This window comes from Phalacrocorax aristotelis, chromosome W, assembly GCF_949628215.1.
Source record: "Phalacrocorax aristotelis chromosome W, bGulAri2.1, whole genome shotgun sequence".
NCBI lineage: Eukaryota > Metazoa > Chordata > Aves > Suliformes > Phalacrocoracidae > Phalacrocorax > Phalacrocorax aristotelis.
The window spans coordinates 2,244,860-3,370,820 of record NC_134310.1 but is presented as its reverse complement, the minus strand read 5'-3'; the positions used below and the strand labels follow the sequence as shown (position 1 = coordinate 3,370,820).

At 46.2% G+C, this 1,125,961-nt stretch overlaps 9 protein-coding genes across 14 annotated transcripts; 7 read left to right on the top strand and 2 right to left on the bottom strand.

Annotated features, from left to right (window-relative positions):
- Window positions 1–5,265: 5,265 nt before the first annotated feature.
- Window positions 5,266–26,155, bottom strand: CFAP53 (cilia and flagella associated protein 53). Its single transcript, XM_075077071.1, has 8 exons — window positions 26,027–26,155; window positions 24,333–24,562; window positions 20,927–21,100; window positions 13,353–13,656; window positions 9,759–9,977; window positions 7,906–8,122; window positions 7,308–7,410; window positions 5,266–5,853 (listed from the first exon to the last, which is right to left on the bottom strand). Exons 1-8 carry the CDS (start codon window positions 26,102–26,104, stop codon window positions 5,613–5,615), a joined length of 1,566 nt encoding a protein of 521 aa, XP_074933172.1. The 5' UTR covers window positions 26,105–26,155; the 3' UTR covers window positions 5,266–5,612.
- A 7,438-nt stretch (window positions 26,156–33,593) lies between these two features.
- Window positions 33,594–55,730, top strand: LOC142049410 (tetraspanin-36-like). Its single transcript, XM_075077105.1, has 7 exons — window positions 33,594–33,751; window positions 49,461–49,652; window positions 50,473–50,547; window positions 51,026–51,121; window positions 51,669–51,821; window positions 52,540–52,623; window positions 54,049–55,730. The coding sequence occupies exons 1-7, from the start codon at window positions 33,692–33,694 to the stop codon at window positions 54,133–54,135; spliced, it is 747 nt and encodes a 248-aa protein (XP_074933206.1). The 5' UTR covers window positions 33,594–33,691; the 3' UTR covers window positions 54,136–55,730.
- A 149-nt stretch (window positions 55,731–55,879) lies between these two features.
- Window positions 55,880–72,432, top strand: SKA1 (spindle and kinetochore associated complex subunit 1). 2 transcript variants are annotated; one of them, XM_075077100.1, is made up of 8 exons: window positions 55,914–56,039; window positions 56,232–56,307; window positions 56,911–57,013; window positions 57,960–58,084; window positions 58,826–58,917; window positions 62,425–62,562; window positions 67,401–67,570; window positions 72,067–72,432. In XM_075077100.1, exons 2-8 carry the CDS (start codon window positions 56,302–56,304, stop codon window positions 72,213–72,215), a joined length of 783 nt encoding a protein of 260 aa, XP_074933201.1. In that variant the 5' UTR covers window positions 55,914–56,039; window positions 56,232–56,301; the 3' UTR covers window positions 72,216–72,432. The 2 variants fall into 2 exon arrangements, with proteins under 2 accessions (XP_074933202.1, XP_074933201.1); XM_075077101.1 differs by lacking the exon at window positions 56,232–56,307 and having other exon boundaries at window positions 55,880–56,039.
- A 22,461-nt stretch (window positions 72,433–94,893) lies between these two features.
- On the top strand, window positions 94,894–141,008 carry MAPK4 (mitogen-activated protein kinase 4). The gene is made up of 6 exons (XM_075077219.1): window positions 94,894–94,984; window positions 116,242–117,669; window positions 126,847–126,991; window positions 133,265–133,426; window positions 135,528–135,729; window positions 137,539–141,008. The coding sequence occupies exons 2-6, from the start codon at window positions 117,124–117,126 to the stop codon at window positions 138,224–138,226; spliced, it is 1,743 nt and encodes a 580-aa protein (XP_074933320.1). The 5' UTR covers window positions 94,894–94,984; window positions 116,242–117,123; the 3' UTR covers window positions 138,227–141,008.
- A 16,234-nt stretch (window positions 141,009–157,242) lies between these two features.
- On the top strand, window positions 157,243–192,983 carry ME2 (malic enzyme 2). 2 transcript variants are annotated; one of them, XM_075076773.1, is made up of 16 exons: window positions 157,243–157,397; window positions 165,112–165,238; window positions 175,759–175,892; window positions 177,233–177,382; window positions 178,998–179,073; window positions 180,078–180,239; window positions 180,768–180,871; window positions 181,218–181,327; window positions 181,437–181,534; window positions 182,574–182,687; window positions 182,780–182,894; window positions 184,690–184,832; window positions 188,234–188,336; window positions 188,951–189,021; window positions 190,011–190,109; window positions 190,487–192,983. In XM_075076773.1, the coding sequence occupies exons 2-16, from the start codon at window positions 165,131–165,133 to the stop codon at window positions 190,634–190,636; spliced, it is 1,737 nt and encodes a 578-aa protein (XP_074932874.1). In that variant the 5' UTR covers window positions 157,243–157,397; window positions 165,112–165,130; the 3' UTR covers window positions 190,637–192,983. The 2 variants fall into 2 exon arrangements, with proteins under 2 accessions (XP_074932874.1, XP_074932875.1); XM_075076774.1 differs by having other exon boundaries at window positions 157,295–157,412.
- Window positions 192,984–196,314: 3,331 nt separating this feature from the next.
- Window positions 196,315–201,518, top strand: ELAC1 (elaC ribonuclease Z 1). Of its 3 annotated transcripts, none has more exons than XM_075076770.1 (5): window positions 196,315–196,694; window positions 196,836–197,077; window positions 197,757–197,935; window positions 199,355–199,822; window positions 200,318–201,518. In XM_075076770.1, exons 3-5 carry the CDS (start codon window positions 197,779–197,781, stop codon window positions 200,788–200,790), a joined length of 1,098 nt encoding a protein of 365 aa, XP_074932871.1. In that variant the 5' UTR covers window positions 196,315–196,694; window positions 196,836–197,077; window positions 197,757–197,778; the 3' UTR covers window positions 200,791–201,518. The 3 variants fall into 3 exon arrangements, with proteins under 3 accessions (XP_074932871.1, XP_074932872.1, XP_074932873.1); XM_075076771.1 differs by having other exon boundaries at window positions 196,377–196,694; window positions 196,836–197,051; XM_075076772.1 differs by lacking the exon at window positions 196,836–197,077 and having other exon boundaries at window positions 196,606–196,694.
- A 7,627-nt stretch (window positions 201,519–209,145) lies between these two features.
- Window positions 209,146–234,188, top strand: SMAD4 (SMAD family member 4). 2 transcript variants are annotated; one of them, XM_075077814.1, is made up of 12 exons: window positions 209,146–209,284; window positions 218,876–219,243; window positions 220,162–220,336; window positions 220,751–220,780; window positions 222,382–222,597; window positions 224,409–224,528; window positions 224,660–224,770; window positions 226,655–226,705; window positions 228,890–229,073; window positions 230,053–230,221; window positions 231,503–231,641; window positions 232,825–234,188. In XM_075077814.1, exons 2-12 carry the CDS (start codon window positions 218,995–218,997, stop codon window positions 233,034–233,036), a joined length of 1,656 nt encoding a protein of 551 aa, XP_074933915.1. In that variant the 5' UTR covers window positions 209,146–209,284; window positions 218,876–218,994; the 3' UTR covers window positions 233,037–234,188. The 2 variants fall into 2 exon arrangements, with proteins under 2 accessions (XP_074933915.1, XP_074933916.1); XM_075077815.1 differs by lacking the exon at window positions 224,409–224,528.
- Window positions 234,189–245,228: 11,040 nt separating this feature from the next.
- On the bottom strand, window positions 245,229–262,901 carry MEX3C (mex-3 RNA binding family member C). Its single transcript, XM_075078107.1, has 2 exons — window positions 262,079–262,901; window positions 245,229–248,369 (listed from the first exon to the last, which is right to left on the bottom strand). The coding sequence occupies exons 1-2, from the start codon at window positions 262,701–262,703 to the stop codon at window positions 247,144–247,146; spliced, it is 1,851 nt and encodes a 616-aa protein (XP_074934208.1). The 5' UTR covers window positions 262,704–262,901; the 3' UTR covers window positions 245,229–247,143.
- Window positions 262,902–502,528: 239,627 nt separating this feature from the next.
- Window positions 502,529–1,111,140, top strand: DCC (DCC netrin 1 receptor). The gene is made up of 29 exons (XM_075077076.1): window positions 502,529–503,226; window positions 727,895–728,215; window positions 786,066–786,350; window positions 800,940–801,090; window positions 801,452–801,588; window positions 871,244–871,398; window positions 872,917–873,037; window positions 921,113–921,269; window positions 931,869–932,023; window positions 950,129–950,277; window positions 951,489–951,627; window positions 961,100–961,149; window positions 1,008,541–1,008,682; window positions 1,011,307–1,011,417; window positions 1,016,459–1,016,653; window positions 1,032,562–1,032,657; window positions 1,036,585–1,036,763; window positions 1,040,243–1,040,381; window positions 1,044,495–1,044,602; window positions 1,047,103–1,047,297; window positions 1,052,409–1,052,441; window positions 1,062,213–1,062,278; window positions 1,065,314–1,065,476; window positions 1,071,963–1,072,189; window positions 1,074,684–1,074,800; window positions 1,079,322–1,079,477; window positions 1,088,805–1,089,017; window positions 1,103,063–1,103,205; window positions 1,105,387–1,111,140. Exons 1-29 carry the CDS (start codon window positions 503,136–503,138, stop codon window positions 1,105,474–1,105,476), a joined length of 4,284 nt encoding a protein of 1,427 aa, XP_074933177.1. The 5' UTR covers window positions 502,529–503,135; the 3' UTR covers window positions 1,105,477–1,111,140.
- Window positions 1,111,141–1,125,961: the final 14,821 nt, after the last annotated feature.

Here is a 1,125,961-nt window from a genome sequence, read left to right as displayed (position 1 = left end):
GCTCTGCCAGCCCCACCAGCCGCTGAGCCGTCGGGGGTCACCCATATATCGGGGTGCCCTTTGCCAGGACGTGACGAGCAGCGTTGCCCGCGCGAACCCACTGGAAATGGGTTCAAGGAACGCACCAGGGACCTGGTTTTTCTCTGCCGTCTCCTGCCTGGAGGTGGGTTTGGGTTCCCACCACCACCACCACCACCACCACTCGCTCCTGGGCACTGAGTGTGTCGCTCCATCCTCTGCCCGACGTCAGGGATTCTTTTTTGGGCAGAAAGAGCCAAAAATTGTCCCCAGCCTGTTAATCGGTGGCCACGCTGCCTCCCTCCATCCCATGGGAGCACCCCGTGCTTCAATTCGTGCTTAAAAGGCACTTTTTTGAGCCTGAGAAGGATGATGCAAATGCAAAGTATTCACTATTGCTATTCATTATCATTCAAGGTATTTTGCATATTAACTAAGAAGGCAGAAAATGTGCTCAGCGGGGCTTATTCTCTCCCACAGTTGTTCACTCCGTACGTGGGGATCCCTCCTGCCGTGGTTTCGGGCTCTGCAGCTCACAGGGAACCCGCAGCCTTGTGGCATCTCAGCCTCTGCTCCTCGTCCCTCGAAGGGGTGAAACTTCCCCTATTGGCATGTTTTCCTTCAGCCACCCCAAAGCCTGGTAGGGAGCGGCGCCGATTTGGCAAGAGGACAGCCAGTGTCGCAGATATCTCTCTTTTCCAGCACTGATGTCCTTGGTGGATCCAAATAAATAGCAGGTGGCTCTGGGGGAAGTTTGGGAAGGAGTAAAAAAGGAGAGAAAAACCTGCACCCTGTCTAGATATTACCCTGGGTAACACATTTGACAGCGTAATCTCTGCAAAGCCTCCGAGATAGCTTTGTTGGGCAAACAAAAGTTGTTCCTCTCCTTTTATTAAATCAATTGTAAAAACAAAATGTGAAGTACCAGAAGGATCAGGAGCGAAGATTTCAGTGAAGCCTGAGCAGCAGGGATAGCCCAGAGGCAAAGCACAGCCGTTCCCATGAAATACCAGCTGGTACCGTGCGTGATTTTTCCATCAAATTTATCATAATTTAAAACTTTAATTAAAGTTAGAAAATAAAAACCTCAAAATACATAGAAAATTCCTGAAGTATGTCCTAAGTGCTGAGCTGCTGGAAATTGTCTTCTTCAGGAGACAGAAGCTTCTTTCCATTTGGGAATTAAAACTTGTGTTGATCATCATATTTAACAAGCACTGGCTCATAAATAGCATTTTATGGCACCACCTCTTGCATTTGAAGGCACTCACAGGTGAAAATGAACCAAATACCAGGGTTTTTTTCCCCTCTAAGCAGAGCCGGTGGCTTCCCTGCAAGTACAGGACGGGTGCCGGAGATGTGTGTGCTCCCCTGGATGCTCACAGGTCCCAGCCTTGTCCCGTGCTGCAGTGACACATGGAGACCCCAGGGACAGATGGAAGGACACACGGATGATGGCAGGGAGCGGCAAGGGGCTCTGGAGGGCTCGGCGAGGCAGGCAGGGTGCTGGGGCTGGCGGGGGAGGTTAGGAGCAGAGTTATCTGCTCTGCAACAAGCCCCCCATCGTTCCCCGTCGGCTTTGGGGTTTTATTTAGGTAGAGGAGAGTTTGCCATTGAATTCATCGGGCAGGAGAAACCAGCATTTCTGCAGCGAAACCCCCTGACCCCCAAACTACAGTTACAGCGTTGAACGTCGATGCACAGGCATCAACACCCATAACCCCATCCTGAAATCCTCCACAGAAATACTTGGAGCAGGATCTACTGCCGCGAGCACAGGTGGCCAGGGGTAAAATGAGAGCCGAGTCAACCTTATTCCTCAAAATTAGGGGCAGTATCTGCACAGTTCAAAGTACTTTAAACACCCTGCGCATGTATTAAGGTTTGCAGGGAAAGGTTTGTACTTTCACTGGATGTCTCCTGTACGTGACACCACCTGTGCGGGGCACGGTAATGCAAAAACGTGGAACATCAATTCTGACAGCTCCAAATGTCGTCAGGACAGAGCTGATGGTTGCTAAAAATAATCTCAGGTCCTGAATTTTTGCATGCAGAGTTGTCCCAAAGACCTCGAAGCTGGACTTCCCGCCTCCCGGGCTGTGTAGAAGTCACCACGTGCTAGCTATGCCTGGGCACGATCCTCAGGTCTGGCTGGGGCTGCGGTGTCACCGTACCCTGGGCATAGCTGCACCAGCTGTTTCTGCAGCAAGTGTTCCTACCTGTGTTAAAGTAATGAAAAATTAATGAAGGTCTTAAAGCAATGAATAATTAACAAAGAAGGATTTTCCTGCAAATAAAACTGATTCTGTCCAAAGCTGGATGTAGCTTTGCAGCGAGACTCTGGCCCCAAAGGTGCTCCCACAGCCCTGGGAGCCTGCAGCCCAGCTCAGAGAGCAGGGACCGAGCCAGCACCGTGCCACAGGGCACCAGGAACCACTCCCCAGCTCTACACCTCCTGCGTGGCCAAAAGCATCACGGCGGAAAATCCCACGGTCAGTGTAAAAGCTGTTATGAGCAGATAGGTGGGTGCAGAAAAGTTGTAAAGCCTTGGCAAGTGCCGGGGGGTTAAACCTTGGAGTGAGTCTGGGATGATGTGACGGGGAACAGCCATTCCCGGCTCTGCCACAGGCAAATCACCGACATGCTCCGCACCTCTGCTTGTCCTCCATCAATGTGAGAAATGTAATAAGAAATACAGGAAAGCATAGTTTGTGAAGCTCTAGTACCTGTATAAATGTAATTGCCTGGTTTTTAAGCGCCAGCGGGTTCGTCTCCAGGTTGCTCGTACCCCTCACGCAGGGAGAGGTGACCCAACCATGGACCAGGCTGCTTCGCTTCCCGAGGGTGTCCCTGCACTCTAGGTTTGAGAGATGGTTTGGCTCCGGGATCTCTCACTCAGGGGAAATGCCACGATTAAGGAAACTCTTCAGTCTTGACACAGAAAATCATTTTTCCTCAGGGGCACGGAGAGGATGCTTCTCAAGGAGTCTGCTGACCCAGCCAGCCGCTCAGCAGCCGGGTACGAGCCTTATCCGTTCTTCTAGACCAACCTGAAGTCTACAAAGCACTCGGCAGCAAAGGGGTCAGCCCCAGCAACACGTTCAGTGACCGCCCGTTTCCTCTCACAAGAGTTCAGCTGCCTGTTATCCCATGGGAATTCATTTTTATCCCATGGGAATTCATTTCTGCTGAAGGCAAACCTATCCCTGTCTGATCTTTTATTTTTGTGCAGGCTTAACTTTCTTTGCAGAGGAATTTTGCCTCCAGGAGTAGGAGCTCAGACACTTTATAAATACTTGATAGCTCTGACCACCTCTTCCGAGTTATTATTTTAATAATAAAAAAAGATTTATTATGGTTCTGGATGGCTCAAATTCACCGAGCACACCAATGTGGTATTTATTGCCTCTCCTATCGGGTGCACCCAACGACAGTGTCACAGCCTTTAATAACACACTTTAATTAATCCTGGAATTCTGAATGTGCTATTATGTTCTTTTTTCAAAGTGGGGTCACGGTAGTCAAGAAAAATCTACGTTGCTTGAGCAGGGTCACACGAGGAGCCTGTGGCAGACCAGGAAATTAATCTCTTAATCATTCTGCAGATTTGACCCAGCAGTGAGAGAAGAGACCTGTGACTACCTGAGCTCTCTGGACTGATGAAACTATTTCCATTATCTGGGATGGCCTTTCCTACCTGCAAAATAAGAGCCGCTCTGAAGTCCTCTATAGGGCTTTGGAGCTGGCTGCTGAAGAGCACCGTGTAAAGGATAGGCGTCACGACTAACCACCCACCTCTCCCAGTTTGCAACGCCTTCACGTTTATGAACATTTGCTTTCTCGCTTCCTGTAGGAGACAGACCCTGTTTGGATACGAGTGATCCAAGGAACAAGACACGAAGAGGCTCTACTCTGCCTAGTCACCTGCCTGGATGGGGTGAACTCACCCCTCTTCCATCTGCTGTCTCAGGAAGCTGCTCTCAGACAAGTTTTGGCTGTAAGCAAGGGTAAAACCGCACCACGCTCGGTGCTGTGCCCCCTCGGCAGGGCAACAACTTGGGGCCGGGTTCTTCCACTGTTTACACCCGTAATTAGCCAGGTTGCCCGGCTAAGATCACTGCTACTGTTGCAGATTAAACATTTCTTTACCTGGCCTTTTGCGAACAGCTGTACGGCTTCCTCCACAGCCAAAACACATCTGTCAACGCGGTGTCTGCTTCAAACCAAGAAGGTGAGGCGGCTGCGCAGGCCGTTTATTCCTGATTCATTCCAAGAGGCCTGGGATCTGGGATTCCTCAGCTCCCATCCCAGCCATTTATCAGCTTCTCTGTGCATCCGTTCGTGCTCCCACACAACAATAAAACCACAAGGGTCCTGGGACAGAGCCAAACACTGAAAGTGAGGAGGAAGAAGGTTGAGGAAGTGCTTAGTGAGGGATGGAAGTTGGAGAAGGGTAGAAAAGCAGGGCCTGGAGGAAAGATGGTAGAAGCTGAAAAGCTGAAGGAAGAAATATTGGCAGATAATCAGCAGAAAAGGCTCAAATGGAATAATGTGGGAAAGAAGATAAAGCATTTCCAAATGCCGCAACATCTACGAGCAAGAAAAGATACGAGGTTATAAATGGATTCTTCACTTCCCTCCTTTTAAAAGCACAGAGGAAGAGCTAATGAAATAGACACCAGGGAGCTGCTCGAGGGCAATGCCATGGCGAGAAGCTGGATTGCTCCCTCCGTGTGTCAGCCACCGCTCCTCCTGCATAAAGGGCAATGTGGCCATTAACGTGGGGAGCCGAGAGGCCAGCGAGGAGGTGTCCCTTCTCCCCGCTGCCAAAACCCTTCTGAGACCTTCCTGTTGACATCGGGCCATTTTCTGGGTTGCTCTGTCTTAAAAATGTTGTTGGTGCTCCACCCCTCCCCATTCTGTGTGTTCAGACTGTGGCACTGGTGGCAATCCAAGGCAGTCCAAAGAGGCAGTGTTGATGGCAAAATGATAAATAATAACCCTTTTTGCAAGAAAAGGATGACTTCAGTCCTGCACGATTAAATCTGTCCAAGCAGACGTCTCGCAGACTAGCTTTGGGACTCTGATATTCCACAGATCATTCAATAGCTATCAGAATACATCCAAAGCAATATCAGCTCTTTGCTCTCTAGCCCATAGTAAAACAGATTCATAGTTTTATATTTAACAAGGCAAGTTGAGTCTCCAAGTACTTTTTGTCTAAATACGAAAAAGGTTTTGCAAATATTTGCGGCTTGAGAGGCTTTTTAATAAAAGTTTGCTGGAACTCTTCTACAAAGTTTTCTTTGTGCAGATTTTAGAGAACGCCTGCCTATCATTCGTGTCATAATAATACATTACTGCAAAGAATATACAGTATTCTGGTATTAAAACATCACACACTGATTTGGATCCGTCAATTTTGTGAAAGAAAATCCAATGGGGGGAAAAAAAAAACCTTTAAATTACCGTGTTTCTTGTATTTGCCAGTTAAATATTTTGAGCATCGCAGGTGGAGAGGGGTCAGCTAATTCGAGTCATTTACAAACACCTTTAGAAAGGCTTTTTTTAAGGCAACCAAGTGAGCTAAAAAATCATTGTAAACTATCTTCTTGCAAGTTAGACATTAGTTTTCTTCTCAAAGGGTGTGTCTTTCCTAGTTTCTCACAAGGCCTTGATAGGATGTCCTGCACCCTTTCTTGGTAAGCTCGCTCTGCTGCTAGACCTGATTCATATTCTCGGTGCTTCTCTTCCTCCTCAGCATCACGGGTCTGTTGTCGATAGGCAATTTGAGCCCTGAGTTGCTCTTGGTGTTCTTTTGCTTCCTTTACTTTTCTGGAAATGACATATAAATAGCTTATTTATGAAGTGTGGGGAAAAAAAAACCCAACTTTATTATTATTTAATCTGTTAGCATTCAACCTTAGACTAAAGAACCATACAGAACTCCTTTTAGGTGTTAAAAATAACTACCACTCTATTAACCAAATGCTACACGCTAACCTTACATTCTTCGGAGAGCGAACTGCATTCTGTTGTGTGTTATAAAGCAGCCTGCGAAATCAGTGCTTAACAACAGAAGAGGAAGAACGACCCTTTGTAATCAGCCTGCCTTCCCTGCCCCTCACGGTGACAGCGAGGGGACGGAGAACAAGTCAGGTCTCAGTCCTTCGCTAGCTCCGGCTCATTGCTGCAGCAGCCTTACACCCCATCTCCACTCCCTCATTCTGAAGATAACAAGTTACTGCCCACGGGGGAGCCAGGGTGCAGGCTCCTGCTGCGGCGTTGTACTGATATTCTAGGAAACGGCTGTCAGAAGAAATCAATCTTCCATTCTACCTCGAGACTCATATATTACTTTCACTACCCTCTGGAGGAGCAGTGGAAGTCTACCTACATGTTCAGGCACACAGACACTTAAAATGCCAACGGTCTAGTCAAGACTTGTGCACTAACGCGACACAGTTGAACCACGCAGCGGTTACTGACACCGCTGAATGCCATCTTTGCTAAGTGAGGCATATCCAAAATGAAGCCCAGCGTGTTTCCCGCAGAAGGGTGAGATTTCTGCCACATCCATGAGGTTCTTACCAATAAAGGCATGGGAGAACACAAAAGATACTGGCTCTGGAAGCAGCTACTCAGTTATCTCCCAGGGACAAGCGTGGAGAAAGGGCAGGAGTACAAAAAGGAAACTGAGTAAGGGAAATACGGCGCTTGGCCCTGGGCTTTGCATGACACCCAGAGGAACATTTCAGCTACTGCGTATAACTCTATTCTCACCCTGAGGAACCAGAAGGGAAGGAGAAGCCCGTGCAGCTGGGTGACGTGCAGTACTCTGGTATTTTGGTGGCTGACTGTACAATTGTTTAAGGGATGCGTGTGGGTGGAGTTTAGCAATAAACCCGAACACACTAGTTCTCCCAGGTAAGTAACAACTAACCTTTCATTAACCCTCCTCCCCAAACTTCTGCCACTCCTAGTAACAGCTCAGAGTATGAGGGGATGGATTTAACAAAACATGATGGATGTGAGTCACGTGATGGTCCAAAAACGACCAAAACAAGGGTAGGTAATGAAACACCATTCTTTGTATGATGAGAATTAGTCATTTAATACCAACTGCAACATAACAGGGCTGCTACTGAGCAGTTCAGAGCAGAGCCTCTCTGAACAGAACAAAGCACACCTGGTGCTCTGAGAGTTGTGTGAAAATGAGAACTACCCTACTCACAAGTTTAAAAGATTGATCTGCAATGAAATGAACCGATGGCGTAAAAGAAAAATACCTCGCATGTTTTTCTTCTTCTATATGCTTGAGTTCTGTGATTGCTTCAGCTAATAACTTCCCCTCTTGAGCAAGTTCTTCCTGCTCCTTTGCATTTCTCTGCACTGCAACAACAACAACAAAAATATGTTTAGGAGATAACAGCACTGCTAAGCTTGAACGGACAGTGAGACTGTATTAAAGCCAAGTAGCCTCGATAGCAAGCCTGAGTTTTGTGGCTTCCAAAGAGGCACGCAAACAACGGCAAGCGTATTCTCAGCTTATTTGTTTTTCATCCGCTCAGAATAGAAAAGATTTCACATCCAGTACTTAATAATAATTACAATAATTAATAATACTGCTTGCGTGCTCACGCAATCCTTACTTAGGCTTTGCTCTGGTGATAGCAGTAGGAAATTAGCTTAAGGAATGCCTGTAGGAGTAAAGTTTCAGCAGCAGATTCAGAGACAGTAGCATTGTTGTCCACTCAACCATACAGCCCGTGCGTGCTGGGCCAGATGGTCTCCCCAAAAGCAGTGTGCTGTACTCCCTCTGCCTTTGCCAAGACTTGCATTCCTGCGGTAGGTTTGGTGCACAGACAGAAAGCTATTACTACTTACGCTTCTCCTCCATCTGCAATTGTCTTGTATCCAGGACATCTTTCAGTAGCTGCTTTCTAGCCTCCTTTTCTAATCGCATTTGCTCAGCCTTCCTGGCCCAAACCTTCGCCATCTCTTCTTCGAGGAGCTTGTCCACTTCTTTTTCTCGCTGCTTCTCCTCCTCCCGCTGTTGAGCCAGGTGTGCCAGGTAAGTCTGTTGCTCCTTGAACAGCTCTTGCTGCAAATAAATGCACATTTGTAGATCTGAGTAAATGAGTTCAAAAAAAGCCTTTCAAAATATGAAGAGGAGTGGTGTTTGGTGGACAATGTGAGAACTGGGAGCCCAGAGCTCCATCCCAAACCCTGCCATGGGAAAGAGCTGTGCTGAACCTTCTTCCTGGCCAGTCGACAGTGCCTGGACAACAGCATAAGAGCAGAACAAATACAGAGTGATCCCTTCCCCCATAGCACCTCAGCTGCCTACAACACAGACATTTTACAAACACTTTCCACAGTAACCAAGCTATTTCACCCTCACCTGCATTAGACACCTTGGGATCTATAAATATAATATTAAATAATAATCAATATCACCTCCTCTAACTTTATGCCATGGTCTAACAGTGAGTTTATACAACTTGTTGATAAAACTCTGCCCTAGTGAGGCCACATTTGGAGTACTGGGTTCAGTTCTGGGCCCCCCAGTCCAAGAAGGGCAGGGAACTGCTGGAGCAAGGCCAGCGCAGAGCTGCCAAGGGGATCAGGGGCTGGAGCATCTCCCTGGTGAGGAAAGGCTGAGAGACCTGGGCTTGTTCAGCCTGGAGAAGAGAAGCCTGAGGGGGGATCTCATCGATGCCTATAAATATCTGAAGGGCGGGTGTCAGGGCGACGGGGCCGGGCTCTTTTCAGTGGTGCCCAACGCCAGGCCAAGGGGCCACGGGCACAAGCTGGAACACGGGAAGTTCCCCCTGAACATGAGGACAAACCCCTTTGCTGTGCGGGTGCCAGAGCAGGGGCACAGGCTGCCCAGAGTGGCTGTGGGGTCCCTTCCCTGGAGACATTCACCCCCCGCCTGGACGCGGCCCTGTGCCCCTGCTCTGGGTGTGCCTGCTCCAGCAGGGGGTGGGACGGGATGAGCTCCAGAGGGCCCTTCCAGCCCCCACCACTCTGGGATTCTGTGAACTTACCTAACCTACATAAGCTTCTAAATACCTTGAGCAGAGTAATGAATGCAGCTCCCTGCTCTGTCTTAAAGTTACCTTGAGACTCATTTTCACCCTGAAGTTGGACAATCTACTTGTTTTAAATTTAGGAAGTGACAGACACATCCATGGTTTCATTGCATCTCCAAGATATTTGCTGTGAGCTTTTGCATCTATATATCCAGCTATTAAAGACCTAAAACCATTTCTTAGTATTAATGAATTAGGCTAAATGAAATACTTCCTTTTCTCTGCAGTTACAAATATTTATTAAATGAGGTCCATGAAACAAAAAATATTTTTCTAACCTCTACCATGTCTATGCAATATAAGGATTGAAAAGCTCAGGTGATTTATACACAATGGAATCAGCATGGAGGGACGAGATTCCAGCCTGGGAGCCCCTGTCTTTTGCCTAGCCTGGTAGCCTTGCTGATTGCAAAGCATGCTTTAAAGTACTCACCATGGTTTTAACAGCTAATGGGCTGCTTCAGAGAAGTAGCGTGCTGGCGGGAGGAGAAGCAACAGGCTATGTAAGAAAAGAATCAACTTGTTCAGAGAGAAGGGCTTGTATCTGATCTCATTTATATTGTGCAGTTCACTAAGGGCCACAAAATGAAACTAGGTGAGGTATTGCCCCACAACTTCACAGTGAACACCTCCAGCCCTTACTTTTCTTTTTGTTTTCTCTGCAGTGTCTTCCTGGGGTTCCTGAAGAGATTTTTCTAAGATCTTCATCTCTAGGGCAAGTTCACCTTGTTTTTCTTCATTAAGACGATTCTTCTTGTCCTGTGCTGCACTGAGCAACGTATCCCTGCATTCCTTCTGTTTCTGTAGTTTCTCCATATGAAGCTGTTCATTTTCTAGCTTAAGCAGCTGCTGCTGTTCTTCCTACAATGGTAAAAATAACCAGCTTTAAAATCATTGCATAACTTCAAACTACGTGATGGCTAGAATTAGTTTAATTGGAAAACTGAAGAGCAAAGATAAATATTTAAAGTCTTTCTTGCTGACACCAGAGAATTAGTGTCATCCATTAGACCTGTTAAAGCATGAACATTCAGCATATCATTCATTAGAATTCAGGATTTTTCTCTGTAATTATCACATGCACTTCAATACCGAACCACTGGAATACGTGAAGAACTCCAAATATTTCAAGCAGATAGAGTCATGTCCCCAGAGAAATTGATATCATCACCGCACGTATGATCTATACCTGATTCTTCACATGCAGCCATAACCACTAACCGATACGGAGCCATGTGTTCCTCCTGTTTCTGCATGTATTATCTGTCCTGTGTCTGCGCTGAATGTTCTAGACCAACTCTAGTGGACATAAGATTGCACAAAGTGATAATATCCTTATGTTCTGATGGGCAGTTACTGAATTTCCATGGCTTCAAACCATTCCACTTTATATTGGAAAGAACAGGAACATGTAAAGTTGAGTTCTTAAGAAAGAAACAATGAAACATAGCAAGCGTATATGCAAGATCAAACAGGTATATGTATATTCAAGATTATTTAGCCAAAAGAAAAGAGAGACATCCCAAAGCAGCATCAACAGAGTAACTTAGCATAATTCCTGAACATCCTGCATTTGAACAAGCACTTATAGTCATAAAACAGTACGTGGCCATCATTAGCTTATCTACAGGTCTCAGAAACAACGCCTCAGCTGTCTTGAAGGTACAGAGTTTTTCATTAACCTGTTTTTAAATTAAATGTCTATTTTGTAACGTCAATAAATATTCTAACATGCATTAGCAGGTTTGCCATAAACAATCTGTCTAATCCTCCCCACACAGAAGTACAAGCTGCACCTCCTAAGGAACATAACTTGTTATGCCAGGTGTAAAGCCACACTGACTCTTCCAGTGTTTCAAAGCTGACTTTGCTGTCTTCCTCAATGGCCAAATACACTTTCAGAAGCTGGTAAACAGCTTTGAAACTCAGTATATATTATGTGAGCCACTAAGTAATCAAAAAAAACCCCTTTGAACAATAAAGAAGGAAAGAAGGTGGAAATAGTTGGCAGTCTACCGGGCAAGCTGGCACATGTCTTAGGCTGAACTCTGTCGTCAGTGAAATTGAGAGCAGCCAAGGGATCCATGGTGCTTACTCTGTGCAAGTTTATACGATGGGGTAACACATCATTGCAAATGTACAAAGAAATCATTACCAACCATCCACCTGCAAGCTGAGACCAAAGTGCTATGGCGGAAACTCGTCTAGCACTTGTGAGGCTACAGCCGGGATAACGGGATTTCCGTCACCTCAAGATACCACAATTCTTTAAGGGAGAGAAAAGACAGAGGGGAAGGAAGGCAGCTGATGTAGGTAACAGCTAATGAAAAAGCTAATGGAAAAATTGGTGCCTCTTTTGTCATCCAGTCTGAGATATCTTGAGGCACACATATGGTCTATCACAGCAAAGGCGCAAGTTTTGCCTCCCTAAATAATCTATTTCCCTTGCAACAACCAGAAGAAACCATTATACACAGAGCCACTTAGCTGTCCATAGCACATCCTTCACCCAGATGAAACCCCCAATCATTATAGGCTACCAACTCTGCAGTGAGAAACTTGTAATGAGGCCATCTGTCACATCCCTCTCCTGCCGAAAAAGGATTACATCCCATTTTCAATACAGAAACTCTCCTTTATGGACTCTTTGAAGAAAGCTTTTTTTCCAGAGACTAAACCACTTTACCAGAAATTTATCTCCTTGACGGAGCGCAAGGCAGCTGTCTGCAGGGGAATTTACACACTCTTCTATTCTAATAGTGTTTTTCTGAAAAGGCCAGCTAAGTAGAAGCGTTCTTTGCCTGTGGTTTGGCAGTGCCTTAAAAGTTGTTACAAGAAAATAATTTTATTCTGCACGTTTTAAAATAAGTGAATCATTACCGTCTAGCTTGAAATAAGGACTCCACTGCTTTACAGCCAGGATTTTCAGAGCTTAAGATTAATTATTGCCATTATTTTTAAATAGTGGAGCATATATCTTGCCAACGCCAGCTTTCAGTGCCTAACAGAGTACCCTGAGCCTGTAAATACCTGCAAAACGAAGACTGAGTCTGAACTAAAGAGTCTCCCATAACTCCCAAAGTCAACACAGAATACTGTGAACTAGCAAGCCCCACTAAAGCCAGCACAACTACAGCAAGCCTACACTGGGGAGAGATGAGGAAAAAAATAAGATAGTGGCCAAACCGTTGGGCCAAGGAAGCCAGATGCCTCCCGCAATGCGTCACCCAACAGCAGCCAGCACTAACAGGAAAGTGAGCTTAGTCACTGGTTGCTAATTTGTTTAAAAAAGGAAAGAAAAAAAAAAAAAAGATGTAGGTTCTGAAATTCAGTCAGCTGGGGCATAAGCAGTTGGGATTTCTTATATAAATGTGTCTCCTTGTGTATGTGTCAGGGTCTTGAGTGCACCAACAGGCTCTGCAACCTCCCCGTAGGGGCTTGGCTGCGTGAGCTCGCAGCCAGCCCCGACGTGAGCCTTGGATCAGAGAGCCAGGAAAGAGCGGTGTGAGAAAGGGCTGAGAGGAGTCGCTTGGGAGCTGCAGCTAGGCTCGGTGTCTCACCCTTGGTGCCTACATGAGCTATGCTGCAGGTATGCCTGTGCCTGAGGTCGATCCTGATCCCGATCTGCTGACTTGACTTGCTGGTTTCATCTTGGACTTCGTCACTACACACCTGCTGAGCAGTTTGGACTGTCAGATAGCCCCAGTTACTGTCAGCAGACCTGCTCTGCTCTGCTCCTGCAGGTGCCGTGGGACTCTTGTGGGGGAGGACAGCGTAGCTGCCTGCCCTGCTGTCACCTTCAGCTCCTGGCTCGCCTTCCCTTCCAGGAAGCCCTGGGAGCTGCTTCTTCCCAGTGAACTTACCATGGTAGTTAAACGTATGTATCAAGGTCTGGGACACAAGACCCTGGCAATCCCGCAGGAAACTTGAAACCAGAAAATTGCAAAGATGTCTGGCAAAAGCTTAAAAACATTTCCATTTCCCACAAAGGCTCTGAGAGGCTTTGAATGCCAAAATCCTTTACAACGCTAAGTTTCAAAAGATGTATTTCCCTCTGTTAACAGGAATGCATTTGCCACAGCTCTGGAAAAGAGGCTTAGCATAATAGGACAGTCTCAGATACTAATGGAATCGGTGAAGATACAAATAAGGTATGGATTAATCTAAATGTCTAGTAATCCTATCATTAGAAGGGCCTTATACACGACCCTGAATTGAGAATGACATGAAAATTACCAGCAATCGAGCCTCTTCATCCTTCAGCCGCTTCGCCTCCTCTCGGCGAGCACTGAGCACCGCTACCTGGGCACTGAGCACATTCAGGATTTCCCGATTCTGTTCTGCCGACTTCTGCATCTCCACCGCCTCTTGCTTTTCTTTAGCCAGCCTATCCTCTTTCCAAAGCTCCGCGAACATCTGCTCCTCCTTCTTCTGTTGCTTTTTCAATTCCTCCTTCAGAGCTAGCTGGGCCAGCCAGTCTTCACACAGTTCCTTCTGACGCTTCTTCATCTGCTGTACACGAAGCTCCTCACATTGTTCTCTGAAACACAGAAGTTAAAAAAAACAAACAAACAACTCTCAAAATAATAAGCAAGTCTGGAGGTGTGTGATGGTTGGAGGCTCCCAGCCTGTAACTGCTTGGAGGATTTTGGCTCAGGGTGCTAAATTCTACACCCGGTCTGACACTGACTCCTTGTGAGGGCTAAGGAATCACAGAGCACCTCATTTGATGGAGATTTTGACCTTCATCCATTGAAAAGCAGGTCCTATGTTTGCATTTGTAAAAATAATATATACATTCATGCACAATATTTTATATATACAAGGTGTATTCTATATATGTAGTTGGAATGTGCACACTACGCTTGTTCAGACATGTAGGTTTACTAGGCACTTGAAAGCTCATTCATACTCAGAAAACACTCGGAGAGCAGAACCACTAGAAATTTATTATTTTTTTCACGAAGTTTTGTGGGATAATTCAGAAAAGTTGCAATAAGAGTCCGGAGAAGCTAGAAAGTTGAAGTATTAATACAGCTTTCAATTTTCATTTACTCACTGCAGTTGAGTTGCATATAAGATATTTCCTTCCAGTTGAAGAACATATGACTATCTAGAGATTCTGCTTTTAATTTTTACAAACAAAGCACTATTGAGATCAATGTATGCTATCAAACAGCATTTAATGTGAACAATATCAAAGCATTTTAATTCTGTTCTATAACCAGGATATCGATTTTCACAAAATTGAAATGTAAAACTAGCAGACAATGGTGAAGATCTACAAGCATTAAGGATCTGTAAGCTCTAAGGACGTCTATTAGACACACATGAACGCTGCGAAGTAGAAAGATATCTCACAAATTTGTGCTGAATGAAACCATCTTCTTCAGATTATTGCAATGCAAGTTCGGAATTTATAGTTGACATCATATCATTGACTGAATCTTGAACTACTGCATGAGAACAGTAGTTACCAGCACAATGTGAGATCCTATTACTTTATACAATGTTTAGCTGATAAACCTGTGCAGCAAAAACATTAAATATTCACCAAGCAACTATCTCATAGTACTATCACTCTCCACATCAGTTATTTAATTTTCATAACTATAGCAATGAAACAAAATCTGAATTAATTCCATTGCCTAAGATTTATTTTTTTAAAACTTAAAAGCAACGTTAAATTTGCCAGCACTGAAGATAGCTATTTGGTGGTTTGCATTTTCATGCTCTGTGGCTCTGCTAAGCATCTGTCTTTGCGAAGTCTTCACTTTTCTAAACACGTCCAATAGCTGCTGCCTCCATCTAAACCCACACCTGTATTCCCTGACCTGGGTTTCAGGTACAGAATTAATAGGAGTGTTATCCTCCCTCTGGGGCCACGGATTCACACCTCCACGGAGGCTACAGAAATGATGCAAATTTGGGCTCTCCCTGAGGTCAACTGCTATATCCACCGTCAACGAGGCAAACGGGGAGACAGTGTAGCAACACAGGATGTGACTGGTGGTCTATAACTCATTTCTGCCTTAAAACTAGTAAGCCTATGCTCTCGAATAATGACTTCTTTCCTTGACGCTGCTCCTTCATCACCTCCCGCTCACCTCCTGCTAAGAAGTGCAGAATGAGCGCAGCTCCTGGTATCATTAATATGTGGCTGAGGCAACCACCAGCGTGTAATAATTATGTGGTGGCTTACAAGATCTTCCAAAGCTTTACCAATAGAACTCCACACTAAGCCAGCCTAATAAAAATTACTTAGGGCTTATAAACTACAAAGAACATTTCCCCAAAGAGCCCTCTTCCAGTTCAGAACTGGCTGAACAAGCTGCTGACAGACAAAAAAAACGACAGTGCCAAAAGCCAGCCTGACCCTGTTCTCAGTGCCACAGCGAGAGCCATCCAACCAGTGAAACTTACAGTGGAACGGTGCTAAATCAGAGCTGGGACTGCGGAGGGGAAAGATTGCTACACCTCGCTCTCCCTTGGTGCCGCAGGAGCGAGATACAGCCCAAGAACGCAACATTTGCCCTGTCATTTCATGCAGAAGCATAGGTCTCGCCACATTTTCCTCCTGCCAGCGTTCACTGTTTGCTGCCCCACATTTCACTATAAGCTGCTGGGACCAAGGGCATCTCTCTCCTCATCCTCTCTTTGGAAAGCGCCGTGGAGGCAGAGGTGAAAGGTGCTAAGCACTAGCCACAAACGATATAAGGGAAAGCAGTGCCATGAAAACAAAATTTGCATTTTACTTGATATCCAGGAGGCATTTCTAACCTCTTAACTGTTTCTGACTGAAAAGAAGCAACAGGAATCTGCCAAGTCCCCTTTCATCAACATCAGGTCTCCATAAGATAAAACCTCCCACATTTAACACTTTTCTCCCCAATCCTAGGACACGCCACATCCTCTAACCAAATGTTGCGTTCTTCCCTGAGGGCTGGGCTTGTACCCTCTGGAGAAGAAACTGTCTCTGGAATGAGGGACCATCCTCAGCTCAGGTCTTCAGAGAGAAGGGCGAGGAAGTACAGGAACAAAGGAGCAGACACCAGTGCAGGGTAGTGAAAAGGGATGGTGTTTTTACTTCTTTATATGAGCTTGGAACCCTCTGACTGTTCATTCTCTGGTTGTCCCAACGACGAGAGCAGAGAGCAGCGCAGCGTTGTGTGCGCCGCGAGCCACAGCACGCTCCAAGAGGTGCCTCTGCCTTCAAGCAGGTCAACGAACCTACTACGCCGTTGCTGGTTTTCATCCATTTTAACACCAGAATCTATCTTCCAACTCCTGGGTGGGAGTTACTGGTGATTAAAGACTACAGTACTAATTAGTATTCATGAAAAACATATTTCTTCAATGTTCTGAGGGAAACGTACCATTATTAAGATTTGAAATCTTACACCATTAGAAATAACTGTATTACGTTAACGCAATGGGTTCAAAGTTCTCCCAGCAGTGAAGGAATACAGAATTAGTTATTCTTTTCCATGATTATAAATTAATCTGAATTTAATTGAATTCTCAGAGGGGAAGAGAAGTTAAATAGAAGTTCGGCACAGTTAGAGTTTTCATGTAAAATAACCCTGTAATTGCTTGATTTCATCAAAATAATTCCTTCAAAGCAGCTTTTACAGCAACCTATAAACATCTGCTCCCCCAGATGGCTGGTTTTCTTCCTCACTTTGCTATCCTAAGCTTCTTAACATTAAAATTGTGCCTGTACGTAGCCACTTCCCAAAGACAGAAACTGCATTTATTCCCTGCCCCCAGTTATTTATTCACTTTATGGCTGCAGTACAAAGTTGCTGTGCTAACAACATTCTTTGTATGGATGTTTCTGATGTTATCACAAGAAAGAGGATGTAATATGTGTTTTATGCAAATTTTAAGACATGGCAATTTTCTTTAAAGATACCAATGATGAACATGCCCTCGGGCTAAAACTGGCTGAATATCTTTTCATACGAGTTGTAGCCCTTCACGAAAATGAATTCCAGTGGGACTGTGCCCTCTGTCACCTTGCAACAAAGGACTCTTCCTGGCTAACATCACTACTGTTAAATCTCTACCCTCAGGCTGCAGCTCCAAACCCAGCCACATGGCTGATAAAAGAGTTGCCTTTTAGTACTCTGGAATAATTTACTGGAGCGCTGGACACTATAGGTGCTCCTATACCTCAGGTTTGTGGATCATAGGATCATAGAATGCCCTGAGTTGGAAGGGACCCACAAGGACCATCGAGCCCAGCTCCTGTCCCTGCACAGGACACCCCAAATTCACACCGTGTCTCTGAGGGCCTTGTCCAAGCGCTTCTGGAATATCGCCAGGCTGGTGCCGTGATGCCTCCCTGGGGAGCCTGTGCCAGGGCTCCACCACCCTCTGGGGGAAGAGCCTTCTCCTAATGCCCAGCCTAACCCTCCCCTGGCACATCTCCCTGCCATTCCCTCAGGTACTATAGATCTTGCAGAATCTATACCTGCAAGAGAGTGGAGCGCCTTGCTTGAAGTTAAAAGAAATATACAGAAGTCTGTATTAGGTTTCAGAAAGACATTCAAAATAATTGTAAATTCATGTGCGAAGAGGAACAAAATAATCTATATATCCATGTGTTACTGAAATGACCTCCCGGGGCTCTTCCAGGTATGTCCTAGAGCTACGGTCTCCAAAGCAAGCTGTGCAAGACAAGCCATTGGGGTGCGGGAAGAAAATACATTTTATACCATTAATATATAACACTGAAAATAAAAAGAGGGTCTCTTTCATCTTTACTTCACCCTCTTCTAATTTCTATTTTTGCATATGGTTTATAATACACATAATATACTAGTACAATACTACAAGTATATAATTTATAAATAAGTTAATATATTGGGAGGGAGCGCTAACAATTTTTTTTACTGATAGGGGTGCGCAGTTGAAAAGGTTTAGTGACCACCGCCCTGTAGGACAGTGTGTGACACAGTTACAAATTTCTGGTTGTGGATCTCTAACAAGTGTTGGTTTCTGCGCCTCGAGTACTGTGTTCAGTTTTGGGCCCCTCAGGACAAGAAGGCCCTGGAGGGGCTGGAGCGTGTCCAGAGAAGGGCAGCGGGGCTGGGGCAGGGTCTGGAGCACAAGTGTGCTGGGGGGCGGCTGAGGGGGCTGGGGGGGTTTAGCCTGGAGAAGAGGGGGCTGAGGGGAGCCCTTCTCGCTCTCTGCAGCTGCCTGAGAGGGGCTGGAGTGAGGGGGGGGTTGGTCTCTGCTCCCAAGTCACCAGGGACAGGACGAGAGGGAACGGCCTCAAGCTGTGTCAGGGGAGGTTTAGGTTGGATACTAGAAAAAATTTCTTCACCGAAAGGTTTGTCAAGCATTGGCACAGGCTGCCCAGGGAGGTGGTGGAGTCTCCATCCCTGGAGGTATTTAAAAGAAGGGAAGATGTGGTGCTTGAGGATATGGTTTAGTGGTGGACCTGGCAGTGATAGGTTAGCGGTTGGACTCGATGATCTTAAGGGTCTTTTCCAACCTTAACGATTCTATGATTCCTGAGCAGCAAAGCCTGCTCCCAGATCTCTGCATGGACCAGGGTGGTTTGGGAGGAAGAGTAACAGGTAACAGTTACACAAATACATGCAGATTCAGATATTAAAAGTTACTAATCTAATCAGAATTGATCACAGTAGAGATTTCCTTTCTCGTTGGAAAAGGACAGAGAAAAAACTTTACAGTATTTCTAGGCATATACATAAAGAAAGATATCTGGCTTTTGAAGGAGAGATCGACAGACACTTGAGCTGTTGTCAGCTGGTGTTATTCAAGTTGGGTTTTTTTAATAGGGCCCCTAATTTAAAAGTAGAAAGAGGCAGAGCTAGAGGAACAGAGGGAGGAACTGACTATGGAAATGTATTTCCATTACATCAGGACAGTCAAAGAGGAGGCCTCTCTGCACTGTAGGATAAAGATTCATTTGCAGAGATACTCAAAGATTGCCAGTCACAAGGGCTGTGAAGAAAGAGGATTTCACTGCCTCTAAATCCTCTGAAAAACTGCAGCCAGCCGAATGCCCGCAGTAAAGCTCCAGCAATACTTTTTAATTGGATACTATGTGGTATGAATATTGCCTAGATCTAAGAGCAGGCTGGGAAAGGTAGAAGGATGATGGGAATGATCCCATGAGATTGAGTGAACCATATATCAATAGGGTTGTGCTGGGAAGAAAGAGAACCTGAGGCATTAAGGCAGGCAACTCCAGTGTGGAAGTCTAAGTAGGTGTCACCAGATGATGAGATTCACTGGTGGGATTCATTTTGCAATGAAAATACTTAAAATCTGGCATCTAAAAAGGAATCTAGATGTGAGATAAATTCCCATTCTAATCAACAGGAACCTAATCAATGCAGTCAGCGGAGGCTAGGGTGCAGTTCAACTGGCAGACCAGTATAGGCCTACTTTAGGATGACATTAGGTTCCTTTAACAGTCCCAATCTCAATGATGTTCTACTGAATAGGATTTCAGATACCCAGTGAATATAAAGACACCAACACTTAGACACCTACCTTTAGGTGTTGAAATCACAAGCTGAATCCCTTCTCCTTGGCACGTAAGACAAGCTACAAGTACAAAATAAAAAGGACCCCAGCAGTGTCTCCTTTAAACAATTTTAAACATGAATTTCAACCACTTCGTATGATGGGTAGGTAGAGAGCAAACTAGGAACTGTAAATTGCAAGGGCCATATTTTAAAGCCAGCATGTGAATGTAGAGGTACATACACACTCTTAACACCTGTCTCAGTCAATAAACCCCACATTTGAGAAACAAACATTTATCTGTGAAATTAGTTAATTAGAGTTTATGCACAAGTGAAAGCAAGCGTGGATTTTTATTCCCAGCCTCCACAGACTGAGAAGCAGGTGATGTGCACTTCCATACCACTGTGGGAGACTGAGAAGAGACACTTCAAATGATTACATTTAAGTTACATTAATATAATTTTCATCCCTTCCTCAGAAAAACTGATTTCCAGGAATTGACGAGTCAGATTTCATGCCAAGGCCTCAGGGCCTGATAAGCACCTGCAAATTGTAATGACTTCAAAAGACGCTGCCAAGCTCAGCATCCAAGAAGACTTGGCACAGAACTTCAGGTTGCGTTAAAACCTTAGCTTCGGCTGGTGCTCTTGAAGAGTATGTAATAAATAAAAACACAGCCTTTTTGGACAATCTTAACAATTAACAATCTTAACAATCAAGGATCTTCAATATATTAGCTTAATAAGTATGATTTAGGCCCAATTAAACTTCCACGAACCCTTTTCACTCCAACAGTATAAAGCCAAAACAGAACTATACGCCAGAACAAGGAATTACCAACGCAGCCGACCCGGCAGGTGACAGAGCAGGGATGCTCACACAGGACAAGGAGTTTCGCACTACACTTGGAAGAATGTTTTCACAGTATCTCAACGCTTAAATCAACTAAAGGAGACAGTACAGTTCTCTGTACCTCTTGCCCTCATCTCTATTAACGAAAATCTTTCTCACACGCTTTACTGAGCATTACAGCGTTGCAAATTTGGATCCTTGGCCTTTAGAGGCTGCACCCCTTCACCCAAAGTCAGAGAAAGACTATACTCTGCGCTCCACTGCGTGCAACAAGGCTGAGACCTTTCAGCTTCTGGCAGAGCTCACACACCTTTATCCAAACCACCCTGATTATTTCTGATTTATCATTCCAATCGCATTCATCTTTCCTTCCTCAGTTTGTTATTGTCCCCTGCTTGTTAAATTGCCTCTTCGTATTTACGTAACCCAAATTCTATTTTATAAGATACCTGAACTGCTGCTCTCGTTTTTCAGCCACCAGTTGTTGTCTTTCTTTTTCTCTCTTCTCCCTCAGTAATTTTGCTCGCTCTCTCATTTTCTCTTGTTTCTCCAGTACCGTTTCTTCAAGTGACTCCATCTCAGCAAAGTACCTACTTTCCTCTGCCTCCAGAAGCTCACGAAGCCTGTAATGAAAACATTTAGATAAAAGCTAGAACGATCCTTCTGTTGAATGATAAAGTTCTAGTTTATTTGTTATGAGCATGAAATGGGTACTGGGCTCCTTTCAACACTTCTTGCAAATGTCAAAGGAGGCAACATGCAAAGGAACATCATATTTTAACTCAGGGATCACTCCTGTCCTGCCCATGCAGGGGATCTTACAGCACAACAAGAGTGATTCTGTCCCAGCACAATTTAATCTCCTTATCTTACAAACCCATTTCCAATGCTGCTTTACAACATCAGTCCCCCATTAAACATATTCTTCTCATTTCCAGACCGCATTTGTCACCAGCTGATATCAATTTGATCTTGTACTATTGTTAACCTTCAGTGTAATCCCTTCCTGCTATTTACCACCCTTCTCTAGGCATCTGTAATTGCATCTTGTCTCAAACTACCATTTGTTATTTTAGCATCGCTCCATAAACATTTAATCCTGAAAGACCTTTGATGAAAAAGTCATATCAAATTGGCAATTTTTAAACACACCACCGTTTCCCTCTCTATTAACCCTAGCAATAAGAAACCTGGGGCTAAGGAATCCAGAAAGTCACTAATTCCAGCCCAAACGCCACAGTGGCGTCTGGAAAATCACGGAATGGTTTGGGTTAGAAGGGACATTCAGAGGCCACGTAGTCCAACCCCCCTGCAGTGAGCAGGGACATCTTCAACTCGATCAGGTCGCTCAGAGCCCCGTCCAGCCTGACCTTGAGTGTGTCCAGGGATGGGGCATCGACCACCTCTCGGGGCAACCTGGGCCAGGGGTTCACCACCCTCACTGTAAACAACTTCTTCCTTCTATCCAGTCTAAATCTCCCCTCCTTTAGTTTAAAACCATCACCCCTTGTCCTGTCACAACAGGCCTTGCTAAAGAGGTCGCCCCCATTCTTCCCATAGTCCCCCTTTAAGTACCGGAAGGCCACAGTAAGGTCTCCCCGCAGCCTTCTCTTCTCCAGGCTGAACAGCCCCAGCTCTCTCAGCCTTTCTTCATAGGAGAAGTGCTCCAGCCCTCGGATCATCTTTGTGGCCCTCACTCTTACTTTTACACCACAGGATGCCCCTGCTACTACATGAGCAATAGCGCTGTGGACCTACGTGGGCGCTGCTGGTGGGAGTTTTAGTAGCAAAGCCAAAGACCTAGGAAATGGCTTTAAGCTGCCCCAGGGGAGGTAGAAAAAATGTCTCCACTGCAAGAGCGGTCAGGCCCTGGCACAGGCTGCCCAGAGAGGTGGGGGAGTCACCATCCCTGGGAGGGTTCAAACAGCATGTAGACGTGGCCCTTGGGGCCATGGTTTAGGAGACCTGGGGGTGTTGGGTTGGGGGTTGGCCTTGATGATCCTAGAGGTCTTTTCCTGCCTTAATGATTCTGTGATAATTCCAGAAACTGAATTGCACTGTCTTCACCACATACTGAGCTGAGTCTCCTTGCATAGGGATCTTAAGCAGGTAAATAAGAACAAACGCCATGGAGTTCAACAAAAAGTCCTGCACCTGGGAGGAACAATCCCACGCATTGGTACACACTGGGGGCTGACTGGCTGGAAAATGGCTCTGCAGAAAGGGACCTGGGGGTCCTGGCAGACAGGCTGAACATCAGCCAGCAATGCAGCCTTGCGGCAAAGAAGGCCGCAGGAGAAAGAGCACTGCCAGCAGGTCAAGGCAGGTGATCCTTCCTCTCAGCACTGATGAGACCTCATCTGGAGTGCGGGGTCCAGTTCTGGGCTCCTTGACACAAGAAAGATACAGACCTCGTGGAGCGAGCCCAATGAAGGGCCACTAAGACGATTAAGGGACTGGAGCATCTCTCCTAAAAGGATAATCTCTCCTAAAGGTCTCTCTCCTGTGAGATCTGGGACTATTCAGCCTGAAGAAGAGAAGGTTCAGGGGATCTCATCGATGAATATAAAAACCTGAAGGGAGGGAATGCAGAAAATGGAGACAGCTGCTTCTCAGTAATGCCCAGTGATACAAGAGGCAACAGGCACAAATTAAAACATGTGAAATTCCATCTGACACAAGAAAACACTTTTCTTTTGACTGTGAGGGTTGTCAAATACCGGAACAGGCTGCCCACAGAGGTAGCAGAGTCTCCATGTATGGAGATAAGCACAACCCAAATGGGCAGTCCCGGGCAACCTGCTTTACGTGAATGCTGGAGCACGGGGTTGGACTAGATTGTCTCAGGAGGTTATAGATTCATCGAACGCCCTGAGTTGGAAGGGACCCACAAGGATCTTCAAATCCAGCTCCTGTCCCTGCACAGGACAACCCCAAATTCACACCGTGTCTCTGAGGGCCTTGTCCAAGTGCTTCTGGAATATCGCCAGGCTGGTGCTGTGATGCCTCCCTGGGGAGCCTGTTCCAGGGCTCCACCACCCTCTGGGGGAAGGACCTTCTCCTAATGTCCAACCTATCCCTCCCCTGGCACACCTCCCTGCCATTCTCATTCCCATAGGTTCCTTCCCAATCTCAGTGACTCCGTGCAATTGGTGTACAATTCCTGTCCAATGAAGATCCATCAGACTGGGATACCAAACTGACGGCCTTCACAGCGCCAAAGTCACTTAACGTGAAAGAATAACCAAGAAATCAAACCTTATGATTTTTTTCTAAGTTCAGCACAATTCTGTTCTTTTCAAGGCAGTAATTCACCTCACCTTTATTATTTTTGACAGACTTCTGCCAAATTTTCATTTCTTTCAACTGCCTGTGCTGCAAAGTATTACTTGTCGGATCTAAACATTAACTAAGTGAGGTTGCAACAAAACCCTGTTACACCCAACAGTTAGAGCTTCTCACACTTCGATAAAAGTACTCTTCATTCTCTTTAAAAATCCAGCGATAAAAGTGGTATAATACTACTTTTATCTTGCATTTGGCAAACAAGGCTCTAAATGCCACCTAAACCATACTAGCTAGTGTGTTTGCATAGATATCTCTAGTGATTGGCTCAGTGATTACTACTAGCAACAAGAGCCAAAAGGCTACTGTTTGCTCTACGTTGCTGCTTGGCAGCCAGTTACACACGCCTACGCCTCCTGTTACCACTAATAACGAATACCATGCCACAAAGCACAGTGTAACATACAGAGCTGAGCTCAACCGAGTGTTTTTGCCATAATCATTCCTCTAAGCATACAGTGAAGTCAAAAATAGTCAGGCAGATGTTGGTATTAGCTACTTGGTTGCTACCTCTCTCGTCTCTCATCAGTCCTTGCCAGATACTCCTGCATTGTGTCATCCACCCTTCTCTGCACAGCACTGTGCAGCCATTTTTGTTCCTTGCGTTGCTGCCACTCGTAGACCTTGCGATAATGGTTGTACCGCTTTAAGGAATCCGCGTATTCAAGGAGTTCCTTTTCTTTCTGTCTGCGGGCCAAGACTAAATTTTCACAGGTTTGTTCTTTAGAAGGCTTGGCTCTCTGCAAGAGAAAGCATATGTCAGTGGTGAAAGCTATTCTGGGTTCTTTTTAATTGAATTCATGACCAAATAAGTACATAGAATCATAGAATGGTTTGGGTTAGAAGGGACTTTTAGAGGTCATCTAGTCCAACCCCCTGCAGTGAGCAGGGACATCTTCAACTCGATCAGGTTGCTCAGAGCTCTGTCCAGCCTGGCCTTGAGTGTGTCCAGGGATGGGGCATCGACCACCTCTCGGGGCAACCTGGGCCAGGGGTTCACCACCCTCACTGTAAACAACTTCTTCCTTCTATCCAGTCTAAATCTCCCCTCCTTTAGTTTAAAACCATCACCCCTTGTCCTGTCACAACAGGCCTTGCTAAAGAGGTCGCCCCCATTCTTCCTATAGTCCCCCTTTCAGCACTGAAAGGCCACCATAAGGTCTCCCCATAGCCTTCTCTTCCCCAGGCTGAACAGCCCCAACTCTCTCAGCCTTTCTTCACAGGAGAGGTGCTCCAGCCCTCAGATCATCTTCACAGCCCTCCTCTGGCCCTGCTCCAACAGGCCCATGCCTGTCCTGTGCTGAGGAGCCCCGAGCTGGAGGCGGCGCTGCAGGGGGGTCTCCCCAGAGCGGGGCAGAGGGGCAGGACCCCCTCCCTCGCCCTGCTGCCCACGCTGCTGGAGATGCAGCTCAGGGCACGGTTGGATTTCTGGGCTGCGAATGCACACTGCTGGCTCATGTCCAGCTTTCCATCCCCCAGTACCCCCAAGTGCTTCTCTGCAGGGCTGCTCTCCATCCCTCCATCCCCCAGCCTGTATTGATACAGGGGTTTCTCCAACCCAGGTGCAGGACCTTGCACTTGGCCTTGTTGAACCTCATGAGGTTCTCACAGGCCCGCCTCTCCAGCCTGTCCAGGTCCCTATGGACAACATCCCGTCCTTCTGGTGTGTCAACTGCACCGCTCAGCTTGGTGTCATCTGCACACTTGCTGAGGGTGCACTCGATCCTACTGTCTGTGTCATTGATGAAGATATTAAACAGCACTGGTCCCAGTACAGACTGCTGAGGGACACCACTTGTCAGCAGTCTCCACCTGGACATCGATTCATTGACCACTACCCTCTGGATGCGACCATCCAGGTATGCCTTATCTACTGAACAGTTCACCCATCAAATCCGAGAGGATGGTTATGGTCTGCTTTACACATACTGAAGGAACGTTCTCTCCGCAGGTAACCTCCAGCCACCCCCGCCTCCAGCACAGCTTCCGGGAGCTCCCACCGCACCTCACCGCGCACAGCCGGCGCCCAGGTACCCCCAAAGGAAGTACCAATGGGTACAGCTAGCCCGGCTCCGCCAGGGACCTGCAGCGGGTCCCGCCGAGACCCTCAGCCCGCACGGCACCGGGCGGGCTCCCCGGCGAACCCGCACCCCGCACCACCCGTGAGCGGAGAAGACTCCACCGGCGGCGGCGCGGTCCCTCACCAGCGCCAATGAGTGCGGGACGGGCCCGGTCACCTCCCGGTGCCGATGCCGCCGCCGGGCCTCCATGGCCGCGGCCATGACAGGAAGCCAGCCGGGCGCGCCGCGCGTTGCTATAGCAACGCACCGCGGCGGAAGTGACCTCATGACGCTGAGACGCGGGAGCACCGTCCGGCGCAAGCGGGCGGTGGGGCGCATGCGCGCTCTGGCGGGAAGGGCTGAGGGGGAAGGCGGGGCTGTGATGGCGCCGTGAGGCGGGGCTGCCAGCCTGTCATGCTACCTGGCTGTGAAGGGCTGGTGACACCTAGCGGGAGCAGAGGCTGCCACAAGCGGGTGTAAGAGCAGCGAAAAGGTTCTGTATTAAGAAGGGCATAAAAGGAAGGTCGAGTTTAACGGGGAGAACGGATTCCCTATACCCGCAGATTGGCGGTCGCTGTGTGAAGCCTACAGCGCCCTGGTCAGGGCGGGCAGTCCCCTCGTAAAGGTGTCCTTTAGATACGAGTCGTGCCGGTGGGCAGGCTCCGGAGCTGCCCAGGGTGGAGGAAAGTGGGAAATAAAACACTGGCTGTGGATCAGCGTTTGCTTCAAGTTTGTTGCCCTCAGAGAAGTCACAGGCAAAAGCTGTTGCTGAAGCTTTGAAGCCCAGGAACGCAGATGATTGCCAAGAACTTTGTCTTGCAGATAATCAGGACTTGGCTGATAAGTTGAAAAAATGATCTGAAGGAAGAAAGGTCAATGTTCGAAGTTGACTGTAAAGCTCATTCTCATTCCATTGCAATTTGCAGGGCAATTATTTCTGGTATCAGTGATGGGATCCCTGCATGATCTAAGCACGCTGTATGATAAACAGCATTTCCACGCTGGAGTATGCGCTCTCTCACTGCGGTAGTGCTTGAACTGGAACTCTTGATTTTATTTCAGTCAAGACTTAGTCTATCATGCTTTTGTGACTAAGTCTTTAAGATGTTTGGGAGAAAAACAGCCTCACTGCTGGGAACTGTGGCTTTTCCCCCTGAAAACTCTCGTACTGAAGTGTTGGGAGAGCTGAATTTCTTGGTATAGTGTAGTTTTGCCGAATATTTTATGGGGTGTTTAATGGGAAATGTTGCCTCAGTCTCAACATCTACACAAAACCACAGATCAATTTTATGTATAATAAATAAATATGGACAGCATATGAATGCGCAGCACTTCCATCTGTTTGAAATTTAAAAAAATAGGAGGTGTGTGGATCCTCCATCCCCCTATTTTTTGTGAAGTCCCTCCACCAGCTGTGAAAAGATTTCTTCCTGAAAAAGCTACTTTTAGTCCAAAGGCATGATGGATGTCTTGTGACTTTGATCTTATTTTACATTAATGTTAGATGAAAAGACAGATTCTTCTTAACTTACAGGCCAAAGGGGATCCTGGTCACTGTGGTGTTCTCCAGGATTTCCTCACTGGGGGAATATATATAGGATATATATAGCATGTGGTCTGTCCTGGGTTTGCTGGCTTGGATTCTCCTTCCTGAAACCTCTCTCTAAGGAACAGCCAAGGAACTTTCCAGGAAAAAGCCCCCCTTGACACTCAGGTGTCAACAACTGCACAAAAGTCAAAGCTTTAGACGTGGGCTGAGGTTTCAAACCGCTTTCAGCAGAGTGCAGCCAGCCACAAAAAGGGTTGGAGTCGCCTCTCCTTTCTCTCCCTGTTCAGCCAGACCAGCACAAAGATACAGCTCATGTAGCTAAACCCTAATAACGGGGTGACGTGGCTCCTCGGGCTCGATCTGCCTTGGCCCAGTGGCAAGAACGCTAACATTGGCATGAGGGAAGGGCTGGGAATGAGTGGGGGGTGGGACAGCACCACGTGGTAAGTTAAAGCAACTCGGCAAACTAGAGCCATTTTTCAAGAGCAAAATCTGTGGTGGGAAAATCGGGCGAGGACAGTAGGGCCTTTCTGCTCTTTGAGGAAGTATAAGAAGTTGATCGATATCAGGTGGTGAAAATTCCCCCTTTTTACAAAAGAAACATTTTACTTCTTCTTCCAGAACAAAAATTAACTAATTTTAAGGGAACTAAAGTCACCCCTATCCCTCATAAAAGATAAAACTTTTCCTACAGTGGCTGCCTGTTCCTTTTATGTGGGATTACGGTGGCTGTGTGAGCCAGCACTTGGGCACACCTCTGTGTGCCCTGCCTTCTACAGCATCAAAAGTCTTTCTCCCCCTAGAGATGCCCTGGGCTTCCCAGGCTGGGGCTCTGAGAAGTTGCTGGTTCCTCTCTGGTTCTGAATTCCCCCAGGGCTTCCTCACCGGATGCACTCTGGATGGTCTCAGGTTCCCTTCTAACCCTTCCCACCAGTGCTGTCAGGCAATCTTCAAAATACTCGCTTAGGGAAATCATGACTCCTGGTTTTTATGTCTTTTGGATACTTTTAATAATTTTTTTTGAAGTATTTGCCATTTGCTCAGATCCACATGACTGGCTGAGTCAGAAATAGGGAAAGGAGAGTGACACAATCATGCCTCTGTTGATGTGCTTCGTGTGGGTAGCAGAGCTCAGAACTTAAACTAACATACGTTAAAAATACGAGTTAAAACTAAAGCCTTTCTTTCAGCCATGTGTCAGAGCCGGTACCTGCCAGCCGGCACCACACGTCTTGGTGCAGCGCCACGCAGGAATGTGCGGCTTTGCCCTGAGAAAGCAGCTTCACATCTTGGCTCTCATCTCTTACCTTCGGGATTAATTTAAGTTGGTGCTGGTACTAAGTTCTGCAGCCTAAAAGTCCTGCAGGTGTTTCATCGTGCAGCTGTAAGCAGCGTTGACCATCAGCATTCTTCAGGGTTACCTGTGATAAAGAACGTGTTTCTGTTGCGGCTGCGTGTCTCCCTGTGGAGCTGCTCGGCAGCAAGATGCAAGCCTCTAGTGCTGGCAAGTCGTTTGGAGATGAGTAATTCGTAATGTTTAATCAACTCTGAGCTTCGTGTGAGGGCTGACAAATTTTGAGTTGGAGCCCAGGAGTTGCTGGTCTGCTTTCAAGTACTAGCAGAAAAGAGATCTGTGAACTTTCTGAGTGAATAAAGGAGTCGGCTGATGGGACAGGTCTATGTCTGGCTGGTGGTTATCGGCTGGGAGCATGGGTTGTGCTTGGTCGTTGTGGTTTAGATGTAGAAGTGCAAAGATTGGAGCCCTTCCCCGACCACGTCTGAGCCAGGCGCTGTCAGACAAATGCTCTCTTTTACCCCAGACCCACACAGCGGAAGGGAGTGGGAGAGAAGATCAGCTGCTCTCCTCTCTCCACACCCACGGGCAAGTAGAGATGATGTTCTCCTTTCTTTCTCTCAACCTTGAAAGAGCAAAGAGTAACCACAAAAAGGGGTGAATAATCCCAGGATGAAAAGACGATCATGAGCATGGACAAGGTATCTTAGGGCTGCCCAGAAGCACATTTAGACAGTTGGGTGGATCCGGCCATTAAAAGTGTGCTTATTTCTGAAAAGTTGCCTGTGGCCCTTCCCTCCCTCCCTGCCCCAAGAGCTGACCCGCCAGTGCTCTCCTCCGCAAACTTCTCCTCCCTGCACGCTCCAGGTTTCACTGAGAAGACTGTCCTCCTGCCCGGGCTTGCTGCTACCCAGTGCTGCCAGTATTCCCGTACCTCTGGAGCTACTGGTTTAAGTCCTGTGCTGGACACAGCCCCAGACCCTCATCTGCTTTTAGGTGCCAACCTTTCACTGCTGCCACTGGGATCCAGAGACCAAAACAACTTTGAGTTGCTTTCACCATACCTTGTAACTACAATGAAATACCACAGAAGAGCCAACCAGGCATCTTGCAGGGTTTCATCACCTGCGTCCTACCTGGCTGTCCTCGGTCACCAGGCCGGCACGTGGGGTAGGACCGGCGGCGTGGCCAAAATTCCCCTCCCAGCAAATCAGGGCTGATGGAGCAGAGCGGGCCGTGAGGCTTGAAGTGCCACAGTCACAGCTTCGGGGTCGGCGCAGCGTTATCTGTAGTACCTCTCAGCAGGGTACTAAAGGACGGTAGAAACCAAAATTCTCTGGCTATGGCAAGGTCTAAACTGCAAACGCTTGCGAGCGCTCTAGTGAATCCAGCTGCCGTGGCGGGCTCTCTGAGGGCGTGGGATGGAGAGCCATGGAGACTCCTTGCCTTCCTAATTAAACTCCATGCAGAAACAATTTCCTGACTGTAAAAATGAGAAAATGTGAATATTTGGTGCTGGGAAATAAATTTTTTCACGACTGGGAGAAGAAATAAGTGTGTAACCCAGCTGGAGTATTTAAAGAGGAACTGAAAGTATTTGAATTTTGAGTTTTTCAAACTTCACTTTTTGCTAATTTTATGTTCTCCATGAAAGATTATTTCAATGTTTTTATCTAAAAAGCCCTCTCTGCTGACTGAACTTCCCTTCCCGCTATTTTTACATGAGTCTTTTCAAGAGATCCAAACAATTCTGAGAAATAAGATCACGTACTATGGAAGGTGCTTCTGCATCATTCTCACGTGCCAACCACAGGAGACTTGATTTTCTGTCCCCATTGCAGCACTGGTCACCAGAACGTCCGGCACGCTCGGCAGCTGGCGCAGCGGAAAGCGGGGAGAAAGGGTTAGAGTCGACGGGAGAATGAGGAAAGGACAGGTTATGCTGAGGTTTTATGAAATCTGAATGTTCTGAAATGAATTTTGTGTGATGGACTTCATCCTAGAGGACTTAAAAAGTGTTTCCAGCTGTCTCGGAGCTGTTTGCAATGGGGGTTTTGGGAGAGAAGCGAGGTGCTGGAAGGCTGAGAAAGGGGGAATATAGGCTCCATTTAAAAAAAAAGAAATAATAAAAGGGCTTGGAAATTAGAAGCCAATTAACTTCAGTTCCTGAAAAACAACATCAAAGAGACCATGGAATAAGAAATTGGGAAATCACTTGTAAGCAACTAAGAAGAAAATATGAAAATGAATACCAGCCAACATAGGTTTGTCAAGGACAAATGGTTTCACTTTAATCTTATTTCCTTCTGTGATGGGTAACAGGCCTTGGGGGGGAAGAAGAAATAAATATCGTATGATAAGGCTTTTAACACCTCCCTGCACGCCACGGCAGCTTCATCCCCACTGCCCGTCGGGAACGGTCCCCGGCCTGGCGACTGTCACCCACTATTTGCTGTCACCTGGGCTTCTCCACCCGCCTCTTGTGGGTTTTAATTTCAGGCATAACCCGGAGGAGGAGATAATTGAAATCTGGAGAGCATGTGCAGGTAGCGAGGGCTAGGGCCGGAGTTTCCAAACAACCCTGAGGACTTGGAGGAAAGGGCTGAAAAATGGGATGTGGCACAGAAAGAACAGGAACAGGGTCACCCACCCGGGCAGGAATGATGGGGAGAAGCGGATGGGGAACAGCCGGCTCAGAAGGGGTTCCTTTGGCACAAACAGGTCTGCAGCAATAGATGGATGGTCACAAGCTGGAAGTGAGTCAGCAACGCCCCAGCGCTGCCAAAGGAGACGGAGGGGTTCAGCGTCTCTCTTTGGCACAGCTAAACCCTCAGGGAACACGCTCCCTGGTTTTAGGCACTTCAAGAAAAATGAGGCTCAATGGGAGAGATTCAGATCTGGAAAATACCAGAGTCGACAAGTCGTTTAGTCTAGGAGGAAGAAAACTAAAAAGAGATATTTTCAGATGTATGGTCTGATGTGCAGAAGGGAATTTTTATCTTTACGTCATTGATGCCTGGTGGGTAAGGGAAAAAACAAAGATCCTTTTCCTACCAAACGTTATGTCTTCCAGTACAAACCGCTGAGCTTCCACGTTGCAAAACTCACAATAAATTAATCAGTGGGAAATCTGTTAATTCAGACTCAAACCCACCCAATTCATCCAGGGCAAAAGGTCCCAAGGCAGAGAGCAGCTCTGGAAACCAAGCCTCCTCGTGGGCTATCTTTCTGTTATTGTGTTAGATACTTCTTATTTCCTTTTTTCCCCACTCCTTTCCGAAGTTGAGTGTGAAATTCCCAGCTTTCTGCCTTTTTAAAATCCCACATTCAACAGGAATCGCTTGATTTTAAGACTAATTTGGTGGAGAACAGTGCGGAATATCATGAGAGGGGCTGTCTGCGCCGGTTGGGATACATCTCTATGGGCACGTGCTTGTTCTGGCAAGGTACTTTCTAGCCCAACCTTAGTGAAAAATCAGCCGTCGTTGATTTTGATAACATTTTGCTTTGAAAGAAAGAGCACGCAGCTGGTAACGTTTTGATTAACAACGCTATTCCATTCTCATTGTGAAACTACCTTTATTTTATTTTTAAATAAAACAGAGAACTGACAAGCGACAAAAATGGAAACAATGTTTTTACATTCGAGAAAGATGAGGTTTGGTTGGCAAGGCGGTTTCTCTGGGTTGTTTTTTTTTTTATTATTCCTTTACATTTCATTTCGAATGAAAGTTCACAATTTGCCCTTTCATTTTAACCCAGTGTTTCCCCTATATTCCCACACAATTTTCAAGATAAATGGTTTCCAGGCTATTTCCTTTCTTTATTAACGCCCCAGCCTGCCACACTGCGAGGAAAAGTGAAAATGCTGATTTTTTTGAAGTGAAGAAACACTCTACAATTACACACTTTTTAAATATTTGTTGCTGTAATAGAAATCGCCGCGGCAGAGACAGGCTTTCAAGCAGGATGAGCTCTGTCAGCACTGGCATCAAGGTCTGACTTCATGTTGATCTTCGCTCTTAAAGGGATTTTATGTAGCAGACCAGCTTCACCCCGCTTTCCGCGTGGGGGTTTCTGTGGTTTCAGCAGCCGGCACAGGCCCTTCTGCTGCCCTTCCCCGCAGCGGCGGCTTTGCCTGGCTTAAGTTCATGGGCTGAGGACAGAGACTGTCCATGATATCCTGTTCCATGATTTCCCGCTGGAGAGCTACCTCAGCACAACCCTCCAAAATCCGTATCCCCAAAAGGAAGTGGGATCACATCTATTTTTGCCGGGAAGAGGCAAAGACGGGAAATTTGTTAGCGCTGCATCCTGCATCTGAACGGAGAGTCAGTTCAGCTCCATTCAGGCTGCCAGAGGTCTTTGCAAAACAAACCCCTGCCTGCCAGCCCTACGCCCTCGGCTTCTTTTTAAAAGCGGGAGGGCTGGACTGATGGAAATAAAGCAGCGTTTGCAGCCCTCTGCAGTCACCAAATCCAAATCCCTCACCCCGTGGCTGCTCAGCCTCGCGTTTCAGTGGTTAGGGTGCACGGCTGAGCATCCAAACCCACGTTGCAGCTGTATTCCTGCTGTTTGTGGTGCGTGTGATTGGAAAAAAGGGGCATGACACGGTGCCAAACCGAAAAGCCTGAGACGTGCTGGATGAAGGGAGGCGCTCGGCTGTGGGTTAGCAATCCTGGAAGGCAGATTTGCTAGGAAAACGTTTAGCCGCAGTGAGAGGTTTTCACAAAATCTCGGTTTAACTAAGCTTGAAAGTTGCAGAAGTTAAAGAAAAAAAAAAGAAAAAAAAAAAACAACAACCAACCCCATGTTGAACTCAACAGACCTTTGCTTTGACGTTTGGGTGGGAAGGGATGGGGCGGGTTGGCTGCAGCTGCCGGGGCGGGCCCGGGGGCGGCCGCACACAGGACCCAAAGCCGATCCCTTCTCGCCTGTCCCACAGCCGCTCCATCCGTCCCACGACATGGACTGTGGCGTGATCACCTCCAAAACCGTGCTGCTGCTGCTGAGCCTCGCCTTCTGGGTACCGCGGCGGGACGCGGCGGGGGGGTGGACACAGACACGGACCCGCGGGGTTCACCTGGGGGTTGCTGTCCCGGGTGTTGGGTGCGATGAAGGGCTCTGGCGGAGGGTGATGTGGGACACGACCGAGTTTAACCAGGATTTCCAGAGTTAATCGGGTATTTAGTTTAGCCGTGTGCAGGTGACTTACTTATTTCTATATTTAACCCTATATATATACACCTTTTAAAAGAACAAGAAGATTTGGGTTTTTACGTTTCTGAGAGGAAAAAAAAAGTGGTGTTGGAGTTTGGATTTTTCTGCGGGGTGTTTTTAATCTAGTAACTTTTCAGTAGTGGTTTTAAAGGCGTGTCGTTAAAGCAATCTGCGAGCTAATTTTGTGATCGGAAACAAACGGGGCTGTTTGGCTGCAGCGGGGTGAGGGGGCTGCCCTCCCAGTTTGGGGTGAGGAAAGCAGCTGAGAACTTTGCTCCGACTACGTTTTGGTACAATTACACCTTTCTGAATCACTTCCTCAATAATTACTTCCAAGCAATCAAAGAAAAATAAAAAAGGGGGGGGGGGGGGGGGTGTTGTGTATGTTTTAGCCTATCCCCTGTTGGTTTGGGGGGGGCTCAGTGTTAGTGGCGCGGTACCATCGTGACAGCAACCAGGGGGCCCTGGGGCTGCTCAGAAGAGGGAGTGATTATTCTGGTACAAGTCCTGGGCTTTCCCCCTGCATGGGGAAGTTTAACCCACTCCCACGCCCCCGTCCCGATCATCAGCTGGGGACTTGTGCGCTGCTCTGCGAGAAGGGGCCTCGTTAAACCCCGTGTGTGTCTGTAGCGTGATTTGGACATTCGCATCGGCGTTGTAGCACCGGGGTGTTTTCAAACCGGTGTTTTACACAGGATGTAACGTGCCGGTGATGGCCCGCGTAAGGGCTCAGCTCCCTCCGGCTCAGCAGGGCCGGGTAATGGGGAGGGCAGAGGACTTTTCTAAAGCAAGGGAGATTCAAAGAGAAGAACCAGAGGTTTCCCAAAGAGAGAAGCTATATGGAAAAAATAATAATTAAAAAAAGAAAAAGGAAATAGTGCTTAAATGCTGAGGTCTCACGGGGTGTTGTGCCCGGTTTCGTAAGTGCGGGACTTGCTGCTGCTTGTAGCGAGGAGCTTGCCTCCTCCCAGTCCTGGCCCTCCTTTAGGGGGGCTCAGCCCCATTTCTTGCTGCCTGTGTTCCTGGTAACTCGTATCGCTCGCCTGAGCAGTGCAGGGGGCCATGTTTACTGCTGCACGCCAAGTAACATGATCTTACCATGTGTGTTTGCTCTGTGGAGGGTGTTTTGTTTTTTAAATACCTCCAGAGAAACATTGGAGCATCCCACTCTGTGTATGTGTGTGTGGAAAGCCCCTGAGCCTGAGCTCAGGTGCACCTTGGATTAGCATCATTGCTTGGCTTTTTTAAAATCAAACAACAGCCTTATGTCCTCCAAGAAGCGTCTCTGGTACCTTTTCTTCTGCTATAGGGAAAATCTTAACGTGATTTCAGCTATTGGGCCATCTGGATCCATGGATGACCTGTAATTATCCTATAGCCTCTGAATTTGGGGCGACCCAGACCAGCCCTTTGGTTTTTACCCTAGGAAGAGCAATGCAGCCCTACAGCCTGTGGCATTTAGACGCTGCCGCCACCATTACGTGTGGTAATTGCATTCCTGCAGCAGAACCGCGGAACCTGGAATTCAGGTTTTCGGAGGGTGGGGAAGGAGGAACTGACTCTTAGATTCTCTTTCAGAACATTTCTAACAGTTGGGGCTCTTCAAGTACAAGGCTCCAGATCATTATCAAAACAGAAGGTTTGCAAAGAACACTAGATGACTTTTCTAAGGGTTAATTTGTGCCCAGGCATTGCAAGCTGCAAATCTTGCCCAGCTTGGAAATGATCGTGGAAAATAATTCACCACCTGTGTATTCAGCAGCTGGTGCAGTTATGGTGCTTTAACAAAGTTTATTGCTTAGAAATGTCCTAAAAAGGCAATAGATCCTCTTTTGGATCTGATTGTTACCAGGCTGCAGGAATGAAGAAAGGCAGATTTTACGGAATAACAACTAGGGGCTTCCTAAATGAGGTGAAAAAGGAACTTCTCTCTTATTGACCAGACTCAGCACCATATCTGCAGGTTATTCTGCTACTGGGTGGTTTGGGGGGGCCGTGGCTGTGTGTGAACCCCACAAACAGGCATTGATTGAAGCTGGCTTTACTCCAGTTACCAAGGGTGGTGCTTCAAGCTGGGGGAGATCTACCCACCTCCAATTTTGCTTTTTAGCACCTATTAATTAGGTCCAAGTGTGTGGTTATTTTGGTAAATGGGTGTTGGCCTATTCTAGGTGAAGATGAAATGCTGGTTTGGTTGAATTCAGGTAACCTAGAAGAGGGAGAGGAAGTGTTGGAGGAGACTTCGATGTTCTTGGCGACATCTTGTGAGGGGGCTTGTCGCTTAACTTGGACTTAACAGATTTCTGCTTCCAGAGAGGGTTTGGTGTCCACCCTGTCCTGTGGACCGAAGTCCTGTGGACTTCATTGCCAAAAAGCCACCTTATGCATTGCTCCAGGTTTGCCCAGGTTTCCCATTCACTTTTTATCAGAGGCAGGCGCATCCCCAGCCTTGCTTCGCTTGCCTGACAGCAGAGAGGAGGATAAAGGTAAGTTATTCCTTGGGTGGTTTTAGCAGGACCGGGAGACTGGGGAGAGCAGAAGTCGATCTGTTGACAGCAACGGGACTGTCCAAGGAGGAGAAGCCCAGGAGAGTGATCCCTGACAGGGCGTGCTCTGCCTGTGAGCAACGAAGCTGGACTCAGATTTCCCCAGCCGATCCCTGGCTCCTTCTGTGCTGCACAGGCTCAGGGAGCATTTGAGCTCATCATGGCTTGTTCAGGAGCTTTATTGATTCTTCAGAAAACCCAGATGGGTTCTGCCTCTTTGCTAATGAGGTGTGAACTACAGTTTCGGGGTTGGGATTTGACTCCTGATGGTTGCAAGAGTCATCCATTGACTGGAGAATAGAGAGGGGCTTTGCCTGCCCACCTGGATGCTGGTGAGAATGTCCCAGCACTGCAAAGCTCACGCTGGCCAGCTGTCCCCCATCTCCCTTCTCTACCCTTCATCAGGTGGTTTCTGCAAATATCTTTGGATTTGTGGCCCAGAAGCTTCCAGTAAGCATGAATCAAACGTGTTTTGGGGTATTAGTGTTATCTCTGCTTTGAGGAGATACCCAGACTGGTCTGGGCATCCAAGGAGTATTTTTGTCTGTTTGGTCTGGGCTTAATCTATCTCCTTATCTCCTTTGCCCTTGGTGCATCCAAGACCAAAAGCCACTTGTTTTCAACCTTACAGTAGTTTGCTGAGTGATGTGAGAGGGTGCACTGGAAGCTCAAGCAATCACAGCATTGCTGTGGTATTGCTCTTAAATGATTTTTAGTAATTGAAAGGGATTAATTTATCTGTAAAAAAAAAAATAAATTCCTGCATTTGTGAGTGGTTTGAAATCACTCATGCTGGTGATGGGAGTGTTTGGGAATGCTTGCTCTGAAGCCTCCGTCTGAGAGAAATCAGATGGATACTTAAAAAATAAATGAATAACCCCAATAAGGAGGAGATTTTTTTAATCCCTGGATGGAATTGAAAATGTAGTGAATAGCAAAGGTTATGTTGGAGATTATTGGCGCTAGAAAGATACATTTTTAAGGATTGAGTAGAAACACATTCATTTTTAAGGATAGAAGTATTCTCCAAAGCGTCATTAGAGGCCTGGGTGTCAGCAGCCCTGTGACCTCTTTCTCACCTTTCCTCCATCTGTTCTTAGGCAAATCCTTAATCCTGCCTGTAGCTGCCCACGAGGGACAGGCAGCTCTGCCGGGTTTTAACCCTCTGTGCGATACTTGACAGGAAAGTGGAAGAGCTCTGGAAGCTCTCCTCCCCGCTGCGGGTCAGGGAAATGATGCTGATCGGCCACGGGGTCAGTCTGACTCAGCAGCGTCCATAGTGGAAAAAGCTCCTTAACCAAGAGCTTTATATATAGATGTATTTTTTTAGCACATCCACAAGTAAAGCTGTGGTCATTTATCCACTTCTGAAAGGGCTCGGGACAGGCTGCCCCCCTGGGCTCCTTCTTTCTGCTGCTCTGATGGAGGCATGGAAGGTTCGGGGGATGTTTGGACGCAGCGTGAGGAGCGCTGGGTGGGAAGCAGAAAGGGGTGGGTTCGTTTCTAGCTCTGCTGTGAACTCGTTGCTGAACCGTGGGGGGAAAAACAGCCGCATGAGCCAGAGTGGTCACTGGACGGGGCTGATATCGGCCAGGGCTTGGTACCGGACGTGAGCACTTCGGTGTGATCCACTTGAGTGTACCTTGAAAAGCAAAGTTCCTCCTTTTTTTTAAACTACTCTGCCCAAAATCAGGAAGCAGAACTTAACTGACTTTCAGGAAAATGCGCTTTGCTGTATGCGTAAGGGCCTCACAGCCAAAATTAAAACGAAGATGTTGGTGCTGTGCGGTCGGGAAAGGGGAAGTGTTCGCATGGTGATGCAGATATGGTGTGAGCAACTTTTCCCCAGAAGGGCAGAGGAGAGGGTACAAGCTTCACCTGACTGTCCCCAGCGGTCCCTGAGGCTGTGAAAAGGCTCCTGTTGCGTGGCCGGGCTCTGGATCCGGTCCTAAGCACGCTGTGGTCTCTTTGCGAGTCTCAGGGTTTGCAGCTCTCCAAAGCCAGAGGTCTGACGTTGTAGAAGCGCTTCTGATAATTACAACTGCTCGAGAGGTCCCATGGTGTCACCCCTCCGCAAGAAGTTCAGAGCTTGCGGATGCTCTATCCAGGGGGAACAGAAAGCAGCTCTTTCCTCTAGCTGATGTATGAACCGGCCGCTTCCTTCATTTTCCCCAAAAGCATTGCACTGCCGAGCTGTGTTCGCTTTACCATGGAGCCGGCAGGATCCCTTTGTGTCAGGAGAATCCCAACCTCTGCTTTTCCTTTTGGGAAGAGGCTCGCAGCTGCCACGTGGCCCTGCTCCCCCCACCCCTTCCTTTTCAGCTGGGTGACAAGCAATATTTCAGGGCAGATTAGAGGCATCTGCCCCATTACCAGCTCCAAGAAGTTGCCCCAGGCTTTAAGATTGGCTCCACTGTGGTTTAGGAGCATTTCTTTGCTGTTCACTCTGTAGCTCATGTGATGGAAGTTGCAAGATCTGGTGGCTGAGCCAGGACCAGCTTATTAAGGAACTAGGGTGGTTCTGAAGGCAAATATTGAACTAGAAGGTGGTTTTTGTCTGAACTGCCTGTTCAGATCCCAAACAGCCTGGCAGCAGCTGGTAAATCCATCCACGCTCAGCTGAAGTTATACTTGCAGCGGGCTCTTGCCCTGTAGTCTGTGTCTGTATTTTTGGTGTAAATAAGAGTGAAAAGGGCAGTGCTGCTTTCTGCTAATAGTGGTCCTGTTGTCCTCAGAGGTGCGTGATGCTCTGTGATTCTGATTAGCAGAAGCACGCTGACCCCAAGGCAGGGGTTTAAGCATTAGAAGTCAGAGGATTTGGGGCAGGATTCCTTGCTTTGCACTAGCGTGCAGAGTCTCCACGACGACATCCCACCACTTAAACCTCATAGGACACATGCTGGCTTTTAGGGATGGGAAAATAAACCTGGAGTTAGGCTCGAGGAACAGAAGACAACATGCTTGGACAACACCAAGGAGAACGCTTATTTAATATAACTTGAAAACAAATGCACTAAACCCAGAATCTCTTAATAGTGTGGGTTTGCAGCATGTAAAACCTGCAAGTAGACGCTGGTTTAGGATTTTTTTTTTTCCCCTTGAAAGAAAGCCACAGGTTTTCAGAGCCTTTTGGCTACTGCTCATTTTTTTAATTTGAGGAAGAAAACAAAAAAGCAAGCGCTTCCCACCGAGCAGCCCTGCAGTGTGTTGTGAAGGCAAGCTGAAACATGCCCCATAGTTGTACATCACAGCTAAATATTTAGATATAATGTATTTTGAAGAGTATCCCATGGCTTTGTATAAGCAGGCTGTGTACAGTTTTGTTGGTTAGGTCTCACCTCTGCATCTCGCAGGAGGAGACCGTGATTTAAAGGTTTTGAAACTGTGGCTAATGACTGGCACGAGATCAGCGGCGAGTCTCTCCTGGGCTGTTGGTGCTGCTGGCTATCGAGGACAGCTTGGTAGGGGCTCACAGCTTCGGTGCCTTTCTGCTCCAATCCAAAGCCAACTTGCAAATCAAAGTTTTCACAACTTGAGGGTCTGAGGGAACACAGAAATGTGTGCGCTAGATTTTTAAATTGCTGATTGCTTTTTTTTGTTTTCCCCAGTAGAAAAAAGGTGGAGAAAGACTTAAAGCTACGGGCTTCCAAGTCCTCAGAAACTAAAGGACCTGTAGGACAGTGGGGAGCAGAGCTGTGTGTGTCCTGGAAAGCAGGTCGGCAGAAAAGGCTCTGGGTGTCCTGGTGGGCACCAAGGTGACCATGAGCCAGCAATGGGCCTTTGCTGTGAGGAGGAGGTGGAGGAGGAGGAGGAGGAGGGTATCCTGGGCTGCATCAGGAGGAGCGTTGCCAGCAGGTGGAGGGAGGTGGTCCTTTCCTTCTGCTCAGCACTGGTGAGGCCACGTCTGGAGTGCTGCGTCCAGTGCTGGGCTCCCCAGTGGAAGAAGACACAGACATACTGGAGAGAGGGTAGCAAGGGTGATGAAGCATCTCTCCTGCAAGGAACGGCTGAGAGAGCTGGGACTGTTTGTTCTGGAGAAGAGAAGGCTCAGGGGGATCTTCCTGAAGGGAGGGTGCCAAGAGGACGGAGCCAGGCTCTTTTCAGTGCTTCCCAGTGGCAGGACCAAAGTCAGTGGGCACAAACTGAAACACTGGAAGTTCCCTCTGAACATCAGGAAACACTTTTTCATTGTGAGGGTGACAGAGCTCTGGCACAGGCTGCCCAGAAAGGTGTTCGAGTCTCCATCCTTGGGGATATTCAGAAGCCATCTGGATGTGGTCCTGGGCAACCAGCTCTAGGTGGCCCTGCTTGAGCAGGGGGTTGGACTAGATGATCTCCAGATGTTCCTTCTCACCCCAACCCTACTGTGCTTTTGTGACCTTGTACTGCACCAGCATGTGGCCGGGAGCTGCAGCACATGGTGGGTACATCCCCTCCGTAGCAGTTGCCGCCTGCATGGCCATCTGATGGACATGCCAGAGCCTACCTGCTGCTCTGTGCCACAGGTGGAGGGTCACACACTGTCCTGCATGAAGCTGGATCACACCAGTGCAGCAATAATTGATTTATGGTTCAGAGAAATGATTACCCTAAGCAGGGTAGGAAATGGTGGCTGAAGTTTTAAACAGGAGTTGTAAAGTCATTATAGAGAGCATAAAATGAAGAAGGCTTTCTTGGAAGTACTCAGTGCCTTTGTTTTCCCCTGAAGTCACTAGAAAACCTGTTGACTCCGTGGAAACAGAGTAACGCAGCAGCTAGGGGCAACCTGAAAATCTGGTGGCGTCTGGGAAGAATAAAACTTGTAGTACAGTAAAGCAGCGAGGGAGCCAGAAAGAGTAATTCCCCTTGCCATGCATGCTGGGTAATAATAAATTATTTATGGAAGAAATGTTGTGCAAACCCTTTTGAGCAGGGGATTTACCTGTCAAGGTGAATAAACCCCCCTTTTTTTTGTATACAAAAAACCCCAAAGACAAGGAGCATCTTCTGCATCACGGAGGGGGTGTGCAGCTGTAATTGAGACCAGTGTTACTGGGGCCCGATTCTAGATATGGGGGGCATGGGGACAGCACTGTAGTGTCAAACACTTGGCAAATTAATAATTGAAGATAATATCCTACTCTGTCCTCTGGCAAATTAAAATTGCTGGAAAGGTGATAGCATCCCAGTGAATGTAGTCGTTGGATGTGAGGGCAAAACGTCGCTATCAGGTATTGTACTGGGTGAGGTGCTCTACCTTAAGTCATTGCTATGCAAAGATACTGGTGAAAAAAGTAGTTTTCAAGCCTTAAAATTAACTAAAACACCTCCCTGGGCTGATTGTCTAATGAAGAACTAGAATGCAATAGTTCAGAAAGTGTTGGTGTGGATATTGATAGTTCTTCCAAGATGTGTTTGTAGTAGTTTGCTGCAGAAAGCAACTGCTATTACTCTTTAAAGACAAACAGTATTATTTACCATATCTTTCTTTGCCCATAAAAAGTTAATGACATGGGACAAAGTCAACTCAGTGCAAGTTTTGTGCTGCGGCGGATATTAGAGCTGGCCCTGGGAAAGTCCTGTCTGATGTGGGACAAATGCCTTTAAGTCTCGTTGTCTCAGTTCTTCTACTGTGTAGAGGATGCATCTTGCTGAACACGCTTGTTTGGTGGATTTGCAATTTAACCTGTTCTTACAGCTTTTCCTTTCAACACTATAGCTTTGTTATTCTGTATTTAACTGACCAGCCTTCTAAAAAGAAAATCCTGTGCTGGTCCACATGAACAGACCAAATGATCAAATCAACACTCTGAAATTGGAGGATGATGGGAGAAACCTTCCAAAAAAACCCACAAAACCTCAAAGCAACAAACACTGCCTTCAAATATCATAGCTAGTAGTTTGGCTCTTTTACTGTATTGTATTTGTATTTGGTGAGGGGAGGAAAGAAGCCTATGCTGAGAAATGCAAACAATGCAAACTTCTGTTCTCAGCCATCAAGTAAAGTCAACTGATTAAAGCAAAGAAGTGAAGGTGGAAAAGTATCTGTTCTGCCTGAATGATAGATGCAAATTTTGTTGGGGTTTTTTTGTTTGGGTTTTTTTTTTCTTCTTTTTCAGAGCAGTTCTACAGAGGGAGGTTTAAGGGGCCCCTTCTATGGCTGTGACACTGGTAAAAGCGTTGTGAAGTTTTTGCATGGCCCTAAGTCTCTCTGGAAAGGCAGGGGCTCATGGTCATCAGCATATAAAAAAATTCCCCTTCTGATGGTAGGACACAAGGTAAAAATCATAGATTCATAGAACAGTTTGGGTTGGAAGGGACCTTAAAGATCATCTAGTCCCAACTCCCCTGCTGTGGGCAGGGACACCTTCCACCAGACCAGGTTGCTCAAAGCCCCGTCCAACCTGGCCTTGAGCACTTCCAGCGATGGGGCATCCACAGCTTCTCTGGGCAACCTGTGCCAGTGCCTCACCACCCTCAGAGTGAGGAATTTCTTCCTTATATCCAATCTAAACCTACCCTTTTTCAGTTTAAAGCCATCACACCTTGTCCGATCACTACTTGCCCTTGTAAAAAGACCCTTTCCAGCTTTCTTGTAGGCCCCTTTTTGGTGCTGGAAGGCTGCCGTAAGGTCTCCCCGCAGCCTTGTCTTCTCCAGGCTGAACAACCCCAACTCCCTCAGCCTGTCCTCATAGGAGAGGTGCTCCAGCCCTCAGATCATCTTCGTGGCCCTTCTCTGGACTTGCTCCAACAGGTCCATGTCCTTCTTATGTCAGGGGCCCCAGAGCTGGACGCAGCACTCAGTGTTGGGGTCTGACAAGAGCCAAAGAGAAGGGCAGAATCACCTCTCTTGACCTGCTGGCCACACTTCTTTTGAGGCAGCCCAGGATACAGTTGGCCTTCTGGGTTTCACAACATTACCGGGTCGTGTTGAGCTTATCAACCAACACCCCCAAGTCCTTCTCCTCTCCATCCATTCTCCGCCCAGCCTGTATTTGTGCTTGGGATTTCCCTGACCCATGTGCAGACTTTGCACTTGGCCTTGTTGACCTTCATGAGGTTCGCACGGGCCCACCTCTCAAGCCTGTCCATGTCCCTCTGGATGGCATCCCTTCCCTCCAGCGGGAAACCGCACCACGCAGCCTGGTGTCATCGGCAAACTTGCTGTACTTTTAAAAAATATATTAAATCTACTATGGCTGTCCTGATCTGCATCAGTGAGACAGCTCGGGCTCCTTGTAGCCACCCAGTCCTATCCCCTTCTGTTTCACGGGCAGGATTGACTATTCACAGTGCTCTGTGTGCATTATGTGGCTGGAGAGAGTTCTGGCTTGTTATATACATCCCTGCAGCAGACCATCACTGTATTATACCTGCCTCCCTGGCTCGGTTGGCTGGGCTAAGTATGGAAGACGTGGGTGAAATCAACTTGGTGAGTAACTCTGCCCAGGACCTGCCCAAACATCACCTTTGGAAAACCCAGTTGTTACAGCGTGGCTTTCTTTTTTCTCAACCCCAACAAGGAGTTCGTTGTTCTCACTCAAACTATTGGACATCTCTGCTTCCTGTCAGAGGCGCAGGATATGAAAAAGCAAGTAATTCTGGTGTTAGGCCCTTGAATGATGCGAGCTGTGGTGGGTGAGACAGCAGAGTCGCAGCTTCGTCGCTCAGCTGTGAAACGGGGCTTTCTTGCAGAATTTCCGTTTACCTCATCTCTTCAGCTTGTCTTATGGGTATCATCAGCGTTGTAAGGAAATAGCAGCAGCGTTTCCTACAGCCCCAGTGAGTCAGCTGGGGATGTTTGGGGAGGAAGGGGTAAGGTTAGGATGTTCTGCTTGCCATCACTGGCAGACCACAGCAACGCGCAGGCAGCAATGCAGCCCCATGGACGAGGCGAACAGGTTTTCCTGTACAAGCCTTGCACCACTCCTTGGCTGCCTGCGCTGAGGTTTGTGCCAGCTGCGTTGTGCCAAGCCTCTCCGTGCATCGCGTGATCCTATTCTGCGCTGACTTCTTATGAAAGAAAGCTTCCAAGCAGGAGACTAAAAAATTGTGAAGAAAAATAACAATTTCAAGTATTAATTTCTCAGAATAATCCTGGCAACTTTGTTTACAATTTTAGATGTGTTTGAGGTGTTTGGCTGATCATGAAGGTGGAATTATTTGATCTCTTCCTCCCCAAAAGTAATCGCTTAAACTGGCCATCGCATTTGTGATTTTTTTTTTTTTTGAGATCCAACAGAAACCTGTTTAATCAGGCGTACTTTACGCTTCTTACTCTTGACTAAACATCTACAGCAGTACAAAGGACATTTCTTCTCGTACTCTTCTAGAGAAGTTTAATTCTAAATCTAGGAATGGGCTGAAGATTTTGCAACATTAGGGGAAAATCCCTCCACTGGATTTTGAACTTAAGTACTGAGAAGACTTAAGGGGAGAGCTCAAATTTATGTTCCAAAATACTTTCCATCTTTGCTTTCAAAGTTTGGCTCTGAGACTCACCTGCATAAATAAAACAGGGAACAGATTGTTACCTGAAATGCCTTCCACTCCTGAGTGACCCTGCCCTTCGGGCTTCAGAATCTTCACTTAGAATTAAAAACGATGGGTGAAGTTGTGGCTGTATCTCAGTTTGTCAGGAAAAAAAGTGAACTTCCTTCAAGCTAGGTCTTAACCCAAAGTCTTTTATTTTTACCTCATTACGCTTCCTTTTTCTGCTTGGAAGCAGAAGTTCAGAAATTATAATAGCCTTCTTGCTGGTTGTGTTTCATCTCTGACCAGAAGCCAGACAATCGTGAATGTTTCAATAAAACCTGCTATGTTAGTGCCAGTCTGTATTTGCATTGATAAAGCTTGGACAAGAATCTCCTTGAACTCAACGCTGGACCCTCTGATGTTGGTTTACTGTTGTGGAGCTTTGCTAGTCCCGAGGGAATGGCAGGGAGATGTGCCAGGGGAGGGTGAGGCTGGGCATTAGGAGAAGGTTCTTCCCCCAGAGGGTGGTGGAGCCCTGGCACAGGCTCCCCAGGGAGGCATCACGGCACCAGCCTGGTGATATTCCAGAAGCGCTTGGCCAAGGCCCTCAGAGACACGGTGTGAATTTGGGGTGTCCTGTGCGGGGACAGGAGCTGGGCTCGATGGTCCTTGTGGGTCCCTTCCAGCTCAGGGCATTCTATGGTTCTAGTCCTGGCTTTATAGGACTTCTGTGAGTTGGCTTCACAGTGTTCTTTTGAACCTGTGGTAGCCCTTTACTAGCCACGAGGTTTTGCTTAGTTTCTCACAGTTGGTCCATATTTAGCATTTCCTGTGCATGCTTCCTTTGCATCGTGCGTTGAGGAAAATCGGTAGAAAACCAGGCATAAAGTAGAGAGGATAGATGGAGAATGCCTCTGTTGTCTAAATTGCTTGCAGAAGTATAATGGAAATATTGGAGGATTCTTTTTCTGTAAAACATCCTATAGGAAGATCAAATTATGAAGCAGACGGTCTCTAGGCTGTCTTTAGAAGTACAGAACTACTTGCAAAGGCTGGGACGGGAGTTATGCAAAAGAGCAGGGCTTTGCGTTCTCCAAATATGATGAACAATTAACTTCGCACTTTGCACATTAACTTTTTGCACATTAACTTTTTACACATTAACTAAGTCACAAGGCTGTTCCGTTGGGCATATTTTGCCATGACATTGCTGCTGAATGCAGGTTACTCATTTACTTGCCAAAAATACGGCTTATGCTTTATTTGTACCCTGGCTATTCAGTCCGTGCCGCCTTTCCTGTGGTGAAGTCACCCCTGCTCCGTTTCCCCAGGGACTGCCTTCCTCCATCATGAAGCTTTCTGAGGGTCTCGTGGTCCTTCTGGTTTTCTCTTGGGACTGTGGGTGCTCAGCAGTTGATGACAGCTGTGGTGGGGCGTCCCAGTCTGGGTGCTGAGCTGCACCGAAGGCTGATGGCCTCAGGGAAAACGTTCTCCTTAGTGGCTGTGCCCAGATGCAAGTGCCTGATTTAAAAATGCACGTGCAGGAGGCTTCGTGCTGCAAGTGGCCGGCTCCACCTTTGGTTTGGGGTGACTGCCTGGGAGTATTTTTCTAGCCTGGAATTTGTAAAGCCATAACTTAGCTCTGTGTTAGGTTGGTGGTGATGGCAGCAGCAGAAGGACCAAGGACGAGGGGGTTTGGGGGTACAAGCACAGGGGCTGAGAGCATCGCCGTGTTTGTGGCTGTATTTGTAGTGGAGGATTATGACTTGGTGCATGCTGGGGATCCATGGTGCACCTGCCCGAAACTTCCCAAAAACCTGAGAAACCAGAATACCATTACTTTCCAGCCATACCTACGTTTACCAGGAGGGCTTCAAAATCCAGCAACAAATGCAGTCAAGGGTTACAGTCAGGACGGGATGACTGTGACAACAACTGTGGCATTATTCATGTAATATTTTTTGCCATGCAAAAGTAGGGAGAAGTTTTTAAGTCAGCCCAGAGCATCACGCTGTTCCTGTTGTGGTCACTTGGATGTTTTCCACCTCTTCCATGGGAGCAGGGGACAAACTCTGAACCCTTTTAGGAGCTGTATGAGCTGCGTTCCGAGCTGGTGCCGGCCCAGCTGAGCAGAGCACTTCTGTGGTCAATAAAGGTCCTGCATCCCATCTTGAATCTTGTGTCCTGAGTGACTGTGATCCGACTGAGAATTCACAATGCTATGTTCGTTAGATTTAGGATATTAAGACTGCACAAAAAACTATGAAGGAATAAGCAAAAAGTTATCAACTTTTAACTTGGATGAATTCTCTGTATCTGGGTACATTTTTTAGGCTCATTTTTTAGCATCTGTTTCAAATAAAATACATCTTTTAGTCCAGCAAATGGAAAAGTGGTTTTTCTTTCTTCCAGATGAAGAACATTGAATTAAGATACTTTTTCATGAGAAATTAAACCAAAACAAAACAAACTAATTCCACTGTAGATTACCTTAAAACACTTTGCAAACTCCATCTTAAACCTGGGAGCAGAGCCTCTACAGTTAATGTTCTGAGCCTGGAAAAAGCCTTTAAAAGTTCCTCGTAATTCTGTGTTGTTTTCACTGGGCTTGGGGCCAACGTGGCCAATCGCGGTGCTCGATAGTCCTAGAAAATATTAGGAATAAAGGCTATATTGGGTAAATCCCATCATCGTGTTTTCTCCACGATGATGGATAGTTAGCCCAGGAGCATTGCTTCCTTCTCCGAGGCTGCCCTTGCCCAGGCGATGCTGTTCCAGAATGGAGCATAGGTGGATAGTTCCACGTGCGTCCAGCTCTCCAGGCCAGAAATATGGGATGCGCTTTTTGAGTCATACGCCTCACTCTTTTTGTGCAACTGGAGGCAAGGCAGGATGGAGGTGCGATGTCCCCAGCCCAACTTTAGTGCTGCTACTGCTCCAGTGACTTTTCATCTCCCACTTTCAGTACAAAAGCGTAGTGTTGGAGGAGGAAGAGGTGAGGTTGCTTGTGGTGGTGAAGTGAGAAGGCAATGGTGCCCTTTGATCTAAAGCGGTCTCATCCTTTCCCTGCATCCCTAAAAAGGGGTGGGAGAAAGAAGCCCTGGTCACTGTATGCCTGCAGATGGGGAAATGGGAAAGAGATTTTCCTCAATGAGAGGAAAAGTTAAAGGAGGTTTTAGGAACTGCTTTAATCTTTAGCACCCCCTGGAAACCCAATGCATGTTTAGAAGTAAAAAAACCAACCTCTTGAGAACTGGCGACCCTATTCCTTTTCCTGATATCTCACTTTGTAGAGGACCTGCCCTACCTGAGCCCCAACACAGCAGGATCTTGCATGTTTGCTAAACATCTCTAAGGGTTAGTTTGATCCTGGTTTTATCACTTGGTGCATCGGATTCCAGTAATTTTGAGGTACAGGCAGCGTCCAGGAATGCGAGAGGAATGAGAGCTGTCTGAAATGAAGGATGTCCCCTGCGCTTGGAGGTAATTGAAGGGGAGGCACCAGACTTGGCTGGAGGGGAAGGAGCCAAACAAGGTAAAGGAATTAGCAAGTCCTAGCTCCAGTGCAAGAAGTATTTGATTTAATTAAAACGTACAGCACTGAGGGAAGTAATAAATGGCTCGTAAGCTACATGATGAAATCCAGCTGTAGCCTATTGAAAACAGACTGGTTTCCATCAAGTTTCCAGAACGTGAGTACGGACAGTGCTTCATTTTTACAGGCGTAGTCTTGTGCTGCAGGGCTATAGAGGGTGGATGAGCTGTTTTAACTCTTGAATTTTATTTAATGCCATTGGTGAGGCATTGGTAAGGCGTTGCTGAGTCTGTCGGTTACTTCCAGGGCTGTACTCACTTCTGCGGATAAAAGCCTTGGGTCTCCAGGGCTGCTAGCTGGGCAGCTGTCACTGGTGCACTGTATGTTGGCTTCAATTGGCAAAACATCCTTTTGGAGGAGAATTTGTTTTGGAGGATGCAGATATCTGTTTCCTCCAGGAAAAGGAGGGACTGTGTTTTGCTAAGATCAAGAACATTTCTGCCTGTCTTAGTGGTTAATGCTCTTGTGAGAGTGGAAAGGATGAGTTTTTTCTCAAAAAAAAAAAAAAAAAAAGCCCAAACCCAACAACCCACCCCTGTGGTGACCATCTTAAAAGTTGATCCCTCCAAATGCAGCATTGGGTAGGATGTAGGTGATCTTGGGTAGGAAGTGTGAACTTGGCCTTCTGCAGAGATACTGGCTGATGCACAGCGATAGATGGCCGTGTTTCAGCTCAGCTAACGTGTGCCTCATTAGTAGAGGATTGATTCACGGGAAGTGAACGTTGTCTTCTCTGTGTCAAACTGATTGCATTCAGTTTCAGATGCATCTTTTTTTTTTTTTTTGTCCAGATCTTTGTATACTACAGTCATTAATTCTAAAGCTGAGATGTTAATTGCACTGTTACAAAAAGGTCCATATTTAATTTCTTGGGCAAATGCTTAATAAATAACTGCTAATAACTTTTTATTGCATTTCAGGCAGCAGCAGCTGGTCTCAGCTATGTTGGGGCATATGTCATTAACACCTACAAGAGCTACGACAACTTTCTGCAGGACAAGTATGCTCTGTTGCCAGCCGTGATCATTATTTGTGTTGCTGTGGTAATGTTCATCATTGGGTTGATCGGCTGCTGTGCCACCTTCCGGGAGTCTCGAGTTGGCCTAGGGCTGGTGAGTGCTGCACGTTCTTGCATGTCGTCTTCTTCACCCTGTTACGTGGTATGGGAGGTGCTACACGAGACCGTCTCAGCACATACAGAACAGAAAGTAAAATATTATTTTGGAGTATATTGCTGAAGCACTGCTCTGTCGTGGGCGTTATGTACCGCTGTGACGCACTGATTGACGGTGAGTGAGGTGCAGGCTAAATTATTAGTTGCGCTGCCCACAAATACCCACAGCCATGGGCAGTTTCATGGCTCTGCCTCAGCTAGCTTGCTGGAGGTAAGTGTGGAGAGCAGCAAGTTTTGAGAAGGGTGATGGTGAGGGAACAGATGTGAATTTCTGAAGCAAGAGAGGGAAAAAAGGTATTTTTCTGCAGACTTTAGTTCTCTGAATCCCTGACTACTTCTAGAATGATTTTTAAAAACCCAGAAGGGCTAAAGCTGAATAACTTTGGGCCCGCAGCTCATGCCTTGAAGGCAATATGACCTCAGCAAGCAGTGCCTAATGCACCTAACTAAGCTCCTGGGTTATTTGCGCAATGTCCTGTTCAACAGCCACCCTGTGAAGTGTTTCATGGGCTCTTCACACAGATCACATCGTGGCAGTGTTGAGGAGGCCGCCCGCATTGGGCACAGATCCTGTGGAACCACAGTCATAGTCCCAGCCGTGCACAGTAATCTTGTTCTAAATTATTTTCTGGAAACTGATTGGAGAGGCAACAACAGAAAATGATAACTTACCACTATAAACTAATGTGATGGGTAACGTGCAGTTGAATTCAAATGTTGCGGGATTCTTCCTTACAGTTTCTTTCTTTTAATTTCAGTTCTTGGCCATTATCCTGGTTATCTTTATTGCAGAAGTATCTGCATTTGTCCTGGGATTTGTTTACAGGGAAAAGGTAAGCAAAGAATTAGTATCTCTATGCTAACCTAAACATAAAGAATATATCTTGTGTTGTTAGAGCATTCCAGTGGATGCAGTTTTCTTGCACTCCATCCCCTCTCCTGCAATCTGCAGTGCAAGCGGGAATGGGGATGTCACCATCCGCTGTGTGGATCAGTTTTTATCGGGAACATGGTGAATACATAAAGTACCTGGCAGGTATCGCAACAGTCTCTAAAGTTGGATTAAACAGTTGTTGATGCTCACAAAGGAGGGGTCTTCCAGCAGGGGAGGCAAGCTCCTATATACAGGAATGGGATTCTGGGGGATGTGCTACCAGCATTTTATCTAAAACATTGCTTGATTTTTATTTTTTTTAAAGTCGTTTTCCCCACCCCAACTTAGCTGGGATACAGATCTTTTGCTGTTTCCACTAGGTAAAATTCTTAGCTCTCATGTTAAAACAATATGGTTTTTTTTTCCTCTCTAAATAGGTAAAAACTGACGTGCAAGGCACCATGCACTCAGTCTTTGACAAGTATGATGGGAAAAATCCAGAGTCTACTGTTGTGGATTACTTGCAAGTACAGGTAAGAAAACATTTAAATTGTCCTGAGAATTATTTAGAAAAGAAAAATTGGGTCCTAAACAAGGAATTTGGGCTGGGAAGGGAGGGAAGGAGGGTCAGTACAGTCATATCCGGGAACTCAACTCTGCAGCAGTGTTTAGCATCTGATTCTCCAAGGCAATTGAGGGCACTCCCCACTTTGCAGAGTTGGTGTTTTCAGGCTCTTGGTGTGAAGTTCATGTAAACGAATGGTCTTGTTGACACAAGTGGCCTTTGAATCAGACCAAATGAAAAACTGCTGCTGAGAATCCTGTACCATAAAATAGAAAGATGACAGAAGACTCTATCCTGTAACCTGTCACTCTACTACTAAAGCTTTCACAAGGAATAAACTAATAAGAAGGTCATAGCGTATGAAGGGAAGCTGATCTATTATATCTACTATTGTTTTCCTGAAATGCTGCTCTTTGTAAATCTGCTGCGTACCGCAGGCAACTCTTGCCCACTCAACATTAGCATTCAGGTTCCTATGTATTCATACATCCCTATAACTATCCTGTGTTTGGCAGCTTCACTGTTGTGGGGTAAAGAACTACAGCGACTGGACAAACACACAGTGGTTTAACTCCACCGGTAACAACAGCGTCCCTCTGAGCTGCTGCAGGCAAGATATGAGGAACTGCACAGGGCGTCTGGATCAGCCAGAGGAACTCAATACGCGGGTAAGGGTGAAGGGCACGGTCTCACAGCTGGGCTGCGATCATTCTCAGCCAGCCAGAACCAATGTGGAAAGCACTTTAGACAGGGTTTAGGCATCACTTAATCCAATTCTTTTCAGCAATTTGTCCCCCAACCCATTCTCTCCCCATGATTTTCCTCTAGCTATTTTCCTTCTCCTATTACTCTATAAAAGCTCCTAGGTAATGACCGAGGGGCACCGGTCTGGATGTTTGGCTTGTCTGTCTGCTGGTAACAGCCCTCCATTTCATGTTGCTACAGAAGCAACGTGACAAGGCCAGAGCGCTAGCTATGGGCATGTAGTTGTTCCCTGGGGTAGGGGAAGAGACTCATCTAGGATTGACCATGAATCTGGAGAACTGCATACCAGGTTCTTCAGTCTGGGCCACAAACCCATAAATTGCCTTTTATCGATACCATTGCCGGTCTTCCTGGCTCTGAGTTTTGGCCACTTCTTTAAGTGACCCAAGCCAGAGGAGACTCTGAGAAGCATCAAATGTTAGTGCCTCTCCCAAAGCAAGAGGTGAACAACAAGCCATTGGGTCTGGGAGACAAGAACAGAAGCCCTCAGGTCTGCAGCGGTTGGTCAGTCAGGTCTTACAAGGTTCTGCTTCCTTTTAAGTGTCGGGGGAGAAAAAAGCCAAAACCCATACAGCTGAATTGCATCTTCTGATTTGTTTTCACCCATCTTTTTCATGGCAGGGCTGCGCAGGGGAACTGGAGTCTGGGCTGCAGAGCGTTATCAGCTATGCTATGCTTGTAATCCTGGGGTTTGCCATTGTAAAGGTGAATGTTTTATCTCTTCTCCTGTGGAAAATAATACTGTTTATCCTTTGATCCCAGGGCTTTTTCTACTACCATGTCCTATTAGCATACAGCCTTTTCCTGGCTCCGAAGTAGACCCAGTCCTCTGTTCCTCGCTTGTTTTCTTCCAACTTTCTCCATTTCATCCGCCTGATGATAAGGGGAGGGATCCAGAAAGCTGGTGGGGGATTTGGGATGGCAAGTCAATGGAGAATCCATCTTGGTCGTTTGGTAGGAAGTACAAAAAGCTGGATGCGCTAAAAGGCCTAGATCTAGAATTCTTTATTAAAACAACCAGCTTTTCTATATTTAACTGAGGTTTAAAAAATTGCTCATCGAAGTTTGTTTTTAGATAGAATCCAATTAATAGTCCTGTGCTTAGAGACTTAGAATCAAAATGAACTAGAAATATGACTAGGAATGAAACCAGCAGGGCTATTTATAGGAGATCTATAGGAGGTTGAATTAAATGAAATGTGAAACCAGATCATCTTGTGGGTGAAAACTAGATTTGAAAAGCCCTGACACAATAGGCACATCAAAGTTACACAGGCGTTTCTTCAAAGATTTGACCCATAAATTTTAGCCTGGTGGTTTGTCATTGTTCTCCGTGCCTGTTCTCCATGATTAGTGACCTGTTCCTTGTTGACAGAGATTTGAACCATTTAATAACAGCAAAGTGGTTTTTTTTTTCCTTTGAATATCTGCTCTCTATAGAAGAGCAGCTGTAAGGTGAGCCAGTGCAGAACACTCACTGTTTAACATCCCACTCCTGAACTGAATGCAGAAGCCAAAATCTGTCCAGTTGTCATCTCAGGACTGGGGCTTGACGTAGTTAAACTTTCCTTGTCTTAATTTTAGCCCTAGCAGAGAGGTGATTGTTTCCAGCATTTGATCTCATGGCCTTAAATGGCTCAGGAACATAGTTTCCATCATGTCCCTTCCCTCTATAAAAGTGATGAGTTCTATACTCTCATTACATGTCCCATTACTATTTGTGGTAAACCCTCCCACCAGGATCTCTCCTGTGATCATCTCTAAAGATTTCCATAGCATATTCTGCTTACCTTTATTTGCATATTTTATATGCTTAAATGTTTTATAAAACTTGTTTTAAGTCCAGAATAATCCCATGCTTTCACTGAAATTTTTTCCCACAGTAAGTTAACTAGGAATTAATGTGGATGTGTAAATTAATGGAAGAAACTAGGGAGGAAAAATTGGAGCTGGAACTATTACTGGAAATTGATATGCAAAAAAAAATTACTTTTGTAGATGTATTTTCTAAGTGTTTTATAATATGAAAAGAATATCATTGCTATGATAAAAATGTCTAATGAACATATTGGTATTGGGTCTGACTGAAGCAAAATACAGCAGAACTAAATCTCTCTCTCTCTTTTTCAGTTCTTTGGCATGCTGAGTGTCTGCGTGCTTACTTGCAAGAGACAAGACAGTGGATATCAGCCTCTTTACTCAGGGGTGTTTGCTTAATAAAATGCAAAGATCACTAGTTTGTTATTTTTATTTTTTGCTTCCTGATGATAAAATAGACTTATAAAGATGGACGCTAAAGGAGAATTTATGACCTTCTTGCTAAATATTTTATGTACATGAAACAGAACATTTTATATTGACTTGAGACAGTTTCTTGTGGGTGATGTGAAATGGCAATCTCAATATTCCATGCCCTACAGTAACATACCCTGATCTTGCACACCACAGCTTTCTGTATGGTTATTGTAGATTTGGGTTTGTGACTTTGGATAGCACCAGATGGTGTAATAGACTCCAGAAATAATTTTTCTTCTGCAGTTCTGTCCTCTACCCTTAAAACATGCAGAAGAAATGTTATTTTTAATCACTCAGCTGATTGAGACCGCAGGAGGGGTTTCAGTTGTCTGCACAAGCAGCAGGTGAGTCCCATGGCGTGGTTAAAAAGCAAAAGATGGTTTTGAACGCCAGGTTCAAATATTCTTCATAACCATGGGGAGTTAGAATATGTTGTCTCTACATCTGATGGTGTTTCTTTTAGGTTTTTTTCCTCCTTCTTATGGTCACATGTTGTAATTCAGTTTACTGCAGAGGTTGTTAGTGCAAGACAACCTCGTGTTTAAAGTCTAAAACAGACATTTGAGTTGTTTTTTGAAGCAGCTAGCAAATGTGAACAATCCCAAGTTAGGAGGGGATGAGCTTTTGGGCCCGGGAGAGCTCTCTTTGGCTTGGGTTTTTTTTGCCCTTTTTTTTTTTAAATTATTATTATCATTTGACATTAAAAATTGCTTATGAAGCAGGGCTTTTGAAATTTTTTTTCTCTTTTTACTGATGCTTTGATGGTTTGTCTAAAAGACAGACTATGTCTCTCTGTTTAACGTAGAAGTTGCAAGAGTTACTGAGGCAAATATGGGCTGGAACTTGGGAGTCACAGGACATGTTGGCGCAGTGTTGGTCTGTAGAAAGGACTGCTGGAGGGGTTAGTGCAGCTGTCCCTATGCCGCTGAAGGCCTGGCCGCTTTTCACTGCTAAAATGTTGGCAATGCTTTCTTGGCCCAAGGAATTACAGTAACCTGTTGTCTGGCAGTGTTGTGCAACTCCTTGTTTGCTAGTTTTCCTTTCTCCTTAAAGGTCTGCTGAATGTGGTCACTTCTTGGACTGCATCGCTGCGTTAAAAATGAACCTTCCTTAACGCATTTGTATGTTAATCCGCTTCTCTGTTCTTCAGGGGGTTTGGGGGTTATTTTTAGGGTTGTGATGTGGGGAGGGAGGGAACTAGGAGCTATTCTTTAGCAGGGAATTGTGAAAAAGCAATAGTGTATTTGGTTATTTTTTCTTTGGAGAGATAAGCCTCTATCCTTAGCAATAAACCTTTTATATCTGTAGCTAATTAGAAGAAAAGGAGTTTGGGGTAAATGTGAGGTCTTTATTTATCCCCCCCCCCCCCCGCGAGAAAAAAGCAATGGGTAGTGATGTTCTATAGGAGACATACTAGTATGAGCATGTATATGTTGAAGTGTGACGTAATTTTTATTGAGGGCTTTCTCTTCTGCTGAATGCCGAAATAAACTTAATTTATATAACCAATTAATAAATGCTGTGGGGTGTTTTTTTTCGGTTGGTGGAATTCCAGTTCCGGAGGGTAGACCTCTGGGCCGGCACCAGGGCGGGAGGCCTCTCCCCTCAGCACTTCCCGCCCGCCCTTCTGCCCGCCCTTCTGCCCGCCGCCTCACTGGCGGCTCCCGCGCATGCGCAGGCGCTTGCGCCGTTCACGGCCCGGCCGAGCGCGGCGGATTTGAAGCGGCGCCGCCGCCGCGGGACGGTGGATTTGGTTGGGTTTTTCACGTGGGGAAGCTTCGCTCATCCTCACCTGCCCCACCGAGCCACCTCCCGTCGCTTCAGCGGTGAGAGCGGGGCCCTGGGAGGGGGGGAAGAGCTCGTCCTGGGTCGGGACGTGAGGTAAAAGGGCGGGCTGCCGCGGGTGGTAACGGTTTCTCCTGAGGTGCGGAAGCTGGCGAATCTCTAGGGCCTCGTTTAGCGAGCGTGCTAGTTCTTAGTGTTTTAAAAATAAGAGTAAAATAAAAGCTTGTTTTCAGGTGTGAGGTGACCACCAGAGGGAGCTGCGTAAGCGCTGTGTACCCAAGGGCTGTCAGGCGATAGTGTTGAATGGAGGTTTGTTACGCTGCGGTTGGATAAGATGCATTTCAGCAACGTGTTTTTATCAATTAGTTCCTACAATAGCCTTAATAAGTATACTTACACAAGAGCGACCGATATATAATGCTAAATTTTGTGCCTCCGTGCTCTGCTAGCAAGCAAGTGTGCATTTTCTTTTGGTTAATTACTGATCTTTTTTTAAAAAAAACCAAAGCCCACCTCTTTAAGTATTGATAATCTGATCCAAGCTCCCCGAGAGAGCCTTATAGCAGTTTTTTAAATAAATCAGGTATTTCTTATGTATCACAGTAAATTTCCAACTTTGTGGTAGTGAATGCCTTAATATAATAAAGACCCAGTTTCATGAGGAATGATTGTATTGATATTACACTGCATTTATTGTCAGAATTCAGGGAAACTGCTTTCTCTTGTCTTACACCAGTCACTTTGTACTTTCCTGTTTTCAATTTAGTAAAATAAGAGGTAGTTACTATGCTTACTGATTCAGTTAAGTTCCCTTTGCTGCTTTGATGCATCACGGTAATTTTTAAAATTCTGCTTAGCATTTGTGACTTAGCTCTTTCTTAAATTACTGCTTTCTTTTTTATTTCCCCTCAGTATCATAACAGGAATATGGCATCCTCAGACCTGGAAGATTTATGTTTTCACATCAACACAAAGATTTCGACTATTAAAAAGACCCTTCAATTAAGAAACATAGGTAAAAGAAATTAAGAGAGGGTTTTGGTTTGCACCCCTTTGCGGGAAATGGGAATGCTCTAATTAGATGAAGAATGTAACATGAAGGTGAAATCAAGTGAAATATGGAAAACAACAACAAAAATGCGAGCAAGGATGGCAAAATGGGAGTGTTATCAGGGAACTGGGTGCCAAGCAGAGAACACGAGCTAAGTGTGCTCCTCTGAAGGGCTTGGAGACTGGTCATTAATGCAGTCTATATTCTATATACTTGGTGGGGAGAGCTCTAGATGGGAGAATGTTTTGGTGAGTATGTTAGGCCTAATTAAAAAAATGCAAAGGCACAAACGGAGGTTTATACAAGTGTCTCTTTGTAGCATTCCAGGAGTGCCTGGCTGAGATGTAAACAGGCAGGGGTTTGCAAGCCTACTTAAACTGAGGTACTGAAATTGATCTGAATGTTTTGGGGTCATCCCTTATCCTCCGCTAGGCACAAATAGATGTTACGCAGGATCATTGAAATGTTGGTCGGGAGGGTCATCTAGACTAACCTCCTGTTTGAAAAGGGGTTATAACCATTTCCAAAAAGGGCCGTAGCTTTCTAGCTCCCCTAAGCAGGGAGATTATGAAGGAGAACGGGTTGTGCAGCCAAGCAGTTGTGAAAGCCAGGCTATGTTAAAAAGCCGGGTCTTCCACCCACAACAGTAGCAGGTATAGCTTAGCACTTCCAGCATCATGCTGGAGAGGGGCCTTTATTCCTGCAGCAGCAGCTTTGAACTCTTCTGGCTCTGCAGAGTAGGAGGCTGACTATTTGACCAGTGAATATTGCTGCTTTTCCTGGGATGATATGGTGGTTGGGGAGCTGGAGTTTGTGGATAACTGATGCTTGTGGAAGGGAGGGAACTGTGGTTTTGGTTTTGTGTTAAGTGGTGTTTTGGCTGTTTGGCTTAATGTTCTCTCTTTGACAGGTCAAGAACCATCCCTCAAATCTATGCTCTGTAAAATAGGACATGAGATGGTTCTCTTGCATGATCTCCTGAATAAAATGGAAATGGAAGTTCAACAGCAAGAAAAACTGAAGAATTTGCTAAAAGTAATCTTTTGTTTGTGGGTTTTTTCCTGCTTCATGAGATAAGGAAAAATTCAAAGGAATCTTTAAGTGCATCGTTGTTCTTTTCTAGACCTGAAGTGAAATGTTTGGATGCATGAGGCTGCTCACAAGTGGAACTGGGACTCAGAACAGGCTTGCTTAATAAACATTAAGCAGCTCTCCAGCAGAGTGAACACTAAACCTGGAAAAAAAAAAATTTGTATACATTGAAAGCATGTCTTTATCATAATAGATACCGTGATTGAAAGAGCAGTTCTATCTTTACATCCTTGCAATAGCTATGAAATTGATTTAATGAGAATATTTATCCGCTGTTTTACTGTGCGTTTGCAGTACCTTCATGTGTTAAGTCTTTTGTGAAAGTGGTGTTTGGAGAATGTAGATGAGTTTCCTGTAGTATCTCTTCATCACTACCGCCTTTTCCCTGCCCAGACCTGCTAGGGTATATTGTTAAAGATTTACTTCTTGCTCACTCAAATATCTCTGATGCTTTGAGAGCAAGGACAGACAAGCTCATGTTTTCTCACTCTTAGCTTTGTTTTTCTGAGCTTTGCTAGTTGCTCTTGGGGAAATTAGGTAAAGAGGTCAGATGATGTGGAGAGAGAGAGCAAAGAACACCTCTCAAGTTAAAAAAATCATTTTAGCATTCCCCTAATAGTAAACTAATTTTACTTGCTTGATATTAAGTTTCTGATTTCTGATGAAGTCTAACATTAATTTCAGGAGCTCCAGAAGTCTGCTGAGAGAGATCAAAATGAAGCACAGCACCTCCGTGAAAACATTCCTTCCCATCTGCCGAAACCAACACAGAGCTGGTATGTGGTACGTGAGTACGGAGGTACTGGGCAGTTCTTGGCAGCTGCAGCGTAGTACAGCTCTGCTTCTTTTACTGTACGTTAACTGTGAACTTTTGGGAGCCAGGGTGGTTATGTGTATTGATTTTGGAGTTTGCTCCTGACTGATCACTACCAGGCTTGTCCTAGCACTCTAACAAATCCCTCAGGTAAAACCTATAACACACCAAGTTGTTCAGACGAAAGCTTCCAGTGGCAGGTGTGACATTACAGTCGAAAACTAATTCTTCAATAAATCTGAGATTTCCTTGCTTTAGAATTGCAAACATGCTGGTTTGATAGCTGTAGCACCTGAGGATTGAAGGGTCAGTTAGTGATCCAAATGCTGGGTCACTGGGACTGAAACTCAATGCTGCCTTTCCAATATAATAAAAAGAAAAAAATCCTCTAACTCAGTCACCTTTCTGTGGGGATTTGTGTTACGGTTGTGGTATTTTTATTCTCCTTTCCCTGCAACAGCCTGGCATTTATTTTAGCTAGCAATGACATCCACCTGCCCTTGAGAGGGCTGTACTAAGAAGCTGTTCAAAATAATGTTGAGAATTTTCTCAAGTGGGAGAATGAGACACAAGTGTGAGAAACAATAGCTATTTTTCAGCTTCTAAGACATTATAACTCTGCTGAGCTTTCTCAGGGTGGTCAGCTCTTTCTCTGGCTGTTTGGAGCTGCTTTGTATTTTTGAGTGATGTTAGTGTATGCCAGATAGGGGTCTCTCCTAGATTCTGACATCTGGAGGTCCCAGAACTTATATCCACCCTTGTAGCTTGTCCGAATTCAGTGTGTCGGTCTCTTTGAATTCAGTGCTTCCAGTATGTGCCCTGAATCTATCAGCTTTACCTGGTCTCGCTCCTAATACCAGACAAGCCTCGGGCTGAAAACATTACAGGCGTATTCCAGCAAAGTGAAATTTTAAGGATATGGAAACAAGGTTACAGAAGGGAAAAATGAACTCTAATTTTAGATAGTATGTAGCAATATTCTCACCTGTGTAGGTACTGCTTGTATTGAGACTTGGACTGGTCTTACCTGGTGAAGAGATGACTTGTGCAGCAGCTTTTTTTCTGAGCGTGACCGTCCAAGCGTGAACCCTCGGTGTAGGAAACAGCTTTCTAAAACGTGTCTAGAGATGCCTTGTTCCTTTTCAATTCCCATTTCCATTTAGGTGTTGCAGAATTCATGCTTTTGTGTGTGAAAGAATGGAAGTTCCTCAGAAATTATCGCTGCGGTTCTGCCACCTTTTCAGAACTTTCTTAATTTAGGAAAAATCTTTACCTTAAGTTTATATTACCTCCTGGGGATAGTTTATATGCAAATGAGGCTGGTTTAGTGATTGTATCGCCTCTGATATCAAAAAGATTCTTTGTGGTGTTGGTTTCCCCTCCAGTCTTGCCCTGCTTTTGATCAAGAAGTTAACTGTGATACAAGTTTAGCTGGTTCTTCTCTTTTTAGACAGAACCACATGTGTAAAACTAAGCAAGTTGTTCTAATAACTTTCTACAGATGGTGCTCTGCCACCTTGCAATGGCTGTTCTGTCAGTGTCCAACAGACTGCAATTGGTCAGAACCCATCTGTGTCAGTGTAAAGGGGTCTTCAGTCCCCTTCCCCAAACCTTCCTCTGTTAACCCTCTCCATTTCTCTTCCTGCGTGTCCCAGAACACTCGGGGAGCTGAGTACTAATTGTCTGTTGAGTGAATGTCATGAGGTAAGTCCCTCAGAAAACAGAGTGAGTGCTGGAACGTGGCTGAGACAGGCCTTCAAACCTCAGAAAGAATGAAAATGCCCACACAGACGAATTGGGCTTTGTGGCTTCATGGCTTTCACTATTGTTTCTCTCCTGTGTTCTTGGTTTTGGTGTTCTTATTTAATGGAGGAATGTCACTGAAATAAAAAGCGAGTACAAGGTATCCAAGCCCTTTGTGCTCCAGATGTTTATTGAGAGCAGTTTCTTATTACACCAAACCCAGACTTTGAATACAAGCTTTGGTTCTTTGTTTGCGTGGTCCTGGCCAGCAGTGAGCTGTAAGCATAGCATCTCGCTGCTGCAACGTACAGGACAGGTAGCAGGTAGGAACCCAAAGCAGAAGTACCTGGGGGTGGGGAATCATCTAGAAAAGATAAGAGGTTTGCTGCAGTGAGGGGGATGGCAGGAGATTGGACCATACAGGAGGAGAAAAGTTTTAAGACGCAAATTCACCTCCTTCGGTCCTTGTGTTTATCCTTCTATTCCAAACCCACCCCTACACCACCCAAATTCCCCACCCTTCCCTTTGCCTCTTTGCCGGCATTCCCTGCACTAGTGCTAGCTCCAGGGTGCCAGGAGTAGTTTTGTGCAGGGCCTCGCCTTATTTTTCAGATGTTTGCGTCTGAATTAGTTTAACTGTTGGTGCCCTGCATTTCTGAAGGGCTCCGCCTTGGGGCACGGCAGGGAGCAGAGCTCCCCCTGTCGCTCTGTCATGGGCCAGACAGTTTGGGAGCCCAGCAGGTGGCACTCGCTCTCCCACACGCCGCAGTCGTCTTCCCTGGGAAACGGGGACGCCAGGTTTGGGGGTGTCACATCAAATGACAAATTCCAGCCCTCGGGTCAACAGAGGCACTGCTGTGCCCTTCGCTGGCTGCAGGGCCCCACGTCAAACGAAAGTCCCTTCCTGTGGGAGGGTTAGGTCAGAGTTAGCGGATCAGGTCTTTGTGACAGGTCAGCTCAGTGCTGCGTTACTTCTGTTGCACATCACAGCCTGGTGGTGTCCTTGTAGTCAGATGATGGTGAATTTGGCCAAATGCATCGCTTTTGCTGTCCTTTTACCGCTGAGTAGGAGAGCAGCTAGGTGCATGGCTGGCAGCTAACTCGGTGTTTGAAGCTCTAAGCCGAGGGTTTGGAGGAAGGGTGAAATTATAAAAATAACGCTCCGATAATCACTCAAAGCAGGAAACTCCTTGGCTTTTGGGATCTTGCCTAAAAAAAAAAATTCTATGTATTTAAAAAAAAAAATCCCAGCCTGCTGGATGGTGTTGAATTTCTTTGCTTCAAAAGATTAATGGATGAGTCAGGCTTCCCAAGATGTGAACTTCTTTCAAAGAGCCGTGAAGTATTTCAAATCTGCCTGTTTAGGCTGCAGCTCTGTGCTGCGGTTCATCTGATAAAAAGCGAGGCCTCATGTTCTGTGAAATGTAATGGTACATTGAATTTTTAACTGCTCTGTGCTGCATTTGGCCTCCTGCCAATTCACCTGCTAGCAGCCTCTCGAGCAGAGAAATGAAGAGCTATAATGAAGTCAGCTAAAGTATGCAATTTGAAATGGAGTAGGCTTGCTTTATTTATTTTTCTTTCAGGAAAGATGATGATTTGTGTTCAGCCAGCCTAACAGATGGGTTGGAACTTAGGCCTGTGAGTAAGCAGGCTTGATAATGTCACAGTATTCTCCTTACTACTGATCTGCTGTTTATACACTTAATATTCTTTCATTTTACAGCATCACTGGGCTAACTGTGAAATGTGAAGAACAAACAAAAGCTGTAGAACCCGAACGTGCAAAGAAACCTACCAAAGAGTCAAGGCTTATTAAAGAAGCAGCCTTAATAACTACAGAAGAATTTCAAAGCGTTCCTGCGTAAGTAAGCGTGGCTTTTCTTAGACCCCGTCGTGCCAATTTGGGTGGTAAACGTAGGTTTGGGAAAGTGAGCTCTTGCAGAGCTGAGGCTGACGGGGATGTTTTGAAGCTTTAAGTGTTCCACAGGATGAAACATCATGATGATAGCTGCAAATAGTTTATATGCAACACTGGCAAACCTGAAAATGAAATGAATAGAGCTAATTAGGTTCTTTTTTTCTATGTATATTTTGGGAAGATCAGAACTAATCAGTTAAAACCCAAACATCTTATCTCAAAAGTCACTTCGATTGTACAAACAGAAATATATTAGCTAATGGATGGGGTTTGAGAATGGGATTTGAGAACGGACGTTTAAAAAAAAGAGCCATCATCTCATAAGATGAAAGGTGTGGTTACACTTAAAAGGTAAAATAATGATGAATGCTGGTTTTACTTGACCCAACTATTGGTTTCTGAAAACCTCAAGTCTTGACCTACCAATCTGTTTTGAGACAGGAAAAGAAGTCAGACTTGTTAAAAGCAAAAAAAACACCTCCCACTGAAACACCCCGACTTTCTGGAATAGAAAGCTGTGGGGTTTTTTCCCCTACCATCAGGATCTGATTAATAGGTATCCTTGTCTGAAGTCTGTCTTATAGGAATAACTTTTCTTATATGGCATTTTTGGGACAATGACAAATATTTCTGCAAAAACGAGAAAATTCTCTTGATGCCTAAGGCTAAATTGTTATCTAGCCTCTCCATTCCATGTGTTCCCTGACAACGCTTGTTTCAGTAAGATTTTTTTAATCTCTGTTTTACTTGAGGCTTTCAAGTCATCTTTCCTATAACCTTCAAAATATCCAGGTGAGCAGTGACCATTTTCTTCCACCAAATTGCTCAATCCAAAAAATGAAGGACCCTGAATGTTGAGCTAATAATAAAGGATTCTTCTTTGGTTACTTCTTAGGAGTGCGTGCACCTGGTATTCTTATTCTGTGGGTCATCTCTCGTGTTTGGTGGATTTACTCCCTTAGGTACTTTTCTCCCGATAAAATTTGGGAAAGGTAAAGCTGGAGCATGGGAATTTTTGGCCTTTATTTCTGCTAAGGCAAAAGAAGTAGATGTAGCCTGTTCCAGCCAAATGTTGGTTTAACCTCCTGTTAAAGCTATGATCTTCCCTGATAACCCCTTAAAGTGTTTCATTATCCTTGAAAGTGGAACATTTGCGAGTGGGGAAAGTGGTGATGGAGGCCAGCTGGATACTCTTGCTGGTTTACAGAAAGGTTGCACCTTAAGCTGCGCTTGTGAGGCTATAGAACTATTTTTATTCAGATGGGGAAAGCATGTTTGTTCTGTGGAGGAAGATTTATATGAATTTAAATAGACCTATTAATCTGCAAGGTGTTTTTCTGTTGCCTGGCAGTGTTTTGATACCAGACTGGGGGAGTCCGCAAAGCCTGCGATTTCACATACCATTTAATCAAATCGAAGCAGCAAATGTCCATGACCCCGATTTTCTCACACCTAACATATTCTCCTAAAAGGATGAGAATTAGGTTTGTATCCCAGTTCTCCAGGTCAGCGCTGATGTAGGATCTCTTTATACCTGCTGGCAACAGTAACAAGGGATACTACCACATTTTTACACAGCCCCGGTCCCGGAGCCGAGTGGCTGTGCTCGTACAGGACTCGGCTGATGTGCAAAGCCTGTCTGAGGGACTTAATAAAGCACAACTGTGCATATGCGTCACATATGAGTCTAAATCCGTTACCAGCTGGGTATCGTGGGTTTTGCAGCAGCCAAGAGTGTCTCATTCCTCTCTCCCTTCCTACCGCAGCTGTGGTAGAGTGTAACTGAAAAATCTAGGTGGTTTTCACCCCCTCTGTGCTCAAAGTGAAGGAGAATCAATCCTCAACATCATTAGGGCACTAAAAGGGATATACAGTCTTCAGTGACTTCATATTTTTAGAACTCTGCAGCAGGTATTTAACAAAGGTGCATGCTGTGTTTGGGGTCGGATACGGAGCGTCTTGATCAAATAGAATACTCTCGCACAGTAAGAGACTTGCAAATTATCTGAGCCTTCAAATCTGTTGCAGAAAGACACTTTTTGGAGGAAGAAAAGGGCAATTGCATAGTAGATGTCTCTGTTAACTTTCAATTCAAGGCAAAGGAAAATGCTTGCTTTATTCTGTCTCTAAAATTCTTACCGCTTAAGATACATTTTTAGAATCTGCATGTTCATTATAACTCTAAAGTCTCAGAAGATAGGAACTTGGGGGAATATTTGTTTCTTTCAGACTAAGCGTTTTTGAGGAAGCAGATTTGGCCATTAGGAGATTTATCTCTTTTCCAGTGATATATCATGTGATATATTGATGTTATTTTCTTTGAAGCACATAGCGCTGTGCTTTGGTTTTCATACCTACAGGAAAAAAAATGTTTTGAGAAGGGCTTCTGTGGTTTAAAAAAAAGAAATTGGGCCATGCTTTTTATAAAAAGAAAAGCATTCTGAATGATTTTGCCTTTTTTATAATGAAGCAGATTTTAAAGTTCTTTTAAATCTAAATTAAATAGATTAATTTGGAACTTCTCAACTTCGTATTTTTATATTAGTGTATGTCTGGACTGCAATAAATGTCAGCATTTACGGGTTTGCTAGCCACGGCTGATAGAAAAGTGAGAAGACGAACAGCTGGAGTTAGTTTACGCGCAGAAGAAAAATTCCAGTTGCTTTTGACAGAATTTTAGTTTCGGATTATGGCACCTCTGTGTAAATGGCTGCGACACAGGTGTCCCCACGCTCACTGCGTGCCCTCGCTCTTGCTGCGGAACGGCCCGTCGGGCAAATCGGCGAAACCAGAAAGCGGCTCAGCTGCGTGGCTGCGGGCGGCGAACCGTGGTTGCCTGGGCAGAACTGGCTGGTGCCGCTGGAGATGCTTTAGCATGTACTGCCAGATCTCTAGGTACTGAATTTTCTGTAAACCCTGGCACGTCTGGCCCCGTGTGAGTGTCTTGGATGCCTGAGGGCCTCTCCAAGAGCACTTGGTTCTTAGGTTTAGGCAGCTGAATCCTGCTTCTCTGTTCCTGTGTCAGGATGAGCTGAGGTGTTTTCTTGGGTTTATCGAGTGTATTCACTGTGTGTCTGTTGAGCACAGGAACTTAAATATAGGTGTGTTATACCTTTGGCCTCAATCTTATAGGTGTGTTATACCTTTGGCCTCAATCTTCATCGCTCTGTGCGTTCCCCTGTGACTTTCTGAATGGGCAAAGGGATGCAGATAGAGCCATAAATAGCAGTTCATGTACACAGGCAGAGCCCTTCTGCGGTTAGAGGCTGTGTTACTCGTTTCTGCTCAGGGTGACTGTGTTTCAGGGGCAGCAGTGCTGCTTTTATTTGTGTGCACCACGCAGAGCGTCTTTATAAAAATGGCTGCACCTCCAACTTTGAATCGGGATTAATTAAAATATCAATAACGTTGGAAACTGGCTACAAATAGCTTAGCAATTCAGTCTGAAATTAAAGCAATTGCTCGATTTCTGGAGTTTTTACGCACCCTGTGCAGACCTGTCTCCCTGGTGGGGCTGGCTATTAAAAGCTACAGCAAGGGCTTAATTTTTAGTTGGCAATTGTGTAACGCCCACCCACATTCTGGTTTGGAATATTGAATTTGTAACTGATCGGCTACTTGTGCTTTAAATTCTTTGTATGTTTTCCGAAGATTGAGGGTTTTTTTTTCCATTCAGATTAAAATGAGGGAAGAATTTCCTGTTCATTGACCTTTTCAGTCGTCTTTCCTACAGCTTTTAGCTGCCTGCTGTCCTGGCCTGACGATCCCCATTCATTCTTAAAACGAACTGTAACACTTTCCTCAGTTCCACATATTTGCAAACTGATACCAAACCAAACACAAACAGCCGGGTTCCGTTTGTTGTAGCCTGATGATCACAGGGTAGTTCAAGCTGCTAGGTTGCCCCGGCTCTTACTGCGGTGTTTTCTGGGGTTTTGTTTTGTATTTAGCTTACTGCTTGTCCTCCGAGGCTTCAGATTTAATGTTCTAGAACAGCTTCTCAGTTTGTAGCATGTTTCCCCTTCCCTGAATGCATGCCTTTACATCTATAAATACTGAATAGCCTTACTTGCAACTATTCCAATGTTCTAATATTTCCACATCGCTTTGTTTTTTATCTTCTGTGCTTCCTGTACCTCTAGGCTGTTATCAACAGATCTTATTATTTTAGTACTAGTCTTATGAAATGCTCTGAAAGCTCAGAAGTGGATGTTGGTAGTGCAGAACTGTGTCTGTATAGCTCATTTGGCTGCACAATAAAATAGAGAAACCAACCCAAAACTGGTATGTCTTAAAAAAAAAAAAAACAAAACCAAAAAAACCCCACACAAACCAAACCCGAAGGAATGGCTGTAAGATCAAACACAGGCTATTTATGATTATAATATGAACCAAATTGCACTTTTAGGCAGAAGCACTGAATTTCAGTTTTGGCTTGTATTATATTTTCTGCAAAGCCGCTTGGTTCTTCTGCGTTTGTAGTGTAGGTGGTACGCTAGAAAAGCAACTTTTACTCCATCTTGAAAAAGCTCCTTACACCTTAAGCACTGGATAGTTTTTATTTGTTAATTTAGTTTTCTGATGTTTCATCTTCCTGGCTTTTCAGGATTATTAATCAAGGAAAAGAACAATATTAACTACTGCGTTTGTTCATTAAAACAAAGCAGAAGAAACCGCCTCTAACTAGGAATAGCATGTTCAGTTATGGCTGATGGAAGAGAAAAATAAACATGAACTTCATTTGTGACTTTCTGGTTACTGGTTTTTATTTTTATTTGTAGGTATATGAAAGGTCGTTTAACATACGATCAGATTAACGCAGTCGTTCAAGATATGAACAAGGCTGTGGTGGGCAAGTACAAGATCTTGCATCAGCCTTTGAAATCGATGAATGGAGCAGTCAGAAATCTCTACCACAGGTTCCTGGAGGAAGAAACTAAGGATACAAAAGGTATGTTTGTTTGCAATGTTAGTACCAAACTCGTACAATTTGGATATTGCAGCACAAGTATAAAAACACTGGACAAAATATTGAATGATTAATGACCGCATGCGCTTTTCATTTTATAGCGTAACTTGTAGCATCTTTTTCTCAGAAAACAGTCCATCCAGGCACTCTGGTGGTTGATGGAACGGTTTAACCTGTGGGAGTGTTTAAAACAATCGGTCCTGAAAAATTTTAGAAAACCTGCTATTGCTTATTCTCAGACTGAGAACAGTGGGGAAAAAAAACCAAGTCATAATCTGTAGGCTTAGTGGGGCTTTCCCTCCCTTCCCATCACGGAGTGCCGCGGTCGAGATCAGGTTTGGCCCTGAAGAATTCTTATCCACTACCAGGGGCGAACAACGCTTCGACAGCCTGGAGCGATGGAAGTTTTGGCTCTCCCTTGCTGTAAGGGGAGGAGAACAGAAATGAGATCTGTCTCCAGAGCAGATTCCAGGCCATAAGGAATAGAAATGCCTAATTACTGTACTGACCTGGGTACTCAGAATAAAATCCAGTTGCCTTTTCTGGATGAAGTCCTATAGCGTAGCGACAAGGGTTATTGTTGTGACTGAAGAGTTTTCCCATAACTGATTGTGTTACTTTTTATATGTTTTCACTGACAATACGTCACTTTTGTGGCGTGTTTTAGCAAAAACTTTGAGTGCACAAAGATTGTATTTGGAATCACTACAAGTTCTGTAAACTCCTAGTTTGATAACCAAACTGCATATACTGCGTTTTCAGTTTTTAAGCTAGAATGGACATGAACTATTAAAAATTTGTTCTGAAGCTGGAAAATCTGGGTAATCAGTCATGCCACAGTGACTTTGTGGAAGAGGCAGGGCTGTCTGACAACCTTAAGAAGTTTTCTCCTCTGAAAAGCATAAAGGGAGCAAAAATGCACCAAAATGTCTGTCTCAATTTAACAGTGAATTGTACTTACGGGTTAGTTTTCCCAAAGATATGTGGCACAGTAAATCTCTAATATTAAAATCTCCTCTTTTTTTGGCATTCCTTTTGAGGACAAGTATGTAATTATTCCTGGAGGGGTGTACCGCATATCAAGCATGGCGATGTCCTTAGAATGCCCTCATGTTTCCTACTTCAGACACAAGTTCTGTCTCACAGAAAGAGCTCTTTTTCTGACAATGCCTTGGCGCCGACCTCCCGATTTCTGCCCTGGCCAGAACGCAAGAACGCTCGCCCTAAGCACGTTCACTGCGTACTCGGGGGTCACCTTGTGACAAACTATGGCTTTTTCTTCCTTCCTTTGGATTTGTTGCGCTCTCAATATTTACAGTACGGTGATAACATCACTAACTTCTAGATTCTAAATGCATCTCTTCTGTAGGGAAGGAATTCTGATAGGGTGGACATGCCTGGCTCTTCACTTTGAGACTTAGAGGATAAACATGTCATGAAAGTCAACGTTGTAAAGGATGTTAATGAAAGCACGCTAAGGGCATGCAGCTACACTACTTCACGTGACCGGCCCGCTGATTTGGGCTCGGATTGTTTAGTTTTTCCCTAGACAAGTTCTGCTTCAGTCTAACAATGGCTCATATTAATCTGGGATTTCCTAAAATACTTGCGTTATCATTTTTAACTTAAAGTATTTTTTTGGTTTAACTGTTACTGTCTTCAGATTGGGAGTAAGGGGTTTGAGCCCGTGGCTACAGAGGAGAGGCTAAACACTAGAAGGGCCATCCTAGGTCCAGAATGCTGCTTAATCTGAACCGTGATCCGCAGCAGCCTTGGCTGCAGTGGAGGAGCTGTTCTAGCAACTTGAGAAAGCTACAACTAGTCAGAGAGAATTTTCTCCAAGGAAGTGTTTTGTTGGGGTGGTTGTTTTTATATCTGAAAAACTGAGGCTTTTAATTTCTTTAGGTACCTGAGAAAGAGCCTTTTATTTTCTTGTTTACATTGGAAGGTTCAGTTAGGAAACCAGGACATTCAGCATCTGAGAGTGTGTGTGTGTGTGGTAGATTTTTTGTTTGTTTGTTGTGACTAGAAAGTCTAGAGAAAAAGGCTGGCAGGCTGTCAGACAGTTCTTATCTGGCCAGCACGAAATGATTAAATGTCTTTATCCATTGCATTTTTCAGGATGAGGTGGTGCATTCATTGATTTGTTTGCTTGAATTTCTGCTGTGAGTCTCTGCTTAGGATTCCCACAGTTTCTCAGCCTGGGCTGATTGCCAGCTGACCTCTTCCTCTCATTTCAAGATGAGAAAAGATGCTGCATGGTTTATTCAGGGTAACTTCCTAGCCAGTAAGCTGATTCGGTTAGTTTAGCTAGTTATTTAGTGCATGGACCTACTGTTTCCAACCAAACCACTGCCCTCTCTCCAGCTCTGGTTTCTTCATAAATAAAGATCCTGCTATGCTGGATGTTGTTGCCTTGAATTCTGGGCAAATATAAGAAGAAATTCTGTTCTGCACAGATTCAGGGCATTTTGCAGCTCCCCCAGGTATAATCCTAACGCTGTTTAGGGGTATTGCCCTATTACTGACAATTGCAAATAGGCTCTATCCAGCTGTAGGTATATTTTAAGCAGTTATGCAGGTTTTATTCTTTTTGGAGTAAACAAACCTTCCCCTTCTCACCTGTATGTGAATTTAGCAGTGTTGCAAGCTCTTCCTGGATTCCAGGCTAGTTCCCATCTGGGGGAAACCAGCCAGCTCTTGACAGTTACTGTCTCTGGAAGAGCCTATTAGGCGTCTGTGTCACCGACTCTCAAAATGGCCCAGTCTGTGAGAAAACACGGCCTGATATTCCTCAGCTCTGAGCAATATCGTGGGGAACGCTGCGCCTCTAAACAGCACCCTGGGGCCTTGGTTCTAACGGCCGTCACGTCCTTGGATGCTCCTTCAGAGCGGAGCGTGTGTCCTGTGAGCTCGCTCAGCAGGTGAAATTTAAAGATTAAATGTTTACATTTAAAAAAATAGACTTCCCTGTGTAAACCAGCATTGTACTTGTTTATTAAACAAAAGCTTTCCTGGCATCTTCAGCTTTCCAGCTAGCATCAGCTGCTTTCTCCTTTCTTAAACTGGAAGGACTCTCCAATAATTTAATAGAAAGAAGAAATGCTCCATCTTATCTAAGGCGATGGTGCCTCTGCCTGACTTTACAGGCAACAGGAAGAGGGAGAATACTCTCTTCTTCCAAGTTAGAACACCCCTAGCCTTGTGACTCTTTTCTCATAAGGCTTGGAAGCGCGATAGCGCGGAAGAATACATTATTTCCTTCTGCTTACTATCCTTAGAGATAATTGGATGTTTCTTCCTTATACCTTAATTAGCATCTTCCTGGTTTCAGATTACTTTGCATTCTCACAGCTTTGTGGAGATGAGTGGTTAAAACCTTATGGCATGTTACAGGAAGCATTAAATGTACAGTCGTTTTACTAGATGTATAATTAATTCCCCACCTGAGCGGCGTATAAAGACTGAATATGAAATCACAGCTAGTGAATATAGTGATGGAGTGCTTAGAATAATGCCTTCCTTCATCGTGTCGGCTATTAGCTTGGGGGGGACCTTCTGTTGGGGGCCTTTTAGATGCTTTAACTCCAGTCGAGGCCCTGGTTTCTTACGAGCACTTGATAATGAGAATTTCCTTTAGAAGTAGTTAATCAACTACAAGAAGGGATGGGCTGCCAGCTCTGATGCGGGACCTTCCTACGCCGCTCTCCTAGAGGCGCAGGGAGGATGCCTTGCCATGTGGTTTAGTCTTTTTCCTGCATTTCCTTAATTAAGAAAGAATTAGTCTTTTCCAAACCTGATGAAAGTCAAGGGAATGGTGGGCCACATAGCTCTGACGTATGCAGGGCTTCTTCCTTTTATTTGTAAAGGGCCAATTCCAGAACTAGAGTGCCTGCTGAGAGAGCATCATTAGGCCATGGCTTATGGTGTGAATTTGGGGGTGTCCTGTGCAGGGACAGGAGTTGGACTCGATGATACTTGTGGATCCCTTCCAGCTCAGGACATTTTATGGTTGTATGATTATTTTGGACCTTGCAAAGCAATTACTTGTGATTCAAATAACGCAGCTACTCGGCTGTGTTCCATGACTGAAACACTGATGTGTGGTGCCCTTCCACGGTAAAGCTGTCCTATGATCTTTAAGGAGACCCTGAGCCTCTCTGGTTTTGCTCGGGTCAGTGCATGGTGTGAGTGCCGTTGGCAGACACAGCTGACAACGGACGGAGCTCGCTGGATGGGGCCCGCAGCCGGTGCAGGGTAGTTGAACTTAATGGGAAGGCTGGGAATTCTTCTTTCTGGTGGCAAATTTGTGAAGCAGAACGAAGTTCCTGAGATAGCGTGAGGCCCTCATACTGCCAATTGTATTTTCTCATCAGCATGTGGAACTGTTTGAAAGAGGTTGTATTGTTGCTTGTGAAACGTTAAGCATATCCCACCACACAGTCATTTGTACAGCAAAGTCATCGTTTGTTTTCCAGGTGAATTTTTTATTGTGGAGGCTGATATCAGAGAGTTCACCCAACTGAAAGTGGATAAGCGCTTCCATAGGATCCTCAATATCCTGCGGCACTGCCAGAGAGTGAGAGAAGTCCGTGGCTCAAGACTTGTCCGCTACGTCATCTGCTAATGAGCTTTCCATGTTGCGCTTACCCAAGATACGGAAGGCAGAAGTACTTTGAGATGCAGAGGGATTTTGTTGTCCACAGAGAGATTCTACATGAGGGCATTCCTGTTCACCTCCCTTATTTTCTAAAAGGCAGTAGTGGGGACCAAGAAGGGGTTTTGTGTTGTTTGTTTTGGTTTGTTTTTTTTTTCAAACATCTATCCTGAATCAGGAGTGGCAACATCAAATGGCCTTAAAGGATTTGAGGTTTGTTTTGAAAACATGAGAGGAACTACTGTCTTCTGGCAAATTACAGATGCAAACCAGATAGGGCGATTGGTGCACCTGTGGTCACAGGAGGTTTTAATCACATTTGCAGGTCAGCACTTGAAAGTTAAATTCTCTGCATGTTAATAATGTTCCTTTTGTGTTTATGAGTTGGAGACTGTTTAAGGCTCTGTAGCTACTCAAAGGAAGCATTTGATTGTTTGGGTTGTTTTTTAATCCCTCAAACCAATTTCCAGATTTCCTTTCCTTAATCTTTTTCTTCTTATCCTAATTGTATGTTTTGATGTTTCCTGCATCGCTTGAGCAGGAAGATCTGAGGTGGTTTAAACATTTCCAGACTGATGATCGGTAGTTCCGTTAGCCATGTGGTTTTCATACTTCATCATGCAGCCAGATTTTTTTCCCCTCAGACCAACCCGTTAGACTCAAACAGTGAAGCAATGGGGGTTTTTTAAGTGAAAAATGCTGACTTTCGCTTTGAAAATACTGGTCAAACTCCTCACAGTTTTTTATTCTAGAAGGTTGTTTTCAAATGACCTATTAGTGTGGTAAGTTCCTGAGCAGAATTATTGTGATCAGTATCAGCTCTGCGAGTAATCAAAACTGGTTTGATAAGAAAAGCTATGGACTCTTTCTTCCACGAGCCTGTATCTACTTTTATCCTAACATTTAATCTAAAATACCTCCTCTTGTACCCTGTCAGTGTTAAGATGACAATTTAATGAGCAAAAGACCCTGAATGAACTTTGAACTTTCTCAATAAAGAGGCACTGGTGAGTGCTATATAATCCTAGAATTCCTGGTTTTTTTTTATGTGCTGAGTGGTTGGTTTTGGGGGGGTTTTCTGGTCTTTTGCCCTGGGAGGTTGACATCCAAGCAGAGGTCCCTACTCTGCATTGTGTTGGCGTATATTTCACATCTGGATAAACACCCAGCACAGGAAGATGTACAAAATCAGCTTCCATAGGCGTCAGTTGAGTCCATCTGTTTCTTTGCAAAGCTTATTTTATATTAAATCGTAGAGGTTTGAGTCCATAGATCATCAGGTCCTTTTTTTTTGTTTGGTTTGGTGTGTTTTTATGTTGCCCAGCTTCAAGTTCTCTTAAGAGTCCTTCAAGAGTCAGGACCCACAACCTTCTATTTCATATTCATATTTGGTTTTGACATTTCCAGGTGACTTGTTCAGCTGCTGGACAGTCTGGAGCTTCTGTTTTCTTCCGCTCTCCTCTGACCATCTGACTCGTCAGCCCTCCAGCCTGCAGCAGGAGGAGATCCCGCTGCGTAGGTGTCCCTGGAGGGAGGTTGGTCTGTTGGACGTGGGGCTATTTCAGTATTTACAGCATGTTGACTTTCCCTTCTCTGCAATTTAGTTAGTGACTGTATGGTTTTAACTTTAAAAATGTGGGGAAGAAGCAAAAAGAGCTGCAAATGGACCCAGGAGAACCATGTCCAAGTGAACACTTTGCTGTAAGGCGAGAGGTCTGAGTTTACAGGACAGTTATGGCAGGCTTAAAAAGGAATTTGTTGATGGGCAATTGATACAGAGACGCGGGCATCTAATGTTTCAATTATTATAATAATCAGAGAAAGATGAGAAACCCTTTCTTAATGATTCTTTAAAAGTTGCAGTTCTCAAAACCTTTGGTTCCTCGCTGTTCAAATTAGCAGGACTTGAGGTTGTGAAATCCCTGCGTAGCGCCAGGGACAGGAAACATGCAGCTCTGGCAGCTCCCTGGGACCTTCTGGCCAGGCACAGAATCTGCGCTCGCAGATTTAAAGGCTGGAGCAGAGCAAGAGCAGCAGAAATCAGGCCAGCTTGCAGCGACCGTGCCCTCTGACGGCTGGTGTAACAGCAACTGTAGCCAAAGACTAAATTGTGCTTCTAAAATGGCCGAGTGCCGCTTGTGCCAGCGCGCAGAGTGATTGTGCTCACTGCGGCCCGATGGCTGCTTGCTGCCAACAGGGTTTTTTTTATGCTTAGGTTGAGGCTGAGACCCTAGAGATTGGTTTTTAATATCGAGCAGAAGGCAAGACCTGATAATAGTACACACCATAACCTCCTTCTTGGTGTTCACAGTAAAGTCCTGCTGGTTTTGTCAGAAGTTTGGGTTTTTTTTTCCTGTTCAGGTATCATTGCTGTGGCTGCAGTGATTTTATTTCTTGTTTTTTCCTTAGTACTTGTTTTGGTCTGGCTAAGCTTGGTTGCTGCAGGAATATTTTTCTCCTGCCTGTAATTCCTTTTAATGTTTTGTTGTGGGGATTGCAGTTTGTGATTAATTAGATGTTGGTTAACAGCTTTCAGCCTGTTACTATGGAGTTTTTAATTTTCTAAACTATTCTCCCTCGGGCAGATTCTCACAAATGTGCTCATTATTTTAATCCCCCATCCCTAACGTTGTGTTTTCTTTCTTCTCACGAGGAAGTCAAGCCGTGGATTGTGGTCACTCGCTGTACCCTTCCACCTTCCTTCGTCTAAAAGTTCACGCCAGAACATGGCGTCCCAGTCGCTCAGCAAGTTCCTCTCTCTTTCGAATGAGTTCTTGATGTTTCCAAAGTGTTTTGGGGACAAAATGGTCGTCTCCAGGAGTTGCCTCGAGATGACTCTCTCCTGCTGTATTATTTCTCTTAGGCTGGCGCTCCCCGTGCCTTTCATCAGCATACAATTGGCAGTAGCGCTGGGTACCAGTGAGCGTTTTTGCCAGTCCTGCCAGACGGTTTAATGTAATAATCCTCCAAAACATAGCTAACGCGCAGCTTTCCAGCGCTAACTTGCGCTCTTCCAAATGTCAGCTTCTCTGAAAGCTTTGAAAACTTCTGTTCTGGAAACGAGGAAATAAAACTGAGTTAACACAAATTGAATTACCTGATAGACGAGAAGGGAATGGCCTTCTTCCTGCAGCATGACTCTGTCCTCCTTAGGACGTGGCTGGCTCTGTGCTGTCACACCTGTTACTCTCTACCCACCCCACCCCCGACATAGTGGGAGCCATAAGGAGCAGGAGCAGTAGTTGATGGACACAAACTTGGGGAGCAAAGTTACCTCCTCAGGCTGGTCTAGACAAAATATGGAACTTAACGTTTGCGATAATCTGAGGCGATGTGGTAAATTTACCAGCCAAGCATGAGCCAGCAGTGCCCAGGTGGCCAAGGAGGCCACCAGCCCCCGGGCTTGTGTCAGCACTGGTGTGGCCAGCAGGAGCTGGGCAGGGATGGGGCCCCTGTGCTCGGCCCTGGGGAGGCCCCACCTCGAATGCTGGGCTCAGGTTTGGGCCCCTCGGGACAAGAAGGGCCTTGAGGGGCTGGAGCGTGTCCAGAGAAGGGCAGCGGGGCTGGGGCAGGGTCTGGAGCACAAGTGTGCTGGGGGGCGGCTGAGGAGGCTGGGGGGGTTTAGCCTGGAGAAGAGGGGGCTGAGGGGAGCCCTTCTCGCTCTCTGCAGCTGCCTGAGAGGGGCTGGAGTGAGGGGGGGGCTGGTCTCTGCTCCCAGGTCACCAGGGACAGGGCGAGAGGAACCGGCCTCAAGCTGCGCCAGGGGAGGTTTAGGTTGGAGATGAGGGGAAATGTCTTCCCTGCCAGAGGGGTCAGGCCCTGGCACAGGCTGCCCAGAGAGGTGGGGGAGTCTCCGTCCCTGGGGGGGGGGTTCAAAGGATGTGTAGACGTGGCCCTTGGGGCCATGGTTTAGGAGGCCTGGGGGTGTTGGGTTGGGGGTTGGCCTTGATGATCCTAGAGGTCTTCTCCAACTTTAATGATTCTGTCTTGGCCAGAGGCGGGAAGAAGTGTCTGTTAGATTTGGCCTTGATGGTCAGATATCAAACCAAATCCTCTTGCCCTGTGTTTGGGGGGGGGGGGGCTTTAGAGGGCAGGAAAGATGCTACTTGATAATGAAGGGGAACGTTGCACAAGCCCGGCAGGAGCAGGACTGACGAAATGCCCGGCTGTGGTACGTGGAAGAGGAAAGCCCACGATGTGCACAGTCCGGGGTAGTTGGGTTTTGTGCCTGTCGGGGACCCGTGTGTGCATCTGAAAAAGTTGAGACAAAGCTATGTTGCTTTTTAAAATGCTCTCTGGTCCTGTTGCTTTGCTGTTCTGTTGGCTTAAAAAAAGGAGGGCTTTTTTTTTTTGTTCTCCCTTTGCTCCTCTTGAAGAGGCACTGATGGAAATAATTATCTGTCGCAATCAATGCTCAAAGCGCTCTTACCCGTGAGTATTTAGTTGGGGGTGTTTAACTGCGTGTTATTGCAGGAGGTAGTGATTTCCATCTGTGAGAGCACATGTTCTCTCTCACAGTGCCCACGAGGAGGAAGGGAAAATGAGCGTTTTATGTCATTCATGCTGGATCTTCGCTGATAGGGAGTTGATACCGAACAAGGGCGGTAAATAACTGTGCGAAGGAACGCTGGATAAAGGAGGTAATTCCTATCAGGGACTTTGACAGAAGAAGCTCTGAGTTGAGAAGGGCGTCTCCCAGGCACAGTTTTACCAAGTGGCTCTCTGAATTGTTCTCAATTAAAAAAAAGAATTTAAAAATTAAAAAATTTTAAGAACTTTTCTCTAGGACGGTGCTTACTATGGCTCAAGGGACTAAACTGTAATGTACTGTCGTGATTGCAATCGCTCATTAAAGAGGCAAACCTTCCCCTGCCCCGTGCAAGCGGGTGTACGAGGAGCGGCGTAGCTTCGTGTTCCAAACAAGCTACAAAGCCATTCAGCTTTTTACAGAGCAACCCTCTGCTGAGGACCAGCGTGGGAAACCAGGAAACCTTGATTTAAATAATAGTTTAAAATCCAGTTTTACATTTATAGGTTGTTTTTTTTTTTTCCCCTTGAGTCCTTGCTCCTTGCCGGACGAGATCCCCGAAGACATGTTGAATGCAACCAGAACCAAGAGCTGGGCTAAATTTGGAACTCATGAGGGTGATAACCAGGAGAATCTATATTTAAGCGGCTATAAAGCTTAGTATCCTCGTAAATTACGCTTACTATGTTCCCCAGTAAAGTACAAAAACTAAACAGTGTTTTCTTATTAAATGGTAAATTCTTTTTTTTTTTTTTTTAAATCTAACCTGTGTCGCAGGGAATTTCCTGGGAATTGGGATGCAATTAAAATGCAGAAAAACTTGTTTAAATGAAACCACTTTAAACACGCTGGGGTTTATGTATAGGCAGAAGCACTCAGGCGTTTTATACATATAGGCAGAAACGTGGAACAGGTTTATTCCTACGTGCGTTGTTTTCCAAGCTGAATAAACCCAAGTATTTTGGAAAGCTCTGATCGAAACCAATTAAGTGTAGTTGTACTCTGATGGATTAGGTCATAGCCTCTGCTTCCTCGTGTTGAGAATTTCGTTAGGAAAATAGGTTTTCCCATTTCCTCGGTTCTTCATGGATTTACTGAATGTAGGTAAAGTATTGGAATATCCCAGCGGTCAATAGCAATGCGATGGCTTTAAAATGGTTTTCTATTCCAGTTGAGCAGAGCTTCTTATTTAATTGACGTGAGATTAATAAGTGATGATAAGTGCAGGCCTTTAAATCACTTTGTGAACTGGAGCTGCTTGGACTCTCCTGGCTGTGTTTTATGGCTGTTTCATGTTCACAAAAAGCCTTGTGGATTGATCTGTTCTGAAGTTTGCATTTTTCACTTTTTTTTTATTAACTTTTTTTTTTAATTTCAAGGGGAATTCGCTGAGGGGAGCAGCTCAGCCCACGTACCTCATCACGCTGGCCAGCCTCATCTCGCTCCTCCCTGCTGAGGCAGCGCCTCGCTGTGCTCTGAGCAGCAGCATTTCAATTATGAACTGCTGTTTTACGTTTGATATTTATGCAGCAGCTGAGAAACCTAAATAATTAAATTTCCCTGTGGTCCGAGCAGGCCAGGAGTCGGACGAGCTGCTTCGTAGACGTGAGCTGTGCCGGCTTAAAAGATTTGCTGGCGTAATGGTTGCTACCTGTCCGCTCGTTCCTTAATAGAAACCGCGGCGCTAATCGTTAATAATTCAGATGTGGATCAGCAAATCAGATTAACCTTTGGGAACGCAGCAAGGTTGCTCTTCTATGTGGCCTTCGATTTCAGGGTAGAAAAATGATTCATTCGGAGGAGGGAGGAGACCTGCAGCTTGCTTCTGGATGGCTCGTCTGGGGGAGACGGCTGTGAGTAAGCGTGACTTCAAGTCGGTTGTTGGGCGAGTCTGAGGTTTATTCAAGCTATTAAAAAGTTTGGGTTTAATAATCCATATTTTCCCATTTTGTTTTACTGGCCTGGGTCTACGTGATGCTTTCAGCCATGCCAGGGCACCTCTGTCTTGAGCTGCGTGGGGATGTTGGCAGGGCTTGCAGAGTTATCGCGGTTGTGTGATGCGCCCTGTGGGAGCATGTGGGTACTAAACCTCTGTCTGGTGTCGTCTTCCTTACATCCTTACACCCTGGGAGTCTCGAGGGAGGCCTCACCTCTGAGCATCCCTTTCGTCTCTTCTCAGTTACAGCTGGATGCAATGAATTATCCAGGCTCCAAGGTGCTGGGTTGGTGAATTTTGTTAAAATCTGATTTGCAGATAATTCTGCTTCCCTAGCTCCCGTGCCTAAGGGTGCTGGGCAATGCTGCCTCACCTTCTCCTTGTGCTGCGTCTTGGAAAAGACCTCTAGGAGCATCAAGTGCAACCCCCAACCCAACACCCCCAGGTCTCCTAAACCATGTCCCCACGTGCCACATCTGCACGTTCTTTGAGAGATGAGAGATACCTGTGGTAAAGAGAAATCAAGGTAGAGTCAGAAGGGATATGTTGGAGGAGACTTGATGATCACAGCAGAGCACAAATTGAAGTAGGAATCAATTGTGTGTGGTTATTGCAAATCAAGCCGATTAAAAATATATAATAAAACTAGGTTTACCGAGTGGGAACTCTGTTAGAAATGGAAGGCAGTCAGTCAGTGTACTAATTAGAGGTGGGGACTTAGCTTGGACCAGCCTGCAGTGTGCCCGGGTGGCCAAGGAGGCCACCAGCCCCTGGGCTTGTGTCAGCACTGGTGTGGCCAGCAGGAGCCAGGCAGGGATGGGGCCCCTGTGCTCGGCACCGGGGAGACCCCACCTCAAATGCTGGGCTCAGGTTTGGGCCCCTCGGGACAAGAAGGGCCTTGAGGGGCTGGAGCGTGTCCAGAGAAGGGCAGCGGGGCTGGGGCAGGGTCTGGAGCACAAGTGTGCTGGGGGGCGGCTGAGGGGGCTGGGGGGGTTTAGCCTGGAGAAGAGGGGGCTGAGGGGAGCCCTTCTCGCTCTCTGCAGCTGCCTGAGAGGGGCTGGAGTGAGGGGGGGTTGGTCTCTGCTCCCAGGTCACCAGTGACAGGACGAGAGGGAACGGCCTCAAGCTGCGCCAGGGGAGGTTTAGGTTGGAGATGAGGGGAAATGTCTTCCCTGCCAGAGCGGTCAGGCCCTGGCACAGGCTGCCCAGAGAGGTGGGGGAGTCACCGTCCCTGGAGGGGTTCAAAGGACGTGCAGCCGTGGCCCTTGGGGCCATGGTTTAGGAGGCCTGGGGGTGTTGGGTTGGGGGTTGGCCTTGATGCTCCCAGAGGTCTTTTCCAACCTTAATGATTCTGTGATCCTTTCTCTGCGAGGTCCAGGTTGCATCTTAGGATAAATTAAAGAGAAGCCAGAAAATGGAAATGAGGATGGCTGAAAAGGTTTGATGTAACAGAAAAGAGTAGTTTGCATTATTTAGTGTAGAATGAGGTGATTCAAGGGGAGACAAGTCTGAAGCAGCTGTTACGCTGACCTTGCTGTGGGGACGGATGGGCTGGGGTGGGAGGAGGGATAACCTGAAGCCATCTCCTGGTATTTCCAACCTCTATGTTTGCAGAGCCCAAAACCATGCAGTGAAGCCGTAGGCCCTTAACAGTGGGTTCAGGTTTACCCTCATGGAGCTTGAGGATGATAAAACACAGGAAGGTGTTAGAGGGGTGATGCACAGCCACGGGAGCCTGTTGGCTGGGGTCTAGGTTGTACTGAGCCTGGACCAAGCCCTTGATTGTCCATCCTAAGTCCTGTAACTTCAAAATCTGCCAGTTCAGACCAACTCTTCCTTGAATGGGTTTGTTCTTCCCTTGAAGCAGCAGTGGCTCTCCAGATGTCCTGCCCTTCCCTCTGCTCAGGAATAACTGCAAAGGGAGAAAAAGACCCGTTAACCTTTACCGTCTGTCTCTTTTCTGTGTAATCCAGTTGGTGTTTGTCTTGATGGCGATAATTACACGGAAGTATGTAATTGCAAGACAAATGTTTAATTAAGAGCAGGTTTATCGCTAGTCTCTTGTCTGCTTCCATCTGGAAAGAGTGCGGTTGTGTTGGTCGTCTTGGCAACCTGGATCGAAGGGCTGATGGTCCAATTCTACACCCTTGCAAAAAAGTAAGGAAATTAGTTACATTAATGGGCCTCTTCGTTCCCTGGTGCTGCCCTGTGAGCTTCTAATTTCTAAATAATGCTTTGCCCCAAATCCGCATCTTCTGATGACACCCACTGTGGATAAACCAGGTTTGTCTTGAAATGAACCCGTAATTTGGGACAGTGTTCCCTACCTCGTCAGAGCTCCAGGTGCATCATAAGGAAAACGGGGGAAAACTGTTCTTCTGGATGATGCCTCCAGATAAGCTTAAATCAAAACTACACTTCACACTTTCTATCTCTTTAGCGGTGCTCAGTAATGTATTCCTGCGACATCCTAGAAGTTTGAAGGCTTTTAAAACCCCCAAAAAACTTACACAGGGTGCAAAGGCTCCTCATTTAAATGTGTCCAAGTAAATAGGCTGTAAATTATCTGTCACGCAACCTCCTGGGAAGGCTCAACAAAGCCAAGGTGGCCCCAGAACGTGACTGCATGGGGAATTAGCATTAAAAGTATTCCTCACTCTCGGGTGCAGTGGGGGTCTGGGGCAGAGCCTAGCGATAACTGTGGTAAGCATCAGCCGCCAAAGTAATTCAAACACGTTTTTCCCTCTGGGAACTCACACTGCTCTCAATAGAGTTTTTTAATTAAATAACATGCTGACTGTTACAAGCTGGAAATATGTTGATTTCTGTTGTTATTCTTTGCAGCAGCGTTTCCTTCTGGTTGATGCTCAGTTGCTTGAGGAGAGAAAGGCTCAGGGTTGCTCCCTGCTGCGAAACAGCCCTGGGACCCCACACAGAGCCGCACCCAGGAGGATGGGATATATGGGATATATGAGCAACAGGTGAGCTGCTGTAGGCTCTTGTCGCAGGGAACATCACAAACCCGGTGCTTGGGCTGTCCTGGTGAACCAGCCCCACCGAGCTCTTCGCTTCTCCCTTCCCAGCAACAGGGAAATTTGGAAATTGCCGGAGTTTCAGCATTGCTTTCCCCTGCCGATAATGAAGCGGGTAATTAGGCAGAATGGCTGCAATTTCCCTGATTCTTTAAAGCCCTATGAATGTGAAAAACCAGCCTGTTTTTCCCCTGTGCTGGTGCATCCCGGCTATGAACCGCTCCGTTCTCCCTCAGCAGGGCCGAGTGTGAATAACCCAGCAGCCGAATGCCAGTGCTTTGGGCCTGGGAGATGCCATGGCAACATCTCAGCCAGGAGCTGGTTGGGTATAAATGTATATGCACACACCAATTAAAATTTAAACAGCCTCTGATGCGAAGAGCGAGCCAAGCCTGTGTGGAGGGACCCCTGATTTATTAATAAAGTATAAGAGCATCAAAAGGATGTCTCTGCGCTGCTGAGTGCCTGGCTCCAGGGCTCGTCCATCCCCTCCTGGCCTCATGGCTGCTTGTCCCCCGCTCCTGGAGGGGTTTAGAGGTTTTGAGATGCTTTGGCTCTTCCATCACCTGCAGTGACGTGCTCAAGGGGCTTCTTCCTGCTTTGGGCTGGGCTCAGTGCTCTGTTATTCATATTTCGTGTTGCAATGTGTACCGGGAGGGGTTCTCTTGTGATTATGCCTTAATGTTGATGTCTGGAGTGGTTCCTAAGCGCGGATTAGTATTGTTATCCCTATTGTACAAAAGGAAAATGAGTCATCGGGGCGTTAAAGTACTTCCCAAGGCCACACCGTGAGCCAACGGTTAGAATTGCAGTGCAGTTTTCTTCATTCATGGCCACCGCCTCCCCATGTTCCCCTGAGCTCTCGCCTCGCAAATACCTTTCCAAGGAGTGATGCTTTTTGCTCATTGACTTGCCAAGCTCCACATTAAACCCACTTGGCTTCACCCTCGCACCTTATCAGAAAGAAATCTCTCCCAATATCCAGCTTAAACCTAGCCACAGCTGAGAAAAACCTTCTGCCCAGCCTTTGGAGCTGTTTGCTGCAAGCTCTGGCCCCACATTTTGGTGCTGCCAGAGCCCGTCCTCACATGAAGCCACGGGCGTCCGTGTTTCTCCCACCTGCACGTCAGATTTGCTCCCTTGCGTGTGTTTTTTTTCAGCCCTGTGACCGAATTCTTTATTAACCTTGGGAAGCTCACCTGGAAATGGAGAGTGTCAGGGAGATGCTCTACAAAATAGCATCAGAAGCATCAGGAAGTGCAGCAAAACACTCTTTCATTTCAAGGCCGGGAGGATGCTGCGTGGAGGTGGCGGGGAAGGCAAAGCTTCTGGGCTTTGCAGAGCTGACTTTCAGAGCAGATCAAGATTAAAATGCAGGTTTGTGAAGGCTTTGCTTTGCTCACCACTGCTTTGATGGTAGTGCAGCTTTTTTGATGCCGGTTTTGATATTTCCCTTCATCTGGAATATATTAATCCAGCCAAAGCTGAGGTCCCAGCTTTTCAGCAGCGTGGGGAAAAGCCGGGCTGCCTTGCATTGAAGGATGGGAAGCTCCTCTCATGGCTGGGGAAGGTATTTCCTATTTTCTTTCAGCTCTACAAAGTACCAGTTCAAGGCACAGAGAGCACGGAGGGAGGTGAGAGAGGGACCATAGGATGGCTTGAACAGCAACTTTTATCCTTCGCTTTCTGCTGGTTTTACCTCCTTTCTTCTAATTCTGGTGTGGGGTGATGCAAAAGCTCTACCAAACTTGTCCTCGCCCCAAAGGCACCAGCAAGGGAAGGGGCTGAAATGCTGGTTCCTCTCTGCACCCACGCCTGGGGGATAATGCCTGGGAGGGGACCTGGCCACTGGCTGCAGCAGGGGTTCTTGCAAAGGTGCTTCAGGGATGGTGAATTTTAACTTATTCCTATTTTCTGAACTCGGATGCAGGCAAGTGACTCCCCAACGACCAGAAAAAGGGTGCTTAGAAGTCTTCAGCCCAACCATTTCATTTCTTAACTGGGCTGATGGGATGTGCCGTTGAACCAAACATCACCAAGGTCCAGCCACTGAAGGGTCTTTCTGGTTTGCTGTGGCCACAAAGCCCTCCGTGCTCTGACTCAAAAGCACCTCCTGGGCCTCCAGACCCTCGGCCCCTCTGGTTCTCTGGCTTTGTGCATGTGCTCACAGCAGCCATCAGAAATCTGGGTATTTTTCAAGAGATTTCTTCATTCTTCTAACCCCGTGATTATTTTGCTCTGGCTCTTGCTGGGCCATGAATGGCTCACTTATCTGAATTAGCTTGACTAATGACAGAGCCCAGACACAAAGCTCCTCAGCCTGTTAGAGTCAGCTTTTCCATCGGAGCGTTTATAGTCTCTTATTCTCTTTTGCCATGGCCAAGCTTTTGTCTCAGCCCACTGGTGGAGGACAAATGGGTCGTGGAGTTCCTCAGCTGATGAGATAAACAAAATTTCCCTGGCTGCAAACATCAAATTGCAGATTAATTTGTTGCATGTATCTTAAAGGTCTCTGAAATCCTGCGGCACCTTCCTCCTTGTCATTGACACTGGTGGGCTTTAGCGACAGCAATCCCAGGGTCTGCTTGATGTCTTCTGTGCCTTCTGCAGGTTGTCCTGCTCTTTCAGTTGGGGTTTCCAGCTTCATTTTGCTTTTCCCATGGTGCAGCATGACCTTCAGCATCGCCTTTCCTACGCTGTCCTGCCTCTCTTCCCCAGCCCGCGGCCATGTCACAGCAGGGCAGGTGTCCATAAAACGTCTTGTTGATGCCAACTGGGTCTTCGAAGGAGGAAAGGAATTAGGGTGAGCTGGCTTGACTCCATGTGCAGGTGGGTGGTGAATGTCATTCGGATGGAAGTTTTCAGTCTGTATCATGCAAAAAAAAGGCCATGCCTTGCTTGGGGGCTGTGGAAGCAGCAGGTCGTGTGCTTGGGTTGAGGCACACCTCTGGATGCGTGGATGGAGCTGGGGCCACCACGACCTTCCCGAGATGATACCTCAAGCAGAGGCTAGCAGGTGGATGGGGCAGCTGATCCAGAGCTTCCTTGGGCTTGAGTGAAACCCGCTCCTGCCCTCTGAGCTCATGCCAAGCGTCGCAGAAAGGAAGGTGGAGGAGTAAAGTCCTCTGGGTGGGTGTGAGGAACAGGGCTGGGCGATGCCAGAGGAAGGGCTTCCAGAGCTGCTGCTGGAGCTGGGATGGAGGCTGGGTGCAAGGAGCTGTGTGCACGCAGCCACACTTCACCCCGTGCCTCCAGGAAGAGAAATCACCCTAGAAAATTGTCGTCTTTTTACAATAAGTAATGTTGTGTTTTCACACGGCGCTGATAGGGGCTGGGTGGAGAAAAATCAATGTCCTCTGTCTGTTAAGGAATTACTCTACAAGGGACCACACAAATCCTTCTTGGGGCCATTGTGACTTGACCCAGAGCAGGTTTTGCCTCTGACCTGGGAGAGGTCGAGCATCATTTGCCCCTGCTACTCTGCCTGGGCTCCGCTTGCCATCAAAGGGCTTGCTTCTGTAGATGGTGTCTGGCAGCTGGAGTCTCCTCCAGTCCAAAGGCACCAGTGGCCTAGCTGGTTATTCTGGTTTTGTTCTTTAGCTGGAAACCTCTTCCCCATCTTGCAAGCTTGGGAGGACCAGAGAGGTCAAACCAGCACTGGAAATACCTTCAGGGCTCTGTGTGAGCTGAGGCCAATGCTTCCTTCGACTCATAAAAGCAGCCTTGACTTATCCAGACCCTTTCCCGGTGATGAACCATGGTGTGCATCGCGAAACAGATCTCACAATGAAATCACATAGTCCTTGCCTTTTCTTGGGGGCCACCAAGAAGAAGAACATGGATGTGAGAGCTGCAGGCTGTGAGGGGCAGAGCCCTAAGCTCTGCTTTCCACCCCAGCACAGTGAAACCTTTGCCTGCGGCCACCTGAAAAGGATGGGAGAGACAGTCTCTGTGTCCCTGCTGGCAACCACTGATGTCCCACACAGCAGGGGTGTTCCCAGGATGACCCCCTGGTCAACGAGGACATGCAAGGCTCACTGGCCAGTACCAGGCACAAAAGCAGTGCCTGGAGCTGACTGGGAGAAGCAGTGGGGAGATGTGTGCAGGGGGAAGCGAGCGGTTGCCTCACCATCCCTTTTGGACAACAATTCCAGCACAATCCAAGCCTGGGGAACTGGGAGGAAGGGGGTGATAGGGACAGCTAGGGGCCATCAGCTGTCCTGCCCTGCCCCATGTATCGTGTCTGATTTTGGAGCTCAAGCCCTGTCTGCACACCTCCAGTGACAGCCGGGGCCTGCCAGACTGGCCCAGAAACATATGGCCGGAGGAGACCTGGCTGGCGGGGAAAATAGGGCTCATGGCTCTGCCATCATTAGCACATCGTCAGCAGCCAAATTTCCTCACGCTGTTGGTGACCTGGAGCCCACGGGGCTAGGTCCTAGTGTCTCTGGCTGCCACGCACTAGCAAGCTGCAGCATCGCTTCCTGCATCTCAGCCTCAGGCTGCCCGTGGGGCCTTGCAGGAGGCACACTGAAACCTAGAGCATTGATGAAGCCAGTGTGCAATAACACGGGTGCCGTCAGAGGGTTTAAACTATCTAGGGCTAAATGAGTGTCTCCTGAGCTGTTCTTCCCCAAACAGTCATGCTGCTGTCATGAGCACATCAGATGTGGGGTACTTTGCATCTTCTCATCTTGGGTTGGAAAACAGCAGCTCAGCATCGCTGCCAACCTCACCCTGCTGAATTCCTGGCCAAGAGCCCCTAGAAGAGGCACAGTGGTGTTAATCAAAAGCTTGTTTCCCAAACTACCTTGGGGGTTACATCAAATGTGCTCCTGCTGTGACATCCCAGCCGTGTGTTGGGCCAGGAGAGTTTTCAGCGGCGAGGTGGTTGTCAGCATCTGCTCCTTGACCCCTTCATGCTCCCAGCTTTAGAGGGGTTTGGCTTGAGCTGTAAATTCAGGTTGATACCCTATTAAAAATCTTGCTCAGCTTCAGTACCTCACAGGACCCGAGAGGTGCTAAGTGTGGGTGTGGGACTTACGGCTTTCAGCCAGGTCCATGGCTTTTACTGCAGGGACCTGTCTGGCGACGGCCAGCGTCAGGCCAAGAGCCAGAAACGGTGGTTAGAAAGCACGATCCGTTCCCCGTCAGTCAGCAGTCCTGCAGGCTGGGAGGTTCAACAGTTCACAGCGCTTCCAAGAACACCTTTTTAAGCTTAAAAACACTTTATAATTAGAAGAGCACTTGGCATTAGTTCTTTCAAATGTTGAAATATTTCCAAGACGTTTGATCTAAAATACAAAGGACTGGATGATGCCTCAGCTGGGTTGTTCTCAGAGGAGATAGCATCTCCCAGTGCAGACAGCGCAGCTTTCCCAAACCAGGCTGCTTAGGGTCATTTGAGAACTTCACTTGCGTGTGTTCAGACAGCTCCTTTGTTATCATCCATGGATCCCTCCATCCTCACGCAGTCCCTCAGGTACCTGCTGCGGCAGGGGCAACACCATCCTGCTTAACTGGGACCTTGTGGAAGCTGTTCTCATTCTGAAGCCTGCTCTGCTTTAATTAACGGATAAAATAATCTATGAATAAGAAGACCTTGACTAACTCCCTTTTTTTATTTCTCTTTTGCTTCCTGTGCTTCTCCCAGGTAATTTGGAGCAACGCTTTGTGAAGGTTCGTGCAAAAGATAATCCAGCTGCTTGTTTACTGTGGGTTCAGTCCTGCAAATCAGCAGCAATGCAAATGCTGGGAGCTGGTAAAACACTCAAATACCCATGTGAGCAGGTGAGTTGTTCCTGAGGTAGCTCCTTTGCTTAAAGCCAAGCCTGAATCCAAGGGGTTTGCCCTGAAGAGTGGGGAAACGGCAATTTTGAGGTGATGCTGTTTAATCTGGGCATTGTCTGGGTGTGGTGTGCTGTGGACAGCCATGGCAAAATAAAGGTAGTTGCTTTTAGAAAGAAAAACACAAGTTTTAAAATAATTCTGCTGGGTTTCTTTCCTGCGGCTGGATTTCTGCTATGAGTACAAAATGTTAAGAGCAATCGGGGTACCAGTCTCCAAAATTGCCTTGCAGCTCCACATGGACCCTGCGTGGTCCCTTCCCTCTGCCTGGGCTCCCCTCGCCCATCACAGCTCCAGTAGCCATAGCTAAACCAGTGACATCAGGGGTTACGGGTAGGCAGGGACTGTGCTTTTAATTAGCCTCTTTATTAATGATCGAGATGCCAGGATAAATGCCTTGTGTGGTAAGCAGGTAAGCCAGGAAAGACGCCGGGCAGAGAAAGGGAGGTGATGCTGAGACATGCAGGAGCTCTTGCCCCAGCGCGCCGGTGCCACCACTAATTGCTCACGACAGACTGACTCTGGGAAGAACCGTAGCAAAATTTGGGCTCTCCGAGGTGATCCCAGGAGCTCCCCAGCACACGTAGCTGGGAGTTTTGTCACCTCCTTGGGGGTCTCCTTCTGCTGTCACTCTGGCAGGCGGCTCTGCTCCTGGGTGCAATGTTCACGGTCTGTAAAGGCTGGTTGTAGTGCATGTGAAAAATAATAGCAGGAGGTGGAAATGTGGGTGTGTGGAGAATGACGGCTCTAACGGCATCCCCCTGTACTGGGGAGTTGCAACAAGCTCCTTCCTAAGGATTTACAAAGGTGGCTGCCTACTACATGAGAGGCTTCATCTTTTTTCTTTGCTTTGGCAGTTTTAGGTCAGTTTAATATGACAGAAGAAAAAAAGAAACCTTCAAGGAAGTCGGTGCCAAATTGGTGACAGTTTGGGTAATCAAAAGCTTTGCTCTCGACTAGTTTTGTTGCTGATGAGACGGAAGGAGCAGGCTGGGATCGCTCGCAGCCGGCAAGCAGCAGCGGTCGCTGCTCTCACCCAGGTTTGGTGAGTGGGTGCTCTAACACCAGCGTTAAATCAAACACCATGTGGGAAAACGGAGGAAGAAGTGAATAAATGGTGTTATTTCAGGATGCAAGGAGGGTGTTGAGGCCTGGGCGCAGCTGTGGCAGGGTAGGGATGAGGGAGGAGAGCGGCAGAGACAGGATCTGTGGGCTCAAGGCAGCAAAGAAGCATCGGCCTCTTTATTTACAATAAATAGAAGGTAAAGGGGTTATGCTGTCGCCATCACTTTCATTCCGTGGGCTTATCCCCAGGAGCTTGATGCCTAGGTGCCACATCTGCTTAGTCGCTTGGTTGGCCTTCAAACTGTTCATGCTGTGCCATCCTCTGCCATGTTACCCAGCTGCGGATTCGGTGCGGCTCTGAAGTGTCTCAGACCCTTCCTCCTCCATTTAATTCTCCGTTCCTCGCAGAGTGCCGGAGGAGCCAGCAGGGTCTTCGGGTAAAACTTCATTTGCGCCTGGTAGATTTTGTACTCTGTCGTTTCCTCCTGCAAAGCATTTCCCTTTCAAAGGGGCAGGCTCTGTTACGGGCCATTCCCTTAGTGGACAACTCAACAGCATGTCTCGTCTGATGTTCAGGCTTCCAGCAACGGTCTGTGCCCAAAGCCAGGGTCTTGCTGCCACTGCGGGCAGGGCGAGGTGGGCAAAACAGGCAGCTCCGTGCACAGCCGGCTTTGCTACGTGAGAATAAAGCTGACCCAGGCATGCCGCAGCGGCTCTTTCCTTCTGAGAGATATAAACTCAAAGCCTTGATCTGTCTTTGGTGTTCTAAAGGTAGGGAAAAAAAGAGGAAGGTGTGGTGCCTTGCGCCAAAGAGCTTGTGTTTGTGTTTTTGATGCCCTCAGTGGTAGCGAGAAGCGGAAGGGCACCGTGTACTGAAGGGCATCACGACAGGATGGGCACAGGCTGCAGGACAAGCCAGCTTCACTCCGGTGACCTGTCCCCACCAGCCAGGACTCACCCGCTCAGCTGCTTTGCAGCCACCAACGTTTAAGTATCTACTAGATTTATGACACTTTGGGGAGAAATCAGAGTGTGTATGCAGGAGTGAACAGCACACGTGGCGACTTAGAGTGGTTTAATTTCCCCAGCTTGACACTCGCAGCACTTTCCTGTCTTGCTGTTTTTAATTTCCACTTCATTTTTGTACATTAATACTACTCTGGGGCAACAGATCACACATTTACTGTTGCACACCCCCCTGGAGAAATTCATCTGTTCCTGATGGCATCAGTGCAAACGCAGAGTAATTTCAGTGGAGTCAGCGGAGCTGCCGGCCCTTGCGTGGCCAGACTGCACTCGAGCCGTGCCCCACACCGTTGTTTGTTCCAGCACCGGAGCTTTGATAGCAGTGCACCGCTGCGTAGCAGGAGGGGAAAAAGGTTCCCATGCATTATTAAATGGCGCTTTTTTCCCGTACCCCCAGCCCAACCAGCGTGTGCTGCGCTGAATCTAGAAATACAAACTGACCTTTACAAAGGCAAACTGAGTTTGGGTAGGAAATGTAGATATGGGAGAATAGGTCTGGCCCGGCCGTTGATCAGCCTTTTTTTTGGCACTTTTGTATCTCCTTTTTCTGCATGAACGGTTAACTAGTCAAGGAGATTTTCAAATATGTTCTATTATCCTTTTTTCAGCCTCTGTTTATAGAGCTAGTTGCTTAGTACGGCTCTGGGTTTGGGTGATGGCTGAGGTAAGTGCTGTACCTGGCTCTCCGGGTGGTTCCGCATGGCCGCTCAGCTGGGCTGAAACCCCAGGGGTTTGGGTTCAACCCGCCCCAGCTGAGCAGACCTAGCGGCACTTGGGTGAGAGGCAGGAGGGAGATGGTCTTGCAAGTGTGTTTGCCACCCTGGGATCCGTACAGAGCCTGTATGGATGAGCGCCCCACTAATTATCTGCTGACAAGGACCTGGGTGAGGCCGTTCTCCCACCCCTAGGCTCCTGGTTGTCCTGGCCCCGTAGCACCCGCAGCTACCCTTGCTCTGCTGCGCCAGTCGTGTGCTTCTCCTGGAAAGCTGGGATTTGTTTACTATGCACTCAATGATTTTATTTTCAGTTTAAAATACAAAAAGTACGTGGGTTATAGCAACATAATTTGCAGCCTGCTGATTAATAATACAGCTGATGGAACGAAATTGGGCTGTGAGCTCAAAGTGCTGAGAAAAGCTAAAATTTGGTGAGCAGCATGTGAGTGTGGGGTAGGCAGCCTGCAGCCCGGAGAGAAGAGGAGGATGCCGAGGCAAGAAACACCATTTTCTTTGCTGCCTCACATGAGACACCCAATTCTGTTAAATCCGCTTCGTCCCACCCCACCGTACAACCTTCCACCCTTGGTCAAGACTCAACTGGAAAACTCTGCGAGCAACCCGATCCAAGGAGACACGCTCCAAGCGGCAGGGGGGGCTGGACTGGGGACTCCGGAGGTCCCTTCCCACATAAATTATCCTGCGGTTCCCCATGAGCACGTGAAAGCGATTGTAAGATGGGAAATTCTTATAACACAGAGCAATTCCTAACAGTATTTCCCATCTATGTAGAGAAAAGGCAGCCTGCAAAGTGTTGATGAATAAAAGCACAGGTCCTGAGATGCCCCTGAAGCCCAGCAGCTGGGCTTAGCACCTCTGGAAATGCGGCCACTTTTACACCGGTGCTTCATTTTATGGAATTTGGTATGAAAAAAAGTAGTCTCCATTCTCTGCCTGTTGTCTACATACCTGTGAAAGCGTTAACAGTTCATCCCAGGGTGCGCTACTGCAGTTTACCTGTAGACAGGGCAACCACCGACATTTTTGTGTCTTGTTCCAAGGGCTGATAAAACATCAGGGATGTGTCTGGAAAAGGCAGGGTTGTGTGTCAGAAAGGACATGCTGAATGTGCTGTATCCAGCGGGAAACGATGGCGCTGGGATGACGTGTGTCACTTTACTGACATCGCCAGGTTTGGATCTGGCAGGGGATTTCTGGAACTCAGTCATGCTCGGGTCCCGTTTATTTCAGCAGCTGATGATTTATCGTCCTAAAAACATTGGATAAGTCCTGTGACAGAAGACAGAATAATATTATGCAAGACAAACATTTTGCAGTGGGTGTAACGGTGTCATCATGCAACTGGGGTGAAAAACCCATCCCTGTAGATTTTGGCTTCTTTGCCTGTGGAAGGGGTGAATTCCAGGCTCTGAATAAAATGCTGTACATGCTGTGGCTAGAGAATAAAAATGTCCCGTCTCTCAATGAAAATAAGAAGCACTGGAAAAGGAGACAGCAGAGAAAAGCACCCTCATTCTGAAGGCATCCGATAGTCCGAGCCTGTGGTGGGAAGGCTGAATTGCCAGCTTTCAGGCGGGACTAATGCCGAGCCTTTCTGCGTTTGCCTTACCTCAGCTTTCGGCCGTCTCACATAGGGAAGGGAGAGAGCCTGGATTAAAAACCACTTTGCTGGCAGGGTGGAAAAAAAGAGATTCTTTCAGCTCCCGTTATTGGCACACGTTTCAGACAACAGCGCTGCCTGCTTTGATCAAGTGCGCCAGGTCCCTCCTCACCAATCACCAGGAAATTGATGTAAACACTCAGGCAGGTTTTTGAAAGCTTTGCTTCTCCCCGCTTCAAGAGAGACACAATTCCTCGTGCGTGAAGATGCAGCACAGGCCCGTGATTATCTATTCAGGCTCCATAGTGTTTAATTAAGTCGCTTATTGTGTTATCATCCCATCTCTCTTCATCCTGCTTGGAAACACGCACCCTTGCGCTCACCTCACGCCGGAGGGCAATTTATGGGGTACACGTCGAGTCGCACCAACACTGATACTGTAAAGATGGTATTTCCATTTATTACGCTTGGCAGCTTCATGACGATGATGAGCTAATTATAGCTGCCTGGAGTACTGCCGTTTAACTACCCCATTTGAACGGAGGCGCCTTTATCTTGTTAGCATTCGGGACCGATCCTGCCAAGCTGCGGCGCTTGTTGCTAGGAGGGTGCGAGAGCCTCTCCGTGACGCCATTCGTGGCACTGCCAGAGTTTGTTGTTCATGGAGTGCCACTCTGGGGACGGCCGCCAAGGTCCTGTGAGACGCTGAGCGCTGCCCTGGTTTTCAGAAGTGCCAGTAATATCCAGCCCCTTCATCAAAACCAAACCAATATCAACCAAAGCAGTGTCTGCCTTTTAAAAGAAAATATAAATGTGTACGTGTGTGGGCATACACTTATCGCTTAATTGCGAGAGGGAGATCGCTGGCCTACTTGTTAAAACAAAATGGCTCAGCGTACGGCAGTGCCACAAACCAAAGCTGCAGAAGAAAAGCCTTCAAATCCCCAGTCGCTCCCAGCCAGCACGGATGTGGATCACGCTCCCACAGCGCAGGGTTTGTGTGTTTCAGTCTCACCCCACGGGCAGGATGGTAATTTATTTTCTGTTCCTGTACGGTGCTTGGCGCTCGAGCTGAGCAGAGCTGACAGCCGCTCTGGTGGCGGAAACCTCTCCGCTGAACACCGGGCCAGGACCGTCGAGCCAGGGCCAGGGGTATTGCCGCATGGCTTGCCGTAATAAAACCTTGACACAAGATGCTAGACAATAGACACATTTCAGAACATCTTTGCCCAAACGGCCCCATTTTCCCCCATCGAGCTCTTCTCCGGAGGGCCCCAGGATGCGCTTCGTTCTCCCCAGCTGTATGTTTGTCACCTGCGTCAACCGGGGGAATAACCTCTGCACTTGGCTTTGAAAGGGAAGCAGCAACCGAAGCTCCCAGTGATGCGAGGCAGAGGAAATCTGTTTCCCTGGGAGGTTTTAATAGTAACTGTTAACAGTCTTATTCCTCTTTCTTCTCTCTGATTTTTTCCCTTTGCATTCACAGGCACAATTTGAGACCTTCCTGCTCACAGAGATGGGAACATTAATTTATCTTAGTGAAACAACGGAGTGGGCTTGCTACAGGTTACCATACCACCAAAAATGGTTTATGCACTTTCATTTCCTCCTGTGTAATTCCCAGGGAATTTAATTTGCCAGACCATTTTCTCTTTTTATTTTTTCTCACCATTTCCCCCGCAGAAGATGAGGGGGGCTCAGTCCCTCCGGCTCTATCAAAGCAGCATGCTTGTCTGGAGGGGATCAATAACTATCGAACTATCGTGCTTCCTTCACTTAGCCTGTTGAAGCAGCTTCCTTTAATTGTTCTTTCACACTGTAAATACAGTGTACAGTGACTTTTTTTTTCCATTAAGGCTGATCCGCGGGTCATGCCGTCCAGGGGTGGAAAGAACTCAGCCCCATGGGGCACTAGCCAAAATCCGTGACATCTTTCTCCTCAGAAAGGCCCCGCTTTGGCAAGGACAGACCTCAGGAGTGGACAGACACAAGGACGCTGCCATGCTCCAGGGCTCCCTGGGGTCTTACAGGCTGTGGGGTTGCTGGCTTGGTGCAGACCTGGAAATCTACGCGGTAATATGGGTGAGTAACTACAGGTTGGCTATGGGGGGGAAAGGGCAGGTAGCCCAGCCAGGATTGTCTCGGTGTTTGGAGCGAGGGGGTTCACTTCAGGTGTCTGTCCCCGCTGCAAGGGACACCTTAAGGTGGGGGTCCCGGTGGGATCCCCCCGTGGTGGCTCCTCACAGGGAGTATGGTGGGGCAGGGTGGGCCACCAGATCCTCCTCAGGCAGCTCCTCCCAGGGACTATGGCGGGAGCAGGGACACACACACAGGGCCCAGACCCCCTCAGGTGCCTCCTCACGGGGACTGCGGCTCCTCACAGGGACTATGGCAGGGGGTGGACGGAGGATGGACACGGACACCAGATACCCTCAGGTGGCTCCTAACAGGGACTGGGACGGGAGTGGAGGAAAGACGGACACCAGACCCCCTCAGGCGGCTCCTCACAGGGACTATGGTGGGGAAGGGGGAGGACACGGACGGACACGGACACCAGATCCCCTCAGGTGGTTCCTCACAAGGACTGTGGCGCCGTGGGGGTAGATGGACACCAGATCCCCTCAGGCAGCATCTCACAAGGACTGTGGCGGGAGCGTAGGGGTACAACCAGATCCTCCCAGGCGGCTCCTCACAGGGGCTGGCCGGGCCGTGGTGGTGGTGGTGACACTGGATCCCGGTGACGGCCGGTGGTAGCCCCGGGGTGTGTGTGCGTGTGACCGACCGGATCCCCTCACCGGGGATCGCCCCCTCCCCTCTCCCGCCCCTCCCCCGGCAGGTGGCCCTCGCGCGGCGGCTGAGGCCGGTGGGTGACGTCAGCGGCGGGGGCGGGCGCGCGGTGCCGGTGCGCCGGGCCGGGCCGTGGGGTGAGCGGTGCGGAGCCGAGCGGTGCGGTGCGGAGCGGCCCCCGGTAAGTGCCGCGCCCCGCCCGGGCGCTGCTCCCGCTCCCCCCGCGCCTCCCCGGTGCTGCGGGCTGAGCCGGCCGGGGGCCGCCGGTGAGGGGATCCGAAGCGACGGGCTGCGGGGTGAGGCGGCCGGGGGAGGGGGGGCGGCTTCGCTGCCGGGGTGCCTCGCTGCTTGCCATCCTGTGCGGGACCGGACCTCGGGGCCGGCAGCGGGGAGCCAGCCGGGACCCGCCCGGCGAACCGTCCCTGGAAGCGCCCGCCGGTGCCGGTGCCGGTGTCGGTGCCGGTGCCGCCTCGCCCTTCCCCGGGGCTCAGCCCGGCACGGCCCCGCCGCCGGGCCTGCCGGAGACCCCCTCCTTGGAACGGGGGCTGCGAACCGCTGAGACCCCCGCAGCGCCCGTTTGCTGCCCGGGAGGGCGAGTGAGTATATATGCATTTGCTTCTCCCCCCTTTTATACGTGCTCTATGTGTATATACGTGCTTTATGTATATATACGTATAGATTTTGGGCTTCCACAGCTAAACCTGTGCACAGCCGAGCTGGTATCAGCATGCCCAGCAGGTTCCCAGCACCCTTCCCACTGTCCGGAGAGGAAAACCTGCTTCTCCCCCTCTCCAAAGCAAAGGCTGCGTTTGTTCTCAGTCTTATTTATTTACTTCTCGGGTCTGAGAGCGTGCGCTGGAGATGGCAGGTGGCGATGGTCCAGGCTTTAATGGCATCAAACGCCCTCGATGCGCGGCGAAGGCGCCTCTGGCTGCCGTGCCGGGAGACACGGCACCTCGGGAAGATTCAGCGTGAGCTGGTGTAGCGTGAGTACCAAAAAGGGGGGGAAAAACCGCGACCCGTCCCCACACAGCGCTTTGCCCAGCCCTGACATGTGGGGTGGGTTAGGGGAGAGGGGTCCCCCCGGGGTGCGGTGTGCACCCAGAGCTCAGCTTTCTCTGTGTGTTGGAGGTGTTTGGGTATTTCTGCTACCTGTTCCTCGAGTCTGTCTCGCGCCTGTGTGCTTGGGGGGGTGTCGTGGCCAGAGGAGGTGATGTGAAGCATCGAGGGTTTCTCTTGACGAAGCAGCTCGCTTGGTTTTGGAGACATAATGCTGGGATACTGCTGAGAGGGGTTTTGGTCCCTGCATTCAGCTCTGTGTCGCTTGCTCCTCGCTGTTAATTAGGCACATTGAATCCTACCTAGTGCTGGGATCTTCCCAGGAAACACAGAGTGCTTTTCCCTCCCCTGCAGAACGAGGCCTGGGGACACTGACATCTTTTTCACCACCTTGGATATGCTCAAGGGGTGCAACTGAGACTCAGATTTGCACTTTCCTCCTTTCAGATGGACAGACATCCATGCTATGATCAGGTTGAAGGTGACAGGGAAGCCCCGTAGAGGTGTGTGTGCGAATGATTACAGGGAAAGGGAGACCAGGACTGTAGTGAGGATATAGCAGGAGCCAGGGCTGGAGTTGCATGTAATATTTTGAGGATAAATCTCATACACAGCAGGTGAATATCAGCATTCCTCCCTCCCTGCAAAAGAGGAGAGCATAGAGGGATGCAATAACCCACGTACCATCGATTTCCCTGTGCTTGGGAGAAGCACTACTGTGAGCCTCTGCCTGGCCTTGGAGCCAAAGCTGAGAAGTCGGGCTCACCGCAGTCCTTTCCCTTGCTAAGCTGAGCCCAGACTGTTAGTGAGGACCGACAAGGTCTGAAATCCCAGTCAAACAACCCATGTTCAGAAAGGAGGATGAGGAACTGTGAGCACCTCTGCCAACCTCAGGCTCACCAGGTTGAATGCTTTACGCAGATGATCTCTGCTTGTCTCTTCTTTATACCTAGAAGAGAGACATGAAGACCTCCCTCCACGTGCTGGACTGGCTTTTCCTGCGTCCTGGGTGCTGGGCAACTCAGCAAGGCAAAATCGCCGGAATTGGCATTACGAGCCAAAATTACCTCTCCATTTTCCAGGCGGCGTGAGGCAGCTCGCTCGCATTTGAGGCTCTTCTGGTGGATGTGATTCATTTATCCTAGCTTGGGCATCTAGAAGCGTCTAGTCTGAGCTGCCCCCCACAAAAAGGAGGGGAGAGGCACCTCCCGGACGGGGTTCGTTTCACCCTGCGGTAACTATCAGAGGCAGGGCGGGGAAATGCCTTGCAGGGTGCTGGTTCTGGCTTGGATATCTGAGTTTGAGGGGTCTAAATTTAAGGGAGGTGAATCTCACCCAACGCTTGCAAACCTTGGTTTTTAGTCCTTTTGCCTTGATCTTTCTTTTTTTAGCATGATCCTGCTGTTCTCCTATCACTCAGGCCTTTTTTGAGGCATAAATAATGCTTCTGAAACTTTCCATGGCCCCAGCTGGGAGGTGTTGCAGAAATGCAACTGCAGGGAAGTGTTTGCAGCTCATCCTCCTGCAGACATAGAAGGCTGGGTTAAAAACCAGCCTGTTAATTTTATTTTAATGGCTCTAAGCAATGGTGACCCCACCATACACACCCCTTCCTCCCATACCTTGTGCCAACATTTAATTGCTCTCGCTCTGGGGAGATGCTATCTCATTTCAAGGTCGAGCTTATCTAGCTCTGACTTGCAGAGAGGGGGATGTTGTTGTGCCTTTGTCACAAAGGTGACTCGTCGCTCCCAGCTCCTTGTCTGCAGGGATCGGGTCACCTCTTCACCTGCTCCTCAGGAGGCTGAAGTATTTCAGGTGCTACAACCTCACGCCGAAAGGCTCCTGCTCCATCCCGTATGGTTTTTGAGGCCACCCTTAGGACTTTGCTGGTGTGACTGCATTGTTCAGGTGCCAGTTTGGATGCAGCGTGACCTTGGCAATGCTGTGTGTTGGTGCGAGCTTGCTTTCCAACTTCTACTGGACTATTTCCCATCACACCTTCAAGGACTACCTCCTTTTGCTCTGGCTTTGCTGTGATAGCATACGTGGAAGAGAATCCCCACGCTCATCCCAAATACCTTCCTGGCTCGGGTAGAGATCCCTTTTGTGGCCTCCTGTATTACTTTGCCGCACAAAAACATGGTCTGTTGGACTGTGACCATCACCGAGGTGATTTGGTTCTCCATGCAACTGAGTCATTGACCAACCACCCGTTAGTTACTGCTTTTTTGTGTGTGTGTTACAGGTTTATATTTAATATAATCCCCCAGAAGGAATCACAGATGAGACCTAGCAGTGACAATAATCCCTGAGGACCGTGTTTGGGTGCTGGCTTTCCTCCCTGCTCTCGCCCCATCGACAGCCACGCTTGGGGCTGTGCAGGTGCACACCTAATGTGTGTGGTTTTCATTTCACCTGGTGTGAGATTTATCCTCAAAACATTCTGGGGTTTGGAGAAATTTGGGCAAGCGCTGAGTTGAGGCAGTTGCCTGCGTCATGCAGCCCTGTTGGCTGTCAAAGAAAAATATAAGTCTTTTAAATAGACCTAATTCCAAGAAACTCAGCTGGGTGATTGGAATTGTATTTTTAAGTCTCCAGTTCATGTATTTACCTGAAGTTTCTGTCCCGCTGCTCTAGCTGGAGCCGACCCCATGTTGCCTGCTGCTCCTGCCTTTTGCCTTCCGTTCTTTCTTCAAATACTGCAACTACACAAAGTTTCTCTGCATTTCACCCGTTGATCTTAAAGCGCTTTGTTTTAGCAGATGTTCGGCAATACTGAAATTTGTGTCATTAAGGGATTTTAAGGCCGGTTATACAGGAGGTTGTTGGGAAAGACCCTGCTTTTGCACGACGGGGCGCACGTGGTTAAGCTGTAGACAGAGTTTCTCTCGTCCTCTTTGGTAACTGTTTTATCCCATCCCCAGCATCCCATCGGCAGTGCAGTACTCTCTTCCAATTTTACTGGTGGTACCTAATAGTGAATCCAGCAGGTATCTAATTCTCTGTTCTTAACATGCTTAAAAAGGCCCGTACTTTACAATTAATTCTGTTGGCTGTTCAGATGTAATGGATTCCATTAGATGTCCTCATCCATCACCGACCCTGCACGTTTCTTTCTCAGTGCCGTTTCTTTTTCCTCTTCCTTTTCTGTGCCTTTCACACAGACCACGTTTCCATGCGTTTTCCACATCTCATTTTTGCCAGAATGATTTTTGCCTGATTTAACTCTCGCTGCTTTTCTGGATTTGTAACTTTTTGGGGTCTTTGGTAGATGCTTTAAACGACTCCCATACTCTCAGCGATGCTAGCAACTGCTTCCAGCTTTGTAAAATTTGCCCTTTTAAATTTAGACACTGCTGCCATTGTTTTGGGCTCATTGCTTCTGTGACTAGCACAGAAATGGAAAGAAGCTATAATGGAAGAGGACTTGTCTTAGACATGCAATTCATTTTGGCTTTGTCCTTGTCGCGTAGCTCTGCTGCTGCTCCGTGGGCAATAAACTCTGAAGCCTGAGCTATTCCGCGTGCCGCCAGCGGCTTTTCATCCGAAACACTTATCGGTGTGCTCCTTAGGTCTGGTATTGATTATTCATTAGTTGTTTGCATTGTGGTACTTTTATTTGCCTCTCTGGGTGTATGTATGTGATGAGTAGTGGCAAGATGTCGTCCTCCTTGTACCGGTGCGACTGAACGCATAGGAGAGAGCAAAATTCGGTGCTTACAGCCTGTGAACGCCTCGCAAATGGTCTTCGAGTGTCTTTGACGCCACCGTGAAAGAAAATCACATACTGCATACTGTTTGAATTATTTTTGCACATTTAAGCACCGAATCTCTTCTTTTGTGCCCTGACGTCCTCATACCCCGCTCCTAACTGATGGCTGCACCTTTCAGACCTCACAAGCTGCGCTTCCCAGGCAGGCGCGATGCCGACCGGTGCAGCTCCAAGCTTGGCACCGGGAAGCCGCTGCGTGTTTCCCATGATCCGTGCTAGGGCGAGGTTTAACAGTGATCTGCTTCGAGGCCTTTCCAGGCAGAGTTGCATGCGAGGATTTACAGGAGCCGATTTCAGCCCTGCTGAAAGGTGCCAGGATGACCTTGTGGGCACTCCCTGCCCATGGGGCTGGGTCAGGAGCGGGACAAGCTCCCAGATCTCACCGCCAACAGCATCCCCTGGCTTGGAGGCTGCAGGGGGAATTAGCGCTGCTTGTTCCTGCAGCACTTCACATCTGAGCTAAGCCTGTCTTTAAAAAGCAGCCAGCGTGGTTGTGCTTGGAACAAGCAGCTCAGTTTCTATATTATACACAACAGTCATCTCTGTAGGAAGCTGGCCAGCCCACGCCACTGCAGCAGCCCAGTGCTACATGGCTCTCAGCGTGCTTATCCTCGGGGCGTTCCTGGGAGGAAGGGAAGGAGCAGGGTAACTCGAGGAAAAAGCTTTCCAGTGTACTGATGTGAGCATTCCCCAGTGGCGTGAGAAGCAGTGCCCGGGTATGTGCTTGTCTGTCAGGTCGCCGGCATGGATGCTCGTGCATCGTTCCAGCTGCACGGCCACTCTGCAGGGTGAGAGTGGTCCCCTCCTGGGACCCAGTGTGGATCTGCTGCGTGCAGGTGGGAGACCTGCTTTCTGCTTTTGTGCCCTTAGTCTTGCATCTGCTCTTGCACCCTTAGTGCCTTCCTTACCAGCCATGACCTGCGGAGGAGGAGAAGTTACCCTCCGCTGCCCAAGCTGTTGTCTTACTCCCAGGCTGAGCAATGGGATGCTTTCTGAGTCCATATTATCTCTCAGGGAATCGAATTGGCTGTGTCTCGGCTTCATGTTAGAATCCCTCCAGATTCAGGGAAGACCAAACAACTCCCTGGGCCGATATCCATCAGCGTCCATCTGTCCTAGCTGTTTGGATTGTTTGCACAAGTCAGTTTTTGGCTACACCTGATTTTACAACGGTGTTAATTACATAGTAACTGATACACCTGCAACAATTAGCTATGTAAACTAAGATAAAAAGCCTAATCAAACTTCATGTTTCAGAGTACAGGCTGCTTCCTTTTGGAGGCTTCCTAAGCCCTCTTCCCAAAATCCCTTCCTAAAGGAAGCTGCAGATCATCTCCGGACCCTGAGAGAGGCTTGTTCCTACATGTAAGTGAAAATGGGGCAGGGGGAATGCAGCTTTTCAGCTATGGAGGCATGAGCTGGAAGGAGTTTTTCCCCCTTTCCCATCTCTCTCTTTTGTGGATGCGATGCTGTGGGTCCCTCTGGAAGGAGCTGGGGGTATCCCCAGCCCCAAGCGCGTGTTCCTGATCTGGGGGTTTATGGAGGAGGTGGAAGAAAACCCAGGCTGGATCACAGTTGTGAATGAGGTAGAATATCATCCCGCTGCTGCAAAGTAAACTGCTGATGTGGGGAGGAATTGCCCAGTTTGAGCTGCTCAGCGCTGCTCTGGGACAAGCAGACAGGCACGTCCGCTGGAGGCAAGGAACCAGCAGCCTCCAAGCCGGTCCCAGCCATCGCTCCCAGCAATTCACCTCCACTTTGGGAGGTTTTCCAGTGTGTCTGATGCAAGACACAAGCCAGGGCGCAGCCTGCGTCGTGGTCGACTGCAGGGTGTAGAGGTGACTCGTTCCATTTTTAATTCCCAGGGGACCCAAACATGCTGCTGTCGCGCACGTGCAGGCTGCTCAGCACCTGCATCCTGGGGACCCGGCGTTAAATCCTCCCGGGCTGTTCCCGAAGGATCTGGGGGGATGCTCCATCCTCTGTACCTCAGCAAACCAGGCTGGCAGTGCCACATCTGCTGTCACAGCACCGGTTGGACCCGGCCCCTCGCCGGGGCTGTGTGCTCCATTAACTCCCCCTGCCCCGTCCTGTGAAATACGGAAAGTTTTGAACTATTAGAAAGTGCCTTTGGGGAAAGGGAAATTAAACCCTGGCCTGCTGGGAGGTGGCAGGGCTGGCAACATGGATGTGGAAATAGGTCCTGGCTTAAAATGACTTCAAGGACAGAGGGTAGATGCTGGGCTTCTCAGGATCCAATTCAGCTGGGACCAGTTCCAATTAAAATGAGATCAAGGAGAATGGAAAGGGGGGGGGGGGGGGAAAGGATTTTCCTTGCATTTCTGTCAATATTGCAGCTTGAAATGTTGGGACTTGTTTGCATCTCTTCTACAAGCAATGAGTCTGACCCGGAGAGTATTTCAGATAATTTCTTTTAAGCATGACAATTCTTTTGCTCTCTGGGACTTCCGCTTTCTCCCTTTTTTTTTTTTAAGTCGAGGTTGTATCAGCCTCGGAGCCTGAAATGAGCAGGCCAGCCTTGGTTTCCTTGCACATATCTCCTGGGCTGAGTGTGGTCAGAAATGCCATAAATTAGAAATAATTATGTGCTTTTTGTAAGCCAGTAAGCACGGAGCAGACTGCTGCTGCTTCTGTGAAGGTAAGCAAGGCTTGTCGTCTTGCTAAGGAAGGCAGGGAGCGGGAAATGGGTGGCCAGGGAGCTGCCGGGGAAGCGGGTTTATGATTGAGCCAAAACGGGAAGTCTCATGAAGCAGAAAAAAAATGCTTGCAGGGTGGAAAGGGACAGCTCTCGTTGCTCCCATTGCTGCTGGGTTGAAGGGGGATGCTGCAGGACTGGGGCCAGATGTGCATACAGCTGTGCCAGCAACGACAGCTGGCACATGTTCCTCGCTCCTGCGCACGTGTGCCACCGTTTGCTAAACTTCAGTGAGATAATGCAAAGGTGAAATTTCGTATCTAAGTTTCTCTTTTTTCTTTTTTCTGTTTTCTTCACACCTGAGGTCAATTTTGGGTTCTTTGGCAACAGAGGCAAAGAAGGAAATTTGACAAGACGCTCTTAGAAATACAAAGCTCGACTCATAACCGGTGGCTGTGAAGGGATCCCGATGGTGTCGTCACTGAGTCGTCTCCCCTCTCGCTTGAATAAGGGGCAGGGAAATCTCAGCTGGCATCTTGGTGGGCTTTACGTTTGCCAAACAATATCAACGGTTGATATTACTGACTCTTCAACTTGTCTCACGTTTCAGCTTCACAGGAGTCCTGCCTACTCTTGTTATTAGATGGAGGCTCGTTCTGCTTATTTGAAAAGAAAACAAAAATTCTGAGAGTAACAAGGTGGCCGCACTCGCTCCCAAAATACCTGCTTGATTTTAAGCACGACAGACGTCCGTGCCATCTGCGTGCCTCTTCGGCGCCGGGTTTTGCCCTGGGTTAGCGATTGCATCGCTGCATCCCCTGATGTTAAGGCAGGTGAGCAGGCAGAGCAGCTCAGCACAGGCGACCTCGCATTTCTGGTAAATACCAACTGATTAACAAAGTTTAAGTACTGCAGAGCGCGCTTTGCTGAACGGGGTGAGGGTGGAAGAGGCGCAAGCAGGGTTGTTAGCGGCGCTAACCGGGCTGGTAGGAAGGAGTTTGACCGTGGCACTTGAAGGGCATCATTATCCTGAGTGTTTGGAGAGCGCAGAGGCATTTCTGCGTTTGGGAAAGGCTTTTACAGTCTTTGTCTCCTTAAATCATTAGAAATGCCACAATCTCGTCTGTTAGATAGGTCTAAGGATGAAAAAAAAATATATATCTTCCTGAGCTGGAAAGCTAATTGCTATCTGCTCTTCGAACGCAGCAAAATGGGCAGTGTGTGGTTTGGAAAAAGGGAGGGAATTTGAAGGAAATGCCAATGATAATACTCGCAACATCTTTTCAGTACATGAAAAATGTTGTGTGTTTCAGCAGATCCCGGGAGCAGCCGCAGGATTAATGCAGTCGCTGAAAGCTAGGGAAAAAATGTGACGGCAAAGTTTGGAAATCTCCTTTTTTGCTTGCGGAGGAGCGCGGGTTAGTACTTTTGATCATCTCAGCCCTTTCATTTCACCAGTGCCGCGAGGCTGAGGAGGGCAGACAGCCCTGCTGACCCTGGGAAGGGTATGGGGATGCTGCTTTTAACACAGGACATCCCCCACTGGGGATGCGGATGCAGGTTTCCATGGAGTCTCGAAATCTCCCCACGATTTAGGTTTACATCCTGAAATACAAGCTCATCTCCTACACTGGTCTTTTTTATCTGAATAAATCTCATGTGCCTGCTACTATTCAGAGAGAAAAAGTAATCTTTATTGCCATAATATGTTTGTTAGCTTTCCTTTATCCCCGCAAAGTACTGTAAGATCTGCAACATGCTTCAGAAACAGAAGCATTTTTCGAGCAATAGATATTGAAATGGAAAAAAGGGTAAATCTCTGAGACTTGAGACTTGCAAACCCAACCACTCAGCCAGGTTTTCTTGGCATGATTCCTTTTGCAAAATGGGTATCTTACTGCCCACTGGAGCCAAAAGTGAAGGCATGGATTGAGGCTGAGAAATTGCTCCATCCTGATCACTCTTTTACAGCCCTACGCAGAGGAAAAGGGATGTTTCAAGAGCGATCTTTGGCTGAATGCTGGGCACTGGCGGTCCAGAGCCCGAGCAGGAGCAGAGGACCTCAATCGCATTGCCCTCAGCAAAGCGTGGGGCAGGCTGATGCTCTAACCCTGCATTTAAACATCACATTTGAAAACAGAGCAAACCAGCCCAAACCTTCAGCAGCCTCCCAGTTTTGCCATGGAGCTGCTGTCTCGCTCCCTCCTCCCTTTGGGGCACCCAGGTCTCAATGGGGAGCCGGATTGTGCCCAGTTCGGGTGATCCTCACGTAGCAGGCAGCCATAGCCAGGCAGGAGGCAGACACCACTCTGCTTCCACTCCTGTGACGTTCTGTTTGGGCATTGCTACATATATTCACCTCCTGTTTGCATCTTTTTTCCAACAAAAATGTGGTGGTGGAACATTTCTCCTTCTGAATACACGGACATGAAGTGCTGGGCAATGTCTGTGAAGCATGAGCCCAGCGTGTGATGGAGCACGTCTTCCCAGGGCTCTGGATGACCATAGTGCATGGTGGCACCCTCTCATTTTTCTCATCCTGGTTAAGACCACTTCTGGCATGAAGTATATGGACTTAGTAACTGTTCTAATTGCAATCTAGGCAGCAGCCTGGGCGCTGTGTCCTAAAACGAGCTGAATGTGAGCCAGCAGTGTGCCCAGGGCAGGGATGGGGCCCCTGTGCTCGGCACTGGCGAGGCCCCACCTCGAATGCTGGGCTCAGGTTTGGGCCCCTCGGGACAAGAAGGCCCTGGAGGGGCTGGAGCGTGTCCAGAGAAGGGCAGCGGGGCTGGGGCAGGGTCTGGAGCACAAGTGTGCTGGGGGGCGGCTGAGGGAGCTGGGGGGGTTTAGCCTGGAGAAGAGGGGGCTGAGGGGAGCCCTTCTCGCTCTCTGCAGCTGCCTGAGAGGGGCTGGAGTGAGGGGGGGGCTGGTCTCTGCTCCCAAGTCACTAGGGACAGGGCGAGAGGGAACGGCCTCAAGCTGCGCCAGGGGAGGTTTAGGTTGGAGATGAGGGGAAATGCCTTCCCTGCCAGAGCGGTCAGGCCCTGGCACAGGCTGCCCAGAGAGGTGGGGGAGTCACCGTCCCTGGGGGGGTTCAAAGGACGTGCAGCCGTGGCCCTTGGGGCCATGGTTTAGGAGGCCTGGGGGTGTTGGGTTGGGGGTTGGCCTTGATGATCCTAGAGGTCTTTTCCAACCTTAATGATTCTGTGATTCTGTCAAACAGACTGGGTGCCTGCAATGGCAGCCCGTGGTGGAGCAAAGCCAGCAGCACCAAGTCTGGGCCTTGTTTCAGCGGAGCTGGGTACAAGAGCTGGAGGACTGACTGGATCTGTTGCCCCCCTCACCGCGACCCTATTAAAACTTAAGGGTAAAAGTGGGAGATATGGAAGGAAATTTGTTATTTAAGGCTTAATTCATTTTTAACCTCAAGCATTAGCTGGAGTTTGTGTGAAACGCTGGCAAGGCAATTAAAGTGCCTTTTTTAATGGGTTATTTTTGTCACTTCACCAGGGTGGGAGCTAAAGATCCCAGGCTGTGAGCTGCCTGGGGTAGTGGCTGTCCTTCTGCTGTGCTGCTCTGATGCTTAATCCCTAATTGGGTTTTATTCGCAGGCCTTGGTCGAGTCACAAAGAGAGAGAAGGCGCAGAGATGCCACCAGATAGAACATGGGGAGCAAAATGTCCAGGCTTCAGTCCCCAGGGCTCCAGCTTAGATCTGTCCTAGAAAAGAAGAGTAAAGGGCTTCGGACAGTGCAGTGTCCGGCTTATTTTGAAGTTGCTGGGTGTTTTGCAGGAGTAAGCTCCAGGGTCAAAAAGCAATGAAAAAAACCCATATTCTCTGAGAGTTTCTTTTAAATCCTGAGGATAGTTAGGAGAAAATGAGAGCGAGTATGTGAGCGCTGGGGTTTCTGAGCAAGAGCGCAGCATTTGAGTCCATTTCACAACACAGCATTGGAGGAATGCAGGCTCGGGTCTGGCTGAATTAATTTCTTGTGTAACATGGCCAAGAGAAAGCAGGGATGAATCTGGTTTTCTCTGCAACACTCATTCATTCAGCTACCGCCTGCGTTAACGCACCTCTGTTGCCTTGCAATCTCTCTCCACCTAGGTTATTTAGAGGAATGCTTTCTGAAAATAGCTGCCTGCTTTGGTGTCTTTCCGGTATTATTCTGCGTAGCACTAAAAACCCTGCCTAGAAAGGCTGTCCAGTTCATTGACATTCCCTTAAAACACAGTTAATCCACGTAATCTCATTATAGTAGTAGGTGTTTATACTGAGAGCAAGTTTTAGCAGTGGTCCAGCAAAGCCTTTTATTCTCCATCTATTATTTGGATGTCACCGGGAATGTGTTTTGGTTTTGCTTGGGCTGTTTTAGGACCAGGATTTACAACATCTTTGTTTTAAGTCTCTGGAAAATCTCCCACATTATTTTTGATGATGCTGGCACATTTCTTCCACTGCCACTGGCTTTCAGCTTGCCGGCTGCTGGCATTTTATGACTACACACCGCCGTCTCCCAAAATCATGAGACTGGGAAGCATTAAAACAACAGAGACCTTTTCCCTAGAGTAGAAGAGGGGAAGCTTTGCCATGTGAAGCTGTAAGTGTGGGATTCCTGGTCTCCAACATCTGTTTGCAGCTATGGGACCTTGTCACCTTGCTCTTTAGGGAGTCAGACCAAGGGAAGGGCTGAAGTTTGGGATGCCAAGTCCTCATCGTTGGGAAGGACCTGCCTTGCTCCCCAGGCAGATGGGCTGGATGTGTGGGTCAGGCTGCGGGGGACTGCCCTTTCGACTGTGCTGGGAGATAACGCGGGGCAGAGGTGTGCACCTCGGAAACATGACCATGAGCGAGAGCTTGCGTCTGTAGGAGCAGAGAAGCAGTTTGGGCTTGAAACACGGCTCAGACCTGCCCTTCAAGAGGAGCATCCTTCAGGACACGTTGCTGCCTAAACCCCCGTGCACTTGGATCAAGGATTGGCTCTTCAACTGTGGCCAAATATCACAGAGCTTATGGTGAAATACCACATCTGGACGGTCTCCTGGGTGTATGATTAATTCTCCTTGAGGTTTGAACAGCCCGTGCTGTTTATGATGGGTTACAGGTTCATGTTCTCTGTGCACTCAGCCTGGCCGTGCCCCTCTGTCCGGCAGCCCCGACGCCTCAGGGGAGCATTGGTTGGGCGAAGGCTGCCGTCGCCCTCCCAGAGGGTTGTTTGTAGGTGGATGTCTCCGATCGCTTGCTCTTCTCGAGGACGATGGATGCAAGAGCGCGCGGCTAGAGGTACGGCTTCCCCAAGCCCCCGGTGGCGCTGCCTGGGAGGAGAGGAGCATCGGGGGGGTGTTTCTGACTGGGGTGCTGGGGAAATCTCCGCACCACATAGTTTTACCCCCTTTCCTCCCTCAGGCGCTGGGGGAGCATCTCTCCTGTAGGTGTGTTGGGGCTGCAGCAGTGTGGGGCCATCGCTGCGGGACTGCAGTGGGAGGAGTGGGGGTGGAAACCTTTTACAAAGCAGTTTCTGCAGACAAATGCAGGTTTTTTTGCCTCTCCCTAAAGCCTGGCTTCAATGTTTTCCCAAGCTGAGCATGTAGATCTGCAAGCGGTCTAGCCCCGTCCCCCAAAATAAACTGGGTGAGATTAGTCAGTGAACAGAGGGATTAAGAGGGAGGTTACAGACTGACTCTGAGAGACACAAGCACAAGCACTTTTGCGAGATCCCAGCGCAGTGTTTTGAGAGGACATCGGGCTCTCTGCTTGCAGAGGTACCTCTTGGGGCCCATGGAGGGTAGGGGCGAGTCGAAGGAGTCGCTCTGCCATCTCTCTGCCTCCTGGCACATCCTGCGTGTACCTCCTTTGGGGCAAATTCCTGGTGCAGGCTCCTCAGTCATACTAAAAAAAAAAACCTCTAGGACTGTTTCTATATTTTTTTTTACTTTTTTTTTTTTTAATAACCATCGTGCTTTTGCTTATCTTGGTCCAGCCCCTCCAGTGATAACACAGGCGAAGTCCTGACCCGCGGTGTCCTGGGGAGCAGAGGCCCAGCTCTCCGACGATGTGCCGGCAGAGAGCGGACCTTCTCATCTCTTTTTTAGAAGAAAAAACTGTAGGTGCCAAACCAAAAGGGCAAAGTGATTTGCCCCGTTGAGGTATCGCATTTCTGCTCTGATTTATGGCTAGGGGAGAGGCTTCTGAGTCATCCATTCTAGGAATAGCTTTATTTAGGTAACGGAAATAATTCTGCTGGTTTTAAATCAATGTGTTGTCAGCCATTAAAAGCCTGTGCGGCATGAAAACCACGGCTGGTGGGACTAGGGCTGAAGAGGGAGCAGGATGGAGGTTACAGGAGCAGCAAAATACACCGGCTGTGATGTATGTCTGTCTGTCTCATGGACAGCTTGACAGAGGCGCATGCATTCATAGAGGTGGAGCTGGGCCTTTCCAGCTTAATACCATGTCAAACAAATGTATTTAGGCTGGTGGGAGAGGGTGGGTTGGCTGCGGGGCACATCTACTGAACCGTGTTTGTTTGAGGCACTGTCTGGTTGCTGTCTGGCCGCAGACCGCCCAGCCCAGAGCGGTTTCGTGCGCTGGGTCCCGCTGGGAAACGAGACCTTTCCCCACGTCTCGCCTGTGTTCTGCCACTCGTGGCCCCCTGCCACGGCTGATTTACCAAAACCGGCTGTCTGGCCAGGGGCAGCTGGGTGGCTTTCCCGCACTGCTTAAAATCTCTGTGAGTTCAGCAATTCTTCATTGTTTTCTGTTCTTTCTGTGAACTAATGAGCGTTGTCTGATTTTTTTTTTTTCTTTTTTTCTGAGTGTAATTTGGCCTTGCCACAAGTGCCCTAGCTGTTAAGGAGGAAAATTCCTGTTTTCCTATGAGAGGTTTGGGTGGCTGAGGTGGCTTTGCAGTGCTGAGTGATGCCGCTCCGCTTGCTTATGGTACAGTGGTGTGCATGGGGAAATTGTGTGTGTGTGTGTGTGTCAAGACTCTGGGGTCATTTTTATGCTCCTTCCCTTTGGTTTTGCCTTCTCCCTCCAGCTTTTCCCCCAAGGCTCATGAAGATTTCACCTTCCTTCTGGGGCAGAGCCTTCTGGCCTTTTGCTGGTGGCAACTCTGCTCATCTCCTTCCCAATAGGTTTCTGTTTGGATCCTGGTATTTAAGGCATCTAATAAATACTATCTTGGGGGGAAATAGGTATATGATCCACTCCTGAGCGGGGTTGTCGGGGCGTGATGGATCCCAAAGGAGAAACACTCTTCACCAAAAACAGGTTACTTCAGATTACCCGGGGTACCTGATGTGCCACGCATCGGCAGCTCTGATGAAGCTGGGAGGAGAAAACCCGTGTTCAGAAACCCGGAGTGCGCTCATCGATTTGACTCTAGTAATCTCTGACTCTTTGCTGTAAGCAGCTCTGGCGTAAAAGGGTCTGATTCTGCCCGCGGGGAAGACTCTGCCGGTGACAATTAGCAAGAGCTTCACTCAGAGGAGCTCACAACAGCAGCCCTCTGACTTTGCGGCGTGCTTTCAGACAGGTCCAAGTGCTTGCCAGTGTCTGTGCGCAGGCTCGTGATGCTTCCTGGGGTACCAGGGTGGGGTGTCTCTGGTGGAGACCCCAGCACCGAGGTAGCTGAGGACACACAGCATGAGAGCATCGCCTGTCCTTCAGCATCCTTCAAAGGCTGAACTGTTCCTGTTGCTGGCTGTCTTCGTCATGAGGTTTGGGGAGCAGCTTGTTCCTCTCAGGTCAGACTGGTTTTGTTGGGGCGGGCTCTTGCCCCCTGTTTTCCTGTTTCACTGGGATCCCATCTGCTAGATCTGGTCTCCTGGTGTGCTTGCTTCTCCCGGGGTGCCCAGTGTGGGGCTGGTGCAGAGCACAGCCTGTGGGCATCGGGGCGCGTGGAGGGCCTGAGGAGGGGCAGGGCACGAGGCCCCCCAGCTCTGTGATAGAAACCTCATACTCCTGGGAGGTGCGGGAGGTTCTGAAGCAGGGAAACAGATCCTGTAGGAGGGAAGGGAAGAGGCTGTTTGCCAAGACAAGAGCAGAAGCATTGCCTTTACCTGCATTAAGCCTTGAGTGACCCTCCCCTGGGCTCTCTGCATGATGTTCCTGCAGAACTGAGCACCAGGAGCCTGTGTTTATTGATGGGAAGGACTAATTAAGTTTCAGCCTTGAAGCAGTTGCTGGCCTGGGAGCCATAGAGCTACAGGAGACTTGCCCGTATTTCCCTCTGCTTCAGTAACTCTGTTACTGTGACTAAAGCTTGGAGAGATTTCCTAAAGACATGCAAGTCCAGCACAGGAGCGGCAGGCACCAAACTCCCTGGTCTCAGTCCGCTGCACCCTCCGCCACGGGGTCTCTGCTGCTCGGCTCCTCCGGGTCGGAGATGGCCTCCGCCGTGCGCAGCGGGGATGCTGCTGCTGCGGCACGGGGAGCGGTGAGGCAGAGATAAAGGACATTTGAAGGGCTTTCGGTGAAGGGGGGAGGGATGCTGGGGCGAAGAGAGGGAACAAAAAAATGAATTTCATCGTGCTTCTGCCAGATCTACCCGATACAGGAAGCAATAAGCTAAGCCCGTGCAATGAACACAGCCCCTGCCAGACCCCTCCTGCTCTGCAGCACAGTGTTTAATCTTGGGCCCAGTCGAAAAGGCTGTCGAGATGTAATGGTTTGCAGGATCCGGCCCTTTACAAGGTGTTCAAGTGAGAGATTGCTGTTATCCTCCTTTAATTAGCACCTGTGGTGCTCTGTTAATAACAGACATCTTGTTATGACACTTGAGCTTTAATGAATTCATCCAGCTAGAGATTGCTGCCGCTTGGAGCGGATTCGGTGAAAAGGAAAAGCTCATCACAGCCTCGCGGTCAGGTCTTGCGCTGGGAAATGCTGGGAGCCGGCTGGGAGCCAGCAGCGGGGAACCTGTGCGAGGGCACCCAGAGCCCCCCGAGCCTTCGGAGGAGTGAGGGGAGCAGAAAGGTCAGCGCAAATCGCAGCAGCAACGCGAGGACAGGTGCTTTCCTTGCACAAAGTGGTATGGGGGAGAGAGAGAAAGAATGGAAGAATAAAAGGCAATTTCTTAATTCCCTCATCCTTGCGTTGCATGGCGCAAGAGGTCCCGATCCTCAGGGGTGATATGCTGTGCAAAGAGTGGAACAGGTATGCTACCCCCAGTGAAAAAGCGAGCGAGAGGTAAATTGAAACTGTTAAATACGTTCAGTGTTCATAAAGAGGGAGCACGTCTCTACACTTCCTGCATTATTCTTATATGCACAACGTTTTTTGGGAATTTATTTGCAAAATTCTCTGTATAAACAACTGCATCCCTTCCTCGGCCACCTCTCCGTGCCCAGGAGACTGGAGGGCAGGCTGGTGGGAGTGTGGGCTCTGCAGGGCATCGCGGGAGCTCCTGACCCTTCCCTCTGGCCGAGCTGCAGCTTTGAACGATGTCTTTGACCTCACAGATATTGGTTAAATCGACAGGATTTATGGTCTGCAGACCGGGAGAATTTTCCAGCAGAGAAAATTTTTGGTATATGCTTTCTGCAAGTATCACAAAGCTTTCTTAGCTTTAAAACTAGGATAGATAGGAGGTGGGAGAGGAGATGGGGATAAAGTTAGCACTCAAATCCCTTAAAGCTGTTGTCCCTTTGTGTTTTACCATCTTCCAGCACCCCAGCAGAACCCTCTGTCGAGCACATGAACAAAAGATTGGGGTGACGCCACTGATACAAACAAGTCCGATGTATTCTCCTTGCCCGTTGTCTCAGTGTAACTGCAAGATTTATCGCTCTCTGCTCCTGACCCTCTGTCGTGCTTCAGGACCTGTTTGTTGGCCGTATTCAGGGCGAGTTTGCCCTGAAGCTCCCATTGAATTTGGCTTTTCCAGTGGGTGGCAGATCCTGGCCTCATCAGCTGAAAAACCCCTGGGACTCTTGTTCGTAGTTTCATGAAAATAGACCATGTTTTCCATCATCTGCAGCCAAATAGCATCGCTGCTGGTTTTATGACTGCTGTTGGTCTCGGAAGCTATTTTCATTAGGCCGCTGAAAGAAGACTATTTCATTACAATAGACTTGGAGAACTAAGAAGAGAAGGAAAAATGGGATTGCTGATGATGAGGCCGGCATCCCGAAACTCCCCCTTAGTTAGCTGCAGTACTGCCCCAGGATCCAGCCCTTTGTTGGAAATGCACATTTAAATAGTCAGGTGGTTGTTCCCCGGCTGCGGTTTCCAGGCATCAGCTGCTCAGATAACTCGGGAGCCGCACCCCGGCTGCGTGCACGCTTGGCTTCAGTTCTTCAGGGCTTCTAATGAAATAACCGGCCAGAAGCAGTGTCTGGTTTGGATAATGGAGAGCACTGGAAAAATAACTCCTGTAGCATTTCTGGCTGGTCCTGATCCTTTAGCTTCGCTGTCCTCTTGGTTGGAGGAGGCAGAGGTAAGAAGGACAAACGGAGATGGCGGTCAGTCCCGTGGGAGCGTGTCGCCTGCTGGTCCTTTGGCCACGGTGCATCTCCCCATAATCACCAGCAGCTTTTCCCTGGATGGTTCAGCGAGAAGGACTCAGCCACGAGAGCGAGGACAGGAGCACCGCTTGCCACCCTTCAGGGTCATCCTTTTAGGGTTGATTCTACCGCAGCCCCCCTAATTGCGGAAGGTGCTGCAGGGTCATCACTCAGCTGGGGACTGAGATGTAGCCAGGAGCACCGCGAAGGCCATGGCTTTGCTCGTGAGATGAAATAGGGCTCTTTCTTCCCTTTCAGTCTTATGCATCTCATTTTCTCTTTCAGTGCTTCTAGAACTGTAGTGATTATTAATAATTAAGCTGACGAGACAAAACTTGGTTTCCTTCCATTGCATCTAGACTAAGCCAAGAAGCTCAGCGTGGGAGCTAGCACCGTGCCCCATCCAGCCCCACCTGGTCTCAGCAAACCCTGTGGGGTTTGTCTCATAGTGCCAAAAAGCTGAGAAATGCGGTGGGTTCTGGGTGGTGGGGCTGAGAGATGAGGTACGGAGATGGATCTCAACCCCAGCGTGGCAACTTGTTGAAGCATATTGTCCCAAGAACTATTTCACAGAGTTCCCTTTGCCAGTAGGAAATTTTTCCTACTTTTCTTCGTTGTTTTTTTTTCCTCTTCAGACATCCAGGAGACCCGTGCAGAGACTGAGGTCTTCCGCGCAGGCTTAGGAAACTCAGGTTAGTCACCACAAGTGGAAAAGCTCCAGTTTTGCTGCAGCCCCCTGGTTGCTCATCAGGTCCCAACCTGTTCTTAAACCTTCCCGTGGCCCTCAGACCCCCTCACTGCCTTCTTGGGGTTTAAGCAACGGGTGCTCCCTTTCCACGGCCGTGCAGCTGGGTTGTGACGCCGGGGTAACCTTCCCACACAGGGTGCTCTTTCCTGCTGTCCTTGCAGAGCCTCAGGATTTATTTACCTTCCTTTTCCCCTTCACTCCTTGTTTCTCATCCCTTTTTTCCCTGCCTGTGACTATGGACCAAGGCACTTTTCTGCTTTGCCCCGTTTCCTAGTAGCGAGAGCGACTTTCTCCGCTCAGTCCTTGCGTGCAAAAGCCAGCACAAGATAATTGCTGAATTGAAGAGAGGCTGTAATTATTTTTGCTTCCAACTACAGGAGCAAGCAGTGTTTGCCAATCTGCTTGGTAACTGCTGGCAGATGCTCTTCGGAGGGTATCCCTGCCCTGCCTACATCCTCCTCTGCCGTCATATGGTCCATATGTCTTGATTTTAACCATTAACTAGATCCCGCTTCAAATAGCCGCTCCTGAAGCGTTACAGTTCTCTTCCTTTAATGATTGATGGTTGCAAACCAAAACAAAGCTCAGCATTCGATGTTCTCCCTATCGTTACTCAGGGTAACCTCTGCCAGAGAGCAGGAGGGTACCGCTGGTGATGCTTGGGGAGTGCAGGGTGAAGGACCAGGCTGTGAATCCACTGCTGGGTTAATGGAGCAGCTCTGGTGATTAAGGGCTATAACAGAGGCATTAATCTGGCATGGAGAACACAACGGGAGCAGATCCAGGGTAATTTTATTTCTTTCCTTCCCTCTGCAGCACTGGGACTAGTGTCTACGTGGTTCTTACAGATTGGCAGGGAGATGTGGTAGGTCGGAAGCTTCGATGAGCTGACGATCTGGAAAAAAAATCCCCATTCATTTCCTTAACACTTCGTGCCTTTTGTTCAATTCTGTTTCTAAACAAATTAATTGCAGGTGAAAAATCCCACTGTTTAATGTAGAAAACTTGTGTTTCGAGCCACCTTTTCCTAACTGGAACATCTGCAAGAGGTGGTTCCTTGCCCATGGCCATCCCTGCGTGGTGACCTGCCACTGGAAAATGACATTTTGTCAGGAAAATCCCCCAAATATCGGGATCGTCCATGCCTCTCGTTAAATCTGCATCCTCGTCCCCAGCAGACGTTGGTATTTGCCTGTTACGCCACTGCTGGCAGGTGGCTGAGGGGTCTCCCATGGTGCCAGCAGGTTCCTCTGCTGCTTTTCTTCTCTTTAAAAGCCGGTGCGTCTTGATAAGAGATTCCTCCATTGATCAGGGGAGCATGTGTTGGCACAGAGAGGCTTTGAAACATGGGGTTATGCTCCTGAGACGCCGCAAATCGCTGCTCTTCCTCACCTTGCTTGCGTTGGGCCCACATTTGTTTGTTCCAGCTTCTTAATGCAAAGGGTGTCATAAAGTCTTTTTGTATTAACAGGGAGTGAAAAATCCCACAATTTAAATTCTATCATCCGTGTGGTTTTATATATATATTTATCTATTCAGCTATACTTTCAAAGAGGACCATAGGACCCTATAGACACCTTGTAGCACGTGTTTGGATGGAGGAGTTCTTAGGTCTGTGAAAGCATGTCCTGCTTGAGGAGAAGAGCAAAGCTGGGAGGCTGCGGGCTGGCTTATGCCTCGGAAGGGAGTAGTGCTAAACTTGGACAGCCGGGGAAGTGTTTTTATGGCACCTGAGTGCCGAGCGCCTCCTTCCGAAGGACAAGGCGAGAGATGAAATCAGCTCCTGTTTTCCCACCGGGTCTTCCCACCCCTGCGTTCGTCACCAGGAAAGCTGCCGGAGAAGCAACGGGCCGCCTGCCTGTGCCGAGCGGCCCTCGGCGGAGACGGGCGCCTGAGCTGCGGTCACAGGCGCTGCTGACGGATGGCAAATCCCCGTGGCTGACGACAGGGCTCATCCATCTCAATGAAGATGCTTTCCTTCCCCCGGAAAGAAAGGAGAAACAAGCTGTGTTAGCTGCTTGTGTGCCCCAGGCTGAGCAATGCCGGAGCATTTCTCTTTATAAACGCACTAAAATGGTTTTGCTGCGTGAGGGAAGGGGTTGGCAGCTCCCGCAACCGCAGGGACGGAGCCAGCAGCATCCCCAGGCTGCTGCCAAGGTTTGCTGTGGGACCCCGAATTCAGGGGCAGTCCCACCCTTGCAGCTGGTTTTTATCGCTCTTTGCAAAACCGGCCAGGGTGGCACCGCCTCGTTTGCCTGAGCAATTTTGGGCTTTATAAGCTGAAAAACTGTGGCTGTATCTGCTCTGAGCTGCTTGGCAGGGAGGGTTCATACCCTTGCAGGCAGCTACCTTGCATTCCTTGTGGTTTAAATGGACAGTCGGAGGCGTATTGCACTGTACAACCTTCACCTTCTGCAAATGGCTCTGTAACGTTTTCAGACAGATGAAAATGAAAAAAAAAAAACCAACAAAGGGGAAAGGAAGAGTTACCGTTTTCTGTGTGTTACAAATTGAAAAGGAAAAATTAACCATCTGAAAAACGCTAGTAATGATGCATGCTTTTGGACGGGATAATTAATCAGTCTCAAAAAGGTCACAGTTTTGCTCATGGTTGACCTTCAGCAAGCCATTACATAGGCAGGGCGTAGGTAGTGCTGGTATCAAATGAATCCATCTCCTTTTTTTCTTCCAGGAGTGGGACTGAGACCTGCTGAGGGATAACCAGGGCAGCGCAGCACAGGGAACTCCTCCAGCAAGCTGTAAGGATCGGACGGCACTTGGCTTCACCGACAAAAGGCATACAGGGGGAAGGTGTTGGAACTGCAAACGTGGAAACTTGCTGCACTGAAGACAGAAAGTGAGTTTTGGTCTGCAAAATATTTGCTGCTGTCGAGATTTCTGTCCGCTGATGGGGAAGATGGGGTCTGCCCGCACGGAAAAGGGAGCGACGAGAAGGGCGAAGCTTTGCTGACCGCTGGGGAGCCTGGCCAGTGCCTGGATGCGCCTCGCTGGTGGAGAAAACACAGTCAAAACTTGTGGGCAGGGAGGGTTTGGGACACTGGAGGGGCCATGGGGCTGCTCTGGGCTCTGCCCCACGGTGGGGCTGGCCAGCTGCGCCGGCACTGAGACACCGGGGACACGGGGCCCGGCATCTGGCTGCACCGCCAGCCCCACGCGTCGTCATCGTCTTGGGGCCATCGGAGAAGGAAAACAAGAAGGTGGCTGAAAAATGTAGCAGCACTGATCTGTTAGCGTCAAGAAAAATAGCCTTTTTGACTTGCTAGAGATCTCTGGGCAGCGTTTATCCACACTGCTTGGAAAGCCTCTTCTACCCCTGGATTTCTCACACAGTTTAAAACATTTTATTTGTGTGTGTGTCTGTGTGCTCGCATCTATTGTCCCTGCATCTGCGTATCATCTCGAAGTGATGGGCTCAGAGCGAGACCGCCCCAAGCAGCTGTAAGTAATAATGAGGCGCTTGATTTCAAACCACATTTGCGATCTGGAAGCCCTTGAACTCTCCCAGCTTTTCAAGTGACGAAGAGGAAGAAGCTGAAAGAGGACGGAGCCCGCGATGGCAGAGAAGTGCGACTGTATCGCCAGCATGTACGGGTACGACCTGGGCTGTCGCTTCATTAATTTTCGCCCCTTGGGCTTTGGGGCCAACGGGCTGGTGCTATCAGCCCTCGACAGCAAGAGCTGCCGCAAAGTGGCGGTGAAGAAGATCACCATCGGTGATGCGCGGAGCATGAAGCACGCTTTCCGCGAGATCAAAATCATCCGCCGCCTGGACCACGATAACATCGTGAAGGTGTATGAGGTGTTGGGGCCAAAGGGGACCAACCTGCGCGGGGATTTTTTCAAGTTTAACATGGTGTACATTGTCCAGGAGTACATGGAGACAGACCTGGCGCGGCTGCTGGAGCAGGGGAAGCTCGCCGAGGAGCACGCCAAGCTCTTCATGTACCAGCTGCTGCGGGGCCTGAAGTACATCCACTCGGCCAACGTCCTCCACCGCGACCTCAAGCCGGCCAATATTTTCATCAGCACGGAAGACCTGGTGCTGAAGATCGGTGACTTCGGGCTGGCCAGAATCGTGGATCAGCATTACTCGCACAAGGTAGGCGATGCCGAGTCGCTGAGGCCGGTGCTCTCTCGTCGAGCTGCTGGCTGGCACGGGTAGGCGTTGAACGCATGTGGGGTGAAGCAGTCGGTAGATCTTCTCAGGAGAAACCGGTCCTTGAAGCTGTTCGGGCAGCTCTAAGGGCTGCTGGGGCGGTCGCTGGTGGTGGTTGCCCTCCCTGCCCTGAGCCAGGATGCATTTCTTGGGCAAAGCCCATGGGTTGAGATCTGCCAAGCATGACCTGGGGTTTTCCAGCCACAAAGCAGTGAGCAGGACACAGGAAGGCTTCAAGTGTCCTTTATTGCTTATATATATCAAATATATATTTTATTCCATCCCAGCAATGGACTGCAGGAGATGTGGGTTTGCTCGCTTTACTTAAATGACTAAAGTTTCTGTTTCTTGCTTTGCTGCTTTTATAAAACATGAGCTGCCATTCGTGCTCGCAGCAGAACCACGTGGAAATGGGACCTGGCTCGTCCGCAGCCACTTTGTTTGTCTTTGTCCTCACTTCTGTGCCAACCCGCTTCTTAAAAACCCAACTCTGCCTGAATTGTGCTCACTTAATTGTAGGGAAAGAGGGATGGGTCTTTGAGATACAGTCATATTCTTTCATCTGAGGTAGAGATCCAAATAACACAAATTTCTTTTGCTGTTTCTACCTAAATACTGTATTATAATGCAATAATATGTGTGAGTGGCTGGGTGCAGCCCGGGTCAGCCTGGTGTGCCCCACCGCTGCCCTGCTTGGGGCAGGGAATCCCCCTGGGCCCTCCAGCCTGGGCATCCCCTGCGATCCCGTCCGTTGGTCCGTGCATGCCTTCTCGCAGCAGTCTGGCTGGGGTGGAGAAGGGAAGGAAAGGAAGAATGAAGCAAAATGCAGGAAAACAAATACCTGCCCTTAAGTAGGGGAAATCCATCCCCTCCTTGGGGGGGTCTTTGGGACTGACTCAGTTTTCCTCTCCTGCTGCTGTCACCATTTTCTCTCTGCCCAAGGAGGGCTGAAACTCCCCTGAAGGGGCACTTTCTAACAAGCAACTAGTGAGCCACAGGCTGTGGGCTCCTCCCGGAAGGGTCTGCCAGGCATCTGCCAAACCCTGCAAAATAATTGCAGGTACTGGAAACAGTTCTATACTCAAGCACAAATGCAGCTATTAAAAGAGCTGCGTTTTTTCTCTAGCAAACGTAATTTGGTGTGGCAGTCTCTTGCAGCGAAACCCTGCCGGTGGGGTAGCCCTGGATGTGTTGCTCTCCCTTGGGACAGGGGCTGGGAAGGGACCCGGGCTGCCCTGGGGCTCCTCTGTGCCCTGGTGAAAGGGAGGTTGGAGCTGGGAGCAGCTCGTGGCGGCTTTGCTGGTGGAGCAGCTCAAGGTGGGAGCAGTGGCGGTGCTGAGAGCGGGCAGGCAGTGTGGGAGGAAGGGAGGCAAGGCAAAAATGGGTGAGAAGTCTCTGTAACACACAGTCCTGGTGCTAATGGATTTTGAAGGGAGTCGCAGATGTTTAATGCAGGTTGCCGTGCAGGCTGGAGGTTTTGAGCGGCGTGGCGGAGGCTTCATCAGCTCACGGATCCACGTGGTCCAGGGAGAAAGCAAAGTATCGCGTGCTCTGCGCCAGTGGACGTGATGCAGTCTGCAGCCAGCTCCTGGTTAAAGTTCCTATTTAGTATTGTAAGGTAAAATCTATTTTCTTGAGCTGGATGTTTGTGTGGACGAGTTCAGTGTCCCTCGTGGAAGCGTTCAGTGTCCCCCATGGACCTGCTGCTGAGCCTGTGCCGAGATTTAAATACTCTGCGTTTACCGGTGGGTTTCTGCCCAGCGCGGCTCTGATTTGGGCACTGTTGCTTTGTGCAGGGAGGCAGGGAAGGGGAGAGGAAGAAGGACAGCGCAAAGACCATCTCGTGATCCTGAAGCTGAGCCCTGATTTATTCTGGTTTCGAGTCTGGTGTCTGGGGAGAAACAGAGCCTGGGGAAAAGGAATAAGGTTGCAAGGGACACTGGGGAGTGAGCGCAGAGTCCTTGTGGCTGCTGCCTCCCCTTCCTGTGCTCCCTCCCTCATGAGGTCGTTATTACCCAGCTCAGGAAGAGCCGTTTTAAGTGAGTGGTTTGGGCTGTTTTGGGTTTTTATTCAAAGTCAGGTGCATTCAGAAGCTTCTCTCAAGGGGGAGAGTAACTCCTGGAGAAAACCCCTGCAAGCAAAGCAGTGCTACATGAACGCAGAAAATCACTGATTTAAGGAGCGTCATCTTGTCAGAGGCTGCAGGATCAGGGTAGGGGTCACCTGTATGCATCTGCTGCAGAATTATTGTTATTTCTAAGCAATTTTCCATTGCCTTAATGACAGCCAGTGCAGCGGGAAGGTGCCATCAGGAGGGTGGCCAGGGCTGTGGCTTCATGGTAGGACATAACTTTGCAAGATGCCATTGCATGAGCAGCCTCCAATTCCTCCCAGGAGTGGGAGGCTGGAGCATCAGTGCAAGAAAAAAAAAGCAGAGAGACCTGGATACTGCTCTAGAGCAGAGCCGTAAATAGCAGCGCTGTGGTGAGCATCCAGCACCACGAATAATGCCAGTTATTTGTAAGTTCTGGTGATGGGGAGGACTGTGTTTGCTGAAGCTGGGTGACGGGCACTGCAAAGGCAGAGCTACAACAGGAGGGCTTGGGTCAGTCCTGCCTTTGATTTCCAGATCTTCTCAGATGACTCAGAAAAATCAGTTCCCTTCTGTATTTCTCTTTCAGCCTCTGCTTTCCTTAGGGGCTTGTGCAGATTTATAAGCTCCTCGGTCTGTGCTCTCGCAAAGAGCACCAGCAAGAGGGCGCAGACTGGAGCATCACTGTGTCTGAAGCTGCTGAGCCTCCACCCCACCACCGACGGGCACTGAGCAGAACGGGGATCCTTTCACCCCGAATTTTTGGTGCTGCCAGCAGGTGCTAACGCAGCGCTGCCCAAAAGCAGATGAAATCCTCCTCCCTGGGTAATTAATTGCTGAAAAGACCCAGTAGATCCAAACCTCTGAAGGCAGCGCAGAGCTACAGCTCTAGAGTAATACTTTGCTTGCAAGCCTTTGCAGTGAGGAAGGGTTGTCTTAAATGCTTGGATTTTTTTTTCGCCTTTATGATGTTTTGTGTCTGGAACATGCTTAGATTGATGGCTGGGGTCTGCTAACATGAACAATTGCAGGTTGTGTGTTGTCATCCATCTAAAGGGTCACAGCTCTTCTGATCTGATGTTTCTCAAATCCCAAACCATCCTGCTGAGTGTTAAAATGGTGAATAATAACTGCAGTAGATTCTGAGCAGAGTTTTAAACACAGGTTAGAAACACATATTCCACCTAAATAATAGTTCTTACTTGCACTGTGCCTTGTTTACATGACTTGCAGCAAGCAACCATTAAATTAGGATAATTTGGTGGGAAAGGGAGAGCTCTTCTCTGGGAGATGCCCTGGACCACAGCAGGGTGCTGGCCTTCACCAGCTTTGACGCAGAGCAGCTTCACCTGTGTTTTTCCCACCATTTGGCCAGCGTTTGCTGCTCGGGTCCCTTCCTCCATGTGGTAAGAGCAGTGTGGGGGCAGCTGTTCATCTGAAACCTGCCAGTAGCGAACGAGATGAATTTCAAGCTGCCAAGGTCATGTCTAGATCTGGGTCTGCACCTTCATGGGCTGCTTAGACCCGACAGCTTAAACTTTAGCCCTGTCTCAAATAAACACACTTTTAAGCTCCCTGGGTGCTCAGGTACTCTTTAGGGCACAGAATATCAGGTCTAGCAGGAGAGGACCCTTGGGAGATGATCCTGTGCATCCCCCTCTCTCTGTCACCCTGCCTCTTCCCCGATGCTCTCACCATCCAGCCACGCAGGCTCTTTTCTCTTCCTTCTTACTACTCTTTTTATCCCCGGGAGTCACTAATCCTGCTGTCTATTCCTCTAGAACATCTCCATATTACTCTCTTTTTCCCCAGACATCGGTGTTTGTGGTCTGAATGCTTTGCTCCGCGCCCAAACGGCGAGCAGAGGAGTGTTGGAGTTGAAGATAAGGGACAGTTCTGGCCTCCATGAGGTCCTTACCCTTACGCAAAACAAAGGCAAGCATTTCCCTCTTCATAAACCAGCTCCTACTAAATGCAAGCAACTCGCCTTCACCATCAGAGCGCTCTGCAGTGCCCTCTCTGTCTGAAGCCTCGTGGTCCCGCCTGCCCCATGCCTCGCTGCCTTTCCACCAAGGTCCAGCCCCTGCCCATCCATCCGTCCATCCACACTCCTACACCCTAATAAATATCTTTGGCTCCAAAACAGAGTCCAGATGTGATCTGCCCCAAGTTCGGGGAGGAAGAGGGTATAAAAGTGAGGTGCTGTCCTCCCTTGAGCACCCTCAGCTTGTGGTGGGCAGGAGGGATGGGAGAGCAGGGAGACAGCGAAGTCAAGCATTAAAAATTGGGATAAATACCAATGAATGTCTAGACTTAAAAATAATAGATGTTTCACAGGGGAGGCTCAGCCCTGGCCTGCACATGGGGTGTTGCCCAGCGCCGGTCGGAGAGGAGCCGTTGGGTTGGGTGGTCCATTCTGGAGAAGACAACAGAAGTACCTGCTCTATGGGGATACGGAGACTTGCTGAATCTCTTTACTCGGGGGACGAGACAGCGAATTGGGACGGTCCTTAGCCTGCCTGTGTTGCACAGTATAGCCAGATTATCTCTTCTGGGGGTCTGGGGGCTCTGCCTGGTGCCCCAAAGCACTTGGGGCCGTTGGCATGGTGCTGCCAGAGGACCCTCTCTGCCTATTGGCAACATTAATTACTGAATTAATTGGCAGAAATTCCACGCTAAGGCGGAGATCCTGTAGTAAATAGTTTCCAGAACATCTTCAAACCTTTTAAGTCCTCCCTTCGTTTTGTACTTGCAGATCAGTGCAAAAGTAATAGCTTCCAGTTCATCCAGTAAAATAATAAAATTCCCAGGTGGGTCATCATGCGGAGGTCTTCAAAGGGGATGAGGATGTGGGATGTTGCTTCATGCTCGCCCTGGAGAGGAACACCCTCCATGTTCAGCCCTCGGGCAGCTGCCCACGGCCCCGTGCAGCCAGCGCCGAGCCTTCCCTCTGCGACCCCCCACTCAGTTATTCTCCTTCTCTGTCCTCTGATGAAGCACGTAACAGTCTGCGGTCCTGAAATAAATGCGTTCTGTCATCCCAAAAGGACGAGAACACCCGTCACATTGCTGGAGCCATGCACAACGGCATTGCTGTTATTTTGTTACGGAGCAACGTTCCTGCAAACCCCACGTCTCTCCCAGCCTCTCCTACAACTGCCCTACCTGCCTTTTAAAAAAAAAAGCTTAAAAAACATGCTGTGAAGAGGCACCAGCCTGCTGCTGCGCCAGGATTATTCCGAAAGCTTGGGGTTGTTGCTATTTTGGGGTCCCCCCCTCGGCACTGCAGCCGTCTGCACCAGGAGCCAACTGGCTCCTGCGGGTGCAGCAGCAGAAATCTCCTTCCTGGCTGTGGCTGGAGGCACAGATGCACAGGCTGTGGCTGGATCCTGCTGGATTTCCAGTTTGTGGGTGCCTGGTCCGCACCTCTGTGGCTTTCTGGGTGCAGGAAGATAGATTTTGGAGTGAAATACTCTCAGGAGAAGCTTTGGGCTGCAGCATTAGGGGCTGCTTGGTTTGCAATAGGTGGGCTCCTGAATTTCGGCGTCCACCTTGAGAAGACCCGCCCTTGGTCCCTCCAGCTCCAAGGAGGAGCTCCAGGCTTGGGCAGCGGTTGTATCGGGGCACCGGCGGGTCTTGCCATGCTCCCCCCGCGCTGCCGTGCCATGCCGTGCCGCGCCAGCTTCCCTCGGCGTGCTGGGGATGCAGACGGTCCAGCGTGCCGTGACCAGTACGACACCGGGATGCCTGAAATTGTTTCTCCTTCTGGTGTTACGAGCAACGCACAAAACCCCTGTTGTGTAAAGATTAGAAAAAGCATTCAGTTTTCTTTGCTTTTCAGTTTCCTTGCTGTGCCATTTGATAAGACTCGATGCTTAACCTACCTGTAGTGAATTCACCACCTTTATAGATTGCCTGGGCTGTTCCTGCAAGAGCTGCGGGAGCAGAGGAGAAGCAGAAAAATGATACTTGAAAACTGCAAAAAACAAAATAGCATGGGAGGGCTTGCGAGCAAGCCTTGGACTTGAAACTATTTCTGGTTTTAAATTAACTCTGTTATATTGGTTTTTAAATAGATTCCAGTGGTTTTTCAGTTCAGAAAGGGCTGTGCTGAATCCACAGAATATTGTCATGAAGATGTATTGTTGTGTCTTAATTAGAACTAATTAATATGCTTCTGTTCTTGGACTTTCTGTCCGGTTGAATCTACATAAATGATTAAATTCTCATGCTAAAGCCCATCCCTTGCATGGGTGATGGCTGGAAGTGCTCTGGCTCTCTCCATCCTGGCACCGCTGCCGCCTTCATGTAGGTCTTGGCTCCTTGGGTAAGAGCTGAGCCCGTGCCTAAGCCAGGTTTAGGTGGATCCTTACCTAAGCATCCCGCAGCTGTGCAGTGACTGCATGAGAAGTGCTGCTAATTAATTTACCACCAGTAACCTCATACAGCAGGGGGAGGGGTTGAAGATGGGTTCAAAATATTCGGTGAATTTTTGCAGGGAATTTTCTCCGATACACGAGAGGTGCCCGGGGAAGAAAAGGTTTGGTCTGTTGCAACATACAGGTATTTGTGGTATGTTGCTCATATATTTTGCATGGTGTGCGCACCCCTGAGAATTCAAATCCATCTTGCTGTTAGAGAGGAGAAATGTATGAACTGAGCATTAAATCTATAAGGAGAGTGGCCTTCCTTTGGTGGGAAAGGGAGGGAATTGCTCCAGCCAGGAATTGCCCTGGATCACTAACCCCAAAGTTTATTTTCTTAGGATTTTTCCAATAAATAGCCACGTCTCCACTGTTGGGAATAATTGCAGAAAGCAGCGGACTGATGGGATAAGGCCTGGGGGCTTTTGTGCCGGTTCTGATTCAGCAGCATTAGCAAAAATATAACAGCATTAACTGAAACTTCTTAGCTAATCAGTCTCTGTTACAACTTACCTTAAGAAAACCAAAATGAAAACATTCTTTTAAAAGCAAACCCTTTATGATTAAAAGCCTGACGACTTGCACGTTTGGAAATTGGGACAAAAACCTGCACTGGGGGAAGAGGAGCAGTATAAACCTCGTAGTGCTTGTGATGGAGCGCTGCTCTCATGTTTAGGCTGAGAGATGTATCCTGTAACATCCTAGGAGATGTTACATAGCGTAACTGCAGCGGTTATATTGCAACTGAAAACAGTTTATGAAATTATATCAGTTAGGATGGAGGTTTTAACTGATTTTTTACATGCACTGTGTTCACGCTGTCATTGCATTTCGATACTCCCCAAATGCTTCATGGCATCTAAATGCAATTCAGCTTTATAATTTCATTTTATTTTGTATTTTCGACTGTGTTTCAATCTACCTCCTTCTGTTAATACGTTATATTTAATATAGAAAATACAGCTTATGAATATTCCAACATTACCCTGATGAAATAACCGTTCGTGTCCAACCCCGGCGCGGCACCCGCGCATCCGGAGCTCGGCCGGTGGGCGAAGCCGGCAGCGCTGGGCCATCCCTTACGATGCCAGCGTTCTTTGCAGGATTGAACGCACCCCCTTGATTTCAGCAGGAGCTGCTGAGCGCTTGGCGCTCGTGTCAGGTCTCCTGGGTGAGTTCGGGAAGGGGGAGGGCTGTGGTCCAAAGAGGTGACGACGCTCGGTCTTTGTCCCGTGGGGTGCTGCTGAGGGCATCTCCTTTAAAACCAGGACAGACATCCCAACCCACCATCCTCAGTGGGAGCAAAGTAGGATGGAGGACGAGGAGCTGCCCCACGCTGCCTGGCTGCCGGAGGTGATGCTGGGGCTCCAGCAGCTGGCTGGCAAGGGAGGGAGGCAATTTATTAGGCAGGACCCAGGCTCAGTGCAGAGAGGGCAGGATCTCCTAGCTCTTCATCACCTAGCTAATCCCCGAAAGGGCTTTCCTACTTACCCCGTGGTGTCTTATTTTCAAGAATCTTGGCTAGGAGCCCTTGTGGGGCTGTGTTACCCACTCAGCAATGCTTTAAGACATCTGCTGGTCCAGACTTTCCTTCCAGGCAGTAGTGATTTTTCTTCCATAAATCTGTTTTTCCACGAATCCCCTTGTTCTCGTCTTTATTATGAGATCCTACATCCCACCCCTGTGAGATGCTGCATGGGCTTGTCCGCAGTTCCCAGCACGTGTCCCAGACTGGAGCGGGATTCACTGCAGCAGCATCCTGAGGATGCAGGCGGGCGAACTCAGCTGGCTTCTGTGAGAGCCCAGATCCCGCTGAGCACATCCTCTGGGTGCTGCCCACTTGGGAGGCCTCTGTGCTCCCCGTGCCACCTCTGCCCCAGTCTCGCACATCCCCCGGTGCTCACTGCGGGTTCGTGCCTGGCCGGGGCTGACCCACAGGCAGCAGCTCTTGCATGGGCTCCCCAGGGAGCTCCTGCCCTTCAAATCTTTAATTTCAGCATCGGGGCTGGGAGTTGGGTCTGTGGGAATTCAGCACCACATAGTTTGCTGTAACCAGTGGTTTAGGTGGCTGTGGAGGGACTATAGATACAGGCTTAACTGGAGATGGAATTGGCAAAAGATTGTAGACTGGTAACTTCTGGACATCCAAGTGCTGTGCTTGTGGGTACTGAGCTGGGAAAGGCTTCCTTCACGTGCCGGCGGGTTATAGCTGGGACTCAGCAAAGTTCTTAAATAACGTCCTTAATTTCCAGAATGTCTCAGTTGGTCAAATTGGGATTTATATAATACATCTAAGTCTTCTAACAGTGATGTGAAATCACTTTTGCAGGTATGATCCGTGAATCTGTGCTATTAAAGCCATCTGTCCTTTACAGAATATGCTTCAATACCATGGTGACAAACAGCAAATAAGTTTTTGGGGAGCAAAAACTTCTCTCTTACTTCCTGCAAGACGTACAACCGCAGCCCGCCATAGATGCAGCACGAGCTTGGTGGGCAGGCTTCTCTGCAGGATCCGATGGCGGGGCCACGGTGGGTGGTGAGGAGCGACCGCCGAGGAGCTCTCTTGCAAGGTCACTGACATCTCTGTCTCTGCTTTTTCAGGGTTACCTTTCCGAAGGCTTAGTAACAAAATGGTATCGCTCCCCCCGCCTCCTCCTCTCGCCGAACAACTACACCAAAGCCATTGATATGTGGGCGGCCGGCTGCATCCTGGCCGAGATGCTGACGGGAAGGATGCTCTTCGCTGGTAGGTTTCTGGCTCCCGTTGATTAATTTTATTTTCTCCATCCTTCCTTCCTTGCTACCCAATTCCAAGGCTTTTTAGCATGGCAGGGGGAATTCTCTCCTCGCCAGCCAAGGCAATGCTTGTAACGTCACTACAGGGATGCTACGGTCAGTTATTAGGTGCGAGAGCTGTCCTGAGAACAAACTTCACTTGCACAATCTATTAGAGGGTCCCTTGGTTGATGCCAGTCTCCCCAATACAGGCAGGCCCTTGGGGATGGAGAAGAGTTACCATCTTGATTTTCACTGAGCCGTCTCGGGCTTGTCTGGGAAGGACACGCGGTGGTATGGGTGCGATGGACACCAGCAGGGAGTCATCGGTGCCTCCGTACCGAGCCCTGCCGGGCAGGGACGGTCTGCTGCCTAAAGCAAAACCTCAGACAAAGAACAATTCTGATGCAACAACAAAACCTTTTTCTGTTTCTGGATTTCCAACAGAGAAAGCTCTCTCCAAGAGAGCTTTTTGTTGGAAGGGAGGATGCTAAAAAAATATCACGGGGTGGAATATAAGGCCAGGAGGTAATGTGGCTCTGTCCCAAGAGGTTTGTATTCTCTGCTGTGGATTTGAATTGTGATTGGTGTCTTCAAGGTATTTCTTTTCTTTGAGGGAAGACATTTGAATGCCGCTACCTGTTCTCAAGATTTTCCTGTAAGCAGGTATTGGAGTTGTAAAGGTGCAGTGCAAGGAAAAGCAGACAAAAAAGCACCGGCAAGGAGCGCATAATTATCAGTGCAGCGTTTGAAGCTCAACTCTGATATTCTTGAGAAGCAAATCTTTATTTAATACAATTCCAAAAATGCTACAGCCAGGAGCAAAGCTGTGCTTCCCAAGCTGGAACGCGGAGCCGTTCGTTCAGGAATGAAGCAGGCACTCTCTGCCTGTTGAACAAGCTGCCTCCCTGCCCAGGGACTGCAGCAACGCTCCTCCTTGGTTGTCTCTCCACCGCCCGTTAGTGTTCTGAATGACAAGGTTTAACGCATTTTTTGAGCAGCTGTTCAGAGAGTTGTGTAAATAAATAATTAGACTCATTAATAATGGAGAAGGACATTTTCTTCACAAATATTTCAGTGCACCGCAAAGCTCCGCAGCCGGTGTTTGATTGCAGCTGCTCTGTCACTCCCTCCCCGTTCCCGCTTGCAGCTTCCATATTTCTTTTGTGAAAGCTGAAAATTAAGCAGTCGGTATCATTTTGAAGAGATCGTTAAAAGTGCCTCCCTCTCTTTCCTTCCTCTTGTCCTCAGTCTTCCCTCCCCAAAATTTTCAAGTCCAGGGACTTCAGCTCTGGAAATTGTGCATCAGACCTGGCTGCTCCTGCCGCCTCCTCGGGATATATTCCAAGAGCGGGGGCATCTCCACGTGCCGCTTGTCCCTGCAGGCACAGGGCATTTTCTGGTCTCGCTGGGAGGTGCTGCACGTGAGAGAGCTCCCGAGGCAGCTCTGCCAGCTGCCTCCCCTTGCCAAGCCATGGTTTGCACCGTGGAAGAGTCTCTGAGCTTTTTGGGTGGAAGCAAACTGGACGATGCCTTTCCAAGGCAGAGCTACTGGTCCAGGGACTGAACTAGCCCCAGGTAAACCAGAGCAGCAGAAGCAAACCCAAGCGCAGATGGCAGGGTCTCGGTCCTGCAGGATTTGCACCAGACCAGAGCAATGCACTGCCTTGTATTCAGCTGGGTGTAGCTGGAGTCCCAGGGAAATCCTTTTGGACTCTTAGGACAATCTCCTTTCATCTACTTGCGCCTCATACAGCAAAACAAAGTGTCTTGCCAGGTCCTTCTCTGGCCATGTTATTAGAGCACCCAAGCATTCACCTTCATCCTAGCTTTCCAAACTGTGCTTGACCCCTGCCTCAGCCCAGCTTGGTTTTTTGTGCTGTTTGTGAACCCCAGGGGTAGAAACTGTGTTGATTGACACCAGCCATCTACTGCCTAGGTGTCCCAGCTGCTCCCTAAAGCTCCCTTCATGGTCAAGGCAGAGGCAGCTTGAGGATGTGATTCATCTGGCCTCTGTTAGCTGTCTGCCTTCAGCTGAGATCAGGTCATGACAACCCCAGGCAACGCTGCAGGCCTGGGGCAGAGGGGCTGGGAAGTGCCCGGCGGAGAAGGCCCTGGGGGTGCTGGCTGACAGCCGGCTGGGCATGAGCCAGCAGTGCCCGGGTGGCCAAGGAGGCCACCAGCCCCCGGGCTTGTGTCAGCACTGGTGTGGCCAGCAGGAGCCGGGCAGGGATGGGGCCCCTGTGCTCGGCCCTGGGGAGGCCCCACCTCGAATGCTGGGCTCAGGTTTGGGCCCCTCGGGACAAGAAGGGCCTTGAGGGGCTGGAGCGTGTCCAGAGAAGGGCAGCGGGGCTGGGGCAGGGTCTGGAGCACAAGTGTGCTGGGGGGCGGCTGAGGGGGCTGGGGGGGTTTAGCCTGGAGAAGAGGGGGCTGAGGGGAGCCCTTCTCGCTCTCTGCAGCTGCCTGAGAGGGGCTGGAGTGAGGGGGGGGTTGGTCTCTGCTCCCAGGTCACCAGGGACAGGACGAGAGGAAACGGCCTCAAGCTGCGTCAGGGGAGGTTTAGGTTGGAGATGAGGGGAAATGCCTTCCCTGCCAGAGCGGTCAGGCCCTGGCACAGGCTGCCCAGAGAGGTGGGGGAGTCACCGACCCTGGGGGGGTTCAAAGGACGTGCAGCCGTGGCCCTTGGGGCCATGGTTTAGGAGGCCTGGGGGTGCTGGGTTGGGGTCGGACTTGATGATCTTAGAGGTCTTTCCCAACCTTAATGATTCTATGACTTTACGAGATTGTGCCATAGTACTACTTATTTTTCCACTCATGCTCATAAAGATCATCTGGAGAACACGCTGAAGTGCCCATGCTTGTGTTGCACGTGATACAGGTGAGATCGGTTCTGTCCCAGCTGCCCAGGGAGACGCCCCAGAGCAGCTGAACAGGAACCTACTTTGCAGGTCAGTTCCTCAGAGTCCAGCTTAGGTTAGAGGTGAGGAGATGGGATTTGGCAGATCACAGACTGCACTCAGCCAGTCAGGTGCTGTGAGCATCCCTGCTTCTCGGCTTTCCAGCCCTGTGCAATCTCTTAATAAGCCCCAACCTGATGGTAGGATACTAGTTAATGGGCGGGGATCAAAACCGAAGCTCAAAATATACATATTCCTTTAAAAATAGTCCGTAGAGTTGTTAGGGGTAGATTCTGGCCCCGTGCCACATTTTCCTGGCCTCCTCCTATAACAGTAAGTAAAGAAGAGCCAGGGTGGGAGCCCGGCAGTGGGGCAGGGTGCTTGTGGTGTCCTATGCCATGTACCGTCTTTCATCTGCTGGTGTCCAAGGAGGAGGAGAATAAAACCCAACCACTCAGAATAGCTAAAACTGGCAAAAACTTGCATGACAGCGTGGGTTCATCTTTGCTTTTGCTTTTTTCCTCTTTGCTTGGGAGGAGATTGCCCTGAGCCAGCTACAGCCCGCATTGCTGAAGGACGAGACTTTCAGAGACTCCTGGGTCACACCCCACAGGAACTAACAGCGATGTAGTTCCCAGAAAGCTGCAAACCTCCAGTAATTGCCTTACACTGGATAAATTGGTCTTTGACTATGCGTGAGCAGCACAATGTAAATTGGGTGCTTAGCATAAGTCAATATAATTAACTCAGGTGTCTATCTGGGGTGCTTAAGCGATGTGGTTAAATTAAGGTGATCAGATATTAGGAATAGATGTCACTCGCTGCTTTCGTTCTCCTGCACAAGTTAATGAACACCCAGCAGAGAGGGACCCCAGCGCCCTTGCCCTCCTCACAGCCCCTTCTCTGGGCGATGTGGTGGCAGGAGCAGCTCTGGGTTTGGCAGAGCCCTCGGAGGGCACAGGAAATTTGGCTAACCCAAAGCTCCCAGGAGCGTAGCGTGTCTCCAACAGCTAAAATCTGGTTCACAGACCTTTGGAGGGCTCTGCACCACGAGCGGCATGGAAAACAAGGAAGAGCTTCCGTAACTGGGTGGCTACAGCTCCCTCCAGTGACTTCTCCACCCTCTGCTGTCCAAGCCTATCTGAAAGCACCGCCAGTGGAAGCAAGAGAAAACAGGAGAAAAAGAAAAGCCGCCTGTCCTCGCGGATCTCTGTGGGGTTCAGCGGTGGGGCCGTGCCCGTGACCGAGGGCGGTGGCTTTTCCCATGGGATCAGTACTTGCTCCCAGAGGAGCAGGGCTTGGGTGCTCACCCAGGACTTGGTTGCAAGCCTGGGGAAGTGTTCGCTTTTCATCTTTAGTTTCTCCTTGAGCCATGCCGTGAACCTCTAAATGACCTAAAATTAGTATTTTTCTATAGGAAAGTGAATTTATTTGCCCAGGATTGGTATTAGGAGGGTGTCCCTCTGTCTTTCGCTTTTCCTGTTGCTCTATCTTCTTCGGAGGGTTTGTTCTGAGCGGACATGTGGCGTGACGGTGACGAGCTGTGCTAACATCAGTGTTAGTTTAGGGTTGTCTGATTTCATTGCCATGTCCTGGCTCGGAGCTCTGCTGTTCGGGGTGAAAGTGGCCACGGCTGCACTGAACCAAACCTTGTTGGAGTGATGAGGCCATGATGCATGGAGACCCTTTCCCAACCTTGATATTTGGAGCTCCCCTTGCTCTGGGGGTGGGGGGAGGGTGTTCAAGGTCAGTTCCATGGACGTGAGTCTGGAAACCTCCTGCAGACCCACAGGGAGCTCTGGGCTGGGAAGGGCAGCCCCTGTGAGCTGCCAGGGACCTTGAAAGGTACAGGGTTGCTTGAGGGTGTGAAGCCAGCGATGGTCTCCACAATCCCCTACGAGCTGGTCTCTCCACCCTCCCTGCAGACCGATCAGAAGTGCTGTGCCATAAATGAGCTTCATTCCTCTTGCTGTGGATGAGCTGGGCGCTGCTTGCCAGTCAAGCAGCCTAAAATCCATCAGTGGGACAGCAAGGGGCTTGGTAGCCCAAAAATCCCTGTTGGTTTGTCCGCCCCAGCCAGCTCGCTGTCTAAATGGATAGTCCTGCCTCTGATGACAGAATATTTATAACCAGCGTTTCTGGCAGACAGAAAATCAATAGCACAACTCAGTATTTCTGCGAGGCTGCTTCTCTGTACACGTAGGAAGCTGGAAATCAGCCGCGGAGCTCTTGATCATGTCCAATAGTGCACTAAAGAATGGGATTAACGTTCATTAATGAGGCGGTTGGCTACGCTCCGCCGGCGCTGCTGCTTCTCTCCTCTCACTGACTGGTAGCCAGTCCTGAGCAGAGGCTTAGGGATGCACGGGTAAATATGTCCTGAAGGATTTAAAATATATGACTGCTCATGGTAGCTGTGGGGATCATCACCATGAGAGCCTTGACTCGGTGCCCAGCAGCCAGGTGGGACCCGGTCAGAAAAGCCCTTTCCCATCGGCAAAGCGCAGAGGTCAGGCACTCGCGTTCATTTAAAGATGAAGCTCTGGGACTCATGGAGCTGGGTTCACGATCTTCTTGTTATCGTTGGGGATGCAGCAGTGCTTTTTTGTCACTGCTGCATGGAGGGGCTTTGCTTCTCAGTGTAGCACAGCACATGGCAGGGACAGCATCGGGCACTGCCCTGCCTGGCCGCAGCCGAATGAGCTGAGCTGCTTTATTTGGGGTTACGAACAAGCCCAGCCATAGTATTGATTAAAGAGGGTCATCAGTTTTGAGGCCGTTAGAGCCAACATCCATCTCCTTCCGTCATGCAGGATGGACCCCACTGATAGATACCCCGTGACTTCAGACGGGTATGGTTTCTGCTTCATAGATTTTTTTAAATAGATGGCTAGGTTAGTTGAAAAGCTTCGCAGGGTGGTTACACCAGGAGGGCAAATTGTTTAGGTTAACCCTTTCACCCTTAAAAAGAGGTGACCTGGCTGGGACCCCCACCACATTTTCCTTGGAGCAAAGAGTGGTGGCTGACGTGGGGACGTGTCAGCGTGGAGGGGCTCGCAGGGATGGTGGAGTCACCATCCCTGGAGGTATTTAAAAGATGTGTAGACGTGGCGCTTGGGGACATGGTTTAGGAGGCCTGGGGAGGGGTTGGGCTGGCGGTTGGACTTGATGATCCTAGAGGTCTTTTCCAGCCTTAATAATTCTATGATTCTATGAGATGCGGTGCTGTGGTGACGTGGCTCATTTCAGAGCGGTGGCCACGTGGGAGGTGGCTGATAATATCACACACACACCCCCCCAATTTAACTTCTGGGTCTCAACTCACTGCCTGTTTTCTACCCATTTAGGGGGTCACGAGCTGGAACAGATGCAGCTTATTCTGGAGACAATCCCCGTTATCCACGAGGAAGACAAAGAGGAGCTGCTCAAAGTGATGCCCACATTTATCAACAGCACCTGGGAAGTGCGGAAGCCGCTGCGCAAGCTGCTCCCCGAAGTGGACAGCGAAGGTACCGTAGCACCTGCTGGCTTTGGCGGTGTCCTCCTCCTGGGACTTCCCCCAGCTGCCGTGTTTTCAGACCTATTTCCCCAGGGGGTGACAGGAATCATCCTCTAAGGCCACGTGCATGAAAGCTGGTGAATGAGAGTTCTGATATCTGAGGGTCTGCGATGCTTGCTCCCGCCTGGCACTTACACGTCCCCACCGCTGTCCCCCCAGGTCCTGCTCACCGTCCCACCGGGGAAGGCATGGGCTGGAGGACAGCGCTCATGACCCAGTAGCTTTCTTGCAGGTAGCTCATACAGAAATGAGGGTGAAATAGTCTTCCAAGACTGTTCCAATACTCTTTCAAGGTCCGTCCCTGCCTTCCTGTGCCTCTTCCTGAGCTGTAAGCGAGGGTTCAGCGCAGAGGTTATCTTCAAGCCCTGTCATTTTCCTGCTGTGCCCTTTGCATGAATGCAATTGTCTAGTACAAGAAAGTAAATGCTTTTATTTCATAAATATCTGAACTCCATGAGATGGTTGCTACAGGCAGAAACATCCTCCGAGTGCTCTGAGGCTTGGTAACCACTCGCGTTGGGCTGTCACAGCTTGCAATGCTCAGATACCGCTTCAGCCACTTCCCTCCTTTGGCTAAAGCTTAAAAAATAAAATCAGCAGCGCGTTGTTGCGAGGGGGCTGCAAACCACAGGCTTTTGGACCTGAACTTTTGCCTGGAGCGGCTTCGCAGACAGTGAGAGCTTGCAGGGCGGCAGCCAGACTTGAGCAGCGCGGACCAGGGCACGTCAGCTCTTCTGAGCTCCTTCCAAGGCTTAAACTGGGCTGGGGAACCTGGCCACTTGCTTTTGGGAAGGCGTCAAGACCAAGCCCAGCTTACGTTCCCTGGTGTAACTCTTCATTATAGGACGGCCACTATATGGGCTTGGCAATGCAATACACGTCGGCGCGGGTTACCAGGGACCGCGTCAGCCCCCAGCAAGCAGGAATGGATTTATTCCCTGTCATTACTGTGGGAAGAAAGGTCACCTGCGCCCCTTGCATAAGTCGTCGACATTTTCCTGCCTCTCTGACCCGTAATATATCGTAATATATAACTCGTAATATATCGTTCCACCGTGCTTCTTGCCCACAGTCGGTGACCTTATGAAGCTATTGATTCCTTCCTACTTAATTAGTCCAAGCAATGAAATAGTCCCATGGGAGACAATCGGATATTGGTTAATGTTTAAGCACTGAGGCAGTAGGTACGGCCCTTCTTTTCTGCTGAGTGATTTTGCCCCTAAAGAAACGGTCCCATTCACACAATCAAGTCTTTAATGGGGATATTTCTGAAGGTACAGTGCAAAAGATGGAACTGAAGAAAGGCGTATTCCTGTTTGTATTATCTGAACTCGAAGGGACTCTTCCATGCTCCAGGAATCAGCTGAATAAACAACATCTTCAATGATAGGATTTGATCTTTTCACATAACCTCAGTAAAGAGAAGCATCAAAGAAATCACAATAAACCCTATACGTTTAGAGTTCATTCTACTCACTTTAATTGCGCTTAATTTCCTCCTTCATCGTCCTAGAAAGAGTTCACGCTCCCCGGTCTCTCTAACATAATTTTAGGCGCTCAGGATTCTTTAAATATTAATGGGCAAAATAGTTTCATAGTGTTGGTCACGCCGAGGACTTTTAAAAATCGCACTTCAAATCTAATCCGGCTTCAGCTGCCTGTAAAGATGTGCCATCAGTTGTCTGAAACACAATGCGCTTGTCGAATGGATCTGAGAGCGTGGGACCAAATCCCAACACCGTCCAAAGGTCTTTCTGGGGTGCGAGCTTAGCGTTCTGGCCCGGGATCGCAGCTGTCCTGTGGAGGTGTGATGCTCTCTCAGTCGTTTCTCCTGCCTCCCTAGATGAACCAAGGCCTGCGGGCTGCAGGATTGCTCCCGTGGGGGGTAAGATGGGCGCAGCAAGGGCAGAAGTGCCCATTTTAGATGTACACGGGTTGCGACCTTTAATTCCTTCCTTACTGGGCGGGGATTTATTATGGGGGATTCACGAGGAAAGGAAGCTGGTATTGCTTTTGAGGAATTAGTGAGCTTGTTTCTCTCTGCTTCGCAGCTATTGATTTTCTGGAGAAAATACTGACATTTAACCCTATGGATCGATTAACGGCTGAGATGGGTCTGCAGCATCCTTACATGAGGCCGTATTCCTGCCCCGAGGATGAACCAGTGTCTCAGCATCCATTCCGGATTGAGGATGAGATTGATGATATTTTACTGATGGAAGCCAACCAGAGCCAGATGTCTAACTGGGACAGGTATGGTACCCAAGGCTGGGCCAGAGACTAGATACTGGCTTAAATTCTTTAGGCAGAACTTGACTGGTGAGTCTCTGACCTGCTCGTGACTGGGTACAGTCACACATGTTCCAGACCCACAAAAGACACCTGCTTTTCCTTCTTTATGCCGTATTGTAATTCTGGCCCGAGCTGGCACCTTGCTGAAGCCAATGAGAGCTTCAGCATTGGTTTCCACAGGGAGTAGACGTTGAGTCTGCAAGTTCTGGTTACTGAGTATCTTCCTGCTCTTGGTTTTATTCACAGCCTATGTTGTCATCATTTGAGTTACACCTGTCTAAGTGACGCTACAGTTCTTCCCTCTGTCCCTATAATACAAGTTATAAAAGAATGTAATTCTTGTACCTTTTGGGGACTGGGCCTGATTTGGAGCTCTATATTTATCACTTTTCAAGGCATGTAAGCCCCAGAGGCCACAGATCTGGGGTCTTTTAAAAAATCCTTAATTGCATTGACTTTTAAATGGTTTGCTGAAAGTCGTACAGGAAGTTTAGAGCAGATCAAAGCCTTGAGCTGAGGTCTCTCATGTCCTAGATGACTACCCCAGTTACTAGGCCAGTCCCAGTACTGGACCAGGTAGGACAAAACAAGCAGCTAAGAATTAACTAGGTTTACTTTCCTACAGAGCTCCTGCGGGTGAGCTGGCTGAGGATGTCTGCAGCGTTGTTCCTCTCTGCATAGCAATTACATCTCCTCGCCTTCTTAATGCACTATATTTCACCAGCATTGAAAAAATTAATCTAAAGAAATTCCTTGCCTTCACTATCATTAATCTCTTTGGCTGGGTGAACAAGTATCAGGTTGGCGGCTGGCGGGGACAAGCAGGTAAATTAGGTAAGGAGGGAAGCTGGAAGCTTTTCTCAGGATATCATCTATCTTCAGCGTATCCCCACAGCTCCAGCATCCCTGCCAGTTATAGTCCCCAGAGCAGCAAATCCGTTGCTGGAGGTCACGTTGTCACCTTTTTATCTCTCGGCTTTATTGGCGTGGCACAAGAAGCCGGAACCTAGACCGTTGGTCCTGCCACCCAGCTGGGGATATCTGCTGTAAGGCCGTAAATTTTGCAACACAAGCTGAGTGTTTTAGATAGAAAATTATTTTAGAGATGGAAAATGATAGTTGAGATGGAAAATTAATGTGTGTTGTGGGACACCTGAAGGGAATTTCATTGCCAGGACACAGAACCCCAATACCTGGGATAACACATCTTTTAAAGGCAGCTCAGTTAGGAGCCAGTAAATTAGATGTTGCTTTGAAAAGCATGTCTAAGAATGGGTGTTGTTGGGTAATTGCGATCAAGGGAGTTTGACTGGCTTGAGAAGTTATCGCTTAATAAGGCGACCCCTCAGGGATGCTTTTGGTCCGCGATGTCAGAGTAAACTGGTGATGCCCGGTCTCAGTGGGGATTTAAGCTCAGTTATTTTACTTTTATGGCCACAAACAAGGAGCGCTTACACTGTGCTTGTCTCTGGGCTGGGGGACGGTTTCATTATTAATATTGTTAATCACGTTTTGATCCCAAGATGGTCCTGTCCATGCAGCCTGGGCAAGCCTCAGACCCCTCATAAATTACTCAGCTGCCCCGCCTTTTATTAACACACAAGAAAAAGGTCTCTAATATTAATAAGAACTTAAAGATCTGTAGGTAAGTGGCATATTAGCAAAAAAAGAAAGATTAAAAGAGCAGCAGCAGCATGCCTATCTCTTTGAGTACTGCTGTTACTAACAAAGCCGTCGTCTGCGGGTCTAATAGCAGCGTGTCTTTCACAGGTATCACGTAAGCCTCTCCTCTGACTTGGAATGGAGACACGATAAATACCACGACATGGATGAGGTTCAGCGGGACCCCCGGGCAGGGTCTGAATCCATCGCTGAAGAAGCGCAAGTTGATCCACGGAAATACTCACAGAGCAGCTCGGAGAGGTTCTTGGAGCTATCCCACTCATCCATGGACCGAGTATTTGATGCCGATTGTGGAAAATCGTGTGATTACAAAGTGGGGTCACCCTCCTATTTGGACAAATTGCTGTGGAGAGACAATAAGCCCCATCATTACTCAGAGCCCAAGCTAATTTTAGATTTATCCCACTGGAAAAGAGCAACCATAGCACCCGCAGCTGAGCTCTCGCTGGAAGAAGAACCATCCAACCTCTTTCTGGAGATTGCTCAGTGGGTGAAGAGCACGCAGGTGGGTCTTGAGTGTCCCAGTCCTCTCCCGGAGATCCAAGAACGGAGCCTGCCGTCTTCTCCTCGCCATCTCCACCAGGAACCCACAGAGGTGAACAGCGAAACAGACCCTGAGTTTAACTTGGACGTCTTCATCTCCAGGGCACTGAAACTTTGCACAAAACCCGAGGATCTTCCAGACAACAAGCTCAGTGATATCAACGGGGCCTGCATATCTGAGCACCCCGGTGAGATTGTACAAACAGAGGTGTACCAGAAGGAGCGATGGTGAGGAACCCGCACCCAGGAAACCCCGCTGTATCTCCTGTTCCTCTCTGATGGTGCGGCCGTTGCCCGGGGCTGAGTGGCTTCCGTCTGTCATTGAGCATCTGTTTTTTACACTATACCGAATGCCTTTTTCTGAAAAGGCAAGCACAAACCACATGCCCCTTTTGATGCCTTAGAAATACCTTTAAGGGAATCAAGAGGTGTGAATGAAATACTGAGTTTCTTATACTGCCTTAACACTCTTGCCTTGCAATCTCTGGGACCAGTTTGAAACTTAAATGTACAGTGGAAAGGTGACAGTACGTGATAAGTTTACAAACAGAAGTCAAATCAACTTTTCCTTTCTTTTTCTATAGCATCTTAAAATGACAAGGACAAAATCAGCATTTTTGTTATGGTCAGATACCCTCCTGGTTTGATGGGTTCCCAAAAAAATGCCAGACTTTGAGCTCCTCTGAGGCACCTGTGTGAGTACAGGCGGTATGGAGAGAAGCGATGCCAGGCAGCGTCCGTGGTCAGCCGTCAGTTGGCAGAGAATGGAACTAAAGGTAGAGTTTGGCCATCGGACAGAAAACAACTCTTTGAAAATGTTAACGGGGAAGGAATTTGACCTCAAAAATATGGGCCACTTGGGATTTGATTTTATTTTTTCTGATTGGAAGACAAAATTTTTGCTAAGCGCGTTCTCCTTGTTTGGTTTCTCGCACATAAGTTCTCCCTTCTGTTGTACGGGGTAGACGTGAGCTCTCTGAGTCCTTAAGAGGCCCCATACGATGCATTTCAGTGTAACAACCTGGTGCTGCGAATCCTGTCTCGGGCAGCTGCCGAGCAGACCAGCAAATTCTGGTGGTAAGGGCTGGGCAGGAGTTGAGAGCTACAAACAGGGTGTCTGACGGTGCGACACTGCCTGGCACCACCAGCTACGCAGACTCAGCAAGGGCACCCACCTTTGCTAATAAAAAAAGGAATGGAAGTACTACTCTTTTACCTTCTGACAAAGATGTTGTGAAGAAAACAACAGTTCCTGTGGCATTAGATTCGTAACTGGCCGCTTCGCTTCCAGCTTCCTTGGAAGATGCTGGTGTCAGCAGGCAACCGAGCACGGTTTGTAAATAGACGCAAACACAACTGATCTACTGTAACTTCTGTTTTCATCCACACTTCTGAGCACCTTAATAATTAATCAGCTAACAAGAGTTTGTATATGGAAGAAATGATCTATACTTATATTTAATCAAACTCGGCAGTTTTTTAAATGGAAAACCTGTAAATACTGTCATAAAAGCCAATCTCCGCTTTCCTTGCTGTTGTGTCGCTGTGCTCTCCAGCACAATTATCTCTTTGTAAAAGAGAAACTACTGTACTTAGTAACTCCAAGGTCCACATTTAGCTATTATTCCTGTATGAATCATTTCAACTCTTTTAGCAAGCAATCTACTCGATGTTCTGAGATGCGAAGGAAACTCATGTGAGACTCGGATGATAACTAACAGCAGCATTTACTGTATTAACCCTGGTGTCTGTTCTTGGTGGGATCAGGTACAGGTTTAGCTGTAGGAGAGCTTGTGCAAGGCATCGACAAGCCCAAAAACTTCTTATTGTGAAGATCTCTCCTTAGGCTGCTTGAAATGCCGTTACGCCAGCTGGTGAGCAGCATAGATGTGAAGGCTGCCAGCTGCATGGATGGGATGGGGTGGAAGTCCTGGGGCAGGGGTGGAGAAGGCATCTGGAAGGCAAAGCCTTTGGAGAAGGCACCTGGAAGGCAAAGCCGTTGGGCTCTGGTCTTTGCTTCGGGTGCTTGGACATCCCCCACGGTGGTTTAGAGAGGGGAAACAAGGGAGAAACAGAGGGTTGGTTTCCAGGGTGTTGCAGATTATTGATATACCTCAACTAAAGCTCAGCACTTTTACACATGGTGGGAGAAATTCAGACGCCGAAGCAGCTGCCCCTGCAGTGAGGCGCAGCCAAATCCGGCCCCGGCAGCCCACGACTCACCGCCTGTGGTCCTGCTCAGCTTCGCCATGCACCCGGCAGCGGCCAAAAAAGAAGCTGGGATTGGGATTGCCGGCGCTCGAGTGAGCGTGTGCCCAGAGAGGAGGAGGTGGCGGCAGCCACAGCTGTGCCCCATCACTCCCTGGTGCCACCCTAGGAGGAGCAGGTAACACCCAGCCTCTGATGGGAGGTGCACAAACGCTGCAGCCGGAGGCATCAACTGAATGTTTGGGAGCCGATGGAGTTTAAACCTGAAGGATAAGATCAGCAATGCGAGAGCTGACTTTTAAAACTCTCTTCTGACAGATTCAGCAACTCTTTGCTACCGTTGGGTTAAACACAGAGAGGCGCTGACATGTGAAATCAGCAGCGATCAAACCACGCTGGCGTTTTCCTCAGCGGGCATCAGTCGCCACGTCCTCTGAAGCCAGAAGCCATTTTCTGGGGGTGGTTACATTCGGCCTGAACGTCTGCACCAGAGGCGTACGGGACTATTTATTATGGCCGTGAAAGTAACAGGTTGGCTTTTGAATATTATCTTCTAAGGAGGAGTGGGAGCTTGGAGGCCCACAGTTAAGGTCTAATATTAACTTCACAAGTTTATTGCCGCTGCTCCAGATTTTCCACCTCGGTTCACGAGCTGTTATTTAACGTTGTTCCAAAACCTCGGTGTCACGTGCTGGGAGAGGGGGGGGGGTAACAAGAGGGGTGGCTTTAATTTGTTACCCGAGTGTGCTCAGCCGATCATAAGCCAGACTTATTTCTCATCTACAACAATAAAATTTAAGGCTTGAGCCTTCCTTGCTTGGTAGTGTGTAATTATTTTGCTTATTATGAGACTTGAAAGGTTTATTTCAGCACTTGTAGCTAGGTTTCTTCTGCGAATGATCACGAACACCTGAATTAGCACATACATCGCATGGGTATTTGCGTTCTGGGGTTATTTGGCGTTGGGTGGCTTTTCACTGAGCTTTGCTTTGGCGGGTGCAGGCCGTCTGAGCACTCAGGGTCACGGGGAGGGAATTTAGACCTTGTCATCAACACGGTGACTTCTTCAACCTACTACTTCTTGCAGGAGTTTGAAGAATCATTTCAGGGCAAGGTTAACCATCAGGTATTTCAAGAAATTTGCAGATGCCACTTGCGAAAGAGAAGAAAGGGAGCGTTGCTATCGTTAATAGTGTAGATGGTGTGTTGGGCCACCGAGGCCACGTGGCAGCGGGGTGGATGGGCGTCCTGGGTTTGGAGATATGCTGGCTGGGCAGAGGCGGGAGGGACAGAGGGTGCTTGTGATTTCCAAGGCTCAGGAGTGAGCGATGTCGTCCTGTGCGGTGACGTGGGGAGGCACCGCGATGGCGACGCAGGGGACTTCACCGCAGATGTCTTCAGGCTGAGGAGGACCTCAAGTTGTTTAGAAGCTGGCGGTTGGGCCGCTGATCAGGTATGCAAGTGGCCTTGTGAGTCCCAGCTGTTGTGGCCAGCCTTTTACATGGTTTTATTTGAAGAAGAACAAGGGGAGCAGCTTCCCCCCAGCCCTGAACCTGCGGGAGCTGCATGTGGTGGCCTCCATGTGAGCATCTGTCCTTTCCCCTACAGCCACAACCACCAAGCTGGGGACTGGGAATCCATCAGGGAGACGAGGGTGCAGGTGCCTCCTCAGCTTCTCTTAAAAACACCTTTAAATGTCGAAATGATGCCTCCTCCAGTTCAGTTGCTGGCCTGGTGATTGTTCTTCCCAGTCACAAATAAGGGACTATTTTTACTGCAGTTTATTTTTAATCGTGTTGGGATTCAGCAGCTGTTGCACCATCACAGAGCTGCGTTAACAAGATCTTCAGAGCTTTACCATTAGAGTCATGAAAAGAAATCAACTTCAGTTTACTTTTAAATATAGTTTTAGGGGCATCCTAGGAAGTGTTTCCTGCACGAGCCACAGCCAGACCCCAAAGTAAAACCACAGCGCCGTGTCACTGGATATTCCAAACGGAGCTATTGGAGGCTGGAGGGCTGATGATTTCTGTCCCCTTTCATCCAACAAACACGTATTTGAGCAATTTCATGTCACCATCTAACGTTTTGGAGAGCTTGCGGCGAGAACGCTATAGAACATGGCACGCAGTCATTTCAGGTCCGAAATGTTCTTTTCTTTTTCCCCCCATTGGTTGCAAGAGGGATTGAAGGGGACAAATACACCATATGGTGTTTGCTCCTGAATAGCTGCCTTTGACATTTTCAAAGGCAGAGTTTGATTTTGAAGTACTACAATACTCGGGTGAGCGTAGTCCTCTCAAAGTGCATCTCCACTTTCGAGACCGTGCTTACCACGGTATTTTGAACCGCCATCTGGCTGCTGTCAGAGCTGGATTGTGACAATCATGTTGCTAAATTCAAAGAGTAGGATTTTATTTGTCAAAAAAAGGAGAATCTGTCTTAAAAAGACAACCTTTTCTCGTAGGGGCTTATTCTGTCGGCTCTTGGGTTGCAGCAGAATAGATTGCAACAGCAGGATCTCAGAAGGGTTGCTTTGATTAATCTTGCAGTGAAAATAAGGTGTTTTAGGAAGTCTATAAATTTTATTAAGCTTTGGAGAGAATAAACCCAAGTACATCTTTGACGACACAGACTATACCTGAAAATATAATTAATTCCTGTGATATATCACTGTTGCATGAAGTGTTTGTGTGTACACACAGATGGTACATTGTTTAAGCTTTTAGCTTAAGTTTAAGCTTAAAATATTCCTCCCAGAAAATGGCAATAGATGTAGGTAAAGGTGCTTCAAGGTGTGATTTGAACTCTGCTTACTTCATGCTTCAGTACCTGCGCGTGAGAACCACTCAGGGCCCCTCCGACCAACACTTAGTGCTTGGATGCCGGCTCTATCCTCGCGTTCGGGCTCTATCCTACGTAGGTTCACACTGGTGGTGGTATAAATATCTGGGGGAAAATCTGGGGTAATTAAACAAAACTTTGATAGTCCAGGCTGCAGAATGGAGCAGGAAAGAATAACCAGTGTGTGGGAGCAGCTCTGCGGTCAGGGATAGCAGAGGGAAGAACTGCGATTTATTTGGTGTTGGTTTTTTTTTTTGAAGAATAAGGAGTTTCTCATTATAGCCTATTTTTGTATGGCCCTGTACTCAAAACTGATTTGAACAGCCTAAGCCTAGTGCCAAGTGTAACGAAAACAGTCCCCAAAGGAGCAGCCTGAACCTTGCAGCTTGGCTAAAACCACCGTCACGAACCAGCTGCTAAAAATTGCAAAATCTTCAAGCTCTGCGGAGCCTTCGCTCCTGCCTCGCGTCCCCCGTTGGTATCGCTGCTTGGGCGCCTGGGGCTGCCAGCACCTCCTCCGTAGCGCTGTACGTACGCCCGTTAGCACCTGCCAGCTCTGCCCTGGGCGCGCGGGGAGCAGGAGGGAACGAGCTGGTGGTGACGTCCCATCTTGCTGCCATGGCCTGTGCTTTTGCATCCCTCGGTGCCTGTTACGGCAGTTCCTTCCATAACCGCCACCAAAAACCAGCAAGGCACCCCTGGATAATTCTAACAACTCTTTAAAAGGAGCTGGTCTACATTTCTAACTGTACGCAAACCAATTTGCTTTTTGACTCAACAAATGTGGGTGCAACGCTGACCATGTTCATGATTTCCTGCCCCCTCCCGCCATTTCTCCTCTGCTGCAGGTTGACATTTCAGTGCAAGAAGGGCAATGCCGGGTTAGTGAATGCCCTGGGAATGCCATGCCTCTGGTGGCAGCGCTGCTCCTGGACGGAGCAGGCAGCGCTGGGCTGGCTGCTCCTCTGTGGTTATTGCAGTAACTATTTTTAAATCCTGGGGCATTTCTGTTGGTCCCGCTGGCACGTCAGGAGAGAAGTAAAGATCAATGGAATGGCTTGAACTCAGCCAGGTTCAATTATAAAGGGAAGTTTTGCTCCAGGATGAGTAACCACCCGGCTGCAAACAGGGCTGGGTGACGAGATGGGCAGCACCATCATGCTTCCGTGCGGTTACCCCGGTGCTCTTGGAGCAAGAATAGGACGGGTTGATGTCAGATGGATGGGGTGAAATAGATTTTGGAATGACAATTTAATAAAGAAAAGTTCCCTTTAAAAAATATATGCTGTCTGTCCCCAAATCCTGCTGGTTGTTGTTAACAGCTTCAGTGCCAGCCGGAGCGCCCAGGACAGAGCCACAGTAAAAAGCCTCTTGCTCTACACAAGTTCGTTGCTGCATCTCCCCGAGTGAGGAGGACAGTGAAAACACACTGCTGTTGGGGGATGGGATGGGGAAGAGAGCACGTGAGCATACAGAGGTGATGAAATTCCCCTGCCAATCAATAACGTGCAGTAAGGGAAGAAAATGGCTTTAGCCCGAAGCGTTTTTGCTCTGTTCTGCAAAGGACCTGTGCTCATGAGCGCTGGGTGCCAGGATGCTGCTGGTCACCTGGGTAAGTCCTTCTCTAAAACACTCGACAGCGATGCAGGAGGTGGAAGGTGAAAGGAGACGTGCCATGCGAATGAACTGGGCTTGGTCAGGCACAGGAGATCGTCTGTGCGCAAGTGCAGGTATAGAAATGCGCGTTTCATGTGCTGAAACCCCGGGGGAGCCTCTGGATCACGCCTTTGGATTGGAAGGGTTTGTTTCCATCCTTAGAGTTCCATCTCTTCCTCTCATCATGGAGTTCAGCCATGTCTCTTCAGCCTCCTTCCCCTCTGGAGACGCGAACTCCTTCCCCACAACAGGGGCTTCTTGGCACTGTTGTAGGAATAAAAACACCAGGAGCCAGAATACAACAAAGCAAATGCTCAGAGGAGCCGAGCTGTCCCCATACAACTCATCGGCTTTTTCAGCTTGCTGGAGATGGTTGATACTCGAGTTCTTCCACCCCTGAGTGAGTAGCCCGTATTTTTAGGAGTTTGATGAGCCTAACCATATTTGTGGATGGGCAGCGTTCGCATCCTACCAAGGAAGACTCATCAGTCCCCAAAGCAGTTGCTGCTGGGGAGGAGGAGACCGACCTTCAACTGAGAAGGTCTCCTCAGCTTCGAGAGTCAATCGTTGGGCACAGCCAGGTGTGAGGAAGGCTAGGCAAGGCAAGAGGGACACGTGGACGCCTGCCATCTGTCCAGTGGAGAAAAACTGTCTCCAGGGAGGTCTGGAAATGAGACACAACCTTCCTGGAAACAGTTAAAAATTATTTGGAGGGGCCTCCAGATTTTTCTTGTGTAATCCCATGCAACTGTCAGCTGTGAAAGGAAGAAGAAAAGCCTTTCTCTCCAGAGAAGACGGTACATGATGGTTATTCATCGCAGGCTGAAAAGGCTGTCACGGCAGCAAAACAAGGCCTTACATCTGAGTGCTTCTGCCACTAATTCAGCATGCTGAGCAGCTGGAGCCCTCTGTGGTCCCACCAACCACGATAGCGCATGATTCTCTTCCTACAAAAGGATGCAGAGAAATTAGCTTTTCTGGCCAGAATTAGAAGCAAATCGGGGCCCACACTGCCTGTGCATGGTCCACGCCATCTCTCAGACATGGCCGCTGCGCATCTCATCCTGCTGTCTGCTTCTGGAGCTGCACCCCACCACCTCCCCAAGTGCCGCCGGAGCCGGACGGGCTTTGCCTGAGCTTCCTCATCCTCCCACGGCAGAGGGACAGGCTGGGCTGGGAACAGAGGCGGTGCTGGTACGCGGAGTTGTGCGTCTGCAGGGAGCTGGCAGTGGCAGTTCATTTGTGTGTCGCCCCTTAATCCTCAGCCAGGCTGTGCCTTCGCTCAGTCTCTGATGAAAAAAACAAACGGGAAATGGAAGGAAATGGTGGCAAAAATTTCAGCCCAGGAACTGCTGAGCAACAAATCGAAATATTTAATCACAGAGCCATTTATGGAGGGGCTGAACAACAGGAACCTTAGGTTTTTTCTTTTGGCTGTGACTTCTCTGTCTCCAGAGACACCGACTGATATTTCACACCAACTGAACTGGCTTATTATAAACCAGACATGGGCAAGACCCGTTCGTCATCTCTCCACCGAGTGAGGGTCCGTTCCCACAGCAGGTACTTTGTTGCTTTAAAAGATGTCCCTCAAACCCGCAAACGCAGCAGTTGCCAGTAAATGCTAAGATCTTCCATCCTCTTGCCTGCCGCTTCGAGCTGCACCCCCAGGAGCTGTGCGGTGTCTCTGTGCTGCTGCATCTCCAGATGAGCATGGCTGTGCACACGCTCCGTTTCCATTAGAGCCAAGCCTTATTTCCTGGCTTGGTGATTAGGAGCGAGGCGGAGCGCTGCGCTGGGGCTCACTCTGCAGTCTTTAACCTCGTCTGTAAAATGGGAGATGTGAAAAAAAAAAAGCTTTTAGACTGATTGATGAAAAGAGTGAGGTATCCTCTGGTTTTCTTCTCCAATCATTAAGCTTTTATAGGATCGTAAAATGGTTTGCATTGGAAGGGACCTTGAAAGATCATCTAGTTTATGGTGGTGAAGTTATCGTGAATGGGCTGAGCGGCAGCCCGCAGGGAGCCCTGCTGCTGCACCGGCTCAGCTGGGGAAGGGCAGACACCCAGCCCACATACCCCAGCTACTGTCACTCTGTTTCTGGCTGAGGCTCCTGCTGGTGGCTCCACAGCAGCCATAAAAGAGCCGGGATTGGCTTTTTGAGATGACTAGAGAAAAAAAGGGGTGGAGGGAGAAACCTGGGGGAGAGGAAGCCGAGGGGGTAGAGAGCTGAGCAGGCAGATGGAAGAAGAGGAGCCAGTAGTGGATTCAGGGACTCCCACCAGGTCCTGGAGGTCTGTTGGTATCTGGGGTGCAGAACCAGCCAAACGTGTCCTTCGGGAGGATGTCCCCAAGCCGAGGATGTCCCGCTGGAGGGCAGGTCTTTCCAGCCACTGGGCAGGTGGGAAGAATGACAATATTCCTGACGCTATTCCAGAAGCACTTGGACAAGGCCCTCAGAGACACGGGGTGAATTTGGGGTGTCCTGTGCAGGGACAGGAGTTGGACTCGATGTCTTTGTGGGTCCCTTCCAACTCAGGGTATTCTATGATTCCACGATTCTATGATTCTAATTGTATTTTCTGGTTAAAAGTCTCTGACTTCAGAGCTGTGCAGCTCTTGGAGCTGTCTTAGGCGAGGACGGACCGCCCTCTGCAGGAGAGCTGATAAAAGTGGGGTTCTGGCCTTTTCTAATTCACTGCCTGGTTTAAACCCTACAGATCAGCCCCACAGGGGATTCAAACTGATGACACCACCCAGGGCGAGAGCCCCGCCGTGGCCTCACATCCTCCAGCAGACTTCCATTTTTAGTGCCCGTGATGTGCAGAAGAGCTGCAAGGCGAGGGTGTACCAGCGGTTGGTGATTTGACATCAAGCTTTCCCCCCTGCAGGGGGAAATAATGGGATCAGACCTATTTGGCCTAGGTGTGAGCAGTGCGGAGCAGCTGTAGGTCTGGGCTTGCAGGGTGGTGAGCGTTCCCCGCTCCTCGGAATGAAGCCAGGAGGCGCTTTGTCTTGCTGAATCGCATCTGGTAGGTTTTCTCCAGCAAAGTATTTAAGCGCGGCGTCATCAAGCAGGTCAGCAGAGTCATTTAAGTCAGTGGGGATTACTCTTGCGCTTTGTTGCGTGCATGCGCGTGGCTAAGCACTTTGTTCGCCTGGGTTGGTATTTAAGTAACAGAGGTTAGACTAGAAAAGGGAATTATGCTGTTTCTGGTGACCCAAGTCCACACTGCGCAGGCGCTGAGGCCACCTGGATTGTATTAATGTGTCTAAAAAAATATAAAACCCCATCTTCAGCTTGGACAGTCTCTTCACTGCACCCTCTGACAAAGAAGACTTCTTCCCATGTGGGACTGAACTGATAGGATGTCACCATCCATGGCTGGGTTGAACAGTTTGGCAGAGGTTGAACCCCCTTGCTTTCCAACCTACCTCAGATAATTCTGGGAGGCTGGGGGCGGCTGGGCTTAACTTCTGATTAACTCCAATGTGTTATCGTGACTAGGTTCCTTTTACATTCTTGGAAACAGAATTAAGATTCAAAACGGAGTCAGGTGCCAAGTCACTTTGTTTGGCCAGAAATAGATACCAGAGAGAAAAGCAAAGAAAGAGTGGAAAAAAAAAAAAGAGGGGGGAAAGGGAACGAGCAGGAAAGAGGGAGGGAGAGAGCGGGACTGTTGCGATAGCTAGCACCACGGATCTGCGGCAGCCCGTCTGGTCTGGGTGGTGGGGAGTCCAGGTGTCTGATGCATCTTTGAAGCCGGTGGAGGGGGGAGATGTTCCAGAACGCACCTCTGTCATCTGCACTGTTTTCCCCTTTTGTAAGGTTGCTCTCTTGCATAGTCAATAACTGCTCTGCATACCCCTGCCTCCCACTCAGCAGTGGGGCGCATGCCCGGTACTGTCACTAAAGGGTGCTTGAAAGTTCTAGAGGGTCCGAGTCCAACCCCACATATGCTGCCAGTCAGCCTTGAGTCCGGGCGTATACGTGGAGGACGAGTACTCCGAGATAACAGGGTGCACATTCCTGCCGAGTCGACCTTGGTGGTTAAACTGTTCTGCTAAGCTGCCGTAGTGATCCGGCTTTGGTAGAGAAACTTGCCTGCCAACAATGTTGAGACAAGTTTCTAGTCCCTGACATAGGGTTAGGAGCTGACCTGCTGGAGAGCGGCTCTGCTGAGAGGCCTTGGGGGTGCTGGGGGGCAGTGAGGTGACCCTGAGCCAGCACCGGGCCCTTGGGGCCAAGGGGGCCAGCGGTGCCCTGGGGTGCATGGAAAGGAGTGTGGCCAGCAGGGCGAGGGATGTTCTCCTGCCCCTCTGCTCTGCCCCAGTGAGGCCACATCTGCAGGGCTGCAGCCAGGTCTGGGCCCCCAAGTCCAAGAAGGGCAGGGAGCTGCTGGAGCAAGGCCAGCGCAGAGCTGCCAAGGGGATCAGGGGCTGGAGCATCTCCCTGGTGAGGAAAGGCTGAGAGACCTGGGCTTGTTCAGCCTGGAGAAAGAGAAGCCTGAGGGGGGATCTCATCGATGCCTATAAATATCTGAAGGGCGGGTGTCAGGGCGACGGGGCCGGGCTCTTTTCAGTGGTGCCCAACGCCAGGCCAAGGGGCCACGGGCACAAGCTGGAACACGGGAAGTTCCACCTGAACATGAGGAGAAACCCCTTTGCTGTGCGGGTGCCAGAGCAGGGGCACAGGCTGCCCAGAGAGGCTGTGGGGTCCCTTCCCTGGAGACATTCACCCCCCGCTTGGACGCGGCCCTGTGCCCCTGCTCTGGGTGTGCCTGCTCCAGCAGGGGGTGGGACGGGATGAGCTCCAGAGGGCCCTTCCAACCCCTGCCATTCTGGGATTCTGTGTACCTGCTAAATTAGGTGGCTTGGAAAACCTAAGAGGCTCATGGTTTGTGTCAATATTTTAAAAAATTATGCTGGAGACCACTTTTTCTCTCATGAAGAGAAGCATGTGATCTATTGGGGGAGCTCAAAATAAGTCCAAATCTTTCTGAACAGTAACCTGGCGCCACAATGAGTTTGCTTATAAATTCTGTACACGCACACCACCACACCACCACCCCACCCCGATATTTGGAACAGAGATAATGCACAGCTCACGTTCACATGAGTTTATCAGCGGTTGAAAAAGTACAATATCTTCTTGTTCACGTCTTTGTATGCCGTGCTGGAAGGTAACGTATCCAAAAAAGCAACAGGTACAGCCGCTATCCCTGTGAGTATTGCAACTTGCAGGAGCCGTGGGGAATGACTGAGCAGCGAACTGGCTCTCCTGGGTCCAATTGTGCAGAACACACACCTACTGCAGTCCCGCACGCTCGCTTCCAGGCCTGGCCACACACCTTCCCTGGGGACTCGGGGACGGCTGCGGTGCGGGTTGGTGTCTGGAGGCTTTTGCTTCGGACAGCATCTAACAGCTTCTGCTGGCGGTTTCCCGATTAGGGACTGATTGCTGGCACCTTTTGTCTTCAGCTGGCTCCTGGAGTGGTGGAGGTGCAGCCCTGGGAGGGCGTTAAATAAGGGCATTAAATAACAGCAGGGGTGCAAAGGGACCCTGAAACTCTCCTCAGGACAGAAGGGACTGCTCGAGCCTGCAGGTCAGGCAGCCTAAGCTGAGGTCCTGCAAAGGAAAGGGAGTAGATCCCCCTGGAAGCCATTTCCGAGCACCTGAAATGGATAAAGGTGGTTGGGAACAACCCACATAGAGTTACTGAGGGTAAATTGTTCCTGGCAGCTTGCTGTGATGGCAGCCTGATGGCTTTCTTCTTTCAGCATGCTGCCGTTAGACCTCTGGCCAGCAGGCTCTAGAGCAGAGGAGGTAGGATCTGTGGCTTCTGCAGCTCTGTGTCATCCCATCTTTTATCCTCAAGTGCCTTTCGGCAGCGGCTTCATTCAGCTTCAGCCCACCTGATCCTCGGACTGAGGAAAATAAGCCTGAATTGGAAAAAAACCTTGCTAGCTAAACAGGCCTGAATTGTCATGAGACTCAAGTTGCCTCACTCTCAGAAAACAGAAAAATCTTGTCTGTGAAAGCTGTCAAGAATCGGAGACTTCTGTTCTCAGCAGTGCTGATGAAGTCTTGATGGCGTTAGGTTCGTTGTAATTTAAACTACAGAAGTGCTTCTGAAAAAGCTCAATTTATAACAGAGGTTTTGTAGCTGGCTCGTAATTCTCCATCCAGATATCTCATAACTAAGACATCTGACACTGTTCCAAATTCAGATGTCTGCGCATTCTGGAAAGTGATACAGGGTGCAATCGATGTAAAGGATTTATGGCTTTTATTGTTTGTTTGAGATATAAACCCCTCATCGCATAATTGTTCCTCCTTCATCACATTTTTAACACTAACCTTCTTCTGCGGGAGGAGGTATATTTTACGATTGGGCTAGCCACGTGTGGTCAGCGAGAGCATGTGTCGGATGACTTGAAACACAGCAGAGTCCGAGCACACAGAGATGTAACGCTGTGGGTCAGCAGCTCCAGTCCTGCTTTGGCAGGGTCCCGGCGATTGCTTTGCCTTCGGCAACGATCAGCAGGCGAATGGTAACTCCAAAAGCAAAGGCTGTTTCTCTTTAGTGCTGAGATGATACTCTGCTTATCAGCTCAGAGTCTCTTTTCTCACTTATTTTGTAGGAAACTAAGCTGGTTTGCACCGCTTAGGATGCTATCCTTTGCTAACCTTACAGAGAAATCAGGGTGGAGATGATGATGTTGTGCTAACAAGTACAGAAAAGTCACTCTTTGGGCTCTCAAGACAGTACAGTTTGGAGACCTGCGCAGGTTAATGGGTCTTTTTTGGCAGATTTCTCTATTAATTTTGTCTGTCACTTCCATATGAAGACCTTGAAGGCTGAGACACCAGTGTAATTGCCTGGGAGCACAGGCTGAGAGCGCTGTACCCATCAGTTTAAAGCAGAAGCAAGAGTCGTCGAGCGTGTATATGCTGATGGGACTCATCATTTAACTTTCAAGTCTCAGCACTGGCTCTGATCAGTCCCCGTGAGGTCCATTCTCGTTCTGCAGTAGACATACACACCGTATTGGATGAGAGAGACAGAAAAGTGCTGTATACTGACTTCAACGTCTTAAACCCAGATGCAATGGCACTAAACGCTGATGGGGTTAGATCCTCCTCCGAGGTGTCTGAGTGACACCCCTTTCCAGCTTAACCAAGATCAGTTGGACTTTAGGACTTATAAGCTCACTGTGGGTTTAAAGACAAGTTTTTGGTGTGTTTTACACCAGCTTTGGTCAAATAAAGGCGTGATAATCCCAACTTGATACATACTGAGCAATCAGAAGAGGGCAGTCCTTCCCGTCTGTACTTGCTCTGCTTTATGCTTGACTTAACGGTCGCAAAGCCACAAGATGGTGCTGCAAACTTGTGCTGATACGGTTACAGTGGTTGGGGATGTGGAGAGATGAATGGCATCGCTGCACTGGAATAGGGCCCACCGCCAACACAGTTCTATGAACAAAGCTGTTCTTTCACCTTACTTGCTATTTTCCCTGCAGAGCTGCACGTATGGAACATCTGCAAGGATTATGTTAGTCCTCAGCCTCGTCCTGGATAATCACACAAAAGGGAGACAGAGCGATAGACCATTCAAGCCTCATGATGAAAATTAATTGGTTACTTCTGCAGTTAAAGGAGACACTTTACAGCCACAAGGTTTCTCTCCTGAGCCTAAATTACCAGCCTCAGTTCAGGCATCGTGTCCTTCTGTCCTTCCATCAAGACAGTTAAGGAGCTCAGCCACTTGAGAAGAAATATAAGAAACATGATGTCAAAGAAGATGATTGAGAAGGGCAGAGGTAGGGTGCTGTAGAGGATCTCTGGAAGAAAGCTCCCAGTTACAAGGATGGCATAGGGAAAGGTCACTGCATGTCTGCACCTGAGCTGAGAGCTGTGACTGCACCATATATGAATCTACCGGTTTTAATGCAACTAATACAACTCACAGTAGTGGAGAAGAGGAAAGGGTTTACCCTGATTCCCAGCAGAAAGGTAGGTTTTTTAGGGGATGAAGGCACCAAAAAGATGGTGGCTTCCCCTTGCCGAGGCCACTTTGGTGCCTGTGGTCTCTGCCCCAGATGGTAAAGCAGGAGCTGGGCAGCCTTCCCTTCACGGTGCATTTGCCTCTGCCCTTGCCGTGGGGGCCAGACCAGCTCCAGTACGGGTGAGACCGTGCAAGCTACAGCTCTATCCTCTATGTTCCATATGGCTCTATTAATAGAGCAAAAATGAGGAGGGAGGAGAGGGTGGTCAGTCAGGATGAGTGAAGTAGCGTGGGGCAGTGTTGAAGGTGGGCTGAAGAAACTGAAAATTGAAGGAAGCAGAGGAAAAGCAAGATGAAATATCACCTGGTCAGATCATCTCAGATTTTGTCACCACATCCCTGGCTGTTCCAGAGCTCAGCGGACTAGAAGCAAATGATGATCTGAGGTCAAACGGGTCACCAGCCTAAAAAGAGGCTCCAGATCAAAAGCAGAGAAAGTGAAACAAATTTAAAAGCAGCCAATACCAGACCTGTTAACCTGCAATGACACTTACATGAGTCACTGCCAAAGGAATTCATCAGAACTAGGGAGGGGAGGGACTTGCATCCATGCGTGCCAAAGCTCCCTAACTGGGAAGACTTACGTATGGATATATGTTTAAGCAACAACATCCCTAATCAAGACAGATTTAATGGTGCCACAAAATGTCCCCAAGAGCTGGAGCTTTGTCATCTACACAGCTAAATCATTAGCACAATCCCAGGCGTAGTTCTGGATCAGCTAGCATTTTCCCAAACAACTGCTGGAGACAGTGTGGGAATTAGAACGCTCTTCCCAAAATACAGTGCGCATGTGAACGTTGGTTTGGACGGCAAAACTCTTTAATATCATGGATGTGGGCTGTTCGCACGCGAGCTGGTCTCAGAGCCAGAGAATAGTCTGGACACGTTTGATTGCAAAAACACTACGTGAGAAATTTTAAGCAGACTAACTTTGAAAGATAGAACAAAATTACTAGGCAGAAGTAGAACTTAGTGGAAACAGCGTAAAGGTAATTAGCAGTGTTGTTGCTCTAAAGGTGTAAAAGAGGTAAGGTTTGTGGAGAGAAGTGATATCTTTTAGTGGAATTGGTGTAATAAAAGATACTATTTTTCTCAACAAACCTTGCCTCGAGGTAATGATCATCTTTACTGCCTAGTTCCTGCTGTAGTCTCATAATATACATGCAAAGAGTCAGTAGGGTCCTCCACATGAGGCTTAGTCTAACTACATAGTTAACCCTCAGCACTTTTTAACAGGAATAAAGAGCGGAGGGTAAAGATGCCAGTTTTTACTAAGCCACAGAAACTTTCTTCCTGAGAGATGGCTTGTCTGCTAGTCTGTACTGTAAAAATTGTCTGCTAGCCTGTACTGTAAAAATTCCTGAGGTTGGAGGTAGATAAAAACATGACGGCTTAAAGAATTATTTGCTCAGTAGCTGTGTACATACAGCTACATTATCGGTGTACTTACGGGGGTGACAGCGTAGGTGTTGAGGCAGCACAGTGGAGGGAAGGAAAAGAGCCCTGGATCTAGGTGAGTAGAACAGAGATGCGATTATTATTTTTTTTTTGTAAATTCACATTAAGAATCAGTGATATAAAAATCAAGAACACTGGGTCCAGCTCTGGTGGTGTTGCTTTAAATAGGATATATGAAAAACTAGAAATGTTACAGAGAGACAAAATTATCTTAAGGATGGGAAACTAAAGGCTCTTGGTTGATCGTTCGGCCAGACTCGGTGCAATCTGTAAGGTTTATCGTGAGAAAAATGAAACAGGAAGTAGCCAAGACTGTGATCTAGCAAAGAGAGACAGAACATGCCGCAAATGATCCAAAGCCCAAGAAAACTCAAATGGGAAATACAGCACAGTTTTAGGAGAGTGAGTGATTTAAGCACCTTGATGTATACCCTCAAACTGCAATCGGATGATTTTTGGGAGGTGCATTTTACTTCAGCACAAACCACTGGCTTCCCGTGAAAAGAAATCCCAGCAGAACACAATGGCCTGTACGTGTGGGAGATCTGCCACGATAATCGAATATTCTCCCATTGTATTAAAGATTTCTGAGTGGATTTGCACCCTGTAGCGAGTGAGCAGTGAAACTGCCTGAGGCTGGTCCTGTACAGCCAAGAGAGAGAGCAGGGCCGGGACAGTTGGCTTCAAAGGGTTGAGGAACACCGACGGCTCCCAGTTGTTCTCTTGGCAACAGCAAAGCAACAACATCGTGTGCGCCAAAAGAAACTCTTCTGTGTTGAGCACCAAATATGGTGATAAAAGTCCTCAGAAGGAAGAAGAAACGACGGCTTTTCTTGTTCCATTGCACAGGCAGTTGTGTGAATTAGCTGTTAAGTGTAACAGTCACTCAGGGGCTGTGTAGCAGCATGAGATGAAGAACAGGCTGGAGAAAGCAGGGTCCCATGCTGCATAGGATTGCTGCCCGTATGGATCAGACGTAAAACACCCCCGTTGTCTCAGGACGAGCCAAGTCTGGGTTATCAGGTAGCAGGCTGAGCTGTAGCGTGACACATTGCTCCAGGATGCCACTGCCCACCCGTGCGAGACTGGGGTTCTGTTAAGGCATGAAGCACGGTCCGGACCTCCTCTCCGCAATGGCCTGTCGCTTGAAAAAGGTTTGGCAGAGTCTGGATTTGAGAGTGATACCAAAGAGCAGCTGGGAGAAAATGCTGGTGCAAAAGTAGCGGGTGTGCTGTCTAGAAATAAAAGCTCTCCCTCCCCTTAAAAATCGTTGCTGGGAGTTTCAGACCCTGCAGCCCTGCCAAATCCCATTCCCTGGGGTGGAGGGTTTTCTCTTCTGGGACTAATTACAGCACAGCTTTCAAGACATTCTTTCACAAGGAAGCGTTATGCAGCGTATTTCAGTGAGGCGTTAACTGTTCATTAGATGGATCGGGCAAGATCCTCAACCAGTCTAAAACAACGTGGGTTTACAGCAATACTGATTTATGCTATTCGGGTATGACATCTGACGTCTTTAAATGCCTTTAATTTGGGCTATTTTTAGCCAGGCAGAAAGTCATGACCTTGCATGTTGTTTTACCAATCTCCTTTGTTTATAGGTGCAGCACCACATTATTCAGAAAGGTTTCAAAGCCATCACAGTCATGCTGATGGGGGGGGGGAAGCAGCAGAACGTCCACTTCGTGACAGGCCTCAAAATCATGATTAGAGGAGGAGGTTTTGATTGAGTGGGTTTATATATTTATTGTTATAGTTACTATAGCAACTCTTCTTTTAACTGCATGGCACTCATTTGTACGTCTAACCATTTACATCACGTTAAGTGCCAGAAGAGAATTAACAGCCTCGCAATTTGCAACGCTGGGAAACATCTCTGCGTTCAGGCTGGGGAGGAGACGGACAAAGCCTCGGATGAGCTGAGAGGTCACATTTCATACCATCGTACAGTCCCTCTCCAAACAAAGCTTAGCTGGGGAAGAATATAATTTCTATTAAGGTGACACCAGCGTTAGGACAAACAGCTCTATGTTATTACAAAAAGCGATGGTTTTTGGAACGGCAGTTCTCTTCTGGGCCTGGCAATTTTAGTGCTGACCTGCAGCATCAGCTGCCTCACCGTCTCCTGCCAATTCTTCTGTTTTAATACAACGTGTTATATGTTATGGGTGTTCCAGCCCTTTAGGCTATGGCAACACATGAGACATAGGTTAACTCCTCAGTGCTGTTGCTCTGCGTGTTTTGAGGAACCCTAATCAGTGTAGGGGATCCGGGGCTGTGGTCCCAGCCTTTGGGAAGTGGCATCCGTCTTGCTTCAAATAACTATAGCTGGGGGGACCCCGTTTCCCTGCCACCAAGACCCGCTCTCTGCTACTGTCCTCCTGCTCTGCCTTGCCTGCCTTGTGCTCCTCCCCAGTGTGTCGCCCCTCAGGAGCCACAGCCCCCCTCGCCATCCTGGGCGCTGCCTGGCAGCCCTCATAGTCCCTGTCCCCTCATGGACCTCGTCCCCTCACAGTCCCCCTGTCCCCTCACAACCCCCATCTCCTCACAGTCCCCTGTACCCCATCCTGTGACAACCCCCGTCCCGTGACAACCCCCGTCCCCTCACAGTCACCCTGTCCCCTGACAACCCCCGTCCCCTGACAACCCCAGTCTCCTCACAGTCCCCTGTCCCCCATCCCTTGACAACCCCAGTCTCCTCACAGTCCCTGTCCCCCATCCCTTGACAACCCCAGCCTCCTCACAGTCCCTGTCCCCTCACAACCCCCGTCCCCTCACACAATCCCTCGCCCCGCCCTCTTTCTGGAGCACCGCCCCTCGGCACCGGACTCCGCGCTGATTCGCTGTCGCGCCTGGCCTAATTAGCATATAGCAGACCGCGCCTGGCTGGGTTTCCCCTCTGTCAGGGCGGGAAGCCGCGGGAAAGAAGGCTCATTGGCCGAGCGCGGCCGGTGAGCCGGCTTCCTTTTCATTGGCCGCGCCGGTTGTCAGTCATGGGGAACAGTCCGCCCTCCGGGGTGTCCCTCCCCGGTGCCTCCTTGTTTGCTCCATTCAGTGGCGGGTTCCGAGGCGGACGGAGCTCCGGCGGATGGGCGCGGCGGTTGCACAATAGACACAGGTCCTCGGCCAGCATCACTCAGAGGGCAGCAGCCGCAGGAGGAGGTAGATCCCGTTCTGGTAACAATTTTACAATCGCAATGGCGTACGAAAGGCCTCTGTCTCTTTACAAACCCGTATCTTTGGGGGCGTCTTCTCCGGAGCCTCCACCCTTGCCGCCTTTCCTCCTCCAGTGCCTTCCCCGCTTTGAAACCTCTCCCCCGGCCCTGCCGCCTGCCTGAGGAGAGGGCGTTCGCTTCGCGCCCTGCGCCGCCGAGCTGGCCGGGTGCGGTGGGCAGGAGCGGGGCCGGGCGGGCCCGGGCGTGGGGCTGGCCCCGTCCTGCCGTGAAAGGGGGGACGGGACGGGACGGGGCCCACCCGGGAGCGGCGACGGAGGGAGCCCCGCGTCCCTCGGGCCGGTCGATCCTCCCCTTCCCCGGTTTGGTGGGAGGCCCCGAGGCTCGGCCTGCGCAGCGCGGCGGCAGGTGGAAAACCCCAAAAGCGGTTGTTTTTCCTTCGGAGGAAAGAGAGGAGGCTGGCCGCCTCAGCCGTGCAAGGGGTGCGTGTTTACCACCTGTCAAAAATAGGTGACAAATTCATCCGCCACCCTCCGAGAACAAGCCCCCTCGCTTGTAGCGGGGTGAGGCGTGGCAGGACGCTCCCCCCGACCCGCCACTTTTGGGGCGCAGCTGCTCCCGCACCCCCTGAGCCCACACCAACGTCCAACCCGCGGTGAACTTCTACGGCGCGGCCCTAAAAAACTAGAGAGGAAAAGTTGGGAAGTGTCAGAGCTGCTGGTGCGGCGTTGGAAGAGGAAACACCGTCAAGCCGCCTGGTATTTTTAGAGCCGGTCTCTGCGGTTCTTGGGTTTTGCATCTCGGCTGTTCGTTAAAAGAAGCGCCGGTGGCTGCTTGAAATGCCACCGCCGCAGGTCCCGCGCTCCTCTTGGCCTCGCTGCACCGTAACGTTAAATGATACAAGATAAGCGCTGGTCTCTGAGCAACCTGACGTGTTGTGTCATGGCATGGAGCGCGTAACTACTTGAAGAAACCCAAAAACATACAAGCAGAGTTGATAAAGGGCTGGTAAAACAGGATATTTGTGCAGGCGAGCGAGCTATTAACTAGACGGTATCTTTGCGGTCTTGATTCCAAAAAGTAGTGAATGGCAAAGGGGAGTTTTCTGGATGTGTGTATATGGACATATATAATACAAAGAGCTAGGCAGAATATGAAACTCTACAAATAATCTGGGTGCGTGTGCAGCCAGCAGTGTCTAACGTGTTGTTGGCTCTTATCAGATGCGCTCAGGTCCACAGAACGTTAGCCCTGAGCGTGTATTTTAAGAGAAAGTGCGTGTTATGCTCCCAGGACAAAACTCCTGATAAGCGGCGTTGTGAGTCAGCAGCGTGAGTGCAGACGAGATTTGAAGCATTTTCTTCTGCAAACTTAAGGAGCTGTCAAAATGCGTGGTAGCGTGCCGTGCTTGAGCGAGTGCTAATTGAATGTTCATCTTTACTACCGGCGGCAGCACCTTTATTGCAACAGAAGGAACATTTTGCTGCTACTTGGGCTGGTAACTAATTGTGTATGGATAGTTTTTCAGATTCTTCTGTAATTTAAGCAGGATTTTTTTTTCTGTAGTGCACACCGAGGTTTGTGAGTGGTTGACAGGCTTATACTTCACCTGATCGGCACTGAATTAGCAAGCAGCTCAGCTTCTCCGTGCTTATTACTGACTTATTCTCCCAGGAAGAATTCCCATTTGCAAGTGTGCAGCAGTTGTTGAGAACATCCGTTTCTCTCTGAACTTACATCCAAAAAAATCTGAATTTTTGAACTGAAGAAAACAGCTCTAATACAGCTGTGTGTACCCGTTCTTCAGAATACAGCAGCAGTGGCTTTCTGTTTGTTTGGAGGAGTTTACTGTTCTGCAGCCTTTCTGAGGATTCTGCAGGATAAGGCCTTTGTCCCGCATACATAGATGCCCTTAACTGTACTACTGGGAGCCCTCCCAGTAAGATAAATGGAATAAAATCAAGAATGTGAATACATCTTGTCAGAGAAAGCCAAAAGTACTGCTGCTGCAGCTACCACAGTAGAAGATAATGCACTTTCTGATGCTTAACAAAAATATTTAGGTCAGATCCATTAATGTATAAAAGACAGGCAGCTCTCTGATGTTGTGGGGTAAGAGCTTTTATGAACCAAGACTCCAACACCAAACAATTTAGTCCTATTTTCTAGCTGTGCTGTGAGAAGTTAGCTAATATTGTAAGCTAACGTAGAGAACGCCCTTTTTTTACAAAGGTGTTCTGAAATTATTCTCATTTGAATCCATCTAAGTGTCCTTTATTTGCTAGAGGTTTCAAGCCTCAGATTGTGAACTTACTAACTCTGCATCTAACTTTTCTCCTTGTTGAATTGGTTGCCTCAGAATAACAGGGAAGAAACCTAGTTTCAAGATCTGCCTCCAAAATGAGCCACGCACCGCTTTGGAACATTTTATTAGTAACACATCTCCCCCGGATACGATTGTTCCTTTTGCTTTGCAGATCTCAAGGTACCTTAGAAATGTCCTTTAAAATGCTCAAAAAATGCTTTAAAAGGCTCAAGGACTTTGCTGGAAGGAACTTGAAATATTATTACCACCATTTTCTGCTAACCTCCCCCCAAGTTTTCTGGTCAGCTCGGGAAGTCAGAGGTGCTGAGTTGCAGTGCAGAACTGCGTCACCCAGCCTCGTCTCTCTGCTCCTTCCTCCGCACACGTATGCACTGGGGTGCTCCAGTTGTAAAATGGAAGTGCCCCCTTCCCCCTTGATCTGCAAAGCACCTGCTGCAGGGTGGCAGGTACGGGAAAAGCTTCTTTCTTTAAGTAAAAGTCTCACTGGGAGACACATTTATAGTTGGTACTTGCCTAATGTAATAAGTCTAGACTGCTTTATCATTACTGAAGTGATGAAGCCAGTTAGCGTGTGCCTGGTTTGTGTCATGCTTGGGTAGGCAAGGCTTGCCTGTTTATTAAAAAAAAAAAAGAATAGGGTGCAGTGTTTGCATCCACACCAGTCTCGGGCTAGGGCAGACTCACTGGGTAGACTGCTGTGGGTGTATAAGAGAAAATGTTTGTTGGCCCTGGTGCTTAAAAAAACCAACACTAACTGAGGCCAGAAAGATTGGAAACTCCATGAGGCCTGTATGGTCTTGAATTAATAGTCCCAGCTTGTCTTATCATGAACAAGCTCCTGTTAACACACAGGTCTTGGTAGTTTCTGTAGATGAAAGAACGACTGGAACTGGTCATTTACGTAGGATTTCAGGACTACCTGAAGTGTATTTCTGTTGGCCATCCTTCAGACTGAAGGAAGACTGCAAAGTCATCAAGCGCAAGTTGCTGTCTGCTGAGAAATGCTCCTTAGTATTAAGATATAATCCACAACTCAGCCAGCCTGTGCAGTAATTGAAGCAGACCTCGCTTTAATTGACTCTGAGCTTCCTGACTCTCTAAGCAATGTGCTTGTACCTTGTAAAAGTATGATAAACCTTTCCCTTAAAAGTAGCTTTTGCAATTTAACAAATCCATAATTGCAGCAGGAAAAACATTTGCTCCCAGATAAGGGCACTTGTGCAGTATTGGTAATTAGTTTGACCTGGCCAGATGCCTCTTGATAAGGCCCAGAAGAGAGCTGTCATCTGGTATGCTGAAGAATTTAATTCTAAGTTGTGACACAGCACATATGTGGTAATAAGTCAAAAATTACTGGTTGTGTTGGATTAAGTCTAGTGGTGCACCACAGTCTTGTTTGCTCCTTACCGTTGTCGAGTACTGAAGGACAGAAAGAAATGCTTGTTCTGGTTATGCTGATGCACACTTTAGCAGGTATTTTGTTCCTCTTTCAGTTCCTCTGCTTTCTAATTCCTCCTCACAGGACATTGCACAACCTCTATATCTGTTTTCACATCACTACAACCCCCCCATCTTTCCCTCAGCTGACATGTTTCCCGCTTCTCTATCAGCCTCTCCTGGCAAAATCCTCTCTCCTTTTTCTTCTGGTTAAAGTACCCACCATCTCAAGCTTGGCCTCTCCTCTACAAAACCCATCATAAACCATTTAAAAACCTTCCCACAAAGCAGCATGACCCAATCCTTTCATCTCCTTGGGGACCTTTTTTCCAGAGCTGTCCTTGCAGCTTGCCGCCTGCCCAAAGTGCTTCCCAGGAGTGGGGTAAACACGAGCCACTGGGCATAAGGCTTCTTCCTTTCCCACGAGGCCAGCGTTGAAGCGGTGCTGCCCAGGGCAGCTTATTTGCTGTCAGTTGAACTATCCTGCATCTAAAGTATTCTTGTTGTCTGGTGGTAGCTTTCACATGAGAAGCCGTTAGCTGTGATCCCAAGCTGCTGGTGGGAGCTGGTTTTACGGCTACCCCAGTGCTGTGTCTGGCTCCAGCCGTCCCGTGAGCCTTGGCTGGGGGTGAGCGGTGTCAGCCTGGGAGCACTGTTTTAAAAAGCATTAAACTACTAGTGGCATGTATAGATGCAGCCTTGTTTTTTTTTAATCGTAAGGGCTGCCAGATTGTCCTGTGTGTGTATTCTTGAGGAGGAATTAGGATTTTTGAAGCAGAAGGGTCTGGGCAGGTGGATAGCATGTTCTTGCCAGGCTGGTGGCCAGCGGAGCTGGGAGGAAAGGGTAGGTGAGTCACGGAGGGCCACCGCCACGCAGGCAAAGCACGGAGCTCTTGGCACCCCTGCAGAGGAGTATCACAGAATGTGGGGGTTGGAAGGGCCCTCTGGAGCTCATCCTGTCCCACCCCCTGCTGGAGCAGGCACCCCCAGAGCAGGGGCACAGGGCCGCGTCCAGGCGGGGGGTGAATGTCTCCAGGGAAGGGACCCCACAGCCTCTCTGGGCAGCCTGTGCCCCTGCTCTGGCACCCGCACAGCAAAGGGGTTTCTCCTCACGTTCAGGTGGAACTTCCCGTGTTCCAGCTTGTGCCCGTGGCCCCTTGGCCTGGCGTTGGGCACCACTGAAAAGAGCCCGGCCCCGTCGCCCTGACACCCGCCCTTCAGATATTTATAGGTACCGATGACATCCCCCCTCAGGCTTCTCTTCTCCAGGCTGAACAAGCCCAGGTCTCTCAGCCTTTCCTCACCAGGGAGATGCTCCAGCCCCTGATCATCTTCGTAGTTCTGAAGTAGGGGATGGGGACGGGTGCTTGCTTTGTGGCTTCAAGGTAGGTCATGTTCAGGTGAGTTTTGGAGGCAGATTCTTGCTAAAACATGTTTAAGTTTGCAACAAAAGGAGGTAGAGGAGATGTGCAAGATGGGTGATGGCACAGAAGTAAGAAGCAGTTAGAAAAGCAGGGGGAGGAGACCTAAGAGCTGAGTAACTTGTTAGGTTTTATGCTGGATATAAATGAACCGGGACCATATCTCTTGGTTCTAAAGGGAGGGACTGAGTGGAAAATGAAGCCTGATTCCTCCCGCATGCTGTATCTATCTGAGAGCTCCACCAAGAGAATGATTTCAGGTGCCTGTACGGGCACCTCGGAGGAGAGGAGCAAGTCTGTCTCACAGAGGGGAGGAGAAAGATTTGTAAGATTTGAATCACACCCCTGAGAAGTCTCTCCCTCCCTCTCTCCTTAATTAGAGAGTTAATTGATCAAGTTAGGAGAAATCTGGGCCACAATCTTGCTTGGTTCTTAAATGCCCATTAATTGCAGTGCAGTAATTTAAATTTCATTAGAGTTAAAGATAAGATGTGGTGTTTGTCCTAGTTTTTAATTGCTTCTTTAAGGTATTTGCTCTTGACAGATTGAAGCCACCCTCACCCCAGACTGATGGGGTGCGGGCTGAGGTTTGCTGCGACACTGTAATCACAGGTCATTTTAGCGTGAGGAGATGGACTCGCAATTGTGTAACGCTGGCAAATGAGCAATCAGAATTAAAACCAGTTAAGACTGAGTTTGCTATTCCTAAAAGCTGGTTGTATTGCCCCACAAATTTAATTTTGTTTATCTGATCCTGATTTTCAGCTGCCCCCAGTTCTGGCAGACCAGCTGTGTTTAGTCCACCACTAGCTGGTTTAGGGAGGAATTATCATGTTAAAAGCAACATTTGTTTGTAGTGCTGGCAAGGCTTCCATTCCTCCTGTCTCCACACAGTAGATTTATGTTATTTACCAGGAAACAACTAAACACATGGGTTTTGAGTGGAACTTTTTTCAGTTGCAAGGCCTAAATAAGCAAATAAAGGATGAGAGAAAGGGATCCCGCTGAATGTCAGTGTTGCTTTACTCTACGCTTTATAATGGGTAGAAGAGAAACTTGGGTGTAACCGGTGATGAAAAATATTAAATGTTTGCCTGTTCTTTTAAAGCTTGGAAATATTTTGAAGAAAATCCTCGGATTGTAACTTGTAAGATCAGTCTGCCGTCTTAAAAGCTGATTATGGGTAAATTTGATTATGGAAAGGTCTTCTAAAGTATTCAGGCTATATTTAAGATAATGAAGTTTTGTTCCTTAATCTAATTTTGCCTTCCGTCTGGAAGAAACACAAAATCCCAACCACGCATCATTTCATTCCTTAAAAACCTCTCATACCTGCTTTACTATCCTTGTGTGTGTCTTGGATGGGAGCATCGAGCCGGGCCAGGGGATCATGGAGTGCCGGCTGCAGGGGTCCCCCACCCATGCAAGCTGCAATGGGGAGGGAGAGGGGTTCCCCGGCCACGCCAGTCCTGGATCTCTGCCTTCCTCTGCTGACTGCACAGGCCTGTTGCTAAAGGGATCTGGTTTTTGACTCTCCCCGTGTCAGGATTCTGCACGATATTGCAGCCAAGCTGCGTATGTCTGTCCTTTCTGGCCTGCCATGGTAATGTGTGTTCATACTGGCTGTGGGCCCGTGTACGGTCTCGCTGCGATTGCTGTTGTCTCTCCGTGTTGGTGAAATCATGTTTAGAGACGAGTCCAGTACGCGTTCCCTGGCGGTGCTGCATCTTACAAGCATGTAATAAATTATGATTTCAGCTCCAAAGAGCTTGCAATTAATAATTGAATAAAGTGGGTTTGAGTTATCACCTGGCAAGATTAAGAACTAAGCTTTTGAGTGGTACTAGCAAATTTTTTATTCTGTTAGGAAAACACATCCTGTATTGAAAAGGATGTAGTCTCTCTGAAAAGAACCTTTTTAGGCTTGGAATTTAAGAAAAAAATCTAGGCATGGAATCCAGAGTTCAGTGAATTTTTGACCATTTTAATTCTACGTTTTGTTCTAATATAGTTTTACCACACTAATAGACATAGTTTCTTCCCTTTCTGTTGTCCAGGCCACAAGATTTCACCATAAGAAAGTTATTGGAGAAACTCAGCTTAAATTTTCTTGCTGCACTAGCCCAAGTCATTCTGTCCTCCCTGGTATTTGCACTGCTGCCATTGCATGGGTCACCACAGAAGGTTAATATTTGCTAATGGCAATTCTGCTTTGCATTTATGGTGCAGCTATAGGACAATACCTAGTGAATGCCGGCTGACTGCAGCCGCAACATAATGCTAGCTCACGTTAGTATCCCTGTATCTTCTCTCCGCTCACTCAAATGCTCTTGTCATTGTAAAGTTTTCCTTCTTTTTATACTTCCTGTCTGCCACAGGGCAATTTGGGGTTATTATCATGGTGTTAGAGCGAAGAGTCTTATCTAGCATGTACCTATTTCTTTTACAACAGATGGCCTACAAATATGAATATCAGTCCCACTGCCTCTGTATCAGAGTGATTTTCTTTCTTTTCCCAGGTGCAGTATAAAAGGAAAAATGTTCTCCCGACTAAGGGTAGCTGCCACTCCCTGTGCGATGGCATGTCGCAGTGCACATACGAAAGAAAAAGGCAAGCCGTTGATGTTAAACCCACGAACAAACAAGGTTGGTAGTGTGCGATTATCAAATATCTTATCTTCATCCGGAAATGGTCCAATGGACCTTTTTCCAAGGTTAAACCACCTCCAGGAGGTGTACTGGGCCACAGCCAAAAAAGGGTTCAGAAGATGGAGGAGCCAATGATCATTTCAAGTTTACGACGTGGACACCTACAGTACAAGGACGTCCAGTAACGCCTTCTGCTTCTGTCAGCCTGCACTTCCCCTGGTTTGCTGAGGTTTATGCAATCAATACTGCTGTCCCTTGTGCCAAATGAACAGTCACTGATTCTTGCTGGCTTAGTTTTTGGGCTTGTTGAAGTAAAGCTTTAGCAGACAGAGTCTTATTTCAGACTTTGCAGAAGTTAATCCTGAATTCAGTCTTGCTAGTGATAGAAAGCGTTAGCCTCTCTGTCCTAGTCCCAGATTTTCCTGCAAGACCGTGAACTGGGACCAAGACATATCAGTAAGAAACATCCCTGTGCAGAGAGTTGGACAGAGATCATCTGAAAATAAGCCTTGAATGAAGCTAGCTGAGAGGTAGAGGCATTATGTTAATTCCATGCATTGGGAGGAACTTCTCCTAACAAAGAAGTTTTTTATTCTGCCCCGCTTCACAAAAATTTTCCTATTTCCACAATCCTATCCCCAGTCTCTTTTTTTCTTGGAGTAGTAGTAGCCTTCAAGAATATTGAAACAATTAATGTATAAACTAAAAGTAGTAAGAAATTACATGAGGGCTTTCAGTAGCTGATCCAAGACGTCGAAAGGGCCAAGAAAGGTGACCAATCTAGCTGCCTCTGAGGGTATTTCCTGAGCTATGTAGCTATGGAACCTGGTCTTCCATAGTTTTATCCTATGTTTTCAATGCCTGGCTTTTCTCCTCTTCCCCATTCTCTGATTTTACCTTTTCCCCTCCTGTACTGCCTTATATTCCCTGTTCACTGTAAATTTCCTTCCCTTCCTTTTCTGCCCACAGCCCTGACACCTCTGTCCCCTGTATTCTTAGCTCCTTTCCCATGTCCCCTTTGCCTAGATGTGAAGAAGCACATCCTGCTTTAAATTTGCCAGCTGGCAAGCCAGACATGTAACCCCGAGCCTTTCTCTCAGCAGAAGGGCTAGGCTGGATCTTTCTTCTGCACAGCAAAGCTCTCCTCTCCCCTCCTCTCCCCTCTTCCTCTCCCCTCCTCTCCCCTCTTCCTCTCCCCTCCTCTCCCCTCTTCCTCTCCCCTCCTCTCCCCTCTTCCTCTCCCCTCCTCTCCCCTCTTCCTCTCCCCTCCTCTCCCCTCTTCCTCTCCCCTCCTCTCCCCTCTTCCTCTCCCCTCCTCTCCCTTCTTCCTCTCCCCTCCTCTCCCCTCTTCCTCTCCCCTCCTCTCCCCTCTTCCTCTCCCCTCCTCTCCCCTTTGGTCCCTCTCTTTTTGTCAGAAATCAAAGTTGCCCAATAAGCTCAAAATATCTCAGGAGGATACCAAGCTAGGAGCTTCAAGCTGCATCTCCTTGTGTCCTGCCCGTAACTGCAGGGAGAATTGCTCATGTTTCTTTTGGCAAAAGTGATTTCCGAGTGTGCCGAAAAGAAAGGACGAAGAAAAATTGTAAACCTGTAGGCATGTTTCTTACCGTTTCTTGTACCATATAGTGTAGCGTGAGATGCCTTGACGAATGCAGGTTGTGTATATAGAGAGCTAGCTGTGGACATTAGAGACTGGCTGCCGGCAAAAACAGAATTGGGATTGCCGTTTTGGGGAAGGACAAAAGACTAGATTGGTGTGATTTGTCAAGATCAGATTATCTCGACACTTTTCTGAGCTATAAACACTTTGACATGCAACGGAAATTATTCCAAGCCCTGTAAGCTTTTCCAAGTGCTGATTATGCAACAGTTTTCAGAAACAAAACAACAGGTCATTTCTTGTCTCTCTAGTGGTAATACCTTTCTAATTTTTTTCCTTTAAGCCTGGAATTATCTAGTGGACTGAGCACAATGAAGTTTTTTTTTTTGAGGAGGAGGGAAGAACAGAGAGCTGCTTATTAATAGCAGTGGATTTTTAAAAAAATTTTGGATGTCTCCAAGAAATTATACTTGTGATAGGAAAAAAATTTCCCACATTTGTTTGGCTATGTTGTATCGGTCTGCCATTAAGGCTGGCACCTGTTTGAATGGATCTGTAAGCTAGTTAAGCGATACTGCTTGATACTGGATGCAGTGTCTGTATAGAAATGTATTTTGGAAATTTAGCAGAGAAATAAATGATTGACTAAATAGGGGAAGTACTTTACCCTTTGTGCTCTTCTTGCCCACAGTGCCTCATGGGGATACATATATACTTACAGGCGCAGATAAAGGGCTTTATCTCTTGCTGGCAGCTTGTTGAAATCATCATTTTATGACCTGTGGCTTAGTTGCTTATGTTCAGGTTTTACAGTCCCTATCAACTCTACAGAACATTTGGTCTCCTTTAACAGGCCCTAATTAGGGCCTAATGGGCCCTAAAATAAGAACTGCAAGATGGCAGCGTCGCTAACAGAAAACCACTCCTTCCCCTTGTGCAAATTAGAATCATAGAATTAATCTGCTCCTGTTCTTTGCCATTGGAGTTTTTTCTAATTCTAATTTAATTAATTCTAATAATAGAAATTAATCTGCTCCTGTTCTCTGCCATTGGACTATATTTTTCTCTTACCATTGGGGGTTGTTTTTTTTCTTTCCCATCCTTACCTGTGTTTTGCAGGTACGTATGACACCTACATCAACTGGTTTCTGGTTTTATGTTTCAAGACCGGTTTTTGAAGTGTTTCTTGTCAGGGAGGCTCAGAAAAGGTCGTGAGCTATATCGGTAATACCCTTGCTGTTGCAGCCAAACAATTGCAGAACATACTGTAACTGCATTGCTGGCATCCATGGATATTTACGGGCTTCCATGATGTTTGATTTCTGCTCTGTGACAGGGATTCAAATTACAGTTAATTGACTTCAGGACCTTTTATTCTGCTAGAGATCCCTGCTGTGCCAAGGCAGCGTTTTAAGCTTGTTGGGCACTGAGAACACTGTTAGGGCAATCTCTTTTGTTTAGTACTGGCAATTAAATTGTTATTTATATTGTGGGAGTGCTTCGGATTCCCACTCAAGTGCCAGGACTTCTACCAGCACAGAACAGATGATGAAGGGGGTAGATGATCCCTGACCTTGGCAATGTCCATTCGGCCATGTAGAGTGGCATCGGTATGTCTTTAGCTTCACTGGAAATACATGACCTGTAACGTTATTCGTATGTTTGCTTTCTGCGTGCTTGCAGCAAATCTGTGGCTCTGAATAATTTATGACACTTTCTGTATTCTAGTTGGAGATTTTTCTACCATGTGGCATCAATTCTTCATGTTACTCATGATTGTATTTTGTACAGTTGATTCCATTACCCCTTTTTATATTACTCTGCTCTTCAATATTGTTTAGTTATTTCATTCTTTAATATCCTTCTCCTGTACTGACAACACCTCCCAGATTTTTACCTTCAGCAGATATCTTTAGGGCATTGCATTAAGCACACATGTGCGTGCACACATATTTGTATATATGTAGGTGCCTGGGCACGTGTGTGTGGGAATACATGATGAATTTTGAAAAAGAATTCTTGGATGGTTTCACAGGTGGCAGTTTAATCCCAGGCCTGAGGACTCGTCCATATGGGTGGTCATCTTGTCATAACTTGTGTTCGGCTAGACCGTTAATCACCGCTTCATCTGTATTCATTCCCAGCTTTTTCAGTCCATTTTATTTTCATCCATGCCTTACTGAATACTTCCAGAAACTCTGAGAGATTATGTTTGTTTAAAGAACAAGTTCCCTTGACAAAGATGTAGGTCACCTCACTGGCTTCTGGCAAATATCCAAACAGTGTGTTTCCAATTCAGAACAAAAGACAAACAAAAAAACCCCAACCCAAAGTTAAAGCTAGTTTTGCAAAATAAATAGGGTAGGACAAGAGAATGTGAAGGAAAATTGTATAAACTTGAAGATTTAAAAGCAGATGCTCCCTTTCCCCTTCTCCTGCCCTTTTCCATCATGTTGGTTTTTGACACATTGAATTTCTTCTGTTTTAATACTTTTTAGGCTGTGTCAGTTGGGTTTAGCAGCCAGGGCATAGTATACGCAATGCCCCTCTGCCTTCCTGGGGAAGACAGGAAAAACAAGAGGTGGAGATGTACCGCAAATGGTAATTGTCATGTTGCTAAGAAATGCACTGCTTGAAATACTACCAGCAGCTTCAGATCCTAGAAGGCACAAAACTGATAGAAACTGCCAGTTGCCTTGCGTACACACACACACAGAATCACACAGAATCCCAGAATCCCAGGTGGGAAGGGACCTCAGGGACCATCTAATCCAACCTTTCTAGGAAGAGCCCAGCCTAGACAAGATGGCCCAGCACCCTGTCCAGACGACTCTTGAAGGTGTCCAACGTGGCCGAGTCAACCCCTTCCCTGGGGAGATTATTCCAACGGTGACTGTCCTCACTGTGAAAAATTTCCCTCTCGTGTCTAATCAGAATCTCCCCAAGAGCAACTTGTGTCCATCCCCCTTGTCCTCTCCATGTGACTCCTTGTAAAAAGGGGGTCTCCATCTTCTTTGTAGGTACCCCTTAAGTACTGGTACGTGGTGATGAGATCCCCTCTGAGCCTCCTTTTCTCAAGGCTGAACAAACCCAGCTCTCCCAGCCTGTCCTCGTATGGCAGCTTCCCGGTCCTTTGATCATCTTGGTGGCCCTTCTCTGGACCCCTTCCAGCCTGGCCACATCCTTTTTGTATTGCGCGGACCAGAACTGTACACAGGACTCCAGGTGTGGCCTGACAAGCGCTGAGGAGAGCGGGATAATGACTTCTTTCTCTCTGCTGGCGATGCCCTTTTTGATGCAACCCAGCATCCTGTTGGCCTTCTTGGCCGCAGCAGCCACTGTTTGCTCATGTTGAGCTTCCCCCCACCAGGACCTTTCCACAGAGCTGCTCTCCAGCCAGGTGGATCCCAGTCTGTGCTGCACTCCTGGATTATGTTTTCCCAGGCGCATGACCTTACACGTCTCCTTGTTGAACTTCATACTGTTCTTGTTAGCCCACTCTTCCAGCTGCCCACACCCAGCCTAAAAGTCCCACCACAAGTTTAGTGTCCTGCCCAACTGGTTTGGAAATGGAGGGATTGTTGGATGGAAGTTGCACGGGCGTGCTTATGCAGCTTTTGTCAACTTCCTTGAGATCTGCATGCTTTTAAAGGGAATTAAAAGTGGAAAGATGGAACTGTTTAATCTGTAACCAGCTTTTATCAACTATCTGAAAAGGTGCTGTAAGTGCCAAAGGTGGTAGGTAATATTGTACCTCATTTAACTTAGATCAGCTATTCTGCTCAGGACTCGTGAGCTGCTGGGATGGCAGGTGGAGGAAGGAAGGAAGCTGTCTTGGGTTTTAATACTTTTCAATTTCTTTTTTTTTTCTTGTGGGGTTAATGCCGTTAAAGGAGAACAAAAGCAATGGCATCTGCTCAGTTAGAAAAATAGCAGTTTAATGAAATGTCGCCGAGGTGCTCAGTGACGCTATATGGTGTAGATGAACCATTTCAGTCCATCGTGCTTGTGATTTGCAATGTACAGCTTTACCATAACCGTTGGTGCTTGGGAACAAGCCCTAGAGAGGCTGGATGACTTTGACGCTGGTGTGTAAAGGCTTTCTGTTTCTGACTTTTTCCCCATTTTCTGCAGGGGAATGCTTTTAGTTGAAGCCACGTCATTAGTAAATGAGAGCTACTGCAGGTTAGCTAAGTCTGGTTCAGCAGCCAAAGTGATTTACGTCTGGTTCCACACAGAGAGGCGCTACAAGGACTGGTGGCATCTTTGCCTGCAGAGGGACTAACATCTTTAAAGGCTTAATAACCTGGTGAAGGTCTGGGTCATTTCACAGTTCAGCAAGGAGTAGATTGCTGTGCTGTGTCAGCAGTACTCTCCAGTATATATACTATGCTGTTTCTGGAAGAATAAAGGTAGGAAATTGAGTTTAAAAAATGGAGGAGGAAAGAAATCAGAGATTTCCATACTCTACACTGTTCTCATAAACACAGAGAAACTTTGAATCTATGGCTGAATTAGCAAATATACCTTTGATTCATATGAGTGAACTTTATTAATTTGCAGCGGAGACACGTTGTGCAATAGTGAACTTTGTGATTTAGCAAAAGGAAGCCGAGTTAAGGGAAGCAGCCCATAATCCAATGTAAAATCTACTTTATTTTATAAAAACATTTATGATGCTACTTCAAAGCCTATGATATGCTGTTGAATATGTTATAACAATGATTAGAAGTTACATGAAAAACCATTTGATTAAATCTTCCTTGTGAAGTAGGCTAACTCATTTTCCAAACAGCGGCATGTTTGGATATATTCTGCATTTACATCTTTATCAGGGGCTTTGAATGGGTTGGTTGTTATAAACTGTACAGGTTTTCAGAATGCTTGAGAGTAATGATGGTATCAGGTAAAAGTACTCCCTCCTGTATATAAGCCTGCAAGACTTCACAGGTGGGAAAAAAATTATCACCGCTGGTACTTCTCTGCTTAAAAACCTCTCGGTATTACTTAGTGGCGCTATAAAAATCATGCTTGCAGGATTCACGTCTCCTGTTCACCTTCATGCAGAGCAAGCAACTAGAATTTTTATATGCTGCTATTTATAGCACCGCTCGCTTTGTGTCATAGAGCCCAGTTGTTCGGGCTAAAGCGAAGTCCCAGTGCCAGATAGTTTGTGGATTAAAGGCACAGTACATGGTGATTCAATTGGAGCCTGTCTTAACTAAAAAACTGTCAACACTTCATTTTACTTGCCTTTTTTTACCCCACCCCCCTACCCCCATGGCAGTATGTTGGTTTTGTTGCAGTAAATTTGTCCATGCATATTCATTCATTTGTGGTCTTGGAAGGCGTGCTGGGTTTTCTTCTAGATGCACTCCCTCCTTTGTCTGTGCTGTCTTAGAAAGGACACCTGTTTTTTTCTGGGCTGTAAAGAGGATTAAGGGAAAATAATCTAAGTGAAAGTCAGTGGATAAGACTCAGAGAAAGGTCACCTAGCACTGCTGGGTCAAAGGAAACCAAAAAGTGATCCCTGTGACTTAAGCCCAAATCTTTACAATATTTAGGCATTTAATCCCAGCAGAAACCAGAGGGAGTTTGGCCCTTTAGGTGTTGGGAACTTAAGTGCCTTTGAGAACATCATCCCCAGTGCTGCAAGTTGCTGAGTACCTCTTGATTCACTGGGAGCCAATCGCTGGTTCTGTCAAACTGTACTGGGGTTTATAAATGAGGGGAAAAGGCTAGGAGATCTGTAGCAGTGCACCTCCTAGGCACACAAGTTTAAGGAAGATCTGTCCTGTGAGGTGCTGTATGGAGAACAAGCCGTGATCCGAAATCTAAAACAAGAGGCAGCTGATGGTCACGGACAAAGTTAATGAATGGGAATACAGCAAGTGTTGGAAGGGCTCTGGGTTTTTTATAGTGCCGCTCTGGACTAAGTTTGTTCTGTTCTAGTTGGAACGAGGATTAAATTTCTGTATGGAGGCTGATGGCATTCAGGTTCCTGAGTTAGGCCTGGGCAAAAATTAAAGCACCATTTAATGTGGTAAGAGTTAATTGTCACATAAATAAACAGCTGGAAGTACTTAGTGCCACTTAAAGAATTCACTGTGCTATTGTAACTCCAGATACACTGAAAAACTAGGTTGTCTATAGACTGGGAAAAATGTGACTAAACTGAATAAAGATGGGTAACTGTACTAGCTTAGCACTAGCCTTGGGGCTCGTTTCATGTTATTAAGGACCCAGGTAGTTTAATGCCACTGCTTTCACCCTATAGGGAAATTAAGGAAAAGCTGTGCCCCCGTGTCATGCCAATAGTGGAAATTAGAAATTAAGTAGATTTTATTTTGAAGGGACTTGAGAGTTTCTGATGGGGAGGACGTAGGTTTTGCTAGTGAGATATTTCAGCTAGTTGAGAGCAAAATATCAGTGTAGCCAGTATGTTACCGCTGAAGGGATTCTGGCCTTTGACATGCCTTAAACGAGTGACGTTAGTGGCTTTACTGACCAGTGTTTATATATCTCCTGAAAAGAGAATAAGCTGCTTTCCCCCGCCACCCCACCCCTTCTTAATATCGTAAATCTTTTGGCATCATTTTTGTTTTTGTAGTGTCTAAAGTAACAGTCAAAATATTACGGATGTTTACCAGCTGTACTCAGCCTTGTATCCTAAATCACTCGTGCTGCAAGTACAGTTTGTGTTGAGAAACGGTTGTTTTAAAAAGGCAAAACCCTTTGATGGTAACAAATTAGAGGGTGGTTAAGGAAAAGGGGAAGGCAGCCGAGATGTATGTTTGTGTGGTTTGCTTCCGTGCAACTTTGGAAGATGCATTTATATTCCCAGAGAATCTTTCCGTATTTCTTGTGAAGCATGCAGAAGTGAAACTAAAGTAAGATGCTTTGCAATATAGGAAAAAAAAAAAATTCCTACATTCAGTATGTGTTCCTCGTGGGTTTTTTTCTCATGCCGATGCTGCTTACGTGGTTGTGTGCTTGGTGGAGATTTTGGATTATTCAAAACAGTTTTCAGAAAAATTATCATGTGGCTAAAGTGACTGTTACACCCAGCAAAAGACCAGCAGCAAGGGTAAAAAGGTCAGGAATAAGCCGTCATCTGAAATTTATTTACAGATAATAGTGGAAAAATACTTGAGAATAACGATTACATGAGGACAGAAAACAACGCTTTGCGAATGACTCACTGGTAGTAGAGAAAGGATAAATTGAGTCCAGTATTTAATGTCAAACCTGTTACATGGAACATTGTCAGAAACACAAAGCATTGATCTAGACTGGGGTTAAACACTTAGAGTTTTTTGCAAGAAAGTATTTGCAAGTGGTTTTTGCAAAGCCCTAAAGTTCTTTTCATTTTGTTCTTTTTTTTTTCCTTGTTTTCTAACTCTTCAAATATTTTATTACTTTAGAACATGGTGTAAAATCAGTACAGAAAAGCAGGTGGAGTGATCAAATCAGTGGAGTCAAAATAACTGATATCAAATATGATTTAAATAAGCAAAGGGGAAAATTACGTAAAAAAACAAGTTATTTTAATTATGGATTTTCCTAAGGAGTAGTTCTGTTGGTTATAAACCATTCAAGTGTGCTGAATTACATGAACCATAGACTCTAAATCAGAGAAGTTTTGTTAATGGGCGTGCTTTCTGCAAATAACCTGTGAAAGTCTATTCAAACATAAGCAAAGGTGAAATTTATATATTCTAATGTGTATTCGTCTTTTATTCTAAAGTGGGAAAATAGGAATTTTTTTTCCTTGTGATTTTTCTGATTGCAGGAGGAATTTGGAGTGTAATTACAAGGCATAAAACAAACCTTAGAAAGCTTTTTTTAAACCTTTTTTTTTTTTAATTGGCACTAAGAATCTGCTTCCAGCATGGGGAAATTTGAGAAAATGTGCTCTTGTTTTTTAATCTAGCTGCTTTAGTAAAGAAGGGAAGTGTTGTGTGAGCAGAACTGATGTTTCTTGTTTCCATCTCTCAAAACATCACAACTAGCAGACTATCCCTCTCAGACTCTGCTTTTGCTCACAGATTGATGCACAGCGTTGCACAGCAAAGGCTTTCCTGGGTTTTCAGCTCCTCCGTTCGCAAGTTATTGATTTAATCACTCACAGAACCAACCCAGTTGGATAAACTGAAATAAGGAAATTTTATCCTTGCTCTTTTGGAAGTGGCAAACTTAAAGTGGGGTCAGTTGTAGTCGGAAACAGGGTCAGCACTTGGAGCCACGTTGGCTGTGAATCCGGACTCGGGTCAGTTAACGTTTTACAACGTTACACCTCGAGTTAACTGCCCTGCGAAGACATCTCCATCGGTTGAAAACAAATGGATGAGTTCTAGCCTTAAGAAAAAAATGAAGGATTTGGGTCAAATTGTGATCTCAGTAAAAGCATTAGGGCAATTTAGGGCATTAGGGCAACTTTAGGATCTGGCTGGATTATCAAAAGTATGTAGAAAAAACAGCAAATGGAGCAATTCAGAGAAAGCTCTCTGGACTAAATATTATTGTTTGTGATTGTAGGCACCAGACTGGGTGACCCACATATTCCTGGTCAGCCTTATGTTCCTATGAAACAATTCAAGAAGCAACTGTTATTTTACTTTTAAACCTCAGCCTGTCTGCAGTGGGATCTTCCCGGTTATTCTCCGGTTTCACAGAGGAAAATGACATCTGGCAAAGGTACCATGTGGTCTCAGAGACATGGAAAAACTGTGGTCAACCGGGATGAGGAGAGGATGAGAACTCCAGCAGAGGCAACTATATCCAAACCCTGCCTTCTGTGGCACCTGCCATGAGAAATGGATGCAGCGGATAGTCCGAAATGGCAAATAGAAAGACATTATAAATAGAAATGCTGGAGGAAGAACTGCTAATTATTTCTAACCTCTCTTGTTTTCAGGGTATGGCCTTTACATTACATGAACGACAGATGCTTGGGTTGCAAGGACTCCTACCTCCTAAAATAGAGACACAAGACATTCAAGCCTTACGCTTCCATAAGAATTTGGCAAAAATGACCGACCCCTTGGAAAAGTAAGCGCTCCTCTGGCCTTGTTTTGTCATGCAAGTAAATTGAAATGGCTGTAAAATATTTCATGGGAGTAACCAGGCAAGGTTTCTGTGCCTCCACTGGGCTTTTCACTTGTTGGAGGCTATTTTCACTTTTGCACAGAAAACTGCTTTGATTGATCATGTATTCATGATGCGGCTAAATGAGGTTGGGGAGCTTTTTCTCTTACATACCATAGTCGTAATATGTATTTCTGTAATATGTAAAATTTGGGTGGCAGCTTGTTAGAGCGCAGGACTATTGGAGGGAGGAAAGAGGGCAGCGAGTGCGTACTAGAAAAATATGTGAGAATGAAGGAGTGGGTTTGATAATTAGGTATGAAAAACTGTTTATCATATACAGTAGTAACCGCTAGAAAGGAATTATAGGGTTGGAATTTTGAGTCTCATAATGGGCTTTTTTTTTTTACATCAGTCTTTTTTTTTTTTAACTCACTGGTTTGGTGAAAAAAAGGGGAAGGATTTTGATTTATTTCTTTTAGAATGGCATGTTTCTAGCATCCTGTTACTGGTTTCATATAAGCCTATGTGTATCGACATGTAAAAATATGCAGTCTCCTAAAAGCAAGAGGAGCGCTGGAATGGTTTGAGGTTTACTGGACCACATCAAAACTCTTTTGTTCTCGTGAAAACCGAAAGATGACTTTTAAATCCACATCATGTCCGTTGCTGATCTGAAACAGTCATGTCATCTGTATTGGCAAAGTGCCTGGTTTCTGTAGCCTAAGACAAATGGCTAATTCATTATCTGTGTGTTGTCTGGTCAGCAAGACTGAATGTGAATCGATAGGCGGTAGATTGGTAGGTAAATTTGCAAAAATGCAGGTTTAATTTACACACATAGGTAAGTCCTTCAAAATGAACTGTTTGTTAGGAGTTAATTTGTTTTACAACTCTGTCGATGTTAAGATTAACACGAACCTTATTGTCAGGACCTAACCTTTTTTGGATGACAAATTCTTTCACCGATAAGTTTGTTCTTCTTTAACAGTAATGAGACTCCCAGCTGCATCCTGTAATAAATCCATGGGTTATCTTTGATCGCGGTGCATATTTGTGCGTTAAGCTGTTAGCATGCATGGTATGCCACATCCAGTATTTTTTTTTCAGCTTTTTAGTACTGCTACTCTATCTTTTCCAACTTCTTTTTAGTGCTGAAAGCCCGACTGGAGTAGAAGCAGGAATTTGACGAAGAAATAATTAGAAGCAAGTTTGGTTTTCGCTTTGACATTTTTCACATTGTCTTAAATAAGCATAAATATGAAACACTAAGAGGTTTTTCTTTTTCTTTTGCTTGATTTCAGGTATATCTACATAATGGGAATCCAAGAGAGAAATGAAAAGTTATTCTATAGGGTGTTACAAGATGATATTGAGCGGTTAATGCCAATTGTATACACACCAACAGTAGGCCTTGCCTGCACCCAGTATGGACACATCTTCCGGAGACCAAAGTAAGAACAATAAATGTATATTCCTGCTACTTTTATTATTGTTTTCTCTGTATACTTGCCTGAGGTTTGGAAACGTTTTATTTCATTTTCATTTGGATTCAGCTATGCAAGAGTTGTGCCAATTCAGGGCGGTGAAGGTACCCCTCTGCTCGGGAGGGGTAGGTCACCATTAAATGCACCCGGGCACGCAGCATGCGCAGAGAGGCAGGAACACGAGTGCATGCACACCCTTACAGCAGATTTGCTGGAGAAAGCTCAGCCTAACCATGGTCCTGGTAGAATCAAAGCCTTGACCAACATGTACCTGCTGGTGGCAAAGGGTCGCAGTGCTGGAGAGATTCTCACAATGCTCTGCAGAGCAGCAGAGCGTGACATCTGTGGTGCAGGAGCAGAGGCCAAGGAGAGATCTCAGTCTGAGGAGAGATGTTGGCAAAGCAGACAAGGAGAGGCTTGATTAGTGGTGGCTTAGCAGACTCCGCTGGGTGCAGATAGTCCCTGTATTAAAGCTCTGCTACTAGCAGTCAGTGTTCAGTTATTCCGACACAATAAATGCACTTGGCTGGGATCTGTTTTGGGTTCAGCAGTGACTTCAGAACAACCATTCAGGTTATTAGCTCTGCTTTGAGGAAACCCGTTCAGACTGGCAGTCATTTCAGCTCATTTCCATGCTACTCTCACTGCAATTCAAAGTGTATTTCAAGAGCCCTCTCGCTTGAGGGCTTTAGTGCTGTGTGGAGGAAGGGCGAATCCTTCGCTGCCACGAGGACTCGGCTGCGTAGTGCAGCTGCTGTGATAAAGACAGTGACAAACTCATGGTTTTGCTCCTGATCTGGGGCAGGAGATGTGAAAGATGTACTCTTAGTTTTCACATGCTTCCTTTCCTCTTTCACATCTCTGTATGTATTATAGACTGATTTGAAAACTGTCCCCCTCTAGAAGTTGTCTGTACAAGAAACAACAGCGTGGACTGGAACTCAGGGTATGCCCCTTTTTCTCCTAGAATCAGAGCTTTCCAAGTGTTGGTAATTTCTGATGCCACCTCTGCCAAGCTTTTCTTGCCCCTTTCCTCCTAACCACACAGGGCTTGCTAGAGCAGAAGAGATAGACCCTTCTCTTCACCTCTGCTCCTCTGCCTCCCCTCCCATGTTCCCATAGAGGAGGACTCAGTGGGAAGCACTGTCCTCCTGGGCTTGGAGAAGACAGTAAGCACAGTCCCTGTCTTTTTCCTTTCTTTTCCCTCCCCTCACCTTGTGTATGTCATGAACAGAGATTCACTAAGGTAAAGCCAGGCTTAGGATCATGTTCCCTTCTCATGTCCTTACAGGCAAGTGTAGGTCATGTTTTGCCCTAGAGGAGTATTAAAGGTGAATATCTGTAGCAGTGTAAAACGAAGGTAGCATCATGAAAAGTATTTTCTCTGTACCCTTATTTTAGAGTGTCAAAGTAGCCAAATAGACTTATGTATTAGAAATTGTCCTTTGAGTGATATACGTTAGTGATTACAACGCTTCCGATTTTAAGAAAATTGTACTGTTTGACATATAGTTTCACAAATCAAGGTGAAATTTCTATTTGCCACCTATAAAATATTTCTGCTTTATGTTTTTTCTTTCAGAGGGTTGTTTATTTCTATCTCAGACAGAGGCCATATAAGGTCAATTGTGAACAACTGGCCAGAGAACGACGTTAAGGTACTACCACTGTATAATTTTTTTTCTAGTTGTTATTTAATCTCAGTTGAGCTGCTTAAAATTTGTTAGTATTTGATGGAAATGTATATATTAAATAACACATCCTTGGGTGTTTGATGAAGATGGCAAAATACAGCTAATGAAGCTAATGGGTAACTTGAAGAGCAGTGTTTTATCTTAAATATGAGGTTTGTGGTTTCAGTAAACAGTGATGATGAGAACTAGACTTGCCAAACTTTTTATTTTACTTCATTATTCTACTTTTTGGGGGGTGTTGGGGGATGCACTGCTGTGTCTTACTGTGTTACATAGCAGTAGGAGAGGTGATCTTGTCCTTGGATTAATACACAGAAGTGGTAGTTGGGAGGCCCAGATTTTGCCATTAAATCCTGTATGACTCAGCTGGGTCGAGAACCACAAGGGGAGATGAGGTGAACAATACTTATACAAACTTTTTGATGTCTGGAGGATTTACAAGTGGAAATCATAAACTCAAGTTACAAGCTGCGGTTCCACATGGCAGCTTGGATCCTTCCCATGTAGCTTTCAAAGATTTGGGCAGTAGATTTCAGCAAAGAAAAAGGAGCATAGCAGATTCTAACATGAAGCATTGTTACTTCCAGTAAAATATTCCTTGTAATCTATTCTTTGATAGACTGTGCAAACATATTTCCTAATATTGAAGATATTAGGAAAAGGTTCTTCCCCCAGAGGGTGGTGGAGCCCTGGCACAGGCTCCCCAGGGAGGCATCACGGCACCAGCCTGGTGATATTCCAGAAGCGCTTGGACAAGGCCCTCAGAGACACGGTGCGAATTTGGGATTGTCCTGTGCAGGGACAGGAGCTGGATTTGAAGATCCCTGTGGGTCCCTTCCAACTCAGGGCATTCCATGGTTCTATGATTCATACACCTGAATTTTTGCCTGGAAAAAACCACACTGGTATTGCTCTAAGCTTTATAAATTTCGGTGATCATATAGAATTTCACCTGCTTTTGTTTTCAGGCTGTTGTCGTCACTGATGGAGAAAGAATATTGGGTCTTGGAGACCTAGGTGTTTATGGGATGGGAATTCCAGTAGGAAAACTGTGTTTGTATACAGCCTGTGCAGGAATACATCCAGATAAATGCTTGCCTGTGTGCATCGACGTTGGAACTGATAATACAGTGAGTTTGACTGAACTTTGCCTGCCATAAGTGTTATCCATGTGAGAAGTATTTATTTACGAGTATTTAGTACTATAAGAGAAGATTTTGATTTGAGCACTTTTATTTAAGATGAAACCAAATATTTTATGTAAGGGTGACTGGTTTGGAATTCACTATATAGTTACATATCAGTGATTGAAAAACACCAGTTAATTTGTCAGTGAAATGGTGCATTTGGAAGTCACTTGAATGCTGGAACACTGTAAAGCAGACAGTCAGGTTGACCTGACTTGAAGCTGGAATTGTGAATTGGATTTATCAAAGCAGTTTATTGTTCACAGTATTGATTTGTTCCATTTTAAAAGCAGCCATCACCAACCTCAAGTGCCAGCTGAAATTACTGAACATTCATACAGGCTGGAGGCACTTACAGTGGCTACATAAATGCTGTATCTCTGGTGTGAGATGTGTTACTGTGAACTCTGGAAAGTGTATACTGAGGAAGTGATTCATCCTGCTGCCGTCTTTTAATTTCTTCTTTTTCAGACACTCTTAAAAGATCCATTTTATATGGGCCTGTACCAAAAAAGGGATCGCTCACAAGTCTATGATGACCTAATTGATGAATTTATGGAGGCCATTACAGACAGGTAACGACGTGGAATATTCTGCACAGAAGTACGGCCAAAATTGCTGGCAAAAAAAAACCAAACCCCATAACACACTGTCCTTCAAACAGCCATTGAAGAATAAGGACAGGACTAAAAGTCAAGAGATGTGGCTGTATTTCTGGCTCTGTAGTGATTTTCTCTGTGACCTGGAACACGCTCCTTGTAGTTATGTTAAATATGCACAGGATGGAGATGGAACTGTTTTAAGCAGTGAAAGGCCTGAGGACATCCTCTTTCCAAAGATAATTGATTACGTGCAGGGTTTGTTTTAAAAGGATTGTTTCTTAATGTGTCTAGTGACAGGAATATTTGCTATGTTCTGTAGGTATGGCCAGAACACACTTATCCAATTTGAAGACTTCGGAAACCACAATGCTTTTCGGTTTTTAAGAAAATACAGAGAGAAATATTGTACCTTTAACGATGATATTCAAGGTACACCCTTTGTTTATGTCCCTTAATGTATATGCAGCAACTTTGCCTAAAACCATAATCTGCCATGTAGGTCTGTTCAGCTCACCTTAGATTTGTACTGTCTTTACAGGGACAGCTTCGGTGGCCTTGGCAGGACTGCTGGCAGCACAGAAAGCCACCGGTACACCACTTGCAGAGCAGAAAGTGCTGTTCCTTGGAGCAGGAGAGGTGAGTCCTTTAAAGGGCTCTACAGCAACAAGAGATTTAACTGTCTATTTTCTGGTTCTGTGGGACTTATGGAGATTCCCATTCTCGCAATTCCAGTGCAGAACTTTTTCTATAAGGCCAACTGAAATAATTAACAGGAGGGACTACCTGCTTAAAGATGACTGTTTGAAAGGTGTTTAACATTTGCAAGGACTCAGGTTTTTCACATTCTTACATGGACTTGAAAAAAGCATCAGGGATTTGCATGTAATTGAAGGGGGATTTACCATAAAATTATGATTTTGTAAGAAAGGGAGTTAGGGCATCTTGTTAATTTTTATAGCATTGGAGGAAAGTACATGGTGGTTTTCTTAGCAAGGTAAGTCTGCTGTTTGCAGCAGACCAGTTAGTTACTGGGGCAGCAGTGTCAGGACCAGCACCATGCTTCCCGGTATATCAGCAAAATTGCTTCTATGGCGCTGACAAAATAACTTAATTAGCTGAAAATTTCTCCAGCTGGGAAAGGTCCAGATTGCAATAATTGGCCGATGTTGTGTTGTTGCCTGAGCAATGAACCCTGCTCTGCTCTTCCCTCTACCTTCTTTCTTCTGCCAGACTTAGCAGCGCGTACAGCAAGCCAAGAGCGGGGATGTAGAGGGAAGCACTGCCAGCATCCGCTTTCTGCCCTCTGCCTGCAAGGCCCTTATGACAGGGAGTGGGAGCAGAGGGATATTCAGAAAGCAGCTGGGCACAAAACGCTACGCCGTGGTTTCTTGACAGGAAGGCTGCAGCATTAACTCGTTCTTATTGTCTGGTTGGGCTGCTTTATTCTGGCGGCTAAACTGGTACAGGCCTGGGGGCACGGTACCTAGGGGAGCTGCCTCCCTTTTGCCTGAAGACATGATGCTGTTGATCCCAGGAGTCTGTCCCCATCTGTGCAAACAATGCTTGTTTCAGAGCTGACTCAGTGAATTATTTTTGTGGTGGTGTAGAACAGGGTGATGTTTGTGAAGAGGGACCTCTTTTGTGACTTGTTAATCAAAGTCGTCTTATCTACAAGGCCGCCCTGGGAATTGCAAACCTCATTGTTATGGCTATGATGGAAAGCGGTGTTTCTGCTGAGGAAGCCTACAGGAGGATATGGATGTTTGACAAATATGGTTTGCTGGTTCAGGTAGGTGTGCGCCATGCCTTGAAATACCACAATAAAGATGGTCAGTGCTTTCCATGTCCTTCTCACAAAAAGAATCAACTTTTTATCTATAGGGCCGAGAACAAAAGGTAGATTCCAATCAAGAACCATTTATGCATCAGGCTCCAGAGCAGATACCAAAGACATTTGTAGAGGCAGTGAATGTACTTCGGCCTTCAGCTATCATTGGTAAGGTTATTCCTGTTTCTGTGTTTCCATCATTTGGTTATTTGCTGTATTTAATTTGCTAACGTGGCTCCAAGGAGGTTGGTGACAGTGGTCTGTATTTCTGCTGGTGTAAATAAGATGAAAATGTGAGGTCACTTTTCTGCTTGAAAATACACTGAGCTGCAGGTTAGCACTCAGTGTATCCTGAGTGACCTGGGAGCAGAGACCAACCCCCCCCCCCTCACTCCAGCCCCTCTCAGGCAGCTGCAGAGAGCGAGAAGGGCTCCCCTCAGCCCCCTCTTCTCCAGGCTAAACCCCCCCAGCCCCCTCAGCCGCCCCCCAGCACACTTGTGCTCCAGACCCTGCCCCAGCCCCGCTGCCCTTCTCTGGACACGCTCCAGCCCCTCCAGGGCCTTCTTGTCCCGAGGGGCCCAAACCTGAGCCCAGCATTCGAGGTGGGGCCTCCCCAGGGCCGAGCACAGGGGCCCCATCCCTGCCCGGCTCCTGCTGGCCACACCAGGGCTGACACAAGCCCGGGGGCTGGTGGCCTCCTTGGCCACCCGGGCACTGCTGGCTCATGCCCAGCCGGCTGTCAGCCAGCACCCCCAGGGCCTTCTCCGCCGGGCACTTCCCAGCCCCTCTGCCCCAGGCCTGCAGCATTGCCTGGGGTTGGTGTGACCCAAGGGCAGGACCCGGCACTTGGCCTTGTTAAACCTCACACAGCTGGCCTCGGAGCATCGATCCAGCCTGTCCAGGTCTCCCTGCAGAGCCTTCCTGCCCTTGAGCAGATCATACTCTTGCCCAAATCGGTGTCATCTGCAAACTTACTGAGGGTGCACTTGATCACCTCATCCAGACCATTGATAAAGATGTTAAAGATCTTGTGTCCCTGTTAACTGCTTCCTCTAGCAGCTGCTGTTGGACCTTTCTTAGAAAACTCTGAGCGTATTCTCAAGGGCTGCATGGCCACAGTGAACTGAAACCAGAATGAAGGGCACTAAGGGTCAGGAAGACAAAAATACCACCTTTTTCCCAGACACGTTCCCTACACCAACAGCAGGGGAGACAGCAGTCACAAACAGATTTTCTGCTTTACAGTAGTTCCCTAACTTTGAGTAACACATTTCTTTCTGACCTTCCTTCCCCTAGTCAGCTTCTCTGGCCAGAATCTGCCAGCAGCATGGCTTGAAGGAGCTATTTCATACTGCAGATCACCACCACCTGTTAGGTCACTGACATATGTAGCTATTGATTTATAACTGTGGCTGTCTGCAGAGGTCAGATGGGATTACAGGTATTTCCTGGTCCAGCTTTGCAATTTTCTTCTCACGTGATTTATTTGGAAAAGAAAAGGGTTTTGGCTGAGCAGCTACCCTGAGATTTGTAGCTTGTGTGCAAATGTACGACATTTTTATGTGATTGTACCTGTGTGTTTGGGTGTGGTCAGAAATACCAGTATCAAAGGGCTGACCGCACAGTTAACATCCAGCTAGGATGAATCATCTGTGAAGAACTTGGAGTTTTCACTTGCTTATTCAGGGCAGCGATAAGTCTCCTTTACACAGATCAATACAAAAAATCATGTAAAATAGGCTTTTGGAACACATTAATTAGATATTCCTGTGAAAATGAGAATTTTGAGCAGCCACTAACCTAGCAGTGCCTGGTTTCCATCTCCTGCTTCTAGAAAAGCCTGCCATGCTTTGCTCTGAGTGGGAGACTTCAGGGGTGACGTGAACTTAATCTACAGTTGGTGTCATCTACCCTGAGGCAGTCAAGTATTGATCCTATTTTCATGTGTTTCCATTTGCTTCAGGAGTTGCAGGGGCTGGGCGGCTCTTCTCTGAGGACGTGATCAAAGCAATGGCCTCTATCAATGAGCGACCCATAATATTTGCACTAAGTAACCCTACAGTGAAAGCTGAATGCACAGCAGAGGAAGCATATACGTTAACAGAGGTATGTAATGCTTAGAAATGTTGACTTGTTGGCACTTAGTGACAGAACTAACAGTACGGAGTGTCAGAATGCAAGAACTCAGATTATTTTAGCATTACTTGGATTTACTGATATAATAATACAGATCTGTCTTCTGGCAAAAGGAAATGGAGGTGATTTGAAGAAAAAGTCTTCATTTTTAAAGACAGACATTTTGCAAAGCCTAAAATAACCTAAATCTTATTACTCTTTAAAAGAATGACCTCTAGGTACTGTTTCATAGCTTTGATCAATTAACTGTTTCCCACCATGCTTTTTAATTATTTTAAAGAAACATCTTATGTTAACGTTGTAAAAGATACTAGGTGGAACCTTTAAAAGGTAACGTCTGCCACGTGGTGAGTGAAGTCCTTAAAGCAGGTAATGTCCCTGCAGCAGTCCCGGCATTCTGCTTTGCGCTCAGGCGCTTCCTAGTGTCTGCAGGTCAGAACTCGTATCAGTAGCATGGGAAGAACTTCGCTTCCAGTGCAGGAGTCTGTGGTGGCCCTCTGTCCTCACGTTCCCCTCTAGCAACGTTTGTGTCTCCTATGCTGGCCTTGAAAGGAGGGAACCAGGAATGAACTCGCCTCATTCTGCACCGTTACCTCAAAGCCATCACACTTGTGGGGTGCTTGGGGACGGTTGGAGGTTGGGGTGTTGCAGTGGATTTTTTAATAACTCTGTCACCAGTGCATCCAGACCTTGGTTTTGCCTTAATGAAGCAAGTCTTTTATCCTTCTGCACAACTTCTATATAAAACTAATTACCTTTGAAGAGAGCCTGAGGGGAAGGAGGTGGGGCAAGGGAGCATCAGGTAGACAGAGCCCTAGCTTTAACGCTTTGAACTGGATGGTAATGCCTTTTCTTGACGTTGTAGATTCCCGCTCGCTGGGATCTCTCCCCTGTCCGGAGGGCCTGCCTGCAGACTTCATGAAAAGACCTTTATTTTTTTCCCTTTTCTTTGTTTTTCTTTTTTTTTGTTTTAATACAGTCCTGAATCAAGTGACTTGTGTGAAAATGAGTGGGTGGCGATCTTTCCTTGTTTCTTGATGCAGAACTGTGAACTCCTTACTTCCACTGTTAGTGTGGCTCAGTTTCCCGCATTATAGACTCAGCGGTGTTAGCTTCACACGGGGAAGGGTAGAACTCCGTCGTCTCCAGTTGGCACACAGATTCTCTTCCATGTTACTGGCCCCATCAGCTCAGAGGGAGCTCTTGCTGCAGAGATTTGCAGGTCCAGAGTGAGCCCTAGGCAGGAATAACAGCCTCTGGGCAAAATCTAGACCTTAGCTTTTAATAGTAAGTGAGAATCCTTTTAAATGAAGATGGTTTAATATCTCTCAGATGTCTTGCATTAGCCAGAACAGTGAGCTGGGCAGTGTTTCAGTATACAGAATTAAATTCCAATATCTTCCATAGAAAGTAAACGGGAATTAGTTATACAGCCAAGCCTTTAGCTGGCATAGATAAATGTAAAAACTACTGGCATCTCTGATGGCTGAAGGAGGCCAGCAGCACTATCAGAGGGAGAACCAGCCTAATTTTTGCTTGCACTTTTTATAGGGTATCAACAGGGCCATAGATGTTTTAAGGGAAGAGGCTCACTTGTTCCCCGCAGCTGCGTGTTGAGTCCCAGGGAGCTGGGCCTCGGGGTAGCTGTCGCTGTCAGACGCAGAACCAAGGCAGTGCTGGTTAGATTCAGGTGTGGTAATGTGCCTTCACTGAAGCAGCTGTGTGAGCATAGCGCTATTTGCAAACGTTGTGCCAAATGGAGAGAGGATCTTTGGTTTTTTCCTGTTTTGGATCCATATATCCTTTTATTTATGTTTTTCTATAAGGTATTATTTATAGACATGTTATTTGGACAACTAAATATTACTGGTCAGTAAATGAACGTGTGTAATTGTGTTCCAGTCCTTATTAATAAATTTTTATAATGTTTCTGGCTCTTTAGACTTTTCTTCATCTCTAATGTTTGTTTTCACAATCCTCTTTAGTTGTCTGAAATATACTCAGTTTACCCATAGTTTGCCCTTCAAATGTGTCATATTTTTCCTTTCGAGATACAGTAATTACATAGAAAATCCTCTCCGACTTTACTTACTTTGTCATTTAACTAACAAAGTTTGTCAGGCAATTAAGGATCAGAGTTATCAGCCCCACGTGTCTCCTGGCCTTGGGAATAGCCTAATGCTGGCTGGTGTGAAATCTAAACTAGGAAATCAGTAAGGAAACGAAGTATATCATCACTAACCTCTTATTCCTTATTCTTTTTCCACTAGATGGCACCTGTAAAAGCCTGACGATGCTGTAGTGCCCTCTGCCACTGTGTATTGTGTGGGCTTTTGGTGTCTTTTAATTTTCATTGTCTTTTGGTCCTGTCCTCAAATGCATCCATATCTTTTGCTCCCTACAAAAAAAGGCTGCTGTCATGGGTATGCCCTAACATTCAAACGTAGTTCCCGAGTCTTCAGCTGCTTTGGTAATTTGTTCTCAAATGCAGTGGTCCTGGGAAGCCTTAAATATTTTAAAGCAATGTTATTAAACCTGTTACTCAAAAGAAAGTCAAGATCTTTTGCTTACAAGGGTTTTACTGCTTGAGGAAAGGGTCATTTATCTGGAGGGTGTATTTCACAACCCAAACTCTGTATTTGCTTTAATATTTTGTGCTGATTCAAATCCTTTTCAAAGGAAGGATAAGCAAACTGCATTATTCACTGCTCTCAGAGCTCTCAGCAATAAAAGTGTGATAAAGCAGTCCCTTCCTTCACCCTCGCACCCATCAGTAAACAAGACACCTTTTATTACTGTACTTCTGTCTCCTTTTGGAAGTTGCCGTTATTCAGCTGTCTCTGGATAGTCCCTGCAGTGGTGGGTTCTGGCTTGTGGCTGTGGTTCCTGATACATGGTTATGGTTAACGCACAAGTATTTTATTTTGTGTGTGAGTAGTTCCTCTAAGTCACTGCTGTCTTAAAGAACAATGAATGCTAAAACAAATAGATTGCTTCCGTTCCTTAGGAAGCTGCACATTTCAGTGCGTATGCTTGCCTCTTGCTTTCCAGATGTTTGCTGCAGAAACATGCAGATGCTTACTGATCCTTGTACCTCTCCCAGGCTCTACTGGAAAGGGTGGGTTCGGTTGTTGTCATTCTGGGACTGTAGAAATTGAGTCAGCAAGGGATCCACGTACGTGCTTGAATCTGGATGCATTCAGTAGGGCCGTTTGCCTTTTTGCATTTGTCTGGTGCTCGAGTACCTTCCTCACTCAGTCCTAGAGCTGACTGGGAGCTACAGGTGTCCCTGTATTTCATAATAGCTGTATTGCTCCATGCTGTTGGCTCTTTAGAAGCTGCCTGACTGTGATTATTCCTCTATTTAACAGGGCCGTTGCTTGTTTGCCAGTGGCAGTCCCTTTGACCTGGTGACTCTGAAAGATGGAAGAACCTTCAAACCAGGCCAAGGAAACAATGCTTATATTTTTCCAGGTAATAAATACATTTATCTTCTTTTTGATCTTTAAGACTAGGCTATTAGCACCTCTTCTTGGGTTCCCTTGCTACACTAGGCACAGTTAGTGAAGCAACATGAAGAGGTGTTACCAGCATCTAAAGCAGAGAACTCAATCAGAAGAATAAATGAAAGAATAAATCAGTTAAGGATGGATGTTAGGCATGTGCAGCTACGTATGCAACATGTACACCGTGAGCTCAGCCAACTGGATATTTCTAAGAAAATGAAAAAGTGTTATTAAAGGCTTTGAAAGCTGCTGCATTATGGGCTCTCCTGCTTATTTTGGGGGGGAGGAGAAGATAAGTGTCAATATGTTCCTCTTGAAGTACATGGGTGAGGGTACAAAAAAAGCACAAGGGATATTTCTCTGCCTTCCCCTTCCTCTCCCTGAGCTGCTAAGCTCCAAGCCCTTGTCAAAAGCCACCTATTATGGTAAACGACTAGCACACACAGTAATAGTTTTGCGAATGTGTGTAGAAAGCTATGGGAAGACTTTTAAAAATAACATTCTAGATGACTTGCAGCTTCTGGGCAGCAGGCTGCATATTTTAAAATGATGTGGCCCTAATTGGCAATAATTTTATTGTAGGCGTGGCTCTCGCTGTGATCCTCAGCAGTGTTCGACATATTAGTGATAAGGTTTTCCTAGAGGCTGCTAAGGTAAGTGTGGAAGCAGAGTAGGCTGTCCTTCTGACCTGATGGTGGATGATGTGATGGGCAATTTCTCAAATCTTGCAGAAACTCCGTGGTTTCCTGTTTGATTTCTGTTGGTTTTGTCCCTCCCCAATGGAAAGAAAATGGATTTTGATCAAACAAAATTGTGAAAAGTATCAGCTTCCACTGCAGTTCTAATTTTTTCATCCAGAAACCAAATACCCAAATAGGAAATCTGGACCATGTGTAAATTGTCTCCTGGCCCAGTAGGTCTGGCAGCAGGCCTGCCTCCTCCTCCCGCCCCGCGCCGGGTTCCACAGCTGGCGGTGTGGTCAGGGGTGCCCATCCTCTCCTGCCTTTCCGCTCTGGAGCAGGAGCACCTGCCACATCGGAGTAGCCAGTGAATTGACTGGCCAAACACATGGGCAGTCCTGCAGGCATGTTGCACTCTTACAACTTCCATAGTTACGAGTAGTTTGGCCTCCAAAAAAATAGGATCTTATTTTGCTAAACTCTTCCAAGCAGAATTTGCTGATGTGGGCACGGATCGCAGAGTTAGTCTTTGAAATTTTGAGACGTTGACTGCCTTATGCTGGAGCTTTGGGAGCACTCTGGTAGCAAGAACACTGCAATTTGTTTCTCTCAGGTGTTTTAGCATGTCAATAGTGGCCAATGACAGGCCAAGGGGCAACGGGCTCAAGCTGGAACACGGGAAGTTCCCCCTGAACATGAGGAGAAACCCCTTTGCTGTGCGGGTGCCAGAGCAGGGGCACAGGCTGCCCAGAGAGGCTGTGGGGTCCCTTCCCTGGAGACATTCACCCCCCGCCTGGACGCGGCCCTGTGCCCCTGCTCTGGGTGTGCCTGCTCCAGCAGGGGGTGGGACGGGATGAGCTCCAGAGGGCCCTTCCAACCCCCACCAGTCTGGGATTCTGGGATTCTGTTATTGATCCCATTTGGGACGCCGTAAATAGAACTTCTTTGTTTTTCTAACTCAGGCATTGGCAGAACAGTTGACTGATGAAGAACTTGCACAAGGAAGACTTTATCCACCACTGTCCAACATCAGGGAAGTTTCTATTTATATTGCTGTCAAGGTGAGTGTGAAGCATAAAAGTGGACTTTTAGAAGTGTTTTACGTGTATGTTAACCTGCTGAATTGCACAGTGTGACCCTTGAACATTAGTTGCTTGGGCACAAAATACCCAGTTCTTTGTGCTGTTAAGAAGAGACAATTATAGAAAATTTGAGTTTGTTGGACGCTTCGGTTTGGCAGTGATGATGGGCCAAACTTGGGCTCCTTTGAGTTCTGAAATTAAGTTTTCAGAACCCTGATAAGGTATTCAGAAATTTTAAGACGACTTTGGTGTTTGTCCTCATCCAGTTTGTGAGTCCTAAACGTATAGCAGCAGAAGTGTGGATGTTACACGTATGTTGTCAAAGGCACAAACTGCATGGTGATTTAACTTTTCAGGTTATGGAATTTTTGTACGCAAACAACATGGCTTTCCATTACCCTGAACCCGCAGACAAGAACCGTTACATTCGATCAAAGGTTTGGACCTACGAATACGAATCGTTCATGCCAGATGTGTATGACTGGCCTGAATCTAAGGTTCACTGATGCATCAGAAGATCACACTCCTCAGGCAGTATCTTCTACTCTGCAGGGATTCCTTTTCAGACCAATTTAAATCATGATCTTCGAGTCCTGTAATTTATTTTTGCTCATTTTGTTCTTTTTTTTCCCCTTCTACCCTGTTTCTCACTTGACGTAGACTTCTCCCCACTCTCCCAAGTACCTGATAAACTGTATGGATGATGGTATCCATCACAGGAATGAGAGAGCTCTCCAAAATTAATTTAAATAATGACATTGCATTTCTAGCTTAGAGCCGGCACCACACTAAAGAATTCCAGTAATGAGGTTTTAGCTACGTGCGTTTGATGATGAACTAGAGCTCTCTCATCACTGTTGATTTCTAGAATGATTTATTTCTGCTTTTAATAATCAGTCTTCTAATTGTTCTAGTGTTGTCACACTGCGTTATCTGTGACATCACCAGAGAGCATTTTTAAGAAAAAAAAAAAAAGGACAGCTTAAGACAAATTTAACAGTCTAATGGGCTTTTCTGATTTGTCTGACGTTTAAAGATGCCCACGTCCAGACTTCCTTGTGGCATCGGCTGCTCTGTTTCTTTGAACGTGCTTTGAGGAGCAGCATGGTGTGCACGTGTGGCATCTGCAGCAGTGTTTGTATTTCATGTTCTCATCGTTGCGTGAAATCTGTTATCAGGAAAAATGTGAACTAGTTGAAGTTATCCTTGGAAAGCCTGAAAATACTAGTAATCACTTAATAGCTTTTAAAAACAGAGCTATGCTGTGGCATAATAAATTCTGTCACATAAAGGAAGGATCTGAAGGAATTTATAGAAATCGTTTAGTGATTTTTACAAGATGTACCACAGGATTTTTTGTTCCATCTGTTAATTTTTTCAAGGTTCTGTTTCTTCTAAGCTAAATTGTTTTCTCCCTTGCATACCCTTGTTCTCACAAAAAGACTCGTGTGTGATGGTTTCATGACATCGCTGGCTCAAAACCTCCTAAGCGGACTCACTTGCCACTTCAAAAAAAACCCCACAGGCAGCTGATGAATCTGAAACAGAAGGTGTTACAGGCAGCTATTGACGTGCCCATTTACAGAAGTTTGCATGTTTCTTGTGGTCTCAGTCCAGTTTATTCAGTTCGGTTTGAATACAGGACTCGAAAGATCTCATTTCTTCAGCATAGAAGCTCGAAGTTGATTGCTTCATCTTCCTCTCTCCATTTACAGGTTTAATTTGTCAGGTTTTTTATGTAAAAACAAAAATTGCAAGGAGAATTTTTTCTTGCAGTGAATAGTACTGCACATTTGATACAGATACCACAACGTGCATTCCTTTTTGTTTTGATCGTATCGGGTTTGAGCGCCCTCCGTTACTTCGCATGAGCAGGGCAAGGCCACAGAGTGATACTTACAGTCTGTGACTTCTCTAAATCTGGGCTCTGGAACAAGAACAATGGCATGTCAGGAACAGAAATAAAAATAATGTGCTGTTCCGTAGCTTGCTGCATCAAGGCAAAAAAAAAAAAAAAGGACAAAAATAAATGGGTAGATGTAAAAGGGCTATACTGCCAAACTTGAAGCCGGAATCCAAAGAGACAAAGTAAAGCTTGCTTAGGATTTCCCCGTGGCAAGCACCGCTCTTATATCCTCATTTATACAGGAAAATGCCGTCTCCGCAGAATAGGTCCAAAACAGAACGGGGAAAATAGTCTCTGTACCCCTGTGGACACGGTCTCTGTCGCTTTCTGCCTAGTATCTGATTTTAAAATTACAGTCATGTATTAAATAAAAAGAGCAGCACGCTTTGGGAAGGCTTTAGCGGAGTGAGGGAAGAAGACTGATTATATAAACACAGAAAACAGTGACGTGGGGAAAAGGCTGCTTATTCAAACTGTGGTAAAGTGCTGTCTGGTGGGGGCTCGGGATGCTGCGTTGCCGAGTTGGGCGACGTACGTGGTTTGCAACTTGTATATGTAAGTATATGTATAAAAAAAAAGACCAACACACGCATATGATGTTTTTACAAAGAATGCTTTTTTCATCTATTTTTGCTATGCCTGGTTTTTATTGTATTTAAATTTGTGATCTTAGTGAAAAATTATTTATTTAGTGTACAAATTCTTTTTACCTTCTGAAAATTCAACTCTAGCCTGTTGCAGTGTGTCAGTGGAGTTCTGCATCATCGGATTCAAGTATGTTGGGAACGCACACTTCCTCACTTCTGCCGACACACTAATTAGGCAGATGAGTAACAAAAATACCCCATGCACTGATCTTGTGTCCTGGCTGAGAATGATCACAGAGGCAGGGCAATCGGTCCGGAAATATAACTCTGTCTTACAAAATAAAGATCTGCATCCATCTATTCAGTCTGATTATTTTTTTTCAGGCAAGAAGTACAGTCATGGTTTGTAATCGGTGGGCATTGATAGTACTCAGGAAAACAGCATTACCTGCACGCAGCAGGAGTCTTGGTTTGGGCAAGAGTGGTTTTGGTTCCCAAAGGCAGTTGTCACGCAGGAAACTCACAGCAGCTGCCATTCAGCCAAGGGAAGATACCCGCTCCATGAAGCACGGTCCTTCTACTTCCTGGCAGGGGCTCCCTGCTGTCTTTAGGCAGATGCCAAGAGGATTGTTCAGAACTGGCTGGCAGTGGGATTTTCCCCGAGTTCCTGCATAATTTTTCCTGGAAATTGCACTGTACAGGTGAGGAAGAACCAGTCTTTAGCTGACTCGAAGGCTCCGGTTACAGTACAGCCCTGCCCTGATCGGGCTGTGCGTGTGTTGGAGCTCGAGAGTAAAGAAGGCCTGACTGTGTCTCTCTAACCTGTCCCATTTAGAGCAGCTAAGTGGTACCAGTTAGGCTTCATCTGTGCATAGGTACCTGTGGACATTGCTTAATCAGGTTCTGTGGATCATCTGTAGCTTGCAGTGTAGACTTGGTGGAATTTTCCCTTTAATGTATAGCCATTGTTTTCCATTAGCGACAGGTAACATGTCAGCTCACAAAGTTTTAAGTGCATCTCACTCTCCTTTTCATTTTTTTCAGATTTTTTTTTTTATAAAACATATACATTCATCTTCAGTTTTGTGTATTCTTCAGGTCTAATTAATCTTTGAATTAATTATGACTGCTAATCTTGCCGCTTACTAAGGAACCACAGTATCCTTTTTCATATTCCACATAACCTGCCTTTTTCTATTTGCTGGCTTATTCAGAAGCATTTACCGATGTTTATCTATACAGAAAATTCTCTTGCGCAGCATGCAAAGGGCAAAGGTTGTCACCAGGATGTGTTTTGTAATGCTGCATAGTGTAAGTTAAGCTTATACTGCTAAGTTAAGCTTATTCTTTAAAAAAATCCATCACCTGAAGGATGCCTAGTTTTCTAGTTGTTCACACAGCCCTCATGACTTTTGCCCTCCGAATGTTATAGGAGTCTGTCTGTCATGTTTCTTCTGTGAGGATACTATTCCGGATGTACGGACACCTGGGAGAGGATCAGAAACTCCCACTGAGGTCAGTAGCTCAGCCTTTTCCAGGACTGGTCCAAGACTTGCTTCCTTAAAATCAACAGAAGCAGGACTGAGCCTCTTGGCAGCGATGTATAGAAATGTCTTGGGGAGGAGGAGAAGGGTAGCTAAGGGAGCGCAGCCTTTTCTTACCAAATACGCGTGTTCTTGTTCAAAGATGTTACAAAGGTTTGTATGTTCCTGAAGCGTATGCCCCCGTGCCAGCAATTGTTATGTAGAGGAAGACTATTAAAATGTTGTGTCTGATAGATTCTAAAACCCAAATGTGACGCCTCGCCTAAGTTCTTGGTTATATTTGTGAACAGTGATGTTTCATGATGTGGTGTTTGTTACCCAAGCCTAAAACGAAGTGACACTTAAGTGCAGCTCGGTGTTTAACAGGTTTCCTCTGGTAGGAGGTGTCTTTGTACTGTGAGTTTTGTTTGTTTGTTTGTTTCAGGAAGGGGGTATAGTAACCTTTTGTCACACTTCTCTGATAGTATCTGTAAAGATAAATTATACGGTTTTTAGTTTCTCATTAGTGGGCCTATTTAGTGACTATTCCTGTAGGAGAGCAGAGCTCACTATTGTACAGCTACAACTGTGTATTTTAGTTCAGCTGACTCTGGGCCTAAGTAAATCCAAGTTGTTGTCTTTCATTTGCTCCTGGTCTTCTTGACGTGAGAGGTGCAGATTGAAACACCTCTGTCAGTTGGGTAAAGATACCTATGAAACTCTCAGATCAGACTGTAAGAACAGTAGTTTGGACTCCCGTTCTGTCTCGGCTGTAAGTGCTGCTCCTGAGTTTAAGAAAACCACTGTTGTTTTTGGACTCTTTTAAAGATGATGCATACTGTTATCCTGTTTCGTAACAGCCATGGACTGGTGTTATGCTGAATACTGGAGCAAGGAGAAAATCTAGAGCAAAGCTCTAATTGCACCCACTTGACAGCTGAATTTGAGCAATATAGTTCAGTTGCTGCCAGTGAAGGGACATCTAATTCTGTACGGATCTACCTTGACCTACCTACCTACTCCTGAAATACACACTACTGTGGTATCGGAAAGCCTGCAGATATTCTGGGTGAACCGTGAGGAAAATTCAGCACGCTTTAGACCTCTGCTTCTTGCCATCGCCTCCCGAATCACAGCACTCGGTGAGGATGCAGCTTGCTCGTGCCTTCTCCGGAGGAACATGTGCTAACAGCTAGATTGTACATGGGGAATTTGGTACCTGGTGGCACAGTGGACCATGGCTGCAGCTCATGTAAAAAGCTCTCTCATATCAGACGTTTTGCTCCTGGAGCAGGAACCCTGTGGCGTGCGTGTATGTTCTCTGCGTGTGAAGTGGGTGCTGGGTTGAACTGAACTCTCTAAGGAGCTTTGACTATGACTTATCCATCCTTTAAGTAGTTTACTGAAAATGGAAATAAAACCACTTTTAGGACTGCATAAACATAGCAAGATGGCCAGTTTGTCGAGAAATAAAATGTCAAAATAATTTACATTCATTTCTGTCTTAAGCATATCTACCTTACACAAATAAACATAAGTCTACTGGAGTGCTTGTGAGAAGAATAGTTTTAGCCTAATCTCTCCGGGGTTGAATTTCCCTGGGAGGGTCATTGCTCAGCTGAAACTAAAACTGTATTTAAATGTGAACTGATTGGGTTTTTATTTTTTCTCCTTTATAATGTTGTAACTCTATTGAAATATGTGTTCTGGTCTTCTATTTTCTTAGTAAAATGCATTCCCTTGCCTAAATTACATTTGATTTTCTTTATTCTGGGAAAAACACCACTTGACCTATACAGAATCGCAGTTGCCTAAATCATCGGGGTTGTTGTTTCTTCCTTTTGTCCCTTGCAAACGATCAGCAAACAAACCAGCCATTTAGGCAGCAGGGAAAGAAATTACCATTTTATCCCTGGTTTCTAGAACGCCTGGCTCTGGGGCAGCGCTTTACGAAGGACCTCTTTAAAAGGGATTTAAGGATCTACATCCGTATTTTAACAGATACAAAAAAGCACTACGCTGCCCAGCGGCTTGTAGCATCCCCTGGAAGCGCCGGGCTCCCACCCGGGGCCAGGCCCGCCGGTGGCCGCCCGCCCTGCCCTGCCCTGCCCTGCCCTTCCCCTCCCGCCCCGGAGCGCCGCCTGGGAGTGCGCCGAGCTCCGCCCGCCGCCGCCCGGGGGAGGGAGACCGGCCGGGCGGGCGGGAGAGGCCGGGGAGCCGCGCCGGGCCTGCGCGTTAGGCCTTTCCTGATTAAACCCCGCCAGACCCGGGCCCGCGTCTCCCCGCCCGCCGCCGGCCGTTCCCCACAGGCGCTGGCGGGCAGCCGGGCAGCCCTGAGGTGCTTCGGGAGGGGCTGGAGCTCGGTAGGCCGCGGTGTTACCGCCGGCCCCGCGTCTTAGCCCGCCGACACAAATTCACAGCGTAAAGCCCGTGGCCGGTTCAGCCGAGAAGCTGTTAATCTGCTTGTACGCTGAGGAAAAGGCAGTGAAATGTCTTATTTCTGCCTTTTGGGGGCGTGATGGACACTCATCCTGCTTCCCGAGGTCAGGTAATTAATTACACGGTGCACCTTGGTGTGCTTGGGAGGACCCTGCTGGTATAGGGAAGAGGGCTGCATTCCTTTGGAAGGTTGTGGCAGCTCCTCTGAAAGCAACTAAACCTGAGAAACGCTAATTCTTTTGCTTGAAAGGTATCTGAAGCTGTTGAGGCACCTGAAGTTTGAAATGAGGTGGAAATACATCCGAAAACGAGGTAGGAACTAAGGCTGGGAAGACTTAAGCCTGGAGAAAGCGCATCTCGTAAGGCAAGACAGCGACGGAGTCGAGCATGTGGAAGTTCTGCCCCTAACGCAGCTTTCGGAAGGTTGTTCTGCTCCTACAGACCGGCCAAGCTCCTCACCTGGACGGTATAGCAGATACATAAACAGCTGGGGTATGGCTGCTGATTGTATTGATCCTTCTGCTGCAAGAGGTGTCCTGTGATCTGTCACACGGCCTTCAGGCTATATAAGGGTTTGGTAGCGTTTAATATGTTACTTAACACTGATGAGAGGTGAAACGCCGATCGTTTTCAAGGATGCTGTTGCAAAGGCAAGGAAAATCAGGTCTCTCCTGCCTCTTGCGGTCTCTGAAGTTGCTTTGAGGGGAGCGAATCTTTCCCCGCTGCGTTGCTGGGTTGCCTGTTCCGGATGTCCAGTAACAGCATCTAAATATCAGCAGCGGCCGTTTGGTGTTAGTCATCCTGAAAAAGGCTTTTAGAGGAAAGTGCATGCAGGAGAATTCATAGAGTGAAGAAGAAAGAACAGTAGGTTTAAAGATCAGAGCATTTCCAACTGGCTTGGGCTATATCTCTAGGTAGAAAACAAAGGTTGCGTCTTACGTTTGGGCGGCGTGTTTGCAACCTTTCGCTGATGTAAAAAGGAAATCTGCTGCTTGTAAATATTGCATTGTCTGGAAGTCATATCCTAACACAGAGAGATTTTATTTTTTTAAGGGAAAGCAGATTTGTTCCTCACACTAAAGTACGGAGGATGCCTTCATTTGAAGCAAAAATGTTTGTTTCTTTCCCAGTGTAAATACATGTGTTCATTAGCCCAAAACCTCTCTTTCAGGTGGCACACTGACAAATGCAAGATGTCGATGGATATAACTTTCCTCGGCACAGGCTCAGCGTATCCCTCTCCCACGAGAGGAGCATCGGCGTTAGTGCTTCGCAGGGAAGGAGAGTGCTGGCTCTTCGACTGCGGAGAAGGAACTCAGACACAATTCATGAAGAGCCATCTCAAAGCAGGTTTGTGCTGTTGCAAGGGATTGTGATGAGAGAAGGGGGAAAGTTTCATGAGATCTAAACAAAATACTTTGTCCTCGTGCTTATGGCATTTGAATGCACAGTAAACATGCATGAGCATCTGAAGGTGCTGCGTATGGGTGGCAGTTGCTGAACCTGCTGTGCAGTAATCCTTGTTTACCCTTCGGTAAAGAATTGTGTTTGAGAGCCAAACTCTCCTGAATTAAATTCTTCGGGTTTGCAATTTCAAACGTGGACCATAGAGCAGCTTTAACCTGGCACAGTTTGTATTTGTCTGAAGGCAGCTCGAGATAATACCTGCTGTGAGTCTTCCTGTCAGTAAATATTGTGCTTTTGTTTTCAAGTAAAGGTGTTAGTATTCGTGGTAACTGTTAAGTTTTTGGCAAATAAAGTGGAAACCAGAGTTGCCTTCAGTGGCTGTGCTTTTGCAGGCTACAGCGGCAACAGCAGGCTTCTGACTCTCAAGTTATAAAGATGGAGTTATCAATTACAAAAAAAAAAAGCAACCACCTGCTCCCCCAGAATCTGAAGCTATCGGGGAATTTAATGACAAAGTGAATAGATTACTTTTTACTAAATTTACTGATTTTTACTAAATTGTTCTTAGATTAAAACAAAGAGATTCTGTTCTTTTATTGCTCAGTCCTAACAGATGCTGGAGAAAATGCCTTACCGCGAGGAAGTGGGAACTCAGAGAGCAGAGGAGACTGAGGCAGCCTGATTGAAGTACACACGTCTGTAGGGAGAGAAAATTCTGGGCTTTTTTAATCTAGAAAGGGCAGGGCCCAGTGCCTGGGAGCTGGAGTGAGACAAACTCAGACGCAAAACAAACCCCAAAGCTTTTAAGTGCAATTTTTCATCTGTTTGAAACAAACCAGTCAGGAACCGCGGGGTTCTTGCCTTTTAAAAAACTTTGAAATCAAAACTGGATGCCTTTCTTTTTTATTCTATATTATGTTCATTTCGTGTGCTAGATTCAAAACTTGGAACAACACAAATTCCACTTTGTGTTTCTCATTAGTTTACAGCTTCCATGTAATGTAGGAAAGCAGAACCATTTTCCAGCACTTCTTTGTGTTTTAATATGGCAGATGTCACCAGTCAATTCTCTTCCGTGCTTGTAGCACGTCGTGCTTAGAAGCAACTAGAACTTTTGTCTCAGCAGTCTTTTCTTGACAAATGAAGCCAAAATAAACCCTGTGTGGAAATTTGCTACTGTGGGGAAAAAAAATACTTTGTGGTTGGGGATCTCTTTCATAAACGCTGGTTTTATTTTAATTTCCCTCCTTCCTTATTTCCTACTTCTTGCTGAAAAGTGGTTCTTTCTGAGTTGTTACGGTGTTCATTTATTTTCCTGTCTTTTCTGGTTTGTCTTTCTTCTCCTATTCTTCTAACCAATAGGCAGAATTACCAAGATTTTCATAACTCATCTTCACGGTGACCACTTTTTTGGACTTCCTGGCCTGCTGTGTACACTCAGCCTCCAAAGTAGCCCTGACCCGAGCAAACCCCCTGTTGATATTTATGGGCCGTTAGGACTGCGAAGCTTCATATGGAGGAGCATGGAGCTCTCCCACTCACAACTTCTGTTTCCCTACACCGTTCATGAACTCGTACCTACACGGGACCAGTGCCCTGCGGAAGAATTTAAAGAGTTTTCTTACTTGGACAGAGATGAGGTACCTCCGCAGGGAGCACAAGGGAGAATACTCCACCTGGATCCAGTAGAAAACTCTTACTTGCTGGTTGAGGATGAGCAGCTAGTTCTGAGAGCATTTTGCCTATTTCACCGCATTCCTTCCTTTGGCTTTGTGGTGGAAGAGAAGCCCCGCACCGGTAAACTCAATGTACAGAAACTGAAAGACCTTGGTAACTACTTTGACTTATATTTTTCCTCTTTTTAATTTTTTAAATGCTTAAATGCATGTGTTCAAACCAAGTAGCGACTCAGATTTTCAGTATATATAACATATAAAAATAAAACTAGCGATAGGATGAGAGGAAACAGCCTCAAGCTGCGTCAGGGGAGGTTTAGGTTGGAGATGAGGGGAAACGCCTTCCCTGCCAGAGCGGTCAGGCCCTGGCACAGGCTGCCCAGAGAGGTGGGGGAGTCACCGTCCCTGGGGGGGTTCAAAGGACGTGCAGCCGTGGCCCTTGGGGCCATGGTTTAGGAGGCCTGGGGGTGTTGGGTTGGGGGTTGGACTTGATGATCTTAGAGGTGTTTTCCTGCCTTAATGATTCTATGGTTCTATGATAGTGTATTTCTCCTTAAGTGATTTTTTTTTTTCAGTGATTTGATTTTGTCAGGCTTAAAGCCTGACACTCATCATAATACTTATGGACTCTTTTGCCTTCATTTACCAGGAGTTCAACCAGGCCCTTTATATGGGAAACTGAAGAACGGAACAGCAATCGTTCTAGAAAACGGTGTAATGATTTCTCCTTCAGACGTCTTAGAAGACCCCATTCCTGGAAGGAAAATTTGCATTTTGGGGGATTGTTCAGGAGTGGTTGCAGATGCAGCCGTGAAGCTTTGCCATGAAGCGGATGTACTGATACATGAAGCCACGCTGGACGATACCCAAGAGGAAAAGGCCAGGGAGCATGGTCATAGCACTCCAAAAATGGCATCAAATTTTGCAAAATCGTGTAAAGTTAAGAAGCTGATTTTGACTCACTTCAGTCAGCGGTATAAACCAGCTGCTCAGAGCGGTGAGGGAGATACGGACATCACCGAACTGAAGAGACAGGCAGAGTTGGTGTTAGGTGGTCAAGAAGTAACGCTAGCTGAGGATTTTATGACAATAGAAATTCCAATGAAAAAGTTAAAACAGTAGGCTTAGCAATCTCTGCGTGAAGATGTAAAGTAGGATGGTGTTGGATAGCGCTTAAAAATAACGGTGAGGTTTCTGGTATCTGAATTGGTTCTCTTCTGTGGCACACAGAGAACTGTTGGAAACTGGAGAGAGCACCAGGTACAGTTAGCGCTGCTTTTGTAAAGCGAGAGAAAAGGATATACAGACATCTGGAACTTGGAATAAATTCATAAGTGATGGTTTCGGACACCTAGCCTCCCCAGAAACAGAATGTGTGGGCTGGTGCAAACTGTCCCAGCCCAGGGGTTTTCCTTGGACCACAGATTCCAAGAGCAGAGCACTGGATCATTTGACTTATTAATACAGCCCTCAGGAAGGTTTGTGTTCTGCACCAGAACTGAAGATACCGTGCCTGTTAGAAGCTTTGGAATAAAATCTGTTTCAAACTTGTATGCAGTATTTTGTAACTGTTATCCGATTTCCGTGTGAGAGGGCTATTACGCTGAAACTAATCAAGTATTTATAACTCTGCCAGGTGGCTGTAATTGGGGGTGTTGCTGTGTTCAAGTTGAGGAGCTCTTGTAATTCTCCCTTTGTGTATGAAGTTTTCTCATAAATAAATACAGTTCAGGCTTCCTGTCAAAAGCTAATCGCTCTTAACAGCTTGATTCATGTAAAGCTCTGAAGCGTGAGCCTTAAATTTGCATACCTGTTCCCTACTTCAGTAAAGTTTTGGAAGTATGCTCTGGAAGTCTTCAGGCAGATGACAAGTAGTCTTTGCTAAAGTGTTCCTCTGAGTGCATTTTCAAAGACTATTTATCCTGATAAAAACCTGTCTCTCTTTGTAGAAATGCCCCTACGGGAGGAATTTCACCTGTTGCTGCAATGACTCTATTCTTTCAGTTAGAGGACATACAGCCCAACTTTATCTCCTTTTCTTCCCACCTCAAAACAAACTAGAAGTTGGAGTTTCCCAAATTTCAGCTCAATTTTCTGGTCAAAAGTAAAACAGTGGTTTTGAAAAGCCAACCCTAAATATGTTTCCCCTAGCATGGATTCCCGAAAGCTGAAACACTTCATAGCTTCCTAATGAACACTGAGAACTCTGGCAGGTTTAAGCACAGCTGCTCGAGTTTGTGCTTATGCTGCTGTTGAGTCGATGGTAATACAGATGGAAAATGAATCGGTTTGAAGATACATAAATGCTTTAAATGTAGAATAACAAAGCTCCGAAAGACACTCCCCCTCTTCCCAGATCTCTCCCTTGTAAGTGGTGCACTGCTCAAAGGTGGTTTGCGTGACGTGGTAATCCTTGCCTGGATCAAGCTGGTGAGGTGAGGATGTTAAATCCTGACAATGGTTCTTCACGTTTTCTTCACTGAGAGTGTGCTTGGCTGTAATTAAGCAACAATCTTCAAAGCCAAAGAAAAGGAGTGTGATTTCCTAGTGTTTGACTACGTGGCTTGAATTGAATTGGATGCCTTATCCCCACCCTTCAAGCAGGCACCATCTTACCTGCGGGTGCGGTAACTCCAAACTGAATTACACCAACATTATTATTTCATGCTTCAAATGTAGAGGGAGTCGTTGATTTCTTTAAAAATATATATTGGGAAGAGCTACAAACTAGAAGAACATGACTTCTGGAGAAGAAACTCACCGATCTCTATGACTTCTCTCTTAAAAACAGTGTAAAGCAGGCAGAGTCTACAGATCGTGCAGTGGCATGTTCTTTCCCATAAATTGTTCTTCTTTTGTAAGACAAATGTTAATGGCAGGTGCAGAGATCTTGATGCCGTGCTCTGCTTTATGTAGTCAAAAGCTGAGCAGACTCTGGCTGTTCTATGTTTTGTCCAGTGAAAGAATAACTTTCAGGGTTATTTCAGGGTCCGGAGGAGGGCCACAGAAATGCTGCGAGGGCTGGAGCCCCTCTGCTGTGAGGAGAGGCTGGGAGAGCTGGGGTTGTTCAGCCTGGGGAAGGGAAGCTGCGGGAGACCTTATGGTGGCCTCCCAGTGCTTAAAGGGGGACTATAGGAAGGATGGGGGTGACCTCTTCAGCAAGGCCTGTTGTGACAGGGTGAGGGGTGATGGTTTTAAACTAAAGGAGATTTAGACTGGATAGAAGGGAGACATTTTTTGTGATGAGGGTGGTGAAACCCTGGCCCAGGTTGCCCCGAGAGGTGGTTGATGCCCCATCCCTGGACACACTCAAGGTCAGGCTGGACAGGGCTCTGAGCAACCTGATATAGTTGACGATGTCCCTGCTCACTGCAGGGGGTTGGACTGGATGACCTTGAAATGTCCCTTCCAACCCAAACCATTCTGTGATTCTATGAACCTGTGAACTTTCTTCATGGTCACAACCTGCTCTGCTACATCTGCTTCCACCCAGAAACAACCAAAAATTCCTATTTCTAAGCCATTTGCATTTGTGACATGAATTTTAGGGAGCAGCTTCAAGGCTTTGTGGAAATTCAACAGATGCTGCCAGCAAATGAGAGGAATCAAAGGATGGAAATAATAACAAGGGACAACCCAAAATCCGATGCAACTTGAAATGTGTGCGCCCACCAGTGTAGCTCGTCTCCCCACAGTGCTGGATCGGGCTGCGCCAGAACTGAGTTATCCATCCCAGCGGTAAATACATTTTTGCATATGTGTGGTTAGTTAATTGCTGTGAATTCAGGAATATCTTCAGTTCCCATTCAAATGATGGAGGGTGTGGGTAGATGTGTGAGATGAATCGATGGTGCAGGCTCCCAGCACGGAGGGAGCCTCGGTCCTCTGTGGTCCTGGTGCCCCCAAGGTCCAGCTCAGTATGCCAGTCCAGTGCTTGCCTGGCTAAACAACCACTGGTCCTCGCTAGCCTGCAAGGAAACAGCCTCTGGGCTAATTTTGGGTTTTATTACCGAGTCGATTAGCAAGCTGTCTTGCTGCACAGTTTGGACAAGGGCTGAACAAAGGAGGGTGCAGAAGTGCTTGGATAGAAATGGGGAGCTGCTTGCCCTCCCCCACACTTTTTAGCAGTAGTGAGCTGATACATTGGGTCAGTCCTACCACATAGCTACATCCTAAGTACGTTTTAGGATCTAAATCCTAAATAAGAATGGGTCAATTTCGATAAAGAACAGCAAGGGGAAGAGTGTATCCAAAACAAAGGAGCAGGCCAGGTCACAGAATCCCAGACTGGCGGGGGCTGGAAGGTCCCTCTGGAGCTCACCCCGTCCCACCCCCTGCTGGAGCAGGCACCCCCAGAGCAGGGGCACAGGGCCGCGTCCAGGCGGGGGGTGAATGTCTCCAGGGAAGGGACCCCACAGCCTCTCTGGGCAGCCTGTGCCCCTGCTCTGGCACCCGCACAGCAAAGGGGTTTCTCCTCATGTTCAGGTGGAACTTCCCGTGTTCCAGCTTGTGCCCGTGGCCCCTTGGCCTGGCGTTGGGCACCACTGAAATGAGCCCGGCCCCATCGCCCTGACACCCGCCCTTCAGATATTTATAGGTACTGATGAGATCCCCGCTCAGGCTTCTCTTCTCCAGGCTGAACAAGCCCAGGTCTCTCAGCCTTTCCTCACCAGGGAGATGCTCCAGCCCCTGATCCCCTTGGCAGCTCTGCGCTGGCCTTGCTCCAGCAGTTCCCTGCCCTTCTTGGACTGGGGGGCCCAGACCTGGCCGCAGCCCTGCAGCTGTGGCCTCACTGGGGCAGAGCAGAGGGGCAGGAGAACCTCCCTCGCCCTGCTGGCCACGCTCCTTTCCATGCCCCCCAGGGCACCGCTGGCCCCCTTGGCCCCAAGGGCCCGGTGCTGGCTCAGGGTCACCTCGCTGCCCCCCAGCACCCCCAGGGCCTCTCAGCAGAGCCGCTCTCCAGCAGGTCCCCCCCAGGCTGTGCTGGTGCGGGGGGTTGTTCCTCCCCAGGGGCAGGAAGGTCCTTTCAAGTATTAGGTTTGGGGACTTTGTGGCATAGCATTGATGTGTTAGTGCATTTTTAATGGCAATTTATTCTGTGTGAAAAATCGAGTTGGGAAATGTCAGTTTCATCTAAGCTGAGAAGAAAAGCTGCAAGTTGCCTGGTCTATATTGAAGGCCGGATTAACTGTATGGCTGTCATTTTTAAAAACCGTTTCTTTTTGGTATGTTGGTGAAAGAGGGTACATTTACTGATGGAGTTATGTGAAATTCCTGTATTTTCAATTTAATATATTTTAGTATTTGTAATGAAGTTATAGTTGTCTCTTTCTTACCAGACCCATGTATCTTCACTTACCATAGTCCGCTCTTCTCTCTAAGTCTGGATACTAAATTACTTCATAAATCTGACTGCCGGTGAGACTTGAATTAAATTAATGGGAACATGTGCGCCAGTAAGGACAGAAAAATTTGGACCATAAATTGTCTATTTTCTCAATGAGTTTATCTTTCCATTAGCCATTTGTTAATTACCAGAGAACAAAATTCCTTTGCATTAAAATAGATTTGCCTGAGAGTATTTTGTTGACAGCAGGTAAAGGACACCAGTCTAGTCCCATAGGGACCGGGGAGGGTGTTTTAACAAGTTCTGGATATGTAAATGAAGATGTTTTTTCTTTTTTAGCTTTGAATAACTTATTTTAATTATTATTCTGCTTTTCTGGAAGAGTTCCTCTAAGTTTGGTTCCTTTTTTAGCTGGTACTAGCAGAGGGACTTGATAAACTGCAAAAGAAGCTTTTTATGTTATGGGAAAAAGGAGGAGGAGGGAGGAAATAAGACGTGAAGAGTTTTGTAACAGCAGAGATGTTCCTGCATTTTACATGTAGCTGGTAACCGAATGGATGAGCGCTGATCGGAGCGAGTGAGGGTAAATCTTCCTTCTGCCAAGATCTGCATGAGCTTGCAAAAAAGGTTGAGAAATAAGCACAGAACAGCACAAAAACAGTTAGCTGCTCCAAGAGTGGTGCAGTCTGTGTCGAGGATGGAGAGCTCGAGGTCTGGTCCGGGCTCTAAATCCAGCTGGGAAAGGGATCCTTGGTGCTAGAGGTGGTTCAGCCTTCGGTATCAACTGCTCCCTACAGCCCACGGTGGGTCTCTTTATCTGTCAATGCAGAAGAAACATGATCTTCATTTGGGAGCATTTCTTTTTTTAAACAGAGTTTTAAAATAATTTGCTCCTACTGAATTATGTTCATTTATAAGGAAGAGGATATTAATTATTTACCTCAGATGGCTTCATTCTAGAAATCTAGTTTCTGGCGAGGGGGTAGGACTGATCCAGGTCTCACTGAAATCGGTGGTTTGGCACATAGTCACTAGAACAACTTAATGCATTTTTTATTAATACTAAAAACATATTGATTGGGATCTGGAAGTAGAACAAGTTGCAGAAATTTGATCAAAGTCACATTTTGAGGAGGGTGGGTGGGGACGGATGCTAAACCACGACATGGTAAATTGATCCTCCTAGTACCAGCATTTGATATTTGAAAAATGTTTGACTTCAAAGGAGTTTAGGTGGTCAGGAAAAAGTGCCATTTGGTTGGGCACAGTATCCCTGCAGCCTTCGAAAATCACCCCAATGGTCTGTGAAGGTCCTTCCCAGGACTAATTGTGGCTGGAGCTGTTTGCGTTTGGATAAATATGAGGCAGCGGCTCAGCACCTTCCCTGGTGAAGCACCTACCTGGTGATCACCCCAGTCCTTTTACAGCCCCAGGTTAGTCCCTTCGTTGTGCGCTGGTGTCGGCTGTGGTAGGATTCGATGTGTGTCCCCAACACAGAATCATAGAATCACAGACTCAGTAAGGTTGGAAAAGACCTCTAGGATCATCAAGGCCAACCCCCAACCCAACACCCCCAGGCCTCCTAAACCATGGCCCCAAGGGCCATGTCTGCATGTCCTTTGAACCCCCCCAGGGACAGTGATCCCCCCACCTCTCTGGGCAGCCTGTGCCAACAGCCACCACACATGGAGGCTCATGGATGCCGTGGCGAGCTTGGGATATGGGAGCCCCATGGTGGCACCGGCTCAACGGCCTGTGCACCCCCAAATTCCACATTTCACCATCAAGTTGAGCAGGACATCACAATAATTGCTTTATGAACCTTAAAACAGACACATGTATAATGACAGAGCGTTACCGTGACGTGTACTGTGCTTTTAAGATACCTAATTTAGATCCTTTCAGATTTGATACAGCTTTAGAAGTGGATTAATCACCTACCCCATAACCCAGCTGCAGCGTCATCGTTGGGGATTTTCTCATTCATATTGCAGCTTGTTCACACCTGCTTGTGAAATGTAGTGAAAGATCGCACCGGATTTCCCAACAGCCTTTCATCTCCACTCTTAAAAACATAATTTTGTGTATAAAGACAGATTGCTGTTGAAAAGATGCTTAAAACATAGCATTAGATTGGCAGTTCGTAGTGCCTCAATGGGATGGGGTACATGGTATGACTTGAAAGCAAAGCAGGGCTATTGCCGATGGAAGGAAATTTAACATATTATATTTAGACTTATTATTTGTTGTTATAAAACCAATGGGAAATTGGAAAATTATACCGCTAGGTGCTCGGCATCAACATTTTGCAGCTTTCATCCATATATTGGAGCACATCATCTCCCTGGATGAGGGGCTGCAGCTGGTTCTGCAAGCACAAGGGAAAAGAGCCCGTGCTTACCAATTATTTAATAATTCATTGTTTTTTTAAGTGATAATACCTCGGAGAGGGAGGGGAAGTGCTGGTGTGTAACTCGGCAGCACAGAGGCCGGTGTAGGCAGCCTGCGAGCACGTGGATTTGCTGTGCTGCGTCCACCAGTCCTGCACGGCACATGCTGTCCGTTGAAATGGAGCTCTCATCTCCCATCCGTAACGCTTCAAAAACTCTAGAAATAGATAATTTGCAACACACTCAGCAAATCCTGGTGTGAAGAGGCTTCAGTTATATCTACCCAGGAAAAGATGACAAACATAGCAGCATTTTACATGGCTTTTCATCACTAAGATCTTCCTAAGGATGTGGGAGCGACTATAAATGACTTCACAGAGTGAGAAGGAAATTTTTATACGGCAATATAACAATTTCTAAAAATTTCCGTCAGTCTTAGTTCTTAACAGAGCAGCTGTGATAGCACACCAGCACCTTGCTAAACACCCCACTTATTTAGCAAAAAATATATTGTGTTTTGCGGCAGATATGGTATTTCATGCACCTTTTCCCTTCTGTTTTTTATTCTAATGGTGGCCCAATGCCACAAAGGTAGAAAGATGTAACCTTCTAGTTAAAAAAAAAAAAGACGCTTTTCAGCTGAATTCCTTTGGAGAGTTTGCTTTTGCTGGACGAAGTGATGAGGGACGGGAAAAGCGGTTGCATTTGCGGCCGGGTGCGTTTGTTGGGGTTGGCTTTGTGGGGCTTCGCACTTCTGGAGGTTGTATTTGCGGCCCTGTGCATTTGTTGGGGTCGCATTTCCAGGGCTTTCAACTTCTGGGGGTTGCATTTGTGCAATTTTGCACTTGGGGGGGTTGCATTTGCGGGGCTGTGCGTTTGTTGGGGTTGCATTTTGGGGGGTTTGCATTTGTGGAGGTTGCACTTGTGGGACTGGGCATCTGTTGGGGTTGGATTTGCAGGGCTTTGCACTTACGGGGGTTGTATTTCTGGGGCCCTACATTTATGAGGGTTGCATTTGTGGGCACCTGCGTTTGTTGGGGGTGCATTTGCAGGGCTTTCAACTTCAGGGGGTTGCATTTGCGGGATTTTACACTCACGGGGGTTGCGGTTATGGGGGGTTGCATTTAGGGGGATTGCATTTTCGTGTTTTTGCTCTTACGGGGGTTGCGTTTGTGGCCCCGTCCATTTATCGGGGTTGAATTTTTGTCGCCGTGCCTTTTTGGGGACCGCGCTTTCCCTGCCAGGAGCCCTGCCTGCCCCACCGGCGCTCCGCCGCCGGACACCAACCACACAAATAAACCTCCGAACGCACCCGCCCACTCCGTTCTCCGGCAGCCGACGTCGCGCCAACCGCGGGGACGGCGGGCGGACGCGCAGGCGCAGTGGCGCCGGGCGGCGGGGGCGGCGGCGGCGGCGGCGGCGGTGGCGGCGGGGCGGTGGTACCCGGATGTGGCGCATGCGCGGTGGCGGCTGGACGTGTCGGCGGCGGCCGCGGAGCGCGAGCGGCCGGAGCCGCGGCAACAACAACAACAACAACAAGAACAACAACAACATCAACAACAACAAGGAGGCGGCGGCGGTGACGGGGGTGGCGGTCGTGGGGCGGCCGGGTCCCCCCCCCCGCCCCCGCGCCGCGGGCCTGTGAGCGCCGCCCCGCCGGCCCGGCCCGGCCGCAGCCCGGTGAGGGGAGGAGGGCGGGCGGGGGGGCGGAGGCCTGGCCCGCTCCGCTCCGCCGCACCGGGGCCGGCTGAGGCGAGGGAAGGCCCCGTCACCCCCCCCTCCCCGTCCCCCCGCCTCTTCGCCGCCGCCGCCGCCCCTCACCGCAGCCGCAGGCCGCGCCCGGAGAGCGGCCGCTCCGCCGCCGCCGCCTCGAGCCCAGGTAACATCCGCTCTCGGCTCCCGCCCGCCCGCCGGGGCCGCCCCGCATCCGCACCGCGCACCCCCCGCCTGCCCCACGCCGCCCCCGGGCCCTCCCGGGGCCGTACCGGCTGCCGCCCCGGGGAGCCGGGCCCCCGCCTTCACCCGCCGCCCGGGGGCTTCTCCTCGGCCCCGCCGCACCGAGTCCCCGCACGGTTCCTCCCCCGCTTTCCCCCAGCGAGAAAAACCCGCGACTCCCCCTTCCCCCCCCCCGCCCCCAAACTTTTACTATTATTAGTTTTAAATCCCGGTGCCCCCCCGTTAAGGCTCTCCAACCGGCCTGACCCCGGTTAAACTTTCCCCCGCCGCCGTCGGTGCGGATCCCGCTCTCCCAGCGCTCTCATCCCGCACGCTGGAAAATACCCTGAATGGTTTTGTGCGAGCCGCTTTGCCTTTAGTTCGAAATCTGCCATCTTATTTGCGATAACAGGGAACGGGGCTTTCAGGTGGTTTTCAGGCAGCACGGGGCCGCTCAGCGCAAGGGGTGTTCCTGACGGATTATTCCATCTTTACTATTTTTCCTTCCCATCCTCGTATTCTGGGGGCGTTGGGTTTTTTGGGGGAGGTTTGTGTTTTCTTGCATAGTTGAGTTTTACACGTTTTACCACGGAAGGCTGGTTAATTTATGGGGTAATCTAGTTGTGGGTTAGATGTGTTATTACTTAGAGTCCGCATTGTACCACTGCAAACCAAGTGTTGTCAAACGTATACGGTCGGAGTAGGATCGCGGTGTCTTTTACCACCGTTTCTCAAATTATCTTGGTTAAGAATGGTGTGCCGCTGTCAACAGGCAGGAGTGATTTCTGACCCTGCGATAGCAGTCATCTTTGAAATTGTAAGGCTCTTGTCCTGTTGTTACTTCATTCGATAACGTTGGTAATTCCACGCGAGGTCGTTGAAATAGCCATACTGCCCTATAAAACACAACGTGTTTTTGTACTCCGGTGTCATGATAAGTAGGCAACTTGTCCTTCTGGCCCTTCTGTTATCTTGGCCGGGTTGTTACTGGAAGGAGTTTCTTCTCGCTTTGCATTCATGAACCTCTTTTGATTTGCGTGTCGCATAAGTATACGTGTTTAATATTGATATAGAAACTTTATTTCAAAGAGGCGAAGCCTCAAGAGAAGCAGTAAGCGTCTCAAACTGATTAGAATTCCTTTTTTTTAAGTAGATGGCTCTTTACATAATGCACTCAAGCGCAGCTTAGCACAATAGGGATGTGAGTTCTGAGAGGTACCAACAGATTTAGTGGAGAACAAAGGTGCTGAGAGCAGATCGGTGATCCCGGTGAGGAGCTGCCTTCGCCGTGCTGTTGTTAAGGTTCTGCTGGAATTTTAGGACTCTGTTTTCCTATGTTGTTAACCTTGTGAAAAACTCTACTTTTGGTTGGGGCTGGAATTTTCCATGCTTTCTTTGCCCAGAGGTGATTTTTTTTTTTTTTAAAGCTCGAACAAATGCAGAGAACATTATCCCTGTGCAGATTACAATAAAGAACAGATGTTATCTAATACACCTATCGCTAGGGTATTGAAACATGATGTACAAGTGAAAAATCACACCACTTCTGCCTGAGCAAGGTTTGACTCTTCCTTTTATTGCTTGGCGTAGCCACAATTGTTTCTTCTGTTTGTGAGGTTTTGACAAATTACATTTGTCCTTGTTGAAGGAAGCCTTCTGCAAGAAGATGGGTCTTGCAGGATACTCTGAGGAAGAGCTCAGTTCAGGTTTGCTCTGTTGTTCTACGGAGAGGACTTCCACCGCCCGCTGCTGACTGAGCGTGACCTTTCCTGCCGTTCCCGGGTTTTCATCCCCTCCTTACCCGTGGGCTCTGGGATGAAGAGGGGATGACCCCTTGCTTGGTGGGGACACGCAGGGTGCCCTCTCGGAGGTGAGGTGGTGCGAGTCTGGCTGCTCCGTTGCAGAAATAGATCCAGTTGTAGGGGGGTTTACTGTCCTTCCCTTGTCGGGGGGTAACATGCCGTGGTCTTCCTTGTCTGAGCATACAGAAGCCTGTATTGAAAAGAGGAGTTTTCTGAGCTGTGTGCTTTCTCAAAAATAAAAAAAACAGAGGGAAGGGGAACCAAAATGACAAATGCTACTTTCTAGGATTTAAAACGTGTGCATACGTCGTCATACCAGCATAGCAGCGCTACCCTTTTCATCGTGTCCTGCCCCCCCAACATTCAAGGACAAGATAAGGATTTGGGTGTGTTTTTTACCATTATATTAGTTTCTCGAATGAGATTAAAAAACCTGGAACCTTGCACAGCAGAAATGTTTGCTCCATCTCCGGGATCGCTCTGTTGCATTTATAAAGTGCTTTTGAAAGCAGTTGCAAGCGCACAGGTGGAAGCTAAGAGGAGTAAAGATGCTGAGCGCTGCAGTTGGGCAGCTACGTCAGACCAGTTTCTTCCACAAAGAAATGGCTGCTCACGCTTTTTAACCGTGGATTTATGTTAAGATGAAAGAGTTGCCACTCAGAGTTGTCTTAAAACTCTTCTCCGGTTCCTTTTATGCTGTCATGTGTCTGAAATTTTTGTAGCTACTGACAGGGAGATGAGCTGAATTGATACTGATGATTCAGATACACTCACAAAAATAGTATTCTGGGGAATGTTAGCTCTTACTGTACCGAACAGTGCAAGTGCAGTACCTCCTTGGTGCTCTTTTTCTTGCTCTTTAATGCTAATTGTTCTTATGTCTACAAACATTTTGTTCTTGTTCACCCTTTGGGCAAGCAGATAATAGTTTAATGTGCTGGAAAGTTATCTGCAGTTTAATCGCTTATTCATATCTTCATCAAATCACGAGCTGCCTTTTGGTTTATTGGTTTATGGATTTTTCTTTATCATGTTTTATCATAAAACTTCTACCACTGCATTATTAAACAGCAAAACTCTGTAGTAATGTTTTGGTGGTTAAAAGCTATCAAATGTAGAGGCTGCTTTTCTGACTCCTTTGTGCTTGTCTAATTTTGGAGGCAACAGCTTATGCAAGAGCCTTTCTTGTCCTTTATTCGTGTGAAATGTTCTAGCAAGATGTCAATTTGTACGCTATTCTAATTAGCCAGTTCGTTAGCATTGTCTTACTGCCTGGTATCAAAATGCTGGAAATCTGTGACTGGGATGGCTGTTACTGGGAAATCGCGCTCCCAGAGCATCGGTAGCAGCTTCAAGCAAATAATTCTTATTTATTTAAGATCTTTTTCCAAAAATTACCTTTGTATTTGCAGTTTGGAAATAACGTTTTTTGGTCATTAAGGTATTTTTTGCGTTAATTCATTGCCCTGCTCCCGCAGTATATGACTCCCCACAATTGCAGGCTGTGCATCTTTCCTCTCGATATCATAGGGTACCACAGGCCTTGATCTGGCTGTGGCCTGTCTTTGTTAATGTGATATACATGTTTTTATATTCGTTTATCCTTGGAATATCAGATGGTATGAGCTTTTTTAGTTTTTTTTTTTTTTCTTTTGAAGACCATACTAGTGGTATTCACTTTAGTCATGGCTCATCTCGAAGGATATTCTGCCTCCAAATTTTCTGACTTGCTTAAACCCTTCTACAATATCTCAAAATGAATAATGGCCAAGTTATCTTCAGATTAATAGCATAGATAGAAATGCTGTATCGTACCTGGCGAATGCCGTTAGGCACGCATACTTGCCTTATGTTACTGTCTCCAGCATCCCTTTACGTGTTTGTACCACCAGCCCTTATGTGGCTATACCAGTACGAAGAATTCTCAGGCTTATGTATTTACGTGCATCGTGGAACATTTTTGCATAACTGCTGCTAAAATGCTGTGTTCTTATTATTTATAATAGAATAGTTCATTTGGAAAGGACCCACAACGATCATCTGATGATGATTTGAAATGCTCTGAGGCGACACAGGTCTGTTGTCCAATCCGTTTGTACAAAAAGGTGGCAAATCTCTCCTCGCCTTGCAGTTTAAAGGCTTCCTGAGCCCCCAGCGTGTCATCTGATACTTAGCGTGTGTAAAATCTCTTTTTTTTCCTTTGATTTTAACTTTGCAGACTGGTTGGATTTCCACCACAACTGTTTAGTTCAGGCTTCTCGTGCATGTGGTTGCCAATCCATCTTGCATTCTTCGTTTGCCTCTGATATGTCAGCGTATGCTGCGCGTTCCGCTGCCTCCCTTGTTCGGCATGTTTATCAGCCTCTGGACCTTCAGCACCATGTCTAGATGTGGAACCTCTTTTCTGAGCCGGTCTGCAAGACTGCTTCCCTTTCTCCATCAAACAGAGATGGCTTTTCATGGCTTTTCAAAGGGCTGTTGCTGCCCTAACACATGCAGGAACTATTTTTCCAGTTGTGCCATGGCTGTGCTGTATTTTTTTTTTAACATTTTTTTTCTTTAAATACAGCACTTCACAATTCTTTGCATCTTAGTTTTTATAACAAAGTGTTACTCGATTGCTCCTAATCACACTACTTCTCATGACATTTGTTGTGCAAACAGCGAAGTCTCCAAGAGTCTCAAGTTGTCTCTTGTTTGGAAAAGATCTAGCTTGCCGTAGAAACTTAATGGATAAAATACATGCTAAGAAAGCGACATGGAGGGGGCTTTGGCCTTTTGTCCATATCTTAAGGTAATTATCCAGCGGCATGTGGACTGTCACATTTTTAGACTGAGTTTCTTGGTGAATTTGATCCCTCCGCAGCTGCGATTGGCTTAAACCCTACTGTAAATGAATAGCGTAGTGTATCGTATCAGCGCCGGGCCCGGATTAACCGTCTTGACCAAGCTGTTGGATTGCTGATTGCCCGGATCATATTCCTTTGGGTTACGTCCCTGACTTCCAGCTCCATCCGTAACCTCCTGGTTTGTCTGTGTAACCGTATTATTTCCTTTTCTTGTTTGGGGTTGATAGTTGTCCCCAAATTGCCAAGTGTGGCTTTTGTGGGAGGAGAGGGAGAAGATAAGTGACTTGTGAGTGTAAAAAGTATTCATTTAAGGTTGTTCATAATATGTAGAAAAGAATGTGGGTTCTTTTTAAGAAATCTGGATTTCTGAAAGCAAATTTCAACCACATTAGAGAATTGGAAGTGGGAGTTGTTTGGAAGAAGGGATTATTCAGAGAAGCTTCAAAATGCCCTTGGCTGAATGGCTGGGGCATGTTGACGGGGGTTTAGGTGAAGTCTTGGTGGTTTTTTACCAGCCTCTGCCCTTACGTCTCAGTTGTGCTGCTGTATGACCGTAGTAATACCTCAGTAAAAGCAAGGAAATCAAGCCCGTGTGGTTTTTCTAACCATGAAAGGCAGAAACCCCTTTCTTTCCCCCTCTTTCTAAAACCCTTGTACCTTCGTCAGACCGTGTGTGTGTGTCTGCCTTACATCTGTATGTGCCTGCATGCTTTTTTGCTGAAGAATTTCAAACTGTAGCGTACCTCAGCAACTCCTGGGCCTCGTGTGAGGCCTTCCAAATGATCGTATCTCTGAAATACCTAGTATGCTGCCTCTTCGAAGAGTTGCTGCGAGTGTTTGGAAGTCGTGGTTCACGCTGGTTTTGCTACCCTTGGGTTTTGGTATGTAAAAGCACTTATTCTTAAGCAGTCTTAGCTTTTAATATTATCTTGCTGGTGCAGCTGAAGAGATACTGGCAGACAAGGTGGAATATTAATTTTCTGTTCTGAGATCTCACCTTCCTTTTATCTAGTTTTGTCTAGTTGATAAGGAGCACCTTGCTTCCACAAATGGGAGTGCTCTCCTGGAGCTCTGAGCCAGTGCTGGGTTTTCACAGCTTTTGCAGAAGATGCTGAACATTAAACCTGGTCTCTGATTTCTAGTCATGCTAGTAAAACGATTGCTGTTTTGAGAGAGAGAGAGTGTAGCAGTTGATCTGAGAACAGAGGAATAGTTTGAGTCAATACAGTGCTTATTTTGCTTTCCTGCCCATAAGATAAATGTAAGTGCAATGAGGGCACTAGCGTGAGAGCTCAGTAATGTTACTTCCACGTAGATAAGTCAATAAAATACTTGATTTTAGTTAGATGAGGTAGCATACTATTACAGGTGCCTCTGTTTTTAGAATCTATTTGTATTGTTCAGGTAACCATTTCTGGCAGAATTATCCACAGACGTGAAAATGAGGCTTGCAGCACCAGTGTTGCATTTTTAATTTTAGACAGCTGCTTCATGTTTTGAATTTCATTGCACAGGCTAAAAAGATATACCACCCTTCAGCAAGGCAGCCGTGGGGAAGCGGGATGTACGGAAGAATTATGGTATTTGTTCAAGGCTGTGTCGGTCTGGGAGGGAGAATTTCAGCTGATGGTTACTTACCAGTTCTCTGAGATAGTAGTGTGTTTGCTACACATCATCAGAGGTCTTTTTTAATTACCTGGCAATCTTAACTTCTTCCGTCTTTCAGTTTTATCTCCTCTTCAGAGGATCTTATTCTTGTTCCAATACTTAGTCTATCGCAGAACACTAGTTGTTCGCTTTTGTAATGTACGTGTTAATACTTAGTTGTTGAAATAAATGACTTTCTATAACATAATGAGGTACTTCTATAACTTCGTTGCTCATTAGCTTGTCCCATTTTTTTTCTCTGTGTTCTGCTCAGGTCACACTATAGCAAAAGGGGGAGAAATACCTTTTTGCTCCTTGGCAGGCCTTGGTAGGTGAAGCCAAGAGCTTCACTGCAAGCGCTGTCTCCTGCTGCTGCTTTTCTTGCGTTCCCTGTTTCTTCTCTCTGCCCCTTTCCCCCCGAAGTTCTCTCTTGCCTGTTTCTATTTCCATGAAATTCCTGGGCAGAGGGAAATAAGATCTTTGTTCATTTGGCTCTGCCTATTCCCCTGTAAATCTAAGCTTGAGCTGTAGTGTGGGATCACCTACTTGGATGGGGGTTGTGCTCAGGAACGAATTGGAAGTTTCATGCTTGCACCAAACAAACACTAAATCACACAAGCATACTGTTGTTTTGCAGAACATCTAGCGCTCCGTGTCTGAGGGCATGCTGGAACCTTATCTTCAAAGGCTATCTTCTAAAAATATAATGCATTAAGATTGCATTTTGCTTTTATTTGCACACATGAAAGTAATATAGTAAGAAGGTGTTAAGGCACCTCTTGAATGTGTGACTCAGTCAAAGATAGGCTTGTAGAGCTGTTTTGTGAGAAACTAAATTTGTGGGACGTAAAAACTTGGCTTGTCTGCAAAATACGCTCATGCTTCTGGTGCTTCGGAAGAAATATGTCACAGCATTTATCAATATGTGCCAGGTTGGTAGCCACTGACCTCGCCCCTTTTGTCTGGGGATTGAAATTGCAAGATTAAATACAGGATTTTGGCAGAGGGGGCTTCTAAAGGAAGGCTCCTGAATTACTGTGCAATTACGCACCACCAGTGTGTAGCAGTATTGAAAATCCTAATCAAGTGGCCCGGCTTTCAAAAGTGCTGAACAGTCAGAAGCTCCTATTGAGCGCAGTGGCAGCTGAGGGGTGACTCAACATTTCCGAAGATCGTTCCACTTAAATAAGGATTTATTTGCTTGATGGTAGTCTTCTGAAAGTCAGCAAGCAAAATTGTCATTCGTAGTTTTAGGGGTGTAGAAGATAGAGCTGCGTGTCTAATTTTAAGCATCTCTTTATTTAAAGCTCTTTTGGCTAATAGCTTTATCTAGTCACTTATTTATGATTACTTATGCATATCTATATGGGATGCTGTTTTATATTTAAGGAAAATGATGTTCTATTCTGTTTTAGCTGGCAGGCTTTTACAGATTTATGTGAGCACGGGTTGCCATGGAGAATGACTGGCAGGTTAAGCTTGACTTTTAAAAGAGGCTTATTGAGTTGAAGCGCAGAAGAGCCTAGCATTGAAGGAGAAACTTTAATAGCTAGGTGAAATGATCTTCCTCAAACTTCTAGTAATTGTTTTCATTTGGGAGAAATTAGGTCCAAAAACATCCTTATAAAAGAAGAAAACTACTAAAAATGGGGGGCGGGGAGGGTTTGTGGTGTGTTTTATCCAGGTGTACTGAAGCATGCTGTATTTGAGGTGAAATTGGAGAAAATATTAAATAGGGAATACTTTTTTGTTTGTTTCCTTTTATAATTGTGCTGGATTTGTGTTACAATATTGCTTTGATAAGAAGGGAAGCCATGCATTCACACTGTAATTTGTGTGATGCGTTAACTTTCTAAATGAACATCCCACTCTTATTTTTGTGCAACACATTGGCCTCCAGTAAACAGCTGCTACTCCTGTACCTCTAATAATGTGGGAAATTCTAGTGCAGTAGCAGGTCTTTGACTGGATGTGTTCCTCAGATAACGTGAACAAACTTTTTTTCCTCAACTATGAAAATCAAATATATTTTATTTATATTGCTGAGAATGGCATGTTAGTTTTGGAAGGGCTTACAGTTTAAGCTTATTCAGAAAATGTAAATGTAGTAAAATCACTTACGTATATTTGCTGCCGGTGTCTTAAGTCAGACCACATAGTTGGTAGAACGGTGTTGGTGGATGACTGACTGCCTGAAGCCAGAGGTGCTTGAAGAACCAGAGCAGCTTTTTGACAGCGTTAGACTCCTCTTCTGTGAGTGCACAAAACGTGCCGTCCTATGTTTCTGGAGAAAGCAAGATAAAGCGTAGTAATTACCTCCTTCAGAATTGAGAAAAATCAGGCCAGCTCTTCTGGTTTGCGAAATAAAGGCAACTTCAGAAGGATGAGGTCTGCTGGCTTAGAGAAGAATGACTTCATGACCAGAAACCACTGCAGGTCCTTAACAAATGGAGTTTAAAGGCCAAATGTGTTAGGCCGGACCTATTCCTTATCTTATATTTAGTGTAATTAAGGCAATTCTGCTTGAGACAGTTTGGAAGTGCCTTTTTTAGTGACGTCAGCTGATTTGTCTTGATCTAGAAGAAGCTGGATCCAAACAAAGGCAAATGTGCCAGTTGGGGTTTTCATATATGAAGATACACACAATGCTTATTTACATAAATGTGCATTAAGCTAATGGCCAGGTACGATTATTGCCTTTCTGATTAGCAAAGAGGAATAGAGTTAGTCGGAGGTCAGAACATAGCTTTGAATTATTTGAACAGGATTATTAAATAAAGATGACAGATGATTCCGGTGTGCATTCATGCTTCTTCACTCTTCAAATTTTGTTTAAATCAATGCCCCTTCATTGCCAGTCAGTATTTTCGCTTGGTTTCATCCTACCAGTATAAAAAGTAGAAAATCATTGTCACTGTTCTCCTTTTCCTGATTCAGAGCCTGTTCATCTAATAATCCCTACCTTTCTATATGTACATACTATGTGTACATGTATATAAACTATAATCTTTATTTAACTATTGTTACTAGGGGAAAAAATCTTATATCTAAAACTGTGCAAGCAGTGTCTTAAGCATGTTTTAACTATCACGGGACAAGCAATGCAGTTTTTTCATGTGCTTTTAATATCCTGCACTTAGCTTGAAAATAAAAGAAGCAAAAAGCCACAGACTTCCTTAGAAACATGATCTGCAATTTGTTAAAAACAATTCTAATGTAGATATTTTTTCCTCCTAGGTTTTACCAAGAGACAGTACATCTAACACTTAACTTGGATCATCTCTTGTTCATCAGCTTGAAAATCATAACAGCCCCCAAAACTGACATTTGATCTGAAAGAAAAAAAGCTGTGACAAATGGACAATATGTCTATTACTAACACGCCAACAAGTAATGATGCTTGTCTGAGCATTGTTCACAGCTTGATGTGCCATCGACAAGGTGGAGAGAGTGAAACTTTTGCAAAACGCGCAATTGAAAGTTTAGTTAAAAAGCTAAAGGAGAAAAAAGATGAATTGGATTCTTTGATTACAGCTATAACCACAAATGGAGCTCATCCTAGCAAGTGTGTTACAATACAGAGAACGCTGGATGGGAGGCTTCAGGTTAGTACAAGTGAAAATCAGATGTTTTCCTCCTAGTGAAGCTGGAGCAAAAGTGAGTGACGCAGGATCCTAGAGTGTTGAGGAAGAGTAGCTCTTCTCTTGCATCCCCCCTCGCCCCCATTTGTAGGCATGTTTTGTGGCTGGAGCTCTGGATTGCTGCAGTAGTTGATTATTTTTTTTTCAAAAGGAGCAGAAGGCGTTGGATCAGCCGTTCTAAACGAGTGTGTGTGTGGCAGTAAAAAGCAGGGGCACGTAACAAATTCGGCTGTTTATCCTGGTATTTTCACTACAAGCTTCTGTTAGCTCTCTGTTGGTCAGCAGTGTGAAGAAAGACCTATGATCCCTTGCTAAGGTACTCCAAGGAGTCTGCACTGAGGATTTACGTTAGCCTTATATCGTCAGTACTCAGTACCTGTATAGCTTGGGTTGTGATTTCCTTGTTCCAGGACAGATGTCATGTTTGCTGGCTAGCTTTCTGTCTACCCTAGAAGCATTTTTTTTTTTTTTTTTCCAGTATAATGGATTGGCATTCTTCTACTCGTAAATTCCTTACAGTGTAGCCTAGTGCCTTGTTCCTCTTCTTCTGGGGCAAAGCTCCTTCATCATCCACGGTGGGGAAGGTGACCATACATACTACATTAAGCACAAATTCTGCTTCTGCCATTTTGTATCCAGTATTTTTTCTTAAGAATCACAGTGTTGGCTTAACCGTAGCAAAACCCTAATAGAAATATATTTCTGTTGAGTACAGAACTTGGGTAAACTGTACACCACCTTTTGGGTTTTGGTTTTTTTTTTCATATTTTGATGATGGAGAGAGGTGGTTGTGTTGTTTGTCCTCTTCCAGCTTTGCTCGTCACTAAGTAAAGCGAAATGTCTTGCTACTTTCCCAATCAACTTTTGTGTCTAACTTTTTAGGTGGCTGGTCGCAAGGGATTCCCTCATGTGATTTACGCTCGTCTTTGGAGGTGGCCTGATCTTCATAAAAATGAACTCAAGCATGTTAAATATTGTCAGTATGCTTTTGACTTAAAATGTGACAGTGTCTGTGTAAATCCTTACCATTATGAGCGTGTAGTATCGCCTGGCATTGGTAAGTAGACTCTTGATTTAAAACGGAACAATGAGAATGAAATGTAAAATGTTTTCCTTTTGAGTGGAGAAAATACAGGCCTAAATTAGAAACATTAACTTTTAATGATCTGATTATTAATTACTCTCATATGCTCTCGTCAGTTGTCTTAATGGAATTATTCTTTTACCTTTGTTCCAAATTTGAAAGAACAGTTTGTGGCTTTTGTTTAAGCCTTTCTGTTGGCTTTGCACATGGTTCTTACAGTTAACGTGTATCCTAGGAATAACTTAACGTTGAGACTCGTATTGTGGTGGAGGGGGTGTAGACTCTGTAGTATTAATTGGTTAAGCCTTATAAACTTGATGTTCAAACGTTGTTGAAGATCTCTGTGTATATAATCTTCCACACCCCCTTTTCTTTTTCTTTTTAAAGATCTCTCAGGACTGACACTACAGAGTTCTGGTAAGTAGTTCTGTTTACTATTGCATTTCTGTGGGCACAGACTGTATTGAACTCTTCAGTGCGAACACAGTTTATTCCTGTGCGTCTCCTTGGGAGGGAGTATAGCGAGCAGATGGAAATGCATTTGTCTCTCCGGTTTTGGAAAACCAGCTAAGTAGCGTTTGAGAGGCAAGTATTGGTGATTTCTTTCAACTGAGGTTTCAGCTCAGCTTGTAGGTGTGTTCTGTTTTCATTGCCTGCAACTTATAAACCCTAACAAAAAAGAAAAGCAAAAACCTCACTGTTGAATGCGGCTAATTAAAAATACCTCAACCCACCCAAAGACGTGTGCACCTGTATAATATGCTGATTAATTGAATTGGGGATAATAGATGCTTATGATTTAATAAGTAGTTTACCAAGCAAATAATAGAAGTACTATAATTAATATGCAATTGAATGAAGCAGTCTAATATTCTTGCTCTCCCTGAAATTTGAGAGAAATTGGACATTAAATGTCCAATGACAATATCCAGAAATCTGAGATTGTGCAGCTGGTAACTGCTTTATTTCGAAACTGAATTTTTTTTTCCTTCCAGAAGAAATTCACAGAGAAGGAAGTTTGGGTAATCCAATGTTTTTTAGCACATTATTAGAAGTATTCAAGCTAAAATGACTTAAAAAAAAAAACCCCAAGCGACCCAACAAACTGTTTAACTTCACAAGCTTTAACTTGTGTGCTCTCATCTCCGCTAATTTGCGTTGTTACCTGCGTCTTCTGAAGAATGATCCTTTTGTACAGAATCAAAGCTTACTAGCCAGCAGTTAAATACATAATAAGTATTTCCTTGTCGTGCTACTCTTCTTTGCAGCAGGAAACAGAAAATTACTGTCAGATTTTAATATATTTAAGGCTGCTTTAAAAATGAGCATGGGAGCTAATGTTGTGTAAGAGTTTTACTTGAACATGCTCGATAGGATATATAGAAATAAATTCTTGTGGCGATGGTAGCAATTTCCTTACGCTGTGTGTGTAATATTCTGACTTAGTGGCCGCACTGTTAAATATAGAGCAGCGTTATATTGTCTTTCAATGTGAATTTGATGTTTCTAGGCAATTTGGATGGAAGTTGCTCAGAATTACTTCAGGGGTGCATGAAGTTTTTACATGCTGTGTTCATGAATTACATTTTTTATAGGAGCTACATGTATGTTCTTGTGTACTAGGAATTAGTTTGGTAGCTACTGCGTTAGCATGTATTTAAGTGCTTGACAAAAAGTATGTTCTTCCCTTTTATTTAACTGTGTCCAATCACACAGTGATGGACCAGAAACCAAATTACTATTGGAGTCTACTGCCGTGGGACTAAACTGCTTGTTTAATAGCAGTAAGCAAAACAAACAGTTTGCTTTTCCCTCCAGTTATGCTTCAAAACTTCCTGCTGCTGACTTGAAGTGTTTATTTGTAATTTAGAGGAGTGCTTTAGCAATGTTTATATAGGTTAAATCCTCCCCCCAGTAGTTTTAATAGCATTGTTATTGCTTGAAAGTAGCAGTGCAATTTGTAGTTAAATCTTGAAAATAGATTTGCTTTGCTTGTTTAACCGTTTGCTTCTTCGCAGCTCCATCAAGCATGTTGGTGAAAGACGAATACGTTCATGACTACGAGGGGCAGCCGTCATTGTCTTCTGCCGAAGGCCATTCGGTCCAAACCATCCAGCACCCACCAAGTAACAGGGCATCTACCGAGCCTTATAGCACCCCAGCCATGTTAGCTCCTACTGAGGCTAGCACTACCAGCACCACTAATTTTCCCAACATTCCTGTGGCTTCAACAAGTAAGATCATTGAGATTATATGAAATACTAAACCGTGAAAATGTGACGGCTCAAAGATAACCACAGATTTTTTTATTTTTGCCTAAGTAGATCTTGCATTGGGACTGTGCTGTTGCCACACCGCACTGCTAAAGGGCGTGGCAATATGATCTAGGCAGTCTCATAAGCGTTAATGTAAAGTTTTAGCTTGCAGCATAGTTTGAGTAGCTTTCCCTGGTGACCCAGTCTTTTTTTCAGTGAGACTGACACTCCAGCAGCCTTGTAACGCTTGTATATGCTAAAGGTTCGGGGATAACAATGTTAAAACAATTGACTACTGACAAGACGTGATGGCTATAGTTGGAATAATTCCTGTAGGAATGGAAGAATTACATTATTTTGTTACGACAGCAAGTAGGGTAACAAACAGGTATACTGTAAGGTGCCAGTGTCGAGGAGGTTTTCCGACCATTCTTTAGTGTTCCACAGCTGATAAAAGTGAATCTTCCAGTTATAACTCGATTATTTTTATAACGGCCAACTGTACTACCAAAGCGACAGCCTTTAATTAATATTTTCATGAGCCCGTTGGAGTGCTGTGTCAAAGTTTTTCTTACTTTTCCGTGTGTACTTGGTACAAGTAGAAGAGTCTGGTTTGCCAGCATCAGGCGTCACGCTTCACTCCAGCAGGAGAGTAAAGCAGTTAACGTACGCAGTGTCCTGCAGCTCTAATCTAGGTGAAGTCTGGAGGGGTTTCACATACTCTTCGTCACTTGAATATCAAAGATGTGTGAATATAGTGGATTTCATGTTATCAGACTTGAATTATGGTGGCATGGTGTTTTGATAATGTTCTTTAATTTTAGCTGACAACTTTTTTGCTAAAACTAATGATGGTTTTGCCAAGCTGAGATACGATGCCTGTATTTGTCTCCAGTAGAGAAAACAGGATAGGCAGTTTAATTGTATTGCCTTTGCACAACAGTTCATAGTCAATAAGTTTTTCTCATCAGTACTATAATTGTTGGAGCCAAGTGAACAGGGGAAAAAAAAAAAAAAATCTCGTTTTTAGGTTTTAGTTCAAGTTTTCAGTGTGCTAAATTCTGCTAGCCACACCAGTTTGAGAGTGCAAATGTACTTGTGAAACTGCTGATCAGTTTAGTGTTAATGGCTGAGCTGAAGCCTTCTAAAATCAAATTGTTAACCTGTTCTGAAATATCTGTAGTTTTACTTTAAAGCTTAGACAATTCTTGAAATATTTATTTGGGAGAAACAAAAAAAAACCCAGCAACTCTTTCAGGAAGGAGTCCAGTGATGTATGCAGCTCTATTCAAGCACTATTTTTAAAAATAAAAGACTGTTCACTGTGTTTTGGAGGAATGTAAATTTAAGCGAGTGTCCTCCTTAGGAACAGTAGTTATAACATGCTGAAAATAAGCAACTTATTGGACGTACTGCTGGCCTGTTTGGATTCACACCAAATCTCCTCCGGCTATGTTATTCAGTAAAACCTGCGACATCTCTTCTTCCCTTCCAAACTGACAAACGAGATGTGGACGAAACAAAGATGCGGTTGATAAACAGAGTTCTCTGCATACTTCTACTCCTAAAATATTAAGGGTGTCAGAGTCAAAATTAGCTGATGCAGAGCATCTTGCTTCAAGTTTCCTAAGACACTCTGGTGGGTGGAAAAAAAAATACTGAAACCAAACTTGTAGGAACTGTGTATTGCAGTGCCCTTAGTTGGGTGTATTTTCCTACCCAGTAGTGCTGAGCTCTTCTTAATTAAAATTTTGGAACGTTCATGAATAGGTAGTGTGTTCTTTTACCAGGTCAACCTACCAGTATATTGACAGGTAGCCATAGTGATGGACTCTTACAGATTGCTTCAGGGCCTCAGCCAGGAACTCAGCAGAATGGGTTTACAGCTCAGCCAGCTACTTACCATCACAGTGAGTATATACATATGTGCACTCTTCTTAGTTTTCTAAAACCAGTTTCCAAATGTTCAGGAGAAATAGAGGATTAGAAGGGAGATGCGGGAAAACTCCCTTAAAAACCAACCACTCCTTTCTTTTTCCAGATAGTACAACAACTTGGACTGGAAGTCGCACGGCAGCCTACACACCTACCATACCTCACCACCAGAATGGCCATCTTCAGCATCACCCACCTATGCATCCTGGACATTACTGTGAGTAGTGCAGATTTCCAAATACTTCGTTTTCAATGTTGTTGAACGGTGGGGGCTCATTTGTGATTATTCTTTATCATCAAATCCTTTTTTTTTTTAATTTCATTATAGAACTACCAGTATTATGTTTAGTATACTCTGACAGTTAAATGTAAGATCTTGATGGACTTCCCTCCATTAAAGCAACAGAGATTAGAAATTCAGATAGCTGTAGTGATACCATCCATATTATAGATATCTTACTGTACCTAACAAAGCTAGCATTTCCTTTTTAAACCTCTGATTTTAAAGCTTTGCAATCTCCTTGTAAATATTTCCTTTTCTGCAAAGGAAGTTGATTCAAAATGTGCTGTTGGATATTTTTCTTTCAAAACTTGGAAGTCCCTGGCTGTTCTTATTTTCTAGAAGTGTGGAAGTCATGTCTTAATGATGTAACAATCTACATTAAGCTTTGGAAGACGTGTGTCCATGTACACGAGTGAATTTAAAAGAACTTTGTGAAAGCTCGTGCAATAAAGCACTTGTCAATAAAGTGCTCTTGCTGCAGCCTGGTCCATGAGTATATTCGGCACACAAACTTGAAAATCTTTTTCATGTATGAAATAGGACCACAACCTCTTGTTTTAAGGTACAGGAGAGGGGAAGGGGAAAAAAAGTGATTAAACCTCTAGTGTAAGTGTCTGCAGCAGTATATGCATTATAAGAGTATAGTGTAGAAAACCCCCACCCAAAATAAAGTTTTTCTAAATTGCCTGGCAAAAAGCTGGAACAGTTCTTTATTTCCTAATATTGCGCTTAACCAGATCACCTTTTCAGAGCAGTTGTTGGTAGTGGAGGGGAGAATATACTGTGAGTTAACGTTAGAATGACTTTTCAGCTTGTGTCTGTCAAGAAAACTGTGGTTTAGGTCCGGTTGTTAAGTTTCATTATCTTGTTCTGTTAGGATCCCACTTCCTTTATAATCTTCTTTGTCAGAAATACCAGGATGTAAAAACTTTAGCCATGCTGTAGATACTCTATAAATGTTTCTCGGTGCATGTATCTTTCCACAGTTAATATTTGTAACTGGCTGGTGATACCACACAGAGCTTTTCTTGGCTGCTGCCACTTCTCACTTCAGAAAGTTGCATGTTTTGACACCTTACAAAGTTGTGCCTGTTTTGACATCTTGTTGCAAAAGCTGCCGTTACTTACAATACTATGTTGAAGCCTTTCCTCTGCTGCCTGTAAGGGACCTGGTTAGTTTATAAAAGTGCAGAGAACAAACTGACCGATAACAAGACTGTATTAATTATTTTCTTTAGAAAAATGAGTTCTCTAGGGCTTTTTCCCATCTTCAGGGAGTGTTTCTTATGGTCAAGTCCACAGCATACTGAGCGGCTTGTTGTGTGATTGATGAAATTAATGAAGGGTGGTTTCTGACAGATTTATATCAAGCAGGAGGTTGGTCAAGACGATCTCTGGAGGTCCCTTCCAACCCCTACTGTTCTGTGAGATCACATGCCCCTGTACAACGCTTCTCTCCTTGCCCAACTTGGGGGCAGACGTGAAGCCTAAGCCCTATTTCTGTTACATCTCCGTGCTGCATCTGGTTTCTGCTCTTTCCTGGAGCTGGGTCTGGCATGAGCAGTGTGCGGCCTTTCCTCCTGCAGTACTAATGGAGCTCTTCGCTCAACGCAGCTCCTGAATTTTTAGGAAACCTCTAAGAGTATAATTTTTCTGTGGGTATTTTTCTCCCCTGTCAGATTTAGCCAGATGATTCAGAAATTACTGGGATTTATATCATCTGGCATCCTCACAAGTCTTTTTTTCATAGGAAAACAAGTTAAGAAAGAAACCCTTATTTTTCTTCATGTAAAACAAATCGCATGTTTTCTTTTAAAGGGCCAGTTCACAATGAACTTGCATTCCAGCCTCCTATATCAAATCATCCTGGTGAGTAAAATCTAACATGTAATGCTAAGGCTAATAACTTTCTGGTTTGAGTCTGTTTGGTTTTGGTTTTTTGCGGGTTTTTTTTGGGGTGGGGTTTGTGTGGTTTTTTTTTTTTTTATGAAGTACTCTGAAATTTGTGAGATACGTGTTCAAAAGGGGAGGGAAGAAGGAGAGGAACCATTTTGTGACGAGTTGTCTTTTGAATTCAGACCTCTGTTTTGAAATAGTGGCGTACTCTGTGAACTGTGAATTTAATTTAGATGCCCAAGTCAAAAATTGCAATTCTCAAACCCACGCTGAGCTGGTTCCTACCCTGGAGGTGTCTGAACTCTGAATGTCCTTGATCCTAAATTTGCAGGGTGCCTGAAGTTGTACTTTTTGCCTGCTTAGAAACATCATGGAGGGTCATGTGAAAGCCCTTTTGGATCCATGATCTAGAAGTCCGTCATCACAGCCAGATACCCTGAGAGATAGTTATTGCCCTTCCTAGTGGTTTGGTGCTGAAGCTCCTCTTTGGACCTTTGCGTACAAGCTTGCTCTTTCCAAGCATCTTTGTTAATGGCAGCAGTTCATGGAACCAAAGAGGTCTTGCCTTGCGGTACAAGCTAGCTCAGTTGCAGGTGCAAGGTGATATTCTGGTTTTAAGACCAGCAAGGCTGTTGCCTGCACAGGGAGAGCTGCGTAGTTGAACAGCCTAAAAGTTTAACTCGTTTATTCGTTGGCCAGTGACTAAATCAGTACCAGAAATAAAACTGCTGATAATTGCTGGCCCAACTTAACTGTAGCTAAATTGTATTTTCTATTACGTAGTATGTCTTTTTCACCCTGTCGATTCACCTGTTGATTTCACCCTGTTCAGTCCTCAGACATGAATACTTATTTGAAGATTAAGAAAAAAACCTTAAGGAATTCAGGCACTTTGGTTTATTCTTTCCTAATAAAAACAGAACAGCAGTTTCTTAAGATAAGTAGGTGTGCTGTCGAGCGCTGCAGTTTGTAACGATCGAGTACCACTTACGGCGTTGGGAGAGCTCTTTTTCCTGTTGGCTTATCAGGCTGCTGTGTTTAGGTCCTGTCACATTAGCTCTTCTGCTTCCCCTATTTCGAGCACGCCGTCCTGCTGGTTTTCTTTGCCCTCCCCAACAAGCTGCTTAAGTGCCAGCTGTGTTCTCCTTTTGTGGAAATGGGCCCTTATAGTCGGCAAAGGTGCTGAGTCCCCGAAATCCCTAGTGGCTTAAGCTCATAGCAGCTTTAGGTTTTGATGTGTCTGAAGAGAGAAGCCTCTTCAACGCTGAAACCGTGCGCAACAAGCTACGCAGAAGGCTTGACAAGCCAGTTGCTCCCAGGTGGCACCTGAGATCTACAGCATCTACAAGCATGTAGCATCTACAGGCAGCAGAGACACCTACACAGCATCACTTTGTGTGCTTTGTCGGGTTTCCTCGCTTGAGTGCTTGGGGTTCAGTAGCATCCTCCAGGGAGTCAGGATTTCCTTTCTTCACGTGGTAGCTTCTTCCTTTGTAGCCAGTTTTCCATTTTAAAGTGGTATGAGCTAAAAGGTTCCCCTTTGCTATTAAAACATGCCATAATGTTCTGCTCCCTCACTTAATATGGCCTTGTTTTATCCTATACCTGACTTTCTTTTGCGCAGGCAAGATCAGTAAGTGATCCTTGATGTTTTCTCCCCCCTTGCCCTGCTTTCTAAATGCGGTTTGCTTTGCAGGGAGGACGGAGAAAACCGACTTCGCCTTGGAGGTAGTTACACTCATATCTTAAGCCAGATCTGTTTGAGAGTTGGTTTCTATCAGCCTAGCCGTGAATAGACATATATGTGTTACTTCTTTACTCTAAAGGAGGACAAAGTCAAGCTATAGTCATAAGGTGCAGGAGTGCAGGTGGCTTACAAAATCTAAACTGGAATTATAAACTCTGCAAAGACTTGTAAGGTCTTAACTACAAAAGACTCTAGCATTGGTGTGTGCTCAAATAAAAACGACAAGCCCACGTTTGTTGTAGTATGTAGTATTTTTCTGCACTAGCAGACATGTCTTTGTCTGAACTTGCTTATGTGAGTGTGCCCTCTGAATGACAAATGCAGTTGCAGAAGGATTAATTGATAGTCTGGAATGGGTTTATAGGGTGTTTTTTGTGCCTTTCAGTCAGTTAATTGTATATATTCTTTAGCTCCAGAATACTGGTGTTCAATCGCATATTTTGAAATGGACGTGCAAGTTGGGGAAACGTTTAAGGTCCCTTCAAGCTGTCCAATTGTCACTGTTGATGGATACGTGGATCCTTCTGGAGGAGACCGTTTTTGCCTGGGCCAGCTTTCCAACGTGCATAGAACAGAAGCCATTGAGAGAGCAAGGTATTCTGCAGATCCTGAAAGCTCCAGCTGTCTGTGGTATTTGATAATACTTTGTTTTGCCTTCAGTGTGTGCCTCCCTTTTGAAAATACAAGTATGGTATGTTTCTTTTAACTGAATTAACTGTAGTAGAGTGTATCTTCCTAGGCCACTACTGTAATATGCTCAAAATGCAAACTGCGTGACAAAGCCCTTCAGTGCTTTGCAGTAGCACGTTGCTTTTCATTGCTTTCAAAGGCTATGCCTTCAAGGATAAAATTAGCAACTCGTGCCATTATGTATGCAAGCTGAATATTAACTCTCCACACCACAGAGCGATGTGAGAATAACTGCAATATATAGAATCGTCAAAGGAGGGTTGATAGAGAGCTAGTTGGATTTTTATTCATTCTCACCATGCGTGCGCTAGGCTTTGATGGGGAAGGATAGAGAACTGAAGCAATCTTGCAACTTCTTTTTCCTCCTTTGAAATGAAAAGGAATAAAATGATTCCATTTTATGGAATCTTAGGAAACCTTGCATTATGACAGTCAAAATGCCAGGTTGCTGTAGCGTGACCCAAATGAACATACAGCTCCGCATTAAAATGGGGCTCTGTGTATGTACTTCAGTGACTTTCTGTACTAGAATACTTGTGGGATTTTACACTTCTGAACAGAACCGACTGCGTTTGGTATCCCAGCTCTGTGTTGTCAGTGAGTGCCGTACTTGCTACCCAAATATCATTGCTTCTACAGTCTGTGTTTCCCGTAGATCTTTACATGGTGTTACAGATGGGTTTTTTACTATACAGATTTTGTGTAACTGTATACTAAATTATACTAAGATAATAACTGCAATTTCAAGTCCTTGTATGAGTCGAGCGTAAAGGAAGATATCACAGATGACTGAGAGTTGAAGAATGGTTTATGGTTCATTTAGTAAAGGTCTGATTTATAGTGTATTATACACAGGTGCATTGGAACCGTGTTTCTTTTCAAGGTTGCACATAGGTAAAGGGGTGCAGTTGGAGTGCAAAGGAGAAGGTGACGTGTGGGTTAGATGCCTCAGTGACCACGCGGTCTTCGTTCAGAGTTACTACCTGGATAGAGAAGCAGGGCGTGCACCAGGGGATGCTGTTCACAAGATTTACCCAAGTGCATATATAAAGGTTGGTTTGCTGTTCCTAAATGGAAACTGGGGGGAGGGGGCAATAGCATACATGTGGTGCTTGTCAATGTTGGGGAAGCTGTGAGACACTGAAATAAATATAACTTTGCTTTTGATTACCCTTGGAAATGAAAGACAAACTTTAAGGATTTAAAGATTTAAATCTAAGGATTTAAAACTTTCCATTTGACAAGTCACTTTAGAGTCATTTTAAAAAGTCCTTTTAACTGAAAGTATCTAGATACTACGAAAGTAACTAGTTTTGTATTTTGTCACAACCTTGATAGCAGTTTTTTGTATTTTTCAGCCTTACAGTTTTAACTGCTACTAAAATTTTTAGTGTAGGTTATCTGTTCTCTTTACTCCCTCTCCAAAACAAGTGGAGTTGGGAAAGTACGTATAAATGCAGTAGAAGAATAAAGTGTGTGTTAAAGTGTTATGAAGCAATCCAGAGGTAACAGAAAGTTGCATGGGAACAGATTATTTTCAGGGGATTCTTACCTGGACGTGCCTCTGCCAGACTTGAAACTTTATTTAGGATAAGTCACACTTGGTAAAAAAATCATTCTTGAATTAGAGATAAACTGCTTGAAGTTTGCAGTGATTTGGGGGGTTTGTTTTTGTTAATCCTCAGTTTTGCAGGCAGGTTGTGTAAGGAAGGTGAAAGAAACCCCCTGCCCCAGCCTCCGTGTACGAGCTTTCTAATATGAGAGCAGAGTTCTTGTATATATTGGTGCCAAGCCTGATCGCAAAGATATAAAATGCCACCGACCTGAAACCCAGCTGCTGAAACTTCAGGCCTATCAATTATTGGTAGTTCTTTTAAATAGACGAACACGTTTTTCAGTAAAGCAGCAAAGAAGAATAAAGCCTGACAAAGTTAAGCAGGACTTGTTGGCTTCCATTTTTGTTTATATGCCTAATTTTTTCTGGAAATCCTGGGATTTAACTAAAAAGTCAGGATTTTATCAGCCTGTAGCATCCTTCAGACTTCGATCCTGCAGTCAGTTCTGTGCAGGGTACTGCTTTAGCCTGCTCAGCTTAGCCAGTATTGCCGGTGGTGGTAACATCATATGAGAAGAGTCTCTAAGAGTCAGCTTTATGGATTATTAAATTAAACTAGTCAGGGAAGGTTTGCTTTTACCCAGGCGTATGGCGAGACTGTAGAACTTGCTTTGGGGGAGCAGAGCGGTCCAGATTATTGGGGGTGGGAGTTAAGGAGTTCTTTCCTTCATTGTAGACTTACCGAAATCATAGTTTTCTATTTTATTTTATTTTAAAGGTGTTTGATTTACGCCAATGTCATCGCCAGATGCAACAGCAGGCTGCGACTGCCCAAGCTGCCGCTGCTGCCCAAGCTGCAGCAGTAGCTGGAAACATCCCTGGACCAGGATCAGTAGGTGGAATAGCCCCAGCCATTAGTAAGTACATTAACCATGTGGTCTCCTTTTTTCCCCTTACCTGAAAACAAATAACACAGCACCCCCCCACCCATCCGCCCACTGCCCCTGCAGCAGTACTAACGAACTTGGAACGAGGTAGCAGGATCGGGCCGAGGTGGGCCTGGGGTGGCATCACGGTAAGTCTGTATTCATTCACTTTGCACCTGCTCCACACACCGGTTTTCACTCCGTAGACCTCAGGGGATGCTGGATATGCAGCACAACAGAGAGCACTTATATATGAGGTCAAATCGCATAACCCTATTACTCAAACAGATAAACTTTTGGCTGCTTAGACCCAAGCTTGAAGAATGATCTTTGAGATCTAAGCTCATAAAAGCGTTACACGAAACAATGGGGATTACCAAGCAACAAAGTCCTTGACTAGGTTTAGGGAAACTTAAGATTCTTGAGAAGAGGAAGAAGAGAGTTTGCGGGTGTTTTTTTCTTTTTCTTTTCTTTTTTTTTTTTCCCTGAAGTTATTCTGGGCTAGAGTTTTCTTAGCTGCTAAATTCTAGATCCTGGAAATTATACCCAAGTCCTTTAAAAGTGTAAGTACTTGGATGCCTCAGACTGCTTTAGGTGCCATAGTGTTTTGTGGCCTGTATTGCCAACTGGCTCTTCCCAGCTCTCCTATAAATTGCTGACGACATTTTGGGGGTTTAACAGTATTTAGCTTCTGTCTTAGCCATACTCGTGATTTGAAGTTTGGCAGCTGTATTCCTCTTTTTGTTTTATTAGATGTAAGTATTGTAATTTGTTAACCCAGCTTCCTGCAGGTGATCAGTCGTGAGTTCTTGCGCTGCAAATGCCGCATTTGGCAGACCCCAAGAATATGTTGGGTTTTTTTGCTATATTTCCTAAGTAAGGTTTATATGCTTGTATCACATAAGACATTAGGTTTCATCCTGTCTGCTTGATTTGAAGGTTTACATTTCAACATGCCTTTGAGACTGCAGAACGATAAAAAAAAATTCACTTGGACGAAATGCAAAATAATCGCTGTGTTCATTATAGCAGAGATCTAGAGATGTGCATTGGCCTTGGCTGTGGTGAGAGGGAATTGTACGTGAAGAAGGAGCTGAGCAAAGAGGAATGGCTAAACAGGCAGATGATAAAAGAGCATGTCTGTGAACACTTACTTGAAACCTCTCCTGTTTAGGTTTGTCAGCTGCTGCTGGAATTGGTGTAGATGACCTTCGCCGCTTATGCATACTCAGGATGAGTTTTGTAAAAGGTTGGGGACCTGATTACCCAAGACAGAGCATCAAAGAGACACCGTGCTGGATCGAAATTCACTTACACCGTGCCCTCCAGCTTCTAGATGAAGTACTTCATACCATGCCTATTGCAGACCCACAACCTCTAGACTGAGATCCCTCTGCTGCACTGCTGTGGGCCGTTATATTGTGAGGATGGTGGATTGTAAAATACAATTCTGTTTATAACCTGAAGATATATTTTACTTTTGTTCTGCTTAATCTTCTAAAACCAGGTTTTAAAAATGTGTTTGCCGCCTTGCTCTTAGCAGAAAGAAACTGAACATGCAGAATTTGGATTTCAGTTATTTTCAGAACTTAATTGTCATAACACATGGCTCAGGGCTTAAAGTGAAAGGTAAACGCCTTATAGAGACTTTACAGTATTGGGTTTGTTCCCTTTGAAACTTTCCTTCTCTATTATGGCATCTTGGTGATAAGCCTCACAGGAGCCTTTTGTATGCAGAATATATATTATATATATATTTATATCTGAAAATTCCTTCTAATAGTTATGAACATTTACCTTATAGCAACTTTAAAATTCCAGCTGATTCGTGATGGTCTTTTTAGGGAACAATAGTTAACAGAAGACTTCTTTATTTTGTTGACTCTCTTGTTATGATTTTTTCCAGATTAAAACATAGAAGCTGCCAAAAAGTGAGGGACAAGGCGTACGTTGGTTGGCATTGATGGAAAATAGCGAGGAAAAGGAACGTGGCTTTTCCTTCACTAGTTTTTAAGAAAAAGATATCTTAGATTTTTATTTATATAGACACGTGAGTTTTAAAACACTAAAGGAAACGGATACTTTCAGTGCTGGCACTCAATTTAAGTATAACATGAAATACCCGGTCTGCAAAGTTGCCACTGAAATCGCATAATGAGTATCTAATGGCAGGAACATATTTTCATAACTACTACTGACTTCTATGATTTTACTCAAGTAAAACTTGGCAGGTGTTTTAAAAAGTTGCATGACTCTTTTTACTTGCATATACCATGAAATCACGTACCACATTACATCGATATTTAGGATCCAGTTTTTGTATCTGTTCACCATTTCCACTCAGGGCAAGATGGCAAACTTGTTTTTATACCTCTTGGTTATTTTAAGCCCTATGCCATCAACGACCGTATCAATTGGCAATGACTTTGTATAGAGAATTTATAGTAGAAAAACTGCAAATGAATTGACTGTATGACAGATACAATATGTACGCTTTCTCTATAGCCAATAGTATAAATAAAATGATGAAAACCCTGATTTTTATAAATTTAGTTTGCTTCTATTATGTAATTCCGCACCTCGAAACCACAGATCTTGAGTGATGGATTGCTTCCCTTTGCAAGACCAGCAGCAGCAGCCAATGGTGGTAGGAATTTTTGTTGATTTAAGCTTGCCAGGAAGCAAGTCCAGTTTTTCTTTCTTTCACTGCTTCGCAATAAAAGCATGTCCTGAGGATCTCTCTTTTGGCTATTGGATGGGGTATGAAGAGGGAGCAGGAATTCCTTATTTTTTCAGCATGTGTGTAGGGAGCCGGAGCTTAGTTAAACAGGCTTAGAAGGGCATAGACTCCGACTTTAGTCCTTCAAGCGCTGCCGGTTCGATCTGCCTGCCGTGCTGTACTGAGCCGACCTGGCAGCACAGTCGTCGTGGTTAACATAAGTAGAAGTCTTGGAAGAGATTATTCAGAAGCTTTTTGCCAAGTTTCTCGCATAGTTTCAGGAATCTGAGAGGGCTGTGACGCACGGTGTTTAGGTTTTGCTTCCCTCATACACCGAAATCCTTACGCAAGAAGTCAGCGGTCGTCGTTTCTGCCTGGAAGCGCAGAAGACCGGTGGCTTTGGAGTGATGGCCAGAAACGGAGGTGTTTTCTCCGTATTCTCAGTAACAGCGTTGCCTTCTTGAGACGAACTTCTAATGAGATCACTTTTTTTTTTTTAACCCTCTTACGTGGCAACTTCTTGATGTTTGGAAAAAATAGCGTTTGCTTTTCTCGAGGCCTTTAGTTTAAAACCATTTTCATTCTCCTTTCTCTCCGAATGATCTAGTTTGTCCGAAAAGCGAGCTGCTTTGGATTCTTGAGGACCGCTTTCGGTAGAGCTGTTCTGACTGCATCCTCGGAGAAGCTCATTAACCACCAGCTCGGTTACGCTTCATCCACAACAGAAAACTTGATTTGGGGGAAGAACTGAAAAGCCTGACTCCACGTTCTTCTTGCCAGCCTCCCTTTCGAATTGCCAGCCCTGCTCTTACTGCTGGGTTTGAGGTGCCTCAGCCTTTGGGTAGCATCTAGCCTGCCGAGCGATGAATTGCTTGTAACAGACTGTTTGAGCAGGAGCCGTGAGCCTTACCCCCTGTTTACCTTTGTGGTTTTGCAAGGTGCTTGTCTTGGAGGATGGCTGATCTCTGTACGGCTGCTTCACAGAAAACCCTCTGTACCACTTGCTTACGTTTTGATTGTGCCAAACTTTGATAAAACAGTGAAAGATTGTTTCCGCCTGTTGGTGTTCTTGCCTGTGTTACAGTCTGATAGAATTCAGCTGTTAAGACTAGGGTTTTTTGCAGGTGTTCTGCAAGCCTCCTGAAGTCTCTCCCCTACAGCGAATGGTACCTACGGTGTAGTATTTAGATGGCCAAAACCGTTCAGGATAGAACAACAAAATAACGTTGGATGAGTTTATTGGAACCAAGAAATCACAAGCTCTCCAGCAGGAGAAATCTGAACGTGTGAGGCAGTAAAACTACTGGCGAGGCATCCATCTCACCCGCCAGGCAGTTACTGATAAGCTGCAATCGTAACTGTTAAAGGGCAAAATGAGAGACTCTCTTTCTTCATTTTTAATATGCCTTTAATTTTTGTACTCTTATTTCTTATGACAAGGCATAAAAGGCAGGGCATAATGGATTGGAAACCCTTCAGCAGCAGCACGTTGAATCGTTGACAGTTTTGCATTTATGTCTTTTCTCCGAGATTCAGAAAAAGAGCTACAGCTACTTGACAGCCGTGACGATCCCCATACGCACTGTAGGCAGGGGTGTCAAGGATGCCAGCATCGCGTCTCCTCTTCAGCTCTGAATGGCTCAAATTCAGTGAATTTAACAAGTGTTTTTTCCAGCTAGCAAGCGCCTGCTTGCGATCCTGCTCCCATCTCTGCTCTGCTTAGTTCTTTCGGTGAAGTAATTATCCCTGTGTTTCTCACCCTCAATTACGCGCTCCTCAAAAAAAGCATCGTGCTGGAGTACTTTGTAATTTCACTTTGCGTCCCGGAGAGCTGGGATTGGCACCGGAAGGTTTTAGATGGCTTTAACCTTGTTATTGTTAGTTTTGAAAGCAAGGGTGTTTATAGTTAACACAGTAGAGGTGTAGGAGAGGAAACCTTTTTGCTGGAATGGTTGAAAAATACTTAGCAATTCTAAGAGGAATCGAGCCGTAACCGCTAAGCGGTGCTGGTTGGAAACAGTTGGTCCTTACGTCGCTTTTCTGCACTTGATAAGAATGGTGTGCTTAGGGCCCTGGACCCCCTGGCTGTGACAATAAATCACTTCGATAGCGTCTCCAGGCACTGAAGACCCGGGAAGTCCTCTGGCTGCTTTATAGAGAGGGACCTAAAGTACGAAGGAGACGACGGTCTCCCCCGGTCACAAACAGGTCTAGCAGCAGTAGTCATTGAACCTGTGTCCAACTCCTGTGCCTTACCTTTAAGACCATCTTACTTCTTGTGACACTTCGAAAGACGACAGCGTCCTCTCTGCGTAGCTCAGGAACGACTGCCTCAATTCTTTTACTAGGAACCGTTAAAAAAATTCCTATGCCAGTGTATATAGGGGGGGCTTCTGCCTCTGAACCCTTCAAATGTTGTTTACGTCTTGACGGTGGTCTTTTATTGAGACATCTTTAATCTCTTCTTCGAAGAGTAAGCGCTTTAGAAAGGACTGTCTCCTTGATTTGCATTTTTACGCTGCTGCGCGGAGTGACTGGGAGCGCTGGTCGCTTCTTTAATGCAACCAGTTAAAGGCGGCCAGATGGGTCTTCCTCTAAGTGGGACTCAGACTTCAGTTAAGAAATCCTCTTTCCTCCCCGCCTTCTCCTGTCAGGCCCCATGCTACTTAACAGCTGCTCTGTAAAATTATAAGATGCTTCGTTGCCAGGTGTTAAGGGGACAATTTTTGAGAGGTTACTTTCTTTTTTTAAAGTAAGACTTAAGAGCGACGGTCCTGCCGATAATGGGACTGTTTCCATGACTGGTAACGGGTTGTGGAGGACCACAGCGTTGTTCTTGGGACTGAGATTTGCAAGATTTGTGTGACTCACGAGCACTAAGCCGGTCGCTTCTACCCCTGATGCGCCCACTCGGTGCTTTGGTCCCGGACAGGGGAATGAAACCAACGGAAAGCGCCGCTCCGGCAGTCTCGGGGGAGCTGGGTGCCGAACCGTTGTCATCCGCCTCCAAAACGCCATGCTCGAGCGCGTGTTTCTGAAAACGATGCGGGAGGTGCGACCGTGCCGAGCCAAAGCTGCCGCCTGTGACGCTGCCGAGGTCCCCGAGAACTGACCTGGCTTCTCGGCGCTGTGAAAGTTTCACTTGGTGAGACCCGGTGGAAAGGAGATCTACCGTCGACAAATACCGCCGGAGGTTTTGGCCCTGCTGGCTGCTGTTGTGCCTTGTGAGTGATTCATCGCTCCTAAATTTACAGGACTTAATTCTTTCAAGCTCACCAAAATCACCTAGCGCTTTCTTGCTCCAGTACCTTTTTCTGTGTCTTTTTGGTGAAGTTTGGTAGCACTACTAAGTTGTGATTCAGCCGGATTGAGAGCTGCGAAGCACCCGTAACCCAAAACTCACCGTGAGAGGGTTTTTCGAGCATGAAAGCCTAGTGAAGCGTTTCTTTTAGCCATTGCCTTTTGATAAGCGGTCAACAGGATTCCCAGTAGTTCCTTTGTAGCTTACTGTATGTTTTTCATTAGACCTAGTTTGTGGATAATATACTGTAGTTAACTTTCCTGAAATTCTGTAACAGAGTATGTTTTTGATTAAAAAAGGTAAATATTCAAGTCTTTGGCTTCTTTATTTCATTCAGGGGAGGGTTTTTACCCTGTTTCTGGCCGGCTGTCAGGGCTGCTAGCCGCAGTCTGAACCGTGTTGGGGCTAGGAGAGCTCGCCGGGGCAGGGCTGCGATTTCAGAGGGTGCTGTTGTGGGGGTCCCACGGGTCAGATCCTTGGGTGCGACCAGCACTGAACCCAAACCCGAGGGCGGTGACCGGTGTGGTGGGCTCTGTGCACCTGAAGGCACGCGGGTACCCGTCTGTGTTAAGCTGGGGTGGCACGAGAGCTTTGTGGGAGTTTTGTATTAACAGAAAAGATTTCTTTCAAACGTTTGGCCAAGCTGTGTGCGTGTTGTGAGAGAGAGAATATAAAGTGGTCTCAGAGCTGGAACCAGAGACCACGGCAAGTACCGGGTCTCCGTGGCCATACGTGCCGGTGAGCGATTGACATCCTGTGTTAAAAGGTGCACAGGAGCTCTACTCCATCCACTCCTGCAGTCGCCAGGCTGCAAAACTCTTCCCAAGAAACAAAATACCAACCACCACAAGCCCATGGGGTCTGGGAATAAAGCGGGAGACCAGTGATGCACTTGTAATGCTCTAGGTCTCCACTGATGCCGGCAAGCAACCGCATCCCATGGTTAGAGAAAGGGGGAAAAGGCAAAACCACCCTCTGAACCCCAATGAATCATGAGCGTGAGGCAGGGAGAAAATTCCTTCTTAATCGCAGATCTGGTGGTCTGTTTAGCTCTGAGCAGGAACGGGGTACGCCGGCGCGGCCTCGGTGCGCGCCCACTCTGCAGCTGGGGCTTCGCAGGCAAGCTGTGGAGGGATGGAGGGCGCCGATGCCCAAGACATCCCGTGCCCCGAGGTGCCAGACAAACAACTGCAATGCGCGTGGTGATACTTCCCCCTCCCCGAAACATCTTCCTGGATGTATGGAAACATCAAATGCTCAAGTTCTCCCCACAGATTAATTTCTTGTCGCCCGGACTGTCCTGTTCAGTTGCACCGTCCCTCCGTAAGCTCATCGATCACCACCCAAAACCAGTTTTAGCTCCTTACCTCTCTAGAAGGCTTTCCACACTCTCCCAGCGCTGTTAGCAACCCTTTTAGAACTGCTGGCTGGTCATGGCCAACGTAAAGCCATTGGAGCTCATGCTGGTCTTATCCTCTAGAGCGCTGAGCAACTGTGTGCCGGCACAGGACCCCCCGGGCACGGTCACGTGGCTGCACGCTCAGGCTACATCCATGCCACGAAGCTAAAGCAAGAGCAAAAAGTCTTAGTCTGAGCACCAGCTCCTCCTCACCCGTCATCCTGCAGGTGAAGCGTGGGCTTCCCGTTCTTGGCAAAAAGATCACAGGTCTGGATTGTATTATCTCGTCTCGCCTTGGCCTGCACACACAAACACTGTAGGGACGCGTGGTTTTTTCCCCCCTCACCTGTCATACTGGGCGGGGGAGATGCTCTACAGGGTGGGGGGAATGCGGCACTGTGGTTTAACTGCCTGGTTTTCCCAGCTGAGCCCTGGCCCCGTTGCCAGGTGCTGGTACAGCGTGTGCCCACGGCAAAAATCCCTCTTTCAGCCTCAGCCGTAGCCTTGCTGCCGGTCGATGCAGCTCCCAGGCCCCGCTAACGCCCTGCCAGTCCCACTCCCCAGCTGCAGCCCGGCACCACGCAAAGCTTGGGAGGGGGGTTTGCACTGTCAGATGTCACCAGTGCTTGAACTGTGATCCTTCCTAAATGGGCTCGTACGCTAACGGTGGTCGTGCTCGGCTGTGCCGGCAATTGGAGGGAGCAGATGGCCGGGGCGGCCGCTCGGGCCCCCGAGAGCACCTGGCTGCTGGAGGTGGGAACCCCAACCCGCCCCCGGTGTGGGCAGGACGGCGCCAGCCTGGCACGGAGAGCTGCGGCAGTTTGAAATCCTGCAAAAACTAAGGGGTTTGGGGTTTGGTTTGGGGGTTTTTGGTGGGTTTTGGGTTTGTTTTGGGGTTTTATTTTCCTCCCACCTGCAGCTGCATCGCGGCAGAACTGAAGCTGTGGGGCTGCTGCTCCATCGCTGCGCCTGCAGAAGCGTGTGTGGAGATGGTGTCACACGTGTGTGCCCTCGGAAGCCTTTAAGGGACATGAGGCTGGCGGGTCCCCCGGCACGGAAGGGCTGGGGACAGGAGCCACTGACGCCGTCCTGAGCCAGCAAACGCCGCAGCTCCGCAGTGACGTCCCGGTGGCCGCGGCACCGTCCCACCTCACATTTGAGCCTCATGTCTGGCTCAAGATGGCCTCTGTGCTGCCCGAGGGGGCTGGGGACATCCCTGTCCCTGCACCAGACCCCTGCCCACCACCGGTGCCATTTCCATTCCCATGGGAACACTGGGGTGACCCAGGGGGCACAAGGCTGCCACCCTGGGGACCCAAGCCGGGGTGCTGCTGCGGGGCCGTGGCCGTGCCCTGGGGGGGTTTTGGGGTTGCTGTGCGGTGCCGGACGCCTCGGGGCCTCTGGGGTGGGTGCCACTAGATGTCCTTAGAGCTCCATCTGCCGCTGCAGGAAATACCTGCTGTGTGTGGGGAAAGGGGCCCAAGCCCACCCAGGGGCACGGCAGCCCCTCAGGCCCAGCCGAGGGGGCTCATGAGGGGGACAGTGGCGTGGGGACCCGGTGGCTTTGGGAGCAGGGACAGCCCACAGCCGGTGAGGGCCATGTCCCCTTTCGGTCATGTTCTCCATGGCCACAGGATGTTAGCAGGGTTTGGGGCCACCCCAGGTCAGTGCTTGACAATTTGGGGTGGGTTTGGTGATTTGAGGAGTTGGAGTGAAACTCTTGCAGGGAACGTGACCAAGGACACCTGGCATGGTGGTGGCAGAGGTGGGAATGGCGGCCGTGGGTGGGAACCGGTGGGGATACCTGGGCAGCTCATGGCAGCGAGGGGAATCGCCACCGAAACACCACGCTCGGGTCAGCCTGGGCTGGTGGAGCAGACCCCAAGGAGGGAACGGGCATGGAGCATCCCAAGGAGCAAGTGATAGGATGAAAGGAGATGGCCTCACGTTGCGCCAGGGGAGGTTTAAATCAGATATTAGGGAAAACTTCACCGAAAGGCTTGTCAAGCACTGGCACAGGCTGCCCAGGGAAGTGGCTGAGTCACCATCCCTGGGGCTATTTAAAAGACATGTAGCCGTGGTGCTTAGGGACGTGGTTTAGTGGTGGGCTCGGCAGTGTCAGGTCAGCGGTTGGACTAGATGCTCGTAAAGGTCTTTTCCAACCAAAAGGATTCTATGAACCTCCCTGGGTGCGCCTGGGCAGCTGCCATGATCAACTTGATCCACATAGTTGTTTCTTTTAATTCCCTCCCCCTGCCCCTTCCCTCAAATTATGGACACATGGTTGCCCCATGACCCAGTTTCACTCTTCCCGTGACTTCAGGCAGCCTGACCTGCCCGGCTGCGCTGAACCACAGCCTCAGCCTCCACCTGCACATCGCTCCTCCTCAAAGCACTGCGGTCAGAGAACAAAGCTTAGACTTTCCTTGTGCAGCTTTGCATTCCTCCTCCCCCCCGCTTCCCCATCCCTAACACTCCCATGCCGTATTTCATGGACTGCTGGTCTCCATTTGTGGGATTTCCTACAGCTCCTTGGCCCAAAACCCATTTATTTTCTTTGCAACAACCTGCACCCCCAGCTCCTTTTGCATTTATTTTAAACCTTACCCAAGCAGCTCCTGGAAACACAGTGCAACTTTAAAAAAAATTAGGCCAAGGAGATTTTTTTTTGGGGGGGGGAAACGGGAACCTCAATTTTTGTTTATACCAGTTTTGCTTCCTTCAGGAGTGGAGCTCTGCATCACTGGTATGGGATCCCACCAGCCTGAGCCCTGCATGTCCTACCAAAGCCGGGCTCAGCCACGGCCTGGGGCTGGGTGCTCAGTCCTGTGCCTCCTGCCGCCAGCTGCCTGCACCCTGCCAGCACGACCCAAGCTGCCACCCTGCCCGCAGGTCCCAGCCACAGAGGAAGGATTGGGCCTTTCCTGCAGGCTCTGCCACCCAAAGTGCTCCCCACCTTACCAGCACCGGCGGTCGTCCCGGGCTCCGGGAGCTGATGAGCAGAAGTGCTGCAGGATGGGGCTTAGGAGGCGCCCGTGGACAGGGAGCGCCTTCCTGGGACACCAGCCCGAGTCAGGAGCTCCCTCAACCACAGGCGAGTTTTACCCCGAACTCTTCATTCCAACCCCAAAAGCCAGCTTGGCTCCTATGTCTTGGTCCACCTGCGGTCTCATCCCAAGAGAAGCAGCGCCCTTCTACCTCTGCCAGGGCTACACACGGCGTAAGCATCCTCACGATGCATGGAGACGGGAGCTTTGATTCTGAGGAGGGAGAGGATTTCTGAGCGCAGCTCCCTGCCCTGGTGCACCAGCCCGACTGCTCGCAGAAATGAAGGAACAGAATGAAGTGCAAAAAGAGATTTATTTCTATTTTTTTTTTTGCTGTTGTTTTTTTTAAACTTAAAGCATTTTGTTGCCTGTCCCCGAGCTGTATCTACTGTCCCCGGGAGCAAGTTTGAACCCTGTGGTTCCCTGAGCAGGAACAGCCTGGCTGATTTTCCGGACCCAACGGGAGATGCTGAGCACGGGGACGTGCCATTCCAGGCACAGCCTGCTCTGCTTCCCGCCCCGAGATTCAGACGCCTGCTAGTGAGCAATATCTGCAACATGAAGCCGAAAACAGCCCTTAGCTCCTTCCCTGGCAGCTGGGAGAGGTTTTCCATCCCTGTTTCCCCCCCTTGGTCCCAACAAGGAGCCAGAGGAGGTTTCCCAGGGCAGGAGCTGGGCTTTTGGAGCAGCCAGACACCATTGCAGGAGGGCAGGGCTGGGAGACCCCCTGCCAGGCGAAGGTCCTGCGGGGCTGGTGGCTGATGCCAAACCAGCCTTGCCGATGCCAAATCAGCCTCGCTGGAGCCCTCCCTGCCTGGGGAGAGCCGCTGCAAGAGCTCCCGGGCCAGCACAGAGCCCAGCCAGGAACGCTTCAGGGGCTGAAAGGACAAAAAAAAAAAATCAAGTTTACTGCTTCCTTAAAACTTCACCTTGAAATAAAAATACCATTATTAACTCTCCTCATCAGCCCAGCTGGCAGCGGGGCACAGCGGCTCACACCGATGCCCAGTGGCAAGTGCTTCTCTTTCCATGACTGAGAGTTAAGATTCCAGGCGGGTTACTCAGCCATCACAAGTGCTCCTGAGCATGGAAAAAGAAATTCACTACAACAAATTGAGAACTGGAGGGTAGGTTTTTGTGTGGTTTGTGTTTTTTTTTAAAGCCTGTGCCTGTCTTATGCAACGCTGAAGTAACCGCAGTGCTACTTGCTCTACTCAATAAACTGTGTTGGAGGGGTTGGGGGTTTAAGATAGTTGATGTACAGCTAGAAATAACCAGGTTACATCTCCCTGCTGCCTGAGGTTTTACGTCTGAGGCCTCTTGCTGCACCACTAAAACCGCCCCAAGACCCAAGTGAAGGGAATTTAACTAGTCTTTGATCTCTTCCCAAGACTTAGTATTAAAAAGGCACTTAAAAAGAAATATTCTCCCCTCGGTCCTCCTGAAAAAAGTGAACATAAACGTTTAGCTTTGAGGCCCCGAGCTGCAGGGTGGTGGCTTTGAGGACCACAGGCAGATGCACAGGCTCCACCACCTCCATGTACCCCCCGGGGATGTTTGAACAATTGATGATGAAGGAGGGGTTGAAACATTCCGCCCCGCACCCCCCTCCCAAATGGCCCTCGGGCAGCTGAAATCCTTGGCCAAGCAGGAAAAACTCATGTCAGTGAGTTTCCATGTCCTGCCAGGAAGGGGCAGCTTTTTTCTCCCCCACCAAAGAATAATCAGAAATAGCTTCTGGCAAAAAAAGACTTACCAGCAGCCCACCATGGAGGCCCAACAAGGGTCCCCTTCAAAAGCTCCATGGGGAGCCGCGCCTGACCCGCCGCCCGGCTGCAGGAACAGCCCCCGGCAGCGTTACTAGCAATATTTCTAAGTATACACCTTTGCAGCCAGCCGGCCTTAAAATGCCTTTTCCTATTAACTGCCGTCACTCTCCTTCATCCCAGGGAGGGGCCAGGTGCTCTGCTTCGCTGCAAACCTCCTCCCCAGAGGGGACCGGCTCCCTCGCGTTGGTGAGAAGCGGGGAAGGGTGCGTCAACAGGGAGCAAGAGTAGAACTGCGCCGACCGCTGAAGTACCCAAGCACGCTGCCACACCAGCCCACCCAGCACCCAGGTGACGGGGGCCCCAGTGGGGCGCCTTCCACCACCCAAGTCGAAAGAGGAGGCGGCCCATGGCAAAGAGGGGACATGATGACTTCAGAAGGAAACGTTAAAGCACTCCGCGCCAGGCACGGGGCGCAAACCTCCATCAGGCAGGGAGGAACGGCAACAGGAGACCCATGCAGCTGGACATCAGGAGGTCCTTTTGCAGCACTCTGATGGAGTGGGGCCAGAGGGGGGATCAAAAATGCTGTGAAGGCTGGAGCCCCTCTGCTGTGAGGAGAGGCTGGGAGAGCTGGGGTTGTTCAGCCTGGGGAAGGGAAGGCTGCGGGGGGACCTTATGGCGGCCTTTCAGTGCTTAAAGGGGGGCTGTAGGAAGGATGGGGGCGACCTCTTTAGCAAGGCCTGTTGTGACAGGGTGAGGGGTGATGTTTTTAAACTAAAGGAGGGCAGATTTAGACTGGATAGAAGGAAGGAATGTCTTACCATGAGGGTGGTGAAACCCTGGCCCAGGTTGCCCCAAGAGGTGGTCGATGCCCCATCCCTGGACACACTCAAGGCCAGGCTGGACGGGGCTCTGAGCGACCTGATCGAGTTGGGGATGTCCCTGCTCACTGCAGGGGGTTGGACTAGGTGGCCTCTGAAGGTCCCTCCCAACCCAAACCATTCCGTGATTGCTGCTGCTGGCTGAGGCTCACGCATACGACTGCCCAGAGCTCATGCTGCAGCCGCACTGAAGTAACTCTGAAACGCAAGTCCCCGAGCATCGCAGCCAGCCGCGGCTGCGCCCTCCGGAAGGGCACAGGTTACTTTTTAAAGGCAGCGATTAATGGAAAAACCAGATTCTTTGCACATGAGGTCACGCAGCCACACCAGAGTCAGGGCCCTGGTGTCTTAAAGCCCCTTTGTGGGTGGAGGGGTTGGAGGGAAGGGAGGAGGGATGTCAGCCAGCCCCAGCCTCCGTGGGCTGCTCCGAGTGACAACCATGAAGACAGCAAAACATTCAAGTTAATGGAAACAAGTCTTTATTAAGTAACTTTTAATATCAGAAAAATAAAACTCTTATAATTCTCTTTACAGCAAATATATAATATCAGTGCTTTGGCCATCATAAGTTAAAGGCCCTTTATCATAAAATATATGGTTTTTAAACTTTACTCAAATTGAATTTATAATCCCTATGACCTCCCTACATATACATAACAAAAAGTGTAGTAAAATTAGCAAATACTAAACTATATCGATAGTTTATCATTCTTAGTTCGTGGTTTATAGAAACGGTACACGCACCTAATGTCTGTCGATTCCTTGGCTTATTAGTTGCGGTGTACGATGCAATAAAATACAAAATACATGCTCGGTGAACGTTCGTTCGTATCTACAAGCCTGCAGCTAGAGATTAGGTTTCAATACTGACATGTAACTACCCTACAAGCAATCATAGCATTAAAGTTATGCAGTACATAATATGCCGTCAAGGCAACTCTTATACTCAAAATCATAAAATAAAAACCGTTATTTGTAAACTTTTATACGAAATGTAACTCTTCAAGTGGAAATAAAAAATAAAATTTTCTGTATATTTACTAGTTCAATACACATAGAATTTTTTTTGTTATACTGAGAAAAAAGCTTTTGCCTTTGTCTTGGGAAAATAATGCTTCAAAAAAAAAATTAGAAAAATCCACCAGAACTCCGCTTTTGTGTCTTTTTTTTTTTGTTTGTTTTTGTTGTTTTAATATATGCCAGCACAGATTTGGGAACGTACTGAGGATGAAAAATCTCGAAACATCCACAGGCTGAAATGTAAGAAGCGCATTCAAAACCACCTTTTTTTCCCTCCTCCTTATGATTGGAAAGACGGTTTTTGAAATGAAGTAAACTGATTGCAGGGCCACTGTCCCAGCTGCTGTCACGAATAACACAAGGGCACGTACAACAACTCCCCCTTTTTCCTTTTCCTTACTAAAAATAAAATATGTATTTATATATGTGCAAGACAAATATGGACTGAACATAAAAATGCTTCACATTTTGAACTAAATACTCTCTAAAAATGTAATTTAAGAACAGACTAACGAACGGAATGTCAGCATCCTCACTATCAGTCGAAGTATGTGCACCCCAAAGCCCTCGCTGAAACGGGATGAAGCCAGCCAGACTTTTTCCCACGTTACATTAAGAAAAGCAGTGGGTACGAATTCGCAAATCGAGATGTTCCTGATCCTCTGAACGTGCTGCCCTTGATCAGGCACAACAGAGGTGCGTCGGGCACCCTCTCCCCCCCCCGCCCCGCGTAATTTATCATCTGAACCTGCCAACAACATCATCCATTTCAATAAATCAAACTGTACTTTAAAAAAAAAAGGGTACTTGCAATGCTGAAGAATTAGGCGTAAGTTGTCACAGAAAGCAAAAAATAATTTCCCCAAACCTGTTTTTCAAAACTGGCAGTGTAAAGAAGGCAGCATTGGAAGTTGTCTGATATAGCGGTAATGCCACAAACCCTCCCCGGCAGACGAGTACTTCTGCGTTTAGGCGACGGAGGTTCGCTGCTGCCAGCACACAGGAGCCAAACGCTTAACAGAGATCCTTTAGAAAGCCTGGGAAATTTGTTTTGTTCTTTTTTTTTTTTCTTTCAGTTGCGTAACTGATGAAAGCTCACCCTCGCTGTGCCGTAACATGGCAGCAGACGCATCTCCGCTAAGACGTGCCATCTGCTTACGCTGAACCGGACAGAGACCACCTAGGTGTAGTGTTACCGTAGCAGCCTTTTGAGAAAGTAGAAATTTATTAACAACTTCAGCCTAATCCCAAGAAAGCCCAACAGTCAGAATTCATTAGGAAGTTTACTAGAGGGTACCATTACACCCATGCCTTTAGGAGTTTTAAAAAGTCCATATATAATAGTATCTATATATATTTAAGAGTGAATTTGGATTGCCTGAGTAACAGCTGTCTGGCAAACGGGACACGATGGCGTCTCCTTTTCACAGATTTTGTTGGCACACTCCATGCAGAAGAGGTTGTGGCCACAGGGGACCAGGGCCGCAACGACTTCGCTCTCGAAGCAGATCACGCAGTCGTGCTTCCGCCTCGACTCGGGGGGCGAGCTGGACGTGGAGCCGCCGTTGGAAGAGGAATAACTGTTGGTACCATTGGAGAAAGCGGGGATGTATATGGGAAGGCCCGTTTGGTGGCCGGTGCTAGGTGGGTCGCTCCTCACTCTCCTAGCCAGCGGGTGATCCAGACTTTCTGGAAACGTGGGCGACAGGCGAGGAGTAGATGGCTGGCTCCCTCGGCACTGAGGCTTGGCGTTACTAGCAGGGTCACTACCAAAGCCAGAGAGCGGGTTTACAGGTTCAAAAGGGGTCCAAATGGTTTGGGAAGGCGTCGGTAAGGAGTCATACGCGGGAGAATCGACGGCGAGGTCTTCTGTACCCACCGAAGGCAGCGTTTCTCCAAACCAGAAGTTGCCTGTGCTAAATGGACTCGTTGGGCTGAAGTCAGCCAATCTATTGCTTCCAAAATAGGAATCTGTGGAGCCGCTTCCCAAGGAGCTGGAGCTGTCATTCCTATAATTAGAAATCATTCTGGTGCGGCTAGGAGGGACAGGATTAGAAGCGAGCCACGCAGATCCGAGAGTGCCTCCTTCAAAGCTCACATCCGTACCGTTGTAATGGAAATCGTTCTCTTCGTTCAGCTCGACGTAGTTGCCGGTACGCATGGCTATATGCATCTCGATCTCCTCGCGCGCGCGGTCGACGTTTTCGGGCATTCCCGTGACTTCGAAGACAGGCTCCTTGTCTCTGCTGGGAGTGACTATGTAGGTGTGGGTCTGCTGCTGAATTCTTTTGATTGTAGCTCCTTTCGGTCCAACCACTAGCCCAACTACACGGTAAGGCACCCTGACTTGGACTGTCGTCTGACCCGGCAGGTTGGGGGTACACGGCAAGCCTCCCAGGGCAGGGCCGTTCTTGTTGCGCGACGCTCTGATCATGGAGAAGTGTTCAGCAGCTGAGAGAATTTCCCTTTTGGCCATGGCTACGTCCTCTTTTCGTCCAGTGACAACGAAGATGGGTTCTTCTCCACGAACAGGGGTCTTAATGTAAGTATTTGTCTTGGCCCTTAGTGCTTTTATTTTGCAACCTGTTTAAAGGAAACACATGCGAGTTTAGCAAGACGTCTAAGTTTAGAAAGCCACAAGAAAGCCATCTATTTTAAGCTGCTTGAGAGTTTCAAGAAACTGTAGGGTGAAACCAGAAGCAGCTGTTTTTATCTGTGGAAGCCACACGAGAGAAAGCGGTAACAACTTCTACCTATTATTTCCGAACAGACCTCTGACTCTTACAGCCACAAACTATTTTTGCAACGTTTCTTGGGCTGGTTTAGCCCAACCTCTCCCCAGTTGCTATTAGACAGCAAATAAACATGAATGGCTTTTTCGCTGTGACAGCCACATTCACGGTTGTCCCGTAAATACTGGTAGGGTTTTATTTTTTCCATTGATTGGGTAGCCTTCAGTTATTTCTAAGATCCTGCAAAAGGAGTAAAGGCGCACACATACACACACTTAAATCTGCTGATACATTGCCCTTTCACTGACAAGCATGACCTAAAAGCAAATTAAACATTTACAAGCGAGAGAAGGGTTGGTACCACAACCTGTGTAGGATATAGATAAAATTATTGATTTACTGAGAACTCCTAATTTGCTTCCTGTTATCAATAAGTGTTATTTAAACCTTACTCTTCCCCGTGGGATGAAGGAGCCACTCCTTGAACTGTCAAGTAGGAGTTCAAGCAGCTTGTTGCATGTAAAAAAGCCTTACTATGTAACACTGCATGCCTATGCAGAATTTCTCTCGTTAACTGGGTAAATACAGCCTGGAAGAGAAGCAAAGAGTTAACGGAACATTTGTCTTTGATTTTCAGGGCCTGAATTATAAAGTTTGCTAGGACACAGTGGCGGCAGGGTCTTTCCTAAGATGCTTAGGGCGTTTTGGCATGGTGCCTACAGAAGCACCTTTTACCCATCACAGGACCAGAAAAGCAGGCAGTGAGGAATGAAGACACACAAGCAGGTCTACGACATGCAAGAGGGTCTACTGGATTCAGCCTCAACTGAGTTTAGCCTATATTAAAACAGGTTCAAAAGCACATCGCACTAGATGTCATTTTAATAAGCGAACTTCATCTTGAAACAACTATCAGCAACATTTGCAGATCAAGTGTTTTAAGCATCATTTCACTTGCACAGTGAAATTTGTTCCCATTTTCCTCATTTACTTTAATTATCTCGTAACTGTCTGGGTACACGGAATAGTCTCTTGAAATAGTGTTTTGTCAGTCCCTTGCACCCGAGATACCACGAGCGATAATGATTTTACAGACAGAAAGCCACTCAAAGATGCACTTTATTCAGAACTATCTACTAATAAAATAGCAAATATGCAGATGCTGGCTGGAATAGAGGGAAGGGGAAAAAAGCTTCTTCTCGCAGGGCCCCTGCACACAGCAAGGACAGCGAACACAACAGCCCTTTGTTTCCAGGACACAGCTGGAGAGGAAGTTCATTATCTTCAACAGCTCGTCAGGAGGGCTGTCGGAGGCCCTACCTCCACCAGAACGTGCACGGAGGAACACGGGAGGGCTCCCGCAAGGGAAGGAGTGAGGCAGATCTGCACAAAGGAGGGGGTGCAGACCCCAGAGCCGAACAAGAAGTTCGGCACGAAGAGCAAATATCTGCAGGAGAGAACAAACCCGTAAGCCTCAACCTCCCAACTACAGCCCACCGAGAAGGGCACTAGCGCTCTGCTGGATAAAAAGGGACAACACAGGTGTGATACGCTTTATGGAAGAAGGGAAGCGCGCGTCCCTCGGAGCCACACCATCTCCCCGCTCGTAACAGACAGCGGCACCTCACGCCAGCAACTCGCCTTTCCTCCCTCCATCTCTTCGTTTGCATTTCTCCCTGTAAGTCAATCTGCTCGCCCGCTCCATCACAGTTACTTGGAAAATACGGTGGGCCCAAACCTTAAACCCCCAAGGATCCCCCAAAATGGTGCTGCTGAAGTTTTCACTCCAACCAAGGCCTCTTTACTGGAACACCTAAAACCAAAGTCAGCCTCCTGGTGCATATCCATTATTCTCCAATTTACACAAATTAATTTACTCCATTCCACCCAAGTATTTATTCTTATTTCCTAGAAATTAGAGGCAGCATCTAAAAGTACTCTGAGTGTCTAGCATAAGTTCTCTATATAAAAAAATATATATAATTCATTATTATATACCACAATTCAGAGCCTACTTAATTCTAGTTTCCAAAGTGCCTCACCAATTCTTACAGGTTACATTTTAGACAAGATTTTCCTGATGTTCTAAAACTCAAATCAAGTTGGAAGTCTGCAGCTTCGGCTCCATTCCCCATTTCAGCTGCGACCTCCAAGCGTGCATCGCCAGAGCCACGTTTCCAGACCACTCCGGTGCGAAGAAAAGCCCTCCCACCTTTCTTCCTCAGGCTGCAGAACGGCACAGACCAAGGTGGGCTGAGCCTTTCTTTTAAGGTACGAGTCCCATACTTAGAAAGCAGAGGCCGAACGCTGCCTCGACTCCCTGCAGCGATAGAACAAGTCTTGTGAAGATCAGAAAGCTGGCTTCAGTGGAAAGCTGACCCCACAGACCGTCGAGGTCAACTCTCAAAACTTTGCCTGAGAAGTTAGAAAGAACTGAAGAAAGGCGCCACATACAAAAGCAGAGATTTCTGAATGACTCAGTCAATACCCCTTGGGTCTTGTCTGCAAGGAGCGCTGGAAAACCCCACAACAGTCATGTCGAAACGCATGGTCAGTAGCCCATTATACCACACACCAGCAGGATGATCTTTCTATTTGCTTTTACTCAGCAGTTCTGGTTTCCTACCCTCCTCCATTAGTCGCTACCGAGGCAAGGATACGAAGCACGGCTGATCCCATCCCCTCTCCCATAATTCACGGCATCACTGCGCCCACGATGACACAAGGTCGGTCAGCTATGAAGTCATGCAGCTGAGGGATGAATCAAGAAGTTTCCCAATCTCCTGAGCTTACACACAAAAAGACAAAGGAAGGAAAAAAAAAATACACCACCCCACACTTCTGCAATAAATCATCAGGTCGTTGCATCCAAGTTTTTGAAGTACAGAGACAAAAAAGCCTGAAGAGGGGACTTCTAGTCTTGAAATTCAATTTAATCGAACTTTTTAAAGTCACTTTAGTTTTGGTATAATGGAAGTCTATTTGATACAAGTTACCGTGCTTGGTTCAGCGGTATGTGCATTCCTACGCAGCGCACTCAGCCATACGCACATACTGACATAAAGCCAACCCGTTAGCTTTACTTTCATTTAGGTACAGATTTAGCACTTGCCTGCCGAGGCACCCGACGAGGAGCCAAGCCCGTACTGAGCCCTGCAGGCAGCGTTCATCCTGCCTTTGCTGATTTACATCACCCTTCTTAAGCCTCCTCCCTGTTTTTCCCTTAAAGGGATTATTTGACTGAACATTTTAAACATGCTACGAATGTTATACTCCCCAGGAAACTTAAGGATTGCTCTGAAGGAACGGTTTACCTCATACGCTACTGATTTTAAATGATCAAACACTTCCTTACTAAAAAAAAGGTCGTAGGAAAACAGATTTTTCTTTTCCCCTTAAAGTAAGAGTTAAGCACAGCTGCCGCAGCACCCGCCGTCCTCACCCATCACACAGACAGCTCAGCCTTCACTCAGGCTTTCACCTTTCATCACCCCAAACAGGACGAGATACATCAACCCCGGTCTCAGGCCATTCCCTCCACGAGGGAAACTCCCCAGCAGAGCCAAGTGACCGCAGCGAGAGCCCCACGCCCACCCGCCTCGTGCCGACCTGCTGCCGCGAGCCAAGAGCCGCCCGAGAGAGCATCCCACGGGCGACTCCTCTGCACGGCCCAGGAGAAAACCGGTGCCTTCCCCCTGTTTCTTTCTCCTGCTGAATTCACCTTGATGCCGCAGACTGGGAATGGGGCAAGGACTGATTTACAGATGAGGATCTCTTCGTTGCGTGGTCTCTTCCAAAGAGGGAAGGGAGTCCTTCACGCTTCCGAGTACCAACGCTAGCAAAAGGCAGCCTGCCAAAGCAGGGACACATACCTCATACCCACCTTCCTCCTGCAGCTCTTGCCCAGCACTGGGAAACCGAGGTCCAGGCTGCAAGAGGAGCGAGCAGGGTGAAGCTGCATTAGCCCCAACTCATCTCTCACGCATGAGGCAGGGCTGATGAGCCGCCCTGACCGAACCTGGCACCCTCCAGCTTGTCCCCCCTGAGCAAGGCAAAAAACACTCCGCAGGCAAAGCTGAGATCTCACGGACTGACCTCCGCAGCGCTCTGTAGCACTAAAGAGAAAGCCGTAGTTCACAAGAATATTGTTCAGTAGCCTAGCTGTTATCTGATGAAAGGCAATAATGTATTACAGCCTCCGCCCTGAATACGGTCTTTAGCAGTCTGACCACTGACTTTGTGCTGACGCCAAGTAAGGAGGCAGGGACAGAGTCACGAGTGACATCAACCTGGAACCAAGAGCTGTTAGCAGAGCCGTGGCTAATTCCTTGCCTAGAAAGTAAGGGCAGGGTCTGGGAAGTCCCTGCAGACCTGCAGGGGATGGCACAGCATCGCCGGGCACGCCAAGGAGAGAGGAGGCCGCACAGGGATTTGTTTTCTATGAACCTGCGACTTTTGTGTACAGACACAGCTTTAAAGGTAGAGCCAGTAAAGCTGGCACGGCCCTCGTTCCATTGCTAGGTTGCCACAGGCTTTTAATTGGAAAGTGAGAACTCCTGCGGCTAAAGTAACACAGGATTTGCAGGGACTGGACGTACCGTAAGGCTGCTGGGTCTGCAGAGCATAACACTGCCCACCTGATTAACAAACAAAAGAAAAATTCATCTCCTTCATTAAGAAGGACTGCTCTACATATTTTTCAGAAGAGCTGTTCATTCCCACTGGTGGCACAAGCTACATTCTTTCGCTTAAACGTAGAGTGCTTCCTGTCAGCTGTGACACGGCTAAAAATATCTATCCAGTTTGTGATTATACAGTAGAAAACTGATATATGCCCCATTTATTAAGCAGAGATGAAGCTGCACTGGGACAGAAAATTAAATCCTCAGTTGTTTAATGGTTAAGCCTCCTTAAGCAGGCTGGTTACACAAGAAAATTAAGACCAGAACGTGTTTGGCACTTTGGTGGGTTATTAAAGTCATATGAAATACTACCTGTTGTCTGGTCAGTTGGTAGACTGGTTACTATTGCCTTTCACCAAAGATCAATTAATTCACCCCACACCCTGTTTTAATTCACAGACTGGAGAATTTCAACCTGACAACTGTTTTTCATCTGGCTGTTGAATACAGTTAGTTGATGCAAGGGAGATGAAGAAAGGAATTTTTCTGCGCTTGCAAAAGATGCTGATCTGCACAAAAACCTAGCTCTACGTACTCAGGAAGCCATTCATCACCCCTCCGGCATTTCGATTTTAGGAATGAAGGTTGTAAAAATACTGCTTTTAATTTTAAACCATTTTAAGAGGCAGCCTAAACACGGATAAGAATTACCAGACAGCATTTTCTGAAAGCGAGCTTTCATTTATTGTTATTCAGCCTTCTCTACAGGCAGAGGTAAGCTGAGAGACCTCATCACAGAGCACAGCATCCATCCCGAATACAGGACTAGAGCAACCACCAACAGCTTTATAAGCTCCCCATTAGCATTCTATAGCACAGATAATAGTCTGATCACTATTTGGGTTAATTAGCCGGTAAGATTAGGGCTCCCGTGTGACAACCAGACACGATACATGCCAGAGAGCTAACAAATACGAACACACCGAGAGATGGGCGCAGCTTGCAGCTGGGATTTGCTCAAGCTCACAGGGCAAGCCGCTGGCAGGTTTGGAACCAGAAAAGGAGAGTCCCCGAAGAAGAGAGCAGGCTAAATGCTTAAACGGGGGCACAGGTATCAGCAGATTTTAAGGAACAGTTGTTTTGTTCATCACCTAACAAACCAAAGCAATCTCCTCCCTGGTGGTACCCAAGGCACGGTTCCTTGGAGATGGCCACATGGAGCCCACACGCAGAGTTGTGAGATTAACATCCCTGGGCAAAAGCTTTCCCTGCGGGCTCCCCAAGCACTAGTACACGCTCCTGCCCTTCATCAGGTTGTTTTTTTAGAGGAAGTTTTCTATTTATCACAGTAGAGATACTTCAACATGAGAACCCACCAAGCTGAGCTTCTCCAATTTACAGTCCAAAACACAATACTGATACCATTGCGACCCAAAACTTGGGAACAAAGTTCCATGGCTCCAAAGCTCCAGAGCATGGCTGTATCAATGGTTTCAGACAACGGCTGTACCTCAGAAGCGCTATACAAGGGTAATGACCATCTTTAACTACAACAGCACTCCAGTAAGCAATGCTACAAGTAGATACATCAGTGACTAGTGTAGAAGAGAAAGAAAAACTCAACTGACAGCCACTCTTGAGAAAGTTATTCCAAGAGGAGGAAAGATGACATACAGGTCTTTCAAGAACAATAAAAATTAGAGCATTTTATACCGAAGACAGCCTCCTGACCCCATCATTAACTTACCACTGCAATCAAAGGCTTTTAGTTACGCTGCAGTTACCAAACCCCTGTGCCTGCTTGTGGAACATTTCAATACGACTCACGCTATATATAGCGACCGAGATTGCTCCCATTATAATTCCATCACGCTTACCTATTTCTGAGGAACAACTGACCACTTATTTCGCTTTGTATTTTTTTTTTTATGTGTACGAATGTGAAGATGATACATGAATTTCCTACTTGCCATCACTCAGCTAGAACTGCAGAAGGGTTTTTAAGCAAGATACTTTCCAGACGAGCACTTCAAGCTTGAGCGCACTAGACACTGGAGCCGTGCAGGCTTGTCGAGGTACCAGGATGGACAACCTGGAGATCTCAAGTACCAAAAGTCAAGGAATCACGACCAGCCACTCAGTTCTGTCAGGCCACAGGGAGCAGGACTTCGTTTGGCACTACTGCTGCCAAGCTAGCAGATGGGAGAAGAGGGGGGCTTTAGGGATTACATTGGAGAAAGCTTCCCAAAGGAAAACTCCTCACAAGCGCTTGGGGACATTCCCTCTTCTGGAAAACAAAAGCCCTGGTTCAAGAACCACATACAAACTCTCTAATAAAGATTTCTTAGGTATGTATCAATTTATCAATCGATTTATATATCAATCCAGTACCGAATGAAGTAGTCAGCCCGCACACCGTTTCCTCCTGTATGTCAGGCTGGGCCAATCTGTCACATCAGCAATCTCACTCCAATTCCCAAGACAGATGGCAACCCAGTAAACAAGTTACACACAGCAGAAGAGCCAGAGGGCAGCAACTTGTATTATTAATTACTTGCCCTACTGCAGCGCCACAACTCAGGTAGCAGCTGCTGAGCAAAATTAGAAAGATGTAGTAGTAGAAAAGCAATAGTTATGAAAGGGAGCACGTCCAACAAAGCAGCTACAGGGAAAAAAGGTTGTTTTCATTAAGACCATTGATCTGGTGAATGAAAGAGATCAGTGCGAGCAACAGCGTTGGGACACCTGACCCGCACAAGGATATTAAAAGATTCAAGATGCCACACACCATGCGAAAGTGGCCAATAAAAGAAAATTGGAAAAAAAAAATCCCCACAAAAAGAACCCACACAAACCTTCACCTACACCAAATCCCCGATTCAAAAGTGCTGCTAGGCCTGGGGTTTTGTACACAAAATTCCACAGTATATTATCAAATGTAAGATGAACTAGAACGTAAAGAGTAAGAGATACTGTGTCTTTGTTCGAAGGAGCAGAGCGCTTGGTGCAGACCGCAGGGTTACTGACTCACACCAGTGAGGGAAACTGAGATCTCGGGCGCTGGCGAGATCTCATGAACTTAAAGGAATACCTGAAAAAGAGAGAAAAGGAAGACATTCTTAAAGAGTAACTGAAATTGGAAATAAACACTCAGTTTAGAGCTTTTTGGCCTTTTCTTTTGATCAAGTAAGAATGTTCTAGTGCTCAGCAGGCTTTTTTTTTTGTTACAGCAAGTTTGCAACCCTATCCCCGTTAAATTTTTTTGCCTGCAGTGGGGGATTGGCCGTGCGTGGTGGAGGTATTGCATCAAAACCAAATTTAAGACTTTTGAGATACCCAACACTTTGTTTAGAACAAAGTTTCTCTTCCAGAAATTCAGTGTACTAGAAGAGAGAGTAACAGGGGCTAAGACATGGAAACACACAACATCTGCTGACTTTACTAACAGCTTAAAAAAAAAAATTCACCATTTTCTCATGCCAGGCAGGTTAATCCAGTGCAGTTCGGAAGCACTTTCATCAGGATTTCTCTTGTATGTGCACATTATAAACGTAAAAAAAACCCATACTCTCAGAACACAGCAATTTTACAAGAAAAACAAAATGAGCAGAGGATTAGAAATTAGCATTTTACGTCGCAAAGTTTGTATTATTTTAATAAGTTCAGCTTCATCCAAAAATCTTACTTATGCAGGTATTCGCTTCTGGTATTCATATGTTAAAATCTACAGAATTTCTGGCAGACTACGCAAAGAGAAAAAGCTCTCGAGTGTGTGCTGTGCTCGGTGCGCTTCCCACCCAACAAGCCAGACAAGAGCAGCATTTATGACCGAGGATTTATGATCCCAGCTGGAGAACCTGCACCCTTCCGACACACTTTGCAGCTTCAGTTGGATCTCTGCATAGCGCAAATGACAAACAGCAGAACTGAAATGGCGTTTGTTACGCAGTACCAGAGCAATCGGCCGCTGAAACTTCAGCAGCGATTTCAGACTGTGCCAGGCCACGGTATGCTCACGTGTTTCCGTTCCTGGAGTTCCAGGCTCCAAAAATGATGAGACTTCAGCTTCTCAGAAAAACAGCCTTTATATTGGATTTCAACAAATAGCTCAAGTTTTCTTTCCAGCTTTAGATCAAACCATTTACTATAGCATTTAATAACCTGCTTGTTATAGAAGATGGAATACAAAAAATATCTAAGTGTTACTGCCTTGTCAGCTTTCACTGAAACTAAGTTAGCTGAACCTGTGGTCTTTGCTGTCTGCGGCAATCGACTGACACAGGGATATGCGATAACTTAGTCATGCAAACGAAACTTATTCTTGAGAGTGGAAATCTTAAGCATCCAGTTTTAAAACCAACTATATGTATGCTTATGCTGACTACTTCTTACAGGTCAGCGATTAATAACCAGGCAAGGCAACATAGGTATCATCAGTAATTCAGCAACGTTATCATCACGACACACTGAGACATAAAACCAGGCATATAGTTCTTTTTGGAAGGCCTATAATTATCCTACCATAGGACATCTACGTACTGGCCTCTGCTAACGCAAGTATTTGCTCCTGGATTGTTTGAGCACTGTTTCCACCCTCTGCGAGTGATAGCTGTTGTTTTTATTTGGCTGTTCAGCTATGCTAGATAGTTATCAGCTACCAACTTATCAGAATTATTTTTTTCTGTTTCAAGTTACAGGACTATTTTAAGCAAAGCAATATTTTGCTCAAGAGCCCACTTTCAAAAGCAAAGAGCAAGAAGTCGTCCAAGATCATTAAATATGCATAAAACTGTTATTTTAGTTGCGAGGCTGTCTCATGCAAAGCAGATTTGTCATTATTGATTTAATCAGTGAAATGGGATGATATCATTCCTCTGCCTCTTACTCATCTGGGGTTTGGAGACTGCCCTGCCCGTTTCAAGTTCTGCAGCCATCATCTGAACTATTCTTACTGAAGAAAGAGAAGGGAGCATCGGGCTTTAGGGTTAAGTAGCTTCAACTCGAGCGATGTCTTCAGGAGAAAAAACTACCACTGTCTGCTTTACTGAGGATACAAACACTTGGAAAAAAATAATCACGTTACTTAGATACTCACAACACGGGAATGCATTAGGAAATATATTCCAGCAATTATTGTCTGAAGACAGTTAATACACTCAGGGATGCAGCATCTCTCTACAGGACCTACTTTTGTCCTTTCCAGCATCATTCAGGTTTTCTGTTTATGTCTTCAGACACCACCCCTCTTTTTGCATTATTCAAGAGAGCTTGTGGTTTTTTAGTGTGAAGAAAGTAGCGGGGGGGCACTGAAGACTCCTGAAACTTGGCAAATCCTTCTCAAGGCCCACCAGGCCACGACAGGGTTGCCACAGAAAATCATCATCCCCAACTTCACGATGGGAAACAGTTTTCAGGTGATCCACAGCAGCCTTTCCCAAGTCCTTCAGGTGATTTAGAGATTAAAACAAAACCTTCCAAGTTAGATCTCCAGAAGATTTTTAAAGTCTGGTTACATGCTTACATAATTTTGGGTATACGCCCTATGCCAGCTTTTCTCAGGCAAACAAGGCTACCTCCTCGGCAACGCGGCTTTCTTGATACTGCTTCTCAACAGCGCTTTCTCCAACCTTATTTTTTTTTAAAAAACCAATGCAACTTCGTGCATGCAGGATTTTTAGCTGCTGACAACAAAGGAAGTCACTCTTCTGATCAGCACGACGACTGGCCAACTTACCGAAGGTTGGATTCAACAGCTAGTTCAAATTCATACAGGAAGCCTGTACAATGCCATGAATGGAATCTAGTTTTCCTGGCTCCCAGTCACATGCCTTAACAAGAATAAAAGGATACAAATATCTTTTCCTTTGTTGTTCACCTTTGAGATTCTTCCACTTCAAAGATGACAAAGAATTGTATTACACTACCCTCCACCAGGGTCTGCCAGCTTCATTTTTTAAGGGGAAGGGGAATAAGAAGAGGCTGAGAACATTTAAGATTTAAAAAAACCCAAACACACACCAAACAAAACCAAGAAAAAAGGCACAAAACTCACCAGGTTTTAGAAAGACTAAAGGACTTTTTTTAAAAGCAGGAACACCTACTATTTGTAAAAAGAAAATCTTCCTTAAGCCTTTTCCAGTGATGTAAACGCTTCCAGCAGCAACACATTGAACTACTGTCACAGTAACCCAGCAGCCTCCACTGCAGCTTCACAAGAAAACCATAAACCACAAGGCACATTTCAGGCACTCCACACCTTCGGTAGCTGCGACATCCCACATCTGTGCACAGCTACCAGCGCAGATTCGGTAAGCGCAGCTACCCACGTGGGAACCAGCAATACAGCGACCCAGAGCGGGGCTGTGGGAGCACCACTTCACTGCCTCAAGTGCTATATTTATCTCTGAAACTTGCACATAGTTGGAAAAAAAAAAGCTAAATGCAAGCTCCGTAGGTTTTTGCTTGTTTACAGCTCTCTTAGAAATCAGGGGCTCCTTTGGTCGGATAAACAGTGTCTGGAGGTTCTCTCCTGTGCAAAAACTTAAATCTGGATAAAGAATAGTGTGGAATTCTGGTTATCATTACTCCTTCAGTTAGGGGGTTAGAGCTTACAACAAACACGCTTTCAGACACAGTAGTGAGGCCTCCAGCAAAGCCTAGATCAAACTCAGCATTCCTGGTATTTCAGAGCTGATGCTTTCAGGCTGCAGACATTTCAAGTTCTTTTTATACCTCACGATGACAGCAATAGAAAGAATATAAACCTAATCTTCCTGAAAATCCATCAGAAGTACCATTCCAACTGCATCGCCCTTACACAATTAGAGTATCGCAGCACAGAGGAGTCTGGCATAAAACTTAAGCTGAATCTGTCCAAGATAACGCAACCAGCTGGTTACGATGTCTGCTAGGAAGAAAATATGCAGCATCTTCATTCTGAGAGAGGGCAGAACAATTGGTGAAGGACCAGCCTTGCTCGAGGCAGACCAAGCTGTGCTACAGCCGGCCGATGACACTTCGCTGGGCTGGACCACAGACACATGCAAAGCAGGTGGATGAGGGAGCAGGAGCCTCTAGCCCATGCAATGAGCCGGCACAGCTCTGGGCCATAAAAGGAGATGAAAGAACTAGTATTTCTAAGAAATCTGACAAATATTTAGTGGAACTAATACAACTTACATAAGCTGGTCTCTAAGCCTCCTTTGAATGAATCTTTTGAAGGACCTCCTTAGGCAGAGCTTTCATGCAAGTATATTTGGTCATATATTTTTTTTTATCTCCCCCTCCACTCCTTCCTCTTTTGTAGCCTTAACTTTTTATTATACAATCCCTCCCCACTGAGGCTAAATATTTTATCACAAGCCAAACAGTGTGACATCAGATAAGAAATAAAAGCAGAAGCAGCAAATGAACTCTTCAAGAACAATGATCCTATTTTTATGCAAACACCATTATCTTGTTTTTAAGTGACTCAAACTACTGCAAAAAAGATACTACAGAGAACAATCCTGATCTGATGGAGAATAAACACAGCAGCCTAATCGGTCCTCGAAGCCCGATAGTTTGTATTTCTCTTTTAGAAGACTGTAGCAATAACTGTTTTCAGTTCTGTTTTCCACCTTCCCCCCCCTCCATCCCCAATGACACATGAGCAAAGTCTTAAGACATTCAAACACTCTTTCTTGGAAAAGATATTTTCTGCTTGAACAGAACAGGCTTGTCTGCATCAGAGGAAGCTACCTGCCAATTTCTGCAGCACAGCCCTTGGTTCTCCTTTGACACACCCAGCCAAAAACCCATCCTTGACTGTTAAAAGCCTCAAATAAATGTAGGAAGGGAAAACAAAAGTCTGCCTGAGCATCAGTACCCCATTGCTTCAGACCAGTTTTACCATTTCTTCCATATTCAGGGGGGGGGAAAAAAAAAGAGAAACAAAAGCCTAATTGACATAGAGGGACCAGACAGCACAACCCTTCGTTATCAGAGCCGATCCGCAGACGAGACACACCAACCCCAGACCAATAAAGAATAAAACAGAAAGGGAAGAGGAAGACAGTGGCAACTTCACTGTCTGCATTTCCACACCTCCACTTGACACCACTCAGCGCTTCTCTTGATATATAAAAAGTGCTTTTAAAACTAGGTTCACCACCGGCAAGCTGGCGCGAAACGTCATCTTTCTAACTCCTCCAAGCACCGCTCCCACGAGACCGCACGAAAGGCCGACAGCGAACGTGACATCACCGACGTGACCTTATCCTAACGGCGTAACAGAGACCCACGGAGCGTAGCAATAGCGATCAACAGGAAGCCACAACCCGAGCAGAAAGACAAGGGCTTTCACACAGAGGAGGGCTGCACGTGGCTCCTTTCTCCATCTCGCTGGCTCCCGAGGTCCCGCTTTGTCTCGGCGAGCACCGCGGGAGGCCGTAGGAACGGCGTCGGCCCTGTTCTGCAAGGCAAGCGAGTTAAAATCCTTCACACAAAGGTTTTTTTTTTTTTTTGTAAAACACGGTCTAAAGTTCCTACAGCAAAAAACAGCTTCTTACCAAAGACCGAAGCCTGTACCGACACCTACCTGTACACGACCAGCCTATCTGCTCGAACCAGGGATCAAGTCAGGGCTCGAATGAGGGCTCAAACTGACAATAAGCCAAGGCCTGAGCTAAGCCAGCGCTCGCTCTCGCCTCTTGGCTTCTCAAGCAGGGCCAGCCCGGTGCCCCGGCCCCAGCCGGCGCCTTGTCCCCCGTGGGGAGCCGGGGTTTGGGAGAAGAAAGGCAGGCCCGGTGGGGGGGGGCGGGGAGGCGAGAGGAGGCACCACCGGGGCGGGGGTCTCCTCCGAACCCAGGGGTCGGTGGGGAGAGGCCCGCCGCCATCCCCCGGGGGACAGGCGGGCAGGGGGGGCCCGGGGCGGGTTTGTCCCCGCTCCCCCACTCACCCTGCCGGCCCACGATCTCGGCCACATGCTCGGAGCTGGGCACCGGGACGCATTCGGTGGTGTTGACGCTCTTTCGACGGAGCAGCGCCGCCTGCTCGCCGTTGAGGCCCGCCGCCCCGCCGCCGCCGCCGTAGGCGTGGGACAGCATCGCCGCCATCATGCCCTGAGGATCCTCCGCCCCGCAGAGCGCCCCCGCCGCCGCCGCCGCCTCCCGCGCATCGAAGGAGGGCGAGAGCAGGACGGAGCCCAGCGCCGGCAGCAGCGGCAGCGGCCGGGAGGGCGAGGAGGGCGAGGAGAGCAGCAGCAGCGCGGCCGGGTCCTCCTCCTCCTCCTCGTCCTCCCCCGCCAGCAGCTCCTCCTCCAGCTCCAGGTCTCCCTCGTCCCCCGCCGCCTCCTCCTCCGCCCCGCCAGGCCCCGGCTCCCCGGGGGGGTCGGGCGGCGGCGCCAAGCCCGCCCGCCGCCGGGCCGCCCCTCCGCCGCCGGAGGAGGAGGGCAAGCCGCGATCGCGGAGGCCGAGGTCAGCGAGGCGCTGTTGGAGCAACAACAGCGGCGGGTGGGGAGGGAGGCGCGGCGGCTCAGCGGGCTCGGCGGCGGGGGAGGCCGCGGCGGCGCTACCGCTCGGCATGGCGGGGGAGGCGCTGCGGGCCTGGCCGGGCCAGGCCGAGCCGTGCTGAGCCGGGCCTAGCGGCGCGGGGCCGCCATGCCGCGGCGGGCACCGAGCGTGGCGGGCGCTGGGGCCGCGCTCCTCAGCGCGCCTTTTGTCCCATGGCGGCTCCCCTCGGCGGCGGCGGCGGCCGCGGGCGGCGGCGGCGGCGGCGGCGGAGGGGGGGCGGAGCGACGCGGCCCCGCCCCGCGCTCCCCGCCGCGCCATTGGGCGGAGGAGCCGGTTCCTGGGCGTGGCCGGCGGTGGGTGGGCGTGGCCGGCGGGAGGGCGGTGCAGCTGGGCGTCTGTGAGGGGAGGTGGTCGGGTCGTCCCGGGCTCCCATTCACCCTCCCTGGGGAAACGCTGCGAGTCCAAAAAAAGGCAAAAAAAACCCCAAATCAGGAGCCTTTCGTGGATGCCTTCCTTCCCTCGCATTTTTGCCGTGTCTTTCCCCGCTGAGGTGAAGGCTTTTTGATGCACGAACCTCACAAACATCAGAGCCGTGCCATCTTTCGTATCAACCCCTTGGAGTGTGTGTGTTGGAGTCACAGGTGAGCATTTTAAGGGAAAACATGAGGAAACTTGTTTCAAAATGTGATGTCACGAAGGGTCAGAAGTGAGACAGGTCTCCCTGACTCTGAGGTGAAGTGCTGAGCAGGGGGCAAAGAGCCCTAGCTCCCATCCCACGTGCCGGGGCAGAGAGCCTGAGGAGGAGCACAAGCAGAGGGTGACGTGATCCTTCACAAAAACAGACCAGAAAACAGTCTTCAAGAGGGGCCGTCAGGGTTGGTGGGAGCAGAGCAGGGTTGTTCTTGATCCAGTCAAGGAAAGCCACCTGCAAACGGTTGGAATCTGAACGTCGGAGCAAGAACTGGGGTTGTGCGGCTGCTTTCTGGAGGTGTCAACGCTGAGGAAAGGTGCTAGGGAAAAGTCCAAGTCCAGGTTAGAGGTGCCAGTGTTGTTCCCAGTGCTGGCAAAGAGAGATGGGGTTGGAGCATGGGCTGGCAGAGATGAAAAGTTCCGCATTCACCATGTAGCTGTGAGCTGGCAGGCAGCCACGAGATGCGAGAGGGACAGCAGATCTTTAGCTGGGGTAGAAAGGCAGAGGCCTGCAGGAGAAGGATCAGTCTCTGCACCATCGGCAAGGCGTGTAGATATTTCCATGATTTACTCTGCCACAGGTGGCTGATGGGCCCAGGAGAAGGAGGATGGGTCTGGCCAGCATGGCAAAGCCCGTAGGGTGCCGGGCTGGAAGACTTATGAAAAAAATCCAAGGTCTGAACCAGAGGAAAAGCTCTCCAGACTGCAGCAGCTGGACTCGGCGCATGTTGTTCTCAGCAGCCAGATGTCCACGTCATCACAATCACCAATGGTGTTAATTGGTGCCCAGGTGGATGCTGCTTGCAGCGAGACCAAAGTCCAAATTGCCTTGCTGTGACCGCTCCATCAGTGGGAGCCGATACTTGTCCTCAGAGGTCCTCGTTCCAGGTCAGAGCTGAGAAGAGCTCCTGGACCTCCGTGGAGATGCTCTCTAGGTCACCATGCTGGGGGCACAGCACCTGTGCTGGGCTCCAATCGTTTGTTTGGATGATGCGTTCCAGACGTGGGGCCTTTGTTTCTCCTTTTCAACTAGTAAATAGGTAAATGAACACAATAGCCCCTATATCTACTTGTGGAAAATACCTGTAAAAATGAGGATTAGAAAATTGCCTGCTGGAGCCTGTAGTCAAGACAAAAAGTATTCTTGGAAATATTTTTTGAGCAATAGGGGCTGGAAACATCATTCCAACATCGGGTCAGAGGTAACAGCCAAAAACCCTGTATGCAGTGAGAGAGGCTTTTACTCCCCCTGCTCGCATCTGCTCCATTAGCCTTCACAAATACCCAGCAGAGGCTTTCCTGGCACCACTGTTAGACTTCAGGTTGTATTTCAAAAGCGTCACTAATAACCAAAGCTCTTAATTATTTTGAAAACCTCCAGTGGCCTTTTCCCTTTGTATATCTTTGTTTCCAAGTGTAAATTACTGAAATTATAAATGCAACTTCGTGAAACCACATATAATGGACTGATGTAATCGGCTTGAAACAATCCATACGTTAAAATTGCTAATTACGATAAGAAGGGGTTCTTGTGTCTGGAGGGAAGTGAAAGTAGGGTTGAGGAAGAGAGAGCATAGAGAGGTTGCTGCAGGGATGAATCCTTCCCAGGCTGTTGATAAGGCTCACACAGGCTTTTATGCTCTTGCTGCTTTTTTTTTCCTTTCTTGATAAAATCAGAGGGAGAGAAAGGCTCAGTTGGACCTTTATACTGTGTGGAACATGTTGTGCAATGCTACCACTTATGCTTTTCTTAATAAATCCCACTCAAATTCAAATGCTTCCCTCTTCTATTTCATTATAGGTTAAATCTGGTGTTCTGTAGCATTCATTTTAAAATCTAAAGTCAGGCTCTGTGGGAACTCTCCCACTTGTACTTAGGCACAAGTATTTACAGGCATGGGGTTGTGGGGTTTGGGGGTGCACCCAGCCTTGGGTGACCTGCTGTCCCAGGGCAACCTCGTGGCTGGAGCCTGGAACTCCTCTTCCATGCTACATCAAATCCTCCATTCCTGGCGTGGTCTGCTCTAGGTGACTTCAGATTTAATTAAAAAAAAATTATTTGTGAAGCAGGGAGGTAACGTGAAAAGAAGGAACGGTGAAGTAAATGTGTTTTTCTGATGTCTCTTTGTGTGGGATGGGCAGGGGTTTCAGATACAGGCGAGCAGAAGAACTCGGCAGTTCAGCTTGCATTGAGCTGCAGATCTCGGTGCATCAAAGGGACGCCTCTTCCTCCAGCCCTGTGCATGAATGTACTGATAGTAAGGACACCTGCGAGGACCTTTTCGGGGGGCGGGGTTCTGGGGTTTCCGCGTTGTATTTTCAAACACTCCCTGCAGGTGCTTGGGAGGTGTCCAACAGTGCAGGCGGACAAGCAGGGCAAGACAGGACAATTTCCTTACGAGGTTGGAAGGAAGAGAAACCAGAGGCTCCCTCTATGTGGTGGGTTTTTTCCACGATATGCCCGACGATACTGATTTCTGCATTGTCCAGACACGTTGCAGGGCACCCCAGCTCCCTTTGGCTTGTTCCCCCAGGTTTTCTTCCCGTGGAGAGGGGAACACTATGAGCAGTGAAAAAGAGGTGGTTGATGCTTTTGTAGATCTTGCTCTGAAATAACATCCAAGGCAGCTGGGGCGTTCGCTAGCCAAGGAGCTGGAGAGTCCCTCGGTGCCCTCGTTTGGTGGTAGCCAGAGGAAGCTGTTCAGCCACTCCCCTTGTTCCCTTCTCTCCCCGTCCTCCTGATCCATCAGTGTCCCCTCCATGGCAGGAAACTCTTGTTTTATGTTGGAAGAAGTGAAACTGGACCGTAACTGTACATTATATGTAGCATTTCTTTGTGACTTTAAATACTTGTTCTTAAGGAATGTAAATGGCAGTCACGTTGCCTTCTGCAGACAAGCTTTGCTATTTGGTCATAGCTTTTGAAGCCCTCTAAAGCTGATAAGTAAATGGAAATTTATTTTGGCAACATTTGCAAAAACATTGAGGGTTAAATGTGAGACTAAAGGGGAGCAGTAGAGTCTTCAGCTTTTTGATGACCTGAAATGAAGAATAATGGATCTCTATAAGATATTTATACACGAATTACTAGGTTACAGCCGTGGTAACTGGGTGAAGTTCTACGATTAGATTCGATGGCCTGAAAGCTCCTTTTTTCCGATGAACTCTGTCAAAGTTTCCATGTGGAAACACAGGACAGAGGGGCAATGAGAGCCCGCTGGGGCGAGAGGTGATGCCCCCAGCATTCGATGCTCTGAGCATCACCCCCCTTCGGGGCACCCCAGAAGAAGGGTGCAGAGGAGCCAGGGAGTTGTTTGGACCCGGTGTTGGAGGAAATACAATGGAGCACATCTGAAAATTTGGGGGTTGAATGATGGTACCCACAGGCAAAGCAGAGGAGGGATGTGGGTTATAGACTTTTCCAACATCTTTTTGGCAGCGAAGGTTCAGGGACTGCGTGAACTTAAAGGAGCTGTGAAGCTGGTAGGGTGAGAAACCTGTTCCTACCGAATTCTTTCAGAAGAGAGGCAGAATTTCGGTGAGGTTTTGCCTTCTCAGAGATCTTGTGTGGGTATGAGGAGGGGTGAGCTCTTTGCAGCATTTGGGAAAGACTTTAAACTCAGCCTGGCTTCTGCATTTTTGAGACCAAAGCTGCAGGTAGCAGGTACCTGAGGAAATGCTAATGAGTGACCTGATTAAAAATACCCTGGTTGAAAGCCAGACCCGCTCTGCTGGAAAGAGAAGCATAATTCTGGCTGGCTGTTGGTGTAAACATGAAAACCATTTGGCCAAACACCTCTCTGTGTGGATCCAGTTACCCGGCCATCCACCAAACTGGTTTCCTACCAAGCATAGACTGGGATTATGCCTGGGAGGCAGATGGTTTCTTGTAGCAAAGAGCTGAAATAGCTTCGTATTCTTCAGCTTGCAGATTTTCTTCTGCAAGGCTGTAGCAACAAAACTATATTAAAAAAGCCAAGCAAGAAAAGAAATAAAAAGCAAAGGAACTGTGTAACATTGGAGCCTGCAATTGATTTCAGTGGAAAAACAGAAGTAAAATGGTTATAATGTGCAAGTCAGCCGGCACCATTTCATCTCATCATCTCATTTGGACCCATTGAAAAATTGTGCCTGGTTTTTGTGAACGTGTGCGTCTCCACATTGAGTTGCCTTTTTTTTAATGAACAGCGGATCCTTAATTTTTTTGCCTGAAGATCTATTTATATACGGATTAATATCCGTTGATAAAGTGTGGGGATTATTAAGGTTGATTATTCATCATAGGTGTGATTTCTGTCACCCGGGATTGCTTCCTTTCCTGTATTGGACAGCTAAAGATTTTATAGGGTTTATTAAGACATACCAAGCGATAAGCATGTTTAAATGCTTGCAAATGCAGGTATTTCCATGAAAAAAAAAAAGCTGTTTTCCAGATGGACATATAAACACACGTGCATCCATGTAAACGCTCATAAAACGGCGAATAAAAAAGATGATTTGAAGGGAACTGTTGCCCAGCAAGGAAAGCAGCAGCGCTCCGGTGACTATGGGAGGCTGCTCCAGCGCGGGGTGACGACCGCCCTCATCCCTGCCGTGCGGGCTGGCAGCGGGTGCGGGCAGCAGCAGCTCTCTGCAGGGACAGCGGGCTCCGATGCCTCTCTCTCCTTTTCTCACCCTCGGCATGATAGGAAAAGAAGCAGGTTTTTTTGGCGCTGGGCCACTGATGTCCTGGAGATGGACAGGCTGGGCGTTTGCTTGGTTTTTAAGTGAAAGAACCACAGTCACATCACTGAACGTAGCCTGCCTGGGTGCAGGGGGTTCAGGAGGACAGACAGATGTCTTTATCCGTGGCGTTTCAGCCAATCTCCAGAACAATTCTGGCTTAAAAAGGGGGTGAAGCCACTTTTCTCACAGCCTTTTCTGCGGGCTGTGCTGAGCCAAACCCCGTTTTGGTCAGAATGGCTCAGATGGAGTTTTAGCTCAGCCCTGCATGTTTATACAATGCTGAGCTTATTTTAAGTGCTTGATTAACAACCCTGCCCCCACCTTCTGCGTAGCCTGAACAGACTAATATTTCCCACCAGTAAGAAAATTTTTCAGGTAGTCTAATTTATCCCCAGCTTCGTTTGAATCTACTGTGTAAATGATGTAGAAGATATCCTGATACAGAATGTAGGGGTGACTATATATTTAAGCATACACCACTGATGAAAACACCTGTTCTGGAGAATTCCTGGGGCTCTGAGATGACATCGGTGCCAACCGAGGAAGACAAAATGCATTTCTTCTACCTTCAGGAGGCTGAGCATCCGCACACGGCTTCCTGCAGGGACGGTGACCTTAGGTGATTTTCTTCGCCATCCAAATGACCTGGGGCAGTGATGTTGTCTTGACATCACCTGGCATGGGAACAGCTGTTATCTAATATATTTAATAGATTTCTGAGGTCAGAAGACACCGTTACGATCATCTGGCTTGACAGTAACTACGATCAATTGTGATATTTTGGGCTCCAGCCAGCAGCCTGCGAGGGTCAGGGAGGACTTTTTTCCCCCCAGTGCACAATCAGTGGGCATTTGCTGGGTTTGGTTTATGAGTTTGTTTTCCTGGTTTTTGTTTTTGTTTTTTTTTCCTGGAGGCATCCGAGGCTGGTTTGCAGCTGGAGATGGGGCCCGGTAGGGCCCCGTAGTCATGCAGAGAAGCCGCTTCCCCCGGGGTGGTGATGTCTTCTCCTGGAGATGTTCTGGCAAAGCAGAGAAGCTTTTGGGTATCGTTTCTGACCCCACCCAGCTGCTATACCAACCCATGACCTGGGTCAATCTCATATGAGGTACAGGATCAGAACAAAGTTTTTTACCAAATCAGGTTGGAAGGGACTTTTTGCTGCCTTCTGCAAGATGCAGCGCAGGGGGCCGGATCTAGCCCACCCAGCATAGCTCATGCAGGAACATCCTTGTTGGTGCAGCGCTCAGGCACTGCTGGCACTTCAGCCCGTCTTCTTTGCCCACAGCACCTAACAGTTCAGGTTCTGGAGAATAAAACCGACTCAGCCTGCCAAGAATCGGTCCCTGCAATGTAATCAGGGAGGAACTGGATGGATTATGAGGAATGGGAGATGAGGTTGGTTGATCTAATTGGCTTTATTAACTTGAAGGCTGAGAAATGACTGATACTGGCTGTATTATCTGACCTTTTGATTTATTCTTGGGGCATTATGGAAACATAATTCTCATCATTAGAGTAAAGCAGAGCAGTGGGGTGGCCTGCCAGCAGCGACCTGGGAAGGCAAGGAAAGCTCTGTACCGCCCGGCTTGCCAGGGACTGGGAGTTCACCATGTGTACTGCGAATATAAATAACCGGATCAGCCCAGAATCAACAGTTTTGTCAGCTGTGTACCGCGGCTGTGCCAGCTACAGACTCTACATATGTAATTCTTATTATAATCCTTTCTGTTACACCGGTGCCATAATGATCTGGTTGCATAAGGAGGGAGTTTTAATGGGGTTATAAAAGGGAACTAGTTTTTCAAATCCATTGCCAGTGGAAGGCTTTGTGGAGGATGGACTGCCCCATTCCCTTCCTAAAGCCAAGGATTTATCCCTGCATGTCTGGTGAAAAAAAAAAAAAAAGACAGTGAGCTCCTTCATTCCAGGTGAGTGAAAAATCATTGCTGAAGACCCGGCCAGGAGCTCGGGCTCGTGTCTGTTTTGTGGCAGCAAAATAATGCCTTGTGCTTGACCCTACAGCTGCTGTTTTACACCTCACTGGGTTTAATCTTATGAATAAACAGTATACTAATTGTTTCAGCTTTCAGGGCAGCAGGGTTTGCAAGGCAGCCTAGTCATGCCAGGAATTTAAGTTTATGTAATTCGTTTTTTGCTGTGGATTGCAGGCATGGCCTCTGGCCAGCCATGCTTCGGAGATGCCCCACACCAGGCGAGAACCTGCTCGGTCCTTACACCGCTGGAGCATCCTCCACGAGCAGCCAAGCCCATCGCACCGTGATGCCCAGGGACCAGCTCTGCTGGACGCTGCTGCCCCATCGCGATGCTCCTGCTGGGAAGAGTGTGTGGAGCAGAAGCCAAAGCAGCTCCGATAGCTTTGAAAGCAATGCTTTCTGAGCAAATAAAAGCAGGGTGAGCTGTGCCGGTGGTAGGGGTGTGTGGCAGGGGAGAAGCACCCCGTTCTTGAACACACACTCCATGCTCATTTTACTTCCCACATGTGGTCCGGATGCTTCATGGACCTGGCGTGGATAAAGCTAGGGCAGAGAGGTTGAGTGTCTATATAACAAAAGGAAATTTGGGCGTGGTTTTAATGGTAACTTGTGTGGATAAAATCCAGACATGTCTGGTATTTTCTCTGCCCGATTGCATTCGGTGTGGTTTTAGCCCGCCCTGGGTGGGGACCACCCCGCTGCCCGCCGGCTGGAGCGAGGATGGGAGCACCGTCTCTCAAACCGCCTCCCCTCCGCCGCCGTCTCCCTTCCTGCAGAATAAACCCAAACACGCTGTCTCCTTCGGTTTGCGTTTCAGCTCCCCCTCCCATCTGCTCGTCTCCTCCCCTGCTTTCCCGAGCATCCCTCTGCGCCATATGGTTCCTCTCTCCCGCGCGGCCTCGGCAACGCTGTCTGGTCCTCCTCCCCTCCGGGCACTCTCAACCCTGCCAAGCCCCAGGATTTTTCTTGCAAAGCTCGTGAAACTTGATGATTTTAGTGATGTCCCAGCTCCTGCGATGATGGCTGGATCGCAGCTGTTTTCTTTTATCTTCAAAAACAAAATTTCCAGACCCAAGGCTTGCATTTATGATATTTAGTGCCTTGGGGGTTTTTAAGCTGATCAGGTGGGATTTCTCCTTGATCTTTGAAACCCGCTAAGCTCTCTAGCTGCCTTTTTCCTCTCCGTTTCAGGGATGTTCTCTGTTTGCCTCATTCCTTTCAACTTTCTGCTGACCGGTCAGATCTGCACTCCAGTTTGAGGTGGATTTTCCTATTTCATGTCCTCTAGTTATTTAGCAGTGACCCTGAATAATCTACTCTTTCTCTGCCAGCTAGGTAGGTGTCCAGCTTCTTCTGCAATGAAGAAGGACATTTTTGTAAGCAGTTGGAGTAAGCAGGAGGAGGTAACGCAGCCACCCATCCCTGCCAGCCTGGTCCCTGCCTGCTGGAGTGGAGCCTCTGTCACAGGATGGGGATTTCCGTGGGAGGTTTAATTTAGAGGGTCACCGTGATGTGGCATTGCTGAAGCCTTTCTTTTGGTGAACAGGTTTTATTGATTGATTTGGGGATATTTCCTACCAGTCTAGGACCAGCTCTAGTGCTGGTTAGAAAAACCCAGGGTGTGCCCATGGAAGCTGCGGTGGTGGCAGGAGGAGATGGACAAAGGGTTGGGTTGTCCTGTTGTCTGCTAGGGAGTGCGGTCACGGCCAGATAGCCAGGCTGAGAGAGGGACCTTCACACCAAGGAAGTCAGGATTTTTGGCTTATCCTGCTAATATAAGAGTGTGTATGCACAGGTGCCAGGGAGTTATGCTTTTTGAAGGCATTTGATCTGCTCTTGGACGGCTGATTCAAAGGGAAGCCATCACACGCTTCTGCATCCCTGCAGGATAGTTGCCATCCCAAATCCACCATCTGCCTGCTTCATTTGTGGATGCGGCATCTTGTTTTTACAGTTACAGATGGCTTGAAAAGTGAAATCGACTTGACACAACCATGGCACAGAATTTTTCCTTCCCTCCCACTCGTGCGTGTCAGCGCAGCCCGTTACGATCCATCAGCCGTTTTGGTGGTGATGGATGGTTACCGCCAGCCAGCACAGGATGCTGGAGTCAGGCATCCTGCAGCCTTATAGAAAACCACGGTATCGTAGCAAGCTTCAACATCCTTGTTTTCTAACCAACATCTGAAAAAACATGTGCTTGTGTATCTTCATCAGTAGAAGTCCTAGATATGGAGGTTTGGGGTTCCCCCCCCCGCCCCAATCTGTCTGGCCTGGAGCTGTGCTGGTGAGCAGACACAATCCATCGCCTCTTCAACCAGCAACCAGCAGAAACCATCGGTGATCCAGGTCTCATCCCACCCTCACCGTGGTCCATATCGAACTCAATGGGAGGCTAAATGGCTTCTGAACAAAAAAAGACCCCAAATCCTTCATTTGAAGAGCAAATGTTACTCAGCTGCTTTTATTTCTTATGCTATATTACTATATTATTCCTTATTTTTTCTGTATTATCCTGTATTATTTCTTATTCTGTATTACTGTTTTTGTTTCAACTCCTCATGTAACCATTTCAACCATGCTAGTTCAACTCTGGTCTCATACGTGGAAAGAGCAGGGGATGGGGGTGTCCTCTCGACCTGTTTTAATTAGGGTGCCATCACTGCTAGGCAGGAAGAGTTCTCACCTCTGAAAAATCATGCTCAGTCTTAGCTTTTGATTTCCAAGTGGTGGCTCAGCGGGATTTGAGTTGTTGGTATGTGGTCCAGTAAAAGCCACGTGTGTCCAGATACTGCATGTTGGCCTCCAAGTAGGTGATAATGAACAGAAACCTAAAATCGAGGAATTCAGAGTCTGGCAATACGTGGATTTGTGCCTGCCTGAGAGTGTAAATACATTTACCTGCTAATGCGTGGGGAGGTGAAGAGGTTAATTAGACCACAGCTAATCAAGCGCTCCACTGAAGCGGGCTGCTCGGGGTTGATTGCGCTGATACTTAATTGGCACCTTTAAAACAGGGGTTCCAGTCTGCCCTTAGAAACAGGAGAGAAATGAACTGAAATGGGCTATTTAAGGGAGCATATACACAAGGGAGTGAAGTGGCTGTGCAGTCTGTGACAAACAGATGCTAGTGTCCGAAGGAAACCCGTTCAGGGACTTCTTATATATATTATTTCTAGTCTTCCTCCCAAAAATCCCTCTTGATCCCTTCCTTCACCTTCAGCACCTGGAGCGGTGGTGGCCTGGCCTGCTGGCACGGCAAAGGGAGGTGGCATCGGGTCTCTTGTCCCAGCAGACACGGACCTGCCGTGGCGGTGCCTGAGGTGGCTCTGCCACCCGCCCCGTGGCATCTGCGTGGGGAGAGTTACCTCAGGTCCCTGGCATTCGTGTTGTTTCCAGGTGCTGTCTTTCTCCATCACAGAATCATAGAATATCTCAAGTTGGAAGGGACCCATAAGGATGATCAAGTCCATCATGTTTTGTCCTGGTGCGGCTAAGAAACACAGATACGAGATTAACGGGATCCCACTGTCAATTGCATGTACAGGACATACAAATCAACCCATTTTTCAACAGGTAGGTAAAGCTTACCACCTCCCTCCAAGATGCCATGAAGAAAATACTGCCTTGCCTAGGCAGATTGGAAATCTTTGATTAATTAATTGTTTTGAGCCAAGTGTTGTTCATTAGTAAGTTTAGGAGACCCACGTGGAGCGGCTTCTTCCTGCGAAGGAGGACTTACGCTGTGGTGCAGGGGTGAGTGAGGGTGTTCCTGGCTGCATTTTGAGCTAAATCCTGAGAATTACACACTACTGAAATTATATACTTTTGAGGCGTTGCTGGTATTTGCATAATTGCTCAGCTTTTCCTAGGTTGCAGGCAAGGATGATTTTGCCATCAGCACCAAAATCCCAGGAACTGGCTAACCCTCCTCCCTCCATGCTGTTGCATGAGGTGTCAGGGTGCCCCAGCTGACCTGGAGCTTGTTCACTTGTTATTTGGGTTGAGAGCTTGAAAATCCCTGAGATACACTTACAGTAGCTGTGAGAGGAGTCAAGCACATCGCCAAATGAAGAAATTCAAAGAATTTGAAATTTCATTTGAAACTTCATTTGAAAATGAAGAAGTTCAAAGAATTTCTGAGCCAAAGCCCCTTGCATGGTGCTGGGGGAGGGAGCGCTTCTTAACTGCCTCATTTAAGAAGGCACTTACCCAAATCCATATTTATTTTTTCTCCTAAGAATAGAAAGTTTGTTCTTCCCTAATATTTATGAAGATGCATAAACTTATGCTGCCTTATGAATATGCAAACTAATAAGCTCATCGTGCATGTAAAAGTGGTGATTTGTGATGCTGACTTTACACAAAAAATTTTGGTTTTAATGAAGACATAGGTCCAGTGTTGCGGTCTCCCTCTTCGGTGTTGCTCAGCGGGGATGTCAGAGGCGAGGGAATAGGAAACCTCACTTGAAGTCCTTTATTAAAAACAGGAGAAAGAGGATCAGGACATTTGCCATACGTGGGAGACGCTGGCTCCTGCGGGAAAACTCCCTCGGGGAGGCGACCACTCCGGTTTGTGTGACCCGAGATGGCCTGGTCATTGCTCACATCCCCTCCCGACACTGTTTCCAGGAGCTCAGCATACGCCAAGCTTGGAAAACACAGCGGTGAAGTGAAATTATTTTGAGAAATCAAGTGGCAACCAGCGTGAACAGATGTCCCCGGGAAGGAACCACCAGGGAGATGGGTCTGGACCGACTGCCTTCTCCAGCAAGCACGTAGCACTAAATAACTAACCTGCATCGCTGCAACTATTGCTGTGGCTTTCATTGCTTTTTGGGATAGTTTGGTAGCTGCTTTAGCTCCTCGTAGGGCAGGTCTGCTGGGGGAGGTGTAAAGATTCCCCTTGACTTCAGTGGAATCTGCACATCCCTGGGGGGTTTGGTGCATAACCTGCTGAAGTGGTCAGACTCGTTCCCATGAACCTGATGGTGTTTGGGTCAGATATCTCATTTTTGGGAGCTAATCATGAGAGAAATAAGTTCTGTGGTAGGGATCATGCATTTGGGCAGTGTCCTCTCCCCTCTTATCCAAAAGAGCTTCCACCTGAGCAGCGGTCAATGTTGCAGGGGTGGAATAGCCTTTAGCAGGACACGTGTCAGTCATAGAATCATTTAGGTTGGAAAAGACCCTTAAGACCCTTATGGACATCAATGTTCCAGTAAACTGTGAAATCTACTAACCAACAGCAAGCATTTGTTACTAAGTGTCTTCCAGTCCTCAATGGGTGATATTTATTTTCTTTATTGCCGTTCTCATCCTCTTCATAAAATATTTTGGCCGATGCTAATGTCATTTCTTCAGTCTTTGAATTTCCCAGGGCAGAGGATGAGCACTGAAAAAAATACATATGTAAATACATCTCCCACGTACGGGGAGAATTCAGGCCCGCACGGTGACTGTTTTTGGGTAGTGGATATAACGGTGAGGAGGAGGAGGAGGAGCAGGCCGGGCCCTGCCATCTTAAAGCTGCTGTTTTAAGAGTAAAAAGCAATTCTAAAGCTCCAGAAATTAATAATAGCATTTTCCCCTGCTCCTCTCTGGCCAGTGACAGGTGACGGTGTGCAGAGCGTGCCCTTCTCCGCACTGCACCCCAAGGATGGAGCTGCTGGCGAGATGCTCTGTACGCTCCCTACATGCTTTACATGCTAACATGGTACTTTTATCTTTTACTTCAGTTTTTTTCCAGTACATCTTTTCCGTCTCTGACTTCTCATCTGCACGCCACAGCGCCAGAATGGGCAGCAAAAATAAATGCAAACCCTGGTACCATAGTGCTTCGTCCCAGGTGAGGCCAGGCTGCAGATAAAGCAATATAAATCTTATTTTATTTATTAGGCTTTTACTTATTTGGAGTCCTTTGACAGCAGCCAATAAAGATGGTCCCAAACAGAGACAGCTGGTATAAAAATGTGGTTGACAAGCATAAATAAATAAAAATAATTGAAATAGAAAGGCCTTCTGCTTCTTTATGGTGACAACTGAAGCGCTTCACTAAAAAGGGATCAACTGCAGAGAAGAAGAAAAGAATTAAGAGGTGCTGTAATAAGCTGGGGAGGCCGCTTTCTCTTGGAAATGTTTTGATAGAAAAGTGGGGTTTCAGTCAGTTTTTTTCACTGGCCACAGTGATTTTCTGTAAAATATTTTTTTTCTGGGAAGCTATGAATGCCCTTTGTCCTAAAAAGTGGGGTTTGGGGCCATAATCTGGAATGTGGGAGGCTGTAGCTTGGAGGCTCAGCTCTGTTCCTATACCTTATCTCGCAGTTGCTCTTTTCCTGGCATGGGGAAATAACTGTGCCTTCTACCACTTTATCTGAGATATAAAAAGTCTGAGGAACAAACCAGGCTTTCTCTCCTCAGACAATTGTCTCTGCATATCTTTGCTCTGTGTACAGGAAAAAGATACACCATAACAGCTGCAGATAACTGGGTGAATAAAGAAAGGATTTAAAATAAAACATAAATATCCTTTAAAAAGCCGTACATACTCTATTCCTGACCTCTCTGCTGAATGTAGCCTCAACCTGATTTTATTTGCTTTGGTCAGGGGTAAGTTAAGGGCTCCTTATTTGAACACAGTATTTTTAGATCCAAAATACAGAATACCCGTTGTGGGTAGTGGCCTTGCCCTCAATTTATTTTATTTTCTGTCTCCGTTGTTCTGCTGCACTATAATCATCTTGCGGCTTGTGTTCATGGTGTACTTATATTTACCATGCAACGTGCAAATTGGTGTCTTGTCAAAAAACCGGTGTCTTTCCAGTGCCCGTTGCAGGAAGCACTTGGTTGGCTCTGGAAAACAGTGAGGCAATTAAAAACCAATCCTACTTATTTCATAATTAAACGGAAGCGCCTCCCATTCGGGCTTTGCACCACTTTAAGAAGTGGACGAGGACACCCCCCTGAGCAAAACGGTGTTGGGTGAAAAGTCTTCTCCTCTTATGCCTGCTAGTTGGCATCTTGGTTGTCCCATCCCGGGGGCCGTGCCCGAGGGTTTCCACCTCCCCTGGAGATGCTGGCCGCTGTGTGAGCAAACCTGCATCCTTCTTCGCTGCAGTGAGAACTCATCTTCTCCATCACTGCCATCTCTCCACAGAGTAATTAAGCGGTTTGAGTTCCGACAAGGGAATGATAATCCCATCCTGGAGCAAAGTTTCATGTCACAACATGTCCTTGCATGCTATCCAGCAGCCGGCTTTCCCCTTGGACATTGGGCTCGCCAGCAAAGCCTACAATGAATCAGGTGTAGGCTGCAGTCCTCAGGAAATTACAACCTGGGTGTGCAGGGAGAGATCAAAGGGGCTCCGGTCAGCCCTCCGGCACGGCCCTCGGGGCACGCTTACAGCACCAAACCAGGGGCAAAGGTGGCGGAGGCTGGATTTAGCAACTGCTTAAGTAACATCAGGTCCACCCGGGCTGGTCTGCGCTGGGTTGGCGTTCCAGCCCGTGCAGCAAGGGCTAGTGCCGGGCTGCCGCGTCTCCCTCGCTGTGAGCCGGGGCCTCTCCTGCCTCCTACATCCCTGATTTAGGAAGAGATCATGTTTCAAAAGCAACCTGATGAGATGTAACCAGCTTTTCCTCGAGTGATTAATTGCCTGCACATATCTTCTTGTTGCACATAACCAATTTGTTTTTACTAAGTGTAAATATATTTACCTCCTACCTCGCATCATTGGGAGGCATCAGTTTGAGTACGCAGAGTTAATGGTGACAGCCTTCCTCCTGCCGCTCCTGAGGGGCAATAGCTACTCCCATTGCAATACAGAAACGTCGGCACGTATATGCTCGCTGCAAGTTTCTAAGTGATCCTGTTTCTGAACTTCCCCAGGAAAAAGGGAGGTGAGAAGTTAAGTCCCCAGTCTGGGGATGCACCCTTCTGCATCCCTTCCCAACACCGCCGATGCTCCAGCAGTTCTGATGCTCCAGCTCCTCTGCTTGGTAACCCGACGTCCGAACGAGGCATTTTGGTGGTTTTGAGACTCCTCCTTGTCATAATGTGGATGGACCCTTGGGCAGGGTCCAGATACAGCATGTGCCAGGCCAGGATCATTGTTCTGGATGAAATCCCAGGAGATAAGGCCTGGGATCACTTGGGAAAGCGTGGCTAAGACCTCCTCCGGAGCAAGGTGTCGGTGGGCTGAGCCCATGTTTCTCCAGCGGTGCTGGGGGAAGGTGTCGCAAATACAGATTTGTCGACGCTGCCAACTACACCAGTTTGTCAGGAATATGATTTATTACACAGCTTTGGTTAGCAATTTAAGATTTATTAATATTTTTGAGATAGATCACAGTATTAGGCTGTATTATTCTCAACAGCACTTAAGCATCAGGCAATTTAAAACAGCAATTTGATGGAATTTGTTACAGTCAACACAGTGACTTAGTTAAAGATTCGAGAATGACAAGGTTCACTCTGTTACTTACGTGGAAGAAGTGCACAAAGGAAAATTCAGTTACACTCCAGTTAGAATGATTCACAGAGGGGTCGTGGATGCAGGGGATAAGGAGGACCCTTCCGTTGAGCCAGGAGGTCCAGAACAGACCCCTTTGCTTTCTAAGCTCTTTTTAGAGGGGAGTCCAGGTGCAGCTGGGTCCATCTTAGTCTCAGACTTGGCCAACGGTTTATGTGAATAGGGATAATATATATGTATATACAGTCAAATTGTGCACACACACCCCGAGGTTAACCTGTGATTAAAATTTACCTTTTCATGAGTTTCATGAATTACTCACTTATACGTGCTGGCATTCATCAATGGTGAGCCTTGCGAAGTCAGGCCTTTGAGTCCTCGCGAAACCAATGGGCAATCCTTCAACCCTCGCAAAATCTCCTCTGCGAGGCGTCCCAGCCCCGGGGCAGATACAGGGTCGCACAGCCCGCTGCGGTCCCGGAGAGCTCAAAGCGTCTCCCTCTTGGGTTGCTGGTTATAGGGTCGAGATGGTTGGCTTTGGTCAGTATTTAACATTCTGGCCACAATTCGTGCTGAGTCATTCTGCTACACAACTCAGGGAGCAGATGGCCCAGGTGTGGACAGAGACTGCCTGACATGGAAGTTGTTATGACCAAGATAACAGCACGATAGGGCTTATCCTGGCATCTCGGGGCGGCCCGGGGGGCTGCACCACCACAGAAGGCCGTGCTGCGGCGTACCGGAGGTTTTACTCCTGCTTCCAGCATGTTCCTTGGGCTGTCATGCTCTCTGGGAGGTGTGATGGAGATGGGCTCCACAGTCCTGGTGCATTATATGCCTTTTTTAGTAGATTAGCTCATTTATAAGCTAATAACCTACAGGTCTCTCTTGAGGAGCAGCAGTTTTGCTCCTGGTGCTGTCCCTGGGAAGTGAAGAATGTTGGGAGCGAGGTCCCGTTGAGCATAACGGGCCTGACAAAGGTGGTGTCTTGTGGTGGGAAGGGGTCCTTGGGTGCCATCAAAATTTGTCTCTGGGAGGCTCTGAGGGCTGTGAAGCAGCTCTTGCTGGGTGCTGAGCTGCTGCTGCTGCGTCTCTGCCATCGGCAGCACGTGGTCCCGGGTCCCTGATGCACAGGTGGGTGCAAGGTGGCACCTCCTGGGCGAGATACCTGCAGGGGGACAAGCCCCTCTCAGATCTGACATTTGAGAGAAAATTATTGCTGTTTTCTCCCTTACCCTGCTGGGAGCTTGAGCTCTGGAGCCGATTGCTCGGGGGCTGCATGAGACAGGCTTCCGGGAGCTTGTGGGCTTGAGAGACGAGGCGTCAGGCTTTACAGGATGCTCTCCAGGCCGGAAAATAAGTCAGATTTTTTTCAAAAATCTGCCTACTTGTTAGATGAAATTTTGTAAGAAACCTGCCAGGCTTTCTGGCAGGATTTCAAAACACCCAATATAGTCCCATGTTGTGTTTTAACTACAGATACATTGGCAAGTGGAAAATAAATGTTTTCAAACCTTCCTCGTGGGCTCTAAACCGGTGACTCACCACGGCGCTCTCAGCCAGGATGAGGTTCGACCAGAAAACCTCCCCACGCCACTGCATGGGAATGGTGGCTGAATGAACTATTTTATCAGTCTAAAAATACTTTAAGAATGGATTTTGCATAGGAGCAGAAGAGAATGTTGTCGCCTTTCTCAAAACCCCTGCTTCGACTAATGATATGCCAGTTTTCCAGAAAAAAAGTGAAGAAGAAAAATATGACTTTGACTTTGATAATTTATAATCAGACATGCATATTTATCCACAGCCCTTTGTACAAACATTTATTTATTGTTTATTATTTTCTTAACTGAATCAAGGTTTTTGCATTTCAGGGACATTTTTGCTGCCAGCCCTCGGCATCAGGACAGGTGGGAGACAGTGACATCCTTACGTTACAGGGATCAGAAGTCAGGTTACTGCCGGATGCACTTGAGGTGATTCTTGGAGATTATGTGACCTAAAAGTGGGATTTTAAGTTGGCTGATTACCTTGTGAGAAAGGTCTATTATGGTGTGGGGCTGGTAAATGGCAGCGTGCAAAGAATAATGATTTCTGCCTGTAACTGCGTATGGGGAAAGCCAAGCATACAATGTTGATGAACATCTTTGAAAGCAGATAAATGTACTTCTAATTTGTTAGCATAATTACCACAGCTTTGCATAGCACTCAGCCGGTAATTCCTTTCTCAACAGATTATAAATCTTAAATAATTCTCCTGGAAGATTAATTCCTCCCCCTTGTATTTGGACATCTCTCTGCAGCATATTTGCAGAACCCGGTTGGGTGTCATTAACGTCCCAGCACGGTTACTGCGGTCGCGTTGTGATCTATAAACACCCCTCTGGAGCAGGTCCTGTGGATCCAAGTATGCAACATCAATCTTCCTCTTGTAATTACATCCTCAGGATGGGAGCGAGGCTTCATCCTCCCAAAAGAACTTACTGCCAATTATCAGGCTTTAAGTTTTGGGTAGACACCCTATCATCTGTCCGCTTGAAAAGAAAGTCCATCTTTTCACCCTTTCCAAATTATGGTTGTAAAAAACGGGGTATAATCTACAAGATTGTAAATGTGAGGGTCTTAGCCTTCTTTGAAACTGCTTTTAACTCTCCTGCAGTCAGTTGTGTGTAGGAATAATTCAATCAATGAAGCTCAGTATGAATTTTGCATCAAGAAACATCCCTGAAATATGTAGGCCTCCTTTTCTTCTTTTTTCCTTTTCTCATTCCCACTACCAAAGTTAATATCAAAACATTACCTGCTTTGACGTCTCTTACATCAGTAGGAGAACCAGCAAGTCCCATTTTGGTGGTGGACTAAGCCCAAACCTGGTCTGAGCTCTCCCAAAACAGAAGCTTAGAAATCTGAGTTTCAACACCAATCTTGTGTAGTCTTGGATTTGTGCTTTTAGTGCCAGGACAGCACTTTAAAGCCAGTCTTGGATCATTTACATAGGCCACGATGGTCCTCGGAAGAAGATGTGCAACCTCCCGCAAGCAGGGAGTCCCCCGGAGAGAGGGGAAAATGTCTCTGCTGAGCCACACAGAGCCGTTTGCTTTCAGAAAGTGTTCTAAAACAGGTTTCCAGGGGCATTTGCTTAGCTAGATGTGCGTATATAAATAAAATGCAAGTGTGAGACTGCAAAGGCATGTGTCACCATTACCCTTCCCCGTGATTTTTATAATACTTCTGCTCTCTTCCCCAGTTTTACCTGCTAGCTGTGGACTTATGGGACAGCCTTTCATGCCAGACAACATTCAGATCAGCTGAGGAGGCTGACAGTTTATTTCCTTGCATGGTAATTTCTGACTTTAGTCTTACCGATCTGGCTGTTCCCTGGTTTCTCAGTCTTTCCAAGACCTCAAGGTACCGGGTTTCTCTTCCTCAGCGCTTGGCTGCTGTTGGATGTTTGCCCCAGAGCTGCTCTGGTTTGCAGCAGGTGACTTGTCTGACTGATGGCAGTTGTCTGCCCTGAGATGACAAAACCCAAAACCTCATTCCCTAGAAGTGCCTGCTTCTTACAAGCTATGGAGCAAGCTGGGGTGCCAGGCTTAGGTGTAGACGCTGGTACGGTAGGCATGAATGGCCTGACTGCTCCCGCTGGTGTTGTGGTAGGGTTGGCAAGCTGCGAGGATGCCTTACCTCGTGCTGAAGCTGAATTAATAAACCTGACATTTTTTCAAAGCAGGGTTTCATGAATCAATTCTGTTGCACTGTCTCTGGAGCTGCATTTGCTGGTGGCACTAAGCTGCTGGACATGGCTTTGAAGCTGGCGCCTTTGAGGGGTGGCACTGGAGGTGCTGGTGCTGGTGGCTCTACCAGGCCATTATCCCAATTTATTTGAAAATATAAAAGCAGGTTGAGAGGATGCTCAAGGGTCCCCAGGGGAAGGGATGGTTGGTGATGCTTCAAGAATAAATGAGTGATGCCGGTGGTGAAGGGGATGCCCCTCTCCTTGCTCCTGCTGACCGCACGCCGGGGCTCAGTTCAGCCATGAAGGATCGCTGATCTTCTGAAAATGAATTGGGAGGGGTCTCTTTGGATAAACTCCTTCCCGCGTCCCTGGTTATCGAGCTGCTTGTCATTCGAGGAAACCAGAGGCAGGACTGTGCGCTATTTTGTGATTCCTCAATAGATGAAGCCTTTGTGTAGGATTTGATTGTTTCAAGCTGTAACTGCAGCGTCAGCAAGAGAGGTTTTTATTTTTAACAGTGTTACTGATTGCAGCCTTCCCTTCGAGGGCGAGCTGGCTCTGTGTGGCTGTTCCTCTGTCACACACAGTCGCTACTTAGCTGTGTTAGAAATGGCTTTTTATTCTTTGCTGCTCTCCTTATGGTTTGGAGGCTGCCCTGGTGCCACGCTGGCACCGCTGGGATGAAAAGAAACCTGTGGGTCCCACACAAACCTTGCACAGCCGTGCACAACCATCATCACAGCCTTTACTCACAGAGTAGGTCCATCCGTGGTCATCCAGGCACCTGCTCAAGTTGGTGGTGTAGAGGCTTTGTTTTGTGTCTCAGATCATAGAATCTTAGAATCATGGAAAGGTTTGGGTTGGAAGGGACGTTTCAAGGCCATCTAGTCCAACCCCCTGCTGTGAGCAGGGACATCTTCAACTCGATCAGGTCGCTCAGAGCCCTGGCCTTGAGTGTGTCCAGGGATGGGGCATCGACCACCTCTCGGGGCAACCTGGGACAGGGTTTCACCACGTTCATCACAAAAAATGTCTTCCTTCTATCCAGTCTAAATCTCCCCTCCTTTAGTTTAAAACCATCATCCCTTGTCCTGTCACTACAGGCCCTACTAAAAAGCCTGTCCCATCTTTCTTCTAAGCCCCCTTTAAGCACTGAAAGGCCGCCATAAGGTCTCCCCGCAGCCTTCCCTTCCCCAGGCTGAACAACCCCATCTCTCCCAGCCTCTCCTCACAGCAGGGGGGCTCCAGCCCTCAGAGCATTTCTGTGCCCCCTCTGGCCCCGCTCCAACAGCCCCGTGTCTGTCCCGTGCTGAGGAGCCCCGAGCTGGAGGCGGCGCTGCAGGGGGGTCTCACAGAGCGGGGCAGAGGGGCAGGACCCCCTCCCTCGCCCTGCTGCCCGCGCTGCTGGGGATGCAGCCCAGGGCACGGTTGGCTTTCTGGGCTGTGAGCGCACACTGCCAGCTCATGTCCAGATTTTCATCCCCCAGCACCCCCAAGTGCTTCTCCTCAGGGCTGCTCTCCATCCCTCCATCCCCCACCCTCCATCCCCAGCCTGTACGGATACCAGGGGTTGCCTTGACCGAGGCGCAGGACCCTGCACTTGGCCTTGTTGAACATCATGAGGTTCTCACAGGCCCACCTGAGGATCAGTTGCTGGGTCAGTGTCTGCAACCAAGCCAAGTCCCCTCAATCTCTGTCTCTCCTTTTTCTTCCCCATCTTCCGAGGATGTGTTGGGAAGGGGAGTTTGCCTCCCTGCCTCAGTCTCCCCAGTTTAGATTTAGCCTGTGTGGGTGGGACAATAGCGCTGAGATTTGACCGTGGCACCCAAGAAGGAGATTTTCCCGAGGGCGTTGTCCCCACGCAGCATTAGTGACATGCACCCCAGCCTCCCCCAGACACCCCTCCTGAAAAATAACGGTGTGTAAGTGACTGTGGTCCTTCTCATCTGGATGGTGCTGAGGGCGCATCTCCTTGCATCCTCGTGGCCTAGGGATGTCATGGTTGCCACCGTTCCCAGCGCATGGGGCATCACGGGGAGGCAAGCGCATGCGGACATGGACTTGGATTTCTGAGAGAAGCTGGGGAAATATTTAAACCAGTTCTCCAGCAGCAGCATCTTCTGCTTTGTGTGGTTTAAACAATTGTGGTGCCAGTCTGCGGAGAGTGTCCTGGGAGGATGGCAAATGTCAGTGATTTCACAACTGGTTTCAGCAGTTTTTGCCTTTTTTTTTTCCTTCTGAAACTTGGAGATTTGCAAAGAAAATATTTTCTGCCCTTTGAAATCCTGCGTAAAATATTTGGGGTTTGACGTTGGCTGGCACAGGGTTGGTGGTTGCACTGTCATCTGGCAGCATCCGTGTTGCAAGGCGCGCTCATGGGGCAACCAGAGTCTGTTGAAGCTCTTGCTTTATCGTTATCTGATGCTTACAAAGAAGGAGAAAAGAGAAATTTCCCCAGACTAGATGCTGTCTCTAAAATCGAGGTGTGATGTTGGGATGTGCCTGGCTGAGGGACTCTGGGTCTCTGCTTGATGCCTTTTTCAGAGCTTCCCTTTGCTTGCGGGGAGAGGTAACGGGGCCCCACGGTCCCACGGGAGCCGCCCTGGTCTTACCCCACGAGCCCCATTTCCAACCTCATCAACCAACCAGTGCAATGCCCCTGCAATATTAATTATTCTTTTCTCCACTTCCTAATAATAGGGATATTTTGAGTATGAAACATTATTTTCCTTGTCCAGTTTTTGTTAAGAGGTTGTTTCCAATGCTAATAGGAAAACTCTCAGTGAGTACTAAAATTAAAAAGATAAATCATCAGGATGGAGAGGCGAGCCGCTCTCTGGCAGTTTTCTTGCTGTCCCCTCATCACGTTCAGCAATTTTTTTCATTTGTTCACCATATTAATCCTACTAAATCTTCTTCTGTTAGCAGCCGGCGCAATAATTCAAGCATGTACTAAATGCCGGTAACAAATGTTAAACCTCACATCTGGGACAGAAAATATTAATTTTTCTAGTTGTAGGCACAGAGAAATGGAGTGAAGGAAAACAGAGAGACTGTGCCTGGTTGGTGATGGCGCCCAAGCCCTGGAAAGTGTGGGATGCTCACAGGGCATGTGTGTATACATTATATATGTTTTATATTATCACTATATATATATTTTTCATTTAATTATAGAAGTCGAGGGCAGGATTCAACCTCAGAGTAATCAACTATAGCCATTACACCTTCCAAGGTGATTTCCTTATTAATTTATAGCCCAAAAAATGGGGCATCTTGACAATAATGGTAGGACCCGTCTGACCGAATGTGAGAAACCAAGGTTTCTAGGTGCGATTTATCTCATCCCGAAGAAGACATTTAAAATAGATTCAATGAATCACTCCCTAAAAGCGCCTGTTTCTCTTCGCTGACTAAAGGAATCAGGAGGTGATTAGCTCTGATGGAGACATCTACGCTGCAGATACCTTGAGTTAAGGGAGCTGAATCCTCTCCAGCTGATGATAAAGTCTTTATTTTCCCTGGGGTCCCCACTGACCTTTTAGCCCAGCAACTAGCCTGAGCTCCAAGTAAGCAAACCACTGGGAAGCGATAGTTCATTTGTGATAACCGATTTATTTCTAAGGTCCCCACTCCACCGGCAAGCGTTAACGCGATGTTGGAGGCTGCCAGGTCGAGTGTGCATCTGGCTTTTGTCTCCTGCAACTGTAATAAGGCATTTGATGATGTGTCAAATGGCAGTTTGGCGAGGTAAACAGGGGCAGCGTGGTCCGGAAGAAAGTCTTTTAAGGTGGGGAAGGGCTGGGTAGGAAATCGCCATCGGACAGTAGTCATCAATGGCTCCCTGCTGAAATGGAAACAGCCCCGAGTACATTTGGGGGTTACCCAGGGCTGTCCTGGGGTGGGGACTCATCTCTGGTTTTTGGGGATGACCCTGGTGGTGCAGTAATGTGCTTATCAAATTTTCAGGTCACCCCAGACCGGGAAAAGCTTCAAGGGCTTTGCAAGACAGGGCTAGAATTGGAAAGGATCTTGGCAGATCAGAGAAATGCTCTCAAAAATGGTGTGGTGCTACTCAGTATGGTAAATGCAATGCGTGTGGATCAGCGATCCAGCGTGAGATGGGATGTAACAGGAGAGGTGAAGGTTTGGGGATGTCATAGTCGCCAACCAAACCTTCCTGCTGGAGGTGGCCATCGCCCTGGGCCGCTGAAATAGGGATACTGCGAGTATCTGTAAGAGCTCGGGGACAGTCCTGCTCATCTCGGTGCTGGCGAAGCCCCAGCTGGCGTCCTTGGTGCGGGGGTGAGCACTGGTCCAGATGAAAGCAGTGAGAAGGAGCGGAGAAATGGGGTCCTCCGAGGAGCGTCTTGGGGGCTGTGTGTCCTGTGTAACTCTGGAGGAGGTGGAGGAGACACACGGTGGTGGTTTTGCAATGCACAGTGTGACGAAGGAAGGGAATAAATTGTTTTCTGGGGTTTTTGTGGTTGGGACCTGTGAGTAACGTAGCAATGTGAGCACCAGCACAGGATGTGGTTTCTCAGCTGCATTGGGAATTGCTCCCTGGATGGGTGGCTGTCCCCTGGATGGGTGGCTGTCCCCGCATGAGCCGGGCATGGGTTGAAGCATCCTTATCTCTATGCTTACTGATGGCCATGTGCAGCCGGGCTCCTCTGGGCATCCACAAAAGAAAGATAAAATGTCAGTAAGAAGGACAGAGCTTGTTTCATCCCACCCAGGAGCCAGCACCGGAGCGGAGACTTAGCAATTTGCATTTTTTCTAGATCTGCTGCTAACTAATCCCATCACACCCCTGCAAGGCACGTAGGTGGGTAGGAGCGATTAGCTCCATTTTCAGATCACAGGATCACAGGGGTTAACTGATTTCCTAAGGCGCCTCGGTGGCTGAGCGGGGATTACAGCTCAGCTCTGAACTCCTGCTCTGTGCTCCCTTCCCTGCACCGCAGGCTGCATCCCGTCACTTCTCTCTATTTCCTCTTTTAACTTGCTGTGTTTACATCTACAGGGTTGGGTTTTCTTCCCCCCATTTTGCTGTGTTCAGGGTGATGGCGAGATGTATTTTTCTTTCTAATAAGGGCATTTTTTTTCCCTAGCGTTAGCACAGCATCGTTGACCCGATGCTTGACAACACGCAGGCCTGGCTGAGCTTTTGACAGCTGTGTTTTTAATGGCTCAACAATTTATTCGCCTACCATGGCAGAGCAGTTTTTTTGGGCGAGATGTATGACTTTGCAATGTGCTGCTCTGGCAAGCCGATGCGATGACTGCTCCGTGACCGGTGAGGAAGTCGTTACTCCGCCGCGTTGGGAGATTTCAATTGCTAAAACAAATAATCATGGCCAAGGATGAGCCGGGAGGTCTGGGCAGATGGTTCAGGGCTGGGATCCTTGCACTGGTCCCTGAAGATGAGCATCCTTCCCCTGTCCGGGGCTGCAGGGTCTGGCTTAGCCCAGACTCCCCCCAGCATCCCCTCCAACGTCCCCTGGAAGCAAACCCCAAACTACTTCAGCCTCTTGACTCAGCTTTGGCCTCCTCTTGGGCTGCTGGACTTGTTAGAGGTCACTCAGTTACTGAAAAATAAGTGAACCTGGATCCCCCAAATGCTTTCCATGCAATACCTTCTACTTTATTAATATATAAGGCCTTCCTTCTAAGCTGTTTTCCAAGTATTTTCTGTACAGAAAAACATGTCTTCTGATGTCTGCAAATTCGCTTTTGAGGACCTGTCACTTCGTCTGAGTAGCCAGTTGCAATGAAGGAATTTCTCTCTCCCTTCCTTCTTGTGCCTTGTAGTTTTGCTTCTCCCTCCGGTTTTGTTTCCCTCTTGCCTTGAAAAACATGACCTAGGTTATTCGCTTCTTTGTTTCTCTTCTGTCTTGATTTGCCAAAGTGAGTGGTTTTTACATCCTCGTATGTGCTGTGTCGTAGTTGGGTTTCTCAGCGTGGATTTGGTAAGAAGCTAACGGGAGGAAGCAGGTGGAGCATCTCCTGCTGCCTTTTTATGTACGTATTTTGCATTTGCTGTAACTGTGGATCTTTTGACTCAGTGACTTAGTCCAGTATATTTTTAAAAAATCTGTTTTGATTAATCCAAACATTTCATTCAACCCTATGTACAATACTTCTTCATACTGCACCGTGTATGCACCCTAAGTGCATTTCTTCTTTGCATGCGTAAGCCTTTTAGAAACCTGATTTGAAATAAAGTCCATCCAATTCAGAATTCAAGTATCACCTTCAGATAAAAACCAAACATTAAATTATTTTTTAAAAATCTCTCTTTTTCCCCCGCCTCTGGCTGCAGCTCTCAGTTCAGTTTGACTTAGGATTAAGCCTGGTTTTGGCCGTGCCCCAGCTGCGCTGCCGTGCTGGGTGGTCTCCAGCCAAAATAACCTGCGAGTTCCTGCAGCCCCAGTCAAAGCACGTCCCCGTTAACCACCTTTCTTGTTATCATTAAACCTCAGTGCTATCACTTAAGAAGCGCCCAATGGCTGGAACATCAGCCTCTCAGCTGCCTGCCCCGAAGTGATGTCCTGGTCTTGCCGTCCCTCCCAGAAGGTGCTCAGAGCACCAGGAGAAACCCAAAGGGTGGAGAGTCCCACTGATCCTCCCGTTAAGCAAAGGAAGCTGCTTCTCTGCTTTCAGAAACAGGGATGACTTGGGGATGGAAATTTCTCGTTTTGAAGAGACTGTCAGGCAGAGAAGCTTTCATGAAACCATTTCAAATGATTTTTTGGAACAGATCTGATATCGACGTTCAGGATTCATGCGTACGTTGTGCACAAAGCAGCTGTTTCCCTCAGTATTTCTGTTCCCGATGTGGTGGGAAACACCTTGCCTGCTGTACAGTTGTCACAAACACATAGAAACAAAAATCTTAAAGCCAGCAAAAAACTAGGTGCATGCTGTGTTTCATCTCAGGGATCCTGAGAGGCTGAGTGCCAATTTGTGGATTTTACTGTTTTCTGCAGTTTTCCAGGTCTAGAGGGCTGTTTTCAAAATCTCAGAGTCTAGATGCGAGCCGTTTGCTTTGCAGAGTCTATCTGAAGGTTGCACTGAACTCCTGCAGCATCTCCCGGTGAGGGTGATGGAACGGGGCAGGTCCAGTGCCTGCAGCGGGGCGCTGTCGGTCCCCCAGCCCTCAGGGCAGACTCCTCCGTGTACCCAGGCTGATGGCACACCCGCCTCTCGGGGTTTTTAGCAGCACAGACCGTCCTGGTTGCAGTGCCTTGTGTTCCCTGGCACTGCTTCATTCCCTGGCACAGACGCCGGCTTTGTCCCGCCGTCCCCTGCGCCGCCTGCGACAGCTCAACAATAGTCGGGCGGCCGCCGCGCGCTGCTTGTGATGCTCCTCACAGGCATCTGTTGCCTTGTGCTTCCCCATCTGCCGCTCAGATCTGCTCCTGTTTTCTGCAAGAACCACGGGGGCAAATGCTGCCCTTTTGTCGCCGGAGGGTTCGTCTGCTCCCGGAAGGGTTTTCACATGGGGCGGTGATTTCACTTGGCGAATGGAGTAATGGGCTTCTCCCTTGGGTATGCAAACACAGTCACTTCACTCGGGGAAAGGCTAGAGCAATGCTTTGTGTCCCCTTTGGAAGGGTTTTGCTGGACGGATGAGCATGCACAGTCCAAGCAGAGAACCATTTCGGCTGCCTGCACTTTGGGAATCAAGGCTTGGGCACTGCGGCATTTCTGAAGTGCCGAGATACCCTCAAAGCAAAGACAGCTATTGAATATCTCTGGTGTTGTGGAGTATTTTGAGGTGAAGTCATGCATCTGAAGACGAGGTCATAGTAACCCCAAAATTCCAGCTGGGCGTAGCCTGCAAGTGGCCAACCCAACTCAACCCAACGCATGGGGCAGGCTGTCAACAGCTACTGGACGGTCTGGGCATTATCGCTGACATGTGGACTTGGAGTTCTCATTGACAATAACTCAGTTAAAGCTTGACAAGGGCATTACAGGTAAAGAACACTGTATATTTGGAAGAAGAGTGAGCATGGGTGTCACGGGTGAGGCCCTACCCAGCTCTGCGACATGCTGTCTCCAGGGAAGGGTCTCAAAGGCGGGTTGTAATTGCATAGAATAACTTTATCAGTCTCTATGACTTTAATCCTGTTTTCCCTGCTAAAGATACACCTACACACTAAAGTGCTTCTCGTCAAGTATGCCAAAGATATATGTAATAATTAAGTAGTCTTCCTATATAATTTTTTTTTCAGGAGATGTACTTTCAAGAAGTTCATCTTTTTGATGCTGCTAAAATTTGCATGTAAAGAAAGGAAGCGGATGTCTTCTGAATAGTATTTCCTTAGGGACAAAAAGTCCTGCTACAGTTCAAGACGGCCAAACAGTTTCCAGCATGAGACCGTATTGCCGAGCAGATGATAAGGCGTGAGAAGAAGATAAAGGCTTTTTTGAGCCGTAGAGCACCTGGAGGCTGGTTTTCTTGGGGGAGGTGAAGAGGGCTCGGTGCTCAGAGCTCCACACAAGGGATCCCCATGTTATCATTTCATTTTCTCCCTGCTGGTGTTGGGAAAAAAAAGCAGGAAACATCCAAGCAGCTGTTGCATAGGCATCACTCATCCAATAAAACCATCAGTTTTCTTAAACTCATGGACACCTGCTACAGGCAGATGAAATGCCCCTGAGTGTGTAGGGTGGGAAGGGGAAGAGAAAATGTTAGGTGAAACTTCCATTTTCACTTCAGGTTTCTAGCATAGCTTTCTCTGGCCATGAACCATGGCCAGTGGGTGCAAATGGGTCTAAGCCACATAATTCAGTGGTTTTAGAATCACAGGATTGTTAACATTGGAAAAGACCCTTAAGATCATCGAGTTCTGTTGACCTGAGTCCAAGGGAGGAGGAGAGCTTTTAGAGTTTAGTCTCAGCCTTGCGATTAATGGGTAGACGCAGCATCTCCGCTTTGGGGAGAGCCAGCTCAGCCCCACCACACAGTCAACCACGCCATGGTCCACCAAATGGTGATAGATAGCGCATGTCTGGTCTCCCATCAACCTCTGCCATATATCATGGGACAGACTTCCTCATGTCTCCAGGAAAGCAAGTTGTGTGCCAGAGAACTCATTAGCTAAAATGTTATTACAGAGCTGACTCCATTTCCCCTTTTAAGGTTATTTAAGCTTTTGTTTAGAGCGGTGTGGCTGGTGGGATGCTCACAGAATAGCATATGCAGGTAGAAAATGAAAGCAAAATTGAAAATGCTGGTGACCGTCAATGAAAACAAAAAAATGTTGTTTCTTATCATATTTCCAAACTGCCTTTTACTGCTTTCATCCTGTGTCTGCGTTTGTTCCCCTCCTTCTCGGAAAGAAACTTGCACAACATCAGACTTCAGCATATCACAGGCAGAGCGAACTTATTTCAGGTGGGAAAAGAAATGCAAAGACCATTCGCAGGGAGGAGCTTTTCCTCCTCTAGACTGGCTGAAAGAGCTCTGCAAAGGGCTGTTTAAGGCTCACACAAGGATGGGAAACGCGCTCCTGTTTTGTAAGGGAAAATATCCAAGGGATTCTGGGGTGTTAAAAAAATCCCAAGCCTCCAAGGCGAATGGGCAAAGGGGTGGGCGGGAGAAGATATTTCAGGCTCATTCAAGAAGAGCTAATGACTCTCTTTTCCAAACCCACCCTCACATTACCTATAACAGAATAGTCAGGATATGTCAGGACTAAAGTGAAAACATCCATGGTGCACTGTGGCTCCAGCAGCTTGACACTATCTTTCTTTTCAGCTGTAGATAACGACGTTCAGTTTAGGGTAGAAGTCAGCAAAAAGAAAAACTCACCACTTCTTTCTTCTTAGTGCAATCAGGAATAGGGATTATTAGGTGGCTTGCCTAGCTGGTGAGACTACTGACACAAGTGAAGTATGTGTAGTATGTATATGTACATATAGCTTCTGTTGTGTATCAGCTTGGCATAAAGCTGGGCTCGTGCTTTGACCACATTTGGGAATAAAGACTTTTAGGTACATGGCAGTAATTATCGCTCACGAACCTGGGCTGACACCACTTTTACCCTGGGCCAGCAGGGCTCGGCGCTGCACAGTCTCACCCTAAGTACACCTGGCAAATCTGCTTACCTATTTTCCTCCCTGAAAATCCGACATGCCTTGTTTAAAGGCAAGACTTGCCTTGATCCTTCTGCCTGCGATGCTGCGGAGGTGTGCAAAGCAGAACGTAAAACATCGCCGTGTTTTGCCCGTCGCTGCAGACTTGGCGGGAGCTCATGGCTCGGGCTCCCCCGTGTGGGTCGGGATTTTCCCTTTAGGATAAAGGCTGCCGGTGTTTTACGTAGACAGGCAGCCAAAAAATCCCTGAGACATTGTACCGAGTGGAGGTACAAGATACGTCAATACCTGTCTGCTGCCAGAGGGAATCTGCGCTCCCTCAGCCACTCGGAGCCTCAGCACGATAGCGATAATGTCTATTTGCAAAGCTGATGAGGGACAGGGTGACATATATTTAATTTAGCTAATTAATACATATGGCAATTCAGCCTACAGCTCCAGCACAGGTACCTACGTGGGCGGCTTCGCCCTCGAACCGCCTTTTGAAAGGCTTTTCCCAGTTTCAGGTTTTATAACTCTTGTGCCTCTCACTGCGCCGGAGCTTTGCTGTGAAATGTGCCTGACGGGCTCATTTCTGTTACTCCTTTGCAGAGGAAATCAAGTATTCTCTTTCAGTCTGCAGAGATTTCCACTTAAAAAACAGAAAAAAAATGTGCATGCAGAAAGGAATTTCAAGGTGCCGCGGTTTTATTAAATGCATTTGCTAGTGTGATAGCATGGCTAGATGAAGCAAATAATTTACATTGAATAACTGAGTCAATTAATTTAGCTTCTTTTTTTTTTTTTGCCTTACAATCCTGCTAGCCAACTAATTATAATTATTGTTTTATTTACGTGAAATTTCAAGCACCAAATAACTGCAGTGAATAACCTTCACCGAACAGCTATTTTATAGCTGCTTTATGTTATAGGCACTTAAGACATGTTAATTAACCTTAGCAGACACCCTTGTCGCACAATATCACATCTTGTTTCTGGATGGGTTCACCTGGGGTTTGGAGTCAGCTCTCCACAGCAAGTAGTTGTGGATCCTCGTCTGAAAATGTAATTCTCAATGACTTCTTTCTAATAATTGTCTCCTAAAATTACCTGCTGTAAATATGCTCAACAACAAATCTACTTCCTAAAAGATACTCACAAAAAGCCAATAAAAAAGGGATGAAAATGTAGCTGAAGCAAATTCTGTAGGAGCTTCTGAGTCTTTGCTGGTGCTTCCCCCTGGTGTAAAAGACCCAAGGTGGCCCCATCTCATGGGTTTCTCTCTGTGGGCCCATGCTTCTTCCTTATGGCCCTGTTTTGGACTAAGCAGCTCTCTGGTGTGATGTGTGGTCTTCAGGTTTGCATCGAGAGGTGAGGGCAAAGGGTTATCCCTTGGGACGTCCATTAGGAGTCATCTTAAACTGGAGATCCATGTTGACGTGCAGCTGGTAGGGCCATCCAGTCTTCCCCTACCCAGTCTTACCCTGAAATTGGGATTTCTTGGAGCAGATATACATCGGTTGCAAATACACATTGGTACCCGAGAAGCTCCAAAATAACGGCTCGCCTTCTTTCTCCTGCGGTTGTGGGTTCACCATGCTGTCCAGGACAGTCCAGGAAAACCCTGATGGACTGCCTTGAACTAGTACAGCTTGTCAAGGTGTGCTGTAATGACTTCAATAATCAAAGGAAGGCCACAATATATGCATTCCTTGTTCAAAATCAGCATCAAAAATCATGAGTCATATGCCAGAAGAACTTAACATTTCTGATTAAGCATTTTTGTGTTGTTTCTGAGTTTTGGGTCACATTTTCTGGTTTCCCTTTGAGTCACAAAAGCGTAACAACTTGTACTTGTAGAGCTCCCAGTTCTTATGATTTCATTATGAATCTGCTGGGATCTGGCTCTTTTCCATAGCTTCAGCTCTTGGAGTCTGGGGATACTGGAGACTATTAGAAAAAATCAGTGAGTGAACAGCAACTCAGCAAAAGACTGATGGCCATGATATCCTGGGCACCGTGCCATGTGCTGTGGGTCCCCAGGGGAGGGACCCACAGCTGGGGATGGCTGGGGACAGCGTGGGGATGAGCCTGGCAGGCAGTGGGGCTTTGGCCGTGGCTCCTGATATTCAGGAGCTGAGCCTCAGCTCCTGCTCTCACCCCAAACCTACCCCCGTGCTCATGTCATCCCTTCTTTAGACTTTAACGAAGCAATCGCTTAATTGGGGAGTGCATATATTATTTAAATTCTGAACAAAAGCGTGAGAAGCCTGAACCCTCCCTCTCAGGTCAACAGAAAATACAGCTCAGCTTTTAACGATGTTCTTTATTAAAGTAAATTCCTTCAGCCGTGACGGGGGTAAGAGCGAAGCAATAGGGGAAGGCAGAGGGTTAAAATGGCTTAGCCGGTGTGAAGTGAGCTGTGAGGAACAGGTCCCAACAGGTCCCCACATGCGTAATTCTTTTTTCAGACTTAATCTACCATCTCAGTTCACAATTAAGCACGTAATCCTTCTTGCTTTAATATTTCTGCCTCACTCTGCGGCTTCTCTTTGTTCTGCCAAAGCAGCAAAAAAAAGGGGTAAGACCAGAGTAGGAAATTCAGGTGCGTGTGGACCTTGTGGGTCCCTCTTCTCTTCTAGGAGGAGGTTCACTTCTGGTGTCACGGGGAGAGTGCATTTGGATTAAATTGGTCCAGGTCCAGGACTAACCTCCCTGACCCCATATGCCAAACCAGCTAAACAAATCAATCCCAATAATTTTCGGTGAGACATAGTTTTGGAGAACCCTAAGGAAACTGGGACTTCACTTTACCTGCAGATGTTAGAAATATGGTCCTCCTGGGGGTTTTCAATGCCTTTGAAAGGACTGGAGTTGAGCTGGAGCGTGCTGGAAACCAGACACTGTTAGTCCGTGATCCAAAAGTGAGCCGGTCGTTTATGGGTGAGCAGCAGGATGCGTCCCCCCCCGAGACTCCCCAAAGTCACTGTGTGGGATTTACGGGGAGCATTTGTTGTGCAGAAAGTCATGTTGCTGCTGCGGCGGGGGCGGCTCTGAAGCTGTGAGCTCATTTTGCCGTTCAAAAGAGCAAAGGGAAGTGAACCAAGAGTCAGAACTTCGGCTACATCAACTGGGCTGCACCTGCATATACATTTGATATACCCCATATTCCTTCCATACTGCCTATGCCTTCAGACAATAGATTTATGTAACTCTTTTATAACCAATACAGACAGAAGTTTAGAGAATTACACATTTTTTTATCAACTGTAAAGTCATTATACGAATCTATCACCTAAAATATGAGTGCTGTGGAAAGAACTTGATACTCCTAAAGCAGCCTTTATAAAAGCTTTATTGGATTTTAATTTGTAGCACGGGCTATAAATTGTGCAAACTGCAGTGCTCGTACCACGTCCCTGACGTGGCATACATTGGGCTGCCCTTGAACCAATGACAGTGACGAAGATGCTCTTTTTAATAAAGTAACTAACTCCGTGAGAGGTCTCCTTCAAACACTTTATTATGGTTGTATTAAGCTGTCTGGAGACACCTGCCACAGCCAATTGCCTTTGCTTTTAGTGTAGAGAGGGTGGATGAACTCTATTAGGGATGGTCAGATTGCAGATCTTGCAAAATATTTTTTGAGGGTTGACACCTTTCCTGCCTGCAGTTAAAAATGTCCTGTCTCTAGAGCTAATATAAGGCTCCCAACTCATGCCTTAGTGTGGTCCTTAAATCCTTTCACTTTAACCAGCATGGGTATATCGCATTGGAAAATTCCTGTATGTGTTGGCTACTTGTTATGTGCTAAATTCATTCTAGCAAAGCGCTTAAGTTGGGGCTTAATTCTGTTTATCAAGGTACCTGTGGCCAGGTGATTGATTTTAATATTAACAATAGGCACAAATAGGCTCAGTTAGAAATCCATCTAGATGCATTTCAGGTGTCTAAATATTTTTAAAATGTCCGTCTCAGAGCAGTACTTAAATGCCATGGGTGGTCAGTAAGGTTTAAGCAAATTGTGAAGGGCTCTGCTCAGTAATCCGATGGTGGGTGCTTCATGGGGGCTCTGCCCTTCGGGCACGTGTGCTGCAGATAACTGGTTTTTCCAGAGTATTCTCACTGGCTGCCCTGAGCATCACTTAGTGGAGTAAAATTACTACTTAGGTATTTGCAGGACTAGGACACTTGAAGACAAGCAAATATATGTATTTTAAAAACAGATGAAAACACTAAATTTCCGGATGGAGATTTCAGAACGCTCATGTCCCGTAACACCTTGCCATGCTTCATGAACCCCTCGTGCATGCTGCCAGTGATGTGGTGAGTGAACAGCATACATCAAAAGACATCTATCTTTTAATGTGTATGGTCCATCTTTTCCCATCCTGGTACTGGTGCTCCAGTACCTCAGTGTCATTTAGGAGAAAGGAACTGTTGTCCTGCAGCAGATATGGTACAACAACTCCATTTGCCCAACGTTTTTTTTCCTAAAACCGTGTTTAGGACAAAAAACTTCAGAACCGAAAGTGTAAATATACCCCTTTTAAAAAATATACAGTAATATACCCATTGGAAGTGTCTTACCAACCACAGTTATTTAGTAATCAAAGCCTTAAAGACTTCAATATGTGTGAACACTACATCATCTTTATACACAGAGCAAGAAATAGCTGTAGAGCTTATCTGGGTCTGAGCAGATCCAGGAGTAAGTGCCCCTTGGGCTGCATCACCTGGGGGTTCATGAAGGTGACGTGGAGCCAAGGAAAGAGCAGCACCAGGTTTTTAAGATACGGGATGGTCATGGATTGCTGAAGCCAGTAAATAATACACCGTGAGACCTGCTGATCACGATAGCTGACCGTCTCCAATGGCAAAAGCCCCCCGCTCCGGGCAGCCGTCTCTGCTTTGGGGACTGTGATGGAGGGATTTGTTTCTTGGGTCTGGAAATCATGACGGCCTAATTACAGTCACTAGAAATAAAGTAAAGCTTCAGAGGAAACATGCCATTCCCAGGAACATCGTTCGATGGCTCGTATCTGATGCACAGTAGTTGGCCTTGTGCATCCCCCAGTACCAGTCGCTGCGAATGTGAAAATGGAGATAAAAGTGAGGAGGATTGGAGCCATGTTCGAAATTTAGATCTTTCTCAGACTTTAATAAGACTCATATTTATAGTTATGAGAATAGATTTTTGTAACCACCCAAACTCAGGCTTAAAGAGCTGTGAGATATAAATCAAGTTGTAGAAATTACCCCAGCAACATGAGCAGTAAATCTGGCAACGTAACAGGAGGGTAACACATCTGGAGACATTAAGAAGCAAGTTGAAAATAAGCTGGGAAGATATTAATCAGCCTCAAACTTGTCACACTTTCAGTTTGCCCTGTGATTAATGATTTTAGATCGTTTATTTTGATTTTGGAACTTCTCCAACCACTGCTGGTCCTGATATGGATCCTGGCAGGCAGCACTTTGAGGGATACACCCCATGCTTCAAAGATCCTGATTTCCCAAAGCAGGGGAAAGTGATAAATGACGTTCCCTGAGAAGAAAGCATAAACAAAGAGAGTAGATAAATCCTGGCTGTTCTTTAAGAGGAATCTACAGGATTGCCAAACTGTGCCTCTAGAATCACGGAAGGACGCAATGTTGCCTACTTGTGAAGCAAAGGCCGTAATTAGAAATAAATAGTGCCATTCGAAGCATGAAAAGGAATTGGAAATAGCACCTGTTTAATGAGAATATAATACTGTAGAGATGGATAAGGAAAGTCTTCATCGGGGGGAAATAAACCCCACTAGGATGGCAAAAGACAATAAGAAGTTTGTATTGAGTGTTCCTGGGAAGATATCCAGCAAAGGCAACCGGGGCGATTGTTAATACGGTGATGAACACGCGGACCTTCCAGTATTTGCCTTTGTTCCCCGTTTTGAAAGAACCGGGGTGATTTCTTGGGTCGCATGAGGACGGCGGGGAAATTTCCAACCCGTGAGCTGTCATGGGGGATATTAACCACCAGCGAGCGGGGGTGGATGTGTCTAAATCTGCAAGGCTGGGCTATTTGCTCGGAGCAGGAGAGCTGGTTTGGTGACCACCCGCCTGTGCTCCTGGTATGAACATCCCAGGAGGGGATGGGGAGTGTTGCCGTGCCGGAGCGGCAGGTGAAGGCAGGGCAGGCAGGAGGCTCCGGGTGAGCGCCGGTTGGGCTGCCTGACAATTTTGGAGTGAAAGACTGGAAAAGGTGACATCAGATGTGATAGATAAAAAATTAAAGCACGGGAGTGTAATTAATGCCAGTCAAAATGGTTTTATGGAAAATAGATCTTGTCAAAGAAATGCGATTTCATTCTTTGATGAGATAACACATTTGGTTGATAAAAGTGACTGTGTTGAGGTAATAGACTCCTCTAAAGCGGTTAGTGCAGCACGGGCTGACACTCTGATTAACATTTATCGTGGTAAGCTATCAATAACGAACACATTAAATGGATGGAGGGCTTGCTAACTGACAGGTCTCCGAAAGGGGCTGTCAGGAGGAAATCAGCAGCAAATGGTGATATTTCCAGTGGGATTCCTCCGCCGAAATCGGTGCTGCAGGCACCCGTGCATGGAGTTAGGGGCAGCACTATGGTTTTTAGCCATATCACCGTCGCTGCCCCATGACCACCAGTTTCTGTAGTTTCATATTATTCATTTAATGTCATTACCAAGAGGCTGAAAGGAGGGAGAGCATCCTGGTTTTAGTGGCTTCTTCAGCACCTGGAAGATCACCGGCGAGGGGATTTTATTCAGGTTTTGCATTTAACGTGCAAAAATGAGAGCAGAGCTCGGAAGGGATATTTAATTGGTAACTTTTTTTAAGCACCTACTTCTTGGCATCCTTCATGGGTGATGTTCTGTAACTCTCTTGAAGACTGAACTGATGAAAGAAACTGGAGCAAGAGCATATCAAGGACAAAGCCAGAATCCAGATTTTAATGAAGCAAACATAACCTTTACTGAGGCAAACTCACCCTGAGTTCGTCACAAACCTGATTAAAGCCTATACAGCTATTCAGTATGGTGTTTAATTATAGCCAAGCCCACAAGCCCCCTCGGAGTGAAGGATTTTCAGGATTTCTAATAAAATCTCCCTTTCCTTCCTAGATTTTTTGAGTATTATAACTTATTTGTAATGAAATACACTTCAGGCTGAAGCTTGCGGATGCAAAATGGTAACACGGTTGGTGCCCACCTGAGGGTGAATCGTTTTGGAGGGTGTCTGAACCAAATCCCCGCAGCCCATTTTATTTTTCTTGATTTTTTTTTTTTAATCAAGAATTTTTTTAAACACAGGATAATTTTCTTATTTGTAAAATGTTTCCAATTGCCTTTCCAATACATGACCCCAAAGCACAGCAAACATCAGAGGAGTTTAGAGGTTCACACCTGGGAAGCCACGCTGAGGGCAAAAGTTCTTATTATGGTGAGAAATGGGGTAGGAGTATAAATGCTTCTTGTCTTTTCAGGTGTGAATGTGAATATTTGAACACATTCCCAGCCAGGGAATCTTTTAAAACCTTTCCTTGGCTTTCACTTGGGCTTAGGGGGAGGCAGGAGAAGGCAGCGGTTTCGGGAGGAGGCAGGAGGAACCGTAACAAAATTATTTAAACAATTGCTTCCATGACTCATCCCATTTCTCCTGAGCCAGAGTTGCAGGATTGGGACCTTAATTCTACCCGCTTCAAGTTTATTGGAATAACGTCAAGACAGCAGCCACTTTTTAATTAAAAAAGGCTTGTGCATTTTTGCTTTAGCATTATTTATTTGTTAAATGAGTCTCTGTGATTAACATGCACGTGGGGAGAGGGGCAAAGCTCTCTCTTTTCTCTCGGATCCAGTAAATCTTATGCAAAAATACATTGATTGCCTCCGCTGCCAAATTGCAGACCCTGGTTATTGCAGTGAGAATGGGTGTAATCGTGCATGTTAAGCATCGTCTCTTTGCTCGCTCAGCAGAATTGGCCGCAATATAGCTGCTCCAGGTCCTTCCTCCCTTAATACACTGATTTTATTATGTATGTGTGAAGTTATAAGCATTTCCCCCCCAAATCCCTGCAAGAGGATGAAAGCAAACCATTACAAACCAAAAGTTTGATTTTTCTCTTGTTGCTGTGCTCTCTTCATGACTATATCATGATGTAGTAATACAATAAAATATTTGAGGGGAAAAAGGCAAATCTTTCCTACCTAGCGTGGAGGTGAAATGTCCCGTTCCTGTGCCAGGACCAAGACCGTGCTCCCAGCCTGGGAAGCTGCAACTGGGAAGGGCCAGGAACCACCATCAGATTTTGTCCCAAATTAATAAGGGAAGGAATTTTTCCCGTATAAATACAAAAGGCTGTAAAAGAGTTGGTGCCAATTTGAAGAGATGTTCAGGTTAATTTGTTAAGGCAAGGAAGCAGTGAGATAAATCCTGGCAGTCCTGCAAAGGGCTGAGCAGCACTCCAATGCCTGCTTTTATCCAAAACACTTTGCTTTGTGCTGTAGGATTTTTCACTCACCAATAGATTCAGAGTAGGGGAAAAAAAAAGAAAGAAGCAGCATTTAGCATATTTTTTACAGCTGTAAGCACAGAAGTGAGAAGGATCAAAAGAAATAATTTATCATCTTCTTGCATGCTTACAAAAATAAATGCACTTTCAAGTTGCGGAGACTTTTCCCAAGTTTCCCTGCATCACAGACTATTTATAAAGGCTCAGCGCTACTTGCTTTCTGTGGAGGTTTGAATTTTTCACTTCAACAGCAGCTTCTATCTGTGGATCTCCAAAAGCTTATGTAAATAGCAACGGGTGATGCTTCCTACTGCTGCTGTGGAGTATTAGCTCCTTTTCAGGTAGCACGAGCCAGGTACAGAAATATGATGTAGTTTGCTGCAAGTCATGTCTGGATACTACTATAAATAGCCTTATGCAATGCTGCCTCCTGGCTATGATGTGATGGGGGTCTAAAAATACCTGCCCTGGACTGATTTTGCACCCTGGAAATTTGCTGGTGGGAGCTAGATCTTGGGCAATTGGCCACTGAGGTACTCCTGCATGATAGCTCTCACGTGCATTTGTTCATGGATTGCTTTAAAAAGCCATCCCAGTGTATTTCTCCAACTGCAAAGAGGTCAGATGTGGCAAAAATGCATGACGCAAACTACTTACAAGTAGCCGTGTGTCCCCAGTGTGGTGGGTACTGCGGTCCGGCATCACGCCCTGCACTGGAGCATCCCTGCTCCATGGGCCAGACAGACGATGGTGTGAGAGCAAGCCTCCTAATTATCTTCACATGATATAATTAAATGGTGCTGAACACATCCACGGTGTTAGTTTCCGGGTGGTGGTCACGTGTCACTGCACAGGGGAATTAATTTGGCTTCATTAGAGAGAACTAAGAGAACAAATCTGCATCTTTTGCGTGTTGGGCATGTTGAAGTTGAAGGGATCTATACGTTACACGGACAAACCATATTCATCTTCCACGGGCCCACCTGGGGATGGGAGAGACAAGCTTCAAGGAGACAGACTGCACGAATATGTAACCTTTAGCAATTAAATGGCTATTTAGCAATTCTGTGATGGTTTACTTCTTCTAATCTTGTCAAGATGAGACAATAACACCTAAACCTTAAGTCTGGGAGTCCTGGCTATAAACTGGAGGAGTTTTACAGCTGTGTGCAAGGTGTTGGGGATGGTACCGTGAGGCTGCCCATAGCCAAAAGGAGACTTGAACCTGCTACGTTATTTAGGTAGGTGTTGCCTAAAAGCCTTTATTAGAGTGTATCACTGGGGAAAGGCAGAAAGCAAAGCTCACGTTGTCTTGTGGACGTTTGTACACGCTCCTGTGCAATCCATCATAGCGCAGAATTAAGCCAGGTAAAGACGTCATCGCCTTTACGTGGAAAAGAAAAACTGCTTTGTGGCATTTCCCACTGAAATTCTCTCTTTGGCCACTCCCACCCACAGCAAATCTGGTTTTGTAAGACCAGCCTCAAAGCTTTTTTCAGGTTTCAGCAGAAAAGAGTCTGAGGAATCACACGTTCATGGAAGAGCGTTCTCCAAATGAAATGTTGCTTTTTTAATTTTTTTCTACTTTTTTATAATTTGAAGCCCTGGAACTTTCCCAGGTGCTGCTATGAAAAATTCCATTTTCTTCCCAAAGCCATGTTTTACCTAAAAGATCACTTGAAGTATTAGTTTCCTCAGCTGTAACTGTAAGCACAGGAGATTTATTCCCTTTAACAGTACCCAGGGCCTTATTACGTACAATACTGGGAAAACTGAACAAACCCCAGTGAATGTCCTTGAGAAATGAGTAGCCCAGACTGAAGCATTGTCCTCCAACATCATGATTCTCCATCCATCTCTTGGGTGCTCAAGCCCAGGTGAGGTGCCTTTGGGAGATGGCCCTTCTCTGGACTGGATCCACTCTTCCTCCAAGTCCCTCTGGTGAGGACTGTCTCCCATGGCCCTGGTCCCTGATGTCCTCAACAGATATTCCATCAAATATCCTCTCTGATGATGAATCATAGAATCAGAGAATCACAGAATGTCCTGAGTTGGAAGGGACCCACAAGGACCATCGAGCCCAGCTCCTGTCCCTGCACAGGACACCCCAAATTCACACCGTGTCTCTGAGGGCCTTGTCCAAGTGCTTCTGGAATATCACCAGGCTGGTGCCGTGAAGCCTCCCTGGGGAGCCTGTGCCAGGGCTCCACCACCCTCTGGGGGAAGAGCCTTCTCCTAATGCCCAGCCTAACCCTCCCCTGGCACATCTCCCTGCCATTCCCTCGGGGCCTGGCGTTGGTCACCAGAGAGAAGAGACCAGCCCTGCCCCTCCTCCTCCCCTCGGGAGGGAGCTGCAGAGCGCCATGAGGGCTGCCCTCGGCCCCCTCTGCTCCAGCTGAACAACCCAAGGGACTTCAGCCGCTCCTCGTACCGTTTCCCCTCTAAACCCTTCCCCAACTCCGTGGCCTCCTCGGGACTCTCTCCAGTAGCTTTATACCCTCAATGTCCTGCGGCGCCCAACGCTGCACCCAGCGCTCGGGGTGAGGCCGCCCCAGCGCGGGGCAGAGCGGGACAATCCCCCCCCTCGCCCGGCTGCGATGCAGGGCTTGGTGCCCCCCAGGGCACGGCCGGCCCTCTGGGCTGCCAGGGCACGCTGGTGGCTCGCGTTCAACTTGCCGTCGAGCAGAACCCCAGGTCCCTGCAGAGCTGCTCCCCAGTCCCTCGTTCCCTGGTCTGTCTGTACAGCCAGGGCTGCTCTGCCCCAGGGGCAAAACCCGGCACTTGGCCTTGTTGGTGAAGTGAGTGGGAAGTGGGAGTTTGCCGAGTTGTGCATCTCACAGCTACTGCAGAAGTTGAAGGGTGACAAAGATCAGCTCTGAAACCTGTAGGAAACAAGGAAGCCTCTTCTGGTGGGACCCTGCTACGATAGTTACCCCCTAGTATCGAGCTGCTACAACATGCAGCCCTCTGCAGTCCAGAATAATAAGTCTTTTCTCTCTTTTCAAAGCAATACAAGTGCTATTAGCCAGCAATGGGCTGGAATAACCACCCTGATCGGCTCCGGAGCACACAGCCTGAGGTCCCACGCAGCCTGGCACGATTCCTGTGCTCCCAGAATGGACAAATCAGTCCAAAATAACACAAGTAGCCGTGTTTATAGCCAATGAGAGCTCTTTGAATTTACTGGAGGCTAGGTGGGGGTTGATACGCAGCCGTGTACCAGCTTCTTGTGCTCTTCCCGAGGCAGCCCATGGTCTGAGACCGCCTTGGGCGGGCAGCAGCAGGCCCTGGGAGGCACGGCCACGCTGCTGCAGCCCCCAGCTCTGCTCCTGGCTACCGCCGCGAGAGCTGGGACTCATCACCCAACATGCCATGTAATCAGACTCATTGGCAAGCGCTATCAAACGGTAATTATTGCAATTTGCATAAATATAGGTGAGCTCATCGGCAGCAGCTGCTCCCTCCGAGCCTGGGCGCAGCGTGCGTGCATCTGTGCTGAATGGCAATTTGGGGGGTGGGGGGGAGATGGGGGCGGAGGAGGAAGCCGCGGGGTTGCGTGGCATCACCCTTTGCTTGCCCAGGGAGGTGCCGTGCGCCTTGTCCCTCCAAGATGACCCTTTAGGGCTGAATTGCTGAGCAATGGAAAAGGATGTCCCCAGCCTTTGCGCTCTCCCCTCTAAGCCACGCAGGCACCTTTTGGGTTTCTTCACCTCTGCCCTCTCGTAGGGTTACTCACCTGTGCCCAGATGTGTTGCGCAATGCAACCAGCTGGTGAAATTCGATGGGAATTTAATAAACCAGAAACATTTCATTGCCTCCTCAACCCTCAACAGGCTCTTAAATCCACATTTTTACTCAGTTTTAACCCCATTTGAATGTGCTTTTGGATTTAGCCCCTGGCTGGGGCGTTGCTCAGGGACGATGCTGAGGCTCTTGATCAGAGACAGGGAAGATTTTTCTGTCTTCTTGCTGTAACTGGGAGCTTTTTCTTTTGCTGCACAGGAATCTGTTATTGGCTGTCGGTGACAGGAGAACCAAAGGTTATGGATGCATGCAATCCTTTGTTTTATTTGATTTAGAAAAGGAGAAGAGGGAGGTTAAAAAAAAAAAAAAAAAGGTAGTTTAAGTTTTCAAATGAAAAGAAAGAGAACCAGCAATTCATCGAGTTTTGACAGAGCACTCCATCATTTGCTCTTCTTCCAGGAACAAAAGCGAATTTGCAAAAAAATAAAGATAATGGGAGATACAAACTTTTTCCTAAGGGAAACATTTATCTTTTGTTTTAACAAATGGGAAGAATGAGTGCAAACACACACAAACATCCTCAGTGCGCTTCTCCTGAGCCATGGCTTTTCCTCTCCGCCTTCCCAAACGAATACGAGGGCGCGGACACGTGCATGCCCTCTCCTCCCCGTCCTCCACCCCACCAGCTGTTGGCACCTAACAGTCACTTCTCCTTTTGAAATAATTACTGTCTGTAGTGGTTTTGGAGAGGGCTGAGGTTACGCTTCCCATGATAATGAAGGAGAGAAAGGCAGTCAGTGGAGAAATCCTTTCCTGGTGGCACCAAGCATTTGTTATAAAATGATACTACTGCATATACACCCTTGAGCAGGTATGTTTTGAGTGTTTTCTTACCGCATAAATACCCTGACTACATTAGGAAAGTAGCAAGAAGGTTTCTGGGGGTTGGGCTTGAGAATAATGATCTTTGCTCTGGCCCAATTTCTTCTTGCTCTTTCTTCTGCACCAAGGGGCAAAGGGAGGAAAGCGTGTTGTTACATAGCACCTACAATTCAGCCCCTTACCAAGAACTCTATGGGAGGAACGAGCTGTTATTAAAGTATTGGGTGGAGATGGCACTTAAGGGGGTTTTTTTGCATTCAGCAAAGTGATGCTGACAGCGAAGCCCAGGGCTTGGCAGCTGAGGAGGCTGTAACGCGGCGTGTAACCCGTGCGTCGTGCTGATGGATTAAAACTGATGGGCGATTGGATTCGCGGGATGACCATCCGGCTGCTCTCTAATGAGCTCGGCCTGATCGCCCTCCATGCTGGGCGCGTGCTTTCTGGAAAAACCCCAACTTCTGCAACCGCCTCAGGGCAATGCTCAGGCTGAAACCCCAAAGCTGATGCTAAGCTCACCTAATTTTTGCTTTCCTAAGAGAGGCTTGCGTTAGATTAATTTTGCCACCAACCCGGATCTGGTTTCCAAGCAAAAGCTTTGTGTTTTCCCCCGTTGATGAGAAATTCATGACTCTGTGAAGTTTTGGCATGGCAAGAAGGTGAAGGCTCTCAGGGTTTCGCTCTGTTTTTCTTTGAGCTGCTGGGTTCTCTCCAAGCCCACGTCGGGAAGCGGAGGTTGGGCTGTGGGAAAACCACGGCTGAGGCACCCTGGAGGATTTGTGCTGGCGGCCCTGATAAGCAAAAGCACAGAATATAGCTCAGCTCAGCTTGCTGTGGTAGTCAGAGCTTAAAAATCACTGTGAGCTGTGTGCTGGGCATGGTACAGGGCACCAGAAACAAAAGTCCTTATGAGAGGCACAGCAAGGCTTGGTCTCTCTCCAGGCAATAGATGCGCAAATATTTTGAAAGGAATCAGAAACACTGCGGATTTTTCATAGCCTGTAACTAGGATATCCATTTATTTCTGAAAAACATCCCAACTTACACAGCAATATAATATCCATTAATAGCTGCACGCTTACTTAACCGCCAGCATCTCACTGTTGCCTGGTCCTCAGGGTCAGGGCTGGCTCTCCCAGCCCTCCCAGACCCTCCCAGCCCTCCCCCGGGCTGCAGGCTGCCGTCCAGATGGACAAACTCCGCAGCATAAAACATTTACAAATTATTCAGAAGTGCAAAATAATGAGGTACCTATTTTTAATGCTTTAGAGTATTCCCAGGGTCAGTAAAAAATTGTAATTCCCATAAACAAAAGCGGTCCTGCAGTGGCTCCACACGATATCACTAAAAGGCAAGAAAACAGAGGTAACTGCAGCCTGGGACCCCGCTGTGCATTTCACAACAGATATTTTCACACATAACAGCAATAGAAGTTGTCATATTTTATTTATTCCAATAGCACAAGATCCCCGTTAACTTCAGGACCCGCAGGTAGTTAAGTTACCCTTGCACAGAAGGCACCGAGGTGTTGGAGTTTGATCCATGTTCATTTAAATGGATAAAAAAAGGCGTTTGGAGTAAATATTACCATTAAATTTATCACTGTAGGCTGGGTGCTTGCCTGAGCCTACCCAAACCTCCCAGCTCCGTGAGGAAGGAAGGAAAGAAGCGCTGGGGAGGTGGAGGAGGGACCTGACAGACAAACCGTGCGACTCACTGCCATGGGAAAACAGCCAAAAATACATATATAACGGGCCAAATTCCTGCTTCCCACAGACATCTTCCTAAAAGCCCATCAGCAGATGCTGGCGGCAGAGCTTTGCACGAGCCTAACTCGGAGGTGGATAAACCTGGCTGATAGAAAATACCCAGCTGCTGCTGTCAGCTGGGCGAGCCTGGATCCGAGCGTGGAGTTCAGCTATGTTTTTACAGAAGGGGTTATTTGGTCCCGTTTCTCCTCAAATGGCAGGACCCCTCACAAAGTAAAATTCAGGATTACCGTAAACGTAAATATGTGCTTTTGCAAGCTGTAATGGATTAAAAATACTTATGGAGCTTTTATGAAGGAAAAATCACTATAATCATCATAAAAATCTCTACCTTACAAACGTACTTAATGGAAATGTATTATATGCACAGAGAATGTTTACTTACTCTTTTGCTTAAAACTGCTTGTGTGATGCAGAAATATTTAATGGAAATGTATATTATACATGGAACTCATTTACCGTTTCACTTAAATAACTCCTTCCATAGAGCAGCAATTGTTAATGGAAATGTGCTGGGAAGTTGTTTATTATAAAAGGCAGTGTTTTCATGGGTTTCCCCCAAATGCTATGTGACAACCGACATTTAATAGACCTTTTTTTCTGCAGGGATCTCTGTAGGGCTGGTGAGAGTCATATCCTCAGACTATTTCATTGGTGACCACCTGGAAGGACAGCGTTTACCCTGGGAGCCATGGTGCCGAACTGTGGGGACACAAAAATGAGCGAAAAGCCGATTTTTACTTAGCTTTCATTGCTCTTCCATTTGCCCCGATGCCGCACCAAATTTCAGCTTTGGTGGCTGGGGTAGAAAGCTGGAAAGCATAAAGAGCAAAAAGCCCCTGGTCTGATGGGAGCTGCTGCGATGGGGGCCGGCCAGAGGAAAAGCTTTAAAATTTGGCAGTGGCTTGACTTGTATTTCACAGCCACAAGGCTCCTGACAAGGTAAAGCTCCTCTTGACGCCCACTCCGAAGACAATTCCCATTTCCCCAGCAAACGTAAGGAAAACGAAACCATTTGGGGTTACGTGAGTGTGTGTGTGACAAATCCCAGCACTGCGGCTCTAATTCATTTAACTTGGGGCTGGGGATTGAATTACTTGAAAGGAACTGGAAAAGCTGTTTGAGTCTTTTTTTCCATCCATAACCACTAGCTTAAATACACAGCACATGTAACAGAACAGCCCGGGCGAGCACTTGGTAGAGTGATTTAGACCGCGCTCAGTAAAATAAAGAAGCTAAATTAAAAGTAATCATACACAGCAACAAAAACATGTATTACGCTGTTAATATTCTTTGGACAGGGTGCAATTTTTTAGAGGTGAGGAAGACGTTAATAAGTGTAATACAAATATGCGATCATTGCTTTTTAGTGGATAATTGAGTGCAACAGCACTTTCCTGTCTAATTCTCATGGAGCTCCATTTGTCTTTTCTCCAGCTCCCGAGCGCCTTCCGTGCTTTGGGTCATGTTATTTCCATCAGTCTCAGTGTAACCCAAACCCTCATCTACTATACGGACAGGTGTCTGCTTTCCTATAAGACATCGTGGATTTAGGTGTGCAGCTTGTCCCCAGTCCATCCCTCCTTGCCCAGCAGCCCCCAGTCACTGGGCAGGAAAAGCCATTAACTGCATTTTTCCAGCCTGAAAGCTGGTGGGAAAGGAGGCCGGTTGCATTGCTGCAACAATAACCCCATGTGTCCCTTGAGTTCCAACATCTGGATCTCCATGAACCTCTCCACTTGCATTTTGGAGTTAGAGACATATCCATGAAAGGGTCAACATATGTCCTACCAGCTCTGAAACGGGGAGCCGAGAAAGAACTCAAAATGCGCAATTGAAAAAGTAAGAAATAGCTTTCATATGGGTTTGTTTTGGGGTTTTTTGTGCATCGAAATTCTCAAAGCAAAAATTCTCCGAGCAAAGTTCTCTGGGGATGGAGAACACCAGCTGTTTCAGGGAGGTGGTGTTTAACGAGGGTGACCTGACCTCGTACTTTGGAATTGGGCTCCTGCTTGGCCACCAGCTTGACCTCGTTGCTTGTAACAAGCTGAGCTGCAAGGGGGGAATGAGGGCAGGGCCAAACTCAGCACACATGAGCTTAATTAAGCCAGTTTGTTTAATAAGAGTAGGCAAATAGCTTGATGGTTTTTTGTGCTCTGGAAGGTTGTGGTGGTTTGGTGTCTTTCCTAGGTCAGTGAGGAGCTGCTTCTTGGTTGTGGGGTAAGAGTGAAGAGCTTTGCAGAGGCTGTAGTTGCTCTGCTCCTTTTTCCTGCCTCTTACCTTATTTTTACTGTAGGATTAACAAGCTGAGTCCAGGTTGCCTAAGCCTAAATTAATATCCGTGTTTCAGAGAACAATTGGGCTCGCTGGCTTTTGTGGGGTTGCTCCTGACTTATGTGGGTGCAAATGTGATTCTAACACATGCTTATTGATTTTTTCCCCCCCTTTTAATGCAGTATTTGCAGCCTTAAATTTCCTTATATGTTAGTTTTGTACCCTGGTGTTTTCCCTGAGCCCTGTGGGTTTGCTCTTGTGCTGGATGGATGTGTGAGGGGGGGAGTCAAACCATGGTCCTGGCTGCTGAAGCATTACAGGCTATTACTGGAAGTGTAGTGGCCCAGGCAAAAAAAATCCATTTGCCTGCCCTTCCTGTCAGGATGATAATGAAAATAATGATATGTTATTTTACATGACCTGTCCAAAAAAAGACTATTCACCTGGGGAAACTGCTGGGCAGGAGCAAGGTCCTTACCGGGTGTCCCCTGATGTAGCTTTGTGCCGGGAGCTGAGGGTCTGGCCCGCATAAACTAGCACAAGCAATTTTCCAATATCTTTGAACATACTCTTTCTGCCTACTGCATGGAAAGCTTATCTTTTTCCTGATAAGCACAAAACTGCAGAGTATCTCTGAAAGTTTTCCATCCTTGAGTGGAAGTATGGAAAAGATAAATAGCTGCTGAGTAATTGCTTGGCAGAGCATAATTGCAAGAAGCACTTGGAAGAAAGGGGCTGGGGGGGACGACGATGGCTCAGGAGCCTGTTTCAGGTCAGGTCCAGCCCTTTCCAGGAGAGAGCGGGAAGAAGGTGACTGTAGAAGTGGTGAACAACGGAAGCAGTGAGTGGCCTGTGGGAATAATAACATTTGGGTTTTTTGGTGAGGTGGGGTTGTAGCAGGCTGATGGGCAGCACTTCCCTAGTTTCCCAACCAGCAGCCTCAAAAATGGTGACTCTACTGACTGCCCCAATGGAGAAGGCAGCTTCAAGGTGCTGGGGACAAAACTAAGCTGAACCCAGACCAGCAGGGAAGCTGTGTGTTTAAAATTTGCCTTTTTAGAAACACTGGTTTGCGATGTGACTGGTAAGAGGGACTGGGGGTGCTCACATCTGAAAAGAAACTCGATGCAGTTGGTGTGAGAAGCGGTGGGAGGCTGGTGAGGTGGGTTATGTGGTGGGGAAAAGTCAATGCAGTGACTACACCTTGTTCTTAGGGACTGGGTGGGGAGTAAGGATATTTTGAGACGTGGCTTTCTGCTATGGTGTTACAGGCTGTTCAAAAATGGTGGCATGTTGAAGGGTTTTTAAACAGAAAAGTAGAATCAAATTTAGTAATGCCAGGATGGGGTAACTGATACAGATCCATGGATGGCCTGTGGGGCAAACTGGCTGGGTGAACTCTCTTAGACTTTGTCCCAGCGGAATTTAATCCGAGTTTCTTCATGCCACTTAAACCTGGGAACACATGCTGGACCTCTCAGGCACTCAGTTACAAAGCTTCCTTAGAAATCTTGAAATATGATGCTTTCCTAATGTGCAAACTGTGTACCGAACTCTGGATAATTGAATATTGACCTCATTTCCATAGACAAAGAGGTGATGACCTGTTGAAAATCTATCAGCTCAACTGGTCAGGTTATATCAATGCTTCCTTTGTGCAGGAAAGAAAATGGTATTGACCACTGATGCATAATTTTGGGACTGTTAAAGGTTGACTTACCCACAGCTTTAAATCACTGTGGCTGTAACCAAATGAAGTACTGGGGGTGGGGGAGAACTAAATTGAGGAAGAGCATCCTCCTGAGTGCCCCCAAAATCTTGAGCTTAAAAACAAACCTATAAAAAGGCTGTTATAGAAGTGCACGAAAGAGGGCAAAGTGGGGGAAAAATAGTAATGAATTTAGGAATAGGTTCAGATCTGTCTGACAGGTAAGAAAATGTAAAGGGGACTGATGAAATATGTGGCCAATAGATTATGATCTCCATGAAACAAATACCTGAGCTATGTGGGGTCGAAGCCTAGGGCTCCATGTGGACAGTATACAGTGGCTGGGGATGGAGAAATGATGGGAGTCTTATGGGTGCTCCTGGTCTGTATCTGGATTGTAATGGAAGGTGTGGAAAATGGTGCGGAGGCTTTAGATTAAGTCATGCATTAGTGTAGTAAAGGAGAGTTTCCTGGAGTCATTTTACAGGCTGTAGATAACATATGAAATCTGTAGTTTAAAAAAAAAGACAAACCCTTTAGCTAGAGGGTATAAATTGGTCACTAGTTGCATTCTGGTTAGGGAGAACTTCCCCTACACGTAAGTGTTTTGATATTGGTCCACTTGGCTGGTTTTGCTCACTTAGAGACAACTGTCGCTGGAGAGACCTCAGCTTGATGGGCTCACCTCTGCTTCACCTTTCTCCTGTTTACATCTTATTATCTCAGCAGTTGAATTCCTCTGAATTGCTTCAAAAATAACACAAAATCCAGCTCATTGGAATGGGCTCCGAAATGCATAGGCCACAATAAAACTCACGAAATATCTGAGAAGGTTCTGTAGTTTTGGTTTTTACCAGAGGAAATGGTCAAATTAATATTGAGGAAAATACTTGTAAAAGAACTCCCTCAATTTCTGACAACTCTTATCCCTGAGCAAGTATTTAGAACAAGGCTAAAAGCCCCTTGCCCCAGGGGAAGGGGCAGAGGGAACTTTTAATGGTGATGTTAACCCAACCTTACCTCCAGAAGCTTAAATGCGCTGCTCTAACATGGGATACAAGCAGAGTGAAATGTCAATACCAGTCAGTGTAATGCATGAGTGGTTTCTGACATAAGAAAGGAGAAGGGTGGATGATCTCTAACCATTTTTTTTTTGTATGAAAGACTTCTGCTTAGCACTTGACAGCTCCTTGCAGTTGTCTTCCTCCATCTCCTATTGGGGTCTTGCTGGCTCTTCTGTGTGCTGTGGAGACAACTTGGCTGTTCTACATAAGCTGGGTATGTCTGTACTGTGTGGGAATAGGACTCCAAGATGCTGCCCAGAAGAGCTTATCCTGAAAAAATGTGTGGTCTTGTGGCAGGGTGACAAGTTTCTTCTGTGTGAGCGTCTGTTATCCAGGTCATCTGCATCTTGGGCAGCCTTGAAGCTTCTTGCTCTGGCCCTGATCTTGCTTGCACCAAGCGTGGCTGGGAACTCAAAACTATTTAATCTTGGCCTGAGTTAATTTTGCCAATACAGAAAATATTAATGCCTGGAGCCTGTTCTCAGGTGATCTTCAAGCGGTTTCTGGGACCAGGCAGCTTAAATAAGTGCACTGTAGGACTGGTGGCTCTTCTCCTTGGGAAAGGAGAGAAATAAGACTGCATGCCAAACCTCAAGGTTGTCTTTTAATTCTCTAGTCCCCAGTGTACTCCCATGGAACATGAAAAGGTACCTAAAGAGGTGAAACTTCATGGCATTAACCTTCTGTGGAAGAAGGGCATCTGCAGGTAGAAAAAGGGCTTGAGACCCCAGGGCAGGTAAAGGATTGCTACAGAGGGCAACAGATCTACAGATGAAAAATTACTTCTGGGTCATCTCTGCAAAACTCCTTGTATTTGGGTTTTTCTGTTGCAGTTCCCAGAGCTGCTGATACTTATCAGCTATATGCTTTTTGTGGCAAACCTGTGTTTGAAGACTAGTTTTGTCTCCTATTTCTAGTAACCTAGTGCTTCCACCAGAGCAGATGCAAACTTCTCAAATATAAAAATTGTCTCTTTTGAAAATCATTTAGGCAGGCTTGAAATAGCTGTGCTATTTGTGCTGTGAAAGAAGAAATCCATTCTTGAGCTGAAATAAAAATTCCTGAAATAGTTGTGAGCAAAGATGTATCAAGGCAGCAGTTCTGACAGGGAAAGGTGGCAGCTGCGAAGGAAGATGTGTGGCTTGATCCTGAGAGGGGTCCCTGAAATGGAGAAGGGGTGTGAATTGCATATCACGTGTTCCCTCACTGCCACAGTAACATACCTGTGTTGAGTCCTTGAGTCCTGGGCTGGGGTTTGCGTGCTCTTGGGTGCCCCTTCCTCAACCGAGATCCTCCATGTTGGAGCATGAGCCCTTCTACCCTGAAGCAATGGGCTATCTCTGATTTACTGACTATTTCTGTAGCAGGTACTGCGCTGGTGGTGTACGCTGCTACACAGGCAGTATAGAAATAGGAGCATTTCCTTTCTCTCACCTTAAACCACGAGTTCGTGTTGTCTTTATTAACTAGTGGTGAAGAACATCTATTTTCATGGAGGCCATAAAGCTAAGTGACCCTGGTTTAAAAACAGAGCCATAATCTGATTCAAATGGCAGCATTTCTTAAGCGCGGTGGTCTCCGAGCAGGCAGAAGGAAGGCTCTGTGTTGCAACAGGGTTGAGGGGAAGGTATGATATATAATGGGCAGGAAGGGAAAGGCAGAATTTGGCTTGACATCTTGCTGCTTTTCCAGCCCCAAGACAGCAATTTCATAGACCTGATGTTTAAAGTCATTAAGACTCAATTAGATTCTTGCTGAAATCATTTTATCCTGATTTTTGTCCCAGACTGATTATTGGAAATTATCTCATTTCCCCGAGAGGGGGACTCATGTCATGGAAAAGGCTCTGCTACAAACTGTGAGTTTCAATATTCAGTAAAACCAGCTTCAGATGAATTTTTTTCCTCCAAAAGACTGGAGGAAAACACAGAGGAGAGAGATATGAACAAACACCAGCTCAGCTGCTACAGACCAGGTTTTTGGTGGTGGAGCCGTGCTCATATAAGGTATGGAGAAGGTGGTGGTGTGGAGAAGAAAGGGATATCTGAGTTGCCTTCATAGGTGATTTTGCTGCTGACACATGGGAGAATCTGGCCGACAAACCAGTATGGCTAATGGGGACAGTAGGGTGCCGTGTGAGATGACCTGCATGAACTACATGGGGTTTAGCTGTGGGTCCCCAGAGCACCCTGCTAGTCTTTCTCCCTGATCTGGAGCCAGACTGAGGGTGGGTAGAGGTCACCAAGCTGATGAGTCAGCTCAAGTGCCGCAGTCCCTCCTTGCAGGATTGGCATTTAGGTGATCCAAGCTGTTGCTGCATGGTGTGTGCTGGCCCCCAACTCCTGTACTGTTGGGATTTACCCTGCACATTTGAAACTTCTATAGGGTTTTTATCCTACTTATTCCAAAATGTTTATCAATGAAAATTTAAATGTTTAATTTTCCATCTGTTCTGATGCACCACTTGGCTATTTTGCTGAAAAGCTCTGTTGGGACTTGACCCCCCTTCAATGGCCAGGTGTGCTTTTCTAGCACGTGGGACCTTCAAAATTAAGAAGATGGTTCTAGCTTCTGTTCTTCTTAGAGGATAGGGCTTTCTTGATGGGGCTGTATTATCCATGGTGTAATACAACCATATGACTCGTGAAGGCAGGCAGGTTAACTGGCTCCATAAAGCAAGGGGTATATTAATTCTGGGGTGCATAGTTTAGAAGAGAGAATGAGAATGGGCCTACAACCTCCATAAGGCATCAAAAGGGCAGGCTTTGTGGTTTCCTGGGTGTCCTCTGCCTGCAGGACCTAATGGGAGAGCTTGGCTGTTGAGCCTGTTCAGATGAGGAGCTGCAGCTACGGCTCCCAGAGTGAAGTCATTTAAGGTTAGGAAAATGCAATTTTGTGTTGAGATGACTTGGAACAAATTGCGTTTGCCTCACTCTAGGAAACCAGGACAAAACATTTCGGTTTGAGGGCTTTACAGATGTCTTATGTGGGATGAAAGGTTTATTTGTCTGAAATATTGAGATGTGTTCAAATTGCCTCTAAAACTTGACTTATCTTTCCAAAGCATGAATCTCAGGATGCTTGGGGAAAAAGGAAAGTCATTTTTTCACCAGGTTTGTTGATCTGAGTGGGTGCCCCACTCAGTGATGCTACTGTGAGAACAAGACTTGAACGGATCATGGGACTCAAACAGATCAGCCAAGGCTGTTACAGCAACTCTACATTCTCCTCCTGTGTCTTTGCCTCCCAAAGGTGCCAGAAAGGGACCAAGAGCCCTGGTGAAATGAGTTTGTGCTCTTTTAGAAGAAAATCTGTTCAGTTTTTCTGAAAGGAAAAAGATGGATGAACTGGTTAAACTCTTCCCAGGAAGGCGTAACTTCTAATGGGGAGAATGCATCATAAAAATCAGAAGTATCACTGAAAGACAAAGCTTGAAGCCAGTAATTTCAGACTAGGCAGAGGAGGCACGCATCATGCTGTGAGGGTAATTAACACAGGGAATGTCCTTTCTAGGGTTGTGATGGGATTTGATCAAAACTGGAGCTTAATATTCTCTTAAAATACATTCTGAAACTCCATCCCAGACTGTGGTGCGGTAGAGGAATTGCCTAGCCTTACAGAATGTGGAAGTCAGTTTAAGCAATTACCAGTTTCTTTCAGCATAAAATCAACAAAGATTTCATCTTATGAGTATAAGCAATATCAGAAAAGGAATTACATGGGACTGAAGAGAACCTGATGTTTGCCTGGTGTGAGAGTGCCATTATTTTCCCTGCATGGGGAATAAAAACCAAACAGACAAAATAGATTGGGAAGTATAAATTTCCATTCATTACAATACTGAGATACAATTTCTCACAATTTGTCTTGTGCAGAGCTTTAGAAGTTAGAATCAATTTTTCATTCAGGGAGATACTACAGGAAAATGAACGTTAAAATTTGCAGTTGTCCATGAGCACAAACCATGCAAACAGACTGGACCAAAGAATAAATTTGCTGCTTGAAGCACTTTCCTCTTAATAAATTTGGATAACTGTCCAATATACCCCTCTGCCGTCTGTGGGGATGTGTTCCTCTCAAGGAGAGAGGCAGAAGCTGGTTTTGGTTGTGTGATCTAGGAGCCTTCCTCACGTCTCTACCACACGGTGCAAGGTATCTGTCAGCGGGGCCGTCCCTCCAGTTTCTAATGTTGGGGACTACCACAAAATTCGATGATGGGAGGAAGCCGGCTTCAAGTTATTTACAAGAGTAAAATGTTTAAAGACTCTTAGAATTTATATGTTCCTGATAATTATGTAGTAAATGTTAGGTTGGGGTCTTGTATGAGGTTGAGGGGGAAAGGAGTTCCCCTCAGAAATAAGGAGAGGGGGAAAAGCTCAGAAAACAGAATTTTTAAAGGATTCCCTCTGACATTCTGGCCTGGCTGCAAATGCTCTTCGTACCCTGCCACGCAGAAGACGCTGGTGAGAAGGTTTCTTTCCTCCTCTTAGCTTATCTTCAGCTCCCTGGGCTATTTCCCACCCTCTGTTCCCAACTTCCCTGATTGGAAAGGCCAGGTCTGGGTTATTTCCTAAATAACCCAGACCTAAATAGGTTATTTCCTAAATAACCCAGGGTTGCTCCACCTGTAGAAAGCTTTGGGTTTTTTGAAACCAAGGTTATGTCACAGGCAAGTGCTTACTGTGGTTCTGCACTAATGGCACCTGCTGTGTGACACGATGGCACCCCAGGTGTCACAAGTTGTACAAGGCAGAGGCTGTTTCCCTTCTCCTGGAGTGATGCTGAAAAATTATGGTCCAGCACAGAAGCGCCATAAGAGGTTTTGAAGAAGTCAGGAAGGAAAGAGCCGATGCTGAGGCTGTTGAGTCAGGTGTCTGAAGATGGAAATGGAGATGCTGGTGTGCAAGACCGTCACTGGCTGGACCCAAAGGGCCTTATCTTGCCATCAGCCAGCCCTTGTGCCCCCTTTTTTTTCACGGGCAATGAGTCCCTCCAGCACTTTTTGGGCTGCTCTGCTAGATGGTGCTGTTGCCCTGGTTTCCGAGAGGAGTTTGTGAGCTGGTCCTCAGCAGATGGTCCTGGAGGAGAATTAATGCTTATTCAATTAATGTCCACTGTATCAGCCGGAGCCTGCAGAAAATATGCTGTGCTCTGGAAACTGCGGAGAGCCGCTCGGAGCAAGTCTGCTGCCAAACTGCACTCCTCACCAGCCAAAACCACGCTCTGAGATGGGCCAAATCTCCTCCTGAATCTGCTGCTGCACTGGGAAGCTTTACCCATGTGAGTGTATGGTCTTGTGTGGTTCGAACAACTAGTGCTGCTGTACGAGCAGCATCCTTAATCTCCTGGTATTAAAGGAACAAGGAAAAGCAAACTCAATGGGAATGTCAGGAGATTAGGACAAGGAGCAACCAATGTTGTGCAACCATTAAAGTATTATTTTAGCTTGATTTTAACAATAAGCTGGGAGATCTGAGGGAAAACTGCTTTTAAATTTTATCAGGTAAAATTTGGCGCTGAGTTATTTCTCTGTAAATCTGGAGGAACTTCACTGCACTTAATTACAACATCTAATATTCATGTGAGTCTTTTTGACGAATATCCCCAAACACTTCTTGAGCTATACCCTCAGTGCCGGGGAAAGGCACTCATTGCTTGGGCAGAAAAGACTGATAACTAATATGCTTCCTGGCAATTAAAGTGGCAGTGAAATCTGCTTGAGGGACTGAGGTAGGCATTTGAAAAATGCTGAGATCTTTAGGACTGGCAAAGAGCTGAGACAATATTAAGACTACCAAACAGCCATAAAAACAACTTTTAGACACCTGAGCCCAGTATTGAGCCTGTAAGTGCCAAAACCACCTACGTTGCTGCTGCTGTTTGCTCAGCCATCCAGGGTCTGCTGTGGGTGAGCATGTTGTGGCTGAACCTAATTAAAGTGTTTTTTCTGTTAACACAGCTACCATGAAGGCCAGACTTGGGCAGACCTCTTGCATTTATGGGACACAGAATTTGTGTGTTGGCTTTTCCCTCTGTCAAATTTAAGTGGTATCTTGGTAAACCCCAGCATTTCCCATGTGTGTGCCTTGTTTCCAAGCACACTCCCAGGGGGATTGGTGCTCAGTCAGGATTAATTAAATCCCATCCTGGTGCTGGGCTCGGTGCCTGTCAGGGAGTGAGTTGGGGTGCCTGGGTATGCCCCCCACTTTGTGCCTCTCGTGATTCAGGCTGCAGCTTTGTAGGATTCAGACCTGCTGGGGGTGAGTTCTTCTGAACACGAGTCCAGGGTGGGAAGGAGGGAGGGATGGATGGATGTGGCCCTTTGTCTCTCCTGGTGGAGCTCTTCTACCTCACCCAGCTCATTAAATATTAATTGCTGCAGTGTTGAACCGAACTCTCCCATATCCCAGCTGACTGTCCTGCCTGCAGAGCTGTAATGCTGCTTGCTGGCCTGATAAATATTTAATTACTGCACAAAGTGGAGAAGCTCTGCCATGTGGTGGCTGAGAGCATCAGGTCAGAGCACTTTGGGCAGTGCGGGGGTACAGGCAGCACCTGAGCTTCAGGGGTGGCCTCTGGCTGCACAGGAGGCAGGGCTGCCCGTGTTCTCAGCTGGATAAAAACCCAAGCAACCAGGCGACTATTTCCTTGTGTTCTCCACCCAAAGTGGCAGGAAGGTCAGAGCTAGGGAACAATGTTGTCTTGGAGGTGGTCCAGAGATGCCAGGGAGCGGAGGATGCCTTATGTGCAGCTGAGCTTTCTGGGGCTCCATTTGCTGAGCTTGGTGTGGCTGAACAGGAAGGAGCAGGTGACTTGGACACCTTCAGCACTGGCGAAGAATGGTTTTAAATAGTTTTAGTGGTCTAGGAGTGTCTGTTTCATGAGCTGCCAAAACAGGAGGGAACTGAGGTAGTGAATCTTTCAGTCGTGGTCTAGCAGGGTTGTGCAGAGCTGTGTGAGGGCAGGGTGGCCTGGGCTGCCCCAAAATGTGCCATGGTGAGCCTTGTAAGACCCCAGTTCATCCACCTAATTTGGGTGGCACCATGGCCACTAATCCTGGATGCGTGCTGCCCTCCTGCATGGCAGGGTAAAGGGCTCTAGGACTTGTCTACAGCCCTACAAAGTTTCCACGGAGGAGCTGGAAGCTTGAACCGGCTTTACTGTACCCAACTTCATCAATGTGGTCAAGCTCCAACACTCTAGCTGCAGGAAAAGAAACACCCTATTCCTCCCAGTGGCATGGGGCTTGTGAGATAACAGCAAGGAGAAATTTCAGACTATAGAAGGAGGATACCTTAAGTGTTTCTGTATGCAGGGAAGACGACCTGGTTGTTTGCAGAAGAGTTGTTCCCTCAAGATCCAACTTTCCTTGGCACCTGGGAATAACACTGGTCTCCAGCAGACCAGACCTAACCACTATGCACCTGAGATGTCAGTCTGCAATGTTCAATTTAACAGGTATATTTATAGCAGGCTCGGCTGCAGACTATAGTGTCTTTGTAGCAGGTTTCCTTATATAATAGTGATGTTACGGCACCTTGGGTTTCTCCTGACAGTGAATTACAGCTAATTTCTCTCCCCCACATGCCTGAAAGGAATGGGAGCAGCAGGCTGCAAATCTTTTCACGAGAGTAGATGCAATGGCGAGAGCAGGTAAAGGAATAACTGCTGGGGAGGGCAGTCACTTAAAAGCAGTCTCTGAATCTCAAGTGAATATTGTAACAATGCTCAAATCCTACCTCTGTGGATAAAATGGCTTAGTAATCATTGGAGGAAAAAAAAAAGCTTGGGCAGAAGTGTCTGAGTTTGATAGATTGAGAGAATCTTGGAAAAAAAAATTGGGCTTCTGGTGCCATAACTAATCTCTAAAAGCAGCTGCACCTTGAAAGCAAACCCTGCTGTCTTAATTGTCAGAATAACTATTTTAACGTATGTATTTCCAGCATGTTTCTTTGGAATTGGCTAGTCTATTATGTTGATTTATCTGTCAAATGCCTCTTGAAGGCAAGCCCTGAGCAAGTGTGGGGTGGGGGCCGGCAATGGGATGTCCCTATTTCCCAAACAATTAAGGAAGTTCAGGAGCCATGCCCTGGGTGGGGGTGTGAAAACATATTTATTCCCTGCCCTAAGGTAAATTGGATCAAAACAGGCAGTGGGTAGGATATCGGGCAGATCCGGGGATTGCAGCCTCCTTGGTAGCAGGTAGTTTTTTAAGCATGCTTTATTAACTGTGCATCAGTACTTCTGATATCATGCTCTTACAATTCGTATAATTTTGACCTATTAGTATGCCTATTAAATTGAAACTCCTTATTTAATATCAAGCTAAATTAATGAAGTCGGATCCACTTGTTAATCCACTTGCAGGTAATTGCAATGATAACGTTGCTCGAGATTGGTGTTTCTGGAAATGCACCTTTCTGCACTGCCCTGGAACCAAGTGGCTTTGCTGATTTGCTCAAGTAGTGGTCACCTGCAGATTAGATGTAGAATCTATTTTAAAAAAAAAAACTTCTTTCTGCATCCTTGGTATCCATATCCCTTTGACAGTTCAAGACATCTAAATAAATGAAATAAGGAATTAATCTGATGCAAGCTTTGTGAAAACAAGTCATTTCTTAACAAGAGCCAAGTGAGTGATTCACCATGAATAATTTATCTGACATCTTTTTCTGCTCATGGAGCTTCAGCAAACAGATTTCTGCTTCCTTCAATTAACAGCAGAAAGCTTTTGACAAATTTGGGGTGAATGTTCTTAACAGGATGGCTTGTTCACAAAAGCCTCTCTAGGATCCCAGATTGCAGTTTCTCACCCTTTCCTTGTGAGGTGCCATGTGCTGAGAGGGATGAGGACTGAGGAGCAGGGAGAGCTGGTGGCTTGGGGCTGTGGTGTGGCACCTGCCCGATGTAAATGGACCTTCTAATTGCCTGCTGATGTTCTTTGTTAAAGCCAGACGCTGTTTAGATGATGAATTTTAACCTGGGATGTATAGTATCTATGTTTTGAGTTCAGAGAGGGTGCAATGATGGCTCTGGAGTGGGAACTGTTGGGTGGTTCTGCCATGGAGTCTCAAGACTGTCAGTTCATGGTTATTCCTTTGCAGGGAGTGGGAAGCAGAAATACTGTACTGCTTTTTCCACTGCTGTGTTGCATTGCTGTGGAGGCAAGTGAGGTGGGAGCAGCCCCATGGTGGGCAGAGATCCTCTGTGTGGACATGGATAGCCCACCAGCAACAAGCATGGTGGCCAGGTCCCGTGATCTAGTCTTCCTTTACTTGACCAATGACTTGAGTTTGTTGAAAATGGGTCACTTTGCTTGTGGACCTGGTGATGTTGGGCAGGCCATGGGGAGCCAAGAGGGGTTGGGCTGGCTGTTGAGGCTTTTCTCTTGCAGTCTGAACTTTGAGACAGAAGCGGATGCCAGCATGAGATGCACAGTGCTCTTCCTCTAAGGTGAAATCCTACGTTTTGTGCTTGCTTTCTTCCTTTCTCTTTGCCTATCACATGTTTCAGCCTTACCTGCAGGGATGCGCCTACTCTCCAAACCTGCCAGAGGCAGAGCTGTGCTGCTGATGGTTGTCTTCAGCCACGAGCTTGTAGATGTTGTATCAATGTTACATGAGTCACTTGTTTTCATACGTGTCAAATCTTGACTGAAGATGCCCTATTCAGTGCTGCCTTGGCTTCACTGCTGGCCTCTCCCACACAAGTGTTGGACAGCAAAGGAAACTTTAATTATTAAGGCTGTTACTTGTAACACATTCTCTCCAAGCTAAAACAAGCTGTTTGTTTATGGAATAGAAAAACTTGGAGAAAGGAAAAGATTTGTCAAGTCCTGAAATACAAGACAGCATACAGCCCTCCAGCTGAAGATGCAAATTAAAGCCTTTTTTGAAGTGCTGTGGTTGCTGCCTTAAGATACAGCCACCGCAATACACCGGAGAAATTACTTTAACTGGCTCTGCCCTAGTTCTTGCTGGGAGCTGCTCCCCCTGCTCAAACAGTGATATCTGGATTTGTGCCTCAGCTTTGGCACAACTGAAAGTTCAGCCTTGCTCCAAATCTGACTGTGTGTGGTCACACCTGACCTGGGTGCAAGCATTTGGTAAACTGTCCAATGGCTTCAACTTGTTCCTATTCATCTCTTGCCCTCCCATCTGATATTTGTTGTTACTTTAACACCTTCGATTTTAGACATCGTACTTAAATCTGGTTGAGTTTCAGTGGGTGAGGAAAATGTGTGCTGTTGGTGAATCAAAACATGCCAAAGAAATCAGAAAGATGTGCAGCCAAGAAGACATATGACACTTTGGACAGTCTTCCTTGCTGGAGCTTTGGGTCAGGTGAGACCCTAGCATGTAAATTTGATTTTTATCAAGCCAAACTCTTACAATTATGTATTCAGATATTTCATGTTATAACAAATCTTGATTGGCAGCTTACACTGGGTATATGAATTTCTTTTAGCACTGAAGTGATGAGGTGCATACTTAAACCAAGCTTATTCTTGCAGCTTAAATTTTGAAGAGCTTGCAGTGATTTGGGGTCGCGTGGCCACCCTCGTTGTTTGGGTGCCTCAAAGGGAATACATGCAGTTCCTGAAAACAAGACTCCTTTGAATTGTGCTGAAAACGATAGCACTGAAATTCACTTAAATTGCTGGATACCTTTATATCTAATTTTAAAGTGAAAGCCTTGTTTTCTGACATATCTTACTGAGGTTTAAATAGGCAGTAATTGTCTTTTAATTATTAGATCAGTAATAGGCTATGTATCTTAATCTGTTATGCTGTGATTCCTAAAACATATTATTATTCATACCCCGGAGTTGATTATATTTAACATGCATTAACTGTCTTTTTAAATCTCTAATATGTCTATTTAGGAATCTTAACTTATGCATTTAAATGAGATTTAATAGAGGGTTTTGCGGAGTTGAAACTTTGTCCATTAAGAATATCTCTGAGGCTGTGGAGAGGAGAGGTGTGCCATAGGTACCACTAACTGCAGAGCTGGATGATCTTGCATCATTGTGTCAGCCTCTTGTTGGAGGCTGAAAATGTCATCATAAAACTTGTGACTTAGACCAAGGACTAATTTTGCCCCAAATCCACCATTTCATGCCTCCTCATCCATGTACCATGAAGGGGACAGGTCTGGGGATATCCTATGGTCAAAAAACATCTTTCAGTGCCCAATAGCCTGGCTAATTTTGCCACCTAACAAATGCTTGCGGTGGGGATTACTTTTAAAATCTCCTGCTGAATAACTGTACATATTTAGGTCTGATTACGAACTGTAAACCTGCCTTTGCAGGAGGTTAATGGGAAAATGTTTCTGCCTTCATTCCAAAAGTACTTTGGGACTTGGCAGAGATGAGTCACTAAATTATTCAGTAGAATTATTTATTTTTAGCCGTGTGAGGAATGGGTCATATCACTTACACTTTGGGGTTTTTGACTTTTTTCCCCCAAAGTCAGGTTATAAATAAAAGTGCAGTGTACTGCAGCTCGCAGGGACATGTGCGTGCTGTGTGCATCTCCCATGGGATAATCCCTTGGGTTTTCCTGCTCTGCTCTTGTTATGTGGGTCTTCTGTCTACCACTAAAATGTACTTTAGTGAGGATGTCGCCCTGGGGGTCAACCATCAATAAAGGGCTACGCAGACATGTCTGAACCCTGCAGGCAGGGTTTTGGGGGAGGATCACCCCAGCACTGAGGCTGCCTTTTCTGTAAGGGATGGGTGCTCTTTTCCCTCTCCCATCTTTCAATATATGCATGCATTATTTACCTCTGTGCTCCTTGCAGCCCCAGTGAAACCCAGTAAGTCCTTACGTTGCTGTATGGCTTCCATGTACAGCTGCTGTCCTGAACAGGAGAGGAAAGCCCTCATTTGTAGGATTGTCTCTGTGAAATGGATGGTTCCTTTCCCTCTTTCTTCTGTGCATTGAACTCTTCCAATCCCAAATTAAATGTTTTTACATGGGGTTGTAGAGACCTAAGGCGTAGGATTTGTAGCATACCATTTGTGTCCAATCCCGTGTTGGCCAGCACTGCTGCACCAACTGCTCTGTACATTGATTGAGCTATTCCTTAGAGCTAATTAGGCTTCCTTTCTCCACTAATCTTACTGGAAGGCTGAACCAGAACCCAAGTCCTTTGATACTTAAATTTCTTTTAAAATCAGAAGCCTTTAAATTTGTAGCAAGTTTGCATACTTTTATCAACTCTTTCTGAGCCAAAAGTGTTCACTTTCCCATCTGGTTATCTTTCAAAGTGTAATTGTAGAAATCGGTCAAGTGTGTCCTAATACGTCCCTATGATCAAGCTGTTTTTTTCAGCATCCAGTGGTCAATGTCTTCTGCTCTGATGGACTTTTTGTGGGCTTGGTCCAGCCTGGATCCATCTTACCTGTACCAGGAAGGCTGGTTTGGCCAGTGACCTTCCACCAGGGCCCCACCACTGCCTCTTACCATAGCAGGAATGCTTCCCATGAGTTAAAATATGATGTGGATTACCTGCCTGATGCATCTTAGGATTGCCTTGAGGCTTTTCACTGGTGCAATGTGCTGGTGGCCTCTGGTTTTCTTGGAGGAATGTTTACTGGGCTGTCTGCAGGAAAATTGTAGGCCACCAAGTGAGGTCCTGAAATACACTGGACAAGGTGGTAGTTTCAATTCTTCTGTTACAGCTGGAGTCCCTGTAGCTAATCCCAGGTGTGTGATTTTGCACATTACGCTATTAATTTGCACCTTATTTTTCCAACTGTGTCTAATATTCTGAACCTTCTCCATATTGTTGGTGTTTCTTAACTAACTTAAAACTCATCTCTGTTTCTACTTTTTTCATTCAATTCAGTAAACCAAACATTAAATAGAGCAGTCACAGGCTGGTTTTCCTCCAGGTTTAGCTTTAGACTCAATCCTATCTTCCAGCACAGCCCATCATGATAAAATTCCAGTTTAGTCCCTCTCAAAGTCTGTGTTTAATCATTATTGTTGCCTTACTAAGTTTTCTCTGTGACTACATATGAGGTACTTCATTTTTTCTTAAGCCTTGAGTGGTAGTATCTGCCACGTGGCTGTTGACTTGGAAATAATGTATTCTAGCAAAGAATAGCACGATCTTTTGGAAAACCCCATATTTTTTTCCTGTCTTCCAGATATTTTCAGGAGTTTTAATTGGTTTTCTGTGTTCTGGTGAGATATTGGATTGTGGGTATCCAGATCACACTTGTTGACTCTTGTGGTTTAACCCCAGCCAGCAACTAAGTATCCCACAGCTGCATGATCCTCCCCCCGGTGGGATGGGGGAGAGAATCAGAAGAGTAAAAGTGAAAAACTTGTGGGTGGAGATAAGAATCTAATAATTGAAATAAAGTGAAATAGTAGTAGGAGTAAAAATAATACGATGCAATTGCTCAGCACTTGCCAAACGATGCCCAGCCTGTCCTCGAGCAGTGGTCACAGCCCCCCAGCCAACTCCCCTGGTTTATATATTGAGTATTATGTCATATGGTATGGAATATCCCTTTGGCCAGTTTGGCTCAGTTGTGCCCCTCCCACCTTCTGGTGTGCCTGGCAGAGCATGAGAAGCTGAAAAGTCCTTGACTTAGTGTAAGCACTACTTAACACACTGTTTTAGTTGTTGCTGTCGACATCATTCTCGTACTAAATCCAAAACCCAGCACTGTAGCAGTGACTAGGAAGAAAATGAACTCTATCCCAGCCAAATCAGGGCACTTCCTTACTTAAATGCCTGATATTGTCAGTTTTGCAGTCCAACGGTGGCACCCCAGACCTGAGAGCAGTGTAGCTACAGAGCTGATTATCATATGACAATTATTTCAGTACTCAAAGGTGGGCATTATCCATTTCTTGGAAAAGCTCAAGTTTGGAAGTCCTATACTCTGAATTTTCCTTTTTTCCAGGGACGTAGTTTCTATTACAGCGTGGGAAAGTCATGAGTTCAGAGCTTTTCCTCTTCACCCTTTGGAGCAGTTCTTCCATCCCCCCTTCCTGCCCTGTTTTACACTTCTGAGTCTTATTTTTGTAAGGATCTGAGCAGCAATGAGACCCTGCAGTGCAGCCTGGGGGCCAGCTGGGATGGGAAGGGCCTGAGGGAGGTGGGAAGGGACCTGCTGAAATAGGTTTGCTGCAGCTGAGGCTGGTGCTTGGCCCCTGCTGCCTCCTGGAGTCCTCAGGGCTTGAGCTACTGGGTCTCCTGGAAAAGTAAAAACTGGAAGATAAAGGGCTGTCCAAGGTGAAACCAGGATGATTGTATGTTGCAGGAGAGAGAAACCTTGAAAATAGCCAGTCTTCTGTATTACTGTTATTAAATAATGAAATTTTTATCTGGGTTGATTAAACCAGCTGAGAAAATAATCTCTTTGCTCTGAGTCCCTCAAGTGTGTATTTGCTCCGGATGAAGTGAGCTCTCATACGAAAACAGGCTGGGAGAGCTGGGGTTGTTCAGCCCGGGGAAGGGAAGGCTGTGGGGAGACCTTATGGCGGCCTCCCAGTGCTTAAAGGGGGGCTGTAGGAAGGATGGGGGTGACCTCTTTAGCAAGGCCTGCTGTGACAGGACGAGGGGTGATGGTTTTAAACTAAAGGAGGGCGGATTTAGACTGGATAGAAGGAAAAATTATTTACAGTGAGGGTGGTGAAACCCGGGCCCAGGTTGCCCCAAGAGGTGGTCGATGCCCCATCCCTGGACACACTCAAGGCCAGACTGGACGGGGCTCTGAGCGACCTGATCGAGTTGAAGATGTCCCTGCTCACTGCAGGGGGTTGGGCTGGATGGCCTTGAAATGTCCCTTCCAACCCAAACCACTCTGACTCATTCTATGATCCTGAGAAATTCAGGAGTCGCTAAGCGCAACCCCGTCTGGGTGTGGTGGGGTCTCCGGTACAGGGATCTACACATGGCTGTGGGTGCAGCATGACCAGCTCTTTCCCCCTGTGGTGTTTTGATCCCATGCTGAGCTGTTGTTCCAGCTTGTCTCTTGGATCCTGTTCCTCCAGGTTTATTCTGTGTTTTTTTCTGTGGGGTTTTTTGGTGGGTGGGGGGAGAACCTTAAAAGGGAAGTTATTTTTTTTGAAGGCACGAATGTAGCTGTAGGAAGTTGCAGATGCCATGTGAGCACCAGGGGATTTTTTGAAAAGCAAAACGAAGGGCTACATTTAAATTTGGGATCTCCTGCCCTGGGAGGAGAGGGGAGGTATTTATAGCACTGAAGGGGAATAAAGAGGCACCCTATCATGCAGTTTGCAAAACAGTAAGCAGCTCACAGGTGGACTCTGCCTTTTGGTGTCTTAATTCAGGAGTAAATCTCATGTTTAATGAGAGGAGGTCTTGTGAGCAAAGTGGCTGGCTCCCCACTAGGATAAGCCCTTAGACAAGAATGGTGGTTGTTGGGAGTTAGGGCACTGAACTTGTGAGTAATGGTGTAAAACGAGCCCCTGGGTGCGCTTGCAGGTGAGGTTTGAGCAGGGCAAGACTTCAGGATCAGATGTTTTTACTGCTGACTGACCTAACAAGGGAGACATTGAGTTTGTACCTTGTTTGTACTTTCCCTCGTGGTGTGGGGCCTTTTTTCTCCTTTGTATTCAGCTTTTTTTTTGGGGAAAAAAAAGCACTTGGAGATTATGCTGTGTATCTGAACACAGTGGGAGCTGCAGGTTGTCCTGGAGGGTTTAATTCTGCAGCAATTAAAATGGTTGGGGAACTTAGGCTGCAGCTGTTTGATCTCTAAAGGAGATGCTAATGTTTTAACTTTATTTGACTTCTTTTTTTGGGGGGGGTTAGCTCACCTTTATCCCCTGCTGTGGCTCTCAGAAAAACTGTACAGTCCTTTAACAGTCCTGTTATTGGTAATGGGGCCTGTTTGAAAGCTTTGTCTAAAATATGCATGTAGGGGAAGAGTGGTTTGGTTTAAGTTCTTTGGTATTTAACCATTGCCAAAAGTATTTCTCCACAGATGCTCTTGGCTATAACTGTATGCACACTCCAATTATTTTCCATTAATATTTCAGTTATTTAAAATACAACCACTTCTATTATTTTTCATTAATTCCTCAATAACTTCTCATTTTTCATATTTCAATTATTTTTTATGACCAATCATTCACTGTCACTTGTAGTACTGAGTAAAACTGGAGTACTACAGTGTAGTATTTTAGAGGTCCTCCAAATAGGCATTTCATCTGAGACAACAAATTAACTCCCGTTTCCCTTTGCATGGTCTGACTTCAGGAGAAAACCCTTGAAGACCTGCCTGACTGTTGGCAAAGCCCCCACATTTTAGAGTCCTCTAGAGATGGCTGCTGCTCATAGAAAACAATTCTCACGACTGGTGACCTCTTTGGCTCTTTCATCTCAGGTCAGAAGACCTTTCCTTCTTCATTTGTTCTCACCAGCTGGAGGAATGGGAGCTTCAGCAGAAATATTTGGGTCCATATATTTTGAAGGCAAAAATGACTCCTGAAATAACCTGCAAAATGAAGAGTAGGTTAGAGAACTCGTGGAATCATTAAGGTTGGAAAAGACCTCCAAGACCATCAAGTCCAACTGTCAAGCCAACTGTGAAGTCAATGGGGAAGAGCTCATTGCCAGCTAGTTTGATGTGGGGATTAGGGGACAGCAGGTGAAATGAGTGGGTGATAAGCTTAATGTGAACAAAACGAAGTGGCTTTTATTCTTAACGGGGTCCATCTTAAAATGTTATCACTGCTATCAAGTGGTCCTTGTGTACACGATGATGCTCAGGAGGTCTTTCACCTCTTTACGTGTTTTTGTGTGGGTTGCCTGCAACCAAGGCCTTATTTTCATGAAACTCCTGCCATGCTACATGAAACAGGGCAACACCAGCCTGTGATGAATAAAGCGAAGGGTTTGTTCCCAGAGCTGAAGAGCACTGGGAGAAAACACCTCTGTGTCCAAGTGGCGCAGGCCCCTCCCTGCCGCTGCAGAGAGTTCGCTCCACGCAATTGTCTCACTTAACCTCTTTGTTTAATATTTTTAACGACTTCTTTGGTCTGTGGATATTTGTAACATTAACATAATTATCTATCTTAACATACTGTATTTGCTGCCTGCTGGGGATGAAACACTGAAACTAACACTAGTAGCTCATTAACAATAATGCTACTAGCTCATTAACAATGTTGACCCAATTATATGTTGTGTGTCCCAGAGACAAATAACTGTAATTGCGACTCAAAAGTGATTTCATAAACACTGAGATTCTTTTTGAAATGCAAAGTAGGGTGCATTATTTGAATTTTCAGTCTAAATACAGGTTTAAATTAAATAGAGCCAATCATCCCACTAAAACAAAATTTCCGCCCGTGCAGACGTCCTTAAAAAAAGGACTTTTGCGATGAATTGATCCATGGTGCATCTTGTTCTGCAGGATCAAAACCATTTTCATTTTTGTGTAAAAAAAAATTATACCAGTTACAGACAACAAAAGCCAGACATCTGGTAACTGGCAGCCACTCTGGCTATCAGCAGGTAGCAGTTTTCTTTTGAAACCATTTGGATTATGTGGCGCACCCAGGACAATAGGAATCTGATGAAGCCTTTAGATATAATCTGCTGAGATTTTTTTTTTAAAGCTGCCTAGATGAAACAGAGCTAAAGAGATTTGCACGAGATGATGCCCGTGAGCCGCATGTGCGATGCCGTGCGAGCAACCTGCCGCCACGTGATTTATCGTGAATGGAAGGGAATGGCTTTAAGTGGGGAAAATGACTGTAATAAAACATTAGCGGGGCATATGGATCAGAGCTTGGGGTGACTCGTTACCTTCCCAGATGCTGGTGTGAGACATGCTACGGGATGCCGGGGCTGGCAGAGAGAGCCTGATTGCCGTAGGATGGAGCGGGCGAGGGTGATTACCTCCCCGGGTGTGCCGATGTCCAGCAGCACTGCTACTTGCTGCTATTGCTCTCTCATTAACGCTTGCTTTGTAATTGATGTTCTGCATTTCAGGTTACTCCTGCTTTGATAAAGAGCATAAGCTAGACTCTTTTGGATTGCTTTTTCACCCTCGTTGTGTCCCCAGTGGGTTTCCAGGCATTCTTCTGCCTGGAAGTGGGATGGAGCTGAGAGTCTGTGGGGTAGACAAGTTTAACTGAAGAAAACCACTCTGAGAAAACCAAAAGGACCTTTCTTACTGGATCAAAACCAGCATATTTTTTTCCCCTCTCTGTGTATAACAAGAGGATTGTTGCAAAGCAGAAACTTTGTGTTGCATGTGAGGCATTAACACTCAGGCACCTGTCTGCAGAGCTATTTGCCCACAAGCTTTACTGCTGCTGTGGTCCAGGCCAACTCATGGCTTTGAACTGGTTTCCTTCTTGCAGGATACTCCCCTCTGTAGCTTGTACAGTCCCTGCTGGAACAGGGCATGAGGAATAAATAATTGCATCTTCATGACGAAGGAGGGTGGCAGACCCTTTTCTGGAAGGGTTAGGGAGCCCCCAGCTCTTTGGGCCATGGGGCTCTTCACCAACAGGGTGCCTTGTCCTCTTGTGGTTGTGCTTCATTGGCACTGCTATTTACTGATAAGCGATGTTTATTTTTAAAAAGCAACTTCAGTCCCTCTGCCACAATATTTAATGGTGTTACCAAGATGGCTAGGAATGGTTTTTTAAGCTTGAAAGGAGATGATAACCTCATCACGTGATATGCCAGATGATGGGTAAATTGAAACTTCTCATCATTATTTATTGAAAACAGCTACGATAGCCTACCCAGAATTTTCAGCCTGACAGGGTTCATTTATTTCATATTTTAAACATTAAAAAAACAACAACGGGGGAGGCTGTCATTAAGATATCAGTGAATCAAACCATTGAATGAGATAATTGTTCACCAAAGAGGAGTTAGCTGAATTTTTAATGCAGTGTCAGTGTGGCTTAGAGGTGAAAGTTGTTGAATTGACAGCATTTTATGTGCAATCATATCATTAGGAAATGATATTGTATCAGAAAGGCTGGTCAAATGTCTCTACTTGCCTCCAGACCCCTGCCAAACAAATCTCCGGTCACCTCTGGGTTGTGTGGCGATGCCTGGTGTGGCTGCGGGACCCTCCCTTGGTGTTTCGGTTGTGCTGAAGAGTGGTTTGGTTTTTCTCATGTCAAAGACTTCAAGACCACGGATACCCTCCCCAACCTCCAAACCTTACATGCTGCTCCCTGGGAGAGACTGCCTTTACACCTAAAGGAGGGCAACCCAGGGCAGGTTTTAAGGCAAATACCAGCTCTAAGTTTGCTAATACTGACCATGGAAGGGGTTCAAAGGAGGTGTTAAGTCCCTCAGGTAAAGTTTTAATATATTTTCTTATCCTGGCCCAAGAGCTGTAGCTGTAGCACAGGCTCAGAAGAAGCCAGAGTGGCAATCTTTAAAATGCACTCTCAAAGAAAAGAAGCAAAGAGGTTGGATCTCCCCAGGCAGGGAAGTGCTTCTTCTGCAAGGTCATGGCTTTGCATGGCAGATGAAGAAGCTTCTCTGTTCCACTGCAGGTCTTCAGTGGCAACCAAGGGGCTGATTTCCTGGGTAAAATATCTCCTGAGCAGAGGAAAAAAAAATCAAATCTTTGGTAGGGCTGCTACCGGCCAGACAAGCCTATGAGCCCCTGTTGACATGGCAAAGACTTATGAGGACAGCAGCCACCATGTGCTGTGCCTCCTGGGGCAGCTCTCCAGGTGCCCCAGCCACCTCAGATCTCCCCTTCAAAGGGGTGCATTTTTTTATCTCAAGGACACAGTGGGGTTTTTTGTATATGTTTAAAGATATGTATGGTCTTTGACTATTTCCACCCCTTATGCTAAAGTGAAGTGTCCTTGCAGACAGCCGAAGTGCTCTTGCTGTCTTGCCATGAGGGTCTCTCGGTTGACTGGGGAAGCAAAGGAAGATTTTTGGTTATTAATCCCAAGAACCTCCTGCATCCTTGGAATTTGTTGCTTGGGTGGCTGCCGACTGCCCCGAGACTCTTCTCCCATTCCCTGGCTCTTCTGGGACTGGATTTACATTACTGCCAGCTGTAATTGCGGCTGCCTTTGCCCACCTGGCCCCTCCCAGAAGGGCTTATTACAGTGAGAGTTTTGATCCTTTGCGGATCTTGCACTGAGATGAAGTATCTGCCCATCTTGGAGGGGTTTGGTTGGGTGTTTTGTGTTTTTTCTCCCAGTTCCTTCGGGTTTCTGAGGACACAGATGACTGATACAATATTAGCCTCAAAAGTCTATCTTTTGGGAAAATCTTGGGATACCCCTTTTCTCTTTAGACCCCATTGTACAGACAATGTGATGGGACACATGCCCTGGAAGGATGGCTCCTCCTTTCTCTGTCCTGGGCACACCTCTGCTGGTGCTGATGCTTCTGGACACAGGACCGAAGGAGGAGAGGAGAGCCAGATCCAGCCCTGCATCCCAGGTACCACCCTGAGGGTACATGCGAGTCCCTCGAGCGATGAGCAGCTCTCAGAAGTTGCCCACGGGCTGGGACAAAAGCTGTGCCAGGGACCAGGTTAATAACTCAGCAGTGGTGGTGGACATGAACATTGCCTACCATGGCTTTTAACTGGCAGATATGAATATAGTGGGGTGGCTTGTACATCCATGGGCATCACTTCCCTGTGTAGGGTGAAGGGCTCTGAACCCAGATGCTCTGGGAGTGGTGGCGAAGGGAGCTGGGCTTAGCTCCCATGCCCTGTGGATGTGCCAGGATGAAGGGCACTGTGCTCAAGCATCTCCTGTTTCAGTGGGAGTATGGGCTTAACAGGTTTTTCCTTCATCCTAGCAAAGCATTTTTATTTTCTGACCTAGCAGGGTGGTTCAGTGTGCCAAAACCATGTTTTGAGTCTGTAGCAATTTGCTGGTGCCAGCAATGAGTTGAGTTTCTCAGGCTGGCAGGGCTGAGCTAGCCCAACACAGAGCAATCCACCCCTGCACTCACTGCTCTCGTGATACGAGAACAGTGAAGCTCCAGCCCCGAGTCGGATTTATTCGGTTTACAGGCAATGTTTCACCATTTGGCTGGTTGCAATGTTTCTGAAAGAAATTTCACTGGAGAGCCTGAAAATGGGGTATCAGGGCTGTATTATCAGGGAGAGAGCTCTGAGGTGTTCAGGAAAAAAGCAAAAGGGGAGAGGTTTGGGTTTTTTCCTTACGATTGCAGGAATTTGGGACGTGGTGTGGTTGGTCATTTGATGTTCAGAGGAAAACTACAGATTGCATTGGTAGCAAATAGGGTTTGTATGACATCGTATGCCATCCTGCCTATTTTTAGCTTAGGGACCAAGTTTTAGGCTCCAAGTGGGAAATGTTATGTGAACTCAGCTGTGATAGATGTATGAGGGGAGGAAACCCAAAGGCAGCTGGTAGGATGCCACCCTGGCTGTCAGAGGTTTGTTGCTTTGCCCTCCTGCTAGTCAGGAAGTAAGAAAGATCTGCTGTGAAAGATGGTTCCTATTTCATACAGTCAAATGCAACCAGATGTGGGCCAGCAAAGGTGGTATGCCCTTATACCAGCAGTGCTCTGACAGTGGAGCCTCCTCTGCCAGGGCTTTCATCCCATCCTCTGCAAAATGGCAAGTTCTAGCTGTGTTGCTTCATCTCCCAGGGGCCAACAGAGCCTGATGCTGTGCTACTTATCTCCAGCCTGGGCCATGGCTGCAGTCACTGAGAGCCCCTCAAAGCCTGAACAGCTCCTCAGCATCTCCCTTTGCATCTTGCACCGGAGATAATACCCATTCAACTTGCAGATCCCAGAGTTTCCCAGCCGATCTCATGGGAGGATTTAGCCTTTAGTGATATTCAGATGAGATACCTACTGCAATGGTCCTGGAAAAAGGCAAACATTAGCAGACCAATTATCTATCATAAAATCATAGAATCATTAAGGTTGGAAAAGACCCCATGGATCATCAAGTCCAACTGTCAACGCAACAATACCATGTCTCCTAAACCATGTCCTCAAGGGCCATGTAAACATGTCTTCTAAATACCCCAAGTGATGGTGACTCCCCCACCTCTCTGGGCAGCCTGTGCCAGGGCCTGACCGCTCTGGCAGGGAAGACATTTCCCCTCATCTCCAACCTAAACCTCCCCCTGACGCAGCTTGAGGCCGTTCCCTCTCGTCCTGTCCCTGGTGACTTGGGAGCAGAGACCAACCCCCCCCCACTCCAGCCCCTCTCAGGCAGCTGCAGAGAGTGAGAAGGGCTCCCCTCAGCCCCCTCTTCTCCAGGCTAAACCCCCCCAGCCCCCTCAGCCGCCCCCCAGCACACTTGTGCTCCAGACCCTGCCCCAGCCCCGCTGCCCTTCTCTGGACACGCTCCAGCCCCTCAAGGCCCTTCTTGTCCCGAGGGGCCCAAACCTGAGCCCAGCACTCGAGGTGGGGCCTCATCTGTGCTGGGCACTTTGGGGGAGTACAAAGGACAAGAGTTTTAAACCAATGATATTCAGCTCATTTGCTCCAGGGAGCCTTTCAGCACCCATGCTAATTCTGAGCTGTTATCAGAATAACGTCTGATGTTTTTATGCTCTCTTTGTCAATGTTGCTATGTCACCTGTGCTGCCCAAGCCAAATGGAAACTTGGTAGGAAGAGGGATGGTTTTACTGATGGTGCTGAAAAAAGGAAATAGCGGGAGAAAGATGGGTTTTTGTAAAAAAAAAAAAAATCAAAACAAAATCTAGGTAAAACTCTGGGTGTGAACCTAGGTATTGGGTACAGTGATTTGCTGCCTCCTCTGAGGCGGCAGTACCTTCGGCTTTTTGCATGTGGGATTTACTGTGGCAACCCTCCTCCCTGGAAAGCAATGGGGACAGAGGCAACGGAGACTGAAGATACGATTGTTTAAAAAGACCCAACCAACCACGGCAGCAAAAGGGAGGATTGCTCTGTCCCTCCTGGGTGATTTCTGCCCTTGCCTGGAGAGCTTAGCAGCCAGCTGGGGACCTGTGCTCCCCTGCCAGGGTGAGCGAGGAATGAGTGTCAACACAATTAAAAAGGCAGCTATTGATTTACTGATCATTCCCATTGACAGGGCATCACAGCCCATGAGAGCTAATCTGCGGCACGTTGAATTGCCTCTGAACTCAAAGACCTGCTGGACTTTCCCTGTTTCTCCTTTGCTTTTCTGGTGTGGGCAGCTCTTTTTATTTGTGTTATTGCTGGCATGTGTGAGAGCATGTCGGGAAATGAAAATTGCAGATATCCCAATTATTTATTTCTAAAAGCCAGGTTTGCAGCTGAACAAACACCATTTCAGGGTGGTAGTAAGCAGGTGACCAGGAATGGTCTGTGTGAGTTTGGGATACCCAGGGCGGAGATGGAGGGCTCCGGCGGCAAGAGGGCTGGCTCCCTGAGAGCTGCACGTGCGGCACATGCGAGCTGACAACAAAATTAGCTGCCTGCCAATCATTCAGTTTTGATCAGCGCTGACATAACCAAGTGAGCTGGGAACAAAAGAGGGATTTTCAGAGTTCATAGTTATTTCATTAACTTATTACAGTTATTATATTCACTTATGCCTTCTAGGCAGCCCCTGCCATTGTATTCCAGGAGGATGAGGCGCTGCTGAAGCTGGTAGAAAACTTGAAGCAATGTGGGGTTTATTTTTGTCTTAATATGACTTTTCAGTTGAACAGAGCCAGGTGTGGTGGGATGCTGCTGGGGCAGGATCCTTTCCATGGCTTTGGGGAATGCAAACCCCGACGCGAAGGGCAGGCTGGTGTGCGTGTACCATGTGGTGGCACTTTTGCTTTGGGGAAAATGCACATATTGTGTGTACACATAACACATTGTCTTTTATTTCCATATGTTACATGCATATATATTTTCTATATGCTGTGAAACATCTCTGCTTGTTCCCGTTGGCTCCAGCACCTTCTGCAGACCCTGAAAACCACTATTGCCTTTCCCTCAACCAGTTAATTCTTTAAGTTTCCCTCTGTCAGACACCTTCTTGCCACTAAGGCGTTCGGGCAAGATTTAGCTAATAATTACCTTCTGTTAGGAAAAATGATTTGGCACAGGAAATGTTCCTTGCCTCCTTCTGGCAAGCTTCTGAGAGAGGCTGCTTTAATATCCGCCTTGGAAGTTGTCGCTTACCGTATTGTAGGAGTCCGTTGGAAAACGGGGAAGGGATTGTGACTGTAGCACCACTGGAAACTAGATTTAGAGTTTATTTTCTCTGTGGTATGAGAAGATAGCTCCAGTTAATATAGCTCCAGACTATATGAACACGGTCCCTATGTAGCATTTCTTTTCTAGAGGTAATTCCCTCATCTGGGTAAATAGGTATAATGGGTATTCCCCAGGCTTCCCCAACCCTTCCACAGGCATCCATGACACCTGGGTCTCTGTAACGGTACCTCTGTGTTAAAGATCTGGCCAAAACAACTATTCTCTGATAGCCTGGCAATAATTACAAAAATATGGCTTTTCCAGCCTTGTGCAAGGTCTGTTGGAGGTTTTTATCTTCATCCCAGTGAAGTCCACGATTTAATCTGGAAAGCCTGAAGTCGTTCGTCAAGCAAAGCGACAGCTCTCCATCCTTCCTCCTGGAGCTGAAGCCAGCCTCTGAGGACAGCCTGTTTAAGGGGAATCAGAATGGCTGAGGCTGGAGGCACCTCTGGGGATTGTCCAATCCCACCTCTGCTCCAGCAGCATCAGCTCCAGAACCTTTCTAGGTGACCTGCTCCAGTGTTCAGCTATATCCAGAGTATGCCCAGTATGTCCTCATCTCTCTTGTACTGGGGAGACCAGTCCCAGCACTCCAGGTTTGCCTCACCAGTGCTGTGCAGGGAGGATCGTAGAATTGTTAAGGCTGGAAAAGACCTCTAGGATCATCAAGTCCAACCCCCAACCCAACACTACCATGATCCTAAACTGTGCCCTGAAGTGCTGTGTTTACATGTCTTAAATACCCCCAGGGATGGTGACTCCCCACCTCTCTGGTCAGCTTGCTCCAATGCCTGACCGCTCTTTCAGTGAAGACAGTTTTTCCTAATATCCAATCTAAACCTCCCCTGACGCAGCTTTGAAACTCTTTCTGTTCATTCTATGCTCATGTTCAGCCTGGCATCCACCAGCATCCCAGGTATTTCTCTGCAGAGCTCACCCCGGCATGTGCTGGTGCATGGGGCTGTTCCTCCCCAGGGGCAGGACCTGGTGTTTCCCCTTGTTGGACACCACGAGGTTCCTCCTGGCCCGTCTCTCCAGCCCGCCCAGGTCTCCCTGGATGGCAGCTCTGGGGCTCCACCACCGGTCTCTCTACAAGCACCCCCTGTGCTCTTGACCAAAATAACCAAACCTATGCCTGCCCTGTAGACCTAAATACCTGAAGCCCCGCTTCTCATCTCAGCTTTTAACTCAGTTGCCCATCATTTCATCAGCTTCTTGTTGCTACATAAATGGGGGAAAAAGTCTTATTTACTTCTGCTGTTAATATTATTTTCACTTACTGTGCAGTCTGCTGGTGAATTTTATTAATCTACTATTTGTCGGAGTGTTTAATGCGTGTTTGTAAAATGACTTAGAGATAATTTGCTGTTTCTATTTAATTTTTAATAAGGTAGCTCTCTTTATTACACTGTCTGCTAGAGAGGTTTTATTTAAAAATACCGAAGCTGTGACCGTTGTATTTTACTTCTCTAATCCATCCAGCCATGCTGACAGCAGTGCTGCTTTGCCGCAGATATCTCCCGCGCTTGGCAATTAGCACTTGTGCAGAGGCTGTGGCAGGCGATGAGCCTTGCGGCTCTGCTCTGTCTTCGATTGCACCGCTGGGCCCTTTGGGGTGCTGACCCCAGGGGAGGACCTTACCCTTCCAGGCCATCAAAAGGGGACCTTAGAAATATCATCTTTGCTGCAAATATGCCTGTGAAGGGTTTGGGTTTGATGAACTTTTGTGATCTGGTGCAATGGCACGCTTAGAAAATGCTAGACCACCTTTAGTTCTGGCCAAACATCATAAATCCCAGTTCTCCAAGGGGAGCAAAGTGGAGGTGGGATCCTGCAGCCTCCAGATACCCTGGATGCCATTTCCTTGTCCAGCTGCAGGTTCCCCATCCCACCAGCCTGTCCTCCCAGAAATGGGTTAAACCTCTAAACTTCCCGAGCTGGTCAGGGTGAGGATGCAGCTCTTGCAGATGCACCAACGGTGCCTGCTGGAGACCATGCAAAATAGTGATGAAGCGTGCAAAAATTAGCAGGGAAGTAGTGCCTGGCACCTCTTTCTTTCCTGTTCTCCCTTATATTTTATTTTCTGTGACACATCAATATATTTCTACTTTATTTAGTGAGTTTTGAAGGCTTCCTGGAAGGGAGGGTCCATGGGTCTGTTAGCAAAGACCTTCTACTGGGAGGAGATGGAGACCTGTAGGCCCTGATGGACATTCCCTCTTCTGGCACATTGTGGAATGAGATCAGGAGGGGAAGGAAGGTGGGAAGCACTGTGAAGGTGCCTGTTTACAGAGGGCCCTTTGATACCGCTTTCATTACAGAAAAGCCTTCTGTGTGCACAACAGTTAAGCCTAGAGCGTTGACTTGTATTTTTACATCGTGGATGTGACCACTGAGACCCATACTTGGAGAAGTCAGGTTTTAAATGCTCCCTATTTTCAGAGTCCTTTAAGATGCCAGACGTCCTGGCTTGTTTTATTAAGGCATTTATTGAAATGGGCCTACTGAGTCCTACTGGGAGCCGGTGGGTGTTGGGAATGTCTCCCCCACCTTAAATCTCAGCCCACTCCTGAACCTCAGACTGTTGCAGCCTCTTTGCATGACACAGTGGTTCTGCCCTTATAACTAAATCTTATATGCTTTAATGATTGCGCCTTTTTTAATTTATATGCAAAATTGATTCTCACAATCAATACCTCTGTGGGCTGAGAACCCTGGGCTGCAAGTGGAGCTTGACTCCAGCTGCAGGAATTTTAATTGTTGCTCTTGATGACTGTTTGAGCTTAAGATGCAATGTGGCTGGGTTTTTTTTCCCCTGTTTGTTTCTTCAAAAGGAAAAAAAAAAAAAGCCTGAATTTGCTTCTATATCAAAATCTATAGTAAATAGAAAAGTAATTTTCTTCCCGAGCCCCAATAAATTGCAAGTAATCATATTTGGCTTCATCTCAGGTTTGCTGAAAATGGTGTTTAACTTTGAAGCTCCTTCTAAACCTTCAGTAAGTTTGAGTGCAATCTCTTCTATCAGGCGTAGAGAGCTCCAGGTCCACATTCCAGCTCGGAGGGTTACAGCCGCTGCTGTTAAAAGATGCCTTTGTATTTTTGCCTTTGGATTGCTGTTAAAGGCTTCCCTTTGGCTTTGATGTTGTGCTGAAATAAGAGTGCAAAATGGAAACATAAATAGTCAAAGGCAAAATATTCATACACATCACTGCCTGATAGCAGGGAGATATTGAATAACCAGAAGGAAGGAGCTGAGCTTGAGGGTCTGCCTGGTTTTAACAGCAAACTCCAGAGTGAACTTGGATAAGTCATATAACCGCCTCGATCTGTGTTCATTCCTTAAATAGGCACGAATCTGTGTATCACCAGTGTTGAATTCAGCAATAGCTCCCTCCTGAGTGAGTGCGGCTGATGCAAACTGCACCTCCCGTATTGCGAAAGACCCTCGTAGTGCAGCAGGATCCATCCCAAGCAGGGCGATATGTTTTCAACTAATACTTTTGCAACAGAAGATGCTGAAGCTCAAGCTGCTGCACGTAAGCTTTGTTGAATTGTCCAATTATTAGAGCATTTCAGGAAGAGAAATGTCCTATTCCAAAAGGCATTTTGAAGAAGGTCTACTCATATGTTCAAAGTGACTCCCCCTCGCTGAGAAGTCTGAGCTTAGTTATTACTTCAGAAAGGCGAAACATCAGTGCTAAAAAATGTGTTATTAAACTTATTTTGTATTTATTTTATTATTATTACTTGTCGTTTGGGGTTCATCCAAACGACTGAGATTTTTTTAACTCTTCACCAAGCTCAGAAGGATCAGTCCTAGACAAGTTTTGGGTCAAAACCCCTGGTCATCCACTCTACCTTGTCAGTGGTTTTAGCAAAATCATTGCTCCGGCTTCATTTGGGGTGGGATATTTCTTCAGGGAAGGTGGCAGAACCTCTTGGTGGGAGCAAAGGAGATGCTGCAGAGGTAGTTTGCTGGGTATGATAAACACGGTTTTCTTTGGGACAGATAAAGTGCCTGGTGTCAGTGTTAGCATCACCGCCGAGGGCGGCAACAGCCAGCCTGCACAGTCAGCTGTGTAACATCATATGGCATTCATCACGGGCAATTGTCTTCAATTTTGACTTGACCCCTTGAAGCCCTTCAGGAGGCTCTTTGAGGCAAACATCTGAGACCATAAACGGAGGGAGAGCAAAAATAGGCGCCAGTCCCTGAAGGGTGGAGCCGTCAATGTCAAAAGCGTTTTGCAGTGTTGGAGAGTCGCTGTTACGTGACCCTGTGTTTTAAGTAGAAAAGATGAGAGAATCTCTTATGAAGACCAGCTTTTAATTTGTCTGCACCGAGCCTTTCCTTGGAGACCGTCCCCCAAGGAGGTTCCTGCTGGTGGCCACCTTGATACACCGCAAACTCAGTTTGCTGGTGGAAACTGCTTTTTCTGCATCAGGTATTGGTTTTCTTCAGTTCTTATCCTGGATCAGGTTTAATTTCTTCTCTAACTAGCACAAAATGCTTCAAGCTCGCCCCAGCTTTCTGTTTGCTGTGAGCTGCTTACCAGGGCACCCAGATCCAATAGTAATGATTGCGGAGCGGCAGCCGCAATCCTGACCTCCATTTCCCAGGCACAGCTTTGCCTGGAAACTGCAGAAAGAAATGATACACTTTCATACACTGCTTTTCTCTTTCTGGAACCATGTTCCAAGGGAAGTTTCAATTATCTTATTTTTTTTCAGAGCAAATTAGAAGAAAAAAAGCATGTCAGGATCTCCCTATCTGCAGTGAGCCTGCAAATGTCCTTGTGTTGGTGTGAGGCTGTCAGCTCCTTGCTTGCTGGCTCAGACTGGGACCAGCAGTGCTCCGGGGTCATCTTTGTCTCCTCTGGCAGGGTGGGCTCGGTCCCCATCGTGGCTTGGGAAGCCTTCTCCAGCTGGGATTAAACTTTGTTGCAGATGGATGGCAGTAACTGCACAGGTTTGCTCAGATGAGGTGTCTCTCACCCAGGCTGTGGGCAAAGGTGTAGTTTCCTTCGTCTCCTAATGGGAAACATCTTGGCTGCTTTGTCACGTCCCTGTTTGCCTTTGCTCAGTGGTGAGCTTTGTGGCTGACTTACGTTCTGCAAATGCCTCATGAAGAGCACAGATTAGCCGGCGTCCTACCAGCTGAAACTGGGGGGGGCTGGATGGTGCTGAGGGCAGCTTTAAAAACGACTTAAAAATGTGTTCTTTCAGCTCTGTCAAAACCCCTTCAAATTCTTGTGTCTTTGACCCCTTACACGTAGCGGCATCTTGCCCAGGAGCCGCTGTGGGAGGGTTGGCCATGTAGCACTGGTGTGTTACAGGGAAACAGGGAAAGGACAGTCCTGCCCTGGAGAGCTGGTGTGGGAGTATGAGGGATGGAGAGGCCGTGGTCTGGCAGAGGGTGACATTTTGGGTGACAGCGGGGTGGCTGCGCCAGAGGCAGGACCTGGTGCTCCCACCCAACTGGCCCAGGGGGTGATGGACCCCCAAATGTTGGAGAAAGGAGGGCACGAGCGTATGCTGCGCGGCAGGGCGGTGCATGCTCCTGTGCGTGTAGGTCCTATACTGCACACTACATGTGCGCACTCCATGTGAAGCCAAATGCAATCCAGCACAGGGCAGAAGGTGCTGCCTTGAGGGCACAATGTCCCCCAGGTCCTTAATGGTGACATGATGTCTGTAGGCTATAATTTCTGTAATTTCCTAATTTATATTTTAAACATCTAATGAGGAAGTGAGTGGAAAGAGGGGGAAGGTGAGTCTGATGGTTAAATTACTAGGTGCAGAAATGTTATTCTGCAATACATACTGGAAAAGATTTATATTAAAAACCAGCTTAACATGAAAGATCAACACCTTTTAGGGTGAAAGCACAGGAGGAGGATGCTCCCCCACATTGCCGCCCTGGTAAGGACATGGGCATGATGGCCCCTGGCAGGTCAACACTGCTCGGAGGTCCCTTCCCCTCTCACCATGAGCTGGATCCCATTGCTACTCTTTGCTGCACCCCCAGAAAGAGCTCTCTGTGTCTTTTCTCAAGGTCCTAAAGCTCCTGCCCACAGCTGTGCCATGCACATCTATATATACCTATATAAATATAGGTGTGTGTATAGACCAATATAAATACATACTTACATACTTGCAGCAGTGAACCCCAACCAGCCATGGAAGGACTGTAAAGTTTTTATATTTGGCATGAAAAACTCACTAGCAAGTAGTAATTGGGAAGACTGTTTGAAATCCTTTGCTCTGCTTATTTAGGGTTTGCCTGCAGTTTAGATGGCGTTAGGAATATTGCTTTCTCCATGTCCGTTCTGCTTGGGTGAAACACAGAAACCTGCCCTGGAAATAAAGGTCTGTCAAAATGACTGTGGCTTGGGATCACCTACCTGCCACTGAGCCAGCGGCTTGTGATGTGCTGGAAGGAGAAAAATCTATCCTTTCTTGAGAAGAGGACCCCAACGGACATGAAAGCCCCCAGGAAATACCTGCTGAGTGAGGGGCTGCAGGGGTCGAATCACAAATACTAAAGGCATGGTGCATGTCACCGGTTTGGGGATGTTGAAGATGTAGCGCTGCAGCCAGGATGCATGCTGGCCGAGCCACGGCGGGTTTACAGTGAGATTGCAACTGAAATGAGAAAGCACATCTTAAATAATACTCCTAATAATACATAATATCTCATAAATAATCCTAATAATAATACTAATTTGGACTTATGGAGGATTTCCAGCCATCTCAAGATCCTTGCAAGCCTCACCAGAAGCAGTGAAGCATTTTGGGGTTGGTAAATGCAGTGTCTTTTTCTGTGCAGTGGGTTTAATCCCAGTGTAAATGGGGGGATTTGGGGCCAGTGTGGAGCAACAACCACTTTTATCAGCGCTATTAGATGTTCTGAGTTAGGTAAAATCAGTATTGGGGGTTCATGGAGCTGCGTGGACTCTGGTTGGGGTCCCATCCCTTGCTATTCTCCATCCCCCTGTGCACACGTGAACACAACTGTGGCTTTTATCTCTTTTTTAAAGATCTGTATCTTCTAGCATAGAAACACTTCAGCCTGGCTATAATCCCTGCTCCCGCCCAGCACTCCAAATGCTTGGGGTGACCTCGTGAAATTAATAGAGGCTGCACCCTAAAAAGAGAGCCCTGGCTGGGAAAAGCTGGATGCAATTAAATCGGGAAGCAGCCCCATTGCTCTTGGCGGTTGAAAAGCAAAGCCCCATTTGTTTGCTTGCTGATAGCCCCCGTGCAGTTTGCTGTGGCTCCAGGCTCGGAAGGAGGTACATAATGGCTTGTCCCTGCAATATGTCATGCTGATGGTCTGTCGGTCACTCCCAAACAAGTTTTACGTGCAATTTTGTTTCCCTTCAGGGTAGCTGCTTGGCACCTAGTTGCTTGGGCATATAATCGCTTTGAGGAAGGGACTGCCACACTAAATAACTCACTCAATACTTAGAGCTGTTAGCTTTCGCTAACTTTTAGGACTTCTTTTATGCTTGCAGTTTTTCCCTTCTTCACAGCTTCATGTATCTGTTGAGTGCCCAGGAAAGCAAATTGCTTGGAAATGAGATGCCCATACATCCTCATTGCTCTTAGCGCGGCTGCAGGAGCGATGCATTTGTACTGGTGGCTTTCTGAGCTGCGCCGTGATCCAGCTCTGCCATAGTTTTATTCCAGTCTGTTACTGAAACCCTAGTGAGATAGTGCGATGGTCATGGTCTCCCCAGCCTGGTCTCCAAGGTGCGATGGCATCGGTCATCGATGGTGAGATCTCCTTCGTTGCTTCTGTGGATAAACTGTCACGATAAGGGATGTTAGTTTGGAGGGCAAAGCAAAGAGGAACTGGGGAAAATGCGTTCCTGGTCATCAGGAATAATCATAGAATGTCCTGAGTTGGAAGAGACCTACAAGCATCATCAAGTCCAACTCCTGCCCCTGCACAGGACAACCCCAGATTTAATGTAGCAGGTCAGCTGCATTTGGTGGGGAAAAGCTGCGGTGTGGAGGTACCTGCAGGGCGTGACTGGCCATAAACTATCCCACATGTATATCCCATGGGGAAGAGCCTGCGAAAGCCGTCGGCTGCCCTTCAGGGGAAGGTGGACATTAGAAGACAGGTTTTGGTACTGAACTGCATGTAGCAGATCCCATAGGTGAACAGTAAATATCCAACTTCTTGCTCAGTTGCTGATGGAGCAAAGAATTCTGGTTCGCTTTCAGTCTCTTAAATGAAACTTGCCTCAGTTTCCCCAGAAGGAAGCTGGGCAGACCTTGCTTGGGGATAATGCAATTATCTCTAAAGTCTCAAGATATGCACATTTGATTTCTTTAGAGTCTTTCTAATCTGGAAAGATACTTATTGACATATTGTCTACCACTGTTTAAAAATGTCTTGCTTCCCCTTTCCCTCTTGGCAGCTCTTTCACCCTGTGCAGCCTCCCAGGAAAGTTTGCAAGTGTTTTTAATTGACTGGGAGCAGTTTGTGCTGTGCTCAGATCCCTGGGCACAGACAACAGGCTGATGAGGTCTTACTCGTGCTACATTGCAGCAGGAATGGCTTTTTCCTTTCAAAAATCTGTTTTGTTGGAATAATTAATGTTGTAAATTCTGGCTTGGACTGAGCCGCGTTGATGGGGTTTCTGTCCGAAGTGGCTTTATCTTTGCTGAAAACGAGCATTTGTGCCCTTACATCAATGCGGAGAAGATGCAAAGCATCACCTGCTCCTGCGGTCTCCCCCCTGCCCGGAGCCCTTGGGACATCCTGACTTAGGGGTTCCCCCGATGGTCACCTCTTCATGACTCCAGGCTTTCTAAGAAGGGCAATAGCAACAGTGAGAGCTGCCTGGTAGTGGTGAGAAATGACATAATTATGAGGAATTCCCATTCTTTGTAACAGGAAATGCATTGAGGATGTGCTGTCAGCTCCTCCGTGAAGACTCAATGGAAAAGCAGATCCAAACCCATCAAAAAAAGCCACGAAACCATCAAGTAAAAGCCACTCCTCCAAACCATTAAAAGTCCCCATGTTTTAGATAAGGAAATAAACCTAAGAGCATGTAAGATTCCCCGTGCTGCATGGGAGATGCTGCTCTAACACCTGACAATGTGTTTCAAAACATCATCCGCTGCTTGAAACCCCACCGCTGGGATCACCTTCTTCCTAAGGCTTTCGCTGCCTCTGCTCCTGGCTGAGGCAAATACGAATTCTGATTCCTGATGGGATTTACATCTCGCTTATTGATTCTGAGCGTTAATTCATAATAAAATTTTTGCTCGGCCTTGCAGAATGGGCAGATTTGGTTTGATCAACGTGCCGGTGCTGCCTTGTAAAAATATAGGTCTAGAGTACATAATCCTGACAGTTTGTTGGAAAATTCCTTGTTCCCCCCCCCCCCCCCCATTTTTTTCCCCCCAGAAGAAATGAATTCAGACCAATCAGAGCATTGGATTAGTGAAGCTTGACCTGCTAAATTGAATCAGACAGTTATACAGCATCAGATGTTCACTGCATTGACCTTTTTAATGAGAAATAGGTCTATTAGATCTGTTTTACTCTCGATAAAATATTTCATGAACCTGAGTGGTGCTTTCCATCATTTAGGTACGTATCAAGTTATAGACGGTAGGTTACAACTTGACCAAGTAACATTAGCTTTTTGATGGCTTGTCCAGGTGGAACATGTCTAATTTGTTAACTTGCTGACCCCTTCTCTCCCTGTGCCAAAAGCCTCAAGAAAAGCAGACGCCAGCAAACAGCCTTTACGAGGGGAAGGAAAAGGCGAAGGTGTCCAGCATGAGCTGCTCTGCCAACTCTCTGCAGCCTGTGCCCTGCCAAAAAATAAAAAGGCAAAGTCTCAGGCCTTCTCACTTTTGCAGAGTTTTTGGGTTGTTTTTTTTCAATTTGAGTGGGGAAGCCCTTTCTGCTGGAGGTGCCTCACCCTGGAGCAGTGGCTGCGTTGTATTGGATGCTCCCTTCCTTCGTTCTCCTGTTCTCCTCCTCCTCATTTGATCTAAATGTTTTAACCAGCTTAAATTAAGTAATTGCTTTGAATAATTTTTAACCTAGGTGCAAATTAGTTCACGTGTGTTGTCTTTGGGGTTTGAAGCACTGAATGCAGAATGTATTGCGCACAAGCTAAAATCTTGGTAAACCGGGTTTTCTTTAAAAGCTGTTGAGATGTTGGGCTATTTTAGAGAAATTCATAGGGATTCACCAATTTCCCCTACAGCCTTTATAGAGAATGGAGACAGTGGCTGCCCTGAGCAACGTGCTTTGTGCTCTGCTCCTTGGCCTCTGAACATCCTTAAGGTCTGATATCTGTGTTGTGTTGCTGCATCATCAATCAGACGCTTGGTCTAAAATTAAAATCATAATCATAGAATCATTAGGGCTGGAAAAGACCTCTGGGAGCATCAAGGCCAACCCCCAACCCAACACCCCCAGGCCTCCTAAACCATGGCCCCAAGGGCCACATCTACATGTCCTTTGAACCCCCCCACGGACAGTGACTCCCCCACCTCTCTGGGCAGCCTGTGCCAGGGCCTGACCGCTCTGGCAGGGAAGACATTTCCCCTCATCTCCAACCTAAACCTCCCCTGACGCAGCTTGAGGCCGCTCCCTCTCGCCCTGTCCCTGGTGACTTGGGAGCAGAGACCAACCCCCCCCTCACTCCAGCCCCTCTCAGGCAGCTGCAGGGAGCGAGAAGGGCTCCCCTCAGCCTCCCCTTCTCCAGGCTAAACCCTCCCAGCTCCCTCAGCAGCCCCCCAGCACACTTGTGCTCCAGACCCTGCCCCAGCCCCGCTGCCCTTCTCTGGACACGCTCCAGCCCCTCCAGGGCCTTCTTGTCCTGAGGGGCCCAAACCTGAGCCCAGCATTCAAGGTGCATTTAAAGGTGCTCCAAATCTGAGTCAGCTGACTAAATATGGGTGTTTTATCTTACTTTAGGCACGCTGTGATATCTTACTTGGATGCCAGTTCCCATCCCAGGGATGTACCCTTTAAATCCCATGTTGTGTCTGCCAAGCCCTGTGGGTGTTTCAGATGATGGGAGGTCACCTGACATGCCAGAAGATGCTCACCAGAAACTCAGTGCCTCCCATCCATGCATGTGTATCAGTGGAATTAGGGACTTATTGGTAATATCTGTTCATAAAAATCTCTATTTACTCAGACTTGGTTTTGACATTGATTGTTCAGTGTCTTTGGGAAAGACAGTTGATGCTGTTCAGTTAATTTTTATCTTTGTTTTTACACTGCGCTCAAGTAGAACCCCACACAAGTGGCATGGTCACGGTGTGCTTCAGTGAGACCTTGTCTTTGCCAAATTGCAGTTTCCTCTTTGTTCCCTCAAACCAGTTAATACCTGTTTATTTTATAAAAATGGTCAGGTATAGACTTTTCCTATAATTTGACAGACATCCCTGGATGGGGACACGGTCCCTAGATCTTTTGCGACAAACAGAAGAAATTACCATTTTATAGAAAGTGAATAGTCAATATTTCATTTCATAGTTGCCGTGTACAATTTTCCCCATTATTTGGAGAAGATTAAATGAGAAAACTCAATTCATTATTACATTTTAAAATATGCATTGGATTTCTCCGGATTGTTACTTTAGGCTGGCTCTTCCAATGCCGACCCTTGGCAAGAATAGGATCAGGGATTTTTTTCTTGGGTTTTTTTTCTTGTGCGTGAAAGATTAAAGACTCGTTTAAGTGTTATCATTGAAAACATGTGTTCTTGCTGATTCACGCTGGGGTTCCTGTTAGAGTATCATCTGCTGAAACGCTGCCTCTGCTTTCAGCATGTCGGGCATCAAATATCTGTTATCGCTTTCCAGCTACAGCAACCGATGCGTTGGGATTTGAAAGATCTCAGGCACGTTTTCCATGGAGGTGGGAGGATTTCCCAGTGCGTGAAGGAAGCAAACAAGAAGCAAAACCAAAAAAAAACCTGCAAAGGAATCAAAAGCTGGTTGTAAAGGCAGAGTTTCTCCCTGGAGGAAAATTGTGGTTTTTGACCAATTCCGTTCAGAAACGTCCCCATCCGCGACCCTGCACCTCGTCTGAGACCTTATTGACTTTATGGCAGCTTTGTCATCCCAGGAGAAGTGTCTTGGGCCACCCAGCTGAGGAGACAAGGCTGTGGTGGGAGGTGAGGGAGCCTGGCTGCCGATCGCCTCTCCGGAAGGACGCCGGCAGGTCTCCGACCATCCGTGTCTCCATGCCTGCACACCTGCTTCTAGCCGGCTCACCTCTGGGAATCATAGAATCACAGTATCATAGAATCATTAAGGGTGGAAAAGACCCTTAAGATCATCGAGTCCAACCACTAACCTATCACTGCCAAGGCCACCACTAAACCAGATCCTCAAACACCACGTCTGCCCTTCTTTTAAATACCTCCAGGGGTGGAGACTCAACCACCTCCCTGGGCAGCCTGTGCCAGGGCCTGACAGCCCTTTTGGTGAAGAAGTTTTTTCTAATGTCCCACCTAAACTTCCCCTGGAGTTAGTAGCCTAAAAAAAAAATTAGTGTTTTAAAAAAAGGAATTTAGAGGGATAGAAATAAAAAGACAGGAACTAAAACTCTCTGTGCTTTTGCAATGATGTAACAAAGTAAGAAGAATTAGAAACGTCCTGTACCTTGCAATTCTAGCGTTTGCAAGCATCGGCTTGGAGGTGGATCTACACGATCTACATGTCAACTCTTCTGTTACCTCTCGGTGTGAAGGAGAGGGGTATTTGCAGATGGTGAGTGCTGCATCTGCTCCGTCCTCGTGTCCTGTGTGCCGTCTGTGTCCCTTTTCACCACCTTTGCTGAAGGCCACCACCTGAACCCCCCCAGGAAATGCAGGAGGTGAACGTGGCCCGTGCAGGCTCAGCTCGGGTCATGCAGGAGCGGTGGCGGTGGCTGCGAACAAGCTCCAGCCCCTCCTGCTCGGCTGTGACCGGCGTGCGGAGAGCGCAGCCAGCCGAACCCGTGCACAGCAATATGAATCATACCCTGCGAGCAACGCGACAAACAACTTATCCACATCTGATCTGTTAATACATATTTATTCTGTTAACCAGTAATTCATTCCTAAACAGAAAGCTCGGGAGGTGATTTATATCGCAGTTGAATCAAAATCTCGACACTTTTGTTTTTGCTGTGGGCTGTAGAGAAAATGGGGGCTGAGCAAACATGGCACTTTGTGACTGTTAATAATTAATAACCGTTAATGAACAGCATGAGCAATGCTCTGTTATTAAGATTTTTAATAATACTGATAATTATTTTAGTATTATGACAGCGTTCATTCATAAAAATGATGAACAATAGGCACCTTGGAGTGCCCCCATCACGCCGAGGACGCAGGTAGGTCACTTGGTTGACTGGGTGTAGGAAAGGGTCCACGTTCCCCTTTGCAAGATGCTTTTATCCCTAATTTGGGGTGGCTGTCAGAATAAACGGGTATGTGGGTAGAGACTGTCCATCAGCATTGCCCCTGGTGAAGTAAATCAGCTAAGTCAGCCCCAGGTTTAGTTGTATTTACCTAAAAACCCCACGGTGTTTGTGTGGGATAAATACACACTGCGGGGAACACGCTCAACCTGAGATATTCTGTGGATTGAAAAATTCAGCATTCGCTATATTTTTATGTCTTCTTATTCAGTTTTATATCTTATTAAATTAATTTCTCTTTAGGATGTTATATTTCTCCTCTAACTTTTGTTTTCTTCTGCCTCTGTACAGGGTAAAATTACTTTAGCTCTAATTTCTATTGTTTCAACAAGCAGCAAATAAAATGGATGTAGATTTCCTGGGAGGGCGAAGCGTTGGGGAGCAGGAATTGCGCTAAAGGTTTAAACTCCCTTGATTAAGTTTCCCTGAGAGGTTTAAGTGAGCGTGTCCGTGTTCAGATTCAAGTTAATCTACAGTTTTTCACAGACATCATGTTTTAATGCTCTAAATCCATGAAAGGCTTTTCTGAGCCTTCTGCCTTGCCATGGCTGCCCAGTGACGGTGCTGAATTTAATGCGCTGATGATATATTCAACCCACTGCGCCGTAAATAGTCGCTAAATATTCAGCAGAGCCTCGGCTGCCTCCTTGTACTAAGGCCCAAGACAAGCTCAGATGGTGACATTTTTCTCCCTAAATCCCGTTAGTCCTCCTCCCATGCAAGAGATTTTCAAAGGATGCTAGAAGTCACCAAAGGCCCTTCAAGCTTGCAAAACTATTTAAAAGCTGGGTTTTTTTCCGAAGCGGGTACAGCGTGTGGTGCCACCGCCCTCTGGAGATGAGCCTGGTTTTGGTGACCTCTCTTCCAGCGTCCTTCCAGAAGAACCTGAAGGTTGCAAGCGTCCCCTGACCCCACATCGGGGTGAAGCCCAGGGGGTGCTTGACTGAGGATTGGGACTTTCTTCTCCAGAAAACTGGTGCGAGATTATGGTGTGATTAATAAAAACCCACCGCTTCAGGCAAACCCATAAAGGAGGGTGAAGGTAACGAAGCTGATCGCTTCCGCCTCTTGTGGGCTGGTTGGCGCCAGCCTCAATGCGAACCGTTGCTTTGGGGATACGGCATCACATGGAAGAGGAAAGGAGGATGATCTAGTAACGTTATATCTGGGCTTGATTTCAGATTCTTGCCCTGAAGGCAGGTGATTAGTGTTTTTAACCAGATATCTCCGCTCTCTAGGATGGAGGTGGCCTCTGCATCCCGGTTCCCCTGTGCAAGGTGAGGCAGCAGTACTGGTTCACCTGCCAAAACTGGCATGAAAATAAAACATTTAAAAACTTAGCTCTCAAAGACGGGGACCAGAGAGATTTCTGAGGGGTTGAAAGCCGCAGCAGAGTCTATGTATACAGCAGTTATGGCCAGCACAGGTTCCCTACCCCAGCCAAAAAATTAGTTTTTAATTTGTGAGGCTTGAGAGTTGTCTATAACAGGAGATGCTACATCTGTCCAAGGCTGTTATCTCAGGTGGGTTTTGAGATGGGGAATGGGTTTGAAGAAGAGAAGTGTTATAAGTGCAGCAGTTAATAGAAGAAGAATCTTTCCGTTCCTGCAAAAGTTTGAGTGTTGAATGTTTTCCTGAGGTAAGTAGGGAAAGAAGTAGAGTTTTGCATGAACTGGCAGTTTAAACCAAAGACGACATCCATCTGTGTTATTTGGGCTGTCTCTCTTCAGCTGGTTTGAAAAACATTTTTAAAGCAACATAATCAGCTTAAATTGAAACCCGGTATTTCATTTTAAGGATATAGTAAAAAGAGTTTTTCACCATTTCAAAGGGTTTTTACCAGAACTTGCTGAAAACGGCTCTTTGCAATGAGTAATTTTGGTTTTGACGAACAAGAGTCCTTAGACCAGATGAATTTTGCTGAAAAAAGGCCATCCACCTTTATCCCCCACGTCCTGGCACAAGAACCACCTTGTCTCGTGGCAGGCGGCGAGCTGGGTCAGGGAGAAGGGCTCGGCTTTGCCTGGCACTCGGGGATTGCTCCGTAGCCCTCCAGTACAAACCAAAGTCAAAGACTGTGCAAAATGTTTCATTCTATCCAGTGTAAACATCGGTTTATTATGCATAGAAAGAGATGACTCCATATATAAAAGAAGATTATTTTATTTCTTTTTTTAGGTTCATCCCAATCAAGTCTCAGTTTTTTAATTGTTTATACATGGAGAAGGTTTATTGACCATATTTCTCCATGTTTCTTAATTGTGAGCACAGACAAATGTACCAAGCATAACATTTCAAATGCCTTATATGAGTTCATAACATTTTGCAATAACCCTTGCAATATTTGTTTAGACGAACACTTGAAGGACATCTGTTGGCGCTGGAAAAAATGACGCAGGTTTTTGCTTTTGTTTTTTGGTTGGGGTTTTTTTGTGGTTTTTTTTTTTTTTTTAATGGGTATTTTGTCAGAGGAATAGGCACGTTTCTGTCACTCGAAATGAAAACCCTGCTAAGCGCCGACAAAATCTGCTCCGCGTTACCCCCGCTCCTCCTCTCCCTCTCTAATTGTCAGAGTTGCAAGAACGACTGAAGGTAAAGTCTGCCAACACATATTTTGGAAATTGAGATCAATATCTTGCTAAGCCATATGCACGTCTCTCCAGGGGGTTTATTTAGCCAGTTAGTATTTGCGTTGATAATAGCACCGTGAGTTCTGTTTGATGTCAGGTTTGAAAAGGTACGTGAATAAGCGATGGCGTGAGCGCCGAGCTGGTGTTTGCGGGAGAAACGTGCTTCGTGTGCTGCAAATCTGGCAGTGGCCTATGAACAAGATGCCATGTGAAGGGCAACTACAACACCGGACTCATTCAGGCAGTCCACTTTTAAATCCCATTTTTGTCACCCAGGTTAAAAAACCCAAAAGATCAGCTAAAGTTTCTGGAGGCTCTGGTCCTTTGCAACAACCAAGTGCTCTCTTCACAGAATCACAGAATCCCAGGTGGGAAGGGACCTCAGGGATCATCTAGTCCAACCTTTCTAGGCAGAGCCCAGCCTAGACAAGATGGCCCAGCACCCTGTCCAGACGACTCTTGAAGGTGTCCAACGTGGCCGAGTCAACCCCTTCCCTGGGGAGATTATTCCAATGGTGACTGTCCTCACTGTGAAAAATTTTCCTCTTGTGTCTCATTGGAATCTCCCCAACTTGGGATGCCCTTGACCAGTGCATCCTTTCTGGTAGACCTGTGGGAGGTGAAGGGCGCCGCATCAGCTGGCGATGGAGACGTGTGGAGCTCCAGCACAGCTGCCCTGGCTGGGCAAACCCTCCTTGCCCTGGGGCGGTCACGGCTGCCCACCCGCTCTGGGGCAGAGGGAGAAGGGGATCGCTACCACAAGCCCAAAGAGTTACATCTGGCCACCTACACTTGGATTTCTGATCCGCTGTCATCATTTATCATCCACATGCTTTTAGGGCCTGATTCTTGTTTTCTTATGTAAAACATGAACATTTTCCTTTAGAATAGAGAGATTCATTCATTTTCTCAGCTCCCTCCCCCCATCCTTCCTTCCCTTCCTCTCTACTTAAAGTAACAACATCGGGATAATTAGTTATACCTTTACCAATGCATGGCTTTTGCGATCTTTTTCCTTCATTTGCAAAGCATGACTACACAGTTTAAACCGCAGTGTTTCTTATGTGAAGGGGGCAAACACCCTAAATCAAAAACAAGCGAGGAAGTGACGTCTCCATGGAGCAACCTACACCGACTGCCTCCCAAGGTGGCAGCAAACACCTCCTTATTTAGATTAGGGAAAAAAAAACCCTACAGATGCCTACATGTCAGCCTGAGTCACTCACACATTTGTAATTTAGGAGAATCTTCCCATTTCTGCATCCCCTGGTGATGAGGTGAGGGCTGGGCAGGAGGCTAGGGGTGCCACCGCTGGCTGGGGAAGGATGACTGAGGTGGCAGAGCAGGCTGACACCCCAAAAAGCTTGGGATTTTTCAGGTCCTGTCTTTTTCTATTTCTCCTATGTGATCTCAGGGAAATCACTCTATTTCCCACTACCTCATTTTCTCATCAGTGAAATGAAGATAATGACTCTTTCTCACTTCACTGGGATATGAAGATGGATATACTGAAGACTGTGAGGTAATTAGCTGTTGTGGCATTGGGTCATCTAGTGATTCAAATGAATCTTACAGGAGAGATTAAACATCACAACATCTGTTTCCTCTGCTTGGAACCAAGTAGGGAAACACTTGATTTTTTGCAGTGACAACTTCTGTCCAGTATGACCTTGGTGCAGTTCTTTTTCTGGCTGAATTTTGACTCTTAATGGCTTGGACAAAATAGGAAGGAAACCTTAACATGTTTCTCCAGGTTGTTAACTGGACAAATTGATTTGAGGTAACGCGGGTGCTCTGAATGGCTTGCTCTGCATTTTGCTTCGTTTTAATTCAAGTAGCTAATGCTGCAGGAGCTCGTCCTACCCTCACAGCACAGCTGTAGCAGCTGGAAGTGATGTCTATGTTTTGCTTTGTGTTTTTGTGCGCCCATAACTGCCTAAAAAAGCGATGCCTTCACCTTGGACCCCTTAGCACTTGGGCAGTAGACGGGATGGGGGTCACAGCTGCGGGCTGCCGCAGCGCAGGAACAAGCTGCTTCTGGCCCATCCCAATTTCCATATGCAAAGCAGGTACCGGGGATCATCAAACACAAAATCCAGCTGGGTTTGGAAACATTTCTGAGATGCCAAATTGTTTTTGATCTTTGCATCTGTTGTATCATCCAGCAACGTTAAAACCGAGGTACCATCCCCTCCTGTGGACTTACCAGCAACTTCACTGCGGCGCAGATACAAGGACTTGTGAGGTGTGCGGCACGATATCGGCGGCGAAAACCAAAATATTTAGAGTATTTTTTGATGAGTACCAGCACCGTTACCGCAGTAGTAAACTTTTTTTACCTTCAGAGACTGCAGGTCTGCTCGCCAGGTGCTATTCAGAACATTACTTTGAAAGTACGTCATGACTTTTCCCTAGCAAGGCATTTAGGAATTAGAAAACCCTGAATCATTTTTTTTATTAAGTTTATATACTAGCCAAGCACGCATTCAGACTGAATCTCAAAATGTTTGCCGTCCAACGAAATCAAATCAACGAAGCCCACAAGATTTATGACGCAGGTCTTTGGGATTTTTTGGGGGGGCTGGAGTCGCTGGCCTTTTGCCAAGGGCACAGAAGGAACACGCATTTTTTTCCCTTGGCCGTTTCGACGTGCGGGTGGAAAGGTGCATCACCGGAGCATGCGATGTGAAGCGAGCTGGGAAATCCTGCACAGAGGCATTGTGCTGGTGGAGGATTCATCCCCTAGTCATGCCTTGAGGGCCGCATCTTTTGGGACAGATTTTTCAGAGGTCCAATTCTATATAGTTGATTGAAATGATAAAGGAGGTGAAGGTATCCTGGGTAAAATCACACGTACCGCCCTTGGCATCTCCGTGATAATATACCAGAAAAATGGGGGCAATGATGTCTGGCGTGGGGTTACGGGCAAGCATCGTGCATGGGCACACTGGGAAGTATCCTCTGAACAACTCGGGACTTCCCAAACCTCAGTCTTCTCTGTCCACCCCCCCGCAGCAACGCTGCCCTCAAGCATCCCAAACACCTCCGCCTGCACCGGGGCTGAGTTTTCCCACCAGCCATCCAGATGTCTGTCAGAATATCATCTGGTATCAAATGTGTATGAAAAGCACCCTGAAAATAGCAAAACTAGAAGGGGTAATTAATCATTTAACTATAAGTGGTTACCGGTAAGTCCATGTACAGTTCAACTTCTCTTTCAATTAGTCACCAAAATGGTCGAACTTGAGCAGTACTGGGAGAAGTTACTTCATAAAAGAGATTTGTACACCTATTAAATGATTCATTTTAATGGAAAATAGCCAGCTGAAACACTACATAAAAGCATTGAACAGGGCAACCTTATTACCTCTGAGCATAGCTACCTCGCTGGAAAGCTGACTCGGGCTGACCTCCGCAGGCGGGTCAGCAGAGGCTTGGCTGCGTGGGAGGGCGGGAACGGCCTTTTTCTCCCAAATGGTAACTTTTGAGTGGGATTTTACGTGGCAGCCTTCCTTTTCTACCTCTCTAATATTTCCATTATCATCATTTTCTTTTCCTACGCACAAATCACCTCTGGTTGGAAACTAGGTTTCCCTGATTCTCATTGATCTGCTACATGAATTTAAAATTACCTAAAGCTGTTCCTGTCACTCCTTCACATCCTGATGTGATCTGACTGCTCTCCCCAGCGACACTTTTCAGATCTGTACTTGCCGTGTTTTCATTCCTTTAAGAAAATGCACCTTAAAATAGTTCTTGTTTCCCTTTGCAGTCTGGCAACTTCCAGCCTCAATCTTGACAAAACTTCTGTGATATAGAGATGATTATTAAGCAAAAATCACGTCCTCTCTAGCTGCTATGTCTCCTTGCATGGGACCTGGGTGGCACTTGTGTTTCTTGCCAGCAAGGAATAATCACAACCCTACAGAGTCAGGGTAAAGGGAAGCTTTTAGTGGAATAAATGTGGGCTTGTTGGGAATGAAAAGATAAAGTTAATACAGGTGCTACATCTTGCGGGGTGTTGCGAAAGCTCCCGATGGGTTTGATACTCTGGATGTGCTTCCTTATTCTTGCCTTTGTGTGTGCTGCACGGCGCCGGCTCCACCGAGCCCTCGCCTCTGTCAACAATCCCTCTATCAAAGCGCTGTGAAAGGAAGGGTTTCGCATCTCTGCCGTATCGCAAATGGATCGCGAGACAAATTCAGTCTGAGCAAAGGAGGGAGAGAAATTCATCTGAAAAAAATGTAGGCAATGCTTCTGGGGAAAGCGGTGCCTGGGCGATGCGCGGGGAGAAGCACGTTGCACCGGCAGTGCGAAGCAGCAAGGAATGGGGTGAAGGTGCAGCAAAGGAGGGAGAGGAATCGGCAGTACCGAAGCAAAGTTAAAGAGCATCTAATTTCTCTCGTGAATGAGTGATGCAGGAAGGGAATTAAACTCATAAACTAGGGAGTGCAAAAGGGTCTCCAAACAAATAAAGCCAATGGCCATGTGGAAACGCAGAGCTTGTGGTATTTATTGTGGGGCTTATGGGTGCTTGGCTCTGTGCTGGGACCCTTAGTGGGACAAGAGGTTTCGATCGGATATTAGGAAAAATTCCTTCACCAAAGGGCTTGTCAAGCACTGGAAGAGGCTGCCCAGGGAAGTGGCTGAGTCACCACCCCTGGGAGGTATTGAAAAGGCATGTAGATGTGGTGCTTAGGGACATGGTTCAGTGGTGGGCTTGGCAGTGTTAGGTTTACCATTGGACTCGATGATCTTAAGGGTCTTTTCCAACCTAAACAACCCTATGATTCTAAGAAGAGCTGGAAATGGCCTCCAGGCTGAGCATGGATGTCTTCAGGAGCTTAAGAAGTTGTTAAGAACTTGTTATAGCATTTGAGAAAAGCAGGAGCCCTCGCTCTCATTAGCAGTAAGGCCGTTTTGCCCTGCGAGCAAGCTGAAGGGCATCAAAGTACACCGATGTGGATGCTTAAGGATGCTTAAAAACCTCTTCACTGTTTCAGCGTGGTGGAGCGCAGCCCGAGTTCCAGCGAGAATAAAACCTTGTGGGCCAGATCTGCAGCTGGCACCGATCGCTTGACGCTGCTGAGCTCTTTTGCACCCGCGAGCACCCGAACTTACACTGTCATCTTAAACCATCCCAAATCAAAGGGTACAAGGGGATGCCGGAGTAATGGAGGAGCTGCGGTAACTGCATGAAGAACAGTGCTTGCCTGAGCTGGGCACGGCCACTGCTGCAGCGGGGTGGTTTAATGGTCAGTAATTTCCTAATGTGCATCAAAGTGCAATGAAGAAAAGAATCGTAATGGGTATTTTATGGGGAATGGCAACAGAAAAAAGGCAAGAAGTGACAATCAAAGCCTTGGTGAGCCATGGAAGATGGCACAGACATTATACAGGATGATATCAAACACTGTGATGGTTGAGCAGCCCCATCACATGGACCCACGGACGGTGCAACGCGTGGGACAGGGGATGGAGAGGGCGTCTGGCGTGCGGCACTGCAGCACCTTTGCCTTAAAATCCGTGGGGTACTGGGGGTCAAATCCTTGCTCACTTGCCTGCTGAGGACATCCCTGGTGCTCAGCAGGACTCGGGCGCCATTTAACTTCATACACAGCAGCAGCAGAGCATGAAATGCTGTAAAGAAAGCAGTGAAACCGCTACGTGCCTGCAAGCATGCCAGTAGGGGAACTGCTCTGTTCAGCATATTACTGGGCTCCACAAACTGTAGGTTTTGGGGTAGTTTTATAACACAGCGTGAGCCTGCCCCAGGTTGCCCGGGGCGATATTTTGGGGGTACACAAGAGGCCAAGCATCTGTGTGGCATTTAAGACATAGGCAGTTGTGAGCGAGGAAATTGATATTGCTGAAAGGCTGCATGAATTGTGTCTTTGCTATTTATGGGAGAAGAGTAAGGTCACTTCCCTGGGCTTCAGGATTCAATTTGCTTGTGGAGAGGAAGGTGCTAGGAAGAAAAAGTGAAAAGCCTGCTTGTAACAGAGCAAAACAGCCAGTAAAAGCCGTAGAAGTTTGCATTGTTCTTTGAGCTGTGATAAATAATGTCGCTCGCAAGAAGGGATTGAGAAAACGAGAAGAGCCTTCAGCATGGATTTTAATAGCACAGTTGGGTGTACTGTGGAGGCTGGGTATAGTGAGGCACCCCGTCTTTAGCTTTTGCCCAAGTCTGTGCACTTGGAGGTGCTGGAGACCTCCTTTTGCAGGGCTGGGCTCTGGAGATTACACCCATCACTTCACATAATAAACAATGTGGGAGCTGGGACTTTGAAGCAGCATAAAGCAGTCCTGAACCAAGCCCATGCCAGCTTTACCAACACAACACTGTGAAGCCAAACACCCCAAAATCACAGCGTGACATCATGAAAGTGCCCCTGGGACAGAACTGTTTTCCCCTTAGGCTTTTCTCCAGAAAATCATCCCAGTCAAGCTCTTCTCCAGCATTAATTACCTGCAAGGTGTCGTGATGTGCCGGAGGTGCTTTGCCTCCTTCCACAGAGAGGGACTTTGGAAGGTGCTGCCGCCAGGAGGACCTGCCTAATCCTAACCACGCCTACAGCACAGCTACCACGGCACTGACTGGGGCAGGAAGCCTGTTGGAGAGCCAGAAACCATCAGGTCATTAAATATCACATTAAAACCTTACAGGAAAGGTAAAAGGACTGTTATCATACAGATCATTTGTCCTGAATTTCCCAGTCTCCCAGCAAATCCCTTTTTTTTCCCCCGGTATCCTGCCCTGTGCTACGAGGTCAGCCTTGTTCATCAAGGAGACCTTCAGATGGTGCAGGTGAGGGTCCCTCAGATGGCATGGGCAGAGGGTCACCCTTGCTGGGGGCTGGTGCTGCAGCAGGACACATGTACGGGCAGCAAACACCATGCAGGAGATAAACCCCAGATATCACATACGTATATATCTATACGTGCACGCACACGCCCACAGCTGCTCTCTGCAGACTCCGATTTTATTTCTGAGTTTCCTATTCTGCTTGCTTAGAAGAAAGGGTCACTCCTGGAGAAGCCAGGCTGGTTCCCTGCCTCCATACCCCGGCAGGCATAGATGCACTGGCGGCTCCGCTCACCCACGCGTGGGTTCGACCTTCGGAGAGGTTCCCCCACCCCCATGCCGTTTGCTGGCAGAAGCCCCATCTGACACAGCAGTTGGGGTGATGGAGAGGTGAGAGAGGGAGCAAGGGCTGGCAGGGGGCCCCATGGCCCCACTGGGAAGGCGTCTGCGGCACCGCTCCAGCCATGGTCCCGGTGCTGTTAAATTTTTTTCTCAATTATTTGTTGCTAACCCAGAGCCATAATTCACTTTACGCACAAAGGACATGGGTTCTTGCAGCTCTGGCTGTTTTGTTTGGGTTTTTTTCATGCTTTCAGTTGCTGTTTTGACAGGGAATGGGGGTTTTTTGTTCCTCTCATTCTCCCCTCCTCCCCACTCTGATAAATGATTCACCTGGAAAGAAACCGGGTCAGGCATTAGATCTGGCACTGACAAACCTCTGATGGCTCCTTACCCTTTTTGCCAGGCAAGGCCAAAGAGGCAGAAGCTCTCAAATATTAACAACACTATGGGGGCATTTAGTGGTCCAGTCTTAGCAGTGCCAGGCCTGTCAGAGGAGATGTAAAACCGGTGGGCAAAGCCCTGGCAGCAAGTAAGGCTCCCACCACAACTCATTTACCAGGGCAAGGCCATAAATCGCAGCAGCTGTAGGAAAATCAAGCCAGAGTGATCCTCCCTCCAGCTGAAAGCTCTTTCCCACTCCCAGCTGCACATATAAGTTTCCCCTGCCCTCTTGCCTATGCTTTGAGGCACTTTGTGATCTGCTGAGGTTGTCTGCAGAATCTCCCTGGCTTTGGGGTACCCTGGATGAGGAGCTCCTGGTTCCAGTGCACCCTGGTCTGGAGGTTTTAACTCATGAAGCTGTTGGACAAGCAGGTGTTTCTGCTACAAATATTAAGTAGGGCCATGTTTTCTTTTTGAAGCGTAGATCACCATGCTGTGCTGTAAGAAATATCTTTTACATCAGACTTCCTCTTGCTGGCTGTAGATTATTATACACATATATATATATTATTCTGAGAGGCTGCTCTCAGACTGCTGCATTATTTACTTCTCTAGGGTCCCGTGTAATTATCAGTGCTTATTTCTGGGTTATGGGGGGCTATGGAGTGGGTCTGGCTCTCACTGGTGCATCAGGTGGAGAGGAAGAAGAGAGCTTGGAGCACATCTCTATATGTGGGAGAAACCAAACAGGAGGCAATGACTAATTCAAATATCTTTTTCCTTCTGACAGTCTCAAATGAATCTTTGTTTTGGGAGCAATTGAGAGATAGTGCTGTTTGGGAAATTAATAGCACTTGCTCTAAAGGACCCTTTGTCAAAGAAATGCTAAAAAAATTTATGGTCTTGAGCCAGGCCATGCAAGTATTGAATGAAGAGTGTCAATATATGGTCTTCTGTTTACAGCTTTCGTGAAAGAGGTTTTTCAGACAGAGTATGATTTGTACCGACTCCTACCCACAATTGATCTCAAAAGGACCAATTTAATGCAGTACCTGTTTATTTTAGGAGAGTGCTAACAGACCTCTGAAAGGGTCAGCGGTGAAGCCAAACAGATTTTCAATATCTGTATTATTGAAGAAAAGGCTCCCTTTTAGTTGTGCTCGCCGAAAAAGGTGGAAGGCAAATACTAGATGCTCATACCCCGGTATTACTCTGTTCCAGAACACATTGGAGCTGCAGGGCTTTTACACAAATACAATTAATCCCTTTCCATCTGATTTCAAGGCTCTGGAAATTCAAGCTTATGCAAATTGTAGTAAATAACTTCACATGCTTTGCTGTAATAGGACAATCGCGGTCTTTGGCTACTGGTAGTCATGTACGAGGTTTATTTTTGGTCAACAATGGCAAACGTAATGTAAAAATTGCTCAAGAGACCATTAAATAAATATTCCCCCTTTGCTGGGATTGAAGGAAAAATTAATGCCCAAGCAGAGAAAGCAATTTCTCAGTGGAGGAGCTGAGCTACCTGATAAATTCATTCAAACTTGCCCACCAAGTTTGGAAAAATGAAGCTGCTGGTTGCGCAGAGCTTCAAAAACCCTGGATGCCCCTGTATCAAGGTAGGAGAGGGGGAATGACAGCCCTATGCCCACCCCAGAGCTGCTTGGGATTGACCCCCACTTGCATGATGCTCCATAAAATCTGAATTGTCATGCGTGGCTGGGTGTGAGGACAGAGTCTCCTGCTGTCCCTCCCGTGTGCCATCCCACCGCTGCAGCATGGACACCAGCTGGCCGGGGCAAAACCCTGCAGCGCAGTTTTTAGACCTATTTCCTGGATGTATCCACTAAAATTAAGGCACCCATGTGGGAGTAATCCACGTGGGCTGTGTTTGGGACGTGAAAGGAAGGCTTTGCATGGCCAGATGTGGGTGTGCAGCAAAGGCTCCTTCCCTGCCACCCCAGTCCTGCCAGCACAGGGTTGCACCTTCCAATTCCCATATATACGGAGTAAATCAGCGCTGGGCGGGTCTCCCCATCCCAGCGCCTGCGATGGTGACCATGTTCTGCACCCCCTTTTCCTTACATCCTTTTGCCTGCTGCCTGCTTGGGGAAATACCCAGCCAGCCCTCCGCAAAACAGCGAAGACAGCACGCAGTGCTTGCTCCCGACTGATCAATACTCTTCCTGAAAGGCTCTTCATCTCCTCGCTGCTGCCTGACAAAGGGTGCCAATATTTTTCCACCGGGCTGCTGGCGCCTACATGCACACTGTTGATTAACCGCGGTGCTTGGCACGTACCAGCCTGCGGCCTCTTGATCTGTGGGCATCCTCCGGCCTCATTTGATTAACGCAGAATAAATATTTAGACAGTGGGATAAGAATCTTATTCGATGTAATTATTGTTTTCTTATGTGCCTGGTAGATGAAATAGTAAAACATTCATTGTCCTTATTTACTTATACTAAATTGTGAGTGACTAATGATCTTCCTTCACACACACATCTAATCTGTGAGCAGCTCTTCTGGGAGAGGTCTAAGAAACATTTCTTTTGAAATAGTATGAACTGGCTGGTTCAGGATCATGTTGGTGTATGTTGTGCTCATTTTGGTACTACGGATGAGTTTTACGGTGAAGGAGAATGTCGTGCTTACGTATTATGGGCTAATAATTTCCAGGCTTAACCTAACTTTCGATAAATCTCAGTAGGAATTTTGACTACCCTCCCAATGCAAGATCTGGGGTTTTTTGTGCTTGAGCTTGTAGGAAGTGCAAAGGTTTGTGCGCAGAGACCTGTTTCCATCTAGTCTGCAGCTCTTGTGTCTTGAAACCCTGCCAGGCTTCACCACGGCCCATCAATGAGTTAGGACAAGTTCCTGTTCCCCACCTGCCTGTGGCTCCTGGGCTGATGCTTCTGCATCTCTAAGGTGCAGGAGCCTCCCTGGTGCAAGGAGCCTGGCTTTAGCGGGGTGTGGGAAATACTCAGAGCTCCCCTGGGGAGCAAGTTGCTCAAAGTATTAAACAGTCCATTTTTTAAATAAAAGTTTGAGGGGTTACTACCATAGTGATGCCAAGCAAGGCACTGGTAATACTCTCGCCCATTGTGTCAGTGCGTATTCTCTGTAATGTTGGCTCATGGAAGTTCTTGTCTCTGTGACCACTAGAAAAATAACTTGGGTTACCACCGAGCTTTCAGCAACATTGATTTACAAACATATTTAATACAGCACTGTTACCACCTTGGTGTACCATAAAACTTCCGTAAGAGTTGCTTCCTGAGCAGTTCAACTTAGTCATCTGAAATGACTCCACCATAGCAATATATTCAGGTATTAATACAAAATAGTTAAGCACCAAGGATATTTGAGCAGCCAATAACCAATTTTCCTTGAAGAATGTGGACGGTGTAAATAGCTTAGCAGCTTAGAGATATTTCAGCGCTGTTATAAGTCTATGTTTGCACAGGAAAAGTCTTGCTGGTAAAACTACTTAGTCTATTTGGTGCTAGTTTTTACCCTCTGCTCTCTGCTAACAACGTAATGGAGAGGAACGAAGCTATAAGGTTTCTTACATCTTTCTGTAATTTTTCCTTTTTCTTTCTATCGCCAGGTTTTGGAGCGGAATTACACCTTTTTTTCCCCTCTAAGTCTTGTGTTTGCTGATTATGCAGCGGAAAGCTTTTTCCGGTAAATGCCGTGCTCCTTGGTGCTAATGGGGAACGGAGCCTGTCTGAAGATGGTCAGATGAATGTCTAAGGAAAAGATGTTGGGGAGACTGTCAGAGTCTGGCGATCCACCAATTTCAGGCGTTGCGTGCTGTCATCTCGGCGAGATGAGCAAGACCTGCTGGAGAGATCTCGTTGTTACCTTTCCCTACCCTTCCCCTTACACTCTTCCCGCTGCTGAAGAGGTCTGTGGCAGAAATGTTTGAATACTGGAGCTGTCAGGGATGCGCGAGGCTGACGGCAAAGCAGAAAGCGCTTGTCCTCTTGGGGAGCTGAAACCATTCAGGTTTAATCAGGAGACACATAACCACCAGGGACTACAAACACACCAGATAACGGGGTTGTTTAATTACAACATCTTAAAACTGAAGTATTTCAGTTTTACTTCAGGGTTGGTTTTTTTTTTGTTTTCAAAAATGCTTTCAATTCTCATCCATTTATATTAAATAAGGTTAAAATAAAGGATAATCCCCTTATAAAAAGACCTAGACCTCTTGTTTTCTTTTGGAGGAACATTTTGTTCAACCACAAAAAAGAAAAGGGAAGGTTTTAAAGGATTTGCTATTGTTGTTTTGGAGAGAGCAGCAATATTCTCATTTCACATTAATCCCAAACTAGAGTATATCTATTTTGAAATATCTTATGCCTTGGCAGAGCTGTAACAGTGATTATTCAGTCAGCTTTGTTTGCAGGAGGAGTTCAAAAAATCTTTTCATTTCATTTATATCACAATGGTTTGAGAAGATGTGTTTCACCCAGGGAATGAAGAGGAGAGGAGAGAACAGGCGTGTGCAAGCTGGAAAAATCTGGAAGTCTCCAAAAAGGCTGTGTGGTAGAAGGGAGTGCTCAAATGTGGGAGACGGGATAAAGTGAGCTGTAATTCTGTGGCGTGTAATAAGAATAAAAGGAATAAGGAGGAAAGCACCAGAATGTAAAAGAATCGCTTCTAGCAGAGGCAGAGCAAATGAGACATTGAGTCTGGTATGGAAGGCTGGAAGAAAGCCACAAGGGATGTGAGGAGGGCAGGACAAGGCTGGCGCAGCCGGTAAGGGCATGATGCTGTGCAAAGGCAGCGGTGCAGGCAGGGGAGGCAGCACGAGCCTGAGTGAGGAGAGGTGTAAAGGAAGGGCAGGGCTGGGCAGGGAATGCCTTTGCGTGGTGTTGCTCGAGAGCAGAACAAAAGTTTGTCCAGGGAAAAATGACAGGTGCCTCAGTTGATTTGGTTCCTGTATCCTTGTGGCTGCTGCTCAGCTCCTTTCGGGATGCCTTAAAACGTCATAGCTTTTCTCATGTCAGTCCACAAGTTAGTTTTCTTCTGTGGGGAAGTTCAGTCCTGGGGCAAAGCACAGGGATCGCTTTCTTCCCCTGCGAGACACATGCCGGGGGGGTCCCAAGTCGTTTATTCCTTGTCCTCTGCCGGCCACGTGGGCCGTGCTGCCAAGGCACCAGAGGTTGTGAGCTGTGAGCATCTTGCCCTCTCCCAGCCCGTTATCCTGTGACAGAAAGGGATTAAGCTAGGAAGATGGCTGTATAAACACATTGTCACTGAAAGCGATGCTATTACTATAGCTTTGCCAAAAGCAGGTATTTTATTCAATAAGTCCATTGTGCTGCCAAGGGTCTGGCTATACGGGCTAAAATGAGGTTCCTTGCTAAGTGAGACTTTCAGAGAGCTTTCATTTTATCCAGCCTCTGACTCACTAGCAGCAGTATCTCTCCTTGCAACTGTATGGCCCAGATAGAGGATGCGAAGAAGGAGAGCCAGCTCCGGCAGCTGGCAGCGCTCAGCCTGAGGAGTGGAAAGGTGGCCCTCACATCTCTGATAACAGGGAAAGAACCCTTTTCTGTTTACCAGGTTTGGCGCAGACCCTGTGAATCATCTGTAGGTGGTTCATCTAAAAGGGCGGGTCTGGAGGAAATGATTCACCGTGGCACCAGATTGCTGATGTTGGCTGGGCGTGATAAGCCGAGGGGAGCAATACCGGAGCGTTGCAGTCTCCGGGGTTATCTCTGGGGTTATCTCGTAGGCAATGCATTTTCATTTTTTCCATGATTCACACACAGTGGGATAGCTGAGGTGTTCGGTGTGAAGTGTGCCAAGAAGGCCTTCTTGGGGCCGGTGTTTTGCGACATATGCTGGATTCTTATGAAATACAATGTTTTTCCGTATTCCCTTCCTCCTCAGTCAGGTCAGAAATACTTCTGCCATGCTGGCAGCGATGCATACAGCGACCGGGGCTGCCCTTCCTGCCATGGACTGCGTGGCTCCTGCTGAAAATAGCTGGTCAAGGGCGGAGCGGGGCGATGCAGAGCCCATGATCCTGCCCACTCCATCCCCGCGTTGCCCACCCCAAGGTTAAGCAGAGAACAGCCGATCCCAGCGCAGCTGTATCCCAAGCTCGTCCATCCACGGTGCCTCCCTGTGTGTTTGTTAGTTCCAACTCGTTAGCACCGACCTGATACCCAGAGAAGTCTTGTGAGTACTGTTATCAGCTTCAAGGTGACTTGCTGGAAGCTGTAGCCTTATCGTTGTCTCTGTTGGACGGTGGATGGGACCCAGCTGTTTTATCCAGTCTCACGATGGGGGGGAAGAGCAGTCTTGCCTGTGCTGTTTGCAGTAGACATGAAAATCCTTTATCTGATAAGATGATATTGTGGAATATTAGGAAATAAGTTTGTTTTCAGCTGGCATTGTTCAAAGCCTTGGGAAAACAGGCTGAGAGGAAGTTTTTGGCTCAGACCCCCCAGGTGAACTAGAAGGATTATATGGTGTGTAAATGCATGCCATCTGGTTCGCAGGGATTAGGACCACATTCAGCTTGTGGGCCAGTGTCCCTCAGGTCTTTTTATGATGGGCTGATGGTAGCAATTTAAATTAAATGTGGAGATAAATGATGTCCAAAGGATTTGTAGGCAGGCTGCTGTTCATCTGAGCAGGTTTGGATGCCTTAGTACATTAAACCCAAATACCTGGCCAAAGAAATGCAGATTTCTCTGTAAGCCACCCTTTGTTTTTTACACTGCTTTGCGGGTAAGGTGACACTTCAGATAAGCCCTGGGCAATGCCTGTCCTTTCTAACCAAGGGAACAGCACTTGGTCTGGCTTTCCCTGGGCTCACTGTTTTTTTTTTCTTCTTTCCCCCCAGTTCAGCTTTTTATATGACATGTCCTGGTTGAAAGCTCAATCTGCTGAATTCTTTCAAAGATTTTTCCCATTTTCTGCTACGGTGTGCCACAAAAACACAGTGGGACTTCCCTTTGCGGTTCCGGCAGTTGATCTAACTTCTCTCATGGTGCCTGTAGCTTTGCTTTATATATAGTTAGGTTAAGAAAAATCAGTCATAGAGGAGCCCTCTGGCAGTGCTTTCTTCAACCTGATACCTACTTATTACTGGTGATCCTGGGGTACTAAAACCCAAGTTTTCTGTGCAGATAATAAATCGACAGCTCCGTGCAAATAACCTGGTAGTGGCCTTGTGCAGCCTGACCCAGGCTGGGTTGTGCATGTTCTCTCTCCTGCAGTGTTTATTGGCTCCTGCACGATTGCATTAGAGAAAAGTCTTCCTTTGGAAAAAGAACTTTAATCCGAAACTTGGATTTAGAGCCAGATTCAGTTTCTGGCACATATCTGTCATTTCAGTTAATTAAGTGGTTACATGGAGAGCAGTTCAGAGAACTGCTGTGCTCCCTGTATGATTAATGGAACTAAGTGGTTTGAATCATTTTACAGGGCCACACTGACAGAGCAGCAAGGTGCCTATTTCATGCTCATAAATCAGATATCTAAGATGATGTGAATACCCTCGTCAGAGCTTTATGCAATAAGAGGATGATTTCTGCCTCCTGAAACTCAACACTGCAAAGAAAACGCACTTTTGAACGTGCTGCAGCAGAAGATATGGGGACATGTGAGCTAGGACTGGGTATGTCTTTATGGCTGGATGGATAAGTCAAATTACTGGTGCTGTGAACTCCATCCTGGGGTTACTTTCTTGGCTGTGTGGCTGCTGCTAGGAGTCTCTTCCTGAGCCTTCTCAGCTTTGATGGCAAGAAAGTTCTCCCTTATTTTGACACTACATGAGTCCCTTTCTAATTTATATCCACAGGCTCCTGCACCAGCATTGTTTTACCTGCCTGAGCCCGTCTCGTCCCTGGTGCTTAGACAGGGTGCCAAAACCTTTCAGCTCTTGCTGTTGCCATGCTCAACAAGTGACATTTTTTAGAGTTTCCTTTTTCATGATAAAGTAGGCTTTTGCCTCCTTTTGTAAGCCTGGGAAAGCCTCCTCTGTACCTGCATGGGTTCGAATTAATCTCTCGTGGTCGAGGGGGACCTGAACTGTATGTGCTGTTCCAGAGGTGGGTCTCCCTCTTGCCTCGTTCGGTGAAAGGCATTAACGCTTTCCTGCCTCTGGGGGAAATAAGTGGTGAATCCCGGACTTGCACTGGCCTTTTTGAAGGCCTCAGTGAGTTAATTAGGACTGTAATATTGCAAAGGAAAACAAAACAACAGCGAAATGAGTCGAGCTGGCGCGGCAAATGGGGCCTTATTTACGAACCGCGCTCGTTCTTCTGCATTACCAGGTTCATTTTCTGATCTCTGCTTCAAGTGCAGTGGTTGAGGACCGACAACTGCCACCTCAAAAGCTGTAGCAGCTTCGAGGAGCTGCGATTGTGCTCCATTAGCATGGGGGGGAATGGTGCTGGCAATGGTGCTGGTGAACGGCTGCAGAGTCCGGGAGCGTGGCCAGCTATGGAGGGTGAGGAGGGGAGCAGTCAGAGCTGGGAACATAGACCTGCTCCAGAGATCTGGATTAGCTGAGAACTGACTGCATTGCTGCCCTCTGGCATGGGGTGCAGCAAAGCCAGGAGGCCCTGGCTCATTCCTGCCTGCACTGGGAGAAACGAGGCTGTGTCTCGGAGACTGCGATGGGCGTTGCTGGCAGCGTCCCATGGACAGGACCGGAGGGTTTTTACCAGCCACTTATGAATTATAACGGCAGCAAAAGGGAGCCCTCCTCCCTGCCGTGGGGTTGAACGCGCACACCATTTCTGCAGGCAGACGGCGACGTTCCTGCGCCAGGCAGCTGGGCTTGTTGACAGGTTATAATCAATTCTATCAAACCTTTTAAGTAACTTAATTCCCCAAAGCTGTGCAACTTCAGTTCATAAGCAGTTCTTCTAACCCAATAATTGGAGGGCAAATTATTAAAAAGTGACAGCAAGGGACAGAGCTGGGAAAAAAAGGATTCTGCCTCTTACACTGCCCTCACCGGAGGGGATAAGGCTCAGCAGCTCTCCTTGCTTACAGCACATATGTTGTTGCACAGCGATCAGGAAAGCACTGGCAGGAATGACTCCACGCCTGAGAATGCCACGTTTCATTGCAAACAGTAAAAATGCATCGACTTGACGTTAAAAAAATGGTATTGCAGATGGGAGGGGTGGGCTGTGATGCTCCAGACTTCCCCTGCCACTGGGAACAGGTCAAGGGCAGGTTCCCAGCAGGCAGCGGAGAGCAGCAGTTCTGCCTCGCAGGGGCATCTGTCAGCACATATCCATCAAGGACTGAGAAATGCTCAAATAGTTTTGTTCCGAGTTCCATATAGATCATGCTGATACACTAAACCCAAGTTTTAAATCAAGCCCTGTTTAACTGGAGGAAGCTCAGGGCTGCAAGGCTGGTTCAGAGGCTTGCATTTCCCTGGAGATCAGGAGTTCTCGTATTTTGGGCTGTGGACCTTGCTTTTAAGTGATGGGCGAAGCCCGGAGTCTGAGGGCGGATAGTTCAAAAATTAGTTTTGTTCACAATAATTTAATCTTAATTTTACTGCAACTATTCTCTCTGACTCCTGATCATGAAACCTGTATCGCTAGGAAATGTTTCTTCATGGTGAATATTTCCTCCGCCCTCCGTTTTGGGCAAATATGGAACGACTACTTGACATTTTTTTCTACTTCAACACAGAAAATCACTGAAATTGAAAACATGAAGAAATAAGCAGCCTTTCAAGCACAAAGAAAATCCTCTCCACATCTATCTTTTCCCATCAGTTTTAATTTCAGATACAACCTGCTGTGGCCGAGCCAGAATTTTCACATCAGAAGGAAATATTCTGTCTGAAATGGCTGAGACTGTGCAAAACAAGAGATCTTTTGTGCAGCTGGCGTAAATCCCTTGCCCTGGCTGCTGTTTGCTCAGACCTAGGGTCAGATCAGCTTGTTATCTGGAGAAGCCCAAGGTCCTCATCTGTTCCTATGCTTTTACTGCGTGTAGCTGCTGCATCCCAGATGTGGGGAAGGCAGAAAATTTCTCACCTGAACTTCCACTGAGCTCATTTATTAACCTGTTGGTCATGTAATCTGTGGATATGTCTCAAATCTGTTAGATAAATATGGATGTTGGGCAGTTTACTCCGTACTACACTTTCCAATTAGTGTTAATGGGACTTGCACAGCCCACAAAACCCACGGTTTATGTTTTTGAAGGTTCCCACCATCTAAGTTTGTTACTGTATCCTGTACCTCCTTTTTTAATAGAGAGAAGTGGTGTTGTACTGCAGTTTTGGAGGTTGGTTGTTGATGACAGAAGTAAATATAACTCTAACACATTGGAGCATTGACTTCAACTTGTTCTGTCAAGGTCTGGCTTGGCTCATAGTCACTTGCTTTGTCTTTTGCACTTAATTTTAGCTTGAGGTCACAGAGGGGCCCGAAAGCACAGGTATCCTGCAGTCCTTATGAGACGTACAGCTGTGTAAATGGACCCGTGTTGAGGGTGGAAACACTCAGCTGCAGCTGCGATACAGCCTTCTGGATGTGGGCAAAGCAACCTCCTGGGCTGGGAGCCCCGCACCACAAGTGCCCTTCTGCAGCTCCATCCCATTGAAAACTGAGCTGTGCACGCGTCTCCCGATATCAGCTTCTGCTGTCTGATGGAAGTCAGTTTCTAGGGTAAGTGGGAACCAAGCCGCTGTGCACTTTAAAGGTCATAAAAACACCCGCAACCAGCCAGGGACAATAATCGTGGCATCCCCAGAGGGCTGGGTTGCTGCTGCTTGCTGGACTGGGTTGCCGCAGCACAGCTGAGCCTTCACATGCAGCGTGGGGATGGGAGTAAGCATCTCATAACCTCGCTAGACAACAGATTTGCTCCCCATCCCCGTGAGAAGCACAGTATTAATGAAAACCTTCTAAGCAAGATCTTCAGTGGTGGGTACGGGTGTTGTTAACCACAACCATGTGTTTTTCCTGGGACCCCAAATGCCGCCTGGCATCACAAAACAAGACCGCTCGGGTTTTTACCTCTTGCTTGACCCAGGAACAGCCAGCGTGCAGAAATGATGTCAAACGATTCATTACTGAAAGAAAACATCAATTAGTATCAGCCGTGCTGCATTCATTATTGTTTCTAAAATTAGTATAAATGATCAATCAAGGTTATGCATAATAAGCAACAGCAATACCCGAATTATGAAGCATGTGGAAATAATAAAGGTGACAAGCAGAAATAGCTTTCCTCTGGGAGAAAATATTAGGCTTGCAGTGATAATTTACTGCCTGCCTTTGTTAGAATACAGATTCGAGTTTTACACCAAAATACTATTAAGAGCTGTAAGGAAATGAAGTTTCTATTTTTGCTTGGTATTTCCAAAATAAAAGTGCTAACTTTCTTCATAAGGTCCTGGCCTGGTCATAGAACATGACTGGGCTCAGGAAAACTAGTGTGAATGTGCTGGGTTTTAGCCAGTAACAAAAAATGTGTCTATGTAGCTATGCGTGAAAATTATTTCAAATAAATATGTAGATGATAAAGTGATGCAGGAAAAAGGAAGAAGTTCTTCTCTGGAGTATCTACTGTTGGAAAATTCAAAGGTTTAATCTGAGACCTTGAGTTTTCTTTGCTTTTTTGTTTTTATAACTGAGGAGAGGGGTATTTACTATTTGGACAAAATGAAGCTTATTTTGACTCATCTGCTTGAGAAGCTGTATGGAGATGATTAGAGGCAAGAATGAGTCACCTTTGCTGTGTTTCTACTACTTTTGATTTCCAAGGAAAGGGGGAAGCATGGAGGACCCAGAGGAGGTCGTAAGGATGGTCAGGAGTTAGGGAGTGTAACTGCGAGGAGGGGCTGAGGACTGCTTCAGGGTGGCGAAGAGGGAGCTAAGGGTGATCCCACAGCAGCCCACCAGCATTTGAAGGGCAGTTACGAAGCTGAAGGAGACAAACTTTTCTTGGTAGTGTCAGATATAAAGCAAAGGCTGCAATTGTGACTTGGGAACTTCAGCTCAGACAGTGGAAAATGCTTCTTGTTGAGGAGGGTGACATAGACCTGAAGAGGTGGCATCTCTGTCCTTAGAGACTTCCAGGACTTGGCTAAACAAAGCTGAAGCTGATGGCCTCGTTGCTGCCAAGAGCCTTGAGTGGAGCAGGAGCTGGGACCAGAGGCCTCCAGAAGTCCCAACATTTCTGTAATCTTTGCATTTGGGTGCTGCTGTGATATCCTGGGTTCCAGCAGCCTCCAGCTCAGGGAAGCTGCCCGGCAGAGAAGGCCCTGGGGGTGCTGGCTGACAGCCGGCTGTGCATGAGCCAGCAGTGCCCAGGTGGCCAAGGAGGCCACCAGCCCCCGGGCTTGTGTCAGCCCTGGTGTGGCCAGCAGGAGCCGGGCAGGGATGGGGCCCCTGTGCTCGGCCTTGGGGAGGCCCCACCTCGAATGCTGGGCTCAGGTTTGGGCCCCTCGGGACAAGAAGGCCCTGGAGGGGCTGGAGCGTGTCCAGAGAAGGGCAGCGGGGCTGGGGCAGGGTCTGGAGCACAAGTGTGCTGGGGGGCGGCTGAGGGGGCTGGGGGGGTTTAGCCTGGAGAAGAGGGGGCTGAGGGGAGCCCTTCTCGCTCTCGGCAGCTGCCTGAGAGGGGCTGGAGTGAGGGGGGGGTTGGTCTCTGCTCCCAAGTCACCAGGGACAGGGCGAGAGGGAGCGGCCTCAAGCTGCGTCAGGGGAGGTTTAGGTTGGAGATGAGGGGAAATGTCTTCCCTGCCAGAGGGGTCAGGCCCTGGCACAGGCTGCCCAGAGAGGTGGGGGAGTCACCGTCCCTGGAGGGGTTCAAAGGACGTGCAGCCGTGGCCCTTGGGGCCATGGTTTAGGAGGCCTGGGGGTGTTGGGTTGGAGGTTGGCCTTGATGCTCCCAGAGGTCTTTTCCAACCTTAATCATTCTGTGATTCTATGTGTAGCTAAGAAGAAACAGTTACCGTTCTTGGCTCATGGCATGGACTCAGTGATGTCAGAGCACTGCAATAAAAATTTAAAAGGCATTCAGAACAAGACACAGAATTCAAGAATAATTCAAATTCATAAGCAAATTCAAGTATAACCATTTCCCATTTTTCTGTGTTGGAAGTTGTGATGATCCGTCCTGGCGTCAGGATTCTGGAGCATACTGTTCCCCGAGGGATTGCAGTCCTGCGGCATCGCAGGTGATGCAGATGCAGCCCTGCTGGGGATGCTTATACCTGGCGATGGATAAAACACACAGCACGTGCTGGAGCTGTGCATTGGCTCTGACGCCGTGGGTTGCACCGCCTTGGCGTGGAAACCTCCCTGGAGCAGAGAGCGGCAAAGCGCTGCTGTTTGTTTGCAGCTCCTTGCTGTAGCTCTGCTCCAGGACACCTTGGGAGCTCTGCCCTGTGCCCCCTCTCCAGTTGATCTCACATGCAGCTATGGAAGCTGTGTATGTGTTTGATGGCTCTTGGCTGAGTTTTGAGGGGAAAAAGTGAAACAAAGCTCCATGTTTCCTGCTGTAAGGCCTACCTCTCTGCCTCCCACCTTGCCTCCCGCTGGCAGAGGGAAGAGGCAAAGGGTGGAGGAACAAGGGGATTTTTCATGTGTATATTCATGTATTTAGTGTTTCTTTGAAAAAGGCTGCAATGCAGATTCTTCAGGGCTTTCTTGGCTTTCTGCATGGGGCCATGCACACAATAATTCCCAGGCACCAGCCTTCTTGGCCCCAGTGAGTGCTACCTGGATGCGGCCGCTGCCTTCCCACAGCGCCCATTGCGCCTTCTGAAGCATCTCTTTTCTATGCATTCAAAGGCTCACTGAGCGAAACTACTCTCCTACATCAACACCATAGCCTGTTCTCAGCATTCAATTGAATTGTTAGCCCTTCAGTTAAAAAAAAAACAAAGCCAAAACCCAAAACGACACCCACAGTTGTTGGATTATAACAGCGCCGTTTTCATCTGAGCAATGATTTCCCATCTGATTGCATCACTTCACAAGAAATATTCACAGACCCGAACCAAACACCAGAAGAAAATACTTTTAAATCCCTGGAACAGACTTGAAGTTGTTTTATTTCAGTTGATGGGAATAATGGTTTTGTTTGCTTATAATAAAATTGATGATAGTCTTAAATATTCTCATTATGTCCTTACCTTTAAGTGCAGCATGGGTTTTGTAAATGTCATTGTTACTTAGCAACCTTGACTAGTTTTTGAAACACTTTTTGATTTTGGAAGTATAAAGAGGATATAAACATGAATGGTATGTTTTTCATAAACAAAGAGCAAAGTACGCATTTCTCAATTCCGGCAACTAATTTTAGACTTAAGGGAAACAAAAATCACAACCATGGAGAAATTCTCCAGGAAAAAAAAAGATCACAAAAACGAACGCTTTCAGCTTGGGAATCTGAAATGAACTGTAGCTGCAAGATTAACTGGGCAGGGACAGTTGGTTATATTTAAAATTGCGATATCCATCAGGCAAAATGACATCTCCTTTTAGTTATGTGGCTGCATATATCACAGCAGGCAGGCTTATCAGGTCAGGAGGAAAAGGACGTGCATGATACTGATGCGTGTTATACAGAATGGCAATCTGAGTTCTACAAACTTGAGTATTCAGTCAAATAATGGTACCACGAGTAAGTCTACTGGGCTTTGTGGAGGGTGTAAAGAGAAAAGGGGGAGTTCCTATTAACACTGGGTGAGGTAATTTTAAAGAGCGTTCCCTTGATATCTTGATTTATATATTTTTATGCCTATCTCTCTCTCTCTATTTTTTAATATATATACATATTCAGAGCTTTCCAGCAGTGAATTTTCTTCGTCTCAGTAGAGAAAACCTGTCTCAGTGGTCATTAATCAGACAGCTGGGGCAATTCTCTTAGATGTAAGAGACCTCATAAGATCTTGACCTGGATAAAGGTATAACAGGGATTCATCTTTACAGCTGTGTCCCTTCGCTCCATTACTCTGGGGTGGATCTGTCTGTAAGAAACAAACAGGCAAAGAAAACCATCCCCTAACTCAAAGCCTTCACTTTCTTGCTGAATAGGATACATTGCCTTCCAATGGAAATCATACTATTTTGTTGATAATTGCCATAATTGTCATAATTATGTCTACGATTCTATGATAATTTACAAAACCCCACTGTGTGTCTCTGTTCATCCATCCACCCCTAACAGCTTTTGCTACTGTTTGGTGGGAACGCTTGGATGAAGAAGAGCCCAAGTGTGTCCATAGGAGGAAGACAACTGCCATCAGCCTTCAGCCCTTATCTGAAACCAGAGAGAGCATGAAGAAGAAAGCTGCTTAGAATGGAAAGCTCCATGAAAACAAGCTTCACGTATTTCACGGCTCACAGAATTACGTGTTTTCAAACTTCTTTTTCTTCTGCATGAAGAGAATTCTGGGGTTTTCAGCCAACTTTAATGAACACTTGAAAAGCAGAGAAAAGAAGCGACGTGAAAGTCAGGCTCTTTGTTAAATGTACGAGTACGCTCTTATTGACTCCAGCACAGACCTTGGTAGGATTTTATACCCATCTTTTCTTTCTGTTGGAAAAAGGACTTATTTTCTGGGGGGAAAAAAAACCATCTCCCCTTACCAAAATCAATGTGGTAAAAAAGTTGTGTCTGCTGTGAAGTGCTCCTTGCCTTTCTCGAAATGTTTAAGAAGCTTTTTTAACTCTAAAAAGACTTGAAAAAATACAATTCTTAAAAGACCTGCCTTTTTTCCCCCTTCTTTTTCATCACATTTATTTTTTTACAAGTAGGTCTTTCTGTGTCATCTGTGGCAAGGTGCTTTTGATGAAGGTATAATTGGGATGTTTGCAAAAACTTGGAAAGTTGGCCCTCTTTGGATGAAAATAGGAAACTGTTACCACTTCTTTATGTCCAATTCTAATCTGATGAGAATTCTTCACTCAGAACCATGGGCTTTGCTATAGGCTAAACACATTCCTTCTATAAATTCATGTTTAGTAGGGTTATATTTTTGTCCGTATAGTTGAAGAATAAATTTAGAGAATCAATGCCCAGCTCCTAATGAGAAGTGCTCTTCACAGTATATTTATTTAATTGAAATAAAAGACTCAGGGCTTGTCAGATTAAACCCCAAACTGACCTCATTGCAGCTATGTGCGGCACAGAAAACGAAGGAGATATACAGCAGTCGCTGCGGTGTCAGGATCCCTGGCCTCAGGGGAAGGTCAGCGCAAGCAGCAGCATACACTTAGCAGGGCATTTATGGGCTCAGACTTTGGCTCTCAGGATCCCCCTGCATGGAGCTACGCGGATCTCTCTGCTGACTGCACAGGAGCTTGAACTCCAAGCCCGAACGCACGTAAGTAGGATGTCTGAGGTGAGAAAAGTTTTATTCTGCCTCTCTGAAGATTGTGGCCTGTCCTCTAGTACTTGCTATTAATCATATCCTTGCTTCTAGTACATATGTCTTCATTTGTGCCCCTGGTTCTACTCTTTTCACTTCCAGCCTCTGAAGAGGTTGACAGCCGGCTGTGCATGAGCCAGCAGTGCCCAGGTGGCCAAGGAGGCCACCAGCCCCCGGGCTTGTGTCAGCCCTGGTGTGGCCAGCAGGAGCCGGGCAGGGATGGGGCCCCTGTGCTCGGCCTTGGGGAGGCCCCACCTCGAATGCTGGGCTCAGGTTTGGGCCCCTCGGGACAAGAAGGGCCTTGAGGGGCTGGAGCGTGTCCAGAGAAGGGCAGCGGGGCTGGGGCAGGGTCTGGAGCACAAGTGTGCTGGGGGGCGGCTGAGGGGGCTGGGGGGGTTTAGCCTGGAGAAGAGGGGGCTGAGGGGAGCCCTTCTCGCTCTCTGCAGCTGCCTGAGAGGGGCTGGAGTGAGGGGGGGGGCTGGTCTCTGCTCCCAAGTCACCAGTGACAGGACGAGAGGGAACAGCCTCAAGCTGCGTCAGGGGAGGTTTAGGTTGGAGATGAGGGGAAATGTCTTCCCTGCCAGAGCGGTCAGGCCCTGGCACAGGCTGCCCAGAGAGGTGGGGGAGTCACCGTCCCTGGAGGGGTTCAAAGGACGTGCAGCCGTGGCCCTTGGGGCCATGGTTTAGGAGGCCTGGGGGTGTTGGGTTGGGGGTTGGCCTTGATGCTCCCAGAGGTCTTTTCCAACCTTAATCATTCTGTGATTCTATAAGAAGCCCCTCTTTCCTCTTCTGAAGTGGTTCAGTTGAAAAAAAAATATTACCGCAGCTTTCCAGTTGTGGACAAGCCAATAGTTTTCTGGACGGTGCTTTAGCACCTCAAGTGTTATTTTCTGCCCCATTTTTTGTCATAGCACTTTACCTGCCTGTACATTACAGACTTCCACTGAATTGTGTTGTGTTTTGATATTTGTTTGCCTTTTTAAAATTATTTTTTGTGGAATAATGGCTACAGCATGCTCAGCATTCAGCAAGATGTGTGGATAGTATGGGTCAGGTCTTCCAACACACAGTGGATTTTCCAGAAATTCCTAATTCTTCATTGTCATTTATGTGGTTCTTTCACCTAGGTGCCTCTTTAATTCTTTTGCTTTCTTTTAGGTAATTGAAGTACTTTGGGTCAACTGCAGATCTTGCCACCTTATTGTTTATGTTTTGTCCCAAATAATGAATAATAATATAAAAAAGAAACATTACAGCAATGCACAGGCAACCACACTGACAGAATTTACTTAGATTTTCATAACACTGCAGTTCCACAGGCTATTTCAATCAAACCTAGTGATATACAGCATCAGTTTAGGTAGTATTAGATTACAATTTATTTATTGAGTAGATGAAAATAGCTGTGATAGGGAAATTATCTAAAGAAAATGTTTCTCCTGGAGTTGTGCAGAAACACATTCTTGATAATGTGCTCCTAAATAATCACCATTGATCATCCGCAGGAAAACACAAACGGTGCTGCGCATAAAGCGTGCAGGCCCTGCCAGAGTTGGTGGGGTGGTAAAAAAGGTGGCTGGGATATGGCATCGCCTGGATGAAGCTGGAGCTTGGGGTGGCAGAGGTGTCTCAGCACTCCTGGATGAGCGTTCCCGGGGAACTGAGGTCCTCCTCTGCTGATGGAAGTTCTTGAGGACAAATATCTAGAGCAGCAGCCTTCCAGGAGTGCCACCGGTAGAGCTGCCACTGCCTTGGCACAGGAGGATGTTCCAGATGATCCCTTGATATTTTGTGAAGTTTCTAATTTATTTTCTCAGAATCAATGGTTATATCAGTATGGTGACTTCACATGCCTTAATTTTTCTGGAAATTAATGATCATTTTCTCTTGAGTTTCTCAGGGACTATTTCCAGGTAAATATTTATCCTGTTCTTATTCAGCTTCATATGTGTGACTGAAAGGAAATAACCATTCTGATTTTCATGATGCAAACATAAATGAACACACATACGTACATTCACGTATGTGTACGCGCATTTGTGTATCCGCAAGAACCCCTATGGCAAAATATTTCCCAATGCAAAGGTTGAATGTTTTGGAATCTGACTTTTCTAATAGATATATTTTTTTCCTTTAGAAAATATCAGACCAGTTCTGCTGGCAGCTTTTGGTTAGATTAAAAAATTGAACATGTATTCATACTCCTTGGTGTCTGTCTTTTAGCTAGTTTCTATGACAATACTTTACCTTTTGCCCCATGTCTACTTAGCTTCCTTAATAGCATCTCATGAGGGAGTTGTCAAAGGTTTTCTGAAAGTCCGTGTAAACCATCTGTCCTGTTTACAGAGAGATAGCTGAGGAAAAAAAAGAAATGCAGGCAGAAAGGATAAATTAGTTGTTCAAAGCCAAACAGCAGGTTGGTTTCAGAGAACCAGGGAAGGAACCCTGGAGCCTGGCTCCTCCTCAGCTGCTCATGGCATTAGATACCACTTTCTCTGCAGAAACACGAATGCACTAAACCAGGCAAATGCAAGGAAAAATGAGAAGAGGATGGGTGATAAATAAGTAGGCTTATTAGTTTTTCCGGATCAGCAATCTCCAAGCTGCTTTGGAACCTCTTTCCTGAAACCAAATCTGCCATTAATAAGAGACCTGCAGGTAAGTGTATCATTAGAGTCAGATTAGCAGGAGTTTAACAGTCTGTGAGTTCTCTGTGTACTGCATATTGCTTTACACAGAGACAGAAACTGCAGTGAGGAGCAGGGGAGGCGAAGCCAACTGTGGTGGAGGAGATGAGGTGCTGTTGGGGACTCGCTGCAGAAACCGGCGGCACTGTGCAAAGACGGAGGCGATGAAGAAGGGCTCAGGTGCACCACAAAGAGCAAATAAAACATCAAGTTCCCAGGAATGAGCATTGATCTCTATGATTAGTTTCTTACGCGACCAATGTCTAACCAGCAACAAACTGGGTCGCTCTACTTATCTTCCCATGTGTACATTGTACGTTGCGTGCAGGTCAACCCATCAGGTGTTGGGCTGGAGGAACCTCCCCAGACAAACACAGGAGGCTGCAGGACAAGCTGAAGAGGGAAACAGCCTGGCTGTCAGTATATCAGACTCACGTAATTCCTGGCTGAACACATATCTGCCTGTCTTTCGATGCTTTCAAGCTGTGGGGAACGCAAGAGCTTTCTGTAAAATATGTCAACAATCATAAAAAACATTAACTATCACGTATGTGATTTTTTTTTTTAAGAAGTCTGAGCTTTTAGAGTTGAGCGATTACACGAGACTCTTGTTATTAACCAGTAAAAAGTATTTCTAGTCATGAAGAAAAGCGGAAATGGCTTCAAAGTCACACACCAGAAAGCAGTACAGGCAATTCCTTCAGTCCTCGAGGTTGTTGAGGGTCTGTGGGGGTGGCTGCGCTGCAATGCGAGATGACTGTGCTATAATGCAGAGGTGGTGTGAAAATCAATTAAAACTCATTTAATTTTTTTTTTTAAAAAAAACTGTTTGAAAGGAATGCAAGGTAAAAATTTATCGTTAGACTATCATGCTATACAGCCCTCTACTTATTCTGGCGGAAATACATGAGTCCAAATAGACAGACCCACTTCCTTTGATCTACTTAAAGCCCTTTTTCTCCCTTGAATGGAGTGAGAGGAAGGCACGGAGGGACACTGGAGCTCTGCCTTTCATACTTGGTCTGCTGCCCTGGGAGGCCTGTTGGAGAAGTGCAGAAAAGCAAACATGAGGCAGCTTCCACGTTGTTCCATTTATTGTGCCTCCACACCTCTCTCGGGGAAAGAAGAGGGACCAATTTTTAACCTTTTTGGCTTGCCTTGTCCTGCCAGGTCTAAATTAATGAGCGACTGGACTCAATGTGCAGCCAGGCTTCAGCCCTGTGAGGACTGGTACTGGTTCTTCCAGAAAGGCAAGGGCTGGCAGCAGCGGTCTTCGATAGTCCCATGACCGGCATGTTTCCTGGCACTAAGGTAAATGCCAGCTTCTGTCTGCTTTGGGAGATGAATTTTAATGGCATCTTATTTCCCAGGAGAGTGCCTCAAATGCCAGGTCATTTTTTATTAAGTTTCCTTCCCTCTTGCCTAGTGATATTGTGTCAGATTTTAGGAGCAACAGAGCATTCCCTGGTCCAAACATGGGACTGTACCTGTGTTGTTTTTTAAGAGCAATCTCAAGATCGGATTTTCCATCTGTCCAAACTGTTTACCCTCAGGAGGGCAGTAGGAGCTGGATTTAGGACAAACCACTGGTGCACCAGGACACAGGATGGATGGGAGGGAGAAAACTTCAAATATATGCCCTGTGGTTTTGCAAGCATAGGAGCGTGCACCTTCCTAAAGGGCAGACAGGTCCTAGCATGCTCCAGTGCCATCACACGAGCAATACCACGTAGACAAGATGAGCTGAAGCCATTCCTGACCTGCTCTGCTATAAGGTGGCATGGGGTTTGTAAAGAGCCTGAAGTCATCCTATGAGGCAGCACTGCCCTGTGGACACTTCAGACCATGCTGAAAACAGCCCCTTTTGGGTACGTTATAGGTGACTTTTATACCTTTTATATACCTTATAGCCCCATGGTCTTGCTGCCCAGGGGAGGTTATTCTGTGCAGAGGAGGGCACTGCAATCGGAGGGACTGTGTGAGGACTGTAGTGCAGAGCATCGGGGTCTGAGTCCCTAGCAGAACAGCCAGACACCTTGGTTTGGAGGTCTGTCACAAACAGACCAGGGACTTGCATTTGGATCTGGTTTCCTGCCAGCCAGTAGCACACAAGTGCTTTAGTTTTGCTCAGTGCAGCCTTAAGGTGATCCTTGCAGGCTGGAGCAAAAGGAAGAGCAGCACAGTACAGGACCGTACGACTCTTACAGACAGAGGGATTGAACCAAGACCTACCACACTGTGGGTGAACCCTTGGTAATTGGAAGCCATTAGGAAGCCAAGCTATTGGATGCAAGCCAGAAAACCTTACAGGTGAATTTTTTAAAATGCTTTCTTCTTTTTCTCCTTGTTTTTCAAGTTCAGGGTGTTTGGAAAATGCAGCTAGAATCTCCACAGTTTTGGGACAGTTGGAACGCCGTTTCCCAGAAAATACGTATTCACAGCAACTTGCTTGGCTCTAGTGAGTAGACACGAGGAGGAATTTTGCACGGCACATCTCTTTGTGTTACGCATGTTAAGGGAGCTCCCAAATCCAGCAGAGTCCAGGACCTGGGGCTTTCTCCTACCAGCTGAAGCCCAGCCCAGGGCACCTGGAGATCCAGGTGTCTCTGTCCCAGGCTGATGGATGTGGCTGCTGCTGTCTCATTTCCAGGTCCAGCCACGAGCAAGACAGCCTGTATCCCACAGAGGTGCACGCGCAGACACACAAACGCCTCTGGCTGCGGAAGCTGCCACAGACACAGCACTGCCTTTAGCAGCACCCACATGTAACACTCCCAGAACTCACATAAAACATAAGTATGGATAGCTCATACCTGTCCTTCCTCTCCAGCTGCTTGGAATTGAAGGAGAAGAGAGGGATCAGGCTTTCTTACTGTATTTTATGTTGTTACATGTTTTTTTTTCTTGTTCAAGTTTATATTTCTCTCCATCTGCCTCCCTTCTCCCTGTGCGACAGGACTGCTCAGTCTAGGTGTGGGAGGGAACCACAAATTCAGCTCATCACCTCCTCCTACATTTTTGGTCAGTTTTGTTTGCTCCCTAGGTCTGGAGCCAAGCCTTGCAGAAAGTCGATGATGGGGCTTTAGCTAGACCTCCTCCTTCTCTGCCTTTCCTCAGATGCAGAGGTCCTTGAGCTGCAAACCTGAACAGGACAGCATTCATCCAGGTGTGAAGTTCTGCTTGTTTGTGTCAGTGGGTCTGGTCCACTCATGCATTCAGAGATCCCAAGGAAGCAGCCAGGCTCCACCCTCGGGGCAGGAATTAATTTTCAGATACTTCTCAGATTAAAGTTGTACATAAATTTAAAATTAAACAGGATCTACAGATATTAACTATTTAAAATATTGCATTGTCCTGCAGCTCAGCTCACCGGTGGAGGTGTTCAGATGGGAATGGCCACTGGCAAACAGCAAAACGTCCTGCCAGAAGGGAAGGGGGTGCCCAGAGCTGGACTGGAGACGCCGTAAAGGCACCTCTGCAAGGTGGTAAGAAGCTGCGAGCTCCTCACTCCTTACCTGGAAAATGAGAGTGGGACTGGCCCAAGGCCAGAATGGAGGCTTTTGTGGAAGCAAGAAAACAAACTAAAGCTGGGATGCTTTCACTGTTGGGCAACGTTTTTTCCACCTCAACTGTTTCTACTACCATCACATTGCGATCTTACACGTACATTTTCCCCACGTGCATTTTTGGGGTGGATTAAAGCGAACTGATTCTTTAAATATAGCAAAGCTGTAAAAGCAACTCACTGGGTTTTGCTTTGCTCTTTTTTGCTTTTAGCTGTCAAGTCATGCTAACCCCTGGAAATTTTGCTTTTATTTCTGCGAAGCTGCTTTATTGTCTTGATGCATTTTATTTTCAAAGTTGCAGACTGTCTGAACTGCACTGCCTTTCTCTCATGGGTTGCACAAAGGCGTTGGCATTATGATTCCCACACTAGGGACGATGCTTCGGCTCAAAGGTTGACTTGTCGAAGGCCTATTTTCTTTCAGAGTGCTTTTGATATCAGTGCAGCAACAATATGGTATATTTTAAAGCCATTTGGTCTTCCCAGATGCTCAAGGCTGTTAATTGTATATTTTTTTTATATAGTCTGCTAACAGCTAAATGGAGTTTGGGCATTGCTCAATTTCCCTGAATCATACTTTCCCGGCAGCCAGCAAGAGTCTGCGTGTTTCTCTGATTTTGCTTTTTAAACTGAAAGCTCATCTAGAATTGGACTTTGACTTTTACAGAAATGGCTTTTCACATTTTTGGAGCTGAGGGTCACTTATGAAAACTAGCAAAGCCCCAGACTTCACTGAGTCAGAGTGGTCCTCCTTTTCCATCCTTCTTCTCTACCTCAGCCAACTTTGGATCGATGATTTCCCTCCAACCTTCATCTCTCCACCTTCAGCTGCTGCCACCACCTCCTCCTGCTTTTGACTTATTTCCTTTTGGCTTTAGCAGTACCATTAAATCTGTCCAACTACCGCAGACCACCGGGAATCTCTGTAGCTCAGGCAATGTCATGTGTAAACCGAGTCTTGGCGAGGCTCCCCCTTGGTCTGTGCTGCAGCCAGCCTGCAGCACAGTGGTAGGGCACCCATGAGGCCACCTCCGCAGGGTGCAGGAGGGGATTTCACTCTCAGGTTTGCTGCTAGAACCAGCAATAACGCTGCTTTTTAGGGATGTGCTGGTGAATTAGTCCTGCTCCTGCTGGGCTTGGTTTCCCCAAAGGCCAAATCTGCCCCCAGGAGTTGAGGTGGAGGAAGAAGCACAAAGATGCAGCCAAAAGATGCTGCGGGATGCCCTCCTGAGAGGTCATTCAGCTTCTGAAAGGGGAAGCTCACACACTCCCAGGCCAATCAGATAAGAAGAAAAATCACATTAAATGTTCTAAGGATATTTTATCAAGTTTTATAAAACCAGATAAAAAACCCCATCCAATTCTGGAGATAAGTGCCAAGTCCTGCCTGTGATTCACCACCCCAGCACTGAAGTAACGGAAATGAGTAACGGTCCTGCAGTTCTGGATTGCAGCTGATTTTTGGTGTTTTCTATAAATCTGCTTTTAAAAAAAATTGTGTTTGGAACCTATTTTTTCAAATATTGATGGTTATGTGTCTTGCAGTGGAAGAAACGACAATCCACTTTAAAACCCCTGTTTAAGCTGGTCAGCTCCCAGTTTTGTTCTCCACTGAGCAGACCTAGAGCTGCTGAGCTGTGTGTCCTAGATGTTGATGAACAGTTGCTTTCAGCTCTTCACAAATATGATTCCTGTTGTTATTATGGGATGTGGGCTGGCCTAAGAGTAGCCTGAAGGGAGCATGGCCAGACTGCAACTGCAAAGCGGGAAGATTCTTGATCTGGCTGAGCCAAGTAAGGAGGAGGAAGCTCAAGGTCCTCAGGACACCAGGTTGAGGAGATGCTGCAGCGGTGTCATTCCAAAGCATGACTTACACCACCCGATGTATTGCCCTTAGTCAGCTCGTCTGAAGTCCTTTTGGCACTGGGAGTCCTAAGGTTTTTGGGAGGCTGTGGGAAAAGGCATTCCTCCTCAAGGCAGAGCTGCTGCCTGCCCGCCCTGGGGGAAGCTCTCCAGGGGAGCCCTCCCCTGGTCCTGGCAGGAGGACAGCTTTGCTGCTTCTTCCCGAGGCGGGACAGGTCCGAGGGAATGGAGGGAGATTCCTAAATTTGATAAAGCCGTTGACTGAAAATAGTTTTTGCTGGTCACAATAGCTATGTTTAAAAAGAAAGGAAAGCAACGAGCAGCTCTATTGTCAGATGTTTGCTGATTCCCCCTGAATGCACTATGGGAGTTACACAGGGACATTTCATCCCTGAGAAAACACTACCCTTGTAGTGCAGCCAAGGTTACCGACTTGCATGAATTAACTGTCATGTCAGCTCTGGTCAGGGAGGTGATGTGAACTTAAGCACCTGAGTTCTCTGATGATCTCTACATTTTGCCTTCACGCCTGAGCGTATCTTGTCCTTGTGCACTGCCTCCTCTCCACCTCCCCATTGCTGCTCAGAACTGCATGTTGTCCTTGCTTGTACGCAGGTGGTATGGACTGCACTGGCCAAACCCAGGGGCAGAGGCCATGAAACATGGGAAGAAGCTCTAGAACTCTTTGAGGATAAAAATAAATCAAATAAATGATCTGGCTATGAAGGCAGGCAGGGATTTAGAAAAGCTGGGCTCAGATTTTGCTTTGTAGGAGCTGCCTCTGTGATGCTTCAGCTCTTGCTGTGCCTTTGCTTTCATTTTGTATGGATGTGACAGTAACACTCTGTGCACGCCTGGCTTCCTTGTTCCCAGATCCGGCGATGCTCACAGCCTGGAAGGATGAAGCTTCACCCTGTAGCTGGACTTATCCAACCCCTTCCCAGGCATTTTGAGTCTTGCTTTCTGTCAGCCTGAATGCTCATTTGCCATCCTCAGTGAGCCAGGTCAGATCACTAACCCAGCAGTAAGGGAGAGTCCGGGAGAGGAAAAAAGATGTTTTCTGCTGATTTAGTGAGTTGAAGGAAGAAGGGAGATGTCCCAGGACAGAGCAGGATTTCCCCTTTCAGCAACCAACTTACAGCTGAGCAGATCTGAGGTGTCATACAAAGGATAGCACGAGGCCCGGCTGTTGTCCCCAAAGCAGAACAGCGGCCCTCCTGTCACCGTCACCTCTCTCTACACTGCTGTTAGCCCATCCTTCTGAGAGCAGCATCTGACCGAGGGATTTGTTTTGGTCACTCATCTCTGCATACCCCTCACCCTTACCTTCCCCCCTGCAACCCCAAGTCTTTTTTCACTTACTGATAAAAACATGGTGTGAACTTTGAAGGCATTCTTGCTGTGTTAGCAAACAGGCGTCTATACAAGAAGCCACAGGGCAGGTGCGTGTCTGAAAATTAAAGGTAGGAAGCAGATACAGGGAGGAAAAATGAAATGGTTCTCCTCCCAGCACAGCACAGGACTGTTCCTGGGAGAGCACCTGCCTGGGAGGAAAAGCCACTCAGATACCTTCTATAGGATTTTTCAACAAGGCTCCTTCCTTCCAGCATGTGATAGTTAAAGATGGCTGATCAAACCAAGGCAGCTTGCCCATGCACAGGCATGCTGAAACCCTGTCTTCCCAAGTCCAAGGGCTCTTCCACCCCAGGGATGCTCTCCCCATCACATGGTGGGTATGCCAATCCATAGGCAGCTCTGAGCTCTGATCACCCTTCATTTCCTAAATTGCAAGAACCTGATGTACTTCGGAGCAATCTCAGATTGCATTAGTCTTGCCTCAAAGTCCTGCCCAGATTATTAGCTCAAAGGAAGGTAAAAAGTCACATTTCTACCCCCTCTATTTTATTGGATTTATCAACACAATTCAAGTGCAGATGAAATTCTGCTTAGGAAATGTCTTAACATAACACTATATATTTGTTTATTTCCTAGGTTTTTATTATTACTCTGTGCCGTTTCACAAATGAGGAAGGAGAACCCTGTCAAGTGCTGCCAGTTGCACTACTGTAGGAAGCAGAGAGTGTTGAATTTTCCCTTCAGCTGGAAGAGGCAGCCTTCTGCCCATGGTAGGTCAGTGGTCAGGTATATAAGTGATATTCAGGTGATGCAGGGCCTTCTTTGAAAAGAGGTGAAAAAATTAGGTTTTCCTCCTGTCTGTAGATGTCTTATTTCAAGTGTGGCCACGATGTCAACGTTCATATCACTATTTGTGTCTAACCAGAGTCCATTAAAAACCCCAGACATTTAAAGGAAGAGGTGTGGGAGCACCAGCAGGTGATGGTGCGTGTGGGGAACTGCTGGGGCGGCAGGACAGAGGAGGGTGCTTCACCGGGGTGGCCTTTACATAGATCCTCCCTGTCTTCTTCCCTGCAGTGACATGCTAAGGGCTGAAAGATGGCATTTTCAGGCAAAACTTAACCTTCCCGCACAACAACGTGGGATTTGGGCCATCTCCATTTTCTGTATTCCTGGTGAGCAGGAGGGGCAGGGGGAGAGGAGCCTCTCGCTCCTTTGAGGAGGATTTTTCCTATGTGTTACAGCTAAGTGTTCGTCATGCAGCAGCCTTCGTCACTGTGGCCCCAAATGCCCAGCAACATGCTGGAGGTGTTCGAGGGTTTAATGGGGTGGAAGCGCTCCTGCAGAGCCCTCCATGGCACAGACCCCCACCATTGCCCCCGCTGCTGGGGGTGACGGCCTCCCCGGGCCCCAGCGTGGGGTAGCAGGGTTGTTATCTGACATCAAACACAGCTGGAGCCAGGTACAAGCGAAACCCCACGGAAACCCCAGCCCGGAGCATCCCGCCGCACCCGAGGCTCTCCCATCTGCTCGTGCTGCTCCTTCCTGGGCCAGGCAAAGCTCCTTCCCAGCCTCGGGACCTCCATTCAATTTTCACGCGTTGTCTTTTATTATGGATATAACCGGAATAAAATAAGATAGACTTTCCCCGTTATTATCAGAGGTGATAATTTGCAGCCTAAGTGTGTTGCCATGGAGATGTGAGAAGCCACCGAAGAGGGAGGCCGGGAGTTGCGGCCTAATCCTGAGGTGATTTTCAATAGCACCAGCTGTCCCGGGGCTGAAAGGCATGGCAAATTACACCATTATTGGAGGGAAACAGGGAGGCTAAGCTAATTATTTGTGGGCTTTAGACACAGGTGTTCATAAAAGCGGGGCCGTGCGCTCCTCATCAAGGGCGGCTCGGGCGGGGGGCGGCCCGGCGGGAGGCGGCCCGGCGGGAGGCCCCGGCCCTCATTTCAATCACAAAGGGCGGCGGCGGGCCTGCTGCCGCTATGGGCCTTCGCGGCAGGTAACCCTGCCTCGGTGGAGGCGCGGGCTGCTCTCCGGAGAGCTGGCCTTTTGCGTTTTGCTTTATGTGCTCTTTTCCAAATGTTTTTTTTTTTTTTTGTCTTTCTGGGAAATGGTGTTGGAAGCTGGTGCTTTGGGGGTGTGCTGGGGCTGGGCTTGGGGGCGGGGGGGGAGGGGTGGGGGGGCGCAGTTGAGGCGCATGGGGAGAGCCTGGTGCTGTGCTATTACTGAAAAAAAAAAAAGTTATAATTCAGTGTTTTGGCCTTTAATACCAGGCAGATCTGCTGGTATTGCTTTGGGGGGCTTGGTGAGTAATGTGCTTAAAAGTCTGCTAAAAGAAATCGTGCCCTTTTACCTAAACTGGTGTAGTTTTGCCTGTGAAAGCTTTGGTGTTTATTTATTTCATTTTTGCCTTCAGTGGATGTACTGATGAGTGCAAGATAAGCATATGCCACCAAAATTTTTTGAGAGTAGAAAATAAGCAAGCTTATTATGAACAAAATAAGGTATCAGATACAGGGAAATGGCATGGCTTCTTGGTGAGGAAAATACTTGTCTATATACTATGTTCATGTGTGTGCATGAAAATATTTTTATGGAAATATATTGGCTAGGCTTACTATTGCTTTTATTGAATTGTTCTGTGCTTCCCTTTTAAAGGCTGCTGTTGTACTCTGGAACAGGATTTAAAGGATCTATCTTGGATAGTGTAAAACTTCAAATATTTTGGGGTGTTCTGACATTGTGATATTAGAACACGTGAGGCTGGGAAGCTCATTAACAGGCGAGGAACTCGGTAATGGAGGCTGAAACTTGGTGAAATTACCCCTGTGCGCACAGGGCTTAGCCCCGGCTAGTGTCTGGGGGCCCTGGTGCTCCCGGGGGGGAACTCAGCGCAACATCTTGCGATAGGTCCTGGACAAAATGTATTTTGCAAGAATTCGGATATGAACAAACTGAAATGTCTTACGAGCTTGCATCTATTTCATTAAAGAAGGGAAATGTTAATTTTGTCAAAACTGAGCCTCTTCCTAAAGAAAAAGCTTTAGACAGGCTTTTTAAAATGTTTTGAAGTTTCCTGTGTCTTTATTTTTTTTAAAAAAAAAGCTTCAAGACTGATATGTTGATTTTAAAAATGTTTTTAGCAAGTAATAACCAAATTAATTTTGGTGAATTGCCAGGTAAGCTTTCTGTTTGTTGCAGCCCTAATGGGTGCTTCCTCAAAAAAAAAAAATGCAGCCTCTTAAAAATACTTCTGAGAAAAATATGTTGTTTCTTGGGGCACTCTTGGCCAGCAGAGCTGTTCCTTACTGAACATCTGACCAAAAATCTCTGGTGGCACAAGGCTTTGAATCTGAATTTCCTAAAGCTGGTGGTTGGGCTTTTCTCACCAGAGGATTGTTCTTTTTCAGGTGTGGTTTCAGCATGTCTGTGCTAGGTGGGGTGTGTGCTAGGGCTAAACACAAATGCTTGCGACTGAAAGCTTGCTGGCTGGCCTAAACCGAAGGGCGCATCCACAGGAGAGCCCAGCAAGGGGTATTTGCTCTGTCTCTGGCGACGTGTTTACTGTGTAGATGTAGTGTCTCTCTTGGCTAGAGCTTTCAGATGCTTGAAAAGTTAAGGATATCAGGGACTGGTACGTGCTTCAAAGTCTAAAAAAGTTATGTGGTTCATTATGGGCTTTTTTGTATAAGGTAACTTTATCAGAATACTCATCTGTTGCTGCTGGGAAGAACCCATGACCGTGCAAGTGTACTCTCAGATTGCATTGCAAGTTAAAGCTACGCGGTATTTTGTGTTTCATCTTTTTACTGTTTTTCAGAATTACACTGTAGAATTGATGTGAGGTCACGTATCTTCCCCCAAGGTTAACAACTGAATTTACTAGTACAACCTACAATTGTCTCTAATGTATCTTTTGAGGGAGGAATTCAATATCAGGTTCAGGATAGATTATTCAAATCAACAGTTGAGGCCACAATTTCTTACACTCTGTATTTTTATAGCTTTTTAAAAAATAAATGAAAACGTTGCATATTGTTAAATGTCAAAGTGCCATAAAAAAGTTCACACTTGATAGCTTCAAATAGCAGAGTGTAGGCTGACATGGCCAATTACTTGTCTTCCAAATAATAATACCATAATGGATTCATTACCTTGCTGCTGTGATATAACGAACAAGTAAGAACCGTTGTCGTTTTTATGCACTGTGTAACACATATATTCACAGTGCAGTAAGATTAGTACTGGTAAATGTAAGCGTTTATTATACGCTCGCGTGCCCCTGGCACTTTGTGGGTAGCCTTTAAGCATTTACAGCAATCTCTCTTGTAACTTCTCAGACAGCACTATTGCTAGCTCTCAGAGGGGGTGGCCGTTGTTTATGAAGCGAGGGAGATGTCTGAATCTCTGAATGGAGGCCGTGCCTCGGCAGCGCTAAATGTAGTTTTAAGCGGGGGGTTTCACAAGTCCCCAGCTGCAACTGGGACCTCTGCAATCCCTAGTACTAAAAGTATCACTGAAGGTCCCAAATGGCCCTCAGCCAAGCCTACCTGGGCTAAGCTTTTGCGAATATTCCCGGGTTGGATTTTCAGGAAGGTTGTGAAGGAGAGCAAGGGGGATTTCTGGAGTGCAGGTGTGCTCTGCGTGTCAAGCTTTGCAAGCAGAAGCAACTTATGATTGTGTGTGTGTCTCATGCTTTGGAGACCTGTCAAGAGAAATATGAGCTTATGTTTTTTTCTCCCTCTTACTGTTTTCCTCTGAATTATTGGCTATGTGCATTTTCTTGAAATGGAAGCCCCTGAAGCAAGCGGGAAGAGGGTGTGATGTGAGCTGAGAGAAGCCAGTGGAAAGCTATGTCGGATGGATTCTTGTGGCGTTCGTCAGGACAGAGTCTGGGCTTTGAAGCCAAGTCCTTCACCATGGTATTGCTTTACTGCTGTGTCACATATGGGCACCTAGAGGAATAAGGGAAGCAGGACTTAAAGCCGTTGTTAGGGTGGCAGATGCTCTCTTCCGGCACTCTTTTGTGTGCTGCAGAGCGTGTGCTGTTCTTACAATATTCTTTTTAGACTTTGAGATGTTGTAGCAGTTGCCATATAAAATCATATGTTAAAAAGCAAAGATGTTTCATTAGGAAAAAGAAGAAAAAAATGCAGTAAAGAAGTGATGAGCTGGCATGTGGCGCTGTGGGGGGGCTGTGATCCTGTTAGGGGCTCGCTATGGAACAGCCCATGCATGGAAGCAGGGAATTGGCCCTTCCAGGCACGCACGGCTGAAGGGGCAGGACAAGCTGTGGCAGCTGGGACCTGGGAGTGTTCTCTGTGGGAAGCTCCTGGGAGGGCAGAGGGATGCTGCTTGTGGGGCAAGTCACGAAGCACTTGCTGAGGCCCTGTGGATCCGTTTGAGCCTTGGTGTGACATAACGTCTGTGGAGCAGCATTTTAATTTGTGCTCTGGGTGGTGGTGTCCAGGGATGTCCCCTCTTTGGGTGCCAGCCATCCGCTGACTTCGGCACTAGTGGATTGGCACGAGACTAATTCTGTGGGAAGAAGAAAAGAAAATAAAATGCTTTGTGTGGATGATAAAGTGTATTTGTTGCTGGTGAATCCCCAGGGCCTCGTCCCTGCAGGCCCCAGGCCAGGCTGCCTGCCTGTGCCTCATCTGTGCTAGTGTTGTGCCACCCAATTCTGCTCTGTGCCCAGCTGGCCTTCAGCTGCAGCTCCCGTATGGGGAAACCCCAGGAAGGTGGGGCTGTCGCTGCAAATTACAAGGGTCCTGATGACTAATATCTCTGCAAAGTGCAAAGCCAGTGTTGGGGACTGTTCTGAGGTTTGGCTTGGTGCTTAAGTGCTTTGGGAGAAATTAGGAGGTTCCTTTGAAACTAAAAGCCCTATTCAAACTCAATTCATTGTACTATTATTGCAGTTGTGCCTTTTTATTGGGCCTTCTGCTGATTGCATTCAGCCCGATAAGCAATTATTGTTAAAATGAGCCGTGAGACAGCGTGCAAGTGGTGAACAGTGCTTGCAGGTAGATGGCAAAGCTACAATGCTGGGCAGTGGTTAGTGTTTTATTTGTCTTTACTTAAATGTGAATAGTTGATACTAATCAGGAGAAAGCTCTGCCTCTAGATACGTTTTCAGTTCATTACTTGTCTGGGTGCAGCACAGTGTTGTTATTGTTTAAAGAATGAATCAATTGAGTGGTGTTGCTGGTGGTTTTTATCATTTTCTTCGCTATGAGAACATATCTGAAGGGCACTGCTTTCTCTGCTTTCATATTTCAGCCTGATCTGGAAGGGGAGATCTTGTAAGATGTGATTCTCTGCAGCCGTGCAGGGTATGTAGTTGCTTACCACTCTGTAAAGTTGATGTGGAAAGCTTCTGCTCTATTTTTCCCTAGATGGGTAAAGACAGTGCAGAACAACAACAAGAATCATGGGATTTGTGTGCTAAATGCCACTTCAGCGCTAGTGGAAAAGTGAGAAAACAGTTACTGAGTACTAATAAACAGAAATATAATCAGCCTTATGAGTAAAAGAAGGCAAATAAAACTCAAAACCTGGGAAAGGCATAGCACGCGGACAGTAAAAGAGGGGGTGTTTGCAGGATCCTGCCCTTTGATTGTGGCTCTGACACTTTGTGTGATTTTTCTGTAAAGTACTTGACCTCCTCCTGCCTAGTTAACCCAGCTGGAATATTAGGGAAAGAAAGCAGAAACCTCAGTGAAACTCAGATAGCACATCTGATCTGAAGTCTCCTGGGAAAAGGGTTTTACAAAAACTCTGGTGATATTAGATGTTCATTCTTTAATGGTTCTTCAGATAGCATTGCGTGCCTGCGAGCGAGAGAGGTTAGACTCACTATGAAGAAACACAGAGAAGCAATTTTTAAACAAGCTGTCTGATCGGCTGTGGGTACTACATCAAAGTCACTACCTAGTTTTAGCTCATAAGGATTTCCTTCCCTACTGACGGGTGAGCCTCTGTAGGTCTTGTTTTAATGCGGAGTAAGTATATGCAATTGATTGACCCTGCGGCAGATGCTTCTCGCTGTCATATTTGACACAAGGTTGACTTTGCTCAAATTTACAAGTTGAAAACGGCAGTTTTCTATAATGCACCATAAGCAAACATATATACCCCAGGACCAGCTGCTGCTGCCGTTAATAGAGGCCGAAATGTCCGTGCAGCCGTGTGCATGCGTACGCATACCCCCAGGGAACTGAAAATAATGACAGCTAAACTACAGTCGCTGCCCTGGCGTTGCAGCTTGGCTCGCTCAAACCACTCCCTAATAATAGTATTACCTCATCTTGGACCATTTAATCTCATTTATAATTTTAAATGGGAATAGCTAGTTAAAGCCACAGCGTTCTCTTTTGGTGGATGCAAAGCTGTGGTGAGCTGCTTTGCCAGAAACGGGGTCTGGTGTGTACGAAAAGCTGTCGCCGCTCCTACTGGAACCCAAGTGGCACGTCTGTATGGCTCAGGGCCACGCTGCTTTTTGTCTCTTTCCATGCTAGTAATAAAACAGTACCTAATTTGTCCCTGGTTGGCTTTTACCTGCAGCCTCATCGATGTGAGATCTCGGAATGAAGTTGTGGCTTCCATTAGAAACAGAAAGGGCTCTTATGATAAATGAGGTGGGCACAACTTGAGTGGTAAAATTGTTTGAAATAAGCTCTTAGCTGGGTTGAAATAACTGTAGCAAGTAGAATGCTCACGGCAGGGCACCCCCTTTCTAGTTCGCAAGGGACAATGACATTTAAATGCGGGGAAATACAAGTATCCAAAAACTAAGCGATGGCACAATTTAGGCTGAAGCCACTTGAATTGGTGAACAAATACAGTGTAAGCACGTTCCATGTGGCTCTGATGAATACAGATGGTGTATAACTCTCCCTAGCTACCTCTAGAATCTGCAGGATGGGGTTTTTAGCTTAGTTGGATGATTTTTATTCTCAGTACCAAGTTTTGGTTATTGCTTAAAGTAGTCCAGAGTCGGATAATTGAAATTTGAGCGGCTGTATCTGCTAAAAAAAAATTCTATGAGACTGTTGGGTGGAAGGTGTAGTAAAGGGGCAAGAGGGTGAGGGATAAAAAAGCTGAGAAAAAGGGATTCTTGAGGCATTATAGTGATGAACAAGTTTTGTATACATAAACATTTACTGGAAGTATAATAATTTCTGGGGTGGGGGTTTCATTTGTAGGACACTTGCTCCAGTATAAAGATGTATATTCTTCCTTATTCTATTTCCTCATGTCCAAAGAAATCTTTTATTCTTTCTGGACATGGAAATATCCATGTTAATATGAAAGTGATAGTAATAAGACTTCCTGCTTTATATGGCTGTGAAAGTATTGAATCCTGCTGCAGTACAGGTGACATCAAGGCAGAATATTCAATATATTCCTACTCGAGGAGCTATTTTTTTCCTCCCTGTAGTGCAAACAGCAGGCCCCTTCCTCCTGCGGACAGATTTGGTGCTCTTTGCAATAATCCTGCAGGCTAAGCAGAACCCAGCTGCAGCAACGAGAAGGCTCTGCTCTGGAGCTGTGCCCGTGCTGCAGCCCGTCAGCACGGCATAGGGTTACAGCATGCTCTGCTTCAGTCTGCAGAGAGCACGGAAAAAAATGAGAAGGTTTTACTGGGGTGACCCTATACAGCAGTGATTTTTGAGCAGTTGGTATCACTTGTGTATGTTCTCACTGTTACCTAATAACCGACCAGCTCAAGCCCGAGGAAAGCGGAGAAATGCTTCAAAGGTGCTTTGGCATTTGTCCTTCTGATGTCAGCTACAGCCAGAAAGCTGAACCTGCTCCTTCACTGTTCTCTGAGCGGCATCGCTTTATTTTTCTTTTTCCTCCTTGTGCTTGCCAAAGCAAATCTCTGCAAATCCCTTCTGAACTTGCAGTGCTGGCAGGCTTTTTTTTTTTTCTTCCTGAAATGCTCTCTTTGTTTCTCATGCTTAACTTGAGGGAAGGGCAACTGTTGCTCAGGAGTTTCCTGCCTATAAGGTGTTGAGTATGAGGTTGATTTTGCAGTAAGACACTGGCCTGTCAAACACCTCTTACATTCCTCTCTAGTTACCATGGTTTGTCACTGTGAGGGGCTGCAGTGGGTGATTTCTTCTTCACCCAATAAGTCCTCAAGGTTTAGAGAATCCCAGAATGGTGGGGGTTGGAAGGGCCCTCTGGAGCTCATCCCGTCCCACCCCCTGCTGGAGCAGGCACACCCAGAGCAGGGGCACAGGGCCGCGTCCAGGCGGGGGGTGAATGTCTCCAGGGAAGGGACCCCACAGCCTCTCTGGGCAGCCTGTGCCCCTGCTCTGGCACCCGCACAGCAAAGGGGTTTCTCCTCATGTTCAGGTGGAACTTCCCGTGTTCCAGCTTGTGCCCGTGGCCCCTTGGCCTGGCGTTGGGCACCACTGAAAAGAGCCCAGCCCCATCGCCCTGACACCCGCCCTTCAGATATTTATAGGCACTGATGAGATCCCCCCTCAGCCTTCTCTTCTCCAGGCTGAACAAGCCCAGGTCTCTCAGCCTTTCCTCACCAGGGAGATGCTCCAGCCCCTGATCCCCTTGGCAGCTCTGCGCTGGCCTTGCTCCAGCAGTTCCCTGCCCTTCTTGGACTGGGGGGCCCAGACCTGGCCGCAGCCCTGCAGCTGTGGCCTCACTGGGGCAGAGCAGAGGGGCAGGAGAACATCCCTCGCCCTGCTGGCCACATGATCCCCATCACTTCCCTCCCAGGAGCAGAGATGTGAGCAGAGCATCTGGAGACAGCTGAGCGTGTCCCAAGTCCGGGTGTGCCGGCAGGGAAACCCTGCTGCCACCTACGTTGTGGCAGTGCCTTCCTCCAGCTGGCAGCTTCTGGTTCTGCTGTGTTCGTGCAAGAGATTGGGTTGTGTGTGGGTGGGTGCTGGAGCCAGGCTAACCTGCAAGCTGGCCTGGCTTTGCTGTGCGTCCACAGCGTTTGGAGCCGGAAAAGGCAGGAGTTTGTCCTCGAGGGATGTGACCGACTTGTGCTGCGTGTTGGACTGTTGCACTTGTAGAGTAGTCTGCTTCTGGAACAGAATAGCAGAAAGGATTATCCTTTAATGTGAGATGTCAACCTAGAATATTCAGGAATAAAAATACAATTTTTTTTTGTAGGAAGGAGGAAGAAAAAAGGCAAATAGCATGTTTTTCTTTAAAAGCCTTAAAATTGAGAAAATATTACTTAGAAAGACTCACAAAAAGGAGCGTAAGCATAACCGTGGTGGTTTTGTTTACAAATCTAAACAAGCACTCATGGAATTTCATTGCACTATTCCCTCAGCTCTAGTTGCGGCTGACCTGTAGGTTCACAATAGTCGTTCTGCAGTCAAAACATGTTTATCTAATGCTGAACTCCTTGATCTCGCTGAGTATGCCGCAACTCCCTATAGCGAATTATTAATCGTTTTGGAGAGCAGCTTTGCTCTGAGAATTTCCCTGTTATGGGAATTGCACTTTATATGTTGCAATGCGGTGAAATGGTTCAGGGTTTTCTGTTTTCTTGTATCACAGGGTTACCCTGTTACCTCCCCTGTTTGTTAGCAGTGCCTTTAGACCATCTGTGAAAGTCCCTCCTGTCCTCATCGCTGCGCGGATCTGGAGTAACAGTCTCTGCCACGAGGGCTTGGAAGACCCGACAGCCAAAGAAAAGCAGCAAAGGATGGGGAACAAGTGTCACGGTATTCAGTCTGTACGTTGTGTTAACGATGGCAAACATTATGCAAGGCCGCAGCTTTTTATCACGGATCTTGTTTTAGTTAAAACTGTTCAAATTAAATGCACAGTCAGCAGCAGATCCCTGCCAGTCCAGCTGGCCAGGACAGGTTTGCGTTGCAGAACGGGGAAACTGAGAACAAGAGGGAATGAATATTTCTTGTAGTGAAAGGAAAGATTTGCCCCTGCCAGACGATATCTCGCCTGCAGAAGTTAAGACAAAAAAAAAAGTTTAACCATCATCAAGATAGCAAAGTTTTGCTGGTTTTGCTTTTCTTTTTAATGCCAGGATAGCAAGTTCAGGAAAAAAAGAATTCTTTGTGCGGCATATGCTTAAGATTACTTACAAGCTGAACTCACTCATTGATTTTTCCAAAATCTTATTGTAATTGCATATAATTTCATCAGTCTTCAACTGATTGCTAAAACTCTTCAGCCTAACATTTGCTGCAGACTGGATGTTTAATGACTGTTTCGACAGGAATGATTTAGGCATTTGAGAGTAATTTTTTTTCAGGGGAAAAATATCTTCTTCCATTTAATAATGATCTGCAGTTGGCCAGCAGAGAGGATTTTGTTGCTTGGACTTTTTGTTGTTTCCCTGGCAATATCTATTCTGGACATAGGTATGAAGGTCTCCCAGGGAACTGGTTCTGTATTAATGTATGAGGCTTTAGTAGCTGGAGCCTCTGAAGGTTTCATGCTTGAGAATGAGGGGCCTGAGTCTGTCACAGTCCCACCCAGACAGCACAGGAAGGGATTAGCCAGGCTGTTTGCCACCCACTTCATGAGCTGACCAACAATATGGGGAGCTGCACTGGTGCTGATAAGGATGGCAGGGTGGGAACAGTGCTCTGGGGCATGGGGGTGATAGTGGGATAAAGTGGGCAACCAGGTGGGAGACAGCAGGGAGTAGGTTTAAGGCTGGGGAAAGCAGAGACCTCTGTAACAAGGAACTGCAGTCTGTCAGAAATCAAGGTGGGCCAGAGTGTAAGACATTGGCTTTGGCGAGGACAGGGCCAGGCTATCTACCCACTCTTGCCAAAAGTGGAATTATCGACTCATGTCAATAAGTGCCTCTGAAACCCCTTGGGTGTGTCTTGGCCTTCCATCTCAATCACCTTGGTTGATAATTCAGTGCTTTGCCCGTTCTGTGGAGGTATTGGTGTTCCAGTGTTGGTAATTAAATGAGACCCCCAAATCCTAGGTGATTGCACCCAGAATGTATTTTTAAACACACTGAAGTTACTCTGGCATCCCTTGTGGCTCTGTTGAAGAGATGTGTTAAGTCTGAGGTGATCACTGGGAGCAAATGGATAGCTTTGTGTGTGAGCCTGGGGACTGCCTTGGAGGGATTGGTCTCATCCCTCTTGCTGCTACTGCATTCAATGGGATGGTGGAAAAAATTGTTTAAAACTTGCTATTTATGGGTGTTTTCTCCTTTTTGGGGTGCATGTCCTGATTTAAGACTGCAGGATCTCATTGAAGCACCATGTTCAAGGACCTTTAACTAAACTTGGCAAGAGCTGTGATTCGGTCACAAAAAGCGGTCTCTGATACTGGGGTATTTTAAAAAATTATGTCTTAGGCAGCTCAGGCTACACCCCAAAATAAAGTCACTTTTTCAGCTTGATCTCTCTGCCTCGGCGAAGCAGAGATGCTAACAGCCTCTAGCCTCCTTGGTTGTTGTAAAACTAAATAATATCTGTGAAGAACTTAGATAGTGTAGTCATGAGCATGGTATAAAAGCTGTGAGGAAACTAATAATCCTGTCTTCAGGGTATTTAATAAAAAATGGAGAAAATGCTATAAATGGGAGCACTGCAGCTCAAGCACATGTTACAAACAGCGATAAACAGTGCTTCATCCGAGAAACATCTCTCTTTATATTGCTTAATAACTGTGAGACATGGACAACTTGAGTTGTGTTTATCACTACATATTTTAGTCAGTCTGATTTTTTTTTTTTTTAATTTTGCTTTGGAAAAATAAAACTACAGCAAAAAGAAAGCCTCAATCCACAATGGTATGCATGTATCAGAGCTGGCAGATCTTCAAGGACACTTTCCACAGAGGGCAAGATCTCTCAATCCCCAGGTGTAAGAGATCAGGCAAGGAAGGCAAGAGACCACCATGGCTAGGTCAAGACCTCCTGGTCAAACTAAAGGGCAAGAAGGAACTACACAGGCAGTGGAAGCAGGGACAGGTATCCTGGGAAGAGTATAGGGATGCTGCCTGGTTGTGTAGGGATGGGGTTTGGAGGGCCAAGGTGCAGCTAGAGCTGAACTTTGCAAGGGATGCAAAGAACAAGAAGGGTTTCTACAGATGTGTCAGCCAGAAAAGTAAGGTCAAAGAAAGTGTACCCCTCCACTGAGCAAGACTGGCAGACTGGTAACAATGGATGAGGAAAAGGCTGAGGTAGTCAACAACTTCTTTGTCTCAGTCTTCACTGGCAACTTTTCTTCCCATGCCTCTCAAGTGGATGGACCACAAGATGGGGACTGGGGGAGCAAAGTCCATCCCACTGTAAGAGAAGATCAGGTTGGTGACCCCCTGAGGAACCTGAACATACACAGGTCCATGGGACCCGATGAGATTCCTCCCAGAGTCCTGAGGGAATTGGGTGGTGTAGTTGCCAAGCCGCTCTCCACAATATCTGAAAAATCATGGCTGTCAAGTGAACTCCCAGGGGACTGGAAAAGGGAAACATTGCACCCATTTTAAAAAAGAATAGAAAGGAGGATCTGGGGAACCACTGACCTGTCAGCCTCACCTCTGTGCCTGGGAAGATCATGGAACAGATCCTCCTAGAAGCTATGCTAGGGCTCAGGGAGGACAGGGAAGTGGTCTGAGGCAGTCAGCATGGCTTCACCAAGGGCAAGTCCTGCCTGACCAACCTAGTGGCCTTCTGTGATGGAGTGACTACATCAGTGGGCAAGGGAAGAGCTATGGATGTCATCTCTCTGGACTTCTGTAAGGCCTTTGACACAGTCCCCCACAGCATCCTTCTTTCTAAATTGGGGACATACAGGTTTGATGGATGGACTGTTCAGTGGATGAGGAATTGGTTGGATGGTGGCATCCAGAGGGTAGTGGTCAATGGCTTGGTGTCCAGATGGAGACTGGTGACAAGTGGTGTCCCTCGGGTCTGTACTGGGACCAGTGCTGTTTAAGATCTTCATCAATGACATAGTGGGATTGAGTGTGCCCTCAGCAAGTTTGCTGATGACACCAAGCTGAGTGGTGCAGTTGATAAACCAAAAGGATGGGATGTCATCCAGAGGGACCTGGACAGGCTGGAGAGGTGGGCGGGGGAGAACCTCATGAGGTTCTACAAGGCCAAGTGTGGGGTCCTGCCCCTGGGTTGGGGCAGTCCCCATATCAATACAGGCTGGGGGATGGAGGGATGGAGAGCAGCCCTGCAGAGAAGGACTTGGGGGTACTGGGGGATGAAAAGCTGGACACGAGCCAACAATGTGCGCTCGCAGCCCAGAAAGCCAACCATGCCCTGGGCTGTATCCCCAGCAGCGTGGGCAGCAGGGCAAGGGAGGGGGTCCTGCCCCTCTGCCCCGCTCTGGGGAGACCCCCCTGCAGCGCCGCCTCTAGCTCGGGGCTCCTCAGCATGGGACAGACAAGGAGCTGTTGGAGTGGGGCCAGAGGAGGGATCAAAAATGCTGTGACGGCTGGAGCCCCTCTGCTGTGAGGAGAGGCTGGGAGAGCTGGGATTGTTCAGCCTGGGGAAGAGAAGGCTGCGGGGAGACCTTATTGCGGCCTTTCAGTGCTTAAAGGGGGACTATAGGAAGGATGGGGGTGACCTCTTTAGCAAGGCCTGTTGTGACAGGACAAGGGGTGATGGTTTTAAACTAAAGGAGGGGAGATTTAGACTGGATAGAAGGAAGAAATTTCTTATACTGAGGGTAATGAAACCCTGGCCCAGGTTGCCCCAAGAGGTGGTCGATGCCCCATCCCTGGACACACTCAAGGCCAGGCTGGATGGGTCTCTGAGCGACCTGATTGAGTTGAAGATGTCCCTGCTCACTGCAGGGGGGTTGGACTAGATGGCCTCTAAAGGTCCCTTCCAACCCAAACCTTTCTGTGATTCTAAGGTTCTATGATAAGTAGGTAGGAGGGTTAAATGTTACTTTTTGAACCTTGATCAGCTTGAAAATGACAGCTTCTGAAAGGAAAGGTCAGATACAGTGCCCTCCCAGGATTTTGCCCGCAGCCCATATTATCGTTTCAAGAGATGCCAGATGTGCCTGACACCAGGGCAGGGGAGGGTGGGCTGAGTGAGGCTACGATCAGGAAAGCATTTAGGCAGCGTGTTTGGAGTATCCTGTGGGAGAGGACCTGTTGGGACTGGACTGCATGAAGAGTGGCATGGACTAAGCGACACTAGTTTCCCAGGGAGATGCTTTCCATCTTTCCCTGCCTGTTAAAATACATCTGTGAGTATCATGGTCATTAAACAGGTGATCTGTCATGCCAATTCCCTAATTTTCTGGAGGAGGATTGGCATCCCTCACAAAACACCATGCTGAGTGGTTATCAGAGAAGTGGAGAAGGCTTTCAGTCACTTGAATAAGTTCAGAAAAAATAGATCAGGAATCTGTAGCTACTAAATGAGCACTCATTTGTGTAGAGAGTTCCTGGTGAGCTTTCCCAGCAAATCTGGAAGAGTTTTTGAGCTGCTGCAGGTCTGATGGGGAGTGCTGCTGACCCTTTGGATGCTGCTGTGGGAGTAGGAGATTTGCTGATGTCTCCTTGGCAGGCAGTGGAGATGAGGGTGGGTCTTGCCCCACAACAGCACCACCTGACTCGGGAGCACTGCGCTGTCCTCTTAAACTTGTGCGTATTGACTGGAAATACATTTTTTTTCAGTAAAAGTATTTTGGTACCACAAGGCGGCTGATGCAGTTACCTCGGAGATGGCCCTGTTTCATGGCAGTTGCAGTGGAGCCTGGCATGTAGCTTGTACCTGTCTGTGTTTGTGGATCCTTTGAGCTAAATGATATTTATACACATTTAAGAGCAGGTGCTTATAGATGGAATTTGATAATGTAACCAAGGGTAAAACTGGCAGGAGGAATATTAAATTGCAGCTCAGACCACTGTGCCTGGTGTTTGCAGTGATGCTTCAGCTGTTGACTTGGCAAAGGGAAATCGGAGAGGCAGCAGCAGAGGGACATTTGCAGTCTCTCCATATCATCTTTACAGGTAGACATGAGCAGTCGTAAGTTGGGCACAGTGCCTTGCAAGAAGAGATGTGTTACCTGTCGGTGGTTCTCATTACCTTTTCCACTAGAAAATGACCCTTCTGATGTATGCTGTGAGCTTTTCTGATGCAAGTATCTCAGTGCTAGAATCTGCTCCCAGTGTGTGTTGGAAGGGGGACCTGCTGGGGAATAAGGCATTTGAGCATGTGTAAGGGGAACGAAGCTAAAGGTGGAGGAAGGAATTTGCAATGTTTTCTGCAGGGGAATAATTTGAGAGCGGGCAGTAGCATGGCCAGGTGATGGGAGGGTGTCCAAAAAAAGCTGGAGGAAAACTGAGGTTTGAGAGATTGCTCAGGATGTGAACTGGAGCTTGAGCTGGTTCCCTCACTGGTTTGAGTGGCTAGCCACAGCGGGTTTATTAAGACCCACGTTAAGATATTAAGTCTTCAACTCATTCTAATCAAATCCACTTCTATTAGCCCCTGTTTAATTACAGGAAAATGCATACCAGGCTCTGCTTCCTTGAAGGCAGTCGAGATGGCTCCCTTGCAAACCCATGCCTATTGCTCCAGGAGGCTTCTCTGCCCCCACACCGTTTTCCTGCTGAGGTTTTCCTCTTGCCATACGCCCCAGGGTGTGGTGAGTGATGCTGGGTGGCATTTGAGCACAGGCAGTGATTGCAGCGCCCTGTGGCCACCCCATGGCACTGAGCTTGGGCATCTCCCTTCCTAGCTCTGGGTCAGTATCGGGGTGAAGGACCTTCCTGAGGAGTCACGCTGTGGGCCTGTGGGTTGTGGGATGAAAACCAAGTTGCCCAAGCTCACACCGACGCTCTGTATGCTGCATCCCAGGAGGGCAGTGATGTTTAAGGGAATATTTATTACATATTCATGTATTCTAGGTGTATGACTCATGTAAACCAGAAGCCTCAGCTTGCAATTTGGTTGTCAGAAGAGAGTCTTCTGAGTCACCTTCCAGGGAGCCTGCCTTTCTCCATGGTCTGTCTGTGGGCTCTAGGGCTCTGTGTAAATATATATGTGCATATGTATCTCATATATGCTATATATAACATGGTGAACTGAGTCTGGCTGGGATGGAGTTAATTTTCTTCATAGCTGCCTGTGTGGTGCTCTGTAAGGTTTTATATATAGATAGATAGACGCAGACACACACAAAATCCTTAGAGATTTGTTAATCCTTGGAAAACTCTTGTTCAGTAACCCAATTGCTTTCCCATGGTCAAAAAAGGAAGAAAATAACCCAAATAATATGTGTTTTAGAACATGGTTCCTTGGATTGGTGATGGTAAGGGGGTAAGAAGAGCCACCGTAGACGTTAGATGCATAGCACCTTGGTGTCATACACCCGATTGCCTTCGGGCTGCCTTGCGTCCCTTCAGCAGGGGGTCCCTGCTTGCCTCTGCGCTGGCCTGGCCTGGGGTTGTCCCCGCTGAGGGACCTGGGCTGAACCTTTTGCTCTGTTTTGACAAAGACAGGTCTTGGCTCCTCTTCCCCACTGTGTCCGAGGCTGGCTGTGCAGCAGGCTACGTATGTCATTCCCATAACAATTTAGGAAGGTCGCCCTAGAGGTACCACAGCCTAGATGCTTTTTTTTGTCTCCTATTTTCTGTTTAGCTTAAAACTTCTTGCACACATGCATCCCAGGCGCCTGCTTTTCCGCTTTCCCCTCTGCAGCTGGAGCGTCCTCTTGCCATGGTCGCCTGGGGAATCCCGGCCGATCCTCACCCTGTGGCACATTTCCAAGTCAACGAGGGGAGGTTTAACCTTTATGACTGTGCACCAGCTCTCTGTTGTCAGATTTGATTCCTCAAATCTTTTCCATGTTCTTCCTCTGTAAAATGACCTTACATAGCTTTAAAAGTACAGCCAAGACACAAAAGACTCTGTGGCAGTTGTCCAGCCTATTACACTGACTGTAATATTTTCTCATAACATCTAGAAAATAAACTAGAGAATAGAGCTTTTGGTCTCTCTCTTGGTGGAGATGTTTGAGTTCCCTTTCTTATGCATCACAGCATTTTTTACTTGTCAGAAAAGAATTATTACTTGAGTCTTTCAAAGATGAGGATGTGGAGGAAGAAGGGAACCGTAAAGCAACAGAGTAGAGAGGAGAAATGAAGGGGAAGGGAACGCAACAGTCAATGTTAGATGTGTTTAGAGCATGTTTTTTCATAGGTGCTATAAAACTCTAATTAAATGTAGTATCTTCAAACTACTTTTATGGGTCACAACAAAAGTTTGGCAGTGAAAGCAAATGCTATTACTATGTTATGTTTTACTTCACCCATGTTGGACCAATTTATAGTTTTACTTCCAGACTTAATTACTGCACCATGAATCAGGGGGAGGTCTGTCAATGCTGATGGTGTTACCCTAGTGCAAAGCTGCAGTAACGGGGCTGTCTCATATTTCAAAGAGACCTGGAGCTATAGGTTCCTATTTTAGCCACAATCAGTTACAACCTGAGTGGTTTTATATGATAAGGCTCTGTTAAATTTATTATTGTCTAGGATAAAAAGTGACTGGATGATTCAGTTTTTTCCCCACTCCTTTTAAATCTACAAATAATGGAGAAATCATTCTTGAATGTGTGAGTTAAAAGGGATCTTATTTAACAAAAAAACCAAACCAAACAACCCATCCATGTTGTGAAGGAAACTTAGAAGAAAGCCTCAATGGAAGTGGAGGAGTCAGGCAAGTGAGGAAGTAAAGGCCGTCGCTCCTCGGGGCTTTCCCTGCCCTGGGGAAAGGCATGGCTGGGTGAGGTGTCCAGCTAGACGCCCCGGAGAGCCCTTAGCTTGGGCTTGGCAGCATTTCCTCTTGGGGACAGCATTCAGGTTATTTAGCACCTCCCGCGTCATCGTGGCCCGATGTCAGCCGCGTCTTCAGTCTCCCACATGCGCAGCGCGTCCCACCTCAGCTAGCATCGGCCGTTACCTAGCCCCGCAGACGGGATGAATAAGGAGCTGGTGCTTTGCCAGGTGAGGCAGGGAGGCCTCCCTGACGATTGCTGGCTTAACTGAAGCTGCTGGGAAAGCAGGAAATTTTGTGGAGGGATTGCAGAAGGTCTTGGGCAGGAAGTGAGCTGGCGCTGTGTAAAGCGGCGTTGCAGGATTTGGGGCGCCCCAGGAGGGGTGATGTGTGGAAGCTGAAGACCTGTCCTTGTGGCATTCGGGATTGCTAACGATTTCCTTATCTGCCGCCTCTGTCTCATCTGTCCCTGTGAGTTTGAAGCAGCTCAGTGTGCTTTAGACATTAGGAGTATTCTCAAGGTACTTGCTTGTTAGCAGGAATTACAATTACTGCATAGTTTGAACTGATTAATGAGTCTAATGATCGTTACTAACAGTAGTAGCGATCCTAGTGAAGAGCGCAATTGGCACATCAAAGTCTTAACGTTTTGGAGGTGTAATTCTGCCCCTGCAGGGGAAAAATGTTCCTTCTTCCTTCCAGGCATGCAGTTCATGCCAACTATATAGAAATGATATGAAACTGATTATTTTGCTTATCAGTGTCAGCTCTTGGCTGCTGCAGAAAGTACGTTGGATGGGCTGGAGCCATGATTTGATCTGGGGGGGTTTAGCCTGGAGAAGAGGGGGCTGAGGGGAGCCCTTCTCGCTCTCTGCAGCTGCCTGAGAGGGGCTGGAGTGAGGGGGGGCTGGTCTCTGCTCCCAAGTCACCAGTGACAGGACGAGAGGGAACGGCCTCAAGCTGCGCCAGGGGAGGTTTAGGTTGGAGATGAGGGGAAATGTCTTCCCTGCCAGAGCGGTCAGGCCCTGGCACAGGCTGCCCAGAGAGGTGGGGGAGTCACCGTCCCTGGGGGGGTTCAAAGGACGTGCAGCTGTGGCCCTTGGGGCCATGGTTTAGGAGAACTGCGGGTGTTGGGTTGGGGGTTGGACTTGATGATCCGAGAGGTCTTTTCTAGCCCTAATGCCTCTATGGTTCTGTGATCCTGTGGGGCAGGCCCAAAGCTCCTGCATAGCGCTGCCTTGGGAGTTACAGCTGTAAGTGATGCTGACTTGAGCAGGCTTGATGGGCGGCTGTCTGTGTGACAGCAAGGATATGTCAGCATGCACAGTTTGAAGATACAGCACTCAAACTTCTGCGTTGCTTTCCTTGATTTGCTGTAAACAGAGGGTTGTGGGTTTTTTAATAATGCATTGTTTGGATAGCATAGTTTCTAACAAACCTGTCTAAAATGTTAAATCTTGTCATGTAGATTTTGGAGTGATTTAAACAAGAGCCACCCTAGAGCAGCTAACGTGCATAGGAATTGTATTATTATCCATGCAGGTGCCTGCAAATATGTGCATGTTAATATAGAAACTCTTTGCCTGCATTGCCAGCATTGCTGCAGGATATTAGAATTTTTGTCTCCAAATATTTGCTTCTAATATTTCATGTCTGGATTCATTTGAGGCTTACATTTACCTTGCGATGGAAATCATACCTGTAATGCTATTTTTAGGTGTTTATGTCTAGTGCTGTGAACTGTACTCACTGTAAATGCTTCCAAGGGTGGATATGCCTGCCTTTTCAAAGTGTCCTCGGTGGAAGACATTTGCTGCAAGGTCATGTGTCCAAAACTTAACTTTTCTTTCTGTCCCTTTGCATGTGTACTTTTTTTTTGCTCGGGAGGTAAAGACAGCTCTTGTTCCTCACTGTTACTATACTCGGGTTTTCTTGGTGAATTACTTTGTATTGCAGTTCTGTCTCACTCTGTATTGCTGTAATAAAGCCAGCTGGGAGGAAGAATGATGTCAAGTTGGAAAAATAGTTGAGCACTATATTATGATAAAAATGTAAAAAAAATTCTTTAAACTGCTGAAGGAACAGGAGTTTCTAATACCTGCAATAATCAAAACAGTAAAAAAAAGAATTTTCAGGAATAATGTGGCAGTTAAAATGCTTATCTTTGCATATGACGATAGTTAGCATTAGAGTGGTGTTTTTACATCTTTTAAAATGCTGTACAAATATTTACTGATTCGTGATGCGGTTAGGAGGAAGATAGGGGACTGTAGCTTTCTGGTGATAGGGCTGAGATAAAGGTAATGCTCACGCTGGCTCCCTACATGCTCCAGAATTTCTTGCATCATTAATGAAAAGGAGAAGCACTTTTGTCAAGTACTTAGAGTTGGATCCAATAAGGATTCATGCACATAAAAGGTGGCTGCTGCCATGCCCATGGCTCATGCGCCTGCCCACAGGGACCGCCCGCCCTCCGAAAGTGGCTGTGGGATCAGGAGCTCCTTATTCAGCGCTGGGGGAGCTTCTTACGGTCGTGGAAAATCGGCGTGTTGATATTCAGCAGTCACTAAGTGCCAGCATGAAGCTCTGGGCTCCTCTGAGGCGTGCGGGGTTGATCACCGTGTGCCCGCAACAGTGGTTACAGCCCGTGGCATGAAAAGGCACGCGTTTTGAGAGGGCAGGATTTTTTTTTCCCCTAACAGAAACACCTGATGAAGTACGTTCTCTCTTTACGCTTGGACTTTCCGCTGTCTTGTGCAGAAAGATCCGCGCAGAGGGCAAGAAACAGGCAGTCAATATACCTAGTGGCCATATGCATAAATGCCCTGCTATGTTTTGCGATGAAACAGGTTATTTTTCAAATGTGCCAAAGAACTGAAGGTTTCTGAGTGTAGGAGGGGCCTTGGATAAGCCCCTGCTTTGAGGCACTGATCAGATGCAGCAGGTCGAGGGCCCGACCGCAGCTTTGTGCCCGTGGGAAGTTATCTTCCCAGCTCGGTGCCATAAGTTCTGTGCATACGCGGCACTATAAATAGCATTTAGCAGGATTGCGACCGTCGTTTGAAGAAGTGTGACATATTGCAGAGTGCCACATGGAACTGTGCTGTAATACCCCGTTATAATAATGGAAATATAAGCAACTGTGAACAGCCTATAATTTTAGGTGATGTACTTAATCGATAATGCGTTGGCTTCACCTGGAGTGAACCAAAGGCAGCTCCAGAAACAAGGAGGGCTGGGGAAGCTGTTATAATGCATGACCAGGTAATGAGGACAGCAGCATCCAGCAAAAAGTTTATTCAGTGAAGATAAAAGTGCATCTCCCTGAAGTAACTTTGCTCCATATATATTTTTATGGACGTGTATGACAACTTTACTTTGCAGGAATCTCCGTATAGTAGTAAAACCAGAAATTATGTTGCTCACCAGGAGCTAAATTGCCCCATATATTGTCAGATGGGGTAAATGTTTTCAGGCTGCTATAATTTTCAGCATATCCTATTTATTGCTGCAATTATTGTTTCACTGTTAACAATAATTTGGCTCAGGGTTTTGTTGCCAGGTACTTGCTTTGTTTAAACACCAGAAAATGTATTCCATAAAAAAAGCCTTTGTATTTCAAAAGCATTTGCTTGCAAATTTGACAACATTTAAAATACTGACATGCCTTTTTATTTCTTTCCTCTCCTGTCTTGACCTGTTTACGAGGAGGAAATGCTAAACCTTGGTAAGCTCTTTGAGTTCATCTCATGACCTTGTCCTGCAGCTTGGGAGATGCTGGAAGCTTGGTTTTTCTCCTCTGTACTTGTGCAGCCCCTGTGAAAGCGGAGTTTGGACCTGGCAGGCTCGCAGGGGTGTGCTAAGGAGTGCAGCGCCCCACACCGCTTCCCACTGCCTGTGCCTGCGGGCTTCTGGTCCTGAGACTGGCGGGTGGGGAGAATTTGCAAGCTTCTGAGGAGCCCCAGAAGCCTCTAATCAAGACCTGTTGTCAGCACAGACAATCTCAGTTTACGTTGTTTCCCAGACCCAGCTTTGTGCTTTACTTCTGCTGTAAGTTTGCAAACACTGTCTGTAGGTTAGTGTGACCCTCCCGCCAGCCTGGCTGACCCTGGCCAGCGTGCTGTCCTGCCTGGGGGAGGTTTGGAGATGTTTTCTGTGAGCCGTGCAGGTTTCTAGTGCAGTGCTTTTCTGTGCAGGCAGGGCCAGGACCGGCACACTGGGGCAGCGAAGGGGTCCTGTGAGAGTTAAATGCTCTCAGATCCTCTGGGAAAGCCTAAAAAAAGTCAGTATATGCACACTGTAGCCATTTGCAGGACTTTGCCCCCACCCAGCAGCCTGGGTAGCTAGCTTTAGTGCTCGCTGGCTCTTTATCCTATGGGCAGAGCAATGAAATCTCTCTGCTGGAGTTCATCATGGCCGAGATCTTGGGGAGGTGAGGTATGGACAGCACAGGCTGGGGGTGGGACACCAGGAAACTGCAGGCTGACCAAACAAATACCCTTCGTTTCGTAGAATTATAGAATTATTAAGGTTGGAAAAGACCTCTAAGATCAAGTCTAACCATTAACACAACACCCCCAGGCCTCCTAAACCATGGCCCCAAGGGCCACGGCTGCACGTCCTGTGAACCCCCCCAGGGACGGTGACTCCCCCACCTCTCTGGACAGCCTGTGCCAGGGCCTGACCGCTCTGGCAGGGAAGACATTTCCCCTCATCTCCAACCTAAACCTCCCCTGACGCAGCTTGAGGCCAGTTCCTCTCGCCCTGTCACTGGTGACTTGGGAGCAGAGACCAAACCCCACCTTGCTACAACCTCCCTGTCCCCTTCCCTGTGCAGGAGCGCCCTCCCATCTGTAATTTTGGTAGGTAGCCTTCACTCGGCCAAGCATTTGCAGGCATAGGGGCAGCTGTGGCGCAGGTCTTGCTGCTTCTCCCACCGCCCTGATGGGAGGAGTGTCTTGCTAGAGGCATGGGTGATGGGGAGAGAGATTGTTCCTGTTCATAGAGGGCAGTGATACAGCAAAAAAAAAAAAAAACCCCTGAAAACATTACTTTTGGATTTAGTTTCATACTAATTCATAATGAGGAGTTACTTAGAGAGCAGGCCTGGAGTCCCTGCTATGAGAGCTGTCTGCCTGGAGGTCTGCCCTGAGATGCAGGTGCCAAAAAATAGGGCTGTCTGTTTGCCAAGTGCAGTAGTATGGGGATGCTGGGAGTGTGGCTGCATAGGGAAATTGGGCAGAAGCCATGGGTGACATAAGAAGTCTTTACTGCCAAAGTTGGCTGTAAGTAAAGGTCTGTGATTTGGGGCCAACGCTGGCCTTTTCTAACGTTTCTCTAAGAATGTATCTGGCTGAAGTGTTGCCTGCGTTAAAAGAAGGAGGACCTGCATGAGGCCACCTGCATCGCTGCTTCTCTCGGGGCAAGCCTGGTCTGTTGTTACCAAAGGTCCACGCTAACCTCGTGGCCTCCCACCGCGCTGGGAGACGCGATGCTGTGCACCCCTGTGCCGTGCCTCTGCGAAGGGTGGCGCAGCCGCGCTGCTGAATGATCTCGGCAAAATCAAAGGTCTTTGCAGGTTGGAGCCAGGTCTGTAGGACATTGCTTGCTTGCTGCTTAAAGGGTTTTCTTTTTGTCCATCTGTGAATATAACTACTGAAGATCAAGGTGTTACTTTTTCCATTGGAAGATGTTTCATTTCTACAGCGTTCCTTTACGACAGAGACCAGTTTGTGCTCTGATGATGGGCACAGGTGTTTTAGACCAGAAAGCTACTGTTAGCATAAAAATGCTATACGCTGTTGGCATTGAGGAAGTTACTCCCACTGGTTTCCGAATTTTGTACTTCAGCGCGCAGATTCCTAGAAAGTCTGTGCACATGTGAAGATATTTAAATAGCGCATATTTTCCATAAGGGCTGAGAGGCACCGACCAGATACGCTGTGAAGAAGTGTAATGTTTTAAGTATTCCTCACTGAATAAATAGAAGATCACCCATGAAGGATGACTGTTTATTCCACTCATGAAAAGACCTTGATCATATATTAATGAGTATAATACTTAACCTTCAAGGGTGAGATACCCTATATATATGCAAAATCCCATATTGCCATACCTTGAACTTTGTGTAACAGCCAGATACCTTTGCTGCGCTCCTAAATATGTCCCATGTCTATTTGCCCCACGTATGCCTGCGCTTCCATTATAAGGTAGTAAATAATGATGTCCAAGGGTTAAAGAGTCTTCGTAAGAGCTGATTAATCAGTAACTATTGATTACCAGCATGTTCTATTAATTTTATTATGATGTCTATGGGGCAATCCATAGCAATTAAATAAAAAGTCATCTGATACCTCATGGTAATTGAATTTTTAAATTTATTAGCTTATGTTCATTTACTCCAAATACAAGTAATTAATATTTTATGCGACTGTTTGGAAAGCAAGAACTCTTTGGGGAATTCCTGTAATTGGGGCAGACAAACCTGTTTTGGTGGGAACCCCCAATGCTGAGGAATCCTGATGATTTGCAGACGAAGAGAGGAACTTGTAACTAAGCTGCCTATGCACGGCATCTGCGTGCATGCAGAGAAACAAATAGACCAATTACTCATTTCCAAAGATTATTTTTTTCGTAAACACTTTCTTACCTTTCATGTATTCCTCATAGGCTGCACTTGATTTTAGTATCGTGCTTCAGCTATTAATAATTTAAAAAGCTATTTCTTTTGTGGGCGAGGGCCTTGGTATGTGGCTATGCCTTCTGACTTCCAATGCAAAACCAGCTCCAACTTGGAAATGAGGTGGGAAAACAGGTTGCTCAGAGTTAGATGGACTGTCCTGTGGTAAATACCGGCACATATATTTTCGGCATTGATTATTACTTCACAGAGTCGTGCTGATCGTGTGGAGAGATGGTCTCCCATTTGGAGTAATTATTCCTTTGGATTATGCCATAAATATGCCTGCTAGGTGAGGAAGGAAGAGCAGCGTTTCTCTTGAAGCTTTCAAAAGCTTTCCGATTTTTGCTTTCCTTGGGGAAGCTAATAACTAGTATAGAGACAAATGTGGACATTATTGGGCAAAATTAAGGTATAAATCACCAGAGAGAGAATCTCCGCGTCGCTCTGCAGCGGTCGGGGGAAATCTGATTTTGCATTCTGCATTCTGTGTCATGTCTGTAACTCTGTCACAGCCCATTTGTTTGCCATCCCTGCCACCTCGTTCTTCTTCACTTGAGCGTGCGGCTGATAATGACATACTGGGTTAAGGGGTATCAGAAACTCTGTCTGCGCTGGAGGAGGTGGCCATCGGTAACCCGCCGGCAGGAGGTGGGCTGCAGTCGCAGAATCCCAGACGGGCGGGGGCTGGAAGGGCCCTCTGGAGCTCACCCCGTCCCACCCCCTGCTGGAGCAGGCACCCCCAGAGCAGGGGCACAGGGCCGCGTCCACGCGGGGGGTGAATGTCTCCAGGGAAGGGACCCCACAGCCTCTCTGGGCAGCCTGTGCCCCTGCTCTGGCACCCGCACAGCAAAGGGGTTTGTCCTCATGTTCAGGTGGAACTTCCCGTGTTCCAGCTTGTGCCCGTGGCCCCTTGGCCTGGCGTTGGGCACCACTGAAAAGAGCCCGGCCCCATCGCCCTGACACCCACCCTTCAGATATTTATAGGCATCGATGAGATCCCCCCTCAGGCTTCTCTTCTCCAGGCTGAACAAGCCCAGGTCTCTCAGCCTTTCCTCACAAGGGAGATGCTCCGGGCCCCTGATCACCTTCGTAGTCGCTGCCAGTTGCGTTGGCTCCGTGCCTGCAGTTGCAGTTCAGCTGCAGTTTTTGCTGGCATCAAAGCTTGTTTTTGGCTTGCTCTCCTGAGGATATCACTGCTCCTGGGTCCAGATGTGTTCTACCATTCCTTTTTGGATTAATTACAGGTGGTGCCGGTCATTTAAGTGTGAAGGCAGTGCTTCACCTCTGCAAAGCCATGTGCTGTCTGCAACCTTGTTACAGAGACGGTGGATGGGACTGCGGGGCTGCTATGGCAAGGACAATCAGGGCTTTCTTTTGAAATCGGAACAAATGGGATGTTTGAGCAAAAAACCTCTACTCCTTCCAGAGGAGTGCCTACATCAGCTTTGACAAGGAAGGCTTTCCATTCCCAGGACGGAGCTCCAGGTCAGAACAAGAAATGCCGTTGTTTTTTGCACAGCAGTCGGGTTGGAAACTCACCTTAGCGTGGGACGTCCGGGTGAATCTCCTGCTCTGAATGAAATGATGATGGGATGTGACTCCAGACCTTTGGCATGCTGTGTGAGTGCCCAGTCCATCGAGCTCTTGTAGCTCTAATGGCAGTTGTGTGACAATTGCTTTAGTAATGAAGTGGTTCATTGTTTCTCTGCCTGTGAGTTAGCCATGTCCACCGCTGGACAATGTACTGTGAGACCGAGAGTCCCTGATTGCCCATCCCACTTCTATTAGTTACTTGGTGACTTCAGTTTGTTACCTTTCCTTGAGCCTTCCTCTATGAAATGTAAGGAGAGAGAGACTCCTTCATCATCTTGTCTTCAAATGTGGTTACAAATTCCTTAATAATTATTTTTGTTCATCTGTCCTCTTCTTCCAAACTGTCTCTTCCGAGTTGTCAGTCCAGCTGATGTGTCTTGTGCTGCAGGACAGGCCGTGCTCCTCCCGCAGCCCCCAGTGCTGCTCTGGCTGTGCTGCAATGTGAAATGCAAGTCACACAGCTGAGCGTAGCTTGCCAAATGATCTAGGTGGTTGGGGTTTTTGCTGACCTCTCCTATTTATAGCTCTCTCATTTCTGGCGGTACCTGGAAACTAGAGTTCCTGACTGTTTTTGTTTAAATTAGAATTAAAAGTTTAAATTCAAATTTGGTTTGTTTGGGTTTATTTTTTGTTTTCTCCAGATTCCTGAAGCGCTGCACAGTGTGTTCCCAGGAATGGCTGTTGTGGAACTGCAGTCCTGCTCCACTGTGATTCTCTTTCTCAGGTATGTCTTTAATCCATGTAGCATGGCCTAAGCTGGCTTTCTTCTTTTGTGTTGTCCTCCTTACTTAATCAGACATCCCGCGCTACAAAGTGAAATCTTTAAGGAGGATGTCTTTGCCAATAAACAGCCCTTGATACTGGCAAGATACTCTGCAAACTAGGCAGAGGTTTCTCGAAGCTCCTGTTGATAGGAATTAATAAAAGATGAAATGAGGGTAATGTGGTGTAATCTTTCAGAGCTGATATTTCTGCATTCCAAAAGGAATTGTGATGATGTGTATTTCATTCTCTGATAGCCATATGTTGGCTGGCCCTTCCCCAGTTGTGGGAGGTGAGTATTTGTTGAACACTACTGTCTTTTTCTATTATCAATTCTACCACTTGTGTTCAGTAATGGGCTATACTAATAGGGATAAATCCACTAAATGGATTCATTTGCTAGTAAGATGTAGGTGGTGTCGTTGAAAAGAATAACATCCCAGATTGTTTCAATTATGTCCGTCACAGGCTTCTTTTTATTGTCCTTTTCCTTCCCTTATCTGTACTCTACAGTTCCCAGATTCTGTCACGTATTGATTACCATTAGCTTCCCTGTGAGTTTTTAAATGATAATTAAAAATATTTGGTTTAGTTGCTTTCCCTTTAAGGAAGACTGGCATCTCTATTTTTGCTTTATAATAGTGTTGGTGTTTCCTTTTCTGCAACTGTGGTGGTTTGGGCGTTGAGTTTTGGTTGGTTTTTGCGTGGTGTTTTTAAGCATATGATAACAGAATAATTTCTATTTATATATAGGTTTTTTTAATCCTCACTAATTTGACTTATAACTCTGAGCTTTTTGAAATTGGCCCTTTCGAAGATGCATATGTGTGTGAGTACAGTTTAGACTACCCTTTCCTTTCACATAATAAATGTGATCAAGTCACGATCACTGGCACTCAAGAAACAGCTGATTTCCAATTTTGTGGTCAATTCCTTCTTCCTTACTAAGAGGATGACCAACGTGTGACTCCCTCCTCCTTTCCATACCTCCATCATGGCTGCAATATTGGGTGAAGAAGTGCAAATCTATAATTTTTATGTCTTTGGAGGCTCTTTTAATGCTGTTACATATACTTAAAGTGTTTTGCTAACTGAAGACTCCCCTGACGGTTGCATGGGCTGTGCTTTGTCTACTAGGACACTGCTTCATAACTCAGGCTAATTTCTGCTGTCTTGCTAGGAACTTGAATCAGCAATATCATTTAGGATTGTCGCTCACCTTCCCTGCCAGGCATTTTCTTAAATAGCCATCAGCAGTGTCTGGGTCTCTGCTCCCGTGGAGACCGTGCCACACGGTGCCCTCAGTACAAACCCAGTTAGGACCGCGCTCCTGGGTGGCTCGCCTGCCCTCGCGCCTTGGGTAGAGAAACGAGGCGTGGGGTTTCTGCATGTCATGTGCTTCATTGATTAATATTTATCTTGGGCTGTAACCTTGTGCAAATGGCTCTTGCATGGCTTCACTGGCTTCTGCAAAACACCTTCAGCCGTTTGCACGCTGTATGAGCTGAACCTCCCTTCTTCGTGCAGAAGGCGCCCAGCCTTTCATGCTTCTCTGCTCTTCCATTTCCTGGCTTTTGGGAAATCTAACTGGGATATTCCTGCTTTGCTTCTGGTGTGAGAGAGTCCAGGAGCCCACTGCAGAGCTCTTGGTGTCCCCCAAAGACCCTTTGTGTCCCCTGCAAGGTTGGGCTCATACCTGCCTGCTGAAGGGGCTTCTTCCTAGCCCTGTCCCTGGATCTGGCCCTTGGAATCTCTCTCTTCCCTGCTAATTTTTCTATCTGTTTAAAAGACGTGGTCCTAATGTAAAAGAAAGGAAGCAAATATCAAGGTTAAAGGGACAGGGCTTGCCTACCCATTGGGAGGGAGGGTCCTGGTGAGTTGGGCTTGTTCTCCCTGCACCCATTCTGGGAGCTGGGTGTCCCTGGGATGGGTCCCCTGGCATGTGGATGGCTTTTCCCTCCCACCCTCACAGGGAAGAAAAGCAGTGAGGTATTTTCTGTGTTGGGAACTGCTGGATAACGGGGCAGGAAGGGTAGAGCTTGCTCTGTGCTTACGGATAGTATCAAACTTGGCAATTCGTCTTTGATGCTTGTATTCAGTGAAAGTTTTTATACTAACCAAGGAAGGCAGTAGACAGAAGCCATAAAGATGAGCAGAAATCTATCTCCCACATCCAACATTGCAATCTGGTTTTCTTCTACAAAGTCTGGAAATGCGTAAAAAGAAAAAGTATTTATTTTGGGGATACGCGGAAGAAGTGCGAGACTCTTCACAAGCTAAATTGCCAGGTTCTTGTAACTTAAAAATGTGTATAGATAAGAGAGGTTTCTTTTCTCATGGAAGTCGTATGGCAAAAACTTCCTTTCGCTTATGAAAGCAGCATCAGAGAGGCTTGGCAAAAGACTTAACAAGTGTTACCAACCCTATAGCCAGAAACATGTTTACATCAGAGATTTGCCTATGGATTTATTTTTTTTTCATAGCATAAGGGGGCCTGCGTAAGCTGCCACCTGTGATCCATGCTGTCCGGGTCAAAAGACTTCAAAGCAGCACTGGGGGAGAATATCTTCTATTTGCATCTATGCATACAGAGGCTGAGATTAGCCTATTTGCAAAATCCTTTCATATTCCCTTCCCTCGGTTTCTCCCTCCCCTTTTCTTTTTAAGACATCTGTTTAAAACTCAGCATTTAGGCCAGACAGGGGTCTTCTGATTGCACAAGCATGCTCCTGGCTCTCTGATTGAGCCAATTAAGGGCTCAGCTAGCTAACATTACCATTTTAATGCTGCTTATTGGGTGGCACAATTTGCTGCATGTGAAGAATGGAGTTCATGCCCCGCTATGTGCGAAGTGGCTTATTTGGCACGTTTGTTGTTAAAGGAATCTTTAATTAACAGCGGTTGCAGTATTTGTTTTCTCTGACTGAGGTGGGGAGGGGAAAATGGAAACAAGCAGCAAACACAAGGATTAATTGTCAAGTTAAACTGTTTATACTCTTTTTGCTTAGGGTCTTGTTATGGTGCTCATCAGTTGAAATGTTCCAGTGTGTTGCTGTTTTTTTGCTGCTTGCGTACATCCTAGGGAAATAGGGGGCCTGATACTGCTGCTTTTAATGTGGGACTTAATCAGAATTAAGTCTAAGATACCGGTGGAATTGTGTTGGGGTAGGATTGACATAAGCTTTGGAAATAAAAAAAAAAGGCGCTTGGTATTATGCTCAAAATGTCATTAATAGGCAAAAAGAAACACGCCCTAAATGCAGTGTTTTGAATCTGTTAGTCTAATGAAAGTCTTAATCTTATCAAAATATAACTAATGGGTATTATTAGTCCAGTTACAATTGGATGCACTTATAGTTCAAATCATCTAGTTAATATGGAAAAGGCTCACTAGTAATAGAGCCGAAGGCGTGCTGTTCCTCCGAAGGCAGGAGGGCAGGGGCGGCGAGTCGGGCCAGCTGGGCTTCAGTGCTGGAGGTGGAGGTTATTTATTCATAACAGCTGCAGCTTTATTCATGCGCTACACATAAACAAGTGTAGGGGGCGGGGGGGGCTCTTGGAAGAAAACTGCATAACTTGTAGCACCAAAAGGCTGGCTCCTGGGCTTGGGCAATACTGGCTAAATGTAAACCTGGACAAAAAATATACAGGTAGCTGGACTTGAGAGCATGATAGCCTGCAGACACATTGCGGATGCAAACTCATCCTGTGTGTGGCTTGGGTTAGAGGTCTCAAAAGTATGACAGCCGTAAGTAGGAAAAAAAAGTGTGGGTTTTTCTTCCTTAAAAGAATGGCCTGGATGTTGGGAACGCTAATGAATTGAAAGCGACTCGCTGAGGTCAGGCTGTCGGCAGGTGCACATCAGCAGCTCTCCATAGGTGCAATGATAATGATTTGTAACTACAGGAAAAAAACCTGAACCCTGCTGGGATGCTGTACCCTAGGACAAGGAACGTGCTGAAGAGGGGGCAGTGCTCAGATACCTTGGTAACGGCTGTGTTGTGAAGGGGCAAAAGAGGCTGATTTGGCTGATTTAAACAAACAAGCAAAAAAAGGACCAAAACCAACACATCCCATATCCGCCCCCCTCCCCGCAAAATAAAAACTATTGCCTGCATTTCTGCATGGGTTATTAGAATCATAGAATTGTTTAGATTGGAAAGTTGGAAAGGACCCTTAAGATCGAGTCCAGCTATTAACCTAACACTGCCAAGTCCACCATTAAACCATGTCCCTAAGTGCCATGTCTACATGTTTTTTGAACACCCCCAGAGATGGTGTCTCAGCTGCTTCCCTGGGCAGCCTGTGCCAGTGCTTGACAAACCTTTCGGTAAAGACATTTTCCCTAATATCCTGGTGCAACTTGAGGCCGTTTCCTCTCGTCCTGTCCCTGGTGACCTGGGAGCAGAGACCAACCCCCCCCTCACTCCAGCCCCTCTCAGGCAGCTGCAGAGAGCGAGAAGGGCTCCCCTCAGCCTCCCCTTCTCCAGGCTAAACCCCCCCAGCCCCCTCAGCCGCCCCCCAGCACACTTGTGCTCCAGACCCTGCCCCAGCCCCGCTGCCCTTCTCTGGACACGCTCTGGCCCCTCCAGGCCCTTCTTGTCCCGAGGGGCCCAAACCTGAGCCCAGCACTCGAGGTGGGGCCTCCCCAGGGCCGAGCACAGGGGCCCCATCCCTGCCCAGCTCCTGCTGGCCACACCAGTGCTGACACAAGCCCGGGGGCTGGTGGCCTCCTTGGCCACCTGGGCACTGCTGGCTCATGCCCAGCCGGCTGTCAGCCAGCACCCCCAGGGCCGCCTCCGCCGGGCACTTCCCAGCCCCTCTGCCCCGGGCCTGGAGCGTTGCCTGGGGTTGGTGTGACCCAAGGGCAGGACCTGGCCCTTGGCCTTGTTGAACCTCACACAACTGGCCTCGGCCCATCGATGCAGCCTGTCCGGGTCCCTGGATCTATTAGCATGTGTCAGAGCAGTATGTGAGCATTCACTGCACAGGTCACTGTGTGCCCATGTCCCACATCAACAATAGCTTATCCTGAGTCTTCCTGTGTGGCTCTGCTTATTCCACTTCGAAAGCGCAACAAGCATACACTGCACTGAGCTACTCCTGGTGCATACTAAGAGCATTTAAGTATTTTCCATATTTACTAGCCTTGAAACAGGTGAATAATCTGTTAGGATGCTTTTTTTTGCTTCAAATCCTGTGGCTTCAGGGAGTCATTTGGAGCTGACGCTAAACTAAACCAGAAAAAAATTATTAGCTTTTCTGCCTCTTATTTCTATAACTTTTGGGTTGTTGCTGTTAGAGTCAAGGAATACCATTTTCCTTCACTCCTGGGAACAGCTTCACATTTGTTGTTTTGGAGACAAGACTCTGTTGAGAGAAAGCGGAAAGGGCAGTGGCAGTGGCTGGCCTCGCGCAGAGCCTGCAAGCAGGGTCTTCCCTCCATCCCCCTGTTTGCGGTTCAGGCTGAGCTTTAACACAACATGTGGCCTGTCCCTATTGTCTGCGGCACCACAAAAGCCTTGATTGCTCCTTCCATGGAGCTGCGGAACAGTGTGCTGCACGCCCCTTGTCTTTAACAAAGTCAGGCGTGCAAGCCCCCTTGCACCTCTCGGCATAGCATTATCAAACATTTATTCAGTACAGCACACCGTGCAGAATTCATAAAACTTCATGATTAAAAAAAAAACATATTAGCTATGCCAGACAACAGCGGGATGTGATGGTGAGATGCTCCGTGTTACGAAGCTTCTCTGCAGGTTAAATTACTGGGGAGGGTGTGGGGGGAGGTTAATGGTTCTGTTAAAACAATGTTTTACATTTAAAACAATGTGGGTTGGTTTTTTTGAAGGGTTAATGAAGCCTTGGGGGGTGGGGGGAAGAGGTTAACAGCCTGATCAAAAATTGATGGAGGTAAAAAACAGGCAGTACAAGGATTTATGCAGGTTAGACAAGGGGACTTAGGTAGGGGAAAGGCTTTGAAATTTAAAGAACGTACTCAAAGCTGGTTTTGTGCGTATAAGCTTAGGTCGCAAACAACCATCACAGGTGGGTGCCAGCAAAGCTGAGGAAAGGCTGGAGAGCCATATGGGCAGCGTAACGTAGGCAGGGACAAAGGGAGGGGGCTGATTTCTGGGCTCCCTTTTTCCTGTCTCTCTGTTCTGCCTTTTCTGCCGGTGCTGTTTGTGCCCGTGCAGTGACCTGCCTTGACGAACCGGCGTTCCTGCCCATTGGGGACAAGGGCACTCTCTTTCTTGGGATGTGAAAGTTCAAACCCAGGTGGGCCAGATCCAGCCCTTGGGGCTCCTGTGGTAGCTGGCTGATGGACAAAGGCATGCGTGTCCACTGAATTTTATGGAGGGCAGGGAAGGAAAATGACCTGCTCGCCCACGCCAGGGGCATAAGGTCCAGCAGGGTGGTTGGATACTGAGGCTGTCTGACAGAGGTTTGCAGCCAGGACCTTGGATGTGCTATTCTCTGCTTCTTTTTTTTATTTTCCTCCTCCTTTTTCTTCTTTAGCTGTTATGTCACCTAATCAAAATACCACTCAGGTACCTTGCTTTCCTCCAAAAAACAAGATTTGGTGCAAATTCCTGTAAAGATCATGTTTAGATGGTCCTTGTCGGAAGTCTTTCCCCAATTTCCCTTCGAGGGGGGGTAACCAGGGGTGATGAGTTTTTCTCCTATGAATCAATGAGGTGGGAAGCACGGGAGTAATACCTGAGAGAGCTGCACGTCTGTACCAGGACTTGTCTGTGGAAAGAACATTTGTGAAGCCCAGCTATGAAACAAGAAACTTTTATTTAATTGAGACCATAACAAGAAATAGTGTGAGGAATAAAAGCCCCGTAGTCAGAGCTGAAGCACCCAGGTAATGTTTAGCCTCTCAGAAAAACCGTCTGAAATGTGAGCCTTTCAGACAAGTCGGGGAAAAAATACAGCTCACTTTATTCCTACAATTAATTTACTTTTATAAAACTATTTAAAAAATGGTAGCAGTGAATTACCAGAAGAGAGCTTTATGGCAACAAGCTAATGACTTCAAAACCTGATTCATTTAAAAAAAATATACAACAAACCCAAGGGAACAGCGACTGTATATTTTATTTGGAATATTTGTCAGTAAATTATGACTAATTTGAATTTATCCCTCTCCTTTTCTCTATATATTAGCAAGCAAATGCCTATTTAAATATGAGATGCTTCTAGAAGTCAGGCAAAAAGGAGTTGCGTCCTTCTCTCCCCCAAATCACTGGCCCAAGAACTGGTGGCAGAAGCTCTCCAGGAGGGTTTGGATGTTAAAGACAAATCGAGGCAGAGGTCTGACCTGGTTTATGAGCAAACCAACCTCCTGCTTGAGGGGTGCTACCCAGAAAGCTGCTGTGCTCCAGGAGCTGATCTCAGTGCCAGCCAGCATCAAGCATTTTGGAGTATGAACCCCTGGAAAAGCGGAGGAGGATTTCCCACCTCCAGCCAGGACGCTGCAGGGGTTAGTGTCAGCTGCTTACAGCAGGTTTTAAGGATCTCAGTGTGCAGGGCTCAGGTCCTCTCGGAGGAAAAGGACCTGTGTAGCCTGGATGCTGGGAGGTATGGTGAGCCCTTTGCTGAACAGTACGGGGCAGCTCGGTGCTGGAAGAAGCATGTGATGTGCTTTCTCCCCACCCCAACTCCCTTTGAGCTTTTGAGAACTTTATTAACCCTTAGCCAGTCCTGGCAGCTTCATGAACGTTTGTGCTGACTCATTTCCCGCTTCCCTCCGTAGCTCAATGTCTGCTCTCCATCAGTTTTTTGGTATGTCAGCCTCGGGCAATGGGAGAGCCCGGTTTATGGGCACCTGCGGAGTGTGGCTGTCCCTGTGCAGTTACTGGAGACACAGAAAAGGTGACCTCAGCGGCAATTCTGGGCCCCATCTGTCTGCCCGTGCCCCAAAACATCAAACTGCACCCTAAAACTTATACCTGAGTGCAGATGGGAGTGAGACAGGGGACTGTGGTGGGACAGTCCTTTTGCTGCATCCTTGAACGTTAGCAACCCCCCCCTTCCCCGCTGCCGTATTGTCTAAAGAGGACTGTAAATTCAAACCTTAAATGTAGAACGAACACGAGATTTATGTGTGCCCTGCAAGACAAAGCACAGGATGTTTCCACTGAACTGCCTGTCTGACTAGACCTGGCTGAAGGTTATCTCGCTTTCTGGCACAAAAACCTCTCCAAAAGTACGCAAGAGCGGTGGCTGGGGCTGGGGCTGCCTTCCGTTGTGCCTCCCTGCCTATTGATCTGTAGCAGAAGAGGGATTTTCCCATGGAAAAACAGCTGTGCAGGGGGTGACTCTGCCAACTGTATTGCGGGGCCGGCATGAACACAAGCTATACATGGGAAGTCGTGCGCATCTATTTGTAGAAATGGCATCTGGATGAGCGAAGGCAGTGCTGGCAGCCTGCTGAAAAGGATTTCTGAGGAGTTTGTACCACAGCTTGGCACTTGGCGTGCAAAAATATGCAGACCCTCGAAGATGTAAATAGGTACTTAAAGTGATTCCCTCTCTTCCATGCCACAGCAAAGCTTTCAGAGACTTCTTTTCGTCAGAATTGTGTCTAGTCAGTTCTTCCCTGCTCTGTAATTACAGTGTTAGTTATTCATACTGATACATACACACACATAAACATGTAATATATCTCTTTCCATAAATCACTTTGCTTACTTTGGGAGGATATAATTATTTGCCTGGAAACGCTGTCTGTGGATTTCAACCCTGCACAGTTCCTGCCTCCCCTGGGCTGTCTGAGGGTCAATCCCTGTCACCTGGGGCTTCCTTGGGGAATCCCAAATCTGGCTTGTAGCAAATGGAGGAGGAGGCTGGGCTGTGTATATCGCATACAGCGCTTTTTGCCCTGCATCCTGTTGTACTTGTCTCTTTCACAGCACTGTTATCGTGAGGGATGCTAGTGTGGATTCAAAGGCGTATAGCTGTGTTCCGTGTGGTGTTTTCTCCTTGGTTTGTTTTTATTTTCTGCTATGAACCTTATTTTCTTTTTGGTATTGCAAACCGAGCACGGCCGTAGCTGCTTCTAGAATCTTTAAATAGTTGGAATGGAAAAGCGGCTGAAATAAACCCTCATTTTTCTAAATGAAAATGGTATTTATGAGGTTGTAGAATCTGCTGGTGGTAGTTTTTAAGGATGGGCTAGACAAACACATGCTGAATACGATTTTGCTTTCGCTGAGGAAATGGAAATGCATTTAAGAGCTGGCTGTTTGCTAGGGTTCCTGATAAGCAGCTGTCTTCAAAAATTCTAAGTGACGAGGGAAATCCCAGAGGACTGGGGAAAAGCTATGTACTCCTGTTTTTAACTATCCTTGCTGTTAGAAAGTTTCTCCTGACATGTAATCTAAATCTTGCATCTCTAGGTCTGTAACTTAAGCCTGTTACTTCGCACGCTATCTGCAGAGGACAGAAAAACCGGGCTTAACACCATTTCCTTTGCACCAGCATTTTCCCTGTTTGGGAAGTTATTATGTCTCTCCATAGATTTCCCTCTTCTGGACTAAACTACCTCTGTTCTCATGTGCTTTGTTTATGGGCTGTGTTTTCTAGATCTCTGTTCATTGCTGATTTTTTTTCGGTTGTCTTAGCATGTTCCAATTCCATCTATTCTTACTCTGTTATTCACCCTTTTCATAACAGCGGAAACCAACTCCTTTTTGGGCAATGACTTACTCTAGTCCTTACATCCTTTTTCTGCAGAGCTGGTGTTCACTTTCTCATTCCTCAGCCTATATTTGCGCAGCTGATAGTTTTTACCTAAAAGCTGTCCTCCCACTGCCATTTTGAATTGCATCCTATTTCTTTTTCTACACTGTTAATGCACTTTGAAAAAGTAGTTCTGAAATGAAATACCACCCTGCAAAAATCTTGCGGCTCTGTATAGCTTGGTTTGTTCTTCCCAGTTTAATAAGAATACTCACAATTTAATTGTTGCATGGATTAATGAAAATAAGAGAGAGCTTGACAGAAGGGAAATCCACACTTGGTACCCAGTTCTGACTTTGCAATGAGCCACTAGCAACTACTCTGTCATTAGGTATGGGATTCGTACCCGCTTATACGTAGCGTTCTAGGTCGCTTTACAAGAAAGTGTGAAAGGCAGGACTTTAAGGGTTCTGATGTCTGGAGCTTTTCCCTGACTGCAGGGTTTCTTGTCACAGGAATAAATCACTGAGGTTCAAGTACCAAAGGTCCAAATTCAATTTTATGATACCCAGCTGAACAGATACTCTTAATCTCTTCCACAGATCTGTTGGCAAGATTCATCTCCTTGTTCTAAAAGCTGCCGTTAAGTACCTGGGCGTAACCTAACCTTCCCCTCCTTTCCTCTGAGTTTATAGTTTCTATTCTTTTTGCCTTTTCTGATCCTTACTCACTGAAACACTGCCTGTCTCTTCTCATTTTTGCCTCTATCCTTGAGGTAGTTTAGGTCCTTGATTCCTCTCCTTGCAGGACTTATCCCCCCTCCCTTTTCCCTTTCTTTTTATTCTGCTTGTGAAGGTCACTGAAGAGGGCCCTGGAGCAGACCCGGCTGTCCCCTCCTGTGCTCCGCAGCATGGGGCTGGCTTGCCGGCATGCGTTTCCGCGGCCTCTTCCTGCTGCTACCTTCCATGCTATCTTCCCAAGAGATTTCACTACCAGAGTGTTGAATGACCCGAGACCTGCTTTGCCGCACTCCATTTTCCTTCCTTGCCTGCTCTTGCGCTGTTCTTCCTTCAAAGCAAACTCCATCCTCTCACCATCTCTTTGGCTCGAGTTACCTTTGTGTCTTTTAAATTCCCAGCCAACCCTCCCCTGTCAGACCAGGGAGCTGTTTTATCGCAGACTAGCCCAGCAGAGAGAAGGAAATAAATGGTTGGTATTGTTTTCCCCCCACACCTGCAGAGGATAGGCTGCATTTTGCTGTTCTCTGTGGGTCACCTGTATGTACACCCCCACCACCACCACCCTGACTGCGGGGGTTTCTTGTCACAGGAATAAATCGCTGAGGCTGCTTAGTGATGCAGGGCAGCAGAAATACCCAGGTCCTGGCCATGAACAAGTCGCTTGCATCCAAATAAACGATTAGAAAGTAATCTGAGTGAAAAACCTCCCTAAACGGCAGAAGGCTGGCAGGTTTGTGAACCTGGCAAGGTTTGTGGAAGGGAGTAATATCTTTGATTAGACCAATTGATACAGGTCAGAGAAACAGGAGAGCCTGAGGCTCATGAGCAGCAATGTTCAAAGCTAGATACAGTTTGAAGACTGTTGCTTTGAGTTTAAGCAGATATGGTACTTGTTTGGACTGTGGGAGAGAAAAGAGTGGCTGCTTGGAGCAGAGGGTAGTGGGGGTTAGCAGCTGGGGAGGGATAAGGTGGCCTCTGAGAGTGAGGGGGAATTTATCCTGTCTGAACTTGAGAGCCAGGCCTCCGCTCCTTGCCATTTACCATTTTAACTTGTTCTTAGATGTTAGACCCTTCTGCCTCCCAAAAGGCAAGGGGGAAAGCGAAGGCAATTGTTCCCCGCATGGAAAGCAAAGATTTGCCCCGTGTTAGCACAACCAGTCGCTCTCCCTCGCTAGCAGGATGCTGGAGCAGCAGGGATGCCGCTGCCCGGCTGTGTGGGATGCGGCTGAACAGGGCTCGTATACACGGAGCAATGCAGCTCTTTGGTAGGAACAAAACTCTCCCTTCTGCTTCTAATTTAGTATCCCTATAATAGCTAGATTAGCCTCAACAACCAGGCAAAAATAATGAGCATTTTGATTAAGACAGGCTGGAAAAGGGCCAAATGCTAATAAAATTAGACAGAACCTGGCCTCTTCAAATTAAATGAATTGTCTGCGTAATGAGAAAAAAAGTTTAAATTAGCTACCCAGTGCCCCAAAATAAAGCATTAGTAATCTTTATTACTGGAAACCTGAAGAAGCTGAAAACAAATGGTTCTATTTTTCATTAATGCTTAATTTAGGTGATAAGCAATGAGTTGCAAAATCATTTAGGAGAAAGAGTTATTGCAGGAGCTCTGCTGAGGCCTCTCTGTTGTGCGCTGGTGTCTTCTGGCGTGGCACAGAGTTTACAGCCCTTCCCGGGCAAGCAGTCGTTCAGGCTCCTTCCCTCTCTGTAATGAGCATCTCCCTTAGCCCAGCGTAGGCTGGAGGGGGCTGGAAGTGCATTACGTTATAAAGGTGGTGGCTGAATCCAGCCCACAATTTTTTCTTCCAAGTTATAGAGAACACTGAATGTCTGAAAGAGATGCCTGCTGGGGGCTTGGTGCAGTGATGGTGGCTGTCACTAGAGCTCATGAGAAGCTGGTGGGGATCAGGGGACTTTTACGGATCAATGGCACAGAAAATACAGGCAAAAGCAAGAGGAAAATCCAGTGTTTTGGACCAAGTGAATGGAACTCAACTCTGAGCGGAGCCCAGCTGGTGCTGTAGGTAGTAAGTTGGAGAAGTGGGAGTCCTGCTGCTGGAGAAGATGCTGACTTTGCAGTAGCTGGGAAGTCGTAAGGATTGTATTAAAATATAGTAAAACACAAGCGTTCAAACTCGGAGTCAGGTTCTGTCAAACTTATGAGGCAAAGCCCCTCTACTCAGCACTGGTGAGGCTGCACCTTGGATAGTCTGTTTAGTTTTGGGCCCCTCAGGACAAGAAGGCCCTGGAGGGGCTGGAGCGTGTCCAGAGAAGGGCAGCGGGGCTGGGGCAGGGTCTGGAGCACAAGTGTGCTGGGGGGCAGCTGAGGGAGCTGGGGGGGTTTAGCCTGGAGAAGAGGGGGCTGAGGGGAGCCCTTCTCGCTCTCTGCAGCTGCCTGAGAGGGGCTGGAGTGAGGGGGGGGCTGGTCTCTGCTCCCAAGTCACCAGGGACAGGACGAGAGGAACTAGCCTCAAGCTGCGCCAGGGGAGTTTTAGGTTGGAGATGAGGGGAAATGTCTTCCCTGCCAGAGCGGTCAGGCCCTGGCACAGGCTGCCCAGAGAGGTGGGGGAGTCACTGTCCCTGGGGGGGTTCAAAAAACTGTGTAGACGTGGCACTTCAGGGCATGGTTTAGGAACCATGATAGTGTTGAGTTGGGGGTTGGCGTTGATGATCCTAGAGGTTTTTTCCAACCTTTATGATTCTATGACATCTCTCTCTGAGGATATGGGCAGATATATTTTTTTCCCTTTTACCTATAGGGAAAAATGCCATTAAAGGTAGCTTAAAGACATCCATGGTGCCTGTAGTAGCTGCCAGTTTGATACCCTACCAAAAATCTACCTAATTCTAGTATACTAATAAGAAACTGGTTTGGATAGAAACATATTTTTTTAACATTATTGTTGCAACACGAGGGACTATAATGCTATTAGACGAAGGGCTGGTCTAAAGACTCAAGCTGGTCCAGGCTCAGTAAGGCGATTACTGTTATTAGAACTTTGTCCAAGTTGGAATCGCACCTGTAAAGTGACTGTGGAAATGGCCTTTTTACTCAGCAGGTTCCCTGCCTTGGCATGCTCAGAAGCGTCTCTGCTGCGGTGAACAGCAAATGCAACCGGTTAATGCTTTTTTTTTTAGCCGTGTTCATTCTGCAGGGCAGAGGGAGAGCAAGCTGCGTGTTGATGCTCAACCCTTGCCAGGCTCAGTGACTGGCGTGTCTGCCAGGCGCCGGCGGGGCTGGTGGGCAGTGCTGGGTAGGAGAGGGAACGCTTTTCAGCTGCGAGTGGTGTTGGAAAGCAACTGGCCTCATGATGTTAGAGGGGAGAGGTTGTAGCATCCCAACCCCAAAAGCCTGAGGAACAGCAGACAGTGATGAGTGGCTGCTTCTTTCCTCTTCCCCGTTGGCGTGCCGTGCAGCTGAGACCAAGCAGGATTCCTGCCTCTGTACAGGGAGGTGGTTTCTTCCCTGTCTTTTGTATAAGGACTACTTACATCGATTGCAAAGTAACTTGTATTGCGGTGTATTTTACAGTTACTCTGAAGTGGTGCCAATAATCACCCAGGGCAGTGGGGACATCAAGCGAGGCTCAGGTTTTGGCAGCGAGAGCACCGTGACCGCCAGCAACCCATGCCAGCCGGAATCATTATGTAGCTTCTTTATATTCCCCATGCGTTTGTTACCTGCTGCTGAAACTAATAACTCTTGGGTAAAACCTCTTCGTTGTATAGTTGCGTGGCTTTTAGTGACAGCAACGCCTTGTTTCCTTGCTGCTGCCCCGGTGTGTGTCCAGCCCTAAGCGGAGGCGTCCGTCTGCCCAGCAGAAGCTGCCCCCGCAGAGGTTTTACCTGTGGAGCTGCAGGTTCCTCTGATTTTATGAAACGAGCCTTTAGTGCTGTCTAAGCTTGTGAAAATCATTATCAGAAACTCACAGTGAGTGCTCGAATTCAGACAACGGTATTAACTGCAAAGTGAAATGAGGTTTGATTTAGCTGCCGGCCAGCAATATAGCCCTGTAACAAATTAAAGTAAGATGATGTGACAGTTTAAGTGTTAAATTACATTTCTTGGGGACGGTGGTGGACCCCACTATCAGCTTTTAACTGATGAATATTGCTTGCTTGATATTTATTTTGTATGCCCTAGTTGGTGTTGGGGCTGCCTTTGTGAACAGCGCCGTTGTTTGGCGTCTTTTCTGTGTCATTATATTGCTACATCCGCCCCAAACCAGCACCTGAACCTGAGGTGATGCCTTTGGAGTGGGAGAAATTTCTGTGCAGCTCAAAAGATGCTAGAATGGCTGCGAATTAGAATAATTTGTGTGTTACCAGCTGTCGTCAGCACCGCTGTCTGCCTCTTTAGATGCTTGGAGAGAATTTTACTTTCAACCCGTAGAGTTTTGCAGTAGGTACTTCCCGTAAAAAGCCTTCACGGAGGTGCAGATGTTTCAAGTCAGCTTCTGATTAGAGCTTTAAAGATTATCATGGTACTCTGTCAACTTCTGTTTAATTCATCCACAACTTGGCTTCCAGGTGAGGCTATTATTTGCTTGATATTTGTTTTTTAAAAATTACTTTTGTTTCGGTTGAGTTGCCTTTAAAATGAATGCACATTTTTAATTATGTTGCCTGTTCTATCTTTTAAATGAGGCAGCTGCTGCATACTGGAAATAGCATATGTGAATTTGGTACCTGAAATACAGAAATAACAGCTGTTGAGCCATACAGCTGTGGCTACGGGGGAACTGTTTGAATGCTTACTTTTACTTTTTCACAGTGACAGAAAGGTTAATCTTCCTTCTTCCCATTAGTTTATTAGCTTCTAGAACCATAGAATGCCCTGAGCTGGAAGGGACCCACAAGGACCATCGAGCCCAGCTCCTGTCCCTGCACAGGACACCCCAAATTCACACCAGGTCCCTGAGGGCCTTGTCCAAGTGCTTCTGGAATATTGCCAGGCTGGTGCCGTGATGCCTCCCTGGGGAGCCTGTGCCAGGGCTCCACCACCCTCTGGGGGAAGGACCTTCTCCTAATGCCCAGCCTAAGCCTCCCCTGGCACATCTCCCTGCCATCCCCTCGGGGCCTGGCGTTGGGCACCAGAGAGCAGAGACCAGCCCTGCCCCTCCTCCTCCCCTCAGGAGGGAGCTGCAGAGCGCCATGAGGCTGCCCTCGGCCCCCTCTGCTCCAGCTGAACAACCCAAGGGACTTCAGCCGCTCCTCGTACCGTTTCCCCTCTAAACCCTTCCCCAGCTCCGTGGCCTCCTCGGGACAGTCTCCAGTACCTTTATACCCTCAATGTCCTGCGGCGCCCAACGCTGCCCACAGCGCTCGGGGTGAGGCCGCCCCAGCGCGGGGCAGAGCGGGACAATGCCCCCCTCGCCCGGCTGCGATGCAGGGCTCGATGCCCCCCAGGGCACGCTGGTGGCTCGTGTTCAACTTGCCATCGAGCAGAACCCCATGTCCCTGCAGAGCAGCAGCCCCTCATTCCCTAGGCTGCCTGTACAGCCAGGGCTGCTGCACCCCAGGGGCAAAATCTTACTGAACAACTGGAAAAACCCTGAACTCTTTCTCCTTTCTAGCTTCTTGCCTCCCCAGACTGCGCTTCAGGTTGTGAGGGAGCTCTGAAGACTTCCAAGTCGAACTGCCTGTACCAGGGCATGGGTTAATAACGGTGTCTTTAGCTGTGGCAAGTAGATAAGGGGTGTGGCAGTTAGAGAGTGGCTCAATTAGATACCATAATACTAATGATAGGGTGGTGGAGGGAGGTGAGAGCAGTGCATTTAATCTAGGCTGTACTGGGAAAGTCCTACAAATACTGCCCACTCTGTAGCATACTTAGGCAATGATTAAACCTGGTCCCTGGTGGCTAAATCCAGCTGAAATCGATGGCTGGTGTGACTTAAGCAGATGTTTAAGGGTTGTTGTGGATGAGGATAGCCATGTGACTCAAAGACAAGGTGTGTAATGCGTAGGGGAAACTTTTCATCCTGATTTCTGCTTTAGTACCTGCCATGGCATCTCTCAAAGATGGAGCGAGGTGTCCGTCACTCCCCTGCCCACAATTGCTGCCGGAGTGACTGATTGCGGGCTGAGAAAAGGGGTGATGGTAAAGAGCCCCCTTATGATTGTATGCGGCGTGGCTGCTGATCATAGAGTCATAGAATGGTTTAGGTTGGAAGGGACCTTTCGAGGTCGTCTAGTCTATGGTTGGTACAAAATATAAAGGGCATCACGCAGGAGTTGCACGCGGCCCTGCTGGGCAGGAGGGTGTTTGACCTTGGGAAAGGTAAATGCCTTGAGAATAGCTCTCTGAAATGCTGTGGCAGTCAGTAGTACCGGAGGAGGAGGGCTGAAACTGCCTTGTAATTAAAGCAAGGAACAAAATAGCCTGAGGGGAAAGATTTTGAATTTAAATAGAGCCCCAAGGAAACTTGAAAGAAGGGATTAGATACAAGAGCAAATGCATTCCCAGCCTGGGGTAGGCTGCTGTAGTGTGGCCTGTGGAAGATGTAAAGCTTGCAGAAAAACCCGATTTTTAAACACACAGCTAGGTAGATATCTAAGGCTTGTGATCTTGGTGAGAATGGGAGACGCTGCTCATGCTGGGATCAATGACAAGAAACAGCATCCGAGACCATGTTATTTAGATTTTGTAAATAATTCTGCCTTTGTCCTGACTTATGTCAGGCTATTTTCCATTTGCCTTTGTATTTAGCAATCTTTCTATCTTCCCTGGAGCTGCATTACCGGACTATACTGGAAGTGAGCTGCACCCTCCCCCGCTTCTCTAGGGGCGCCGCACGGCAGGAGGAAGCACCTCAGTAGAGGTGCGCTGGGTTGGAGTTGGTAACGCGAAGGTCTTCTGGCAGAGGTCGTTGTCTCATCGCCTTGCTCCTCTTCTGTTCTCTCACGTACACGTGGTGTTTGTGCTTCCACTTGCTGAAGGTTGGCTGCGTTCTTGCTGGGTGCCTGTGGGCTGTGATGGTGCCACGGTGAGGATGCTCACTGCAAGCATGTGGGTCTTGACTGTGAATACTGTGTTTGCCCAAACCCTCCTGCGTCATCCCCAAATGTGATTTAACTAAGGTATCTTGCTGGTACAGGCAGTTACTCTAAATAAGATGATTTTGCAAAATACTATGATTTTACTAAATGCTCCACTCTCTTCATCTTCGAAGAGGAGGGAACCTGAAGAGTGTTGCAAATCTTCACTCCCATGGACCGTCCAAATTACCCTTGAGGAGTACTTGGAGTACTGGGTGCTCCTGCATGTCGGGAGCTACACGGTGTTATTTGCTGCAGTTGTGCGTGAAGAAAAAATAGGAATGTGTTTCCTTCTTACTTCTTTGGGGGAGGTTTAGGTTGGATATTAGGGGAAATGTCTTCCCTGCAAGAGTGGTCAGGCCCTGGCACAGGCTGCCCAGAGAGGTGGGGGAGTCACCGTCCCTGGGGGTATTTAAAAGACGTGTAGGCACAGCTCTTGGGGCCATGGTTTAGGAGGCCTGGGGGTGTTGGGGTGATGGTTGGACTTGATCCTGGAGGTCTTTTCCAACCTTAATGATTCTGTGATTTTTATTTTCCTGTCCTTTTCCAAAAGACTCATTTCTCTGTATACCGAAAAACTTTGGGGATTTATTTTTTCCATTTAACAGAACTACAAGCGCACATAACTTTCATCTCCTTGCTGTGGGAGTTGTGTTTAGATCTAACATGCTCAGATAAGAATGCACTCCAATGGGTTCTGTAATAAACTGAATTAACTTAATTTTACAAAGTCATTTTATTTATAAACTAACAAAGGGAAGAGGCTAAACCTGGCAGGGCACTTCTAAGAGCAAGTAACATGCAGAACATGTTAAATATTGTCTTCTCTTTGTGCTTCTGTTGGGAAGGAAGCCTGTTTCTTTCATCTATTGTTATTTGTGTAGTGATGTTAATTAACAACAAAAAGAGCTGTTATTTCTCTACAAGTGTGGGAATGTATAATGGTTTCTAGCATGTGTAGGAGTAACTCTTGCGCTTATTCCACTTTGAAGGCAAGGCACAAATCTGAGTGTCACAAGGGTGGGTGCAACATAACAGGGCGGAAGCTGGTGGGCGATTGACTCAATGAATCTTTATTTCCTAGTCACGTCTGATTCCTTGGATTTGTCTATAATTGTATGCATTAATTCTGGGGTGTGGCTTTAGAATCTACTGTATCATCAGTTCATGACTGCAGTTGAAAAACCTGAGAATAATGTCACTGGACCAGGCCTGGGAAATTGGTGTCTTCTCTTGAGCAGCTGCTGGGAAACGGATGCTTTGAGAAACATTGCAATGAAGTAGTCAGTTAAATAAAATATTTACTTTTTGTCCCAAACGTCCAGAAGCTGTTTTTCTGGTGGATAAATGTGGCTTCTAACCATTCAGATAAGAGAACATCCTTAACAAACCTGCTGAAGTTAACACCTCTGACAACCCCTCAGTCCCATAGCAAAGCTGAATCTCACCAGTTCATTGGCAAAACATGGGAGAAACAACAGGCGGTGATGTTGGTGAGAAAAGGAGATAAAAGAGGATTAAAGCGAAATGGGTTTTGTTGAAGGGATTCCTACCTGTTACAAAAGTTGTTTTCAACTTAATAGCACGTCTCATAGCTGATAGTACAGACACATGAACAAAAGAGCTAAGTGCACTTAGAACAGCTTGAAAGGAATGTTGAAATGGCTTAAAATAGGGAGAGAATATTAACTGCATAGATTTAAAACTACAGGGCTACACTGTGTTAATTGCTTAAAGTCAGCCATACTGCAGCGTCAACACCGGCTGTCACTGAAAATGTCACAGAGGGAACCACCAGTGCCTTTGAATATCCAATTTTTATTTAGGTGTCTAACTGGGAGCAGAAATCTTCACAACATCTGGCTCTAGCTGCATGTGCAGAGCACTTGAAAAACCTAGTGCTGAGCAAAAGGGAGGCAAGCTTCTTGGTGAGAAGGGCGCCCGAGCAACATCCTCCGGAGGTGCAAGACATGCCGCTTTGCATAGGAAAATATACTGTATTGGCTCTGTCGCATGGGGCTGGGAGATGAGAGCAGTCCTTTGTCACTGCCATGGGTCTTCTGCTCCCTGCAGCACCGGGCTGGGCTCCTGCCAGCCCTTATACAAGTTTTATGAGGGGTATGTTCCCCACCCCCCACCTTCGGCACACATGTAATCAGCAAGCAGGCTGCGGCTGGCAGGATTTGCTGTGGTTGCCAAAACCTGTGTTCGGTTTTGTTGTGGTTTATGCTACTTATACAACTGTAAGTCTTGGAGACTCAGCTGAAAGCGGTGAGCTTAGCTGGGCGTTCTGCTAGAGATACAAATTTGACCTCTACTTGGCTCAAGAGGATCAAAATATATTCAGTCTTCCCTTCAGTAACCATGATGAAACAGGTCACCATGAAGGCTTATTGTTTGGTGCTAATCACTGAAGAGATTAAGAAATTGAACTAAAGCCAAAGTGAGCATATGGCAAGCCAGTTCTAACCTACTGCAGCCATGAGCTGCCACTGTTTGGAGAAAGGTGTTTAAATAGCGTCTGGTTACAAAATACTGGGTATCGACTTGATCATCTCCAATAAAGCGCGTGCATTTAAACTGACCACGGTGGTATCCTGGGTCCTTAGCTGCCCTCTTTCCTAGGAGCAAGTCAAGAGTAGGAAGGGATGGACTCCTGGGCACATGCCCAGTAAAACCAGTGCTCCCCAGACGTTTGTGCTGCCAGCGAAGCTGTGCACCTGTCTGTGGGGCAAGCAGAGGGGCACGGCTGCTGGCGCTAGGTGTTTTTTTCATCCACAAAGGACACAACTCCGAGCACAGTGGGGTGAGTGGGGCACGCAGGTCTGCCAGAGCTTTACATTCAGATCCCCGCCCCTTCCAACTCATTTAGCAACCAGTAGTTGAAGTCAAAATTTGTCATGTAAACCCCCTAAAAATGTGAATGTACATTTACGTTAAAACAACTCCACCAAGGAGCACATAATTTTCCAAAGAATTAGTCAGATCATTTTCTGCATCTCGGAATTGAGGTTCTTTTTATCTGCTGTGTTTAACAGCAGCAATGGGTGAGCTATAACCATCCTTCCTTAGGTAAAGTGCTGAGCCTAATCTGTGGCAACTGTGCTGCTCCAGGCCACGTGTGTTGGCCGATACTCTTCAAACATTATCGCCTCTTTCATGTAAATGATCATTACTCATTAGAGAAACTTTGGGAAGGGTGATTGTAGAAGACCTGCCCCTCTAACCATTAGCCTAGGCTCTTCTCTGTAGAGACTTATTGTCTCTGTTACTTTCATTCTTCATCAAAATTCAGTGTCAGAAAGATGGACTTTTAACATGTGCATGGATGTACTAAAATATCTTCACTTTGTATTCTTTCTTTGTGGAGTAATGTCTTCTCTAATTGCGTGCTACTCTGTTGCCTCTTGAAATGGAATAGACTTTTTGAATGGTAACAATTAGGCTTCATATTCTTCTGCAATGGTTGCAGATAATACAGCAATGGAAAACATGGAAGTACCTTTTTGATATATTGACATTATCATTGTATTCAGTTTTGGGCCCCTTGGGACAAGAAGGCCCTGGAGGGGCTGGAGCGTGGCCAGAGAAGGGCAGCGGGGCTGGGGCAGGGTCTGGAGCACAAGTGTGCTGGGGGGCGGCTGAGGGGGCTGGGGGGGTTTAGCCTGGAGAAGAGGGGGCTGAGGGGAGCCCTTCTCGCTCTCTGCAGCTGCCTGAGAGGGGCTGGAGTGAGGGGGGGGCTGGTCTCTGCTCCCAGGTCACCAGGGACAGGGCGAGAGGAACCAGCCTCAAGCTGCGCCAGGGGAGGTTTAGGTTGGAGATGGGGGGAAATGTCTTCCCTGCCGGAGCGGTCAGGCCCTGGCACAGGCTGCCCAGAGAGGTGGGGGAGTCACCGTCCCTGGGGGGGTTCAAAGAACGTGCAGACGTGGCCCTTGGGGCCATGGTTTAGGAGGCCTGGGGGTGTTGGGTTGGGGGTTGGCCTTGATGCTCCCAGAGGTCTTTTCCAACCTTAATGATTCTATGATTCAATCATTCTGTATTACATTTTGAGATATGTGAGGAGGTTTGTCTTTGTTTCTTTCCAGGGCAGTATGCACCCACTTTTTATTACCAACTAAAAGGTCTAATTCTGCATGTTGATTCTCTGAGGAAATCTTCTGGAGTTTGAGACATTTAAGAGAAATGTGAGTAATAGCATGTGTGAGACTGAAGGACGTTTATCTGAAAGGTGCATGAGCAGGAGAGGAATAAGAGTGATACGAGACATTTGTTGGGGGCGGAAAAAAGAAGTGTTTGATCTGAGGAGAGATCTGGTTAGCTGCAGACCCAGGGAGCGTGGCCCCAGACAACCGCTGCTCAACAGCTGTAGCATCTCCTACTGCGTTGTCTAAATCTAGTGAGGGAAGGGCAACTTGCTGATGCTTAAAAAGCACAAGGAGTTTGGAGCAGAAGGCACAAAAGGGCGAGAACAGCCTCTGGTCTGTTCAGGGCCCAGACGGCCACTGTGACCAGAGCAAACAATGACACTACCAGCGAGCCGGAGTGTGCAAAATCCATTTGCATTTATGATGCTTCCTTTTGTCAGAGAAACTGCATGTGGCAGAGGAGCCAGAACAAAGATAGATGATTAGGGAAGGCCCAACACATGGGCCTTTGAATGTAGCCACGCTCTCGCTCCAGACTTGGGATGGAAGGTTGACAGAGGACTAGCGTCCCTTGCCCGGTAGGAGACCATTGGGCTGTAAAAGAACTGAAAAGATGTGGGTGAGCAGGGAGGGAGGAGGCCCGTTGGCAAAGGCAGGCAGGAGAATTAGAGCTGGAGTGAAATGTGTGAGGACAAGCACTGAAAAAAACCAAACCACCCCACCCAAACCAGGAAGAAAAAGTTTGAGAGTGAATCGAAAACAAGCTATCACTTTAAATTTGGATAGAATCAACAACTGAGCCACACAGACGAAAATAGGAGGAATGCAAATAACAGTCCAGATTTTCAGAGTGCAGCTCTCAGATATGTAAATAGAGAGAGTGTGTGGGGGATTCAGCTCTATCAGTTCCTCCTTTTAGTCATCCCCCTCACTACCATGACTTCATGACTTCCCCTAGGTTGCAAACTCTCTCTCTTAATAAAGTTAATTTCTTCTTTGGTGTTGGGATTTCTTTTCCTGAAGTTTTCGGGCAGCACAGTGTGTTTTGGATTCTGAAGCTCAAACACATAAACATGATCTATTGGGTGGAAAGTAAATTTTGATGTTGGTGCTATTCTGGGCTGTTTAAATTGACTTTTCAAGGCAAAAAATCTTTTCATTCATGTCAATGGAGCCAAATTAGCGATAGTAATTGAGAGGAGAATCTATTTACCCTTCTTTAATGTTTGGAGCTCCAAATACAGACATTCCACTGCCCAGCAGTTTGCATCCAGGTTAAATAACTTCTGTTCCCGTGGCAATTCTGTGTCTCCCTCAAGAGGAATACGCTGTAGAAATGATGCTGCCTCCACAGTGGCAGTTATATGGGGTTATAGGCTGTTGCTATTAGTTGCGTTATTTTTACAACTTATTTTTTTCCTCAGCCCAAACAGGGACTTATAATATTCTCTGCCTCAGAAATACCCTTCTGCGTTACCCCGAGCAGCGTAAAGGCCTCTCGGTGCTATTGGTCTCTCCCAGAATCTAGCTTGTCTCTAAAGCATTTTAATATGAGCTGAACAGAGCAGTGTGCCAGGACAGTACCAGGCCAAGGTGGGGGGCATACACCCTCAGTAAATTGAAATGCTAAACCTTACCGCCCACCGGTCGTACAGATTGTCCTCAGCTCTTGGGCAACAGTATCTGATGCCAGGAAGGTGGAAAAATTGGGTACGGGTGGGGTTACAGCTGTAGTGAACCTGTGATGCAGCACTTCACAGGGGTCTGTGCTAAGAGTCCTTGTCCTGCCGGATACAGAAACTAAGCTGGTTTTTGGATGTGTCTTCTGACAATCCAACCCCGGCCACCGCCGCTCCTGGAAGGAGCTTTAGTGCCACAGCCAGCAGGATTGCTCACTGCTTGCTGGTGCTTGTCATTCCTCTTCTCCTGTGTCTCCTCCTTCCTACTGCTCTTGCAGATCATCCATAAAAATAGGGCACATTAGTGCCTGCTGACTAGTAAATCTTTAGGAGAATTAAATAATCATTCAGAGGTGACTCAGACTCATGGTAGTTTGCTTAGAAGAAGAAAACCACCATGTAATAGCTTTTTTTTGATGTGTCAGGAGATGACCTCCAGCCTCACTGACCTTTCTGCTTGCTGCACTAAAGACCGTGTAGGAGAAACATGAGTGAATTCAATTCATGGTGATGAATAACTGACAGTTATTTCTTTTTCTAAATCATTTCTGTGGTTTGTCTTGCTCTGTGCTTTCTAAATATCACCTACTTCCCTAGAAGGGGTACTTCAGAAGTTATTTTGCTTTTCAAATTTGGTAGCTTTGTGATTGCTCATCTATGCCGGTACTACCATGAATAGTCACTGGCTGTGTCAGGATAGGTGGGCTCCTCTGGAATGGGCTTTCTCTTTGTGCCTCTGGTTCTGCAACTTAAATTACTGTGAAAAAAACCTAGCCCCAAAGTTGTATTCACATGCAAATTTGGAAGTCTTTTGCCCATTCAGAACTGGACTTTGGTTTGTTAATCTCCACTAATGACCTAAAGAGGAAGGCAGAGGCTTAAGAAAATTGTTATTTAAAAATAAACGTAAAGAATCTGTTTCATGGATTCTCATCCAAATTAAATCTGTGTGAAAAGTGGGCCTGTCAGCAATCCTTTAGGCTGTCAGCTCTCCTTGGCTACCTGGAGCAGCAAGAGGCAGCGTAAGCCAGGGCTGTGCAGGGAGGGGAGGTGCTGACATGAGCAGAGGAGGGAGCACCGGGCTGCAAGTCCATGCACAGAAGAGCCAAGGGCAGAACCCTCTGCTGGGGGTTCTCCTCTTTGCCTTGTGATAGTTTTCTTCTGCACAAACCTCCAACGTTCTGCTGAAATACAGCCCAGGCTACGGACAAACACCAAGGTGCCGGACCACATTCTTCTTGATTTTTTTACATTTTATTTTTATGTTTCTCCAATGTGGAGTAAAGGTGATTAGAACTTACTCAAGGCATTTTGGGGATGTTTCTGAGCTGGCCGGGATTTCCCTCTCGTAAAGCTCTAACAGCTCCTTTGTTCTCTGGGCAGGAGAGAAGACACACCAGTTGTCCTTCCCCAAACACAAAGGCTCTTTGTATTGAGTAACCATCCCTGTATGGCAGCAGTGTCGAGGCTGCCGGTGCTCACCCTGCATGCCCGCCTGTGTGCTAGAGCCGTTTAACCTCCGCAAAGCGGGTGCAGTGCCAACCCCTGACCTCCCCTTCTGCCGCTGCGGCCGCGGTGATTGATTTCCTGCAAAAAGGGTGACATACCGAACGCCAGGAGCAGATCTTGGGTGCTGAGCTGAGATCCAGTGCGTACTCAACAGGGCGATTTTCCGCCTTGCTGCCACCTTTAAGCTGACGAGGAAAAGGGCCGATGACTGCATTGCCCACTGGACTGGCAGCAGACCCAGCTGGCAATGACCTAACCGGTAACGATGATATGGAAACTGGTGCCATGGCGTATGAACCAAGCTCCTAATCTGTGGTGGGACCTTCAGATTCCCAGTGTGGGGCTGAACCCAAACCAGCTGTTAAAAACTGACTCGAGCACAGCATGGAAAGGTTTAATAGCTGGAAAGAAATCTCTTCGCCCAGAAGAAGTCATTTTTTTGCAGTTCCTCTAACATACATATTGCAGATATTCTGTGTCAAAATCACTTATTGTCAAAAGTAGAGAAGTTAAAAGGAAAAATACACACTCTAATGATACTCCCACACACACTTTTACAGAAGCCAGCTCTTCTCCTGGATCACTGAATGCGCACATTGAATAAATGTGTATTTGTGACACATAACTATTGGAAAAGCTACACACAGGAAACAAGGCGTCAAAAGGGTACGGCCGTTTTTCAGGTCAGCTGCACAAACGAAGGGGAAGAATGTAATGAAGTCTACAAAGAAGCTCGCATTTACAGTCTGACACCGCAGGTTAACTGCTGCTGCAAGGTTGACTTCCATGTCCTGCGGTGCCAGCTCCTTTCGCGCTCTCCCTCTTTCAGCGTGAAAAGGTAGTGCTTTATAGTAAAGCAAAACCTTGGCATCATTTGGGGTTTTTGTCTCTGCTGTTGCTTAATTGTGTTTATGTATTGCCTCTCATAAATATTGAAGAGCTCATGATACCAAAGTGTCGCTCATGCATTCTCAGAGTATATGAAAAACGTTATTGAAAAACTCCTTTATCTCATGGTACTGATCAAGGAGAAAAATGGCAAAAGCTTCATAATGATACTGATTCACTCACCCTATGCTATTTTGGACTGTAAGGTCGCGATGCCTTCTCAGAACATGTGCTTCAAAGAGGAATTATGGAGCTTATTATAGTGGTAGCCTGAAATCCTATGTCATGCGTTATACAGGGGTCAGGCTAGACAATTTAGTGGGCCTTTCAGGAAAATCTGTGAGTCTAACCAAAGTGTATAAATCCCCTTTGAAGACTGCTTGAGTAAAGCACTAATCCCTTTTCCTACTGCTGGAAGAATCGGTGTGATTTTGTGCAAGTGATCTGCAGCATAACAAAAAGAGTCCGCCTTTAGAGAAACAACTTACTCTATAAACAGTTTCCTATATACCCATCCACTCTAGGACAAAATATATTGTCAGTAATCAAGGTATAGTGTGATCAGGAAAGGAAATTTCTAAGCGAAGCTAACTGAAAATTCATTGAGACAAAATGTATTTTAAAATACATTCTATGTAAGGCTGAGAGAAGCCTTACTGTATTTTTAGTGAGCTCCAAAACGGCAATGAATTCTTCAACTTCTCTGTTCTAAGAAAATACCTAAACATTTTTGTGGAATACACAATTTTTTTTTTTTTCTCCTCTCTCGCTTGCTGTAAAACTTTTCTGGGACATGACAGTTCTGGTTTGTGACAGATTTTAAGCTTCAAGTTTGTTTGGTCCAGTCTCGGAATGCCATAAAAGAACTTGTGAACATGGTGTGAACTGGACTTCAGCGGCAGGGCTCCCTGCATGGGGGTATACATACGCTGGTTTTCTGCTCCGTCCATCTCTTCCACCCAGTAGATTTCAGCAATAAGCCGTGGTGGCCAGGTTTCCAATTATCCAGAAGCTGGTAACAAGCTTCTCTCTAGGCTTGAGGAACTAGCTATGCAGAGCCTGTAATCCTGGAGTTGGCTTTGTTGGTAATACCTCCACCGTAAGGAATTACCGTAAGGCGCGTTCCTAAAAACAACAGAAGGACTCAGCGCTGTGCAGTGTCTTGAGGCTATGACCTTTGAAGTCTAGTATTGAAACAGCTATGTGAGCTTTGCACCGATAGCTCATTTCCATGAGCTCCTCCCTCCTTCTAGAGTTTGCCAGGGATTTTAACAGCAGCAACCGGTGCCATTTCAGGTTTTCGTTGCCCTGAATGCCTTCCTCCTTCCTTCAGAGATAACCCTCTTGCTTCAGTCATGTTAGGTAACTGTAGCACACAGGTGTTAGAAGATTACTGTAAAAGTCACCTGCTAATACAAAACAGTTGCTCAACGGCATCCGCAATTACCATCTCCCCATGCAACTCCACTTTATAGCTTTATTTTACATGACAAAATGTTCTTAACTGATCTAATTTAGATTGACAGCACATGGGCCGCAATTCTTCACAGACGGAAAAATAAACGAGCACACATTTATTTATGTATAAAAAGCAATGTGAACACCTTGTCAGTACTGCAACAGATAAGAATTCTGAAAATACATGACAGTTTGGCAGAGATGAGCCAAGAAGTCTGAAGCATCCCAAACTGCTACATACGGAAAGCAGAAAGACGGCCTCAAGAGTAATGGGTGCTGCACCCTGAATCTTCCAAGTTCTGCAGAGCGAGACCTTGGTAAGGGCCGACTCCTCTCCAGAGAAATATGCCACACAAATCATTGGAGAGTGGAGGGGAAGAGCTACCTTCCAGTGGCTGCTGGAAGCAGTCGATACCCCATTAGCTTTCCGAACTGGCCAAACCCAAGCCAGAGCCTGGGTAATTGGCTGTGTGAGTGGCTGCGCCCCGAAGCCTGATTAGAGCTCAAAATGGAGCAGCAGGCAGGCAGGATTGCAGAAAAGAGCTTCTGCAGGAGCATGAGAAACAGAATGAGGAGAAAGTGGAAACCCGAGTGAGCTTGCATGAGTCACTGGTTTGGGCAAAACGAACACAAAGCGATGTAAAGGATTTTTTCGTTTGGGTTTTTTTTTCCCCCTCTCTCGAATGAGAACACTAGTGAGTGAAGATACAACTGTTCTTTGGGCTGCAGAGAGGATGCTGAAGTTGGACTTGGGTTAGCTGACTTGGAAAAACTAAGTAGGCAGATTATCAAACTCCTAAAGGTGGCAAACTGTAATTTAATGGCTAAGGACTGCCAGCTGATGGGACTCATACCATAACGCTGGTAGCGGAATCCAGACTTTATCTCCACGTGAACTACAATGCCCATGGCTGGTGGAAAGGGTCTTCATTCCTTTGTCATCTTCATCTCCCTGGGAGAAATAATTTTGGGGTAATACTTCACTTGGTAATTGGTAACATTTATCATAGCCCAGCATATTCTTGTCTGGTATAAATTAGGGTCACTCCTTTAAAACCCTGTGACCTGTACTGGTCTACACCTGCCATAGAGTTGACTCTGCCTCCATTTTAAATTCATTGCTGCGTCTGACCGTTGTCCTCTGCTCTCTGCTTTATTCCCAGTGAGTTTTTTTTCCTCTGACTTTGTTCCCATCAGATTCTGTTTCACCCCTACAGATGGGTTGAGAAATGTTATGCTGTCATCCAGATTATGCTGGGCTGGAATTGTATAATTCTCTTCATTTCTCCCCAGTTGTTCTTTAGTATGTCGGTACATTTGCATGAGAAGAGGATCTTTGTGATCTTTGTTCCTTAAGGGCCCATCTGCTATTGCTGCTAATTTCCCCCACCTGAAGTCATAATCCTGCTTTTGATATGACAGTAGCGGGGAAGAAATTATAGTGATGTCACAGAAAGAGGATTATGGCACTTTCAGGTACAGGAGCAGATGGACGTTACACAAACGAGGTTGCAAGGTTCTCGCTTGTAGAAAGCAAAAGGATGGGGGGAAATGCAAGAAATGGCGATAAGCGTTCTGCCAAAATGGGTCTGCACGTTGCTAAATGGAGTCTTTTCTTCCAAACCAATTCTGATACATTCTTAGCTCTTGAGATCCAATGCTGATGAAAGCAGAATAATATTCACAAGGCAGCTGTTTTATTAATTTCTGTCTGGAGAAACTAAGCAATCTCAAAGGAAGTCAAAGCCTCAGCATGCTACATATGGAATACAGCCATGGTAAGAGAATCGAACCTGTCATTAAAAATTTGCGGGGGAAAAAAAATCAACATGCTGGTAAGAAAAGAGTTTGGTTTGGGTTTTTTCTCCCAGCATGACTGCTGAGGCACAAAGGAACTTTCCGGAGTCACTGAGTCAGGGTATTGCTTAACCCGACATGGCCTTTTGCTTGTACAGGTTGGTTCTCTGCCTTCCGTGTGCACAGAGCTGGGAGAAAAAGCCAGTTTGCCATGCCAACATCCTGATCTGCAAGTATCTTTCTTCTCTGCAGTACGCATCCTCCTCCTGCCTCACCACTCGCTGTGTGGAAGCAAATTCTCTCCTGACACTGATCGGAAGTTAGAAGAGTAATAAAATTCCTCCTAAACTTTGCTTCTGATAATTGAAGCTCTTGCAGTCCTTTAGCTGTCATTGGAGCTACCCTCTGCTGAGAGTATATATTCTTTTCATCCTCGTAGCCTTGATCTTCTGGAAATGCTTTTTTTTATATATATATTTATACACATATTTCATTTGTTATTGTGGTGCATTGCTTATGAACTAGCCCCAGAGCAATACTTTTGACAATGTTTTAGGCTTTGATGGTATTATCTGTTCCCTGTGTATAGAGAGAGAAGCTAGTGACTTTGATTTTGAAGGATAGTAACTATATCATCCTGAAAGCGCACAAAGGTCCCTGCTCCTTCTCTTAGACACTCCCTCTGGTCGTGGTACCATCTAAAATCAATGCTACTAATTCATCCCTGATATAACTCAAATGGTGGCAGCTGGCCTCGTGCCCTGTTACGCATGGATATCGCCCGCACCGTCTCTGCTTACAGAGCACAGAGAACTCATTCTTTTGGAGCCTCCCAGTCCCACAGTTTCACCATCAGTAAATCTTGCCCTCCACACATTTTGTTCACTCTCTTTTTAAAGGTATCAGATAACAAGCAACATCTGAATTGAAAATAGACTGGATGGCAACAGAGGCATTTTTCACATGACTAATACTGGCAGCTTAGGGAGGATAAAATTTGCGAGGCTCCATCCTTATGCTTTGAGGCTTAAGACTCATTGCCAGACTCCGAGATGCAGAAACTCTCCCTTAGGGGGACTCTATGCCATAGTTTTGGCAAACTTTAAGGGATTTGCTTCTATTTGCAGAGGCTCCAGGATTTGACATTGCTGGATGCAAGATATGCAAAGGATTATTATGGCAAGTCCTGTGATCCAGCTAATGTGACTCCATATGCTTTTAATAGAAGCGTGGAAAGTTACCTGTTGTTGCCTCCAAAAAAGTCTTCCCCAATGCTAGATTAAAGCACATTTTGCACATCTCATTCACGCTGAGACAGCCCGGAGATCCAACAAAACCCTTTCATTCAGGTTGCAGTGCTTTAGTGGACTCGTTACAAGCAGGGGCTTTCTTAATTCTTTTATACAAGATGTAGGAGGGATTTCTTTCTTGAGTTTTGTGGTTGCAGTCCCATGGTGAACTACAAGGGAAAGGAGATGTTTGGACGGAGCCTTACATAGGGAGGAATGATGAGCTCTGGATGTAGGTATCTGCAGCCCCTGCAACAGAAAGGGCAGGAAATCAGAGGGAAAATTCAGGCTGAAGGTGAAGGCAAAGTGATATTGTACAGGCTTATTAGTGGGGGAATGTTTCTCACGCAATAACCATTCCCGCCCTGACTGCCACGCTCTGTTTGTTGACAGAGTGCTACAAAAATAGGCTGGAGAAGGGGAGCCAGGGAACTGAAATTCATAAAGTAGTATTGAAGGTCCTGGAGTTTGTAATAGAATGGTTTTTACAATACACCTTAACTCCCCTTTTCTATCGCTCTGCCCTGCCGGGTCTGGTACTGGACTTGTCAGGCTTCAAGTGCAGAGATGAGACCAGGGGTCTGGGATTTCAGGAGCCCACTTCTGCTACTTGCTTGTAGCACGGCTTCAAGTAAGTCATTTACACCTCTCAGTGCTTTAGATTGGATTTGGTTAAAATGGGAGAAGAACCTACTGGCCAGCCTGCCAAGACTGGCTGGCAATGTTTTGTCAAGCGATGCTCAGGCAGAGCGCTGTATGCCTAAGAAGTTTTCAGTTTGCAGAGGTTATTTGTCTTATCTTCTTGTTTTATCCTGGAAAGGTAGAGGACAGCTGGTTCCTTTTATCTGGGCAGCGCTTGCAGGTATGGGGTTTCTCACGTGAGAGCAGTGGACCACTTTGAGACAGCTGTGATTTATCTGAATCATGCATGTGTGTTGTATCTCTTTTGAAAGCAAAACCTCCTCTAGGCATGAGCTGATCTACCACTGGAGGGAAAATACATTGCAGACTTTTCTCCTCCAGTTAATTTAGCAGCCATCCAAATTGCCTCACAGGCAATCCATGTCCCACTGGGTTGATATTTTCCAGCTGGAAAGATACAGCCTGCAAATAAAAATGGAAAAGAGAAGCAAGAAGAGAAGTTGGCTCAGCAATTACTAGGCTAGTCTGGGGCCCAGGCCTCAGTTTCTGCTGACCTTGAGTAAGTCACTTAAACTACTCTAAGCGAGGAGTCGCTGCATCTATGTACTCTGCTCCTCCACCTCGTGTTCCTTGAGCACTGTCGTCTTCGGTTTCCCCTAAATCCTTCATCCTCCTCTGTAGCTCGGTCATCTTGTGCCTGTGCTGCAGCTCCTTCACCGGCCAGCAAGGGAGCCAAGGAGTCTCCAGACTGCGATAAAAACACCCGCTGCAAGTACACATGTCCATGGCTTAGCAAACAACGCAGGTACAAAGAGGAGATGAACCTCGTTCTTTAACGTAATCTTTAGATCAGATTCCTGTAAAGTAGCTCTGAGGAAATGGATAGCATTTGTGTTTGTATGCGAGCATGTAAGCAATAGCCACCCATTGCAATTTAGTAGCTGTGTTATTTATTGCTCTTTATCTGCAAAATCATTGGGTCTCCATCCAGAACTGTGCTAGGGAGAGTAGAGACACTTTTCCCAGCCCTTCACAATAAACTTGTGTCTTACAGTGCGAAATCAAAGACTGCCTGTGGGAGAGAGCAAAAGAGCAAGAGAGAGACTGAACTGAAGTCTACAAGTGAGCAGCAAAACTTCATAGCCTGGGCTACAGCTCTGCTGTTACCAGAGCCCAATTTTCTCGTCCTGGGGGCGAATGCCCCAACACAGTTCACGTGCAACCTAACGGGGACAGCCCTTGGTTCCTTCTGCCCCTTGGATCCTGCTGGGGCGCTGAGCGGTGCTCGTTTCCCTGGGCCGAAGCACTTCCAGGAATCAGGCTAACAGCTGAACTGTCTGGATGACTGCGGGTGAGTGTCCGAGCCCCTGCTGTGACCCTGGTGGGTGTAATACCGCAGGCGTAGCCCTGCAGGGTAACCTCCTGTTGTATCTGCTGGATCGTGTCCTGCCCCACACAGGCTCAGCAGCGAGCACCAGCCAACTTCTTCTTTTGACACACGCTGATTCTTGGTGTTCTCTGGCTGCTTAGTGCTGATCTGACAGCACAGAGCAGCCAAAAATATGTTTAAATGGCTCTTGAAAATTACCTTTGTGCAAAGAAGATCTAGTGAGCATGATATTGCCAAAGCAGCTTTCTAGTAAAGGGGGAAAATGGGACTTGGCAGCAATCCTTTTGCCAGACCGCTTCCTCGGGGCTACAGCATCCAGCCATAAATCTGATTAACTTTCTGATCGCTGTAATTCATGTTGAGATGTAGATGAGTCGCAGTTAAGCTTCGGTCTAGGAGAGCCCAGTGATGGCTTTACCTTCTCACTCTCTGCTCAGGCCACCATGTCTGGACGCTCTTTGGCCAAAGCAAAAAGTTGTGATTCTTCCTTGTCTCCTGCATTCTCCTTTCTCCTCCTGCTCCCACCCCAGCTGTAACCCTCTGCCGTGGGAGGCTGTGGCTCTGCCCCGAGTCAACTCAGCTCATTAGGTGATGGTGGGGAGGCTTCTCCATGCCTGCCTCAGTCTACCTTGCCTAGTTTTAGACCAACTTTTCTGAGACAACAGCTCTCTTATAAGTCCACCCCGAGAGACACAGAGACCCTGTGTTCTCAGAGCGCTGTAATCTGAGAAAGCCAACCATGTATGCATTAAGAACATGGGAAATATTTAATTTGGGGTGGGGTTGAGGAATGAAAACACTGAAAAATATCGAGTTTCCTTAGAAAAAAATAAAATTCATCTCTAAATCACACCTTGTCAGTGGAATGCTGCACCCTCTCAATCTTTCAGCAGCAGCTGAGTTTCCAGTTCAGTGCAAGTGATCATTGCAGCATATAAATTGTCCGCTAAAACTAACCTGATATTTTGGGATTATTTTTCCCTTCTCCTGTTGGGATACTTAACTCTATTTTCACCTCAAGTCGTGCCCATGTTTTCTCTCTTTTATGAATAAATATACATAGGAACGGGTAGCAGGCAGCAGCCGTCACCTGGGAAGTGCCGTGGCTGTAGCACGCTCAGGGCAGAGACCTGCAAGGCGTGGAAGAGGCGCTGGGATGCTCAGCCATGCTCTTCATACGGGGGGGTCGTGGAGCAAAAGGGGGATGCCTTTCCTTCCCGCATGCACCTGGCCTTCCCACCTCTTGGTTGAAGTAAGAAAGTCTGTTTTAAAAAATAAGAAGAGATGGGGTCCAGGTGCAATTGTAGGTCTAAATCCTTGGGTCTTGTATCCTCGTTCTGAAGTGTGTTACCAAGTCAACACCCCAATGACCGCGCCGGGTGGTGGGATGCCCTTTTCAAAGCAGCACTGCAATCACCTTTCTCAGCACATCTAAGACGAAGCTGGAGATTTGGTGGTGGACACTGAAGTTCCTGATGGCTCCTCTCAGACTTCCTCTGGGCCTCATATTGTTTTTATTTCTCTTCCTATAGAAAAATAAAAATATTGCTTGTGCCCTGCTCTGCGTGCGCTTGTCTGCTGCAGGGAAACCTGCTCGTAATGCAAAGCAGCCCTCCGACCAGACTGGAGCGTCCAGCGATAGATTCTTTAAATAATGGTGGTTTGGTTTTTTTTTTTAAAAAATTCCATTAAATTAGAGCAGGACAAAGTGACTTTGAGAGGGAGAGAGGGAAAACCCTTCTCCAGCAAAAATCACAGCCTAAGGCTAGCTGAGGCTGGCAGTGAGCTCTTTTCCCTCATAATGGAGTGCTACAAGTCTTGCTTTTTTGGGAGATGTGGTTTTTTTTTTTAATTTACCTAACAAAAATAAAACTATTTTGTGGCTATCTGATGACTGCCAGGATTCAGGAATTTGGTGCAAAGGAAGGGAGACTAAAAGAAAATCCTACTATACCTGAAAACATTTCCTAATTTGTAAGGTTTTAAAAATAACTGAGGGCTATTACCTACACAGCAAGGCTAGTGAATAAAAAGCCAGTGGGACTTTTTGTAAGCAAAAATCCCCCTTGGACGCAGCGTGGACAAAGATGCAGATCAAAGAAACCGGTTTGCGGCATGCTTGAGTAACTGGGGAGGAATGCAGGGGAGTGAGATGCTGTTTATTGGGAACCTGTGTCTCTACCTAAAGTCTGCAAGGCACAAGTGCAAACCCAGGTATGTCAACAGGGAGGTCAGTGGGGCTGCAGGCATGTCCGGTCCAGCGCGGAGGTGCCACGGGGAGGACAGCTTGCTCACCATCACCTCCCCAGGAATGTTATAAACGTACCTGGTTGCTCAGACTAAAGCAGAGACCAGGCTGCCCTTTAGCCGAATTAATCCCTGCTAGATGCAGCGCCCCGAGAGGAGCAGGGGGACAGGACAAGGTGGCATGGCAGGCTGGAGCAGTGCCCGCTGGTGAGGGGACAGTGTGGAGGCTCTTTCTCTCTTTCTCCTCTTCCTCTTCCCTCTTCCCTCTTCCCTTTTCCCTTTTCCCTTCCCTCCCCTCCCCTTCCTTTCACTCCCCTTCCCCTCTCTTTCCACTCCCCTCCCCCTTTCTTTCCCCTCCCCTCCCCCTCCCTTTCCCTCCCCTCCCCATTTTCTTTCTGTCTTGGTCTGTTACCACACTTGAGTCAGTTAACCCACCACGTCGAGACAAGTGGACTTAACCACAGACTTGGCAGGGCCAGTTCCAATCCTTTACTGTAATAGCATGTCCTTATAGGGTAAAAAAGTTTCTTCAGAGGCCTTTATTCTACTTGCATAGAAATTAAAGACATAAATCCTATCATAAAATCAGTTTTGGATCTCAGATTGCTTCTTAATGGGTAAAGATGATACGCATATATGGTGTATGTGTAGGAAACAGAGAGGGAGAGAAATGAAACCTTACTCTGATTTATTTTTTCTAAAAAGTTATCTGTATAAATCAAATAATTCTTCCAAATGGACTGACACCCTGTTAGCGGTGTCGGGCACAGGAAGAGTTCCTCTCACCTCCATGTAGGATCAGCTGTGCTGCGTGCTGCGTTGCTGAGGGTGGACCTGATGGACTTGGTCGTTCGTTTGTATGAAACACGAAACTAGAATAACATTTTCCTTGTTTCTTTTGAAAAAGAGAGGTCTACACTCTTCATTTTATAAGAGAAAGATTCTAAGCACTTGCGTCAAGGACAAAATTTTCCTGGAGGTGAGTTGATGGGTGCTGATCTTGCAGCATCACTGTGATGATTTGCTTTGACCCCTTGGGCAGGACAAAATGGCCACGGTATTATTTTTTTTTCCAGTTCAACAGGTGTGCTCAGGTTAAAGATGAAGTTACAAAACCAACCCCAAATGTACCCATGCCAACAAAATGAATGTTGTCACTAGGGAACCCACCACAGTCCTTGCTAGCCTGGTCCCACAGTTACGTTAGTGTCGCTCTTGAAAATCCGTACCATGCTTCAAGTTGAATTTCCTTTTGTGGCCAGAACTTCCAGTTGCTGGTTCTTCTCACAACATATTGCACGCTAAACTGAGAAGTCCTCTATTAATTTTGAGTCCTCTGTAGTTATCCTTATTTACCCGTTAATCTTCTTTCTGGCAAGCTAGAATATTACAGCCTGTCTCTTATTCTCTAGTAAGTCTTGAAGCTTTTGTTTGCATCTTCAAGAGTTTTCCCGTACCCTTCCTGAGTGGCAGCATGGGACACAACGGTGTTATCCCCAGAGCCATCCCCAAAGGTAATTCTACTTCCCCTACTCCAAGATTATTTAGCTTTGACACTCTTAGTCATTATTGTCTTTTGTCGTTCACTCCAGCATTGTACAGAGAGCTCTAATTTAACAGATTATCCACCGTGATCCCTCCCTAGGTCACAGAATCCCAGACTAGTGGGGGCTGGAAGGGCCCTCTGGAGCTCATCCCGTCCCACCCCTGCTGGAGCAGGCACACCCAGAGCAGGGGCACAGGGCCGCGTCCAGGCGGGGGGTGAATGTCTCCAGGGAAGGGACCCCACAGCCTCTCTGGGCAGCCTGTGCCCCTGCTCTGGCACCTGCACAGCAAAGGGGTTTCTCATCACGTTCAGGTGGAACTTCCCGTGTTCCAGCTTGTGCCCGTGGCCCCTTGGCCTGGCGTTGGGCACCACTGAAATGAGCCCGGCCCCGTCGTCCTGACACCCACCCTTCAGATATTTATAGGCATTGATGAGATCCCCCCTCAGGCTTCTCTTCTCCAGGCTGAACAAGCCCAGGTCTCTCAGCCTTTCCTCACCAGGGAGATGCTCCAGCCCCTGATCCCCTTGGCAGCTCTGCGCTGGCCTTGCTCCAGCAGCTCCCTGCCCTTCTTGGACTGGGGGGCCCAGACCTGGCCGCAGCCCTGCAGCTGTGGCCTCACTGGGGCAGAGCAGAGGGGGAGAAGAACCTCCCTGGCCCTGCTGGCCACGCTCCTTTCCATGCCCCCCAGGGCACCGCTGGCCCCCTTGGCCCCAAGGGCCCGGTGCTGGCTCAGGGTCACCTCGCTGCCCCCCAGCACCCCCAGGGCCTCTCAGCAGAGCCGCTCCCCAGCAGGTCCCCCCCAGGCTGTGCTGGTGCGGGGGGCTGTTCCTCCCCAGGGGCAGGACCTGGCACTGGCTCTGGCTGAATCCCATGAGGTTCCCCTGGGCCCAGCTCTCCAGCCTGGCCAGGGCTCGCTGGGTGGCAGCACAGCTTCTGGTGCATGAGCTGCTCCTCCCCGCTCGGGATCGTCAGCGAACTTGCTGAGGGGACGCTCTGTCCCATCATCCAGGTCACTGATGAATATATTGATGAATATATTGATGAATATATTAGGTCCTTCCAGACGAGGTGGTTTGCAGGGGAGACAAGCTGCCATGCAACTGCATCCTGTAGTAGGGGGTTGGATTTGTGGAAAATGGCTTTGTGCTGAGCCATTGGTCATGTTAAAGCATCTGTGCCTGGGTCACCAGGTCTTTTTGCGCTGGTGACTCCCTTCTGTTGCTGTTGACCGATTCCTTAAATGCTTTGTCAAAGGCAGACTTTGTCAGAGACTAATGGGTGTGTTTGGTTGGAGATAATAAATGTCAAAGTGCAGTTTAGCTGAGAGCTAGTTATTATGAAACCTTCTTAAAACCAGAGGTCGATGGGATGAGCAATGCCTGTCCATCGGTTTGTCTTCAATTGGTTTCCAGAGGTGACGTGGAGCTACACAGGCACATGAGTTCATATGTTGGTCATACCTGGTTGTGGTTGAAATCCTCATCATTAGTTGCCAGGAATCCTTTGTCTCCAGCCAGTGATTTGCATTTTTATTTTACATTTCATCTGGACAATTTCACCGAAGAGTGATGAGAGGTGGTCAGCCCAAGGCTGTAGCCGGCAGCAAGCCAGCAAACAAGCCGCGTGCAGCCAAGTGCCACGTGTTTCAATGCTCCCAGGTAAATGGTGTGACCTCAGCAGTTGCCCTCGCAGCTGGCTTTGGCACAGCATTGGCTAACGTTGAGGTCCAACAGCGGCGACCAAAAGGCGATGTTTGTTATTTAAGGCACGTAAAAAGCTACCAACATCTGGCTTGACTCTTCCAAGTACAGCGCTGAATCAGTTCCTGGAGAAACAGCAATGCGTTGCTGAGCAGGAAGCGGGTGGTGACAACTGTGTCCTGCCATGGAGTCCCTAAAAATAAGTCTTATCTGACTAATCTGATGCAGCTGTTTGAGGGAATAAATGAGTTAACAGATGAACAGCTAATAGTGTATCAACTGCATTGCTGAAATTATAAATCCTCCCGGTGAGGGTTTTTCTTTCTAATTTTTTGGGCATGTTTTAGGAATGTGAGGCTGTGAGGGCTCTCCTGAGAACCCTCCCTTGCTGTCTCAGACTGTCCCATAATCATCATTTTAGCTGCGCTTTTCTATAGGAGAAATTGAGGCGGAGTTAAATTATGCTGCACTTTAATGGATGCACACTGCATGGGCGGTTATTGACCTCGCGGTTTTACAGATGACCTTAGCAACGGGTCTCTGCAGCGTCCTGCCTTCAGAGCTCCCTCAGCTGGGACCATTTTCTGTACAGATGGGTGATGTCCAGAGCCTGAGACTTGTCAGCGACGCGGCTTTTCTTATTCACAGTGTCTGTGAGCTTGCCTTCTCTTTTCTCTTTAAGGGTTGTTCATGCATATATGTGTATTTATGTGCATATTCAACCCAAAAAAGACTTCTGTTTTGTACAGGGGCAACAAAGGTGGATTGTAAATGACACAGAAACTGAAAATAAGGCGTGCATTTGTAACAGTGAGGGTAATTAACCATGGGAATAACTTACCCCCTTTCAGAGTATCTGTTTCCCAAAGTCTTTACTCGAATATCACATACTTTTCTGACACCCAGACTATAATTCAGTTAGCGGTTACTGGGCTTACAGCCAGGGTCACCAAGTGAAGCTCTGTGGCTGCCAAGCACGGAGGAGGTCACCCCTGGTGATGACAAGGGTCCCTTCAGGCAATGATAATGGAAACCCAAAGGGGGTTACGTTCGGGAGCCTGAGCTCTGCCGCTTGCTAGTGCAGCAAATGGAAATTGCGGGGTAGTTTTATTTAGATATAAACACAATCTTTTTAAATGAACCAAATAGACAAGTGGATAATATAATGAGTGCTGTAGACCCTTCGGTCATATTTGTTTTACTGTGCCGAACACTTCGGCTTTTTCAATATGCCAAAAACGTTTGTATTGACAATTTATCACTGTGAAATCAGAGGTGGAGGTTTTGGAAGGGTAGAGACAGATGGGGTTTCTGACCTCTGGGGAGGCAATTTGAGATGGAAAAGAAGTATGTTAACAGAATAAATTCTACTAAAATTATGGTTAAGTGACTAGCTAAGAGTGTTGACCTTTAAATCACCATGTTTAAGCTTTGAAGTCAACAAATGATCGGGATAAGTGAAGTGGTGCTGAAGGGAGTGAATTATTGTTATAGGCTGTCTGCAGACTCAGGAAGATGATGCGGTATTGATGAGTTCACGTTTAAAACAATTCTGTTCTGTCAAGCGAACACATTTTTAAGAAGACCCTTAGATCTGGGACAGAGTCCTAAAAATAGCAGTGCACGTGCAGGTAAGGTGAGGCAGCTTGAAGGAAAGGAAAATAGACTTTGAATAACAGATGTGCAAAAACAACAGAGGAAGGAGACGTAGGGATAAAAGCATGTGATAATTAGAAGGTAAAGATCCAAGTGTGTGGCAGATGCAAGAGAAGCTAATCAGGTCTTATGGCGAATAAGCAAGAGGATTAGTTAAAATCAGGAGAGAGAATGGTTTCATTATACAAAGCCTTTGTAAAACCTCATTTGAAATATCATGTCCAGCACTGGGCAGTGGGTTTAAAGAAGGATATTCACAATATCACCAGAGTGTAAAGGCAGCGTTACAAGGCTTATCAAGGCATTAGAAGGGGGAGCCAGGGAAGAGAGGCTCCAGGAGCCGCCTTGACAAAAGATGAACTTGATTGCATTTTGTCAGCATTCGAAGAGGCTCGAGAGCCGGAGGAAGGATTCCCCGCATGCAGGGCTGTGGCGGTGTGAGGGATCGGTGGGTAATGAACGTGTAGGGCCAGCTGCAGGAGGGATCTTTTCTGACCATAATGCGGTGGTGTAAAGAGCAGGTGGGTCGAAGAGCTGGGTGCCGTCCTGTCATTGGTCGCAGCCTCAGCCTTACCTGGGTGTTGCAGGCAGAGAGTGAGAGCCCAAGGCTTGTCTCATCGATAGGCTTCTCCATACTGATGTTTTAAGAACAGTCGCAGCTTTCCATGGGACAACCTTGAAAGCTGAATGACAATTAAAGCATAGGGTTGAGTGAGAGCGTAAAAGCTCAAATGCCTGTGGAAGCACTGCTCCTGAACACAGGGCAAGCACACGCTGTTCATGAAAACTGGAGAGGAGCAGTGCCAGGACCAAACTCACCAGCGTTGCCTCCTTCAGTGCTTTGAGAGGTGCTCGGAGGCACCGTCCGCCAGACTTCTTTGCAGGTGGCAATTATAGAAGAGAAAGAAAGGTATGGCTTGTGGCTATGAACAGTGGAGGATTCCAGACTGATTTCTGTGCTGGGGAGTGAGTTCACCTTCAGTGATGAGAAATACAATTTCACAGAAGGAATGCTGTGAGAGGGGCATCAGTGATTAATTCAGTTTGTGATTAGAGCAGATCATAAAGCCAAAACTCCAGCTAACATCTACTTTGAAAAATAATGTATTGGTTTCTCCATGGAAATTCATAAGCCAAAAAGTTGGGCCATGGTGACCTGGTGACGGCAACACAGATGTCCAGCACCTGTTTGTTGGAGTGGTCATCAGGTCTGGTCACTAGTAAGAAGAAGCCTTGAAAGATTAATTGCCCTTCCTCTTCATTTTTCTGAAGAGAAAGATATATCTTTTGCTTTACTCCAGGGCACAAGGCGTAGACATTAAACAGTGCAGGTATGTCACTGCTCATTTCAGTCTTGATGCAAACATATTGGAATTCTGATTATGTTTGTTCATTGTTCTTCGAGCCCTTCATGCAACCTGACGGAACTGAGCTTGTTTATGAAGATGGAAAAGGAGGGGGAAGAATCATTATCATCTTTATGAGGTATTACAGTCGCACTGATCAGCAGCCTGTTCAATTTTGAGTGGTAATCAACACACACCTTTAATCTTTTTTGCTTTACGCTTTTGCCGTGACCTATAGCCTGCCAGACATGGGCATGTAAAACAGAGAATGGGCAATTAATAATTTGCATTAGCTCAGATGCTTGCAGTATTATAGAAATGTGCATGTGCATGCATAGAAAAAACAATGCTCCAGTGGTCCACAGGGCATCCACCCATGCAATATTTCATCCTTAAAAAAAAAATAAACTCAGCCTCATCTTTGAATCCCATGTGGGACAAAAGCAAAGGAAAATCTGCCCTGTTAGACAAGTCAGGAGGTGCTGGTGACTAGTGTGCAACATTTTTTGAAGTTGCTCTGGTATTTGTGCTAGCTACACATAAATACACACAAATGCGAACACTCAATGAAAGCATTGTCGAATAGTCTGTAAGGTGGTGTGTGCTTGTTAAACCACCCACTTCAGAGCACATGGTTTTTTACACTAAAAAGAGAGGAAATGGCCTCAAGTTGTGTCGGTGGAGGTTTAGATTGGGTATTAGAGAAAATGTCTCCACTGCAAGAGTGGTCAGGCATTGGCACAGGCTGCCCAGAGACGTGGGGGAGTCACCGTCCCTGGGGGGGGTTCAAAACGTGTAGACGTGGCACTTGGGGCCATGGTTTAGGAAGCCTGGGGGTGTTGGGTTGGCGGTTGAATTTGATCATAGAATCATAGAATCATTAAGGTTGGAAAAGACCTCTCGGATCATCAAGTACAACCACTAACCTATCACTGCCAAGGCCACCACTAAACCATATCCTCAAGCACCACGTCTGCCCTTCTTTTAAATACCTCCAGGGATGGAGACTCAACCACCTCCCTAGGCAGCCTGTGCCAGGGCCTGACAACCTTTTTGGTGAAGAAGTTTTTCCTAATATCCAACCTAAACCTCCCCTGACGCAGCTTGAGGCCGGTTCCTCTCGTCCTGTCCCTGGTGACTTGGGAGCAGAGACCAGCCCCCCCCTCCCTCCAGCCCCTCTCAGGCAGCTGCAGAGAGCAAGAAGGGCTCCCCTCAGCCCCCTCTTCTCCAGGCTAAACCCCCCAGCTCCCTCAGCCGCCCCCCAGCACACTTGTGCTCCAGACCCTGCCCCAGCCCCGCTGCCCTTCTCTGGACACGCTCCAGCCCCTCAAGGCCCTTCTTGTCCCGAAGGGCCCAAACCTGAGCCCAGCATTCGAGGTGGGGCCTCGCCAGTGCCGAGCACAGGGGCCCCATCCCTGCCCGGCTCCTGCTGGCCACACCAGTGCTGACACAAGCCCGGGGGCTGGTGGCCTCCTTGGCCACCTGGGCACTGCTGGCTCATGCCCAGCCGGCTGTCAGCCAGCACCCCCAGGGCCTTCTCCGCCGGGCAGCTCTCCAGCCACTCCTCCCCAATCCCATAGCGTTGCCTGGGGTTGGTGTGACCAAAGTGCAGCACCCAGCACTTGGCCTTGCTGAATCTCATACCGTTGGCCTTGGGCCAACGATCCAGCCTGTCCAGGTCCCTCTGTAGGGCCTTCCTGCCCTCCAGCAGATCGACACTTCAACTAAGCTTGGTGTCATCTGCAAACTTACTGAGGGTGCATGCAATCCCCTCATCCAGATCAATGAAGATATTGAACAGGACTGGCCCCAACACTGAGCCCTGGGGAACACCACTCGTGGCCGGCCGCCAACCGATGTGACTCCATTCACCACCACTCTCTGGGCTCGGCCGTCCAGCCAGTTTTTAGCCCAGCGCAGAGTGCACTTGTCCAAGCCGTGAGCTGCCAGCTTCTCCAGGAGAATGCTGTGGGAGACAGTGTCAAAGGCCTTACTAAAGTCCGATTAGACAACGTCCACAGCCTTCCCCTCATCCACTAAGCGGGTCACCTTATCATAGAAGGTGACCAGGTTAATGAGGCAGGACCTCCCTTTCATAAACCCATGCTGGCTGATGATCCTAGAGGTCTTTTCCAACCTTAATGATTCTATGATTCTACATAGAGCAGCAACATTTCATAGAACCATAGAACCATAGAATGCCCTGAGCTGGAAGGGACCCACAAGGACCATGGCGCCCAGCTCCTGTCCCTGCACAGGACACCCCAAATTCACACCGTGTCTCTGAGGGCCTTGGCCAAGCGCTTCTGGAATATCGCCGGGCTGGTGCCGTGATGCCTCCCTGGGCAGCCTGTGCCAGGGCTCCACCACCCTCTGGGGGAAGAGCCTTCTCCTAATGCCCAGCCTAACCCTCCCCTGGCACGTCTCCCTGCCATTCCTTCAGGTCCTAGGAGATCCTAATTACATTCTCCCTGAAGGAGAATTAGAAATCCAGGCAGGGCTGGTTCAGGCTAAGCCAGGGCTTTAAATCATCAAAGTTGGGGCATGCTCCCTGAGCCCAGGGAGGAGTGTGGGAGCTCATTCCTTCTTCCTTCTGGGCCTCCCTGGAATTTGCTGCCAGGGAATGATGCTTGGATGTGTGTGAGCTGTCTGACGGCAGGGCCAGCACTGCGTGAGAGCTGCAGCTCCTCGGCTCTGTGCAGCCTGAGGGAGAGACGTTTCCCATCTGAGCAGCATTGCCTGAATACAGAAATGCCAGTCAGTGGCTTCCTGGCACACCGGGATGTCAGGAAATCTGCAGGATGGCCTCGTCCAGCAATGACGAGGTGAAAATCTCCCAGGTAGGGAGGGGGACCATACAGCCGTCCTGATAAAATGGGATTTTCAAAAGAAGCCAGAGGGATTCAGTGTGTTTTAGCAAACACATCTCGTGTTCAGCATCTTGTGGCACAGGCCTGAGAGTGGGAAACCATTAACACCCCTCGTCGGCACCGCTCGCTGTGGAGCAGCCTGTCACTGCCAAACTGGCTGCATCTTCACAGACACTGAAGTCAACGAGATCACAGGCTTTTGCACAGCTGGAAGTTATCAGCAAAAGCGGTGTAATTTGGCTATTACAGAAGTATTTACAGCTCCCGTTGGCGACTGCTCTAATTCCCTCTCCTGTCTCTTGGAGTTGCTCCTGAAATATTCTCCAGTATAAGAGAGCAAAAAGTTTTCTTTTTTTGGTAGGAATCCTTGTTCCTCCACTACTGTACAGAAATGTCCATATAAAAATGCCTACTCATGCATACAAAAATCAGCAAAATATAATGAAGCAAAATGAATCAAGGATCCAAGAAAAACCCTGTTTTTCTGAAATGAGGGGATTCTAAAGGGCTTTTTTGTTTTTGGTTTTATGTCTATGAGTACCTTACAGAAGCAGATCAGCCTGGGATGATATTCATCCTGAAATGAAAGGGTATTTTTCATGTTCGTCTCCAAACCATGTGTTAGAGCTCTTAATCCATATGTTTTTAGGCAGATGAGGCACAAAGCGACAAAGCACAGGCTGGAGTGGCAGACCCTCTCGAAGGGCCTGTCCTCTGCTGGGGCAATATTTGGAGCTACAGCTCTTGCTTTTTCTCTTGAACTGCTGGAGGTAGGGCACAGTACTGACTGCTCCTCTGTAGTGAGATCAAAGTGCAGTAATTTAAAGTCACTGTTTCTTTCTGCCCCCTGAAATGAACACTGGCACCGTTGGCTTACCTCTGTAGTGGTGATGCCCTGCCTCTGAGATACGTCTCTGCTGGACCTCAAACAGAATATACCCTTGGCTGCATTGCAAGATGTCTTTATTTGGTTTGGCCCTGGGTGTACTGTCTCTTGCCGACCCCTCAGCTGCTGGTTTTGATGGCAGCAGCGGAGCGGTCGTCTGCTGGGCTTCCCAGTGTGGCGGCGTCAAAGCTGAGTGCAGGCAGAAGGGGAGGGGACGTGCAGAGGGGGAGGCCGTAATCAGCTGGGGATGTTCCACGTCCCTGCGAGCAGGACGGCCGTTTCAGATGTTGCACTGGGGGTCTGAGTGTTGGGCTTTAAGGTCCAAAGCTGCAAACTTTCTGGCTGGTTGTTGTTGACTCAGGTGCTGTGCAAGGTCAAATGAACCCCTTGTCTTTCCTCCGAAGCTGCTTACGCAGTCCCCACTACTCCCAGTGCCTGGGAAATTTACTGTCTTTAAGAGAATTATCTGTGTAACTGTAGGGTGAAGCAAAAAGTGCTGGTTCTTCCTGCAGCAGAGCTAGGACGCTCCTAAGACACCAGCTAGTGTTTCCCTCCTCGCCAGCATTGAGACCATCTGTCTTCCACTGGATTCCCATCTTCTCAGCCCCAGCAAGGGGGATGTGATAGCGAAGCACTCCAGTCCATCGGAGGAACACGGTAATTTATATATCCTGCTGGTGCTGGTGGAGAGGAAAGTAAATTTATGGCTTGCCTATCCACATCTCTTCACCTCTTTGACAAGATCGGTAGGGCAAATAGAGCAAAACCCTGTCTGCAAGTCCAAGGACAGCGACTGCCTGACCTGCAGCATCAGGGACTGGAAGAAGGCTGCAGCACAGAGAAATCATCATCTAGCCTGGTATCTGAGGATGTTATCCCAAGAGTAGTTAATGCATTCGTGTTACTGCACTGTCTTCTATTGGATTGAATATATTAAAGTGTTACTCAATCTATTTTCTATTTAGTTTGCAGTAACCTCCGGTATTAACCTTTCCTTCTTTAGCATGTGCTGGAAGAAGAGAACAGACAGCAAATAGAGATCTGCCTGAAATGATGTGGCGTTTGCTGAGAATGTAAATCTTGCAAATGTCTTGGAACAAACTTTGAGTGGGTGGAGTTAGATAATAAACGAGAATATTAATCTTTCGTCTCACTTGAGTAGTTGGATTTAACTTCTTGCTAAGAGCAGTTGTTTGTGTGCTGCTTTTACCTTGGAATTCCTCATTGCTAGCAGGGAACCGAGGCATCAGTTATCATTTGCTATTCAAAGAATTAAAAGAAAAATGTGCTTGAGTATGAAAGTCACAGCCAGTGCTGCACACGAGAGTGTGGAGACCCTGCTGTCAGCGGGAATATGCACCCGTGCTAAAAAAGCTGGTGGAATTTGGAGCCGCATTAATTTGGAAATACCCAAATACCCATCAAATGTTGCTTTGCTTGCTGATTTAAAAGCATTTCTTTACGCGGGTGAAGAAAATAGCATCCATCCCCAGCAGCTCAAGTGAAAACAATTGGCTGAGAGCGCATTACTATGTCAAGAAATCATAGTATTGTTGAAACATCGGTGAGCCAGTGATAGCCTTGAACATACAGCACCAGAAACTCTTTTTCGCTATAATTGTTGAAGGTGGTTTTGTTACTAGGGACTCTCCTTTACCTTCTTTTTCAAAGTGTTTTTTAAAGTAAATTATATAATAATACTTTCCCCCTAGAGTGCTGGAAGTTGAATTGCAGAGAAGTGAAAGCGAACTTTTTGTTGCATGCATCAATTCTGGATAATTATAGCTTTAAAATACATATTTTCCTGCATTGTTTAAAAAGAAACTGTCATGGAAACTTTTGCGAGAGAAAATTTTATTATCCTGGAACAATGTAGTTGGAGAAAACAAAGGAGAAAAAAAAAAAAAAGAAAAGCAGTAATTAGTACAGAAACCTCACCAGGAAACATTATGCAGTCATTTATTCTCTCCTACGCAGCATACACTATCACATGGTTCTTCGTATTTGCCTTACAGACAGTACAATCGAGCGCCCTAAAAAAGAAACAGAAAGCTTGAAGGGCCAAACAGTAAATTTGGAGGGGGTCCAAAACCGAACCTGTGCCTATTTGCTTTACAGCAGCTGATAAAAGTCCTTGTGGTTTTGATACCTAGAATTTTTCATAGCAAGTCCTTCCTTTCTCCTCATTTCTAAAATACCTCATTACCAGGAACGGCGCAGCACAAAGGTGGTATTGCCAATATTTTTAACTAGGGGCTTCAAACAAAACCGTTAATCAGCCACCCATGACAAACCTCCTCGTACCGACAGAAGGGAGGTTGTTTCTTTCCCCATTTTAGACAAAAGCTCTTTCTCATATCCAGGATCTAAGTGGGCAGGGTAATACTACTGGGCAAACAAACATATGTTTTACAGACTTGTTGGAAACCTTCCCGCTTTGTTCCAAAAAATACTGTAGGTTGAGGATGGAAGAGAAAGTTGAGTGTGCCTCTAAAGGAGCCAGGAAATCCCCGTCCTGGGAAATCTTTGGGAAACGTTGCAGTTTGGCGCAATCTGTTCCGCACCCAGGGCAAAAGGAAAAAACACTCTCTTTAAAAGGAGTTTTGTGACCCTCCGGGCAAAATTGTCGCTGGCGCTGATGAATTAGCAATATACCCAGACAGGGATTAGCATTACCAGGGGCAGGGAAATCGGCCCAACCTTCCTTCCAGTTGGGTGATGGGATTTTAAAAAGGGATTTTAGTGAAAACACTGAAGGAGGTTTCGGTTCCAGTAAAAAGACGACATTGAATCATGTAGAAAGACAAAACGATTCCTAAACTCCGTATAAAAAGGGGGGGAAAAAAACCCCAAACCCAACCAGATATTTTGATGCTATTTATACGTACATTTTACAAAACCCATTGAAAATTATTTTCGCAAAAAGAAGCTTTTGCCGTATTCTGAGAATATTGTCTTCCTGCTTGAATTTGGTGCTCATCTGTGCTGGAAGGCAGACGTCAGTCTTTGTTGTCTCCGACAACTTCTCAGGGTTAAAGGGTCAAGAGTCACAGATTGGAAGCCGAAGCAAGATGAATTGAGGAAAAATAATGTGCACAATTTCAACAATGAATGCAATTAACTGTTGGGATAATTTACCTCGGGGTACGATGGCTTCTCCATCACTTGAAGTCTTTAAATCATGACTCGAACGGTTGTCTAAATGATGTTGTGTAGCTCAGAATTAAATTATGTTGATGGAACAGTTGAATTTTGATATAGCAGGGAGTGATTATTTGCCCTTTAAATGTCCTCTATGTATTTGTATGTATATAGAGGAACACGCATATATAGCTATAATACCCCTAAAAGTCGAAATGCATTGAGCACATCTCTGCGTTGGGAAAACATAAACTTTCTCTGCCTGTAGTTCCAGAATTATACAATATTAGCACAAAATTCACATCCTACCCATCCCGTGCATATACGCTTTCGGTGCAGATTAGCGTTTCCCCCCTAGAAAGCTGTTAGAGGATGGCCTAATCCATGATCTCCAGGCAAAGCAGATTTGCTTGCAGTAAAGAATCTCTGGTGTCAAAAAGCGCTTTTAAATTTTCATAGTTCTCACCATAAATAAGTCATCTTCTCCACTACAAACATCTAATAAATATTGCTAAAATGCCCAGTTGGAATAACAAACCAATCTGAGCTGTGGAACAGGACAAACTATTTCTTGTTGGAAGGGAAAATCTCATTTTTTTCCTGAAAGCTTTGCTCGTATTTTAACGACAGGCACAGGTCAGGTTTGATTAAATTCAGGACCTGTCTGGCCATGCAGGTATTTGGTGCCGCTGGGGAATCCGCGCGTAGTGCTTACGCAGAGCCGTGCCGTGGGCGAAGAGCTCTTCTGCGATAGCTGCAGCACGAGTCCTCATCTGCAATCACTTTCCCCACGTGTTCCTGCCGATTCATCGATCGATTGACTCTGCAGGGCCTGCTCTCGTTTGATAGTTGCTTATCTTTCTGAGCATCATCCGGATTTACTCTGGGAGGTGCAAGGGGAAAGCGCAGAGATCCAAGTGAGCGACAAGGTGTTCGGTGCCCTCCTCGGGAGCCAGGGTGAGAGCTTCACTCCAGTGCGTTAGGCGTTCCGCCAAGAAACACGAGGTACTGCTGATCCTGCAATTTTCAGCATCATCCTAAGGCTTGATTTTTTTTTGATCCTTGTTTGATGGGCTGAAGCATTAGGGAGTAGTAAAAATATTGCAGTCCTTTCCAAGATGAAGGATCATCTTACACAAATATAGGCAAGAGAGGATGGTTATTTCAGCCCAAGGTTTCCGTTGACTGTTAGGGTTCGTTTGATGCAGCTGTCTCTGGTTTTGGGAGGCTGCAAAATACTTCGCTCTAGGGTTTTTCTTCCTCTTCTTCACCTGCCTTCCTTCAATAATGTCACCACGTAAATAGACATTTACATTACTGCCATTGACACACACTGAGGATTGGATGCTGAAGGTTTTGACAGCCCAATCCTTCACGGTCTGAGCTGGATAACTTGAGTAAAATGAGGTGCCTGCCAATCAGTTTGAAAGAGCCGTGTGCTGTGGCAGAGGCTCTCCGTCTTGTCAGTGCAAGTCAGATCGATTACATTTGAAACAAATCTTTTATTTTAAGCTTAAATGATCTACGTAGGTCAGCACCTTCGAAATGAATTCAGTGCCCCTGGTCCTCATTGCACCACTTACCCTTACTAAGAGTTTAGCTGCTTTTTTTCATATTTGGAGGCCAGATGTCCTCAGTGTGTCCATGTAAAGCACCTGATGTTCAGATGATCGCGTGCATGCCAAAACCATGCAGCTTTAGCACTTTCTAACTGTACCTAACAGTTACTGGGTAAAAAGTCGTAGTCACTAGGGAAAAAGAAGTACTTGTGCTCAAAAGAGCGTGAAAGATATTCTTCAACTTCCCACCGTCGCCATTTCACGCTCCAGCCTGCAGACGTATCACTTTCTTCCAGAGCTGCTCTGCGAAGCAGCGTAAATCGGGATTGCCTCAAGGCTTGCGCAGGCGTCCGGACAGCCGGACACGGGGCGCTGCAGGCGGCAGCAGGAGCGTCTCAACCAGTCACGGACAAGAGTACGCTGGGTTAGATCTGCTGCCCTCCCAGTCCAGGGCCCTTCTTCCATGGTGTTCAGTGCCAGATATCGCAGAGGTATTAAAAAAAAAGAGTTTGTGAGTTATTTTCTTTATCAAACAGGTTATACCCTGCAAACCCACCCAGCTGGGGGGTTCTCAGCTCTTCAAGTGGCCTGTCCTCCTGTTATGTTGCTTTAAATTTCCCTCTACTACAAAACATCGCCTGTTCTTTACTTGTATGCAGCATAGGGCCACAAAACTGATCCGAGGGCTGGAGCCCCTCTGCTACGAGGCCGGGCTGGGAGAGCTAGGGTTGTTCAGCCCGGGGAAGGGAAGCTGTGGGGGGACCTTACTGTGGCCTCCCAGTGCTTAAAGGGGGACTATAGGAAGGATGGGGGTGACCTCTTTAGCAAGGCCTGCTGTGACAGGACAAGGGGTGATGGTTTTAAACTAAAGGAGGGGAGATTTAGACTGGATAGAAGGAAGAAATTTCTTACCATGAGGGTGGTGAACCCCTGGCCCAGGTTGCCCCGAGAGGTGGTCGATGCCCCATCCCTGGACACACTCAAGGCCAGGCTGGACGGGGCTCTGAGCGACCTGATCGAGTTGAAGATGTCCCTGCTCACTGCAGGGGGTTGGGCTGGGTGGCCTCTGAAGGTACCTTCCAACCCAAACCACTCTATGATTCACTCTATGATTTTGAATGGGAAGATAGATTTTACCAGGACATTCTATTAATCACTGGGGCAATTTTATTTCCAATTTATTGGTATAACAAAGTATTTCTAACCAAATATGGCCTGTTAATAATACAGTATTTTAAATGAAATGGAAAAATTGAGGTCTTGATTGCTTCAGATGGCAGCATGTTTAGGTCTGGGTAGCAGTGTCATGCTGATGTCCAGCTTTGGATAACCGCATTCCCCAGGCCTGCTTTTCCTCTTCCGTTTGCGTTTGATTGGGAAATCTTCCCTGGCCTATGCTAACTTGTGGATTAATGCATCCGAGATGTTTGCAGCGATGAAAGGTCTATGAATAAACATTTTTGTCCTCCTTTGCCACGTCTGGCAGTATTCTAGGGTCATTTCAATAGGAGCTAAGTTATTTTTATAGCTGATGTGCTCCTGTGCATATGACAACAGTGTGTCACAGACCGGTAGTCTGCGGGACGCAGAGATCACTGGCCTCGGTGCTTTGATTTTAAACATCCCTGCAGTGTTACGGGCTGTATAATGCAAAGAGAATTTTAACTGATTTACAATTGAAGGGAAACATTTTCTTGGCATAGGAAGAATTATGTATAGGGGCAGCAGAGTGCAGAAGATACCGTTTGTCCTTCCATGAGGAAGGGCTAGCTGGGTACCCAGGATGGGTGTGTGCGGGTGCCTGGGATGGGTGTGTGCGGGTACCCGGGATGGGTGTGTGCGGGTACCTGGGATGGGTCTGTGCGGGTGCCCGGGATGGATGTGTGCGGGTGCCCGGATGGGTGTGTGCGGGTACCTGGGATGGGTCTGTGCGGGTGCCCGGGATGGATGTGTGCGGGTGCCCGGATGGGTGTGTGCAGGTACCTGGGATGGGTCTGTGCGGGTGCCTGGGATGGATGTGTGCGGGTGCCCGGATGGGTGTGTGCGGGTGCCCGGGATGGGTGTGTGCGGGTGCCCGGATGGGTGTGTGCAGGTGCCCGGGATGGGTGTGTGCGGGTGCCCGGGATGGGTGTGTGTGGGTGCCCGGAATGGATGTGTGCGGGTACCCAGGATGGATGTGTGCGGGTGCCCGGATGGGTGTGTGCGGGTGCCCGGGATGGGTGTGTGCGGGTGCCCGGATGGGTGTGTGCAGGTGCCCGGGATGGGTGTGTGCGGGTGCCCGGGATGGGTGTGTGTGGGTGCCCGGGATGGATGTGTGCGGGTACCCGGGATGGGTGTGTGCGGGTGCCTGGGATGGGTGTGTGCAGGTACCCGGGATGGATGTGTGCGGGTGCCCGGGATGGGTGTGTGCGGGCGCCCGGGATGGGTGTGTGCGGGTGCCCGGGATGGGTGTGTGCGGGTACCCGGGATGGGTGTGTGCGGGTGCCTGGGATGGATGTGTGCAGGTACCCAGGATGGATGTGTGCGGGTGCCTGGGATGGGTGTGTGCGGGTGCCCGGGATGGGTGTGTGCGGGTACCCGGGATGGGTGTGTGCGGGTGCCTGGGATGGGTGTGTGCGGGTACCCGGGATGGGTGTGTGCGGGTGCCTGGGATGGGTGTGTGCGGGTGCCCAGATTGGTGTGTGCGGGTACCCAGGATGGGTGTGTGCGGGTACCCGGGATGGGTGTGTGCGGGTACCCGGGATGGGTGTGTGCGGGTGCCTGGGATGGGTGTGTGCGGGTACCCGGGATGGGTGTGTGCAGGTACCTGGGATGGGTGTGTGCGGGTGCCCGGGATGGATGTGTGCGGGTGCCCGGATGGGTGTGTGCGGGTACCTGGGATGGGTCTGTGCGGGTGCCCGGGATGGATGTGTGCGGGTGCCCGGATGGGTGTGTGCGGGTACCCGGGATGGATGTGTGCAGGTACCCGGGATGGGTGTGTGCGGGTGCCCGGGATGGGTGTGTGCGTGTACCTGGGATGGGTGTGTGCAGGTACCTGGGATGGGTCTGTGCGGGTGCCCGGGATGGATGTGTGCGGGTGCCCGGATGGGTGTGTGCGGGTGCCCGGGATGGGTGTGTGCGGGTGCCCGGATGGGTGTGTGCGGGTGCCCAGGATGGGTGTGTGCGGGTGCCCGGGATGGGTGTGTGTGGGTGCCCGGGATGGGTGTGTGTGGGTGCCCGGAATGGATGTGTGCGGGTACCCGGGATGGATGTGTGCGGGTGCCCGGGATGGATGTGTGCGGGTACCCGGGATGGGTGTGTGCGGGTGCCTGGGATGGATGTGTGCGGGTGCCCGGGATGGATGTGTGCGGGTACCCGGGTTGGATGTGTGCGGGTACCCGGGATGGATGTGTGCGGGTGCCCGGGATGGGTGTGTGCGGGTACCCGGGATGGGTGTGTGCGGGTGCCTGGGATGGATGTGTGCAGGTACCCGGGATGGATGTGTGCGGGTGCCCGGGATGGGTGTGTGCGGGTACCCGGGTTGGATGTGTGCAGGTACCCGGGATGGATGTGTGCGGGTGCCCGGGATGGGTGTGTGCGGGCGCCCGGGATGGGTGTGTGCTGGTACCCGGGATGGATGTGTGCGGGTGCCCAGGATGGGTGTGTGCGGGTGCCTGGGATGGATGTGTGCAGGTACCCGGGATGGATGTGTGCGGGTGCCCGGGATGGGTGTGTGCGGGCGCCCGGGATGGGTGTGTGCGGGTGCCCGGGATGGATGTGTGCGGGTACCCGGGATGGGTGTGTGCGGGTGCCTGGGATGGATGTGTGCAGGTACCCAGGATGGATGTGTGCTGGTGCCTGGGATGGGTGTGTGCGGGTGCCCGGGATGGGTGTGTGCGGGTGCCTGGGATGGGTGTGTGCGGGTGCCCAGATTGGTGTGTGCGGGTACCCGGGATGGGTGTGTGCGGGTACCCGGGATGGATGTGTGCGGGTGCCCGGGTTGGATGTGTGCGGGTACCCGGGATGGGTGTGTGCGGGTGCCCAGATGGATGTGTGCGGGTACCCAGGATGGGTGTGTGCGGGTACCCGGGATGGGTGTGAGCGGGTGCCCGGGATGGATGTGTGCGGGTGCCCGGATGGGTGTGTGCAGGTGCCCAGGATGGGTGTGTGCGGGTGCCCAGATGGGTGTGTGCGGGTGCCCGGGATGGGTGTGTGTGGGTGCCCGGAATGGATGTGTGCGGGTACCCAGGATGGATGTGTGCGGGTGCCCGGGATGGATGTGTGCGGGTGCCCGGGATGGATGTGTGCGGGTACCCGGGATGGATGTGTGCGGGTGCCCGGGATGGGTGTGTGCGGGTGCCCGGGATGGGTGTGTGCTGGTACCCGGGATGGGTGTGTGCGGGTACCCGGGATGGGTGTGTGCGGGTGCCCGGGATGGGTGTGTGCGGGTGCCCGGGATGGGTGTGTGCGGGTGCCTGGGATGGGTGTGTGCGGGTGCCCAGATTGGTGTGTGCGGGTACCCAGGATGGGTGTGTGCGGGTGCCCGGGATGGATGTGTGCGGGTGCCCGGGATGGGTGTGTGCGGGTGCCCGGGATGGATGTGTGCGGGTACCCAGGATGGGTGTGTGCGGGTGCCTGGGATGGGTGTGTGCGGGTACCCGGGATGGGTGTGTGAGGGTGCCTGGGATGGGTGCGTGCGGGTACCCGGATGGGTGTGTGCGGGTACCCGGGATGGATGTGTGCAGGTACCCGGGATGGGTGTGTGCGGGTGCCCGGGATGGGTGTGTGCGGGTACCCGGGATGGGTGTGTGCGGGTGCCCGGATGGGTGTGTGCAGGTACCTGGGATGGGTCTGTGCAGGTGCCCGGGATGGGTGTGTGCGGGTGCCCGGGATGGGTGTGTGTGGGTGCCCGGGATGGATGTGTGCGGGTATCCGGGATGGATGTGTGCGGGTGCCCGGGATGGATGTGTGCGGGTGCCCAGGATGGGTGTGTGCGGGTACCCGGGATGGGTGTGTGCGGGTACCCGGGATGGGTGTGTGCGGGTGCCCGGGATGGGTGTGTGCGGGTGTCCGGGATGGGTGTGTGCGGGTGCCCGGATGGATGTGTGCGGGTGCCCAGGATGGGTGTGTGCTGGTGCCCGGGATGGGTGTGTGCGGGTACCCGGGATGGGTGTGTGCGGGTACCCGGGATGGGTGTGTGCGGGTGCCCGGGATGGGTGTGTGTGGGTGCCCGGAATGGATGTGTGCGGGTACCCGGGATGGATGTGTGCGGGTGCCCAGGATGGGTGTGTGCGGGTGCCTGGGATGGATGTGTGCAGGTACCCGGGATGGATGTGTGCGGGTGCCCGGGATGGGTGTGTGCGGGCGCCCGGGATGGGTGTGTGCGGGTGCCCGGGATGGATGTGTGCGGGTACCCGGGATGGGTGTGTGCGGGTGCCTGGGATGGATGTGTGCAGGTACCCAGGATGGGTGTGTGCTGGTGCCTGGGATGGGTGTGTGCGGGTGCCCGGGATGGGTGTGTGCGGGTGCCTGGGATGGGTGTGTGCGGGTGCCCAGATTGGTGTGTGCGGGTACCCGGGATGGGTGTGTGCGGGTACCCGGGATGGATGTGTGCGGGTGCCCGGGTTGGATGTGTGCGGGTACCCGGGATGGGTGTGTGCGGGTGCCCAGATGGATGTGTGCGGGTACCCAGGATGGGTGTGTGCGGGTACCCGGGATGGGTGTGTGCGGGTACCCGGGATGGGTGTGTGCGGGTGCCCGGGATGGATGTGTGCGGGTGCCCGGATGGGTGTGTGCAGGTGCCCAGGATGGGTGTGTGCGGGTACCCAGGATGGATGTGTGCGGGTGCCCGGGATGGATGTGTGCGGGTACCCGGGATGGGTGTGTGCGGGTGCCCGGGATGGATGTGTGCGGGTACCCGGGATGGATGTGTGCGGGTGCCCGGGATGGGTGTGTGCGGGTGCCCGGGATGGGTGTGTGCGGGTGCCCGGGATGGGTGTGTGCAGGTGCCCGGGATGGGTGTGTGCGGGTGCCTGGGATGGGTGTGTGCGGGTGCCCAGATTGGTGTGTGCGGGTACCCAGGATGGGTGTGTGCGGGTGCCCGGGATGGGTGTGTGCGGGTGCCCGGATGGGTGTGTGCGGGTGCCCGGGATGGATGTGTGCGGGTACCCAGGATGGGTGTGTGCGGGTGCCTGGGATGGGTGTGTGCGGGTACCCGGGATGGGTGTGTGAGGGTGCCTGGGATGGGTGCGTGCGGGTACCCGGATGGGTGTGTGCGGGTACCCGGGATGGATGTGTGCAGGTACCCGGGATGGGTGTGTGCGGGTGCCCGGGATGGGTGTGTGCGGGTGCCCGGGATGGGTGTGTGCAGGTACCCGGGATGGGTGTGTGCGGGTGCCCGGGATGGGTGTGTGCGGGTACCCGGGATGGGTGTGTGCGGGTGCCCGGATGGGTGTGTGCAGGTACCTGGGATGGGTCTGTGCAGGTGCCCGGGATGGGTGTGTGCGGGTGCCCGGGATGGGTGTGTGTGGGTGCCCGGGATGGATGTGTGCGGGTGCCCGGGATGGATGTGTGCGGGTGCCCAGGATGGGTGTGTGCGGGTACCCGGGATGGGTGTGTGCGGGTACCCGGGATGGGTGTGTGCGGGTGCCCGGGATGGGTGTGTGCGGGTGCCCGGATGGATGTGTGCGGGTGCCCAGGATGGGTGTGTGCTGGTGCCCGGGATGGGTGTGTGCGGGTGCCCGGGATGGGTGTGTGCGGGTACCCGGGATGGGTGTGTGAGGGTGCCTGGGATGGGTGTGTGCGGGTACCCGGATGGATGTGTGCGGGTACCTGGGATGGATGTGTGCGGGTGCCCGGATGGATGTGTGCGGGTGCCCAGGTTGGGTGTGTGCTGGTGCCCGGGATGGGTGTGTGCGGGTGCCCGGGATGGGTGTGTGCGGGTACCCGGGATGGGTGTGTGAGGGTGCCTGGGATGGGTGCGTGCGGGTACCCGGATGGATTTGTGCGGGTGCCTGGGATGGATGTGTGCGGGTACCCGGGATAGATGTGTGCGGGTACCCGGGATAGATGTGTGCGGGTGCCTGGGATGGATGTGTGCGGGTGCCCGGGATGGGTGTGTGCGGGTGCCCGGGATGGGTGTGTGCGGGTGCCCGGGATGGGTGTGTGCGGGCATCCCTCTCTGCTCCGCCACGCTCCTCGGTGCAGCCGGCTCCCGAGGCCTTCTGCAGATACGTGCACTCCATGCCTTATACGAAGGCTGTGCCGCAGCCAGTGCGAGTGCGACGTGGATCTCCAAGAGGCGCAATGACCGAACGCTTTCTGTTTGGCTTTTGTCTCATTTCCCTTAATAGAGCCTTTTAATAGAACAGGACTTGGTTTAACAGGGAACTGTTTTTACCCAACTTCCCTTGATTTCTCTTTGGAGTTTCAGCACGTTATGTCCGACTGTGTTCACAAGTATATTTTGTGAGTGGGAGAGTGGGCATCCCTGGAACAGCCCAAATGTTTTGTCTTCCCCACTCTTAAGCACCAGAGGATTTAGCAAAGGGTGTATGGGGAGAAGCAGCTCTGCGGGACAAAGACCTTTTTGCTCTCCTTTCCGCCCAGCTATGTAAAGAAATACCACAGAGCTGGGAGCTGATACAAAAACACAACCCACTCACCAATTTGACTGGGTTTTCTTGCTCTTGAATTATGCAGTTGCGTATTTTTTTCAGTGCGTGTTTTACACGGCAGGTCTTTTAAACCTACGAATTATGTATGAACAAGATCCTAAGGCCCGGCGTGCGCAAGTGGGCTGTACGTAGCTTTTGTTGCAGTACAGAGTGTCCGCATTGTTACTGACTCAGCTAAATTAGATCTGAAAGAAATGGCTTATTGGGTAAACAAAGAACACGAGACCCAGAGCAAATGGAGACAGCTTAGTAGTAATTCCAATATGAACAAACAGCAACGTACAAGAGAAAGACGGAGCAGGTAGAGGTGGTTGCATACTTTGCTTGCAAGACAGCAGGATGAAGTTGTTTACCCCTGAGCTCGTCTCAGGGGTGTTCAAGGGCTAAGTTCTGGCTGCTCTTAAAGGGGATGGAGAGAAGTTCCTCCGAGTGGTGGCCATTTGAGTTTCGAACGTGCGTATGTGCTCTAAGGAGAGGCATCCTGGGGAACTTGGTACCCTCACACGGGTTTTGAGTGAAAGGTCCCACGTGGTGACTGACGTGACCTGGGGCTCCCAGTCTAGTCCTGGGGCAATAGGCTCAAGCGTGTGGCAGAGGAGCTTCACGGGCAGCGGGGCTGGTCTGCAGGGTGAGGCAGCTGGTGCGGAGGACTTGAGCTCTACTTGCACATTTGAGGGAGAGCTTATTTCAGACTCTCTCTGCTCTGGTCCTCCGGTCCCATTAGCAATCGGAGCTCATTTTCGGCTTCATTTTAACCAAAAATCTGGTTTGCATGCCCTGGGAGTGCTCTGCCACGCAAACAGAAGCTTGGGAGTGGGTATGGCCAGAGCCCACCTTCCTGCCCCCAACTAAAACGCCGTGGTAATCCCCTGCAGGTGCTGCCGTGGCAGGCTGGCCCTGGACTGGTGTCTCCGCTTGTCCCTGCATGGCTGGGCGTTCAGGGGAACCCGAAGCTCCCACCTCCTCCCGTGCGCCGTTTCTTCAGGGAGCCTTGAGCCTGCTTGAGAGGCCACTGAGAAGAAAAGGTTTTCCAAGGATTAGTTTCATGCTTTGTTGTCTTTTGCTGCTGTTGGTGGCCCCTGGGTGCTGTTAATACTGCACCTGCCTGGGAACATAGACCCGGTGTGGCTGGATTTCACTCCCAGACCGCAGAGGGAACATCTGTGTCACCTGTCACCGGAGTTGCCTAATTTTTTCAGACAGCAATTTCACAGAGATGCAAAAAAAAAAAAAAAAAAAAGACCTTTTCAGTTACGGCATCAAAGGCAACAGAAGGAAAAAAGGATCCTGAACCAAAACCTTCTCTGCTGGCTCATCAGATGGCCATAGTCCACACCCGGATGACAGGTAATCTTTATCTTTTCAGTCATAAAATAACTACAGTGACAAGGCGGCTTGTGCAGTGGTGCCCAGTGCCAGAGATCCCTTTACGGAGCCTGTGCAGGGGCCTGAGTAAAGCCGCAGTGTGTGCATATTGATAGCGAGCAGGTGAAGATCGTTACCATTAAATTTGCTTCCTTTGTTGACCAAGGAGATAAACTTGGACCAATGCTTGCGTGAGCAGAACGAAAAACTGCAGTGTGATTAATGGAGGCTCGTGATCGTGCCTCATCTCTGCCGTATGCAATATTGGATTCCAGACTGCACTGCGCTGTGTATTTAGAGTAATGGAAATCCCACCTTGCTTTGAGCAAGGGAGAGTGGAGCCGGCCGCGTGCGCTGGTAGTTTAACGTTAACGGTGCTGTGCTCCCCGCGCAGCTTTGGAGAGGGAGGCAGAATATGAAGTTGTTGGGGGGCCTGATCCAGAAATTTGGACTCCCCTCCCTCCTGGACCCCCTTTCCTTGCTGTTAAAATTGTCTTATACGCTGAAGCGGCCTCACTGCAAATGTTTCTTTAAGTGGGGCTGCTTTTCCTAGAACATATTTGCTGTTGGCATGATTCTGATACGTTTGCAGCTGTATTACAAGCAGGGGTGAGCCTCCTCTGCCAGATGCCCGTGTGAGCCTGGGGCCAGGCAGCTGCGTGGCTGCAGGCGATTGCTTGGCTGGTGGTACCTTCTTTGTGCTTCTTCTAGCGCCTGGCATTTAAATTTCACAAAGTATTTCACAAGGTAATACCTACTGATGTTTTTTAAGTAGTCCAGTGAGGTAGCCTCTCTGCTTTGATGTTTTGCTGGTGGGTAAACTGCAAAAGTGCTGCTCCGGCCAAGGCTTGAGAAATAAAAAGTGTAACGTGTTGGTGAGCCCTGTGAAACCTGGAGGAAAATAAACCATCTCTTCATCTCTCAGGAAGAGAAGGTGAAAAGGCCAGCGGCTTAGAGCATGACTAATCTTAAGGGCAGCAGAAATTAGATTATTAAAGTAATATTCAAATAAATCTCAAATAGTTTCACTTCGGGGCTGTGACCTGAGCCACAGAAGTTTTGACTTGGTTATTATACAGAGGTCTTAGCAGCGCGGGAGGACACGAGAGCACAGTCATCACTGAAGTCATGGAATTGCAGGGGTGAGAATTAATAGATTAAAAGGGGGGTAAAAGCAGAGGGTTGAGGGGGAAGCCTGAAGCAATGCATGTCAATGGGACTCTTTGCTACCCCTTGTGTCCTGGCCACGTGTCTTGTCTTTTTCCTCCTTGAGGAAAATCCGCTGAGGTCTTCCCTTGCAAGCAGGTCTACCGTGCTAGTTCAGACTGGGAGCTGTGCTGCTCCTTCCTCATTAGTAATTTTAGAAGTCGTACCTTCCAAAGCAGCTTTTCTTCTCCTTCCCTTTCTCCTCCTGCTCTGTACTGCTCATTATGGAGGTGACAAATGAACTAGAGGTGACTGAGCCATGGACCTTCAATTGTTCGTTGACCTACGCTGTCTTTCCTCCGAACAGATCCTAAAATTACAAATTACGGATCTGCTATGATGCTATTTAGTTTAATTGGTATGTTCATTTTTATGGGAAGAAGGTTACTGAACTCTCGACGCTCAAGTGTCAAAAATCTACAAGCCTCTGACACCCAAATGACTTTGCATCGTGAAAAGAATAATCCACCGTTACTACGCCGCTAACATTTATTGTTGCTGCGACTTGCACAGCTCCTGAAACTCCGGAGTTAAAAATGATGAAGTGGTGATGGTTATGGTTTTAATGCTTGCTTCTTTGTAAATTGCTATCTGAAGTGTCACGGAAACAAATGATTTGTAAGCGTGATGGTGCACTTTGCCAGCTGAGCATCTCATTAGCACAGTGGACTGTAAACTGCTTTATCACTTGCTACGGTTTATAAGTGCATTCTAATAGCTTCCTCTTCTCAGGGAGGCAATGTTTTGCTTTGTAAATGTGAGCCTATTATATATTCATGTTAATCAGCAAAATCAGTATTCCCTCTTGAGAAGTACGAAGATACCTGATTGAGAAAATACTTGCAGGTTCCCTTGGATTATGACCCTTTTCTCATTGCCGCAGGAGAGCAGAGTCAGATGTGCTTTGCATGCATCACTTTCCTGTAACTCAGCAGCTTGGTGAGGGAAGACCTTCCTAAAGTCCACCTCTCTGTCATCGCAAGCAACCGTGTCGTATAATCCCTCGCCTTCCCCGTGACGTGCTCGCCCTCCTCCCCGTAACATTCAGCTCTTCCAGGAAGCTCACGGGAAGCTTGGGCCATAGTTGTTCTTGTGCCAGCCTTGCTCTCGAGCTCCAAAGGTTATCCTCTGCTGAGTGCTACGCCTGGGGGCCAAAACCAGGCGTGGGTTTGGGGGTTTGGCGTGTGCCTTGACTCTCGGTTGTCTTCTTTGAGGGGTGAAACTTTTGGCTTTGTACTAAGGGTCTCACTCTGCTTATTTTTCTGCAAGCAGCACCATCTCTCGGGGCAGTTTGTAACGTGCCGGGAACGCCAGGAGTCTGTGGCCACCGTGGCTCGGCAGAGCTCATGTACTGGGAATAACGGGAGACGGCAGGCCCTTCCATGTAACGTGGTGACCAAATTTCACCGACAGTTTTTACATGTGTTATTTTAAATGAGATGCTACAAGTTCTTTAATGAGCTTTCTATAGAAAAGATCTATTTTTGTGTGTGTACATATACTTCTCCTTTGTGCTTTTCTTCTTCGGACAGAAAATTACAGTTGTATTGCGTGCACTGATGCTCTTTCCCATTCTGCTTTCTTTGGCCTAATTATAGAACAAAGAGGTGAAATACATTCACCAAGAATCTTCTGTGTTTTTTTAAAAGCGGCATGAATTAGAATGAAGAAGAGTATGACTGTACAGCTTACCTTAAATTAACTTGATTACCTTAACCTAAATTTGCATTACCTCGCCTAAATTCCAGGCTTTAAAGGAATAATCAGTGTTTGTGAGTGAGTTACCATCACCACGGTCTTAATAGTTAATTCCACCACCCTGCTGGTGCATAAGCGGCTTTTGTGAATGTCTCCGTAAATTCTTCTCATTTTTCTATTTGTGATAATTAATGTTATGTCATAAAGGGCTACGGACAGCATTTCTAAACTCAGAAGCTTAGCTTCCGGCCTCTCAATCTGTGTTTCAATGGACTGTTGAAGTTAATAGAGAAAGGAAAATCTTAACTTTATCCTGAAAGTTAAGAAGTGAGACAAGTGTTTTTGATAAAATAGTCACATTCAGTAACGCTTAAAAGTCTCAGGGGGCTTGTATAAATGACATTTTTTCAGGCTTTTATATCATTGCGCTTTGGAAAAGAGCAGATTGGAGTACAGTGCCACATGATGCACGAGGCAGTGAAGCACAATACGAACATTTGGCTGAGCTAAATGGTTGCCTTGTTGTCGAACGCAGTGAAGTTCGGGGTACTCTAAGCCTCTAAATATCAGCCTGCTCTACAGAGTACCTACCCACAGGCTTGGAAGTATGGCTTGAAGCATCCAGACCTTCAAGGCTTGGATCCAAAACATTCCCACTGCTGAATAACAGTTGATGTACGTAGGTAGGGAGCGTTTGTATGTAAGTCCTTTCTTCCTAAGTTAAATGCAATAGACAATGAAAAGATGACTGATAATATACTGACTAAAACAGTTTACATTTTTTACCATCTCTCATCCCTTGGTGTCCCAAAGTGCCTCTGTCTGATGGCCAAAATTTGCTTTTGGATTAAAGCGTGAAATTCCAAAGTCAATGGGAGCTGGACACACACATCCCAGGACAGAAGTTGGCCCTCCAAGCTCTACATATGGTGCCACTGAAAAGCTGCCAGGCACATTTGGGATGCAGGACGGAAGGCAGATGGGTTAATAGTGCACAGCAGGCTGCCTTGCAGCACGAGGAAAGAAAACGTTGGCTGAAGACCTTGGGGCAAATCTGATGTCACTGCTGCAAGAAAGAGCAGGAATCTGGATTCACAGAATCTGTCAGAAGCGTAACAAGGGTTAACTCTTCCTGGTGTGCTTCCCAGCTATTCGAACCAGCTTCACCTGGAGCCTGAGCGTAGCCAGGCTGTGCCAGTGCACCAGCCGGCGTCAGAAGCTCCAATAGTGAGGCTGGTTGGCAAAGCTGGTGTCAGCCTGACTGTGCTTGTGCGTTCAAGGACCCAAGAGCTGCATGGCTGTGCCTGGGCCATTGGGGAGAGCTTTCCCCTACTTTCAGAGAATACAGCAAGTCTTCTCCACCAAATGAGTGAATTTATGATTTTCAAGCAATAATGACAGAATCCCAGACTGGCGGGGGGTGGAAGGGCCCTCTGGAGCTCACCCCGTCCCACCCCCTGCTGGAGCAGGCACACCCAGAGCAGGGGCACAGGGCCGCGTCCAGGCGGGGGGTGAATGTCTCCAGGGAAGGGACCCCACAGCCTCTCTGGGCAGCCTGTGCCCCTGCTCTGGCACCCGCACAGCAAAGGGGTTTCTCCTCACGTTCAGGTGGAACTTCCCGTGTTCCAGCTTGTGCCCGTGGCCCCTTGGCCGGGCTTTGGGCACCACTGAAAAGAGCCCGGCCCCATCGCCCTGACACCCGCCCTTCAGATATTTATAGGCATCGATGAGATCCCCCCTCAGGCTTCTCTTCTCCAGGCTGAACAAGCCCAGGTCTCTCAGCCTTTCCTCACCAGGGAGATGCTCCAGCCCCTGATCCCCTTGGCAGCTCTGCGCTGGCCTTGCTCCAGCAGCTCCCTGCCCTTCTTGGACTGGGGGGCCCAGAACTGGCCGCAGCACTCCAAATAAGCTGAGAGTGAGAATGAAACCAATAGCTGAAGCAGGAGTAGCTGTTGTGTGTTGTGCACCTTTGGTGCTCTTAGTGGGAAACACAAAAACACATGGGCTTTGCAAATAAAACTACTAGTGGTGGGGTTTTGTGAAACGAGGCTGTATTGCAACGTTTTCTTCCAGATTTGACATATGCATTAAAGAAGGAGGACGTGATAGTTTTGTATGTGAGTTTTTTGGCAGATCTTCGACTTCAGTGGAGCTGTAGTTGGTGGAAGCAGGTTTGGAAGAGGAGAACGGAGACAAATACGGCTGTAGGAAGGGGCTGATTTGGAACAATCTGGCCCCAGCCTGAACTAAATCCAAGTTATCAGGTAGCAGCTGGTAGGAATTGGAGTTGAACCACATATAAGTACAATTTCTTCTTTGTTCTGCAAAGGCCCAAAGAGAGAAAGCAGGTGACTGGGGGCTCTGTGCTCCCCAACAGAAATCCTGGATTTAAGGAAGGTTTGTAGTCAGTGGCCTGGCTATTCCTGCTGATTTTTTTTTTTTACCTTGGGTCATGTCTATTTAGCTTTTGATCATTATGTGTCAGGGGTTGTCTGTGCAATAGGGGCTTGCTTTTCCGTTGTGTATATCAGTAATAACTTATTTTCTGAGCAGATGGGTGCATAGGAGAGGTTTCTGTTTTTTCAATAGCTCTGAATAGGATAGGATTCTTTACTGGATAGGATTCTCTACTGACTATTAACCTCTGACTGAGGCTTTTCTTGCTTTAATGTGGGCTATTTATAATATTTTTCTATTCTGTCAAAGTGAGTTCCAGGGAACCAACATCTTTAAAAAAAGAGAGAAAGGACAGAAAGACCAATAGATGGATCGCGTTCCAATAGTCCTAGCTTCCTTAAGAACCCACATTAAAAACATACAAAAGGATGAAATAATTTTGAACCTTTTCTGTGAGTTTACTGTTATACAGACAACACTTGAAAGCGAAGACCATTGCCAGCTGTCCAGGTTTTTGCACAGCACTGTGGTATGCGATCGCTGCACCTTCCTGTGGTTTGCCACAGCTTTATCTGAATGCCTGCAAATTGATTAACTACGCATTAATCATAGAAACACAGAATCACAGAATCATTAAGGCTGGAAAAGACCTCTAGGATCATCAAGGCCAACCCCCAACACAACACCCCCAGGCCTCCTAAACCATGGCCCCAAGGGCCACGGCTGCACGTCCTTTGAACCCCCCCAGGGACGGTGACTCCCCCACCTCTCTGGGCAGCCTGTGCCAGGGCCTGACCGCTCTGGCAGGGAAGGCGTTTCCCCTCATCTCCAACCTAAACCTCCCCTGACGCAGCTCGCATGGATTTGTGTATATCTTTAAAGTCCTTTGGAGATCTTTCTCCAATTCTTGGAGAATGTTTGTTAGGACAGCACAAGGTTTTGTCTTTTCCGTGGTATTCAGAGGTGCCCCACGACAGGCACGACATCTGCTGTGGATCTGTGGCTTGCGAAACATCTTCACTTCTGTAGCTCCTAACTTCCATCACCTCGCACCTTGCTCCTCCAGCAGCTCCAGGTCAGCTGCTAATAGTCACTGGCTCTGCCCGCATGTCCTTTTACTCTAAAAGGAATAAAAATGGCAGCAAAATCATACACCTCTTCCTTGCATTGCCCTTTTCTGACCAGCTGTCGCTCAGCTGACGCATCCCCCTTGGCTCATTTTTAGTAGGTTTCCCAACCAGTGCTGCAAACGTGCTGGTCGCCGTGGTGCCGATGCTGGTTTGCCAGTAGCTGGACTGGAAGCAGCAGGCATTTTTTGAAAAGCTTTAGATCTACTCGCCGTTGGGTAGTAAAGAATTTAAATTATCACTGGCTGTGCATTTGGGAATGTGTTATTAACTAACCCTTTGCTCTGCTGACCTTTGGACAGCTCTGGTTTTAATTTATTTTGAACCCTCCCATGCTGTTGTGAGGTTCAGCTGGGACATCTGTAATGCCTCTGGAGTAATCACATCAGCATTTTATCCAGGGCTGTTGGTAGGAGTGGGTGTCTCACTGGGAGTAATTACAGGAGTCATGATACCTCCCTGCTGAAAGACATCCCCTCCTGCAAAGGACAGGCCAGGTTTCTCTGGGTACTTTGAAGCAGAAGGTCAGCTCAAAGGGCATGGGTATTTCCTGCTGATTTCCATAGTCCCGGAGGAGAGGGCGGTTGCTTTTTCAATAACTAGGAAATTGCAGTCTCCAGGTTTTTTGTAACCACTTATTTCACCAGTTCCAGTAACAGAATTGCAGGTGGAAGCGGAGTTTAGATCATTCACAAGCAAACACCCAGCAAGAGTTTCTCAAGGATTGTACGAGATGCAGAATGGACCCCCAAACCAGAGGCAGAATCAAACCAGAAGGTAACGGGATATATTTCAGCAGACACTGTTCCAGAAGCTGGTGATGTGACTGTCCGGTGGACAAGACGCCTGTATCTGTCCAGGTGATGCCCAGAGACATGATCTCCCCCATGTGGTCGGGGTTTCTTGGTGGCGTTACTCTGCTCCAGGCCCCTTGGCGATAGACACGGAGAGATGGGAGAGGGGCTGTGCTACCGGCCTTGAGCTGTTTGGTATGACAAAAGCAACGCCGATGATTTGGTTGTCTGACAAAAATAAATGTCTGAAAGTCACCATTTAAAGTTTCTCCCGAGATCTACTTGGACTGGCCACGGTGTCTTTTGTGGTACCTCAGCTGATGTACATCCTTTGAAGTCTTGGTCGCTAATGAGTTTTTCTAAAAAAAATACTGTAATTACATTTCTTCAGGTGTTAATTGGAATATTGTACATAAAGGTGAAGCGATGCCTCAGGGCTGATGGGTTGCTGCCATCATACTCCCAAGGAAGAGTGAGAGATGTGTGAGCCTTATAACAAGAAACTGGTGAGGTTTAATTAAAGGGTTCAAATACCACTAGTGCCCATGCAGATTTCATCCACTTCTTTAACAAGTGAGCAGGGGGGTGACTACTTGGGAGGAGTCTTCACGGAATCGGTTGTGAAAATGTTGCATTTTTGCAAAGATCTGTAAGTGAAAGCAATGCTGTTGAAACTTCGTTGGATTTGTCTTCAGTCTTTCTGGGGAGGTAACTTAACCTGGAAATCCTAAATCCTGTTCAAATGGCCTTCTTGAAATTCAGTTTATGGAAGTGATTGAGATCCTCGAGGGTTACAGTACGTTATGGGGAAAAAACCCAAACAGCTTCCTGAATTCTTCATTAAAACACTGAAAAGCCATCAGTGTGTTGGATAAACTTCAATAGGGCACAGTCATGTATTTAAAATGGCCCTGAGTAGCCTGGACGCCCATCTGTCCTCAGAGCTCTTCAGGCTGAACGATGCTCCTCTGAAGTGCCATCTCGTAGAGGATTTGGATCTCTCCAGCAGTCTGGAGGGCAAGAGCAGGGCTGCCAGCCTCCCCGTGCGCACCAGCCACTGCCGCAGGCGAGGCCAGGCAGCAGCTGAAATATTCAGCCGGGTTATATTGGAGAAATGCTCCTTCAGCATTGCCTGTTTGGGTTCCAGCTGGGAGTAAATGCATTCAGAGAGAAATGCAGAGCCAGGACGGGGTCCCTGGGGCGGAGGGGATGCGTTCACCCTGCTTTTACCAAATGCATCCTCACGGACCGACCGTGTGGACCACTGCACTGCTGTTTTAAACATTAACCCATTGTGTCTGGGGGAGTTGTTTTTTCTTTTGTTTCTCCTCCAAATGGTACTTTCTCCTGTTTTCCTGCCTTCGGTTACGCGTTTTTAGCCTCTCTGATTCCCGCTTCCCACCACGTCCCGCGCCCCCGGGTGCTGCCGTAGCTCTAGGAAAGGCCATCGCGGTCGTGGGATGTAAGCGCGTGCTGGGGGTGGCAGGTTCTTCCCTGGACTAGGATGCTTTCTGAACGTGTCGCTGGTGAGCGATTAAATTACCCATTAAACACAGAACTGCTTGTCAGGCAGGATTACTAGCTGAGGTTTGGATTAGCCCAGCTTTATTTTTTAATGTACCATGGTGTGTAGTCACTTGCCGTCCTGCTGCATTCTGGCAGGATTTAGTCCCTCGGACAGAATATAATTAGCATTTGAAAGCCTATAGGTCTCTCTGCTAGTTTTACTGGTGAAAGTGGAATCTGTTCTTATGTATAAATAAAGAGCAATTTGTTATCTCAAGACATTTTAGACCTCAAGGAAAATCTTTGTATCGTTCTGCTCATTACAACAGGTATTATAATAGATTCCCATGGAGAAAAAGGCTTGGGTGATAACATTCAAAGGAAGCTGATTGGAAAATCTACATGATTTATAAAATACCTCTTGCTAAAGCACATGAGAAGTGTAATGAAAGCATAATAGTAATTATATGAAATCCATACAAGGGATTCGTGCTGATACGGCATTCTGCAACAAAAAACGAATTCATGCGATGAAAGGAGGAATGAGACAAAGGAATCTGGTTTTAAAAGGCAGCGTTGGGGGAACCTGGATGTTCTGGAGGGGCTGGTGTTGACTGAAATAAAAGGTCAATTCTTGTTTTTGTCTGGAGCTGGCAAACTGCTGAGCCAAGCTGTCAGAATTGCTCCGGCTTCCCTTGGAGAGTCTGCTGTGGGCAAGTAAAATCAAGCAAAATTTGCTAGGAACAGAGTTCCTGCTCGACAGGAGAGAAGCGAAGCTGTGTTTGGGTAGACGGATGGGTTTCAGCTGCTCATTTCTGCCGACGGTATCGTTCAGTTTTTACCACTTGCAGTTTTGTAGTGACCTCAATAGTTGTGGTTTTTTTTTCATCTCCTATTCTTTAGGTGTAGCTGGGCAATTAGAAAACATGCCGGAGAGCCAGCAGCGTTCAAACTATGGCTGAGGCAATTTTAAGTCCATCGGTATTTCCAAAAACTCTCATGTCAATTTTTTTAAAATGAAATTTTATTTGAAAGGTATTATATGGCTTATGCTCGTCTCTCTCTTACTTTGCAACATGCACTGAATGACAAACTGATAGACTAGTGTTTCTGCTTTGGTATTGCTTCACACATATCTCTACTACCTCTATTTTTGCTCTAATGGCAACAGCCTAAAACTGTTATTTCATTTTACCAGAGCTGTTTTAATCCAGAAAATAAAGCAGCACACGTCGGTGAGCACTAAAATGCAGCTGCTCTTAATTACTTAGGATACAATATTTTAACTCATTTTAACGCTATACCATGACGTCAAAAGATGTAAAGTAATTTTAAAACACATTATTTACACTTGTATGACTTCAGAATGTAGGTGGGAATTTTTTCCAATACAAAATTCTCTGTTTTGTCTCACGAGATTTTTTCGTCTGTGTTAAAAATGTTCTTTTGGTTTTTGTGTTGTTTTTTTTTTTTCAAAATCACTGCGCTGCAAGGAGAAGAAAAGAATGAGCTTCAGTAAAGAACTCTAGCTAAAACAAACCCATAGGCCCAGCTGTTTTATAGGAATGCTGTGAAAGTCCAGATGAGACTGTGGGCAGTCCTGCGAAGGGCAATTCCTCTCGCCTTTAGACAAGTTTTATGCCAGGTCAGGTGAATTGCCTTTAGAAGGACCAGTATCTGTGCGTTAGCATTGCAGAGGGCTAAGGGGCTGAGCTGGGGCTAAAATAACTAATTCTCATATGCCAGATTTAGGACAGATAAATCCCTTCTTTAAATTTCTGCAGCACGCCTTGCTCTACTGTGCTGGTTCTACACGCAGCGCAAGAACAGGGAGGGTATGGCTCCAGACTCGGTTACGGGCTCACAACGTCTCGTACCCCTGAGACTATTTGCATCAAAGGCTGGGGCTAGAGCCACGTCCACTAAAACCAGAAAATGGATTTCAGTCTTGTTCAGCGATGTGGGAAATCCAGCCATCCCTTTCAGGCATTGGAGAGAGGGCAGGACATGAAAGGAGGGAGTTTTATCTTTTGTGTATTGTGCAGAATCTGGTTGGAGGCCTATAACTAGTGGTGTTCCCCAGGGGTCTGTGCTGGGTCCAGCCCTGTCCAACATATTCATCAGTGACCTGGATGATGGGACAGAGCGTCCCCTCAGCAAGTTCGCTGACGATCCCGAGCGGGGAGGAGCGGCTCATGCACCAGAAGCTGTGCTGCCACCCAGCGAGCCCTGGCCAGGCTGGAGAGCTGGGCCCAGGGGAACCTCATGGGATTCAGCCGGAGCCAGTGCCAGGTCCTGCCCCTGGGGAGGAACAGCCCCCCGCACCAGCACAGGCTGGGGGGGCCCTGCTGGAGAGCGGCTCTGCTGAGAGGCCCTGGGGGTGCTGGGGGGCAGCGAGGTGACCCTGAGCCAGCACCGGGCCCTTGGGGCCAAGGGGGCCAGCGGTGCCCTGGGGGGCATGGAAAGGAGCGTGGCCAGCAGGGCGAGGGAGGTTCTCCTCCCCCTCTGCTCTGCCCCAGTGAGGCCACAGCTGCAGGGCTGCGGCCAGGTCTGGGCCCCCCAGTCCAAGAAGGGCAGGGAACTGCTGGAGCAAGGCCAGCGCAGAGCTGCCAAGGGGATCAGGGGCTGGAGCATCTCCCTGGTGAGGAAAGGCTGAGAGACCTGGGCTTGTTCAGCCTGGAGAAGAGAAGCCTGAGGGGGGATCTCATCAATGCCTATAAATATCTGAAGGGCGGGTGTCAGGGCGATGGGGCCGGGCTCTTTTCAGTGGTGCCCAACGCCAGGCCAAGGGGCCACGGGCACAAGCTGGAACACGGGAAGTTCCACCTGAACGTGAGGAGAAACCCCTTTGCTGTGCGGGTGCCAGAGCAGGGGCACAGGCTGCCCAGAGAGGCTGTGGGGTCCCTTCCCTGGAGACATTCACCCCCCGCCTGGACGCGGCCCTGTGCCCCTGCTCTGGGTGTGCCTGCTCCAGCAGGGGTGGGACGGGGTGAGCTCCAGAGGGCCCTTCCAACCCCCGCCAGTCTGGGATTCTGGGATTCTGTATTAGATGTGGTGCCATGATGAGTAGGTACGTGGGTTTTGTCAGTTTGTTTCTGAAGCACTGCACATGTAAGTTATTGCCACATTGCCGTTTCATACATCGGGAATCGGCGAATAAATAACTGCCACTTGGCAAACGCTGCTCCCTGGCAGATACAGATTCTTGGCACTAAAGGATTAATGGCTTGAATAACTTTTTCAAATACCGTTTTGCTGAGGCAGCATGAACAGGGCTCATGGTCACTTTTTGTTACCTAATATGCGCCCTAAAAGGTTCAGTAAACGACACTGCCGAAATAGAAAACCAGATTAGCTGTCCTATCTCGCCACCAAGCCTGCCGCGGGCCACAGGGGAGTGGGTCCGGGCTCACTTATCTTCCCTAAGCCACAACCAGCGCGGACCTTGTGGTCAAAATACAGCCTGTAATTTCTTTTTCTATCTTTAGTACACACTTATTTGTGTGTAGCTGAATGTTTTCCTTAGTTCTGATTTCATTACGGTGAAGTAATTGATACCGAGTGGAGGCCGTTTGGGCATGACATGATTGCTGGTGCAGCGTGTGATAACGGGCGTCTGGGAGGGATGGTTCGTACGGCTGTAATAGCAGGCAGAGCTTTTCATCTCCGTGTCGGATTCAAATCCCTGACATGAAATGAATTAGGAGGATCAGTCTAGCCTCTATCCTGGTGGACTGACGCCCTTTACAAAGCATGTTATTACTCTTGGTCCCAATTTTCACCTTTGTTGCAAACTCAGCCCACAGTCCAAGAGCCTGAGCAGACATGAAAATCAGAAAATGAGCTTTGAGCTTATCCCACAAGCTCTGGCCCAGGCCACTCAGGATCAAACAGCATCAGAGAGAGAGTACAGGAAAGCTTCGACTGCTGCTGCCTTGGGTGGAAACCTGAGGAAGCTAAAGTCAAAGTCTGATTTTCCAGGAACTACCAATTAAATAATTACAACCATTGAAATTAATAATAAATTGCGCTCTTACGTAGCTCTTTTGGGTTAAAATTTCCCAGGGCCTTACCTGGGAAGCCAGCATCATGACCTCATTTTACAATTTGCAATTGTAATTAACAATTTTACAATTTACAGTTCCCATGGGGAAAAGCAAGGCAGATATGAAATGAGATATTGCCGCAAGGACGTGGTGCAGAGGTGATTATATGTCCCCATTGCTGAGCCCTGGCCCAGCGCTCTGTGCGCTGCCTGTACTGCAAAATCACCGGTAGTTTGGCTTTACAGGTTGCCCAAAATAATTAGTGTTCAATTCTCATGAGAAGACGTGTTGCAAGATGCTAGTAGGCTCTTGCTTCCCCGATCCTTTGTACTATGCCAGAGTCTTTTATTTCAAGCTTTTTGGAAGCAAAGCTGTTGCTCGACATATATACGCCTGTTATAATCGCATCTGTCAGTTATAACTTTTCATAGAATCATAAAATCATTAAGGTTGGAGAAGACCTCTCGGATCATCAAGTCCAGCCGCTAACCCAACACCCCCAGGCCTCCTAAACCATGGCCCCAAGGGCCACGGCTGCACGTCCTTTGAACCCCCCCAGGGACGGTGACTCCCCCACCTCTCTGGGCAGCCTGTGCCAGGGCCTGACCGCTCTGGCAGGGAAGACATTTCCCCTCATCTCCAACCTAAACCTCCCCTGGCGCAGCTTGAGGCCGTTCCCTCTCGCCCTGTCCCTGGTGACTTGGGAGCAGAGACCAGCCCCCCCCTCACTCCAGCCCCTCTCAGGCAGCTGCAGAGAGCGAGAAGGGCTCCCCTCAGCCTCCCCTTCTCCAGGCTAAACCCCCCCAGCCCCCTCAGCCGCCCCCCAGCACACTTGTGCTCCAGACCCTGCCCCAGCCCCGCTGCCCTTCTCTGGACACGCTCCAGCCCCTCCAGGGCCTTCTTGTCCCGAGGGGCCCAAACCTGAGCCCAGCATTCGAGGTGGGGCCTCCCCAGGGCCGAGCACAGGGGCCCCATCCCTGCTCGGCTCCTGCTGGCCACTCAACTGCATTCAGGTACAGCTAATTGAAGAGCTGAGGGTTAAATTTCTCCTGGTGAAAGCAAAGGTAAGACTTCTCAGTACCTCAGTGGAGCTGGCCCTTAATTGCTAGTGCTCATTTCAGATAACGAAAGCCTGCTATTTCTTCCAAGCCATCTGCAGATTCATCATTTCCAAGCCATGAGTTTGTGCTCCTCCATTTTCATAATTCAGTAATCTGTTACAGTCCACAAGACTCTGATTTCTGGCCGTCAGCACTATGTAAATCCACAAGTTTCCGTGCAGACCTCTGAATGGACGTGGTTTCGTTTGCAGGGTTTCCTCTAGCCCTCACTGGGGCCCTGGGCTGTAGCGCAACTCATGAAAAAGTGGGATTTGCATGGCTGCAGTGGAAGAGGCAGAGAGATCTGTGCTGCTCTGGTTATACAGGCTCCTAGAAATGAACGAATCTCCTTCTGAAAATAAAAACTAACCATAACCGATGTTCAAATCATTATAGAGGATCCAGGTCCCAGCGGCCTGGATATGGAAGTGGGATCTGGGCCACTTACTTGCTGTGTGACTTGGGCAGGTCACTTAATCTCCCTGTGCCTCACTTTCCCCTTTCCTAAATCTCAGAAAATTTGAGAGGTGGTATTTGGGAAGTGCTGCGAGATTTAGAGATGAAAAGTAGTAACATTTGATGTGCCTAGAAATGCACATTATAACTGCAACATTGCTATATATTACTATATAAAATGAATATTTAAACAAAAAAAATATACACAGTTATCAAACTCTTATAATCAGTTAAGTAAATTTATTTTGAACTTCTGTGTAAGTAAAAATTGGTAAAATTTGCTGTTTTGCCTTCACCCCTAGAAAACCAATTTTATGAGAGCATGCCATATAGGGGCAGGGGCTTCTATCAATTTGGAGACAGCAAGTTTCCCTCAAGGGTAAGTAAATAACCAGAAGTGAGAGTTAATTGCACGATGGCACGAAGGTACTGAAATAACTTATTTTATCTGCCAAAAAGAGGGGAAGGGAAGCAGAAAATAGGAGAAAATGTACAACAAAATAGGCGGAGATAAAAGAATCATAATTAAACATATATACTATGTATAGAAAAAAAGTCTACAACGAAGCAACAACATACGTAATATGCTGATTTCCAGAAGTGCCAGAAGACACAAATAAAACTCCATTGTTCCCGAGCAGTTGGTGCAATGAAAAATGTGTATTATTACACATGTCTGGCAAAGGGAGACCTTGTGGGAAAAGAAGTCATCGAAGAATTATAATATGCCATTATTATGCCCTTGGAAGCATAATGGGGAGCGTGCTCTGAGGAGCGGATTGGGACGCAGGGAGGAGGGTGAGGGTTGTTTGCAGACCTGAGTCTGGGCCTGTGGCCAGAGCGGTCCCCCCGAGGCAGCGTGGGGCAGGGGTAGCGGTGTCCCGGGGGTTACGGGCTCTGTAGTGACCTCCTGTGAATTGGCGGGTGCCTGGCTCATGCCCTGCCCTCTGCCCGCGGCGGCTCCGTAAACCCCCAAGCCAGGCACGTACCACTCCGCACGCTGGGGTTACCAGCGCAGTAGGTACACTTAGAGATAAATAACGAGCAGCATAGTAATAACAGTCCTGATAAATAAATAAAATAAAACCTGCTTGTCATAAGATTTGTAGGCTCCTGGGAGTTAAAATCTGTAGCTTGTGCTGTACAGAACCTACACCTTTTTATCACCGTGCCCTAAGATGAAATGTCTCTTTCCCGCTTTTATTTTTTTCCAACTTTGCTCTTGGACTGCATGCAATTACCACGATTTGCATGTTGCGGGACTGTAGCTTTCAAATGACAGCATGTAGCAGAGCGACACAGGAGCCATGAAGCCTGAGGGAAGCCCGGAGGAATCCAAGGAAGCACATGCCGCCCCCGAGACCTGCAACTGCCGTAGTATCAATTGAGTCAAACAGACTCACTTTTGGGCTAACTGTCGTGCTGTTGGCAAGGATTCCAGCAGAGGCCGATACAAAAAGCTTCTGAAAAAGCCATTTCTAATTCCCACATTGCCCATCTGATTCCACCGTGCTCCTCCGGTTTCTGAGAGGGTCAGTTGCGCTGTGCCCTGACTCTTCATCGAATGCCAAGGCAAACTCTGAGTTATCCGTGGAGACGTTGGTGGCAAAGGTTAAGAGCTGGAAAGGGGTGGATGGCTTTTTTGCTCTAGCTCTTTCTGCCTTCCTGAACACCATGTACGTTCCTGTACACGAGCATCGCAGTAGCTCCGTAATCCTTAACAACTTCACTTCAAAAGCTCGATGATTCGGTTGTCAGAGAAGGTTGGAGTCGGAGGGTCCCTGGGTGCAGGCGCTTCCTACCCAGGGAAGGGACGTGCCTGTGGAAAGACAAGCCCCGTACCGTGCGTCACGTTCGCACCAGGAGACAGCGCCGCTGTGACCATACCTCGCCATCATGCAGTGATAAGGAAATGGCGTCTTGGGGTTGAACATTTAGCGAGATTTCAAGTTTATTATTGTAACACATCTGACACGTAACACAGATGCATGAAATTTTGTTTAAGTATGAGAAACGTTAACAAAGCAAATTGCCTCTGCTTGTGTATGTGTTTCAGAAGCCCTTGTTCCACAGCTGTCCTACATCTTACATTACACTTATATATAAAATTGCTGAGGCTTGTAAACTCTCCTCATGTCTGCATTCAAATAACCACCTCTGGTCTAACTAATGGAGAACATTTCATGATGTTCCAAGCATTGGCGATGACGTTAAATGATCTTCTACAGCAGGAGAGAGGGAATAAAAAACCAGCCTTGCTAACAGACTCCCTTAAAAAGCTGCACGACGAATGTAGTCCACAAGGGCTGCTCAGTTATGAGAAGGATTGTGTACCGTTGCGTATAGGTGCAAAGCATGTCAGAGAAGGAAGTGTGCCAAGTGTGCTCTAAGCCTGACATTTTAATAAGGGAAATATCTCATTTTGACTGTGTATAGATTATTTCCCCCTGAGGCTGATACTTATTTTTATTTTATTTTTTTCATATAAAGGAAGCAGGAGGGCTCCCTGCAGCTGCAACCAGTGAGTATGACATTTTAAGGCAAACTCCTATAGTATATAGCAGTATTTGCTTAACACCATATTAATAAATACGTACTTGCTCATACATTCTCTGATAAGCTCTTCAAAGGCATAATGAAGTATGGTGATAGAGTTCAGACGAGTAGGAGCTTGGTGTAAACTAAGCATATAGCTTAGGTGTAAAAAAGGCATATAGCTGAAGAAAGATGTAATTTTATAAGAAGTGGCCAAACGGCACCGTTCTCGTTCCTGGTGGGAGCAGTGACCTACTTCTGCCTACACTGGCCAGGCAGGCTTTGCTTCTTGTTCTGTGTAAGGAGGCAGCGTCTCCCACGGATGGTCCACTGGTAGGGAAGGGTCCAACCTCCGATGTACCTCGAGTCCCCACCATCAGCCTTCTCTGCCAGTTTTCAGACTTCACCTCAACCCACACTGTCCACCCTCACCTTAACCCTCCTCCTCCTTCTAGCTTCTCTGATTTTCCCGTGCGTTATCAGGACTGCAACTCTGCCACATCTTTCTGATAGCGTCTCCTTCTCGCTGCTGCGTACCTTCGCTCTAAGGACTGGTGTTTTCAGAGCCAGTGCGGTCATTTGGCTGCCCACGCTCCAGTAAAACCAGTTGTGTTCACAAAGCTGTGAGGAGACTGAAAATTGTACCAGCGCCTCTAAAGCCAGCTGGATCATAAGTTGTGCCTGCTCTCAACAGGACAGGATCACAGTGGTTTATGGTCTTCCTACTCGTTCCCACCTCATGGGTCGGGCAGGGTTTGGATAACCTCTTCATTCACCCCTGAAGACCCTCGGAGATAGGACCTAACATCCGCCTCTAGCAGTGGCCAGCGCCAGTTGCCTCAAATAACTGACTATTTAGCACAACGCTACAAGTGCTACGTGGTAATTTGTGTTCCCAGAGCCCTTCTTTATTCCTTTAACATCCTGGTTTAAGACGTAAAGGAAAAAGTTCAAGGCATGCCTGAGGCGGTCTTTTTTTTCCTTTTTTTTGATTCACTCTGTATCTATCATGATCTCAGACTGAAAAGGGCTTTCTTGTGTATTATCTTAAATAATTCTGCTGTACTTCTACACTATCTTAAGCATCTTACTCAAAAGCTTCCTCCTTCTTCCTGCCTGCTCTTCAAATTTTCCTGTTACTTACTTTTTTTTGGCCGAACTCTGTCATGGGATATGATGAAAAAGTATTGTTAAAAACCCCAACAAACCAACACGCAGAAGTTCGTCTGTTGAATTCATTTTCAGTGCAACCTCTGTCCAAAAAAATAAAAATCATTCATTGGGTGTTTTGATATAGAGCATGCCTGAAGGAGGCAACGTGTGTTACGCTATATTCTGTATTCCCACTTTCGGAGGCTGTACGTTCTGTTCGGTACACAGGTGTAGCACAAATGGAAATCCTGTATACACACAGCTACCGATATTTATCCAGATTTCTGGAAGCTCAAATCTCTCTTAATCCACTGTTTCACTCTGCTCCTGCATGTCAGCTTTTGTTGCATACATCCTTTTTGAGACACGTAAAAAACCAAAGCTCATCTTTAATATCAGTATAAGAGATGGATTTTATGTTCTGTGGGTTTCAGTTGCTTACTCAGTTGTTACGCTCATATATTCAGTGGTAAGCTTTTTATTGTATGCTGCAAATTCCTTGAAAGTGTTACTGTTTTGTGGTCTGGAAGATTTACAAAAAGCTTTTGTTTGACATGTATCACACCGGGATATTTCTTGTTGCCCCTGGCATGCAGGACTGGTTATTGTATTGATTTGATTATCGGGCATTTGATAAACCTAATAAAGCACTTCCCAACATCTGTGGCGCATTAGGAGAAATAAGTTAATCCTGACATCATGAGATGATAAGACTTTTTCTGTAGAGCGATTCCCTGAAATCAGCTTTCATGCTGGAAATAAGTGAAAGCTAATTAAAAACTACAGTTCTCAAGCAGGGATTACAAAACCGTGGCCATTTAGCATGAATGACAATACAGCGAGACATTTCCCTAGCCAGTTTTCACAGCCAGAGCAGTATCCTCCCAGGCAGGGAGGATGATTTTCTCTTCTAAAGCTGAACGTTCCCCTGCGCTGCACTCCTCCTCTTGCTGGTTACATTTCTCAAACCATTACGGTACTTCCATTATGGCTTTGAGGAACCTGGTCTAGCGGAAGGTGTCCCTGACCATGGCAGGGGATTGGAATTCAGTGACCTTTAAGGTTCCTTCCAACCCAAACCGTTCTGTGATTTTATGGTTATATTTGTACGATAATTTGAACTAACGTTAAAAGAACTGGAGAGGGATGAGAAAACCTGGAATAGAACTAGAGATGAATCGACATCTAGGAGCTGTATCAATTTATATTGAGAAATATAATCCAAATACGAAGGGAAAGGAGCTAACAACATGTGTAACCTCAACTAGTTTATTATATTATCTTCTACTTCATGTATTGCTCCTGAAATTTGAAAGGCTCTTGTGTCTTCTCTTGCTACCTTAGATAGCAGAGACCTTGTCACTTCTGATTTTGGATGAAGAGATATGATTGATTTAAAGAAATAAATAGAATAAATTAACAAATTAGAAAATAGTGGGTTTTGTTTGAAGATGTGTGCTTGGACATTAGTTAATGAGTTTCACTTACCTAATTGGAGTAATTTGGCATCCATTTTGTAGCACTGAGACCACAAGCTGTGCTCCGATGGTAAAGCAGCGATAGCACTGGGAACCCCCTTTGGTCTGCTTCGGTTCAAAGGCTCTGACGTACCGAGCACGAGAGTGTCTGTCCTAGGGAAGGACATATCGCATACTTCCCTCAGCAGCAATGTAATGTCTGGAATGCTGATTTTGAGAGACGTTGAGCAACTCCTGTCATTGAATTATGGTTAGAGCACTCAGTATTTCCCAGGAATGGCCCCTGGGGACGGAGAGTGAGAGTGAAGATTCACACCTCTATTTTAGGCAGCATTAGGCAACTAATTGAGTTGTGTTTGAACAAAGGCAGAAGTCTGATTTCCTTATGGAGCCAGCGGAGAAAAATTAGGTACCTTTGGGGATGCGTCTGATTCAGATTGTCAAAACGCTCCTAGAAGAAACATATCCTATAGAAAAGGACCATTATCTGTGAAAATCAGGCCTCCATTAGGGTTTTTTTGGGTTCCAAGATCCATTTCAAGTCTCAAAAACCTTATTCTAGGTAACTTTCCACAAGCCAAGGAAAAGAAGTTTTAGAAGCGGTATTCAACCTCCATGCTGTAACTCCCAGTGCAGGTGTAAGACATACAGATGTCTTAATAATAAAAGATTGACCTAAAATATAGAAAAAACGATTGGTTTTAGGAAGAGAAAAGTTATTTAGCATGCTCTCAGGAGCATGTGGCAGATTTCAGTTGCCGCAGCTGCCTTGTGGACTGTCAGCTGTTGTATCTGGGGAAAAAGCGTGGACATCTCCTGCCAGCACGGAGTGACCAACTCTGGATAGTTACATGGAGAAACATTAAACCCACGGCAGCCTCTGCTAACTGGGATAGCTGCAGGTGCTGAATTTATTCTAGCAATGGGGAAGTGTGACTTTGAGTAAGTGGGTTGTTAATGAGCGATTCTTTGGCAGCCCGACAATAGTACAATGAGATCAAACAGATGTGATGATAATTTGTCTGCAAGTATCAGTTTACTTTCCATTAAAAAATATGGTGGCTCTTCAAGCTGAAACATGGATTTTAAAACAACAAGGGGTCTATAGGAAAAAGAGGTTTTGAAGTGGCAAATAACTACTGGCTAACATTTGGACCAGCATTAGGCAGCATATTCTGTTTCTCATTGGGAGCCATGGCTCGGTTGGCGAGCTGAGCCGCTGTGGGCTATTTTTCCTTTCATTGTAATTTTGTCTCATCTTGGACACAGTCCTCCTAGTAAAGGACTTCGCATTTGAACAAATTGCTTCTCAGCCTGAACAGTCCAACACAGAAAAGGAAAAATGACCAGATGCTTGTCTCTTTCCCAGAGGGAAGAGCGCAGTGGTCTAACCGTCAAGTCTGACATACGTAATCACCAGTTCAAGCCCTGGCAGTCATGCAGAGGTAGATAATGCAGACTTGATATTTTGGCTGGGGACTGGATGGTGTAAAGGATTAGGCACGGGCAAAACTGTTTCCAAAGGGAGGTGACAGGAGATGAAAACAGAATTTGTTCAGTAGTGTAATTTGTTGTTGACATGACTGCTCCGAGTTCGCTGGGTGTTGGGACAGGTGTCTTCTGAACCATGACATGAGAAAATCCAGAGGAAGGCAGAAAAGAGGCTTAGCTCGTGAAGCTGGTGGAGGGCAATCTGCTCTGCGGTCACACAGCCCTGGTTTAACCCACGCCCAACCCAGTCAGGCAACGTTCGCGTGAGATATGTGGGTGCTTTGACAGTCTGCAGTCAGTGGCAAGGAGCTCTCCCAAAGTGAGCCATAAGCACACCCTGTGGCCCCCTGCCCAAGGGGGAGGCATGGCTCTAGGCACTCATCGCAGGGACCACCTCTGCCTGTGAGTAGCTGAGATCCTTTCTGACCCCATAATTACGTACTATAAGCGCTGTCACTTCACCTGCTGATTTCCACAGGGGCAGGTTCAAGGCCAAAGAAACACAGCCAAGAGTGAAACTGGGCATGTGGCTTCACTTCCATTACTGACAACGTCCTGGGATCAGTGATAACACTAGCACAAAATTCACAGTCATAGCTATGGTAAAGGCTTAGTCTCTTCTACAGGTCAGATGCAAGAGGACATCATAATTGAGCAGCCTTGCTCACAAAGATTAGGTGCTGTCAGACGGACAGGTCTGCCCTGACGAGTCAAAATCAGCTGCTGCTCCAGGCGAAGGGACTGGAGGGCACATATACAACAGCATTGGGTCTGTCACGATTTAGCAGTAAGGTGTTGCCAGTTGTGAACTCAGCTGGATCTTTTCCATCTCTAATTTATAAGAGCAGCAGGCCCTTCCTTGCACAATTTCTAGTGTTTAAATTTAGAGGTCGTAAATGATTTTCTTATCACTTAATATTAGCTATAAAATGCCCGTATTTTAATATATTACTGTAGCATTAGCTGCAATCCTCTGAGACCTGCTATTGACTGAGTCTGATTTAGCAAAGCTTTTCAGCTCTTGCCTCCTTTCGCTCTTGTAACTACTCTGTTGACACCAGTGGGGCTTGTCTGATTGTTCATGCACTCGATATCAGCCATGTCCTGGAGAGTCTTTTGGCAATCTGACTGTGAGTAACTTCTGTGTGCTGTTAGTTGTATAAAAATGGCTTTGCTTGCAAACAGAGGGGTCATTTGACAGAGCGTGAGGGTCAACAGAAAGGATTAGGCTCTGGCAGAGTTTGGATCACCTGATCCTAAAGGAGGTGTCTAAGAGCGATGAATTGAAACTGTATGTTTTCACTCTATCGACTGTAACGAAGAACCTCAGATGATGAGGTCAGGTGGAGATATCTGCATTTTACGTGCCAAAAATGTAAGGCAAAAGAACATTGCCAGGACTGTGCTTGTATGTGGGGAATCCAGCTTTCGCTGTCAGCACTGTTGCTTATCTCCCAGGGCAGTTCAGGACAATGGGTTAGTGATGCTAGAGTTCCCCCAGCCCCTTCTCTGAGGAGCAGCAGCATTTGCTGAGGATGAAGACACAGTGATCAGGAAAGTCTAAAAAACTCAGAATTTGAAATCCATGGAGGGGATGCACAGGTTCCTGAAGGGAAACCAGTGCTTTCAGGGAGAGGTGCCTGTGGTGGGTAGGACTAGCTAGGGCTGCAGGAGTCTGTCTGGGGGAGAGGGCTGGTAAGAGGAGACACTGTGGCTCAGAAGGCTTTGCTCCCTGAGGGCAGAATACAGAAAGGGCATCTGCAACCCAGAAAATACACTGAACTGGTTGCTAGAAGCTGTCATCAAACAAACATAGTTTCCAAAATCATTAAAAATGTAGCAAATTTACCCTTCAACCTAACTCTTACAGGCAGCTTCCCCATGTAAATGTGAGGACTTCTCAAAGGGCATGCTGTGGTTTCAGTACACCATGGGCGCATGACACAGCGTGTTGGGCATAAGCATACTTCTAGATAACCTTCAGGAAAATACGGAGGGAGAAGCTGTGCCTTTTGCAGAGAGTGGCATGAATTGCTAATTTTTTGTAGCACGTGCTGGCACAAGGTACTCTGGACTTTGCCCTCACTCTCTTTAGGGAAAACAAATCTTTCCAGGAGACTTCAAAACTGCTTTAGGAGAAGAAACATCTTGGCAATCCATCAGAGAACATCACGCACCAGAGGCACCTGAACATCTGATGGTACGTCACAGAGAATTTCACAGCTACATTTTACTCTGAAAGAAGGTCACTTTCATAAATTTCTAAGGCTGAGCTGACTCCCACATGGCTTGATGTCTAGAAAAGTCCCCAGTTCATCCAGCAGGGACAGGACCAGTACCTGCTTGTGTAAGAACAGAAAAGTTGGCAGTTTTTGTTTGCAGTCCTCTAGAGAAACGCCAGTTGTGCCTCCTTGTAATTTCCCAAAAGGAAACGTTTCCTAAGAAAATGCTCATCTGGAATTATAATGAGGATCAGTGAAAACAGCAGAGAGCTGACCTTGAGAAGAGCAGCATGTGAGTGAACTTTGCTGAGACATCTCTCACTGCTTGCGCTTGATAACTTTGAGGGGATCTCGCCTGCTAAAGTCAAGGATCATCAAAGGAGGAATGACTGGCATCTTTAAAAGTTTGGATATCGCAGCAGACAAACCATTTAATCCTATTTGTTACAGCAGATCTACTGTCTTTTGTTCAAGTTATAAAGTTGTTGTGAGAGCAGAGGGGATGAACGCTTTTATTTTGATGAAATAAGGGAGATAACGGGAAGGTCCAAAATACAGCTGCATCCCTATACCCTGAAAAGTGAACTGCAGGAGAAGTATGGCTGGTATCCACGTGTTGTGGTATCCTCTCTCCCATTCCGGGCAGTGCAGCAGTTGCAAAGCCTGTGTGATAGATCAGCAATTACCCCTTGCTAGGTGAGGTTGCCTGTAGAGTCGGAGCCTGGGCTGAGGGTGTGTGCGATCTGTGCCAGGCTCTGCTGACCAGCGTGGGTGTATGACAGAGGCAAGCGGCTGCCTTCTCCCAGAGGTGAGAACCAGGGGTGGTACCTGACTGGCCTTGCTCGGCCGCAGGGAATTTAGAAGCACGGAGGATGTGTGCTTGCGGGAGGGCCCAACCACTTGCAGCAGTCTGGTGGATGGCCACCTTTACCGGTGACGATGTGACAGTTTTATTGCTCAGGATGGAGTTATTTCAGCTTAAGTGCTGTGTGGACGCTTATTTAGAAGCACTGGAGAATGTGAACCAATGCAAGGACTCTGCAGAAGAGAAACAGCATTTAGATTTACCAGCTTGACTCACAAGTGGCAAAACAGGAACAGTGATTAAACTCTAATCACAGGAAAACAAGAACTTATCATACAGCATTAGACCTAGATTCCTCAAGGCAGCAAATCCAATACTCTGCTTTAGAGGAGGGTGAAGCCACAGATGCACTGCTTCCTTCAAAAAATGTGCTGAGGCAATTGAAGTAGTTGCTTGTCCTGCCAAAGCAAAAAGCATTCTCTCTTTTGCATGAAAACTAGAGACTCTTTATCTCATCTAATAAGCTCATTAATTGTAAGCCACTTAGTTAATTTAAGGTTCTTTGTAAGAGGGACTAAATTCTGCTCTGAGGTACATTGCCGTAACCCTGGAGTAACATCAGTGTGGCTGTTATTGTGGCTGCTTAATGCTTCTGTTAAGAAGTTAAGAAAACTGGGAGCTAAACAAAAATAACAAAGAAATTAAGTTAATTATACCCCCCCCCCCGACTCTGTAAGATTCATTAGGTGGCACTTCAGAATGGGAAGATGCCACGGACATGGAAGAACGTACACAGGATGTTTTGATCTTTGAAAGCATTCCTGGGGTACCTGATGGGAGAAGGTCTGCTTGGCAGTAAGTCATAGAATCATAGAATCATTAAGGTTGGAAAAGACCTCTAGGATCATCAAGTCCAACTGTCAACCCAACGCTACCATGTCTCCTAAACCATGCCCTGAAGTGCCGCATCTACAAGGCGATGGAGACGGCCGATCACATCTGCCAGTGACTGGGGCACTGGTGGGAGGAGGGCCACCATGCCAGCACTGGAGAGCCAGTTAGGAATGAGGCCCCGGGACTGATGGGAGCCCATCTCAGGGAGAGCAGCACATTGAGGGTTGGTGGGAAGAAAAACAGGTAGGAAAGGAGAAAACTTCACTGCAGCTTAGTTTGACTTGCACCAATTTTCTAATTATGTTTAAAAGGCACTTAAGTAAGTGTGATGAAATTATGCGTTCTGATCTACTGCATAGCTGGATGAATTCATAAAGGTGTATAAAATATTCCTTGTAACAAATGAAAGGGGAGTGGTAATTCTGGAGAACAAAATTACATGAGAAGGAGGTAATTGCACATAATCTTACACTGGATAATAGTACCTTAAACATGGTTATTGGGATGTAAAAGTCGGTAAAAGAAATGTTCAAGTTTTGGAACAGGTCTCTTGAGGTAGAAGGAACCAGATCCTAGAAAAAGTGGTAGTGTGTTACAGAGCAAACTCTGCGGTCTTCTGCCCTGAAGAGTCCGTTGAGCACTGCACATCACGGGGGTCAGAGAAGGAAAAGCCTACTTGTTCATAGCAGGTGAGATGTACTAAGGAAATCACACATGATGGAAAGCATCATTGTGGAGCTGAACTCCCTACGGCCCTGTGGCAGACTCCGCGGTGCCCATCAGAATATCGGCTGTAGCCAGTGACTGGCGGATACCAGATTTTCATTTCGTGGACAGGAATGGAAATTTAATTCAGCCTAGTGCATGCTTTTAACCCCTCACCTTCACAGACACACTCACTCTTATAAGTTCTCAGCCCATGATTTTCCAGGTTTATTCTGGCACAGTAGAAGGGGTGGGTTTTGGCTGAAGGAGGCAGCAGGTTTTACTGGAGAAAATGTATGTGCAAAAAGCCTGTTGGCAATAAGTCTAAAAGTAAAGCCAGGGATGATTTTTAATCTCCATTGCAGGATCTACTGCAATGTTTAGGATCTTCGTCTGTCTTGAAGACCCTTCCCAAGGCTTGGCTCTGGGGCTGTAGGCAAGACAGCTAGACTCTTCCGTAGCCTGAGGGAAGAGGGCAGCTGAACAACTCGGGCAGTTGTCACCCGTCTTGCCACGTCAGGATGCAGTCACTGACTGGGCAGTTGTTTGTCCCAAGACCTCGATTTGGCTTTATGGGTATCTCTACCCCCTTATTTCCCGAAAGACCAGCGATGCTTACTTCCACTGACGTGGAGTCTGTTTGTTTTAAGGCACACACCAGCCGTTTATCCCTCAGGATCTGCATTCATATTGGAAGTAAAAAAAGAGTTTAGCAGTGAAAACCTGCTCACCCATTTGTGAAGCTCATAAACCCCCAGTGCACAGCGTAGCACAACTGGCAGTCTGCTCCTGAAGAAGCTCAAGGCAAAAATAAGAGATCACATGTCAGAAGAAAGCACAGCGCTTGCCTGTTTTCTGCTTGGTTCGCATCAGTTCTGTTTGTCCTCCACTAACATTCTCTCGGAAGTTGGAAAAAGTACACAATTGCCAGATAACTCTGCCGGACAGCTCGAGAGAGAACGTCTGCTTCTAATACTCTGCCTTTGCTCATTGTTGACTTTCATATGCAATTCAGCAAGACTTATTATGTTTTCACTACTAGGATACACACAAAAGTTAAATAGAAAACCAAGATAGGGAACGTGCATACCGCAGTGCAAAAACGCTCAGTGACACCTTGAAACAGCTGAGCTGCAGCGGCATGGTTGTTCCAGCAGCCCTGTTTACTCTTTCCCCTTTCATATTTAAAAGACGTGCATACACGGCACTTCAGGGCGTGGTTTAGGAGACATGGTAGTGTTGGGTTGTTGGTTGAACATGGTGATCCTGGAGGTCTTTTACAACCTTAATGATTCTATGATTCAATGATTCTTAGCCTGACCGATGCAAATTTTAGATGTCTTGTTTTATAAATTAGAAAATTTGCTTGCTTCCCCCTGACCACATGTTGCTCTTCAGCCTTCACGTAGCACATAAAGTCATGGGCTGGGTGACAGATTCCAGTCCAGCTTGTGGTATTTGTGGTCACACAGACTTGCACCTGCAGATGTTCTCTGTGCTTTGAGGCCAGTTGTGCTGTTTCCTAGGGAAAGGTCTGCTCCCCAAAGGACTGGGAGAATCTCAGAGGGAAACTCCCGTCTCAATGTGGCTACAAGTTTTAAGTACGATTATCACCATATGTTGCTCTGTGTGTTCAAATAGAAAGGGTCGTGGCCACATGCTGGCAGAAGTCTTGGTTCTGGTTAAAACAGAAGCCTGCGTTTGCTCAGCTTGCTGTTTCCTTGGTGCCAAATCCGTATTTAGACTTAAGGCTTTTTTGTATTTGTAAAATTAGGCTTTGCAGGATGAAAAGTGTTTCTGCGACATGAGCAGACACTCAAGGAAAGGCTGATTTTGGAAGAGTAGTTTTTAGAAACCGGTTGTGAAGAGCCACTTGGAGCTCACATCGAGAACAGTGCTGTTGTGTGGCACTGCCGAAGTACAGAATTGCGTGTCGGAGCGTGCCGGGAAAGCGGAAGGGAGAAAACCCATCCCCAGCTACAAACACCTGCCGCATGCAGCCCTCTCCCTTTCAATAAGGGCTGCTCTCTTTTAACCTTCATGCTAATGGACCAGATGCAACTCCCCGTGCAGTTATCTCACACTGTAGAGTACTTACTGAGAACAGAAGATGAAACTAGGTTGTTTGGAGAAAATCCCTTTGTGCATCTGTGGGAGTCCGGAGCATGGAGGTGCCAGGCCACCGGTAAGAAAGTCATCATTGCGAGAGCCGTGTTGAACACTCAGGCTATAATTTTGGTGCACATGCAGAAGTAGCGATGGTGCTACTGAAAACAGAGATAAGGTGGGTCACAGAAGAAGAGAGGAGAAAGAAAAGACCAAAATATGAACAAGATCAGAGAAGAGCAGAGGCAAGTTGCAGACAAACAGCAACCAGTGCCAGAAACACAGTCTTTGCAGAAAGGGATGTCTCGCAAGGCCAGAGCAGAAGGTTTGGTGTGTGCAAGCTCTTGGGGACGGTAACAGGAGCACCCCTGAGGGTAGGGAACGGTGAGGGTGGTGGAGCAAGGTCAGCCTGTTGTGAGGAATTAGGGTGGCAGGGTGCCTTCCCCAGGGCTCTCGGTGCCCTCGTCCTGCTCTTTGCCCTGAAGTCTGGCCTGGGTGATTTCTGGAGAGAAACCCCCCACGTGCAGCGGGCTATAGTCAGGTAACAAAGGCATTTCCAGAAGACTTGTGCCTGACCGGTGGAAATTCACTCAGTCACTTAGTTGTCTGAGCTTCTTGGCTTTCACTTCCTACCCAATGTGTGCTTTTTCCAGCAGCCAAAAAGTTCCTGAAATGCATGTGGCACCTCAGTGTGTTCCATTTGCAGGAAAAGTGGGTGGAGAGCGGCCAAGTGAGCTGTACAAGGTTGGGATTCCTCGGCTGCTGGCAATGCTTTTGCTGCTGTGGAGGCCCCAGTTTGACCTAAGGCATGACACGCTCTAAGACAAAGCAACGACTGCAGGCTGAGCATATTGGTTTGCTGCTTGTTTTAAATTATTCTTGCATAAAGTCTTGCTGAAAGTTGGCATCCCAGAAGAAAAACATCCGAGCTGCAGACTTCTGCCTGGGATTTGAATCCCGTTTCCCCTGAGGTGTGCTTTATGTAATGCTGGAGCTGTTGATTCTCACTCATCCAAAACTCAAGCTCAAGAGAAGACACAGCCAGCACCACCGCCATGGCTTGGTGCTCTTTCTCTGCAGGAGAAGGCTGCCTGGCCATGGCCCTGGACGATGAGTACTCTCCATCCCACCTTCACGTGCAACTACATCTAGCCACGCCGTAGCATGCTCTCATCCCCGACAGCCGGCACCTGGGGCTGCGTGGGGTCTCAGCACCTCAAGCACTTGTGAACTGTGATATGTTATCCTGAAACAGCCAGAGAGCTCCTAAACATCAATTTATCCTCTTAGATCCAGCTCACTTGCTGCCTGATTGCAATTGGAATGGCTCAATCCTTTTTTCTTAACATTTCACCCCAAATTATGGATTTTTCTGGGTTACATCATGTGTATTCAGTGCTGTATTTGGGCTGCCATTCAGCCACCCCCTAAGGTTTAATATAGCCCTTTGAGCTGCTCCAGACCCTGCGTCCTGAGCCCTGACGTTTCTTGCTTCTGGAGCGTTGGTGCTGTTCCTCAGCTGCAGGATCTTCCCAAGGCTCTGCTGACCTCTGGGCTGACTTGTGTGGTCTGAGCCTACAGTCTCTTGGTCTTGCTTTCTGATTCTCTCCTCTTTAGTAAATTTCTTTTCTCCTCAAGCACAAAATTAGATGTTTGAGGGAGTCCTGTCTTCCTCGTTCAAAACAGTTCTCTGGGTTTTGTTTGCCTGTCTGGGTTTCTCTAACCTGAGAGTTGGCGCAGGCCAGTTGAAGAGCCATAAAACCATGGCTGCCATGGCTTGAGGGTGTTTGGAGGAAGCTGAGTATATTTCATGGGAGAGGGGAGAGGGGCCGGGTGGTGGGAACAGAACCATAGAATGCCCTGAGCTGGAAGGGACCCACAAGGACCATGGCGCCCAGCTCCTGTCCCTGCACAGGACACCCCAAATTCACACCGTGTCTCTGAGGGCCTTGGCCAAGCGCTTCTGGAATATCGCCAGGCTGGTGCCGTGATGCCTCCCTGGGGAGCCTGTGCCAGGGCTCCACCACCCTCTGGGGGAAGAACCTTTCCCTAATGCCCAGCCTCACCCTCCCCTGGCACATCTCCCTGCCATTCCCTCGGGTCCTGGCGTTGGTCACCAGAGAGCAGAGACCAGCCCTGCCCCTCCTCCTCCCCTCGGAAGGGAGCTGCAGAGCGCCATGAGGGCTGCCCTCGGCCCCCTCTGCTCCAGCTGAACAACCCCAGGGACTCCAGCCGCTCCTCGTACCGTTTCCCCTCTAAACCCTTCCCCAGCCCCGTGGCCTCCTCGGGACTCTCTCCAGTAGCTTTATACCCTCAATGTCCTGCGGCGCCCAACGCTGCCCACAGCACTCGAGGTGAGGCCGCCCCAGCGCGGAGCAGAGCGGGAAGAGGTACCACAGGAAGGAGAACAAGAAAACAAGGAAAGAAGTAGAATTGCCAGGTGACCGGTACCGAAATGAGGGAGCGGAGGTGGGCACGCTTTCGGAGCACCCTGGGGCGGGGCAGCGGGGCCCTACGGCGGGGCGGCGGCTGCACCCCGAGGCCGGGCCGGGCCGCGGCGCCTCCCTCAGCCGCCCCCAGAGGGCGCCGCCGTTCCCCGTTGGGGCGCTGCGGCGGCCGCGGCCGGGCCCGGCCCGGCTCGGCTCGGTTCGGTTCGGCTTGGCTCGGCTCGGCTCGGCTCGGTTCGGCTCGGCTCGGCTCGGCTCGGCTTCCCGCCCTCCCGCCGCCCGTCCCGCCCGTCCCGCCCTCCGTCCGTCCGTCCGTCTGTCCCTGCCCGCCGCCGCCGCCGCCTCCCCGCCCCGCGGCCCCCGCCCCCGCGGCCGCCGCGGCTGCAGGTCCGGGGCTGGCAGGCTGCGGGCGGCAGCGCCCGGAGCAAGCGAGGCGCCGCAGCCCTTCCTCCGGCGGCTGCCGGCGAGGAGGCAGGACCGCACCTCCCCGGCTCGCACCGCTCCCGCGCCGCCAGCAAACACCCCCCCCCCCCCCCCCCCCTATTTTTATATATATACATCTCTTTTTTTTTCTTTTCTACTTCGCACGGCGTTGGACATGGAGCCGCCGCGACTCTTTTGATGCACGCCGGACGGCTTTTTTTTGGGGGGGCAGGATTTTTCCTCTGTGTGGTTTTCCAGCGGTGGGAGGACCCTTCCCCAGCCTTCCCCGTCTCCTTGAGTTAGTTCCCTGCACGCTCGGCAGCCTCGGAGCCTCCTGGACTGAATGCAACTTTTTTTCCCCCCTTTTTGCTGATCCCTGTCAGCAGGGACCGGAAAATAATAATAATAATAATAATTAAAAAAGCCCCGGCGAGGAGGAGGAGGAGGAGGAAGGGGCTGTGCGTGCATGTGTGGCTGCTGCTGGTGCTCAGGACCCGAATCTGGAGGTGCGTGTTGAAATATGGAGAATAGTCTTGGATGTGTTTGGGTACCAAAGCTGGCTTTTCTCCTCTTCGGGTTTACGCTGGCGAGCCTTCATCCCCGAGTCTCCGGTAAGTCAGTTCTGCCTTATTTGATGTTTTTTTTTCCCTCCGCATCCCAAAGCAATGTGCCTCTTTCTCTTGTGCTAATGGACTTCTCTCAACCTCTGCGAGGAGGATTTGGGGGTTTCGGGGGGTCTCGTTGTTGTTGTCGCTCGCTAGTGTGAGCTTTCGCATCGCTTCCCACGGATGGGAAGGGGGAGCCGGGGTTAGGAGAGGAGAAAGGAGCCCTGGAAAAAAAGAAAATCTATGGAAAATAAAGGAGAAATGTGGCAGGAGGTGGCATAATAGGTGTGGAAGTGTGCGTGGAGCGGCGGTGGGGTTAGCTCCCATTCTCCTTTGCACCTGATCCCGCTTGCCACTGGATGTATTTGCCTGTAGCTTTTCGGATCTGTGTGCTGAAACCGAGGGAAGGGGTTGCCTTTCCTGGGGACAGGAATAAAAGCAGCGGATGAGTTAGCAAGGCAGAAAGCGCAGTTATCTGCAAAGCATCTTCCAACTCTATTAGGCTGCGATTCTTCGGGGCTGCACCTCTGTCGCCGCACTTGGCAGGCACATTTTCTAATTAAAAATGGCAAAAACCAGTTGTGTGTGTGGAACCGGGGTAGGGGAGGGACGGAGGGAACTGGCACAGCGATGGTCTGGGGCTGCTTGTGCTGGGAGGTAGAGCAGGGCTTGGCGGTACACAGGTCTCTTATTCAGAAAGAAATTGAAGAGAAATGGGAGCGTGAGCCAAGAAGTGTTAGGAACTAAGAAAGTGCAGCTTTGATTTGCAGGAGGCTCGGGGCGTGAGTGCGTGGTGGAGGGAGATGCGTGCGAGGGATTATTATCCTCCGGTACTCCTTGAATTTTCTGCAAAAGAGAAGGAGGAACACTTCAGGAGGAGAAACCTTGGGAAGGGAGAGTGTGGAAAATACAGAAAAGGATCCGAGCACGCGTCTGTGCGCACCGTGATCGCTGCTAGCGACGGAGGAACAATGGGAACCAGCTCCCCACGCCACGCACACCAGCGCTAAAGCAGGTTTTTGTGATGGGGAAAGTGCTGCCTGCGAAGCGTTTTGCAATAATAAAAAACATCCTCGGTGGCTTCTGGCAAAGCTCAGGTTCTCAGCTGTACGCAAATGGCAATTGCCCATGGAGGTGGTGCTTCCTTGCCGCGGACGGGTGTATCTTCTGATTGTCCTGATTTTGGGGAGTTAGCAAGTAAACTGGGACATGCTTCTCTGCCAAAGCAGGAGGTTTATTTTGCGTGCGCGCGCTTGTGCGTGCGTGTCCCCAGCATTGTCCTCCCCGATGACTTGCGTGGAAGGTGGGACCCGGGTAGTGGGAGCTGGGTAACGAAGAGGTGTCTCTCTTGCCTTTCCAGCTTAAAGGCTGGGAGATGGGAGACATGGCAGTGATCCTCCTTCGTGAAAGATGATTGACTTGCAGGCTCCTTTGCTGCCAAAGGAGGGGACGGAGTGAGAGCCTCTGCGTGTGAGTGCCTGAGGAGGGAAGGAAGCCGTGTGCTGTGTCAGGGGCCAGACGTGCTGCAAACCCGTTGCTCCCACAGCACCAGTATTGTTTTGCGTTACATGGAAGAAACAGGCTGTTTTCCAGCTGCCCGTATTGGTTGTGTGCGTTTCACACCCCTGTGATACACAGGCGTTTGTTGCATTGATTTTGAAGGGAGCATCTTTGCGTCACACCCAATTCCTTGCGCTGCACTTTGCAAGCTGCAAATGGGCAAAGTTTTCCCAGCGTCGCAGCCTCGGGGGCCGTCGTGAGTTTGTGCTTTCCTGAGCATCCCTGTCGCCATCCCGAGTCAGCCGACAAAGCCGAAGGAAGCAGATCTTGCCCCTCTGGAGCAAGGCTGCGGCCTCTCCTTGCTCACGTCTCCACTCCACCCGCGAGCTGCGGGCAGGAGGTGCGGGCAGCGCCGCTGTGCCTGGCACGGTCCCCACGCAGCAGGGCACGGGCAGGCAGCGAGCGCTGCTAACAAAGAGCTCCTGGAGATGCTGCACAATGGGGCCAGCTCCTCTCTTGCTCCCTACCCAAAGCCCGGAGCTGCCGTGGGCACGTGGGGACACGTTCAAAACTTTGGTACCGAAGGGCGGCGGTGCGACCACGCGCGGGCAGGGGCGCGCTGCTTCTTCAAGTCCCGCGCCTGGCGTTTGCCGTGGTGTGTCAGGGGCAAAACGTTTTGGGGATGAGACGAAAAGTAAAGCATATTCCTGCTTAAAAGCACGTATGTGGATGGAAGAACAGGTGATGGGCAGAGTTTTTGCCATTTTAGAGATTGGAAAATGTGTTCCTGATAAAGGCAGATGTAAATTATACAGTGTTTGATCGTTCTGGTGCTGTATGGTTTGTTCCACGCACATATTAAAGTAACCACAAAATACCTGCCCTTTTTCTTTTTATCTGTAGGTAAGAATTTAACTCAATCTCAAAGGTTTTTTTGTGAATGACTTGTGCGTTTGGTGTCTTTGACTCCCACTAGATCTTGGTGAGAGATTTAGTGTTAGTGCAGCATGTCAGAGCCCAGCGATGCCTGGGTACTATGGCAATCACTTCTGTGAGTGGTGCAGTATAAATCACCAGTGACCTGTCACAGCATCCATTTCACATGCGCCGCAGTTGCCCTCTGCGTTACGAGGTGTGTGAGCCCCCAAAGGTATTACAGGAGCGAGGCAACCTCTGCGCCTTCACAAGAGTGTTTTTAAAAGTGGAAACGAGCTTAGCTGAGGACAAGCAATTTACATTTGAGTAGTTGTCTTCTGTCTGTGGTTTCTTGAATATTTTTGTGTATGGCTCTTCTTGTTTCATGCCTTTTTGTCCTCAATCCCCCCTTCTCCACGTCCATATGGATACAGGACCAATGCTGACCTCAAACACACAGTCAAGAATGTTTGTTTTCAATGAGATTATGCCAAGTGTTGTGATGTCCAGATTTCACACTTAGTTCGCTTACCCTTGGCTACTCCCTTGTCCTTCCTAACACAAAACTTAGTGTGAAAGGTCTATTCCAAGACATGGCAGTGCTGTCAAGATGTTCTCCTCCTATTTCTCTGTTCGTATGAACACTTCTTTGATTACCTGGTTTATGCTGGGGCAGCGAGACCTTTGGGGCAGGGCCTCAAGGGCTCTGCTATGCAGATTCAGAGCAGGATCAAGGTCCGCGGTGAGAGCTTCCAGGATCAAAATGATAAATAAATACACCTGTGCTTCTCAAACTTAGGGAATAAAACCTGGGGGACTGCTCGTTCCAGATGCAACTTGCAATCCAGGCGAGTTCTTTGCATCATCTGACTGAGCTTAAGTTCAGAGCCAGTGCACTGACCTTGCTGTCTGCACTTCCCTGGGGCAGCCCAGGCGGAGACGGAGGAGCGAGTGCCGCCTTCTCCCAGCCCACCCAGGCTTCCACTCCACTGCCAAGGAAGCGAAGAGCCTGGTTTTGCATCGCCATCCTATTCATATTTTGACTGGCAAAAGATGGTGCTTTAGGTGGGCTGGTGTTTCCCAGTAGCCAGTTATTTAACAACATCCTGCAATAATCTGGGTTCTGCCTGAGCTCAGTCGCTGAAGCGTGTGTTGCATGTGACGCCTGGGCCGGCCTCTTCTAATGGGAGACTGCTGTCAATCAGTGACATGACAGCTAAAATAACTCTTCCAGAGTCATTCATTAGCTGCTCAGCACATGGATTTTCCACCAGATGTCCTTCAGAGGACCGGTACTAATTTTTTAAATGTTATTTTTATGAGAGAAAATAATGCCCCAAAACTGAGTGTTTCCTGTGTGCCTGCTTGCGTGGCACATCCAGCTGCAAGGATAAAACTCTGCAGTGGGTTTCAACCTCTGTTCTTGGTGGAGAAGGTTGCAAAAACTTTGGCAAATGTGCTAATGCGAGTAAGCTGTGAAAGAAGTTTGCCTTTTCCTGGGATTTTAACATCTTCCCAGACTAAAGGTGGCCGGTTCCCCTCTGTGCTAGCCTAAGAGAAGGCTTAGCTGAGTCGCTGTGCAGGTGTAGGGACAGTCAGACTCGAAGGCTACACAGGAACCGACAACAGGTAGGTTCTCGCTGCAGGTTTCCTATCGCAAATCCCTTGATTAATGCGTTTCACAGAAGTTAGTCGCTTTGTGTATTGAACGAAATGGTTGTGAAAGCAGCTGACACTCAGAGAGGGGACCACGTTTGCACTTCCCTGATTTTCCCTTCTGCTGAAATGCAGATCTGTGACAGCGTGAGTCAGTGCAGCCGGGCCCCTTGTTGTAATACAAATAGATGTAAATTCCTTAAAATGTTGGCCTTGCCTGAATAAAAAGTATACTGACTAATTCCGCTGAGGCTTTCATGATTAATTAACTAAAGGGGAAAAAAATTCACTTGCTCTGTTAAAATTATCCCTTGGGTGAAACATTGACCTAAATTTTTTATTTCCATTGGAATCCAAAGTAAACACGCTGGCCCTGTCCTCCTTTCCCTTACATCCCTCTTCCCGCAGCCGTGGTGCCCCGGGCTGGACGGAGGCGCTCCTGCCCGGGAGCGAGAGCATCGCCTCGGGAGCCAGCACCCAAGTCTGCAGGGTGCAGAGCGGTCCCCGCTCCTCTGGAAGGCATCCGCCGCCACGTGCTCTTTGCTATTCCCAGAGTCTCTCAACACCCTTACTTTCAACTTGCCCAAGGGAATTCCTTTCTCCATGCTGGCCGGAAAATTCATCTGCCAAAAAATAGGTGCCGCAATGTTCCTCGGCTGAGCTGGTGCCGGAGGCAGAGCTGAGCTCAGGTGGTTTGCGGGGAACTGGCTTCAGTGTATGCCATCGCCTCCCTCGTGAACATTTCTGATGTTCCCTTGAAAGAATTTCTTCTCAAATGTTTATTGTGTGGATGGCTTAAATTGTTACCGGTGCTGGTCCTTGGGAAATAAATCTACTTTACGTGTCCGTTACCTATCTCCTCCTCCCCATCCCCTTCTGTAAACTTCCCAGTCCGTTTTACCACTTCTGCTGTTGAAAGGCAACTGTGGTCTCCTCTGCAAGATAAAGGATGCTTCATGCTTAGGAATCTTTTTTTTTTAATATGGGTGGAGATGCTCGGGCAGTTGAAATTTGCGGCTTTGGGTCTTCTGCACGGCCTCCTGTAGGGAAAACGAGCGAGCTACGGAAAGCGATGACTGAAAGTGCGGCGTATCTCTTGATTTCTGACAGCAAATTCACTGGTAAAATAGAGTATATTATTCCTGAAAGATAACACATCAGATAATTGTAAACCTAGCGCAATTGTTTCTTTCTGACAACGTTTCTCAATTTTGTCTTTGATGTGAAGGGCTACAGCTAAATTGGGCTAATGACAGAACTGCTCGCTCCAGTGTTGGGAGATGTCTGCGCTATAAAGGCAACGGAATTCTCGGAGAGGCGCGATAAACGCACAGTTAAATGTCTCAATTTCTGTCTTGGTTGATGGCAGTCATTTGTCGATGGTAATGCCAGTATGTGCTGTAATTTTATAAACGCTCTGAAGTATTCGGAGTACATTGAAAACTACACTAAATTGCGGCCCAAAGTTTCAGCAAAATATTGGTTGTCAAACAGAGAAGCTGAAGGAATCGTATCTTCTTGGAAATAGCTTAACTGGCTGAAAACAGGGTATCTTCTCACCCTGCAGAGTTTAAATCAGAGAGACTGCTGGTGTTTTGATGATTTTGTTTACTTTTATGATGCTTTATGAACAATCAGATTCACTGTTTGATCGTGTGCACCCAGCCCATGGTCACACTCTCCTGGGCTCGAGGGCTCACAAGGTGCCTCCTCTCCCAGCTCGGAATCAGAAGGTGAACAACAACCGTCTTTGCTTTGATATCAACCAACAAAGCTTTGATATCAAGCCCCGTCCATCTTGGGAAACTGCATCCCGATCGGCCAAGAAGTTTCATTCATTGAAACAAATACTGTTGTTCTCTTCTGGGGTCTTACAGCAAGAGCAAAGGGTGACAAAAACAGGTAAAGTGTAAAATAAAGATACTGGAAACTCTGCGGCATAACTTGTGCTCTGTGCACGTAGCTTCCCGGACAGTGAAACACCCCCAACCAGCAGTGCAGGTGTTTATGAAAACATTTGTTTTAGCTGGAGAGAATAGGGTAGTTGGACACTTGAAGTGACACTGTTAGGGAACGCAGAGTTTATCCAAATCATGGAGGTGGTGCTTGCACGACACAGATGTACCAGGGGATGAGGATGTGCCGTGGGAGGTGAGGCTGCTCGTTGGGGAGTGGATGGAGAGCTTTATAAATTGCAGGGTTATGACTCTTTTGAGAGGCTCTGTAGATTAGCTGTGCTAAGGTCAGCTCTTCAATCACCAGAAGAGCTCTGCAATGAATGACAGTCTCCTAGTTCATATTTTTATCATTTATATGTAATAATAGTTTCACAACCCGGGTTCATGTTCTGTATACCCTGTCAGTCAACGGGGGCTTCAGCTGTTGTGCTGACAGGGACTGTGTTTGTCCTGCCCAGGTGAGGAGCTACATTTCTGTATTTCCCTTTGCTTATTGCTTTCCTTTCCCCCTCCTCAATATCATAGCTCTGCTCCTGTCTCCTGTTTCTCAAGTTTTTTACTCCCACCCTGTACCTTCCGCCATCTCCGCAGCTGCCCAACGCTTGATCAAATCTTGGCGCAATGCTGCAAGTACAGTCTGTTTTGGCAGAAGTAGCGGCAAGGCTAGTCTGGGATATGGGTATTTTCTACAAGGAAAGGTTAAGAAAGTAGAGAGATTATAGCATTATAAATTGGGCTAAAGCTAACTATTCGTTTGCAGTTCCCTGCTTGCTCTTGGGTGCAGCAAGTAGAGAGAGATTGTAATAAAAAATAGCCGCACAGAGTTTGTATCCTCTGCCTGGCTGGTCGCAGGTGCGAGTCCCAGGGCGGAGCAGCTAAGGAGAAGCTCTCGCTGGAGTCCCGTATGCGATATGTGATCCCAAGAGCTTGTGCATGTGCTTGCGATCTTGCGGCCAGGATGGGAGCGGGTAGTTGTTTCCACTAAAAGAGGAATCATTTGCTCGTTTAGTCTGTTCTACGTATAGACAGTCCATATAACTTCATCTATTTGCCTTGCAGCGCTGTGACGGGCTGGAGAGCGTTCTCCCTTGGCATAGCGAACTGCACTCACTGGGTTGCTTTCAGCTTGCTTGTTTTTTCCCTTTGTTTCTCATTTGAATTTGCTTGGCTTTGGTTTCTTGCCACTGGTTCTTGCTGTGCCTTTCCCCACTAATTCACGGTGGATTCTCCCTGAGAAGGTATGAAGTACACACCTTACATACTAATGATGGATATAATGTATGTATAGACATATGTATATGTATATATGTAAGTATGCAAGTACATAGGAGCCTGTGCCTGCTCCTGGCCCATCCCACGCCGACAGCCATGCTGCTGGCAGGAGCAATCCCAGTGAGCCCGAGGCCGTTGCTGTTGGCATAGCTCAACACCAACCTCATAAATAATTTTTTTAGAGGCCAAGTGTTCCTTGTCCCTTTTTCTTGGCGTGTATTTTGAGGGGAGCATAAAAGTGACCAGTAGCCAGCTCTGGTTCAGCAAATCTGAGAAATCTTCCTTCAAAAAGTGTCTGAAGGCTCGTCTCCGTGTTAACGGTGTGATCTGCGCCTGAACTGGTGGGCATTTCTGTCTGGCTGTCAAGCTCTGAGAGCAGTAATTAGAAGAAACGTGGCAGCTTTGGACAAGGTCAATTGATATAATTGCGTAAAGTGTTTCTTTCTAAAGGCAGGCCTCCCCAAAGCGTTGCAGTTAAAAGCTGAAGGTTGCTTCCCTAGAACTTCCCTAGGCTTAGGAGCAAGGACCGGGCTACCTTGGGGCTGGCAGCAGGGACCAGGCAGAGCTGGGTGTTTCATCCTTAGCCCACAGCTCCCCAGAAGCGCTCGTTCGGTGCAGAGTTCGTGCATGAACCTCCTTCCCGCTGAGTCTCTCTCCGACACTCTTCCCTTCGCTAGCCGAAGACTAAAAAGCATTTTAAAAGCATTTTGAGTTTCTATCCACAATATTAATTCTTTTTTTTCCTCTTAGAAGCATCAGGGGAAGGAAAAAGACATTTAAAAAGGCTCTGAGGGGCCTTCATCTCTATTCCCTTCCTTTTTTTTTTTTTGTTTTGTTTTCCTTCTCTGCCTTCTGATGCTCAGAAGAAGAGGAAAAAAGCTATTAAAACTTTCCCTCTGCTCTTCCCTGGTGCTGAAGACAGGCAGCAGACCGCGGTCGTGGTGAGACCCAAATGCACCAACCTGTTGACTGCTGAAGAAGTGGTGCGTTTTCTTGCTTGGGTTGAGATTTGATTGTTGTTGTTGTCTCGGTGGCAGGGGCTTGTGCCACATCCCAGGGAAGGACCGATGCAACTTCCCTGTAGGTCTGTAATCAGTAAGCGTGGGTTTGGCTGGAGTTTGTGCTGATCCACCCGCAGAACAGTCTGAGCGAGGGCCATGAAGAAGGGTGCTCTAGGGCAAGGGGGTGTGTAGGTGGCAGTTCATATATATATAGATATGTGGTTGCAGTGATGGGGGTTTTCATCAAATTCTGTAAACGACATACTCATTTTCCAAACGTCCTGGTGCTTTTCGTACAGTGTTTCTCTTATCCAAAGTGAAAATCATTCTTCCTACTTTGTCCCTCCTTTATCATACTGCAGATGCTGCTGAACGTGCTGTTGGTGTGTTTGGTTATCCCAATATCCTCCGCGTTACTTACAAATTTGGCAAAAGGGCCCACGATGCCCCATTCTGCTTTGGAAGGAAGCTTCTTACGTGGTTTTCTGTTCAGAAGGTTGAAAAGGTTTAGGTGAATTATTGAAGAGGAGTCTGTCACACATACAAAAGTAGTTAATGGTCTTAGATTTAGACTTTGCTGTTAGAAGGGACATTGGGATTTTAATGTATTTATTTACGGGGGCTCCGGACTTTTTAATTTTCCCTGGACACAATGAACACCATGTCCTCCTGTGTGAGAAACGGCATGAAGCGAGTTAAAAAATTAACTGAATATGACAGCTCTTGTTTCACCGTTCGTGATTAGGAGGATGCGAGACGGCAGTGGTTTCGTACCGCTGGATAGTGTCAGAATGGCTTTTTTTCAGTGTCCGCAGAGATTTATAAAGGTAGAAATTTTCTGTGCCTGTGACAGGGAGGTGCCAGGAGGGGCTGATAGCTCCCACAGTCTAAGTGTTGGTAGGACATTTAGCAAACCAGCAGTATAAGGATGCTCAGAAAAGGGTATTAATGCATAAGATTTTAAAGTGCTGTAGGACTGAGGGTGTTGTACGTGCAATGCTTTTTGCAAAAACCATAGGTTTTTATGTTTTTAGATTTCCGACTCTTAATTGGCTTTGGCATTAAAAGTAAAGGGAAACTCGGTTTGTGGAAATTAAAACAACTGTGTGCTTTGGAATAGCAGATGTGTGTTATAAGAAATACATTCAGTTCTGGCGGTTTGCTGTGATCTCCCTCTCATGCAAATGTTATTCATTCTTTGTTTCTATTAATCTGAAATAAAGGTCATCTGGATGCAAGATTCAGGAGAAAACTGGGTAAACAGCTGTACTTCCATACTGCCCACACAATTCTCTAAGCCCACAGTAATGGAGAATAAATCAGATTTTTTTTTTTTAATCCATCGAATTTTAATGATTTAAACAATTATTAAAAGAGAGAGGAAGGTTGTTTCAGTACATTAGGCCAGATTCTCAACCTGAATAAATCTCCGCTGACTTGCGCGGAGACACCTTCGCATCAACAAAATCCTGCTAACACAATTTGTTGTTGATCATTTGCATTTCTTATACGCTTGCATCGACGCCGATTCTCTGCAGCCAAATAGCTTTGCTATAGCAGGTGTATTGATATTAAAAGGGTTGTTAACATCTCTCCAGAGGGGGAGATTCAGTTACCAGTAACTCTATCAAGCTTCCCCATCTGTGTAGGGAATTTGTCAGAAGCTGGTGTGATGTTATTAAAAGTATTAGTTATCTCTTGATTTGTGTCTAATTGAATTACATCATTAATAGAACTCAATTACAATCAATGGAAAATGATATCACCGCAAGGACAGTGGCCACTCGAGGTTGTGAGAAATGCTTTGTGCTCAACCAACCAGTCACAAATGGGGTAGCGCCGCGACTCTCTTAATGAGGAAATTTTCCGATCCTGACCGAGGGGAGGTTTCCTACTTAAATGGGCACGCTGGCTTGGAGCCACCCAAATCCCTTGGCGCCGTCACGTTAGTGCGAATTGTTTTTTGTGAATCGAGTGTGAAATAGTTTCAATCTCAAACATGCAACAGAATAATACTATGGCTCTTTTTTCCTCCCCCCCGATGCTCCTTACATAAACTTAATCTGTCTTTATCACCAGTTCTTTAAGTACTGTGGAGTGAGGCCGTCGACGAGGAATCACAGGGTGCGTCCCTATGTGTGCCGAGTCCACGCTGTTGGTGGCATATTGTTACTCCTCTTTTCCGTACCAGAGCTCGCGGAACATCCCAGGAAAGGCAAGCGCATCGTCAAGAACTACAAAAGTAGCTAGCTTTCCACAAGACACCAAACCCACGAGAGTCAGGAGAACAAGCTCTGAACAGAGAGAAACTGGAGCAGAACCCAAAGTGGAAGTAGCCGAGCGGTGGATGTCCTGTTTTTTGCTGAGTCTGCATAAATCAGCTGTGGGCTCTTGCTTGGTTGGTCAATTTGTTGCCCACCAGAGATGGGCACCGACTGCCGCTGGTGGCAGCGAGACCTCTGGCTGCAGCAGAAGTGCAAAAGAAAGGTACTACGGTGACAACAGAGAACAAACAAGCTTATCCATCACCCGTGAGAGCTGTACCGTCAGGAGTATGTTATAGCAGAACCCTGGGCTCTATTATACCATTAATTTTTTTTAAAGTAATACTCTTGACAGGTTTTAATGGGAAATTCCACTTACAAATCAATGGTGTGATTCAGTCCTGTATTTATTAACACATTCCTCAGATTGCAGATGAGTGAAACTACCTGAGTACAATTCAAATAGCCCTTAGAAGTGGAGTGTGATAGTGTTTGAGTGTCCGATAATTTATATTGCCAGGCTCTGTCTCAGTAAATGAGATCTGTCTCTATGCATTAATATGCCAAATACCTGATAGCAATAACTATTTCATTAGTTCTGATTGTTCCTGACGTCTCCTATGTCACCAGGAGTTTCTCCACATCACCTTTTGCTGGGCTCCAGGCTTTACCACTAAATGCTCTGTTCCCATATGGTAGGTAAATGGGTTGTGTCAGATATAAGTAAACCCTTATACAAGGTCAATCTGGGTCATTGCATGACTAAAAAACATCAAAAAACCACAGCCAGACGCTCCTGGCGCTGGGGTTAGCTCTCCCTGTTTTCCCAGTCAGCTAGATGAACGCTGATGCAGAGGTTTCCATCCCAAGTGCTTCTCCTGGGCTGAGCTACGGAGCTAAAGGCCCTGTTGGTCCTTCCCGTGAGTAAACCTGGCACTGAGGCCAGTCCCCTTTGAGGTAGAGGTTTTTTTTTTTCCCCTCTAATTTTCTATTAGGTTTTCAATCATAGCAGTTCTAAAATCTCATTTTCCCGAACTGCTCTGTGATGTTGCCATGGCCTTATAAGAGTCCTATTGCTGCTTCTCCACGAAGTTGAATGAGGATGGGGAGGTTCTTATCCCAGTTAAGGCTGAACAACTGCAAACACCTATGAAGGATGGTAAAATGCTTTGGGATTCCTGTAGTAAAAAGGTACGACACAACTGTAATGTACGGCCGTCATAAAACGCTGATCATCCTAACGCTAGTAAGCTCCAACTGAGACGGAGTTAGCCTGACAATAAATTAGATTTTAAAAGGTAATTCAGTGAACGTATGATGAAAATTTGGCCTCTTAGTATACGATCTGTCAGCAACTTATCTGAATTTGTTTCTCATTTTTTCGTAGAACATTTCTTGATGGCATGTACATTACTCTGTAATATAAAAAAGTGAACAGCCAAGGGTTTCTATAACCCATCCCTAGGAATAGCCTGTTTGGCTCCTGGGAGGAAGTTGGTCTTTCAGAATTACAATCAGGAAACATTTTCCCAAAACTCTTTGGCAGATGCCTCCAAAAACTGTGAATGAAAAAACCATTTTCCTTCTTCATGGTCATGAGTCTTAAGATAGTAGGTCCTGGTAAGTGCTGAAGGCCTTCCCTCACCCCCCTCTTATTGCATGAAATACATTCCTGGCATTTGCAGCCTGGCTAAGCTGAGGAGAGGATGAAAAGATCTTGTCCAGAGATCTTGTGTCCAGATCTCTGTATCCAGAGATACGTGTCCAGAGAAGGGCAGCGGGGCTGGGGCAGGGTCTGGAGCACAAGTGTGCTGGGGGGCGGCTGAGGGGGCTGGGGGGGTTTAGCCTGGAGAAGAGGGGGCTGAGGGGAGCCCTTCTCGCTCTCTGCAGCTGCCTGAGAGGGGCTGGAGTGAGCGGGGGGTTGGTCTCTGCTCCCAAGTCACCAGGGTCAGGACGAGAGGGAACGGCCTCAAGCTGCGCCAGGGGAGGTTTAGGTTGGAGATGAGGGGAAATGCCTTCCCTGCCAGAGCGGTCAGGCCCTGGCACAGGCTGCCCAGAGAGGTGGGGGAGTCACCGTCCCTGGGGGGGTTCAAAGGACGTGCAGCCGTGGCCCTTGGGGCCATGGTTTAGGAGGCCTGGGGGTGTTGGGTTGGGGGTTGGACTTGATGATCCTAGAAGTCTTTTCCAACCCTAATGATTCTATGTTTCTATGATTCTATGAAATATACCCTTCCGTGTTCCTTTGAGTGGCAACTCAGCATTGCTCATAATGTCATTTTTCTGCTCATTAATGGAGTTTCTGAGGAGATACATGGTAACCTCACACATAATAAAAATGGCAAGTCAAGAGGCGAACAACAAAACTGGGGCAAGTATCAACTGTTGCTTCACTGTTTGTACTTAATGAATAACCATGACGTTTCCATCCCAGGACTTAATTGTCAACTGTGGGGACTAGAAGGGCTGCAGCTAATGAACACATCCCCTCCTCTGCTTTCACCTTCTTGTAAATCCTGCTTTGTAGTTTTTGGGTTTTTTTTTGTCCCGTGGTAGTTTTGTTCATCATGACAGAAAGTCGATTTAAGCGGAGGAGGAGGGAGTAAGACAATATAGCACCCGACAGCGCCGCGCTCAACGTGTGCCGCAAAGCCCAGTGAAGGCTGGACTCTGGATCCAGCTCAGCAGCTCTAAGTGTTAGAATGGCTTTTTTGTGTCTCATAGCTTTGGGCTTTAGTTTGGTGCATATTCTTGAATAAATAACAGATCCGCATCTCTATCTAGGGGAGAAAACTCCTTACATGATCACAAAAGAGGCAGGTTGGAGAAAGAGCAGAGGAATGGGCTGCTGCGATCCTGTTAGCATCAGCCCTTGCAGGTGCTTAGGTGCCATGTTCTGCTCGTATACCCACGGTTAAAACAGCTGCTGGGTTTGGGATCAGAAGGGAATCTTCCCCTAATGGTCAGATTGCCAGGACTGTTTTTCACCCCTTTCCTGTAGACTGGGGTCTGCTGGGCTTCCTAGCATCTTGTGTGACGCTAGGGGACTTCAGCATCCCCATGTCTCCTCTGGTAGTTACAGTTTCTGGTCCTTATGAGGTCTTAAGAAGGGTGCTTGCAAGTATTATGAGGGTTCATGGCGTGCGGTGAAACTCTGTGCACCTTTCTGTGGTAGGTGACCATTGTGGAGCCCTTCTATGGAGGGGGTTTGATGACCGTGGTTGTTCCTTCTCATGCAAAGCCCTGTGCGGGGTCATTCCTCCTACATGTTCGGTCAAATCGGAGCCCTGCCTGCTGGGACCTCCCCGCTGTTAGTGATACCTGGTGGGAAATAATCTCTTTTAACTTCACATTTCTGGAAGCTTGTCATCTAAGGCATAGTAACATATGTTAATCTGTGGAGAAGAACAGTCACCTCTGGGTGGTGAATTGTCTGACCTGCCTTGATGTCTGTCTCAGGATAATGGTAACCTTCACAAGGTGCCTACTTTATTCCTCCGTAATTGAAATTCATTTCTATGACTGTATAGTATTAAGAAAACCTTAACATCGGTATTAAAAAAAGACACTGACTTTTTCAGCCTTGTGCAAATGATTTCTAATGTGGGCCTGGTATTGAATTAGCAAAGTGACCTTTGTGGCATTTACCCAGAGCACAGAGCATGGGCAAATGAAGAAACGGAGCCGCCGTAATTAGGGGCACTGCAGACAGCTCTTTTGTCACAGCTTGCTTGGAGCGTCGGATGCCTCAAGCAAGAAGCTGTGAGTGTAAGCAGAGGCAAGGAGGTGCTCATTATCACAGGGTTAGAGCCGATCCTCTTGAAACTTTGTTGTCTGCTAGATCACGCTAAAAAAAAAAAAGGAGCTGAAAGTTGATAAACTGTCCTGTCTGTTAGAAAAGAGCAAAAAGCAATTTCCTCTGTCACCGTTTTCCAGCCGTTCCTGCAACACTGGTGAGAGTGACCTCTTTGCTTCCAGGACACCCTCCTCATTTTAGCTAGTGAGTCAGGCAGGGAATTTTCATTTTTTAAATGAAAGACTTCCTAAGTATCCTGTAATAAGAGATAATTTACTTATTTTATTCCTTTTTGTAGCAAATTAAATGTAAAATAAACAGAAGTATACCTTCTGCCGAACCGGACCAGGACGTTTCCCTCCTGCCAGTGTCTAAAATGAGACAACTTACTGCCGCGCTTACTGTGGTAAGCAGGATCGTAATGAAGGCAGAGTATAATGATTAAAACATAAACATCCAGGTCTTCAGAGATCAGACAGATCTCTGAGGGTCAACAGAGCTCAGAGGGTCGTGATCAATGGGGCAGAGTCTGGTTGGAGGCCCATAACTAGTGGTGTTCCCCAGGGGTCTGTGCTGGGTCCAGCCCTGTCCAACATATTAATCAGTGACCTGGATGATGGGACAGAGCGTCCCCTCAGCAAGCTCGCTGATGATCCCGAGCGGGGAGGAGCGGCTCATGCACCAGAAGCTGTGCTGCCACCCAGCGAGCCCTGGCCAGGCTGGAGAGCTGGGCCCAGGGGAACCTCATGGGATTCAGCCAGAGCCAGTGCCAGGTCCTGCCCCTGGGGAGGAACAGCCCCCTGCACCAGCACAGGCTGGGGGGGACCTGCTGGAGAGCGGCTCTGCTGAGAGGCCCTGGGGGTGCTGGGGGGCAGCGAGGTGACCCTGAGCCAGCACCGGGCCCTTGGGGCCAAGGGGGCCAGCGGTGCCCTGGGGGGCATGGAAAGGAGCGTGGCCAGCAGGGCGAGGGAGGTTCTCCTGCCCCTCTGCTCTGCCCCAGTGAGGCCACACCTGCAGGGCTGCGGCCAGGTCTGGGCCCCCCAGTCCAAGAAGGGCAGGGAACTGCTGGAGCAAGGCCAGCGCAGAGCTGCCAAGGGGATCAGGGGCTGGAGCATCTCCCTGGTGAGGAAAGGCTGAGAGACCTGGGTCTGTTCAGCCTGGAGAAGAGAAGGCTGAGGGGGGATGTCATCGGTGCCTATAATTTTCTGAAGGGTGGGTGTCAGGGCGATGGGGCCGGGCTCTTTTCAGTGGTGCCCAACGCCAGGCCAAGGGGCCACGGGCACAAGCTGGAACACGGGAAGTTCCACCTGAACGTGAGGAGAAACCCCTTTGCTGTGCGGGTGCCAGAGCAGGGGCACAGGCTGCCCAGAGAGGCTGTGGGGTCCCTTCCCTGGAGACATTCACCCCCCGCCTGGACGCGGCCCTGTGCCCCTGCTCTGGGTGTGCCTGCTCCAGCAGGGGTGGGACGGGGTGAGCTCCAGAGGGCCCTTCCAACCCCTGCCAATTTGTGACTCTGACTATTCATTTGTAAGAACAGGAGGGAACAACGGATTCTGCCTTTTTCCAAGATCCTTTTTCCAGCCTGTGCCCAAAGTCTGCTCCAACACGGGAAACCTTGCAACATAAACAGCTTTTTTCCTATCACATAAGAAGTAGCTTTTACAGAGGTCCAGTCTGAGAGGTGCAAGGAAAAACAATGAAAGAGATTGCAAAGATGATAAAACTTGTGCTGGAAAAGTTTGGCACGTGTATTAATGCGGAGGGCAGATTTTCCTTTAGAAGTCAAAGTTTATCTCACAGAAATTTCATCCCAGTGCAATTTTCTAATTATTCATTAGAAACACATTAATTGTATGTAGAATGCGTAATGTATCGCTGTTTGGAAGTGAAACTAGAAAAACCCAGGGGGGCAAATTTGGCATGAAATCATACTTTTGATTTAGCCCCATAAAATCTGTCCCTCGGACCTGTTCATCATTATAACTTCCAGAAGAAGACATTATATTTCTATTTAAAGAAATATTTCTAATGAACCCATGCATTGATTATGAATATAGAATATTGGAATAAAGCACTACATCTTTCAGGGAAAATGTCTGTATGCTTATGTTTATTACACTTAGCCACAAAGCCATATTTTTGCATGAGTGCAAAACCAATACTCAGTATTTGGAGTTCCCCAAAAAAATCCCTACCCAGCAACAAAAGAAAAACAGAAAAGCCCGCACCATCATGCTACATGGTCCCGTGATTACTTTCTCCTCTGCAGATGTGGCCTCACTAGGGCAGAGCAGCGGGGAGGATAACCTCCCTCGACCTAGTCGCTTTAACCCAAAGTGGTCGCAGACGCAGAAATGCTGGGACGGGAATCGGGTGCCTGAGGCATAAATTCTACACCCTGATAAATCCCTATCATGCCAGTGATCTCGGCTGAGGTTGAATTTGGGATTAGGATCAGGGCTTTAGGCTTGATAGACACTTGCAGAGATTTCAGCTCCTGTCTGACATGGATTTATTCTGTTTGATAGAATTTGATTCCAGCTGACTTTTTGTAGGAATCAGAATAATTTTCTCACACCTGTGTTTCATGAGATCACTGGCTTTATACGAGCAAAGAAGGTAAATGTAGAGAGGGGAAGGAGAAATATTGATTTGTAATGCATTAATCCTGAGCTTTGCATATGTAATTTGGCTCCCGTGTTTTGTGATGGAAGCGCCTGTCTCACAAGAACGTTTGGTCATAGGCATTCAGTTTATTCCAGATTGAAATCGGTGATGGGTGGGTTTAGTGTGTTATATGAACGTGCTGGTTAATATTCAGCCTGACAGCGGAATCGCTCTAAGATAAAAATCTTTCCTCATTACGCCATCCTGTAAGACCGGTGGTGCCAACACGGCTGCAGCCGAGCAGCGCACTCATTGCTTTTGGTTTGCACGACAGCGGGGCCAGGTTTTCGAGCACTTAACATTCAGCTTGGACTTAAATTTCTTCAATAGCGCAACAACCTGTGGTTCTGGCGCTTCCAAGGTGAAACAAAGACACAAAATCTCTCTTGTTCGTGAGCAAATTAAGCGCTTGCTTAAATCCCATTCTGCACAACCCAAATCCTGCATGGATTAAGGAAACGTCCCTTTAGAGCACGTGAGCTGTAGGAGTGCCTGTGTGTGGTTAGCTGACCCGTGCCACAGTTGGGGAACCTGGCTGCTATTCAGGGTTGTGTTGCAGTAAAGTTTGCAATGCTGTGTCTTCCCATTTCCTGAGGATCTGAAGGGGCATTCTTACGCCATAGTAGCTGGTGTGCAAGTCAGCGTTTCCACCAGATTTAGCTTTAAGTAATTAGAAGGACAGGATAATTGATTGGTTATGTTTCTATTCCTGGGGTGCTCATTATTTTAAAGTGAAGTACTGTAAATGGGCAATCAATATCCGCGTAAAGGTACATGACATCACCTTCTGTAACTGCGGATTTCTCTTCCTTTATTTTGTCATTTTGTGAAGTCTAAGGACAGGAAAACTACGGCTGAACATCTGCTGTGACCAAACCTCTAGAAAATATCCTCTCTGGGCATGAAGCCCCCTCGTTGCGCTGGGATCTTTCCAAGAATGGTGAAAGCCCTTTGCCAAAATTTCTTGAAAGGACTCGAGTAAGTGGAGACCACGTTGTCCAGATTGGTTTCGTCTTAACTGTTGAGCTCAGAGGCTCTTTTTTGATCAAATTTGACTGAGGGGTTAAACAGCCAGGGAAACGGGGTGTTTCAGACCCACAGACGGTAATGAAGAGCTGCTCAAGGAGACGCAACAATGTCTGTATGCTTCTTGGGAAACAGAAGGAGACCCAAAATTGAGGCACCAACTCAAAATTGAGACACCGACTCAAAATTGAGACACCGAGACAGACTCTGAGACTTTGGCAGCTGCCAGATGTGCCTATACTGGAGAAGAGCAGGAACAGCATTGGTTCCTGCTGTTGCTGGCCCACCGCCAACACCAGTGGTTTATTTAGTGATGAGACGAGTCAGACCTTTGTTGTGCAACTTTGCAAAGTTAATCTTGATAACAGCAATACCAAAATCCTTAAAACAAACCATTTTTAAGTTTTTTAAAGAAACCAGGACAACATAATCCTGTCCCAGGCCAGCCAGTAAAAAAATTCTGCCAGCTCTTGTTGCTTCTAATCAAGAGCAATGATCTCTTCCTTCCCCCTCACGTGGAGGATTTGCTGCGGCTCCCACTGGGCTGTTTGTATTAGAAATTAAATGCAGTCAGACCTGGCTAATCCCCGTCTTGCTCAGCCGCACGCCGGGGTGACCAGAAGCCCCACACGGCAGGCACGGCAAGGATGGGCCCCGTGCAGGACCGGACTCATGGGGCCGAAGAAGCGCGGTGTTTTGGCCGGTTTAGATTAACAGGGCTGGGTGGGAATAGAGCGGAGCCTTCCCTGCTTTGGTACTGAGTAAAGCAGGGAGGCTACGGGTGTTTTGGTGTCAAGGCCTCTTCTGCATTCGGTGACTTGGGTGCTTCTGCATTGTATGAAAGGCAGGAGCGCGTCGGGGCTCTGAAGGACAGAGCGTGGTCGCTCACGCTGGTTCAGTCCCAGGATGACTTTTCATGTTCTTTATGTTCCTTTTCTCCAGGTTAAAAAAGAGCAGTGAGAACAGCAAAGGCTGCATAATAAACAATCTCCATTTCCTGTAAAACACCTCTTCTTGCATATACTCTTCATTTCTTTTAAGGCCAAAAGCACTGGGACAGAAAAACCCACAGAAGAAGGAAAGGGGGATTTACTCGGCGTCTGTATGCGCCGGTGGGCTGGGTCTGCCCGCAGCAGTGTTTTCCATCCCATGGAGGTGGGCAGGAGGCAGCGGTTCTGCCTGGCCTCTGCCTCTCACTTTGCAGGGTTTTGCTTTTCCTTGATTCCTCTTGCTTCAGCTCTGAAATTGGGTCTATCCTGTAGCATTTATCTGAGATGCTGTTAATTGGGTGTATCCTCTATAATCTGGTTGTGATGGCAGGTGACAGTGAAAGCTCTTCCAGAAAAATTTACCATCCCTAGATGGTACCATGGCATCTACCATCCCATCCCTAGAAACGTTCAAGGCCAGGCTGGATGGGGCGCTGAGCAACCCGATCGAGTTGAAGGTGCCCCTGCTCACTGCAGGGGGTTGGACTGGATGGCCTCAAATGGTTTGGGTTGGAAGGGACCTTTCTGTGATTCTACAATTCTACCAGGGCAGTTATTTCGAAGTGAGTTGTTGCACGAGATGCTGAGAAGAAAGGGAAAGAATTGTATAAAGAAGAAAATCAGAGAGAAGCCAGAGAAGAGAGTTGGATGTCCAAATGAAATGCAACAGCAGTAATTTTTAACGTGAAAGAACCAATTTATAGGAAGCTAGTGAAGTGAGAAGTCAGGCGAAATGGTGAGAAACAAGGCAAATTGCAAAGCACGAGGACGCTGCCTACGGAATGGCAATGTGCGGAGCGGCCTGGCAGGTTAGAGGAGAGCTGCCTGAACGAGGAGGGATACCCTGGTGTTAATACAGTGGGAATGGGTGTGAATTGCGGACTGTGGGCATTATACGGAGCAGAATAACAGGGACTGGCTATGCCCGTTACTCTGAGACCCCTGTGTAGTTTATTTTCAGTAGGATAAGTTGGATTCTTAAGATTTGCGGGCTTTTGAGTGCTTGAAAGTCATATGTCAAATTTCTTAATTGAAACTTCGGGTTTCAATTAGATGGAGATTTGTCTGGTTAACACCCAGCTGAAAACAAGCGCTCAAAGCTGTTTGTCACTTGTTTCAATTTCTGGTAATTGCAAATAGATTGAAAAGATTTTATGCAAATTTTGTTCTAAAAATTAATCACCCTCTGCAAGAAGCCAAAACATGATGTTTAAGAGACCTGTTTTGAATCTTCAACCGTACTCATGCTGGGCTGCCATGATAGATGAGCTCAGGGCTGTGCCGTGACTCTGAGCTCAGAGATCAAATGTTTGATGGATGTTCATACACGTGTCTGATGCCTAAATAACAAACTAAATAGCAAAAAGTTTGCAGTATGACTTGCGGGAATGACCAGTCCCGTGGGAGAGCGGGGCTGGTGGGATGTGAATTAATGAGCAGTCCCTTGTGGCGTTTAAGTCAATGAAAAGCCAGGACTGACTGACATTTATGTCCTGTTTGTCCGTACAGGGAAGGGATTTCTAGAGGAGCAGTAGATCTTGCAAATGAAAATCGGGACGCTTTTTCTAGCAGTGCTGTCACTGACGGTTAGAGGGAGGGGAGGATGCGCGGTAGGGATGTGTGGAAGGACACACCTTTGGAGCAGAGATGAGACGATGGACGTTGTCTGTCCTACTGGATACAGAAGCAGAAAATGCCTCTTGGGTTGGTGTCACTGAAGGGCATTTATCTTACCAGAGAGCTGGCTGCATGTCCTTCTGTCCTTCCCACGTTGTGGGAGGCTATGGTGGCTAGCATGGGTTATCCAAGAGCTGAATCCAACCCCAAATCTTTCAAATAAATACAGCGTCAAGTGTACCGGCAAATCAAGCATGGGCAGATGTGCCTTTTGTTGAGGACCGTGAGGATGATATTCCTAACGTCAATGCCGGGCCAGCCCAGAGGCTGAATTATTTGTGCTCTTGCGGGGAGCTGCAAAGCTTTTTAGTGCTTTACTGTGGCATAAATCCTGTTATTACCCTGATTTACCCACGCTCTTTTGAAACATGAAAAATGTTTTCCCACTGGCAGGAGTATTTTCCCCAAAGTTCCCCATTTATTGATGTTCAGAGGCGAAAAGAACTTGGTGTGTGATAGAGAGGCCTGGGGAAAGCAACCTCTGAGGGGATTGTGTGGTAAAAATAACTTTTCAAGGAGAAATTGCTTTGGGTTTGCTTCCAAGGATGGAAAAGGATCAGGTTTTGGAAGGAGAATCAGTGTTTGGCTTGTCGTATCTGAGCTGGACAGATACCAATCGCATGCTTGTTTGTGGGGATTTCTTGATCCGGCTGTTTGTTTTCTGTCAGTCTGAGAGCTGTTTTGGGAAGGGAAGGTTGCATCCATGGGGCTTAACTGGGGAAGATTTTTATATTCTTGGGAAGATTAAGGATGCTTTTGGGCATTGTCCCTCTGTTTACTGGAATGCCAGTGGCTTTTCTGTCATTTTTGTTACTGCTTTAAAAAAGGCTTGTCCTTGAAGCCAGAACACAGAGTATATTTCAGTAAATCAAGTGCGTAATAAATAAGTGCATATAATTGTTCCCACTGTACTTTTCTCATGACTATTTGCTGCTATCTCTTGCAAAGTTATGCCTTGGCTAGGTGGCACGGACGAGACGCTAAAATATTTAAGGACGCTGGTACTGGTGGTTCCCCCATCCCAGTACTCCGCTCCAGTTGCCTTCTGCCTTCATCCCTGGGGATGCGGGAGGGAGGACTGCGCCGTACACATTGGGGAATGACTGCAGTTTTCTTGTAAGCCTCGTTTCTTTCGGTGTACGCTGTCCTTACGCGCAGGTTATGATGGCCCAGAGTCATCCAGCCTAGCTTGCGGTGTCTGTCTGCTGTGGGAACACAGAGCCGGAGCCCGTCTGCCTCACTCGGGTGTTTGACCTACCCCTAAATATGAACTACCCAAAGAAACAGTCCTTCTAAAGCCTAAAAGCTCTCTTTTTAGTCACTGAGGAAGATGAGGTTACTTTAAAGACCTCCAGAGGAAAGTCCTGACTGTGAAGTAGGTGCTGTGAGCTAGGCAGGCAGGCTGGCCCCAGGAGGTCTGGCAGGGCTGCTGGCTGCTTCACTGGACACCAACACCCAGATGATGCTAGAGCCCAAATCAGAGGGACCGGATTTCCCCAGCAGACCCTTTTCTGCCTCCTCAGCAGTCAGTGAAGGAAGATGGACCCCACCAGGACTTACTGGTGGTCTGTTGGCCCCTTGGAAGGGGCCCTTTGCTCTCCGTTAGCAGCAGAGGAGCAGGAGGGGCAGGGGCAGCAGAGCAGGCACCTCCGCCAGTGCCCAGTGCTGGGTGAACCATAAGGTCATGGTGAAACATAGAATCATAGAAGCGTTCAGGTTGGAAAAGACCCTTAAGATCATCGAGTCCAACCGCTAACCTATCACTGCCAAGGCCACCACTAAACCATATCCTCAAGCACCACGTCTGCCCTTCTTTTAAATACCTCCAGGGATGGAGACTCAACCACCTCCCTGGGCAGCCTGTGCCAGGGCCTGACAACCTTTTTGGTGAAGAAGTTTTTCCTAATATCCAACCTAAACCTCCCCTGGCGCAGCTTGAGGCCGTTCCCTCTCGTCCTGTCCCTGGTGACTTGGGAGCAGAGACCAGTCCCCCCCTCACTCCAGCCCCTCTCAGGCAGCTGCAGAGAGCGAGAAGGGCTCCCCTCAGCCCCCTTGTCTCCAGGCTAAACCCCCCCAGCCCCCTCAGCCGCCCCCCAGCACACTTGTGCTCCAGACCCTGCCCCAGCCCCGCTGCCCTTCTCTGGACACGCTCCAGCCCCTCAAGGCCCTTCTTGTCCTGAGGGGCCGAAAGCTGAACGCAGTACTTGAGGAGCAGCAGCTGTTTAGCTGAACCCAACAGAGAATAATTACCAAGGCAGAGGATATGCAGGCCTCTACAGGAATTACTGACGTACATAGAGGTAAGCATTAGGCAACATCTATACCCTAACAGATCCCGTGGGTGTCGTGTGTACCTGTGGCCCTTTATAGGTGATTGAATCTCGCTGCTGAATGTCTGGATTTATAAACTGACCTTCCCTAGGAGTGAAAAATCAGAGGGACGAGCAGCCCGCGTAGCGCAGGTAGCAGCGTTATCTTCAGCAACAAGCACCGCATATCTTTTGACTTCGAGCTTTATGTCACGGGGCAGCGTGGAAATCACGGAGGACAAAATGACAGTAAGCTACGAATGATAAAAGAAAAGCTCTCCAAATCAATTCAGTATTATTCACTGAGCGATGGGGAAAATATATGAGGATCCTAAATTTGTGTCACTTGTCTTATGAGAGTTTAGCAATAAAATTGCTCTCGCCTAAGCAGGACCTTGATTGCGGTGATGGACAGGCGGGTGTGGAGACTGGAAATCAATAGCTGGGATAGATTCAGACAGGAATCATTAGTTTGCAGGCAATGGAGACCAAGATCTGCATGGCTCAGGCACTCAGAGCTCACGCGGCTTCAAGGGGACATATTTTCTGACAAGAACGGCAGGATTTGGCCCCTACAATTTTCGTAAGTACTTTCCAGAGGATTTATGAATAAGTTTTGGGTCCAATTTTATTAGTAGTAGTTGTGTAATACATCAGCTTATTACGGCTGAATATTTCTCCTTCCAGTGCGTAGTTTGGGGTGGGAAAGCCCTGCACAGCCGAGGTGCGCCAGTTCTGTCTGTTAGCCGAAGCTTTTGGGTCCCTTGGGTACCTCTGTCCTTCTCTGTATATCCAGGCCCTTTTGCTTTGTCTTTCATAAAAGGATACATGTGAGGGCAGGACGGAAGGAGATTTTATTTTTACTCTGGAAAAATCAGACAACTCCATTCCCTGTGATAAAACCAGCAGCAGAGAAGTTGTTGGCAAGTCCCGGCTGGGACCCGTGTGTGCCGGCCGCTCTTTTGGTGAAGTGACCTCAGCAACTAGTTCTGCAGTAGAAGACCAGTAAATGACTTTGCTGAGAGCCAGAGCTGAACCGTCGGGTCCGTAACGGGGAGCGCAGCCAGCCTGTTTGAGGGCACCCCTTCCCCCCGGGTCCACGGTCCTTGGAGCATCTTCCACCTTAACAAATCGCTCCCGTTGACCTGGGGCTTCTCTGTGCCCTGGAGGGTTTCTGAAGTCGCATCCGATTTGAGTTGGAGGGATTAGACCGCAAAACGTCCCCTTACTTAAAAACAAAAGCTAATTTCACCGAGGGGCTGGAAGGAAGAAAGGACTGTTTTCCCTTTGTATTTTGATTTTCTCCCAAGGTGAGGTCACCGGCCTCTGTTTGCGAAGGGAGATGCTCAGAATTAGGATTCGGGTGTTCTGCCGTGCCTGGCAGGGCCTGTGCGACGCTTTGGTGGTTGCATTTATGAGCAGCTTGGTTAAAAGTATCTTTTCGGAGCTTTTTATTTGATTCAGAGATATTTTGGTAGATAAACCCACATATGCATACACATGCAATTACCCTCATAGTTATCTATAGAGAGATAAAGGACCTGGGGGAGATTTTTACATGCTGGGTTACCCTCAGAGGGACGTAGGTACCAAAATGTGATTTGTGGGAATAAATGCGTAACCCAGTCAGTGTCTGCAAAAAGGTCAGAATAAAACCAGAGGCTATCAGAATGTTAAAAGTATTTCCAGAAACCTAGAGTATTTTTTGTGTCCAAGACGTGGTAATGAATAAGGCAAATGATAGAAGACTTGAATTTGGCTCATATTACAAAATTTTAGAGTTTAATTAGTTACAGCGCTTATGTCATTTCATCTTCAAGCATTGTATTAACTGAACAAGTGTTCAGTGATGATCTCCGTATCTTGGGCTTAAAAAAATTAAATAAAGTTTTAATGCAATTTTGTCTCAGTAGAATTAACTGTGGAAGGATTTTGCTGCCGGAGCTCCAACATTATACCCAATCCTATAACAGAGATTTTTTTATTATTGACAAAATAATTTCACACGTTCAGTATTACTCATCCTGGATGCAAGGCTCTCGTATCCTACACAGCGTTATTCTCTCACAGGAATTCCTTTCCTGACCTGCATTTTTGGGACAATACAGCTTTAAATTCAGCAGCAAACCCCCAAACCCCTAACAACCCAGCTTTCAGCTTCATGATTTTTAAGTTTACTGATGTAATTTCAGCGGGTCTGGCTCCCGCTGAAGAACAGAAAGGGGAAGGGTTGCAGCGGTACGTACAGACGTACAAATTAAATGCCGTGTATTGCGCAACAGATACTAATAGCAGATGTTAATTCTAGGTAGAAGCTATCGTGTATACCTCCGTTTAGTTATGTCTGTATTAAATCCCGTAGGTGTAACTGACATTGATAAATGAAGCGGATGAGCATCCTCACTCCCACTGTTCAGGAGAGGCTGGAAGAGAAGTGCAGCAGAGCAAGGTCTCCGCTTCCCTTTCCGTGCTCCGAAGGGCTGCTCCCTGCGTGACCGGGAGGGGTTGGCTGGGTCCCCGCTGTCCCCCCTTGCGGCAGTCCCCACAGTGCTGGGCTCCCCTCTGCGGCGCTGGGAACCCAGCACCCCCATGCTGGTGGCTCCAGACCCACGGAGGTGCTGCGCGGGTGCACCGACAGCCCCCCCATGGGTGCTCGGCCTGCGGTGAGGAGCTGCACCCCGGCTCTGGTCCCCAACTGTGCCTGGGCCACACAGGAACATGTCTACAGGCGTGTACTGGATAACAGGATTTTTGATTGATCTAAAACCAGAACTTAATTAGTTGTTGAGCATTTTCTGTGCTGTTTGAGATTGGTACAGGATCCCATACCAGACGTCTTTTGCAAAGTACCAGGCAGTGAATTAAAAAACCCACCCAAACCTTAGTGAGTAACACTGAAACCAAGTCTCTTTGGTTAATAACTGCAGATGAAATACTGGCAATTGTCAAGAAATCACATTTATTTGCCAAGCACTTCTGTATTGTCTTGAGTCTAGGGATAACAAAGTGCTTCATAATGAAATTAATTTCCCAGCATCACTGTAAATAAAGAAGCACAATCACTCTTGCTGTTTTCAGGACTGTAGCTTGGGGTAAGATTTTGAGAAGAGGCTGGAGAGTTTTAGCTGAGAAATGACAGGTGAATGAAGCCCTTGGAGACAAGCTTGGCCAGCTCTGTGATTTCCCAGCCACTCCTGCAGGTCTGGGGAAAAAGGGGACTTCCCCAGGATCCCCTAGAGCCGAAACCCCCCTTCGCTGTCTCTTCCCTTGTGCCTGGGACTGAGCATCTGGACAGCTGAGTGTCTGGGGCTCCCTGGCGTCCACCTCCTACATACAACTTGGGTCAAGTGGAAAACTGCATCGAAAGTGGATTTTTGGGAGTAAATCAGGCCATAAAATAAACACTAACAGAAGTAGCGAGGTTTCTTACGTCCCCATTCCCACCCCGTGGGCAGAGTCCCACACCCCATGAGCTGTGACAGCTGAAATGGCAAGTCTTTTTGCCAAAAGAGTGTGGTTTCTGGAAGGTTAGGGGTTTCTGGCTGATGGAGACCTTGAATTGAATTCTCCAAGATGGGTCAGGAGGCCCAGGGACCTTTCCTTCCCTCTCCCACTTCTGTGGCAACCAGGTCATAGAATTGTAGAATCACCAAATGGTTTGGGTGGGAAGGGACCTTCAGAGGCCACCTAGTCCAACCCCCCCTGCAGTGAGCAGGGACATCTTCAACTCGATCAGGTCGCTCAGAGCCCCGTCCAGCCTGGCCTTGAGTGTGTCCAGGGATGGGGCATCGACCACCTCTCGGGGCAACCTGGGACAGGGTTTCACCACCCTCAGCGTAAAAAACTTCTTCCTTCTTTCTAGTCTAAATCTCCCCTCCTTTAGTTTAAAACCATCACCCCTTGTCCTGTCACAGCAGGCCTTGCTAAAGAGGTCACCCCCATCCTTCCTATAGTCCCCCTTTAAGCACTGAAAGGCCGCCATAAGGTCCCCCCAGAGCCTTCCCTTCCCCAGGCTGAACAACCCCAGCTCTCCCAGCCTCTCCTCACAGCAGAGGGGCTCCAGCCCTCGGAGCATTTCTGTGCCCCCTCTGGCTCCGCTCCAGCAGCCCCGTGTCTGTCCCGTGCTGAGGAGCGCCGAGCTGGAGGCGGCGCTGCAGGGGGGTCTCACAGAGAGGGGCAGAGGGGCAGGACCCCCTCCCTTGCCCTGCTGCCCACGCTGGGGGATGCAGCCCAGGGCACGGGTGGGTGTCTGGGCTGCGAGCGCACATTGTTGGCTCATGTCCAGCTTTTCACCCCCAGCACCCCCAAGTCCTTCTCGGCAGGGCTGCTCTCCATCCCTCCATCCCCAGCCTGTATGGATACGGGGGTTGCCCTGACCCGGGTGCAAGACCCAGGTCCCCATGCCACCTTCTCCCTAGAGCCCGTTGTTTCTTCCTAGAGGAGGTGGGACCTATTTTGGGGACTCTGGTCTGATACAGGCTGTTATGGAGAGTTCCTGTGACTTTAAATCAACTGATATCGGGGTGGGGGTGACGTGAACTGGGCTGGATTTTCTGTTGGTAGTTTGGGCTTCTTCATTTGACACTAAGGGAAATAACTCATATTACCTGATATCCGTGCTCCCACAAGCCACCTGCCTACTGAACATGCAGTTTAATCAAAATGACAAAATTGAAGCCAGTGAAAATGAACCAATTAATTGAACTGAGTGGATTTTCTCCCAGTTTCACTTAGGTGAATTTAGCCCATTAGGTTTTTTTCCCTTCTAAATCTCCGGCAAAATATCACCCGAAGATAGACAGCGATGCTGCGCTGTGTAAGGAGAAGAACGAAGCAGAGTAAAAGCCTTGGGGCCGAGGGTACCAGTGTTTGCACAACTCGAGTGGGCTTTTTGGTATAAGAGGCAGTCACATGTTTAAAATTCTTGTGTTTCTATTCTCAGCCTCAGGGACTTCACTTGGACCTTCACCTTTCCTTAAGTTGTATTAGATAGAGTGTGTATCTGATGTAATATTTATGCTTTTCACTTCACAGCTGAGATTTAAATACTGAAGTTTTTATATCCGTAGAAAGTGCGAATGAAAACAGAGTATTTACAGATCATTGCAAGCCCCGGCGGTGCATTTCCTTCAGGATTACTTTGGGTTGATCACCAGAGGGATATTTTATTACTTCTAAAACAGTTCCATCCCCTTACTTGGTATTCCATGGGATCTCCTTGTCTGCTTGTTACCAAATGATTTTACAGCTGAATTTCTGTGCTTGCAGACCATTTATTATTTTAAGTCAGGTTTTGCTGAATATAAGGCTAAAAAAAAGCTGGTGTGGTTGTTCAGTCTGGTGTCCCGTGGCGCATCAGGCATTGCTTTTTCCCCGTGATTCCTGATCAGAAACTTATTGGTGGTGGCAGGAGCTGCAGAGAGGTTTTGCAGGGTGCTGGTGATGGCCGGATCCCGCGGCTTGGTGTGTTGTTGCAGGGTGGTTTGTGCCTCTGATGGTGCTTTGGTTTTACGGTCTAAATGACGGGGTTTGGGACAAAAGTGTTGTAAAATTGAAGGCACAACTGTACGGGCCTTGTGGCTGGTGGAGAGGAGGTGAGATAGAGGAGGGTGGTACTGGTGTCCGCCGTGCCAGGCTGGTAGATGATCTTTCAGGGATGAACTGAAGGTGAATCCAGCCATTTCAAAGGGATTTCCCTGGATTCAAGTTGTGTCATTGAGTACTTACATAGAATGAAATGGCAAATCCATTATTTCCTGCAGTTTGGAAATTACAGAGGCATTCAGACTTACTGGAAGGCTGAGCTCCTGCGGAAGCTGGGATGGGAGGAAGCCCCCATGAAAGCAGTGCTGGGCTCTTGGGGAGTGAACCCGCATGCAGCTGGGAGAGGGGCTGCCTGCTGGGGCAGGGGGTTACAGCTGAACCCTTCTGACTGACCCTAGTGCTTGGAAGGGACTGGCCATGCCAGGACTCTCACGTGCCCAGCCCTGCCGGCTTGAGACGGATGGAGAAGGGCACAGGGCTCAGGTGCTGTGGGTGGTGGCAGGAGGAAGGGTCCCGTTGGGGTCCCCGCCCAGCGTGGCTTTGCCCAGCGCAGGTAGCGGCAACGGCAGCTTGTTAGTGGGGAGGTTTGCAGGCTGGGCTGGCTCTTGGTGAATGGAGAAGAAATAAATTGAACTAGAACTGAGTAGCGGATACCTTGGGTAGTGCCTTTCCTGCTTATACTGAGATGGCTTTTCAAAGGCGGTGGCATCTTCAGATGCTTACTAGCAGGAGGTAAAGTTTCTAGAGAGTTAAATGCAAATGGCAAACTTCAATATATGAAGTTCTCCGTCACTGGGGGAGACACACAGGTTTGACTGGAGTCAGTATTTAGCCAGCGATATGCAAATTCAAGGCATTTTCAAAAATCAGAGTCCATTCAAGGGGCAGCTTTAAGGCTTTGCTGGATGTGAGGACGAATCCAGCGTGGCTGCCGCCCTCCCCGCCCCCATCGCAGCCGATCAGTAATTGTCGGAAACCCAGAAGCGAACAGGTAGGCACGAATCTCTGGCAGCCCAGGATGCACCTTGATTGACAGCGGGCTACTGATGTCTGTGAGATTACAGGCTCTGACTTCTAAAGAAGAGCTTAATTAGCTCCGCTCCAAGAGGTCCATTCTCCCCTTCGTACGCGTGCATAACTCCAATTGACATTAATGTGAGTTATATACCAGGAGGAGAATAGACCCAGAAGAACGTGGGGGAGGTGTGGGACAGAGAGCGAGAGAGAAAATGAGATGGTGGGGGAGGAGGAGTGAGAGGGAGCACAATGGAAGGAAAATGTTGGGGGAGTAGGTGCATGCCCGGGGAGGAGAGGCGACCTGCCTCGCTGGCCTTACGGATGCTGGGAGCACAGGAACGTGCTCCTGGCTTACCCCTTTTCTTGCTTGGGGTAGTAAGACCGTGGCAGATGACCGAGGACTCTTCCCCAAGGGTAAAATCCTTGGGAAATCTACCTCCCTCGCCTCTTTTCCTTGAGAAGCTCCAATTTCCATCCTGTTGCTCCGTGAAGCACACGGCAAAATTCCCCCCTGGTTTCAGCAGCAGCCAGATGTGGGGCAGCCGGATGTGGGATGGACGTGCAGGGATTAGGGGATGGAGGAGAGGATACGCCTGGGCTGTGGGTAAGGGGGCAGGTGGCTCCTTTTTGTGAGCGGAAAAAAAAGCGAGAGGCTTGGATGCATGAACAAAAGCTCCTATTTAAACTCTAGTAAAGACAAGAGAGAACTGAAATGGAATAAGACATAAACTATAGAAATGATGAATGGTTACGTTTGGTATGTCTATATATGGGAAAGGAGCTGTTGTGCATAATTAAACAGTGGATAAATGGAAATGTACATGGTCGCTACTAACTAAAGAGCATGATAAATGAGTTATACTCCGTCATGTTCATGTATTGCCTGCTGCAGGTTACTAGTGATGCATTTGTGCTATTTATTCTACTTTCATTGCTTCAGCCAACTTATTTGTGGAAGTAAACGAGACATGGCTTGATTCCTCTGCCCAACAGGTCTGCGAGTCAGTGTTCCTGCAAAGTCTTTCTCTCTCTTTACTGTTGCAACTCTCTCCAGCAGGCAGGAAATATCAAAGGCTTTTCTTGACTCCCTTTTCCCCCCCTAGAACTGAACAGACTTTGTGTGCTCAGGCTTAAATGAAGAGAGTTAATGATAAACCTCCCATTAGGGAACTGACATCAATACTGACATGACATACTGACATCAATAAAAAAAAAATCACAAAATACAGCTTGCCATTGTAACCTTTGCCAGGCCCCTGGAACCAAGGTGCTCATTTGAAAAGCATGAAAGGGTCCCTAGTTATTTTTAAATAGCATTTTAGTATGTGGAGTCCAGAGCTGGTCTTTGTTTTCAGCACTGTTTCTTCAAGCCTGAGACAGCGCTGAAGCAGCTGGGATGTGGGATGGGGAAGCCGTTGCGGAGGGCTGTGGCTGTCACAAAGCCACATCGCTTATGCTCTGGAATAGCTCAGTGATTAGCGGGACTCATGGCTGTCCCACGGGACGGACGTCCGTGGCGATAGATGTCCTCTTATCCCTCGCTGAAGAGCTTGCAGGGCAACCGAAGCCATCTCGAGAGGCGCCAGGTCCTGGTGGCAGCGGGGTACGGAGCTCCGTCTGGGCACGGACCTGCACACCTCCCAACTCCCTCCTATCCAGATGTGGATGTGCGGATTTGGGTCATGCACGGGGAGAACAGCTGGAAACTTGAGAAGAGGTTGAATATTAGAGGAGACCACTTGATTCCCTGCTAAATTTGCTGGACTGATCCCTCAAAGCCCGCCTAGAAGACCCATGCGGAGGTTGAAGACAAGGGGATGGGTCCCCCTTCCATGTGGGGACCTGCATGGGCCAGGGTCACTTGCTGGTATCCAGTGCGAGTAATGAAACTGTACGATGCAACCCTTGTGCTGTGAAAGAGCCGGCTCACCGGCTCCGTTACGCGTTTCTCTTTGTGGTCTGCAAGCATGAGCTCGGAGAAGAAAACAAAACAAGCCGAGAGCTGTAGAGGTGGCTGTTAAATGTGTTGCCAGATTTGAGAGCGGCGTCGCTGGATTCTCTTTCTTTTTCCTGCCAGTGAAAATAATGTCATGCGTCAGGGCAGCTTATGTTATCAGTGTGTGTCCTGATGTATTTCAAATACTTCGAGAGATGCCTGAGATAGTAGCACGTTTTGGTGGAGGTGGCTCCCTCCCACAGCCTCCATTCATTAACAATTCTGCAGACTACCAAGAGATTAAATCACTGAAATAAAAAATAAATATATAGGCATTAATGAAGCTCAGAAAGATATTTACCAACTAAGGGAGATATGTCTGTATTATATTAAAGGCCCACAATCTAAATTTTTCAGGTAATTTGACTTAGCTGCTTTATGGCATCAATATGAAGTGCCTTAAGGCCCAGAGGAAAATTAATTTAAATTCACAATAAAAATACATACAAATGCAGATGATATGGAGCTTTTCCATCTTCTAGTCCTCTACTTCTGTTTTTTTTATTGGAATTTGACTGAAAAATGCAATGAGTGTATAAAATGTCTCCTCAGAACATAATAAAAGGTAGGATTACTTTGCACAGGTAGCATTAATGGATATATTTAAATAACAGACATTTAATCATAATGTACAGCCCTGCTACAAACTCAAGTTGAACTGGAAATACCTTTGCCTGTGAAACCTCCCATCAGATAACAGCAATTCCAAAAGCCAAATTTGCCCATGACAGGCTTGAGAAACGTCCCTGTTAGGGTTTTTTCATGTAGAGAAGTTGTTTTTGCAACTTAGGATCTCTGTGTGTGTTAAAAAAAAAGGCGTCGGAGGGATTCATGGGGCTCAGCTGGCTCTAGGTGTGACAGCCCGAGCATGACAGCATGGACATGACAGCAGGGGCGCTTTCGGAAGGGCACGCACCGTGGCTGAGGTTGTAGTTTAAGGTTTTGGACCTTCCGGCTCTATCCAACCTCATCATTTTCACCGTTGTCCTTCCAAATAGAAGAGTGGGGAGCAGGGCTTGGACCAAAGGACCCCCGCAGGCCCTTCCCAGCCTTAATCTTTCCGTATGTTGACCTTGGATTAAATTAATACGGAGCGATTGCTCCCAAGCCCAAACCTCAAACGTTGAGCTAGGAGCAACGCGGTAAGGCTGGGCTGTCTAGAAGGAAGTTAAGAGCCTCACATTCCCCATGGAGCTTCTGGAGGCACCTTGAAAGATCGTGGCTGAAAGTCAGCCTTCTCCCACTGGGACGGGAAGCTCCATAAGAAACCCCGAGCAACGGCAGGATTAGGTAGGGGGCAAGTTTTGATTTTTTTTCACTGGCTTTGTCTGTCCTGCTTTCAGATTCTGTAAATCAGATCTGAATATCACTTTCTTTTTTTCAATCAAATTCCCTCTGCCACAGGCTGATGCCGCTGCTAACTGCAAAACCCCTTCCTTTTTGGCTAACGCAGTATCTTAGTTTCTGAGCTTCATCGCTGCCTGACAATCAAGGTATAGTTCATTTTCTTCTGAGAACAAAGTGTTATGAGGAGAATATGTTTCTCTTTTCTGGCTAAGATGAATGCACTTTTTATTTTTTTTGGTAGCTGAATTCTGAAGGCAATAAACACTAAACAAGGGAAAGAAAGAAAAAAGGCACATTCAAAACCTGCTCACATACTCTGTGTTTTCTGCTGTTATTACATTGGATCAGGTTATAAAGAGCGCCCTGGACAGGAACAAATTTTGAAAAGTGATCAACATCCACCAGCGCCTTTTTTCTCCATATTTCCCCCAAAGAGCAGGTCAGGAGCCAGCGGGCTCTTTGCAGAGCCACCTGCTCGCGTCGTCGTGCGGCGAGGTGGGTGGGAAACCAGCACATCCCAATCCGCGCTCGCCAAATGCGTAGCGGGAGAGGAGGAACCTCTCCGTTTCCATCACGACCGTAGTGCTGACAGTGTCCCGTACCAAAAGCGTGTCGCTCCACCGCCTTCATTTATCCTGGTAATAACTCTCCCCTCTCTCCCCACGGCACCTGGCGGTGCAGAGTCCCGTTAGCCAAGCACACCTTTCCGAAGACGTTTGTTGAGACGCGAGAGGAATAGCAAGCAGCTGCCCCACCCCTGCTCCGTACCCTGAGCCCGGTGATGAAGCCTCTTCACTAAGACTGTGAAGGCTAAATAAATAAAGAAAAAATTAAGGAAGTTATTCCTCCAGTGGACGAACCGATCTCGAGCAGATGCGCCGGTAAGCTGTGCTAGTGCGGCAGATAGATATCTGCCCTTTAGCCGGAACGGAATGAGGCTACCCCTGGGCTTGTGCAAAGAAAGGATCGTATTAGGGAGAAAGCATGGCATTTGTGGGTTCTGGAGCTTATCACGACAATTCATTGCAACGGCATCGTCTGGGAAAGCTGTGGCTTTCTGGGTGTTTTAAGTCTCCTGTAGAAATGTGCAGGTTTTGAGAGCGTTGTCTGGCTGCGATGGGGATCTTCTGAAGCCAATGCAGCTTTTCTATGTGTTGCTTCCCAGCTTCTAAAGCGGGCGAGATCTCTGAAGAGCTTCAATATTAATGAGGAGAGAAAAGAAACGCTGGTAATGTTACAAGTAAGATACAGGATGCCGGTGATTTCAGGCTGATACCCAGAGTTTCCCACGTGATGAGATAAATGGGTTTGTAGAATCATTTCCTAACATAAAATTGTTGAAGATCTATTCCTTGATCGTTTAGAACTGAACCGGGTGATGGCTGTCTTTAACGTCTCAGATCACTAGGTCAGGTAACCCTGCTGTAGCTGTCTTTGCACGGACATGGGACCTCGTGTGTAAAGGTCTGAGACCTGGTACCACACATCCGACGTGGTGTCTGCCGAGGAAATTAGTGGGGTAGCTGGAAGATAAGAATAGAGAGTTGCCAAGATTTTTAAGGAGCTTTGTGCCTGTCCCATACCACTATTAATAAAATGGAGCCCCATCCCAGAGTGGTTTTTCAGCCAGGGCTGTGCTGCCTGAACAAGGCTCAAGCGAAGTCCCGTGTGTGCAGAGGAACGGCTGAATTTGGGTAGTTTTCCTTCTCTTTTGCTCACCGAAAGCAGGGCCAGGCTTGTACTGATTTGGGCTGATGCACAGTTGCTGGTATCGTTTGCTTGTGGGATTGGGATACCCAGAGGCAAGCACGGCGCTGGTTTGTAGGCTAATGAACACATCTGTTTGAAATAGCCATCCTCCATATAAAAACGGTGTGTGCTAAATCAGGACGAAACACAGGCTGCGTCACAAGTGGCTGGAGGAAAAGCAGGGGAGAAGAAAATGATCCATTAGACAGGCAATAGCTCCACAGCAAGCAATATCCAGTAACCAGTGTGAAGCATTTTATTGTCGCCATGGCAAAAATAACTTATTAGGAGGGATTCAGTAAAGTGGCAGAAGCGGGGGTCCCAGGTAAACGTGCTTGTGTTGTGACGGCTGGCAGAGTTTGGGTAGATATTAGCTATTTTCGGTGAACTTCGGGCATGTAATTCAGTGCTCTGAAATATTGATATTGCTCCACCTAATGACAGGAGCTCCACACCGGCAAATGTCTTAAGGTTTGTAGTTAAATGAGGAGCAATCATGTTAACAAAGGTAACACAAACCATTAGGAAATCTCTCTGCCGCATCTCTGCATGTGGATGCTATTAAAGTGTCAACTCCGCGTGAATACCAATATTAAAAGTGTAGTCAAACTTCAATGATTTATAACGATAGGGGCTGTATCAGCGCAGAGAGCAACGAGAAAGAGGAAAAGCAAACCTGGAGGGAAACAAATGACGAGAGGAGAAAATAATACAAGAGATGGAACTTGAAAATAAAGAAGAGCAAAATACGGACCACTGCAGCAGGGGCGATGTGCTTTTGTGTCATGTGGTAGAGGATTTTTGAGCTGAAAACTTCTGAGTGGTACCCAGATGCTGGAAATTTCCTCTGCTTTTGCCCACATTGATGTCACAGTGCTGCTAAAACAGTGTGTCATATGGCAAAGCACATCAAAATAGCAAATTTAAACACAGCCTAATTATTATTTAGGTGCCGGGATGGTCTGTCCGTATGGGAAAGTTGTCTCTATGACCATGCAGGTTCAGGCCTGACCCCGCAGCGATGTTTGTGGCTGGGTTCCTGCTCTGTCTGGCTTGTCCTGTGTTGCGTTGGAGTTCATTTCTGGTGTGACTCCAGCTTACTCGGCAAGGTGCAAGTTCGAGAAGTGGGAGGTAGTGGAGAGCAGCGTGAGGAACACGTTGTTTGGTCTGTTTAGTTCCATTGCTCATTTAAAATATGAAATCATCAGCTCCACTGGTCCTGAAGAACAAAACCAGAAGAAAAATTATCTGGTGTGTGCGCGTTTTTAGGAGGGAAGATGACGAATACTGGCAGCAGCTGAGAACTTCTACACCACGGTTTCGTCCCAAACAGGCCAGAGCCGTGCCTGCTCCATCGCACACTGCTCAGGTGACAGAGGGGGAGCAAACATCCTTAATTCTGCCTGAACGACGTTCTTCATTGCCATGTTCTTCCCATTTCAGATATTTCATCTTCCTGTCCTCGCGGGGTTACTAAAGAGCTGCAGTTCCTCAGCTGCGGGGAAGATCAACGATGCCTTTGGTGGATCCTGGTGGAGAAGGCATCAAAGTCACAGCAGCACTTCATCTTCTCGCCTCTACATCCCTGGCCACCGCACTGCTTAAAGTTTTGTGCTGCTTTATTGCTTGGCTTTTTTTTTGTCCATTGAGGAGGTAAACTCCTCTGTGGTTTGCAGTAAAATCAATATAGAAAAATAGCAGGGGATGGGGAGCTATAAAACGTGCGGGCAATAAGCACTGATAGTCAGCGTGCGCCTTGCCATCATACTGTGGCATGAGCGTTATGCCATCGGAGTCTGCCGTGGATGTTTCTGAGCAGTTTGTTATTTTTTGATGTAAAATATCGAACAAACACAGCAGTCTCTTCCTTCAGATGCACCCATTCTTTTACAGCAATTTAGGATGGAATAAGAGAGCTGTTTTGGAAAAGCAGGCGTGACATGAGGAAGTAGAGATGCGAAAAAGGAAAAGTTCTCTCTAAAATCTGTCTAAAGGAAAAGATCTGCTAAAGTCTACCTGGACTATAGCAAAGCCTTTGACCCTGCCTCCCGCAGCAACCTCCCAGAGAAGCTGGCTGCTCATGTCTTGGACGGGTGGACTCTGCTGGATAAACTCCTGGCTGGCTGGGCGAGCCCAGAGAGTTGTGGTGAACGGAGCTAAATCCAGATGGCTCAGTGTTGGGGCTGGTCTTGTGTAATATCTTTATCAATGATCTGAACGAGGGGATTGAGTGCGCCCTCAGTGAGTTTGCAGACGACACAGAATTGGGTGGGAGTGTTGATCTGCACGAGGGCAGGAAGGGACCTGGCAGAGGGACCTGGACAGGCTGGATCGATGCGCTGAGGCCAGTTGTGTGAGGTTTAACAAGGCCAAGGGCCGGGTCCTGCCCTTGGGTCGCACCAACCCCAGGCAACGCCCCAGGCCTGGGGCAGAGGGGCTGGGAAGTGCCCAGCGGAGAAGGCCCTGGGGGTGCTGGCTGACAGCCGGCTGGGCATGAGCCAGCAGTGCCCAGGTGGCCAAGGAGGCCACCAGCCCCTGGGCTTGTGTCAGCCCTGGTGTGGCCAGCGGGAGCCGGGCAGGGATGGGGCCCCTGTGCTCGGCCCTGGGGAGGCCCCACCTCGAATGCTGGGCTCAGGTTTGGGCCCCTCGGGACAAGAAGGCCCTGGAGGGGCTGGAGCGTGTCCAGAGAAGGGCAGCGGGGCTGGGGCAGGGTCTGGAGCACAAGTGTGCTGGGGGGCGGCTGAGGGGGCTGGGGGGGTTTAGCCTGGAGAAGAGGGGGCTGAGGGGAGCCCTTCTCGCTCTCTGCAGCTGCCTGAGAGGGGCTGGAGTGAGGGGGGGGTTGGTCTCTGCTCCCAAGTCACCAGGGACAGGGCGAGAGGGAACGGCCTCAAGCTGCGTCAGGGGAGGCTTAGGTTGGAGATGAGGGGAAATGTCTTCCCTGCCAGAGCGGTCAGGCCCTGGCACAGGCTGCCCAGAGAGGTGGGGGAGTCACCGTCCCTGGGGGGGTTCAAAGGACGTGCAGCCGTGTCCCTTGGGGCCATGGTTTAGGAGGCCTGGGGGTGTTGGGTTGGGGGTTGTACTTGATGATCCCAGAGGTCTTTTCCAACCTGAATGATTCTATGATTTCTGTGATTCTATCCAGATTTGTATGGATCCCTCATTCATATTTTTTGTCAGGATCAGCTGTGCTACCAGAGGATATGTAATTGATCCAGGGAACTCTGGGACACCCGATGAAGGTGTCGGATTAGGGGTCTGCAGGCTCCACTGTAGCCCAGGGCAGCAGCGGGTGGGCAGAGCTGGCTCCCCTGCAGTGCTGGAGGGGAGTGGAGGGTGACTCAGCTCCTCATCGGAATGGCACCATGAAGCGAAGCGATTTACCATGTCTCATCTGAGTGACCTTTTCCACTTCTGGATACCTTTCTGCTTTTCTCTCTGCATTCATTAACACTGCCTTCTTCTATCAGCTCTCTGCTCACTGCCTTTGCAAAGAGCCCCAGCGCAGTGGCTGTCCCGTCCCATTCTGCCCTGTCCCTGTGTCTGGGCTCAGCTTACCCAGTCTCCTCATGGCTGCTGAACGTCTTCCCCTGACTTTCTGCTGGTGAGAAGAGCCTCCTGACTTCTTCCTTCCCTGCTGCTTCTCCTGCCGTGGTCACATCATCACCGAAACTCCAGCATTTCGCTTGCTTTTCGCTCTGCCTCTCCAGTTACTTGAGTCCATAATTGCATTATTCAGCAGCAGCCCCGCGAGGCATTTTGTGGTGGCAGTGAGAGGGCATGGCAGCGTAAGGAGCAAAATCACATCATCTGCATTTGTTTTCCATGTTGCAGTTTTAATAAGGGCGGTGCTGCGGTCGGAGTCGCAGAGTATCAGGAATCATGCGCAGGTTGGAGGCGAAGAGAGCACATTTTATTCTGACTAAATACTTTCTATCATTTCCGATCGGGAGATTTATAACATCTGATTATAGTAACACCATTACCCATGCAGCTGCTGTCTGCACAGAGGAGCAGAGCCGGCCAATTAGCTCAGATACTCGGCGTGTGTGTGTTGGCATCAATAGGGGCCACTTGTCAGCTCAGTTGCTGGACACCAGCCCCAAAGCTACAGCTTGCCCCGGGTGGGAATGTAGCTAGATTTTTTTTTTTTTGTGTGGGGTTTTATGCTGTTTATTCTAACCATGGTGAAGGCAGCTTTGCTCTTTTGTTGCTTTTCATGGTCCCGGGCTGATCCTGCTGCCCCGCGTGCCTCCTCTCCTTCCTCCTCTGCTCACAAGGAAGCCCAGTTTAGCTCCTTTCACAGAAAATTCCCAATTTTCCAGAAATCATAGAATCATTAAGGTTGGAAAAGACCTCTAGGATCATCAAGGCCAACCCCCAACCCAACACCCCCAGGCTTCCTAAACCATGGCCCCAAGGGCCACGTCTGCACGTCCTTTGAACCCGCCCACGGACGGTGACTCCCCCACCTCTCTGGGCAGCCTGTGCCAGGGCCTGACCGCTCTGGCAGGGAGGACATTTTCCCCAGAAGGCACTTATACATGAAGTTACGGATATTTTGCGTACTGCTTTCTTCCCAGCATACATTTGCTTGTATGCATAATTAAGTTCAGGTTCCCCAAACCTTGATGAAACTTGTGGTAAATACCAGTGGAATATATATATTTAGTGAAACAACCTTTCTCTGAGTGTCACCCACAGGGACAGGTTCACCTTTGGGCTGAAAAGGGACTGAAGGGAAAAACGGGGCTGGTAACAGCCAATGCGGAGCTGAAAGGTTCTGGGAGGATCCCAGGGAGAGGGAGATGGCTGGAGCCTCCAGCCCCAGGGGAAGGGAACCTGGATTTTGGCACCAGGCACCGGCAAAGCTGCGGCACTTGATGGATTGCAAGAGGTGAGCTGGGGTGGGAATTTGAGATGTGATAGCGATTGCTTTTAGCGCTCAGAGGAGACTTTCCTGGAGTTCTTGGCTGGTGGTTAAAAAGCCCTCTGACTCAGTGTAGGTCACTGTGATTAACCTTTTTTAAAATGAGAGTTTAATTAATAAATGGCTGAGTAAGGGAGAGAGGGATTTGCACGTCGCTTCCTCTCCGGTGGTCTCACTGGCAGGCGAGAGGCAACAGGTCTACCCAGGAGTGCTTTGCTTGGGGCCGTACCCCCGAATCCGAGATGAGAGCTGGGAAGGGACAGACGGCTGCTGACGTGCCACTGGCCTTGGGTGAGAAAGCAGGGAAGCAACGTCCCCAGGCTGAGATGTGCGTGGCAGTCTGGTTAAAAACCAAGTCCCTTCTGATGGCGGGGCAAATGCTGTGTTAGCTAATGTGTAATGTAGTGCTGGGGTAAAAAAGGTTCTTAAATACCACTTAGGGACTAAAGAAGAACCCAGAAAGTTGTTTTACTGGCTTCAAATGACAATGACATGGAAGATAGTGTATCAAAATAGGCTGTAATCCAAGCAAACGGCGCAGACCAGCGATGCAGATAAATCCCCCTTCACCTGCCTCACCTGCAAGAGCCAAGGGCAGCCCGTATATCCTAAACCTGCCTTTATTGTTGAGAGCCAAACACTAGGTTGGGTTTAAATATGCAAAAGGCAGAGGTGGGAGATAATTATGCACGGAAGTTTGAAAATTTACTTCTAGTGTGTTGCTTTGGAATTTTGACCCAGTTTAAAACTTCTTATTTTGTTCAAACTGGAAATCGTCTTCTATGACCACAGAGTATCTCACCAATGTTGTTAATATCTTTTGGAAAAATGGATCCTGGCAGTATCTATTTTGGGATGGGGAAGGGTTTGGTTTTGTTACATTTTAAGGCTTTTTTTTTGGGAAAAAAATTATAAAACCTTTCTAGGATGAATATTTTAATCCGTTCTGAGGATCGAACCTCTAAAAAATGCATTGTAACATGGCATTCATTATCCAGCTGCCTGTGTTTGCATGAGCAAATGGGAGGTGGCGTCTCTGCTGTAGCAGCAAGCGGAGAAGCAGCCTTTCCCTGCAACAGTGTCTGAGCAATGTTTCACACACCGAAGGCAGAACAAGCACCATCGATCCTAGCTATGCTCCAGAGGCTCAGAAGGGAAAAGTAAAACAGCATTGATTTGGAAATAGTAGTAATGGAACTGGGGGTGTTGTTTGCTAGGAATGGATGAAAATGAGTGACCTTTCTGGTGCGCTCTGTCTGCTTAAATCAAACCGTAATAAATGAGGCAGCATTTTCGGACAAACTAATCAATAGGCCGGCGTAGTCAAGGAACCTCATATCACATAAGGTAACTGGGTCGGACTTCATCATGTGAGTTATAGCCTTATGTGGCTCCTTGGATGCCTGGGGAAAGCGCAAAGGGTCTAGAAAAGGGAAGAAGGCTTTTGCTGGAAAAGCAGCTCGTGCTTGTGTGCCTGGGGGGCTGTGGGAGGCCCTGGGGAGCGTTTGCTACACCCCCCCCCCCACCCTTCCCCATTGCCTCTCAAATGACGAGGTAGATGAGGCGCTGCCAAGACAGTCTGGACTGAAATCTCTTTGAGGGGTTACTAGAAATGCAGATTTCCTGGGAAATGTTACTGGGGAGGAAAACTTGCCGGATGGATGCAATTTCCTGATGTCCTGAGTGTGCACACCCTGGATGCATGTACGCACGGGGTCTGCACAGCCTGCATGGTATTCCGGGGATTGGAGGGAGTCTGCTTGTTGAAAACCTGTAGGGGACCATGGAGAAAAGGCCCTTAAATAGCTATTATCTGTCTCAATATAAGTGGAATTGACCCGATTGTAGGCAGGGAAAGGCTCGGAGTGGATTAATTGTGGCAATGCAGTACGGATCGTTCATAACGTGATGCCGATCCTGCAAACTTCCCAGAACCTGGAAAATATCAGCCTGCAGGACTTTACGATCTGGACCTACAAGGCTCAGGTTGTTACCCTTAATTCCACAGCTGCCTACCCTGGTCCTCTGCTTCCCATCTGGCATCCAATACATGGAAAGAATCATGATGGTACCTACACGATACCTGACAGGGCTTCAAAAGGAGCTTGGAGGCACTTGCCTTGTATAATTTAGCTGTATAGCTAGGTTACCTTATAAAAAGGTTACACAGAGCCTCTTCGTATTGAAAAGTTCTCAATATAGTTAATATTAATACTTAACTGTCTTTATGCACTGTGTAAAGATCAGTGGCATCTATATTGTATGCTTGGAAGAGCATTGGAATAGGCTGCCCAGAGAGGTGGGGGAGTCACCATCCCTGGGGGTATTTAAATGACGTGCAGACGTGGCCCTTGGGGCCATGGTTTAGGAGGCCTGGGGATGTTGGGTTGGTGGTTGGACTTGATGATCCCAGAGGTCTTTTCCAACCTTAACAATTCTATGATTCTAAGAGTATGGACTTCATCTGACAGACTCGTACCTGACCCCTTCATATGAAGTTGTCTCTCAATCTGATTATTTCTTTTTAGTGGGGCGTTTGTTAGTTGATGCAATTTTGCTGTAAAGGCTTGCTTTTCTGGGAGTTAGTTTGCTAGCCACAAGTTTTATTGTACCACGTTTGAAATGTTCTGCACAATAATGATAATAATAATACTTTGCACCTCTGCAGCAGTTCTTTCACACAAAGAATGGAGAGTACTTTAGGGAAATTCTCAAAGCATACGTGACAGTAAATCAGAGCTAGCTGTCGTATTGCTACTTGTGCCTATCAAAAATTCATAACAATTATTAGCCTGTATTTTGCAGATAAAGGCAGGGAGAAAAGGGTCCAGACGATGCACACTGAATTAGTGGTCAAGATCAACTCTACTTTGCTGGTTTAGACACAATACCAAACGGTCTCTGAAAGGGTTTTTCTGCTAGTTAGAGCTTAATTTATCCTTTTCTTTCTTTCTTTTTTTCTTTCTTTCCTCTTTTATTTACAATCCATTTTCTCTGTGTTTTTCTGCCTAATTATTAAAAGTAATGTCACACCCCTTTTCCCCAGCAGCATTCTACATGCTGATCTTCACTGTAATTATATTTTGCGCTTAAATAATAGTTTTCACTCAGATTTCAAAGTGTTTTACAAAGGTGGTAAAATTTTCCCTGTGCAGCCTTGGAAAGTTGCACGTGATGTGCCCTGAACGCGGAGGTGAGTTATGAACTCGGTGCTCCCCCAAGACGGGAGCGTGCCCTTTCAGGCAGAAACGGAGCTGCCATTTCACAGCTATTATTTCCCTTACTTCCCTGAACAGGCCCTTTCTTTTATATACCATCATGGAGATGGGAATCCTACAGTCTTACTTCTGGCTGCCGGTAGCTGATACTCATCCCTTCTCCAGGTGGAGTCCTTTGGGTACTGCTTAGGCCCTGGCACACGTGCGGCAGCTGTAGCAAAGACATTCACCTACTCCCGAGGGCTCCAAAACCTGATCACTTCTTTTGAGTTTATCCTAAGAAATACAGAGATTTTTTTGTTCCTCCCTCAATTTCACTACGCTTGTCCGTAGGCCGTTCTTGCTGCTGAGCACCGTGGGGTATTGCAAGAGAGAAGCCTCAGAGCGCTTTCCTTCCACACCGGTTGTCGTCTCCTTTTCTTCTTCGGCACAGTCAAGAAGCGCCAATCCACGGACCCATGTTATTCTCTCTTGTCTCACCTCCTAAATGGCCAGGCAGTCTCTCTTACAACTTCCAGTCACTGTTGTCAGACAAATATCTGTTTAGTCTTACACTGGAAGTGCCTGCATCTCCACCGAAGGCCTTTGCCGAAGACTCACTGTCCATTCACAAATAAATAACTGCGTAACTTGTTCCTCCCAGAGCCTCTTCGGAGGAAATACATACTTGCCTTAAAATAGTAATAATAATGGGGAAATAATTCAATGTGGCAGAGTTAAGGTGTGATAAAACATTTATTCCTTCACACATGACAAGAAAAAATGTGTTTATGTTTATGTGGCAGTGTAAGATTTATGGTATCATTAACTATTCATTTCCCTGGCTTTAACTGCTTGGGGTTTCTAGATGACGTGACAGACAACTGCGTTGCTTTCATTTAGCAGCCTTAGAAGTTGGGTTTTCTTTTTCAAATGGCATTTTGGGGGCACTGGATTTTATGAAAGGGTAATTTACTATATTGAGGAAAGAAGAAACTTGCCTGAGGTCACCCACTGATTTGGGAACGGATCCTTTCTCTCCGACTCACTCCAACAAGGGCGTTGGGGACCAGTCTCCCCTCGCACGCTAACGGCAGCCTCAGAGTTTCACCTTCTCCGTACGTACAACACAACCTTCCTTTTTCCTCACTGTCCATTTCCTTCGAACCCACCAACATCCCATGACTCCAACCCTTCTCCACGCCGCTTTCTCCATGCCCCTTTCTAGGCCCATGTTGTCTTCAGTGGGCGACCAGTGAAATTTGCACCCTGAAGATGGGCTGAAAGGGTGAGGAGGGGGTTGGCATGGACGCCCGCGTCTTGGACGGTCAAAGCGTAACTCAGACCTAATGCATTCGCTGCTAATTCGATAACGGTATTTCACACCCCAGAAGTGCCTTTTTGTCAGTGCTTAGTCTCAGCACCTGCTGTCCTAAAAGAAGACCTTTTAAATGTATGTTTTATGACTGTAGTGCAGCAAGGGAGAAGGCATTATTATTTGGAAATCTCTATGTCAGTACACATTACATTGGGACTTAGTCATGGATAATTAGCAAGCATTGACCCACGTGGTGATTTATTGCGTATTTTGTGACCTAAAAATAGTCATTTTCCTAAAGAACAAAAGTCCTGTATATCTGAGGAAGGACAGGGCGGGCAGGATGAAGAGGAGTGGAAACATGGTCGTTCCCTGAGCCCTTCAGGACCGACACACAGACTTGAGGTGCAGCCCCAGATAGCGAAACTCAACTTTGTTTGCTTAAATGCAGAGGCTTGCTAAAACCCTTTTACCCTATTTAAAGCAAGAAAGTAATAATTTACATAGCGCTGAGATGTACTGAATTGCAATTAAACACGCGTCATTAAGCAACTGACCTTCCAGACGTAGACCAAGCTGGTTGGTTCTTTCAGAAGGCTTCTGGAGGGGGAAAAAGAAAGTGTGCAAGTATGTGGATGTGTGTAAACAAGCTGAAACGGTAATTATTGCACCATTGTGCCGCTCCTTTTTCTGTCTCTCCCACTGAAATCAGCGGGGATGTGGCTTTATTCTAATCCCGATACTTCAGAAGAAACAGGAGGGGAGAAAATCAAGGTGTGATGTCACTTCTATTAATAAGATTGTTTTCTCTTGCCATCACTCAGTAAGACAGTCAATAGGCAAAACCACTCGGAGTGACGATACGCCCTAGCAAAATGTTGTGGTTATATTGCCCTAACTGCGAAAATAGATGCGGGGACAGCATTTACACTTGATGCCTTGTGCTATCTGTCAATGTACGCCCGGAAAATCAAATGGGAAAAAATAGAGACGAAATTTTGGTTCTTTTTTATAGCTGGCACAACAAGAGCAACAAAATTGTTCTGGAAGTGCTGCGTTACCTGTGCCTGTGACCGGCAGTGAGAAGTGGCGTAGGCGAGGTTTGCACGCTGCGAAAGGAGGCGGAGGTACTTGCTACAGCTCGGTAGCACTTTCTGCCCTTATACCTCTGGATAGAAACATATTGCTTTGACCTAGAGCTGGAGTAAATCTTAATCTGGGTTTACATCCCAGTGATAAGTTTCCCTCTCGGAGTTGAATATAATCTTTAAAAAAATGAAGAAAAAATATTGAGGTGTCTTTTTTGTATCCCTGATTCACCCAAGTCCTAAGCGTGTTGGATTCCTTCATTTCTTCCCTGCCAGAGCGGTCAGGCCCTGGCACAGGCTGCCCAGAGAGGTGAGGGAGTCACCGTCCCTGGGGGGGTTCAAAGGACGTGCAGCCGTGGCCCTTGGGGCCATGGTTTAGGAGGCCTGGGGGTGTTGGGTTGGGGGTTGGACTTGATGCTCCCAGAGGTCTTTCCCAACCTTAATGATTCTATTCTACTCTATATCGCGGGCACATTTTCTCCCTGCCGGTTCCTTTGCTGGATTACGTGTTTTAAGCACAAATTGATTCCTCTGATTGTCCTGCCTATTTTCTTTCTATCGGGGCGTCTCCTTTGACATTGCATTGCGCTCCTCAAAGGCAGCAGGATGGAGCGCTGCAGCTGGGGGGTTATTACTAACAAGCAATTACTTCTGCAACATGGTTTCTTGCAGTGGGATTAGGTTGGTATTTGATCTAACCAGCCCTAACTCTTTCGAGCTATAAATGATGCTTTATTGCCAGGTTTGAAAAGAAGCTCTACGTCCTGAGTTATGGATGCAAAGAGCTTTCATTAATGAATTTTTCAACTTTAGTAACCCAGGAAATTGAAAATGGGGGGAAAGAGAGGAGCAGAGAATATATTCTTGTTATGAAGCAAATGCATCTAAGATCCAGAAATAAAAGATTGTAAATTAGCTACTGGGTATTTTATGTTCTCTATTTTGACTTGTCTCTTTTCCAGCTTTTCATTAATGAGACTCTCTTAAAAATTATAGTCCCATTTTTACAATAACTGCTATGGATACCCGAATGATATGCCAAATATATCTGAAGGCTGGGTTAAAAATGGAGGCAGATGGCTAGCAGATGCATGTAGCCCTTTATTTTGGTCTTTTTACAGCGGCGGGGCAGTGTTGGCAGCTCTGTCCTGCCCCGTGCCTGGGCGGGCAGGAGCGGCTGTGGCCCAAAAATGAGCAACGTCCCATGATCTTGCTGGGAACTTGCGACACCATTTGGATTCGTTCTGCTCTGAGCATTTCGGAATTGTTCCAGGCTGTTTTTTGGACTAATCCAGATGATCAAGGCTCCAATCGTGGTTTTGCCCAAATCACGCTCCTCTAAAGAGGAGCTGCCAGCTCTCAGCACTCCTGAGTTTATCCAACTTTTTGACACTAGAGATTGAAGTGTTTAGCCTTGACGACTTCCCTCACCGTACTGTGTGAATAATAATCATTCACTCAATGGGAAAGGACTTGCTGGAATCCATCAGCAGTCAGTGCTTGGAAAGCCTGCAAAGCTGGAAAATAGCTGAAGAATACCAGACTATTTTTTATAACAAAATGAACCAACTTACGCTTTTCTCAACTTTAAATCTTACTTGATGAGGCAACAAAAATGCTGCTGCTTTTCACTGGTTTCACCATAAATGGCAAACCTGTGTTCTGTTCAGGTTATGTCTAAGGCATGGGATTAAATATTGCACGCAGGGCATGTTTCCCCGTTCCTCGCCTGTAGACTGTTCCCACTGAGGCGGTGCTGAGTTCTGAACGGGTGAAGATGGGAGGTGAAGTCATCTAATACAGGACGAGAGTCTAAGGTGAGCCCCAAGGAAACGCCATGGGGTCGGATCACCCAGGCGGGCTTGGTAAATGGTGACTTGCTAAATTTGGGTTTGGTGGTCATCGTTCCTCATCTCTGGGACGCAGCTTATCCAGTATTTGGGGCCTCGCTGGTTTGTATGGCTGGGAGAAGAAATTAAAGGTTTGAGTTAAAAACAGAGATAAAGAAATGCTTCTTTGCGCAGCGGGGAGGGAGTTTGTGGTCGTAGCTGCCGGGGTTGCTGCCGAGGCAGGTAGCGTATGTGGGGAAAAAAGGGTTTAGTGCAATTAATGGGTGCTGGCAGGTCCATCAGCGGGTGCTGGGGGACCAGCTGGGATGGAACCTCTACCGTCACTCGTACAATGGTTGTGGGTGCTAGGGCCTGCAAAGGTTGTCTTGGCTTGGTTGTCAAGATTCCAACTCATTTGGTTTGAGTCAAAGAGGGACTGATGTTAGCGCAGGTCGCCCCGTGTGACGGAGCCTTCGCCCTGCCCCAGCCCGTGCGAAGGCTGGTGACCGCTGTGGTGGGCAGACGTCCTGGCTCCGGGGGGCGAGGAGAGCTTTGCTACGGCAAAACCAAAATTGTAATGAACAAAAATACTGAAGCGTGAGTGATTTTTCTTTGCAGTTGAAGATTGACGTAAAAGAGTATGTCTTATGTTTACACCAGTGAGCGACTGAGATGTTTACCTGAGGAGAGAGGAAAACAGATCAAAATTTTTAAATAGCTTTTGCTAAAACCACAAGAATCTAATATTTTAGTGTTTTAAGTAAGCTATAACTGTTTAATTAAAATGCTCTGCTGAAGTATTTCACAGACAGGGGCAATTCAGTTCCTGCGTGTTGGCCTTTCCCTTCCAATGCCTGGGATTTTATTACGGCTCGTATCCACCAGAACTCATCATTGCGTGGGCATGCGTGTGCCCGGACATCAGCAGGCAGTTTGGGTAGCAGCAGGGTAGGGATGCCTAACCTGGTAGGTGTTACTGTCCCCCGGCAGTGCGAAATCCCCTTGGCTGCGTCTCGGCCAGCAAAAGACTCTAGCGAATGCACTGTTAAAATAGTCATGTGAATTCTTTACATTAAGGATTACTTAAAGGAGGATCTTCCTTTAATTAAAACTCTGTAGACCGATATTACTGGCACTGAAATGCAAGCTGGTGTAAACCAGGGTTGATCGCTTCTAAAACAAATGGCTGAAAAAAGGGTTTAAAAGTACCATTTGGGTAAAGACGTGGGTTCGCATCCCTAATGCCAAGTCCATTAAACCATTTATAGCATCCTCCTTTTTTTCGGCACGATGGTTCTTTATTTCAGTCTGCAGCCTGAACTTTGCAAAGGTTGCCTAATCCATTCCTGATTAAATACGTGATTGCAGGCCCTGGTTATGTGCGTGCGCGCGCGCATGCTTGTTGGTGTATAATCTAGCCTTAGTGGCAAGGCACCCAGAAATCGGTACAGACTAGGTTTTACACAGAAAACCTGCCTGACAGAAGAGGATTTCAACTGTAGCTGAAGAGTAAATTAAGAAGTGCTGGTACATCCTCAAATGTATGAGCACTCGTACATAACAAGCGCTCTCATAAGTGGCCCATTTATACTGGCTTTCCAAGCAAAGCATGAGAAACGGCCGCGCTCTGTCCTTCCAAGTAGCAGCTAAATTTAAGCCCTAAATCTGAATGCAGTGGCTGGTTACAGAGCCCCTGGCGCTGCCCGGACCCCCGGCAAGCAGGTGCTGCTCCTAGCAAGCAGCCCCGTGGCCGAGCGGCTGGGCAGACCCTCTCGCTTCCCTCAGCTTTACCATATCACACGCCAGGTTAAGCCATTGCAGGCTTTTTTTTTCCCACCCCCCCGGGGCGATGTGGGCTCTGCGAGGCACATGGCAGTGGGATTCACGACGGGTCATTCCGCCCCTGCTCTCCAGCGAACGTGTCGTATCAGTGAGTTTATTCAAAACAGGAGTAATTCAAGGGCCTGTTTTGCAAGGAATGGATTTAAGCTCTATTGACAGAGCTGACTTTTATCTCTGAATTAGTCCCACATAAAATAATTGCATTTAAAAAGGACTCAGCAGGCTGCTGTTATCAAAACCTTTTGAAAGGTCTGTTCTGTTTGATATTTCCGCTTGTCTTTTTTTTAAACAACATCAAAGAATAAAAGAAAAAGACCCCCCCAAAAAAAAGTAAAAAGAATTGGTAAGAGACATTGCAGTGCACACCAGCTTACCTGTGTCCCCTGCTGTTAAAATATGCCCGAGCAGGCTCAGGACACGACGTGACACTCTCTACTCCACTTCAGAGCGGTTCCAGGACAGACGCCGTTTCATGGCATGCTGCTTGTGTGGACTGCATCGTAAGAAGGAATAATCAAGGTTTGCCAAGAAAGAGATTTCTTTGTGTCTCTCTCCATCTTTTTTAATGAAGTTCTTCACCGGAGGTTTGTCTGCGGAGAAGCATTTCTCCTTCTGCTGACCCAAGGAGATCGTGAGTGAAGACTCACTGGTAGGTGGCCAGCATGGCTCTGGTTTTCAAGTTGGACGGCTCTTGGCTGCCTGGGCTGACGGGGAGGTTGTGGGAGCCCTGTACTGGTGTGGCAGTGGGTTTGAGTCACGAAGAAGAATCAGGAAAGGGGAACTGTAGCAGGAATGAACTCCCACAGCCCTCCTGGAGGGAAGCCTCTTCAAGCAAAGCTGGGAGTGACCCCACGAGGTTATTCTGGAGGTGGAAGTATACCAAAATTTGGGCATTTCTCTGCTCTGTCCACGTAAAGGGAAGACTGAGGGTTTGCACACAAAGCAGTGGTGTACATGGTATTGAGGGCCCAGGCCTGCTGTCGCACAGCCAGCTCTTCTGTGGGATGCCCAGTGGACAAGCCCATGCGGAGATCATGTCTCTGCCCAGCTTTGGTCACCACTCTGGCTCTGGCTTTCCCTCTTGTGTGCAGATATAGAATCATAGAATGGAATAAAAGAATCATTAAGTTTGGAAAAGGCCTCTAGGATCATCAAGTCAACCGTCAACCCAACAATACCATGTCTCCTAAACCATGCCCTGAAAAGTATTGCCAAGGCACAGCTGTAGGAGATATTTCATCGCAGACCAGATCAAAAGTTCACACAGAGTTAAGTGCTTTCTAAAAATGGTTGCAGAACAAGAGATGAAAATTGAAAAGATATCCTGGGTTGATAGGCACCATCCTCTGTTCTGCCGTGTGGGGATCTGGCTCGCAGTAGAATCCACAGGGCCTTCTCTGGTCTTCTCTGGTGGGGAAGCTTTGCATCCAACTGGCCAGGTTTGGCAGCTGAAATGGAGAGAAAAAAGGGGGTTGGTTCAAACCAGATTTAAAACGTATCTTTTTTTTTTTCTTTCCTGATAAAAATTAACATGTGAAAAATTCAGTTAATGACAAAAGAAACGTTCTGCTCAACCCCCACCAGTGCATTGTGCTCTCTGCCTTTCTGAGACATGAAGGACCGAAGAAATGACTCACTGAGGAGACGGGGAGAGAATCGGTCCTTTCTGTCCGACAGCCTGCGCCAGGGGCTGTGTGGTGGTGGGGGACACCAAGGGGATGGGACTGGTCCCCCACCCCCTCTGGAAGCGCCCTGAATCCTCTGGGGGTGGGTTCACTACTTGCCAACAGTTCCTTTTCTTTAGCTTTCTATGGGCGTTTTAAAGTCATTAAATCGAAGCATGCAGTACTACATGAGCTGCCTGGGGTCAGGTGGGAGCGAAGGGCTCCTGTCAGCCCTCGGTGACAAACAAAGCGCCGTCTGCCTTCAAAAAGCCCATCCCCAGGAGCCCGGACCAAAACCTCGTCTTGCACCTTATCACACCGCTCGGCTTTTCATCCGTCCCCGCTCTGTGTCACTGCTCTGCCTGCTCAGCTTGCCGCCACAACTGCCGAGTTAATAAAGGGTCGCTCAGTGGTGAGGACGAAGCTGTTTTAAAGTAGATTTCATAAAGAGAAATCTGCTGAGAATTTCCTGGGTGGCTCAAAAACTCAGCTCCGGAGCTGTGAGAATGTGGCAAAAGAACATTTTCCAGTGTTTACGAGGAGCGCCGGGTAACTGAGGAGGGCACGGCTATGTTGAAGATAGAGAAACTTGTATCACCTGCAGTCCTTCAGGGAACTATATATTCATTTTTATTAACTTTAATTATGGGAGCCCTATAAAATTTTCCCATTTTGTGTTGCATGAAAAACCAGCAGTTAATTGCTCTTGACATTTCACTGGTTTGTGTTTCCCTCTAACCCAATCTTGTACTCACAATAGACATGACGGTACCAGTTGGCTTGTTTTAGAGATCGTAGGCTATGATCACACCATGAAATTAGTATTCTTGCTACTTCTTTCATCAGCTTACAAATATGAGTGTAAATGTGTGTGTTTTTAAGAGGGTGTTCTTAGATTTATGGTGCTTGGCTTGCTAAATACGACAGGCTTCCTTTACTCTGTGCTCTACCTACCCAGTCAGGTCTGCGTTGGGTTTTTTTCCCTTTCATCTTCCTTTATTTCCCCACAGATCTGTCAGTTTTTTCATCCTTGTTGTAGGTTTCAAGCCATCTGGACTCCTAGCTGTCTTTATTTTTTAGCTTTTTTTTCCAAACGTCATCTCATCTGCTGTAAAAAATCACACCTGAATATTACCAATTATAATGTCTGATGGCTGGGTAATCTCCGAGCTCAACGTGGCAGCCGTTGCCGATCCTGGTGGCGGCCAGGCACTTTGGACTGCCTCCATTACCTGGGATGATGTCTCGGGAATCTCCAAGAGGGGAAATGATGTTCAGAGCAAACTAACCCAATGGTGATTTGGAAAGACAGAACAACGCGGAGAGCAGGAGAGCAACGGTGCGTCTGCTGCGCTTTGAAATGGAAAGTCAATCCGGAAGGGAAATACAACTTCAAACATAGCCGCCGCTGCCACCTGATTGTGGCGGAGCCATGGTGATGGGGCCGGGGTGCTGGGTGGGCGCAGGGACCGGGGGAGTTGGCAGAGCCGGACGGAGAATCACCTCTTGACGTGTAGACGTGGCAGTTAGGGACATGGCTGAGTGGTGGACTTGGCGGTGCTAGGTTTATGGTGGCACTCCATGACCTTAAGGGTCTTTTCCAATGTTCATGATCCTGTGATTCTAGAAGAACAGATGGACATGCCTAGCAGGCTGGTTTCTTCTTCAAAAAAGCATGTAGACGTGGCCCTTGGGGCCATGGTTTAGGAGGCCTGGGGATGTTGGGTTGGGGGTTGGACTTGGTGATCCTAGAGGTCTTTTCCAACCTTAATGATTCTGTGATTCTAAGAATTGCCCAATTCAACTCTTTGGGTGAAAAATGTGTAAAATCGATATAGATTTGAGTGGTGTCTGGAAAAGATAATAATTTAGGTCTTTGTCTGCAACTCAAAAATATTTTTCAGCATTGTTTTGCCAACAAGAAGTTCAACTGCCAGCTCAGTAAATACAGAGGACAAAACACAAGGCGTATCTTGAAGGTTGTGAAGATGTGGAGGGAGATATCCAGAAATATTAATATTCTTTTATTTTTTTTTAAGGTATGGAAATCAAGACTAGAGAGACAGATAAACAAAAATAAAAGAGATAACAAACTTACTACTAAATCCCTGTCTTATGCACAAATCAAAATCATTGTGAAAACACGGATGTGAAGCCACGGAGGTTTTTATTGAGTAGAAGCGTATACACGGATAAACACCAAAATCTAGAATTAATCTAATGAATTAGCTGTTAATCCAACCATAAGGTTGATTTATTCCCTTTGCGTTTCTGAATCTTCACAGTTGAAGTGTCCTAAATGCGACATTTTTAGTCAGGATGTATTTTCATCTTAGACTTCAGAGGAGAAAAAAATTGTTGCTCCGCAGTACTGTTGAGACCGGGAGAATATGTATACAGAGTAGGTACATGTGAGTAAATAAACAAATAAGTAATATTAGCACTGTGATGTGAAATGAGGGAAAAAAATGGAATGGTTAATGAAACGGCGCCGTTTTCTGTGTCATAAATTTCCTGCTCCCATGGGTTACTGTGCAATCTGAGCCATGTGCCGGCAGAGATAGCCAGGGAAGAAAGGGAAAAAAAGGGAAAAAACAAAAAAATAAGAAAAGCCTGCCACATTACCAGCAGCCTTGTAGAGAATACCAAACGCACAGCCCAGCACACCTAATCAGGATGAGGAACGTGCCCGGCTGTGCCTCGTCCGTGCAAGCGAGCTGGCAAAGGACCGTGGCTGTGGGCTTGGGTGATGGAGGGCGGCTGCTGGAGCCGGAGTGGAGCCTGCCACTGAGTTACACCACCCCGAGGAGCTGTTTCATAAGGTCTTTGTGGCTCTAATCCAGATAAATTCTTCTCTTCCCCATGGCGTTGTATTTATTATCACGCACCGTAAGTTTTCAGCACGCTTGACGCAGGCTTGGATGGAGCTGCCCGCAGCATCGTCCTTGGCCGTGGGATCCCCGGGTGCTTCCTCTCTACGTGGCAGCTCTTCTCTCCACTTTGTATTACTTTCACTTTAAATGATTTACAATTTATGTTGCAAGTGAATTTTCTATCCTTGGTTCAGGATCAAATATTGAAATTTCTCAAGAGTCAAGCAAAAATCCTCAGGACTTGAGGCTTTGATATATAAATACATACTACTGGTAGTGCGCAGAATTAGGGCTGTTAAAAGAAAGGATTTAGATAAGAACATCTTTCATTTTTCTGAACTCTCTGATGAACAGCAATCAATTAAACCTGTCTGAATGAGGGGATTTGGGTGGGTTTTTTTTTTTAGGAAGGCATGATTGACTGTTTATGCAATAATATTTAAATAGCTGGCAGCATTGCAGACTGCGGTGTTTTATCTGTAGACCCGTTGTATTGTGGAGAGCTACACCACGCGCTTCCCCTTGCTGCCCTGCCAGTGAACTTAGCCATCTATCTATGAAGGGAGCTGGTTCGTGTGCTGCATTAACCTGGTTTTGGCCCTCAGCGGCGCCGATGCCGGTGCCTCCAGCAGCCGAGGGCTCTGCGCTGCACTGGCTGCCCTGCAGACGTTCAGATGCATTTCGGGATCCGTTTTAGTGCACTTTGCTTTAAGTTTGTACTGTGATTCCCTTAAGAAACGTCAGTGGATTATATTTGTATACATACGTAGTTTATGGATTGATTTTTTTTAATGATCAATAAAAAAAGAAAGAGTACATGTAAGACCCTGAGCATTATAAATATCCTTCGAGCAGTTAATGGAGTGTCAGTTTGCTCCATTCCCTGACTGCTTCCCTGAACTACTTGATAAGGGCTCCTATCTCAGGCATTAAGGGTCTGCTCCCCGCGGGGTCCGACGGTGTTTTTAAGAAGTCAGTTGCTTCAGCTCAAAAGAGCAAAATGTGGTAGTTGCCCACCGGCTTGGGTGGTCTCCCCTGTGCTCCTTCCCCTCTAGGCTCCACCAAAACCTTGAATGTATTTTGGGTTTATGGCAACTGCTGGGACCGTTGGCATTGTCGCAGCACTTCTTCAGTAGGAAGGAAACCAAACAGTGGTGTAAAGATCCATTTTGTTTTGTAATCATTTTTTAATGGTAATTTCTGTATGGAAAGTTCACAACTTCTTAGTTTTATAACTGCTGTACGCGCCGAAATTGTACCATTGCCTCTCATTCTGGTTCGCTTCATTCTGTGCTTTCTGATATTGTTTATTGGTGCCTTCATCAAAATGAGTGCTTCTTATTGAACTCTTTTCAAGGCTTTCATTTTCCTTGGTCAAAGCACATTGATTTTCTTACATTAAAAATTAAGGAATGAATCTCATTTTGCTCTCAGTTCTGTTTGGTTTTCAGCTCTGAGGTTGGCAGCGGAGTTTTAGCGCGCTTGAGGTGCACTTTGGACATTTCCTTTAGGTTAAATCTGTAACGTGAGTGAAAGAATGTGGCGGCTAATCCATGTCACCAGCAAAATTTGGTCTTGTTTTAATCAGAACAGCCTTTGCTGTTGGGAATAACCTCGGGTAAGCTATGTGCAGCCTGCCTTGCTCATGGGGATGTTGTGGCACAACAGTTCTGGTAGGAACATGGGAATTTATTTTAAATATATGCCTTGCTCCTCCCTTTCTTTGCATGATGCAGAGTTTGTGAAATGTACCCATTTCACTGCTAAGGGAAATTTTCCATGGGGAGGATCCTGATTCACAGCAGATGGGATTCATTGCACTCGGCGTCAGAGACGGCCGAGGCAGGTATTGCTGCTGGTGATGCCCTCCTCAGCTCATCTGCAGGCAGGGAGAGCAAAAGCACCTCTGAAGCTGTGTTGTACCAGCAAATCACCCAGCCCACGCGTCCGCTTGCCCTTTTGCACGGGCCTCTGTTGCTATCGTTTGCGGTTCCAGGAGTTACTGTAGTGGCAGCAGCATCACGTTTCAAAACCCAGAGCTGTTGAAGGCACACTGGAACGCTCAGGGTTTGCAGCGCTGGGCTGCACGTGTGTTGCCTGAGTGTCCCGAGCTGATACAGGTAACGCTAACAAAAATGTTGGAAGGGCTCTGAAGTCTCTTGCTTTGGCATCTAACGATCGTACCTGGGCATGAAGCAGGGATGGAGCGAGGCGGCTTTGATCTTCTTCAAATGCATCTGCTGCTGTTGTCTGCTTCAGACGAGACCCTGCGCTACGCCTGATCTGGTGGCATAATTCCTCCGGGACCCTTCCTTTTCCCATGACAGGGACAGTTACAGGAGACTGGAAATACTGTGTTAGCATAACAGGCCTGGATCACACTGACGGCGCTTCTAAGGGACTCAGCGTAGGAGCCGCGTGAGTAACTGTTGCCGATGCGACACGGGGACGCGGCTGAGTAAAAGGGTTAAAACTTGCTCCGTGTGTCAACTCCTGCAACAGGTTTACTGTAAAAATTACAAGCTGGTCATTGTGCGTAGTTAGTATGAGCATTTTATTACTCATTTCTATTACTCACGTCTTCTGGTTGATCACTGGTTTTGTTTGTCCAGCTTATATGGCTTAGAGAGAGGAAAATCTGCGACAAGCCCAACCGTGCGAGGAGAGAGCAGAGCTCTGTTGTTTCTCTCCAGGCTCTTTCACCCATTTCTTCTCTTTTTCACAGCAGGAAGGAATTTGGCCTCGAGGTTTTCATTTCATATGCATCGTCAATACCAAAGTGCACAAGCTGATCTAGACCTGAATTTATAATTCTTCTTTTTTTTTTTTTTTCCTAACTTTTCCCTAAAAATCTGATTGTCTCAGCAAGGGATAAACCTGCAGGCTCAGATGCTGTGAGCCGGTGCTGGCTCTCACTCCCAAAGTATTTTGTTTCAGTTGTCAGCTGGCACTCGAAGGGAAGTGTCAGCACCACCGCCGCGGTGGCTGGGAATGGGTTGCATGTGCGTGTTGCTGGCTCTCCTTATCCCACATCTGCACGCGGCGTAATATATTTATTTTCTGGCATCTGGACACCTCTGGGGCGGGGTCTGATGGCCCCGGGCTGGGCTGAAATAGGGTCCTCCCACAGGCAGAGCTGAGGGAGGCTGGGCTTAAGGGACATAAGGGCCAGCGAGTGTCTTTGGGGGCAGGACGCCGTGCTTGCTTGCTTGCTTTGGAGGAAGGTGCAAGAGTTACATTCAATAGGGGAGTAGATGGAAATCTGTACGGGTGTCACTGTATTGGCGTAGCTAGAGGTACATAGCCTGATGCGTAGAGAAAAGGTGTGGAGTGTATTCTAGGCAAATATCTGCTGTGAGTTGATAATTTCTCTTGAAAAAGAAGAGTAATTCCTCCTATTTGCAGAGAAATGAGTGAGTAAGCCCCCGGTTGGAGGATCCCCTCTCCCCTCTTCTCCCATCCCCCAGGCTGGCATGGCCTTGCTCTGGTTTAATCCCTGACCTACATCCAGCACCCAGACTCCCACTTCTCCTCGTTTCTCTCGCCATGAATATTCTTTTCAAGAGAAGTTGGCTGAAGGATTTCCTTAACGTGTTACGAGACAAACAGAGTAATCTTTCACACTGCTGATCTGGAACCAGGAGAAAAAACGTCTACAAATCTCCCCGCTGCTCATTCCTGTCACGTCCCTGCAGCTCAATTGTCTCTCCTCGTGTCTTGGCACACATCTTCACTTCTTCCTTGGCCTTGCATTTTGAATGCTACCTTCCTTATCTCTTTTTTTAATCCACATTCCCTTATCTTTTGTCCTCTATCCACAAACCATCATCCTTCCACGAGCCTTCTTACAACCAAGTGTGCCTCCCTGCATAGTTATTAGCCATCTAATTTTTCTGCTCAGTAACACCCAGAACCTTATTTAGTGGAGTCATTGTGTGAGCCTCATCTAGGCAGGAATTACTTTAATTAAATAGCTGTCTGCTGTTTGTTGTTTTGGCTTCAGGTTCCTTTTGTATTTAGGAAAATTCATGAGGAAAATGAATCTCAACTAGTCTAAAGATAAGCTCTGCTTCCTTTTATTTATTGGAGTATTTTTTAAAGAGCAAACGAGCTTTAAAAATACCCCAGAATAAAGCAAATAGAAGTGCCAGTTGGAAATTACATTTGACTGAACTACTCTTTAGAAAGTTTGTTTTAGACGGGGATTCTGAACTCGCCTATAAGGAGGTGGAGAAGCAAACCATCTTCACGCAGGTATGATTAGTAAGGTCACCTTTTTTCTTTTAATCAGCACACCAACTCTGTGACAGTAGGTGGTACTGTAGTCAAAAACATTTCCCGGGTTGCTGGAGTGTGCAGAATCGTATCCCTGGTGTTGCACGTGAAGAGGTCTTGGTGCCTACGTCTTGCTCCCTTGAGCCCAAGGGTTGCAGGGCTTGCCCGGCATCACCCTCGCTCCGCCTTCCCGCTTCCCTTACACGTACATGGGGGAAGAGCTGAAGGAGGTTGGGTAGATGCAGGAAGTATGTTCCCTTCTTGTTCACGTAAACGGGTCTGTAAATATCTGTTTTTTTCAGCCCGCTTGCGATGCTGAAGGAGGAAAGTCTGAACAGCTGTTGGGATGGGCGATGTTCGGCGTTTTGTTTCACTCCATAGGCAGTGTTCCATTGGGCTCCAAATGAAAATGAAAAAAAAACCCCAACAAAGCAATTAAAAGGCAGCAAAAGTGCTGGAGGAAGATCGCTGCCAATATCTCAGCAGACTACTTGCTTTGGATGCTTCCGACCGAGGTTCAAATTCCTTCTCCTGCTAGGGAGGGGGTGAAGACACATCTCTCTCCTGCTGCGAGAATGGCCTAATTGCTAAGCTGAGGAGTAGGCAGTGGCTGAGATCTCGCCACCTCCTTTGATGGTGTTCCAGCTATATAAACTGTTAAATAGCAGTAAGAAGAAGTGTCTAACCTGGCAGGTTATCTATATGTCTAAAAATACTTCTGCTTTCCTCTTAGACACCTTTCCCACTCAGTTTTTAGCTGTTCCAGTATGAGCCCTCCGCTTTTTGACCTCTGAAAGGATACTTTCTTCGCCAGTCCATCTCAAAATTATTCCTTCTTATTAATTCTTTTCCTGAGGTGCTTGTTTAACTAGACAGCTTTGGACACCCTTGCCAAAACTATTTTCTCCTTTGTTTGCCGGGGATGTACATTCCAGTCAGCATTTGCACTTGGCATTTAAATTCAAGCCCTGCCTACATTGAAGTTCACAAGATCTTTAAGGGCATTTAGAATTGACAGAAGAAAGTCTGTCTTCATCCTGTTTTCTGTAGTGTTTTCTCTAAAGGTAAGATCTTTATTCTGAAGATTTTTCCAGTACAGCTGCAACCAGAGGAGACAAAATTATCAAGGTGTTGTTGGAGGCTACTAAAGAAGATGGATTTGGCAGGTCCTGGGAGTCTGTGTTGTGTAAGATGCTGAAAGTCTTCCTTTCTTTTTTTTTTTTTTTACTCTCCACTCTTCCTGGACAGACTTGTGTATTTGTGTCAGAAAAAATTGTTGGGTCATCAGAGGCTTTGACTTATTCGTTTGGCTTTTTCCCTTCTTTTTTTTTTACTTCCTTGCTGAGGTATCGTTAATACCCTGTTAGGGTCTTTAGAAAGAGCTGTAACGGTCAAGTATATTTGGTTTTTTTTTAATCTCCCATGCTCTTTAATGGTCCTCTCCTCTTCTGAGAGCTTTGTGGGGCCTCCAGTCACTGCAGAGTAACGGAGATGCTCCCAAGCTGGTTTCAGCTGATGGGCAAAGACACCCACAGCCACAGGGACCCAGAGCTTGGCTAGAGGCTCTCCAGAAAGCAGGATCAGCGTTCCTTGGGCAGAGTCCTGTCAGACTTGGCTGATGAGCCAGGCTTGAGCTGCTGGGTTGGTGTCGGTAGCGAGGGGAAGGTCCCGTGATGTTAGCAAAGGGGTTATTCCGCTGGCTGACGTTGTCATGGCCAAATGAGGGTCTTACAGAGGGTCTGATAGTGGGTGGAATGAGACCCTTGCAAACAATTTTTGTACAAACAGTATTGCTGGGCTTTTATGGGGCTCCAGTTACAAGGCATCATTAATCTCAGGAATAACTGCGTCGCAGTCCTTTGCCATACTATTTTTTAATTTATCTATTTTCTTTTTGTCCCAGCAACCTGTCTGTATCCCTCGAGCTGGTTCACCTTCTTCAATCCCCTGTGTAGGAAGGACTCTTCGGTTACATGCATCTTTTCTCCCTCTCTGCCTGGGAAAACACTGGACTGGCCTGGCTGACGTCCAGACCTTCAGCAAGACCGTCAAGTTCTGCTTTTGGGCTTTTTCTGGGGTTAGAAGAAGCCGTTTTTCTCCCTTACGTGTTCCCTCTCACTGAAGATTAGGGAGGACCAGGGAGTCTCTGTGCACGTTACCTTCCATTTTTTGACTCGCGTATGAACTAATCCAGGACCCTGCTGACAATGTATCTAGGTATCAAGTCTCCCTGCTAGAAGATACTCTATTCTCTGGGAGAAAAGGGAGGATTTTTATCTCAATCGTGTGTTATAGGAAGCGCAAAAATAACAGATATATGGAAAGGCTTTTGCTGGTAATACCTCTGGTAGCTTTTAAAAGCTGATGCCTTAGTGCCCTATTAGTGCCGTAAATAGGAGGTGAAAACCCTAAAGGCTGCAACCATCCTTACAAAACGATAAGCTATCTCAGCGTCATCCTATCTGCATTTCGTAGCAGTGAGGGTTCTTGTCTCTCAGATCGCACCTTGCCTATCTTTCCAGCCAACGCGGCACTACTGGGGATGCTGCGCTGACTCAGGTGGGAGTTTCGTTCCCAATATGACGGTATTTGTCCTTGTTCGCCTTGAGCCTTTTTGCTACATCTTAAACAGGTATAGAGGGGCACTGCCGGGTAAATACTGCTTTCCTTGCCTCATTTCCAGTGCCGCTTTAAAGCAGAGGAGTAACGTAGTGTCCCAGAACTGTACAGTGGGGCTCTCCCAAGCTTCAGATTGAGTCTGATGTGATGAAAGCACTGAAACAGATCTAGTGTAGAACTTACAGGAAAAGTAAAATAGGCTGAGTGAAACCTTTGTGCGTCAGAAAGGGGTCAGTGGGTTGGTGCATGGGGATTATTTTTCTTTTTCTTTTTAAATGATCAGTCTGATCTCATCTGCCGTTATTGCTTTACAGGCAAAGAAAAGTTAATTTAAGTCCCAATTCTACATAAGGGTGCGTTGTGTTAATAGGTAAAGAAATTTGGCAGAAAATAAACCCCCTTGCAATCCAGCTGGCCCTCAGATGTCAGAGGGGCTGGGGGCGGCTGGGCTCAGATTCTGTTAGTCCGCGAGGGATGCACTAACAGGACGATCACTATTAGCCCAGTCGTGCCCATTAGCTCTTCACGGCCAGATTCACTAACAGTGCGGTTTATTGAAGCAACAGAAATACAGGTTCTTATTGGATTGCCAGTGATAAATGCACTGTCTGCAAAGCACGTGCAAGTATAAAGCGCTAAAACACAAAATTCCAAGCTTGTTCTCTAAATTCCCTGGGGAATCACTTGATATAAGCAAGTGTTCGAGTCTTACCCAACAGGTGTCCCTATGGGGGAAAGAGAGGTTCAGCCATCGAGTGATCCCAGCAGTCTGTGACAGTATCTTCCCCAACATCCCTCTCTCTTGGGGTCATTTTATACTATTTTATGTTTAGGTGGAGCTTTAGTGACTCTAGTCATACATACCTTCATTATTGATTGGTGTAGAAGTTCCTTGCTTTAATTTAAAGGTATAGACTGAGAGAAATTCAGAGCGCCGGCTCAGTGCGGCATGGTCGTACCTTGGAGGCAGGTAGCTTTGGGATGGAGGTGTGTGTTTTAGTATTATAATGAGGTTATAATGAGCAAAGCTCACCCACAGGGCATGATGTTACTGCGCTGGTCCAGGCACGGTTCCATGGTTCCATCCAGCCCCAGGGTCTGCAGTGATTTATGGACGAGTTTGGCCGTGCAGCCTTCACCTCACTCCCTCCTCCAGTCATCTCCCTTAGATTAGCACGCTGAGCTCCCCCAGTGTTCCCAACACCTAAGAGTGCAGGTGGTGTTGCTTAGGGGACAGTCACTGAACCAATTTCCAGCATGCCAACCATATTCTGCTCTGGAAGTTAAATTTTATGAAATGTAGATATAACTTTAGCCTCAATAATTTCAACCTCAATAATCTCACCCCCAGGGTGGTAGGCATAGGACCCTCTCAAGCATCCTTTCATGACATATTTCAAGGTCTGGGGTGCAGAACTCCCCAGCAGGACCCGTGGGGTAGCTGAGGGAAGCTTTTGTGACTTCTTGAAACACAGGAGAAAAGGAAATGGGGAGGTAATGACTTCCTTCTAACCCCCCTTTACTCCTCTATCCCCCTGCCCCACTTGAGACATTTTCTCCTGCTTCTTTTGTTTCCCCCGCCTTTTCCCAGCAAGGTGATGGCTGCGCTCAGACCTCAGCAGAGCATGGCTGCAAAATCAGGAGACACGCGTTTCCAAAGCTGCTGAGTAAATCTTACACTTCATATTCAAAATTCTGCATTCCTCAATTGCTCATTTCTCTAAAAGACAAATGGCATCTCTAGATAATCCACTTCCTCTATAGTGTATTTTATTTCCTGATAAATATATGAGTGAGGAGCTGCTGCCTCTTTTCTGTCCTCAGTGGTACTTGAATTGCTACGGGAAGCTGCTGGCACTAATTTATCCTGTGAGCCCTGCTTTGCCCATTTGAGGAGAACTGCTAATTGTTATCCCTCTATGCAGACTCTTTGTAGGAGATGTCTCCACTTTAATCAGTTCCATTGCATCTTTGATGATCATGGCAATCACTGCAAGATACATCTACAAAGTGCTGCGAGTGCCCTTCTTTGCAGTAAACTGGTCCTGACTCACTTGGCTGCACAGTGGATCATAAAGGTGCTTTTTCAGCTGCAGCCTCGTTGTGTCTTCTAGCTCCGAGTCCACAGAGCAACGGACAATCTCTGTGATTGTTTCTGTTTTGTTTTTTTTCTTGGAAGAACATCATCTAATTAGAATAGGGATATTACACAGACAGTGATTCCTTCTGAGTTTGGATTACAAATCTCATTTCACTCCTCATGCCAAAGCTTCTTCCCCCCCAGTATTTATCCTCAGTGAGTCTCAGACCCTTGGCTGCTCCACAGCCTTTTTGATCTTTCCCAAGACCATTCAGTTTCTTGAATGAATTTTTAGTCTTTTTCTCAGCCTTTAAATCTGAATCAGTGGTCTCCAAACATAACCTGCTGTACCAGCAAGCTCTAGCCAATAGAGCCTCGATTGGCTACTGCAGCAGAAGTGGTTGGATGGTTGCACAATGGATTTTTAAGCTCAGAAAGGTTCAAATACATTCAAAGCATAGCAAGTAACTAAGTCCAGTTGGTGGCCGGTCATGAGGGGGGCTCCCCAGGGCTCAGTGTTGGGGCCAGTCTTGTTTAATATCATCTTTATCAACAATCTGGATGAAGGGATCGAGGACACCCTCAGTGAGTTTGCAGATGACACAAAATTGGGTGGGAGTGTTGATCTGCTGGAGGGCAGGAAGGGACCTGGCAGAGGCACCTGGACAGGCTGGATCGATGCGCCGAGGCCAGTTGTGTGAGGTTTAACAAGGCCAAGGGCCGGGTCCTGCCCGTGGGTCACACCAACCCCAGGCAACGCTCCAGGCCTGGGGCAGAGGGGCTGGGAAGTGCCCGGCGGAGAAGGCCCTGGGGGTGCTGGCTGACAGCCGGCTGGGCATGAGCCAGCAGTGCCCAGGTGGCCAAGGAGGCCACCAGCCCCCGGGCTTGTGTCAGCACTGGGGTGGCCAGCAGGAGTCAGGCATGGATGGGGCCCCTGTGCTCGGCCCTGGGGAGGCCCCACCTCAAATGCTGGGCTCAGGTTTGGGCCCCTCGGGACAAGAAGGGCCTTGAGGGGCTGGAGCGTGTCCAGAGAAGGGCAGCGGGGCTGGGGCAGGGTCTGGAGCACAAGTGTGCTGGGGGGCGGCTGAGGGGGCTGGGGGGGTTTAGCCTGGAGAAGAGGGGGCTGAGGGGAGCCCTTCTCGCTCTCTGCAGCTGCCTGAGAGGGGCTGGAGTGAGGGGGGGGCTGGTCTCTGCTCCCAAGTCACCAGTGACAGGACGAGAGGGAACGGCCTCAAGCTGCGTCAGGGGAGGTTTAGGTTGGAGATGAGGGGAAATGTCTTCCCTGCCAGAGCGGTCAGGCCCTGGCACAGGCTGCCCAGAGAGGTGGGGGAGTCACCGTCCCTGGGGGGGTTCAAAGGACGTGCAGCCGTGGCCCTTGGGGCCATGGTTTAGGAGGCCTGGGGGTGTTGGGTTGGGGGTTGGCCTTGATGATCCTAGAGGTCTTTTCCAACCTTGGTAGTTCTATGCTTCTATGATTCTATAAGTAATAGCTTGGGCTGGTTGAGATGGCTGAAAATGCACAGCTAGTCTTGCTTGAGGGGAATTGCTGGTTGTGTGCATTTGCTTCCTTTAAATTCCTGTTTCCCAGATCCTGTCATTCATAGCTCCTTGCTTGCAGTGAGGGCGATAGTGGTATGACAGGGACAGCTCCTGTCCAAAGCAGAACTGCACCGGAGGGAAAGGAGAGTGCGTTACACCAGGAGGGTCGTACCCCGCTGCGGTGGTTTGTGTCGATGCAGAGATCGGCGCGTGAGGCCAGCTCGTGGTGCCGGGGCCAGGGTAGCTTTGAACCAGCTAGTCCTGGTATAGCTAAATCCCAGAACGCAGCCTGCCGACCTTGTCCCGTCGCTGCGGCTGGGGCTGTGCCACCAGCTGAATTGGGCAAAGCTACTCCTGTGGCTGCTGCGCTGCTACCCAGTGCCCCGAGTCGTCTTCGAGAGGTCTCGTTTAGAAACGGCAGCCATCCAAAAGCTGTGCCTGCTCCTTCTTGTCCTGCCCAGCTAGAGCACTCCGATTAAGCCTGGTGGGAGTCCACATGTCTGAGGGAGATGAGCCAGATTTAAGTCCTGCCTTGATGCCACCCCATGTAAGTAGCATGGCTGGGGAGGGGCTGGGTGCCGCAGGAGGGCTTTGGAATAAAGCCGGTCCTCTCGGCGCCAAACATCTGATTTGATCATTGTGGCATTTAGCAGTTGTTGTAGCACTTTGTGTTATCCTTGTCTAGCCTTTTTAAAAAAATATTTATGAATCTTTAAATTCTTGACACTGAGACGGTGTTCTGGAGTGCCTATGACATCAGTACCCTATTTAAATGCCCAGAAAGCATTTTAATATAAAATGTGAGCATGCAAAGGAGAAAGAAGAGCCTTGGGATCTCCTAACTGGGCACATTTGCTCTCCATCTGATCCATTTTTCCAGACAGAAGCGTATATCTGAATATCTCAAGTCATTTGATGAATCTTTTACTTGGCAAAACGTGCGAAGGTGGCAGAGACTTTGGTTCCCAAACTCTCATGGTGTGGTCCTTCGAAGCTTTGCAGCAGAAAATAACGCCCTCAGCCCTTGACATCCCCAAAACCTGAGTGCATTTCAGCAGAACAGTGGAAATGTCAGATCTGCCTTTGTTGATTTCCCCCCTTCCCTGTTTTATCTGCTGCTCACTTTTGCTGCCCTGTTTACCACTTTTATCTTTCTCTCCCTGACAGGATGCTTTTTCTACAGCTGTCCAGGCTTTGGAAGCATGGCATCTCCCGGTAGCTGATCCTTGTACCTCTCGAAATTTCCATTGACCACCGCTTATCTCCAACGCCTTGCATGCTTGCTCTTAACGTTGCGTTAGTAATGCATTCCCTGCCCAGATCCAGGCTGGGGGTGCCCGTGGGGTGCTAGAAGGCAGTGCACCCTAGGGACTCTGACTCCTTTCTGTACGTGCACATCTTCTATCCAGCCAGAGTCTCCGGGTGCTTGGTGCAAATTATTAGTCTAATGCACGTGTTTTCCTTTGAGGTTGAAATCCTAACAAAATAAAACTAAAAAGCTTTTTTTTCCTTTTATCAAATAAACTTTTGTCTATTTTCTAAGTGCCCTATAGTGGCGTTTATAAAACTGCTTCTTCTTATTCTTGGGTATATGGCAGTATTTGGCTGAGGCGAAAGTAGTGGGCTGCAGAGGTGGTGGTGTTGCTTGTCATCTGTTGGGACACCGGAATAAATTGTGCCTTTGGTGGAGCACATACAGTGTGACATTGAGGTTTAACAAGGCCAAGTGCTGGGTCCTGCCCTTGGGTCACACCAATGCCAGGCAACGCCCCAGGCCTGGGGCAGAGGGGCTGGGAAGTGCCCGGCGGAGAAGGCCCTGGGGGTGCTGGCTGACAGCCGGCTGGGCATGAGCCAGCAGTGCCCAGGTGGCCAAGGAGGCCACCAGCCCCCGGGCTTGTGTCAGCGCTGGGGTGGCCAGCAGGAGCCGGGCAGGGATGGGGCCCCTGTGCTCGGCCCTGGGGAGGCCCCACCTCGAATGCTGGGCTCAGGTTTGGGCCCCTCGGGACAAGAAGGGCCTTGAGGGGCTGGAGCGTGTCCAGAGAAGGGCAGCGGGGCTGGGGCAGGGTCTGGAGCACAAGTGTGCTGGGGGGCGGCTGAGGGGTCTGGGGGGGTTTAGCCTGGAGAAGAGGGGGCTGAGGGGAGCCCTTCTCGCTCTCTGCAGCTGCCTGAGAGGGGCTGGAGTGAGGGGGGGCTGGTCTCTGCTCCCAAGTCACCAGGGACAGGACGAGAGGGAACGGCCTCAAGCTGCGTCAGGGGAGGTTTAGGTTGGAGATGAGGGGAAATGTCTTCCCTGCCAGAGCGGTCAGGCCCTGGCACAGGCTGCCCAGAGAGGTGGGGGAGTCACCGTCCCTGGGGGGGTTCAAAGGACGTGCAGCCGTGGCCCTTGGGGCCATGGTTTAGGAGGCCTGGGGGTGTTGGGTTGGGGGTTGGCCTTGATGGTCCCAGAGGTCTTTTCCAACCTTAATGATTCTGTGATTCTATGATTCAATAGAATTAGGAACTTGAGGGGTTCTTCACTTCTCCATAAAGTCTTCTCATGTCATTTTTGTTTTAATGGTATTTAATTCTCCATATTTAAAAAAAAAAAGGAAAAAAAATGCGTAAAATGCCTTATGTCTTCAAGACCCAGACAGCAGCACATCCAGAACACTCTTATTTGAAAGCTTGTGAGGCTTCAAATCTTTCAGTTCTTCCTGGCTCATAGAGTCATAGAACGACTTACCAGTTTTGATAGTGTGGAGGTTATTAATCTAAGCACGCCGAGATGTGATGGGTAGACCCACAGATCGTATGTGTCTGCGTGAGTGCAAATCTCTACAACTGCTCTTTATTATTAATAGTGACTGGCCAGTGTTGAACTTTTTCCTCCAAACTTTTCCAGGCTTTGCAGAGATGCTGTGTTGTCCGTTCCCTCCCGCCCCCTGTCAGCTTTGGCTCTGCAACTCTTACTAGTTTTCCCACTGTTTGGTATAAAGCAGCAGCTCATCCCACCCACTCCTTGCTGGGCTCAGAAGGACTCTCTGACTTTTTCCGGCACTTGCTGTTGTCATCTTAGTGTCAGGCAGCAATGTTGATGCTTTTAAAGTCGTTTCTGTAATCTGCCAACCTGCTTACCCTTCCCACTTAGAAAATTGCTGCTCCAAAAATCATCTCTGCCATCCGACCGATTGCTTTTCCGTTCCGGATCCTTGAGAAACTCCCTCTCCAGACTGTGTCTATCCACGCCCGCCTGTGTCTTAAGTAGGATAAACCATCGCTGCTCCGCAAGGCTGTACTCTGCAAAGAGAGTACTCCCAGCGGTGAAAAGATTTGCTTCTCTGCTGTTTTTTTTTTTAACAGGTGGCAAAGAAGATAAAACCACTGAAATCTCTGTTCTCCCGCTATCCCTGGCTCCCGCAGCCCCCGTTGGGTAGGGTCACGCAAGAGGCCGGCGCAGCTTTACGGCGTGGCAGCACCGAGGTGCCTGCAAAGCTCTTAGTTGCGATTCTGCAGCTGAGTGAGTCGTTCCCCATCCTACACCTGTAGCGGTGTGGAGAATTTCCCATTCATCACCGTAATGACAGCAATCCGCTTTGCCGGCTGCCTCCTCTTGGGCGATGCTTGCTTTCTAGCTGTTGCTGAGATTGATACTTGCCGTTCCCTGTGATCCAGATTATTTGGGTTACTGTAGACACATTATCTAAAATGAGTGTTACTGTCTCTGTGCGAGACAGAAGAGCTACTCCATTTCCCCACCTCTGATTACCATCCTGGCCCCAGCCCACCCTTTCTCTTGTGGCTTTCAATACGCTATTCGCATCGCCACCTGAGGAGCTCTGTCAAAAGGAGATACAAGGATAATAAAAATCAGAGGCTTGCCTTTTTCTTTGCCAAGCTAAACCCATCCTTTGTTGGGGTAGGAATTTGAACTGTTCCTGAGAATCAAACAGGTTCATAGAATAATAAAGAGTCGAGGTAGAGAGGGTATTCTGGTCATCTAATCTACTCCTCCCTACCTTTCAGCGCACTTTTTTTTCCCCATTGTGTGTTTTTTCAGGTGCCTCTGTGGTGTGATATCCAATTCAGCTTCAGCTGTCCCAGGCAATAATATTCTTCCTCTTCTTGCCTCGTTACGTAGCCCAGCAAGACTCAACTTCCTTCAGTGAAACATGACCATTTATGTCTGACAAGAAATCATTTCTTTTAGGTAGAAGATGTAGCGCACGGCATAGATGATTAAAGCGTGCTGCTTTTTCCATCAGGATTACCTTGTTAAAGGAAACTAATCCAGGGCTCTTGTATTCCTTACACTTGCTGCTTTTCTTTCTTTGCCTCCTGTTCCATTGTGCTGGCGGTGCAGCCAAATGAGATGCAATCACACCTTTGCTTCATGCAAAATGAATGCAGCCATCCCGAAACGCCCATCCTCCATTTCAGCTCCCGGCTTTAATCAGCAGAAGCCTAGAGAATTCCATCTGCGGCTGGAGCAGATGCAGATGTTGGTTCGGGTTGCGCAGAGGGCTGTAAAGAGATCCTTCTGCACCTCTGAAGCACAACTTTATTAATTTTGAGCCTTATTGCACCCCTGCTTTGCTCACTGGATCTCTTTGCATGGGAGCAGTCTGCAATATCCAGTAATCCAATGCATAAACCCCTTGAAACAAACATTTTTGACCATAAAACACAGAAATGAGATCATTGCAGAAATCATAACCCTTGCTCAAACAAGAGTTTGAACATGAAGTGAAGGCTAAGAGATCATTTCATGTCAATAATTAATCGGATGTGTGGCCTTGGGTAGAGTATCTGAAACCAAAGGTTATGCTTCCTGACAGCACTCAGGCCATGTAGGAGCTGGTTGCTAACAGGGCTTGTGCTCCGAACTGAATTAGGGATAGAGCTTTTGGCATCCCACTCTCAGCCTATATTTTCCTGCTTTCCCGCCTCAAGTCCTTAAACCCTTAAGAAGCAGAAGCCTAAAACACCAGGCGTGATGAATTAGCGATGAATTAATCGCTATAGTGTAGATAGTGTGAACCCGTGGGATGAGCGGAGAGGCTCTTGGAGGGGGGCGAGCCCGAAGCGATGGTGAGACTCACGGGCGGTTAATGGGCCGCGGGAAGCAGCCCTGTCAGCGGGGCCATTCGCTTGCGCTCGGGCTTTGAGTCACAGGGCTGACATTTAACGGCATGGTCCATCTGTCAGCTGCCTCTCTCTGCGGAGAAAGGGACTTGTTATGTTGGTTTTGCTTTGGGTTCCCCCCCCCCCCCCTTAAAAAACTGGGGGGTTTCTGTCCTGCAACATTTAGCGGTGTGCTTTTGATTTGATTTTTATGTTACTGAGATTTCTGAGCTTTAAGCACTGTTGCTTTATGGACAATTCAGGCTCTTCTACGGCTGACAAGTCCTGATAGATTTATGGCAGTCATAACGCAGAACGAATTTGCTGATACCTGTGTTTATAGTAGCACCGCTGCTCTAAGAGTATATTTGAGTTGCACAGAACAGTGGTAATACATGAAGCAGATCTATGCGTGATACTGTCATAAGGAGACCATGGAAGTGTGGCAAGATTTATTATGGGACTTGCATTGAAAATCCCAAAGCTGAACTCACCAAGAATATTACCGGGCGTATGACATTTAGGTAGGACGTCTTTTTTGTGCATATGGATGAGTGCTGCAGTGATCTGTGAGCGCCGTGATGGCTCGGGGAGGGGGGACATGTGGATGCCCTCGGTGCTTTGGCATCCTCTGGGGCTGGCAGAGGATGCTCTGGGTGCGGTTAGCTTTGGTTTTATGAATTTAGTTTTTCTCGCAGCTCCAAAAAGAGTTCATATGAATTATTCTGAAAGAAGTGGGCCCTTCATTCTAAATGTGAGGCCCAGAGAGCACCTTCAAAGTATTTTAAAATAGATATTTGTTGATAGAAACCACCAAGAGGTACTTACAGGAAGAAATTACTGCCTAATTTGCTGTTCATTTATACACAGCAGCTCGGGAGTCCGTTAACCGTGTTTAGCTTTGCTTTGAGCGTTGGCTTAAGAAACAGCCTGACCCTGCTGATTTGTTCCTTGGGGGTTTCCCAGCGAATCGTGGAGTGGCAGTGCCTTGTCCCGGGAGTTTTGAAGCGAGGGCTGCGACCACAGGATGATGTTTTGTCCATTCTTGGAAAGCCATTTCTTGGAAAGATCAGAGGTTCTTACCGAAACATTGCAGCGTCGGAAGGTTTGGTGTGGGAGCCCTGTGGGAATGCGTCGGACCCCTTCGGGATGCGGAGAGCGACTGTTGGTTGCCCGTACGGAGCCTGTTGTTGTATGGGCCTTCACCAAGTTGTGTCTTTCCTTCTTGGCTGAACTGAACTGCTGTTCCCCACTCCTTTTTCTTATTTTTTGGTTTTTTTTTTTTGTTGTTGTTTCTGGAAACAGTTAAATCTTCACTATATCAGACCTGCTTGTGCCTCACCAATAGCAGGAGACCTCCCAGACCAGTTATCCCCGCTTCCATCTTATTTTTCCTCAACAGACACATCTGATGTTTTCTGCTCGCAGCGTCTGTTTTGCATCTGCTCTTTACTGACATAATCAATGAAGTTAAGTTTCTTTCTAAGAGGGTATTTTTGTCTTGGTTTTGTTCTTCTACTTCCGTGACCTTAAAAACATAAAAAGAAGCCTGCCTGAGTTTTCAACCTTTGAGGCTTATACATGTTTAATAAGGAACAAAAGTTCAGGATGTGTCAGGCCTGCGAAGAAAAAATGCATTTATTTTTTGACACAACAAGATTAGGAGGTGGTTCATAAATCCCAGCCCGCCCTCTCTTTCCTCTCCCTCTAATGAGTTCAGCAGGCGGTGATGATATGGAGGCCTTTATCAGGATGCTGCTGGTGAAGGAGGGCTTCCAAATTCTGCCTGTGGATGAGATGGGCGTCGTAAACCACAGCCATCCATCGCGACGACGTGGTTTGTGCCGGATAAAAGGCCCGTTGGGCAGCGTCGATGAAAGGTGCGTTATTAGAGCTCAGCACTCCCGCGTCCTTTGGTTGGGACGAGGGGAAGAGGGAACATGGTCATGGCACGAGACATTTATTCGTGCCATTGCCCTTTTGGAAGGCTAAGCTGAACGCAGAGATGGACCCGTTGGATGCAGTGGTAATAGCCTTTGCCGTAAAAAAGCCTTTACCCTGATTTTAGCCTATTATTGCTTTCAGCATTCATTAAATGGCAAATGCTACAACTAAGTAGTGTTATATTAAAATAAAAGTTCATGGTCTGTTTGCTATTAATGATACATAAGCCAGTATTTAGAGAAACCCTCTGGGCACAGCGCGTGCTTCCCCATATCCCTGCAACGTGGCACGGCGTAAGCCGCCCCGGCGAGTCGTTCCTTTTACACCCGAGGATCTCTGCACGTGAGAATTAAACGGCCTCAGTCCCCTGTTCACCAGGCTGAACTCTGATCTGTCGTAACAAAAAATCCCAAGTTTCCTTAATGCAATTCAGTGGCATTACTCCAGATTTCCGCTGCCATCTGAACCTGCTCTATTCACTTAGGTAAATGTTTTGCCTGCATTAAGGGGCTGTGGGATTACTGTTGGTTTCCAGTGCAAAATGGGTCTTTCTGAAAGATATGAAACATTATCCAGCTCCTAAAGTTGCTTTAATGAGGGCATTTATTAACTCTCTCGTTGAGGATTGGCAACAGCAGTTTCCCTGCTCGGTTAATCTGCCACCTCCGCTGCTGCCCCAACCCGCCACGCTGCTCTGCAAACAAAAAAAAGCCGCGAGGAGCCCAAGTTAAAAGTCAAAGGAAGAGAGGAGGCTCTCCAAAATCCGGGATTGGAGTGAGGAGCACTTGACTTTCATCGAGAAAACATTGATGAATTGTTGCTAAACAGTGCCGACAGCGTTTCTTCACTTCAGATTACTGAGTGATGAGATAAAAGAACTAAATGAAAGATCCAGCTTTTCTCAAAGCCGCCTAATCTTATGTTTTATGCATCCTTCTTTACGTCTGATATTGTGTTGAATTATGTTTGTTAACCATCTGAGAGAAAGGTTAAAAGAAAAATTATTTTTTCCTCTAAAATAATAGGTAACATTAAATTATTTTTTCCTGTGATTTATGTGTTCCTCAACCTGGGTTCATATATTTATGTGGCATCTTGTATATCTATCAAAGAATCCTCCATGCTTTTGAATTTGAACTCCTGACTGGTCTTTACGATGGTACTAAAAATATTTGATGGCTGTCTTTGAGCTGTGGGCGAGACTGAAAGACAAACTGCAATCAGCCAAAAGCAATATGCATCTTATCCACCTCACACAAACACCCCCTCAACTGCCCAGGACTTTGAGCTTCTATGCAAAGGCCCTTGGACGTCGGGTAACACAACAAGACGTGCCTCCGGGAGCCCAGCACCCCGCCACGTTACTGCGCATCGAAGTCAGCACATTGCGAGAGTGCGAGTCCTTACTTTGTACTAACACAGGCAATTATTTACATTAACTTCTGCTGAGTCTGGCAAAAAAAAAATCAGGTTTTAGCACTGGAAATGTGCGTTTCCAGCACAGTGCCAATTTTGTCTAACAAACCTGTACCCGGAGCTGCAAGTCAAGCGGAGAGGCACCCGTGGAGCTCGCCGGTGCTCCGCAAAGCACCGAAACCTGCCGAAACTGGCCAAGAGCATCCCGTCGTGGCATAAAAGGGAAATCCTGAACTCCTGAATTTCTGTTGAGCCGTCAGGTGTCGAGTGAGGTATCTGGGAGTGCCAAGCTCCAGGGCCACCACGGAAATGAAAGCCCTCTGGGTCAGGCCATGGGGCTGGGGACCAGCTGGCCCTTGGGGTTTCAGCCTTCCCAAAGCATGGTGGGGTCAGCGGCGGGGAAGGGGTTAGTGTGGGTAGAGAGGGATGCTAGAGTGATGCCCTACTATTTGCAGGGTAGGGTCAAAGGAAGGTATGTGAACATCAGAGCCCCTAATAGGAGTAACTTGGTCAAATCGGGCCAGGAAAATCAACCCGAGAGAGAAGGAGGGGGCTGGAAGCATGCTGCCCTGATTTCCTTTCCCACCCTCGAAAGGGCAGACTCATAGACCCAGCAGGTACTGACGGTGCTGCCACAGGCACAAATCCGAGGCATTTGTCTCCCTTGTAGTTCAACAAGGAGCGAGCCTGGCCCGATCACGTCTCCCGGGGGGAACGGAGGGTTATATTGCATGTAAGGCCCAAAGAGGCATTTGAATTCAGCTGATTGATTTTTGGTTTCATGCCCTGAGAAAACCTTCATCGAGCTGCTGTCCCCAGCCTGGCATGAGCGGGGCTTCGCTGCTCCCCACCGCCTCCGGGCTTGGCCAGTGTCTGTGCCGGGTGGTGATGAGGATCTTTATCGGCCCTTTGGTATCCCTTTAAGGCCAGCTGCCTAAGACAAAATTAGGATAACGCCTTTTGACTTCAGCAAGTATTTTTCCCCTTAGCAGTTCTGTGAGCGAACAGTCGAACGCCACCGCTAGCGTGCGCTGACAAGGTGAAATAACTGGTTGGAATACGTGGAGACAGTGCCCAAGGTTGGGCTGAGAACCATTAATGGAGTGAGAGCTGAGTAACTGCTTCAGAAGCATCTGGATGGCAAGAAAATACAGAATTGCAAATTCCATCTTTACTCACGTTAAGTAATGCCTGAACTTCGAAATGAAGTGATTCAGCCCAAGCTAAGTAATATAGTCTGGTCAGTAGTAAAATAATGATTTAGTTGTAGCTTTGGTAGAAATGGATGCAAATGTTTTGGTACAAACATCATTCTCCGAATGAATCCTGGGACGTTGAATAAATGTGCAGTCTCTGCTAGGTTGCGGCTCACTAGGTGAAGCTGACAGCAGTCGAGTAACGTGCGGAGAACATACACCAGTGCATGGAAACAAATGACCTAAATTAGCATTAGCACAGAAATCTCAGAGGAACTTCTTTAAACAACCTTCAAGGGAACCACCAGCTTCAGCAACTGAGATTATTTGTTGCTCAGATCAGGGTAATGTCAAACAATTTCAGAAATTGTTCTCGATCCTTGAGAAAGCCCTGGGGGTGCTGGGGGGCAGCGAGGTGACCCGGAGCCAGCATCGGGCCCTTGGGGCCAAGGGGGCCAGCGGTGCCCTGGGGGGCATGGAAAGGAGCGTGGCCAGCAGGGCGAGGGAGGTTCTCCTCCCCCTCTGCTCTGCCCCAGTGAGGCCACAGCTGCAGGGCTGCGGCCAGGTCTGGGCCCCCCAGTCCAAGAAGGGCAGGGAACTGCTGGAGCAAGGCCAGCGCAGAGCTGCCAAGGGGATCAGGGCCTGGAGCATCTCCCTGGTGAGGAAAGGCTGAGAGACCTGGGCTTGTTCAGCCTGGAGAAGAGAAGCCTGAGGGGGGATCTCATCGATGCCTATAAATATCTGAAGGGTGGGTGTCAGGGCGATGGGGCCGGGCTCTTTTCAGTGGTGCCCAACGCCAGGCCAAGGGGCCACGGGCACAAGCTGGAACACGGGAAGTTCCCCCTGAACATGAGGAGAAACCCCTTTGCTGTGCGGGTGCCAGAGCAGGGGCACAGGCTGCCCAGAGAGGCTGTGGGGTCCCTTCCCTGGAGACATTCACCCCCCGCCTGGACGCGGCCCTGTGCCCCCTGCTCTGGGTGTGCCTGCTCCAGCAGGGGTGGGACGGGATGAGCTCCAGAGGGCCCTTCCAACCCCCACCAGTCTGGGATTCTGGGATTCTGTGAAAACCAGGATTCCCCAATGGTAATTTTTCATTCTCAGCATTTAAGAGCACACAGGGGAGATGTGGAAAAGCATCCCGGAGGCCTCCCTGGCTCCTGATTCATCGGCGTTAATGAACTTCAGTTAAAGTCGACAAGACTTTTGAAGGAGTAAGAGTTCAGCAGTGGCTGCGGATGCTCCTACCAAGGAAAGGCTCATGAAAGGTTGGGTTTATTTTAATGTTTCTTCTCCCTGTTATCTACATTTTGTTTAGAAGTTTGGAAGAAAGTGATAAACAGCTCTCATGCTTTGAGGCTGTCGTGATGAGATTTGTTAAAAGAAATTCATTTTTGCTTTTATGGAGAGATAAGACTCTCTCCATTGGATTAAAAACCTGTGTTTTGGATGAGGTGGAGTCCTTGTTATTGCCCTTTTAAAGAATAAAAACAAAGAAAATATTGACAAGGATGCAAGGCAAGAAAAGTATAGCCTGCCTTGATTATTACAATATCATTTATAGCCTTCTCTTCCTATTACAGCATGGTTTAAACATACGGCTTTTTGCAGCTCAACCATAAATATCTTTCTTGTGCTTCTGATTGCATTTTTGATGGAATAACACACGTGCCACATGTCTGCTCTTGAGGTGAAGCTGTTTGTGATGGATCTACTCGCTTTCTCTGCTGCAATCAGTATTTTCTTTGCATATGTTTATAATTCATCTTAGTTAAAAAGACACCATTGTGGCTGACAGAAATAAAACCTAACAGGCCTTAAAAACCACAATAAATATGAATTCATTCCTTCAATTGTTCCCCTGGGGCCTGACACTGCAAAGCGGTGAGAAACTTGTATTCATACTGAAATCAATGAGACTCCATGAGCCACCCCTTCGACATGTTCTAATCTATGAAAATACTCCCCTTTTTTCAGTTAAATTAAAAAAAAGAAGCTGATAGGGACCCAAGAGGGAAAAGGTGGAGCGAGGAAAGTAGTTATAAATGCGTTTCAAATGTTCTTTCTATGAAGATACCCTCAGGTTGATGACTTTAATGAATTGCAGTTTGATGGGAGCTGGGATCATATTCAGGGGAGGTATTTCTAGAAGCTTGCCCTGTATTTCTCATGGTGTTGATGATCAGAGGCAGGGTGGGGGCGGGACGGACCCGTGGTCTGCACCGGTGCTGCTGCCCTTCGAGAGCGTGGTCGCTGTGGGTTATCGGAGACGTTACGGAGAGGTGACAACTCAAAAGGACAAGACAAGTGAATAGACTTAGGGGAAAAAACCCATCAATAAACTACTAACAAGTGTTTTAACTTTACGATAACATCTTATCTTTCCTACATGCTTTAAAGATATATCGATGGATATTGTCAGTTCATTACCAGTCTTTGCCATTATCTGCCACCTTGTTTCATGCAAGTGCTGCCAAGAAGGTGAATGGGGATGAATTAGAGCTGAGGACAAGGAGGTCTCCTGGTGAAGGAGTGCTGGGGGGCAGCGAGGTGACCCGGAGCCAGCATCGGGCCCTTGGGGCCAAGGGGGCCAGCGGTGCCCTGGGGTGCATGGAAAGGAGCGTGGCCAGCAGGGCGAGGGAGGTTCTCCTCCCCCTCTGCTCTGCCCCAGTGAGGCCACAGCTGGGGGGCTGCGGCCAGGTCTGGGCCCCCCAGTCCAAGAAGGGCAGGGAACTGCTGGAGTAAGGCCAGCGCAGAGCTGCCAAGGGGATCAGGGCCTGGAGCATCTCCCTGGTGAGGAAAGGCTGAGAGACCTGGGCTTGTTCAGCCTGGAGAAAGAGAAGCCTGAGGGGGGATCTCATCGATGCCTATAAATATCTGAAGGGCGGGTGTCAGGGCGATGGGGCCGGGCTCTTTTCAGTGGTGCCCAACGCCAGGCCAAGGGGCCACGGGCACAAGCTGGAACACGGGAAGTTCCACCTGAACGTGAGGAGAAACCCCTTTGCTGTGCGGGTGCCAGAGCAGGGGCACAGGCTGCCCAGAGAGGCTGTGGGGTCCCTTCCCTGGAGACATTCACCCCCCGCCTGGACGCGGCCCTGTGCCCCTGCTCTGGGTGTGCCTGCTCCAGCAGGGGGTGGGATGGGATGAGCTCCAGAGGGCCCTTCCAGCCCCCGCCAGTCTGGGATTCTGGGATTCTGTAATATGTATGTGATAAGTACGTATCCTTTTCCTTTAGTAATGGAGGAAATAAATTGTACATTACTCCCAAGTTGGTGAACTCATATAGACTATTAAGGCAAAAATGAGATACAACACTTCTTCTTTCCAAATTTGCGATTAATTTTTCAGTTATGTAAATCATGATCCCCCCCTTAAACTTCTTATGCAGTTAGACCTATAACATATGGCTTAAATGTAGTGATGGGCCAAAGAAATGGTGTTCCTGTTAAGTCCTTCTTCTGGACAGAGGAAGTTTAAAGTCAAGATTTTAACCCAAGTATGGAGAGTGGCCTGTGGGAGCTGGGTCTGCACAGAAAGGCTTGGGATAACAGAGCTGCGGCGGTCTGAGTGGGAAGAATAACAACAGGGGAATACTTGGCAATATTTCTTTCATGTCTTTCATTTCTGCTCATATCTGAAGCAACATAAAGCAGTTAGGAAACTCAGTTTGAGTCAGGATTATGACCATTTTGCCCTTCCCTGTGGTCTCCTTCACCCTTAGAAATCTTCTAGAAGGGTGTGGGTAAAAAAAGGTGTCATTTTCCTGTATCATTGTTCTGTCTTTGTTGCAACTGATAAGATATTTTATGGTGGATTGGTGGGTTATTATGCATTTGTGCCCAGATGCTGAGGTTTTGTATATCTTGCAGCCTATCCATCTCAGACAAAGAAAGTAGAAAAGAGTGTTTTAAAAATTGGAAAGAAATCAAAGTGAAATTTAGATAGGGCAAGCATGTAATAAAAATGCACAGAGAAGCTCTAGGAAGGTGAAAATAAATTGAAATCATCATATGTCATTAATATCTTAGGGATCAGATATTGATTATTTGTGCTGTGTTGGGGGAAGGAAGGGACGGATTGAAGGTTGTTCTCTCTTCACCTATGGGAGGCCTCCATCATTCTCAGAGTTTGTGAAATTAATCTCTTAATCCCACAGAAGTGGCTTTTTGGAGACACAGGCCATTTTGGAGCAACATGAACCAGGTTTCAGAACATCAAATCTATTTTGACATAGTTTTGTTTTTGCAGTGCCAAGGGACTAATGAATTTTGTTTCTTTGCCTACCAAAAAAGAAATAACACTATAGTAGAAATGAAATGAAATTTAAAAAACACAGGGTTGGGGTAGTGAAATATTTAAATTGAAATAGTTAGATTTGACTTGCAATCTTTTGGAGGCTCTAACACAGTGTTTATTTTATTTCATTAACACATTGACATAAACCAAAACATTTTTGTTTTCCCCTGTGCGGTAGGAATGCATGACATTTCGTGAATACCTGATGATAATCATGGTATGCGTTAGCTATATTAGAATCATATAACAGAATCGTTAAGGTTGGAAAAGACCTCTAGGATCATCAAGGCCAACCCCCAACCCAACACCCCCAGGCCTCCTAAACCATGGCCCCAAGGGCCACGTCTGCACGTCCTTTGAACCCCCCCAGGGACGGTGACTCCCCCACCTCTCTGGGCAGCCTGTGCCAGGGCCTGACCGCTCTGGCAGGGAAGACATTTTCCCTAGTATCCAATCTAACTATTACTTTCTAGCCAAGAATAACGATGCAGCATTGGAAGGACCGGTGTGTCGGGGAGGCCAAGTCCCTGGAAATGCAAGCTTTTTGGTGCAGATGAGCCCACAGAGCTCCTTTCTGCATCCCCCAGACACCTTGGGGCACAGGGCAGTCCCTGAAATGTCTAATAAACTTTGCATCTATCATAAAAGACCAGAAGCCCCAACTATCTTTTGCTGCAGAAGAAGAGTAGGAGAGGTTAAGAGCATCAAAGCACTTTGCTGGCGTGAGTTGTTTGGGATCATGATGTCCACTTCCGTGCAGGTGTATCTAGCTGGTTTGTACTTAAGAAAGCAATAGAGGGACTTGGACACTTGACTGCTCGGCTTTTCTGTGAGTCCATGTCACAAGGATGCCTTTTCATCAACAGGTTGACTGATATAGTTTCAAAATACAGGGAGGATAAAAATGATGGGTGAAATGCAGTGAAAAAATGCAGGGAAATCTCTTCAAAGTGTTGGAGGGATAATAAAGATGAGCGTTGATGGGTGCAGCATGCCCAAGGGCCTTTGTAGCGTGGATACTCGTTCTACCCCCATCCCAGAGAGCTGCAGGTTTCTTGTTGAGACTAAGGAACCCAACCTGTAGTGCATCTGGCTTTCCCCTGTTACACGGCACTTGTCCTGTGTGCTCATGGCCTATGTCCTATGGCCCTTGGGGCCATGGTTTAGGAGGCCTGGGGGTGTTGGGTTGGGGGTTGGACTTGAAGGTCCTAGAGGTCTTTTCCAAACTTAATGTTTCTATGATTTTGTGATTGTTTAGAGCACTTCTAAAGGAGAAGGCAGCGGATAATACACTGTTAGCCAGCGCTTCATCCCAAGATGCAGCGCTTCATCTCGGTTCCATAGCTGTTGCCGCTCACCGCCACCTGTCCCGTTAGCATGCAGATGAAGATCCGTTGTTGATCTTGGGAGTAAGAATTCAACATCCTTCTCTCTGAGAGGCCGCTGATGGGAGAAACAGAGCTCATTTTTTTCTCCAGGGGAGCTGCAGACTTGTTTAGGTGAAATGTTATCTTTTGGCATAATTAGCAGTTGATTTTTGAAGTAATTTGTTGCTATTTCAGTCTAATGGCTGGCGCTTGTATGTGGGATAGGGACAGGTGGGATGATTTTGCTGCAGGATTAACAGAATGGCATAAAAACCTTCTTTCCTTTCTGCAAAAATGCCCGCCTAATTAATAAGCAAGTGTATAACGATCTTATCTTGCAGTGGAAAGGTTTTACATGAAACCATTTGTGAAGTTAAGACTTAGCTTTCTTAACTGAGCCCATCATCCCTGCTGGTGAAAACCTGCATGGTGACAAAGAGTTGTTTTGTATTTTGTCATTTGGAGTTGTCATTACAATTTCCACAGATCAGTTATGCTTTTCTGAGGTTTATTAATGATCTCTTTATCTAACCTTAATTCCATGCTGCTGACATGTAAGAAATAGGTTTTGCAATTAGGGAAGGAGTTGGAATTGTCTGAGCAGAGCTCGTGACTGACTTCCAAGGAGCCCTCTGAATTTCTGCGGTGTGGCTGATTCATCAGACGAGTATTGCATGAGAGCGGACGCTCTTTGCAAACCAAATTTCTGTTAGAATATATGCAGCAACCTTAGCCTCTGAAAACTGCTGAGGATGCATTTTACAGCTCACGTCCACGGCAGGTACAGTTGATAGAGTCTCAGATATGTCTGGGCAGGTCTCGTACGCGTACTTATTATAAATTGTACTTCTTTATTTCACTGTGAGCTGAAGTTAGTGCTAGTATTTAGATATATGACTAAAACCGCGGCATAGCCCAGAGACATCGCTAAGGGTCTTAATCCAGTGTCACCAACGTACATTATACATCGGTCCTCACGTCAGAGAGGATACAGGGGCGTTCCAGCTCTAACTCAGAAAGACTTAAATCTTCAGCTCAGAGTGTAACAGATTACTGCTTTTACCTACGAAAATCCTCTGGTCAGTCCCTGAGGTTTTCTTCTTGATGGCCATTGTACAAATGGCTGTGAACATACAGCCCTAGTACTTGAAAAGCCAGTAAGTGGCAACTACAGGTGAGACTGTAGACTAATGCATAAAACGTGTGTGTTTATATTTGCATTTATTACACTAATTTAGTAAGATTTAACAAAAAAGGTGTATTTCCATTTTGAACCATTTGAATCCACTGCTCATGAGCTGATTTCTTGCTTTAGTTCTGCAGTACAATTTTGGTTTTAGGAGTTGAACCTAGTTTTGCAAAGCACAGTCCGGGCAGAGCTGCAGGGACAAAGGTAATTCCATGTCTTCAGGGAGATAAAAACCACTCCAGGTCAGAAACACAGCCATATCTAGAAGAAATGAGTTAAATTTCTGGATATTTCATGGACCTTGCTGAGTTACTTCTCTCTGTTCTCTCTTCTCGAGTGACACCGCTGTCTTGCTGGGACGGAGCGGCTCTAACACGTCTGGCTGGTCTCAGTGGGGACATTTGCTCTAATGACACTAAAAAATTCCTGCTGATGTGTTTTCAGGGCCATGAATTGGCATATTTAAATATATATGTGCTTTCCTTTGCCTGTTGAGGTACAGCTCTTGCCAACCTCTGCGGCTGGGCTCGGCATAGAAGCTGAGTGGTGCGATAGAAAAACTCCAGAAATATAGTAGAAATACTGACAGAAAGACAAGGCTCGAAAGGGTAAATATGCTGCAAGAAAAGTTAAAAGAAGGGAGATTTAAAAAATGAGAGACTCAGAGCAGTTAAATCTGCATGAGAGTATGGAAACGAAATCCATGAAAAATGAATGAAGAGTAAGTGCATCAAGATACGGGTTGAATAAAAAGAAATGTGAGAGGAGGAAGGTTAAATAAGAGACACAACATGTTTCCTGATTTTTATGCAATGTTAATGGTAATTTTGCTTGTCTTACCCGTGTCAAATTCCAGAAATATTGTCAGCTATAGCATAGCACCATTTCCTTGCTCTCTTTGGATGTGATGGAGTGATGTATGAGCACTTCCAGCTCCCAACAACACTTTACACATGCTAACAGGAGGATTTTCGTTTCTGCGATATAGATGCATGACAGGCTCAGCAAGTCTAGGGCTTAGCAAATCTATGGCTGAGCCTGCAAGGCAATCCATTCCGGACTTCAGATTTACTGCAAACCAGTAGATTTCTACCCCAGTTTTCATCCGGAAAGCTTTAAAAGCCTGCAGATGTGGTATTTGAAAATAAATCTTTGGGTGCTGTGTACCCAAAGTACCTTTAGCACTTGATTTTCCTAATGGATAGAAACCAAAAGTGACTGTTAGCATTAAATAAACAGGCAAAGGAATGGAAGCAGCTTCCTACCGTTGCATTGTCTTTATATGTTAAGACAATTAGATTTCCCCTGCTCAACAGCTAGCACAGCATCTCGTTACACCAGTGTGTTTGGAAATGAAATGAGTCGAACAACATAATTTATTATCAGCAAAACTAACTGGCAGCACTAAAAAGTGGCAGAAGCATTTTTGACTTGGGTTTACATGGGAAGCGTGAGCCAAACTATCCCAAACAGGAGAGAAATCACATCCTGAATGCCTTAATCCCTCATGGAGCTCTGCATTGTGTGCGTGTGTTCGTCCTGCCCTGGTGGCCTTCAGGTGGAGAAAATGTGGTTGTTTCACTTTTTTTGAAATTAATCTGATGAAGACAGCTTTCCTTTCAGGATTTAGAATGAGGGTGGCAAGTGATGCTATAAAAAGCCCTGCTAAACGTGACGGGGAGATCAGGTCCTGAGGAGGGCCTTGGGGAGTTGGGGAGTGGTGATTAATAGGGATACGGGTTGTGGGGCCTTGGACAACAGTGGGTTTTCCTGTTCTTTCGCATCTGGCACCTTATTCAGTCACATGTGGTTTAAGGCACCCTAATGCAGCCGAAATCTTTGGGCTTAATCATAGAGTCATAGAATCTTAAAGGGTGGAAAAGACCTCTAGGATCATCAAGGCCAACCCCCAACCCAACACCCCCAGGCCTCCTAAACCATGGCCCCAAGGGCCACGGCTGCACGTCCTTTGAACCCCCCCAGGGACGGTGACTCCCCCACCTCTCTGGGCAGCCTGTGCCAGGGCCTGACCGCTCTGGCAGGGAAGGCATTTCCCCTCATCTCCAACCTAAACCTCCCCTGACGCAGCTTGAGGCCGTTCCCTCTCGTCCTGTCCCTGGTGACTTGGGAGCAGAGACCAGCCCCCCCTCACTCCAGCCCCTCTCAGGCAGCTGCAGAGAGCGAGAAGGGCTCCCCTCAGCCCCCTCTTCTCCAGGCTAAACCCCCCCAGCCCCCTCAGCCGCCCCCCAGCACACTTGTGCTCCAGACCCTGCCCCAGCCCCGCTGCCCTTCTCTGGACACGCTCCAGCCCCTCCAGGGCCTTCTTGTCCCGAGGGGCCCAAACCTGAGCCCAGCATTCGAGGTGGGGCCTCCCCAGGGCCGAGCACAGGGGCCCCATCCCTGCCCGGCTCCTGCTGGCCACACCAGGGCTGACACAAGCCCGGGGGCTGGTGGCCTCCTTGGCCACCTGGGCACTGCTGGCTCATGCTTAGCTGGCTAATGTAGGTGTAAGCCAGTGAAACTTAATGGTGGGTGACTACAGACAGTGTAATGCTCCCTTGTCGTCTTGAGCTGAAACGATGGAGAACTTTACTAGTTCAGTCCATATAATTTCATCTGGTGCTGTAAGATTTCTTCATGCAAGTAATATTTGCTCCCTATTTAATTTCTTGTGCCTGCAAGATGGCATCAGCACATAGAGGCTGGCCACCGTGTTCTGTGGAAAAGGAGTCATGGGTGGTGGAGACCCACTGCTGGAGACTAAGCAAGAGATGGTGGGTATCTCTCCCGCCAAACCGATTTTCACCTAGATTTTAGTATTTCTGTGTTTACCAGATTTTCTTCCCCTCCTTTAGTGCTTTAGGTGTGAGGAAGTGAACACAGTTCATTTCTTTCCACTGTAGTTAGACATTCAGATAGGGCAGAAGAAGAAATTTCTGGTCTGAACGCTGAATAAAACCTGCAAATTAATTCTGCATGCCTCACGGCTGCCTGACTTTTTCAATGCTTTTTAACGGTATTTTGGATAGCAGTAAGGTGTGTGTTAACCTGTGCTGGGTCCCAGTCCTTTGAAATGCCTGTTCGCTGCCAGCAAGGGAAAGGTTTCCCACCTTTGCAGCCGTAGGGGAAGGAAAACTTGCTCTTTGCCATCGATTCTCCTGTCACAGAATCCCAGAATCCCAGACTGGCGGGGGCTGGAAGGGCCCTCGGGAGCTCATCCCGTCCCACCCCCTGCTGGAGCAGGCACACCCAGAGCAGGGGCACAGGGCCGCATCCAGGCGGGGGGTGAATGTCTCCAGGGAAGGAGACATTTCGTAGAGCCCAGAGGAGTTGTTTGGAGTCATGGATGCCTATTCATAATAAGCATCAGCAAAATCTTTAATTAAAGAAATAAGGAAGGCACAATCAGAGCAGAGAGAGCGGAAGAATTGGGCTCCCGTGGTGCAGTGCGTGGAGCGGGCATTAAGGGGATAAGCTGCGTTGCTGGCTTCATCTGGCAGCTGATAAATCACCACCGTAATCCCTGTGCCAGCAGCAGGGCGAAAGGTTTCACACCGGGATGCTGTGTTCGTGGAAGGCGCGGCGGGTGCGTCCGAGCCTCAAAGCGCCGTACGTGAACCGCCGGTCGGGAGCGGAGCTCCTGGAGAGTGGTTTGTGACCCTTCAGGGAAAGCTGGGCAACGCGGAAAGTGCTACAAGGTCGGGAAAGAATCAGCCTCTGGAAATTCGGGCTTTTGTGGTGGTGTTAAATTGTCTTCTGGTCCGTTAAGCAGGGGCTTTTAATTGAGTAATACTGCTTTGCAAATAGTTATGAGTAATATCTGGTTTTAGTACATCTGGTTGGCAGAGTGCCTGAAGAACAAAGCGAAACCAGAAAAGGGCTAAAATGAGAAATCTTTTGTTCGCTTCATTTTCTGAACGCACCGTCTTGTTTCCATCTGTACGCCCGGTATTTTTTCTGGATTCTCTGTCTTTTTTAATTAGAAACATTTAAATGCAGGCTATACCAGCATTATTTTCAGAGGAAAGAAAAAATATCGTACAAAAGCAAACATAACTGGGTTTTTTTGTTGTTGTTATTTTATGCTTGCTTTCGGAAAATGGGACACCCTTTCCCTAAAAAGAGGTTAGCTCTGACTTGGGAGCGTAACAAAATAGGAGGGGACAGGAGAAATAGTTTCAGTAGATGCAGCCTCTCCCTTACCGTGGAGGAAAAGCTTGCGTTTGAGTGAGTAATACTAGCAACGTGCCCTAGATAACGCAGGCTGGTGTTGTAAAGCACGACTACTTAGATATAATTACAAACAGTTAATCTTTTGGCAGAACTGTAGAGTTGTTCAGGATCCCCATTTGTTTAAGTGAAGACAATTGAATGGATACGCCATGTGGAAAGTGTTGGATTCAGCAGAGTTTCTGGACCTTCAAAAAGCTACAGAAATTTTCTATTAAGGACACAGTTGATGAATCCTGAAGGGAAGAATTGACTGTGCGGGACTATTGGCTGTTAAAAATAATAATAGGTTTTCTATAAGGATTTATGCCGCAGCGGTAGGGGATAAGTAAGATGTATCTCACCTCTGTGCTCTAAGAGAGTGTGAGGTGTCTTGGAAATGTTCAGTTTGCAGCTAGGTCCCCAATTTGGCTCGTGGAAGTGCGGAGAGCTGGCTGATTTCTGTTCTCCGTATACATATTTAATTCAGCAGTGTGTAGCAAGGCAGGGGGTGTGATAAATTTTTATTAAATTATAGAGGGAAGAAGTTTTGTGTGCGTGGAGCAAACCCAAGGATTAGTTTTTGCTAGGATAGTTGTGCCTCGCTCAGCATACACTGCCTGACTTTAGCGCCGTCTGGAGACTGAAGTATGGGGTTTGATTTGTAAAGGTCCGAGATCTTGGGAAAACTCCAGCAGAGCATTTAAACACATACATAGTCTCATTAAAACAGTCTGTTCAGATGTGGAAATGAATTTGCCATATTATCCTTATCCCTGGGCTAAATACTCCTCTCCTACATAATAGTAAGAACGTAGACTCAGGAGCAGAGTCAATTATCGACGGACACGCTGTCCCCAGGGGAGCGAGGGGTTGTGGAGCTACGGAGAAAGCAGGAGGGCAGATGTCCTTTGATTAATGGGACACCCCATGTATTTTGGGCATCTGGCAGGCAGGCAGATCGTCACTGCTGCTACTTGGGGACCGCGGCCCCTGGTCGATGCTGTAATTGCTTGGCCCCGGGGTTACCACCCAGCCGCTTGCCTTTGCTGGAGGGAGAGCGGGAGGGCACGGCCGGTGCCGCGGGAGGCAGCTCCCGGTCCCACGGCTCCCCCGGGGCACAGCGGGTGCCTCTTCTTCGTGCTGGGCAATGCCCTCAGCTCACAAGTCCCTCAATCTGGCGGTCAGTCAAAAGGACGGTTAAAAACATGAATACCCTGGACCCGGCCATTGTGTGTCTCTCAGGATAGAGAGTTGTGCGTCAGCATTTATTCCCCCAAGAGCAAAGGTGAGCCAGACGTGGTCCTCTGAGGAAGCTGTTCCTCAAGGCACCACTTGCAGCCAACACTGGACCAGGAGGAGTCCCCAAGCCCACCTGGGCACCCGCGGGGTGCAGAAGGACGGGTGTCGTACAGCATCGTGGCACAACAGGTCCCGCTTCTTGCCTTTCCTTTCCTAACACAGGCGTGTTTTGGTCCCCGTAAAGAAAATGACTCCCTTGTAGGTAACTAAAATGGCACTTTAAAGAGCAGAAGGAAACTACGCCGTTCTCCCTGGCTCCTTTGTTGCCTGAGTGAAAAGCTGGGGAAGATAGATGGGTCAACTGCACACAAAAGGTGGACAATTACCCTGTTTCCCATTTATCTCTTAAAAAGTAACATAGAAGGGAGAAGAAACGAGATGCAGCTTGCTAACACATGTGTTAGTGTGTCTTTAAAACTCTAAACATTAGGTGGTGTTTTTAAAATGTGAGCAGTGAGTGGGGTATTAAGTGCCCAGTATTATGTATAGGGAATTACTTACGCCATTGTCTTTTGTTAGCTGCATTTTAGTATTCACATAATTAAATTTTATAAGTAAATAGTAGAGTGGCATTTAACTTTTTGTGGTGTAAAAGGAATGGATTTAAGTCTTTGCTCATTCAGGCAATGTATATATATTTATATAAATATGTGACTTGGGGCACATTGTGTTACATAATGAAATACAGTTTTATATTCTAGGAAATGGTCCTATTTTCCTGAAATTCAGAAACACCACGATTTAAATCCCAGCAGAACTCCCGCTGCTCTTTTGTAGTGCGTGTCCTGCGGGCAGGAGAGCCCCTGGGCCACGGCTGAGGGCGAAATAAATGGTGAGGACAGGGGTGGTCAGCCTGGGATGGCCCCACCGCCGCTGCGAGGGCTCTCAGGGGGGTCTCCCGGTGCGGGACCCCGCATCTGCCAGCACCGGGATGGGTTGCCGGCCCCCGGGGCTACTGGCAGCTGCCCGCAGGTGCGGGGCCGACACGGGGCCACGCTACGCAGTTGGACACACACAATAGATGCATCTTGTCGATGGGAGGAGGTGGTTTTTTAAGCGGTCCCCGAGGGAGCCGGACGAGACAATGGCTACCTCAAGAAGCCATAGGGGCTTTATATGAGAAAAAGAAGCATCTGTTGAAGGTCTAGTTCCTGGAGTGGCTCTATTCAACCCGCTGGAGTTGGGCTCGTCTTTTTTAATAGCCCCTCACATTGTTTAGTGGGAGGCTACACTTTCTGAAAGGGGAAAGCAAAGAAAGTTGGGTTGTTTTTTTTTATTGTTTTGGTGCATATGTGGCTTTTCCAGAGCTTGTTTCCAAGAGTTTTCTGCTCCTTCACTGCCTGCTGCTATGTCCGATGGCCGTCTAATGCCAAGGAGCAATGCTGTGGGAATGGCCGAAGCCGTTGCATTTCTTCCTTGGCTGTCTCCGAACTGCGTAGCTGCCTCTGACCCTGACTGCACCAGCCAAAATATGGACTGAACCCCTGGTAACTCTCCTGCGCCAATTCTATTGACCAGGTATTCACTGGGGATGCTGGAGACCCCAGAGAGCCAGGTCAGGATTGGGCCCGACACGTTTAGGGTTGCAGCAGCGCTCACTGGGAGAGCTGCTTTTTTGTATATTTGTCAGGTAAATAACAAAACGCCCACTGACTCTCTGAGCTCTGGTTGCTCTTAATCAGTGCCCACCCTCGGGGCTGGGGGGACAAAGCCCATCGCTGCTCCTACCACGTCGCAGGAGCAGGGGTCGGGGTGGTGGTCCTAAGCAGGCACCTGGTTTTTGTCGACTCTTCTCCCCCGCTGCACTCAGGTACACATTATTTCTCTTCCTACCCTCTCCCCGAGGTATTTCTTCGCCAGCCCTAAATCAGCATCACGCTTAGGACATACACCCATGGGCGGAAGGGGGTAACTGATGCTGAGCCGTTACACCGCAGCACTACTGCTTCCTGAGGAGGTTTAGGATGAGCAAGGAGGCACCCTGCGACCACCCCACCTCAAAATAGCTCCTCTCATAGCTCCTCTCCTCAGAGCTCCTCTCTGGGTTCTCAGGGTGGCCGGTGGAGCGAGATGAAGCATCCCTTCAGAGGAACCATCCGAGCATCTGCTGAGCACCGAGGGAGGGCGAGTGCTGGAGATCTGCACCTGCTGGGGGTGGCAGGGGGTTTCTCCCACCCCAGCCCCTCCTTCCCTTCCTGCCTCTTTGAATCGCCTCATATCCAGTGGCTTGAAAGCCCCTGAAAGGTCTATGAAAGGGTGCACCTTGCAGTGCACTGACATTAAAAGAATATTAATTCCCCTTTGCAGTGTATCAGCAGAGCTCTGCAATTTGGGCTGATCAGCAGCTCTAAAGACTTCTGTTGCACACAAAAATGTAAACCAACAGGGCGTGATGTGCAGCCCTATGGGTTTGGCTTCCCCAAAAAAGCGTTTCCTATGACCAGCATGGTCCCACTAAACAAGGAAGATTCAATAGCGGAGAAGAGTTGGAGTTGTTTTCCTGCGTCGTGTAACAGGCCGACCTGAGGACCAAACTCAGGACTCTTTTGTCTTCTTCCAGTGTTTCTCCTTCAGTACATCGCATTTCTCCCACCTTAGGCTGGCTTCTCACCATGATTAGCGTATTCCTAAAGCGCTTCATTGCTGTTCTGTACCTCCTGTGAAATACTACACATGCTCAGACCTCTTTGTCAGAAAGCCATGTTGCTTTATTGTGTTTCCCACACCACTGCGGTTAAATAGAATGTATAAAAAGTCCCTTTCACTTTGCTAGGAGATAAGGATATTCTTCTCTAGTGGATGCTGCAGACTGCCGCTTTAAATATTTAATTTGCATTTTTTGTTCCAAGCTTAATAATAATTTCTAAAAATCCCTGCGAACAAAGGGGTTGCTTGACAACAAGAATTTCTTAGTGCTTTAGAGCATGCTGAGAGCATAGTGAACATATTTCTCCCTGATGAGGCAAAACAAGGAGCTAAGCACACACTTTGCATTGAGGTTTGTCTGTTTGCCACAGGAGCTTGGGGGGGGGTGGGTTTCTGGCTATTTGGGTGCTTTTTAAGTCAGTTGGTACAGTGATCCTTCCTCAAAACAAGCTCTGGGGTTCTGCAAGGTATTTTTTTTGTTAGCCCTAAGTACTGCCCAAATGGTTTAGCAGTTGTTATTAAATGAGGAGGGATTAGGAAGTCATGCATACGCTCCCCCAACAGGCTCTCTGTCCTTTTGACTCCTTGCCTAAACGAAGTGTTGTTTCCTTGATGGGGCTATTTAACTCTTTAAACTGAGAATGGAAATTCTTCAGCTAATTGGAGATGGACACTGGGCATGAATGGCCTCAATCGCCTCTCGCTCTCATTAACATGCAAATTGAGGTTTCCTCTATCACCAACAGGCTTGTTCCAACAAACAAGAAAGAGCTGAACTAAGCAGGGCTAATCTCGCTGCCCAAATTAGCACGCCTCAGAGCACGCCTGTTTGGAGGTGGACTGGAGATCAGATGGGAGCCTTAACGAAGAGTAAAAAAAATTATTGCCTAAACTTCAAAGGCAATCAGTTCAGAGTGAAAGCAAAAATATATCCTCCCTGTGAACTTCGAAAGGTGTTTTTATCATGGTAACGTGGCCTGAACCTGCTAGCATTGATGCATCACAGAATCCCAGAATCCCAGACGGGTGGGGGCTGGAAGGGCCCTCTGGAGCTCATCCCGTCCCACCCCTGCTGGAGCAGGCACCCCCAGAGCAGGGGCACAGGGCCGCGTCCAGGCGGGGGGTGAATGTCTCCAGGGAAGGGACCCCACAGCCTCTCTGGGCAGCCTGTGCCCCTGCTCTGGCACCCGCACAGCAAAGGGGTTTGTCCTCATGTTCAGGGGGAACTTCCCGTGTTCCAGCTTGTGCCCGTGGCCCCTTGGCCTGGCGTTGGGCACCACTGAAATGAGCCCGGCCCCGTCGCCCTGACACCCACCCTTCAGATATTTATAGGCATCGATGAGATCCCCCCTCAGGCTTCTCTTCTCCAGGCTGAACAAGCCCAGGTCTCTCAGCCTTTCCTCACCAGGGAGATGCTCCAGCCCCTGATCCCCTTGGCAGCTCTGCGCTGGCCTTGCTCCAGCAGTTCCCTGCCCTTCTTGGACTGGGGGGCCCAGACCTGGCCGCAGCCCTGCAGCTGTGGCCTCACTGGGGCAGAGCAGAGGGGGAGGAGAACCTCCCTCGCCCTGCTGGCCACGCTCCTTTCCATGCCCCCCAGGGCACCGCTGGCCCCCTTGGCCCCAAGGGCCCGGTGCTGGCTCAGGGTCACCTCGCTGCCCCCCAGCACCCCCAGGGCCTCTCAGCAGAGCCGCTCCCCAGCAGGTCCCCCCCAGCCTGTGCTGGTGCGGGGGGCTGTTCCTCCCCAGGGGCAGGACCTGGCACTGGCTCTGGCTGAATCCCATGAGGTTCCCCTGGGCCCAGCTCTCCAGCCTGGCCAGGGCTCGCTGGGTGGCAGCACAGCTTCTGGTGCATGAGCCGCTCCTCCGCGCTCGGGATCGTCAGGGAACTTGCTGTGGTTACACTCTAATGTATGCATGGTGGGCATTCACCATCCTGCAACTGCTGTTCTGCTCAGGTTTGGGAGTTAATCCACGCATGTGAGAAGCTTCATGGCTGTATTATAGGAGGGAGCGAAGTTATTGCCAATGCTGGAAAAAGCCTGGCTGTTTGCCCCTCAAAATACAGAACATATTTTTAACCCTGGGAAATGAGCCCGAGGAAGTGCAACACGGGGAGGCAGCCTGTCCCGTCCGCAAGGTCGTGGGTGATGGACCCATTTCTCTGACCACCCGCATTGTGTTTGATAGACCAGGTCTCTCAAGCCTACCAAGATCTCCTGGGTTTCATGAGTCGGGGCACTCTTTTCAGCTCTTCATACTGTACATGAGGCTTTTATCCAGAAGGATGTCAGGGATTTTCATGTGTCTTGGGAAACCACTTTGCCTTTCCTTAGCAAAAGGGTTCGCCAACAGCACAAATTTCTGTCCTGTTTTGTCTGAAAAACTTGTTGTAGCTCGTTAGAGCAGGTCCATCTGCTGCAACAGGTCAAGACTCAGACCACACTCTGTGGGTATAGAATCATTAAGGTTGGAAAAGACCTCTTGGATCATCAAGGCCAACTCCCAACCCAACACCCCCAGGCCTCCTAAACCATGGCCCCAAGGGCCACGTCTACATGGTTTTTGGACACCCCCCCCGGGATGGTGACTCCCCCACCTCTCTGGGCAGCCTGTGCCAGGGCCTGACCAAAGAAATGGTGGCCTTAGTTTAGGACTGTCCCTTCAGCCCATCATGTCTGCCCTTACTCCAAAGTCTGGATTTCTTGATTTTAGTAGATTTGGCCCTTCTTTTCACTTATGCCCTGTAGATCTGTTCCTTGCCTTCCTATGACATTTTAAACCAAGAGAAACTAAAGGGTCCTTGACACCACACATGCTCTGATGAGGCTGGAGGAGGCCGGTGCAGACAGATGAAGGCAGTTTTGGCAGTGCCCCATATCTCACTTTGCTTTGGGAACCACTGAGAGCTTGACAATCGTGACAACTTCAGACATCTCAAAACTGCTCATATTCATTTCACCTCTTACTTGACTTAGGGAAGCGATAAAACAATTTTGTCTGAGGAAGTAATGTGGTTAGAACCTTTGAAATGATGCTAAGAACATTTAGGACTAATCTCATTGAATCTTCGGGAGGACTGACAGCTGGAGCCCAGCCTGGTGCAGGGGAGGGAACTTAAGGAGGAAAAAATAGCTTCAACTTGCCATAGTTAAATCCTAATAGGCTTAGTAGGAGAAAATAAAAGCAATTCATTTAATATTACACTCGTTTAAATGAAAAAGAAACAAGTGGGGACAGAGAAAAAAAGGACCCAGCCTTTAAAATTAGCCAATGTTTCACGCCTTTTTCTCCTCACCGTCCTCATTTGCTGATTTCAGGCTTGTCAAAAGCATCAGTTTGGGCCTTCAGTCTTGTGACAGCAATGAATTTTCATGGCAGTCCACGTGGCCTCTCGACACGGCGTATCAGCCAGGTCTCCTTTGCCGAGGGGGCTTGGCCGGCAGAGGGGCCGCAGCCACCCCTTGCCCTGCGCTGGTCTGGACGAGGCCAAATTAAATTTCAAACAATGAAAACGAGCGGAAAATTCAACTTGTCTGGGGTGATGGGGGTTGCGGGGGGGAGGATAGCTCGCTGCCGCCCTTGTCAAGTGTAAGTCTCTGATGGCTTCTCTTGATTGGCTTCAGCTTCTGTCGTTATAACCCAACTCGGCTCCCTTGATTTGTCTTTGTGACAAAAATTGCTATGCAAAACAATAATGCTGCTCCCCTTAATTAATCTGCGTGATGGCCCTGCACAGAGCCGGTAAATCTGAGTTCACGGTCAAGGTCGTATTGGTCGCCAAGAGATGGTGTGGGTTTTCATTCTGTTTGGTTTGTTATTTAAAATAAATGCGTACGCTGGAATGGCATTTTTGCTTTATGGTGATTGCAAGCAAAATAAAACCAAATTATTAGCCGCCGGGTTAGGTATTTTGATAGAAAACCACTGGAGGTTTTAATCAGAGCCGAAAACAAAAGGCATAACAGTAAATAATGGTTGGCATTGATCAACAGTTATTATCACTCAGTCTCTTAATAAATGCTTCCCATCTTCCCACTAAGAAGCGTTAATGCAAACTTAATTTTTAAAGCGTATTCAAAGTTTTCTTTCAGAAATACCGCAAATTCTGCCGAAACTTGTAAACTCCAGAGAGAGCCTCATCTTCTGCAGGTGCAATGGCACAATTTTCCCCTGCTCAGCTGAAATGGGAGATAACTGCTGCCAGCTTTGGGGCGGAGGGGGGCCACAGCCTGGCTGCGAGTTTGCTGCCTTTCGTTGAGACCACTATGCATAAGTAATAGCAGAGTTAGGTAGTTATGAAATGCTGCTTTTCTGGTAATAGAGAAGCATAACATGAAATATTTGTCCTTTGAAGTTAATGGCCTTTTTGCCATTAACCTCAGCGACAGGCGGGTTTTTTTTCTGTGGCACTTATTTTAAAACTCATTCATTCCTTCTCTTCTTTCACATCGTAATGAAGAAAGATGCCACTTAACTACTAAATCTCCATCTTACTTGCTTTGGAAGAAGGGACTATGTATATTTAACATTGCTTGAGCGCAGCCTCCCGCAGGGCAGTAGGATCCTAAAATTCAGAAAAACCTGCTAAAATACCTTCAAAAGAAAATAATGAGAATAAAAAAAAATATTTGTGGTCAGCAAGCGATTAACATGCATGGATTTTTGTTTTTTCCTTTCTTTTCTAGTTCATAAGCATTTAGCGTGCTGTGTTACAATACAGCAAGGTTGCTGCTTCCACCTGTTACAATCGATGGTCATTATCCTCAGTTCCACAGTGCTTCAAATAGAAACCGAGCACTCCAAAGATGAAAAACTGCTGGGTCCACAGCCAAGTTGCGAGACAGTAATTAATGATCTTCATATGCATCTCCTGAAGCAACAGCACTTAGGGCCCCAAAGAGATTTTGTCTCTCAAGCGGAGCAACTTGTGTCACTACTTGCATAAAAACTTTCCTTGAATACCCAGCGACAAGTTATTAGCATCGCAGAAGGCTTGCTCTGCCTGATTTATTATTGAATTGGTGTTAGAAAGCTGTGTGAATGTTATGGAAGTTTTAAATTCACACGTTTCCTGACCTCCAAGCACTAAGGTTCTTTGGTCATTTGCCCCAGAATTTGCAATAGATGTTATTATACTTGCCTTGAGTGGTGGAGAAACTGGACAGTTGTTTTGTTCTCTGGAGGTGCTGGGATGTTGTGGTTCTGCGGTGCTCAGTCTTGCTAAGCCTGGCGTGCGTCCAGCCACATGAATCATAGAATCGTATAGTCATAGAATGGTTTGGGTTGGGAGGGACCTTCAGAGGCCATCCAGTCCAACCCACTGCAGTGAGCAGGGACATCTTCAACTCGATCAGGTCGCTCAGAGCCCCGTCCAGCCTGGCCTTGAGTGTGTCCAGGGATGGGGCATCGACCACCTCTCGGGGCAACCTGGGACAGGGTTTCACCACCCTCATAGTAAATAATTTCTTCCTTCTATCCAGTCTAAATCTGCCCTCCTTTAGTTTAAAACCATCACCCCTTGTCCTGTCACAGCAGGCCTTGCTAAAGAGGTCACCCCCATCCTTCCTACAGCCCCCCTTTAAGCACTGGAAGGCCGCCATAAGGTCCCCCCACAGCTTCCCTTCCCCAGGCTGAACAACCCCAGCTCTCCCAGCCCGGCCTCACAGCAGAGGGGCTCCAGCCCTCAGAGCATCTTCGTGGCCCCCTCTGGCCCCTCTCCAACAGCCCCGTGTCTGTCCCGTGCTGAGGAGCCCCGAGCTGGAGGCGGCGCTGCAGGGGGGTCTCCCCAGAGCTGGGCAGAGCAGAGTAGGTGGCTTGCAGACACTGCAAACATATGCAAGCTGTTCTGCTCTGTTAGTTGGTCCTTGTGCAGTGCGGTCAGGGCAATAGTATTTTCACCCTCTGGGTGAAGCACATCTGATTGCTTGAGAGTAGCAAAGTGCAGCGCGTGGTCCCCAGGTACCTTCAGAAGCAGCGGTGGGGACCACTGCCGGCCTTGCGCCCTCGTCACCTGGTCTTTGCACGGTGTGCAGAACATGTGGGATCACTGCGTGGTAAACAGGCGAGATGTTTGCCCTCTCACTCTAGAAAGCAGCGGGCAGAAGTGTAGGGATTGCCGTCTGTGACCGGCTGTGGTTGTGCTGGTGCAGAGATGCTGCAGAAGTTGGAGGCTGATGAGAGCTACTTTACTCCTTTAGGGCAGAAGAAGTCTCATCCCACTTGTTCTCTTGACTACTTTGACAGAAATCTGAATTTCACGGGTTTTAGTGTTCTCCCTTGTGAAATCCAGACATATATTTGCTGGTAATTCAGGAAAACTGTCAAAGACACGAGCGTCCTTTGAACAGTCCTCACGATGCTTTACACACCCCAGCGGAAGGGAAGAACAAATGGCTGTACTGAAATGGGACTTCTTCAGCTCCAGAGCTGCAAGGTCAGGTTTCACATGCCATTGACGTTAGAGATAAAAGGATCATGTGGTATCTCTAGCACTTAAAATTTATAGATTGGTTCCATTTTTCACTTGCTTTCTTAGTTTTAGGTTACCTTAACTCTAAAATGCAACTCTGAAGTGGCACTTTGGAAGGCCATTTTTGCCGATCGCCGCCGCTCCGCTGTCACACCGGCTGTTTACAAGCTCAGGCTCACTTATCTTGTCCATCCTGTGAGCTCAGAGCAGATTCTTTGCAGCTTCAACACCGTCGTTGGCGGTGAAGATGCTGCACGGCAGACTTCATTAATTTTGGCGCCTGTATCTTTACCGGTGGATCGTTCTGCTCGGATCCCGGGCTGACTGTCAGCAGTCCTCGCTTTGGGGAAGTCTTACTGTGATAAATGTAATTCCTGGAAGGGACAGCCATGGTAAGCATTTACCCAGAGCCCCTTAAAGTCAGAAGAAGGTTCCTTTGGGCTCGTGGGATGAGAGGAGGGCAGGAGCTGTGCAGCAGGACGGTGCTTTCAAGAATTCAGGTCAGCTACAGCTTATAGTTTGGCTAAGAAGCGCATTTAAATACTGCACATAGGATGTAGAAAATACCCAAACATACGCATTGTTTTAAAAGCTTTAAATGTTTAATTTTCGCATCTTCCAGTGAAACTTCTCTGTATTTCATTTTGAGCAGCGCTTATGTTTAATGGGAAAAAATGTCAAATATAAAGGTTAAATAAATTCAATGTGGGATGAAATATGCAATTTCGGGTGAAACAAAGCATTTCACCTCAATGCAAAATAAATGTATGAGGGACAGCGGTGGGAGGAGCTCATTCAGCAAAATGCTTCCAAACTTTCCATTCCAATTTTACCAGAACAGCTTTTTTCCTTTAATTTCCATTTTTTTCCAGTGAAGAAAACGAGGAATCTGTTCCCTGGCCCTCTCCGGGGTCGGCCAGAGGTGCACTAACGTCTTCGACCCGGACTTTATAATCTTCTCCTCCTAATTCCAAAATTATATTTGCAAAGATTTTTTTTTCCTCCCATAACTAATCCATTAAGCCAGAGTTGAAGGATAAATACTGACAACATGCTCTGTTAGCTTGAATTTGATCTTTGCCGTCCTAACATGCCTGCAGTGGAAAATCAATAGGGGAAACAGGAGCACGAGAGACCCCCCCCAGCGCGGTGGGGAGCGCCTCCGCCTTCGCCGTCTTTTGTTATTCCAACTACCCATAAACTCTGTGTCACGTTCTAGAATATTATAACTGCTGTTAGCCAGCGTTCATGTTCTTGGGTACATATTTTGAATGGAAGAAACAATAGGATGATGGTCTTTTCATCGCGTGCTGTTAATTAATTACAGAGTAGGACTGGTTCAACAGCTCAACACGTGAACTTCCCCTTTGCTATTGTGTAGACTTCCGCGCGAAAACCCTTTACAGCGCAATGGAAAATAACTTCCTATTTTTGTAGCGTTTACTGTTAAATTATACCCCTGCACAGAAGTCGACTTTGCAATTTAAGAGTGTATATTAATTAAATTCCCAGTGTTTTCAGAAAGTCAAATTTCTCTACCAACTTAGCAATTTTCTGCAGACACTTAACGGCATCGATCCCATCGGCTTGCTTTAGCAGCTTCATCGCTAGGTTGTACCCCTGATTCAGCGTCACGGTGACTGATCCCTTGGTATTTTGAAGTGCCCATCACTGTCACGGGCACTCCAGCCCCTCTATTACTGCGACATCAAAGCACGGCGGGTGCACATTGGGTCTGCAGTCGGGTGATGGGGCATCGCAGTCAGCTGGTGGGGAGATGAATCACGGAGGAGGCCGACTGAAGACCGGCGAGCCCTTTATCACCCATTAATCTCCTCAGTGGAAAGAAAAGAATTAGGAGGAGAAGGGGTCTTGGGAAGGTTTCTTCTTGCCCTACCAAGAGAGCAAGAGCAATTAGAAGAGAAAATTTTCTGTCTTCCGCTGCTGGTGGAGTATGTTTCTTATTTATGGCAGCACAAGTGTGCTGGGGGGTGGCTGAGGGAGCTGGGGGGGTTTAGCCTGGAGAAGAGGGGGCTGAGGGGAGCCCTTCTCGCTCTCTGCAGCTGCCTGAGAGGGGCTGGAGTGAGGGGGGGCTGGTCTCTGCTCCCAAGTCACCAGGGACAGGACGAGAGGGAACGGCCTCAAGCTGCGTCAGGGGAGGTTTAGGTTGGAGATGAGGGGAAATGCCTTCCCTGCCAGAGCGGTCAGGCCCTGGCACAGGCTGCCCAGAGAGGTGGGGGAGTCACCGTCCCTGGGGGGGTTCAAAGGACGTGCAGCCGTGGCCCTTGGGGCCATGGTTTAGGAGGCCTGGGGGTGTTGGGTTGGGGGTTGGCCTTGATGATCCTAGAGGTCTTTTCCAACCTTAAATGATTTTATGACTCTGTGATTTATTTGCCCCTTCATTGAGATTTTTTTCTCTGTCCCTCTCCATCTCCTTATTTGTCTCCAGGTTATATGCCCCTCTCAACCTTTTCAGCAGCCAGGTAAACCGACCTTTGGATTGTTAGGGATTTTATTTTTTCAGGGATGAAAATGCACACAACTCTGCATATTAAGAGGAGAGGCTCACAGTGGCTAAAGGCACAGATACCTTCTTGAGGAGCACGCAGAGAGGAAGGGAAGGTGTAATGTCAGCCTACTCCTTCCACCTCATCCTGCCCTGTGCTGATTTCCATTTCTCCCAGTCCCCTCTCGAAATTTATATCACCAAATACACATACATGAGAATTATTTATAGTGTTATCAAACGTATCCAGTCAGTCAAACATGATGGAGATTCTTCATTCCTACTCTTACAAGCACTCTAGCGGGAAGTACCCAAAATTGGGAGGAGATCCAGAGTCTGCAGTTGCTGTGCGTAGCACCATTTAAATTTTCAGGCTGGAAATGCATTTCCAGTAGACTGCGTGCAATCATGGAGTATCATCTCAAGAGATAAGTCCCCGGAGTCTGTCTTTAACAGACAGAGTCTGCCTGTCTAACCTTTTTCTAACAGTTTGTTGGGGCCAGAGATGTTTTCTTCGCAAGTGTGTGTGCCGTGTCCTCACTTTGCAAGGTTGTTCAGCACAGGAGGAGGTGTCGTGGCGTAACCATCTGCAGGAGCATCGAAGTTTGCAGCTTGGCCACGGACTAGCCCCACCAGCTCTCCCTGTGCAACCCTGCAGCAGGGATCGATTGCCTTTGGAGACACGTCTCTGCATCCTAAGCGACAGCAGCGTATCCTCTCCTTAAAAAAAAATCCAAACCCCAAAAAACAGAGCAAACAAAATCCTGCCGAGTTTCTGCATGCCAGAAACCTGAGTAGTCACCTCCCACAGGTCTTTTTGTTTCAGCACTGCAGAGGAAATGTGAGAGACTTCAAATTATGCTCAACAGCCTTAAAACACTACCTGGAGGTATTTCAAAGTCGTGTAGACGCGGCACTTCAGGGCATGGTTTAGGAGGCCTGGGGGTGTTGGGTTGGGGGTTGGACTCGATCCTAGTGGTCTTTTCCAACCTTAATGATTCTGTGAGTCTATGATTCTATGATTTTATGATTTTAACATCTCCAAATTTCTAGCAACATCTAGAAAGAAAATTAATCTTCAAACAGAAGTATCAATCAGACTTTGGGCTTTTCCAATTGCCTTTTATAATAGCTTTTACTTTACATTCTCTTTTGCTATATTAATCTTTTCACTTGGAGCTTCCATCCAGAAGCTCTGACAAGTACAAAAATTATGGGTTTTGCTTTATTTCTAGACTTGAGGAAGTGTCTTGACAACCTTGTTTATAAGAATTTTGACTCGGCTCTAGAGGTAAATGCTGCGTAACAGGTAGGGATCAGATACATTTCTAAAGGATTTCTGTGTTTAGGAGCTTCAGACCCGAGGCCAGTGAAGCTGAATATGGAGAAGTCCCAAAGCTTGTGGTATCCCAGCTCTCTTGACAGCTGGAGATGATTTTGGAGCCTAATTTCACTTCATGTATTGAAGTTCTTCATAAGAGGGATAAGAACTAGAAATAGCGATTTCTCTTTATGGGCCTGTGTATGGGCGTAGCACCCAACACAGGGTTTCAATGTGTAGATGCACGTGTTGGCCAGGGCAAAATAAATCTTGGCTATAAAGATCATAAACGTGCCTAAAGATATCAGAAACAGTGTAAACTGCAAACACAGACAGCATCAGCGTGGTGATTGCTGGCCCTGTCCCCCGCATTTCAGCATGGCTTTCCCCCAGATAAACCCCTCCAAGACTGGGCTTGTCCATCTATTTAACGTAAGTTGTGGTTAAGCTCTTCTTGTGGGATCCTGAGAGCTTAAGACATGAGACGGTACTTTTATTTTTTTAACTTAAGGCCCTAAAAAAGGATGCATCAGGTGCCAGGGCACCAGAGGGATGTGGAGCCAAGGCCTCATGTTGCTTGACCTGAGACGTAGGAGAAATGCAGGTGCAGGAATGGGCATCCAAAGCATGCTGAGATGGTGTTGGAGGATTCTGGAGGTAGTTAGACGGGGTGGGGGGAAAAAAGGTGGTTTTTTTTTACCCTAGTGCTTATTGGCAGTGATCCTTAGAACAATTTACCTGTAGATCCACAACCAGACTTCATCTTGCAGGGAGTTAGTAGTTTCACTCTAAAAGAATGTCCCCCAGTGGAGCAGCATCTCTGGGATGTGGAATAAACCAGGGAGCTGTGGTATTAAATGGCATTTAAACCCCCATCATATGCAGGAAAGCCTGCAGGAACTGACGGAGCAGACTGACTGCAGCAAACTAGCCCGAGCTGTAAAGTACCAATTGGTAGAAAATACAGGGAAAATCTCATTTTACTTTCTACTGGATGGACCAGTTACACCAATGATACGGTGTCTTCAGCAGCTAAAGATATGGGCAGTATTAAATACAGATTATAGAGTGTAATGCGGCAAAGAAAAGTCATTTTCGATTAAGGAAAATTTTGTGCTACGTGATTCTGCAAGACTCTGACACCAGCGTACCAGATATTAAATCACTCCCTGATTATTCATATCTCAGATTACACAGACATTTCAAAAGGGATCATGCTAAAACCTCCTTTGCATTCAGCAGCGCGGGACCCATCCGCTGCTGGGCAGGAAGGCGGCATTTCCCTGGGGGCTGAACAGACAAGCGTGACGGTGCACATCGGTGGGGCCAGCTCCTGGGGCTCTGGGACCTTTCCTTGTTAGTTCACGGAGGAAAAAAAAAACCAACAGTATTTTTCTCTTATTCGTGAGGCAACATGTGAGGACTGATGGTTTCACCGCCTCACTCGCCGTCCCGTGCCTGGTGGTTGGGCTAATAATTGAAGACACGCTGAAAGCCAGGTTTATTATGGGGTTTGCTGGGCCGTGGCAGCTCCCATGCCCCCCCGTGCCCCTCCGAGGCTGCCTTTCGGCCACGGTCGGACCCTGCTGCAGAGATACAGCAGGAACGGGTACCCTGCCAAAGCTGCAACCAAAGTTTTCGCTCACCGCAAAGCGGCCACGTTAAGTGCAAAATAGCTGAAAATGTTTTATCTCAGCCTTCCACAGGTTGAGAAGATGGTTTTGTGGATAGAGGTGGCTGCGGTTGATGTACATGTGCTGTTCAGTGAAAATATAAGGGCTGTAGATTTTGGTAGTAGTAATTATTTGCCACAATAAGGATAACACTTCCATTCCCTCAGAGCACTGGAGATAAGAGACATTTTTTTATTGAGGACAATGTTTCTTTGGGAGAAAAGATGTTTCATTTAAAAGAAGCTAGGTCTAGCTACCTTGTGTTAGCAATTACCCAGATACGCTCTGCTATAAATGAGCTGATTCAGAGACCGACAGTGATTTCAGCCTACAGAGCCTGAGATCTGTGGAGTGTGGCCATCCAGCGCCAAAACGTGCATGTATATATCCAAAAGCAAAAAACAGGATTCAAGTAATCCGACATTTTCCAGTATCCCAGGCGAGGTTGCAAATTACCAGGTTTTATAGCTTAATTTTTCGTTGGTTTGTCTTTCTTTCTTTCTTTCTTTCTTTCTTTCTTTCTTTCTTTCTTTCTTTCTTTCTTTCTTTCTTTCTTTCTTTCTTTCTTTCTTTCTTTCTTTCTTTCTTTCTTTCTTTCTTTCTTTCTTTCTTTCTTTCTTTCTTTCTTTCTTTCTTTCTTTCTTTCTTTCTTTCTTTCTTTCTTTCTTTCTTTCTTTCTTTCTTTCCTTCTTTCTTTCCTTCTTTCCTTCCTTCTTTCCTTCCTTCTTTCCTTCCTTCCTTCCTTCCTTCCTTCCTTCTTTCCTTCTTTCCTTCTTTCCTTCTTTCCTTCTCTCTTTCTTTCTCTCTTTCTCTCTTTCTTTCTTTCTTTCTTTCTTTCTTTCTTTCTTTCTTTCTTTCTTTCTTTCTTTCTTTCTTTCTTTCTTTCTTTCTTTCTTTCTTTCTTTCTTTCTTTCTTTCTTTCTTTCTTTCTTTCTTTCTTTCCTTCTTTCTTTCCTTCTTTCTTTCCTTCCTTCTTTCCTTCCTTCTTTCCTTCTTTCTTTCTTTCCTTCTTTCCTTCTTTCTTTCTTTCCTTCTTTCTTTCTTTCCTTCTTTCTTTCCTTCTTTCTTTCCTTCTTTCTTTCCTTCTTTCTTTCCTTCTTTCTTTCCTTCTTTCCTTCTTTCCTTCTTTCCTTCTTTCTTTCTTTCTTTCCTTCTTTCTTTCCTTCTTTCTTTCCTCCCTTCCTCCCTTCCTTCCTTCCTCCCTTCTTCACTTCTTCCCTTCTTTCTTTCCTTCCTTCCTTCTTTCCTTCTTTCTCTCTTTCTCTCTCTCTTTCTCTCTACTCTCTTTCCTATGTTGACCATGCATACATGGAATAAAAGTCTTCCACAATAGGCGTTTCATTAAAAGTTCATGCTTCCTAGTGAGCATTTCTGAGATTTTTGCATTCACACTATCATATAAAAGGCTTTTTCTGATAGAAAAACATCCCCTGACACTGTTCAAGACACTTGTCTTGTGACCAGCCGCGCTACAGTGCCAGTGGCTGCAGCGGTGGCACGGCCGGCTTTTGTCGCCCGAACGAAATAAGGCCATTCTGTAGCTGCAGTGGGAGTGGAGTTTAGATGGTTCTGTGGCCCCGCTCTGCATTTAACTGACTATGTGCCGTGCCTGGTGAGAATTGTCTTGTAGTCAAGGCCATCAACGTGATTATATTCATACTTTTATCACCTGGCAAAGGACTAAAAGAAGATAGACTTTGTAGGAAATTTGTTTCCACTCTGGTTATTTCATCTGTTTGTATAAATAAAGCTGCTGGAGGAGTCCATCTGTATCCATCGTCGCTCGATGGTGCCACGTAACATTTGCTCTGCTCATGAGAAGCGGGAGTTGGGTTTTCACGTCCGTGCGCCCTCCCTCGAGAGACTGGGTGGAAGACACGTGGTCGTCTCTCCTCCCCATGTATTTTGGCCACGAGAAGATAGAGACGCAGGAAAAATACACTCATTTCTAAAGCTTTTGGGGATCTGCGGCTGATTTTCAGAAGAAGAGGCAATTTTGCAAGGCTCCATTGCAAAATATCTGCCAGATACCTACTTATACTCTCTGTGCATTTGTTGTGATTGCATATGCTGCTCACATATATATTTAGAAGCAGCCAACAGTTAGGTGTCCCATTTAGCTGGGAAATATTATGCACAGATGCCCTATGCATGCTAATGTATATTTATGTGTTGCAGCGCTTTCAGGACCATTTTAAAATGGCTTGAATATATTCATTATTTTGTAGTATTTGAAATATTTCAAAGGAACCTCAAATTGAATAGATACACCAACTGTAAAAATAGCAATTGCATTCCCCGTTCGTCTTCTTGCATGCACAAGTTTTCAGATTCATGGTTCTGTACTTGGGGACCTCAGTCTTTTATACGAAGACATTATTCATTCGTGCAGTTCAGTCATTTAGTTGTCTCCTAAACATGCATCCTGAAAAAAAAATTAAAGGGGAGTTTTTTTTTGGAAACAAATTCAGGCTGGTTGCAAACATTGTTTTGTGAAAGTCTCTTCCAGTAGCGTCCTTTGAAATTTCTGTGTCTGCTGGGAAATTAGGCAAGTCAGGAATTAAGATACCAAAACATGGAAGGAATATTATCGTCGCGGGTACGCAAGGCTCAGAAATCCATTGCCTGTAGGCGGTTTGGGCTATGGTGCCACACAACCCGGGTGTAGATTTACTCATCTGCCAGGAATCCCTCCCAGCCCAAAGGATCAGCGATAGTCTGCCCAGGTTATTTACTGATGCCCTGTTTCCCATTTCTACAGCAGAGGTATTAAGTTCTACATCTTTCATTCTTTTCTTTTTTTTCCTTTTTATTAATGAGGCTCTTGATACCGTCGCTGTAACATCACCTGTTTCAGTCCATTATTTTTTCCATGCACATTGGTAGTTAGATATAATATTGTTATGCCTCTTAGGGTACGTAAGATTGATGAGGAAAGTGGGTATTGCTTTTTTCTGTGATTTGCATACTGAATTATGAGGGTCATCGCTTCTTCCATGAAAGCATTTCCTTTTAGCACCGATATTTACTGCAATTCATTTAGGAAACCTATAGCTCTAATTTTTTAGAGTGAGGTGCGGGGTTCCGACCGCATGACTCTAATTAAATTCAATAGGAAACTTTCAATAATTAAAACCTATTTTTCATTTGCCTTGTGCCTCCGTTGTGGAGGGAGCAAAAAAACTAATTAAGAAGAATTCTGATTCACTGAACTCTTGCACACCATTAGACCGCTGATTAGCAGAGTTACAGCAACGCGAGCGAGCGAAACCCTCTTACGCTGCTCTGTGCTGCCAGAGATAGGGTTGAAAGGATAAAGCGAAGGCTAAAAAGGAAAGGACAGCTATTCCGACTGCATCGACATTTATATATGAGCTAACCTGAATGAACTAATGACTTTGAGGAACACAAGACAGTGAATATTTAGCTGCGTTGCTTACTAGGAGCGGAGAACGAGGACCTTATCTAGATTGTATGTACTTAATAAGGCTAACTGGCCTTCCAAGTTTTCTTTGAACTGCCATTAGAGCGATAAAATTAAGGTTGTGATATTTAATTGGAAAGAGTGAACGCCGATCCGCATCTTTACCTTTACTCTAGTATTTCTACTTAAGGATATGTAAAGCTTCAGAGGAGACTGGACAAATTTCGTTTGTCTGGAAAGGCGGGCGATGGAGTAACAGTTTTGTTCTTGCTGTGAAGGTGTGAGCCTCGTAATTCATGCAAGAGGTGACATTTTCACCATCAGTCGAAATGGCTTGTTTTACATTTGTACCAGACGAAGATGAGCTGAGTGGTTTTAAAACCTTGTTAACCTCTCACGTAGGAGCACATTTCTGTTTCAGAATAATAATAAAATGTTATCCTCCATCCTTGGGAAGGCTGTAGAAATCCCAGGGAAAGAAAAAGACGCTCTCTTCTCCAGGCAGATGATGGTCGGAGGATGTGATGGGAGGACACATGGAGCCAAGGTGGCAGGTCGCCTTGTGTACCCTCAGCGAGGGTTTTTTTTCTAAGAACTCAGTGGATTTGGTCTCTTGGGACGAAATTTCTGAGGTTTTAGTGCCCACGAAGTGATGACAAAGAAAGGAGTCACATGGGGAGTGGGTCTGGGTGGCGTGCCCACCCTCCTCCTTCCTCTCTCGCTGCTCAGCACGAAGCCTGGCGGAGCCCTCGCCAGCCTGGCTCCCGAGTCCCCGTCGGCGTTTCGGTGGGAGCACTGGGACTGAGAGCGAAGGACAGGCAGGAGGAGAGAAGCAGCGGCACATCCACGTCTTGTTTTACCGATTGCTTTTGGATGAATTTCTGCACCAGTGAGCACCTGAGCGAAGGTCTCCCCGTGGCGGGAGCGCCCTGGTCCCACAGGGGATCCCCAGGCAACGAGTTGGTTGTCTCATAGAGTACAAAAAGTGGCTTTTCGGCGATGACCCTCAAATGTTTCCAGGTGCTTCGGGTTTTACACTTCCTTGGAGTAGCAGATGGCAGCTTATTTCTATGACATTTGTTGGAGGTTGGATTATATAAGCACAGACCCAAATCTCCTAACTGGCATGGCTTTGGGCTGCTTATTCAACACGAAACCCCACAGCCTGGCAATTCTAATGGTTGTCCTTCCCGCCCCCCCGCCAAGGGATTTCAATGGCAGAAGAAATCCTTTTGTAATTCTGTAACTAGTCAAGGATTCCTTCATTTCTATGCCCAACTCTGGCTATGACTTCTTTTTTTCACTGATACTCTATGAACCATCTGAAAACCAGTCTGATACCTTTCCTGAGCTTTTTACATCGCCTTGCTGGGAGATGTAAGGAGGAAGGAGCATCTGCCCTGTGCCTTTCTGGGAAAATATCGCCGGCTTTGATTCCAGCCTGTCCCGACGAATGTTCGCGGCAGTTGGAGCGTTGCTGCAGCTAGTACGGTACAGCCATCATTGCTCTAATACCATTAAAAATACAAGCTGTAATGATGACACCTGTCATCTCTGCGTCGCTAGCAAAGACCTGCCTGAAAATGACCCACATTTTCTAACAAGCCAGGCTGACAAATCTAAAGCCCTGTGATCATCTTCTCCCTGTGACCTTATCAGAGGTATTTTTTTCCCCTTTTATGATTTCCTTTTATCATAAATCCAAGCCATTAATGCTGCTTTTTATACACGCATTTATTCTGAACACTGCAAATATTTTGACAAGGTATTATTCTTTCATAAGGTTTCTGTAAATACAATTAAACTAGATATAACTCAGAATGATGGTGGTCCTTCCAAGGTTTTGTAGACTTCCCGTGGGTGCTGTTTAGTCCTTTAATTGCTTACTAATGTAAAAATATCATTGTTAGTATAGTATAAATCATGACAATTTTGTCCCACAAGAGGCTAAGAGCGGCTCAAGATGCTGTAATTAAGATATACTAATAGATCCAGCAATTTATATAACAGCAGCTTTTAACGAGGTTGAAAAATAGTATTGCTCATATTGCACCGGAGGCAGAAAAGACAAAGAAGAGCAGTTCCCGTTTGCCGCAACAGGGCGGTTATCTGAGTTTCAGTACTTGTGGGCAGCATCATCTTGGAACTGTTAAAGCTGCACGTGTGGAATTTTCTGAATATACCCATATGCGTTTGGCTTTGTAAGTCTCAGATATTCTTTAATAGGTGCATTGAAGGCGTTGAACTAGGCCCTCCTGAACTATGTCAAAATTATTCTGGATATCTCCTAACAGGATTAGAAAACCTAAGCCTTGTGATCTGCCTGGGGGATTTAAGATCATTTGTGTCTCTATCAGGAAAGTTTCGACCATCACCAAGAAGTAAGCCTCTGCCGCAGGAGCAGAGGTGGCAGCGAGTAGCAGGTGGGTGTCTGCTCCGCTGCGGCTGGGAGGCTTTCAGGGCTCTGTGCCAAAATTAGGACCCGTACCCATCAGCAGAGTCTGACCGCATTTCTTGGCCCTGCAATTAGTGCGTTTCTTTGTCTCAAAATGAGCAGGGAAACCCGGGAGACGAGCACATAACTGAAATTATGCCTCTTTTGCCTGAGGCCAACAGACCCTGGACTGACTGCTGTTTGTGCTCTGCGCCCATCAGCCGGGGGTTCAAGAACCGGCTTTAGGCAGGAAAGCTCCGGAGACCCTCCCCGGGAGCCAGAAGCCTCCAAGAGTTTGGGAATCTTAACCGATTCCCAGCGCTGCTCCGGAGCAGCGGAGCTGGGAGGTGGTCCCCGTCCCCAGGCCGTGCCCCGGCAGGCGGACCCAGAGGGGAGCCGAGCTGCCCGGGGCGCCGTGGGGAGCAGCGGGGTGGGCGTGTGCCATGCGGGGAGCCCCGGAGCATCCCTGCAGCCGGGCGGAAGTTTGCGGAGTGCATCGCACCGAGGTGTGCGTGCCTCAAGCGGGTCTTAGGAGCCAGTATCCAAAGTATATATTAAAACCCTGAAGACTCAGGGTACTAGGAGTGTCTACTCTGCAGATTTCTAAGCGTTGGACAGATTGTCACTGGCATCACAACTACAAATTACTTTTACAGCGTACCTTAAACTGGCATTTTATAAAAATCTATTAGCAATTCCCAGAGCAGCCTTGGGACGGCCTTTCCTTTCCTCTGAAAGAGGACTACAGTTATGTTCCAGCTCTCTCTCCCCCTCTGGACCGTCAGGCCTTGACATTTCTCTGTGCAAAGCTGAACGTCTTCAAAACACTGTTGGCAAGGGGCACTTGCCCTTCTTGTGCACCTCGGTCCGAGCAGCAGCCTGGGTCCTGGGGATTCTCCTGGCACCAGGGGCTCACCCACCCAGCTTGGGCGACCTTTCATGCGACGCACCTTAATCTCTTAAATTTTTATATTTCTTTTAATGGATTTCTCTAGCCTAAGTGATGGGTTTTATGGTGCGTTGTCAGATTCCATAATCACCATGAAAATATTTTACGACAACAAAGGAGGTCAAACACCAGCTTTGTGCGAGGTAGCAGTAAATTTGGGGCTGTAAGAGCGACTACGGAGAGTTGTATACTTTCATAGATGCCTCCCTGGGTGGTGCTCTTAGTCTGTGTACCAATAAGAGCAATATTATAACGTAAAAGCAGTGGGAGTGAAGTGGCTGAAGTGAATGGTGAATCTCTGACTCAGGACATCAGTCCTGTAAAAGCTCATTAAGGAACGCTCTTTAGTTTCAAGGCAAGGATTGCAAGCTCAACAAGGTTTTATTTCGTTAAGAAACAGCTGGATTTTCTGTTTGGTTTCTGGGGTAAATGAAACTAGCCCAGCCAAAAAGAAAGTCTGGAGTCACAGGGATGATTTCCGTGGTTGGGGTTGTCGCGTGGCTGCATCGTGTTTCGGTCAGCAGGAGCACAGGGCAGCGCCAGGGTGGGGTTGTCTGATGAAGTTGGTTTTGCGGCCGTGTGCAAAACCCATCGTGGAAACGTAGAACAGTTTGGGTTGGAAGGGACCTTAAAGACCATCTAGTCCCAACTCCCCTGCTGTGGGCAGGGACACCTTCCACCAGACCAGGTTGCTCAAAGCCCCGTCCAACCTGGCCTTGAGCACTTCCAGGGATGGGGCATCCACAGCTTCTCTGGGCAACCTGTGCCAGTGCCGCACCGCCCTCAGAGTGAGGAATTTCTTCCTTACATCTAATCTAAATCTACCCTCTTTCAGTTTCAAGCCATCACAACTTGTCCGATCACTACTTGCCCTTGTAAAATGTGCACATTGCTGGGTGACGTTGAGCTTCTCGTCAGCCAACACCCCAAGTCCTTCTCCTCAGGGCTGCTCTCAATTCATTCTCCGCCCAGCCTGTATTTGTGCTTGGGACTTCCCCGAGCCATGTGCAGGACCTTGCACTTAGCTTTGTTGGACTTCATGAGGTTCACGCAGGCCCACCTCTCAAGCTGTCCAGGTCCCTCTGGATGGCATCCCTTCCCTCCAGCATGTCAACCACACCACACAGCCTGGTGTCATCGACAAACTTGCTGAGGGTGCACTCAATCCCACTGTCCGTGTCACCAACAAAGATGTTAAACAGTGCTGGTCCCAGTCCCGACCCCTGAGGAAGGCCAGTCATCACTGGTCTCCACTTGAGCATTGAGCCGTTGGCTGCAACTCTTTGAGTGCAACCATCCAGCCAATTCCTCATCCACTGAGTGGTTCATCTGTCAAACCCATGTCTTTCCAATTTAGAGACAAGGATGCCGTGTGGGACAGTGTCAAATGCTTTGCAGAAGTCCAGGTAGATGATGTCAGCTGCTCTTCCCTGATCCACCAGCGCTGTAATCCCGTCATAGGAGGCCACTGAATTTATCAGGCACAATTTGCCCTTAGTGAAGCCAAGTTGGCTGTTGCCAATCACCTCCTTATTTTCCATGTGCCTTAGTGTAGTTTCCAGGAGGATCTGCTCCATGATTTACCAGGCACAGAGGTGAGACTGACTGGCCTGTAGTTCCCCAGGTCTTCCTTCTTCCCTTTTTAAGGATGGGGGGTTATATTTTCTCTTTTCCAGTCAGTGGGAACTTCACTGGACTGCTATGACTTCTCAAATATGACGGGTAGTGGCTTAGCAACTTCATCCACCAGTTCCCGCAGGACCCACAGGCGCATCTCATCAGGACTTGTGCAGCTTCAGGCTCCTTAGATGGTCTCAGAACTGATCTTCTCCTACAGTGGGACGTTCTTCATTCTCCCAGCCCCTGCCTTTGCCTTCTGCGACTCGGGCGGTGCGGCCTGAGCACTCGCTGATAAAGACTGAGGTTAAAAAGTTGTCAAGTACCTCAGCCTTCTCCATATCCTGGGTGACCCAGTTCTCCCTGTCGCTCTTAAGCAGTCTTTGGCCACCTGCTTCTAATCTGTGGTCACCTGCAAGACCTCCTTGCGTTGCCTGCAGAGCTGCTTGCGGCCAGGTGAAACCTGTCCTCCATCACACAGCAAGTATTTCTGGCAGAAACCTGCGCCAGTACCCCCTCCTTTGATCCTGCCCTGTTGTTTGGCTCCGAGTAAGCTGGAGGGCCTCATCCTGATTTACGGCCAAGCTTACATTTAAAATTAATCTCCACTAGTGTTTACAATTTGTGAAGTATTTAGTAACCTTCAGCTTTCAGTAGTAATTACTACAGTTATGTTTTCTTACTGTTTTAAGGGATTTGAATCCCCTTGATGCAGCGAGGAGTGCAGGAGAGAAAGTTACTGAGCGATGCTTGGAAGAACCATGACACTGAATATGCAGAAAATCTGTTCCAGTGCTGAAAAGCAAACACAGAGGGAGGTGTTTTCCCCTCTGTTTTCTTTCAATTATGGCAAAACTAGGTGTTATTTGTTCTATTCAGTTAAACAATTTTAGACCAACATATAGGTGATATTTAAGTCGAGGCTATTCCTTTTCAGAGCTGTATAAAGGTAAGGCATTTCATAGCAGCTTCGGAAAACAACCTCGTGTTTGAACACAAGGTGTCAAATCACATAACGGAAGCTAATTATCCTGCCAGTTCTCTGCTGGTGTGAATTAATGCCTATCTGTTGGCTTCCACAAAGCGATACCATGTTGGACCAGAAGAAACGTACCAGCAAGTCATGAAAACCCAGAGCGAATGGAGGGACAGGGAAGAAGGGAACTGGTTGTTTTACACCTGCTTCAGACTGTGCTCGGCGGCTCCTTGCTGGTGGCACGCAGGTTTGCCTGGAGCCCTGCGCTGATTTTTAGTCACAACACTGAATAATTCAACTTCCAGCGTCCCTTGGTGAAAAAGCGTATCCTGATATTTTAAGATTTCATGGCAGGAATAACCCTGGGGGCTTTGAGTCTCAGGGATGCGTAGGTATAAAATGTTCTCCTTTTTTTTCAACTGAGTGGCGGTCTGATTTTTTCGCATGTCACTTGATGAGTTTTACATAAAACTTAAAACCAGATAAGCTTCTGGGAGTGTCTGCGTGGACTGTGCGTACGAGCATCTCCGGCAGCGCAGGAGGGGGCTGGGGCAGGACCACAGACCCGGCCGGAGCCAGGAGGCGTGGAGGGATGCGCAGGGCTGAGCCTCCCTTCCCACCTCCCCCTGATTTTTGCAGTGGTATTTGCACTTCATTTCACTGAACATGTATATCTCATTCATTGACATCTGTTAAGGAGGCAGTGGAGAGTAAGCCGTGCATGTGAAATTTCAGCGAATAACGTCTGCATTTCAATGAGCCGGAGCTGTTGTTACCTAGCCATTTATTATGTGGCCTTTGGGGCTCTGACAGGCAACACCCAATCTGTTTCTCATCAGTTTAAATTCCAATATTTACTTACAACTGGTTCACTATAAAGACTTTCCTTAAGGTCGTGCACGTCAGCTTCGTGATGAAAATGTCCCTTCTCCAAACCCGCTCTGCAATTCTTTGGACGTTTATATATATCAAAGAGGGAGTAGCGAAGAGGAGCTGGAGGACAGAAGATGACGCTGAGAGCCGGTGTGGACATAATTATGCTCTCTGCTGCCTCTGAAGACAATAATAAAGGGCCTACAAACTTCAGCAAGAATAAAGACCGGCCTCAGGAGTGGTAATAGGTGTTGTCAGGTGCTCAGTGTATTTTTGAAATCCTGATCAAAGCCAACCATTTTAAACAGCTTTTTTTTTTTTTTAGGAAAAAAAAAAAATAAAAGCAGTACACTTCGGGATGATGTTATTCAACGAGCCAGAATTCATCCGTCGTGTCAGGAGAGACAAGAGCTGGTGGATCGGGGATGCTCAGGGGTGGGGATACAGAGATGCTGGGGAGGCAACGTGTATGTCCAGGGTTCAGGGTGTAGCTGCAGCCAGAATAAGCCACTTTTCCAAAGAGCAGCTTGGACTCTGAGATGAGTTGTGTTGTTTGGTCTGCCTTGTTCCTGAAGTATTTTCAGAGATAGCACTTGCTTCCCTGTCCTAACTCATGTTTGGTGGCAACTGCCGGGGAATACAAAATCTGTTCAGCGTCTGCGTGGTGTTTTCTCAGTTGCCCCGATGCAATCTGGCTCGGTATTGCAGGGTCATTCCCGAGAACAGGGCTGCTCACATTGGTTTCCCACAGCAAAAAAAATAAAAGAGCAGCGAGACAATCTTGGAGGGTGCAGCAAGCCAAAAGGTACACGGAGCTTCCGAGAGGAGCCCAGGATTTCCAGGCGAGGGGCGGCTTAGCCCAGCGCCTGTCGCTGTGGGTGTAACTTGGGGATCCTTATGGCGAAGGGGCATTTTGCCCTGCAGGGATGGCCATGTACGTGAACGCTCTGCCAGCCTCCCTGGGACTCTCACCAGCAGGTTATGCTGTAATTTCCTTGCTGTGGGCTTTCTTTCCCCTTGTTTCTCCTGAACTGTCGAGCACCATCAGCTGTTGGAGGCAGACTGCTGCATGGGGTGGGTTTTACTAGACCTGCATGGTTGGTGTTGAATTCTTATATTGTATTTTTCACTAAAAGTGAAAAGCATCGCGATAATGCTGCACGCTGGTATCCAGAATTTCCCCCAACGTGTCAGCTCGCCTGGGAAAGCGGTAGTTGGCCTCGCTGCTTGTGATATTGAAAAGTGGGCTAAGCCAAGAACTGGGGGATGTATTACAGGGAGCGCTAGTTCTTCGACAAGGGAATGGTTTTGTTGATGGGAGATCCCTACAAACACCTGCTCACTTCACCGCTGATTACCGCTACGCTTCACTAGGAAGTTCTCCACCTGTAATGTATGCCCCGTATATAGTGACAGTATAATACTAACATAATTGTCATTAGTTTTCCTGTCTCTCCATGCCGAGGAGTATCATTGCAGGTGACAGAGAGCAAACGTTCCGGTTTCCTTTCACCGACTCAGCAGAATGACAACACACCTTTTATTTTCTCCATCCTACACGCGCAGTCGATGCCTGTAAAACGTCTGCAAACAATGCTGCGCCGCGTAATGCATGGGTGCGTGTGAAATATTCATGAATTACAAATGAAGACTCGGAACAGAGAACCTCTGACTAGGTAGTAATGGATTAGCAAATTAGGATGTGATTTGTTACATAGAAATTTGCTTCTTCCTATTTAATTTATAGGATTTATCATTTTGTGAAGGAGGCGCTGGCCCTTAAGGCTTAATGTAAAGTAAAATAAAAGAAAATGGTTTCAGAGATGTCATGCATGATGCAATAATGGATTTTTGCCAGGGAAGAAATAATTTAAATAGTCTTCGTACTATGAAACTAAAGCACCTTCAGACTCTTGAAGTTGTGTATAAGCTCAGGGACAGAATGTAATTGCGCTCCCAGGTGGAATTGCTAGTTTTATGCCTGAGCAGGTGACAACTGAACGACGGGGATGTGCAGACCAGCATTTTCTGGGGTCTCTCTTTTGAGTGTCATGCTAGAGAAATCTAAAATATAAAAGACTGTCAGAAGAAACAGCCATAACTCCATTGGAAACCAATTTGCAGGAATCCCATTGAGCAGCACTCGAAAAAAGGGATTTTGAACGTTTGGGACTGTGTTTTCTGTGCACGACAATAGGAGAGTTGGAGCCGCATCTCCTGGTGGGCTCTTGGTGCTGTAAGTGGTGCACGGTGCCACTAACTTTGGGTGATGAAGAGCAGAAAGCATGGGCTGCAGGGCATCTCCCACTGCTGGAGAGGATTTCTTCCCCTGGCCTAGGTGGACCTGCTTTCTAGCTGCATCTGGATCCGGCCCCTCCCACTCGCAGTCGTTGCATCTCCCAAGGCAAGGTTTAGGATGTCCTTAAGTTGCAATGAAGTTTTCGGTTCGTCTCTCCAGTGTGGAGAGGTGCCTTCCTGCCTCGCGCGCCGCATCCTGGGCGCTGCAGCACGTGGTCAGTGTCTGTGGTTGCCATCAGACCTGGAGATGGTCATTTCTGGACTACCAGAAATCCTTCCCAGCTTTTATATGGTCATCCTAAAAGGAGAAATTTCTCCATTTACTCTGGATCGTGAAGATTGTGGTTTTGACCTGAGTTGTAGTGAGCGAGTATTGCCTTTCCAGTGGGATGGAAGAAGGGGAAGCGAGCCGCTTGCCTGAGAAAATGTCTCATTTGTGTTCGATACCGTTAAATTGCCAGCCACAAGCTCAAGGCTCCTCCAGAAAATTAGCAGGCACTTGCCATCTCACTTCTTTCAGGGTTCCTCCGGCACCTGTGAGAGCCCAGGCACTAGAGGAGGGCAGCGCCGGAGTCAGGACTCAGCCCACTTTGCTGTCTCTGAAGCCGACTTGCAGCACGGCCGTAGGCAAACGATTTAACCTCTGCTTGCCGGATCCTGTTCTCAGAAGTGTCGTCAGCACTTCAGATCATTACCTGCTCAGGGCTCTTGTGGGAGCGCGTTATTGCCCTCGAAAACCAAAGGAAAAGTGTTCACGGCTCCGTTTTATAGCCCTTATTTGCACGCTGTTTCCCTAGCCTAGGATCTCTGCCCAGTGGTGTCTACTAAATAGAAACAAAGCAAAATATAATTGCAATGTATATGGATCATCATATAAAGGCCTGTTTCCAAGGTGGGACTTCATTTATTTGGGTCCATCTTGTTAAACCCCATGAGCTCTCAGTGGAGTAGGGCTTGGCGACAACCCTCCTCCCTCTTTATTTGGTGACGCGGTCCTTTTCTCTCACTAACTCTACTGTATTTTAATTAAGGTTAATAGTGTCCATAGGAAAGATTAAGATATCCCCGTCCTCGTGACAGACTGGGTGCCTTTGGGGTTGATGCGGGTACAAATTCTCCCTGGCCCCGAAGAGCTAAACCGGAGGTACCCGATGTCCTGGCTGGCTTCTAGAGCCTTTGGGCTGCTGGAAGAGGTGACGGGGCCAAGGTCATACTCTTCCTCCTCGAGTTAATGTAGTTCAGGCTTTTGTGACAAATGGAAACTATTTGGAAAACTCACCCCGATGAAAGTTTATTCACAGATAAGTTTATTTAATCCAAGCTCGTTATGCAGAGAGGAGGACAGAAAATACTGCCTGCTAGGTGTAATGGTGTAATATTTTTGCGGCACACTTGGAGGGGCCTTACTGCTGCCTGGCTGCGCTGACGTGATATTGCCTAGAAGTTTTATGTGCACGGCACGGCTCGGGACATCATATACTTCTGGGGAGGTATGGTGGGGCCCCAGAAGTATAAATTCCTACATATTCTGATTTCCCTGTGCCTATTAACTGGGCCTTGGGGAGATTTCTGAGGACCTGAAAGTATCTTTCTTTCTTCATCTTCCTCACGGATACATAAAACTGTGTTGTTTCATCCTGCCCCCTTCAGGGTGGAGTTCTGAGGTGTCTCCAGCAGCCAAGTTCATCCGTGCACTAAGACCGTTGGCCTTCACTGTTTCACACCGAGGATTCGTTCTGTCACTAGGTGTCAGATAATGAAGTGATTAATTATGTTATTGTCATTTCCTTTGAAATGGGTAGAAGAGAATTCATTTTTTGTGCTCTGCTCTTTGCCGGTTACCAGGCTTTGAGCTTTGTGCTTAATTCAGATTTCCTCCTGGTGCCGACAGGTAACGTGCCTGTCATGCGGTGCCTTTCCGTGGGAGTGCAGCTCTTTATTATTGAGAATCTGTCATTTATGTAAATCGTTTCTCCCATTATCATTTCTAAGCAGAGAGAGAGAGGATTCCCAGCTCCTGGAATCAGTATCCAGCGGATAGAGACAACCCAGGTATGAAAGCGCCTGAGACAGGTGGGAATTCTTCCACCTTTATCTGCTCTTTGCAGCTGAATTTCTCCAGGGCTGATTCATGTCGGTCCGGGAGACTCTGTACTGCTTTATAGCTAGGTACCGCTGTCAAATACTTGCTTGGCTGACAGGCTGGCAACTTCTAGGTTTTGAAGGATCCTAAATTAAACTAGAGTTGCAAGGTCCCAGTCTGTTCTCTATGCAACAGCGACTGCATCAATCTATCTGGATTTGAATGCTGTTTCCACTTGCACATGCTCACGAAATCCCTCTCTGACACTTTGCCAGCGCCTCCCTGGCTTCCTCTGATGCCTGCCGTTACGGATAGACTAGAGGATTTCTCAACATGCCAGTGGTAGATCCGTCAACTGTTTCTTTGTCTTTCAGCCTCAGAGAGAGAGAAAAAATAGCTGGGGAACATAGGATGTTCGCAGCGGCTGGGGAAAGGTTTCCCAGGAAGATCGTTGCTTTGTCAGAAATAGCGCAGAGGGGATTTGTTTGAGGTAGAGGCTGGGCAGGGGCTTCTGAGTCAGGGATTGATTCAGTTGTGTAAAGCTAGGGCTGATCTACGACACTTTGTTGCAGGAGGGATCGGGCGGGGGGGATGTGTTTGGGCGCATGTGAATCGCTGGCGGACCTGCAGCACGGCTCCCGAGCTCGCCCTGCGCCGAGCCACCCCATCCCGTTCTGCTCGGGAGCCCCGCGGCGCAGCTCCAACGCAAAGATGCCAAAAAATAGTAATGGGACGTTCCCGAGCAAATATGTTTGCCACGAAAGCACAGAGCCGTTCCCTCTCCAGCCCTGTTCCATTAGTGAAGCTACATTATACAGTCAAGATACGACATTAGGTTTTCACAATCCTGTATTAGTCATTTCTGTTCCGCTCGCTGGCCTGGAGGAAAGAGATTCGCTGCCTTGGGCGAGCGCCGGGGCTGCTTTTGAGTGGGCTGCGTCAGGCCTGAACGTACCGTATGTGCACATGTAGGTAATTGTAGGCAATTACGGCCTATTCTGCTGCTGTAGGAGCTTTTCCTTGTTCCTTCTTTGTCAGCACAATAATTGCTGGTTTTATCCTGTGGTGGTTGTTGACCCAGGCTATCCTCGACCCTCTCGGCACCTTAGTCCTGGGTGACACCGTGCCGCAGCGAAGGCGATGGGAGCGTTGCCACCGCCGGGAATGGGGACAGTTTTCACCATTCACCCAAAAGGAGACATCTGCAGGAAGCCTTAAGATGTGCTTTTCCTCCGGGTGTTGTGTATCCCTACGGGAATTAAATCCCTCGGGATCTTTGGACTGCCCTGAGCCTCCAGGAGATGCTGCTCTCTTGCTCCTCAGTGCTCTCCTGTGAACGGGGGGGGGCTTGGGTTCGGTCCCTACGTCCCTCTTCGCCCCGTGCATGTTCCCCGCTCCCGGGATGTTGGAGCTTCCTCTGCTGTAAAATGGGATTTTTATAATACGGAGAGGTGTAAAGGGAGGCGAGGGAGGGGATGGACCTGAGAGCTGTTGTTTTAAGGATCTGAAGAGCTGTATTGTGTTCTGCAAATTGGCCCGAGCAGCAGAAGCGATGTCCAACTGTTCTTCGTTTTGAAGAAGGTAAAAAAAAAAAACCAAACCCAAAAAGAAAGAAGCTGTGAAACAGCTGTGATACTTTCAGATGACTTGCTAATGCATATGCCAGTCTGTTAAAGAGGCCATTTACAAAAATGTGCAAATTTTGCTAGCGGGTAGGGTGGGCTGAGGCATAGGTGCCCCTCCTCCCCCCCCGGTGACCACATTCACATCTACAGCTTGGAGATTTTGCAAAAATTGTGCATATTCAATGCGCTTGTAGCATCCTGTCTGATTTTTCTCATCTTGCAGTCCGGAACTCCCAAGGGATGCGCGTCAAGCCAACAGTCATAGTTTTGCCGTGTTAATAAGTTGTCTGCTTTTATTTTATGGAGTTAAGATTGGATAAATGACATTGATTTTCGAAAGCACAGTGTGCGGTTTACAACGCTTCAGCTTAACGTTTCTCAATTTTCCGTTTCTTTCCATCTGACACCTACACCGATCCCTCCCTGTGGTGTGGTTGGAGCTGGCTAAAGGCATTTTCACCTATTGCACTGAAAAAATCTCCGCTGAATAAGTACGGGCTGAAGAAGAGCTTCAAGATTAGATCCTGTGAGAAAATCCTAACATCTGTGCAATAATTAAATGATTAATGTGAATAACGTTCTCTGTAAGCGAAAGATTTGGAGGTGTATTATTATATTAGCAGTGTTTATAGCAAAACAGGTAATAGCGTCCCAATTAATGTCACAGTGTGTGCTCATTAGGTTTTCAGCTGATCTTGGGAAACTTCATTCTTATGACAAATAAGAACTTTCTGGTGGAATAACAATAATAAAAGAATTGCCCTAGATAAAGCCTTGACAGAAATACTGTGTAGAATAAGAAGTATACATAGCTAGTCTTGCTATGCTGGCTAATGCTTTAAAGATTTATGCCGAGGTATAAAATACGCTAGGGCATGTCGTTTATAATAAAGGAATAAAGGAGTTGCTGCAGCCCAATCGGTGGAGTATAAAGCCCATAGAAATGAGGCGTGAGATGCTGCAAGGAGAGGACTTTGGGTTCTCCGCTGAGCTCCTCCCAGGTCAGGAGCTCGCAGGTAGCTCTGCCGTTCCCATCCCGTGCCGCGGGGTCTCGGTCTTCGCGCGCTCCTGAGCTTTTCTTCCCCCTCCCCCCACCCAGAGCAGGGAAACAGCCGAAGCGATTTGCCCAAAGGCTTTGTCAGCGGCCAAGCTGGGAATAAAACCCAACTCTCATTTTCTAACTGACAAATGGAAAGTACCGTTAGCAGGTGTCACCAGCCTGGGAAGAACCTGGGGAGGAAGGAGCCAGACTTGATAATGGAATGATAGCTTGGAGAAACGATACTAAATAAACAAGATAAAGTGAAATAAAGGGAAGAAGATGTAGGCAAGAGACCCCCAAGAGCATGGGTACAGGTTGACAAAGGTTTGGGCTTCAAGGCAATGTTCCCAAAAGAGGATCTGGGAGAGATGGTGGCTCCCGTAACCAAAAGCATGATGCTGTCGTGATGAAGGCAAATCTTGCTGCGTTAAGTGAAGGGCCACGTGTAGCAGCGCACGGAGGGAGTTACTCCTCTCCGCTTGACACTGATGAGGCCGCAGCTGGAAAACAGGGCTCGGGTTCAGGCACTGCGCTTTAAAACTCTGCAGACTATCTGTGGGGACTGTTCGGAGGTTTGGGAAACGGTGACCTTTAAGGGAAGGTAGTTAGAAAGAGAAGGCTAAAGCCTTTTCAAAATAAAGAAAAATTTTGTTGTAGAGAGGATGTGGTCAGTTGTTTTCTACTGGGGACACTGCTGTTAGAGGTCAGCTTAATAGCCAGCAAAGGTTTAAGCTGGGTCTTAGGAAAAAACTGTCTAAATATCAAAATAATTATGAAGGAGTTTCCCTTGGACGTTCTTAAGGACAGAAAAGGCAAATATCAGTTGGGGATGCTTCAGGTCTGCTGCTTCTCCCCAGCACCCTACTGAGGCGCTTTCTGCCCCCCACCTCATGTCTGCCTTTCTCCCCACAGCACGTCCAGCGCTCGGGGCTATCTATTTAACACCAAGTTTGTCAGCCACTTGAGTGGCTGCACAGGCCAAGCTTAATTGTGTTTCTTTCCGTGAGAGATGCTTTTCAGCATGTATTTTCATGAGGGAATTGGCAAATTAAACCACAGTGATCTTTACGCTTTAAAAATATGTCATCGGGTAGAAACCTTGGTGCGCCTTGTTGATGTTGCCGCAATTAATGGCTGTGCTAATTTGTCTTCTCTTCTTGCTCTCTCTCTAGCCATTGCTGTAACTTCTTGTCCCTACCGCACCCCCTGCATTTCAATGAAATATTCAAGAACAATCACCGACGATAAAATGTATAGGTAATCTGAAGTGACAGTTGCTGTGTGTGAATCATTGATATTTGAGATAATTGCATTTAAAGTCCAGTCTCATAATGGTTTGTATTGATTGAGGGTAGGTAGCCAGATGTACTGTGGAGCTGCACGGGCAGCTGGATTTCGGATTGCAGCAGAACGTTTCCATCTGGGCACGTTAAAAACGTGTCCCCCCAGGGCTGGCTGCCGGCAGGGCAGGCTCGGCCGTGGCTCCTCCATTTGGTGCCTCCGCAGATCTGAGCAAGGCCTGTCCCACTGAGCAGAAATTCAGGGATCCTCAGGGCATTTTATAGAATGTCCCGTTGTTTTCGGCTTTCGGCGGGCAGCTGGCTCTGTGGCTGCAGAAATGAATTTGCTGGTGGGCGAATGGGATGGTTTTTGGTTGCCACACGCTGTGTCGCTTGAGTTTTTAAGGGCTTTTGTGAATGGAAACACCTACTCAGTACGTACCTGAAACATTTTTGCTTGACTGAAAGTGATAAATCTAATGGTTAAATGCCCTGGAATTAGGGGATTGGTTTGTATTTATTCAGTGGACTGTAACTCCACGATGTCGGGCTTGTCCATCACCTTAACGTAAGGTGATGCCCTCGAGATGTAGAGATTTTGTCAACGCTTTAGCATTTCCTCATGACCAGGATCATAACAAGCTCAGGAGCGTCTCACAGCCCCCATGTCTGTCCCTTTCCAACCCCTGCACCGTGCTGCCTGCTCGTCGCAGCAAATTAAAGCTGTCCGTATCTCAGGTACGTTGAGAAACAACCGACTTGTTTAATAATGTCTTTGATTGCAGTTCAGCTGTCTTCCCTTTTAATGCAAACCAATCAGGTTTAACTAATTACTCGCATCAAATGTGTCAAAATCTGGTAAGCAAGAAGACGGGAAACGGGATGTTATTTCCCCGTCGCTGTTTTTTTTTTCCCCCTGAATTTTCAAAACACAGCGAAGCATGTTAGTTGAGTGTTTGCAAATACGGTGCTGTCAGGAGAGCGGGCAGCGGGTTGGAATGCAAAATGCGTGGCTGTTGTGTGCGTTACTGGAACAATTAATACAGTAAATGGCAGATGAAGTTAGGCACACGATAGAGTAAGCCAACACAGGAGACGCTGCATCATTTCCTCAGTGTCTTCTTATGTTATTAATAAACATTATTTTGGGATTATGAGCTACAAGAAAGGCTAAAAATTGAGCACCATGACATGGAAATATGGGCAAGAAGAAAATAATGTCCTTGCACAAGTCTTCAGAGCTCCCATCTGCAGTGCTGGGGGTGAAGAGGGGTTTGCTGGGTTGAAGAGGGGTTTGCTGGGTTGAAGAGGGGTTTGCTGGGTTGAAGAGGCATTTGGAAGTGTGATGCCACGTGAAGCAACGGCTTCTCGCCCTTGGGGATCCCCCCGGGGAGAGACGTGGGCTGGGGGGGTGGTGCAAGAGGCTGCTCCAGGGCGGCTCTCGCCGTGCAGAGGTTTCTGCGATGGGGGTTTATTTGCCGAGCTCTGTACAGATGTTAGCCCCAGCCCAAGTCCTAGCTAGGCTGTGAGGCTGGACAAGATAAGCACACCCTCCCTTAGACATTTCCTATCACTCCAGGACTGATTTCTCCCCTCTAGTTGCAGTAGGATCCTATCTTCTTTACCTTCTTCGTAATTTCCACCCCCTCTTCCATGCAATGGCTATATTCCTCTTCTGAGAGCCACCATCGTGGCCCACCATGAAATACTTCAGGTCGTAGGGGCTTTCTGACGGTGAGCAGCAGTTACCGGTGCCGGGGGCTCAGCAAATACGTCACTCTGCCCAACCTGGCTTTGGGAGCTCTAATGGGATAACCAGGCTCTGGATTTAAATCTCTGTGAAATTCCAGACTCTCATGGAAATCTTAAAACTTCTTAACACATGATGCAGTTGAGAAGGATATGTGCTAGGAGGCTTCCAGCACAGCGTGCAGGTCATTAGGTCCTATCAACAGAAAAATAATGTTTTCACGCTCCTCTGAGGTGCTCGGGCTGCCTTGGACTCAGCTTAAAATGAAGACCTGGGAGTGCATGGTATGGTCCAGGGAGCTCCTTGTCCATGTCCACCTCCCCAGCACCGGGCCGTAGCTCTGCTTGGCTGCTCCCTCCTCTGCGGCGGGGTCACAGCCTGTGCCGGGGAACGGGCCCCTTAATCTCCCTCTTCCTCGATTTCCCTATCTGCCCAAGAGGTTTAATAATAATAAAACCTGCTTTTCTCACAGGACTGTCCTGAAGTTCAGTTCGTTAATGTTGATAAAGCGCTTTGGGTCCTCCAGTGGGGAGTGCGAGATGGAGCGAGGCAAGAGGGGAAATGAGGCATTTTAAGCCATTGGCGGCACGTAAGATGTCAGCGGCAAGAAAGAGGATTCTGTCTCTGTAAAAGACTCCGAATGAAAGAGAAAAAGAGAAGAAAGGCACTTTTAGAGAGTCATTTTCCAGGTATTAATCATCGTCTAAGTATTTACAGAGTGTCGCTGTCATATTTACTTTCCATCCACAGTCTATCTTTTGCTCAAGCCACTGATTAATTGCCTGTCTGGACATCTGAAGTACTAATTAATTGATGACCCAAATGATGACCCAGAAATACTTACTATGGTGCCCCTGTGCTTAAATGCTTTTTTACACGCAAAAGAAAACCTTCACCAGGCATATTTTGTAGGCAAAACCAGAAAGTTTTCCTCTATCTTTAGTATGGGATTTTGCTCCCTCCCCACATGGGGAAGGCAAAATTTTTACGAAACAAACTACCAGAAATGGAAAACCATAACCCTTTGGGTTTTAAACTCAAAATCTTCGTATAATATTTTGGTTTAGGCAAAGAAAAAAAATTTAAAAATCACTTTGTGCATTTTCCATTCGATGTAGGAATCCGAGCTTCGGCGCAGCCTGTTGCCCTCCCATTATCAGATGTGAATCTCCTCTGCCAGTATCGCAGGGAAAAAAAAAGCGGAGAGCCGTATGCAGAGCTGCGGAAGTGTGACAAGGAAAAATAACTCTTTGCTCTGCTTTTATAATCTCCCCAACCCGCTCTCGTTCCCAAGGAGAAGTTAAAGAAGAAGCACTCGGGTGCCAACGGGGAAGGAGACGGTGTTTAGCTACTTTAGCATCATTTTGGTCTCTCTTCTGGCCCTCCTTCAAGGCTCCACGCAGGTTTCTAAAGTGGAGTCCTGGTGGGATCCTCCGCTGTAATTCTCTCTTATCATGCAGTGCCTAAATAATGTAGAAGTGAGGAATGGAGATAATAGGACTGCTGACATCTGGCTAATTGCCATGCCGGCTGGGGGCTGCCGGGGAGCTGAGGGAGGCATGATTTGGGGCTGAAGAACTTCTAGTGAACCGTGATGGACAGAAGCCGTCAGAGAGAGACAGGCAGAGGAAGAAAATACACAGGTTTTTTTTTTTTTCCCTCTAAATGGGTCTCAGTGGAAATGCCATCACCTCTGGTATCATGCGGCTTCAACCTATCAAAGATAACAGCTTCAAGGATGGGAAGGCGTGGGCGCTCTTTAGCAGTTGTAATATACTGGCTTGCAAGCGTTGCAGCTGAGTTTCGAGACCCGTCGAGAAAATCCGTTGTGTTTATGCAATTCGTGCACAAAATCGAGGCACGACGTGTGTTTTGTGCACCTTTTCCTGTTGAAGATTGCAGTTAGTAGTGGGAAAATTCAAGAAAGCCCCACCTCGTCTTTTTTTTGTCACTCTAAGAATTTGCTTTTTTCCCTTTCTAACATGCTTTTAGGCCAAAAAAATAATAAAATAAAGGCAACTATGCTTTTATAAATTCACTACACACTTACAAATGATGAGTGTGGTCTGAATGACTGCCTTCCCCTCCTATCCTATTGTTCTCTTAGATCTGAAGCTCTTCCAGGTAGACATAATATCTCTGTAGGCATTTGGCCTCCGGAGCACTATTCATTAGTTTGAGTAACCTTTCATTTTTAACTCTATGCATTGGCAGAAATATCTTTTAAAATGTTAGTGAATCAAAAAATAATCTTTAAAAATATTAGTTCCATTGACAACTTTCTGCAAAGAAATTGTAAAGGGACTGTGAAACCACCGGTGACTAAAGATATTTCGGGGACTTGGTTGAGTAAGGGGGTGGTTGAATGTGGTGAAATACACGTCCTGTCATTGAATTTGCAAGAGAAATTAGTTTTTCCAAATGCACATAACTCTGTCAATGGAAATAGAGGCTTTTCAAGATGAACAAGGTGTTTGGAGTCGAAATATAACTTTTTGGGAAAAGATCCAAATTCTCGTTTATTAATTTAATGAATTAGGTCATTTCAAATCAACCCAAAACCTTCAGTACAAGGGCTGAATTTATTTCAAAGGCAATAAAGATTCCCAGGGACTCTTTGATGTTGTATCGGGGATTTCCAACATCGCCTGGACATTAGATACTACTGCTTGTGGCTTGGTCTGTACTCGGTATGTTTTGGGAATGGACTGGGCCAGTCTTCTCTCTTAAAAATGTAAATAGGGCCAGGTAGAACATCTTCTTATGAGACAACGGTATTGTTGGGTTGGCGGTTGGACTTGATGATCCTCGAGGTCTTTTCCAACCTTAATGATTCTACCACTTCTATTTACATACCACGCTCAGTGAAATACTGAAATTTTTCTACTCTTCTACAAAGACTATATTTCTGAAGAACATTGTTGTACGGCAAAGATAGAAAACATCCGTAAAAAGCAGCAGTATTTTGCAAAGCGGGGGAAATGTATACCTGCAGCCGCACGCAAACACCCACGTACTTCGACACGCGTAGCGCTGCGTTGTAATTCAATGTTTGGATGGTTAAAATTTTAATGTACGGGCTCTGAATATACAAAATGTTCAGAGGGTAAATCTAAACTATTACCTTTACATTATGAATGCCGCTGGCTACATGTTTATTGTGCAACTTAATCTGGAAAGGTTCTTTCATGAATTTTCATCAATTTTTCAACAAAGCCCTGTTGCAAATAGTGAATTATGCATTAACATATGTTCGTGCTAATTCATACAATGCTGACAGCTTTTTGGCATTGGATCAGTGATTAACATTTATATTTCTAAAGTTTGTTTATTGATAACGTCAAGGAAATTGGGACTGCCATTCATTAAGAGATAAGGCCACTTTTCTTTGATCGCTCTTGAGTTTTTAGGCTGAAGTAATGAGCGATGAACAGGGTCATGGACACGTTTATGGGTTCGCGGTGCAAACCCTGGCTTTAACAGATGTCAGATGCCTGATGTATAAACCGGGTATCAGTTGATAGTTTGACCTATTTAACTTCATAATACAGGTAGGGGTTTTTTTTAGCTAAGGGGAGATTTTGGCACTTCGCGGCAGCGCCGGACGCCGCACCCGGGATGCGGCACCGCTCCTGCCTTGATCTCTACTGGTTTTTTCTGCCCTTTGCCACAGGGCTAATTGCAGTTTGCTGTGATTTTTAGGAAGAGTATGGAGAATTGCTTGTTTTCAAGATGACAAATTCAGTCGTTTTGCCTGAATTACAGTTCAAATTATAGCAATATCCTGTAAGCTAATGGCAAAACGTGGACCCGGCTGATGGGCCAGGAGGATTGGAAACGTTGGTCTTTTTGAAAAATATACTCTTGTTTACTCGCACGCAAAATAGAAAGATGCATTTGGAAATAACAGGGTGGTAGAAAATGGAAATTAAAAGCAAACATTTGTGTCCTAATGGGAGAAGAGCTAGAAAGCTTAGAAAATAGTGGATTTTTTTTTTTTTTAAAGTCTGATTTTGCAATTTTTTCTCATGATGAAGCGTCACTGCCCTGAGACATGCGAGGTCCAGGGCTAAAGGCTGACCGTGGTTATTTTAAACTGTGTATACCATGGAGAAATTTCTAGTAAATCAAATAAGGGGCTACTGCTGTAGTGAAATGTCTTTAGATAATAAGATGGCATATCATAAATACAGTGAGAAATATTCAGAGAGGAGACCAGAGGTACACTGGAATAAACGCCGCTCTCAGGTATGTATTATTGCAATCCATTCCTTAGCCGTTTTAATTTGATGATGAGTGGCCTCGTGAACCACTGGATCAATGGATAGATTGTTTTCTTCATAGAGCCCAGTTCCCAAGCAGGAGTTTAATTTTTTAAACTCAAAAGTCTATTAAAGAAAGTCAATTACATTAACATTCATACATTTCTATGGCTCGCTAATCTGTCTCCACTTAGACTCTCATGCTCTAAACCCCTGAGGGTGTTCAAATAAATACCCATAGGCAGGAACAAGTTTAGGGGCTAGAGGAAGAAATCTTGACCTTACAAGAAAAGAAAAGGTAACATATAAGCAGGCATTTAAGACGGAATAATCTATGCTATGATTTTCCAAGGAACCAAAGAGCAGCTTAGGTGCCAATTCCCGTTCCCTCTTCTTTCAGTGATGTTTTACAGCTTGATTTCCCTAGTTTCTTTGGAAATTTCGATTACTGACTTTAAACTGTGACCTTGTGCTTTTGGGGGAAAAGCGCCGTCCTTTAGCACCGTGGCGGTTTTTAGCACAGTGAATTATTGGACCATTTCTCTCGGGTTTGTAGACGTTTGCCGCAGTACGAACAAATACGTCCCAGCCTCAAATTTAAATTTAAGGGTTATATTTGTCTGTTGCAGTGTCTTTAGTGGCTGCAATTTTTCCTCGACACCTTGATTGGATTCTCACACCTGTTTCTTGTCTCGTAGATTAAATATCTAATGGTTGCAATAGAGGTGTTACGGTTATTTGTCTGACGTGATCTCATTCAAGGCTTCCCTGCTCTTGTACAACACCTCTCCCCCGTCCCTCCCTTTGCCAGCTTGTACTTATTAATCTTTTCTACCACATGATTAGGTTTTCTATAAATACTCTATAAATAAACATACTTAATGATGCCACTAATGATTAATTGGTTCATAATGGTTTACTGGTCATGATTTATGGATGACAAGTTTAAGCAATTATTAAGCTTAATTATACTTAATCGATGGGGTATTATTCCATTGTTTATCGCCGCGTTTGTTAGCAACGTGAATGAAAATAAATGTGGTAGGAAAACCTGGAGTTCAGGAGTTGTTAAATGGGTGTATTAATTCTTACATGTGTAACTAATTAAATGTACTAGTGTGCACTGAACACATGGCTGAAGGGGCACCGAGACTGCTCCTCCCTCACCACGTTTGTGCAGTGATGGGAAGGATTTAAGAGAAATCATTTTGATTTGGAGAAATTCAACTATATATGGCATATGCAGTGTCTGTATTTCATATGTATGTTCATGTGCACCTCTGTGGAGATATATATATATGTGTATTTATATATACATATATATATATAAAAAAGTGATTGGCCCGTACTGATGCCACCTTTCCTTACAAAAATATGAAATTATATAGCCCTCCTAAATGCATACTGTTAAACCACGCATGCCAGTGTCGTCTCCTTGGTGGTCTGAAGGCCATATCTCAAATAAATGGAGCACATCGTAGTTGTCTTCATCTCTCTGGGCATCGGAGGCTTCGACGAAGCCTGTGTTCCCCGCTGTGATACCTTCAACAGAGCCCAAACTCACCTGAAAACAGGTGACGCATGAGGAATAGCCACCAAGAAGCGATACAGAGTTTTCCTTTGTTTTATTAGTTTAAAGGTTTGCACAGAGACCAGTATGGCTTCAAACTGCGTAATGGCCTCAAGCTGCGTCAGGGGAGGTTTAGGTTGGAGATGAGGGGAAACGTCTTCCCTGCCAGAGCGGTCAGGCCCTGGCACAGGCTGCCCAGAGAGGTGGGGGAGTCACCGTCCCTGGAGGGGTTCAAAGGACGTGCAGCCGTGGCCCTTGGGGCCATGGTTTAGGAGGCCTGGGGGTGTTGGGTTGGGGGTTGGACTTGATGCTCCCAGAGGTCTTTTCCAACCTTAATGATTTTTTGATTCTGTGATTCAGTATGAGCCTGAATTCTGCTTGAATTATTTGTACTGCTCCTTGTGTTCCACACATAGTTTGAAGTTAACGTAGAATACAGTGCTTTGTGCTTGCCTCGTAGGCTCCCCAGCAGCTGTCAGCTAACGCAGATCCTCAGAACTGTCCTTGTCATCATCTGATAAGGGTGACAGACAAATAAAGATGCTTGTTTATAACCAGGTTACTTTTGAAAACTTGGAATGAAGTCAAAGAATGATGTTAATTCAGGCTGCAGTCGGAGTGGAAGAAAAAAATTTGTTTGCCACATAATAGGCAAATTATTTCCAGCGAACAAGAAAACGCTGCTGAAAACGTCTCTTTAATCTAAGCTTTGGAAGAAAAATCCCCAGAATTTAGGAAATTCCTACAGTAGAAATATTGGAAAAGTAGGTGTTGGGGTATTAGAGGGGAAGAATCAGATCGGTTTGCCCTGTTCTGTTTCCTAATGCCTGCTAAAAGTGTCTTGCATTAGGTGCTCAAACGGTGATTTGGGCTGCCCTGCTGGCTTGCAGCAACAATTAGTATGGGAAGAAGTTTTCCGTATAAATTATTAACACAGAACAGAAGGAAAAAGAACACTCAGCAATCGTTTGACGTTTCAGGGAGAAAAGGGTTTATCTTTCTCCTTGTTTACACCGTATTAATTGGTGATTATTTCCGTGCGTTATTGTGGCATGACAAAACACTGACTCCGTATCACTTGATATTTCAGCGAGCGACCAGCTGACTCGGTAGGAAGGCAGCGGTCCTGAAGCTGAAAAGACCAGAATTTCCCTACTTTGATCCCTGCACGAGTGTTCCTGATGCGGACGGGTGTAAAATCCCACAGGAGGTGGGCATGCCTGTGGTTCCTCGCAGGTTAAACCCTCGCTGTCCCCAAAGCGGGGGTGGGCGAAGGCCGTCCTCCTGGGGCGATCCCGCGATGACGGCGGGTGCTGGCTTTCCGGCAGAGCTCGGCGGGTCTTTGCTTGGCCTCCTGTGGGATTTCAGCCTGGAAGGTACCTCAGGAGCCACTCGGAGTGGCTACAGCAGGGCTCCAGGAGGGGATTTTTCCCCTCCTGTACCCACCTGAGCCTGCAGCATCACCGTGTGCCCAGCAAAACCCTGCGGGTGCCTTCTAGCAGGGGGTATCTCTGCCTGCGGAGGCATTTATCTGGTGCAGCACGTGCCCATCCGCCGGAGTGGGAGATACACTGTCTTATCAGGGGCTGCATGAAGGAGTTGTAGCCAATTTCAGCGTGGAAGCGAGGAGATGATTGCAATCAATAATCAATCAAACCACTTGTGACAGTAATCATACATCATTTTTCAACATGGTTACTCCGTGCTGCTGTTTAAAATTATAGATGCTTCTCTTTAAGCAGATTTGCTTCCCTGTGATTTTCTTTGTGTTCTGGAAAATGCCAGCAGTCCTAAACCTTTAGGTAACATCGTCAGCATTTCGGAGCGTCAATTAGGGGAATAACAACAAAGAAATGCAGTTGAATATAGAGCATCAGGGCTGGGCTTGCTTTTCCTTTGAAGGTGGATACCCTCTGTGTCAAAGGCAAGCTGAGCACCTCCAGCAGAGCTGCACGGCAGCCCTTTGCTGCCCTCCTGCAAATGCTCCCTGCGCGTCACCGCACACCATTACTCGCAGCCTTAGCCCAGGGATTTTGCAGAGGGACGTGATGAGGTCCCACGCATCCGTCTGCGTGGAAAATCTCCGAGGTGTTCCCGGCGCTGGCGTTCGTCTTTGAGTTGGGGAATGAAGAAGCCACACGACACCGTGACCCTGCAAAATGTGGCATCTTGTCTTCTGTGCGTTGTTCTTCCAGCTGCAGGAAGAAGGGTTTCATAGCTCTCCTTTGGTCGGCTAATAATGAGCCTGGATGGTAAACATGTTTGTGCCTTCCTTTTATAAAAACAAAAATCTGGAATCTTCTTATTCTTCATTACACATTTTACGGTGGCAGGAGTGTTTGGCTACAGTTTTCACAGTCCTGTCTCCCTTGAGTGCACGCAAGGCCCCGAAGTATTTTGGTCTCGGAGCACAGGACAGGACTGCGCCGGGTCGCACACGCGCTTTTTGGGCGTGGGGTCGTGGGGTGGCCCCTCGGTGCCGCGCTGGAGGTGCACGGCCGTGGTCCCGCTGCGGGGGAGCGTGGTGCAAAGTCTCTTATAGTGCTTATTTTAGAAGAGGTAGACATATAGGGGCGGCTATTTCCTAGCTGGCATTTTATGGTACCATTTACCATTGGGATTTGTACTCTGGACCATTGCTGGAAGAAACCCAAGCGTCTCTAGCTAATGTTAGAAAGCTCTGCTCTGATCTAGTCCCTTGGGTTCACATGCACAGCGCTTCCCGAGTCAATCCTCGCCGGATTTGAAATGCCAGTGTTTGATGTTTATTCAGACTTGATTATGCTGGAAAATTTCAAGGCAAATCTATCCAGCCTCCGAAAAGACCTGTGAGATGGTCAGAATAAAAAGGTGGGGAAAACATTTTTCTCCTTTGGAATAAATAAAAGGCATCCTAAGCTCACATCCTCTCTAAAAGTTTGCAGAGGAAAATGGTCGATGCCCGAACCATAAACTTGGCATTTATTGTTAATTACTCCTATTTTTTTTTTTTTCATGCACCATCATGGATTAAATTCACATTAAAACCTTCCCCTTAGGAGTCCCACGGTGCCTTGGAGATAGGCACGCGCCGTCATAGACAAAATGGAGACATGAAAAAAGCCTGGGAGGATGAATTTATACGAAAAAGGTCATAGGATAACTCAGTGTCACACATCTGCCATGGTTTCCTATCTGAAACGTGTTCAGCTGACCCCTGTTCCATCCAAATGATGGAAGAGGAAATTAAGAAGGGTTTTCCCAAGATGCTTCAGAAATTGATAGGAATTAATGAGAATGCCGCAAATTTGAAAACTCCCATCCCTAATTTTTGCAGGTGCTTTGAATATGCGAGCTCGTAAAAAAAGACGATTAAAATTTATTCTTCTTCAGCAACTTGGTTCTCCAGGAGCCGTTTACAAACACATGGAGATTTCCTTATTTTTGTTCTTGGCTAGCCAAGATACCAGAAACTCGGCTATTACTACCCAGTCTGTCTTCCTAGGATTTTCTCTTTATTCTGTGAAAACTGGTCTTTTCCTTCAGTGCTTAGAGAGGTTTTATGGTAAAGTAGATATACTCAGAGAGTAAGAAAAACTTTATGGTAAGAGTAACCAAAGTCACTTTTCAAATCCTATTGATTTGAAGAAGCTGGTTTTACTTTTGCGGATCTTGCTCGTACATGTTATATACACCTCACTTTACCCTGTTTGTACCTTAGGACGATATAGTAAAATCATAGAATCGTAGAATCATTAAGGTTGGAAAAGACCTCTGGGAGCATCAAGGCCAACCCCCAACCCAACACCCCCAGGCCTCCTAAACCATGGCCCCAAGGGCCACGGCTGCACATCCTTTGAACCCCCCCAGGGACGGTGACTCCCCCACCTCTCTGGGCAGCCTGTGCCAGGGCCTGACCGCTCTGGCAGGGAAGACATTTCCCCTCATCTCCAACCTAAACCTCCCCTGGCGCAGCTTGAGGCCGTTCCCTCTCGCCCTGTCCCTGGTGACTTGGGAGCAGAGACCAACCCCCCCCTCACTCCAGCCCCTCTCAGGCAGCTGCAGAGAGCGAGAAGGGCTCCCCTCAGCCCCCTCTTCTCCAGGCTAAATCCCCCCAGCCCCCTCAGCCGCCCCCCAGCACACTTGTGCTCCAGACCCTGCCCCAGCTTAATAATTTGGTTTCCTGTCCTTGATGCTCAAAGAGATTTGTGCATGCTGCAATTAAACCCTCCAAAATACTTTCCTTTGTGCTACAGCAAAGTAACTGAGCTCCCTGTAGCATCTCTATCGCCCGTGGGCAATGACTCAGCCAGCACAAACCTGCTCCCATCTGTACATCTGCTGGGACTTGTACCTCCCGGGCTTCTTGGTGAGCTGTTGAAGGCAGATAACAACCTAAAACACTCCCAGGGTTTAGCTTAGAAGAATTCAGGAAATCTTTTTTCTGTGCTCTTTGTGTTGGAAGCATCAGTGAGGAGGGCAGGCAGAGGTCCTGGCGAAGGAGTAGCTTTGCGTCATCACTGCGAAAAAGAGCTGCACCGATGTACAAAGTCATCGATCTTCAACCCTTCATAGACTTTTAACCTAACACGTCTTTTCGTTTCTGTATTTTAAAGCTCTTACAAGCGCGTGCCTTTTGTGGGGGAGATGCAGCTTTGTGCCGTACAGCCGATGCCAGGTGACATGTGCCCTGATTTTGGCGGGTGACTGAGCATGAGGATTGTTCCTCCTCGTGACGGATAGAAAATGATGAGTGAGCGAGTCCCGGCCGAGGCTCTTGGGCTCTTCTCCAGGGCTCGGGCTGCGTTCAGGTTTCAATTGTTTGCTTTGGCAGCCACTTGCCACGTGGGCTGTTCTCATCGTCTATGGTTTTGGAAGGCTTTGCTCTTTGAAAATTTTGTACTTAGTTACACTTCCGAAATGCCACAAGTCAGTCGTACGAGAGAACAGAACCACAAAAAGCAAGGGGAGAAAAAAAGATTCGTTATTAATTGTAAGATACATGTGAGATAAGGAAAAGAAAAAGGCTGTTCAAGTTTCCGGTGCCCCTTGTTTTGCAGGTCACAGTCCTCAACGGAGACTTTAAGGAAGCTGCTCCCCATTGACTTGCATTTTAAGAAGTAATTAAAAAAAAAAAGGTGGTTCTTTGTCATTATTCTTCTCACAGCTGTGCTTGCTCATTTGTGATTCGGCTTGGCAACACGTGTGCTGCATGAGCAGGGTGTGATTTTAATTAACTAGCTGTTGAGATCCTTGAGTAAAAGGTATTGCCCTAATTAACTGGTCTTTGCAATCGTCTGCCTTTGCTTTTTGATTTGCATGGGAAAAGATTATTGGGAACAGATCTTGAAAAAAGAGTCTTCATTCTCAGTATTGGATATAGCAGCGGCGATGACATCCCAAACGCATGAGTCTCCATGCTCAGCGAGCTGAGGAATTGCTGGAAATAGTCCCTGAGAGGAATGAGACCATTGCCACCGGTTTCCTAATCACGGCAGGAGAACAGGAGCCGTCTCAAACTGGGCGCACGAGGGAGATATTTGGGAAAGAAAAAGAGCTGCCGAGGAGCAGAGGGGCGAGGGAAGGGGAAATTGGTGATGGCTCCGTGCTGAGAGGGCTTTGTGCAGCTGGCGGGGTGTCGCCACCTCCATGGGAGCCTCCACTGCTTCCTCCTGCCACCGCTTCTCCTCCGCACCCCCAAACTCCTTAGCAAATTACCGGCTTGCCCCCCAAACACATCCATATCCTCCCGCTTGAGATCCAGTGAGGAAAAGTGAAAACCTCAGCCTAGAAAATCATCTCCCCTGGCCCTCTGGGGCTGCTCGCAGCAGATCTGAGCCGGCCTGAAGCACCCTCAACCCGATGCAGCCGAATGTTGCGTCGAGACCCGTTCCCTACCACCGCCGAAAGGGTGCAGGAATATTGTGAGAGCGTTACAACTTTGAAACCTTCTCAGTATCTTTTCCTCCACCCAACATTTCCTCTACCCACCCCCAAGTTACTTATTTATTCAGGTGTGAACGCCGCTCGGTGATTTATTATTTGTCGTTTGATTCGATCTTGATTAAAGCTGTAATATCACTATTTAAAGGAAATCAAATCAGTATGGCAATTCTGCAATCAATCATGAGTCTCCATAGGATTTTTTGCTGGCCTCTCTCCCCCACTTCCCATCTTGTTGGAAAAGAGCCTTCCATTGGTGCTTGTTTTTATAAAAAGCATCGATCTCCTGTCTCGCGCGCGGCAATAAGGTATTTTTTTTAACGCATCACCTAAATATGGGTAGGGCTGGTTTGGGTTTGCGGTTTGGGTTTTTTAGGAAACAATATTTTGCATTTATGCAGCAATCTGCAGGCGAGGACTTCCAAGTACTTTCAAAGCATAAATGTATTCAGCCTTGCAGAAACCCAGGAGGGAGGAGAGGTAGAGGGGAACACTGGTTTCCCATGGGTTTTAAGGGATACAGAGAAGCCTGGGTTTTGACTAGCCAGAAGGACTGGCATATATATATATATATATTCAACTCCTGATACAGACTTTCTGATTCTGGAAGGCACTGAAAACATCTATAAGACATTACACCAGAATGAATATATGGTACTTTATATTTATACCCCGATGTATTCAAGCAGGAACCCAAAAAGGCCTGGGCACCGAAACTGGAACTTCATTTTCCCTTTGTACAGAAAAGCTCCAGCACAGAGCGACCCTTGTGGGGGCTGAACAAAGCTTCTGTTTCTTCAGTGCTCTCTAAAAAATTGAAGCCCGCAGCCTGGTCACCTTGCAGCATGTCTCGAGAGCAGGCTGCGGCTGGTTTTTGCACCTGTTTGCATGGAGCTCGGTGAGGCCAGACACGCTCTCCCCTGCACTGGTAAAGCTGATCCTCTTTCCAGAATAATATCTGTGGTTTGTTTGGGCTGCAGGCTTGGGGTGAGAGGAAAAACAACTGTTCATACCGCTTTGGAAGGTGTGAAACTCTATTTTCAGTCCCCCTGTTTTGTTGTGTTTTGTCCAGTAACTTGTATACAGGGTTTCGAGTCAGACCTTGAAACTTCCCTTTCTGAGTAAGTGCCTTGACCTCAAGTGCTTTTCTTCCCTCTCTTTGCTCACTAAACCTGGGTTATTTCCAGTAAAGCTGAAGAATGGTGATGCTGTGAGAGAGGGAGGTGGCCGGTCCTCCTGAGGCACCCCAGCATGGCGCGGCCTGGGAGAGCCGAGCCTGGGTGCTTCGTAACGTGAGATGTTTTCAGAGGTGCTGTATAAAACGGGAACTTCTCCAGTTAGGTCTTAAGAAATAAACCAGATTTTAAGGAAGAGCTTGGGGTCTTAGGTTCAGAAGAGAGCAGCGGGCTGCTGGTGAGCCATGGACGTCCCGGCACATCCCTGAGATCCAGAGAGTGGATTTATTTCACGCTCAGGTCAGCATCGCCTCTCGGGCAGCTGCCCACTCAGCGTCTCCCCGTGCGCTGCATTTCTGGGATTGCATTTTCTGGAACCTTGGTGCCTAACAAAAATGGTCTTGATTTTAATGTGAAAACCAGGAACCTGAAATGGAGGATATACAGGACATCGCCTTGTGGCCACAGTAAGCAGAGATGCCTGGGGATCCTACTGACTAGTCTCACTACACTACATTTTTTTTTTCCTTACAAAACACGGTCTTTTCAACCAGTTTATTACTCCTAAAAAGTTTGTCACAGCATTGGTTGTAATTCAGAGCAGTTCTCGCATGTAAACTCTGATGCTTGTACAGCTCTGCTAGGGAAAATTAAGGCCCCCAGTGACGACTTCTGCTGTATTTTGGATAATGAGCGTAACGTGGGGCGAACAAAGTCTCTAACGACAAAGCAGCAGATGGGGCGGCGGGGAGGAGAGCTGCGCTTTGCAGATGTGGGTGTATTTGCAGGGATGGCAGCGGTGCACGGCAGTTTCCTCCCTGCAGCTCCTGCTGAGCGGCGTGTGAGAGTTCGTGGAGATGGACGCTTCCAGCCGAGTGCAGAGACGGCTCCTGGGGATGATGGCTCGCTCTGAGCTGCGGGCGAGAGGGTTTACAGCCGAGGGAGAGTAGCAACAAGATCAGCAAGAGGCTATTGGGCTTCAGCATTCCTCCGTTTATCTCTGGATCTGGTGTTATGACCCGCTTCCCTCCCAAACAATAAAAATACATAAAGATGTGTCCCCGCGGTGTCGGTGTAGACACAGAGAGCTGGTGCCTCTTTCTGCATCCTCCGGGCACCTGCTCCCACCTCCTCGCTTCCAGCTCTGCGGCTGGGCTGCCCGGTAAACTTTAGCTCTGCCTATTAGAGGAACCTCTAGGAGCTTTCCTCTTCTCCAGAGGAGCAGCAGAGCGGCACAGGCATGGCAGTGGAGAGTAAAGAGCTTCACCAGCTGCTGGAAGCAGCTCCAGCCCTGGTGATATGATACTTGCCCAGTCCTGAGGCTGGGACAGCAGTCAGGAGATCCGTCCTCCCCTCCAAAGCCTCTGATGCTTGCAGGGCAATGTTGTGTGCAGTGTTTGCTCTTCTCCTCCAGCTTTTCTCTCGGGAGAGAATGGATGGTAAGGGTCAACATGCTCATACCAGAGGCCTGCTGTACTCTCCAGTGGTCAGACAGACACCGCGCACTGGAGAGACCCGTATGGCTCCGGTCACCCCAGCACCGGTTCAGTAGGCATATTTCTGCACCCCCCAGACACAGGGATGCCCCAAATGCAGCTCAGAGCATGGGTTCTTGTGTCCAGAGAAGGGCAGCGGGGCTGGGGCAGGGTCTGGAGCACAAGTGTGCTGGGGGGCGGCTGAGGGGGCTGGGGGGGTTTAGCCTGGAGAAGAGGGGGCTGAGGGGAGCCCTTCTCGCTCTCTGCAGCTGCCTGAGAGGGGCTGGAGTGAGCGGGGGGCTGGTCTCTGCTCCCAAGTCACCAGGGACAGGACGAGAGGGAACGGCCTCAAGCTGCGTCAGGGGAGGTTTAGGTTGGAGATGAGGGGAAATGTCTTCCCTGCCAGAGCGGTCAGGCCCTGGCACAGGCTGCCCAGAGAGGTGGGGGAGTCACCGTCCCTGGGGGGGTTCAAAGGACGTGCAGCCGTGGCCCTTGGGGCCATGGTTTAGGAGGCCTGGGGGTGTTGGGTTGAGGGTTGGCCTTGGTGATCGTAGAGGTTTTTTCCAACCTTAACGATTGTATGATTCAATCATTTTATGATTCATGCTTGAGATCCACCCTAAGAAATCCTTAATTTCTTCAGGAAACTCTGCAGCAGCATGGGCTGATCGAGGGCGGGAGTGAGAGAGGCACATGGCTGCTGATGGCCTCACTTCCTCCTGGGGTAAAAATATAGGTTTTTCCTGAGTAACCATTCAGATTTCTACTCATAAAAATGAGGTCTCGTTGTTCTGGAGATTCAAGTGCATTGTCTGTTCTTCAGAGTCGCACAGCATTAGCTACGTTAATGCACCCATCTTGAATATCAACTTCAGCAAATACGGGGGAACAGTTTCTTTTAGATAATGGCCAGAAAAGAACAAGTGACCTGACCTATATTATCATGTTTTTAATTAAATTTTTTGTGTGCTTATAATCAAGAGGGCTGACTCTCTGGTATTTCGTTTCCCCATCTGCAGAAGGATAATGGCTTTTCTGCGCGGGAGAAGAGGCAGCCTGCATTAGCTCGCAAAGAGCTTTGCGCAGAGTGGATGAATCTGTTGCAAAGAGAAGTCCTTTCATAGTGCAAATACCAACACGCCTGTATTTTTGCCGAGGACGTTAGGAACGTATGCTGGCTGCAGAACTCCTTGGGTACAGCGAGGCTGCCGCAGACTGATGCTGATTTGGGTGCCAGGACCCGCGGGAAGGGGGATCCATCTCTCTCCCCGACACGCACGTAACTCCCTGGGATCTGAAGCGTGGCTTGGGGACACTCAGGAAAAAGGCTCCAGGCTTTTTGCGCACGGTGGCAGGAGGCTGGAAGGGGTGTAGGACAGGAAAGACGTTTTCTGTGGGGCCAGCCGCTGCGGTTTCTAGGTACGCAGTGGTTTTTCTGCTGCTCTTCCTTAGTGCTTTGTGGTTGGGTCGGGTTTTATCCCCATTTTTCCCTGGAGATGTCTGTGTCTGCTTGCTGCCTGACACCCTTAACCATTTCAGGCCTTTCCTTTCTCTGCTTCTTTCTCCTTCGCATTTTATAGTATCCTTTTCTTTCTTCTGTCACTTACTGTCCCACGAGACTCTCAGGACCCCCTGTTAGCTTCTTTCAGCAAAGAAAGCTTTTTGACAGCTAGTCTGAGTCCTACTCAATGGTGCGATATAAAAAAGAAGCGATAATAGGTCGTTCTCACCCATTTTCAGATAATTTTCTTTGGCATTTCCTTCCTTTTTTCTCTTCACCCCTTCATTTCAAGATGTTCATCTCCTGCTGAAGTCCCCCCACTGTGATAAGCTCAGGTTGTCATATGGGTAACGCATGTCTCCAGGCCAGTTGGTGCGGTAAGCCTTGACACTGCATCCCCTTCTGCTTTCTCCCCTTCATTTAAGGGGTGGAAGAAAAAAAAGGCTTTATTTTATTTTATTTTATTTTATTTTATTTTATTTTATTTTATTTTATTTTATTTTATTTTATTTTATTTTATTTTATTTTATTTTATCATTTCGTTATATTTTATGTTTAAATTTTATTTTATTTTTAAATTTTATTTTAAAATTTAATTTACTATATCTTATTTTATAATTATATTTCATTTTTTAATTTTTATTTTTACCACAGAAATATTACTGTTAAAGAAATAAGTGGTCCAGAGCATCTCCTCACTGGCTCATACCCTTTAGAAAGGCAGTTTTGTGGTAGCTGTAATTTTATATATCCCCCACCTCCCCCTGCCCCGGCTGTAATTTTCACAAATTTAAAGCATTGATACAGAACTTCCAGCTTTACAAAGCTCACCTCTGGTTTGGGGTTCACCAGAAATTTGCGCCTCAGAGCACGCTAGAGGAGCGCAAGCATTTCTGAAGGTGTGAGGCAGGAGATGATGGAAACTGGTTGCGGCGACGCAGTATCGTATTGCTGCCTTCTGTCATTGTCACGGCAGGTAGCGCTGGGGGCTTTAGAATCACGGAATTGTAGAATCATTAAGGCTGGAAAAGACCTCTTGGGTCATCAAGGCCAACCCCCATCCCAACACCCCCAGGCCTCCTAAACCATGGCCCCAAGGGACACGGCTGCACGTCCTTTGAACCCCCCCAGGGACGGTGACTCCCCCACCTCTCTGGGCAGCCTGTGCCAGGGCCTGACCGCTCTGGCAGGGAAGACATTTCCCCTCATCTCCAACCTAAACCTCCCCTGGCGCAGCTTGAGGCCGTTCCCTCTCGTCCTGTCCCTGGTGACTTGGGAGCAGAGACCAACCCCCCCCCTCACTCCAGCCCCTCTCAGGCAGCTGCAGAGAGCGAGAAGGGCTCCCCTCAGCCCCCTCTTCTCCAGGCTAAACCCCCCCAGCCCCCTCAGCCGCCCCCCAGCACACTTGTGCTCCAGACCCTGCCCCAGCTCTGCTGCCCAAGTTTAAGTTTAAGGTGTTCCTGATGAAATCTCCAAAGACGCGTATCCCCTCACTTCCAAGCATTCAAAATAATTCTCATCTCAGACTGCTTGTGCGCAGCTCAAACTCTGTCTTATCCTGTGCTTAAAGATTATGGCTTCATCATGGTGGTAATCGGAGAGAAAGGCAGGGACTGAAAAATTCTGGAGTTGGTACAAAGTTAAAATGTACACATCTTGCTGTGCATGAGTAGGTTTACTTTTGCACAGTTTTCTCTAGCAACTTTTAAAGGAAATTATGCAAGAATTTGGATTTCACAGAATTTCAGACTGGTGGGGGTTGGAAGGGCCCTCTGGAGCTCATCCCGTCCCACCCCTGCTGGAGCAGGCACCCCCAGAGCAGGGGCACAGGGCCGCGTCCAGGCGGGGGGTGAATGTCTCCAGGGAAGGGACCCCACAGCCTCTCTGGGCAGCCTGTGCCCCTGCTCTGGCACCCTTCACATTTGTTATATATGTAAGCGTGAAAATCCTCTAGGCCTACATGTCTGAAATTCTTGAAAGCATGCAGAGCAGACAGAAAACCTTGCACAATTAAATGGTGGGCTCACATCCTTCTCAGGCTGGTTCTAGGGCTACGCAGACGGCATGACTAGAGTCCTGCTTGCATGATCTCGCTTTTTGCACATCTTGGTTTCGAAATATATGGAAAGAAGCAAGATGTAGAGCTCCATTTTCAATTCAGCAGTAAAGCAGATAATGGTGGGAGAGTCTAATGGTTTTTAAACCAATTAATCCTACCTTCTTTGGGACTGAAATGAAACAAAATGTTCTTGGGGCTTTTAGTTACGAGGGGTGCTGGAGGGAAATAAATAGTTAGGATTCCAATGGATGATCTGTACGGAAGATAAAGTCCTCAATTAAATTTAGCGAGCAAGATTATTCTTTCCGTGAGAATTATTTTCCCCTTCAGGAAATATTTGTTCTCTTTGTTTAGCTTATCATATTATGCAAGATGATTAGCTGCAATTGGAGTTTTGTTTCCTATAGAGTTAAGAGCCAGAATCCTGAATGACAATATCTAGGAATGCAAAGACAGCATTAAAATGGGTGCGTAGAAAGAATAGAAGCAGCAGTCCCGCAAAGACAAAGCTAGAACGAAATGGGATTTCACTGCTGTTGAAACGGACGGCGCGCTATCGTGAATTGAAATGTCCGTGTCACTCGAACTGTTCTCCCCCTGCACAGACAGCCTGAAGCGGTCAGATCCGCAGCAACAGCGGGCACAAGAAGCGCTGATAGATGTGTGCGCTTGTGTAATGTTTCTTTCGCCGTGTCTAATTTCCAGTTTCTTGGGAACGTTCGATACGGGTGATCGCTGTAGCTGTGTTGGTCAGGCTTTTCTCTCCATTTGAAAACTGAAATCAGAAGGCAGGCGAGTGGCTTACGGCTTGATGTTGAAAGTTTTCTGGCAACGTTAATCTATAAAAATTAGATGACAATAGAAATGAAGCTTTGGTGTTCTCAGTTAATGTCTCATTTAGTTTGCGAGGCACGGTATGTTGGAATTTGTAGATTTCTTATAAAAACCTTTGAATCTGTTTTTCCTTTGCTGGTCTTGGTTTAGGGAAGTAGAAACACTTCTCTCATTTTAATCACTAAAATGGAAAAATCCCCTCGGAATACCAGGGTTACATCTTACGTCTCTTCCATGAAATATTTGGAGCTTTACCATATATGTTACAGTTAGGAACGATTAAAAAGCCTCACTGTTCATCTAGCAGGTTTAAGCAATATATTTATGTTAGTGAGGCGGAATGTCTTAAGTCAGACTTAATTAAAAGTTACAAATTCATCTGATTTTACCCGCTTTTAAGCTGACTTTCCATCCTGTAGCTGTTTGCCATTGCCCAACGGAGTCTACGTTGTCAAGAGGCCAAGGGAGACTTTGGAGCAAAGGACGCGCAGTCTGGGCAGCCCACCGGTAACTGGGTCACGTACAAAACACTTCTGAGCCATGGAGGCTGCAGCTGGTGCTTTCTCTGTCACCGAAATCCCTTTCTTTGTCTGTTTTAGAGTATAAGACTCTCAAACGTAAAAGCTGTTCCTTCATTTTATGATTCTATTATGCAAAATGATGTGAAACTTGATGACTGAAAGCTCCTGTCATGCAATCATCTTGTCACACAAGACGATTCCTCGAAGATGGGCAGAAGAATGAGGTCTCATGAAGGTCCTTCCTGACGGGCTATCAGGGCAGTTCTTTCTGCAGTCACAGTTGTATTCCATGCTTTGAGCAAGTAATTTTGGAGCTCAATATATAAATAAATGAAATAGTTTGTAGTATTGGATAGACGGACAACATTATACATCTTTGCTTATAAAATGATATTGGCCGGAGTTCAGTCCAGAGTGGTTCGGATCTAATGATAACGTATTTTGAATTTTGAAATACTGTGGTTTGATGGTTGTGTAGAAACTTGAAATTAGAAAAAATAGTTCTGGATTCAGTCCTTCCCTCTACTTGTGTACCTGAGATATTTTTCATCTTCTTCTTGCGCTGTGTCTCCTTCCTCAATGTTAATATTTAACGGGTTGTATTCATTTTGTCATAGAGAAATAGTGAGCTGTAGAAAGAACGAGGGGGAAGAGCCTGGCTCGACACACACTGTACTGAATGTTACATATTTATCATTGCGCTTTAGCAGTGGAACCATTTTTTTTTTTCATTGGCTTTAGAGAAGCATAGCCTGACCCGCCAGCTTGGGCTCTGCTAATTTAATTGCTGTTTATCAAACACATTTATTTAAACAATTCATAAAATAGTACGGGCTAACGATGAACCTCCAATTGTCTATTGACTAATTCCAGAGACCAGTAATTGCACAGCCTTTCCATTAGCTTGTTAGTTGCGCTTTTTGGATAGTCTGTCCCGATGGCACGTTAAATGGCACTTACATTGAAATCCCTGATAGTTCTGCCTGGTGACATGGAGCAGTGGTGACATGTACAACACAAGTCTTCCCGTACCAGAAATGGAGAGGAGTGCGATACCAAGCATCAAATTAATTTTAAATGGTATCGTAGTTTGTTGCTTCTGCCGGAAATTTTAATGGTAAACAAGCTGTAAACAGTTCTGTTCTTTGATATATCTGACAAAAATGCCTTTCTGAGTTTATTGATTCTTTGTAGTAGAACGGTGCAGAAAAGTAATTAATAACAATGCGCTGTTAATTCCTCCATAGTGCAATTTATAATGATCATCTCCTTCTGGAAACATGTTAAGAATTCATACATAATGTTATATTTTAAAAAGTTTTCCCTTTTTTTAAACCTTTTTTTGAGGGGGAAGTTGATTTTAAAGCGATCATTAAAGACTCAGAAAATTTCTACCAGAGAAATAAAGCATCTTCCGTCCCGTGTATGCGGGTGGCAGAGCTGTGTTGAATTCAGAGGAGCGATAGCATGGGTGAAGTGTAGCCCCCGTGTCTCCTTTCCCCTTTACTTTGCATTTCACATTGTGAAACGCCTACTCCAACTTAGCAGAAGTTTTTTCTGCAGGCGTCTTTCTGCTTTCTACTGGAAAGCAAACATCTCTTCCAAGAAATGTCAGCAGCAGTTGGAGGCTAAAGGAAAGGTAAGGCTGCCCACAGCATCGCTTGACTTCTGTTGGCAGTTTCGGGATCTGAAAACTATCCTGTATTTCCAAATTTAGAACCTAACAAAGATGTATTTATCACGTTACATATCACAGCATCACAGAATCCCAGGTGGGAAGGGACCTCAGGGATCATCTAGTCCAACCTTTCTAGGCAGAGCACAGCCTAGACAAGATGGCCCAGCACCCTGTCCAGCCAACTCTTGAAGGTGTTCAATATGTGGCATATAAAAGGCAAGAGCCCAAAACTATGATTATCTGATTCCTGTAGGGTTGAATTTAGTGATTATTATCAGTGACTGGATAAAATTGGAGGGAATGTCGGGATGAAAGTCATGGAAATCACTTTTCTCTTTGTTATGCTGCTGGTTTAAACCATTGGCCCTTCAGCTTCCCAACTGGAAGACAGTGCTAATATATTCCTAACAGCAGTGATTTCAGCCAAAAGAAAATCCTACAAAATGATCCGTATTATATGGCTGCACCGGTATTCTGCGGAAATTGCGGAGTTTTGCGAGGATGATCATTTCATGCGCGTGGTCTAAGCAGGGGTTAACATGGCATTCACAGTTAGGGAGTTTTCAGCAGGAATGACTGCATTTCTGCTTAACAGGTTATGACATGAGGGCTAATTATATACAGTAGGCATTATCAATTAGTGAATAGTTGGGAAAGATCAATTGAAGGAGCATGATCTTTTCTAGGGACACATGTGAAGGGTCATGCTCACATGGGGAGAGCCCTGCATACTGTAATCTAGTATTAATCCCTTTGCCCTAGAGTATAAATAAATAATGTAAGTCACTGATCCACTAGAGCAACTGTGTGGTTTTAATTAATGCATTTCCTTCTTCTTCCATACAGAATAAACTCACACGTAAACGTGTTTCTAATTAAAATCCTCGGAACTGGAACTTTACTGTTCTTACTATATCACTGCTGGCTGCGATCCAGGGAGACCACGTACGTGTAATATTTTCAATAAAACAGCGTATATTGAAATTTAGGATCATACCTTCCTAGCCAGGGGTTACTTTTGTTATTTTCGCTCTGCAGGTCGTGCCATTTGCGCGTGCTCACGGCCGTCTTCCTGCCTTTTTAGGGCTTGTGAGTAGAGTTGTAGAAGTGCTGCTGATTTTGGTTGAATCTTTTGCTGAGAAGTGTTTCTCGTTTCCTGTGCTGAATTTCTGCTCCGAAGCAGAGAGGAGGCTCCTTGAACCTGGCTTGGTCCGGGGTGTGAATTTTTTTAGGCACCAACCCCTGTCCTCCGACTTCTTAGACCTGGCTTTACCCAGTCCTCGCAAAGCACCCTGACTACAATGGCTACTTTGAGATTCTATAGAGCCTTTCTTTTCTTTAGAGCATATCTTTGACAGATTATGTTTTATTTTGATTCTTTTATTTTTCCTGAAGCAAAATGGATTTTTTTTTCTTTTAAATTGAAAACTCTTTCTGAGATAATAAAATCTTTTCTTACCCAGTTTCCCCAAGGCTTCTGGGGAATATCAATAATGGTCATATCAGCTTGCACCTGCAAAGTAACTCTTACAGCCTGTATCTGAAATTAATTACAGGCACAGAAAGGTAGCGCTGGTATTTTACAGAGGAAAAATGTACTTTTAAAGCCAATAGAAGCTGTACGGAGGGCTGTGTGAAAATCAAGTTCCTCAAGTAAAATCATATTGGCTGCGGCAGAATTCACAACATCTGTATGGTTTCCAAGTCAATTTAGTTTTTTAGCAGTAATTCTTTCCAACATCTTATTCCCCCCCCCCCCCCGCCCTTAGCTCCATTTCAACTCATACACAACCTTCTTCATAAATTGTTAGGCACACCAATAGTTTCTAAAATCCAAAATGTGGAAGAGTTCAAGAATCTCAGGGAGTGAATTATAAAACCGGACAGATTTAGGTTTAACAAGAAATCTCATGGAAATAAATCTAGTCCACCAAGTCAGTGCTTTCCTGGATTTAGAATATTTCAACACTATAAAACTTTCAGAACTCCAGAGCTCTGGGAATAGGGGATGAATTCACTGCAACATCTCTGTTGCTTTTTTTTCCCTGTCATGGTTCACTGTGTTTAAAGATACAAACTGATAGTCAGTCATCTTGTCCTTTACTGTCAAGAGGTAGGCTAAAGTTTTTCCCTTTGTGGTGCAGGTTGTAATAGAATAGACAATACATCACTGACGAGCCACAATTTACTGACAGCATGCCCTGCCCTATTTGAACAGTTTTACTGGCAAATATGCCACCTTTTCAATGAGTAAATCAAGGTTGATCTCTCCACGCTAGTAATGGGCTTCCTTTGGTAATAAGAGTAGGTATTTGTGCTCGCGTGCTACGCTGTCTCTGCCTCTCCCCCTTGCATTATTTGTTAGCCACCCTTGGAATCTGTTATCAACACGATCACGTTTTAAGCGGGTGATATCTGCATTGATCCTGGATAACGATGTGCTTTTTCTCGTCTGTTTCTTCTTCCGATTTGTTCAAGATGGCTTTAATCAGTACTAAGACGTGGTTTTCAGGGGAGAAGAAAGGCACTGCTTTTAAAAATTAGGAAACTGCCGTTCTCCATATGCTTCTTTCTGAAGTAATACAAACTGAAGTTGCTGTGTTGGATTTGTTCCAACGGTGAGAGGTCCGTAGGCTTGGAAAATTCCCCATAACTTTTGCTGTACCTGGACCTCCTCTTCCTTAGTCATAGATATTTTTTTCTCTTTTTAGGCAGTGGGTAACTAGAATAAGATCCATGGCTGGTACTGGAAGCCGAGCTCGGGTTTCCCCTCCTTACAGCTGTGTACAGAGTAACGCTCCTTCTTGCCTGCTTTGCCTCTACTCAGAAGGGTGCTGCTTTGATCGCTGTGCAGTTCTCCAATTTCACGTGTTTCACGTGAAGGTATCCCGGTGTGGAATGCTCTGCACCAAGCAGTCTTCGCTCTGCTGCCTTTGTACGCGGGAGCTAACGAGCTACCATTCCTGCAGGCTGGGAGAATGAATCCCAATATTTCTAAAACATGCATACAATTTCTAACTAGCACGCCGTGCCACAAACGATGGGCGCTTCTTTGAAAGAAGGAAGCAACCGGCCAATAAGGCAACCAAACACTAGCAAATGATTTTGGCTGCACAATGCCTGCAAAACCGCTATGGCTGGGAGCTACAGCTACTTCAGGAGTTGCCAGGAGCATTTGGGAAGACGTGGGGAAGTTGTCCTTGCTAGCGACCAACGTGGGAAGAGCTGAAACTGTTGTAGATGTCATAGAAAGTGTCGGGGGTGGTATTGCTGCTTGCCCTGCTCTGAAATGCAGTTACGAATGTGAGGGTTGAGAACCCGTATAGTCAACATGGTCCTTTTCGGTTACCGTAATTTCCAAAAGCTTACGTCCCGTGACCCAGGTACCTACCTCTGCCTCAGGAGTGCTTATGAGGGAAGTGGAAGGGAGAGGAAGTTGTTAGTAGTTTTGTAGCCAGCCATAAATTCGAGGGGGCTTTAAGAGGGCCAGAAATTTCATTGGATTAAAAAACCTGACTAGGTCCGTAGCCTGTCTCCTGGAATGGGAAGTAATGGACAATCACAGAAGAGACAAGTGCAGCGTGGTCTTGCCTTGGCGTGTCCTCCCTCCTTTGGCAGCTGGCGTGCAGGCACCGACCGAGCTAAATGCTGCTTTCAATCTGTCGTGTTCAGTGGCATCATCAGATCTTCCCTCTGTATTTGTCTCATCTCTTGTGAACCATTTGGCTCCATAATATCCTGCAGCTCAGAGTTCCAGAATTTAATTATGCATTGCGCATACAAATTATTCAGTTTATTTATTTAAAAAATTCAGCATTGATTTCACTGGGACCTCTCAGTTCTCATGTTCATGACATGGTGAATCATCATTCCCAGTTAACTTCCCTGAACCACTGATAGTTTTATAAGTCTCCAGTAGCTCCTTGCACACCACTGTCTGTCTTCCAGGGAGTCCCAGCCTGTTGAGTCCCTCCTGGGAATGAAAACCACACCGTATCTCGTATCATTCCCGTCACCTTGCTCTAATTTTGTAAAAATCCTGGCTGCTCTTGTATCAATGGTCGCTTTGGAGGCAACATTAGTCATAAAAGCATCTTGGACTCCCTCCCTCCTTCTGCTTAATAATCTCTGTGTTTTGAATTCAGATAAGCATTTCTAAGTGACTTATCTTGACCTCACTGCTTTGTTGGCTTTGTTGAACCCAAGATAAGATCCTTTGTGCAGGTGTCATCTTCTGCAGGAAAGGAAAAGTGATATTTACTGCTGAAGATTTCCTGTCAGTTTTGTCTTAGCAATCACTTTCTTCCAGAAGCTTGATATATAACACCCTGGGAAATAAAATACAAAAAAAAAAGAGCGCACGTCTCAACATAGTTATTAAGTTAACACTCAGTAAAGAGTTTTGAATCAGAGCTTTAAATTTTCCATAGGTGGACAGTTTGGAGACAGCTGTACTGAAAAAATGGTGTTTACAAAGGCCAGTTTAGTTTCTGTGTACACAAAGTGAAATTTGTCTGTGCCAAGTAAAGCCAGTGTATTTATTTTACTCTGGCAAATGAACAACCCCTGAAATACATCCACTTACGAGCTACAAAACCTAGCCAGCGTATACCTACCAGCACACACCCAGTGCTAATTTCCATTAGTTACACCTCTGCATCCATTCCCAAGTCCAACCCAATATTAACCCTTCTCTTCTCTCACAGCGAGAAGGTGATCTTAGCATGAATACATGAGCCGGTGAAGATCACTTAAAAACACTGAGATGCGAAAGCATCGCGAGCTGTCTTTCATTATTGGTGAATGACAAATGTAAATGGCTCGTCCAACTTTGGGCAGGGAAATTGTAGCAGAATCTAAACTAGTGTGTGAGTCGCTTGATTCGCAGAGCCAAGCCTGAGTTAAAAGATGATCCCTTCGCTCTGTTCTTATTATACAGTACTTGGTATTTGTACAGCTGCAAGAAAAAATGGAACAGAAAAATGACAGCCTGGGAAGCGGCACGGATAGTTCTTTGACAAGGTAACGTGAAAGATTGGGTTTTACAGCTTTGTGTCTTTCAAGGAGAGCTGTACTTTCAGATTTGCTATGTAGTAATGCACATTGTCATTATAAAGACTTTATTTAGTATTTACTGTCAAAACTAAACCCTTACAAAACCCGTTAACGCTGCCCAAGGTCCGCAGTTCAGAGAGGAAAGCAGAAAATCATCGGTTACTCGTCTTTCAGAGCAGAGGCTCCGCGCTCTCCAAGGTTGGTGCAGACAATCGATTACGACTCACTCAAGTAATTATTGATACACAAATAAGGCAGTAATTATAGTTCAGAATTAATTTGCGGATGGAACTATGAAACAAGTCTGCTGAACAAGGAACGAGAGCCCTGGCTCGGCACAGGAGGGAGTGGGGTTTTTCTGAAGGGAAGGGAAATAATTGGGATATTTCCTGGTGCTCTGCTCTAGCACGTGGTTCTGCTGGGCGTAAGAAAATGAGCAGTGAGCATTACTTGAGAAACTTCTATCACAAGGATTGGATGTGAACCTTTTCAGAGATGTAACTGCTGTTAAGGAAAGCAGTCAACCTTATAATAATCAACAAGGCGGCTGGAAAACTATTGCTATGTAAGTGCTGGATTAAGTTGGTGTTTTGTCCCTGCAGCTCTGAAGAATTCCCAATTTCACTGTCCGCTCAGCGGTAAATTTACATCCCTGCAAAGTATATATCGTGCAAGAAAGCCAGGCTGCTATCGTTTTAAGCCAGAAGATGGTCTGAAATAAACCCTCCCACACTTACAAAGAAATTAAACTTAACATTTGGGGAAAAAACACAGATAGATGGGTGGGGAATCAGTTTAACTGTATTAATCCTTGACATTCTCCCAGTTCCAGTGAGTCGGTAGGATAATAAGAGATATATAACTCCCCAGCACCAGTTTAAAGAAAAACTGTAGCATAATGGGCCTGAGCAATTGCTAATTCAAGCATTTTGTTTCTGATTCTGCCAGGTGTATTCTGTGAGTCTTTGGACATATCGGTTTTGGTGGGATTGGTCTCATGTAACTCTGGCTTTGACTGGATGGCCGATAGTCTAAGCTTCCTGCATAGTCAGTGATACAGGTACCGTGAAAGGGTGATTAATCCTCTCCAGAAATAGATAGGAAACTTGCCATATGGAAGTGCTTATCTGTTAAAGATAAAGGGAATGCACACAGCAAGCTTAGACTGAACGTACCACTTCTGGACAGTCCTTTTTGCCCTTGGTGGAGTGCTTACGCGCGTCTCATGCTCTGAAGCAGTGATTTTGCTCTCCACACTTTTATATTTAAAATTTGTCTTGCGCTCTAAGCACGGCGGCCGTTTTGTTCTCAGTGTGGCTCCGACTTACACTGAAGAAGGCACTCTGCTCTTTTGTAGTCTTTGTGTTTGTTGCCTTCATCTACATCAGAGTCTAAAGTACAGGAAAATGGATGTCTTGTGTTCTCTGGATATGTCATGGGAACAGGAACACTGGTGATGGTCATACGTGATGAAACGACAGAGGTCAAGACTCCCCTTCCATCCTCACTCATCAGTGATGGGGTGTCAGCCCTTGAAAAGGAAAAGTTAAACAAGTGTTTATGGGAACAGAGAAAGTTTGAAGGTCCATGAAATGAGAAACAACAAATGAATGCATTTGATCAGGAGTTGCTGCAAATATTCTTACTGTGAGAAGATACTCAAGAGTTGTTATAATGGGAGAAGTTTCAGTCCTGGATTTTCTTTCAGGTTGTTTTGCGTAACTTCAGCTTTTAAAATCTGCTTAGGTACAGTTGTCATTGATTCCTTTGAGGGTCTGCAATTTAGGTTTGAGCAGAAATTCTCTGCAAAATAACTATAACAATATTTTACTTATCGTGGGGTTATTCTGGCATGTCAAGTCTAAATAAGAGCATATATTATAATAGAAAAGAAGACAGCAGTACCTTAACAATATATTTTGAGTTGTTCTGAGGAACTGATGAACCCTTTTGAGATGAAAACTTGAAAGACAGAAACTGAAATTATTCCTGCACAAAAGCTGTTTTCCCTGAGATAGGAGAGGTCCTTTGAATGTCCCTTCAACATCCAGGAACAGCTGACAGCTGCAGTCCCTGGAGATACGGAAATGATCGTTGTTTTTGCCGAACACCTTTGGTCAGGATGCTTTGGTCCTCCAAAACAGCAGAGCAGAGGCAGAATGGTAACAACTATTTTCAGTAAAAATATGTATGTAGTCGGTGGCACCCACTACAAATGCAGCCTTGCAGCCCTACCGTGCGACAGACCGCTGGGGAATTCAGACTCGTATTAAAATACTGCACGGTGGCTCTGATTAAACAGCAGAATCCTGCTGCAAGATGAATATTGAGAATTATTTTCATTCGAGAGATGAGAAAAATTGAAGCACAGGAAGGTCACTCAAGGTGACCCAGGGTCACCTAGGAAAGCTGAAAAGAGAACCTGTACTTCCAAGGCCAGATCCTGGTACTGGAACCAGGGGGAATATTTCCTTATGAAATTTGTTAGCATGTGATAGTGAGAACCATATTGGCGATAGATGACAATAAACCGCCTCCATCCTTCTCTATTTATTAGATTGACTTTACATTTTTCTGTTTCTGATTTTCATTACGGCTGTCTAGGAGATGGCTTCATTACAGAGAACACAGGCTCTAAGTATTCATTCTACAGTGTCTGTCAAATAATGAAAATGGGATATAGTAGGTGGGAGAAATAATGAAAATGTGTTTTAGGACATCTAAGCTACCTTGTAGGATTAGAACAACATAATGTTATTATAGCAACATCAGGGAAACCCCATTTGAAATCATCTGACAGGGAGCAGGATAGCCATTAAAAAACTTCAGCTTGTTTCATTAATTTATCACAAAATAACCCACTGTTTCTTTCCCAAATCTGAAACATTTTAAATTTAATTGAAATGCTGCTGCCTAATTTCCCTAATGCCTCGCTGTAGCTTGACGAAGGAGAACCTCCAAAGATGGATGGTTAATGAATAATGTTTTTTAATGCTGTATAACTAATACTGTTTGGTTTTTTGTATGATTAAAAAATAAAAAAAGTTTCTAATGAAGAGAATTATCCTGGAAAAGGCTTTACAGACTTGGCATTTAGGGGGAGGCCGGACTACAGCTCTGCCGGGACGTGGTGGCTGGCCACGTTCAGCGGCGCTCACCCATCAGTCTCCGGATACAATTTCTCCTGTCACTTCACGAGCCGGTACGCCATCAGGTACCCATCTGAATTTTCCAGCCTCCTGATTCATCTCTTTAAAACAAACAAACGAACAAAAAAGACACCCATGAGTGAAGGTGGCGTGTGTATTGTGTGTTATGGGGATGTCGCCTGGGTGCCTGGCAGGAGCTGGCATGCAGGACCATGGCACGTCCTTCTTAACATCGTCTCCTTTGCGTGTGTAAGCAGAGCTTATCTTCTTTGCATGTGCAAGCAGAGCTTATTTCACCTAGCGCTCGTCTCAGCCGGGGTGATGATGACCGAAAGCTGGCCGTTATTTTTAGTGGTGGTGTCAGTCTATCACTACAGCACATGCTAACACGTGAGCTCTTTACAGCAGAGATTCTTCTATATATAACTAGAGAATGTATTTACAAATTTTTAAAAATGGGGAATGAATAGGAAAGATGGGCTTTATTCTGACAAAATTACTGTGTACCCATCGTGGTCTGTTTCAAGGGCAGCAACGTGGGCCAGAGCTCCCTGGGTTTTCCAGCAGCACAGCTTTTACAAAGCACATCTAAATACAGAGGTGGGTGCTCTGCTGGCACACACCAAAATGCCTCAAAATGGGTAAAACCTGCCCAGCCAGGTGTCTAGAAGTAGTTAGTGTACTTCATCTTGGACATCAAATGCCATGCTTGATGTGGGACATTCAAAACATCTCCAGAGGGGGATGCTTCAGAAAGGTACCTGTGCCACCATGGCACCTGGTTATGGGGAGCCATGGGGCCAGGCCTTACAGCCCCACACAGGGCGGGGGTAATGTGTACCCCCATGGAGCCAGGCCAGGAACAGCCAGAGACAGGAGCTGAGCTGAGCCGAGCCGAGCCGGGCCGGCCTGACCCATGGAGCCCCCCACAGTCCATGGCCGGCCCCTGCTGAGACAGGGCTGAGGGGAGTGAGGCCCAGGTGAGGGTGCTTGGAGTAAGTAACCCCCTTAGTGCTGTGAGGGCCCTCACCTGGAGCCACCTGAAATGCCCAGTCTCTCACCTGTCAGCTCTTAATGAACCAGAGCTCATTAAGGAGCCCTCACCCATTGCTGAGGGGATTTTGGGAGAAGAAAGGGTGACTCCAGCACAACTGCTCTGCAACGCGTGCAGGGGAGGGGTTGCTGGCTGAGCCTTGGGGCTGCTTGCAAAAACATGTGGTAAAGAAAAAAAGCTGCTTTTATTTCACAAGTGCTTTTGTTTTTGCTTGTTGGGATAGCTGAGAAGCAGTGAGACATCATTGCAGTGGTTTTTCTGTAGTTGTGGGTGAGTTAGAGGTGGGCCTGCAAAGTTAATTTGCTGAAAATTCAGCATTTGAACAAGGCAACTGTGCCCAAATGTTGTGTGGAAGGACAGTACGGAGAGGAGAAGTGAGATGGATGCCTTTAAAATAATCACCGTGTGCCTGTTCTGGTGGTGCTATAACAGTGGGGATTTAAACACCCAGGCTATGGCTGTGGGAGGTGCAATGAGCTGGGGAGGGAAACCTCACCAGGTGAAAACTGGGGAAAGGGTTTGTTTGGTTTGCTGGAGATGTTGTATAGCAGAGCAGTCCCCATGGCCCATTGATGGGACGGTGTTTGCAGGGAGATAAGGGGCCTGAGCCCACCACGAGTTTGGTGTCTGTCCTCAGTGTCTGCTTGATCTGTTCAAATTGCTAATTATTATATTGCAGGGGGAGTATTAAGGCATGCCAAATGGGTTCAGTGAATGATGTTATAGCCTGTTCTGGAATGTTTTTTTCTTTCCTTTAATAAAAAGGTGAGGGGGGGGAAGTGCTACGGAGTAGGTGATCGCAGGTCCCAAGTTGGTGGCCGCGGGAGGGAAGGACTGGTCGGTCAGTCCGTGATGCTCGCTTGCGTCTCAGTGCTGCTCCTAGCAGGGCGGTGGGATCCCAGTGTGTGGTGGCTGTGATTTCACACTGGCCGCTCAGCCCATGCGGATTTAAACAATATCCTCTTATTGGTATTGGCTTGCTTTGGAGCCGAATAGCTTAGAGGTAAAACTTGTGTAAAAATGTTTCTATTGACAGTACTCTGAAACATTCTTTTTGTTGGGTGTTTCCCCCCCGGGCAATAATTTCCTGCTGAAGATTTCATCTGGTCTGAGAGAGAGAGGATAAAAATTGACATTGCTCCTATTTGTGCAGGTCTTCTGCTCCAGGTTTACACCTGCAGAAACTTCACAAGAGTGGTGTGTGGGCTTTGTGTAGAAATTGCCTGATCACTCTCTTGAAGCCTGGACAGATTTCAGGTGTAACTTGGTTTGAAATCAACTACATAAAGATGTATTTTGGTCTTCAGGTACAGGTCGAAACCTGAATGAAGTATCAAGTATTTTATTTGCAGGCAGGGCAAATAATTGTGTAAATCTTTCCTTCTCTTTAGAGTTGGTCACCTGCCTTATGAAAATATTATGTATACCACTGACCAGAAGGATCTTGGTGATTAGAAGTGTCAGGTGGTGTGTCTGTTATCTGTGATTAGTGGAAGATCTTCAGCCCCTCTGGTTTCCACAGGGGACAAAAAAAAAAGGAAAGAAAGGAAGAACAGAAAAGTGTAGGTTTGGAAAATGGATGTGGCCTGACACCTCCAGAAATACCAGCTTAAAATGTTTTTCATTAGGCCCTGACAAGAGATAAATGAATTCACAAGAACAGAACCGCAGATGAAACCTATTTCTGCTTTTATAAAATGAACATATAGCATTCTAGAGCTAAAGAGAACATAAATCTCTCCAGAAATGACACCAGAAACCTGCTGAGCGTTTGCAGCTGCTTGTCAGGTTCTGCTGAATTGTGGGGGTATTTATGGGCAAGACAATACGGGATACAGTATTTTGATGTTTCCTAGAACTGCACATGCATAATCCTCATTTACTACTTGTCACCGTCCTAATCTGAAAAGTAAAGCAGGATCGTGTGGTGTTTAGTCATGCTTCTTAAATGTGCTTTGTAGGCTACTTTGCTCTGTTCAATTTAATGATATGCTGCTAACATCCTACTAAAACCTTAAATACCGCTCTGAAATAAAAAGGCCATTTTCATTTTCCTGTGTTTATAATGCCAATCAATTGGTGCCTTCAAGCAATTATTGACTAATTAAAGACTATCTTGGAGAAGGCAGAGGAAGCATTAGGAGCTCGCATGTGGCACTAAATCATCTCATAATATTTGCGTAGTGCCATAAATGGAAGAGCAAATAGAAATTTGTTGAAGCTTTTAGCAGTGAAATTGGAGCGCTGGTGACCAGACAGAACAAATCTGTTACCAAAGCGGGAGCCCTTCATGCTTCTTAATCCTTTTAAATGTTATATACAAATTAGCTTGTGGCATCAGGGCTTGCCTGTGGAGCTGTGCAAAGATACACATCAGCTGATAATGTATTCTGTTACCTGCTTGTTTAATTTACAGATGGAATCAAAAATCAGCCTTGGAATTTAATCACCCTATGGTGAAGGGGTGTGCAGATCCAGGGCATACAGTAGGATCCTTTGAGACAGAGGAGGGGAAAACCATGTGTAAGAAATCACTTGCTCGTGTTGTGTGGCTTGTTTGGATGGGAGCACAAGTATCAAACATGAGGTTCAGAGAGATTTGATTGCTGGTGTCTTATTATTTTTTGGTTTATGCCTAAGCTCTGTCTTTTACTACAAAAGATTCTTTAAACCTCCCTGACCTTTCAGACAGTTGCAGGTTGTGCTTCAGACCAGCCTGAGTTGATTTACTGGGGTGTTTTTTTTTTCTTTTCTTCAAAATCGTGTGAACTTCATAGCCTTTCAGGGTATAAAACCAAATCCAGTGGTTTTCTTCTGAGCTTATGGAGTCAGCTGAGCTGGCAAAGCTAGAAGAGAAAGTTAAGGAACACTAAAACCTTTAGACGCTCAAGAACCTATCCAGAGTTTCCATAACTGCTTGCAGCTCTGCTTTGGAAATGTTTAAAAGTTGAATCCTCACAAATATTTGCAGGGAAATACGTACACACCCGGCATGGTTTGTGCTGGCGTCTGGATGCCAAACTGCAGCTGGGTGTTCATAGTCCTACAGAATATCATTCTCTACGCCTGATACGTAGGATCAAGGCCCTGCTTTGAAGAGTTTCAGCCTTAAATTGACATAGGGGAAAGAGGATGGGGAGAGAACTGATTATTTCTCTTTCTTTAATTATGGTAAGTGAAGAACAGGAGATGAGCGAGTCGCTCAGTGTTACTGCAGAAAACCTTGTGTCTGAACTGAAATCCTTTTAGCCAGAGGGCAGGGTTTCCTTCTGCAACACCATGTTTTTTTTAAAAAATGGGTATTTATTGACTAATGCACAGTTATTTAAGAATCTCACTGGAGTAAGTAGAAAGACATTTAATTCCCTGTCTAGAGACTAAGCCACCAAGCCTTCATTTCTCTAACAAATTACACATTCATTTTTCCTTAATCCTTGCTCCAATTAATTAATCCCAGTATCCTGATTAAAACACAGCTCAGTTCATTTATCCCAGTCTGCTTTGAATGTCCCCTGTGTTTTCAGCCCGGCAGGTGGAATCTGCATCCTTGCTTTGCTGCAGTCACTTCTGGGTGTGGGGTTTCTTTTCCCTATCCTTTTAACTTGAGAGGTAACTGGTGAGTTGCTTCTTTTAGCTGTGGTTTAGTGGTGCTTCCCCTGGTCTCTCATGCACCTGGTGTGGTCTGAGTTGAAATTCTGAATTCTGGAAATCTCTATCTCTACCTTCAGTGAAATTTTCCTGAGTCGCCCAGCTCTGTTGTAACTCGGATAGAGTTTGCACAGCAAAGTTCTTCTGGATGAAGATCTGCAACTTGAAAGTACTTCTTTTAATATTAAAAATGTTTACAAGAAAAGGTATCTAACTTTTGAAACCGCTTTCAGAAAAAAAGTTGCTGTACTTATGTGCTCTGCCAGGCTCGTATGAGCAAACAAGCCTCCAGTTCTACTCTTTTCAGTAAGAGGATGCAAATACTAGCTTAGAGATCTAAGGGTTTGTACCCAAGAGGATGTCTGTCCTTACAGAGCTACAGGCCTTAGTATTAAAGGGTCTGATTGCAGGTCTATGGCTTGGTTTTTTTTTTCATTTTTTCCTAGTTCTAGGTAAGTAGAATTAAACATTGCAATAAATCTCACCCAGCAGGCTACAGGAACAGTTGTACCAATAAGAAAACAGATAAAATATTAGTACCTATGTTGTTTACATTTATTGTGGTTGGGGGGTACTTAATTGTTTTCTTAATAATGTAATGCACAGCTGATTGGAGTCCTTATAAAGTCATTAATGGACTTTTGAGTAAATAAGAGAAAACCAATGAGAAGTATAAATTATTCTTCATAATCAGCAGTCATTCTCAGACACTTCAATTATTTACTCGTTCTTCTAATAAAAAGAATATGCATTAGATGAGAAAAGTAGTTTTACACGCTGGTAGAACTTGTTTTATATTTATAGGAGATCTGACTTCAGGAGAAAAGGGAAAACTTTCTTTGCAACACAAGGGACTTTATTACTTTAAAAAATTATTGGCAAATGTAAATGGTTATACAAAATACCAAGTTCTGGAAAATGAACAGGGAAACTTGGCTGTCTCAGAAAGAAAATGTCACGTGCTATCTTCAGGCCTTTCCAAGTAAGTTAATAAACTGATACTTTTGAGGGAGGGAAGGGGGAAGCAGGAAGGGAAAAGGGGAAGGAACGCAAAAGTGTGTTGCAGCCATGGGGTTCCTGGTATCATCTGGCTTAAAGGTGTGCTTACGGTCTCTTTCCAGCCTGTTAAAGGTAAGACAATGAAATGGAAAAAGGTGGTCATCAAATTTTAGGTTGTTTCATAACATCTAAAACCAAAAATCCCTCTTGTTGTGTGGCCTGAGCGCCCTCGGGGAGCTGCTCACCCTGGGGCTGCTTGTCCTGCCCGGCTCTGCCCTGACACGGGCAGGTTCTCTCCAGTCCTGGAGCTTTCAGGGTGCTTCAGAGTAATAACCATAGTCTGTAACTTATTCTATTTGTGTTTGTCTCCAAGTGCTTTAATAATTGCTGTGCAATAGAGCTGTCCCTGTTTATCTTGGCTGAGGATCTGCCCGTTGACTCGGGCACTGACATGACCCGTGGTTCATGTTCTAGACTGAAATTGATGGAAGTCCAGGAAAGTCTCCACAGAGACTGTGGAGTCCAATTTTGCCTTATTTGGTATTGCAGTAATACAAAGAACTAGATGGCTGTTAGTTCGTGGCCATTTTGCTGGAAGACAATCCTTTAATTCTGGTGTGCTTATTTGTTAAAATCCTGCATGGGTTTTTAGCTCTGAAGTACAAATGCACAGCAGAGTTACAGAGCTGGGATGCTGAAAAGAGACCTTTGGAGATCAGAAATCAGCATTTGTTCTTAAAATGAGATGTTGACAAAGCACGTCCTATCAAAGGATACTATTTAGATATTATAATATTTGAGGTTAATTTTTTAACTGTCTGTAATTAAGACCTACTTATAAAAGCCTTTCTGGAAGTAGCACTGTCAGCTGGCTGGCAATATTGCTTCTGAATAGAGCGGTAAAGTTCAGCAGCATTCAATTCCTTCATTTTTTTCTTGCTGCAGAATAATTTTTCGGGGGGTGGCATACGGCGTGAGCCCAGTCGAGAGGAGCCTGTGCGGGAGGGTTTCTTAGGGAATGGGTTGTACAGCCTTACCTACAGACCTTGGGCCGGGTTTGCTGCGAGCGCTGTCAAGCACCCGCATCCCTCTTGCACTTTGCCGGCCAGTTGTCATCTTGATCAACGTGGCTGTGGCTTGTTTTGGGGATGGGTGCCAGGAATTCAGGGCTAAAACCGGTTCTATATACTAACATCAATTGGCTGCGGATGCCGGAGAAACAGCCGCTGAAATTTGTGAGCAAATGAGGTTTCATCTTGCTACTAACAAGGTTGTGCTGCCAAGCCTGTCACCGGTGGAGCTGACCCCTCTGCTCCAAGAGGGCTGTTGTATTGCCTGTTCCAGCTGGTGCCATTGGCTGTTAATCAGAAGTGTTTATACTTTTTCATTCTCACTTGATTTCCGCTTTCCCAGCTCGACTTTGTATTCAGAGTTGGCTCATTATGAAGTATCTTGTTCCAACCCTGTCTTGACATTTCACTGTCAGCTGGCAGTGATTGGTCAATATTACCGCTGTCACTTCTCACGATGCAGAAAATATGCTATCGCACCAATTAGGATGTTTACTCAATCTTTTCTCTGTGCTCCTTCTTGCTGGCAAACACGGCTCGGGGGTTTAAAATTGAGAAAAGCATGTTCAAAAAGCCTCCTGGCTGGAGTTTCTGAAATAACTGGCATGGCTGCAGTGTTACCAGCTTCTGTAGAATGAGAAGCAAGATGGTGATCAAATTCTGCTCTTGCAGCTTTGTGGGTCTGTAATAAATCCTCTGGGTTACGTTTTGCACTCACTTATGCTAAACATTATCTCTTTTCATGGGGTAAGGGTAGATATTTGCCTCATTGACTAGAAATTAAAACAAATTACAATGGTGTGACTGGGAATAGAATTTAATTTGTTGACCATAACAAGCTAGAATCCTGTTCCCTCTCCCCACTTCAATATCTTCTACCTCATTTAATTAAACATACTGATTCGTATCATCGGTGTGGAGGCAACACAGACAGCATGTCCTCGAGCAATTGAGATGATGGAGCTGAAATGGTTCCCGTGAAGTACACTGAGGCTTTTGAGCTCGATCAGAGAAGTGCGTCTTGGTTTCTGATGGTAGTGAATTTGATCCAGACCTCATGTTCTTCCACTTCAGTTTAGGAAATAATGAAACAACTATATAAATGTAAAACATGTATGCGTTTTCCCTTCCGCTGCTGGGAAGGATGTGTGTAGGAGGCAGCGAGGTATGTGCTGTGGGTTACCAGTGAGCCATTGATAATGTTATGATTTGGATTTAATCCTCTCTTCTGCCTCTTCCCAGTAATGGTAGTAGCGTAGAGTCACTAAACCTGAGAACAAGATCACGGAGTGTTGTTGCACTACATGTTTTAGATATTTGCAGCAAGATTCAAAAGAGCACATTTGTGCATAAGCCTCACTGTGGAGAAATCTTGGAAAAGACCTCTAAGATCATCAAGTCCAACCCCCAACCCAACACCCCCAGGCCTCCTAAACCATGGCCCCAAGGGCCACGTCTGCACAGTGTTTGAACCCCCCCAGGGACGGTGACTCCCCCACCTCTCTGGGCAGCCTGTGCCAGGGCCTGACCGCTCTGGCAGGGAAGACATTTCCCCTCATCTCCAACCTAAACCTCCCCTGGCGCAGCTTGAGGCCGTTCCCTCTCGTCCTGTCCCTGGTGACTTGGGAGCAGAGACCAGCCCCCCCCTCACTCCAGCCCCTCTCAGGCAGCTGCAGAGAGCGAGAAGGGCTCCCCTCAGCCCCCTCTTCTCCAGGCTGAACTCCCCTGCTCCCTCAGATGCTCCTCATAAGACACATAAGAGGAAGCAGATGACTGTCATGGCATGAGTTGGGGTAAAAATCTAACCAATGTGTTTCAGAAGCAGTCAACGTAACTTTTTATTCTCAGAAAATAAGCGTAATGCCTCAGGTGCAAATCTCAGTGTTTGACTTTCTTACCAAAGCCAAGAGCTGAGAGGCTGATCTCTTGCCAGAGCCCACTCGTGTGCCTCCAACCCAGTTTTGAGGGCACCAGCCTGTTGCATATGTTTCAGTCACACCAAATGTGTTGGCAGGGCTGGGCTTATCAGTGGTGCAGTTCTGCTTTGTGGTGTGTGGGAAGACCTTTAAGGGTCATAGATCGGGGTTCTTTCTGACCTCCATGTGGTGGCCTTTAACTCTCTTAAACTCTCTTATAACAGAATGAGTTTTGCTACAGTGAGGGGATGTTTGAGGAGAGGAAGGGAGGGAATTCCCAGGAAGTTGATTCATAGAATCATTAAGGTTGGGAAAGACCTCCAAGATCAAGTCCAACCCCCAACCCGACACCCCCAGGCCTCCTAAACCATGGCCCCTAGCACCATATCTACATGTCATTTAAATACCCCCAGGGATGGTGAGTCCCCCACCTCTGGGCAGCCTGTTCCAATGCTCTTCCAAGCATATAATATAGATGCCACTGATATTTACACAGTGGATAAAGACAGTTAACTATTAATATTGACTATGATGATAACTTTTTAATACAAAGCAGCTCTGTATAACCTTTTTATCTTCAGTGACTTTTTTCCAGCCAGTTGTTCTCTTCCTCCAGCCGCTCTGTGAAGTAGGTATGTGCTGCCTGGACGAGGAGTGTGATCTGTAGATTGGTTTTATTTCCTTTGCGTGACATTTCAATGAAATGGAATTGTTTGAATTCAGTGTATGTGTAGGTCCTGTGGCTAGGGAAACTGGTTTTTGTCTGTCTTTGCAAGCAATGCATAGGCTGTGCTTAACTGCCTGTTTCAAAAGAAAACTTTGGGGGGGAAAAAAAAGAAAACAACAAAAAGAACCAAAACCCGAAAGAACAAAACTGAGAAACAAATGAAAGAGATGGCTCTGAGAAGAAAATCCTTCATCTTGAAATGGAAAAAATGAAACAGGCAGGAGTGAACAAATATGGCCCTTGAAGTGGTAGAATAAATTTCATGCAAAACACAGTAAAACTTTCTTCAGAGGGTGCGTGTGGGGAGGTATAATCTCTTATTTGCAAGTTTACCGACCTGGTTGTCTCATTCCTTGTTTACCCATCAGGTTATGAATACCTTCTTAGGAAAGAAAAGCTTGTTTTCTTTTGAATTTTTAATTCGGTCCCTATTTGCAGCAAAGCTAAACTGAAGCTTAAGCTGTCACTGTTCAAGAGGCAGATAGCGATGTTCAGGTTTTTCTGTTTGTATGATCAAATGTGCCTCGTTAGACTAAGGGAAGTACTGTGCCATTCAAAATAATGAGTTTGTTTAGTAAAAACCAGCTTTTCACAATGCGAGCTTTGTAGTGCAATATCTCAAATTGTCATTGGCGGAGGTTGCTTTAAATTAACTTGTCATTAGCTTGTACAACGTAACTTTCCTTTAATAACTCCTGACAGTGTGTAAGTGTAGATACTTTTCGACTAGAAAGAAGCTGTAATCCTAAGCTGTGATATGAAAAAGTTCAACTTTTTCCTGCTTTTTTTCGCTTGTTTAGGTGTTCCTGAAAGGGTGAGTAGCTTAGGACAATGAAAGTCCATAATAAATGTAGGATGCAAGTCGTCATAAGCCCAACTCTATAGCAAATGGATGAAATGCCATAAAGCAGGTTCAAAACTGTCCGGAGCCACCGGCCTGATGTGATGCGTATTGGCATTCCTATAATACACGCTTTATTCATAATTCTCTCTATTTTTAACTGACTGCTGTCTGGCTCTGGTCTGTCAGCTTCTAGTTTGCCTCCTCGCTCCAAATCTTTCACTGCCGAGTCTTGACTTGATTTTGGATGTCATATGGCGAATGTTACATGATTAAAGACATAATTGATTAGGGATAATAGGAGTAGTTAAATTTTAATCCAGCACTCCATCCTGCTGCGGTATCCTTCAGAAACCCAATCAATACAGTTGCTTAGGTCTTCTCTGTGGTAATGATATAGGTCGCCATCTGAGGTCAGGGCTCCTGTCTTCTAGCAATTACAGAAAGGCTGCCTGGGAGCCTTGTAGCAATTTATCATAGTAATTGTGATGACTGTGTTTCGCACAAAATACACAAATATGTATGTGTGAGAGTGCCTTACATGGGGAAACTAGAACTGTAATTATGTTCCAGGTATGCTAATTAAATACCCTTTAAACTGCATTTAATATTGATTTTGGAGGGGGCTCCTGTGCGATTTTTGTCAGCGTTATATGGTGCCCAGGCACAGCGTTTAAAGCCCCAGGTGGTTTAAATCTGCTGAACGTATCTGCATAGCTGCCTGATGATCAGAAGCCCAGAACAAAAATGTGTGTCTGAGAGCAGAGGCGGAGAGTTAGTGTAATAGTTTATCTCAGTTAAAATCTGAACGTATTTTTCTGCTGTCATGTCAACCACACTTTGCTCACTCTTTGCGAAAACAACGCAGAATATATGACAGTCTCTTGATGGGGTCCTAATTCAGCTACGGCTGTGTCTCTTCACTTGTTTTCTCTGCTGGGGAATTCATTGTCTGGTTCGCTTGTGATTTCCGCGATGTTCAGGTGGTTGTTGTAAGTTCACTTTACTGTAGCTTTTCAGAAGCCCTTATTTCAAGTCTGTTACCTGCTCTGGAAATGTGTAACTAAGGCAACGTATCCCAAGTAGATCATACTAATTTTGCTTTTAATGTCATACGGGAATATTGAATGCACTTCAAATTTGTCTATTCAGAATTGGCTCACTTAAAGTTAGGTCCTTGTGGAGGAAGCACTGCCCAACAGCGTGCCTCTGTAGCCTAGTCACTAGGGCTGATTACAGTTGAGTAAGTACCAACCAGGTGTTAGTAACAGGTAGATATCGTTATTACTAGAGTTTTAGTGTAAGCCCTTAATGACTTTGCTGGGGGTTCCAGTATCATTTATTCCCTTTTTTTAAAAAAAGGTGAAGAAACAACTCCTACAGAGTTGTGAAATGGAATGCTTGTGATGGCCTAGCGGCGTGGTACGGAGACAAAAGTAAAGGGTACCTTGGGGGTTGTGAGGCATCAGTAATTGGCACCAACAGCCAGGTTGTTTCTAAGGGCTTGTACGTGGCTGTTCCTTCGACACATGGTGGGCACGTGGCTGAAGGATGCAACTGTGGTCATCCAGCAGTCACTGTCTCACCAGTGCCTAGTTCAGGCTGGGAGGGAGCGGGAGGTCGCCTAGTCCATCTTCTGCTCAAAGTTCAGGGATTAACCAGATGGGTCTTCAAAACCTCCAAAGACGCAGGCTGCCTGGCCTTGCTGGGTGACCTGTCCCACTGCCTGAGCGGGTCTTCTGCTCTGAAAATAGCTACGAGTGGCATCTATAGCTGTGAGACGAGCCAAGCGCTGAAACGTGGAGAACTTTGTGATGGTGCTGAGGCTTCAGTAGCCTGTGATGAAGTGGTACCATAGGTACTTACCCTGACTTCCAATAACGGAGTATGTGCCTGGATGAGAGACTTGCTTAGCATCCCGAACTTCCCCTGAGGTTACCCAGGGCTCTGGGATCTGTCTTGTATTCCAGGAGTTACTCATTAACCTCTGCTCAGCTGGGAGCTGGTACTGCAAATTACTTTGCAGAGTTTCTTTGAAACAGAGATTAAGCACGTAGTCCTGAGATTTGAACTTCTAGGGCATTTTCATAATTGGAGCCAATTTCCTAAATGATATTCTTTTTTGGGGTGCATATTTGCTTACCTTTTGGTAACATGCAATAAATGACGTCGAGTTCAACATTTAGTAGCAGCGTATGAACTCTCTGTAAATTCATGGCTGGACATTGATTTACTCAATATTTTACTGGTATAGGCAATTACATAAAATACATCTGTAGGCACCACCCTCTTATTGCTTAAAAGCAACATTGTGTGTCAGTAATTAAATATTGGTGGGCGTAAGGAAAATTGGGAATTATGATTTAGTTCCCTTAGGGACTAGTAGTAATAAAGAGAAAAAAAAAAAGAATGGAAAATCCTGTGTGGTAATTGAGGAAGAAATTCCTCAGATAAAATATTTTTGAAGAATATTAATTAGAACTCATCAGAAGACATAAAAGGTCTAAAAGGAGAAAAAAGGGGGGTGGATTAACTGATAATGCTGACCTTTCACCTCCTTATCTTATGGAAAGCTTTGGGTTCAGACACTGATTTCCTTTATTTTGATGCAGCTTTAAGCAGCGTTGGATTTTCCCCTGTAAAGCAAAACCCTGTATTTATATAATGATGGGAGAATACTTTTGCTTTTATTTCTTCATTAGAAGGTAATAATAAAGCTATAATTAAAAAATAAAAACATTTCTGAACAATCCTTCTGCTGCCGATTTCACGAAGAGCTGAGGAGGCTGAGTATCTGTCAGAAGTGGCTCAGTATCTTGAAGAATAGTCCCTTAAAAGCTAAATCCTCCTGTCCAAACAGCAGGGTGGATCTCAGATAAGCAGCTCAAATAAAGGATTATCTTGGCTGCAATGCAGACAAGTTGATCTGCAGGATGCTTCCATGCTTCAAATAAGGATTAAAGCTGCTTGTGCACCATCTTGGTGGTGGAATTGCTGGGGATTTTCACCTGTTGCATTTATGGGCCAAATTCCCATCAGTGTCACTAGACTGCTTAATTTGGTAGGGTTTCTTGTAACCCTGACTTGTGTGGGAGTTCACATCAGATTTAATACCACTGATTTAGAGGTCCGCTAAGGCCTAGCTATAGGTCCGATGTGAAATGGTAGCCTCAAGTGAACGGATCAAAATAAAATGCTGATGGTTTTAAGGTTTCACGAGGTCATATTTGGCCTCTAATGGCCAGTGGATGATAGTGGGGAATACGAAAAATAAATCGGAGACCATTAGGAGACAGGAATACCCGTGGTGCTTGCTCACGTCCTTGTATTTGCATGCAATCCTGAGGTCTACGTGCAGAAACTTTGGCCACAGCCTGGCTCATGGCACCTGCTGCCATCCCATCTGAAGAAGAATGTTTTGGAGGATGCTTGTTGAGACTACATAGTCTACTTTTTCCTGCGGGAAGGGTAGGGGCAAGAGCCCTTCCATGACAAGCGCTAGGCTTCAGGTCACTTCGCATGTGGCTTCTGCAGACGCACCAAGGATGCTCAGCAGGTGAGCAGCTCTCTGCTGTGGAATTGCAGCCCGGTGCAGCGCGGGGCCGTAGCTTCCTAGCTACTGTTTGCAAAATGACAGCACGCCCCCAGGGAGCGGGGCTGGGCAGGTGCAGCGAACCTGGGCGGTTGGACCTCCTGGAGTTGGTGCTCTTTGCCGAACTGGAGTCCTAAATGCTAGGAGAGTTCGTTACCTGCTGCCGCAGTTATTTCCACTGCCTTCATTGCATGCTGGAAGAGGGGTGTGCTATCACAACTGCCTATCTATAGCCGATTCTACATCACAGCTGTAGTCCTAGCGTGGCTTTTGAACTGTTCTTCATTGCGTGTTGATGTTGAGAACAGCAGACGTTCTGCAGCCCACTAAAGAAGAGTTAACGGTGGCTCTTTGTTTTTAATCGGTAAATTCTATTTAATGTTTTCCCAATGCCTGTCATACATACTTGCCTACTCACAGCCCAGCTATAGTGGTTGAAGGACAAAAATTAATTTGTCCAGCAAATAACAAAATCTGATGAAACTCAAGCTGGTTTATGCAGATGAAAACCAACGCATTTACCAACGTCTTGCTCCTTTACAGTCCTTTCCAAATTCAAGTCGCCGAGAGTACCTAAACTTGGTGTAACGTAGTTCAGGTCAGTGTAATGCTGCCTCGGAGCTGCTTTACAAGACCACAAGCATGTGTTAGGGTATTATTACCCATACTGAGGGTGTTCCATGAGTTAGTTTTACACAGAGAATAAATTCTGCCTTCAAATATGTTCAGTAGAAGTGCAGGCCAGTTGTGATAAATGAAGAGGAAGCAACTGCTGGGAGACTTCTACCAGAGATCTCTAATGGCCCTGCCCGGTGTGAATTGCAGTTGATGAGAGGCCATGGATGTTCCTCGTTAATTGTTTTTATATTAGTCTTAAGTGTTTGGGAGGAATGTAAAAATTAATTGGAATGGCTCTGTGATGTTCTATAAAAACCATATTTCCACTGGGCTGTGGAGAATATTTTGTACACAAATACATTGATTTAATTTGAGCTGGGTGTCAGGAAAAAAAAGTCGCAGGAGAAAGAACAGCTTAAAATAAACTGTTCTTGGCAAGCACGGATGTGCTAGTAAATAAGTAGTGGATTTGTAAGATCTGTTGAGTTTATTTTTTGTTTCCTACCCTTTGGTCCCTGTCAGACTTGAAACTGTTGTTGAGAAGGGTCAAAGAGTTTGTGTGAAGGATTGATGTTCGCAGATAGGTTCCCAGCTGGGGGATCTCCAAATTGCAGGTCTGCTCTGGTTGTTTTCATGGTATAGTAAACATTAGAGGAAAATACAGATGCATAGATTCACCTTTGGTTTCCACTAAATGCTTCATTGTGCTGTTAACATTTGAAAGCGAAGTATTATTTATTTTATTTTTGAAAGCAGTTAGCACTGATGAGATATTGAGAAGAAGCAAAGATGTATTAATTCAGAGGAAGTAATCGGAGTATGACAGTTCGTACAAGGAATACAGCATTTCAGAAACGCATGCCAGGAGCGTGAGAAGTTTGAAAGATGAAACAATTTGTACTTAAAAAACCGCAACGGAGGGGAGCCTGGGTTCTGTATGCGTAACAGATGCACTATTAGTCCTGGCGCTGCAATGTCAGCTGGAAAGTTACTTGGTGTTTAGTTAAACAAGTAGAAAGTTGGGTTGTGCCAGGATCCCATGTGCACTTACAGAGCAGACCTTGGAGAAGGTGGGAGCTTGGTGGAAGGAACGGGACACGCTGCTGCAGTCATGCACAGCGTTCCCAGTGGTGCTGCTTTGCTGGGGCTGTAGACTTAACCCATTTATTTTGGCAGGCTACCGGATTTTCCTAGGCTGGGAAACGCCAGCATTTCCTTCCATCATTTTCCTGGCTTGTTTTAGCTGTATTGCACAATACCACAAGGCAAGAGGGGGCCCTTCGCTTGCCTGCAGGCGCTCGCCTTGCTGCACCCCGACAGCCTGCTGCAAACCATGTGGTAGCTGGAGCTGCTTGGAAGGAGTCATCGTGGCATTTTATAAGGAAGAGACGTACGTAGCCTGATCTTCAAGCACCCTTGCTACAATTTATTACTTTCAAAGATGGTTGGATGGGTGAATAATTTCCAGGTAAGGTATTTTGTGGGTTTTTCTTACTCTTTTGACACACTTTTTTTTATTTCACTAGGTATAGTCACAGTAGAATAGATCACTGCTTGTTCTAAAGTCTTCAGTTCTCTCTTGTTTCCCTCTTTCCTTGATACTCTTGCTTTTTCCCTTAAGCTTGGGCTACAAAGCTATTTGTTCTAGTAGTAGAACGGTAACTGCTGTAAGAAAGATTAATATAATTTCTATGAAACACTTTTTTGAAATATAAACTGTTTATATGTGAAGGTTGAGCAGCTGCTTCAAAACCAAAGTTCTCATCTTTTGCAGGAGAAAAACCCCAAAACAATTTCCTGCTTTTAAACGAAACTGGTGTCTGTGAAAGGACAAAGAAAATCTGAAACTGAATCTCAGTTGCTCCTTTAACAAGAAAATGCTGATGTAGTAAGAAGTGTACTAGGAGTTGTACCAACTTAGGATCTTTGTGGTGATGGAACACGATAGCTGCACCAGCATCCACGAGAAGGGTGCTACTGAAGGACTTTTTCTCAAGCGCAGACTCAAATTAAAACAGCTAAATCGAGGGATGAGCTCTGTCTTGTTCAGTAGAAAATGTCACTTAAATGTCAGATTTCCACCTGCCTGACAACAGCTTTCATGAAAATATAATGTAGCCCAAACACCACTGAAATGTCAATTCTCAGTTTCAAGGCTTTAGGAATAGTTACATGTGTATTGGTGTGAAGGCTTGGCAGGGACGGGCGCTTGCTGTTTTGTGGGATGGTTCAGATGTTTTGAAAGTCCATCTTCCACTAGAGAGACATGAAAGGTTCGACCTGATGATCCTAGAGGTCTTTTCCAACCTTAATGATTGTATGAAAGAAGTTGAGGTAAACGGGGCTGGTCTACCTGAGCATCTCTTTCTGTTGGAAGCTGATTTCCCTGGGTCAGTCACCCCTTTCCTGTTCTGTTGGAGGCAGTTGATGCGTGATTACTTTTTGGGGGTGTTTTGTTTTTGTTCCCCAGTGGGAGAGCAGGACAGGGTAGGGGTCTACATGAGGATGCAGTGATGTTTGTAATGTCATTATAGCTTTAAAGAAGGTAATACAGTTTAAGAAAGTTTGTTCTAGTAGGGCAAGGCTTCGTTGGGTTTTGGATGACTTCCATGAGTATTAGATGAGATCTGAGATTGTGAGCAATGTCTGAAGTTGTGGAACACGCTGTTTACTCTTTTAAACTTTCCTGATGTATAAATTTTAAGGTTTTTATTGGTATCAACAAAGGAGACCTGAGACTGTAGGCTGTAAGTTGAAGTTGTAATAGCTGCAGACCGTTTAAGTGCAGAAAACATCGCACAGCTCCTGACCTTTAGACATTCAGATGGTTGCTGACAGTATCCTAAGTAATGAATTGGGAGGACTTTCCCAGGATGGTTAGAGTTTGGCTGGATTTAGGGTATAGAAGGAAGTAAAGCCCCCATATGGGCAGCCAAACTGTTTCTAAAAGTTGGCCAATTAAACTGGTGTCTAGATCTTGCTGTGGGCTTTTTGTTGACTATAATTGGGATGTAAGCATCTGGCATGCATGTAGGTGCTTAAGCTGCACCCTGTCTTTGCTTGCCATGGGTGAGAAATTCCAGCTACAAAGTCTTTGTGATACTACTGATGGCATGAGAACTCATTCTCCCTGCTAGTCTAAGCATCTTGTCGAAGTTTTAGTTGTCTGGAGATTGCATTCAAACTTTTCACCTTCTTAGTAGTACACTTAAACTTAGTCTGAAATGGAGGACAGTGTGTGATAAAGACCTGTAGTGAGAGGCAGAAAGAAAAAGAATGTCTGCAAGAGTGCTCAAATAGCATTAATTGCCATATTTTAGGGGGAAAATGCTAACTCTTCAGTTTAATTATTTTTATTTGCATTTTATCACTTGAAAATGTGTGAGGAGCGTATATTGTCAGATAGAGATGTGTGAAGAGATGAAAGGCGATGGTCACAGTCTCCCTTGGTGGATGGGGATCTTGATGGAGGAGAGAGATCTGAGACTGAGAACCTGCTGCTCTGACCAGGTTCTGCCTCTGTGCCGGGCAGCTTTCGATAAAGGCCGATGTGGAATCGGCAAAGAGCAACGCACGTGTGTCAGTGAATGTTGATTAAAGAAGCAGGGGACAGGTGGCAGTGGCATATTTTTGGCAACGTTGTCACCTGGAAAAAGAGAAAAACCATAAAATACCCCTCAGTGATCAGCTGTGAATATAGTGCTATTTAAGGGACAAGAATAAAGCGGGGAAAAAAGTGGTTTTCTGGGAACTGCTCTTTGAGATCAGAGGAAATATTCATTAGGAGCGATTAGCTACTTTGCGTACGTTTGAGAACTAAGTAAATTACAAGTAATAAAAGTACCGCTAAGAAATAAGTGAGACTAGGAAAACTATACAGGAATGTGCAGAAAACTAAGGATGCATTTGTATTGCCGCACGATCTTGCCACTTAATTGCTCTCGACTTAGAATTTGATAACATGGTATTTGTCTGTTTAGGGCTTTTTGTTTTAGGTTTCTTTTTAACTGTCCAAGTCGGCAAGCTACAGCTGGGCACATTTGTTTATGTGGTTTAATCTCGTTACACAGTTCCTCTGCATAAAGCCTGTAAGCTAACAGTTTGTAACGGGATTGCCTACATTGGCTTATTTTATGCAATTTTCAAACAAGGTTGTTCAAGGATACTGTATCTGGATAGAAATATTTTTTAGCAACGCTTTCTCATTTTCTGTATAGTCAACCTTTCATTTTCATGTTTTCAAGTTTGTCTGTCTCCCTCACCTTTTTTCTTCTCATCCAAAAAAATAATTTTCTGGAGTTTGGCAGTGCAATGTATCATCTTTTCATTGCGAGACTGCTTTAAGGCTTACCATAAAGTCAGGGAGAGGACAGTGGAATTAATCAGTGGCGCAGAAGCGTGCATTAAGTACATTGGGAAGATATTCCCCTTCCCGCCACAGTAAACAAACAAACCAGAGGCTGCTTTATGTTGTTGTTGCACTTGAATTTTACTGGTTTTGCTCAGATTGGCAGCAAATGCGTTGCATCCTCCCACAGTCCCCAACAGAAGTTTCCCTTCGAGGGCCATGATCCACCTCTGGCATTAGGAGGAGGGGAAGGGAACACCAGCCTAAACCCATGTAGTAAATTCTGAATATGAAATTCTCCCAGTAAAGTGGTTTTAAGTGCTCGAGTGTGAACTCCGTTAAATAAGTGTCTTCATAAATCCCAGCAAGAATTAAATGACTCAGTTGAGACTTGCATCCTGTAATTAAAACTGTGAAGGTTCCTCTAGACCTAAATATAAATTGACACTTCTAATTTCCTTTTTTTAAATGCGCCCGTATTTTCAGAGATGAAAAGATGCCTGTGTATGGGAATGCGATATAGGAAATAGGTCTCTTCACTGCCAAGTGTTTTTCAAAATGAGGACAAAAGGTCTTTATTGCAATCCCAATAGCACCGACTTCAGATAAAAATACTTTTGTAACAAAGGAAGTGTGAAAGTGAAAATCTCTAAGGGTAGCGGAGCCTCGGGTCTTAAAAAGAAACGAGAAATATAATATTAGTATGGCACTGTTCAAAAGCCTGGGGATATTAGTGGTCTTTAGGCTGGGATCTTAAAGGAATATGGCTTGCTGCGAAGGGCTTGGAGGGCAGAAATTGCTTTTTGTGCTCCTGGATAAGCAGCCCCTGGAAGTGCCGGAGCATCTTTGTTCCAAAGCTCCAGAAATGCCGTTGGTGTGTAACAAGCTTGACCCCTTCGTTTTGTGATGGGATTAATAACCATGGAGATTTGAAATAATCTCTTCTCTTATCAGCCGTTTGCATGTTGACGGGCTAATGATGGGTTTCATTCCAGATCTGGATGCCACATGCAGGGTCAGAGGGTATCTTGGTTATCATCTACTCGGTGTCCTTCGCTCCTAGTCTAAGGCTGCCCGCGGGAGAGCTGCTTTCTGCCGGTGGGTTTTAACGTCGCCCATTGACTTCAGCAACTCCCTCTGCTGTTTGCAGCACGGGTGGGAGAGACAGGCGGCGGCTGCTTCCTAATTCACCTTTCCCTCTTCAAAATGATTCCAGCTTCCAGTCTTTTGCCTCGACGACGCATCTGTCAAAAGTCTAATTGCAGCTGGGGGGGAAAAAACCCACCCTGCTTTAATTTGCAAAAGCTAGAATTTGCTGTCTGACATAAATGCTTACGGTACATCCTGCCCTGATAACGCTGGGTTACTGGCTGATTAAAACTCCATCAGTCATTACCGAAAGCCAGGCTTCTTCTCTGTAGAGCTGTGCATCTTGTTTTCTGCTCAGGCTTCGGAACGATCAGGGGAAGCTCAATTTTTCAGCTGGATCTAAGACTTTTCTGAAAAATAGTTAGGCATTTTAGCCTTATTTGTTCTCCTAAACACCTCTTGAATTAGGTTTGCTGCTTTGGGGAGAACGTGAACAACTCTTTTCCCCATGTAAGAGTGGAAATGATGACGCAAAGCCCTGAAACTGTCTGCAAAAACTTGTCCTTTGTTGCACCTTCCTGAAGGCCGTAAAGATCCTTCTTGGGGAAAGCTGAAAAAGGCCAAGTTATTCTGGAGGCTCATTTAGAAAAACCGAATTGGACCACAGTGATTATGTCATGTCATTAGTTGGCGTGTATTTGCCTCCAGTTCATCTACTATGATAGATGGTATTAAGTAGTTTTATTGACAGTAAATCTGGAAACACATGAAAAACCTGTTCCATTTAGTGTTTTGTAGTTAACATGTTTTCCCAGATACAGTCCCTGATTTATGTATTTCATTACAGAATGTGTTCTGAATTACAATTGAACGTAATATTAAACTGAATTATATTACTTATTAGTTACCTGTATCTGTAGATTCATGATCTCTCTGTACGCTTCTGGCTCTGCGGAGATGTATAAGCAAGTATCACGGAAAGATGTCCTTTGGCTTTGGTCTCAAAGAGCTCTAGAAGGTATATCAGCTTTATAATACCAATCTTATTACCTTCACGGAGCTCCAGAATTTTATTTTGAGAGAACTGGCACCTAAAACCTTTCCTTTTATGTCTGAGGGACTCTAATGAAATAAATCCGAGGAAATCCCTGCTGAAACAGCAGCGTTTTGCAGTGCTTTGGATTAAATTTTTGTACTATCTTTAAAAAAAACCTTGGTAACCGTTCTGTGGGGTGTGATCTCTCATGTCGATAGAGATCTTTCAATGTTGTAAAATAAACCTTAATAGCTTTAATTTTATAATGTCAATGTTTTTATGCTGAAGGAAGGGGCTCCTAAAATTATCAACTTTCATACTTTTCATTTTTATCTTCAAGTATTTTGTGTGTTCTCTTGTATCACTAAAACATATACGATTTTAGCTTATTTGTCGAAGATTACAGTAGAACTGCTCAATCAGTGATTTGGGCACACCGATTGATTTCTCAACATTAGTACCATTAAGTTTTTTATTCAGACCATACTTCTTTGTACTGTGCCGTCTAGGAGGCTCCATCTGTAATCTCTGTTCTGTTGTGATAAGGACAATGCAAAAATACCTGGAAAATGAGAGCTTTTTTAAAAAAATCACTGATCAAGTCAAAAGCTGATAATAAAATGTACATGTTGCAGAAACAATTGTCTTCCTATTTGGTTTTCATCAGGTTTCTCTGCTAGGGGAGGTATTGGCAGGCAGCTCTTCCTGAGCGAGGCATGATGTTTTCTCCAGACAGCTTCAAAGTCATTGAAAAATATTAGTTAAAAGACTATTGAGTGAAGTGGTAACTTGGGTGACTGTACCCTCCTTAGCTTTTCCGATTCCTGAAAGGGGCTCTTGTGCGTTTTAGCACGTCTGGTGAAATAAATGTCTGGAAAGGGTGACTCTGCATTCAGCATTTCTTTGTCTGCTGGAGATCCTGAAAACACGCTTCATCTTATTCCGCAGATCCTCAGGACCCTTTGTGGAAGTTGTTCGTATTTTCTGTAAAGCTTTGCCATTGATTAGGCTAATCTTTTATCCCTGCTTAACCACACTGGTCTTTGTTGCCCTTTTCATTTCCTAAGCGTGACTACAATGAATTTCAGCTGAAGTCATGCCAAACGTCAGCTTAAATACAGAATTTTCCATCCTCACTTCATCACTCCCCCCCACAATAAAGCACAACGGATATGTGAGGTGTTGTGGTTTTGGAGTCTAAGCTCAGTCTTGCAAACATCAGTGAAGTGGATCCTTATTCAAGCCTTACCTTACCTCAACCCATGGTGTAGCTCTGGATTGCCGTAGGTGTGTTTTGGGAGGCAACTCTATGAGCATGTGCAGCTGGCGTAGGAGCACTTACCACTGATGGGATGCTCCAAACGTGGCTGTGTCTCCGTTCTGTCTGTCGGTCTATACCAACAACTAGAAAAGAGTTTTCTTCAGAGAGTGTATGTGGCTTGCAAAGGAATTCAGTTCTGTTGTGCCAACAAGGTTCCTGCCTCTCTTGCTGATATAACTAATCTATTGAACAAAATGCTGATTCTGCAAATACTTAATTTTGAAAGTGTTTTATTGTAATGCTTTTCTTCAGGTATTCCTCTTCTCTGGTTTAGAAAGGAAGAGGCTTCTTGGAATAGATAAGGGATTAAATGGAGCCATCAGCTTCTTTCAGTCTGACTTTGTGACAGATTATTTTAGCAAGCTGTTTACCTTTAAAATTAAGACGATATTTTGTGTTGTGTTTTCTGTTCTTGTTTTCAGACTGAAATCTGTGCAAGGCAGATACTTTTCTTGTTATTACAGGTGTATCCGGTGCCTGGCAGGACTAGAATAGACTGACCAAACCAGGAATTAAAATAAATACTGCCTATTCCATAGGAATCTGTAGCTTTGGGAAGCTGTACCCTTTCAGTTAATCCATAGTTTGTTTTCCCGATTGAAATTTCTATTGCTGGCAGATGCTTCTGCTAGGGAAAAAACCTTTCCTTTTGGGTTCTTTCTGGATGACTAACTTTCACCCTTCAGATGTTTTCATGGGAAGTAACTTCAAAATGTCTTCATTAATCGTTAAGGGTTTTTTCCAGACCCTTCAAAGGCATCTGAATGATCCAGTAACTGGCGTGGATGCCAGTGTATCAATAGCCCAGATTGTGCAGTGCTTGCAGGGAGTATCATCGCTGGCTATAAATTTAATTTGGTGGCTACTTTTCAAATTTATTACTGTTTGTCAGTGACTCCTTTTGGCAGGATATTGTCACAAGCCTCATGAATAATGTATATAGCTTCCACGGTGGTTTTATGGTATCAGCCCATCAACTACCTGCCTGGAATCTTGCAAATACGTTGTCAAATATATTAATAAATCTAGTGAGAAACATAGCATCGTATATATGGGAGAGAAATACAAATGTGAATGTTAAATGTTTCAGACACGTGGTGGGGAACATGATAGCTGACTCTGAAACAGTTCAAATGCCAAAGGTTGTTAGTAGGTGTACTAGAAATCTAGTTCAATGACCGAGCTCAGAAGGTCCGGCTATGTCGTGGCCGTAGGCCAGTGAACCTCTTTGAAATGCCCTGCTTTCTCCCTCCGATCTCCAAATGCTTTCAGGAGTGGTAGATTGACGTTTTGGAGGCAGGTAGGTGCTTGTATTCTTCTGGTTACACCACTCTAATTTTGCATGGCTTTATCAGCTGCAACGTAGCCTCATACTTCAGTGAGCAAAGGGATTCTCCTCTCCCAGTGAAAGGATATTTCTGTGTCAACCTCAGTTGTCACTCCTTGTGTAACTTGTGCGGTTCTAACTCATCATTTACACATACAAGCGACTTGGAGCTATATGGGAGACCGTAGTGTTTCAGAGCTGCATGTGTGCTTATTAACGAAGGGCTCCTTTGAAAGCATTTCGCAGCCTTGTGCCGTGGCTGTTAGTCCACACTATTGACTATAAATGGCTTTGCTTGGTTCCCTCTGCCATTAATGAAACATTTAAGCTATTGGAAGGTTTTAAGTTCTTCTGTCTCACCTCAGAAGACCCAAAATCAATAAAGCTACAATCAGAGAGTCTTTCTTGGCTTTGTAGCTTGGGCTGTGCCAGACGTCCAGCCCTCGTAAACTGGATCCAAGGGGAAGAGGAGAACACGTACGTGTGCACGCGTGCCTGCTCACAGCTTGTATGTGCGGTGCCCGGCAGATGCAGTGGCGTTGGTGTCTGCCTGGTTACAGGAGGTTGGAATGCTTTCTTCCTGAGTCAGCAAGGGCGAACGACATCGTGCTAGGTAATTTCTTTAACAAGTGCGTTTCTGTTTTTCAAGGAAGTCTGTGTGACGATGAAAAGACAACAATTTGTTGTCTTGTCAGAGAAGCAGTAGTTGGTGGTGGATCAATCGCAGTGAAGTGTCTTAAGTTCAAGTCTATGCAGAATCAACCTCATCGATCTGTTCTCTAGTGTTGTTCAGTGCTGTCTGGAAAGACAGAGGGTGCAGGCTCCTCAAGCTGGAGGAATGCTTGTGGCTCTTCTTCCTTGGCAGAGGCTGATGGAGGTTCCTGGATGCAGAGCTCTTTGATGCTCTGTGGGGCCAGAATATTTGCGAGAGAAATGTTTTCAGTATCATGACAGCGGTGTCTGTGACCAGCCTGCCGTCAGCATTGCTGTGTAGCAAATTGACTGTTAATATGCTTCTCCTAAATTGGGAGAAAGGACCCAGAAAGGTTAAATGACCCAATGCAGTGAATTTGAGATGCACTGTCCGGTACTGTTGTTCAGCTGAGGGGAGGATGGTGCTTAGAGTCAAAAAGACCTTATTCCAGTATTGATTTCTAATGCGATTTTTAGGAAAGACATTTAACTAAACCTCAATTTCCCCATTATTCTCCCTGGGGCCAATAATATTTACCAGCTTCATGGAGGTGTTGCAAGGCTTAACTAAATGCTTGTAAACTGGCATGTATGTGAGGAAGATCGTGACTGGTCAGTGGCAAAGGTGCAGGTTTATTAAAACCCAGTGATCAATCCGCTGCATCATCCGGACTTGGGGGACAGTCTTTATTTTCTGTTTGTTTCAATCCTGACATTTCTTTGGTGTTTTTTAGCTTACCATATTTTCTCTCTTCTGTAGAAGAACTTGGGTAGATGCTGCATTGTGTTAAGCTTTACTATTAGAACTTAGTGTAGACTTAGCATATAAGTCTTCATGATTTTTCTTCTGACAAGTTTTGCTTAGCTCTGTTTCATAGCTTCCAGACACTATTGTACAGAGTCTCTCTTGAAAATAATAATTATTTTCTTGTTTCCTTGGCTATTCTCTTTGAATGGTTTCTTTCTAGTTGTCTTGTACTATTTCCATGTCCTGAATTCACGGACGCTCTTGAGCGGTGTAGGGGAATTCGGAGACTTCTTTGAGTGTCTTATCAGTAAGACGTGATGAGCATACTATCCTTTTTCCTCATTTCTTCCATCTTTCATTTCACAAATGTGAGTGTTGATTGTCCTAAACAACAGGAAATTAAGCAATAAAGTTGTTTAGCTAAACGCTGGAGAACTTGGTTTGGGGCCATCTATTAAGAATAGCTTAAGGCTGAGGTCCCTAGAAAAGGATAAGCTACAAATTTATTAATTCTGCCTTTGCATGCCTAGAGATGAAGCTGAAAAGGGACTGGCTTTAAATTTCTCTGTGCTCCTGCTGATTTCTTCTGACTGGGACAATCATTCTAGTGTTAGTTGGATGACACACAAATTAAATAGCATGGCTTCTGCCCTCCCTAATATCACGGAATTAAAGTAGAAATTGTAATAACTAAACTTGAAATCCATGGCGTTTTCTTGTGCAATGCTCGAGCGAGAAGGCAACCCCTAGAATTCCCACACGTTTCTGTGTAACATGTGGAAATATGGAACTAAATTGAGTGCAAGATCCCTCTGTTCAGAGGTACAACTGCAAATTTACAAAATGGAAACTTTTATCTCCAGAACTCAAACTACTCTCTTACTGCCTGGCCAGCAAGAGAGAATTGGGGATAATTTTTTGCCTTCCCTTCTAACGCTGAGCACACTCTACTGCTGTATGCAACATACTCCGATGCCTTGTTTAAGCAAGGCAGGCTCTAGTGGGCTACATTAAACCAAGCTGATAATGTTTGGTTCACCCCAGCTCATCATTTGCTGATGCAAAACTCTGGATGTATTTTAGATTCCATGTTGAGTGAAGTTTTACTTTCTTTTTTTAATAACATCTAGTTACAATGAGAGATCTCCCAGTGAAGTTAGTTGTTAGCCCTTGAATAATGCCAGTTATCCGTGGTATCTGCGGGAAATGGAAGTCACAGCTTAAGGCTTGCGTGGCATATAGGCTTTCCTGCGTGGGTAGATGATACCTCAGGGAAATACATATTTTAAAATATAGTAGGGTCTTGCTGTAGGTTAAAACTTAAAGCAAGGTAAACTACTACTGTCCCTTATAATAGTTACCAGAAAACACACTGTATAAAACGGACCAATGGGGTTTTTACTAATCATGCGCTTGCACAGTTGTGTAGTATGGGTATGAATATTTTCCCTTCAGATCTCTTACAACACATTTTATTCTAGAATTTCTGTCCTTCAAACTTTAAAGCATTGCAAGACAATCACAGTACTTCAGTCACAGCCTGTGCTCCTAGGTTTTTCTAGAGCTCTTCAAAAAGGAGAGAAAAAGTGTGTCCTTTAGCTTGTAGAGTTGAGACTAAAAGACAACAGATCCCTTTAAACCTCTCCAGTCAGTGTTTTCTGCTAGTCTAGAAACACACAGGAGAAATTGCTGACCAATCAGGGCTTTTTTATGTTTTCTTTCGTTCAAAGCCATGGAAAAAATCACTCAAACAAGGAGAAAAATCAATATATCCAGACAGTATTGTTGTCTTGACAAATTTAGACTGCTTTGGTCTTAATCTGTGGGGTGAAGCTGGAGATAGTTAAAAGGATGCCTACAGAATACTAGTCCGCTTTTGTGCAGAAGGTTGGTTTATTTTAGCTTAGTTGCCATGTTTTTATTCAGTTCTTGTGGTGTACTTGACGCTCCAGAAGGGTTAGCAATCTCTTATATTTTGACATGGAAACTAGGGTGCATGTGATATTATGCAAATCACCAGGCAACTAAATTGTCTGTCTAAATGCCAAAATCCTTCCCTAAGTACAGTTTGGCAAATGCCGGCGGCAACCTGCCTTAAAGGGATCCCTGCTGTGATCTCTGAAGCAGTGAGAGTAGAAGAATCCAAATTGTGTATTCTTAGGCTGAATAAATGTCAATTCCCAGGGTTTCTGTTATACATCCGAAAGCGCTCGAGTGGTTACATGACCATGTCTATTGATAACCGTGGAATTTTAATACTAGTCAAGGGAGATGATATTAAAACCCTTCTGGGATCCAGAGCAGGTTTTTTAACTACACTTACTTTTGTGCTTTAATTTTGAATAAAGGTGTTCTCTTTAGAGATCTCGTTAAGTAAGCGGCTTTTTTATAATGTTACCCTGAAACATGGTATCAGTCTTTGGTGACTTGGGGGAAAACATGAAATGTGTCTCATTTAAAACCCAAACGCCACCGCTGCCCCACCCCCACCCCCCCAAGCCCAGACAAAACCAAAAAGCAAACCCACCGACGATCTGAGTGAAATTTTACACCCAGAAAGCTTCCAGAGTTAACTTGGCTTGAAACTTTTTATATTTTTCCTAGTCCTTTGTATCAATCAATTAGCTTAAAGTAAAGATTTGAACTGTAAATATTACCTTGGTCTTGTCTCTTGTAATTTTTTACTATTTGCTATTAACTTTTAACAAAAACTGTGTGCCGTGCTACCCTTGGGGTAGCGCTGCAGTTAGTACTTTCTTAGGGTGTGCTGGAAGGAATCCCTTGTGTTGTCTTTATTGATTGGAAAAAGGAATAAAATCGCACTGTTGCAACTTTGGGGCCATACGTCATTAAACTTTTATTAAATGATTATTGCTGACTTTGACATTGATAAAATACTGAACTAATCAGGTCATTTAGTATCAAAATGCAATTCTGCACATAAGGTTTTCTGGAACATCACACGACGTAAATTATGTATAGAGTTCCATCCCAGTGGTTTCTCAGAGGTGGCACCATCTTGTTTCCTGCTGTGGTTTGGGGCAATTGCTACAGAATTGAAGAAAATGGAAGAGAATGAGGGTGTAATGGAAAGCGTAAGTGAGTGTGGGTATCTCGTACCATACGTGGGGTTTTCTTTACATTAGCTGAGTGTGCTCTTCAGTCTATATGTCAAGCAATTCCCGGGTGACCTGCACTAAAACCAAGCAAGCTGTGATGTAGAGTTCTGCATATGCAATTCTGGGTATTTCATCCTGTATTTTCAACTGACAAATCTTTCACTGGAAAAAAAAAACCCAACCCTCTCTTCGTTTTCATGGGAAGAGCGTGCCTTCCTGCACAATTTGCTTCCTTATAGCTCGTGCCGCACTGAGATAATGGACGTGTACCCAGGGATATGTTAAAAGCTCTCCTCTCCTGAAACCAGTTGCCCGTTACCGACTGGCTCAAGCTTTGCATTTCTTCTGCCTCTTAAATTGCAATCAGCCTCACTGTAATTGAAGGAAAAATTATGGTGGGGATTTTTATTAAAAGTAATGGCCAAAATGTTTTGCTTCAAGGAGGCAGACTGAGTTTGTCTTGCAAAAATAAACCAAGGAAGCTTTTTTCTTTAAAATAGTAGGGCAAACAAGTGGCCTAATAGGATTTTCAGTCATTGTGTTCTGGGTGTGATCGTGCTTCTGGTTGTTGAATCTTGATGGGAAGGTGAGATTTGTCACAGAAGCTCAAAGAATTATTCCATCTAAGGCAGCCTCTAGAAAGTAATCCAGAGCATCTGTAACCTGGTTTGGCGCAAAATAGGGAGGCGGGAGGACCGGAGAACATCTGAGCGCTCCCATCTGAATGCTGCCTTGGTTCTGAAGCTGTTGGTGTCCAACAAGTGTCTTGGTTCTAATTGTTTAGGCATTGCTTACCTCACGTGGTATGTATTAGAAGGTATCGGTTCCTGAGGAACACTGCTCCTTTTCCTTCTGGTGAATTTGAGGGAAGGAGGGAAAGACGTACATACCTTTTTGAGCAGAACAAGATGTCATTTCTGAGTCTGAGCGCGCAGTAATTTTCCGATAATCATCGAGCCACCAGCCCAACGCTGCAGGTGACGTGGCTCTGGGTCTGTGTGAGATTCACCTGTTCAGCATCGCAGCGCTCGAGCTGTTTCCACGCTGGAGAGACAAAGCGAGGCGGCTGCCAATATCGCAGAGGGAGCGAAGGGCATGAGAAGCTTTTCGGGAGACACGAGAGCCTGTTGCCAAACCTGCCCGCGTGCTGCTTCTGGACAAAGGAGTTTGGATGGTCTCTCCGTTTGGGAAACCTTTTTGAAACGCTTAGCTTGGGCATATTCGGATTTAGCATTCTTTAAAAAGTCCTTCTATCCAATGTTAACAATGATGTCTTTATTAGTATTGTGTATTTAATGGTGGGTTATCGTTACTTTGGGTTTTTTTACCATGGTAAACATAATAGAGAGCTACAAGCCTGATTTGCGGGTTGGCAAAAAGGTACGCAATGGATTTTTTCCAGTTCTCGGTGACTTGAGAGGCAAAATGATGATAAAAAAGGAGAAAGTGCCAGAAACCAGTGAATTCCTAAACCTAAGGCAGGAGAGAACATTGGGAACTAATAGCTGGAAGTTAAACTGAGACAAATTCAAATGATAAGCACGATGGACTCTGAGCGAGGTTGGCTAGCCACAGGAACAGTCGCCGTGCTCTCCGAAGACCTGCCTCCCTTCTTGTACGATACCCTTAGTTCAGAGATAAGTTACTGAAATTAATAAATTGCTAATTGAATGATCTTTGGTAGGTAGTTGAATAGATGAGAAGATGAAGCTGTCTCATTTGGCCTTTAGGGCCTGAGTGGCATCACAGTTATTAAAGGCTGATGTTAATGGAAAATAGCGCACACTTCAATCTGTACGGCTGTAGGTTTTTTCCTGGGGTTTACAGATGCACTAGGAATGTACTTAGGTAAAAAAGACGATGGCATATGGGAGTGAAACAACTTATAGATTTCAACGGCAAAAATCTCATTGTAAACTTAGATTTGAATTTCATGCGATTTCTCGAACTGAGCAACTGGTTTGCATTCCTTTGTCAACATGGAGTGGCTGTAACTTCAGGTACTTGTTCTCAGCTAGTTGGCCTTAGCTGTTAACTGGATTTTCATCCCTGGCTTACCTGCTTATCTGTTATTCCACGGAACTGGGTCTTTGGTGTACGAAGGCAAGCTCATCTCAAAGACTTCCATGAATTTAAAACAAAAAAGTTCCGAAGGATGAAGCTTTCCTTCTAAAAGTAGCCTCCCAAATTTTAGTTGCTTTACATTCAATGTGAAATCCTTGAATCATAAACAAGAATCTGAAATTATTATTTCCAGAAAATGGAACTTGAAATGCTTTAGTGACCATGTTTAAAACTTTCAGAGGTCTCGCTTCATATGAACTTGCAACTCTTATTTTCCATTCTAATTTTAACGGGGAAAAAAAATATCAGATGGAGATTTCGGTTCTCTTGAAGTATTTTCTCAAGCAAAGCACCCTTACCACCTGTGCTATGAAACTGCTGATGTTGTTTATTTTGCAACATGCCATAAATACAAATCTGCCAGCCTTAAATCCTCCATGCATGACTGCAGGAATAAATTTTCTGGGCTGTGTAGTGGAATTGAAGCACTCATAAAGGGTGAATACACCATGCTGAGCAGTTGAACCCTTGCCTTTTTCCATTAACCTGTGTACCTCCTTTGCCTTTCAAACAATTACCTTGAGTTTTTTAAGGCTGATGCATTCAGCACTATAAATTAAAGCTCATTCAGCAGAGTTGGAGGTGATGAGGCAATAAGACCTCCTATTTTTCTTTGGTAAAACAGAAGGTTTTACACTCCAGGTGATACAATGCAGGAAAAACTCATTCAGAATTGTTAAGGTAGGCAGCAGAAAAATCATAGCTCTTTTCTACTCCCCAGCCCCTCTCTCTCATTTATGCAAGTACGGTTCATGAGTATTCAGTGAAGAGGTGTCGCTGCTATAAGTATCATGTAGTTATAAAAGAAATATACTTAAAGTGCAAGTATCATCATCTGAAAAGCTATCGTTATTGTAAAGGGAGGCTGGAGCTGAAGGAACTGCTTGGAGTGGGTGTTGCTGCTGGTTGAACCTTAGACCTCCGGGAGCGAAGAACCAGGCAGCAGCTGATTGAGCTCAAAGAACAAACCCCTTCTTTGGCTGTTGTAATTTACCCAGATCTTGTTGACCGGCTGTTGAATGGTTGTAGGAGGAGGCATTTAGTGCATGAATATCCGGTTGCTGATGTTCACAGCTCCAGACTCTCGCCTCTGCTACGCAATTAAACCCGATACGATGCCAGCAACTTCGGTCCTTGTTAGAGAAGCGTGGTCCTTGTTGTACACTTCTGAATTTTTAAAAGAGAAAATAAACAACAGCCTTTACGATTGTTCTTTGTCATTCTGGTCTCCTAGCAACGGAGCTTCCTCTTAAGTGACCCTTGCCATTTTGGAAGGTTTGTATCCAAGATGCTTTAAATAACCTTAATTCTTCTTGCAGGTTCTGCAACTTGTGCAGATGAAGGTTTGATTTACATTTGATTTCCCAGGAAAGGAGACGTTATTTGCCGAGACTCTTGTCAGGGTAAACCAATGTTATTAATATTAAGCCATTATTTTTGTGTAAGACAGTTTCTAGAGAAAGTTGCTCCCTTCGTAAATATTTCAGGAGTCAGAAGGTAGCTGTTCTCGCTAACTAAAGCTCATTTTCTGTTGACGATAGGAACGAATTCTGCTTGCAGCCGCTGGGACTCTGCCTGATGTGTTACTAGCGGAGGCGCACTGCCTGTAATGAAGGTTATTCAAAGCTTTACATTGTGGGACACAGGATTTTTTTTAATACATATTCTCAAGTGAAAATGGGAAGTTTTATCAGCTCTGCTTAACCAGACCCTTCAACTTCATCGGTAACTGAGTAAAACTTGGTTTGTTGAACTCCTAATTGTGTGACTTTCGCTTATCTTTTGTTCTGGTTGTATTTTTATTACCTTTGGCTTGTTTAAATCTTATTTTCACGTGATGTCTGTAATAAACTTGTGTAGGAAGCTATCAAAAGGCCTGATTTAAAATGATATAAAACAAAGAGTAGTGCTTCTGAAACACACGCATGAAGCTATAACTAAATGATATTTGTAATGTATAATGTCACAATTTGGAAGGAGCTCTCGGGTTTTGGTGCTGCAGCCGCTGTCATGAACAGTGTGTATGGCTCTATTTATAGTAGGAGGGAGGTCTTCTGTGGCAGTGAATTCTTTATTTGTTTTCATACGATGTGAAACTCTTCTGAAAAACCTGTTTGTTTGGAAGGTTGGTAATTAATCTTGCAGAGCTAAGAAATAAGGTAGTTTGATTACCTTGAAGAAAGGTGATATAAATGCAAATCATAAATCTGGAATAAATTTATTCGCTTTCTTTTGACTTATCCTTCCAGATGGGCTCAGACTCTCAGCCATTATGTCTGTGATCCTGATTAACTCTCAGATAAGGAAGGTCACTTTTTTTGATTGAGGGAACTATCAGTTGAATATTTTCTTTGCTCCCGCTGCTGATGTTTAGGTTCTTTTTGTAGTGGAATTAAGTTAGTAATGCTAACACTGTGTAGCTGAGAGGTGTATTAGAGATCATGGAGACCATGGATGGAGTATAAAACTTCTTGGTATCTCAGTAGATGGACCAGGTCCTGTGTTCCAGGCTTATGCTGCATCTTCGTCATTGAAATCAGAGACCTTCCATTGGCTTAAAGCTCCGGGTGAGTGAGCTGTTGCATTTATATGCCGAGATACAGCTATTTCTAGGCAGTAATTCAACACCGTGCAATTGTACCATATCATAATGGTAATGCATCGCTACGCAAGCCCTAAAATGGGGAGTAAAGAATACAGAGGGTTGTTGTTTTTGCAGGGAGCACTTAGGAAAAAATGTAATGTAGCCTCGGTGGATTGAAAACATGAAGTAGAAGTCAAACAAGTGTCTTAAACTTAAACGTGTGTGACAGTTCTTATAGGATGATAAAACACCAGCTAGAGAGCTAGCACAGAATATATCGGGGTGTGGAATACTCTGCTTGTTTGAAAGCAAACAAAATCAGCTAAAGACTTTTAAGTTTTGCTACTTATTTCCTAACTAAAATGAGATTCACCTAGTTTTCAGGTGTGCTGTAACAGTAAAATAATTCCTATAAAGAAAGGAGTAGGATCTTCAGCTTCACATGATGGAGAGAGACAAGCACAACTCCGGACTGTGCCCATACCTGGAGCTCTGGAGATCAGCCGAGACAATGGTGGTGGCATTAAAGTAACCAGATGCCCGGTGACCTGGTCTAAATACCAGGCTCATTTCAGACTTGCCTGCCAGGTCTATTTAAAAGCCTCCAAGAGGTCCCTGCTGGGCTGGGGGTGGGAAGGGTTTCATCGTAGTTGCCAGAGTAGAAGAAGAGATGAGCTCTGCAGTTAGTAAGTAGTGGTGAATCCACTTGCAGATGCGAGGAGGGGAGCAACGCAGTTAAGCCTGAAGTGAAACAGGCTTAGGACCATTTATATAACCTTGGATTTGCTATAAACTAGGAGCTACGCAGGGAGTTTACCCTACATCTGCTGACATAAGCTTGTTCTGTTCAGGGATTTGATCGAGTTACCCTAACTAGAAGAAAACTTAAAATTGAAATACAGAAGGTATCTGCAAAATAAAAACTACCTTTTCTACAACTCCCTAGATCAGGGAATGTGGAAGTAGGTTAACAGTGCAGGGGAATCAGTCGTGGTAAGGAGTTGACATCTACTGAATCCAAGTTATCCATTAAAGAAAGGAGGTCGGGTGGTAATATACAACACTTCTGTGGTCATAGGAAAGCCAGTAAGAGCTTTTTATTAGCTTACTACCTCGTAAATCAGTCCAATAGAACAAAAGCCTCAAAACTGAAATCTTACTGACACCTCTTCATTGCTATTCTTGGTGATATATGACATGGGCCATTAGTTTAAGTGCAGAAAGTCTTCTGAGATATGGTGGCGGTGAAGTTGCACTGCACGCATCTTCATCATGCAAATGTGGGGTTTCAAAAACAACCAACCCACTCAGGATGCAAAGGTGCAGCTATAAATAACCGAGGAAACAGCCACCAAGCAGCTGCTCTTTTGGCACCGTATGCTAATTAAATTCCTGACCCGGGGAGGTTGGCAGGTTGGCAGGTAGGCAGCTGCGGCTCTGGCTGTGCTGAGTGATGGCATACCTGGGAGCTCTGCCCATCTCCTGGCAAGCGGCGAGCGCGGAGGAGGCGATGTTCTCGGTTGAGTGCTGAGCAGCCTGCGTGGAGAGCCATTAATATTTGCAGTGACGTGCTCGTTGGCGAGGGAAGAGCGTACGTAGAGAGAGAAGCTGATGAATTGGGATGTTTCTTTGCTGTTCTGTGGTTATTTAACAAATACCATTAAGTATGTACGGGGATACCCTTCACCAAGCTTTTTTTTTATCTGGGCGGGGGGGGAGAATGTAATTTGTTGACATTAGAGCAATTATAAAATACTTGCCTCTGAGAACACAAACGCAATGATATTAAGTTTAATTACATATAATTAATTCTACAAAATATTTAAATTGTTGTGTTGAATTGTGCAGCGTTGGTTGCTGTACATTTTGTTAACGCGTGGAGCAGATGTGCATGAAAGAGTCTGGAAGTCATCCAGAAGTTGGTAATTATTAGCTGGGTAATCTGATATTGATTTATTCTGCCGCCGGTTAGTGTGCCGACATAAACATTGACATATGTACGGAGAGCGGATAGATGTAGACTGTACAGGTAGAGACGACAGGGTTCCATGTAAGGATTTTAATAGTTAGATGATAATTAACATCAGCCTGTGTTCCCACATTCCTGAGAGCCGATCCCCTTTTTCTGTTTGCCAGCGCTTGGCATGGTTATTTTTGGATCCCTGTCTAATGAGCTACGAAATATAGCAGCATTAATGACTATATCTGCAAAATTGCTTGTGCTAGAGTATTAATCCTATTCGAAGGTGCTGAGACTTCAGGTGACTTCTGTGTTACTTCACGGGATGCTCAAATCGAGTAAGGAGGAGCTGAACCGTATCTCCTCCTGTGAGCTTAACCAAAGGGCTGTATAAATCAAATATGCCATCATTTCACTACGTGGTTGCCCAATGCAGCCAAATGGCAAAATATTTAACTGTAACGACCACTGCAGGTGGTAGGGGAAGGGGAAAGGAGGAGCGAAGAGTGCTCTCATTTCGTACCGCATGTGTTACCAGGTTGGATTCTGGGCAGGGCTCAGTGGTCTCGTGTTTTGCAATCGCTGTGTAATGAAGGAGTGAGCTTGGCTATATTTAGAGCCTGGTTACTCAGTTTCTGATGCAATTTGGTTGAGTCCTGCATCTCTCCACCTGAGAAAGGAATGGGGTCAGCTGAGACCGGCAACCTTTTCTCCCCATGCAGTCTGAGAAGCAGCTGCTCTTCCTTCCTTCTGCTCGTGCACTTCTTTCAGCAGCCAGCTGCAAGGGAATACTCCGAGCTGCACTGGAAAGCAGCTGTGGCTGGCCACAATATTCATTGCCCTCTCTTCTTCGCTTTAGTAGGATGACAGCAAGAGTACACTATACTTCTCTTTTTCCCTAAGCCTCTAGGATGCCGTGAGGAAGATGAAAAAATGGATTTGTTCTTCCTTTTAAGCAGTGGGGGGGGAACCAGCCTGTTTAGTGTTGGTCTTGTAATATAAATCCAGTATTATCCCTTGGGATAGGTAAGCAGGCTGATACTGGCAGGGGCAGTGGCTGTGTGCCTGGGAAAGCTCCCAGCTCCCTGGCAATGAGAGGTGCAGCCCTGCTTTGCACTTCCAGCAGCATGTGTCTGCAGCACCGAAGGCTGGGCACGAGGGGTTAGAGCTCGTGCTTGCACTGCAACGTGGGTCCAGACTGATGATGCTTCCATCGCAGGGCAGAGTGGAAAAGTTACCTGCAAAGGGCTGTGTCCTTGCCTGGTGAAACAATAACTGCTGAGACCTTTTCTTCGCTGCTCTGCAGGCTTTATGCTGCAAAGTGCAGGCACTTACTCTCTGTTGGCTTTCCTTGCAGTGGGGTGTGCCAAAGAGGTTCTGGTTGATGCTTTCCAGTGGGTTGCTCCTGTCCCTGCCTGCTGTGCTGGTTTTTCTTCCACAACGGCCCTTGAAACACTGAGGAGATTCTTGGGGACGTGGTTCCTGCCGTGTCCCCCCAGGAACCCCTCTCCTTGGTGTGGTGGTGGGACCCTGATGTCCCAGTCCTGGGCAGTGGCTCTCCACGCAGTCACTGGCCACTCGGAAGGCACTTTTGATGCTGGGCCAACTTCAGGCTCCGGCTGCCTTTTGCTTCGTTCTACTGGATTGCAAAGCTAAGCGAGTTAGGTAATGTATTTAAAGATGGCTGTGGAGAGATGAAACTAGACCAGCCCTTACCACCTATGTCTTGTCTGGCCTTGGCATCAAGGTGATATCCGTGTTCTCTGCTGATAGCAGACTCTCCAGTCAAGATAGATTGCAGGGTGACTTGAGCGGATCTGTAAGGCTGAGACTTGATCCTTGAAGACAGCCTTATCATTAGCCTTTGCCTGTCCTGAGCGAGATCTCAATTGGGGTGAACTCTCCCATTATATCATCCTTTCTCAGCCAGGCTTTCTCTGAGTGCAAAAAATCTCTGCAGTTCTCAGTCCAGAAAACCGAATTGGAGCACTGACATGGTGTTGGACGCTGCTCTGAAGACAGATGCCTTCGGCTGGTCCCTGCGCCGGGACCAGGGCAGGCAAGGCCAGGTCTGCAGCTGAGCTGCCGATGGCAGCCCTGTCCCCGTGGCGCATGTGTGCTTCAGAGCTGGCAGATAAGTGGAGAATATCTGTCTGCCTTGAATATGCATGAGGGTAAGGGCCTATTTTGGAGATACTCAGTATGCAAGCGTAGAAATGTGAACTAAGCAGCTCGCTATGGTAGCTTTGGGCAAAGGGGACAAGCAAATGTGAAACTGTTGTGGGTAAGTGACTTCTGAGCAAGGAGGGACTGCTAAAGGCTCGCTGTTGTCAAGGCCGTTCTGGAAAATGAAGAATATTGGTTATATGACGCGGACTTGTACATTAATGACTCATTTGCCCATCAAAACTTGTGAGAAACTATTAGTGGAAATACTACAGAATTAGTTCAAAATAAAACGCTTAAATCGTTGTAATATGTCCTTTGGAGGAGGTGGGTTCAAGCACTTAACTGATGTATTTTTGCCGAGACACACAGTGAATGTGAGTCATAATTAATGTTCTCACAAAGTCGAAGGAGGACAGGATAGCAGAGTCTTCATCACACAACTTGAATGACTTCACTGAGATGAAAGCTTATCTTCCATTTAACAAGACAAATTAATTTCCTGAAGAATGCTTGTGTCAAATGCTTTGATAATGTTTAGATTTATAGGCCTTATAGCAAGGCTAAATAATTAATAAGTCAACAATGTATTATCACTAGGGCAATGTTTTTTTGGATGTGCATTATTGCCGTCAAGAAATTAGGTGTCTAGCGACACTATTCTGTAATGTCTGTAAGTGGATGTTCTGGGCTCAAATCTTCCAGTACAGAATTGTTCATTTAGTGGAAAATCAGTGACTGACCCGAGTGTGGGCAGAAGTGGGGGAAACCCAACCACCATGAAGCCAACCAAAAAAACCTACAAAGACATTAGACCAAGAAAAGGAGCCTAGAGTTGCTGGGTTTGGTCTATACAGGAATAGCTGCATTGACTATTCAGGTGAAGAGGCCAATTTTAAACTTTCCCTTCAAGTTGCATTGGAACCTATTATTTTCAAGTCAATTTATAGATCTTTTTCAGCAGCATTTTGTGCAGGTACCCCACTGAAATGAATTAGTCTGACCCTTCATTTCAAGAAGGGTAGATTTAGACTAACGTGTAGTACTGGTTTTTCGTATTTTCTTTTCCTGTTAGTTAAAGAATTTGGTATGTGTCCCTTGGAATAAGGTGCGATGTTCCCATTGATGTTGTGGAAATGTGGTCAGGCCGCCGGATGAAGCTGTGCAGCAGGTGGGGTTCTTCACAAGGGATTTGATTTCAAAATGTGGCTTAATTTTAGAATATTAAGAAGCTAACATATCAAAATTCCCCTCATATGAAAACATTAAAAACCTTTGGGGTGATTTTTTTTAAAAAATCATTTAAATATCTTCTATAAATGCAGTTTATCTTAACTCTGAGTCTTTTTGCCTGTTTCCTACAGCACAACGCTAATTTAATTCTTCTATCTCCAAGTCCTTCTCCCTGCCAATAATTTTTCAATACATTGTCCAATTTCAGCCGAACTTGATGGAGGAGCAGGCGATTAAGAAACATTAAGTTCCTACAGGATTAATGAAGAGAGCTGGGCTACTGGAGGTGGCTCAGTGGCGAGAGGAGGAATTGAGATGACAGTGTAAGAAAGTGGGATGTTAATTTATCAGGAAATTAAGTTTCTAGAGTTCTGGTGTGTGCAAAGCAATATCTTAATCTTGTAATAATGTACAGTGTAGTTCTCCTTACGTGATGCAAAAAACTCAGTGAAAATGGAAGTGTTTCACTCCAAAAGGTCAGGATATCTTTTGATACTAGCAGATTTTTGTGTTTTGTTTTTCTATTTTTATTTTTTCTCCTGAAATTATGTTGATAAGTTTGCAAGACGTTCTGGGTTTGATGGGACTATAATTCTTATGGAAAATACATAATTGGGACACACACATGACCAAAACCAGGAAAAAAAACAAACAAAAAAACCTCCCCAAACCTCAACCAACCAAACAAAAAACCCCCAAAACCCCAAACCCAAGTGTCTTCGCGGCTTTGTTTTTGGCCATAATGTATGGGCATAATATGTACCGAACCCGTACAGTGTTCTGTGGACAGAGGGTGGGAAAATGGGTTAAAGCTGCGCGAGGTATTGCAGTGATTCCTATCGGTTCCTACTAAAGTATTGCTTTATTATTACCATAAAAAACGACCACAAAGATATGAAGGGTTTGATCCATTTTATTCAAATTGTTGTGTGGGAATTAGCAACCAGATGGGAAGCGCTGAAGACTTTGCATCGTGTTCTCAAGCCAAAGTGTAGTTACACGCTCCTGGCTGAGGTGTTATGTGGTGGTGTGCTGTGGGCAATCACAGGATATTATTATTTTAATCATGTTTAATTCACATTTTTGAGTGCTTTGAAATTTCACTTTGGAAGGACTTCTTGATTCATCTTAAACTTTTTTCTTTGTTTTTCCTAGTGGGAAAGGCAACCGAAATGTGAGGTTTGGGGGTCGATATTGATTTTTGGCATACGGGAAAGGTTTTTAAATTAGGAAGGAATTTAAAGACCACTATATTTTGCTCTGGCCCCAGGTTTCTTGGGAGAACCAAATTGCTTTTTTCTCTTTAACCTTTTTGCTTCTGTTCTTTCTGCATACTAATGTTAGTGGCTGTGGATTGCTAGTCATTTCCTCCTCTAGTATCTCTATTTTTAGCCAGGATATCTAGCTGTTAAGTGGTAGCAAGATGCAGCGCTCCTGGGTCAGACTTTATGGATACACGTATGAATCAGAAATGACTGTATTCAACTAACCGGGAAGCGCAATGTTTTTATGCTTTGAAAGCTTTAGTTTGAAGTATAAGAACGGAAGAAAAAAAATCTGCTTTACATCTAGTAGTTTTGGTTAAGCAGAATTTATTCCAGTTTACAAGAGAAGTGGAAGTCAACAAGTCGAAGGATGCTCATCCAAGCTGTGAGTGTCACCTAGTGATGGGCTGAATTCTTTCCTGTTCCCCTGAAAATTGTCTCCACAGGAGTGCATGACGTGTTTTGGCTACCGTTTTATATCTACTTTATGCCTACTTTTGCTAGATTTGTTATGCAAGTGCAGCATCTCAGCAAATTAAGTACACAATCTTTAAGTAAATGTGTTAATTGAAGTCAGTTTAGAGCAGTACTAGGTTTTGTTGCCTTTCTTAAAGCTTTTTTTCAAGCTGGCATCAAGACTGAACCCTATACCCGCTCATCAAAAACGCAAAACTTGTATGAAAAGCTGTGGGCGTATCGCTCTAAACTCTGCTTAGATGTATCTACAAGTTCTGAGACTAGAAGTGGTTATTTAGAGCTCTGTCCTGACGCCAGATATTTTTTAGTACAATTTTTAAATTCCTATTCCAGAGGATGATTCTGCTAGACATCCCAAGTCTCCAAGGCAGCGGCGGGTATGTGCGTGTTTTATGCTTACCGTGTACCCAGCGCGGCGAGGAGTCGTCAGGACAACACCCTGGCAGGAGGCAGCATTTGCATCTCTGCCTTTGAGCAGCAGTGGCGCGTCAAAGCTCATCTCGGAGCCCCCTCCCTCCGTTTGACAGTTGTGGCAAATAAGAACAATTTATTCCTGACAGCTTTAGTAACAATATCGACTAATTTATGCAGAACTTCTCCTGGGATAATTGGGATGCGGACATGCTCTGCATAAAAGCCAAGGGGTATGAGGAGACCCCTGGCTTACCAACTGCTACTCCCAGGAAGAGGCTGTAGGCCAAGCAGATTGTCCCTTTTCAGTAGAAATTAAGGGTGATAAGGAGGTTGGAAGACAAAGAAGCAAACCCTGCATGGGTCATCTGTCAGGAGCCCTCTGTAGAGCTCGGGAGGAAACAATGGGAACCACTTCAGCTCAAACAATGCAACTTAGAAACATGCGTTTTTGTTAGAAAAGGGAAAGAAATGTTGGCTCTCGGCACTTTAAGCACATAATTTTCCCCCCTCTTCAATTTAAAGTTCAAAAAAAAAATTTACTGAGCCAGAAACCGTCCCACTTCTATTTTCTGTGTCGTGTTTCGGAAAGATGAGCAAATAAATTATTCAAATTCTGGTTTGTGGAGGGAGGATGCACTGTGTAGATGGCAGAAGTGGCAAAGATGATGATGGCAGTTGAAGAGTTGTCATTAAGAGTTAAAGAATTGTTTAAAAATACACTAATTCCCTGTCAATTTTCTCTGATCTTGGAAAGATTAAATTTTGTAGTTAGGTAGCAGCCACAATGAGACAAGTTTGCCTTTATTTTTTTCTAAGAGGTTGGGTCTAGGTCTACAGATGGTAAATATTTGCATAATTCTGAAGTCTTAGGCCTAAGACTTCAACTATGCTAATTTACACCAGCTGAGACTCTTCTGCTTTTTGTGATCCTGACAAAAAGAAAACCCCAATCAAAAAAATGAGATAAAAAGGGAAAAGAAGAGACGAGGTTAAATTGAATTTGATGTGCTTGTATCTGATGGGCACCTGCTGATTTGGAGTTTGTAGAAGCTCTTCTGTGTTAATGATGTGTTTATTACTTTGCTCCTGAAGCTGGATCAGTCAGGTTTGACTTGGAATTTTCTTAGTGAGTGTTGCACAAAGAATTTTACGTTTTAAAGCCCATCTATGCAAGCATAAGATTAAAGGGCAGCGAGACATTTTGGGAAAAGTAAATGTCCATGTTTTAGTTGTATTTCCTATTTGTTATTAATTCAGTGACCCCTGCTGGGGAGGACTTAGATAAACAGAGTTTGGGTATCCTTGTTTCTTTTTATGAAAAATAGCATATTTTGGGCCGTATGATGAGATTTTGTTTGAAAAGGTTAATAAGTCAAATAATCCACCATTTTCACTGCGTCTTTCTGATCCTAGGCCACGGAAGGGTACTCTTTGGGGAAATGACCCTCTTGCCAGTCACCCGAACTGAGTGACTGGGTCTGTGACCGACTGCAACAGGGCATGTGTGGTGAAATACAATAGCTCGGCCTTGATTTCTTCTGATGAGCTGATCGGCTTTGTTCTATGGAATATGCAAAGTATGATTTTTGATCCTCTCCTACTGTATTGCATTATTTTTTTAAAAAAAAAACATTAAAAGGCGTAGATGATTCTGTTTCTTCTGAACGCTACTTGTCCTTGCAGGGGCATCATTTAGGTACATGCGCCCACATTTATTTCTGTAAGCGGGGTATTTGAAGAGAAAAAAACCATAATGGAGAGAAAGGAAGGAAGGAGTGGAAACTCCATGTTTATTTCCTTCCCTATAAATCCAATAGAATAATTTAATAGTTGCTGTATGTCATATTAAGTGGTTTCCTTACAATGTAATGGGAAAACCTCCTATTTCCCTCCTCCACTATACAGGCATATCCAAAGAAATATATGGGGGAAAAAAAGGGTTTGAAGACCGAGCTGTCTTCTGATGCTGATTCTACAACAACTTCCCGTGCGAGCAGGTAGTAGTCGATGAAATCCAGACAGACAGACTGTGCCTGAGTTGCCTGTGACCCTGGTCAGTGCTTGCTCCACTTGCTTCGTGCGCGTAGATGATTTAGGCAGCACTTTGGCACTTCTTGCCTCTATGTGCAGGTAATAATTTTCAATAACCTGCGTGAGAGAAGCTCAACTTTTCCAAGTGCTTTTCAGGACCCGTGGTCAGACAGGGTTACCTTGTTATCTGTAGATTTACCTTCTGCTTCAAAGCTCACCCAAAATACTGCTTTTCCTTCACCTCACCCCAAGTGTAGGTCTTTACACCCTGGGGATCTGAGCCATGTACACCAAGAGGAGACACACCAGCTACAAATGTGGCTTTGTTGTTTGTTAAAATGGTATTTTTTTTTTTTTGATCTGGAGTCTTTTGGGAAGCTTTGATCATTCTTAGCCCATGGGAGGGGGGAATTGACATGAAGGGGGCAGGTGCTGGACACTGATATTGTGTAATCACTCATTTCACGGCTGTCACTCGGTTGTCCCTGTGGGAAGCGTGCGTCTCGACTCCGTGTGTGCTCGGCAGGTGAGAACAGAGGGGGTGCTTGAGCCTTTCCCTGCTCGCACTTGTTGAGGGAGTGGGGGGGGAGGTGGCGTGAACGGTGTAATTTTTTCCCCAACACTTCATAATCTGCGGCGCACGTTGTAGAGGATGACTTTCCTTGGCCCTCGGAGTGGCGGCAGGGCTTAAATTATAGACACGTATAGCTTATCAGCAAGGTATAATTGTGGCACTGTCTCCCCTCCACCCTTCCAGGAGAAACACCAGCATTCGGAGGGAGCCGTGAGCCCAGCTCAACCATTTCTTCACTGTTGACTTCCCTGGGGTTGGACTAGGTGACCTCTAAAGGTCCCTTCCAGCCTGAACCATTCTGTGATTCTTTGACTTTGTGGTTTTTCAGTGACTATTAAATACCTTCTCTGTAGCTGGAAGGGTGTGATGGCTGCCTCTTTAGGAGATGAAGCTATTATGATCCATTTTGAGGCTGAACAAAGTAGCTTGTGATACTGTATTTGGATAGCCGTGGGTGTTTGCATATGTCTGGCAAGAGGAGAAGGAATGATCAGCTTTGCAAAGAAACTGCATCCCTCAGTTTTGATTTTACACATGAGAGGTTCCTATTCAAGCGTATGAGAATCTATGAATGTTGGTGTGTTGTTTAGGGGGAAAAAAATGCAGTAATTTTCCCCTTTTTCTTTCCCTCCTCCCGCCCTGCACCTCTTCCCACTCCATCATGTGCCATTATTTTAGTAGCAGGAGGACTCTGTAATTTTCAAAATACATGAATCAAGAATAGCGTTAAAAATTGAGCTGTTACTGAAGATACAGTCAAAACAAATTGTAGGCTGGATTCAGCGTGTTTTTTTCCCCTTAAATTGTCCTGTTTTTACCAAAATGAGATGACCCACTTCTGCGTGTCCCACAGGCTTCTCTGGGTGATGATGTTATTTGTGTGGATTTCCATCCCCCAATTGTTCTATAATGGTGTTTTCCTTGAACGTTCATTCCGGGGCAGCTTAAATCTGTTCTCCTCCATCGTTTACAGGCATAGTAAGGGTGGTGAGCCTTGGCTGGAAGCGGGGGCTGGAGGAAATACTGCTCCTGCGACGTTGCTCTTGACCTTTGAAGATGATACTGTGCCAGTTCACTATTGCTTCAGTTTATAAAATCGTGTTCTTTAAGCTTTAGAGAAGTAACTTGGCTGCTCTATCTGAACAGATTTATGTGTGCAGGTCTGCACAGATCCTTTCTGATAACCATAATCCCACGTTATAAGACTTCTGTTGTTTAAAGGAAAGAAATGCCTCCAGTAGTTACGGGGCTAGACAGAAAGGGACGTGTCTAGGTAGTAAGATTTATTTGCAGGTCAACTGCTATGCAGTCGCACCACTTTACCTTTCAGAAAGTGAAGTGGTGATTTATTGTGGGGTGGTTTTGTATGCACCAAGTATTTTTGAGACCGGAGCCTCAGAAAAGGGCACTTATATATTTACATTAGGAACAGTGACTTCCAAAGTACAAGTCAGCAAAAGATTTAATTAACCTTTTCACTGTAAGTCTAACTCCATTGATTGTCTTCTGCTTCCTCCTCCCTTTCCTTTCTTTCTTGTTCTCTTTGTGGTAGATGGATTTTGTTGCCTGTATTTATATACTGCATGCATGAATTGCTTTTGCTAGCTCTAACCTGTCGTGGTCTCTGAAACAACCTTATTTTTTTTTCATCTCTGGTTTTCCCGTAGCTATTTTGGCTGCTTTATTACTTCCTTTAGTTCTGATAAATTTTGAATTGAAAAATCAATATAGACCCAAGAATATAGGGTCAGCAGAGAAGTTTTGTAACCTACCGGGGATAAAACTTTGAAATATTATAGTTTTACCTCAGGGCTTCAGAATTCCCCTTGAACAAATATTATTTATGGGAGTGAAGGAAGAGAGAAGGTATGTTCTAGCAACTGGAGTCCTGCTTCCGAAGGATAATCAGAATTATTTATAGCATTCTGATTTGTCCCCCCATTTTAAAATATTTTGGGTTTAGAGAGAGTTAACAACGCATTGAGTCGACTTTAGCACTTTCTTCAGTGCCCGTTTGTACGAGCCTCCTTGATGGGCTGTGCCGCCATTGTTCAGCCAAATACCTCTCCCCAAATCAAGGTGGATCCCAATTAAGTACTTACTGAGATGCAAAAAACATGTGGATTCTTTTCTGTATTAACCCTGCTCTCCTCCCAGATGATGCTGGAAATAGAAACATGGCAAACTGGGTGATAACCAAAGAGCACGGCAATATCCGTGTTTGCACGGGCGGGTTGAGCAGCACCGAAGCCAGACGGCTGGTGGAGAGGGCCTGGTGTCCACGCTACGTGTGTTTGGGAGGGTTTTCCTGAACAAGCTGTAGTCTGATCCCAGGGGCCCGTACAGCATAGCTCCAGGTTGAGCTTCAGCTGGAAGGAAGCCACTTGATGCGCCTGAAGGCTCCTCCACCATGCGGATCGAGCACAACGGGTCGGAGTTGTAGGGAGCTCTGAAAAGTGCTGTTGAGATTGAAGCCAAAATGCTAATACGGGTGTTTTCCATCTGTCCCTGAAGTACCGTAGTTCTGAGAGAAATCTCAGTGCTGTAAGATTTCAGCTGGCTTGTGTATCAACTTCTGCAACAGATGAACAATGTTTTGGTACAATATCATGTGTGTTAGGGTTTTGGTTATTAAAACACTTTTCAAATTATAACCAACTCAAGAAAAGCAATGTTGTTTTCAAGCTAGATGCATCTTACTTTGCAGTTTTTAGAAGCGCTGTCTACAATAAATCATTGGTGGTCTTTACTCCAGAAGTTTAAAAGGGTATGACTCTGCACATATTTGCACTAATATCAAATACAAGAATCTACCTGTTCTGCTAATGGTGACCAAGCGTATCGTAAACTCAGTTATGTTGTAAACTCGGGTTAGTTCGTCTGATCCTTTTTCAGGCTTAATAAAAGCTTCAGACACGAGCAGCCTTCTGGATTCGTATCAAAACGAGGCGATAGATGTGCAGGGGGTTTTTACTGTAGTCAAAAATTGCAAAGTATGACAATTCAGACAAAAGTAATGTCAGAAAGATGTAAGAAAAGCTTAGAAAGTGCTTTAAGTTTTGCATCAAAATTGGGGAAGGGTTTTGGTCAGTTGCAGTAATGGGTTATGAAATCATTGAGTACTGTTGGCAATATAAAAGATGCTTAAATCTTACTGTTCCTCTAGGAGGTTGTCCTTGAGTAAAGCAGTGGTGCGTCTAGCTTGCCCTATTATTTCTAGAAATAAGGCACGTTTTGAAGTCTGTGCACAGCTCTTAGGGCAAGCTCCAGCTGGCTTGGCGTGAAGTGCCTTGGAAGGCCTTAAGATGCGTTCCCATTGTTTCAGTATATTTAAAAGCCAAGAACAGGAGTTGCGGTGGTACTAGTGATCCAGCCTCACTGCTGCGGGGAGGCCAAAGGCAAGCAAGCCCTACCTGGCTGAGTTGGAGGGCAGTCGGAGCCCTCCGTGCCAGCTTGTTCTGTAATGTGATTAACCGTCACGCCGGGGGACGCGGCTCACGGCCGCACGCGAGGTGGAGAGCTGCTCTTGGCTAACCACAGCAGCTCTCGCTGTGGAAATGATGGTCTTTTTCATGAAACCCACAAAAATGACGGTAAGTTAAACTACATGTAGTGCTGCTTAGTTTTTTTTCTTCCTCTCTTAGTTAGGCTGGAGTTTACTCCCTGTGCTTTCACCTAGTTTTGCCTTGACAGCTTTGAAAGTTGTAATTGGCTTTCAGATGGATGTATTCAGCTTTGTAAACGCTGCAATTAGTAAATCCTTAAGAGCTTGCCTGTGTTTTACCCAGGCTTTGGAGTTGGATGTCTTGAACCTGAAGGGGGCTGTAAGCAGTAGTGCAATAGTAGGAATTCAGCTGAAATAAAATTGCTGACTTGTTCAAACCTATTTCAAAGAACAATAAATAAGCCGTATCATTCCAGCGAGGAGGCTTGGGACCTGTTCTAAGATAATGATGTCAAGTTGTAAATCTTACTTTTTCCCTAGCAGTACCCGAGTTTCCTTTTTAATATGCATTGGCAACAACTGTTGACCAATTACGGAATGGCTTTGATCTGTGAAAGACATGGGGTTGTGTACTCAGTGATGCAATTCCCTTTTCTAGGTGATGCTTGACTAGCATTTGAATAGAATTTCTCCTGTAAAAGATCCTCTGAATGCTGTCTTTTCTCATGGATCCAACAATAGTTTTTCATTCACCTGCAAATTCATTTGTATGTGTCTGTATATTCAAGAATCGTGGGGGGGGGGGGTGGGGGGAGTGGGGTGGTAAAGACAGTTATTCATGCTTGACTCTTGTAGAATAACACACTGCTTTGAAGGAGAGAAAAAGTCTTTGTGTTTAAGTGACAAACAAGGTTTGGATGGTGTGTGTTTGGTGGCACCATAACCCGTAATTGAAAAAACGTGGCTGATTTCTTCCTTAACTTAAATCTTTCATTATACTACTTCAAAGCTAATGTCTTTCGTATTTTCCTGAATGGTAACTTCCATTAATTTCACTCTAGGTAATGATACAATTATATGCAGTCATTGACACAATTCAATATGCAATACATCAGTTCCTTTGTGCAGCCATCCTGCAGCCTTTTCAGCTGCTTGAGTTTGGACGGTTTCCATCTCGTGCATTGCCAAGAGCAGTTCTGGAGTCTCTGACATTTTGTCTGACATTAGGCAAGACTAGTAAAGCAAGGTTCCTTGGCAGTGGTTCTGCAAACTTGTCCAGTTTTGAAGGTGTCGATTTGATGCTCAGGAGAAAGGGATGAGCCAGCTAAAAGATATTTCCCATATAAAGTAATGGTTAAAGTATTCATCGGAGATAAATAAGAACTCTTGTAGAATGAAATCTCCTGGAGATGCAGGCAGTAGATCTGTTTCAAGTGCTAATGACCACCAAAAAAAATCGCATTCATTCCCTTGAGCTATGATTTTGAAAATAGAAAGTGAATATTGATCAGATAAATCAAACTCTTCAGTTTTTTTAATGCAGTCCATGTCTGCTGGCTTTACCGCATGAATGAACACCACGAGGCTGCTCGCTCGTTTTGTTTCTGAGCCAAATTTTGCCTCCGTTACTCAAAATGAATAAACCACGTATGTCTTGTTTGCTACAGATCTTTACTAATGTCCTTAATCCAAAGGCATGCTATTGAGCCCCGGAATCTCAACCTTTTCCCGCAAGCATGAGCACCTTGAACTCATTGCGGACGTGTGGGTGTAAGTGGGATCAAAACTTGGCCCCTGCAGGGGAAATCTCGGTCCTGCGGATTCCTGCAGTGCACGGGTGATGCCAGGGGACTAGCGATGAGATCAAGGTGTTGCTAAATGGGAACCGATAAATGCATGACTGCCTTCAGCTCCTTAAGGAATGGGAGTCGGGAATCTCCTGGCATTTGAAGAAGTCTCCAACGCGGCAGCGTTAATGGCGTGTGAGCGCTGGGGAGTCTCAGGCACTGGCGGGCGGTTAAGGCGATAACGATTCCTTGCGCTACGGGAACGAAGGCAACCGTAAAATTCATCTCCTTTTTTTGCGTTTTGTCTGATGTCTTTGATCATTCAATTTCAATGTATTCCTCTGTAAGGTTTGCCCCCTTTAAAGCTTCCTTTGATATGATGCTGTTACATACTTCAGTGGAGTCCCTTGTACGCTACGGCTGTGCCGGAGCTGAATTATCTACCACCCACCTCAGCCCGCAGGCTGGGTACCTCTGGCTTCGGTCCCTTCAGAGGTGGCTACACCTCTGCTTTCTGAAGAACTTGTTTGAAAATATTTTGCTATTATTTCCCTGTTTTTCTGTAGGTGGCTGTTTGACGCTGCTGTGCCCTGCCACGTACGATAAATCCTAGCTTAAGTGGGAATGGGTTGGTGCAGGGGAGAAGCGGGCTGGGCTTTGTAACCCCAAACGTGCCATCCACCATGCAACTAGGGCAGGCTTAGAGAATTAGCTGTTAGTTAGGAAGAGGTCTGCTTGCGTAATAAGTGCTAGGTTGCCTGCTGATGGTTGGGTCTTGCTTTTTTTATTGCTGTTTTCCCTGATGATAAAAGCCATACCCCAGAGATAAGAGCCTTTATACATATACAGGACTATTTTACAGAATTTAAGACAAAGGTCCCTTCCAACCTAAGCCATTCTGTGATTCTTCTGAAGTAACAGCAACTGTCCCCAGCCTTTAGGAAAGGTGCTCGGTTTCTGTTAAAGTCAATGTGTTTTGAGAATAACTTAGATGAAATCCTGTTAGCTTAGCTCCTGTGAAATTCTGTAGGCTAATTCCACTTGGGCGTGATGACCAGTAATGTGCTCATCACTGGCAAACTGGCCCAAGAAGCAAAGCTGATACTTCAAGGCCAGAACAAACAGTCTGTAAAGAGCTATTGCAGCTTGTGCATGTGAGTGAAACATTGATATACAGGTTGGTTCTAGCTTTTAGACTCCTGCCAAACTCCTATCGCAGCCCTTCTCTGTATGTGATGTGTTGTTCGGTAGGTTCCTTCCAACTGGGTTAATCCGCCGCTAATTGCGGTACATCCACCCTTGCCCGTGCTGCCCCTTCAGGAGTCACATCTCCTTCGTCTTGCTTGTGGTGGCGACTGGCAACATCCCTCTCAAGAGCAACTGGGGTGTTATTGGGGCTTGTTTCTTAAAAGGGAAGAAACTAGCTTCCTTCAGGAAAATTTTGGTAGTTGCTACGGCTTCTGCCTGCCCCAGGTAATGCCGCATCCACAGCCAGGGGCGGGGGTGGGACCTCTCCTGGCTTTTCTGAAGAGCTGTGGGCTGTAGCACTAGTTACAGAAGACACAAGAGCTTCCTTTCTTTGAAATTAGTGCCCAAACCATAGGAAGTTAACTTACTGATCAGCTTGTGAAAGAAATGCTTTGTTTTGGAGTGTTTATCAGGGGTATTTGGCTCGGATGGGATGGTCCTGGAAATGGACTATTTTTAATACACTAGTTTGTCTTTTATTTTGATATTAAAAATGAGATGCCATAGAAATGATTTTAAGCATTGACCAGAACATATTAACCTCAGCAGGACCAGTGTTGAGGTTACCTTTTTAAGAGACCATATTTGCAGTCTGTCTTACAGGCTAGGTGCATCTGACTCCCACTTAATGACAAAAGTGAGATGTCTGGACACAGTGGGTTTTCATAGCTCTTTCTGTGCCCGTTACCATGATGTTACACATCTGTGCAATTTCTCTTCTTGGTGCATTTATATTGTGCTTTCTTGGAACGTATTTTTTTGTTCGCCTTGGGTTTTTTCTTTTAGGGATGTTGCTGCATCCTTCTTCCTCCCTCGCTCCTGATGGGCTGCAGTTGTACTACCTGCTAGTTATTTGTTTCCCTGTGCTTTATGTTTTTCTATGCATTTTTTCAGCAGTTTTACTGTTGACAATGATGTGAGGAAGGCTGGCTCCTCTCCCTGAGGCTGCAGAGGGGGATTACAGGAATCCGGTGGGTGGATGACAGCCAGGAACAAAGAAGGGCTTGGACTGACACCCCACTGGGAGCCCGTGGAAGCAAGTCGTGCGTGTCCCCGGACCGCAGCGATGCCTGTCGGGACACGGGGCTGCCCGTAGAGCTCGGGTGGCCTGAGCAAAAGCCACAGGGCCAACTCTGTGCAAGGGAAAGGGGACGCCTGGCTATCAGCGGAGGACAAGGTGGAAGCGTCCCAGGCTGGTGTTTCTGGGGTTGAAGCTTTTGTGGCTACTGGTGGGGAAGGGGGGGTTGGTCCCAGCCCCACTCCTCCGGGGAGAAGTTTTTCAGTCTCAAGACTAAGGTGGTGCGGGCTTATTCCTCCTGTGTCATACCTTTTTTGCTGCATTGCTGTTGCTGGATGGCTATGTTGCAAACCATGTATTTACGCTGTACTAAATTAAGAGAACTAATGGCCGTTTAAGAACTATATATTTACTCAGTCTTGTGTAATAGAGTAAAAAAAACCCACCTCTCAGGTACTTGTAATAGGGAATTAATGTTAAGGCTGTAGATCTGGAATAGAGAACTGTTCCTCTTTTAAAACTAAAGGATACTTTGAAGTCACGTTGTCTCAAAGCAACATGCTTTTTCCTTGCCTTTAGAGGCACAAAAGCTGAGTTTTGCAGAAAGGTATGGGCTTCCAAAGCAGGGTTATGCGTGAATTGCCATATATTACACATATTTATAATAGGAAATGGTGATCTTTTAATTTCCCATCAAATATAGGCCTTGGAGTGGCACCTCTGGTTCTGGGATCATGGAGGTCCAGACATCGAATACTTGCTATTCTGTACATGTAGGCCACCAAAAAGTGAGGGTCCTGCCTTGAGTTTTAACTCAAACTTTCTTTGTTCACATTGTGATATTTTTTTAAAAAAATTCTTGACCGGCTTCTCCTTTGGAAGCAAAAAGCTGGCAGATATTTGGTCAATAAAAGCATCTGAATGATGAGGATATCTTCCAGATTTCTTTCCTCTTTCAGTTCATTGGCAAGCCCTGTTCTTCAGTGCGTCCTGGTCATGTTCGCCTCCTCACTTTTGGTATTAATTATTTAGAGAAGAGATAAATGTCTTGCAATGCAGCTCGCAGGAGATGGTGCCTTTCCAGGCTGGGACGAGAGTGCCGTCTGGTACCTTTCAGGCAGTCAGTCGCGGTGCCCCTGAGCTCGGAAAGCCTGTGGTTTGTACCTACAAGTGCAGAAGAGAGTTGTTTGTATTTAGGGGCAGCTGGGGTCTCATTCTGTATCTGGGGTGGCTTTCACAGAAGCCCAAGAGTAAGGATTAACTTCATGCTTCTTCATTTATCTACCTGTCTACTTAAGTGGACCTCTTAATTAGTCTTGTCTCGACCCCCTCCTGTTGTTGACCACAGTCAGCTTACTCTTCAGAAGTCCACTGAACACCTGCCCTGTTGAGCCCCTGACAAGTTCAAGCTGTAATTTAAAAACATTTTGCTTAAAAGATCTGAAGAATTGTTTCACTTGACAGCTTCTCATTTGTTAAGTGACCACTTCTGGCACTTCATTTGCTGTTCCTGCCCTAGAGATTTCTCTCATCTGTCATTTTCTGTCTGTCCTAGGGCCCGGGAGTTCAGATTTCTCACATCTCTCTTTAAGCAATGTGATAAAGATCCAGAGGTTCAGCGGTCAACGCATTTGGCAGGATGCTTTGTTAGCCGCAGGCTCCCGGACGCGTCACACGCAGTACGATCCATGTGCCATGCGGGTTTTGCAGCCTCAAAAAGCCTTTTGTTTCCCCCCTCGCTGCGGAAGCGGAAATGTGTAACGTTTCCGTAGCAAGCGGTGAAGTTCAAACTCCGTGTTTGATGAGTGCAGGGGTTTGGGTATGATATAAAAGCGTTCCAGGGCGTAATGCCTGAGTGACCTTAAGCGTTGTAAATTGTCGCCTCTCTTATTTTTAGAGAGCTGCAGCCTGTTGGTACCTGCGCTTTTTTGCTGGATGGTTTTCAAACCCTGCTGTAAATTCTCCCTTCCCGCTGTCCTACAGGTTGCCCCACTAAATCACACCTGGGGCTGTGAGCTGGGTTCTCCAGTCCTGCCCTGCGTAGTCAATCCCACCTGTGGAAAGTGGGTGTCAAGCGTTGCCGGAGGGTGGTGGTTCATTCTCAGTGAGCCCAAATCACTACCGCCCTTTATCTTTTTCGGTTGTCCGCATAGGTGCGAAGCAGGTATAAAACATTCCTGGCCATGTAGGTTCTGTTAAAGCTACTTCTCTAAAGAATGATAAATGCACCAGTGGGAAGCAAGGCAGCCAATTACTCAGCATGATTAAAAGCAAACAAATGACCTGTAATTGCATTTCATAATTAAAAATTCACTGCATATTAATATTTTTATTATTGAGTTTATTAACATTTCATCAAACTGAATAAAGTGCATTGCTAATAGCTGCTATGTAATTGCAATATATTTTAAGTTTTCAGCTCTAAATGCTTTTAAAATAGGATTTAGTGTAAAGGCTGAAGGTAACTTTTGCAATGGGATTTAGGACAAAGGCAGATAGTGGGTTTGGTCAGATCACGTCTTAGGACTGTGCGGCTCTCGCTTTAAATTCAGTGTCTATCTATTGAAAGGACCCAGCAGTGAAATATCTAATCCCAGACTCTGGCCGTTCCTCCTGATCTATATCATGTCGCTCTGAAAAAACATATAAGCACTGACTCGTGGAAGTTCCTGGCAGTGACAAGACTGCTATATTACTTTACATCTTTCTTCCATGCTTGTACATCCAAATATTGAATAGATGGGCTCTAGCAGAGCTGTGAATGAATGGTATTGGTGACTGAAGCGCTCTAAAGTACCTTAAATGCTCTTGGGGGGGGAAAAATTGACAATAGTGGTGTGGAAAATAAACAAGAACTAGACCCAAACTTTGGGAAAGAAACATCCTGGGGCTTAAAGGGCCGAGACATCTGCCAAAGCAGGCTTTTGTAGATCGTGAAAATAATGCTTAAGGATGGTCAAACCCCGTGCTGTGCGTGCTGGGGACGGGGGTGAGGTGGGAAGAGCAGCGGTTGGACCGGAGGTATCCCGAAGCTCAGGCTCGTCGTGCGTCTTCACAGGCTGCCCTGCCAAGCAGCGCCGTGGGCTACTGCTGTAAAACCTCAATAGCCTTAAACTTAAAAACAACTATTGGGGAAGCAAAATGAATTCTCATTTTAGGGAGGAATAGGAATGAAGCTGAGTATTCCGGAACACAGTGTTTGTAGAACATGGGTTGTCCCCATCCCAAATCATATGAGATTGAACACTCAGTGTCTCCTCGCCCCCTGGGGGTCTTGCTTGGTTCCAGTGATGGTGCTGGGGAAGGTTTAAAACTGCAGCTGTTCAAGTGGTAAAACCGTGCCTCTGACTGAAGGGTATTGAACATATGCAGCTGCATATTTATAGCCAGTTGAAGCTAAATCACGAAACAAACACAACGGTAAACACTTCTGTGGTATAAATGTTATGTGACATGATCACCAGCTACTCTTCTGAATTATTTTCCCTGAATTTTCTGAGCTTTTCTTGATAATAACAGGCATTCCTAACTCCATTTTTTGGACATGACAGATGATTGTGTTGCTTTGAAGTTCAACTTCGAGCTGCTCTTACTCTTGTATTCAGATAGTGTAACTGCAGAGTTCGTTGGCACTGGGTCTATGTTAAAGTTTAAAACATCTCCGCAGTGAATGCAATCGCGTTACAACAGGAGCAGCGATGCTGCACATTCCGGTTAGGAAATACACAGATTTATCACTTGTAGTAGCTGAGGAAGGAAAGAAAAAAATAGCATCTAGATGCATTTTCTTCCTCTGTCGTCCTATTAAAAAGGAACAAAATGTTCCTTGTTTCACTGCAAAGTGTCCCGAGGAGCCAGGCTGAGATCCGCGGTGATTTCAAGCAGCCGCTTCATCACCTGGGTGCTGTGAATGGCCGTCTTGCTCAGCAGATGGTAGACGCAAAGAATGGGTGACGTTCCGTGGGATACCCTTGTGTCGTGTCATCCAAAGATTCCCCAGAGCCTGGCTGGAGCGGGACCAGATGGATGGTCCATCCTCCGGAGCAGGGATCAGACGCTCCCTGGGCCGACTCCTCCAAGGTCGACGTCCACGCGGGCTTTGACTTTGTCGGCTCGCCGCAACCGCCCCTCCTGAAAAACCAGCTGCCGAGAGGTCTCTTTGGTAGCTCCTGGAGGTCCAGAGCCTGCTGGGTACAGACAGGACTACCGATACACAGGTGGACATGTCAGAATAGAGTGGTTTGTTCTCATTTGGTATCTTGTAGTTGCCTGTCCTCCTCCCGCGGGTTGCTAGTGCTTGATTAAAAAGAAAGTTTAAAAACCTGCAAGATAAATCAGTGCTTCAATGCTTTCACTAGCTAGTATTTTTATTACACTATTTTGTGTGACAGCTGAAATCGGTGTAATACAATCCAGAAAAGACTAGGGAGGAAAACCACCAGATGCATCTAAACTGAATAAGATAGGGGTGGCTTCTTAACGCAGCTGATTTCACAAAAGCTTGTTGTTCTGTGAAATCAAGGCGTTGAATCAAGGTTTTGCCTAAAAGTCAGGTCAGATTGTGAACCAATAGGACTAAACCCCGCAACTGGAGGAAGAAATGCAAAGCCTGAATGGATTGAATTCTCATTGGATTCACTGGAATGTGAACTCACATCCCTGGGCTGGATTTGGTTACTAAAAAGTTAAATTGCGGCAAAAAAAAAAGGCATGATTGTTTCATGAAGATTGTTTCAGATTTTGTTTAAAACGGATGGTGTCTCTGCCATAAAATATTCTGGGAAAAATACTTATGTACTGAAATGTAAAAATGAGAAACTCAGTAGCCTTAATCACTGCAGAATGGCACCCTGGACTCCTAGCAAGCTGCCTGTGCCCTCTCTCTGTCTCTAAGTAGAGACATAATATGTTTGTCTTCCATGTGGGTGTTTGGGAAGGGACCTGGGAAACAATATTATTGCATGAAAACCAAGGTCTGTTTTTTTTTTTTAAAAAAACAAAGCAATTAAACTGGAGAACAGACAATGCTTTGTTGCATGCAACAAAGTTTGGCACAGAAATTGCTGTAATTCCTAAAGATAGCTAAACTGTATAATGATATAAGCTTGACGATTCTTTTTTTTAAGCATTATCTATAGTTTCCATTACATTTTTCTTGAGTGGGGAACAACTTCTTTCTCCTGCCCAGGCTTTAGGGCACTGGAACTAGCTCTCGATTGAAGCTGTCGTCTCAAATGGGCTGCGTCCATGCTGCAGGCACGGTCCCATGGCTTCAGGAACACGTGAAATTAAAGCTACCCCAGCATTTGGCATCGTACCACCTCTCGCGAGCAGCCTGCTCTTTGAAGGCAACCGGGCTGGGTAATGTCTCTTTCGGTTGCCGATGGCAGAGGAGGCTTTGTGGGGCTTCCCCTGTGGCACGAGCCACCATGAGGTGGCATCCCAGGGTGGTCCTACGGCTCTCGCAGCCCCCCGTGGAGGCTGTGTGTGGCCCTCGTATGGCACTGGGCAGCTCTGGGTCATGGCGTTCCAGTTACGTTGAACCCAGATGCGCGCATCAACGCGACGTCTGTTGGCGTGCAGCCACCTCGTGCTGCTTGTATTGAAGTATCTGAAGTCTCTGTCTTTCTCGGGAGGTCTTTGGGGTAGGTGCGGTGAAGCCAATCTCCTCTGTGGGCTCTGAGATCCACGCTGCGTGATAGAGCTTAAAATAAATAGACCAGTGTGTGGCTGAAGAGCAAATGCACCACGCAGGCATGGTCCTGTCTCAGCTGGGTGCCCGACACCAGGCTGTGGTCACCCTGTGCCCCAGGGAAAGCTTGGCTGGCTCAAAAACCTGGCCAGGAGACACTTGCTGCACTTTGGGAATGACCGTGTAATTTAAAATACAGCATTTTGGGGAAAGATTAGAATAGAAGCGGACTAAAATTTTAGTTCGTTGTTACAGTGGTAGTGTTTGTGTTACTAAAACCTTCTCTGAAATTTGTTTACAGAGCTGGGATTTTTGGGGGACACTTCTACTTAGTTGTAGAGCAACATCTGTTCTTAATAGGTGTTCCAACTCCTGAGCCAATCATTAAATAAATTAAAATGAGGCATGAGATTTGCTGGCTTTGAAGCGAGTACCCTTCTGACAGCGAGGGCAAAACACTAATTGGAAATCATTACCGATAGTCGAATTGGAGGAAAAAAAAAATTAAACCCATTTCCTCTTTGTACTTTTTAAATGTGGTTTTATGCATATTTAACATAGAAATGGGGTTCCCCCCCCACCCCGTCGCAGGCAGGTTTCTGTGGAGCCGGTTACAAACCATATGTGCTATAACTGCTCCATTACGCTGGCTGTCAGTCGGAGTATTTTGATGGATAATTATTAATGTAAATGGCTTTCCGTTCTTCCTATCTTCCTTCATAGAGAAACCACAGCACCTCTATTCCATCTTTTTTCCCCCCCCCCCTAATTAAATGACATAATTGGTAGAAATGGGCCATTTGGGAGTGAAAACCCCTTTAGTACTTAAGAGAAATTACCAAATACTGTTTATCTACACAAGTGCCAGTAATTTAAATTAAAATGTGTGCTCCTAACCTTTATTCTTAGCACAGGCAGTGATTTTATTTATGTGTCTTTTGTTGTGAAATACAAAAACTTGATACTACGGCTCCCACTTTCCCTTCTCTAAAGGAAGCCGCAGACCATCAGTATTTACGTGCTTTTATTTACATGTAGCAGTTAGAATATGGGGAACCAAGTCGCCAATGGCCCAGCAGCGTACCGGGCTTTGAGAAAGCTGTTGTGGAGCTTACAAAAGAAAGGGAAAAAATGACAACATTTAAATGTTCGAATTAAAGATGAAGTGTTTGAAGTGATTATGCTCTTCGAGAACAGGCTTGTGGTGTTTGATATTTGCTTTTTCTTTCTTTTTCCCCTTCAATTGTGAGGCTAAACCAAAACAGAAGGACCTGACTGAGCCGTGGTTGCGCGGACTCTGATTTATTCTCCTCCCACTGCTCCGTGGTGCTTCTCTTGACGTACGATTCCGTGTCAGAAAGGCAAAGGAGTACCTATGGGCTAACGATTTAGTGAAGTTAAATGATGATAGTGTCTGACATCACATTAGTGCTGGGATTTCAGAAAGGGACAAGACTAAACCTCATTCGTTCTTCTGCTTTTAATTTGTGAATCAAGCTCAAAACAACTTTACATGATTAATTATGCTGCCCTGGCGAAGGAAGCACCGTGGAGTATAAACCATGTTGATCTACTGATCGCAGGGAGATAAATACTCTTGGGTTCACCTAGCTTCTTTTTTTTAATCTTGACTTATTTTGTTCTGATAAGTGTGAAATATTTCTCTACTTGAAGATTAGGAAGCATATGTTGATTTTTAGGTGCCACGTGTTCATCGGCTCATTCAGCACTTGAGTTTTAGTAAACCTGCGGGGCGGCGTTACCCCAATATTCATGCGTCAGAGGGATTTCTGTTTTCCTACCGGGGAAAGAAGGCTGTCCAGCGGGAGGATGATGTGTCCTGTTTTTAAAGGGAGGTTTTTGTAATGACTGAGTTGTACCATTAGACACGCAAAACCAATGCGCACAACGGGATGTTTTAAGCGTGTGGCTATTGCGAGCGAGCTAGCGGGCTTTAATTTCATTAATTACCATGGTTAGCGTAAACCAAAATAGACAATTTCAGAAGCTGCAGACTTGCTCTCTGCTCTTGGCAGCTGCTTTTTCAAGCCAGCGTTGCCATTTTGGTCATTGTAGCCTCAAAAGACGCCGTCCCGGTTTGTACCGGTGCGGCGGTTTGGGGAGGCTGGGCTTGCAAGGTGGAGTCGCAGCAATTCACGGCGAACAAAACTGCCTTTCAAACGAAGATCGTTTCAGAAAACTTTAGAAACTTTGCAGACGGAGAAAGACGTAGGGTGGACCGATGCCCTGAGGGTTATTGGTATTCAGGGCAGCCGGGGCTTGTGACTTTCGCTCAGCTGCAGAATCCCGCAGCCTGCTTTCTGCAGGAGGCTCAGGGAATAAGGTCCGCATTGTGCGCTCGCACAGCGCCGGCTACAATGGGACACTGTTTGGTGGCTGCCGGGCTCTCGAGGCGCTGCTGTGGCGTGCCCTGATTTCAGAATTTGCATTTAAAAGAAGCTGTTACCGATGGCAAAGGTTATGAAATGACGACTGGGGCTTCCCTCCCCCCAGTTACTGCTTCTTGAATTTTGTAACCTTGCGTTTCACGACTTCGCTGGGAACGTTGACCGCCTTTTCCTTCTCTTGTTCTGTGCCTCTTGTGTAGCTCCGGATTTGGATTTTTCTCCTTTTTATTCTGGACTTGAGTGAATTGAACGAGGTAGAGAGCTGGAAAGCACCAAAGAGAAATGTTAAATAAAACCTGTTGTCCCAGCCAGTTGTGGGAATTTGCTTTAGGATGTGCCAGCGTGGTTTTTGATAGCTCAGCCAGGATTTTGTCTGGCCAAACAAACAGGGTGCAGAAATCAATTACACAGCCTTAAGGGCAAGAGAGCCGTGTAGAAATCGTTGTGTAAAATAAGAGAAGGAGCTCAGGGCTGGAGTGGGTGAGGGGAGGCAGAGACTGGCTGTCGTCCGTAAAGCAATTGGCGCATTTGGTTATGTACTTAAATACCTCTTATAGTTCATTAAACCATAGTACAGTTTATGTAACATAATTGAAGTAAAGAGCCTTTCTAATCTGTAGTAGAGGTGGAGGAAATCCTCTTGTGTGGGGTCAGTGATGCTTTTTGTGTAAGTCAACTTCATGTGAAGGAAAGTGTGATCGGAGGCAGGGACAGTGGCCTGGGGAAAAAAAAAAATACTTTTTAAACAGTTTGCCTTTCTTTTGGACTGCAATGCTTCATTCGGACCAGTTTAGCAAGTTACCCTTTTACCTGGAGGACACGCATGTCTGTCCTGATGTCCTTCACCTCCTGGCTCTGTGCACACAGGCTGGTGCCTTGGACAAAACATGTTTGCGGGAGCAAGGTCTGTGAGGTTTTGTGCTGGTTTTGCTCTGTGTTTTCAGTTTAGAAGCATTGATTTGGTTTTGATCTACTTAGATCCTGCTTTTTACTTAAAAACCAACAACAAACCAACAACAAAACCCCAGCAAAATCCCCCAACCACAGCCTTGATTTTTGATTTTTCCGGAATCTTAAGTACAGATACAAGTCAGACGCAAGACTACACCATAAGTCTGAGCCCATAGCTTGAGCATGTAAATACTTTTGGTAGATTGCCTCTTTTTTTGGCCCAGAAATACTCGTAATCAAAAGGCATTTAGTTGCCGGGGTGGCTGAGAGCAGGCGCAGCCTTGGCAAAAAGCCCTAAAGCCGCTGCCCCATCTGCATGGCGTTATCCACATGAGTAGGTTTTCTTCATCGAAATCAACAGGACCGTATGGCAATATTCAGATCTGAAATTATTTCAAATGGATTCCCGTGTAGTTACAACTCCGTATTTGCAATCTTAGTGATTGCAATTTGGAAACCCGTTCAAGTGAATAATATAATGTTGGGCTGCTCCTTCTGTGTTCCCTTGGAGCTGGCAAACTTCTAAAAATAACTATTACGAGGAAGCTTCTCAAGTTGGGAACAGGACATTGGGATGTTTTAGGTTTATTTGTTCCACATATAAAATTGGAAGTTATTACTGCACAATGTTTTAAAGAGTGACTGAATTTTGTGGTCGGACTTCTGAGCTTTTCCTAGCCTCAAGAGACACGTTTAACCACCGAGCTTTCACATAGTAATTCTGTTGTGGTTATATGGGTGAAGAACCTCTCTCCCTACAGGGGCTGCGCTGCTCCTCTTACCTGATCGTTCCTAAAACACATGTTCAGCAGAATTGGAAGCAAACTTGTGCAATACGCTGAGGAGCTTCACGTCTGAGGGTCTTGAAGAGTGGGACAGATTTATCTGTTTAGTTGTTAGGGAGACAATACAACAGTATCCACAGTTAAACCAGAACTGCCCAGGAAACTCAGTGTATGCCTTCTGTGGGTTTTGAGCCTTAGCGCACACCATTTTTTGGCCCAGCTTGCCCGAAGACAGTAGGATATGCTCTGTCTTGGTCAGCATGACTCTGTGATGCTTTGACAGCGAGGAGTTTTCTTCACCAGACCCGCAGTAAGAATTGGGCGTAAATTAATGCGATTGTCCTGAACCATTTGGGGTCCCATCAAGCATCTTTGTGCAAGTACCAGGGAAGCTGGGTGCAAGAAGTCCCACTTCTCGCATGGCCGAGTGACCACTGGTCCCAGGTTGGGAGGGCAGGAGAGGGGCAGAAGGGCTCCTTGCGTACCTGTTCCTACACCAAGTGTGGTGGCAGATGCTGGGGTGGACACTTGGCGGTGTCTTGACTTTGCTTTTTAACTCTATCTGGGCTCTTTCAGTGCTTGCTCAGTGCTTTGGTGGTAGGGGGACCTGAGGGAGTATGGTCTGATGCCTTTGTTGCTGTGGTTAGGTAATAGGGGGCAGAAAAATGGTCTGGGGCTTGAGGAGAGTGTTTTCAGCAGTGGCAAAAGCTTGGAGGGAGCATCTTCACCTTTACAGAAAGAGATGGGAAGAGGCGAGAGATGAGTGAAGCACAGTGAAAAAACTTTTGGTTGGAGGGAGCCTGAGGCTTTGTCCTTTGGAGGTCAAGTAGCTCACAGCAAAATAAGGAGGAGAAAATGTCCTTTGAGTCAAGTTATGACTGTCCATCGGGAGACATGTATAGCAAGGAGGAGAGGGAGAGGTAAACCTTACCTGGGGGTTTCCTTCATGCTCTTCGCTACCTTTGAAATACAGCACGTGTTCAGGGAGTGAACGGGAACAAAATACTTAAAAGCTATATCCTTTCTTACAATTTGGTGAGAAACTTTGCAAGTGCATTAAAATAAATGTTTTCGCTAGCCCAGTACGAGTGAATCCACTGTTTCACAATGTCTGAAGTGAGAATGCTGGAGGGCCCGTTCCAGGTGTTTCAATTCCTGGGCAGAAATGGTTTCTTCCCCACCCCAAAAAAAGCTTATTTTGCTTGAAACCTCGCTCCTAAAAAGGAGAGGTGGCTGTTTGACCACAGAATAATCATTTGAGATTCCTTATCCCCTTCCTAGTCCCAGGTGAGAGTAACATCTGAGTCTTTGCTGGAAGCCTGCATTGCACAGCCACCAAAGCTGAGGAGGAGGAGTTCTAGATGAGTTCTGTTTTCTGTGCTCAGTGATCAAAATTTGCTGAGCTGCTTCCTCTTCCCCCCCACCTTTTTTTTTTCTCCTTGTTAGGAAATGCTTAGTTAAATGGAATTTGGTAGCTGGCAGAGAAAGAGTCCTGGGCTTTGGAGATGTTTCTGCCCGAAGGACAGGTGTGATGGGAATTACTCTGCTGCAGGTTGCAGAAAGCCAATTTCCAACTAAAAAATATACATCCTGCAAGTAAACTCACACTGACAGCTTTAGATGTTGTTTGGGCAACGTCTCTTCTAGGCTCCATGATATCTTTGAAATATGATGGCGTTTAATACTTTTCCGTTGGGTCCTTGTGAACAACTTCTGAATATGGATCTGCTGCAAAAGCTGGTCCTCTTATTTTGTGGTGTTCAGGAAAAGCTCTCCATCGGGTCATGTTGCAGACTTGAAAATATAGGTCCAGATACTTTGTGGACATAAATTAATTTAACATCACTCTCCGAGTCAATCTGACCCATCGTGTGTTGGGCTTGGTCTCCTCTAAAACACGCGGAATTCAAGTTTGAGTTGTTACACGTATCCAGCGAAACAGAAACCAGGCCTCCAATGCTGGTGCAAAGCTGAGACGAGATGTCTCCAACTGAGCACCTTACAATTTAAGCACAAATCCATTGTCCTGGGGCTTGTGATATGTAACAAGCTCCCAAAGGACAGGTTCATTTTCTAGCCAGTGATTTTTTTTTTTTAATTTTCTCAAGGTTTGCCTTCTTCCTTGGGGGGGGGGGGGGGGGGAGGGGGGGAGTGGTGGCTTTTTTGGCTTCTTTTTTCTTGTTGGACTTATAGACTAGTTGAAGTTGGAAGGGACCTGAAGAAGTCATGTAGTCTAGCCCTTCAATTTTTCTGTTACTGTAGTTGAGAGATGTGGAGTTACAAGAAAGTAAAACAAGGAAACTGTGATTTATTGTGAAATGAAATAGAGTAGGGTTTTTTCCTGCTGGAAAGGCTGATGCATTAAGGGCGTGTGATGGGACCGGTTTGATATTCATTGGTTATCCCTCACAACGGCAGTCTCGATTGCTGTTGGATGTTTTATGACTCAGATTATGCTCAGATTAGACTTTTTTTATCTTAATTCTTTTGGGTTTTTTCAAAAGCTGAAATGATGCATTCAGGGCACATAGTCCATCGGCTTGGCTGCGTGCTTTCATTGTGCACAGAGGGAAGGGCTCTACATCCGCAGTGAAGTCCCCATTTGTTTCTTTAACGTTCACATACATTATTGTAGCGCTGCAGTTTGTTTCCTTAATGAAGACCATTCTGGTGTTCCCAGAAGCCTTTTGCTAAATAGAAGTGGGAGAATTTTCACTTCAAGGATTGAACGAGAAACTGTCCTTCTGTTTTGTAAATGGGAACAGAGAGAATGTTATAATAAAGACAGTGTATGCGCTGTGATGGGGGAGGACGCAACCGAGCTCCTGTTACCCCACCTCGGGTGCTGCTTTGCCTTATGCATGCGTCATTTTTCGGTACGCGTAAGGTATCCCAGGCACGCTCGTGAGGTCATTTCGCTGGCGGGGCCCTGGGTGGCCCCTCCGTACCATGGGACCTGCCCAGGCAGGGGCACCCTACAAGATGAGGCGCTGCGGTGGCATCCGATACATTGCAGGTGCTTGAGAAGGCTGCAGGTGAGATGATAACTAAGACCAGAAGCAGTTTTCATAAAGCTGTTGGAGTTTGCTGCCGGAGGGCGTACGCGTGCGTTACTTTTGGCAGCGGTGTCGCCCAATATGTTGAAGGAGATAACCCACCCCCCGGGTCGGGTGTGCCAGATCAGTCCCGCTCATCCTTCAGCGCAAACGCGGCTCGAGTCTCTAACAAAACCACGAGAAAACAATTTGTGTATCATTAACATAATTGATATTTATTACTTTCTTTGTAATTTTCTGAGTGTTTTTTGGTTTCGGATGCCGGGTTTAAATCACACCCGCGACAGGCGCTGGCGATGTGTTTGTGTCTATTATGTTGTCCTGATAAGCTTGGCCAGCGATTTTCACCTTCCTCGTGCGAGTTATTGAGATTGATTGAAGCTCTATGCTTGTTCTATCCAAAATGCTGTGTAATTAATGTTTCATTATGCTAATGCATGCAAATGCAGTAGTATGCATTTGATGGGGAGGGGAGAGAACAAAAAGGATTAAAGAGTTCACTCTAAAGTACAAATTAATTTATTGCATTACTAAATGGCCTGCAAGGAAGGAGGAATGCATTGAAGAAATGAACAAATATGAAAACAAAAAACCCCCTGTCTAAATGTTTTGTCTTCCCGAGAAGTGGGTTTACGCCGAGCACTGCTGTGCGTAGGAGCAGCAGTGCGCCCGCTATAGGCTGTCCTGAGCTATAGAGCTCTCAAATCCAGCAGAGTTCTCATTCACGGAGGCTGCTTTTTGAGTTTTTTGTATATTTTTTTTTTCTTCTCCACCCCTTTCACTCCTGGCTTCTCCCTCTGCTCTTTTTTCCCTAAATGCATCACCATCTCAAGAAAAACCAGCAAACTGTGGAGATGGAGGTTTTATTTTTGCTCCTTCTGCCTGTTTCTCTAGCTTAAAGCTCTGCGAAGGGATTTCCTTTTCCGGCAACAGATGTGTTCTTTAGATTTTTTTTTTTAAACACAGTATCTCTTGCTCTTCATTATCTTTCCATCCTCCTCTTTATCATTTCTTTCACCTGACTTCTTTCTTTTTCCTTTACATATGTTTCCACGTCCTTTCCCTCTCCAGCTATTGCCCTCCTTTGCCCTTTCATCTAAGCACGGATGTCTCTTCTGTTGGCTTGTGTCTCCTTCTTGCAGCCTGACGTTTTCCACAATGACTAGTAGAAAATAAACCTGCATCTGGCCAGATCCGTGGGCCTTTCCTTGTTTATATTCCATTCAACTCTCCCCTTTAGCCCTTTTCTGCTTGGCTTGGATTCAGTGCTGGATTTATTTTTTTTTTTTCCTTCTTTCTTTTCTTCTTTCTTTCTCCCTGCATTTTGACTGTTCCTTCACCACTGCCCTGGGGGATTTCCTCTTCCTTCTCATGCTTGGTGTTTTTACTGCTCTGCCCTGATCCCCTCATCCCCTCCGCCTCCATTTACTTAGGTGATTTTAATCTAATAATGTAATATAATAATTTAAGTGATTTTATTTTGTTTTGTTTTCTGTCTCTGCAGTTACATACCCAATATTCACTTCTCTCTGCTTTATTTAGTCCCGTATCTGTAGCCAGGCACCTCCTGGGTGTCTCTTCTATGCTTTCTTCTGCTAGTCTGGACTGTGAAATGCATGTGTGGGATGCAGCAGGCTGAAACACTGTCAGGAGGCGGCTGGAGCTTTGAAGATTGTGTAGGAATATATTTTTCATGACTTCCTAAATGAGCAGGTTGCACTGCAGCTCTCGGATGTGAGAGAGGGTGTTGGCAGAGCAAAATGCCATACTGTAGCTGTCAGGATGGAGTCGACTTCTGAGCCCTGTTCTACAGGGCCGTGCTCTGCTGACTCCTCAAATGCACTATTTCAGAAAACATCCCGTTTCCAATCAGCAAACCTGAAATCCGGTACCTCTTGCATGAGCATTTAGCAGTTGGGGGAGCAATCTCTTTCGTCGTCAGAAAGACAGAAAGCATCTACTGGGGAGAGCATGGAAACCTGCAACAGGCTGGTGTTGTGGCGTACCTTGGGGAAATGAACTCGCTACAGGGTCTTCTCTGCTGGAGTCTGATGCTGAGAGCTGTCTGTGAAGGTCATGGGATTATTCAAAATGATGGTGACATCCTAGTCAGTGATACCATTTTCGGACTCCGGAAAACATGGCTGCTCTCTGGGAATTTGCACGTTTGGCTACGCTTCTACATTTCTTTAACCTGGAAAAGGATCTTTCGTAAATCTTAATTTTAAATCTTCCCTGCCAGAGCGGTCAGGCCCTGGCACAGGCTGCCCAGAGAGGTGGGGGAGTCACCGTCCCTGGGGGGGTTCAAAGGACGTGCAGCCGTGGCCCCTGGGGACATGGTTTAGGAGGCCTGGGGGTGTTGGGTTGGGGGTTGGCCTTGATGATCCTAGAGGTCTTCTCCAACCTTAATGATTATATGATTCCATACATGGGAAATATGGAAAGTACCAACCATGCCGTGCTTCCATCTGTAGATACAGTGCTGTATCACTTTTCTTCGTGGAAATCGTATGCAAGTTCAGATACCAGCTATCTTGAGAAAAAATGAGGAAACCCAGCAAAATAATATGGTTTTCTGACAATATAATTAAGGCATTTGAAGGAAAATTATGTACGAAAAAAATTGCAGTGCCAAGTCAGTGCAATTAATGGTACAGCAGTCTTCTCTGGGTGCTCAAAATGAAAATACAATTGCAAGAGAACACCAGGCTCTGTTTGGGTTGCCCACAGACAGCAGCGAGGTCTGCAGCGGCTGCTACCTGATGTTCTGGAAAGCTTTGGACCAGAAGAGATGCTTTATCCTGCAGCATGGAAGAAATCTGTCCTCCTTTAGAAAAAAAATATGGGTAGTACCAAAGAGCCAAATACCCTCGCGCCGTACATCCTCTGTGCTGTGCAGAAGCAAAATGATTCTCTCATCTCGTTCTGGGGATAACTGGATCTCCTGAACTGTAACCTAAACTGATTTCTAAGCTTGAAGAAGCAGCATATACTGCAGGGCTTGTTGGCTGGGGAGTCTAGATTTTGTTCATCAAACTGATTTGGCTAAAATTAGGCGATGAGAATCATTCGTACTGTTTGAAGGCAAGCTTACCTACTCCTGACATGAGATGATCTCAGCTCAGAGGACCTGAGCTCTGCCTCTTCCAGAGGCTGCTGTAGACTGAGTTTCAAGATAAGCAAATTGTGGGTGTGTGTAGGTGCTTGTTCAAACAGCTTTATATCGCCTAACCGATGTGGTGTCTCTTGCCCGAACCAGATTAACAGCAGGCAGCTGCCAGAAGACTTGGTCTCTTCCCCCCCACCCCCCACCCCCCCCTTGGCCCTTGTCCGCCAAATAGTTGTGATTTTGCCCTCTGCCTTGTTTTATGGTTGAGTGACACAGAATTTGATCTGAGAATAGCGGTTTTCTTTTGAGGGTCAGTGGGTCAAGCTGGCCTCTTGTTTTCCTGCTTGCTGGAGCCAGAGGGAGGGAAGCCCCAGAAGTGTAAGGCTGGGGCTGGAGGAAGGGAAGGGCTGCACCGTGGTCAGAGATCAGCGTAGGTCAGCCATAGAGCTGTTCTCCGAATTAGTGGGCTATTCCAGATATCTTTGCGGAAGGAATCATGGAACCATTAAGGTTGGAAAAGACCTGTAGGATCATCAAGTCCAATCAAAGACCCCAATGATACAGTGACTTGTCCAAGCACGCTATTACACATATACAGTTATTTTAACTGTCTGATCAATAAATAGTGCTTTTGGAGACCTCAGTAGTTGGAGGGGTAGGAGCAAAGGAGCATCTGCTTACCATATGCTCTCAACTCTTATCCCATCGGTGTTTAACATCTGCAGCCTAAGTCTGAGCACCGAGCGTGTCAGGTGGTGCGACAAACCCATCTGTTGCACAGGGGTCATCGGTTCTCGCTTTGGCGAGGAGAACTGCACATGAAACTCAGCTTGTTTGGTTTGATACGGGGTTCTTTTATGGTTTTTTTATGTGACTCTGATTTTACACCAGAAGGGTGGCTTGAATGTGGGTCAGAAACAATGAGGGATCTGCTCAGTAGTCTCAGACCTGGCCCTGATAAAGCCCTTTTTCTAGGTGTTGCTCATCAGTCATGCTCAGCAAAAGTTCTTTGTGCCTGATGTTTTGAGTAGTCTGAATATAAGCAGTGGGGTACTGTGACGTGGAGGCACTACGCTTAGTGATAAATCACCTAAAAACCTTATTTCTATCAAACTCAAGCTTTCAAGTGAAAATCAGGCAGTCTGTCTGTGTTCCTAATGATCCATCGAGTATGGAGGGCTTATAATGGAATTGATGTTACAAGCGCTTTTACCTCAGTACAGTCCAAAATCCTGTGATAGCACCATTTAAAAACTCAGGGGTTTGGAACATTGTGATAGAAGTCCTGATAAAAGAGTCTATGTTCATTTTTATACAAAAATTGAACCGTGCTTCCTTGTGCCACACGCTTGTGCGTTGCATTGTACGTTTCTTGGAGCAGGAATTTTTATTTCCGCATCTGAACGTCAAATGCAGGCGTGAGGCTAGATTTTCAAAATTTCATAGAGCTGAAATGAAATATTCAGCACCCCAGAAGGCACATCACATGCTATAATAAAAACATTAAAAGAAGGGTTCTCCTTTTAATATATATTAACCTTCATATTAGTGTGTTTTGTGCAAACAGATAAAACTGAATTGGGTTTTGCTGTGTATTCTGCATTACCTAAGCATGTAAATAAATGCTTATTAGCCTGGTCATTAAGCTAATTCTTGCAGGCTCTGTAGATAAAAGGAAATAAAAAATCCTCTGAGAAAATGTATACTCCGAGTTGTCCATAAATACCCTTCATTTGTAATACACTTAGTTCAGCTACGGTGCTCCGCTACTGAATTTAAGTTAGACTGGGAGGTATTTCTGTATTCACAGATTTCAAATGGTCTGTGTGCAAAAGTCGTCTTTCTTAATGTTTATTTGAAAAAGAAGAAAGCTCCAGGGGTGGCCCGGTCAAATGCTTTTGCAACTGTGACATCTCTTCCCTCTCTATAATGGAAGCAACTGATGCAGAACATGAAGGGGGGGGGGGAACCCCAACCCACCTGGAAGATTACATTTCACAAAGCTGTAACAGAAAGTGGAGGATTCAAAGCAAGGGAGTGATTAAGCAGCACATCAGATCATCTTTTAAATGTTAATTTTGTCTGTTGCCTGGAGAATGATAACCTTGACGTTACTCTGATGTTACCTGTCAGGGTGAGAAGCCCATTAGTTTTATTCCTGTATCACAAAGCAGGTCATCACGTAGGGTAACGCCGTGGTTGCTAAAGCAGCGAGGGACCGAGGATGGGGTCTTTTAGCTTCAAGTTTTCTCCTCCTTTATTTGGCTAAAGGACATGTGGGTGCTCTCCTTGACCTCAGAGCTTCAGATCTCCAAGCCGTGCCACGGGCTTGTTTGATGGCTGGATGTGCTTGGAATAGCTGACACGGTAGCTGTGCGTAGGTGGTGTTTAATCCTTACAACGCTTCTGTTCAAGTTTGTAGTCAAGCCATAGATCTCATAAGTCTGCATTCGTAGCTGTTCCGTGCGCACTGTAGTCAGAAGCACTAAGGTGCCCAGGACCCATCGGGTTTCAGCAGCCTTGCGTTTGCAGGACTCTTAATTGCCTTTAACTCTGTTTTCACCAAATATGAGAGTGCTCGACCTTAAACGATAGCTGTGAGCGTGCACGTAAAAGGTGAATGTATGTACCGCAACAGATGAAGCAGCCATAACAGCACTTCCCTCTCTTGTTCTGACTTTTAAAGCCTCTGAGAGGCAAAGAGCCTGACAGCAAGTCCCAAGGAAGGCAGGGCAGCCCGAGGCAGCTGCAAGGATGTCCTTGCCGTGATGCAGGCAATAGAAGAAAGCGTCGACCACTGTGGGTGTAGGTTTGTTTAGGCAAACCATCCTGGGGAACATCAAACCGGGGCTCGCTGTAAATGCGGACAAATGCGTTCTCCGTGACTTGGTGGCTGTTAATGACCATAGGCTTTTGTCTTGTTGCAACGAGGGATTGCAAGCAAAGTGCAGATGAAAAATTAAGGGCGCTAGCAAAAATGCCAGGTAAAGGGAGAAATCTGCCCCCACTGAGAGCAAAACTTGGAAACAGAAACACAAGCATGTTTTCCAGCAAGTTTTAGAAGGGCTCTTCATATCTTATTTCTCCTGCCTGGCTGCCTCCTGGTTTTTTTTTTTTTTTTCTTATTCCCACCTTGCCTTCTGTTTCATCTGAGCTATCGCAATAAGGATTAAAATTTAAGTTCAGCATTTCTGTTTTAAAATGAGTCCCCTACCCTGCTCACAAAAGTGGCAAAGTAGCTTACAGTTGCAGCTGTTTCAGCTACGAGATGCTACTGTAACATACAATGGCAAAGAAGCTGCACAAGGACTAGGAGAGATATTGAAGCACTTTCTCATCATCTGGCTGGAGAGGTGGCTGGCTGGCTGGGCTCGGCTTTGCGAGCCTCATATTTGGGCTGGAGACTGAAAAGGCTGCTCGTGCCTCCTTGGTTGTGACTGGGAGTTTCACCCTGGATTTCCATGATGCAGGGGTTGGAGGCACTGGGCGTTTTGGAGATAGCGCTGCTGCTCTTGGAGAGAAGGGAAGGAGAAAGCACACTGCAGCCACTGCCTCGGGAGTAAAGATTTTGTAGAATCATAGAATCATTAAGGTTGGAGAAGACCTCTAGGATCATCAAGTCCAACCCCCAACCCAACACCCCCAGGCCTCCTAAACCATGGCCCCAAGGGCCACGGCTGCACGTCCTTTGAACCCCCCCAGGGACGGTGACTCCCCCACCTCTCTGGGCAGCCTGTGCCAGGGCCTGACCGCTCTGGCAGGGAAGACATTTCCCCTCATCTCCAACCTAAACCTCCCCTGGCGCAGCTTGAGGCCGTTCCCTCTCGCCCTGTCCCTGGTGACTTGGGAGCAGAGACCAACCCCCCCCTCACTCCAGCCCCTCTCAGGCAGCTGCAGAGAGCGAGAAGGGCTCCCCTCAGCCCCCTCTTCTCCAGGCTAAACCCCCCCAGCCCCCTCAGCCGCCCCCCAGCACACTTGTGCTCCAGATCCTTCACCAGAAGCTGGAGGTTTGCTTTGTTTTGGCCTTGTTCCAAAGCCGGGGAGTTCAGGCAGTAGAGCCCCAAAGGGTCTGTAGGAGCAGCATGAGTATGGGTGGTTCTGCTCCAGTTTCTCAGCTGGCTTTCCCTGGGGTAGCAGGGTGGTGGCTGGCTTAGGCCTGAGCGTGAACTGAAGTCCTGACACTTTAAACAGGGTGGATAGCTATTATAGTGGAGAAAAGGGATCCAGGGAAATGCTTCTTGAATTCTTCAGGCCTCAAATTACATGTAGCATTAAGAAAAGCTGCTGGAGAAATTGCACTCACCTGTTTTGTACAATGTCTTAGGAATTCTTTCATAGGCCCAGTTTTGTTTTGGCGTGTATATATATATACACACAGAAGCATATGGTGTTCTTGGTGAATCTGTACAGATATATCCTCACTCAGAAAGTCTTCTTCCTGAGAAGAAGCCCCCAATAATAAAAAACTGCAAACAAGCATTTTTTAGGCAAACTGTGTTGGAATAGTCTTCTAGAAATTGGGCTGATCTTATGGCCGCTTGTCCGCTACGACAGCTGATGTTTCTGTCAGCCTGGTTATAGCATGTTCAATGTGTGTTTCATAAACTGCATTAGCAGAGTTATGTTTCTTAGTGTGAGTAAATTTTAAAACTTAATTCAATATTTGGATATTTGTGTTTTTCAGGTGTTGGTCCTTCGTTTTATGCATAGAGAAGGGTGGTGTGGTCTGGGCTTATCAAGTCTGGGATTTCTCTCTCCCTCAATTCAACACAGGATGGGTTTGTTTATCCTGGTTTATATTGTGAAATTACTTGATTATTTTTCAGGTTCTGAAATAAGTTTATGTACTAGGTGTGGTGTGTTCCTTCTTATAACCGGGTCTAGGGGAATCAGGTTTAGCGTTTGCTGCTTGAGGTAGAAATTAGGGAGAAAATCTTGTGGAAGTCGAGGACGCGCTAAGATGACACGTTATTGAGACAGCTGGCTAGGCTGCCCTGATGTCAGGTGTAACGTTGCAGCTGGGCTGTTCAAATACACAAATAAGTAGTAATGAGCTTTTTCAATTACTTTCGTTTTTTTCCTTCAGCACCTATGTACTACAAAAACACGACCACTGCATTCTTATGCTTCCAAGTAATCTCTTCTGAAAATAGATGGTTGTTTTCTTCCATTTTTAAGATGTCACCATTACTTTTATCTCCAGGAATAATATTTCCAAGAAGATATGAATTTTCCTCGCGTTCAGAAAGCTTTCCAGGTTATTCAAGCTGTTAGGTTTCTTGTAGTAAAGCCATTTAGGTTCAATATGCCTTTTGCAAAGGATGTGAATAGCTGAAATTGCAATCGAACTGCAAAGGTAATTGCATGAAAAGAAAGTTAATCTTTGTTTAACTTCTGTAACTTCTGTGTGTGCTGTGCCGGAAGCTGTCATAACTCTGTTTCTCCTGCATAAGTGGATTATTTACTTGTGATAATAGCTGCATAAAATCATTAACAAGCTGTCATAAACAGCTGGGTTAAGCTGTGTTCGAAGTGTTGGTGACACAAATAAAATGTCCAACAAGAAGCTGTGATTTACAAACTGGACGCGGTTGCCTTTTGGAGAAGGGAAAGCAGCACGTTGTTAAAATAACTACTCTTTGAGGTGCCATAAATATACCTTTGTACCCATGTTTTATGGCAAAAGTGCCCTGTACTAATGTGGGGCTTCTGGGCCGAATTCTGATGTGCTTCCTCCGGTAACTGAAATCGGAGCGTTAGGCTAGATGAAAAATCAGGATTTGACTACTCTTCTTGATGTTATTGGACAACACGTTTTAGTCTAAGTTCTTATGGTGCTCTTGTTGTTGTGCCTGAAACACTCTACATGTTGACACTTCCAACTCTAGCTTTCTCCTTCTGTAAATTTTGTTCTTTATTTTTTGATGCTAAAACTTTATATTTATCTGCTTTGAAGGAAAATCTGGTACCTATCTGCTTCAATTAGTGTATGGATGGAACTAAGTACTCGACAATAAAATTAATTTCTATAAGGAAAACGCTAAGTGGGTGTTTATAGGTTGTTGTGCATATATTCATAGAAAGCTTTGGTTTGAGGTATAAAATGGAAATAATTAATATTTTCCTTAAGACTAAAAGGTTTTTTAATATCTTTCTATTACTTAAGTTTTTGTTTTCATTTGCTTTAATGAGGTAAAAGGATTCATTTGATGGAGAAGAGGAAAAAAATGCGATTTCTGCATTCATATGCTGTGGTTTCAAAACTCTGTTCCCCGTGCAGTGGGGGGCTGAAGAGTGATGCTCACTGGCACGGAGTTTGGAGGTTGGGGAGCAGCCTGTCTTTCTGGGAACCAGAGGGTCTATATCTAAACCTGGAAGCCCTTGGAGGTGCTGCCCTTTAACAGGGTGGGATAGGCAAGCCAGTGGTGGGTCAGAAACTTTGGGTTTTGCTGGAGCGTGTCCAGAGAAGGGCAGTGGAGCTGGGGCAGGGTCTGGAGCACAAGTGTGCTGGGGGGCGGCTGAGGGGGCTGGGGGGGTTTAGCCTGGAGAAGAGGAGGCTGAGGGGAGCCCTTCTCGCTCTCTGCAGCTGCCTGAGAGGGGCTGGAGTGAGGGGGGGGCTGGTCTCTGCTCCCAAGTCACCAGGGACAGGGCGAGAGGGAACGGCCTCAAGCTGCGCCAGGGGAGGTTTAGGTTGGAGATGAGGGGAAATGTCTTCCCTGCCAGAGCGGTCAGGCCCTGGCACAGGCTGCCCAGAGAGGTGGGGGAGTCACCGTCCCTGGGGGGGTTCAAAGGACGTGCAGCCGTGGCCCTTGGGGCCATGGTTAGGAGGCCTGGGGGTGTTGGGTTTGGGGGTTGGACTTGATGATCCAAGAGGTCATTTCTAACCTTAATGATTCTGTGATGATATAGTGGAAACCGCTATGATAGTTTCTCACTCAAGTGTGGTCACTGAGACTTGAGAAGACTGCGTTGTCAAAAAGTACAAATTGTATGTGCTTTAACCATTTATGAGCTATTAGAAAATCCTCGATGCAGTAGAATCACGAAATCATTAGGGTTGGAAAAGATCTCCAGGATCATCAAGTCCAACCACCAACCCAACACTACCAGGCCTCCTAAACCATGCCCTGAAGAGCCAAAGAGGACCATTTTATGTTGTTTTGGGTTGTGCCCTTCGATGTAACCGCATCCACGTGTTGTTAAGCATTTGAATGATTCTTTACTACTCTTCTGCCAACGCTGTATTGTAGCTCTTCTCTGAGAGCGTCTCCCTCTGCCTTTACAGCCTGATTTATCTCAACTGTGCAAAGTTGCTTGGTGTCCCCTTACTGACGTGGCGCGTAAGAATTTGGCTTCTGCATTCTTGCAGCAGGTGGAAATCTTCGGTGCCATGGGAGGGATGGCGTGCAGCTTGCAGAGTTGGCGCTCCCAGCTCCTCCCCTGCCTCTCCTCTATACAACGGACGTGCTCGCGTGGTTTTTTTCTCTTGCTGCCTACTGGGGACCATTGGCCAGACTAGTTGGTAGTGAGAACATTGTTCTGGTGAGGTGGAAGAAGGTCCACCAGGTTTGAAGCTTTGGCGCTGTTTCTGACAGATGGTCAGGCTGTGCTCGGGCATGGTTCCCTCCCCCTTGTTCGCTAACAGCAAAGTGAGGCCTGATGTTACTTTTGTGCTTGTCACACTGAAGTGCATCTCGGGGCATGTGGCCGGAGTAGGTCCTGTAAGCGATTAGATTCCCCAAATAAACCTCAGGGGCTATGGTGGTTTTATGCTAATCTCCAACTCAGCTGTATTTGGTTGTACAGATTTTTAGCTTTGCTTTATCACCATGTTTTACATGTAAAAGATCTATTTATCTACACCTTTTGTAGCGATGGGACAAAATACAACTTAGGCTTGGGGTTTTTTTGTGCATCTCAACAATTCGCAGAGAAGCATAGCTTAATTTCTTACAATACTTGCCAGCCATATCTACGGTGCTTCTGGGCATTGCCTATATTGAGTTTTAATATCTAATACAGTATGTTTCTCCATAGAAACACATAACCTGTATTTATCCCATGTCTGTTATGGTTTTACTGTTTCAGGTTCGCAGATAAAGACTTTTACATCATTGAGGTTCTTGACCGAGCCTTCAGATGCCGTCACCATGCGTGGGAGCAACGTGCTGTTGAACTGCGTAGCAGATTCAGATCAAGGAGCCCCCATTATTAAATGGAAGAAAGACGCGGTCTTCTTAAACCTGGCAGTAGATGAAAGGAGGCAGCAGCTGGCCAACGGATCGCTCTTGATACAGAACATAGTCCACTCCAGGCACCACAAGCCAGATGAAGGGCTCTACCAGTGCGAAGCATCTCTAGAAGGTGTTGGAGCGATCATCAGTCGGACAGCTAAGGTCATGGTAGCAGGTAGGTAGAAACATTCCTACCTTTTGGATTGCTGGAAAAACTGTTTCTGAGAAGCTGGTGCTCTACAAAAATAAGAGTAAAACACGTACTCTGGGTTTTGTTTTACTTCATCTGAAGAGGGGGGGAAAAGCTAGATACAGCACTTCTGTGACAGTAATTTGTGACAAGGTATTATTCTCATTTAAATATGTCTAATCACCTCTTTGCTGCTGTGAGTTATTTGCTGCCTATTTATTGTCTTCAAAATAGATAAAGCTTTGAAGTTGGAAATCTAACTACTACTCTGATGAATCGAGGATCACAAAAAAAAAGTCAAACTTCTGTAGGGCACTGAATGTACAAATTTTCATGGTTTAGGAAGTCTTTCATAAACAAGAGCTCATTATGCAGCTTACTGGAATTGGCAGCCTCTTTGTATTTCCTTTAAAGCACGCGTGTAGGTACACGGAAGAAGGAACAGAGGCTGTTACCAGGCATCTGAGAATGCTTATGGCTCCGCATTGACTTAGCAAAGACCTTCGTAAAAGATGTCTCTCTGAAGTTTTAAAGTGGTCTTTTTGCCTCTTCATCAGTTTGTAAGAGGGTGTAGTGAGTCCTTAATCATCTGATTATTGGGGAGAAAAATATTTGGAAAACCTTCAAATAAAAGGTACAAAGAAACCCCAAATCACTTGGTAACTAACACCAATGAGAATGTGCTAGAGTACAGAATAATTTTCTTTTATTATCATTATTTAAGGATTTGGCCAGTTCTAAGGGGATGATTTTTTTCTGTTCTCTCTGTATGTTTCTGTATAGATGGAGCTACTGTGTATTGCTGATTGCTTTAACTTAGACTTGTTAAAGAATGGCCTGGTTGCCTCGCTTTGACAAGGGTTGAGCAGCTCTCCGCTGGTGCTAACTTAGTAACCATGGGAAAAGAGGAGAAAATGCTTTTATGCTGCGGAGAAAATTGACACTTAAAGGCCTTAGTGCCCAGGCAAGCTATGAGATTGTTCAGGTGCATTGGTTATGTGAAGGAGCACCTTGTGTTTCCATGAGGAAAAGTTAAAAAGGCAGGCTGAATCAAGGCTTTCTATCTTCCCTTGCTGTGCTCACTTAGCCTGTCAGGGGGGATGCTCGCTTCTCCAGGGCTCTGGGCATCCAGGCTATGCGCTACTTAGTCTTGATGTCCTGCCCCATTTTAATCAACCTGGGGATGTTAAGGCTGAAGTTCAGTCCGGTTCAGTCCAGGAACTCTAGAACTTTTTGCCATCGTGTGTCTTCCTAAGCTCTCACCAGTTGTACTGGGAGGGAGTGCAGGCAGCTCTCTCCTCAGCTGGTCTCTCCAGCGTCCCCCCATGAACCTGGTGCCTTTTCCAGTCTTAAGGTCCCTTAGACTGAAGATCACTTCTCCTCCTCCAAAATTTCTCCACCAGTTAGAAAAGGCATGTTTTCTCATGGTACCCAATCAAATCAGGGAATGAGAGCCTCGGCTCTTTCCTGATCTTCCTCTACTCACCGCTTTTCTGTCTGAATCTGAGGTGAAATTCACTGGAAACTCATGATTCATGACATGAAGTCATTTACCCTCAAATCCTCAGCACTGTATGTACCCCTGTCCTATGATTCCTACCCAAAGTGATGGAGAGAGCCCCACAGATGCAGAGAAATCGGGCATTCTGTTATCAAGGCACACTCGGAGGGAGCCTGCAGAGCCACACTTTGCCAGGTAGGGCTTTTTGCCAGTTCAAGTTGTTATTTGGCCTTGATCTTGGTTGTTGGCAACTGCTAACTAATAAAATCACGCCAATTATTCTTTAAGTGAATGCACATATGGGAGTGTTCCCTGTTGTGCTGTGCCCAGCTCTGTAATTTTGAGCTTTTTATAGGAGAGCTGAGCTTTGCATGGTAGATCCTGATCTCATATCCCTGCAGAGACGGTGGGAGGGGGAGGACTTTCTCTGTTCAAGAACAATTTGGCCAAAACGGGAAGAGCTGATAAAGATTTCTTAATTGGAAAGACAGGGGAAAGGACAAGAGGCAATGCACACAGACCAAAATACCAGAAATTTGTTTAAACAGGAGTATTTTTCCTACAAGGGTGACGGCGCAGTGAAATGGGATGCCCAGACATGCTGTGGAGTCTTGGTCTTGGAGATACTCAAGACCCAGGTGGACACAACCCAGCACAAGGTGCTGGCAGCTGCCCCTGCTTTCTGCAGGGTGCTGGACTTTGGCAATCTCTGCGGGGGCCTTCTGACCTTGGCGATTCTGACTCCTGTTTTCCTGATTGTATGAAAATGGTTCCTATAATAAGGTGGAATATAAAGTGTCCGGCGCTTAAAATTGGCACCAAGTTCTTCAAGCAGAAATGGTATTTTGCTCTCTGAAGGACGTGTATTCCTGAGCGAGCGGAATTTGTGTGGGTTTTTTTTTTTTTTTGAGAGAATCAGTGTGTAATGTTGGCAGAACATCATTGACTTAAGGCACTGGCAGATGGAAACATGACAGAGAAAGGGAAAGAGGGCAAGAGGAGAAATGAAGGTCTCGCGCTCCAGTATGTTGTGTTAATCATTGCTTGGCAAAGCAAATAAACTTCCTAGTTCAGAAAAGCCTCCTTTTACAGAGACAAGGATTGGGGTAGGATAGAGCTATGCGTAGGATAATAACACTTGAAAACGGACTCTTTCTGATCCGTCATATGATGTACAAGGTATCGCTGCTGAACAGACTTTCTGGACAGCCTGATGCTTTCACCCGAAGGAGATGATGATTGCACTGTCCTGATGAGTGGAAGATTGTGTTCATGTCAACAGTCCACATCCTCATTTCACTTAGTCTCCCGTTTCTGTGCAAGATTTCATTCCTGCAAGCTTTTCACGGGAGGATCATGAGCTTTAATATTTCAGGCAGGTTTTAGGAAGAGATTCATTCGCTGAATTACAATCTAATCTTGGGTAGTGTCACTTTTAAACTATAGGTCTGTTCACAGCATCTTAAGTACTTACTGTGCTATTTGGCAACATAGAATACATCAACATTTATGTCTTCAGAGGTTAAAATTGCCAAGCCGGTGGTATGCATACGGAGCGTATATCTTTCTTGCAGTAAAGTCTCTGAATGTGATTTCACCACACTTTTTAAAGCATTAACAGTCAATAAAGCAGTCACCGCTAAAAGGTACCAGTCAACTCCGCGTGGAACAGACTGCTCAGGGGTACTGAAAGTATATCGCCCTTTTAAAACCCTTCCCCTTATACTTTCATGGCTTAAAGTGCTTTCAATAAAGAGAATGTAGGAAGTGAAAACTGTTTTTAATCGGTCGAATTTTATGCATGAAGCCTGCCATGTATGGGGAAAACACACAGTCTCTAAATTTCTGGAGGATCCTTACGGCCCTGACGTGCTCCAGCTGTAAAAGTGTTCCAGGGTGAAATGGAAATGAGAGCGCTGGAGAGAAACTAAGAGCTGCTTCCTCCTCTGGCATCTTATTAAATCTCCCGATTTAACAGACTACAGATTATTGGTATTTCTGGTAGTTGGTAGGATTTCAGGCACAAACCACGCTACCCTGCCTTATGTCTCTATTTATAGACTGTTGCAGGATCAGTCCTTTGAAGGTTCTGGCTTTACTGTTCATCTGAAGCGTTGGTCTTTCAAAGGATGATAAAAAGCAGAATCCAAGGCTGCTTTATAGGGAAATTCCTGCACTTCAGCATCCACCTCCTTGGTGATGAGATAGGGATATTTTTGTGAGTGTGGTCATGATGATTTATAACTAATGTTTTATGCTGAAAATTATTTAAAACAACTTCTCCTTGTAAAGAAAACCCAAACCAAACAATGGATAATCTACATCAGAGCTATAGACCCATTTAGACCAATGTCCTGGCTTTGCTAATCCCCAATAGCGGATGCCCAGAGACTATAGGAACAGTGTATATCCATCTAGGTGACCTGAATATTCTCAGTTGCTGGTGGGGGCTGTGTGTTAATACATTTGTTTCTGCTCTCTATGCCTGGGGGTTGGACTAGATGACCTTTAACGGTCCTTGCTAACCCAAACCATTCTACAGTTCTATGATTCAAAGTTCTAGAAGTCACGAGTGCAGCATTTGTACATTTCAGTGCCTTTTAATTAGCATTTTTCTTCAAGAAATTTGTTTTCCTTAACCCATATAGACTTCCAGCATTACATTTTTTGCACTTGTACATTGCCACTGGTTCAGTCCCACCTGAAATCAGAGGTTTCTTGGGGGGGAAACCCCCAACAAATAACCACCTAGCTGGTGACCCTTTGATAAGACACCATCATTCTGCTGTTCAAAGATGATAAAAAGCAAATGTGGAGTGTCCCGGAAAGGGCTTGTAGGGAAGTTTAATCTTGCTTGAAACTAAGTGGAAGACACACCTTCAGTGTTTCAAACCGAATATATAGGTTTGTTGTAGGCTGAAGAGCCTGTTAAGAATAAGAACCGTTGAGACGTACTTTGTCAAAGAAGGTGAAAAATTTCCTGTCTGATGAAGTCACTGGAGAAGTGGAGCTGGCCAGTGTTGCTGTCTGAGCTCTTGAAAGACTATAAATATGGTGATATGGCAGGTATCACAAGGTGGCACCTTATGTGTAGTCCCACTAGACTTCTCCTTTATTGCAGAAGGAACTCTCTGGGTGGTTTGTTTTATCTTTTTTTTTGAGAAATGTAGCTCTGGAGGTGAGTATTCAGGGAAGAAAAAAGAGGGGACCTCTCAAACTGGTGTTGCAACCACATTTATCTGGGAATGACCCATATGTAGTGAGCAAGTACCACAGAATAAAAATTTAGAGGATAAGAAGGTTATCAGAAACAGCCAACATGGATTCATCAAGGGAAGATCATGCTTGGCCAACCTGATAGCCTTCTAGGATGGTGTGACTGTCTGGGTCGATGAAGGGAGAGCAGTGGATGTTGTCTATCTTGACTTCAGTAAGGCATTCGACACTGTCTCCTATGGCATCCTCACAGGCAAGCTAAGGAAGTGTGGGTTGGATGAGAGAACAGTGACGTGGACAGAGAACTGTCTCAACAACAGAACTCAGAGGGTCGTGATCAACGGGGCAGTGTCTGGATTAAGGCCCATGACTAGTGGTGTTCCCCAGGGGTCTGTGCTGGGTCCAGCCCTGTTCAACATATTCATCAGTGACCTGGATGATGGGACAGAGCGTCCCCTCAGCAAGTTCGCTGACGATCCCGAGCGGGGAGGAGCGGCTCATGCACCAGAAGCTGTGCTGCCACCCAGCGAGCCCTGGCCAGGCTGGAGAGCTGGGCCCAGGGGAACCTCATGGGATTCAGCCGGAGCCAGTGCCAGGTCCTGCCCCTGGGGAGGAACAGCCCCCCGCACCAGCACAGGCTGGGGGGGACCTGCTGGGGAGCGGCTCTGCTGAGAGGCCCTGGGGGTGCTGGGGGGCAGCGAGGTGACCCTGAGCCAGCACCGGGCCCTTGGGGCCAAGGGGGCCAGCGGTGCCCTGGGGGGCATGGAAAGGAGCGTGGCCAGCAGGGCGAGGGAGGTTCTCCTGCCCCTCTGCTCTGCCCCAGTGAGGCCACAGCTGCAGGGCTGCGGCCAGGTCTGGGCCCCCCAGTCCAAGAAGGGCAGGGAACTGCTGGAGCAAGGCCAGCGCAGAGCTGCCAAGGGGATCAGGGGCTGGAGCATCTCCCTGGTGAGGAAAGGCTGAGAGACCTGGGCTTGTTCAGCCTGGAGAAGAGAAGCCTGAGGGGGGATCTCATCAATGCCTATAAATATCTGAAGGGCGGGTGTCAGGGCGATGGGGCCGGGCTCTTTTCAGTGGTGCCCAACGCCAGGCCAAGGGGCCACGGGCACAAGCTGGAACACGGGAAGTTCCACCTGAACATGAGGAGAAACCCCTTTGCTGTGCGGGTGCCAGAGCAGGGGCACAGGCTGCCCAGAGAGGCTGTGGGGTCCCTTCCCTGGAGACATTCACCCCCCGCCTGGACGCGGCCCTGTGCCCCTGCTCTGGGGGTGCCTGCTCCAGCAGGGGTGGGACGGGGTGAGCTCCAGAGGGCCCTTCCAGCCCCCGCCAGTCTGGGATTCTGTGAAAATACATTTGTATTTCTCATTCAGCTGGAAATCAACTCATACGCTCCCAAAGTAAATGTCAACCAAACAGCAACTTATTTCCTCAAGAGCTTTAAATGATTTAAAAATATATTTTTTTAGGCAGTGTTTGACACTGTCAGTGTGTCCCTCAGCTTTGAACATAAGATTGCCCCTCGTGTCATGGTGTTTTATCAGGTTGCTTCACTGCTATTAGAAAAAAGAAAAAAATCCAAGGGGTGTTTTATAATTGTGCTGGTGAGAATCAAAACTTTGCTGTGTACTTGTCTAGAGACAACACCAGCCGTTTCCAAAGAGGTAGGGCCACTGGATTTCAAAATTACAGCCCTGTATTTATTGTGGCTGTGCCTGGTGCTGTATCGCTGTTCCTGTAACAGAGCTGCCAGATGTCAGGTAACAGAAGGCTAGCTGCTAGGACAGCTGTTGAACCCAAGGTTAAAATTGTGCGGATATGAGGAAATTTTAAGCCCCACTTAAGAAAACAATGAAGTTCTAACACTAAATTATTCTTAGACTCTTATCAATTCACTTATAATATTAAAGTATCTGTTGAAGTGCGTAGAATGGCTACAGGTTTATGAACTACAATATTAGATACTATTGCCTACCAGTATTTTTGGATTTTAATGAACTAAGGATAAAATTGAGTTATTTAAAGTGACCCAAGGAAGTATCACTTGTAAGCAACCATGGGATGAACACGAGAAACCTGCTATACCAAAATTTAGGAAATACTGAATTGGACGGATTAAGCAAAGTGTAGTCTGATTTATTTCCCATTCCCTGGATCTATGGCAGTCACTTTCCTTTTTTCTAAAGGAAGAAAATTACTTTCAGAAATTAATCTTTTGGGAAGTATAACCTGATTTATAACAGCTAAAATTAGCCAGTACTGACTTAATCTTTTTTTTCCTACTTTTTTTTTTTATTTCTCATCGCAGGAGATTTTAGGCTATTTAATGTGAACTCGTAAGCCATAACAGAACTAGTGAACAAAACTCAACCAAATGCCACTTTCCTCCCAAACTCATTTTAGAGCTCCAGAAATTGATTTTCTTGATAAATGGCAAAATAAATATAAAAAAGCAAGTCTTAATAGCTCTGCAGAACAGATATTATAGCTGGAAAACCTAGATTAAAAGTATCACCCCTTGACAGTGAATTCAGCAAAATAGATGGATGTTTATGAACTTTTGGCCAACAGGTTTTCTTCTAATATGCTTCTTCACGTTTCTATTTTATATGAAGATACACAGCGTGCTCAGGGTGTCGTAGCACGTAGAGCGTTGCTCAGGACTCGATCTGGAACTGGTTAAGTTCAATGTTTAAGAACTAGCTAGCTGATTTATTTTTTAGTCTTTTCTTTTTGCTACATGCCATAATATATGCCTGTGGGACCGCTTTTTACATCAGCTGTTGACCTATAGTGCTTAATAGTATTTTTGCTTAATGGAACGGACGATTCCCGAGCGCTCGCCCTGTGCTATCGCTGCTTAATGTTCCTTTGTTGTATTTGTAAGATCCACAAGCATCGCTCAGGCACAAACGTATGCTATGTCACGCTATTAAAGCTCATTAGCGCGTTTGTATTCGAAACCAGATCTGAAATGTGAAAGGAAATATCAGGAAATCAGGTAAATATTTGACTTTTTACATGCCGCTCTTTTGGTCCCAATTTTTTTCCTGCTGTCTTGTGGATAAGCTGCACCTATTTTTTCTGTTGTTAATGGGAGATAGGCAACCAAAAAAACCCCAAAGAAAAAGCCAAGCCTGTCTAGTAAGGTAGTTGTCCTTTTGATGCGTTCACCAATACATTTGTGTTTTCCCTTAAATGGTAATTTTCAACATTGTTCAGGGTTGTTGCTTTGACTATATAAGGCGAAAAGCGTTGGGAAAGGTTTCTGTTCTCTATGGCCACTTGTGTGCAACAGGCTTTGAGTTACATCCTTAATTCCTCTGCGCACTTGTCTCAACTTGAGTCTTGTGGAAGTTAAATGGCTCCTTGAGGCGCTTGGTACACGGACTTGCTCTACTTTGCCCCGGTAAGCTACGATGGGGTCTGTCGTCACAAGAGGTGATGGACACAAGAGCTCTAGGTGATGGTTTTAGTTCCTTGGGAGCAACTTTAACTTATGGAAGAAGGCAAGATACTTGTGCCTGTGTTACTTTGATACTTAAATGACCATTGAATATCAGAATGCTTGGATCTTGAATATCCACTCCAGTGAAAATTCAGGAATAAGTAACTGGCTCCTTTTGGTGACTGGCTGTTCTTCGTAATCAGTTACCACTAAGCACCAAGTAGTGGTAAAGAGAATTAGCAGCTTCTTTGCTATGTATCTACTGACTTTTAGTGCTAAGAGGTGTGGCAGCCACCTTCTGTCCCATCACTGGCAATAATAAATTCCCCATTCTGAATGGGTAGAAGGAATAAAGAAGCTTTGGAGTATTTGGAGCCTGTTGGGTGAAGAATCGGATAGGAAGGGGGCCCAAATGGCAAGAAGTAGAGAAGACAGTGTCTTATATTGGCTATTGTTTAGGTATAGTGTAGTCTTGATACGGTACAACTAATTCGATATTTTGCATAACCTTCACTTTACACATCCTACTTAATATTTAAAGGTAACAAAAATACTACAGTTACTTAAACAGATATTTTATTTTGCTATAAAAATTCATTAGAGGTAAAGCCTCTTCAGGTGCGCTAAGAATCCAGTGGCTTGGGGGACCCATGGAGATGAGGGCAAAGGGAAGCACGCCTGTGACAGCCCCTCTGGTGTTCAACTAACACACAATCCTGGCTTTCACTTGTTTCTCTATTTCGACTCTCTGTACATACTCCCTGCTCTTCGTTTGTTTTCTTGGGGTTGGGTTTCTCCCGCCACCCCCCGCCCCCGAAAAGAACCCTTTCTAGCACTGTACCTTTCCATTAAGCAGACTGACCAGCTCCCCCTGCCAGTGTGAACTGGGAATAGCTCCACCATACTGTTCCACTTGTTTTAAAATAGTGAAGAAGTAGGCCATGCCTGCATGTATGTGTGTCTGCTAATATTCTGCCTTACATTCAAGTACCTGAATGCCAGCACAATAATTAACAGAAACGCTTTAATCAACTTTTAATTTTACTTTTGTTGTTAACTTTAAAATTACTGTAGCGAGTGACTCAGGAGGAGCAGGCTCCCGAGGACCGCTCCAGTCACACATCTCTTGACGTGTATCCATGCATGTTGCTCTTGGGTACGCTCCCTGTCAGGAGGAGGAATAATTAACTCTATATTTCACACAAAAATAAAAAGCTATCCTTTCCTTTGCAGTAATGCTGTAAGTCGTCTGGGACCCCCGAGGCAGTGGGCGGAGGCATACCCAGGCGCGGGCTCCCATTCTGTCACTCCAGCAAAGGTGCTTCTGGATTCATAACCATCAAGGCTCTGCTCTGAATTCCCCTCTTCTCTCCTCTGAGGACTGAGCAGAAGCCCAGGGCTGGGTAACAGATGCTTTCAGCCAAACTTACTCTTTCATGTGCTTATTTCCTACTTTTAGCAGAGCAAAGGGTATTCAGCGAGCTTGTGGCAGTGCTTTTGACCGCCTGTCCTAAATTTCTTTCCCAGAACCAGGACACCACCTTGCATCCTGTTTTGGTTAGTGTTATCTCCTCTTGGCTTTGGCAGTTCCTCCCCACGAGCTGTGTTGCTGGGACACGGCAGCTCTGCAGAGGGACCTGGGGGTTCTGCTCGACGGCAAGTTGAACACGAGCCACCAGCGTGCCCTGGCAGCCCAGAGGGCCAGCCGTGCCCTGGGGGGCACCGAGCCCTGCATCGCAGCCGGGCGAGGGGGGGGCATTGTCCCGCTCTGCTCCGCGCTGGGGCGGCCTCACCCCGAGCGCTGTGGGCAGCATTGGGCGCTGCAGGACATTGAGGGTATAAAGGTACTGGAGAGTGTCCAGAGGAGGCCACGGAGCTGGGGAAGGGTTTAGAGGGGAAACGGTACGAGGAGTGGCTGAAGTCCCTTGGGTTGTTCAGCTGGAGCAGAGGGGGCCGAGGGCAGCCTCATGGCGCTCTGCAGCTCCCTCCCGAGGGCAGGAGGAGGGGCAGGGCTGGTCTCTGCTCTCCGGTGACCAACACCAGGCCCCGAGGGAATGGCAGGGAGATGTGCCAGGGGAGGGTTAGGCTGGGCATTAGGAGAAGGCTCTTCCCCCAGAGGGTGGTGGAGCCCTGGCACAGGCTCCCCAGGGAGGCATCACGGCACCAGCCTGGCGATATTCCAGAAGCACTTGGCCAAGACCCTCAGAGACACGGTGTGAATTTGGGGTGTCCTGTGTAGGGACAGGAGCTGGACTCGATGGTCCTTGTGGGTCCCTTCCAGTTCAGGGCATTCTATGAGTTTACGATGCTGAGGAGCCCGGGATTAGAGCTCTGCTGGGACAGTGCCCCCAAGGAGGTGGCTGGACAACCACAGCGCTGTCGCTTCCGCAAGCTTAAATTGTAACTGCATGTGTTTCGTGTCTATCCATGTGCTGCGGTCCTCCTTTAACACCCTCCCTTGCAGTAAGACATATGAATGCTGAAGCTCTGCAGCAATCCTCCTTTCTGTTGCATAGTATTGTGTCGTTGCTTCACCTTGTTCTCTTGATGTCCATCTGTCTTTTACAGCTGAAGCAGGAGATATCTTTGGACAGGACTTCTTTAATATTTTGTTTTGGATGTGGCCTTTGCCAAGAGCAAGGCTGTCTTTCAGTACTCCATCATCATGCTTGGTGTTTCTCGAGTGTGCGTTTGTGCCTTTATTCCTGTTCATGGTGTTAACGCTCTTTCTGTTGGCTGCTCTTCTGCAAGCTTCGGCAGTAAAGCACTGATTTTAGCAGACCTGCGAGGGGACTACCTGCCTCTTGCAATCCTGCCTTTTCATAATTAAGGGCAAGACTGCTGGTACTTATGACACCTAAATAGCTCGGATCAAAATGGAATTTCTGTAATTCTTTTATATCAGTGAGCCAGAAATTATTTTGCTCGTACGAATGGAAGTTTGAAAATCCATAGGTGAAATAATGAACTTTGTGTCAAAGCACTGATTCTTTCATCATTTTCAATTTCATGAGTTTATCAACCTGTAGGAGAGCGGCATTCCACAGTAATAAAGCGTTTGAATCCTGCATCTCTGTACAACACTCCTTTTATTTGGGTGCAAAGTGACAAGAGAAGCGCTGTCATTTCCTCACTGTGTTCCCTTCTCGTATCGGGCGGTTGAGGAATGCTGGGCGGGAACGTGTGCCACTTCAATTCTCGCTCTTCCTGTCCTCTTGCCGCATAGAAACGCGGCTTTAATTAGCAAATTTCATTTAGGAAAAAGGTTTTGCTTTCAGTTTTAGTGCCTGGCAGAGATTTACTTAGACTGAACTTGAGGAGATTGGATTGGAAAAGGTGCAGCATTGGGTAGCGAGGGCGTGCAGTTTCAGTGAATTAAAATAATGGGGAGTGATAGGTCATAGGCACTGGAGATGGCTATCAGCCTGTACATCATCTGGCCAGCTTACCTTCCAGGAAAGGCTTCTGTTTGGTCCCTCCATTCTGGTTTTAAAAGCCCTAAGTGATAAGACTCCTATGGCCTCCCTTGGGACTGTGTCCTACTGTCCAATAGATCTGTCAGGATGCTTTGTCTGGAAATTAATCTTCAGTTTTCTTAATGTCATTGCTTTGTCCTCTGTCGTGGAGGACGAAGGTGCTGTTGGGGTATGATAGTCTAAGCCTGGAAACAAATGCTTGTCTTCTGATTTCTTTTGGGGTATAAATGAAATTTTAAAATATTTTTTTCCTGATATAGAAGTACTTTAAGTTGCTCGTGTTCTTGAGCCTGCTGTGACAGAAAAGGTGATAAACGATGCAGTAATTTTAATGAGGAAAAGCCTTTGTGATTCTCACCTTCCCAGGCCCTGTTGCTTGTCTGAGATTTGCTGAAAACCTATTCTTTGCTGCTTTATTTTTAGTCTCTTCTCTTCCCTCAGCCTATCTCCCAGTGGCAGTCGTTCGAGCGAAGGAGGGCTCCCTGCATGTAGTTCCCACCACTGTCAGCTTCGTGTTCAGCCTGTTGAAGGTGGTGGCTTTCATTTAGGAGCATTTTGCTTTGCTGCTGTGAACAAATCCCCTGCCTGAGGCACATCTCCTGCTCCCGGCCAGCAGGCCAGGCTGTGCTGCTGCTGGGTCCGAGCAGGGCTGTGGAGCTCAAACCTTGCAGCCCTAACCAATATTTTCCCTAGTTGTAAAGCTGGGCTAAGTAAAGAGTAGATTTGAAAGGCAATAAAGAAAAAAAGGAAAGCTTGCTGTTATTTAGATGCTGACACTTAAATTTGCTGCTCTGAAATTCCTGCTTAGTTGCTGGCTGGCTGTGAAGGTAAATAAAGCCCAAAGCTAGGGCAGTTCTGACCTCTGCATCTCCTCTGTGTCTGGTTGCTCCATCCTGTGCATGTCTGCTCAGCCCTGGCAGCACGCAGGAGCTGGGTGCCGCTCTCATCTCTTAGCTCGGAGGGAAAGGAGACACTCATCTGCCTTTCTCCTTTTATGCCTTTCTCCTTATGGCATGGTGGGTAGTCCTGACTTGCCTTCTCTGTGCAGGCAGGATCAGGCCCTCCATGGGAGATGGTGGTGGGCACCAAGAGCTGGAGGAGAGGTCCTTTTGCCCTTCTGTACAGTGCTCCAGGTATTACAATGCTCGTATCGACAGCGCAGCAATCAATGGCTTTATCTCAGTACGCTCACAAATTTTCTGATGTCCAGCCAGCCTGTAAAATTAAGGAATCTGATTTAATCCTGCTTATGAGCATGAAAAATAGAGGGACCGGAATTTCTTTAATTATAATCTGACATGTGTTAATCTGTTCAACCGCTTGCTCGGACCTTTCTTCCTTACTCTTTCTGGCCTAAATAAACTTGATTAAATTGACATATACATAATTACAATGAAGCTGGTGAAGGGTCTGGAGAGCAGATCTTAGTGAGGAGAGGTTGAGGGAGCTGGGGGGGTTTATCCTGGAGAAGAGGGGGCTGAGGGGAGCCCTTCTCGCTCTCTGCAGCTGCCTGAGAGGGGCTGGAGTGAGGGGGGGGCTGGTCTCTGCTCCCAAGTCACCAGGGACAGGACGAGAGGAACCGGCCTCAAGCTGCGTCAGGGGAGGTTTAGGTTGGAGATGAGGGGAAATGTCTTCCCTGCCAGAGCGGTCAGGCCCTGGCACAGGCTGCCCAGAGAGGTGGGGGAGTCACCGTCCCTGGGGGGGTTCAAAGGACGTGCAGCCGTGGCCCCTGGGGACATGGTTTAGGAGGCCTGGGGGTGTTGGGTTGGGGGTTGGCCTTGATGGTCCTAGAGGTCTTTTCCAACCTTAGTGATCCTATGATCTTCCCAAATAAATTCACTGGTTTTGATGCTTAGTTGGTTGTTCAGATGTTACGCATTTATCCAACAGCAGCGTTCTTAGTGTTGCATTACGGCACAAGGTAGGAGGAAAGAAGAGAAGGACGTTTGTATGTACTTTAATAATATATGCTATGGGGAGGTTCTTGAAACTTCCAGGCAATAATTATTTACCAGGGTTAAAATGTAGACATCTTGCATGCATGTCTAAAAGATAATAGACAGTCAGTACTTTTTTCCTGAAAAAAGCCTTTCGTGTAAAGCCAGTAGAAATGAATAATTTCATAGGTGGATTTATCTTATAAGATTAGAGAACAAAGAGCTTTTTTTTTGGAAATACTTTGGCCGCGTTTGCTGAAATGTGTTATTTTCTTAACTGTGAGTAGTTCAGAATAATTTGATACTTACATTTCAAATGCGGTGTCATGTAGTTGGATATAATACCTAGAGTTCCCAGTGAACCTAGACTTAAATTGCTCACCCTGCATATCCTGAACATTAGGGACCTGGCTCTCTGAATAGCATTTATAATGATGAATTGGATCCTAAGTGTCACTTAGAGTGAATGGGGAGAATTAAATGCCAAAGAGTGAGATTTGTAGGAGCTGGTGTGCTGAATGCCAACATCTGCCGAGGAGGAACGTGGCTGCAGTCTCATCTCCTTCCTTTACTGGGCTCCAGAGCTGGAAACTACCTTCTGTACTTAAAATACCATGTACTTGGGCATAGGTGGAATGATCGTTCTTGTTATAGTTTCGTAGTGTTTGTTTTATGGAAGTTCTTGCAAATGAAAGGGGAGATGTGCGTTTCGAACCTACTCCGGTGGAAGGGTGTGAACTCATTGCGTCCATTCTCCAGAAGAACTTCTCTGTCGGCCTTCCCATGAAACTGCCGCACAGTCCAGCCAAAAACGCCAGTTTGCAGGGGCCTGTTTTTACGCACTTTTAATGAAAGTGGCTGTAGAGCGCGCTGGAGTCAGTCAGCTGCTTCCTTGTGTGCCTGGAGACATGGGTGGTTCTGTGAATTCTGGTTATCTCGAGGAGCGTAGTCATAGGTGTTCAGCGAGCTGAGTCAGCCGGAGCGGAAGAGCTTTGGGATATGCTCAGCAGTATCATTTTAGGTACTAAAGTACATTTTCTGGTGGCAGCTTTGTTATCTGTACCACTTTATTTGCTTAAGTGGGTCCCGCAGAGTGGTTTGGCTCGTCCTCTTTCTATTTTAGCTGACCAAGTTCTGACTAAGCATATTCTTTAGATATCTGTGTGCTACTTTGCCTGCGGCATTCTTCTGATCCCTGTTTTGGATGAGCATGCAATGCATTTGAAGATGAAGTCAAATGCAGCAGATCTAAAAATGTGTCTCTGTGTGGTTTGTTTTGTTTATGCTGACATTTGTACTGGTAGAACTGCAGCAGTTGCTCGTGAAAAGTGAACATGAAACGTTGAACAAACGTGATGGCATGGAGATGAGGGAGAACTCAAACCATGGCGAGGCTTTCGAGGTAGCTTTTGCATCTTTTTTTCGATAGATCGTCCCCTATTTCTGGGTTTTACTTTTGTCCCTAGTAAGTGTAATGAAGATGAAGTCACCTTTAAGGGATTTCTTTAGATTAATTTACTTTTTTTGTCTTGGAACGATCTTGTGACCACTTTGGATGCTCTCTTGTTTCCTTGACCCTTGCTTACTCAAAATCTCTACTTGTGTCTGAAGGGATGTTTAGGAAGACCGGAGAAGCTGTTTACAACCCTCTCATTTGTCCTTGATGACCTCTGTTGGGCAAATGAGAAATAGGTCAGTTGTGATGCCACCGTGTCACTACAGGGGAGAGGGATTTAAATTAGCTGGGCCAATCTTCAAGTTTCATAAAACACTTCAAGCAATTTAATTAAAAGGGGTCAGGTTTCTCCACCCTAGTTGGTAGAGGAGTGCCAACCAAGAGGGGTTGATGCATGCTCTTGTTCGGGACTTGATTGACACGCAGCGGTACAGAAACGCAAGTTTCCAGATTTTCTCTGCATGCGGTGATTTGATGTAGGATGATTACGGGTTTACAAGCTAAAATGTGTAATTCTTAAACCTTCTTATTCCATGTTTACCAGTAGATGATAGAATCCAGCACTGACAAGGGATTGAAGGGATGACATATAGGTCTCTTCCATCTCTAGTCTTGGAGTCTACGCAAACCTTTAGAATGTAAATTGGAAGAATGTTTTATATTCGTAAATGCAAAAATACTCTTGAAAAGCTTTCACTTTGAAAAGATTATAATGATTAGCATTTATTATGCTGTTGTTTTCATGCAAAAAAGAAAATCCTGCCCAGATTTTACTCAAATTGAACTTTTGTGCCTTGCATAATAGCCCTGCTTTAATTTGAATAAGATTCAGAATAAAGTGGCCAGATAGGAAGTTAAACACTATAGAGAGAAAAATCCTAATTTAAGCCTCTAAATGCGTGTGTGTTAATACACAGAGAAAAATGAGGATGTTTACAAGTAAGTGGTATCGCAAAGGGCACACCAAAAAGTCTGGGGAAGAAAAAGCAATTTAGCAGAGAGAGCAAGATGTTAAGTTTCTTAATTTTCTCTACAGCAATAAAATCTGGTAAAACGAGGTGAGTGATTGCATTCATTTTATTACAGTGGTTCCCACTAGTGTAGCTGTAGCTGAGAGTCTGTCAGCATTTCCATTATAAACTCTATTTTCATGGGTTTGTAATTCAGTCCTGGGCCGGTGTCTGGCATCCAGGATCTTAAGTCAGAAATGAACGTTGCACACATTTCAAAAATAACGTGTTTGGCTAGAGCTTAAATTAACTAGGGATCTCTTCCTCAGTGCTGTGCTTGTGATCTTGCATAAAACTTTTGACTCATTGTTTTTGAGTCACTTTTTTGTTGGTCGTGGCTATGGTTACTAGTCAGATCTTATAGAAGAAAAAAAAAAATCGAGGGAATGGTGCCTCAGGTTGTAAAGCGAGTAATGAAATCAAAAGTTCAGCAGGGATATTTTGGTTTCCAGCCTGGTTTATTTTTCCCCTCTTTATTTCCCTCTTTAGCCCATTTAAAGCTAATTCAGACACCTTTATTTTACACTGCACTTTGTAATGCAGTTTTACCTCTTGAGGCATATGGAGGGACTCCAGCTTCGGGGTTGGACAATGACTCATTGAGGTTTAGACTCTGCTTAAGCTCAGAAAAATTAAGTGGTCAAGATCTAAGAGGATTCTGCCCCAAAACATTGAGTAGCTTGGGGTGGGGGGCGGTGACTCGGAAGGGGAGGCCGGGTGAAACCGAGTCCCTGGAGGGTAAGACCTGTTGTGTACTTGAAGGTATTGAGGACACGGACTTGTTGAATAAAGAAGAGTAGTCACAACTTCCACTCTGCTCTCTAGCAGGATCTATTTTGACAGATTTGATCTGGATTTCTGAAGCAATTTGTGGAAGACAGAATGTTTTTGCTATTTTTGGGAGGCACAATAGGGATATAAAGCTTACCTCTGTTTTGTCTACCTTAATTCAAATAGCGTTCGTATACAAAGCCCTTAAATTAACAACTGGAAAGAGCGTGCTCTGTCACATTTTCAGATATTTAAAAGCGTAAACATTTCAAATGTTTAAAATCAATAGGACGTTTCCAGGAATGTCCACTCAGGCAAGGAATTTTGCAGCTCTCCGGAATCTGAAGGCAGAATGTAGGTTGACCCGGTTGCGGGTAGCAGAGACCTCCTCCTGTGGTGCTCAGACATAGAGCAATCATTGGCCGGACAGCAAAAAGCTGTGAAATTGGCTTTAAAATGTGAAATCTGGTTGAATGCTTTTTATGTGTTGTCTGGCTTTGCAACTGGAGATGTGCTTGTTTCAGCTTTTTTTTCCACAGTTGGTAAGACTATAAATAATTGATTTTGAGAGAGCAGAAAAGAAATTGAAGCTTTCCTTCAAGTTCTTGTTTCCAGAAGCCATGTCTTTAAATTTGGACCAGAACTAACGAGTAGCTGTCTTGCTTGGTGAGTGTAGATTTTGTTTTTATTGGCATGTTACACAGTGATCAAACATGAAATTTTTTATTTTATTAAAAAGGGTAGTGGCAGCATCCACAGCTGACTGAAATGAATTCAATTCCATTGTAATCTGTCTTTATTCTTGCTAGTTTCTGAGATTCGGAGGAAATGCTTCGATGCTATTAGACACAACCAGCAATTCGGCCAAATTCTCTTGCGGAAAAGACTTTTTTGGTTTAATTATTTTCATAATCTTTCCATCTCTGTTTGAAATATTTCCTCTAATCCTCTGGATCTGTAGCCTGAACTTTAAAGCTTTTATGTGTCTTCATCCTTTATTATTTATGGATGCAGCTTCTGGAAACTGATTCAGCTCGCGAGCTTGTTCGTGAAGTACTTTTCAAACAATGAGTTTCCCTTCTACGCTGCGGGATGGGCTCTACTTATTGAGGGAAACATTACAGGAAAGAACTTTCAGGCAAATAAAAATGATGTCAGGCAGGACTGAGTATTTCATAGCCTGGCAGTCCCATGTTCACAGCTATCCTTTCAACAGGGTTTCATTTTACTATGATTAAAACCAACCAGTAAACCATGAATATCAGGAGGACAATAACAAGAGGCTGGAAAAGGGTACCTTGTGGGAAACTATTTCTAGGAGGACCCAGTTAAAGCTCTTTCTGTGGATTGCTTAACTTTACGGCAGAGATGACACAGCGGTTGGTGTTGCAGTGTAACGGTCCTACAGCCTGAAATTTGTGTTCTGGAGTGTGGACCCAAGCATGAGCCTCCAGGCTGAGCCGATGGTGGCCTGTCCAAATTTATGTTGGTGTGGGACTTTCCTTGCTCTGCAGGGTGGTGACTGCAGAGGAGGGACTGCATGGGAGGTGGTGTTGGATCCGGGCATCGCTCTTTCAAGTATTTCTCAAAGGATGGAGCAAAGGCATGGTTTTCTGCCTTTCCTTTTCCTGAGGGTAAATTCTTGTAGGTACCCATTAAATAGGAAATACTTTTCCTGAGGGTAAATTCTTCTGGTACCCATTAAATAGGAAATACTTCAATGGCCTGGTCTTACTGGTGCAAGAAAATTCCTCTGGAGATGGGCTTGCTTTGCGCCAGCAGAATGCTTCTGGTTCATTGTTTGGAAGCCTAAAAAAAAAATCTTGGAGTAGGACAAAGGAGACTTCAAGAGAATGGAAAGGATTGGTAGTAAGGGATGTTTCCTTCCTTTCAGGCTACCCAGAAAAGAAAGTCCTCATTTTAAAAAAAAAAATCACCCTCTTAAATAAAGGACTTCTAAAATTCCTACTCTTAAGATAAGCAGGAACTATGTCTTATGCTATGATGTCCTTTTGGATGAATACCTGATGAAGGCAGAGGCGTGGCAAAAGGATGATGTCTTCAGTATCTAAAAGGAAAAGTTAGAGCTGCCAAACGTAGAAATTTGTTTACTGACTGTACTGTCTGTGCTGCAAACAAAAGTACTTTGTCACCAAAGAAAGCCTTCAGATTGATGCTTCTTGAGAGCAACATTTTTGAAGTGTGTCTTTATAGAATCAAAGAAAGGTTTGGGTTGGGAGGGACCTTTCAAGGCCATCCAGTCCAACCCCCTGCAGTGAGCAGGGACATCTTCAACTCGATCAGGTCGCTCAGAGCCCCGTCCAGCCTAGCCTTGAGTGTGTCCAGGGATGGGGCATCGACCACCTCTTGGGGCAACCTGGGACAGGGGTTCACCACCCTCATGGTAAGACATTCCTTCCTTCTATCCAGTCTAAATCTGCCCTCCTTTAGTTTAAAACCATCACCCCTTGTCCTGTCATAACAGGCCTTGCTAAAGAGGTCGCCCCCATCCTTCCTACAGCCCCCCTTCAAGCACTGGAAGGCCACCATAAGGTCCCCCCACAGCTTCCCTTCCCAAGGCTGAACAACCCCAGCTCTCCCAGCCCAGCCTCGCAGCAGAGGGGCTCCAGCCCTCAGAGCATCTTCGTGGCCCCCTCTGGCCCCTCTCCAACAGCCCCGTGTCTGTCCCGTGCTGAGGAGCCCCGAGCTGGAGGCGGCGCTGCAGGGGGGTCTCACAGAGAGGGGCAGAGGGGTTGTGTAAAATTATACTTTCTGAACAGCCATGTTTTTACAAAAGCTGGGAGTTATATCTCGGTGACAAAAATAAAGGTTCAGCCCTTTCTATGTACTCTAAAATTGCGAAGGTAAGAGAGAGTCCTTTCTGTTATGCATGTGTAGACTAGTAACGGTAGCGATGTGGTGGTGTGTATCACTTGGTAGGACTCGGGTGGAGATGGTGCAATGATGTAAGTCCTGAGAGTAGGGTTTAATTTGTTACTTGCTGCTGTCATCATGAAGGGACAAGAGACCCGGAGTTTGCTGCGTGGGTTGGGACCTGCACCGACTTGCCTGTGTGATGTTGCTCCGATTTTGTGGCCGGTAAAACATCGTTGTGCCACCCTCGTTGCTCGAAGCACTGGGTGTTGTTAATGAAACAGGTGGTGCAGAAGGAGGAGAGAATACAAGTTGCCTTCTCTAGCTCCTGACTGACCCAGGAGGTGCAAAAGCTCATGAATTACCATGACAGCTGGTTTAAAAGAAGCCTGTAGCCATGTTGTGAAAGCAAATAACTCTTTCAGGTGGTAAATCTGAAAGAAATACTTAGTCTACTCTTAGGTCCCTTTGCGCACAAGAAAAGCGGTGTTTCCCTACGTGCTGCCAACATTGCTTGTCTTTGGGATGAAGGGGTTCTTTTTCCCTCTCTGAGCACCTGGTGCCAGTGTTTGTGATTCAGGTTTAAAGCTTTGAGTCACTGTGTAGCACAAAAATAAGATTTTTTTTTCAAAGGAGAATATGTCAAAGTGGGAAATCCAGTACAGGCCTTCAGTTAAGGTACGTTTTACTTCAATGATGGCTTTGGGTGAGAAACAACTTCTCAACGTGTTTTTAAAACTTACAATTTTTATTAAGTGCTGAGTAATTTGGCACTGCTGAGATAAATGAGTCCAAAGTATAGCAGTGTAGTAGGCAATGAGATGTAAAATTAATTTTATAAAGTGTTTCTCGGAGGGTAGGAGGGTTTTTTTGCTGAGTCTTCTCTTCCAGCATAACGCAAACGCAGGCAGTTGGGAGGCTGTGTGCATGGGAGAGCGCATCCGCCCTTCCTGCGGCGCCTTACGAAGCAGTTACGAAGCAGCCGTTAGCGCCGTATGTCGGACAAATCTCGCCTGTCTTTTTTGGAGTTCACAGCTGATTTCCAAGCAGGCAGAGCGCGATGTAAGGAAGCAGCATTTTCCATGTGAAGTCCAGCTAAAAGGAGATGAAGGAGCAGGAGATGTGTTTAGGTTTTTTTTGTGTGTTTGCTTATTTACTGCTTAATTTGAGAAACTGAGGTGAATCATGGTGAAATGTGGTCGCCCTATTTCAGCAGGGCTGCAATACATACCTCCTGGAGAGGTCATCTTAGAAATAATTTCATTAGGGAATTTGAACCTGTGCCTCAATCATTTTGGTAAGTGATGCTTTGCATTTTTTTGGATAGTATTTTATAAGAAAATATTATTGAGAGCAAGCTTTTAGCTGCAGTGACGCTGATTTTTGGTAAAAATGTCCTTAGAGCAATTAGAAAATTACTCAGCCCTGGTTAAAATGCTTAAAGGCTCATGAGGGGGTGGGGGGGACCCTTGTTAAACTCTTATCGTTGGGGTGACCTGACCCTGGGATTCCCATCCCGTGGTGGCACTGGGCAGAGCCATCACCACATTCCTCTTTCCTTCCAGACCCTAATGAAGATAAAAATGGAAGCTTTTTTGTTTTCTGGGATAACTTAAATATTTTCGTTAAAATTGTGTCCTTGTTTCACTGTGCCTGGGGAACAGACCACAGAATCATAGAACCATTAAGGTTGGAAAAGACCTCTAGGATCATCAAGTCCAACCCCCAACCCAACACCCCCAGGCCTCCTAAACCATGGCCCCAGGGGCCATGTCTACTTGGTTTTTGAACACCCCCAGGGATGGTGAAGCAGTTTAAATTTGTTTTCTTCCCTCCGTTCTGTCCGATAGGAAGGGTGCGCTCGCCAGGGCAGGGTCCGTGTGTGTATCTGGAGGACACCGGGGAGGACAGGCGAAGCAGAGCTTAAACTCCTCAATGTGCAAGCAGGTGCTGGCTCCTTGCGGCATGCCTCCGAGGTTTCTTGTAGGATAAAATGGCTCATTATGTACAAGAAGGCCAAGTGAGCGTGTTAGGAAGAGGGGAGGAGAAGCCATGTGGAGCAGGGAGAGCGAGCCCTGATTGCGGCAAAACCTGGGGCTAGCTTGCTGGTGCTGCGCTTACAAATCATGTTGACAACAAAATAAAGCCTGAAGACTGTGGGCTTGTGGTCTGTGCCCTGAAACAAATTTGACAATGCACTTATTTAAAGGAAAAAATAACAAAAAAATGAGGAGTTATCAACAAAGTGAGGTAGTCTTTTTTCCCCCTGTGCTGTCTGTGATTGCATACATGTGAATTTGAATAAAAGCTCTTCTGCCAAGTGTTACCAGATTATCTCCCAATTCACACTGCGTGGAAGGCGTGGGGCTTCATTAGCGACCCGAGGCTGGCTTCCCAAAATGTACCGTGTAATTGTGAGATTGCCGGTGTGATGTTTTGCTGTGATCTCGGGGAGGGGAGAAAAAACCCCAGGAAAACCCCCTGACAACAACAAAACAACCCTCACTAAGTAGTCAAAAAGCTTTGGGGATAGGTGCAAATCTATATGTAAACAGATGTATGATAGAAAAAGTAGTAATTAAAGAATAAAAGGTGTTGGGAAAGTGGGAGCACGCTCTGCTTATTCATCTTGAGGTGTTTCTCTCCTGGGTTAAATGAAGGTGTAAATACCCGAGGAGGAGGAGGAGCAGAGTGGCTTTGCAAAACGGTGTCGTTCCACTAGTAGGTTGGTTAACGTTGCTTGGGGAACCCATGACGCTGTGTGGGTTTGTAGAAGTAATAACAAGACATTCCTTATCTGAATTTTAAACACATGTATAATAACAGGCTATCTGTAGCAGCCATGCCTGATTATTACAGTGTTTAAGATGAGTAATTTTATACTTAAGCATTTCTATGTCCTACATATGTTATGGATCAAGCCAAACTGCTGCTTTTTTCAGGCAGATGTGACAGTCTGACACTTTGATCAGCCTGACACAGCGCAGTCGTATTTATGGGCTGGCAATCGTATGTATTGCAGGAAGGGCCGGGGAGGGAGGGGACCGGCTCCAGCAGGAAAAGGCACATCAAAGTGCTGATATCAGCTTCGGAACAGACAAGTGAGGGGGGGAGAAAGGCAGAGACGCTCCAGGCTGCTGGGAGAAGTGGAAGCATTATTACAAAGTTGTCTCAGAAATCTGAATTTTCATTAAAATCAGTCAGGAAAGTCAATTCTCCACCATAATCCTCCCCTTCTGCCTCTGGAGTAGTTTTGACAAGATCCAGAATAATCCCAGAGTGCTGTGTATTTTTACAAACTCTGACACAAACAAGAGCGCATCCCCAACTTTATAGGCTCTGGCTTTTAACATAGGCGCAAGTTTAAGAGTTTAATGTGGTGTATGTATTTTAAAATTATTATTTCTTCCATTGGTGGCTAAAGGCTCATCCCATTCTCAAACAACTCTTTCTAATCTTAGTATGAAAAAAATATTCCTCGTAGATTCATCTTCTAAGCCAACGTGGGATGGCCCCGGTTTTTCTCCCAAGGCAGGAATATTGATCGATGCTGTAATAAAATAGCCCAAAGGTCATTGCATTATGGTTGCCATGGCCACTAATGCTTTGTATTGCTAAAACTCTTCCCTGCACTTTGCGGTTTGAGAAGTGACTTGTGGCCCCTTGTTATTTGGTGAGCGCTAAGTCGGTAAACAGGGCTCAGGAGAGACGGGGCCAGGGACCCCAGCGGGGAGCAGCCGTGGTCCTTCTGGCTCTGACGGCGAATAACGACAAAGTGGGGTGCCAGGCTAAGAAGTCAAGGAATTTATTTGCAAGTATTGGACTAAAAAGTTGTGGGAATACCAATTAAAAAATTAACCCCCCCCCCCCCGCATATATAACTGGCTTAAATATCTTACCCGTACAAATAATTGACTTAAAGCAAGAGAAGCTTCTGTTCGGGAGACTCCAGTGGGGGCAAACTTGTTGCTTTGCATAAGAAAAGATGATGTTTTAGAAAAGGTTTCCAGGAGCAGCATGAAATGTTGAAGTGCTTGGGAACGGAGGGGGTAGGGGGAAACCCCCAACAAGACGGCATTTGACTCGTAGAAGTTGAATCTCTTTATTGCCAGTTGGGATTTTGCAGAAGGTGACTCCGGGGGAACAGAAGCAGCAACACGTCAGGAGCAGAGAGGTGACCACTAAATTGTGGATGCTGCTGCTGTAACCCTATGTACAACTTCTAAAAACATGACTATTGAAAAGTTTGGGATAGAAACACAATATTTTGAGCTGAAAGAAATGGGGCGTAGCCCTAGAGAGCTGTGAGTTCATGAAGGACTGTCATGATGAGGAGTTTGCTTCAATGGATGCAGAACAGTTGGGTGGGTGTCTCAGCATCCCTGTACCCTCATGCCTCACCACTCCTGCTGCAATTTCTTTCGTGAAAACTGAGGAAAGTGGGTAGGTTGGGTGGACAGTTTGGAGAAGACGAGGCCTGGAGCGAGCAGGGAGGGGGAGAGAGGCGGACAGTACCGTGCGGTGACGCATCAGCCTTGTTGTTGGAGCCCGTGTCTGGTTCCCGGGAGCGGAGGAGCCAGCACAGAAGAGGATCAGCATGTTGTGCGTGTGGTGAGGGGCTGCAAAGGTCGCGCTTTGGAAACAGAAATGCCTCGGTATGAGGAGGAGGACAGGGCCTGAGGTTGGCCCTCCAAGAGGGGCTGAGGTGGTGAAAACACTTGGCTTCCTCTGTCTTCGCCTAACGAATCCAAGCATGGCTTAGGGCGCTGGCCAAGCGTGTGGGCACTCGTGCTGCGCTTGTTCAGCGTTAGTTAATGCTGTTGCATCCCATTTAGATCACAGGGATTTGGAGGATCAGTGATGAATTCCTGCACGTTTCTTCCAGGAATAAATGCAAGATATGAAATAGAAGTTACTGAGCTTTATTGTCAACTCTTTAACGAGCAGCTGATTGAAGAGAAACTTAAATATACTGTGTATGGGGCGGGGGGAACCCCTTAGTGCTCTACTTCAAAAAATAACCTTTATAATGGAACTAAAATAGCTAATTTCAGAATTAATGAACACTGTGGGTAGCACAAGCAAGCTGCACAGTACTGATTTGGTGAGAAAATGTGTAAGTTTGTGCTAATTATGTCAGTAGAAGGCCATTGCACCATTTAGTAGTTCACTGTTAAGGGCATGATTGGTGGTTTTTTTTAATTTGAACCAAAGAAGGAAACAAAAGAACCTGAAAACCAGGAGATGCGTTGGTGAAGAATCGTGTTGTGCCTTTGCTCCTTGCCCCGTCCCGCCTGCTGCGCTTGGGGTCCCGGCTCAGCCTGCTCTTGTGGCAGCACACATCCCCCCACTGATACGTAGGAGTATTTTTTTAAGATGAAATAAGTGCATATTCTCAGAGCTAGTAGATGTAGAAACTTTTTCCTGGTGGAATCTATTTCTGTGGGGAGAAAGTAGCTTTCTTCAAGACAGCTTAGAGAACTGCAATAAAACTTCATCCAGAAATAGTCTAATTAAAATATTTCAGTATTACTTTAATGCCCCTATACAGTTGTGATTCATGCTGCAGGTCTATAAGCTGAACATACTGACCGAACTTTGTTTTGAGGGACAATACCCCAATAACTGAATTCCCGGGATTTTTTGTTCAGGGTGCATGATGGGAGGTGTCTCATACTAGAGAAGTTTTTGTGCAGGGGGAATCAAAATGTTGCCTGATGAGCCAGCATTGCAAGACGTTAAAACAAAATTCTTCTTACTCTTAGCTGAATGCTCGATGGGCTGTTTTAGTTTGCCATCATTTGATTTCTTATGAATGTTTTGAAAAATATTACTATAAGTTTTGAAATAAAAAAGTGGTACTTATTCACAGAATGAATATATTTAGTCAAAAATTCAGTTTTCTAAAGAGAAAATGTTTTGGTGGGGAGATCTTTGGCCAACCCTGGTGGTTCTCATTGTTTCTATGAAGCTGTGTGGAACATCAGGGTGTGACAATACCCATGATGATGTAGAAAAGATATTAAAACTGCCAGCAAACATTAATTTTATTGAAAGTTCTATGGCAGGTTCATGGCTTTAATTGCTTTGTCTGAAAACCGAGGACCTAATTTTTTTCTGTAATATTTTTTGATTTATCTGAAAATTTAGTCTCCTCCTGGCCTTGTGGAGAATCTTTATTTTCTTCCCAACGCATCATTCAAGAAAGGGAAAATGTTACATTCAGCTGCGTATTCACTATGTGAAGAAATAATACATCTAAAGCTATACTAGTTTGCTTGAGGGAAAGACTGAATTAAAAGGTAAAACCTGCATTGCATTTTAATTTACTGTCAAAAAGAAAGGGTAAAGAAATGTTGCCATCTCATCTCTGAGCAGGTGAAACGTATCACGGTTTGAGGCTGTAGGGTTTTTTTTTAAATCTGTGGAGCCAAGCTCCCCTTGTCTTTCTCTGGTTGTTAGTAAATACTCCAGCAGTTGTGTACGGTCTCTGAAACTCTCCAGAGCCTTGGAGGAACTTCATATAACGAAATGATGTTGCACAGATTCGATATAAATTTGATAAGACAAAAACGTTAACGCTTGTGCCATGTAGTGCCGGAACAGCCAGTGAGCAAGTCCTGAAGGTTTGGCTGCGTAATGGTGACGTCCCGCTTGCAGCCAAAGCCAGAGCTGTGCTGTAGGATGGCATCCATCGTCGCGGGGTGTGATGGCATTTTCCACCCAAAAAAATTCTTCTTAGCTATTGAGTAGTAGCTTTTAAGCTTCTCTCTCCTCTGCGTATATAGGGTAATAAGTACCAACTGAATTAAAAAGCTCATTAAATTTCTGACAAAACACGCTGGAGAAATGGGGAGTCCGTAGGATTCTTCTAATGACTTCAAAATAATTGCAGTTATTCACCCAATTTTATATATCAGTGAGCTTCAAGTTTATTAGTTTCGAAGGTTACAAACAAACAGAAACTGCACTCTGTTTTCCCTTAATCATAATTTATCCCTTGGGTCAATAGATCTCGCTGCTCTTGTCCGTGTTTGTCAGCACTGGGCATGTTAATTAAAATCCCCAATGATGATTATTTTTTTAAAAATCACATTTGACAGTAAAATTGTGAGTAATGGACACCCCGAGTGGGAAAAGCAATGCCAGTGTTGGGCAAAAATACCTCGAAAATGTTGTCCTTATGCTCTAGCTGCATGAACTTACTTGATTTATGTATACATTGGGGCGGGGGGGAGCTGCTCCTCCTATTTCTATACTCATTATCAAGAACAAAATAAGAATAAGCATCGGCGGCTTTGATATACAAATCCGAGAAGAAAGTTCCAGTGACCTTCTGTTCCTTTATATTAATGGTACAAGCTGGAGGCCCTGGGAATTGCACTGCAAAAAGAATATTGATGTGTTACTTAGCATGTAATCATTAAGCTGCAGATGATGACAATATCATAGAAAACTGGTAGCATGTTGAAATCTATAGAGTACAGCATTGCAAAATAGTTGCAAGCATTTACCAGCAGAGGCACAAAATCTGATTTTTTTCTTTCCTGTGATGGTTGAGACGAATGCAGACAAGTAACTATTGGCTACTGATCTACTCGGAAGAGTTAGTTGTCACCTGGAAATACGCACATGTTGTTTTAGGGCCCTTTTTCTGCACTGAAGCCCTATTTTGAAGGTGTTTAACATTGAGGACGCTGTTCAAGCATTGATGTTGGGGGTATCAGGTAACGTAGGCAGTAGCATAGTACAAACTGATAACGGTGCAACCTGTTGGCAGATGTTCCTGGTTCCGCTTTGAGGGCTTTAGCCGTAGGCGAAGCAGTAACTCCTGCTTTAAGACCCTAATTCTACAACACGTGCGCTTTTTAGCTCTTTCTGTGTGTGAATGGTGTCACTGGGATTATTCTCGTGTTGGGAAGTCGACCGCTCACCTCTTCCCCCTTCCTCTGCTGTCTTGGCTCCATGGATGTGATTCTCATCCCTCTGTGTCCCTGACTTTTTTTGCCCTTTACTCATCAGCTGAACTCCATGGCTCACCTCATGGTCCATGCCTCTGTGCCGCCTCTTGCAGGATTTATGACGATTTGGAGTTTTGTGAAATTATTTTCCTGTTTTAAGGCTGTCATCTAAGCAAAATGATTGACCATATTCCTCTAACCTCAGTGTAAAGGTTCAAGTCCTTTCCTTCTCCTAATACATCGTTCATCAAAGCCTCTTTTTCCCTGCAGCAGCATCTAAATCCTGATCACTGCTCCTCTCTTTTCAGTGACCTTTTCAAATGCAACCTTGCTTGACTCGCCACATCGCACTACAGTGGCACAAATAATCTTTTCCCAGCCTGTCGTTTTGGTCCCGAAGATCCTCCTCCTTCTCTCTGCCTCTTCTCTGGCGTCTGCCACGCCTGGAGCTGTTAGTTTTGCTCTTGGAGCCTTGTCTCCACCTCTTCCACTGACATAAAATCACCTCTGCTTCTGATCAGACCAAAACGGGCTGGGTGCACGGCAGCAGTCGAGCTCAAACCCATGCTCTTGAAACAGATTCTGAATTTTAGCTCTTGATGACTGCGTGTACGTGTACGCACACGCACACACGGTGCTTCAAGTGAGATTCAGCTAGTGGAGATCCATGTTGTGCTCTGACAGTCAGGCTGCTCTCTGCCATGAAGGCATTCCCTCGGGGCCTCATTTACCCCCGGTACTACTGACTGTCCTAGGCTGCGTTTTTACCCCTCTCCCAGTGAGAATCTGGAAATTATGATTTCCCTACCTAAAATATCTACTCATCGCATACAGAAGTACCTCAGTATTGTTCCATCTTGTTCAACACCATTAACTTGTGAAGAAGATGCTATTAGACGCTTTGATTTTGGGCAATATCAAGACTAAGAACAAAATGAGTCGTCCACCTGCTTCCTTTGCTGTGTCCAGCCCCCCTGTTCAGTGGTCCCAGCCTGTCCTGCTCCTTTGTAGCATATAGTCCTTTATTTTCCCCTGATTTTTGACCATGCTTCTTACCATGCCCTTTGGATTCAGTGGGAAGAGAAGCAGGAAAGTCTCTTCCACCAAACATGTGTCCCCCGTCCCTCTCCACCGAGGTACCTGGAGGCTGCTTCTGCGCTGGGTCGCAGGCAGCATCTCCTGCGGGCACTGCCGGGTACGTGGATGGGATCTGGCCCGTGTGCGTGTGGCGTTCGCTCAACCGGCAGGTTTTCCAGATGAAGTTGCATTTGTTTTGGTCTAGGAAGCTCTTGTTCTCCTGGAAACTTGTAGAATCTTTAGTGCAGCTCTAGGGTCCGTGGCACAGGACAGACACGGAGCTGTTGGAGTGGGGCCAGAGGGGGCCATGAAGGTGCTCCGAGGGCTGGAGACCCTCTGCTGTGAGGCCGGGCTGGGAGAGCTGGGGTTGTTCAGCCTGGGGAAAGGAAGCTGTGGGGAGACCTTATGGCGGCCTTCCAGTGCTTAAAGGGGGACTATAGGAAGGATGGGGGTGACCTCTTTAGCAAGGCCTGTTGTGACAGGACAAGGGGTGATGGTTTTAAACTAAAGGAGGGCAGATTTAGACTGGATAGAAGGAAGAAATGTCTTACCATGAGGGTGGTGAAACCCTGTCCCAGGTTGCCCCAAGAGGTGGTCAATGCCCCATCTGTGGACACACTCAAGGCCAGGTTGGACAGGGCTCTGAGCGACCTGATCGAGTTGAAGATGTCTCTGCTCACTGCAGGGGGGTTGGACTGGATGGCCTTGAAGGGTCCCTTCCAACCCAAATGACTCTATGATTCAATGATTCTTTGAGCCCTACAACTCACTTGTTGAAAGTGGCCAATGCCTTCAAAGGCATTTGGGAAGGAGAAGGGGAATGAATCGGCTGTTGGTTAAAAGTGGAATGTTTGGGATTTGTGCCTCTGTTACATGTGCTAGGATATATTTCTAGCTGTCAGTTTTTCCATGAAAAAGTCATTTTTCCATGAAAGCTGTTTCTTATCCTACAAATCAATATGAAAAACCCATGTGGTGTTTACCTGAAAACATCTGCTGTTTTGCTACCGGTTGTATCACAACAGAGGAGTAGCCTGTATTTTGTCATTCCTACCTGGATTGTTTTTCAGTTTGTGAGACAATAGTTGTGCTTTTTCTTACCTTGTTTTGAAGTCTTCCAGATTAAAATATTGAAGAGAAATCAGATGTAGGAAAATCCTTTTAGGGCGTATGACCAAGCGCAGCGCTCAGCTTATGAAAACACATGTGCTGTCTCTGCACATTTGGAACATGAAGCAGATTTTGGAGCTGCTTTACCGAGGCAGAAGTAGTTCTCTAATTAGGGGTGGCTTGGTGTGCGTGCATGTATGTCAGGCTTTTCCAGCAATAAACAGCAAAGGAAACAGCCTCCCGTCGGCTAAAACATGCAAAAAGGCTAAGACTTTCCTCCACAACAGGGCAATGTGAAGTTTGGGTTGTGGAGCCTTTTCTCTCCAGCTCTAATTAACAGCGATGTTTAAAGCCGCCCCCAGTGACAACTGCAAACCCCTGGTTAGCGGCAGCGGTTGGGCAGCCTGAGGTGGTGATTAGCTAAGGGATGGTTGCTGGAGGACTTGGGCTCAACACACCCTGCTGCTGCCTTGGACATTGGAGAGTCTTATCAAATAGGTATTTTGAGTAGTTTAGGTGGCGTCATTTCATTAAAACTGATTGCTCGGGGATTAAATCTGTAGTGCAATAGGCTTGGAAACACCTGATATTAAGAAACCGCCTTTTAAATCTGTTTTCCCCCCTTTTTTTTTTTTTTTTCAATTACTCTTTCTTTCTTTGAAAATAAACCTGGACGTACGTTCCTGAAATTGTCTTGCATGTGCTGCATTGTTGTTGTAGGGTCGCTCAGACATGGTGGGCTAAATCTGAGCATTCCCGCTTTATGGAGTGGCAGAGGGAAGGTCTGTCCAGCAGAAACCAGCTGTTAAGCGAGTGGCCATGGTTAATGCCCACAAGGCTGCATGTGCTAACAAGATCCTCTCTGAGTTTTAATAGGTCTGAGTAACAGGCAGGGGAAATCTTATTTAAAAACATAAACAAGCAAAATGAATGAATTTCTAAGGCTTGCTTTTTAGCTCCTCTTGGCTTTCAGGCTTCAGTACCCCAGGAGGAGATTTTACAAAGCCGCATGTGGTTTTTAGCAAGTGGGATATCAGCCCTGTATGACAACAGACCCTCCATTCACCCGCGGGGGAACTCAGCGGGGATTTTAAAGCTTATTTGTAAGAGCACAGGTGTCTTTTTGCTGTCACAAACAACACTGAATAATTTATTTGGGGAGAAATCAGCAATATCCCTGCTTTCCTAAAGATGCTGTTGTTTATCAGCCATCAGTCCCACTCGCCCTGAACAATTCTGTTTCCCCTTTACCGATCCTTGCTAATGGGAAGAACCAACACTTTTTCTTCTCCCTCATTCAAACCTTGCGTGTCCGTAGGATGTCGCGGGAGGTGGGTGCGTGCACGCTGTCATCTCCAGCTACCGCGATGCTCAGGGCCCTTTCCTCGCTACAGCTTCTCCAGCAGCGGGAAGGCTGCAGTGCTTTTTCTGTTTTGACACAGCTTGGTAGGTTTTAGAATCCCTTTTTATTCAGGGGTGACCGAATATATGTTTAAATACGTTTTTGGAAGGACAGGAGTTGTCCCAGAGTAACATCTCTTGGACCATAGCCCGGTTGCCTTTCCTCGCAGGTCGGTGCCCCTAGCAGGGGAGATGAGGAGGGTCTCTTCCAGCAAAGTCTTTGCCAGAGTTGAACTGCCTTTCCAAAACATTTCTTCTCTTAAAAAAAAAAAATAACCATTGAAACAAAGTGCTGTCTTGTGTCCTTCTGGGCCATAACCCTTGGGGTCGCAGATCTCTCACCCGCTGGAGTACGGCTAAATCTATCGACAAGGATTTTTGGCGCTATTTTTGCTGTTATTGGAGTTTAAATATCACTGTAGGACTTGCGGGGGGGTTTATTGGCTTCATACAGGCCAAATAATATGCTGGCTGATACCTTTTGATAATTTTTGACCTAGACAAACATAGAATTGCCTGCCTATGTGGCAGCCTCAGAGCAAACCTAAAACCCCAGAGTTAATGGCGATCTCGCCCAGAGCTGAATTTAACCCGTTGTCTGGGGGAAGGTTAATCCATTGCCCTCCGTTTCAGCCTAACGAGGCAAATACCTGTGGAAAGCACTGCGGTGCTGACACGCACACACGCATTTGATCACGTCTTCCCCAGTGTGAGATGGAGAAAGTGGACCACGGTGGAGCTTAAGTGTTACTGTAGAGTCAAGTTTAGTATTGCTGGCAATAAATATGTTTTTGAAGAAAGGCAAGCAGGCAAGGCAGTGGAAAAAAGTTTTCTGGGCTTTTTTTTTGTTTGGTGTTTAATATGTTGGAAGAAACTATTTGCCTGTATAACCTTTGTAATGCTGCCGGGGTTCGAGAGACCTGGTGTAAGTGCTCGTGAGACTGGCTTTAAACTCCTGGGGGCAAATGCTTGGAGCCAGAGGGGTGGGATCTTAAAAGTTTCAGGGACGACGCTAGGCAAATTCCCAGTGAGCTGGTGAGAAAACCCCGAATTGTGAATTGTCCACTGGGGTGATTTAATCTATTATTCTTTTTCTTTCTGGGCATCTCTGCATGCAACGGGTACTTTGAACGCACCAAGGCAGAGTAGCTGGGCGGTGAAGCTTGATTTCATTGTTCAGTTGCATCGCTGAAAACCAGCGAGGGCAGAGAGCTGACGACTGTTTCATGCTGGAAACAAACTCCCCTCGAAGCTGGAGATGCACAATACGAATTTTTTTGTGCAGATGTACTTCACAAAGGGTTAATGGATGGTTAACATCTCTTTAATGAATAGTTAATCAGCCCTTAGACTATTGGAGTCCTGCAGTTTAACCAGATGCTTATAACCATCTGTAATACCTCTCACTGATGATTTTTACAATCATCTGCTACACGTTCCTCATATTTCAGTAAGCGACTGGAAGATGGTATCAACACTCCATGTTTTATAACATAATAGTTGTAAGTATCGCTTCAAGAAAAGTTTGGTCAAAATGCCTGGATACCATAGGGAAACCATACTTCTGTGTTTAAAATAAATAATAAATTCTTCTGTCACACAAATATAGACTTTGAAAAAGCCTTAAATGTTAATTATATACCACCTGGTGACAAAATACAGCCGTGCAATTAAAACTTTCTTATTAAGCTGAGAAACGTTTTCTTTTTTACACAGTGCAGAAGGAAGTCTTTTTAGCGTGGATTACTTTTTATAAATGAGCTTCAAACGAAGTGAAACGGTAAAAACTGAAGCATTTTCTCTGTCTGTACCCCACTTCTGGGTACTGTCGCTGGCAGCGCCGGCGGTCCCGTGCAGAGCGGGGCGGCTCCGTGGGGCCTCGTGTTCCTCTTTCACTGCACGTGCTGGTGATAACTTAGAAATCCGCTGTTAATGAAGTAATGGCTTTGGATCAGAGATCGGGGGGAAGGGCCAGACGGCCAAGTAAATTAATGAACAGTTTCATACGCGGTGATGTCTTGTGTAGATACGAACCGATGGGAGACAATGGTGAGTGGGAAAGGTCTGCTTTACCTGCTGGATTAATGTTGAATCATAGAACCATTAAGGTTGGAAAAGACCTCTAGCCTAAGTTGTATTTTGTCCCATCGCTACAAAAGGTGTAGATAAATAGATCTTTTACATGTAAAACATGGTGATAAAGCAAAGCTAAAAATCTGTACAACCAAATACAGCTGAGTTGGAGATTAGCATAAAACCACCATAGCCCCTGAGGTTTATTTGGGGAATCTAATCGCTTACAGGACCTACTCCGGCCACATGCCCCGAGATGCACTTCAGTGTGACAAGCACAAAAATAACATCAGGCCTCACTTTGCTGTTAGCGAACAAGTGGGAGGGAACCATGCCCGAGCACAGCCTGACCATCTGTCAGAAACAGCGCCAAAGCTTCAAACCTGGTGGACCTTCTTCCACCTCACCAGAACAATGTTCTCACTACCAACTAGTCTGGCCAATGGTCCCCAGTAGGCAGCAAGAGAAAAAAACCACGCGAGCATGTCCGTTGTATAGAGGAGAGGCAGGGGAGGAGCTGGGAGCGCCAACTCTGCAAGCTGCACGCCATCCCTCCCATGGCACCGAAGATTTCCACCTGCTGCAAGAATGCAGAAGCCAAATTCTTACGCGCCACGTCAGTAAGGGGACACCAAGCAACTTTGCACAGTTGAGATAAATCAGGCTGTAAAGGCAGAGGGAGACGCTCTCGGAGAAGAGCTACAATACAGCGTTGGCAGAAGAGTAGTAAAGAATCATTCAAATGCTTAACAACACGTGGATGCGGTTACATCGAAGGGCACAACCCAAAACAACATAAAATGGTCCTCTTTCTCTTTGGCTCTTCAGGGCATGGTTTAGGAGGCCAGGTAGTGTTGGGTTGGTGGTTGGACTTGATGATCCTGGAGATCTTTTCCAACCCTAATGATTTTGTGATTCTACTGCAACGAGGATTTTCTAATAGCTCATAAATGGTTAAAGCACATACAATTTGTACTTTTTGACAACGCAGTCTTCTCAAGTCTCAGTGACCACACTTGAGTGAGAAACTATCATAGTGGTTTCTACTATATCATCACAGAATCACAGAATCATTAAGGTTGGAAAAGACCTCTAGGATCACCAAGGCCAACCCCCAACCCAACACCCCCAGGCCTCCTAAACCATGGCCTCAAGGGCCACGTCTGCAGGTCCTTTGAACCCCCCCCCCAGGGATGGTGACTCCCCCACCTCTCTGGGCAGCCTGTGCCAATTATAAGTATTCCAATTATTCTGAAGAGACCAAAGTCCTGTTGTTTGACCTATTGGCCCATTACCTGACCTACCAGCTACCGTTGTCTGCTCTGTTGTTGTAAATGCCACCAAAGGATCATCTTTCACCCAGCTTCTCCTTTGAATATCCAGATTCTGCTGCTTTTTCCTCCAAAAATTTTCACCGTCCCATTTGCCTCTTAGTCTCCTCACAGGCGCCAGCTCTATCCAAGCTCCCCTCTTCTCCTGCCCTAATGTTTATGGCCACCTTTGCCGTTAGTCCCCCAAATCCAGCAGCTTTTCTCTCCTGTCTGCAGCTTCGCAGAGAAAATCTTCCCGTAGTCTTTTTGGGGTCCCCACTGGAAGCCATTGCCCCGGGTTGTTTTTTACTAGCTGGTCTAATTTCCAGCTTTTAGATACTTTTAATACCTCTACTACATTTTTACACAACACTTGAGTAAAAACAGTTTTAGTAAACTGTACTCTCATCCTTCGGATTCCCTTTTTGTGATTCATTGAAGCTATAAGAAATCAATTTATTTATGAAGCTGTGATGGGGAGCAGCCTTAGGTAGCTGACATAATATATATAATACTCACTAAGCAGAAGGAAACATATAGGCGTAGACAAGCACTCTTTATACTCGTTGACTTATGGGTGCTGCTTGTTTCTTTGAAGCTTGATTCTGCATTAATTTGAGTTTTTCATTTAACTAATATGATTCTCAGATGTACCTACCATAGCAGCAGAGTCTGTCTCTTCATTTCTGCTTGTGTGGTTTCCAGCACAGCGTCCTTCCCAATAAAGTTGTTTGTGTCTGAATCAATATAAATATTGGAATTTTAATTCTGCGCCTTAGATTGGTCTTTTAGTTTACAAGGTTTGTCACTCGGTAAGGCTGTTCAAGCTGCCGAGTGGAGGGTGGGAAGGATCCTGCCGCTGCTTTGCTTTTGGGCTGTCTGACCTAAAAGCAAAGGTTTGGTCATCTTGGGACCCGATTGCCAAGAGAATTTGTACTTGGAACACATGGACTGATTTTCTAATGAACCCATAACTAATTTTGAAAGTACAGGAAACTGAGCATTCCCATAAATAAGCCTGTGTTTTTATGCTGGTGTCCGCAAAGGCCAACAGGAGTACAAATACAACCAAGTCACTGGCTGGCTCCTATCGAGAGCTGCTGAAACCTTCCAAAATACTGTTTTCAGATGCGTGGAAGGGGATTCTTTCATGAGATGTGACAATGGTCATACCCCATGAAATGCTGGCTGTATGTCCCAGCCGGGTATTGGCGACATTGGTCTCTAAATGATTTGTGTATATTCAAGTGTCTGTGCATTTATATTTCTTTATATAAATTAAATAATGCTAATATTCTAAAATACTATTGAAAAGCAAAATAAAAATATCATTAGGTACGGCTTTTGACGGTGACTCAAGTTGACTGGGACCAGAAGATATATCGTGAAGAACTGCGGGATGTTAAGGTATTTGATTCAAATTTTAGCCGAAAATGAAAATGCAAAGACAATATAGAAAAAATTGCAAGTTTTTCTGGCTTATTTGAATTCCAAAAGTAAAAATGTGGGTAAAAGAATAGACGAAATAATTGCAGAATTGAGTTGCTTGATTTACCTGCTGGTTCCAGCTTAACTAATCAAGTAAGAGGGCAGTCTGTCAGCATTTGTGGTCTGGGTCGTACGCTGCTTTCCTCAATTTTTTTTCCTTTAGGCAAGGGAAAATTATTGACTCAGTTGCTTGAGAGGGGCTGAAGTATCTTACCTCACCTTCCAAATGGAAACGAGATAGTTGGTGTGTTGTTCAGTGGCTCATTCTTAAGTTTTATTCTGTTGAGCTTCATCCTTGTAGCGGTCCTGGTGTGTAGCATCCGATTTTCAGCTTTTCTTTGTCCTTCAGCACGCAACCTTCCTGTGCAATAGTCTTTTGTACCCACACACTGACACTTGGGGCTAAACATGCACACGGACGTGCTGTTTAAACTTTCAACTATAACTACCGGTTTTGCCCATCGTGTTTCTCACGCGCGCCTTACTGAGTACTCTGATACGGCCTTCCTTCTCCTTACCCCTGAGAGAAATTGTGCAGCCGGTGGCTGATGCTGTCTGAGATACAGTTATTAAATCTGGGAACCACAAGCGTAAAGCAGCTCATGCAAACAGTTTCCTAATGATTGAACAAAATAATACACTTAAATATAAATGAGTTGAATACTGTGACTGACACTTGAATCACCCAAAGCATTACCGGCAACAGAGAGTATTGCTTTTTTGTGCGTTGACTCATAAACGCTGCCGTTATACCTTGATTAAAGCAACGGAAAGTCCTCTCTGTTCCTTTCTATTCCTTTATGTGCCATTCCCTTTGTACTTACCTTTGTCTAAGGTGATATTTTCATTACAACATTGCGTGAAGGTCCCCCGCATTTAACACCCGAAGCAGGCGAGCGGCTTCAATGTGGGGAGCGGGGACGTGCGACTGCCACCGGTGGTGGTCCCTGCTGCCTTGCTGGTGGTCCCGGTTAGAGGGGACCTTTGGGAACTCCAGTATTAAAGCAAAACAAAATCGAATTGAATGTTCTCCGAGCAGTTTGGGGCATTTCAGTTTACTTGAGTTGAGTTTTGAGTTACTGGGTAGTGATGTGAGACAGCTGTGCCTGGGATTTATTTCAGGTACTTGTCGCTTCTATCATTCCTCAATATAAATAGTCTTTAACTTCAAAATGTCTTTTGAAATTATTATATTTGTAGTAATACTTTAACTGGTTATTCACAGGTGAACATTGACTTTTAAGACTGCATCAGTAGACTGAAGACTTCCAGTAGACTGAAATCTTTTTTTAGTAAAGGTATTTAAAGAGGAGTCATTTCATTAATATGACTTTGGAAGTATACTATTTTTATTTTGCCTAATGCATGGGCAATAAATTATCACTTTCTGAGAGCAAACAGATGGTTTTGGTACTGAGCCGGAAGGGTTACGGATATGTTCTTCCATTACTGTATACCAAGAAAAACCCAAGGATTCTCACGTTGACACAGTTTTCATCCCTTGAGTACAGTAAAATTCTGACATTCGATAACTGAAGTTCAGTACAAGTTCACATCTTCATCAAAGTAGGGCTCGATCCATCATATTACAGTTACGAGGCAGAGTAAGCACTACCTATGCCAGAAATGTATTCAGTGTTAGGCTCTGTTATCGAATGTCTTCCCGTAGAAGATCCAATTTAACCTCTACTTCGTAGCCATATCTTTCCAAATCAAATTTTCCCCATTTTTCTCATCCCTCAGCTTGTGAAAAGGCCTCTGGTGACTTCTTCAGTTGTTTCTACAGTCTCTAGGAGCCCCCAAATTATCTTTGAATAGAGACGAGCTCGGTGCTTTCAGCATGCAAAGCTCAGCTATTTTCTCTAATAGCCATGCAGGCCTGAAAATAGCCATTTAATAAATAGAGGTGAAAGACTGTTTATGGAAGAGATTAAGGTTCTTTCAAAGTTCCATGAAATTGTTTGGTACTTGAATGGAGAGGCTCGGTAGGATGGTGTTTTAGTAGAAAATGAATTTCCGGTGTAAAATTAAAAAGGAAAAAAAAAGAGAAAATTTAGATGCCTTTAAAATTGTCAGAAAGCATGACTATTGCTTTTTTGGTAGTTCTAGGTAAAATGACATTGATGAGAATGATGTGCCATTTATTTCTCTATTTCCAAACTACTCCTGGGGATTAATCTCGCTGTTTCCACAGTAACTTTGTTCACGTACTGCCTTTCTGACATGACATCTGTGTGTAGTTTGGGAAGTAAATACGTTTGTTGGCACTGTCAGAGACAGTGAAGTAGAAACAGTAAATAATGTTCTTGAAGGAGCGCATCTGCGAATGGGAGGGGACTCCATGAAACAAAAACCAGGGCATGGTTTGGGGTTTTTTTTGTTTTCTCTTTAATTTGAAGTGATTTCTGCTGATCATAGAGACTCGCACAGCAAAATCCCTTGCTGCTTTGTGGCTGAAAATCCAGCCACAGATGCTGTATAGCCCCAGCCCTGGGGTGTGCAGGCATCATCGTAATGACACTAGGACTGTACGCTTTTCTTGGTCTACCTATAAGTGACTCTTTTGACTCAAATTTTCATTCGCTTGCCTCTTTCCCTGACTTTTAAGTCCCTGTCCAGATTGCCTGTTCATACTTACCTATACATTGAATATTTGAACCTTTTCAGGTGCTTTAAATTGGTACCTTGGACCCTCCTTTTTTTATTTACCTTGAGTTGGCTTTTATTTTTTCTATTAGTGAAGATTTGTTTGAGAAGAAAGTGAATGTTTGATCACTTGGGGGATGACGGGGAGTTTCATCTTCTAGCTTGGAAGAATCATTAAGGTTAATGAATAAGGTGTCTGGTTTTGTGTTGGGGTTTTTTGGATTTTTTTGGTTGAGTTGGGTTTTTTTCTTTATTCCAGAAAAAGGTCAGTTAAATGTAATGCCAAGGGATAAAAAAGTGATTATGTAAAACTGGTCTCGGCACTACTTTTCAGTAATTCTGGTAGGATTGTGAAGCCCAAGGAATGATGTTTCCCAGGCTTTCTGGGGATGTTACCAGCAAAAATACAGGTCTTGTCTTCACAGTCAGTCCCTAATCCTTCCGTGATAGACAGTTGCTACAAATGCCCTTGGGGCATAAGGTAAGTAGATCCTCGTTCAACTAGTAGTCAGTGAGGAATAAAATAAGTTGTATGACTTCATAACAAATGTACAGATCTGGTCTATTTGAACGCCTTGTGCTGAACATCCACTGCTGAGGGTAGTTTTTATTGGCTTGCAGAAAATAAATTGCCTCCAGAACAATAAAGCCAGCATTTACTATGTTTCTCCAGATATTCTGCCACCTTTATTTCTGTAAAGTATTAATCCTTGCTGCAGTGACTTCAGTTGAGACTGCATAAGGGATTAAATTACGTTCAGTATGTGTAAGGACATTGGAAACTATTCCCTGGGAGTAGTTGCAGCGTTGTTCTCTTATTAAAAAACTCATAATATGAACCACTTCAGAATTTGCATAATATATTACCTGTGCTTTTGTCCTAAAGAATTCTAATTTAAATAAAAGTCTTGTGAGAAAGGGGGCAAAAAAAAAAATCCATGTTCTGCTGTAAATAGCTATGGGGACGTAAACAGTGCTTGGGCAAAACAAATAAACCAAACCTCACTGTTAACTTCTGGTGATAATACGAAGCTGTGTGATATACGGATGTGTTATTGATACAGATTGAGTTGTAAAACGGGTTTTAGTGACTTTTCTTGCAAAATATTGGCACGATAACTACGCTAACAAAATTACTCTGCAGTTTTCTGTATTTGTTTTTGAAATAATAGGTATCATAATCTTAACACATATTCCTGCAAACCCTTTGGTACGTGATTTGCTGCCTCTTGAAATATTTAAGCCCATAAGGCAGAATTCTGTGACCCTCCTGGCGATGATATTGGTTGGAGCGTTAAGAAGATAAAGCTGGATGGAGTTAGAATGTTCTTGCTGGATGCTTGCATGATATATTGTATAATTAAATTCAAACATTGTAGTCATAAGGAACCGCAAATATGAAGCATGGTTGATGTCCCGAGCAGTCACTAGGTGTGATGAGAGGCAATTCCTTTGCAAGCCGCTTCTGGAACCTGTTGTCTGGTAATTTAGTGGCTGGTCTGGCTCGCGATGTCCTGGTTCCCCATGGAAACACCTGGTGGAGGGGATGCTGGGTGCTGCGGACCCTTCGTGGGTGTCGAAGGTGCTGTGCGTACAGCTTTCAGGGGTAGGCAAGTCTTAGGAGCAGAGTAAATAATTTTACAAGCAAAGTCATCAAAAAGGTTACCAGCTCTCTCTGAGATAAAGTGATTAGAGCTCTAATGAGCCAAATGAGTATCAGTGAGAAAATAATCATCTTTCTCGTAGTCAAAGAACTAAACATTGACTGTAAATAACAAACCCCATGGCTAAAGGAGTCCATAATTTAATATATTGTGGGATATATTAAATATATGGGAAAGAAAGAAGGAAAACGGTAATATTTTAGCTTTTTTGTTCAGGGAAGAATTAGCTGAGTCTTACGAAGTTTGATTCAGTTGTGAAGTGTTGTGATCTGTTGAGTTGTTCTAGTCCGGTGAAATACAGAAAGGTGGTGGGAAGTAATTTCGAAGGTGAGGATGTGCTGCTGTCTTGGTAGATACTGAATAGCATGTATTCATTCTTTCCTTTTCCTAAGGAAAAGACACTCCAGACTTGGTTTTTTTTCCTTCCTCCTGGTGACTTTTGAACATTTTGGCTGATTTAAACCGAATTTGATGGAAGGGCGGTGACTTTAAGGATCACGAAACTCCTAAGACCTTTTGTTCGGCTGTAGAGATAAATGGTGATGTACGAGTAGGGATTTCTCTACTTTGCAAAGACTATTTCTGTTTTGTAAAGAACAGACCCAGGGGAAACTAACAGGAGCACCATTGCTTGGCGAGCACAGTTGGAAGTGCAACGATTTGAGATGGAGCAGGTATTTTGTAACTCCGGGAGACTTTGGTTACGGCAGCCTCGCCCTTGCCTGTGTGCAACATCATAATTTCCGAAGGTAAAGTAAAAAAAAGGCATTAAATTGGTCTTTAACTTTGCAGGCTGTGGTTCTTGACTTGCAGGGAATGCAACTCTACGGCCTTAACGTGAGAGTCCTTGTCAGAATCACCATCCTAAAGCTTTCTTTTTTATCACCTAGAGGATTCTGGCTTTTTACATCAGGCAGACAGAGATATTTTATGTTCCTGGTTTTGTACTTTGCTGCTTCTTTTCTCCTAACTACAGCAGTAACTTGGTGTGCTTTCGGTTTTCTTCCTTTTAGTGATTCCCGAGCAGGTGAGATGGCTTTGCAAGGACTCGATATTAGAGAGCTTGCGCTGTGGGCTACCAAAGGGTCGTTTCTGTGTAGCACAACACTAGTGTGGGTATATTAATAAACTTCTCAGCGCGGTCAGTGGTTTTAGGAGCGCTCTGATCCCCTCTCCCATGTGTAATGGTTTAGAAATGAAAAGCTAGAGATTTAGTTCACAAGATGAAATAGAGTTTTTCCAGATAGAAGGATGCCAGAGTGCCAGAAGGAAGCAGTCAGGAGGATGCTTTGATGGGTAAGGGAGCTGCAAGAAGGACCTCTGCTATGGTAAAGGCAAGAGGGTGTATGCGCAAGGCTTTGGGGTTAGTGATGGGGAAGGAGCTGACAAGGCAAGACAGCCAGAAAGGGAGGGGTGGGTGGGTAACAGATCTTTAACCTGGGTTATGGATAGCTGAAGTTATGGAGCAAGGTCTTGCAGCTTTTTTTTCAGTAGTTATAACCACATACTTTCTCAACTAGAACCCTGTATCTGCCAGCCCTAGCAATAACATGTGTATTTGAACTGGCGTTAGAGCAACACAATCATACTTCTTTTCTTTCTTGACTCAAACTTGTGGCTATGCTGCATATTACTAGTAAAAGAGCATTTCCAATTTCAAAAAGATACTTTGGACGTTGGGGTATGCGATTATTTTGATCCATCACATGGTCCAGAGCCGCAGAAGGCTGCTTTTGCATATCCTTTCTGGGTTTTAAAGATGAAGGCTGAGGCAGCCTACTGCAAAATATGATTGAAAACATCGAGCAAAATCAGCTTTCTGCAGATGATAAACTCAAATGGAGGGGAATAGGTGTGTGCCTTTGCTTTGGATTTCCTTGGTACTACTGAAAAATATGTTTGTCTCCTGATAATGTGGTCGCGCACGGTGGAAAATCCTGGCAAATTGTACTATTTGTCAGTAAAAAGTAAGAGGTTTTATATAATGAATTTCCAAGTTGCTTAAAAAGGGGTAAAGTCACTCCGCTAGAGCGGGGCAGTGGAAGTTATTAACGTCCCGTAAGGTCTTTGGTTTTGCAGCGACTCTAGGGGAAGTTGGAAAAATGTCGAACTCTGTTTCAGGTAGGAGAAAAGAAACGCTGCTCGTTTCTAACGAAGATCTATATTCCGGAGCGAGGGAGGTTTTTAAAACAAGTTTACAAAGTGTTTGGTTCAATTTCGGTCATTTCAAGCAAGGAGAGGAGAAAACATGGAGGGTGCGGAGGCCCAGTACTGGAGGCAGGGCAGGTAAAGCAGTGACGTGGTTGATTTTGGGGGCAATATGCTGAACCTCTTCCCGTTGGCAAAACCACGTTTGACGTATCTTTGAGAGCCCGTTCCTGCGCGTGGGCTGGATGCGGGGGCTTCAGCGAGCACACGCCGTTCGCTCTGGGCGAGCAAGTCGGCTCTCACTGCCGGCCGGGGTGGGAGATGTGCCAAGAGCGAATTGGAAGCAAACTTCCCTCTTCCCTGCGCCTATTGCTATGGCTTTTCTGGAACGTGGAGATTTCTGCATTCTGGCAGGTGCCAGTAAACAGCATGACTGTATCGGCGTGTTTCTGGCTTTTAATTGCGAGTAAATTGTCGCACAATGGGCACCGTTGTTTGGCAGTGACTGGGAGGTAGCGACCCGCGGGTTAAGTGTCTTAAATAGAAAATATTTTCTTCTTTCTTTGGTTTCAGGGTAGAGGTAAGATCCCCTGAATCTTAGGTAGAGCCTTTCATCAGGAGATGGAACAACATTTTATCAGCCAGCTGCCTGTCCTTGCTCCCAGTGGTGCAGAAGGAGAGGATGAAGCAGAGAAGTGACTTTCCTGAAGTCACCTCCCAAACCAAAAAGAGAAGCTATGAAGCATCAAAAGGGCTGCCCAACATCAGCCCCATGCTCTGCCCAGCGGGCAGCGCTGCCTTTCCTGCCCACAAAACAGCCCGGTGTCTGCCGGAGATGCTGCGCTGGGAGTCACCCCCCCCCGCCCCTTGCCCACATACACAAAGAGGTTGCTGGAGTCGGTGCTTGTAGGCTTGCGGTGTTGCAATAGAGGTCCTGGGGACGCACAGGGGTCTGTCTTGGAATAAATCACACGGCAGGGCTCAGGTAGCGTCGGCCTCGCAGCTCCTTGCGAGCTCTCGGGGAGGAGAGCCGACAGGAGCTCGGCGCCGTCTGGGTCTGCGCTGCGCAGAATCGCCGCTGGCCAAGTGAAACATCGTGATGAGAGAAACCATCACGCTGCAAAATCCCCAAGCAGCTCTCCTGTAATATAAATGATGTTTTTACTCTATTTTCCCAGGGGAAAATTGTGAAGCTTCATGAGTCAATTAACACTTTATAAATTATTTTGGGATCAGTGGATAAATAGCCATGTGTAAATGCACCATATATTACCTGCAAAAGCTAAAAAGATGCCGCTGTGCCTTTTAACTTCTCTCACCCTGTTTTCTCTCTCTGAGTTGATTTATTTGCACTTAACATCCTTTTTGATGTTAGAAAGCTGATTTTGAACAGCTCTATCCAAAATACTGGTGTTTCCATGTGGGGAAGGAAGGAAAAAGACTGCTTTTCACATGTGATATGATTTTTCTCCACTGAATTGACGAGGCCACCCGAGCTGCACTTGGGGGCAACTTTATTTTGCATTAAGCACCTCTAGTACCACGATATATTCTTGGCAAATCCTGATGTTTGGAGCAGAGAAATGCAAACATGGAGTGTATAGGATTCTGTATGCGGTCTTAAAGAAGGAGGGGAAATGAGGATAACCGTGCAGAAAACGTAAAGCTGCGGCGTTAACTGGGGCAGATGGGTTTGATGTAACCTATCCTGTGCTACTGATAAAGAGCAAACTTAAGTCGGAGCTGCTACACTATAAAATATTCAAGTTTCTTATTGGTGCTGAAGGCTACTGCTGATTTATCTTAGATTTGTGGCAAAGCATGACACTGCTGCAGTATTCAACCAGAACGGAGCTAGCAGGTTGCTGCATTTTAATGGACTGTGCTTTCCAGTGATGTGTTATTACTGTTATCATCGTTATCTTTTTCTTTCCGAGAAGAGCTAAGCCCTGTCAGAACAGACCATTTCATCAGCAGAGGTTTGTTGGTGCTATGGGCGAGAAAATGGCCCGTGATAGAAAGGAGCTTCCCATTAAAGTCAGTAGCACTTAAATCATTGAGAGCGTGTACATAAATAAAGCAGGATTTGACTCTTTGCATCCAAGAGTTTCAGGAGTAACCGGCGGCTTTTCCTGGGTGCCAGGACACTGTTTGATCTCCTAAGGCAGAGATTTGCTAGACCGAGACCAGGACGTTATGCAGCATGGACTGATTCCTGGCTGGATCCCGTCCCTCTCTTCCTCTGCCGTGCATCGCGGTCAGAGACAGGTACGCTGGTCACTCCTGTCTCCTAAATGGGTTTTGTGAACCAAAACGGCGTACGCAGTAAAGCCTTGTTAACCTTATTAGCTAACTTCTTAGCCCTTCCACGGTCCCTGTGGAAGACGGAGGGAGAGGATGCTGTGTTTGAGGACACATGCTGGTGGAAGATAACACGTGCATGAAAGCCAGGGAAAGCATCGGGGACTGGATTATTCTGCAGTTTATGAATTGGCGTTAGCTGGTTTCTTCTGGCATAATTTTCCATACTTTTTTCTCCCACTCTGTTTCCAAATTTTTTTCCAGGCTGTTGCTAAAATGTCCATTACTTCTCTTCAAGGCAATAAATCTGCAGGGCTCTGACTTGCTGCTTATGTTTTGTCCATACGAAACAGACCTGCTTTGGCAAATAACCGCAGTGTTGAGCTGGAAAGCAGTAAGGACCGGTTTCTACGTGGTGTCACACCTGTACCTGGTGTGCGAATCTGTTGCCTTTCTGCCAAAATCAAACAAGCCAACTTAAATCAGTGTGCTTCAAGCAAATGAGTTTGTCTTTGCATGGACAGAGGGAGGGAAGAGCTCTCCCAGCCCAGGAGGGGTGGGAGGGGGTGAAGAGGCTGTTTTGTACCACCTTGCAGCCGATGAGGATCAGCAGGTTCCTCCAGAGGATAAGCTTTCCTCTTCCTTGGCTTCCCAAAGGGCTGAAGGTTGAGCTGGAAGCTACAGTCGTCCAGACCTAGTGGTTGATGTTCAGCAGATTAGGACATGGAGATTGGCTTGGATCATAGAACAATCACAGAATGCCCTGAGTTGGAAGGGACCCACAAGGACCATCGAGCCCAGCTCCTGTCCCCGCACAGGACACCCCAAATTCACACCGTGTCTCTGAGGGCCTTGGCCAAGCGCTTCTGGAATATCGCCAGGCTGGTGCCATGATGCCTCCCTGGGGAGCCTGTGCCAGGGCTCCACCACCCTCTGGGGGAAGAGCCTTCTCCTAATGCCCAGCCTAACCCTCCCCTGGCACATCTCCCTGCCATTCCCTCGGGGCCTGGTGTTGGTCACCAGAGAGCAGAGACCAGCCCTGCCCCTCCTCCTCCCCTCGGGAGGGAGCTGCAGAGCGCCATGAGGCTGCCCTCGGCCCCCTCTGCTCCAGCTGAACAACCCAAGGGACTTCAGCCGCTCCTCGTACCGTTTCCCCTCTAAACCCTTCCCCAGCCCCGTGGCCTCCTCGGGACACTCTCCAGTACCTTTATACCCTCAATGTCCTGCGGCGCCCAACGCTGCCCGCAGCGCTCGAGGTGAGGCCGCCCCAGCGCGGAGCAGAGCGGGACAATCCCCCCCCTCGCCCGGCTGCGATGCAGGGCTCGATGCCCCCCAGGGCACGGCTGGCCCTCTGGGCTGCCAGGGCACGCTGGTGGCTCGCGTTCAACTTGCTGTCGAGCAGAACCCCCAGATACAACCTGAACCGGCAGCAGAATGTATGCTTTATGTACATATTTTAGAATAAAATGGGGAAAAATAGGGGCAAATAATGTCCATATGTGAGGAGATATGGATTCTGGCTGTTTTTTTTCCCCAGGCCTGGCTCTGGTGTTTGATCAGGAGTATTTTGTCGGCATGGCACTATGTTAACTGGCAGTTCTTGCCTCTTTCCTCACGCTTTGCTGCTTCTTTCCGCTCACACGTGCGGTGTCCCGTGCCTACACTGCCTTGATTCGGTCCTGTGTTTGTGTGTAATAATGGGAACAACAGAGCCGTAACACCCGCTGGGGCCCTTGGGAATTGCTGTAACACAAATACCGCTGCTGCGAAATGGTTACTTATACACAACGATAGCCGGTGATTTAGGGTTGCCTGCTAATGTTCAATAAAGCGCCAGTTGGGGCTGCATTTCTCAAGTTGGTATTTGCCTCTGCCTGCATTTCTCCCAGTTTAATGGCCGTAGTGAGTACGCTGCGCTCAGTTAATTCATTTATTGCACTGTATTTCAGGGTTGGACTTCGACATGCTTTTACCAAATTTGTCTCATAAAAAGATACGTCACATGATTCAAATGCTTCACTGCTCTACAGATATATTAGTAAATCTGTCAAACCCAAATTATTAGCTGGTTTTAATGGCTTTCCTGAGGAAGTCACTGATTTCTTGGGGGTAGGGGCAATAGTAATTTTGCTCGTTTTAGTGATGGGGAAAAGAGGGTGGAGGCTGAATCCTAATGTGTGGAAAAGCACATTTCAATAGATCTCCCCTAATAAAGAAATACTATGGGCTTATGAGGAATTGATTATTTTAGAAAAATATTGTTACCTGTAATGGTAAAACAATTATAACCTGATTCTTATGTGTTCAACTGCGTAGCATGTGATGTTTTCACTAGTATGGATCAGACACTGTTGCTATTTGCCTTTAAAGACATAGTTAAAAAAATCAAAATAATTTATTTTTAAAGAAATTTTAGCCTATTTCTGTATTTTGGGCACAATTCTAGTAACTAAGGGTGGGGGATATTGTCCGGTTGTCCTTAACTCTTAGCCTTGTAACCCTTACGATTAGCAGAAAACACAGGCTTTACACTGTAAGGGAAAGAATACAGTTGAAATGAAAGATCTCAAAAATATGAAAGTAAGTTCAAAAGCGTTAGCCAACTGAGAAAAATAATTTAACATCCCATTTAATGTCTCATTTAAGTCTTATATTATTTCTGACAATGTGGTTTGCTGCATGACTTTGAGTTTTTGGATGGGCACCACAGTATCTCATGTAATCTGTCAGAATTGCTTTTTCAATTAATTTGTTCTCTCTCTATACCTCTCTCTAGTTTTTGCTGTCAGGTAAAATATCTTGTGGCTTATACCCTCGTGTGAAGAGGATGTAAGAAGGGAGGAGTTAGGTGTTTAGGTGAAGAGCTGTCACGTGGGTGCCTGGCTGAAGTGGGATGATTCCCGGTGCGTTGCCAGTCCCCGTAGGACCGTGGTCAACCACGGGCTAAAGGGAGTTCCCACCTTTCAGGGATAAATATAGTCACATCTGCGGTGCTTGGATCGCGTAGTGACAAATCCACTGGGAAGCGGGTATGATAAATAAGTTGTTGGATATGCTTTGAACCTTCTTAGTGCCTGGAATGAGACGAGACAGAACTAAAATATGTTTTTGTGCAGCATGGCAGACAATGGTCTTGAGAAACGATAAACTTCTAGGGTTTTCTTTTTCCTCCTTGTCTTTTGAACTATGTCGCAGCACTTGAGAGAACGAATGCCTCCTTTGGCGTAGTAAACCTATCATGGATTGAGCTTCTTCACATCCCATGGGTTTGCATACAATGTCTAAACATCCTGTTGGTCTCATCTTTATTAATGATGCAAGATATTCCCAGCCCATGCTTGTGGAGCCAAAGGCTTGATATTCACACTCTTGGTAAGTTTGCCCAAAGAAAGTTTGGCCTCTTTCTCTGCCTTCAGGCATTTAAGAGCGAGCCAGGTACACCTTGCACGCTTCGACATCGCACCCTGCGTGTGAGAGATCCCCTCCGCTCCCACTTGATGCGTTAAAAAGATTTCCCCTTGTGCTTGTGTCTGAAGCTTTTGAAATCTCCGATGAATCTTTCACCTTGCGAGGGTTTGCACCACGGTCCGTCGCAGTCCTTGAGAAAGTCTGGTCTTCAGCACCAGTGAGATGAATGTCTGCTGAAGATGAGTGGTATGTGACAATTGAGAGTTTTGAATTGATCTTTTCGTTAAATAGGTATCATGAGCCCCTGCCATGAAGTGCCTTAAACTTAGAGGGCTGAGGACTTGAACTTGATTTGATCTTCTATGGATGGGTAGTGGAGGGGTGGGAGAAGAGAAGAAGCCTTTTGCTGTGAGTAGCATTAGTAATAAGTTATATACGTTTTGGCTCTTCAAAACACTGTAGAAGGATAGTCCATGGACTGGATTAGGGGAGGGGAAGGGAACATGCATAAACATTGTCTCTGCACTCTGAACAGGATCTGTTGTTCGTGGTAGCGGAGTCCTACCTCTCCTTTCTATGAGCAGATTGACCTTCGATATGTCAGAACTGGTCTGTCACGTCAGAAACATCTACTGCTGCCATTGGAGAATAAACCACAGTTCACGTCACGTTAGACATTCTGGATTTCAGAAAGATGAGGCTCAAAGGAGACGTCCAGATTCAGAAGCCGCAATGGATGGGGTTTGAATGATAGAGAGGTTTGTGGTGGTCTTGTAGACCACGCTATACCCTTACTGTGTCTGCTGGGGTAACTAGTGCCGTCGTGCCGTGTGAGCTTCACTTGGGCGGTGCCTTGCCTGCACATTCAGCGCCGATTCCTCAGGGTTTCAGCTCTGGCTGCTGTTGTCCCGTGGTACCGCTCACCTCGGTGCTGTCGGTGGTAGCCCAGGCGCAATCCCTGCTCATTGGAGGCCGGGGTGATTGCGTTGCTGCTTGTCTCTTCCTCCAGAGCTGGGGATGCCTCTTCTAAGTCTAAAGACGCTGTTTATTGGAAGGTGCGGCTGGAGTTACACCAAATTACTCTGAAGGTCTTTTCAAGGTGGTTCTGAAGTACTTGAAATGAGGCAAGTCACAAAAGTATCATGTTACATTTGTAGGCTGTTAGATCAAGAGATTGCTGGTCCACTCAGGGCATCTTTATACTACTTCTGCGGTGCCTTATGAAAGCAAAGTCACTGCTTCAAGTGCAGGGCTTTAAATATAATGGACTGAAGGAGTGAAGGTACCAGCGAACTCCCGGCGCGTGGCGCACAAATGAGAGACCTGGCGATTTTTATTGTTTTAAATAGATTTTTGAAATATGGCACTTTTTGAGATTCTTCAGCAATGAAAAAAAGGCCTCTTCTTGCTTATTTGGTGTTTGAGGAGCAGATTTGATGATTTCATCGGTGATGGCAGGAAGCCTGTTCTACTTGCTGGCTGCAAGCCACTGGCGCTGGCAAGAGCAGCTGACAGGAAGATGAAAAGATTCACACCCTCCGATTCATGTATTAGCAGGGGCAAAGCAGTAGGTGGGCTTATCGGTGGATGATAAAAATTTAGGGTAGTATTTCTTTTCCCCACACAGGTGTATTTTGCTACTGTGAATGACAGAGGGTTACACTCCCAGAGATCTGGTATATCACGGAGGCTTGTTAATAAATATTAGCAGTTTTGTTGCGTTGAATATCTGCTATGCTTTTGCCCCTTGTCTTTGAGAGGTCAGGAAATAGTCTTAAGTGGAAAGCTGTGGCTGGATGTTGTAGAAATTTTGGGGGCGAGGAGCTAGATCCAACCCAGTGACTGAACAGCCGTGGAGAGCTGTAGGTAGGGAGCTCTGGAGATTCATATTTTGCCTGTGGCTATAAGAAGGTCGTAGTTTCAAGCCGTGATCTTGAAGAATGACAAATTTTGTTCTCCTAAACTCTGAAATCCTGAAATATCTGCATAAGGAAAAGCAATCTTGAGGGCTGTACTTGAATGATTCAGTTAAAATGGAAATTTTTGTTGTTCTGGATGGATGATGGATCCTGCGTGTGTGGGACGTTCAGGCGCAACAGCTTTGTGCTAGTGCTTTGAATCAGAAAGATCTGCGACGACTAAGTAGAACTGACCATGAAGGCATTGAATCCTTGATGAAAATCCCCCCCTCCCCAGCATAAATATGTGGATGGAAAAAAAATAGATTGTTTCCATGCGTTATGCGGAGCGAAGCCAGCAAGCGGGACGCATAAAAGGTGACAAGTAAATTAGATTTTAAAATTCTTGCCGTTTTGATAATCTGAGCTGACATCAGTAACGCAGGTTAGGGAAAAGTCTTTTTCAGAAAAATAAGTTCATTTATTTCCTGTGATAGGTAAGAGGCATCGAAGGGCAGATCCTGGCTCCATCTTCCTTCAGCTAGCCTTTCTTGGTGGAATTAGATTGCTGCCAGGAATTGATGCTGTAATATTTGTAATGGACTCTACACACTGGGAGAGAATTGCTGTGCTGGAGGGAGACCTCGATGTGCCCTGTATTAGAAAAGGGGAAATTTCCTTTCTACGTGGGATGTTCTGTCTGTTCGTGAGTTACGGTTTCTGTCTCATCTACGGCGAGTTCAACGGCACTCGTGTGAACGCATCCACGTGAGGGTAGGGCTGATGGAGGAACAGATGGCTTCTGACCTTCTTCTCCATGCGGTTTAAGAGGGATGTGGTGGCTTTCCTGGTGTCATATGAGGAATCTGACCTAAAAGTCAATGATGAAGATTAAAACCTCCTCAAAACGTGAGGTTGCGTGGGGAGCTGGGGCACTTCCATGGCTAAACATCATCAGGGTTGCAACACAGCTGAAGTGTTCGAGCCTAAACTCTCCCCTAAATCCTCTCCTATGTATCTCTTTATAGATATGTGCCATTGCTTTTACAGTCAACTGTAAAATCTGTGCCTTGTATTCTTGGTTTTGTTATAAGTTGACTGTCTGTACAGAGATCCCCTCCAGAGCTGTGCTACTCTTTGAGGTCAACTGAATTATCCTCCTCCCAAAAGGGCTGCAGGGGAAGAGGAGTGCAGGGACTGCCCCTTTCAGCCTTCCCAGGGAATCTCGGGAGGGGGCTGTCTAAAGACCGGAGAACTTCACAGCAAGAATGTCAAGATGCATTTTCCAGTGTGATAATTGAATGCTAAATACAAGTTGCGGAAATAATTGTCTCGCCCTTAAATGTCGAGGCTAAAAAAGCTATCGCAGTTTGGCTCTCTTGAAATGAGGCCAAATGCTTTGTTTGGCTTGGAGTTTGGGATGAATCTGGCTGAAAACATCTAAGCTGCTTTCATTCCCCTGGCACAAAGCAGGATGAGTCACTCCTCTATCCAAAAGCGATGAGACGCATGCGAAGAGGACAGCGGAAAAGCATGTTAAGTAGATATTTTTCTGACACTTGTTCAATGACTATTAAATATAATAGTGTCTGTTTAAACTCCTCCTTTATTGTTTTATTTTTAGGGTATCTGGTGATGGCGGTCCCCAAGTTTTCTTTGCAGGAAATATATTTTCACCCCTCTTCAGTAGAACCCCAGGCTTGAATTGTACTTTAAGCTCTTTCCCTTACAAGGATTTTACTCCTTTCTGCTGAAAAACTGAGAACTTGGCATGAGCCTAACTTTCACCTGCCCCCTTGGCTGTCCCTGAACTGTATTTCAGTTTTTCAGTCTGTTGGTGCCCTGAACGAAACTCCTGCTCAGTTTCATAGAAAGGAAGAAAATGCTGATATATTTACAGAAGAGCTTGGGAAAGCCTCTTTCAAACCGCTGCTTACCTTGGATTCCTCCTGTACCCTGGAGCAAGAAAGTTGCCCACTGTAGCATTTCCAAAAGTGCCTAAAAAGCCCAAGGAACTCTTCTCAGTTAGAAGCTGCCACATTTTATAAGCTCAAGGAGTCCCCTTTTCTATGGCTTTGCTGCCTTTCAGTATTTTAACCTGTATCTTAGATGAGGAACGGAGTCTCTATGAGATTGAAATGATATTATATCTTACTTAAATAATACAAATTGAAGACTGTGATGCACTCAGGTTTTCTTTTTACATATATATATGCACACACATATATAAACTAATGGAAATAATTGTGCACATAACTCTGTAACTAGCTGTACTTCGGTTAATCTGGAGCTATCTGGCCCTGACTGACGCTGCGCTGCGTAAGTAATTACTTGGATCTCAATACACGATTTTAATGCCAAGCCCATGTCGATCCTTGTCTCCTGCAGACAGGGCCATAGACCAGAGCCATCCTTGTTGAAGTCTGACTACTTAAATCAAACTTCCAGACTTGAAACTGTGTCTATTCTGCCTTTGGTTGCAGCCGCTGGATGCTTGAGCGGCACAGACTGCTGCATGTTGGTATCTCCACGGGGCCGCGATGGTGGGTTACAACTGGGTTGCTGCAGAAATAGCACCCGAGACCCGGGGAAAAAAAAAAATAGCACATGAGAGTCGTATACATTTATTTCTAAGGATGCTGTGTTGCTCCCTTTCTCTGATATTATTCTTCAATATCTTCTTGTTTTGATGGAACAGTTTAGGATACAGTTGATATATGAGTAATGACAATACAGCCAACATCATAACTCGTGTTCTTTCAAAGAGCCATGTTAACTTCTAGTTAAGTTTGCGTGCGTGCATCTCCACAGTCAGGAGGAATCAAGGCAATCGTGTGCTCGCATCATGAATCACAGGCATCAGACCTGCGTATTCCCTGTTTCACGCTGTATTTGTACGTGCTGTGATCTACCAGCGGGGACCGGGCTGTGCGCGGCAGTCGGAGTTGGGGTACTTTACATTCAAGGGTGAAGTTTTACAGGATTTAATTATGCTCTGCGTAGTCAGAATATCGAGTGTGGTTTGTATTTAAAGAAAAAGATAAAAGATCCGGCCTTATTTGTAGTGGTCGTGAGCTCTTAGTTGATTAATCCCATCTGAGTATTAATACAATTATTTTGTAGTCACCTAATTTAGGTAACCCCCATGGGTTCCCCAGCCGGGTGAGGACAAGAGGGATTCCGCCACCTGCCTAGAGGAAAGCCCCATGCTCACATCAAGTATATAAGCTAATAGCCTTGGGAGGTGGGTGGTCTAATTTAGGCATATAGGACAAATACACATTAACGGTGTTTATATATTTTTAGCTTAGGTATGTGAATTTGAAGAAAATTGAGTGCTAATGAGAAAAGCCCATCCGTGGTATCCTGGTACCATGCTAATGGCTGAAGCCAAGTGAGCAGCTGGAAACTGGGCTTGTAGAGCGAATTAGCACCTCCTTGCTAAGATTTTGTTTCCTCTAAAATGCTTTGTGCGTGGTCCTGGCTGCTGGTTGGTAAGTACTACTTGAAATATTCAGCTCCTAGCAGGACAGAGGCTTTCCAGTGTCAGACCCAAGCTTGAGAAGCGGTTGAACTTTTCTCCTGTTGAAAACAGGTAATAGTAAAGAGGCCTGTGATGACCTGATGCGTCGTCTTCTGGCCTCGTCTCTTCTCGAAACACCTGCAGCTTCTCGGGTGGTAGGGCACCTTCCTCTCCTCTTCGCACCGAGGTGCCCTTTGCGGCAAATTGGTTGAACTTCCATCTATATAAACTTTAACTGCCCCAATTTCATACCTAAAAAATGCAATGGCATAAAATATCTTATTAATATTTGTTTTATTATAATATTAAAATCTTTCCCATTGAATCCTTCTCGTTAGGCTGACAGCCGGTCCGAGGAGCGGCCGTCTGGTACCATAGTGCGGGAATTCCCTGGCAGGCGATACTTTATAGAAGTATTGCTAAACGCAATTGGTGATTAGTTTCTTCTAAATCAGAAATCTGAGTGTCCACCTTTTCATCAGTTTTATCTCCTCTGAGATGTCCGGGTTCCAGTCCCGTACGATGGGCTGTGCAACAAGAAGGGGAACAGTTTATTTAGCTCCCGTTTCTATGGATGAACCCAAACGCCGCGCCTGCGCTTCGATTATTTGGTGAGGTCGGTAGGTCTTGCTCTGATGCTTCTGCTGCACATTACGCGCTGCAAATCGTTTCAGGATTGCACATGGGAGCCAGCAAACAAATAAAAAAGAATATAGAGTAAGTAAAGTACAGCACCTTTTTGGAAACCAGCCGGTGGAAGAGAAAATTAGCAGTTTCTAAAATATTTACATTTCTGGATTTGCTCACCCATGCTCATTCTCTTTCCTCTTTTCTGAAGCAAGCAGAAGGAAATCACTCTTTTTCATTACCTTGGTTTCTTGCCCTTCAGCTATTATGTGAATTGAAAGTGGAAAAAAAGGTCTTGTCTTTATGTTAAGTAACCTTGCAGGCTTTAATTTGAAACAAACAAAGCATTTAAAGCGGTTCTTCTCTGGGGGATTGTACTGAGTGCTCCTAAATTGCTGAATATTTAATAGCTAAACATGTTCCGGACCCCGAGGTCTGTCCCCCAAATGATAAGCCTTTTTATTAAGTGAACTTTAATTGCTTAATAATTGGGTCTTCTGTAAGGAAAGATGGGGGATCCTGATAGGCTGCCGAGCAGGCTGCATGGTAAATCGGCGGCGAGTACTGCTTTCAATTAACTTTCCCAAGTAGGTGTGGGTATAACGGCAGGGAGGCGCATCTGCGACCCTTCGGCTGCGGAGCGAAGCATCGCCGAGGATCTGCAGCGTTTAATTCCAGAGTCTGTCTCGGAAAGTGACTTTCTCAGAATATATTTGCCGGTCCGCTCCCTTGAGCCAGCTCCTGACAACCCAAACATCTGTGTAGCTTCAAAACTGTCTTTAAAATAAATCAGCGTAAGCCGGGAGAGCTGTAAAGACCCAAGGATAGTTTTAAGATCTCAATATATTATGGTCCTGCAGAGAGATGAAGGCGTTTGGAACATAACTGTGGAAAAATGCTGGTGTCTTCTCACTGAGACACAGCAAAAGGCTTTTTGCAACATCCTGATCTGTTACACAGAGAATTTATTACGGTTTTTTAAGCTTTAAAAGCGAAAGAGTTGGGGTACGTGCAGAAAGGGAGGCGGTGCAGAGACAGGGCAAAGCGTGAGCTGTCTGTGCTCAGGGGCATGGGAAAAAGTAAATCCCTATATGGCAATTGTTTAAGTCCTCGTTTTTGCAGTAAATTGTTAGATTTAGCTGTATTTCCTCCTGGAAAAGTCTGCAGTTTTCAACAGCTTTCCATCACTGTTCACACTGCGTTTCTTTCAGGTTTTTTTTTCTTTTAAATTAAAGTGTTGAATGCTTCTATTTTTCTAGCTTGCACCAGCTTTGCTGGGGGTGAAAAGCTGTTACTTGCACGTCTGTGCCAATAGCTCGGCTGGAAAGTAGCATCTTTGCTGTAACGGGAACGTGTGCGAGGGTGCAGCGGGTGGCAGGGCTTGTGCGGATGGGGCTGGGAACCGACTGCCTTCTCTTCATTCATCTTATTCATAGGGATAACCTGTAAACGTGGCAATTAGGGAATACTGCTGCCCACGTGACAGTCGATTCATGTAGGCTCTTTTTTGCGTGGGGAAACACCATTAGGAAGCCTTCACCAAGCCTGGCTAAAGGATTTCCCTCCTTCAGCTTGTTGGGGATGCTTCGGCCGGATTGCACGATCCCCTCCGTGCAGATGCTCTGGGAGATGGGAGCAATGGGTTTGAGGAGGAGAACAGAGATGAGAGATGGGTGGCCAGTATCACACCAGAAAAAAGGTGTTTGAACCAGGAGATCATCTCGGGGCTCCCAGTCAAATACCTTTTTCGGTACATGATTATGGCCCCAAGCTGCATCAGGGGAGGTTTAGGTTGGAGATGAGGGGAAATGTCTTCCCTGCCAGAGCGGTCAGGCCCTGGCACAGGCTGCCCAGAGAGGTGGGGGAGTCACCTTCCCTGGGGGGGTTCAAAGGATGTGCAGATGTGGCCCTTGGGGCCGTGGTTTAGGAGGCCTGGGGGTGTTGGGTTGGGGGTTGGCCTTGATGATCCTAGAAGTCTTCTCCAACCTTAATGATTCTATGATTCCCCAGTACATTGCTTTTGCTGAACGTTTTAACGTCTGGAAAGTTGGAGTCTTTATTCTTTGCGTCCTCAGCTGCTTGATGGCCTCTACTTGACAGCTCCTTCTGAAAGCTTTCACTGTATACTGGCTGATAGAATCTAAAATATACTTGTCTCCTATATACTTTTGAGTTGCTTTTCAGTGTCGTCTTCTAAGTTTTTTCACTGTGTCAGGCACTTGGTCCATGTTTGCACCCACTTCTGATGGATCATATTTACTGGTTTGGCTTCAAATAGTCCCTGCAGGCAGATGAGTGTGCCTGGCCGGGCCGGGGGCTGCTAGGGTTGGTTCTAGGGACTGGCCAGGACTAGAGCCAGAGCAGGTCCCAAAATACATCCACACCATCTCTAGCACATCCCTGATGCAAGAAGTTGCTTCGGCCTATCTTCTTGATTTGTCCTTCTCATACTTGGCTGGAAAGAGGGCTGATTTTCTTATTCCTTCTTTTCCTTTTTTTGCAAGTTTATTAATGCTATTTGTAAAGCAATGATGCCTCCAGGTAACAGATCTTGACAGCATCTCTCACTCGCACTTACCCTGTTCTGTTCGTGCTGGGTTTTTCTTCTGTAGCCCATGAAGGATGTCGTCTTCGTGTTTGTGTGCCGAGTGAGGCTGTGGGGCATCTGGGGCTTAGAGTCACAGAACCATAGAATGCCCTGAGCTGGAAGGGACCCACAAGGACCATCGAGCCCAGCTCCTGTCCCTGCACAGGACACCCCAAATTCACACCGTGTCTCTGAGGGCCTTGTCCAAGCGCTTCTGGAATATCGCCAGGCTGGTGCCGTGATGCCTCCCTGGGGAGCCTGTGCCAGGGCTCCACCACCCTCTGGGGGAAGAGCCTTCTCCTAATGCCCAGCCTAACCCTCCCCTGGCACATCTCCCTGCCATTCCCTCGGGGCCTGGCGTTGGCTTGTGCGATTAAAGCTCCCAGCTCTGCTCTCCTCCCCTTGTGAGTCAAAAACGTTTCATGGAAAAACATGAATTCCGGTCCTCATTGGAAGTATTTGCTTGTGTGACCCAAGTAATTTATTTAGCAGAGGCTTTTTGAATGGTTTCCCTTTTATTTGCGGGGAAGGGCATAGGGAAGGAGAAATACAGCAAGATGCAACTGTAACGTTTCCCTGTTTTCCTTTGAATGCCACCCTGTTCTGAACAGTTTGTACTGCAGGATAGTGGATCTGTACTTTGTTAAAGTTGCTCCTGAGTGGGTTTGTAAGTACCAGGTGCAATTTGTTAGTCTTTATGTTGATAACACATCTTTTCTTTGCTGCTAATGAGTGTAATTTACAAAGGAAAGTGTTAGTCACCCCGCCATTATAGCAATCGCCAAGTAGTTTTCAGAACATCACATAAATTTTGTATTTATTTTTGTAGCCTCGTTTGTTAACAAAATCCAAATCGGCATGGAAACAGTGTGCATCTTCTATTTTCAGCAGCTCTATAATTGCTTTTTTTTTTTTTGCTTCTGTTTGCAGGACCACTGAGGTTTCTTTCCCAGACAGAATCTGTCATGGCTTTCGCAGGAGACACCATCCTGCTGAAGTGTGAAGCTGTCGGGGAGCCCATGCCCGTGGTGCACTGGCAGCGAAACCAGGAGGACTTGTTCCCGAGCCCGGCCGACACGCGGGTGGCCATCCTGCCCTCCGGAGCTTTACAGATCAGCAGGGTTCAGCACGGCGACAGCGGGATCTACAGGTGCCTGGCGAAAAACCCAGCCAGTTCTCGAACTGGAAATGATGCAGAAGTCAGAGTTTTGGCAGGTAAGAACCTGACTCTTCTACACCGCTCTTCTCTCGTCTGGTTGTGATTTTGGCTCTATGGAAGAGCACTCGCTCCTCCCGGGGCTGTTAGGCTGATTTATCCCTCTCTCTTTCCAGTTCCTTCTACAAGCTTCCAAGCTCTTCTTCACATGGAAGAGCCTGGAGACTTTTGGAAGAAGCTGGATGCAAAGGCGAGGAGATGACGCCTTAAAAAAGTATTCTTTGGTATCGAGGTACCAAATCCAGACATGTATGAAGCTTGTCTCTTTTATATGGTAGATGGAGAGAGGTACTTCCCATCTCACAGCATCGGGGAAAGCACTGGAATTTTTTCTCAGAGCACTCTCTGGAAGAGATCCTCTCACTTTGTTGACTGGAAGGGCAATCTGTTGGGACTAGCCGCTGAATTTACCTGCTCGGAGTTAGGTTGCTTGGTTACTTCAGGCCTGATGTGACCTGCCAAGTTGCCCAGACCCCAGTTTGGGATCTGACCTGTCACAACTGTGACAGGTAATGTTGCTAAATTCATGGCCAAGTAAGCATCTTGCTCTCCCTCTTAATAAACTCATCAGGTGAATAGTTGGTTACCACTGCAGTTTACTATCGAGATCTGAGCACCAAAAGAGCTGTTTGAAAAAGGTATTCTGACAACATCTCCTTCCTTTCTACTTCTGTATGAAACCACTAATTAAATGGGACAGGGATCATGTATTTTTAGATTTTTTTTTTATATAGGCATTTTCTAGACAAATATTGTTGGTTTGCATGATTTTTCACTAGGCGAGAGGTAACTGAGCAGGATTCTTAGACTCCTGAGATGGGCCAAATGCTATAGAAATTGAAAAGGCCAGGATCAGTCCTAGGGAAGTGTCTGTATACAAACAGTGTGAAACTTGATGGAGTTAATCCTCGCTTCTAGGAGTGGTTTATAAGAGCTCTGGGATTTGCTGCAGTGGAATTTGGGGGTGACAGTTGCTTCTATGTTTGTGGTTTGACACCAAAAGAAACAAACCAACACCCCCTCACCTAAACCCAGGATTAAAACCCAAAGCCTACATCCTCACTTTCTGCTACAGTAGTGGTTCTTGATCCTTTTTGGAGCTGCAGAGCAAAATAGCAGCCAGAACAGCTGGCACCAGGGGAAGACCCCATCACCTGGAGTTCCCTGCAGATTTTTCCCCTACCTTTGTGTGGACCAGAGCTTGCACCTGACTCCCTCTGTAGCGTGGACCTGTTCTCCATTGGTGTGCTTGTCTAATGGGCTGCTCTTGGGTCTTCCAGGCTCACCGTGAGCCTCAGAACCCCATGCTGGTCCTTGTGCATCGAGTAGCACCGAGGCATTCCTGCCTCTGCAGTTACTAATGTTATTGGAGATCCGTGGGGAAAAAAAATAAAAATCAGATATTTTATTAAAAGTCAAGAAAATCATAAAACTTTGTATTTTAGACAGACCTGAAGGCTTCTCTCGGCCTCCTCAGAGTATTGTTAATTTGCCTTGCGTCTGCATTTCTGATCGTTCGCGGATGGATTGATGTTTCTTCCTTTTCCTAGTTCTGGTCATTAACGTCCTGGCTAAATGGCCTCTCTCAGGCTGTCTATAGGAGAGAGGGGAATTAATTTATCTCTTCCCAGCATGTTAAAATTTTATACCAGGGAAACACTGGAGCAAATAATGAGGAAAATACATAACAAGGAACTAGTGGAGTCCGTCAGACTTTGGCTCAGGGCAAGCAGCACAAGGTCTTGCTTCAGGATAATTTGAGCAGACAGCAGCTCTTATAAGAAATGAGTGGTGCTCCTGAAAGAAAAATTCAGATCTCACTGAGCCTCTTGGGAATTTTGTTCTTGTGTGCACACTTTGATGGTTCAGAGCTATCTGATACTTTGCTGCTAATTCTTCCTCTCGTGTTTTTGCTTGTTGGTAGAAATCAGTCTTCAGTTGCAGCTCTCCTCTTCCATAATTAGTGAAGGCAGAATATTCTTGTTGGCCTGTTTTCCCTGGTTAGTGGGGAGGGAAAAAAAGAGGTCTTAAATCTTACTCAAAGGAAGAGGCAACAAAACAACAACAACAAAAAAGACTAGGTAGTATATCATAAACATACAGAATGAAAATGCTGCTTCTTCCACAGGGAGTGGCTGTGATTTATTTGAACCCACAGCATCCCTGTCCGCTTTTGAAGTGGACCACAATCCCGGCAAATGATTTCTAATCTTCTCTACAGCTTCCAAACAGAATGCAAGAAAAAAGAACGAGGGAGAAATGTCTCTAGTCATTTAGTTTCTTTAGTCAAAGTGCCCATGGCTTAAATATTTTATTTGACATTACAGTGGGTCTGGAGATAACCATATTGTCTCATGGTTAAAAAATTCATCATCCAACATGACACAGGTTAGACAAACAATACATTTGGATGAAAAAAATGGCTGATTTCCTGGACAAAAAAGTAAAATTCACCCTACCAGTCCCAAACAGGTAGTTTAACTCGCCATGTAAATGAAGGAATAGCTGAGCCTTCAGCCTCCATGGCCAAGGTGGTTTGTAGGTGCATAAATGTCTCTAGCGGGGGGGCAAACCAGGCATTTTTTTATTTTGAAAACCAAAAGACATTTTACTAGTGACCGTTTGAGAATGTGTTTCCTGTGTGTGGTTTGAATCTGCCTGGGGAAGCTCTGGAAGGGGCTGATTCTCCTCCCAGCACATCAATAATCCCATTTTACAAACAGCTCCAGCCTCGCTGAACCCTCCATCAGAAACCGGGTGCCTGTAGAAGTAGCCAGGCCACAGGAGAACAGGTTTTGAAGAACTTGTATAAAAAAAGCCCAACAAACCCATGCAAAACTCTTGAGGAGTTCTTAATGTGTCAGGTTTTATCTATTGCTCTTAATTTTAAGAGTAGCCATTGGAGCTTTTTGCAGAAAGCTCATTTTAAATGCACGCTTTTTTCTATTCACCTTTCTAATTGAAGTGCTCTTTTCTCTGGGGTCCAGAAGCTTAATCCCAGGTGAGAAGCTTCAGCAAGTACTGAAAACATGAGGAAATACATATTCAGATAACAACAGGCACTCACCTAATTAATTTAGAGGGAATAATGCTATTAAAAAAAAAAAAGAAGGCAGAAGATCTTATACAAACCAGGACTAAGGAATTAATTCTTAGCTGAATTCATTGCTTCTGTAAATTAATGAGTAAGTTTCTTCGGGAGGTCTGTACACTTCAGAAATACAGATGACATTTTAAAAGCAACAGTCGAGTAGTTCGGTGCCTGAAAGCTATTAATTCTCTTTTTCTAAATAATAATAATCCTGCATTTATTGTTAGCCATTCAAGTAATCTGCCGCCGTAGCATTGTCTGTTGTGGAGGTTCCTTCTCTCCAAGCTCGTCTGTTGAGCTGCGGTGCAAGATAACGGCAACAATATCATGTAATTCCTTCATATTTAATGCGAGTAGGGTTTGGTTGCTGCTGTGCGATGCAGCTCCTCCTTCGCAGTTGCACTTCTGAGGAGTGAAGGATAACGGCAGCAAAAAGGACCGGCTTGAAACGGATCCCACGAGAAGGAATTAGGGAAGGGGGAGGGGGAGGGTCGTGGTTAACTGCGCACGGCAGAAGTTGCCTCGCGTCAGGCTTGCTTTGATGCTGAAGTGTCTCCGCTTCTAGAAGAGCAATTACAATGTTAGACTTATTTAAATACAGCCTAATGTCGTGGCACTTGACAGAGTCTTGCAGTTCCCCCCGTCTTAGCTTGATTTTGAATAGTCGAGAAAATACAGGAAGCGCCTTGTCTGAGGACACTCCATTTGGTAACTATATAGGAAACGGAAGGGGTGGATATACCGAGCTATGTTGTTCAGTATGAGCCTGTCTAACAAGAGTTTTATAGTTAAACTTAGTCTTGAGGAAGGTCTGGTGAAGCTCGTGCATACGATCTTTGAAGCTCGGCCATCAGTTCCTCATGCAACACGCTGAGCTTGTATCAGGTGCAGAGATAACTTCAAGGTTTCTTCTCATCTTTTATGCCCCGGGAGGATCCCTGTGCTGGTGTACGTTCCCTATCAGCCAGTAATTGTCTAAGTCGGGTCTTTACCTTACTCTTAACCTCAACAGCTAGTGCACAACAGTGTTTATTCTTAGATGAAAACAGGTTTCTAACAGATGTGGCCCACTTAAATACTGAACTTGTGATATTTTTTTCCTTTTTAAATCGAACCAATTTCACGTTTATGTTCTCCAGGGCCCATTTCCTGCAGGGGTGCCTTGCCCTAATTCTGATTATCACATATAAAAACCCAACAACAAAAAAAACCCAACCGCCCTCATTTACGAGCAAGGTGACGCACGCAAGCGTGCGAAGCCTCTGTTTAGAGCTCGGGATGCTTTGGAAGGGATTTTTCTTCCATGAACTTGCAAGCTGAGTTCGAGCTTCCACTTCAAGGCAGTAGCTGAGGGGAGTGAGTGTTGATAAATTAATAACAGTTCAGAAAAGAACTATAGTGTTTACTGTTCGTAGCCTGCCTTTTGGTGAGCACGTGGGAAATGTTGTACTTTATCCAGGAGGTCTTTATAGACTTGCTGTTAATGTGCTCCGTGAGCACTTACTTAGGGGAAAAGGCTTTTTAATCTGCAATTTTTTATGAACTGGGTGAAAAAACTAATGACTGGAAACCTGAAGCTACATTCTTGCGAGCCGAAAAAACGTTAAACATTTAAAACCAGTAACAGCCACTGGAATGGTTTATTTTTGTACTGGATTTTCCATCAATTGCATTTAAATCAAGGGTGGATTTTTAGTCGCCTTTCAAATGAGCAACAAATGGATCAAAAGCCGTGTCCTGAGCAGCATGCCTGGCCTAGGCATCACTCGTGCTGCTAAATTGGTTTAATTTCTATGAAAGGCTTCATTTTTACCTCATTTGGAGAGAACCATTGGGACGGGATATGCCCTGGTACAGAACATGCTGTGCTACTTAGCAATACTGTAATTACTCTGATTTGTTTTTTTTTAATTATTGGTAGTCTTGGGATGGATTGTGGGGGGGGGGAAATATTTTATTTGGTAAATATATCCTCTGATGGTGTCATCTGTTAAAGTCCAGCTTAAAAACAAGGCAGCAGTGTGAGAATATTCACAGATGGGCATGTCCTGTTGTCTTTCCCTGTGTATTTTTGCAAGGTGAAGTCCTGGTCGCGACAGATCCACGTACCAACTTCCAGTATCTGGGTTCTCCCTTCTTCCAGCTGCCCAAATGAACGGCATTGCTGAGGTCACGTTATAAGCTAGCTGTATTTTGACCTTTAACAAAAAAAAAAAGGTTAAACTTAAAATGCGTATTAATAATCCTGGGGAATGAGCTGTTTTGCCTCTTTCCCTTAGATAAATCTGATTAGTGCTTAAATAATCTCTTAGATAATACATATAAATATCAGTTTCCCATCTCACAGAAGCTTGCCTAGCTGGAAATCAAAAAGAGCAGGCAGGCGGGGACGTATGTACAGTCCGTGTGTCCTCTTAGCACGGAGCTGGTCTCAAGATCAATGCAATCACAGGAACAATAACTAATAGCTACTAAAGAGCTGTTTGCTCAGCGGCTCCCTGGCTGGCTGCCAGGCGAGTGGTTTCATTTATGAAATATGCAGAGAGGTTTCAGCGATTGCTCTAAATGGGATTGGTTTTAGTGCTTACATCTGAAGCGCAGGTTGAGTTCGGAACAAGGGCCTTAAGGATATTACGTAATTTATTTGGGAATGCATTTGAAAGCAGAAGTTGTTATTGGAAGGGTCCAGGTATAGGATTAACCTGATGAAATTGAGCCAGCTTGAGGGTGCCGAGACTGTCAACTAGCGGGGCGTAGGCTGCCCTGGCAATCTGGGCGTACAGAGACGGGCGAGGTAGTTCACTCTAAATTTAATGGCCGATTCTGCACTCAAAATGCAGCCCACAAAGAATGCCAAACACAAGGGAGTTCGGTAGCGTTGGAACAGCCTTTGCGTTCCTGCTTTGGGATCGGTTTTGTCCTAAATAGTGACACTAGAGCTTTTACTACGGAATATTAAGTCATACTACTAAAAACGCCAACTAATTTTAACTAATAACAACATACTAATAAACTACTAGTGACTATTATAAATCCTGAACATAGAGAGGACGGATGGAACCTCCAGTTGCACCCAGGTTGGCCGATTTGTGTGCTGGTGGGTTTTGGTTCGGTTTTTTGGGGGAGCTTTGTTTTGTCTGTTTTGTTTTATTTAATTGCATGAAACACGTTGCCGTCTTCTCTGCCGTTAACCCACTTTGCTAGCAAAATGTACACGAGTCCCTCATCACCGCTACATTTCCTAGCCTTGTCTCTTGAACCAGGAGAGAATCCCCATGGGCAGGAGTCAAGTTAGCGGGCGGAGAGGATTTAAGTGGAATGAATCAAAAGGCTGCTGGGGAATTGCAAGTATATTTTTTATACACACAACACAGTGTAACTACAAGACACTGAAAGAAGAGGCAGTCTTAATTAAATCCCCCAGCAGTCTGGTTACAAATAAATCAGGAAAATCTAAAAATTGGAGCAAACAATCTGATAATAGTAATTACGAATGAAAAACCAGAATTTGTGAAGAATCAAAGGAATCAATGACATGGAAGATATCAGGAATTGGTAAATGTTAGGGTACAAATGCTTTTCAGATACAATTGAAACAATATGACTATGACTGGGTGGAAGTGGTAGAACGTCCTCTTTCAATACTGAAAAAAATAAAAAAACGTTTCAATATTTACAAGGCAGAAAAGTAGAAAAAAAAACCCCTAAATTTTGAGAAAATGTGGTTGTACATATGGCATTGATTATTTCAATCTATTTAAAAGATGTTTTTATATTAAAAAATTAGTATTATCTTGACATGAGTGTCTTAAAACGCCAGATGTTTTCAGGTCATTATATCAAAATAAAAACGTAGCTCCTGGAGGAGCTGAGGAGTTCTCAGGACCTTGAGCATAAATTGCTCATAATTATAAGCATAATTATATAATTATAAGCATATATTATAATGTATATATACATTATATATACATATATATACATGTATATATATTATAATATATAATTATAATTATATAATTATAAGCATAAATATGCTCAGGATTCTTGAGCATAAATTTGGAATACTGAAGATTCCAGTGGTCTGGAACAAACTGACGCTTGAGGGCCTGATGGTTCATCATCTGGCATCTTTGAGACGCAAAATAATAGGGTGGTCTATGCAATTAAAACCAGTCAATATCAGTGTATGAAAAGAGATTATGTCAACGTAATTTTTGGTTCTGAAATTTATCATTATTGTAGATTTCTGGGAGGATTTCTTGCCTAAGACAGTAGAGAAATTGAAAATCAATATAGCATCTATGTGCTAGATCTGATTTGTAACCATTAAGCCTCCAAATAGAAATGGTTACTGAGTAGATATTTATTTTTTTTTAGTGGGAGTCCTCACTAAGAACCAGGGGTATATTCCTGATCCTCCTCTCTAATATACCTTGCAACAAGAAAACTGCAGTTGAAGGCATATGCACGTATCACAGAGGTGGTAGATACTGAAGAATACGGCTCATTTATAAATGGGGCAGAACTCAAAAAAAGGAATATTTGAATGTGATTGGTGCTATTGGCCATATCATACGTAGGAGACATGAATTTATTTTTAATTAGCTTTATTTTTTCAACTCAAAACAGACTAGAACTGGGACTAAAATCTCCCTCCAGTTATATTTGTAGGGCTGCATTGAAAATCTTACTGGGTTCTTCTCTGGATTCAGTTATTACCTGGATCGAACCACTGCTCTTTTAGCTGCTGTGCCGTTGCATCTCAAGGATGATGTAGGTCTAAAATAATGCCTCCAAAGGTCTGCTCCTCAGCTGAAAGGAAGAGTGTAAATGTGTTGCTGCTTTCTCGCCTCAGCTCTATTCTCCATTTTCGGGATAGAAGATAATGTAGTTGTGCAGCAGTTCCTCATTCTGTTTCAATTTTGCCTCTAAAACTTTCATGGCTAGAGAAAAAGCTTCCTCCTTTTGTCTTGTAAGTACAAACCAGCGATGTCCCTTTACCTCTGCAGTAATAAATTTTATATTATCCTTTTACCTAAGGATCTCAAAGAACAAGTCAAAGGGCTGTAAATATTTTTTGTCTTCGTTATGGATGAGGAAACAGAGTGTCTCACAAGAAATAATTGTTAAAGCTAGAAACAGGACCCCTGATGCATAGACTCACGTTCCAGCAGCGACTTGGCACTGTTTTCCTTGCGCTTTAGTTAACGTACTTTGAAGTTGCTTCAGGAAGAACGTCTTAACGCCCCGATTCGCGTCGGTGCTAATGTTACGATCTTCATGTGTCCTTATTACTTACGTGCTCCCAGTCATGTCGCATCCCAGAGCTCGGCCGAGCCGGGCTTGTGGGGTTTTGGGGAGGGGGAGGGCAGAAGGGCTGAAGCAGAAAAACGCAAGCCAAGGGGTTGGGAGGTAGAGGCAAAAAAGCAAAATCCCAAAGTAGTAACTGCGTTCTGGTTATACATTTTAATGCATTCTGTATATTGAGAGATCGGTATCATTTTAATGACAGATTTCTCTAGCGCTGTTCACATATAACCCTCGCTTTCTTATTGGGATTAAGTGTTCAGCCTCTAGGCACGATGGGGAGATCAGGTTGGGGAATTTTGCTGGCCTTTCTTCACTGACAGCGGAGAGCAAAATTGGGTTTTACTTGGTATAAATTTTTATCTCTTCTAATCGAATTTAGAAATGTGGCTATGAACACTTAGAGATATTCCGTCACATCAGTGTCACATTAAAGGCATCTCAGTTCTGCAATTTGCGGTATAAAAACTGCCGCAATAAAAAGTGTATATATATATTAAAAAAAATTGTACCGGCAAAGTACAATATTATCCAAATATGTTGAGAAAAAATTTTCATGGGTGTGATATGATGTCAGTTGAACAACACTTACAAATGCAGCATAGCACAAAGTAGCTTAGCCCAGTGAGGTGCCGTACAACAGGATGCAACGTGTTTTTGTGAAAGCATGTCCTTTTTTTTCCCCAGTGTAGAATGTCGCTGAAACACTGCAGTTACATTTTTCTCCTCGAGTGTTGAAGAGCCGTATCTGTATGGCTGAATCCAAGCGAGCTCTTTGCAACTTCACTTTCCTTGGAAGACGGAAATAAATTGCGTTGGCTTGAGTTCCACTTGCTTAAGACCAATTTGGTATGAGTTAAATACATCCTCAACTCTTACCAACACATATTGAGGGTTTGTTGAGAGAACGATGGGTGATTGACTGTAAAGTACGCTGGTAAAATGTGACCAGAAGCGGTGCCTTTAATATAAAAATGAAAAAACCACAATAATTTGGCGCCTTTTCCTGCTGCAGAATCCATATATATCCTTAGTTACATCACAAACTATCTCAATTACTACGTTAACCATCTATAAAAAGGAGATAAACCGACTTATCCTAATAAGGCTTTGTGTGAAGGGAGATATCTTATTGCAAATAGCATGGTGTTCTCAGATATCAGTGTAATGGGAACTATTGGAATCACATATACATTGGCAAATCCTACCCGTGGTTTTGAATTTCAACTATGTGTCATTGATTTAAGGAGCACGGAAAATATGTGTATAGCTGTACCTCATTACTGCCCATTGTGTGCTCAAGAAAAATGCTAAATATGAAGCGAGAGGTTTGGCTTTGTTCAGGGAAAATAAGTTCTTACAGTTCACCGCTTTGTAATTGGTTTGAGGTATATCTGTTCCTTCTTAAACATTAATATATAAAATAAAATCAACAAACGCCAGCGACGTGGTAGGTGCTCTCAGGCTGGGAAGTCGGCGTAGCCCTCTCTTCCAGCCTAGGTGTTGGCCCAGCGCCGCGACACGTGGGTGTCGCGAGCACAGGCGGCGATGGGGGTCTATGGCCCATGGGTGGCAGCAGCTTGATCACCGCGGCCTCGGTCAAGAGGTTTGCTTAAAAAAAGCTAACGCTGAAAAAGACCAAGATGTGTCCTGTCACGTCCCTGTGGATAGGAGCATCACGGCCGTGAGTTGAGGCCAGAAATGATGGGCGGGTGCATCAGAGATTAAGTCACAGCTGAAATGAAGGCGATGCCTCCGATGGAGCCAGGGCTTCGTGCAAAGAATTCCTCATCTGCTGAAGGTGTCCATAGCTGGTTGATTATGTGGGCTTGATTATGGTGTACAAGTACCTTGTCAGGGAGAATACACTGAGTACTCTTTAATCAAGTGGAGAAGGGCATAACAAGACCTCGGATATCTTTATAATCAAGACTGGGCTCCTTCCTGAAGAACGCACTTCATTCAAACGTGCTTTTGAGCTCAGGATGGGTGTGATCTTGTGGCCTGTCTTACATAAGAAACAGGATTTAATGGCCTTTTAGTCTTAAAATCTCCCACTCATTTTTTCCTTTCTCTCTAATGTAAAAATCTAATTAGATTTTACGATTTTTTTTTCCTACTTCTCAGCTGGAAATAACTGGTTGCACTGGTGGAACAGTGAGGAGTTTTATCAGACCAGTCCGAACCAGACACTGATATTGCTGCCTGTGCACATCGTGTACCCCTTAAGCCCACAAAAGGGCCTAATTTCCTCGCGAGGCCTGTTGTGTCACTGATACGTATTTGTGTAGAGTTTACTCAGAACATGTTTATTGATTATTTAAATTTTTTTTTAAATTATGTGTTTTGTTTTTTTTCCCATGCCAAGCATGTGTGGCTGGAGATTGTACCACCGTCGGGATAACACCCTACTGCAGAGTTTTGCAGCCTGTGGTCCCACAGACTTTTTGGTCGGTGAATTCTTTTAACATCCAACACCATCCCCTTGTTTGAGTCAGATCTCGGCTCTGCGAGGAAATTGTGGATGTCTGCCTGAAGGAAAGGGTGCCTTTGGAGACTCCTTGGTTCCTTGTAAGGTTATGGTTAAGTAATTGTAGCTTCAGATAACGCTGCGTTTCATGTCCTAGTTACTGAGCTCAGGTTTTAGACCACATCTGGTTTTTTGGAAGGTGGTGCAAAGCCAGAGGTTGTGATATGCTGAATTTAATAGTCTGTGATAGCACCTCGATCCTTTTTATTAAGTACTCATTAAAAGGAGAGGAATTAAGGGAAACTAGCGTTTCATATCGTGAAAGCTGTGGTTTTGCTTCTTGAGGCTTAAACCAAATGCGGCGGTTATTCCATCCCGACCCCTCTGGTAGGAAAACTGATGCGAGCCTGTACCGTGCGGACGTAAGGATCGCTTGGGGCCGTGGTTTCTGTGGGTGATGTTCCGTGCAGTCGATGCTGGCCGCCACCTCCGGGACGCTTGGCTCTTGCTGGGGACTTGCCTGAGTTCTGCTCTCCATGGGTTTGCAACCACAACTCTCTCCCTCCTGTTATTTTCTGCAAAGGATGAGATGTTTTCTTCTTTCTTTCCTTCCTGTAACAGATATTTTCTTCAACTCTCGATGAGGCTTTCAGCTGGTAACTCTGGCTGTAGCCGCGCTCTCTATTCAGCTGGAAACCAAGCAGCAAAACGTTGCTTCACAACTGGCACATTTGGTTTCCATCCGCTTTTGAGCTGCGTTTCCAGATGAAAGAGGGATGTAGAGAAGACGCCACCTCTTCAGCAAACAGCTATATATCATTTTAGGGAGTTCAGAAAAGTTCAAGCACAAGGTTAGGCTTATGTTTGAGAGTCTTGAACGGAGCAAGAGATGGAAAGGGTGAAGAGCAGGCGACGGCGGTGCTATGGCAGAGCTCGGGACCCTCTCCCTTCTCCAGGCCATGGGGCATTTCTCTGCGGGGCAGGTGAGCAGCAGCCAGCCCAAGCCATGGTACAGGCACAGCTGGCTGCTGGAGGCAAAAGGAGCTGTCCTAAATGAGAATAAATGTTGGGAAAGGGAGCAAAGCAAGTGACGACGCAGTTATTAAATGTAAGTTTTAGCGGGGATGTGTTACAGGGATGTGTAGTAGTGGAATTTTCTCATGCCAAAATGATACGTACCTACCCATTAAGTGAAAAAGTAATTTGAAAGATGTTTTAGACTAAAGCATTTTTGACAATTTTACGTTAAGTGATCACCCAAAAAAATAAAAAATCCCTCCCTTTGAGTCCATCCTCTGTCACCTGCCGTTATTGCCTAACAGTTTTGAGTCCCGGTTTGGTGCTGGTTGGCAACTTTCCAATTCCAGTGTTTGGCAGTTTCTCATGTTGGTACCCTCTTAATTAAACCTTGGCCTTGGTCTAGCAGTCTGCCTGTACCTTAACACTGACGTTTTTGCTTTCAGTAGCATTTTCATTCAATTATGTCCTTTGGGCACACCAAAAATTTTGCCAGGCAAATTACAGGTGAGAGGAAAAATCAAATGAAATACTGCTGGTTTTCATTTTGCTTGAAGTTGGGTGTTGCTTTAATCTATGCTGGTTATGAACTGATCTTCAGCTTCTTGACAGAGTAATAATGGAAACATTATTTTCGTTGGAGTTAAGGCAATAGTGGTGTCTCACCGTTTCTAGTCTCGAATACAACAGCAATGTACTTCACGTCACTGTAAAATATGAATGTGCTTTTTCCCCCAAGTCCGGAACAGCAATACGTATTGAGCTACTTCTGTGTGGTTTAGGATTTTGCAGCTTTGTCTAATATCCCGCCTACACCAGCTCTGGAATTCCATTTGTTCTGGATGTATTCAAAGAACCCTCTCAGCCAAATGTATTCAACTAAAGCCGATGCTTTCAATTATCAATCATCTCCTTTTTCTAACTTCAAATTTAATCGTCATTGATGTAATTTTCCCTACATTTTTATTGCTGTGCTTCTTTCTGCTGCTCCCACCTTCCATCCTAACTAGGGTCGTTATTTTAATCAAAGATGACCTCTTTGTGATTTCAGAACTAAGTGCTTTCGAAGGGAAGGAGGGACTCCAGTATAACGGTCTGGATACTCCTTAAGGATTTTGTTTGCTTTCTGCTTTTGCACAACTGTTTTCATCTTTGGGCATCTGACTTAAAATAAATAAAGAAATTAAACCAACCAAACAAAAAAACACAAACAGAAAAGCTTTGGTTTTCTGCTAGTTTTAGCTACCATGTGTTTCATTGCGTGTGTTAAGGTGATGTGTGTATTTGTGGTTATTGCAAGAGATATTATGCGATTCACGGGCCGAAGGCATCGCTGCGATCAGCTATGATGCCGTCACAGATTGAAGCTATTGAGTTGCGTGCAGTAACTCATGCCCCAGCTGCACTCACTGATGGCTGGAAATTGCATGTCCATCTGGTTACAGTAAGAATTTGAAATATGCTGTTGTTGTAAATCCATAAGAAACACACACAACTAGTTACAGTTTCTTTCTACTTGTGTGGGAGAACCGGCTAATTACTTGGAGACGATCTTGGGTGATCTTGGAGTTGTTGATTTGGTGGGAATATTCATTTATATTGTGTAATTTTTATGTTTGTGACAGGAAACAAGGAGTAATGTTCAATGGCTGTGGTCCAACACATTTGTTTCAACATCTGTGATAAGAAAACTAAGTCATTTTTGAGCAAAAGAACAGATTTTTTTAAAAAGAAACCAACCCAAATGATTTCGGTGGCGTATGGTTCTGTTTACTGGTATATGTCAGGTGGTTGATGCCCCATCCCTGGAAACACTCAAGGTCAGGCACGACGAGGCTCTGAGCTCATCTAGTTGAAGATGTCTCATGGCAGGGGGTTGGACTAGATGGCCTCTAAAGGTCCCTTCCAACCCAAACCATTCTGTGGTTTCAGGCAGGACGGGTGGGATTTGGGTCTAGGTTGTCCCCTGGTCAGTGACGATCCACCCATGGCAGTTAGAGGCACTTACAGAGAGATTTAGCTCATCCTAAAGCAAAACGCACTTGCCCCCAGGTAGGTGCCTAGTGCTGTCGGACAGCATCCGACGTGCGGGGTGTCCGCGTGGACACCTTTGTCAGGCAAAGGAGAATTTTGGGCACTAATCTTCCTGTCTATTGCTTCTCGACTCAGATTTTTCAAGTCATTTCATTCTTCATTTTCTGTGTTTTCCGAATGTAAAGCTTTCCTTGTCTTCTCTCACCTGCTATATTTATGAACTCCCCTCTCGCATCGCCAAACTAGCGTCATTAATCCAGTACCACTCTTAACCTTATGTATATCTCTGTCTTTTCTTGCCACGGCTGAGCCTTTTCTGCTGGCTTTCCAAGGCCTGACTATATAATACTGTATAATACCAGGCCATAAACAGTCCTTTCTCACTCCTCCAAAAGCTGGTATTTTTCTGCCTTCAAATTGCTCCCTCGGGTTCAACCTTGTAAGCAGCTCCAAGATTGCCATTTGATACACTTTTTATACGTCTGTACTATGATTTTCTGTTTTTCCCATCAGGAAGAACCTGTGAAAGCTGTGGTCTCTTGGGACCATTATTGATCGGTCGTTTTACATTACCCGTTCCCAACAAAAAGAAAGTCGTTTTGTTCTGTTGTGTTTTTTTTTTTTTTTCTTTTTTTACGGATGATAACTGTCTGTCTCTTGCTCTTATAGATCCAGCTTTGCACCGACAGCAGTTTTTCCTTCAGCGACCGTCAAACGTGGTGGCTATGGAAGGGAAGGATGCTGTTCTGGAGTGCTGCGTTTCTGGGTACCCCCCTCCCACCTTCACGTGGCTGCGAGGAGATGAAGTCCTCCCTATGAGGTAGCTCAGTCTTTTGTGGGTCGCATATCTAACGTTATGTTTCCTTGAGCAAAGTATAGGCAAACTACTGAGTAATGCTTTAAATTCAGTGGGGTGGACGTGGAGGCCATGAGGTTTTCCTCCTCAATAATAATGAGACTAGATGTGGCTCTTAATCTGCTGCTATAACTCATCTCTTCACCGAATCCGAGGGTGGAATTTGATCATAAATGTCACCTGGCTGGTATTTAAAATAAAAGTGTAAAGCTATTAACGGCAAAAAATCACAGCTGAGAATTACTTAAGGCATAATTTACTGTGTGTATTTTTCTAGAGGGAGACAGCACCTTAACCCGTCGCGGACATGTTATCAATGTTTCAGGTCCAAGAAGTATTCGTTGCTGGCTGGCAGTAACCTACTCATATCAAACGTGACCGACGACGATTCGGGGACCTACACGTGTGTCGTCACCTACAAAAACGAGAACAGCAGCGGCTCTGCAGAGCTGTCAGTGATGGGTGAGTACATCAGCTGTGCCCGCTTTGCTTTTCCAAGAGTATTTTTTAATTATTCCCTTTTCCAGAACGACTTAATTTTCAGAACTCCAAATGATTGTAAACTGTGCAAGTCCTTTCCCTGCTTTGCTCAGGTGTTCACACCCATGGAAACCAAGTCCTGTAAATCTGTTAATACCTCCCGCCATCCCCGATAGCCTCGCTGTTGCCAAATATCTTATGGTATCGGATGCTAATTGCTGCTGCCTTCTGTACATAGTCTTTTCCCTTTATTTCGCCTTCCTGAAGCCTTATTTTTGGCATTACAACGGGCATCCCCATTGTGCACGGTGCCAACAGTGTGTTGAAAATCAGGTTTGTAGCTGCTTTTTTCTCTATTTTTTTTTTTTTTTGGTCGTGGGCAGTCATTGTGGTAAGGTAAGAAAAATCAATGTATTTAGCGTCTTCTCGCCAGTTTACAGCAGTCCAAGGAAATTCGTGGAAGTCCTCACTCAGCGGTGATGCTCTGAGGGTTCCCACTGTTAAATTTCATGAAAGAGCCCTCCCGACACAACCTGCTTTCCCCTACGCTCCTTCCCCGTGGCAAATATTAATGGAATCCAAAATATGTTTAATAGCTGTCTCGTTTCTTTTTTTCTTTATTTAAACCATTGAACAATAGCAGAGTACATTAGTGTTATTCAGTCAGATCTAAAGAATGGCATAGTTAATACTTAGTCAAACAATAACATATTTCAATGCGCTGTTCGTTTTGCATTCTGGCTTTAAAGCTTCTGCGTGAAAAATACTTTCTTTAGTGAATAGAGCCTTAATTGGGATTATAGGATCCTCAGTGCTTGTATAACAATATCCTTTTATCAAGCCATAATAAAATATAATAATTACTGGTGATGGAGGATTCAGTTCTATTTTTTTTAGGTACATTAATGCAGTATATTGTGTTACTGGATAAAAATAAAAATGTGGCTTTATAATTGTGGAAGTTCATTTATTATGGACTTGTTTTCACGATAAGGAATCAAATATTGAAAAGGCAGGTAAGGTGTTGGGCAGGATCTTTCATTTGCTTTACTAAAATGTTGATTTCAAATCTAGTGTACGGCAGGTGACTAATTGTCATTTGAAACGTAGAAATGAATGACGCTGATATTTCACCCCAACGCTAGATTGCAATGTCTATTGGTAAGAGCAGCTGTAGCTGGAGGATCAATGCGTACGGTTATTGCATAGATAGTTTCTGACCATGCAGTTCTCCCGGAAATTAATGGGTGTCTTGCATTTAATTCCTTTATATACCTTTTGAAGAATTTGTTCCTGTCTGCATTCAGTCTGCCCCTAGCTTTGCCTTCCCCATGCCTTCCGCTCTAAGTGCGCCATGCAGACATTAAAGGTACATAATTTTTCATGCACGTTGAGAGGTATGCGATGGCAATATGACACGACTGTAAGGATGACTGTAAGACGATGAAAATCACCAGGAGAAGAGGACATAGTGCCAAGATAACCCTAAGCATGGAACTAGACCGACACAAAGATGGAAGGCGCCACAATTGCGGACTCATTGTAGTCTCGGGGGGAAACCCAAGCTGCATTGCCACGGCACGAGGCTGTTTATTCGCCCTGTTGGGAGATCAAAGATTTCTTTCTTAAAGTTTCCTTTCACGTATGGAATTTGCAGATACTCAACAGGTGAAAAAAAAAATATGGAGCCATAACTTCGGCATGGTGTTGATGTACGTCTCTTCTTTTCGTGGGTTAGATCACTCATTTGTGACCTAACTGAAAATGAAACATCGTGTTCGTGTATGTTTGTATTAATAAGAGGAAATGTTCAAAGGATTCAGAAGAAACTACATGACTAAACTGCAGAGATGATGACAGGATTCCCCTGATATTTGTCTTTCCAGGGCTACCAACTTGCTCAGAATCTGTTTATTTGTCGAATCCATCCTTAGCAGTAGGAAACTCTCAAATGCACTGAAGTTCCTCATGTAATTCTTACATCTCATAAACAGAATAATTAATTGATCGTTTTATTTGCTGCTTCGGCTCGATGCAAATGCAGATATTTCTGTGTGTTTCCTTAGAGTTAATATGCGTGTTTGTTTAACAAACTATAAATTGCCCATCGGTGTTTTGTTGCGAGACTCGCATTTTTTAATATTGATGTAATCCTTTAATTGTTAATGTATCCGTTGTGCGAAGAGGGATGAGTGAGACATTTGCAGCCTGAGTGCCAAAAAATTTAGCAGTCCAATAATTATCTCCTCTGAAGTCTGAGTAGACAACATCAGATCAAAGTTAGTTACATCACATGGTAGCAAGATGCTTTTGATCTTTCAAATAATGAGGTATTTGCAAGAAACAGTGTGTTTCACAATGGAGTTCCTGTTCTTTCAAACAGCTAAAAATAACCCCTTCTGTGTTGGCCATAGGCCTAAAATTGCACGAGGTGAATGAATTTACAAGAAGAGGGAATGCATTTTGCTGAATTTTAATCTTGTATCGCGGCCTTTTGGCAGTATTTTAGCCACATCTCCCTGCGTAATGAAAATTAAAAGGTCCGGTGCAGATTACCTAGTTACTGTATAGATCATCTGCGTGCTCGCTAGCTTTGGAGAGCTTAGAGTTTAAGCAAATGTTTGAAGCTGATTACATGTGTTAACCAGTGTCAACTACAATTATTTTCTAAATATTTTCTAGCTTTCAGAAGTGGATTTTGCGCTTGTTCCCTTTTGGCCTCTGAGGCTTGGGGTTTTTTATATAGCTTTTTTGTTTCATGTTTTGTTAATCCAGACTGAAATTCCGCTCGGCTGTTGGAGCAAAGAACCGCCCCCAAACTCCCTAAATGTTCTGAAAGTGGCACAAATCCAGAAAAAAAGGTTTCCATATCCATACAGGTACTTGTGGGATCTCACTCTGGTTGCAGCCGCTTCGGCGGTGGGGTAGGTGCCTGGAGTTTCAGGTCCTGGTAGAGATCTAGGAGAGACCTAATTCTCTAAACCCAGTTTTCTGCAGGCGGTTGTAACTGAATCGATAAAGTCGGTGATAAGCCATCATACATACTTTCTTTTTCTTCCTGCTCAGTATTTGGACTGTCCCTTAATCACATCAAAGACCAAACTATAGCTCTAAGGAAGGGAAGAGCATCGCTTCTGCTGAGGTTGGGAGTTTTCTCAACTCTTCTTTGCATAATAACGCATATACTCACAATTACTCTGTCAACACCTTTGAATCAGGCAGCGTGTTTTAAATGGTTTAAGGTTGAGGTACTACATTTTTTTATCTTCTCTTCCTAAAATGCCCCTCAAGGAGGAATAGAAAAAGGAAGAGTTTTCAAGCGGTGTTGGGTCAGGAATGCTAGTTTGAGAAATTAAGTCATCGCCTAAACTAAGAGAATATAGTAGCACCTGAAAGACTGCGCTCGCAGAAATACGTTGCTAACTTTTACCGAGCACCCGTACGCGTAAGCCACAAACTACTTGACTGCAGTTTGGAAGCATTTTTTTCCTGTGCAAATGCCTTTTACTAGGGAGCTTTTAATATGAAGTGTTTTCAGCACTAGTTTTGTTTGCCATTGCGGAAGAAAAGCCACATCAAAGGTAAGGCCACGTGAGACAAGTGGCTTATAAAATCACCTAGGCCTTTTTGACAAGAATGAACGATTCTAAGCACTGTGCGTCTTGGTCAAATCAGTTTTACTTCTGACTCTGCTGCATAAATTCCTGAAGCAAAATGGTTATTTGGAGATCAAGGTCATGGAAAGCACTGAATAAAGCACGCGCGGATCACTTTGTTGTGTGCGAATCACTTAGGTAGAGAGTCGTATTAAGAAGGAAGCCTGCATCACCATAACGTGGTTTGACACAGCAATGAAAGCATGAAAAATGAGAAACCTTCTAACGTTTCCGTTGCGAGCGCTGCTTAAACTGATCTCACACAAATGCACCGGTCCTGAAATATTTATAAAAGCAGTCTATAGTCTTACTAATGGTAAAAGTCAGACCCGGTGATGTACCCTCTTGGTATATCCAGAAATAATTCCCCAAATTATTATGGATCTGTAGAGAAGCAGGCAGGTCTTCAGTGGGTGGACATTGCAGCAGCCCTGCTGAATCTGGCGAACCCAAGAAAACTGGAGTAACCTGAGGATCTGTTCCTCCATGATCCCGCACTGTGGGGTAAATCATACTTGCTCATGTCCTGCTATCTTGTTGAAGAAACCAAACAAAGAACGTACAACTGAGTTATCCTCTGCTCTGAGCTTATGGTTCTTTATGGAACAGGGTATATGTAGGTGTGAGCTGGCAGGATGAAGTGGCACACTAATCTATGACACATCTCATGATGGTTTACTTCAGGTAAAAGAGCATAAACCCCGATCTCTCCCCAAAGCAAAGACTGCCTCTCTCCCATTTGTTTTCCTGATGTTTCAATACCAAAAAGTTAGCTGTAAATGGAAACACTGATACCATTCATTACATTTCTTGCAGCTATAACTTGGAGTCTGTGACATAACAACGTAGGTTTTGCATCCCTACGGCTCCTCTGTCAAGTCGTGCAGGCAGAAGTGTCCCACGTGTTGTTCTTAGGCCTTTTCCCAGAAGGCAGATGGAGCTGAGATATCTAGTTCTCACTGAGATGAGAGGAAATTGATTGTACTGTCACCTGAAAATATGGAAGTCAAAATTTCAGTTAGGCTTTGGGGAGAGACTTCTTTTTCAGGGTATTGATTTGGGACAGGCAACTCAAGCTCTGTTGGAAATATTGGGTTTACCTGCAGAAATAAGCCAGCAGTGCCCAGGTGGCCAAGGAGGCCACCAGCCCCCGGGCTTGTGTGAGCACTGGTGTGGCCAGCAGGAGCCAGGCAGGGATGGGGCCCCTGTGCTCGGCCCTGGGGAGGCCCCACCTCGAGCGCTGGGCTCAGGTTTGGGCCCCTCGGGACAAGAAGGGCCTTGAGGGGCTGGAGCGTGTCCAAAGAAGGGCAGCGGGGCTGGGGCAGGGTCTGGAGCACAAGTGTGCTGGGGGGCGGCTGAGGGGGCTGGGGGGGTTTAGCCTGGAGAAGAGGGGGCTGAGGGGAGCCCTTCTCGCTCTCTGCAGCTGCCTGAGAGGGGCTGGAGTGAGGGGGGGGCTGGTCTCTGCTCCCAAGTCACCAGGGACAGGACGAGAGGGAACGGCCTCAAGCTGCGCCAGGGGAGGTTTAGGTTGGAGATGAGGGGAAATGTCTTCCCTGCCAGAGCGGTCAGGCCCTGGCACAGGCTGCCCAGAGAGGTGGGGGAGTCACCGTCCCTGGGGGGGTTCAAAGGACGTGCAGACGTGGCCCTTGGGGCTGTGGTTTAGGAGGCCTGGGGGTGTTGGGTTGGGGGTTGGCCTTGATGATCCGAGAGGTCTTTTCCAACCTTAATGATTCTATTAAATGTAACCAGGCTTTCTAAGGTGAAGGTTCTAGACTAGATGGATCGATAACTCTTCCTGTGTTCACTCCCCTTTATTTAGGGAATTATAAAAAATGTATTACCTAATCAATAGCATTCAATGGCTTCACAGAAGCCAGTTATATTTTTTCATCCAGGAAAGATACATTTGGACAGCGTGAATTTTGTGCAACCGGAGCTGAAACATCTCCCTTTGAAATCAATCAATTGCGTGCCGTCGCATTGCTAACAGAGCATGGTATGGTCGCACAGTGCTAAATACAAGTAGTGACAGAAAAATGATGTTATGGGGGTACCCTGTAGCTGAACTCAAAACACTAGCTACTCCGCTCAGGGATTTTTTTTATACTTAAGAATTTAAAAATCATATTACTAGCAGAGTTGTGTAACCCTAGAGACAGAACTGATGAATTCTTGGCGCGAACGGGGGTCTGTGCTGGCATATCCAGTAAACTGCGAAGCACCACGTGGCAACGCACGTTTTCTGTGGTAAAGCTGGCTGAGCCCTGGCAGGTTTTTACTGTAAATTCCTCTGTTTCTCTTGATCTCAGATGAGTTTTGCCTTCTGGAGTGGTGAAATTAAAGAGAGGAAAAACATAAGGGTGGCAACAGTTCAAAGGGTGGCGGTGGGGGGAACACGGAGTGTTCTTGGTGGGACTGATGTGCAAAGAGTATTCTATTAGTAGGACACCTGGAGATGGGGTACAGGATAGCATGTGCATAACTAGATGCCTGGCACTGCTGCAGTCACGCTGAGTCAGTGTGAGTATTGGAATCGCCAGAGATTTGCAGGAATTTTTGCGTTTTGTTACTTTACGTGTGAACATACTTGATATTCTGACGGATTCTTATGTTTTTTAATATATCTTAAATACATAAAGGATTTTAACCAAGTGGTCTGAGCAGAATGCCCGGCTTATCCAGCGCCCTTAGTGAGTCAAGAAACTCATGTCATGACTGAATGCCCTTGAGACAGACAGAATATTGGAGTAGGCACGAGGGCTAACATCTCTGCTGCACATTTAAAGCAGATGAAATGATTTATTTTTCCCTTTTAAACAGCGCTAATTAATCTGTGGAGCTTCCTATCAGAGGGTAGCTTTGGGACCAAGGGATTTGCAGGCTGAGTCAAGAACTGGTATTGTTGTATTGGATACGAGCACATTGAAATCCTGTTTTCTATGTTCAACAGCCTCTCTTTTGTGGTTTTTTATATGTAGACAGAAGATACATATATGTGCGTGTGTATACCTGGGCATAAACTTCAGGGTTGACTTAATCCTTTATGGGAAGCACATCGACTTCCATACAATAATACAATACCATAATTATCTGTATTTTATAATAATATAATACAAGCATGTGTTATTCTGTACCTACTCACCACGAAGTTTCTCCCAGCTTCCTCGGCTGCTGTTGATACTGGCTAGTACTGGTAGTGAGGCTGGACTGGAGTGAACAGCTCTCTGATCTTTGAGACTTTCCATATGGGGGTCACCCCCCGCCCAGTCCTGTTTAATATCTTATTTTGCTTTTAAAGCAGTTTGAAGAATTTGTTCCAAGTGATTTTCCTTTAATATGGAGTCTGTGAATAATGAGGTGAAGGCCTACGTACAGGTAAAGGGAGGCTCATCCTGGTAAGGGCGTGCGATTGAAGGACAGTCAGCTAATTTTTATTGTCGTGGATGGAATGGGGGTTGAGTGCCTAATTCAGACCATTCTGGAAATGTAATTCTTGTCAGTGCATCGTAAGTATCAAATACTTATTCAGCACCTGACACTTGTAAAAAGCACTTGAGTGCAACTCCAGTGTTGCTATTTTCTGATAATGGTGTTTAAATTCAATCCTATTAAAAATAAATATACCCTAACAAGCTCTGTGATACCGATGCTCACTTGGCTGAGCGCAGGGAAACTGCTGTGTCTGGGTGTGATCTACAGATTTATGTTTAAGAAGAAATAATATTCATACAAAATTCCCTTTGAATCCACACGGGAATGAATGTTGGAAAGTTAACTATACCGGGTCTATGCATAGTCTGGTTTTTTTTTTTAAAGTCTTAATTTTGTGGACCAGCCTGCAATAGCTGCAGACATACTCTGCCAAATAGCTTGTTAAAGCAGTTATTTTCTCGCCACTAAATATCTCCATTTACCACTAAATATCTCCTTTAAATATTGTGTTTTACAGAAGGTTTTTGAACAGCATTGATATGTAAAGCTCAAAATGGAGGATGTGGATCTTTTGCCTTAGAGGTAGCGGTAGCTTAGCGTGAGTGATAGGACAGACCCATACATGATACCAGAGCTCCTATAGCTGCTGTTTCGCCAAATTTTAATGTGTATTGGTATTAAAAAATATATATTCCCTTTATAAATTCACTGTTTCTTCAAAACCAGTAGCATTATTATGGTATTTGCTGACGATCCCGAGCGGGGAGGAGCGGCTCATGCACCAGAAGCTGTGCTGCCACCCAGCGAGCCCTGGCCAGGCTGGAGAGCTGGGCCCAGGGGAACCTCATGGGATTCAGCCAGAGCCAGTGCCAGGTCCTGCCCCTGGGGAGGAACAGCCCCCCGCACCAGCACAGCCTGGGGGGGCCCTGCTGGAGAGCGGCTCTGCTGAGAGGCCCTGGGGGTGCTGGGGGGCAGCGAGGTGACCCTGAGCCAGCACCGGGCCCTTGGGGCCAAGGGGGCCAGCGGTGCCCTGGGGGGCATGGAAAGGAGCGTGGCCAGCAGGGCGAGGGAGGTTCTCCTGCCCCTCTGCTCTGCCCCAGTGAGGCCACAGCTGCAGGGCTGCGGCCAGGTCTGGGCCCCCCAGTCCAAGAAGGGCAGGGAGCTGCTGGAGCAAGGCCAGCGCAGAGCTGCCAAGGGGATCAGGGGCTGGAGCATCTCCCTGGTGAGGAAAGGCTGAGAGACCTGGGCTTGTTCAGCCTGGAGAAGAGAAGCCTGAGGGGGGATGTCATCGATGCCTATAAATATCTGAAGGGCGGGTGTCAGGGCGATGGGGCCGGGCTCTTTTCAGTGGTGCCCAACGCCAGGCCAAGGGGCCACGGGCACAAGCTGGAACACGGGAAGTTCCACCTGAACGTGAGGAGAAACCCCTTTGCCGTGGGGTGCCAGAGCAGGGGCACAGGCTGCCCAGAGAGGCTGTGGGGTCCCTTCCCTGGAGACATTCACCCCCCGCCTGGACGCGGCCCTGTGCCCCTGCTCTGGGGGTGCCTGCTCCAGCAGGGGTGGGACGGGATGAGCTCCAGAGGGCCCTTCCAACCCCTCCTGTCAGGTGATTACAACACTGTAATTGTTGTATAACACTAGTTGCTGCATTTTGGTATTTATATTTAAATATGTGTATGTCTTTTTTGTTTCTGAGCATTAAACACGAGAAGACAAAACAGAACAAAACCCAGAGAAGAGGTATATTTTCTTTCACTGTGCAGCTCCTCAGCAATGGCATCTGCTTGTAGCACCCAGCTGCTTCTGTGAACATCTAATAATAATGCTAGGAATCTTTCATAGTGTGGCATTATATTCAATGTATTAGCAGGGTTTAGTGCAATGCTATTTCCAATAGCATGTTATAGGCTTTCCAAAAAAAATTGAAAATGACATGTATAGACCACGCAAATGAAATGAGACTTTCTCCATATTGGTGCCCGGATTTGTGAAATAAAACCAACAGATGTTACATATATTTTAAACATGTTTTGTTTTTTTTTAAAAAAAGTAGCTTTTTTAAAAAAAACTAAATATTTTAAGAAGAAAGCTTGCTCAAAGAGGAGTGGATCCCAATATTTAACCTAAGCCTTGGCTCTCCAGCTCTTTCTCATTAGTTTCTTTGTCTCAATGGAGAGAAGAGCTGGGTTCCTTCTGAGAATAATCTTTTCTCTCTTGTACTATAAATTGAGCACTGCACGTATATATATTGTAAGAAGAGAGAAGTGATTTCTTTTGCCCTTGGATTGGTATTCCTGAGTTTGCCAGAGTACTTTCTGCAGCAAGCTACTTGAGAATAAGTCACCCTGGTACTTGCATAAGACAGTCAAAATACGTAGAGCTCATCGTGAAACACACTCGTGTCGTTTAAAAAAATAAGTTACTTTTTTTTGGCTGGGTATTGTAATTTCTTTTAGTTTAGAAACACTTGTGTGTAGTTTATAGGAAGGGGTTGCACAGGCTGTTATCAGGCATGTGTAAATGGAAGCGGATCCTGCTACGGGGTAGTGGGGTGGACTGTGATTTCTCAAGGTCCCTTCCAGCCCGATTTTCTTCATTCCTTTTATCATTTGCAGAATAGTTTTGTTGATGGAGGCCAAAAAATCTTTTCTTTTTTTTTTTTCCTTCCGTAGTATCACATCTTTAAAACCAGAGATAGGGCAGAGTTTCACAGGTAAAGAGGAGAGTTGGCATCGCTGCGCTCCCACGCCATTGTGGTTCCCTGCGCTCTCTATTTATAACATGAGGTGAATGGCAGTGTTCCTTAGACTTTTTTTTGTTCCCTTTGCCTTCTGGCTCTGGCTTGATTCAGCGTGAGAAGAGTAATTGGCTATCAGTTTGATGAATGGTTATAAAAGGTCCTAAATGAAATGAATGGTGAACAGCGCTCGGTTATGGAGTAGTTCCCATTAAACTACATAGTTACAACGAATTAACGCAGCTGCCAAAATCCAGTTTTTAAAGGCAGGACTGAAAAGTGTCTGTTAGTCATAAGATATATGTATAGTGCTATTCCCATGACTTTTAGAGAACAAGTCTTATGAGGAGCGGCTGAGGGAGCTGGGGGGGTTTAGCCTGGAGAAGAGGGGGCTGAGGGGAGCCCTTCTCGCTCTCTGCAGCTGCCTGAGAGGGGCTGGAGTGAGGGGGGGGGGCTGGTCTCTGCTCCCAAGTCACCAGGGACAGGACGAGAGGAACCGGCCCCAAGCTGCTCCAGGGCAAGTTTAGATTAGATATTTGGAAAAACTTCTTCACCGAAAGGGTTGTCAGGCATTGGAACAGGCTGCCCAGGGAGGTGGTGGAGTCTCCATCCCTGGGGGTATTTAAAAGAAGGGCAGACGTGGTGCTTGAGGGTATGTTTTAGTGGTGGGCTTGGCAGTGATAGGTTAGCGGTTGGACTCGATGATCTTAAGGGTCTTTTCCAACCTTAATGATTCTATGACTTCTAGCTTTTGCTACTCTTCATATGCTTAAAGGTGTTTTACGTTGGCTTCAGCGAGATGCTTGCGGCTTGCTGGGGAAGCATTTGCAGCTCACAGCGGTGGCGATCTGTTAAAGCCACTTGGGACTTTGAGACTACTCCCATTCAGCGTGTGAAACCTGTGTGTTCCAGTTGTGAGGGAGAGGCTCTCAGAAGTCTTTTGAGCAAATGGTTCTGATTAGTTTAACTAGAAAATATTGAACGGAGCGGAGAACAGGCTTCCTACGAGGTGGCTGGGTTAATATGTACATTTATTAGCTTAGACAAACAGTTCGCTATGCTGGGGGAAAGAGCGAACTCAATTTAGACACCGGCTGCATCATCGCTCATAGGAACTGCATAAAGAAGCTGGCACCGAATTCCTTATGACTGCTAAATAATTGCAGCTTTTGAAATAACAGGCTTTCTTTTTCTCCTGCTGCCCGAAGGAGATGTTCAACACAAGCACAAGTTCTTCTTCCTAAGTATATTTAGATATATAGTTACACGGTTAACAGAAAATTACTTTTGTTCTTTCTGTAATTCTGTATCTTATTGCAAAGTCTAAGTCTAACGTGGTCCTGGACTCTAGAAAAGCCGCTGAAGCGGAGGATGAATGCAGCCAGACAGCGCACGGTGATAGTATTTGTTATATATATACATATGTGTGTATATATATATACACACGCTTAAAATTCCTGCGAAATACCTACTTTGCTGAACACTAGCCCCAGCAGAGGAGCGACGTTGAGGGTACCGACCACATCACCCGAGCAAAGCTTGCCTTATTCTCAGCTCTACAGCAGCTACAGATACGTGAAACAGCCGCTGCCCGTTGGGTGGGAAAGGCTGGAAGCAGTAATGCGCATTCAGTTACGGCCAGATTTTAAAATATGCAGCACTTCCAATATATTTAAAATAACTTTGACCTTAGTTTTGAAGGACTTGCATGGCTGACATCTATTTTTTGTTTTAGTCCCTTTTAAACCTTGGAGGTGTATTAGATATTCACAGCATGGGGTTTGTGAGCAACATTTTGTCACAACTCACCTAATTAAAGCGTAGCTACAGGCCAATTAGACACAACCGTGAGGGTGTTTAACTACCCTCTTATGTATAAGAGAAGAAATCATGAATTTGAATTTGTTTTCATGGAGAACATATCTTCCAAATTAACTTGGAGGTTTGTAAACTGGAGTTGAACTGGTATTTAAAAATGCTGGAGCTCATGATGTTTTGGAGGAGGTTGAGTTCAGTGTCTTGCCACAGATGATACGCGGGAGTTGAAGGCAAATCTGTGCAGAAGCTCCTCTTCTGGGCAGGCTGGACCTGAGCTCTGGATCAGAACGGACTTGATGTAAAACTTCAGGTTTATAAAACTGGACTGAGAGGCAAACCTTGAAGAAAAAGAATGAATGAGTAAATTTTAAATAAATAATGAGTAAATGAAAAAATAAATGGGTAAATAAGCTTGCATATTTTCCCTCTCCATGAGTTTTGCAAAATTGTGAATGGAACAGCAGGGACTGCTGAGATTCATGTAGGTTTCAGGTTTGGGATAAAAGGACTTGGACAATCTTTTGTAAATAGCCAGAACAAAAGAAGACGGGAAAAAAAGTAAATATTTAATTGAAACCATTGTCCGTATTTGCATGCAATTTTGGGGAAGAAAGAAGAGAATCGAGATGGGGGGAGCTCTCGTTGCAATTTTGAAGCTGTTTCCCTCTAGGCAACCATGTACAGAAAGGAAAAGTACAGCAAAACCAGAAAATGCAGCTTTTCTTTCTGGTTCTGACCTGTACTTGGGCCCTCACTGGGTAGGGCGATTCTGCTCTATCCATCAAGACCCTTGCCAGGTAGCAAGCTATTTTTCAAGTATTTATCTTAGCTGCCTCTTTCAAAGTGGAAAAGATCATTAGAAAAGATCCCTCTGAAGGGGGAGGGTAGAAGGAGGAGTGGGAGGCTCGAGGGTGGAAAAAAAGCCAAGCCACAGAGGTGAGGGGAGACCCGCGGCGCTCGTGGGAACGCAATGTCTTGTTTCTAGGTGGTGCCTGGGATGGAGCTGCGTGTCCTTTCAATATTCGGGGTGTTTCTCGGGCTCGTTGGCATCGTTCTGGAGCTGGAGGCCGTGAGGCAGGTCAGCGCACTGGCATTTTCCCCACGAATCCAGTCTGCCTGCCAAAATAACGTCTTCTGATTAATAATTTCTATTACTTTTCCCCCCAAAATTTTGCCTTAGTAAATTGTATGTCTGCAGTCCTGTTTACCAGCATGCAATTAGCACAGTCTTACAGCCCCCTGAGCTGGGCTCTTTTTTGTTAGGCTAATTTTCATTTCTTTGTGATTAACTTTTGAACCTGCCTTTTATAAATTGCTTATTGTACAAAAAAAAAAAAAAAGAGTTGGGCTTCTGCTGCGTTGAGCCGCTTGAAATGTAGGTCTCCGCAAAACAGGATCTGTTTGAAGTCTGAAAATTAATCATTTATTAATAGGTGCATAATAAAACTGTATTAATTTCAGCTAATATTTTTTTGTTCCGAACAGCGAAGTCTCAGAGGCTGCAAGTTAAATTAGCACAGGGTCTGCGGCAACTATATTTATTTTTCCCTCCGCTATCTTTAAATATTGGAAAAGAGCATTCATGGTGAGGGTGCTTTTGATATTTAAAGCATGGCAAGTTTTAAAACTCAATTGTCATGCTGTTGAGCAGTGTATCTTATTTAAAATAGCATTTTAAATATGTTTTTCAGTAGCTTTCTGCTCAGTCGGTACACCCTAGTCATCTTTTTTCCTTTCTTTTTTTCTTTTTTCATGTTTTTTATGTTCCTACCCACGTATCATTTCCCTAAATCTTCAGTCTCTAATTCCCACTAATTTGCAGCATGGAAGAGTTCTTTGGTCATCTCTATGTACCAGCACACGAATGTCTATATAGTAAATACATTCTTCAACGTGGAGTTATTTCTTCTGTGACCTCTTAAAAAGATCTTAAGTTATTTAACTTCCATCTTCCTGCTCCTCTTCATACTGATTTGTATGGATTAGATGAAGAGTTGGATGTGCAAAAAAGTTGACTTTTTGAAGATAAAATTATTCCCTTTAAGGAAAAATGGAAGTAATAATTTTTTTCCCCCTGATTTAACAATCAGGTGGTTAGGAGAAAGAAGGTCCATCCAGTGTGGTAGGAGAGGGTATGGAGGTACTTCCAGACTGAGCAGGCTCCTGCTGGACACCTCACATGTCATCTGCTCTGAAAGGACTTTCTGAACTCCGCGGGAGAGGCAAAGCCCCTCAGAAGACGCTCGGTATTGTTTGCATAGAAGCGCAGAGGCTTGCAAAGCCGGCGGTTGTATGTAGTCAGCTCCATCCAGGCCATTACTGTGCTTTGAAACTAAGGAAGCGCCAACTCGGAAAATCTCTTTCGGTGCCCACCTACACAAATCATTTCTCGAGGGACCTTGGACAAGCTGGCTCCCGTCCATTTCTGCGTGTAAAAAACTGATATCCTTTGAGAAGTGTAAGAAGCTACTTATTTTTGTGTGTGTGGATGCTGCAATAGCTGTTCTTCACTGATAAAATGATAAAAGAAAACTTGGTTGGTTTTTTTTGCGGGCAGTAGCTGTCTCAGGTGCAGTAAGATGTGATCTGTGAGCCCTAGGCTGGAGGTGGAGCGAAGCATTATTGCAAATGCTGCTGGGTCGCTGCCGAGGCCAAGCTCGTTCGTTGCAGGAAGGTTAGGAGAAGCATCTGAAAGATGCGTTTAGGGAATAATTATTAAGATAGTGGGAACTGGGTGAGAGCAGAGTCATGGAAACCACCAAAGATGAGATTTCAGGAGGAGGAGCATGACTGACAGTGCTGAAAATCATTCACAAGATCCGTGGGCTGGAAATAGCTTCCACATTCGCTTTTCAGTAAACAGTGAAGACTTCAATGATTTCCCCACTATGTTTCCTCCTCCTCTGCTGTATAAGTAGCTTGTTTATAACAAATCATTGGGGTTTTTTCCTTCTGATTTCCCATTAATAGTGCCAGTAGAAAAGGAGTGAAAAGAAAACTGACCCTGTTGGATAAAGAGTTAAAACTAAACTGTTTTGCACCCATTTTTGTCATCTTGAGTAACGGTTCCTTCTGCAGATGCTGTGCCACAGCACCTGGGGTACACCGAAGTGTTGTTTTGGGCACATTCTCATAAAAGAAAACAGAGTACACTTTGATAATTCATGGCTTTAAGCAGTCCATGCCTTGGAAGCCATCAATTAATGCTTAGTGGGGACACCTTGTCCTTGCCTGTGTCTTCTCGTGCTTGTGTCCAGAGAAGGGCAGCGGGGCTGGGGCAGGGTCTGGAGCACAAGTGTGCTGGGGGGCGGCTGAGGGGGCTGGGGGGGTTTAGCCTGGAGAAGAGGGGGCTGAGGGGAGCCCTTCTCGCTCTCTGCAGCTGCCTGAGAGGGGCTGGAGTGAGGGGGGGTTGGTCTCTGCTCCCAAGTCACCAGGGACAGGGCGAGAGGGAACGGCCTCAAGCTGCGCCAGGGGAGGTTTAGGTTGGAGATGAGGGGAAATGTCTTCCCTGCCAGAGCGGTCAGGCCCTGGCACAGGCTGCCCAGAGAGGTGGGGGAGTCACCGTCCCTGGGGGGGTTCAAAGGACGTGTAGACGTGGCCCTTGGGGCCGTGGTTTAGGAGGCCTGGGGGTGTTGGGTTGGGGGTTGGACTTGATGATCCGAGAGGTCTTTTCCAACCTTAACGATTCTATGATTCTTCTAATATTTCTTTGGATAAATAGACGCATTTCTAACGTGAGCACTAGGTGCCTGAATGGCCTGTTGAGTTTTGTTTGCCAAACAAGCTGTGAGTCTCCCTTTGGTACTGTAGGTGCTGCTGAAAAAGATAAGTATTTCTTTGTGCATATCTGGTACAGATCTGTTGAATAAAATCAATGCCAAAGGCAAATGTTGCAGGATGTTGGGTGTGTCTGGGCTGGGGTGGAGGGCCTTCTCATCGTCTTGAAGAGACCACAAGCTTTGGTAAACGCGCTGTCTTGTATAGGAGCCGTAATATGTATGGGTTCTTTTGTTCCATTTAGCATGTCAGTTTGTAAAATTATGTAAAATGGCCATGACCTCTCAGTTAACGATATAATTTTGTTTGATGATATAATCTATATATACATATGGATTTGGCATGTGGAGCTAGAAGAGACAGCCTTGCCCTGCAGTATGTTTTCATGCAACATTGTCACAGGCAGCCAAGATGATTGCACCTATTAAATAACGGTGTTTCTATTATAAAAGAAGAAATTGGAAATTTTTCCCTGAAAAAAAGGCAAAATGAAATTAAATCGTTTGCTCAGAAATATGTATTTTAAACCCAGGATTTTTGCAAATGAAATAAATATATCAAATTATTTAGGAAATGAATCATGTTTCATATCAGACTGCTGTATGATATTCTGAACGCATGAAATGATTTCCTAGGCATGTCAGCTGACTTGCACCTTGCTCTGATGTTTCCAATGAAAGAGCTCTTCATATAAACTGACAAATATGAAGAGATTTAGCGTTCTCCACATTGAGGGTTTGGATTTTGATTTATTTCTTAAACATAGAAACAAAACCATAAAAACCATCATCTAAAGCAAAAATAATTAATGGTTTTGGCATGGGTGGTGGGGAGAATGTGTGGGTGTGTAGTTAGAACAAGCCCTTTCCCTCATCCTTTAGCTTTGGCTCTAAGCTATAATAGTTAAATTTTGATGCAGGTTAGTATTGGCAGGACATCACTATGATCTTGTATCCAAAGAGTGCATAATTTTGGAGTGGGTAGGAGGAGGTAGGAACTGCTCTGCCTCTGCGGCCTTTCCTCACGCACCATCAGCAGGTCGTAGAATCACTGAACGGTTTGAGTTGGAAAGGCCCTTTCGACGCCACCTTGTCCAACCCCCCTGCAGTGAGCAGGGGCATCCCCAACTCGATCAGGTCGCTCAGAGCCCCGTCCAGCCTGGCCTTGAGTGTGTCCACTGATGGGGCATTGACCACCTCTCGGGGCAACCTGGGCCGGGGTTTCACCACCCTCATGGTAAGACATTCCTTCCTTCTATCCAGTCTAAATCTCCCCTCCTTTAGTTTAAAACCATCACGCCTTGTCCTGTCACAACAGGCCTTGCTAAAGAGGTCGCCCCCATCCTTCCTACAGCCCCCCTTTAAGCACTGGGAGGCCGCAATAAGGTCTCCCCGCAGCCTTCCCTTCCCCGGGCTGAACAACCCCAGCTCTCCCAGCCCGGCCTCGTAGGTCGCCCAAAGGACTGGGGGCTGACCCGCTTTGTGGGTGCCTGTTGTTGCTCAGGGTTGGGACAGCGGTGGGGAGCCTGTCATGCGGCCTTGCTGTTCACGAAAGGCTTTATTTAGCACCGTATACAAGTGCAAGTCATCTCTGTAAAATAAAATCGTCCTGTGAGCATGTTTATGCAAACTGTATGGACTGGTGTACGACTATATCAGTACTGCTGAATGTAGACAAGGATAGTCACTATTTTTTCTCTTGCTTGGTGGTGGTTGTCTTTGGGGGAGTGGAGCTGGGGGGATGTGTTCTAGTGTTTGTTTTTTTTGACCTAGAGACACTTCTTTTAATCCCTTCTGCTGAAAAAAAACCCCAATTATCTGTATTAGATTTGACTTTTAGCAAAGCCAGTTCAGATCATTTCTTTTGTTTCTACTGTTGCATTTACACTGAGCTCTCTAAGAGCCTTCACGTCCTGCTCAGGCAGTTTACAAGGGGTCAGGGTTTTGCTGCTCCCCAGCTATCCATTGGGAGTTACTAACCATGCCCCAACGGGCTCATGCCACTGGAACCATGGCCGGGTTAGTACAGAGGATGCCCACGTTCCCCTGTTTCCCAGTTGGCTTCTAGCCATTCCCAGTGGAAACCCTAGAGAGGCATGGTATGGCTTACACCTGAAAACAGAATATATCCCAAGGAAGCCACCTGAGAGAGATCGCGCTGCGTCCCTATGGTTTTACGCAACCAAAGTATCTGCCGAGATCAGCGGGAGCCTTTGTTTGTATCAGACCTGCAAGGTTTGAATCTTTATCTTCAAAAGAGAGGGATAAAAATTCTGAGCTGCTTATATGTGTGTGTGATAAGAGCGTCTTTGTGAGGGGCTCTTGGATAAAAGCTCTTTTTCAGAGGGAACCACTATCTAGCGTAGCCTCTTTTCCCTTTTTCCTGCTTTTCTGCTTTCCCGTCCCCCTTCACCCAACATCCTCTTTGCATTTGCCTTTAGCCCTTGTAAGTTCTTCTTAAAAGCAGAAATATTTATTCAGCGTTTGTAGTTAAGTCTGCTTTGTGTCTTTGTTGTGCCACATTATCTTCAAATGCATCATTGAACCCAATGTTGAATGTCTCTGTGGCTGTATATCTTTTTTTATGTGGGGCAGCAGACTGTTAACTTTGCTTCGTCTGCATTCAAAGCAAAAATGAAAACGAGTAGGAAGAAGGAACGGCGCAGCCGAGGAGAGAAGGATTAGCAGCAGGGCAGTGCTAAACGCTGAGGCTCAGACTTTGCTCATCCCAGCTCGTCAGTCCTAAAACTCTAATAATCTTCCACAGGACTGCTTCTCGTGGGTCCGCGGCGTCAATCGACTGGTAAATCAGAAAGAACGGGTCCTAGATGTTCTGGTTAGGGAGAGAAGAGGCATCCCCACCTTATTTCCCCCAGGGTTCAAGGATGATGAAGTGTCTACCTTGGCTTCAGTGTGCTGATGGGGAAGATTTGGGTTTCTTGCTGCCTTTCACTTCGCGGAGAGAAAAAGGGAATTGTGCCCTGCATACGGACCTCCGCTGAGCGCTGCTTGCTTCAGCTGCTGCGAGGGTGGTAGTCAATAACTGGATCGTGACTGGAGAAGCAAGAATTGCTTGTAGATCACGTCTAGAGGAGAATGGATATTATGAACTTCTGATTTAGATTTAATACTCCTATCCTTAGTGTATTGGTTGTAGAAATCTTGGGCGGAGTGCTACAGATTTTCCCTTCTAGAACCGCATTTTGTCCTTTCACTTTCAATACAAGTGATTGCCACAGCATCTGGGCATATAAAATAAAGCGTTATAGTATCTGGATGTCAAAAACATTACTTAAAGTTCACAAAGAAAACCTTTATTTTTTTTTAATGCTTCATCTTTGGTTCAAAAACCTCAGCCTTTCATAACAAAATTAAACCTAATTAGCACGTCCTTAACCTTTACAAAAAGAAAAAGATAATTACTTTTTTCTGGAATCGTAATTATAAGGTCATGGTAATTATTTGTGTGTTTATTAGACCTGAAAAAAAATACTTCTGCAATAACAAAGATGCAGAAAAAGAATTTTCCTAAGAGAGGTTTCTCACTCTTTTTAAGTTGAGCCTAGCAGAGCTGAGTGCTTTGCCGATCTTTCTCCTGCGGGTTTCACAGCTCAGGAAGGGCTCTTATTTTTAGGTTATGTTGTAGAAAATTCATCACTGTATCGATGACGTATCGATATATGTGATAAGTGATATACATGCGTGTATAACCTCATGCATCTAGACAAACCAGCGTGCCCGTCCTGCTTTTGTTAGTTCTGTGCTATTGCTACCCTTGCAGTGATTTGCTTTCTATTTGTGGCTGTCGTTGCGTATAATAAAGAGAAAGATGCATTTTAGCCCCCAGGTTTCTAGAGACAGAAAAAAATAAGGGTGTTTTCTGGAGTCTTCAATTTTTTCTTCTACAAGGAGCTGCTGAAAATATAATTTCAATTAACAAGTTGACCAAGATAAATTTCACAGGTACCATGTTCATCTTCCAATATTTTGTGGTAGTTTTCTTTATAGATCGTAAGTAACAGGTGACCTTTTGGAATAGTGTGCTGGAACTCTGCAGCGTGTGTGAACACATGGAAACTTCAGTCCTTTTATTTTTTTAACAAAATTAATATTAGCAAAAGCCAGATTGAAATCGGAAGGGCTGCTCCAACAGGTTCGTGCAGCGGGCCCATTGTGCTGCATTTGCAGTAGGGGCAAGTGGAGACTTCACTTTACGTGCCTGGCTCTCAGCTTTTGCTCCAGGTCAGTAGAAGTTTTGCAAAGGTCCTGGGAGATGGTCAGGCATCGGCACAGGCTGCCCAGAGAGGTGGGGGAGTCACGGTCCCTGGGGGGGTTCAAAGGACGTGCAGCCGTGGTCCTTGGGGCCATGGTTTAGGAGGCCTGGGGGTGTTGGGTTGGGGGTTGGCCTTGATGATCCTAGAGGTCTTTCCTAACCTTAATGATCCTATGAGATACTTGCCCATATCTCAAATAACTTTGGATGCTGCAGAAGAGGCTTCATGCCTGTGTTTAGATATGTGATTCCCACCTTTATTGAACAGCAGTGTTTTCCCCAAAATGATGTAATGATGCTTGTTGTCTTGACGCTCATTCATCTGCCGGCACAGAAATGTGTACCCTACCTATGTTGGGTCAACCCCCTGCCCAGGGCTGCGGTTTGAACGCTACACTTTGACCTGGAGAATTGGAAATCAATGACAGCTTCAAGGGAAGCAGACGCATAGACCTGGATTCCCCTGCTCATCTGTTCCCTCTTGAATAGCAGAGAACAAGCTACAGGTGGTGGCCTGGTGCCGCAGCACGGCCACGGCCGGGGTACGAGAGCTGGCACGTGGGCTTTGAGCCCTGTGAAAAGGGATATTCGTTTATATCCAGCACACCCTGTCCCATCCAGGAGGACTGTATTAATTTTCACAATGTCCTCAATCCAGCTAAAGGAATGCCTAATATAAGCACACTGAACACGGATCATGTTCAGCTAGGACTATTAGCTAGTGTATATGGTTTATATTCATCTAAATAAAGCTGTGTCATGCTGTTAAGCCACCATAAAAACCATGTATCCAGGCCAAGTAGAAATGGATTGTAGCTAAAAAAAATTCTGCAGGAAGTTGGCAATCTGGGTAGATGGCAACTTAAAATATGCAATAAATCAAGTGCTAGTATCTAAGCTTTGAAATAGCTCTCTGTTTTGCTCATTTTATATAGGGAAGAGGTCTAAATATTGCGGCAGTCCTAGAGCAAGCACCGAAAATAATGCTCGCTCCCAAGGCAGCTTGGCTGGGCATTCCGAGGGTGCTCAGGGTGGCTCCTGTGTTAGGGGTGTCCTGCAGGATGCGAATCTGAGAGGAAGGGGCTTCACCCTGTGCGCACCCATGAATCACAGAATCATTAAGGTTGGAAGAGACCTTGAGGACCATCAAGTCCAACCCCCAACCCAACACCCCCAGGCCTCCTAAACCGTGTCACCAAGGGCCACGTCTGCACATGTTTTTAACACCTCCTGAGATGGTGACTCCACCAGCATGAAAAACCTGTTAAAATCTTGCAAGAAGGTAACGGTTTTCTCATATTTACATTGGTAGAACAAGGGTTTCCAGTTCTTCTGCGCATTGGCTGAACTAGTGATGGGGAATTGAAATTATGAAGTTCCTGGAATCCAGGTGCCTTTGGGACGGTAGTTTTTAAGTTGCCTTTCAAATACTTGAATTGGAGTCACACAAAAAAGACCAAAGTTCAGTCCCTGAGAGGCAAGTAAAGGCTGTGGTTCATCTTTTCTTCCTTCTTTTTTCTGTCCTCTTGACCTGCCTAGAGTTTTGAGTTTTTATATCGTTTTCCATCCCATAAAGTGCAAAGCATTTCTACAGATGACAACTGCGGCAGCTTGCTGCGTGGGGAAGTGCTCAGGCTAACAGAGGGTGTTGCACTTTGTTGACATCTCATTTAAGTACAGAATTATGGTTTCCAGTATTTGTGTTGCCTCTACGTGGCCAGTTTTATCTGAAACCTGACATATCAGCGAAACACGTGCGGATGAGCCTGTCAACAGACTAACCTGCAGCAGCGCAGGTGCTTTTTAGGTTTTTCTGTAGTAACGCTTCTGTTAATTTAAGTAACTCTGTTTTACTCCTGCCAAATTTGTTTGAATATAGGGCTGTCTAAGACCTTAGTGAATCAGATGTTTAAAATCAATGGCAAAGGGGCAAGATCAGTCCTTGTTTGTAACAGAAATGTCAAACAGTGACCTAAGGAGGAAAAAAAGTTAAGAAGAAATGCAATAATAGGCAGTTTGTTAATATAAACACTTCAGTCCACCTACGAACTGAATACCTTGGCTTTTCCCAGCCCTCTGGGTTCAAAGGTCCATCTTGACTGTCAAGATTTCATGCTAATGAAGAACCAAATATCAATGTATTGTGAAATCTTGCTCAGCAGATTCCCTTGTGAGTCAGAGACTGATCAAGGAGAGATTTCAGGCTCCTGAGTGTTGTTTTGTTGAATTTTCTTCTCCTCTTAATTTTTAACTCTCAATCCTGGCGGTTATCACTTTGTCATTCTCTTGACTGAAAAAATCCAGATGAACATTGCTTCTGGATTTGAAACTAAAATTATTTTGCAGGCGGGGGGGGGGGGGAGATGCCGGGGAACCCTGCGGAGGCAAGTGGAGGGTGAAAGTGCCACCTCGATTACAAGCCCTCTTTTCCCTGCTTTGTAATTCCAGAGCATCTCAGCTGGAAATAGGGTTTCCAAATTGGCAGCTCTCGGTAGCTACTGGCACCGTTGGTTCGTTCAGGTTTGGCTTAGGGATTTTTTACCCTTTTCAGTATTTGTCAGGGGAAAATCTGGTGAAAAAGGCATCATCATCGAACAGTGTAGAGGTGGAAGTAAATTCAGAATGAGACCTACGAGTGCTGATTTAGATACCAAGTAAGCAGTGCACACCAGGATCTGAACCGTCTCTCATTCTCCCCGCAAATCTGAGTTAGGAAGGGGTTTAGAATGAAACTCATTTTCCAGATATTCGGCAAATAATAAACAGCACTGTGAATATTTCCATAGGCTCTTCTGTGCTTTAAAGTGTGACGGTGTCAAGGTGCATAACACATTGTTATATGCTGTAGGTCTGAATGTTGGTTATTTTTAGTATTTTGGTGATTCCTTTGAAGGGTTTTGCCTGGGGTAAGTGTAATCGATACCTATTGATGCCTTGACTTTTATTTCTCAGCTTGGCAGTAAATCCTCTAGTTTTTGGGTGTGTGGAACTTTTGCAGCTCCCCTGTTTCTTCAAAAGCACTTCTATAAGTGTGACGGAATCTTCTGGGGGGGTTTAGCCTGGAGAAGAGGGGGCTGAGGGGAGCCCTTCTCGCTCTCGGCAGCTGCCTGAGAGGGGCTGGAGTGAGGGGGGGGTCGGTCTCTGCTCCCAAGTCACCAGGGACAGGGCGAGAGGAACCGGCCTCAAGCTGCATCAGGGGAGGTTTAGGTTGGAGATGAGGGGAAATGTCTTCCCTGCCAGAGCGGTCAGGCCCTGGCACAGGCTGCCCAGAGAGGTGGGGGAGTCACCATCCCTGGGGGGGGTTCAAAGGACGTGCAGCCGTGGCCCTTGGGGCCATGGTTTAGGAGGCCTGGGGGTGTTGGGTTGGGGGTTGGCCTTGATGGTCCCAGAGGTCTTTTCCAACCTTAACGATTCTAGGATTCTAAGTCATCTAAAGACGATGCTGGGCACCTAAGCCATGGCAAATCCAGTGTTATGTTACTGCACAGATGCAACCCTGAGAGCTGCCTAAGGGAAATCTAAACTCTGTTTGGAGAGTGAGTTTGGCCCAGCAGAGAGGAGAGATGTCTGTCCGGTGAGAGGGAGAACCAAAAATTGTTTTACTGAGTTGATTTAAGCTGAAATATTTTCATTAAATTGGCAAAAATGAAGGTAAAATGAAATTAATTAAAAATGGAATACTTCACACTTATATTTCAGAAGTAAAATGAAAAATTTCAGGAACAAAATGTCACGGAGGGAGGTGGGCAGGGTTTGTCGGTGTACGGGTTTTCCCCTGGCTGTATGATGGGCAGGGTTTATTCTGAGTGGAGATTGCCGAGTTCATTAGAGGTAGGTGGGTGTTTAAGACTGCACTCTCCAAAATAAGCCCTTCAAGAGCACTTCATGTGTAAATTTAAGTGTGACTCTTACCTTTTAAGGAAAATACCTTGGCAGGATGCATCTGCATTTCTGAACATTACAGAATTTACGGAAGAAGGAAGAAGAAAAATAGGGAATACCCAGCCCAACTTCTCGTCAGTGGAGGTTTGTGGATGCTGAACTGAAAACCTAATTTGCCAAAGATGAGTTGTAGATCTTGGCTGGTGAAAAGGCTTAGAGAATTTTTAAGATGCTGAGCTCAAGTGCACGAACCAAAGGGTGTTATATCGCGTCTTCTGAAAGTAAAAGAAACAGCAATTACTACAAATAATTGTTGGGGCATGTGGGGGTGTGTGTGTATGTGAGCATGGAGCCAGCTGGGATTCTGCCTGGCTTTTACTGGGTCGTGCGTAGGCTTTCCAGATCCTCCTTTAATGGGAAAGTTCAGAGCAGTGCCATAACTATGTAATACAGAGAATACTATTAAAAATATAGATTTCAAATGTTCTGAAAGGAATCTGATTGCAGCATCTGTAGTTGGTTTTATTAAAAGCAGTTTAAAATCCCCTGCCTGGAGCAGTTTGGAATTACAGAGATGGGCTGCAGAAATTTACATTTTAATTGAGGCAGAAGACAAAATAGGGCATGGCACAGCATTCACACATTACAAGAAGGAATAAATAAGATATGTATCAGCTGGGAGAAAAGAAATGACTGGTCGTTTTTCACTGCCTCCAGTGCTATATTTTCTTACAGTGCAATGAGCAATACTGGGCTTGTTTTGTTTGCTCCGTATCAAATTGCAGCAACTAAAGCTACCCCTATTGAACAAGTTGTTTATTTAAAACACATTGTAAGACTCTGTTCTTTTGAATAGCACCACCCGGGACCCAGCAAAAGGGAAAGGCTTGTCTACATGATCTGTCCACTGATTCATTTGAAAGCAGGAGGCTGAGGGTAGCTTCTTGTACGGTTTGTATAGTTTGGCAATTAACTGTAATTTTTTCAGGTTTCTAAAATCTCTGTTCTGCAAAAGGTTGCTCTGATGCTAATGGGAGCTGGTGACTGGGAAAGTATGGTTGGATTTATGGTGGACTTGCTTGGGGTCCTGAGGATGTTTTATCGTAGTACCTGGAGAAGAAACCAAACAGTTTCCACTGACTTCTTAAAAACTCCACTGAAGATTCATGGTGTTTAATGTTACCTCTATAGCATGATAGTAAGACCCAGAAAAACTACCTGGGAGTAATGGCCTATTATACTCCATATGAGATATATGTGGAAAAATAACCAGATGCAATCTAAACGGTTTGTTGTTCAGACCAAGCAAGTAAAAGTTAAGGGGGGAAAAAAACCCAGGGGCTTTGGGTAGTGGTGCCCGAACGCAGCTCTCCTGACCCCGCTGCAGCTGCTTTCCCTTGAGCAGAGAAGTTTTCCCTCAACTTGCACTATTAATCAATTGATAAAGCATTATTGCTTGGATTTTCTTTCAAAAAATATCTTAAGGTGTTCTTCTTATTAGTTTCAGCTGATCAGATAAGAAGTCACATCAGATTCTCAAATTAGAACATTCCGGTGTTGGCACAGGCTGCCCAGAGAGGTGGGGGAGTCACCGTCCCTGGGGGGGTTCAAAGGACGTGCAGCCGTGGCCCTTGGGGCCGTGGTTTAGGAGGCCTGGGGGTGTTGGGTTGGTGGTTGGCCTTGATGCTCCCAGAGGTCTTTTCCAACCCTAATGATTCTATGACTCTATGAAAGCATTAAACATCATGGGCCTACTGTAGTTTTCTACAATCCATGCAAAGTGCCCCCCCTTTGGCGGAGCCCTTAAGGCTCCATCACAATTGTAACATGTACAGAGAAGTGGATAACATACTAGTCCTAAAACACAATGTCCAGGGTTTTATTTCTTGCTTTCAGGAGAAGAATAAAAGGTGGTGAAATGCTTCCAAAACACCCTCCAAGTTCTCCCCTTCTCCAAACTATAAAAGCTATTTCTACCCACAGGTGGAATTATGCCTTCTGACCCTATGGAAACCTGTCGGCAGGTCTCAGGGGAAATGACAGCACAAACCATGGGGAAAATGGGTATAAACTGTGGATGAAGAACGCATCTCTGGTCCCAGCTGTTGGGCTGTGACACTCTTAATTCTTGAATGGCAATGCTGGGACCATAGGGAGGTTCAGTCGGTTATAATTTCATTAAGCATCATTAAGGAAAGAGAAAATGAGGGCCCCAAAATGACTCCTGTTGCTTTTGGTTGGATGACTATTTTGTCTCCTACAAAAACAGTTGGAGTCACAGAATCCCAGACCGGTGGGGGTTGGAAGGGCCCTCTTGAGCTCACCCCGTCCCACCCCCTGCTGGAGCAGGCACCCCCAGAGCAGGGGCACAGGGCCGCGTCCAGGCGGGGGGTGAATGTCTCCAGGGAAGGGACCCCACAGCCTCTCTGGGCAGCCTGTGCCCCTGCTCTGGCACCCGCACAGCAAAGGGGTTTCTCCTCACGTTCAGGTGGAACTTCCCGTGTTCCAGCTTGTGCCCGTGGCCCCTTGGCCTGGCGTTGGGCACCACTGAAAAGAGCCCAGCCCTGTCGCCCTGACACCTGCCCTTCAGATATTTATAGGCATCGATGAGATCCCCCCTCAGGCTTCTCTTCTCCAGGCTGAACAAGCCCAGGTCTCTCAGCCTTTCCTCACCAGGGAGATGCTCCAGCCCCTGATCCCCTTGGCAGCTCTGCGCTGGCCTTGCTCCAGCAGTTCCCTGCCCTTCTTGGACTGGGGGGCCCAGACCTGGACACAGCCCTGCAGCTGTGGCCTCACTGGGGCAGAGCAGAGGGGGAGGAGAACCTCCCTCGCCCTGCTGGCCACGCTCCTTTTCATGCCCCCCAGGGCACCGCTGGCCTTGGAGGTCCGCTCCTGTCTACAAGTGTGGAAATAAAGACAAACTTGTGAGCCTGGAGAGCCTTCCAGCTCCGGTATGCCATGTGTGCCGTGCACGAGAATGGAAGGCATAAGCAGCGTCTGCCATTAACACACCCCCGAGTTCCTAAATTGCAGAAGGCTTATCAGGCTGAACCAGGGAATTATCTGGATGCCCTGGAGGAACTGACGCAAGTGTCAGCAGTGTCTGGTGTGGATCAGCTCCTTTGTCCCCAGAGGAGGGGCGAATCGTGCAAACAGGGCTATGTTGTCGCTACGGCTGAAACTGCGAATGTGTTGAATGTCGGTCCCTGCCACATGGATGTGTGCCACAGCATGTGCGTTTTCTGGGCTCTTGAGAAGGAAACGAACAGATGAAGGCTCGAGAAGCTGGCAAATAACTTCCACCATGTGTGTGCTCCTTATGGCTGCCCTAGAAATGACTAGATCTTACTGTTTCGGATCTGTGGGAGTGCTAGATTAAAAAGATAAAAAATAAAAATTAAAAAAAGGGCAATCCCAGAGATTTTTCTTCTAATCCACCATGTAGATTATCTTTCCCTCTTCCAAAAAAAGTCTATGAGAGAAAAAAATAATAATCATGTCCTACATATTTGTCTTGAAAGGATTATTTCTTTCTGATTAAAAAAAAAAAAATCATAATTTTCCTACTTTAAAGCCCTGAGTCCTGACCTTCATTGTCTTTGATCTAAACAGCTAATCCAGTGGGAATTTAGTTTTCTTGTGGTTTCAAAATTTGACTTCCTGCTGATTTTAAGTGGTTAGTGTGAAACGTGACCAAATCTTCAGCAGTATGGTGCTAATTAACGTCATCCGAACATGCTTTTTCCTCCAGTTAAGCCCAAAGGCAGCAGCCAAATCCAAAGGCAATTGTCCAAACCCCTTACCTAGGTCATTGCTCGGGCTGCGTTATTCTCATCTTTGTTTAAATACAGTGGGTTGTCCCTATCTTTCGAATGAAATTACCTCCAGCGTTCTGCACGATGATGTCTCCATCTGCATTGTTCATCTTCAAAATATCCTACTTTGTCCCTTTGCTGCAACAGAAGTGGCAGGGCATTCAGTTAATGCCTGTAATTCTCCTCCTTCTGGCTTCTTGCACACTATCAAATCCTTTCCAGCCTCTGTGACTTCACCTCCTACTCGCCACGGTTCCTTTGTGGAAGTTGGAAAAGTAAACTCGGTGTCACGGCGAGTTGAGTGCCTTGAATAACTTCAATCTTTTATTGATATATGCACTGTTTTACGTTGCCCTTTATTCTCACCTCATCTTTCTCTGCTTTAGAAATTAGTAGCTCTTTGGGTTAGGACAAGCCGCGTATTGAACCACGCTAACAAAGTGGTGAGTCGGACCGAATCTGGGTTTGAATCTTGGTTTTATGCTGTATTGCTGTTTGTTATTCAGTCGCTGCTGCGAGCGTGGTATATATTCTCTTTGGAAGAAAACAGAGCAAGAAGATTTCAAAGCACAGGCTTTCGGCGTTTTGTCTTTTTTTATAAGTGATCCAGTGGTTCCCTTTTAGTCGCACATTTCTTGCAAGACGTCTGTTCTTCTTTTGGCTTCTTTGCACTTAGGCAGTATGATTAGTTTTATCTAATGACTATTTAGAATCCTATGTAAGCGGCCACATAAGTAACACCAGACCTCCTCTGGGGCGAATGCTCCTTTCAGACATCCCAGCTCTGGCTTTGTTGTTGCTTTAAATCTGTTTTGTTTTTTTTTTCCCCCTTTACAGCAAAAGATTTGTCCTAAGATCACAGTATAAGGGGAAGATTTGTTAATACGTCGAATTAAATTATTATGTGTCCCCAAGGATAGGTGTCTTTTCTCATCTGACTTGATAAGGAATGATTAAAAATAAATGTTTCTAGAGCCAAACATAATTGTTTTGTGATATGTACTAGGGAACACCGAAGTTAATACAAAGCAATAGCATGAGACGGATGTAGCAGATAAAGATATGATGTCTGTAGTCTAGTTTTTCATCCTTTAAGTGATTCTCTTCCTTCCTTTGAGAGATTGTGTATTGAGTCTGAAAAATGGGGAATTCCTTGACCAAACATGCTGGAAAAGTTGGTGTGTTGGGTGTTTTTTTGTTTGAAAACTTCTGAACTAGCTTCAGTCTTGGGGTTAAAACAAAGACCACGATGACAACATGTGGACAGTAGCTGACATTTTAGACCCTGCTGAGCCGTCAACCTGATGGACCACGTTGTCAGAGCAGGTGGAGGCTGGAGGTTTCTTTGCTTCCGCGGTGGACACGGGCTCTACAGTTCGAGTGTGCCTCGTCGTGGTGGTCTGCTCTTGGGGGCTGTAGGGTTGCCTTAGCCTTTGGGGGACAACGCAGGTCTCCGCTGGGAATAAATTGAACTTCTGCCGATGGGCACGATGCGAAACAAACCCGTGAGCTGATTTTTCCGAAGGTAGCAGTCTTGGTGCTCCTGTAGATATGGACGTTGGGAGTTAGGCCCCTTTGTGGTACAGCAAAGAAAATTGGTGTTTACAGTCTAGTTTGCATAGCCTTAAATGACAAATTATGATCTAGTTCAGCGGCTTGATCAATGATGGCACGGAAATTGCTGGTTAGAGCAATCAGCGTATTGCTTATGTATGACATGACTTCAAATTGAAATTCTGCCTATGATACGTTGTCAGGGCTTATCTAGATTTTAATGTATGAGATGAAAATCTATTGCTGCCTCATTCTAGGAATTCAGAGGAAAATCGATGGGGATTTTTGAGTTGTGCTGCCTGTTCATTTTCTAAACATCCATCTAGATTCTTACAAACAGAACAAAAGAGCAAAGTATCAAGAAAGGAAATTTTTCAGTGTTTATAGGTGATTTTACTCACGTGAAAACGACTCCTTTCAAAGCCACTGTTACACTGTATGGATTTCTACTTGGGTTACTTGGGTACTTGGGATGCTCCAGCTGAGGGCGCATTAATTCCCCTTCGTGTTGGGACCTAATACTGACAAAAGGATCTTTACGACTTATGTCAAATAATAAACCCAAGAGAAGGGTATTTGTCTTTGCAGGCTCTTTGATATTGTGAGATGAGGTTTTAGGTCTGACTCGAGCTGGAGTTATTCCTCAATGTTCAGAATAGCATTTTTCCCGTGTTCCTAGTGTTTTGTTTGCTTATTTTTTCCCCTGCTTCCAAAAGACTAATGCTCGCTGCAAACATGCTCGAATTTTAGAGAAAGCGAAAAACAAGGGCGTATGTTTTGTTTTAAAAGCACATCCTGGATGTTGGATTTGAGCTTTTAGCAGCCTTTTGGGTTTGAGTTGATGTTATTGGGGTTTTTTTCATTTTTCTTTTTCTTTCAGGGAATAGCTGTAATACACCGCTGGAGGGAAATAATATGGATGTATTTTTTTCCCCATCAGTGGATCGTTTCCGCAAGCTCATGTTTGCTACAATTACTGAAGAATAAAATGTTTGGTCTGTACCACGCTGCTTACCTTAAACTTTATCCAGCAACAGATTTTACTCCACCTTCTTACAGAATAATTTCATTGGGATATTGCAAGATACTCTACAGTTCAGGCTCAGTTCAGTACCCTTTACTTATTCCGATGTACCGGAATTTATTTGTTGTATACCATTTTCTAGTTAGAGCTGTAGACATCCTCTCAGAAAGCAGAGCCTGAATCATTCAGGAATTCAGACATGTCAGTAACTTTTATGTTTTCAGAATGCTGCAGAGCCGCCCGTTAAGTGACAGCGAGAACCAGCTCCTCTGCTCTTCTGACAGTGTCTTTAGTCTTTTCAAGGGAAAAAAACACATTTCCCTCGTAAGCAGAAGCCGGGAGCGCTGACGCGGGCCCCGAGTGCTCCGGAGGACTCGATAGCTTCCCCTCTGTTGGGGTTTGATCTCATGGATAATTTGTAGGGAGCTCCTGTTTGATAACAGCTATGGGAACGAGTTTGGACGCGCAGCCCCGGCTGCCAGCATAGGCACAAACCCTGGCGTACGGGAGGTGGGTTTGGAAGCGGGGGGTGAGCAGACACCTGATCTTTCCCTGCGGAGGAGGGAGGAGGTCGCTTTGGCCCTGCTCTCGCCTTATTTCTGTTTCAGCCACCTGAAGCCCAGGAAGAGAAAAGGGAGTAACATGCAACAGTCTGTGCGGTTACTGAAAGCAAAACCAACTCTGTTATAAAATATTTCCTTGGTTTGGGTGTGTCTGGACGTGGTGAGCTTCTTTCTTAGCGCTGCGATTGATCCTCTGTCCTGTCAAAAACAGGCTCAGTTTTATCCTCCACGTATGCCTGTGCATACCTGGAGAAATTTGGTCATGGGTATATGCAAAAGTCATCTCTGTTCATCTGTGTTCTGCAGAAACGCCCCCCACTTATAATTTATTTAAACTTTTTTTTTTTCCCAAAACTTGGCCTCAATAGCTCTTCCTGCAAGCTTTCTGTTTCTCTTACCTCCCTGAAGGCTGCAGACAATGTGTTTAGGTTTCCAGATCTTTCCCTTGCTCTAATAAGGGTAAGGGGAAAAACATGTCTAAAAATACCCCACCCCAAACCCAGCCTGCCAACAGGACGAGCAAACCCCATGCCTCACTTTCTTGTGCATCATTTGTTGACTTCTCCCTTGAGTCCCTAGCAGGGATTTATTGGAGAAAAGTTGATATAAAAGGGCTACGCTGCTGCTATTTTCTATTTGCTGTGTTTTTGTTTTCACACATTTTTATCAGAATATGCTTAGTGTATAAAGACTGTAGAGGAGTGTATTTTAAGGCTAAACAAAAGTGAAGACTGTCACGCACCACCCGACTGTGTCAAGCAAAGGCTGTGTTTTAGGCCGGGTTTAGTTTATTCTCACTCATGGCGTGTACGTCCTATAGCTTGTGGTATGATATGTTTTCCAATAGGCTACTGATAACAGCCTCTGTTTCAGAGAGGAAAAATATCCATTGAAACTCTTCTGGTTATTTTGTAATATTCTGTTTAGTTTTCTCTTTTTTTTTTTTTAAATTTAAATTGAAGTTCCTCAGAGAAAGAATAAAAGGTTCTTTTTTGGATGTCACAGTAATCTGGATAGATGGAAAACAGCTACCATCAGTTAGAATTCAAGTCCATCTCAATACTTCTTTTTCCTTTTAGAGTAAATAATTATGATGTCTGTAAGAAACCATGGACCTTTTGTAGGTAAATGAAGATTTTGGGTCTTCATGTCTAGAGAATTCCCTGCTACCTTGGATGGGAGCGGGTCCAAATCTTGATTCTGAGTCTAAACCACTAATAGACTTAGAGCTTATCCTGCTGAAAACCAGCTTTGAGAGCTCTTAGCTGAATCTTACTGATGTTAAACAATTTCTCTTAAGTACAGCCACTATTTTTGCTGGTTTTACAGAGCTCAGGCTTTGACTTGTGCTTTTTTTGGAGATAACTGCTTCCTTCCCGGTTGAAAGCCGAGGGTTGAAAGAACTGTACGTTGTGTTCAGAGTGTAAGATTTTAAGTTAATTAACAAAAGGTTTACCCTGAAGAAAATGTAAATTAATTATCTCTTCTTCTGCTAGTTCATAGCTGAGAAATCGGTGCTCTAGTGCATTTTGCCCTTGTCATGAAAATGCTGGGGGTTCAGCTAGTGATTGACAGCTCTGCAACATGCTAAAAGTCTTAGATCATGCTTCATCACGTTTGAGGAAAAGACAACGTATCTTTACTGTATCAGCTTAAGATGTTCAACTTGGAGATCGGAGTGCCTGAGCCAGGGATTCCTGCAGTGCCCTGGGCTGCGACGCCTTTTACCGTGCAAATGTCCACGTATCTTTTGGCTCTGACATGCAACCGAGCGAGACAGATGCAGCATGTGGAATTGAAGGATGCCTGTAAATATATTCATCTCCTTTTACCAGTGATAGCCAAGGTACAACTCAAAGGGAAGAAAATTTCAGCCTGATAAAAATGTAAAGACTAAAATGCGTATGTTAACGAAAGCTTTCCAGCAATGAGATGGTGCAACCCATCAACCTTTCATTTTTGCTAGCGTTGATGAAGAGTTTAGTATCATGATATAATGCCAGAAGAGCACGTGGCCAAAGATTCCCAGTATAGGTTTGGACTCATCCCTGAAAGGGCAAGGCCCTGAGTAGCAGTCAAAGTTGTCTTGGATTGGGAGTTCTCATGTGGAGGTACGTGACGAGAGGAGCTAAGTATTCCCTTCTGAGAAAAGCTTTCTTCTTGTGCTTGGTTCTCCAAGGGAAAATAGAAGTGTCTCCTTAACCTTCGTATAGGCAGTGTTTCTCCTCAGTGTATTTAATTCTTCTTAAAACAGCCGTTTCCCCAGTGACGTACAGCAATTAATGGCAAGAGTGAAATTTTTCTCCCAGAAAAATAAGCAAGGCAGGATGCTGTAGAATAGTAGGAGGATGGTTTCATTTTCTAGATCTATATATTAAAAGTCTTTAATTGGTCGTCTGTTTTTGTAAAGACGCCGTGAAGTTATCCATGTTGTATGCGTAAATAAATGTGCTTTTATACATTGTGATAGTTGTAGCTATAATAATTATGGCCCCGATGCATTTATATGTCTCAAGGAGTTGTTTTTTATTCTTGTTATTATTATTATTATTGCTCTTTGGGGGGGAAAAAAGGCTAATTTGCAGACTGAGTGACTTGTCTTAATGATTGCCATCAGTCTAAAGCTGCCAGTATGCATTTATCTCCATTCCCCCCATCTTTATGCTTATAGTCTTTTCCTTTTTATTTATGTCCATCATTGATGGATTTAATTCCTAATATATTCGCGTACAGGAAGGCCGCATACATTCACCCTGCGCTTGAACAGTGCAATTTTTCTTGTTTGTCATGACATTTTACCTCTAGTTTGAAAGACGGGCATACGGCTCCTTTCAGGAGCGAACCCGAGAGTGTTGTATAGATCCATATAGTCGGCGGCGCTGATATAGAGGGACAGCCAGCGGGACTTCTATCGATGTGTGAAGGCTCTACCCAAGCAGCTTGTTCCGATTTAGATCGTGCCAAGCCCAGCCTTAATCTGCTGCCCTACGTGGTAACCGAGGGAGTACAGCTCATTGCTGGAACTCAAGTGTAGAAATTAAACTCAAGTCCAAACGGACGGTGCACCCATGCACTGTTCCCCTCTTGCACGCGTTTTAATGTGTCAAAACTACTATTACCTGTTCATTCCAGTTGAGAGCCCAAGAAAAGACTCCTGAGAGTCAGCAAAGATATTTATTGGTGAAAAAACTGGTTGTATTGCTATGGGTGGTTTATGATTTCTATAACAGATGCATATGCATGAGTGTGCGTGTGAGGGAGTGTGATTTTGGAACCACTCCATAATCCAGGGTGCATTTGAGTCGGTTACAGGTCTGAAATTACTGAGAGTAGGCGGTAAGCTGGTGAAAAGCCAAGCTCCTAGCCTTCGGAACCTGTATTTGAAGCTTGGATGTAGAAACCCAGAAGACACGAGATGAATATGTGTGGTGCTGGACTCAATATTTATCTAAAAACACATTAAATGGTCGTTCTTAGAACCTCCAGTCCAAAACTGTGCTGTCGTAAATCAGCTTTCCCAAGGGTTTTCCTTGGCATCATGAGAACCCCTGGCCAGCCATATGCTTTTACTAGAAATGCTCGAAATAATCATAGAATCATAGAATGGTTTAGGTTGGAAGGGACCTTTAGAGGTCCCCTAGTCATTAGTTTAATATTTGATTATTGAAAGCAAGCCATCAATAAATGATTGGAAAGGCTGTTAAACAGAAAAGGCTGAGGCAGAGGGGTCTCTTCTGCATAAGCTGGGTCCTGGGGCTTACGCTCGTGATGCAGGAGGTGAAACCGCCGAGATCCCAACAGTTAATTGTGGTAAGCAAAGTAACTGCGACTGGTGTGGCCATTTTACCATACTGTAAACCTCCTAGATGGGGTTTTTTTTCAAGATAAAGGAAGGCACTTGATATTAAAACATAATTTTCTGCATTATTTAATTGTAAATGAATGACTTTTGACGAGTACTGAGAATACTTGCAGACTGGCTTGTCAGCGGCCGGCTCCGTTATCTTTATCAAGGACGTATCTCATAAACACAAGGAAATTTAAGGTCAGGAGAAGCATGTAATCATCTGACTTTCTGTATAGCTCAGATCATGGTACTTCTGTTAAGTGATTCAGTGTCAACTGTGGAAGGGGTTAGAATAAACTTGTTCGAAATATAACCTGGCTTGAATAAGCTCCGCCACGAGACTCTCATCCCCTCCGTGTGTAAGCTGGCACAAAAGCTGATAACTTGCCCTTAAAAATAAGACCTACGCTTTACGGTTCACATCAACCATTTGCACTTGAGTATTTATTCTTCATTGGTCGTGTTTTCTAATTTAATGAAAAAAATAATCTTGTCCTACTTTTTTGGCTTTAAAGAAGAAAAGGGCTAGCAGAGCTTTTTTACTATTTCCTTTTTAAACAAGTTAGCCTGGAGTTATGCAAACCCACAGAATCCCACCTGTATTGCCTTGCTTTCTAGTCCAGCCATTTTGCCTCGTTCTGTTAATATATTGAGTATTTTTAAAGTTTAATAAAGGATATCTGTTTCAGCCTTGACATGCCTTTTGCAAATGTCTAGTAGAGCGAGTAGCTTCACAATCCATTGCCGTCGTCTTCAAAAGATAAAGGTTGTGAAAGAAACGCCGTATCTCTTTCAGCTCATCTTTCTGGTGGCCATCCAAAGCTTGTTGAATGAAAGAGGCTGTTTCATGCAGACATAGAAACAAAAACTTGGTTCGGTGCAGGAGAACAGTATGTTCTCACGGCTTTTGTGCCAAGGGCTTTTTTTTGTTGTTGTTCATGCGGGGTTTATGTAAAAAAAAAAAAAAGGAATAATAATAAAAAAAGCTAGGATTCCTTAGAAAGAGAATTTTCAAGATGCCCTTGGTGCCAGTAGGGACGGTCAGGAGATGGTTCTGCTGGAAGAGGATGGGCTCAGCTCCAGCAAACAGCAAGACAGAGGTGTGTACCGCACCGGTGGTTTGCTTCTGAAGTGGGTCTGTGGTGACCAAAATACAGGAGAACCGAGGGGGGAAAAAAAGCAGCCGAAAAGGGGCTGAGAGGAATGCCTTTTGTCTGAGAAGGCGGCGTGGTTCTTTGCTTTACATTTCTTCTATGCTCTGCCTTTGAAAGAGTCTAAATCTATCCCCCCCTTCCCAGTGTACCCCCCCCAGCTGTATCTCAGGCAGGCAGGCTGAACACATGAAAACGAATTTCACGGGAAGTTCAAACACTTAAAAAATTATAATTATGGTCATCACGACCACGCTAATAAATTTTGCACTGTTCTTTGCTAGGGTTAATTAACTTTTGCACAAATCTGGGGGAAAGAAATGATGCTTGTGAATAATAATCTTGTTTGTGGGATGATACTGAAATACAGATCTCGGTGTCATGAAGACGGAAAAAAAAAAAACACCAAAGGAAAAATCTCTCCTAGATGATGTTCTTAGAAAGACAAATTTCCCTGTAGAGTGATGCCCGTTCCCAACGGCTACGTCGCAAACGAACGTTGGTCAGCAGGAGGCAGAACAGAGACTGCTTCGAGTGTGGCAGAGATGTTAGCACCTGGAGGTAAAAAGGCTGGAGCATCTCGCACAATAATCTGGCTGCTCTTAGAATTCAGTAAACATCCAGAAATGAGGAGAAAAAGGCCTTTATGCTATTATATGCCTATCTCTGTCTACACCTGTTGTTCAGAAAGGCGATGTGTTTGGATGGAAGAGGCCAGAAGGGAGCTAGCAACAGAGGAATGAAAGCTCTTTCTCCCAGGGCTCCCTAGCACTTAACGGGCATCTTAAGTCCCGCTCAAAGCAGAAAACAGCTTTAAAGCACTCCGCGGGTGGTTGTTTTTCCTCTGTAAAGTGGGTTTGTTGTCTCAGAAGGCGATCGTTGCTTTCATCAGGTCCACCGCGGTTAGGCAAGGACGTTCCTCGTGGCGGTGAAGGAAGCAAAGCTACGTGGATGCTGTCTCACCCGGGAGCTGTGTGGTGGGGCAAGGCTGGAGGATGCATCTGGGGGATGTGGGGCACCGCTAGGCTCTCTCTCCTCCTGTGTTGGGTTTGCTCTGTCATTAAAAAAGCCTTGCAAGTTGAGGCTGGCAGCCCAGCAAAAGGACAAAAGCTGCCCTTTGCCCGGGGTGACCACTGCTGTGCTTTTGGGGGGCAAAAAAACCAGGTATTTTGATCTCTGTGCATTGTTTATTGTGGTTTTGGGGACGTTGTTGGTTTGTTTGGTGGTTTGGGGTTTTCTTTTTGTTTAGTTTTGGGGTTTTTTTTAATGAAGGTGATTATGGTAGACGCAGCTGGTCTAGCTTTCAGCTGTCACCCCTTATACAAGTGACTGCAGAGACACCCGCCAGCGCAGCACAGCCGCTGGTGATCGCACTCCTTTCGTTATTTCTCCGTGGAGAGCTCTGTGCTTCTTGTCGAAGCAGCACGATCGTTCTTCTCAATCGTTTTGTAGTAAGTGCCAAAAGTGCTTCCGGGAGAAGAGGCTTTGATTGGCTTTGGTACGTGGTGATGCGAGTGTCTGCCGTGGTCCTGGGGTGGGCTGCAAGGATCTGCATCTCCCCGTTACTGCGGCAGGGGGTCTGGGTGGCCGCGGTGGTGGTGGCCTCTTGTTCCTTGGAGAGAAATTTGTCTTGTAACAAAGCAAAGTGTTTCCTATTGGTGGATCTAAATGCATTTTCTTATTTAACAGAAGATTTTAGAGAGGTGGACGTGTGCATATTTGAAAGAAGTTTGAAATAGGTGCTGTTTAGATATTGTCTTAATGTGTCCAAAGCTTCATGCTGAAATCCTCATTTATATCTTCCTGGTTTCTAATAGGTACTATCTGCAAACTAGGGAATGGTGTCAGATACTTGCAATTCCCGTGTCACTGCTGGGGAAGCCAGGCTCCTCGCTGGCTTACGTTCTTCATTACCGACCTATGCAATCTTTGGCGTTTCATATAAAATAAGCTGTCCTGGGAAAGGAAATCGTATTTGGCCCTTGAGAAGGGCTTTGATTTGAGTTGCTTCGTGTCCGTTTCCTGCTGAAATGTAGCTTTTCATTTTCTTTTCTATTGAGGTTGCTAATCGCGTGCGGCTTACGGGGGTTATTGTTCCACTCTGCCTACCCCCACAAACAAAGCCCGGTGTACCTTAAATGTCAGCAAGGAGGAGTGAAAATCAATGCCATTCCCACAGCATCTCCCATGGAGGCCACCGCTCGGTAAGGCCAAGCCTGGCTTTGCTGGGGGAGACAATGGCGAAGTCAATGGGAGTGCAGTGAGGCGAGCTTACCTCTGGGGCTTTTGCTAGGGCTTTAGCTTATGTTTTTCTTCTGCCAGTGTAAAGGGATGGCTGTTTCTGCCTTTCTTAACCCCGTTATCTCTTAACTATCTTTTTGAACATCCCAGACCTTTTGATGACACACACACAATACATGGGATATCCATATTGGACGTGATAAAACCCAATCATCAGCCTCTGAGGCGCTTGAAATTAAGACCCGAAAGAAGGCGTTTGCGGGTTTTGGTTAAAGTTGACCGGCAGCGTTCTACAAAATAACAGCGGACTTGCAAGTTATCCCAGAGCGTGCTCCAGCCCCTACAAATTCCCAGATCGGAGCAAAGTAGGGGTGGCTTGAAAGTTTCCTTAATGATATAATTTATGTCTTGAGAATGCTTACCCCAAGACGATGACATTAATCTCTGCTCATGCTTTTTGAGAAAAGAAAGTCCTTAGCAAGGTTAAGGGAGTTTAAGGAGGTTAAGGGAAGACTCAGCTTTGCCAGAGGATTTAAAATGAAGACACAAATCTTTGTACTACAGATCACTTTAGTAGGTACCGTACTTCTCTAATGAGTTTGGCGTCCAGAACCTGTTCACTGAAAGCTGCCTAAAACTGGAGCGATTCACGCGTAGATGATGTTTCCTCTTTCAGAGGGACTATATTGGAGAAGTAAAGACTGCTAGTAAAGGTGTCTCATATAGCAGCCGCTTTGGCCATCAGCGAGCTGCTCCGACCTTGTCAGTGCTGGTGAGAAAGGGTTTAAGTCACGGGCCCTGTCGCTAAATATCCGGCAGCTGGTTCAGTTCCGTCGGGGCCTGCCAAGGTCTCCATAGGTTTGCGCTGTGCCTGACCAAATGATAACTGACCCTGGAGAGCTGGAGGAATTATTTAGCAACCTTCGGATCACCGCGCTATCAGGCTGGGTGTATACCAAGCGTGCCTTTTTAATTACCTGGTATACTTCAGTGGAAATGTAGGATTATTACAGAAGAACTACAGAAATGGAGAGAGGGGAGGTGTCTGCTTTACCTGTGGATGCCCCGAAAATCGCAGTATTCATGAAAAATCTCACTGCTTCAGCTGCCTGTTTGCAAAGAGGCAGCAGTATTGGACTGCATGTTAATCTTTAGGTACCGGTGAAGATTTAGACGTGGATACAATAATTTAAAGCCGTAAGGTTGCTGGGGTAATAGGAGAAATTGGCAGGGAAAAATATGAGAGCAAATCTTCAATAAGGTCAAGTGTGGGTGTCATCAGCTGAATATGCAGAAGGCAGGTACGGCATTCCCACTGGAGGCCATCAATTTCTTTGCTGTGAACTGTCAGTTGTATCAAGAGCCCGTTCCATCACTCGGTGAGAGCCGGAAAGTTAACGAAAGAATCCATCAAGGCACAAAGGGTTGGGTAGAAAAGGGTGACGGGTGGAATTTTAGGAAGTACTATTCAAAAAGAGAGAATAAATTTGGGAGTTTACCCTAGCTGGTGGTCTTCAGAGTGGAAGCTACTGAAAGAAAGGGAAAGCCAACAGGCCCCAAACATGACGTCGCTTGTGAATTTGGGCTGTTTTTAAAGGATCGCTGTGCAGTACAGCTTGGGAGCAATGACAACAAATCAGCTGCTGTAAAACTGTCTCTGCGCTGATGTATGAGATGGAAGAGATCAGATTTGCAAGAAATTTAAATGAGGTTTATAACATGCGGCACTGCCAAATGGAAATTTTGTATCCAGGAAACGCTCCTGGCAAGAGCCGGAGCTGCTCTTTGCTGGGCAGGAGGCAGCAGGGATCCTCGAGGAGGAGGAGGATCCCCTTCCCTTCCTCAGGCAAAGGGGCCAGTGTGGGATGGATGAGAGGTGGTAAAGGCAGCATGTGTCGTCTGCAACCACTGCCCTCGGTCCTCAGCAGTGCAAGAAGTTGGAAAGACATTGTGTATAGGAAAGGCAGGGTTTAGGCTGACATTCGCTGCCTGCGTGGGTTTAGCCACAAGCCACTGAGTAAAACCAAAACCTGCTGTGACTTGCTGGCCAGGTTTCCAGTTTCAGCCCCGGTGCGATCTTTCTTTTACTGGTGTGTTTGATTTTCAAAGCTGGAGGCTAGGCTGGAAGGAGAGTTCCCTTTTCTTTTCAATACCGGCAAGCCACCGTTCGTTTTTGTTTTGTTCTTTACTCATCCATCATCCTGAAGAATTTGATTTGGGAATTAAAATGCTGCTTTTCTGGAAGCTTCAGTGGTTCCCTGGGGTTCAACCGCGCTGGTCCTTGGCACAGAACCATCCAGCGATGAAGCGTGTCCCTGAGGTTGTCCCTGCGTTGGTCCTCCCTCCATCACCCCTGGTGCTCTTACCTCCTGCTGGACAGAAAAGCTTTGATTTAAAGGCCGTGGTAGAGAGTAATGGAGATACGGGGTAATCATAAATTTAGTGCTGCTCTTTTCCTGTTAGTAAAGTATCTTGGAGCTGGCGACTAATGTGGTAAAATGATTTCTTTCACCTTATGCATGAAATTTCCCAAATTATCGAGAGTATAATGAAAGCAGAGATGGCATTGTCATGATAACACATTTTTCTCCTGTACAGATGGAAAGAGACGTTTACAGATATTGCTCTAACAGTTTCATTTGTTCTTTTATCACCTCTTGATACCATGGCCTATAGAGCTAGAAGGAGATATTAAAGGGAAAGAAAATCAAAATCATCACGAAGGCACTCCTTCACAGTGGCACGAGTATTGCAATTTGATGACAGCAATCTAGTCTTAAACCACTGTGATTTATACATGGACTCTAAGGGCGAGAGAAATTACGTTGGTTTGTGTTGGGCTTACTTTCAAGAAGAAAGTAAAATACTCTCAGTCCTGCAAAAAATCTGATGGGAAGCAATGGGTGTCCTTATATGATCGCTGAGCAGATGAAGATCTTAAAATGTCGGTGCTGTTGGTGTTGGCGTTATTTGAGCTTCCCTGCAGTGGGTATTTTTTTTTCCTCTGGTGGGAAGATGTAGCAAGGCTCGAGAAACATCCCTTTAAAGTATGCGTGACAGATGTTTTCTTAATCAAATGTATCAAGTATTACCATTTAAAATTTGCTTAGAATGTGATTAGGCCCAGTTGTGTGATATTGCCTCATACTGGTCTGGTTTTGTTTTGTTAATGTTGCAATTAATCTTAGCAAAAATCTAATTCATCCCTGGGCTGCTTTCATGCCACCATCAGTGTGTTGAAATCTAATGCAACAACCCCCCTGTCTAATCAGATACATTATCTTGATTTAGAATAACAGCAGGTTTATGGAGTTTTGTTACAGAGTAATAGAATTATGTCTTCACGAGTTTGGGATAATTAATCTAATTACTGTTTTGAAGAATAAGTTTCTAATAAGGCAGATACAGTCCTTTTACTTTTTTTTTGGGGGGTGTCTTATTTTGAGGAACACGGAATAAAAGCACCTCGCAGCAGTTGTCGTTGCTCTGTAGTAAACCCTTGGGCAATGGATGTGGGCTTTAGTGAATAATATCTTCAACGTGGACAAAAAAACGCGAATGTCTTGAATGAACTAGTAGAATAAATGCAACCCTGACACCTAATTATTACTGGTGCGTGCATAAAACCTTTTACTCTTGCTATGTTTTAGGTGAAATAAGATTGCATAGCATTCACGTAGCAGCAGGAATGTGCTCTTGGAGGTTGAAGCGAACCCAAGTCAGTAGCTAACAATTACCCGATTAGACGTGTCCTTTCCAAGCGTTGGTGAATCATCGCGTTGGTTGGACACTGATCTGGTGCTGATGCGGTCACAAAATCAAATCCTAACCACTGTTTTAATCCTCCCAGCCCGCTGCCATCGAACTCCTTACACGTGGCTGAGCCTGGTTCTGTGGTAATACCAACCTACAAGGGTTTTTTCCTGACTTCCTTCCAGTCAAAAAGAACTCCACAAATTGGAAATAAAACTTGGTGTTTAATGCATTTAGTTCAGGTTTGTGCTTGTTTTGACAAAAAGCAAAGTGCTGCCGCTTGGGCAGGGTGTGCATGGACAGGCAGCCCGTCCGTGCTCGCTGCTCGGCTTGGGGGACCGCACAGCATCGGGTGCTGCGGAGCACATGAGGCAAAGCTGGTCGCGTGCCGCCTTTGGCAGCACCCAGATAAATGGCATGTAATGGCAGCTCTGCAATCCTTCAGGTAGGGACCGTTTTCCAAATGGTGTAAAAAAAAATGTCAGCCTGTTGCTTAAGATAGAATGAGAGGAAATGGCTTCAAGGTGCGCGTCAGGGGAGGTTTAGGTTGGAGATGAGGGGAAATGTCTTCCCTGCCAGAGCGGTCAGGCCCTGGCACAGGCTGCCCAGAGAGGTGGGGGAGTCACCGTCCCTGGGGAGGTTCAAAGGACGTGCAGCCGTGGCCCTTGGGGCCATGGTTTAGGAGGCCTGGGGGTGTTGTGTTGGGGGTTGGCCTTGGTGATCCCAGAGGTCTTTTCCAACCTTAATGATTCTATGCAAAGTATTATCAGTCTTCTGAGTAAGTCACAAGTCTTCAGTACAGTCCCTTTTCACAGCGATGTCATCAACACTCAGCATTTTCAATCAGCTAAATATGTTAAACACGTGGAGTCTCACAGTCTTTGGCTCCTGGATCATTTCTATGGCCTTCCTGCTCTGGTATCTCTATATCTCCCTTGAAGCGGGTACCAGAACTAGGCACACCGCTGTAATAGTGGTCTCAGAACGGCTACGTAGTCAGGCAAGATCAGCCCCTTTTTTCTCATTGATGTAATTCTTTTTAAACATCTAAGGCTAAGAGCTCACGTTGAGGCTGTTTGAAACCTCTGAACGTAAGTGCATCGCCTGAGGTCGCAGAGCGAGCAAGCGAGCTGCTGTAGTCGCGTGGGATATCAAGGCTCTGGGCAAGACTTTGGTCAGACCATCAGACCACCCTGCTGTGTTTCAGAACACCCTTTTAAATGCATGCCAGTATATTGTATTTTGTTTTTCTTTGTCTTGGGCTTTTGTTTCCCTGTCTTAACAACAAAAAAACCCACCAAAAATAAAAAAACAAACCCAAACCCCAACCAAACTAAACAAATCCTGTGTGGCTTTAAAGATTTAATAACTGTGGTGAAACAGGATAAATACATTATTAGGCTGGACTCCATATGTTAAGTGACTTTAAAAATGTCACTATTATGATCAAAATGCACTAAAAAAACATTTTGGAAAGACTTCCTGGGAAGGCCGGGATCACAATATGAAACATAAGACAGTATATTTGATGTAAATAGATTGGTGGATGGAAGGCATTTCAATAATTCAATTTGATTGTATAACATATAATCTGCGGGAAACCAATAACTTGCCACTTAAAGATCTACTCATTCCTCTGAAAAAAATCTTCAATAAACATTCTATTTAGGAACAATTCATGGTTTATGTTCTACATTTTCTTCTTGGTTTTTTTTTGGTCTTATTTTTTTATACTTAACAACTCTGGATGAAACCTGATGCTGTTTTCCACACTTATTTGCCCATGCTGCTTATCTCACACCTGAAGTTATAATTCTCTTTTCATGAAAACGTGATTGCTTTGAAAACGATGGCTTTTGATAGTTTAATGATTTCTTCTTCTTACCGTGGATTAAACTGCCACAGGTAGGGAACACCTTTTAGAAACAAAACCCGTTTTCAGATGGGTGCCGTTAATTCGGGGGATTGAAGGCGAGGCTGGGAGGGGACCCTTGGCTACGGGTGCAAGTGCTTTGCATTGCAGCTTTTTGGGAGGTGACGTTTCCTTGGGGCTGCAGCCCTCCTGTAAGTGGTGTTTCCCTGGAGTGAACAGCCTGATCTTTTCAGAAAAGTGTTTGTTTATTTTATTTTAGGGGAGGGTGATGTTTTGAACCATTTGCTGTATTTTAATGCGAATTTAGCTGTGGATTCTTCTTGATGAATGCGTCCTGACGGTGCTGAAACTGAGAAATAGCTGATAAACGGATATGAAGGATGGGGCCACTCCATCCCCTCCTGTGCCTGTTGTCTTAGATTGGATATTAGGGAAAATGACTTCCCTGCCAGAGCGGTCAGGCCCTGGCACAGGCTGCCCAGAGAGGTGGGGGAGTCACCGTCCCTGGGGGGGTTCAAAGGACGTGCAGCCGTGGCCCTTGGGGCCATGGTTTAGGAGGCCTGGGGGTGTTGGGTTGGGGGTTGAACCTGATGATCCAACCTTAATGATTTATGATTCTGTGATTCCCCCAGTACCACTGGGGTGGATCTTTAGGCAGAACCAAGGGCTTCCGCTGTCATCACCTCCAGCACGTAGACACTGTCTCCTCATTGCAACTTTCCACCCTTTCATGCTCTGTTGTAGGTTGTAGAGAGTGCTTAGTGTGTTAGAAACGCTGCTTCTGGACGCTCGCAGCAAGGCAGGAGGCTAACGCTGCACCGACTGGCGTCTCCGGTGTGAAAGCAGCAGGAACAAAATCGGGCTCAGGATCTGCAAACCTGTGCTTGCTGCACGCATTGGGATGTACTGTCCGCATGAGTCTTCCTTCGCAGAGAAGAGCTTGTTTAACAAGTACCACAAGAGTGGCAGAGCTCGGGGTCGCTGGTGGCCGTTGTAAAGGGAATCGAATGAACGGTGTCACTCTGAAATTTCATCGGCTTTTGTGGTTAACTCCGAAACACCTTTGGCTGATTTCTTTCCAGGCAGCGGGATTATCCAACTTCTAGAAAAATTGGATGAAAGCCTGTTGTTATTAAATATTTGATTGACTGGATGGGGCATTTTGGGCTAAAGGGTAGAGGTTAACCGCTTCTTCACTGTGAAAAGCAATCTGTTTACTGCTTGCAGCGTATGTTTTTAGTAATTTCTGGCTTTACCAGTAGCTTTCTGTGGATCCTATAGTGAATTATAATATTTAGCCTAATGAAAAACTGTATGAGGTAAATCTGTCCAACAAATTGGAAATATCAGGTAACCAACTCTTAATTTTCTTCTGTTGTGTCCCAAATTACAGGCTTCATCTTACTTTTAGAGGTATTATTTGCATAATGTGTTGTATTTTTTCTTTGAAGTATGACTGGCCATCAAAATATTTGGATTATGGAATTTTGTTCCTCTTTCTCTTTTCCGCTACATTAAGAATATAATTTGGTCTACCATATTTTTATTATTTTAGTTGAATTAATTGGCCTCTAAACTGGAGGAGATAGTCCATCTTGGATTTTACTTGCCAATTTTATCCGTGACCCTCCTGTCTCTATCAACATTTTAAATTGTTTTTTGTTAACAACTTCTGTGTTTCCAGTGTACGGGGAGTAGTGCCTCATTAAAACGTTGAGTGCTGCTCTGGCCCCCTCGGATCTTTAAAGACGGGCAGGAAGCCTTACAAGAGGTAACTGCTCTTGCAGAAATATTAATGACTCTTTAGTCATGGAAAGCTGGGGATTTTGTTTGGTTTTGCTTGTTTTTAATAAAACAACAACAAAAAAAGATGGAAGAGCCTTTCTAGCCCCAACATCTACTTGCTAGACCTACTCAGCTCGAGCAAAGCTCATGGTTGGAAAAATGCTTGATTGTAGGCGTCTTTGGGAGAGAGGTGTGTGCATTTATTTTATATACATATCTAAAATATACACACACAGAGACACAAAAGATCTTGAAGTTATTAAAATCTGAATTTACCGCAGGAGAGTTAGATGGAATTTCACATCCTCGTTATGTGTCCATGGGACTCATGCCAGCATATTTAAATAAGAAAAACTTCCATTAGAGTAGGACTTTGACTCACAGATGACAGTAGTGTTTGGATCAGCATTGCTACCATTGGGTTTTTCCCCCAGAACTGTTAATTTTAGCTACACACTACAGCTCCCGCTAACGTGGATCCCTTTTTGTGACTAGAACTCAAAACCCATTTGTTTCTTTTTTTGGGCTGTGCGCTGTCCTTCAGGAAATACCAGTCCTGAGCTTAGTAAAACTTTAGCTGATCTTGTAAGTTCAGTTGTGTGTAGGAAAAATCCCAACTGATTCATTCAGATTGCAGGATTCACTCCCATAGGTTTAGGTTTCTCTGGGTTGTACTCATTATCTTTGAGAGGAATTGTCAAAAACATCAGCTAAAATTTACTTTTCCATTTTGAGCTCTGTTACCGACTTCTTATCCGACCTTGGGTAATTCATTTAGCATTTCTGTAAGGTTTTTTTCCCTCCCGTGTGTAATGTAGTTAATAATAGCTATCTCAGAGGAGCGTAGTGAGATTGAAATTATTAGTTTTTTGTAAAATACTTTGCCATTCTTAAATGGAAAAATGCCATAAAAAAACCCGCAAAGTATTAATTTAATAAATTAATGTGCAAACTCCTTTCAAATTAATAGGCAGATTATGAGCCGTATACTCGCACTGAAATGTAGCTCCATTGAGCAATCAAGCTATGAAGGCAGGATACGTGGGCAAAATTTAGAAGAAGAAAGGAGAGAAGGAAGGGTTCTGCCTATTTTCTTGGACTGCAGGCATTAACAAGAATAATATCGTGCTTTGATTTTGTAGCACCTTCGCAACATGTATTTTGAAATAACTATTTAAAAAATAATCGGTGTGTACGAACTGAAGCAACAAATGCCCAATGAAGTGGAGTTCAGAAGAGCAAAGCTCTGGAGTCCCCAGTGATTGCAACTAGGGTGTTGAAACACGCCTCGAGATGGGCAAGATTTAAACTGTAATTGGGATTCTGAACCTTTGGTTAAATTTATCAATTTATCAATGAGCTCTGCAGTGGGACTGTTGTGGCTGAACGCTGAGAAACCCCGAGGGCACAGCAAAAGGCGTCGTGTCCTGGGTGATGGATGGCAGGTTTGGGACTGAATAGTAGCTACTGTAGGCTTGGACGTCGGGGAGCAGCCAGCTTCCCCCGACTTGGCTCCGGAGGAGCCGCGCTAGCTGAGGTTCAGGCCTCCAATTTTGGCTTCAGTAGTAAAGCATTTAAGTGCCTCATGCAGGGTTACAGATCCATTAACACCACCAAACTGTATAATACCTTTCCTAAAATAGGCAGGGGAAATGTGGAGAAGCTGATTAACCTGAGGCTGTGCAGGCTCCTCTTGCGTCGCACGCTTTGTTCGCGCTCCCAAATAAACGTGGGATTTCCGTGAGCGGCAATAGTGCCTGCTGCGAGGGGATGCTGCCTCTCCCGCAGGTCCCAGCCGTGCCGCAGTTAAATGTCACGCATGCCAGGGTTTTTCAGTCTGACGGGTTGCAGCGTTTGTCTCCTTGCAGCTTATAAACCATTAGTGAATCAGAGTCGTGGTTCTCAGTGGTCTTCCAGCCACTGTAAATACAGTTTCTCTTTGATGAAAACAATGACTTCCAAAAGGTCAAACCCTAACCTTTGCTTGCTAGCAGAAAGATATAAATCTTTTTTTTTCCATTCTTATAACTTGAAAATCCCAAAGACCGCTGATCTGTGGGATTCACAAGGTTCCCCAGTGTTGCTTTTACCTACCTGTTAGAGATGGTGTTGACTGGATCTGTAGAATTTGTTTGAGGGAGCAAAGAAATATTCATCTGGGCACCCCCTAAAAAGACGTCACAGTAATTGTGGTTACAAAAGAATTAAGAATGGAGTACAGGTTGCTAAATATGCTGGGATACCTAAATACATACCAATAAGGATAAAAAGTGGATTCTTAAACTTAGGCTGAACATTTTGCAGCCTTAGCGTGCTTCCCAGTGGATGTCAACCAGGAAGAAAATTGCCTATGAGATCCTGCCTGACATTGTATCGGTTGGACCTGATGATCTTAGAGGTGTTTTCCTTAATGATTCTATGACACTATATTTTGTGGTTGTCACAAACACTGAAAAGGTTTTGAGTATCTTAACATGAAGTTTTTTCTACCTTTTCCCATTTTCGGGATAATGATTTTACTTATGGGATGAAGAAGGTGACAAACTGTTTCCCAGTCATAAAAAATTTAGGGCTTTCTTACTCTCGTTCCCCTCTACAAGAAAACATTCCTACCCTGTAATTCACACGCACTTTCTTTTTCTACTGGGATCTCCAGTGCCTGGAGGACAATCCCTGCGGAAACGCGCGTTGTCCTTCGCGTGTGAGATTGTAACTGGAGATAGAGACTTACTTTTTGGCTTGCGTGTTTAGTATCGTTTGAGCAATTGGTGTGTTGTTTGCAAGTGAAATAGTGTTGTGAAACCGTCGTTCAGGAAAGCAAATCTTACCGAGTGGGTAGAGTGGAGTGTTGCCGTCTGCTAGAGGATACAGCAGAGTAGGAAAACCCTACATCAATGTGTTAAGCGGAAAGCTGGAAGAGGTGAGAGATTGCCTCGACGATGGCTATGGGGTATTTAAGCTCGTTAGTACTGATAGCACAGACTCAACATTTCTTTTTCTGAAAAACAAACGCCGTGTTTGCACTCTGAAAATGCACGTGCTTCTCTGATGAGACCTTCAAAGGCAAATTATGCATTAAAGGTCACGTATTCCCTCTGACTCAAGGGAATCTGACACGCTCGTGCTTAAACATGCCGCAGCCCATGTGCCCGGCGGTTATTCCGCACACCCCGAGAGAAATTGCGCTCTCTGGTGATGGAACTTAGAGGGTGAGGAGTAACTTCTAGAAGAGATATGTTAGGGAAAATGTCCAAGGGACTATTACAATATGAATTTTCCAAAAATACAGAAGTATAAGCATTATTCTCTTTAGTATTGTGTCTGTTAGTCGTTGCACTCTACTGGTGTCGGAACAAAAGTCTTTCAAGCAGCGTGAGTGCAGGATATTCGGTGTTCCAGTGGATGAGGATCAGATAGCAGATGCCTCTAAGGATTGCCTAAACCACATTTTCCTGGACAAATATTTGATCAAGTTGGTGTTTCTTCTTTTTTTTTTTTCCCTCTCCCTTATTATTGTATTATTGCAAATACAATTAAAAGCAAATAAATATTAATATTTTACATAGAATTCCCTGGGTAAAAAGAAGGCAAATGAGACTTAAGGGCTTTTCTTCATGCCTTTCTCCTCTTCTGCTTGATGGAAGAGCAAGAGTGAAATATTCCTAGTATTTTTCCTGTTGAATTGAAAAGAATTAGTCTGGATTGATTAGGACAGACTGTCTTATTTACCTCCCATGGTTCCTACTTGGGATGGGCAGATACAGAGGTTAAATTGAAAATTCAGGGCTTTGTTGTTCTTGCCTAATGATGAAGACAAACGCTCTAGTGAGCTAGGAAAGATGGATAGCCATGGCATTTCCAGTAGCATCTTTTACCTATTTTTAAGAAAAAAAAAACAAAACTGGGAGGGGATGTATATTTGAAAATATAACACAAAAAACTCAGGGGGACAACTCCTTTTAATTTAAGGCAGGTCAGGTTTATCCCCTGAGCAGATCAAATAGAGCGCTGTCGGCAAGGGTATGTGTCGCTGCAAGTGCTCCCTGAAAGGCTTGGCTCGGCTGCTCTGCGCGGTTGCACGCCACCTGAATTTTCAGGGAACTCTAAATTGGGTCTAAGTGGTTGGAAACTGGTTGTCAAAGTACTGTTTAGGCAACTGAATCTCCTAGACAGCATCATGATTCTGAATAATTATGTCCATATATAAAAGTGAAATGTTTTAATTTTTACATATGTATTGCTAACATTTCACTATCGAAGCGGTGTAAGTTATAGCGACGGAACATAACTTGACTAGAACCAGTCAGTATGAGAAGTTAACTCTGGTATCGTCTAGTAACCGGTTAGTTTCTCATTATGTTCCTTTTTGGTAGACCAGAGAAAGGCGGTGGATGTTTCAAGTCTTTCAAACCCCTTTACTAAGCTCCTCGTACAGCCGAGGGACTAAATTCTGGAGGTTAGTTTCAGAGCTGTGATACTAATTCTCAGTAAAACTGGACGTTGTGTGTAAAGCAGATCTGGCATATTGGAAACTGGAAAGAGTAATTCTACATGGGAAGATCATGGAAGTCAGTCATTGACTTGGGCACTTGTATGTATAATTGTAATATACATACAGATAATTGCATATCCTCAATAAAATGGATGGAAAGAGAAGTAATTAAACATTGGATTGTATCACATTTAGAGTAATGAGACACAATTAGGGTCTTACATACGTACAGAAGATTTTTGTGGCTTATTATGTTCTCCGCTCCAGTTTGGAACCTGCTTTGTCATCAATTTCAATTTAGTGTTCAATGAGAAATAATGCAACCACATTTAGACAGTTTTAGGCTTCATGGTTATTGGGAAAATTACATGAAAACATACAGTGTAATATAGAGCAATGCGAAAAAAGTCTGGAGGCAATGAACCAAGCTACAGAGTACATGGGGCTATAATAGGAAAATCCTTGAGGCCATCATTCTAGCTGTTTGATAGAGTAAGATGGCAAAGACGTTATTGAGATCCATCAGCAGAAGGGAATATAAATCATTAAAGTCACAGGAGAACGGAGCTGATGCTTTGTACGAGCTCGGGGGCGTCCGGCGCAGCCCGCCCCAGGCTGGGAGCCGTGGCGGAGGAGCCGCACGGCGCTGCGGGAGGCTGCGCTTGGGCGAGAGCAACCTCTGCGTTTGGAAGCGATGCTGCGCGGGTGTTCCGTCGGTGTGGGGTTTTATGGTGATTATCGTGGCTTTATTCCATTTCGGGGGGCAGGGGATATTTTTAAAAGGGTTCCTATTTCCGGTACAAAGTCATTCAGAAGATATTTAAAAGTTACAGTTAAGATGTGCTGAAACAGCACACTTCAGACGCTGAGCAGAGAGGATTGCTGACGTTGTATGGCAAATTTTGGGGGGGTGCCTATCAACAATGACATATTCTCCAAGCTTTATTAAAGCCTTGGATGAAGCGCAGCCTGAGGTTTGGACACGAGCTCATACCAGCTTCTCTTCAAACGCAATCTGTTCAGTCATCCCAAATGGATGTTGGGCGTCACAACCTTCCACACAAATGACAAGTTCCCTTTGATACCTGTAAGGCTTCATGTGTGACATCAGATGTTTTCCTTTTTCCTTCCTTTTCCTTTTTCCTTCCTTTTCTTTTTTCCTTCCTTTTCCTTTTTCCTTCCTTTTCCTTTTTCCTTCGTCTCAGCGTTTAATTTTCAAAGTAAAAAGCTTCTCACCATTTTTTTCCACCAAGATTTTTGCCTTCAACATATTTTCTGTTACTCTGTACGTTCTTTTAAAAGGTTTCTGTTTCCTTTTTTTAAAAAAAGAAAGGAAAAAAATGAAATTAAAACTTGAAAAGTGGCAGGAAAAAAGAGAGCTAAAGGAGGGTTCTCTTAATAAAGTAGCAAAAGGAATAGAAACTTATATACAGGATACTTTGAAACCTGGTTTTCAACGCTGCATTAAGGCCCTAGAAGCTATTTTATTTAAAAATTTTTTTAATTTTTTTTTAGCAAATGCTGGAGATTTGGTTTTGCTGACTTCAGACAGGAGAAAATACAGGGGTCATATTCTCAGTGTGTCCGTACATATGTTTTGCCCTGAGATGATATATAATTTTCCCAGAAGCTCTGTCACCTCTAGGAAAGTGAATAGTGATTTTTTTTTTTTTTCCCTTGGGTACTAAACACCTATTAAATGGCCGAGTACATCAGACAAAACAATTAGCTGTACACTATTTCACAAAACCGCCTTGAAAATTTCCTCGTTCCAGGCACAATAATGTTATCTACTGGAGGAGACGGAGCCATGGCTTACGTGGTGAGCTGAGTCACGCTTTCAGGGGTAGTATTAAAATCAATTTATCTCGACTTCAAAGCCTTTGCTTCACTTTCAATACCTAGTCAGGGGAAGCGGTGCTGAGGGTGACTTCTCAGTAGAGGTTTATTTTCTTGGTAGGCAGAAAGTGAACACGCAGGAGTGAAACCTTGGTTCTCTGCCAAGTATATATGCGATATCTCCCAATAACACAACAAATTCCGATAGAAGGAATTATTAAAGGGGGAAAAATTGGAATAGAAAAAGGGAAAACGCAAATAAACCCACAATGGTTACTTAGTAGGTTTGCCCTGGCGAGCCCTTCGCGGGTTTGCCCTGGATGCACCACCAGAATGATGCAGGGTTTTTTGCGTTATTTGTAGGAAACAGTCTTTTTCTCTTCACAAAGATTTGCTTTCATTGCCTGAATCTTCCCCCTCTCCCCGCACTGACCTGTCGTCATGATCCGGTTTCAGAAAGCACGTCTTTAAACCAAGAGTTTTCGGTGAAAACGTGGTTGCTGTTGAGGTTTCTCGCAGGTTTGCTCCTACCCGGCAGGGGCAATGGGTTTATGCTCCGTTTGCTCCGTGCCAAGTGTCTCCTTGCGGTGGGATTCAGCGTGGCGTTTCAGGGAGTAATTGCACTTCAGCTTGTACAGGAGGAGAGTTGCAAATACCTTCTGAATTAGCTGTACAAGTATGTTTCCCTACCTCAATAAATGAACCACTTGAGTAAGAATCAAAACGTATTTCATAAATTGATAAATTGTGTTTCTTACGCCCCCTGAAGTGCAGTGAATTTTGATTGATACATGTAATTCCTTAAAACTCAAGCTGGTTTCCACTAATATTTCCATCCGCTTTTTTAGCTTTTCTTTTTTCTTATCTACGCTTTTAAAAACTGTAATTTTCCTCAGACACTTTCCAGGGGCAAATCTTTAAACCCTTTGCTGCAGAATAAGCCTTTTTATTTGCGTCCTAAGCCTGGTTTTCCCTTCAACAGCTAAATTTGTGAAGCGGTGATGGGAGGAGTGACAGCTGTCGGAGCAATTAGTATCACATCTCAGCAGCTGAGTGCTTAAAATAGTTGAAAATCTTTGTCTTGTGCGTAAATTAAGGTACGAGCAATCACATGGCGGATGGGAGAAGCAACCCAGTACCTCCTTCCTGTCCTGTTTTAAAGGTAGTCATTTTCCTGTGCAAATAATTAACCGTTCCTTCAAAAGGATGCTCGCTGGATGAAATTTGTTGCTTAGAAATTTGTTGGATGAAATTCATTGCAGAGAGCCTGCGTGTCTGCGTTAGATTCTGTACAAACCCTCAAGGAAATAGTCACGCTTTGTGTGCGAAGGTGAATTTTACCCACAGCCCATGAATTAGTGGGCTGTTTGAACAGAGGAGATGAAATATCTATTATTAAACAGGGGTCAAGAGCATTACCTCAAGTAGTAAACACTAATCCCAGTAATACAATCAGAGCCTGCAGGTTTGGGATCACACTGGTAAGACCTTAGGGTTATAGATTATAGCTTATATTTCTTCTGTAAACTGCTGAGAATACAAGAGCTGTAAAAATGCTATTGCGGTGTTGCACCAAGGCTTGTAAATGTTGTATCTGAAGGAATGAGATATAGACGTGGACAAGTTTAATTCCTCCTGCTGATTTTCGTTCAGGAGTTTAAAGTTTAACGTTGCCCTTTGTGAAAAAGGTGCTGCAGGGATTTTAATCATCACCAGTAATGGTGAGGGCTTCAGTTTTAATTTTTAATTAAAAAGAGGCAGCACTCCCAGCAGTCCGGTGTCCCCACTAGCGTGATAGAGCATTGATTTACTAATTCAGGGAGGAGTTGCTGATAGAGACTGAAATTGAGCCCTGCGACCCTAATTCAGTGAAACACTTGCCTAGCTTTAATCAGATGAGTTACTTCAGTGACTTCAGTAGAAACGGAGCACTACAAGTAAGTTAGCACCCGCCCGGAGGAGGCAAAGAGGCTGCCCTTGGGTGCATAGAGCTTGTGTTCACGTGCCTTTGCACTCTGCTATCCTTTTCTGTGGTGCAATGGATGAGAGGAAACGGCCTCAAGCTGCATCAGGGGAGGTTTGGGTTGGAGATGAGGGGAAATGTCTTCCCTGCCAGAGCGGTCAGGCCCTGGCACAGGCTGCCCAGAGAGGTGGGGGAGTCACCATCCCTGGGGGGGGTTCAAAGGACGTGCAGCCGTGGCCCTTGGGGCCATGGTTTAGGAGGCCTGGGGGTGTTGGGTTGGGGGTTGGACTTGATGATCCGAGAGGTCTTTTCCAACCTTAATGATTCTGTGATTCTGTGTCCGTGAAGATCCACCACCAGCTGGTGAGGCAGCACTTGCTCTGAATCACAGAATCCCAGAATGGCAGGGGCTGGAAGGGCCCTCTGGAGCTCACCCCGTCCCACCCCCTGCTGGAGCAGGCACACCCAGAGCAGGGGCACAGGGCTGCGTCCAGGCGGGGGGTGAATGTCTGCAGGGAAGGGACCCCACAGCCTCTCTGGGCAGCCTGTGCCCCTGCTCTGGCACCCGCACAGCAAAGGGGTTTGTCCTCATGTTCAGGTGGAACTTCCCGTGTTTCAGCTTGTGCCCGTGGCCCCTTGGCCTGGCGTTGGGCACCACTGAAAAGAGCCCGGCCCCATCGCCCTGACACCCGCCCTTCAGATATTTATAGGCATCGATGAGATCCCCCCTCAGGCTTCTCTTCTCCAGGCTGAACAAGCCCAGGTCTCTCAGCCTTTCCTCACCAGGGAGGTGCTCCAGCCCCTGAGAAGAGAACCTGAGGTTGCAAGATGGCCACTTCTGCTTGCGTTAACTTGGATGCCTCTTTTGGCACCTCACCTGGAGAAGCAGGCTCAGCTGCAAGCTGATTTTACACGTGGAGACAAAGCTTAGCTTATCTGGTATATACAAGGGCTTCCCATAGCTCCTTGGTGCACTGGGAGCTTTTAGAGTCACAATAAAAGGCCAAGTTGCAAATGCGATAAGCTCTAATTAGCTAATATTATTTCCTGATGCAATCGTATGCTGAAAATTGCAGAGATTATATTAGGAGAAAATAAGGGGTCAAAATAGCCAAGGACAGCGAGATAAAATTTGAAAACATTTTAGAGATGCTAGACTGTGATTGGTACGGAGACGTGAAGGCTCTGTGACACAACGTATTATTGTGTATATTGATATCTCTGTCCTACAGCATACTGAGGTAGGTCACATAGGAAAATACTGATAACTCAGGTAACTGTCAGAAAAATATCAGTGATAATGAAACGAGCAGCTGCATTTTTGAGGAGACGCTTTTGGTTTCACGTAAATGATATCTAGAATATAAATATGGCGGCGAGCCGGGGGAAATACATACTTGTGCATAGATGTGTACGTATATTTTAAGAGCGGTTTCATCTGTAAAAACTCATACACGCTTGTATGCACATATATATCCCTGATTGAATGTGGGAAGCAGTGATCCATTGACCTCACTACAAAACGTATTTGAATTTTATTGTTGTTTTAATGCTTTGCTTATGCAGTAGGCTCGTATTCACCTGAGCTTTCATCTCTGGTTTTTCAAATACCTCATGCACCAATGCGTTGTGACACCAGCTCATTTTGGGAGAGAAAACGCGGTTGGAGAACACCCCAGTGCTTGGACGCTTCGTGCCAAGTGCCGATCATGAACTCGCTCTCCTGACGTTGTGGCATGGGCTGTAATTCCATAAAGAGCTCTGAAGGAAGGATGGGGAGGAAACTGGACGTCCCTGGAGGAATGCTTCGGTCCCAGCTCTGTTTTGTTCCCTCCAGGCTGTGCCAGCCCTGTCCCAGGTGGTCATAACTGCCGAGACCGGGGAGTAGGGGAATGGAGATGCTCACCCTTACTGCTCCCAACATGAGCTCAGCCCTGCGGAGGAGACGGAGAGGACTAAGGAAGCCCTTCTCTGGCCTCCCCAGTGCCGTGTGTCGGTAGTTCCCAAAAGACATTTGGAGGATATCGCTACTTCTGCTGCTTTTTTTCTGAGGCACTCGGGAGAGCTCAGGGTGAAGGTCGTGATCCCGCACCCATCCAAGGCCAGTCAAGAGCTGCTCCCTTCCCTAACGTAAAAATGTTAGCTCTGCAAGCTCTGTGTGGACAGTAAAGCCCATAGATACAGGATACGCTCTCGATGCTTAAAAGGCTTCAAATTAATGAAATTAAAGAAAATTCAGAGGCCAATCAGGTAGAAGGAAAATGCAAACAATAATTAGGGACTTTACTAAAGCTATGCTTCTTCGCAGAAAACCTCGGTTTCGCGGTGGGAGAGCAGATTTCTCCTGCAGGCTGGGCTGTACGTTTATATATGGTGGGGTTTTCAGTAAAGCTGTAGCTATACTGGCATTCCATGGGGTTGGAGGAGAAGGTGGATGATATATCGGGAGCATAGCATGGCATCAAGGGAGCTTCAGTAAGAGTTAAACGGGAGATCAGGAAATTCTAAAAGAAGTACCTAAAATAGACATCTTCAAATGACTAATTTAAAATTAGCCTGTCTAAATATATTGTATTCAAGAACTTTAAAAGAACTGGTTGAAGAAATGTCTAAATTATAAGTGTTCCTTTTTAGTAATTCTTGAAACAGTGGGTGATCGTGGAAGACGGGAGGATAGCTGCTTGTGTGCTGAGGTTTGAAAAGGCCAAGGGGATGCCTCGGCGGCTCTGGGTAAAATATTCTTCTAACATACAGACCCGTGACCTGAAAGAAAACAAAGCACTGACAAAAGTTCATAGGTAACACAAGCACAGAGACGTTATTTTGTGAGAGCAGGAATTAATGAAGAAAACCATGTCCCTGATTGATCTGGAGTAACTAGGGGAGCTTGGCACAAGCAGATGCGATGCGTGTGGATGTCTACTCGGGATTAAAGAGGCCAGCCGTACAGACTGCAGGCTTTGCTGGAAAATACGGACCGGGAAAGTCTTGAGGGTCAAGGCTTCCGAGCAGCTGGACATCACATCCAGCACAATACAGCGGCCAAAACTCTCCATGTGATTTGGGAGATTTATGAGACCCTTGAGTAAGCCTAGCACCTCTGTACCTGGCACTGGGGAAAACCTTGCTGAAGAACTGCATCCGTAGCTCAATAAGAAAATTAAACAGGTGATAAAAGCATCCTGGGTTAGCGTGGTTCGATCGTGGTCTGTAGTTATCTGTGCAAAGAATGGAAATAATGGAGCCTTGCAGTCTACCTGAAAAAGATATGAAGAACATCCACTGTTGAAAAAGGACAAGTGTAGACTAGAAGAAAGATAATACTTTTTTTCTTAAATGAGAATAATTAATCAGTAGAACAACGTACCAAGGGCCATGGTGTATTTTGTATCACTAGGGAAAAATGAATGAGTTTCCTAAAATACATACAGTAATTCAAAAAGTGATTAATCCAGGGAAGTCTGATTCTGATTTATACATTAGGTCGGACTAGATCATCGTAACGTACCCTCCTGATAAGTCTGATCCGCGTGCTCCCATTTTCCCATTGGTAAAATGACAGCGAGGTGTCAATCTCCTTCACTTGGGTATTGCAAACCCATTAATATCTACAGGGGAAATGTGTCATAGCAATTAAACTATTATTACTTTTGCATCAAAGGTTAAGGCAGTTGGAAGAACTGAACTGCCGGTGACGCTGGCTGGCAGTAATTCAACTCGCTCGATCTGCTCAAGCTATGTTTGTGCAGTTTGTGGTATATTAACGTCGAGATTTGGAAGACGCGCGCTAAAGGGTGTTACACAGACACAGAATACACGTTCCTTTAGTTTATAGCAGTTTTTAAGAATTAATGTGTCTTATCCTGGGGAAGAATTAAACGAAGCACGGCGTTTTCTAAAACCTACCTCTTGGCTTTCATTTATTCCCCCTTTTCTGGTTGCTCTCTGCGCTGTGTAAGCGTGTTTTGGGAGGCAATGTCCTCCGTTGGCTTGGTGCTTGGCTGGTGCTAGCTCACCCGTGGTTTCCCCCCAGGTGTGGGATGCGAGGCCGGGCGGCGGGAGGCACGTTGGCTTCATCCTGCCCTTCTCCCTGCTTTGCTAAAGCATCCTGCATTTTTTCCCCCATCTATTTTGGTGGTTGCTCACAGGGAATCTGGGGAAAGGGGGTTGTAGCAAGGTCTTGTATGGCAATGCTTGTAGGTCAGGCGGTCCTTCACCCCGTTTCATCCTGCGGCGTGGTACAAGAGCCGTCAGCTGCTTTAGTCCTGCCTTTTGGGTGAACTAAGGGAAAACAGAGTTATGCTTTTGTTTCCTGGAGTAGGTGACTTAGCTGCTATCAAGAGAATAGCTGTCTGATTTATATTTTGGTGAACAGTGCGTGTATACCTCAGTCGCTTTTGTTCTCGGTGACCTTGGATTACTTAAAAATCATTTGACGTTTTTGCTTGCTAATCGAATTAGAGCTTGTTGATTCCTTTCTCTTTGATCCAAATGCAGCTGCCTCCCCCGGAGCAGAAGGGGGGGGTCGTGTAATGGAGTGCCTGTAGCTGCAAGGGCCGCTTTGAGTCCCTTTCATCTATCTGCACGTCGCTTCTAGTGCTGAGAACGAAGGTCAGCCCATGGCAGCTGGCGGAGAGGGAGGTTCGCGCCAGCTGCACCAAAAGCATCCTTGGTCTTTTCCGTAATTCATATTCTGCCTTTGCTCGCATTCGTGTACAGAGTTGGCAGGTAGGATTGTCAACCAAAGAAACCAAAATAAATCTGCCTAGCGTCTGTTTTGAGTTTCTATGCTAAATGGAGCTTTTAGGTGCTTTCATTAAGACCTAGCACTTGGTAGCTGTTAGCCTTATCTCTGCAAGGAAGATGAAATGACTTCTTATTTATTTATTTAAAGGCTAGTATGGACAGACAGCTACATATCCACTAACTGGCCTGACATCTAAAACAAGAGCTGGTGTTGGTCTTACCTCTAGACAGCTAGTCTTAGCTCTAGACATCTAAAACTAGAGCGGAGCGGAGTATATTCTTCCCTTGACATTTGAGGGTCATAACCTGGCAGTGACCTCCACGGCTCCCGTCAGCTCTCACCTGCCGTTCCCGACTCTTCCCGAATGATGTGGATGGGACAGTTTGTTGTCCATTTAAAAAAGGGCTTATACTTCATTCACCTGGCTGGGACAAGGAGCAGTTCCTCCTCGAAGGAGATGAGCCCTGGAGTTAGGAGGTAGATGAGGACTGGGAGAGCTCTGGCATCGCAGACTGCTGCCATCTTGTGCTTCACCTGGGGGTTGTGGTAGCTGCGAAGCCAGCAATTCCTTGTGACTATTTCTGGGGTTTTAAAATGGAATTGGAAGGTTTTATTACTTTTTGGCAATGGCTTCTTCATTCTCTGTGTTATACACAGCTTAGTTTGTAAAGCCTTTCATGCATGGCTCAAATATTATTTTTTTTTTTTCCAAAGTACTCATTCTGAGCATCTGTCCTCAGTTGGTGTTAATGATTTTGTTTGAATAGGATAATTTGAAAGCTGATGTACCAGCTTGAATAAATGACATGAGAAATCCACCCATTAACTTGCCAGGTACATCAAGGGGTCTGAAAGTATAGTAAGCATCATAACAGACTGCAGTAACATGTCCGATATTACGTATACTGCTGTAATATATATTCTTCCTATCGATTTGCTCCTCAGTTTCTCATTTCCCTTTCTTTTAAGGCAGTGTGATAAAATGAAGACTGAGGCCATACAAATAAACAGCTCAAAAATAAGTACCTTTTCAGCACGCTTTCTCAATATTTTCCTCTTCCAGAGCGACAAACTGTTGCCAGTCTTTAGTACTGGACTTCTTCCAGCCAAACTCCTGCCGGCAGATTTTCAGTCTGCCAGGCAAACTACACACGGGGTGATTCACGGGGATTGACAGCTTAATGTACGTTTTGTGCTGTTCCAGAAACCAGCTTTTGCATACTTTCGTAAAGGTTATTGTAATGTGATCAGCTGGCAGTTTTCATAGAATCATAGGATCATTAAGAAGAGGAAAAGACCTCTAGGATCATATTATTATTATGTATTACGTTTTTTAAAAAATATTATTCTCTTTTGCTCTTCCAAGAGTGGAAGAGGCTCTTAAGGTAGAAGAGTGGTCTCCTTGTTCTTTTGGGGTGTGACGATGAGCCTGAGCAAGCTCAGATCCACGTTCTGCCCGTGTGTGGAGCTGGCTTGAATCACTGAGTGAATCCAGTGAGCTACTTCCTCTACACCTTCCATTCCCGATAGTTTTATTTGGAAGTTTTGCTGAATTAAAAATACTACAACAGCCAGGATAGATTTCTAAAGGCACCTTCTGTGGGCAACTCCCAATTTGTTGGACTTTTTGGTGGTTTTTTTTACAACCCCCCCTCCCCTTGTGTGCACTCTTTATCTCACTGGAGTCTCGTTCCCCCAGCCTGTTGTTACAGGCTTTGCAGCCCTTTGATATCATGGATAAAAATAAGGAAAATCTGACAAGAAGTGGGGATAAAAGGCATGGGAGCTGTGGTGGTGCCTTGCGCCTGGTGCTGCCACCACATTCCCCCCAGGGGAAGCCATGAAACGTCCCTCTGCACCAACACGGCATTGCAAAAGTGGAAAAGGAATGAAATTGTCAATAACAACAACCAAAAAAAGCGCCTTTATTGGAGATCAGGACTGCTACCAAGAGGGTAGTAAAATCATACGGCGCTCCTCTTGCTTCTACTTTATTTTTATCTGTTTTCGACCGCTCCAGTTTTGTTTTTGATGAGGTTACAGCAGTTGCTTTTAACCTTAATGAGGAGTGCTGGGAGAGGAGGAGAGCTGCACGGAGCGGGGTGGTGCTGGCTCATTAACTGCCCCGCTCGCAGATGAGAGCCGGTCCCCGCTGCCCAACACGGGGCGTGCGGGGGGACGGGGCTCCTGCTCCGGTGACAGCAACCTCGGGCTGGTGCGACTGTACTGGCTGCAATCACGGCGAAGATGTGCGGGTCCTGAAAATGATTTTCCAAGAGAAAAGTCTAAAAGTAAACCTGGGAGCTGCGTACTGCGGAGAGGCAGCCCCCTCTTCCAGCTAGAGAGGGAAGGGAGTCTTAAATGTACAGAAATCTCGCAGGGACATCTATTAATTACACTGGCTTTTAATTATCTGTCACTGATGTTACATGACCTTGAGCAAGTCGTTTACTCTGTGTGTGTGTATCTATCTGTAAAATGCTTGTGAATTATTTAATGTCTACAAATTGCTTTGAGATCCCCAAATGAAATGCATTATAGTTGCAATTATCAAGTCGGATAGTACGGTGCATGCTGGTGTCAGCCCGAATCTCGGCGAAGAGCTCCGGAAGAGATCCTTCGCTAGCCCTTAACACGTACCGTGGGGAACAGGAGAGAGATCGTGCAGCACCCAGGGTCAACAGTTATTTTTTCTTCTGTCTAACCCCAAATACTGCCTCTTGCACAGATGCATAGGAGGAAAGGTTGTAGCATGTTCTTGTTTTTTTTTTTCGTAGGTTTTCTTGATGAGATGAAGGTTGGTGCCTATTAGTGCTTCTTTTGAGTTAACTCAGAGTATCTTGATGTTTTTATGAAGGGAAAGACAGAAAAAAGGCCAAGTATGCCTTTGGAGACCTTGGAAAGCCTTTGTGGCCGTAAATTATGTTTCAGAGTTTTGTGTTCCCAGTAACTTAATACCCATTTAGGGTCTCCTCAGGCACACAGGCAAAATACCATTGAAAAAGAGAGAGATAATTCAGTTCTATCTGCAACCTTCTTACATTTTCTCTTTGGTTATTTACTCAAATTTTAGCTAATTGTCAGTATTGTATTAGCCTTCGGATAGCCTCTTCTGTGATGCATGTGTTCCTGTTATACAGGGGATGACAGAAATAACGTTAATGCATCTAAAGATAAAGTTTGACCCAATACACAATTATGAAATGCTCGTTTATTCCTAGGGCAGATGGTATGTGGTCAATAACTGTTGTCTGTCCTATAAGTCATGAAGGCAGCAATAAAATAAAATCTTTAGGCAGTTATAAATTGACAGATATTGGTGAACTGAGTTTTTTCTTCCCAGGCAGTCCGTTATCAGTGCATTACGTAAAAGGAACATTTATTAGCGTCCTGCTTCTGTGGTCTCCAGCCAGTCAAGCCCATCCAGGAGCTGGGCCAACATTTTTACATATTACAAAGGGAAGGGATGCTTTATTTCATCTTTGGGTTGTTTTTAACTTGGCAGTCATATATGAAACAATGTTTTCATGATGAAAAATCCTTTCTCTGTGCCTAACTTGTCTACTGATGGTGAGAAAGTCCTTGTATTTCACAAGTCCTCCAGAATATTGTTGTTAAAGTAACATTTTATTTAAATGGAAAGTGCCGGGCGGAGAAGGCCCTGGGGGTGCTGGCTGACAGCCGGCTGGGCATGAGCCAGCAGTGCCCAGGTGGCCAAGGAGGCCACCAGCCCCTGGGCTTGTGTCAGCCCTGGTGTGGCCAGCAGGAGCCGGGCAGGGATGGGGCCCCTGTGCTCGGCCCTGGGGAGGCCCCACCTCGAATGCTGGGCTCAGGTTTGGGCCCCTTGGGACAAGAAGGGTCTTGAGGGGCTGGAGCGTGTCCAGAGAAGGGCAGCGGGGCTGGGGCAGGGTCTGGAGCACAAGTGTGCTGGGGGGCGGCTGAGGGGGCTGGGGGGGTTTAGCCTGGAGAAGAGGGGGCTGAGGGGAGCCCTTCTCGCTCTCTGCAGCTGCCTGAGAGGGGCTGGAGTGAGGGGGGGGCTGGTCTCTGCTCCCAAGTCACCAGGGACAGGGCGAGAGGGAACGGCCTCAAGCTGCGTCAGGGGAGGTTTAGGTTGGAGATGAGGGGAAATGTCTTCCCTGCCAGAGCGGTCAGGCCCTGGCACAGGCTGCCCAGAGAGGTGGGGGAGTCACCGTCCCTGGGGGGGTTCAAAGGACGTGCAGACGTGTCCCTTGGGGCCGTAGTTTAGGAGGCCTGGGGGTGTTGGGATGGGGGTTGGCCTTGATGATCCGAGAGGTCTTTTCCAACCTTAATGGTTCTATGATTTTAGTATTCTGATCCATTTGAAAGACTGAGCTATAAACTCAGAAACTTACAGACATTTACATTAATCCTGAAATATCCCACACTGGGGTAGAATATGGTTGCTTACAAGGCAGGTAGGTATTATTCACATATATTATACGTAGCATACTCTACAGAAACTTGTGCGTGCTCACGTTCCCTGCCCAGACCTTGCAACTTGTTCTGGTTTCAATGCTTTTTAACTGCACAGGGTTTTTTTTTTGTGTGAGGATGAACACTAATAACTGCTGCATCTGCTCCTTGGGGCCGACATCGCAGTAGCCCAGCAGCAGCCAGATGGAGCTCGCAGCGATTTTACAGGACCACGATCAACCTTGTTGAACTTATTTAGGGCCTCCCTACCAGGAGGGCGATAAAGGTGGAGTTGTTATTAGCCACCCGACCATGCAAGCATCCCCCAAACATCCCCATGAGTGTTTGCGATTTATTATTTTTTTTAATTATGAGACACAGACCATGGCCTTGGCAAGTTTTTAAATCTAATCTTTAGGAAAAAGGCAAACAATACAAAGCAGCAACATCTATGAGGAAGTAATGTTTTGCGATAGGTATTTCTTACTGGATTCCAGGCCTACGAATGAAATCATTGTTGATTTAAAGTACTAAGAAAGTCTGATTTTCTTAACAGCTTCTTTATACTTGCTTACATTGAGGTACGGTCCTGCGCCGGACCTCTCGGTCACTACTGCTCTGACCCCATCTGAAAATTTTACAAGTGATCTTAGCCCTGTTGAATTTTCATGGGATAGCTGCAATTTGAACCAATAGAGATAATAAAGAGTTTTCCTTCTATAAACAATGTCGCCTTTCCCTCTGCACTGGGGTGAGAGGCTGGCTCCTACAAATCCATGAGAAAGTACCTATTTCTTTACATAAGATCAAGACTTTCCGCAATCGGGTGTAGCACAGGTCATCACAGCTTTTCAGAAGGATTTCTACCTTTGGAAGCAGAAGTGGGAGCAATATTAAGCTTTGCTTTTCACTGTATTTTTCTGGATGTAAGGATGAAGACTCTTCCTAATTATTTACAAAACTGGAATTGCATTTTTTCTTTAAGCCTGTCATCAGCGCGCTTATTAATAGAAGCACATTTAGTAACGTAAGCAGTGAAAATAAAATCTCTTAATTTATTTTTCGTTTATATAGTGTTAGAGTGGAAAGGTTCTTCAGTTGGCTAAAGCTCACCTTAGAAAAGCAGAGCGGGAAACAAGTTTTTTTGCCCTTTCTGCTTTCTTAGCCTTTTCTCCCCAGCCTCCGCTCAGCTCCCAGGGCTTTGCTGCACAGGTGCTTTTGGAAGCTTAAAGGCTGCTTCAAGTTATGCTGAGGGACGGGGATATATATTAGTTTGCTGCAGAACTGGAGACACAAACTGATTAAAATACATTTTTAATACATTCAGTACAAAGTGGGATCCGTGTCTCTGGGAAGAACAAACTTTGCCTACAAAAGCACTCCTCGAGCTGCGGGACTTGTCTCCGCATCTTCTCCTCTTTCACACCCGTGTGATTGCGGCGACGTATCGTTGGAATTTTTTTGGTGACTCGGTTCTTTTTCTCTTGGGAACTATGAACTTCTGCTCTTCTGCAGTAATGGCATGAGCTGACCTTCATGGTGAGAACTGAAGAAGCATGAAAATAATCTAAATCATTAAATAAGACAAGTAATACCTTTATTTAGGTGAAGAATGAAGTTTTACATAGAATACCAGCTTCGTTTTTCTTTTATTTCTTCAAGGCTGGTCTGAGGGGAGATACACGGAGATCATATTGTCTTTCTGCCTGTCAGGCATAGAGTTTAGTGTAAGACACAGATACAGAGCTGTGGGAGGAGATAGAAAGACAATAATTTTAATCTACTATTTTTTTGAAGACGCTTTAGAGGGTTTTTAAGGTTTTTATGCCTCAAACTCTTTCCAAAGAGTCGTGTGCTCTAACATGATTCAGAGCTTTTTTCTTTAGCTTCTTGCAATAATAACACAGCTCCTGAATTACCACATATAACAGGGAAGAGTAGTAAATACATATACGTTATATATATGTGAAAATGTGCATATAAAAATCCAATTCTCCTGTCATTTTTAGATGCGGAGGAACTCCATCAGCTTTGAGTTAGATTGTGCCGGCTCCTCTTCAGGCAGGCACAGCCCGGCACATTCACTTGATGTAACTCTCTTTTAAATTCACGGTTGGCGCAAGGTAGCAGTGAAAAGTACAAGGGGTTTTTTGGTTTTGTTTTGTTTTTTTTCTTAAAGGAATTAGAATCTATGAGATGACAGAACCACCCTTTAAGTACATGCAATTGAGAGTCTTCCCATTCAGAAGGCTGACAGGGTTGGCCACTTGCTGACAGCGGTTATCTTTCTTGGGTCAGTAGCAACGCATCCCTTATTCAAACACGCAAAGAGAAGACGCTTCGCGTTAGGAAATGCTGACGTGTCTCTGCGTTAAAATTGTTTCCTCTTCTCGCAAGATCAGCTGTCATCTCGCAAAAGGCATTTCTAGAAATAGGAAGGTCATCCCAACGCGCGGCTCTAAACTAGCTCTTTCTGCTGGCAAGCGTTCGATTAGTCCCCCAGTCTCTGCTACAGGCTCATGACAACCGGTCTTTGACATTTGTGCTAATAAATGCAGCCTGCTGTGGCCGTAAAAGGGGGAAGCTGGCGTTTGAGACCCAGACCCACGCCTGCCTCCCCTGGCATCGTGGAATCCCCACGCAGCCTCTCGAGGAGTTCTTTAGAAGACCACGCGGAAGGATGACCTGCCCCACTACTGCCCTGCAAAGAGGACAGACTTCAGCGCACGCTTTTCAACCGAGGGACCGTTGGGCAAGTGAAAGTCAGAGCTGTAGCGTGATCTTTCCGGGAATAGACACGTTAAATTCAATTTTCAACTTTGTTCTTTTATTTCTTGCGCTGGGGAGAACGAAGCCCTCTTCCTCTGCCAGAGGTGTCGGGGATCTGCTGGCGCATGGAGAAATTATTGCATCGCGAGTCTTGGAGCCTGTGCTACCACGCACTGACGTGCTGCTATTTGCTGGGGGACAACCTCGGTACCTGAGCACCCACCAAGTGCCTTTACCGTCATACAGAGAGCTTTAAACTTCCGTGCACGCCTTTATACAAAAACCACTGAGCTGCAAAATGGCTCCTATCTTGTATTTCATTTAAGTTACGCCATTTCCACGGATGAAAATCCTCCCAAGTCAATAGGGTTGCACAGCCGGGTCTGTCCTAATCCTTTATTCAAAGATGTTTAGGGAGGACTTTGATACTACTCGCTGATATGAACTCTGTTAAATCCAAAAATCTCATGGACATCTTCTTTTATAGATCTCCATTAACCTTTTGGGGTGTTTTCCCCCTCCTTTTTTTGGCACTATCCAGCATAAAATACCCTCACTCTGCAACTGGGGCGTTTTCATAGGGAGTTGACATGAAATAACGAAAACAAGTATTTAGAGAAGTGTTTTCATCCTGATACGGAATAAACGTAACCTTCTGAGATGTTATTATAAATTATTTTTGGCTGAAGTTTTTTTTTTCTGGGAATAAAAAAAGAAAAAAGTGAAAAATTGTAATTTTTGGGAGGGGAAAGGGGGGAAAGTCTGCAGTTTGTTCAAGCTTTTGATATTGCCACAATATAATTAGAAGGAACATGAAAACAGCATGTGTTTTTATTTCCTTTGCAACCCTCCTCGCCAGCCTTCTTCGCATATGCACGCCTTTGAAATATTCAGTACTGAGAAAAAACAGAGAGCAAATACGGCAGTGTTTGACATTTATTGATGTATAAAATATTTCTAGAATGTATATTTATAGCGCTTGACATTTTAGATACATATATACATACATATTTCCAGTCTAAACGTGTTACATCTGTCTGCTTTAGGGTGTCACGGTGTCCTTATTTGTGGTGTCTTACCTGTGTTTAATACCGCATAATTTCCACCAAAGTAATTATGCAAATTACTCACTTTAGTGATATCCTTAGGGAAAATATACAGGGCACCACCTACCCCACTGTAGGAAAGGTGTTGGTGAGCGCGTTATAATTGTTAAATACATCATTTCGTGTGAAACTCGACAGCCAGATACGCATATACTGAATAGAAAGCATAAAAAAGAAAGTATCGAGCTTTCAAGCAGTCTAGAAAAATGCCAAGAATTAAAAAACGGGGGAGAGGAATGGGGGGAGATGAGCAGCAGTTCTGGTGGAGGGAATGAAAAGCTGCAGGCAAGCGGGGTCAGGGTCCCGGAGCGTGTGCGTCGTAAAGAATAACTGGCAGGAATCTATGAATTACAAGTCTATAAATTAATTGCAGGCTTCTGGTGACATCGCAATAAAGCACGCTAATGAAGATTGAGTAGTTTATGGTTTTGTCAGAGCTGTGAAAAATTATATGGTTTATAAACTACATAGATACTGGTGGTTTTATGTGAGTTGGTTGAATAAATTATACTAGGACTGTAGTGTAAAAAAAAAAAAGTGTTAAGAATTAACATATGAATGTGATTCCATCTTCAATTTTTTTTTTCTTCGGGATTTTCTTACCCAAATGGCTTATTTCTTTCTCCTTGAGCCGCCCTGGTCAGTGCTGATTCTTCATAACTCTGCCACTAAATTGTCACATTTTGTATATCTCTAGTGTAAACGCTACCATTTTTTTTCCCAAACCTCTTGATCAGCACCTTAGTTACCGGTGTTCCCTTACGAGTGATGTTTTATTTGAAGAACCACCTACAAAATTTCCTGCGTGTTGTCTGTGTGGTCTTTAGACCCCGACTTAACCTTTGTGCGGCCGCAGAGCACGAAGAGCCCGGCTTGGGGTGTTTCTGATCCAAACACAACGCGTCCGTCTGAGCCCTTTCGGTAGGAAATTAAGCAGCTAAGTGAATCAGGACACCGCATCAATTTTGATTTGCATGCGCTGGGTTTGATCTGAACTGGATCGGGAGCTTCTAGGTATGCTAAATTATTAAATATATGATGAACAAGGGCCAATGTGGAAGAGGAATAGAGAAGATGGGGCATGGGAACGGTGCTGGAGGGGCCCAGGGCAGATTCTTAGTTCAGTGTAGGTAATTCAGCTCAAAAGCCAGAACAATTGCTAAGATTGAGGAGACGTTGACGTAAAAAGTTCGCAGTCTTACTTTGATCTGCTTGGTTTTATGCATTGTACCCAAGGTTTAAATAAAACAATCTTATTTTCTCAAAAACAGTGTTTCTACCTCATTGGGCAGATGAATTTGGAGAGCGCTCAGGATTAGTTGGGAGCCTATGAGTGAAGAGGTGGTGGTGTCTAGGACTCTGCCTTCATTTGTTACCAAAGCTGGAAACTCTAACGTCACTAAGACAAAAAAAGAAAGGCTTTTGTAGTTAAGGTGATGAAATGCAAACCCCAAAGAACACGATTTTGTCTGTACATCTGCCATAGTATTCCTACCAGACACGGGTTTGGTCGCTTACACCACGCGTTCGTCCTTGCAACCGTTTTCCTCATTTTCTGCATCCCCAATGAGACTTTTTGGTCTGATGTGCAAAAAAAAAAAAACACCCCACATTAATATATTGAGTGCTCTATGACAGAGGCTGCTCTGAATCATACCTAACGGGAGAAGAAAAATGAGGGGAGTAATTTTGCCCTTCCATTGGGAGCTTGGCTAGCAGCACCTCTTACTGTCCAACTCCTGCGAGTTTAAAAACATTTGTGGACCACGGAGGTATCGTAGGAATAGGAACCAGAGCAACGAAACCCCTGGGAAATTAATATTTTGTTATTTTTTTGCGGAGAAAATTTGGAAGCTAGAAAGCACGAAGCCATGTAGTAAAGAGGAAGCTTGAAATGAAATCTTTCGGTGAGCGGGGCCGCCCTCGCGTGCCGAGGGAGGCTGCGATGAAACAGAATTCGGTCGTGTAATCGAGAGCGCTGTCATCCCCGCAAACCTGGGGCTTGAGTTAGGGAAGCAAGGGCGGCCTCCGTTCGAACATGGCGAATTTATTTAATAGTCTTCGCTTTCTTTTAATTTAGAGGGTTTTTTGATGCGATGGCTTTATAAATACTACAATCAGACGTTGGGAACGATGGCTCAAGAAATACAATTGGATTTTCTGTCTGAAATGATAAGTCGTGGCTGATGCTTAGAAAATTAATCTATTCTGGCTTCTTGGCAACTATGGGCGTTCAAAATGGAGACCTACAAAACCTGACAAAATGTACGTGGGCTGCTGAGTTCTTGTGTGTGTTTTTCGGCACGGTGCGGGGGCCGGGGGGGGGCTCATTAGAAATACGATGTTATTAACAGTTTTCCTCAAATTGCTAATTTCCATCATCCTAGTATTACAATAATGATGAAATTAAATTAAATTAGCGTATCATATAGCATACGGAAAACCTGAATACATTATAGTAATACAAGGCAACAGATAATTGCCAGCTGAATAAGAATTCATTTTGAGCAAAGATAATTCAACCTTTTTCTTCCTCCAATCACTAGGGACACATTTCCTGGTTATTGATTATCTCCTCGTTTTCCATAAACCCAGCCTGAAGTCCTTCTTGGTTATATGAGAATGTCTCTGCTCTAAGTACTTCTAATTTTGTGTCATTTGTCAGTGGGCTTGTCTTGTACCTGTAGGTGCCCATCCATATGTTGGCTTGTAGGACCTTATTATATATGCAATTTTTATCTGATCCTTTGAAATGGGTGAGATTTTATTATCCTTCTACTCACTTACTGAGAATTTCATATATATATATATTTTTTTTTGTTACATGTAAGTCTTGCATGTCTTTTAAATTGAGGTTTTACTTCTTTCTTTTGGCAAAAAAAATGTTAATGTCAACTGTTAAAGTGTATTTTCTAGAATAAATGATTCCCTTAGTATTTCATTTTAATAGGCTTAAAGTAAAAGAGGATAATTCGAATTACAGATAAGTTTTCTATTTATGTTTAGTATTCTTCAGGCTTATTGAAATTATTTACTTGCTAAGCCTTAATTATATCCACTCATTGCCACTTTCATCCCCCCCCCCCCCCCCCCCATCTTTTTTGCAGTTCCACCATGGTTTTTAATTCGTCCTTCAAACCTTTATGCCTACGAGAGCATGGATGTTGAGTTTGAATGTGCCGTGTCTGGGAAGCCTGTTCCTACGGTGGAGTGGATCAAGAATGGAGAAGTGGTCATTCCCAGCGACTATTTTCAGATAGTGGTAATTATCTGGCTTTTGTGTATTAGATTTTTTTTTTTTTAACTAACTTGTGAAATATATTCTAATATTTGATCTAGTTGTTGCCTTCATGAGCATAGCGGTCTTCCTAAGGAAAAACAAATTTTCTGCTGCCTCGTAATATAAATAAGGCACATTGCGTTGACGTGCGTTAGGTCAAGTACATTGATGTTGTCTCTCAATTTTAGTGAGAGCTGAATCTGGGCTCCTCGTGGAGAAGTGGCAGTGTCAGGCCATGCTCCCAGCTGCTAGTAATAATATTGTTTACCACGTGTTAATGACTTCCCTGATTCACTGTTGCCCTTGGTGAATAAAAATAATAGATCTTTTCTCCAAGGAAGTGGTACTCTGACACGGGGGTTTAAAAATGGGAAGGGTCATTTGACATATAATTATAACTTAAAGAGAATTGTTGTGCGCCGTACCCAAAGTAACATCCCCGTCCAGGACTCCAACCTCCTTGAGTTTAAATGTCGCTGTTATGTGGGCTGAGAATTTATGCTGTTTTTTCGAAAAGGGTTGACTTAGCTGGCCTCTCCTGAAAGCGGCGTGTCCCTTGTAAGTGAGCTGAGACATTGGGGAACACCCCTGAAAGCTTCAGCCGCTGTGAAGATGTCCAGAGGCCGCGAGGTGTGGCTTGGTCAGAGACGAGGCTTGCTTCAGCTCAAATTTTTCACCTTGTAACAAATCATATGAATTATCATCGTGTCTTTTAATTACCCGTTAAAATAAAATTCTTTCTAATGTGGTTTTGATCCAGTTTAGACTTATTCTACCATACACAATAGCAAAGTCAATCTTTTTTTACACCGCATCGCCCATGAGAAAGCAGCCAGAAGCTGCCCAAGGAAAGGACGGCTCTATTGCTGTGTTGTGGTTGTGTGGTGGCGGTGGTGTTAGCAAATTATTTCACTTAACAGTTAATGGAAGACTCGTTTCAGCCAGAGCATACCCCTCACTTGAGACTTTTTACCCAACGTAATTGGTTTCTGCTTGTGCTAACAGAAGTTAAAAGTTAAATCTGTTTCAAATGAAGTAAGTGTCGAGTGACCTTTTCTTGAGGATCTCCAGGCCTCGAGCCGTAAGGAGGGTTTGACCTTCAGAGCAGTGTTTGTTCAAAGATGCAGAAGTTGAAAGTTCTTTTAAATCTTCCCTGCAGCAAAGGGCCGAGGCAAAATTTAGAGCACTACTCCAGCGACGGCTATAATTTGGAGCTTAAGTCTCGAGCAGGGTGTTGGATGGACCGCGTGCGGGAGAGTGAATTCACCCATCAAACAACATGCAAAGACCACAAGGTGTCAAGAGATTCCTGAGGAAAGGGCTTATGGTTACAGCCCTCTAAGGGCCAGGGCTATGTGAGCTGGAGTTGAGATTACACTCAGTACCATGTTTCACAGAATAGCTGTTCTGGAAAGGTTTTATAATCCATATTCACTTTGGATGATGTTTTTCTAATTAATTCTCTCCACTTCCTTTCCTTCTCTTTTGCTCTCTCTCTAGGGTGGCAGCAACTTACGGATTCTGGGCTTGGTAAAGTCAGATGAAGGTTTTTATCAGTGTGTAGCTGAAAATGAAGCTGGAAACGCACAGGCCAGTGCACAGCTAATCATCCCAGAGCCTGGTAAGATGCAAAGGACATGCAGAATTGTAGATGTAATTAATGCTATTAACATAAAAATCCCAAATGAGCAGATACTATTCTTTACTCCCTCTTACTTATCCAGCTGGCTGGCTGTAGTTAAAAGCCTGTCCAGGCTATCAGATACTTTGAGGCGTTTTGTTCACTGGGGCAATTACAAATGCTGGCCTTGTCCTAGAAATGACTCTGGAGGCCAGCTAAACCTGCACGAAAAGCCAACGGCAACGTCTTCCTATCTGTTGGTGGGCTTTATCCTGCTGAAATATGGGAAGGTGATCACAAATGGGTGAGGTGATGGGATAAAGTAGTCCATAAGCAACAGAGAATTATGTTGTATGTAGTTCTGCATTAAGCCATTGTAGAACATTTGGCCTGGGGAAAGGGAAGAGAAGAAAAAGAGAGGGAAGAAAAAGAACCGCTTGGCGGTGGGATATCAAGGGCAGCCAACCGTTGAGATCAGAAGGTTTTTGGCCACGTGCTGGAAGGATGAAATTTTGTGGTTGTTGTTGCTCTGAAACTAATAGGTGTTTGGTTTTATGGACTGCAGCGTAGAGCAGTGTGTTTACTGCTTTATGGGTTTTTAAGTAACAGAAAGATGTCTTCATCTTAAGCTTGATGATATGTAAAACACGGATAAAAGCCTTTCAGAGTTTCTGGGTTGTAAATGATTAACGACCTGCACTGGGCTGCGGGTTACACTTGCTACTTCTCAGGGATTATGCCAGTAAGCTGAGGACAAGAGAACACGCTGAAGCATTTCTTTGTAGATTTGGACTGGGAAGAGCAGAATCTTGGGAGCCCACAAACACTCGGTTAACCAGCCTGATAGCTCGTCCCATAGGATTTCTTTGGGAAATCCTTTGAAAAGTTTCCACGCAGCATCAGCGTGAAGTTTTAAAGCTTTGCCGAAAATCTGCCCTTTTGGAAACAGGGAAAGAAGTATGGCCATCCACAGTCCTCGCTTTTGTTGCAAATACTTAAGGCAAATGAAAATGGGAACAGGGCTCAGGTTTCTTCCTCTGTTTTCTGCCTTGGTCCCAAATGAATGGCTGAACGTGGGTTTTGCACACCTTTGAAGCTCACCTCCCTCTTATTCCTTCTCCCCTGTGATTCAGCATCTCCTTTATAAGCTTCTTGTTTTCTCTCTGCTGCCTGAAAGCAACTCCAGCAGCAACTGGGGAATTGTCAGGGACCTCTTGGCTCCTCTCTCCCTCTTACCTCGATGCTTGTGCCACAGATACTTTGCAGCCATGAAACTATGCAGCTTAGCGGGAGATCTGGGAGGGGGGTACGTGGAGAAGAAATGCAGTGTCCAAAGAGTCATTATTATTATTATTATTATTATCCTCCCGCTAGCGTGACCCTCCAGCTGGGCCCCCTCCTCGCCCTGCTCTGCAGTGCTCGTTGGCTAACTGGGGTTGGTGGTTGGGTATCGGGATCAAGAGGCAGATATTTATTTGGGTTCTCGCTTTCCTACGTGCCCTCCACCTGGTGCAGTGCAGGATCTTGCCCGATGAGCCTTTCCCTCTGTCACCAGAGGTGACGGGGAGGTTATCTTCCCTTAGGGACGAGCATGAAAATGAGCAGGCACTTAAACCATATTTCACTGGCAGAAAAAAAGGTCTATGTGGTGTCGAGGAAGGCTGGCTGGGATCACCACCCCACTCAGAAACAACCTGCTCCACTTCAGATGTCACTGTGGGGAGACGCGCAGTTATTTCGCCTTTGGTTTCTGTCTGTTTTCTTTCTGCTTTAAGCTGAATCTCACATTGAGCTCGTGCTCTTGGATTATATTTACACGTGCGAACATCCGCAGGAAACAGGTCGTTCTCCTACTGTAGCGGGGCTTAATCCGGTGCTAGGATCGTCCTTGGGGAAACCAGATAACTCGTTGCTGCTCCCAGCTAGTCATTGCAAGTGAAATGCTGTCAGTAAATTTTACGCTCTGTGTTAGTGTTTATTATGTTTGGCGTTGGATTAAAATTCAAATAGAAGAAAATGAAAAGAAAATCCTAAAGAGCTACAGGACGCCATTGTAAACTGTCTCCATTTCCCTTTTTAAGTGATGGATTACTTTTTTCTGGCTATTTAATCAGATCTTCAAACAATGCCACTCCAATTCCTCTGAGATGAAGGGAGGGCCGGCATGCACAGATGGTGGAGAAGCCAGCTATAAATACAAATGAAGTGCTGGGGCTGGCCGTGGCGGGAGGAACGTAGCCCCCTCTGCTTTGATTTTGTCGGGCCACGCTCAGCACGTGTTTGGAGCTTGGCTTGAGCTCTGCGTGGCACCGCCGCGTGGCAGGGGTCCGGCCGGGGGGCTCTGGCAGGGGCTCCCCCCTGCCTGGGGCCGGCGACGACCCCACAGAGCCCGCGCTTGCTGTTGGCGTGTTTTTGAGAGAGCCCAGTGGAGTTTCAATATACTCATTAATAGCTGTCATCCCTTTCTGGAGCCTTTAATGTGGCAGCGGCATAAACAGAGACACGTTGAAGGCTTAGCTGAGATTCCTTTTCCTGAAAGCCAGGGTCAAATAAAGCCTTTATTAAACTAATAATTATTTTACCCTAACAGTGATTTCTACCCCTCTTACATCATGGTAAAATAGTCACTTTTTTTGGTGATTCATAAGAATGCGGATAGTTTTTACTTTTATTTATTGCTAATAATTTGGACCATCCAGTGGGCTAAATATGTTGTGTGTGTTCTGCAGGGGGATTTTGGAAGTTTTATTCAGGTAGAAGGGTATAATCAGTCTGCTCCGACTCCCGTCATTGCGCGGATGCGTAGGTTCACGTCCGCTGCTGACCACCTTTAACTGAAGTAGCAGCGCATAAGTTGGCATTAAAGCAAGTGAAAAAGAGCTCAGATTGAGGCCAAATACACCCCTTGTAAAGGCTGCGATGGTAAATTGGAATTAGACAATACCGAAAGGAGCAGCGAAAGCCAAACGGGCTGTGTGAGCTCACACAGGTAATAGCTTCCACTCCTGGTATTCCAGATGTGGCTGCAGGATACTGAAAACTATTTCGATATGTGTTGCATAGACTACAAAGAGCCAACAAACTCCCTGAGAAATATGAAATTTCCGTCCTTTTAAACTGAGGTGATGGTGGGAGAGGCGTTGTACGTAACGGCGTGTTGTGAATTAGAGTGCAATAAGTGATGGTGGATGGTTTGCAGTGCACGCGTTAGTCAATAAATCAACGCACATTTGTGGATTCCAGCACACGTGGGGAAAAGGAGCTTGGGATTGGTTTTACTGCTTTTTCCTGTCTTTCCCATTAACAACCGTAATGTTACCCTCTTAGGAAGAGATTGCTCACCAATTTATAATAAGAAAAAAAACCCTGCAACTTTAAATGCTGCTTATTTCTGTAAAAACCAATGAAATAAATGAGCCTGATTTAAGGATTTCAATTCTCTCATCTCCAACACACACGTTCTGGGTTTCTCAGGCCACTCTGCTGCTTGGCTTCCTCTGTTTCTCCTCCCTACCTCTGCCAAAGGGCGATGGACTTCATAGAGTCTATGGGAACGTGTGATCGTATTGAGCAGGTGCCAGGAATAAAGCCTACGATATGTACTTCTGGTTGCATGTACTGGAAAACAAATTCTCAGCAAGAAAAAGCCGATTAAAGAGATCTCAACTGGCGGTCTTGTTTTTATAACTGTCTAAAACCTGTTATTTTCACACCTAGAAAATTAATAGAGAGCGTGGCGGTGAGTGATGGGCACGCATAACTTCAGATGAGGAGAGTGTCCCAGAGGAAAACCTCCCCATAAAGAACTCCCAGACAGCTATTTGCTTCATGCCGGTGGCTTTTCATGGATCCATCCTTCAGATATTCACAAGATGTGTGGAGGGATTGTTTCCTTCTAGCAGGTGAAAGAGCAGATAAAGACAGCCCTGAAATAATCAACTTGGGTGTACGGTCGGATAATTATGAGCTCCGTTCCTGCAAGAAATTCCTTGCTAGAAAAATCTTCAGCTTAGGAAGACACCCTCTCTCAGAGGCTGGTAGAAGTGCTGTAAATCTGTTCTCCTGGTGTTACAAGTGGTAGCTAACTTGGCAAACAGAGCAAAAAAGAGCACGAACTCTTCCGCGGCGTAACCAGCCAGTGCCGGGGCTGTTGGTGCTGCCGCGCAAGGAGGGGACGCGGCGCCAGAGTTACTCGAGGAGAGGATTTTGCGCGTCCGCCACAGATGATCTCCAGGGGTCTGAGGATGCCCAGAGGTGGATGTTGCAGGGAGACAGGGAAGGATGCAGAGAGCTGAAGCTCGTGGGTGGCCCGGTCCCCGTCGAGCGGGTGCTTAACTCCGAGCCCCGCTGCTCGGGCTCAGCTTTCCGTGCCGTTCACTTTGTCATTTTTGACACGTACTTTTTCTTCTTCCTTTTTAATTCCTGCTACTTACAAGTTGCATAGCTCCTTCTCATGTCAGATTTTCAGCTTAGCAGCTTGCCGATGTAACATTTTTGCCTGCGCAAGATCTTTCCACAGAAACGCAAAGCCTTTGCAATAAGGCTTAGATTGGGAAACCTGGGAATTACTTTTCTTTGCTAAAGGACCAGGGGTTGACTCAAATAATTTTCAAAAACCTTGCTCTCTCCCTGAATTCCTATTACAAAAACATTGTGAGGCACCGTTTCCCCTCCTTTTATTAGCATAAGGATTATTTAATGTTATATGTAGCTACTTATTCTATTGCTTATATTACTCACTTATAATTATAGTATTGTATTATTTATAATTCACTATTAAAAAACCAACCACAAAATAAAATCCATCTCTATGCTAAGAAACTGAGCTAATATTGGCATTAAAAGCTCAGATTTTTAGTCCTCGGAAGTCTGTTGGGAAGTCAAACCGTGTATGTTAATCGTGCTTATAGTTAGCCTTAAAACTGATCTAAAATAAACCCCATGATTTTGAATATCAGGGAAAAAATGGTTTTGGGGGTTTTGTGGTTTTTTTGTTTTTTTTTTTTTTAAACAATTCATAAAACAGTTGACCAGTAGCGATGAGGAATGCTCTTTGTTGGAAACTTTAAAAAGAGGCTGGGCGGATCTTTGCGCTAATAATCCTGCTCCTGCCTTCGCAGAGGGCGCCGGAACGTGCTGTGTCTTCAGCCTGCTCTTCATACCCTGAATTAGAAACGGCAAATTTCACAGAGCAACTTTGCATTGTGTAGGCAGAGACAGAGCGGAAGAAAGACGTGAGAGACTATTTTGAGATCCCGCTCATAAATTTCAGAGTAGAATATATATACACATGGGGTTTTTTTTCCCCCCATCTAATGCACAGAATGATAATTCTACTGGGATGTGGACGTGTGTTTATTTTCTGAAGGCTTATTTAGTCTTGTGGGGCAAGTTATACTGACCGTGTGGACTTCTGCTCGATAAAAGAGCCTGGGGGCACACTCCTGCCCTTCGCACCGCCGAGCGGGTGGCTCTTGGCTAGAAAACTTGTGCGTGGCTCTGGGGTGCCGTTCCCAAGGAGGGACGGGGAGGTGGCGGGCAGTGTGGCTCTTCGTCGCACACGGTTCTCCGGCACCATCTGAGCAGACCCTCAACACGTCTGCTTCTAGCTGCGGGGGAGTTTCTCCCGACATACCCTATGGCACGCAACCCATGGTTTTATGCTATAGAAGCTGCCCTCTGCGGAGCTGCAACACAGCCCTGAGTATTTAAGATGCTTCGGAATGAAAGAAAACATGTAAAATTGTAAATATAGTTAGGGATATGAGGTGTAACCTTCCATGGGATGCAGCTCCAAGGATGAAGTGCGATGTAGCCCAGGCACGATCATTTCTTCCCAGAGGTGAGGTGACAGCTCCAGGCAGTTGGGGGGCTGCGGCGCGGCTGTGCCTGGTGGTTCCGGACCCTGGAGCAATATCATGTGCTGTATCGTCATCCTGTCTGGAGCCCCGCCACTGGGGTGGCCAAAGAGGTGCTTCAGGGGAAACTGCTGGCTGCAAAAAGCGTAAAAGCTCATGATGCCCAGGGATGGGGACAAGAGCAACCTCCTGAACCACAGCATCGGGATTTTTAGTGTCAAAATGACAGATTTAATGTCCTTATTTTGGTATGCACAGCTGGTAAGCTGTTCACGTTTATTGCACCGCATAAGCAGTAATAATCATGATAATAGTAAAAATAAATTTTATGTATATGCTTTTTATGGTGGTCTTTGCCATAATATTATGACACCTTACTGGGGATTTATAACAGACGTATGCAAAAAATGCAAAATTAGGGGGATATTTTTCTAGTTAAAAGTAAAGTTGGTATCTAAAGGCTATCCTAAAAACAGTGGAGGTGCTTAGAAGGCACCTCAAGAAGACTGCACTGCAAGGGATTATCTTGGAAGATCTTTGGAGCTTCCATCTCTGCAGGTCTTTAAGAACAACTGAGGTAAACATCTGCTAGGGGTATTTTTAATCCGGCTACTGGGTGTAGGAAAGGATTAGTTGGGTTCATGAAATCGTGTCTGGTTCTGCTTTCCATTGATCTCGTGAACATTGCTGGAAACTTTGGACTGTAAAAGAATCTGGCAAGATGGGGTTAGAGAGGCTTGATCTTGTCTTAAAAGACTCATACAAAAATTGGAGGCTTTGTCCTGGGAGAGCTATAATGGTTTAAAAACCTGGCAGCTGGGTGTCTACACCACCACAGCCTACAGCAAAGCCCAGTAGATGAGCTTCTGTGCTGGAGTCGCTCTGCTTTCCCCCGACTGAGTGAAATGGCAGTGCCGGCAAAATTTTGAACATTTGGCCAATAAGGGAGAAATTGGGCAAGAATTGGTCTGGGGACGGGGGGTCGTGTGCGAGTACGGCGAGACCAGGAGATGTCCCTGCTCCCATCGATGTCGAGTATGCCGGGGTGAGGTTTCTCAGCTCTGCTGGAGCCGCCTCGCTGCATGTGAAAGACCTGGGTAAGGTGAACAGGAAGAGTTTTTATAGACGGCTTCAACAGGAGGGAGAAGAGCGCAGCCCAAGATTAGCGGTCGTGTCGTAAGTAGGAGGGGTGAGTGTGTAGCATATACGAGCCTGAGGTAGGAAGCAGCTGGACCCGGCCGTTCCCCATCCCTGTGGAACGCTGCTGGTGCCTGGCCGCTGTGCGGCGCGGGAGACTTCACCGCTTTCGCCTTGGCTTCGGGTTGCGCGCCTCTCTCGGCACCGCTAACGCACCCTCGATGAGACGGGCCAACGCGCCGGTGCCCGGGGCAGGCAGGGAGCTCTCGGGATTTGGGTGTGGGTTTGGACGACCAGGGAGAGAAGTTCCGGTGAGCGAGGAGAAACCAAAGTATTTGGGGAGCTCTCGTGCCTTCAGCGGTCAACAGCAGAGGAGCGCGGGGCTGGAAGACTGGAATTTTAGAAGGCATTTTTTTAAGTTTTCTTAGTCATCTAAGGCGTCAATTAGACACCTAAGAACATTTGTGCTTCCCGAATCATTTACAAACACGTTTGTGTGGTCTTTAAAATAACAAAACACACAAAGAGCGATCCAAGCACAAAGGTTGTGTAAAGACGTGATAGAATTTCACAGAAAATACTGTGAAACCTATTGCATGTAAGAGAAGAAAGAGCTGTTGTTTACCCTCTAACAGGAACACAATTCTGTATTAAAATAGATTTAGGTTCATTTGAAAAAAAGGCAGAGACGGGTACTAATCTCCTATAATGCCGTTAAAAATCCAGCCTTACCATGATTTTTTGTCTTTAATAAAGAATATATGTGGATAAATAATAATAATCATGGGAAACTGGAATGCAATTAGGGTTTAAGTGGCGTTAATTAAAATATCACTTACTGTATGTTGACTTTACAACGTAATGTCAGAATAATCACAAGATAGAATGAATAACTGCACAATTAGTTCTAAGACTTTGAGATCTGGTAGAATTTAATTTGAATTTAATAGCAGAACTGAAATGATTGCGTTATAAATATGGAAAGGAATGCCCTTTTTAGTCCTATATGAGTTTGGTGCAGATAACGGGATATAATTACTTCGCATAGGAACTCTTAGCGTGCGTATTTTATCAGGTCTGTGGGTTTTTTGGTTTTCTGCCCTCCCAAGGCCGGTGGGTTTGTTTTCTTCCCTGGGTTGTGAACATCGGGCTCCTTGGGGCTCGAAGGAAGCGCTGTGCCTCTATGTGTAGCCATACGGCGATGTAATTGAACTTCGTACTTACAAAGGGGAAGAGTCGCCGTGCATGTGGTCTACGTGAAAGTGGTGAGAAGGCACGAGGTGTTCATGTAGCCTGCAGCTGGACGCTGGCTGGGCATTTAGGTTATTGGAGAGCTGTTCACCTCCGTAGGGCTCGTGTCCCTCCAGCCTTGTTCATTTGGCCGTGTATAGCTGGGTGTTTCAATCCTGGCTTCACCTGCCACTTTGCAAGCCAGAGGGAGCTTAATTTTTAAGTTAACTCCTCTCTTTGTCGTCTGTTTTCCCCTTTTGCAGGTCCTTATTTTCCCCTAAACATAACAGCCTCCTTCAGAAGCGTAAATGAAGTTACACTGCAGAGTTCAGGAGTAATAAGGTCAGGACACGCATTGTCTGCAGTCCTGAGCGCTGATGGGTTTTTATATGTAGTGCACTACCATGTCACCTTCCCAGCAGAAACCTATTTGCCGAGCTGCCATTTGATCAACGATAAGAAAGGCTAAGAAATAGCTGAATGTGTTTGGTTTATGGGGAAACAGCAAATTAATCTTCGGGCATATTTGTCAGTGATAGTAGCTTTCTATCGTTGCTCCCTGGGGGAAAAGATTTAGGGAAAATAACCCCCCAAATGTGTAGACTTGCACGTGGCCCTGTTTAGGAAACTGCTAGCTATTATATCGATTTCATTAGCTCCCTCAGCTCAAACAATAAAAGATCGTAAGCTTTGCCATCCCCGTGTACACGTGTTTGTGTGCCCTCTCCTCTGTGCGCAAGTAATTTTTCAGCGTTGCAGAAGATGAGGCTTGGGAGAGAATTAAAAGAGGAAGGGCAAACTTTGGCTCTTAGCCACCTGGAATAAAATCCATTTAATTCACCCTGACTATCCTTGTTATAGTGTTAAATATAGACTAAATAGTTTAATATGGATTTATGTAATGAGCTCACAAATTGATTTTTGCCGCGCAAGCTCGGTTTGGAGTTTATGAGCAGACAGTCTCTCGTTAAGATGAAATCATGCTCCTGCCTTCTGACACTGCCGGGCATGGGCTTGGGGGCAAGGAGGATGAATTTTTTCCCTCCCCCCCCCCCACCCCCCCTTCTTTTGGTTCTGATGTTGATTCAGACCTGTTAGGACTTTTTCTGTTTGCATGTTTGTTTACATCTCTGGGATCAGAAAGTAATAAGGGGGGGATATAAAAAAATCCAATAAAATCACAAAAAACCCTTAGTGCAAGCTCCTAAGGGAGGAAGGAAGCACATTTCTTCTAGGAATGCAAATATCTTGTCTGAGTGACAGAAAAAAACACCACCAGGCTTCTCATATTCCCCCCCCCTTCCTCTCCTCCATCTCTTCCTTCTCTCCCATTCCCCCCCCCCCCCCCCCCTTTAAGGAATAAATTCATGCCCCTTGTTTAAACATTAATTATTTAGCTCGAGTGATTTGCTAATAATTTGCAGACTGAAATTTCTTGGAATTTTAGGAGATGAATCCCTGAGATGGTGCATCTTTCATCCCCCCCTTCCCCTGTCTGACTCAGTGGCCTCGCTTAGATGTAATTGTAATTGGTGTCTGGGTTGGGATGACAGTGTCAGCCTATCATTTCAGGGTTTAGAGCTCTACATTGGATAGCCAGATTTGTAATTATAATGTGCTTTACTCCTATTTATATTCAGCAACGTTCTCGCCTTGCTGCTCCATTCCCTGGGAGTGGAAGATTGGGCTTGGGGAGGGGTGGCTTGAAAGCAGTGAGAGCCATTGTTTGTTCAGAAAACACCCTGATTCTCTAAGGAATAGAGGGCCAAGGTGAGCAGCCATCAAAAGTTACCATTTACTGTCCTGGAGCACGTGCTCTGAAATTCATCCTGTCAAAATTAAGCGTGCTGGCCCCTCCGGCAGGAGAAAGCAGGATTTGCCTTGCTGGAACGGCGTTATCCGTGCTGCGAGCCAGCGCTGTGCCCCGGCCAGGCTGCTAGGCGGAGGATTCCTCGTACGGAGACCTCTTAAAGATGATTATTTAATGGTCCTGTTTTCCTCCAACGTGGCTGCTTTCAGCTGTAGCTGCAGTAGCACAGCTACAGATTTGCAGAACTCAACAACTTGGTGCGGCCGGAGCGGAGATCAGGATCAATTTCCACATCTACTGTAATTTTCCTTGCACTGGGAGAAGTTAATTTTGAAAAGGTCCGAGGGTTTGATTAGGTGAAAAGAGTCCCGCTGGCCTCGTCGAGCTGCGACCGCAAAGCTGGCCGCGTGTCTCTGGCCAGGACAGCGCTGGTCATTTCAGACGACCGCTTTGCCAGCACACACTTAATTTTTGTGTTTGGGATATTATCACAGAATGATTAAGGTTGGAAAAGACCTCTAGGATCATCAAGGCCAACCCCCAACCCAACACCCCCAGGCCTCCTAAACCATGGCCCCAAGGGCCACGGCTGCACGTCCTTTGAACCCCCCCAGGGACGGTGACTCCCCCACCTCTCTGGGCAGCCTGTGCCAGGGCCTGACCGCTCTGGCAGGGAAGGCATTTCCCCTCATCTCCAACCTAAACCTCCCCTGACGCAGCTTGAGGCCGTTCCCTCTCGCCCTGTCCCTGGTGACTTGGGAGCAGAGACCAACCCCCCCCTCACTCCAGCCCCTCTCAGGCAGCTGCAGAGAGCGAGAAGGGCTCCCCTCAGCCCCCTCTTCTCCAGGCTAAACCCCCCCAGCTCCCTCCACCTTCTCTCATAAGACATATCCCTTCAGCCTGTTTAATATTTGTCTTCTTTCAATTCCATCACTATATCTTTATTCACTTTTAAGGATTTCTCTTCCTCATGGATCTACTTTCTGCACATTCTTTAAGGTAATTATTTTTTCCCCAGAATCGCACCCGCAGCCGTCGCATGAAGTGTACGGCAACCCTGCCTTTCACCTAATGGGATTTGAACCTAAAATCCCACGAGAGGTGTCCTGGTCCTGCTGCAGATTTTGGGGTGAAAGGTGTTTCCAGTTGGTTTCATTTCATATTCGGGGGGCTCCTGGCTGCGGAAGGATATGTTAGAGCGAAGACTTGTTTCAAGAAATGCACGCGTTTCTCCATTGAATCTCCTAAAGCCCTGCTAAAGCCCCTGTTCTCTACTTTGGTGAGGAGGCAACTATTTTGGACTGCTTTATACATGGGACAGCTTGAGGATGAAAGGGTCCCCGCCTCCCGACAGCGCGGGTTTGCACAACCCATGGCAAGGGTCCGAAATGGCGTTGCCGAAGTTCCAAGATTTCATCTATCTTAAATTAAAAAAAATCACCTTAAAAAAAAAAAAATAGGTGGAGGGGAGGTGATAGCTCTAAATGTTTTTAAAGCACATAGAAGCAAATGAAGTTTGTTCGACATGAAAAAGAATATTTCGTAACGAGAAATTGTGGAAAAGAATTATTTCCCTCTCTCTCCTTTGTTCCCAAACTAAAAATACATGTATTTGTGTCCTCTCCATCCTTCTGCAGCATCACCTTTGGGAAAGCAGGGAGGGAGGAGGGCATGTACTTGGCTTTTCCGTACGCTTTCTGCTTCTCTCACGCTCATGACATCTCTGCGGGCAGAATCTTTTAAAGATATTCACAATATTATATTTTGAGTACAGCTGCCTGACCCGGGCCACCCCGAGGGCTCCTACGCCAACCTGGAGCCCCCCATTGTGACCCTCCTGCCCTCAGGAACAGAGAGGGACCCTTTGCTCCGTCCCAGACCTGAGCGTCTCGGGGCTGAAGCATGCTGGATAAGCTATTGTACCGTCAGCTCTTCTGGGCATTAAATTAATGTCCCACACGTATAGATTTTGGCTTACCCACATTGACCTTAGGTGGCCGTATTCCTGATTTACAACGGCTGCCTGGGAATGAGTCCATCTCCTCGCAGGACTAGAGCCACGGGTAAGAGCTATGCCTTGGTCTGCTTCTAAGGAATTCAGGCTTTTAATAGCCTTATGTTTAGCTTTTTTTTAAACCGGGATTAAAGGACGCTTAGCTATTCTTTGTTTACCTCTTTGTTTGTTTTTGCTTTGGGGTTCTTGGTGGGATTTTCCCCTGTTGTCTGTAATTTAGCATACGTCGGATTTCTGAGTGGTTCAGACGTTAACAATTTCATTACAGAAACAGTTGGCAGGATTTTCCCTGCCAAAACTTCGTATCTGTCCTTCAGGTAGCAACAGCTGTTCACAGTTGCTGTCACTTAAAGCATCTACGGCTGCGATTTCAGTCGAATAGAGCAAAATTTTGCTGATCTAGTGGCGTGGAAGAACGGAGAAGAATTTTGAAGCATCTGTCACAGCTGTTAACCCTGGAAAGAGCCAGGAATTGGGTAAAGAGGCTGAGGCTCAGGTGAGCACGGGTGTCTGTTTGTAGTTAGTATAAGAAATAGGACAATGAACGGCGTGGTTTGCGTGGGTCGGGTGCAGAGAGCCTGACCCTGCGTCCCCCGTGCCGGTGATGTGAGACTTCATTTTCTTTTATGGGAAGTAATCACCGTGGGCCAAAAGATTATGTGTCACACCAGGGTAAAGGCAGATGGAACCTGCTGAATTTAATGGCTTAATTAGGGTGATGTTTCATTCTATAGATTCCCTTCATCCGCCACGATTTGCCCTCCGCAGTGCTGTGTTTGGGAGATCTCCCCGCACACCGGTGGTGGTGGGAAATGCACTTATTTTCCCGCTGGACCTGGACCCCAGCTGCGTAACATGAAGCAAAGTCTTTGCTGTGGTATGGCTATCAAATCCAATCATCCTTCAAGCCAGATTATAAAATAATAAAAACTGAGTTAATTTCTATTATCTGTGGCCAGATAGCAGGATGTATCTCAAATCATAAATTAAAATGAATCCTCCTTAAAACAGCTTTGACAAAGGCAAACTGCAGTGTGGGCAGTGGCGCGGTTGGCAGGAGGAATGAAATAGTTGGCTCTAGTCTCCATTGACCAAGCCTTGGGATGAAGTTGGGTCTCCAGCCCTTGACTGAAGGGACCTGAGAGACACCAGAGAGGAAAACCATGGGAATTTTCAGAGGTTCATAAAGAGGAGAAAGACCAAAAGAACTGGAGACATTGATTTAGGTGCTGAAGCAGGTGACTGAGAAGACACATGATCCTAGTTTGCAAATTTTCACGCAGCGATGGAAAAGCGAAGGGCACCATTTGCTCTCCAAACCCCACTGTGGAAAGCAGGATTCAGGGCACAGAGTAGCACAACGCCTCTCTGATGGCAAGGCTGATGACACAGCGATGTGTTAATGATGCTTCAGGACACTGCGATAGCCAGGACTGTCTTTAATCCGGTCCCAGGACCCTTTGCTATACGTGTTTCTTAAAAATCAGTGGCAACATATAGCCAGTCTACCAGGAGGAATTATTCTCCTTTCTTTCTCAAATTGCTCTGATGTGAAGTTGCTCAAAATTAAGCCAAACTCTTTTGGATTTCAACCAGTATGTATGAGATGAGAACCAGGTTATTATATTTTACTGCTGTTGGTATTTTAGCAAGACTATATTATTGAACTAGCTTTGTGACATTTATCTTTGTGTATAATTGCCGAACTCCAATAAAAAGCAAAATCAACCTGCTGATACTCCCAAATTAAAATATTTTTTCTAGCACGTTGAAGGCAGGCTCAATAATGCCAACCTTAAACCGAGCTTTTTCACAGAAATATGAAGCCCCATAAAAATTAATGTTGCATATGTAATATTGTGGATTTGCACTACTGTAGTTATCCTGTGCCTTTCAGTACTCAAATCCCATTCAGCCTTGCTTTCAGCATGCAAGGGGAAGCTTTATGTAGAAATCTGTGGATAAGCAAGAAAAACACACTCTAAGAGGGTCCAGTTTAGGCGGCAGTTTAGTCCCTTCATCTGGTTTTTGTTCCTAATTAGTGCGGGATGGAGGGCAACGGATGGGTTTGTGGTGTGACAGATGTTTTCCCGAAGCAAGGGGCTGCTCTTGTCCATTGGCTTCTCCCGAAAAGCAGAGGAGCAAACGATGCTGCGCAGCCCGGCTGGCCTTGGGAGCGGAGCTGTGCGACCCTGACCCTGCCGCATTCGTTCAGAGGCAGTTTCAGCAGGAAAAGTCCAAGCTTGCATGTGGCTATGGACAGGGGTGGAGGAGGCACAACTTATTCTGCTCTCTCTGGATCAACACACGTCCCCTTGTGTGTGAGTGGGAAGCAATCTCTTCAAAATCCCTTGAGCATGAAGCTTTGGGCTGAAAGTGGTCCTTGTACAAGCATCTAATGGGGGGATGCCTGCCCGCTGCCGCGTTTCCACCAGAAGAATTTTCCACCAAGGAGTTTGTCATGTTTTATTCTGTGGTTTATTCTAAACTAATCTTGCTTTCTGTAAAGTTTGCAAGTTGCTGAGCGGTGCCGGGTGGAATATGCCCCACAAAATGTTTGTCATGGAAACCAACCCTTTTTTGCTCTGTAGCTGATGCCAAGTGTAGTCCATATTCATCTCTGGGGCTGCAGCCGCGGGGAGGGGGTGGCAAGCTGCGGAGTATTGTGCGCATAGCACCCCATTCCTGGCTTCGTTTGCAGGCAAAGAGGGTCTCCTGCGATGGCAGGACCAGCTGCAGGAGGACGTCCCCGGGGGCAGTGTCAGGTTTGGAGGGAGGAGGTGGCCGTGCCATGGCCCTGGGACCTCCCAGACCCCCCACAGCTGTGGCTACAGCTGACAGACCGCGTTCACAGGGCGATGGACTACTGTGATTTTTTGGTTTTACACACAATGATAAATCTTGAATGTGAGTTCCCAGCTCTGGGCTGGGGACGAGGGTGTTACCTGGCATAAGCGTCCCCTCCGTGCTCCAGTGTCTGCAACCCTCCTGCGGCTGTGTCAAACAACAAACCAGCTGGGAACGCCCTGGGATGTGTTTTCTCACCTTCCTGTCTTTCCATCAGCAAAGCTCTCCCTGGCTTTGGCAAATCTTCCGGCTACAGCCATCACTTTGTTCCCCATGTTTGCACAGCCAGCATAGCTGCGGCTGTTTGACCAGGCCGGCCAAAAGAGCTGGATTTGCTAAATACACGCTTGGTGTCTAACACTGCTTTTGAGGATCCCGCTGTGTGCCACCACTTTTCTGCTGCCGCGTCCCTGGCGTCTCATTGTGCTCTGGGTCGAGGCCTCTTGAGCCTCCTGGCTTAATAACTTCTCTGCTTCCCCATCCGATATTATTAAAATATATTTAGTATTCAGGGATTTAGATCCTGACCTTCTATAATTATTGACACCTATTTAATTTCTCCTTTCATCCATGGCCAAGCCTGGTACAGCTGCTATGGCACATGTATATACATCATTGTTGCCAGCACAAGCTGATTGGCATTCATGCTTGAGTGTCTTTTTATTTTCTCCTTGGATGCTGGGAGCAGCCCGAGTAGCTCGGAAACTAAAGAGCTTCATCTATTAGGCGTGACAGATTTGTATTCAGCGGTAAATGCCTGACCTTGCTCAAACTCCCTCATCCATTCCCATCATCCCCTCCCAGATGAAAGATTCTGCTTAACTCCTGCTTCCTGTCTGTCGCCTTGGAAACGGGGACGAAGCGATGCAGCCTGAGAGAATAACTAATAAGAAAATATCTCTGGTGTAAGAATAAAAATGCATTGTGAAGAAAGGCGCTGGCCGCAAGCCGGCACAGAAGGGAGGACTCTGAAGGCGATCCAACCTGAGGAATAGAGTCGTGTTACCCCATGGTGAAACAGGCTAATAAATGGGCTGAAATGCCAACGCCCTCCTGCTGTGGAAAAATATGGATTAGCTTTAAGTTTCCACATGGGTATGTAATGGAGTAGAGCATTTGAGCACCAAAACTTGGGTTTGGGGCTTTGGTGCAACGTGAGGGAAAATACTGTGTGCCCATCACCTGCCATCCATCGCTGCCCTGCTCTTCCTGCAGCCCTTTGGTTAGCATACCTCTTCACCGCTCGCCGTTCCTGGGTTTAATGGTTTCCCAAGTCAGAAAAAAAGTTTAGACTTCAGAGCAAGTCGGAATTTAACCCGGAAATTTCTTTAGGTTCTGGGTTCCGGCCAAGCTGCTTTGGGGTGGTTTTTTGCAATGGCAAGAGTCAGCCGTTGAACAGCGAAGCAACCTATTTTCCTCCTGTGCCGCAGGCTCCGTTGCGTCTGCAGCCATTAACGTGTGCGTGCAGTATATATCTATGTTTTTGTGAACAATACCCTGTTAGATATCTACGGAGGTTGGCGTGAACTGGCTGACTTACAGTGCTGGCTCCAGCTCCAGCATTGAGCCCAGGATTTTCAGCTCAGCCGTTGGCACTGAATTTCCGGTCCTGAAGGATCCTGGGCAATAGGCGGTAGGTTTAGGTAGATCGGGTGTTTTTCCCCCCACCAGATTTGCTTTGTTGCATGTGCTGCATTTGCTGAATGTGAGTACGTGCTGGGCTGAAGTCAGGAATCTCCACCAGTTACTTCTGTGTCAATCGAAAATGTATATATAATATACAAATATATATACACGCAGACACAATTTCATCACAAATTGAATAGCTCGGTCCATGGTATCGGTCAATGTGTTTTATCTGCCCTAAGGGCGTATGAATTCATGCAGTTCTTGCAGTTGATTCGTGTTGCATGCGGACAAGCAGTCCACACGCCGTAGCTGAGTGCCCGTGGCGTATTTGGGCGGCGCATGCGAAAGGAAGAGATGCGGAAATTTATCGTGTAGCAGGCGCTGGGTTGGAGGGAGGACAGAATGACGGAGCGGTAAATAGCGAAGGGTGTTGAAGTCCTCTAGCAGCAGGCTTGATACTGGGGAAAATCGTTGAACTGCTTTTTGTAATGATAAAAGTGCTGTCCTTATGCTGCATTGCAATGTTTGCTCGGGATTCTAATGGTGAAATAAGGAAGCAAAAACTATCATAGTCACTTTATCGTGCAGGGTATTATTTCCAATGGTCGCTTTCCCAAAGAAATACTGTGAAGTGGTAAAAGTAATTAAAACATGGCGGAGAGATACTGCAAAATGTAAGGGGAAGAAAGGTTAAAAAGCTTGGGAAAAGAAGGAAAGTATGATTGTAGACTTTTACTGCAAGGTGATGTTCACGATTAAATAAATTCTACATGTATAATGAGGTAGGAAATACTTAACTAGCTGCGCTGTCAGGATTTAGAAAGAGGCAAAGACAGATCATTTAAAGCAGGGTAAGAGAAAACGTGTAGGTTTGCAAAGAAACAGGTTCTGCTAACGTTGATATGACCGGCTTTGGAAGGGAAGGAGAACGTGCTGGGAAGGAAAAGAAAAGAGAAGGGAGTTTTTATTAAAAAACCAAAACAACAAACCCAACCAGTTGATCTCAAGCATCACTAACATGAAAATATTAAAAGGAGAGAAGCAATTAAAATATCTGCATTTGACTGTATATAAATAAAACTACATGATGTCATGTAAGGCTTTTAAGCTCCTCTTATCTGCCACGTAGGATTTCGGCAGGGAAGCTACAGGCGGACTGAGCAAACTGCAGAATTCACATAGTGGGGAGTTCAAATATTTCAGCTCGTATTTTCAGCCTGAATCTTGAGTTGGAAAATGCCAGCTGTCTAGAAATGAAAACAGTGAACATACATATATATATATTTAAAAATATATATATATTGCTTTTCCTGTTAAAAAACGGCAAGTGAGCAACTTCTGGAAGTATTAACCAACTTGGCCCGTACTAGCAGGGAGGCGGGGGAGGCAATCTGACTCGGGTATCAGTTCATAACGAATTAAAAGAAAGGAGATAAAATAGCTGCAAGAGAGGGCTCTGTGGAAAATGATGTAGTGAAAAATAAACCCGATCCCCTTCCCTGATGTGATTACGTGTTTGATCGATGGGGAGCACCACGTAGGCTCTGGTGCGTGGAAGGGGCTCGGCTGGAGCTGCCTTGCCGTTCAATGCCTAAGAGCAACTACTGAAAATAAATATGAACTTATTACTAGAGTGAAATTGGTTAGAGACGGACACACAGGATGTCTCGGACAGTTGAGCAAACTAAGCCTATTCAAATGGCGTGTTTTAACTAGAGCCGATTACAAAATACTATATGTTGGAACAAGGAAGTGGGCAATACCTAGAGAAATACTGTGGAAAGCACACACCCTAGAGGGATGGAGGACAAACGATGCATTCAAACAGGAATCCCCATGAGTGCTATGAAGACAAGGGATAATGCATTAAATGCATTAATTTGGGTATCTAAGTGGAGGATTAGTGAGGGGGAGGAGGGAGCGGCTGTGATGCCTCCCCCTAGTACTCTCGAGACAACCCTGCAGTCAGGGCTGGGTGGCTCTCTCCAAGGGGGGAAAAGCTGGCTTTCTCCAAGACACCTTTCAGCTAAAGGAGTGCTGGCTGACAGCCGGCTGGGCATGAGCCAGCAGTGCCCAGGTGGCCAAGGAGGCCACCAGCCCCCGGGCTTGTGTCAGCCCTGGTGTGGCCAGCAGGAGCTGGGCAGGGATGGGGCCCCTGTGCTCGGCCCTGGGGAGGCCCCACCTCGAATGCTGGGCTCAGGTTTGGGCCCCTCGGGACAAGAAGGGCCTTGAGGGGCTGGAGCGTGTCCAGAGAAGGGCAGCGGGGCTGGGGCAGGGTCTGGAGCACCAGTGTGCTGGGGGGCGGCTGAGGGGGCTGGGGGGGTTTAGCCTGGAGAAGAGGGGGCTGAGGGGAGCCCTTCTCGCTCTCTGCAGCTGCCTGAGAGGGGCTGGAGTGAGGGGGGGGTTGGTCTCTGCTCCCAAGTCACCAGTGACAGGACGAGAGGAACCGGCCTCAAGCTGCGCCAGGGGAGGTTTAGGTTGGAGATGAGGGGAAATGTCTTCCCTGCCAGAGCGGTCAGGCCCTGGCACAGGCTGCCCAGAGAGGTGGGGGAGTCACCGTCCCTGGGGGGGTTCAAAGGACGTGCAGCCGTGGCCCTTGGGGCCATGGTTTAGGAGGCCTGGGGGTGTTGGGATGGGGGTTGGACTTGATGACCTGAGAGGTCTTTTCCAACCTTAATGATTCTGTGATTCTAAACACAAGTCATCTAAAGACGATGCTGGGCACCTAAGCCATGGCAAATCCAGTGTTATGTTACTGCACAGATGCATCCCTGAGAACTCTAAACCTACGGGATATCTAAACTGTGTTTGAAAAGTGAGTTTGGCCCAGCAGAGAGACTAGGTGTCTGTCCGGTGAGACGGAGAACCAAAAATTGTTTTACTGATTTGATTTAAGCTGAAATATTTTTATTTAATTGGCAAAAATGCAATGAAGGTAAAAAGAAATTAATTAAAAATGGAATACCTCACACTTATATTTCAGAAGTAAAATGAAAAATTTCAGGAAAAAAAAAAAATTCAAACCTGGACAGATTTGCAGCTGCTTTCAGATATTAAAATTCATTCAGCTCGTATGCTAGTTTGGGATGTTGGAGAGGAGGGGTGGTACTGGTGGAGGGAAAGGTGTTTTCTTTTCCAGGAGCCGTAGTGGGATGGCTAAAAGGCGTATTTTGCTCTTCCTGTGTTACAACAAAATTCATTGTTTGTGTTGATAGATTAAAAAGAGTATAGGTAGCTGGATTAGACAGAAAGCTTTCTGTGAGACCAACTGTGTGGAAGCATGTGATTGTCACGTTTAATGAAGTGTGGTGTAGTCTCATCTATATGATTATTATTTTTTTTTAAACAGGGTACTGAAGATGCCATTATAGAAAACTCTTGTATTATGGAAATCTCTGAAGAGATAGAGGGGAAGGAGCTATAGTTGATGCTAACAGAAGGGAACTATTGAAATACATGAGTCCTAGTCAAGGTTTAAATTAAAGGAAGAAAAAAAAAATCGAGATGCACGAGTACATTTGCAAATCTGTTTGTAGACAGCTGTTCCTTTGCAGAAGCTGTAATGCAAGGTCTTTGTAACCTTGACAGAATTTGCTGGGGCAATCTCTGTATGAAGAGGAAAACACTTTTCCAATACGTTAGTCACACCCTGGCTTTCCTTCAGCATCAGATATGCATGAGTATTTTTCCCAGCATTTTCTTTTTTGTTACAACTACTGGGCTGTATCCTGCTCTACACATGACTTGTTTAGATTTTGTACCGGGAGCTTTGGGCCTCTTCTCGCTGTAGCAAGAAGAGGGAAAAGAGCCGTGTCCTCTGCTGAGCCATTTCAGATCCGTCTGGGCTGGCGATATATTATGGATGCTGGATCCAAAAGCACGCTTGTTTGTTTTGGCTCTGCTTTCCAAGACCCTTGTGCCATGGAATCAATATTGTTTAATGTCAGTCTTGCCAGCTCTTCCTTTCTTTTGGGAGTGAAATCAATTTTCTTCAACTTGGCATGTATAGGACAACAGGGTCCCCCCTGACCTACCGCTTGAGCATATGCAATTATCCTAAGAGTGGAGGTTGTGGAGGAAACAGCTTTTAAAGCATTAGATGTGGCAGCATTAGGACATTAGCAAGCACCAGGCTGAGGCAGTTCTCCCATGATACTACCCGGTTTCTAACCTCTCTTGGATAGATCAAAGGTAGGTATTTTCCTTTCGCTGAAGACTTCGTTGGCATAAAACCCGCACTCAGCTTATCCTTCATAAGGGACGAAAATCCCCTTCCATGTCAAGACTCCTTGGTCGGGGCATACCTGAAACACGTGGGTTTTATCCATGGCTTGTTGGCTTCACCGCAACGAAGTTTGCAAAGTCTAGAAAAGTATCATTTAGGACTTTTTTTCCTTGCAATCTTATAAATCACCTGTAGTTGATCAGGTGGGATTTTTAAGGGGCAATATAAAGCAAATGGATTGCAAGCTGGCCCTTAAGAAGCTGCTCGTAACCCAGACCTTCCCCAGCTCCTCTTAAGCTGATTTAAACCTTGATTATCAGAACTCCTCTTCCACTTTCACTAAGTTACATGTTTCCGTTGCCAGCCCTGGAGCGGTGGGGGTGTTTTGTTTCGTTCTGTCTTTTCAGCTTAGCGTGAATTTCTTGCGGTTGGAAAGCACAATGCTTTTTTGCTCTAGATAGATTATTTTCTTATCAGTCTCTGCCGATTTCTCCTCTAACACTTTGTTTTTTGCCATCACACCAGACTTGGGAGAATTATTCTAGTGTGACCACTGTTTGAGTGTACTCTTTGGTCTACTCCCGAGTTTTGCCGGAGGCGGTTTATCTGCCTGCCATTTCTTACATTACCCCGGTGACCTGAGAAAGAAAGCGCAATCTGTAAAGCAGAAAATGGTATACTGTTTAAAGGAGTGTTTTGCATGAAGCAAGTCTTAACTTTTTTGTTCTTTTTTCTTTCTTTTTTTTTTTTTTTAAAACTGTATTTGAATACATGAATTTGAATCTATATCAAACCACTCGCTTTTCATTTAGGGAACATCACATAAATCCAGGTGGTCGTAGCTATACCGAGGAGTTTGGTATTTTCTCCTGCTGTGGTACTTCCATTCATAAGGAAAGAGGAGCAAACGTTTTGCATTATGTCTGGTCCTCAAGAGAGCTGAGTGAAGTTTGCTGTGACTTACCTGGAGTAAGACACATCCAGAACAAATTTGGTGCATTTTACACCCATCAGGAAGGGAATACAGGAACAGAGCCTGTTTTTTTTCTGTCTTGGCGCTCACGTAGAGCAGGTCTTAGGGCAAGCGAGCCTCAGTGATTCTTGCTTTTCCTCGTGCCTGTCTAAGTAACCAAGACTGGCCATGACGGTTCTTGCTGCGTACCAAACATCGCTCGGGTCTGTCTCTTTGATGATAATGTTTTCTAGTGCCTGCACAACTTTATTGCTGTTGCTACATCGTTCTCGCCGCGTCCGTATATTGTCCAAGACTGCTGTCAAAGCTATATGTAGGCGTATGAGGGAGATGTTCCGTGCGGCCGTGGGTCCAGTTGCTTGTTCAGCTCACTGATGCTTCACTTCTCTAGTTTCTATCTGTTAATTTGCCAGAAGCGGCGATAAAAGCTGGAACTGCCTTTACCTGTACTGGTTTCTGTATTCCCTACTGAGAATTAATTGACGGTAGGCAATTCAATGAAGGCATATTAACCCAACGTAACACAATTATGAGAAGCCTTATCTCTTTAGCATCTTCCTAATAAATTGTTAAAGGAACATGGCTTAATATTGTGTGGCAAAAGTCTCTGCTGATGGCCACTTTCTTGAGCTGGGGTGGGATGCGGTCCTTCTCTGCCACTGGAGTGGGGCTTTGGTTTAATGCCTGATGGTTTCCAGCTTGTCTTTCACCGCTGCCAAAGGTGCATTGCGCCAGAAGGCGGCCCACGGGCAGTATTTGCAGTTGGTGCACACACCAGGATCCAACTACGATTTTAAATCCTCTTCTGCGCTCACTTACAGATGTCTCTGGCTGCAAGGTGTGTAGCTCTGTTGTGGTACCTGCTGGAGCTCCCCGCAGGGAGAGCCAGCACGGATAGCAGCGCTGCTGCATGGGCACAGGTCTTTGCCCGCGTTATTGCAACCTTCTCAGCTACTTGAATCAGCAGGAGTGGATACTCTAGTAATGTGGTTATATTGCTCTGAGTATGTTGAGAGTTTCTGCGTGACACTGTGAAGGGAAAACAACCTTAAGGGGTTATGGGCTTTGCAATGTGGTGTTATGCTTTCTGTGACCCAGGCTTTATTTCAGCACTGCGTTAAGAAAACACCACGTGAGTATATAGTTAGTGTTGTCCTGTGTTCCTTTGTGATGGTAACAAAACCTAACGTATTCGTTTTCTTGTGGATTTGATGACTTTCCGCCAAACGCGCGTTAGCGGCACCAGTTGGTAGGATTTGTTGGCAATGCCCCGTTCGAAAACGATATCCGCTTTTAATGAAATCTTCCCCCTTCCCTTATTGCTGCGCGTGAGCGATGCCAACAGAAACGGAATGGGATTTAAATGGCAGTTTTCTGCTTTGTAGAAGACGGTTAGCATGCAGGAGAATAGCAAATGTTTGCCAGCAACATAATGCGTTCCCCAGAGAACCAGCTCCTGCATAAGTTAGCAGTCTTTGCATGGAAAGGTAATCCCATATAGTAAGCAAACCAAAACGATTTTGCTCTCTTGCTCTGGCTCTTACACGGGACAACCGGGAGCGGGTAGAGGGCAGGGCTGTACGTCGTTGGCTGAGAAGGTGCAAAAATCCAAAGCTCCTTTGGAAAGGAGGTAAAAAAGGGGAGTTGTGTGGCAGCGCCGTGATAGAGATGAAGCTAACGGCTCTTCGGGGCTGCAGAAAGAGCAGCAGCCTGTCATTGTTTGAGGCCCTCGTGGTGGATTATTTACATGCAGATCAGCCCCGGCGTGCTGTGCTGAATTGCTCCCGTATAGAATAACTCAGGCCTTCAAATCGCTTTGAATAGCTTGGGCTGGAGCTATAGATTTCTGCAGGCCTCTCTGCTTGATTACATTTCTGGTTGGATTCACAGATTTATAAAAAAAAATAAGTCAGTTCATTTATTTTGGGCCAAATGGAATAGACGCAAAGGAATTTTACGTATCTGATAATAAAAAAAAAAAAGAAAAAGCGTTCAAACGTAATGATTACCTTGAATTTGCAGAGCTTCGACCCACCGCGGCCAGGACGAGCACACGGCCCCGCACCGGCTCTGGCCACCACGCAAAGCTGTGCTGCTCCTTAACCCCACAGCTCTCGCTTACCTCGGGCTTGGCGCCTATTTTTGCGGGGTTTCTTAAGGACAAGCACGTGAAATGGTTTCTGTACTTAGTTTTATTTAGTATTCCTGTGACCCGCCCCAGATAATTTCCTGCTTAGAAGCCAGCACGGCGGAGCTACACAGACGTGCAGCCTCGCCGTTTCCAATCATATGGATTGGGTTTGATTTTTTTTTTGTTTGGTTGGTTTTTTTTTTTCCTCTGTTTACAGTAAATGTTGATTTTTGGCTCATTTTTCTTTCTCGTCATGCAGAGTAATTCCTAAATATCGTTTCAGCATTTCTGCTTGTTTCTTCTTTATCAGAGTAGTTGTATTTAGTCAGTGGGACCAACGTGAGCTGTTGTCAAAAGACAAGTAATAAAGTGACCTGCCAGACACATGTAGGCTCCCAGTTCCACCTCCGTGAGCCACATCTCATGTCCACTTCCCAGGTGCTGGACCAAGCCCTGACCACGCCACCTCCCTTGTTGCCATGTGAACATCTAAAATGCAACTCACGCGCTGTATTTCTTACTGTATTTCGTAGCAGTCGTTATTCCAACATGTAGGTGGCTTTCGTAACCATCTCCAAGACTTTTTCTGGATGTCTGTTGTCATCCTTCTTTTTTCCTAGAAGGAAAGCCCCAGGCTGGAACTGCTTAGGAAGGCTCTGACTGGCAGCAGCTTCCAGGGAGGGACTGATCTCCCACTCGTAACGCCACCTTGTATTTCCCACCCACGGTAGCTTGGAAAACTTCTCGAGCAGTAGGAACCTCCTCAGGCTCCAGCAGGATGTTCTTCCACACTCATAATAGCCACTGTGATGGTGTTTACTCTCATTATTAGATATTTTTTCTCTCGTCCTTCCCTGTCTTAAGGAAGCTTGAGGGCTAGTGCCTTCCTCACCATGCTGATATATTCCTCTCTTTCAAGCTGTCTTATTTTCAGAGACCACAACTCCAGTTTTCTAAGGCTTCTGTCTCAAGACGATGGATGTGGCTCCTTCTCAGGAGTGGCTTCCGATGGAGCAGGTAATCACCAGCGCGTGCTCCTTGCCTTTGTTCTCATGGGCTTTCAGGTCAATGACACAAATTAGCTATTCCTTAAGGTTCCTAGTGGCTAGCCTGACATTTCTGAGCACACGACACAGTATGACGTTTTTATGTTGTGGCACATGATAAAAGCTCATTGATGGGTCTTGAATACCTGTAAGATATAACTTGCACTTCTTCAGCTCCTCAGGGCTTGGCATAACAATCAGTTACTGGGTCTTTGTACAAAGACCCAAGAAGAAAAATCTTTTTTTTTCATTTTTCCTCACCTATTCCTTCAACCCCGGGGTTTGCACAGACAGTTCTCCAAGACTTTCTTTTCTTTCTTGCTTGCCTGTCCATACTTTTTGTAGAGAATATATCACCCGTACTGTAATGATCTTTGTCATCACAATCTGCAAGGAGTCAATGAGTTCTTAGGAAAAGTTTGGGATTTTTTTCCTTTCTTTGAAATGATGCTTCCTTTTTCTGCAAAAAACGTGTTTCTTTTTTCCTTTTACATAAAAAAATCCATTGTGTTTTCCATTTCTTATCTGGCTGCCTTCAATTTTCATTAACATGTCTTGCTCTACTAGCAGCACTCAACTTTCCAGAATTCAATATCAATCGTAATTTTTTAAAATATGAATTCCTGATTTATGTTCTATCTCCCTTATTGTATGGAGTCATGGAATTCAGTTTTTTTCAGCAAGATCCATAAGAAGATACTCGTAAGTTCTCAGAGTTCTTCAATCCTTTCAGAAATGTGTTTATTGCTTTCCCCTTCCAACAAATACTCATCCCACTTTAAAGTCTGAGTAATTTGTAAATAAAACATGAAAAGTTTAGTATCATTTTAGAAGCAAAAAATCTGTTCTCAGAACTATGAAATCTTTAGGTGAAGAAAATTCCATTATTCCCTTAGTGGTTCAGCCAGAGAATTTCCATTTTAAATCAGGAAGCTTGCAGAAAGACACAGGAAAGAAAAAAACCTGCAGGTTTCCTCTGTATTTCATTGGGCCATCCCTTCCCAGATTGCAAAGTTTCAGACTGACTTTGACATTTCAAACCAAGATTAAACCTCTGTAAGCGCCTGAACATCTCAGATAACTTGTTTTAAGCCCCAGCTTGCACTGTGGAAGGGAGTGACTTTGGGAGACGTTAAGGATTTCGGTGGCACAAGCCGTGCTGCTTTGGGTTTGAACCATGGCAGCCCCTGCTCAAGAGCGCTGGCAGTGAAATATTTAGTTCCATTTTCCCATCAGCGAATAGCTGGAAAATAACTCCGCTTGATGGGGTTGGTGATTGTTTACATCTGACTGCAATCTTTGGTGAATCATCTTTCATAAGTACTGTGGGGGGAAAAAATTATTTATTTTTCTGTCGTCTTAACCGCAGCTTGAAATACCTCAACTGAAAAACTTTCTTGTTCTTGAACCAGCTTAATCATGTTCTGTTCTGTTGCTTTGCTTCAACTTTTCCCATTCTAATACACGCTATTAATAAGAGGGGTGTATTCAGCTATTTTCCTTTTCCGCTGACGTCGCTCCGGTTCCAGCCTCGCCGTTAACGCGCCATCTGGGGCCTCTCGTTGGTAACAATGGCCAAGCCCATGACAGCTGTCCCTTTTCTGAGGGGGTGCCAAGGTCGGATGCGCGTTTTGGTGGGGATGGCGGAGCTGGAGGCTTGTTGCGGTGAGGGATTCTCCCACAGCTTGCGCAGCAGCTCCCTCTCCCTTTCTCCTTGAAAAGACTTCTAAAGGTCTTGGGCTCATCCGAATGCAGAAACGTGTGTCTCCATCTTTTATCTCAAATTTCTTCTCAAGACAGGAAAACCACTTTTGTGTGGCTGTGAATAATAACGTAGAGCATGGAGAGCCCCGTGATATCAAAGCGTTCGCAGCGTAAGCACGATTCAGTATGAATAAGGACACTGTAATTGACCCCTCCAACGTCACAGGTTTTCCTGTAATTTTTAATTCTTCATAGATTTATATGGGCCTACTTTGAAGAAAACCAGGGGGTTTGCCCTTGACTTCAGGTCAAAGAGGTGCCGAGTCATACCTAAACAGGCTGTTTCAAACTGAGCTGAGGAGGACTTAATTTTATTTTGGCTTTTTTTTTTTTAAAATTTCTTTTTTGTTTTATTTAGGAGTGTGTTTTCTCTGCTTTTGCATGTTAGAGGACTATGCCCTCTGGTAACAAACTTAACGCAGGGGAACGTCATAAACTAAAAGCAAATTAACTGTTTTTCAAAGTTCTCTTTCCTCGTACAATCAGCCTTGTAATTTTCAAAGGAAACAGTATAAAACTTGCAAGGCTAATAATCATAATTATTATGAAGAATGAATCCTGAGATGTTATTACACAATAAAAACACACCCTCCCATGCTGTGTCTTACTGTTCAATTATTTAAAGCTCCCTGACAATTATAAGCTCGCTTTAAGTCTGTCGTCTTATGTGATGAGGAACCATAAACCCAGCCGCAGCAGCTTTTGGGTTGTTTTTTTTTTTTTATCATTGCAGTTCAAAATAAAATTGCATTTAATATTTCAAAAGGAAGGGTTCTCTCTTTATTCCTCCATTTTTTTCTGCTAAGAAATATTATTTTATTTCAAAGCATTATCCAGGAGAAAAAGAAAGCAAGCAACGTTCCAAACCAAAGCGCTGTGATTATGTTCTCCAAGGAACAGTGCTGGGGGAAGAGGATTGTGTTGTCAACTTCTTTAAAAAAAAAAAAAAACAAAACACAAACCACCAGTCACTGTACTAAAAATCTAAATTATGTATTAATATTTGTCAGAGTTGATAAGAATTCTGTTGATACAGTTTATAGCGGGAAGCCCTCTGTAGCAAACTTAAACTACAGCATGTCAGAGCTGCTTGGCTTTGCAGCACTAGTCAACCCTGGCCAGGTGTTGCAGGTATCTCAGCAGCATCTCTCCCCAGTTTTTGGAGAGAACTGGGGATGCAGTAGGGTTGGCGAGGCAAGGGGAACAGTCTAGGAACCCTAGGGTAATTAGAAAGGGAAATGAAATACTTTCATTATTCAGAAAATGTTTACTGTCGCAGCGAAGGGTCTGTCTTAGAGGTTTTTAAAAAACATGAAATTTTATGTACTGGTTGTACAGGGTTTTGTGTAAAAAGAGTGACTTTATATGGTTCTGTCTTCGTTGTCGCAGCCTCGCTTCGAGTCCCTCTAAAATCCGCTGAGCTTGCGCTCCCAAACTTCAACTCTGTTTTGCTCTGACCCTTTTAAGGTCTTTCAGGGATTATTAACATGATTTGTGGTACACAAGAACAGGTGTGCTTGGGCGGACTGAAGGCTGTCCTAAGAGCCTGTCCTAACAGCCTGTCCTAACAGCCCTTAACAGGATGCATGGGGGAGAAGTCTAAGATCAAGACAGGCTTCCCCAGAAGATGCTATTTTGTCAACGAGGTGGTCAACCAGACCATCACCCTTTGCTTCTCTCCTTGGTGGTGCCCATCGGTTCCGTCCCAGCCCCACTGGAGGGTCCCCTCCCTGCCCGCCTTGCCTCCACCACTTGTGGGATTTGTAAACTGGTTTGGGTGGCACTCAGCGTTCCTCAGCGAGGGGTCAGCCTTGTGCGCGTGGGAGGCATCGGGGTCTTCCTCACTGGCACGTCTCACGTGCTTACTGTGCCCCTTTTGTCCAGGCGGAATGGTTTTTTTCATCAATAATGCATAACTTTAGCCAAAACAAATGTTTCCAGACACTCCCGTGATCATTCAGTAGAGTTATTTCCAGATCAACTTTTGACTCGGTGTCTCGTCTATAAGTAAAATAATTTCAATTCCACCCCCCACCCCACCCTTTACTAAGTAAAATATTTCTCCCATTAGATCCTCCATATCCTTCTCGCAAAATCCTAGTGGGTGGTTCTCCACTGAAAAATTGCAACCTAATAGGTGAGAAAAAGGTTGAAAATTACAGGTGATTGAAGAGAGAATTAGAATGGCAGAAAGCCAGCAATTTTTAAGATGCTACCGTAAGCACCGCTATTATGTATAATTCTTTTTAAGTCTATGGCAAAGTAGATAATGTTAACAAAACTATTAGTATCACTACACTCCGGTATAAATATCGTTCCTGTTGTCTCAGAGTAACTGCTTTCCTAATGGAGCACAGTGAGATTCATTAATGTATAGATTAGTTCTGCTGGTTTCTTGCTTTTATCTGTAAATTCAATATCCTAGAAAAAAAACCTTACTTTAAGAAATATGTAACATATTGCTGTATATTTTTCAGGGCTTTCTACCATGATAATGGTCTCAGAATTAGTATGCAACCCATCTGATTGCTATTTTTTAAACTGGCTTAGGTGGGGAGATTATTTTCAGAAAGCACAGGGCACTAAAATCTCTGCTGACTCTCTTATTTCTGTGGCAGCGCGATCTGCCATTGAGCTTTCTAATAGGTTTATTATAGATTGGAGGCACTAATTCTCTTCAGGTTGGGAATCCTCTTAATTACTAATTTTGTTACTTGTATGGTGGAACAATTGTTCTGGGAGCAGCGGAACCGATGAAGCCTGCTTTCCTATAGACTCGCGTCCTTTAGCCTGTGCCTTGAAACCATAGTCGTCTTTGCTGGGGTCGTTTTCTGACCCCTTTTTCCACCCAAGGAGCACACCCCGGGGCCCCAGCAGGTATGAATGCAGTCAGCCCCACGGCTTTTGACTTGTAGGAGTCACGGTAGTGTTTTAGGTGCCGTGGTAGTGTTGGGTTGGGGGTTGGACTTGATGATGCTAGAGGTCTTTTCCAACCTTAATGATTCTATGATTCTAAGACTTTTGAGTGCCACCTACCAAGAGGCAGCTGGTGGGGGGGTGACATCAGCCAAATCCCATACCTCAGGCTGAAGAGCAGGCTGTTGACTTCCTGTTGAAGCCTTTTCATCAGTGGGGACGCCGCACCCAAGTATTGCTTTTCATTAAACTCCTGATGACTTCCCTTACTTGAGATCCCTGATCTCTTGAGAAATTTGGTTAGAGTTGGTCAAAATGCAACAGCTGCCATAGAGGGTTTAAAACACAGGCAGGTGGGATGATCGTTAAGCTTTTTTTCCTTAAAAATCAAAGTTAAAAATATAAAACGGCAAAAACTTCCATGAAAGATGATTTCACGCAGGAGTTTCAATCCAGGAATTAATTTTTTTGGTTTATGGGTGAGGACTTTTTCCACTTTTGTGTCTGACAGTCAATGAAATATTTAGTTTTGTGTTCAGTCTCTCTTTAGGACCGGTTTAAGGTCAGTGCTTCAGCCTCCTGCAGTTTAGCAGCTGCTGTAATTTCACTTCTCAAAGCTGATGGACCCCGGAGGGCAGATCACAGGAAGGTGTTTTGCTTCTCTGGTGTCCATCAACCTTTCGAGTTCTGGACCTGCTGGATGGGCAGCCCGTCGCCTCGCTGGCACGCTGACTGCTTCGGTGGTTGTGTTGTAGAACAACAGAGCCGAGGCTCCTCTGGCACCGTCTCCCGTCCCCTCCCTCTGCCTGCCACAGGCTTGGTGTGGACTTTGCATCCCTGTGGGCTTCTGGGGAGAAAGATGCTGGGTATTGTGGATCTGGTGCTGTAGACATAATGAATAGGATGCTTTTGGGAGCAGAGACTCTCTCCAGCATTAGCCAGGACCAGGGCGCGATCCCATTTTTTCCTCACTGTTTTTGTGAGACTGTTGTTTTCCTACATATTATATTCTATGGAAAGGGAATAATTTTCTATTTTCTATGACTCCCTTTTCCTCCCAGCACAGCAGAAAACATCCTTCTGATCTCACCTCTGCCCTGCTTGTAGCTCAGAAAATTGTAGGAAATTTCTGTGGAGGAAGAAATAGCAATTAGTGCCTCGCAGGCAAGCCTTTGGGGTTGTGAAGTACGTGTTTAGCTCCTTCAACCCGATGTGGAATATAGGTGGGAGGGGAGGCGCAGCATACCTGTGTTCCTAAAACTGGTACTTGCACTAGGATGAGTCTGGTGAGTTTATACAGACATTTCCCCTGCTCTATATGCACAGAGCCCCATGGCTGTCTCAGATATGCCTTTCACGAGCTCCCGAAGGTACGTGCGTGGTGGGATGCTGAGCCTGCCTGCTTACCACGGAGGTAACGGCCGGGTCATCTGCTGCTTGTGACAACCTTTTCCTGTTAAAAAATTACATCTCCGCAAATTATTCGTATGCTGGGTGCAGTCATACAGTTTATTTTTGAAAGCGTGGAAGGTCAAAGTAACTGCAGATCTTTCTCTCTTAAAAAAAGCGCTGTCCTCGAGATACCTTGGTGTGCAATGCATATCTCGCGCGGGGCACCTGGAAGTTTTCCAGCTCCCGCATGACTTTGCTTACTCGGCTGAAGATTCACAGGCTTTATTAAACCAGTCACTTCTGTGACACAGTGAGAGGAAAAAAAACACACACGACTCTCTTATCCTGGCTAGGCATTGCCTTTCCTTCACATTAAACACGTCTTCATCTATTAAGGCTGCTGCTGTTTCGCAGCAGTCTTCTTGTCTCACCCCAACAGACCTGTTTGAGCTCCTAGAGCTTTGATGAGCAGCACCACGGATCCCAGCCGAGGTGCGGGACGGTGCCGGGTGTGCTGACACACCGGCGCGCTGTGATCGCCACCCAGCTCTCTGCACTGTCACATCGCGTCATGGCTGGCTTGTAGGATGTTTTAGGCTGTTGAAGAAATGAGGGTTATGTGAGTGTACCATCTGGGTATCCATCTGTCTTCTGCCTCTCACCTTCCTTCCTCTCCTTTTTAGTTATTTATTATCAGTTGGGTAGTTTAAAATGTTTATAGAAAGGATAAAGATCAAAGATTATGAATCCTTTTAAAACTGCCTGGTGGGCAGAGAAAGGCCATCAGAGTCAGTCCTGGAGGTGCAGGAGGGGAGAGCTGAGCTGTTCCCATGTCCCAAGGTGGTGGGCAGCTGTGGGAAAGGAAAGGGGGGGAGTCCCTCCAGGACCCCTCCATAGAGTCACAGAATGCCCTGAGTTGGAAGGGACCCACAAGGACCATCGAGCCCAGCTCCTGTCCCTGCACAGGACACCCCAAATTCACACCGTGTCTCTGAGGGCCTTGGCCAAGCGCTTCTGGAATATCGCCAGGCTGGTGCTGTGATGCCTCCCTGGGGAGCCTGTGCCAGGGCTCCACCACCCTCTGGGGGAAGAGCCTTCTCCTAATGCCCAGCCTAACCCTCCCCTGGCACATCTCCCTGCCATTCCCTCGGGGCCTGGCGTTGGTCACCAGAGAGAAGAGACCAGCCCTGCCCCTCCTCCTGCCCTCGGGAGGGAGCTGCAGAGCGCCATGAGGCTGCCCTCGGCCCCCTCTGCTCCAGCTGAACAACCCCAGGGACTCCAGCCGCTCCTCGTACCGTTTCCCCTCTAAACCCTTCCCCAGCTCCGTGGCCTCCTCGGGACACTCTCCAGTACCTTTATACCCTCAATATCCTGCGGCGCCCAACGCTGCCCACAGCGCTCGAGGTGAGGCCGCCCCAGCGCGGAGCAGAGCGGGACAATCCCCTCCCTCGCCCGGCTGCGATGCAGGGCTCGATGCCCCCCCAGGGCACGGCTGGCCCTCTGGGCTGCCAGGGCACGCTGGTGGCTCGTGTTCAACTTGCCGTTGAGTGGAACCCCAAGTCCCTGCAGAGCTGCTCCCCAGCCCCTCGTTCCCTGGTCTGTCTGTACAGCCAGGGCTGCTCTGCCCCAGGGGCAAAACCCGGCACTTGGCCTTGTTAAACTTCATACGGCTGGTGATTGCCCAGCTCTCCAGCCTGTCCAGATCCCTCTGCAGGGCCTTTCCACCCTCAAGAGTGTCAACAGCTCCTCCCGGTTTTGTGTCATCAGCAAACTGATAGCTTTGCTATCAAGCAGTGGAAAGAGCTGGGGGATGTAGAGCTTTTGGAGCTGCACCGTGGGCTGCGCATCTGCGAGTTGTTGGCTGATTTCATGGCTGACCCTGTTCCTCTGCAGTTCTCTCCTGGCTTCTTGGTGAAGGTGGTGGCACATGCCTCCCAAAAAATCGTGGAATCGCTAAAGTTGGAAAAGACCTGTAGGATCATCAAGGCCAACCCCCAACCCAACACCCCCAGGCCTCCTAAACCATGGCCCCAAGGGCCACGTCTGCACGTCCTTTGAACCCCCCCAGGGACGGTGACTCCCCCACCTCTCTGGGCAGCCTGTGCCAGGGCCTGACCGCTCTGGCAGGGGAGACATTTCCCCTCATCTCCAACCTAAACCTCCCCTGGCGCAGCTTGAGGCCGTTCCCTCTCGTCCTGTCCCTGGTGACTTGGGAGCAGAGACCAGCCCCCCCTCACTCCAGCCCCTCTCAGGTAACGTTCAAGAGCTGTCTGGATTATTTAAAATTTTACTTTGCACTTTCTGGGAAATTTGGCCTCAGATGTTTCTTTTCTCTTTGTTTATGGATGGTAGCATTTATTTCATGCAATTTTACAAAAGCATACAATAAAATGACGGGCCGAAGAGGAAATTCAAAGTGACTGAACTGATGTAATTCCTATGTCAGGAAAAAGGTAGCGGTAAGAGCAAAGCAGTCGTGGCACCTGAGCAGTTGCAGGTGGAAAAAGACCTCTTAGACCTTCATCAGTCTCTCTTGATACTTTTATTTCTCTACGATCTGAGCATTTCACATTACTGAATTTACTTACACATTGACTTGTGTCTCAGGCTGAGTGATTTGGGAGCTTTTTTTATTGCCTGCCCGAGGAACGCTTTATGTTGTAATTCATGTCATAAAAAAAAAAAACAATGAAAAATGAGCATGATTATTTCGTTGTGCAGGTGGGGGAAGGTAGGACCAGCATAAGAGAGATGCTCCACGTATGCTCAGAATCTTGCAGAGCTAGCAGTTGAACCCGGAACACACATAATCCGGGCAAAAATGTCTTTATTACACAGCCATCTTTCTTCTTTTTCCATCTCTGGTTTGGGCTAGCTGGTCGAAATGTAGATGGGTTTGGTGCAGGTCAAAACCGGTCCTTTACAGATATATATTGTTTCCAGTAACGCAGCTCACGAGTTCATCTTTGCTCTTCCCTTATTTTTCATGCGGCCAGGACATGGTAGATGCTCAGTAAAGCAAAACCAGTTGGCAGAGTTCTGCAGTTTATCGGGAGACCTGAGAAGAGTTGTGGGCCATTGTTCTTTTGAGGAACTCAGAAGTTTTTTGGGGAAAACTGCGATAAAAGGCTTGATTAATGTATTTATCGGTTCATTCCGCTGTGTGGCTATACAAGCAGGTGCTGCAGGGGTTGGTTACGATCAGGTTCATCATGGGGAGGAGCTCCGGGGCTGGGAACAGGCTTGTTGCTGCCAAGGCAAGTCATAGAATCATAGAATGGTTTATGTTGGAAGGGCCCTTTAGAGGTCGTCGGAGTCATGGAGGTGCGTCTCCTGTCTGCAAGGCAGAGGTGAGTGGGAGGCTGAGGCAAACTGAGCGAAGTTTTTTAGGGAAAGAATAATAAGAAACAGCCAGTGACTTGAGGCAATAAGCCTTAGCAGATGCACGCTGGAGGAGAGGGACGGCTGGAGGAGGTGCTCGGAGCCCACGTGGCATGGAGCCTCAGTGTGGTCACCCGTGTGGGGGACAGCACGTGGCTGATTCGGGGATTTCCTACCAAAGGCAGGTAAATGAAAAGACTGGGAGATCCAGTATCTTTCCATGTTTTTTCTTCAAAGCTATTCCCATCGTGTCCTAGCTTTCAAAGTCTTGTGTCTTTAGGAAGAGTTGCTGCAAGAAAGTTAGATTTATTTTTGGGGAGTTAAAAAAATGAAGCTTGCAGGCTGCTACCTCACAATGGCATGGGTTTGCTCCTGGTGGAGAGAGGTCAGCTTGCCAGGCTGTCTGCGGGTATTTTAGTGAAGTATGATAAATTCCTGCTGTTGCAAAGCACGCCTTGGAGTTGGCCTCCCTGACACTTCATGGCCACCCTTGCAATTGTAACATTCTAAAGCTTCTCGCTGTGTGCAAGATGATGCTCCCGTAGTGGAAACACTCCATATTTTGTATTGCTCTCTAGGTTTAGCTTTATCATCTTGTTCCTTATTTCCTTCACGCTGCTTAAGCCCTGCTTTGAAGATGGTGTTAGTTTTGTTTTTTTTTTAACTGGTCTTTTCTCTGGCGCTCGGTACCAGAGGGTATGAACCTCTGCACAACGATGAACACGCTTGGTTTCACAATCGTCCATTTTTCAGATGAGGAGGAAAGGTGTGGAAAGTTTCACCTCAGAAGCATCACCGTTAGCTACGCATGATTGCTCTGAAAATTCACAATCGTGTCAGTGATTTTGATAAATAATCACCGGAACAAATCAGGTAACATGTGCCACCTTCTGCCAAAACTTTGAGTAACATTGAGAACTGAAATTTAAAAAGGAAAAAAAAAAAAAAAGACTAATGTGCCTGGTGGAAGCCTGAGCTACAGGAAAAGGACTAATTTGTTGTATAGTATTTGAGAACAATTGGGCACCTAAGGATAGAAACCACAAGAAATAAAATACCTCATTAAATACCTCAGTAAATACCTCATTTAGCCACATTAGGGGAAATGTTGTTAAGAAAAACGTGGTGCCAAAGCGTTTTGTTGCTTTCCTTGGGATTCTAAAGATTTGGTATTATTATTATTATTATTGTGGATATTATCTACCTGGACTTCAGCAAAGCCTTTGACACAGTTTCCCACAGCATCCTCCAAGAGAAGCTGGTGGCTCATGGCTTGGACGGGTGGACTCTTTGCTGGCTTAAAACCTGGCTGGCTGGGCGAGCCCAGAGAGTTGTGGGGAATGGAGCTAAATCTAGTTGGCGGCCGGTCACGAGCGGGGCTCCCCAGGGCTCAGTGTGGGGGCCGGTCTTGTGTAATATCTTTACCAATGAACTGGATGAAGGCATTGAGGGTGCCCTCAGTGAATTTGCAGTTGATCCTCTTGAGGGCAGGAAGGTTCTGCAGAGGGACCCGGACAGGCTGGATCGATGGGCCGAGGCCAGTTGTGTGAGGTTTAACAAGGCCAAGTGCCGGGTCCTGCCCTTGGGTCACACCAACCACAGGCAACGCTCCAGGCCGGGGGCAGAGGGGCTGGGAAGTGCCCGGCGGAGAAGGCCCTGGGGGTGCTGGCTGACAGCCGGCTGGGCATGAGCCAGCAGTGCCCGGGTGGCCAAGGAGGCCACCAGCCCCCGGGCTTGTGTCAGCCCTGGTGTGGCCAGCAGGAGCCGGGCAGGGATGGGGCCCCTGTGCTCGGCCCTGGGGAGGCCCCACCTCGAATGCTGGGCTCAGGTTTGGGGCCCTCGGGACAAGAAGGCCCTGGAGGGGCTGGAGCGTGTCCCGAGAAGGGCAGCGGGGCTGGGGCAGGGTCTGGAGCACAAGTGTGCTGGGGGGTGGCTGAGGGGGCTGGGGGGGTTTAGCCTGGAGAAGAGGGGGCTGAGGGGAGCCCTTCGCGCTCTCTGCAGCTGCCTGAGAGGGGCTGGAGTGAGGGGGGGGGTTGGTCTCTGCTCCCAAGTCACCAGGGACAGGGCGAGAGGGAACGGCCTCAAGCTGCGCCAGGGGAGGCTTAGGTTGGAGATGAGGGGAAATGTCTTCCCTGCCAGAGCGGTCAGGCCCTGGCACAGGCTGCCCAGAGAGGTGGGGGAGTCACCGTCCCTGGGGGGGTTCAAAGGACGTGCAGCCGTGGCCCCTGGGGCCATGGTTTAGGAGGCCTGGGGGTGTTGGGTTGGGGGTTGGCCTTGATGATCCTACAGGTCTTTTCCAACCTTTATCATTCTATGATTATTTTTATATCAGCTGTAAAATACCTTATTAACATGGGGAGAAGGACCTGCTTTGTCCCACTCTCTCTGAAAGCAAAGGTTTTAGCCAAAATATTAGGCAGCAGCAAATTTTTCAATACCGCTGTCAACTTGGGCCAGGGTTGAGGAGGAGGCTCCATCCCTACAAGAGCTGCCAATGTGTGCGTGAGCTGAAGCTTCACATGAGTTGATGTGTCAAGACTTGGAGGCTTGGGTATGCTCATCAGCCAGACCTTATGGGAGCTGAGTAGCTGCAATGAGTATGTGTTCAGCGTAATTCAGAGATTTTACTTTCTTACACATTTAAATAGCAGCTGACTGAAGACCTTTGAAGGACTCATTGGTGCTAAATGTCGGACTTGTATGGCTACATGCTGCTGTGAATATAACTTGAGGTAAAAGAGAGGTTGAGATGGGTCTTGACTGACATCTCGAAGTGTGAGCAAATGTTTTAAGTGCATAGTCTGCCTCCCTGAAAAGTCCACCTGAGATCAGAGTCCCCAGCTCTCAAACGTGACAGCATGTCATGGTCCTCTGGGTAGGTGCTCCAAGCTTGCAGTGTTTTGGGGTGCTGTAAGGGACAAAGACAAGGGGTGCAGTTTTGTTTCAAATATAATCCCAGTATTAAAAGTGAAAAGATATTTCAAAATCAAAAGGCGGAAAGTTTCCTTGAGAGCAAGCTGAGACGTACCATAATGTTTCTTAAAAGAAATGGTTATTTCTCTGCAAGAGAACATCTCAGTTCATTATGCTTCCAAAATGTTCCCCTCTATTATTTTTGTTACCCGTCAGCAAGAGCTATTATTCACAAATACTTTGAAACCCTTTAGGCTCAGTTTTAAAGCAAGTTTAACTTCTGCTAACAAAAAAAGCTAAGCCACGCAGAGCATGCTGTTCAGGAGAGCTGGTGGTCACAGGGAGGAAGACAAGCTGATCGTGAACAGTGCGAAATGGTTGACCTTCCAGCCACTCTCCCTGTCGCTCCCAAGAACAGCTGCTGCACCGCTGAGTTTCACTTGCAATAATAATGAACGTACTCATGCTCTCCTGCTGAATTTTGAACACCGCAGACGATGACAGCGATGATTGCTGCTGAACACTGTTGGTATTTGACCATGAAATGCCTTCCAAGTCCCTTGGCTGCTTTAAAAATCTTTAGTTTATTTGTGCTTTTTCTGGGGGCGGCAGCTATTGTTCCGTAGGTCGGAGACGGCTGACTAGATTAACTGACCAGCATTTCCTCGGGGAGCGTTTGCGGGTGATTGAATTTCTTGCAATCAACAGCCCGTTGCCCCTCACCCCCCACCCCGCTCCCATTTTTATTGGTGGCTAATTGATGATGACAGATGTCACCTGCACGGTGACGCCAGCCCTGCCTTCACCGCTCCAAGGGGGAGAGCAACAGTGCTTCTCTGAGAGCTGATCAGTGGGTTTGCCCCTGGGTTTTATTTTTATTTTTTGGTTTTTTAACAGTGTGGTGTCACTTAATTAATAAGATCTCTTCACTGCATGAATGTAAGCAGCCATCAAGGCCATATTTGCCATTGATTTTCTTTCTTGCAAATGCAAACAGCAATTTTCTCAGCAGTAAAAGGAAATAAATGGAATATAATATGCAGACAGATGTGCATACGGGCGTGCCTGCTTTTCACACGCACGGGAAGAGAGACGTGCGTGCACGTACCAGCCTGTCCGAGTCACCCCTCGGAGAACTGCTGGCCAAGCTGTGTCCAAAACAAGCTCAGGTACGAAAACAGAAGTATCTCCGATTTCTTGCACCTAAAGAAATGATGTGAAAGTAGTTTGTATCATTTGTAGGTGACTTTTTAAAATAAAATAGTGGGTAATGACCATGCCTGTGCTAAGGGTGCTGTTGCCGTGCCGGCACAGCAGCGATGGGTGTGTGGGTGTAGCGTATGTCCATGGAGGGTGCAGCTGCCAGCCTGGGGAACACCAGCTCTCCAAAGAGAAGCGAAACTACTAAAATGTCATATTTTCTGGTGGAGACCTGCAATTTGGCCGGAATAGCGGTGCCAGGCAGCTCTTCACACCCAGCACCCCTAGACCTTGGTCAGCGGGACTTTGTCTTCATTGCCTTGACCCAGCCTGGTTTTTCTGCATGGAGTACCTCTTAGGTGGCAATACTTAATATTGTGAGAAAAATAAAATCGCTTTTTTCTAACTATGACCAAGTGGCTTTACTGCAACAACACAGACACTGACATCCCCGTAGATGCTCTCCTCCTTTTGGCCCCTGCGCAAAGCCCTTTGCCTTGCCTTTCCTGCCTGCATCCTCCTACAAATAATTATTCTTAACTCCCCCAAGGGGCCACGGCTGTACAAGGTATTGTTTTGCACATTTAACAGCAGATAAGTGTCTGAGTTACATCTCCCTGAAAATAGTTTTCAGTATAGTCTCTGCAGCTGCCTGAGAGGGGCTGGAGTGAGGGGGCGGTTGGTCTCTGCTCCCAAGTCACCAGGGACAGGACGAGAGGAAACGGCCTCAAGCTGCGCCAGGGGAGGTTTAGGTTGGAGATGAGGGGAAATGTCTTCCCTGCCAGAGGGGTCAGGCCCTGGCACAGGCTGCCCAGAGAGGTGGGGGAGTCACCGTCCCTGGGGGGGTTCAAAGGACGTGCAGCCGTGGCCCCTGGGGCCATGGTTTAGGAGGCCTGGGGGTGTTGGGTTGGGGGTTGGCCTTGATGATCCTAGAGGTCTTTTCCAACCTTAATGATTCTATTCTGTGATTCTATAACCATTGGACAAAACCGCCCTGGATTAATTGGAATTATGGGGTTTTGTAGTTATATATTGCACTGCTGAATTCCAAAGTAAACACAGGCAGCACATCTTTTGAGTTTTACAGGGGGTCCAGACAAATTCTATTTTAGCCTCTGCTATTCTTTTGGTAGTTATTGCAGCCCTGTGCCTGACCTTACCTTTTTGCCTCCCTGACATGCGCTCTTCCCTGGACTTTCCTCCTGGCCTCTCTTCTTTCTCCCCACCCCAGCACACCTCAGCTTTCAGACCTTGCAGTGGGCATCCCATTTCCCAGCCATTTATCCTTCTTTTGTCCTCTGTATGCTTTGCCACCCCTTGAGAGACTCTCCCCTGTGGAAGAGGAAGGAAAAATGAAAGCCGTTGGCTCTTTTCTGGGAGAAATAAAGGTATAACATGGTCATCTTCTCCCTGTCTTCCGTCCAGCGCCTCTCCATGCACAAAACAGGGATGGATGATGAAAGAGTAAATGTTCTGATGGATGTTTGTCTTGTTTTTTCCACCTGCTACTGAAAGGTGGTCAGATGTTGCAGCGATGAGCGGAGAACCAAGAATAGCACAGCTGGTTTGCAGGTGTAGGCTAGAGGGCAGGTCAGATGTCCTGAATTTCACGGGGGTGAGGAATGGTCTGGTGCTGGGTTTTGTGGCATGGCCCTCTGGGCATTTCTCCTTCACTAACTGCGGTTGCAGCTGCAGAGTCTCATGCTCCATCCTAGGGACAGATCCTGCATGCTCCTCCGTGAGCATGAGCAGCACCTTCATATCGAGAAGAGATAGACTGGCCTGCCTTTTGTGGAGGTGTCCCTGTTGCTAGTTTGAGATCACACCTTTTAGCAGATAACTAGTCTCCTTCCTTCCTCTGTCACAACTCGGCTATTAAGCTGTTATCCTTACATAGAATCACAGAATCACAGAATTGTAGAAATGTTTGGGTGGGAAGGGACCTTCAGAGGCCATCCAGTCCAACCCCCTGCAGTGAGCAGGGACATCTTCAACTCGATCAGGTTGCTCAGAGCCCCGTTCAACCTGGCCTTGAACACTTCCAGGGATGGGTCATCGACCACCTCTCTGGGCAAACCATTCCAGCACTTCACCACCCTCATTGTAAAAAAATTTCTTCCTTCTATCCAGTCTAAATCTCTCCTCCTTTAGTTTAAAACCATCACCCCTTGTCTTGTCACAGCAGGCCTTGCTAAAGAGGTCACCCCCATCCCTCCTACAGCCCCCCTTTAAGCACTGGGAGGCCACCATAAGGTCTCCCCGCAGCCTTCCCTTCCCCAGGCTGAACAACCCCAGCTCTCCCAGCCTCTCCTCACAGCAGGGGGGCTCCAGCCCTCGGAGCATTTTTGATCCCTCCTCTGGCCCCGCTCCAACAGCTCCATGTCCTTCTTGCGCGAGGGCTCCAGCGCTGGACGCAGTGCATCTCTCTTGCCTGTATTTGAGAAAAGAGAAGCACTAGTGTGTATGTAGCTTCTGATGTGGTTGTTATCACATAGGGTGAAAGTACCAAAATCTCCTCAGTCTCTCTTAGATTTTGTGTTTCAGATACGTACGTCCTGTTTCCAAAGCACTCTCGGCCTAATCTTGCAAGGTGCTGAGTCGGGTGTGAATTCCTTGTACGGTAGCATCAGGCGTTGTTGACATACGTGAATTTCAATGATTTATAGCACGGTTTGTAATGTCATAAAAAAGGCATAATAAAAATTAGTACTGCATGACTTGTTTCTAAGAACATCATTATGGCACTGAGTAATAATGAATTACTGTGCAAGAAGCCAGAAGGGAGGAAGTACGTATGGCAACGAGGACAGATCTTTTATTTGGTGAATTAGTTTCACTGCATATGGGCTGAAAATCTCTAAGCATATGCTGATGTACCCCGACACCCTGGCATGTGCTCCGCGTCGTTGGTGAAACCTGATGCGTGTGAACGCATCAAACGTAGATGTGCGCGCTGGCATACGCGCTGTGCCAGCGTGATCTCTGCTGGCGTTTGGAGGATGGATGTGAGCACGCAGCGCCTGAAGAAATGCTGTTTGAATGTGATGCTTTGAAACAGTCTTAAACGATGAATCGGCCGGGTAAAAACTGGAAAGGCCAAATTTTGTAAATGGTGCCCGGGAAAGGTAACAGGGCGTCCTTGTGTGGGAACGAGCATTTTTGTTTGCCCATAAGTAATGAGTTAGCAGTAACTTGTCCAATCTGATACTTATTTGAGACAGTAAATTACACCTATTTCATATCTACGTAAAGGTCATCTAATAGAACATCTGCTTTTTTCCTAGCTGTTGGAAACAAGACCAAAATTTAAGTTTGGTTGTCTACAAGCAGCCTGTAGTGAGGGGGCGTTGGTCTCTTCTTCCAAGTAACAATCGATAGGATGAAAGGAACCGGCCTCAAGCTGCGTCAGGGGAGGTTTGGGTTGGAGATGAGGGGAAATGTCTTCCCTGCCAGAGCGGTCAGGCTCTGGCACAGGCTGCCCAGAGAGGTGGGGGAGTCACCGTCCCTGGGGGGGTTCAAAGGACGTGCAGCTGTGTCCCTTGGGGCCATGGTTTAGGAGGCCTGGGGGTGTTGGGTTGGGGGTTGGCCTTGATGATCCTACAGGTCTTTTCCAACCTTAACGATTCTATGATTAAGTAGTTAATGATTGGACCAAAACGCTGCAATTCTTTTGGTTCTGTTCCTCTGTTTCACCAATTCTTACCCATTTAATCGCTTAATGTGGGATGGTGCGAGCTCCTGTATCCATGTCCCAGGGCTTTTCTGGGCAATATCTTCCCGCTGTAGGTTAGCACTGGGTTTTAGAAGCAGAGAGGATGAGTGATGAAATCCATCATTTCATCATGAAATTTCAGAAGAAATGTTTAACTGCTTGTGTGAGATGCAGAATTTTTCTTTGCATTCCCCTCTCAAGGCATGTACTTGATGGCTTAGCATCGGTGGTGCCTCCGGGCAGATGAGCTTCAGGTCCCAGAATCCCTGTGCCAAGGGATATGCCTCATACCAAAACCAGGTTCTTTAGTGGCACAAACCCTCCGTCCTTGGCTTCTTCCCCTGACCTGGAGGAAAACAAACCTCCTTTACTGTCCCAACCTGTTTGTGGGTGTATCTGGAAATGTGTAAGTTGTGGATGGCTTTTGATATTCTGAGTTTGTCTCAATGAATCTCCCACTGTTAAAGTAACACTGGGGGAAAAAATACTGCTCCTCTTGTCTGCGCACCTTGGTGCGGTCAGTTAAATTAGAAACAATTAGTGATGTGTTATGGATTTAATATAATTGCAAATCTGTATTTGTGTGACAGCCAGTGCAAGGTAAAATTAGGCAGCTCGTGTTCTACACCCCAAGTTTGTTTTCTTTAGCGTTGTTCTATTTCTTTCCCTAATGTACATGGCTATTGATTTTTTTTTAAAGAACATAAGAATTGTTTTTAATTCCCTTTTTAAAAATTAATGAAAATTTTAATTCAATTTTTGAGTCCAGCATTGCCGTGGGGGTGACAGCCGCGGGGCTGTAGCCGTCTCTGAGTTTTTCCCCCAGGAACCGCTGTCGGCCCCTTGGCTTGCTGAGCTGCCCACAGTTCTGCCATGAAATGGCATAGCCCCGTTAAAGTACTAAGGCATTCTCTAAAATGCAGTGGGAATAATTCTTTCCAAAATGCCTATGTTCTAAAAAATGACAAATCCTCTAAACCTGATATCTATTAAAGATCATCTTTAAGGATATTTTACTGGAGGAGTGCCTTGTTTTTTCAGGTCCTGGGTGTTACATCTGCAGCATCTCTTGAGTTACAGATGTGCCTGCAGCGAGCTTTTTTTTCTCACTTACAACTTTCACAGTTTGCTTTATGGAAGGTGTAAGATGGGTCAAAAAGGTTCTGGAAAACAAAAAATATTTTTAAAAAAAGACTAAATACTCTGAATGCAGGAGTGTGACAAAAGACTGGATTGACCAGGCTATGGCTGTATTGAGCAATACCAGACAATAAGCACGTATTTGATGTTATTTCTGGAATTAAAATTCCATGTAAATTGCTTTTCCTTTTAACACTGAAGACTTGGAGATGAGAACAGATTCACGTTCATATGTCATACTTGAAATCCACGCTGCACAAATAACTGATTGAAAGTGCTAAACCCAAGGAAAATATTGCTGGAGGGAGCGGGGAAGAGATTTGAATTAATCCAAAAGGTTTATACATTAACTTGAATGAAACATCTTATTTTTCCTGAAATGAAACACTTAAACCCTGGATGTTCCTTTTGTGTTTAAATACAGCCGGTGAAATTTTCAAAAGTCTTTTAAAATGGAAATAGATTTTAAAAAATGCATCTCTATATTAAAAAAAAACCTAAATCAAAGAATTGAAGTAGTTGTTATAAGGCATGAAAAATATTTTGAGGTAGTGTCTTGGCTGGAAATTTTCATTTGTTGTCTTGAAATGTTGTTTTGGCACCAGGGTATGCAGGATGTTTAGGGAAAGTGTGATTTGCAGCAGAAGGTTGAAGATTTTTAAATGTGATGGGTTTTTTGCATTTTTGCTGACAAAGTATCGAGTTTCGAATCTTATCCGCAAGCTCTAGTTGACAGTATTTTAAAAGTACAGATAGCCTACAGTAGATGTGTTTATTTTAACGGACTCTAAGTGTAAAACTGTGGCAATTACTTCAATAGTCTTTGCTTCGGTAAGGTTATAACTTAAAACAAAAAGTACTACATGGATAATGTAATGAACACTAACCACATTGTGTGAGATACAGACAGTTCCTATATATAGCCCAATCTCTTTCTGTATTAATTTATTTCCCTGAAAAAATGAGTATAATTTTTAATTTAGGCATATGGCAACATGGTATGTGTATAACAGGCTTAAATGTTCTATGCGAATTAAACAGGAGGAACTAAAAACATGCAAAATTTAATTGCTTTAAAAGCAGAAAAGTCAAACTCATCTTTAGCAGCTCAGACCTTGGTCCTCAGCGTAGGTTAGCAGGACAGCTTTTAGATCAGTATTGCTGACATCCAAGAGCAACGTTTTCTGTAGGCACAATCACTTCTCTACTTAAACTTACAACTTCTTTCCTTAAGACTTCCCTAAACTCTTTCCCTTTTGTGTCAGCTTGGTAAATATGTTTAAAGAACATGTACAATATGTTTAAAGAACATATTGTACAGAGGTACAAAAACTGCTGAGGTCTGGGGGTATATATAAAAATATATATCTTCAAAAAGAAAATAGAGAGAAAGAGTCCCTGTGAGCACTCAAGTGAGAACGAAAGATATTCTGCAACTTGGATTTAGAGGATTTGTACCCATGTCTTTTACCATCAGAGGCTCATGAATAAACCTATGCCATCTATTGCCACCTCTGCTCCGCAATAATAATGTTATATCTTCTTGATACCAAATCCCTTGTGGGATATAATTACAAGGTTTTGAGGTTAGTATTTTTTCATTCATTCATCATCTCTTCTTGTATATCCCATATAAGCTTTTGCTGGTCTCTAAACACATCATTTAAAGGGTAGACACCGGCTGCTAATAGGATCTCCTCCTTACCTGCCTGCAGATATGTACATATGTGTTAAAAATAACCCCCCAAAAAACCTCAAAACAAGAAAATCTATGAGAAAAATATTAAAAGAACCTCATCTCTTTGAACTAGGTCTCATATTCCTATTATTTTTAATTACAAAGAGCCCATGACTGCTGTGTGTGGGAAGCAGTGGTGAAATGGGATGTCACGTGTGATGTTTTGCCTTTAGCTGTTTTTTAAACCCCAGAAATAGTTGGCTTTGTGGTCGGTTTGTAACTGGTCTCTATTTTACATATAAAGGCTGTAAACAAGCAGGTCCTGAACACCTACGTCAAGCATATTTCCATGTTTTTGAAGAATGCCTGCTTTAGGAGCACAAGGATGGGTCCTACTGGAATAATAATAATAACAACAACAACAACACAAAATCAACAGCTGATTCTGGATTATAAATAAGGGGGGATTTGGTTCTGAACTCAAGGTGCTCCATTTGGCTTCCTAAATGGAAACACGCCGACCAGTTCCTATCAGGCCTACCTTCGGACCCTCTCTGTTGATTGTACAGTTCTTTACACGTGTGGAAAATGAGTCAAACAGTCCGGTTTTATCCTTGCTTTGTACAGAGGTAGATGATTATTCACACTGCCACGAGAGCAGAGAAAGATGCACTTTGCAAGGAGTTAATATAAAGCGCATCAGGCTAAAATCAGAGCCTGTCAGACTCTGATGAAGATGGTTTAACCAGTGGTGGATTGATGTTGTGTAGTCACATGAAAGATTGAAGGATTTCAGACGTTGCTTGCTGAGATAATTTCAGGTTATATGTCTCTCTATATTGTACTATTGTACTGTATATGTTTGCTATTCACTGCTAGCAACAATACAAGTGAAATTGCTTTTGTCAGTGATAGCTCTACGGAGTTTACTGAAAGCCAGGGGAAAAAAAACCAAAACCATATGCTTAGTGGACTGGAGCTTCAGTCCCAATCTTGCTGCTTTTCACCTCAGTTTTTCGCGACCGTTTTCATAAGAGGACTCCTAGCAGGCCAGCCGCCGCTGCATCCACGGGCGTGAGGTCACGAAGGGTATGGATTCGCCTCCAAATTAGATACGTATTCAGCATGTTTAAAGGTAGATACCGTATGATTGAGTAACTCTTTGGGCTCCGCCATCTGAGTGAGGTAAATGTCCTCATTTTCTATGGGGGGGGGGCTTAGACACCCGTATATATGTAGTCACGTACGCATAATCACCGAAACGTCTGGGCTTGGGGCTGATCATAGCACAAATTTCTGAAATCTTGAATGGGTTTTGATGGAAAAGAGGTGCCAGACTGCCGTGCTCCACCAGGAGGATGGCTCTTTGGTGGAGGAACCCCAGGCCAGGATGTTTGGGGGGATCTCAAAAGAGTTTCTACAGACCCTCAGGTGCCAAAATAGTTAATAACAGGGCTTTTTTCTGAATTGCTGTGTTGGATACAAGTACCAGAACTCAACTGAAAAAGCCTTGTAGGTTTATCTGTGTGTTTTTATTCAGTCATGCCCTTGGCACTTCTCTAGAGATGTTTACCTACCGCAGCTCTTGTTAGAAGATGACAATGCACTTATGCTTATAATACATGAGTCAACATATAGAATAGACCAGAAGCTCAAATCTGCTCACTCTGACCGTGAAGCAAAATAGTCGCGTCGTCGTAATATAAATGTACACAGAATTACACTTTAGTCTTGTGTTTGCACATTATTTAGATCAGTGGCCCATGACTAAGGACACTAAACACAATCTCGGTGCAAATAATGGATGACAACTTTGCAGCCAAAAGAACTGAGACTATGGCTTATTATTTTCGTTCAACACATCATTACGCTGGAAATGCAATTGGGGAATTCCTTAATTCCCTCTAGTTTTGGACTGATCACAATAAGTAAGGGGTGATAATATTTGTTATTAGTAATAGCCATATTAATGGCTTTTAATGATAATTTAGGGATAATATAAGAAAATGCTAAGCTACTATCCAGTGAACATCGTGCTTTTTACATAAAGCTATTCTTCATAAGCTGTTTAGATAACGCAACGCTGTTAATGATCTCACAGTAAATTAACGCTACTAATATAGTTCACAGTATGTGCATAGGCACTGACCAAAAGAGATTTGCAATAATGAAAAAAATAAATTGCTTTTTGGTTTGATACCAATGGTGAAACCCTGCTTTTCAGGGCTGGTGTGGCCTGTGAAATCAGACCTTATATTTTATATATATATGTATATATATCATGTTTGCCCTCGGAGAAGGTTAGGTGACTGCGGGTACTTCATGAGGTGCGTGTGCTAAATCAGTACGTAGCTGATCACTTAAATTACTGGTAAAAAATACTCTTCTTTTGCATTTATGTTGGTGGGCCAGCTTTCACATGGGCTTGGTGGACAACAGCCAAACCCTTAAGAGGTACAGTTCTAAAATGAATTCTACCGCTTGAATCTGCAGTTTAACCATTTCTGGGTTTTGCACATTGACTGAACTCTTTTCCACATGTAACGGTGTTTAATATTAAGTTTTGCTGTGTTTTCATTTTATCCCGCTTTGATGCAGTTATCTAGCAAGTCATGCGCTGAAGTGCCCTACTTAGTTTCTGCTCTTCCCAGACTAGTCAGTTTGTCAGCTTCAGGCTTTGAGCGGTCAGTTATTGCTTGTTTATGAGGTTAAATATTTCTGCTTCTTGGGGAACAAAAGACAAAACCAGTGAAGTAGGAGTGAAGAAAGGAATGCATCATACCGATCACTTGTCCAATAAATAATTTCCAAGTATCCCAAGGAAGTAGCCTGCTTGAGTTTTGTGTGTTGCCATTCACTTTAGAGGATGGTTCAGGATGGTGTATTTTAAGGTGTGATTTTACTGTTAGTTTTTTTTCTTTCTCTCTTTCATCCCCTGTCATTTTATTCACACTTATTCCGTGCCAACTTGGCCCTCTGTTTCGTAACACCTCAGCCGTGGCCACCACGGCACCTCCCGCCCGCCCCGACACCCCCGTGCCAACAGCCTCTCTGACTGACTCCTCTCCTTCCCCTCCAGCTGTCCCAAGTTCCAGTGTCCTCCCCTCTGCTCCCCGAGATGTGGTCCCTGTTTTGGTCTCCAGCCGATTTGTCCGTCTCAGCTGGCGCCCACCCGCAGAAGTCAGAGGCAGCGTCCAGACGTACACGGTCTTCTTCTCCAGGGATGGCGTCAACAGGTAGGCACCAACAGCCCACGGGTCTCCTCTGGATGGGGGGATAGTCCTGAGGGTCCCTGAGGTCTTTATAAGTATCTTGCAAATGGTTCTCAATCTTGTGTTCTTCCCCCCACGGTAAAAGAAGTGTGAAGCTAGAGATGCCTTTTGTTGCCGTGTATTTTTAAGGACATCATATCAACGTTTATATAACGGCACTCGTTGTCTTGGTGTGAAGGACCATTTGCGTTGACAGTGCTCTCTGTGGATCTTACCTCCTCCAGCGATTATTTGACTGTCTAACATAAAGTATCGTTAGCTCCCTATTTTACCTTTCATCTTCCTCTGAAGACACAGGCTCAAGTGTTCTTTGCCTCTCTGGCGGAGGTGAATTTGTTGAGCCGTAGTCGACTGGAGAGGAGGACTGCTTTTAGAGCAGTGCAAATAGTGGAAGACCTTGAAAACAGGCAGGGAGAGGGTTGTGAAGCTTTTTACATGATTGCAAATACAATGGACCAGCCTGGGCTGTTCTGGCCACGTGGATTAGAGCTGCACAGCTCTTCTGTGATAGTGACACTACAAATTGATCGGTGTTTGTGTGATTCCTCATCGTATATGCTCATTTTGCACTCCAAAAGGTAGTGCATACTTCTTTGGTTTTTGTTTTATTTTCCTAAGTTCATAAGTGATTTTATGCCTGAGAAGATTCTTGGTTTTATCTCTTCCTGTCTGTCATGACGAAGAACTCATCAGAAGTAGCCTGTCCTGTATTTCCCTGCACTTACAATGTACGTCAGCTGTCGGCTGGTACTTGTGTGTGTGTGTGGATGGGAGCTCAGCTTCTGAGGGGACTTCAAAGGGAAGCTATATTTAATTGGAAAAGGAGCGGATGTGTACTGGATTCATGAGAACCGAAGAAGGTGGGATCCCACAGTTATCAGTCAACTCCCCTTTGCCTCAGCATGGGCTTGTCCATCATCCGCAAGGGCTCAGTCTTGCAGGCAAAATGTCCTGCCCCTGTCTGGACGTTCACAACCTTCTCATCTTAATCTCCAACAATGTCCAGCTTTCACATATAGCCGCATATATTGGGTTTTATTTGTTTCAGTGCTTGTGGACATTGATAGCTACAGCAGCGGTACCTGCTGCAAGAGGCAGGTATCCTGAATAGAATCGTATATCCACCCCGTCTGGCTAGGCAGGCTTGAAAGGGCACAACACCCAAAGCGCTTGGGATGAGAGTGTGAAACACGCTGCCTCTGTAAAAGAAAGCTCTTAAATTCAAGTTGGCTACAGCCTTGGGGCAGAGGGGCTGGAAAGTGCCCGGCGGAGAAGGCCCTGGGGGTGCTGGCTGACAGCCGGCTGGGCATGAGCCAGCAGTGCCCAGGTGGCCAAGGAGGCCACCAGCCCCCGGGCTTGTGTCAGCACTGGGGTGGCCAGCAGGAGCCGGGCAGGGATGGGGCCCCTGTGCTTGGCCCTGGGGAGGCCCCACCTCGAACGCTGGGCTCAGGTTTGGGCCCCTCGGGACAAGAAGGCCCTTGAGGGGCTGGAGCGTGTCCAGAGAAGGGCAGCGGGGCTGGGGCAGGGTCTGGAGCACAAGTGTGCTGGGGGGCGGCTGAGGGAGCTGGGGGGGTTTAGCCTGGAGAAGAGGGGGCTGAGGGGAGCCCTTCTCGCTCTCTGCAGCTGCCTGAGAGGGGCTGGAGTGAGGGGGGGGCTGGTCTCTGCTCCCAAGTCACCAGGGACAGGGCGAGAGGAACCGGCCTCAAGCTGCGCCAGGGGAGGTTTAAGGTTGGAGATGAGGGGAAATGCCTTCCCTGCCAGAGCGGTCAGGCCCTGGCACAGGCTGCCCAGAGAGGTGGGGGAGTCACCGTCCCTGGGGGGGTTCAAAGGACGTGCAGCCGTGGCCCCTGGGGCCATGGTTTAGGAGGCCTGGGGGTGTTGGGATGGGGGTTGGCCTTGATGACCCAAGAGGTCTTTTTCAGCCTTAATGTTTCTATTGATTCTGTGATTTCTGAGGCTGGTGCTGGTGGCAAGTGCCTTCTGCAGCTGAGTGTCACTTGTGAGATAAATGGCATGTAGGCAGTGGGGAGGGTTTGTGGTGAAACATGGGGCAGGAGCCAGGCTTGTTGGGTTTGGTTCACAGGTGAGGCCCAGGCATCTTGCCTTTCACAAACCCCTCCGAGCCTGCCCGTGAGCAGAGAGGGAGAGACGGGGCCAGAGCACGACAGACGGGGCAGAGGTTCGGAGTTCAGATCTCCGTCCTGCGTCGGATCGAGTCTCTGTATGAAATGAGAACAACGCCTCACTGGAGCATCAGGAAGGAGACGTACTGAGGGTTGTGAGGCACTCAGGGAAGGTATTAATCGGCCCAAGAAAAATAGCCGATGCAAAAAAAGTGATGAATGAGTTCAGTGGGAAGCGAAGATGCTCAGCATCTCCTGTGTTGGTACAAATCAGGGTTCATGTGGCTGAATCAAATATTTTCGCACATATGGGACTTAGCGTTTGTCTGCAGCCATCGCCGCCAGTAATAGTGGAACAGGGCACTCTTGTAAACACGTCTCATTTATTTTAGCTCTCTTTTAAAAACATCAGAGTTGCCACACACAGCTCGATTGAGGCATATTCTAACCCAGCCCTTTAGTTTAGCAGTGAGGAGAAAATACTAATATTCTTATATGAGGCCTTTAAACAGTGGTTTTTCTGAGATTAATTAAGATGTGAAAAGAGCTCATCCTGGATTGACTTACACTTGAAAATAATTTTCCTCCAGAATTTCCATGGCGCTGCTCAAAGTTCTGGGTACCAGAAGGATGCCTTAGTCCCATTCCCAACTAGATGCGGGCCTAGTTAAAGGCTGTCCTGCAGAAGACTGAGCTCTGTGTTAAAGTAACTAAAGAATTAAATAGATAAAATAAGAATTCCGCTATCTTCCTCCAGCAAGAGACTCAAAATCCCACCTGCGGTTTAAAACTTTTGAATATATACCTGTAGTCCTGCAATCTTTCAAACAAACTGTGAGATAAAATTAAGGTTGTTTTTCTTAAAGGGAAAAGCTAGCATGGAATTTTTGAGTTGTTTATTGTTTGCACGTTATTTTTACAAAAGAGCTCTTTTTCTGCTTACAAAACTAAATATTGGATTTGACATTAACCTCAGGGACGCAAAGGAATTGTCAGAGAAATTACTGTAAGTCTGGAGGAAGGCGATCTTCCCGGGTTCGAGAGCATGAGGATTTGCGTGACAGCTGGCAGCACCACCAAGGCCAACACAACACAGAGCCCACGCGGCCATTTCAGGGACCATCCGGAAAAAGAGTCTCCCGTGTTTTGAACTCTCTCATAAAGGTTTTTCAGATCAGCCCTTTCAGAGAAACCCCTTTTGGACATGATTGCATTTATTGCTGTAGTGTAATTACCAGAGCCCTTCTGATGGGATCCTCTTTAATCTTCACGCTTAGCTAGGCTTCCTGCGTGGGATCAAATGGTTTTGCTTGCTGATTAGGATGTTTGGAAAAAGCACTTAAAGGTAAAAGGCAAGCTTCTCAAAAAAGGATAAAACAAACCTTAAATCTATTAGGAAGTAAATAAACAGCCAACCAATATGTCTGCACAGTTTCTGGTTGAGATAAAAGGTGACATTTAAAAGTGAGGTATTCTATACCATAGAATTGTTTAGCTTGGAAAAGACCTTTAAGGTGATTGAGTCCAACCATTAACCTAGCACTGCCAAGTCCACCACTAAACCATGTCCCCAAGCAACGCGTCTACACGTCTTTTAAATACATCAAACTGCCATAACATCCTCCTTTCAAGGAGGAGATCCTGGAAGAATCACAGAATCATTAAGGTTGGAAAAGACCTCTAGGATCATCAAGTCCAACCCCCAACCCAACACCCCCAGGCCTCCTAAACCACGGCCCCAAGGGCCACGGCTGCACGTCCTTTGAACCCCCCCCAGGGACGGTGACTCCCCCACCTCTCTGGGCAGCCTGTGCCAGGGCCTGACCGCTCTGGCAGGGAAGACATTTCCCCTCATCTCCAACCTAAACCTCCCCTGGCGCAGCTTGAGGCCGTTCCCTGTCGCCCTGTCCCTGGTGACTTGGGAGCAGAGACCAGCCCCCCCTCACTCCAGCCCCTCTCAGGCAGCTGCAGAGAGCGAGAAGGGCTCCCCTCAGCCCCCTCTTCTCCAGGCTAAACCCCCCCAGCTCCCTCAGCCGCCCCCCAGCACACTTGTGCTCCAGACCCTGCCCCAGCCCCGCTGCCCTTCTCTGGACACGCTCCAGCCCCTCAAGGGCCTTCTTGTCCCGAGGGCCCCAAACCTGAGCCCAGCATTCGAGGTGGGGCCTCCCCAGGGCCGAGCACAGGGGCCCCATCCCTGCCCGGCTCCTGCTGGCCACCCCAGTGCTGACACAAGCCCGGGGGCTGGTGGCCTCCTTGGCCACCCGGGCACTGCTGGCTCATGCCCAGCCGGCTGTCAGCCAGCACCCCCAGGGCCTTCTCCACCAGAGAAAGGCTGATATACAGTAGGCTGTTGATGAAAATATGAGCAGAAATCAAGAACTTTGTGTATAGGATGCATAGTTAGTAGAAAGTCATTATTATAATTAATAGTAGGGAGTTATGTAGGTACGTAGAGAGTAGGTACGTATCTCTCGGTGTGAGTTTGATTGTGCTTATTTTCTGTTAAAATATAGTGGAGTATAGTAGTATAATAAAATGTGTGATATCATTCCTCAAGGTTTACACATGTACAGACACACAGAGACCATGAAAATCCATCCTGCCGTACAGGAGAACTGTTCCAGAAGAGAAAGGAGCTATTTTAGGTTTCACTTGATTGTTATAAGATCCACAAAAAAAAAAACCCAAAACTCTTTTATATCCAAGTAATAAGGTCATTCAAAAGATTAAAAATGCAGAGTTTACCAATGTCATGGGTAAATCTCTGCCTTTTTAATTTGTTGCCCATTTTACTGCTGGGACACTGCCCAGATGGTGAGGTCTTGAGAACGGGCGTCCCTGTGTGCTGCAAGGGCAGAGGCACTGCGTCATCTCCGGCATCTCTCACATCCACATGCTGTTAAAATTTTAATTTTCATCATTTTTTCTTTAGCTAGAGGTGGTCTCCAGGTGGGAAGCGTTGGATCCATCTGCATCTTTAAACCCGCTCCGAACCAACAGCGTTTGCGTCTGGGTGTTGCCTGCATTTAATCGCAAACTGATTTAGGGCAGCGGTTTTTTGTTCTGAGCGTCCGCAAAATAGGCCAGATTCGCTGCTTGAATCCACAGGCGGGTTCAAATTTTGATCTGATTTTGAGGTTCAGATTCGCTCTCAGTCTCATGGCTTATTCCCTCTTCTCCGTCTCTGCTGGTTTGCTTCTCAATGAGCAAGCATTGATTCACACGGGCATTTGATATTTATGCGGTAGAGCATTAGTCACCACAAAGAAAAAGACGTTGTTTGTATTTTGCTGATTTGCTTCTGAGCTATCTCTAAACCAAAAAATAGCTCCTCAAATATAATCTCAAGGCATATTTAATTACCTTCCTGGTGAGACTTTACATCACTATATTTAAAATTTAATTTACAATAAAAAATTCACTGTATTTATTTATAAATAATGAGAAGTATTTATACAGTAATGTATTTTTGTTTGGCGTTTAGATGAGACACAAAGCCCAAAAATACCTTTCAGTTTTTGATTGCAACCTTTGAAATGTCAAGTTGCCTTAAATAATGGGTTCTGATTTGTAGCTATCCTTTTTTTTTTACTGACTGTTAGCAAACATTTTTCCCAATAAATGAAATTAAATGCTCTGATCTTTGAAGGGAAAAAAAAAAATAGAAGAAGAAAATGACCCTGGTAATCAGCAGTATTACAGCTGAACGTAAAACCCTCTGACGAAGGACTCTCTTGCAAGATTGGGACCGGTTTTATTTTTAGTTGAACATTCACTAGAACTTGTTTTCAGGAAGAAATTAATAAGCGCGTAGATAGTCACAACAAGCTAATAGATCTCCCGGCTTAGCTCCCTGCATGTTGCAGGCTGAAGAAATGAACCAAGGGACCACTTAATTGAATGCGAAAACTTATATTTGATTAAAGCCGATCTTCAGAATTCAGCTCAAGTTCTACAATATCATTCCCAGATGATCTATTTACATTAGTTTTGCAGTTTGCTTATCATAATCAAGGACTTTATGTTATTTTGTGGGAGAACGATAATGGGAGGTGAAAAAAAAACGGACTCAAGGTAGTAAAGTCCATCCGTTTTAAAATTAATAGTATTCATTTCACAGCAAGGAGCATTAACATGACTTGTCTTACTTGAAGTAACTAATTAGGTGTTTGAAACATTATAAAAGCATTTGTTACACACCTAAGAGATATATGGGAACTGTAATTATCTTTTTTTTTTACACGCTGATACCGTAATGTAACATGATCTTCAGTCACTGGAAATTACATGTCGAAGCCTCCATTTTACAAACGAGCAGAAGACTTTAGTCAAGGTCCTTTATTTTTAGACCGTAATTTATGGCCAAGTTGGGTCTGAAAGAGAAAACCCCAAAAGTAAAGGTGCCTGATTCAAGGATGTTTGGTGCGTAGGTTCTTCCTGCATTGCTGTGGCATCTGTAGTGCATTAACCCCTCGCTGGTAAGCAGGAGCGCACGATGGGTGACGCTCATCTCGCCTCACTTCGGCCTGCGTGCATGCCAGGTCACTGGAGCTCAAGGGAGAAAGGCAGCCGTGTGTTTTATAGAATCCATCTGATGCGTTTTAGACCTCAGTTTCACAGAGACGAGCGTAGCGTTGTTATATTCTTACGGAGTTTTATCTCTCTGCTAGGTCGTAGAAGACGGCGCTGCCCAGCATGACATTGGCAGGTGGCCCATTTAAACAAAAGGGAGAATTATTTTTTTCACGGCTCATAATTACATTGCCACAGGAACCAAAACCAGTGGAGTCAGAGATTTGATGGTTGAGGGAGACGGACCCATTTGGGGTGATAGTCTGGGTGCTGACATTCCAGAGACCGGTGAGCAGGAGCTCTATGCCAGGAGAATAACCAGATGTTTCTGTCCTACGCCAGGAGAATAACCAGATGTTTCTGTCCTACGCCAGGAGAATAACCAGATATTTCTATCCTGGTTCACTTATTCCTCTAAATGTCTGTTATCTGGCCGCCAGGCTGTGAGATGGGGCTGGGTGGGCTACTGGCTGTTCTCGTATCTCAACCTGCCTGGAGGGAAACCTCAGCCCTTTCTTCTGCTTTATTCCTCTTGGTCTCAGTCCTGGGGGGTTTGCTTGATTATTATTCAGTCTTTACTTAGGAAGCTCCAGAATTCTTTTTTTATACAGTCCATTTCTTACTTTTTTTTAAAGTTACAGGGTGCTGCACTGCCCTACGGGCTTCTGGTGTTGCATTTGGAAGACACTTTAGGTCCGGCAGCTGGAAAAGCCAAGCTATAGGAAGTAAAACGTATAAAGGGTTTAATTTGCTCAGTGCTTTCCTGAGGTGCATGGAGGGAACACGCTGGCTAGACAAGAATGGGGAAACTTCCCTCTGTGATTTTTCGGCATCGGCTGGGAACAGCCCAGAGCTTCTCATGTTCAACGCTGCTCCCAAACTGGAAACCATCAAATTCCCAGAGCACACGGTTGGACTTGAGTTAATTATCCTTGGAAATGGCGTGTGAGCAGTGCGAGATGGAGTGTGCTGCAGGCACCTCCAGCCACTGCCAACCCGGGTGCTATTTCCAGTGGGAGCAGCAGAGTTTTACCTGGCCTTGCATTTATCTAGGGATGGACTGGCCCACCACTGCATGTGCTGACGTACTTGGGTGGTTATACGGCTCCTGGATTGCACAGGGAAGCGTCCCGGGAGATGGACTTCAGTATCACCACTGAAATCCCATGCAAGTTGAATGCTGAGGCTCCATTTTAAGGTGATTGCCTTCGAGTCTAATCCAAGCACTTGCTTGGATGTTTCCAAATGGCTGAGGGTGGGATGCGATGCAGCGAATGCAGATCTGAGAAGAACAACGGCAGGGGGCTGCTTTTTTTTCCCCTATTGCTCTGCAACCTCAGCATCAGATACGACATGGGCCACGTCAGAATTTCACTCCTCCTCATAGCGCTTCACACCTGCCTCCCAAACGCCACGAATGGTGCTGGTTCCGCCCTTTTAGCCTACAGTGCAGTTTTTGATTTGGCTCAGCAACTCAACAGCAACATGAGTGCCGAGGGCACCCGTATTTGTATGTTTGGGGTTTTTTTCTACTAGATAGTGGGAAAAAGACTTACTAAAAGGATGCTACAAACCACTCCACCTTTCCAGACTTGCATATATGTATCACCACAGGTACCGCTGTCACAGAGAAGTATTAAAACTGAGATCTGACGGGTGTTTTCCTTTATCGCATCATCTCCTTTTTCTTCTCCCGCTTCTTTATTGCTATTTTGGAATTGAAAAGTAGTCTTGTTGCTTCTTTGCCACTAAAAAAAACCAAGATGCCAGCTGAGAAAAAATGAGATACATTTGCCAGCAGTCCCATCATCCTGCAGGTAGGAAGTCACTGGGCATATTTTGTTTTCTTACCGCTGTGGATTCCTGCATCTTAAAGGGTTTATGAGAATATCGTGGCTGTTCACTTCAGATGGTACTGGCCCTGCGGTACCGCTGCTTTCAGAGTCGGTCCGTTGGCTACAAATCCATTGGAGCCATTTTTAATGCACCTGGGTTCCTACTTCTACATCGCACAAGTAGAAACCAGAGGTAAGAGGCAAGAGGATAAAATTAGCCGAGCTGGTCGAGCACAGCTCAGCTTGCACAGCCAGAAAGAGCAAAAGCGCTGCCCGCCCAGCGTCCTCATCGGGGAGCAGCAGCTGACCGCAGCTCTGCTTTCGCGTTATCGAGTGCAACAGAAAACCTGCCTCCTGGAATAGAGGCATTAAACTCCCGTTGTCTGTGCTAAGGGACGATCTGACAGTTTATCCCCGGGGAACGTTCACCCAAGCTTTGTTCGGTCAGTCCTCGGAGGGCTGGAGCGACGGCAGAGCCTGTGTTTTGGTCTGAGAAATTTCATTTTGAGGAAACGTTCCCCAAAGGAACAATAACCTCTGTTCTCTGAATTGCTGCCGTGCCTGTCGCAACCCAGAGAACCTCAGCAGCGCTACACGAAGTTTGGCAATTAGTTGATTTAATCTTAAATGATTTTTTTTTTTCCTGCGGCGTGAAATCTACCTTCCTGTTGTTGCTTTTCAGAGGGCTTCTATTAAAGGAGAGGAGCGACGCACGCCATCCATAATGATTCAGTTACAAAAGCAATTTTACCTACTTCTGTTTGCAGATTGTCCATGAAATGACCGTGATTTCATCCAATTTAAACCCCGCTTTACTGTTTAGGGATTGTGTTTCTCCCGGATAATCCCACGTTAATGACTCTGGGTCTGTACCTTTCTCACCGAGCCGCACAAAGGCACAGCTAGGCAGAGATTTGCTTGACCCAAGGCAGAGATGCCAGTGCCAGGGTGCAGATGCCCCTTTAGCACTGGGTGCTTATATTATACTAATTATATGGCTCTTACCCTGATGGGAGGATGATGTCCTGCGCATGTCCCTGACCAGGGGCTGCCACCTCCCAATTCCTGGGCTGTGCCTTTACTCTGGAGACCAACCCCTGGCCGGTCACCCCAGGATTTGCCGCTGAGAGCAGCAGACGGAGGAGCATCGATCGCATTTTTTGCCGTGGCTCAGCGATAGCAAACTGCTGGCCAAAATGGGTAGACATAGAAACCTGGCTGATGCAGGCAAGAGTGAGCTGCAGTGTATCCTGAAGCAAATTTGGTGCCGGACACCAGGGAGGCTCACTGTCACTGCTCAGGAGGAGCAGTGCCTGCTGCCCCCGTGCACCGGTTTCCCAGCGCAGCTGAGAGCCGTGATTTTGCGTGCGTGGGGTGGCATCCCACCCTCTTTCTGCATTAGGAGAAGGCCGCCTCGGAGCTGCCTTGAGTGCTCGCCCTGCCGAGCGGGGAGCGTAGCGTGAACTCCACCGATGGGATTTCGGTTTAGAGCTCTGAAGTGGTGGGCCCCATCCTAGAAAAGCCTCTGTGTTGTGCGAAACAGCAGCGAAGACTCGAGGTGGGGGGTGGGGGTGGTTTTGCAGGTGCGGCTATAGCAGGAGTGCTGGCAAGGGCTCGATTCGCAGAGCAATGCGAACCCTGTTTTCATCAGCTGTTTCGTGTTTGCGGTGCAATAGGCATCTCGCTTCCGATATCAGAGGTGTGTTCCTTATTGAACAGCCATTTCTTTCCATCCGTTTTCCTTTTTTTCTTATATTAAAAAAGGCAAAGAACCAATATACTATATACATTATGAAGGGCTAAAACACAAGTCATCTTTGTAGCGCTTGCAGCGTTCCCAGTGGGTCCCGTTACTTGAATTCAGCTTTTTAAAGTAAAAATCAAAAAAACCTATATAGGCAAACAGGCCTCAAACTGAAGTTTGATAAGGAATCGTACCTCGCAGGCTACCAGCTGCATAAATAAGTAATCCTTTAAGGTACAAATGCATTTTAATTTTGGGATTTTTTGATTTTTTTTTTCTTTTTCTCTAGGGAACGGGCAGTCAACACGTCTCAGTCTGGGACACTTCAACTTACCGTGGGCAACCTGAAGCCGGAGGAGACCTACACCTTCCGAGTGGTGGCATACAACGAGTGGGGACCAGGAGAGAGCTCACAGCCCGTCAAGGTCGCCACGCAGCCGGAGCGTGAGTGTGTGCAGAAATGGGGTCTTGGCGAGGGTGGCAGCCACGGCCTGCAGCCCTGCGGGTCCCGTTGCGCGTTGGCTTAAGGTTTTCATCTAGCTGCTCATCGAAAATACGGCTTAGTCCTTACGCACGGTAAATAAAACCTGTCCTCAATTTGTAATATTTCTTGCAGAGCATCCGGCTGCTCAACTGCGGCATGTCGCGAATTTGGGTCACGACTTTGGCGACCGCACATCTCATCTTCTATTAGAATCGTAGAATTATTAAGGTTGGAAAAGAGCCCTAGCATTAGTTGGTTTTTTAAACACCAAAACATGATAAACTTACTGAAAGATACAAAAACTTCCCACTGGAGTAAACGTTTTGGCCTATTAGTGTTTAAAAGCAAATATTTTCTGTTAGTTAACATCGAGGGGTGCCTTTTATAAGTCTTTGGAGCAGGTGGAACCTTTCAGTCGACGCTTTGTCTGTCTGTCTCATTTTATTGTATTCGCACACGTCTGGTCTCTGGAAAAAAAAAGAGACGTTTCTTCTAGTTGACTTTGTCCTGTTGCGGTTTTCCTCGCTTGGAAGGTCCAAGAAGGGCTGTTGCAGAGAGGGGATTGAAACATTATTGGAGCCTTTCCGTGGCAAAATTAATTGTTCCGAAAAATTGGCAGTAAAAGTGGGATTGGTATCGAATTCGTAGCACAGAGGTGGGTGCTGTGTGTCATACTGATGGGTGCCGGGCTGCTTTGGCGAACCAGAGGGGTGATGGTGGCATGCTGAGCTGCTTTCGTGCTCCGTCACTAAGCCCCTGCCAGAATACGCTCATCCTCTGTAATAAGGTGGGAAAAGTAACGCTTAACAGAAGCACAGGAGCTGTTTTACATCGTCACACGTTGCCGTGTACAGGAATTTAACTGAAAGGCAATATTTGTCTGAAAACCCCTCATTGTGTGAAGATAACAGCTGCGCTGGATACCCCTGTAATGCGGTGGTTTGATTCACTGCCGCAGGTGGCTTGTAGCTGGGAGCAGGTAGAGGAGGTGGGGATGGCTCTCCACAGGGGGGGTGGAGGAGAAAGAGGAGCTTGGAAGCAAATCCTATGATAAAGCAAGCCTCTGGAGGTGGTTTTAGGTGGCTTTTGAACCGTTCGGTTCCTTTTACAGCTAAGCCGAGCCCCAGGAAAGGTGTCTCTTAGGGCCAGCAAGAGCACGTGTGACATCCCCCAACCAGGCAAAGGATGTTGTGAACAAGGGGAGAAGGGACCTTTCAACTTACCTTATCCTGTTATTTTGCGTCTATAGCTTTTTTTATCACGAAAATTTGAATTTTAGCCCCTGTCATCACTTCCCAAACCCCCGGGACTGGTGACGTTGGTGAAATACCACCCAAGACACATAGCTTTCTGTTTTTCTGGATGGCCTCGCGTTTTAGATGCAGCTTCAATCCCTGCCCTGCCATTGCTCTGCCGCTTATTGCGCTTATTTGCGGCCACATGCGAGCACGAGTGAGGCTGTAACCCCAGCCCTTTTTGGGGAAATAATCCTTGAAAGTCGGTTTATGAGTCTTAGCCTTTTGACAGTAAGGTATTAAGTGACTAACCGTCAGCGTGATTTCTCTATCAGTAATTTGTCTCTGCTTAAACGCGCACAGGTGCACATCTACACATTTCTGCGTGCAATGGTATTTTATATATATTCCTTATATATGTTTTTACAGAAGTAGAATAACATTTCAATCGGGGGAAAAAGCCCTTCCCCCTTGCAAAGCCCCAGAGAAAAGCAGGCACCGCTACCCCCTGCTGTTACTACCCGAAGCTGCCACGGCGCGCCGACTTACGGCTCTGTTTCATGCGCTGCGTAGACGTTTGTAATATCTTTCCTATTTAATAACTTCAAGATTTCTCTAAAGTGTCAAGTTTGAGCGCGGGGAAAATATTGCTTTCCATTTTTCTTTTCGCTTTTTACTGTTGACCAAATTATCTTATCATTTGGAAACAACTCTCTCTGCTCCTGGGAGGCAGTCAGCCTCTATGTGGCTGTCTTTTAGAACATGCTGTAACTATTGTACAATAAATTACATGGCTGCACATAAATTGAATTTCCACATTATTTGAAAATATCAGAAGTATTATGCAATCGGGCATTGTTAAAGAAGAAAAAGCTGATGAAAAAGGACATCTGAAATTCATGTCTGTCAGTGCCTGTTTCTAAAAGCGCACACATTTGCTCAGTAATCAGTTTAAAAGATCAGCAGAACAAGTTCTAGCTCTTTGAAATAATCATCCAGAATATATGGGCTGGATTTATATGAAGGGTTTTGCCCTCAGATTAACGCCCCCACCCCCACCCCGTGGCCTTTTTTAATTTTTTTATTTTTTTTTTAGTAAACGACAACCCCCTTTTCTCTGCCTTTATGGTATATAATTTCACTACAGTATTATCAGTCGGGATTTAAATCCCTGCCTGCTTAAGCCGTGTCTAATCTTTTCATACCACATGTGGAGACTTTGTGAGTTATTATTTTGGCTCCTCAAGATGCTGTTAAAGCAGCTTGGTGAGTAGAGAATAAAGAAATGCATCTATTCTCGCAAGGAGGATTGAAATTGTCCGTCCGAGCCTTGAAAGCGGTTCCCTGCTGTGGGACCAGCTCACTTCTTTTCACAGCCCTTATGAATTAAAACCGGTTTCCTAATAAATCTATGACTCCGTGATGTGTGTGTTAGTTGGCGAAAGAGAGGATGAACAGGAAGGCATGCTGGCGTGCCCCAGAGAAACTTGGCGGCATCACTCCAGCCTCATGAAGTCGCCTCTTATCGTCTCCCTTCTGGTGAAACCAATTCAGCGTACGCTGACAGCTCAACTTCGACCCAAACATCTTTGAGGGCTTTATAAAGAATAATTCATTACTTTATCCTTCTGAGGTAGGCAAGTATTATTATACCTACTGAAGAGAAGCCCAGCTGTGCCCCCATATGTCTGCCCGCTCCTGCGAGGAGCAAACCTCTGACCTGCCGAGGTGGCGGGCAGCCGGGCAGAGCTGTGCCCCCCCCCCCACCGATGTCCTGAAAATGGAAATACCAAGATTTGGGGTGCATTTATATAGTGAGTGGGGCATTTTTGCAGCAGCTGGAGGGTGGTCTTACTTGCACTGGGGGCTTGGGTGACTTTGGTCACCAAGATTCGCACCTTCCTAGATACTTGTGTAATTACTTTTAATTCTCAGTAGAGGCTGGTGCGTTTAACCTCAGAAATGGGTCCATTTGTTGCTTCAGAATTTCATTTTTTGTGATTATGGTGGGGAAGTGTTTATTGTTGGGGTTTTTTTGTATCACTGACTGGCTGCACCTGAATTTTCTTGCTAAGACAACTAGCAGCAAAAGCTACCCTCGATACTGCCTCAAAGCAGTTGCACCAGACTATTACAGTTTTTGGTTCTGGCGATGGCTTTTCTTTTTTCACTACAAGTTTTTCAGTGGAGACAATATTCTTTGAAGTTACTGCACGGGAAACGTTAAAAAGACGTAGACAAAATTTCAGCTGCAGTCTCCTTTAACGCGCATCTCTCATACAAATGTCAGAACTGCAGAGAAAATTAAAAGGCCGTTAAAATTAATGCAATGAAATGTCACATGAAAAAGCAAGGGATGGCAGGAATGTCTTTAAAGCCCACATAGATGACGATTTTATCAAGCAATAATCAGTTCCATGTATGTTGATCTGAGCAAATTAAGTTTGCAGAACAAACGTGTGCTGGAGTAATTGAATTTTCTGAAGACTTTTATCAGACCCATCCATTTCAGACACATTTCAGAGGTGCCAGACCGTCACCTCTCAGGGCTGCTGAGGGTCCCCAGGCAGGGCCAGACCCTGCCCTTGTCCGACGCTGAGTATTTCAGAGGGCACCAGCGCCGCCTTTGCTCCCTACTCGGCTATTTTGGGTACCAGTTTCGGGCACGACGACGGTAACGTCGTGGCTATAAACAATGCTAAATGATCTCGTGATAGTCAGCGTCTTGCTGAAATGAGAGCCCTGGGGCGAGTTGGGGCGCTGCGGGTTATCTATAAAATCTCCCACCGCCAAGGTGGGCTTGATCAGGTTTTTGGGAACAGGGAGGTGAGAATCACCTTTTTCCAGTGCAAAATGGCCACGGGTCTGGGCGGAGAAAGCTGAGCTTGTGCTTAGGAAGTTGGCGGGGCTGGAGCCAAGGCTCTGTGGCTTCGGGCTGATGGCTGAAGCCTCTTGGTTTCTGAATCCCCAGAATATATGTGAGCAAGGTTGGAGCAGATGATCTTCCGAGGTCCCGTCCAACCTGTGCTATTCCTTGAGTCTGTGACTTCGCCTCATGCCCAGGTACAGGTCCGTCCGTGCTGCTTAAAAAATATCCCTCGTGGCAGGAATTTCCCTTTCCATCACGTGCTGGTGTAACAAAAATGAATCCTTTTTAGCAGAGCTGCAGCTAGTCCCATCTAACGAGGGAACCATCGGCTCTGTTGGGAGCTTTCTCTGCTGCAGCCTGTCACAGTGATGAACTGAGGCCACGGTGCTCCTGCTCTCCATCCGTTGGCTTACAACAACGTCACATATATTATTTTAAAGGAAAAAAAGTCTCTGTCTGAGTCTGCACCCTCACCCTGCCAAATTTTATGCATGTAAATGGATCCCCGGAATAATGAATGGCCGCTTTGGTTTTGGGCAGTGTCCGTTTTAGCAAGGTGCAGGGATATTTATATATTTTTAAAGTATTTCATGTATTTGTCAATATATGAAAGAGCTGGCAGAAGCATGAGCATCTCCAGTGTAGTGCCTTCGTAGTGAATTTTTCTTGTCACTTGGTGAAAGGGGGAAGCAGGACTGAAAAATGTGTTCTGTGGAGTCATTAATATCCTCCTCATTTGTGTGTATTCTTCCATAATGGCTCAGTAAAATACACCCTGGGGTAACTTTATGCCATTCTTGCATGGCTCTTTAATTTTATGAGTAATTTATGTGGAGCATTGGGGGAGGGGGAGTGTGTCAATTGCTTTAAACTTTAATGAAACATATCTTCCTTTCTAAAAGTTGGGCAGACCCAAAGGAAAAAAAAAATATTAACTCAGATGCCCCCCCGGACACATCTGTGGTCTTTTGTTTCCTCTGGTTTTTCGTTCTTACACTAGATTTAATTTCAAATAAAGGCGAAATTTGGTTATTTTGTGGGGAATCCGAGCCATTTTCCCACGGCAAGCGATCTGCCTGCTGCCGTTCCTGGCTCCCGCGCTCCCCAGCCGCCTCTGCCGCGTCGGGGCTGGGTCTGTCCGTGCCACGGGGGCAGTCAGGCCGGCTTTTGCTTTTTAGGTCCGTTTAAACTTGAGTCAGGGCTGGTTAATAGAGACTGTTAGCATTGATAATTGAGATTAAAGATCACCTCATGCTGTTTTATTCTTCAGACTCTGGCTAGCTTTAGTGCCGTGGCCTTTTTTTTTTCCCCTTTTTTCTTTTTCCTTTCTATTTCCCATTGAATTTCTAGTTTCTCTTGTGGAACAAAGTGCAGTACCTTAAGCCAGATTCCGTGACTCCGTCTGCACTTACCCGCCGAATACATGGTTCCCTGTGCCTCATTGGGAGGCTCGTTAAGCCATTTACAACGAGGAGGGATTAAACGAGAAAAATGAAAATTGATGTTGTACTGCTTCCTAGAGACTTTGGAAAAAAGTTGCAAAGGAGTGGAAAATATTCTGTACATCTTTCCGTAAGCTTAGACTGAATCTCACCACCTGTTTAAGCAGCAAAAAAAACCCGACCAGGTAAGCGTGTGGTCAGTTCTTCCAGTATTTCTGTAAAACCACCATGCTCAGATTCTTAAAAGATCGCAAAATCCCAGACTGGCGGGGTTGGAAGGGCCCTCTGGAGCTCATCCCATCCCACCCCCTGCTGGAGCAGGCACCCCCAGAGCAGGGGCACAGGGCCGCGTCCAGGCGGGGGGTGAATGTCTCCAGGGAAGGGACCCCACAGCCTCTCTGGGCAGCCTGTGCCCCTGCTCTGGCACCCGCACAGGGAAGGGGTTTGTCCTCATGTTCAGGTGGAACTTCCCGTGTTCCAGCTTGTGCCCGTGGCCCCTTGGCCTGGTGTTGTGCACCACTGAAAAGAGCCCGGCCCCATCGCCCTGACACCCACCCTTCAGATATTTATAGGCACTGATGAGATCCCCCCCTCAGGCTTCTCTTCTCCAGGCTGAACAAGCCCAGGTCTCTCAGCCTTTCCTCACCAGGGAGATGCTCCAGCCCCTGATCCCCTTGGCAGCTCTGCGCTGGCCTTGCTCCAGCAGTTCCCTGCCCTTCTTGGACTGGGGGGCCCAGACCTGGCCGCAGCCCTGCAGCTGTGGCCTCACTGGGGCAGAGCAGAGGGGGAGGAGAACCTCCCTGGCCCTGCTGGCCACGCTCCTTTCCATGCCCCCCAGGGCACCGCTGGCCCCCTTGGCCCCAAGGGCCCGGTGCTGGCTCAGGGTCACCTCGCTGCCCCCCAGCACCCCCAGGGCCTCTCAGCAGAGCCGCTCTCCAGCAGGTCCCCCCCAGCCTGTGCTGGTGCGCGGGGCTGTTCCTCCCCAGGGGCAGGACCTGGCACTGGCTCTGGCTGAATCCCATGAGGTTCCCCTGGGCCCAGCTCTCCAGCCTGGCCAGGGCTCGCTGGGTGGCAGCACAGCTTCTGGTGCATGAGCCGCTCCTCCCCGCTCGGGATCATCAGCGAGCTTGCTGAGGGGACGCTCTGTCCCATCATCCAGGTCACTGATGAATATGTTGAACAGGTATCTACTTAGATGAAAACTTTCCGTCTTCATGAGACGTCTTAATTTCTAGAGTGCGTTTCCACCCTGCATCTTGCCGCAGCAGCGCTGCCCCATTGCCATCTTGCCCCAACTCTCCCTCTCGTGCGCTGACGTGCCACCGAAGCTGTCAAGGGACCTGATAAAATAATTTAACTCTGACTGATCAACAGTGCGAACTCCAGAGCCTCTACAGAGCTGAAGTTGTCAGCTGGCTTGTGCAACGACGCTGAGCAAGGTGTTTCATTCCTGTATGTCATCATCCCTTCACTCATAGAATGGGCACAATGGTGAAGGCATGCTGGAATCTTAACCCTTTGGAGACATCGTGCAAGCCCTTCTTTTCTGTGAGTTAGGAGGGCAGATTCGGCTTATTACTAGTGTGGGAGAATTTGTAACTGCCTTGGTAGGCTAAGAGTTAAAGGAAAAAACAAATGAAATACAGAAAGCAGAATTGTTCCTTTTCAAATTGTCTTGGGTTCAATATAAAGAACCACAAACTGCTTGCTGTTCATCGGTCATCTTAACTGAAATAATGCAGTCAAAATCTTTTCTTCTGGGGGTTTTGTTCAGCTGATTCTTTTCCCCCCCGGCGAGCTCTTCTGCCTCCTTTGAAAAGTGTCAGTCTCGTTAGAAAGTTGCACTTCTATATGAAATATTGTCATTAAAACTGAATTCAAATGATTTTGCCTCCCCTTTATGAGTCGTCTTAAGTCTTGGTGTCCTCGGTTGCACAGAGGAAGAAACCCAGTAGATAAGGATTGTGTTTTCTATGAGATGTATACGCTGAATCCTTGCTACTGCGATCGTGAGAAGGTACCTCCGTGGCTTCCCGCCGAGGGCAGAGTCGCTGGTATGTTCAATACGTGGCAAACCGGCCTCAAGCATTGTTTTCCTTCTAATTACTGAAGTTGTCGCTATACCAGGAAGACTTTCTCTTCTGAGACACACACCTGTCTTTTCCTATCTTCTGGAAAAGAATACTTTAAAAACCCCTTCTGCTTTGGTAAGGTCTGAAAATACCTCTGACCCTCATCATCCCTGCGAGGTTTCAAGGCGTTCTTTCAGAGGTCTCTGGAAGTCCCAGCACCAGCTACCCCACCCTTGGTGAGAGTTACAACAGAAGCAGTAAAAGCGGTTGTGTTTTATTTCCTCGTGCTCCAGAGGAGTCGGCCTGAGAGAGATTCTGAGAACGATCTGGCCCTGTTTCCCCCTGTAAACCCCCTGCTTGGCTGCAGCCCTTGCACTCAGCCGCGGTCTTGCTGCCTCTGTCCCGGAGCTGTCCTGTGACGTGCGGGAGGACAGACCTCCTCCTCCTCCTCCCGTCGTCTGAGCCGTGGTTGGTCTGACAGACACCCCTGCTGCGGAGAGCCACCTTTTCTCTGGTGAGGGGTCTTACAGGTATTTCCCAGGGATTTTAAATAGTGTTAAATGAAATATCCTTTTCCTATTGTTTTTAACAGATCTTCCCGCAATGGTCTCTGCCCATTTTTCATGAACTTAAAATTTACTTGTGAAAGGATAGTGACGGTACTTCTTACTAAAAACATTTCTCTTTGTCCTTACTTCTTCTTTAAAACTATTTTGTGTTTTTCGTCAGACTCTTTAAATATAGGTAGAGGAGAGCAAGAGTAGGGCAAGGACCAGAGGTTTGGGGTTCGCGGGAAATTACGATGCTGGAGGCGCTTGTATGTTGAAGTACAGCGAAAACAATCCTTGATTGCTTTCCTTTTTTATGCTCTAATGAAACAACATATTTCATTCTGTCATCCATTATGTAAAACTTGCGGAAAGCTTAAGCCAAAATCGGTGCAAAAAATCAGTGCAAGTAATTTAAAACTTATTTAGAAAAGAAGTATTTCGGTTTGAAAATGTCATTACTGGATGTTTCAGCATTATGGAATTACTTTGCTTCATTTTTCTTCCTAAGCAAAAACTGCCACTGGTTTTTTTCCAAATGTTTTGATGTCTGTGAAGACCATGTTTACCAGAAATAATCTGCTTCAGTGAAAATACTCTAAATGAGAAGCGGGATTTTTCCATTTCTGAGGTTTTTCTACACCGCACACTTCTGCCTTTTAGTGGTTCGTGGAGGTGGTTGATATGAAGAATTCAGTGCTTGTCACCTAGTCATTGCTTTTTATAAATAATAAGCTTCACTGGCTGGAAGTATGTTGTAATTCTGCTCCAGGTTTGCCGAGGTGCAAAGGCACCATTACGCCAAGTAAAATACTTTGACTGACTCGCCGAGAAGGAGCAGAAAATTAAATCCACTTTTATCTCAAAAAAAAAAGGAAAATGCAGAACGGATAAGCATATCTTAATCAACTATGCAAATCAAGGCGTTGCACCATTTGCATGAAATCTCCATATTTATAGGTCCCCGATGCAAACGGGCATGCAGAGGCACAGGGGCCCTGCCTGGATCCCCCTCATCGAGGAGCGGTGTAGGGCAGAGGGACCACCCTTGGCACCCCTTGCCAAGGCAGAATTTCCCCTGCGTGCGGAGAAGGTGGCGGTTCGGGGGGGTACGGGTGAGCGCTGAGGGGCAGGTGACAGTCACGACAAGATGTCACCTTACAGCTGAACATGAAATACGTTGCAGTTGGAAGCTTTTCTGCAGTAGGGTCCTTTTCCTTCGTCCTTACGTCCCTCAGGGGAGCGTTTTGGTGCCGCGGTCCTCGGGCAGCGCGGCTGTTCTTTCCTCTCGCTCCTGCTGAGACGCAGGGCTGGGTTTCACGCGCTGGATTTGGCACTCTCTGATCTTTCCTTGGACAAGAGCACCGGTGTGTCACTTTGCTGAGATACATCCAAAAACCTCTGCTGAGCTGCAGACCATGGGGATGGGTTTTTGTCTCCCTACCGCGTTCCTAAAACAGTGGTGCCTGGGGGCACTGAAAATGAGCTGGAAATGAAATAAACTTCACCGAGCCGGATTTGGGCACCGGGAAGAGCTGAGCTCAGTGCCTCCAGCTGATCCAAGGCCACCAAATTTTACTGAATGGTGGGACAAAGCTCTTCTCAAACCTTTTGATCAGAAACAAAGGTACAAAGCTGAACATGAGCCACCAGCGTGCCCTGGGGGGGCATCGAGCCCTGCATCGCAGCCGGGCGAGGGAGGGGATTGTCCCGCTCTGCTCCGCGCTGGGGCGGCCTCACCTCGAGCGCTGTGGGCAGCGTTGGGCGCCGCAGGACATTGAGGGTATAAAGGTACTGGAGAGAGTCCCGAGGAGGCCACGGAGCTGGGGAAGGGTTTAGAGGGGAAACGGTACGAGGAGCGGCTGAAGTCCCTGGGGTTGTTCAGCTGGAGCAGAGGGGGCCGAGGGCAGCCTCATGGCGCTCTGCAGCTCCCTCCCGAGGGGAGGAGGAGGGGCAGGCCTGGTCTCTTCCCTCTGGTGACCAACGCCAGGCCCCGAGGGAATGGCAGGGAGATGTGCCAGGGGAGGGTTAGGCTGGGCATTAGGAGAAGGCTCTTCCCCCAGAGGGTGGTGGAGCCCTGGCACAGGCTCCCCAGGGAGGCATCACGGCACCAGCCTGGCGATATTCCAGAAGCACCTGGACAAGGCCCTCAGAGACATGGTGTGAATTTGGGGTGTCCTGTGCAGGGACAGGAGCTGGACTCGATGGTCCTTGTCGGTCCCTTCCAACTCAGGACATTCTATGGTTTTATGACCTTCTATGACCTCTGTAGAAAGACAGGTTTTATTTGTAGGATAACAGTGTCTAGAGACCTAAATTATGATTGAGGCCATTTGTGCTGCAAGTTCTACAAATTTAATGGAGGGACTAGACCTGAGACGGAAGACAGACTCTTGAACCTCTCCTGTTGAGCAAGGGATTTGCGCTCCGGCCTACTATTCATGGAAAGTGCCAAATCATTCAAACAATTCAGGTCCGCTGACCCCTTCTCTTTTGGTTGTGTCTGTGGGATAGCCGAGCCCATCACTTTGTCTCAGAGGTGTTTGATTAACCATCCCGCTCGGCTCCCATCAAGTACCCGGGTGCTGCCATCACCAGTCCCGCCTTACTGGGAGCTGGTGGGGTGTGAGGTGCTCTCGTCCTCTGCAGGAGCAGTAGCGTGGCACCAGGAGAAGGTTGAAGAGATGCCCTATAAAATGGGCTGCTACGGAGCATTTCTAAAATAGCTTTGGGTGTAGAAATTGAAATTCTCTCTCAGTTCCGTTTGACACGCATTCATCTTTGTTTTATCTGGACCTTTCGTCCTACCCCAGAAATCTCGCAATATAAATAGGTGAGATAAAGAATGGGTAGGAGATATATTATTATGCCATTTTATGGGAAGGAAATTGAAGCATAAAAGCATTAAATTATTTATCCAAGCTCCCTCTGGAAGCCTGAGCCAGAGCCAGGACTGCTGTAACCTCTTTCTGTGCACCGTTTCTCAAAATAAAAGGTTGAATTTCTGTCCCTACTGAAGTCAATAGAAGTTGCTTTTTAGTTCGGCGGATGCTATCATTTCATGTAAGTGCATAGCAGGGCCTCCAGCCATTGTAAATGCTCTTCCATTCAGAAAGGTTTTCCTTCCATTTTTCTGACCTCAAACAGATGCAGGGCATGTTTGGACACCCAGAAGCAGATGGATTTTGTAACAAAAGCTTGTTTTTGAAATGAATTTATCTCACTGACTGCAGACTCTTTCTTCGTTGATGACATTATTTTAGTGCTCGTGTTTGCACCCCATATTTGCTTTCAAATAGCTTATTGACATTAGCAAAAGCTTAATAAATTTTGATTCACGGAGAGATTTTCTCCCCGGTGCAAACTGTTACAATAGACTACTACTGCTTCCTCTGTCCACAGTCGTGAGGCTTTCCTGCCACAAATACAGCCCATCACTATCTTGAAATAATAATAGTGGGAAACCACTTAAAATATTGTTCCCTGCCTGAGTTTAGTAGCAGGGCTAACAGGTTGATTTCAGCAGTTCAATTCCAGGAACTGTGCACTGTGATACATGCTGCAACGTTTGAAAGTCAGGCAAAATACGTATGGGAGTGGAAATGCTGGGTACTGAGGAAATTTTTTTCCAATTTATTAATTAATTAATGAGCCTGTATAGGTGTTGAGCTGCTCCTGCTGCCGCTGTTTTACTAATTTCTTGCCAAGGTTTTATTTGGCTAGAATAGAATAGGCTATTGCACTTGGAAAGGGCCTACCACGGTCATCTAGTCCAACTGCCTGAACACTTCAGGGCTGATCAAAAGTTAAACCATGCTGTTAAGGGCATCATCCAAATGCCTCTTAAACACTGAGAGGCTTGGGGCACCGACCACCTCCCCAGGAAGCCTGTTCCAGGGTCTGACCACCCTCTCGGTGAAGACACACTTCCTCAGGTCCACTCTAAACCTCCCTGGCACAGCTTTGAATCAGAGAATCACAGAATGTCCTGAGTTGGAAGGGACCGACAAGGACCATCGAGCCCAGCTCCTGTCCCTGCACAGGACACCCCAAATTCACACCGTGTCTCTGAGGGCCTGGTCCAGGTGCTTCTGGAATATCGCCAGGCTGGTGCTGTGATGCCTCCCTGGGCAGCCTGTGCCAGGGCTCCACCACCCTCTGGGGGAAGAGCCTTCTCCTAATGCCCAGCTTCACCTTCCCCTGGCACATCTCCCTGCCATTCCCTCGGGTCCTGGCGTTGGTCACCAGAGAGCAGAGACCAGCCCTGCCCCTCCTCCTGCCCTCGGGAGGGAGCTGCAGAGCGCCATGAGGTCTCCCCATTCCCATGCGTGCTATCGCTGGATACCAAGATAAGAAGATAACACGATATTCCCACCTGCCTCTTGGTCCAAACTTCCCAGAATTTTTATTGTGGTATTGTGTCTCATTGCCACATCGGTGTCTCTGGTGATGCACAGGTCCCCTGAGCTCCCCATCCTCGTCCCGAGCCCTGGAGACTCTGCCGCTCCACAGCAGGAGGGTGGAGGAAGATGCCTTGCCAAACCTCCTCCGGTAAAGGCAGCTCCAAGGAGGCGCTTTCCCGTTGCTGCAGAGGTCAGAGCTGAGCCACCTCCGTCACATCACTTAGTGGTACCAACCCTGGTCCCGTGTTCCTTAGGGAATTGAAGAATATTAGATTCACGCATCCATCTGTGGCGTGCAGCTGGGCACCACGTGAAGAGTTAAAGGGCAAACTGATGGAAACCAGAAGACTGGGAGAATATAAATGCCAGCTACTTCCAAAAGCTGACTCCAACGCCAGCTGTGGATCGCACTGGAGGTGTCTGGGGGAGTCCTGCCAAACAACTGCCGTATCTTCAGAGCACATCCAGTGCAGGGAAGCGGGTTTCGCTGTGTTAATAATTACACTGCCTGCAGGCTCTCTGAAGTTGCATCCTTCGGTGCAGCATGGAACAGATTTTAATGAAATATTGTTAAAGCTGTTAACTACAGAGAAAGAAGGGGGAGGGGAGAGAAATCAAAGACTCAGTCAAAGCATGCACTCTATTATCAATAACCGCAAGTGGCTTCGTAAATGTTTTATCTTTGAAATGTTTTCGGTGCAGATCAGCACAAAACCAGCTGTTTAAACCAAAACTGAAATGTAAGAACAAGAACATTTTACTCATTGCATCTCATTATAGAGAAGAATGAATCACTAGGAAATATGTTTTTAAAAAGCAGCTTTCATGATGGACACAGAGCTGGAGACCGAGGAAGCCTAACTCAGAATTAGCAGGCATATTCCTTTAAAATAAGTGAGTTGGGATGAGTGGTTTTGTTTTCCTTATAAAAGCGTGGTGGTGGTATGTGCTTGGTGGTTCATGCTGTCTCTCCTGGGAAGGTTTAATGCAGAGGTTTAATGCTCTCTTCTCCCTGAAAGGATGCAGAGCATGAACGCCTTGAACGGTGCACTTGGTGCAGGAGCATCATGGCCATTAGGCGGGAGGTTGCTTTGGACCATAGGCAGCAGAAGCCAAGAGCCCTGGGACCAGAAGGAGAAAGAAAACAAGTAGGACCGTGATCCTTTCACCTCATCTTTGGGCATTCAACTCCATGGTGATCTTTAGGACTCTGCTTTCTTGTCCAAAAGCTGCCATGCATAATTCCGCCTCAGTACACCTTAAAGCCCAAGGCTGGAGCCCAGCACTAACTCTGAAAGAAGGTCAGTGTCTTGCGATAGAGCCTAAGGCAACTGTTATGGGGTAACTAACTTCTTATGTGCCAGCGCAGTGCTCATGGCGTTCAGGTGCTCTGCTCCCTGGTCTCCAGTGGGACTTTGGTATCGGCCAGATTCCCATGGGCACAGGCAGGGTAGCCGGGGCTGCAGAAGGCAGAGCTTCAGACACAAAAATATCAGGATTCAGAGGGATATTTAGCATGTTTAGGCAGTTGCCAAGCAATTTTTGACGTAGTTGCCTACGTTCCTATTTTAGGCACTTGTATCTTTCTTATATCTTATTAACTATTATTGTCAAAAGTTGAACAATAGCAAAGAGGAAATCTCTGTGCAAGAGCAGTGAAGCCTCATGAGAATAGAAATTGTGTTCCTGCAGGTTTCAAGGAGCAGTTGAGTCCATGGACATTTGGTTTTATGCAACTGAACTTGAGGGGTCGATACCAGAGTCTCTCAATAAGGCAGTGCTTTCACTGGCATCCAGAGACGCCAGCCCTTTCTGCTCCTACAGTAAATCCAACTTGGCAGGGTTACTAGAGGTTTTAAAGCCCTCATACCCTAGAAGTGGCCAGGTCTTCCTCGCAGCTCTTGCCCTCTTCAAGCTGTGAAGGCCTCCTGCCAAGCTCCTCCAGGTCTGCTGACCCCAAAGTCAAGCTGCACTGACTCAACTTGTACCCTGGAGGTATGAAGCTGGGTGGTGTTTCTCCTGCCAGAGGCTCCCAGCTTGTCCCGGGCGCGTGGTCCATCTGCAGCCAGGAGAGGACATGGGTGTGCAGCACTCCCACTCTGTGAGATGGAGGGAGGGAATGAGTTGCGGACGTTCTCTGGAGGCATTTCACCTATTGCTCGCTGCACGTAGCCTCTTTGGGTTTATGTGGACTGCTGGCAGGAGGTCAGCTCCAAAAATAACCCGTAGTCTCTAAGGTTTGGAAGATTAAAAGCAAGACATACCATTTACGCAGAGGGCAGCCCTCTTTGCTGGGGCCAGCCCAGATGAGAAACCCAACAGTACGGCTCTGTGATGACTATGTTAGGGATGCAGGTACTTCTGCAATAATAGATACCTAACATTAAGGTTTATATCAGGTGCCTACAGTAAGTATCATCTTTCAGCCCCAGGAATGCTGGCTTTTGGGGCAGCGTGAGGTGAATTTTTAGAGCACAGCATGGCTACAGCCATTCACCCCAGTAATAGGAGCTCGGCCCCACTGACAGCTAGCGTTAGCAAAACTAGAAAAGGCAGTTAATGCATATTTCTAAAATCAGCACTGGAAAAATTAAAAAAAAAAAGAAAAGGAAGCAATTTTGGGGGGGGAAAAAAAGCAATCGCCCATTTCTGGCTTTGGGCCTGATTGCTTTATGGCTACTGAATAGGAATTATTCCCCTAAATAACCCCAAAACTGGCAGTTGTGAGAGCAGCAGCAAACTCTTTGCAAGCAGTCCTTGTAGCTTGTATTTACGAAACAGTCTGAGGCGCTTAACCGACCTTTTCTGGGAGTGGAAGGGCATGCTCAGAGGAACGGGGGGGCTTGGAATATACTGAAGCATTGCGCGGAGCCCATGGTAAAAGAAGCCGCATCAGTCGTCTGCCTGCCCTCTTTCGTTTATCCTTTTTTTCTTAGAGAAAGGATGCTGTTAGTTGTAAAAGACCGGCTTTAGAAAAAACAAGATTTAATGTCTTGTTTTAATGGAATGTAAAGCAGTTCTAGGGCCTCTCTGCTATTTAGAAAAAGAAGAATTCAGGAAAAGATTTAAAACTTAATGCCAATTTTCACCAGATTATTATTTGACAGAAGGGATCAGGAGAGATTATTAAAAGCTTTGTGTGTGCTGAAAATACCGAGACCTTAAGCACATTAGAGTGCCCGTCAGAAATATTGCAATGGAATGAAAAGGAAAGCTGGGCGAAGGAAATACAAATATTTTAAATATATCTACTCTGCATCTAAACCTGAAATTACTTGTGACCAAAGGCTATCTGTATCTCGTTGGCGCCGCATCTGGGCGCCTTTCTCCTGTGCCCAGCTCTGCCATCCCGGTTCTGCGGGAGAGGGACGGATGCAGGGAGCGCGGGGTCGGCGGCTCCTGGGCTATGGCTGCTCGCCGCCCGCTTAGAGATGTACAAAAAGAGAGCTCTTAGTGCGAAACTGCTTTGTAATGGGGATGTAACTTTGCGGAAAGCCTGTGCTAAGAGCTGTAATTCTGTTATCTGCCGGCTGCACAATAGCTTGTGAGTTTGTTTTATGCCACAACACGCTCCCTATTGAAAGGAAAAAGGCGCTATTTGGTGCTGAAGATTTTCAGAAATAACCTTGTGCTTGACCTTTATATTTTTGCCACAATTCTTTTTTTTTTTATTTGTTTCTTTTTTTTCTTCCTATTTTGCTTGAGGTCGAGAAGAAGGCACGGATGAGCTATAGATAGCCTCATCTCCAAACACCAGTTGTCGCCGGGGTTGGGTCCACCAGACGTGCAGGGAGTGAGTTTTTCTCATACTGCTGGTACTTACAGGAGTTTATTAAGCTTTTTTAAGCGCTTTTGTTTTTAATAAGCAATTTAAGTTCACATCCAAAAGCATGACGTATTCAATGAGTGAAAATCTGCATTCAGAGCTAAAGTGGAGCATTTTAAGGTAGCCTGTATAACAAAAGGTGACCCAGTATGCTTCCCTTAAGAATCCTAAGGGGTTGTTTTCATAGACTCAAAGAATCATTAAGGTTGGAAAAGACCTCTAGGATCATCAAGTCCAACCATCAACTCAACAATACCATGTCTCCTGAGACATGTCTCCTTTTGTGTTGTCACTTGAAGAGGAGTTGTGTGCCTCTTCCCATCCCACCCCCCCCCCCCAGCATGATCTGGTGTCAAGGCAATCTAAATTTTGCATTACAAATGATCTTTACTTCAGGCTAAACCTACTGCAAACCTCTGTATTTGCAGAATTAATCAAAGCAGATAATAGTTTCAAGGATGGGATGTTTTAACGCTTTTGTTGTCTTTGCTTTATAAGATAAGCTTGTTACAGTTCTATAATGTCTGTACGTGCTGGGCACCGTGCAAACAGAAGAATCCTATTTAAGAGCAGAACTGGGACTACCTATTAGTATTGGCGTTTATACCATTGAGGCTTAACTTTTAAGGGCAAATTAGGGTTTGCAGCTGATGAGCGGTCTCCGGTCCAGCCCCCGCTCAAAGCAGGTCAGCTCTGAGATCAGCCCGGTCACCCAGGGTTTTGTGTGAAGAGCTGTATGATGTCTTCTGAGCAAATCCACCGCCTTGCTCCATGCTCCCAGCGTCCTGTGGCTTTGCAGCCTCGTGCCACTGCAAAACGGGGCGATACCAGCCTAAAGCCCAGCTTTTGTGGGCTCCCTCGTTCATCAGAGCGTGCCAAGGACTGCCCTTAATGCTTCATCTTAGCCCTCATGCGATCCCTCAAGCAGTTAAAACAGAGTAACGTGTAAAGGGGTTTAAACAGACAGCGTAAACAGGTACATGTGCAAAGGGCGTAAGCAGAAGCTAGGAGAGGGATTTTGAAGGCTAAGTGCTTGCTAAAAGAAACCAAAGCCTGCTGCGGTGCACCGAAACAATTTATAATCAAATAGCATCAAGCTGGTACGTGCACAGCTGGGACAGAAACACACACAACTAAGCGGTGCCTCCCATGAAATCAACTTTCGGCTCGCAGTTAGTGTGTTTATGAGATGACTTTCGTCGTGTTGGTGTCTGCCTGAGGGTTTTCTAATGGCAGTCCTTAGCTTGAACTGGCCTTGGACAATCGGATTTGTATATCTCCGATTTCCTACTGCCGCAAGGTAAACGCGTCTGTCGCGTGCGCGAGATATTTGTGCTAATTATTTCCCAGAAATTCAATTTTAAGATGAAGTCCATCCTCTGAGCCCACGCGCAGAGATGTAACCTGGACGGAACAACCCTTTTCAGTAGTTCATGTAGTCATGCTGCTAAATCAACATCAGTCTTTCCGCAGTGTGTTTTCCACGGGTTTAGCATCCCCTTTTGTGTCTCGTCTGGCGTTTCGGAGGCGTACAGTGCCGAAGCAGGGCTGTTACAGGCACCCCTCGGAGATGGGTCCTGGGCTGGGTCGTGCCGCACGTCGGGGGCGGGGGCGCAGCGGTGGGTGATGCGGGGACAGGGCTTTCACGCTCTCCTTTCCTTTGTGTCCAGTGCAAGTTCCCGGGCCGGTGGAAAACATACGGGCTGTGTCTACCTCACCTACCTCGATTCTCGTCTCCTGGGACCCCCCTGCCTATGCTAATGGCCCCGTTCAAGGCTACAGGCTCTTCTGTACGGAGACGGCAACTGGAAGAGAGCAGGTGAGCGGCTACCGGGGTGCCTCCGCTCTCCCCGTGAGAAGGAGATATTTGGGGTAGGCATCTGCAGGTCTTTAGAGCATCGTAAAGGCTGAAAGTGAGAGGTTTTACAGATTAATCCTCCAGGCTAGGTAAACATTGCTCAGACCAGTGATAAAAGAGGAAATCAAGCAGATAAATTTTCACCAGTGTAAAATGGGTTCAGGAGGTAGAAGAGGCAGCCTGGTATATATTAACCAATCCTCAGCTTTATGCTGAAATTTCAGAATAACGCCAAAGAGCATTTAAAGACCCTTTAGACTCTCCCTTTACATCGTGCAAAACACATTAATGGCAGTTTTTATGCGTGATCGTTGTAGAATGTATATTTTTAGTTGTTCCTTATAACGTCTTTCAAGTAGGAGGGTAAAATAATACGAATCCAGGCTAGAAATGATGCGTTTCGTCTCCAGACCGACAGATACTGGTCGTAAAAATTGGTATTGGTGCTGTGCGCTTCATTGCGCTCCTAACCCTGCCACGAGCACGTGCTTTCGAGTGGCAAACACGCAACCTTGCTCTTGCAAACTGTGGAGTGCTCAGGTACTTCCCGCTGGCCGTTTCATAACCAATATTTGATAGGAATGCAGCAGTAGCCACGGAGACAGAGCGCTCTGGGTAAAGTGTGGCCTGAATAGTTTTTTTTAGCAAAGAATAGGGGAGGGCTGAAAGCAAAGACGTCTCTTTTTCTGACCTGATAGCACATGATGATCACAGGCATCGCAGGCTTGCGGCAGGCGCTTCAGTAGCCTTACGGGAATTTTTATACCGTCCCCATTTTTTCTGCGCTCGCTTTTATTTAATTTCCTCCTTTTCTCCAAAATTCCCCTTTGACTCTTGGCTTTTATTTTCTTCTTTCCCTCTCGTGTACCCGCGGAGCGGCCGCAACTGGCTTAAACCAAAACAAACCCTTTTTTTCTCCTGCGCCCTAAGTAACTAAACGCAACTCTGAGGGGCTGAAACCCCTTCCGCCCCGACGCCGTGGGCAGGGCTGCGGACGGGAACCGAGCTGTAACAAGCCACTCTGTTATAAATTGCCTTTTATATCAACTTAAAGAAGGCTTTAGCTCTACTTCTCAAAAAGTGAATAGCTTGTCTCTAATCCGCTCGTCCCTCGGCGCGGCCGTGGCGCTGGCTGTCACATTTTCCCTTGGTTTATCGTCTCTGTGTGCTAGAACGTGGAGGTGGATGGGCTCTCCTACCGGCTGGAGGGGCTGAAGAAGTTCACCGAGTACAGCCTGCGCTTCCTCGCCTACAACCGCTACGGCCCCGGTGTCTCCACCGAGGATGTGACGGTCACCACGCTTTCCGATGGTGAGTGGGGATGGAGGGGCCCCGGGGTGGGCAGGTGGCGTCTATCGGTTGCAACCATCGGACTTTTTCTTCTGCTACCGTGTTTCGGAAGAGGCAGCAACGAAGCGAGGAGGTTATTGAACGTGCAGGACAGAAATGGGGTTCAGCACCTGCCTCCAGTGGTACCCTCTGAGCTGGTGTTTGTCTCCCAGGATAACTGGTTTGGTTCGTTATTCCCATGTCTAGTGATAAGGATAGTCTGCTTCTCTCTTTATTTTCTCTTTAACTTAGGCACAGGTGTATCCGTTCACCTTTTCAACAGACGCTATTTTATTACAGCTGCATTTGAAGAGCCGACCGCCTGGGTTTTCCTTGTGCTTTAAACACAGGGGTAGCAAATACACCAGGGCTTCAATCTCCGCTCGTCACAGTGGCTGCACCGTCATCCCTCCCCGAGCTCGCGCCGTGCTCCTGTGGCTCACAAGCTCCGGGAGATAAATTGGATTTTATTTTGCATTCGGAGGCACTTAGTTGTGTCCGATATCAGAAAACTTACGCGCGCTTGACTCCTCTCGAAGTCGCTGAGCCTGATCCCCACGTCTGGCTAAAACAGCAATAACGCCATCGGAGTCGTTTGGGCTACAAAAGTGTAAAAACTATAAAAATGAAGGAAAAAGTCTTTCAGCAGGGTTGGTCAGAGTTCATAAAGCAGAAGCCAGACCAGAGGCAGGCTCCAGGGTCTTCAGGGATGTGCAGGCTCCTGAGTGAACCCCACAGACCAGAAAGCTTTTTTCCATACCAACTTTTTATTTAAAAATGACATAAGAGGTGTCAACTGAGCTTTTAAAGTGAGATTTATGAACAGTTAATTCTTCTTCCGATGAAAATTTAGACAGCTTCTTTTTCGCATATGCTTAATAAAGCAAGGTATGGGAATTCGGATGGCCCTGGCCTGGGTTTGGATCGCTGATTTAAGGTTATTTTCATGGGAAAAAATGTTTACTTTGGCGTGAGAGTATAAAATCAGGGATTAGGCAAGAAATCCGTTGCCGTGGACTTCAGCAAGATATGTTAAACTTGCTGGGCTCTTCTCCCCTCAGCAGATAACCTGTGCTAGCGAGCGTATTGGGAAACAGCGCCCGGCACGCACCTCGGTCGCATAAACATTTCCACGTTGTGCCCTTCTGTGCTGTAGATTGACGCTAGAGCAAAAAAAAAATGAATGGAGAACCAAGGTGTCTGAGATTTATTCCTTTATATTCCACCCAAAACAGCTGAAAATCTGTATGAGGTTAAGAACGGCAATTTTCTGTCTGGTAACCCCGTTGACTCTGAATGCTACACCTGATCAACCAAAAATATCGTGCGGCGTTAGCAGAAGCTGAATAGATCCTGCAGCAAATCAGCAGAGGAGGGGGGTGTCAAGCGCCGGAGAAGCTCTTGCATTAGTTTAGCGTATCTACAGCGCAGAGCGGCTGCGCAGGCGTCCCGGGGTCACACGCGGGTTGGTGACAGCCCCTACGGAAGCGCTGCTCCCGTCTCGCACCGGTGGAGTTGCTGCCGCCCTGAGTTACCCTGGGCTCTGCGGGTCCCCCCTGCCCCGGGTCGCCGTGGCCTCTGGAGCAACAGCGGTGGAGAAAGCGTGGTCTGAAAGGGGGGGGCTTCAGCCGAGCGATGGGGCTGGGGGCGGTGCTTTCGTTTTAAAAAGGCTCAGCCAGTCTGGCCTAAATTTAATTCGGAAATAAATAGGCGCCTCGCTGAAGGGCACTGGAGGAGAGCTCTTGGGTGCCTTTAAACGAGACCCCTTGAAAAGCGACATGGAGGGCGCCAGGAGCATGGGGAGCCCCGAGCGAGGGAGCTGGTGAACCCCAGCGCTGTTTTAATCTGCTTTATTCCGGGCTGTATCTTCAGAGGGATTCATCTGCGAGACCACCCGGCTGGGTTGGCACCGTGATTTTACGTTTGACACCTCTGCAATATTTTTTCAAGTGCTACTTATGCCTACCCAGCAAATTCAGTTTTCCCTTGTAATACAGGCTGGATCTTGGCAGAATAAATTACTTCACACTTATAATTATAAAAACAAAAGGAAAACAAGTGAAAATGAATATTTTGCATAATGTATGTAGATTTAATTCACACTGTGAAGTGCAGAACTGCGGCGCTGTACTCCACTTTGGTTTTAAATGTCACCGTAAGTGAGAAAGGGAAAGATTGTTATTCATGAGTCTGAAAATTAGCCTCTGCAAGAGCTTCAGACTTTTCACCTGTCTGCGACCAAAAACCATTGCTAAGGAGAAGGTTTGCGTGAGATTATTCCAAAAAACAGGAGCGCGCTGAGGTGTCCTTATTTCCGGAATCTGGAAAAAGATGGTATTTATTTATTTATTCCTCTTTATTTAAGCAAAAGGCTGTTCTGCAAGAAGTCGGTTGGCTGCAGCCTTCGCAGCCTTCCTCTGGTTTATTTTGGAGCAGGTGTAAAAGAAGAAAAAACCCTTTCAGGATATCTTTTCATCCTCCTTATTCTGATTCTGCCTGAAACCGCTTTGGTCTCTCGCACGAAGAAGAGTAGCCAAAGGGGCGCAGCGAGAGCCTGGCTGAAGGCGGCATCGGTCCCGGATGTCCCGCTGCTGAGAAGGAAGGGAGGCAACGGAGAGAGCAAGTCTACAGCACCAAAACTTTCGGTAATCTCTTCTTTTATGGTACCACGCAGAGACCTTTCTTGGGGTTAAGGTCCCTTCTGCTAGAAGGATGCACAATAAAACGGCAAGAAATAACTCCTGCACGGGCGAGCTAATGGCCTGCGTAGGGGAGAGACAAAGACATTTAATCGTCCTGCTTTATAGGTGACAGATAAAGGAAGGAGAAAGCCTCTAGTTGCCTGTATATACATCTGGGTTTGGGGCAGGTTTTATACCTGCATCCCTTCCTACCACCCTCCCCATGGAGGAGAGCAGCTCCCGCTGTGGTTTTTGGACTTCAGCCCATCCTCCAGCTTAAACTGAGCTTTGGCAGCTTCATCAGTCAGGGACCGTGGCCATCAGAGGGATGGGAGCTGGCTGCCTTTCCCAGCTCCTACCCGGAGCTTTGCCCACCTGAAAAAAACCGTAATGAGGAGCACCTTGCTTGTCACGACCGGCTCCTTTTGCTCTTTGCTTCGTGGCATCTTCCCATCTCGGTCCGTGCAGGCTCTGGGAGTTTGTTTTTGCCTCAGCAGCCAAAGCCGGAGGGCAGCCCCAGGCCACGAGCCGGGATGCTCTCAAAGGGCAGCGACTGCTTTGAAACAGAAGGAAATGTTGAAAATGGGAGAAAAGTCCTGAAGATGTGTCTGTCTTTCCTCCTGTAAAAATGACAGGATGATTTATATGTCTGCCTTCCTCCTGAGAGTGTACATGTTTGAGCCGGTTATGTTTTTCCGTGCCAATCCTTTGCTGTATAGCCTACAATAGGGTATGGGGTTGCACACAAAAAAAATGCCCTGTACTATTATTTCCTGCAGGTCTGTAGGCATAAATTTTCCATGAAGCTCTGGACTGTCATCTATAGTCTGAGAAATGCACCCCAGCTGCACGAGCTACAGAGCCCAGACAGCATTGGCCAGATCAAGGAACATACTGTATCTTTAATGTTTAATTTTCGGTTTAAAATACAGCTCAGATAATATTTGGCCAAGCTGTGTGCCATTGCAGGAATGCTTTGAGCTATCATGCGCGTGAATTTAGCAAAATGCATTTAATCCCAGCAATTGGCAGACAGACTTATTTCATGCTTCCTGAGTACTTGATTTAAATATAATTTATACCCATAATTATAATATGAATGCTTTTTTAAAGTCAAAATTGACGTTCCGATTGACACGGGAGACAGCCGATGAAGTTTTTCAGGTGTGGGTAGCGATTACTGTGTTTGCACAAGAGCTCTGAGCAGGGTAAGGACGAATGGGCTGTGAGGGCACTTATGGGGGCAAGAGCAAAGCCCGTCGCTCAGAGACACGAGCGTGGATTTACTGGAGGTGAACGGTATTGTGGCCACGACCCCGCTGGGGACCAAGTCCCTTATTTACCACCCCAGCAGCCTGGGGACCCGGGTGCTCTCTGTGCTGCAGGGAAGTAGTCCAGGGGCTCGCTCACCCGTCTTATTCCTTCTGGACCATTCTGCTCTACAGCTAAGGAACAGCAAACAAACAGCAAAACCGTAAATGACGTGGATTCGTCTGATGGCAACTGAAAATATATATTTCTTTAGTTTCACCAGATCACAAAATCCCAGCACGGTAGGGGTTGGAAGGGCCCTCTGGAGCTCACCCCGTCCCACCCCTGCTGGAGCAGGCACCCCCAGAGCAGGGGCACAGGGCCGCGTCCAGGCGGGGGGTGAATGTCTCCAGGGAAGGGACCCCACAGCCTCTCTGGGCAGCCTGTGCCCCTGCTCTGGCACCCGCACAGCAAAGGGGTTTCTCCTCATGTTCAGGTGGAACTTCCCGTGTTCCAGCCTGTGCCCGTGGCCCCTTGGCCTGGCGTTGGGCACCACTGAAAAGAGCCCGGCCCCATCGCCCTGACACCCGCCCTTCAGATATTTATAGGCATTGATGAGATCCCCCCCTCAGGCTTCTCTTCTCCAGGCTGAACAAGCCCAGGTCTCTCAGCCTTTCCTCACCAGGGAGATGCTCCAGCCCCTGATCCCCTTGGCAGCTCTGCGCTGGCCTTGCTCCAGCAGTTCCCTGCCCTTCTTGGACTGGGGGGCCCAGACCTGGCCGCAGCCCTGCAGCTGTGGCCTCACTGGGGCAGAGCAGAGGGGGAGGAGAACCTCCCTGGCCCTGCTGGCCACGCTCCTTTCCATGCCCCCCAGGGCACCGCTGGCCCCCTTGGCCCCAAGGGCCCGGTGCTGGCTCAGGGTCACCTCGCTGCCCCCCAGCACCCCCAGGGCCTCTCAGCAGAGCCGCTCTCCAGCAGGTCCCCCCCAGCCTGTGCTGGTGCGGGGGGCTGTTCCTCCCCAGGGGCAGGACCTGGCACTGGCTCTGGCTGAATCCCATGAGGTTCCCCTGGGCCCAGCTCTCCAGCCTGGCCAGGGCTCGCTGGGTGGCAGCACAGCTTCTGGTGCATGAGCCGCTCCTCCCCGCTCGGGATCATCAGCGAACTTGCTGAAGGGACGCTCTGTCCCATCATCCAGGTCCAGATAGAAAAGAGGGGAAAAAAAAGCCCACAGAGCTGAGTACCTTGACATATAAACTTTCTTCCCACCAGTAAGTCTCCGGCAGCGAGACTCATCTCACCTACCTTTAGACCCTTGGTCTAATGGCTCCCGTGGTATATTTAAGGCTTCTTCCACCCCATGACAAGACAAAGGGGCTGAGTTATCCCTGGATGCATCTGTCTGTTCTTTGCTTATTGCATAGCTAACGCTCGGTAAAATGAGTTCTGCTCTAATTTCTAATGGTATAATTAAGCCGTGAATAATAAACAAAAAACAAATTTTACCAGGTGCATCCAATTTCTTGATTTGATCAAGATATAAAACTGGAGGAAGTAATTGTAATCTCGCAGGCGCCGGGTCTGCCAGGGGAGCTCTCTGATTGTTATGCAACCTGAGACATTAAATCAGGGCCTCTGATTTGGTAAAGCGAAACGTCTCCTCGACTGAACAGCGAGCAAGGAATAAAGACACCCAGTACTGCTGCGGAAGGGATTGAGTTCGATGCGGGGTCAGGTCTGGATCGATTTCTCGTTTTGACTGAAGATCTGGAAGAAAAGATAAAGAGCGGGTCGCTTATGTTCATGTATGCAAGAAAACTGGGGAGTATGACACGCGTTCGCCGAAGAGAAATGATCAAAATAATAAAAAGACAAATAGTTAAAAAAAAAAAGAAAGAAAAATGACGAGAAGTTTGTCTGGTAGGGGAATTATATGTAACAGCAATATAACTTGGAAGTATGTAATGGCTCAACGTCGCAATGAGCCTTTGCTGCCCACGAGAGAGCGGAGCGAAAAGAGGAATCACGTCGGACAAACTGGGGCTCTGAGCAGTTCTGTCTTGCTCACAAACAAGAGCAAATATTCTCCGGCGAGAACAGGCTCTTCTGGGAGATATCGGCATTTACCCGATCCGGCTAATTCAGAAACGCCCAAAAATATCTCCCTTTTCTGTTTCTTTGCAATACCGAGTACATCACAGAGACGGTTTTCTGTCTGATGGTTTTCAGAATGAGGGCACTGTGAGCCGTGGCAGCTCCTCTGTATTGAGGGACACGAAACGTTTCATGTGCCGTTTGCTGCTGCCGGCACCGTTGCCGCAGCAATGCCTTAGCTCAACTTTGCGTTGTCGTGGGCAGTACGGAAGCAAATAAAGACTAGTCCCTGCACTAAAGAAACCAACTAGTTTCTAAAGCTGCTAATCTGGAGAGAGAGAGGAGAAAAAAGGGACCGACCCGGGAAACACTTTGCACGCAGAGCGCCGGCAGGGCGGGGGCAGAGCTGAGAGCGGGGTCCGGTCCCGAGGCCGAGGATACTCGTGGTCCCCAGCCCGCTCTGATGGAGGGGCAGGTCTGCGCGGTTAAAATGCAGGGCGTCAAGTTAGTTTTGTATGTTCTTTGAGCGCCTATCTTCAAATCAAACTATGGCAGGGTTAGCAAAGCAGTCCAGGGGCTCAGCTGCTGTTTACAGGAGCTCCCAGCTGACCCGCGTTATTGCTTACCCCGGATCTCTTCCAACAGCGGATCTCTTGGGATCCCCCAGAGTGAGGAGGAGTTTCTGTATTCCTTGTCACTCGCGTTGCTGTACCTCTGCCTCCAAATAATCTGAGGTTTCAGATTATTTTGATTCAAATACAATTTTTTTTTCTTTATTGTTTTTTTATTCTTCATTTTATGTTCCACAGAGCTGTAGTGAAGGACAACAATATTAACCTGGGACTTTGCTGCCAGTGGGACCTTCCTGTTTAGCTGGTGGTACTTTTGCTCTCTCATAGCCTGTATTTAAAATACTATTTTCTTACCGCCACTGACAAATGGCTTAGCTCTGACTGACTTAAACCCTTCAACAGCAGCGTGCACTTGAGGATTCTACGAAGTGCTGAATTTTGGGGCTTTGTTTCTTGAACATAGACGTGACTAGACAGAGTCCAGCGGAGGAGCTGTCTGGGCAGCGCTGCTTAAAATAATCTGGGGAAAGTATAATTTACACGACTTGCTGCGATCTGTTCGTTTAGTGACTGCACAAGGGTGGTTCTTATCATATTAGTGTCTGTTAGCTGGGGCAGGGTCTGGAGCACACGTGTGCTGGGGGGCAGCTGAGGGGGCTGGGGGGGTTTAGCCTGGAGAAGAGGGGGCGGAGGGGAGCCCTTCTCGCTCTCTGCAGCTGCCTGAGAGGGGCTGGAGTGAGGGGGGGGTTGGTCTCTGCTCCCAAGTCACCAGGGACAGGGCGAGAGGGAACGGCCTCAAGCTGCGTCAGGGGAGGTTTAGGTTGGAGATGAGGGGAAATGCCTTCCCTGCCAGAGCGGTCAGGCCCTGGCACAGGCTGCCCAGAGAGGTGGGGGAGTCACCGTCCCTGGGGGGGTTCAAAGGACGTGCAGACGTGTCCCTTGGGGCCATGGTTTAGGAGGCCTGGGGGTGTTGGGTTGGGGGTTGGCCTTGATGGTCCTAGAGGTCTTTTCCAACCTTACTGATTCTATGATATAGCGACAATAGCCCCCATTATATCTACCTCTATAAAGCACACAGAATTTCACCAGTTCATTTTGGTGAAAGTTTTAGCCAGAATCAGTGATTTACAGGAATACTTATGTATGTGTTTTTCTTGGTGTTGTATGTCCCACTCTTAGACAGCAATTTTCAGTGAAGACTGAAGCAGGTGAGAAGAATAGCATGCCTGGTTTCTAGTCTAGATGGATTCCAGCTCGTAGCTCTTTGCCTATTAAATTATTCTCTACAGCCAGAAGTCCTTCCTCCTTCAGATAACAATGGATAATAATCCAAGCACTTCTTAACGCTACACTTGATTAAATAAAATTAATTTATTTGCTATCTGAGATGTTTCAGGTCTTGGATCATTCTTGTAGATCTCTGCTGAGTCAATTCAAACGTGTGGACAACCGCCACAAGAATGATTTTGCACTAGAGTTCTTGTTGATACCATATAAAAATGTGTTAAACAATTCTTCTTTGACTTGATATGTTCATTCTTATACACTGAAAAATCATTTTCTCTCATTTCCCCTAAAACATGACGTTGCAAAGTATTCTGAAATTGGGTATTCACCGTGATACTTTTTCAGCTCTTTCTTTCCAAATTCAGGGCCACCTTCCTGGAAGCATAAACGACACCTCTGCTTTTCAGCTGCTGAGTAGCCCAGGTTAACAGGCATTATTTCTCTGAAAGGAAAATAAAGCTTTAGGTTCAGGTCAGGCTGTTGATGCATCACCAACTGCAAACTTATTTTGAAAGCTCCTGGCTCCTCAACGGTTGAATGAATATTTGCCATCAGCTGGAGGAATATACATTTGAACTGTTGGTGCACAAGCATATTAGAAACAAATATACAGAGGTGCAGTGGAAAACAGGTAGAAATTAGTAAATAGTTGCTGGTGGCCTGTCCAACCGTGCAGGTGCGGAGCGTTCATCGGTATCCGCAGCGTGTCTCGGTGCCGTGAGCCCGATCCTTCCCAGGGAGGAAACCGGTGGGATGGGTGGGATAAATCAAAGTGCACCGTACGGGTTTTTCCTGTGACTGTAGCCAGAGCGAGCGTGAGGAACTTTTAAGATGGAGGAAACCCCTTGAGTCAGAAGCATTTGTTTTATTAACACCCTCTCATTAACACCTGGTGAGGCATCTCTGTAAGACCACGCACTGAATGCCTGTTAGCCCCATTTAAGAAATAAATTATATTTATCAGAATCTATATAACGAAATTTAGTTGTATCGAACCAGGTATGGATTATGTATGACAAGCAGAGCCTTAACATAACACGCTGTTTTTAAAATAATATCTAAAGGCAAAGTTTCTTTTCTCTTTCCAAGGCAGAAGAGGATGCCTTTCTTAAGCATCCTTGTAAAAAGAGATGCACCGGTGCCACTGGGAGAGGAATACCCTGCCCTGTCTGTATAGAATATATGTTCTGAAATGCACTTCAATAAAATAAAATTTAAAAAAAAAGAGAAATTTCAGCATGTCCGTGTTTATTTCTGGCCCAGTTTATAACAAATAACTAAATTCAAGTCGTCGGTCTCGCTGCAGGGAGCCCCCTGACTGGCTGTTTAAAGGGCTTACTAATAGGTCTATCAAAAATGGGAAGAAATGAACAGATGCATTTGGTTTTCCTCTCCCCAGGGGACCCCTGAAGTGCCACCTGGATTAGCTGCACGGTTGTGATCAGATTATAAACTAGGTGCAAAAGCAGCGCTCTTTTCCTTCCCGCAAGAGAAATATCTGATATAACCTATTCTGACGTAGACGTTAATGGCCACATTTCCCATTTCTTTTTTGCTTCTCTTCCCTTTCAGTGCCCAGCGCGATGCCTCAGAACGTCTCCTTGGAAGTGGTTAACTCCAGGGTAAGTCTGCCGCGTGCTCAGCGCCTCATGGCCAGGGATTTCCGTAGGAATTTCTACTTCGTGGAGCTTTTTCATATCTAAACAAGACCCAACCTGCCCCTTGCAGAAGGTTCCCTTCGCTTGTCCTGGAGATCATGTTAAAATAAGATCGGAAACACCCCCAAAAAAAAATGTTTCAGAGAGAAGCAGTGATTCTTCCAGAGAGGCTTCAGCAACGCTGGTATCACTTAAACTCAGGTGAAGAAGCTGAAACTGCTCCCTGATTGCAGATTAACATCTGCAATAAACGTAACCGCGCTTTGATTAAATGGAACAATCTTGGGGAATAATAAGCAGCAGAGCTGTTCCTGGGGGAAAAGAATATTTTATTGGTAGGTTTTATGCACCGTGTGCAGGTAGGTCTGTTGTCATCTTGCTTGTTCCAACCAATATATTTTAATTTTCTTCTGAAAGGTGTGTTTCTTTCTCTTAAATCGTGAGTTTCTGTCTTAGAAAAGTTTAACGTTTCCACATCGCTGTGGTTGATGTTATTTCATAATATAATATGGTACGTAATAGGTGTCAGTTATGCTCACTGCTTGCTGGGTGCTATTTCTGAATGTATTCTGAAGACAATTTTGAGATTTTTAAATTTTCTTTTTATTAATTTCTTCCATTTACTGATACTCCATGAGCTTTTATTCTGTAGCTGATTTCAATGGTAGGCGTCCTTGGACATGGAAAAAGCTCATGCTTCGGAGCATGAAAGAAAGGCACATACCCCCCCCACGCCCGCAGCACCGTGGCAGGATGTCCCCTCGGATCTTTGGAGATTTCCATTCGCACAGCTACCGAGGAGCAGGAGCCCGGAGCTCTCTGACGAGGATAAGCTGCAGTTTAAGGAACATTTCTATAATCCCTGATTTGCTGGCAACCCCGAGCACCCATCAATTTGAGCTTTCTCTTCCACTGCTCGTTTTCATGACATCAAACATATATTCTGAGTTATTTTTTTTTAGAATTCACCCACCTCCGCTTACTTTTAAATTCCTCTTACGCGTAGTGCCCAAAGGGCATCGCTATCTTGGCGCGTCTTGTTCCGACCCTTTGCGTTTACTTTTTCTTGCTTATTCTCACGTTAAAACGCGACAGAGCAGCCGATCGCGTTTTTGTGGCCTTTTGTGGTGACCGTTTACATTTAAAGTAGCACAAAAATAGAAAACGAGCCGCGGGGTGTAACGCTGGATGGGGTGGTGCACGGGTGCTCCTCCCCTAAGGTGTGTTATGGGTGCTCACAGACGGAGGTAGTTTATATGGATGGGATAAGAAAGGATGAGCTGTGCTTAAATCTCACCCTAACCACCACCATCAGAGGTCGTCAGTATGTTCCTAATCACAGAGCACTCCGTGTTGGAAGCCTTGATGAAATATTAATTCGCAGATATACCTGCTTTATTGGGCAAAGATGGATTTACGTGTGAGTCTGAGTGTTTGAACTGCATTGCGCTCGTTCGGGATAGGGAAAAGAAATGAGTTCAGTCCTCGCCTACGTCACCAAGTGTGAGTGGTGGAGAACCACGCCAGGGGAAGGCGAGGGCTTCTCCATCGCCCCTAGATTGAGCCAAGGTGGTCACGGGCAGCTGGAGTCTGCCGTCACCGCTGCTCCGGAACACGTCACTTGTGCAGAGGGAGATCTGGGACCTTCCAAAGCCATCCCTCTTGCAGTGCAGAGTAGCGGTTTCTAAGTTCTCAAGCTGGCACCGTGTGTGACATTGTAACTGCATAAAAAGGTATTTTAAGGGTGTTTGTATGAAATGGGGATCTTCATCCGAGAGAAAAAGAGACATGGGACCACTTGGGACTCTTTTGGCCGTATCCTACAGGTAACGTTGACGTAGGAAAGTGCAGATACCCGTGGATGCCAGCAAATCTTGATAAAGCTTGGAGGAATTTAAATACTTGCATCTAGGTAATTTGGAACAACAAATACAGAAATTAACTAGATTCACTAAATCTTAAGGGATAAAAAGGTTTTTCAAGCTGAAGAATCAGCCTCAAAGCCCATGCCCCAAAATACCGATGCCATTGCAATTCCTGTAGCCTTAGTGGTTGAGGCACAACTAAACTCCTGTGGTTGGGAAGAGCCGTACGCAGGCTCCCGCTCTTGTTAAAGGGTGCAATAACCCAGAATAGTGTATTTCTGCAGTCCCTTTTTTATCACATTCTTGCTTTTCTTCCGTCTTGGCAGCAGTCGGAATTCATTTGATTAAACACTTATAATTCACGAACTGCTTAAATCCAAACAAATAACGAACCCTCACGGTTTGGTAACTGGGTTTGAGCGGTGCACAGAAGAGCCCAAAGGCTGGCCTTGGCAGTTCCCAGGATTGTTTAAAATTTTATCTCTGGTTTAATAACATTTCTCTCTTTATGCTATTTTTCTTTGGCGGTGGCAGATCTGTTAATTTAATAACATAACGGAGGTGGCCAAGCAAATGGAAGATGCTTGATAAGAATTACTATTATCATGATTATTGCTTAATATTGCTGGTGTTCTGTGACTGGAGACCTCGGTTGGATCAGAGCTGATAATGGTGAGGATTGTGGCAGAATACAGTTCCCTGCTTAAAAGGGATTATGGCCTCAAGCTGCGCCAGGGGAGGTTTAGGTTGGAGATGAGGGGAAATGCCTTCCCTGCCAGAGCGGTCAGGCCCTGGCACAGGCTGCCCAGAGAGGTGGGGGAGTCACCGTCCCTGGGCGGGGTTCAAAGGACGTGCAGCCGTGTCCCTTGGGGCCATGGTTTAGGAGGCCTGGGGGTGTTGGGTTGGGGGTTGGCCTTGATGACCCGAGAGGTCTTTTCCTACCTTAATCATTCCATGATTAAATTCTCTGTGTGAACAATATTCAACATGAAAACTGGAAACAGCCCTTTTTTTTTTGCCCTCGCTTTTTCACGACCTGGCTTGTTTCTGATAAGAAATTATTTATCTGAGATTTCTTTTGTTTGAGAATACCCTCCTTTGCTTAAGGAAAAGGACGTGTACAACGCTTAACAGGTGGGTAGAGTTTTATCCAGGAAATATCTGCATCGACAGCTTCTGGCAGAAACAGCGTGGCAATTACCTAATTTTGATCATCAGAGGAGGTCAGTAAAGGGGAAGCATTTTTATAACAGGCTTTCAGGAAACCAAAAAAGTAGAAGACCCGCAATTCTAAGCTAAACTAATTGTCAGAAGTTATATCATTTAAAAAGATAACATCTTTTTCTTTTTTTTAACTTTACCCTGTTACCGTTAAGAGAACATGGAGGTCTGCAATTTGCTGTAGCCGTGGGAACTACAACAACAAAAAGGGTTTTCTTGATTTGGGGGTGATCCGATGGATCCAAACCCTTCTGAGGGGACAGACCACTGCTGCGACAGCCCGGCCGTTGCTGCAGCTGGCGACTCTGAGCTTGAAAGCCGAGAGTTTGCGTCTCCTGTATTTGAGGAGACTTTATTCTTCCTTTGAGGTTGTTTCTTCCACCCTTTTCAAGCACCAGCGCGAGGGCAACCGTTCGTGGCTTTTTATGTATTTTTTTACTTCTTTACTTCCTTGCTTTCAATATTGGTGTGGTTTTAATTTCTGTAATTTTTAGCTGCGTGTTACTGAGTAGCAAATCTAAAGCACATAAATAGCTGTCAGATCTATCATATTAAAACTGTCTGTAACTTTATTTCTTCCTCCCATTTTCAAATGCAGAGAAAAACGAAGAAATCAGTGTAACTATCTGTAGAAGCAAAATTCCTTCGGTCCTACTTAGAAGTGATTTAATCCAGGGATGTAGTTCCGCCTCGATGAATAGGGACAGCTCTGGGGTAAGATTTTTCGTAGGTAGGAAGAGCTCTGCGAACGTAACTGGTAACCTTCTCTCGGGGAAAGTGAAAAGGCACCTAATGAATCTGGGGCTTTTTTGTAATTTCTTCTGTGTGTGTGGTTGTAGCTATACATAAAAAACCCTGTCACGGTCATTTGGCCCATAATATTTGCAGAGTCGTACCAGAAATCAAAATTCGTGCTATTTATGAGAGTTTAAAAATACCTATAAAAAAACTGAAGGAAGAGTTATCTTAATCGTTAGTTCCCATTAATAAAATACAGGGGTTTGTATCAAATTTAAGAAAGGAGAAGGTGGCTTAAGCTAGCAATAGCTGTGGCTCGAGGACTTGAATTCCACATTTGCAGCACTTTGCCGAATATTATCCGTAGCTCTTTCCAGTGTGAATAAATATATTGTTTAACATTCGCTGAGTAAAACTCTCCCCTTCTTTTTGCCTCTTGTGGTCAATTATTCCCTGCAAAGCCTCTGCAGCTGTGGAGAGTGTATTTTACTGCCAGAAGAGGTTGGCTAGTGGACATCAGGACCTCCACCTCTAACAAATCACTTAATTTCACACTGCTTAAACACAGAGATATGCATTCCCTTCTGGAAACGCTCGCTATTCACGGCAACTTTGACCCGCTCAAGGCTGCAAGGTGTTTGTTTCTGCCACGGGACCAAAAATTTGGGAAAGGTGAATGAGTTAAACATGAGGCTGTGACTCTGGGGGCGGGTAGAGCGGGACGAATCTCCGCCAGCGGCAGAGCAGCTAATCAAGCCCAAGCCTGGCGGGCTGGGGTTTTAATCGTGGCTGGCTGGCCTAAGGCTGAGCTTGACTTTGGGATCAGCCCAGATAAGGGCGGATTGTGGTCATGGGTCCATCAGCTAACTCAATTTTTAATTATGTTCAAGCATCTTAATGTTTTGTAATGAAGAACAGTGCCGAAGGTGATGAGTGCTGCAGAGTATCTTAGGGCAGGCAGGTATTTTGGAGCGGTCTACATGTTTCGAAATCACATTGATTTTTCCTTTTTTAATCTTGTTTCTCTGTCCTTTTTCTAAATTATTTTATCCAAAAGGTTTAGGCACTTGGAGTTAGGCATCTGGCTGGCTGCTCTCGTAGGTGCTCGCCTACGGGACCTTTTACACTGTCCCGTATTTGCCCGTCTGTGGCCAGAGAGGATCTGCTGATGGGATCTAAAGGAAACAAGCTGCTTGTCAGGAGTTTTACATCATCTACACATAGGTCTGCCACTCAGCTGGAAAAGGTTTATCGGTCTCCATATTAAAGTCATCACCAAACTATCAGCTCTTTGACAGTCTGTGGAGCAAAGCCTTTGCGATTTTTAAGCTGTCAGAGTAAAATTCTATTGGGTTTCTCCTCCTCGCCCCCTCATTTTGGGCCCCGCATTGATTTCTGCCGTCGGGAAGGATGCAGACGTGAGGGGACTTGCCTTGCGATGCTCCGTGACAGACGTGAGGCGCGCAGCAGCCAGATGTTACCACTGCAAAAATAGGGTTTGTTTTTTCTTTTCATTGCTTGGCATCTGGGTCTGGAGGCTGCTTTGCACTGACGGCAAGTGATACACTCCAGCACAGGCAGAGAGATCAACCATTCTGTCAGATTGCATTTAGCTCAGCTGCTTAAAATTGCTCTGCTACTAAATGTACATTAAAATGTGCTATAAATGCATCCGAAACCTTCAGAGGGGTTGTTGCTGAGCTGTACATCATCCTGGTGTAATGCCACTGGCTCGCTGGAGGATGAGGATGGATTGGGCCCTTTATGATAAAGCAATATCAAGAGAGAATGTTTCTTCTAAGGCTGGACAGAGTGCTTGAGGGAGGTGCAATATATTCTGCTTAGCGTATTGTATCACATGTCAAACATTTGGTTGGCGTGGGATGTATTTCCCCCCCGAATGAGCATTATTTATAATGCTCAGAGTAAGTGTTTCTTCACCGAGAGGGTGGTCAGACCCTGGAACAGGCTTCCTGGGGAGGTGGTCGGTGCCCCAAGCCTGTCAGTGTTTAAGAGGCGTTTGGATGATGTCCTTAAGAACATACTTTAACTTGTGGCCAGCCCTGAAGTGGTCAGGCAGTTGGACTAGATGATCGTGGTAGGCCCCTTCCAACTGCAATGGTTTATTGCTATTCTAATTCTATTGTAATTGTAATTCTGTTCTATTCTATAGTTATCCCTTATCTTCCTCATGAAGTTTAAAAGTGCCTAAGAAGGCAGCAGGGCATGCAATGGTCTGGCCCCGGGTAGAGGAGCTGTCTCCCATCCAGCTGATGGGGACCCCCTCCGTACCACCCCTCGGCCCCGCAGGGGAGGTTCGCGAAGCACCGACCCATCCTTCAGCTCCAGTCGTGTCGGGCGCCGAGTTTCACAGCTACAGACTTGCTAGGAGCAGAGCCCGTCCTGGCCCAAAGCGCAGCGGTTGCCCAGCTTGCTGGTAGGAGCAGTTATCCCATTTTACAGACAGAAAGACTGAGAACTGAAACACCTTTTCAAAGCGTGAAATAGTAACAGAATTAGGAAGTGATGAGACATAATGAAACAGCGCTTCTGGCGGTATGGTTTATTTTGGGAAAAATAGAGGTAATGTAGCCGGTAGGTTATACTGTCAAACAAAACGTATCTTCAGTAGCATTCACCAAAAATTGCCTTCCAGCAGGGATGGTGACTCAATAAGTATGAAAAAGCCACGAAAGTTCAGCAGCGACGACAGCCAAGTAGCGAGTTTAAGTGCTTTCTTGGGCTTCACAAGGCTTCCCTGTGATATTCTGTCCGGCATTTCATGGCGAGGATGGAGGTAGAAGAGGGTGGTTAAGCTGGATTTTGACATGGTATTTGCAAAGTGTGAAAACCATAGTAATTTATTTAACTAGCTAATATTTGTAAAGCACTGTGGAGACTGAAGCTCTCAGATCTACATAAATGTTGTGGTTGTAGGAAAAGATGAGCTGTGAATGGAAAATTGATTGGATTCCTCATAAAGGGATTGATATCAAATAAGTCGTTTAAGAGAACTGGAAAGTAAAATCAAAGTGACTGCCACCACTATTTAGAGATGTGTCCTCTAGAAACAATGGATGTAACCTTTAAATATATTACTTATGGAGAAGACCACACAGAGCGAGCTCTTTAACCTTTAAACCTCTTACTTAGAGGAAAGGATGGAAACAAGCATTGAGCTTAACCTTTAAAAGGAGAAAATTCACTGAATCTTGTAGATCGATACCTTCCGATTCTCAGTTCTAACGGTACACATTTCCCAGACCAAAACTGTTTGTGGGTCATTCCCTTAGAAAATATCACAGAATCATTAAGGTTGGAAAAGACCTCTGGGATCATCAAGGCCAACCCCCAACCCAACACCCCCAGGCCTCCTAAACCACGGCCCCAAGGGCCACGGCTGCACGTCCTTTGAACCCCCCCAGGGACGGTGACTCCCCCACCTCTCTGGGCAGCCTGTGCCAGGGCCTGACCCCTCTGGCAGGGAAGACATTTCCCCTCATCTCCAACCTAAACCTCCCCTGACGCAGCTTGAGGCCGGTTCCTCTCGTCCTGTCCCTGGTGACTTGGGAGCAGAGACCAGCCCCCCCCCTCACTCCAGCCCCTCTCAGGCAGCTGCAGAGAGCGAGAAGGGCTCCCCTCAGCCCCCTCTTCTCCAGGCTAAACCCCCCCAGCCCCCTCAGCCGCCCCCCAGCACACTTGTGCTCCAGACCCTGCCCCAGCCCCGCTGCCCTTCTCTGGACACGCTCCAGCCCCTCCAGGGCCTCCTTGTCCCGAGGGGCCCAAACCTGAGCCCAGCATTCGAGGTGGGGCCTCCCCAGGGCCGAGCACAGGGGCCCCATCCCTGCCCGGCTCCTGCTGGCCACACCAGTGCTGACACAAGCCCGGGGGCTGGTGGCCTCCTTGGCCACCTGGGCACTGCTGGCTCATGCCCAGCCGGCTGTCAGCCAGCACCCCCAGGGCCTTCTCCGCCAGGCACTTCCCAGCCCCTCTGCCCCAATATCCCTTGAACATCTCCGTGCAAGATGTGTCACTATTAAGAAAGCATTATAACTGTGCACGTCAGAATACCTGCATCACGCAAGCACGAAGAGCTATTTATCTTGAATACTACGATGACTTTGTGTTACGCTTTAAGGGTATCGTCCACCCCCGACACCTCGGAGCTGTGTCCGTATAGACTCTCAAAGGCTATGGCATCAAAACTGGACAGATTCATTATGTTATAGGATTTGATTAAATCTTGTTCAAGGTGATGAATGTTCTAGCCACCTTTCCGGTTAAGATAAATTTAGAGATACTATTAAGCCACTTAATGCACCAAGGCAACGCACAGAGTAGGAGCTTTGGGCAGTTATTTCTTAATGATAGAGACTCGGTAGCTTCTCAACAGTGTAGCATGAGAGGTTTACCCAGAGACCAATAAAGGAAATTAATGAGCTATGACACTGATTAGTAGAGCTATACGTTCATGGGTATCTCAGAGAGAAACGATAAAAAGACTAGGGAAGGAGAAAGTCAAGGTCAGGAGCAATGGGCAGGGGAGCAGATAACGCGTGCTGCTCTGCCCCTTTCCCCGGCGCCTCCGACCCAAAGCCAAGAGGAAGGAGATGCTGGGATTGTATTTTCCATGCTCAGCATAGCATCATTCCTGCGTGTCTTTGGAAATAAACAAAGCTACCGGGTTAAAGTACCAGTACCCCTTCCAATGTGAGCAGCGTGGAAAGCTGCTGAACCAAACTTCACTGATCACAAAGGGATATAAACAGCAGCAAAACTATTCAACCGACTGACCCTGGGAAATGATTGCAACTGCTCTACCTAGAAGCTTGATATCAGGAAAATATTATTAATATGGTTATCTAGCATGCCTCGAGGCGGTTGTCGCTGGCTGTGGCAATGGGCTGTACCGCAGGGCAGCCAGCGGTGTCTGGGTGACGCTGAACCAGCCGTTTGACAGCTCCTGGTGTTCCCCTCTGGCCTCCCGGCCGTCACAGCCGCCAGTGTTATTGTGGTAATCCCTTACACTTCCTCATGTGTGGCTTCTCAGTCTTTTCCTGCGCTCTGGGAGGCGGCTGTTTTGATACACTCCCTATTTACTAAAAGTAGACATCATCTTTATGCAGCATTGTATGTTTTTATATTTTAATTTTACATCTATGGGTGAGAAGTAGTTAAGAGTCATGGTATCAAGACACTAAATAATAAAAAATCAAATATACTTTGAAGAATATAATTAATTTTTAGATTATGAGTAAAAAATACATTCAAGGATATTAAAAAAAATAAATCAGATATTTTGCTGAATCCCAAAAATATCATTTGTTTTCGGGTTGGGTTTGGGTTTTTTTGTTTTGGTTGGGATTTTTCTGGGGTTTTTTTGTGTTTATTTTGAGGTTGCTCTGTTTTTGAACCTTCAGCACAGGTTGGTAAGGGACCAGAGACAGCTATTTCCAGTGCTCCATGCAGTTGTACCTTACGTTGATGCAGCCTATCTGGTTGAAACTGCTGCCTCTGGCATATGACGTACACAGAGCGATGGTTTGGGTCAGGGTAGATTTGGGTTTTTGCTAGAGAAGTATACCGGCAGCATACTTCGATTATGAGACTTCTAATAGGAATGAGAGGTTAGAAGTTTAGCTTTGGTTTAGGATGTTGCCAAAGAGTAATTGTCACCTGTGGGCACTGAAGTACCGTCACCATGAGCTTGGCCATCACCGGCTTCATCCAAAGTGAAAAGAGGGCGGGTGTTTAATGCCCATCGAACTGGGAATGCTTTGTCTGCTTTGTCTTTCTATCCAGCAAAAAAAAATGGGTTTGACCTGCAATATTTCCTTTGAGCCACTGAATGATGGTTTTCTTCAAAATCTAATACTTTACACGGGCAGTAAAACTCCAGCCTTGAGCCGGGCTTGTTGTTGTAAAACCCTCCAGGTTCGCCCAGCCGATCACTGCGGGGCCTGCAAAGAAGGAGCAGGAAAAAATAATAGCTTAGAAAACTGCTGAGGTGATGACGAGTTTGCGTGGTGCTGTGGCCACCCTTCAGTCTGTCCCATGGCAATCTGTCCATCTCACGCTCTACCCGGGGTGTGCCGCTGGCAGCTCTGGCTCTGCTCTCTGCTCCACACCGGCGTAGAAAGATTCAGATCCTCCCAAAAGAACCCCTTCACTTCCTGAGGGTCTTCACGGTGTCAGAAGTTCCTCGAAACCCGTAAGGAGGTTGGCACAAATCCCTCCGCCCCTGCCAGGAGCCGCGTTTGGATGCTGCACATCATTCAGTTGTTCTAATATTTACTTGTGCTCCCTTAAGAGATCCTTATCCTTTTGCAATTAGGCAGTTAGACTGACAAAATAATTTATAATCATAACAACCAAAGCAGTGCAAATCTGTTCCTAAATATATTTCTCCTTAATTTGATGTGTTGTGGTAAACAGTTTATTCATTTATAAATATGTTCCTTGAAAATTACCGGTATAACGTTAGTCCTGATAAGTACAACATTGTTTTTAACATCAGACAAAGCAACCGAACTTAGCAGAGCGGCCTCTCTTCCCAGGAAAAAAATTAAACCTAATATAAAAAGTGATTTTTTAATTTTTTTAGATGAGAACTGGGAACTGGAAGGTCTGTGTTTTAATCCCGGCTGGTTTAGGAGAAAAGGTTTAATTCCGTCGGTTGGTTCCATCTGTCTACGGCAGTGCCCTACTTTCTCTTTCCAAACTTTGGAGCTTGATAAAGCGCTCTTGCGTTTGGAAGTTACGTAAGCACCTTCAAAATATTTTTGTCAGCCTTAGCGTTCTGATCCCTGTTACAATTTGGCCTTGAATTAGGGATTTAATCGCCTTCCAGAATTGCATTGATCTTTCAGAGTGCTCATTCTGCCTCGGAGCAAAATGGTCTTTTATTTACCGTGACCTGGCGAGCGGCTTGCTCTTCGCCGTACGTCGGTACGGTGCGCGCCCTGCTTCCGTGCTGTTTCAGGCCCGCAGCGTTTGACCGCAGACATTATCTGGTAGAAACCAGACTCCATATGTATCCATCCCAGTTGTCCCCATCAAAACGCTTCCACACTTGCCCAGTAAGGGGACGTAATCCCAGGTGACCCATAGAGAGAATTGCCGTCAGCCTATATATTGCGTGTAAGGGAATTGTGGAGAATCCCGTTTTGTTCAGATTTCTTGTATGAGTTAAGGAAATGACCAACTTCTCCTCTTTTGCAAGCAGACGGGAAGACAAATTACTCACTGTAAATAATTCACTCATCTCTAATTCTGGTTTGCTCTGTTTTCGTTTTGCAATACTGCCAGATTTTATTCCGTGTTGCTTTCTTTGGGTTTCTTTGTTATTTAGTCTTCTGTGCTCTAATGCCTTTTCTGTAATTGTTTTGACTAGGGAACATCTTGCAATCAAAAGAAAAAAAAAAGAACAGCAGGGTTGTAAAAGAGAGTAACGCTCCTATTAAAGCTGAAGAGGCAGATTAGACCGAGCATCCGAGCGCAGGCAAGGCCAAATGGAAAGAAAAAAACACACCAGAACACAACCACGACGGGGGTCGGGCTTGCTTTTGGCATCCAGGGCCGCTCCAGGCTTCCTGGCAGCAAGTTAAGGGCGCTTTGGGGTTGTGGGTGTTTTAGGTCCGATGAGCTGTGCTGAACGCTTTGAGATGTAACGTCAGGGGCAAGTCAGCGTAATCCCGGGAGAGCCGGCAGCCCCGAGAGCTGCTCGGTGCCGGCAGCATGCTCGCTAATGTGAGGCCGGCCCCGCTTGTCAGTGTCTCAGCTTGATTTGCTCCTTTTTTATGCGAATTGAGGGTATTGCCCACTTAGGGAGCAAGGGGAAATTAATGAAAGCTGTAAGGTTAATGGACATAAATTAAAGGGCATTAAACCCCCATACGGATGCTCTCAGTCGGATGTAAAGTTGTGGTTTCAATGAAGCGTGAGCCTTGTTGGAACACCGGCAAATGAAGGCCAATTTATTTCTGAAGGGAAATCCGCACCAGAGTTCAGTGCTCTTTAATTTACGGGTGTTAACTTCACTCTTTAAAAGAATTCCTTTTACTTCCTTCTGTTGCCAAACCATAGAAAAGCAGCCTAGGGTTGCTGAAGTGGTCTCTCCTTCCATAAAGACGTCGTCATCTTCCAGGCAGTAGAATGGGGGAATGACATTTCTTATGATGATGTTGAGAAGTAGGACTAAACTCTCCCCCTCGACTCCACGCTCTTCCCATCCCCTACCAGTCGATGGGCAGTAACAGTTTGCGGTCGTGTCTGTACGTCGGCCGCATTTATTATTATTTCCACGTTAGAGGGTCCCTGAGAACTGCTGCCTGTCTTCAGCGTCTCGTCCTGCAGCAAAGGCCACCCCAAAGGCTGCCAAGAGCTGCCTCCACATCACCAGAGCTTGAGAGCCTGACGCTTTCCCACCACCACGGATATAGTCGTACGCTAGTTCAATCAATTGCTTTGAACAAATAAATAGAGCAGGAAATGATTGATAATATTTCAGATGTAATATAGATCTCCTTAAGCTGGTTCAGAGCGCAAGGCTTGCCTTTCACCCCTGTGTCCTAAACCTCTTGTGCACATCTCCTTTTAACGCCAGCCGGGGCTATCTTGTCCTACCTTCATACGCCACTTATGTTTGGCCCTGGGGGTGTTTTTTAAAGGGGGAACACATAACATGCAAATTAATGTAATTTTTATAATCACATATATTTATGTAGATTTTTTTTTGGCTGAAGTCCAATGAGTAAAATTGGTGGCCTTGAATGACCTTTTTTTTAAATAATAATAATAAAAAAATTACAGTCTCTTATTCAACGTGACTGGTTCGTGTAAGAAATTACTATAATCTTCTAAAATCGTTATTCATAGAAAGGAGTCCTGAATTATTTTGATTATAGAATCATAGAATGGTTTGTGTTGGAAGGGACCTTTCAAGGTCAACCCCCCTGTCATGAACAGGGACATCCCCAATGAGATCAGGTCGCTCAGAGCCCCGTCCACCCTGACCTTGAGTGTGTCCAGGGATGAGGCATCGACCACCTCTCGGGGCAACCTGGGACAGGGTTTCACCACCCTCATGGTAAGACATTCCTTCCTTCTATCCAGTCTAAATCTGCCCTCCTTTAGTTTAAAACCATCACCCCTTGTCCTGTCACAACAAGCCTTGCTAAAGAGGTCACCCCCATCCTTCCTATAGTCCCCCTTTAAGCACCGAAAGGCCACCATAAGGTCTCCCCGCAGCCTTCCCTTCCCGAGGCTGAACCACCCCAGCTCTCCCAGCCCAGCCTCACAGCAGAGGGGCTCCAGCCCTCGGAGCGTTTCTGTAATCTAGCAGCCGACCTTTGATGACCTCCCATAAAAGGGCCAAGGTTTCCCATCTGAATCTCGGCATCTCCCTTCTAATAGACGTGCAGAACGCGGACATCTCTCCGAGGGGCAGCCCGGGGATGGGACGGTCCCTGCAGCAATGCTGTCCCCTCTTCTGCAGCGGTGAGCGCCTGCGGGTCGGGGTGAAGGGATGCTCTTTGAGCTGCTGCGTTTGAGGGTTTTGGTAGAGAAAGAGAAGCGATGAGTGGGGAAGAAGTTCCCTTCCAACCCAAACCATTCTGTGAGCCTATGATTCCTTGAGAGTGGGGACTGCCCTCGCCTTTCATGATGCGGTGTGCAACAACCAAGAGACCAGATTGAAGCAGATAGATTGGTCCAAGCAATGCGATCATCCTTGGAGGTATTTAAAAGATGTGTAGACTTGGCACGTGGGGGCATGGTTTAAGAGACATGGTGGTGTTGGGTTGATGGTTGGACTTGATGAGCCTAGAGGTCCTTTCCAACCTTTATGATTCTACGATTTTATGATTCTATGATGGGCTGTGGGGACCTTTGGCTGATAACTGTGGTAAATCTGGAACGAAGGCATTTTTCCAGCCCCGCACTGCAGGTATGGTTTCATCTGTCTGCTGCGGTCACGGGCACGCAGGGTTTCTCTATGCAGATAGCAAACAGGGTGAAACAAATTGGCACAGTTTGTTGCTTTATTTCCGAAGGGATGAGTGGAATATAAAGCAGAAAAGCAGGGGCGGTGATCCTGTATGGGAAGCGAGGGTAGTCATGCTGTCGAAGCAGCTTGTCGAGGCTACAATATGAGTTCTGGCAGATGATTATCTGCAAAAATGTGAACAACAGGAGAGATTTTCCAGAGTATAAAACAAATTTCCTCTTCGGACATATCTACGCGTATATTGGGTCAGTGCCGTGGTTGAAGTGCGAAGGAGAGAAAGCTGTGCTGGAAGAACACGGTGGTTTGGTGGGGAAAAGTAACCAAGTAGTAACAATTAACTTTCGTAAAGTATTTTTCGTCTTTAAAGTGCTTAACAAATATGAACTAATTAATCCCCGCAGTTTCCCCATGGGATGTTAGCGTGGTTTCATGCATGGGAAGCACTTAGCTTTGGAAAAGTGCTGCTTCAACACCGAACCTTTTTAGGAGGATGATGCTATCTGCTTCTACAGACACCAGCCGAGGTGGTGGCCGATGGCTGCCGTCCAGATGCTGATCTCAGAGGGCTGGTTTTAAGGAAAAGTGTGAAAAACTTTTTCATTTCTCTAGCCCAAAGCTGTCTACGCTGCTCAGCACCTTCCTCAAGGCACTGTTTATGCTGTCTGTATAGTAATCTATATGAAATTAGTGTGCGTGCAGCTCTGCTGCAGGGGAAGTAAACAAGAGTTTGAAAAATCAAAGGCAGAGTGTGGGACATGACTTTATGGTGAAACCTTAATTGGTCTGGGGTGCATGAAAAGGAGTGTGGCCAGCAGGGCCAGGGAGGTTCTCCTCCCCCTCTGCTCTGCCCCAGTGAGGCCACAGCTGTGGGGCTGCGGCCAGGTCTGGGCCCCCCAGTCCAAGAAGGGCAGGGAGCTGCTGGAGCAAGGCCAGCGCAGAGCTGCCAAGGGGATCAGGGGCTGGAGCATCTCCCTGGTGAGGAAAGGCTGAGAGACCTGGGCTTGTTCAGCCTGGAGAAGAGAAGCCTGAGGGGGGATCTCATCAATGCCTATAAATATCTGAAGGGCGGGTGTCAGGGCGATGGGGCCGGGCTCTTTTCAGTGGTGCCCAACGCCAGGCCAAGGGGCCACGGGCACAAGCTGGAACACGGGAAGTTCCACCTGAACATGAGGAGAAACCCCTTTGCTGTGCGGGTGCCAGAGCAGGGGCACAGGCTGCCCAGAGAGGCTGTGGGGTCCCTTCCCTGGAGACATTCACACCCCACCTGGACGCGGCCCTGTGCCCCTGCTCTGGGGGTGCCTGCTCCAGCAGGGGGTGTGACAGGGTGAGCTCCAGAGGGCCCTTCCAGCCCCCACCATGCTGGGATTCTGTGATTTCCTCTGCACGTGTCTTAGGACACAGAGGTTCCAGCCTATGCCCGTTCGCACATTTTCCTGTGGATGCCTGCCCCGTGCTTGGCACAGAGAATGCCATCGAGGTTTGGAAACCTCCGCACCCATGTTTGCCAGTGGCCATCAAATATCGTCCTTTGCTCAGCCATGTGGAAGCGTACATAAATAAATGGAGCCAGAATGACGTGATAATACCTTAAAAAGTTAAATCCTCCATCCCTGTTGCAATGGCTTAGACTTTCAACCTGCTGCTCCATCTCTTTGAGATATATTAATACAAGGGTGGATTACTAGAGTGAGAGCACAGCAAAAAAGGGAGTTTGCCGGAGCAGCTGCTGTGCTGAAAAATACATTAGAAAAATGTTATTTTCTAAGTTATTGGTCGGGGCTATCTGTACTTTCCAGGTAAAGATTAACACTGCCTGAAAATGAATAAGCATGCCAGGTCTTTTGTTCCTGTTTATTTTTTGAGATGGGTTTACTGTAACGGAGCGTGCTGGAGGCAGTAAAGGGATGCTTCATTTTCCACCCTGCGCCACTCTGCGCCGTGCTAATGCAGGGGCTGGGAGTATCCCGTGGGCACAGAGAGGGGCCCATCATTGCAGCTGGTGGTGCTAGGCGGCTTTTCTCCGCCTCATCTTTTGAGCTTAATAAGTTTTCAGAAATTAATTGAGAAGCGGGATTAATTGTAGGAAGCAAATCTCCTGCATGCTGGGAGAATATTTTCTTTCAGGCACGAGAGAATTAAGTTGACTCAGTCAAGTATGGGGACTTGTAATCCCAAGACTGCTTAGAATCTGATGAATAAGTTTGGTGTTTTCTTCCTTCAGGTCTTCTCCAAAGTCCTCCCAGGATGCTGGGAGAGCTTCCCTGGCTTCGGCAAGCACCGCTTGCTCCCCAGGGATCATTGTGGCAATCGCTGCTGGGTTCAGCATTTCCCTGCTTGCAAATGTTCTTTGATGGCCACCAAGGTACAACGGTACTCGTGTGGACCTAGAAATTCAGGAATTTTTAGAAGTTGTAACTTTTTTGCTCTTGAAGGGTGTCGGTCTCGCTGACAGAAGGAGTATTGTTTCTAGAAAGGTGTCTTCCAGAAATCCCACTCTGGTTAAGGAAATGGTTTAATGGAAACCCCTTACTTGGACATGCTTAAAGACAGCCAACAGTTGGTGTAAACCAGGATGCCTCTGAGCAAAGGGGCAGTTATGGTTGTATTTATAGGTTTGTATTTCCAAGGGCTGAGGGGAAAGGCTGTGTCCAGCAGCTTGTAGCGACTGGTGTCAGCCTGGATTTATACACCCACAAGACAACCAGAGCTCATGCGCTGCTTGGCCTGAAAGAAAGGAAGGGATTTTTGGAAAAGACTTAAGTGGCTCTTCCTTAGAATTATAAACATCTTAAAAAATTGGGGGTTTTTTGGTTTTTTTTTTTTCAAATGAAAAACCTAACGCAGGGTGTTGGATGGTTGTGTTTTCCTCCTGGATCAGGAACTCTACTGCCCGTCGTGTTTGGCTCTGTGGATGCTCTGCAATGCCAGCCCAGCGCACGGGGAGCTGCGAGCAGGGTTTATAAAGGCAGTGCTGGATTATTCTTCCCAGCATTTTCTCATTTCCTCTTTATTTTGAAAGATGTTATCTAAGCCTCTTATTGAATTTCTTGCTAATTACATTTAAAAAAGTAAAACTATATTAATACAGCCAAATTCAATGAAGACTGACAGGCACGTTGCTTCTGAGGAGCCGGGATTTAATCAGGCCGGCAAGCAATTTGCCCAGTGCAGAGTTGGTTAGCTGCTGTTATTCAGTGGAGAATACCTCTGAGAAAACGCTCATCAATTTCTTTTGACTGAGCTCAATATTTTACGATGGTTTTTTTTGCACCCAAACGGTGGAAGTTGGGCTGCTTTGATTGACTTAGAGTTAAAAACTATTTGAGTTAAGAACAAAACTGGTACAGAAATAGAAGTCGAAAATCGTATTTTATTTGGGGGAGATTCCATTCCAAACTGAATTTTGCACATCTCCCTGCTCCCCGAACCTGTTTAGGTCTGGGGGGGTGGTGGTGTAAATGTACCACGTTTGCAATGGTTAGATGGGAGGATCTGTGCCGAGCCAGCGTAGTGCAGGGGTAGGGCGGCACAGCACAGATTTGTAGTCCTGGTGCTAAGTCCAGTGCTACAGCACTTGCAAATTCCTGCTGGTTTTCCCGGTTCGTATCAGGAGATGAAGCATATGGAACAAGCTAAGCCTAAATGATATGTTCTTTCCAGTAACGGGCTGCATACTGCCGCCTTAGCGTGTATTATGAACCGCTATTTTTTCACTCATTAGGACAAGGCTCTTTTGCTCCACCGAAACACAATAAAACGAGCCATCAGAAATTTGGCGATGGTTTGTCATAAAGGTTTGCAGAGCCAGGCTCCTGCTGTATGATCCAATAAACACAGAAGTAATTCATTCTGGAGCTCGGGCTGAGCACTGGTGGTTCAAGATGTGAGATAATTTGGGTGTCTGTCTTCCTTTGATTTCCGATGGCTTGTAATGAGTCATAAGATTTCTGCAGAATTGGCGGAGTTTTTTAATTGGATTTTATTTTTATTGTATTATTTAGTATATAAAAAAGAGAGACAGCAAGTGCTTGTGCTTCCCTCATTTTCTTTAGTATTTCGTAACATCATATTTTAATTGCCTTTTATGCCGAGATACACACTGGCAATATGTTCTTTTATCATCCTCAAATATATTGGCCTGGTGCCATTTATAAAAGAAAATTTCTCCCCTGCAGTTTGACAGTAGAGTGTGCAGTTGTATAGGGTTTTTGATGTTTTCCATGATAATTTTTTTTTATTACTGTAAAGAAGAATGCATGCAAAATTAAAAAAAAAAAATAAAAGTAGTGAAACTCCTCCTGTCCTTCAGGATGCCAATATCACTGTTAGAGGCGCTTAGGGGTGTTTGCTACCATCTACCCTTCAAGTTCTCTTACCTCTCCAGTTCCTTATGCATAATTTATTTGCTTAAAAGTTCATGCGATACAAGGTCCTGAGATTACGCCAAACTTCTTGCCCGTATCATCTGCAATTAAGAGCAAATGGTATGGTAATATAAAAGAAAATGATTTTACAAATGCCTTGAAGGCTGGCAATCCTCGCCTCCTGCGAACGCTGAACACTCTTGAGACGGCAGGCACAACAAAGTGCTGAACAGAGGGTCCCAGTCTGTTAAGCAGGACATTACACGGGTCATGCACGCCTTTTCAGGGACAGACAGGCATATTTGGTGATCTGAGTTTCCATTTCTCGAAGTCTGGGGTGCTCATAGAAGCCGACGGAATTATTTTAGTGATAAAAGTTGTTGGGGAGGGACGGGTGGATGCGGAGAGAGAGTGTCATTGAAGTCAACAACTCTGAACGACTAAGACAGTTGAAACCTCTCTGTTACTACTTCGTTTTGCTGAAACTAGTGGATGTACCACGCAAATCTCTGCTGTCCAAATCAGAAGTAGATTCATAGAATCATAGGATCATGAAGGTTGGAAAAGACCTCTGGGACCATCAAGGCCAACCCCCAACCCAACACCCCCAGGCCTCCTAAACCATGGCCCCAAGGGCCACAGCTGCACGTCCTTTGAACCCCCCCAGGGACGGTGACTCCCCCACCTCTCTGGGCAGCCTGTGCCAGGGCCTGACCGCTCTGGCAGGGAAGGCATTTCCCCTCATCTCCAACCTAAACCTCCCCTGATGCAGCTTGAGGCCGTTCCCTCTCGTCCTGTCCCTGGTGACTTGGGAGCAGAGACCAGCCCCCCCCTCACTCCAGCCCCTCTCAGGCAGCTGCAGAGAGCGAGAAGGGCTCCCCTCAGCCCCCTCTTCTCCAGGCTAAACCCCCCCAGCCCCCTCAGCCGCCCCCCAGCACACTTGTGCTCCAGACCCTGCCCCAGCCCCGCTGCCCTTCTCTGGACACGCTCCAGCCCCTCCAGGTCCTTCTTGTCCCGAGGGGCCCAAACCTGAGCCCAGCATTCAAGGTGGGGCCTCACTGCACCACTCCAGCCACTCTTCCCCAGGCCTGGGGCGTTGCCTGGCGTTGTCGTGACCCAAGTGCAGGACCCAACACTTGCACCCGTTGCTCTTGCCACCTTTTCACTGCCCGTGGGTGCACCCTGCCAAAGCCTGGGCAAGGGTATCACGGCAGTGAGCCCGGGCTCGCGGGTGAATTTATCAGTGTCGCTAAATGATAGCAGAGGACGGCTGTGTACTTCATAACATGTAATGGAAATTGTTTCATATACTCTCCTGCAAAAATACTTGGCGCATCTTGGAAAAGAGAACGATCCGGGACGCCATGGGTTTTGGCAGGTGTCTCGTACCTAATAACACGACTGTAAATGCTTCAGTTGTAGAAGGAGCAAGAAGATGTTGGGTTCAGAAAGCTGCAGCTTCACAGATTCAAGTTATTTGCAGACAAGGGAGCAGAGACTGAAAACTCAGGGCAGGACACGCAGTGAGTCATTAGGCAACCAGGAGCAAACTTCATTAGGCTGCAGCACCCAGGGTGCTGGGGATTGCCTGGGCGCTCTGATTTCCTAGGAAAAATGAGCTACAAGTGTGTGTGTCGGGGTAGAAAAGTGAGAGTCGTCTGCTTTATTTGTTAGTTTTGCTTTTTTCGTGTGTTCTTTCCATCTAAAGGGAAAGAGCCCTGGAAGTCTATTTGTAAAAAGCCTGTTAAAACTACCATTTATTTTTTTTCTAGAAATGTAATTAAGGGAATAAAAATGGTCCAGTCCTAGGAAACAGATTGTTACTCCAAGGTTTGAGGTGGCCTTGGATGCCTTTTGCACTCCCCAAAGCTTCCTCAGTGCTTGGCAATAGAAATGGCCGATAGAAAATAAAACTGAAAAACACCTGAATACCTGAATAGAAAAGAAAACCAGAACTTCCAATTTACTGGTTGCGTTGGCTTCTCCCATAACTCCGCTTTTCTGACCGAGCTCCTCGGGAGAGCGTTTCCTAAAGACGTTATAAAGATGGTTGAAATATTGAAGCAATAACGAAAGGTTGCATTAAATAACCAGCTCTCAGCTTGTAGCGACACACCAGCCAACAAGCTGCGGTGAAATTGAAATCAGAACGCTGAAGCTTCCAAATACCCTGCGTTAACTCTCCTCCTTTTTATTCACAATTAAATTTGAATGCTTTCCATCACATTTTCAGCTGAGCTCGGAGCCTGGGTGGTTTGCAGTGTAGCCACAGCACATGGTTACACACTCAAACCATCTGATGAGGTGGTTTGACTCAACAAAAAAAGTGGGTAATTCTTGAAAAATAGATCTGCAGTCACAGAGACTCGTTCTTTGCTGGTTTATACATTGTTTTTTCTTTAATTTGTAAACTCAAAAAGTTTAGAAATGTTTAATATCTGGCAAAATTTTAATGTATCACAGAGAACGAAGAGGTGCCTAATGGAGCTGAGAACGTGTGCTGCGAGGTGGGCCGAGTTTCTTCGTAGCCCTTCTATTTGCTGGTGTTGCCACTCACACTAAACTTGGGACGTTCCTATTGCATATTTGGGTAATATTGGGCTTGGTGATTTAAGTGTTTCTTCTTTCTCATGTGTATTTCTACTTTCCATCAGGCACTGCCAGCCTCTGATGATTACGTGTGTTATCTTTGATAAGTTAGTCGAATCTGTACGAAGACTTTTAGATATCCAATAACTAGTTAAAGTAAAAAAAGGAAGAAGCGAGTCAAAAATCAGGGCAAAGATGGTAAAACTGTAGGTTAATACAAGACAACCTTCTATACCCGGAAGAGGGCTGGTCCTGCAGCAAGGGCAGCTCGAGCGATGGCCTCGGTTGCCCGCCTTGACTTTCCCTTGGACAAAATGGAAGGGTAGGGTGGATGTGGCTCCTGGGTGGCACAGGGAGGCAACTCCAGCGCTTCTCCCGCTCGGCTGCGGGGTGCACACCAGGCATGGCCGCCTGCCCCCTCCTCCATGGGCAGCATCACAGCGCCATTAGCTCCGTATTGATTTTGCATTCAAGAGGAGAACTGTAATTACGGAGAGTTTCTATGCAGAGGTACAGGTCTTTTGGCCTCTCGCAGAAGCTGCATTTTGCATGTTTTATGTCTCTATTCCAGCCCAGCTCCTCTGCCAGGTTTTGTGCCCATGATTAAAAGTTATAGCTTTGTTCTGCTGGTCCAGTAGAAAACACCGAGTGAAAATAGTCTCTCATTCACCCTTGGCTGCACGTGTAACCGCAACGAATGGCGCGTGTTCCCAGCTCGTATCTGGGGTCAACGGTGACCTGACTCAGCTGCTGCTATTAATTTAAGAGAGATGGTGATAGCCACTGTCTTGGACTGGGGTGAAGGAGGCGCGCTCCTCTCCTGCCCCCTTGGTAATAAACTAATAGTCATGAGGCTCTGCCTATAAGCTCAATAATTTTATTAGTTTTTCAGCAGGGACCAGAAGGCCAGAAATGAAACGACCGCATCTTGCAGTGCAGTATGTGCCCAGGACAGTTAACGAAATAGGAACATTTCTCATGCTGAAACAATTGGAAAAGATCGGGCAGTGTCAGGAAAAATGTGGCCATATTGGTTTATTGTCTTCATGTATTTTCACTGTAGCGTTTTAATCGCTAGTATTCGAGATAATTTTTCCATTTATGTTGGCCTTTAAAAGAAGAAAATCATAATCCACGGTAATACAAAAAAGAAAATTAGGAATAAACTTGGCGGGGAGATTTTTAATTGTCGTTCTGGTGATGAAGTTATACACTCATCGGAATGTGGCTGCAACAGAGGGTAAGGGAACGTGTGTCTGAGGTTAACTGACTGCCCGTAAGAGGGTTGTTTCCATGGTCGTGGTGAATCAGCAGGTAATTTCTGGGTCAAGGTTTCCCCTACAAAATGATTGAAATGAGAGTTGGAAGGAGTTGTTGTGTTCTCCGCTACCGCTGCTAATGCACCCCTAGTCCCAACAGTCAGTTTTATGGGTCTGGGCTTTTTATTTTCTTTAGTTCTCCTCCCCCGCCTCCCCCATTTACTGGTAAAGCATTTAAGTGCGGGTGGTTTCCCACCACCTTTGCTGGGGGACTGTTTGAGTGTCACTGTCATACGTCTCACTGGATATCCCTATTTGTCTTTCCTGAAACACCCTAAATTTTCCCTTTCTTAACGTTATTCTGCAGCTTCTAGTTATGCCCCTGGGTACCATCGTGAGCAATGCCTTGCCATTGACATTTATAGTTTGTATACACTTTATGCTCTTCTCTCCCCTCCCAGTACTTGTGAGCTGAGCTCCCTGCAGGACAGATTTTCATTAAAATGGGCAAGGGAAGAAGAAGTTACATTACTGCACGCAATTACTGCAGTGGCTGTTATTATTACCTCTATTTATGTGGTATGTGCGCGCTCCAGACACGTACAAATCCAGGCTCAAGACCTCGCTGTGCTAGGCAGCACGACAAAACAACACAGTAACAGCCTTTGCCCCAGAATTAGTCAGAGGGATTTCTGGTAGCTCAGAATACCTTATTGTATGGCTGCTATTAAGATATTTGCAAATAAGCACACATTTTAGTTCACTAATCATTACTGCTATAGTCGTTTTCTGTCTTCTGTCTGACTTACTACTTCCCAGCCTTTCCATATCTTCAATAATACACAATATTATACTCTTTCTTCTGGTTTAGAGCTCAGTAAATAGTATCACCAGCACTTAAACTTTACATCCCGTCTCCAGCTAGTGAGCAAGTTGGTCACGGAGGTGATTTTACCTATCGTCTTGCAAAGCATGTAGCGCTGTCAGAGCGGCACGGACAGTAGAGTACAGCTCGGGTTCAACAGGCATGGTGGAAGGCATCAGGGAAGGGGAAACACCATGGGGTGTGTGCAGCATTTTGGTGAAAGAAACTATGGTTTTGGTGCCAGAAGGCATGGATCAGAAGGACATCTGTGCCCCCCAGGCACCAGGAATTGAGGCCAAGTTGTTGAAGCCAAGCCTCCTCCTGAGTGCCCTCTGGAGTCCTAAGCAGAGGTTCTGCCCAAGGTTTTTCAACAGGACAACCACTGTTTTCCGACGATGCTGATGGAGTCTGTGAGCCCACAGCTCGTACGTGGAGCTGCGTGTAGAAGCCGTGATTCGTGAGCCTGTAGCTGATGGGCTAACACGGGATCCTGAGAGGGGAGCGCAGCTTTCTCCGTACCGATGTGTGCGGCGTATGCCTCGGATACTCAAAGCAGGACGAGCCACCGCTGCATGCGCTACATGACCCATCTCAAGATGCTACCCTTCTGGCCTAAAATATGTATCAACATTGGGATTTCCAGTTTCTGAAATCTGGTTTTAACCTTGACATCTGGTTTAGACCAAATCCTCCAGCTATGGGGAGGGAACCCCTGAAAACACATAGGAAAGTGACGTTGCCATGCGCGTCTTGGCTTGTCAAATCCAGTGACATGCAAATTGAGATATTTCCATGCGTGCTTGGCAATATTTCAGGAGATGATGCTCTGACGGCACCTCTGTTAGAGGTACCTGAACCTTGAGGAGATTTGTTTCATTCGGAGAAGACTCCTTTGCATTTCAGCCACAGAAATAATTGTTTTGAAGCTAGGAAAAGTAAGTACCTGGAGCTGGGGTTCCCCTGTGAGAAGTGAAATTGCAGGCACGTTGTTTAGGTATGGCTGAGAGCTCCTGCTGTCTCTGTAAAAACTGATTTCTTCTTGAACACAGGCAACTAAAATAAGTACCTGAAAGGTCTCTAAGGTAAATTTACTCAGGAACAAGATTTATATTAAGAGCTGTCTTAAGCTTTCTTCAAGATTATTACTGGGGGAAAGTGAGAAATGAAACTTTATTTCCTACTTGTTTAAGTTTTGAAGCCTATAGGCAGGATTCATAGAGTTCCTTTTGAAAAGGAAAGCCGGGTTTATGCTAAAATGGAGAGGTGGATGGGTGGATGGGTGGATGGGTGGATGGATGGATGGATGGGTGGATTCCCATGCAGGCAGAGAATGCATAGCAAGCCTTGGTATGACTTGTCTACCCGGGGCAGGGGTGATGCCGAAGCGGAGAGACTCAAGGCTGCTGGAGCATCCTGCTTGCCTCAAGTACTGCACCGCGGTTCCCCCAGTGCCCTCTTGCTCTGAGGTGTTTGTGCTGGCTGTCGAGACAGAAAATCCTCTGGGACACCGCCTGCGGCTCCGGCTATATCTTCACCACAGTCAGGCTTTAATTTCATTTAGAGGCAATATAAGATGCAGAAAACAGTCAATACCACACTGCCACCAGCTCAATTTTATGAGCTTATGTATTGACATCTGAATTTATTATTGTTTTATTATTAGGAAGCAGGTTTTGTTAGAGAGCTCTTAAATCTTCCTTGGGATTCAAATTTTTCTGCACGGGGGAAATTTCTAAAACCATCTAGTTTTTCATTCAACCTAATATTTAAGAGACTAAACTCTGGGTAGGGAGGCTCCTAAGGGATGGAGAAAGTTCACCTCTAGAACAAGTAATATAATTGAGTTCGTTGAAAGTTAGTTGATCAGTGAAAACTCTTTGTTTTTAGATTTTACAGGCCAATGCAACTGGCCCTGGTATCTTCTGAAAAGGTTCCAGAGTGTCAGGAATGGGAGTGAAATCGCAGGTGTGGAAAAAATCAATTATCCCATGATGTTGGTGACAGTCAGTTTTGCTGCCCCATAAAAGACTTCATGTATTTTAGGTAACATTTCACTCTGAATATTTTATTTAATAGCCGAGAAAAAGCACTAGTGGAATAAGGATTTTGCACTTTGAGTGGTTTAGGCTTACACGTGGTCTCAAGTAAACTTACATCTTTATCACAGGCTGAGGTTGGAGTTCATTAGAGCAAAACCAGAGCAATTCAGATATTTTGGGGATTTTTATCAAGTCCCTGCACTCCTCGGGGCGAGTGGGGCTTGGCCCTGACGTCTTTCAGTTTTATCCTCTTCAAGGATGAGTTGGAAAGAGATTGAGCCACGTTGAGGAGCGTGGCATATTTGGGGATGGTTGCTCTGCAGCTGTAAACGCTGAGGTCTTTGCCTTCCTTCCCGTCACATCTCCATGGTTAGGAGGCCTGGGGGTGTTGGGTTGGGGGTTGGCCTTGATGATCCTAGAGGTCTTTTCCACCCTTAATGAGTCTATGATTCTATGATCCTATCTCTTCTAGCAGCCAGTCGGATCATAAGGATGCGGTATCTGTTTCCCCATATGTTATGGAACATCAAGTTTTTGAAGGAGCCAGGGAAAATACTAATAACTGTTTAAATTTTCCCTGGATTTGTCACTGTCTTATTATACGCACCTGCTAAACCAGGCCTTAAAAAAGAAAAAAAAAAAGCTTTCTTATTAAAAGTAAAAACATTAGGTGCCAAAACCTGTATGATCACGTTGTTGGATGTGTTCTGTCAAAGTCACACAGGGGGAAGAGAATTGTGGTTGACTTCAATGCAGTGTTAGCTTGGCTAAACTGCATATACTGTACGCTTTAAAAGAAGCATTTAAGGCATAAATAAATTAGCTGGGAAAGAAAATTTTGCGCTGCAGAGTAGAAAGGCTTTGTGCTTACTCTCAGAAACTTAATTTTTGCCTTTCCTTCTTCTGTGAGATCTTATCTGTGCAGATTTAATGTTTCACTAGCAGCATTTATTTGATTTCTTAATAAAAAAAAATCAGCTTACAACTTTTCTATATAAATAGAAAGAAAAGTAATTGTTGGTGTAATAATACCCTACATGCCTCCAGTTATGGGGATCAGCTGGGGTTTTATTCCTTCTTATCAAACTTTATCACACTCACCCTCTTCGTCTGTCCTTCAGGATTTTCACTTACAAAACTTCCTCCTTGCTTTCTGTAAAATGCAACAAAATTCGTGTCTGGGCACTGCTGCTGTCACCTGAATAGCAAAAAAGAGCATCGCTGCCGAGGAAACCTGGGCAGTCACTTTAATTTCAGGTGCACCCTTTTTTTTCCTGTGTTATCACCGGGACTTTAAAGTGATATTTCCAGGAATCCTCCCAGCAGCATTAGCTGACATCGTATAGCAGCGAAAATAAAGCTGAACGTTTCTCTGGTCTTAGGATCGCAGTGAAATGAGGATGAATGAGCAGGCTGTGTGGATCACCTTTGGAAAAAAAAGGGGCAATTACCCTTTATGGACTGTTCTTCAAGTAATTTCTACTAGAAAAGCATTTTTTGAGACAAAATAGAAAAGAATAGACTCCATCAATGAAGAGTTGGTCTCAGCAGAAATGTCACCTGCAGGACAGGCTTCAGCTGGGATGGGAAGCTGGAAGGAAAAATGTTACTGCTTCTCTTATACTTTGGGGCCAGATCCAGTCAGAAGCAGTTGCTGTGGTGTGACTGCAAATCTAGCTCCAGAAATGGGATGAAAATAGCCAGAACCAGGACATTTTGTTGGGCACACATTAAATGGGGCTGGGATCTATCCCCCACGGCTGGTTCCTGGGGTGCAGCAATGCCTCCCCATACACTGGTACCCAAAGCCTGGGGGACCGGGACATGGGCAGAGGAGGGTTTGGGGTTTATCTGGATGTTGGCGAGGAGGTGAAAGGATGTGGTGGGTGCTGGGGTTCCTAAGCCCGACCTCAGAGTCCACTGACATTTTCACTTAGCTTGCCTAAAACTCCATTTTAGTTGCCTAGAAGATTTACAGCTCTGAATCTTTAAGATTATTAAGATTAAGATTAGAAATATCTCCCAGATGGAGAAAATATTTGGTAATGGTGTGGCTGTTGATTCCACTCTTAAGGCATCCTTCCTTCATGTACCTTGACTCAGGCATCGGGATTTTGCTGTTTGTGATGACCAGTCAAAGCGTGATGAGACCCATCACCTCATTCTTTCATAGCTCCGTCCCTCCTGCGACCCCCTTCTCTCTGATCTGCTTGAGCGGGTGCCCACGTTGGGTGCAGACCAGGGCCCTGCCGCCTCCCGGGACGCCCCGTGCACCCTGGGGATGCTGCTGGCATCTCCTATTAGGGGCAGGAGCTGCTGGGTTCGTCACGCTTTGTTTGGTTCAGCAGAGAAAGGACATTTAATGAAATGCTGGAAAGACATCACACGTTTACTGAGGAGTTATGAAATTTGGCCAGGATCTTGAGTGCAGTCGAGAGCTGTAGGGTAGACTCTTTGATAGGTTTTTGGCCATCCTGACAGTTGTGCGCTATGCTTTGGGTTTTTGTTTGGGTTATTTTTTTTTCAATGGGTCTGTAAATCTGGCTACACCATCTGGATTTCATTCTTGCATCCCCCCAAAACCAGTGTGGGTGTCTCATGAAGTTTTAAACCTTATAAAGCACTAATAAAACCCCCGAGTTGGAAAGCCCCTTGATTTTGGCACAAGGGTGGGAGAGAGGGTGGCCGGCGCCCAGCAGTGTGGGGTTCCTGCATCCAGCACCCATTGGGTGGGAGCGAGGGCATCCCAGCACCTCCTCTGTCATGGAGCCTTCACTCATAGCGTTGACTCAGCCTGACTTGCTGGAGGGTCCTGTAAGACTGCCAAAGATTTGGAAAATTAAATAAAACCGTTTCCAGTAGATTTATTATCCGGTTCTTAACTCTGCAACCGCTGCTTAGGCCATTTGGGGAGGACAAAGGTACCTGAAGAGGGTTGCAAATTTACTCTTGCCTCCTTGAGGTCTTTTTGCACAGCCAGAATGGTTGGAAAAATTCTCAGTCTAAATGAAAATCAGGACCTGAGGTTTCTTTCTTTTTTCCATTTAATGACTTTTACGACTTTTTTGTCTTAATTATATATAACCTAAGGGGTTTTTGGTTGGGTTTTTTTTTTGCTTTTCTGTTGTCATTTTACTTATTCCTGTTGATAATGTGTATATAGCTGTGGGAATAATGTTTCTTATTAATTTGTGTTGCAGAACCAATGAAAAGGGAAGGGATAAAAGATTTTTTGTACGTTATAAAATTAAGCTTGCCTAATGGGATTGGTTGGTAGGGGGTGGGGAGGTAGTTGGAAACAAAAACCTAAGGCCAACATTGGCCCTCTAAAACCAAAATTTGGATCCCATGTCTCTACTAAAGCCAAAGGGATATGTGCTCCCATCTTTAAAATCCACCTCCAGAGAATAAAACAATTTTAAATCAGCCTATTTCTGGGTTTAAATTACATGATATTTATGGAATCATTCATGCCAGAATTAGCTTTGCTTCAGAATTTCGAAAGTAGCCTTAAGTCCCAGAGTGCCCTTTTAATGCATAATTAACTCTCTTCACGAGCTTAATGTTATCTTTCACAGAGAATTTGGAAAGTGTATGATAAAAATCCCTATTTATGCCCTACTAATATTCTCCGGTGCTCTTCAGATTATTTTGGTGGGTCTTTATTTTTTTTTTTTAATTTTAAGGTAGGTGGCAGTAGGAGAGAATTAGTTTTGGGGTAGTTTTTCTTTTCTGTTCACTGGGCTGAAGTTGTGGTGACGTTATCCGAGTGATTTGAGAAGCGTTCCAGAGTGACTCGGAGTTTCCAACAGAAATTCAGGCCACCCTCCGCTTTCTGATTGCAGCGGACTTGGTGTCAGTCCAGTGTGCTTCCAAAACAACGGCGATAATTTCTTTAAGGGAATTTACAGTTATCAGGGGTGAAACTCCGAAATAAAGGTTAAAATCGACCTGCGCCAACTCAGTATTTGCCTGCCACAGGTAGACGTTTCAGCCATCTCCAGTGATTGTAGATTATCTAATAAAACTTGTAAGGAACAGAATTGTCACCTGCCTTCTAAGTGGACTTTGAGAAGCTGATGATTGCATCAATATACAAGTAGAGGATTTGATGGAGGAAGTGACGCTGATTGTGCGCCTAGTTATCCAGTTTGTGGTACCCATCCCCTGAAACTAAAAGAGAAAAAATCATGGCTTTAGGGAACTTTGGTTGAGGAGATGCGAAGCAGAGCGCTGTATAGTGTTTATGAACCGTGGCTTTTCTTTAGGTGGTGAAGAAAAATGTGGCATGTAAAATTTGGCACTCTATAGAACCACTGGTGGGAAGCTGTAGTAGTTTGCAGGAATCATAAAATTTACTAAATGCAATCAATACAATGTTCTTGTTTGAATAGGGAAGGCAAATGATGCTGGCTATCTCCTGCCTCGCCTGGAGGAAGGAGGAGACTCCATCATCATCTGCAGCAACAGTTGAAGCACTTTGATTCAACAAGTCCCTCCTGAACTGTGTACTAAATGCTGTTTGGCTAACTAGATATCTCCAAATTTGCTCACATCCTTTGTATTGATTTATTAAACTGTTTCCTATATTTCTGTGAGCACTCCAATATGTTTAATTCTGATCTTTTCTGTGAACGCTTAGTCTCCTGTGTTCTTTCTCTGCTGCCTTTTTACTTTGTCCTCAGTAAGGATTTCATTTATGCACAGCAATACTCTTCACCTTGCTTCTTTTGTCAAAGTGAGTTATTGAAATAGAGGTCATAGAGCGTTCACCAAGAGAAACAGCATTTCTGCGGAGCAGGGCGTGTGCTGCACATCCTCAGTGGTTCCACAATAAGCGTTGGCCTCTTGGGCGTGTCAGAGGCGCGAAGATGAGGAGCGTGGGTTTTGGATGAACGGTGCTCACGGGTCACATGAGTATTTTAAAACAAAAGCTCACGCAGCATCAGAAAAAAGTGGTTACCCTACACAAAGACTGCGCCTTGGTAGGTGTTATTAGGGGTTTGGTGTTGGTTTGGTTTGCGCCTTCTTAGAAGTCATCAAGTTTTTGTGGGTGCATATTCATTAATTACAATAAATGCTTGCTGTTTTCGCTACCTTTTATTCATCAGGACATAAATGCATGCTGGTATAATATGTAGTTGGATTTAGCAATCTTTGCTCTCAGCACTTTTCAGTAGCTATGAATAGAAGACAAAGCCATTTAACCAGAATTACCAACCATCGGCAAAGCTCTCGCATTCTGGTACATACTCTGCATTATGCTGTGCCTTCACACGCGTGAAGTTAAGGTCTGATCCTGGCCCAAGCATTTATGAACTCCGAGGAGGTGAAATACTGCTACAGATTTTGCAGTTTGGACCCCTCTGCGCTGGAGATGGTTTTGCCAGTTGATGAGGCTATAAAGTCTGCTGAAATCTGTGTTTGTAAAGTCCTATATTAAGCCCAACTGCTGACTGCTTTTGTCGTATCTCGGTTGGTTTTCCTGTAGGGTATGAATGACTTCACCTGCATGACAAGACTGAGCTGTGCTCTCGAGTGAAGTTTGTAGGATTTTTTGAATAATATTCTATTTTCGCCATTTATCATTGCTGTATACCTTGCTTTCCCATCAGATAAAAACAGGACCAAAATACCTATTTCAGATATAGTAATGACAGCCTGGAATTTCTAAGACTTGCCATCTCTTCGTTCAAACTGGAAGATCCCTGAAATTATTTTCCACAAGCAGCGTGCGACAAAGGTTTCTGATTTTTTTAATGGTTACTCTCTTCTTCCTGTGAAGTTAAGACAAATTAGGAACATGCTATGCTATTGCAAAGTGAAAATTTCCCTCTTTATCTACGGGATGGCACCCAAGTAGTCACGTGCTGCTTGCAAATAAAATGATATGGTAAAGAAAAAAAGAAAAAAAAGAAACCAGCATGTTCACTCGAAAGAAGACGTTAATGTCAAATGTGATTTTTATTTGTCATGACTGCAATATCTGCTTCTTTACTCCGCCTTTTAGTAAAATGACCAGAGGTCAGAATATGCAGGCGCTGGTCCTGTGTCTTTCCGAAGAGGGAAATTATATAGGATGAGATATGAGGGTAATGTTTATGGAGCAATGCGTTGCTGAGTAGAGATGATAGCGGCTGAATATGACTCACTGTGCACCATCCCTCTGTATTTATAGATATTTTGCTGGAAGGTGCTTAATCCTATTCTTTACTCCCTTCAGACAAACTCCACGGAAGGCTGCTAGAGCAGGCTCCAGTCCCACCACTGCGATGGCGTTCCCCCACCCGGCCCTGTGTTCTTAAATGACATGAGTAAAGTTGTAGAGCCGAGTCCTGCCCTTGGGTCACACCAACCCCAGGCAACGCTGCAGGCCTGGGGCAGAGGGGCTGGGAAGTGCCCGGCGGAGAAGGCCCTGGGGGTGCTGGCTGACAGCCGGCTGGGCATGAGCCAGCAGTGCCCAGGTGGCCAAGGAGGCCACCAGCCCCCAGGCTTGTGTCAGCACTGGGGTGGCCAGCAGGAGCCGGGCAGGGATGGGGCCCCTGTGCTGGGCCCTGGGGAGGCCCCACCTCGAATGCTGGGCTCAGGTTTGGGCCCCTCGGGACAAGAAGGCCCTGGAGGGGCTGGAGCGTGTCCAGAGAAGGGCAGCGGGGCTGGGGCAGGGTCTGGAGCACAAGTGTGCTGGGGGGCGGCTGGGGGGGCTGGGGGGGTTTAGCCTGGAGAAGAGGGGGCTGAGGGGAGCCCTTCTCGCTCTCTGCAGCTGCCTGAGAGGGGCTGGAGTGAGGGGGGAGTTGGTCTCTGCTCCCAAGTCACCAGGGACAGGGCGAGAGGGAACGGCCTCAAGCTGCGTCAGGGGAGGTTTAGGTTGGAGATGAGGGGAAATGTCTTCCCTGCCAGAGGGGTCAGGCCCTGGCACAGGCTGCCCAGAGAGGTGGGGGAGTCACCGTCCCTGGGGGGGTTCAAAGGACGTGCAGCCGTGGCCCTTGGGGCCGTGGTTTAGGAGGCCTGGGGGTGTTGGGTTGGGGGTTGGCCTTGATGATCCTAGAGGTCTTTTCCAGCCTTAATGGTTCTGTGATTCTTCCAGGATCTCCTCCTTGAAAGGAGGATATTATGGCAGTTTGATATAATAAAACATACTTGCTTTGAAACCAGTCACTTCATTAGTCAACAAGTATGTTGTGCAGAGCATCGTAAATTTACTTGATGAATTCTGAAAACTTTGAATTTTTGAAGATATCGACAGTTCTTCTACCTCAAGGGCCTAAATATTGTGCCCATGATAACAAGAGCAGGCAGGTCTCAAATACATCACTGTCTTTATAATTCTTATGCTGCAACTTTTTCTTTCAAAGGGATGTAGCCCTAAGGGTCAAAACTGCCAGAAATGCTACCTCTGCTATTCTGAGACATTTCTTTTTACCTGTCTTCCCGACTGGGGTGGTTAATTGTGATCATCAGGTGGGAATCCACCCCATTGTTAATGAAACAGGTTATTTTCTAAAATCCATTTTTAAAGGTTGCTGTATTACCCAGTCAAAGAATAACAACTGGGTGCTAGGCTATTTAGGTCACTGCACGCGGTACTTCAGAGGGCTTTGTTCGGGACTGGAGCTGGGATTATTTCTCATTTTTCTTGACAACTCTATTGTGCCTGCCTTTACTGGTAACATTACAACACTAAATCTTCTGAAAGGAAAATAACTTTTTTAATGTAGTGGCACTGGGCAGCAGAGCTGTAATCAAAGTTTGGTCAGTCACTCATTCTGGCGACGTTGAGCAAGTCTCTCTCTGCCTTGAAGATATAGTAAAACTTCCAAAATATACCAAAAAAAGCTATTTTTGTGTGTTTTAACTGAACAGAGCTGTCCCTTCTCCCAAGGTCAGGCAAAACCAGATTTCTTCTTTACCCCATTCAGACAAGAATTAATCCAGAGGACTCTTACAGACTGTTAAACAGGGCAGGAGACAGAGAGGACAGTCGCAGAGATCCCTTCTGGCCTGTGAATCTGTGAATCTGAGCTCTGCTTCCAAGGGAATATGGCTAAAATAATGGCTAAAAGGCTTGGTCTCTTCTGTTGGGAGGGCTGGAGGGTGCAGCGATGTCCCTCATCGACACGCTGTGCTGAGCCTAAGGACAGGAGCTGCTGGACGGGAGGGCTGCAATGACCCCAGAAAGCAGAACTAAATAATTGTGTTCGTGCTCTTAATTCAAGACAACGAGGCTGCTAACAAGGACTGGCACTCTCTGAAGTGCAGTGTGGGCTGCGGTCTCTCATTTTGGGAAGCACCCCCATGCCATCCGTGGTGGGACACCAAAATGGCCAGGTCCCTACAAAACACAGGGGAAACGTCAGGGGTAGATGTTGCCGTTTGAAATGTTGACTGTGATGGGTTGTCGCTGAACAAGCGTTAAATAAATACTTGGGGGTTGGAGTAGATGACCCCCAAAGGTCCCTTCCAACCTACGCCATTCTTTATTTCAATGACATTTCTGTTGCTTTCCATCGCCATTTTGATATTAACTTCTCTTCCAACACGGCTCAGACACAAGCCAGGTTAATGGAATGCCTGACTGATCATTCACCTGAACTTAGGCACTTAGTTCAGTCATCTGAAATGAAGCACCCGAAGTGCCACTTGTTTTAGTGATAAGGTGCAGGCAGCTCCTGAAGGGTGCTTCAGATAGATGATCCGTCCTCCTCTGACCAAGTACTGGGATGCTTCAGCTATGTACATAAATTAATTGGGATAAACCCAACCTTGAATGTCCAGCAGCAGATTTATAACATAGTTGAACTTTTCTGCTCTAGCAGCAAACAACAGTTGAGGCTGGACTAGATCCAGTGTCCTTCACTGTAGAAGAATATCCTTCTGCAGGTCTGTATATCAACTGAGGTACCAGTTATAAATACATCGAACAGGAGGTCTTCAGGCCCAGACTTTCAAGCCTAAGAGATTTGCCTTAAGCTTATCACTGACTGGTAAAGTTTCTGGCCATGCAGAGAATTAGGCAAATCCCACTGAATTCTGCAAATTCAGGTTGGTTTGGGGAAGAGAAAAATTACACGCAGAGTGTCCCAACAGCAGCTCTGATGCTGATTCAAAATGTCCCTAAAGTAAAAGTGCATGTTAGAAGAACTAGAAAATAGAAAACTCATTTTTGTTTTTGCCTGACTTCATGTTTTCTAGAGCCCCGTTTAATGTTACTAGGTGTCCATAGGGAATGAAAAGTCTTTAATTAAAAAGGTGCCAATGGGTGCAAAATTTAAAGGCCTATCCTGAATGACCCTTGTCATTAATCCTAAAAATCAATATAGTGTGTTAGGTTGTCTAGTGACTTCCAGTCATTTACCTTTCCTAGCTGAATTTGGCATCTGGATCCCATGATAATTACAGAGACCTCCAGCATTTTATATTTTAAAGAAAAACATAATTAAACAAAAAAATGCAGAGATAAAAGCAGAAGTAATTACTGAAAATTGTGTATTTTCACAGCTGGCTGGAGCTAGAGTTAAGGCAATGTGTGATACCTGGACTACCTCCATATTTAAGCCCATGTTTTAGGGACATGGAAAGCTGAAAGCAGAAGCACAGATAACGTTCAATCAGAATTAATGAATAAGATCAGCCCTGGGGTACAAAATGGGGAGGAATTAAGTAGTGGGCAGGTTTTAAAATGCTAAGATAATAAACGTAGGCTGAGGAATGGAGTGGGATTGCCCATGGTCTCGGGGACGGATTAAGTAGTCTGATTTACCCCAGGGAAAAATGGCAGACCACCTTCATTTCTCATGAAATGCCAAATTTGACTTTTTCAGCGGAGATGTGAGCCATGGGAATTGCCTCTGTGTCCGTTTAGGTAACCTAACCCTGTGGGTGAGAAGCCCCTTATTTCGAGGCTGTGTTTGATATATGACAGCAGCCGTAGGAGCCTTTTACCCGGCACCTGCCTGGGACGTCGGAGGAGTCGCCGACCTGTAAGACACAAGTTCCGGATGCACTATATTGAATAAACAAGTAAATAAAGTTGTTTTATAGCTGCCGCAGAAGCATGCATATACAGTCCGAAAGCAACGTGTAGTCGCGGCATGTGAGTAGAGAATCACAAGTGACTTTCCATGAGTATTTATGTGAATTTGAATGTCTACCTGTGGGTCTTTGCGCTCCAGTTTTGGTTTCAATTCAACTTCATAATCACCAGCACCCGGCCGCTTGTTTGATAACTAACTTAAGAACAGGGCCAGATTCTGCCCTTCTCGTTCCGTTCGAACTTCTCCTGGCGACTTAATTGGAGACGAGGTCAACACACATTCATATTTCAGGTCTTCTCATAGTCATAAACTTCACCGCTACGCCATCATTAAAACAGTTTTACAAAACCACCTTTTATTAGCATTCAGGCCCAAACCTAGCAATAGGAAATATAGTCGTATAATCAAAAGGATAAGCAACACGTTTCTGTGAATAAATGGCAGTAACAAAGCTCAGAAGTCCTTCAAAGTGCCGGTTTTCAATAGGGCACGGGAAAATGCATGCAATTCAGGGATGCTGTCGAAGAAATTTAAGAAATAAAGTTTTGTCAGCAAAACTTAAGGATTTACTTCACAGGGTATGTTTTTTGTTACAGGAAAAAAAAAAAGAAACCAAAATAACTCGGCGTTACACAGACGTGTAGCAATGTCCCTCCCCGTGCCTGGTATCTGCATTTACTGAGGGGGGTTTTCCTTCCTCTGGATACGGCTCTGCAATGCCCTGCACTCCTGAGACGTGTGGTGGGACACGTCCTGGCCTAACCTGCAAATTTAGAGAGGCAGAAGTTTTTATCTTTAAAATCCACGGCCTGGCTAATCGTCCCTGCACCTTCTGATGTGTGCGTCGGAAGCATGGCTGGATGCACTGGCTCTTTCCTCTGTCTCCCAAACAGAGAAGCCACTGTAAATGTGCTCCATGTTCTGCACCGGCAGGTTAAAATTCCCCTGCAGCGTCGGTGTCTTGTTGTTTATTCTCAAAAAAATGGAAAATGTGGAATTGTTCGTTTTTTGATGCAGCCAAGGAGCTGATCACGGAGAGGAGTCAGGATGAGGATGAGCAACTTTGGTCACTTAGATAACAAATCGGTTTGGAGCCTGGTTGTAAAATGTGCAATCCAGAATATTCTTCTTTGGACATAAAAATTGCCAACCCTGGCAACATCTGGCAGTTTTTCCCTTCCTTCTGCAGATGTTACAATACCTTCTTGTTTCCCTGGCCTTTTTAATAGGATCATTCATCATCATCTTCAATCTTTGAGCAAGACAACAAAAGCTTTGCTTGTAGAATATACCTCTTTTTAGCTGTTTGCTCATGAACTTGTCCAAATCCTTTCCCAGCCCTCCCTCAATGCCCGTGATTTGGGCTCAGGGAGCTGTTCCAGTGCACGATGCACACTTAATAGCGCCAGATGGTTCCTTTCTCTTCAGAAACTCACTAACCAACCTCTACACCCAGAATAGCGTCTTCTCTGCTACTAAATTAGGCCTTAAAAATCTGAACCTTTCTGCTGGCTAACTACCTTTATGCTTTTTACATAAGAGGCCTGAAGAGATGCTCTCCAGGTTAAAGGTGCGTCATGAGAAGCAGGTTTGTGCTCCCGTGTCAACTTACCACAATAACCTTCAGGCGCGTGAAGTGCTGGCGCGTGTCCAGAGAAGGGCAGCGGGGCTGGGGCAGGGTCTGGAGCACAAGTGTGCTGGGGGGCGGCTGAGGGGGCTGGGGGGGTTTAGCCTGGAGAAGAGGGGGCTGAGGGGAGCCCTTCTCGCTCTCTGCAGCTGCCTGAGAGGGGCTGGAGTGAGGGGGGGGCTGGTCTCTGCTCCCAAGTCACCAGGGACAGGACAAGAGGAACCGGCCTCAAGCTGCGTCAGGGGAGGTTTAGGTTGGAGATGAGGGGAAATGCCTTCCCTGCCAGAGCGGTCAGGCCCTGGCACAGGCTGCCCAGAGAGGTGGGGGAGTCACCGTCCCTGGAGGGGTTCAAAGGACATGCAGATGTGGCCCCTGGGGCCGTGGTTTAGGAGGCCTGGGGGTGTTGGGTTGGGGGTTGGCCTTGGTGATCCGAGAGGTCTTTTCCAGCCTTAATGATTCTGTGATTCTATAAGACTTGCAAACCGCTGTTGCAGTTAGTGTTTGGGTGGCATTGTTATGAAAATGTGTAATTTGCAAAAAGGAGAGCGTTGGTGGCTTTATAAAATGTCGTACGGAGAATTAGCGTCAAAGCTAAGACAAGCTCTGGCAGTCAGGTCGTGGGACAGGAACTCCGTCAGTCTCCAAATGCAGCGTGCGCCACTCTGTTGCGTATGTTACAACAGAAGGAACCTCCTTTACTGCTGCAGGAGCATGAATATTTAATAGGCAGGTTTCGGGCTGCATTATTTCATTGCACTTTTTTGATTTCCTCCTTTTGTTGTTTGTGGCGGCGTTCAGTCGTTGGTGCAGATGGGCAGCTAACCCCTTCCCCCAGAGAAAGAGGAAGTCAGCTGCCTTTGAGGGATCTCCTGGTATCAGCACAGCATAATAAGGGCGCATGCATTAACATTATTTTAAATGGAATATTTCTCTTTTTTTAATGTATTCTTGAGATTTTGATTTTGATCTGAATCTTAATGGCCTGATTATTTTGAAATTATTGTGCCCTTTGCTTTATAAACTCTTAATCACGAGGCTCTCAGGCAGATATCATTTAAGTAATCAGCATCAGTCTAATCAGTAATTAAAGTGATAGCCAACTACAGGTGCTGCTAAGTGCTAATCAATTAAGTGCATTAGTAATTGAAAACCTGATTGAAGTATTGATAGTTACTTTGATCCCTTCACCTGTAAAGTTCCCGTTGGTTTTTTTATAGTTGACTGAAACTCTTTACAAGTTTGTGATATTTAGGGAGGCAAAAATCAACCTTTCCTTGCCTGGCTGATGTCAATAGAAATGGTACCGTAGAGCAGAAGAGGTTTTGTCAGCTGTTGAGTGACTTTAAGGAGTTTGCATGTTGACAGGCAACTCTCTGCAGGTGGTTTTGCTCCCTCTGTACCTGTGACGATGGCAAATGCCATACAGGCAACGTTGCCCGCTGTACGGGCAGCGCAGCGGCCGTTGAGCAGGGACGGGACTCCCGCCTGGCCGGGAGGGAGCCGGCAGCATCGACATCCATTTGCTGGTCGGCCTTCCGGGGACCCGTGACTCCACACACCCCAGTCACTCCAAACTAGAGCATCCTCAGCGGAGGGAGGAAGAGCTGAGAGCAAACGCTCGTTGTGAGTAACTGTGTCGTTGACACAAGAACGAGTTAAAATGAAACGAAATCTATCGCTACAGCTATGGAAATATATTGTCGGTGGGTTTTCCTGTTCCAGGTTCTTTTCTTAATGCAAACTTTCTATCCCAACTCTGAATGAGAAGTCAAAGTTTTGAAAATTTTCGTAAATATGATATTCTTTAAAAATAAGTATTTTAGGGTAATGGTATCTCTTAGTTACTTCAAAACGTTTTGTTTTCAAGCGTGCTTACAAAATTAGTACGAGTTAGTTTTAGTTGTACAATGAAATGGCTAAAAATCCCCTAAAATATCTAAAAATGCCTACAAAGCCAATAAGCGATCACTCTTTTCTGCTTAGTTAATAAAATGAGAAACAAGAAAAGCAAGATTCACCTCTCCTAAAAAAATTACCGCGTCGGGTGTTTTTCTTTGGACATTCTTTTTGTTCTCACTGTCAACTGTAAGAAGAGTCTGTCTAAGCTTAGCTGAATTTAGAAACACGAAAATTATTTAAATGTTGGTTTCAGCGATTTCCATTACGTAACAGAAGACTGATGCTCTGCACGCTCTTGTGAAACGTCCACGTGTCACCCAGCTAAAAAACACTCACTTGCACGGTACATGATTATTTTCCAAGTCTTTTTTTTAGATTTATAAAACAAAATTTTGGAAGCAGTTGTGCCTTAGATGTTTCTACGTTTGGAGACAGAGAGAAAATGACGACATTTTTCATTATTTGTTTTTAAACCTCACTATTTTCTGTTTGTTTTGCTCCTTTGCCACCATAACCAAGCGTTGGCCTGAGGTTCCTGAGTCTTCTAAGACTTGTATTTGGTTACGTTTCATCCTCTCTTCTTTTCAAGTTGGTGAAGACACCCAGAGGCATTTTTATCCTTAAGTTTTTTTCCTCAGTATATCATTACTATCGCTTTCCTTTTCTTTTTCCTTTTTTTTTTTTAAGACTGTGGTGATCAAATGGTTTAAGTATTTGACCATACAATTTTAATATAAGAGCTGTTTGGAGATGTAGTTCAGAAGAGAAATACCCCGAGGAGATAACACTGGCTGAAAAGGTCTTCATACCTTAACAATCCTTCTCCATCTTATCTTCTCTCGGGGCAAAAAAAAGTGGTTTTATGAAACACCACGGCTGGGGACTTGAAAATTGCCCATATCCAAGGCAACTGCCACCGGCCTCAACGTGTATTTGTACTTTAATTTGCAGTTTACGCGTTGGTTGTAGGAGAGCCCCTTCCCTGCGGGGCGTGGGGAGGGATGCCCAAGAAATGAAGCAGTCTACAGCGGCCCAGGTGGAGTCCAGGACTGTGCCCGAAGGCGCGGGATCAAAGTCCAGGAATCCCATTGCTGGAAAGTAATTCAGTAAGGGTCATAAAAGAGGCAGAACTGGTTGGAAAAAAATTATCCAAACCTCATCCCTTCTGCTCCTGAAGCTGCAAATCAGCACGTGATAAGGCCTGGCTTCTTCGAGCACCGAAGCTTTCAGGTGTTTCTAGCAGGACTTTTGGACGTTCACATCATGTGCTGTGAAATATTCTCTCTTTCCTTGCCCTACACCTCCTCTATTTTTGCAAGGCACTTCTGTATCCCACGCAGCTCTAAGCTAATGTGTCCACAGCTTGGGACCCCAAACCACACTGCACACAAACACATGTTAAACTGTTAATGGTCAAGGTGCCTTAGCAAACAGTGGGTCTTAGTTTGTTCTCCCAAAGCACTGGAAATGAATGACTTCAAGCCTTTCAAAATAAGACTCCCTCATTTCATAAAAAATCCATCGTGCACAATCTCTGTAGGCTCCGTAGGTCCGACTTCTAAATATTTTTTTAGTTTCCTCATAGCGTTAGGGCAATCGGCTTCAGTGCCACATGCATGGGAGAGAATAAGAATTTCCTGGGAATTTGTCTTCTTCAGGAGAGAACTCATGCATAGCAAAAAGCAAGGACATTAAGCACCCTTTACTTTACCTCAGGATGCTTAATTTCTTGGTAAAATCTATTATTTTAAAATTAAGCCAGGCTTAGCACATTTTATTGCACAAATGGCGCATTCATTGTAATATTTCCTCGAGCACTAAATGGTACGTGTGCAGATTATATGTATTTTTTAAATTCTGTCTTTTTTTAAGTCCTTTTTTGAGTCCTGCCTGGTTTTCAAAACGTACCTGATTTGGGTGACCGTACATGTTTTCCATGAGCTGTTCAGGTAGTTTTGATTTAATTGTTAGCAAAAACAGAGCCTGAATGCCTCCGAATGCGCTCTTCACCCAGAGGAGATTATTGAGGCCAAGATTAATTAATAGCAGTTAAAACCAGCCACAGCTAGACATGCCCATGAATTTTGACAAGCACAGAAAAGCTCGTTCTCAGAGGCGCAGGACGACTTCCGAATGCTCCTAGCAGATCATTAGGAGCCCTTCTGCGGGATGCATCGCTGCGTTCGGTGGTGGCCAGTCTGACATACGTACCCAGCACCCAAAGGGGTTTTTTTTAAGGATGAAAGATGAGTCGAACTAGTCGTGAAACTTTCTATTTAGGGCCCTGGGGTCTTGTAATTATTTGCAACTGCATCTCAGGCAGTATATTTTGGTTTTGACTCTAACCCTTGCTTCTGACAGGTCCAGCTTATTTATGCTAGTATTTAAATTTTAGTTTTTCCAAAGCCTATAGCCCTATTTCAGCTCACAACCTTAGGAGGGGAGCACTTGCCCTCTGGATGTGTTGAAACCACCGATACTTCGGAGAGGCTGTAGTTTTGGGTTTTTATTTGTTGCTTTTCTTAAGAATATTTAATGTGTGTCGTTACAGCATATGACAGACCGTGGGTATCTTTAGGGCCCATTGCTTTTACTAATAAAAGCTAAACAACGCCAGTAGGAGCACGTAAGATTTAAAATAGCTCTGCCAACTCTCAGACCACTTAATGAAAGTACCTAAATTCCTCGTGTTCGGTGTTTCTGTGAGATCATTGCTCGGGTCCCTCACCAAGCACAGAACACACCTGGATCCCAAATCCGCGGTCTTGACTCAGGAAAGTAGTTTCAAATCCCAGCTCTTAGATGGGTCTTCTCTGGAATGAAAAATGTGCTATTTCTTGCTGCTGGCCACGTATGGAGAATAATATCCATGTTGTTGTTGCATGAATTGTGAAATTTCTAATGGGCTCTTATCCTGGGTAACACCTATCATTCCCTTTAAAGGTGCTAGGAGCTCTGTGAGCCCCATCCCATCCCATCCCTGTGCTCTTTAGCAGCTCACAGTGTGCCCTGGGTGTTTTTACACAGGTGTTATTCCCAGTTTGGTTTAGTTTTGCTCTGCTTTCCAGGCAGAACAACTCACACACTTAAGGCATGTGATTGCCTCTACTTAAAATCTCAGTGAGTTTTTGGAGTCTTCCTGCAGCATATCGCTTCAAGGCTCTATTGTATCAAATACTTGATTTCTGTATCTAGCTGGTTTGATTGTAGATAACTGGACTTCCATTGGAATAAAAAAAATCTACAGAATGGACTTAGTAAAGAAAAAGTCAGAAGAAAAGCAAATGTGCAGGGACAAAGTGCAACAGGTAGAGTACATAAAGCAAGTGCTAGTCGTCTGCTACTATAACTGAATGAATGTTTGCAAATATCTGTTAATTAATATTTATGTTCAGAGGATTATTGACTAAGACAAACTGACAAATGGTTTCTTCATATCCAGAAACTTTGATTTCATAAGATTCATGAGATTTCTGATGCTCCACAGTCCCAATCAATGTCGAGATGATTTCTCAGCTTTTTACTTCCGCTAAATAATCATGAAAATGGGAATATGAAAATATCATATGGTTTTGGAAACTATAGGAAAGACATTAAAGGTTCGGCTCGGGTTCGGTTAGATCTCTTGGGTCAGTGTCTGCTCTCCCCGAAAAGGTTTATGAAATCAGAGATGGGGCCCCTGTGCTGGGCCCTGGGGAGGCCCCACCTCGAATGCTGGGCTCAGGTTTGGGCCCCTCGGGACAAGAAGGCCCTGGAGGGGCTGGAGCGTGTCCAGAGAAGGGCAGCGGGGCTGGGGCAGGGTCTGGAGCACAAGTGTGCTGGGGGGCGGCTGGGGGGGCTGGGGGGGTTTAGCCTGGAGAAGAGGGGGCTGAGGGGAGCCCTTCTCGCTCTCTGCAGCTGCCTGAGAGGGGCTGGAGTGAGGGGGGGGGTTGGTCTCTGCTCCCAAGTCACCAGGGACAGGACGAGAGGGAACGGCCTCAAGCTGCGCCAGGGGAGGTTTAGGTTGGAGATGAGGGGAAATGCCTTCCCTGCCAGAGCGGTCAGGCCCTGGCACAGGCTGCCCAGAGAGGTGGGGGAGTCACCGTCCCTGGGGGGGTTCAAAGGACGTGCAGCCGTGGCCCTTGGGGCCATGGTTTAGGAGGCCTGGGGGTGTTGGGTTGGGGGTTGGACTTGATGATCCGAGAGGTCTTCTCCAACCTTAATGATTCTATGAAATACAGTTGAAGAAGGAGGGATCACGCCATGTAATTTGCAGTCTGTAAAGGGCCATTTTGCAATGTCTAGGGCATCCGCAGCCCTCAGCCAGGGTAGTGCTGTGTGTCCCAGCTGACGCTGAGCTGCTCAGGGTGATTTCCTAATTGTGCAAGGAAGGGACCACGCTCCCATTGAAGAAGGATCATTTCAGCAAATGGAGGTGGCCGGCAACCTTTTACAACACTTGTCCACGTTGCATTCCAGCGAGGACTAGCAGGTTCCTAAAATCCTCTTGAAGCTGGCTTCAGTTTATGGTTTCCTTAGGAGTCCTGGTGTAACAGAAAGGAAATATTTTCTTTCTGTTGGTTGCCTTTCAGGTAAAGCTTGAAGGATTAGAGCACTAGTTATTACTGCTCTCTCTTCAGCAGAAGAAAGGACAAGAAGGCTGTCAGAACCTTAGTCATTGATTTTCCTGGAGCAAAGGGTCACATGTTAAGTACAACTGATAAAAAGCATCGTTGCGGTGTCCATGGAGACCAGGTGGAGGTGAAAGTGAACTGTTACCATTACAGTGACAGCTTTAGGTGGATCTGTAAAGAACCTGCTTTTTCCTCTAATCATAAGGAAGATCTTATTTATTCTACCTTGAGCATTAGATCAAGTGCATTGCTTCTGTAAGACCTGCTGTGCAGGGAGATGCAGTCACTGGTGACTTCAAGGCAGAGGAAAGGATGTCTGAGGTCTCATAAAAACTGCTCGTCGCTTGCAGGTGTCACAGCTGCGAGTGCTTCGGTGCTTCTGCTGGCACTCTTGTTTGTCTCTTTTAAATCAAATTAGTTCAGGCTTGAAATAGTATGGCTGCAATAGTTCCTTATATCCCTAAAAACTACGCATGTATAAATCTCACAAGGAATTGTGACCCTCGTGCCAGTGTGCCTTTCCTTTGGGAGCCTTCGGAGCTTTTCCTGCTCAGAAAGGTAGGACCAATGCTGCCTGGCCAGGGTCCTGCACGGAGCACCCCAGGCTCATGGAACCATATGATGAAATGCCTTGAGAGAGAATGAAGCCACTCCTGCTCCAGTTCCAAAATGATTATACCACCTATAGGGCTATTAAATACTTGCTGACTGGCCCTAATGAGGGCTTAAACTGCCCCAAAGGCGTTGCTTGAGTATTGTTCCATCTGCAAGAAGCTCTTCTTTCTTTGGGTGGACACTGGCCTGGAGAACCATTCCTCTGAATGAGCACAACCAACGCTATTTCTGCCTCTCCTAGAGGACAACAAGTTGTCCTGGGGCCTCCTACCTGTTTTAGCTCCCACGCGGCTCAGCAATCTTTTTTGTTTGAAATAAATTGACAAAATGGAGCCTGTGGTTTGGAAATGATGGTGGACCACCCAAAGACCCACTGAAAATCTGGGTCATCAGAAGGTCTTCCACATCACGTGATGTCTTTGAAAATTCACTTGTGGTTGCTATCAGCTGATTCAGTTCTAAATTTTCTATAAGCGGTACCTTGTTGCTGTTAAAAGTTGGTGCCGCTGTGCTTTGCAAACTGAGAAATCAGTGTGATTCGTCCCTTCTCATGGGATTTTTCAATCCACAAATCACTCCTGTGACCACCTACCTGCATGAGCTGTGCCACTGGTCCCTGAAGGCATTCCTGTCCCTCCGCTTCTTTACTGTTGCTTCGCCATATATATATTTTTTCGTATCTCCAACATCTCGGGATACTCCAGGATTCAATGGTAAATCACTTTATGGGCTCCTGTTTTCACTCTTCCATCCCATTTTCAGGTCAGTGCTGCAAGATGGGTGCAACTGGGATTTCAGAAGTGGTTTTCCTGGTGCTCTTGGAAGGGGCAGGGGAAGGATGGGGGTGTTCTTTCCTCCCCTTCTCTGAGAAAATATCCAAATGCTCTGCTTTGTTCTCTACCTGGAAAATGGGGCAGTCAAAGGGTCTTTTCCTTGTAGCTGGGCTGGAATATAAACAAATGCTGAGGTGCCCATGATGAGAGCGTGGCTCAATGTTGTGCAGCAATCGGGAGGGTTGGGAGTGCACCAGTACTAAACAGTGAGTTACCTGCAGACTTCCTCAGAGCTGTCAGCAGAAATATGTTTTAAAGGCACTCTCTGGGTGTTTACATTCTCCCATAAACATTTTATATGTAGGCAATTTCAATATGCAAAGTGGCCAAATCTGTTTTTAAAACAACCACCCTCTGGTTTGAAAAACGGAGTTTGTTCTGCCTCGATGCAAAAAAAAAATTCCACATTATTTCACTCAGCAATGAAAACCCAAAGTATTGATTTTGAAATGTATAATTGATTGTAACAATAAATCACTGGGCAGTATATGTGCAAAATTGATTTTTCTTTTGCAATAATTAATTTGATATGTGCTATAACGTATTTATGCAGGGACTAAGCAACTCAATAACGGTAATAAATTGTATTTGGTCAAAAACTATCCACTGTGACGTGGTCGACTTTTCTTTTTCTCTAAAACTTTGTGGTACGGCGCTGTAAGGGATAGTATAGAAACGATTGTGAGGCCTTGCTCCATGAGAAACCTGGAATACCCTGAATGCCTTGAATCACGTTGAGTACAAACTCTCATAGGTTTGGAGATTCATGAGGAACAGCTGGAGCCCAGATTGTTTTAGCAGAGAAATGTTGATGTACAATATCAGCTGTCTTATCAGTCCGGCCCAGGAAACCTGGTGGGTTTCCTGGACAAATAGAGAGAGACTGTAATAAAGAATAGAATGAATAGACGTATGGATGGACATGATACGACGAGGAGGGATCAATACAGCTTTTGTGGAGGAGAGTCCCGCTTCACATGCCTATTAAAGTCCTTTGAAGGAATCATTGAGCACATGGACAAGGAGATCCGGTTGATATCGTTGGCTTGGGTTTCCTAAAGCCTTTTGATAAGATCCCTCACAAAAGGCTCTTGAAGAAGTGCAGTTGCTGCAGCGTAAGGAAAAAGGTCGCTTTGTGATAAGCAACCGATGCACTGGAGAACAAAGGATGGAGAAGGTGTTGGCTTAATTCGGTGGAGGAACGTCGGTGGTGGAGTCGCCCAGCGCTGCGTGCTGGGGTTCACGCCGGCTAGGGCGCAGGATGGAGGGTGAGGAAACAAGGGTTAGCTATTTAGTGCAGCAAAAGTGAAAGCTGATTGCTAAAAACCCTTACAACGTTGAGTCACTGGGAGATAAAAGAGTAAATTAAATTCCGTGCGGTTAAAGTGAGGCAGAGAAAGCATGTGCACCCGCTGCTGTGCCCTGAACTGGCTCCTGCTGCTTAAAGTCCAGAAGCACAGCGGTCTGTTGTGGCAAAAGCACCGCTGTGTGTTGAGATTTATTGGAAAATTAACAGGGTTGAAAAGAAAATTATCACTGCAGCACTACGCAAGCCTGCCGTGCCCCCTCCGCCAAACACGGGAAGGAAGAAAAGGTACAAGAGGAGGTGGCAGGAATGGCTAAGTACATGGAATGGCTTTGGTATCACAGGGACAACGTTCCTTCAGACCTTCCTCCAAGGAGAGAGGTGGCGGAGGTGGGTGTCTGGTCGTGCAGGGATGTCTCAGGAGCCATCAGGGAGGGATGGTTTCAGTTTGGACTATTAGGCTCAGTTTGGACTATTAGGCTGAGAATAGACCTTCTCGCTCCCTGCAGCTGCCTGAGAGGGGCTGGAGTGAGGGGGGGGTTGGTCTCTGCTCCCAAGTCACCAGGGACAGGGCGAGAGGAACCGGCCTCAAGCTGCGCCAGGGGAGGTTTAGGTTGGAGATGAGGGGAAATGTCTTCCCTGCCAGAGGGGTCAGGCCCTGGCACAGGCTGCCCAGAGAGGTGGGGGAGTCACCGTCCCTGGGGGGGTTCAAAGGACGTGCAGCCGTGGCCCTTGGGGCCATGGTTTAGGAGGCCTGGGGGTGTTGGGTTGGGGGGTGGACTTGGTCCTAGAGGACATTTCCAACCTTAATGATTCTATGATTCTAAGATCCCTCATACAATCTAGGCTAGACAAGCAATATTTAGAAAAAATAAGTGATTGGTCTTGGTTAACGGCGTTGCTGCTGACTCTGGCGACTGGCTCAGCAAAAATACTCTTATGTTTTGGGATTGGCAATATATCTATTCCCAAGAGGTTTGTCTTTCTTTACACTGATATGATGAGGGTGCAGTAATGTCTCCGTGAGTGTCAGTGGAACTAAAATGGCACAAAATTGTTAGAACTGCTCCAGTTGGTATTTGCATCCAGTCAAAAAGCTGTGACTTTGGCACTTTGGGCTGAAAAGCAAACTGAGATGCGGTGTCGACTCAACCCCAGAGCTGATATTTCTAGTACTGTAGGTATTCTAATGGCCTGTTGAAATGAAAAGTTCCTGAAAAGGGAGAAAATATACTGGCTAAATCCCTTGGCTATATAGCCATCCGCTGGTAGACAATGTATAGTTTTCTTTATGCCAGTTTGAATCTTTTTAGATTTTATTTGATTTTCTCCTCAAAATAATAACTTAGTTGAACACCTGTTATTAGCAAAACATAGCCTTTTTCTTTTCCTTTGGTTTTTTTTTGTTCATTTTATGTGCTTTATTTCTGTCATTTCTTTGCAAAAAAAAAAAAAAAATCAACAATAATATCTCTTCTTTTACAGAGCATCAAAGTTAGCTGGTTGCCTCCACCGCCAGGTACTCAAAATGGATTTATTACGGGCTATAAAATCCGACATAGAAAGACTACCCGCAGGGGTGAGATTGAAACACTGGAGCCAAACAACCTCTGGTACTTGTTCACAGGTCAGTGTTCACATGGTAGAGCCTTGCAAGGTTTTGATGAATTAAATGCTTTGGGAATAAAATATACTTTCACTTCAAGGGAACATCGATTTCTTTGCTGGCAGGTAGCATTTATTGTGTTGTACAAAGACAGTCTTTATGCTGGTATTTTTAAACCAATATTTTCCTTAATGCTTTTATCATATGTTTGTCTCCTGCATTTTATCATTAATGAATTTGAAGCTGAATTTCTTGTGTCCGATATCTTAAGCCTCTGGTTTTTTAGAGCACTCGGTCAACATCTCCTGTTCTCTCATGGGTGCAAAAATATCGATTTCTCTAGTTTCTTTTCCAAGATTTTCAATGGAAAATATCTCCTCACAGAATTAAAAACTGCAGCAGCAGGTCACAGCAAAACCAAAATCGGAGTGAATGAAAGTACCCAGATGAGTATCGTTAGGGTAACAGTGAATTCTGGTAGGCGAAAAGGAATTTCACCTGGCTTCTCGCATTATGCCCAAGACATAACCGAGAAAGCAGCAAAGCCTCAAGGGAGAAAATTAAACGTTGTCAGAGGTTTGCCCCTGAATTCAGCGTAACCCTGAGTTCACTTCACGTGACCTGCCTTGTGTTTACTTTCGCACGTAGGATGTGCCGTGAGGATCGGCAGTAATTCCGAATTGCGTATTTCAGAATAAACCCGATCATTTTCTGGTTTGGAAGGGAAAGCAATATTTTATTTCAAAATCAAATAAAAACAAAAGCAGAACAGTTTTATGAGGAAGACCTTAAATACTGAAATCTCAACTTGGTCATCTAACGTAGGGTCTTGACCAAAGCCCCTATGGGACGTCTTGCGAGGGCTACGTAACTGATAGCTGCAAAACAACTGCCCTCTGGGGGGAGAGAGCATGTTCGACAGGTTGGAAAGGATCTATTTTCTGGCAGATAAAGTAGAAATAATGACAAAAGCTGCTCCGATGTTGGAGTTGCTGCTGCTCTGGCGGCTTAGAGAAGAAAACCTAGCGATGCAAAGTCCCAGAGTAACGGCACGTACCTCCGTAGCTCCACTGCCACCATCCCTGCAGATCCCACCCCTGCGGAAGTGGAGCAGATTCATCTCTATTGTGGTAGATCCCAGCGTCCTGAGGAAACTCTCTTTCACGTGAATTATTCCGGGCTTGAAGAGCTGCGGCAGCCCTGGGGGGCTGGGGGGCCGCGGGCAGCCCCCAGCCCTCCTGCCAGCCCCACCGCAGCTCACCGCCGTGTAGCCCGAAGTGAAGTGCTTTGATTCACCAAGCTTGGAAAGGCGTATCTTAGAAAGCAATTAAGAAAAATGTCCAGATCTCGTTATTACTGTCTGCGTGCGTATATTGTGAGTGCCGGAGACCGAGCTATGTGGCTCTTCCAAATGGGCGTTTTAAATATTAACATGTAGACACTCTACGTCTTTGCTGCAAGCCTGTTTGGTTGGCAGGTGTTTTATGGGATAATAAGAACATCTGCAATAGCAGAGGAGTTTAGAGTTACAATGCAAGATTTAAATAGCCACTATCAATTTTAGAATAGGCTTCCGTGTCAGCTCAATGTTAAAGTGCTCTTTTTAATTACGAGCGCTCTTTTTTCCGGAGAATGCGTGCAATTAAATGAAACAGGGTTTTCCTGAGCTTTGTGGTCAATATAGACCGAGCAAAAAGATAAACCTACATCCCCACCTCAGGGACTTGGAAGTCTTGTGGCACGTTCGGGAGCGCTGCAGTAATTGTTTTCCGACGGCTTTAGCCACAGAGGAAAAAGTCTATTTCTGAAGTCATACTTATTTCAGAAAACTGGTAAGACTTTATATTTTTCTTGCCTGAACTGCGTGCTCTGAGGTTAATCAGGAGCGCTGGCAAGCAAAACGCCCTTCAGCTGCTAACCTAGTTCCTAGCCTGCAAATTTTATGCATACGGAGAGAGTGCCTGCAGTTCCCCACATGTTAAAAGCGGTGAGCTGGTTTTCTTAAGTGAGCAATCAGTGCCGTAGTTACGTAAAACAGTTTGTCATTTCTCTACTCTTTGGACTTCCATTAATTTTGTATGTAGGAGCGCAACCGATGGGAATTACGACCCAAGCTAGTCCTGGGCCGGTGCAGCCCTCATACAAGTTTAGAAGTCTTTTCTTTCGGTCAGAAATCTTTTCTTTCGGTCAGAAATCTCTCTTCCCACGTGAATAACGCCCTCCCCACCACCACCCCCCGAGCCGTTCCGCTACCCCCGTGCCCGGGCACCCGCTCGGAGGGTGCTGCCCATACGGCGTCCCCACGTACGTGTGCCGTATAGGGCAGACTGCAGAGCAGGCAGAGAGATGCTGCGTGGGGCTGCGGTGCTCTGGGGGAACGCGTTTCTGTGTATTTGCATGTATATTTTCTCTATATATGCGTATATATTTTCTATCTATATTTCTATATATATGCATATATTTTCTACATATATGCATTTCTATATATTTCCTTACACATGGCAAATCCAATGAACTATGACTAGAGGTTTCATTTTACGCAAAGTCTATTGCTAACTCCGATATCGTCATTAATTTGGTTTTTTTTTCATTTTCTTCTTTCTGTATGATTTTTATTTCCCCTTTATTTGTTTATTTTGAAACAGGACTTGAGAAAGGAAGCCAGTACAGTTTCCAGGTGGCTGCCATGACAGTGAACGGGACAGGGCCCCCCTCGGACTGGTACACAGCAGAAACACCCGAGAACGATCTCGATGGTAAATACATCTCTCTTAAAAGCTGTTGTCTCCGAAAACCTTCTAGCGTGTAGCCGAGGGGTGTCACTGCAGTGGCCGCCCAGGCCATGGTTAGGGTGCCCGGGGTCTAAACACCCACCAACGGTTGTTTTCTTACACTCCCGGATCCCATTTGCCTCCGGTTGTGTTTCTCTGTTGTCACCAGGACCAAGGAATCCAAAGCCTTTATTAAAATAAATCTGTGCCAGAATTGAGCTCCTGAGCATCACGGCCATTTGCAATGATACGGTGAAGTGACTCTAACTTCATAAATAAGGAGGGTAATCAATCGAAGAAACAACGAAAACAATGCCAACGATCCTAAGAATTCACCAAGCAAATATTCAAATAGGTCAAATCCTGTTTCCAAGCCTTTTTTTTTTTTTTTTGCAGATGTTAGAAATGCAGGTTGGCAACGAAGCTGAATAATTAGTGAAAGATGACAGGCTGCAGGTACCCACAAACCGTGGGCTGTGTAAATCAGTGCGGATGCTGACACAATAGGGAAGAAAAACACCGAAATGAAAGGGTTAGATAAAATGTCTGGAATATTTGAAGTAGTAAAGGAATAAAAGGAGAGTAATGAAAAAGTCTACCTAAAAAAATTAAACAGTGCAAATCAAATGGAACAAAGAATCTGACAGATGGAAGTCATGGCCAAGCTATAGACAATCCGTGAGAAGCAAACGTGTAGTAGAAAGGAGATGAATAGAAAATAAAAGGAAACTGATGAAAATTGCTATGATTTTTAAAACAAAATAAGTCACCTAACAAGGATCAAAGGCAAACTGGATCAAAGACTAAATAAATAATCAGTTTAAATGCACCACAGTACTTGATGTTGCCTTTCTTTTGACTGCCCGGATTTCCCTGTGATCTCAAAACCAACCCTTGCAAATTGAAGTGTTTCTGCCTTCCCTATGTCCAAACACAATTTTCCAGCGGAGCAGGAGTGACTGCCGTGCATGGCACGCGAAATGGGAGTACCCGGTACCTGCCGTTTCTCACCGAGGCTTTAAAGAAGACACGATGCTTCTGGACACCTCATAACTACACCAACGGATCACAACGTGCCGCGGTGCACGACGATGCCTTACTGATTACGCTTTGGCTGGGCAGCGGTTTGAGAAATGATGTTGTTAAGGTGCAAACAGCTGACTTTTCACCGGCGAGAGCAAAAGCCGTGTTCTGAAGGCGCCGCAGCAGGCAGAAAGGAAGTCGCGCGTTTGAACGCACGCGTTTTGATCGGCGTTTAGTACGCGCGGCGTTCCTTTGAAGGTTTCGTGCCCAAATACACGCGGGCGTGCGAAGACGTTAATCGAGTAATCACGGGGGGCTCACGCTGGAAGTAGGTGTGTGCAAATAAATTCAAGCAAAGCCATTTTTGTCCATGTATTGTATTTACACGCATTTGCATTTGCAGTAGCGATGGATGATCCTCGTGAAGCCGCAGCGGCCTGAAGCTGGGAATGCACCGTGTTGCATCCTAGATGCAAAAGCTCTGATAAACCCTGGGGAAAAATCTACTTATTACTGTAGTGATGCAGAGTCCTGCACAGGTCAGCTAACCCGGGGAAGACTGGAGCACAGGCTGCTAACTGCAGTCCCCTCTCCGCTGCTGCGGCGAGCGCAGTCTCTCTTGCTCGCACTGGAAGCCTGGTTGGCATCAGCAACATGAAGACGAACAGTATCCTGGAGAACGGCGTCAACTCCCAGTGGATATTCATTTTAATTAGTGTGTTTTGTTAAAGTGATTAGAAATCCAAACATAGCTGCTTCTTCAAGGTTCCCTAGAAAGCTCGCGTGCCTTTACTGACAGCTGGGAAGGCTTTAAATATTTATTTTTAGCCTGAAATTTTGCGCTTTAAAAAGGAAAAGAAAAAATAAAATAGAAATTGAAAGCAGTGCTTTCCCCAAAGGGTTTGGTTTTAACAGCTTGAGCAAGGATACAAGAGAACCTCTGATCAACTTTGCAAAGGTATCCTCCAGGAAAATGGGCTTAGGATGCTTGGTTTCTGATTACTGCATTGAACAGATGGAAGCTGTTATACATATTAGATAGTGATATAGTTTAGCTTCAGCTCTAAATTAGTGCTTTAAGAGCATGACAAGCTAGACTGCTCTCATATTGTAATTTATACTGAAAAGCGATGGGGGAATAACGTGAACAAAATGGGATGAGTGAAAACAACACACATCTTCGAATGTCTAAAAAATTGCTGCAGTGACCCAAATGTAAAGCATTTTTCAAGTTCACCAGTGGAATTAGGGACCTTTAAGCAGCGCGAAGCGCAGTATTCCCTGGGTGGAAGATGTGGGTGCTCGAACCGTCACGTAGAAACGCGGCAAAGGACTCGGAGGCACGTGTGGGTAGACCTGGCACCCCAGGAGGAGGTGTCACACCAGGCAGTGACACGGAACTTCAGCTTCCATTTCCTGGGAACCTAACTGTCCGTCAGGGAGGGGAGTAAGAAATGCAGCGTTCAGAAATCTGGTGTCAAGGGCAGATGCACTGAGGAACTCTCCTCCTACGTGCCGGGTGCTGGTCTGTGGGGCTGGCCGACGTCCGCAGCTCGCGCGTCTGAGCACAGCATTTGCTTACAAGTACTCAAAGATTTCCCTCCATGAGAGCAAGTGATAAACTCTTGGTGCAGATAAGGGGGGGGGGGCTCTAAATTTGGCTCATCTGGGACTTAGGATGAAGAAGTCTTTTGGCACTTCACGTAGCAGAACAGGATCTCAGGGTTGCTTCTCCGTAGTTCCGGCCCCGTGGTCAAGGCCAGGAGACGCAAGCGTAAGCGTGTTCATCCAGAACTGCAAGGAAAGAGCCTGACAAAGAAAGCAGGAATATGACATGCATGTTTCAATAAAAGATTTACTCTTGGATATCTGAGTGCTGGGACGCTGAAGATCAGCAGAGCCGTCCAAAGGCTGGATGGGCCAGTTCCCAGAAGAACTGGTGGATTTAGATGTTTCGCTGTGTGTAATGTTTGGCAGGAATCCTTACCGTGGAAAACGTGCTTCGCTGTAAAAAGAACCAAAAAGTATTTTGTTTGAGGGGAAAAATCTGACTTTTAACTTCGTACTTTGGCTTGGGAAATACATGACATCAATTCTAATATTTAGGGCTGTTTCAGAATAAGAAGAATGATTTTTTTTCCGGAACGTGTTGGAAAGTGAAGCTAATTAAAATGTAATTAAAATTGTTTTATACAGAAAGCTGAAGCAAAAAAGTGCCTCTTAAAAAAATAGCCGTGTTTATGAAACTTTAATATTTGAAAAGAAGTTAAAAAATGTTGATTCCCTCCCAGCTTCATTTTAGAGACTGGATTCATAGAAGAGTACAAGTTAAACTGCCTTTTGCTTTCTGAAACAAGAAGTCATGATTTCAGTCTGAAACGCATGAATTATAGCTTAGAATTGTTTGAAATAAAGAATAGGAAATGTTTGAATAAAGTAGTTTTCACCGCAACGGCTGCCGAGAGGTATCTGTACTGAATTGAAATCCCTGTGTTGTGTCAGATGTAGAAATTATCGTTTGAAGGCAATCGGTTCTTTGAATGCTCTGATCTCTTTTGCTGCCTGAGAATTGCTCCTTCTAGGAAGCGCGAGGAATTGCGGTATTGCTACGTGATCCACCTTCTCATTTCAAGGCATTAAATTGTTATTTTGTCTTTGGGGCTTGTAAGAACTGCTTCTGTTGCTTGTTTTTTCAAACAGTGCTGTTCGGGAATAGCTGCTCAAGTAACTTTGGCATCTGCATTAAAACAAAGTTTGGGAGGGGAGTGGGGGAAATGGCACCTTAACGTGACTTACCGTGGCACCGCTGGTGCAATCTGTTTCTTTGTGTGAGTCGCTACTTTTCAGTGAATTTCCTTCAACCTTTAAACAAGACCCATGCTTTGCAATTTTAAGGAGTTGAATGCAAAGGACTTCTAAAGTTGCTGGGTGTTTCAGACTGGTAATGTACCGATCAGGCTTCTCCGAAGGTGCAGCAGGTTTTCAGAGGACTCCAATGCGTTCACAAGAATTCATCTGGAAGCACATAAAAGACCAAGGGCGCATGTCTGGCGCTGCTTATTGAAAAGGGTTAATTCTTCTTTATACTACCTTTTCCAAGGTTTACAGTGGGAATGCTTCACAACTGTGAAGTGTCTTTTGTTGGAGTTTACATCATTTTTTATTACTGGTTTTTTCTACCCTGTCCTTGTTGCCTTCCGTATAAGCTTTCATCTATTATATTGCAAGCCTTTTTATTGGGGAGAAATAGTAACTTGTCTCTTTCTGCTCTCAAAAAGACAAGCTACTGTGCGGCTCCTCTGGAGAGACTTGTGATATGGTAGTTATCGGGTAAACTCAAACAAAAGGCATCTACTCATCTAACCTAAAATTAGGCTTGTAGAAGGCAAATAGACTTCAAGTGATTAATTACTACTTAAAATAATGAATTTTACCTGGGAATACCTGTACATCAAATATCTTACTCTCTTATTCCATTCATGAACCGTTGATGTAGCAGCTTCAAAGCAAGACATGCATGTCCAAGAGTCAAAATTCACTTCTTGTTTTCATGCAAGACAGATTATTGCCAGAATATACTAGTATGTTGCTAGCAAAAGAAAAACATTTTTGTTAAATAATCTGTGAGCAAAAAGACAATCAGCTGTCAGGATCCTGCCGAACTTGCAAATAGACCAAAGAAGACAAAAGTCGTCCAACCGGAAATTCTCTTGCAGGTCACCGTTCGTTTTCCTGCAGCGGTTTAAATGTCTCTTGTAGCATTATGCTACAGCTGGAAAGCACTAGGAGATACTCTGTTTAAAATAGGATGAGGCATGTTGGTGCTCTTGGAAGGGAAGGATGTAGCTCAGAAATGAAATTGCATGTAAGCTCTGCATGTAACTCGGGGGCACCTCGTTGGGGTTTTTTTTTTTCAACAGATATTTTACTCTAAACTCAAACCTTATGAACAGTAGAACTGAATGAATAGAATATTGATTTATATATTTTTTTTAAATCCCAGAATCTCAGGTTCCTGACCAGCCAAGCTCTCTTCATGTCAGGCCCTTGACCACAAGTATCGTCATGAGTTGGACTCCGCCGCTGAACCCAAACATTGTCGTCCGCGGGTACATCATCGGCTACGGCGTCGGCAGCCCCTATGCTGAGACTGTGCGGGTGGACAGTAAACAGCGTTATTATTCCATTGAAAATTTGGGTAAGTAACTGTTTTCATTCATTTAATTTCATGAAAAATGTTCCTCTGAGATGACCCTATTTTTGTAGGTTTATTTTCGGGCTATCACCGGTGCTTCGTTTAAATGTTGCTTTCTTAGGCTGCATTCCATTTTATATTTGGTCTTACCTTCAGAACTCTGGGTACTCTCAAACCTGTCAATTTTCTTTGATCAAATGTTCATTTTGTTCAGTAGATCTTATTAAGTCGTGTGCTCCTAACACCGACTCCCACTTGTACAGAGAGCTGGACCTAAAGACGTTATTCCGCGGGCTGGCCCCCCGTGTTTGAATTTAATGGCAATCACAAAACTCCTATTTTATGTCTGTCAAAATGGTGCCGAGAGAGAGGTGGTTATTCATTATTCATGGCACAGCCTCTGTGACAGTTCATCGAAATTCTGGGCATGGTACGCAGGGACCTGGATCCTTCCAGTGGTGATGGACCGTTCTCTTAGCGCTGGGAAAACAGTTCGAAGTTTAAAGGAAGTCAAAAAGTTTAACGATTTGCTTGTCATTTCTTCTTCAGCACCTTTATTCCAGGTAAAAATGGTAAGTTTTCTGCTTAGTAATCTGGGAATGATCAGATGTTACAGGAAGATTCGTTAACTCGGTACATGAGGGGTGCACAGCTCGGCTAGTTATCTCAATTCTATAGAGCCGAAACTCGCTGCTATCTGGGGACTCTTTGCTTTGGAATTGGTATTTTATAGCACCATGAAACTGCGTCGTCCAACCTTCTTGCTGTTTCCTTGGGGAAACCGGGGGACTAGAATAAACTGGTTTTACTGCTACTTCATCAAACAGCTTCTCTCTATCCAGATGTATATTTCATGATATGGTTATTTGCAAAAAGAGCCATGCAGAAACACTCCCAAATGTTCAGTGGTTTCTACAGAAAAAGGCAGATTTGGTAACGTTTTGTGCAAGCGTGATGTTCCTATGCAAAATGGAGAGATGTCTGACTGGAGTATGGAGGAAATTTTGTGGAATATAAAGATAAGAGCTATTACTAATGAATGTGTGCGTCTAATAACTAATGGTCAGGAATAAATGCAAATAATTCCAAAGGGATTTACATTCTCCCAAGCCTATTTGAAGTTGTTTCATGTCTTTAATGAGTTTTCAGTTTTACTGAAACCACAACGTTCACCACTGTTGACCCAGAAGTACTAGAAAAGAAAATTATATGGACAGAGCTATCTAAGCCGACGTGCTTTGGCAAAAGCGAAGGAGGAGATGCCTCGCAGCGCAATTTTATGGGGCTCCAAATGATCAGCTCTCCCTAAAGGTGCCTCAATTGACAACCGGAGGAATGTCTTGGGTTTTGTGAAGCTTTAGTGTTTGTCTTCCTTCATGTCTTAAATGACCAGTAAATATATTTGCTCATGGGACCTCTGACAGCCACTACCATCAGGTGGAAGGTATTCTAGGAACCACTAGCAGATACAAAAAATATCTAATAGCGTGGTACTTGTGGGAAGCTGATGGTCTGCTTCAGCTATTGGAAATGTTTCTGTGGATTAAAAAGCTTCTCCTCTATTCTTCGCTGTGCCGACAGGCCGAAGTACATAGAAGGTCCAGCAAGTCAGGGAGGATGATTCACTAATATACTTTAATTAGAGAAGTAGCACTTGGACATCTAGAAAATGTCAAGGAACTGTTCTGAGCGCATCAAATAGTCACAAATAATTCAGTCACTCTAATCAGGGTTAGTCTTTTTTGCTGAACATCCTCCAACAGACTGAGATTTCATGAAAGTTATTAATGATTCCAATGGAAAGTATCTTTTCAGTGTAGATTTTTATGGTTTGATTGCAAATATTCAAAATGTGAGCAGTGTGGCTTAACCGTCACTGTCCAGATAAGCTGCATGTGTCTGGTCCCTGCTTGGACAAGGACTTTGGTCACAAATCCTGACGTGAGCATTTTAAAGTCGACTTCTTTGAACATTCCCATATACAACTTTGAAAATCAATTTCCATGAATAATTGCGCTAATTAAATTCTGTCATTTAACTATCCACTGAAAATGAACCCCAGAGGGATGTGACCACGGGCCCAGAGAAAGCCGTTAAAGTATTAGAACAGTTGCCAACGCTTCCTACATTATTCACCTACTTTATTAGGAACCATTACAAAAGAATTGCACAAAATGATGAGACAGAATTCTTTTCCTAATAAAAACACTGTTTTCAATAAGGTTGTGAATCAAAATGTGCTGCTGGCAGGAATAAGGGGAAAAAATATTTCCTAGATATTACGCAGACTCATCCCACCTGTTGTAAAATTTCCTATTGAAGCTCTGCAACAAGGGGTATACACTATCTTAAAAGTAATATGCAAAAGCAACAATGAGGTCTGATACCTAAATAAATGATGAACTTCAGTTAGTTTTCTCTCCCCTCCGAAGACCTCATCCCTTTTGATCATCATGGCTTTCAGCGATTGCTTCCTCTTGGCTCCCCAGCTCCCCTTTGTCTCGTTAGACAGAGACTGCGGAGAGGTCACCCCGCTTCGCCTCAATCCAGCCTGTGATGTACGTAGCTGAAAAATTGAGTTTCTGCAGCTTGCCGAGTTTCGCTGCAGTGCTGCTTTTTATTTCCCCTTTGTATGCTATTTTGAAGCACACTGCAAGCCTATGTATCATTTCCATTCTAGAGCGGTAGAAATGTTCATTAAAGAGCAATCAGATTTGTTTGACATCAGCTGCCATTCAGAAATCCTGCCTGATTCTCATTTACAGTCGCCGTTTTCACACCCAGATACCCAAACCCAATAATCCAGGTCCACGTCAGGCATTGTTTTATTGCTATAGGTGCTGTAGGCCTGAGAGGAATGGCGGTGAAGTACTCCTCTATTAAAACTTGTGCTGTAGCGGGTAGAACAGGGGTGTGAAACACCCTGACACCATATGTGTGCGCATACATGCGTTACTGAACTTTTTCCCGGGAACAATGTTCTTCTTTCTGGGTTCAGACCTGCACAAAAGCACCTCCTGGATGTCTTTCCAAAGACCTTACAGTCGGGAGATTGAGAAAAGGGATGCGCCTGAGTGTTGAAAGCGGGAGCTAACAGCCTCCAGGCTGGCCCATGGGCTTTATTCCCTTCCCAGAATCAGCAAGACAGTTGCCCTGGAAATTCCTGCCTTCGGAATCCCCCTTTGTCTGGCGGTTCCTGCCGTAGATGTGCGATAGGGTTGCTGTAGCAATTCCGGCTTGTTGGATGTTGTTCCTCGTGGTGATATCTATGCAGGTTTTGTTCCTCCCGGTCATTGCTGGCCACCTGCACACACACCCTAGGAATGCACGTGGTTGGGTACGACTGTTACACAGGTCTGGAAAGACGGTAATTTATTGCAGTTTGTATTTTTACGTGAAACTCTGTAATTCTAAAATCTAATCCTAAATTGCTTCCTATTACTACAAAGTGAATCATAGAATCATTATTAAGGTTGGAAAAGACCTTTAGGATTGTCAAGTCCAACCATCAACCCAACGCTACCTTGTCTCCTAAAGTCGAGGCAGAGTCAGAAACAAAACGTAGCGCGTGCTTTAGGCTCAGGACTGATTACCATCTCTGCAGCCAGGTCATAGAGAAGATGGTAGCTTTACTTATGGTCGTGGTATGTCAGTGAAACCTTTGCGACAGGACAGAACTAATGACAAACTCTCTGACCTACACTCCAGAGAGTTTATTTATTTCACCCAACTTCAGATGTTTGACTGGGTCACCTGAGTTTGAGCCATATCAGCCCATGTTCTTTCTCTAGTCCATCAAGCAGGAAAAGACAATGGCAAGGATAGGTCAGCCCATTCAACTGCTCCACCATCTGCTTTTTTCTCCCTGTTGACCATGGTGGATGTCCGTAACGGTAACTTAGCCATGGTGTGCGTTGTTACGCGTCAGGATTTGCCATTCGAGAGCGAATTATGAAAGTCCAAACGTCTCTGCACCTTCAGTCTGCTGCTAATGATCAACTAAAAATGCTTTCTGTGTAGTACGTACTGGTTTTGGATGGGAGTCAGATATCGACGTCTCTTTAGAAATCCTATTAGACACGTCACTGCACCTTCGTATTCTTAAATACTTTTAAAACTCTGCTTGAAAGTACAAGGCTTGGAAGCGACGGAGGATGTCCTTAAGCAGATCAGCCCTAGGGGAAGGGTAGAGACCTACACGCTCACAGAGTGACCTGCTTTTTCATTCCTTCCCTCTCGGTAATGCAAAGGTGACACCAATATGCACAAGTCATACGGCAGCTTTGCATCACTTTTCAGGTACTTAATTGATTAGTTCCTTCAAGCAAAACTTTTTAAATGCCTGAATCAGCCTGCGCCCAAGCCGCTACCGCACTTGTCTGAGTAGTACACTTCAGCTGCTGAATAAATCACTTCAAAAACCTGAAGAAAAGTACTCAGTCCTTCATAACAGTGATTGAGAACTTCATTCTGTACGATGATCATCCTGAATGCAACTATATGGAGGTAACACTTGTACTCTAGAGTGAATTAAAATAGAGTGATTTTCTCATGACTGAGTGGTCCCATTGCCTTGGAGACACTCTCCACAGGTGCAGAAGAATATAAGAATATCCAGAGACTTCAGCTTTGTCAGTGAAGAATTTGTTGTATTTTCTTTCTGCAGCATATGAAAGATATCTGATGTCAGTCTCATAAATTTCAGGAGCAAGCATCGCCTGCTCTCATTCAACCTTTTCTGTGACAGCAAAATCAGTGCTTGACTGACTCACCAATGAATATTTCTAACAAGGAGACTGACTTTTAGTGAGCCACTTCATTTTCTTTCTTTTCTTTTTTAATATATTTTTTAATTCTTTGCTTCTGTTTATAAATGGCAAGGTTATTGGCTGATTAATGGTGGTTTTAACAATGCTGGAAGATTCACAGATGCCAATTCTGATCTTTTGCGCATAAGAAGTAATGATTTCTGTACTGATCTGACCCAGAAGGCGTTAAGCATGGTAATGAACCGACTGGGCTTATCTCCATGGAGCTTTGTATTAAAGCTTACTCATGAAATAGACGTTTAAAGGAAAGGGGAAGATGCATGCCAAGGAGATTTCCCTTTACCGATTCTGCAGACATAAACCCCAAAATATCAGAAATACCATGCTAGCTGTCAGAATTTGCATAAAACTTTCAGTAGATCATAAAACTGTATTTTTAATTGACGTATTGGAAAACCGGAACATGGTAAATTCGTCAAGTGTCTTCCAATATGTCAACGACATTATTATGTCATCCTGGGATATTTTGATAAGTCAATCCAGAATATTTTAATAACTTATTGGAATAAGAGAAAGAGGTAGGAGGCTGACAAGAAAAGGGTGGTGGGCTGGGCGTCAGGAGGCGCAGAGGATGACCATTAGCCTCCCGTTGCTGCACGCTGTGGCCTTGGCCTTTGCTCTACGTTAGTGACATCCCAACAGCAAAAAGGCTTTAAAAAAAGCATTCGAATAGGGACAGCAGAATAATTGTGCCGCGGATGACGGGGTGTTTGCGCCGCGTGAGAGAAAGCAGAGAGGTGAAGGTGTGAAAACCTGAGACTCAGTTTTAAGCTGATCAGAAAAAGGAATTCATAGAATCACAGGAAGGTTTGGGTGGGAAGGGACCTTCAGAGGCCATCTGGTCCAACCCCTCTGCCATGAGCGGGGACTTCTTCAGCTAGAGCAGGTTGCTCAGAGCCCCGTCCAGCCTGGCCTTGAGTGTGTCCAGGGATGGGGCATTCCTCTGGCATTCATAATAATACTTCCGCCGCCCTAAGTTTTTCCCTAAAAAAATATGTATAAAAATAACTATTTTACAGATATTCAAACCATTTAAAGGCTAAATACGATAGGAAAACTCTACCGAATTCCAGAGTCTTACAGAAACATGGACTTTTTTCTTCAGACTCCATCCCGTCCTTCCCCCTTACATATGTGAGACCAGAAGAACAAGGTGTAATTTTAGAAAGTTATTAAGTACAGTTGCCTTTTTGTGCCCTAAGAAAAAGCTACATTCATCTCCTGAGCGTGTAGGCATTCGTATGCGCGCTCTTGAAAGAGTTGATTGGGAAGCTGGAGTGCACCCCTTGAAATATTATTTCCAAGCCTCTTTTTAACTCGAACCTTTGATCCTCCTGGCCCAGCAATGAAAGCAAAGTGTGTAACATGCAGCGAGATCTAGCAAAGACTTTTCAAAGTTACTCCCTCTCCTCCCATCAAGCCTGAAGCTACCCACAGCTGAAAATTTTAAGCTCTGAAGAGGAAATCTAATGGATGCGAACAATTTCTGCTTAATTAGTAGTTTGGAGAATTCGAGCTATTGTATGAATAATAAGAACGTATTAACAACTCACACCGGTAAGTTATTTTCTAGTGCTGGAGGGGGGTGGATGGTCTCCCCTGGTTTATCCGGCCCGACATAAGGGGCTCTATAGGACACGGCGAGAGATTGGCAGCCGGGGCGCTTTTGTCTTTGCACACCTTGACGCAGGTGTGACTGTTCAGGTGATGCCCGAGTGTTTTGGAGGGCACAAATGTCAAACTTTACGGATCCCTGTGTTATTCAAGGAATAAAACTTTAAAAAAAAAAAAAAACCCAACAATTACAGGTGACAAGAAATGAATATAAAGCTTTTAGATCTGAATTTATATTTTAACAAACATACCAGTAGGAATAAAAAGGGTTCCATCAAAATCACCTTCATCTTAACTGCGGATCAGATTAAATTTGATCCTTATGCATAGACGAGGCAAAAAAGCATTTTGTTTTATTGCAAAGGGAGAGAAAGAAGGTTCTTCATTTTCTTTAATCTTTGCAGATGACAGTTGTGGATTATAACAAAACACATGAAAGGGAACCAAAAAGCTTTTTAATGTAGTTTTGGGTTGTTTTCTTCCCTTTGCATTTTTAATACAAAATGGAGCAGTGAAAATCAAACAAAAATATGTTAAATTTTATACATCTCACTGTTTCCCTCACGGATCACATTAAAGCACAACACTAACAAGTAAAGGCACTTTGAGACTCCAGGGACTGTTCATTGTCTTTCTTGCCTTTGAACGCTGACTGTCATTTAAAGAGTGCTGCCATTTCTGCAAATACTTCATGCAACAATTTTCTTTCATTTCTCCCTGACTTTGCTTTGCTTATGGAGTACAGAGAAATCGCTCACAAGCCAGGGTCGCTTAGATCCACGTGTGATTTACATTCCGGACAGATCTTGCATAACACCCCCAAATCAGATATCGTGTGGATTTTAAGAGCATCCTCACGTGAAAGGGAATTTTAGCTTGCCGAAGTGCCTACGGGTAGGAATCGGCTCACACGCTTCACTCCAGCTGACTTTCTGTAAGACGTTTTAGTTTGTTTACGCCTCAATTCTCCAGCTGTAAAAAACAGCTAAGCAGGCTTCCCCGACAAAATGTTTAGGAGCTATTGACAACAGATGGAACAGAAGAGCTGAGTATTTCTCTTCTTCGTGGGTAAAGAACAGAATGCCTAAGAGTAACTCTTAATCCCAAATTATGATATAATACAGATAGCCAAGATTTTCTTTATATTCATTCATCAACAAAAATAAAAATGGAAGCTTTATTGCAAGGCTTAACTTTCAGGGAAAAGGACGGGCGTGACATCGTGCTTTGCCTGCTCGAGTGTTACTGGTATCTCAGCTGCGGACGCCAAGGAGATCAAAACAGCTAAGAGACCCGGGCTTACAGATGCGCATTTGCTTGGATGGAAGACTTACTTTTTTGCAAAAGAAAACACAACCTCTCCTCATGGAGCAAATTTCATTGTTATTTTTTTGTGTACGAGTGCCTGAAGAAAACTTGCCCACACACAGGTTAACCCTACTGGTACATTAATGGCGCTTCCTCTGATGACGGAAAGCGTCTTGAGTCACGGCTGTTCATTTTTTATTCATTTGTCCATATGTCTTACACTTCATTTTCTGCTACGCTACTTTACTCTTCCTGAGTTTGGCTGCATCCGTAACATCAATAACAAATGTATGGGATACGCGTAGGGATTTTTTGTTGTTGTTTCGCATCCCTCCCGACACGGAGTGCACTGAGCTTGCGATGCACCACGGGAGTTGTAAAGGTTCACATCTCCGCAGGAGACAAGACCTATTTCTAAGCATGCTCAAAATTACAGCCTTCCCTTAAAAAAACAAAAGCCCTGCACGCTTTGTTATAACGCACCCAGGACAGAGCTCACAAGAGAAATCAGCAAGCAGGCGTAATATAGGATGAGATGACATCTGAAAAACAACTGTAAATATGGATTTGCTGTTCATCTCCTGAACTGCATTAAAATAAAAGCACTTAACAGATTCTCATTATAAATTCTCTTTGCTCCGTTAAACACCTTCCCTAGTGTTTTAGTAGTTAAATGTCTCCAGAATCAGCCTGAGTACCTATAAATACACGGGCACCCCCAGAATAGCGAGGCACATCATTGTCATCCAGCTGCAGGAACCTGCTTTGATGCCATGACCTTCACCGGTCCCACCCCAGGGTCACCTCCTCCCTGCGGTGCATGGCGCGCCCACCCAAAGGCACCATGGCTCCAGGGTAGGTCTATGTTGACTTCTCGGGAGGATTCACTGAGAGATGTCTTGCCAAGACACGGCCTGTGAGAAGATAAGGAGGTCTAGTTGCTGAAGGATGCTGCTGGAGCTCACGCTGCAGCAGCAAAGTCCCAGGTATTGCCACCTAACCAGATATTGGGACGGTGGCCGGAGGCCTAGTTTATCATCCAAAGAGCCAGGACATGCCCTCAACCGTTGTAACAGATTCAACGGTGAGTTTGGATTAAAAATTACAGGTTAGATTGTATTTGTTTGAAAGGTAGATGTGTAGGACCCCCCTCTGTCCCTCGTTCCTCACATCTCCGTGAAGCAGATGGGCAGAACTAGGCTCCTCGGGGACAATTTTCAATTAACTTTAGGACCTATATTAAGCATGTCTGCCTATTAACATATGTTTACTCTTTGTGCTGCAGTAGTGCCCAGAGGTTCGAGATGAGATTGGGGTTTCGTTGTCTAGTTAATATAGAAACATACTGGAAGACTCTACTTCAAAGAGCTCCTAGGCAAAAGCTAAAGGAAATGGGCGGGGGGGGAAGTTAATACCGTAGGGACTGACTGAAGACAGACAAAAACCAGTGATTTGGCCATTTCTTGAGAAGTTTGTGACATACTACGGATGTGAACAAGTGAAACGAGTTTCCACTGTTCTCTATATTCACTCTCCAAACATGTTTTGTTCCAAAGAGGGCTTCAACACTTGGCGATTTTCCTAGGACAGAAGTTTCAGATTTGGATGCTTCAGTCAGAAATCTACATTACCCTTCCGGATCCTAAACAGAAGGAATAGATTTTCAGGAGATGCTAGTACTCCTGATGCTTAAAAAACATGTTATTTAGCTGACTTTGTTTAAACACCGGCTGAAACCTTTTGGCGCGGAAAAAATGTGCCAGATTTCCAAAACTTACATTTTGGGCTTTCCATTCACAAAGACATTATCAGGCCCATCCTCTGTAACCTGGGAAAACGCCTTCTTGAACTTTACAGCTTTTGGTAAGTTTAACTTCATTGAACAAAGTCCTCTGTTATTATGGATTGCAAGAAGATGTAAATACATGCTAATTCTGTTGTGTCAGAGGAAGGACGACTCACTGGTAGGTCTCTTATTTTATTAAAAGCGATCATGAGCTCTTTATTACCCATTTTAGCCTTTCTGATAGTGGCTCCTTCCCAAATTACCTGACGTATTCGATGAAATAACATCACAGAAATTATCTCCTCATCCACCCCTGAGATGTAGCCGTTGCTGATGTACAAAATGCCTGGAAGGAATAAAATAAAACTGCTTTTCTCTGGCTGACAACGTGGGAGAAACTAATTTGGAGAATTTCACCATGATAGTCTATTCTAGTGGAATATTTATAGTTAAATTTGCTAGTATGATTAAAAGTGGTTTTTAATTTTTTTTTTTTAATCTGGATGTAATTTCCCTAGATTGTGCTCAAATCTGCTTCTAATTTGCTCTCCAGGGAAAGCGTATGTTGTCCAAGAAGCGGAATACATAACTTATTGTTTCTTTTAATAGGGTTTAATCTGCTGACCATTAGATGCCCGGTGGATATTTGTAAAATCAGAGGCAAGACACCTTTATTTTTGGGCTGATGGTAGTGTCTGCACAGAGAAGGCCAAATCAGCCCAGGCTTCCCAACGCCCAGGCAAGACACTGCTGATGCTCTAATACCACGTGTGGCACAGTGTATTATGCCTGGGTATCTGGCTAGCCCTGCCACTGCAGCTCTCGAAACACACATTTATTTAGTTGTCTGCTAAATGCAGAATGGTTTCTCCAAGGTCTGCCCCAGGCGCCCTCCCTGGTGAAGAGATTCCTCCTAAATTTGCAGAGAAACCCCTCCAATTCCCTCTGAGCTGTCTCACACAGCAGGATCTCCAGCAGGAACTCCACCGGCTTTGGACTAGTTGCAGACTTTATTTTAAACTGTGCTTTGGGCTCCTTAATGGCTTGTAGGGTGGTTTCCATTTTCCTGGGAGCGTTCCCCAGCCCTGGCAGTCTGGGCAACCACAACCTCCAACGCTCCGTTTCAGGTCTAGGTTACAAAAGAAGTACGTTACAACTGACTGTGATGTTGGAGGTTCTTTTCTCTCCTGATTTCTCAGAATTCAATAACCCCTGTCTGCAGAGTTTATACTTCAATCTGACATTTGTCCTGTAGATAGATTACCTTTTCCTGGCAATAAACTAACGTTACTAGGTCTAGGACAGATACTGGTGCTATTGATTACTAGGTGTAATGTTTTCACAAACCCAGACCAGGAGTAAATGAGGCTGTTCTCTGCTTGCTTTTGGAGATAATTGTGAATGACCGCTTTTCTGCCCTTTAGAGGGTCTTTCAGCATCAGTGGCACTGGCAGGACACACAGGGCATAGATATCATTCTCTTGAAGACCTTTCCTCTTGTAAAAGGGCATTTCCTCCAGGAGTTACGCTGCTTACAGCAAAATCTAGCATTTGTGTTTCCACTGCTTTCATTGCTAGCAAAGGAGCCTATGCTTTTGGTGAAGCAAAGAGCAACAGAGAGGACAGAAGGGTCCTATGTCAGCAGCTGGCTTAGAACTGCCAGCTTCCTACTCTCATCATGTTTATGTGAGCAGGTATTAATTACCACAGAATTACTTAGGTTGGAAGGCATCTCTCGAGTCATATGGCCCAAGTCTTCGTTCAAAGCAGGGCCAGCTTCGAAGGTAGCTCTGGGTCACACCAGTGTCATCTGCAGCCGACTTCTGAGCCCCAGCAAGGCTCTCTGGACCCCCGCCTCAGTGCTTGCCAACCCTCATATTTAATTTTTTCCTGATAACTAATAAGAATTTCTCTTGCTGCAAATTCCGCCTTGTCCCGTTACTGCAGGATATTGTCAGGCCCCACCTGTTTTGACAAGGTATCTTTGTTTCCACTTTGTCTATAGGGAAGCCATAGCTTCTCATGATGGACACCTTACTGCCGTCTCTGCCTTCCCAAGGGCAGAATCCTGTAGCCTGCAGTTAAAACCAGCTTAGTAATGGGTAAAGGAGAAGTAAAAGATCTTAGAAAGCTGCCATCTGAGTAAAAGATGAGCACGTTATTATACTGTACTCATAGGTACGTGCTGACGCTCAAGCGGGGTAGAAGGGATCAGATCTCAATGAGCTGCTACTTCACTTGTGGTTAGGATTGGGAAAGGCACTGACAAAGGTGTTGGGAGAAGATTGCTGAACGTATAACTTTATTGTTATTTTGTTGGCTACACTGCATTAGAAGTAATTCGGATGTTTTTAAGTGCAAGACAGTAGCTCTGGTAGCTGGTATGATGGGATGAGCAACCTTTTCATGACCATCAGAAGAACCCATCTTCTCTTCGGCTCTCCCAGGGTACCAATCTGTAGAGCGCTCTGCGGGTCCCTCGCGTCAGGTAATTGTTAAAATGGGAAATGAGAAGAGGACTTGAGAATGAATTTTTATTTGAGAGAGAAAGGAGCTGCTCTGGAAAATCAGGTGAGAGCGCTGCTCTCTTTCCAAGTAGTTTAACACGAGGAGCTTTCCTTGGATTGGAGTTCATGTCTAGTTGCCCAGCATTTATTTTATAGTTATAGTTTGAAGCGGAAATTAAATTTTACATGAAAACTCAACATTTGTCGAAAGACCCAGTGTAACAGCTGTAGATAGGTCACAGTTTTACCTGTGAAAACAACAGCATCACAATTTTCCCTGTAAAAATAACTGCGGTATCTACCGTATAACTGTAGTAGCTACAAAGAAGATGGAGACTCCCTTTTTACACGGAGTCCCATGGAGAGGACAAGGGGGATGGACACAAGTTGCTCTTGGGGAGATTCTGATGGGACACCAGAGGGACATTTTTCACAGTGAGGACAGTCACCACTGGAATAATCTCCCCAGGGAAGGGGTTGGCTCGGCCACGTTGGGCACCTTCAAGAATCGTCTGGACAGGGTGCTGGGCCGTCTTGTCTAGACTGGGCTCTTCCCAGAAAGGTTGGGCTAGATGATCCCTGAGGTCCCTCCCAACCTGGGATTCAGTGATCTTGAATGAGTTGCTATTTGTTGATGCTTTTCTTTCCAGTAACAACATCTGTCAGTAGAAGAAATCCATTTTGTTCATGGTTAGTTTGAACTTCTTGTCCTTTCTTTTTTTTTTTAAGTTGAACTGCAGAACACAACTTTATTTCCAGAGCATGTTCCACACCAACACCGACGTGGGGATTCTTGGCTGATGCTCTAATTAAAGCTGAATTCTTCGCTCAGCTTCTTCAAAGGCAAGAAGAGATTTCTTCTGCCAGAAAAAAAAAAGAAAGCATGTAATTCTGTCCTTCTCCTGCTCCAGAATAGCAAATACAAATGGCAACGACGTTGTTATAAGTGGAGAAAAATTCAGAATTTACCTCTGAATTCTGGCAACTGCACTGCAACTGTCATCTCTAAAGCCCCCGTTTCTTTGTTTATTTGTGTTGTTTCTGCCAGGAGCACTAACGACCCTTCTGTTCCATTAGCTGCTGCACTTATTAGTAGGTTTACACTAAAAAGCTTTCCAGTCAGTGGCATTTTACCAAAAAGAGCACCAGAATGACCCCGTAAGTGTTATTAATATACAATGCAGTTCAAAAAGCAACTGCCTGCCACATGATTATACTAATGCTGTTTCTTTTTTTTCATTGTATTGGACTAAACCAAACTCTAATACTGTGTTCGAACACTGTACCGTGGCAAATTGCCTTCTTCCCTCTTATCTAAGAGGAGACTCAAGCAATTATTTATTGCTCCAGTTAGCAGCAGCTCAAATTAACCACCTGAATTTTTCATGTTTTTAACAGAAAGCCGCAGATCACATCCTCCTCCCAATCTTAGCTCTTTTTTTTCTTCAAATGTAACCTAGTGATAAACATAAATCATAAGTCAGTCTGTTCAATTTATAAAATTTGATGGACTATATATTGTGCTATATGGGCAGTCGTAATGAAGTATGTGCTATATAGTCTCCATTTTTAAATTTTCCATGAACTTACCACATTGTTCCACCTAATTTATCAATTTCTAGGAGTGTATTTTTCATTATCAAATTAATAGTAAATCACTCATTTTCCTTATTCGTTATTGGGAACTCACAATGTATTTTGATTAGACGTGACGGGTATATGGGGTTTGGGGGGCGGGGTTGACAGTCATTTCTAGAATCAGGTTTCTCAAGTAATCTTTCACAGTTGAAATGCCAGTCTTCAGGGTGACATTCTTGTCTGACTAATGCCGTGTTAGTTAAAATTAAAGCAAGGGAAGTCCAGACATCTGTGCTCTGGCCATAATCAATGAAGATAATAATATCTTCATCTATGTCTTCATATATATCTTAATAGAATATAGTAATAGCAAATTCCTGGTACACCTCAAAGACCTAAAACTTCAGGTTTTTGGTATTCTTCCCTGCGTTTCCCAAAGTCTACCCTATTGCCTGGTCTTTATGAACCCCTTGCATCACTCTGCCAGGCATCTTTCCAAAGTCCTGAACAGGCACAACAGCTGGGACACGGGTAGAAGGAAGAGCTGGAGTCGGTCTCGACTGTGCGCATGAATCTCTTTTTCTTCTGCAGAAACTACTGAACGTGCCGTTGTTAAACTCTTTGCTAAATAATGACCTTGTGTCTCGATAAATTAATCTTCGTGTGGAATCTGGAGAGTTACAACACTTAGTTAAATTAGAAATTAAAAGTAGTATGCTAATATGGAGTGAAAATCATATGAAAATATATACTACAGCTCTGTGAATACAAAATAATTTCTTTATGACTGATGATATTACGGTGAGTACCAACTGAATTAATAACTGCACAATACTTAGCGCAGGGAGTTATTATTGCACCAGTCACTCATTTAAAGTTTAGCTCTTGTGCGATAGAAGCACAGAAGTCACCTGAATATTAAACAAATATGTCACCGTTTCCTCTGGACGTAAAATTAAGTACGAAATACGTGGGCGGAAAGGATGTAAGTAACAATACGCAATAAGTACTTAAAGATTATTTACTCATTTCAGATTCACTGTAATAGCATTAATCATGCTGAGTTAGTTTTGGTGTTAATGTAGATGAAATATGTAATTCTGCAGCAGGTCTTTTGCAATGTCACGTTAATAGATGCCTCCTCACATACACCCATTTGTTATTTTTCAGTAAAGAACTTTGAGGAGGCAGTTCCCATCTTTGGCAGGTGTGGGAGCGCCCAACGTATTCAGCTGCAATTTTCTTCTGTACAAATAGAATTAACAACTGAAAAAAAAAAAAAAAATAAAGGGGAGGATGAAACAATTCACATGGAAAAACTCAGGAAAATGGATTGCCTTGTTTTTCTCAGAAAACACTAGCGGAAAAAACCAACGTGGAACTGACATGCTCCTTTCACTTTGTCTTCATTTAGGGATGAATTTATAGTAGCCCCAAGGTAAATTAGGACGCGCAGACCAGCGGAGCACGTCTGTACACCCCAAAGTTAATTCCCGTGTGTTATTTGTTTTCTGCCACATCCTTCGTATTTCCAGCATAGCGTGAGGAGTTCTCAGGGAGCTAAAAAGTGGTCGAATGGCTGTTACCGACGGAATTCTGACATCGAGAAATTAGAGAGGGAGGCTTTTTGCTCAGCATCCAGAAAGTAGTTCCCAGGGTGCATGAACCGTTGTGGGTCCAGGAGCACGAGTCCCACCCCAGCAGCGCCAGAGAGCCGGATGCCTGCGGTTCCCTGCCACGGGTTGAGGATCCCAAGGCAACGCATCGCTGGTGACCCTCAACCATCCCTTCCCACATCATCCCGGGGACAGCAGCGTGTCCTCGTGAGGACGAGCGGGGCTGGATGCCTCCCTGCCCGCCGGAGCTCAGCGCCACGGGCCTGGCTCCCCCAGCTCGAGCCGGCAGGAAGGCACCGGCACCCCGCAGCATCCCTCGCCTTGGCGCAGCACCACGGCTGAGCCTTCCTCTGCTCAGAGCCATGGGTCGGGAGTGCGGCTGATGCGCTAAGTTGGGTCCAGCTTTCTTACGCAGGCCAAGCTTCAGGCGATTTAAAGGAGAGCTTCAGCTCACTGTTGATGAAGATAGCAGCGGGAGGTGGCGATAAATAAAGCCTTTGGAAGGGAAACGGAAGGGATGGGCAGCAGTTGTGCTCATCACTTACTTTGCACCCGCATTTCCTCGATTTTATTCTTTTTCCTTGTTTTTCAGGAAAGCGCGCATCTGTTTTGCATCCCAGGCCTGACTTTAACAGTGTGTGCTTTGTTTTGCCTTATTTGTTTTCTCCTGCAGAGCCAAGTTCCCATTACGTGATTTCCTTAAAGGCCTTTAACAACGCAGGCGAAGGGGTGCCTCTGTACGAAAGCGCGACCACCAGGTCGATGACAGGTGAGTTGCAAATGCCGGTTCATGATCTGCTCCTCATCGGTGAACATTCGCCTTCCGAAGGTGCATATTAGGCGAAACATCTTGGTCAAGGCAGTGGAAGAAAAGAGCTCTGCAACCTCCAGGTCCCTGCTAGAATAAATCAGCTTCATTTTCCACTTTATTGTAACTACACAGATAGAATGAATTATTTACCCTTTCCAGAAACTGGCTGAGTAGTTTTAATGGGATGCTTACGAGTGCTTGCTCTTTGGTGCGGGTTGGCTTGGGAGAAGCATGACTCCCAAACAATTTAAATATTTAAAGATCAGGGCAGATTAGTGGTGAATAACTTTGCTGAATTAAGCCCAGATGAATTTTTTTTTTTTCTTCAATTTAAAAGCAGTTTAAATTAAAATGAATTACTTAAACCCACACTGTCATCATGCACGTTTACAGAAGCATGTAGAGGGGTTGCAAAGGGTGAAGGAATATACTGATAAGATTTTTCGTGGCAGGATAAGGCTGGCAGAAGCGGTCACCAGCGGTAATGGAACAGGGTGCTTTTAGGCAGCTCTTTTTCACAAATGCATTGTTATAAAGTTATAAAATCGGAATTATTCTCGTGTAGCACTGTCTTCTGGATTGCCTCATGGTTTGTCTGTGATCCTGGTGTGAGGGTGGGACTGACGAGGCATTAAAAGAAAAGAACCAAGACTAAAGAAGAACATGTTTTTCCTCTGGAGCGACACCATCATTTGGTGAAGTTCGTTCCTCGTGTTTCACCCATGGGGTTCAGAGCTGTGTCACTGAGAGCAAACCCAATCACTGGCGCTGGCTTGGGTGGACCACGAGGAATGGATCGACCAAATGGCACTTCTGTGGCTCTACAAGGAAAAACAGCTTTTATCTGTATGGTTTTGTGAAGTATTCCCATGAGAAATCTTGGAAAGTCAGAAGGAGAAAGGAAAAAAAAAGAGATTAATTACACAACCAAGGGCAACTGTAACAAGCTACATTAGATATAATAAGCATCAGGGAACTTCTGTCTCAAAATTATTAATCTTTCTTCTTGTCTGGAGTCTACAGAGGTCATTTTTGCTGAGTTTGTGTCTTATAAAATGAGTTCGTCTCAGGATCCATATATACTTTTATTGTTAAGTATTTTATTCCCTGTCGATTCCATTTAAAAATCACCCGGCTGGCGTGTGGAATTTGATTTTCTGTCTGTACACAGCCTCTCTTAAACGAAACGATATCCAGGTGTGGAAAAGGTAATTCAGGCTTGGGCTCTGTTTTGGTGAACTTGACCCAATGATCACCTCGAGTGGAAAAGGTAATTCAGGCTTGGGCTCTGTGTTGGTGAACTTGACCCAATGATCACCTCGAGCCGTCCACCTCGGTGCTTCTCTCTCATTGCTGCGAGACGTCCCTACCCCGCGCTTCCCACCACCTCCCACCCACGGGATGCAGGCTCTGAAAGGAGCTGGTGTCCTGGGTCGTTCATGGAGGAACGTCTGAAAAAAGGTTTTTTTTCAAAGCAAGAAAGCATGGGAACTGTGCACCCCAAGCAGCGGCCGAGCCGACGCACCCTGAGCACCAAAAAAAAAACCCCAAAAACTGTGTCTTTGCGTGTCCGTTTAGCACATAGACATATTTTGGAGTCTCCTTGTGTGGATACGGTGGGCGAACTAAAGTTACATAACACGCAATATTCGCGAAACAGCTCTGAAGAGAGCAAGATGCTGTTTTCTGTCGAGAGATTGCAATTTCCCAATGACAGATGTCCACGCATAAATAATAGCAAATGAAACTTCGGTGGCAAATGGAGGCGGTATTTAGGGACCTATTTTCAGCCACCAGTGGATTATAGATATTTCCCTCTTCAGTTTCAGAAACTGAATTATCTTGATTAAGTCTGAACATTTATTTTGCTAAACCCAGCCTCTCTTCATAATCTCCTCTACTGCAGGACTTCAGTTTTTAGTGTGGGAAATAAAAAAGGAAGAGCAGTAAAATATCAACTCAGCTCCAGTCACATCAACTTCCATCGTAAGTTTGTAGAAAACCCCAACGGAAGCAGGTATTGCTCACCTTCCAAAGTTTACAGCCAATCCCTTTGGAAAAGATCAGTTTGGGAAAAGAAAACGGTTGACTTTCAACTTGCGCAAGCTCGATGCGCCAGGTTGGGGCCAAAAAGAGATTCAGCTGCCCGTTGCTGCCCGCACGGACCGTGCGTTTGAGTTTTGGATAACAGCAACAACAACCGGGCTGCTTCATTTCCTTCGACACTCGTATTCAAACTTATAAAGCAGCTTTTGATGAGAGAGAAGCAACACAAAAGCGGGTTGAACCTAATGGCTTGTCATACATTTTAATCATCCTGGTCTCCTCTGGTTTTCCTCCCAAAGTTCTGAGTAAGAATTACAAAACAGGAGTGATCAAAGAGTGTCGGGAGCTGGAACTGCACATGGAGCAGACAAACTCTAGCAACTGTCAGTGAGGAAATATTAGAGTCGTTTATGCTTTGATTAATTAATTAATGCATTATTTTAGGGGGAAAAATAACCCCAAGCAACCTTTTGGCATGTTTTTGCTGTGCTTTATGCACTGCATTTCGAAATTGTATTTAGAAAAATCACAACCGGTAAATAATGAGTCAGTAAATATAGTTTTAAAAGATAGGCCAGGAGTTGACCAGGTGCTTCAACAAGGACAGAGGTATTTAAACTGAGCAGAAACGGTCTCTGGTTCCCATGTAGATGCCCAATCTGCAGTCCTGAAGGGCAGAGACGGAGCCCTGGAGAAGCCAAGAGTGTGAATGTCACCGACCGCTGGTCAGGAGGGGAGTTCTGTACACGGGCGGCTGGCGTTTTACTGCCCGTGACCGTAACAGCAGTAATCTGCTGCTGACCCAACCCTGGGCTTCCCTCTCACGCCACCAGGGCTCAGAGAAACCTCCTCTGCAACAAGGTGGAAGGAGGAGCGTGGCCACAGTCTCCTCGACGGCCTCGGTTAACGGGACTCAGGTCTGAATTTTTGGGCATGAAACGAAACGTCCCAGTGTCTCAGTAATTATGCCAGCTAGAATTTTCCGCTGACACGGCATAACGCACGCGCGAGGTGCTCAGCGTCTTGCTCCCCAGAGACCACCCGGTCCCGGACACGTGGGAGCGGAACTGTGCGTGTTCCTGGAGGAAGGAGCCCGTTTGACGATAATCCCCGTCTCCGTGCCCGGGTGTGCACATTTAACACGCTGACAGTATTAAACCAACAACTGCAAGTTCTGCACTTCAGCAGTGAAACCGTTATGCTCTGTTTTGCCTAACAAATGTTGAAGCAGATGGGGAATATGTTCCTTTCAAGAGCCTAAAACAGCAAAATAGCCTGAAAGAGGCTGCCGGGAGAGAAAAGCGTAGGTAACTCCTACACGTGTGAGAGTGTGTCATGGCTATAAATCAGGTTGGAAGATGACACGCTCTCCACTTTGTAGGTGTTTCCGATAATGTATCATTTAAGCAATGAAATTTTTTTTAAGGAAATGTAAATCATTTTAAGGAGAGACTGTGCATTGACTTCATCTCGTGTGAAGAAAACACAAGATACCTGGAAGTGTTTAAACCAGTCATGAGAAATAACGCCTAGCGGCGGTTAGTTTTGTTGTAGTGATGTAACTGAAATGTTGCTGACGCGTTCTCATTTTGCATTAATGCCTTTCTTTCTGTTCTCCTCATGTTCCTCCTCCTCATTAATGCCATGCATTTAACCCATTGTGATGTGTGCCCCTTGGTGGCTGTTTGTGTTTTGGTTTGGTTTGGTGTTTTTATTTTTTCTGTTTAACTTACCTATTCATTTATTTTGGAATGCTCATTTGGTGATGTATGGACCCAGACCCCATTGATCCATTAGAAGTTGATTTTTATCCTTTGCTTGATGATTTCCCTACCTCAGTCCCAGATATCTCCACCCCCATGCTCCCACCAGTAGGTGTCCAGGCTGTTGCACTTACACATGATGCAGTGAGGGTCATCTGGGCAGACAACTCTGTCCCAAAGAACCAAAAGACTACGGAGGTTCGCTTCTACACAGTCCGATGGAGAACGAGCTATTCGACGAGTGCGAAGTACAAGGTGAAATTTATCATGTTATGAATTTATGGGCTATTTCCTCTGTTCGTCTGTCATTTGCAAAGACCCTGAATTGGCTTTTATGAACTTCCCTCAACCAAAATTCCCATTTCAATCAAAAGAAGGCTTGCCTGAGTAACTACCGCTTCCTAGAAACCTATGTGTTTCATTGGATGAAAATGCTGTATTTTAACCACACGCCAAGTGTTGAAAGTTTTGATCTTTAATCTTTACCAACCAGATATAAATTAGTCACAGATTCGGTAGCACAGTAGCGTAGCGCGAACAGGAGAAAACACCGATTGCAAACCCACCCACACCCTATGGCAATTCCACTCACCCGTATTACGTACTCCCAAATAGCAAAACAAAAAAAAAGAAGGTTAGTTTATGAGAAGACTCAGTTTGAACGGATACGACAGCAGCGTGCTTCTCGCTGTATGAGAATTCCTTATTGACTCCTAACGAAAGCAGTACCAAGTCACGTGCGGTGCAGCAAAGAGATACGGTGGGACAGGGAACGGGAAGGAACAAGCACAGCCTTTAGGCTTTTTTTGTTTGCTTGTTTTTGAACAATAAGCTACCTTTCCCCACTATTGTCAGCTTATATATTGCATCTCATATAACACCCACCTTCCCCATGATGAGCATGTCCTTCCTCCCGTGCCCTACCATAATAGTTGTTTTCGCTCGCCTAAAGGACCGTATTGATCCATAGTGAGTTGTTTGCTATGGATGTATTGTTATGCTGCAAGTGGATGCCTCATTTTTTACTGTTCTCTGTCCTGACAAAAGCAGCCTCACACAAGTCATTTTTGCAAGGACTGTGGAACAGGCCATGCTCTGGCCGGCGTTGAGGCTCCTCCAACTAGAGCTTGAATGATGGGTCTCCATATAGGTTGGTATTTCTACACCCCAGAGGATGGCTCTCCACCTCTTTAGGTTTGGGGTACACCTGTCATGCAGACTCTCATCTCCAGATCTTTCCCAGGTAATTTTTGGAAGAAGTAGGAATGATGGTGGAGAAGCTCTTGCCCTCAACCTCTTTTCTGGTTGTGCTCTTTCAGCTCTCCCCCTTACACATCTCCATTGGAATTCGGCTCGCTGGCACTCGTCTGAGTCCACGCGCTGCCGTGAACTATCGATTTCAGTTGCGTTACCCCTGATTTGCGTTCACGTCAGCCGAGAGGAGACTCGGGTCAGCTGGCTATTTGCTGCAGGTGCCGACCCACTGTAAAGCTTTTAAATAATAGCACATCTTTGCAAGGTATAAAGCCCATACCTTGCTTTTACACCTACTGCCATACTTCTGACAACCTCAGATGCTGACATGATGATCTGCAGTATTAGACCCAAATTCTTGTGCTCACACAGTTGTAACAAACTCTTAGGTAATGAAGGATGCCAGAAGGATGCATTGTAATGTTTTGAATGCCATACCTTGATCTGATTCCTATTTAGTGGTGGATTTCCGTGCCCAGCAAAATGAGTAGTATAGCACAGGGGAGCACAGCACATCACACTTTGCAGCTCTGGTGATGAAATCAAAGCTCCGCAAAAGGCAGCATTATGTTTTGCCACCCGCAGTCAATCGTAACATTTTCTCTAGTCTCCCAGCGCATTTACTGAGCTGCAGGCAGTGGAAAATGGTGGGTGAGAAACAAAAATGATCAAAATCAGCCCTGTTTAATTTGCGGTGCAAGAGAAGTGTGTCCTGCTCGGAGGTGTCGAGCTCCTTGTCCTCATTGTTGAGCAGGTGGACGCCTCTCGCGGGGCTGTCCAGGAGCAGGAGACTGAAGGGGAGAGGAGCAAGAGTGAAATTATCTTTTTTTGTCGTCATCTCTAGTTTGACCAGTCTATGGCTAGTACGTAAAGAGCTGGTCTGATTCATTCATTCCAGTTCAATCACCTAGAATTGGAGGATCATTAAGGTTGGAAAAGACCTCTCGGATCATCAAGGCCAACCCCCAACCCAACACCCCCAGGCCTCCTAAACCATGGCCCCAAGGGCCACGGCTGCACGTCCTTTGAACCCCCCCAGGGACGGTGACTCCCCCACCTCTCTGGGCAGCCTGTGCCAGGGCCTGAAATTCTCTTCTGGAGTAAACCCCTAGTACAGATAAGTTGCAAAACTCCTAATTTCCAGGAACTAGGAATTTTAATTGAGTATGAAGAAGATAAAATCTGGTCTTGCATTAAGTCTTTGTGTTAAGTAGCACGCAAAACATCTGTCAGGGCACTTGTGAAAAAACAGCCTACCGTGTAGGCATATATAGCTCATTCATCAACGTCTCTGCAAAGTAAATTTCTCCCGCTCCCCCTTGAATATTACTGCTTTATTCTGTGGCGTGCTGGCAACTTGATGCCCCATTTTTAGTAAAGGCAGCTTTGTTTTTGAATCATCTGGTGATGCGCATCAGAACGGCATTACTGAGGCATGCCAGCAAGATGCCTTCTTGTGAACCGCTTCCCAGATGTGAACATCAAGGTTTGCCTGATGCAAAGCACATATATATATATATATATGTTGCCCTTACTCCGTAAACTTTAGGTCCATATGAACATGTAAAAGCGCACAGCACCGTTAACTCGCTGGCTTGTAAGCTGTTGACGCTGGCGGATTGCGCGCCAGGCTCTGTAGCTTGAAAAGCGTGGGAATTGATTTTATTCAGATGTCACCAATTTGTCCCGTAATTGTCTTCTCCCTTGTCTCCTTTGATACCAGTGCAGTTTGCCTCAAATTGCTCCTTGCTGCAAGCTGAGGAAAAAAGCTAAATCAGCTAAAAATAAATGAACAATTTAATATTCACATCCGCTTGTTTAGTTGTTCGTAACGTAGCAAAGGGAGCCAAATCAATAATAGGTTTCAAATATCATCTACTCTATAAACGTATTACATTTAACCAAGCAAAAGTCTGTTTTATGAATACAAAAATGCATCTTTATGCAGGGGTTCTGGGTCATATTTTGCTCTCTATCATAAATATGTGTTAACCTCAGCGACTGGGAAACCTTAGTCAGGATCATTCTAGGGGTAAAAATGCTTTTCTAGCCTCTTCTAAAAATCAGTAGATATTAAAAACGTCTCTTTTTTGTTGTTGTTGTTTTTTGTTTTTTAAGAAACCCACCAAAGAGGCTGAAAAGGAATGTTTAAGTTATGGAAATGTTCCTATTTTTTTTGTCCTCATATGGGCGTAGATGAAGGACATAGGGTTAGCTTCCAATTTGCATTTGGAAAAAAAAATGCATGGCAAATTGCTTTGTCTGGGGAAAGAGAAAGCATCACAATAATTTATTTAACTGCCTAAATTATAGGCAGCAAGTTTAGTATCCTATTTATGGCACTAAAAATACTCCCGTTAAGGTAGGCAGTAGCAATAGAGCTATTGTCTTCGAAAAAGGAATCCATTGTAACTGTGTTTCGCTTGGCTACCAGCAAAATGAGTGGCTTTAAAGACATTCTCCGCTCCATCTCTTTGCAGTCAGCAGATACAACCGCTCTGAGTCACACCGTGATAGGTCTGAAGCCAAACACCATGTACGAGTTCTCCGTCATGGTCACCAAAGGTCGGCGGTCCAGCACCTGGAGCATGACCGCGCACGCCACCACCTGTGAAGCAGGTACGGCAAGAGCTGGAAGGGCTTTCTTTGGCGTTATTATTTCTCATCAAAAGCCTTGTCCAAGTTCATCCTAACCGCATAAACTGACAGCGTGTCTACGAAATTAACTGTATTTCTTCCCTTCTTTTCATGGGTGTCATTCTACCGAGCTCTGGTGTCACGGCAGGGTTCGGAGGTGGTACCTGTGTGTGCTTTGCCCCATAATTTAATGAATGTCTGTGACTTTTAATGCTAATGATTTAAAATAGCTTTCACTTTTCAAAGAAACCCGAGATTGGGTGCGAACAATTATTTTCTTATTATTAGATACTGATTTTGCTCCTTTAAAATTTTGATTTATGAAATTCCACGTTTCTCAAAGTCCACGAGTTCCCGTCGTATCCACTTGGTAAAAAGAACTCAATGACCACTTCTACCTCGTGGCCTTCCTGGACTCCAGAACTAAAGGGATGCGTTTAAAAACTAAACCTCCTCAGGGCTGATCATAATAGTGTGCGGACGCCTTTTAGCTGTCAGCTGGGCACTGCGCCGGTGACCAGCGCATCAGTCCAGCCAAGACCGACAGTCAGAGTTACCGCGGCAAAAACCGTGTGTGCAAAATTAGGGACAGAGACAGAAACGGGGGTGGGGTTGGGGAAAAAAGGTCGCGTGCGCACTCGTTTCAGCTTGCACGCTATTTATTCTAAAGGCACAATTATCCACCCTGTGCAAAATGTTGACTTGTATAAATGTCCTGCTGACAGTTTGGTAAGGCGTCTTTCCTATGCTCGGTGTTTTTATATATCTGTATTTCTTTTCCAGAAAGCAGCCATTGTTAAGACTAACAATAAGCTTATAATAAACAAATACACTTTGAAGGCTTAATTGAGCTGCTCTTCTCATGCATCCGAGTGGTGTTTTCTAAGCAGGAAGCTACGACCTGAGAGATACTTGACAGTCTGTAATGCAGTTCTGATAACAGCCAGCAGATACATATTATATGTAACCCTAGTTCAGTGGGATAAAAATATTTGAAGAGGGCTGGAGACGAAGCAATCTCTGCCCATAAGAACATCCTCTCCAAAACGTAGATGTTTTTTTCTCTTCTGTGTGCTTTCAATTAACTGCAGGAGGGAAATAGTATGCCTGGGCTTTACTTCTAGTTCTCACCCAGGTGTTAATGGAAGCGTGTGCCCTGATCCCTATGCTGTCTTTAAACAAGGGTAGGGTCTTCCACTAAATTTGCATTTCTTTTAGAAGAAGTTATTGCTCATCCCTTATAAAAATTCCAAGTAGATTTGCTTTTGAGTAACTCCACGAGGCTGTATCCTGCAGAACTGCTGGATATTCCGCAGCCTTTACGATTGCCTGCGTATCTCGCTGTAGTGCCTTGTCCATACATAAGAACGTCTAGGGTTTTTCCTTAAGATATTTTTCTTCTTCATCTGTTGTAGACAGCGATACATACATTTGGACACCAATGTAGTATAGTACGTGCTATATTTTCCTGAGGGTGACTGGTGGCCTTGAAAACACTCTAAGTGCCATTACAAATCAGTTCCTACCAGCAGATACCAAATGAAGTCTGCTGGTGAATATTGATTTGTTGGGTTTTTTCTTTTTTAAATGAGAACCACAGTACACGCCAGTTAATTAACAAAGGGAAAATAAGAGGGAATATATGTGTCCTTAGATTTTCCCATGTGATTGCAATGCAATTATCTGAGCTTGATGGAGCAGCTCTGTTAATTAAGGGCATCCTGCACTGCTGATCTTTATTGCCTGTTCTGTACCCATTCCGCATGTTGAATTTCCTGTAATGATATTAAAGAACGTACATATCGGCATCGATACAGAATTCGCTGGAGATTACTACTGTGGCCGGGGAGAGTTGTTACGCCCATAATTCAAAAGCAACTCTCAGAGCCAAGTTCCATCCCCAGATCTGTCTACAGAAGTCTTGCTGATATGAGGGGTGTTAATGAGTGCTAAGGGAAACATATAAAGCTTTGATTTTTCGCGTGATATATCTGATGTTCACAATCTGCTGAAAGCAGAGCTCAACTTCAGCCGGACTCACGTGGTAATCACCAGCACGGAAAGCCTGTCTTACAGAAAGGGGCTTACAAGCGTTAGTAGTTTAACCTCACAAAAAGACAGAAAGCCTAGGAAGGGGAAGGGTTCGTTCATGAAAACATGTAAAAAAGGGTTAATATCAGAAAATGGAGAACAATATTTAAGACAAGGGTCCTGTCTGCATACAGAGAGATGGATGCACTTTGGTAGAAACACAATCATTTATGTGAAGGTGGAGGGTGTTGCAGAATAAGCTTAGCAAAAGTAAAGGGAAGGAAAACTTTCATTTTAAAACCACATGTGGTTCGTTTATGAAAAGGGTCGTCTCTTGCACTTCCCTGAAATAGCAAGGTGGTGCAAGGTGTTTCTTCTAGTACTTCAAATTGATGAGCCAGTGTCGCAAGCTGGCTGTACGCTGAGTAGCTTTTAAATGCAACACAACACTCTCAAGACATTAGTAATAATAAGAGGAGGAAGAAGAAGAAGATGAAGGAGAAGAAAAAGAAGACAATGAAGGAGAAGGCTACGATGGAGAAGAAGACTAAGAAGAAGAAGAAGACGACTAAGAAGAAGAAGACGAAGAAGAAGATGATGAAGAAGAAGACGAAGAAGCAATAATGACAATAAGAATAATTCAAACTTCCCAGCAATGTGGGAGCTCACGTCATGCTGGGCATTGCTGAGGATTCAGAGACTTCTCAAAGATCTGTGAGCTTGTGTTGTGGCCTTGTCTATTTCAGGCTAAGAAAGATGCTGCCAGCGAGGAGCAGCCAATGTGACAAGGCTAAAATGAAACACTGGGAGTCCCATTGGTGCTGGCTCTGGACATACCAGACTGAACGTGTTCCAGCACATATAGCAAAGGGATAATCCACTGCAAATCTGCCACAAAGAATATCACCTGACGAGTAGTCACCTGCTTAGTAATATGGAAATGGTAAAGAAACTAGTTTTCCATGTCTAGATTCCTTGGTTGCTTTCTGGATCCCACTTTTGAAAAGTTCAGCTGATGCAAACACCATGAGACCATCTGCTCGGTGTTATTTCAAAGGGATCAATTCCTTGTGACCAGAGCCTGTACGACAGCTGGCTCTTCCCTTCCTTCTTGTTGTTTAAGATCATCGAGTGTTCGTCACCCTGAAGACTTGTGTCTGTGGTTTAGATCAGACTGGTTTAGGTCAGCAGGTTCCAACAGATATTTAAAGCTTTACCTCCTACGGTGACTTTGGAGCCATTCTTTGACCATTCAAGGAGGTTGTTTTGTGGCCATACGGGTAGGACACAGGTGATGGGATGCTCGTACACGCGGTCCTCCATGCTGTTATGCTATCTATGTGCTCTAAGTCATCACCAGCCTGTAGCAAAACCAAGTAAATGGAGAATGAGCTCAGCACCCATATATTACTCCTCTCTCTTAACTATTTCTTAGTAATTGCCTGGTTTTCCTTTGTCCTCCACAACCTTATGACATAATTTTAAAATATCTGAGACGCTGTGCAAGACCTCATGGCCAGCATTAGTAACGCAGGGTGCCAAGCAGACACTGCAGGCTCAGAACTCCAACCTTCTGTCTTTAATGCAGTGGAAAGAGAAAAGCCAAGAATTTTCTGGCATGTCTAAAATGTCCCAAACTGAGCATATATTTCATGAATATACACAATTACATTTGTTTTATACTGGTACATTCCTACAAATGCTCCTAATAGGGAAGCCGTAATATTATTACTGTTATTAAATGTGTAGGGTTCCCAGGGTATATTAGATGTTCTTGGATACCTCAGTGGTTGTTTAGCTGTAAGGACCAATATTATCGGTAGGAGGCTAAGAGCTGTCTGCCGTATCCTAACATAAGCACGCGCAGTGTTTTGTACAACTGCCACGATTAAAATCTCACTTGTAGACAAATCATATGTTTGAAATGCATCTAAGGACACTCGCTTTTGGGAGGATCTAAGAAAGCCATAAAGGCCTACTGAGTAGTTCGTGCCTGCTACGGTGTGTAAGGCGTTCAAAATGAGATTAATAACTTCTGTTTTCAATTATTTTCACCATTTTCAGCTCCAACCTCTGCTCCCAAGGATTTGACAGTCATTACACGGGAAGGGAAGCCCCGGGCTGTTATTGTCAGCTGGCAGCCGCCGTTAGATGCCAATGGAAAAATTACTGGTAAACATTTACATTATCCCACATTCTCCTTTTTATTGTACCGTTCTGATCGTTTGCTGCTTTCGTTCCCAATTTAATGTGGAAACATCTCTGGTCTTCATCTAGAATGCTATTTGACCTGACCTTGTTTTATTTTCTCTTACTTTTGTCAGCCAACTTGGTCTAGGATTCAAGGCAACGTTGAATTCCCTTAAATGCTAAGAGGAGGAATATAAGTTTAAGAACGCAGCACTCTAAGCAAAGGTTTTGTGGTACGTGCTGCTCAGTGATAATCAGAAATGACTAATAATAAGTACTTTGTTTGGCAATAATGCAATACATAATATACATAATGATAGGTTGCTTGGTGCAGCGCATAATGGGATAATTTATTGGTAGATATTTAACTTTACAATAACAATTTAAGGCAATGATGATCAGGGAAAAAAAAACCCTAATATTGACTGACAAGAACTGAGCTTAATACATGCTTCACAATGACAGATTTTATTTTCCAAAATACTGTGTATAACCTTAGTGCCTAATTAAGAAATCCATTGCAAACCTTTAATGTTAATTTAGCTTGAAAAATACAGTAGAGTTCTGAGAGTTTGCATTTAAATGATCATTTTAGTCTGCTAATAGACATCTCAGAAGCATATAATTATTAGGAGAAATATTGCTCATCCTCAAAAATGGGCACATTACGTTCACATTACTACAAACAGTTGGGTTAGACCAGGTCTACAACATATTTTCGTGGGGGAGAAGGTGTGCGTGTGTCACCGTTACCGTTAGTAATGCCAACAAGACGCTGCCGAAGCATTGAGAAATAGCGATGTAAGAGGAAGAACGTTTCGGAATGACGTCCCGTGTGAGCCGTTAGCTTTGAAGAGCACTGGGTCAGGTTTTAACGGTTGTAACTCAGCGGGGCTTCCCTAGCATCGGATGAGCTGTTGTGAGTTACACCAGCTTTATGTCACCAATAAAAGAAGGATGTATTGCCACGCGGACATTGCCCAGCGGTAACAATTCCTAGGTTAGACTTGAGTAACTGTGTGTAATTTCATTGTACGTTATCATCAGCTCTTTACAATCCGCAACCGTGGCCGAAAGGAGGATGTTTTGGTGAAATGGCTGTTTACACTAACCTGATTTAGCCATCAGCGAGAAGAAATGGTCATTCTGATGGACAACACACCGAAATGAGAGCTAACGGTCCTGATTCCCTATGACTGAAAGACAAAATAAAAGCTTTCCTGACTTCCAAGGCGTGAAGCGACTCCGTGGCACCAACTTTTATAGGGTTTTTCCATCGACAGCAGCGTTCGGATCTGAGAGCAGACTGGGTCCCCTGACATCCATGCACGAACTTCTTTCTGGGAGCACTTGGTTGAAGAATGACTCTTATAGGGATTTTTTACTGCATATGTGGTCAAATGTTTCTTAGAGGGATCAAGCAGAAGAAACAACTCCTTCTGGACTGCAGAAATGTCCCCAACAACCAAATCTTCGTCAAACAAACACGAAGTGTTTGAGCGAGTGTATTTGTGTTAATTTGAGAACCATATATATATTTTCATAACCTTATATATATTAATTCAAATGCCATGGTCAGAGAAACTGCTTTAGTAACCCCGAACTACAAGCCTTTAAATAAAAGCCCATCATATAAAACAAGCAAAAAACGCCACCCCAAAAAAATAGCATTTCCATCCTGACACTGCTTGTCCGTGACAGGTGTAGCCATTCCTGTGGAATGAGTTTTGCAAAGCTTCTTTGTTTCAGAAAAGAAAAGGGAAATAGCAATAATAAGGCTTACTGCAATTTTGTAGTGACTTTGGATCGAGGCACAAAGACGGCACAGAGGGAGTGTCAGACTTCTCAGCCTTTCTTAAAGGCTTTTTAATTCTTCCCGAAATTTCATTTGCTGGCAAGGTAGTTCCTACAAACCATTATCGTTTCCTAATTTTGCTACTTTTACTCTCTAAGTTCTGAAACTTTTAACTTTCATTCAGTATTTATTGTAGTGCTCTAAGTACCCGAATTCCTGAGTTACCAATTTTTTTAATTCTTCATTCCCCTGTAGTTGCCAGGAAATATCGCATGGCTTCCCATAAGCACCCGGTAATTGATGTGCATCATTAATGCTGTTTAGTTTTATTTCAGCACTGAAACATTAAGGACTTAGGTCGTATGGTTTATGGCAGCTATCAGAGTGAATGGTGCACCTGAACTTGAGAAATGCGCTTGTAACAGCCTGCTAATGTGTGCTACCTATTTTTATATTTGTTAAATCTGTATTTCTTACAGTCAATATCGTAACCTCTATTTTGTTCTATAAATAGAGAAATGTGTGTTGTCATAACATTCCTCAGAGGTATTTGGATCGCAGACCTGCCACCACTGCTTTTAAAAAGAAAACCCTGATTTTTAAGAAACTTGATATTTATACATATTCCATAACGGGAGCACGTTAAAATTTGATCGCAGTACTAACTGAGAGACTGTGTTTGTTCAGCTTACATCCTCTTCTATACTTTGGACAAGAATGCTCCGATCGACGACTGGGTTATGGAGTCCATCAGCGGCGACCGGCTCACCCACCAGATCATGGACCTCAACCTGGACACCGTCTACTACTTCAGAATCCAAGCTCGCAACGCCAAGGGAGTGGGGCCCCTCTCCGATCCCATCTTCTTCCGGACTCTGAAAGGTTTGGATCTGTGTCGTCTGGATATTAATGAGACCTAGAATTTTCTAATGCCTCTGTGGGAGCTTCGCAATTAATTCCGTGTCAGCCAGAAGAGATCCTACCACTTGAAACTATTATTGAGAGATAAAAGCAAAACGCTACATACAGTAGTTGGCAAAAGTAAACCACATAATGAGGCAGTAGCTACATTTTTAGGTTCAGTCAGCTGGGGGAAAGCACTCTGACACCACCTAACTTTCTCCCATCAATAATAAAGCTAATTGGATCTGGCTGGATTTCTCTAGGGAGGTCCCTTTTCATTTTGGATCCTCTGGTGACTGTAATGACTCACTCCTATCAACAGAGCAGGCATGCAAAATTATGATTACAAAAAAATCTCAGCCAACGTTGCGTGGGGGAAGTCGTCCCAGTTATTTTTCCAGTACCTGTTATTAACAAGCTAATTCATACCTGATCCCCCTCCCTTAGTGACCAGTGAGAAAGATCAGGCAAAGCAGGGGCACCCTTCTTTTTTTTGGCTGGTATTTCAGCACCGACATGTTTATGAGAGCGAAGGACTGCACTTGTATCAGACTCACTCTCAGATTAACATGGAGAGACGTTCCTCCTCTCCCTTCCCCGATGCCTGTCTGTGTGAAGCCCTGACTTGATCTACCCAGAAATTATTAGTTACGAAGACGTAAGCAATGTTACCGCGAGTGGGAAGCAGGGTGCTTGCTGCAGCTCTGCTCCTTCTGGTTTAACTGTCAGTCACCCATTTGCACAAAGGTATGAAATTACTTCTAAAAAGACGCATAATTAATGAAAAACTCAAATGACATAAACAGCGAACCTATTCCGGGAGAGAAGCATGGCATAAGAAAGAGCATGTTATCGCTGTGTCTTCTCTAGAGAAAATCCAGGCACTTGTATATAAAAATAACATCTTGGCAGAAGGTAATTGAAACTGGACGCAGGCTGGGCCCGAGAGGTCATGACTGGAGGGGAAATTAGGGAAATTCAGGCTCAAACTTGTGCCTGAGAGGCTTGGAATTAGTGTCGCCCCTCAAACCGCTTTTTAATCCATTATAAGTGACTTGGTTTAACGCGAGCTGTGCGAAAGCCAAGCAGAACGACGGTAGAGCAGGGGTGACACACAAGCCCACGTCATTCCCTCTGGGGGATTTGTGTTTTTTTTGGTGAGAGCTTTTGAGTTTGTCTTTCAGCAAACCCTCATGTGAATAGCAAATTTTTTTCTGCTGCCTCTGAGGGAAGGAGGGGAAACTCCATTTTCAGCCATTAAGGAAGGATTTCGATGAATGAGCCAGTGTCCTCAGCAGCACTGGCAGAGAGCTTGTCCTTTTTGCTTCACTGAGATCAGTGTCTCTAAAGCACGCCATCGACCATTCAGGCGAGGAGTGAAAAGCCTCATAAAACAGTTTTTCATGAATTAGCAAGAGGCAGGGAAAAAAAAAAAAAAAAAAAAAAGAAAAATGGTACCAATTTGTTGTGAGCTTATCACTGCCTGCCCAGGTTTGCAGGACTTACTTGTCCAAGTCATGTTTCACTTTGAATGAATTATTGGTAAGATCCTGATTATTCATCCTCCGCTGCCATGAAATGTGAAGAGATAGCACTTTGCGGGTGCTTCGTCTCTATCAAGCGGATGGTGCCAACTTAATTTCATGCTCACAATTTGTGCCAAGCAGAAGAAGTCTATTAGACCGAGTTTAAAATGAGTCGAGGCATCAAAATATAATAACCGCAGACTAATGAGACATGAGAAGATATAGAGGCACAGATATCTAACTAAACCGAAAGATTAATGCACTTGATATCACCTACTTTGTGATGTTTACACAAAGTACCATAAAACTCATTTGGGAAATGAATTCTAGCGCATCAACAGATACCAAAAGGGTGAATTTATATGTTTGGTACGTCTTGTAATAGCCTACAAGGACTATGTCTAATACCCTGCCATGAATACTTAATGATATCCACCCTAAATATGTCATGTTCAATAATATTCAACTGGTTTTTTGACAAATCTATCCCTACGCTTGAGGTGAAAACGCTTTGTCAAGTCTTGAGTGCATTCCAAATTACGCAAAAATGTTGCTTTCCTGCCCTTAACGATTATTAGCAGAAGACGTGTATGTGCCATATGGTAATGCGTGCTCTGATGGTAAATCTATGTCCTGATCAGAGGGAGTTTTAAATCACAAGGAACTAAACAAGCATCAAAGATCCACTAAGTCACCCACTGTCTCCTTTCATATATTATAGCGCATAAAGCTCCTCAAGGAAGCCAAGCCATTACTTGTGTTGTAATTGCGATGTGAGTATTTGTAGTGACTTTACTAATGAAAATGTAGTGATCTGTGAGAAAGAGATATGTTTAGTAGTAAATAACGCTACCACGGAGCGATGAGTTTATATTCTTCCACCTCAGCTCGACTGATGATAATATACAGGCAAATGGGCAAATCCTTAGCTTATGTAAATTGTCGTCACACCGTGATCTTCAATCAATCTGTGACAGTTTATGTCAGTCGAGAATCTGCTTTTTTATGCTCTGGCTGGTTAAACTGATCAGTTAAAGCATGAAAAATCTGATACACGCGTTCTTAGGGACCTGGAATAGAAGGATAAAATGTGATTGAACATCCCATCATTTTTTTTTTTTTTTTGTTATATAATTTGGGCCAAAATTTGAGGTCATTACTAGGATTTGCCTTACTCCTACTAGTCTGGATGACTTCAGTAAATATTATGTATACATATATATGCTGGATATTGAAGAGAAGCAACCAGTCCCCAACAGTATGCATATTTTACAGCCTTTCGCGGCGTTTTGTCACGGATGGCCCCTGAAGTTACGTTCCAGCTCTCAAAGTTACATGACATTTATGGCATAGAGATCTTCCGAAATATATTAAGTCGCAGAAGTAAAGAAATAGGCTGAAAGTTGTTTGCAACTGCCCACGGAAACGTGGCAACTGGAAAGAGAATGGATGAACTGGTGACGGGCAGGCAGGAAGGAGGATTTCCACAATCTTTTGAGTGACTTGTCAATGAATTTTTATTTTTTTTTTTAATCGGTTCCAGAAACAAGCAAATCTCAGAACTGCACTTACTAGACGTGCTTACGCTTCCCTCTGCTCAGCCGTACCTATTCTGGATTTCGGCCAGCATTTACAAACGGACCTTCCTTGAGTGCTGAGCTCCTTTAATTACAGGATATTAAAGAGTAGTATTCTGCTTATCAGAATCACACACAACATCACATCAATACCTATAAACTGGAAGCAGTTGCCTGTTACGCATTAAGGCGTAATGTCAAGCATGAATAAAATGCTGGATCCGATGTGTGTTTAAAAGGATGAGTGGAAAGGGGGGGGGAGGAAGAGAGAGAGAGAAGAGGAGGAGGAGAGAGAGGAAGAGGTCATGGGATGAGCTTCAGTACGCTCCCAGATATCGCCAGCGTGCTAAGATGGGCAAGGAAAACTCTATTCGTGGGCTTTCTACAGGACACCAGATTAAAAGTCGCCACTGTACCATTGCTAAAAGAGCCCTGAAACGGCAGGTGATGCCGGTGCCCCCCCTCGGCCCCCGCTTTCGGCAAGGATGGTGTGGGGCAGCATTTCTAGCACTGCAGTGCCCTCTAATGCTGCCTTGGTGTTGTGGTTCAACGACGCAGCCCAGCTCATAACCGGCACCAAGCGCGAACCCCCGTGCCCCGCCAGAAGCACATGGTACCCACCCGGGCTGCGGCGGCTCAGGGCACTGGAGGCGTCACGGGCTTCGCCTCCTCCGTCGCCCCGAGAAGGCAGCAAAGGCCGAGCGGCGCCAGGGCAGCGTCTAAGTGGCATCAGGGCTCGGGCGGAGGTGACTGCAGGCACAAGCAAGGTTTCGTGTTTTCATGAATGCATTTGTCCGAAGGGCAAGGTGATAACCCAGGTATGGCTCGGTGGGGAAGCGCCGGCTCACAGATTTCTGGAAAGTTGGAGGCAACGTGCTCCACATACCCCACTTCTCTGCATCCACGTGAAAAATGCTGAGAAGGGGGGAGAAAAAAAATTAACTGAGTGTTTGGGTGTTATCAAAGGAGCTGTTTCCCCTCTGCCACAGGCATGGAGCTCATAGATGTGCCTGTAAATGTAAATTACTGCTAGTTCAGTACCTCCATTTGTTCCTAGCATGATGCCGTGATCTAGAGGAGGGTTTGTCGTGATTTTAGCAGCGAGGGGAGCAGCATGCTCTGCACCTGCAGGCAGCGGTGATTTGACTTCCAGATTCATGTGCCAAGTCACTTTTTCCCCCCACCCAGTTTCCTGTACTTAACATTCTTGCATAATTTATTGAGGACTGGTTAATGCTCTACAATGGTAGCTACTTATGAATCCGAGGAAAGTTTAATTCCCTCAGCCAGATCATAGTCAGGAGCTGTAGCTGTGCAGGAAAGCTTTTAATACATCTACTGATTTTTGAAGTCTTGTCTGGTGTGGTTCAGATCACGCTATCTTTTATGGGTATTATGCAAAAACACGTAAATAGTTTTAAACCCCTTCGTGAAAAGCTGAAACAATGATAATATAAGTCAGACTGAGCTTTCAACGTGTAGGTGATTTGACTGTAATTATTTAAAGAAGCAGTGTCTCTCTCTCCTTCCCTTCTTGCTTAATTAAACTTCATACGGAAAAAGAACACGAGAATGAAAAAATGCTGCGGTAAAAGTTTCACATTTGGAAGAACCTGGAGAAAATATCTGATAAAAAGCGTGGTTCAACCTGTGTTCAGGGTTCAAAGAGCATCTGGACGATGCTTTTAGCCCTGTGGTTTAATTTTAGGTAGTCCTGCAGGGAGCAGGGAGTTGGACTGGATGGTCCTTATGGATCCCTTCCAACTGGAGATATTCTGTGATTCTGTGGTTCTGTGTTTGTCCTCTCAGTTCACCAGGATCCCTCAGAGAAAAGGGAACGGTAAAACTCATCCTGTCCTCCCGCACCATCGGCCCGCGGCGCGGGAAGGCAGCACGGCGCCGACCCGCTAACACGATGGTCGAGGCGACGTGTCGGCTTGCCCGCGAGGAGCTCTCAGCCTCTAATGACATTGTCTCTTTCTTGCAGTCGAGCACCCTGACAAAATGGCTAATGACCAAGGTACGGTGCCCTCGATCTGTCGCCTTTTCTGCCGGGGCCTCGGGGGCGCGTGGGGAGGGAGCCGCGCTTTTCACCTGGGCTGCACACCTGATGAGGCAGACGCTGGCGTGATAATTAATCTTGTTAATGAAGTTCTGCTCAGCTGAGGCTGCTGCTTTGATGGGGAAGATGTAAATTTTCGGGAGAGGAAATTGTTTTGTCTCTTTTCTGAAGGACCAATTAAAATGTCAAGCTTCTTTGTATGAAATAAATTTTTAGTCTCTCTGCTGCACTTCTGAATAATTCACATTAAGTATAATTAAGCTCAGCATAATTTCCAGGCTCCTCTTGCACCCTTTTGTGTGTTATAGATTAAAGTTCAAAAGCCTCTCGGTGAGAAATCATAAATCATCTTTTCTCTCAAACCAGCAGCTCCTGTTTAATAATAGCAAAGTTTAGTCAACTTTTCAAGGCATTATCATTACGTTTTCCAAATATGATTAGTCACAGTTCCCCTGCTCCTATCTCCTTTCGAATACTTGTGAAGTCTGTTGCTAGGATATTTTTCCCTTTTTTTTACTTTAGACCTATTTATTCCTAAGTCTTTCTTTCAATTACAGCCGAAACGTTGTACGTTTATGTGACACCTGCCCAAGGACACAGTCAGGGGGATGCGTGGAAAACTCAGGCTTGATCTTGGGAGGTCTATTTGGATTTGAACTCACTTCACACTAGTTTAAAAGGCAAAGCGAGGTGTAAACTTCAAATCCCTGGCTTCACTTAGCAGCTACCACTGTACCCCAGTTTAGTGGGTTGAGTTAACTTGCAATAGATAATTCCTAGGGAAGACAAGAAAGCGTTATTTAGAAGATCAAAGTCAACTCTAGGCCCTTTCATAGGTTTTACTTTGACCTGGAGCATCCCTGGAGGTAAACCCAGACCATATTCCTTCACTAGGCTTCTACTTTGTACCAGGCACCACATACGGTCTCACAGCAAGGTAGCACATCGGAGAGACCCGCTCTCAACCACTTTTGGAAACTCACCCTCTGATTTCAGCATAGGATTTGCTGAAAGAAGTCCAAGTATACAAATCATAAAATTAAAAGCTGGTTTCGCTCAATATTGACTTTTTTTGCACCACGGCAGACACAAATTGAAAACGTCAGGTTTGAATAGATAAAAACTGGCTATAAAGGGTAAAAATGTTAGGTCACAAAGAAGCCTGAAAATAAATTGTCAGTATATTTTTCTGAAATTTGCATTTAAAATGTTTTCAGGCAGGTATGGAAACTCTAGGAGAAGCTTCAGCACAGGGTGTCACCTGGTAAGGAGGACTCAAAAAGGGTCAGGTTCAGTTTAAAAAACAAAAAAGTAAGGCTGGATGGGAAGTAGAGTTGGTGTTTTAGTTCTGCACTGAGCGCGTTGCTCTGTTTCAGCATGACTGTATGGTGGTACGGCCGTACTGCGGTGCTTTTTAATGGATCTCAGGGCATGTAGCACGTGGAGCGTCTGCCTTTTCCGCTGGCGGTGATTTCCAATGGCAAAGCCAGCGCCGGAGACGCAGCAGGCTGCCAGGCATAACCTACCGTAGCTATATATACACATATATATAGGCAACCATTCCTATAGTCACGGTCCGGTCTTTCTCAGTACTTGTCCCACATCTTCTGCTGGTGAAGCAGATACCTGTGAAAGCAGCGCCAGGCTTGTCCCTGAATTTCTGCTTGCTTCTTTCCATGTAACACCGCAGAGAGTCCAGAATTTGTTGGATGCTCTACATGCTGCTCTTGCGATGCTTTACAGCAGGAAGAAAAGTATAGGAAATGTGGAAAAGCGTTTTTCTGTTCCATAGAGCGGTGAACTTACCCCTTTCACAAGGATATAAAGGATCAGATCCTCTGCAGAGAGCCCTGCCTATCCCAGCAGTTAATGGGGAGATGTTAGTAAGTGTGACAGAGGAAGCGCAGCTACGCCGTATGTGGTGGGTGCCCACATATTCCTCAAACTACCACAGAAAAAGAAGAGGTCTGGGTCATCTTCCTTTTGTGCATCACGGTCCTCTGGGAACACTCTGCCCCTTTGCTAGGGTTTTCCTTGCTACGGCAGAACTGTCACGAGAATAATTCATTGCTCTTGTACAACCTGAACGGTGTTTGCAACCGATTGAGTGAATGATACTCCATGTAGACTTTAAAACAGGAAAGATTTCAACCGGTCTCGTGTAACTACTTACAGCGTGATGCCTGGCTGAAGCGTATCCCCAGGGCGGTAACTGTGCGTTGGGGTTGCAGCCGGAGCCTGTGAATTCCCCGTTGCTCCAGGCACGGCGGGGTTTTTCTGATTTGCTTTGAGCCAAGTCACTCACAAAACTGAAATGAGGTTAGCGTGTCTGTCGCAGACGGCAGGTATGCAGAGCGTGAGTTAAACACAGTCAGTCACTCCTAGTGCATAAATACTGGCTTTCGCCTGGGTAGGGGAAGTAAATGCACTGCATTGTCGTTCCTTAGGACCATAAGATATAAGCAGAAATTCTCAGCCTTTTGTTTTGTCTTCCATAGGCTTGTTGATATCTAAATTCGGTTTCCATTTTTACGTGACCTCGATGAATTCTAATAAGACAAAGTCCGAGGTCTTCACTCGCGTTTACTTGGCCCTTAGGCAACTCAGTTAAAGACGAGTCGATGGGGCCGGGTCTCACTGGTAACTGTACTCCACACGCAAGCATTAAGACAAACAAAGTCAAAGTTGCTAAAAGCTCGTTTGCCTTAGAAATCATCAAAGCTAATTCTTTAATCGTCCTGAACCAATGCCTGCTGAAGTCAGTGGGAGCCTTTCAAATTACTCTGTGCTTTGGACAAGGCCCTCAGGGCCATCTCTGCCACAAATGCAATTCTTATTGAGTGACATGAATTAACTCTGTAGGTCATCTGTCTCTAATGCCGGCTCGTGGTTCTGGAGTTCAGGAAGCAAAATTCCCGTACGTGGCAGCAAAGCGTTGCTGGAGGGTGTGGGACAAGCATGGGGGTCTGGGCAGAGACACCAAGGTCTTTGGGCAGAAGGCGGTAGAGCTTTGAAGAGCCCAGATGTGGGGTCAGCTAGAAGGGACGGTACAACTGCTGCCGTCCTTAGAAGCAAAAAAGGAGAGTTTAGGGAGAACTTCAAAGGTTTCTTGGTCAGGGCAAATGTGCTCCCTGTTGCTGCAACTCCCCAAGAGAGCAGAGATCAGCTGCTGCACGAAGGGGCTGCCACCGCGAAGGAGAAGGAGGCAGGAGATACCTCACCTCCGTTACTTCGTTCTTGCCCGTGAGTGATGGATGGAGTTGAGCCTGTCCCACCCTGTGGAAGCTTTGGTCCGCAGTTGTCTGACAGAGGCTGAGAAATCCTGTTGATGAAATGCAAATAATGCTCCGAAGGTGCAAACTCTTGTTATCCGCAGGGCAAAAAGAGGAGCGTCGGCATCCGGAGAATCAAATCACACATCTCCCAAGAGAGCTCTTCTATCTGAAGTGGGTGCCAAGCCCGTAAATGTGTCAGCTTCCTTTCAGATTTTTATTATTTAGCCCGTATGCAACTGGTAGAGCAGGGCGTATTCAAAAGTAGTAAATAAAAGTAAGAATAAAATTACAGTTTCAGATGCTCAAGAGAGAATTTTTGTCACAAGACTTATGCACGTAGGACGAGGCAAGCTGCTTTCGGATGAGCTGCGGTAGAGGCTTCTTGGAGTCTAAAAAACTCTATTTGTTGTTTTAATCTGAAATCTATAATGGCAAACTGGGCAAAGAAGAGATTAATTCATTGTGGTTTATCTTGCCTCAGTTTCCATTTGATAAAGCAATATTAAATTCTTTAGTCCCTATTTTGTCAATATAGGGCTCATCAATCGGTACGCGTTGCCATCAGAATTAGATGTTTGCAAGAGCAAAAAAATCTGATTTCTGCTTTTGCACTACAAATGTTTTATAGCATACCCTGTAAATGTTGATAAAAAGAGACTTACATGATTTTGAACAAACGTTTAATGTTTACTGCTGTGGTGAGGCCAGTGGGAGGTCTCCTGTTCCCCATGCCCGGAGCAGGGCCAGCGACCATACCTAGGCTCCACAAACCCCCCGTGGACATCATCCAAAACAGACATCCACAGCTTTTGTTTCCAAATCTGGAGAAAAATAGTGGTCTGCATTGTTTTCCATCCAGTCTAGAGGTGCGTGGAAGGGTTTCCAAGGGATGCTGGGGGATTTTGCCTCTTCTTACCACTCTCTACAACTGCCTGAGAGGAGGTTGTAGTGAGGTGGGTGCTGGTCTCTGCTCCCAAGTCACCAGGGACAGGACGAGAGGGAACGGCCTCAAGCTGCGTCAGGGGAGGTTTAGGTTGGAGATGAGGGGAAATGTCTTCCCTGCCAGAGCGGTCAGGCCCTGGCACAGGCTGCCCAGAGAGGTGGGGGAGTCACCGTCCCTGGGGGGGTTCAAAGGACGTGCAGCCGTGGCCCTTGGGGCCATGGTTTAGGAGGCCTGGGGGTGTTGGGTTGGGGGTTGGCCGTGATGATCCCAGAGGTCTTTTCCAACCTTAATGATTCTATGATTCCACAATTCTATGATTCCAAAGAGGGGATGAACACGGGGTACTTGACCTCACACCTGCTGTTCTACACTTCGGTGCTCCGCATCTTATGAGTTAACAGTGCACCACTTGTTTCAGCTTCCGGAGCAAGAGGGTCTAGTCATGCCTGGAATTTGCCATTCTGCAGTTCAGCCTTTGTCGCGTTGGATCATTGCAGGCGTGTGGCTGTTTGCCATTTGAAGCCTTCCCACGCTCTTTTTTTCTGGCTATGCTTTCCTGCATGAAAACAGCTGCCGGTGCATCTACAGCCTGATGTCAGCCCCAAAACAGTCACATCACCTCATACTCCGACTGCAGGAAACATCAAGTTTGCCTCTTTTTTTTTCTGTTAAAGCTTTTGATGGCTCCGGGCTTTCGGTTCTGAAGCTATTTTGCAAACTCTGCGTGTAGCAGTAGTGAAAGGATGAGCAGTTCAGATCATTTTCAAAGAGCTGCTTCCTAAACAAATAACGCAGTGGTCTGTAATGCTATTTGCTAGAGGTAAGAAATAAGAAGCATCCCATTTATCAGAATAACCCCTTCTGGGGATTAAAAAACCTAGCCTTTTAAACTCTTGTCATCTGGCTATATTTACCAAGCAGGTGTAGGGACTCTTTCATAAGGTCCAGAAAATGGAAAGCATCTCAGAAGGCAAGGCGTGCTTGAAATGTAAAGAAGGAGGGTTATTCCTGCATATTGATTGTGTTTCCTGCTCCGCTAAGAGTTAAGACAACTATCTCTGGATGCACTTGAAACAGAAGGGCCAGAAAGTCAGCAGGTGGTGTGGTGTCTGTTCACCTGATCTTGCATTTCTGCCCTTTACGCCCTTCTTGCATCTTTCCAAGAACTCTTCCAGTTTATACTTGCCGATAAGCAAACTTGCGAACACCCCTGCCTTCTCTGAGCTCTTCACCTGTCACCAGGACAACATGCTTATCTCCATTATCAGATGCTGACCGTAGATGGGAAGAAGACACAAGACCTCATGCTCTGACTTGTTTGAATGCTGATGGATGCAAACCTCAGCGATGACAGCTAATATTGTACATCCCAAAGTCGGCCATATAGCGCGGTCAACGGGGAGAGGTGGGTACCTTCAAAAACCAGCTTCTCCCATCCCAGATAAGCAGGATCTGTCATGGATGTGAGGTTTCCTTCTCTCATCACTGACCAAAGAGGGAATCTGTGAACGGCTGTGCACATGGAGATGGATCCTCACCTCGGTGCTGCCTGAAGTCAGAATGTGACTCCTCCCGGTTGGGTGTGCGAGTATGCGGTGTGGCCGCACAGCATGACCCATCTCAGGCTCAATTTGTTTCCATCTTCCAGGACAAAGAGCAACCTCAGGAGTGATACTGAAGTGCATAACATGTATTATTCAACCTTCCTCTCTTCTGACTTTTATTTCTACCTTCCCAGAAGGTGATACCAAACTGGAACAAGGTGGTAGGAGAATCTTTTCTTCTTCTCGGATGTCTGGGTGTCTGCTCTGGGCAGAAGCTCCTATTACCCCTTTCTTTTCAGCTGTCCTCCGTACTATGCTTTTATTCCGCTGTCTGAGCTTCCTTACTCCCCCAGGTTTCTAGGACGGCTTCAGGTCAGCAGCAATCTTGGCCCCGAAGGCAACTTTCTATCTTCTTCTGTCTTCTGCTCTATCCTGGAACAGGTTTCCAAGTGCTCGGCACCATAACTAGCTCAGGGAGCTCAGCTTTTCCGTGGGGACACCCGTGGGGCAGGAAATATCACTTACTGTCTCTGCTGTCTCATATGGGAATATTACTCAGCTTATTTTCTCTGGAATTTAGACTGTTTAAGGCAAAATAAAGCAACAGGAGTAGCGCAAGGCCATGTCTAGTTCAGAGGAGCCAGGCAATATAACAGCAAGCATCATTCCCCCTCCAGCTCTCCAGCTCAGGTAGTTGCTTGCAGTGAGCGTTTTGCAAAGAGAGGGCATTCCCTCAGCGTCTACCGACGTGCCCGTGCCGTGCCGGGGTACCTGGAGTTTGCAAATAAGGAAGCTGCTTGAGTAAAGCATGAAAAAGGGAAGATATTTACACCAAAATGACAGCAGAATTCTTTTTTCCTTTGGCCAGTTTCTGAGTGCTGGAGACCTGAAAGGATGAAGAACTGTTGTTGTCACTGACAACTTGATTTTTTTTTTGCCTTGACAAGACCAAGTTGAAATGTTTATTTCATAAAATGGCACCTGAGATACAGTTTTGCTTCTTCAGAGAAACACATGAGTTACTGAAACATTTGAAGAACAGACCTGGGGGAAAACAGAAGTTAAAGAGAGAAGTGAGAGGTGAGAAATGATATGTAGGTTCATATGGATGCAGGTTTTGGTACCTCTGAAAGTGTGTTACCACCTTTAATACAACTCATTAAACAAGTAGGAAAATCAAGTTTAAAGAGTGTTTAACCTCCATTAAAAAAGGCAGTTCTCAAAGTAACAGCTGATTAGTCAAGATTTTATAATGGCTTGTTCCAAAAGGTGGAATAATACAAATTTTAAAAGCTCCCCTGGAAACTGGTGGAAGTTGAAGAGGCAGTCCATTGTCTGACCCCAGAAAATCCCAGATGAGATCTAGATGTATCTGTCGAGTTATGCCCACCTTGTACGTGACTTTCTGGCTGACGTGGAGGGTTTACATCTAAACTCGGTGGGACAGGAGTTTTCTGCTTGTCTTCTCTAAGACAAGAAACCCTCCTGTGGATTTGGGAAGGAGGTGGAGAGCAACAGCAGCAGCGAGTACAGTGTGAAGCACCAAGGGTAGTAAAGGTATTGAAGATGGAAGCACACAGGTTAGCTTACTTTTAAAATCAGATTATTATAAAGGTAGTCAAAACCTGAGGCCTTGAAAACGAATGAAGCAATAGCCTCAAAGTAGCAATGATCTTGCACATCATTTAAGTTTTTTTAAGGGGAAATATAACCTAAACTGTGGCCAAGTGAAAGCTAGAGGTACAAATGATTCACGGAGATGTGTTGGCTTGGAACAGATCAGGGGAAATCCTTAGGGGTAGGGACCTAGCCTTTAACATATAAAACTTTGCAATGCATCAGAGGTTTACCTCCCATCTCCTGAGTGCTTAGATCTCCATGTTTATCCAAATATTGAATGCTGTTTGTATGTCTTAATAGCAGAACAGAGCCGAATTGCCATAAATTCCATCTTGGCTATCCCCAACAAACAGTGTTGTTGAAATCCTGGTTATTAAGAGTTATTTGCTTTCCTGTCTCTTATCAGTGAAATTGCCTCTAATCAGCCTTTTGAAAGCGTTACCCTCAGGGAGTAAAACTGGAAGACTCCGCTGCCTTGGGATGGTTTTAAAACATAAATCATTTCAGAAACATTTCTAGCCCAAGAACCCCCCAAGATGGACAACATAGCCCAAACCTTTCCCTGGTTGTTGCCTCCGTGTTGCAGTGATCCCAAATAAACGGCCCCTCCAGGTGCCAGTCACCATAGTAGAGCCAGAAATTAAATGGGCAGCTGTTTACATTTTTACAATGAAAATGTCATGTATAATGCCTTGAAAAGTGCTCTTATATGAATTAAAGAAGTACTAAACTTCAGAGTCGGGCATGCTGGGTTAGTTTTTTTACGTCTCAGATACCCTGACTAAATTTTCCTACGCGTTATGGCCCTGCTAAGATGTTTCAGTGTGGTCTAAATATAAAAAATAGTTAACATTTAGCAATCTCCCGTGGAGATACCCGGTTTCCTAAGCACAATATAACCCCGGGGTCACAATGTATTCACGCTGCAGTGTGGTACCATGAGTAGGACTGCTTTAGAGCGTCACCTTGGTAAACAGAATTGCTACACACCTTACATTTATCTCTATTTTGTCTGCTTTTACAGCTAAACATTTTGCAACCTTGCTTTCTTGGGATGAAGTTGTTGTAGCTGTGCAATTATGCTGATTGAAAAGATGATTACATTGAAGTCTCTTCTGATGATAATCATCTTCCATTTATTTAGGGCCATTCATCACAAAATACTTTCCAAATTGGTAGGCAAAGTTGCGCACGTGAATTTCTCTGCAATCCACAGAAATACAAGTACCTCTAGAGAGGAATATGGCGGTTGTTTAACAGTGCACAGCAGCAACAAACTGCAGGAAAGTGAGAAAATATGGGTTTTTTTGCTAACCTGCCAAGAGATCAGATGTAGCCGGTGGTTGTTTGATGTAGAAGTTATCTGCAATAATCCCTGGTAATTTCCTGCCCTGCACTAAGTTTTCAGAAGTTTTACATAATCCCTCCGCCAACCGAAACCCACCCTCAGGTCTGACCTGAGCATGCTGTTGGCATAAGGTTGGTCTTTGCCAGAAGAGCGGCTTTGACCCCAAACTATATAAGACATGGACTTTGCTCAGTCCCATGCCAGTAGAGGCAAAGAGGAGCTTGGTAGGACTTCGCCAACCTTTGCGATTCGCCTTCTGTCGGACAAGAGGAAGCAGAGATGGGGCTCTTGGCAGAAGCATGGACGTACCATCGCAGCTATTTAGCCCAAAGCTGATAAATAAGAGAAAATAAAGCAGAGGAGAAGCTGAACACCTCAAATTTCTGTATGAATTTGGAGTGCAAATGTTACCTCGACAGCCAAGACGCTTTTGGAATAATAATCATATCCCTTCTTTTTTCTTATTTTTATGTCAGGGTTAGAAAAGAAGCAATCTTTTTGTAAAAAAACAAGCAGTTGTGGAGTTGTATTTCCACAACTGTGTTGCCACAAAGCGGGAAAATAAATTACAGAAAGCTTGCTTAATAGCGGTGGAACACCACCTGGCAAGTGGAGAACGTGTCTGTGATTTTCCGTAGAGCACCGTCCCTCTGCCGCAGTTCCGGCCGCTTGTGTGCAAAAGCAGCTGTCTGAATTATTCCCGCCACCCGTGGAGGGGGCACCGGCAGATGCTGCCATCCCATCTTAGTTTGTCACTCTAACGAGCACATCTGGACGAGGGGAAGAAAAAAAAAAACCCCAACAGAACAAGTCAAGCTGCTCAAAGCGCTGAAATTCAGCGCGCTTTCCAAAGCCTGCCTTGATGACAGATTTTCTCCAGCACGTATGGGATGACTTTTTCCTGTACTGTTTAATGGTTTAAACGTTGTCAAGAAACAAACTTGACTTTGCTGGTTTACCTGTCACGCCGTGTCTGATGCATTTTTTTTCCACCAACAGGTCGTCACGGGGACGGGTCCTACTGGCCGGTGGACACCAACCTGATTGACAGGAGCAGTCTGAATGGTAAATACAGGCTTCGACCAGCCATGCTCCGTAAATAAGTGCCATTTTAGTGATAACCTCCTACTTTTCTTCTCTTTATTGTGCTCTCGTTCCTCTCTGTCATGGGTTGGAGGCCACCCAACATGCCCACGGGCTGCATGCTCGCTGTTTTGAAGGGAAGAGTTATCTCTGCTGTTGAAAAATCTCATCCTTGTGCAAAAATACCTGCTGCGAACCAGACAGTAGTTTTACCCAGAAATTTTAACAAAACATAGGGTGGGGACACTATGCATTTGTTTTGTCTTTCTTAAAGCTGATCCCCAAACTACCCATCAGATTTCCAGCTGATGCAGGACTCCCAAAAGTGTGTCGCTGGGTGTGATAATCCCATTGCAAGAGAAACTTTAGATAGGTCTCAGGCCATGGGAACACCTTTAAAAAAAATAACAGCTTAAAAAGAATTGTAAACTGCATTTTATATTAACATATTTCAGTTTAAGCTTTCTGCAGAAAATACCATTTTTTAAATTAATTAATCCTGCTCTGAAATAGGAAGACTTGAGAGGAAACCCTATGGATTAACGACAATTAACTGAACCTAATCAGTGCCAGCTGGGGTATAGACACGCTATCAATAGCTTCGTACCCCTGACCCCATCTCTGTTACCTAACGAAGGATTGTCATCTCACATTATTGAATGAAACAACAGAGAGGAGTCCCTCAAATGTGGTATCAAGTGAGGTTTGAAAGTACAAAATAATTACAAGGCACATAGCTGATTAACTCACGCTGATTATTTTCCTCAGTCGAGACAAGGAGGGAATGCAAAATTTTGTTACCTTTTTCTGTCCTACTTTGCTGCAGCCAATGCAGCACTGTTTTAAGCTTTTCTCCTTCCCTTTACAGTAGTTAATCATAAATACAGGAAAACTGACTTTTGAGAAGTAAAGAGAGCTTCCAGGGCCTGCAACAAAGGGTAGGGAGAGGAAACAATGTGTTTTTCTTGAGAGTTGCTGTATTTTATGTGGTATATTCCTTCAATACCTTTTACTCAGCATGGAAATGAAAAAGAAACCAAACCCCAAAATCTCTGAGATTCCTGTACTAGACCACTGTAATGCTGAAAGGATAGCACTCGCAGCTGCTTGTCGTATTCAATGGCCTGAAAAAGCCATGAGAAAAGGACAAATTGTTTAAATAGCATAATTAGTTAAGTAAAGAAAGGATATTAGGTCAGAAAACCAAGGCAGAATATTACAATTAAATTACATCTATCACTAACTAAAACTGTTATTTGGAAAGATTTTCCCTTTTTCCCTTGCACATTCAGTTATACTAAAAGCAAAATGAAGCCCCGGACAAGTATTGTTTAGTTTATACGTGGGGCATTGTGGGGATGAAGCCGTATGAAGACCCTTGAGTTACTTTCCTTTCGAAATCTTGGACACGCTCTAGCTCAGCTCTTCCCTTTGCTTCCCATTGCACCAAGTATTTAGGTTTTCTCCAAGCTTAAGTGGAAAGATATTTTGAGGTTGGCGAGTTTGTAATCCTACAGGATGCCTGTAAGATCGCCTTAGAAGACAGAGCAAAAGGATTGCTCACTGTTTCATGCAGGTCTCTGTAACATATGGCCCAACGATGAGCTGGGCCTTACCAATGAAGATTATAAAAATATGAGCTACGCTATTCCCAGTGCAATATTGAAAATATAGTTGAAAACAAGGGACCAGTGTGAAGTAACCGCCTGAAGTCACTTTGACTGGGACTTCACACCAAAAATGATGCTATTTTCAGTCCCAGTCTTGCTGCTGCGTTGAAATGAAGGAAGCTCATCACGTCAAAGGATAGAGCCCTTAACCTGCTCAAGTGTTGCATCGGGATGTGGTCAGCACAGCTGTAAAAGAAATATCACTAAGGTTGGAAAAGACCATCAAGTCCAACCACCAAAACACCACCACTGTGTCTCCTAAACCACGTCCCCAAGTCCCACGGCTACACAGTTTTTGAACCCCCCCAGGGACGGTGACTCCCCCACCTCTCTGGGCAGCCTGTGCCAGGGCCTGACCGCTCTGGCAGGGAAGACATTTCCCCTCATCTCCAACCTAAACCTCCCCTGACGCAGCTTGAGGCCGTTCCCTCTCGCCCTGTCCCTGGTGACTTGGGAGCAGAGACCAACCCCCCCCTCACTCCAGCCCCTCTCAGGCAGCTGCAGAGAGCGAGAAGGGCTCCCCTCAGCCCCCTCTTCTCCAGGCTAAACCCCCCCAGCTCCCCCAGCCACCCCCCAGCACACTTGTGCTCCAGACCCTGCCCCAGCCCCGCTGCCCTTCTCTGGACACGCTCCAGCCCCTCCAGGGCCTTCTTGTCCCGAGGGGCCCAAACCTGAGCCCAGCACTCGAGGTGGGGCCTCACCAGTGCCGAGCACAGCATATAATCATAGAATCATAGAATCATTAAGGTTGGAAAAGACCTTTAAGATCATCGAGTCCAACCGCTAACCCATCACTGCCAAGCCCACCACTAAACCATACCCTCAAGCGCCACGTCTGCCCTTCTTTTAAATACCTCCAGGGTTGGAGACTCCACCACCTCCCTGGGCAGCCTGTGCCAGGGCCTGACTGTGGGGTGAATGCAGTACTGACAAATGCGTCGGCCATTCAGGTTGGCTGATACATGAGATATGTGTTTGCCTGTAAATACTATGAAAGACTCTACAGGCCATAAAGAAAAAAAAAATCCATAGTCCCTGTATTTCCATTTTCAGCTGATAATAACAAAAACGAGCTGAGAGTTATTGACTCCCAGCATCAGGTTATTAACACCCAGAAAATGCAAAGCCGTTACTTCTTAAATATTTTCCTGTTTGCTGTACCGCTGAAATGCAGCGAGACATAAATTTCAGCTCTTTATGACACCCTTCTGTACCCTCCGTCTGCTTTTTCAGAGGAATTCATGCCCCCTGACAGGCTTTATGTGTTTTATTTTATGGGCGACTCTTAAAGAGGGAGGGGAGCAAATCCAGCGCTAACCATCCCCTCGTTGTCTGTCTGTCCTTCAGAGCCGCCCATCGGGCAGATGCACCCTCCCCACGGCAGCGTCACGCCCCAGAAGAACAGCAACCTCCTCGTCGTCATCGTCGTCACCGTCGGCGTCATCACCGTGGTGGTGGTGGTGGTGGTGGCCGTCATCTGCACCAGGCGCTCCTCGGCCCAGCAGAGGAAGTATGTTCTCAAATCACGGGATGGGAGGAAAAGGCAGCAACGCTCAGCTTCAAAATAGATACGGGCCATAACGTTTCTACTGTGGAGACGTGGGGTCTGGGGTTGATCTGCGATTTGGGTCTGGATCGCTTGTAGTTTTTGGAGGTGTGGGCTTGGGGAAGCTGGTCATTTGTGGTGAGTGTCCCCGTTCCCCGGGCTGCAGGGTAAACTGTGGAGAATAAGTACCCCTGACATGACCAGCCTTGAAAAATCAGTGTGCCATGCACAGCGCTCTGTTGTTTATATTGCCAGGTATAATTCAGACATAGGAAAGAATCAATTCCATTGATTTAAAGGAAAAAAAAAAAGAAAGTATTTGTCTGTGCCTGGTGATGCTGTCAGACTTTCTGACTCCGCAGCCCTGCACAGCTGAGAAACAGGGACAGCCCTGCTCGCTTGCTAACCTTTGTGAGGACGTTATCCTCTCCAGACAGTCTGTCTCCAAAAGTTTTCCAGTAAAAAGCATCAACGGCTGTTGGTCCAGATAATTCTCATATACCTGAAAAAAAAAAAAAAGGAAGTCTGTAGGGGGAAAAAATCTTTAGGATTCTTCTTAAAGACTATAAAACGGCAGCAGCGTAAAGCACAAAGGGTTTTTCAATTTTTTCTGAGAAATTAGAGGTGGGGTTGAAACAGAGCTGGGCTTGATGCGTTTAATTAATTGAAAACCAGAATACTATTCATTATTTTACTGTTACCTCATTGTATTATTATACCATTGCGAAAGACTGAACATGCAAAAGTTCAGTGATAGCTTGTCCACAAGAGCGGTGAATGTCTGCACTAAGGGCAAGGCACTATTCCACTGATTTAAACTGATGCTTGAAAAAGTGTGGCACGAGGAAAGGAGGGATGGTCAGAGGCCCGAACGGCTCCCATGTGCGCTGAAATCAGCTTTGGGCTGGGCGAGCGCAGGCAGATGGAGCTTGTAGTGTTTTATAGTCCCCAGGGGAAGTCCTTTCTCTAAAGATGGATATTTGAGGGTAGATTTTTTTAAATAAGAAAGCTCTCATTTAGGCAGAAAAGTAAGGGCGCATGCTTTTAGGAGTGCTGGGGTAGCTGAATGATAGCTGATTTGAAAATCTGCTTCTATTTTGAGTCCTAACACCTGAAAATCAGGCCGTCATGTGAAGGCAGTGGAAATTCTTTTGAGTGGTGTTTGGTGAATCAAGGCTAAAGCTCCCTTGAGTTTCTAACAGAGAAAAGGGAATTACAAGAAAGAGAAACAAATAGATTCATCTATCCAGTATTAGGGGGTCTAAAACTTAAATTAATCAGCTTTGACCTCCTCTATAGCCCCTGGGGAGGAACAGGAGCATTTGAAGAATCATTCGTCTTATCTTAAGACATCAGAAGATTTGCCATCTGGAGACGCTTATGGCCGTCCATCGACTAAAACAAAAATGTGAAGCTGGCGGGTTTGGATTTGCTGTTTAACTTCTAAATGTCTACACTATGGGCAGGTGAATCGCACCCAAGTTACCCTAAACCAACCCTTCTCTACCGAAAGTGGGGGAAACGTAGGGCCGTAAAAATTAAACAGTGGATCTTAAATTTAACACAACAGGAAAAAAACGTGAACTTCTTCAAAGCAGAGGTTGTGGGTGGGAATTGCTTTGTTTCTGACCTGCCTGGGGAGATGCACACTGTGGTACAAAGGGTTTAGATTCAGGCTTTTATTGGCAGCCGGTTCTTAGTTTAAAATCACTGGTCAACTACCGAGCGAAAGGGCTGCAGCAAGGGTAAAGGCCAGGCCTCGTTGGATAATGCATGTGTCCTTCCCCAGAGCAAAAACTTGCAGGTGATGGAATAATCTCCTGTAAGCCTTCAGTGGAGGAAAGTCATATTTCTTAAGTTAATTAAAACTTGGCTGAACGTAGCACAAGAAAGCATATTATACAGAATAACCTGGTACTGACCTAGGCAGCTTAGCAGGCATTTTCTGTCTCTGCCATCTAGGGAAGAATGGAATATCAGCCGTACAAAACCTGTGAAAATTTGACACCAGTAAAAAAAAAAATGGGAGAAAAATGCGAGTAAAGATTCAGGTGCAATAGCTTACCCAGTTGTGCATAAGGGGAACGTAGGGTCTTCTGCAGTAACTGAGATTCATATCCTCACCGTAATTACATCTTCAGCAGCATGAGGTGCTCGCCGCCCTGTGCTGGCAGCGTCTGCTGATGTGGTGCCACGGAGGATGGTCGATGGGGCCACCCATCAGCTCCGTCCTTCAGTGCACTCCTGGCCCAGGCAGCTTAAGCTTAGAGAAGATGAATTCCAGTTGAACCTTAAAATAAGGTAAAATACATTTTGTACAGCGTACAGTGCACATTCAAACTGCAGGACCAGCTTCTTCTGGGAATTTTTTAAGGCTTCAGGGTATAACGTGCCGGAGCGACGAGCCTATGGACTGGTAACACAAGATTATGACTACCACAGGAGAAACGTCGAGGGCAGTAGGTAAACAGTGCATATTTAAACCATTAAAAAATGAAGCCTGGTCTTGAACAAGTGCCCAACCAATTAGTACGCTGGGTGGGGGAGCGGTGTAAAAAGAAGCTGCAAAAAATAAGCTCAGACTAGTTTAAGTCCTATATAAGTAAAAGGGACGTGCCAGTATATATTTGGGGAGGCGCGGGGGAGGCATTAACCAAAGTGTAATCAAACTCAAACTGATGGGGAATGAGTTGGCAGCCACTAAAGAGCCTCCGCATGTCACTGCTGTGTTCCCTGGAGATGCTCCTGGTGTCTGTGCTTCCTCCCCGTCGGAGCTGCTCGGTAGCCTCTGCCCCATCTCTTGAACGGCGGCTTGAGGCTGGATCTTACCACGGGGGAGAGGACCATGAAGCCAGATGATAGGAGAGACAGGTACTGGTGTTTCAGCTTTTCAGGGTGGCTGGCAGGAAATAAAGAGGCCAAAATGTAGTAATTTTTCATTTGTAAACACCAGGGCAGGTTTTCCGGAGAAAGAATTGGTTCGTATTCTTTCTTTTTTTCATACAGGACCTCCATATCAGTTGAATTCCCTTTAATGCAGCCCAAAATGCAAAGTGCACATTGTTGCCAGGTTAAGAGTACAGAGCAGGAAATCTAAAATACTAACCCATGCATCCGAAGGATAATTCAGGTGAAGCGATGTTCGCATTTATTGAGTATCTTCAAAGCGCGGCGCAGGCGGCGGAGCAGGAGGCTCGGGGGTCACGCGGGAGGCGATTACGTCTTCTTGGGGCCGTTGCTTCCGTGTCGTGCCTCTGGAACTGTCCCTGCTCCGTGAGAGGCGACATCTAATCGGACCAGGACTGGGTGGTTAGCCATGGGATTTGTTTTTTCTTACGAGCAAGAACTTGTTTTGCCCAGGAGAACAGTTTATTTCTGAGATCTTCAGATGGAGACAACCTCAGTTGTTAAAAAAATAAACTAGGCTGAGCTGTTATAACCTTAAGTGTTTTCTCTGGGGTAATGGGACTGTAAAGCGAAGGCAATGAAGAGTAATCTCACTCTGGAGTATGTGAAAAATTATTCTATGTCACGTGTATATTGTTAGGAGCTATGGGGGTGTGCTGTGTAATGGCTGGAGCCGCTGCCCAGGCGGCGTTGGGCTGGCAACTATAAGAATAGACAAGAAGAAATAGTTTCCAGAGAGTTTATTTGTTTTGAAAGTACAGCTTGAGTTCTGCTATCCTTATTCAAGGTTGCATGACCATAATATATATTTTAAGGGCAGAGCTGAACTCTGCTTTTATATCCATCCTTAGGAAAAAAATATATATCATTACGGTATGCAAGCTGGGCGCGTTTCATGGTGTAAAATAACTAAACAACAACAGAAAGGCTGCTGTCTCAGGTCAGCTTTTCCATTCCAAGCTCCTTGTCTTCCCCATCCCTGCTCCAGTTATAGAATTGGTGACGGACTAAATCTGAACCCCACTGTAACTCTCAACACGAACTTCTGGAGCATCGCTTCCCATTGCTGCAGCTGAGGTTTGGAGCAAGCCGATGTCGAAGCCTTTATGACTCTCTGCTATAGAGACAATGTGCTTGCCTCGTGCAGCAAAGATCCCGCCTCCCCCTGAAATTGAGGGTAGATGCATTTTCAGAAGCCGAAGCTCAACTTCTGCATTGCATAAACACAACATTCCAGGGGAGGATTTCTTTTCGTTTGTTATTGATGACCTTTTCGTATGCACTCCTGGCTCTGATTCAATTTGCTACTCACGGGCTGTCAGAACATCAATAATTTGTGAGGAAAAAAAAACCATTATAAACCAAGCTAGACCATTGCATATATTTTTAAATTATATCATTGCTGTAGCGCTTTTGTAGTTATGGTTGGAATGACACGTTCATTAGAACCCCCCTGTTTACAGCGCTGTATAAAATTCCTTTGGGGCTGAAATTTCTCTTGCGTGGCTCAAGCCTGGAGTAATGCATTATTTTCAAATGCAAGTGACAAAAAAATAGCTGCTGGATCCCAAAGTGGAGAAAGTAATTCCTTGTTTTAAACCAAAATCACGGTCTTTTTTTTGAACGAGTCAGAAGGAACAGCTTTAGTTTTTAACTTCAGGCGGGTCATATGTTCAGGTTTGAATGAAAGTGCTCGTAATTATTCTTGTAGGTGTTAATTAGGATGGTACTAGGGTCTGTGCAAGAAGGTATTAAAGAGCTGTCTTTATTCCATGATCTTTATTCCCGTTCTTTGAAATACTATCATTTTAAATTATTAACTTTTGGCAATTAGCAAGTAACAGACTAAACATAGGAAATAATTATGACCAGAGGCCAACACTCTTATTTCTTGTGGGCTATAAAGAAAAACCTCTGAGCGACCCCAGCCTTACCTCCACCGCTAACTTCCCAGATCACACTTTAAAATGGATCTTTTGACCCTTGAAGAGCTTTTAGGTACCGACCAGTCAAAGGACCTAAACCAATTTCTGCCTTTAAGGGCTGGGATATTTCCGCAGAAGTAAAAAGTCCTTGCCATCTGCTCCTGGGGCTAAGACAAGGCTGTACCCTCGGTGACATTTTAAATTATAGGATGTGTTTGTTCCTTCTCTTGAAAGCAAAATGTTTGGTGCGGTTGTGACACGCATCTCTTGCTTTCTAGAGCAGGCTGAGTAAATTCAGCAAAGAATAGAAATTGACTCCAACAATTGGAATTTCTTAAAGTTTAAAATTTCGTAGAATAGAATCATAGAATTGTTTAGGTTGGAAAAGACCTGTAAGATCATGAAGTCCAACCGCCAACCCAACACCCCCAGGCCTCCTAAACCATGGCCCCAAGGGCCACGGCTGCACGTCCTTTGAACCCCCCCAGGGACGGTGACTCCCCCACCTCTCTGGGCAGCCTGTGCCAGGGCCTGACCGCTCTGGCAGGGAAGACATTTCCCCTCATCTCCAACCTAAACCTCCCCTGACGCAGCTTGAGGCCGGTTCCTCTTGCCCTGTCCCTGGTGACTTGGGAGCAGAGACCAGCCCCCCCCTCACTCCAGCCCCTCTCAGGCAGCTGCAGAGAGCGAGAAGGGCTCCCCTCAGCCCCCTCTTCTCCAGGCTAAACCCCCCCAGCTCCCTCAGCCGCTCCCCAGCACTGAGAGCTGAGAGCTGAGAGCTCCAGACCCTGCCCCAGCTCCGCTGCCCTTCTCTGGACACGCTCCAGCCCCTCAAGGTTCTTTTTTGGGTAAAATAATCCCATGCCACCTTTCACAACATTGCCAGCAGCGTGTGATAGGAGGGGCAGCTCTCTGAGCACACCTACACAATCAATGCACGTGGTGTGAGTCCTGGGGAGGCCGGTGAGAGGTTTTGCATTGCTTTCCATGGATTTGGGAAAGAGCCTTTCCCTTCAGAAGGTGCACAGCTGTGTTTTGGGGTGAGCATAAGACAGGGGTATCAAGTAGCTGAGAGTGCTCAGTGCTCTGGAAATCAAGGTTTTCTTTGGTGTGTGCTCCGCGGAGGAAGTGGTTGGCGGACACGAGAGCGTATTGTAATACCTGTGCATAAAACGAGGAGAGTTAATGATGCTCTGGATTTCCATAATAAAAATACTGCTTTAGTGTATATTTAAAGAAATACATCTTATGCTGCAAGCGGTTACGGGCGGTATAAGATGCACATGATGCGGTAGAAATGGGCTCGGCAGTTTTCAGTCGCTGTTTGTAGACACAGGCACTCTGTAAACTGGCCACCTCCTTTCTCTTCCAGGAAGGCTGGTTTTCCCCGATTTCTGCATCAGGGAGTGCAAAAAATTACCCACCCGGCTGAGCTCTAAGCTCATCCCCTGGATGAAACTCCAGGAAGCATGGGACCACACCAAGAAAACTGCTGTCCTTTGAAGAACACAACCAGAGGGGTTCCCTAGAGAGATGCCAACAAGGAGACATCACTCTTTTGGTCTTATAAAGGGGAAAAACAATCTTATGTGATAGATTTTATCTTTCTTTGCTGCAGGAAACGTGCAACTCACAGCGCTGGTAAAAGGAAGGGCAGCCAGAAGGACCTGAGACCCCCGGATCTGTGGATACACCACGAGGAGATGGAAATGAAGAACATCGAGAAGCCGACGGGCTCGGACCCCACGGGAAGGGACTCCCCGATGCAGAGCTGCCAGGACATCACCCCCGTCAGCCACAGCCAGTCGGAAACACAGCTGGGCAGCAAGAGCACCCCGCAGCCCGGTGAGGGGCTCCGAGGGCAGGAGAGGCAGAAATGGGGTGGTTTTCACTTGCTCTGTAGATTTGGGGGGAATTAGAATCATAGAATCATAGAATAGTTTGTGCTGGAAAGGACCTTAAAGGTCATCTAGTCCAACCCCATTCCATGTACACCCGATTTTCCTTTTCTCCATCACCAGCATATAAATTTTCTTTAAATTAAGTTGATATTGCCGGTTAGTGACCTTAGCCCAGCACATGGAGTCTCTAACAGAGAGCTGAACCGGGCAAGATCCAGTAGGAGATTGGAAGAATTGACAGCTCTGCTACGGCTGCCAGGAGAGACGTTCTTAGATGATTTTTGCAGTGGTTTCAAATTAGGGGAAAACCCATTGTTTTTTATTTTCACATCATTCTAACTTTTTATGTTTAGGAATTAAACTGGAAGTCAAATTTGCATACCACCCTAAGAAAAACAGAGAGGAAAAAGGGGTATGGAGAAGGAAGTGAGGGGGAAAAAGAAATAAAAAATGGAGCAAAGGGAGAACGCCATCAGGAAGAAGGTCAACAGCATCCCCAGGAGCAGAATTTGGGCCGGGGAGACTGAGAAAACTTACAAAGAAAGAAGTTCTGTAAGAAAAATGTGGTTCCAGTGAAGTTTCCTCCTCCTCTTTTTAACCTGAGCGCACACAGCACATCACAGGTTTCACTTTAGCCGAGAACATTTTTTTCCACCATAATAACAGAAAGTCTTGGGAGAGGCAGGTGGCGTGTACGGGGAGGGGGGGAAACACAGCGCACAAGTTGAAGACATAAACGATGATCCTTGAATTCATCGTGAAGCCATTGCTGGTGGGTGAGAGAGTGAAATAATTACGGAATATCGGTCGGGGCTGTAAATAATGTAAATGTAAATAATGAAGGCAGCTTTTTCAGATGCCTCTCATTATTTTATCCCTTTTCCGTAGCTCCTGTTGTTGGAAGGAAAGAAAAGGTCAAAAGGAAATGTTCTCAAATTTCTAAATGGATCTCATTTTCTTTTCCTGTCATTGTGTTTTGGGCTGATAGTCCGCTATTTGGAAGATAGCTGCAGCAATTATTTCTGTTGTTTTTAATGCAAAGGTCCTCCTTAGAGTAGACATTGGGAAAACACAACTAGAAGATTCCCTTTGCTTAATACTGCTGAGGAGGAGGAGGAGAGCCGATCCAGGGCCCAGGAAGATCAATGTGAGAGCTTCACTGATTGCAATAGGCTTGCCATCGAGTGCGTGGTAGGAAGTCATCACAGCATCTGAGCGAGTTAATGCCAAAGGCTGGGCTGGACATTTTATGTGTAAATGCCTCGGACCGTAAATAAATACCCTTATGTTTCTTCCCATCCCATAATACACAGTTCAGTAATACCGTCCCTGGCTTTTCACTAGCAAGTAGGGCTTTGAATGGCCATCGACAGGAGCCTTGGCATTTCAGTCCTGCAATTCAGAGGGCAATGATTTGGGGAAAAGTAGTCTTTTCATGCAAATCTTTATTTCTTTCTTCTTTTTTTAAGGAATATGTGTTCGCTTGGGTACATCAGAGTGAATATTCTGAGTGGGTGTTAAGCTTAGCCGTATGGCAGTATTAAACTGAATTCATCCATGGTTTATTAAAATAGCAAAAGTAGCCAAAATATAAGGTTCATATGAGACAAGGTATGAAGAGAGAAACACACCTTTTATTTCCTTGCAAATTATTCCACCCAGCATCCGGTTCCAAGCACTCTTCCCTTCTGACAAGTGTATTCTCTTGAAGTTTTGAACACTTCAAATATCCTGTACTAATGCGACTAAATTAGAGCATCCGTATATCAATACCTAAACAGGATATCTAATTTATATAGCTGCTGGGACAGTTCTGAATTGGATTGGACATTAGGCAGCGTATCTCAGCTCTCTGATCTAGCTCTGCTAGTTGTGATCCAGGATCAAATAAGGGGAAGATCCAGGCACCTCTTTAAATTGCCATGGTTACTGTAGAAAAAAACCCAAGAGGCTGGAAGAGCCACCATGAATTACTGGACAATCAGGACATAAGACCTTGTGGCATCTCACAAGGACGGTCGTTTTCATCCTTCAAATGTACGTCAGAGACCAAATCTTGGCTGCTGGGTTTTGTAGGTACCAGAATTTACGTAGCCTTTTTCTGGTCTTGACACTTGAATGTTAAAATAAGCTTGTAACAGGGAATTGACGAGAAAAATGTCATATTTTTATAAAGCGAAGGAGGTTTTTAAGATTATTTCAGAGACAAAGGAAAAGAGGACATGATATCTTAATCCTTTTACGGAAAAATGCAAACGATAATTGTATTCAGAAAGGCAGCCAAAATAGTCTGGGCAGCTCTTTGCAGGTCATGATATTTAATGATCGGTTAAAATAACTGAATTCTATAAAAAACTATTGATCTTTCCGCTAGTTATAAGGTGGAGAGAAACATTCATTTACAGCATTTTCAACTGAGCTCTTGTGTTTTTCTCTAGGTCCTGAGACAGAAGATGTGGGAAGCAGCATGTCCACGTTGGAGCGCTCACTGGCTGCCCGCAGAGCCACCCGTGCCAAGCTCATGATCCCCATGGATTCGCAACCAAACAACCCTCGTGAGTACCGAGACCTTTTCCCAGCCCACTTCTGCACCCCGCAAGCCGTGCTCGCCCAGCGGAAGATCTCACGTGATCTTTCAAACTTTATGCCTCATAAAGTTAAATAGCATTAGCGAAGTTTTCTTCAGCTAAAGAGAAATGAAAGTCCTGGCAGCTCGCCAGGGCTTCCCAACACACCGGTGGAAAAACGATGGAGAGCATTCAGAAACCATACTTCTGCTAGACTGAGCCCAGGCTAAGCCTAAAGAGTAATTTTTTTTCTATTTTTACCAGGTGGATAGTGATGGATAGACCCCTCTGTCCTCCTACTATAAAACCTTAAGAACAGGGGAAAAAGGTCAAGCTGCCAGAGCGGAAGGCTTTGCAATACTTTGCAGCACAATTTACAATCAGATGTGAATTGTGATATTGTTATCATCAATAATTATGATCAGCTGGTCACTATTACAATCTCTGCTTTATTTTCTTTTGTCTATAGTAGTTAGCCACGCCGCTATAAGCTTTTTGAATACGGAGCAGCGCTCTTATAAAGCCGAGTAAATGAGGAGAAAATAGATTTTTAATAGGTGTTAAATTTTAGTGACCACCGAGCGTTTATCATTGGACAAATTTCATAGATCTTTTTCAAAGCAGCAAAGTACCCAAGACAGACAGGAAGGCTGGAGAGCGTTAGGTAGGTTCTTCCATCTTGCAGAACTTATTACATTTCTGAAGTGACCTCGTTTCACGGCTGAGCAAAGGAAAGGGATAAGTGAGAGCCCGCAGGCACAGGAGAGAGGGTTTGGCACTGATCCGGTTCCCGGTGGAGGATGAGGCTTTGGGTCTTCACCTTTCCTCTGATCAGCCCTGTGATTAATCTCTCAGCTTTTAGCTAGAAGTTCTACCTTTGACCTCACAAAGTAGATCCCATCAAAAATCAGTAGGAATTGGTACATCTGTGTAAATAGTCTGGGTTCAGAAAAATGAACATATACTGACAGAAATCTGTTTCATCACAAAATTTCTTTCTAGCTCTGATGGTTAAAGGTAGGTGCCTATTTGTAGGTTTGTGGAAGGGAATAATATATTAAAAAAATAGAAGTAGCTGAATGAGAGAGAGGAGAGAGAGAACCATGGCTTTGTTCAGTGAATTACTTAGTAGGAGTTAGTATTGGTTCCCCTCAATTTGCATTCGTTTTGGGTGCAATTCCGGTTATACTGCTCAGCCTCAGTACCCAGCCCTTACAAGGATAAACCACAGGTGCCCAGGGAGAGATTGAATTCCAGTTCTTCACACCTTGGGCTGGACATCGCTCTCTGCAGCTGCCTGAGAGGGGCTGGAGTGAGGGGGGGGTTGGTCTCTGCTCCCAAGTCACCAGGGACAGGGCAAGAGGAACCGGCCTCAAGCTGCGTCAGGGGAGGTTTAGGTTGGAGATGAGGGGAAATGTCTTCCCTGCCAGAGCGGTCAGGCCCTGGCACAGGCTGCCCAGAGAGGTGGGGGAGTCACCGTCCCTGGGGGGGTTCAAAGGACGTGCAGCCGTGGCCCTTGGGGCCATGGTTTAGGAGGCCTGGGGGTGTTGGGTTGGGGGTTGGCCTTGATGATCCCAGAGGTCTTTTCCAACCTTAATGATTCCATGGCTTTCTGACATAGCACCACATTTCAGCCTCCACCCTCTTTATGGTCCGGAAAAAAGACCTCTGGGTTGAGGGAGAGAAAGCTCTTACCCCACCTGCCCACGCCGTTGGAAACATTCCCATCTTGTAACCACACTAACCTCACAGTCAGCCAATTTGCCCTTTTTTCAGTGGGATTCCTCCTGCATTGGCCTGTGTTGAAGGCGGGCAGCAGTCCAAGAAACTGGATAGGGTTGGAGTGGTATAAGCAAAATCAGAACCAAAACAATTGTAATTACAATGGGTCAATAGCAGCGTTAGTTAAGTACAAGTCAACATTGCTCTACAGCTTATAGATAAAACTGCTTTTAAACGTATTTAGTTTTTTCAGTCAAATGATGCATTTTTGACAAATGATGCCCTCTTTTCTATTTATTTATAGTTTCAACAGTGTAAATCTAATCTAGAGCGACAACATATTACGATTGTTTGCATATAATTAAACTCAGATTTACAAAAGTCTTCTTCGTGCGTTTGTGCAGGCTGAGTTATGCTTAATATGTTTCTTTCCCCAGAAAATAGAACGGAGGCTTTGTCAGATTAGATGCTTTAATTAATTTCTCTCCGTTTGCCTGATACTGATAGGGTTTGTCAGCAGTGAGCGATTAAATAGGTTGAAGAGGCAATATCGTAATTCTGAAGTAAAAAACACGTACTCTTAATTGTTAAATACCAAATGTGGAAGTTTTCACGCTTGTCGCAATAATCAGCATTTGCAGTCTTTGAAAACAAATATACTCCATAATGCGCCTTTGCTTACTGAAGTGGAAAGAGCATAAACCAGATAAATTTGATAAGGTTTTTAGTGATATCTTTGATGGCTCGAGCGCTACTGAAATACAGTCATAAATACCAAGGCTGCTGTATGGAGAGGAGTATTTACAGAGGAAAAATAATTGAGAAAGTCTTTGCAGGGCATCACATTCAAGTGTTGTCCCCAAGTCTCCTGCTTTCTCGTGATCTTTACTGACAGACGAGGAAAGTAAAACGCTCACAGGGTAAATCAGTTTGGAGAGAGGGTTCTGCCATTGTGGGGGAGGGATTCTTCTGTTTATCCCCCTCCCTTGAAAGGCAGGAAATCACAACAATTCTTTTTTTCAGGGAAATGCGAACACATCGGCTCAGTTGCTTTGGCAGCCTCTGGGGTGCTTGAATGCAATTCAAAATGTCCTACTTTGTCATTTCTGTAAGCTGTTCTTGGGTGCTGCTTTTTTTTTTTCCACATGATACAGTACATTTTAAATATAGACCAGTGTTTAGGGAGCTCCATGATTTGGTCAGGGAATTTCTGTTTTCAGTGTCTTAGTATATCAATATTAAGTGCAAATTTCACTGCTGACAAGCTATGACAGAACAGATTTGTTGTAGCTGCTTGAAATTGCAAAGATTTATTGAAAATGTTTGATGTTACTTTTCTCCAGCTTCTCTGCAACAGAGCACTGCAATGAATAGTAATCCTGTCTTATTTTAAAAATGAAAGTGCTAGGTATCTACCCCCTAAAAAGAAATGAAGGAATGGACTTTGGAAAACAAGCTGTTCTTTAATAGGATTCAATAGAGTGATATTTTTTCACTGTAGCAGCCATGTTATAAATATTGTCAATAAAAATGTCTTATACAGACAAAATAAAATGTCTGAATAGTAGAAATTCTCCTCTAAGAGTGGGTGAATTGAACTCGGACAACTCCGAAGCTCAAATCACCCAGGTTAGCATTTCTTCATGAGTTTTCTTTATCTCCACACTTGTCTGTTACCTCTGGAAGTGCAGCGCTGTCTTGCTGAAAGCCTTGGGCTTAAAAACACCCTCGTAAAGCCTTGGCACCGTCATGGTTTCTTGCGTGACCTTGGGCAGGTAGCCCAGTTCACCACTCTGTGTAATGGATGTAGTAGGAGCTAGAGGTAATTGGAATGACTATCTTAAAGTTTACAGCATTGTTTATAATTCATGTGTGAAAGGTGCTAGATAAGCCAAACCTTATCATCAATGAGCCAAAAAATCTCTGCTTATTGTTTAGCTGGGCAAAACGTTAATGAGAATTTCCAAGTTTTTCCTAAAGCTACAGAGAAATTTATGATTTGTATAGCATTATTATCATCCATTCTTCAAGCGTTGGCTGTTGAAAATAAAGGATATAACTCAGAAGAAAGCCTGAATTCATCATGCTGTGATCCCGGTTTTCAAATCAAAGCATTTCACTTCAATTCAACTCAAGAACTCAACTTCAAGCTTTCAGCTACTGGTTTGCTGCTACATCTCACCCCTCTTCCTTACAGGCTTGGACATTCCTGAGTGGGGAATGATGCCCAGAGAGCCTCAGCTGATGGGTAAACACAGGGGTTGTGTGCCGTCGGGGACAGCCGAGGGTGTCAGGGACATTGGCGTGAAGCCGGCGGACGTGATGGAAAAGTTGTAGGAGGCCACACTCCTCCAGAGCGGCGGCTGAGGGCGGCAGGCTCTCCTAAGGCATCGGAAACGGCACCAGGGACCTGTGCTTAGGCAACTGAAACAAGCCCTTAAATTGCCTGATCCATTCCTTCTCACTTATTTGTCAAGGGATACAAAGCACGCCCCCCGCCGAAATGTGGCTGAATAGCTGGAATCCAGGCAAAAAACTATTTAATTTTACAGATAAGTAATTGCAGGCTGCACTTGCAATTATCCAATGTATACTGAAGAGGCATATTCCTCTATACAGAGATGGCTTCTGTGGGAGAGGCATGTTTTATACCCAGCATTTGGGTACTTTGCTTTGGAAATGTGCTTGTTTCTGCTTCCCTACTGACCTTCTAAGGCCTATTCTTTTTTAATTATTATTTTATTTTCCAAAAGCCCTCATTTAATCTCTCTCCTTCTTTCCTTTTAGCTGTGGTCAGCGCCATTCCAGTGCCAACACTAGAAAGTGCCCAGTACCCCGGGATCCTGCCGTCCCCGACCTGCGGATACCCGCACCCACAGTTCACCCTTCGGCCGGTGCCGTTCCCGACCCTCTCTGTGGACAGGACCTTTGGAACAGGAAGAAGTCAGTACAGTGTTTTTCTTCTCCTCTTTGCTATTAAAGTGCTTGAAAATTGGTTGCTTTCTATCATTTGGACGTACAAGCTGTAGCCAATGCAAATCGTGCTGCTCTGCTTTTTGGGAGCCAGGAGAAGTCCGGTCTGGGTAACAGGAACTGGCCGTGGGCTGCCTTTTCTCCAGCAGCAGCTCCAGTTGCGATTTCTAATCTGTAATGAACACCTTAAAAGTTAAAAATCACTGCATTTCTAATCCAGTTCTATCTTTTCCTGCAGGTCTGTCAGTCATTTCACTGTACTTTAATTTTCTTTGCTTTATTCAAAAGGATATTCCCAGAAAAATGCAGGCTTCAAGAGCTCTTCTTCATCCCAAGGCAGAATCTAGTATCATCACGCATTAAAATCGTCCACGATAGCACTTACACGACCTCTCCACACAGTGTCTTCCCAGGCTTAGCTGCCCTCGCTGCGCGAAACATTTCCTTTAATATCTACCTTACTCAAATTTAAGCCGATTCTTTCTTGTTTCGATCGTAGCAGGCATAGAGAACAGCTTATTTTCTTCCTTTTGCAGATCCTTGTATAGATTTGAATACTGCTATCCTGTCTCACCCCACTCGGCGCTTCTCTAGAGTGAGCTCTATATTCATATTTGCTCCTCCGCAGTAATAGAGCTGGGGATTGTGGGTTCCTATAACTGTTCTTCGCCTTATCATGGTCTGGGGAAAGCTCACGCACGCAGCGAGTCCCCAGCACCACCTTTACAACTTACTTGTGAGCCTCTTCCCCACCGGCAGCCATCTGTTCTTTGTTCAAGCCTAACAAGCGTGCTCTGGCATATTAATTATAGTTGGAGGGCTCATATTTTCTTATAATTCTCCCTTGACTCTACTGCATATCAAGTCTGAATTATTGACAGATTACTGTCAGTCTGTAGCAAGTATTTTTTTCACATCACAGAGAGGCTGTGCTGCTGGTCCGCGGGGAATTAATCTTGAAATGACTGATTTTTCCTATTTGATCGTTGCTTCCAGTCAATTCAGACAGGTCCTTGGGGACCGGTGATTGAAATCCCGTGGTGGGATCGTAGCTAAAAGGTGGGTTCAGGTGTCCTCGTCATCACCCCAATGCCATTCCCCCTCTCTTCAGTGTGGTTGCTGGGGTGCTTTCAAAGCTAGATGACGATTTCCTCTGGAAGGCCCTGCTGGTATAATCAGGTTTTGATCTGCTGCTTAAATTAATACCAAATCCCCCACAAATGCCATGTACAGAAACAAAGTAGATTCAGTTTCTTGCTTGGCATACATTAAATGTCGGGGAAAAGAAAAATTAACTACCCCCTGCCTGATCATGGAGACTGAAGAAGAAAAATTGAAGACTGAGTTGTTTGCTCAGGCGTCATCATCCTGACCTGCTCATAAAGGCCCTGAGCATCTTCAGTCCTCAGAACCAAAGTCCAGCTGTGAAAGCGAGGGAGGATTCCCTAGCTCTGCTGATGCCACACGGAATGCTGGCTTGGAGGCGATTGCTGAGAGATCCGTTAGGCACAACCTCCCAAATCACACATCCCTGATGCATCCAGCTTCTGCCTGGTCCGGCTGCTGGATTGACACGTGTAAGAGTCTGGAGACGAGATTTTTCAAAAAGGGGAATATCTTTGGAAGCCTGTTGGATCCAGTGGCTGTTCCTGCGCGAAGGTCTGTGTAGAAAGGTGTGGTTTTGCCCAAGCCTTTCAAGCGCAGTGCGCTTGAGAGCTGAACAGAAGATTGCTAATACACAAAGATTTTCCACAAGAAGCTCGAATACAAAACAGCTTTAATTATTCAGGAGACCTGATGGGCCTTGAAAAAGCTCAAGCAGTTAAGATTTCAGGTAATTTAGGCAATTTCCCATTAAATAATTCAAAAGCAGTGGACATTGCCTTGTTTGGATAACATCTAGTTTCAGATCATTGAAGTCTGGGTAATCAAGGCTGTGTTGTATTTTGGAAATTGTCTGAGCCCGTTACAATGTGCAATGACAACCTGTTATAACCGTCGCAGTTGTGCTCTCTAGCAAAGCCTATTGACTTCCAAAGCTCCCAGATCATACAAAAATACCTCCAAATAAAATGTTCCCTTCCTTCGCTGTGCCTTACATTTTCACCACCACGGTAATGAAGCGAAGGCACAGCCAAGGATGTGGAAATCATGTTTGTTTTCTAGTGACACTTGACGCTGTCGCAACCAACCAAGCAGTTCACTAGGTTTATGTAATGGCACTGTTCATTACTTTTCAGTCTGAGGAGGGATGAAGGGATATAAAAGTGTATTTCTAATACGATGCCTAAAGCTTTTTTCAGCGCCGGCACTGTTGCTGCCAAACGGCAGCACTGGCGACATCAGCCCATCTGGAAAGTGCCCGGCGGAGAAGGCCCTGGGGGTGCTGGCTGACAGCCGGCTGGGCATGAGCCAGCAGTGCCCAGGTGGCCAAGGAGGACACCAGCCCCTGGGCTTGTGTCAGCACTGGGGTGGCCAGCAGGAGCCGGGCAGGAATAGGGCCCCTGTGCTCGGCCCTGGGGAGGCCCCACCTCGAATGCTGGGCTCAGGTTTGGGCCCCTCGGGACAAGAAGGGCCTTGAGGGGCCAGAGCGTGTCCAGAGAAGGGCAGCGGGGCTGGGGCAGGGTCTGGAGCACAAGTGTGCTGGGGGGCAGCTGAGGGGGCTGGGGGGGTTTAGCCTGGAGAAGAGGGGGCTGAGGGGAGCCCTTCTCGCTCTCTGCAGCTGCCTGAGAGGGGCTGGAGTGAGGGGGGGGTTGGTCTCTGCTCCCAAGTCACCAGGGACAGGACGAGAGGGAACAGCCTCAAGCTGCGTCAGGGGAGGTTTAGGTTGGAGATGAGGGGAAATGTCTTCCCTGCCAGAGCGGTCAGGCCCTGGCACAGGCTGCCCAGAGAGGTGGGGGAGTCACCGTCCCTGGGGGGGTTCAAAGGACGTGCAGCCGTGGCCCTTGGGGCCGTGGTTTAGGAGGCCTGGGGGTGTTGGGTTGGGGGTTGGCCTTGATGATCCTAGAGGTCTTTTCCAACCTTTATGATTGTATGATTCTATGAAAAGCATCTGCTTTGTCCGTGGCTCACCTCCCACTGCCTCACTGACCACCTCGCTGCAGCAGAGAATGGGGACAGATCAACAAAATTGCTCTAAAGCTTTGAGTTTATTTTATTGGCCATTTTTAAAATATGACTATGCAGTTGAGAGCAACTAGCAGTGAAAGACACTACAGAGACGATAAATAAAGCTTTTTTGTCTGTTTTACCCCCCAGTGAAAAATTCACTTGATGCTTGACCAGTTGCAGCTGTGTCTGAAAAAGAAATACCCAGCAATAATTCCTCTGAGACCGAGCCTACCTGCAGTACTGCATGACCGAGCATGGTATTGATCAAGAGGTAGCATTCCTTGAATAAATCATATGCCGTGCCATTAGCAAGGGGGTTACTCTGCATCTGCCACACACTCAATACTCAAACACCTTCCTCTGTTTCTGAAGGCCTTTTCATTGACCTGAAGATTCAAGTGTTGCAACTTATCTTTAGGACAAATGTTCTACTAAAGGGGAAACTAGAGAAGATGGAGAGTCAGGCCCCAGCCAGAGGTTGAATAATAAGCTGTCTTTCCCGTTTGGTTACTGCTGATGATGCTACCAGTGTCATAGAATCATAGAATCATTAAGGTTGGAAAAGACCTTTAGGATCATCGAGTCCAACTGTGAACCCAACACCACCATGTCTCGTAAAAGAAGAGAGCTGGAGGAAACTGCCTCCCACTTGGGAGGTACTGGGGTGGCCCCATCCCCGTCCACATGCTGGTCGGCAGAAGCAGACTGTATTCTCATCCCATCTTGATCCCACTTTTACAGGAGGCAGAGTACTTTTCTTCAGGCTAACCCTATAGACTGCAGCTGGTCTGACAGCACCGTTTTTAGAGGGAGCCATTCATCAGTGTATAGCCCTAATGAGCCATATGATGAAAACTTGGAGGTGTTCAGAAAATATGTTTTTTTTTTTAAAAATAAAGATATATTATTTTTGAGTATTAAAAGGAAAGATTGAAAATTGCATAAACCAGAACAAGAAAACAACAATTTTATTAATAGCTTGAGATAGCCATGGAAAAGTATCATGGAATGGAGATAACTTTACCTTCATTAATCTGTTAAAGCAAAATATTTCCTGAGCGCATTTCCTCTTGGAGCTGGCTTTCTGGCTGTGACCGGTCAGCTCTGCAGTGAGCCCAGCCAGCCAGGAAGCTTAAATCCCTTCTACCAGAGTAGCTGCATTCTAGACTTACTGGAAATGGGCATTTTTATTCAGTGGTCTGGTTTGGTTTCAGCAGGGGATGCCACGTCTCATGGAAGTGGGATGAGTGCTGTGATGGAGTTGTGGGTAAGGTCCTGTTTAGTGCCTCACTTTCTTTGTTTTCCTCTACAACCAGAATCATCAGCAAAGCAATTTCTTTTTTTCCATATGTAATTCACTGGATTTAACCACATACGATTTAAAAATGCTTCTGCCATATTCCTGTGATTCAGGTTTAGATTAGGAATTTTTTATAAAGTATTTCTCGAAAGTATTCTTTGGGATGTACCTAAAATTGCGTGAGAGTAGTAACAAAATATCACTGCTTGTGCTACAGTAACATCCAGAGATCCCAACAATAATGAGGCCCTGGTTTGTCAGCATTATAGAGGTATATAGTCTTGGGCATGTGATATTTGTAACCTGTATAAGTTCACAAATACCCAGAAAGTCATTAGCAGCTATGGAATAAAGTTCGGTCATTTTAAGTCCCCATCTACCATCACATACTTTGAATTGTTATTACCTTTTGTGTTCAATCCATATTGATCTTTCATTACCTCAGACTGTGGCAGAGCCAATAGCTACAAATCCAAGTGGGAATATTTCCAGTGTTACTTCTTAATAGAAGATATACAATGTAAAAATATGTTCAGAGACCTAAATCCATTAAACTGGCTAACAGCATTGTACCAACCAACAATTATGCAAAAGCGAAGGGAAGATCAAACGACTTTGCATCAGATATTTATTCTTCTGCTTGGTGAGCAGTGTCCATGGCTACTGAAGTTCAAAGAAAGCTCATTCTTAGTGAGCCTCACACATAAAACAAATGCAGGGAGGGCTTTATCCAAGGCGAAAGCAATGAAAGACCCTAGCTGGTTTTACTGGGCTTTAGGATGCATCTTCATGTGCAGCATAATATTTTCTTTACTCTGGTGAAGTATTTTATTAAATTCAAGAGCAAAAGATTACATCTGGAATGCAGCGTGCTATTATCTGCTTCGTCTTAAAGGTCAATTGGGAGTCTACTTTCTGTAAAAACAAAAGATAATAATTGGATTAGTAGAAATTGTCAGAATTCTTAGGCACTTCTGTCGAGGTGTATGAAGGCAAATATCTGGCTGCCAGGCAGGGGATTGATGTAGGTGGGGTAGGCAGCAGTAGCAATGTGCTCATCTTCATCCATCCTTCAAATAAACAATCCATCCTCCCTTCCTGCAGGGACTTGAGTGAATTGCAGATTGATGGTTCTCATTATGTTTGCAAGGATGCACATCCTATTTTAGAAAAAAAGTCTTCTCGAGCATGAAACACCTTCGTTAGACCACTTACCTTCAACATTTCAATCCCGACCTGGCTTCTAATTTCTCTTCAGTAATAGCTGAAAGATAACCTGAAGTCTTTTATGTAATAATGGTTATGTAGGTCTCCAGATTTTACAACTAAATCCATAAAATAAAGCATGCCCATATGGTAAACCACTAATTTAATAAAAAGGCTTTTAATGCTGAGACCATTATGCTGGTGCTAGAGCTTTATCTACAGAAAATACCAAGGAGGTACGTGGCGGGGAGTAGCAGTAAGCGTCTGGTTTACTTGTTTCTCCAAGCAGGTCAAGAGCATCCCAAAGAACTGTCCTTAAGGACACAACGAAAAGTGTTGGGCTCCATAGAAAGCTCAGACTTTGACAAACACGTTGAAAGACATTTTGAGGCTAAGAGCGTAGGCAAAAGGCTTTAGTTTTACCTTAAGCAAAGGCCTTGCCAAGGATTTCCTCCAGAAAGCGTTGTAACCTCAGATGTATATCTCTGAGAGACTCACATACTTCTTTGCATCTTCCTTGACGGGGACAGGCTGAAGGAAGAGCCCAATGCCCAGGGTAGCCTAGAGAGCAACATGTGGTGACGCCGTCTTGAACGTGTGAGAAGTGAGTAAGGGTAGAAAGAGCTAAACTATCTGCTCTAACTTCTTACAAATAACCTCAATATCTCTGGCCTCCTTAAGGAGAATATTAGTCCTCAGAGAAGACAAGAGAGTGGCGTCTGCTGGGCAAGGAAGGAAATGGAAATGGCATGATAATGCAAAGAGCCTTGAAAGTGAAAACGAAGAAAAATGAGCCACAGTGAAGCAAACTTTTACGAACTGTAGATGATTTTGACTTTGGTCTGATCCTGTAGTTGGGTTCCTACCCGTGGTGTTCAATATTGCCAGGGATGTCTGCAGTATTGCCCTCGGAACAAGCAATGGGCCTGTGGAAATAAGGAGAAATCCTCATTTCCATTTTTCAAAATTGTTTTGCCACTTAGTAGGTTGTAATTACTTATATACTTTGACATTAATTATTATAAAATGCCTTGAGATTTGACTTGGCTGTGTAATTGCATGTTATTTGCACAATGAGTTCTGGTTGTTGCAGCAGGCTTTAAAAGAAACCAGATCCTCTGGAGCATTTTGGGTCCCAGTATAATAACTAATTCTGATATCTGTGTGTCAGGAAGGTTGTTTTCTTCAGTAAAAGGTTGAGCTTTTCCTAGATGTGTTTCCTGCCACAAGCTGCATGATTAACTGTTGTACTGTGAGCCATCCTGGCTGGCATAGATACTGTGGAGACACTGGACAACACCAACACGCTCAAATTAAGTAAGTTCCTGTTGTGATCAGGCTCTTCACTAACCGGTTTTCTTCTTTCCACTGTTCCGCTCGCAAATAATGTCAGGCCTTGCGGGCACTCTCACCAAAAGTAGAACTTTCACCAGTGCTGCTCCACAGGGCAGTGAGGCAGGAGCTGGGAGAGGGGCCAGGAGAGGCCACAGACCTGGGGAAGCCTCAAGGGCACTTGTGATGCAGGATTTGGAAAAGAAGATATGAGATCACAGAATCCCAGACTGGTGGGGGCTGGAAGGGCCCTCTGGAGCTCATCCCGTCCCACCCCCTGCTGGAGCAGGCACCCCCAGAGCAGGGGCACAGGGCCGCGTCCAGGCGGGGGGTAAATGTCTCCAGGGAAGGGACCCCACAGCCTCTCTGGGCAGCCTGTGCCCCTGCTCTGGCACCCGCACAGCAAAGGGGTTTCTCCTCATGTTCAGGTGGAACTTCCCGTGTTCCAGCTTGTGCCCGTGGCCCCTTGGCCTGGCGTTGGGCACCACTGAAAAGAGCCCGGCCCCGTCGCCCTGACACCCGCCCTTCAGATATTTATAGGTACCGATGACATCCCCCCTCAGGCTTCTCTTCTCCAGGCTGAACAAGCCCAGGTCTCTCAGCCTTTCCTCACCAGGGAGATGCTCCAGGCCCTGATCCCCTTGGCAGCTCTGCGCTGGCCTTGCTCCAGCAGTTCCCTGCCCTTCTTGGACTGGGGGGCCCAGACCTGGCCGCAGCCCTGCAGCTGTGGCCTCACTGGGGCAGAGCAGAGGGGGAGGAGAACCTCCCTCGCCCTGCTGGCCACGCTCCTTTCCATGCCCCCCAGGGCACCGCTGGCCCCCTTGGCCCCAAGGGCCCGGTGCTGGCTCAGGGTCACCTCGCTGCCCCCCAGCAACACCAGATGATGTTTTTGATCCAATTAGCTTATTTCTCATCCTGCAATAAGGAGAAAATAGAAGGAGGAGTGGCAGGCTCTTTCCTGCGGCATAGGGATATGAAGTTCTTGCTGCCAACCATAAAGCACCACAGCAGTAGTGACTTATAAGTCTCAGACTTATCGATCCTCCTTGTAATTAATTCTTAACTAGTTTGGCCTGTCATGGTGGGCATAGCGGCCAGGAAGAGATTTTAAAGATTGTAAAGTTCTTAAAACTTTGAAGATTGTAATTTATTCCAGTCACAGTTCCTTTACAAGAACAAAGTCATCTTTTTTCTTTGGAATTCTTATTTCTGGCTTTGCTTATTTTCTTAAAGTCTGAGTAATGTGGTAGAGTATTGTTTCCTGGAGTAAACAGCAGCAGTGAGTTTCTCTTCATGACCAAGGGTCAGTCTTAGCTCAAGAGCAGTGCCGTAAACCTGGGCGATGCCGTTGGCATGTGTGAGTGTGCATCCCCCCTCTTGCTGTCTTCTATCCCTCTTCCTACGCAGCATCTTCTTCCCTGCTCACGCTCCGCAGAAGGTACTCTAATTTTAGACTACAGGATTAGAAGATTTGGCAGCTCTTAAGTTTCAAGAAAACCTTTTTCAGCATTCGAAGTACTAGTGATGTTAGACAAGGCTGTGGACCATATGCATCCTGTACTATCATAGTCATATTGTAATTTATAGTTTGGGTATGCATAGGTTTGTAAAGGGCTGTAGAAATAAAGGGCTTTTCTCTTTGTCTCAGCCTTTGTTTCCCTTAATACTACATTTGCTTTTGTTTTCTGGCATAGAAAGTCCATGATGGGGGCTAATAATGAAAGCTTCGTTTAAGAAGCACCGCAGAACATAGGAAAGCTGTCTTTTATATTAGAAGGTTGACATGGAACATTTCAATCTCTGAAGAATTGACTTGGAATATAGGCTGATAAAATAGCAACCTGCTGCTTTGGCACGCTAAATATTACAGCTGCCTCAAGGAAGAACAATATTAGTGATTGGTTATGTGGAAATTAATTAAGTCCTTTCTCTGTCTCTAGCTTTTCTCCACTACCACTAGAACAGTACCATCATGCTGAATGGAATGAGTTTCTGGAGTCACAGCTTGTTTCAATCTCCACATGATGTATTTAGGTGTTTATTGATTTTTAATATTTAAAAGCACATAGAAGGAGATAAAAATATCATGCTTGGGTTTTGGTTTTTGCTTAAAGGAAGATGTATTGAGCTTCAAATGGCACACAGCCGCCCTGAGGAACATCTGGTTTTTAATTCACCTGCCGATAACCGTTGATGGAACTATTTATGCATTTCCTGCACATTCTTGGAGGGTGGAGGCTAATGCTGTCCCTTCTGCTGAAAATGACCATAAAAAGAGGAAATGGGACATAAAAAATATATCAATAATAGTTCTTTTGTTTTCCTGTTTTTTAATTATTCTCTTGCAGCTGTAAACGAAGGGCCAGCAGCACAGCAGCCGTCCTTGCTACCGCAGACTCAGCCTGAGCACCCCAACAACGAGGACGCCCCGAGCAGAACCATCCCCACCGCCTGCGTCCGCCCTACGCACCCTCTCCGCAGCTTTGCCAACCCCTTGCTACCTCCGCCCATGAGTGCAATAGAACCGAAAGTCCCTTACACGCCACTTCTGTCTCAAACAGGTAAGAGTGATGGGGGCAAAGTCTCCGGTATCACTCATCTGAAACACTGACTTTCAATTCAGTTAAAAATAGAGAGCAAAGAGACTGTCCCATACCTTGAAGAAATATCTGTAAGTTCTGGCAGAATGGAAAGTGGATGTATGCAATTTTATGATAATAATCTAGTATTTCATTCTGACAATCTGGAATAAAAATTCAGGACAAGGCAATAGCTTAAAATCAGAGTTAACAAGTAAGTGATAAAAATGAATTAAATGCGATGCCAAATTAATCACTCGGTCTTGTTTCCAGTCTCCCGTTATGCTACAGCAACTTGAACCAGCGCCAAATGCTCGACTCTTGTTTCAAGGCTTGCCTTTTTGATAATGAAAGGACTATTTATGTATGCTGGAAAAGAACTGACTGCAATCCACTCCAGTGTGCAACCTACTTAAAAATTAAATAGCAAGCGTGCAAAGAGCAGAAAGGAAATTATTATTTAAAAAAAAAAAAAAAAAAGAAAAGCTGTAGAATAGTGCCACTGTTGAATGAAGCTCTGGGCTGGTTTCAGGCTTCAATTAAATGGCTGCGTGTGGCTGTAGTGAAACATTCATTTTTTGGAGGTGGGGAATGGCAGAGCAAGAGGAAACGGTGCCTCTCCAGCTCATGTCTGGGTTTGTTTCCAGAGTAGCACCACTTCTAGAGAGCTGTTTGAAAACTTCACCGTTGGATCAAATGGGGTCATTTCTATGATATATTTGGTATCTGCTTTGTTCGTAAAGTAGGCCTGGTGCTAGAATTGTTCTTCACGTGAGCTGGTATGATTTGAGTAACAATATTTGCCTTAGAAACCCTAACTACTAGAGCTATTAAGGGGAAAACCAAAAGGGTTTGCAGGTTGGTATCTCATTTGAACTGTTTACCCTGCTCCTTTAGGTTGGATAATCTCCAGTTTGGCTCAGCCAACCTCTGAGACTTCAGCTTTCCTCTTTTCAATTCTAAAGCTGCTTTCCGAGCATCGCTCTCTTGCCGTACAGCATATGTTAGGTCGCTGTTTGCAACAAGCAAGCTACCAAAACATCGCTGCGTTTTTACTGGAAGCACCTGCTATCCATCAGCAAGTAATCCAGTTTCTGACAGCAGACAGAAGTAGATAAATCCTTATTTGCTGGAGAACTGCTTTTGCCAAATAGTGCTGCTGAATTATTTTTTATATGTAAGAGCATCCATTCGTCTTTATGTAGTACTGCATTTTACTTTATGAGAATTCAATTCTACTTGTCTTACTCTAGTGAGTAAGCCTGGTTACCTCGAAACGAGAATTTATTCTCTAAGTCAATCAGAGTTTATATTTTAACCATTAATCGAGAGGCACGGTTAAGAGAGGGGAAGCCGGGGCATGTGACTTATCTTCATAAAGAATCCCATCATCCTGAAAAATAGAATTGCCTTTTATTGAGTAAGTAATGTCACGTGAACAGGCGCTATGTGTCCTACAAACAACGCGTAGAACTTTGTTATTAGGCAGAATTTAGACCTGGAAGTTTATGGCAACAATCTGCCATAAAGCAGTGGAAATAAATAAAGCAAATGCTGAAGCAAAGAAAAAAAAAAAAAATCTGGTTTTCTGGACTCTGTCACGTAGACAAAAACAGGTTGCTGGGTTATATATGGCATTCAAACTACTGTATTCACTGTTACACTGAAACCACATTGTTTGCTTTTTAGAATTATGTGTAACTTCATTTCTGATGGGCCTGGGGCTATTTCGTGGTGTTGGGGGCTATTTATTTCTCTCTATGTATGGTTTCTCTTGCTTTTCTCAATGTACTTGTCCTCAGAGTCATTAGCCAGACTGATGTTGTTTCCTTTACCAAATTCTCGTAGAAAGGTTTCCTTTGCAAATGTTAACTTCTCTTTGTGCCTCTGGGCAGTGGGGAGCATAGAACTGATCCTGGTCCTGCACATGATCCGTCAAAACTAGGTTGCTCATTCAGTACTCACTCCTGAGTCCCACTCCTCTGGAACCCAGATCTCTCTTCTTTTCACTTAAAATGGGAGTGGAGAGAGAAAGCATAGAAAAAAAGGGATGTCAAGAAAGAGCTCTTCATTTCACTGGCAATTCTGAGTATTTAATACTACCCATGAGCATGATCGTAGAATCGTAGAATGGGTTGGGTTGGGAGGGACCTTAAAGATCATCCAGTTCCAACTCCCCTGCCATGGGCAGGGACACCTTCCACTAGACCAGGTTGCTCAAAGCCCCGTCCAACCTGGCCATGAATGTTTCCATGGATGGGGCATCCACAGCTTTTTTGGGCAACCTCTTCCAGTGCCTCACCACCCTCAGCGTGAAGAATTTCTCCCTTACATCTAATCTAAATCTACCCTTTTTCAGTTTAAAGCCATCACCCCTTGCCCTATCACTACGTGCCCTTGTAAAATGTCCCTCTCCAGCTTTCTTGTAGGTCCCTTCAGGTACTGGAAGGCTGCTGGGAGGTCTCCCCGGAGCCTTCTCTTCTCCAGGCAGCACATCTATGGCTGATAACTCAGCCATAGTTAGATACCCATGAAAGGGAAATTTTGAAGATGTGTGTGACTTCACGAAGCTTTTGATGTATTTCTCTATATGAACAAAGGACCTAGAAAAGGTGACTGGCGCGTACCTGCAGAGTCGCTCCTCCCTGGACCCCACTGACAGAGCAAAAGCGGCCAAGCTCTCTAAGCAACTTCCCTTAAAGACCGCACTTACGGACATCTCAGGTTTAAAAGGCTCTTAGCAAAATCCCACATTGGAATAACTGTTACTTTCCCTGACCAGAGAGAATTAATTTTTCATTACATTTGTCTTAAACTCAAGACATTTTTAAGCGTCCTCTAATAAACTAATAGGGCAATAAGTAATGCACTCACCGTCACTTAAACCAATTCAACAACTCTTTGCTTGGCTGCCCTATTTTTTTAAACGCATGTCAGTCAGGTGTCTTACCCCTTCAGACACCACATAACTCGGATGGAACAATCCTGCAGAATTCAGAAGGGGAGAAAGCAACAAAGGACTGCAGAGGTTGATCCAGAGATTTCCAGAAGAGACTTTCAAAATCAGGAACCTGAAATTAAGTGGACCTTTCCCTCGAAATCCCTTCATTGTTGGTTTGCAGACTCTCCTCTCTCTAGCCCCCTAGGGCTAGTCTAGTCTAGTCTAGGGTTTTATAGCTCCATTTCATAGAGTAGCTTGGATGGAAATGCCATGCAGTGACGTCCTCCGGTCTTCAACCAGCCCCCCCACCTGCTCCACAGCCTGAAGCTCCAAATGTATTTGTATATTGAGATTATAGTCCTGGAGCTGATGTCTAACACTTGCCCTCGTGCAATATTAACATCGAAATTAGGTTTTGGATCCTTCCCAGAGAATAGATGAGCGCAGGGCTTTTTCTTGGCTTTGATTGACCTGATGCTAAAAGGAGGTATCTCCTTCTATGTTTCATCTATTCAGTATATCTCGGTAGTGGCATTATAATTAGCTGTTAAACTCTATCATATGGTTCATAAAAAAGGCATACAGAGATCATTAGTCAGTTGGGGGGGATTTTGCCATGAGGATATCAATAAATATTTAAAAGGCCATGCTCCTGGTTTTGGGTCATGACATCAGCCTAATTCAGAGCTAAAATCTGCCAGTTTTCTTCTTTTTTTCTCCTTTTTTCCTTCTTTTTTTCTTTTTGCTTGAGCCCAGTAAATCTGAACTCTTCACATTAAGCCCTTCCCGTTGATATTTTATAGGAGAGCTCACCTTTTAAGCACTGCTTTGCGATCGAGCACTTGAGGTTCCTAATACTTATTCTGAAGGCGTGAGAATCACTCCATGGTATCTCCAATCCCCACTGCAGCTGCACTTGCTCCTCTTTGTAAATCATACACACAGGCACGTAAGCGATTTGACTTAGTCCCCTTTCAGGTTAAATAGAAAATGTTTGATGGAGTGTTGAGCTTATTGCATTATAGATCTGACATAAATTCCACAAATGGACAGGAAAGATTTTTTTTTTTTTTTTTTAAACACTCACAAATGAAAATTCCTTTTAGGTCTTGATGATCAGCTGCACTTTAAATGAACCTGAATTAGGAGGTCATTTTTCTTCTCTAGGAGCAAGCGTGAGGTGATAGAAAATACCGCCTGTGAAGTGATGGTTTTTGTAGCGTGTCACGGTTCTAAAACTTCAGCCTTTTCAGGCTCCCTTATTTTTTGTGAGACTGTAAAAATGGTACATTTTTCCTGTCGCTCCTCCACCGAAAGTAGAGTCGGTCTTCGCGGTCATCCTGGGATCACTCAGTGATACCCTAGAGCTAAAACCCACTTTATTATACAGCAAAATGGAGCTTGATTTCCCTTCCTCCTGCTGAGCTGTAGGCTATGCCCCAAAGTGGCCACGGGCTGGGAGCGCAGGGGAAGGGCTGCACTGCAGATGAACTCCTCAAGATTTATTTCTTTGCTGCTTTGGAGAAAAAGAAGAAAATCTGGTATTTTTGATGTCGGATGGTTCCGGGAGGAAAAGAGAAGAGTGAGGTGAAGAAACCTGGCAGTAAAAACCCATGTGAAAAGCAGCAGCTGGATATTGCCTGGGCGTTAGTGCAAATCATTCCCCTATCCAGGCTGCCCCACACACTCTTTTCATTGCCAAACAGGATAAGAAAGCCTGATAAGAAAATGACCTCCGAGAGGTGTTTTTTGTGCTGCTTGCTTTTTTTTTTTCTATCGCTGTTCTAAGAAAAGAACGAGAAAAACAAGGTAAGAGTGAAGGTTTGCAAAGCCAGTGTTAAAACCATGAGCTAATGGTCAAATAAATGGGGGATGAAATGGAGGGAAAAAAGGTATATTGGTATTAAGCAGTGAATCCTGGGCCATAATAATCTCAAATAGCAAGGCTTTGAGGCCTCGGCAGATGCTGAAATGACAGTCATCCTCAGAAGAGTGAATATAGAAAGAATTTTCGGTCGTGCTGAAAATAGGCTGCACCTCACAGGAGCGTTGGTGAAAATCACTGTTACACAAGGGTCTTGAATATCGGATCTCAGGGAGAGTGTTTAGCGATGGAAATTCCAAGAATAAAGCTTTTGGCTGGAAAGTAGGCAAATTTTGGAGGCATGAACTTAGAAGCCTCTAGTGCGAGAGGTATGCATTTAATTGCTATTCCTTTTTTAGAGTGTTTAATCCCCTCCCATGCAACTTGGGGAGTTAATTTGTGAGTGCATTTATTCTGTACAATCAATTAGCTCTAATTAATTCACTATACAACCAAGGTGTACGTCCTTTTCTTTTGGGGGGGTGGGAGATATATAAATATCCAATATATTTATTTTATATACATATATAACGCAAATGGAAGCCTATTGCTTCTAATTTGAATTCAGTCACTGAATTGAAAGGCAACTAAGACCACCTTTGTTAATAGGGTATAAAAATCTTTCTGTCGTAGGGGTTTTTTTCTTATTTTAATGATGAGAGTAAATAAGATTATGGACTTCTCTTTATCACAGCCTACAGTAAGCAAGGCCTATAAATTCACTGAAAATACGGAAACGATTCATTCTTGAAGCTTTTATTCTGAAATCCGAGCTTTTTGCACCCAGATTCGGAGGGAAAACCTTTTATTTCATAAGCCTTTACCTGCGCCCCCACTTCAATTTTGAAATGGTGGGTTTTTTTTCCTTCCACGTTTCTTTTTATGAAAACAAGCTCTCTCTATTCATCTGGGAAATTTATTGACACAGAAGTGTCATGAAAGGGTCAGTCCTTTCTATTAGAGAAACCTGGCCCCAGTCCAGTGAAGTTTAATTAGCATGCAGATAACTTGAGACACCTGAGTTGCCTCATTAAAATCCGCGGGACTACAGGAAGGTGCAAAATGAAGTGTGGATTTAGGTGCTTGCCTGGATACACGAACTGATTCCCCCCCGATATAAATGATCTATTTCAATATAAGGCAGCAGTCAAATCATTAAAAAATGTTTATCTGGCTAATTATATTGTAAATCCATAGAAAGATTTAATGATGAGCCGTTCTGTCTTCCTGTGTTTCATAAGCAGAGAAATAAAACCGTTTCCCCCGCGTGTACAATTTCTCCATATTAATTTGGGACTGAGGGTGTTGTCACCGAGCAGTTGCAGCCAACGAGCCGCTTTTGCCCTAACGCTTCTTTATCCCACGTAGTATTTCCAGCAAAGAAATTAAAAACGTGAAGAGCAGCTAAGACAGAGACCAAATCTCTCCCACATTTCCACGTATTTGAGCAGTGTGTGTTGGCTTTGTCTTGAGGCGGCCTTTGCAAACTCACTTTTCTAGACCTGGTTTGGAGCCGTAGCGCGGAAAAATGTGTGAGGTTCCCCAGTGCTGTTTCAAAAGCCTGCCCAATAAGCAGTCCCAGTGTCTGCTTGGTCCCCTATTCTGGAGAGTGATTAAAAGACCTCTTTCACTTTTGTGTTTTATTTCTCTTTTTACTTCATTTCTCCTACTATCAAATATTTCTGAATTAAACTTTGCCTTTTTCTAGAAAAATTTCCCTTGCGGAACGAGCCAAACCCGCGTTGATTATCATGTCAAAAATCATTTTTAGAAATCTTTTCTCCATTAATATTTTTCTCCATGAAAAATATTTTTTGCCTTACCTGTAATGTAAAAAACCCGAGTCTTCAAGTAGTATTTTTCATATAGTTCCATATTCTGTTTCCCTAAGAGACACTGTCTGTCTTAAACAGGAACACCCTGCCACAGAGCTGCGAGTAAGCTCACTGCCACATGTTCTGCTCATCTTTATGTTTCAACTTTTAAGTCATTTAAACTGACACTGTTTTTACTAGTGGAAATATGAAATAACCCGTAAGTCGCATTTGATCCTTTTGTGATCTTCTGCTGCATTTTTACGAGAAAATTTACCCCTTCGTACTGCAAGATAAGCACCGACCCCCACCAGCTTTGGTTGCTTAATAGGGAAAACATCTGGCTTTGCATTGCTATACAGCCCTTCTTCCCCATCCCTTGAAGTTCAGGCTGCCAATCTACTTGCTGTCAGAAGCATCTGGGGCAGACAAAATTCTTAAATAATTTTAATTTTCCAGACTGATGGCTTTCGGTTTTGCGAGCTATGACGTATCTCTGTGGGAGCATCCTTGCAGATTGCTCCGTGCCTGCAGATCTTCATTACTAGAAGCAGCTCTAGTTAATGACACGGGTAGTGTGTCTTTTGTCCCCTTGGATAGAAAAAAAACTGTGAAAAAGGTGCAAGATGCAGGGCCAGAAAAGATTATCCTCATTTAGTTACAAGTCTGACATTACCTTCGGATTTCTGCAGCTTATTTTGACTTTTATAGTCTCATTATAGAGGATTCACCTTGCGACTCCTCATCCTCCAAGAATTCTCTCTGTTCTTTCGAAAACAAAGCCGTGTTTGCACCCCAGTAGATAGATCAATATTCAGCTGCCTCCTCAGACCGACTGAGGAGATCAACTGCAGGTCTTCAACTTCACACCTTTGATGCACGCCCTGGCTGTTGGGCTATGGAATATAAGGATATATATGTAGCCCCAGCTTGGAAATTTTCTATTTAAGTTTCCACATCGGTTTTATGTGACATGCCTGCAAATACCTTGCCTGATTCTGAATGCTTTTTGCTTTGTTGCTTTGTTGAAAAAAAAAAAAAAAAAACCAAAAAAAATCAGCTTTAGATTAATCAAAGATCAAACAGTGCAATTTGTCCAGCTCTGGAATCAATAGACTAAAATGGCTGCAGGTTAAAAACTATACACAGCACAACGCATCTTTCTGCAAAATCCTCTTTTCAGCGTTTCTCCAATGTCCTGGCTGCCGTCACACGTTGTATTTGCTGATGGTTGTATGTGTTTACCAAGAGCACAGTATTAGGAAGATAAACATTTTTTAAAATGCTAGGTGTCCTTTCTATAACTGTGGTCACTATCTGATGTTGGGGCCGAGATATGTCCTTCCTAAGCCCAGCTGCTCGTGATCTCTGTGAAGAGCACGTCGGCACTGCGAGCTTGATCCACACCTCACTGAGGTTAACGGAGAGACTCTCATTGCCTTCGAGTTTTGCATTACCACCTCGTGAAACCAAATTCCCCCCATCTTTCCGAGAAGCGCAGGATTCATAGGCAAAGCTGATTCCGTCGCATTTTCTGTTCCATACATATAGACTCCTCCCCTGTGCCACTGGCAGTTGGGAAAACCCTCTCGATGCTTTTTACAGTTCATTTTTTACTGCGCACAAGTCCTCGGGCTTGTACAGAGCTTTCCGGGCAGGATCTTCCCAATGCTTTGTGAAACAGCATTGCTATTTACCTCGCTTACTCCAAATACTGCGTCCCTCACCCCTCCAAAGATCATCGTTGACTTCTCTGAGGCACATACCCACTTGTAGGCTTGAAATCAGCATCCAGGCTTTTCTCTTCCCTGATTTCCTTCTGTTAGACTCAGCAGAATTTATGGCAAAATTTCCTGTTCCTTCTTCTCAAGAGAAATGACTCATTCCTAGCTAAGTTTAGACTTCTGATGAATGATGCTTGCTCCGTGCCAGTCACATAAGCTCACTGTGCAGCCAAAAGAGAGAGAGGACCTCCTGAAAGACAATTCACCCCACCCCTCCGCAGCCTTTGGAAGGTGCTGCTTGCCATAGATTACCCAGGGAGGTGAAAGAACCAGCAGAGACTCACTTTTAAACAGCTGAAGTGATGTGAAATCCAGCTGACGGGATGTGATACGCGGTCTAGGCTTCATGCTGTGAAAAATCCAAAAGTTTGGCCGAGCAGAGGTAGGTAGAAAGGTCCGTGCAGTTCTCTTCGCGTTACTCTGGCTCCAGCTGTATTGCCAAGCTTTTGCTGGTAACAGATTTCATAACCACACACCTATTGGATGCATCAAAGTATTTAGAATCAGTCCTAGATCCGGATCTTGAGGAACTCCGCCGGTAGCCGCCTTCTACTCCAATATTCTCCACCGAGCGCGATTTCTTGCCTTCTCTCCGTAAACTAGCTCCTTTCAATTTTTGCATTCATCTCCATTTTCTCCACTTTACTCTTTTTTTCCGTGTCGCTGTTTCCCGTCGTCGCCCAGAACACCAGTAACACATGAACCACACAAGAATTTTTAGTCTTCGGGTTTGATACAGACCCTAGATCCCCTGAGCGCTAATGTAGCATGGGATTTTTTTGACACTTTCTGAGTTTCCAGCTCACCTTGCTCCCTGCAGCCGGGGGCCTGCCTTTGGAAACCCTGCAACGCAAACAGCGGAAACCCTGCGCCCTCTCCCTGAAATGAGTTGTTCCCACCTGGCCAAGTACCTCATTTCATGTCCCATTTGACATATCTCAAAATAAAATGACGCCAAGTAGCTCTCCCAAAGCATTGCTATGAAGAGGATGGATGCTGTATTGGTTTTACTTGGCGTCCATCCTGATAACGTATGGCCTGCTATGCGCAAATGCCTATAGATTTAGAAAACTGCTTCTTTTTGACTTGTTGCGGGATTGCACTCGTGCAGTGCTCTTGGAACACCAAGGGTGACGCTCCGGTGAGGTCAGTAGGGCCTCGGCGAGGCGGCGGTAGCTGGGATTTGCACCTGGGAGCCACGGATCCTCTCACTAACGAAGTCAATGAAGTGTTTAATAACCACGCTGAGAAAATGAGACTTTTAAAGAGTAAATCCGTGCTGGGGTTGCTCAGAGCTACACCTGACCGATGTTGGCATCTTCTGCCTCGTGAGGCCCCCGGTTCCAAGGTTTCCTCTTTTTCACTTGTGAGAATCCCGCTGAGTTGGAGAACATTAGAAACCTAAATGATTTTAATTTAGTTAGATGGTCGTTTGCATAAATTTGTTGACTTGGCTTGTCAACATTCTGCATCCAGAATTCTCTTTGAGAGGTCTGCTTGGTCTTTTTCATGTCCTTTAGGGGAAGAGGGCTCAACTGTTGTGCCAATTACATGTTACAGGCATTACCTTAGAAAACGGTTACTGCTGTAAAACATTTGCCGAAGAGCTTGAAATCCATGGCTATGCAGAAGGAACATTTTCTCATATTCATTTTAGTTATGAGCATTGCGATTTTTGTGAGCCAAAGGGCAAAAAAGATGCACAAACTGAACTTATAATCATCAGTATGCCTTCTCGCTAACAATATCCAGGAGGGAACATCTATCTTTGTGCAGAAAAGTGGGTCTTTAAGTCCAATTACTGCAATTAATGAGTTACATATGAGAAACGTGATTTTTACCACAAGATTTAGAGGCTTGCAAAAGCAACGTACTTTGCATTTCACATGAGCCCTTCACTGCCACATCAAATATTTACATCTCCAGCAGCCCATGAAAATCAAACAAGTCGCAATGCGAAGTCACTTGTATAAAAAAAAGCCGATTTGGGGCCATTATCTAACCAATAAACAGCATGGATGCAATTTTCTGCGGTGGCTGTATCTTATTATTTATTCTCCACATCACAGTGATATCCCAGGACGCAATCCAGATTCCCTGTGACAGGAATCGGATAAATCTCTCTTTAGCAGGGCGTGCGAGCGCTACTAGCATAGAAATACTGCCGCAGCTGCCAGCTGCAGGAGCCACAGCTGCACTTTACTTCTTGGCTGAGAGCTGCAGGTGTTTTCGAAGCACTGGGGAATAAAAACCTGTTGAGAAGCTACAGTCTGTGCACCAGGCAGCTTAGAGTTAATTTGTCTGCGATGGTGGCTTCATCGCTTTGGTTTTTAGAACTGGGCTCTTGCGTTTCGCGCTGTGTAGCCGCTGGGTGCACGTTTCGAGCGTCAGTGTGTGCCTATCCCGCCCCTCCCCACTTCTTTGGAAAGAAATTCATTGGTCTCTTCTGCCAAGTTTGGTCTCTTCTCCCAGGTCACTAATGACAAAATGAGAGGAAACGGCCTCAAGCTGCGTCAGGGGAGGTTTAGGTTGGAGATGAGGGGAAATGCCTTCCCTGCCAGAGCAGTCAGGCCCTGGCACAGGCTGCCCAGAGAGGTGGGGGAGTCACCGTCCCTGGGGGGGTTCAAAGGACCCCCCAGATGCAGATGTGCAGATGTGGCCCTTGGGGCCGTGGTTTAGGAGGCCTGGGGGTGTTGGGTTGGGGGTTGGCCTTGATGATCCTAGAGGTCTTTTCCAACCTTACTGAGTCTGTGATTCTAATCTTCTTTAATTAAGAAATGGAAGTGAAAAACATTTCCTGTTTTAAAAAACTGATATGCGTGTGCAGCCCCTAGAAGATTGAATCTTCGGGGATAGCTGTATCTTCTACTCTTACTCTGAGATACAGGGAAGTTTGAAGGCCCAGTTATTAAAGGAGTCTTTTAGCTATTAAACTGGCACTGGAAGAGTGAGCGTATCTTTGCGACGATCTCTTTTAGCTTGGACTGAGCTTTCACACTTGCATAGCTTCAGCTAAACGGGAGTTATCTGCGATTCTCAGCCTTACAGAGAGGGTGTTTGTGAGCCTCTCCGTCTCTGCCCCCGTCTTGCAGCTCTTTACTGGAACTTGCCTTTAATGAACACGCTGTCGGCAACTCGGTTTCAGAAGGGATTTTGTTCTTTCTTCTGCTGTTGTGTTCTGTTGTCTTTGAAATACAGGAGAATTCATCTGCAATTCTTGTCTCCTGGCTGCTCGCTGGACCTGTAAGGATCTGTCCTTACAGCCAGGAGTAAGCCAGGAGCTGTCCTGGCTGCACTGATTTGGTGGGATTTGGGGAGTGAGAGCTGCGGCTGCTCCAGCTGCAGCAGCTGCCTGCCTTCCTACACTGCAATTATTCTCCAGGCAGTGCCGCTCCGGCCTCGGGAGCATTGCTTTCATGATATGTTAATGATTTATAAGAGACGAGAGGTAAAACGGGTGGGAATCTAGTGACGAAGAAAACAAATAGGTTTTTAAACTTCAGATCCATAAAGAGATGGTTTGGTTTTGTATGGAAACCAGGTGGGTTTCTCATCTGAGACGTGGATTTTGGAGCGAGCCTGTGTACATCCCGTGTGGATGGAGACATCTCCCATGCTCCGGGTGCCTGCATCTCAGCTCCAGAGCCACGGGCATCCTCGTACAAACCTGTGCTGAGGCTCGTCCTTGGGACGACCTTTCCTCTATGCAGATTTTATGGCTGGAGTGTTTCAAGACCTATTTTCCTCTTTCTGGGTCCAATTTTGAGGCAACGGCCGATAGCCTACTTGACTTACTGAGGCTAATGTCTTTTAATACCTCTAATAAGCATGATAAGCTACTAAAGCGATGGCTGTTGTTATTACCATTATTACGGTACACATTTTCTAATAGAAAAAAGGCAGGGAGCTCCATGAAGGCCATAGTGGGGGAAAAGTAAAGGAAAAAGCTATTTATTTATGATTTGGCTTCTTGATTTCAACAGGAGTCAAATGAGCAGAATAAAAATTGTGCCTGAGTCCCATCGGAGATGGAAGCCCACCCTGTGAGACTCCAAAGTCATCCCCTGTGCCAGATCTTACCTGGTGGGGAGGCTGCGGGGATTTGACAGTACATGATGCCCCCTGCCAAGCAAGTATGAGCCCGGAGGTTGCATATTTAAAGATATTTAAAGGTTGCATATTTAAAGATACTTAAAGGTTGCATATTTAAAGATATGAACATGAAACTTGCCTTCAGGCACAAGTAGGCATCAAAGTGGTTTAATGCCAATAGAGAGGAAGTAGGAAGGACACGTTTTGGGGACCTAGGTGGCTGAAAGAAGTGCCAAAGACACTCAGTGAATGGGTTTGTCCTTACGCAGTTCGTAGGGATGTTTAAGCCGTAGCTTCACAGGCAGCAAGCAAGCCTGAAATTGCCATCCCCGTTTTTGGCCTTGAATCTGAGCTACATGATCTCAGTTTGGCTTCGTGTGGCCACTTTAATTTTAAACCTGTGCCCGAACACTTAAAATCAATGTCTTGTGTGCCTCTCTTTCAACTGACAGCCCTTGTGTCTCCAGCAGAGTCTTGCACTGAGCCAGGCACCTTGTGCTGACTGGAGGCAGATTGTCCAGGACAAATGTTTTATTCTTGGTTGGTTTAAATCATTAAAAGAGACACGGCGCTGCCGCCAACACCGCTTTTGCCAAGCAGCAGTAGTGCGGCTCGGTGCAGTGGGCAGGAGGAATTTCAGCAGAGATGCTTAAGAAGGGAAGGCCCTTCCTGTCAAAAAAATAAATCTATTTTGATTTTTTTTTCCCTCCTTCCAAGCTGGGTTACAAAGTCGGAAATATCTTCTTTTTTTGGAGAAAGTTGAAATACATGTTGTATTTTTATTTTAGCTTGTTCACTAACCCACCTGCAAGACTGCCATCAGCTTGAGGGAGGTAGAAACAAAAGTAGATAAGAACCATAGAAAAAATTGCCATTCCCCCAGCCTGACCACTTCTCTCTGCTCTTCGGTCTCACTTTCTCCCTCAAACACAACATCAAACCGACAGTTTCCTGCCAGGCAGGGGCTGCGGAGCCCAGGTTTTCATTATCTTCCAGGAATACCAGGTTCGTAGGCATTTTCCCCAGGAAAATTTCAAGTTTCCATTTGAAAACTGGTATTGCAGAATAGCGTTCTTTGTCAAAAAGTAATGGCAACAGAAAATTGCAAAGCTGCCGCCCCTGCGAGACCTCTTTCGGAAGCGTAACCCGTGAAGTATAATCAAAGAGCTTTTAGAAAGTGTTTATGTTGGCTCTGATGCTCCTCCAGGAAGAGGTGGGGGAGTTGCCATCTCTGGGGATATTTAAAAGTCGTGCAGACGTGGCCCTTGGGGCCATGGTTTAGGAGGCCTGGGGGTGTTGGGTTGGGGGTTGGCCTTGATGATCCCAGAGGTCTTTTCCAACCTTAATGATTTTATGATTCTAAGTGGTGTCTCTCTAGGAAGAGTTGGATGTTGTACATTGTACGTTTACAACAGAAAACACAAGCAGCAATGGTAAACCCAGCTGCATTTTGCCTATAATCCCAAGATTTCACTGCAGTCCCCTTTTCCATACTTACAGGTTCTCAATGTGGCTTTATTTTCTTCTTCCAGGGCCTAACCTCCCCAAGGCTCAGGTTAAAACAGCATCCCTCGGCTTGGCAGGAAAAGCCAGGTCACCTCTGCTGCCTGTCTCGGTGCCCACGGCCCCGGAGGTCGCGGAAGAGGGCCACAAGCAGACGGAGGACTCCGCAAACGTAAGAACCATCTTTCAGAGGCCAGCCTTCTTCCAAGCCTCATCACCACTGAGTTATATTCTCTAATCCCCAATCCACACATTAATTTTTAGATAACGGTCTGTCCCTCCTTACCTAAGGTATTACGCGGCAGCTGATTGATAGCTATTAGAAAGCCAGGAAAAAGTTCTGGCAGCCGGTAAAACTTTGTTGCTAACTTTAATGGAGTTTGGTGTGCGTGATACGGGGGGAGAAGCGAGTGCTGAAATTTCCTGTTAATATTATCCACGGGACAACTCGCACAGCCTTTCCTGAGCGCCCTGAGATAGCGGGAGAAGAGAAAGAAGGGATGAGAAGTGCGATAAAGGGAAGAAAATAATTTTGGCAGGAAAAAAATGAGTATATAGTTAATACCAGATAATGGTGAGAAAAAAATAACATTGAAGAAGTAGATAAGTGAAACTGAAAAGGTGGTGAAATTAGAATAATCTTTTCACTCCTATTAAGACTTTCTTAGAGAAAGGTCTCATGAGACCCAGAAGATGAAACAGCACTAAAGAAAAGGAGTAAGAAAAAAAAGAAATATATTAGATACATATTGTATATCACCTTTTTTCATCTACTTGCACAGGGGAATTTTTTCCTAGGCACTATAGCAGTGATTTGTCCAACGTCTTGTTAGCGAATCCCTTTATATTTTCAAGCTGGCTAAAGGGAAGGAAAAAATATTTGCTTTAGACATATCATATGGAGGGTTTGAGTCTGGTGCCTGTTGAATGCAGGACAACAGTGTTCGATCCCTGCTTGTCATTCTCAACGGCGTAAAAATGCACTTCTGCGTATAGTCGCAGAAGGATTCTCCCATTTTGCTGGGAAAAGGGGACACAGGGCAATACGAGAGACATGGAATCTCCTACTGGAATGGGACCAGGAAGGAAAATGCCCTCTGTGGTGAAATTTCTGGCATAAGGAGTAATTTAATGCAGGGCATTTGATGACACAAAGTGCGATTTCGGCTCTCAGTACCGTATTTTATCACAGCAGCACAATCTAGCTCTTAGGAGAGACACTGCTTAAGGTCTACAAGCATGACCAGCAGTTATAGGCAATGAGGTCATCGGATGGTCAGAATTTGGGGAGAAAGGCTAAAATTTGGGGGTTTTATTTTTTAAATCTTGACTCTTTAAGCTTGACGGGTGCTCTTTTAAGCTGCCTGCTCCATCCCACCTTGGGGACGGCAGGGCTTATACACCACTTTCAGGTATTTTACTTGGTCAAAAGCACATAACTAACTAATGTTTGAGCTCCCTCTCAGTGTCTGAAAGCAGAGGATCACTCCCCTTGCTCTTGCCTTGGTAATTTTTGAGGTCAGTGGTTCCCAAGAATAGGTGCAGTGTTGGTAATGTTAGGCTTCACTGCGGATTCTCAGCTGACCGTACCCCAAAGGATTACTTTCTCCCAGCCCGGTTGGGTGCCTCTGAAAACTGTTCCCAGTCCTTCGCTCCCACTAAAAGCGATGGTGGAGATTCCCAGCCGAACTGCGAAGTTCAGCTAGCGGCTGATGGACCTGCTGCAGCCTGCCCTAGGACAGGGCGTGCTTAGATGAGCATTTGACGCCCCCGTTGGGTGCTAAAAAATGCTTTCATAGTCCCCCCAGGCACGAGCACACGTAACGTAAGGGGGGGAAGTGGGGACTCGGGGAAGGGTCGTTAACATTTAATATTCATAGAATTGTAGAATCATCGGATGGTTTGGGTGGGAAGGGACCTTTTGAGGCCATCTAGTCCAACCCCCTGCCTTGAGCAGGGACATCCCCAACTCGATCAGGTCGCTCAGAGCCCCGTCCAACCTGGCCTTGAGTGTGTCCAGGGATGGGGCATCGACCACCTCTCGGGGCAACCTGGGCCAGGGTTTCACCACCCTCATAGTAAAAAATCTTTCCCTTATATCCAGTGTATTGCTCTGGCATGGTCGCCCTGGTTTTCAGCTCATGTGCTGAGCCCAGAGAGGCTTTGCTATCCAGCCTGCAAGCATCATCCCATCCTCAACCGCTCCAGGCCCCTGAGGATTGGACAGGGAAGATGTCCCAGCACGGGGGGCTCCAGGAGGTCGCTGCCACGGGCCATGTCCCAGGCTCTGTGCAGGGGGGCTTCAGTTGCCGTCCCGCTGCCCGCTTATCTGTGTGTGTTCGTTCACTCGCAGGTTTATGAGCAAGATGATCTGAGTGAACAGATGGCCAGTTTGGAGGGGCTAATGAAGCAACTCAATGCTATCACAGGTTCAGCCTTCTAACAGCTCTTGATGAAGCGATAATTATCCCGGAGCATTGCAGCATACCAGGATTTCACACATACCACCCGTACACCACCCCCATAAAATCCTCTTGTTCCCGGTACCACTCCTTCAGTGCAAGGAAGATTCCTGCAGAGTCCTAAAAGGAATGATAAAAAGAAGAGAAAGGAACGAAGAATAATGGCAATTTTACAGAACTGTAGACGTGGCGTTTAAAGTGATGAAAGCGTGGCAAGGCGAATGACATCATCACCGCGAAGTCGTAGCTGATGCCACTGGATTGCTCATTTTGATCTACATAGTCTTCGTAGACCTCAAGTTGTCAGGACTAACTCATGTTTTACTCCGTAGAGGTTTGTAGCTCATTGTATAGATCTAGTCTTACCTCATGCAAGTATGTTTTTAAACATAGACCATGCCGTTAATGAGACAGTGTCGTAGGTCACTCGTTTGGGTTTTGTTGTTTTGGTTTTTTTTAAATACTTAATTACTGACTACAAAAACATCCATAGCAAATAATCGCACCACCACACCAAAAATCTGGAAGTTTTCCCAACAGCACAAAACGAAAGGACAAATTACTCATTTCTTTTGTCGTCTCCGTCGCTCATCTCGCACGAGCAGTGGGGATTAGGGAGTCGCTGTAAAATTCAGCCATTTTAGCAAGCGTTTGTAAATCCTCCCGTAGTTAATGTTTTATGTATGGCAAGCAGAGAACCAGGAATGTAAAAAAAAAGGAGAAAAAAAAGAAAAAGAAAAAAAAAAGTCTGCATTGGTGGCCTGCTGCCAGCCAGCCCGTGTACACTTGCAAAAAGAGGACATAATATGCAATCTTCTGTGACACGCAGTCATTACGAGCTTAAGCTTGTAATAAAACATGTCTGCGTACGGGTGGCCTTTGCGCCAGGCCACCCTGTGATGGCAGCGCTGCTGGGGCCACGGCCAACCGGAGCAGGGAGAAAAACAGAGCTGAAGTTTCCCCGAGCCTTTCCCATCCCCATGTCCCCGCGGGGATGGCTCTGCTCCGAGCTCCCATCCGCCCGGCACCATGATGGGTGGAGGATGAGGAGGGTGAAGGGGCAGCAGGAGCTTCTCGCGGGCAGGGCACAAGCCCGGGGGAAGAACCACAGAGGCTGGTAAATAACCGCTAAATGAATTAGAAGGGCTTTCCCGCAGGCGTCGTAGTTCCTGGTTGAGATCGGCAGGATTCCGTGAGGACAGCAAGCAAAGAGCGGAGAGCAGCGGGACACCGTGAACCGTCTTCAGGGATTCCCTCTCCCGCCTGTCCTTGTGCTTTAGCTGCGCGTTACAGTGTTTATTGACAGCGATAACTGGTTGAATTGACTAAATTTTGTGTGCATACATTTTATTGCTAAATTTTCAGCTGCATTCAGCGTTAATCCTTGTTTATGCAGCTGAATCACCAAAAGGGAACAAATTTGCATATTTATCAGTTAGGAGGCTGCAAAACCCAATAAGAGAGTTTCAGATGAATTATTCCATTCAGCTCTGCCTTTGATTTCAAGCTTGAGTGGGTCATAATTTTAAAAGAGCATGGAAAGGATAGGATCTTTACAACCTAATAGCTCCTTTTATTAGGTGGGTAATTATATGTGAATCTCCGAATAAAATATTTTGAGTAAAATGGCACTGCAACAGAAGTCATAATTCAGATTATTTTCTACAGCCCTGTGCTGGAAAGGAAATCAGATGTCAAGGAGGAATTCAAATGCTTCATTAGGATCTCTAGTGTGTTTGTGAAAATGCTCCTTTAAAAATGCCTTGTTATTCAATTTACTAAGATTTTAATGAAATACTTATTGAGAGTGAGGAAATCTCGTTCGCATGGGAGGCCGAGCTTTTCCGTTCTGAAAGATTTGGAACCAAAAACCTCTACTAAAAATAAAATGCACAGATCTTTCCCGATGAAAAAACAGCCCAGCTGTTAGAATCTAGGAAACCACTACCTCCATTTTAACTGGAAGAAAGAAGGCTTAATGCAGCTTTTGAGTAGCTCCCCGTCCATATTTGCGGAGATTGACATTGTTGAAATAGGAACATAAGGTCAAGCCTGTCTCTCACTTATCATTTATGAAATATCTCTTACCCTGAATTTGCAGCTGGGAACAGAAACAGCCCCCAGGACTTTAAAGAGCAGCACCGCACATTTAATCACCGAATACTAATCCAGGACCAAGCAATCCCAAATTGCCTAAAATAAGATGAGCCGCAAAGAGGTTTGCAAGCTGGATTTCGTTTAGTTTGGGCAAAAGCGTTGTAGTGTCCAGGTGCTCGGCTATTGATCGGCCTCTTCGCCTTGCTCAGGCATCTCTCTGACTTTTAAACCCCTGAAAGTCTGCAGCGTGAGCTGGCACTCCCGCGAGCGCAGCCTTCCTTCTGCCGCTCGAAGCATGCTTAATTTCAGGCTCAGCCCATTTAAACCAGCGACGCTTGCAGACCGAGGCCAAGGTCCCCGCTGAAGCAAGTCCTTGTGGGCTCTGTCTGCGGGAAGGGGCGACTCTGTCGGCTCAGCCCCAGCGAGACACAGCTGCTCCCCCACCAACTTTTTATACCAGACTAGTAAGAAATTTCTGCCTCAATTTAAGCCCAGCATTTGTCAGTAAAACAAAATTATTCCATATAAAACTGAATTTTGGGATAGGTTTGTGGGTTTTTTTTTTAATTTTCCTATATACCTTCACTTGACAGCCAAAAAAAAGGCTTCACCTCCCCTGAGCCACGTGACACTAAATATGGATCTTCTTGTCCTAAGAAGCCCTGGACACATTCCCAACCTTCATTTGAGGATGATTTTAGTACAATTCCTAATTAGTAAGCAGGCGTTCCTTTTCAAATTTCACCTTATGTGTGAACTGCATAACTTGCAAAATTCAAACGAGTGTTTTAGCAGAAATCTTCCACATCATATTTTGCTGATGCTCCATTTATTTACAGTGAGCTTGGCTGCGAATTTCTTTGGATTTTGACAAATTCCTCACCTGTCAGAATATTTATAGCCTGTGACTATCTCAGCCATGGACACTCCCAGAAAAAAAAAAAATGTAATGAGAATTCTGTCAGTGCATGACGGGCTTGTGAAGCTCCATGTTACCGTGGGAGATCATTGGCTAATCAATACAAGATGGATGCCATAAACAGGTGGGGAAAAAAACCCAGCAGCCAAAAAACAATACATTTTTTAGTTTTTCTTTTCTTTTTTTTTGCTCTAAGACCTAAAAATGGAGCAATATCAGTGAGCTCCCTAGCTCAGCGTCTTTGCCTGTGGACTGCTTAGATGTTAACTTTTGGGGAAAAGGGTTATTCCTTTTGGGAAGCTCTTTCATTTTTGGAATTCGGGGAGGATAATCTGCTTGTTCTTCTTGCGTATGATCTTCATTACGTCATGATTTGGGGCTGGACATCGATACTGCCATCATTTTGCCGTAGGGTTCGTGGTGTCGCTTCTCAGGGAGCGAGGACCATCGTATCCTGGTCTGGCTTTTGCGCACCCTCACGTTTGGGAATTGGTAATTCCCAACGAAAAGGCAGCCAGAAATCAGAGAAGCACAGAGACGGTCATGTAGCTCCAGAGTTTCCCAACAGGTTCGCAAACGCTTCGCCGGTTGGGCCTTGCTCTCTCCTGTGGCACCCAGCCCACCCCCAGTGGCAGCGCACGTCCCAGTGGGCTCTGGCAAATTTGCACTGGTAGCAAAGGAAATCTCAGCCACGAGACTCCCGTGTGGCTTGGGACGGCGTGTGCCCAACGCCGCGGTGAGGTTCAGCCGCAAAGCGGCTGCTCTTTGCATCAGCACTTCTCGAGCCTGTCCTTTTAGTAGCCTTTAGGGTCTTTAGGAGCCTTTAGGTTTTTTTACAGGAGCATCTTTTCACCAACCCAGAGCCAGCTCCTTTAAAAACTGGCTTGGGTAGGACTGCTGCACGTCTGGCCTGATTCTCTCCTTGGCATTTTTAAAGACTATATGATTTTTTCAAAAAAAAGACCCTTTCTCTGGACCTTCTGGGACACGTTTGCAGTGCGCGCTCACTCGCTGGGACATCTTCCGCCAAAATGCACGGTGCAACCCCAAAAACACGGGGCAAAACGATGGCAGCCCTTGTTCACACTTGGAAGTGCTGGAGCGAGTTAACAACGAGGCCCCCTCTGAGTCCTTCCAGCCCTTTGGAAGCGTCAGGCCTTTTCTTCTACAGCCAGAGCTGATGGTGTAACTCCCACTGCAGCTCACCCAGGGTCCTTACCCGGGACACCCTCCTCGCTGGCGCCCGACGCTGAACCCTGCAAATCCAGACGCTGTGAGCGGGCACGGACCGCCTTTAGCAATGGCAGTGGTAAAACCGGGCGCAGAGGCTTGCAGGGCGCGAGCCGGCAGCGTTCCCGAGGCGCTTGTTAAATCCCCAGGTACGTGTAGGTAAGGGAAGAGCTCTGCGGGCAGCGCCAGCGGGAAGCAGAAGGCGGTGAAACTGCAACCACCCCCCTTCACCCTCATTTCTGAAATGGATACCTGGAAGCTTGGGGGAAGAAGGTTCTTTTTTTATTTAAAAAAAAAAACCCAACAACAAAATCAGAGATTGTTTTTCCCATTAGCTGCTCAGCGTCCTGCCTGGTGTTGAACTGGGCTCTCGGAGGCTCCATGACCATTATTTTTTTAACGTTCTCAGCAAAAAAGCATTGAACGCATCCTCATTCTGGTCTCGGCTGGCTGGAGAACGCGGTACAGCCCACGCGCCGCGAGGCGGCACGAGCCAGCGTGCTTCACTGTATGCTGTACATGTATTTCCAAGCGCGAGGAAGCAACGTGGGTAGGAGAAGGAACGATGCTGTTTTTATTATTGTAAAATAGACCCGGCAATTCCTACGGTTGCGAATTGCCGCCGTGTTTGGGACGGGGCGGTTGGGGGGGGAGGGTGTACTTTTTATAAGTAATATTTAATTTATTATTTAGAGTGTTTTCTTTTGGATAATTTATGATACAAGGGATACCTGGCTGGAAACCTAGAGCAGGCTGTTAAAGCTGCAGTGTGCCCATGTCCCCGTGAGCCGGGCTCTGGCCCCACGTTAGGTACCCCGAGCACGAGGAGTCGGGAGGGTCGGGCAGCGGGAACCGTGCCACCGAGTCACCGGTCGCCGCAAATGTCACACACACCCCCCCCACGGCTGCTGGGGAGTGCCGGCTCCAGCCTGCTAGTTCAATGTCCTGGCACTGGTGAACGCCATTTAAAGGGCTTTGCAAGGTAATTCAGAAATTCTTAGCATACTAGTGATATGTTTATCTGATAGAAATGGGTTATACTACAGCTTTAACTAGCCTTAGTTTTAAAAAAAAAAAGAATCTTGTTGTTACAAAAGGCCTAAAGATGGCATTTTGAGCCTATAAACAGTTTCTTTAAATTGTCAGACTCTAGCATTGTTAACCAAATTAGAATAGTGACTGCAATATTTAAGTGTAAATCTTGTTCTATGAGAAAGGAAACTTGCTTACAGTTTAAAAATAAATGACTGTTTCTACACACAATCTTGTATACTACTACATGAAGAAAAAGGGGGTTTTGTAATGCACTGTAGAACAGTCTCATATTCATTTTTTATAGAAATGTTATTCCAATGGTGCATTTTTTTGTTTAATAAATAAAGTTTTGATACAAATTCTCTCTCTTTGTCTGGTACATTGTAAACAAGCACTGGGTATCGGTCCCTGCGTCGCAACGCTGCCCCACATCTCCCACCCCAGCACGACCCATCCAGCCCCGCAGCGTCTGCTGGCTCCATCCCCACTGCATTGCTCCCCCCTCCCGCCAAGCCCCATATAAATGCAATTTGCAATTTGGGGGTCAATTTAAGGTGACTCTCTGGGTACACTCTGCAAGAGCTGCGTGGCTTTGGGGGAGGCGTTGGAAGGGAAGAAGTCTTCTTCCGTAGGAAAACAAGACGCCGCCGTGCAAACGGTTGCGCAGGAAGGTAATTTCGCACACTTGGGAATCAGCCCCGTATCAGTAAACGTCGTGCTGGGCTTGGCTCCTCAATGCCGCCAGCGAGCAGAGCACTAATGCGGCCACGGCGGCTGCCCGGCAGCGGCTCTGCCATCACCCGTGCTCCGGCCGTGCTGCGCACCCGGGAGCGTCAACGTCCAGCACTTCTGGTGCCCCTGAGCGGGGCACGAGAGGTTTCCAAGACGCTCCTCCAGCTATGACATTTCACAGGCTGTTTCCAGTCTCCCTGCAGTGAGCAGCTGGGGTTGGGATTTATTTCAGCTCCCTTCTCTTCCCATTGCACCTTGATCCTGCTCTTGTTCCCCGGTGACTGCTGAGCCTGTCTACCCTGCCTTCCACAGGCATCACGAGTTAGTAGTGAAGGTAGCCAAAACAGAGTTGGGTGATGTGAGCAACCTCAAAACACATTACTGTTGAGCTCTAAACACTCAAGACAGGGATTTCCACCGCCATCCTGCCTGTGAGCACCCGCAGGAGGCATCAGCCAAGAATGACGGTGCTGCCAGGTCTTCCTCTGCCCCCGTAGCCCAAGGACTGAACACAGCAAATGTTCTCCAGACCCTGATGGGTGACTAAGGCAGCTGGTTTGGTCTCACTACAACTTACAGCCTCCTTTCCGCTTACGGCCCATTTCTGTTGTTGCAATTGTTCCTCTTTTACCATTTCTCCTGGGGTGCATGAAAAGGAGCGTGGCCAGCAGGGCGAGGGAGGTTCTCCTCCCCCTCTGCTCTGCCCCAGTGAGGCCACAGCTGCAGGGCTGCGGCCAGGTCTGGGCCCCCCAGTCCAAGAAGGGCAGGGAACTGCTGGAGCAAGGCCAGCGCAGAGCTGCCAAGGGGATCAGGGGCTGGAGCATCTCCCTGGTGAGGAAAGGCTGAGAGACCTGGGCTTGTTCAGCCTGGAGAAGAGAAGCCTGAGGGGGGATCTCATCGATGCCTATAAATATCTGAAGGGCGGGTGTCAGGACGACGGGGCCGGGCTCTTTTCGGTGGTGCCCAACGCCAGGCCAAGGGGCCACGGGCACAAGCTGGAACACGGGAAGTTCCCCCTGAACATGAGGAGAAACCCCTTTGCTGTGCGGGTGCCAGAGCAGGGGCACAGGCTGCCCAGAGAGGCTGTGGGGTCCCTTCCCTGGAGACATTCACCCCCCACCTGGATGCGGCCCTGTGCCCCTGCTCTGGGGGTGCCTGCTCCAGCAGGGGGTGGGATGGGATGAGCTCCAGAGGGCCCTTCCAACCCCCACCGTGCTGGGATTCTGGGATTCTGTGATTTCTCCTTTTCATTGCTAAGCCACCCTGGCACCGGGTGCAGCCAACTGACCAAATCACATCACTTTCCAGGTTTCCAGGTGTTGCCCCATCATCACTTTTTAATGAGGAGTGGGTGGGAAGGGCATGTTTTTTGTACAATATACTCCAAGCCCTCCTGTCTCTCACTGTCCCATATGGATGCTGGGAACGGGTGGCTTCCCATCTGATCAGAGGAGACAGGGACAAGTCTATATTCTTAATAAAACACAATTAGGGCAACACTTTGTCCTGTGCAAGTCCTGAGGAGCTGCAGCCCCCATGGCCGGTGTCACATCCCCCTCCATGTCTCTGCTTCCCAGCAGAGTCATTCCTCACGTTCAACATCATGGCAAACTCCGAGTGTGCCCATATTTATTCTTTCCCACAAAAGGTTTTCTTTCTCACCTAATTTGGACGATTCTGGGTAAAGTCAACATTTTTTTTGAGGGGTGTCTGCTTTTCTCCCCCCCGTCATTCTCAACTTTTAGGGGTGCATAGCAAAATACGACTCTGCGGGAGGAATTGCTTTTCTCCTCTTGCTGTTTCCTCCTTCAAGGTCTTGTCCAAAGAAATCAGTGTGGTTTATGGGGCCAGAGCTTTCATGTTTATTTTTAAAAATTAATACCACTTTATGGACGCTGAAGCCCTTTTCATGTTCTTGGCACAACCTTTTTTTAATATTGAAACTACTTTTATTTCTAAACTCCAAGCGGTGGCAGGCTCCAAATCATCACATCAAGCGAGTGGGAGGATTTTGGTGTTTGAAGACTGCGATATGAAGAGAAATAAGAAGCTATCTCTGCAGTTAGATAAGGGTATTAATCCTGCTTTTGAAGCGAGTCAAAAACCTGACTGTTTTATACATCTCCAACGGCGAGAGCAACGGAGGTGGGGACTCTTGCTGTGCGCCCCAGGGCTGTGCTCAGCTTGTGCCAAGGCAGAAAACAGCTGGGGGCACGTTGCCCGTGTAAGATTTTTGCACAAGTAACTCTGGCTTTTCTTCCAAAGTTGGGTTTTGAGCCTAACGAGGATGGTGTCGGGGCCGAACGCGGGAGCGGGTCGTGGGAAGGGTCTGATGAGGTCAGATTTTTGACATTTCTAGCTTTAAATTTAGGGAAAGGGGGGCATTAATTTCATTTTTCCTTCAAGAATTATTTCTGCGTTTTAGAAGATACTGCGAAATAACATCAAAGGTGAATTCTAGAATCTTTATCTTTAATCTAGAAATCTCTTCCAAGGACCCAAAATGCAGGCTTTGGGGGCTTTTGCCTTCATGGTGCTTTGTAAATGTTAGGTTCTCCCATGTAGGAAGGGAAAGGCCCTCTCAAATACCCTGATAAAAGAGCCAAGTTGGCACCATAGTGGGACTTTTCTTTGAAGACAGGCATGAGCGGCCTGCAGTTTGGCTTCTTGGGCTGAAGGCAGGGTTGCTGCACCCTGCTGAAAGCAAAGGTAGCTCATAGTCCCAAAGGAGGATCCAGAAGAAAAATCTGGGTGGGGGGGAATGCCCTAAACTAGTCTTTGGTTTTGTGCTGGAGTCTTTGGGAAACTCTATTTGGGGCTGTCGGTGGGGATTAGTGGAAGCCCTTTCTATAACACCACGTTTAAGAGAGAAATATGACTGTAGGGTAAACCAACCCAAGATGAATTGTATCTGTTGAGGCTTTAGTTTGAATTAAAATGGTGGCGTTCCAATAAATTTATTGTTGCTCAGGATTTTATTAGTCAGGTGAGAGTATTTTGCTTCCTGCATAAAAAGAGGTTGACCCATCCTGGGGCCAATAAATTAAATCTGTTTGAGCTTTTCATGTAACAAAACAATGCTGGCTGAGGAAACGAATCAGTGGGCAGCTTAGAAGAAAATATTGTTTTACTTGAAGACAAACTGACCACCAGATCATCATGTTTTGGGCTGAAGACCTTTGCCTTCAGTATTTGCGGTCGCAGCGTGGGTTTTCTGGGGAGAAGCTTTGCATGTCCATCACCTTGCTTTTCCCCTGTGTGTAGAAGGAGAGCTAGCCTGTAAATATTAAACCATCATAATAAATGAATGAGGGTCTCTGGTGGAGGCATATTTTCCCAGCGTGAGCTGACCACTGTGCATGGGAGGGTTCGAGCCCTGCGTTTGGTGGCTGGTGGCTCTGTCCCTTTAGCAATCTGCTTATGACAGATGCACGCCGCTCGCCTGTCTGTGAGCAAGGCAGTTAGCCACAGGCCAAAAAAAACCCCAAAAAATAAATCTGAGCTGGCCATCAGCATGTTTTCTTTAATAAGTAATTTGCTAACAACCTCCTGAGAGGCTCAGCAGCTCACCGATGGCTTTTCCTTCACAGTTTCTCCAGCTATGATTTCATGATCGCTCCACAGGAGGATGCTGGAACATGTGGCTACAAAATGAAGTCAAACATAGTAAAAAGAGCTGGTGGTTTGAAAGGAGGTGCAGAGCCTGTAGGCAAAAAAAACCCCAAAATCACTCCCTGGACAAGCAGCAGCTCAGGGGAACACTTACACATTTTGTGTGCATGTAAAAACTTCCCCTTAGCCCAGTTCATAAAAGAAGCAAACCTGGGAAAAGCAAGGAAGCAAATCTGCGTTGTGCAAAAAGCACCTCGCAGTGATTTTTTATTACAGCAGTTGCACGGGAGCACGCCGGAGAGACTGCAGTAAAATAGGGAAGGGTTGGGATCCAACCCAGCACCGTCACTGGAGTCACACCTGGGCACGGAGCATTTCCTCTGCTTTTATTTCAGCTGGTTTCAAGCAGGCAGACACGCAGGAGCTGAGGTATTTGCAGGAGCAGACGATGCCGTTGCTGGAATATATAAGCAGCCTCCAACCCAGTCGCCTGGGGGTCATAGCTGGGGATGGCTGAGCTGCCTTTTTCGGCTGGGGCTGCACAGAGACATGTCTCCGAACGCTCGTCCTGGCTTTGCCAGCTCAAGTACAGTGGAGCAGCAAAATCTTTTTAATAAATATAATCCCGCTCCTTGGGGGTTGCTCTGAGGACAGGCCTCTGTACACATAAGCTTGTAAGCAGCGGGATTGTCTGGGAGGCTTTCCTGAGGCTGGGATCTGCAGAGCCCACTCTTGCAAAGCAAGAAAAGAAATTAGACATTTTCTAGCAAGAGGCGCCACCTTACCAAAGTCCTCTTTAGGAAAGGACAGGACTTCCATGCAAACTACACCTCTCTAAAGAAGTTATTCTGTTCTAGAAGCAGCTAGTGTAGCATGCAGGCGCCCCGAGCCGAGGAGGCAGAGCCTCACGGCCGCACCAGGCTGCCTTTCTGCTGAACACCCACGCCACGATGCTGTTTACAAAGTGCACTATAAAAATAAAATTTAAAAAAATGGTCATTTTTGCTTTCTCCTTTTAAACATCAGAAACTGTTGATTTGAGGCTATCAGAGCATTTCACTGAAACGTACTGTATTTTACGGAATATGCTCCGGAAATTACCCCAATGTCCTGTTTCAATGTGGCAAAGTATTTGGCTGTGCTCTAAATATTTTGACTTTTTTTTTTTCACGTGTCCTGCTTTAATGCTACATCTGTTCTGGTTGATATTATAACGCAAAAGTCCAGGTGTAAAAGAAGAAAATGTTTTGACTTTGCTGAAATAGAAAGTGGGCAAATCAAATACCTTTGCAATATTTCTTTTTAAAGACATCTATGAATTTTTTATTTTTCACCCTGGTTTGGGACGAAACCAAGTCTTGGCTCCCTTGGGGAGTAGCAATTCGATTTGCCAGCAATCTTAAACCAATATGCTTTGCTACATCTGTAGTCACTGGCACCCCAGGCAAGACAGCCCTTATGTAGGCAACCAAGCTGAAAAGCTTCTTAGCACATCGAGGTACCCCTAGGCTGGGGGCACGTTCCACTGTTTGCCCAAACACCTGCAGATACCTGGGCATCACCCCGAGACCCCAAACATCGCATGGATGGGTGGCGTTGTGCCCTGGCTGGCGGCGAAGCTCCGAGCAGAGCGGCAGGTTGGGTTTCCTTACCCTTGGACAACTCTCAGGTGATCCCTCCCGTGGAAATCCATCTGACCTGGCTGATCTGTTCAGGTCCCTCAGAACACAATGAGATATAGTGAGGCTTTTATCTTGAGCTGTAAACCTATTTCGGGCCGGGTAGGAGCAAGCTTTTTGCTGTACTTGCAGAATTTATCCATTTCTTGAGGTGCCTGTGCTTTCAGCAGGCAGGGATGTCAGCTCTGGCAGCCCCCCAGCCGTTGTGCACCCTCTTCCCTGAGACCAGGAGGCAAAGCAGTAGCTAATTACACATTTCTTGCCACGTGGGAATTACTGCGAGTGCTTTTCTCATCAACGAAGTGAGCACAGAGCGGAGTCAGAGCGAGTAGTGCCGATGCATTGCCTGCAATTTACTGCTTGGCGGGTGCTGGTGGGGTCGGGAGCGAGAGGGCGGCGCGTGGCCTTGGGCAGTGCCCGGTGGCAGGATTTGCTAACGTGCGCGGTGGGAAACACGTGGCAGAATTCTACTTTAAGGCCCAAATGCACCAGCAGGCAGGTGGTGGCATGGGAAGGTGGACACACTGAGCCCCGTTCTTCTCACCCCACAGCTACCCCCAGCAAGCTTTGCCCTCGCCCCATCACCCCCTTTTCCATGAAAAGCTTCAGAGGTAGAGTAGGGAAGAGTATAAAATAATGAAGTTTGTAAAAAAAGGGAAGCCATTCTTCCAATATAATGACAGTGCAGGTTAATGGAAATGTTAATTTTAAGGGTCTGGGCATAATCTGAAAGAAGGGATGGTTCAGATGATTTAACAAATTACACCCTTTCCCAAATCCGGAATGAAACGCTGGTTTGTTATTTGGGCGATACCAAATTTAATTTATAATGTCTGGACCATGAGAAAAAAAAAAGTAGACATGTAAAATTCAGTATCACTTTATTATGACAATGTGCTACCCGGCCTCCCAGCACCCTGCACCAGACATGAATATTTTAGTAACCAAGGAGGAGCAGCGTGAGCTGGAAGCATAATAATCTGTGTAGCCCAAGCACATCTTTTAGTGCCAGCTCAGGAGGACGTATCTGCTCACCGGAGCAGAGCCTGAGAGGGCACCCGTGGCAGGGTGTGGTGGGGGATGCACTGGGAGCCCCTTCCCAGAGGATGGAGTCCCCAGCACTGCTCTGCTGGACCGTAGGGACAACCTACCCCGGGACCAGGGATGGAGAGCTGGCGCAAGGGCAGTGGTGGCCCTCCCACCACAAACTGCTCTGGTCCAGTCCAGACCTTGAACTGAGCTGGAATTTCCCCAAACAAGCAAGAAGAGGTGTTTTACCTTCCTTAGAATGCTGTTTTGTGGACATGGCGTGACACGCTATGGCCACCAACTCTTGGTCACTACCCATACCGGGAGGCCGCTGCCAGCACCTTCGTAACCTCCGGTTGTCCCCAGCTCCTGTGATGGTGCAAAGCCACCAAGAGCAGAGCAAAGAATCATTGAATCATCAAATGGTTTGGGTTGGGAGGGACCTTCAGAGGCCATCCAGTCCAACCCCCTGCAGTGAGCAAGGACATCTTCAACTCGATCAGGTCGCTCAGAGCCCCGTCCTGCCTGGCCTTGAGTGTGTCCAGGGATGGGGCATCGACCCCCTCTTGGGCAACCTGGGCCCGGGTTTCACCACCCTCACTGTAAATAATTTTTTCCTTCTATCCAGTCTAAATCTCCCCTCCTTTAGTTTAAAACCATCACCCCTTGTCCTGTCACAACAGGCCTTGCTAAAGAGGTCGCCCCATCCTTCCTATAGTCCCCCTTTAAGCCCTGGGAGGCCACCATAAGGTCCCCCCGCAGCTTCCCTTCCCCAGGCTGAACAACCCCAGCTCTCCCAGCCCGGCCTCGCAGCAGAGGGGCTCCAGTCCTCGGAGCATTTCTGTGCCCCCTCTGGCCCTGCTCCTGGTCTGGGTGAGACCAAGGTGGGCACCCAGGACCTGGTGAGACAGTTCTCCTTCCCGTGGCTCAGGTGCTCAGAGCTAAGCATGTGCTGAGCTGGAGCCCGAGAAGTCAACAGCTTGTGGGATCAGGCCATGAGCTCATCTACAGAATAAGGCACCTTGGATCAATGCTTGTAAACACAAACGTTTAACTTTCCAGATCACCAAGTTTCACTGAAAAGGAAAGCCTGAGTAAGTAGAAACAATTTTATATTGCTGCTAATGAAATTGGATTAAGATAATAGGGTCTTGTCTGAATCATTACACATTTCATCTGCAACTTTTTTCACAACTGCATTATTCAAAACTCTGCATACTTGCCATATTCATTAAAAACCGGGGCAAGAGACACAACCTTAGCACTGAAAAGAAAACAAAGCTTATGGTGAGGAGAGATATTTTTACATTGTAAAAATTGTTTCCCTTTGTACTTGGGAACCAGGAGGTACAGTTGGAAAAATTGATTTATTGGGTCTAGAAACAACTCTTTCTCATCTCTTACCATCTAAAGCAGACACCAGTGAAACCCCACAGGCATGTGAGACTGCTCGAATCAGCCACCTGGCAACATAAGCAGTCTCCTGGCAACCCAGAAACAATAGTTAAAAAGAAAAGTATTCCACAAAAAGGTCCATAGCCTAAACTGAATAATTTGCACAAGTGAGAATCAAAGATTCAAACGCTGCTCCTAAGGTTATTGCTGTTCCTTTCGGCCGCTCCCATTTCTTCAGATACTCTTCGCATTCAGAACAAATATTACTATAGTTTAGATTATATTCCCTTCACCCAATTAAAAAGCTTTAGTGTAATTAAATTAAAAAAAAAAATTAAAATCTTTAAAAAGTTAAATTCAATTAATTACATCTAATCGAAAACTTCCTGAAAGTCTAGGGGGAAAAAATCCATTCTCAAAGATTGGGCTAATATTCAGCAAGACAAGGTGGTGGCCTGACTTGTCGCCTCAGAGAGCCCCAAGAGCTCTGACACCAAACAAGATGATGACGGCGGGGGGCTGGAAACGGTACCTTTTTGTGCCTTAAAATTCTCTGTTTTGTTAACTTCTCCAAAAGGAGGATCACAGGGCGATTTGATGAGGGTTAATTCATGCCTGATGGTGGTTAAATCTAGCGGAGAAGGGGTGGCAAGGACCATGGCTGGAAGCTGAAGCCAAAAAAACCCCAAAATTAGCAGTGACCCCTACGCTTTTAGCAGCAAGTGTAATTAACCCATGGGTGAGTGGAGTCTTCCTATATCGTCAGAGCAAAGCAGCCTCCAGTTATGACTGAGCTGGCTCTGAAGGGCGCGTGTTAACAGAACAGAGGGAGGGTTTAGCCTGTGGTGGGATGTACATGCCTTTTTATTTTGTTTTCCAGCCTCTGGAGTGGTGGGGGAAGGCGTCTGTCGATACCTCTCTAAATCACCGGATGGAAGACTAAAGCTGTCCAGCTAAACCCACGCTAAGGAGCTTCCCGTAGCCTGGGATCAGGTGCAGGCACACAGAGGCTTAGTGGAAGTCAGGTACAATTTTAAGCTATTATCCCTGTTGTCATGGGGAAGAGATTAGGGGCAGTTAAGTGAATGTATTCCTAATTGAAGTTAACAGAATGGCTCTCTGAAGACTGAGTGGCTCCTTTTAGTCACAGTGGAAGTACCAAGGGCGACAGCAGTTTAAGGGAAGATGTCTAAATTCAGCAGTCATGTTGGAAACACATCTCATTTTCTACGGACTACTCAAGCCCTGGGTTTAGTGGTCAGCTTGGCACTGGGGCGCCGCTGGGCACCTCCCGGGCACGTAGGCTTTGTGTGGTCCTGTGGCCAAGGTGGCAGTACTAGTCGGTGTTTGCTGGTCAGTGAAATGCCCCAGGAGAGGTGGGGGTGGGAGGGGGGATAGGCTGGAGCAGTGATGCCCTGTGGTTCAGTTACTCAAGCGCAGAGGACCGGTTAAGCTTTACCTGCGCAACTGGAACCAAAGAAACGGTTGTTCACAGCCGCTTCGAAATGCACATTGAAAATGACCAGACGTGTCACTACTTTAAAATAAAAGCAAGGTGTCAGTAACGATTTTGATTTACTTAAAAGCGCATCACTTGGCACCTTGCATTTTCAGTTTCCTATCAGTCAACCCTCTCCAGTAAAGGTTTAACCTTGGGCTCTTCTTGAAATGGTCTCCTCTGGACTTTTGTTGTGTTCCCTCCTGCTATGTCTGTTCAGTTTCTGTGGTGTTGGGAAGCCGCTGTACCTTTCATAGCCAATCTAAAAAACCCTGTAGATAAAATGCTGAGTAACATGTGTATTTTTTTTCAGAGCTCTTAAATACCACGAAGATGATGAGACTATTTGATGGTATTGTTCTATTATACTGCTTTGGGGTCTTGCTCTAGTTATTCTGTTCTATCCTGTTGTATTTCTTTTTGTCCTTTATTCATTCTGGTATCTGAGAGTTAAATTTATCACACCTCGTGTAATAGGTCTGTGCTGGTTTTGGCTGGGGTAGAGTTAATTTTCTTTACAGTACCTTTGGTTTGGATTTGTGCTGGAAACAGCATTGATAACATAGGGATGTCTGAGTTATTGCTGAGCAGGACTTACACAGAGTCAAGGCCTTTTCTGCCTCACCCCACCCCCACCAGCGAATAGGCTGGGGGTGCACAAGAAATTGGGTCGGGGGGAACAGCTGGGACAGCTGACCCCAACTGACCCAAAGGATATCCCACCCCATATATTGTCGTGCTCAACAATAAACCTAGGGGGGCATTTGTGGGGGCAGGCCGCTGCTCGGGGACCGGCCGGACATCTGTCGGTTGGTGGTGAGCAGTTGTTTTCACTTGCACCAACTCGTCTTTCATGGGTTTTATTTCTCTCTCTTTGTTATTTTCCTTTTCATTACAATATATTTTTAATATTTTCATCATCGTCATCACCACCTTTTATTTTATTTCAATTATTAAACTGTTCTTATCTCAGCTGATGAGTTTTCTCACTTTTAGCCTTCCAATGCTCTTCTCCCCATCCCACTGTGGCAGGAACTTGTAAGAGAACAACCCCCCCACCGGAAAGAACAGGTATTGTATATGTTTAATTAACGTCAATCTAGACCACTTTCTTTTTGATCAAGTACTGTTTTGTGTTTTAATATTTAACCTGAGCTTAAAGATGGGATATCTTGGCCATCAGCAATTATCCATTTAATCAAAGACAAGCACTCCTTTTAGAATAATACTATGGGAAGCTGGCAAGAGAAAACAGCTTTAAATTGTCCTTATGTATCACGCAACCGTGTATGGGTAAAAAGGGTTAGGGGACTTCATCTGTAAAGACCACCAAGACCCCTGAAGAGAGGAAGACATGTGCAGAAGAATCTGAAGCAGAGCCAAGAATGACTTAATGCCATTACGCAACCTTTGTAGATTAGAATGAGTATGTATTAGATTGGTAGAATATGTATGGACTTATTGTATCAATATAATGAGGTAGGAGGCTTTGGTGTGCTTGATTTGTGGAAAACCGCCCAGCACGCTGGTTTGTGCAACCCTGGAATAAATTAGCAGTGTCTCTCCCGAGCGTGCGATTATCGACGCGATGCACGCCGGGCGACGGATCCGCTTTCCGGACAACAGAGTGAGCAAGCGGCGTGTGGTACTTAGTTGCCTGCTGGGCTTAAACCACGATGGGTCATGTAGGCTCTAGTAAATATATAGGTAGGCATCTTCAAGGGGGAATGAATCCCATTTTTAATTGCCCTCTGAAGGAGCTCATGTCTCTCTGTTGACGGGGGGGAATGTTAAGCCATTAATTTAAGATAGACACCTAACTCCACATGTGCCACTGAGATTCTGCAGGCAAATAACACAGTGCAGTTATTTACCTGGTGTATGCACCAGGGCTAAAACTTGGTGAGAGCCTGAGCTTTCATGGCTTTGCTTTGCTGAGTCTCCTTGTATTTTGGTTGGAAATACCGCTCAACCGGCATGCCACGAGGAGGCAAACGCCCGCCAGGTCTGACAGCCGCTGAGAACACGTCCATGTCTTCTCTGTCATCAAGTCTCACAAGGCATAAAGGGCTCTAGCTGAGCGGTGGGCACATGCAGGGACACATGCAACCATCCTTTGGCAGGAGGGAGAGGGGCTGTGCTTTCCTTCTCTGAAACCACGTGAACTTTTTATTAGCAACAACTAGACTTACAGTTTTTGTTTTAAATTGGCTGTAGTAGCTGCAATACATTAATGTCCAGCTAAAGGAATACCTAATGCAAGCATAAATCTTCTGAAATATTTACAGCATACATGTCCCAACATGTCCTGTATTTATAGGCAAACCATTTAAATGAATATCTGATAAGGAAAAAGGCTATTAAGTTGAGAAAAATCTTCCCTTCCCAGCAGGGCTACAATGAGTATTTGAGCAGCTAAATGAATAAATCTGCTTGGCACTAATATATCAGTGCTGCATGTTCTATAAACTTTCCATGCAGGAGAATATAAATATCTGACAAAGAAATAATCCTATTAAAGAAGAAAATTGACTGCAACTCAGAGCCATATGGATAACAGGTCTTTGCAGTATTATCTGCTGGGTCTTTGATTCTCTGTCTTTACTAACTTCTTTTTTTTTCCACCTCAACCTTTAGGGAAGCTTTTCTGAAGACATCTCCATTTAAAGTAAAGTAGCCAGAAAATCTTTCGCAGTCCTAGAAAGGACTCTCTAGCCAAGGAGGGATTTCACACAGCTTTAAGGGCTGAAGGGATTATTTTATATGTGTAGTTTGACTATCTGTATTGCACTGATCAGCGACTTACGCAGCGGTTCATGCATCGGTTTTATTACCTGGATGGGGGCGTTGATGCGTTTTGAAGTAGCGAGACTAAAAGCATGCGAGGGGATAAAAGTGCATTTCCTCCCTCCCTCCAGGAGAGCAGCCAGGTTTTGAAGCTCAGCACAAACCGCGGCCACCTGCGAGCCACGGGCAGCAGAAAACAGAGCTGGTTTAGGTACAGCTCCAACCAGAGCATCAGCGCTTTGGTGCACATCAAATGCCTTTGCGTTGCACCAGGGGAGCAGGCACCCCAGCTGCAGCCTGTGTTTCTGGTAGCCTGGGTTTCCAGGAATGTGTTTGAAGACTCATTCACCCAGGGGACTGCTCAGTTTTAGTCATAAGCAAAAGATGGAACTGTTCATGGTCTTCTGGGTTTTGTTTTCGTAAATTCAAGTGTGACAAAACATGTAGCCATTCCATAAGCCCTGTAAAATAACTCCTTGTTTTCAGGCAAAAGCTGATGGTTTCCACTGCTAAATAAATAAACAGCCCCCCTTTCTGTCGGGGAGTCATGTGTGCTACCGTGTGAGTCAGAGTAGACTGAGAAAATTAGAAAACTTGCAGTACTGTTAAATAAAATTGGTATTTTCAAAGGCATCTGTGTGTAGTAACTAAATCTTACAGGATTTAAGCAACCTCATTCTTTTCTGAGAATCTGAGTGGAAAATAACATGGTATACATGGTCAGAAACTTTTCTAGCAATAAAACCTCCTGTTTGGTGGAAATTGGAAGCGCTGGGGGTCAGAGAGGTGAGGGACCTGCTCTGTTCCCATGGGTACTGGGCAGCCCGTGTGCCTCCCCCTCCCAGCACTTGGGTCAGAGGGTTGGTGCACGTGTTTCTTAACTTAAATATCTTCGTTCAGGCACAACCGAAATTATTATTAAAGCACAGAATAAGCCTGCCAGGTATACCTAAATAAAAATCAATGCCTACCCCACAGGGTTAGTTTTTGCCCCAGGATGTGCCCTTCCAGCTATGGCAGGAGTTCCGTGTTCGACTTGTTTTTCCCTCCCCTTTGTAGTCACTGTGCAAAGAGCCATTTTGCATCTGTAAATCTGTCCCTCTTAGGGCTGGAGGGGACTCAGGCAGTGTAAGGTCCTTGCTTCCTCTTCCAGTGCTGCCTGTCTCCACTGTATCCCAAAGCACCGCTCAGGCACAGATTGCCGAAGTAAAAGTTCTCCTGATTTTTGCCCCCTCAAGCTTTCACCGCAGGCTGAACTGCCTCAAAACATTGCTCACAATGTAGGAGGTGCTGCTGAAGGGGAAGGATGCTTTTCCAAAACATGCTCGGGAATAAACTCATTAGCGACAATTTTGTTTGCCGACAACTTTCTTGAAGGCAAGTCAATTTATGGCGAAGAACAGAAGTTACAGGCTGGCAGGGAAATCTTTCCAACATATTTGGCAATCCTGCAGAAGCCACAAATCTGGGTAGCGTCCCCTCCTACAGCTCGACTCCCTCCATAGCCCCCAAAGGCATCACGGCGTGCATGGAAGGCTTGCTGCCCACACACTGGTGACACGGAGGGGGTGGGCTTCCCTTGCTGCTCTCGCACGGGGGGCACTGGGCGGTGCAGAGATGGCAGAAGCTGAACACAGCCTCTCCTAGAAGACCATCTATGGAGGGATCAGCAGGAGTTAAAGGCGGAAAGAATGATTATTGCAAGCAGATTGGTTACTGACAAGACCTTTTCTCCAATGAGGCCATTGAAGTCTTCTAAGTAGGAGTGGGGTGGTACCCAAAACCGGTGAGCCAAACCCAGTGCATCAGAAACTGATCAACGGGAGACAAGAAGTGCTTGTGCAGGCTTGGAGACCACAGAGTGTGGTGTGACGAAGGAGCAGGAGAGCAAGGCAGGGCAACTTTTGGACTCAACGTCACCTTAAAATGAAAGTTAAACCATGTCCTGAGACAACAACCTCAATGGCCTTTTGTCACCTGGATTTTATTTTTGTTTTAATGACACCAGACCAGAGACTGGGGACAATGTGGCCTTTCTTTGGCTTTGTCTATGTCCCATGGGTCTCCTATAATACGAAACATATCATTGCTGCTGTGAGCTTTTCCTTCTGGTTTTCTTTCTTTCCTTTGTACCTCCCCCTTCTCGCTTTCCATGCAATGAGGATCTGGTTTTTGGAAAACAAATGCCTTTTGTAAAATGGATGCAAGCCTGCAACCAAACAAGGCAGCCAGGTGCCAGAGACCCCAACGCTGCTGCAAGTTTGCAGGGCTTGGGATGGCTGAAGGCCATGGCCCGTGGCTTTGTTCTCCAGCGGTGAAGGTGCCTGAAGAGTCTGGTCCGCAAATAGAAAAGAACATTTTAAAAATGTTTATTCTCTTCCCTGTTTATGCATTCATTAGTTTTGGTTGGTATGCAGGGAAGCAGCCCACAGCATTGGAAACAACAGCAGTAA

Excerpts from the sequence above, each read along its gene's own strand:
- CFAP53 (XM_075077071.1), bottom strand. The coding sequence starts at position 26,104 with ATGGCCGCGGCCATGGAGGCCCGGCGGCGGCATCGGCACCGGGAGGTG. Across the intron at positions 9,978-13,352 it reads ATGAAGAGGCTCGATTGCTG|GAAGAACAGCAGCAGCTGCT; the intron begins GTAATTTTCATG and ends TTACCATTGTAG. Across the intron at positions 8,123-9,758 it reads CAGAGAAAACAAAAAGAAAA|CAAGAGCTGTTCAAGGAGCA; the intron begins GTAAGGGCTGGA and ends ATTTATTTGCAG.
- LOC142049410 (XM_075077105.1), top strand. The coding sequence starts at position 33,692 with ATGGACTGTGGCGTGATCACCTCCAAAACCGTGCTGCTGCTGCTGAGC. Across the intron at positions 33,752-49,460 it reads TGCTGAGCCTCGCCTTCTGG|GCAGCAGCAGCTGGTCTCAG; the intron begins GTACCGCGGCGG and ends ATTGCATTTCAG. Across the intron at positions 51,822-52,539 it reads CAGAGGAACTCAATACGCGG|GGCTGCGCAGGGGAACTGGA; the intron begins GTAAGGGTGAAG and ends TTTTCATGGCAG.
- SKA1 (XM_075077100.1), top strand. Across the intron at positions 57,014-57,959 it reads CCTTCAATTAAGAAACATAG|GTCAAGAACCATCCCTCAAA; the intron begins GTAAAAGAAATT and ends TCTCTTTGACAG. Across the intron at positions 67,571-72,066 it reads AGAAACTAAGGATACAAAAG|GTGAATTTTTTATTGTGGAG; the intron begins GTATGTTTGTTT and ends TTTGTTTTCCAG.
- MAPK4 (XM_075077219.1), top strand. The coding sequence starts at position 117,124 with ATGGCAGAGAAGTGCGACTGTATCGCCAGCATGTACGGGTACGACCTG. Across the intron at positions 117,670-126,846 it reads ATCAGCATTACTCGCACAAG|GGTTACCTTTCCGAAGGCTT; the intron begins GTAGGCGATGCC and ends CTGCTTTTTCAG. Across the intron at positions 135,730-137,538 it reads CAGATGTCTAACTGGGACAG|GTATCACGTAAGCCTCTCCT; the intron begins GTATGGTACCCA and ends TGTCTTTCACAG.
- ME2 (XM_075076773.1), top strand. The coding sequence starts at position 165,131 with ATGTTCTCCCGACTAAGGGTAGCTGCCACTCCCTGTGCGATGGCATGT. Across the intron at positions 165,239-175,758 it reads TAAACCCACGAACAAACAAG|GGTATGGCCTTTACATTACA; the intron begins GTTGGTAGTGTG and ends TCTTGTTTTCAG. Across the intron at positions 180,872-181,217 it reads ATGGAGGCCATTACAGACAG|GTATGGCCAGAACACACTTA; the intron begins GTAACGACGTGG and ends TATGTTCTGTAG.
- ELAC1 (XM_075076770.1), top strand. The coding sequence starts at position 197,779 with ATGTCGATGGATATAACTTTCCTCGGCACAGGCTCAGCGTATCCCTCT. Across the intron at positions 197,936-199,354 it reads GAAGAGCCATCTCAAAGCAG|GCAGAATTACCAAGATTTTC; the intron begins GTTTGTGCTGTT and ends TCTAACCAATAG. Across the intron at positions 199,823-200,317 it reads ACAGAAACTGAAAGACCTTG|GAGTTCAACCAGGCCCTTTA; the intron begins GTAACTACTTTG and ends TTCATTTACCAG.
- SMAD4 (XM_075077814.1), top strand. The coding sequence starts at position 218,995 with ATGGACAATATGTCTATTACTAACACGCCAACAAGTAATGATGCTTGT. Across the intron at positions 219,244-220,161 it reads CGCTGGATGGGAGGCTTCAG|GTGGCTGGTCGCAAGGGATT; the intron begins GTTAGTACAAGT and ends CTAACTTTTTAG. Across the intron at positions 220,337-220,750 it reads TGTAGTATCGCCTGGCATTG|ATCTCTCAGGACTGACACTA; the intron begins GTAAGTAGACTC and ends TTCTTTTTAAAG.
- MEX3C (XM_075078107.1), bottom strand. The coding sequence starts at position 262,703 with ATGCCGAGCGGTAGCGCCGCCGCGGCCTCCCCCGCCGCCGAGCCCGCT. Across the intron at positions 248,370-262,078 it reads CGAGATCGTGGGCCGGCAGG|GTTGCAAAATAAAAGCACTA; the intron begins GTGAGTGGGGGA and ends TCCTTTAAACAG.
- DCC (XM_075077076.1), top strand. The coding sequence starts at position 503,136 with ATGGAGAATAGTCTTGGATGTGTTTGGGTACCAAAGCTGGCTTTTCTC. Across the intron at positions 786,351-800,939 it reads AGAAGTCAGAGTTTTGGCAG|ATCCAGCTTTGCACCGACAG; the intron begins GTAAGAACCTGA and ends TTGCTCTTATAG. Across the intron at positions 1,032,658-1,036,584 it reads GACCACCAGGTCGATGACAG|TCCCAGATATCTCCACCCCC; the intron begins GTGAGTTGCAAA and ends TCCCTACCTCAG.